This window comes from Apteryx mantelli, chromosome 12, assembly GCF_036417845.1.
Source record: "Apteryx mantelli isolate bAptMan1 chromosome 12, bAptMan1.hap1, whole genome shotgun sequence".
NCBI classification, from domain to species: Eukaryota; Metazoa; Chordata; class Aves; order Apterygiformes; family Apterygidae; genus Apteryx; species Apteryx mantelli.
Genome location: NC_089989.1, coordinates 18,002,196 through 18,944,793, shown reverse-complemented (window position 1 = coordinate 18,944,793; position 942,598 = coordinate 18,002,196). Strand labels below are relative to the sequence as shown.

The 942,598-nt window shown below is 40.3% G+C and overlaps 1 protein-coding gene across 10 annotated transcripts; it reads left to right on the top strand.

Moving 5' to 3' along the window:
- The first annotated feature begins 63,286 nt into the window (after positions 1-63,286).
- Positions 63,287-688,280, top strand: FHIT (fragile histidine triad diadenosine triphosphatase). Of its 10 annotated transcripts, none has more exons than XM_067303610.1 (9): positions 63,298-63,359; positions 151,881-151,940; positions 242,846-242,900; positions 261,159-261,280; positions 540,686-540,831; positions 541,689-541,718; positions 597,402-597,470; positions 679,984-680,093; positions 687,962-688,280. In XM_067303610.1, the coding sequence occupies exons 4-8, from the start codon at positions 261,181-261,183 to the stop codon at positions 680,083-680,085; spliced, it is 447 nt and encodes a 148-aa protein (XP_067159711.1). In that variant the 5' UTR covers positions 63,298-63,359; positions 151,881-151,940; positions 242,846-242,900; positions 261,159-261,180; the 3' UTR covers positions 680,086-680,093; positions 687,962-688,280. The 10 variants fall into 10 exon arrangements, with proteins under 10 accessions (XP_067159717.1, XP_067159711.1, XP_067159712.1 ...); XM_067303614.1 differs by lacking the exon at positions 63,298-63,359 and adding an exon at positions 126,422-126,439; XM_067303611.1 differs by lacking the exon at positions 242,846-242,900.
- The last annotated feature ends 254,318 nt before the right edge of the window (positions 688,281-942,598 follow it).

The window sequence follows — 942,598 nt, the reverse complement described above, 5'->3', positions numbered from 1 at the left end:
GCACAGGGTGCCACATCACTGGATTACACCGCAGCCCCAAGGCCCCTAATGAGGAAGCATTGCGTTTTCGTAGGCTTCCCTTCGCCTTCCTCTCCACACCGTGGGTTTTGCCTGCCAAAAATCGCAGGTGGAAGGTAGCAGTGCAGTCTATACTAAGCAAAACTGTTTATCGTGATAGGATTTTACTGGTGTAAGGATTAAAGGGCCTGATTAGATGTTCTGCCCTCGAGGGCAGCTCACTTTTGAGTGTGCAAAGAGTGGAGAAGGCCCTTGTGTAAGGTTTTATCTAAAACTGAGCAAAAGATTTATAGGCCCCGAAGGAAGTCCTTATCCAAATATCTTATTGTTCATTAAATCATTTCCCAGAACAAGGGGGGTTTGGAGGTTGGTTTCAACTCTCATAAAAACATAGATAAAATTTTAAGAGCTAAGTATCCCTGATTTTTTTGTTCCCATGAAAAACAAAAAACAAATCCCCACCTGCCTTGACCTTTTGAATTCTGCTGTGACATGGTTGTTCCGTTGTTCAGCAAACTGTTCCCCTTTCAGCACTCTAGTCCTGACTTTACTGATGCACCGGATACGTAGGCAGGCTCTCTTCCAGCAGTGAGACTTACCTCTTCAAATGACGGCTCCCTGATATGTCAGAGGCGATCTTAAAGTGAGGTTCAACAGGTGTCACTGTGTGAGGAAAGTTATTAAACACTATTGCAGTCTCACGAAAGAACAGAAGGAAGAGATTTTTAAAGAGCAATTTGCATCAGTAATTTTCTCAGTGATTCAAAATCATCAGTAATTTTCTCAGTGATTTAAAATCATTCATGAAAGTTACTGATTATACTTTTTTTTTTAATTTTAAATATTTTCTTACAGTTTCCTAGCCCAGACAGTTACATATATGAAACTGCCCCAATATCCCGGAACTGCAAGAATTCTACATTTTCCATCCTCAGAGCAAACATGCAGATAAGATATAAAACACATAATCATTTGACTCTGGGTCCTGAGGAGTACAGGTGACTTCACACCCCTGTAAGTTGGTAAGGAAGATTTTAGAAATGCAAGGTTCTCATCAGAGACCAGGTGTGCTCAGGATGGATATTCACAGTAGTCCCTTCAGGTCTGAACTTTTTAAAACAAATCTGTAAAACCCAGATGTCGGCACGGACGGCTTGGTTCAGCATGCTGCGGTACAACGTGATCCACTTTTCCCGGAGTGGCAAATCAATCATTGCATCGTCACACATCAGTTTAGGAGCAGCAGTGACGGAAGTGGCTTTGTTTCACATTAGCAATTTGGGAGGGTAGAGAAGCGGAGAGACATATGATGGAGATCCAGAGAACAAAATTAAACACGGTTAAATGAGAATCCATTTCCTGCAGTATCTCTTTGCCCGTGGCACACTGTCTATCAACAATACACAGGTACAAATTGGCCTGGAGATGTATCTTTAACTACCCAAATAGAGAAAACTGCATTAGCAGCATGCTGCTCTGCCGGACCGGTGCCATGTGACTGGGGAGAGTGTGCATTAGATAGACAGCCGATTCTTCCCCAGTGACTGAAGTACTGCTGCGTGATTAAAACAACTGCTACTGTATGAAGAGATTGTAAAGGGACACTATAATACAGTGCAGTTAAAACCAGATTGATGGGTGTTCTGCAAATCTTGCAATATTTACCGTCAAACATGGTGGGCGCTGTCAAGGTGAAAGGAATACGATCAGCATCTCTGTCTGGTTTGCATGGAACAGTGAATAATGTAAGATAACTTTTATCTTTTATTTTCTCCTGTTTGAACAGGTAATATTTTTACGCTGCTTTCGTCGACATATGGGCATCACTCCTGGGAAAGGAATGAAAGTCTGTTAATTTATTTGATCAGACAAGAGAAATAATAGAAAACTGAAACCAGGACTCGCATTTGTCATATGTTTGAATTAGTGGAAAGCTGAAGAAAGCAGAAAAATATTGCAAGGAGTTCAAAGATGAGAGGGTTTATTGAATTAGAAAAATATTAACAGCATTAATCATTTCCAAAACAGGCTTCTTAACATGTATAATGACTATATAAAGGATTGGGAAAATAAAAATCAAAGAAAAAATTCATGTATAGGAAGTTAAACTTTTTAATGCTTACAAAGCAACAGATAGGTTTTCACTGATTTACAGCTATCCAGACTCACTAGAATGGTTAATCAGTTGGGAAACACTAGGTTAAGGATCTGGCCAGAGAAGATAAATCATTTTGAAGTACCTGAGAAGCAGGTACAGTTCAGATTACAAGTCACAGGAGGTATAAACTTCCAGGTTAATTCAGCAGCCCTTGTTCCTGTCTAGCTCTGCATTGAAAGGAAAAAAAAGGATGCTGAATTTGGAGTTCCATAAATTATATTATTGCAGAGTTATTTTCTCATAGCCTCAGGATAGTTACATTCTTCTTTGAGTGTGTTGTGAGGCTTTAAAAGTCTTATATGGCATCTGCTGAGAAACAGAGGTGGAGGGCAAGCAAAGTAGCTGTGAGAAAAAAAGGGGCTTTATTTCAATATAATCATAGCAACAAGCTGTGTTGTTCGATTTATGAAGACATAAAAATAGATTAACCCAGAGAGGCAGGTAAAGCAAAGTGTATGAAAAATGTTGATTGTGATGCAAACTCTAGGTAAAGACATACCACGCGGTGGGTCAGAGATTACTGCAAGTATTACTAGGCTGCATATCTGTAGCACTACCAGCATTATATGAATGATGGTATCTGAATGCTGACTTGAGCGATACTCCAAAATGTCCTGGCTGGGCAGCGTGCCATATTGCTTTGCATGAGGTTCCTCTGGAAGACCAGTGCATTTGTTTTCTCGTGGTCTATAAAAGAAACCTCCACCTCAGGGTGCCCTTAGGCTAAATCCTTCAGAACAGACACTTGGTCGCGTGCTGAGATACCTACTTGAAAGCATCATCCTAGTCTTGAAGTCATACAGCTCTTTTGTCTCCTGAAATGGCCTCAAAATGACGGTGTTCTGTAAAAGTCTGTGTTTGTGGCCGGGCGCAGTGGAGGGTGAGACTGATCAGCTGTGAGTTTCTCTCTTTCCAAAGCAACTGTAGTTCAGAGTCCTGTGGTATGACCTTGCTAGGGCTGTAAGTGTGTGTTTAATTCACAAATCCTCTCTTATTAATAGAAAAGAAGAAAAAAATCTGCGAGCAGTGTAGCAGCAAGCTGAGCAAGCATGTTAATGAGTGGAGCTGAGGGATGAGCATGGAAGACCCAGCTTACTGTCTTCCTTGTCTGTTACCATGTAACTAGCGCACCAGGAATATACTGTCTTTGCAGAATTTAAGGTGGAATCTAATGAGAAAACAGACTTAGTAACCTTCCTTATTGGTAAAATTTTTTTTTATAGTTTTCAATAGTATTTGAGTTCAGCGTAAGTCTTGGGAACATGAATTCTAGCGAAGCAAAAATCCTTTTGACTGGGAAGCTCTAGCCAGCCTAGTTGTTTTTAACACTATCATGCAGCTTACCAGTGAGGTAACTGCAACCCTCAGGTTTTTCTACATTGTAGCTTTGACACGGGATGTGTCAAAATTCTGCCAAGGCAATCAATAAGCAGCTGAGTTTGGTGTGTGCAGTAATTTGGATGCGGTCTCATCCTGTGGAGCCTGATGTGCACACACCAATGTGTCCTGAGGGCTCTGGAGCGACAGCAGATGTGCTTTGGAAACTTCCATGCAAAATGAGCATTTCTGAAGATGGCCAGTTTTTACTGTTTTAGAGGTAATAACTCTAGCATCTAAGGGCATGGTGAATATCGTAAGGAGTTTGTTAGGAAAGCCTAATTAGTAGATGCTCTCAGGAACATTTCAGAAGAAGCTAGGAAACAATGCAAGGACATGACTTAATTCAAGCTTGGAAGACATGTCAATCTCCTAGGATCAAAGAACTCTTTCCAAAGTGTTTGGTTGGGTTTGTATTTCCTAAAAAGGCCTAAATATATTTACACAGTGAAGAAAAGATTATCACAGTAAATAATAATGGATGGATGAGCCCAGTGCTCTCTGAGGCCTCTGGTTTTCCCTGCTTGGCCATTGACATTATCCAGTATTGATGAGGACCCAAGCATCTTCCTTGAAAGCGCTTGGAGACCCTTCGCGGGAAAGCTGACTGAGGGGCAGGCAGCAGGCAGGGTTTGCAGGCAGCACGAACTCAGGCTGAGTATAAGCTGCTGTAAGGGACAGTGTAGGCCTACAATAGATACAGTCGATGTGAGCAATCTTTTCCAAACTTCCTGTCTTCCAGAGGAAAATTAAGACCCCAGAAAACCAGTAGCACAATGGGTTATCTATTGTTTTAAAGGCCTCATGCATTACAACCAAAACATCAGACTCAATCTTTTCCCCGATAAGTAAATCAGTGAAAATTAATAAATTTGCTGAAGGCAGAATTTCTGCTGTTCCTTTCCCCTCTTCCATCTCACTGCTGCTTTCTATCATATTCCTGCCTTCTGGCATAGATGTCTAAAAGAGGTGTTAGCATCTACCTGGAAGGGTAAAGTCACAGGCCTGCAACAGTCCCAAGGGGGAGAATCAATAATGACTCGGTAACAAGACGTGACCTTCTAATATAAATCCATTGCAAATGGTGTCCAAAGCAAGGCCTCTAAAATTGCTCCACAATGAAGACCAATCAAGCAGGCTACAGCAAATACTTTGCTAGCCAGTCCCAGGAGAGCACTTTCGAGGAAAAAAATCTGTTCTATAAATGGCAGAGCCAGACTCCAAATCTGTGTAAGAGAAGAAGGAAAAGTGAAAGAGTAACACTTGTCAAACCCATATTTTTTGAGAGGTACATTCTTCTGAGTGCAGGTATAAGATAATGTGCAAACTTGCACATTTTGGCTACCTTTCTCAGTCGGTAGTATCTTACAACGCCTTCGACAGATGTGAATAATTACACTGCAGGGAAGATTTCAGCCCCTGGTGGGTGTTGGGGGGGGGGGAGGAGGGAGAAGCCTTGATTGAAGCAAGAAAAGAAATAACATTTATGTGTTACAGGGACAAGTAACTCTTACATTATGTTTGGCCCTGTGTGTTGCAATAGAGAACTGCAAGCTGCCTACTGCAGCTCAGTTATGTCTTTGCCATTCCTCTCTGCTTTCACAAATCTAGATTTTCTCTTACAACATTATCACTTACTCAAATACAGGCTTGTGAGAAGCACTTTGGATTTGAGTGTGGACAGACAGTACATTAGCTAATATGATTCCATTAAAAAGGGATTCCATAGCTAGTGCCCCAATTAAATGAAGAAGCGTCAATATTAATAAACCTTCCAGTGAAAGGGATAAAATCAGATATGCCAGTGACCCCACAGACATCAGTGCTAGTCAGATCAATACATACCCATAAGCACTGATGGAAATAGCTAAACAACAAAACCATATTTAGGGCACTGAGATTTGGCAGCACAGCACACCCATAAAGCATCCTTTGTTTTCCCTCATTTTGCTTTCCATTCCCTTACTTTCCTGCCAAAGACGGGTGTCATAAGCATGACCTACCTGTCTGCAAACAGCTTTTTGCTGGAGTTCTTCCTGTCTCCTCTCAATGCCTGGTCTAAAAAAGGTTTCTTGGGAGTGAAAAAAATGCTGTCCAGAAAGTTGAATAAGCAGTAATCCGAACTCCTGCCAGCTTACATCCCTAATGCAACTGAAATGATTTTCATTCATCTTTTCAATTGTCATCAAATACAGATCCACTGTAACTGGGCACAACTCCATTGACGTAAACGACTGGGCATTCACTTTCTTGGAACTACACCTACTTGGATCTGAGTTTAAGTATTGCCAATGCAAGAAGGATGTGACCAAAAACCATGAAAATGCAGTTGTCTATGTTACTTTCTACAGTGTTTTGCTACTTTGTGCCCTTATCTTTTCTACCCAGATTTCATGTTCATGACGCATATCTTTGTGACATCAAGGTCTGGTGGCTACAATGCACTGTGTTCACAGCTACTGGATAGGAAGGTTTAAAACATTTTAGAATTTCATCATCTGTTTTATGTTGATTTGGGGAGGAGAATGGGAGAAGAGGATGCCAAGTTCCAGAGAACAATAAACACTTTGGGCCAAATTCTCATCTATGCTGGTGTAAATTAATGTCTCTTCATCCAGATGACAGGTAGATTTGAGTCTGTAGAATTTAGCACAGAGTCAAGTCCTTTAATTTGGAAGAACACAATTGCTTCCCTGGCCCAAGCCCAAGAAAATATATTTAAAATATGCAATAGATAGTAAAAAAAAAAAAAAACAATTAACAGTTTTGTATGGGGATATTGGGTAAAAATATTCCATTCAGAGCTGAAAGCTAGGCTTTCAGAACTGAGCCAAAAAGGGGAACATTTAGCATAAATGCTTTAAAGAGGAGTACAATTAAAATGAGTTTAGAATCTTGAACTTTTCTGTTAATCAGAGTGAACTTATAATTCCAGGTTTTAAAAAAACAAATGATGCACATATAGATTCCAGCACCTATTAAAGGTATAATCTCAAGACACATTTTGGGGAGAAAAGGAAATTGAGAACAAAGCTGTAAGACTAATTCATAGTACAGAAATATGAGACCTCATAATTCTTCCCAAAGCATGATAGTTAGTAAAATATTACATTTTTTTCTACAGCAGAAACACAATAGAACAACATTATTCTCTAGCGGTCAACATTAATTGCAAACCGATGGCCACTTCGGAACATGGGAGTCTTCATTGGGCCACATTTAATTATGTTAACTGCTGACATGTCAGCGTGCCCAGCTCCGCCAGCCCTGCTCGTTGAGCTGCTGTCGGTGGCACCGGCCAAAGCAGTCGTACCACACGGGGGAGTCTCTCTGCATGTACGGAAAAGCTCATCTATTTCATAAATCACTCACTTTGCAACCTGATTTCTCTGTATTGCAGCTTTTTCAGTTTGTCTCAGAGAGAATGCAAGATCTGTAACACTTGGCAGGGTAAAGAACAAAGCCTAAACCAAGGTGTTTCTGCAAATGGACTGCTTATAAGGAAGGGTGAGCAGGGTTTTGTTGGTGAGGAAGTGTGTGTCAAGCGTGATTCTCTTTATTAAACACTGTTTAAGTCACCAACTTGCCTGGTATTTCCCCATGAAACAGTAAGAAAAGTTTCTTAGTCATCAGTCAATAGAATATTTCAGATTTTATTTAATCATTTAGAAAAGCAGAAGGTGTAACGCATTATCTCAGCACAACAAAAATGGAACAACCGTGCCTGAACAGGATTCGGCCATTTCAATACCACGTTTTTCATTGCAAGGTATAGCATCGCCTCCTATCACATAGTTACAGGAATAATCGACAGGGCCCATGGCATCAGCTGTCTCTGGGTACGCTTGTCCCGGGGTTTAATGAGCCCAATACCTTGACGAGACAACCCTTAATGAACTACAGTCCATAGGTACCACATACATGTTGCACGCATACCGAAAACCATGCCACATACCCAGAGGGTTCAAACATCCCCTTTCCCTAAATCCATCTTGACGCAGAGGGTGCGGCACGGATGAGGCTCCTGGACAACGCACAAGGGGAAGCGCTGACAAAGATCTCTCAAGGTGGCACAGGTTTTGGTGCACTGCATCAGAGCATCCTAACAAGCTTTCTCTTGGATTTTTATACATCGTCCTTACGTTCCTATGATGCCACAGAGAAGACTGACTTTGTCAGCTCATTGTTACCTGCTACTAATACAGACCTCCGCTAGTACAATATACTATTATCCAGCAAAACAACATGTACTGACAAACACTGTTTAGTGACTATTGGCTACTACCCTGAGAAAGCCAGGGTCACTGCTGAACAATACCAAAAGAGATCTCGCTAGCTTCTTCTCCCTCTTCCATTGAATGAACTGTTAATAGACAAGCTGTTATAGAGAAAAAGAACTAAATAGTTTACAAGCTTGCATTTGAAGGCCTGTGAATTGCATTAGCTGAGCCAGCTGAGTGAGAGCCAAGGCAATCTCCTCACGATTGTAGAAAATGTGGCATTGAGGCACGTGGAGGCAAAGGAAGAATGACAGTGACCAGGTTTACAATATGCAAAACTGGAATAATTATTGCTTTCTATGGCATAGAGTTTTTAGCCAAACTACAATATGGAAAAAGCATCTTCTTTAAATGAATGTGTGTGCACGCATGTTTATATTTTAATAATTTTCTTTCTCTTTTGCAAACTATTGCCTTAATGTAAACTCTTTGAAGCTGATTTTTAGTTTTCCCCCACTGGACCTTTCCCCCTCATATCCCTCTTTCTCTACTGAACAGCCCTCCCTTAGTATGAACAATATCTGCAGTCTTTTTTTATTACTCGTTGCTTTCTTTGGGTCCAGCAATAATGAATACGAACATGAACCACTTCCAGTTCAATTATCTGGACAATTATTTGGGATCAGTGGAACTGTGACGTGCAGCTGAAAGGCTTTTGGGACCCTCCAGTTACCAGCCAAGAGACTGACAGAGTTTGCTTCTTTCTGCTCTTTAACTTTTCCAGAGACAGGAAAGTTTTGAAAAGCTGCAGAACAAAAAATAATAATAGAGAAACAGCAGAATTAAAAAGAAAAAAAAGAACGGAACCCTCAGATCTTTTGTATTAAGACATTCAGTGGCAGAAAAGAACAAAGGAAGAATGAAAAAAAGGACAATTAAAAAACAGCCACCACTGAACAATGATCATTCAAAATTTCTAGCTTTGTGCAAAGCTTAGAAACTTTAAAAAGGTCAGATTTTCACACATTAAAAAAATTGTTTTGGATAAAATACCATTTTTAAAATTTTCATATTAAAGATTTCCACCTCCTTACATGTTTCCGTCTTTATATTATCCTCCTGATTTGGTACAGCCTTTGGTTAGAAATAAGACAGGGGATGTCTTCAACCTGTTGTTACAATGACAGCTGTCTGAATTACTGTCGTAAGAGCCAAGGCTGAGGGTAGCTGCTTTAATGCAGCACTTACAAACAATTTGTGGTGATCAGGCGATTGCTGAGAGAATATTCAGTGAAGTACAGGGGTGGCCTCTGCTGTAACCCCCACTAATGGGTAGCTATCTTTGATATCTCATTTACAGTGCAGTTAAACTAAACGGAAAACAGGCCCACAGGAAACCCAGTTTTCTCTTTTTAAAGATAGCTTTCTTGGTACATTATCATATAAATCATTGTTCACAAACTGGACTAACCCAGGTCAGTGGGCCAGATAATGGCATTTCTGGTCAGACTTGAGCTTTTCCCATTAAACTTTGTCTCAGAATCTGAATAAAAGAAAAGAAAACTTTCAGTCACGCTGACTTACAGCACCAGCCACCTATTGCTTACATCCGAAGGAGAGCTTTAGTCTATACACAGAGATTCAACATCCCTCTACACAGGGGGTGAATTTCTGCTACTATTAAGGCAATGGCAAAACTCATGTTGACTTCAGAAGAGACAGAATTTCTTGCTGACTTGTTAGATGCTCTTTTTGGTTTTCAGTCCTGCAGTAACAGTGTAGGTGGGTCAGCTCCTAGAATTATATTCACCTGAGATCACGCCAAGTAGAGATTTCTCATTTTCAAGTCCTCAGTTGTGAAATTTTTGCAAAAACACGGCTTGCTGTTTTAGGGCATGACTTACAGTTAGTTAATTTCACTAGAATTTCTCTTCATTCTTTTGGAAGTCCTACTTTGGCATACTTTAATGTATCAATCCTTCTTCTGTATTTTTGGGAGCTAAATCCTGAAGTCCCATCTCAGTCCTAGCTGAGCCAAATCCCCTTTAAAGGCTTCAGTGAAACCATTATGTCAAGGGCAGCTTGCTTCAGTGAAAGGCTCAGGATTTACCTAATCAAACCTGGGAATTGTCCCCTTTTGCTTTGGAGGGTTGCTTTTTCTGATAGCTGCTCAGTTTGCCCTCCTCCTAGATCCTTTCGTTCAGCTTGGTAGCTTCCTCAGGCTGGCTGATCTTTATTTCTGCTTTTAATATTCTGTATTGATTATATTGTACTGCACTTAGATGCTGTTCAACAGTCCCCTATTTCTGTAAATAAAATGGGATGAATAACTTGGCTTTATTTCTGCATTTAAAATATCCGGCAGCAGCCCCCTCCACTCTTAACTGGGCATTTGCCAGCGTTGCTGCCAGTATCCGTGAGGGCAGCTCCTGAGACCTGCGTGCCCCTCACATGCCACTGGTATCCATGCTAGTTAGATAAAGCTAGCTTGGGGTCTGCTGATATTACTAGTCCGCTTTATCTAGCAAGCATAGGTACCCGCAGCATCTGCGGATGCAGATGGGGGCAGCTGCCCTCTCAGAGACTGGCAGTAATACCAGTGTTAATATGTGCATCTGTGACCAAACAAGATATTGCTTATCTGCAGTGTATGTGAAAGTCACTGAGGCTCCCGTTCTCAGATCAGGTAGCTGTTATTCCTATCTATCATTTACAGGCTTTGGCTTAACTGGTCACTCACATAACGATGATAAGGTACAAAACACAGCCTCATCCTTCTTCCTGTTTTTGACTGCTCTTTGCAGGCATTCCTCTGCCCTGGCCAGCTCCCTTGGTCCTCAGGGAAACAAGTAGCATAGTTGGAGGACAGAAGGTGCATTTCCCATGGCTAACAGCAGCCCATACAGCAGTCAGGGCACCCACACTCTCTTCAGGTTCCTTGGGGTAGGTGCTGTTATCAGCCCAGCCAGGGCTCAAAGCTAACTGCCGAAGGGTCGGGGCAGCTTCTCAGGGGGAGGCTGCACCCGTGCTGGGCTCTGTGCTCTTGCAGTTTGCCAAGTCAGTGCTTAAAGCATGTGGCTGCGCGGACAGCAGTGCAGGCCTACCCTGAGACTGCCTGTCCTGAAAGGGACACACTACCCCAGCTTGGCATAGGAGGCTCTACAGTCTGTGCTTGAGCTGTGTGGGGCCATCTTCATTGCTATTTTGCGCTGGCTGAGACAGATAACAGGTGCTCTGGGGGTTCTCTCCACAAGTTGCCAGTACTGATTGCACCAGATCTGAACGGCTCGATACTGATGCCTTCTCTCTCTGCCAAGGCTAGAGACTGCAGCCTTACTGCAGGTGATGCTTACTTGTCTTAAAGCCCTTTCTTTCACAGGTGGGGTTTTTCCTGTTGTGCCTGTAGGCTACTACTGCAGACTAAACCCGGGTGGAGGTTCAGACCAACAACACCAACATCCAAAAGGTTTAGCTGATCTTTAGTAGTATCCACCCTCTTGCAGATATGTGCTTTGCATGGCTGCAGCCAAACCAGCCCAAAAACCAGACCTCTTTTCTAAGATGCAGATCCAATCCAGAACCAGAATTAGAGGGCTATGTTCACATCCAGGCATGCTGAAACAATACATCTTCTCCAATGTCCCAAATTTTGAAGAGTTCAGAATGGAGGTACTGGTTTTGGCTCATTTTTGCTTAAATATACACCTAAGATATATAAAGGCTGTATTCTTTTAAATTTGTTCTTGAAAAAATAAAACAATTTCAGTTAGGTAATACAAACTATTTTGAAAAGAGCTGTGGAATATCATTGTAAATATACTGTGAAAACAAGTAATTAAAATAGGCAAAATAATGAGTAAAAATAGCATGACTTTAAGAAAGCACATAAAGAGTAGTCAAGCAGGGTAAAACCAAATAAGATTAATTTAGGTTAGAGATTCACATATATGGTGTATTGTATTCTTTGGACTGAAAAGAAACGCATGCTGTGAAAGGGTGTTCTAAACTCCATTAAAGAGTAATCTTTGTACACAACAGTAGTGCTGTGCAAATAAATGTTCTGAGGCAAAATAAATAAGTTTTGAGAAATGAATGACTTCAGCAGTAGTTTGCCAATTAATTAGAACAAAGAGAGAAGACAACACAAAGAAATAAATAAGGAAGAGTTCAAGTTACCATAACAGCTTTTGCTATTCTCTCACTCCACTTCTTGCTAATTCTTCTTCTCACAAGTTTTGTGGGATTTTCTTTGGAGAAGGGAAGGGAGCCAAGAGGTTGCAGTAACAATTTTGCTCACTCTTGAAATCCTGTCTCAGGGTTTTACCTCCAAAAAAAAAAGAGGTTAATTGTAACTAGATCCTTACCGCAATTTGTTTTAACAAGGTGATGGAGTGCAAACTGGAAGGGAGAAAGAATTGGTTAGAGAAGATTTAGCCAAGTTTCACATATTCTAGTCAGCAAGACCTGTTGCCCTGCAGCAGTCAAGGAATTAACCAGTGCAATTTCTCAACTATTAGTTATTATCTCTGAGAACCTGGGGAGGATGAGTCAAGTCCCAGAAAACTGGAAGAGGGCAAACATAGTACCTACTTTCAAGAAAATAGAAAAAGGAACTCTCAAGATATCATGGATCTGTCAGCCTAACTTTAAACAAACTGTAACTGAAAATGTACTAGAACAAATTAGTGATAATAACATTTGAGAATGGCATGATTTTGGAAGGGGCTGGAAATGCTATGGGAGCATGATTAGAACTAATGCTCTTCATAAACTGGTGACATGGTCCTAATTCAATGCAGTCACTTTCATTCAAGAAGAACTACACATAGGAAGGAGAAGCCAAATCCCCAAATACAGAAAAGAAGACAGAACCCTGGAAGATCTGAAGGTCATAACGTCCACAGTAAATGAGAAGCGAGGTGTTCTTGTAAAAATGAAAATCTGGTAAAATGTGTTAACAGTAGCACTGTTTGTAACATGCCAAACATAGTTATTCTGCTAGCTCATGACTAGTGAAGGCTTACCAGTTTACATTGCATCCAGTTTAAGTACCATATTTTTAAATAAAAGATTCAGGCACGCTGGATGCAGCATACAGGGACAGGAATAAATAGAAACCTATAAAGGCATAAGCCATGAGAAAAGTTTAGAGAAACTGAGTTTGTTTCATTTAGAGGACTGAGGGGAGCATGATAACAGATTTCCAGTGTGTAAGAGGTTATTAAAAGAAGATAGTAATCCATTACCCATTGAGGATAGGGCAGGAAAAATTGCTTTAATTTCCAACAAAGGTGATTTAGGTTATCTTTCTAACTATAAACCTAGGTAAGCACTGGAACAGGCTGCTAGAGCGGCTGTAGAATCTCCATTACTTTGGGTTTTAAAGAACAGATTAGATAAAACAGCTGTCAAGCTTGTTGGGTATTACTTGATCCGCATACCTCAGCAGAGGTGGACTTAGACCAAACATCTTTTTAGGTCCCTGCCAGCCCTAACTTCCTCAGCTCCTGAATGCTGCAGTTGCATAGTTTTGTAGTTGCATAGGCGCCTTAATTTTCATTAAAAACCAACAAACACACAAACCACAGGGAAAAAAAAAGAGAAGCTTGAAAATGTGAATCATAACATTTCAATTTTGGAGGTAAGTAAAACAAGTCATTATCTTTTTGCTGACTCCAGTGATTCCAGAATGAGCTGAGCCTTGACAGAGGTATAGGACTTACAGAAAGAAGGGGAGGAGTAGAGATGCTGAATCTGGTGAAGGCAGAATTGAGAACCAAGCAGTATCTATTCTCCTACCCACCCTCTAAGGTCCTGTCCCACATTTTTATTTCCTTTGGAAAAGCTGGGAAGCTGTCAGTTCTGCTACTTCTTGCCTCTGTTTTTGCCTTACAGTATACCTGGGGACCGGGTCAAGGAAGGGACCCGATGAGATGCATGAGCAAGAACTTGGTTGAAGCTGGAAGGAGCACATACAGGGGTCCCTCTGAACATCCCGGCCAGCACAAATGCTCATGTTCTTCTCAAGCACCACACATGGACGGTGAGTCTATAGTTTGAGACAGAGGATCCCCAGAAAGGGGCACAAAGGATCTGTAAGGTAGCAACAGAAGAAAGCAAGAGAGTGTCATATGCAGATTTCTCCCTTGCACTGGGTGAGAGAATCCCATGCAGTGGTGTCCTAACATAATGCAATTTGCAGGGACAAAAATGGCAGATTCAGCAAACTTTGGGGTAGTTTAATATTGTCACAACTATCTTCATGCACTATTTTTTCTGTATGTTCAATTAGGCTGCGGATTTATTTATCAATAAATCAAGCCTCTGCTTTCCATTTGCACATTCAGAGAAACCACAGTTGAGTTGCAGAATTTCGGAAATACATTCATCTAAGCATGTGAAATTCTCTTTGGTCTTTGAATCCTCTTGCAGATAAATTACTTTCACTGTATTTATGGGGTACCAGCTTTTCAACACTTAGTTTATAATCCATAACCCTCTGCCCTTTTGCAAATAATTTATATTTTGCCCTGAAAGGCAGTCTATCTCTGCTCACAGAGCCTTTGTGTTTGTGCCTGACTGCATTATTTATATCTCCACTAAAGACATTCCTCTTTTCCATGTTCTTACATGGTGCCCATCATACAATATTTGGACAGCTACTGGTAGCTGATGATGAGAGTTTGTCCATTGCTTCCACCTTTACGGTACAAGCTTTCAGCACGCAGTTTTGAATTTTTGGTCCTTTAGCAGAGTCCTGGTGGCATTGCTTCATGCAACAGCAGATCTACATTTCTCAAGTGAGTTATCAGAGGTATCTGTTTATGTTTGGAGTTCAATTTTAGCTTTTTTGAATGAGGTATTTTCACTTCTAAAACTCATGGTGTTGATGTTTACTTTTAGGCCACCCAGTTTATGGAGGTCCCACTCAGTGAAATATCAAAGATACAGCTACACCATATTTTTTTCTGCTCAGTGACACTGTGAGGGGTGCAGATTCTCTTTAGACAGGCTCTAAGAGGTGAATCTTAATACATTAACTCTCTGTTTAAAAAGATCCATATTCCCCAGCTGAGGGATGAAAAGAAAGACATAGCCCTCCTTTTCTCCCCTCTTAACTGAGTAAGGTCTTGCCCATGTTGAGGTTCAGGACAGTGCACCACATCAGGCCAGTAGCTGCTATCCATTTCCTTTCAGCTGTCAGCCCGTGACAATAGCTTAGTGCTGATGGCTAAGCCGCACATGAGAGAAACAAAAGCCGTCTGAGTGACTGGACTGGCAGGAGGCGATTGCTCCAAGCCCTCCTAGAACCTCTTATTCTGTCATGCCCTGAGGGAGATCATAACCATACTCCTATCTCTAGCCCCGCACCTTCTGGTTAGCTATTTACGCATTAAAGTAATGCCTAATCCCTATAGTAAGATACACCTGGGAAAAAGTCTGTTCCCAGGAGTTACAAGGCAAGACTCCTGGGTTTTCTGCATAAATATTTTAGCAAGCCATACAACCCCAGAGGAAGCATTTGCTCCCCAGTTCAGTCTGTTGATATTTTTGTCTGAACTAGCCAAATCTGCTTTTCACTTTCATTTGCAATTACTGTCTATAAATATTTTATATTAGTTTAAAATAAGATTTTAAAATATTTAAATTAATTGGGGCTGGTGACTTAGATAGCCAGGAATTTGAAATTGAGATCGTCTAATCCTCTTCTGTGCTGCTTTTTTCATGTCTTAACTGTAGCCCAAACTCTCCAACTTTCCATGGGATAATCCAATGGGAGATAATTTTACTTGTAACAGATGAATGGTTTGATTTTTTTTCAGGTTAGTCAGCAATGATTTGTGTTTTCTTGCAATTATTTCAGCATATACTGTAGCTAACTGGGTCCCCTCTGAGGATTCAGGCTGCCAAACAAAGAAGCGTGAATTTGGATGGGTGGACACCATAGGGGATCTGCCTAAGCCTTGTACAATTTGACAGTTAGAACTGGGATTGATCTGTAGAATGGGAACATCTTGTGACTTTTGTTATTGGATGAGTTCCTTAGGTGAAGGCCCTGGCACTTGGAAAAGAGATATATTACCCTGTAGTTATTCTGCATGCTGTGGCCCATGCAGCACTTCCAGTAATCCCTAAGCTCTGCTTCAGCAACAAAAGGATCCAGTGAATTCTCAGAAGATACTCCCTTCTTTATTGCTTTCAGTGACCAGGTCAGGGCCTACAAAGGATGCTCCCAAAATATTACATATCATAGGTATGTCATGGTAATTGCCAGTGTGTCCCGGAAAGATGTCAAGTCCTGTAGTGCCTACTTGTATGAGTAATCCCATAGACTACATGCTCAAACCTAAGTTTTTATTTGACATCTGAGATATATGTAAAGGGAGCTTTAAGAACTGAACGTTATTACTTATTAGTGTGATATTTTGTTTTACCACAGGTTTGTGTAGCCTACACGGAAAACTTCAGATGGATTGAAAAGATTCTGTAGGTTGTTCATCAGGGAATAACCAAGGCAACAGTTGAAATTTTTGAGAATTTTAGAAAGAGTAAATAAAGCAGTTTAGAGTATAATAGCTACAGAAGACAACTTAGAGGCCATGGGTATGGAAGGTGAGGGAAGTAATTATGCTTATCAGAGTTGCTGGTTTTTAGGAAGTTTTTCTTTTCCTAAGAAGCTCAGACAAGTTATTTTCTTTAATAACTAGCTACTAGTCTGAATTTCAAACCCGATAATGTCAGTCTTATTCAATGAAACTGTTCACTCTCCTACCAGCTGGTGCAGGAAATGGATCTTTCAGGAGAAGAAGAAGAGAAGAAAACAATGATGGAGAAAGTTACATTCTTGGAAGCTCCAATATCATTTATGGAGTTACCCTTCTTTTATCCTTTTTAATCCTGAAGTACTGTCTAATATTTAACAAGTATTTTTGGTATGAAGCTCAAAGATACTGGATAGTAAAGGGCAGCTGTACCATCTACTCTTTTTTGTAGAGCTTAAGCAGGTGTGAGGCCAGTGTCCTGTCTCACACACTTCGAACTCCTAGAGAAAGAGGAGGTTCTGAGCAAATACATATTTTTCTTAAATCTAGATTTTGCACTGGATTATTACTTCACATATTCTTATCCACAGGATGCAGAAAAGCACAGTTTCCCCTGACACCCCACTTAAACCCTAGAAATAGGGCTTATTTCACATGCAGTCACTGGATAGGAGCAGGGAGCAGAGTGATTGATTTCTGCTGTGACAAAAGCCACCTGACTCTCCTGGAGAGAGGAAAGAGAGGAGAAACCAGACTCCCTCTTAGCTGAAGGACTTCATCTATTTGTGTCTTCCTAAAGATTATCTAAGACCATTCCTTCCTAATTTGACTCTGTGCAAGTCATGCTTTATATTCAAAGGGAGCTTGTCCCAGGACTGTAATCACAGCATGAATGGATCCATGCAGGGCATCCTTGAATCTGCATTCACTGAATAATCCCATACCCAGCATGTCTATGAGGAACCATTCAATCAGCTGACTGACTAAGTGCATAAGACATTTGAAAACACTAGCCTTATTTCCTCAAGAGTCGACAGCAAAATGTATGGCCATGTTGAAGTTTCTGGCAGTTCTAGAAATAGTGCCTGCTGAGCAAATAAGGTCAGAGTGGGTGGGTGAAAATAGATTGTTCTCAAAATTTGGCACATAAAACTTTAAAAGTGCTTTATGAACAGAAATCATTCTCTCAGGTCTTGATCCTGCAAAAGCTCATGTGGGTAGGCTTCTCAAGCTCATAAATTTAAAGATTTGTTTATGCTTTTGCTGGGTGGGGTTTTAGGCTAAATAAAAGAAGGTGGAACATTAGCCACAGGAGATTTCACCTTCAAAGGAAGACATCTATGCCTTCTGTTTATTAGTTTTCCCTGTGAGCCGAATACTTGACTAACTCAGTTTTTTCATTTGCCCACCCTCTGAAAACTTAAGAATTAATTCCTCTAAGGCACTTGTTTTGATTTTTCCACTTAGGTATTCTAGGAACTTGCTTAAATCATTTGACATTTGTGTTAATAACATAAAAATCTTACTGATCTGAAATCTTTATATAATTAAGCAAAATAATACAGCTCCCCACATGGAACTAAAGTATTTGGAGGAAATTCTCAGTGGAAATAACGATGACTCATTCCTCAAGCAACACCAACAATTAAGTATACATAAGCTATCAGTTCCCAATAGAAAAAATGGGGACATTTATATAATAAAGTGCTTTCCTAATCTGCGTGGAAAGATGATAAGGTATTTGTACCAGCTGAGACTGTATTCAGGGACAGTTTGCCAGTGTTCAAGTTTATTCTCAAGAGCAGCATCCAGTGAATAAGACCATACTGGTGGTAATACTAAGCTTCACATTTTTGGAAAATCGTTATTCTGTCAGTCCTTTCTGATGCCAAAGTTTGCATGCTGTGCATTTAAGATTTAGGATGAAAAAAGGGAAAAAAAAATACATTTAGGTATGCAACGAAAACCAAACAAGAGTTGTGATTTGGGCAAAGCCCACATATAAAGAAAAATCAGCCTTAAGTGCTATAAACTCATTATATTTCTGGTAGATTTGTATCATTTTGAAATTCTATATATCTTTCAGCTTCTTCCTTTGGAGTCAGCTTGCCCCTTTCCCTCACCCCATTTGTCATGCCTTAAATCTGAGGTCTAATCAAAGCATGCCATTGCAAGGCTTCTGCTCAGTGAAGAACTTTGCAAGCGGCCACACAATCCTTGGGATGTGCCTAGATCACCTCTGCCTTTTGGGGTTTTGCCTATCCTGTTGACGGAGAGATCCATCTGTGGAGGGATTCAACAATTCCTAACTTAAAATGTCTTGTTCCAGACTAATTGTGTATTGGCACCAGTCTCTGCTCCAGATGAAAGCTGCTCAGCCAGTCCCCATGCTGAAGGCTATGCAGGCCCTTAGCATGCACAGAGAGGTGTCAGTGATATCGCCTCGCTATACTGCTTTGTGCCCCAAAGCCCTGTTTTTCGCCCAACACAGATTTGGAATCTCAAGCTGATTTCCCTTTTTTGGTACTACACGCTCCTTCCCACTGAAATCTCACCTTCTTCTCTCAAGGTGGGGACAGAGGCTGAGAAGAGAGGCCAGCCAGGGTCACACAGGAGGCTGTGAGATATGGGAACAGTCCTTTGGCCTCTGCCTCCTGAAGCTCCCCTCTGCACAGTGGGACAGCGACCTTGCCCTACTACAGGGTGGCATGAGGACACACATTGCACAGTGATGCCTTTGGATGCTACAGGGATGGTACTGTACAATGACCGGAGACAGGCAGCCTTTCGTAAACTTCTCCATTGCAAGTGCTTACAACTAAGAACTGCTCACACGGTAACAACAACAGCTTTACCAAACCTATGCTTTTATGAACACCAGCATATCATCTCTTCTTTCATCCTTTGGCTTTTTAGAGGCAGCCTGTCAGGAAACACAGTGTTTATAAATGTACAGCTCTCCAGACACGACTCCCTCGATTGCTAACTTCATTACACATGTGTCTCTTTGCTTACACAATACACCCAGTTACACTGCTTCTTTCCTAAGGAGTGAGACACTTTTTAAACTGATGCAAGATTTGATCCACCATGTTTATAGCACATATTGGATGAACCCTAATTGCAGGAAGTCTTTACAAGTAGAAAACCTTGCTAAAACACATATTATTGAATGGGTATCTTGCTGTGCTTGGATCAATGAAGCTTATACTATGGCTTAGGCCTAATCTTAGGACAATTCAGCAATTGAATCCCCTCATGTTAGGCTACTGGCAATGTTTCAGGACACATCTTGTATCTACTGATCAACTGTGTTCAGTTTGTGCGTAAAATGAAAAAGAAATCAATGAAAACATTTAGAAAAATAAAATAGAGAGAGATAAAAAGACAGGCTTATCAAAAAGCAAAAAGAAGAAACAGCCCTGTAGATTCTGTAGTGTGATGACAGATTTCTCTGAAACGGTATCTTTTTCTTGGTATCCTAGAATGATTCTTAGGTCAGCACACTGAAAACTTGATTTTTAAACATTTTAATGCTTTAACTCTTAAAATAGCAGCAACTGTGAACATGTGGTGTCTATATGTTGGATCACTGCAAAAAGTCCACTGGAAAGCCATTGGCAGCAGACAGGACAGCAGTGCTTGATAACGTGGTCAACCAATGTATTTTAGACCGTTTTCCTGGGACCATGCAATTGTGGGGATGGACACAGGCACAGAGGTCTCTAATTCCTATAGCTTTCGTACAGAGAAGCAGGCAGTGAGAGGAAAGAGATGATGTTAATGCTTCTACTAAGGTAAAAGCTTCAGCCACATCTCACCCATTAGACATTGGGAACTACACAGAGGCAATTTGAGTGTAATCCACAGAAAACCAGGCTGTGTTAGTTCTAAGTGCTCAGGGAACTACTTGGTATGAATGTGGACCTGAGAATTCAGCTGTCCTGATTTAAGCATCTTGGAAGTGATTTTCACTGTTGGATTCATCTCCAAAGGGGGAAAAAAAAGGTAGGCCTAGCAGCCTAGATTTTGATCTCGCAGAGCATTCCCAAGGTCTGTGGCTTGGTTCTTGCTAAGTGGCTTCATGCAGCTACGGATACATCTTGACGTGTATTTAATGCTTTTGAAAGGTGCTTAGCTGACAGTCTCAGAGGGTGATTCTGGAGCATATCTGCCTTCAGATATGTGCAAGTCCTTGATGTCAGTGAGTACTGCCTTTGCTTATGAGGGACCTAGGCATCTTACATTTTAGTTCTTTCTCTCCTCTGTCACTTTGACATACTGGCAACCCTAAACCTTCCCCTTTTTAACTACCATTTTTAATTCTTACAGGATTCTTACATGATTGATCAAAATGTGCCCAGTGGAAGTCAGTGCTGACTTCATCATTTTAATCTTTTTCTTTAGACTAATCTCTGCATCCCTTGATCATTTCTGGCATTCTTCCCCAAATGCCTGTACTGAGTATAATATTCTATATTTGTATATGTTTTTACACCTTGATCTGATGCAGAATCATCTCACAGTGAATTTGTATTCTGGTGTCTGTTTTTGTACTTGCATCTCTTTCACTGCTTTCCAAATGTGTCTGTCCTGATAAGTTCCTGTTTTTCAGAATATTGCTTCCCTTCTCAGAGATCTGAATTTGCTTTTGTTTCTTTGATTCTTAGCTCTCTTGTTTTGCCCACAGCTCTAGCTTTCCAGTTCCCTCTGTTTTACTCTTCTGGTCTCCAGTGGTGCCCACAATGCCACCAAGGGTGAGCTTGGTCAAAAAAAAAAAGGAGATATGCAGAGTGGCAGGCGGTTATTGCTGTCAAAATTGCCAGGGCTTAGCCGTGGGGCATTACTGCCTATTTTGCCTACACCGGAGCCACGCTGACAGCTCCTGGTGATGCCACAGGAGGGGATGGGGCAGGCAGCATGCTGGAAGCGTGCGTGTGGGGAGGGGGAGCAGCACGATACTCCCCACTCCTGCCACAGGAGCAGAAGGTGCAGCCCTACTCTCCGCAAATCTCTCCCTGCTCCTCAGTCTCAGCTATTTTCTTCAGAACAGCAAAAATCAATTTTGCCTACATTTCTGAGAAGCCATGAGCTTTTTCTGATGTCATCAGACTGAAGCAGTCTGCTCTACACTTTTCTTAACATCCCCCCCCCTTCCACTCCCATTGCTTTGGCTTTGTCACAATTTAAATCATCTGTTCTCTGACAGTAATCAGATTAAAATATTAGGTTTCTACTTTTGAGTTTTCCTTTCCTGACACTCACAGATAAGAACTGCAAGATGAGGTGATTCTGCAAAAATTACTATCCTAAAAGTTCTATTTTTATTAAACTAATTATCATTGTCTGTACTCTAAACACCACTTCTATAGATTATTTTACCATTACCCTTAAAAGACAAATGCAACAAATTCTTCTTATGCTATACTGATTTTCTAATTTCTTTTCCATTTTAATTTAAGTCAGAACCTAACCACTGACTTCCCACTGCTTTAGCTATTGTTTCTCTGCCAGAAAATCATCTTCTGCAAGTGTTGCATTTGTAACCTAATAGCACACAAACCAGAAAGCATCCTTTGATTTTCAGAGTTATGCCCACTGGTTAATAAATGCAGATTTGCAGTGCAAGGTGTCTTTTTTCCTGTGATGTCACTATGAGTATGCAAGTAAATCTGCCTTTTCCAACTAGTGGGGAAAAAAAATCAGATAACTCCAAGCGGAAACCATACTAAAACTGTAAAGATGCTAATGTGCTGAGAAGCTGGTCAGGTCTTAGATGAGATGAAAAATGGTCTCTATTTCCTATGAAATAAAGATGCAGGTGAAGAAGATGAATAAAATCCTCTGCATAAAATGGAAAGTAAAGATCTTTCTCTTGTTTCCAATAAAGTGCCACTGTAGGGTCTCCCAAGAGATTTCTGTTAGTCCATATATTTTAGATTCCTGGAGCTGAGTTGTTTCAGCACAAAAATAATGAAATAATATCAACTGATGTCACATCATATCCTTTTGCCTTGGTATCAGCTGTCTGAAGTTGTTCATTTTAACCAAGGTACCACATCTCATTATTTGTAGTTTAGTTTAGGTTCACTTCTCATCTCAAAGCTAATGGATTCACTCAGACTTGCAAGCGTGAGTGTGCTGGACAGGTGAGGGCTGGTAGCTGCCCTTGGCAGAGATCCACGACGTTGGTACAGCCCAGCACAGTCCTCTAGTTCGAATGTGAGCATTGTAAAAGTCCCTTCTTCTGTAACAGAGCTTAGTGAATCTCATATACTTAGTGCAATATTGCACAAACTCTGATTAATAATTATTTCTCTATCAGTAAATATAGCTATAAACAATACTGACATGGAAATGATTATGTGAGTGTGTCTTTCCCTTAGTGCATAAAGACTAATTTTTATTGTGTTTAACTGCAATAACCACATTTTTATTAATTGGTTATAAATTCCCTTAGTACAGGACTTCTCAATTATTATTAATTGTTCTTATCATGGAAGAAACAAGCCCGTTGTTAGGTTGCAGAACGCTGTCTTGTTACCGACATGCATCTGCGCATAGACTGAAGCTGGCAAGTGACTCAGCAGCACTCCTAGACAGGTGCAGTCCACCTGGGCTGCTCCTCCAGGGCACTATTTATAACCAAAAAGCCAACAACCAACAGGTAAAAGAGTAACAGAAGCTTTCCTCCGAGGCTGCATCCAAACCCCAAACCACGTCAGTGGCAGGGGGCTGCCTCTTCCACTTCCCAGGCAGCTGCGCTACAGGTCCTGATTCATGTGTGAAGGTTTTATGTCAAGGACTTGCGCTACGTGGTAGCTGAGCTGCTGTTGCCCTCCCTCCGGCTTTTCTGGAGAGTGCCCTGCTGTAAAGGCGGAGGGTATTTCCCTCCTCCTTGCTCACCACAGAGGCACAAGTTGTTGAACGCAGACTGCGAAAGGCTGTTGCTCCGATGTCCTAATGCTTGTGAAACCTGTAGGTCTCTGGCTGCCCTGGAGTTGCCAAATTGTCCCCAGGCTTGTACAGAGATGTACAAGCCACCTTTGCCAATGCCATGCTGTGGCTCTTCCCTGTCACAGAGGTGCTTCAGGCTTGCTCCCATTTCTCTGTACGATGGGCAGTAAGTGCTGAAGCAACATTAAGGTAGTGGCCTTTTTACCCTGTTCCAGGCAGTTTTCTGTCACCGAGCATGTATGCTGTGATCGGCTGCTGTCCTCTAGACCAGCCGCACAGCGCACACACTTCTATTTTTAATGGTCCACGGCATGTTCATCCGCTAGTGTTGACACAGGTTGACATCAGTTCCTTTTCATTCCTAATAGCTGTATGCTGGGTTTAGCAAAATCTTAGCTTTTAACCTAAAAGATGATAATTTTCAGAATGTGACTGTTTCATAAGCAAGAAACACTCCTGAATTTTTGGGATTAAGTTTAAGTGATTTCATGTAATTCTCACCTTTCAACTATTGCTTTCAACTTTGCCTTTTATTCTTTTGAGTTGCTCCTTGTCATGTTGGAGTTCAGAAAACATTAAATGTAACCTTTTCCTAATGTTACAAGATATCAGGAGAGTTGTCTGCCTGAGTAATGGAAGTGTTTAATTTGAAGGAAGGGGAAGTTACCAGCTGACTGATACAAAGGAAAGGAATTATGGCTAGAGGCAAGGTCCCTGGACTGGGACTCAGAGAGTGTCTTCCTGTCCCCACTGTGTGAATTTCTTTCTTGTTTTCTCTCTTAAACCTTCTCTATCTCACTGACTTAGACTGTTTTTTTAGGGTAGGGGCTCTACCACTGTACCACTGTAGTACCTAACACTGTGAAGCCTTGAATTTTAATTGGAATTTCTGGGTTCTATTATAATTGCAAAAAAGAAAGAAAAAAAGACTGGTAGAAACTAGTCCTCATGGATTTTGCTCCTAGCTCTAGTCATTGGCTTGGTGTAGGATACAGGCAAGCCACGTACCCTCTCTGATCCAGACTCACTCTTAATGACACTGTTCACCATCTTAGCCTTTTACCACTGTCTGAAGTTGGTTCTTTATATGTTTTCCCATCAGTAAAGCATATGCTGAAATTCTTATCTACCTCCTAGGGGTGTTATTAGGTTTAATACATTAATATTTATAAGTACTTTTATATGCTTGGATGAACGTAGCTATAGATATAGTAATGCTCTGCATTAATGCCAGGCTTAACATTAATAAAGCACTATGGAGAGGTAATGGGGGATTGCATACAAGATACAGCCTCTCTGAGGGCAGCATGAGCCAAAGGGGAAATTAGGCTGGGCAGAACATGTCTTCCTGGAGCTGAGTGAGACAGGAACGTGTTGGTGAGCAAGGCTGACCGCGGTGGGGAGCACGCTTGCCAGTCAGAGCTGGAGGGACTGCATATAGCTGTCCCTCCAAACCACAGAGCTGCAATCAGACAGCTACCAAGCTTCCGCAGCAAGGGGAAGTCTAAAGAGATTTAATTGCTCCAGTTTTAGAATTGGGTAATTATAGCTGGTCAAAGTGTTTCAGCACTGAAGTAATAATTAACCATGTAGTGCACTGGTTCTCCTGCCTGACAGCCCTGCAGTCAGTCTTTGCAGACCTGATACCTTCCTCCTCTGTTAATATGCTTTTGCAACAAAATCTATGTCACTGACCTCATGTCCTAATGACAGTTTGGGTATAGAGAAAGATACAAGTCAGAAACCCCAGGGGTTAAATGTATCTATCTAAATGCACAGCAAAAACACCATTTGGGCTGGGAACTAATTTCAGTTCACTTCAAAAGAGAAAAATCTTCATTACATGAGATGATTTTTGAAATGCCAAGACCATCTATTTAGAAAACTCATTAAAATGACTTTGTATTTCTGAGTTCCTAGTCTATTTCCTTTATAAAAACTTCAGATAAAAACCATATAATACAGACACTAAATATGTGGTGCAAATTCATTTAAATTTCAGATTTCCAAAATTCTCCTCCAGAACACTACCTAACTACAAGTCCCCGTGAAGACACTCCCAGTGTAAAGCAAGACTTTTATCATTTCTTCCAGGAACAATTCACTACCTAATGCATTTTTGCTGATTAGGTGAATGTTTTCATAGACTCAAGTTCCTCGAGGACTGAAAGAAGAAGCAATAACATTGGGTAGATGTGGAACTATGGGTGATTTTGGGTTACATTCATTTTGAGAAAGTGGAAAGAAAGAGGGAAACAGAAGAAGTGAAGGCAGAGTTAATGAAGCTGCCCAGCCGTTTGGGACAAATCCTGCAGACACAAGATGTCTGTGAGATGCTTTGTGGTTATGCTGTGGTGGACTGTAGTTCATGTCAGTCGGATTAAATGGCTGGGATCTTTGAAGCCTTTGTGAGGCAAGTAAAAAGCCCATATGTTTTGTGTGCCTCCAGGCACTGTTTGGAAAGCTCAGAAAGATCAAGCTGGGCACTCTTCTGCCACGGGGACCCACCCACCTACACCAGTGTCATCTGTGCTTTACAAGAGGAAGAGATTGTGCTGAAGAAGCTGACATATTACAAAAGTCACGATGTGAGCCAGTCTCAGGGGTTCATGCTGTTCAAAGTATTAGATTTTAGTTTATTGGGTTTAAATTTATGTGGGCCTTCCCAGTTAGTAAGAAATCCTACAGAAAAAGTCTTCCAGCAGTTATTTGCCTGCACCACTTAGAAAACCTTCAGCAACAGAACTGGGCCAATCCCAGCTTGTTGTTGTATTTCTTGTGGCTTTAGGGGTTTGTAACAGAAATAGGCAATTGCTCCTATTTCAGCAAGTAATCAAAAACCCCACTGAGAACCTAAGTAACGGCAAGACTAAGCCCTAAGCCCTAGTTCTGCAGCTATGGGAAATGAAACTTTTGCTAAGGGGTAACCCGAGGTTACTGATAACAGTAGTAGGTTGCTCTCCTCTAGCAGAGCTGCCACTTGAAGATGGCAGGGAAACTCCGCCATTGGCAGAGATATACCATTAAAAAAAATTTGTTCTATACATGTAATTGTTCAGAGACTCAAAGTATCCCAAACACTCATAATGAAATAAAAGCTACAGTGTTAAAAAGTTCTTGAATATGTATTGTATATATATATCTGGGGAGAATTTGCATAAGTTACATCCCAGTGCTGCACATTCCGTATTTCTGATTACAAATAAATATCCATTTGGAGCAGGAGAAGAGAAAATATCACTGTTTCAGTGCATTCTCCTACTGAGGAAAAATAACCTATTTAATTAAAGTGAATTGATTGATCTGAAGACGTCTGGAAGCCATTTCCGGACAATATTAAAAGACGGATAAAAAAATGTATAGTTCATAGGAAACATGGCAAATGATATCTTCTCTGATGGTTGACTTGAACTAGTTGATATAAAACATCTGTCTCCTAATGAAATTGTTCCCCAAAATAATGATTACAGGGTGCTTCAGGAAATATTTAAGTCTAATTTAGCTTTATTACCAGCGTTCTAGGTTAATGAAAAGCATTCCCCAGGCAGCTGCATATTGCCTGCTGTGTTCTTTTCCTTACTACATATCTCATGGCATAAGCCATAAGAATATTAAAAAATATATGCTACAGGGTCATAGTGCACTTACAGAGTGGAGGAACAGGGTTACCATAACACAACTTGGCTGCCTTGCTCTAGCACTCCTATCTGACATCTGTGATGTTGGCAGCAGAAAATAAGAATTATTTGCATAGCATTAGCTACACAAATAATTGCTTAAATTAAAAAAAAAGAAAAGAAAAATAGTGAGGCATCCCAATTAAGGTGCTCCAACACTGGAGAGCTATTTACCACTGTAACTCCTGCCTAAAGGAGATTTTTGGCTTGAAATATTACATAGTGCATTATATCTCTGCACTTTTCAAAGAACACCACCAAAGGTATCTGTAATGGAAAGGAACAGCCACTGATATGGTAATCAAACGTAAATGTCATAGTAGGTTACCTGAGATTTTGTATTTTACAACACAATTACATTCCCAGTAAATTAATACAGGAAGCTTGCATTAGCAAGTCACGCTTGATAGCAAATGCCTACTAAGTGGTTGTCTGTTACAGAGCAGAAAAATGTAAATTTTGACTAATGTTAAAATTCACTACTTTGTTTTAATAGACAAACAGTAAAATTCTATCTATCTGACCTAATTCTCAGTGGTTTGTGGGTATCTTTTTTTTTACATAATTTCTGGTTTTACAACCTGGGTACCTAATACACTGACATGTATTTAAATGTGTGGTTTTCACATTCCATTTTCAGTTGTAATTCCTATTAGAAAAAAAGAACTAATCACTGGGAAAATGTATAAGCATTATAAGCATTCCTGTAATAGTTTCATGTCTGAAGGGGAAATGTTCAAATGGCTTATGTTTCTAATACCACTCCCTCTTTATCATCCCACACCTCTAAGTCCCAAATTTAGGTGGTTTCCTGAGTTAGGATCTTTGTGTTGAAAAGTTAAAAGTGGAACAGCCTATTGTCCTGTTTACAGTCTTTGACTTTACCTCTTGTCTCCTGGCATGCCATGAGGTTCCCTACATTAATGATTTGTTGCTTCCAGTTGGCAGTATAGAGCCGTGGGTGTCTGGCAGTGAACACACCTTCTGCACCGTGTTACTTGATACAATGGGCTGGAATCTCTTTTCACTTTTCTTTTTGATGCACTAATTTAACTCTACTTTTGGCTCCATGACTTGAGATTGGAGATGGGGGAAAACCTGTATCCAATAAAAATTCCAGGAGGAATTAGCATCCTAAAGATTTCCACCCAGAAGCTGAGATAGTGTCCTCTTTTCAAGGACTGTCCAGGACAAACTGGGTTGTTTGTTTAAACTCACTATGTCTATCTGCATGCTTGGATGCACTGGGAGACGTTCTCACTGACTAGCTTTAAGGGCTTTGATAAGGCACACTGCATCTTTTCACCATTCTCCAGTGACTGAAGAGAGAAAATGGAAAGTCATGGAGGCTACTGAAAAATAAAAAAGATGCAATGGAAAACTGGGGCCATTTTCTTGGCTGTGGTAGCTCAGAATAGCTTTCCCAAAGTCAATACCACTACACTTATTCACTCTCAAGGAAAAAGCTTAGTCCATACATTCATCAGCCTTCCCAACCAATAAAATCTTCCTGGCCTATAACATAGCTTTCATGGTGGCATACAACAGAATTAATTATAGCCATGAAAACAGCACAGATCAATCACTGAAGTAAAAAGCCTTGTTACTTACAAAGACAGACTCGCATAACGTATGCACAAATCATAGGCTGAGTCAGGAGAGCCTTTCTTGTAGCCATCATCAAAGGCAATGAAATGAGGTATTTGTGTAGTTTCAGTTCTCATCATAGATATGAATGCATGCAAGTTACTTTCAGATTTCTTTCTACAGCCACAAACCTTAGCTCAGTTCTTAATCTAATGATTTGGCCTTGTACTTTAAAAAAAAGTTGGTAATGTAGCATTTGCAGCTGGCTGCTCAACTAACAGAATTTGTAGTAGAACATTAATTTCTACTTGATTTATTGATAGTGCTTCTGTATCAGGATGGATCGTGTTTCAGTAAAAAGGGCCAAACCAAAATGGTATTTGGATGAAGTATAAAGCTTTAAGTTCCTGATCTGAGCACACTCCTAAGTCTCAATGACTTCATCATCCAGCTATCGCTGAATTAAGGATGAAGAGCTCAGGAAATTGTGTCCAGAATATACAAATGTATTTGTATATAAAATATGCTAACTTTGACCATTTTTTGGTATTGTCTGCACACTCAACAAAAGTAAGATGAATTTATACAGATTCCCCGTGGAACCAGGAATTGCACACTCATGTAATAAAGGAAACTACATATATTAAAAATCAGTTTCCTTGACATATAAACAAATTCACCTCTGTGGACAATATTTTTTATGATTTTTTTACTACCAAGTACAAAAAATAAACAGTCCTTGTCACAAGTTCATCATAAGGGATCCATTGTAAGAGTTAAATAGTAGCAAACTGTGTAAATTACTTAAAAAGCTCTGTGGTGATGTCCTTGTATGACAAAGACCGAATGCGTGTAAAGCGAAAGCTGAATATGCTTATGAAACAGAGAAAAGTTTTAGTATCTTTTGCAGAGTTGAAATGAGCATTGGCAAGAATTTCCTTTATGCTGAGAAAGAGGTGAAACAGAGGGAAAATGTGAAAGCTGCCTCATACAGTAAGTAACACTAGCTGGGATCTACATTTTAAGAGCATCTTCAGAAAGAACAAAGTCAAAACAAGGATTACTAATACAAAAGAATCATACCAAAGATAGAATTTTATGGGCCTCCTTCCATGCCTAGACAAAGAGAAATAAACTAGATGGTGGGAGGCTGAGAGAAGATTATGACATTAAATGGAATAACTTTGCTTTTATTTTCATATGTAATCAAATGTGGAAACAGAACCAAGTCAGACTCAAGAAACCCTTGCTTCTTTTCCTTTTTTTTCTTTTTTTTCTCTCCTGATGAAGAAATGACAAATTTACAAGTGATTACAAATAGTAATTCAAAAATTATTCCTGAATGCAGTGTCAGAACTGCTATACTGTACATTATTTGTTAATGTATGTAGGTATTGTGAACATCTGGAGGAAGGATGCTGAGCAGGGTCTGGATTTGAAAACAGACACAGCAGACCTCCACTTAAAGAAAAGAAATACATATAAAGAATGACTGCAGCAAGTATAAAATATATGCAAAAAATGGTCATTCATGAAAAGCAACATTCAATGATGACAATAGCATTGTAGTTACTATCATAGTGAACACTGCAGTCCTCACCTTTCTTTACATACTGCTTTAACCCAGTCTTTGTTTTACATGCCATTGCCCTTAAAGCCCTGACCAAATGTTTCAAGGTGACACCGAAGCAGTTTTGGATTAGCTTACCCACCTCTTTTTGATGTATGCATGTTATATCTTAACTCTTGTTAACAAAGTGCTTGTATTTTTCTGATTCTGTATGAAAGTTTAGCTCTCTTTTTCTTTACAAGCACATACACTTTTACTCATTCTGTTGACTTAAACCTTTCTATTTTTATTGGAACACTTTATTTGTATATAACCCTTTACTATTTCAAGATATTACAAGTTACTACAAGAAGCATTTACATTATAATGAGGATGCAGCTGTTTTAACCTGGTTGACCTTGTTACAGCTTGTCTTTCAATTTCTTAATTAAAAGGATGCAATTTTGTTTCTACAAAGCACCTTAGGAAGATGAAATTCTGAGCCAAAAATAAACTAAATCTCTTCTGGAATATATTTAAAAACAAATCTCTTATCATATTCCAATGTGAAAGGTCATTGATTCACTGCCTCTGACTAATTATAATTAATTTGGAAAACAGAATGTTTCTTATCCTCATTAATATTTTCTATTACTGTGGGGATAGAGGTCTGAGACTTGGACAAAACAAGAAAGGTCATAAATGTAGAGCGCCATTCTTTTTCTTTTTTGAGAATTTGCTTAAGTCCTCAGAGATGCAAGGCATTTAAGCATGTGCTTAAGTGCCTCCCTTTCAGTGACGCACATCAGCATATTTTTCTGTTTGCCTGGAGATTTAGGTATCTTTTTACAGTGCTTGGTTGAACTGAGGAACCTCTCTGAAATTCAGAGAGATAGAGCACAGTTTGCACTGTGGGAAGACAGGGCAATATAAACACCAATGTCCACTTCCTCATAAAAATAAATTTTAACATTAGTTATTTTTTGACTCCATTTTGTAGGGATGAAAATAAACCATTTATGTATTTGCAAAATGCTTCTTTGATGGTGGTGCTCTGCAGTGAGGATTACTCACTGATATGTCCTTTTCAGAGTCTGATAACTATGAAGAGTCCACCTTTGTCTGACAGATTTTTCCAGTCACTCCATTCATATGAGAAACTCCATCCATAAAGAAGATACTTGGAAAGTAGCTGCCAGGCTTATCAAAATGGTAATGAGACCAGCATTTCAAGGAGCAAGGGATATACTACAACTGGCTAATCCAGTCCAGCCAATCCAGAGGTCTACCCAGAAATGTTCAGTAGATGAAGCCAGAAAGGTGTTGCAGATGTTGTAGCCAGTTTAATTGTCAAGGTGCTATTACTTTCCACATATTTTCATAAGCATTTTACAAAAACTGATGCAAGACATCAATTCAAGCATTGCAATTGCAGTCTGAAAAGAGACCCAGGACTGTAAATGTTTACAAGTATTAATAATATCATCACCAATGTAAACTAAGGACAAGCAAGTATATTATTTCCTGGCATATATATTTTAGACCTGAGCCAAAGCCCTTAGAAATCAATGGCAGTACGTCTGTCCACTGACATCAATCAGTTTTCTAAACTTTGAACAAACGTGGGTCATTCTGGAAGGTATTTGTCTGTTTTCTCCTGGCAAAGCATAATTCAGTAGCTGCATTATGACATTTTTGATTTTTCACCAAGAGTCAGCTAACAACAAATGCAAGAGGAAGGACTTTTGCAGAAAGCTTTATGTGCAGGGAAAACTATCCTCTTGATCTTAGACAATTATAGATTTAATTACACATATCATTAGCTGACAGTGCCCCAACTGGCAGTAGTTAAAAAAAATCAATTATTGTTTAAAATCCACCTTTGAGTATTTGTCTGTAAATTGTTAACAGACAGGATGGATGACAAGATGGAGATAAAGACCTTGTAGCATAAAGTGTCACGAGTCTGTAAAATCTATTGTTTGCAGCAAACAGTTTCCACTGGACAGCCCATTTGATAGGCTCTAAGCAACAATGATCTTCTTGCATAGCACAAACAGAGAAAGTGACCTTTGTGGTGGTGCTTCAGGAAGCAAAGATGACAGCTTTTGAGCATTATGTAGTTATTTCCAGCGAAGGGACACCTAGTCAGCCACTTTCACTGAATGACGTCTAATTCATCCTTGCCACTAGATGACAGCACAGCAACATGCATCTGTAAAGAAACCAGTATTTTGCTATGGGTTAAGAATTCCTGGAGAAACGGGTTTCAAGAACTGTAGATTTATCCCCATGGCAAGAAGAGAAGACAAGAGATTTCCATGTCTTACTGAGTCTTTGGGCATCATCATCAGACATGAATGATGAGAAGGACCTGGCTTACCAGCTGCATGACTTCTGTGCTGCTGAGCAGGACAAAGAGCCTCTCATGTACAACTGACTGCTCCATCTCTGGACAGTTTCCTAATGTTTGTATAGATAAAGCAGAAAGGATAAGAATGTGTTGGCTAGCAACTCTCAATGCAAAAACACAAATGTGACTACCAAATCCAATAGACAAAGGAAGTTATTTGGTATGAAAAGAAATTATATGCATGCTTTTGAGATCAGATGACTTATAATGTCTTAATTTAACAACTCTTTTCTCAATGCCATGCTGATGACTCCAGTAATATGGTAGATTTGCAATGTGTACACTAGCTGACTGGAGAACTCTGGTACTGATGGATACTTTTGACTCGAAAACACCATTAATTCTGCCATTATTTCATAACCTTCTTGGAACATTCAACACTTTTGGTGAAATACTTGACAGTTGTCCTGAAGAGAAATAAAGAAGGTGAAGGGGAAAATCCATGAATTTAATGTCATGAGTATTACTTACCAAAATCCTTTGCAGAGTTCATCCAAGCAGAGGCTCTTCTTCTCCACTGCAAGTTATGCCATTCTTCCAAAGTGAGTGAGTTGCCCACAAGGGAAAGAAGAGAGAGCAACCACACAAACAAGGCCCTTTTCCAAACTGCTATAACCTAGTCCACTCAGTGTGTGCTCTGTGCAGGGAGGCAGACTATGGCATCTATCAATGTCCTTTTCAAACCCATTTTTCTTTCCTAACTCATCATAGTCCTTGAGTCTGGATTAATACAATTAATCCTTCACTCCCAATTCCTGTTAAGGGAGGAGGAAGATCCAGGAGTAAGTCTATATTCTCATGACACAGGATAGAGCTCTACACCAGACTGTAGTGAGGTAGGTCTCTCATGGTGGAGTAGTCTAGCAGTAATTGATTGTCCATTAGAACAAGACCTCGGATTTGGGTTTTCCACACCTGTGCAAATGCCCAGACTTCCAGGATATTCTGGAGTCATTCCCAGTCTCTTTCTTCCCTTCCATCTTTTCCCAGACATTCCCAGCCCACAACCTTTTTTTCACCTATGAAAAAACACGGTATATTCCTGTGAACATTTTTGCTTTTGACAAATCCCTGTTTTCCAAGAAACACTTTTATTTTCAAATCACCAGCTGGAGAGAAAGTTTATGGTTTTCTGTGTGGCACAAAAAAGAACTATAGATTCAACTTGAATATAACAGTTTAAAATCTCAATGAACAAATATATGTCTTCCTTATCCATCCTTTCTTAAAGGCATAAGAGTCTAATGCTCAGTGAAAATACTATTTGCTCCTGCCCTCCTCCACTTTCAGTCAGGTGCCCCCAATCATTAGTGCTACTGCATATGTGTACATATTCACCGCCTAACAGGCTGTGACACAACAGGACTGTAATATAGTAGCATTTCATGACCAATTCTTAAACATGTTTACAATTTTCTTCATAATTCTGCTTTCTTCCAAAGGGCAAGGGGAAATTACAGCCCACTGAGAAAAGGAGGAGAGAATAGTTGTGTGTGGGCAGAGAATAAGTATACTCCAGAATTCTGTGGCTTTTTCTTTCATCTATTTCTTTCTATTTGATAATACAGCTGGTGGGTATCGTACAGGGAGTACTTTATCATAGGCAAAAAATGTGTAGGAGAGAAAAAAAACAAGCAAGCCATTAATTGTTTAAAAATATATGCTCTCAACCCTAGCAATCAGCTTTCAGGATTTCTAACTTCTAAGTTCTGTTCAATTCCTTTCATTTGAATAAAATTATCAACATGCATCTTTTCTAGCATGATTAAACACGTTGCTTGCAGGCAGATCATGGCTGAATAGGAAAGGTTTGCATTTTTTGTTCCTATGTGTATATACAAACCCATGTATACTTACACATGTGTACATACGTACGTGTGCACACGTCTGCATACAGGCAAAGAGATGGGGAGAGGGGAGGAGGAAAAGAGTGAGGAAAAGAATAACCTAAGCCAAGTTAGACAGAATCATCAAGATGTTAAGGCCGGATTTTTTAATCCACTGCACCCAGTTGCATCCACTGTGACATTCAGGAGATTTTAGTTCTGGATTTCTCAGGAAAGTTTAGCCTGCAAGATGCTGAGCCTTTCTAACTCTTCCAACCACAAAGCTTAAGGAGCTCAGCTGGAGGTTGTTATTTCTTACCTAGAATACCTGTGTTTTAAAAGCGGGTAGGAAGCAAAAAGAAACTCTTAGCTTGGAGAAAGCTTTTCCTTCATACAGTTGTGCCTTGCATACAAATGGTTGCACCTGCAAACACTATAGGCACATTTGTGCAGGACTGCTGAAAAGCTGGTCATAAAAGTAATTTTCCTCAAAGCCATGACTATAAAAAAAAATTCCTTACCAAAACGTTATGTTCTTTTAAATCTGTTTTTATTTTCCCTTACCTATTATTTACTGTCCTTCCCCCTCCCACCCACTAAGTACCGAACCACCATACACAGCTGCGCTAGCAGAGAAACATAAACATTCTCTCACATTTCTAAGATTTGACATTGTAATGTGTTCTGATATTGCAATAATAAATGAAAAAATTAAGTGCTTGTAATACAAGATATCAGTATACGACAGTGAGGAAAAAACACATGAGTGGTGGCAGAAGGGGAAGTATCTCATGTCTACTAAATGGTAATGGGGGCTGAGGTGAGCACTTTTGCTGTTTGTGGCAATTGACTCTGTACTTCATTTTTCCCTCACTTGGATGGTTTAACACTGATACAACTATGCTGTGGAATTATGGGCAAATGACACCGGTATAAGTGAGAGGAAAATTAAGCCTCCTCTCACTACATATCATCTAGTTGATCTTTTCCTGCCATTCTCTAGCTTTCCTCTGCCTGTAGCAAGAGAGTTAAGTAGGGGGCTCCTTGTCCTACCAGGGCAGGATGCTCAGTTTGACATTTCTGTTGATCCTGCAGTTACAGCTGTCAATCAGTTTCAAGAGCTATATTGTCCCAGTTATGGTCCCATAGGGCCAAAATGCAGAGGAATGCCCTGTTATCATTTTCACTTGCAGTCTTCGATCACCAGAATCAGAGGTTTATCATGTTAATAAGATTATGGTAAGAAGAATGTTATCAAGGCATGACAAACTCTAAAGCCATGGGACCCTCGCTGTTAGGCTGTATAGCTTTTCTGTTATTTATTCATTCATATATTTGCATTACATCGCTGCTGAGAGACCCTATTGTACTTCTCAGTAGAGGAGCCTGAAATCTAGATAGGCAGGATAGACAAAGGACAGGAAAAAGCAGAATTATTCTTCCACACACGTAGACATTCTTGGGCTCCTAGGGATTAAATGATTTGCCCAGGGCCACACAAATACTCTGTGGCAGTGCCAATTTCCTGCATGTCACGGACCCTTTGGAAACCTGTGTGCTACACAGTCAATGGGGTTTCACGTTGCCTTTTGACCTGTCCTTCCTACCGTGAGCTTATACTTCCAAATAAGGCCATGACTACAATAGCAAGCAGTAATTTAATACAGTCTTTAGCTTTATACATAGCCAGTATAATTCCTTTGGACTGATACTCCATAGAACATGTTCCTCTTTGTTTATGTTTATTGTAGGAAAAATTTTTAAGTGTTCTCTAAAATGAGATAACTTCTGAGAATTTCTTTGGTATCAGTAAAGTTATATATTTAAACAATGAGCAGTAGCATTTCCACAGCTTTGTTTTATACACAATCTATGCTACATTTTCCCCCTGTTTTTACTAATACAGAATCACTATAGCTTTAACTGAAGCATGAACAGTTTTTAAAGTGAATTCATCAGCTGAGATGCATACCACTATGTAGGCACAGTTAATTTTAACTTCACACTGACATCTCTGGTTAGATTTTTTCTCCCTCCATCACTAGACAACTGGACAGCTTTTGCTCACTTAGTTTCCAGCCTTCAGCCTGAAAGCAACAGTATGGCTCTCCAACAGTCATATAAGCTAAGAAGTTATTTGAAATGAAATGTTCTACACTTTGTGAAATTGTGTTGCTAACCCAGTGCTTAATTTAATCTCAGTAGGTAGAACAGGTTTCCCTTGCTTAGTGATTAGGTCTATTCTGCGTCAATAATAAAGCCAGTTTGTTACAGGAAGATTCAACTGTGAGAAAGTTATATGGCTCTTACAATACTTCCCAAAGCTGGGAAATACTGAGCAGTTTCATTTTCTGGTTCAGGCTCCCTGAGATTTGTCCATTTGGGCTGCAGCACAGTGGCGGTACACCAGTTTACCTCCTGGGCATCACATTCATACCTTCTCCCTGGCTGTGCAACCTATTAGTGCAACTCAGTAACTTCTGTCATTGCTCAACAGGAGTCAATTTCTAGACAAGGGGGCACCAGGGGTCCCTTAAAAACTGTAGGATATATATGGTCCTTGGTAGTAAATAAACTTCACCTAATTCCTGATGGGACTTTTACAAAGGTAAGAAGAAAGATAAGAGAGATAAGGTTAGGACCAAGAGGATTTTTAAAAAGTTATTTGGCAGCAATAAAGCAATAATATATCAGTAAAGTCATGCATGCTGTAACATTGCTATTTCGGAAAAATTGTGTCAGGAACACATTTGGCCCATTCATTCTTCTCCGTGTGTGAGGGGTAAAGGATGCTCAGAAAAAGACAGTCAGAAAGGAAAAAATAATCAAATTCAGATAATTCACAGAAATCCTGATCAGAAGCACCATGAAGCCAACATGAATTTTCCTATTGATTTTAAAGAACTTTGGAAGTGCTCCTCATTTTGCACACCATAACAATAGGATACTAATACACTGCTGCTCAGTTTCCATGCTACAAATCAGAGGTCCTGCTGGGTTCCAAATGAACTATAGGAATTCACTTAGTTCCTAGATTTCCCATCTTCCTGACTTGGGGGTCTGCTGCAACTCTCCCAGCCACAGAGAGATCATTCAGCAGCACTGATAAGAGGGTGACTCGTTAGCTGGAGTACTCCCCAGGTAGGTTGCTGCAAGGTTGCCCGATTCAGAATTGCAGAACAGAGATAGAAATAGAAAAGCCAAAGGAACAAGACTGACTCTCTTGAGCACAGGTGCGTGCAACATCCCATATCTGCTGCTAGCCTCTTCTGCTGGACACCTGCAGAGCACATTGGGAGGCTATGGCAGTTGTTAAATTGAGGTGTGATAGCTTTGTCTGCTTCTAGAAGCTCTTTTTTCTTCTTGGTATTAAAAGCATGGCTCTTTAGCTAAGTTCTCAGGAAGGAGTAAGAGTGCTCAACACAGCAAGAAGGGTAAAAATTAGGGGGTTTTTTTCTTCTTTTTGCTGGTATGCTTTTGCTCTCTGTTTTCTCTCCCAGAAACTATTTCACTGTTCTGACTCTTACTTTTCTCCTGGTGGGACCAAGACAGCAGACTGAAGATAAATATCTGAAAAAGGAGCTGAACTGGTACAACTGATCTCATCATTAGGAGGTAGAAATGACTGTAGCTGAACTAGCAAAATCCAGAATTCTTTGGGCTTGTGTTTAAAATGTTTGGGAAAGGCATCCATAAGGTGCTAAATTTCTTTAATAAGCCAAATGTGTATTTGGGTATGGTAGAAAATCAGCTGAAAGAACTAAGAAAAGGTGGTTATGCATCTGGGCCAAAACTAGCAGGACAGATGGTATTTGTTCTATTTATGTCTTCACAACTCTGTTTATGTTCTTTTAAGAAGCCAGTCTGGGGTGGTGCAGAAAGGGTGGGAGGACTCCTTCCCCTGGGGAGCTGCTGAGTATGTTCGAACAGAAACAATTCTAGGGCTCACGGGACAGGCGAGAGAGACGCAGAATGAAGACGATTGCTGGCAGCTCCTGTGAAGACGCTGCAGGGATAGGAAGGGTGCAGTCAGGCAAATATCAGAATAGGCGAAGAGAACCTCTGAGGGACAAGAAGAGACCAGAATTTGCTCAGTGACTTAGCAAGTTGTTAAGCTGGCTGGAAGCAATCACCTGCCTGCAAGGACAGAGGAAGCAGGGGATAGCTGTGTACAGAATATTCTGCTGCAGTTCTGTCCTCCCCAGCTACTTTGAGTTTTATTTATTTAAAAAGTTTCATTTCTAGTTTCTCTTCAAGTAAATGTTGGCTTTTCTGGATTTACAGCCTCTCTGTCTGCTTTGGGATGAAGGCCTAAGCACATCCAGCTTAGTGCTGTGGTTGACTCACTGTCCTGTCACAAGTTAAAATATAAAAAGTCTAATATAAATAGAAATATATTATAGAATACTATTTTAGAAATATAAGATCTAATTTAATGCAAAACATATTAAATACTTTCTAATTTCCTGTGGAAACAGAAAGCACTGGAATTTCTTTCGTGATAACGAACCCTTAAATTACTGTTTTTTCATCCTTAAACTGTTGTTCAGGAACAACAGATTCTATTTAGAAAAATATCTCCAGGAAGTACTACGCTTCAGGAGGATGTAAACTATCCTAATAAAAGGCTTTTTTGGCCAGATGTTTTAGGAAACAAAGTCCCTTTGGCTCAACTGACCTGTCTATTAGCATGTAGTTCCTTCTCCAGGTAAGTCTTTGGAGCAGATCACTAAAATACTATTTAATTTTGTCAGTTCTTCAGATACAGACCAACTGCTTGAGGTGCTTTTTGGCAACTGTAAAATAAAACTCCTTCATGGTAAAAAGATTTTATTTTTTCAGGACATTCCCAGGAGAACTGGATCATTCAGCTGGCAGTTTCCATTAGGTAAGCAGCAGATCTTGGACCTTAGTGCAGAATTCTCTCTTAGCTACCCCTGCATATAGCAAGCAATTTATATTTCCCATTATGTTAATAGTGATTTATTAAAAATTCATCAGAACAACTGCAGCTGGCAGAATCCCTCAGAATCACTAAATAATTAATAACTCTTCCACAAAGGTGACCTAGGCTCAGTGTGCAATACCTATTCTTTTGGCTTACTACTGGAGTATCCTGTTCCTTACTAGACTATATAACTATTCTCCCCGTGGCAATGCCAGGGAAGAACTAGGTACCTTTGAAACCTAGCTTGTTGAATAAGATGCTGCCTAAGATAACTGATAGTAAATGCTATGGAAAGAAAAAGCTATACCCTAAACTCTGCTTTTTTTCTGGCATTTTTCTCCCTCAGAAGTTCACAGACTGTGACTGATTGGACCTCTGCTTCAGATCCTTTTGACAAAATACAGCCAGAAGAAGCAGTGGTGTTGCCACTTTTTATCTAAGTGCTCAGAGGTTAGAGCATGAAGGGTATGGAAAATCCAGACTCAAATCCCTTTTAGCTTAGATAGATTTTTAAGACACTTTTTTGGTCTCCCAGAAAAATCTGTTTGCCAGCAGCCTATTTGATTTTGAGAGGTGCTGCTCTCAAATTCTGACTGTTAGCACTTCCATTTTACATGATCTATTTCAAAGTCTATTTAATTAAAAAATATAAAAATTAATTGTAGCAAGAACCTAGGACTCCTCTCTCCCAAGTGGAGAGCCAGATTTTAGCTGGACTCACTATTTCTCTCCCTCTGTCTCTCTGTCTCCCTCTCTCATCTTCTCTATCTTTGGTCCAATTAATATTCAATTTTGCCATGTGAAGTGCTACAAATTCAAGAGAAGAGTATCCTCACTTAGAATACGCAATAATTGCGTGTTGAGGACAATGTGATAGAACTTTCAGGGTCAAATCGTTCTCAAGGAAAAGAGAAAACTGAATATGAATGTCTCATGTCTTCATTCTGGGCACGGGAACATTTTGGTTTTGATTCTCAGCAGGTTTGAAACAGACTCTGAACTGTTCAACATTGTCAAAAGGCATTTCTGATCACGATCAATTATTACTTTCATGGTGGACAAGTTTTACATCTATAGACTTCAGGTGGTAACTGAACAATGAATTCGAGGATCTAAATGTGGATATGAGTGTCTAAAGTCACAGTTAGGTACCTAAGTCCAGCATATGTGCTTTGGAAGATCTTTCTCTTACTAAATTGTGATCAGGTGAATAATAAAGGTTGCGAAAAGGTGTAATTTTGTGCCTTTTATACTCTTATCTATGAGTAACTTCAATAATTTCAATTGTACCAGATGGCAAAATAGGAGGACCTTCATTTCAGGTTTATAGCTTCTATATTATAAATTATTTACCTTTTTAATATTTGATATCTTGATTAGTACAATAACAAAAAATATAATCATTTTAATGAACAGTGAAGGTTTGGAGTCTGCTACTACACAAAAAATAGTCTTCTATAGCTGTCCAAATGAAATCAGTCGTGAACTTAGGATTCTAAGGTATTAATCAGCAAATCTAGTCCTGCAATATTTTACCTTGTTTTCATTCCATAAAATGTAAGTGTCTGATATAGTCCTAACAGTCATTTTAAAAAGTAGCATTAGAATGTAATCCTCCTTTCAAGAGATTTGAATGAGAAATTCTGTTGGTTTGCCAGTACAATAACATCTAAGCAACTGAGTGAGTGCTAAATTTGAGTCCGCCACAATCATCAGAGGTTTTTTTGGACTGTCAGACAAATCACTCTTACCAGCATATGTTCATGCTCAGAGTCTCTAAAAGCCTATAAGGGAGCAATACATATTTTTTACCCTTATCAGCTTCATGACAATCACTGAACACGTGAAATTGTAATGGTTACATATTTGAGAAGACTCACACATCCACACAGAACAAGCCTGCTCTTTTCTCAATATATAGAACTGAGAGACTCCTATTTTATTTTTTTTCAGAAAAGATCCTTTGGGTTAGTCACTGTGTTTACTTCTAGATGAAAACATTATCAGATAATTTCATAAAAATTTTGTTACAAAAATTGTCTCCTAAGGTTACCGAGCAGTTAAACTGAGGGTGCTATCAGTGCAATGCAAAGAAAGGACATGCTGAAAAATTAGGAACAACGAACCTTAATAGAATACCTCCTCTGATAGGAATTTCTGTATTAATAGCTTTTTCAAGTGCCAAACTTTTTATGCAAGACACAGTGGGTCAGAATACAAAACAATCTATTCTCTACATGTAAATCCCTATCTCTCATTACGTTGGGAGAGTAATGTGTACATCTCCAGGTAACTGACATCAAATATTTAAAAAGCACGCTTTCAAGTCTTGTAACTATATTTCCATATTACACTGTATGTAGCAATCTACTGCATTTTAAGATAGATAAGAGAATGGCTGATCTTTGGATGGAGAAGATTTTATCTCATTACATCACTAGATGACTTTTAATTAGGAAATTGAGAATAGATTGCTGATCTGTATAAGAAAAGTGCATATTGGATTGGAACAGTAAATGAAAAATTTGATAGCATGGGAAATGATAGCACAAAAATCTACTGGGCTGAGGCATGTTGTAAAGAGACAAAAAGAGCTTTAAGGTCAACAGTGACCTTTTAACATTCAAACTGGAAGACTGCCCTATCAGAACCTATTTACTTAGGCACAGGAAGAATCTATCTGCTTAGCAGAGGAAAAGAACTCTTGCTTGTTTCTCAGGTAACCTGCTTTTAATATGCCTCTGTGACACTTCTGTCCTTTAATCTTGCTCCTTTACAGTAAACACAATGAGAAAAGGTGATATAGAACTTCATATCCTAACACTATACTTACTGCTCCTGTAATGGGAATTCCTCTGAGTGACTAATGATCCTTAAGAGCTCCTTTCATTAGCACAGTGGCAAACAGAGCTGTGAGGCACAAGGAAGACAGACGAATAAACTGGACGCCAAAAAGTAAGGGAGAACTCCTGTGGAAATGATGCTGAGTAAGTTTTTTCCCCCTTCAAGCCTTCTTTGAGATTGTGATACTTAGCTGTGTGCTTCTCAGAGATGTCCGGTTCTCCCTAGCTGAGTAAAAGGGTAACTTCAAATACTTCTGTGTCACCTTGAAATCTATTCTATTAGAGTGTCCTTGAAATCTTCCAAAGACACTAAGCTTAACTCTTCATAATTGCTTTGTATCAAAGATTCTTATGAGCTGGAACCATCCTGGCTTCCTGCACTGCACCCTCCCAGGACTGATAGCATCCTCCACATGATAAGGCAATCAAAGCTGACTGCAATACTGCAGATGGAACTAGATTTTATACCTTAACAATACCATGTTTTTTCACTAGTATTCTCTGTCTCCACGTTTTCCTCTTTCTATTGATGCATTTCAGCTAGTGGGTTTTTTTTTTTCTTTCAATTCACTGGGTTGATGACTTCAAGGACTTATTGACAATAGCCCTTATATCTTCTTTTTCTGGTCAGTACTCTGCACAACTTTTCCATTTAATAAGTACTTCCTACTTCCTTACACAAGCCTAAATTACCTATATTGTTGGAGACCCTGAATGCCAGTTGATTCTAATTCAAATACAGTTTATATCCCTTGGTGAAAGCCACTGCAGGCCCCTGTGGTTACCTAACTATGCAGCCTTCCATTATATGCCAACTGACTCATAAGAATTGCACGTCCTGATACCCCGGCTGATGAGCAAGGAGACAAAGAGGAAATCATCTTCCTTTGTCAGACAATGTCTAGGTCTCAGTGTTATTTTTACTGAGCTTGCACTCTTTCTCCCTTGCTGTGAGAGGCATTTTTTTCTTTAAAGAAACTAACATCTAAATAGACAAGATAAAGGATGGAGAAAGGAAGATAATACTACCCATTTTATAGGTGAGTAACAAAGGTACAGGCAAAGTAAGGTGCACTCCCATGGTCACACAGGAGGTCTTTGGCACACGCATGTTCCAAACAAAGCCTTTACTCCTTGGTGAGGAATCTATGAATTGTGAGTTGCAAGGCTGTTAAAGCTCTTTTGTTAAATCACATTTACTCTTTCAAGTAGCTTACAGCAGGGCTGTTTTATGGGGATCTTCTATGATGTTCTCACTAATCATCTTCAGACTTATAGCATTGGAGACTCAGTATCTGTAATTTCATGGAGCTGGAATTAGGTTGGGTTTTGTTTCTGTGTATGATGAAACCTTGACTGAATTCTCTTTGTTTTGTTTACATTAGACTTCCCTCTTCCCCTATAGCTGGCCAATGTCATTTGTTACATTAGTACTGTCTTTATTATGTGTGCTACCAAGAGTGCACACCTTCCTGAGCCAAGCGGTACAGACTGGCTTGTGTATACACTGACTGGAGCTAATGGCTTCTGGTGCAGCCTGCCTGTATGTGCACTAAATCTGGGACAAAGTGAGACTGTGAAGCTGGCTGAGTTACCACTGGAGCTCAGTATCATGTAGAAGGTGGAAAAACTTGTCCCAGACTGTGCGTTGTGTCTATATAGTAAAATGCTGTCCTTTAATCAATATTGGGGTCTCTCTGTCCAGGGAATGCATTGCTTTATTCCAGAATGGAGTCAGGCAAGAAACTAGCATGTATATATACTGGTGATAACTGTGGGGCTTTGGCTTAGAGAGACATGACAATGAATCAATACAGCAGTGTAACTAATTGAGTCCTTCCACTCAGCATAGCACTTCCTGCTCTTTCGGTTCTAGCATGGCCTCTTCCCTGACATCCTTACAGGATCTCTTGTCAGCAGAAAGGATTAGTAGAGGACAAGCAGGGAAATCCATCTGACAGCACAGTTCCTCTTGTATTCCCTTCTTGATTTGTCCCAGCTTTAGAGCCTGGCCTGAAAACTACCATTAGTCAGGACAAACAAAACTTCAGGGATTATGGTGACTTAGATCAGTTGCATTATTAGATATCATCTAAGTCTCCAGGGGTTTCTCTGTTTCAGAGCAGGTCATGGTACCAGTATGGGTCAGGAGCACAAGTAGATGGTAACGTAGAACTGATTTAGAACACAGTTTTATTTGGGAATGGTGTGAACCAGAGAAAAGTGGTGATGCATGATAAGAAAGTCATAAAAATAATTACAGCTGTGCTCTTCTCAAGGAACAGTTTTTGTCTTGGAGTGATGGTTAGAAATAGGACTAAATTTGCACGTGTGCTTATGATCCCAAGAGTGGGTCAGGGCCTTTCTGCACCACAGAAGCACAGAAGAGTAAAGCAGCCACAAAGAGCCTACAGCAAGAGACAGAAATTACTTTTCTTTTCCAGGATTAAGTGTATTCATCACATCATCATAGCTAGAATTTTTGTGGCTTGGTTTCCTTTGTTTGGTTGCTTTGCATTAATATTAAAGGATGATATGGGGGGGAGAAAGAACGTCTCTTGAGAAACAGAAATGCAAAGGAAAAAACCCTTTTGTTTGCAAGTGCATCAGACCTTATAAAAGTATATAATCCATGGATCATTGGCATGATCAGCTGTAATGGCTCCAAAAGAGCCATTGTGTTAATGTAGCCGATGAGCATGAGAACTGCCTCTGCATACTAAAAATCCTCATGAAAATTTTAACAACGTGTGGATAGTAGGTAAGTGCAGCATTGTTTTTAAAATTGAGAACACAGTATTCTAAATTTCACCAAAATGCAGAAAAAAATTAAACTAAAATATATCCGCCAGCAAAATGTAACTTTAATAACATCTGATATTTCTTCTCAGATAAAGTAACTGATTTGTGACAAAAGAAATGAAGTAGGCCTCATTTATCTGGACTTCATAAAGGTTTTTGATATAATACCATTTGGGAAATTACTACTAAGCTAGAGAAGTTGGGGAATAGTACAAGAAATCTAAAGTAGGCAAGGAAATATCTAAAGAAGAGATTACAATTTAAAGGGAAGGTATTGTAATGGAAGGAGCATGCTAATGGAGTTCTTCAAAGACTGATTTAATATTTTCATTAATGACCATGACACAGACAGGAAAAAATGTGGTAATGAAACTTTCTGAAAACAGAAAATTGAGAGCTACCATCAGTATAGAAGAGGACCAGAAAACCATGTGGGATAAGTTAGATGATTTGATGATCTGACAAATCTAAAGAGAATGGGATGTAATATTACACATTGCAAAGTTATGGTTCAAAGACAAACAGAAGAATTTTTGCTTTTAGCAGGTAGATATAGAAGTCCACACAAGGAGGCCTGGAGCCTTCGTCAGGTGCAACATAATTATAAGGACCAATGTAAAGTGTTTGTGAAAAAGGAAAATATCATCTTAGGATTTTTCAGGAAGATATCAGCAGAGTTAGGGAAACAGTATTGCATTTAGACAGTGCCACAGAACCTGATCTTGAAAATGGTGAACACTTCTGGGCAACCAAGAAAGATTAATTCATAGTGGCACAGGCTGAAAGAACAGGACTACCAATATGATTAGAGAAATGTAAAGAATTTTACTTGTTTAGCCAGCTAACAAAGGCTGAGAAAGTATCTGATTAATGTCTGTAAATACTGAAGAGAGGTAAACACCAGAGACAGAGGGTAGCTACTTAAATTAAAAGTATCGCCAACTGCAGACAGTTTTTCATTGGCAATGAATAGCTTTTAGCTGGAAACTAGAAGGAGAATTCTAGTTATTAAAGGAATGACATGCGAGAGCAACTTCCAGTAGGAATAAGGGGCAAACACCTAGTGATTTCTAATACAGAATGTGAACAGTTCTGCATGGGCTAAAATGATATGGTTTGAGGTGGTAAGGGTTGGGACTGATGGTCCAGGAAGTCTGTTCCACTTGCATATTCCCTTACTGTCAAGGGCAATCTTATCAACATGAATATAAGGAGAGAACATATTTTATGGTTGTTACTTTTATTGCAAAATCTAACAGCCAAGGTAATTTAAATCTTTCAGGTGAGGTTCTCCCAATGCTTTGTGCAATGTCATTAACACTTCCATACCTCTACTGGAAGTATTTTGTGTGATGGTGTGCCAACATTCAACTTTTTTTGTGCATGGGTCCCATGATGGTTAATACTTATCCTGTGCCAATATGCTCTTCTTCTGGAAGCTCCCTCTGCCTCTACAGATGTTTTCATTCAACTCACCAACTACTTACAATTTTCTGTATTTCTCAAGATTAAGTTTTCAAAAGTCGAAGCTTGCACCTTGTTTCTTAGAAAGTTTTTTATACTATTTATAATTTGTTCTACTTACACAATGGTAATAGATAATAGCATAGAAAGAAAAGTATTAATAAAGCCATTGAAAATAATGCTGAATATTGTGACACATCTAATAGAAGATTATCATAACTTGAAAGATTTCATTTCTTGACAGAAAGGAGTGGGCTAGAAATAATTAGAGATTTAGATATAATAAAGATAAAAATACATTTGAAAGCACTGAATAATTCATTTTTTCTCATGTGTCCTTATAACATGGGCTAGCCTCCCACAGAGGCCTGTGCGAGGGCCATGCAAGGCCACGCCAGGGCTATGCAAGGTTTGTGGAAGGCCCATTCGAGGTTCTTCGTGAGAGACAGGTTATCAGCAGAGACTGCTATTTTATTATCTCTAAACTAACTGGATCTTCAAAGTTTTTATACTGACATGCAAAAGCATAGTGCCCACAGTGCTTTTGATACTGATTTTCCTAGGTCCAGCAACATTTTTCTCTCTTCATGGTAGGCCAATTTTATTCTATAAAAGTAATATTCAATTTGAATGAAAAATAGATAAAATCAGAAAAGGAATTACATTTAAGTTTTAAAAGTAGATTAATTGCCCAAGTTCTAGACCTAAAAAAATATCTTAATACATCACCTAAAGGTATCCCCTCTCTTCCATTGCTAAAGTTTCCTAGCAGTGCTATCATGTCCTGGTCTTATCAGAATTGTTTAAGTGTTCAGTAGAGACACAAGACTTTTAGAACAACTCTAGTAACATAAGAAATATAATACCATTGCAGGAAGCATGTTGTCTGCAGCAGTGGGATTAACTGAAGATTGTTGTGGCAAGCCCAATAGGTAGGAGTCACCTCTGCATGCCATGATGTTACCCTATGCAATAATCTACTTTGAAGGATCTTTCCTGAGTGGCAAGCGCATTCTTGGCACAACATTACAGTGGTTTACAGGAAGGAGTTCTCTTTGTGTGTTTCATCCTCCGCCACTGAAGTACTTGCAGCCTCTGGTCATAGGATTCAAACAGAAAGTTCCTAAGTCACACTTATAATCGTAATATCTTTCACTGAGATTTATTTCATTTCTTCTTCCATGAGAACTACGCCCATTTATGCCAGGATGGAACTTGTGCATTCAAGAACTTTTGCACTTTAAAACAAACGAATAATGCTACTTAATTTTCTTTTACTTGTAGCCCTCTTAATTTTTTTTTTATAACCTTTGTCCTTTAATTTTCCAGTTTCTTTAAATGTATTTCTAAATATTCTGTTTTATTCTGTCTAAATATTCCATTTATTCTAAATAGTCTGGGTTGGTTTTTTTTCTTTTGAAAGTTGTTAACTTTTACTTTTATCCAGCAACAGTAAGACTGAATGATGTTACCCCAAAAAAGGGACAGACAGATAAACAGAGAACTTACAGCCTCAAAACAGTATTCTAAAGTTGTTGTGCATTAAATGACATATTGCCAATTATATATGGGGTCATTATTACCATAAAATGATACATGCAAATATATATGTAATTACAGACTACAAAACATTTCAGCTTCATATTTTCACAATTCAGAAAGTTCTTCATGATGCATGATTCTTAAAAAAACAGTATTTTGTATGTGTCATGTAAGAGATTGCTTTTTTTAGTATCTGTTCCTATTTAATTATGTATGATTGTAGGTTCAGTTGTTATCTTCTATGTTGTCTTTGAATCTGTGCTAACTTTTTAGAAAAACTTGTCTCTCATCAAAAGAGAATTAATGACCTACGGTAAACAGATCATTTAGATAATTTTTAAAGCAAACTGGAAGTGCCTGAAGTTTTAGCAATTCATTTAATTTTTACTTCTGGATGAAGTTCAATAAAATGGTGATGTTGCTGAAGTCATCACATATATGCCTTGGACCAAAATAGCCTGAGATTATTGGAACTGGACTCCAAGTTGTACTCACATTTTATGCCTTGCTGCTTCAGCACCATGAGTCGAACTAAATCCCAGATATAATGCACACAGATCTCAGTTGCTAGGTGTTTAAAAACTGCTAAAGAGTGCAACTTGAGTGCATCTCTAATTTTTATTGTGGTATTTTGCTTGGTAGGGAGGAGTGGTAACTTGCTTGAAATTCTCTATTTTTTTACCCTTTTTGCTTCTTAAGATTTCTCTCTCTTCAGTCCTTTGGCACCTAACCTTTTCTCCATGAGATCTGAAAGATAACTATCAGATACTGCTCAGCCAATTCCTTAAGATCCTTTGGTTGAATATGATTTGGACCCTCTGAATCATAAATATTTAAATTATCTAAATATTCTTTTACCTGCTTTTTTATTAATTCTGCTGATAGATATTCCCAAAGCCTCTTTAATATTTATCTCACTGAGTTCCATGCTTCCTTCTTCTTTTGGTCTAAAGACCAAAAATACATAGGTGTTCAGCAATTCTCTTTTCCTCTCTGGTCAATATAAGCTGACCTTTCTTTTTATTTAGGATGATCTTTGTTTTCTTTTACCCAATATGTATTTACTTTCTTCTATTCTTCTCCCAGTTTGCACATTTAACTTTAATTCTATTTTGCCCTCTCTCTTCTTTCTTATTATTTTTATTGTTCTGTATTACAGATGTGGCTATTTGTATTTTTTCTTCTCATCTATTATCATGCTTTTTTTTTTTCTTTCTTTTTTGAAAATGGTCTATGTTGCCATATCTATGGCTAAGGGATGTTTCTCTTTAGAACTTGCATATTAAAATATATTTGACCTCATAAAAATATTAAAGTATGTACTTGGTATATTTGTCATACATACAGGGATATAAGAATCATGTCTGTTCAGTTTTGCTGATTTAAAATAATGGAATGTGAAATAGTAATTTAAGGAGGATTGTTAAATGCAGGTGTTTGAATACGAACACTGTGTGATTAAATGCTGGCACCACTGATGCCTATGGGAATTTTGCAACTGGCTTCAATAGGGCTAGGATTTTATTTTGATTCTGTACTTATACGTAGACCTAATCTTAAGCCCTTAAGGTCCTTCAGACCCACTGACTTAGTAGAATTTGTAATGTAATAAAAATATTCCTCTGCCTAAGCGTTTGCTGAACTGGTACAATATATTTTGGACAATAATTGGGTTTTCTTTTTCCATGCAGAGAACAAATTAATGTAAAATTAAGATTAAAGATATTCTTATTTTTGTGCTAACAAACAATTTGAGTGAATCCTCCATGTGCATCTGGTCAAAAAGCACTATAAAATACTTCTGGACAATGCACCCTTCTAAATTATCTGAACCATCTATAGTCTCATTTGTACAGATGCCGTTTTGCAATGTGTTCTGCATAAAGGGTTACTCAAAGGCTGCAATTAAAAATAACACTTTAGTAATTTTATTTAAGTAATACAAAACAATTTTTAAAGGGTGACATTAAGGGATTCTATTCGCAAAAGAGAGGGAATTATTTTTTTGTTGTTGATTTCCCTTGGTATTTTCATAATTTGGGCATAATGTATAACAAAAGCCCTCCAAAATACTACCACTGTATTAGGACTACTATTATAGGATAGGTGTGTATGTATGTATGGTTTTTTTTACACATTTATGACTTACATGACTCCAAAGAAACAACATGCATCATGTAGATAGTTGGAGTGTCTTCTAAATGGAGGGTTCAGAGAGGTTTGCTGATTGTAAAGCACTCTGCAGAAGGTCATGCAATTCATGTTGATATTTATAAGTGTGGCTGAAAGGTATGGTGAGAGGATATGCCACATTATCTGCAGCCTTGTCAGTTAGGGCTGGAACAAGATTATACCACCTTTGTCTTGTCTACTCATGCAATTTCTTGGTTGGGAGTAGGTCTTTGAACTGCATCCTGTTTTTTTAAGGGAATTGTTTTCCTATGTTTTGTGGTTAGAAGTCTCTCTATACATACAATAAATTGGAATTATAATTTCAAGTTTTGTGCTGATTCTTATTGCAATCAATAAATATTGGAGTTCTGAATTTTTAAAAAATTAAGGTTAACATGGAAAAAATAGACATGATATTAACTGCACTGAAGCCAAAGTTAGCTGTAAATACCCTGAATCTGGTTGTAGCTTTATTAAGTAAAAAGTATCTTGTTCTTAATTATTGCATTCAGAATCAATAATGATAAATAAAACAACAAGACCTTCAAACATCACATAAAAGGACTATATGTAGACTACATTTCAAAGACTCAGTCTGCTCTTACACGTTATTAATATGAATTGGTATTACTGTACTTTTGTTAGTTCAGTTTCCATCTGGTTTTATCTTATTTTCTAGAAAATGCACAAGTGCGGAGATAGATCCTGAGTATCTGTCTTACTGGCTAAGCTGCTAAAAACTGCAGAGCCAAAAGAGTAAATGCGAAAACTGACATGCTATGAAGGATGATAAATAGAGATGCAACAGCCTGAAAATTATGGTTATGAATAAAAGATTTATCCTCAAAAACATAATTTTTATATAGTTTATATCACCACAGTATATAATTTTCCACTGTCACTTACTCCTCACTCGTGAGATTCTTCACAGAAAGGTAACTGATACTTTCAAGTCAGGAATATCAGCAATTGTTCAATAGCTAAAACAGGCAGTTGCATAAGAAATGCCCATAACAATGAGCTGAAGCTGTTTATCCGGGATCATTTTGTTTATATTGATCTCTAGCCAGTGTTTGCATAGAAGAAAATATCTTAGCCAGTTTGTAGCATGGAAATAAATATAAATGTCTAAGGATGTACTGTCTGTATCCTTTCCCAAATGTTGGTGTGCCAGCAGGACCCTTTCCAATTTGCTTGTCTTCTTTCTTAAGTACATAAAAGCGCTTTTCTACCAAGAACAATTAATGTAAAAGAACAGATTATTGGGGCCCAACTAAATATAAAATGAAGATTCCTAAATATTTATGAAAGGATAGTTGCCAAATGCCAGGATATTTAAGTAAATCAACAAATATGGTTGCCGCCATTAACTAATAAACACATATGAAAAAGGAACTGAACCACCACTATTTCTCCACTGCTGTGTAGCTGTAACTCCACCAGTGACTCTAGTATGGCAATGCATTACTGTGATCTGGTAGGTGTAATGCTGAATTAAATACAGTGACAAGTCAGGGTCTGCTTCCTTCTACCAGACTTTTCTCTGACACAGCCACCAAACAACATCAAACATGCAAATGCATCAACAAAAGGTCATATATTACATCTGCTATCATATCATAAAAGGCTTGCTTCTCAGCTTTCTTTCATTGGTTTTATGCTCATATAACTCCACTGAGTTAATGATATCTATGCCAAGTGCCCACCAGCTACCATGGCTTCTCTGCGTCTATAAGAGGAAGGAGTAGAAGCAGAATAGTGCCCATAATTACTGGGTGTTACTCTGTCCCCACTACAGCTTTGTTAGAGTATAACGTTCAAACGATCTGATCAAACACTGTGTTCTGGTTCTGCACCATCATTCTTCACTACAGTTCCCTCCACTTCTCTGGAAAGAGGGATGGTTCATCATTATGCAAAGAGGGGAGCACTTGATCCCTATTAATTCTTACAGATCATCTCCTCCAGACCCATAGTGTATCTCACTGAACATTAAAAACATAGCAGATACACCTTATATTGTGCAGCAAAAATGCACCACCCGCCATAACAGACATAAAATTTGGCGTATATCTGTTTGCAAGTGGAACATTTCACCATGATAACAGTCCCATATTACTTAATACCATTCATGTTTGATTACAGAATCAGAGTATTGACTTCAGAGTTAAAAATCCCATTGCATTTGGGTGGTTGTGCACAGCTTGTTACAGAGATACTGCATGTTACATGCTTCCTGTTGTGCTTGATTATAAAACTCTCCTTTCTGCAGGAAATTCTTCGTTGTTTTCTAAGCTATGGGTGATCCTATTGAGTAATTCAGAGAATGGGGATTTTCTAAAGTGAGTTGCAATTTATACTTTAAGAGGCTTCTAGATATTCTAAGTACAAACAAAATCTAAAAAAATGTGAACTAGGAACCTCCAGTTAAATTTATCACTCAAACCATGGTGATACCTTTTTCACTAGCCTGTTTTTCAGAAGATAGGGTACAAATACTTGAACTTAACTCGCAGTGGATTATTAAACCTTAAAATTTTCCATCCAGTTCTGTTAGACTTTATAAAGTTTGCCCTGCACTGCTTGCCACCAAGTTTCCGAGTGAACTATTGTCATTCCAAGGGGATATAGTTGATGTCAGTATACAGGGCTCAGTCATGATTTTTCTGTATTGTATTACTTTTGAATATTGACTTCAGCATGCAAATTGAACCCTGATTAATCTGATAACAATAGGTGCTCTGAGTTTAATAACACATAGTAAATAGGCAACGCTTTATAGGCTTATATGGCTATTTTGGTAAACATGTCTACGGTAAGCATAGTATTTGGAAAGGAGACAGTGGTGAAATGTAGCTGATATTTGTTTCAAAACTTCTTGTAGTGGCTAACTTGTCAATAAGCTTTTTTTTTTCTGTAAAGCAATTATTTTCAATTGATTTAAATCTGGGCCCTGATGAGTACCATTATTCCCAGTGTATAACAGTCAAAAGCCATACTAAAGCTAAGACCAAATAACAGGTCCAATCATTTAATATAATACATAAAACAACCATCTCAGCTGCTGCCTCAGGATTGAGGCTGTACAAGGAACGTCCAGAATAGCCTGTCTTCTCTAATTTAACATTCTAATCTTGCTTTTGTGTACTTTAGCATGGGTCAATAGCACAGAGGTAGTAGCTACATACGAAATTTAAGTAAGGAAACCTGTCATAAAAAATCAGCATTTACCATTTCAACTTCATTTTAATCTAAAATAGATATTTATATATCTTGGTATTTTTCAAGTATAATCCTCATAGTTTCAAGTGGAATGTCTGCAGTTTTTGTTATGGGGAAAATATCTGCAGAGGGATGGGCCTTACGTTTTATGCCGAATGTATTAAAATTAAAATTGTATCTTGTGGAAAACAGACTGAAACCAAAAGCCATTTATTAAACATTCCATAAAAATTTTAGAACAGCCAGGGTTAGATTCTGCTCCCTGTGGAGACAGATCACAGTAAAGGGTAGAACTGAGAAGCAGGTATTAGGAAGAATTACAGGGACTTTCTTTTTCAGGACAAAAAGTAGGTTGTGATTTCTCCTCAGTGCCCAGGGATAGGGGTGCTCTCATTTGATGGAATGGTCTGTTACTTAGGGGGGCTTTGTATATCTTATTTCCATGCTAACAGGGATGGGCCAGTGTACTATGTTATGGTATAATCAGATCAAGCTGCATGCCGCTTCTCTTTGAAATAAAAGAGTAGCTACCTGTGCACTTTAGAGACTGAGGGCTAGAGAATCCTTCCCCATCCTACAGGAATCAAAATATATCAGCTAGGACACACCTTTTTGCCTACTCTCTGCCTGAGTGGAATGCCAAACCCGGCAAAAATTCTATCTATAGCTTTAGCCATTTTCCTAGTGGCAGACTGGACAGCATTCTTGCCTACTGAAATAACAGAAACAATTCTTTGCACCGCTTATTTAGGCAAACATACTGCATTGCATTTAAATGTTCCCATGTGGCTTAATGTTTGTAAGAATGGAATTTATCTGAATGTTTTTGTTGCCATTCTATTGGCAATCAGTCTAGGCTTTCTGTCTTGTCAACTAAGCGATCTTAATAGCACTATCTGTTTCTTGAGAAGCACCATTTTTCTCTGTAATTCTCTATTTGCTTGTCATGTTAATTTTGCTTTACTTAGAAGCTTCTTGTGATTGCTGTGTAGTTTTGCTTTTTAGTCTAAATTTTTTGCACAAAAAGTAGGAGAGCAAAAGCACAATTTACTTTAAAGACCTGTGAGTTTCTCTACCGAATCATTACCTTCTAGAAGGTGAGTGACTTCTTAGAGGAGTCAGTTGGGAGGCTTACAAAAGACTGAACCTAAACCTCACACAACTTGGCCCTTCTCTTGAATTCAACAATGCAGTTTTTGATTCATTTATACAGACTGGATTTTTAATATGGCTTTCAGTTGGCTCAGCTCACTTCTGGGCAATTGCTAGGGTGTAGATAGGAAGACAAAGTCAGTAGTATTGATGATGGCAAGAACAGACCTTTGAGTGGCAGCCCACGGTCAATTACTTTAAGTCATCCATAAAACTACAGACCTTTCAGTTCGCCCTCCCTCCAACCAGCAGCAGAGGCAACTTCTGCTGGCATCTCAGTTTAGAGTCCTATCCTTTCTTCACAGGAGTAGTGCAGGTGGGATTAACGTGACAGACTGTGCTGAGACTGGGACACTGAGTACTGCAAATTTTTGTTATGGGGTTTCAGTCCTCTTTGGAGGACTTTCAGGACCATACTTCTTCTAATACTGCCTTCCTGCTTGCAGACCACATTCCCAGGTTAATCCCAGATGTAAGAACCATATGCTAATAAAGAGAACTGGTCAAGGTATTATGTTAATCAGGAAACACTTATTCAAAACCTCAAGGGTTTCTTATTGAAAGAAATGTGAGATAGGGCCTTCTCATGTACTTTATTAGCTCTCATGCCTATACAAGAATACCTACTGTCAAAACTAAATTAACATTAAAACTAACTCTGAAATCTCTACTATCAAATCAAAAGCAAATTGAGATCAAAGCAACCAGTCAACAAATGACTGTTGGAGTTATATCATCCAATTAATTAAAGCTTAGAGAACTAATTCTTACATATTCTGAAGAGGGTTTGAGAAAACTGTTCAGTTACAGATGCCAGCTAAAGAATTTATCAAGTGAATCATATCTATGATTTATACTGGTTAAGAAATGGCATCAAACCCAAGTTTCTTAATGTCTGAATTATAATCCTAATGCCAGGGGTAAGGCTTCCTCTTGCACAATTCAGCTTGTAGTAAGTTTGCACTTGTACTGGTGACCTGTACTATGGTACTTGTACTGTGGAGCCTAACTCTTCCCTCTCAGTAGTACTAGTGTAACAAAGATTTCAGGGACAGCTTGAGCTTGGTTAATGGGAAGGGGAAGATCACTGCTCCCACTGTCTGGTACAGATAGCATAATGTGTGACTGGCGAGAAGCTATGCTACTTTGCAGACTCCCCTGTGCCCACCAGCAGCACCATAGATGCTACTGTCCTTGGAATTGTTCAGAACAATCGTGGGAAACAGGAGTTTGATGATTCCCATTTACAGAAATTATAGCAATAATATCAGTTCCTTAAGACTTTAAAGGTCAGAACACACTGTAATAAAAATGATTATGAGACGGTATTTTAGTACTGTTTGAAACCCATTACTGCTTTTTCTAGCATCTTTCCTGGGTTGACTTTAAAGGTGTTCACAGAGGTATACGCATACACAGTTTACTTTTGCACACAACCTACAGTCACTTTCAGACCCCTCCTCTCCCTCAAAAAAGAAATCACCAAAGAAACCAAAGGAAAAAGAAATCTAAAAATAGTGGACTATCCCTTATCTACTAAAACAGGAACATAAAAAGAGAAACATAAAACATCTAAGTTATCAGGGTGTGGAAACTCTTCAGCTTTCTCACTTTTCTGCACTCTGGTCAAGTAAGAATGGAGATGCTTACAGAAGAAATTTACAGCATCTTTTCTATCTAAAGCAGAGCTATAAGTCAATGTATCTTCTGGAATCTTCAAGAAAGAAAGATACTTTGAAGTTTATTAATATGAAACCACTTCACATATGAAATCTTAAATTTTATCTAAGTTCTGTAAATCTATAAGCCGTATTCCTCACTGAAAGGTCGTTTGTGTGACAACTAGAGCTAACTTGCAAAAGAATAGGAGACTGTGAAAATGCTTACCTATGCTTCTTTAAGTGCTGTTAATATCCTGTAACTTCTCTGCATTTGTTTCTTCCTTCCTAGTAAAGCACAGAACTTTGTAAATAATATACTTTTTAAATTTTGAATGAAAACGTTTTCTAAATTCTTTTGACATGCTATGTCATGCCATGTGCCAAAATAAAAATAATTTTCCCTTGATTTTGCAACAACCACTCCACTTTGATGTATGCCCTGATACCATCACAGTATGGATATTCTTTGCATTAATATTCCCATCCATTGTTTAACAACTTTTGAAGTTAACATATGTGCTGCCCAACCTTCATTTCTATATTTAATTACTGTAATATGTGTTTTAGTTGCTGTGGTTCTTCACAAAATTGCCTAACAGATTTCAAAGGTTAAATGAGTTTTCTATAATACATAAGAGCTTTCTTGCTTTCCTTTTTGTGATAAAGATCCAGTTCTTTTTATATTAAAATGATCTTGCTTAAGGTTGTACTTTAGTTAAGCAGGCACCATGCACAATTTTCATTTCTTTTCAAGCCTTGCAGAAAGAATTAAAATAAAACCCAAAACAAACTGAAAAACTTTATCATTGTTTTCAAAAAGTGGTAATGAACTATGATTGTAAGAGTAAGGTAAATACCGATGTCCTTATGTACAAACTTGGATTTTTTTCTGACTTTTACACTGATATTCCATCTGTCAGCCTTTAGCAGTCTCTGAGAATATTCAGCACCTGATATCTCTGGAACAGCCCCACTGTCCACTCAGGCAAGTATCATTCGGAGAAATTAGTGTGCCCCCAGTATATATAGCTCATATACCTGTGATTTAGCTTATTTGGTGTGTTGTTTCCCAGTAGCTTATAATTGCAACATAGGCTGAATCTTCTAGTTAATAAGGTCATGTTCTGATATAAACAATCAAAAGGATTTCCCTAAGCTAGTCCATCAGTAGTATTCTTTCTTTTTTCCATTTTTATGAGATCCTTGGAATTACAAACCAGTTATCTTACTGAGATGTGCTTTCTTCCCAAAATTAAAGGCTGATTCGTGTCAGCTCTTCTTTATGCAAATCATTAATTTTTTACAGTACCAAATTCATCTATTCCAGATCTTTTGAGGAAGGAGTGCACGACCATAAACTGTGAGAAAACAAAACAAATCTTTTGTGGATACAGGTCACATATAGGTCTAAATGGGTAACTGAGGTATTTTACAGAACAGGTCAGGTTTTTTCCTGTTCAATTACCTCCTTTACATAAAAATTCCATAATAAACATACAGAGGAGGTAAAGGGAAGAGCCATCAATTTTATACAACCAGTTTCTTGCTTCACTTATGTCCATGGGGGCAATTTTAACCACATCATCTATTTATGTTTTCAGGCTAAAGACATTGTCCAAAGTGCCAAAATCTGGGGTTAGAAAGGTCCTAAGCAAGCTCAAGGCTGTACAAAATGTTTTTTTAAGGAGAAAACTGTGTTCCTAAATGACATACCAGCTGCTTTAGTCAGTGCAGAATTTGGGGAGCGTGCAAATTTGCCTGAAGCACAATGCCTTTATACATTTATTGGCTACATGCTCAGCATATTAACTAAACATAGTACATTTCAGTTTTGCACGTGAAGAAGTATGCTCCCTAGGTTTTATCCTGTCTGTTTCCTGTGTTTCTCAAACTTGACCTGGTTAGGACATTTAGGTAGGAATGTAGAATGGAAGAAGATAAAGATGAAGAAAACCTGAGTCTCGATGTAGCTTGTACAGTAGTTAAAACACTTTGCGTCCCTCATATAAACTGAGTATCTTCAGTTATCAGAAATACTTGTGAAAACAATTGTATATTAGCAAACTTCACTGATCTTTAGGTTCAAACCATGAAGCTGGCACATCTAAAAGAGCAGTTCCCAGTGCTAGGAGACAAAGATTGGCCTTTCCACATTCAAAGTTCATTGTTAGCTATCTAAAGAATTACCTACTCTATTTAGTCTGTACTGATTAACTTCATTCTTGATGGAGACAGCTTCTACTGTATGTGATGACAAACTTGACTCCCTGCTAGGCTGTGAAGTGTTCTGACTATATTGGCTGGTTCCCTACTAGCCTCAATGGCTAGAGAGAACAAGAAAAAACAGATGAAAGGAAGACCCCTTTTGAGTTAGTAAAATATTAACATTTCCCAATTTTTTTCTTTCTTTTTCACAAGTTATATGAGGGATTGTAATTTAAGGCTTATTTGGTGTTTTTAGTATTTTTTTTGCTTTTTCTAAAATTTGAATTCAAGTTATCAAGCTGCACTGATTTGAAAATTGGTGTTTATATTTTATGTATTGTATTGTATACTTTGACATATGTCTATGACCCTGCATCAATAAACTGGTTTCTTTTTCAATATATGAGAGCTGTTTCAATTATCCTTTTGAAATTTTATTTGTGCCATGGTGTAATTATACCTTGCACATATATTTTGTAAAGTTTCCCATTGAACTGAGAAACTGTGCATTGCGTTCACAAAAACCAGTTTGTTGTGTTCGCTGTGTTAAGTACACTCTGAAAGCTTGTCTCTTGTGTTCAAAATGTAAATTAGACATAGCTAATTGCATCTACTGCTGGTGATCATGTTCAGTGAGTGCGGATTTCTGGAGGGGAATGTGCCTACGCTTCTCCTCATACTTAGATATAGCTGTGAGTCCTCCTTCAGATATGCTTTGTTATTGGCAGGGTTAGACTTCATTGCCAGCATTTCCTATGAGAAACAAAAACATTTTGTACTCTACGTGTTGATATAAGCCTGGAAACATTTTCCTGTGTTGAACATAGTTTTCATTACTTTTTCGTGCAAAGCCCATTTGCTGAAATCCTGACTGATGAAACTCTATCCTTAAAGTAAAAGTAACATTACACCCTTATGCTGTTTGTAGACTCTTTCTGTCAAGAGAGATGCACAAGATGTAACTTAAAGAGAGGCTGCAGTTCTGTGGTCAGCAGCTGCAGCTGCCGAGGTAGCGAAGAGGAAAGTTCATAAAAGGATGTGGTGCTCTTATTGAAATACAGAGTCATTTGTGGATGCCTTGTGGGTGCAGTCACGGGAAATGCACAGGGTGTAAACTCAGCAGACATCTGGTGATGACAAGCTACCAGAGAGGAATTAATGACTGGCTTCACAGAAGGGGCTGTTTTGGTTAGATGCAGTATCATTGTTACTCTGCCAAAAACATGAATACTGTTCCCGTTTTTGAGGAAAAGAGAAATGACTAATAGTGAGTTAGAAGAAACAGCCAATTGGCCTTAAAGAAGTAGCTGTTGCGTTGACCAGTGGATAATACATTGCGGCTTGAAGAAAATATTTAGTGAGTGCAAACCTGCTTCACTGTAATAAAGAAGTAGCCATGAAAGTGATACTGTATTACTGCCTAGGACCCAGACTCCTAAAGAGTCATAATCCAACACAACATACTCTCTGGATTCCATGTAAATAAAACTAACAAAAGAGAGTTTTATGATCAGGTATCAAAGAAGGAAACAATAGAAACTTCTTATAAAAGTCCTACAATGCTTTGCTGCTTTTCTGTTGGCTATACACTAAGCTTTCTTCTCACAGCCGTTTGCGGATTGTGAATAATGTCATTTCACATAGAAAGAATAAACAGACAAACACTATAGATCTCAGAACCCAGTAGAAACAGGTCATGAGAAGAATCAGCTTGTTATATGGAGGACAAAACTGTAAGACTTTGATTTTATTTTCAAATTCTAGTTAAGCTACTACTAATACCATTATTATTTCTCCAAAATGATATTGTTCCTACTTCTTGGATACACAACAAATACTACGGCAAAAGATAGAAGAAAGTTTGTTTGAAAATACGTGTTACGTAACATCATAGCTCTAGGACTGGTGGTTTAAGATAAAAGCACTTTCACAGAGGAAACCACAGAATTCACTGAAGAATAAACTACAATTCCCATGCAGCACAGAGCCAGACAGACTCTTGAATATCACTTGGCAGGTAAAAGAACTTTTATAAGGACTTGGCTCACTGAAACAGTGAGACTGGCAAGGACAATATACTAAGGGCTCATGCTACTGCTAAGGATTAGAAAGTTCTGTTTCTGTTGAAGTAGAAAGCAGCTCAGTATAAATGAAGAAAGTGTACTGCCCCATAGAACAAATAAGCAGCAGTGGGCTAAAAGAATGTTCTCGGGATCTCCACTCTGCTTCTCTTCATGAGATTTCATGCTCAGTTGAATGCTAGAAACAGATTATCTAGAACTTCAGTTTTGCTTCATGTGTTGTATTTGTTTTTCTCCCTTAATAGCAGAATATTAAAGCTATTTTTTGATAAACAAAGGCTTCCACTCTAGCAGTAACCCACGTCTTCATCTGCTTTGTTCAGATTTTAGCAGCTATAAGTCTTTATATAACACATAATCTCTGGTTAAAGACAGAGGTAGTAACATTAGAAATGAAGAATTATGACTACAGCAATTCAAAAAGATTATGATTTACAGTTTGTTTTCAATGCTGTTGAATAATATTCAGGTTTTTCTTCCTTTACTGGTTTTAAAACTTTCTGACGTATTTAACAAGATTGTCAGATGTGTTGCTTTACTGAAGGTACATACTACCACTTGATTTGAATGGAGTCCCATCTGATGATGGCAGTGAAATTGTCTGTATAGAAGTTAAGCTTTGAAAGCTTTACTTTCCATCTAGATTATGGACAGGGCCAAGATTTCCAGGTTTCCTTAGTTCTTGATTGACTGACCCGAGATGCTTTTAAAGAGCATACTTCACAAAGGACAGGTGGTCAGAAGCATCTGAAAACAGGTCCTGTGAAAGCACCTAAACTTAGCATCCAAAACAGATGTGCTCAGAATCAGACAGTCTGTCTGATACTGTTTGCCTTTAACACTGATATAGTCCCTGTTACAATTAAGGGCAGTAAAACATGTCATGGAGGGAAAAGTAATGCCCTTGCAAGGTGGGATGACCAAAAAAGTCAAATACCTTAAAGACAGCAAGGTGATGGAGATTAGATCATTGAAGTGAAGAGACAGACTTTACTGTCTTCACGCTTGTTGTATGTCAAGTTAAGTTAATTCGGGGAAACACAGTAGCTACTATATGCCTGCTGTACTATTAATTTAGTTCACCAAAATCGTTAAGACATCAGGAAAACTACCAAATTAGTGCAAGGTAATAAAATTGATACATAAGTATGATTTCATAAAAACACTACTACTTAATGCTAGGACTTAAGGAAAGTACAAAATAATCTTCAAAGAGTCAAAACCTGTTACACAGAAATTAGCATTTGCAATGACCTGATAATTAGGGGAAAAGGGCTGTCTGCCATCCAGGGTATAACTGCACAAGATAATTATTAAGAATTATACAAAAGTGACCCTGAGACAGCAAATACTCCACTTGTAATATATATGGGAATTGTATACACTCTATTTGCTTTTGTAAACAAAATGAGTTATGTACCGTGTTTCTCGGGGCCCAGTGGGTATAGGTCAGAAAGAACTGCCAGTAGTGGGTTATCAATTGAATAGTCCTAGAGGGGAGGTGTACACACCATAAAAGACACTTATCTGTGGTAGCTTTGCAGGCAATTGACACAAGGGAGCAGCACTGCCTGCACTGGGCTGGCAAACTGTTGCTGCATGAAGTGATCATTGGCATTAGGCAGGGGACTCGTATGGAAGTACATATACTGACGCATCATCTGCAGCAGTGGCATCAAAGGGGAATCTTGGCATCTCTGTTGGCATTAAGTAATATGACACTGTTGGTATCATATTCATGGCCGCGTGACAATGATGCCAATATGAGTATATGGGAGAAGCTATGGTACTTGGAACATTGGTCATTGTCTGTGGCAGTGTTTGTTAACACAGCAATAAGAAAAAAACCCTGCAGTAACTCTCAGCAGTACTGGCTCCAGCAAATATGTCAAACCTGTCTTCCATTTGCTATACTCATTTTCTTTAGAATATAAAATAAAGTTCACGGTTTTGGGCTTGAGCCCAGTATAACTGATGGCCTAAAGCACTGGAATGACAGTAATGCTCAGCAACTCCATTCCTCCATCATGCATATACATAAAAACAAAGCTTTTTCATGTAAGGAAGAAAGCTTTCTCAGACACCAGACTGAAAATGAACTCTAGTATAAACTAAAGGCCCATTAGAAACCTTGCTTTCCACTGTAAGACCTTGCCTTCACTAAAAAAAAACCCACAGTCCTACTGAACCAAAGCAATCTATTGATCATGCTTTTTTCCCTTTAGACAAAGGGTGGAAGAACAAATATTTTATGCCAGAAGCTGGTCACAGTGCTGGATGCACTGCTCTGGAAGGTGCCTGCTGCTGGAGAGAGGAGCATTTTATGATGTTGACACAGAACTGAGGAGCATCCACACCATGTTGGTACTAAGGGAGATAGGGAAACCACCACTGAGGCAGAGGAGATAAGCCTCACTACCACTAGATAAAAACTAAAGTCATATAGGATGAGAGGAATACTGGTGATGGTGTTTTAAGAAGACCTACTCTTGTCTCCAGCACAGGCCAAAAACCAGTCACCTGAGCAAGAGCATAAGAACAGGACACAAACCACAAAACACTACTTTCCTTACTTCTAACAACGTGACTTTCAGAGCCAAGGGTGGTATCCACTCAATTTAGAAGGTTTTGTTTTCCACAGGCTCACATCGGACACAGGTGGAAGCCAGGCAAACTTTTAGCGCGTCCTCCTCAGCTCGCTGCTTGCAGGAAACGACACCTGCCGCGCGCCTAACGCTCGGCCATTACCTCAGGCGGCGGCCGTTAACGCCCGCCAACCTGCGCACAGTGGGCAGGCGCTTCCCCCCCCCCCCCCCGCCCCGGCGGCCATTACTTAAGGGGAGAAGCCCTCCCCGCCCGTTTTCCGCGGCTACAGGTGACGTCAGCGCCCTGCGGCCCACCCTCTTCCGCCGGCGTAACACATGCGTGGTAAGAGAGGGAGTGTAAGTCTCCATTTTGTGTTCCTTTCCCCCCTCCTCCCGCCCTGCGCCGCTCGCCCCTGCGGCGGGGGGAGGCGGCGGCCGCTCGCCAGAGCAGGGCGGGGAGCGCGGTGCCGCCCTCCGCCGCCGCGCTGGGCGCCTCACGTTGCTTGGGGCGGGGGGGCAGCGGCGCTGAGGGCCGCCCCGCGCCGGCTGTAGCGGCCGCCTCTCCCCTTTCCCTCAGCGGCTGTGGGGCGGCGCGCTGCCTTCCGCCGCCCCGCGCTCAGGCGGGCACCGGGAACTCCCTGGTTTTTCTTCCCCTTGGCTGCACACGCTCTGGAAGCACTTCGCACTGATTTCAGTGTATCACTTGCTGGGGAGCGCTTGGCCGCCCGGCGGGTTTGCGCCGCGCTGCTGTGCGAGGCGGCGCCAGGCGCGCCGGGGCCTGTGCGGAGACCGTGCCGGGAGCGGTTTTCCCGCCTTGTGCGTCCGCGCTCGCCTCTGACCTCCCAAAGATCCCCAGGAGAAGGCGGGGAGCCCACTGTGGGGACAAAAATTCAGGTGGTTAAAGCAAAGCAAAAGCATCACCTTCCTCATGTCCCACCAGAGTGAAAACAGTCATTGTCACAACCTAGTTAATGTTAGAATCGCAAAGAATCTGGCCAATTAATCATGTAGAAATGTACATACAGAGTAGTAACACTGAACTTTTTTTTGAAGTGCTTTGTACGCTTTGTCTGTGTTATCAGTCTGTTACTTCTGTGACCACTACTTTGTAAAGAATTTTAGCTGAACTTGGGTAGCCTGAGTGACAGCTCAAAATATACATAGTAAAACTAGCTGCTTTTTTTTTTTTAAGGATACCATGTGTCTGTGAAGAACAAATTTGTTCTCTAAACTATTAACTGATTTAGAAAAATGGGTTAATAAAATCAGGATGGATGGAGGAATTCTTCTTTCTAGAGAAGAATTAACTTAAATGCAAGCCCTGAGATGCTCAGGTGAGAATTGCTTCCTGGAGGAACAGACAATTTAAGCTTAACTCAACGATTGTTTTTGTGGGGTTTAATGTAAAGAAAAATCTTAAATGATAGTATTCTTTAAAAGATGAAAATGCAGAGTTCAGTTCAAAGAATAATTGTGCACAATGTCATATCTGTAGGCAGATTTCTGGGTAGTTTGTCTTCAAAAATATTGGATGTCAGTGATTCAAGTAAGACATTCCAGAACATGTGCTAAGATCTTGGCTACTTAATTTTAAATTGAATTTTTGAAATGCCTAATGGAAAAACTGCATTAAATACTTCACCTTTTTCCTCAGAGCAGGATGTCTGTTATCTCCCACAAATAGTAACTCCCTTGACTTCATAGCCTGCTTTCATATTCCCCTCAAATGCTTTTTTAGATATTCAGAGTAGTTTTAAATCTTTGAATGACAGCAGAACACCATTCCTATCTTTAAAAGTTACATTCTGTGTGCTGAAAAAGAAATTCTGTGCACATATTGCTTTTTTCATTTGACTGTTGTGTAGAGTGCTCATAAAAGCTGAATTTAGTTCACTTGTCAATTCTGCCACTTACTATGAAACCTTCAGTTCTTACTTCTTTCAGCTTGTGTATTTTTTCCCCCCGTGTAAGATCACTAGGTATTGTTTAGGCAGGAATGTTGCTAGTTTCATTCAATGCGAGCGCTTATCTTTCAGAGTATAGTGCTTCTGGAACAAGTTTTAATTAAATCTCTTCAAAACATGCTGTTTATAATAATGCTATTTTAATTGGTATTATAGTCTTTAGAAAGCCTGAAAGAATTAAGACAGCAACATGTGTAAACTGCACAGCCTACCTGCTTTTTATGCAGAAATTATTTTAGTTGTAGCTGATTCCATTTTTAAGATGCTTGTGTTCAGCTTTTTATAATCCTGTGTTACCTTGGTTATGATTTACATCTCTAGCTCCCAGTGTAATGAGAATGTGTTAATCTAAAGCTGTGGTAAGAGTTGAACACTACTTTGACAGCCTTTGAAAAGTATGGTTGCAGTCTCTATTGCCTTTAATGACCAAGTTAATATTTTTACATATTGGATGTTTTTATTATTTTAAGGAGTTCTTTCCATTTCCTCATATTTTAACTTTTTGATAAATTTGAAAATTCACTTTAATGTTGAAATTTTTTTTATTATTATTATTTTTATTTGTTGAGTTTGTATGAGGCCATACAAATGTTTTCACTTTTTTTCTGAGGGGGAAATTGGAGAATGTGGGGATGATATTAAAAACATTGACTTGGGTTGTCAACTCATATAACTTCATGTTGAGAAGAGGGTTATCCACTTGTCTTGCATATTGTGGCTCTGTATGTATGTTATAGGATTTGTCTTTTTATGATTACAATGCATAATCCTCTCGTGTTCATTTCGTCCGTCACCCGAATCTTTCCATGAACTTGCAGTTAACAGCATTGTTCAGTTTTATAAATGTCAAAGTCATTCTTTCTCCAGTGTGTGGCTACAACTTCATTTATGTAAATTACATTTATTACACATAATTTTGTCCATTTCTGCAAAAGCTCAAAATATTGCCTCTTTGCAACCTTATCAACAACCAGCTTCTGTATAGAATGTCACTGGTGTATGTATAAACAGCTTTATAAAAGTCAGTGCTGTTTCTTATGCACTGGTCCAAATATTGATGTATTGAAGTCTGTAGGAAAACTGTTCTTGATTTCTGCAGCCCAAATTCTAGTATTAGAATGATTCTAAAATGCAAGTTGATTATTCCCAAATCATTTGGTGCTATGTAAACGATGTTTGTGTTGTGTGTTAAGATTAAGTATGTTTATTTGGAACTTAGATTGACTAGCATCATCCTTATTTTCCTCCTCATTTTATAATAGCTTAATTGCCTTGTTTGCCTTACTATGTTTTTTTTGCAGTTGTATTAAATTATTCTTACAGGGCTGCATATTTATTGCTTTGTTAGTTCTGTAAGCTCCAGGAGAAGAGGGGCGCTTTAAAGATGTCTTAGATTATGGTTGTGCTTGTTGTCTTTCTCCACTACACCAGTAATTTATCAAGTAAAGCTGTCAGATTTGTTTGGCACAATGTGTTCTTTGTGCATCCTTGTAACTTATAACTTACATCCTTGTAATTTATGTTTTCTGAGTGCAAACATTACAATGAATACCTAATGCAATTGCTTTTAAAAAACAGAATGGGGAGGAAAAAAGGCCTAACCAAATCTGGGTTTGGTTTATTTGGTGATTAAAATACCTACTGGATGCTTTTTGGTGGTTGAGCCTATATGAGGGGAAAAAAGCTACAGGGTCATTTCATGTATCCATCATAAATACGCATGTCAGTATTTGCAGTCTTTAACTTCTGCATGTTTGTAATTTTTTACAGTGCATTAGTTTCCTCTTCATATGACAGTGCACAAACAAAATAAGGGTTACATTAGGATATGTAAGAAGCAGCTTTGTGATGTTCAGCATTTAGAAAGTTTTACTAGTAAAATGCAACTTGCTTTAATTGAACTTAATTCTCATGCTTTGGCTCTGTAAATGGGATCTAATCCTGTTTGTGACCAACACATCACTTCCTAGGTGATGCAGTCATATCAGTGAGCATGCAATGTAAGTCTGCTTATTTCTCTTAAAAGCCAGTAAATGACTTAGTTGCTGGAAGAGCTTCTGCAGAGGCCCTTAAATAAGGGGAAAAAAGTTAGTCTTCAATTTCCACTGAAAATGGGTATCAGTGTGCGGAACTTCAAGGTGTGGGATAGTGATCAGATGACTAACTACACATTAATAGAACTATTATCTATACTTGGGCAGTGGATTTGCTTTGATCAATGAGTGGAAATTAAGGAATAATCCTTTTTTTTTGTCTAGTTAAACTTTAGCTTGAGGTGGTGTTGAAGAGGAGCTTGATCAGTGTAGCAGTTGTTCAAATACTGGAAAACTGGCGTTCTGGAAGTGCCTCTTGCAGTGATCAGAGTTTTAAAATGGTAGACAGTACGCTGCTGATACTTCTAAGTAAATGCTTTCTTGACCAAGCTCTTCTTTACTGCAGTACTTAAGCATATTTTTTCTCCCATCTTATTTCTCTGGTTTAGGGTGGTGTCACTGGCCAGGTAGTTTAAAAAAAAAGTTCACAATGAGTAGACAAAACAGTGACACAGTTTTGGGGGATTAATTTTTCTTTGTTGAAACTTTATCCATAGTAAAGTCAGCTGCTGATATTGGACCTGTCAGCTTCAGTGCAGTCCCTACTTTTCCAGATCTAAGAAGTTACTTCAGCTTGCTTCTGCTGGTTGTTCTGTTTCAGGTTACCGTACTGCTTTTGGAGTAGAAGGCAGTCAAGATGTATTGTTACTGTATTTCAAGCATATTCTACTTGCAAATGTGTGTAATGAAGACCAAGTAGTATAGAACTTGTTTTTTAAAAATACTTGAAATATTTAAAACTAGGAAATAAGGTAAAAGTAATACTTAAGCACTGACTCCAATAAAGGGAAAAGCTTGGGAGGGAATATTAGCTGCTGAATAAATGTTGGTGCATTCCCATTGGCCCTGGTGCTGCTATTCTAGCAGAACCTCTTTCATCTGTAGCTTATAGTTTATACTCACTTCACATGTACACAGAGAAATTGTCATACAGGTTCAGAATGCTGTTTTGTGAAGTGAGAACTTCTAGGAATCGCTTATAAAGCTTAAAATAATTATCAGTGCAAGTCCTTAGTGTAGTCAAACACTTACTTGCTGAAAACCAAATAGATGTTATGGTCAGAAACTCCCTGATAATTTTCATTCTGTCACTCTTTGGAAGGAACTTGGAAAGGTCAGGCATATTTTAAGTCAACCTTAGATGGATATAATGGCATAACTTCAGGCAGATCATGCCTCGCAAGGTGGTGATTTAAAGAGTTCAAGAGGGGTCATTGATAGCTAACACTGCTTTTTTTCCTATATTAAAAAGCAGATATGCTTTATTGTGTATCTCTTTTAGGGATCAAGCATTACATTCCTTTGTACCATCCAGAAGCAAGAGTATCCCTGGATGGTATAGAGGTTTGGGTAGTGCCAAATGCCATAAAAATTTGATCTCAGCACCTTCAAAAACACTCTCATTCAAACATTTAAAATTACAATATAAGTTTGCAAAATGATAAAATGCTTCTAAAGCATACTCTTTTTGGACATGGCATAGTTACTGTAATAGTCAACTTCAAAAATAAGTAGACCTAGGTGAAAAAGCTGTTTTTAACAGCATGAGCAAAACAGAAAAAAGTTCTAGTTGTTACAGGTAAATAAACTTTTTGATTTTAATTTGTATTCGTGTTTTTTCTCCCATCAACAGTTTTCACTGAGATACCTAACATTCCTTGTATAGCTCATCAGACTTGCAATGTAATGCAACTATCTCAGTAACTACATTTATCAGCTTCATGTTAATAGGTAGCCTCAAAGTACAGGCTTCCCGTATTGGCCTGCAGTGCTGCCTCTTATTTTATCAAAATGCTGTGACTTAGTTCACTGAGTCCAAAGAATTTTTAGTAATTCTTCTGAAGATAAATATTTTTAGCATTAGCATTTGTACAGATTTAGTGAGGTCTTAAGTAGCTAAGTCTTGTGTGTCTGATAGGTATTGGCCTTGGAAAGTGCTCTGTTTTTTAGGAAGTAATTATACAGTGAGTTGTTGGAGTAGTTTACATATGTCAAATTTAATTAGTTTTAAAAATTGTTTCTGAAATGTTGGAGAGTAAGGCTTTAAATTGGTATAGGGCTGACATTTGGCACTAAGTATGCATATTTGTCCTGTTTACATCAATGGTATTATGCAAATACTGAAAATTAAGTCCCTTCTAAACTGTTTTGCTGGATTTGTTTGTAAACGTTAGTTGAAAACTAGGATAATAAAGGCATGTTGGAAAGTGCTAGATAATGTACAAGGCTCAAATTTGGATTTAGCTAGTATTAAGACTGGAAGTCAGTGTTCTGTTAATGAGAACAATATAATGATTCCTTGAACTGATGCTATATAAAGTATTCCAGGAGTCTTTTCAGATGTGGAAAGCACTTTCAAATGACACCTTTTTTTATGGCCACTAAAATGAAGTGGGGCTCGTTTTCCTGTGTTGTTTTTTTTCTTTTGGTGTTTTGGGTTTTTTGATGATGTATCTGATTCTTACTAACTTTTGGTATTCCACTTTGAAAAAATTCATTAACTTTATATACCTTACTTGTGATCTTGGGTATCCAATGAATCAAAAAAACCGGCTTCATTGCATACTTATTTAATATACAGTAGCAGAGCAACCAAACTGATAGTCTTTAGATCCCGATGTGAAAAGACTTTGAAATTACACTTGCAGAGAATTGTATGTCTCCCTCTTATTTCTTATGCTGGGACATCTCCTAATGATTTAAGACTTTGAGTCTCTTCCTACTGCATGTTTTGTTGTTAAATATTTAAGAATTATATGGTCATAATGAATACTACTTCAGAATACCAGAATTGTTTTCATTACAGAGAAGTTTTCAGGTCAAATTTGACTTTTAAACATTCAGTTTCAGAAGGAAAAGGGGGAGGGAGGAAGCTTGCCTGAATATAAGGTTTATAAATATCTTCAGTCATTTTTGTTTAGGCAGGTGTGTTGCTGAGGAAAATGTGTACTCTTGTTTGATGCATGATGAGGGGCATGTATTTATGGAGAAACCAAAATATAGGTGAGCACACTTCAAATCAGTGAAGAGCTAATTTTCTACATAATGTTACACTGGAATATTCTATGACCCTGGACTACAGCCTCTGTTACCATGCAAGCTTTCACAGATGTATTTAAATTATCATGAAATTACAGTTTTGTGAAAAGTTGACTGCCAAACTGTTGCTTTTTTGTCATGGCATGTAGATGATGACTAGTATTTTTGGTTCAGTTATCATAACAGACTTATGTAAAAATAGCCATTTGCCTATTAAATCTACTATTATTATTTCCATATGACTTCTGCATTTTACTTAGCTCAGTGTAGCTAGAAAACTCATTGTTAAGTTGTCCTACTTAGCACTGAGCTGAAAGAGTATTCTTAGCAATTGTACTGTAGTAATTAAACTGTTCATTGTGGGATGCTAAGTAGTTACTGGTCTGTAACTTTTTAATGTAAACTGATTACTCTTTTCAGTTAGTGTATAAGTGGATGCTAGATGCTGGATTAAAACAGGAAACATGTAATAATGGTTTGATGTTCATGCAGTGTAGTAAAGAACCTTATTGTAGTTTTTCTTTTCAACTTGCAACAGAAGTTGATGTATTTTAAACTTAAAATAGTTCGTATTAGCATGGATATTTTTATAAGAGTAGTCAAATGGAAAGGCTTTTTTAGGAAAACAAATTTTTAGTGTCTTTATATGCCTAAAGATGTAGGCAGTTTTAAAATTTGAAAAGAAAATACTGAAGTAGAGAAGGTTTATCCCCTGTTTCAGTTTGACAGCCATTTTCCTTTTTTCTAGTGTAATGTTAGTTTTTCTGAGATGCTATGTATGTATGCATAACATGCATGTATGTAAGCATCCTTCGTACATTGAAAACATGAGTATGAAGACAACATTGAAAAATGGATACAGAAGAGACAAGCATCATATATCATTCAGTGAGTGTTTTCTGCTTATTCTAAGACCCACATCTTAACAATTCTACACTTCTGTATATTGACTGTCTGATATAAATACCAGTAACATTTTCATTCAACATGATCATAAGAAACCACCTATTGTACAGCTGTTAACTCGCAAATATTTATTCTAGTATACTACTTCAGGTAATGTAGATACTTTAGGGCAAATGGATGACAATATAGCCTTTTCATGTAAGCATTGGAGTCAAAATTGCATGCATCTTTAGGAAGACTTATCATACAAATGACAAAGAATAAGTCTTATGCTGTTGCCAGATACTTTGCCGCTTTTGGACTAGCATCTAGAAGGATATAGACCATACAGACAACTGGAGTTGCCGGTACAGTGTCAGCTGTACTAACATGGACTGAGTCTCTGTATAAACCACTGCCGGAAGTGCTCAAAGACAAAGGTGGGGAGGACAGTTTGCTGGGGGAGGAGGGGGAGTGAATGACATCTGTACTTGTAAGACTAACTTCTTGCTATGCCAAGGTAAGAAAGAGAGTTCAAGTTTTGAGTCTGGCTACATGGGTCTGTCTAGAAGCACTTATGTAATCATGTAACTAGAAGTGATTAAAAAGCTTCTTCTAAACTGCCTGTTAACTGAGAGTGTAAGCACCCCTGCTTTTTAAGGGCAGAGACAAACTGTGAGATTCAGCCACTACTAAAGGTAGGACTTGGTAACAGAAGCTTTCATTTCTCAGTTTTTTTATTTTTCATAACATAGCCAGCTCAAGGAATTCCAGGTCAAGCAATTCCATCTCAGCTGCTGGCTTCCTTTCCCCTGTGTAACAAGTCTGTTATCCTGATACAGCTGTTTCTGGGATTGTGTAGTGAATCGGAGCAGTGGAGGGATCTGAGTAAATTGGCTATACAAAGAAGAATTATTTTTAGCCTTGATAAACCTGAGAAGTTATTGTTCCAATTCACTGCACACCCTACAGGCAGTTGCTCACACGCTTGAGCTTTCACAGGAATTGGAGAGAGAAGTGGGAGTTACTTTAGATGGGAAGACTGCTACCCCTCTGAAGAAGAAAATTGTGCTTGGAAACGTGAGGTAACTGAGTGCTTATCCTCTGAACCACCCCAGATTTATACTGCAATACTATGGATAAAAAGTGCTCCTCTCTTTAGGCATTGTCCCAACTGAGGTGATAAGGGATAACTTCTAAGCAGTGTCTTAGCTGTAATCATACCTATACAAATGCTTCCATCAGTTCGGTAGGCTTGTTTGAACCAGTTTGACTGTGATCCAAAGTGGACAGTTAATGTTGCTTCACATTGAAAAAAATAAATATATGTAATTGTCCATTTTGATTTTTAAGGCTGTTAGGAAAAAAATTAAACTGTAATTAGAGAAAAACAATTTTAACTAGTAACCAGGTCAAGGCTGGGTTTCTTCAGTCTAAATTTTCTTATGGATATTGAAAAAACAGGTCTTAAGGGGAAGAGAACTACTGTTGACTGAACTGGGCTTTCACTGAATGTGCAGTTCAACCAAGTATTGCAGCTTATTTTTTGAAATTGTCTGGTACATCTATTTTATAGAAGCCTTCTTATTCCTTTAATGATGTGATTTAACTTTTTTTCCCCTAGAATCTGGTAAACATTTATAGCTTAGAGCTTTTATGAGTGGAAACTGTAGTAATTAGTGGTACCTGTAGGCTTGTAATACAGGACTGCCCTGTCCTGCCCCAAACAAATCAAAGCAGGAGTTTATTTTAAAGTGTGTAACTTTAATATCATGTTAATAAATTGCAGTATAATAACATACAGTCATAGATTATTTAAATATTTACAATTTTATCAGCTTATTGTAATGTTGAATTGCTTTCAGTGTCAGGAAATTGGGCCTTACTCAAGTTTGAGTTTCTGTAATGTTCATTTCCATATGCTAGGTCTCGTATGCCCTTGTTTGCAAGGTCAGAATGCTTTATTTTGCCAGACATCTCTGTAAGTGTCTGTACACAACGATCAGCTCCCTTCTCAACCTTCCTGATAAGCTGAATAAATTAAACTCCTTATTAGAAATAGATGAGGATATCAGATAGCTGTGGTACAAGACAAGTTCTAGGATAAAACTCATGGTGGGTGAAGAGGGGAGAAAGACCAAAACAATTTTGCAGAGGAGGAATGTGCTATAATCAAAACGGGGTTGGTTGGTCTACAACAAAGTCAAATGATGAGTTGGTGGCAGAGACATGGTGGATTGTCGTGGATGTCTTGTTCTGGAGAACTGCCTAGTCCCTGATCCTGCCTTGATGGCTGTTAGCTCTTGGCAACGCTCAGCTGGCTTACAAACTGTGTTCTGTTGCTTATTGCCTTGGAGCTTATGTCAAATGTTAAGATATTTGCTCTTAATGGTCTGAGGGTGGATAAGGTGATTAAATTCTATCTTTAGAAACAGGCTTGACTCCCATGGCTGCCAGTAGAAATTGCTCAGGTAGTAGTGGTTCTACAAGGAAACATCCAATATATAAAATTCAGTTGAGATATGTATTGTTACGAACTTGTGTTGTGAAAAATATTTTTGTGCTTTCTTTCAAGTTGTTTTAAGATCTAAGTGCTTTGTTAAACTGAATCTGCTTTGTAAATGCGAATAAGTTAAGCTTTGAAACCTAGTAGTCTAGAAATCTTGAGTAAAAACTAAATTAATGAGGACCTTTGTTCCATTCTTTTTTCTTCTCTCAAAAGAACCAAAGTGAAAACTAAGTATTTTACAAGTGCTTTTGGTTGGCTGTGGTTTACTCTCCTACTGTGTTTTCCAGCTTGGGCAGAGCCTAATTGTCACTGGAAGGTCTAAGCTGGAAATTGCACATTCTGAATCAGAATAGTTTTCAGCTTTCTGTTAACTCTTTCCATTTCATCAAGCATCAGTAATACAGCTATACTTGCAGGAAATTCGTATGGGGCTTGCATGATATGCAGTGCTGCTTTGGTAGTATTTCAAAGTACTGTAAGCAGTAATCAGTTCTGGTGGTTGACACGGTGGTGGTTTATAATTCTCTTCATAACATTTGATCTTCCAAACAGAAGGTATTGTCAACTAGTTTCAACTAAGGCTAAATCATGTTTAGTTCTGAATTCCCCTTTTGGTTTTTTGTTTTTGTCTTTCTCCCTAGCTCTGGAAGTCTAAGATAATCAACACAGCCTGTGATGCTACTGTATACTACATGACCATAGAGGGAACCATTGGCCACTGTTATTAAAATCAATTTTTTGTGTGTGAAACCTAAAACTATCTTTTAGGTATAAATGACTTATTCTGAGGTATCAGGTCTTCAATTTAACTGACAGAAATCTGTGCCAGTGTAACTGGCAGAAAGGGCTTATCTCTCTGGAGCCCTGTTGTATAGCTTAAGCTGAGCATTCAGGGAATAGAATTTCAGGGAAACCTTTCTTGAACCTGAGACTTGGGGCTCTTGGTTATGTCCAAAAAGTTAGAAAATGCTTTTATTTTGGTAAAGTGCCTTCTTTTCTTAAGTAGTTTTGTCATCTGTTTGTTGCTAGGTGCAAAATGAGACAGATTAACACTGTGCAAATCTGAATAAAATTACCTGTGCTGTTTCAAAGGTCAGGTGCACTCAGTGAATTTGCTTTCAAATTATTTTGTTTATTCTGTGTACGTATGCATCTTGAGCTCTATAAAGGTCAGGAGAGGAGACTCATTTTGGAATTTAAAGAAGTTAGGTTTTTATTGCTGCTAACCCTTGTTAGTTTCTTTTGAATTAATGAAAATTGGTTTCCTTGGTTGCCTGTTTTTTTATTTTCTGTCAGTTTTATTTCCCTAGTGAAGTTCACTTGTAACTATGAGGTCCATTCCAAACTAAAACAGTAATGCGCCTAGTTTTTTAAAAGTATATATGATAGTTAAGTAAATATGACAAAGTAGAGTGCTGTTGAACAGCTTCAACTTCAGGTTTATTGGCTTTTTGGCTTATTTCATGCATGTGACAGGTTAGTGTTTTCCTAGCTAAAATAATTTATTTAAAGGATAGTCAGTATTTAACTGACTCTTGTCACAAGTGGTTTAATAAAATAGGGGAGTGAAATCCCTTAGAATTTGTAACAGTCCTGCTTATTAACATTCAGGAGGAATAATATAACCACAAAAGGATTTGTGTGCGAGTCAGTGAAGCATAACTAATTGCAGTTTTCAGTCACAGAACCAAGAACAGTCAGTACAACAGCAGGCCTCTATTAAATACATATTTCTATCTGCCTTGACTTCCTTAATGATAACTCCTAGGAAAGATGAGATTTTCAAAACATGAATAATTTTTTTCACTTAAGTGTGAGTACTTTTTTCAAAGTTTACATTCACTTTGAAAGTCTTAAACTGTTGAACCAAATCAGTTATTTGTCTGTCAAAATCATTGACATATCTTTTCTGATTTTGGGAGATGAAATCTGAATAAGGCAGAACATGTGTTAACTGAATGAGCATAATATGAAAAACTTATCCAAAAACTGTTTTAGTGCACATATTGGTTGGACGTATTTTGCAGCTATGTGAAAATTTAGATAATTATTTGGAGTTCTTTTTTTATTGGTAAGAATACAAATCTCATCTAGTGAGCTTGCAGCTCTTTCAGTGATAAATAGGTGTCTGTCTTGCTACAGCACTGATCTTCCTTGCCAAAGATGAATTTGAGATATACTCAATCCGCACTTACTTCAGCTCCTGTAGACATAACCAAGCTATCTTGAATACTAGTAGCAGCAGCAGGTCCATGACAGCACAGATGCTCATGTTTTTAAAAAAAAAAAAAAAGAAAAAGGCAGTAGTAAACAGGGTATTTGGCCAGGTGCTGCTGTGGCTTCTGTACCACTGGTACCCAAGTTGACTCTAATTTCATATGGCAGTCAATTGACTGCTGGGTAGACATCCTTCTAAAGACTGACATAAAAGGGTGATGAGGCCTAGACTATTAGTGATTTTACTTGTGGGAGGTTTGCCAAGATGCTACTCCTGCTTTGAGGCTCTTATTTTTCTTGCCTGCTTCTTCCTAATTAGTATAATTCATAAGTTTCCCTTGACTGATTGCTGTTAGTAGCAAGCGTTTTCTTTTCTCTTTGCCTAAATGTCCTCAAAGAGAGATGTGTCAGCTTTTCCTCAATATTAATGTTTGAATTCTAGTCCATTAGATAGCTCTAGTGCTTGTACCTGTTGTGATGTATCTGTTCCAGTGCAGCACCTGAAGCAGTAGTGATGGGAAGTGATGTTATGGGTCTTCTGTGATTTTGCTGTTAACCCTGACAATATGGTTTTATTAAACTAAAATCAAAATAAAAAAATAGAAACTCGTAAGATATTTAAAGTACAATTTAGAATCTAACACAGAAAACATATAAAACTCTCACATGTTTGATTACTTAGGATGCTCCTAGTCGCATGAAGCCTTATCTTAGTTTTTGTTTTTTCAGTTTTCAGAAAAAAATCACCTTCTAGTATTGTGACATTAGCACTCTTCATGTCCCATTAACTGTGATGTGTTAACATGATTTATTTTTAAAGGACTTGATTAGTTGGAATAAAATCTCTGTATGATACATTTATAATGGTACATGGACAAGCTGTGAAGTTTATCAGAATCAAAGATGGAGTATCAGTATGTAAATTGGAATCTAGACTTATGCTAGTTCAGGTGAGAGGGAGAAGGCTAGAAAAGAAAAGGTAGAGTGAGAAAATATTTTCTTTGGAAGAAGATTAATACTAACTTTAGATGAGGATGATATGCAAGACCTAATGTTGCAAATAATCAGAATTAGAAATGGATGATTATCCACAACATCTGCTTTACAAAGAATACTTCGAATAATTCTTAAAGCTTCAAAAATTAGTTACTTATTTTCTTCTTTCCCAGCACTAATGTGCAACTGAACTCAGTAACTTCCATAGTTTTACAGATAATGAAACCAGTGACAATCTCTGAACTTTCTGAAATACACAAAACAGCTCTTGAAGCATTTGGGCTTGTTGATGGATTCCTGCACTACGAGGTGTTGATGGATTCCTGTGCCATGTATCCTGTGAGACATCCTAGAAGCCCTAGAGTAGGGGATACTTAGTGCTTTGTACTTTTTTTATTGTTTGAAACTTGAGACTAGAGAGACTGTGTGTGAAAACTTGGTATATGGGTATATAGTCACAGATTCTGGTCTCTGTATGTATGTTACAATGTTCACTCTGTAGTCCCATACTTTCCCATTTTTCACCCTTTGTGGTATTGTCATTAGGAAGCTTAGAATGGAGATTTCTTGTGGTATGAGGATAAATTCCTAGATATAATGCTGTAATGGATGATTTCAAATTGATATAGCTTTATGTCAAAATAAAATAATGAGTTTGTGGTATTTGAGGTCTTAAACCTTCAAGCAGGAAATAGCAATGAAAGCCTAGAATGCAAGAACAGTAATAGACACAGTAATCAACTGGTGGTGTTATTAAAGAATAAATCCAGATCCCAGTGAAGCAAATGCAGATGTGTGCTGTTGACTTGATTAGCATTGGGGTTTATCCCAGGTCATTTCTCTGCTTTAATCAAAATGGTGATATTTCAGCAAAAGAGCTTTGCAGTTGCTCAGAAAAATGGTGATACTGGGGCTGATTTCATAGATGCTACTTTTGAAGTAGCAATATTTCTTTGAGAGTTATTGCATATTTAATTATCTTTGCATACATATTAGGACTATTTTGCTTAAGTTGCTTCTAGTGTAAATCAGCATTTTGATTGGGAAGTAATCGGCAAAACTCTAACAGGGTAGAAATAGGTCTAATGAGCAGTGGATGCTTAACGTGAAAATGGTTGTGTGTTGCAACTGAGTGTTTCAGCCTGTAAACTTGTGGCTGTTCCAGTGGGCACTTCTGATTTATGCAGTGTGTTCTGCAGATGTGTTGTGCAGCGTGCTGCGGGACTCTTACACATCACATATACTTTCAACTTCTGCTGCCTACGTACTACTAACAGGAGAAATCTTTCTTCTGCTTTTGAATTGTTCCATCAAAAACAAAAATATATGTAAAACATGGAAGTAAATGAGACTGAGAACAAGCATTATTCATTCTGTCCATATGTGTTATGCGTTTAAGCTGTTATCCATTTAGGCTTAGATACTGATAATACTATAAATTGAAATAGTAAAGAATTTGAGCTCCAATTTATTTTAGAGTATATAGACTGTCTGTATTCTCCAGCTTTTTCTCTGAACTTCCTATAGAGAGAGTAAAGTATTGCTAATATTGATAAAAACCAAACATACAAATTGGGTAAAAAAAATCTAATACTGTTGTTTTTAAATAGCTTCTCATAAGCACTTAAGATTCTCATTAGTCCAACATCAGAAGAGTAATGAATATTAATGAATGAGATCAAAGACAAATTTAAAAATCAAAGCAAGTAAACAACAATTATTTTTAAAAATTATGTAATAGTCAAATTTTTAACTGCACAAAAACATATGCATCTTAACAGCTGCATGAAGCTGAATATTTTCCTGAAAATTGTTATGCTAAACTACAAAGGCAGTTACATAACAAAACAAAAACATGCATCAAAACATGAAATATTTATTTTTGAATGTATAATATTTAAATACTTATAAATTCAGCAGTCTGATTTGTTACTGAAGATGGTATGGTCTTAGTGGTTATCTATGACAAATCAGAATTTTTACTGACTATATAACACTTTCTAAGTCAGGTTTTAGCTGGGTAGTTAAGCATAGAATCATAGCCAGGTTTCATACCTCTTTTTTAATTTTATTTTTACTTGCATGTAAAAGAATCTGCATAATTCGGATTTGAATATGTGGTGTTTGCTAACCAGTGGGCCATCCAAGGGCTGGGTCAGAGTTTATAAAATTTGATAGGTAATTTTTAATTTTTTTAATTATACTCACGACTTTTTGGAAGCTGAAGTTCTTTTTTATTTAGTCTGTGTTACATATCTGCAATGAGCATGTGTCCCCTTATATATGCAGGAAAACACAGGGCCTGTATGGCTGCTTATAGCTTTGCTATTCAGTAGCAGAATGAAACTTCCTAGGGTTTTTTTAGTTTTGCTGCTGCTTTCTAGAACCTTGTTCACAGTAAACAAATTCTCACTTGAATGGAGGACTCAAAAGCAGATGCTGAAGGAGGAATAAGGATGGCAGGAACAGCCAGCTAACATACTGAGCAGGGAGCTGTAAGCAACAAGTAGAAATAGAGAATGTTTTTCCCTTTTAGAAGTAACATGGAAATTGGATGGATAGCCCTTCATTATTAGATATGTTATGAAATTTATAAAAATTGAAAGCTGGTGCATTTTCTGAAAAGGAGCCTTGCACCCCGGTTGAGGTTTATTGCCTCAGATGCTATTTCTGAGGTTAGGCGGCAAGTGTGAAACTTCAGTCTGTCCTGGGGAATGAGTTAAGGGGTATGCAGATGATTTGTGAGGGGACAGGTTAACAGAAGGTAATGCTTACATGGGAGGGAGAAGCACTGAACTTCAGAGAAGGATGGGATTTTGAAGGTAATGTACCTAGCTAAAATAGGAATGTAGTGAGTAAAAAGCGTGAAGAAGGTAAACTGTGTAAAGAAAGATGAAAAGGGCATACTGGTAGGAGGACATGTATACTGAAATTTTTTCAGGGAAGGACTTCAGGGAAGAAAAGAGAAAAGGGTAAAAGCAAGTGAAGCTAAACAGGGAGGGGGAAAACAATGGAAAATGTGTAATGCATTAATTAAGCTTTTATCAAGACTAAAATTAATGTGAATGTTCATCGTAGTACAAAGTAAATAGCATGCAAGTCTTCTAATGTACAGAAGCTGTAGCATAAGAGACAGTTATTTCTGTAGCCCCTTTCCCATCCTCCCCAGGGGTCTGAGTATGTGTTGATACTGTTTAAGGTGTCTGTCTCAGTAAAATTCTCTTGGTGGGAGAGCACTGATTTTTCTGCTCTTAGTGTCTTCTGTTTGAATTTTGACTCTTTCATGTCATTCTTCTGGAAATCAGTGTTGTAAAAATATTTCCCTGTGTGCTGGACTGACCATAGGGTAGGTTAGCTCTCTGGTAAATTCTGGTGATGTTCTTTAGGATTCTTGGTTATCCAAAGTCTTGCCCAGCGTGTTGTGGATAACATAGTTTTTTGTGAACTTGTATGCTGATATCATTTCTTTTTCCCTCTGAATTCAGCTGTCTCTGGCTTGCTTGAGTCCCTCCTGAGCACCTGTCAGTGTTGCGTTGTGTGACAAGCAATTTATGTTAAGGAATGTGAATTTGGTGCATTTAACAATAGTTTGGTAGGTTTTTTACTGTCATTTACACAAAATTCACACTCATGGATGAATGAGAGCCTCTCTTATACCCTGCGAGTGCAGCATATGAGTGATTTCTGATGTTGTATTTCAAAGTGGTTTTTGAACAGTAATATGGTGAGACTGTTGTAGTAACTCAGGGATAAAAAATGGATGCCACTCTTAACTCCAGTTGTCCTCCTTGATAACTTTTCTTATTTGCACATGATTATACTGTGTTTTATCCTCTACTGACTCCTCCATTAACTAAAGGAAGATAAAACCCTCCAAAATCTGTTCAGCTAGAATCCTTTCTTGCCACGATGCCAAATTCTGAACCAAATGATTTCCCTGCTCCTGGCCTTCTCACTGGCATGAGAGAATCAGGGTTGAGCACTGTCCCTTACCAGAGCACTGCACTGCTACAAGAGGAACTCTGTCACCCTTCAGTTTTGGGCTGGAAGTTGCAAATTTTTAGCTTGGAAGGAAAGGACAGCAAACTTCTCTTCCCTCCTCCCCCCCCTCTCCCCCCCCCCCCAACTAAATTTTTGGAGTGGGGAGATTTGTGGGGAACCAAATTAGCAAAGGACTTGGGGATTCTTAATGGATATTGGGAAGGGAAAGAGGAGTGATGGTCACTTGTGAGTCTCTAGAAAAGAGCGTGAAGATCAAGTCAGACTCCTCTGCAGAGGAAGCTTAAAGTAGATTTTGACGAGGTTATGAGGGATCCCTCACAAGGCCTACAACAGGCTGCTCGTGGAGTTCAGGGAAGGGCTAGCTTAATTTATATATGCTGCTTGAAACCTGAGAATGAAAACTTGTTATTCAACCTTACTTACCTCAAGTAGCTACAAGTATTACAACTTTGGACCAGGGTAAATTACAACATACCAGTGCAAAGGGGACACTGGAGAAGCTATCAGATTTAATACTGTGAAGCTTAATAGGCTGGGAGTTTGCATTTGACCACGACTGCATCCGTGATTTGAGCTTGACTTGAACTGTCAACTCAAATCAGTGAAATACTGAGAAGGAAATTAGGTATTGATGCCTTCACTTCTATTGTTTCCTTGTACAGTGTCAGTGCATTGGCACAAAAGGAAGTAAGTGCATGTGTCAGGACAGATGATTCTGTTAAGGAAAACTGTTCTGAATGTGAACAAATAAAGATGCTGATGGTAAAATATTAGAGCAACGTCAAAACTATCTTCATCTTAATGTCTACTTTTACAAATGTTATTTTAGATCTGGCATGTAGCATGATGTCTATACAGCTGTGCAGATGTCTGCAGTTATTTAAACTGAGCTGTGCATGCTAGTAGTATTGCATGGCATAAGTATCATCACAGTATAATCAAATGAAACTTCAAAGCTTTATGGAAATAATTGGAGTAGATTAAGTATAATTCATCAGCTCTCTTTGTTTGCTATCATTCATTTAGTAATTCTTTTATTCTGTTGAACTAAAAAACCCTGAAGATGTTTATTTCTGTATGAGATGATTTAAACACAACAGTTATAAGAATAAGGTTTTTTACTCTTGTTGTTTTTCTTCTGAATTTTTGTTATATATAATGCAATTTTTTTCAAATCCTGTGAGGATTTAAATTAGCTTAATCCCCAAAGGCCATAATGAAAATATTACTCCAAAGGCACAGATCCAGTGGTGCAACACAGGGAGGTGTTCTGCTTGTGAATTACACAGTCCCTGTGGGGAATAGTGATATTTGACAGTTCTTTTGAGATTCCTGCAAACTTTAATGGCATTGTAGGACTCGCGAGGATTCTTCTAATACTTTCAAAGTAACAGTTTTATTTTGATCCTAGATATAAAGCTAATAGTATCTAACAGCTTTTAGTGTCACTGAATCAAGTTCCTCAAGCAGAAGGAACAGCTGACATCCTGTTTTGAAGTGACTGTATGTTTGACCCAGTTCCACAGCAGTGGTGTCATCACAGCTGTATCTCGCCACTGAGTCCTGGGGGCTGACAGGCGGAACGAGTTGCTGCGGCTCACATAGCTCATCTGTCACACTGAGCAGCCTGCGGATTTCTAGTATCTGAAGGAAACGTGAAGAGAGCTTCCCCTCTCAGCAGAACGGGCACCCCCTCCCCAATAACAGTGAATGCAATGCTGGAAAAATTGGGGATGAAGATGTTTCCAGAGATGCAAATATAAACCACACGTATTAAACAGTTTGTGGAAAATCTCCAGGTACTAGATAAAAGGCTTTGGATTACATGAGAAGTTAACTTCCAAAGAAGGCTTGTGGCTACCTTATCTGAAAAGAGAGATGAAATGCTTTCGTAGTATCTTTAAGACTGTATGCTGTAAACTGTTTTATAGTTCAGTAGGCCAGTGACAGTGGCCTCTAACTTCACAGTGAGCACACTCTTAGTATTTGAAATGTGTGAACTTTAATGGAGATCATATTGTATCTTCCCAAAATAGTGCAGCTGGGAGTTCTGTACACTGTAGGCCAAATATCTTGCCATAATTTCAACACAAAGATCTTTGCAATTCTGTGATGAGAGCAACATTATTACAGGGCATTGAATGTGTGCAAGCTGCTCTTTAAAGTTCATATGCAATTGGCTTGACTGCTATACTTTGCAATGACTTATTTTATTCTGCTTTTTGACAGTATTAGCAAAAGTAACATAAAACAATACTTAGTAAATGTTGATTACAATTTTTCTCTTTCCAAAGATAGGAAGAAGTAGTTTTTTAGTCCTTCAAGTCTGATATACCTATTAATGTTTCTGTATTACCACAGTAACGTTTCACAGTACAGCAACTGTCAAATTGTGTTATCTAACTTAAGATATGGAGACAAAGTGATCAAGAGTAGTGCTCCATTTAAGACTATTTGGTTAGTTGTTACAGGAAGTACATAACACTAGTTCACATTCACTTGAATTTGGTTATTAAGCTTTGGAAATTCCATTCAGCCAAATATTTTTGTTAACAATAATATACAGTTTAACTCTTCTGACTTAAATTTGGAAAATAAGTATGTACTTAATTGATCCTTGCTTTCTTCTGTTGTAATCACTTAGTATTTTCCTTTGGCCTAATCCCCTCCAGCATTAAGGAACCATTCCTACTAATGCATACAAAAATACTTAGCTCTTATGTACTGCTAATTTTGGTGACTGCAGCAAGAATATGCACTTCTGGCATTATGCTTGCGAGATTAAAAGAGCAGGCTTGTAACCTTAAAGTTCTCTTATTGCTTTTTTAATACTACTGTGAATTACCTATTTTAATTTGCATCAACTTGCATCTAATTATATGTGCACTTGACTGATTTAAAATTTTAAATTATTTTAACTGCAAAACTGAGCACAAGTGTAACTTTAATATGGAAAAATAATCTTGCTATATTGTGGTGTTTTCCTCTTTTGCTCTTTAGAGAATGTTTCTTTGAATCAATGTGTCAGCTAGCTGTACGAATTGCTGTGGCTATTGTATGTAATGTTTCCAGATGCACAAGTGTAACTTTATTTGGCTTAAAAAACAAAACAAAACACCCTGAAACCCCACTTTTGTGGAATTGTTTTAATTTTTTAATTAAAAAGAATGATGCTGCTTATAAATGCTTATCTATTACTGCTATAAACATACAGCACCTTAGCCATGTCTGTTGTTCATACCTTAAATTTTCCACATGTGGATATCATTATTTCTTTATAATTGTTTAATTTTGTTTTGCTAAAAACCCTTCTTCTATCATGGTAGTAACTAGATTCAGTGGAGGTGGATGTAGAGGGGTGTTTAGAAACTCAACTAAGCTTAGGGCTGATGATCATTTGAGGATGGTAGTGAGGCTTTTGTGGAGAAAATGGTGTTATAAGGTAGACGGATCAAATCTTTGCTTTAACAACCACAAACTGGCCTCTATTTTTTCCAATAAGAATGTTTATGGCAGGCCACAAGCAAAATGATCTGTATGTTGCACTAGTCAGAAATACTGTCAGGTATTTAAGAAAATGTGATAGATTACACTGGGGGAGAAGTCTGTTTAATACTGACTTTTATTCAAAATGGTGCTGTATGAAAATCTTCAAAAGGAATACATCACCTGATATTTTCATTAAGGAAATGATGAACCAAACCTAAGCAAGAGCAGGACTGTGGAATGTATGACCCATGTATGAATTAGAAAGATATAAAGCCCAAAGATATTTATAGATTCAGTGGAAGAGAAGGGGTCGTTGTGTAGTGGTAGATGGACATGTGAATTACACAAGATCTGAGAAAATGAGGATTGTGTTTATCATATCTAAGGGGATGTCAGTGTGTCTGCCCATAACCCTATCAGTGATAAAATGATTACAATACTCCTTTGGGAGATACCAGTCAATATGACTATCATAAAGTGCAACAACTGCTGATGACAGTGCAGCTGACGAGTTCTGTGGATAGCTTAGAGCTGTGATAAAACACCAAGAAAAATGCCATCTTTGAACCCAAGACCTGTGTGGGAAAAATTGGAAATAAAAGTTCTCAAAAATGAAATGTGATGTAATGTTCTAAGTTTAAAAAAAGAGAAAAAAGACATCTAGCTGAAATCTGTTCACCTGGCCATTATAGACAGCACCTGCACTCAGTATCATAGATGAGAGGCTAGCAAGGATCCAGACTGACTTTTGGTGATCTTGAAGACTGAGAGTGTAATGAACCAACTTCCCAGAGAGCAGGTGCAGTTTGGTCACTCTAGCTTCCTTTAAAAAAAGTGTGTGTGCATATTTATTTTATTTTTTTCAGAAAGTCCACTAAGTCCACTTGTTTGCCCAAAACAAAAACCTTGCAACTTGTGACTAGAATGACCCAAAGGTAATGTCACAGATTTAAGAGAAGGATATCCAAATATTCTAAAACAGCTTCAAAGTCAGTGAACAGACACTCTAAAAAGTCAGTATTGGGCTGTTTCTTCAGTAGTGAACTCTATAACATATAAAGAACAAAATGTGTTTTGTTGTTTGGTGAAAGCTAATGAAAACCTGAATCTGCTTCTTTGTGAATGAGAACAGTGGATTTATAAGATAAATGCGTGCTGATAAATGCATGGTTATACAACTTATGAGCACACTTAGTCTTCCCAAATCTTTTGGCAATAATGAAGATGTAAACACCTGAAACCTAAGTTCCTATCCTGCCAGCTAATTGATATGTCTGCAACTCTGTCCTCTGATAGACCCTCTTCTTGTTGGAGTGACTATCTTGCTCCTTGTTTAGCCAGATCTTTCTGGTCTAAGCAATTGGATTAATCATTATCACTTAGGTGAAACTGTGAAATTAAAAGGGCATCATAAGAGAGGGAAGAGTGAAGAGATCTTCTCTTCATAGAGTAATAATGAAGTGATAGCATTAAAGATGAGGTAACTCCCTTCTCCGGGTTCTGTTCTTCTTCCGGCAGAAGTGTAGGAAAAATGCATTAGAAGTTGGTTTTTGAATGACTTAATTTTTTTTGAGGGGAATAGTAACTTAAAAAGAAAAAAGCCTGTTATGTCTTTGATTCTTTAAATTTAAATGGCTCACATCCTAATTTGGTAGAAAGGCAGTCTGTCCAGTAGTCCAAGCCTATTTTTCTGCTACATGAGTTCTCGTAGATATGTAACAGCATTTAAGAACCCTCTGCTCAGAAAATTGCCTGTCATTTGAGAGAACGCTGCAATAATTTGCCTGGGCTACAAGCTCACTGAATGTAGTTTAAGACAAGGGCTTGGGTTATTCAACATCTTTGTGCTTGTTACTTGAATGAACACTTCTTCCCTTGCTTTATAAATGGGCATGAAATACTTAAAACCAATGGCACAATCCTCTTAATGTGATAGCTGAACTTATGGTTCATTACCTTAGCCACCAATAAAAACTACAGTTAGCAGTTTTGTTTTATGGTGCTAAAATATGGTGAAAACTTGACACAAAATATCCCTGGGATCATTCATAGGTTCATAGTAGTAAAGGTCAGAAGAGATCATTGAAGCGTGTAGCTTGACCTCATGTATCAGGAATGCAGCTTTCACTTTTTTTTTTCCCTTGATGGAGCCCAGTGAGTTTTGTGTTGGGCTAAAGTTTATCTGCTGTGACACTTGTCCTCATTTGATGAAACCAAGAGCAGGAGAAGCTGCCACTTTATTTGGTATTTAGTTCTACTAGTTAGTCCTCTTCCTGCTTAAATTCTGGCTTGTACAAACTGATCTTTGGCTATGTTGAGTTGTCTCACTCAAACTTTGCAGGGCAGTTTCTCTGTAACTTTGAAGTAAATCAGCACTGGCCAAAACCATTTTGACCTTAGGTGCCCTCTCTTTGCATGGTACCTGGTGCATGATGCAGATGTTACAGGCCAAGCTATGATGCCATTAAAGCAGCAGTAAGAAGCAAAATCTTGCTGCAGATTTTTTTTGCAACAGTAGTAGCTGACCAAGTTGAACATAGTTATTAATATATAGACGAAACATTTTGATAGGTCGCTACTTTTATATATTTATTATCCCTTTGTAGCTGTGAAAATACAGCAAGGAAGTGAAATCCTTTGAGAATATACAGTAAAGGTAAGTGTACTTACTGCATTGCATCGACAAACATTGCCTTACAGCAGTTCTTATATTCAGATTTAAGTGCAAGGATTAAAGATAAAGCTGACAGGGCAACTTGTTTAGCCACCTGGCTTCCCTGTCATAGAAAAATTGTTGGGCAATAGTTGGAGGGAAAATGTAAAGAAAGTTGATGTGCTGAGGATGGCCAAATCCTAGAGAACGATTGCTGACTTATGCTTTGTTCACAGTGGTTAAGTTATTTCAGTGTAGTTAGTTTACTACAATTAATGCTAGGTGTGTTAAGAAAGAAAGCACTGGTAATGCTTCTGGTCACTAGCTGCATAATTCCAAATGGAAAAAACAAAATATTTAAAACAGAGTAGTGTTTTTTCCTGGTTCTTTTGAATTTGCATGATTTTTTTTTAATGTAATAGTATGCAGCAAGCAATTCTGCAGAAAACAGGTGTTTAAGATGTGTCATATTGCAGAGTTTTTCTGATTTTGTCACTGTGCATTAAGTGGGTGAACCTCTGCAATTTCAGTAACAGCATAGCAGTTGCCTTTCTATAAGGTATCTGCACTGTGATAGTAACCTTAGTCTTTAAAGAAAGTTCAACTTTCTGCATTTATTCATAAAAGTGTAACTTAATTGTTCTTCAGTTCATAAGTAAAACTGAAATAGTTTTTTTTTGCTAAAAAGAAATTGGATTTCTTTGTGCATCCTGACAGAGACCCATTTTCATCAAGTGATTATACTGGTCAGATTCAGACATCCCATAATCTTGTATTTGGTTTCAACAATTTCTTCCTTTTATTTTGAGATTTTTTTTTTCTGCCAGTTTCGGAAATGTTGGAGTGAAACTGTGATAATTAAAGCAGCCTGCAACATCGAAGACAGATTTAAAATTTCAAGATAGTCACATTATGCAGTGAAATTTAACTTATTACAGATTTGTGGTGTCACCAATTGTAAATCACTGTGATCAACTGTTGAAACATTTGTTAAGCAACAGATTTGTGGAACATGGCAGAAATGAATGTATGCTATGTTGTAGTATAAGTTGAATTTATTTTCTGAGGACGTTTGCATTTTATGACATGGTAAGTTGATTTTTTTTAATGTTTATATGCGCAGTTAAACTGTTTATAGATGGACTAAAACAAAAAAAGAACAAATAGTTGGTGGATAAGTTTTTAAAAAAAAGCTTCTAAGAGAAGCAAGAAGGCATACTTATATATGTGGGAGCAGCAATTTGCAGGTTTATGGCTGTTTGCACCTGCTTAATCTTCAGTTTAATTGTAGTTATTATGGTGCCTGACTTATTACACACAATAGGTGACCTGTGAACCACATATCTATGCTTTAACCCTCACTATATTTATCTTTAATCTAGACAATTTTGGCTTCCATTTTTCTTCAGCCCTCCCTTTTTCCTGTTCTTTATTTGGGTGACAGGGTGAAATTGTGTTTTAGATTCCTTTCAGTGCCTGCATCCTTTAGGTGGCACGAATCTGGAGAGCTGCTGTCAGTTGCTCTTACCTGCATTAATTGGCAGGCTTGCTTTTCTCTGAAGGGTTCCAGACAAGAGAATCTCCTACAAGAAGGAAGTGATTAATTCTACTCTAGTACAAGCGAATATTTTTAGATGGTGTAGTCCATGCAGATGGAAGCTCCTCGTGCCCTCATTGTGAGCTGGTAAATATGAGCTAGCTTGATCCTGAAGCTGCAGCCCAACCCCTTTAAGGCTGAGCTCAAGCTTCTGTAATCTGCCTCTTAGCATAAGTCTCTCATTTGGGCTTGGTGTCAAATTAACAGAATCATGCAGCTTTTGGATCGCAAAGGCTGCGTAGATACACCTTTGGTAGGCAAATACGATGTCAGGCAAACAGTCTGGGTGAGCCAAAAACAGAAATGAAGAATCTTGCCCGTAGAGCCTTGTACTTGTGTTAAGGGCATTTGGTGAATTGTGTGTGTTGATCTCTCTGTCTTAAGAAGAGTCTGGCTGCTTTGCTCTTGAGCCCTGAACAGGCCCTGTGAACTAGATCGATTTGTCTTTCGGCAAGAATGTGTGGCTGGAATTCCTGATTCTCTGAGTATATTTGTGTTTGAACTGTGAGTCTGTCACCAGATACAGAATACAGGAGCCCTGAAGGAACCTTTGCGGAGAAAAGAGTGGGAGCATCTTCCTTCTGCAGTCTGTGTTCAGTTTGGTAGTAGAACAGAGGTTGAGAGCTACAACATGGTTTTTCTTCATGTTGGAGGCCAGTGGTCATTTTCTTTATGAAGTATTTATTAGTGGGTGGAGGAAAAAAACCAGTAGTCTCAAGATACAGTTACTGCAAAACCAGGAATGCTTTTGGACAACCACAGCTGTGGGGAAAAAATCAGTACATCTTGCCCAAGAAAGGAATTGATCATGCACGCAGAGTGGAAAGTGTAGGCTTGACAATATTCAAGAGGACTAGTTGTCATCCTGAATTATGGAAGAGAACTGGCATCCTGACACAGCCAGGCCTACCAACTTCAGGAACATATCCTGTTGTATTTATGTCCATGGCATAGAAATTACAGAAGACATAGGCACAGATAGCTGCTCAATCTGACCTGTGAAACCTAAAAATAACATATAATTAAGTTGAATAGACTACTGAAATGATCAGCAAAATAAGTGTGATGCATAACTGGTGTCATTATACTGCTGTGCAAATTACACCTGGCTCTTAACATAATGCTGTTGAAGGATTACTGTCCAAACTGTCTTTCCAGATGATTGGTATGAAAAAGGAAAAAAAACTCTTATAAGGCAGCAACTCTGGGAATAGACTATTAGTGAAAGGAGTGGCGCGAGGGAATTTTTGTAGGGTGTTGACCCACCTCCAAGAGGGGAAAAAGACCGTCTTTTGGCTTGGAACTTTAAATGCCTCTAATCTCCTCACAAAGAATGAATGGAAGGAGAGGAACAACAATACTCTGCCAAATGGTGTCAGATGCTTGAGATGCTGAATATCCAGAAACAAATGATCCAGAATAGTGACTTATCTGTGTTCTAACAGGGAACTTACTGGTTAGCTCTATAGGACCTTGAACTGTATTAGGCTATAGGATGATGATTGCCTAGAAAGTATGGAATGCAGGGGATATATTATCAGGTCACTAAGACAAAATTCTTCCGTGTGCTGCTGGTTTTAATAGTCTCAGATTTTCTCAGAATTAAGGAGGGGAGGGGAAAAGCAGGGAAGGACAAAAAAAAGATGGAGGTAGAAGGATTAGAGTGGAAAAAGAAGAAATAAAATCTTATTTAATGGTGTGTTACTGCATGGAAATAATTGTTAGGTAGAAAGTCAGAAGTGTTTGGGAAATGCCGTACACTTCCAAACAGCAGACTATATGTTCACTTTGCTTCAGTATATGCGCTGCAGTGGATCTAAATTTGGTCAAGTACCTTTGGCATGAAGAGGCAGAACTTGCTGGAAGTTTCCTTGCTAATAGATCTTAATGCATTTCTCTTAATTTCTCATGGATTTGAGAACTGGAAACACTAGTGATTGCTAGAATTGCACAGAAGAGTGGGAGCAGTGCTACCTTGAATTTAAATATGGTGCCCTGTTGCTAGAGGGGAAAGCGTATTCTCTGAATGCATTTATGTTTCAGTGGCATAGTTTAGAGAGAGCTTACTTCTTAGTAAAAGCAGCAATACTCTTGAGATATTTCTTTTAAACTGCCTCCATGTATCTGAGATTTCTGAGAATTTTCTGTAGTAATTATTTGCTTCTGAGAGGTGATTGATTTTGATATTTTCCTGGAACAGTTGTTCATGGTAGGCATCACTGGGTTATATATATATTTTGAAAATATAATTGCATTGAACAGTCTGGATTTAATTTCTTTTATAAGTTATCTGAATTTGGAAGTAGCTGACTTCAGAAACTTGACTCTGTCCTGTAAAATGCAGCACTGATAGAATGTACAATCAGTAGGTCCTTTTTAAAAAGATAGTATTTACAGTAATAGAATCCCAATTACATTATTGATGCACCAGTAGAACTGAAAGGCGATTCCTTGAATTAAGGTGACATTCTGTGAGTGAGTGTGATTGAATTTAGGTTCCCTCTTACCAGGCACAATTGGTAAGCCCTGAGAATCTCCAGATAAATACTTGTGCTTTAAGGTCAGTCCGGACCTCATGGACTGCTTTTGCTTTCCCTGATAAAAGCAAATGCAAGCATGCCAAATTGCTTTGGTTCAGCTTAACCCTAGCACTGCTTGAATTCATAAATGCTACAAAGGGAGAGCTTATAAACACATGCGACAGTGAAGTGGAAAAATGTTGTGCCTGTCTAATCTATTTCCTGGGAAGGAAGGAAATCCCTTTATTCTTGTACCAAGACTTGGAGAATAAATAAGAGGATTGGATGCTATGAAAGACAATTCTTGTTTATAAAAATATTTTCAGTGGATGTAAAAGCAAAGTTTTCTGTTCTTTCTGATTTGTTGTCTCTTAAAATATGACGGTAAAGGAACCTTTCTTTTATTATATGCAATTTGAGTTGTATGCTGTATTAACTTTTTTCTTTTTTGCACTCATTTATATAATAGCTATTATAACCAGCTGTTTTTCCAAAGCTCCTGGTTTCAGGATGAAGTGTTCAAATGGTAGCACACCATTTAGTAGATGAAACAAAGTAATGCTGCAGAAAGGTTTATACAGTAGTCCACAGCCGTATTAGAAATGTCATCAATGGAAGCTTTGCTGTGAATTGATAACAACTGCATGGTTTTAAATAACTTGATCAGGAAAAAAAAAACAACATGCCTAAAATAGAGTGCTTGGGGGAAAGTAGGTTTTCACACTGTAAACGGGTTCCTTTAGAAATTTAAAGAAAAAAAACAGTATTTCATGCCCTGCTTCCAGCATAGAGTTTTATCAGAGCTTTTTGGCTCAAAACAGTATTAGCAGCAGCCACTTTGACAGGGCTCCACAGTACAGTGAGTTAAATCATTGCATCATCTTGAACTTGTGTCCATTTGCAGTAGGTGTTTTATCGGACATGAGTAAGATGGATTGTTGAAAAAGGAAATAAAAATGAAGCACTGGGTGAAGTTCAATGCATTTGTTGATATTGCATCTTTTTGTACACGTACAAAAGGAGATGAATGGCTGAATGGAATAAATCTTCTCCGTTGTTACTTTTTATAGTGGTTTTGTTGCATCATGTTGTCCTGAATATTTCAGATACAACTAGGACGATTCTGCGATCACAAGGTAATTCTTAACTCCTTGTTATGTAGATCAGGACTGGTGAGTTCTGAGTCAATTCCTCAGTTTTAGATGGTATGGAAAAGTGTCTTTTGCCATGGACAATAGAAACATTATACATATTATTCCTTTACTGAAAAAAAGTTTATCAAGAATGAAATACAGATACGTACAGCATTTGCACAAATAATTCTTTATATTTTGCACGCATTGGGGGACTGTTGGAATCATGTTGTGAAGTTAAAAACGTATTTCCAAGAGAACTATTCCCTAGATGGGTGAGCGCTTTCTTATTTCTGAATGTTGGAACAGAAACAGTGCTTAGAAAGATTTTCTGGTTCCTCAACCTTTCATCTCTGCCAGCATATTTACTGCAGGAGCTTAGTGGGCATTGTCCTTCAAACCTCTAAAGATTAATGTTTTCCACACCTTGAAAACTGAGATTACAGAAACCGGTGTGGTATACAGCCTGCAAGCAACTTTAAAGGTTTTCAACCTACTAGCTGCCAATTTTGTGTTAGAATTTAAGTATGGCTAGAGAATGAGGTAAAAGCAATGGCCATCTGTTTTCCAGGTGATTGTATCCTGTGGTCTTAAGATCCTTTATATTATGATAGGCCTAAAATACTGTGGTTTTACACAATTTGAAATGTGAATTTCTACCAAGTGTCAGACAGCATAACATGATCCTCTGAGCCTCCAAGATCAGAAATAATTGGAAGTGCAACTGTCTCAGGATTACAGTGTTCCACTGTTATGCTGCTGTTCCTTGGGCAGGGTGGAAATATTGGTTGAAATTAAATCTATGGTCACTTATGGATGTTTTCCTAAGAAAAATAAAGCAGTTATTGTAGGGAATGTCTTAAGTTCACTTTCCTCAAGGTTGTTTAGTGGTGTTTTAAACTACTACTTGTAATCAGGTCAATTAATCTACAAATAATTTTAAAACCTGAGGAATACATTATTGTTGTAAACTTGGATAACTAATATTTTGTCATATCAATGAGTTTATTTTATCTTCAGCATTGTAATATAAAACAGCTTAATTTTGAAGTTGAAATTTTGCATCTAATGAATCATCCTTTTTGGGAAGACAGAATGCATTAGTTCCTTAAATTTGAGTGTTTATTTTTTTCTTGAGGAAACAGTCTGCTGTAGTTCCAAGCCTGAAATAAGGCAGGTAACTCTTAACTTAAAAATAATATTTGGAAAACATTTTAAACAAAACAAAATCAAAAACATTTCAGTAAATAGTTTGTCAAACCAATGAGGTATTGGCAGGATTTTATAGGATGCAGCTGGCACAAAAAGGTGTAGCATCTTAGTGCTTGCGTACACACTTTTCATTTTCTTTCTGATGGCAACCTGGTTATTAGGTGGTTGGTTTTTTCACATAATGTAGCGAGGGGCTACCTAATTAGACTGCTTTGCCCACTGGGAATGCCCATGTATTTCTAATTTATTTGCCCCAGGTTGCTTTTGGTAAAGGCTGACTTCTCAGTCTTGAGAAATGCTTGTTCTATGTTCACTGAGCTAAACAGGAAAAATCCACTTGTGCCTGATGTTCTTGGTAAAAGTATAATGTGCAACAGAACTCTCTATACCCTATCTTTGAGGCCATCTCTATACCATATCTTTAAAGCCATAGCTTCTGGGCGGAAATAGCATGTTTAGGTTATAGTTAAAGGGATTCCACTTAATTTCTTTCCGGCTATGGTTTTACATTTTAATCATTCAGTTAAAATCTTTCAGCCTAGTCTTTTTCATTTAAAGATCAGTAACAAAAAAACTTGATCTGAATAAGTCTGTACTGCTGACACTGCAAAACAATATTCTCTTTGCACCAATATATCGAGTATTTTGTAAGGAGTGGTTTGTGTTTAAAGTATTTGAAATGACTAAGTAGTTTATTTTTGTGTATGCCATAAAACTGTCTACTTATGAAACTAGTGTCTTTGAGACTTCAGTGAATGGTAACTGCTGTGCACCTTTTATTATAAAAATAAGTATTTGTATTAACATAACTTCAGCACTCCTGTGCGATTGCAGCAAGATTGGAAGATGTTATTAGTAAGTCACTTCTACGTAGGTCTTCAAAGCCAACTGGAGTCTTGAAGTCAGCAAGAGCATCCTCTAATTCTAAGATTTAGCAAAGGACTTTGAATATTTAATAGGAAAACATGACACCTTCAAGCCTGTCTGCATGTGGTATACTCGGGGTGAAGAAAAAGGTGATGTAAATCATTCAGCAGTCTTTTGAGCAGAAGCAGACCCAGAGCTGGACTCAAAAGCCTGGGCATCATAGGGCCTTCATTTGTCTTTAAGTATGAGGAAAAAACTTTTCATTTAGAAAAGGTTTTTCTCTAAGTTACAAAAAAGGGGGCAAGGGGAGAGGGAAACTTGACTGTATAACCTCTGGTATGTACTGATCTCTATTTAAAATATTTAGGCAGGAATAGCAACTGAAGTGCATCACTATGTTGGCAAGGAACTTCTGTTAGTAGTAAGAACAGGGATAGTACATGTCACTGGAGATATTAGACGCTCTTTAAACTAATTCAGTTAGGGAGACTGTCAAAAGGTTGAGGCAAATCAATTAAAAATTCTTTATCAAGCATTTCTGAAATTGCTGTTTTGAACTCTTAGTAGAAATTGAATAAAGATTCTAATTTTGTCTCTCATATTATATGCTATCAACATAAAAAGCGGGTTTAATTCAATGTGAATTCCAATTTATATTTAAAGTTGCAGTTTTCATTACTGTTACGCAGCTTAGACATTATTCCTGCCTATTGCATGCATACTAGATGTGTATAATGTCATTCTTGTATGATAATGGATTTAATATCTAAATAGTCCCCCCACTGCAAATGCACTATTAAGTTATAGTAAGTAGGTTATAGTAGCTTAGATTAAACGTTATCGATAGAAGTATAGGGGAGAGAGAGGAAGCAGGTAGAAATAAGAGTTTGTTCAGCGGCTCTCGGGGAAGCTTTGCACGCTGCCCGGAGGAGCGAGCTCCGGCTGAGCTGAGCCGTTTCGGCGAGGCTGAGCGCTCAGGAGGGGCTTCACTGTAGAGAAGCTCATACTTGGTTTTGGTGCTACCGAGCAGGGATGGCTTTTTGCCATGTCCTTGTTATGAAATGTCTTAGTCTTTTGCCTCTCAAATGTTCTGTTACTAATGGTTAGAACTAAGAAGCTGCAGTAGCTAATTGATTCTCTTTCCTAAATGTCAGTGCTCTGCACTCTGCATTAGGGAGAATAAAATCTTACCCTAATGCAAATATGACTTAAAATATAGGCAAACCTGCTAACCTGCAGGAAGTTAATCTGTTAATTTCTGTTTTCATAAAAATGAGATGGGTTAAGTAGTGGTAATCTGAACCTATTCATATTCTGTTCTGATTCAGTCTTTTTTTTAATACTGATTAAAAAAATACTTGCAATAGTTAAATGTGTCAAGTCATGGACACGAATGTGTACAACAAAATCAAGTCCAACCTTCTTTGGTTTGAGTTCTGGTAGAAATGATTTTTTTAACTATTAAACCAGTAAATCATACCTAATTTCAGTGATTTTAGAATATACTGGTTTACATAAATTCCTTCAACATACAGCAGCATTTCTAAAGTTGTTCATTCTTTTTATTTTCATTTTGGATTGTTTTGCATTTCATGCAGTTGAGTTGCAAACTGGTATTTAATATTAACTGAAGGCAAATACTTTTTATTTGAAAGATTGCAAAGGATTCAGATTTATTTCAGATGGTATTGAATAAACAAGTCAGTTTTAAGGGATATATACTGTGATAATGAACTTGCTGTAAATTCTAATAAAATTGTTAGTGTTAGGGAATCAGGATGAAGGAAAAAATCCTCTCCTGTGTTTACTTTTTTCAGGGCTTTGCATTTTTTGCATTTAATTTTTTTTTGGCAAGTATTCATTACATCAACAGGTCATAGAATAACCAGTATTGCCCTTACAGGAGAATTGAAAATTTGATATTTTAGAATGCTTGCTGGCTTTAGGGTTTTGCCTTATGTGTGTTTTTTAATTAAGATCTTGAAACTCATTTATTGTTATATTAATATTGGTTCTGTGTTCTGGAAGTTAGGTAAATGCAAAATTTAAACGTGTAAAATCACACTTCAGAGCGTGGCTGCGTCATTAGGAAATCTAACATTTTGCCTAAGCTCCTTCCCAAATTAAGTTCTCTGTCTTCTGGGTATGTGACTTCCAGTATAGGAAGGGTTTCATGCATACTTCATGTTTCTTCTGTTTCCAGATAAATATTTAAATTGTTGATCCCAGTGGGTCTGGGACCCATGGAAACACTGTGCCTGGGCCCACCAGGCTTTGGGAGTATCAGGGATAAAGGGAGCGTAAGCGGCCGTGGACCTCAGCCCGCTGCAGCGGCCAGGAGAAGGGAGAGCGTGCTGTTGCCTTAAGGGGAGGACTTTGTTAATAGGCTGGTATTGGAAGTTTAACGTTTTCTCCTAAGAAATGCTATAGTTATGCAGGTCTCTGCTGCTAAGTGTTTAGTTTTGCAACCTAGATTTCCTCCAGGAAAATCTTTGTTCGCTTTTGTGTCACAGAGCTTGGACAACACTGAAAGGTTCTAGAAAGGACTTGCCCCTTTCTTTTGCTACACTTAGAGTAATCATAACAGCAGAAAGTTAGTGCTGAGGACGCAATTCTGAATTGAATAGACTATTATAAAGGCTTTCCTAGCTTAGAAAAACTTGGTTTCATTGTTCCACTACCTAGTGAGAAGTAATCTCATTAGCGTACTAGATGATTACACTTTGGAAGTACGCAAACTCTGTGCTGTTCAGTATTTGAGTATTGCTCCTGAGGTGCATCCCGGCTTTCCTCTCACAGGACTAACATCCTCAAATGCAGGAGACTGCTTGTTGTGGAAAGCGCTGAGGCTGATTCAGCTGACCAGGTGGTTGGTTCTGTCTGATGTTGTCCCTTCTAACATCAGGCAGCAAATTCCCGTGGGAAAGGTAAGATGCATGCTGCCATCTGCCTTTATTACAAGTTGTTTTTAATCTTCTGATCTGTCACCTCATGAAACCCTGTTTGAGCAGTTTTCTTGAATAATCTTGTGTTGGAGCCAGATGATCAGGAGGTAGCGAGAAAAAGCTTTTAATTGCAGCCTGTTTTGTGTCAGATCTGTCAGAGTGTCTACCTGGATATAAACCTCAAATCTGTGATAAAGCAGTTCTCAGTTGTAGAGTGATTTGAGAGGCTATGAGTGACTGTGTGTGAGTATCAAAGGACCTCTTCACTATAACATCAAAGGGCATATTGCTACTGTAATATGTTAGAAGGTAAACTTACAGATCTGCAGGTATCATACATTGGCAAGAGTATTCTGGTATAAATACCTTTGTTCAACCACTGCATTTTTAAACAAACTTCACTTTCTTCCAGTAAAACTGAATGAAAAAAACAGAATTATTCTGAGGGAGCTTCCTGAACCATTCCAATTATTCACATCTCCTAAAAATCATAAGGAGTTCTGTCTCTTCTTGTCCATCTAAAAGTGTGAACATTAATGTTAATTTTATGCATTAAGCTTTCTAACTGCATGTTGTTCAGAAGAGTATGTTGTTTAGAATTAACAATAATGAGTTCTCAGCTCCCACTTGTATCCTGAGATTACTTGACTCTCCAGGCTCTTTAGAAGAGAGACTTACAGTAAAAGTGCTCCATATCATGCTCACAATTGATGTTGAAAGGGAAGTTGATTATCTACAACTTCTTTAAAGTAATTATATACCTTATTTTTGTCACCTTGTGGGTTTTTTGTATGTATTATTTTTTTTTGAGGCGATATCTTATAGTGAACAGCTGACCCTTGTGGAAAAAGTAGGGTTGGTCATCTTTCTCCAGTTTTCAGTTGCCCAATAAATAGTTTCCCCCAAAATACACATTGAATTCTAAGTTACTTAAAAGGGGAAGGAGGGCAAAAGGCATTACTGACACTATTGTTTTAGGACAAAAAAAGTTTGGGGGAAGGGGAGCCCTGCCCTCTAAAGGAGGGCATAGGGGAAAGTAATAATATTGGTATTTCAAAGACATTTTTGGACAAATACGTGTATAGGTAGCCCTTTTTGCTTGATAAGGGTCAGTGTGAGTGAAAACAGTGAGAAGGATAATGGTTGCATGGAGACTGCCCACTGCAGCATTTTTACTGCACAATATCATGTTGTAAACTTCTCACAGCAAGCTACCAGAAGGGTATAAGGTGTTTACTTTTATTAGAACTGTACTCCAATAAAAGCTTTTCATAGGTGTTGCACAGTAAGTAGGACATACTTGAGATGTCAAAATGAGATGTAGGTTTGAGAATGCGACAATTCAGAGCACCCTTGAAGGTTTTTATTACAATGACAGTGTTTTTCAGTGTTTTGCTAGGCAGAAATGGGTGGAAGGGACAGAGGCAGATAAGATGTATGTTCAGTATTCAGATGAATGAGAGTTGATGATGGGAACTGCAGACTTTAGGAAATTGCTATGTTACTGTGTTACTACACATCAAAAACTTTTCAGACTTTTCAGAAGATATTTTGACAAGTTCAGGGAGGAGTTGGTGGTATCATTAAATAAGTTGGCAACTTCTGTAACCAGCTTTTTGGTATTATAGCTCAAGGGAAAGTCAATAAACTTTGATTCCCAGCATTAATGTAATTATTTTGAATTTTTTTTTCTGGCTCCTTCTCAGGAAGGCTGCAGTAATATAATATCAGATGGCCAAAAGCAATGCAGAAACCCAGTGTCCCATAGGATGATGTTCAAATGTAGGAAGACTGGGGGTGGAATAAATCATTTTCTCTGATCTTGTTAGGAATAAAATTATTATAGAGAGGCAAATGTTCAGGCAGTTGCTAATACCAGAATATTTTGAGGAAGAGAAAAGCATGAAGCTGCTTTGATTACCAAAGGTGGTTTTTTAAAGTGTGTTTTCCTTCCTCTCACCTACAGTATTTTCCTTGCACATCGTACCATCCGAAGGTATTCTCACTGTCACTTGTTTTGGTAGCAGTAATATGCTATTTCAGGTCAGCTGCTGTCCTAGTATTTTGGTTAATTTGGGATAATCAGACATATCCTTCATTTACCCCTCTCTCTTGGTCCAGTGAGAAATTATTTCAAATGAGTGGGTTTCCTCAGTGAGGAAACTTGTGTTGTCTTTGATTGCTCCAGTGCTGATACTACTGTATTCAATTTCTTGCTCCCATGAGAGAATAAGGAGAGTAGGTGAGATGGGTGAACCCTGAAAATATAGATGCCCTGTTGAATAGTATAGGCCGAAGAACTTGCAAGTTCATCTCAAATCTTAAGCTGGATCAGATGAGGACACTTGTTCCCCATGAAAACACTTTCTTATATTGCAAAAGAAAATTAAAAGATGATATACTGAATGTTTAAAATGACACCTTCCCACAGGTGAAAATGATATACAGCTTTTATGTGTCAGTTGCTTAGAAAAGAAATGAAGGTGGGGGACCAATGTAAATATAGTATCTTTGAGTGTTTTTGTCTCAGAAAACAAAGTCAGTAAAGTAGATTATCCTAGAAGCCTGTAACCTTTCCTCAGCTTTGTTTGCAGGATTCAAGGAGTAAGAATTATTCATGTCCTGAAAATAGTAGGTTTTGAGGTGTTTTGACATGTTTTTTCCTTTCCTCTTTCCTTTTACTAATTCTTCACTGGTGCAAACAAACACAAGAAAATGATTTGGAATATCTGAACTTTATCCACAGAATTCCCGTTTTAAAAAAAAGTTTGCCTCTAAAGAAAAAGGAGTACCTGATATTTAGCATACCTAAGGTATTCTCCCCAGCTCCAAGTCAAGAACGGTGGTAGGTCGTCTTTTTCTATGGCTCTGTCATATTCTGGCGTAGCGCTGGTCCTTCCTGAGTGTGCAGCCTGTCCCAGGGTAGTGCTGTCGTGAGGAAGCTGGTCCCGGGTGGTGCTGGAGGAAGTCACGTGCAGTTCGGTAGAACTGACTGATAATTTTGGCTGGTTCCTGAATGAAGTGTCAATGTCCATCTTCAGCAAGCCCTGCTGTTGCTGCACCTCCACCTGAGAGCTACACCATCTGTGGGGAAACTTCCCTCTCCTCACTTGGTCTTTGACCCAGAAGACTGCTTTGTTCCCGAGCCACATGTCTGCCAGCACAGGCTGCAAGTTTTGGAAGTGGAGCAGAGGCTGTACTCCAGAAGCGTTACGCCTGAGGTGACATGTGGTGTTTCTAGAACTTCCGGTTGGGATTATGGTTATTTACAGAGTGTCCTTCTGAGGACTGTGACTTACAACCATCACCTGCATTGTTATTTAAGGCTGACCAACTCCATTCTGTTGGAAGTGGTGTGTACAGCAGTAAAGCTGATGGGGTGTGATTTAGCAGCTGTGGTCATGGAGATGTGCTTTCTGCTATCACTTGAGTAGCTCGCAATTAGCAGCCATCATAGAAAGTTAACTTTAGTGTTAGTCTTAATCCAAGCCTGCCCCAAGAGTCAAACCTTAATAGCTCTAACTAGGCAAATACAATTTCATGCAATTCTCTCAGATTTGCATCTTAGTTGCATAATGCTTTCTAGTTATAGCCTGAAATCAGAAGTTATCAGTTGCTGTTAGAATAATGCTCCATACGGTTAAAACTGAGGGTAAAATTTTCAGGTGTACCTGACCGAAGAGTTTAAATCCCAATTTTGGGAGAGGCTTGATTTTCAATAAGGTTAACACTGAGTTCAATGAACAGTAAGAAGGACTGAATTCACTGTTCGCTGGTTACTCTGTGGTCATTCCTCAGGAAAACATTTTTAGTGCACACTAATCTAAAATGCTTTTGTCTAATGCACCACCTCAGACTGAATGCACACCAAGAGGCTTATCCAGAGAATTAGCAGTTTTTATCATGCTTATTCTTACCTTTGTTTGTCATAGAGTAACTTCCCCATGAAGACAAACTCTTAGGCTCATGAGTAGTAAGAGCCAGTTTTGCAAAGCAATTACAGCTTCTGATGATACAGCTAAGCATGTTTTATAAATCCTACTATGTGCATCATTAGGTATTTGAGAGTTTGGTGACATGCATGGTAATTAGATTGTGTGATCTTTCAAAACAAGGATAAGGCTCATAGGTCATTTGAGTGCTTTAGAAAATGGTATTTTATGATGTTTATCTTGTGTAATTGATATTTTCTGGCATTTAATAGGGAAATTTTTGTACTATGTGGAAAAACTGAATGTAAAAGTCTAAATTTTCCTTCTTTGTGGTTTTCTCTTTTCTTATTTCCCTCTTATTAGAAACTGGTAATCAGAACAGCAGAGCTCTAAGTGCTGTTCTGTATAGCTCTAAGTAGTGTTACACTTTGAAATGCTGACAGGCCTTGCATAAACCATGGTCCCATTTCTCTTGCCTTCTGGTGTCGTTCATGATCCTTTATTATTGAGGCAGGTTCTTGTGTAACTAAAGCTTGAAAAATCTATCGCTGTTCTTAAATTTCGTGTCCATGCGTTTATGACACTGCCAAGCTGATCCCATGATTTTCTTCTGCAGAGGTTCAGTGCACCGACTCAAGTGTATTGAGCCAACACAACAGGAGAATATATCACTTTTCATGACTAAAGAAAACATGAAAGTTAAAATAATAGAGGCTCAGTGGAGGCTCAAATAAAGAAATGTAGTTTGCCTCACTTGTTTGTTTTTACTTATTATATAGTTATTATCTCACTGAAGCTCTGCAGTAATGTAATTGCTTGTGTTAAATTCCTGTTTTGTCACCTTCTTAATGTTTTTGTCTGAAGACAATTACTTCACCTCTCGCAAGCGTGCATTTTACACTTTGAAGTAATCTTTAGTGGACAAGTATATGCTTTGGAAATGTATTTTACTGGCGCATTAACAATGTATTTGAGATGCATAGAAAAATGGGAGCGCCAGAGGCACATGATGCTTGCCAGGTACAGTTTTCTATCAGTAGAGAATAATAGGATTTTCTTAGTGGTCTTGATTAAAGCCAACTGTTAGCACTCTTCCCCTTGGTGAAAGCAATGTATTATACATGAATATGCCCTAAAGATAGGACATAACCAATATTCTAAATAAAAAGTAATCATTAATGGCACTCATTAGGAGATGCCACAGCAGGATGTGAAATAGATTCCATATACAAGTGTCCCGTACTCTACGCTTGAAAAGGATGAACATCATTTGGTATGTAGGTAATTAATAGATGTAACGACTTCTTGCATACTTTCCTGAAAATCTACCTGAGGACTCTAGTTAATGGCAGCATCACAAAGGATTATTTTGCTTGGTGATTTGTTTTATTCCTAGGTGTGCATGTACAGATCATTAGATTCCTATTCATGGTGCAAATATTTGTGTAAGAATGGGTTCAAAATTCTGAATGACCAAGCAAATTTTATAGTTTAAAGTCATCTTCCACAGACAGTTGGCTCTGACTAATAGAATTACATATGCGTAAAATTGCTTTTACTGTAGAAGCCAAAATGCAGAATAATAGCTTGTCAAACTGTCATTTGGAAGTGAGATCATAGATTTCGTAGTCCAAATTAGGTTGTGTTCTTTTTCTTTTTGTCAGGTCACATTCTAATAACCATATTGTGCATTAAACCCTGTGATTATCTGAACACTTGACAGATGGTAGGCTGCTAATTTATATGTAAGAGACAGTGATTGCCTGCGCAGTAATGGTATTCAACTAAATATGAAATGTCAAAATCCACTTTGTTGTGTTTTTACTTGACTTATTTCAGCAAGGTAATTCTAGCAGGGTAATTCCTTTTGTAGCTAAACATATGCTTCGTTTACTAGTATTAACAGGTTTTAATATAAAAAAAATTTCCCAAACCAATAGATGTCTGCATGTTGGTCAAGAGTATGAGAAGATCGTAGAGTACAGTGAAAATGAAAAATATTACATTTACTAGCTTTAAGTTTTTAACATGTATATTACTCAAGAATTTTGAGGAAAATCAGGTTAGTATTAGGATCATTTAGTGTTACATGACTTACTGGTTTTATGCTAACACAACTGTTCTAACTTGATAACACAATTTAACAGAAGTCTGATATTGAAATGAGTAGTTGGTTGCTACTAACATCTTTTTTTTATCATTTTAATTCTCTTGAAAGATGTTGTAGAAAACAGTATTTCTGGGCCCAAAGGGCTTTCTTTGGATTTGACAGACGGTTGGGCTTCTAATGTATAGCCGGGGGAAAGAGTAAGGAATTGGGTGCGGGTCACTGCTACACACTTAAATGGTTGCCTACACAAACCACATGGTTATAGTGGAGATGCCCCACAACCCAATATTTGTTCATCTTCATGAATGTATTTCAGAAATGCTTTGGCAATTGCTTGTTTGAAGGAGGTAGAGACTGGATGAACAGAACTGGGAAGGGTATTCCAAGAGTACTGGGTAGGACGGAAGAAGTCCTAAAGGGGGAGATTAAAAAAAACTGCTGTATTGTTCAGCACAGTTAACAGCGGCAAAATTTTTCTGTTGCTTATTATTTCCTGAAAGCTCTGCTAGTTCCTGAATGTTCTTTCACATTAAGTGATCTGCAATTAATTCAGCTCACTTTGATTGTGCTTTCTTTGAAATTTGTAGTAAGGTACAGGGTGACTTCACAGTAATTCATGGCCAAATGGAAACATTTGTCTAACCTTTGGAAATTAGGCTTTTTCATGAATAGTGTGACCATTTACTGTTAGTTAATAAACTATAACAGTTTAAAAATGTGACCTACTGCTCAAAGTTTGACTTAGAGTTTTGGTTTGGTTGGTGGCTTAATTTTTTCAAGGAAGTTTCCTGTAATTCTTTTTGTTCAGAAGCAATACAAAAGTAGTTGCCACTGCTCTTCTCCAGTTTGACATGCTTCTGAACTCTTTGGGAGAGTGACAGATCTTCATGGAAATGAGTTTTAATGCAAATACTGGAATTACTTTGTCTAGTGTTCAGTTGCTTTGCAGTTGGGATAGGCATAAATAGCAGAATGGAGCAGAGGAAGACTCAAGCAGATTTGGCTATTTGTGTAAAAGCAAGGTAGTGGTGTAAAAGCAAGGTAGTGAGACTGGCGGGTAGGGACTGAGTTGAATTATTTTACAAGAAGTTGTGATAACACCGTTTTGCAAGGGTTTAACTGAAGTTTGGAGATGGCTTTTAATCTGTAAAAATAAAGTTGCATTTTGTTTACAGTTAAAGAAACTGGCATTAAGACTACTGTAATCATAAGATCTAAGAATATAAGCTACGTTTTCTTTACTGAATGGGTCTTCTGCTCTTAATCCCATACTGGCATCTCAGATAAAACTTGTGCAGATGCTTAAGCCTCAAAAGTTTCCAGATGTGGAAGTCCATAAATGATCCTCATTCAGAAGAAGTGTGGAAGCTAAAAATTGGAAGAGGCATCTAGAAATCTGGCAAGCAGAGCACTAGGAAAAGAATTGAGTGAATGTTGAAACCTCTGTTTGGATGGATAAGCACTAGGACTGCAATGAAGTTGATAGCAAGAGCATTCAAAGTACTGATGTACAAATAAATTTATTTCTAGTTTTGTTTACCTAATACCTTTACCTTTCATAGCAGAACTACTTGTTACTCCCTTCAGCTTATTGAGCACCCTCCACTCCTCAGTAAGCAATGTTCACAGGTTTTGCATATTTGTGGTGTCTTATCTGCTGAACTACCATCAGTTTGTTCAAAAAGTAAGTAGTTGGGGGACTGTGGCTCCTGAAAACTAACTTTTAAGTCCTAAGGGGGTTAAAATGCAGTTGAAATTTGTAGTTTTTCAATACGGGGGGAGGGGGAGGAAGCAAGGAAAAGAAATATGCAAATATTTCATTTAAAAACACTATTTTCCGTCAGAAGAGAGTCAAGCATTCCCATCAGTATTAGTGATATACTTGTGTAGTTCATTTGTCTTAGGCTGTCAGATTGTTATTATGCATTTATAGCAAGTATTTATAATCAATCAGTGTTGTACTGAGGTATTCAGTGACACTTGACGTAGGCGGGGAGAAGTTCCATTCTTATTCATGTTCCTTAATCACTAACAAAATTAGTTTTCTATAAAATGTTTTGGTAGGCCAACCAAGGAGTCATCTTGCCCTAAAAAATGGTAGTTGCTTCACTTGCATTTCTGTCATAGTACTGTATCCTCATTTTCAAAGTAGTGGAGGAAGAAAGGTTTATAGACTGTAAATTAGTACTTCAAAAACAGAAATGACAAAGATAAGTTGGGAAGTCATTTGATTTCCAAGCTTGGGGAAGTTCGTCATCAGTGTAGGTGGCTAATGTGCATTATACAAACACTTGCTTTAAAAATCCTAGCTCTAAAGCGTAATGCTCTTTCAGCTTTGAGATACTTGTATAATCTTCTAGAAAGAGGAATGCATTCAGGAACTTGATAAAATAGGTTGCGGTTCTGTTCTGAGATCGATACTTCTGTCTAAATGTGTCCCAGCCTCTTAGGCATTATGAAGATATATTCAGAGTTATGGATGGCTGTGACATTCTGAAGGGACTGCAAAATAGTGTAGAGTGTATGATGATCTGTACGTTATGTTGCAATGATATTTCATATAGCCTCTTCCAAATACCTGGCAAAGCATTAATTTTTCTATTTTGACAATGTTCCGGATATGTATTGCCAGAGACTAAATTTAAATAAGTGTGGTTGCAGCCATTCAGTTCTTTTGCAATTTTCTTTTGCCTAACATAGATTGAATCATTTGTAAGCTATAGCTTTTAAGATGTTAATGCAATTCCCTATAATATTTCTATTAAAGTATAGTCAAAATAGAAGGCACACTTGCTAAGATGAGATTTTGCTATACTTAGTAGTAGACTGAGGACCATCAAGCTTTTTGTCAGTTTGTTTTAAAAAATGTACTCCTTATCTTTGAAATAAAGTAGGTGGGAACTTCTCCGGTCGTTTATTTATGATCTGGTAGTTATTTTTCCAGTGGTCTTTAGTGATTGGGTTCGAGGGTGTTGGCACATGGTCAAACAATTGATAGATCATATCTGTTTCTGAATAAAAATCCAGCTCTTAGACATCTGTAAGTGAATTATTAAAAGAATTTTCTAACATTTTTGTGGTCTAAGTTATTGTTCTCAGACTTTGTCATCCTGTTTGAACCACGCAAGCACTAAAACGTTTGCTAGATGGTGTCACAGGGATGGCTGAAACTGAATGAGGGTACTTGCATTCCATAGCTGATTCAAGTAGCTTGAAGAAAACTTGCTGAATAGAATTAAGACCAAATAGAGCTGACTGTGGGCTAAAGGATAACTCTGTGAAACGTACTCACTAGAGCCATGAACAAAGATGTGGTGGTAACACAGTGTTTGTTAAATAATTTTATTTGTACTGGAAGTGTTGCCTCTGTTTCTGTAACTATTTTCTGTAAGATGAGAGTCCTTCAGGACTATTATTGAAAACATACCAAAGTAGTTATGATACTTTTGTTCTTAATTGAATGAACTGTTTCTTTTAAACAGATTAGTCTGTCTACAAGTGACAAAATATTGCTATGAGCAATATTACTGCTTACCATTGAAACTCTTATTAATAGATTGAATTGTTGTTATCAGATTAAAATTAAAGGCTAAAATAATGAATTCCCATGGAGTCTCCTTTAGTGTGTGTGTGGGGAAATCTTGAATCAAATCTTTTTTCATTTAAATAGTGGATCATTCTAAATATGCTCATTATTCAAAACCATCTTCCATTAAATTAGTTTCAGTGCTGATGTCAAAGTATTAAATGTACTGAATGATCCACATGCAATACTTATATTAGCAACTGTTTAGGAAATTTTTTTAGCATACTTAATGGATTGTAGACATCTTTCCAGACCTTAAATATGTTAGAGATTGTAAAGGCTCAGTAGAACACTAGTTGTTGAAATATAACCTTTTATGCAGTAGCAGCAGCTTGTTGTGCAGTGAAATGATTGTACTCATTGGGAATATATAAAGAAACAAACCAAACTTAAAAATAAGCGCAGGCATTAATGACTTTAGAAGCAGAATAACATGTTTAATTATAGTGAGCAGGCAGTCTAAGAGTAGTGATGTACAGTTTTCAGGAAATGTGATGGTCTTGGAAGTACTTCTCATTTTAGTGTGATTTTAGAGTTTTGAGGGACATAAAACCTGTCTCCACTCGAGATGTCTGAGTGCTGTAAGTCCAAGCATGCTGCCAAGGGTTTGCCAAATGCTAACAGCTGGAAGAAAATCGTGTTTCTAGTAATGCTTGCTGCATTTTCTTTAAAACCTGCATTCTTCCTGAATCACCGTGCTGCTAACTGGGTTTGATTACTGCCAATTATCTTGCCCATTCAGGTTTCATCTCTAACCCCATAGCTCTTGGTATAAACTACTTGCTATTGCCCTCTTCTTGAAGACAAATAAGAATCAGAGGGTTACAGAATATGTTGCTAAAAATAAGGCATAGTGCAATGTTGTAATTCCTGCCCTGGAACTACAGGGAAAATGTATTTTACAGTTGTGCAGTCAGAACTCGGCGTTCCTGTGCACCGGCAGACTGAGGAACTGCTCAAAGTTGATTGCAGTGTATGTAGGTGCAGCTGACGAGCGTCTGGCTTCTGCAAATACAGAGGCAATAATGTAATTCTGCGCAAAGCTGAAGGAACAAGAGAAGGAAGAGAAGGTTGCTTTTTAGTTATTGTGAATTTTTTTATATAGCATTGAATATCTCGTCAGTGCAAGTAAAGTCGTACTGCTCATAAATTGGCATTTTACTTGAGTGAAGGTGTTTTTTGAAATATGACTTAAGTTTAAAATACTGTTTGAAAGACCAAGCTTGTTTGTATTTCTATAGCATATCCATCTGAGGATCTCCTGGTATTTCACAAGTATTAATGAATTAAGCCTCACTGTGAGGTAGGTATTATCCCAACTTCACAGAGATTGCAGAGAGGTTAATTAACTTGCCCAGAGTCACTCAGTGATTTCTGATGAAATTGGTTTCTATTTCAAAATGTCTGGATTTGCAGCCTCATGCCTTAACCATTAGGCTGTGCTTCCGAAATCATTTATTTGTGGCTGGAAATAAGTTTTAGCTAATCAAGTTATAAGCTTGGTCTGTGCACAAAATGGAATTGCAATGATCAAATCTGTTTTAACTTTTATGTAGGTACTTGGATGCAAGTTTTGAGTATGGACAACTGAATTAAGTTGCATTTGGGTTGGATACAAGCTAAAGGAAAGGCTTAAGCTAGATGGATAGGAAGAAGTCTTAATGCAAAGTGTTTGTCTGGGGTTGTGCTGTGTATGCCAAAGTATGAATTAAAACCAGTGTTGTTGTTTAGTCTCAGTTTTTTATAAAAAGGATTCTCATTTCACTTTTCTTAATCTAGCTCAGCACTGATGCATAACTTAAAAAATGAGTGAAAAAGACATTTGTCAAAAGTTTTTAAAGGTCGTTTGGTGATATGTCCTTTTGATTCCAATTACGGAAGCTGTATAATCACCACTTTTGATTTAGAGAGAGAGGAAAAAAAAAAAGCCTGGTTCCCATTAACTGTTTTCACTCTTATTAATAAAAGATATTACTTTAGCTGAAGAAACTTACTAGTAAAATATTCTGTTTGAGAGAATCCACCTCTAGTTTTGTTGATATGACAGAAAACAAATTAACTCTTGGAGGGTAGTAATGAGGCTGACAGGTATTTAAAAACCATAGTGAGTTTCTAGGTCTTTAAATATGTGACTGTACAAATGATCTCTTTCTCAAACCCAGGATAACAGACTCTTTTATACTTCTTGGCATTGCATTTTCTGTTTCACTTCCTATAAAGAAGTTTCAGTTGATGTCTGAAGTCCTCTAAATTTTTGTTACAGAAATAGTGCTGGCTTATATTCAGGAGATCATATTGTGCTGTGTGTCTTGATGAGTTAGGGAATGCAGAGTTTCTTCTCGCATTACTCTGAGACTTATTCCAATGAGTTTGGCGGGAGTCCCACATAAACCTGCAGATTTCCTAAGAGATGCTGAGATTAGGCGCACCCAAACTACTACCTGGATTGCAGCAGCAGAATTTTTTTCAGCTGTCACACTACTACTTTTAGATGAGGTCTTAGGGAAAAAAAGGAGTTCTGATGGAAAGCATACAATGCTGATGGAAACTTCTGTGGCCTTTTGGGGGAGTGGGGGCAGAGGGGGGAACAATGCCATAATCGCGCTCACAAAAAACCCTCCTCTGTCATGCTCACAAATACTCCCAAACCCAAAGCAGAACTTGTAAAGGGTTTTTCAAGGGTTGAGGAAAGTGAGTGTACCAGGAACTGCCAGCTTATCTTTTTAAGAGGTCTGCTCTTTCTTTGCTTTTTAGTATCTGCAGCAACAGAGACAATCATTCAACTCAAAATGAAATGGCCTTGGAGTGACACATTGGAGTGACAATCTGGGATTTGGGAGACATGAATTTATATATCTACTCCATAACAAGCATTCTGTGATGGTTTTTTTTGGGGGGGGGGGGAAGTGGCTCATCTCTTTGTCTTCATAAAAAACAGCATTTTGTATGTTACAGGTTCTTGTGAAGATAAATATGCTAATGACTGAGGCATGTAGCTACAACTGTTGTTGGAGCCATATAAATCCTCTGCACTGAGGCTGTGTAATAGTAGCCAAGGGAGAGGAGCACCGTATGTCTGATAGTGGACTGCTCTGCTTTAGGAGCCCTTTAGGTGGGATTCCTGCCAGAACCACTGTGTGGTTGCATGCTCCACAACAGAGGAATGGAAGCTATTTCACAGATACCTTATTGCTGTTGTGTAGTAAAGATGCAACTTGCTGAGCTTGCGAAGACAAAAAAGGTGCTGAAGAGTTCACCCTTGCTATGCTGAATTTCAATATATTAAACTTACTTGGGTTTGATTTACATCCCTGTGTGCCCTGCTATTATACTCGGTAGTAAATGGGATGCTTGGGTGTTTGATACAGCTTTTGCATTTGCAAAATGGGCTCAACATTTATAAAAATGCTTTGAAATCTTGAAATGAAGTCTGTTATGATGGACAAAGTAGTATTATAGAAGTATTGGAAGCTGTTTTGAAATAAAAAGTAACTTATTTCAATCCTGAAACTCAATCCAGTTAATCCAAGTTAAGTGCAGTTCTGTCTAATGAATGATGCTGGGGTTACAATTCATCACTCATTCTCTTAAATAGCAGCACTTGACTTTATGCACCAAAATGCCTGATGTGAAAACTGATATTTCCTTGCAGGTAAGATGTGTTTATTTGGGTGGGTGGGTTGGTTTTGTGCGTAAAGTTTCTTGAAATGCCACACAAGTTTCTCTCCTGGTTGCTCATTGCCACTAATGCAACACCTGTGCACAGTATATAATAGTGGCACAACCTGCTCTTTGTGGAGCATTGCTGCTGCTAAGGTCATGCAACAAGTGCATTACTGAGTGCTAAAATTTTAAGTAGGAAAATCATGTGATATGACATTCTCATCTAATTTAATTAAACTGAATTTTACAGTGTCAAATGCTGTAATTTCTTAACATCTGGGTTAATGTGTTCAGAGAACTGACCTTTTCTGAGAAATAAGGAGACTGATGGACCTTTCTGTACTTCTCCTAGTCTCTACTCTCTCTCATACCTTGTTTTTGGCCTTATGTAAGTGTATATTATGGTAGTTCACCAACTTGATACTGGTTTTCCTAGGTTTTGGCTTTTTGTCTAGGCAGTAAGCAAAGTCTAAGATTATTCTGAAGATAATGCTCTATTTAGTTTTCAGTTATTAGACTAGACATTGTCTCTGAAAATCCAGCTTCATATCCTAATTCATTTGAAAATGGTTTCTTTCTTTTGAGGCTCTGTAATACTTATGTTTCTTCAAGGCTGGAAATGAAGATTCGGTAGTTTTGTTTTATGAAGCTTCTATAAAGGCATTTAATCTGGGATTGAGATGAACTATAATGTAATCGATTCACAAAAAAGCCAAACCCTCTCGTTATGTATTGCTGTTTGGCTTTCGCTCCTTGACAATGAGCTACTATAATGTGGGAAAGGAAGAGAAGAGTTTCTGCCCATTTTGTGTTTGGCTTTAGGCCATCTGGCTGAGTGTTCACAGGCACTCAAATTTGCTCTTTACATAAAGGAAAATAAAGTAGGAGGGACACTTATTAAGGAACCGAAATCTAAAATCATGCTTTAGATTGAAACTTCAGAGTAACTTCACGTTACCCTGCAACTTGATGTAAATAACTGTCACTGTCCAGCCCATATCTTTAGGGTATTTCTCATGTACAGTCAGAAAATTCTCTGATATGTCTTCTAAGCAGAACAGCTGAAGTGCAGTTCATATTTCTCTGTGCTGCAATATCTTTTTTTAATACCCAACTTTCCTATATTTCCACCAAAACTATTTTTTAATAATCCTTTTTTGTGATCCGGTAGATACTTTGTAACTCTATGGCAGAGTCTTTTAACTCTGAAGGGACAGCATGTTATGGAAAAAATAAGAACTCTTGAAGAGCTCCCAAGCTTCAAGCATTTAAAATTTATTATGTCAGATAATCATACAATATGCTGAAAGCTTATCCTGGTATTCCTTCCTTAGTGTTTCTGAGCACACTCAGTTGTGTAATATGCCTTTTTCTGGAAATTTTGCTGTAATCCATGCTATGCAGCTTAGGTGTGAATGGGTACCTAGCTGCCAAGATGGCTAGACGCAGCTCTAACTGCATGGTTTCTGTGTAGTCTGTTGGCATGACTATGCTAGCTCAGTGAGGCTGAGCACTGCACAACTCACAATTTGAATAGCCTTTGCAGTTATCTGTCATCATATTAGTTATTTTGGCATGATGGTATCAAGGTAAATATGAGGCTTTGATTTTTGTGGGTAGATGGTGGTAAGTTATTTCACCCTTTCTTTGTGTCTGAACTTCACTGATTGCTGATCACGTACCAGTGATCCCGGTTTGCTGGGGTTTATAAAAGGGCTTCCTTCTCTTCCTCCTCGTTTGCTACAGCCCTCAGGGTTTTCAAAGGTACTTGCACCATTCAATGTCTTTTATTCATGTTAAGCCCTGGCTGCTGATAGGTGTAAGACTTCCTAAAGCAAAGGAGGAAAGGATTTCATCAAAGCACTTGGTTTTGGGAAAACCAGGACCTACTACTAAGAGTGAGCATCAAAAGAGACACTGGATTAGTGCTGTAGCTCAAAGTTTGTTTTCTTTTCTCCGGTTAATCTTGTTTCTTAACACAAGCCCATGAAGTGTCCATAGTAAAAGAATTCTTCTCCAAAATTTTTACCTATGATAAAGGATTTGTTTTCTTAATACTCTGATTTGCTGCAGTAGATCTGTCACTAGACAGGAATTACAACATGTAAAAATTACTCAAAAGAAAGCCCTGATAACTGAAAATTGTAGAGGAAAACTGAATTTCCTATAGACTAAAAATTAGGGAAAATAGCCTATTGATTACTGTAACTTAAGGGCAGGATGAGAAGCTTGTGATGGTATGATTGCTCAAATGGCTGCTGAGTATGGTAACTTATGAACAGCAAAATGGTCAGAAATTGTTTTGTTGTCATGCTTTGAGTATAATGTTTTACAGCATCTATGATACTTCAGTCAGATAGTTTCTGCTTCCTGTATGGAAAAAGCACTCTGAGCTGAAGGGAAAAAGTATGGTTCAAAAACTAAATGAGAATAAGTGCTGAGAAACATGTGGTTCCTATTTATGTTTATTCTAGGAATGTAACAATCTAGCAGATCAGTAATAGAAATCTGGAAAGTAAAAATGAACAGAGAAAAGCATTATTCCTTTGGTTTGGCAGCACATCTAACTTACCATTGGAGTTTTTATGTTAATAATGTGTTTCGTGCCTAAAAAGTGATGTTAAACGCAAATGAAAACCCATTCTAACTATTTTAACAAGTATGTGTTTCAAATTAATGTTGGCTTATTCCAGCTGTTACTGCATCTGCAAAACAGCCTTCCCAGTGGAATGCCTCACCTGTATGAAGTTGAATACATATATTAAGAAAAAAAAAACTTTGCAAGATTGGAGCTGGAGCTTTCATTAAATGCAAAATGGTAAACTGAGTCCTACACTTAATGCTGTTGTAAACTAATCTATAATTTCATTATGGCAGGGGAAAATGCCTGAATTCTATGATAAGCTGTCTGTATAATGATGTTTAAGTTTTTCTGAAAGGAGATGAAATAAACTGGGCTTTTGCTAGCACCAAAGTAAATCTGTGGGTTTTTTAGCCGGGCATATCCCTGCATACTGCTGTAATATAAGAATGTTTGTTTAATGAGGATCTTGTGTTGCTTGTTACTTTTCTCTCACTGTTCTTCTGGCCCAAGCGAGAAAAGCTTCATCAGCTGTGGGAAGGAAAAGCTTTTTTATCTAGCCTTGGTAAAAGGCAGTAATTACATGTATCATATCAGTGTGCTCATTTTGTTTGTTCTATGGCCATTTCGGCAGTGTCATCTGTCATGTCTTGTCCCTCAAACTATGACTATTAATATTTTTCTCTTGCTGGGCACGTAACTGAAGTGAACTGAGCAGTTGTCCTTGGCTCCCTTCATGGCGCGCAGAGGGGAAAGCGGCTTCGGCGTGCGCCTCGGAGCCTCTCCGGAGGCCGCGCTGCCGCTGCTGCCTTCGCATGGCCCCGAAGGGACGGCGCAGAAAGGTAGCTAGCATGGCCAAGTTACGTAGGCTGCCGATGTGCTTTAATGTTGCCTACGTTTCATTTTTGTTGAAGAGCAAGGAACATAAGACTTTTTTTTTTTTTAAACCAAGCTCAGACTCCTAGTTTTTAATTTAAGTGAATACTTGTTTTATAAAATACTTTTTCTGTTTAGAGAAACTGGTTGTAAACTTTGGTGCTGGAGCTCAGTTGTGTCTAGATTTGAAGCATATTCTGCCTTAATATATTCACAAAGTAAACATGGTATCGTGTTTTACCTACCCGCGAAAGTCTAAAATGCAGCTCCCAAGGACAGTTCTGGCAGCTCTGCAGAGAGGACTTGCTATTCTGGTGTTGAGCCGTGATCAGCATACGGAGGTAAAGTAGTGATGTGCAGTGCAATATTTAGAAGAGAAGATTCCTCAGCGACACTAGGAGTGTTTTTCTGAATGCTTTTAAGAATAAACCTGCAAAAAAATCCTGATTTTTTTCTTTAGTATTTTATTTTTTGAAATCATAATGGGGACAAATCGAGACAGATGAATTGAAGGAATTTCCACTGTGCGTCTGAATAGTTATTTTAAGAAATACATTTAAGAATATAACAGTGGCTTATAGTTTTAACTGCCATCCTTCAACACTGTCAGGTAAGAAGTCTCCTGAGAGACTGACTTTAAATGAGCAGTGGGCTTTGTGGATGCTTACGGATAGCAAGAGGTCACTGCTGGTGTTTTTTCTTCCTCTGAGGAAGAGCAGCGCACAGGAAAACATGCCTTTTTCCCCGATCGCTGAAGTTGTCGGGCTGAAACAAAGATGCAACTTCTCCAAACTTTTGAATCAAATAACTGACACTGGGTGGCCGATCTTTTGGTGAGAAATGCTATGACGAGTTGTCACAACTAGTTTCAAAAACAACTCAAAATACAGTTCTAAATTTAACTTCTTTGCAAGGGATGAATTATTGATGATAGAATATACTAAGTATTTATTTTGATAAAAGAAAATTATTGTTTTTGGTAAATTCTGTTGGGACTAAATTTTGCTTAGTTGTGGTACTTACAATTTTCTAAAGTTTATGTAAATGAACTCATTAGTGCACAGTCATATTGAACTCCTATTTTGACCCTGGGATAATTTGTCCTTTGAAAGCAAAAAATGCCATTACTGCTTATTTAAAAAAAAAAGTAATTTTTCCATTTCCTTAAACCTGATATTAATTTCTATTTTTCATCTTATGTATAGAACTCAAAACTTTCTTTTTTCTCCTATGTCTTAAAATAGGTGTCTAAACAGACTTTAAAGTTTGAGCTTAAAGTTAGGCCAGTGGACAGAGAGGAGTAATCTATTGTAACAGACAAAAAGAACTAAGACTGGAAAGTGCACTTCTCTGTCTGGTCCTGTAACATTTATGGGCTGATCCCAAGGGAACTAATCAGGTGTCCAAAGATAAGCAGGTGTGTAAGTATTAGCAGAATTGGTAGCTTAGGTAGCAAATAAAATATTTTGTGATACTGTTCTCATTTTGATTAAATTTAAAACAAATCTGATCTTCCTGTTTTCATTTTAGAATATTTTTTCCTGCAATAAAAGCAGCACTTGGTGTATAATACTTAGTTATTTCTAACTTGTTCTAATTGCCTTACTAGTAACATGGTTTCATAGAAACTTGTTTTGAATAGTAACATTTGCTTTTACTATTACTCTGCTATAATACTGTGGGTTTTTTTGGAGGTCTTTTAAAAAGCATGTGTGGGGGAAAGACCTCAAATTACTTTGTGTAGTTGTATTCAGTAGTTTAAGAAGCAAAACTGCATACAAATGATATACATAAGCTAACTGTTTCATAGAAACTTTTGGTTCCTGCTGCTGCAACTGCAGGGTATTAAAGTTGCTTGTGCAATATTCATGTTTTGGAGTGGGTTGGTGGTAACAGAACTAAAGCTTTTACAAAGGCAGTTTTTGTTTATAAGCTAAGAATGTAAATCAGACTGTCTCTTTTTAGAGCTTTTTGGGTGTAATTGTTCAGTTCACCTCCTTTGAGCCTCTTCAAAGATGCATGTGTGGGATACTGAAATAGTCGTCAGCTATGGTATTTGAGATGATTTAATGTATGTGATCAGAAGTAGTAAGAAGTTCTGCTGTGTTCTCCCTGGAACACTACTGCAGGGAGGTTTGGATGCAGCTTGGAGTTGATCTGCAGCTAGTTTTTGCGTTGATCTGTCCTGAGGTCATTTTGCTGCTTTTTCTTGTTGGTACTTAATTATAGGGATTGCTATTTAAAAAAAACTACATTAGTGACTAACATTATGAGATCATTCTAATTTGACATCAGAAAAGGAAATCTACAAGTAGAAAACAAACTCAGGATTTGAAATCATTATAAATGATCTAAATTTGTAAATATGGAGGCCTCTGTATTTGTTACTTATTGTAACATATAGACAAATGTATCCAGAATTATTCCTTACAATTATGATAGGTATTTTGGCTACGTGTAGCTTGTCAAGAGCACATATGTTTTTTGAAGCTCTAGCTTACTACATGGATTCTACCTACTAAAATAAATCTGCTTTGCCATTTGAGTGCAGGTATTAGAATAACTTGAAAGTCTCTGTCTTAAAAAATAAAAACACTTGAAGCAAGGAAACACTTGAAATATGTATTGCAATCTGTTCCATTGTACATACATTTGAGATACCTGTTTTGCTAGAGGTTTCTACTTCTCTGGCATACCAGTGTTACCAGCTGTGAGACTTAATGTATTGAACTTTTGCTTTTTCTTTTCATTATGTGACTTGATTTAAGAATTGACTTAGGCAGGTGGTAAGTTCTTTAGAGCCTATGAGTTGGTTAATTATGTTTTTGTGCCTAACAACCCATGGATAGCAAATGTATCTCATTTGTTAAAAATACTGTGTCAAATCAAGAATAAGCAGCTGGTTTGGTTTAGTTGGTATTTACACTGACAGTTTAACTACTTTAACCCTGCTTAAAGAAGTAATGAAGAACAATATGCCAATGATGTGATAAACTGTGGCAATTTCTACTTTGTGTCCTTAAAACTTCTGCTTCGGTCTCCATTATTTAAATTACTTTCACAATAGTCACACTAACTGGAAACACAGCAGAAAGGCAGCCTGTCTGGACATTTAGTCTCTTTTCTAGAGCTTTCAGATATAAAAAGGAAAAGAAAGATCTTTGACAAATGTGTAATTATGGGAACTGAATAAAATCTGAAATGGCTTGAAATGCTCCTTCTCTTTGCAAAGCAACAATTAAGCTTTCTTCAGCCACATTAGAGTGGCTTCATTTGTGGCTTTGCAAGTGGGATGTGATCTCATGTTCAAAATCTTTTAGATAGGATGAACAGAAAGCATCAGTTTGTGGAGCTGTTTCTGTGGTCTTGACTTTATTTGATTGCTTAATTCTGTGAAATATACTTGTTTTCGGTTTTTTAGGACAAACTTAACTAAAAATCAGTGAATTCAAAACTGGAAAACTGATCTCGGGGTTCAGTTCTTGATTGTGGTTCATACTGCATATAACCTGATGTGTCAATGGAGGCCTGATCCAGTTGTTTCACGTGTATTTTGATATGTAGCAATAGATGTTTTAGATCATTAATTTATTCAGGTATAAATATAGTGAATAGTATAAAATGTAGCTGGAATGAAATGCTGGAAACAGTGTTGTATAAGATGAAATATTCACATAAATGTTTCTATCTTTCCCTTTTAGCTTAAAGATTAACTCTTTTTTTTTTTCTCATTTACAACAGAAGATGATATCGCATGTTGACAAACTCCGGCAGGCTGTATAGTTTACCTAGGAATAAGTGTTAACTGCAAAAGGTGATAAAGTGGTATCAGTCTTAAAACTAAAACTAGAGATGACTGAAAATGCTTTCCAAGAAACCCATGAGAATATAGCACCCTTTAATGTTTTAAAAAAAGTGTTCTCATAGTTAATTATATAGTTTAGGAACTTTAAATAGGTAATGTCTGAATTCCAACAATTTCTCTGTGCAGCTGGGGTATATGGAAACAGTTGTAAGATGGGCTCCATTCTGGGATTTGATTTGGTTTAGTTCAAGAGTAAAACAACCGTGAAATTTGACTATTACTACTTTTCCTCTTTCCCTGCTCAACATTTTTTCCAGGGCATGACTCTGTTCTGTGGTCATCCACAAGCTTTTTTTATTGCTGTTTTAGCAAAGTGTAAGGTATGCTAAATAACTAAATAGCATGACTGAAAATCTGCCTTGGAAAAGTCCTCGAACACTAGTTCTTTAAATCAAAAAACCTATACCTCCAGCATGTTGCTTTGCAATTTTATTACTGTCATTTTGAAATTTTTAAGTTAGTTTGATAGATTCTAGAAGAATCTGTCACTAAGAGCAGTGCAGCAGAAAAGTCTTACCTTTATTTTAGATGATTCCTTTCCCATTTATGAATGGGATTATATAAATGGATATTAATGAGTCTGGACTCAGCTCAGCAATGCCAGAGGTCCCTTAGGTCCTGAGTCATGTAGGTCTGTGCATCTTCCCCCCTTCCTACCCACTTTTCATTTTGTGAAAGTATCTTTAGCTTTGTTTCCTAAATCAGTCCTCTTTTCAAACTCACTGATGAACTTAAACCAAATGTGAAAAAGGACTAGGAATCTCAGAAAACTGAGGTCTTGTGACTTTGAGTATGCCCTGACCAAGCACCTTCTACTTAAGGTCATCATCAGGTTGTTATCTTGGCAACGGTGCACAGTTCTCTGCAGCCAGCTGAAGCCTACGGCTGGGGATGGCTCTGAACCATCTTTCTGCTCTCTGTCAGCAGCCTCGCAGCAGGCGTCTTGCAGCCTTTCCCATTTGGACAAGGTAACCTGTTTGAGAGAAGAACCTTTTAGCTCTATTTTGTGCTTATCACTCTAGGACTTGATTGCTTCTAGCTCTCTTCAAGGGGACTTGTCTGTAATTGTACAAAAAGCAGAGTTAAATGTTAATAAATTGTGGTAGTGTATTGATAAACCAATGCCGCCTTAGCAACTACTGTTGCTGAAGTGTTTTATATTTAAAAAGAACTCATTAAACCCCAAGCAGCCTTTTGAAGACTTAAAAGCATTGATAAAAGAAAAATAAGTTAAAAGAATGAATGAGTTATTCAAAGTTATCTGGAAACTTTTTCTCTATAAAGTGCTCATCGTATGTGACACCTCAGCCTAGGACATGATCACCCCAAGACAAACTGACACGCTGTCCCTTCTCTGTGGTCATTCTCACTGCCTTAAAAGAATAGTGCATCTTCTCATGATTAGGTGTAAAAGGAAATCTGGTCTCTTCTGGGGCTTCCAAGATGACACTTATTAACCTGCTATAGGGAGGGAGGGGCGAAACTGGAGTAAATCTCGTGGCGTTTTTTGATTTAGAATTCTTTTGTGGATTTTAAAAAGGCTTTCCTGATTAATGGATGTTTTACTACTTAACAGGAGGTGGATGCTGTTCTTGGCCTCTGGGAACAGTGTAATTTTAATGTAAGAGGGATCAGTCTATAATGAAGCTTTATTTTCCTGGAAGTTCTTTGCCTTCAGTAAACTTGTATTTAAATACTGTTTTTGCAATGTGATGTAGGCCAAGCTGTTTAAAATGAGGCTTGAAAATAAGATTTTTCCTTCCTTAATACCAAAGTGACCAAGTCCTCTGTCTTAGTGGAGAAAACTTCCACTGAAACCCTGATGCCACTAAACCCAAGTTTTGCATTTTGCCTCATTGAAGCCAAGGTTTTGTGGCTTCTCTCTGAACATACAACAGGCTTGCGCCTCTTTCCCATGATAAGAACTGATTCTTGGTGGCTGTTGCCTTTCCTTCCTGTCCCCTTTGAAGGGCTCCCTCTTTACTCTCCAACTCTCAGCACATGCCCTTTGTGTCCCTTCCCTGGGAAACTAAAGGTCTGCCACTGAAAAGCTGCGGCTAAGTCCAGTGCTGGGTGGGTTTGCCCTAATTCCCCTAAGACTATAGGGGAAGAACTCAGAAGAACTATATTTGCTTCTTTGGGGTGTAAGCATGGAGGAATACCATGAAGGAGAATTGGGGGGGGGGAGGGGGACAATGATTTCACAGCAATTTAAAGAAGAATTTAGAAGAAGAGATGTTGAGAAAGAGGCATTTTGGGAAATGGTGGGACTAGAGATGAAGATCAAATGTTTCAGATGCTGGGATTTAGAACAGTTAGACTTCTAAGTGCTGTAAATTTGTTTGTAATATGTGTAGTCATTTAATCCAGGTCTGCAGATGCTTTCAGACCTTGCATGAACTTCTAATAAACTTCCTGATGACATATTCAAAATACAGTCATAACACCCATTTAATGCTATTGGGAATTGTATGTCCAGTTCCGATCATATCTTATGGCTTATTTACTGGTAAGTCTTCTAGACACCAAGTCATTTGCATCAATTTAATGTCAGTAGCCTTGAAGAAACGGGACTTGCTAGCAGCTCTAAAAATCAAGCATTTAGACTTCATTTAATTTCAGATACAGGGAACTTCTCCTATAGGCTCCAGCTCAAATATTCTTAGTCAATGAAGTCTTTCCATAGACGACTTCTGGCTTTAGGTGAGGTTCACATAGAAGCTGTTTGTCTAACAACATGAAGTGTTTTTTCTCAAAAGTGGAGGAGCACCTTTGGGTGTGTAGGCTGTTGCAGGAGTGTTAATAGATTAAACTGTATGCCAAGGTATTTGGCTAGTATTTTTACAGCTGTATAGCATCTAAAAGTGCATCTGTGTTCAGTGCTAAATTACCTGCATTTTAGATTTTATGACTGTTATATTCGTGCCCTAGAGTTATCTCCTTTTATTGATTTGGGACTTGTGCCAGTTTCTAATTTTTTTCCTTCAAATAGCTTTTTTCAGATTACTGACTCCATTCTAGTGACTCTTACCTGTCTGAGTGTGCCCTCCTTTGCCAAATTCTGCCAGCCTCCCCAGGTAGCTATAGAGGCTTTTTACCTGATCACCTGCCTAGGCTCTTGTCCTACCAGAAGGCTTCTTTTTATCTAACTTCAAGCACTGCTTTTCTGTTACTAGTAGATGTATTCTTTTCACTATTTTTGCATCTTTGTGTAGCTATATTGTATGTGTGACCTGTTCTGTGTTTTAAGATGTTTGAATACCCGTGCCAGATGGAAACATTCAGTATGTCACTTCACATCTGAATCCTCTTGTGTGCTGTTTTCTTTCTGCAGTCAAACAGTCCCTTACACTTCTGGACAGATTTGTCTACTCTTTTCCCCGGAGGAGCTTTCAATTAGATTCTTTTGTTGGATACTTTTTTTCTCATTTCTCTCACCCCCCCACCCCAATCCAAACAAACTGAAATGCCCTGCTTTTCCCCAATCACCATCTTTTCTTGCAGCTCAGACTTTTCCTTCTGACTTTGTTTTGTTTCTGACTTGCAAGCAGTTGTAATGAATTGTATGCAGAAGCTTTGAAAGACATTTTTTGTCTAGAATATGATAATTTACAAGATACAAGACATATAGACCTACAAAGAACTTTTGACCAAAACAGATAGTATTTTAAGTATTTTAGCGATAGCAAATATATTTTTAATAGTATATTAGTATTTGCAGTACACTACTGGAAAAAATATGTTGGAGATAAAAGCATGAAATTAACTTTAAAAGGATAGGGGTGTGTGTGTGTATATGTATACCTGCTTTCCATATACCTGTAGACCTTTTCATTTTCAAAACTGGACTTTGCTTCAACCTGTGTCACCTTATTTGTACTTATTTATACAGAAACATTTTTCCTTCAATTGTTTTGTCTAAAATTATTCACTAAATTTTTTCTTTCTAGATTTATACCATTGCAACTTGTACTAGTTGTAAGGACTTTAGACTCCTTCCATTACACATAGCTAAATTTAGATGTGTATTAAGGAGAAAGCTGTCTTATCTGAGGTGTGTGTGTGTGTGTAGCTTGTTAGGAGAACATAGATATAACTTCTACAATTTGTATTTGTTATGCATATGCTGTTTTGTTCTAGATGTCTCAGTCAAACTGGAGTATTTGATTTTTATGATGTCTTGTTTAGTGGTATCTGGTCAGAAGCTTCCATGTTCAGCCTGATTTTTCAACAGTTATTCTGAGAACAGACACATATCTTGAAAATAGAACATTTAGACATATTGATGCTAGAGACTACTTTATTTGCACTTTTCCCCTCTGTTTACTGGCACAGTAAGACTCAAAATTTATTTTCATCCCAAGTTCAAATCAGTAAATTATGTATCCTATGAGAGAGAGGAGTGAAAGCTGCTCAGGGAGGCTTCAACTGTACCACCAAAAACTAAACAAACTTATTTCATGGTATGGTTTGCCCACTAGCACTCTTGACAAAGTTGTTATATTGTTCCGTTATAAGTCTGATGTAACCTTTTCATAGAGGTTTTAAACTCAGCTGCAGTGAAAATTTCTTCTCAGTTTAAGTCTAACTTGGATTCCAGGATGCATTTCTTGAATTCAGTGTGACAGTCACCTGTTCTAGTATTAGGATTATTTCTAGCCTTTAAAGTAGCCCTGGGGCTGCAAGTACTACAGGGGTGCTGAAGAAAAAAGATCAGACTGGGGTGAAAGCGGTAGATTTAAGTTCAGCAGATAGAAGCTCAGTTCCTGGCTCCTACTCCTGACTGAGGCACTGGGAAACTCATTTCGGGTTTTGTCCAGTCTTTTGAGGATTTTATGTTCATAAATCCCATTGACTTTCAAAGTAATTTAGATATTGAAGCAGATCTTGAAAACAGTGCCTTTCTTTCTGTGCTCCCATCTAGGAGAGGCAGGTAATGATAATTCTGTTCCTTTACTTTTTTCTTCCATTTACGTGATGTTGCCTGGACAGGGGCTCCTGCTACATGGGAACAACAGGAGGCCAGCGCAGCAGGACTGGGCAGTCTGGGACTTCCCAGAAACTCCTAGAGGGCTGTAGGGGTTTCATTCATGCAAAACAGGGAATGCACCGTGCTGTATTCAGGACTCTGAGATCTTAAAAACTGCAAAAGGCAGGCATTTAATTTTTTAAGCGTATGGTACAGATATATAGTGAAAATCATTGTGTCAGCAAGTTTCTTAAAAGTATTCTGATCAATAGCCTGGCTGAAAAAAGAAAGAATATGATATGAATTTTGATGGCTATTAACTATATGCAAAATGTTCTAATGATCTGTTTAGTTTTGCCTGGCAGCTAGGGTCTTTACAAGAAAATCTCAGACAGGAAGATTCTTTCAGCTGACAGTTCAGTAAAAAATTAAAATAACAAAGCACAAACCAGCAACAAGAACTCAACTTGATTAGCTGCACAAAGTATGAGAAGAGTTTTTGTAAGTGTTTGGTTGTCTTAAATGTCCTGTCAGGGAGCTAGCCAGAATTGGATTTGAGTCTAAAGTAATGGCAGAATAGATAAACTCTGATTGAGGAGCAGTAATACCCCTGCTCCCTTGGGCTGTCAAGGATTCCAGGAAGTACCATGTTTTCCTGAGACATGATGACTCCTAGAGGCATATGGATCTATATCTGGTGCCTTCAGAAGACCGCTAGGTTCAAATCCAAACAGTCTTGAATGATATAGGAAAAAAAAGGTGACTTAGGTGGCCAGTCTCTTGTGGCAACCGGAGTGGTATCACATTCAGCCGTATGCCCAGCCATCCCCTCATGCTGTTCTGTTTAAAATGAAGTTTTCTCATCTGTGCTTCATTTTAAAGGCAAAATATATATGTGCTTTGCACGTTGGCAACTATGGAATCATTTGAGTTTATTTTTCAATGTAAGCTATTAAAATTAGATAACAGATGTAAGGTTTTTAATCATGGGTAAAGAGATGTAAAATATTAAGGCTTTTGGCAACAGAACAAGAAGCTGGCATATTTATGACAATGCAGCTTTATTTATGTTCATCTTAAGGTAGCTGTTTCTTAGGGAAATGTATAGTTTAGGATGTGATTGCTCCCTGGAGTACAAGTCTGCACAGAGGGCAGCAAGGCTTCTGGGTAATAACAAAAGTTCTTGGGAAAGAGCCTGAAAATTTATTAAAGAATTAAGAAATGTGGGAATTGGTCATATGGGACCAGGTAATAAAATTGTTGTAGTAATTTCAGGAATTGTATAATGACAGAATTATTAGGAAACATTCATGTAGCTGACCTAGTTCAAACTTCTAAAATACTACAGGTGTCACTGAAAAAGTGCATGTTAGAAAGGTTTCCTTTGGGGGAACGAAAACCACAGAGTTCTGCGGCAATAACGTGTAGATCCCCTTCCTCCCAATTCTGTTATGTACAACGAACAGTTCAACAACTTGCAACGGATATGCGGCTTTGCTTCTTGATTTATTGTCCGTTTAGTGTAATGGACTGAAGGTGACCTTTTGTATTTCGCTACAGAGACTAAGTAAAAACTTTGCTGACTCTGATACCCAGGGTTGTGTTGGAACTTCCAGTGGTCACATGCACATGAGTTGTGCATGCATGCTACTATATGACCTGTTCTTTGAACATTGACGTACCTGATTTGGCGCTGGTGTTTATGCCCTAATCACAGTTGCTCCCTTTTAGGGGCTTGACTAAAATCTTATTTCTCAACCATGTTTATGCCAGACAGTGCCCAAACTGTTGACCTCAGCAGCTGCTTCAGCATTGTACAAAGCCTTTTGGATGGTTAGTGGGAACACAGGACGGAGAGTCAGGTTTCTGCGCCGGTGTTTCTCTGGGTCTCTGTCTCGAGCTGCCTCTTGGAAGGCCTGGGCCCTGACCCCTCAGGAAGCTTTCCTGAGTGATGGGAACTTACTGATTGCTTATACCAAGTGGACAGGGTTTCTTTTGTCCTCTGCCCATCTCTTGTCCATAAGGATGTTGTCCAAACTTGAATGGCTGATGTGATGTAAGAAGCCTTTTATCTGAACAGATCGTCTCCTAACTGTCTAGCTCTACGTTTTCTTTGTCCTTCCTTGAACTCACAGGTCTCAAGGCTTTCTTGAGGAGTCTTACCATTAAAACTCTATTAATTGAGTCCCTATTCAGAGTACTAACTTCCAAAAATAAATCTAGGCAGTTGCAGTGAAATACTGATTTTTACTCTGCTTCTTTCTTTGATTTTGTTTCCAAATGGGGTGTCATAGAGTAGCAGTGATTTTGTTCTATGTTTAGGTCTAATTTAGAATTCAATCTAACTGCCGTATTTGACTTTTCTGATAGAAGTTTGACTCTAATTTGATGTTTAGATACAGATTGAATCTTCTGTCTTTGCATGTTAATAAGCATTCTGGAAAGGTATCGGGTTTTCACAGCAGTAAACTTTAATGACTTCTGTTTGTACAGCATTAGAAAACATCTGGTGTTATCAAAATTCATAGACAAAGTGAATTTGTTGGAGTGAAGACTGTCCTTTTCTGCTCATAATGACCTCAGTTTATTGTACCCAGATTTGTGTGTATGTGATAACATTAAGACCGTTGCATTGTTAGACTGGTATCACAGAAAACTTGAGGATCTGCTTTGCTTACACACTGATTTGGTAATTTTTTTTGGTTTGTTGCAAATAAATATCTCCAAGTAAAAGTAGCGTGCAAACTGCATTTTCCGATCTTGTGGAGAACAGTATGTGGTGTTGCATTTAAGCGGGTCTTGCCAAAGTTACTCAAGAAGCATGATACCTATTAACTGCATAAAAGTTTTGGAAAGCACCCTAGGTACAACTTTTGAAAGTTGCTGTGCATGTTTGTACTCACTATCCACCTGAAATAAAAGGAGCAGTTATTCTCTTGGAGTTTACAATTTTGTTCGCATTTCTGTGTGCTGCAGACTTACGGTATTAGCTCTTAACATGTGCTCTCTCTAGGTGAGCTCTGTCACCTCTGTTAGTCCGTTTTGTACCTCCAATTTTTTTAAATATATACCAATATTTAAAGTAGCAGTGAATGGGAAACATTATCTAATTTATAGTTCCTGAGCAGACTGTTCATGATGTGTGCCTGAGCATCAGCCTACAGTGTACAACTGGTTCTGTCTCTTCCTTGTGAAGAATGAGGATTACAGTGCAAGTTCAGATGAAAAGCAGAAAGGTTGTAAATAGGGTTTAATCTTCTCCCTCAAATCCCCCTGAAATAAAAATGACTAAGAAATGGAAGTGACCCTTGGGGACAGAAGTAAAAGATAGTCTGGAGCTATGTACCTCTGCATAGTGGCACTTCTCACAGTATTTCTGTCAAACAGTGGTTGCAGTTTTTCTCAGCAGCAGCATCTCCACTTCAATATTACAGAGATTCCTCAAGCAAAATGATTTCCCAGGCGCTGGATTTTCTTCTCTGCCAAACAAAAAAAAAAAATCCCAAAGGGTTTAAGAGAGCAAGCAAGTTGACTTTTGAAAGAGAGTGTTTTTTTCTATTTGTATTCTCAGTTGTCTCTTGGCCAAATTTTCTCCTTCCTACCTGTGTGATTGCAAGCACAATCTGAAGACAGCTGTGGATTGGAAGAGGATCTTGCATCAATTGCCAGGGCTGGGAATATGAGTGGCTGCCTGAGAGGGTGCATGTCCTGGAAATAAGGAGCTCAGTGTAACAGGTAATACCGAAATAATATTCAAAAATAGTGAGTCTTATTTTGTTTTTAGTTTAAATTAGATAACTATTGCCCCGGTTTGCAGGCTCTACCCCTATGTATAGGAGTTTATACTCAAGTAAACAGTTTGTCGGCATTTTCGAATGTGAGACTTTTAATTTGGCATTGAAATGATGCATTTGTTCATAGGAAACAGGATTTAGACTTTAATTATCCAAACAGATGATATTATATGAGATCTTTAAATATGACCTCAACAACAATGTTTGATTGCGATCGGTGAAGTTGGCTACCTCTTGCATTTGGTAATTTGATCAGTTAAATCATTTGAGAGGTTTTTTCTGTAGACAGTGTTACAGAAGTTCCCAGTGGTTAGTTGTCATAAATCAATGTAATTTGCCTACTTCAGATATCTAACATAAAACAGCATTAGCTTTGAATATTTTGACAGAGGAATAAATGATTTTTTTTGGTGTTGACATAGAAACAGCTGCTGTACCATACAGTAAGAGTTGTATGGTGACTTATGTGGAGGGCAGAGTGCTGCCAGCTTAATGTAAAGTGCCTTCTGTTGATGGAAATAAATGAAAGGAGGCTTGCAGTGCAGTGTTTTGAGGTTTCTCACAATGTTGATTTCAAAAATGACAGCAGATAGCATGGAAAACTCATTGATGGAAAAATGGTTTTGGTATGATTTGCATTACTAAGACTTTGGACTTTTTTGGAGCAAAGTGCTGATGTTATTAATAGCCAATCTAAGGCAGACAGCTTGTAAAAGTGTGTAACTTGTGTGTAATTTCTTGACAACATGCTCTTAAGTTCTTGTTGTGTTCTTTGCTATGACATTTGGGGATCTTCCAGAGCTTAAAAAAAAGTGAATTAGGCCCATCAAGTTATAGTTTTTATTTTTCATATTTTGAAATGTAAAAATAAATTCTGCTAATAGTTTGTGATGTTGTAGATGCAAGATTGAAGTGTTGCAACTAGAATAAAATATTGCAGTTGTGGTTTAGTGCCTTTTCTGTTAAGGATGACTCTTAATTGGAATAAAAATACCTTTGGGGGAAAAATAGTTTGAGGAAGAATTGAAAAATCTCAGTATATAAAGTGAAACTTATATTTTTGGTCTTATTAAAAAAAAAATGATATAAAATCAACACTCTGAGAATACCTTGATTGGATGGGCAATATTTCAGTAATATTAAAACCAGACTTTGGCATTATTGAAATGCTTCTTGCCATCTTCCTTCTCAGTAATTGTTCTATATCAAATTTAGAATAAAAAGCAATTCATGTGGGAAATAGCCAGAAAACACTTGACCATTCTCTTCCCCACCAAAGTTTCATGAACAATTTTTCTTAATATAAGAGTTCCTAAATGTAGGCTGAACTAGGAAGACCGGGAGGAATTCGAATGTTTTGCTGAAACTGGAAGACACATAACTCACTCTTGGTAGATTTGGGCTAATCCTATTTGCAGGCTTCAAAATCGAGAGATTACAGAGGCTGCGCTGAACTGCCCAGAGCACAGCTTTCTTGCTAGGTGCTGAGGCTGAGATGCGTACAGTTACAGGTTCATTTGAAGGTGACTTTTAAACCTGTTGCTCGCTTCTGTAGTTTTATGACCAGTTTTTAATGTTGTATACATTACGTCTGGGAAGATGTAGTCCTGTGTAAGCTTACACTGTTAGTACTAAAACTTGTTTGTGCTTAATTATCTTGCTGTTTTTTCCCCTTATGCGTTTGCGTTCTGTTCCCCTCTCTTCTGAACAATTGCTATTGCCACACTGAAGAGCTGAGGCTTGCTTTAAGAGTATTTCTTTTTCATATAAGCAGCATACCTGTTACCTGTGAGGCGCTTAAGGTGGTGGTTGTTCTCAGAATACTTGTTTAAATCATGTCACTTACTTTCATGGACTGAGGAAATTCTTGTGTTGTCTTTCTACCCAAGATGAAAACCGTATGAATAACTGGATGCCCTTTAATGTAGGCATTTCTTATACACCAGTGAGTACAATATAGAAGCACTGACCTAAGGTAGATTTGAAATTAAAGATTTTTCTGTTTTTGAGGGTGGGTTCATAGAGGTGTATCAGAATCTCTTGCTTCCCCCCCCCTTCCCTCTTTACAGTGAATTTGCAGAGTATGTTGAAACTGTCTGGCTCTAGTATGGCTTTTTTGGTTTTGTAGAGTTAATACTACTGCATTTCAGAAGCTTTATTTTAACTTCAGAGTTTGTGTGGTGTCAGCGTGGAAGAGTAAGCATCCAGCCTTAAAACAGTGTCCAAAGAAATCCTTTTCCTTAAGTGGAAAGGACTGATATTCTAGGACTGTTACTGTCTATTTCTGCATCCAAGTTTTTGGTGTTATGAAGGTTCACCTGTGTTTTAAGTGATGTCAGTATTTGAAGGGGAGTAAGCAATCCGTCTTCACGTGGTCTCCTCCTCCTCCTGGCTGCCTTCCCTCCCTCCTCGGCATTCCCGCTCCCTCCTCCCTGCCACTCTCAGAAGCTGGTGCAATTGTTCAGGCCTGAAGTTCAAACCTTACAGTGCGAGGAGCAGTCGCTTTAATTCACATTATATGTTTTCTAATGGATGCTTTTAGAGCTTGTTAAATGCTTCAGTAAGGCTGAATTACTTGTATTTATCAGAAAGCAAGCCTGCTGAGACAGGGCAAGAAAGTAGACAGCGGATCTGAATCTTACTCAAAAAAGGCCAGTCTTCCTCTCTGGTTTAACTGACGAGGAGGTACGTTTGCGCTCAGCTATCCTCCTGTCTCGGTGTTCCCTTAGATCTGATGTTCTGACAGGCTGTAGTTAACAGGTTAACTCGCACCTCTCGAGAGCTACCTGCAGAGCTGCTTGTTTCAGATCCGCTGAGCAGCCATCCTGCGGCTCACCGAGGGATTTGTACGCTGCTGAAAACCAGTGTCTGGGCTGTTCTAGCGACGAGGACCAGAGTAGGGGGGAGCTCCTAGTTTTTCCTGTCTGGGATCTTACGGTTCAACTTCTAGAGTTATTTGGGTAGGTTCAGAGTCTGGCTGGTGTGCGGTCTGCTGGCTCTGCATTTAGCTAATGCTCTGGCCCGCAGGTACTGGAGCAGGAGAAAACGATGAGGGAAGTCAGCTGGTTCTTTGTTCTGGCCTGTTTCTAACAAAATACACATGCTCCCTCCTCCATCCCTGAGTGCAGTAGCTTCAGTAAGCAAATCCTTGCTCGCTATTTCCAGACCTGGCCCTCTAGGTCACAGTCTTGTTTCTGCGCGCTCAGGATTAAACTTGTAATTGCTTTTTGGCCTTTTAAAGTTTTCTCCTGACACCTGCACAAAGGGAGCAGGGAAAGCTTAAACCAGTGAAATGCCCCAGGCTTTGCAAAAACACTTTTGCCATGTAAAGTTTGATTATTTTTCGTGAGTAACTTCTAGCACTGGCCTTCCCAAATGATCCACTGACTTGGTAAGCAGCTTCTGCTGTTTCAGCTACATGAGTGTATTAAGGAGCTTAAGTGCTTACACCATTTAGCCAGAGAAGGGTTGTTCACTAAATTAATATAAAAATAATCAAGTAGAAGTCAGCAAATTACTAGGTAGGCTCTCCAAGTAGCTCATGTAACTTTTTGTGCTGTGCTTTTACAGAACAGAAACAAAGCAGTCAATCTTCAGGGAAGTCAACTTGCTCAGTACCATCTCGACAATTGGTTTATTTCTGGAAAAATCATCAGCAACTTTCACAAAGACATATGGAGAAACAGGGCAAATTTTTTGGAGGGAAATCAAAATGATAGTTTCATAATTTATTATAAGACATGATAAGAATATTTTATTTTCTTTGCAGAGATGAGGGTTTAAAATTTGACTGTGGATACAGCTCATGTTAAAAGCAATTCATTCGAGGAGTTGTTCAGATTTGTATTAAGCGCTTGCACTGACATACCTTGCCTATTATTACTGCCAAATTAAGTTTCGCTTTGACAGCTGACCACCAAGTCAGTCTTTCTATTTTGTTCTTAGAGTGAATTTGACATGGGGAAAATGGTTTATCTGAGAATATTATCCCTTGTAGGTTTTTTTCTCTTACAAATATCCTTTCACAGGCTTCAAGATTCTTGGGAAGAGCGCATTTTTTATTCTTCTGACATTTTTTTTCAGTGTGAAAGTTGTGAAGTGCCGAAAGCCTAGATCTTGCTTGATTAATGTAGCCTTTGAGATTCTCAGCTTCTTGGCAGTGTGTCCCTAAAGATTCTCTTTCTTCTCCAAGATACAGAGGAGTAAACAGGTATGTACTTCCCAGGAAGAAATGCTTGAAAATAGCAACAGAAATGCACTTTATTCTTAAAATTTTAAAAGAAAACTGTCTCTGTTTTTTTCCCCCCTCCCTCTATTCCCCTTTGCTTGCATGTTTTAATGGCCAGTTTCCTTCTTAATAGAAGAGATCTGTTGTTTAAAATATGCCCATATCTGGGAAATAGGGTGCCTCTTATCTGAGTAGAGCATTGTTATAGGAAAAGTTTGTGAAGCATGAGGAAAAGATGAGATGTACTGATGCTGAAAAGCTGAGAAAAATAGCAGATTTCTTAACTAAGAGGTATTCTAATTGTACAGATATACCAGATCTGTGAAGACAGTACAAGATTATTACAAAAACTAGTGTGGCAACTGTTGAGTCTCCACTTAGCTTTCTGAATCTGAATTTTTGTCTGTAGACCTTCCTATTTAAAATGGCTTTAAAAGATGAACCAAACTGTATTGATTCAAAACAATGCCTTATTGCTTTAAATCAGAAGCAAGTGTCTACTTTTTTGTATTTAAAAATAACGTTAACCAGATCAAGTAAAAAGACAATATGTGCATGGTCTCTTTTTGACTCTCCATCTCAGTCTGTGAAAGATGCCCTCAAAGTTCTAGTTTTCACTTTCTGCACTTGACTGTGGGAATACTTGTATGCTTAACATCAGACAGATACAAGAATATTTGCAAGATCAGTGAGTAAACTGTGCAAAATCTGATCTGCTTGTTTATGAATATGCAATAGTATTTAGTCTATAAGCTGTAAGTATAAAAGCATAGTGTTACATGTTAGATTTGTGTGTAATGCTGATGAGGAAATGTGAGTGCTTTGGAATATATTTGTTAAGCCCCTGTAGTGAGCTGTTAATAAAAATAATTCTTACCTATTGTTGCAGGATTAATTCAGCTTGTTAGATACTGTATATCACTGCTATGCTGAAAGTGGAGCAGATATGGTTTCTTTTGCGCTGATAGTGATATGTCTATAAATGTGACTAAGAGTTTAATTGTATAGGGCACTGAATTTAATTAGTCAATGATTTTTTTTTTCCTGATAGTGTTTTCCTTTAAGTATGAAGATTCCATTTATGCATCTGATCTATGTTCTGAGTTTTCTCCCAAATTCCTTGTCCCTGAAACATAAATTGTTCAAGCATTGCCCCTGAACAGGTCAACGTACTTTTATGCAGAAAGAAACTTGCTTCAAGATGTCTTTGGTAGATGGAGGATTAGCAACAGAGTTTGAACCTAGTCCTGAATTTAGGCCTGCTTTGTGCAGCCTGTTTCTGTGTACAGATTTGCAGAGAGCATGTGGTGTCATGGATATCAAAACTGATTTAAAGTCTTTCTGTAAGTGCATTTTCAAAGCAGCACCATGTATGTATGAAGAGAAACTTTCAGATTAAAAGCTTTGAATAAGCTTGGCATGTGGATTAGGATCTCGGTTAGTTACAGAGAGTCTAAGCTAATTGCCAGGGATACCTGCCCGACTCCTTTGGATCGATGCTAACCAATTTTGGCTAGGATCTCGTTCCTATTCAGTACCATCCACTTCACAGACGGGCAGATGATATGTGGGTAGGAGAAGCAGCGGAATCAGTTTGCTGTATAGTTATCTTTTAGTGTCCATCTTCATATGATGTGATGAACAGTTAATACGAATGATGTAAATTGATTTGCATGTTAAGTAAATATATCTTGCATGTTTTGTATCCCTTGACATCAGACTTGTCATTCTTTACTTCTCTGTGTTGTCATACTCACATTTTTCATAGCAGTACATCATATTATTCCAAGCTGCGGTGTCTCTGCAGGTTTCATCTTAATTGTGTTTTCCTCAACAGACTCAGGATCATGAGCTGGGGTGGCATCCTGTGGTGTTCTCCTTGGTGTTGTGCAAGCTGTTAGGCAGGACACTGTTAGCAGTAGGAGGTTCTCTGATGGTTCTTCTATGCTGCATGGAGACCTCATTCCTGGCATAGAGGGGGGCACAGACAGGTAGTAGGTAGGTCTTTAACATGATATTCATTCTTGTTTCTCATAGATTGTTCCCTGTTGCTGGGTAAGCAGTGAGCTTGTTTCAGAGATGGTCCTGCCTGTGCTACAATCCCAGCTGAGGTTTTCTGAACTGTCGTGGTCTTGCACAGCTCAGCAGCAGTGTGGGTGGTGTTCTTATTGTAGGGCTGAACTGAAAGAAGCTGTCCTTTCTCATGATACTGTTCCAGCTGTGTGTAGAATGTGTTTATCGGTGTATTGATCTTTCAAATGATTTAATTTTATGCTTTTAAAACCTTTGTCAGTCAGGTATGCTCATGCTTGGTTTTGATTTGCCTTATTACTGTCTGTGTAGACAAAACAATGACCGTTTCTATTAGAATCAGCAGTGCAGCTGCAGAGGAAACGCAACTACAGCTCTCAGGTAGACATCAAAGAAATGTTTCTTGGTTTGATGTTCAAGTTGTCATGCCTTTCTTCCTCCTGGGTCAAAATCTTCCTTTGTTCCTATGGACATTTTAGATATTTGACTGAATAGTAATGACACTTGCTGCTGAAGATGGGGGTACCTAACTGCACCTATCCCAGAAGCAGAACTTGTCAAAGACACAAGTAAATGAGGAGGCTTTTTATTTCTGTGAGAAGCTTACAAAGCAGTTTGCACTTTCTGCCAATTGCTTAATTGGTTGAGATTTCAAGACAACATTTGAAAAATTGTTCATAATTCTTTTTCCCCAGTTTTCATATTTCTTACCTGACTTTTCTAGCCTTAATGCACTAATGTTTTGAAGTATAAATATGTATGAATGACTTGCTCTTTTTTATGAAGTATTACAAGAAGGAGGGAAGTAGGTTTGTTTAAAAATCAATGAGGTTTTGGAAGGGGGCACTTTGGGCCTTGACTCCAACCGAACTCGAAAATTAAGAGGCTATTATCTATCATCGTCATAGCTGCCAGTCTTAAAATAGATTTTTGCTTTTGAAATATATTCTTACAGCTATGGCCATGCCAGTCTGTGAGAGCATGGCTTTTTTTCCCACCCTTTAGAGACTGAGGTCTTTTGTTTGAAGATATCCTCAGGTGATTCCATTTTCTCTCTACAGAGCCTTATGAGGAAAAGAACCTCATAAATCTTTCTTTTTTTGGGCGGGGGGAAGAGGGAATACAGTTTTTCTTCTGAGATTTATTTGGCTTCAGTTTAAATGTCACTTTGATATATTCTGGGTTGCTTTTCTGAATTGTCAGCATACCCTTTTTCTCACTATAGGGATGCTAACTTAGTATGAAAGAAGATATTAAAAGCAAGATAGTCAAATCAAGTCTTCATGGTGTTCTTTCACTGGAGGCTAATCTTTGCTTACTGTGCACCCAAAGGACTCATTTCTCAGCGACTTGCATGCTTATTATATTGATTAAAGTTGTTCTCTCCATTTTGTGTAAGATAGCTAAGCTGTAGTGAATGTTTTTGGCTTTCCACTGTTGGGAAGGTTCTGTAATAGACAACTGCTTCGAAGGGTAAAGGGGGGGAAATTGCAGACAGTCTCTGGATGAATATGAAAAGCAGTAGGCTTTAGAGTAGGTTAGTTTATTTTCTGCTTCTATCTCAAATTATCTCCACCTGTGACAATCAATGAAGTTTTTTACCAAACAATTCTGAGAAATGAAAAGCTATTTTAAGAGTTGGTATGTGGAAATGAAATAATGAAATTGGAATAACTATGCATTTTGCAAACCGCATTTCACAGGCTTTGCCGAAGATTAAGTTGTGACTGAGTAGGTTCTCTTTTAGCAGAGAGTGTGATAAACCCTCCTCTCTTGGTCCCATTCCAGTGTCGGATAATAAGAACATAACTAATTCATCATCTCCCTACAGATTTCCAGTAATCTGTTATTAATGCTTGTATTCAAGTAAATATAACTAAAGATGACAGATGTAAAAACTGTTGCATTCACATCCCAATGAAGCAGTGAGGTGTGAAAAATGGCTAGGAGCTGTAAAGTATAGCCTTTTGCTAAACCTAATGACAGTGTCTAACTTTGATGAAAACACATTATTGTGAATGTCAGTGCACAAAGAATTGTTTAGACAGACTGCAATGATTGCTAAAGAAATATCAAAGCAATAAACTATAGAACAACAGTCTTCCATTGGTTTTGTTATAATTCAAATATGTTATCACTTGTATAGTATCATTTCACACAGGGACTCGCGTTCAGTATGACAGGTGATCCTTTAAAAGGAAGTCATGGTGAAAAAGCTTGCTTTTGCTTTTAGTGTATTAACTTAGTATGGATGCTGAAATATTTTGTGTATTTAAAATACAATATTATGGTGGTATGAAGTAGAGGAGCTCATGAATTATTTAGGCTGTTCTTTTTTTGTGGGTGGAGTTTAGTATGAGGTTTCAGTCATCACTAATTAAAAGATCTGCTTCTGAACAGAACTGTTTTGACAGTAATTGTAACTAGTAGAAACTTTATTAAGGGGACTGTCATCTTTCTGGTTGTATCCTTCTTGTCTCTAAGCAGACTAAGGAAGGCTGCTTTCTGTTGATCACCAATGAATAAAATGCTTATTTATGAATGCTTGCAGTTTCTTCAGGATTTTTTCTGTATTCCTATTTGAGATCTTAGTGCTGTTTATCTAATAAATTGCAATATTTTCAGTGGTATAATTATTCTGTTTTCTTCTTTTAAAAAGGATAGGGTTGTATCCTTTGAAAATAATAGGTCATTATGTACATGAGTTAGTAAAACTGAGTTCCACTGAAGGTGAGAGTAAATTGCAAATTGCAGGCAGACTTTAATCTTATTCATCTAAATTATAACTTTCCTATCAAATTTCAGTCTGAGATTAGTATGGGGGAGTCATGCAAGCCCAGCTACTTAAGCCATGATGGAAGTAAGCATTGAGGCAGTTGCCTTTGCATGTCCTCTGTATAATCGATGCGTCTTTCCTGAAGTGGTGAAGCAGGAAGGCTTTGCAGACCGGTATGCTAAAGCGGACATATTGGAGACAAGACCATAGACCTTGTCCTCTGGATGTGTTCAGTAATGCTGGTGGTTTTGGAGTGATATTTAGTCCATCCGTTCCCCCCTGCCCATTACTTGCTGCTTTGGCAAGTGTCACTTGTTCTTCTAATGATAATAATCATCTTGGTCTTTGTGTGTCTCCCTTCTGTTGATCAAAGTGACCTCCTAACTTGTAAGGAGAAAGCAGAACTCTAAAAGCAAATTCACTGCTCCAGACTTAATGGATTTATTCTGCTTATAGTTCATATCAGAAATATGCAGTGTTTATTACTAACTGTTTGTAAATCTTGACAAATCGAATTACTTATTTTAGGTGTTTGCTGTTAGTAAGTCTTTCTTCCCTTAGCTTAATATTACACTGCCTATCCTTCCTGAATGCAGCTTAGATCACTGTTACAGCAAGTGAAAATATTGCATGAACAATTTGCCTATTCCACTTTAAAAATGAAATACTTATTTAAGCGAAAGAACACTTCAGAATACCAATTTTTTAAATCATTTTTATATATATGTAAATACACTTATATATATATATATATATCTGTATATCATCTTTAAGGACATACTTTTGTCATTGTTTTTCCTTTTAAAATTTTTATCAATGTTAAATTCATCATTATCATTCAGTGATAGATTTAGGTAAGAGGGAGGGTAATTAATGAGAATTCTTCCAAGCCAATCAAATTCTCTTTAAGAGGTTAAAAACAGTAACTGTGGACTGCTAATTGTGAAATAGTATTGGTGGGAGTTGAGTGGAAGTAAGGTTTCACTATGCTGCAGCTGAGACACCGAGATGGCTGATGAGGATCTAAAGGAGCTAGTATTTTGTTGGTTCTGTCTCATAAGTGAGACTGCTACCTGGATCCCTTGGCTACCTGAACACCCCAAAAAAGCAAGAAGAAACAATTCAAGGAAACTTTTATATGGGATTTGATCTAGATGGATGACTTAATAGTATTTAACTGTTAACAGTTCATACCTAAAACATATCTACACACCTCAAAAATGGGATTTCCTGAAAGTCTCTCCTCTTTGGCATCTGCTGTAGTTGTGAAATTGGATGAATGCCTTGAAGGCATAGACACTAGTGCCATTTGTGTTTCACTGTACTTTTCCTGTCATTTAGCACAATGTAGACTATTTTGCTTAATCCTTCAGCAGATGAAATACACTGCACTGTAAGATGGCACGACAAACTGGAAACTAAATCAGTGCCTTAGTAATGTCTCATAATATGGCATCTGTTATGGTAGATGGTTGAATTCCTGTTTCCTATTTAAAAAACATTACAAGAAGCAGTTATTTTTATATTTTCAAGGTAACTTATAAATGGGCATCTGGAAAAACAGTTGAGCACCTGTACATAACTGTATTTGCCTGGTATTGCCAGCTTTCTTGTTTCAGTCTTGCTCAAGCCTCCAAAAAGTAAGTTCAGTCTGTGATAGCATTTCATGATTCTCATACGCTTCCACAGTTCTGTTTACTCAGAGCTGCCAGTTGTGGAAAAGGTCATTATATGTCACAGTTTTATTTGGAAGTGAGAAATTCACAGATAAAGTGATTAAGTTGTGGTTTCTAATTGGGGAATGGGGAGCATCAAGGCCACCGGTCTACCTCTACTTTCCCATTTAAAAGCAGCAGTGACCTCTAATTCTTCACGGCTTGGGTAAGTGCTTTGCAAGAGGACACCTGCCTCACTTGCAGTTTATTTTAACTGGGGGCTAAATAAGAAATACGTGAAGATTAATACCTAAACAGGGACTAGGGGAGCTAATAGACGGAGTGCTTTATTGGCCACCTTATTTTCTGAATTTATGGACAATTAACGGAAGTAAGGCTGAACGCTTGACTTGAGACATGTTCTTTCAGCAGTGGATGTATGCTTGAATAAAAAGGAAGGATTTGTCTGGGAAGCTGTTACATGGACAAAGTCGGCTCAACTGCGCAATGCTGCAGCAGAGCCTCCTGTATTGCGCTTTTCTAATCCTTGCAGAGAACAGCCCCGTGCATCTTGAGCATCTGTTACTGGATTGTTAAAATGGTCCACAGAAATGCAGTCATCTTAAATTCTGCACTTGAAATTCAAACTTGGAGAAATACCTACTTTTATTTCTGTGTGAGCACAAAATTGTATGTAGATACTGTGCACTTGGATTGGGTTATGGTTATCCCTAACCTTGTAACATCTGGTCTTTGGTGTTGTAAACTTTTGCATTAGGTATGAAACAGTCCTACCCAGTACTGAACACAGCGACCAGCTGCCTCAACAGCAGAGATTAAGAACATGAAACCTTGATCAGCATTTCTCTTCTCTGCTTCCCCTGAATATTCTGATGCTGTGTCGTTCATATATATATATGAATGTGTGTATATGTTTGTATATATATAAAATGTATAATCTATTATTTCCAAAATCATGGTCTTTATTGACCTCTTTTTCTCTTGACTGTCAACTGGTAACAGAAGGTTCATTGTAAATACCAAGCCAATTTTTTGCTCTGTTATTTTACAAAACCTTCCTCATTGTCATATTTTACTTGTATTAGAAAAAACTGAAGTCTGGCTCCTGGTGATAAGATCAGAAGTGATTGCTATCACATAAAGGCAGAGTTTGAATGCTGTTGAAGGGAGCCAGAAAAAGAGCGTGTGTGACGAAAGTACAGATTATGCCCATAAAAGGAGATGAAGGAGACTGGACAAGTTCTTAGGATGAAAAAAAAAAGATATTTTTAAGATAGATCTAATGGCAAAGGAGGGAGCTAGGTGAAGGGAAGCTGTAGAAAAATGAAGAGGGGTAACTGGAAACAAGAGTTAAGGAATGTGGAGGAAGTTCTAGGTTCAAGGCACACATTGGAAGCTATAGAAGAGATGCATTTGTAGGAGATATGATAAGATGGAGAAATGCAGGGATTTTAGCTTGCACTTGAATTCATTATCATTGGACCTTTAGTCCTTGGAAAAGCCCAGACTTTCTTTAAAAGAAAAATTCACAAGTAGCTTATTTTCTGTAAGTAATAACATGACTAGTAAGTAAGCTGCCAAAAATGTGCTGAGCTTAATTTTCCCACCCATTTAATTTTCTGTAATGGAATGAGAAGGATTGTCTTCCATAAAAACTGCTTGTCGTCCTTTAAAGAATGTATTGTGTTTCTCATTGACAATCATGACCTATGGCACTTGCAACTTGTGCTTTTTGTGAATATGGTTCATTGGCAGAATTAAACGTTCTGATATTTGTAAGAAGTAGGATGGTATCAGACAGACTAACCTGAAGGATGACTTGTGCACAGCGTACTACAGACTTTTCATAATGCAAATGAGGTGTTTTCTGGACAAAAATATTAGATTTTTGGGTTGAACAGAAATATTTCATTTTGGAAGCCTAAATCATTTGTTGTGCTAACATTATTTTGTGCTTTCTTCTGTGCAAGCTCCCTGCCTAAATTATGATTACAGTTTTAGTTCAGAGATAGTCTGTAATGGAGCCTGCTCAGCATAATAGTGGGAAGGCTAAAATGCAGGTCCTTGGCTGCAATTCAGAAAAACAAACTGAGTTTGTTTGGTTTAAACTGCAGCAACTGGTATTTGTAACAAAGTATTATACAGATGTAGGTACAGGGCACAACAGATAAATTATAAGTGAATTAAGGTTTTCTGTAAATTGTTACTGAATTGTCACATGATATTGTCATAGAGCATATTCCAGAGGAATATATTACGTGTTTGTGCTTGGTTCAGTAATCATACACAAGCAATGGCAAGTATTGTTGCTATGGCCAGGTTAAGTTTATGGTCTATATCTAGCTTTCATTTAAGATATTAAAGTTGAGGATTGTATTTGTCATGCTTAAGAGTCTGTATTTTTTTGGTCTGCAAGCAAGACTTTAAGAACAGCTATCACAGACTACTTTGACTCTTTTACGGTACTGTGTCCTGAAAATAAACCAAATGTAGCTACTGTGCCCTGGATATTAACCTTGTACCTTTCTGCACACCAAGCAGCTTTGTGGTTTTGCTGTACTCCGGTAATGCTTGCAAATCTGACTTCTTGGGTCTCTTGTCTCCCAAACAATACTTACTGCTCTTATCTTCAAAGACCTTTACAAAAAGAAAAATCAAGAGCTTTTTATCATGTGTCACTTCCTTACTGCCTACTCAGAGGTGCCACAGGGCCTGGAAGTGCCTTGAGAATTAAGCCCATCTCTTGATGTGGAGGCAAGAATTCAGAGATTCTTATGCTTTGTCAGTCTGCAATACTAGATACAGTCAGATGTGTTTACACCTTTATTAACCCTTTCCTCTTTTGGTGGATTTTGTGGGTTATGATGTTATTGTTGCTACTGATTTGCCCTCCTAGGAAATGTCCTAGGTGTGTTACCTGGCTTTACCTATGCCTGAGACCAGCACTGCACCTCGTTATGTTTCATACGATGCATATAGTGTTTTTGCTGGGGGGAAGGAAGCACCAAGCCTTGTTGTTTATATTTCACTTTCACCTTTAAAGTAAATATCAGGAAAATAAGCTTTTCAGTGGAGTATTAGATATGTATGATAGTAAACTTGTGATGTGCGGGTTGAAAATACAATATTTTTCATGTATGGAATAATCCAAAAAGGGCAAGTAGGGAGAACTCCTTAGTAGTGTTGTATTTGGAAAGGCTTTTATTCTCTTTTGTGGGTCGTGAATGAGGGAAGGAGGAGATATCCATAGGGATACTTTAGAGAGTTTATTTTTAATTAAAAATGGATAGGCTTCTTTCTGACTCACTGGTTTTTAATCTTGCTACATATATTCTACATGGGATATAAAACACTAGCTTGTAAATAATGAATCATTCCGTAAGTCTAGGTGGAGATTGCTGTCCCTGCTGAGTTGGCCACATAAAATATGGGACTCTTGAGTCTTTTCAGGGTGAAACTCCAGCAATGCAGAGAATAACTGGCAAAATGTTTTGTTGATTCTGGGATAAAACAACAATGTTCTGTGCACGTATTTTACCAGATGAGAAGAATCAAACACCTGTATATTAACTGTAACAGGTGACAGGAGTGATCTTGCTACAGAGTTTGTGTCCTGATCCCTCCAAAAATGATGGAAGAGACCATAGTCAGGTCTGCTGCAAGGAAAAGAGCTGCAAAACGAGGAAGAAGGGTAAAGGTGAGCAAAAGCAATTGGAGAGTAGGGAAGAGGAAAGACTGGCGGAAATATCAAGCAAGGGGTCAGGCCGGGAGGAAATTAGAGGTGTGCGCTGGAGAAACATGCCTGCTGTAGGACAGGAATCACTGCTTTTGATTGTGATACTTCGCAGTTGCATGACTGGTAACAGCTTGCTCTAGTATGTTTTGTGAACTAAAGGCAAACTTTATTTTTAAAACAAAGTTATGCTAGTAATACAGTTCTGTCAAGTGTTTCGCAAGTCTTCCTTAAAAATAATTTTCACGCTCATATAGAACCATAGTCTCACAGTAACTAATGTGCATCACTTTCTGCAACACAAAACAAGGTAACTTAGTCACCTATCTTTTGATTCAGTATTCACTGCTTGTTATGAAGTACACAAAGCAATAGGATTAAATGCTGAGAGGCATATCACTGGATTTACTTAAATGATTGGCGGTAATAATGAATTTTCTATATGAAATTGTATTTTTAGGCCTCACTGTAGGTTTGCAACTTATCCATTTTATCTAATGGTTGAACTGAAGTTTTGCTGATAGTCGATATTGACATTCAACACCTTGTCTGTGCTTGTTTATTGCTTCATATTTTAGGGATGCTGCTGTCTTTTTATTCCAGTTCTCGTTCTGTTAATTATGGCGAAGTCATAGCTTCATGAAATTATATTTAATGAACCAGTGTTCTTGCTGATAGCACTACTATAATTGGTTCTGGAATTTCTGTTAAAAAGTGTGGGGTATTTTTGGTGATTAATATCTCAGGTGTTTTATAGCTTATTTGGCTTGAAATTTGGTTTACAAGACTTCGTCCTAAATGTAAATTTGCTGAAAAGGTTGATTTGTCATGGTTTTGCAATGGAGATAAAAGACAAGCAGCTTTCTGAAGAAAGCTTTGTAGAAAGCTTTCATTTCTTGGAAAACTTTATAGGAACAAGGACATTAGTTTTCTTTGATTACTTAAAAAAAAAAAAAAAGTTATTGTAGCTTAGAGGAAGAAACAAACAAAATCTGGTATTGTGTTTTGATTACTTTGGTTTTTTGCTGTGCAGAAATGTTTTTCTCAATTGGGAGCCATTGAGGAAACAATTAGAAGGGTTAGCATGATGTTAATGAGGACTTAGTTCGTTCATGTTGGCATGGTTCCTTGTGTCTTTGGAAAAAAACAAGGTAGGTCAAGCAGGTCACATCTGTCTAGCCTCCGAAGAGTCAGATTTGACAAGTCGTGCCCACTGTTTGGTTTCCTCGGTGGAGGACTCTGCAGCACTGAAAGCGCTAAAAGAGGAGGCTGGGTGGGTAGTGTGACCAAGTCAGCCAGGAGGAGAACAGAAATGAGGGTGAGGCTGGAGAGGGGGTGTGCAGCAGATGGATTTTGAGTGCATCTGATGTGTGTAAGAGCATGCAAAGGCAATACTTATTTCTTAAACTCCAGGGTAGAGTTTCAGCAATGGAGAGCTCTCTTATTACAATAAGGCATGCAAGTTCTTAAAATACATTTTTTGTGGCATGTATTGCAATGAAATGTGAAGGTCAGACCCCTCAAATGCTAAAAATTTGTTTAGTTTGACTTGTGCCTGTTTTCCACCCAAGTCCATGGGGAAACTACAGGTCACATGCTCCTCTGTTCTTGCAGTAAATGAAGAACAGTTGCTGCAATGTGGCTTTAAAGTATTTTATGCATCCAAATGTAAACCTTCTGGTGTTAGAATATGAGGCATTAATTTCAGTTTAGTAGTAAGAAGAGAAAATAGCACTGACCAACCTCTCTTGTTGGTGTTCTAGGTACAATTCTTACCATTTAATGTGAAAGTAAAGAAAAAGGAACAAAAGGCAAGCAGCAGTGTGAACAAGTATATTTAAAATTACTATTTTGAACTAGTATAACTTGTCTTCAACAGATATAGAATAGTTGCTTAATTTCTTCTATTGTACTTAAAATCTTTGTACTTCTCCAATGCCTTTTAAAAATCTCATTTACAGCAGTTTTAAAATGACGTTCTGAAATCTTCAGCTTTTATTGGCACCGGTAAGGCTTTAATGGCTGTTGGCTTCTGAAAGTATATTTGATTTTAACATTACATATTTCGTTTTAGAAGAACATTCATGGAGTGAAAAGAATACTCGACTCCCTCCCTCCCCATAATTAATAATTTTGTCATGTGCTTTCGCTGTGCCTCTTCAGTAACCATGACTCACCTTAATACCAGTGTTTGACATTAGAAGCCTCTCCAGAGAGGAAGAAAATCATTCAGAAATGAGCTGGATAAAGGTTATTAAACCAACACTTAAGATTCTAGTCCTGCACATTTTCCTTTACCCCCCTAATTAAATGCCAAGAACAGCAATGTGGAATCTTCAGTATATACATATGCTGCATACACCTTTATCAGAGGGAAAGGCACCTACAGGGAGCTGAAATTTTATTCCCAGTCATATCCTCTTGCTTATATATTTGAAATACTGTTTAAAAAAGAGAGAAAAAGGGGGGAGGGGGAAATCTTGGGATCTGAGTCTCCAAAAACTGCATGAAGTACATACGTGATTTTTTTTTTTTTTTACTTTATTGTATGAGTCAGTTTTTTAGCTTAAGTAGTCTTATTGACTTCAGTGGTACTATTTGTATAAGTAAAGGCAAACAGCATGAGTAAAGTTTGTATGGTTGGGTCGATACTGTGTATATACATCACTTCTTATAAACCTCTCATTTGTTGTCTCCCTGAACATTACGGGGCTAACCTGAATATCAGTATGAATATGTGGAACAGCTTATTTGCTCTCTAAATTGAATTGTGTTAATAATAAAATAAATAAATAAACCAAATACCCCCCAATTTCTGTATTACTTCAGACAGCTAATTTCTTTCTATTTCTGAAGCTTCTACAAATCTTGTAGATTGGGAAAATTTTAATTTTTAACCAACAGAATTTAATGTACTTAGTTGCATTCTTTTTGCAGGTAGGAGACGCTAGTATCTGCAAAGCAGTGATAATTTGTGGTGTTACCATTCTGAATTTCAGTGCATGACCCTGATGAGGTCAGGTCCTTTCAATTAGCAAGATGGTGTTAAATTCCCTGCTATTATGCTCTTGTTGCCAGGCTTTGCTGCTGATTAATGGAATATTACATAGGTTTGCCATTAAAGTCTAATTTCTTCAATAAAAACTTAACACGAACTTCTTTTCCGAATTCATAAAATTATCTACATCTTGTTCTAATCTGTTTTTCCAACCTTGTGTGTCAAATTAATACTTCATAAAAGTATAAAAGGTCTTTGGTCTCTTGTGTTGGTTTTTTTCAGTGAACTTTGCATAATAGTTTATTAAATGGTTTTACTCTCATGAGTGGTAAACAGGTAATTCAACTTAGCAGCGTACAGGTGCTATTTTTGATATTTAGTGCTTACTGGAAGATTTCTGGGTAATTATAGCATCTGTAAAAGCTTTAGAATCCCCAAAGCACTATAAAACTGTGCTGGTAGTTGTCCAGGATAACGAATGCGCTTTTTTGTGTGTGTGTGTGAGGGAAATCAGGCTAGCTTGTAATAACCAAGGATTGATCAGTTAAATGGAGGTCACTGTATGCTGGTGCTATTTCTGTCTACTTCATTCTGTGGTACTGCAAAGCAAAAAGTATTTTTCTTATTAAATCTTTAAGTGATGACTGTTCTACTGTAAGTAGAACCATGTTTGATAATAAATGATTTGTTCTCTATCAACCATTTTAAGTCTCTGAATATATGCTTTATTAAGGAGAAGTTTTCTTAAAATCTCTGCTTTGGTGCTCTCTTAATGACATTTTTTTAATTAAAAAAAAGCAGTCCACAAAATGAACACCACCTGGTTCCATGGTGACTCCTATCTGTAACAAAAGCTGTGACTGTTCAACATCTTTTATAGTCACGTTCCTGTTATGCTGCTTCTGTGATCTTCATCCTTGCATTTCACTCTAGTTTCTTGACCTACTTCCTCTGCTGCCATCCCTTCTTCATAGTCCCATGCCCTGCAGTTGGCTTTGTTCTCTTCCATCATGCCCATGTCAGCCTTGCCTATGTCTTATCTCCATTATTTTTGTCTTCCTCTCTGTCAGTCCATCACCATCAAATCCTTTTGGCAGTCTGTTAGTTCATTGTCCTGTTGTTCATAACATTGTTGCTAAAAGGAAAAGAAGTTAAGGAGAAAGGTTCCAATTTGAATAATGGAAAATATCTGAAAAGACGTACTATCGTGGAAAGGAGAATAAAAACAGGTAACTGTACAAGAGCGGCTGCATTGAGTCTAGACCTAGTGGACCATTACTACAAGGAATGTATTAGTGTTTCCAGTCTCAAAGACACAGCAGAAATAAGCAAACTGACCAAAAAGATATTCCTGAATATCTTCACAGTGGAATTTGGATGGGACTGGGTTTAATTAGCAGTCAGTGGGAAGGGGGAGGAAGAATTCAAGTCATGTGCAAGGTTCTTCACTGGGTTTTTAGCAAATTCTTTTCTGCCATTAAGTCAGTGTAGGAAGGAAACCGTTAACTTTTATCTGTCTTGAAGGGTCAGAATTTCTGTAGTGTTTGATCCATTTTGTCCGACTGAATTCTGTTCTGTGCATCTGCAAATCCTTTTGATCTAGAACTAGGAAAAAGTGATGCATGCATTTTAGGAGAAGAATAAGAGAATACTGTTCAACAAGGACTGTAGGAGACATGCTGTTACAAGCCTGCCTCTCTTCATGCAGAAGCACAGCTGTTGTGCAGTTTTTCTTGCACAAATTTAAGTGTGGATACTGTAACTACCTTTTGTAAAAGAGAGCATGACAGGAGAATGCACTGTGGATCTGAAGGCAAGAATAAGATACAGTAAGTGCAGCAGGAAACTGTTTCTGTGCATGAATTTCCTCTGTGCAAATCGCACTAACCAGTTTATTAAGGATAAAAGTCTTGGGCCTGTTGAAATCAATGGCAGTCACAGATAATATATAATTCAATCAAAGGTAGTGTTTTATGTAAAATTAGTGTTTTCCCAAAGGCCGTTTGAGTTTGTTCTTGCAGCCTTGTACTGGCTCTGCTATGTCCTGAAAAAATGCATCAATTTTTATGGTCCTCTATCTTCTGTTCTTATATTACTGCCTATATCTCACTTCCTGTTGAGATGCTAATATTGTCTTTGCTAACTTCTGTCCTGCACTTGCTAATAGTATTCCTTTAACCTAACCAATTACCTAGCTGGGGAGTTATCAGAAGAAATGGATGTTAGTCATTTGGTATAAATCTTGTTGCAAGGCTGTAGGAATTTGTTTCCCTTAATGCAACGCAAATCAAACAAAAGACTGATTTGCACTTGGCTCCAAGCACCTTCTCTGGTCACCTCTTAGCTTGAAGACCCTCTCAATTAACTGCTGTCACTGTGTTGCCTCCCACACTCATTCTGATTATGTTCTTGATATTTTTTTTTTTGCCCCTGCTTCATCAGTGTGTTCTTTCATTTCTTTCAAATGCAAATTTTTGAACATGATTCCATGAATGGGAGGTATACTCGGACCTAGTGACATGCCCAAGAAATAGCTGTGTGAGAGTGGCTTCTTTATGCTCCTGGGGTGAAGGTCATTCTGACCACCTTCTGGGTGGTGGTGACTTCGTTGATCCTGGATGTCACATCAGCTCTTACATCCACTAGTTTTGGTGAAATTTAAACTATTGTATAGAAGTAAGTTTACTATTACTCACTCTTTGTGGTTTCTGTCATGCTGCCCTTTATATTTAGGAGGTGCTCTCCTTAAATATGTTCATAGCTACTTGATTATCTGTCTTCATATTTGCCCACATCTCGAACTGTGAAGTCTCCAAGAACGTGACATTAGGTAGGCTCTGTTGCAATGTTGTTGTTTATTGAACTTACCTGCCTTTTGCTGTCTCTTGACTTAGCTATCCTCTTTTGTTCCATGCTTACAAACAATTGGACTTGGTAAGTTCACTCCATGATAAGGCTTATGTTATTGCAAATGATGTCACCCAAGGTCAAATTTTAGCCAAAATGAGAATTTCTTAAATTGATAGGTGGCATTTTTTTGTTTTGTGGTTTTTTTTAATTTTTTTTTGTTAGAAGGTTGCTTTCAAGGAACATGAAAAATAATGCTGGGTGAAAAGAAAAAAGTGAATTGTGAAGATCTGGATTTTCTGTTTATTTTTTCCATAGGCATAGTATATAAAATAGTATTTTAGTTTCTGAAGTTATTCCGACAGTATTCAACAATAACCAGCTGAAATACCAGGGATCAACAATAAATCACACTTTAATTGGATCAGTCAGAACAAGAGAGGGATTTTGTTAAACCAGGCTGTTAATGTGCTTTTTGTTTACGTGTATATGTAACTGGTGCTACTTTTGCTGCCTTTATGGTTCATCTTTCAATTGAAAACTTTAAGCAGGTACATAAAATGGGGAAAAAAAAAAATTACCGGGAGGCCTGTTTTGACTTTTTAGTTTCCCAGTTTAACAGCTATGAATGCAAAATTGCAAATTCTGTTTTGTTAGATAAGTATAAAGATTTTGAGTTTTAAAGAAGGCTTCTCTGTGTCTTCATTATAAAAATAAATACCCAGGTTTGTTTTCTTTTGGGGAGGAACATGATGTAATCCTAATTTTCAAATCATTTATTTTGAAACACCTTACCCAAATGTAGTTACAATGTTCTATCCCTCAGGTCACTTTTACTGTTTAGCGTAGCATGAAAGGTGCAGCATTACTACCGGTGTTTCTCTCTGCATTCATGTCATGTGCTTAGAGGTGACTAATGGTACACAAGGATATCAGTTCTAAAACTTATTAAAGCTATTTTTACATATGCTGTATTTGAATGAGTCCCTCTTTCATACAGTTCTGCTTTTTCTGGTCAAATAGAAGACTGCTACACCACAGCATCTTCATTCTTGATATCTGAGGAATGTTTAAATTCAATAAAAAGAGGCAAAATTGAGAAAAAACTTTTTAAATTTTAATTTACCTAATTTAAAACTTGAGTAGGACTCAGAATCCACAACTAATATTTACATTGCACCAGTATCTGCGCTTGTGTTCAGAATTTGTTTCTGATTTCACATGCAAAATGTGTAGCATGTCTCTTAACTTATCTGCTTTCTACTGGATATTCGCAGGCTTAACAAAAGGTGTTTAATTGCAAGCTAAGCCTATCTGGCATGCAGTAAAGTAGCGTTTGTTACAAGACTCTTACTCTTTGATAATGTAGGAAGAGCATAAAACAGTGATTATAAGGAATCTAAAACCACCGATCTTATTAAAAAGATGAAAAAAGGGGGCATATAATGAAGTATGAGGGTATGGAACAGTTTTCAGAGCTGCACTTTCAATGTTGCATCCAATATGTGTGACTGGAAGAAGGACAAAGGGTGGCATTTTATATAGTAAATGTAAAAATAAATGTAAGAAAACAGGTCATAAACCTGCTTACAAAACATGGGTGATCAGGTGATATGTACACTTAAAAAAAAAGGGGGGGGGGGAGGGGGGGGAGGTACCAGGAAAAGTGCTTATTCTAGTTTTGGGAGCTAATATCTTATGATCCTTATGTAGGCCATGATTTTTTTTTTGTAATTATAGAATGTTTCGATACTTTACACTTTACTTTGTGTTCTCTTTTGAATTGTGTAATGGGATCTGAATTCCTCACTGATATTGGAATAGCAAATTTATTGTTCACTCGCGTGCGCTCTCGCACATACTCTGTGTATTTTTATGGCTATTGTCATTGTTTCTCCTGTCTCTGACTCTTTCATATCTTGGAAGAACATCAGTGAATTTGGGAACACACTGCTATCAATATGCAGACGAGAACTTTTATTAATCTAAGAGTCCAGACCTCTGGTGCTCCCTCAATCTGTAGATCTGTAGTGAGGTTAACGGAGTGGATTTAACTAGGTAGGTGAGATGAAGTACTCTTAATGGAGAGAGGGAAGCTTTCTGACAGAGGCTGAAGCTGTGCAGGTGTTGTCAGGACAGCTTTGCTCAAATGGTTCATGTCTTAAGCAGCCCAGGAATCCATTGCTGTTGGTATATTGAGGGTGAGAATTGGTGATTGATAGTGTTATTGCCTGCAGCTGCCCTTCATTCTCTAATGCTGGTTTTATAAACTTAAATAACTTATCTCTGACCTGGTTACTAGTAACTAGGTTTGACTGCCTCAAATCTATTTTTGTTTTGTGCTCTGTTTCAGGGGAAGGGAGGAGAGTCCTGCTAATACTGTTGAAGTGCAAGTAGGAGGCTGTGGAACAGCGGGAACATCTGGTTTTCAAGTTTCAGTATGGGCTTTCTATTCACTTGATGCAGTTTTCAGTCTTAGTCTGGAACTTAATTGTTTGAGTCTGATTTTCATCTTGTACCTCTGTCAGATGAGATTCGGTGGGAAGTACATGCTGCTCGAACTCCAGGCAAGCGCTTCCTTCTGTAGAACTTGTTCCCTGTCGCAGCCTGGAGAGCCAACATCCAGAAACGTTTTGGAGAAAACTCATTTGATTAATCCTTTTTTTAATCATGTTTTGCTTCTTGGTTTTCCATGACTGATGTTGTAACACATCTGTTGGGATAACTCCTGTATTGACACTGTATGCAGAAATACTTCTTTTGCATTTCTGTGCTTATCCCAGATATTTTCTAACATACGTTAAAATCTCTCTATGTAATACATCTTCCAAGGTAACCATCAGGTGTAACTACATGTATTTTCTTTCATATAATAGATTAAGACACACAGAGGTGAATCAGTTATACACTTAAGCAATAATTCATAAACTGGTACCGAAGCATTTTTATAAATGAGATCCTGTCCTTTTAAGTTTATTGTCAAACATAGTGTTAATTATGCCTTGGGTACTTGTCTCTACTACTAGTATGGCAGTAGTAATGTTAAATCAATAGATGTTCTGGACAAGGTACAGAGTCAGATTTACATAATTAGTGTGCAGTTGCTTTGAGCTTTTTTGCAAAGGAAACCTGTGGTATTAATGAAGGTCTGCTCTGGTCATGTAGAGAACGTTTTACTCTTCTACAATTTTTATTCCCTTAACCCCCCCCCCCCCCCCCTTTTTGGAAGCTAGTGTGGTTGGAAAGGTGCCAAAGTGTTCTTTATGAAGCCATTTGCAAATGCCTTGCCATGAATTTGCCAGCAGGGGATGAATAGCAGTGCAGCTGGCAGTCTTCCTATCCCCTCCACGGCTACGGTTGCTATTTCGTTTATAATAGTCTTAGGCAACAGCATTCTGTTTCACAGTTCCTATTTTCCATCTCGCAATGCGATAAACTCCAATTCGGTTACAAAGCTGCAATGTTCCATTAAAACCGGTTATTGTGACTGTTATTCAAATCTATTTTGGCAAAAGCAGAAAATTAATTCAGTTTCTAAAACAAGTACATCCCTACCAACCTGTCTCATTATTTTGTCAGTGGGCATTTGAGAGACTTATTCCAAGTAAGTTTTAGGAATCTTCCTCCAGTACTGCTCCATGTGTCAGCGGAGTTGAAGCACTGTAAGGTTAACTGTGGAGTGGGGATGTAGGCGCAGTCCCACCTATGCCAGGCAAGAGGAATGTGAGCTGGGTATGGCAGTAATTAGTTATAAGACCTTTCTTTAATTGTAATAGTAGTAAAAACTAGTTGCAGTACTGTATAGTGTGCGTGGAGACCCCTTTTACTTAAAACTTTTCTGTGATTTTTGGAGGAGGAACTTGGTTTTTAATTTCTTGTAATAGGAGATTTAATTAGGCACCAGAATTGTTAGCATTTTCTGCACTTACCTGTTGTAGTAAATCTGATTCTGTTCAATACATCTGCCTCATTTCCAGGATGAGATCTATAAATTAACATGTTCTCCATAGCCAGTCAGCACACAAATGAGAATTACTGGTTGTTCTGGATCAGCTTAACATGTGTCTAACATCCCTGTAATGACTATTGGGAGTCACAGCTTAGTATTGGAGAAGTTCATTTTTCTGTCCAGAAGAAGGAAGGCTCTGTTTCAGGTGGAGTAGTTATTCACAATAGGGGAGAGATGTGGGGGAATATTAATAAAATCTTAGGAAAAGTCAATGATGTAGTTATTTATAAATATTTTCTAATTGTAGAAAATAACTATTTATGACTAGGGAGAAAACTTCCTAAAACTGTGACCGTAAGTGTAACTGATTGCTGCTCTGATAAAAGGAGTGGAGGGGTTGCTGTCATTAGATTGACAAGTCAAGTAATTGAAAAAAGATGAATGAATTTTTTATTCTTTTTGAGTATCATTTGCTGAATATTATCTTTCATGACAATTGTATTACTACTACAATCTGTACTATTTCAGTTCTCTGACTTTGCTTTATATTTGCCACATTTTTTATTGTAAGAAATTCTGTAACAGTAGTAACTAAAAGTCCCCCTTCTAATCCTGGGTAAAAGCTTAGTAAATTAAAGATGGAAACATAGGGAATGTGAGCTGTGGGAATATGTATGATCTATAAAATCGCAGAAGCTGCTTGCTACGCTGCTTTTATGTCAACATCTCATCTATAATAAGGGATCGGGATACTGAAGGATGGTGTGCGCTTGGAGGCGGTGTTTGGGCGAGGGATACATCCAGGGCCGCTTCGCAGCCGTCCGCTGGGTTCGGCGGGAGGGAGCCTGGCGCCGAGAAGTGCTGCACAGGCAAGTGTCGCCGAAGCCAGTGGGACCTGCAGCTGTTTGTCACGCGTGGTGGGGCGGCTGGTGAGGTGCAAATGTTCCTGGCAGCTTCCTGGTTGGAGCTGTTCGGGTGGCAGACCAGACAAACTTACAGTCCCCAAGTCTGGGCTTTGAGCGTGTTGTATGAGGGCCATGAACTAGAAAGACTACAGCTGGTTGCTGAAAATAATATAAAAGCTTTGTGTTTATATTGTAATGGTTGCCAAAAAGCACTGAGTACAGTGTCTTGCATTTTACAGGTAACTGAAGTAACACATTCTCAAGAAGTCAAGCTCCAAGGGGCTGCTGGGTGTAAATATGTAAGTTTTGACATTTTATTTACTTACCTTCTGGTTTCTGAGCGCTAAGCCTGCTCGGCTTCCTGTGGAAGCAAGGAGATGAAAAGAAGCCCCCCTGCCCTTTTTTATTTATTTTTTTAAGAATGGAAATACTTTGCAGTTCAGTGTTTAAGAAAAGTATCAAATATTGCATCCTGCCATACAGTTGTGAGTACAGTGCACATCCTGCAATGCTGTGAAGTGTTTCTGAAGTCTTTGTAAGGATGGTGCTAAAAATAGGCTATGCTGTTTTTGCCTTCACATTTGCCTTTATCACTCAAATAGGAGTCCCTCTAAAATATCTCTTGGTATGCTGCCTCAGAGTTTAATGATGACTTTCATCCAGCACGAGCTGTCAGTAGGTCAGAGATGCCTGGTATCTTGGATGGAGTTATGAAATTTTTGGAGTTTATTACCCTACTAAAATTCATTTTAAATGTCAAAGTTTCTAATGTGTACAAGGAAACTTAATTTAGGAGCATCTTCAGTGTAATCCATGCTTTTCTCCTTAAGACTGAAGTACCAGATTAAAATACAAGTCCTTTGCAGGATATTGTATTTGATTATTTCTGTGTTTGGATTTAGGTAGTTTGCAGAGGTAGGTATTAGAAGAAGAACTTTGTAGTTTTTTATGACTTTGCTTTTATGCTAAAATTTTAGAGAGGAAGTGTATCTAACTTTAGCCAAAAACGCTGATTTTGAAAGGGAGGAAAAGAAAACGTTTTCAGCAAAGCCCAGCTGCCATTTTTTCTTTAAAGAGGATTTTGTGCTCTACTGTCCCCTGAATGACTCATTGCATGCTTTGACCCATTTTCTATTTGTTCTGTAGTAGCATGTTAATTTAATACTTCTGACTCAAAGTGGTGGCCTGCCTGCCCTGTTCCTGGGCCTCCCTGCAGGTGTGGTGGGTCCTGCCCCCTCCTCCGTCCTGGGTGTCCCTAGCCAGATGGCTCCAGCTCCAGCTGCCGAACAAATGTTTTCTACAGCAGGGAGGGTATTAGAGCAAACCGATGGCCAGATGAGTCCAAGGCTAAACTTCCCTAGATGATGAGGTGATTGGCAGATAACGATCAAAGGAAATACTGTTTTTTCTAAACACTTTCAGAGTGATTGTGTGTTTGAAGCTGGATCCACAAATGTCCCATCTATCAGCTGCGTGTAAAACCTCGTCGCAGCCTCAAGCTGGAACTTGGATAAATAGATTTTTCCTTTTAATAAAGAAATGTGTCATTAAAGATACTATCAGATAACATAGGTTTTAGTTTGTTGTTCTCTAAGTTCTTTGCATGGGAATATGAGATTAAAAACAGAGGAAATAAAGTAAAAGAAAGATAAGTTAGTTCAGTGATGAGGATTGGGAAGAGTAATCCGGAAGTACTTTGCCAGTTTGAGAAAAGTGTAAATGTTACCTCCCAAAAAATAATAGTTGTGATGCTTATATCTAGCATCACTCATAGCTCTCTACTGGGTTAGGAGGATAGCTAAGGTAGAGCTAAAGAGAGTCTCTGTGACAAATGCAATGTATAATGCATCTGTCTCATAAAAATTCAGGTAGTATCATTTGGTATCATGCAATAATTACTTTTCGACAGGAAGCTTAAGCAGTGCAGGGCAAATAATTGTAGGTGGCTTTTATATCAGAGAAGTAATTTTGTTTGAAACAAGTCTCTTAGCCATTGATATATCTGCATCATATATAAGAATTTTACTTGATTGTAAACATTCATCAGATTCCCCTTGTTACTGTAACTTTGTCAGTTCATGCTTACAAGTTTACACCCCCACAGTTCATGTTACAGGCAGCATTTTCAAAGATGTTGGCCTGCATCTCTAATTGATTATTGTTGTACTTGTGGGCCTTGAGTAGCTATGCCTGAACCCATTAATCTATATTAGATGCTAGAAGTCGCTATTGGATGTCAAAACTGTTGATAAGAGATTTAAATCCCATGTAAGAAGGGAATGGCATTAACTGTAACAAGAACTTAGATTTAATCAGTTGTTCATGACTTGAGCTTCAAAAGCTTTGTTTACATCATACTTAAATTCTAAATAAAGTCACTGATTTATTCAGCCACTTAAATGTTAGCATTGTCAGTTGAATGTGTTCCTGTTTGAGCAAGTGTTTAAAAAAATACCGGTCTTTACTCATTCCTTGTGACCCCAAAGTAAAGAGAATTTTTTTTATTCTACAATTTGAAGAATGTGAACTGTCTTAAATTTAGGACTTGATCTAAGAGGAGTTAATATTGGGAAACTGAATGCCTTTCATATGCCCCAAATTCAAGAGAGTTAATTTTGGAATGGTATACCTCAGTAGATGTGCAGAATTTATAATAGATTTCATCTTTACTATGAGCCATAGTATATAGTTGGATAAATCTAGAAATACTACCAAGAGGAGAAAAATCTCAACACAAATCAATAACAATTTAGCTGTGATGCCAAATCAGTTGTATTCTGTGGTTCATAGTTTATCAATGAACATTTTACATATGCATTGTCATTTCTCTATATATTGATTAGTCTTAATACTTCTAGTTATTAGTGTTACTATTATTTTTCTGACAGTACCACCTAGCGAACGTGGCTGTTGTCATAAGGTGTAGTGTTATGTTCTGCCTGCATATATAACATGTCCTGTCCAAAATACTAAAAGCAGGACAAAATATCTCCCTTTCACAGAAGGAACGCTTAACATGGCTACTTAGCTTTGAGGCAGAATCGTGCAGTTCATGCTGGAACCTGTGCTGCCACAACTACTTTGCCACTCGTGCTCGAGTTAATAACTGTGAAGCCATTTGGATTATGATTATGTTTAAGCTGGAAAAACATTCTGGCTTTTAGCTGAAGACACACTCTGTTACAATATGCTTCAAAGGCATAACAGCCTTCTGTTAAAGGTGGGGGGAATCTAAGTTCACTTTTTTTTTCCACCCTCTGTTCAAAGCAGCCCATATGCTTGGATAGTTCAAACCTTGCTTTAGAAGGAAGTGCCTGTATTCAGGATTTCTTGTATTATGCTCCAAAAGAAATTTGCAGAGGGAGATCAATAGCTTAATGCGGAAGAAATAAAATCTGGTCTTATATGTGCTAGGAAGGTCCTGTGGTTGCAGTATCTTGTACTTCCATCTTGTGCTTCTTTCTGATGTTCTTTGCCACTGAATTTGTGTGTGATTCCAGTTGTTCCTCTCTTCGTTCAGGCCCAGAGGTGTTTGCTGTAGATGTCAGCTGCTAATAGTTTCCTCAGAGTGATGTGATATGTTTTGGGTGGGTGGGGTGTTGTGTTTGGGGGGGTTTTGTCCGTGGCCCTTCGCTGCTGTTGTTGCTGGGTTCTTTATGCAAGTGAGAACCATAATCATTGCCTTGGTCAGGAGAAGAATCTGCTTGTGTTTTTTCAGTACTTAGCTTTGGTACATTGTGAAGTTGGTTTTAGTCAGTATATCAGCAGCAGATTTCGAGCATTGTGCATCTCATTTTTGCAATTGCGCCCAGGCATAGTTGGACACAACAGTGAAGCTGGGAAAAGGAGTTGTGCAGGCTTAAACTTATTTTTTCTGTGGAAAGGAGGAGCTGGTTTCTTGTACCTTTGCACACCCTGCTCTGGGCAAACGCATGTAGCTGAAGACAGGTAAGTGAGCTGAGAAGAAACAATGTGGAGGATGAAGCACACTTTCTTTGTAAATCCATGTCCTTAGTGCTTTATCCCTCTGCCTGTGCTTGCACCTGGCAGGTCCGTTGCAGCTCAGTCTGCTCTGCCTCTGCTCCTATCTGAGTGGTGGTTGCACCTTGGAGTGAAATACAGCAGAGCCTTAGTATTTCATACCCACTCTTCAAAAAAAAATTTTTAGCCTTCTATATAAACATTGGGGGGGGGGGCTGTAGCTTGAGCTACAACTTCCTTTAGGTCACAGACAACAGTTTCGGTGCAGCTGAACTCCTATCAAAGGCAAGTCCCTCTGTTAATCGGGGAGCTTCTCTGTTAATCGGAAGAGAACCATTGACCAATTTCTCCATTCATCAGCATTAAAAAGGTCAGAAGTAGTTCTGACTGAGTACAATGTGTTTGTCCTTTGTATGCTCCAGGGTGTATTGTTCTGTTTACTTAAGTGCGAAGGACAACTTTCAGGTGTACATCCTTCTTGTTGAGCTGGGTATGTATCTACAGCTCTGTTGCTTAGTAGTTTGTGAGATTAACGTGATAGCCTCTTCCTCTCTGCCTGCCCCCAGGTCTATTTATCTTCCTCTCTTCTTTCCCCCGAAGCACATATAGTTTTTTCTTTCTTTTTTCTTGACCATATTTTAAAGTCGCTCCCTGCTTTTCAAGTTTTTGAGCTAAAAGCTATCCTGATAAAAGCAGAACATTAAGAATGAACTTAACTGTTCAAGTATATTCACAGATAAAGACAAACTGGAAAGAATGTTCTGGTTCTCCTGACCACTAATGTTGACCCCCTGAATTTTTATTGATGCGCTTGAATGCATTGATATTGATACTGAAAGACATGTATCGCATGCTGACTGAAATGATAGATTCTTTTGGCTTGGTCAATTTTTACATTTTAACATTGCTTAATGTAGGTACTGTTGAATGAGCACATACACTTTCAGGGATGACACTAATAATTCCCTTCCCATCATGAAATCTCTCCATGGATTTATCAGAAATTGCTGCAGCTGTGAGTGATTCCATGCTCTCATGAGAAGTATGAGATTAAATTCTGTCACTACTGTACTATTTTTAATTAATTTAACCTCCAGACTAATCTTTTCCCAGTGCCAGTTTCTCCCTCTTTGGTCAGCGGATTAATTGGTTAATGTCAAATTAATTAGTTAATGCAGTTAATTATTAAAAGCTTTGTAAAAGTGATAAGAGTAACTATTACAGATGCTGGAAGTATCTGTGGAAGTAGGGACTCATTTTTTTAATGGAAAAATAGAGAAGTTACATCGTCACATTAGTGACTTGACTACTACTATTTATTTTAATATGGAACATGCTCAGCTACAACAGCAAGGGGTGGAAGTTTAAAATCTAGCACAGACAGCTGGATTCTAAAGTGATATTTTTTCTAATAATTTGGAGATCAACCAAGGAAAATGTGAATAACTGGCAGAGTGGAAAAGAATTGCACTGCACTGTGTGTTGAGGGAGGAACATTCTCTCTTTTTCAATAGGATTTGAGATGTCTCAAAAATGACCGTAAATTTTTTGAGCCTCTTGGAAAAGAGCTTGAAGTCCTTGCATCATCTCACCAGTGAGTTTGGTCTGTATGGTTTTGTTGTACCATGTCTCTTTGACGTGATGTCTTGCTGAGTGTGTGGTGAATAATGGGGAAATGAATGCAACAGGCTGAACACCTATACTATTTTAATGAAGATTGGTTTTGCATCCGTGTTCCCTCGTGATGAGTTTATAGACCATCATGATAGGCTAGTCTCCCAGCCCTCTTTTGACCTAACAGGAAAAGCTTAAATAAGGAGCAGGGCTGTGAACCTTGAAAAGCCCTGTTACCAGGTGAGTTGGCAATGTCATGGTGTCATGCTAAAGTTCTGGCATGTCAGCTTTGCCAAAACTGAGAAATTGGAGCTGGTTACAAGATGTGACATTGAAAAAGGCGGTTACTGGGTACAGCCAGCCACCACAGAATAACTTATGTATATTCTGAAGCAAGATGATTGCAACTTGGTACCAGTATAATGCAGAATATTAAGACAGAGATGTGTCTACCCAGGAGTTTGGGGAGATCATGAACTATAGGTTAGGCAAGATGCAAGCATCTCTGAGAAATAAAATATGCTTTATTTTCAACAAATGGCTTCTGTCACCTCTCAACAGGTACATCTGTACTTTTCCACATATCAAAACAATTGGTTCTGCCTAGTGTAATGGTTTCAACCTAGGGGGCATAATACAGAGACCTATTAGATTAGTAGGTCCCTTCAAAGAAGCCAAGGTTGAGTACTAAAAAAAAAAAGGAACAAGAAAGACTCAACTTCCTGTATGAGAAATATTTTTGAAGGCAGTTTTGATTTTCTGCTGTCCAGCTCATATCTTTGATCTTAATACTTACAAAGCTATCAAATATATAGCTAGTTAAACTTTGCGTTACCTTCACATCCAAACACTGTTTTGAAGTAATTTCTTTTAATTTTTGAAAAAAATGCCAAATTTAAACTAGTTGTCGCAAGTAAAACTTGTCTGTGTCTTTAAATGCTTAAATTAGTAAGACTGCTAGGCTTAATGGGCTAGGTGTTCACTCTGGTAAATCTGCACTACTCTGAAGCCCCTTGAGATTAATTCTGTGCAAAATGATTATCACCACCATCAGCAATGCTCTTAACTACATAAGCATTTTGCATTAGCAAAACCAAGGTAATGAAACATAATGCAGATTGATTTTAATAGAGGAAACAGCATGTCTGGATACTTTCATGGTAAAATGTTAGTTCTGGGTTATGAGTTAGCAAGCAAACTGATAGAAATGGGCTAACATAAGAGCTCTGTTTACCAACTTCCCCCCATCCCCTCTAGGAAGAAAAAATGCGGAGCTGGGGGAGAAGGAGCAAGGACAAAGACAGGCAGCAAACATACTGCAGCAGTGGATCTGGTTACTTTAGTTACTTTTTACACAGAGATCACCTTTAACTGGGAAGAATAACCTGCAGCAGTGGCTGCAGAACTTTGGAGATGTCTGATGTAAGTATGAACATACTTTAGACAAATCATTTGTGCATGAGCTAGTTGCTTCTGCACTTTGGAGCTTGAAGCTGTCAGGTCCTCTGTTCATCTAATGATCCTAGCAGCTTTTCTCTGAACTTGTTCACTTTTCTTGAATATCCATGTCTAGGCCTGGACAGAAGTACACATACAGTCTCACCAGGAGGCCCTTGTACAGTGCTTCCTTATTGTTGTTGGTTAGGATTTGTCATGCATCTTTAGGTTCAAAAAAACTTTCTTGTAGGCGTATCACAATAGCTCAGTGTCATTGTGTAATAAATCCTTATCTTCCATCTTTACTGTTTGCAATTGGTAAGATCCTGAGTTATTGCGCCATCTTTTATTATGGGCCCCTAAGTATACAACACTGAATGTTTTACTATATATTTTCATCCCATTTATTTTTTCAGGACTTCAAAATTATTTGGTTTTCTGTGTATAGTGTTACTGATCCTCTTCTCTGACAGTGTTGGCCAACACTATTAGGAGCAAACTGATATTTTCTGCTTTTTGTTTTTATACCATTTACTTTGGTCCTCTGGTATTATGGAATGTTTTGAGGACGTTATGATGAAGGGACTAATACTACTGTATAGGTTTGTGTATTAGTGTGCCCACTAGATTGAGAGTCTTCTCATATATTAAAATGACTCCAGAAGTGGACTCCCAAAGTATTTGCCTACAGTATTTTCCATAGGATGAGTTAATAACTTGTTTCAAAAAAAAAAGCATGCTACTATACCTAAATTAATTTTAAATCTAATAAATTAGCTGAGTGACATCTGCTGGACAATGAAATAGGGCGCCCTGTATGCTTTGACTTGTTTTGTGAACATTTTCAGGTGTCATCAAGAACTTCAACACGTGAATTTTAATAAAAGTTGTGATTTAAATTGGATCTTACTGTCTTTAAGTGTCTTTCACAATGCAGATAGTCTCAACAGGGAGAGTGCAATGCCTATTTCATAATGTTAATGAACCATTTCCAATGACATTGTTACTAGTTTCAAAAATGGCATTGTTGTTTGTCATTCTTCTGTGAATCAGGTATAAATGGGAAAAACAGCTGAAATTATCCTGAAGATGCTCAGATAGGAGATAGCAAACTATTTAAATGATTAATACATAGCAAATGGAATTATTTAGCCTGAGTGTCTGAATCCTTGCCAGTTAAACATAGATGTCAGAACAGATAATGACTAACCTAATTGGAAAAGAGGTAATTTCTTTAAAATACAGTGGCTAATCTAAAACAATTACGTATGCAACAAACTTTGAAACAATTTTGGAAGGGGGTATGTTCTGTTGAATTTAATTAAATAGGCTTAACTTTTAAGTTGTTACTTATATAGTTACAGAAAGTTCAGAAATGGTAGAGCTTAGTGATTTAGCATCATGTTGATGTTTCGCAGTGACAAGCGAGTTCCATTTTGATAGGAACTTCCACTTTTTTGTATTTAAAACAAGCACACAAAAATGGTCAAAACAAAATAATAGATTGTATGCTCTAAATAAGATACAGCATTTTTCAGTGATTTTTAAGAAAAGATTATGGAGAGAGAATGGTAGCCTATTAGACAATTATTAAATAAACCCTCTCACTTTGTTAATCTCTTCTGTAGCTTAAGGAACACACAGGTGCATTATTTTCAATGCTTCAGCCTAAAGCAAAAAACCCCCAAATTTTCCTTGAAGACTACCAAAGGCATACCGTTGCACCCAGAAGAGATTTGTACCCAGTATTGCATAGTTCAGATGAACCATCCTGCTCTGTAAGACCTGGCTCTGTCTCTGTGGGGGCCGTGACCACAGAAATGTTTCCAATGTGTGAGTGAAAGCTGACATAAAACCACATGCGCTGCTGAGACACTGCATTACAATGCAGTTTTGGTGGAGCTGGGATAGGTATTGCTCTCTATCTTGAGATGATGTTTAGTCATAAATGTTAAACCAATTTATCTAGAAGAAGCTGGGTGGATAGAGAGGATGACTCCTATTGTGCTTAGTATGGTTAGTCTTCATGCTCTTTTTCAAAGATTTATGGCAGGATTGGAGTTGGGGAGTTAATTTGTTTTGAATGTGCTTTCCCATCTCGAACTCAGCATTAACCTCGCCTGTTGTACCAGAAACAGAAATGAAAGGACATCTTATAGGTTATTGCGGTATTACCGTCTTGCTTGTACTGGCTTATTTTCCTGTACTAGCAGCCACTGGCCAGGCACTGCAGACAACATTATTAAATTACAATTATTGCTCTGTATCCTGGCATGATGAGATGCTGTGTCAGAGGTGTTGATCACTGAGAACATTTTCTCTTCAGCTGCTGGCACCAATACAACTCTAAGTTAACTGGCAAAGTAGTAGAGTGATTAAGTAATTGTTATATTGCTTCTAATCTCTGCTTGCTTAAAGAACAACTTCTGAAGAAGAAAAATTCAAAGCTGTGCCCAAAGATCCAGGTCTGCTTTGACATAAATAATGTGAAATTTATTTTCCAATTTCTAACTGCTCTTACAAGTGATTAGTGCAATTTTAAGTGGTCATGCTCTTCTACTATGCTGTTTCCGAACTGATGAAATAGCAAATTAACAGTTAAATATTGTATTTAGTCCTTCTATGCTAATATACTGTAGGATGGAAAAGAAGCTTTGGGTGTTGGAAGCTCTTTTATTTTGTAGCTCTGACACTGAGCAGTATAGCTGTGGGCTGGAAACTTGCACTCTCTGTATGCTAAATCTTGTCTCCAGCATCAAATTTACCAGCTGTAGACCTTGTGTGGCTAACTTCTATTGGATCTGGCTTGTCTGTAAGCATAGCCAAGGACAAACCAGGTCCATATCCAGGGGCATATCACAGATTGTAACTGATGATCTTCATGTTACACTTAAAGCTAGATCATAGAATAATTAAGGTTGGAAGGGACTCTACGGCATCTCATTTCAACTCCTGCTCAGGGCAGAGCTAACTTGGACTTGAGAGCAGGTTCCTCGGTGACTTGGCTGTTGAGTGCTGCAAATCTCCAGGATTGGGAGATTCCCCAACCTGTCTGGGCAGCCTCCTGGTTGGAAGGGACTTCTAGAAATTGTCTAGTTCAATCTTCTGCTTGAAGCATAACCGCTGCCAACACAAGATCGGGTCAGCCAGGGCTTTGTCTAGCTAAGTTTCTAAGGATGGCAATTCTACTCTTAGTCCTAATGCCCAGCTGAACCTCCCAAGCTACAATTTGTGGCCATTGTCGCTGTTAATTAACTTTTTCTCAAAAAATTGCCAATGAGGAAATTCCCAAGCTGCTTGGACAATCTTTCAACCTCACTCAAAAAAAAAAAAAAAAAAAAAATCTAGTTCTTGACTATCCTAGTTGTTAGAAATGACTTTTTATCTTCAGGAAGACAAGCTGCTGCAGAAGCTCAAAGTAGTCAACTCCATCTTGCCAGCTGGGGAAAGTCTTCTCTGAGCGCTTCATTTGAATAAGTATTTTATGTGTTTTAGACTTGAGTTGAGGTTTGTGGTCTCTTGGTTGTATATGAGGCAAAATCTACTATCTGTTGTATTTAATACTGTGAGGTGGCATACTGTTTGTGCTGATGAGATCAGTTGAATATATATATGTGTGTGTGTTTATATATGTATGAACACACACAGTTTGAATGCTTAAACACCTGGCTTGGTGTTTGATAATATTGCTTCATACTCATTTCTTTCAGCTAATACAAATTTAACAATTCTTCCATAAATAAATAATTCTTCAATTTTTCTGTCTTTCTATTTTATCTTTATTCTAAGGATTGCTATGTATGAATAGTCTGACTTTATATCTGAATGTAAATTTTCTCTACCTTCCAAAACATTTGTTCTTATGGAATGATTTTTTTAATATCTAATAAATGCCAGTGCCCAGTGAAGATGGTTATATACTTCTACAGTGCTTTCATGTATGTATTCTTTGAGACTTAAGTAGGAATGCATGAAAACAATTTACTCTTAAAGAAATGCTGGAATTTCTCCAGTGACTAACAAGATATATTTTGAATTTTGTTAGTGTTCCCTGTGTTTCTTGTGTCATCTTGTCTAATGCTTTTATCCATGCAATGTGTTAACTTCTGGGGAGAACAGAACCTTATTTCTATATTTGCAATTTGTGAGAAAATGACTAACTGGACTTGTTTGACCCTGGTGTGTTGGTTTGCAGCTCTAAAAAGCCTGCAAGAACAATGGGCCCTGGTTAGCATTCTGGAGGAGTGTGCAGCTTTGATATATGTATTTGCAGATGTCTGCAGAAGGCGGATAATCAGTATTCTGAAGAAGCGTGCAAATTAAAGATCTACTTGACCACTCATAATTACAGCATTGTAAGGACAGAGTGGCACTGAGAAGTAACAAAGTGGCCTTTAATCTATTACATTGTCAATTATAATCTGCCTGTGGTTACGAAAAAATATTTTGGTGGCTTTAGTATACTCTTCATGTGACTGCTAGGTGGGCATTTTGTAATTATAAATTTTACTCAGACATAATGAACATGTGTTGCTTAAGAATCATTTCAAAGGGGACAAGCAGCTAAAATTGTGCTTATTTTTTGGTTAAAATAAGCTTGTCTCACTGGTTTTGACTGTTATTTCTGATTCACTGTCTCTGGTATTGAAAGACTGTGAATTTTATCCTGCTGACTTTTAGCTGCTTGTGTTTTATTGAAAATACTACAATGTCTTTTTTTAGTATTTTAAAAATTGACATATGTTCCTTCCAGTTCAGAGAAAATGTCTCCATTTGGTTGTTGTGCCGATTTACCCAGTTACTGTTCTTCAGAGATTTTTAGGAGCAGTAACTTTATTGCATTTTGTATTACTGCTTGATTTTTTTTTTTTTCTTCCCAACTCCCTTGCTCTGAATTGTGATTAATTGCACTGAATGTAAATACCAGTTTCTGGTGTTCAAGCTCTTGCTATATGAAGAAAAGCATAAAATGTCACATTAAATGTTCAGAAGAAAGCAACACACTGAAGTGTTTCAGAAGGAAAAATAATGACCTTGCAGAATCATACCAAATCATATGCTATACCGTGAGACCTATGGGGCACCGCTTTAAGTAGTTCCACCTTCCATTGCAGAATAAAAGGTTGGTATTGTTCAGAAACACCCTGTAAATTTCTCAGCCCTTTCCAGGGGATAATACCAAAAAGTAATATTAAGCAATGACTTGTAAATATCTCTCTGTATAGGAAAAGCAGCTCCAGTGCACCTTGAGGTATAATAAAACAAGTATCTGACATGTTGCGTGAACTATGTGGTGCAATCAGAGATGATTTTTCTTACACTGGAGGATGGAATTTACACGTTACTGCTAAGCAGTGCTTCTCGGGGCTTTTTTATTTTCTAAGGAAAAACAAAATTTATAAGTTGCTGCTTAATAACACCTAAAGTGCTAGTTTCTTCATAACAAATAGTGGAATTTACAGGTTGCTATTTAGCAATGGCCACAGCACTATTTTTTCCTTAAGGGATGATAAAGTCTGTATGGTTAGGAAAAGGCTTTTACTCTGAGTACAGTCCACTGTTGCAGAGTGCGATGCAGAGAATATATTATGACTGCACCTGGTGGGAAAAGTCATGGTAGAAGCTATAAAATGAGTGGCATGTCTGGGTTTTATTTGCAGTGTTAGATACTCTTAACTGCTGATGAATGCTCAGAAATGTTATGCTGAGGGTGCTCTGTATTCCACTTCTTGTGCCAGTTGTTTCCATGCATGCTATACTTCATGCTTTGAGCTGAGATCTAGACTTGAGAATTTTCTTAGGCCCTCTGGAACTATGTCCGTAATTCAGCAGGGCTAGCGTGGGAGCTGTGCTTTCCACTGGTGAGCACAAGCGAAGCTAGTGAAAAAGAAACATAACAGGGGTTCTGTCCAGAAGGTTGCAAGTTTTAATTGCACACAACTGTTACTAACACAATTGTGCTGGGTGTTTTATTTACTATTACTGTTTTCTCTCACATTATGAGAATAAATAATTTCCAAGGTCATTGTGTTTTATAAATGAACATCAACAGTAACTTCCTCTTGAGTCATGTTTTCAGCAGTTACCTGCTTTGATAGCAAATGTGGCTATATAGATTGTTAAAGGAACTTCAGTATTTATGAAGATGATAATGAAGTGCTTGAAGTCTTCATAGTCACATCTTGATTCCATGAATGGTAAACAAGGGATATTCTGAATAGAATTTTGAATTAGAAGCTAGGCAAGATCAGGAATCATTTTTACATCAAGAGTGACTTTGCTTTGCCATTTCCTTTACTTTGTTGCTACATATGCCAAGTACAGTGAAAACTGGGATATGGTGGTAAACTTCTTTTGAGATTTGCAATTCAGGCCATCAGTTAAATGTAAATAGTCTTTAAAACCTCATTTTGTTTGAGTAGTTCTCACAGTAATGTTGCAAAAGTATTGTCAGCATCTTTGCTGTGTTATTTAAAGTGCTGACACAAAGGAAGCCTGAGCTAGATCAAATATAGATTCTTTCTTTCAAAACTTTAGTGTTCTTGTTTCCATCGTACTTTGATCATTATAGTCAAATAGTTTCAAGCATATTCTTTTTCATTGACCTATTTGCTTTTTTCAGATACCATTTTAGTGCAGTTGCACCAACGATATTTGGGAAAAGATGGACTGATGATAAACCTTCTGTGTCTATCTGTAACAAGGCCAAAGCACTTAAGTCCTTCCTCATCTTGCACCATGAGAAGGAAACTTCAACTTCCACTGCTGTTGCACTGACGCCATCGCGGCTACTTGACCTGCTTTTTTCATTGTACCATTATTCTGTGTTCCTTTACTGACTCTCCTTTGCTCCTTGGTCAAACTTGAACTTTTCAGTTTGTTGTATTCATTTCTAGTTTGCTATATTTACAGTTTTGTTAGTTCTTATTGACCTGCTCCCCCATCTTAAGCAACCTGAGCTTTCTCCTGTTGCTTAGTGGGCATGGGAGAACCATCATTATCATCAAGCCTCAGTTGGCTGCTCAGTCAAACAGATCTTCTAGTTTTTTCTTTTACCATGAGTTTTGCTACTTGATTGTTCATTACTGCCATCCACTCCTTTATTTTTACGTACAAATCCTGTATGTAGAAGTATCCTCAATGTCGAAGTTATATTTTTGAATGATTATCTCCCTAGATATTCTATTCTAACTAAATTTTTTTCCTTCCTTTCAATTGTTGTCAGTTTTCTTCAATATCTAGTTTTTTTTTTCTGTTAAATTCTTACTACAACCATTTTAGTCTCATTATGACTGCCATAATCACATGCAACTGTCACTGACATAGCTGCTTTCTAGAGTCTGTGGCTATTAAGCATGTCCTGCTGTTCTTTCAGGGGATCATAGGATAATGGAGGTCTCCAGTCCAACCTCCTGCTCAAAGCAAAAGTTAAAATAGGTTGCTCAGGACTTTGTCCAGTTTGACTTTGAAAATCTCTAAGCATGGGCAATCTCCACAACCACTCTCTGGACAACCTGTTCTAATGCATAGTTGCTGTCCCTGAAGAATTTTTCCTTGTATATAATGGGAAGTCTTTGTCCTGCAGCTTATGCCTGTTGCCTCTTGTCCTTTTGCTGTGCACCTCAGAGAAGAGCCTGTTCCTGTCTTTTCTACAGTTTCTCTTTAGGTAGTGGAAGTAGCAATCCCCACCACCGAAGAAATTCGGCTCTCGGCCTCCCCTGCTACATCATGGGCTTCAGCCCCCCAATTGTCTTGGCCCTCTTTTGGACTTCTTTTTTTGTGCCGATGTGTATTGGGGAACCCAAAACTGGGCATAAAAGTCCAGGTGTGGTCTAAGCAAGCCCTGAGTAGAGGGGAATAATCACTTCTCTCCACCAGCTCTCTACACTCTTACTAGTGCAGTCCAGTATGTTTAGCTGCCCTGCATGGGGTGGTTTTAACCTAGTTGTGGGACTCTGCATTTGTGTTTGAACTTCATGAGTTTTCTGTCTGAATGGCGGTTCTGCCCTCCAGTATATCAGCAGTTCCACCTGTTAGTGTCATCTGCAAACTGTTGCAGGTGCATTCAATCCCATAGCGCAGGTCACTAGTTAAGATGTTTAACAGTATCAGTGCCAGTACTGACCCCTGGGAAAGACAGTAAGTAACTAGTCACTAATTCTACCTTGCAGGCTTACTTATCCAGCTTATATTTCTCCAGGTTGGCTGCAAGGATGCTGTGAGAGACGATGTCAAAAGCCTTGCTGGCTATGGCAGATCGGTGCTGGCTATTCCCGGTCACCTTGTCCTTTGTGAGCCTGGAAATGACTTCCAGGATGATTTGCCCTAAGATCTTCATGAGGATTGTGGTGAGACTGACTGTCCTGTAGTTTCCTGGTCTTTCTTTCCATTCTTGAAGATGGGTGTGACAGTTGCCTTTTGGGGCAAATGCTATTAAAAGCATTAATTGTGAAGTGCTTCAGGGCATTGTTTGACTTCAAAGCTGCCAAAATGGGAGTTTTCATTATATATTACAGGAATTTGTTCATTTTGTTTGGTAAAGCTCCACCAGTGTATTTTCTGTCACTTGCAAAGGTGTTGTGACTTGTAAAGGTTTATTAGTCTTTTCTTAATATGTTGGTGTGGAGGGAAAAAAAGAAAACATACAAAGGATGTATATGCATTGCATAGTCTCTCTAGAGGTGGGTTCTTTGGCAGTCATATCTGTGGAAAAATAGTTGGTTTTATTAGCGAAGTTTGAGACACGAAAAGCAAGGCTAATTTCAGAATTTGTAAAAGATATGCAAATATGAGTAATTATATGGAAAACAGAGCCAAATCATATTCTAGACTTTGAAATTATACGATTTAATAAAAGCTTGTTATGAAGCATGAAGAGATTTCTGCGTTTTTTTAAAATGGGGCTTTTGTTGAACTACTTTTAACACTTGTTAAATGCTAATGTTAAAGGCATCATGTTCTTAAGCACTAGGACTTGTATTGCTGATAGGTAAGACAATTGTGTTGTGCTTCATATCAACACATATTCTGAGTCTTTTCCCCTGCTCTGTATTTCTAGATGATTTTCTATAAATTATTATATTTTGTGGAATGAACGCTGCTATAAGTACTCATATCTCATGATTTTCCCCTAACCCCACCCCATATCCAAAGCCAAAGGACCTCACATCTTGGGTTCTTCTCACTTTTGTTTGATAGGATATATTCTAATCATATTCAAGCCTGCTTTTCCAAAAGATAGAGATTCGGTTCCCATCAGAGGAGTTTTTAAGGGGCTGGGGGGGGAAGCACTAGTGCCCTGCTCAGTGACAGCCAGTTGCTAGGTCTGCTCGGCTGTCTGGCAACTCCTAAAAGCAAGTTCACTGAAGCCAACCTAAGACCATGTTGATGCTGAAAAGAATTATCTTGCCTTAGTCTTTGGCATTCCTGCCTTCTCTCTTCTATTGATGCCAGGGAGCTTAAAACCATATGTGGTGAGCTCAATCATGTTCCTCATCAGCAGAAAATTAACCCTTAAAAATAAGTTTTCAATCCAGTTTATGTGGCAGCATGGTTACTTGTGCTGACACGTGGGAGTTTTGGTATCATGTGGCTGCAGTCAAGGCAGGCCTTCCTCTTACAGCTTCCTGATAACTGCACTATGATTTAAAAAAAAAAAAAAAAATTAAACCCTGAGCATAAGTTTATCATCAGGATTTTCTGGGCTGTAGTTAGTAGGGAAGAAGCATACTAGTGCATTGCACAAGCTGCTTTGTTATAGAATTGTACATGTCCTTTCAAAAAATTGCTGTGTAATCATCTGAAGCACTGAAGGACAGCTGCTACCTTGGGAAATATGAAGGCCTCCGAAAAATACATGGTCAGCAATAAACAGCAAGTGTATTAGGTTACGTAAATCTTCAGTGTAGCAGACTAAATATTTCAGAAAAACTTTCTACTCTGTTTATACTTGCACTTTCTATAAAGATCTCCACCTCTGTATATTTTAAAACCAGCCCCTCTATAGGGTCTGCACTTAAATTTTGTTGCAACATTGATAAAACAGTCTTTAACTAGCTGATAATAATGCTAATTCTTTTCTAGACTGCTAAGAGCACTAAGTGATCAAAAGTGCTAATGTGCCATGCATTGGTGTAACATTCTTTAAATTTAAAGTTGATGCACTAAGGTGGAGGAGTTGGGCCAGAAATGGGCAGAAGCAAGGATTTCTCTTTAAGAGAAATGACTGTGCTTTCATGACTGTGCTTTTGAGAGGAGTCAAGCCGTAGAGGTACTGCCCCTATGCCACCATTGCTGCTGCCTCTCCATGGGTGGTTTTCTGTGGCTGTGTATCTCTGCTGGTAGATCCAAGACAGGCCAGGACATGAGCCCTAGGACTATGCTGGGGTTGTTCATTTGCTGTCCCTGTGTGTGAACTCCCCAGCCTGGTGGCCAGGGCCTGGACAGGTCCAGGGTAGCACCAGGCTGGATGAGGACATGTTGGTAGATGAACAAACTTACCTTCAATGATGTGCATGCTATGTGGTGCTCTAATGTTTGCATGTCCTTACTTAAGGCTCAGACTCCTTTGGATATGAGAGGAGGCTGTGAGATTGAAGTATGTACTCTTGCTTGCCCTAGTATGTGTAACACCTTTAAATATTTAATCTGAACTGCTAACCAGTCTCTGTAGAGACTGTTGTTGACTGATCAGAAGACCAGATCTGTACTAGCTGTCTGAATTCACGGGCTGCCTGCTCTGCCTCTTCCTGCCACATAGGAAGAATCACATTTATTCTGTTTTGATTCATGTGCTCAATCACTAAGGAAACAGAGTGGATGTGAAACAATGTTATCTTTTTCAATGCCTTCTGTCATTAGATCAGAAGCTTCTTTGCACCTCTCAAATAACACCTTCTAGGCAAGCAATAGAAAGGAGGTGAAAACTGTTTCTACTGATGACTAGGAAAGTTGAAAGCAAGTCATAGGTTTTGCTACGAGAATGTATTGGAACATTGAAATATGTAATTATTCTGTCTCTTAGCAATCATAGATTTAATAGAGTAACTTAGACTGGAAGGGACCTCTGGAGGTCATCTGTCCCAACCTGCCCGCTCAAAGCAGCGCCAACTTTGAAGTTACAATAGGTTGCTAAAACATGTAATGTTCTGCCAGTATGTGTTGACATCTCAATTGTATAAAACTATCTTTCCTAAGTTGGACAGCTGTGTTTGGTCTTAATAGTTGATTCGATCTTAAAATAAGCCGCATACTTAGAGTAAACTTTAATGATAAGTCACATGTCCTGGCGTTGTGCTGCATTTGACAACTTGTTTTTAATATGGTATCCCTGAATTTTCTTACTGTTGTTCTTAAACTTGTGGCAGAAAAAGGGTGATTAGTATATATTGTATTTTCTAACAGAGACCAAGGAAATATGGAGGTTGAAATATGCTAACCTTTAAAGGCCTGTCACTTTGGCAAATATTAGGTAAATAAATTCACAGGAGAACTTTCTTGGAAGTGCCTTTTCTCTGCCCTTCTCTTTCTTGAGGTGATTTCTTTACTTGCCTTGTCTTTTTTATATATTTTATATATAATCTATTAATATCTATATAGGTACTAACATTAAAAATCATTGTGATAATAAAGAATAGAGAACACATGGAAAGCAAGCATTTACTGCCTTGATTCTAAGACAGGTTTTTCAGAGAAAGCTTTCTAGTCTTTGTTTCAGACAAAAAATAATTTACTGTGACCTCCTACTAGACATGAATTTTACTTTCATGTGCTTTGTAGGCTGCTTAGACATATTTAGCTGTCATTGCAACCTTAAGATGGACACAGCCTACCAGTTTCTGGTTTTGCCTGTAGCTCTGGGAATGTGGGCCTTCACATGTGGTCAAGTGTAGTCAAACAATACAGGCTTTAAAAGCTCTGTGGAGACTGTAAGTCAATATAAAAACATTAAGTTGTGACACAAATGTTTTATTTTTGTCCTTAGAACAAAAAAACAAAAAATACTCTGCTTAGCTCAAAACAGCTCAGTGTTCAGTAGCAGCCACTGTTGGTCTAAAATTCACCAAATACATTTGCTTCTGTAGACAGAAGTTGTAGAGTTGCTTATTGTCATACCATAACTGCATGAAAGAATTGAATTAATAGCTATATTTTTGTTGCTCTTTTGCAGAAACAAATCTGTTCCCCTCAGTTACACAACCTGAGCCAAATAGCAGCAAACATATTGGGTACAACCTTGTTTGGTAACTGAATTATGAATTTTGCTTTTGAATTTTGCCTACTTTCACTGAGATAACAATGTTAGCAGATCTAATACTAATAGACTGCAGGGAGTTTTCCTATAACATTTGCAGACTTGGCTATCAATTAGAGAAACAGTGGAGGAAAACTATTGCAAAACCAGAAACCATTGCTATAAATTAATTCTCACTTCATTTGCTAACTTGAAAAAAATCTGCTAAAATTAATTTACGATGACATCTAACAGAAGTAGTGCTGTTGCAGAGCAAAGCACAGCAGGTGCTTGCAAATAATGTAAAACAAATATGCATCCAGTTTCTTTTCTACTAAAGTAAACACGCACCTGCTATGTGCTGCACTTCTGAGCTGTTTATATCTGTGCAATATTGTCAAAGGAACCTTGTCCTTTGTTTATTCTGAGCTGAACTTTGTGGTCTGACTTTCTAGCTGTATACATTCAATATCATACACTATTATAAATTTATCTTTTTTCTGCAAAAAAAACCAACAAAAGCAATAGTATCATTAATTGCACCTGTGATGTAATACAACTTAAAAACAGTGGGAAGGGAATGGTTTCCAATTAAACCCCATAGCTGACCATTCTCTCCTTCAGCTTCCTACCCCAAGGCAGCAGAAGTTTTATCTCTATTACCTGTTGATACAGCAACTAAAAGAAATGGCAGAGTTTGTTACTTGAAAGAGAGATTGGAGAGAGAGAGACTATTGAGAAGAATATGCTAAACCCTGTATGTCCTGCCCCAATACTCCTGTACAGAATTGCACTCTGTCACGTTCAAAAAACGGTGCGATAGGCTTTAATGGATGGTTTGAGGGGAGAAAGGGAGAGCTTCAAAAGTCTCTAACCTGAAGCCTATTGTGGCCCTGGCTTGCACCCAAATGTTTCGGTGAAGTTTAGATGCTGTGGGGCTGTGGACTGGCCCCCTTTCCTGGACCTAGCTGTGCTGGCAGGAGAGGCTGCTCGTCTCTGTTCCCCTGCTGGTGGTTAGTGTCCTCGGATTTGCTGCTCGGACTTGCTTTCTGGAGCACTTAGTGAGCATTGCAGTTCACATAGTTTTTCTTTTTTAAATGTAATTTTTCAAGCTAACCTGGCTCAGGAAGGAGCACAAGGCAATGCTCTTGTTCTTATCTCTGCCTCAACTTGCCGTTGTACTTGAAATGATTTAAAATGAGTTTCTCAATATCTGACATAGCCATTCAGAACTAGATCTGTCTTTTCATTAAATCCAGTTGGCTCTTACTCAAACCACTACTGGTATCAACTTTTGCTTTGACTGTACCTGATCCTGCGGTCTTTGGTACATATCCTCAAGAGTATACCCCTATTTTCCCTGCCTTCCTCCTGTGATATTTCAGTTCAGTATGGAGTATTTTGAATGGTGTACTGCTTAAACCGGAAGCAATCTTGACTTACTGTGGAAATGTGATTTCTGTGATTTTTTTGTATCTTTTTTGATTAGAAGTGGGAACAAAGAGTCTGATATTAGTCAGTTCTAATAGAATAGATGTTTTTAATTGGTGTCAAGGGTTTATTAGCCTTTAAGTAGAAGTCTACAATATGTGGGCAGATTGTTTAGAATTAACTGGCAGAACCGATGTGCATGTGCCATCTATCAGCTTGGGCAGCCGGGATATAAACTGTGTTTTGTCGTATGCTTGTTCTCAACACACTGAAGCCCCTTGACACTCTGACACCTCGCTAGAAGGAAGGTGTTGCTCCAGGAGGGAAGTGCAAAGGAAAACAAAGCCGGCAAAGAAAATGGAGGCTTCCCCTCCGGACAGTAACTTCTGCTTTTATGTAGCAGCCATGTTTCTGACAGGACACAAGAGCTTAAACTTCCAAGTTGGTTGTGTTCTCATGTGACTTCCCATGCTCCATGCAGGGCAGCCAGAGATGTTTATGCCTTTTCTCCTTCAATAAGGCACTTTTGGGGGGCAACAATTTTGTTTCTCTTTGTCACTCATTTCTTTATCTTTTTATTTGGCTTGTTTTGTGTAGAATTACAAAGATGGGGGTAGATACTACTTTTCTCAACAGGAACAAAAATGTGCTTTCTGGAGATTAGGAACAGAGGATGTGAGTAAATATGATCTCCTGTAATCATGGGCAGAATCTTATAAGCATCTAGTTTGTAAACAGCAAATGTTTGCTGCACGAGACAACCCTTAGCAAGCTTTTACATAAAAATGCAAACAACCTACTGAAACCTGATCACTCACAAATATTAATCTGAGATATTCTTCAAAAACATGCAGAAAAGACTTATTCTTGGCTTTTGTAGTGGCCCCTTAAAAAGCTTTCATGAGTCGTTCCTCTGAACACCAAGTCAGACAGTGTCTCGGGAGAGTCTCTTTTGTTTGCTGTTATTTTAACAAGGGAATCTGGAATGTCGCTGACAGTAGTGATAGACCCGTTGTGTTTTGAAGATAAATAAGTCAGTACTTCTGACACTAGTTTTAGTTATATTATTTAAAGAAATTATAAAATACAAATTAGGCTCCCCTCAGAAGCCCATCATAAGGGTCTTATGAACTTCAACATTTGGGGCATGAAAAAAGAGTGGCTAAATGCTGCCTTTAGTCCTTTTGAAGTATTAAGTTTATTATTTTTATCAACAAATTATTCTAATATGGTTCTCAGAAGGCTTTTGTGAGACAGGTAGCATGTTGAATCATATTGGAAAATACACTCATCTGTTGAATAATTTTATGCTGTTTTACTGTATTCTACAAGAGAATGAGCAGAAGCTCTTTGAAGCTTGCTTTTTGAGATGGTCTCCTTGGCTTTCTAAAGGAACATGGAGAATGCTTTTAGGCTAATGTTTCTAAGAAACCCTTATTTCCAGTGTTTCAAATGGTAAAGATATCATTCCCATTTATAAGAGATGGATCTAGGCCACTGCTACTTTATCTCTCAAAGCAAGTTTCTTCTAGACTGAAGGAGAAATATGAAGCATTGGTATCATGTTTTTAGAACTGGCACTGGTTTTCAATTCTAAATTTTTAGCATCAGCTTGAACAAGGTCACTGTAGGGTTTTAAAAAGCAGAATAACTTTTAAAGAAATTCAAACCATTTCTGCCATCTGTAACAATTTGAAATGTGTGCAGGAGCAAAAGCTATCCAAAGCCAAGAAATCAGCAGTATTCAAAAGACCTGAGAGAGATGCACCTTTGAATTTTAATGCTACGGTTTTATGTATCTCATAAGATTACTGGCTTGGAGGTTTGTTTTTTTTTTAATGGATGGAAATAACTTTTAGACTCTGCCTATGGCTACAGATATGTTAAAATCCTATTTGGTAAATCGATTTCAATGCTTTGGGTGAAGGCGTGAAAGTGATTCCCCATAAAGAGTTTGGCTGATTTCCATTGCCAGGCCTTGGGCTAAGAACTTTTATCATCTTAAAAAAACAAACAAAAAACCCAAACAAAACAAACTACTATAGGTCCTTTTCCAAAGAAATTAAATAGTAAATCTAATGTGCCATAATTTGATTCAAAAGGAATTCATTTATCCTTGAATAAGGGAAATGCTAATTGTTGGTGAAAAGGCTCCCTAGGGGAGTTGGACACCTATGGGATTCTTCTGTTTGTGAATTTAAATATGTATCACCTCTAGAAGATGAGAAAAGTATGAAAACTGACAAGTATACCAGGGAAATAACAGCGTGTAGACACAGTGGCAAATGTAATGAAAACTCACTGAACAATAAAATAGATATTGACAACGCTGAGATTTATTTCTGAAAGACACCTGACATATGATATAATGGAAACAAAGTGGTGGTTTTTTTGTTACTAATAGACAACTTTCTTGAAACTTGAAGTATCTTGTAAATTACTTCCAGTGCATAAATGAGAACTGAAATGCGGATTTTTACTTTTCTGCTGTTTTTCTTATGATAGCACATTTATATTAGCAAAGTGCTTTCTTTGCTGCTTCTGAATGCGGCTACACCACTGAAACTTCTCACACTGGTGTAGCTGTTCCTCCTTGGGAGTTGCTGTGATGGTAGCGTGAATTTATATTGGCAAAAAGCCTCCACCTATTCTATGGCTTTTATTGATAGTATCAAGCTAACAAAAATACCACATCACTAGTTAACACAGTTCAAGTTAGAAAACTTTTAAAGTGTTTACCGGCCTATTGGCAGGTCTGCACAAGGGAAAGTTTGCTGTAGTGGTACTGTTGAGAAGAATGCAACTAAAACTGCACTGTTGCTACAGCTGTTTGTTCCAGCTGCTATTTGCAAAGTGTGCTGTTTATAGAAAGCCAATTTTCCTCTTCCAATTGCCTCTGTACTCAGAACTCTGATAAGCTTGAACCAGTGGCTGCACCCTATTTCTCACCTGACTGAGGTAGTTGGGCCAGTGCAGACCTTGTCTTATGTACGTATAGATAGTATGATTTGTCTGGACATCAACTTTGAATTCGGGCTGAAATTGAGACCAAAATCAATCACTGTGTTCTTTCTTAAGCTAGGTTTCTGAGCCTAGTAATGCTCGTATCCTGGCTTAAACAAATAAAAAAAGGTAAAAGGGGGTAACTGAGAACTGAATTTGGCCCTCAAAGCTAATAAATATGTAGGAATACCAGGTATTGACCCAGCTTGGTTAATTTTGAGAAGGTATCTAAAAGCTTTTTCCTTCTATGCAGAGTGGTTTCTGAAAAGGTGGAAAAACGGTTTTGGAAGGATTTGTGAAATTATTCTAGCTGTGTGAAATGCCAGTTATTTCATTGCTCTTACTCAGCCTGGCTCTGCCTCTGCCAAGACTGTGTCTTACTGGTGTATTAATATATTTATGCCTAATGTAGGTTGTGGACTGTGTGAAAAGTTATCAGCATTTATGGGAAGCTACGTGAAAAGATGTTGGGATAAGTTTGCCCTTGCTCCATCGTTCTGGAAGTCAAGATTCTGTCCTGTCTCTGACGGGGGGGTGTTCAAGACCTGGGAGAGCACTAAGCCAATTTCTTGTGTTCCAAGAAAAACCAAGACCAACCACACAATCTCCCAGGACACTTAAACTGTGACTATCAGCCTGGATTAAGCACAGCAGTCGTAGATCTGTCAAATTATCTGTGAAAACCCTAGTGACATAGGTGCTTAAATATCTCCTTGAAAACCGTGATGTAATAATTCTCTCAAACATTTGGATGGAGAAAGATGCTAATAAAAGCCGGGAAATGGAAAATGAAGGCTGTGATGTTGGGCTTGCATCACGCAGCTGTACTGCAGAACAAGATGTTATGTGCTGTTCAGATAAGCCTTCACTACACTAGTGGAACTGCCAGAAGAGGTAATGAGGTTTGCTGAAGATCTTGACAGCCTACTACAGTAAATGGCATGGATGGCATAATGTTTCATTGAACATTTGTCAGTGTGTTAAGAGAGTGGATACTTCCATGCCAAATAGGTAAAACATTTTTGTTTCATCTTAATTGATAGTAGCTTGTGTTTCCCACTAACCAACTTGAGTAAGAAATTCTGGAAGCTGGCTGTCTTTGAAGGTTTTCATGCCTGTATTAGGAATTATAGCAAGGCAAGTGGGGTGACTATGGAGAATTATTAAGCATCCACTTTCAAATTACTTGAACATACTGCTCTTTAGAATGAAGAAATTCAGATATACAATGTAGACATTTAATACCTTGTCTACCATATAATGTTTCTGCTGTCCTAGTGTTGTGGGGGAACTGACGCTTACAGGCTTCTGAAGACCTTGCTCTGAATCTATATATGAACCATTCTAAAACACCAATGTGTCTCTTCTAAAGACTTTTCATGTATTGTTCCTTTTCAGTTTCTAATCCTCATTTTTGCATATCTTGGTGTAAAATGCAAGTAACTTATTAGAGGTCAATAGACTAATCAAGGCAAAAATTGGCCTTCTTCCAACCATACCACCAAAAGTGTGGCACAAATTCAGATTATTTTTCTTTCTCAGTGAAGCTAAATGGGCTTTGGTTTAAGTATGTAGACATCTTTGCTGCATGGCATGAAAACATTGCAAAGATTTTATCAAATTTCTGAAATCTTTGTTTACTGTTGCTGATGGATAGGATGTAGGTGAAGATTAATGGAGAATCACACTGTGAAGAATTAGAAGCATCTAGCAAAAGAGTTGAAAGCTCTTTTACCTGCTGTTTTATTCCTGTAGCAGATATATAGGCATGTTGAGCAAGCAGAACTTTTTTTTTACATGTATGTTTTTTGTATCTTGTGACTTTAGAGCAAAATCATGAGATTGCAGTTGTATGCTTTTTTCCTTCTACAGTTGTCTGATAAAGAGCTTCAACCCTTTCTAGGAGTGATTTGGGTTTTTTGTTTTTCCTTCAGCTGTGGGATGGATTGGAGCTCCTCCCTAGGTAAGACCCTTCAGACCTGCTTCTGGATGGGTTCTGAGTCGACTTCCTGACCTCCTGTTGGCTTTCAAAAGCCAGTTCTGGTAGAGAACTTCAAGTGGCTACTGTTTCTTGATTACCTAGTTTCCTTGTTCATTAGTTAGCTTACTTGAACCATAGGATCTTCATTTCCTCTTTACACTAAGAACATTGTTCAAAGTATCTTTAGTGCAAGTGTAAGGTAGTGCTTTAGTAGGGCTGCTGCTATTTGTAATAATTATAAAACTTCTACATTAAGTTAGGAGATTCAAATTGCCTGTAGTGTCTTGCTTAGAAGCCAGTTACTACAAAGCAACTGTTAATTTAACCTGCAGCACTTTGCAATTTCTAGGAATAATGATGTGAACTAGTTTAATCCAGTCCCCCCTGGAGATGGGCATCTTCTCCCATCCTGTCTTTGCTTATCGTATGGTCTCTGCTTTGCTCATCTTTGGGTTGCCAGGTATAATAGATGTGCAAGGAGTTCAGAGTTATTGCCAGGCTTTAAGCTTGTTTTGGCTAAATATCATTCCTTCAAACACTTCTTTCTTTGTAAATTATTTTTCAAACTACAAATAACAGTAATAAAAAGACTCATTAAATACTTTGGAAATGCATAATACCAGATCATGCTGGCTTGCTACCCACAGGATGTCATTTACATCTAAAACTAGCTAGGAGTCTTGAGTAAATTACAATTTTTTTTCTTCTGTATTTTAATTAATACAGGCCATGTTTAATGTGTCTCACCATGTTTTTTGCCAGCAGCCCGGTTTCTCTTTGTTTTGAAATGACTCTGTTTATGCACTGTGCTATTGGTAAAGGAACTCAGTCCTTTACAGGATGTCTGCTTTAATAACAAAACAAGCTTTCAGTGTTCTCACTTTCTTTTGCTCAGTGGCAACACAGACTTCTGAAATATTTTGGTAGTTTTAGTCATGGATTGACTTGTTTTGTTTTGTTATTTGTTTGTTTGCAATGTAGAGGCAATCTCTTGTTTCTCAGCAGGTGAGATGTGCCGTGCTAAGAAGGCACAAGTGCATTACAAGTGAGACCCAAAGTGGAGACCTAACATATAAACGTGGCCAGATCTGTGCTGCCTCTGTGCAGGGCTAAGGAGATGTATCCACCCGCTGCTTTGGAAGTGGGCTTGCTGGAGGATCTGTGGTGCGGAAATGCCATCGAGCCTCTGGCTGAAGGCAGTGCAGCACGTAAGAGTGGTCGCAGCACTGGCACCGCCGGTGCCTGCGGAAAGGAAGAGCGGCAGCTTTAGGTGACGTGGGGAAAGGGTGCAAGGAATTACTGTCAGAGGCACAGAGTCCTTTCGTGGTTTGGGAGATGAGCTGGGAACCTCTGGCTCATGCAGAGGATGGATGTGACCACCAGTGGTAAACTATAGCACTCCTGGATAAAGAGGGGTTCCGTAACACCTTCTTGCTATGGATACTTTTTTTTCCCCAGTGTATGATAAAACAGCCATAATATGAGATTATTTTTAGTGTTGATGCTTGTTCACTTGATATACTTTTACAGGTACAGGAAGTCTACAATTCATACAACACCGACTCTCAACGATGACCAGGTTAAGCATCTATGCAGAAGTTTGATTTGGTTTAGATTTGCGCTTCTATTTTGTTCATAACCTACACACCAAAACACCTGCAAATTTCTTGCATATAATCCACATAATTGCAGGATCACTTTTTTCTATAAAACTTTATTTTAGATTACTCTAGTAAAGCACTGAAGTCGGTAAGCTGTTGATGCATTTGAATGAATCAATTGCCATTTCAATAGTTGCAAAATTAAAGTGTTTGTATGGGTTTTTGCTTATCTTTGATATTACAAATAGCTGAACATGATACATATTTCTTTTTAATATGTTTGTTGCATTAGTACAGGGGCTTTTGGTTGTAGTTTTCTCATGTCCGAAGTCATGAAAAGTTCTCAAGCTTGCATTCAAAAGTCTTTGCCTTTTTCTCTAAGCTTATGGGCATGCATGTGAATGCATGTTTTGCTTTGTATGCTATATCACTCTGAAAAATATTAATTGGTTACTTAGACTACAGTAATGCTCCAAGTTTGCAAGCTGCCACAATGTTTCCAGATAGCAGTGAAGTGGGAACATCCCAAGACTTGTCCTTTTTTCTTCTTTGCTGCTCTTCGCATTTGAATGCTCCACAGACTTCAATGAATTGGCCCTCCTAAGAGCCCCAGAAAGATTAAGTGATGTGTGAAAAAACTAGCCTTGAAGTCTGTGACAGGGCCGAGTACAGACCTTGGGCAACATGAACCTCAGTCCAATGACTAGATGATAAAACTGTGCTTGCCGGATAAGGTCCGGAAACGGACTGTGTGTGAAGTGTTAACAAAACATAGTTTCTATTTTTAACAATTAAGTTATTTCTAGGTGACTTCAAATCTCACCATTATCTGTAGTATAATTTTGAACTTTCTTCTATAAAAGGGGGCAGTTCAGGAAACAAACATCTCCAGGGATGCTCTTAAAAGCGTGAAGTTTTTTGTTGGGTTTTTCTTTTTTCTTTTTGAAAAAGTATGTCTTGGGTTTTTTGGGGGTGTTTTTGGCACTACACAAAAGAATTAAAAAAATCGTTGAGGAGCAGTCACTGGGGAGGCTATTGTTTCTATTTAAGATAATTGTGGAAGGTGGTAGAAGAATGTTAAGATTCGATGCTACTGCCTGTTTTATCAGACTTCATGCTGACTACTGATGACAGCTGCCTCGTTGAGATTATTGGTTGTGGCTTTTATTGCAAGAGGTTTTTAAAGCTATTGATAAATAATGTATGAACAAACCGAATGGTAGTGTACCTGTATCTGTGCTTAGTTGGCAAACAGGCTTATAGGAATATACTGACTTTGTAAACTTATGGTGTTTAAAGCCAATCTTTAAAATTTGTGCAACAAATTCTTTTCATGCCTCTTCACTGTCTTCCTGCTGCACCCTTGTACTTTTCTGGCTGAGTTTTCAGTAGGAAGCTTTGCGTGAAAACAGTGGGAAATACCTGATGTGACAAGAACCTCTAAACTCCCTGAGTAATGACTCTGAAACAAATGTTGCCTTTGTCAAGTGAATTTCATTTTACTGCAGCTTGTCCTCAAATTGGAAATGCCTGTGCTTTTTGGTTAGCTCATAGGGACTGTGTAAAGGTAACACATGGCTCATGACTGGGAACTTAGTGGCCTACTGCTGAGGACGGCGGTAGCTGAAATGTCAAAGATTTTGGAGGATTGGTCTAGAAGTGATGAATGAGTCAAAATGCCAAGCATTTTCACTGCTTTTAAGCCTAGAAATAAAGATGTATATATTGCAAAGTCTTTAGATTTGGTATTGATAGCTCTTAGCTTGAGGGAGAAGGGGAATGAAGTGTTGGGGCAGAGAAAACAGATGTCAGCCAGAAAGTTGGATTTTGTTTTCCCTCTTGAGCATAAAGACACTTTCTTACTTCTGTCCAAACTGATATCAACAGAGACAGTGTCTTGTTTTCATTTTCTTTTGATGCTGTGCCTCAAGAGTACTGTGGTGCTACTTTGCTCCTGCAGCAATGTTGTCATCTTTGTATAACATATTAAGTGCTTTGGCTTCACATATTTATCTTTCCTTCCTTTGTATATGTTTGTGTCTTTATGCTCTCATGTGTTTGTATAATTCTTTACCTTTTATTCTTTCATGTTGCTTGTGGTTTTTATTCTTGTGCTGCCACTGGACTAGTACAAGGGTTAGATATTACCTACAGTTCAGTGAACCATTGTAAAAAAATTTTTTAAGATGTAAATTCCTGGTTAGAATCATGTTGTTCACTTCAGTTCTAAATCCATTGGATTCATAAAAAGTGAACTCTCTATCAGCAATCAACCATGCTGGCTCACTGTAGGCTGTCTTCCTTTTAGTAGGCTGGGAATAGTCTATTAGAAAATAGACCTAAAGCTAATACTAAATAGCAAGTAACTTGTTGCAGCTATTCATGTATTTCATTCCACGTTTGTTTAAACGCATAGGATGCAATTAGCCATGTGACTTTTTGCTGCGTTCTAAATGGCGTATATCTCCCCTTCTAACACCCCCCCCATCAAAATCAAACAAAAAAACAAAAAAAACCCCAAAGCTCTCAACAAGGTAAAAGTACTTTGGGCTTGGGAAGAATCTCATAACATCAGTACTTATTCTCAGCATCTTCTTTACTGAAGATACTGTGCAATCTCTATCACCTCCTATTTGCCTATTGCTGCACAGTTGCACTGCTGTGTGGAAGTGTCTGATGGAAAAGAAATTCGAGATTGTTGTCTTTTTACTTCATTGCAAAATATCTAGACTTTTACAAAGCTCAGAAAAGTATATGCAGTCTGTTTAGGGAAGCTGGCTGAGCTATCAACAGATAAGTCAGGTCTCTGCTCATCTTAGGTGTCCTTGAAAGCAAAGAATGTAAGAGTGAGTTTTCTACTTGAATTCAACAGCTGCAGTTGTTCCAGAACAGGCATAGAAATACTACTGCGTGGTTCTGTTTGGGTCTCTTTTGCTGAAATGTTAGTGAGAGCTGCTGAGGGCGTTTATTTTTGAAAATATAAAAGGGTAATTTAACTTTTAAGGTAACACACTGTTTTAGGAACTATTGCCTGATCTGAACTTTCCTTAGTTACTAAAAACAGTAATCTCAGCTCTCAACGCTTAAGGAGAAATCTTGCCTTCCTACTTTCCTGATGAAGCCGCACATGTTATTTGTCAAACAGGGTAATATTCTTCAGTAATTGGGTCCTATATCCTCTGTGGCCCTGGCAGGAGAGGGGAAGAGGATTTTAAACTCTGGGCCTACAGGTTGTGTGGATCAACCCCAGAGTGGGGAAGGCAATGTGTGTATGAGTGTGTGTTCACATAGGCATATGATATTTTATGCCCTCCCTCTGCACTAGAAGGTCCGTTATCCACACTTGACAGCCTTGTATCCTGATAAAGGGAAGCGTTAGTTTTGTGCTGTGTTAATCACCTGCACGTGTGATTTCTCATTTCTGTGTGAAGGACAAAAGTGACCATCTAAGTGCCAGGTGAAGCTTTCAAATTAACTCAGACTCACCCCAGATAAGCTGTAGATCCTTCTTTTAGCTTTTCGAGTCAAGCCTTGTTTTTTTGTTGGGAAAGCACAGAAGATTAAAGCTTTGGTCCAGACTTTACATGTAGCAGGACATGAAGTCTGTCCCATCTGGGCCCTGTTTTCCTGTTTCAAGGCAGGTCTCCGATACTTTTCTGGGTAAAAACATAAATTTCATTTGCGTAGAAATTATGGTGTGAAAATTATTTGGCTTTCAAATTTGTTAGTCTGAAAAATTTTTTATTTGAGTTTAGTAGCCTGAGATACGATCTTTCAGAAGGGAGAGCCAAGCAGGGAGTATATGCTATGGTTCACAGAGCTTTTGCCTTAGGTTAGGCAAGGGCTAAATATGCTTTGAGTTATTCAAAGTGCTCTTAGTATTGGACCTCTTCATTATCTTAACTGTGAAAGGACAACTCTATGGTGACAGGTCTGGGACTTGCAAAACTCTAGAAAAGATCCTAGAACAGATAGCGTAAGAACAAAGAACACGAATTAAGTATATTGACTCCAGATTCTGCTGGGGAACGTGTCAATCGGTGTAAAATAATTCCCGTTAGTCAAGTTACAAAACACTATGCTTAGAGGAAATAAAGCCAAAGTTCTCAAAAATCCTTCTCTGACAAAAAGCCCTCCCTAGAATGGGTAATTTCAGAAACTAGCAACTAGCTGAATATGCTGTCTAGTAGAAAAAATGATCCACAGACTTTATCTTTATTTGGATGAAGTAGTAGTTTCAAGAGAGGACTCAGATTTTTCTGTTGTATTGTCCTATCCCTACTGTCAATACTGGGATCCTATACAGAAGTTTAATGAAATAAGCACCTGTTGATAGTCACTGAGATGTTTAGTAATTCCTCTTATTTGTTTGTTTTTTCTCCAGTCTCTTCTGTAGTTTTATTTTTAGTTTTGAACTTGTGACTTACCTAAAGTCAGTAAGCTTTTTCCTCTTCACTTAATTCCAGTTTTAATTCTGCTATTCCTGTTTGTTTTTTTAGCTTTTTGCCTACTGAATACATTTTCATAGTGTGTTCTTTCCCTGATCCATCTATTTCATCCATATATATATATATATATATATATATATATATTTCCCTGAATTTTATTAGAAGATCATTGTGCCCTCATTAGATCCTGCTTCTACTCGTAGGTGTCTTCTCACCAGCTATTACTGTATTTACTGAGCTGATGGCTTTTTATAGGCTCCAAGTTTCACTGATTTTTTTTTTGGAGACTTGAGGTGGAGATGCTACAAACTGAACTATGTTGCCTTTCCCTTCCTCTCACCCACAGCTAATAGTGAAGTGGGTGAAATATGAAAGTGGGGCTGTAATCTAATAAAAACCTCCCCAAGAATTTTGCAGAATTCCAGAAAAATAAATAGGACATTTTTAGTGGCAAACCATTAGAGGTTTGATGTTTTTAATCTAACAAAGTCTTTTGGAGTGGAATGGATGGTTCAAAGGATGGAATATAGCAACTAAAATCTCTCATGTCTCACCTGCTTCTCAGGTACAACTCTGGGCGCTCAACCTGCTTCCCAGTGTTTGCTATTAAATTAACCAACCAAGCCTGACATTACAATTTGTGTGCATGTTTGTAGGGAAAGGAAGGACCAAGCTGGCACTGCTCTGCCTTTTTTTTCACTGAAAGGTCCTTCAAATGTAGGGTTACTTCCATTAGTGTGGAGAAATCTATCTGTTGGATCTTTTACTCACTTTTTATTCCCATATTTTGCTGGTTTTCATTCTTTTTCTGTGTCCTTCCCCATTTTCCTTCCTGCCTTTCTCTTCCAAGATGTAAAATTTTTACTGATTTTTAAAGTTCAGGGCAACTTTGACATAGTGCAGGCTGCTGACAAAGTTCAAAGGCGTTTGGGGATGCTGAAGAAGAGACTGTTTGGATGGATAGTCTTCTGTTACAGTTGATGGCATTCCCAGCTGAAAAAAATGCTTTAAAAGACGCTTTAACTTTTTTAGATATTAAAAATCATCAGGTGCTTTAAAACATTTTTGCTGTTGGAAGTATAAGGGGGAAATGTTCTGCACCATTGCTTCTTATTCCGTCCGTCTGTGCAGAGATAATGTCATGTCAGCTCTTATTTCTGGGTTTGTGGTCAGTGGGAAAAGATGGTAATGTGACCTTCCGCTAGAAGACCTCCACCATACAGTTATCACTCCGTGACTTTGATTATTTCAGTGTGCAGCCCTTTGTTTATGCTTTTTTGGAGTGCGAGTGAGATTAACACGGACTTTGAGAAATAACGCTGATTATTTAAAGGATCACTCATGATAAAATATCTCTTTCTGGGGATTTGTGTTCCAGTAGATTAGCATTATTGATCATTCTGTCCTCACGTACGCTACAGATGATTTTAGAAATCTGAAACTATTATTCTTGTCTAATGCAATTACCAGTACAAGGAATAATTTAATTAGAAGACAACAAGGATGCATTCTAATAGTTCTAATAAATTATGTTAATGCTTAATGCTTGCAGTCAGGTTTAGTAAGAAATCATTTAACAAAGTGACAGCTTGTCTCTTACTTCTAGCAATATAACTTTAGTTTTCTCTGACTAAAAGTTACAGGAGGCAGAGAATTGAAACCTCTTAAGAGACGGGTGTGGGCTCTTCGGCTGCTTTGCAGTCTGTGCTCTTAATCCTTTCCCGTGCCGTGTGGGTAGCACTAGCGAGCTCTGTCTGTTGCTGTTGTACACGGCTGCTGCTGCACAGCAGTACCTGCCCTGGGTTTAGCTCTCTGGAAACCAGCTAACTTGCCAGCTTACGCTTTTACCTAATGTAGTTTTTACACAGTGCAGTCAGACAAGAAAGATGGTCATTCAAATGGTCAAAACGCTACTGAAAGATTTAGTAAATATTTAATGCTGAGTCCACTGAGTCTTGTCCAAGCTGTTTAATTGCACCTGGGACGAAATGTGCTTGGACAGTGTGTGGCTGTTTCGTCTTCGAAGTTTCCTGTCCTTTCTGTGAATTAGAGCTGTTCCGCTCTGCCGTGTGGCCGAGGACTGCAGAGCTGGATCGCGATCATAGACGCGTGCGTGCTTCTGGTGCCGATGGACAACGGGTGGTGGCCCCCGTCTGCCTAATGCCTGGGATGATGTTACTGAACACGGGATTGCATGTTTCCATGCAAGGACTACGGAGTGCCCGCAGACCTGCCAGGCTGTTGGTAATGAACCCAGGACTGAGTTGTCTGCTGAGAATGATTAGGGCTGTCCTTACGGCTGCCCGAGAGACTCGGACCACCGTAGGTTAACACCACATGGAGCAGAACAACTGCCAGTGGGGATGGGGGGGAGAGGTGTTGCGTGATTTAAAATATATTCTGCTAAATTCATCCTGTTTAGAAGTTCCTCTCCCTCACATACCAATATTTCATCTCTCTGCCGATGTTATAATTTTATTTTCTTTTTGCTGACAAAATCTTTCTGGCCAGTTAAATCTAATGGATTTTTTTTTTCCTTTCGGGAGATGGAGTGCTCAGGCTCTCACTGAACTGATCCCTGCATTCATTCTTAATTAGCTGAAGTACTGGAGGTGGCACTACTTTTTTTGTAGTATTATTATGTCTGCAGGTCAGAGATGAGTGCTTGCATGATTTATCATTAGTAGCTTTAATGGGCTCTATTTTACTTTTAATTGTTGGCAACAAAGGGTAACAAGAACTCAATAATAAAAGTTTTATGTTATAATTTAGAAACCTTTTTTTCCAGATTTTACTTCCTGCCCTTCTGTGTGTTTTTTTTAATGGCACACAAGGTATGCATGAAATTATTTCTGCCATACCTGTGCTGCTTTTGCGCAGTAAATATGTAAGAAATACTTTATAGCTAGGTGCTACCAACCTGAAAAGATCTAGATTCCCTTGCCTGGGCCTGTGAGAGATTGTTGAGGGAGACAGAGAAGGGGTTGGTATGATGATCAGTAGAGAATACAAGGAGACTTTGACTGCTTTACTGCTTTCTAAATACTTTGCATTCAAACTTGAGACTTCACAGTTTGAAGGTCTACCTTTACATAGACATTGCTTTTTAATTTTTTCCAATAATCAATGAAACAATTTTATTTGAACAGACTTAGTTATGTTGGTATGTTGGTGAAAGTTTGAGTGGTAGAGAGTCCAAGCAGGAATTGTAGCTGTCCTACACCAAGTTAGTTCCCTGCTTTTGCTTGGTTTGCTGATTGAGGAGACACGGTAGAGATATAAAATGTGATTTAAATGTGAAGTAAAAACAATGCTTTTAAATATGTCCATCCTTCTGATGGCTGGATGAAATTGCACTGGACTACTGTCTGTCTCCATAAGCTATGCAGCTCCCTGCCATAAAGTAGTCTTTTCTGAGTGTATGTATGGGGAAATATCTTGCACTTCACTTGTTTAATCTAAAATTCAAATGTACAGTGCCGTGTGCAACTGCATTAGAAGTACTTAAATTAAGTGATTCAGTATGATAACTTTGAAAAATCTAATTTCCATTGGAGAAATCACTTTTATCTGGCAAAAAGACAAAATGCGCATTTTACACTGGTTTCTTTTTGGTAATGTTCATGTTGCGTGGGGCTTGTTTTGTTGTTCGCTGTCACTCCAAAACCAAAACGTGGATCTGTTTTGTTCATAAATGCTTAACAAATGTTACAGCTTTTAATGCATGTACAGATATTAGTGTTTGCTCTGTTCATAACTTCTCTTTTGTGTACAGGTTACTGTGAGCTCTACTGGAGCAATACGCAACTTGTATTGATGCAGTTTTAAATCATGTTTTTCTTATATGTAGCTGTTTCTGTAGTACCATTAATATTTGTCACAATTATGCATGTAGGGTATTCTGAAATATATATGGTGGACATGGTGCCTGGAAGATCTCCCTGAGGTATTCAGTTTGTCACTGAATTTTTTGTCCGCTTCTTCTGTTGCTGGGAATATTGTATAGCCAAGAGCGTAATTTATTCCTTGAAAACTTTTAGTCTTTGATTTTAATAGTGAGGCTTTTGATAAGCATTACTAATACTGAAACGCTGAAAACTCAAAAGCTTAAGAAATAAATGGTACCTAGGCTGCATATTCACCTGTCAGTACCTTCTCGATGTATTGACTAGTCCAGTTGTGTGAAGTTGCTTCCAGGAGTGAAGCCAACTCTGCGTATGGCTGCCAGCAGGGTCACTGCCTCAGGCTCCTTCAACGGATGAGCATAGACTTTAACAGCAGCTCTGAAGGAAAGCTGTAGAGAATCCCGATTAAAGAACTTTTCCCCTGTGTTTGTATTCTTCCTAACCTCGAAAACCTTGGATGTCATTCTTTTATTGCATTCCTTTTGGACAAATCCAGTCTGCTCTGAGGTTAACAGCAGCTTTGTCACTGATTCTAGGAGATCTGTAATTCGTTGCTATGTATGGTTTAGTTCATGAATTTAGATTGCAGAACATTAGGGTTTCTGGGTTTGTTTTTGTTTTTCAATTATAAGGGGAAAAAGGGGGAATGGAAAAAAATAGTTAAACCAACTCTGCATAAGGCAGCTATCAGTGAAGTTTTCTGCAGGCACGCAGGGAGGTGATCAGTGCTACCACGTGCTGCCAGCGACCTGTTGTAAATCCTTTATGGGCTCATAGAAAGCTAGTGCGTAAATTAACCTTTGCTTGAAATTATTCTCTTAACTGGAGAGTCAGTCAGCCCAGATAAGCATGAAAAATACCATGGACATTTCTAGATGCTTCTTGCCTGACCATCTTATGGTTTATTCTCAAGTGAAAGTCAGCGTTCTAAGAGGGAAGTGACTGATGGGTGGATTTCAGACCTTGGGGTTTCTATATTTTATCCTGCAGAGCTCTGAGTCTTAGGTATAAAGATTCTGGAAACAGCCTGTCTTCCAAAGCTTACATATTTTGATATTCCCATTTTGAGGATCAAGCTTCTCCTTTGTTTCTAAAACTTTGTTCTGAAAGTCTTTGTTATACTTGGAAGTTGGAATTTTAGGAGGGCTTCAAAGTGACTGTAGAGATGTCATCTTATAAAAAGACATATCTTGAAACATGACAGTAAAGTCTTATGAGGTTCTTCCAAATGGTTTTGAAATCTCTGCATCTCCCAGCTTTCCTAAATTTTACCCAGATGTCTGGTAAATGTAGCATTTCAAGCAGTGTACTAGACTTTGCAGACATTAAATTCAGCAGAATGTAAATTACACTCTGTATTAATATAATCCTCCTGGTGTTTTCTCCTCCCTAGGTTGAGTAGACTTTGTTACCCCAGTGAGTCCCATTGAGTAGCAAGATGGAATTGAACTGCATGAGATATTGTTTAAAAAAACCCACTCAAGCTGCTCACTAGAAACTTGATATTAAACAAAGTTACTTGCTACTTTGTTTATAATCTTCTAATTTGATTGTGTATTTTTTTAATGTCATCAAACCATGGCAATAACTGTTAAATAAAATATCCATCCTAAAGTCTGCTCTGGCAGAAGCTGCTCTTAATTGACTTTTATTAGCAGCTGCCACTTCAAGGCTCATATGTAAATATTTTAAACAAGGAAGAAATTCAGCTCTTCAATTGTTTTGTGTATTTAGTTTGGTCTAAGGTCATCTCCCTTCCTCCCAGTGGCTGTATCTTTACAAATATTTGAATTTTTCAGATTCTTTTGTGTGTTTTTTACAGTGGATGTAATAGTTGCAACAAGCCAAATTCTCATAAATTGAATAACCGTAGCACTGAATACCTGAGTCTCAGAGCGAGACCCACCGTGAGAACTGCCTTACAAGCCCAGAGGGAAAGAGTCATCTGATCCAGAGAGCTTAAGGCCTTTAAGTGGAAGGCTGGAAACAATCAATACGGATAAACAGGTGGGAGTGTAAAACTGCAGAAATAAGATATTGGTCAGCATGCTAGACGGTCATCTTTATATGCCCAAACTCTATCTGCTGCGAAGCCTTTTGTAGGTGTCATAGGCAAAATGAACTTTAAAAGAAGCTAAAGAGGATTTTTTAGTTTGATTAAGCAGCTCTCATCCCTGAATTGCTCTGTATTGCTTGGACACTCTGCAGCTTGTTCTCTCCTTTAATAGCTTGTGGACATCACCTGAGCAGAGCTGAAGGTTAAATCCTGTCTGACTTGCTTAACTAATACAAACCCCTGAGCTATCACAGGTTTCTAAGATAGGCCTTCAGTTTAGCAATTACAGAAAAATGTTAAATACTCCCATTTGGCTTTGTAAAGTAAAAGCAGTGTAATACAGCTTTCAAATGTTGTCTTGCTTGCTAGTCTTTCATTAGAAGAATCTAGTTTTGAATATCTTTGTAGAAGAGCAAACCCTGTGATTAACAAAATGAATAAAGCATATAGTAAAACCGCTTCTATAAATCATATTCAAATTTTGAATTTTCTTTAGAATAAACTACAACTGTCAGCCTTTTCTCAGGAATGAAGCAACAAAAGATCTCTGTGGCTAAATTTAAAGCTTCTGATATCTTTTCTGTACATATAATTGATGTACTGAATAAACTTCCTAGAAGGGTTTCATAAATTATGTTCCCTTCCCTCCTCCTCACAGGAATGTCTGGGATGGGGAGAAAGTAATGTTGTAGGTGTAGGTATTGGCGATATTTTGGTTAAGATTTTTCATTCAAGTTGTAGTATTAAATTGCTGACAGATTCAGAAGACTGAAATGTATCATGAAATACTTAATAAAGCAGTAAAAAAATTCACTTGTGGCAGGTAGCATGACTTGCTTTCAGCATACCTTTTAGCTTGTGGACTTTTTGGCTCAGACACTTGGGCACATCTTTCTCAGTGTTGTGGGACTGTATTCATCCCTGCTGTGATTTAATAAAATAGGATACACCATTGTCAATATTGATGAAAATCAGGCCACTTTTAAATTCAGATACGGAATATATTGGCAGTAGTATAAATTTTATAGCAATGTCCAAGAGTGAAAATATAAACTTTCCATTTTTAAAATCAACAATGTCTTGTACAAACAAATCCTTTTCACTACTGCATTGTTTTAAATGATGGAATATGATTAGAACTGTTAGGAGGCCATGCTTAATGTAACAACTTATAAATATATTTATAACTCTTCCTAGAGAAGATGGTCTTTGCAGTGGTCTTAGTAAATTGCTGAGATGACAGTTTTAGGAAAAGAATCATAAGCCCTGATAAATATCTCTATTCAATGATTCAAATGCCAAATCCACTTAAACTTCCTGATAGATGTATACAATCTGGTTTTCTGCTTCTGTCTTTTTTCCTTTGAGCCTCCTTCCTCTTCAAGTAAGCAAAGTAATTAATGGTAATTATAACCCAAAGTAATTAATTACTAATGAGGAATATACCAAAATGAAACAAGTTTCTTGCTGCTCCTTCTTTAAAAGATGGTCCTGAGGTTCTCTCCTGCAAACTTGAGCGTGAATTCTTGGTGGGGTTTTGTATCCTCTCCTTTGTATTATCCTATCCTTTGTATTACTCCAAAGAGTCAAAAGGCTGCGCCTTGAAGCCACACCACCACCACGGAATAAAAATGTGTGGAATTGATAAATAACTGATGGAGTTTTAATATAATGAGTTGAAAGCCTCTATGTAACCTCTGACAGTATTTTTAAGGATCTTTCATGCGTCTTATCTGCTTTAGGTTTAAATAATGGTTTTGAGTCATAGGCTGAGGAGTGACTATGTATCAAGTCAATGAAGGTCAAATAACTGAAATATCAGTATAGTTCTAAAACATATCTGGAATATGTTCAGAATATAAAAATTCTTAATTAGTAGATGGCTGGGCCGTTTGCTAATGTATGTCTCCGTCAGTCTTTGCAAACTCTTGGCTTGAAAGCTAGTGTGTGCGTGTATATATACACACAGTGTATGTCTAAGCTGGCCTCTAAAGCTGCCTTTATGCTGTCAAACTGCTTACCTGGAAAAATATGGGGATTTTTTTTTACAGAATAAAGAATGGAAGGCTTTTAATGGGATTAATAAGGGAGCTGAAGTATTTTGGTGTGTTTCCTTTTATGTGGTGCGACAGATTTCTTTCTTTAAGATTTCTTTACCATTTGGATTCTATAATTATGGCTTTTGCAAGAGCAGTATTAAATCAGCTAGAAAGGAAGAAAAAAGCAGCAAACTATTAATTTCAGGAACACTAGTGAAAATAGCCACAGAGGTTTCATAGCTCAAGTGAAGTTGGTCTAAATGCTTGTGGTGCACTGCATTTTATCCTTCCCCATTGTGTCAGCTGAAGGCTCCAAGTTTTCTAATGAAGGTAGCTTTGCTATCCCTTTAAAGAGTAAAGAATGCTCCAAGTAATCCCATCAGAGAGCTGGCACCCCATAAAATGATCCCCTTCTGTTTGAATGGCTTCGTTAGATGTCCCCTTCCAACTGAGAAAGCATTTATCTTCTTTCCGTTGTTCTTGGCAGTGATGACTACTAAAAGCTACATGGGACTGTTGGTCCCTAACATTGGGCTGTGCGGACACAGTAGGGAAGGAATAGGGCCTATTTTGTGTTTACAGAGTATTTAGGACAGGAGGGTCCATTCTTGCTTAATCCTTAGCCACTGATCTAGTAAATAGCATTAATTACTAAAAAGTAAACAATTGCTCTGTCAGTGTTGTAGCGGGGGGGGGGGTTTCTGGGCAACAGCTCTGTCTCAGGAAGTCTGTCCCAGTGGTGTGGCCTTCGTTTGAAGATCGCTACTGGAATAATTGGTCCTTGTCTCCAGACTTGCTTTCGCTAAGTTGTTAGTATTATAAAATTCCATAATCCATGAACTAGCTTATTTTTCATCTGGAGGTGCTTTCATTACCTTCTCAATCACAGTGAGATTTTAGTGCAGATCCTAGTTTAGACTTTGTGCTCAAACTGTTGAAACTTGTCAGTTGAGTATGATGTTTCAGGCAACATTCCCAGTAGCAGAAAGTAGGGCAGTCCCAAACTAGGGTGGTATTTCTAGTCTACTGAAAGCCTTTGGGGGGGCCTTTTCCATTAGGTCCCCAAACCCAAACTCCAGGTGTCAACTTTGCCATCTACCAATTCTTATCCAGGTACTAGTACTAGAGTGAACATCCTAGGATGGTCTTCAGCTTACCTTTATAGGGTCGTCATTTTTTAAAATACAGTGCCCTTACCGATCAGAATTCTTTTTGCTTTCTTCCCCATAATGTAAATATTTTACAATATTTAATATTATGTACATCTATGTTTACTTTTTGGAGGAATATTGATGACAATTTTACAGGCTACTGCTTATTTTACCTTCCTAGTTTACTTTATCATTATTCTGCTATTATTGAGTAAGGTGTTTTGATAGAATACAAAATGAAGTATGGATTTCTCCATCCTTCTGATTTGATAATAGTCTATCCCAAACACTGGAATTACCTTCCTGTAGCAGAATTTTTTTAATAGATTTGTGTGAAACCGAAGGATTTTGTTGGATAACTGTAAATCATATTAATGGCAATAAAGCAATAGAGAAATTATTGATGAGAAAAGACTGTTCCACAAAGTGTGCACCTGGAAAAATACACAGGTAGCTGGACAGAGGGATTCAATCAAACAGTTAGCTGCTGGGGCACTGTCTAGTCTTAAGTAAGCTAACAACAGGTCACATTAGGTTAACTTTTTTTGTAGAGACTTAGTACCATGAAGATCTCTGTGTATGTTCAAATTTACAATAACATTTGGATTCTTGCATATACTATTCTCCTAAACATTGCCATATTCTTACCCTGGCTCATATTTACCAGTAACTTGTTACCAAATTACATTTGTAGAAGGCGCTGCTGAATTACTTGCATAACGATGCAGTTGTATGTTTGGCCTTACTCATGACCTTCCCCAAATAATAAGAGGCTGCTGCAAACATGCAGGAGAGGAAGGGTTAATCTCCATCCTCTAATAATATGTGAATGTAACTGAGAAAGGTATAGAGCCATATTGTACCTTGAACACTGTAAAATCACCCTGATCATCCTCTGCACTAAGAGATATGGTTTGGTTTTTTTCCTTATCCCTGTAGCTAAAATATTTGTGTAGTTTAAAAAAAGCTTCTGACAAGGAGCTATTTTTCATGTGCATAAATGAAAAATACCTTTGCTTTTTCTCTTCTCTTTTGACAATGTATTGGTTTACTGTACTTAGTAGTGGGAAGTTAATGCTTTAATTTACTACTTTCAAAAGATTGATTAGCTCTAGCTGTGCTGTCTGTAAAGATAAAGAATTGTGAGTTGTTCTAAAGTGTAGATTTAATTAAAGTCTGGAATTCATAATCTGTGAGAAGTTCTGAATATGAAATGAAAATTTGAATGAAAAGGCAAAATAGTGAAGTTTCTTGCCAAAGAAATGGTAGGTCTGTCAAGGCTTTACTTTATGGCAAAGTTAGTGTTTAGCAGTTATCCTAAAATGTATGGTATTGATGGTAATGCTTTCCAACTATGATGCTATTTACTTAATAAACACTTTAGTAATGGTACATTAACAGGTATCTGATAATTGATGCTCTTAGTGTTAATTACATGTGAAACTTTTTGATCTTTTATGGCATGAAAATTATATATTTTTAAAAACAATACACATGGGTTGTATTTATATGCAAAGAATTCAGTAGGAAGCAAATGGATTCCTTCAAATTACATACTTCTGATGAGATCAATAAGATTCTTATGCAGAATACATTTGTTTCCACTCAGAGTACTTATGGATGAATTTTTCCACTGGATGATTTTGACCTCTGCTACTGAAGACCTGTAAGGTGTGTTTTCTTTCTTCAGATGAAGTTTGAGTAAGATATAGAAGGAGATCTGCTGCAACCTGCTAATGGAAGCGTGCATTTCTCCCGTGAGCATATTGCCCTGTTCACTAGGAGATGAGAAGACCATCAGCAATTCCATCATATGGTGCTGACAGCAATGAACAAAGAGAGTAACCAAATGCAAATGGCTAATGGATTCGTTTCAGTACCTAGTATGGAAACACCATGGTGGGGGGGAAAGAACTGAGTCACTTAACAGGAACCTCCGAGTCTCTAAATCTGCACATCTCCCCTTTGAACTGGAAGCACAATAATCTCATGGATCAGAATGTATTGAAAAGAAACAGAAGGATTAAAGCAGAGTTACTAATGCAAAACAGCTTTAGGTACTCAGGGCACAGTCTGTATACACAGCCTCTTTGTTTAAGAGATTAGTCGGGAGAGTCCAAACCTCAGTAGACAGAGCTGGGGTGAGGGGTGTTTTGCGATCTGTGATAGAGCTTATTTCTCTGTATCTCTTGCGAAAATGTTCTAATCCGATCACAACAGCAGGTTATATGAAGCCATGGGGCTTGGTGTTGGTTAACAGAATACCCAGCTGTACACCTTCACCTCTGAAGAGAGATTGCCTTGCTGCTACAATCTCTTGTGAGGTGTCCACAAATGCAGACCGGCTCCTGCTCTCTTCTGCTTCCTCCTGATATGAAATGGACCTTAAGGTATATAATCTGCCAGTGCGAAAGTGTGTTAATGTGCACAAGAGTATTATATACGTGGAAAGGGCAAAAGTACCTCCCACTGAATTTCCCTAAGTAATAGTCTTTTCCTCTGCTCCTTCCCTGCTTCTTTGCCTGTGGCCTTCTACATCATCTAATCCTCCACCAGCCTGATGTTATTTAATAGGAAGCTGAGTTGTGTGGCTGATGTGCCTATGTGAATTCTCAAATTGAAGTTTAGTCAAGGCAGAGTATTTCCAGGTATTAAAGCCCTCAGTCTTTTCCGTTCAAATGCATGTGGCAATAATGGCACCTGGAGTGGTTGTGCTCATGAGCTGGTAGCTTAATAGTAGTTCCCTGAAGAAATTATGTAGTGAAATCAAGACCTTTCAATATTGAACTGTTACTTTAGTAAGGTGCCTTTTTCTCCATACAATAAAGGTGAAGGAAAATTTTAATGTAAAATTACCTTCGCTTCTTATCAGAAGTTACCATGATGTATCTTATTTGGGAAGCAAAACAAGGCTTTTTCCATTTAGGTTTCAATAGTCTTACTCTAGTGCCCCTCCCTCCCCCCCTTGATAGAGCTGTGGCTTTGATTTGGTAAACTGTGGTGGAGTGCAATGGAAACGAGCCAAGAAAGCATGTGTTAGAGCACATGGCTGGCAGTGCGATATATTGAAGTATCAGTCTTATATTATGTCATGAATTAATCATCCATGGTCTTGCTAGTTAAAAAAAAAAAATAAATAAATTGTGCTATTCTCCCATTTTAAAAATAAATTTCTAGGCTAATGTAGGACTGATCTAGTTAAAGAACCCCCTTGATTTGTCATTATCTGAATACGTCTCATACTAAAAAGTCATAAGAACTGAGGTACGTGGGGGCAGAGGGTAAGAGATGACCATTATATCCTTAAGAGCATGAGAAAGCCATTGCGGGGAGGCGGAGGGAAAATACTGTTTTCTAGGTCCACTGGCAAAGACCGAACAGCTTGAAATTTAAACAAAGTTTTAAGTTAGATAAGAAGAAAAACAGTAAGGCTAGTTAAGCATGCAAATGGATCAGAAACTCTATAATCTTTCCATTATGAATATGAATAGGACAACATGTCTCTCAGAGTACCTGGCAGCTCTTACGTTCTTCAGTCGTCTTGGCTAAGTAACGCTGCTGATACAGGAATGGCCTGGGTTTACTCTGCTTTAGGCTGCAAATATGAACTAGGTAATATCCTGAGATCTCTGCTTGTGCTTTGATTCACAGAGTGGCATAAAATGAACATGCTTCAGGAGGGTGGAATATGGCACTCCTCCCTCTCTCGTTTATATTTTTTATGAAGACAGCAAATTATTATCCAGTTTAAGTCTGTTAAGTGAATAACGTAAGTGGAAAAATGGTTCATTTGGAAAGTAATGGACACATTTTTGATAAATTGCTAATAGCTATGTTAAAAATTGTTTTGAAATTGCTTTTTGTGCAATAGTTTAGCTGTGGAATAAGCAACTCAAGCAATTGATATATTGTCAGGCACGTACCTAGTATATAAATTCTAAATTGCTCACTCTGATAAATATCAGTACGCGTGATAGCGGCTGGTTATCCCTTTTCCCTTATAGAAAGCTGTGGATGGTCTGTCATTGTCAGCCCTGCTTGGAAGTAAGTTCTGCTTTTTGGTGATGAGCAAAGTCACTCCTTCATTTTGTGCTTCGTTCAAGGAATCTCTGCTTCACTAACTTTGACTGGGGCTTGCTGCATTTTCTTTTTAAACAGATCACTTGCAATTGGAAAACAAAATTTAAATGCCTACCCTGTTTCTTTTCCATAAGTCTTTTTTCTCTCTTTTTTTTTTCCCGTAAACTGTTATGCTCTAGAGAAATGAGGTCTTGTCTAGTGAAGGGGTACTCGAAGTTGGCCAAATAACAGGAGACATTTTCATCTTAGTGACAGAGAGGAACAAATAGATGTGTCTTCCCTGATCCCAGCTTTGCGATTGCAGCGAGAGCGAGGCAGGCACTAGAGACCAAGTCTGTTAGAGCTGGCTCGCTCCTCAAAGGAGATGAAAAGAGATAGCTGAATGCTGAAACTTGTTTTTCTCCTCTATTCCCCTCTTTCTTACCTTGAAAAGAGCCTGGAAGGTGATACAAATCTTAATTGCACCTGTTTTCACTGGTTGGAATGGGGGGAACTGATAGCCGTAAGTTCTGCGCTTATATTGGAGATGTGGGAGGAACAGACACCTCCCTGGAAAATGAGAAGCAGTTGATTACCTGGGAACACCAATATCATCTTGCTCACAATATATCAAAAATCCCCGGTAGCCGAGTATATTGTTTTTAGTCTCTTCATTTCATTTGTGTGGATATGATTATTCAAATGCAGTGACCTAAACTTGTTAATACATTGAAATGAATTTCTTTAACTGTCTTGAACTTCAAAGTACTCTTGACAGATGATAAATGTGCTATTCCATATCTTATCAGATCACCTCTGAGGTACCTCTGGAATAACTGTCTAATACAATGAATTGTTTTTTCTATTTAAATACTCATTTAAATATATATACTTCTAAAGAACACTAAGCTAATATTTTTGAAGTAGTTTAAAATAATGATTTTATCATTTTGGATCTTGGCAGGGCAGTGTACAGCGTTTGAGACAAAAGTCCTAAATGAACATTAGTGTCTTTAATATATGAGGTATCTCACATCACTGTGGTGAATCAGACAAGAGATGCTTGTGATCATCTGCTGGCTGAAAATAAACCAGCTGGTATTTATTCTGAAAGTATTCAGAAAACACCCGCTTGTTAATGATCCATTGCATGATCTGGCATCTGGTAAACTAATATACTGTCATCTTTGCAGTGAAAGCCACCACAAATCATTAAAGATTTTGAGAGCTATTCAACTTCTGTATGCCTTCTAAAATACACTCATTATGGTAGAAATTATTCTTATTAGCAACATTATTGAATGATGGTAACCCAAGACCAACCCTGTAGCAGAAACGGTTCACATAGATGATAACAAGTGTTAATTCTACAAGAAGTTTCCCTCTTAAGCAAGCAGGTGGCTGTGGTTAGTAGTGTTTAATTTCTGTCTTGCGCATGGTGGGATACAGTGGAGTTAATTCTTCTTGGAATCTTGCAATTTCAACAATTTTATTAGCCCCTTCCCTGGAAAACTGAGCGTCTAGCGCCATCTTGACTCAATTGCATTTGTTTCAGTGAGACTTCTTATGGTAAGAATTATTTTTCACTTTTGAAATTGTATGTTTGTCCCCTTAGGAGGGGAACTACAACGATGCCAACCTGTTTTTGAACCTTCGTGAGACTAGGCTCCCAACATAGCTTGGACTTCCTTTATGGCTTGTCTACATTATGACAGTTTCTTTTGGCTCTTCTGCACTTGGTTTGGATTAAAAAAAAAAAAAATTATTCAGCTAATCTCAACACTTTGTAGAATTAGCAGAAAAAATACTATTTTTTACTATATTAAGATGTGGGGTTCAGGGTGGTGTCCAGATAACATAAGATAACTTTTAACATTTTTTTAATATACAAATTCTGTATATTTGTGATTGGCAGCCACTTGGATAATAGCTTTGGTTTTAAAAGCCCAAATTACTGAATCAAAACTTGCTCAAGTGGAAAAATCGTTAAAAGAGAAATGAAAGCTCCGAAATAGAAGGGACACGATTTATTCCCTCACTGAAATGAGCAAGTACCGGCAATAACGTTTGGAGATGGAATCTCTAAGACCTATTTCAACTATTAGGATCTTCTTGTTAGATCCTTCAGTTTAGTCTGGTGTCGGTTTTCTCTTTTAGTGGACTTGTAAAGCGGCAGATAGGAGTGTAATGCAGGTGATTTAAAGACGGAGGGACTGCAAAGCCCGTTTTTGAAAAGGCCAGACATTTCTCTCTCTCCGCCTGCACGATAACTGTCTTTCAAAGGCTTGTCACCTTTATATCACTTGTTGCAAAGGTTGCCGTAGTGTTTTATTTTCTATCGTAACTATTCTCTGCATAAAGCATTTCTTCCGACGTTCGTTCTTTATAGATGACCTTTCCTTAGCTTAAGTTCATGCCCTTGGTTCTTAGATTTGACACAAGCTCCTATAACCTTATAAACCGAACCTTTTCCCTACAGAGCTCTCTCTAACTCGGTGCAAGCTCCTGCTAATTTCTTTTTCCAAGGGCTAGACCTCATTTCTCTAAGCTTGTTATTGTCCTGGATCTTCCAGTACCTGCATGAATTCTGAGTGATTTCTTCTATTTTTCCTTTTTTTTTGCATACTTCCCATAGAGCAGTGATTGGCAATGTGAGCACTGTGCCACATGTGCTCCGAGCCTCCTACATGCAGCAGATAATGTTCCTCTGACTTACAGCATGTTCATACTCCTTGTTTATCCACTTTTAAATAGCTTGGCATATTTACTGCTTTTGAACCCAGAGTACTATAGGATTAAATCTAGTAATTTTTTCTGGTAATATCTTTTGAGTTAAAGTTCCTTTATAATTGGCAGCTAAAGAAATGACCTTATTCTAAGGGCATATCTGTACTGCAAAACATTAGCTCAGGTACCATAAGCAATCTAGCTTTCGTATCAGATGAATTTCTGTACGGGTTCATTTATGTATCTGAAAAGTGTCCACACAGCGTAATTTGTCGAGCGAAATCTGTGGGAATTTTCTCTCAATTTTGCAGTAATTGGCTTATGTTATTTTTTGATGATAGGAAGCAAACAAAAAAACCCCTTCAAAGTCTCTGTCAGAAGTGTTGCTGAAGGTCTTCTTAACTATCCATATTGTCTTTTATATTTGGGGGCCCAGTTAGCTCTCCTTGTAATAAGGAGTCTCTCTTATAACATTGCATTCATAGGAACCAGAAGTAAAGGTAAATGGTGTCTCTTGTTCCTTTACTGTTAATGCTTGCTTTAATATCAGAATTGTGGATCAAATTATTGGGAAAGGCTTTCCCTTTTCAGTGCCCTGGATATCTTTTAATAAAATCTCTATTTTTTTCTTATTTTCTCCAAAGCCAAGCTGCCTGGAAACTTGTGAAGGTAAAATGTTCTGTGATATAAGCTAAAACTGATCAGATTCTGATAAAGGATACTTTCTATAGGGCATAAAAACCATCTGACACTCGCTTCACAGAATACTTGAACAGTTAACTAAGTAATGACCTTAGTAGTATCCAACTATGTATCTCTTTTCCATGCGTTACTTTCTTATTTCTTATTATTTATGACTTGTATATTATTGCTCATTATTACTCTTATGTGCCTGAGAATTCTAACTATACAACTTCACTGCTCATCTTCTGAAATCAGTTAAAATATAAAACTTTCTTGTTTCCGATGGTGCCCTGCTGCAGGGCTTATTGGAAGCATCTGTTGATTTCTTTTGCCTTCCTGTAAGGGAAGGGGCCAATTTAATAATTACCACATAAAATTCCGTTTTGCCCTGCACAAAACAATAGAAAACAGGCTTTCTAAGGAAACTATCCTAACAGTTGATTAGATAATTATATTCTCTCTGGAATTCTGTTTTTTTAATTAACTGTATAGAAGGATTATGAACTTTATTATAAATGGTTTTGAAGCTTTCTGTAGAACTGTATTAAAGTCAGTGTGACATGCTGGGGGTTTTGTCTTTATTAAATAATAGTGTAGGATATTATCAGATTATTCTTGTGGTACAACATAACTTACAATTCTTCAGTGCTCTTGCTGTTGTGTCTTTACCAAGCAATCCTTCTGTTTTTAAGTATGATTTCTTCTTCTGTTGTTTTATAACTGAACAGATTTAGAGAAGTATTTCAGGTTTTTCTAATGTCCCATCAAAATCCAATCCTGTGCATCAGTTTCTCCTGCTGTCTTGTAATAAGTTCTTCTTTTGGAGGTTGTGTGTGTGTGTTTTTTTTGTTGTTTTTTGTGTTTTTTTAACTTAATCCTGGAAATAATCTTTTCCTTTTCTATCCCAGGTCAAATTCTGGAAAAACATAAGTGAATATGATCCATCTCAGTGTTGACAAAACATTGGGTCAGTGGCGAGGATACTGAGCTAGACCTTTGCTTCATCTGTGGCATGTGGTTGGGCTTTTGGACACAAAAATCCAGTGCAGGATCTGCTGTACAGGGATGAAGAAGATATTCTTGATGTGATAAAGGTCTAAGGAGGGAGGAATTAAGCCATGCTGGTTGCTGCTGGGACTCTCATAGAAATAAAAGTTAAACAGAAAAGTCTCCCTAAGATTCGGTTACTTCTTTGGGGGATTTAATAGACTTAGCTGACTTTGAATAACATTTCTTAGTTGTGCCTTATAAACACAAAAATACTTTTGAAATGGGTTAATGTTGAGAAAATTTCACTTTCTGAATCTTAATTGGACCATACTTTCCTCAAATCTGGTATTCCCAGCATGGATCACTTTTCCATGTTTGCTTACAAATAGCTAGCAGACTGTGAATACAAAATATTAATAAGCCAGAAACACATAGTTCCTAGACAAGCAATTTTAAAAAATCGCATTATGTATACTTAATGCCTAACTGACCTTTTCTGCTGTTTCTTAAATCTTTTAAAAATTCATCTAATTTCAAAGCCAGAGTATTAGCCCATTTATATGTAAATTGCCTTTAATTCATGCATTGATTTGAAAGACTAATTCAAAAGATCCTTTACCACAGGTGACCTTTTTGACACTGTTCTTCTGGGAAGACTGTAAAGTGGTTTCTTACGACCTCACATCCACCTGTAGCATAACATAAGCCTACTTCAGTCTGTATAAATCAGTCATACGAGAGTGGTTTTCAACCAACACTGAATTATTAATACTGTAACTGTCTTGGTTAATATTATAGTTAAAATAGCTTCTTTTTGAACTAATGACTATTTTATGTTGGCATTCTTGCTTATTTTAGATGTTAAACACAATTAAGGTGTTTACTGATTATGCTCTTTGGCTAATAAATAGGAGTATAATCTAGCTCTTACATGATAGTCTCCCAAGACTGTAGGCTTCAAAAAAGGTTAAATATTATTGTCCAGAATTTCATGCCACCAGAAGAGCTGCCAGAACATATGCAAGGGTTAATTCTTCTCTTTTCTGTAGTAAATGGGAAATGCTTTCTTTTTCACAAGAGATTATACAAACGGGGATGATTATGTATGGTGGATTCTGAATTTGTATTTTTATGCACTTACTCTCTGGAAAGCAGCTCCTGCACTGCCTCTGCTGCTGTGTGCGTTCCACTGCAGAGCGTGAGCGATCACCCGGCCTGATGGACAGTCTCATTATTTAGTGTTCTCTCACTGTGGCAGGTTATTAGTGGGAGGCTGCAAAATACTTGTTGAATCACTGCAGTTGTTTATTGCTAATTATAATAGCTAAAAAGGATATTTTTGTTTCTGTTTTCTTCTGTTTTTCAAATAAACTTTCATTTTTTAAATAAAGCTTCAGAAGAAACACTGTACCAAGATTTAACCTTAATGATTGTGGGCTATGTCCATGGTCATCTGTAAGACAACAAATAATCTGATATTCTCAAAATGTTTTAGTTCTGATATGATGATTCTTTTTGTGGACTAAGCAAAACCAGAATCTGCCTTTTAATCTATTTAGGCAATGAAGTATACCAGGCGTTGCATTTTTATATTATTATACAATAAGCAAAGATTATCTGTGTTGTGTGCTTTGTATGAGAAAACATTGAATACTTTATACTGCGAGTTATAATAAAGGAATGATGCTTTACCAAGTTACGTACTCATGCACTGAAAACCGTAAGTTGATGTGTGAGGTTGTAGTAATAGCAATTAAAAGAACGGATATGGTATGGCCTCCAAACTGGTCTGTGTCTGCAACTATCACATCCATTTTCAGTCATATCAGGCTAAATTAGTATTAACGGTCTTGGTGGGAAGCCAGATCTGTCCACTTACTTTTGGCCAAGGGATTTTTTTTTTCCGAAGAATGAGTACAGGATGGCATGAGAAGCAGTGTTTTGTCAATTGTAAAATTTTAAGAAAACCACTTGCCCCCCGCTGTTTGCAGGATAATATAAATTGTTGTAATGTTTGAAGACCTATCACAGTTTTAAATGCAGAGAATAATGCATGACAAGTTGATGGAATCCTAGAAGATGATGATAAAACCACACAGCAGAAACTGGTGCTCTAAAACAAGCATTTCCTGAAATAAATTCTTAGTAGTTAAACTATCAACTTACGGCTAAAACAGTAGTTATTATTTTTATATACACTTGGATTCTGGAGATTTCCTACCATTAATAAATTATATATCACTACTGGGTATAGACAGGTTTCTTTTGCTTCTGAAATACTGACTAAGCGTTTAGTTGCAAGGAGTAAACAGTGTTATCTCTGCATATAAGGGTTAAATGTATTTTATTAAATAGTAAGTAAATATGCAGGAACACCGAAGAACATACTCAGCAAAACAAGAAATTACTGCTTGGATTAGACTTGCAAAATTTGTTGGTAAGGTTGAACAGAGTTATATTCAAAATTTAGAAAAAATATAAATGGTGTGAGGAGATCCTAATGATCTGGCTTTGTCCTGAAGGCCTGAGTAAGAGCTGGATGGAACGGGTGTAGCTGTGAAAGTCCCGTGCATAAGGGAGCCAGAAAAGAATATGCATTATTACTCTTATTTGCTATGGCAGTAGAATTGTCTGCTCAAAAATTAGAGATAATTGGGTTATTAAAGGAATAGATGTAGGAAAGGCCACCAAAAAGCAGCTGCACACGCCAACAATGTGGTGGTGTTTAACTGAGCCATGACCAAGAACTAAGCTGTCTGATGTAAGATTGCTAATTTTGGAAACTTCTCTGGGTTTGAAGATACTCTTGGAAAGCTTGAAATGGCAATTTTCTAGATTTAGAAGGTAGTGTCCATGTAAAGAATACTTTGAATTTATTTCATTATTACCATAGCACACTATGAAGAGAGAAAAATATTTTTATATCTGGTCTTGCACTTGGGTAAGTATATGTACATATATATATGTATATGGGCTTGTTACCAGAAAGATGCAAGAGTAGCAATATTAACAGGTGAATAGGAGTAAGGTGGGAAAAGAAAAGCTTTGATTTGTGCTAGTATTTAAATACTGTCTTTATCTATTTGCATTGGCTAGATAACTGTACACTAAAAGAGTTATTTTTACCTTCTGGTAGGTATGTGGGAAGGATGCAGAAGGAAAAGCAAAGAAAGACTTTCTTGCATGTTTTTGGATAAGTGGAAGGTATATGTTGTACTAGTAAGAGTGAAGAGTGAGAATACTCTTGCTTATGTTGTTATCACAGTCTGTCAGTTCAGAACCTGTCTCAGTGATGACGTTGTTGCTGAAAGCCAAGTCTGTTCCCCTCCCTCCCCATTCCTGGACTGGGCTTTTGTCTGTTTGATATGAAAAGGTTGAATTTTTTTGCAGAGAAAACAGACATCACACATCTTTGTGTGCATATGAACACGAATCTCAATCTTTTCAAATAAAACAGCTGAAAAATCAAGGCTAACAGTTGTTGCACATGCGATTTATTTCATGCATTTACTGAGCACTAAGTATATAAAACTAGGAACTTCACTGATATTTTGTTTGTAACTATTTCACTGGTATTTCTTTTAAATAGCAAGAGGTGTTTCAGTATAAAGTGGAAGGTGAACCTGTACTATGTATTAAATACCACTTTGAATTGATGTGAAATATTAGCAGGAGCTTCCAGTATCCATCACATGAACTCATTGCCTCCCCAGCTCGCCTGCTGTGGGAGGGCTCCCTTCAGCACAGGAAACGCCAACGGCGTCTCTGAACAGAGCCGCTTTCTAGCAAAGCCTCTGCTGCGCAGGTAGCATTTAATGGGCTGGGACGTACGACTGTATGGAAGTCAATACCTGAGAGATGAATTTATGTGCAAAACTGGGAGGATCAAGGAGATTGATAATGATATATTCGCAGGGTAACTGTCATGAGGGACAGGACTGCAATGCCGGGGATAAATGAAGATCTTGGCTCAGCAAGATAGTACTTCACTGAGTGACAGCAAAAATAAGATGACAGAAAAGATTTATATTGATCAAAAGAAATACTAGCCTTGGGCTAAAGGAACAAAGGGATTAACGGAAAGTGATGCAACTGGCACTCAATGACTAAACTCTGACATGATTCAGTGGACACACCTTGGAAAACCAGTGAATTCATGTGTCAGGGTTTGATAGCTATATTAGTGCTGAAGCATTCTTCTGCTGGATGTTAAAGGGTTGTTGCTGTTGTTTTTAAATAAAAAAGGGTACGTAAAGGGGCATGTAAGATTGTCCTCAGTTCCTTTTCATTTTTTTCTAAACAGCCCCATCAACTCTTCAGTGCCGTGGAGGCAGCTCTGCTCTGGGACTGCTGTCCACATGGTGGATGACATGACTTACTGCCTACCGAGCGGATAACTGAACTTGCTTTCAAATGAGATGTTCCAGTTCACTAAGTTTAATGCTCTGTGTTAGTACACTCATGTTTTATGAGAGTTGTGCATGATTACAAGGAGAATTGGGACCCTTTCCAAAGATAGATAGATGACCACAGTCCCTACTGTAATTTCTGTGGCTGGTGTTGCACCTGATTACAACAGCAATACACGGATAAAGCAGGAAATGAATTTTTCCCTTTGGAAGAAAGGAGAGATCACCCATCCTGTCGCGTCACCAAGGCTTTGAGCAGTGTTGTGTCTTGGCACATGTCAGCTGTTCAGTGAGAGGTTCACTGCTCTCTCCGGTCATCTGGTAAATGAAGTACCTTGTGCTCCCTGTGAGCTGCTGCAATGAAGGGCTCGAAGCATTCTGCCTGACCTCTCCCGTGTCTCAGAGGAGCAACAGCAGTGTAGTAAAGACAGTGATTAGATAAGTTCAAACTGGTTGCTTGTTGTTTCAGTTGTAGCTGACCAGCCCTTTCAGCACTGTTGGAAAATTGAGCCTGAACCATGACAGAGAGGAGCACAGGAATTTGGGGGTGATGAGGAGGAGGTGGGCAAATGTGTCTGAAGTAGTCTGGTCTGGCTGAACGGATGCTCTGAAGTGGTCCTCAGCTGGTATAGTTGGTAAATTCATTCAAAGTGAGATTTGTCTCTTAAACTTTTATTGCACTGTTGTTTCTGTCCTTTTTCAGTATGTTTTGGGGATACTCGGGTTAATGCAGAGGGCAACTGTATTGCAAAGCAATGTGCTTGGGACTACTGGCTTGGAGTTTAGCATGGAATTTTTAAAGAGCAAAAGAAACCGTCTCAGCTGGAACTCGGTGGCCTCTGAGCACTGAACTCCCCTGTTTTCTCTAGCTATTTTATAGCAGTAAATGAATGAAACCACATCAAAATTGCTTGAAGAAATCTCCTCTAGCAGAGGGGAATTCTTCTGTGATGTTCTCATCTTCTGTCTCAGTTTTGCTTACATCTTGAGCACAAAGCAATAGGAGAGGGGAGTGTAAAGTAGAGCTGTCCCTTAGCTTCTTGAGGTATTGTCTTCTGTGAAAGTACCTTCACCAGCCCTATACACAAAAATATATTTCTGAGGTGAGAGTTGATATGATCATTGTTGTTTGGACCCTAAGGCTTTCTGAACATTGTCCAGAAATATGGCAGCAAAACTATTTCTTTTAGCTTTTGGTGAGCCAAATCTTTTAAAATGTTTTTTTTCCCTTATGTTATATGATATCTCCTTAGACATGATATAAATTCCAAAATGATTTTATTTTAGAATGTTAAGTTCTGTTTCTTTCATGATAGTATCATGTATCAGTGAAATAATTTTTCATTAAAATTGTTAAAAAGTGCAAACACTTGACTGAGTTTCTCTTAAGAGGACTGTTTCATGCTTTGAATTTTTTTGCCAATTTGTCTCCCTTTACAACATTTAAATTGAAAATGTTCTTGCATAATATTTTCTTCTGCCTACAGCTTTGTAGCTTCCAAGGTCCTCTATATTGATTTTGTTTTATCCAGTTCTTAATTTTTTTGGCATGTTTCTTTTCCTGTTCAGAAAGGAATCATAGATCACAACTAGGAATTTTAATAGTCTTTTTCAGACCCTCTGTTAGAAAATGACTGATGCTCTGGTACTTCTGACCTTGCTGTATGCAAGTATTCAGCAAAGAGCCAATGAAATGTTACCTCTTCCCAACTTACAAGCAATATCCTCAGGAGCTTTATACTTGCATTTCTTCTCACGCTTACATTTTTGTATTAGAGCAATTATACTGTTTGTGTTTTTTATGAAGTTCAATTTGGAGCCTCTTTTATTATTCTTCAGAAGCTTCCTTTTCATGGCAAGTGGCCCTGATTTCCAAGGTGTTTAATATTTTTTTCTTGATGCGTTAGATAATCCAAGTATCACAGAATACTGGGAGAACACAACTCTAGTCTTCTGCAAATAGCATTTCCTTGTGCAAATTCTTCAAAGCAAATTGTTTTGCTTGTCCAATTTGTCTTGTGTAATATGTAGTTAAACTAAAGTTTAAGGGTCATTTGTTGTTTCCATTTGTGGCCTATTTTATAGCTTAAGATACAGTAACTTGCTTTGGGCTAACTTTTGGCATCTGTAGAGCTCTAACTATGAGATATATTCATGTCTGATTGCTAAGCTCAGTTTATTTTTTATTCCTTTGTGGAAAGGAAGTAAAATGAAGTATTTACTTGTTCTATGTTTATACTTCTAGTTAACTATTTTCATTTTGCTTTTATTTGTGCTGTAGCTTCTTTTAATCATTCTTGTAGGGCATACTGGCCATGTTGCAGAAGAAAACCTGGCACTCTTGTTCAATATAAATAACTTTATACTATTTCAATTTCATCCCCAACTTGTTTAATGTTACTGGGCTGTATCCTCCTGCATTGCATGAGGTGAGGGGATTTGGTGTAGTCTTCAAACCTTTAAGATATGGTTATCAGTGTGGCTGAGCTGTAGTTCAGTGTTTGGTTTGGATTATCAACGAGGTAGCTATCACTACATGCAATAAGGGTGCTTGGGATCAAGGCAAAGACCATGTTCCAGGCTGTCTGTCTTTTGGGTTGAACAGAAATCTGGCCCTGAAGGTATGAGCATGGACTTTTTTTATTCTGGTTTGTGTTTTGTTATTGTTGATTTTGTTATATTTTTGCTTTAGTGTCTAATGCCTCCACTCCTCTGTTTTTCCTCCTTCCTTCTGATATGATGAAAAAGAAACATTCCAGCATTTTTGGTCTACTTGGCCTATGTGAGGCAGAGAAGTCTGTGAAAGGAGGATTCCCACCTGATGTGGAACCTGCCTAGGCCGTGAGTGATGGTTGGATCCTCCAGCAGAGGATGCAGCCAACCCAACCTGGAGCCGCCTGATGGCGGCAGTGTCTTCACCAAGGGTGCAGAGAACCGGAGGGGCATAAGCGCCTGCCTGCCTGACCTCTATATAGTGTAGTTTTTGCTTTGCACACAAATATCTGATCCAGCTCTTTCTTTCCAGACTCCTCTGTTTTGTTTTCTTGCAACTTAAAATGAGCTTTCATTGCCTTGATCTTGTAGGATGGTGTTTGGGTTTGCCATGGCACGGGGAATACATGTTTAACCAAGCCATTTCCAGAGCTGTTCTAATGTTCACCGATAATGGAGGGGATGCAAGTGATTAGCTGAACTACAGCTATGCCAGGTTGTGCTTTATTAGGAGTAAAGGAGATAAAAGAAACTGATGTCTGATAAATGGAAAAGGAGCAAATTGTTAGAAAAAGACATTTTGAGAAGAAGTGTTCGAGCCCATTGTGAATATGGGAAAGTAAACCAAATTGGAACTACAAAGATGGAGCTAAGAGTTTCCTTTTAGTTTGAGCTCATTTTTGTTTTTCTTCCTGGCAAATGTTTAGCTGCTTTTGTGCATTGATATAGTAAGCAATTAACAGTAAGAGAGCCAAATTTTGGTTATATGTATCTTAGATGCATTTCCCTGTTTTTTTCAATAGCTTTTTTTGAAAATGAGTTTTTCCAGACCTTTTTGAAAATCTCTAAAAGGAGGATTGGTTAAAATTAAAGTATCTTAATTTAAGATCAAATCCTGTAATTGTGCATGTTCATGATGAATTGAAATCATGAATGTTCCTTTGATATCATGGACTTTGTTACTTTGCTACAGCAAATCTGTCTCTTGCTATGTGTGTTGGTGCAGTGCTAGGTGTAACACTCTCTGTGTACACCTCAATTTTAACTTTCTAAAACCATGTGTCTAATGAAATAACAGTAATAAAAATATTTTTAAAATCCTAGATGCTTAATTTTGTTTCCTATTCTGTTTCTTGAAGTTGGGAAAATGAAGTAATTGTAATTAATGTTGCACCTAAGGGGAAGTTGTGGGACAGCTGAGCTGTTCCAACAACTTGCTACCTGTGGCAAGGGAGCTCCTAGTCTCTCCTGGCACGTGCTGGACCCGTCCCTGAGCTAATTCAAGGTGTAAAGCAACACAGTGGGCTCCCAGGGAGTCTGTGTGTTCTCGCCAAAGGGCCGGACAAGTGCTGGAGCAGATGCCAGGTGGGCAGGGGGAACATGCCTGGCAAGAGAGGGCATGTGAAAGAGGAGGAATTCAGGGGTGAGGGAAGATGCAGTTTCTCTCTTTTAGGACCAAACTCCTAACTACTTTGGCCATCTTGTGTAATTTTGCTCTTTAGACTTTCACGTAGCAATGAATTGCAGCCGTGTTTGTGCTGAAAGCATTGAAAAGGGCTTATTTTAGATTAAAAAGCCTGAAATGTTAATATTTAAATATCAAAATTGTGTTGCTCAGTTTTTCAAAAAGCTAATTTTGTAAGATGCAAGTTGTAGGGCAATTTAATTTGACACTGTCCCTTTAAGAAGAAACCTCTCATTTTTCTGACTAAAACTAATCATTGTTTCCTGCTATTTAAGCTGTTGCTGAGCAGATTAAATCATGTAATTCGACTTAAAAAAAAAAAAAAAAAATTGCAACGAGGGCAGTCTAAATGAATGGGTAGTTTGAGGGGAGGAAAAGGCTTGCTAGACTCCTCTATCAGTGTTATCTTGTATTCATTTCATACTCCTCTCAACATCACAATGAAACTACTTCATTGTGTAATTTCCATGCATCTCCTCTTGCCTTTTTTTTTTTTTTTTTTGCAATTCTAATACCTGCTTGCTATTGTATTACAAAAGAATCAAGGAACCAGTGTATTTGCATGAAGGACATTTTAAATTCTAATGTCAAGGGTCATTAATCATTTTTGTTATATCTATAAAGCTCGATTCCTACATACAGGAGGTACTGTTGGGTAGGAATGCATTTTGGAAACAGCTCTTTCAGATTAACCTTTCACTTTCTGTGAATTGCGAAATACAAATTAAAAAGAATGTAAAGTCAAAATAGTTTACCCATACTTTAATTTTTTCCATCTGTTATCCATACTATTTCTTTTGAGACCACATAATGTTGTTAACATTTTCCCAAATTTATATTCCTTCCCCTTTAATAATCATTGTTCCTTCAGACTTATTTTTTAGTTTTCTGGTTGCGAATATTTCATGGAAAATTACCTTAAAAGCACTTTAAAATTGTAAATGAGATGTATATTTTCAGATTTGAATTAGACCTTGTTTTTTTCCCTATCAGCAGAAATATTTGTTCTCAGATGAAATTAGACATTACTTAGTTAATGGGTAACAAGAGCTACGTATATGAAAACTTGTAATTTACAATGATTACAGTATTATTAAGAATAACAGCAATGTCAGAGAGGTCAGTTTGTCAATGACGTGAATGGTTATAGATTCTGATGTTCTGAGTAACTTTAAAGCTAATTAAATACAGCTTTGCAGTCCTTAAGGTGCAGGGTGACCCTAAAAGCATTCGCTGTTGGTCGGAAGCAAGTGCTGCGGGTTCCTCCTACGCGCTGCTGTTAAAGGTTAACCGGACTTGCAGTTCCCTCATCCATGTGCCCGGCTGGCTGCGAGCGGCGGTGGCTCGTAAGCGAACGGATGCCGTTTCCTTGTTAACTGAGTTCTGCTGATGCAACATGGTGTTTTGAGTGGAGAGCAAAGTCTGAACACAGTATCTGGTCCTCAGTAGTTGTCATGGATTGAACCTGCCAGTTTATCCCTGTTTTGGAACTGAGGAATGACGTGTACGGGGTCTGTCGTTGCAGAGCCATTGACTCTCCTGTGCAGACATGTTAATACCTTGTAGCTTGACTAAGTTCAGGGCCAGAAAAGACACTTGCCTTTTTAATACATGTTTTAATGTGTGTTTATATGTTAGATAAACATGTCCCCAAGGATAAATGTTACACTTAATTTTTTTCCCCTGGAGCTATAAAATAAAAAGCCAAACACCAAAAAGGAGGTTCATATTTAATCTGAAGTGGAAGTCTTCAGCCTAAGTTAGGAGGCAGGAAATGTAATAAGTAGCAATGAGTTAAATATCTACTATAGTGTAAGCTATCAAATGGAAAGTAATGTATTGAGCATTAATTGACCTTAATTACTTGTGACAAATCCCAGTTCACTGTTTTCAAGACATAGGAACAATTAAGTGCTGACTACAAGATTGCTAGATATAAGAGGCAGAAGGGAAGTGATTTCATAGGTAAGCGATCACATTTTTTTGTAATTAAAAAAAAAAAGTATATAATACTCTTCAATGCTTCATTATGGAGTGGAATAGCATTTTAGTGTAGTGGAAAAATTTTAATTTGTTGTAAAGATTACAATATTATGCCTTTTTCTTAATCTTCAGATGATATATGACTGTTTCATTTATTGGGTACCTAAGTGCCTCACAAAGACTGTAATACACTTACCTGCCATTTTGTTTCCATTGTAAATAAAGGCCTGCTATACCCAATGCACTTTGCAGTGTGAAAAAGAAGAAATACTGGAACTATAGATAAAAACATGTTTGTTTATTTTTTATGAAAGGTGAAAAGTACAAATGTTATTTTTTTTTAAAGAGGTTAAAATTAGGAGATAATATGAATTGGGTGGCTCTGATTTGTGGGATGTAAATTTAAGAATCCAGACCTCAGTATTTTTATTACTGATTTGTGGGGAATATCTGAGAAGGGGAAAATCTTAATGTGAATATGCTGTAAATGAATCAGGTTTATTGTTTTTAGCTCAAAGTATTTCTTTGCTCTTTAATGGGAGAAGCCAATATCCTGTAGGAATAGTTAGCAAAGCTTTGCTTCAACCTGTAGACTAGTGCACTTTAAGGAGATACTGCAACTCGGTTATTTCAGTGTACCAAAAAATATGGAAAGCTGCTTTTCCCTTTCATGTAGTTCTGCATGGGAACTTCCTCACCTTAGAGTTGCAAAGAATTCACTTAACCATACTCATCCCCTTACAGCATTTTTTTTTTTTTAATTTCCCTCCACAGAGTTTTCTTTTTGGGGAATTTCTTATTCTCCTTGAAAATAGCTGCTCTCAGACCCTATCTAATGGAAGGACCAGCTGTATGCACTCCTGTGGATCATTTGATCTCTGCAGGTGATAATTAACCAGTTTAATTGACTAGTATGTTAACTAATAAGAAGATATTCTAATACCACACCTTTTATCTTTATTAAGACAGGGCCTGACTGCATTGTGATTCTGTGAAAGACGGGAGTTTGGCTTAGAAGGATCAAAGAACTTGCTGTCCTTCTTAAATGTTTAACAAGAATAAACCCACTAGCTAGTGCTAGTACTTGACATTTTTCTTCCTGAGCTGGAGGACTCTTATGAGAAAACACATCTGCCTTCCTATAGTCTGAAGCCTAGAGATTCTCTTCATACTGATTATGTTTTTTTTCCTTCCTTGCTACTGATTGCAGAATTCGTTTCTTGAAGAATAGAAGAATCATAAACTTTCCCATTTATTTACCTCCCAAACATCTAGACTATTCAGAATTTCCCCTTCTAGAGGATTCTTCAGAGCACTTCTGGAAAACCCTAACTAATCACTTTGGTGTGCTTGCAGCAAGTGTGAGGTAAATAATACTGCAGATAGAATTTTGGAAAATGCAATCTGGTGACTGCAGTTTTATTGACTTAAAAAGTAAAATCCAACATTACATCCCCTTTGCAAAAACAACTTTTTTCATTTATTTCAATGGCCTTTGGATGATTTTTTTTGAAATCAATGGACTTCCATTCATTACATAAAAGAAAAAAAGATTATTTCTCTTCTATTTCTTCTTTTCTTTCCTCCTGTCCAAGAAGTGTTTTCTCCACTTGCTGATGATCCTCATGTGGTTTTATATACATCCTACCCTAATTGAGCAATGTCCAGAGCATATCTCATAGTGCTGCCTAGAGAAATTTTATCAGCATCAGAATAATATTAAGAGGAAGAATCAAGCAATTAATTTCTTTCAAGGTAAGATCAGCATATCTGACTAGATATTATATTAGTGTGTAGCAAAATTTCAAAGTTAATTTAGACTATGTGAAGTAAAGTCATCCTTTTTCAAATGCATGAGGAGAGATGATTAAATTCCAGATTCCAGTGTAAATTAGCTTCTAAACATAGAGGTTTGCAGCTTGGATTGAATCAGAGAGTTTTGGTGGTTCACTGTTAACTGTTTGATGCCGATGGCTTTGCTTTGTTCATTTCTGGAAATGATATCTCACTGGGGTTGTCCAATTCACAACATATAATTGATTAATGATTTGGAACTTTATCTATAATTCTCTGGCTTTATGTTTAAACAGTTCATAAACTCTTGATATCCTCCCCCCCCCCCTTTTGAATTCATTAACAAAATACAATAAAGGAAAACTAAGCCTTTCTTTTTTCATATTTTATTATTTAGAAAAATGCATTGTTATGTCAATATTCTAAACCACTGTAATTTAATAATCAAGGACTTTGCAGAGGGAAGGAAAAGTCAGTCTTTTGCGTCTATTCTATTAAGAGCAGCTAAAATGGACAGAAACTCATCAAATGCCTGATGGATAGGGTGACTGCATTTTTAAGGCTTACAAAGCTAATGTGCCTTTTCTTTTGGGGAACTGTGTAATATTTTTATCATAGCTATGACACTGCTTGAATGGAATATAGGGCAACCATTATTTTTTCTTTGAATTGCTTTCATAACTTCTGTGGAACTAACTCTAATTCTAAAGTATGTTCTACGAAAGCATGATTTCAGTGTATTGGGCTGGACACAGCTAAGTCTGTCCTTGCTTCCTGCCGTCGGCTCTTGTCCTAGGAGATCTATCAGAGTGGTCCCATATCATGGCATTCCCTAGGATTCTGCTTACTTTCCAGTGTGGTGGTTTCCCTGCCTGTGCCCTTGCTTCCATTAGTCCTTCCTTTGTTGTCATATTCTACATTTGTTTCCACTCAGTTGGCTTGGATTTTATGAAATGTCCTACTTTGAGAGAGCATTGGCACATCTAGGACAGCACTGTGTCTGATGGCAGCACTTTGAGATGCTGGTTAGGGAGAGCACCTCAACCTGGTCACTGTCTGTGCTTCACTCTTTTTGTCCTCTCCTAGCATCTGTAGTCATTATCTTCAATCTTGACCTTCTTTCCTTTGCCTAGCAATTCTAGTTCTGCTTTTTAAATAGCTAAAACAACTTCTAATAATTTTAAAAATTAACTTTGCAAATTCTAACACATCTTCACTGCTCCCAGTTCTCATTTTGTTGATATGTTTTCTGAATTACAACATATAACTTCTTTGCTGGTCAGCCCTTTTTGAACTTCGTATCGTTCTGTGCTCTCTGCTTACTTCCAGGGTGCTTGCTGAGATGGTTTTGAGACAGTTGTAATTCCATTTATTTCACGCTACTCTTGCAGACAGTAATGCTGTGGAGTAAAGTATAGCCACCAAACCAAAACTAAATGAATGGTTTTTTGGATATGTATAAGTGAGAGGGAATGGGTGAATACTCAAATAGGAAAAATGGCAGGAAGAAATGCTCTATTTAATTCTTTTCCTTTGGGTGCACCAAAAGACTAAAATTTGTTAAAACATAGAATATTTAACCTACCTTCCTGCGAAAGGTTTACTTCAGTGGTAGATGATACTTACCATCTCAGGGGTCTCATTAAACATTTTGAAACACTTGACTCTGCTTCTATTTATCATATTTCTTTTATTACTATTCCTTACATTAAAAAGGGAGGGCAGGAAAAGGCTGCCTTTATCTAATATACAAAAAGGACAGGATTTTTTCACAACTGTACAACTTCAGTAAGCTGGAGATTACCCCCCCACCCCCATTTGTGGAAGGCACTCTTACAATATTCCACTGTTGGTGCATGTATATCTGATTTGAGCTAAGGAGGCAAGGGGCCAGTTGTGGTTTCTCAGTGTTCCCAGAAGCATCAACACTTGAAGGCAATAGCTTTTGGCTTGGTGATGCCAAGTATGAGCTATTCAGTGGCTTCTCTAGTATTGTTTCTGGAACTGAGAACTAAGACTTTGGCAAAGAATCCATATTATTAAGAATTTTAGGAAAAACAAACTGGCTATTTTCTTCTTGGTTCCAAATTTATAGTTATATATTTATCCAAATTCTCTGTTCAAAGATATCTGCATTTCACCAAATGATTTTTACTCAAAGGCAATCTAGTGTCTTATCCCCCCTCTCCCCCTGAAATTCTAAACTGCTGGGAAGCAATGTGAATAATTGATACCTTTTATTACTCATTGTTCATTGCTCTTGCATAAAGAAAAAAATTGTCTTTTATAGTTTGCCCTCCTGTGTACTAAACTGGCTTTTGGCATGCAAAAATTAGCAGCCATAGAGACTACTATTTCTGAGGAGTTTTTTTTTTTTTTTCTGACTAGTGCGATGGACCTGCATTTTTAATTAACAAGTCAACAAGCACTGGTGTGGTATTACCACCAAGTAGTAGAGCTTAGGTGAAATGTAATAAGCCAAATCCATAACTTATGTAAAACCATTTTAATGAGTGAAATTACTCCAGAGATTAATCGGTCTTGATGTAAAATGAAAATGCTAGGAGAAACAACTGCTATTCCATTTCTCTGGGAAATGCTAGGAAAAACAATTGCTATTCCATCTCCCTGGGAAAATATAGCTGTTTACCTTCTGAAATGTTTTAGAGGCAGTTAAGATTAGATGTAACAGACTTCCACACTGGGAGCTAGTGAATATTTGAGGTTTATATTCAGCACAGATTTGATGTCAGATGAAGTACAAAATAGGACGTTGCAACTCCTCTTTTCAAATATATTAACCCTAACATTTATTCCAGATTTGTGCGTCTCAAAAGGACAAAGAATTAGTTTTACAGACCAGTTTGACCCATTCCCACTTAGATGTACTGGAACCTGTTCAGTGAAGGTTTAGCAGACTGCTGTCACAGTATTAATATATTTTAATTTTCTTTGGCACAAAGAAAGCATAATGCTAGTAGACTTGGTATTTTTATGTAAATATTAGGAGAAAAGTGAAGCTGCATAGCCTTGGAAGCAGGATAAGGAGCAGGGAGTCATATTTGAATGCTGTCTCCAGCTTTGTTATGACTTTTGTCATGTTACTTATCCTTTTGTGCCTTGTTCAGTAAAAAAGGGATAATAATGTCTGTTCAGTATTGTAAAGTGTGTTCAAGATGAGAAACACTGAGTAGTGTGGTGGCACTACTTTTCTAAATACATTACTGGTAAGCTTGAGTTTTGAAAGTGACTTTGATCTTTTGGGAGAGGACATTCTCAAGTCCTTATCCTGCACGCAAGACGTACGGAATGATTGTGCTTTGGAAAATTTAATGAGAGCACTATTTTAAAAGTGCTGCTGCTACAAGAGTGGAGGGTGATCTGTCACCGTGTTATCACAGTAAATTAGTGACTGGGCTAATTTTTTTTTAATGTTCTTTAATTTTAGTGGTAGGTTAAAGATTTTGAGGAGTTGATCTTTAATTACTTGGAGCCATTCAGGCTGGAAAATCTTGGATTTAATTCATCTTATAGCACTTTTGTTTAAGAAGAAAATGAAGGAATTTGACATGCAATTGAAGGTAGCTGTTACTGGTTACTCCCTACTAGCTTTTATCTCTGTCATTCTGCTTCCTTCTTAGGCAATTATACAACCTTTTTGGTTTTAATGCCCAGTGGCATATTCTAGAAACTCACCTATTTTAAATGATTGTCTGAACAGAGAAGTTTACAAAATGCAGGCATTAATTATTTATTGTCTAATGGACCTGTAATTTTGTAAGAGCTTTCAAAACAGTCAGCTTAATTAGAGGGAGGGAAAAGGGGAAAAGAGGAAATGCGAGTCCAAATACTTAATTTCATTAACCACATCTCTTCAGTGCTGTTGGTGTATGGTTCCAAAACATAAAACTTCCATCAGGAAGCAGTTCTGCTCACAGTGATGTGGATATCCTTCCATTTCATGGATGTGTTTATTGTGGAGAAATGTTATTACCCACAGAATGAAGAGAATTGGTAGATGGCAGTTATACACAACAACTGTCAGTTCTAGTTTAATAGCAACATTGAATAAATAGTAGATACTATAAAGAAAATATTAAAATGCTACTCTGTCTCTGTGGATCAAGAACGTGACCTTTGGTCGTAATGTTGGGGAGTGATTTGGGATAGGGTGGCAAAACTGTGTGCATTTGAGGTTTTCAGACCATTAAGGTACTTTCTTCATTGACTTTTTTCTCCCATATACATTGTTTAGATAATATACTAGAGGAGAGTGAAATAGAAGCATAAAATATAACAATACTTAAAGTGTCTCTTGACAGGTGACTACAACCAGTGTTAGCATGCTTCTGTAAAAATGTTATGCCTAACATTAACAGACTGACAACAGTAAAAAAGACAGTCACTACAAAAGGACATCTTTATTTTCTGTATATTAGTCTTTGGGGAGAGGGAAGGTGGGGGGCAAGGAAGTGTGGTGCAGTACTTTAGGATATTCCAGAAGTGGTAGAAATACAATCCAGGTAAGTGTGTAGATGTAATAATGTTTTAAGATACCAGAATTTGTGCATTGCTATTTTAGACAGTGTCCTTTGAATAGCTTTCTCTGTTTTATATTTTATGCTGCCAGCCACAGTATTGTAACTTGTTTTTTAACCAGTTGAGGGCATTCAAAAGATCCGGCTATATGAGGCCGTGAACATCTTCAGAGGTGTCCCTCTTAATTTGTACTCTTCTTTTTCATTGTCAAAATGAACTTGTGGCAAACTGCCAGACTTCTTCAAGCTTGAGTGTTGCACGGTATTTGTACTTGCATTCAACACCAACAGGCAAAATTTATTAGAATCAATAAATCAGAAAGATTAGAAAAAGCAGAAACTCATTCCTGAGTTGTTTTGTAGTATAGTTAGGGCTTCTTATCTTTCCCCACTTTATGATTTCATGGAATAATTAAGAAAAATCCAAATACTCCAACGTGATGCATTGGAAGCAAAAGGCACATGCACAGAAAGGAGAATGAATCAGCTTAATATAGTGGAATCACAATGTTATCCTCATCATGCAATGAACTCTTGTTATGTCCACGATGTTACCAGTTCATTCTTGTTATGTGAACACGATGCTATTATCAGCACAGCATTCCCTGGCCTTCTTTCCAGAACATCTCCAGTTCATTATTCTGTGTTTAGATATTTAGAAACTGAATTGAGCAGTGCCATTTCATTACAAAATCTAATGATTGAAAAAAGGGCAAATGGTCATATCCTGAATCTTGTTCATCAGTTAATTCTTTATGAAAGTATAGTAGCAACTGCATATGCAAAGTAAAATACTAATTACATTCTGTATTTCTGTAAAATAATGTAGTAATTTTGTTAATGCTGTTTAGCTGAATAATGCACACAGCCCAAATTATGGTAAAATAATAAAAATAATCTGTTTAACTTGCCAATAATGAATCTACAAAATGGGATGATATTAATATTTTCACAACAAGCAGGTTAATTTAAAACATCATTTGCATGTTAACCTTATGTAGCTGCTGTATCTATTTGTTGATATCAGTTGTGATTTCTTGTGCAGAATTTCTTATAGTGGGATGTGCTGGGAGGCCAGTGTCTAATTACCTAGATTTTTGCCCTGAAATTTGCTTTCTTTGGGAGTTTGTACTAAATGATAGAGTGGTGAATGTGTGTTGTTTTTTTTTTCTAATGGGCGAGTAGAGAGAAGGTGGAAAGCAACAACAGGAGATTACATTTTCTCACTCACTCAGAAGCATTGTTTCATCCAGTTTCTAGCTATAAAACAGATGAGGTCTGAAATATGGTAGTTTATCAAAGCTCATTTCTCTTGTGTCTCCTTAAGAAGAATTTTGCTGTCATAAAGGCACACTGTGTCTGACAGTGCAACAGTTCAGTAGTTTACTCATGTAGACTGGTTTCTATGTCTGCTTTTGTGGGAAGGGCAAAATGGAAATGGGCCCCCAAAACCTGAGCAGTAGGCAAATATAGCAAGAGGCTTAATTATCCAGTTACTGTGTGCTTATTTGAAAAAGAGCTAGGTGGTATTTAAATGTACCTGCAAGTCTTGCAACAGAAAGCTCCCTCCCTCAGTTCAATCACTGCCTTCATAGTAATAAACCATGATGGAGAGGTGAGAATTATTCACTCACGCTCAAGGCTTTGTTCTGCAAATGCAGTTGAAATCGGATAATCAATATAATTGTTATTGCCAGATGTTATTGTATTAGGGAAAAGTATCGCTGATTAGGTCTCCCTTGTGGACAAGGAAAATTTTCTTGCTAACTATAGAAGAAAACATTGAAATTTTAAGCCTGGAGTTCAGATGTTGATTGTCTTTTGAAAATAAACACTAAATCATCTCTTTGAAACATGCTTTTGCCTGCCTTTGAGCAGAGGTTGCTTTCACCATAACCTCAAAAATCCTGTTATGGTCTTGTTTTTATTAAACTTGCTGGTGTTCCATGTTGATGGTCATCTTTGGTGAGTTCTAGTAAGGCTGAGAGTAACAAGGGAGTTTGCTTTTCATCTTTTATCCTAGGGGTTCAATATCTTACTATTTTAACACTACACTGCGTTGACAATAAGCCGTTAACTGAAATACGATTTGTTTAGGAGAAGCTGAGCACCTAAATTATCCATCTGCTCACGCCTGTCTGTCTTCATTGATAACTAAATATTGGATGCCTGAAGTTAGATGGTGCATATATCTGGGCTACCTGCACTTCTCCCAGGCCTTGTGTCTCTGGATCGAGCTGCTGCAGACTCTATGCCTCTCACCTCCACCTGTTCTGGCCTCAAAGGGGTATCGTGTGATTTTTCTGTTCTGGCTGCTCCTAGAGATACAAGACACCCATGTGACCTGTGAGTGACACCCATGATTGCTTAGCAGGCTTGATTAGGTTTTGCTTGCTGCAGTTAGTGTGTAGCAAATCCAACGCAACCCTGGCAGTGGAAATAAGAGGTCCAAACTGTTGATCAAAAGTAGACATGTATTGACCCTACTTATCTCACATGCTCATTCGCTTGCTTCTTGCCAGTGTTATGTTTGCTAGGTCTTGACTTCCCTTCCCAGCAGGGAAGCCACTGCTCTGGGAAGGTTGGGCAGAAAGTCATGTTGGCTTGTACTGTGCCACTGCTCACAGTTACAGGTCTTGGGCATTATTGGCCAAGGTCCCTGGGTGTCCCCTGGCATTTGTCTCCATGTATTTGTCTAATCTCTAGAATCTTCACCCACTTCCAGGATCTTTCCTGCAGCCATGGTTACAACCTTCTTTCCCGACTCTTTCAGAGACCACTGCTTCTTTTGGGGAATGCTGTTTGGCCTCCTCCTCTTTCCAGAACCTCCGTTTGTCTATATACAGGAACACAATGAGTCTTCAGCCTCCTAACTGGTGGTTTTGCTTTAAGTGACTCTTAACTGGAGGATTCAAGACATGCCATTTTTAGTTCAGGTCTTACCAAAATGTACAAGCAGCCTGTACCAGGTGTAGCTAGCAAGTAGCAGGCTTCTGCTTGAGAGCTGAAGTTCAGTTTTGGACATTCATCCCCACCTATGCACCCAATTATCTGCTGTCTGGTAGTGTTCACAGTGTAAGCTATTTTTTCACCTATAACATTTTCACATTTAAATTGGTAAATGGTAGCTTTCTCAAAGCAAGGTAGGCTTTGCTGTTGTTCTGTTATTTCTGCTTTTAGAAGTCCATGTTTCCTTATGTTGCATGGTTTGCCTACCTTCCAAACAGATTGTAAATTATATCATTGTACTTTCTGGTGGCTTCTGTGGGTGGGTGATGCAACATCCATGTGGTCCCATTTCGTGAAAGAGGCTTGGGGTGAGATGGGAACAGAGGGACGTTTGTATGTCTTTAGCCCAAGATTGCAGCAGCAAAAGCATTACCCACTTAGTCCCTGGTTCCTTGTACAATATTAATTTTTCACCTTGCAAATAAGATATTAATGTATGTGTTTAAGAAAAAGGACTTTGGAAGTACTGTCTGAACATAACATGGCATAGTTAACCTTATAGAAGAAAAATTAATACTAACTACATCTGACTACTTGGTATTCCAACCTGGTATTTCATTAACATTATAAGGTTGTTTTGCATTTGGTTTCCTAGGGAATTTGAAGCTTAATGTTGAAAGACTCCTGGTCCAGTAGTTCTGTTCTCTGGAGAGCTTAGAAACTGCTTCTTCTGAGGACTGACTCCTTTCAGGGTCCCTGTGGTTGGTCCCATGATAATTACTCAAAGAAATCGTGCTCTTTCTTCAGTAGACATCAAAGGCAGATTTGTCTAATTTTTTTTTTGAGGATTTGGCCTTGAAATAGAGATGGACAACTTGGAATTTAAGAGGTTTTCCAGTTTCAGCAGACTTGTCCTGTGTTAGGTCATCCTTAACAAATGACTCTCTGAAATGTAAGTTTAAAAGGGACACACCAGAAGCTATTAATATTAAACAATTATTAACGGAAGTACTCCAACATCTCAGTAGGCCAGTTTTTCTACTTGGGGTAAATCTGTGAGATTTAATTTGAGTTCCAGGGAGTGGATTTGATATTATAATGTGGTAGCCACTAAACCTATGTAGATAACTCCTTTTGGCTTGGGAGTTTAGAATAGCAGAAAATTGGAATACACCTTAAAAATACTGAGTATGATGACTTTGAGTTCTCCAAAACGTTGGTCATGTCAGTAAATTTTGCTAATTTTAGTGATTCTCAGGTCTGAGAATGATTCATTGTGAAGGGGTCCCTCCCTCCCTTTTCTTGGTAACCTTCAGCTGATCTTAAACTTTGGTCCACAGTCAGAAGAGCATGGGCTTCTGCTTTTTGGAAGCCTTGAGTCAACTTGTACCTCTGTATTACCAATTAAATTTTATTAAAAGACAGACAAATTACATTAAATAGCTGCGTAAAATAACCATCCAATATAAGCAGTTATACTTCCAAGTTATTATCTTCAAGGGAGAGCTATGTTTAGTGTTTAAGTAATGGCAATTTTTAAAGAAATTGGCTATTCATGTTCTTGATTATTGCTTCTTGCATTAGGCAGTGTCAAAATATCTGTGTCTTAAATATTGTCTCAAATACATACTTTCAGGGAATGTTCTATTCTAGTCATCAATTGACCTTGACTCCACCACTTTAGAGAATAAGAATCTTCCAGTTTTAAAATAAGTAACTTTTTTTCAGTTCAGAAAGTTTGATAATCTGGATGCCTGAGCAGCCACTCTTCTTAAAATAGCAGTCAATAACTAAAGAATTTTGATTTGACTTGCTGTATTCGAATTAGCGATACATGAATGTACACAGCATGGGAAGCAAAGAGGAAGAATCAGAAGTTCGTGCAGTCACAGCACTGTGGTGTCTTTGGGATAACAGACATGCGTTGGGATAGTTGCCTGACTGGAGTGCTGAGATGTGTGGATACAGGATGGAGAGGCTGGGAAGGGGAGGACTGGGGTTGTACTCTATGGAAAGGAGTCGTCTTCACGCGTGGAGCTTTGCTTTGAAAGAGGGGATGAGCCGGCTGAGTGCTTACGGGACAGACCAGCATGGGTGATGTTGTGGTAGGCATCTGCTGCAGACTGATCAAGAAGGGCGTAGATGAAATTTTTAGAAGGCAAAGGTGAAGTTACTGAAGTAATCACTTGTATTAAAGGAGAAAGATTCAAGCAAGCAATCGCAGTGGAAACCTTTTATTTTCTTTCAACCTTTCTTTTAAAAAATACTTTTTAATATGTACTATTCAGGAACTTGTGTGCCTCTGCTCATTCTCTTTTTCCTCATTCTGTACAATTCTGTTGCTTTCTAAGGAACAAATTCTTATGCTAAACAAAAAGGAAAATGAATGTTTTATGCCAACCTGGCACAATTTTTTTGAAAAGATTTAACCAGTTGTTCTTAGTGGCTGCAAATGTAAGCAAAACAAGACACACGCTTTTGAACACTTAAACACTTTTGAATAGGTTCCTGAATAGTGCAAATAAGTGCTCCTTAAAAATCACTCTCCTTTATAGTGTTTTAATTTGAATACAGAGAACTGAAATTAGTAATTGTTTTATAAAAGCTTTTACTTTGGCTCTTCTAAGACTAGAGGGCTTGCAAATAAGTGTATCAATATATTATGAAGTATTCACATAAAATATTTTGCAACTTGCGTACTGGAATTTCTAAGATTAATGCAAGTTATCCCTTTCCCTCCCTTGATATTATGAAATCATGAAAAAGGGAGTGAAATAATAGAGATGGAAAAAGGGGGTGGAGGGGGAAGCAGGTGCATGTCTAAAAAGGAAAGATGGAAATAGATAAATTAGAAGAGTTGTGCTCCTTAAAAGCTATTTTTCATTGTATATAAAAACAGGATGAGGGAGGCAAGTAAGGCTACAGTGAATGAAAATGCAATGAAGAGTGAATGAATAAGTTCATAGAAATCCAGATTTCTCTTTGGAATCCTGAAACTGTGAATTGAGAGAGGATATCTTGGGGGCTTATTTGTGAGATGTGCTTTTCCCAGATTAGAAAATGGTCCTGTAAGACTAAAAATATTTTTTGTGAGAGCATTGGTGGATGGCATCTCAAAGATGCTAGCTACATGCGTGTTTTTTTTTTTTTTTTTTTTTTAATTTTAAGCAGCATTTTTTACTTCAGGTGCACAAAAGAATTAGTACCACTCTGTGCCTTGGAAGGAAGGACATCTGATGTATGTGAGGTCACAGCACAGAGGATAGCAGAGTTAATTTGTACTAATATACAGTAAAGGGGTTTGCTGCATTGCAGGTGCCATAGCATTGTGAAATACAGATTATGTCAAGCAACATGGCAGTATTTTTCAATATATAAACAGAGTAGGAAGGAAAAATTCATGTAAGGCAAGTACCAGATCTGGATTTCAGAAATTCTTTTCACATAGGGACCGCTCAGGATCTTTACAGTAATACTGAAAAATAGTACAATGGATGATGGGCAAGAAAGAATGAGTTATTGATGATTATATTAAAATAAGGGTACATGCATCAAGTCTTGAGACATAAGTTGCTAGGAAAGACTAAGGAGCTACAAGAATATTTCTCTAAGTAGTACAGAAGATGAAAGGAAGCAAAGTCTGTTTTGTTACTGTATTTTAAGATCTGTGCTTCTTTTAGGAAGGAAAAGTGGCAAATGTGCAGCAGTAACACTAGGATGTCCTATATTTCTCTGTGAGCAAAGGATGTGATTTTTGCATGGAGATTCTTCCTGTTTTGAGGCGTGCAAAAGGCTAACTGACAGCAAAAATAAATTTTGCCTGATAGATTGTAAAAGATCGGTGTTGATAAGGTATATCCCATCAGATTCCTGGGCACTTGAATAAGCTGCTTTTGATTGCTGAGTAAGGAGGATTTGATTTGGGGCCAAGCTTTAAAAAAATTAATTATTAAACCTTTTATGTGCTTCTATGAGCAGAATGTTCTCATGTTCAAAGTGTTCACTATCCAATAATTTTCATTAATGTTCATATAAGTATTTCTTCAACACAACAGGAAGTTGATCTGAATTCTGGAATACAGCAAGCTGGCAATGTAATAGATTTTTAGCATGTTCTGTCCTAATGAGATTCATTTGCTTTTTCAGTACAAGGGAAACAGAAGAGTAAATACAGGTATGGCTAGTGTTTAAAAGAAATCATAGGCCTGTCTGATAATAAAGAACTGTTCAAGAGCAGTTTATCCTTGGGAAACGATTACGTCTGTCATCCAGCCAAGGTCAGTGCCACTTTCAGTTAATAGCTACATCAAAGACAGAAGCATAAATTAAAGGGATACCATAACTCCAAGTCAGTTTAGGCAGAAAACGAAAAATTTGGAAGAACTTTTAGGGTCTCTCTTAGCCTTCTCAGCTTTTGTATAAGGTTTGGTGGTCTTACAGTAATTTTCACTGTTAATAATTCTCTCCCAAATTGCTGTCTGAAGGGCCTAAGCAAGTCAAGTCTTGGCAGTGTTCTGGTAATACTAAGATGCTGTAGTCAGTAGGCCTTGACAGAGCCATCACATTTAACTTTAAGCTTGGAAGTCATCCTACTGAAATGAATTTGACTATTAACAATTGTCACTGAGTAACAGGAAATCATGTTTTCTGTCCTCAAAAGCAGAACATTCCCAGTGCTGGAAAGACATATATGCATACACATCACTAGCAGTTTGACTCTTAACAAGTAGTGCTATTAAAGCCAATATTAATGCATGCATAAAAGTTGTAACTTATTTGTGTCTTAAGTATGTATATTTTTGAAGGATTTGGCCTTTAGTTTTTGCTCTGTTAGTTGATCACTGGAAAAGTTGATTGGGAGGGAAGTCCTTTAGAAGCCAAACATAAATCTAAAAGATATAAGCAATCCCTTTTCCTTTTGTGCTCCCAACTCTGTGTCAAAAGTCAGCCTAAACCCCTTACCACTGATTTTGTTGCAGCTTAATTTACAGGTTATATATAGTTCTTCTCATTGGCTTTTGCTTTGAAGTCTAACTTTTGAACTTTAACTGCATACATTATTATGCTATATTATAATGTTTGCAAACAATTGGCTGAGACAAGGTAATATGATTTTAAAGCTGTTTGCTTTTGGCTACTTAAAAAAAAAAAAGGGGGGGGGGGAGGCAACAGAAAAAGTGACTAAGATAAACCTTGGATGGTCTTAAGGCCATTCAAGGCCAATAGTTGATACTGTTACTGCATGGGAAACCTTGTTTCAAATCTCTTGGGACTAGAGGGAATGCTCTTTTCTGTAGCCTTCTTAGGGAAATAAGAAACTAAGAGGAGCTAAGTGTATTAGGGTGATGTTAAACCCTAGCAGTTACTCAGGTATACGTGCTTGAAAGAAACCTCCTCATAGTGCTTTTGCCTATGATGGCCCTCCTGCTTGAAAAACTTGAAAAAAGTATCTATTTTTTTAAAAAAACAACCCTCCGCCCCCAACAAACCCTCTTCACCCTGCTGCTTTCCCTCAAACTTGGCAATGAGCAGACTTCCTGGGTGCTGAGACTAGCACCTGTTGTGGTGACTGCTGTTTCACTGTTTCCTTGGTCCTGTCTATCTGTATCCCCCTCTCTGTTGCATCTATTCCCATTGGAGACTGATCTGGGCAGAGATCATACTGTTTTTTCTGTCTGCCTGTGTGTGACACAGTGGTCCCATGTGCCTGCTGGAAGTATTTGGTACAAGAACAACACTTGCAGTAACAATCGCACAACACAGGCAGCGCCTTCTTCCCATTGTAGACCCTGCCCATTTATGTAGCCTGAGATGTTGCGGAGAAAGTTTTAGGCTTATTTTTTGGTTGTTTTGAATTTAAGAATAGGTGAACTGTGTGAAATGGATTTTTTTTTAATACAATGGATATGAAAAGGAATAAGAAAGAAATGCAGTTATGTTAATCAAAGCTGTCAGCACTTGTTACTGGAGCACTCTTTGTATCAATTTTTAAAGGCTTTAATAAAACATAGGGACTGTTTCTCCTCTTTCTAGTCTGTATTCATCAAGCTTCGCTGAAGTCAAGGAAGTTACTTTTCACATACACCACAGTAATGAGAAGAGAACTACAGATTCTCTTCTGCTGAAGATTTCAGCATCTAGTAAGCAGTTTTTTTTTCCCCTAGGTTTGGGGAAAAAAAAAAGCAGCAGTGGGTAATAGCCTCTGTTTAAAAATCTTGGTATCTTGATGCACTGTTGGCAACTTTTACTGGCTACGGCAGTAGGGCTGTGGTTATCTTCAATATGAATTTTGGGCCAAATTCAATGCTCATTTATTTCTGTAGATCAAGTAAGGCTCTAATCTGATTTGCTTGTTTAAAGACTGAGAGGATAATTTATACTCTTGGTTTTATTACATATTCTCATTTTGTAATTCCATAAATGTGTATTAAAAAAGTGAGACTACCTGATTTTTCATGAGGCTAGGAAATGCAGTGCCATCCCTTCAAACCTCTGAAGTTTATGCTGTGTACTAAATGCATAAGTAGTTCTGCTAGGTTTCCAAAATGGAATCCTTTTTGGGGTAGACTTTGTCAACTGCATAATTAAGACAGCCACAGAGTGCAGCAGTTTAGCTTGGGAAGTGAGCAAGAATATCGCACTGAATTGAAATTGAAATGATGAGGGTTTGCCTTAGCCAACTCAGTCTATCTGACCACTGTAACTACAAAAACGAAAGGAACTTTGCAATTCTTATGGATAAAGAATAAAACCTGTTTTACCCTGTTTGTATAAGCAAAGATGTTGAATACAGGCATCTCTGTAAAAATTAGTGCTGACAACTCTGGAGGAAGAAATAGAAAAGTGTTTACAAGAAACATTTTAAAACTAATTAGAATGGAAAGCAGTTTCTAGGTCTGACACAGAAAAGTGGTCTGCTGAACTTTTTTTTCCCTTTTCCCATTTATCAAAGAGATTTTTCATCATATTGCACATCTGCAGCTTTCAGAACAAATTCTGGCAAGAGTACTCAGCGTCACCATGAGAAAGAGCCTTAGATATTTCCCCAGGATAGAAAAAAGCCAACCCCTATCAATTCCCATTTCTCAGACAGAATGATGCCTTTAACACTCTGTAATGAAAGTTTTTATATGTGAGAAGGATTACCAACATCAGCCTGTATTGTTCTTTGATGTGCCCCAGAAATATTGCAGTAGAAGTTATTAAAGAATAAATTGTGGGAACCGAGTAGCCCCACCAGCACAGTTTGTCTCTTTGCCCTTAACCAGTTTGTGTCAGGGTGAATTCCCTCTTTCACAGGGCTTCTTGAGTTTCTGTAAGCTTTTCTGCATTTTTTTAATTTTGTATGCTATTTTGATACGTGTTAGTGGATTTTTGTTTTACATTCATAACCATAAACTTATAACTTAACAGGGAAAAATGCACCAGTAACAATCCTGTGTCAGACACCTCTGGACAGCAGAGGTAAACCTCATCAGCTCTTTTAATGCAGAGGGATGGTTTGCACAGAGGCTGCATTTCTGAGTGCCACTGAACCAGAAATTATGTGAACACCATTAGGTCTAAACCTTTAGCTAGCAGCTGTTGCCAGTCTCCAGGGAGTATTTGCTGTGACTTGTGGTTAGATTGTATGCAAGAAAGCCAGGAAGTGCAGGCTTCTCAGCGCATACCATTCCCTTAACATTTTTTTAATGTTGAAAAAAAAAATATATATATATATATGAAAATAAAAAAATATATACACACCATGTATTCTGAGGGCTGCTGGAATCAGTCTATGTTCTCACATATTGGGATGAATATACAAAACAATAATTTCCCTGTTTTTCCTCAAAGTCATAACATAGAGAAAAACATCAATATGAACGCTGTGTATTTTGGTAACTTTATTTTCTGTAATTAAGAAAATAAATTCATGCACTACTCAGAATAACACATAAGCATGGACTAAAAGATAAATATATGCATAAATGATTTAATTAACGGGAAATAGAAGACAGGTAGAAAAAGGGTTGACATCAAATACAGTTTTGGATACAGACCTCAGGTCTGATAGGCTTATATTTTAAAAATATTTTTAAACATAGATCAAAAACTTCTCTACTTCAGGGAACGCTATATTTTTCTAACTTCTAGTAATATGGAAATAGAAATTAAAGGGAGCTCTCTGTTAAGCTTTTCCACCTTGTTTTTGGTTCCTGCTTTGTGATAGATTAAGATCGAGTTTTAAGCCTTGCCTAAAGGGCTGCTAATCTGTTTCCTCTTGATCTCTCTACCTGTTTCTAGGAGGTTTCTAAGAGGCCAGAGTAATGACTATAAGGCTGATATGTTTGGCTTTCTTTTCCCCTTGCTTCTGAATCCCTAAAGAATACAGAGCTTCCTGCTGATAAGACAGTTCTTTTTATGCTCTATCCTATAGTAAAGCTGCCACTTTTTAACAACAGTTCTGTTTTTAAATAAATGAAGATGTGCCCTGAGCAGAGGTATTTATACAACTGTGTAATCATTGTAATTCTTCTCAGGCAAAGTGAGACATTTAAAATAAGGTCCTTTCCTATTCAAAACTCTGAGGTCATTAGAGGAGGCGGCTAATACAGTTGAATTTTGAATTCTAAAGGAGTATTTTGGTTTGTGTTAAGAATCGCTAATCTTTGCTATTCAACCTACAAAATGTGGACAACACACTTTTCTGGAGCTTAGGAGACCTGCTTTACTCTTACCTTTCACTGAAGTGGTATTTGGCATTGGCCAAATCACTTCACAATCTTGTGCCTGTGTTCATGAATCCATCTCCCTAGCTTGTTGAATTAGATTGCAAATTCCTTTTATTTTCAGTGATTATGCTGAGGCTGCCGTTTGGCTTTCCTGATTTGACTAGGATCTTAGTTTTGCTGCAATGCTGAGAGATGGCTCTTCTATCTCCACACCCCAACAGAAGGAGCATAAAGAAACCAGGATCAATTTAGCTTTGTGCTGGAGAGCAGTATGCTTATAGCTCTTCAGGCTGGAAGAGCCACTCATTTTACCTGAGATGAAAAGCTGAATATGAGTGGGTAGGTGACAATAGAAACATATAAACAGCAATAAATGATCCTGTAGTCTGCTCAGTGCCAGCTTCCCACAGAAGATTTAGTAACAGTGCTACTGGTTCCGCTTTAAGGGGTTCTGAGCCCATGAGCTTATGTGTTATTGCATAGTCTAAATCACTGCTAGCTGAAGATGCTGCCAGTTTCCCAGACTGGTGATGTAACTGCTGTGTCTGAAAGACCAGCTATATTTCCAGAATAAAAGAAATTATTTCCATGTAAATAACTTGTAAATTGGATTTTAGTTTGTCAAGAACTTTGGGATATTTGGAGGTGATACTTGCTGTTTAAATACACCTTACTCATTTTGTTGTAAGAGCTTATATTAAGTGAGATGTAACTGGGCTCTTAGGTTATCTCACCTCTTGTATGAAACTTGATTTTCCTTTTATACTTTTTAGACTTACCTTGGAGTGTATTGCCTTACACGATTCTGTAAGAATTGCATCCACCTTTCATCCTAACCAGAAGTAAGACATGGTTAGTATGTGCTAGCATACCTTGGTAGTAATGCTTTTTCCAGAGTAGCTTTCTCTTGAGATTGAGTCCTTTATTAGATTTTTGATAAGCATTGCACCAGCCCTGTAGGATGGGGATATGTATCTCTTCAAAATTGGCAGAAACAGGCTTTTATTGTTTTTCTTTTCTTTTCTTTTTTTTTCCCCAGCATCATACAGCCATTGCTGTAATGGTTTGTAAGCGAGCATGATATGATCCAAGTTAGAAGATCCTAAAACCAAAACCCTTTTCTATTGGTTCTAAGTTGGGGAATTCTTCCCTAAAATTTTCAAAGTTTTTTCTGTTTAGTACAGTATTTGTATTAGAATGGCACTGAATTTCATCAGAGGTTTCAAAGCATATTTAAGTGTTGTGGGGAATAGGAATGGCCTTTTAAAACTGTGCATAAAGGCATTTCTGAATCAGTCTACAATTCTAGAAACACCAGTTTCTTCTGCTTAGAGAGAAACTGAGACATATAGTAGCAGTGGCAGCTGAATCTTTGTGAAAATTTAGAGGAGCTATATTGGATGAGTTTAATCAAGAATCTAGTCTTGCTTGAAAAAGACCACTAGAGATGAAAAGCCATTGCTTTATGGGCTAGCTTAGACACTTCTCCAAGGATTGATTAATTCTGCTGGTACTGGTGATAAGCTGTTGTACCTAGCAGTACTGTGGTAGCTGGTAACTTGATGGAATTCCAGACAATACAGATGTTTTACCATCTGCCTTGTTTATTTTCACTTGAATAACTCTTTGCCCAGTTCAAACTAAATAATGTTGGAAGAAGAGATTAGAAAGAAAAAAAAAAGCTAAAATCTTGTTTTCTTATTTACAAAGCAAAATATTTTACCTTTAGTGTTAAGCATTGGCTTTAACTGTAATCAAATTTTAAACTTAGTTTTATACCTATTGCACAGACAGACATGCATATGACTTCAAAGACAAAGGACCAGTCATCCTAAACTCTCTAAGTTATAATCTGAAAGCAAATATAAATTACTTTTTCTCTGCTTGTGGTGGAAGACTTCTTTGGCACTGAGGAAAAGAGACTGCCAACCAAGTATTTTAAAAGATAATGTCGATTAATGTGAGTTATTATGTGAATACTGGACTAGCATTCATAACAGAACAACAGGAGTAACAAATTAACTTGCATTTAATTACAAATTACCTCACTTACTCATTGCCCTCTACCATCCCTGTTTGGTCAGTGATCATTGATATGCCCTCAAAAGCACCAGAATATTGGTGTACCTGGCATTTACACCAGAAACAGTGTTTGATGGAATTATTTCATAGATCTAAAGAGTAGAGAGGCAGACTCCAGTGATCTGACTCCTCACTACTTGACAAGGCCAAAGGACTTCCCCAAAACAATTCCTACTTGTTTTAGATCTTTCAAAAGGACATTTTATCTTGTTAAAAATGTTAAAAATGACTTTTGAGAGAAAATCTCCTACTGCTCTTGGTAACTTACTCGAGAAATTATCCTTAAGAAAAACAACAAATAAAACATGCACTTCCTATTTGTTAATAGTTACAGTCTTCAATTGTTTGAAGTTTTTATACCTTTGTATTTCTAGATTGTGAAGATGTCTGTTAGGAAATATATGTTCCTGGCTTGTAGCTGCTTAGGCACTTGAGTCACTCCGCAAGCTTCTCTTCGATAATCTAAATAGATGGAGTTCTTTGGCCTTTTACAAAGTATGTTTTCTAATTGATTTGTTCTGTTTGTCTCTCCTCTGAATGTTCTCCAATACATTCATATGCTTTAAAAATTATAAATACTGGAATGAGGCAGTATTCCAGCTGCTTCTGCACCAGTGCCAAATACGGAAGGTAATTTAACATCATCGCTGGATGTTTAAGTAAGGGAACCCCAAGCAGACAAACTGATATTAAACCTTTGTTGCAATGTCATGCTGATACCTAAGTCTGATTAATTCCTGTGACTCTAAGTCTCTTTTCTAAACTGTGCGTTCCCAGTGTAGTTTTCTATTGTGTAAATATGACAACATACTTTTTGTTAGACTTTCATTTGGCACAATCGCTTTTCCTCTTTGCTCAGCTTTCCTGGTAATCCTATTCTCTTGCTTAGCATTGGTGTCCTGCTGTCTTTATTTTAGAGCATTCTCCAGTCTCTCTGTGCACAAGCCTTTATCTGTAATGGTTTACGTTTCCTTTCACATTACCAATACAAATGTTAGTATGGGGTAAGAGCAGCATTCAGATAAAACCAGATCATTCCTGTTTACAACTATGTATTGACACCTATTAACATTTTTTTTTAAATCCATTCTATGTATTTCATGTTGATTTTATATAATTCCAGTTTATTAATCAAAATGTCATAGGCTGTGACATTTCATGTTTTGTGGAAACGCATATCATTTCAAAGATGTAGTCTATTAGACAAGCTTTCAAAATAAAACAAAAAAACAAAAAAACAACCATCTTTTCGTTAATCCATATTGACTAGGATTAATATTACTTTATTTTAATCCTTTATTACTGAAGTCCTATATCAACCGCTCCACTCCAGTATTTTGCCATTAATTGATGCCACACTGACAAGAATATAATTATCACTCTCTCCCCTGCCCCCTTTTTTTCCTTTAGCTTAGCAATGTAATCTTTTTCTGACAGTCTGGATGCTGCTTGGCTACCTCTCTTAAAATTCTGGGATGCAAGTTATCCAGATCTGTTCAATTTCAGCAACTGTTGATTCATTTTTCTCTACTTAATTACTGTTGTTATAGAAAGCATCTCACCCTGCAGCTGCATCATCTAGCTTTTTCTTGAAGACTAGTATTTATTATTTCTGCTTTTTTTGTATTACTATTAATACTTCTGCCATAAACCATGCAGATATATGGCACACTTACAAATTCTGTGTTCTTAATGTACTTAAAAAAAAAAAAAAAAAGTCTTAGAGTCCTTAGCTCTGCTAGCCATTCATTTTTCTACATTTTCCTTTTTTCCCTGTTCAGTATTACAATTTCGTAGTCCTGCTTCATATGTATTGCTGTCAACTGCTTTATTTTCTTTCATTATATATCTCCTACTACTCTTCTAAACTAAGTGGATTTTTTAAAATTATCCTGGCCTAATTTCTGTTTGCCAAGTTTTAACTTTTCTGACAGCTTGCAAGATATTCTTAAATAGTTTCTGATTTTACACTCCCCAAATCACCTGTTCTCAACTGACACAGTGAACAGTTTACATTGTTTATTACTCAGGATTGTGTAACTGCTATAACTCGCTGAATATTCTCTCTTTTTTGTTCTTTCACCATCAATAATTTTGTTCCTAACATCCTAATCTTTACTTAGTTTTCAGGAAGGGATAAGAAAAGGTAAGAGGGTGATGTTTTCTCAGTCTTTCAAGAACAGCTTTGCCATTGTATTTCTCCTTTTTCAGTCTAAGATTAGATCAGTCTGTTTCTTTGACTGTAACTTGTCAGAGTTGCTTCTATTTCTTAGTACCTTTTGTGAACAAAAAATATGCACAAATATGTGCAAACGAAAAGTACTGTAGTAGTTGGGCTACATATGAAGGTTGGTATTGACAAATGCTAAAATGATCATAAAACAGTCTCATAGCATTTGAAACAGAATGTAGTCCATTGGACTAAACTTGGATGCTGAAGGCCTCTATTTCCCACCGGTGGTTTAGAAACAATCTTACGAAAATTCCCGTAATATTTGTCCTTGTTGCTGTCCTTGTTGAACTGCCACTACTTTGAGGAAAGTATTTGCCTATATTCCATAGAAAAACGGATTTTATTGACCAAGTGAATTAGTCTGAGATGGTTTAGCTTGTTTCTGCCTTGAAGTATGTATTTGATTTTGACAGATGAATGAAGATTGGTTTGGAGATATATTGTTTAAAGAAAGGATTAATAATTTCTAAGTATTTTTGACACTAGAAATAAATCGAGAAACTTATTTTTAATTTGTGAGAAGATAGAGGAATGTAAGATCTGATTCATGTGATAAACAATAACTAAAATTGAAGTGCCTTGTCTGTTAGATGAAATGCTGAAGTACTTTGATCTGGATTAGAAATTTTCAAGCAGAAGTTTAGAGGCAGATCAAATGTAGTGCTATCCTTAGACTGTGAATCTCAGTGTAAGCTTGATAAGCAAGGTCATTATACTATTCTTCAATAACTGCCTGTGAGGATACTATTCTTGGGTCTTGTTAGTACAACAGGACATTTAATGATGCTAAGCTTTTGTTTTAGGCAGAGCATGCTTTTTTCAACTGATATTTATAACTACCAAAATTCTGCTTTGGTTTGGTCTTGTTCTCCTTGTCCATGAATGTTTTCTGCTATAAAACCAACATAAAATATGCCAGCTATAACAGTGAAAGTGTAATGTACATAGTGTTGAAAGCGAGTCAGATGACAAAGTTAACTGGTATCATCTTAGGGTTACTTTTGATTGCAGAAATCAGTCTTTGTCCTAAATAGGCAGATCAAATAAACTGCAAGTAATAGACAATGAGTTAATGGAAGAAATTACAGGGGGATTGGTAGCAGATATGCTTTATTCATAAGAGGAATGTGACAGAGCTGCATATACCACAAGAATTAAATTTTCCAGTTTCCATGTCCTATCTTATTATTCTTTTGATATACTGTGATGAAATAAGAGGATGAATCTGGATTACAGAAATGTTTTTTAGAAAGGTATGTTCACTTATAATGTATTGTTTTTTCCTTTTCAAGTTGGAGAACTTTTCTTTACCTTAAGAAAGCTGGTTAAATCCAGTCTCATGGCCAGGGGAGCCGTATCACTGACTTCAGAATTAGACTATAAATTAATCTTCAAATAGTAAAATAAATTTATGGACAATTTCCCTAGTTTAACTTTGTATAACTAAATTGGCACTAAACAATAGTAGAAGAAACCAGATCTAACACATTGATGTGATAAGCAGTATTTGTTAAGACACTTTAAAGTCCATTCTGGCTTGCTGGGAATCTTTTCTGTTTCTTGACAGGGCTTTGTACTGAGCCTTTAACAAAAGAAAGTAAAATAAAGCCAGACCATAATTTAAAAAACAGTGTTGATTCAGAAATGATTGATTGTTGCTATACTTACACTTATTACATATTTACAGGAATTGTATGTAAATACATATTGCACTGAAGCTTACATGGTTATTTACATATTATATACACTGCAAGTATAATAGTTTAAGTGTCTTTAAATACAAGCTGCTGCTGAGGTTTGATTGCTGATTTGCAATAATACTTGCTTGTGTTTGGAAAAATAAATTCCTCTGGGGAAATCAATATTTGTCATGTCAGATTCCACACCTTCACTTGTTGGGGGACAGGGCTGCCTCTGGGAAAAAGCTGATCATTCATATGCTACTATATTAGCAAGATCTATTTGCAGAATAAAGGATTGCTTGGGCCAGATTCATCTATCATCCCGCTCTCTTCTGTCTTGTCCCTGAACACCCTGCACCAGGGTGGGTAGATTCTACATTCTGAGTTGCGAAAGTAATAGCTCTGCCTCCTGCTGCTTCGGCTTGTTTCCTGTGTACCCAATAAATGTTTGTGTGTATGTTTGTGTTCAGTAGGGATTGGGAATAGCAGTGTATGGGAAAGATAAGGGAGATTTTAACTAGCTGGGGAAACATGCTTTACTGAGGTTTTTTTCCAGTGTAAGAGTAATGACAAAACCTGCACAACAGAATTGCCTCTTTTTCCTGCTGCTTTTGAGTGGGTAGGCGCATCTAAGGTGAATAAAATAATAAAATATGTGAAACCACCACAATCAAGAGTTATAATCTATTTGATGTAGGAAATCACCCTGCTTATAGCTCGTACTGCACAAAACCTCTTGAATTGTAAGAGAAAATACAGGGATAACTGATTAATGAAGACTGGAATCTGCAAGCAAATAAAAAAACATGTTTTCAGAACTTGTGAGTATCTTAAAGTATAAATTCCCTTTTAAGCCTGAGAGGGGGACAGTCCAGGAGGGAGAGAGAATCCACCTCCTTTTCCTGTGTTTTGGTGTACTAAAGCCAGTATGTGACTTTGATTATTAGCATGGAACCTTGCACAGGAATAGTCTCCACTGGAATGGAGATTATGAAGGAGGGAAAGCTGATTCCCCTGGCATGACAGGATAAGCCAAAAACCATGCTGGAGGGACTTCACACTTATGCCAATAGCACACATTTGCATGTGGTGCTGTGTTTCTCCTTATGAAGTGGCTAAGGATCTAGTAGTTTTAAATGGTACTCCACTACAGCTTAATCTAGAATTTAGAAATCTGGTTTATTATAATGGAATAAGAATAGAAATACTATCAAGAATGGATGAAAATTTTACCTGTCCATTGAACATCTTTCACAAAACTTATCATTGAGTGCTTTTTATAGCATATACTTTACAGCAGAGGGCTAGATCAGTCCTAACTCCTCCTCCTATTCTTTTTCCAAAAGATAGCTCCATTCTTCTTTTCTAGCAGCAATATTTTGGTCTGTTCTGCTTACTGCTTCACTTCCTGGTATCTATTTTTGTATTGAGGAAAAAGCTGTGATTTACCTATCCCTTGCTTTGGTATCAGTGATGATGCTTCCAGGAGTTGTGCTCACACTGCTTCATTGAGGGCTTTTCTGTACCACATTGTACTTGTACTTCCAGTACACAAGTCAGCTGTTCCTGGTGATGTGGCTTCCCTGGTGCTCAAGTCCCTGCAGACTGAGAGATGGAAGTACACAACATAGACTCTTTCCTTTGCCAACAATGGTGCTCTTTTCCAAACTACCCTGAATCAGTAATTTGGTGGCTTGTTGAATCTGCCCCCACCCTTAGAACTTACTAAAGCAAGTCTTCGAGAGTTAGATTTTAAAGCACTGCCTTGCTTTTACCTTGGCATTGTGGAAATTCAGCTGTTGGCAAGTCCTTTGGTGTGAAATGCAGAATCTTGGATTGCATCAAAACTAAGTTTGGAAGAGCATCCAAAATATCTGTAAACACCCTCAAACTTGGAATTCCAGTAGATAATATATATTCATACACTTCCATGCTTGGTGTGTTATAAACACACTACTAATGTGCTATGATTTCTGTCTTCAGAACTCTCCCGTAAAGTGCTACCCTCCAAATCAATTCATCATAGATGTATTTCTTCCTTAAATAAGAAGCTGTTTTGCAAATTTTAGCCATATTTTCTGTACAGATGTGTAGAAAGTGAGAACAAGAATTTATCCTGCCCAGTGACTGCTTCAATATCCAACTGAATAGGGTAGCACAGGCAGGGTTCCCTCATTGTGCCTTTCAGAATGTAAATCATCTCCCTGAAAAGGGGGTTATTGTGCTCTTTAGTCCTGTTTGCCCCTATGCACAGAGCTGCTTGTGTTCAGCGCGGGGGAATGTGACTGTGCTATTAGAATTAGCTGGTCCCTGCACTGCTTTTGGGTTCTAAATCACATTTTAAGAGATGCAGTTACTTCAGTGGCTTCTTGTGGGATGTGCAACTCTCTCATCCTAGATTACTCATCCCAAATTGCTAGTTCTGCAGAGCAGCTTCTTTATCTGTAATGAAAATACCCCCAAAATGTACTTGCCTGGTTGACAAGTGCAAATATACAGTGTGCAAGCACAAACTGGGAAACTGCATCTGAGCTTATCTACAGATGTAGTACCAGGTGCTTGCATGTTCTGAAGTGATGCATATAAAAGTACGTACATTTGTAAAAGTGGTCAGTTTATTGAGTAAAAGATGCATATTCAGATGTAGGAATACAGATTAGCCATTGCTATGGCAACCTAAATACTCTCTCCAGTTAAAGCAGTCAATTACAAAATAACAGTCCTTCCTCTCACAGGATAAAGCAAAATTCCATTCTTTAAAATTAACGCATAGGTCAATCACAGCGTGGAACATACATGCCGCATATAGAACTGGACTATTGGAATGCTGCATGCTGCTTTATAGCAGTTGTTTCAGTTTCCATTAGAGAAATGCGTTAGTGTTCTGCATGCTATCAAAACAACAAAACAAAATCTGCAAGCATTTCAGTCGCTTTTTCCATTGTATTCAGGAAATGTTCAATTTTGTGAATGTGGATTTCTATGCTTCAACGCTACAATGGTAAGATACTGGAAAGTGAGCTTCTATGCTAGATCACTCATTCGAGGGTTACCAAAGAGGTCAAATGGGAGCATATAGAGAGCATGTTGGATTGCTAGGGGGTAGAAGCCTCATTTAGCTTCTGCAATGCAAAGCAAAGTTAATGACCATGTGTTAAAATAAGAATCAATTATCAAGACTAATAGTAAGTAACCTGGATTAACTCAAGCTAGATTGTTAGTGCAATTGCTTCGGAGATCAGAAGAATTAGTTCCTAAAATTCGTTGTCCAAGAAAATCTTTCTAAGTGAATACCTATTAAATTACATTAGTTTGTGAAGTTTTAAATTTTTGAAGATTTAACTTACATAGGAGACAAAATGATGCATGTCTGGACATTAATGTGTGTTGATATATATGAATGTGTACCAACATCTTGTTTAATGAAATAGCAAAATATGAGCTATTTTACCTATCTGTAGTGCAGAGAAAGATATTTTAGTATCATTCAGAGGCAAGTTAGGAGAATATGGATATAATATGAAAAGTGCTTTTAAGGCAATGTCAAGATCTGTTCATTACATAGTGCTCTTTTACTGAGTGTTTGTGTACTTCTGTTGTTGTTTACCAAATTTGGTTCCTTAGCAATTAAGTACATCTTCAACAGTGAGGAAAAATGAGAAAACTTTCTATGGATATTGCTTGATTTCCCCCTCCCCCCCAACTCATCAAATTAGAAATGCATATCTGCATTTTATTAATTCTGTGAATAAATTGCAGGTTTTATAGTCTGGAAGAAAAGACTTCTGGATTCTGCATGAATCTTCACTCTTTTGAAGCTGCCAGAGCTTTTAGGCTTCTCAGCTACATTTCCTTTTTCTTCCCAGGACTAGATAGAATGTGACCCTGCACTTTAATACATTCTAACAGATTTTAAACGAACCTTTCCTAAATTGGCAAAGGAAAAGGAGAAGATTTCCAGGGACATCCTTGCTAGGTAACGTATCTGTTGGTGCATTTTGAACTGGTGTAATTTTCATCAGCAGTTTTTTTTCAAACTCGCATAACATGTTTGCTAAAGGTGTAAATACAATTATTTTAGGGCATTACCCAGAACTTTGCTCAAGTACCAGCTCTGTTACTGCTGAAACCCTAATGTCCCAACTTATGCCAACAATGAACCAGTTAAAGAACGGTAGAAGCATCTGAAATGATGCACAGCAGGGTAAAAAAATCTCTTGAGGTACTTTGTAATGTCACAGGCAAGAATATTGACTCGGGGAATTTCACTTAATTTAATTTACTGCTAATGAACAAAAACTTTTTAGTAACTGATTCAGGTTTTGAGAAACAAAGGAGGCGCAAACAATTAAGCGGTTAGGGAAACACCCTCCCTCCCCTTCCCTTCCCGCCTCGCCTCTCCTCTCCCCTTCCTCGTCCCTTACCCTCGGGCCCTGCCGGTGGCGACGGGCGGCGCAGGAGGCTGCGGTCGGTCCCTAACGGTCCCTGTCTGCTGCCCCGGGCTTCTCGCTCGTTTCCCCTGCTCCGTCGCGGGGCCGCGCTCCCGTCGGGGGTGTCCCTGTCCCGGCGTGGCTCCCCCCGCCCGGGCCGCCTTCCTCGGAGGTACTGCGCCGGCACGGGGCGCCTCCGGCCGAGCCCCCAACAACGTCCCCTCCTACTTGCCTCCTCCGCTGCGTCTCTCCAGCCGTTTCTCGCTCGCCGCCTTTCGTGTCTCCTCCCGTGCCTGTTCCCACATGCGGAACCCTCGCGGCTGCCGCCCTCTCGCGCGCCTCTGGCGGTGCCGCTTTGCAGCCGTTAGAACCGGCGGAGACCGGCGGAGACCGGCGCGGGCCGGCTCGCAGCCCCCTGCTACCGGAGCGCTGCCGTTTTTGCCCGATGAACGTAAGCAAAGCGAGCGAAAAAGGGCCACCCTTTCAAGTACGCGTAACGCGTAGAAACGTTTGGCTTCGTAACCAGTTGATAAGGTGGTACATCACTATGTAAGTTTGATTTTACTCCTGGTTAAATATGTTAAAGTTGTTGCCTTTCTGTTGCCCTTTTGAAAAGCTGAACCACTGTAGCTATATGGTATCTTGTGGTGTGATACTTTTATGAAAAATAGTTACGACTGTGTACGATCTGTGGGCAAAGTATGGGGAAATACTGTTGCCTTGAAGCACAGAGCGGTGTGCAAATACTTTCTGGAAGCAGATGTTTTGGCTGGAATATACGGATTTCACTTAACTTGGCCTAGCGGATATTTAAGACTATTGATTGTTTTACATAGATTAAAATAGTTAAATGAGAATATTTTAATTATTTTCTTAAGGTTTTGTAAAATTAATCTTTGATTGGGAAATCTACTTTTTTCACGTTTAAATTTTTTTCGAAGCATCAGTAAATAAATTATCATTTTCAAAGTTGAGATTGAATATTTACAAACTTCATTTTAATTTAAAGTATGTTATGGTATGTTACTACTTGAATTCTAGGAAGCTTCTTGCGGTGAAACTTGTAGGATCTGGTTCTGATCTTTTACGTTGCTAGATGTAACTCTTCTTCCTTCTGTGAGTTGGTCACGTGTCATTTAATGAAATCAGCATTTAAACTGCCCAGTTTCCTAGGGGCTACTGTCCTGGGTCGGATGGCAGGACCGCTCGTGTAGTGCTCCTTCTGTAGGAGCCTCGTGTAAGAGTGTGCGTGTGTGAGCCTGGAGAAGGAGGCAGTTGTCACTGGAAAAGGATTTGCATGTAAACTGTGGGGCAGTGCTGAGGGGACTAGCTCTCTCAAGATCTGCAGCACCCTGCCCTTACAAGATGTGGAGGGCCTTTTTTTGGAAGGGGAAAAAGCACTGGAGGGTATCTTGAGGAGATGCTATTTCTCCTTGATTCTTATGCGTGCTTCTTTAATTCTGCCTGTTATACTTTCACAGGAACTAGCAAAGGGGATATGTCAGCTGCTGTTATTGTTAAGAATTAAAATCAAATTCATTTGATAAAAATTGAAAGGATAGTCCCTTGATACATCTTCCCCTCCTAAATCTCTTATAGTAATGTAGGGTAAGTGTTAACAGTAGTAGCAGTTGGACTGTTCAAGCAATTGAGAAAATTCAGGAGAAGCCCTGCTGAATTTACCAAGCCTAGGCAAGCTTGGTATTTTATTTTTCTAATGGATTTTTTTTTTAACCAAGTTTTGCTCATTACCGCTTCTGTGCAGAAATTAGAGAGATTCAAAATAAGATCATAATTCATTCCTTATCTGGTAATGTTACACACAACAAACTGCATGGAAAGAGCATTATTAAGAATGCAGAGGCAAGCACTCAAGAGAGAAGAGGGTGTTAACATTAAGGTTGCCTGTGCAACCTCAGTTCAGCTTCTCTTATGCATATACATTATGATAAAGTGAAATTATGATTATTTAACTACAAGAACACATAATACTTTTTCAGATGATTTCTTCCTTATTCAGTGTAGAAGATAGATAGTACTCAATTAAAGAGTAGATATTCAAAATGTTGTTTTATCCTCACTGTTCAATATGCGGTCCTAAGCCTTTTTTATGGCACACTATTCAGACCCTGCTCTGAAAACAGAATTATTAATTTTCTCATAGGCTTCTCTATGCTGTTCATCACTATAGTATCCAAGTGCTTCACAGGTTTTAAATTAAATTTATCTCCACAAAACCCCACGAGGGAAGTGGTATTATCTCTGTTTTACAGATGGGGAGCTGACAGAGATTAAGGTCAGAAAAATTTACCAAATTTGGATGCATGCTTTAAGACTTAGGACTGCTTTGTTAGAGCACTTTGGATCATATAGTACTATGTTCTGAAAACAGCTCTTACTACTTCAGCTGCAGGTGTCTGTTCCTTATGTCTAGAAACCTACCCCAGCATCTCAAGTGTTTACTCTAAAAATAAATGTGGCATTACTCACAAAAAGTTTGCAAAATACTCTGCACAGCATCACACAGGTATTTTGTGTTCTCTGAAAGGCAAAAGTTCAGCGAATTGTCTTCAGAAGAGGCAAGAGATCCTATAGGAAATTCTAATATATGATATTATTATTAAAGACTTCTTTAATGCTTGCGCACAATTTGGGCAAATTGGGATTACACGGGCCATCTGAATTCTCATACTTGTCAATTTTTAATTGTTTGATTTTTGCAATAGAGAAAGATTAATTGGGAATATTAAAATTAGTGATCTAGTTTATTTGGGGAATTAATTGAGGGAACTGTATTTCCTAAAATTTATATGCTACCTTTTCTATTACAAATGTTAACAGATATTTTCTAAATTTATTTTCATGTATTTTCAGTGTATTCGAATTTCTTTCCTCTCTAAAGGCTTTCAACCTTCTAGAAGACTCATGAGTGAGTATAGTAAAATATTATTTCTCTGCTTAGCAAAACCTTAATGAGCTGTATGTATGTGTTACTATCTGCATTTTGTGTAGTAATTAGATTTACATGGTTCAGTACCTGGTTTTGCTCCTGTTTTCTCTGTTGGCAGTTTACCTTATCCTAGCTCTTCTTTTAGGCTTGCTGGCTGCCAAAATAGTAGCAGAGATAACTCAAGATAGTATCTTAGGTCTTTATAGTTCTTTAATATTGCCCGTGTGGATTTGAACCATGGCTGAATGAAGTGATTTTGGAGTCTTTGTTTTAGTTCCATGAGGATTTTAATTTGACTAGATTGACCAAGGAAGTAAGACTTTCCCCTGTCATTTTCTGACAATTTGTGCTCTGCTCAATCCCTTTGTACTTCGTTTTCCTGTCTGTAAAGTGGGTATTTCTATACATGCTTCCAAGGAGCTTTGAAATCTTTAGCTGACAACAGTTAGCGAAATGAAACTTTGTGTTCAGTGTGTGGTTTACCTATCAGAGCAGTGGCTATCTATGTTGTAATTGCCTAGCTAGTTGCAGAAGCTGTTTTCCTAAATACCTTTTTATTCATAGCTTACATCTGCTCGTTATTAGGCTGCACTTCCTCATATTGTGCCAAATGCATAGCTTTTGTGGAACTGGAGAGCTACTCTACATGTGGAATGTTTTGTCCTGGCTATGAAACAATTTTCTAAGCCAGTAAATATCTTGTAACAACCAGAGAGAATTAATTTTTCAGGAGTTTCAGTCAAGGTCTCTTGTACTTACAGCTGCAGCCTTTTCTAGGCTGCTTTGAATCAGCTACTCCCACAGCGTTATGGCATTACTGTGGCATTACTTACAGAACAACTTCTTGCTGCTGGAAAAAATGGACAATAGTGAGAACTTTGCTTTACTAAGTAGATATATCTACTGGGTAGTTTGTGTAGCACATATGGATCATTTAAATGATCTTTTAAATAATAAAGGCAAGGCAAATTAAATCCATTATTTAAAAGGTACAACGATAGTTAGTCCAAAATTTTCATTAAAAATAACTAATTTATGCACACTTTCTGTAAAATATTTGATACCAATACTCAAGTTGTTGGGCTACAAGTGGAGGGCTGTGCAATTGTGCTAGCAGTCTGTTTATGAGGTAGCTGTCCAGTGGAAACCAGTGCAGTCTGAGGAGTTCACAGATATATTAGAGCTTCGGCTTTGACAAATGCCAGCCAAGTTCTTGCACCTACAGAGGGATCTCTGGCTTAGTTCTCTGCCGGTTTGCTCTGTTTCAGCCTAAACCTTTCATCCTGCAGATTGTATATTAAGATTTAATCATGTCTATAGATTTCCAATTACTCATGAATATCTTATTAGAAAGCCTTGCTGGCAAGAAACTCCAAAGTACTTTCAGTAGATTATACAGAAATTTGTTCCAGAATTAGTTGCAGAACAGTCAGCTGGCACCCAATTCTTGTTTAAAATGTTATCAGCTTTACTGACAAATGAGAACATAATACTGTCTCAGTTATTCCAAATCACTGTGTGACCAGAAATGTTTTTTTATATTTTAATCTTGAGAAGTTAAAAGGAGTAACACTAAAACATTTTTGTGGATGCCTGAAGTGATTCAGAGCTAAAAAGGAAGCCGGAAATGCAGCAAAACCATTCAAAATTACTTGCTTGGTTTATGACTTATGTGACTCATGCAATTCTGTACAGTGAGTGGGGTTCAGGCATAATTGTTGAGACTATTGCCGAGAAGGAAACGGAACAAATTCAGGAACCTTAAAGTAGTTACAGATAGATTAAAATGTGGACTTTTCAGGATATTTGGCAACTGTAAAGTAAAAAAATAAACTGGAGAATGATGTGTATATATATGCTATTATTATCTGTTCCAATTAGTAGATGCTATGATATGCTTATGGCATAAGACCATTGTAATAACACACTTGTGGAAATACCTGCAGTTCTTAGTACTTTCCCAATGTTTATAGTAACATTTTTAGCATTCTTTAAGCTTTTACCAAGCCCAGCATTTTGAAAACGCAAATATAAGTTAAGGCTCTTCAGCACAATATCTTTCTCTCTGGTTCTGACTTGTCTGTATTTCTACTGCACAGTATTACAGTATAGAAAATATCTTACTACATCCATAATCTTGAAGTTTGACTTCAAGAATATTGACAAGACTATCTAGCTTTGACTTCTGTTGCTTGTGAAAATGAACCAGAGGAGAAAATGCTGGAGTTCTGTTGTATAGGCCCTCATTCTGAAAGGGTTATTGATGCTAGAAAACAGGTATTTTAGTGGTTAATCTACTAAGAGCTCATGTCTATAGTGGAAAAGGAGACTCATAAAGAAAGTAATTTAAGGTAAGAATTTACATAAATATAAATTGTGCTTGGTGAATGCACTGATCAAAGAATGATCACTGCTTAAGCAGGCAGCATGGTGTTCACCACCCTATTATAGATAAGGCTTACTATAGCATTATGGTGTTCCACTGAAATTATTCTGTTTTATTATTTCAATTTGAGTGTTTAAGTTTCAGTTTTATTATTTCAGGACACCACCTAGGCAGTTGAATATGGAGAAGGATTCGTTCAGAGAGATCTCATGCTCGGAGTGTTTTCTAGAACGTACAAAAAACCAAACTGCTCCTCAGCTTAATTCTGTCCTTGACCATGTTCCAAACAAAGCTTAGGCTGAACTGGATGAACACTGCATCAGCCCTTCTTTCATAAGCATGCATCAATTGAGACCTGCTTCCAGTAAAGGCATTGACGGAACTTGTCTTGACTTTAGGCAATGAAATTTGGCTCTTTTGGTGGGGAAGGAGAAGGGAAGTTATCAGGTCTTATTGCTGAAGTCTGAACTCTAGTGTGATACTCCCTCTATTTGTCTACTCCTGTTGAACAAATTGCATTTCACTTGGTTTATAAGAGAAGGGTGAAAGTGGGTCAAACTTTTTTGCTGTCGTTTTTAGTATTTTGAACTGCTAAAGCAGGAGTTTTCTTCCCCGCAGATTTAAAACCCTACTGCTCTTTGGATGTGCAGACTTTTGCTTAGGTGAAATTAGCCAATGGCCCTCAAGCCTTTCTTTGTGCACTAAAATTTTTTTTCAGCTGTGTGTTATTGCCTTTTGTTGAAGATGCCTTTTTTCTCTCTAGTTCCGTCTAGCCTTAGCACAGCTGCATGTTTGTGTTTGAAAGTTTAACTTGTCTTTTAAAAAAGCTGTGCTATTATCATACACCTGGAAACAGAATAGGTCTAGTATCTTAAGTTTTGACTTTATTATACTTTTAAGCCTGTCCACAGTTCTTCACAAACTTCACAAAATAATTAGTTTATTTCATCTTTGGAGGAAATCAAATTATAGATTTTTTTTCAGAAGGTAATTAATAATAGGGTTTTTTTTAAATGTGCTTTAACCATTGTTTTGAATATTATCTTGTATTATAACTGAGAAGTTTGAATCCTGTGTGTTTTTCATGCAAGGGAGGAAACTGTTTACTGGACTAAACTGTTCAGTCCAGTGCTGTGGGTATTAGATGACAGGAGCAGGAACTGCAGGACTTTTCTTCTCAGCTGAAAAAATCTTATGAAAGGGATCATATTCAGTACATAGATTTATTTTGATATAAACCTGGTAAGATTGATATTTCTGCTGTCAGATATGCAGCATCTCCTGGAAACTATAAGGCTGGTCTGTTTTTGCCCCAATTCAGTTATGTCATTGTGTTCAAAATTATCTAACCAATAACAGCGTAAATTTTAAGTAGCTTCCCATCATGCTTTAATGCTGGTTTGACAGTGAGGAGGAGGATATTGTTGAAACTTTGAACATTTTCATTAAGTTCCCAACTGTAAAAACTACTGGTTCTATTTCCTGTAGATTTGATTAGGAAACAAACTTATACTGTCAAATATAGGACTTAGGTTCACTAACGTGATGCTGAATTATGAATATGGTAGAAACGGAAGAAAAGGAGACCTCCGGCAGTCAGGTTCATCCAGTTACCCCAACTGCCTATGCGTGTGAAGGTCTTAGCAGATGTTTGTCAAGCCTGTTCTTGGAGATGGAGACTGTCCTTGTGCCCCCACCCCTCAATTTATTCCAGGAGTTAGTGCTAGACAAGAATTTTTTTGGTAATGTCTAACCTAAATCTCCCAGCTGCAGTTCAAGTCCTTTACATTAAGTCTGTTTATTGTGATTATAAACAAATACTGTTTTCCTTTCCTGCAAGGTGTTTTTACCTGTTTGAAGCCTATTGCTCCTTCATTGTAAATCAAGTTTTCTGTAGGTCTGATTATTTTTGTTCTTCTCCTTTGTATCCTCACCAGCTGGTGTAAAACTGAGTATGAATAAGACCCTGACTGTGCTGAAGAATGAAAAAAAAAAAAAAATTACCTTCCCTATCTTTCAAACTACACCCCTGTTTAAATCCCAGTATATCTGCATTTTCATAGGAGCATGACATTGTGTTCAGCTTGCGATGCCCTATAAGTATAGATCCTTTCAGCATAGCTTGCGTTTCCCCAGCTGTTTTCCATACAGTATTCATGTGGTTTCTTATTTCTGTTTAGTCAGATGTGTGCTTCCCTGCTACATATTCATGAGTATTAAAAATATGGTTGCTATATGTGGCCAGGTCACTGCAGAGATTGCGATCTGTATTGCTGTATAAACCTTTTCCTGTTACAGGGCTTAGGAAAGTGTTCATGTCCTTAATCACTCAAAAGATTCTAAGTGTTTTATTTGATAGGAAGAGTAAGGGAGGTAATGTGGGCCTTTCGGGATAAGTACTTGTACTGATAGTACGGAGAAACTGTTAGTTACTTTGTTTTCAGCTTTCAGTAAATTTTATTTTGACAGTCAGGGAACTAGATAAGAAAATTAAAGGATTGCAAAGGAATTTGTTGGTGAGAATTTGTTACAGCAGGTAGGCAGACAATGTCTGTGCAAGATTCTTAAGAAATAGGGTCTGCCAGATCCCAGGAGCAGTGAGTGGCAGTAGTCATGCATCCTGCTCAGAGTACAATGTTTGCATATGATAAGAAATTGTCCATAACAGGGACAAAAGTTAAAACTTTAACATTTTCATGGAAAAAAGCTTCCAGGACATTTTTTTAAATGTAGGTATTTAATCATTTCAAAATATAAATATTTTGACTATTACAATATTATAAATACAATGTATACAATATGTAACAAATTTCAGAATAAAATGAAATGATGAATTCTAAATAAAATCTCTTAATAGCAAAAGTAATATGTGCAGTTGTATAGCTTGAGCATTTTAGATGTTTAAAATGTGGTAATTGGCACATTCCCACTAGAATGTATAATGTTTGAAAGTTACTACGATGCAAAAGGAAGAATTCACTTCTCTAAGTGCAGATTTTGCCTTTCTCACCAGATTCTTCAAGGTCAAATATGCCACTGATAAACCTGAAAAAAATTAATGATATTGAAAATAAAATACTTCTGCTATAGGGGGTGTTGAAATACAGGTGAGTTTATGGCTTAAGTATCTGTTCTAAGCCTTTCAGAATCTTATTGACTTAGTTCAAAAGCTGAGTTTATTTAGCTTCAAAAGGGAATTAAACATGTACTTTTACATGTTTCAAAACATATAAAGAACATCATTATTGTGGCACACTGAAAAACTTACAAAGTACCTCAGAATATTCTATTTCCTATACAACAAATAATCTGAAAAACAAGGAATGAATTTTGAGGAGTTTTCAATAGTAGGGGCTGTTAAGTACTCTGGGCCTATAATGGTTATCATGCAGTATTTCTGAGGTGTTACAATTACAGTTCAATAGTTCTGGTTTCAAAAGACTTGTATCATGCATTTTGTTATTCAAACGTTACATGCCCTTCTTCCAGGACATTATTTTTCATATATTACCAATGCTTCTATAGGCCTGTATATCCACATATCTATGGTATATGTATGATATAGATATCAAAAGGATTCAAATCTAACACAGTTTTTGGTAACAGTCCAAGGTAGTGGGAATATGGCAGCTTGCATTTGCATCTTTTATTATTATGTGCTTATTCTTTTAGTTGACTTGCAGCCAGGTATCAATCAAGACTTTTTTTTTAATTGACTGAGTTCCTCATAGTGTTCTGTTCATAAATGTAAAAGGAAATGATCCCTGCCGCAGGTATCTTATGATTTGACAGAGTAGAGGCCAGAAAGTGGGAATGTTATTTCTCCTTTTCAGAACATACAGTGCAGTACAGAGAGAGAACAGGACTTGTGTAAAGTCACAGAGAAAATATGTGCAGAGAAGGAAAACTAAAAAACCTAGAAAAGCCTATTTATTTCAGAGCAGTTTCTTTATTCATCATCACATTTCTTCATAATAGTTCAGTAGAGTATTGTCTATGTATTTTTTTTAAAAGATGTGCAAGCCATTTTGTGCATTTACAGCTATTTTCTCTATGCTCTTTCCATCATTGTTGGCATGCAGTTTGCAGTTCTGTTGGTTTAAATGAAGCAGAAATAGTAAGAAATAATCATGTATACTTGCATTTTGGCTATGGCTGTTGTATAACCTTTTTTTTATAGTTGCAGTATTGGAGCAGAACTTCATCTTTTAATTGTATATTAGATATTTATGTTTACTGTTATGGCTATATAATTAGACTGTACAGTTATTACAGTCTACTTTTATGCAGTAGCCTTGATCCTGCTATCAAGATGGGAGCACCTTTTTCCTCCCAACTGTAATACAAGTTGTTTAGCAGCAGCCAGCTAACCAGCCAGCATGCATCTCTGGGCTGGTCACTCATTGCTTCCAGAACCCTGAATTAATCACAGCACTGCTGTCATGTAACTAACAGGATGCTCCTAGGGTCTTGGGGGAGGACTCTTGTTCTTGTGGGGACAGCAGAAGGAGTAGGAAAGATGGGGACATAAATCCTTTGAAACAAGGCTTTATTAATTCTGATGCCTATAGAGCATTTTATACATAGTTTTATTTTGGAGTATGTGTACCTATATAAGGAAGTAAAATGAAAGCTAACAGGATGTCTTAAAGATCCCAACATCTAGCATTATACATAAATGCACTGTATATAGATGTAAAGAACTCACAGTCTAGTATTATTAGCTGTATATAAATGTAGCTCTGACAATAAATTTTCATTAAACAGCTCTCAATCTCTGTGGCTTAGGAATTGTTAGGTATAGTATAGTGTCTGCGTTTTCCTCTGAATGTTTGTTACATACTTTTATTAATTCATCAATATAGAATGCTTAGGTATTGCAAGAATTGTTCCAAATATGGCAAATTCTTAGCATTACAGAGGCAAAACTACAGTTATAATGATATTAATGCATTGCATTCAGAATTAATTAAAGTATGATAAATCTCATTGCAGACTTGTTCTTGCTGTTCACTTCTTTTCTTAACATGGGCAGAAATATGATCAGGCATTGTTGTACTGCATATGTGCGGCTTTATTCTTTGTGAGTTTTCAGAAGTTAAAGCCATTTCATTCTTTCTGTGCCCCTGCCCCGGTATGGCTGGATTTACTTTAACTTGCAGTCCTCTAACTAAAGTAGTTTCACCTGAAGAAGATGAACTTTTGCATCTTTCAGTTTCTCTCGTGGTCAGTACCACATAGGGAGTACTGGTTCAGTTCTGCTTTAAAGAATCGAATACAACTGATCAGTCTGTGAAGTACGTACAGAATCAAGCAGTGATGTAACATGATGTAACAGGTTTCTCAGTAACATAATGCTAAGCTGTTATAAGTCACAACAATGCATCCTCCTGTTTCTTGCTGGTTTTGTTGAATCTTCAAAAATATTGTACAGTTAAGGCCATAATATTGCGTCTTTGGTTTAAAAAATGATGATGTTCCATCCAATGTTATCCCATTTTTTAGTGCTCTCAATGAAGGCAAAAGTAACTATAACTGATCATTTTGACATACTGTACCTTATACTGGGGGCTTTGCCCAGCCCTGGAGCTGCATGATGTCAGATAACAGGATGTTTTAAGGAAAAAATCCTGTACTGTTTTTGGAAGCTTATCATACAACATCTCTTGCTCATTGGGCACTTATTTTTGTCTGGATTTTTGTAATCCTGCTGTATTTTGTACCAGCCCTGAGTTGTGTGGATCATCCTTTTGCTGTAGCACACCCTTTATCTCATTCTTCCTCTCTGACTGTGCTTTTTTATAACATTGTAGAAATTCTGGAAGAGCCATTTCTCTCCCTCCCAATGGACTTTTACTCCTTGAATCTTTTCACCTAGCTCTCTGCAGCTTGTCTTCTGCAACTCTTTTTGCCCCATCTCTTCTGTCGAATGCTATAGATTGCATTTGCTCAAAGGAGATAGTAAGCCACTTCAGAGTAAAGCTTAAGTCTTGGTGTGTATTTCTAAAATGTAAAAAGTGACTTTATGCAGTGCTCTATAAGTAATAAATAAGAATGCTAAAACATGACACCTTTTAGTTCTCTCCACGTTTTCAAAGCCACCTTTATCCACTGAAAGGTATAAAGAAAGAACATTCCTAGTTGTTCTGTCCTGTCAGCTCTCTTAGTTTGTAGCCTCCAAAGAAATGAGCTTAATCTCAATGTTTCAATGTGCAGCATGCTATTCTCTGTAGCAACCTTCCTTCTCCATCTCTACCTTCACCAAGGTAGACAGTTCCTTACACCTATATATCTTGAGAAATGTCACAATCTTTTATTGTTCCTTTAGTGTGTAATGTAGCCCTATGTAGCCACACTGGAAAAATGGATTTTCACAGTATAATTTTTGGCAGTTACTGCATACTGCTATGTAGCGTTTTCTTAAGCTTTTCCTTTTCTGCCTTTCACTTTTCTGCTTTAGAAAAAGGCATGATTGATACTAATATTTTTTCTCTGATAAAAATATACTTTCTCTAGATCTTAGTGTTGGTAATACATAACTCATGTTCTTTCTTAATAAAAGCCATTGGTTGTTCCATTACTCACGATAGTTATTACAACACTAAAGGTCTCGTTCATCAGAATTTGACTTGCAGAGGCAAAACCAAAAGCCTAACTGATTTCTCTATGCATCAGGATAGCTGTTTTGGATGCATGTTATTGAACAGAGCATCTGAAATATAATGTTTTTTTGCTAGAAGTTTAACACTGAGGAAAGATTTGGGAACACCATTTATTTTATTGCATATTCATGTTTGTACATATTTTGCTCTTTCAATAGAAGTCAAGAAGCAGGTGAACATATTGATTATATCCCATTTTACAAGACATCTACCTTAAAATCACAGATCTGGTATTTGGATTTTGAGAAGTTATTAGTTCTCAGCCTTTTCTTTGGGTTCCATTTCTTCTTCTTGGGTGATGATGAAGGAGGAAACAATCTCAAATCATCTCTGCTAATATGAGGAAAAAACTGGACATGGAAATGTTTAGCAGAGAAGACTGAAGCTCTAAATCAATAGTTCTATGCACTGGAGTCTTGAAATGAGGTTCTGTTTAAAAGATACTGTCTGAAGCATTGCTATGTATTCAGTTCATGCTTATTTTCTGGTATAAAATAGGCAGAAAACGACTTCAGTATAATGTAAGGCAGGAATTTTATTTCTTGTTAGTCACAATAAATGTTTGTTTGAAAAAAGCAAAGTAGAAGATAAAGGGCATGAATAGCCAGAGTGTCAAATGGCAAATTTTTTTACTGTGATACCTAGAAACTGCTCATAACATGGGGAAAATAACAGCTCTTATCTGAGCACATAGGCAGACGATGAGCTTGCACTGCCTGAATTGTTTCATTGGTACAGGTAAATTCTATATGAACCATCTTCTAAAGACTATGACTTGCAAGTGGACAGTTGAAGTATGTAGAGTAGGTCTAGTTTGTTCAAGACTCTTCCAAGCCGTTATTTTTCTTTAGTTTTAATGGCTAATACAATTCTTTTGCTTCTACAAACCTTTTCATTTATTGTAGAAAGCTTTACACTCATTACCTGTATTATAAGAAACAAACAAGTTTGCCTTATTTATATTCCAAAATGCCTACTATAGAAATTAATTTGACAACTACTGTTCAAATTAATTTGACAACTACTTCTACATCATTTAAGAATATTTGTGCCTTCTGCGTGTATCACGGATGCTATGCTGCTCCTGAGATCTAGCTCGATTCTTAATTTTCTGGTAACCCTGTCTATGTGACTACCTTGTGGTGCTGCTACAAAATGATTCACTTCCTGCTAGATGTCTTTATCCTTTTTGGTCAACAAAGACCTGTCTGTAAGTTTTTAATGATGACTATTGTAAAAGTCTTGACAATGACAGACCAGACTTACGGCTTATTTCAGGTGCATAAACTGACTGTTTAATGCCAGAAGAGGAATAATCTTAAAAAAAGGATAAAGCTTTAAAAGAAACAAACAAACAAAAAAAAACAAGCAGAACCAAAACTGATAAAGATCAAAGAGAGGCAGCAGGAAGACATGAATTATTGCCATGTAAGGTTTTCCCCTAAAACTTAACTTGCCTTTACTGGTGTTTAAAAGGGATATGAATTTCATTTTGTTCTGGAAGTTTTAAGTTTAGATCTAAAAACAACTGGTGTATGCTAGTACTGTATTTTGCCTATAGCTTTTAAATAGACTAACAGCATTTTTTTTTTTTTTTGTTGAGTGCATCTTCAGTTTTAAATGTTATGTTGAGAGCTAGACTTGTTGCACTTGAGACAGGCTTACATGCATACAGCTTTATTAGTGGGATCCATAGCTGATGGCATAATCAGCTCTAATAATGAAAGCTACTTTTGGGGGGAAAAAATAAAACAAATGGAGAGGAAAAAAGAAAAGGGAAATCTCTTCCCAGGAGTCAGTCTGGAAGAGAAGCATGGAAGTCTCCCAGATGAGTGTCCTCCTCTGGGTGTCCTTTCCAGTGCAGCAGGTGGTTCCTCCTCAGTCTTTTTTTTTCCCCCCCACACAGGGACTTTATAGTTTTCATCATGGCCACGGCTTGGGTGAAGGGGTACAGAGCTGCAGGTAGAAGGCAGGCTACGGGATTGCAAAGGCATCTGAGCACTGTATAGATTAAGATGCTTAAGCACTATGCAACAGACCACAGTCTATTTTAAGTGTAGGTATTTTGGCTTGATTGACCATGTTAAGAAAATGGCAGTATATTTAAATGGTAATAATTTTGATGTTTTCTTTGCTACTAATCACTTAAATAGATTAAACAGGTGAAGCTGCAGGTAGTGGATTCAAGTCCGTCATGATCTATGTATGACATGAGATATCAGTCCTTGCGAACACCACCCAGGACTGGTTGCCTGCATCACATTTAATAGGGATTCTGTTCAGTTGCTTCTGTGGGTGGTGAAAATGGAAAATATTCCACACAAGCTTGTCCTTTCAACGCCATGCAGAGCACTAAATACTAGCCCCACGGAAAGAACCTAAGCTATGACTGTCAAAGATACGTGAGCATCTCTCCTAGTTTTATAATAATCTGGTCTTTTCAGAACAGAAATAGCAATGGGTTGCTGTATTTTAGCTCACTGAGAGGAAGAGGTTTTTTTTTTTTTTAATTAGAGACCTTATTCTGAAATTGGAAAAACTCAAAATACATAGTTAAATCTTGTAGAAGGATGGGAGTGGAAGATGCTGTGAGATAAAACCACTCTAGGGACAAAGTGCTAGTAGGAAAACAGAGTGATTTTTTAGAATAAAATGCTTTCTTTTTGTTAGTGTTTTTAAGGATTCTTTGATCAAAGTAGCAAATCCCGACTGCTAGAAACAAGGACATTCACTGATATGTGCTTGAGTTTAATATTCTAAATGAGATGAGTTTCATCCTCACAAAGTGGCAGTGAGGGGATGAGTAAAGAAAAAGCATGAAGAGAGAGGAGAGATAGCATGCAGGGTAGTTTTTCGTTGTACATCATTTCTTGAACGTGATGCAGAATTCAGATATCTAAGTATCACTTTTCACGTAACCAAAACTTTTTAGAGGGAAAAATGCCAAACATGCATTTAAGGAAATAATTTTGTGGGCTAAAGGGCACATTAGAAAATGCCATAGAAAAATCTGAAGTTAGCCGTAAACGTAATTTACTGGAGAGTTACTTGGTTCCTTTGACTACAGTGTGTGGCACAGTTGTCTGTGTTGTTGAATTGAAAAAAGCTTTTTTTGGTAAGATTTTTAAAAAGCAGATGAACTAAGAAAAATTTCTGAACAATTATTTTAATTTTTCCCATATACATTTTATTTGTTTTTACAGTGAAATTGAATAGCAGAGTAAGAGGTGTCAGGATTAATGAACAAGTGACATTAATACTGTAAAGTGGCAAACTTTAAATTTAAAAATACTTGAAAAACAGTCTGAGGAATATTCATTCACATTAGCACAGAGAGATAATGGCCTCGTAGATGGCTTTCTTTAATTTACACATTTTAAGTTAGTGGCGTGTTTTGCAATACCTTACGTTCTGTTATTATAAACTGATACATAATTTCCCTAAAATGGTGCCTGAGTGATTGCTTAGCAATAGCCTAAAGCTTGGTTCCCAGCTGGTGGTGATTTCAATGCCTAGGAGTCAAGGACAAGTACAGGCATACCTTGTTTTATTGTGCTTAGCTTTTTTTGTGCTTTGCAGATATTGTGTTTTTTACAAATTGAAGGTTTGTGGCAACCCTGCGTTGAGCAAGTCAATTGGTGCTGTTTTTCCAACAGCATGTGCTCACTTCATGTGTCTGTGTCACATTTTGTACATTGTTTTTTTGGACATAATGCTATTGTACACTTAATAGACTACAGTATAGTGTAAACTTAACTTTTATATGCACTGGGAAACCAAAAAATTTGTGTGACTCGCTTTATTGCGATATTCGCTTTATTGTGGTGGTCTGGACCTGCACCTGCAGTATCTCCGAGGTATGCCTGTAGCTGTACAATAAAATGAAAGGGCATTGTGGAGTGCTAGCATCACCTCAGTTGGGCATTCAGGTGGGAGGTCTGCTGAGGCAGAAAGGCACCCTAAGAAGTCAATGGAGAGCGTACTATCACTCTTTATGGTCACTACAGAGAAAGTAGTTTCCAAAGGTATTCTACTCTATCTGTCTCTGACTATACAGATGACTTGTAACAAGCATACACCTAACTTGATATCTTAGGGGCCTGACTTTAGGTGAGATTCATTTGCGTTCAGACTTTCCCTTGTGTATTTGACACCAACAATTCTATAGGCTCAACTCTTAAAATGGAAAAAAAACAACCTGCTCCCCCTCCCCGCCAATGCTAGAGAACGGAGACCACTCTTCAGGTTTTTTCTCAGAATTGTTAAATGTATGAGTAACATTTTTATAAGGCAAATGTAATGTGCATATTCTTGAAATTTTACAAATTATATATTTGAAAATATTTCAGCATATCTCAGTATTTGTCTTAATTTTAGCACTCTTAGTTTTTGGGGTGTAATGTAAAATGCCAATGTAAGTTTCTTTCTAGTGCAAGTTATACAGATCTGAGATCTGTTGTTGCTGTAAAATTACTCTAGTTGCTATCTTAGCCTTTAGTACTATATTCCCACCTACAACGGGAGGAACACAGCTTGAAGGAAATTTAATTAGGAAAATGAGGCAGATGAAATAGGCAATGTAATGTATATGGGCAATATGAAGAAGAGTAAATACACTTTTTATCTCAATAGTCAGAACAGAAACTGTGTTAAACAGGGCTGAAATTTTCTTTTATCAAAAATAGATTTCTTTCCTTTTCTAGCATTACTATGTAATTGTCCTCCTTATTACTGAGATTAAAAAGACTACTATCATTGAAGAAGAAACATCTTTTACCAATTGTATTTAGATTCTTTTTTTAGCTGGCACTGACCTCCTCATTATGCGAAGAATTGAAATACCCTGAGGAACAGACTTAGTGAGGAGATTACAGTCAGCTGGGAAACTTTGTGCATGCACTATTTGCTTCTCATGACCTGTATACATACACCTGTACTGTATAGATTTCTACTTGTTTACAGGTCATTCAAACAATAAGCAGGTAGAATTCAGATGACTGAAAACCTAGTAGGCTGGTAATAGTTTCCTGCCTCACTGCACTCTGGCACTTCAGCCTTGCAATGCTTGTGTGACGCTGCACAGTCACAGATTTTTTTCAGTTGTACCCATTACTCATTTCCCTAATTAAAAAAAAAAAAAAATTATTGGTTCTGTGCACAGAATACTAGATCATGCTTTGCAAAAAAAATACAGAAAATCACTAGGGCAGAAAACAGCTGAAGTAATAAGTAACAGGTAATGAATAGTTGTTTATGAAAAAAATTCCTATAATGCACTTCCATGATTGGAGAGGATGACAATGGGAAGTCTGCAGTATTGCATAGTGCAACCAGTACAACCTGTACACTTGCTTGAAATAAATACCATCTTTAGTCAGAATCAAGAGATGGAAATATACTACTCAGGTATATTACTATATAGTCAACAAATGTAAGAGCTTTTAATACATGTGTTAATCTTACCCATGAAATTTCAAAATGTTCTAATAATGATTTCAGCTCTTAGTTCTTGGTCAACCTTCAACCTGGCTTTTCAGATTCTAGCTTAGGGAGTTGTGAGGCCATTGCTTCATCTTAGTCTAGCTGTACTAGTACTGCGCCTTCCTTGGTTCTTTTTAAGAAAATGACAGTGAAATAAGTAAAGATGCATGTGGTAGGGGAATCATGAAAACATGGTATAGTCAATCTAAACAATTCTATGACCCACTAATTCTACAAATGAATCCATGTAGTATTTTCTGAAAATGCGTTTTATTGTTTTTAAAGCATTGAAAATACCTGTCATATATTAGATATAAAGCAGTGGTGACCCAAATTCTATAGCTAGTAATGCTGCATATTTTTATTTCAGCAAATATGTTGAGTGTATTTAAGTAGGATATCATCCCAGCAGACAAAGAACTTCTTTAAAAATCTCTCTAGAAGAACAAAGTACTGTGTTTGGCATTGTTTTTGGTATGTCCGTTGGATATAATTTTTGTCTAACACAGCTTAGAGTTGATTTTAATTAGAGCATTCCACTGATCTGACAAGGTGTAACTGATGGTGAAGGTCCTGAGGAGACCCTTCTCCTTTACAGTGTTACTATGGATTGCAGACGTAACACCCACAGGGTCAATGGAGACTAGACAGAATGCCTGTGGTTATGTAGATATTTGTAGAGTCGTGGCCTTGTTCTCCAGTTGAGAATGAGCTTCTTGGGCAAGGGGTGGGAGGAAGGGAATTCTGCTGCTTCCCTTCCTAGCACAGGTTAGCTGCTGGATCAGTACGTACTGCCTACAGTGCTCTGCTCTAGTTCAGGTCAACCAGAATTTCTTTTTTGGAATTTGAGCTCCATTTTGTTATTCTGGTACTTTCTACCCACCAGTTCATGGTACTAGTTCTTTCTGCCCTGAGGTGTTGAACACTCAGGATTCCCCATGAATTTAACATCTCTTGCAGTGAAGGTCCTAAGGGCACGGTACTAGTCCGCTATTAAATCTAAATGAGATCCCAAATCTTCAGAATTAGCGGTGGAGAGGAAAATGTGGGGTTTTGTGTGTGTGTGAGTTAGTATAATAGTAAAGGTAGAAGAAAACCTCTTCACACTGATTTTCTTGGTCAAATAATACATACTTTTTCCTTTGTTTATCTAGATTGTTTTGGTCTTCACCTGTCCCAAATCTACTAACTGCAGTAATGTTTTGACTCATGCAAAACTTATCTTGGGGGATGCCATTGCCCAGTATTGATATGAATCATGAAGCCCTTAACACACGCCAGCCTTAGTTCCTGTATTTCTTAGAATTTGTTTCATTCTGCAACTTGAACAATTTCACCTGAAGGATTGAAGAATTTCACAGCATACGTTTCAGAGAGAAATTTGATTATTTTTAACAGTGAGTTTCAGAGTCGCCATTAGACTGGCAAGACCCATAGGAGCTAAGGGCCCTAGTAATTCAAGTACATAATTAGAACAGAAAAACACCAGGTCATGAGTTTCTTGCTTCCCTGGAGTCTCAGTTGTTGAAGCATGGGATCTAGACTTTATTTCCAAGGTCATCAACCTTATGCTGAAATTGTTTATTATTTTTGGCTATGGCAACAAACAGCCATAGGACTTCTCTTGGTGGATTGCCTAAATCTCAGGTTCTCTGCCTCCTTAAATCTACTTCAGAAGTGTCAGATTTTAAAATCAGCATCTATATTTTAAAATCTTGGCTCTATGTGTTAAGTGTATTCCTTATCTCCTGGACAGTGCTTTTAGTTATCAGCAATCTGGAAGGTAGAGAAAAAAAGATTGGTAGTATTTTTATTTCTGTCCATGATTTTGCTAGGTGCAAAGGCAGGTGAGGTGGTGTGTTTGTCCACCACTGAAGCTACTATCTTACAGTTTCATCACCAGATGGCAGTACTGGTTATTCCACATGTTTTGGCCTTGCGTCAGGAACATTTCCTTCATTGAACAGAGCACTGTGTCTCTTTATCATATCATATAAAAACATTCTGATGAATTAACCAGAATGAGAACCCCTCCCATAGGGGTTGCTGATTGGCTGCTTGAGAGAAATGGGAATGATTTTTTGAAGTCCATAATAATTATTTTTTTCAGACATCAGCAGAAGATAAAGCAGGTGTTTCCTCTGGGAAGTGATTCTTCTAGTAGCTAAAGAGACTGATTTTGTATCCTGTCGAGTTTCAGGTTTAATATATGGTGTGGGACACATCTTCTCAGACACTTAATCTTCTGTTAACTTTTTGGAAAAAAATAACACAGCGCCAAATATATATGCATTTATTTTAGAACCTTTTCAGATCTCTGAAGCAGGAATGGCACACTTCCCACACTTTCATAGTCTCCTCAAGCCTTTCCCTTCATCTGTGGGATAACAATGTGCAAAATCAGACATGGTGCCTGCTTTGGATTCACTAGAGAATATGTATTACATGAATATCCAGCCATTTGAACAGTTAGTGTTTATAGGTGTTTTTTTCTGGTGTAATGCCTGACTAGATGCATCTGCTATCCTTCACTTAATTTAGTAAAGTTCTTTTATGGAATCAGGTAGCTGAAACAGTCAGAACTTCTTTCCAAAGAACAAGTACAAGTGTGTGCATTTAGAGAGGATTGTTCTATGTACTTTTGGGGGGGGGGGACTAATTAATATAAATCTTTTTGATCAAGATCCAAGCAAAAAAATACATACCAAAGAGCTGAAACTTGTGTCCAGTGGTTTGGGTCTTATTGAATACATTATGCTTGCAAGAAAAGGACTGTAGCGAAAGACTCCACATGACTCTAATAATGCCTTCCCCCAGCTGAAGCAACTTACAAAATTGATTTTTCTGATTAATCACTTGGTTCAAGCAAGGTAATGTTATTGTAGTGCTTTGGATGTATCTGAAGTATTGTCACATAATATGCATCATTACTTCATATTACTTCATATTTTGCCCTGCAGCATCTTGGATATTTCTGATTGAATTAAATACTCTAAATACTCTTGGGCTTAAAGACCTAAAATAGAGTCCGTTAGGTTTGTGCCTTAGTTAACTAAGAAGGATTTTCATCCTCACTGTAAGAGAGGAAATGTTAGTGAATGAAAGTGGGCATTTTGAGCTTTGTGTAAGAGAAAATGTTGCTCACAGCTATTGATTTTCTTTACATTTCATTTGCACAAACTGGAAAGCATGTACTGAAAGAGTGACTGATAGGCTTTCCTTAATTTGTTTATATTTCTTCTATTGAGGCATTTCTTGGAGAGGTTGATTTAGAAAATGTAGTTTCTTTACTCCATAAATCCTTGTGTGTATTGATTTGCGTTGTGGCACATGTGAAATATACAAATGCATGTGAAATATTATTCATGCTTTTTCCAAGTGCCTAGGATTCAAAAATGTGTGCAACAAAGAAAAAATGGCAGTGAGGGGCAGAAATGGCATTCTGTCCTGAATTTTGTAGCCCAGCCAAGATCATGAGAAAAGACTTTAGGAACTTGCATGCAAAATTTTTTGTTTGGTAAGAAGTCACACCATCACTTTAAAGGAGAAATTGTTCGGCACTTTAGAAAAGCCTTACCAGCTTGGTTAGCCAAGGGGTCGCTTTCTTTTAGTAGTCCTTCTGCTGCCCAATTTAGCTGTCATCTTCCTGTTGTCTGAAAATAAATTCAAAGCCAGTCTCTTAATCATCTTAATGATTTTCGCTTTCAGATCCTGAAGATTAGTATTTATAATGTTGAGATTTGGGCAGCATCTCATCAAGCCCTCTGTGGTCTTCCTGAAGACGGAGCTCTCCTTTGCTCTTGTGAACCGGAAGCCAGTCGTCCCAGGGCGTATCCTTTCAACCAGAGCCTCAGTCATGAGCGCGTATGGGCCGTTCAGCGTTCTGTGGAAAAGTGGGAGATACTCTGCACGTTCTGAAGGCCAGGTAGGATGTTAATCAGATTTATTCTGAAACCAGTCAGTGGAATGTAATATGCTTGATCGGTGTTGCAGAACTTCTAAAAACGGTTGCTTAGCAACTGTGACCTTAGAGGTGAATTTCTATTGATCTTTTCACCACAGAAGATGTATAAACAACCAGGTGCTACTAAAAGCATTTTAAAGTGTATCGGAGGTGGTAGTGTTTAAATTTCATATTATGCTAAATAACACATCCTGTTTCCCTTTTAATAATGTCACTTATTTTTAGACATAGTAACTTCTTTATGGAAAATTTTCAACTTCTCATAGCTAAATGTACACAATTTGTCAAATGGCAGCAGAATCCTGTACGAAGACTATTTTTGGGGGGGACAAATTACGTTGATTAATTTAGGTGGGAATGGATTAAATAAACCATCTGTATACCATACACATTTCCTGAGGAAAAAATGTTTTAAGTAAAACTATTCTGTCAGTCAGAAACTTTGTAGGAACTCAATTCTGCAGGATGCAATATCCCCCTAGGTAGTCTCTTTTGTAGCGTTGCATGTTATTTCCCCATCAAAACTACTGCTGTGTAACTTGTGCTTATTTCATTGGGTGGAGGTGGAACTTTTCAGAAGTATTTAAGACTGATTGTTTCATTTCTATAGAGGTCCGTGGTAAAACTTCAGTAAGAAGTAAATTAGGCAATGGCTGAATGTATGTTGGAAAAAGAAAACCTATACCTGTACATACAGAGTAAAAATAGGTGTTAAATTTTTATTCAGCATCACTGAATTTATCAAAAGCTTTTATGTTCTGCTGTAGTTTCGTGTTACTTCTTACAAGTTTTAATATATAATTTTAAATTTAGTATAGTTTCGTGTTACTTCTTACAAGTTTTAATATATAATTTTAAATTTAGTAGCTTTTATATCTACAAACATGTTTTTTTTCTTCTCCTGAAATACTGAATCCCCCTCTCTTCCTGTCGCTTATATAGAATACAGTTATTCAAAATAAAATTAACTTCTCTGTATCCCAATTTTGAATAGTTGCTATTTGTTGCAGATGTCAGATGATTTGGTTATAAATGAATAGCAAAGACGCATAGACTTTATAGAAACTTTAAACATGTGTTCCTATCTCACCTGTATGTTTTAATGAATTAAATGAACAGTTCTTCTCAACTCCGAGGTCCTGCAGCAACCTGCCTAAAGTATCTGATGTAAATCAGTGTGATTTACAGTTTTATCATATTTATAGCCAAAATATTTTCAAAGCTATCTAAAGACAATATCAGATCACTAATGTTTACAGATAGTGTAAATGCCTGCACAGTACATTACTATACGCATTGTCCAGGTCAGAGGGTAAATAAAATAGTAATAGACTGTGTGTGGATGTTTTAAAATGATGATTAATGACTTTGTCAATTAATTAGGTAAGTGAACAATTGCACCTGTTGTTAAATAAAGAAGAGGTCTTTCAGATGAAAGATACTTCTTTTAAAGTTCTGTGATGGTCTAGAAGTAAGAATTTAAGGAGCCTATAAAACTTAATTATTACAAGCTTCTTTCCTTCTTAAGTATTTAAAGATTATAAACTCTAGTTGCACAGTTATTGCTGACTGTTTGGCAGATGCATTTATTTGCTGAGGTTTAGCTTTGTTTTTCCATAATGAGTCTTGCAGCATATTTTATAGTGTCACATTGTTTTAATAGCTCATGTGTTATAATATACAACGTGGTCTTTGTTTCTCTGCTGAATAAATGTTCAGGTAATAAAAACAAAAACCCAACCCTTTTCCTCTCTTGTTATGATAAGAAAAAATTAAAAAGATCATGATGCAAAGGCTAGAATGCCGTATGTAAAATAGAGCTAATTTGCAGTTGTAAGCCTTTAAAATGTCCGTATAAGGCAGCATTCATCTCAAGACCTGGCAGTAACAAGTGTATTTTCTTTGTTTTATTGCAATAATTTTATCCGCCTTGTCTTTGGCACACTTGTGACATTCCTTTTCATTTTTTTGTTTTTTCAGTACAAAATAAAATATTAATGCATGCGAATTAGAGAGACAAAGGAAATCAGTTTGAAAGCCAGCTCACTCCAGGTGGTGGCTTTAATTAACTTGTAAGGTTGAAATTCCATCTTGAAAAGGAACATAGGATAGGAGTTGTGAAATTGCTGTAATAGTTTTAAAATCCAGTTATACTCTGAAAAAAATCAGTAAAAATGGTCTTGTGGAGTTCAGTGTTTGCGACTCAAGTAATGCCAAAGCATGTTTACTCAGTTGATACATTTAAAAGTTTTGTTTTGTTTTTTTCTAGCTGTCAGACTTGTGAATTCAGCTTGACACTTGAAAGTCATACTGTTCTAATAGTAACCAAGAGTAGGAATAACAAGAAGATACTGTTCGTGGTAAGGAAAGATGTGCCCTCTCCCTCTCTCCCGGGGAGAACTGCCTCAGTTTCCCCAGTATTAGACTTCTGTCTAATGAGCACATTCTAGTTCATGGGCACATAAACTCGTTTGTGATATGATCCGCTTGAGAGAGGAGGTAGTGATTATTGCAGATTCTTGAATAAGAGGTAACTGGGATCTTGAGTCAGAGTATCTGGCATGAAACTGGTATCTATACTGCCCAAGCTAAAATATGTATGTTTGTCTGAGTGGCGCTAGTAGCAAATTCATTTACCTCTTTTGGCACAACCAGTGGATGGAGAGGGAGAGCTACATGTGCAAGATTGGTGTGTGTTTTCAGGACATCCAGTCACACTGCTGCCACCCAAATGGGAAAATTATTAAGACTCAAAGGTGCCTGACCACTCTGTTGGAAGCACATCAGGCCTCCCTACTCCCAAGAAAAAATTAGATGAGTACCTAACCTGCTCTGTTCTTGCATATATTTCCAAGGGGAAATGGGGCTTCCCTGCCACTTATCTGTCTTATTTCAGAGTGGCCAGGCACACCGTAGTGTGTGCAGTCTTGGTTAATGAGACATAGTTTTTTTAAGAATACAGAAATAGTACGATTTTGCTTCAGTAATGCTTATGGATGCTTCTGGAACCAAGAGCTTAGGTGGGAAGAGCATATGCTGTATATGTCTTAGCAGTTAGCTTGGAAGTGAGGAGGCTGTGAGCTGGTAGTACAAATCCCAGCAAGTTTACACATGAACCAGTACTGTTTTCTGTGAAAAGTGGAGTTCCTGTTTCCTATTAGTGCTGTTAATTTGCTGCTCTGTGAAGAATGATTGTGAAATGTCATCTGTTGGCTGTCTTGAGCAGATAGATAGTTGTCTTAGAGAAGGTAGTTATTCAGTGGCTGGAATAGTGCAGGGTTATGTCTATAGCCAGCAAATGCATTGCTTGCATTACTCAAAATGCACAAGGCAGGAATTGAATCAGCTTCTACTGTTGTCTTCTCTCTTATTTCACTCTGAATCTTGTTGCTTCCATAGTTCAGAACTGTAGAATTTCTTTTAAATAAAAGCCATCTGCTCATTGATGTGGGCTCTTTGCTCTTTAATATGGCTGCAAATACTTTGAGGAGGACCTACCATTTTATTGATATTTTCCTATCCATACAACATAGCTTTACTTGGTTTTGTTCACATCTTCAGTAAATATGGACTGATTTTTTTCATCACTGCCTTTCTCATTGCATTGTGCTAGGTTCTTGCTTTCATCTTGTGTTAAACATGAAAAATGAATTTGAACATTAGTAGAATCCATTTGGGAACCAGAACTTCTATTGTAAATAAAATTATTCATTTTTTATGTCATTTTTTTTTCAGCAGACAAGGTATTGATCTTTGGATTTCTGTTCAGGATGCCATAAGGAGAACTAGCACAAAAGGAACACGGCAACGTTTGTAAATAGATTGAATGCAATATGGAATGACAGAGACAAACATCAGATCTATGGCAGTACTATATCATACAAAACATTTTTCAACAGTTATTGAATTGGTTATTAAAAAGAACAGGCTTTCTAACTGGGAACAGTGAGCTGAGAGTTATCAGGATCAAGCAAATTTAATAGTAATTTGTGGTGGACAGTGTGGCCCCTTCAACAAGAGTGCATGCATCTGCATGTAATAAATTAGAATAAATGCTTTACAATAATTATCTTTGATTATGAAAAGTTTTTTTTCCATTTAAAAATCTAACACTATTTAACTGTTACATACTGAGTGTTGCTGGCATATGTTGTATTCTTTTTCTGCGGAGATCTGGTTCTTCCACCAGAAAGAATTCTGATTATGGGGAATAGAGAACATACAGAAACCTAAAGCATGTGGTATTTTCTGGCAGCTTCATCACTATATGAAGTTAATGGTTGTTATTTGTCACTGAGGCAGTATATTGTGCTAAGAGTTACTATGGCTTGTTCCTTTTATTAATAAAGTAGAGGAAACATTAGTTGAACCAGATGCTCCTTCAAAGGCATGATAACCTGAAGTGTAATTATTCTGAATCTGTTGCATGAGTGGGATGGGATCCTGGGTCGTCGAATGTAAGCATAGTATCTGTTTTGCTGTACAGCATGCGTGTGTGTGTGTGTGTGTCTGAGCTCCCTTGTCAAATGCTGTCAGAATTGACTTATTACTTGAGACTGACACATTCTGTATTGTAACAAAACAGTTGCTGCTTAAGAGATTTGCATCTAAAAAAATCCTTTTTATCAGCAGTGTATTAATGTTTTAAAAAGTAAGCTTAATTTTTAATTTAATTATAGTTCTGACAGAATTTCCATTGAAGATAGCAGGCTTGCTCTGTAAAGAATAGGATTCTCTCACAAGTTTGGGTGAAAACCATGGTGCTTATCATGTACATGAAGTTTTTATTCTTCCTTAAGTCATGCAGTTGCTGTTTGTTGTGATTTAGTTAGCTTGTACGCTGCACATACTGCATCTGTATTTATGCTACATAATTATGAATTTTACACTTTTTAGTATAAACAAGTGTTAATATTTGCCATAAGACTAAGCTATAGAAAATAAAATTCAGTTATATTGCAGAATAAAAATACTTGCATTTGCATATTGCAGTAATGTACACTGCACTGTAACAGTTACATATTATACATATCCAGCCCTGGGGGAGAGTACTCTTAGTGCTTTTTACAGAAGCTTCATGTACATTACTGTTGTTATTAATTTGCATTAGCATGATGCTAAGGAGCAGTCATGAATCAGTACCATGCTGTCTTAGTTCCCCTTCAAGCAAAGAGCTAAAAATAGTTTTTTTTCTGTAAAGACTTTGTAACCTAAACATGAGCCTTGAGACAGTAATGGAGTTGCATGAAGACAGAAAATATTGTTCTGGACAATAAGGAATGAACTTCTCAGTTGAACTTCCCAAATTTTCTTGGCATTCTAAGAGGAGAGTGTACCAGGAAGAGTGATGAGGTAGCTTTGCTGGTATAGAAAAGACCTCCTGAGTGGGAAGAGCAGATATAAATAATGGGTCTTATTTGAAAATGCAGGAGGAATATAGAGTATGTTTCTTCAGGAGGAATGCAGAAGTGATTGACTCATTTTCTGTATTGTCAGGATTTGGTAAATTCTTTTCAAGATCCCAGACTGAAGCTGTTTGTCATCAAAAGAAATTCTTAGGTTTATTTTTCCATCAGATCCCAAATAAAGCTGTTCCATAACTCTTCCCCGTATGAGCAGTCTTGATCCCTTAAGTAGAACTCATTAATATCAGTAATGTTTCCTTGCACAAATGAGAGCAAGAAAAACAGCTCCTATATTTAATTTTTTTAGTTGAAGTAAATTGTGGAGAGGATAAAGAGTGGGACTGCCCCTTTGGTAGCGTAGCAGTAATCCAGTAGATCAGCTTCACTGTACTCTCAAGCTGCCTTCTGAGAAAAGGCTTCTGCTCAAACAGACCAAGAAATGAGTGCTCAGCTCTGTGTGTGCAAACCGCTTGAATTTAGTAGCAATGAAAAGTCCAGTTAATTATCTCAGAGCTGGAGTCATTTTGTTTGCAGTCTACAAACAAAAGGATGGTGTTTGACTCACATTAGGAAATCCTGCTTCTGAAGATAATAGATTCAGGGCTGTGTGTACAGAAGCTTGTCTGTCTGTCTCTTTTTTCTTTCTTTCTTTCTTTTTTTCCCCCGCTCCCCTCTTCCTCCCTCCCCGACTCTATCATTTGGTCTGGTAAAAATCCTCTCCCTTCAGATCTGACCTCACTTGAAAGGTTCTCACTGTTAGAGAATGTCCTTCATGGTAAGGATTTACCTATTCTGTTTGCACTGTTATAATTGCATTAATGTAGTGGCATTGATGAAAAATCCCATTGTAAATGCTTTGTGACAGTGCTTTAAGAAGAAAGAAAATATGGAAATAAAATCCAAAGTATGTTTTGCTGATTTGAAAATGGAGCAAGTTGTCTACTAAATTATTTGTTTGCATGGATTCTAAGCATGTTTGCTAAGAATTTGTGAGGTTATAGCATACCTTAAATTGGATGAGGCATTTAAAAAGCTTGATTAAGGCCACATGTGAGAGAAGTAGTAGCTCCTAGGGTGGAGCCTGGTGCATGTTATAAACATGGGGATATCCATCTTATCAAATGCTATAAAGGGATAGGCAGTCATTTATCAGTGATGTGTTCAGCTGACCCTCAAGTCACACTATTAGAAAAGTGATGAGACTTCAGAATTGGGCTTGAAGGTGTGGGTGTCGTAATAGGCTGGATCTGTGCAATTAAATGTCTTCACTGCATTGCTAACATATGCTGAAATCCAGCTAAAAAATACTGTTTTAGTCTAATCCATTTTGTTCCCCGCTCATCATCATTGTTGTGTTTGGAAGTTGTAAATGACTTTAAATCAGAAAAACGCATGCATAATCCTCTCTACTGCTTTGGGTATTTCGGAGGCACTCGCTGTACAGTTTTGAGGGCATGTTACTCATGTATGTCATCTTAAAGTGGAACTGCATGTCCTTACAAGCTCCAGGGACATGCAGAAGAATTTTTGAAACATAGTCTAAGAGTCCTTACCATTTGGGGTGAGGTATTATGTATACTTACACCATGCCTCTAAAGTAAAGAGCAATGTGGAGACCTCTTTCTTGTCATCATGAAGAAATGCAAAACATCTAAATTTTAGTAGTTGCTGATTTGCTGGAAAAGATGAAATGTCACAGAGGTTACCCGCTGGCTTCCCAGTATTGTGCTTTTTATTGTTCATGATATTGTTAAAATCCAGTTTTATATGAAAGCAGCATATTTTGTGAAGCATGAGTATATTTCATAAAATTTACATTCATAACAAAATGATTTCACTATATATTAGGTTAGTTACAGCCTCCCATTTTGTTGTTTATCCTCATTGACAATGTGTAAAGCATGTTAGTATTTTCACATCAGCTTAGTGTTATAGTAGCTGACTTAAGTAAATTTACTTTGAGTTCTTGCAATTGGGGTGGCAGACATCACTTGGAAAAAGAGTTTACCCATTCATATTTTAGCATAGCAAGAAACTAGGATAAATGTTTAGTGAGAAAAGCGTCATCCTAAGGACCTGGAAAAAGTTAGTCATGTTTAAAAGAGAGAAGCAAAGCTATATAGAAGGAAGCAAAATTAAGAGGTAGCACATTTTTTTATAAGGAAAGGCAGGGAACCTGGGGCTGGGTTCATAAAAGGTGAAATGAGTATTTATTTTGAGGTTAACACGTAGTTGACATTCCTGTTATTTAAAAAAACTGTGGAAGTCCTGTTCATAAATAATGAAAACTTTTAGTCCAGCAGTTATTTGCTAGTCTGGTAGAGAAAAAAATTGTAATTGGTCTGGTTATTGTACAAACATGTCATTTTAATACTTTTTATTGCATCAGTAAACCCAAACAAATGCAACAGTTATAAATGGGCAATAGATAACAAATGCAAAGGGGGGTGTGCGTGCTGCCATTGCAATTTTGCCATTATAGAAAGCTTAAGTCCCCACATCAATAGCAGATATCAATGTCCTTTACCTTTCAGGTGCCAATTACCAAGAACTTCATAAAAGAAAAGAATAAAAGATTTTTTTTTCCTCATGTTATCACATAACTGTTTTCAAATTCAGCTTTTTTAGTCTTTTAAGTAGTTTCTGACTAATGAAGGAGATGACAGTTGCACAGCTATTTCTGTTACAGTTTGTGCATGTGTAGGACTTTTTGTGCTCAACAGTTATCAGAATGCAACACACACATAGTTAACCGAGTTTGGGCAAGGTATTGCAAGGCTTGCTCTTATGGCAGAACATAATTAAAAGAGATGATTGGAATATATGGTTATTCATAATAAATGTCACACAATTAGCATAAGTGATGCAATACATGCAAAGTTTCTGTTTGTAATGAAAATAGATTTGCTGGAAAGTCAATTCGAGATTTCATTTGTTCCTTATTGTTTCTAGTGTATTGGAATATTTTGTGCTATTCGGTGTACTACAGCACCCAGTATTTTTCTCAAGTACATATTTTTGAGAGGCATCTGATATGAATTTCCTGTTGCAACTTTTAAGAGGAGATCTAGTGATATGATGTTTACTTGCCATCTCTCCTCTGCTCTGAATCTAGGGAGTTTGCTGTGAAGAGCCTCATGTATAGTATTTTTCCGTCAAGAGAACCATAAATTAATATTGGAGCTTGACATACTATAATTATAACCTAAAGTAGATGTTTCATAATTTCACAAGTAATGATTTTTTAATTTTACTTTTATTATTTAAGGACCTTAGAAGACAGTGAGTAAGGGGAAAAAGGGCATGCCATGTACATGAAAAATAAAAGGAGTGCTCTCTAAACATAGAGAAAGGAAGGAATAGTACTCTGTGGTGTATAATCCCAGTACCTTTTCAAGAGCATAAAGACCAATTAATAATATCATAAACTAATCCCTTCACACTACCTAGTGTAGATGTCAGTCCTTTGAGCGTAAATCCATCTGTTTTATCCCCCAGTGAGTGCAGACAGAGAAATCTGAACATAGTCCAGTCACTGCTGCTGATACTGGGTCTGTTAAACACGTGCTCCAGTGTAAAGCACCCCAACAGCAGCACAAAACCCTGCGACTGGTGTCCTAGACCTTGCAAGTCCCTGCACTGAGTGAATGTGCACCTCTCCGCTTACCTGTGGGCCTTTCTGGACTTCAGTCAAGAAGGTAGCACATGTGGTCTCTCCCCTTTGCTCCCTAGAGCTGCTCGCTTGTGCTGCTTCATTTGTTTAGGAAATGCTTTTTTCTGTGGGTTTGAACCAGCAGTTGAGACTGGTCATCAAGGCAGTGATTCCAAATGGCCCTATAATTGCTTTGCAGAGCTTTAGCTAAGGGTCAGACACCTTCTCTGAACAAAGTAATTGGATAAATTATGTTTTAATAAGTTGTCCTGTGCAAGTCAGATATGAACACAGTGCACAATGGAGGTTTTATTGTAAAATGAGGCGACAATAGAAAACAGAGGTTTTATTGTAAAATGAAGCTATGGTAGAAAATTGAGTACATTCATTGATACAGATGTATTTTACTCTCACTCATACCATATCTAGGTTTTTAAGGTTGCACATGCACGCATAGTCTGCTCTTTGTTTGCTAATGTATTTTAGCCTTTGCTGTTCCTTGTAACCTGCTGAGATCTAGTATGTTTCTGATCAAAGCATGGAAATCTCAGCACCTCTCAGTGAGATTTCATGAATGGATGTTCACAGCGTACAATAAAAGTTGAAAATACCCCTACTTACACTTTTCATTTAAACGTCATATTGCATCCTGACAAGTGACCTCTCTAGGGAAATTCCCTTAAAGCAGTTAATTTTCTATCAATACCTGACTTCTCTTTTTTAACAATGCATTTGAGATGATTATAGTTATCAAGACATCTTTCCATTTTAAAGATTTGAGTTCGGGAGTTATCTTTGTGTGTTAATAATTTGGAAGTATGTTGAGAATACCTCATCACTGTTTCATAAAATTGGAAATTGTGTATAGCGAGTATTAGTTAAAATATACATGAATTGGGAAACACTCCTTTTTATGCAGTCTGGTCTGGTGGCCTTGACATAGCTGAATACAAGGTTTTGCTTTAATGGGTATCCAAAAATATAACTGTATTTATGAATGTAGTTTTGCAAATGTGTCATTGAATCTTTCTGTATTTCTTTTTCTCTCATTTCCAGGTAAAATATGCCTTGTTGCAAGAAAAGAATACATGACACATTATATATTTCTGTTCTGTCATAAAAATTGATGTTGTCGCACTTCAGCCATTGTAGTTCAGTCACTATAAGCGCAGGTTTCAGGTTTGTATTCTTAGGCTCAGTTCTGTTAATGATGATTGGGTCAGAACAGAACCTAGCTCATTTTACATGTAGTTCACTCTACTATTTTCATACTCCAAGGATAAAGTTAAGAAAAATTATTATAAAAATATGGTTCTCTAAATAAGTTGCTTTTCTGGCCAAGAATGCACTCAGAGCCCAATCTTGAAAACATGGTTACATTTCTGCTGATACAGTTCAATTCATGTGTGATTTTGCAGGGGGAGAGAAGGAGGAAAGGAGAAGTAGAGAAAGGGGAGAAAGAAACAAGTTTTTTATTTGTCTTCTGGTTTCTGACCTTTAAGGTGCGTCTTAGTCATGCTTATAGACTTCTTTTGCAGTACACTTCTTAGAAACTTATTAAAAAAGGAAAGGAAAAAAATTAAGTAGTTCATGCCATGCCTTGATTCCAGAAACTTTAAGAGCATAAAATATAGTAAGACTTGTGATAACATTGAACAATACATGAGAAATTGCCAGACTCTTAAGATTTTGCCAGAGAAAGTTGAAAAATGACTCCATCATATCTGTCTATATGGGAACACTATTTCCAGGAATAAAAGTCATATTCTAACAATGGCATTAATAACAGCAGTGATGATAAATTTGAAACTGGAGAGATGTGAACTATAAGCAAAGCAAGTTTTTCTTAAATATTGAGAGTAATGTAACTGAGACACATTGCCAGAGTTAAGGAACATTTGGTATCTTTTGGTGCTTTGAAATCAAGATTTCAAAGTACCAAACTTCTCTTTAAGGTTATTAGGAAGTTAACATCTTGATGGAAGAGTGATGAAGATTGAATCTGTGCACCAGCATGGAGGAATTCAGAGTAGGTGATCTCTCTGATCTTACTCTCTGAATAAGGTATACTGTTGGTGGGACAACAATGAGATGTAACGTATTTTTTTTGTTTTCAAGTCTGCAAAATGAAATCCTGTCTTCTGCAGAAGAAAGAGTGCTAAAAGGAGGGAGGAAGAGATATACATTAGGAAGTTAGGCCAAAATAATTGGGTAACCTTTCAAAACAGGGGTGGGTGTTGCTTTCGAGTGGCATCATTTAACTTTGAAAGTCATAATGGAGAATTACAAACAAAACAGCTTTATCGACCTACCATTTGATATTCCTGCCAGGAGCTTGAAAGGGGACATAAAGTCACTCCGATGCTAACCGTCTATTAACAGCTGATTTAAAATTTGTTAGAATGCTACTTACCTTAGGTATTACTGATTGTATTTCTTTAAGTTTATACACCTTTTGTGAATTGCTTTCAATGTATGACAAAATTGAATTACTTTCAACTGCATCTGAAGAAGGTCATTGTTTTGGGATTCTAATTTTGCATATTCATGAGGATTTAACAGGATACCTCTGCCAAATGCTCCCTACCTGCTGAATGCTTGGGCACAGGGACCACCATCACATTTGAAACATAGTCCAGTGCTTTCCTGTTAAAGCCAAATGCTCTGTGTCTCAATGTTTTATTGGAATTTTTGGCAGAAAGGGCTGCCTATGATATTTGCAAAATGAAATTACATGTTTCCTCCTCCCAGATTTATTTAGCTCCAGGTAGTGCAAATAAAAGACAAAATGAAAGAAAACTTTTTAATATACTTCACTCTGCAGAGCTCCGTTGTGGTGGAGGGAAATTACTTTAGGAGTGAAAACTTTATAAGCACTTTAAAATAAGATCAATATATTTTTCAAATGACTTTCCTAAAAATTTGTAGGGAGACACTTTAGTAACTAAGCTTACATGGCTGCTTCTGTACAGTTGCAGAGGAACTGGAATATTGCAAGAAGGCTTCTTTGTTGTTTTGCTGCAGGCATTTTGAGTGCATGTAAAACATGGAATTGCCACCTTTGCTTAGGTAGCAGTAGACTTTTCAAGAAAAAACAGCCACCTAATTAGTGTCTAGTCAGGTGGAAAGATGCTAATGATATATCTCTGCTCAATTAATGTTTCCCTGCTATGACCCCATCAATATTAATAAAATAATTTATATATGCTTGTCTTTCAGAAAAATATCTGAGTTTGACCTGGAGAAAGTTCATCACAAAAATATTGTGGAGTTGGAGAATTCTATTTTTATCTTATTCTGAAAACAGCAGTGTTAATGGAACACTGCTGACTTAGCATAATATATTGCTGAGGTTACTTTAGTTTAGAAAACAGGAAAAACATCCCCTTTTCCTCTTCTGTTCCTTAACCAAGTAAAATACAATGCCTTTGATAGTGATTATAAGTTGCTTATAGATACACATGATATTGAATCATTTTTATACATATGTAGAAACATGCTTCTTACATGAAGGTGTTAGGTATTAGCTGAAAGAAACTGATAAAAACAGATGTTTGCAAAAAAGCAAAAAACCTCAGAAAAAGATTAAAATAGCACTTGTGTATTCAGTTACACAGGTAAATGGGAGAGATTTTTAAACTAAACTGGTCTGCTTTCCTTAATGCTTACATTGACCTTAGTGTTTATCATGTAGATCATCTAGAGCTGTTCCTTGCTCAAAATTTTCCTGATTTTCTTGCATAGTTAAAACTTGGGAGGAAATGTTTTAGTGCAGCTATGGTCTTTACCGGTCATTAACAATAATGAAGTTGGTGCAGATCTTATTAAGACCTTCCAGGCTCTAGAGAGAGAACAAATTAGATTGCCTGTGTTGGAAAGCATATCCTTATATCTAACACTTTTTAGAAGATGGTACTAGCCAGTTAAGGAGAGGCATGAAAGTGCAACTTGATGAGGTTGAAAGAGCAGGATTAGCCTACTCTGAAGACTGAGCCAGCCGGTTCAGATTACAGGTTGCTGGTTAGCTGTCTGACCTAAGGTGCATTTGGATGGTGACTAGTGTACATATACCTTACCCTTAACAGCTGTAGCTACTGTCACATAAGCAGGATGCTATCCTTTGGTTCTGGATATCCTGCCAGGCCTAGAGTCCCTTTTTTCTAGACTGTCACCAGGGCACTGAGGGATAACTCTGCTGTAATGCTGTCCAAACTAAGCTTAGACTGATGATGTGTCAAAGAGGTGGTAGAAGGCAGAATGAGGAGAGGCAGCTTTCATTAAGGATTTTTTGGGGTGGAGAGGTAGTTTCAACAAGAAAATTCTTTTATTCTTGTTGATATTTGAACTCCAGTGGCACAGGATCTCTTTGTGTTAGCTTTAGTTAGCTCTAAAATGAAAGTTGGACAAGTACTGCTTTTCCATACTATTTCCGTAAGCTCAGGTTAGCCTCTGAAGATGTCTTGTGCAGAAATAATGAATACGATGTAGGGTGGGAGAGGCTGTAACACTGTGCAGATATGTATTTCTATGCTGTGCTCCTTTAACTGCATAAAGAGTTCTCTGTTTTTATAACGTTTATATCACTGGAGTCTTTATATACAAACCTTAAACTTGTTTGACCCATTTTTAAATGAAGGGGACGCAAGATGTTGAAATGAGATTATTTCTATGTAAGTGAATGATACACTTAACCTAATGCTCTAGTGAGAGGCCTGGTCAGGCTTACTCATCCTTAAGACAAGAAAAACTGATTCATGTGTATGGTATTCACATCAGCATTGTTTTGTGCTAAACCTGTTATGTATTGCGAATTCTTTATTCTAGTTGATGATTGTATTATTTTTCCAACGTTTGTTGATCTCTGGGAAGCCCACAGATTTATCTGCTATGTCTGTGTATGATACAGCACTTACAAAGTGGACGATAGTCTGCAAAACTGACTGCTATAACTATCCATTAGTTTTGTGCGCAAGTCAAATGGATGGTTATAATGCTACTTACGTAGGCCTCTTTAGTTCAGAATTGGGAGAACTGTATTTGGGATATATTTGGAAAGGTAATGCATTTTGATCCTTGTAAATTAAATAGCAGGATGTGTAATAGTATTTTGACATTAATGGGAAGCAAAGGATCTCGCATTGCTAAATACAAGAGAATAAATTCATAATTTAACTGACCAGTAGAAATGTAAGGGCCCCCTTCAGTGTAAGGGTTGGATTGATTTTGTGCCTATACGCTCCAAAAAATACTGCTTTTGAGATGTTCCTCCGTTGTTCCCAACATGGTGTGTGCAGTTAGGGGAAACACAATGACATACAGTGCAGCTTAGAATATTTTCTCAGATTCTTCTTGATCTTGAACCATTGCATTGATGGTACCTGAATGAAGTTAACTCAACTGAAGTGCTGGTCATAGGGGATCTTTTTAGAATGCCTACACGCTATTGGAGTAAAGAAGATAACGTGATTTGATAATTGTGTTTTGTCACAACTGAAGGGGTACAGAGAGCCACTTTATTTGTCTTTTTAAATAATAAAAGTCAAATCAGGATTGTCATCTGATCTATCAGAGAAATCAACAGCAATAACCATCTTCCATCTCGTTATTTCCCCTTTCCTTTTGAAACTTTAATCTTTGCATGAAAAATTGGCCGTTGCCTTAGATCTTAAGTGTTTGTTTTACCCATTTACTGCACAGCTAAAGAAAGTACACTTACTTTTAGAATCTCTTCACTGAATTGGTGAAATTTGTGAGATTATATTGTTCTCAGTTGTAATGGGGACCTCCCATGTACCTTATCCCACCAGGCCTGAGGATAAATTAGATTTACGTAATCTAATTGTGTTAATTTGTTTGGTTGTTTAAGAGTGGCAGCTAAGGTCTTGAAGCCATATATGTTTGGTGGCTTAGATTTTTCTAGCCGTTGCCAAGATTATGATGGGTGACTCCCATGACAATTGTTTAGCATAGGGAGAAGTTTCATTAACTTCAAAAAGATCAGTATTTGGCCTTCTGTAAACAAGATAGGTATTTTTGTTATTCCATGTGCTGTATCCATCAATCACCATTCAGAGGTTATGTTGTTCAGTTCTCCCACAAAGAAGGGTAAATGGTCTGTGGTAGGACAGCTGACTCTTAAGCCTAACAAATTTGAAAATATTTTCCATTCGGAAACCAGATAATTGGGAATGTGTGACCTTTAAAAAACATGCATTTAAAAATGCTTCATTGAAGAGCTAAAAATGCCGATATAAATACTAGGCAGAAAAGGAAGAGAAACAATGTGGAGATATAATCATGAGGGAGTTTGACTCTCCTTAAATTGCTATATAACTTAGATCTCTCATAGGAAGCTGGGTTGTTGGGGAAAAGGAGGAGGAAGAAAATTTAACGCAACTTTGATAAAGGAATGCTACTTTATATTATTACGCAAGTTTCTAAAATATTTTCAGAGCTGGGTGAGTGAGAGATGCATACTAGAAGAAAGTCTACCTGTGTTTAATGACTTTGATTCACAGTGCTCTGTACAGATAGTTTCAAATTACATTACTTTGTGAATATTGTTTCTGAAAAAAAGAATAAGGTAATTCCAAATTGAGAAGCCAAGTTAACACCTTCTAACTTTTTTTATTTTCTATATAGAGGACTCTGTGTGTGAAGGAAAATAATGCAAGATTATAAAATGCTATTCTTTGAACAGAGAGAATTTGAAGAAAACTGTTTGATATCATCCCCTGCACACAATAAAAGTAGAAAATGTAAAAGTAAAGTAAAAATAACTTTTTTATTTAATAGTTCATAGCTGAAAATTGATTTGTTGATACCCTTATAAAAACTGAATTTTGAAAGTTATTTTTATGAAGTAATAAACTGATGAAAGACAAATTCTCTTTTGAGATATATGTGGATCATGCTGAAGAGGTTCCTATGTGGCAGAACTAATTATAATTCTAATTCTGAACAATTATAATTCTAATTCTCTCTCCACCATCTGTAATGCATTTTCATAATAACTAGAACCAAAAGCCAGATCTATGCAGCTGTAGACACTGTGACTGGATTTTTTTATGCTAATCCAGCAGTGTTTTGGTGGTGATGAACCATACATTTTACCATAGATTTGGAACTTAAAGCTTGACAAAGAGTGTTTCTAGAACCTGGAAAAAACTGATAGAAGCTGTGACATGTCTGTTTTTCCTTTTAGAAGGTTCTTGGGCAGTCTTCCTAGATCCTGGCACTAACAGTTTTTCAGTAACGAGCCCTCATTCAAATATGTCTGAACAGTTACACTGGAAGAAGACAAAGCAATAGAAGTGTTGCTGCTGATACTGTAGGGCTGAGCCTATTCCCCATGGTTTCCTTGTGCTATAGTACTGGCGTGCAGAAAAAGCCAGCAGATTCGCATAAACTTAATGTTATTCCACATCTTGAATCTAATTTTTGTTCAGTGTCAGCTGAGCTGCTGAACTCTGTGAAGTGTTGGCTGTCAAACCCAGAAAATTATGAATATCTGTATAAGAAGGTCCTTTGTGACCTGCTAATTACATTCCATGACAGACCTGCTTTCTTCAGAATAATAATGAAACAGAAAACTTTCAAAATTAATATAAACATAAAATATATGCAACACAGTGATAAATTTTTAAAAATTGTAATTCACAGTAAGTAATTAAATATCATTACCTTTAGTTACTGCTGGTTTCTCTATATTTTGTCTGTTAAGTAAAGGAAAGCGTAGGTATGCTGCGTATATTGAAAGCAATCCTATTTGCCCAATTACCAAAGTTTAAGACTGATTTGGGAGATATGTTTCATCTCGTGATATTAGTTGTTTTGTGTCTCTTGATGTAAAAATGGTAGCCTTAATGGTTTTTCTTTTTATATTGTGTTAAGGCATAATTTAATTCCAAAAATCTCCATGAAGATTTGGGTGAAAACTGAGTTAAAAAAAATCCATCCCATTAAAAAAGAAAGGAAGAAAAAAAGGCATACTATGTCTGTCCCGCATGTTTCTTGAAATGAGTTGTGCTAAACACACTGACTACTGGAGATTTAATAAAGCGTTCACTTGGCCCTGTAGAGACATTTGCAGACTCTCAGTGCTGAGACTCTCAGTGCTCTGAGTCTGTTCTGTTAGAAACTGAACTTGGTGTGCTATTGATAGTTTTCTGCTATTTCTTTGTATCTGCTGCCTATTATATTTGATATTTAATTCGTTATGGCTTTTTGTTCTACAGGTTTGGGTGTTCAGGAAGAGGAGGGCCAGACCATTTAGGTCTGTTGGGCCTAACTATAGTTATAACAGTTTATCATGCTAATTCCAGGTTGATTTAGGGAATATCACTTTCATGAGTCTTGATGTCCAAGGGTCTTCACCATTGTGCAGCATTTTGTAATAAGGATATGATAGTGCATTTGGCAGTGGCAGAAGGAAGTAGAAAAGTAATTGATTGGTTTTGACTCTGCAGATGATAGTGTACCCTGGTTCGCTTGAGAATACAAAAATTCTCCAAATGATAGACATTCAAAAGTAGTATCAAATAACTTGAAAATACCTTTTATTGAAGCAGTAAGGAACAAGTCCAAAACTGGAAGGGTGTTACTGGAGGGAACTGGGAAATAAGCAATACCTCTTGGCAGCTATGCAAGGTCTAGAGCAGCCAAAGAACAGACGAAATCTGACTGAAAGGAATGTTTTTTTCCTACCTCTTCAGAAAGCAAAGAAAGAAAAGAAACTTAGTGAAAGAAAGATAGCTATAATGTCCTTTCCCCTGAAGATCATCTAGGTATGATGGCAATTATTTACCAATTAATACTTCTGTATTCTCCCAAATTACTTTGATTTGGTTCTTTCAACTGTATTTCTGTAAATTAGAGGTGCCAACATACATACATTGTTCTATAAGCAAGGTCAAGCCAGTACTGAAAAGTAAAATCTATTATTTCCTCAGATCCTATTCAACAGAGTTCTTGAAATCCTTCTGAATTAACGATTCAGATGAAATAATTTTTTAAGGATAAGAAGCATTAATTACTTTTTTGAACTGGCCTTTCAAATCTGATTTTACCTGTAAAGTCATCAGAGACTTGGTTAGTGAATGTACTGGGACAGGCATATAGTGCAAAAAATTCCTTTTTTCCCCCTTGTAGGGTTTGGTTGCTTTTTTCTCCAGTTTCATACTTGATTAAGTTGATTTGGGAAGTGATTGCTCAAAATCAGGTTGCCCATCAGTGACTCAACCTAGATGTAGAACCAAAGAGCTCACCTAGCCTTTGCTATAACCGAAAGAACTTCCTTCTTTCCCATGCTTAAAATAATGTAATGTATTAAAAGGAGTCTGATCAAAAGGGTGGGTTTGGTCTACTAATATTAGAGTCAAAAATTGGCTTAGGAAGCAGCCAGTTTTTAACTAAGAGGAAAGTAGTATTTTAATAAGCCCTCTTAAAACTGGTAAACTATATTAACAGAGGTCTTGTTCCTACTTGTGGTTTTTTGTGGATTTTAAATGTATTTTTCCTTGTAGTAATTTTTCCATTTCTCTGCCTATTGTGTCTCTCTCATTTAGAAGATCGTGGTTGAGGGGAGATACTCAGTGCAATCACAAAAGCTGTGCTTCTTAAAAAGTCTTCTTAAATCAATACTGACTGTCTTAGAGCTCCTTTTTGTTTCTCTTCTTTTCCAGAAAAATGATTTTGATGAAAAAAAATGCTGGATTCATGCAAGACAAGTAATATAGATTACTTGCCATAGTAGTTAGTTAACTAAATATTTACGATGATAACTGGGCATGATCTTAATGGTTTTGAGTATTAAGCGTTAATAAAATAGCACTCTTTACAGCCACAATTAAATGCTTTTTTTCTGTTCTTACGATGGGTTTGGTCAGCACAGTAGGCTTTGATTTGTTGTGTTTGAGATCTACTTCAGTTCTTTGTTTTCAGAGTTAATGGAGAACAAAATGTTACTGACAACAAAATTTCCCTTCCTTTTCCCTCCTGTTTTTATCACATAAATATCTTATTTCTGTCCTGTGTACAGATACCACCAGACAATAATCAGTTTCCTATATGAATTATGGTTCTGTATTTTGAACCTTTAGGTTAGAGTTACTAACAAGTAACCCTTAGTTACACAGTAGAAAATACAATAAACTTTCTTTGACTGTGAAGAATGCTGTGTTTAGGTGCATTGAGTGAACTCATCTTTGCATCAGGATTTGATATAGCTGAAAAGCTTTTGTTTGAAGTTTCAGTATATTTCATTGTCACCAATGAATATTCAAAATCATGATCCTTCTTTTAAATAGAGATGCAACACATAGACTCTAAAATCTAAATGATATGTGCTAGTTTCATTTGGAAGTATAATTAAGGTGTATAATGTCATTTAACTGTTTAATGAACTCTGCGTAATGTAATGGAATACAAATATTTGACCTTCCTGACAGTGACTGATGGATTGAAGTTGCATAGCATGATATCATTAGAATGTCAAATAACATCATTATTCATGATTATCAGGAATTGTTCAGGTGAAATGGCAAATGTAATGGAAACCTATTATTTGTGTGTGGGCTGCAGATTGACTTTCTTTGTCAGTGCATCTCTTGATACAGGGAGAAGATACTCAGATTTATTGAGCTACAAAGAATTAATGCTATAGGTTAAACAAATGTCAATAATATCAGACAAGTATTTTCAGTAGGTCAGGTCATGTATTAAATGTGTAAGAGTAACTACCACTGATAATGTTTTATCTTCTATTCTATTCATACTTCTGCTAAATACTGAAAACTTCATTAAATTACAGGGGTTCCCATCATAAGAATATATCAATAATCACTCTTTTCTGTGTGACACTTTTGAGCAGTTGAAATAAAAAATACAATTCATGCTGTGTTCAGTAGGTAATTTCTCCCTCTTCTCAGAAGCCTGAGTCCAGAATAAAAACTTTGGTTCCAGAAGTTAAACCAAAACTATAACTAGGTATTTTTCTTCACTTAAATCCACAGAATGTTTATGGCCTTAGATGAAGAACTAACATATATGTTCAAACAGTAGGACCATCCAGATGCTTAAAGCTGAGCCCATGCTCATGGAGTTCATTGAATTGTGGCCTGTAGAAATAAATGATAAGTAACCTGTATTGATTTGGCAAGCTAAGGTCTTACACCTGAGAAGTAAATGTGATTTGCAAATGATTTTTGCTTATTGGAACAAACAACTGTAATAATGCTTTATAACATGCTTTCTGCTGGGTCTGAATCATGCCCAAAGACAACTCTGGGTCCCGGACCTGCAGATACAAGCTGCATTGCTCTCATCAATGGGAAGCATCCTTATGAGTTGGCTGAAGGATCAACTGCTACGTTGATAGTGAAAGCAGTCAGCTGATGAAGCCGTAAATTATTTACCTGACTCTGTGGAACAGTGGTTTTTTTTCAGGATTGCTAGGGTTTTCGTAAGATACAGCAGTCAATAACGCGTATTTAATATAGAGATTGGCTTGTATTACTAAGAGCGTGTCCGTAGGTGCAGGAGTGGCTGCAGTGTGGTGTGGCCGAGGGCAGGGGCAGACACAAAGCCAAGAGGAAAGCTCTGCAGCTGCAGTTTCTCCATGTGATGTAGGATCACGGACCTTTGTCATTTTATGTGGTGATGTGATTGTGCCTTGGCACTGGGTTATATGTTAGGGGGTTCAGTGCTGCAGTCAAGGATAGATTTATTCTCTCTACTTGCTTCATGGCACAGTTACTTCTCCTGTGCTTTGGAGCCTTAAAAAAAAGCTATGATGCACCATGGCAGATGTGTGAGTTACCAGAAATAAATAATAGTAGGTGGGTAGGACTAACACCCCTCCTATTCCCTCTAGCCACTTTGGTAAATGCATGCCTTCTAAAGATACCAAAACTATTGGCTTGCTGAAGTGCTTTTACAGTTTAACCCTCTGCAGCAAGGAGATTCATAAGATGGATTTTGCCTGACTTTACTGGTGAATTTTGCAACTTCTGTTGAGCTCCATACTGCTTAAGCTGAACTGTCTCTTTGCCGCTCTATAGATATATTTTGGGTAGCCTAGGGTACTTCTAGGTTGCATATGAAATCCAAATCAGAATCCTAATGGCCTAATCTACCTTTTGTTCATGATGCTGAAGTCTAAAACCAGGCTCAAGTGCCTCCTTTTCCTGATCTGCAACCTTGTCAATTTATGAAAGGTCCACACAGAGGCATGTTTTCTCTTTAGTCCCAATACAATGTAAATTTGCTTGAACGGGCAAGCAGAGAAGGCTAGGTGATTTCCCATACAGTTATTTTCAGGGTTTTACAAACTTCTGAATTTTCTCTTACTCTCCGCTGCTCTGGGATTCTTCCTTGGTCAACAGGTTTTCAGTCTCACCAGAACTCCCACTTCACAAACTGTCAAATGGTTGCTTGAGCAGTAAATGATTGCTGTAAAAGGAAACCTCAAATAAGACATGTGTATGTGAGATTTGAAGTATATATTAGCATATTTTAGTATATTATATTCTATATATAATTGTATATAGTATATTATACTTTTTTATATATAGAGAGAAGTATATTAGCAGAGAGCTGAAAATTAGCCTATCCTTGACAATGCAAAAGGTGAAGAGACTTTACTGATTACCAAAGAAGTCTGGCAGAGCAGAAGAGAGGTTGTTGTCACTAATTTTTTCTTTTTAAAGCATTGAAATACATATTCCAAAAGTTTGTCGGAGTTTGCCAGTTGTCAGTCCCTCTGACTACTGGATGCATCATCACGGACCTTATGACCTCAGAGAGCTGCACCTACAGCAAAGGCTTCGTAGCAGAACGTGAACAGCATTTATCAAATGCTTGCAAATTGTGTTGTACATATGCAGTGTTGCTCCTCTGAATACAGGGGGGGAGCGTAGCTTGAAATGCAGTTTCAGAAAGAAAATTTCTGTGCCAGCAAACTGCAGATCAGAGCCTAGGGCTGTGGCCCTGGTCCCATATACAGTGTAAACAGATTCCTATGTAATTTTCAAAATCAAGTTCTGTTATCTTATTGCTCTTATCTTACAGGACAGAATAAAGCAAAAAAGAGCAATAAAGTTGGTGCTAATTTGACCCTTGTGTATTGGTGTGAGTAGCCCTTATTAATCTCAGCTATTCCTACTGATTTAGATCCTATAAACTAGATTTATGAGTAAGAGGTTGCAGGAGGAGATGCTATATTGGATAACAAGAATAACAGTTGAAAGTTACATTATGAAATTGTAATAGAAAAATGAAAGACCTGATTACATATTTCTATCTTTGGTTACATATATATAACTTATTCTATGCAAGAGGAATGATGTGGTCAATATATTAGTGTCTCAGAGATTCAACATTCTCTTTTCTAAGTGAGGTTATCTGCTTGCAAAGTAAATTTGGAAGTAAAGAAATAGATAGTATTTTTTTTGGTCAACATCAGTAAGTATTTATCATTGGTTTGCAAATCATTTTGGTTACTTTTCAATGCTGTTTCAAGGGGATGCACAATTTTTTTTTCTGTTGGCTACTTCCCTGCAGTTCGAGATTTTCATGAACACACTTTGTCTGTAGTGTAATGACTTCAGAGCTCCCTGCCCAATTTTAACCAGATTTGGCAGAATGTACGTCAAATATAAGTAGGCAGCAGAATGGAGGGGAGAGATTAATGGTGACCAAATCAATGTGAAGATTTTACAGGGCCTTGTTTTTTATTAGGCATCAGAGAAACCACAGTAAATAGACTCTCCAAGGCATAAATCCATAGGAAACCAGGCTTTGTTACTCTCACTGCTCATACAACTACTTATTTATAATATCATTAATGATATGTAAATGAAGAAAGTATGCTCCTATTTAAGAATAATATTTTTCCCAAAGTCTTTAAAATACCTTAATAATATGTATACAGTGTTGTTATTGCACTATAGCTTTAAATATATCTGTATGAGAATATAATTCATATATTCTTATAGTGCTGTTATTGTTTATCAGGCAAATGTTTTTGAGGATTGGCAGTAATAATACAAATGCCCTCTTGTAATTTAATTTAGCTGATTCCATTCTCAAGTTAGTTTGTTGCTTTAGTCCAATAGCTTGTGCATATGTTATCTTGCTTGCTGAGATGGGGAAAATTAAAATGGATTAAAATGAATTTTAATGAATTATAATTACCTGTATTCATAACATACATTGAAGTAGAAATAGCTTTTATACCATTGGTGTTATAAGAGCAGATCTAAAGACTATAAGGGTGCAAAGATTTATTTTTAGCTCAGACTGAATGATCAGAGAAGCTGCATGATGATACGGAAAGCAAGCATGTGATTTAGTTTTAGTCTTTCATCCTTTCAATTGCAAACAGTGACTCAGGTTTTCCATGTGAGTAAAGTGACCAAGTGTCCTACCTGGTGTCTTTTATTTCTTTTTGGCTAGGCTCCTAACTTCTTTTCCTTTGGTTATGCATGCATTAGATGGACAGAGCAAACAAAAAGATAGCTTTAATGCTATGATTGCTTGCTTGCCTCAAAAAATAGTAGGATGGAAATGGCATCTCCTCACTTTTTGTGGATATTGTTAGAATCAAGCCATGTGTTCAGCAGATACTTCAATTCTTAACCATGAAACTAATAACTTTGTAAGATTATATATGCTTATGAGCAGAACATGTATTTCCTGCTAGAAAAATCTGTTTGTTATTTATCTATCATTGATCACAATTATTTTTTGGTTTCAGATTGGTACCCTATTTCAAAAGAAAGATGCTGCAGATGCGTATGTTTATAAAAATGAATGGCAATCTCTTTGCCCCTTTCAGATGGAGAATTCAATGAGCATGAAAAAATTGTTTTCTTAAGACTGTTATATTTCAGTAGTGGGATTTTTTTGGTAAAAATGGACCTCCTAATTTCACCTGATGCCAAACTTTCCCAAAGCTTGAATTTGTCAAATTCTTATTTCCTGGTTTCATTCTGTCTTGTTGTCCCAGTCTCTTCTGCTGTCCTGTAGGGATTCGCAGATCTTTTCTAGTGATTTCCATTGCGTAATAATTATCTTTGATCTAAAAGATGCTGTTTTCCTGTATGATAAAGAAAATTTCCAATCTCCCAAGGCTTAGTTTCTTAGTTTTGCCTTCTGGCTCTATCAGGTATCCAAGCAGAAGGTGCAGATAGTTATTATAGGGCTATTTATATTCCTCATTATTATGTTCCTATACAGAAACAACAGGAGCAGCAGCAACAAACCTTAGAATAATATCTTCCTTAAAAAAATAAAATAAAAATAAGCTTTTAGCAAGGTCCATTGTTTTGATGTAAATGTGGGATAACACTGTTTCATCTTCAGCATACTGGTGTTTGAATTTGAACTTTTTCCTTAGTCTTAAGGGAATGTCAAATTTCCAGCAAGCTGTTTTTTTGACAAGATTTTGATTCTGACTTTGGCTGAAAATAAAGGTCTTTGGATTATAATCATTAGAATGACTATGCATGTAGTACTTCTCTAAAAAACATTTTTAGTCTATTTTGGGCTTTAAAACAAATACTGTTGTCATGGAACATGTAGTTCTATTCCTGATGTAGTAAGTGTTAAGGAAATCAATAACAGTGTAAAGAAAGAATTAGTAGCTGCCTCAAATGTCTCCATGTGAATGTAAAGGCTGTCTTATCTGGAAGGAGCTGATGGCTGTAAAATGAAATACATTTAAATACATGGTTAAAGATGATTAAAATATCATACAGAACCAAAGCACTTCAGCTGTAGATATTCATTAAATTGACCATTAATAACTTGTGATATAAAGGAATATTACTGTATTCATAAATTTTGTATGCAGATTTTATTAAGCTGGCATGTTATATGAATTGATTCCCTGACATCTTCTGGCTGTGGCTGTATAGATAATAGCGTCTTGTATCAGTTTTCTATAATCCGGGAATTCTGATTGACTGGTTCTAGCTAGAAATTACATTTTTGTTCTGGATGACAATTCTTTCAACCAGTCAGCAATCAAAAAATATAATTATAGTGTTGTGTTTGGAATGGCCGAAGTGTTATGTCAGCATTTCTGTCACAAACTCCTTTTTCCCAAGGCTTATAACTTGGACATAAAGCATGCGCAGATCTGGCAATTACTGTTACAATGTTTTTAGCCTGTTAATTAATAGTTCTTCCCTCCACTCTTTCCTTTTCTCATTGAAATATGGGATTCTATTCTGTACATTCAATCTATTAATTAAAACATTAACCCATCAGCTGCTTTATTAGGGAAACGTAACACTAAAACCCTAGCATTTTAGAGCTTCTTTCTCCTGTGTATTACCTATTTAGTAGTTGGTATGTTCTAGGGAAGAGAGTGAGGAAGTAAGTCAGATTTGGTAGGGATTCCTTCCTTAGAAATAATTTGAGTAGACTTACAACATTGGAATAGGCCTATGGATACAAAATTTGAGAAATCTTGTCCTCGCAGTTGTTATTGGGGGGGATGAAGCAGAAAAAAGGAAACGGGTGAAGTAGAGGTTCCATGGCTTTTAATATAAGCAAGTCTACTTTAATGCTTAATGCTTCTTACAGCTGTCAGTCATCCGTATCACCTTTTTAACTGAAGATGCTGCAATATCAAGGTAGTTTGAGAGACTGGAGGGGGAGATTTATCAGTTGGCAATCCATAGTTTACGAATCTCTGGTCCAAAGAAAACAGAAGTACGAAAGCAAGTTCGCAGTCTTAGAAATAGTTATGCATATACTTAGATAGACATACAGTGTAGTTCAGTTGCCTCCGATGCTCACAGCATGGCATGTTAGGCGTGCATGTCTAGTCAAGTCCTTAATGAGTTGTTCCTGAGAACTTTTTAGTCCCAAGTGTTATGCTGTGTACGATGAAATACTTAAAACATGCAGGTCCCTAACAATTGATCATTTGTTTTCTTCTTGTTTGCAATGGACTTGTAAGTTTTTAGAGCCAGTAAACTTTTCAAAAGTATGCTAGACTAAAAATAACTGAATATTTCCAGGGGAAAAAACTTCTTAAGGTCTAATAGAAGTCTCCTGTATTTATTTTTAATCTACAGGACATGCCAGATACTAGTGCTTAAGCTTTTATGAGCTTAATCTTAACATCTTTATTTGATCATTCTTTACATTAAAAAAAAAGATCAGTGTGACTTAAATGAAGTAATTACCATGCAAACCTTTCTGTGCTGGCTGCATTTATTTATTTTTATTAAATGAAGATGATGTTCTTGTGAATAGGTGCGAGAGGTTTTCTTCTAATGAATTAAGGCTTAATTGTCCTAAAATATGCCTTAGAAATTGATTATAATACGGATACCTGCAACCTTCACTGCTTAATTTTTACCAGCACTCAGGTGCTTTCTGGCATTTCTCTGGTTTGTATCTGCAGCTGACTTACCTTTGTAAAAAGGTAGGTCTGTAAGCTAACTGTGACTCTGTGTCCAGGCAGGTCCTTCTGTAGTAATATTACATGTGTTTTCAAAACACACATGAAATATGTGATTCCACATATTTCTTGCAAAGCCTGTTTATTTGAGGAGCTGGAGTGTAACAAAGGACAGGTAAGGAAGCATCCGAAAATGTGTATTCTGTGACAGCCTATTAACAACTTTATTACCTGATGTATTTTGCTTTTGGCTGGAGATCCTGAATTTTGATATAATATAAAGTGAAAATTATAAAATACTAACTATCTATTAACAAGAAAATCTCTCTTCCAATTTCTTTCCAAGTGAGTTATTTAGACTTTTAACTAGTGTGCACTATTAAATATGATATAACTTACAGTGATGTATCTGTGTCTATCCAGAAGGTGAAATTTCTTTTTCTTTTACGAATATTTACTAAGCAGCTTTGTGTATGGTATAAGTAATTATGAAATTTTTAACCACGATATAATTTATACTGGTAGTTCTAAGCAACTTTGGGGAAGAAATTGAGAAAGAGACTTTTGGAAAACAGCATTGGTATGTTTTAGATTTGATGTAGTTAAAAGTAAGATCATGCTTCGCACATTGGAGTAAAAAGAAAGCTGAGAAAACACTAAGGGCTTTGTTCATTAAAGAGTTGCATGCTGTTGCCCATGCTTGACCTTTCCACAGAAGAGATATGAATTAAAAGCTGAAAGGAGGACTACCATACCCACTTCTTTTTCCTGCCTATTGTTAAAACGCCTATCTCACCAGGCTACTTCCAACAAAATGAGATTCCCTTTGGTTATTACAGCTGCTCAGAGAAGTGGGTAGGCTCCAGGCTTTAATTATTGACTCTTTTTGAAAATAAATAGAGAAGCCATTTCTATTAGCCATGACTTTATTGCCCTAGGTAGTATCAGGATTTCCTATGAATTTTGTAATTAGACTGGAAACATGTTCCAAAAGGCATAGATCTGAAAAGGGCATTATACCACTTAGTAGATCAGACAGGCATTTGTTAAAATGCTATATCAAGCAGATGCAATATTTTGGGAGCACCAAGAAATAAGCTGAAACTTGTGCTACCTGAACAGAGAAGTGAAATACATGAAAGAAAATTGTACCCATTTCATGGTCAGGATTTTATGTTTTACCTCCTTCTGGCAGACGTGCAGAAATTTCCTTTTTGATGCCCCTTCTGTTCTGGGTTTTTCAGTAATGCTGTTGATAGCAGTGTGTTTGATCTGCCATGGGTTTCTTTGTAAAGTACTTTTGAGCCACTTTTCAGTCTAATTTTTCAACTTAACTAGATTGGTTTTCAAAACAAAAAGAAGCCGAATATCTTGAACAATACTTAACAATTTTATACACACAAGTGCACACATACACACACATATATATACCCTCTTATTGCATAAAGAGTTATACCTATGCAGAGTAGGCAGGCCACCAGTGGCACTTCTTGCTTACTTATGCATTAAGAGCAAATATCCTGATTTATAAAATAGGGCATATCCTTAGAGTTTGATGAGATCAGTATAGAATGCTGTTAGGAAGAGGTCTTGGAGGGAAGTAGAAATACTATTGTATGGAAAGTTCTGATCTTTAAAAAGAAAAAAAAAAAGAAAAAAGCAATTTGATATCGGAATGAAAAGCCCACATTTTGAAATGTCCCACAACAGAAATTTAGGTCAATTTAAATGAGAATTGACGGAAACAGAATATTTGGATCATGTAGAAAATACAATTTCAGTAGTAGGAAAATAATTCCTGTTGATGAATTTCACCTTTCATATTAAGTATCAATGTTATTCAACATGTTTTAGTTTCTAGAAGGTCTAAAATAAAATGAACCACCATGATAAAGTCAAAATGTTCCATTTTGATATGTCTCCCTTTTTCAAAGGCAAACAAGCTCAACAACAAAATAGAGTTGCCCAGGTCTTTTTAGAATTAGCAGATTGCCAGGAACCTAGTTGGGAAGTGCTAGTCCTTGCTGAAAGACCGTTCTTTCAGTGTGTTTGTGCGCAAATTTTTTTCTAGATGTTCTTCTAAAAGAAATGTTCTAAGTTATTTAAAAAGTAGAGATTTGATATAGGAACAACTTTGTAAGGTGCAGGACAGTACTTACTGATCTGGACTCTTGCAGGTGACTAGTTAAATGTGTGCCTCTAATTGGAATTGTGGCACAGGATGGGGCCATTTTTGAGGGCAGAGAGAAAAATTGTAGTAAGATATAAAGGGAGACCTTTTACATGCAAGCAATTGTAAAGGTAGTGTTTTTTAATTGTATTTCAGCTTTACATTTCTTACATTAGCACTAGAAACTGATCACTGTATTACCATAACTTCGAACAGATCAGTGTTTGTTTCACGTATGCAACCCATGAAGTTATCATTCAGTGCTCGTGTTGAAAGAGGGTGGAGTGGTGCTTTTGGTTTTGTACATCAATAATTCATAGTGGTAAGATGCTTACAGAAATTAAAAAACATCAGTAACGCTGACTTCACTTGCGTAATTTGACTGTGGGTTGCAGGCCCTTTCTCCAAGCTTCTTTAGCCTAAAATAGACGAACTTCCTTATCTGCTCACTTTGCTCAGTACAGAATTTCCTGATGCCCAAGTACGTGTAGACGAGCACTCCCAGACGAATTGCCATGGCAACCCTGAAGTCACGTCTCCACTGACATTATGCTGCTTTTCTGTCCAGCTCTTTCACAGTGGTATCACTAATAAATAACGTGAGAAGTAAGGATGTTTGGCAGGTAATTTGTGTGTCACATAGTGACCCTGTAAAAGACTCTGCTGGAATCTGAATAATTTGTATAATTTCTGATTTTAAATTAAAAATACATTATTTAATGAGTTTATAATTTATTTAATAAGGTATACATGAGAAACTAGTAGAAACCATTTGAATTCATATTCTAGCAAACAAAAACTTTGTTAGAAGTCAATTAAGAGTGCTTAAAGTTAGAAATGAAAACATGAAGAGAAATGAAAGCTTCCCATTCAAACTCATGAAAGCAAGTAAATCACAAATGTTTGGGAACCTACATCACATGCTTCCTTACATTTTTCATCTCTCTGACAGACACTGCCTCACCTTGCAAAGATTAAGATATTTATTGTTTATTATATGGGCATTACTAAAGCACATGCTTCTTGTGTATTGATGGAGAAAGTTTGAGGCTGGAGCTGTGTTTCATACTGTAGCATGAGTAGCATATATGAATTCTGTGTTCTCCAAAGGGCCTTGTCTGTGTTTCTCCCAAAGACCTAGTAGGAAAGTGAACTAGCTTTGAAAATACAAATATTGGAACATTGCCAGGTGTGGTGGAGGTGGCTTAGATGCAACTGGACATCTCTTAACAATGTGTTATTCAGATACAGGATTCTAGAACAGGTAGGGATTTTAAGAACAGTCAGGGAATTTGCCCTAGGAGTATTTCTTGATTTTTTTTCATAAGGGCTTGCTACTTTTAGTGTGTTAAAAATTTCAAGTAGACAAAGAGGTATGTGCTTGTATCAAATTAAAACATGTTCATAATCATCTGCAGTCAGTCATACGATTAAAAAAAGGAAAATATAAGTAACTCTTAAAAGTATTTTGCATACATCTGTCTGTAGAAAAAAAGCAATAGCTTAATAAACTGTGGTTTGGAGTTACGAGTTTTTTCCTCACCCCGTATTCCACCTTTTATAACTTTCCTCATGCTTCTGGTTCCTATAAAGGAGTCACACATGCCAACAAACTTTACGCTTGTGCAAAGTCCCACTGAACAAGTTTTTTGGGGCTTGAAACACCTCACTGTTCCCTCTCCCACCCTCCCAAGAATTGTTTGTTGTAGCAGCCTCAATAAAAGGATTTAGATTATGCTGCTTTGATTGTAACCTGACAAAAATGTAGCTCTCAGAGCTGCTTTGGTTAGCTACCTTACTTAAGTATTTTAGCGGGTGAGCGAATGTTGAAGCGCATGCCTTGGAGCACTGCATGCATAGTGCCGGGCAAGTTATCTAGGGTTGAGGTGGCTGCAATGCTGAATCCCAGGCGTTCTTTTTTGTGTCACTGAATGTTAATCAAGGAATGTATGGATTATGGAAGTTTCCAAATAGTGCAAGCAAGTGCATTTATCAAAGAGCATGTTAGACTGAGAAATTGATAAACATTACAAAAGAGGCTGAAATTTTTCATTTCCCTTTGATGTGCCAGAATGCTGTCTGCCATGAAAGTTACCTTTGATATATTGAACTGATATTAAAAAGTCTTAAGCCTAATCCTTTCATTTATGTTGAACTTTGCAAGTAGAAACAGTGAATTTTAATTTAGATTAGCTCTTTCTACCCTCTTAAAGAAAAAACACAGCTAATGAGCAAAACACAAGTCACATTTTTGCCAATCAGATGGCTGCTTACCTTCAAAATTTGCAGTTGTTTCCTTTTAACAAACCATATTGTTGTCACAGAGTAAAAATTTGCAATTGTTTGACTGATAATCTTTTTTGTTTGATGTGTTTGCTTGTGGTTGTGGACATATGCAGGAAAATGTTTGATGTTATGTTGCCTTTGGTATCTTCTCTTGCTTCCTTATTTTTGCTAGTTCAATGTATTCTTAAAAGGTGTGCCCTTCCATACTCCTTAGGGCAAACAGTCAAGTTCAGACCGAAAAGCTTAACTTTTGTGGGACTTGAAAACAGGCCTAATAAAATACCTGGAAAGAGAAATCTGCTAACTGGAAAAATCAGAAACTAAGAAAATACTAGCAAAAATCCTAGACAAACCTTAGGAATGATTTTGAATGGTCTTATCAACTGGCCATCCAAGGCTGCTTTATACAGTTGACTAGAAATCACATTTTCCTTTTTATATTCATATGTCCTGTTGAGAACAGAATAAAATTAATAAATAAAGCTGAAGTTGAAATTTTCCATAAGGCAAAATTCCCCAAACGTTGTTGGTATTCATTCAAAAAAGTTTGTTCTGTTCTTGAACAGAAAAGAATATTTTAAGTAGTAACAAAAATATTTCATGTTTAAAATCTAGTTATTATAAAATGTAATTCTGAAAATGCAGAAATATTTTTCTTTATAAACAATATTTTGGCATACCACTTTTAGGAATGCTTCCAAACAACTTCTCTGTTTCGGGGCATAAAAGGAGTTTTTCACCTCTCTCCTTTGCTGACAGACTTCTCCAGCTATTCCTCTAGGTCAAATTTCTGTTCAAATCTTTGTGCGCTTCCTTTTTAGCTTTATGTCCGTAAACATCTGTCTTCAAATTGCTGTTGCATCTTTTCTTGAGGGACTAAAAGAACACTTTCCCCATGTTCTTTTGTAAATACTTTTTTCCAGGGAAATAAACCCTTTATTTCTGTCCATTTGGGCTGGGGGGGGAAAGGAAGAAATTTCTTCTCCTACACAGTAGCCATTTTCTCCCTTACCTTTCCTCAAGCCTATCAGTGGAAAAGATACGCATTTTCTAGACATTGGAAGAGCGTTTGCATCCAGAACAGCATGGTTCCAGAAATGAGAATCTCAAAGATGTTTTCAGCTTCCCTGAACAATTTATGATGCTCAGAGTGTTTCTTTGAGCCTTCCAGCTGGAGGAGCACGTTTGAGTATCATTAAGCTGTATTCTGCTAAATCTGTTGTTGCCTCCCAGCAGAGAGGAAAAGGCTTTGTGGTGTATTTGTCCAACATAGCTGTGTGTGCTTCCAGCAGGTTGTTACATGGCTTTGATGGATAGGTTACAGATAGGAAAAATCACCGTAACATCTGGGAAAGCAAGAATACAGGCATAGTTGTTTTCTGGAAGAAGGTGACCACCTAGAGTTAACGACAGATGGTGAATAAACAAACTTGTCATGTGATTTGATCAACTAATTATGGTTTTGGACTACACAGTGCAGTCATATCAAGCCAGCAGAAATCTATATTTGGTGCTGATTTGAGACTACCTGGCATATTGACTCAACTTAATCTCCGATGTGTAACTTCTTCCACCTCAGCAGTCATTGCACTGGAGAATGCTGTTCGGGTTTAGACACTTCATTGTCATAAATACTACCATAATGAGTGTCAAAATGAATGCCGCTATCAAAAAAGCCAATGAGATGGCTTTGTACGACTTGATAAATCTTTTCTGTATTTGAACCTTCTATAGCTATAATGTTTTATCATGGTTGTCTTAGTCATGATGGTTGCAAGTTATACTACCCTTAAAAGAACAATGTAATTAATAGTAAGACAGGGTGGGGAGAAGTAATTTTGAATATCGAAAAGGTTTGAGTGTAAGGAGTACTATCTTGAATGTTTTTATAGTAGGTTATGCTTTTTATATTTCAAATTTAAGGGTTAAAGACACCACTGAAACATAATAAAGAAGGAATTTTGAAGAGAAGTTCTGTTAGAGGATTTAGTAAGCATTTTTAAAATTCCTGGGAGTCTTTAATATTTGGGAAATTAAGAGCTGAGGGACCTTGTTTCTAGAATATTTAATTCTAAAAAGCAGTCCGCTTTTACACAGCATTTCTTTTACTTGGCTTATTCATGGTAACAAAGTAGACTTAATCCTGATTTATCTACTTTTCTTAAAACTCAGTTAACAGTCTTGCTTTTTCTTTTTTTTCCTTTTTTAAAATATGCACATTATTATTAGTGTTATTAATGACACTTGATCTACATAAGATAACATTAAGGAAAAAAGAAAGCAGCCTTTTCTCTTGTATGCTCTAATATTAAATGAAGCAGATGCTAGCTGCTCTCTCTTTCTTTATGAAGTGAATGTTTATTCAGAGCAGTTGGTTTTCCTGCAATTTATGGGATATGATAATTGCTACAATTTTAACATTAAAAAGCCATTCCTATTCATTTGAACATTAATGTCTTTTGGGGTTTTGGCATTCTATGAATCCAAAATATACAAGGGTTTAAAAAGAAACCTCCCGATTTTTTAACATGTTTGAAGGAGTGTATGAAGTATGCAGGTCATCTGTGTGAAATGAGTAACATGGAGAGTTTAGTTAGGAGGGGAGTTTAGTTAGGATGGGAGAATTAAACACACTGGGAATTCATCAGTTGGCAATATTGGAATAAAAACATCCATGTGCTGAACTTTAATGAATCTGAAATGAAGAGGCTGTACGTATACATACACAAGTACGATTTTAGAAATAAAAAACTTATGGGGAAAAAGCTGCTGTTATACTATTGTAGGAACGTTTGGCGATTCTAATGAATGAACTCTTTAGTATGCTAGTAACGCTGTTTCATTGAAATTGAAAATAAAAGATGATATGAAAAGAATATTCCCAAAGAGATATTCATGGACTAGAAATGAACGCACAGTCAGTACTAGTGCTGTACTTTAATCTTTGTATTTTCAAGAATCTGCTTTCTAAAATGTCACTTCATTGTGGTATCATACAGACCTCTCGTTGCTATATTCTGCAAGCAGAGATGGCTTGATAGTTGCTCTGCAGCACTAGAAGAGTATCTGCAGCCTTTCCCCGAGTAAGTTGCTGTGTCCTGAGAGGCCTTGCTGGGGGACAGGAGGAGGGCATGCCAGTCACACTTGATCTACTGACAACAGCAGTGAAAAATGCTTCCTCCTCTAGCTGGTTCTTAAGTTTTAGCAAGCTGTGACTTGTGCTCAGGACAGTTTACATATTGCTAGCTCCTCAGTGCATCCTTCACATCCTTCCTGAAAAACTCTGTTTTCATGCTATGACTCATCCATTCTTCTCTTTGGTAGTAGTTTGCCACTAGATCTGTTGCCTACTCCTTAGTTTTACTGTTAAGACAAGGCAAACAGACTTTTTTAGGATGCACATCTCAATCTATATTGTGTGACTTTCTGGCACCTTCCACAGCATATCTAAAGCTACTGGGTGAAATGGAAACTTCTGCAGTACAGCCAGTGACCAACTTGCCAAGGTAATGTGGTGGGGGCTGGACTCCATCCCCCAGGCTGGTGTCAACAGTCTACTGTACTCTGTCATCAAAACAGTCACATGATGGGGCTTTGGAATATGCGTTTTTATGTAACTACTTTTATACAGTCCTTTTTAATATCTAACAAATGTAACTGGGGTTAAACAATGGGATATTTAGTGTCATTGGTAGTATTTTCCCTAGGAAGTGCTTTCCTCATGGGCTAGGTCCACAGACTGTTATTCTAGATTCTGTGCATGCATCTGATCATTATTAAAGCCAGCCCCACAACCAGATTATGGATTAAAACAATAAACTATAATCAGACAAGAGTCAAAGCATGTGTAAGAGAGTCCTCTTACTGGACTGTTTCTCTGGCTGATACTGCAGTAGTTCACTGAGCAAGTTCAAACATGAAAAATTAGTAATCTAAATTTATAACCCATTTGTTGATTGCTGTTAACTGCAAATTTTCCAGAGTATTACCTCATTCCCATCTGTCTATTTGCCAGTATATTGAAATATCAATTGTGTGAAACTTTGCTGTAATTTTCTGGTATTCTTAAGCAGGAGGAGTGCAGGACGCAAATGCCATTCATGTTTTCTGTGAAAAGAAAGTTCTTACTGGCGATAATAAAATCTGAAAAGGTCTTCTAGGCTAAACAGCATTAAAAAAATGTAATCAGGGCTAACCTGGTACACAAAGCATCATGAAAATTTACCCCTCAGCCTAATAATAGCATAGGATCCCAACAGGTTGATGAACTGGGCACCTAAATACTTGGGTGGCATGATTTTACGTTTTGCAGGTAACTGAAGCATCCTCTGTTATAAAATTGGGGGACAGGGTCTTGGGGAAAACCCCTGTGAAGAAGGGAAGCATATTTGCTAGGCAATGGGAGAGGCTTCCTACAAAGAAGCAACATCTGGTAGGTGTCATACTTCTGATGACAATCTTCTAGGAAGCTGTGTCACTGCAAAGCTGTGGCAAATGGACTTTCCTTGGTATAAAACTTCCTTTCTAGCCTTGGATAAAGCCTCGCACTCCAAGCTGAGGAAAGAAAGAACATCTGGCAAGATTTAAAACTTGATTAATGCAGAAACTCAGGGGAAAGAATAGGATTTCTTCCAACAGAATGCATTCAGGTGCTGTTGCTGGGATGTAATGCCTCTTTACTGGAGCACAGGACATGGTTTTAGGAACATATTTTTGTCCCTCTTCTGTCTGTCATATTTATGTCATGCATCTATCATATTTATGTTTTCTAAACTGAAGTTACTGGTCCTTATTTCCTCAGTCACTGAGTTAGTAGGATTACATATGGCTGACTTGTCCAATCATTTTAAAGTTACTTTTTCTCATACTTCACTGTCTCTAAAAGTGAATCAGCGTGTTGATCTGTAGTTGATGCTGATTTGTATTATAAAATCAATAATGAGAGAGAGAAACCAGGGCCCGGAAGAAGGACAGAGAAAAATCTGTTTTTGACAACTGAAACTTTTTACAAAGAACTGTACAGATCATGCAACTAATAAACTGCTGTTGCCCTAGAAATGTATCCAAGTTCAATAGTTCATTAGATTATATCAATTCACTGAGTGGTTTAGTTCTCTGTTTTCGTATAGTTCATGTCATAAAGATAGTATTACAAATAAAAAGCAGAGATGGCCGAGAGTTGCTGTATTTTCTCATTTCTGTCCGTTGTGAACCAAAGGTTGTTTTGGTTGAAAACCAATTAATTTCTCCTTTGCAGTTGTACTTGTTATTTTTAGGAAGAGTTAGAGGGTTCCAGCTGAATGGAAAGATTTTTTTTTCTCTGGTAGGGCACAACTGTTCTTTAGAAAACCAACCAGGTTTTCTTTCACTTTGTCGTTGTTAAAATTGAGAACAAATTGCAGAGCCAGAAGCTTTATCTAGTAGGTGTCCTGCTTCCTCTCTCCCTTTAGAATGCAGAGGTATAAAACACAAAAATTAAGTCCAGGAGATGTTTTTGTTGTTACTGCCTATATATGAAATAATAGCACCTTCCCTAAGACTCTTAAACAAACGCGTGATCAAGTATAGGTCATGCTGCAGGGTGTGAAGAAATGAATGAGTGGTGGTATTAGGAGGTAAGTTGCAACCCAGATTTCTTGTTGCCTCGTACTTTTCTCACATGCTCATTCCTGGTGGATTCCTGCACAGATACTGAACTGAAAAGCCATTGGTATGTAAACCATATAATACTTGGTGTGGTTTTAGAAATTGGAAAACATAAAAGCGAAGTAAGGAGCACAGGTTTATTGTGTTCTGCTTTTTACTTAGAACACATTTCTGTAGTGCCATATAAATATTTGAAAAATATCAAGTACGAATCATAAACTACTGGCATTTGGTTTTGAGACAGTACAGTTTCTAGAAAGTTGAAAACAGCTGATCTGTATTAACTGAATTACATTCCTCAAAACCTTATGTTCCCTACTATCCATGTGCAAGGAAGGGGGTGTGGGTGTGACTGCACGAAGCACTTGCATGCAGGATTCAGTCTGAGAGTTAGTCCCTGAAGCTCGGTGCTGGCCATTCATGGTGTTCATTTAGGGGGGCAAGACAGTACGACCTTAGAAAACAGCTTGTGGTCTCAGATTGATTCCTGGTTTCAGGAAGTTGATGCATCCCTGATCTGGCTTCTTTCCAGGACATTCCCTTACGTATTCTACTTTGATTTTATTTTATTTTTTTTAATTAAACATATAAAAACAAATTATTGAATTACCTTTAGTATCTTTTCATTTTAATTTCCCTTAATCTTTCCCTTAACTTTCCTGGTTTGTGGTTGTCATATATACACTCACAGGAGATTATTACAGCTATGTGTAAGGAACAGTCTGGAAATCTTGCCTTTGGAGCAAGATATTTCAAGGCTTTTTAGATCTGTGTTACTGTTAGGAAGAAAGATGCGTGGCATTGGCCCCCATTCTTAAATTGTGTTTTCAACACCCCCCCCCGCCTTTTTTTTTTTTTTTTTTTAAGCTATGGAATACAGTCGTATCAGCAAAAATTTGAATCTTAAGAGTTGACTGACCAAAGAAGAGATTATTTTTCTGGGTACAATTTTATACAGTGTTTTTCTTAAACAAACAAAAAACCCTAAGAAAGATGGATTCCAGATTGCTGGAAAATGGCTGCATAAATATTTTGTTATCCATGTACATGATGTTTTCCCTTTTTTGAGTCTTTTTTTTTTTGATTACAATCCTATCACAATTCCATTTTCTGTCAGTTAAAAGAGAGAAAATGACTAGAATTTGCAGGGCTGTAATTGGGGTGGAGGAATGAATACTTCTAGTATTTACAAGTAGTCTTAAATCTGAAAATTGCAGGTGAAGCCACGTGCTTCAAAAGTAAACGTAGAAACCTTTTATCTCCTTAGGGGAGACAGTTCCATGTAGAGGGCAATGCTTTTTTGGGCAGAGTTGAAGAAAATGCTTCACACTCTAGTTGCACAAGCAGTGAGTGGTTATAATACAGTGGCTTGAGAGACCTATTTTAATATCACTAAGAAAAAAGTCAATGGTAATTTCTTTTAATCCTCTTGTAAGAGTTTCATTAAAGATTCTGTTTTCTTGAGACAGTTGTACTACCGGCAGTACAGCAGAAGTAGTTGGTTTGAAACTCACACGATACAAAGAGCAAAATACTGACTTGTTTTTTAAAAGTAAAACTTTCTGTGTTCTTCTCTTTACTTGTATGAACAAATTTGACTCTAATAATGAACAAGTATGGAAAACTCACAAGATTTTAAAATGTGCCATATTTCTTAAAACCAAGTTACTGCTTTCTGATTTGGGGAACAGAAACTTGATCTTTTACATTACCTATTTTGATTAATTGCTTTGTATATGAACTTAGATCTAAAAGAAGGAAAATAAAATATTTTAATAAAGATAATCTGGTATCAAAATACTCAGGACTTTCTTTTTATCCCGTGCCTTTTTTGAAAAATGTTACTGACTTTTTTATTGGAATTAAAGCAAATCAACAGTTTAACAGTTTGAACATTAATACTCAGTGGGCCTGTGAATTGCCTATGGAGTGATTAGGTAGGAAGGTGTAGTTTTGGTTGACTATATGGAGTATAACACATTTTTATCAAAATTCTATTAGTTTACTACTCTTTTCCTCCAGTGCAAATTTGAGAAGCTCACTTCTTACAGATTTTTTAGCTTCTATTGTCATCTTGCTATTTGTTGGTTAGTTCTTAAGGTGTATCCCCATTCAAAGCCCAACTGCTGTATTACGACAAAGAAGCAAATCATCTGAAAAAGAGGTGGTCTCATTGGTAAGGTCTTCAGAAAGCTGGATTCACTTCCCAGCTTTGCCACTAACTTGCATATTCTTATCTTTGTCTCAGGAAGTCGGGAATTGCAGTGCTGTTCTCATGAGGTGGTGCAGATATTTTCTGATACCAGGATGATTGTGATTTGAAACCTCCAACAGAATAGAAACAGCAATGCTTGTTAGATGTTCTGAGATGCTTGTTACTACATATAATACTCTCGTTATAAGTATTAGTTCTTCATTATTGAAAAAATGATGCTACAGTTAAAAATAGCATGGTGCAGTTAAAGAAAAAAAAAAGGAAATACGAACATTCCTTGAATCCATTCTTTCAGCCAAAAAAAAATCAGAGGGAGATGCAGGGTGTGAACTACTTGATGATTCATCCTCAAAACTTAACATTAATAGTGCTCTGTGTTTTGTAATTTGTTAAAAGTTTGCTTTTGCAGAATAGGAAATGTATGTGCAGATGTCTAGATACGTTATGTTGCTCAGTGGAAAAGTGGAGTACTCTGCTTTGTATGGGTATGGTTAGGTCACTTCTTATTCTTAGATCCATATGGTACTCTTTAAATATTAAAACTATTCCTGAATCATAACTTTAAAAGTAAACTTTCACAGATGGGTTTTGGTAAGATGTCAACAAACATGACCTTTCAATCTCTAGTGCAAATGGCAATAAAAACCTAGCCTATCTAATCTGCCTGCAAATAGCTGTAGCTTCACTGATCTAGTCTAATCAAAGGAACAAGCCCACAGGGGTTTAAAGGATTTCTTGCTGTTGCTGCAGCCATTAATTTAATTGCTAGAGTACAGTGAACTCTCGGGGAGTACAGTAAATGTTTGGATCTGCAGGGAGATAAACAGCTGAACCCTCAGGAAAAAAAAAAACTAAAGCAAATAAGGTTTTTTTTCTGCAATTAGTGTTGTCTTAAAGTATGTTTTTATAGCAGACCCCAGTGGAGCTGACGTGAGTTATAATCTGTATTTCCATGTGATGCACCACTGTTTATTCCACCATGTCCTGCAGTAACTCCAGTGAATGGGCTGAAACTACCAAGTGGAACGCTGAAAGATAACTTGTGCCACTAGTGCGCGTGGGGGTGGTAATGGTTGTTCCATCATTTGCCTTGCTGCTGTCGTCCTCCTCTTTTTAAAATTACAGTGTGAGTTTTGAGCAGTTTTTTCCCCCCCCGTGGATGTACGTTCAAGGTACTGCTGCAGTTTTAATTACATTCAAAAGTAATTACTAGACAGGGTAGTGCTAAAGTATTAGTTGAATGTAAAGAACTGATACGGAGGAAAAAGGACTCCTTGTCAAACAGAAAGTGCTCTTAATTGTGCAAGTCTGAAGTGATTCCAGCTTGAGCAATGTTTCTGAATTTTAATTTTTTGTGGTGCTTCTCAAAGCAATAAAAATTGCCTCACAGTTTCTTTCAGTCTCGAAGATATTTTACCTTCATTACAAGTATTAATAGGAACATGGCTTTAGCAGTGGATGTATAAGGTATGTTTTTGTTTTAATCAGGAACAGAAAATTAATGGCTGTTTTCAAGAAAAATTGTCCTCTCTAAAAGTTCGTGGGCAATTTACCAGTCAGCAAAGTTGGGTGCTTTCCCTTTTGGCAGTGCATATTCCCACTTATGGAATGATGAATCGATTTCATTTAATAATGAGAATTGGCTTGAGGCAAAGCCAAACTTAGAATCAAACAAAAAGATTCTTATTGGGTTAGAGTTTAAATTGTCCTCTACCTGCTCTCCATCTCTGTTTCACTGTGTCTTCACTTTGTTTCCCCCCTGCTTGCAGATGTAGGACTTAGGATGGCTACTGTGTCAAGCCTGTTGGATTCATATGATAAGGGAAGGGATATGGATGCAGATGCCCATCTGTTTTATGAGACAGTTCACTGCCAAAAGTAGTAGATTTTAAAACTGTGTTTAGGTGGAAATGCAGAAGTCCCAATGCACTTTAGATTTTAAACGTATTTGTCTGAAGTTTTAGGAGGATTAGATGAGCTAAGATGTATTCTTAATGTATGAAACATGATTGTGAATTTTAATTAGTTAATGGGTTATGCATCCTGGAAATTTAAATTAATTACTTTGCAGTGCTGCAAAATGTGTAGGAGGAACAACACTTGACATGGTATCTTTTTAGTGCAGAGTATGAGAGTACAAATGTATTAAGTCATGCGCCTTTTTTCTTTTAAATGGAAACTTGAAGACCTGCTTTTGGTTTCCCTTTCTCATACACAAACCCTGCTGGCCTTCCTCATAATGGACAACCTGTTTAGTGCTCCCTTCCAGCTTCACAATGTCATACGGTTAAATCTTTGTCTCATGAACCTTAGGCAATTTTATGGAACATATTTCTCATTGGGTTTGGCTAATCCAGTGTAAGCACTAATGAGAAGGTTTAAAAAAAATTCTTGAAGTTCATATATAGATCATATGTGACCACTGAAATTCAGACAAATTATAGGAGGGGTTGTTTCTGCCTGACTCTAATAGCGTGATCCAAAATACGATCTTTTATGAATGAACACTTTAAACACCTCTTAGCTTGCCAGCAGAGCCTTTACCAAATGCTGTGTGGAGCCTTCTATTGAATCATATACACCATTCTTTAATGTAAATGATTAGAGCATTGCATCAGTGTGTCTCAAAACTGATGTTTGGAAGCGTTATTAGTATTGTGCAATCCTTAGGGAAACACTTCTGATGCACAGAGCATGTCAGACGTTTTCTGTAAAATGCCTCAGTTTAGGGAGCAATGTGTATTGCATAATATCTTGGAATTTTCTGCTTGTTTCATTCTTGGAGTTACTGAAATAAGGAAAGTAACTTCAACTAATTCCTAAAGATTTGGAAAACTGTACAAGAGCTAAAGATGGGCCTTAAGAAGTGCTTGGGCACTAAAGATGCAGCTGATTATCCAACAACAACTTCAAAAGTATTTTGGTGCATATTAATTTTTAATGAACACCTTTCATAGTTCTGGCTGACCAGAGGCAATATGTTCTAGGAAGAAAAAATGCAAAGTATCATTTAATGCCTATTAGTGACATCCAAGGCCACTGAAGTGTGAAGTGCCTTACTCCTGATTGTGTGTTGTACTCCTTCTGAAGGGAATTAATTTCTATATGCTAACATTGTAATCTAGGACTACAGTATTGATATACTTAAAATCGGTCAGGTATAGAAGTAAGAAAAGTCCAACAGTGCCCTCAAATATAAAAAAAAAAAAAATAACTTGCTCAGGCATACAGTAATTAAACTGTTCATGACTGCATGTAATTACATCATTATGTACACAGTCCTGTTTCTGTAATTTGGATCATTGGAGGGCAAAGTGTCAAAGTCTCTGTAATGATGTTTAATTCCATCCTAACATTTCCTAAAGGGTTTGCTTTGAGTTTATTTTTAAACCACAAAACTTAGAAAACCTCTTGAAGTTTGTGTGAACTATGTAAGTTGCAATTACTTTTCCTAAATCAGCCTGATAATGCAGTTGTTTGCCATACCTTCTGATCTCTCTCTTTGAACCTAACAAACATATAGGAGTTATAGTAACCTATTTCTTCTAGATTTTCACAGTATTTTTAGGAGCCTAAATGTGGGATGAAGTTAATTCATTTTTCATATGAATGCATACTACCATTGTTTTAGTTTGTTATCAGTATAAGGAAATTTTATAGGTGAGTTTTTGCTTTGAAATAAGTTTCAGGAGGTGCCATTTGAATCTTCTATTTAAGTCTGTAAAACAATCTAATGTGGCTTTTATTGTCCATGTTGTGCTTTTATTTGTATAGATTAAAAAAGAGTCTGTTTTGTATTTTTAAAAAAGTATGTACCTTAATAGCTAGATACATGTATGCAGGTTTTGCCCCCTGAAGATTTTTCACTTTGTATAAATGTTTTTAAAAGTAATCATATACGTAGAATGATAATTTTGTAGTTTTGTGATTAATTACTACTGTACTATCATTAAATCTTAAGATATTTAAAGGCACTGTTTCATATAGATGTATTCATCACATGAAAGCGGAACTGTGTGTGGTTTTGTTTTTTTAATAGAAGATCCCATCTTTGTTGATCATAGGAGTCTGTCCATTGAATTCAGTAGGCTTTGTATCAAAATGTAAAATAGGAATATTTTTCTGATTAAAAGCTGCACTGAATCTTACCAGACCTGAGGTCAAGTCTGAGGTCTTCTGTAGATGGTCTTTGGCCTTGAAAATATTTTTGCCTCGTCCTGCCTCATTTTCTCTGTTGTATCGGTATTGAAACTAAACACAGCCAGTAGGTGTTCCAGGAACTCAGATTTCAGTTAGGCTCTGACATGATGCAGTGGAAGAAGTGCCGATTTCCCTGTGGATGGTAGAGGGAGCCTAACACAGCATGATCGTGAATTAGGATGAATCTAAGCCTCTGTGTCTCAGCTTCTCCATATACCTAGGTAGAATAGTTGTTTCACTTCCCACCCATGTTTTTTAAGGATGTACTCATTAAATTGTAACTTTTTTTCAGACAGAGACTGTTCCTTATTAGGTTTGAAGGATAACGGCATCCTCAAAGAGCTATTTTAATATAAATTAATAAATTTGTTTTGAAAGATGAGCAAAACCTGTTAATTTCTTCAGCAGACACATGCATATTCTGGAAGCCAGAGAGATGTTTTAATATTTGTAGGCAAAGTTTTTGTATTTCAAAGCGCAGAAAATACTGGTTGCAGTATCTCATTGAGAAGAAAGTTAACGAATAAATTAAAATACAGATAGCTTTGACTCTTTCAAGAATGGTGGTTGCTAGCCATAGCTCTGTGTATAATTACAGTTGACCTCTTGGGATCCTTTTTTTTGTTGTTTGTGTAGTGGACAAGAGGAACATGATGCCAAATTAATAACTAGCACATAAAGCCAATGGACTAACAGCATTTTACAAAAAGCTGGATCCTTTTCACATGCTTACAAATAGTATGTGTTCATGTTAGCTTCTAGGGACCCAGCCTGAGAATCAGGAGCCCTAGTGCACTAATTACAGCATAAACACATAACAGAAGATCTTCCTGCCCCCAAAAGATGGGGGCAAATTATATGTATATTATATGTAGTTCCTTTAATAGTGGTGTAGATGAACAGTAGATGCCTGTTGTCCTCTGACCTTTCTACATACAGACCTTTGCACACATGAAGGAAGGAATGACTTTACCCTACTGGATTTGAAAGGCAGAGACAGACCACTCCTTATGGAAAGGCAATTTATAATCTAAGTGCCAGGAAAGTCTTTTCGTTTACTAGAGAGCACCATCAAAGTGGACATGAGATACTTCAGAAAAAAACAAGTCTTTCCATATTCCTTGTAAACATACTGTAAATGTCCTAGTAACTTGTTGGATGAGAGGGGACTACAGGTTTCAAATGCCAGGAAGCCACTGAAATGCCTGTTGGCTGAAAGGAAGGGAGATGAGATAGCATGGGCTTTTAAAACTTGGAAAGCTTTTGACTGTCAGGAATAGAATAATCAAAGACTTTATTTCATGGTGAAAATACTAGTCATACAAGAAAGCCAGGAAGCTTATGAAGACTTTATAAGGAATATTTAGCACAAAATGAGGAATAGATGAGCCAAGGATCCCAGGATGAGAATAATTAGAAGAAAGGCAGCAGTCTAAAGACAAACAATTAGAAGTTGGCATAAATCCAGCTGCTATAAAGTCAGGTTATTCTAGGGCAAGCAGTGTACTACTGTATAGTGAAATTATAGTCAGCTTATCTTAAGCAGCAGCTTGTATCCAAGCATTGTGTGGTGTTCTGCTCTGAGCAAACCAAAACCATGTCTCACTGGCAGAAGAATCCAAAGATAAATTCATATGTGAAGGTTCCCTCGTCAGGAATTATGTATTTCAACATGCTAATTCTTCAGGATGCTGATACTCTGTATGTATGGAGAGGGAGAGAGAGGGAGGTATAATTTGGGGGTTAAGCAAACACCACAGTCTTATGCTGTTACTTCAAGAATGCACTTTGTAAATACGTGGAAATGGGCTACAAGAGGAGATCTTGTTTTCAGTGATGTTACATAGCAGCCATAGTGTATTGTGGCAGGGAGAGAGTTGGCAGCAACTTTACATTTTGTCACTGTACTGAATGAAATATGTACTTTTAGTACTCTCATACAGAAACTCATTATTTGCTTGAAGAACAGGTTCAACAGTACAAAAAACCACCTCTGATTTCTCTCTGCTGCTTCCAGAGACGACAACTGGTGAGATGTTTCCAAATGTATTTGGCCTTTGACCTCAAAGCTGAGATTCACGTTGCTATTCATATTGTCAAGAACCTTCTTAGGTGGCTGTGGGGAAAATGTGAAGACTTAAAAATAGGTGTTTTCAGTGGTACAGATAATACAGGCTAACATACTGATGTGTTCTAGTCTTAGTGTTTCATAGGCTTTTTTCCAACTTGGTGTTTATTTAATTCTTAAAATATAAAAATAGATTTAAAATAGAGCAGTTGCAGAGAAGGGTGACTGAAATGATCGGAAGGGTAAAGGAGCTGCCTAGCAATGATTCCACAAAGGGTGGGACATTTCGTTCTGGGGAGGAGAAGGCTTGAGGGGAATGTGATGATTTACAAAACTCATAAGAGGTAGGTTTAAAGCAGTTTTGAAAAAAATGTCCTTTACGCAGCGAGTAGTGAATTTTGGGGATTTGTTGCCATGGGAGGCTTTGGAGGCAGACAGCACCAGCAGATTCAAAAAAGGGCTTAAGTTCATGGACAGCAGATTCATAAAGAGAAGTTAAAGGAAACAGGCAGGGATATATCCTTTAATGTTCTTGATTCAACAGCTCCAGGTGTTGGGGGAGGGTGAGGGGAACGGACTACAGAAAATGGATGGTCTCCTTATATAACCTCTTCAATTGCGAATGTCAGAGATGAAATACTGGACTAGATGGACCACTAAGTTGAGTCAGTAGGGCATTTTTTGTGTGCAGTAGTAGTAGTTAAGCCTTCTCTGTACATCATTATACTATTTAGAGGCAGAGATCTTTGATTCTGTAGCAGCCTGGTTTTATACTAGCCAGTATCAATTCCACAATGCTTCCATCATAGAAGCAACGAGATTGACTTTAGATGCGACTTCTCTTAAAACCTGACTCCTGATTTGTTTGGTAAAGCTCCAATGCTGCAAATACTTGCACAGTTTATTTTAACAAAACTAGTTGATAGTCCTGCTGTATTTAACTACCGGCACAAATATTGATAGGACTGTAGTCTCATCTATGCTTCTCCCAAGTTTTTTCACCAAAATACACTAGTTAATATTGCATTTGTAATGTTGTATGTAGATCCTTGTGCACTCACCCTCAAGTGGTTAATCAAGGCTAAACAAATGTTTGTTCTGAGTAAAGCTCCACAGTAAAACACTTAATAGGGTTTTTAAACTGTTCTTCATAGGTGAGGAGATTTTTTCATCTGCATAATTTACAATCAGTCGCTGTAGCTGTGTGCCAGCTCAGCACATGACCGCTAGCTAGACGCCTGCTTGTCCCTTCTGCCTGTGCGTCCTGTTAGTCTGTTTGCACTGGAGGGGGTTGTCCAGGCTGATGCTGAGCACCTGCAGTTGCTTGCATGTGTGCTGTTGTTAAAACTGTGTTTTCCTGGGATAGAATAAAAGTTTATGTAGGTAGACCCGTGAATGTACCACAGTGCAGTCAATTTTGAATGAGGCAAGTGTAGGAAAAAGTAATTTCTTCTGTAAGACTGTTATAGCTGGAAAACAGAGCAAGCCATGAAGGACTTGTGTGCCTGAAAGCTTGCCTTTATTTTTTTTCCCCAGCTGTATCATTTGATCTAATAAAAGATAGTAGCTTTCCCTACAAATCTCCCCATTTTCATACCCTTACACTGCCACAGCTATAACAGCACTGCTGCTACGTTAATTTAAAGAACTTTATAGAACACTGGAACATGCAGGCTTACTTCAGGGAAATATACGGGAATCTGTTTAGGACTAAATTCATCTGTATGTTTGGCTAAAGCCAACTGTTCTCCTGAGGCAAAGCTGCTATTGCCCTGACATCAGCAATAGCCTGTGGTGCGGTGGCACCATGTTCAGGCACAGGAGGTTTTTTTGTTTTTGTTTTTAATGTTAGAAGCCCATATCCTTGCTGAATAGCCACATCCACAGACATTTCTCTAGAATTGAACCTGGACACTACTATATGGTGTTCCTGCATTATACAGCATTCCTGGGAGCTATCCTCTCACTCTCACAGGTCATTCATAAATGCACTGTATAATTTTTTCCTGTTTCCTTTCCCCTTCCTGTTTCCTTTCCCCTACCTTTACTTCTCTGTTTCTGTTCTTTCAAGTAACGCCCATGGGGAAGTTTTTTACAAGAGGTCCAAAATAATATTGTTCCAGTGGTAGTCTCTCTTTTTTTCTTTAAAAAAGATAAAATTGCTCTCTGCACAGCGTATCAGGAGCAACAAGTTTGCTGTCAGATAGGAATATTGCCATGCTCTCTTAGTTTTGCAGCCGTAGACAGCACATGTTGGAAAAGCACATGCCACTTTGCCAAAATGCCTTCCGTCAGGGTCAGCTGCAATCCGCTTGAGCATGTCTGAGCTTGTTTCTGACTTGTTTTCGCTTCTAGCCATGATTATTTCTACTTTACATGAAATACTTATCAGCAATACTTAACAGTACATTTGTATGTTACATTTTTACCAGAAATCACTCCTCTATTTAGGAATGTTTTATTTAAATATGACAATCCTATCTTTTCTTTTTCCCCAAGACAACAACTGTTAGAATCAGTCTTACTCTCATGTCAACTTTTAAAGCTTTTGGTTATAATCCCCACAGCTGTACCTAATCTTGTTCTAACACAGTCACTGCAAGTGTATCTATGGCCCTATGAATCAGTTCAATCATAGTGGCTTTTTAAAGTGTAGCTATTATTATTGTTATTATCAAAAAAATAAACAGGTCATATTTGCTGGACAGAGCTTGTCATAGTGTGTGAAACCCAACCACAGCTAACAAAATCTGCGAAGGAGGGGAGAGTGTTATTCCTCCAAGGTAACTCAGTATAATGTGTATTTCTATAAAAGCAGAAAACCTAGAACATAAGTGACACTACAAAGTCAGTCAGAAGTTAGGAAATACCAAAAATAAGATTACTTGTACAGTTTTTTTAGATTCCCTGTGTACATACCTTCTCTAATTATATGATCACACGCTATTTTGTCTTTAGGCTCTGCCTCATTCTGTATGCAGAAAGAATGGTGCTAGCTTAATGAGCAGCTCTTGAGAACATTGCTTGCCTGCGTTATTTGGTATATGGCCCCAGTTCTTATGCACTGTGCAGTGGACTAACAATACTATTATTTGCTTGGTGGACTTCCTTGTCACGCTCATCACAACTGTATGTATGAACTTAACAAATGTAATGAACTTCTGTTCTCAGTATCTCTACTGGGAGATGGCGTGATGGTATTTATCCTCATTTCTGCAGGTGGAGCTGAGGAACAGTAAGAATAAACATCAGCTAATTTGGGGAGCCCAATTTGAGCCATCTGGGATATGATTTTTCAGGGTTCTGTTTTATGAAGTCTTATAATATACAAAGTTCAGCTCCTCCTTTTTTTGCAGCTCTGAGAAAGCAGTTCTGCAAATCAGGACCACAGGTTAGACAGCTAGAAAAATGAAGAACATTCAATGACTGCAAGTGAAAAACGGAAGTAACTTGTTTTGCATCATACCCTGCTGGTCCTTCTTTCTGGTGCCCTTTTCTAGATAATCCACAATTCTTGTGTCCCATCCCATAATCTTAATCCTTTTCTTTTATGTCCAGTTGGCTCCCTGAGCAGAATTATTGTCCTCACTGGTTCCCTGTCAAAGGCTTCATGTTTAACCACTCTGTAGCTGCTCGTTTCCTTTTCCTCACCCCTAATTCCTTGTCCTGTCCTCTCTTGGTCTCTGACCTCTTAGCAGAGCAAAGAAACTCTTTGGGCTGCAATCCCTATCTCAAGATTCACTTTTACCAGTTGGTTTAATTCCACCCCACTGGCTTGGGCCAGTTTTTCGCAGCAGTAGAAGTAGGACTTAGGAGTTCGCCAAGCCCTGGATTGAGGATGTGTGGTCAGGGCTAATCCATGAGTGGTTGCATCTTGTGAGAGATCTGTGAGAAAAGGAAACCTATGGGTTGTTTGTAAGAACAGAGCAGGCACTTTCCTGTTAGCAGTAGGGTCTGTGGAAGCCTCAGACCTCAATGTATGGGGAATACATGGTGATTTTAGTTACTTGTTTGAAGTTTCTGCTGAGAATGTTGAAACTGCACTTTTTCTGTGGGCTTTACTGCACATCCAAATACAGATGGATGTTTCAAAGATGCCCAGTGGCTGCCCATCCCCCCTATTTGTGCCTAAAGTGCAGGAGGCTAGTCAAGGAGAAGTTCACCAAACTTTTATAATAGGTAGAAGAAGATCTTTTCCACAAAGCTTGCTCACCAAAATGGCTGAAAAGATTGGTTAAGTGCTAGCTGCTTAGGAACAGTGAGGTTAACTAAATGAGACTTTAGCTGGATAATGATCCCTATGCAGAAGTGCAACACTTTTCTAACAGCTCTGCGTGAAGAGCAAGTGCTCAAATGCTTTTAAGATTTTTCTCCCCCCCCCCCTTTAACCAAAGGGCCACAATTCCTTTGGGGTCCAGACTGGGAAGCTCCGGATCCGTTAATTCTGGGTAATTGTCATATAAAGAATCCCTGCATTTCAGGAGGGGTATTAGAACTGTGAAGTTAAATATTTTCTAGAGTTTGCTTTGCACTATAAAAAATGGATAGTTTAAGGAACATGACTAAGTTTTGAGCATTTTGCATAGGATTTTATTCAAAAGTGATAGGATTTTTGTAAGCACAGGTTAGTATCATTGTGCTCAGTATATTGTGTAATAACATAATTACCAGTTCTAAAGGAGCATGTATATGTGGATCATATTTACTAGCAGAATAACAATAATTTTATTAGTGAATGTATACAGATAGTCTATTTTGCAAAGTAGAGCATACACAACAATGAAACTCAGCTTTAATTTATTTGTTACGGAAAGCACTATCTAGTTTATCTGTGCATACTGGAAAGTAAATCAATCTTCAGCAAAGATCTGTTTAGGATTTTGCAAAGGTCTGTTTAGGATTTTTTCACCAGTAAGTTCCTGCGGTCACTGTGATACTTTACAGTCTCAAGTGGGGAAAACAGACAACCAGAATCATCTGATTTGGGCTTCTGCTAAACTTTTCAGTAGCCCTTCATGAGCTTCAGTGCAAACTTAGGTGGTTGTAGGCATCCATGCACATGTATGCGGAAAGCTAGAGAGAGCGAGAGTGTGTGTGTGTGTGGTAAATTTTCAGAACACCATGCAGCAAACTGGCGACGTTAAATTAAACTGAGAGGGAAAGAGTGTGGTAAAATGCAGGAATAGTACTTTGATTGTGCTGTGTACTTGCATGACTTTGGATTATCTCGCTTTAGTTTTTCTGTGCTTCAATTTTTCCATCTGTAAAATAGTAATAATTTTACTATGTTTCTCCCATCTTTGCTTGCTTGCTTGCTTTAAAAAAAAAAAAAAAGGTTTGGGGAAGAGCCTTTCCCTTATGTCTGGTGTGTTCATAATGGGATACCACTCATGGTTGAAGCATCACGTTGCTTGCATAAAACTTACTCAACTCATTGTGATATGTGAAAAATGTAAAAATTCAATTCTAGTTTCTGATTGCATAAATACTGACGAAAGCAAGTGATACTGGTGATTGAAAGACACTATGGGAAATAAGTTTAAAGTAAAATCACTGAGCTGGAATGCCATAAAAATACTTAATCAATTACAAGATGATACTGTGTAAGCAAGATGTAAAATTTATGGCTTGATAACAATGGAATATCACTTTATGTCAAAACCTAAGTTCTGTGTTTTCATCTGTCCTTTTTCCAGCATTGTTTCCTATTTTTAAGGCAGCTGACCAGAGCACTCATCTAGAGACTGTTTCATTAGATGGTAACTAGGATATTGTTGTCTGTTCTGTATTTATTTATTTGGTACAAGTAATGGAACATTAATCAAATATTTTTGCCATTGGCTGTTCTCCGTGGTGGGAAGAATATACAGAAGAATGCAGAATACAGAAGAAATAGCAGTTTCTGGGAGTAAATTTAGATGATAAATTAGTGGAATGCTCATACTGTGTCCTCTAGCCCATTGTTCTAAGTGATTCTGTGTGCCTTTTTTATCTTTAAATGAGGCAGGATTGTTTTTACTGTTTCTGCAGATGAGATTGTCTTTGAGAAGAGCATCTGCATTTATTTCTTACAAATAGCTAGTAACAAATTTTATCTGCTGCTACAGTTTTGCATATAAACAACTTTTTTTTCCTAAAATATACAATAACATAGGATGCAACTTGTCCAACTTGTTATATTTCTTTGTGAGGTTCAAACAGGACAGGCTAAATAAGATTACTCTGTCATAAGGAATGTTAAGAGACAGTCTTAACTGTATTTGCAAAAATGTTGCAGGAATATTTTCAAGTTCTGATGTTTTTAAGTGCCCAGAACTCTGTGAAGTGGCATGCATAAAAGTATTAATTTAAAAAATGGTCAGTTACTAGATTTACTTTCATTTGGACAAATCAATAGATATGAGTCAGAAATTGTCTCCTAGCTCCAGAATTTGATTTCACATAGACATAAGGAATTCTTTAAATGGTGTCAATATCTTTAGAAGATACACACTATAATATTTTTCTTCAACTTGTTTCCTGAGTTGGATCTTCTCAATGTATGTAAATATGTATATTTTTCTCATTACTTGTTTTTATGTGTATGTATATACATATTTATAAGCTATTTTAGCTTCTGAAGTCCTTCACTTAATGGCAGAAAAACCCTACTATTAAATAAATTTATAGAAAGTAATGTTTTACTTTCTTTTCCTGCTTCAGTAAGATTGCATACACTCTTTGAAAATGCCCATAGGATAAGCTTGAAGCACGGTATACCTGCAGCCATTTCAGATCACTTCAGGGAACTGTTCTACAAGACTTCTGGAAGAAGAACCCTAGTCCCTTCTGTGGAATGAGTACAATACAGATTAAGCTGAAATTTTCTTCTGCTTAGGTAAATAGCTCAAGTATTTGAGTATGTTTGGTTCCTTCTTCTGGAGGTGTTTTCTTTGGCATGAAATACTAGTAGGTATTCAAGGAGAGCAAAAAGAAGAGTAACTCCTTACTCTGTTGAGGATTCTTGGGGTACCAGACTCTGCTTCAGTGAGCACAGAACAGCATTAGCAGTGAGCCTGAGAATACAGCCGAGTAGTCCGTAATACATCTCTGGGGAGGTAAAGTGGGATATGTGGATTGTAACACGCAAAAAGAAGAAAATGAATGTAGATCTCTCGGCTCATAGAGGACCATTTTAAGTTCTGAACTATACCATTAAAAGAGAACTGGCTCCTACCTTCAAGTTTTATGAAGCATATTCTTGTTTTCCATTTGCTTTTCTTATAGATATCCACAATAAATGTTTTATGTCAGGTTGAATGAACCATCTAGTGCTGAACCGAGAAAATCTTCTGCTGTTCCATTGCATTCTGATGGGGAAAAAAAAGAAAAATAATGGAATAGCTTCATCAAAACCAGCTTGGGGTTCTTCAGGTTTTGTTTTTCCTTTTTTCCAGTTTCAACATTCAGCCAGAAAATAAATTATTCACACTACTCCACTTATTTTCAAATCAGGAACTGATTGATGGCCCAGTTTACTTATGAGGAATCCATTCACTGTGGTATGCTGCACAGTAACGTCTCATGGGTTGCCTGTGCCATGGATAACTATGGGATAGAAAGTAGATGGCAGATAGCCGTTGTATTTAATGTTGTATTCGTGTATGTTGTGAGGGAAACAGGGAATCTTGCCTTTTTTTTTTTTTTTTTTTTTTTTTTTTTAGTGGACAGAAGAGTATCCATATCTTGCAAAACCTTGGGTGTGATTGTTCAAACTTGTAGTTGCTCTACTGAAATCCAAGATGCTACATTTGCTTGCTGGACTGGGGCTACAGAGCAACTGAAGAGAAGATTTCTTCAGAAACAGTACCTGACCACTTTCTCCCAAAGCTCTGTGCCATATAATATCAAAGACTTAGAAAAAGGGGAAAGGTGAAACTTGTGTGTTGACCATAAAGTCTGTTGCTTTCAGAAAAATAGAAGGGAAGCATAATAACCTCAATGTGTGAGGATGCACAGTCACCCGATGTACTTCAAAAACATTCTCTATGTCTTCATTTATCATCATTATAAAGTGTTTCCAAAAGAGTGAATTTACCTTTATCAAGTTACGAAAGGAATTTGCCTTCATGCATCCTTACCCATGTAAATTAAAATGTTTGTTTACTTTGATATTTGAAGTTGTACATGTGCATTATTCTTCATAAAAGTTTAAGTGACAAAATATAGGTGCAATTTTTTTAAACTAAAAATAAAATGCATCATTATAAGTGAAAGTTCTGTATAAAAAGACTAGGGTAAAGGGAAAAAATCAAATGTTGGACATGGCACATTAAATACAGAATAACAGTTTGCTCTGTGTACTAGAGGATGCACATATAGCTTTTATGTAATTTGCACAGTTTAAGAAGATAATACTTTTAGTAAAATCAGTATCCCGAGTCCCAGCAGGTATAAATAATTGTACTTCCATTAACCTAGAAGTATTTATGTCATCTGACACTTCAGTTATTGAACATAAAGAGCTGTTCTCAAACGGAAAGCTTTTCAAAGCAAGGCTGGATATATCAGAGATTATCTCTAGAGCTATGCAGCATCTTACATATGATTGCTATTTTTCTGAAATTGTTTAATCCACCATTTTCACTCTGATGCCCAACAAAATATAAGCAAAGGGTCTTTTGATTCTTTTGGATGCATTTTTATGTTATATATTTTAAGTTTGGTGTTAAGTAGCAGAAGGCGTTTGTATTTTGCATGTCAATCTCTTGTGGGGCTGGCAAGAAGCCACATGTGAGCTGATGTATCCTGAACTTCCATGGAAATGATAAAGAATCAAAACAAAAATGCCTCTGTCTGCACTAGCAGTTTCTCCATATAGAAGGCAAGTGATAAGTGGTGATATTTCTACTCATTGCCTTTTTGCAGAAGTACCATTGATTAAGACTAGGCACAGCAGTTAGGATATGTACAGAGTAAATTACTTGTTTTCATGTGCTGTGGATGCCTGTGGGCAAAAAGAACATTTTGTATTTTTCAGCTTGATTACTCTTTTGCTCCTTGTGTAATATAAACTGCAACTGCAAAATGAGGATGCCGTTCAGGTGAACAGGTAAATCTTTTAAAAGTGATAAAAATTTGAAGTGGACAGGCTGGGTTTTGTGAATTAGCTGATTGTTTTGATGCTCTCCTGTAGAAAACTGCAATGGGGTAAATAGATTGTGGGTTTTTTTCTCTATTTAATGTATGTGTTACTAGTCTTCCATTTTCTTTCATCTTAATACACAACTCTACCATCTTTGGTCTCAGTGTGTGGCTTTTCTAACTTTATGATCCATTCCATAAAGATGCTCTGTTTTCTTCAACACATTGCAGTGGCATTTGGAGTCAATCTAGCTTCTCCAGAACAGAAGAATTCCCTTTGTTTTATAAGGCACATGTGCATATAACCTATTCAATTAGATGTTTATTTGGTGTTGTCCTCATTATAGCTTTTAGGTGCTCTTACTATGTTACAGGCATGCTGTGCCTCTTCTGCAATAGACTGGCTTCAACTTAGCTTCTGCCTCATGGAACAGTTTTATTTTGCAGGCTCTTAGAATTGTGACAGTCTTTCTTGGACGACTCCTTTGCTTGCCACTTTCTGTTCTTAACCAGACTTAAAACTTGTATATTGATAGTGTAATTTCTCTGCCTGGAATTTACATGATTCTCAGGTAAAATCAACATACTTGATTTTCCTTACATTGCAATTCCCCTCCTATTGGCCCCTCTGAAATCTGTGCTTTGAAAGGCACGGGATGACATGAAAGACATGTAGCTTTAGTGGAGTTTGAGGCTTTTCAAAGGTCAAATGTGAGGCTAGAGGCTGGGTCATCTTCCCCCACTGTTAATGTTTTTTCCTCAAAAGTTTCCTTTCGTCTGTCTTGCTGAAGAGTTCTGCACAGCCCGTTTTCTTATTTTCCTACCACTCTCTTCTTTATTCTATTTCCTGCAAGGCTAAATCAGTGTCTCCAGTAGGTTACTCTAGAGCTGAGAGCTTCCATCTGATTGAGAAGCTGAGTGGTTAGTTGGACTGTGCTCTGAAGAAGCATTCCTCTTGCTGCCAAAACAAGCAGAGTAGATCTGACACAGTGTAGATGATAAATAAGTTGTGAACAGAAACCTGAGCTCTTTTCCTGAAAACTAAGAAAACTGGCAGCATTAAACTATTTTTCAGACCATCCTCTCAGTTTAAAAAAAAAGTATTTTTTTCCATTGCTATCTGCCTTATGAATATATACATTTAATAAGGAACTGTTTTTTCTTTCTACTAGTTTTGTTTCCCAATTAAATCAGCACCCCTTTCTTTAAAGGCAACATTTTATTCTCCTGTTTCTAGTTTTCCCTTTGTTGTCTCACAAGTGCAGAAGCTTGTCTTGCTCCCTAATCAAAAGCAAATATAAAACCTTTATCATTCAGTGGAAAAGATGTATACTTTTTTAATCAAAATATGTCCATCTCATGTAACACAGAAAGGGAAACTCCAGGATAAGACAACTTTTATGCCATGACCAATGCTTGCTTGTTTCTGCTATGGATTCAGGCAGAATATTGCCCAGAAAATTGCTCTCTCCCTTTTTCTTTTTCCACGGAGACATAATAATGTTGTAAGAGAGCTCTCTATTTCACTATTATCACTGTAGACAGTTTCACACATCTGTGTGTTTAGAGAGGTATATATGCTGTGCAGCAATAGATGTTTCCATAAACATAAAAGAAGAGTTTAGCATGATTCAGAATCAAGGAGAATGACTGAATGCTTGGGAACTTTTTTTTAACTAGCAGATGAAGGGAAGAAGACAATGAACGTGATGATCCCTTTGTTAGGTTAGCTAGTGTCTGCATTTTGGATGTGAACTTTGTGGTAGGAGGTAAAATAAAAGGTGACATTTAGAATGGTGACATGATAATTTCGCTCCTGCCCCTAGACCTTGAAATTGCACCTTTTTTATGTATCTATGATCCATTATTTCTGAAGGAAACACATGTCTTGGCGTATCATGATCTGTCAAGAAAATCTTGCTGTAGGTGTGAAATGAATGTGTGTAATGTCTGTATTTACAGAGAGGCCGTAAAATAAATCTTCCCTGTTCTAACCAGAAACTGGAAGCATTAGAAAAAGTGCATGGTTTTTGAAGGGCTGGCAACTATTTCATAATTGAGATAGCTATTATTTGACCAAATCTGAATCTGGAATGTTAAATCACTATTCTACATCCTTAAAAAAATATGTAATGCAACAAAAGGAAAGGTAAAAATGTGGTGGAATAGAGATGCTGCTTACAAAATAAGAGAATAGTAACAAGGACAGTGGTGATTTAGCTGAGGGACAGAATTGGTTTTAAACAAAAGTTCAAAAGTTCATGTATCTATATCTATAAAAGATACCATGAAAAGACAAAAAAATAGAAATATTGATCTGAAGATGATAGTCTGAAGAATATTTTAATGCTAAGGGAAAAAGATCTTAGTCACTTTAATAGTGGCTGCTATGAGGAAGTCTAGAAGAAATATAGAAAAGTTTGGCTTTCTGATACTTTTACTTTGCTTCCTGTGTTACATCCTTTCATATGCAGTTTTTCCAGGGGAAAAAAACAATCTAATGCTAAAGAAGCAATGGCTTTGAATTTATAAAAGAAATCCTGATTCTGTAACCTGTCTTCCCTACCAGCTTAGTTAGTGTAAAAAATATATAATTTCAGAAATCTAGATTTATTTCAACACAAGTAAAATTAACTTTCAATGTAGCTACTTCAGTTTTTGCCCTTCCTTACAACCCATCTTAACCAGTTATTTCATCCCTTGAAAATGCACACAGGGCACAAAGAAAGGAAGAACAGAAAAGTCCTGATTGTAGCTGGGTTGATTCCAGTAGCATCAAGGGGATGGAATACATAAAAGGAATAGGAATAGATAAAAGTGATTTGACATGGCATTTAGGATACTAAAGAAATGCTAGAATAATTGTAAGCAGTATAATGGTTGCAAGAAGTAATTTCATTCATTAGATCAACTGGTATTGCTGGGAAAAATAACACACATTTTAAGACACAAGCACTTCCTCAGCTCTTTAGTTATGGTCCACTTACTATAGATGCGTCCTGATCTACTTAGTATGCTCTTCTCCCTTAATTTTTGCACAATATCTTTCATGTTTTAGTTGTATTGGAGACTTTTCTTGAAGCTGAATAGTAGGAAATACAGTGGCTGATTAGAATAAACATTTAATTACAAATTCACATGAACAGATGAATGGATTGAGAAGATCCATGCAGAAATTTTTTCTGTTGTTAGGATGAATTATGGTGTTTGGTGTTTGGAGACTTTGTAGCCAGTTAACACTAAGTGAGGCTAATAATGTAGTTTTAAATCTCTCCTATTTGAAATACAGGTGTATAAGGTGCCATTGTAACATATCATCATTGTGATGGGTTGGTTTCTCTGAAAGGCAGTTTGGTGACTACTCTGCCCATGTATGATGTTTCACCAAAAAGAAAAGACTCGTTACAGCTGGAAAACATTTGGTGCTGTTTAAGCTGTTTTTGGATATCCAACCTACTCACAGAGCGGAAATCATCCTTTTGTGTAGGAAACAATGTCTTGTGGTTCTCAAACCTGGGAGTTCTTTCTGTATTTTATTTCGTCATTTGGAAGTACTTTTTCTTCAGAATATTTGCATTATAAATGAAATACATGCAAATGTTTTTGTCTGCTGGCTGTAACAGCATTTGATCAGCAGCAGTAAAATGCAGAAAAACCAACTGTGCCCAAAATAAACATAAGAGCTTTAAAACTTTGATACGTTATATTTCTCTGTACCCCATGTTGGCTATTACTCTATAGACAGAGCAGATAAACTTGTATCATTAAGTGCTTGTCTACAAACTAGTAACTTTTTCACAATAATTTGGTTGTGTGCATTTAAGTATCTAAGGGTTTCTATGAAGGATGTAAACAGTTCAAGCATTAAAGTGTAGCAATCAATCATGCTTCAGTGGGACAGAGTATGAGATAACATTGACGTTATCAAATCAACCTTATTTTATGCTGTTTCAAAGCCTTCTGCCTTTTTAGGTACAGAAAGTGAAATAAGTCAGTAGGTTTCATGTCTTTTAAATTATATAGCAACGGGTAACGTTAGTCAGTCTTCTGGTTAATGGTGAGTATTATGTCTTCAGTTTTGTAATTGATTTTTTTGTTCATTTTCTTGCAGATATAACACTTTTTTTCAGCTGCCTGAAGTATGTGGAATATAGAAGGGGAAAGATTTCTGCATGTCAGAAAAACAGAGCTACCACTTATTTGAATAGAAGCTACATATATAATTTTTTTCTCTAAATTCTTTAATAATAGAGTTAGTTTGATCCCACTTCTGGAACACTGATAACCTCTGTCCACACCAGTCTGCTAAGATTTACTAGATCTTCAGTCATGGAAGTGATCTGAGAAAACTGAGCATTCAGTGTAATCTGGAGTAGCTAGTGGTCAGTGCCAATGGAAGTAACAGCTTAACATGAACCCTTAGACAACTTTTTTTTTTTGCCTGCAGGTTTCAGTAGTTAATTTCTTAGGGAACACTCCTGGCATCCCATTTCTGGAATACCACTAATATTAAGCATCCTTCGAATTCTTAATTTGTATTTTTTCCTCTTTTCTTTGCGGTAGCTATATTCATTCATCTTACAGTCTTGGCACATAACAAAGATGGAAATGAAAGCAAGAATTTAGGGGGAAAACAAACTACCAAAAGCTGAATCTCTTAATTCATGGACTGTGGGCATTATTGATAGCAGAGTCTAACATATAATTATTGTTGAATTTAGGGAAGGACTAAACCAGGAGGGAAATGTTTTAGTCTAAATAGAGTAATAGTATCAGCTGTACCTTGCTAAGCAGCTGAATTTATAATATGTGTCTCTATTGCATTCAGCACCTGGAAATATCTCTTCTTTTGGATTCTGCTGGGGAGATTGTGCTTGTCCAAACACAGAATTTTGAATTTAAAATCAGAACTTTTTTTTGTTTGACTGCCATGACATCTGTCTTCAGCTACTGCAGTGCACCTGGCCGTAGTTTATTGCACATTGTTTGGAGATGGTTTTAAATCACAGGGCAGGTGTCTGTCTTGAGCATTCCAGGTCCTGTTGAAAAGCTTTCCCTGCAGGTATACATCTGAAACTATAAAGCAGGTGATATGGGGGCTAACAGTATTCTGGTTAAAGGGTTTTTACTGTTGTTTTCTGGTGATGCTTAACTGAGACCTTGTGAAAGGAGACAAGCATGTAAATGAAGTCAACTTGTCAGACCTCTGGGATCTGTTACAGGGTGAGGTACTCTTAACAGATAATTAGCTGGGCCTGTTAATCAAGTTTAACAGGTGTTGAGTAATGAACCGAGACAGGGCATCTGCTGTGACCAGCCTCTCACTCTAATCTGGTTAGGGAACCTAATGCCAGTTGGAGCCCAGAATGCTCTGTAGTGAAATCCAATGTTGTATTTTTCCTGATGCTTCCATCAGTCTTGTGATCATCCAGGAATGGTGACATTCACAACAAGAATATGTAAGGAATCAGCAGAAATTCCCAAAGAGAAAACTATCAATGAATACATGTTCCTCACATGTTAATTTGATAGCTTTCCTTTGCCAAAGTTGAATGGTTTAATTTTTTTCCGTGTTTGTATCTGTTTGCCTTAAAAAAAAAAAATGAATGAAAGACATCTTAGAGTACTGCATAACTAGAATCATATAGAGCACTGTCAAAGTGTGTGAAGACAGTTTTACCATGTAATTTGCAAGACTTCTTTGCAACCAGAAATTGTCTTTGTTACATTCTATGTTAAATGATTTTACCTGTTTAAGGCACCCAGGCTTTACAATCGAGTGTCACCAAGCAGCAACTCTGCACTTTCACCATTGTATAAAAATTGTTACCTTCAGAGTATTATTTGGACCATTAAGCTGCATCGTTTTCCCAATAATCTGTTTGCAAAATGCAAAAGAATGTGTTGCAAATTCTTAAAGGCATTTTCAGGTGTGAGCGTGAAGCCCCATTAGGTGACTAGCTAACAAGATGGCTTGTTAGAGTACCCTTTGGGCTTGCTTTGGGTCAGTCAAAAGGAGAAGGGGGATCCAGCACTGCTGAGCATGCTGTAAGAGAAATGTACTGTATAGGGAGGTCCCAGCATGCTGTGTCCTACCTAGGTGCCCATCTGGGTGTATAGATGTATATGTGTATGTGTGTATACATATTTACCTGATGGATACTGTGTCATATCTGTCTCTGCCCTGTCTCATGACTGACATGAGGTAGACAAGAAGTCCCAGTGTCCTTCCTGGAGGAGCACTGTCAGTGACTGTTGTACGGATGAGTGAGATATATATGGCATCTGAATAAGGAACAGGGTGCTACGTTTCCATGTTTTAATAACATGGTTGTTGATGTACACTTTGTGTCCTTTCCCATACTCTGCTCAAAAGGAAGAAAATAACCCAAATTGTCATAAGTCAGGAGAAACTCAGTAGAATTAGTATGTTATGAAACCACAAGTGAGACTAGAAGCAAGCCCAGAAGTAGTACATAGGAAACCCAGAATGAGGGGCTTGAAGATATCTCACACTTACAGTGAAAGTATGAAGGAGCCTGGATATGATCAGAAACTGTGCTAGGACAGGAGGAGGATCACACTGATTGTGAACTTTAGGAGAGTGGATTCTGGAGGATATCAGGAGAGGAATGGACCAGCTAGTAATCTGGGGATGGGGAGGAGAGCATGGCCAGCGCGAGCAGCAGAGAAGCAGCAGCAGAGCCAAGTGGCATAAGAATCTGCAGCTTGCTGCTTTCTCTGCAGTAATAGGCTTATGTAATATCTGATGTGTAATTTTGTCTTGCAAAATGCTGCAGTATTGAGTGGTCCTTGACCATTTAATCAAGAAGATACATTTCTGCATGTTTTTATTAAGGACACATAATCTTTTTCCTAATTGGAGCCATTCCTGTCTGTTATGAATGCTAAAAGTTACAGTAAAATCCTTGGAAAAGCTCTTAAAATGCATGCAAAGGAACCATAATTCAAAGATTACTGATTCAAAGTAGCCATAATTCAAAGATGGGTGTTCCATTTTTTCACTATCATCAGTAGTATGAAAAATGATTAGAACTTTCTATGCATTAATGTCATAAAACTTGCCAGATTTCATTTTTAAAATCCTAGTTTGCAACGCTGAGATCTACCTCAAGACTTTGGGGGAAATTTCATGTAATCTCATGATGGGTCTGATAGTAACCTGTATCATTATTGCAGGTAACAGTGTATAGGGCTGCTAGATGCTTTTTCCTTTCTCTTCCTTATAAGACCTAGTCCATCTCTTCTGCATTGCCCTGTTTAAGACCAGAGAAGATTATAGTTCTGCACAAGCCATCTGCCATCTCAAGCCATCTGGATGACTGAGCCCTCCTTTAATTTTGCTAGTAATACACAGGCCACCTTTAAGTGTAAGGAAGCACAAAACCAAATTTTTACATCTCGTCTCTTCTCTGGATTAAAAATTTGGGAGTAAGTGTCAAAACTTGGCATCTCTTTCCCTCAATGTTATTTTTAACTATGTATAGAGTGCAGGCTCTGCAGACTCCCTTCCTCCTTCAGAATTAACCTGTCTTCTCTTCTGAGCCCTTAACCTCTGCTCCAATAGATAAATCACTTCCTGGCAAATGTCTGAAAAGTGTTTGAATGTGGCTTTTGTTTTTTTTGTTTTTCTTTTCTTTCTTCCCCACAGCAATATCTTTTGTTCAAATGCTTTTGGTTAAGTAAAGTATGTTTTAGCAATACAGAGGTCCGTGATTCTTAAATGGTTAGTCATCAGTGCCATTTTCTTTCACTTTTTATTTGCTGCATTTAAAATTTCTGATGTTCTCTGAGTGCTTTAATAATAGACGGTGGGAAAGTATTGTGTGACTTTGTCTTTCTGTGAATACATATCGAAATTGCTTTTGGAGGGAAAGTCAATGTTATTTCATACAAGAAAACATTGGTTGAAGATACAATTTCTATTAAATTAGATGATACTGTACTTCATATCTCTGGAAGCCATGTAGTCTCCAGAAAGCAGTCTTTGTTGCCCAGTGGTTGCTACTAAATAACTTGCTGATAGAATAGAATCCCTAATGCCATTTTCCCCTTTATTCATAAAGCAGGAGGCAACTGTAACTGTGTTGTATTTCCTTCAAATTCTGAGTTTTTAGTGATGAGCACATGAGTCCATGAACTTCTTCAGGTTTCTCCAGAAGGGCTTTAACTTCTCATGTGGTTTTAACTAATTTGACTGTGGTATCTTTCCAAGAATGAGAATTATTTGATGGACACAGTACAAACTTAGCTAGGAATGTGGTAGTATGTTGTCATTCTCTGAACCTGATGCATATGTAGTATTCACATGGATAATGCTTTGGTCTATTAAGGCTATGAGAACAAAAAGTTCCTACTCTTTTCTGCCGGACTTCTGTAAAACTCTTTTTGGTGATGCCAGTTATAAAAGGGGCTTGGAACAATCACAAGGAACTCAATGCCGGAAATGCTTTCACATAAAATCCTCAAGTACATTTGAAAAATCATAGGAACGTTTTACTATTCTCACCCTTTTGAAGGGGAGGAGTTTGGCCATTACCAGAAAAAGAGACAAAGGAGCAATGAAAATGTGTTAAATTAAGTATGTTGCTTTGATTGACAATTTGGCATTGTATAATCCTATATAAGCTTGCATGTGTGAATTGCTGAGCTGATACCTGTTTCTTTATAAAGTTTCAAGGCTAGTACAAAGTACAACCAGCCGAGAAAATCACTTTCTTATTTTCAACCAGTATCTGGTGCTGTGAATGGTGAGTTTTAGTTTCTAAAGTTGGTCTGTTGCGAGTCATTTACCTGTAAGGGGAAGATCCAGCAATGCTTTTCTAAAGGGAACTGTTTCTGCAGTTTACGCTGCACAAAGCAAGACCCAGCCACTCCACCATTTATGTTAGGAGTATGTGCTGATTTGTATGGGTCAGTCCAAAACTTCCTCATTGCCTTATTATACTGAAAGTCTGAAAGGCAACTGGAACCGATGGGAACCCCAGCCTGATTTAGCAGCAAGCGTTGTGGCAGGGGCAGCCTGGTTTGAAGGCTGCTTCCGAGTCTCTGGAAACTAGTCCTTTGCAATCAAAGCAAAGGATTACAGTGCAAGAAAGCTCTTCCTTCCATCTGTAAATTGGTGCGCATCTGACATGCATCAGCCTCAAAGCCAAAACAAAGACACAAAAGCTAATTTTGGGAAGTCCTTTGGGAGAGGAATTTCTGAAGTAAATATTGGATAGAGAAAATGCTAGTGGTGGTGCTTCAGCCAGAAAGACTTGAGAATCTGTAGAGCTTGAAGGAGGAATGTTGGAGGTGGCTTGGACTGCTCTACTGAGCTTGCTTTGAGGTAATTGAAATTGGCAGACCATCATAGGAATGCTGACTGGTGTTACAGTGCTTGTTGCATCAAGAAGGTGCCTCCACTCTTTTACTGTTTATTTTGTACGTTTCTATTAGTAATGCTCTTCGACACGAAATAATTTGATTTCAGACTGGTTTTCTAGACTGCCATGAACTCAGTGTATGCGGCCTCAGACGCTGTCTGCCTCTTTTATACGTGGTTGCATGGAACCGAGTGTAGCCTTACCCAGTGGTTAGCACAATACTCATAATAACGTTTTCCCCACACTTTCTTCAGCTTATTTGTGCTTAGAGTATTATATTTCTTGTGTTTCCACTCTACTCCTGCTCCTCCTTCAAATCACTTTTAGTTTGAAGCCATGCTTAATTGTAAATGTTTTAAAACAATTCATGTCTTACTATTTTGGGGCCTCATTCAGGTTATGGAAAGACAAGAGAAATTTGGAATGTAGGGACCGCTGCTAGTGACAGTAATAGTAGCGTGGGTTTCTTTGGCCTTTTTGTGTGATAGGTTTCGTTTGTTTGTTTTAGTGAAGTGAAACACACTATATTTTTCTACAGGAAGTTTCCCTGGATCTTGGTTTTCCTAATGCTTATAATAGCATCAAACTGAAATTCTTGCAGCAGAGACATCTGTTTTTCACAGTTGCCTTCTGTATGAAGAGACTTTGTTTTGTTTTGAAATTCTTAGTTTATATGTTTTAACAGATGATCATATTTGAGCCAGATTCTGATCATGGCAGTACAAATCTGGAATTAACTCAGTTTATTTCACTTCATCTCCCACATTTTATGTTGATGTAAAGGAAATCTGAATCTAACCAACTGGCTCTTCTAGTTCTGTATTTACAGGCATTATCATTATTTTAAAGAGAAATGAGACAGTGCAATTGCATGTAGCTCAGAGATCTCCAGTATTCTAAGAGGTTATTGGTTGTGGTCGCAATTTTGTATTTGTTCTCTCTGGTGGTCAACTCCTTGTGGATTTTCTAAAACATTCAGGCTTTGTTTGCAGGTGGAGAAAAACCACATCCCAGCATGTTACAGCTACTGCAGTATGTTTCCTAAGTGTGTGAATGTCAGTTATGTGCTTCTAAGGTGACAGTTCTCTGAACTCTAATAAATGATACTCTTAAACCTGAGCTAGTGAATGTTTTGCCTCTTGAACTTCTTCAAGGCAAATCTAAGAATCGTACTTAGCTTCAATATGCGGAAATTGAAGTATTTACCCAACTGTGTTGGGCTCAAATTCATCTATTTCTCTTTCTGGTTTTATTTAGCTCTTAGAATGGAAATAGATGTCCTCAGTAAATCCTGACACTTTTATAGGTCTAATCTTCGCACATGAATTATTGGAAAATGCACAATGTCATTGATCTGACTAGGACTAATAGGAATTTTAACTAGCAAGGAAAAGAACACTTTTAATGCTCAAAACCTCTTCCTCTCTTTTCCCTTCCCTTCCCTTCCTTCCTTCCCAAAAAACATGAGCAAAAGGAGCTAATAAATGCAACTGATTTATTTAAGTGCTGTCTGTCTTCTTCACTTTTTTTCTGGATAGCAGAGAGTCTGTGGCAGCCCTGGCTCCAGCTGTCTGAGAGGCAAGAATAATATGTTTCAACAATGCCCTGTTTGATTGCTTTGTCCAGGGAGAAATGGGATAAGCTTTGTCTTTGCTACAACAATGCTTAATTCCTGAGAGCAGCCTCGCAAGGAAGGAGGGCATTTCTGAACTAGGATTAACAAATCTCTCTATTTGCAGTTGTTTCAGTATATTTGTAGTGAGCACAAGCAGTGTTGTTTTTCTGCAGCACATGCTAGTTAACATCCCATTAATTGCACGTCTCTACTGCAAATGCTGGAGCAAAATAACAGAAAGCAAGAAACCATTCTGAAGTCTGTGGCTTGAAGAGCTACCCATCCCAACCACGTTACATAAGAGCCGTGATGTTTTGCCCAGACAGAGTAAACACTTTGAACATGAAATATTTTGTTAGCTTATCTGCGTTTATGGATATGGGCATTCTTGAGAACCTGGAAAACTGCACGTATCTTTCTTCGAGCTATCCCTGAGTATTTAATCATAGCAGAAAACATTTAAGGCCAAACATTTAGGTACTCCTATACTGTATTTTCATTTCAGTTTGTTTAACGCTTCATTGCTGGAACCAATGAATAGCCTTTTCAGGATTTTTATGCCAGTTACAGTGGTCAGCAGTGCAGCTCCAAACTATGTGTACTTTGAATGTGTTGCAAGAACGCGCTACCCAGTAGTGGATAATTTTGGCTGGACAATAAGAGATAAGGTGAATAGAGAGTGATGTTTTCCCCTTAGTATATGTTCCATCTTGAGCAACCAGTGATTTACAGACTTTGAGTCACAGATTACATCATTTTTGGTAATCACAGGTTATTCTCTGTGAATCTATTTAATTTCTCTTTGAATCCATTTATGCCCTTACCCTGCATGCTCTGTAGGGATGGATTCTACAACTTAATTATATGCTGTTTGGAAGAAGTTTGCGCTAGTATTGATATAAATGCTCTTTTTCATGAAACATTGTCACTTTCAGCACATACAGAGCATGGGAAAGATGTTTAGACCAGTGGTCTTACTTGTGTGCAGGTCTGGAGAATAGGTGATTAACCCTTCCTTCTCTGACTGTCAATACTTCAGCTTTTGAATTAATTCATTTTGTTTTTACTGGGCTATGTTTCTATGCTTTTGTATTCAAGACGCATTATGTGAAGGAATGAATGACTCAGAGGAATGGTAAGGAAACGTATTAGTTGTAGATAAATTGTTTAAAAATCACATTCAGATGAATAGCAATGAAGGGACAATTCCACGTGAGCTGGATGTTGGGTTCGAGTGGAGATGTGAGCATTGCACAGAACTCTGTGCTCCTTACTGTATGCTGCTAGAGCTTAATAACTCACTGACTGTGGATTATGGGGACAGATGGACCCTGTTGAGAAAGTTCAAGGCGTATAGTTTCCATGTTGAGAAATTTGGGCAGCATGACATATGTATGTGAGCTTTCCTTCCTGGCAATGTCTTTTGAAGCACTTACTTAAGCTCTTTGAATCAAAAAATACGAAAGGATTCCCCCTGTGATCCATTTTAAAAAAAGGACATTCGTGGCAGAACTTGTCTAACCTCACTGTTCATGACTCTGCAAGAGGATAATTTCTTCTTAATATTTTTAAAGTTAAGTTTGCTCATGTGTGTTAAGTATAATCTAATTAATTGTGTGTTCTTGGCTTATGTGCCACATTTAATTGCAGCAATTGGCATGCATTTCAGGAAACCCTATTCCCAGTGTCAAGTGGCTACATTTTCTTGTTTGTTAATAAACAAAATTCCTGGGAATTAGATCTTGGCATTAAGAGAATCAGCTGTATTTTTGCTGTACTGTGAATTTATCCCAAGGTGGAATGTTTTATTTGTCCTAATGAGCCTTTATGGATGTCTGGTAAGATATTGGAAGGTATGTATGAAATTGCTTTGAAGGAAAACAGTGGATGCTAAATCTTCAGATACGTTAGAAAAATAAGATGTCAAATTTGTTAGACTTACTTCCGTAGAAGCAGTTATCTTGAAGAGGTGGTTCACTTATTTTCCTGAGGTCAGTACGTATCTGAAATGGAAGGATTGGGGAGAGGGCTTGGGGTGTGAAAGGGGTGATCATTCTGTATTTGTCTGATTAAGGAAAGCATCGATACTTTAATGGAATGACAAAAAACCTGCATAGGATCTGATTTGTGACCCTGTGGAACCAGGAAGGATCAGAGAAGAGAGTTTTTTAAAATCCTGTATTATTGTTTTCCAATGGAACCTCCTAAATATTAATCTTAGAGCTAGAACATAAAATCACAAAGATGTTTAGAATAAATAGATCCTAACAATCACTGAGAGTACAGCTTGAGAGCGACATACAGTCCATCTTCTTACTCTGTTTCTAAATGCCTGTGACTTTTCTCATAGGCGTTTTTTTGTCCGTGTACTAAGTGGAGAGACATGTAGTCTCTTCTGCTGGAATGTCTAGATGTTGATTAGACAGTGGAAGGGTAACTATATTCTAATCCTGAGCTGTTCCATATGAATAGTACAAGACAATTTAAGCCTCTTATCAGTTCTCCTACATGTAAGTCTAATTTGCTAATCTAAAAGATTTTAGGAAATAACAATTTTAAAGGAAAATAAAATACTCTCAGAACAGTGAAATACCAAAAGTTCTTTTATCAGCGTTAGGATCAATGAATTTACAGTTGAAGGAAATGGCTCCCTCTCTGAGAACTTGTCTGTTTTGGACCTGCCTATGATTAACTTCCCCTGCCTCCACTCCATGCTTTTTTTTGTTTGTTTCTTCTTTTAGCTTAAAAATGGCTTTTTCTTGGAAGTCCTAACTTGTTCCGATGGTATCTTCTCAGTTATGTATGTTTGGAAGAAGGTACTACTGAAGGGGGTATCAATGCAATTTCTCAGATAATGTCAGTGAAAAGAGAAAAATTTCCTTTTTAATCCCCACATTGATCTCATTGCCAGTTAGCTGTAACAGTTGTGTGTTAAAATTTAAACTTGTTCTTCTGTGTATGGATTTTCTTTGCTGTTTCATAATTAACAGGTTTTGGCCCAAATTTGGCATTGGGTCTAATTCTGTCCCCAAATAAATCAAACTTCCCAGATAAAAGTCCTTATGAATTTCAGGGGAATGTTAAAAAAAAAAAAAAAAAAAGTTTCTTCTTTCTTTTGATATAGGGCTGGTCTGGAAGCTTTGTTTGGGTAAGTGCTCCTAATTGCAAGCTTTTCCTCTTTCACAACTTTGTTGGTGTCATTGGCACTCTAGTAATAATGATTTCTAACCTCCTTCTTCACCCAGATGATAATGTGGTTCAAATGACACTGTTGACTTATCCAGTGATGTATAACTTGCACCACTGCGTACCCTGCTTCTATCTACTCTGCTCAGTGGCTTCCCAACTGAAGAGCAAGTTTGAATTTTCCAGTTTAGTGATATTAGTGCATGGCATATAATCATCATTTTTCTGTTGATCATGTTTTTATTGGAGGAGGTTTGCTGTCTGTCCTTCTGGATCCCAGGTCCCGGAAAACCCATTTACTTGATGGTTTGCTGCTGTTCTCTCTAAATAATAGCTTGTATTAAATGGAGATACAGAGAAGAAATAAAATTGTCGTAAGAGGAAACTGGCTTGTTACAGTCCCTGATCTTTTCTAGAAGTGAAATATTCCAGAACAAACCAAATCAAACCTTAGGGAGGTGAAATAGGGAGAGAAGACCTTTCATGGCTTATAATATATCAAGGAAAGTGAAAGAGTAGTTTTCTTCCGTTTTCCTCGCCATTGAAAGCCAGAATGTCCTTTTTCTATTAAGAGTATTTTGCTGCTCTTCTAGAAATCTCTTTTATTTAAGGCCATATAATATGTTTCCAAGGATATGAAAGAAGAAATCCACTGTGGTTCCAGCAAGTGCTGTTGCTTTCTGATGAAGAAAAGCAAATACTTTGGATCACTTGGAAAGGCAGCAATGATTAGAAATAGGCTATAGTTAGGATTTAAGTCTTCTTTCTCTGAGTAATTTAAAAACGTTGGTGGCTACTTGGCTATTTATTGGTTGGTGTGCTGATATTGTACTAAGGCATCGTAATCTTCCCTGTGGTGAGACACTGCTGGGCAGTAGCTCTCCAGTATATAAACCCATAGACTTGACTGAACCTTTTACAGGTTTTGGGGATGCTATTGGCATGTTTGCATTATCATCACGACAGTCAGTGTAGTCTATTTGACACAGCACTGATCTTGCATAAAGGCGTCCAAACAGGACCAGAATTAGTATTAACTCCCCGGTTCATATAGCAGCCCACTAGCCTAGAAGTGCTATCAGTGCACTTTTATCAAGAATGAATAGAGTCCAGCTTCTGCAGTGTTAGATGGACAAAGAAGAATATTTTAAGAGCTTCCCGTGCTTGTGCAGGACTTGCTCAGAGTCATTCTTTGCTAATCCTTGCTCCGGAAAGAGCAGGAGGTGAAGTGAGAGCCCCTACCACTGCTGCAGCCTGCCCTGTTGACCCTGGAACTGAAGGAGAAGCTTGTGTGCAGTCTTCGGAAGTGCAGTGGGGCTCCTGTTCCTGGTGTGCACCTCCAGGACCTGTTACTGCCGGTGTACGACTCTCCTTGTAACACAGTCTTCCCCTTACCTTACTTTCACAACCCAAGCTGAGTGCCTCTCTCTGGTTTTTGGTGTTTATCTTAGCCTGCTCTGTAATGTAGGTTCATCACAATCAAAAATTGCCGAGAAAGCATACCACTAAATATGACAGTGCTAGGAAGTCGAACAAAAAGAACCTTTTTGAATTGCAAAAGGTGACGTCCTTGTAAAAGGCTTCAGTCTGCTTTTTGTTAAACATTTATTTGAAGAACTGTCCGTCTCATTCACTCTCTCACTGCTTACAAAAAGGAGCAATGACAGCACTGGCTCCAGGTGTCTGTCAGGAGAGCAATAAAACTTTCAGCCATAGCCAGTGTGATTGCGTTTGATAGGTAAAAACAGATTCTAATTTCAAAACTCAGCTTTCAAGCAGACATTTCTCTGTATGTCAGGTTAAGGAAACAAGAGCTGCATGTGGCTTACAGAAACAACTCACTGAATTTTTATGTGATTAGAAGGATTAAATTAATCTTTCACTTCGTATAGCTGGTCAGAATTTCTACCAGTAAGACATGTGCATTTATTTTCTGCAGGTACTGCAATTTTACTGTCTCCCTTCAGAACAAAATGCTGAAAATAAGTCAAATGTGATCCACAGTACCCATAACTGCCTCTTGAAATAGCACTAATGGCTCCAAGAGTAGAATGTATCTGATACCATCTCTGATGTAAAGGCCTTACAGTCAATTAGGTTAAAGTAGACATAATCTGGGCTACTGTGTATTTTCCTTGTTTTCGTTCTCTCACTTCTGTTATTTAGCCTTTTAATTTTTTGTTTTTAAGATGTGTTTTAGGTGTATTCTGAAGCTGTTCTCATAGGAATTATTGCTTTATATGGACGTTAGAGGTTTGGCACAGGACAGAACACCAATCCTGAGTTGTTGCTTGTCCTTCAGTGTGCCAGAAAAACTTCTGTAAGGGATTGACTTTTGTTGAAGGACTGCTGCAGCTCAGTAGACCCAACAAGTGTTTGATGTGAATATGGAAGCTAGTGTAACATTTGGGATGTCTCATTCATAATGCAAGGTAATAAACACTGCAGAGGAATCCTCAAGAATCCTTGGAATGGGCTGGCCTTTGAGTTCTCAGTAGACCAATGTTAAAGCTGTAAAACATTATGATTTAAAATGTCTCAACGTATATAAGTAAGCAGCTTGCATATACTTAATTGAAGAAGTTGTTTTTACTTATTTTACCTTTAAGGGTGTTAACAACTAGCTAGAAAATTTGGGAAGACATTATTTTTTTAGAATGTACATCTATTGCTCTCTGCACCAGGTAAACTGAAATTATTCTCAATGTACTATTCTGTATCATGCAATTGAATGAAAATTTAAAGTTGATAACTTACAATTACATTGATTTCCATTTTATTCCTTATGTATTCTTCAAAATGACAGTGCTTGTGGCAAATGTCACTTTATCAACAGCAGTTGCACAGCAGCTTGTTTTCAGTTATAATGCAGTATGAAAATGTTCTCAGAGAAGCAGATAAAAAGCTCCAAAGACTTGTTAGGATGGACAACTACAGCACCATCACTATCAAAGTTACTCTGAATTCACTGTATGTTCTAGGTATTTTAATTAGTTTGCTGGTGAAATAAATGGGGACATATGTTGCCAGATGAAAGTAGCTGGAGATGACAATCCGTTAAACCCTGACAGGTATTGTAGGCTTGAGAATGAATAATGAAAAAAGTGACAGTAATTAAAACATGTTTACTTAAGATGACAATTACTTGAAATATGGTTGCATAGTAAAGACCTCATTATGATCCAGACTCTGTACGTAAGAATGATTCTTATGTCAAGGGGTAATTAATTTGCTCTTGCAGGTGAGTTGATAGGTCACTTGTGGTTCTGTCTCACTTGTTTACATTTGATGGTTCCAGTAGAGGAGATGATATTTACTTGAAACCTCTTAGATGCTTTTAGCTTGAACATGATTGTTTTATTTCTGTTTTTTAAATTAAAATATTTTTAGCTATCCTAATTCAAGACATAGTCAAGTCATGAAAAGTTTATGGACTTTTAAATAACATGTTCATAAATTGGATTTCCTATTGCTGAAATAATTTTTGCAGCCTATCTACCTCTTCTGTCTTTCTTTTTTTTATTATGTCAACGAGTAGAACTAATAAATTTAATTGAACTGTTGCAAACACTTTCAAGAGAGCAAGGATTTAAATTAGGCAACAAACATTCAAGACAAGCAGTCAGGATGCTTAATCTTCCCTTGATAGTTCAGATTAGCCCCGTACTCAGAGAGGAGTTTCTGTGAAGCGCTACTACTCTGAGGTTTGTCCAGGGCCCATGGGATCACTGGAAATGTAACATTTCACAATGTTCTAGGAGTCCCTAGTAAGATTTTTTTTTTTCTTTTTAGGAGTTCAAACATCGCCCCACACCATATTTTGCTACGGTGACTATCAGCCTTTAGCATTTTTAAAAGCCTTGGCTGGGGGAGGCTATGTAGAGAGATTCATATACTTGAAGAACAGAAAAATTTTGAACTACTTTTACATCTGTTTTTTGATGCTCTCATTTTGTTTTTTTTCCCCCCCTTTATTAATAGATGCTTAGAAGCCTAAAAAAGGCAGATGGCCACGTCATTTCCCCTCTTTCCTCTTTTCCCCACTTCCATCCAAGGTAATCGTTTTCTGCTGGAGTTCAAGTCATCTTGGTACCAAAAAGGTTGATAATGTGCAGAGATTGAAATTTATTTAAAAAAATCTCTGAAGGATTTTTGAATTTTCTTCATCACATTTGAATACTCTATGGTACAACAGCTGTATGAAGTTCATGTGTTTTAAGTGTTGGGACTCTGCAAAGATTCAGTTGATATCATATTATAATATACTGCCGTAGTGTGAAGGATGTGCCAATGTAACTGGGAGTTGTGTCGTCTCAGTGATAAACCATGACAGCAAAATTCATTCTTGTGGGATGAAAAATCTCAATAAAACCTCTTTTATATTATTTAAATTTAAGCATGTTTTTAAAAAGAGTATCTGTTGCTAAAATAATACCTCCTCTGTTCCAAATGATTAATACCACATTTCTTAATACCTCTTAGAAATGAAACATACTGAGATGCCAAGCTGGTATCACAAACATCTTCCCTGTTCAGTAGGTAGTGTTGTCTCATTTCTTTTGTATGTATTAATTGTTAATCAGTCACAGAAGTATGAAGTCTGATAAACAAATTGCACTTTCACTGCTTCAGAGAAAAACTAACAGATCCTTTTAATATCTCCTGGGAATGTGAGATTTGCTTCACAGTATCATCCTAGTGGTCTGCCTTGCCCATTATCCTGTTTCTCTGACAGTGTGGAGACTCAAATAGGAAAAGAAAAGAAACCACTTACTCCAGCGTTGCAGAATGACACACTTCTTGGTGGAGGCTGGGAAGAAGAATTCTAACCTCGTGCCTGGCTTATAGCCCTTAAAACGTGAAAGGACAGGTCTCCCTCTTCTTACCATACTGTCATGCGTGCTTTAGAAACATCCAGTTTTCATTTCTATCAAGCTGCTGTCCCAAAATTTTGAGACCATATATTCTATGGACTTCTTATGCCATGCGTGCAGGGAGAGGGAATGGGTGCCTGGGGAAGTTCCAGTCCAATTTAAAATGTAATGTCCTTTTTTACTAAGAAGAATGCATTAGGAATATCTGAGTTATATGTTATGACATCTCATTTTCCTCTTAATCCTTACTTGTCTGTCCTATTTTAGACAATTTTTGACTAAAGATCATACTTTACTCCTCATCCCTGAGTACTTATTTTTCTTAGTAGCCTTTTGTATGGGACTTTGAGGAAAAAGTGTATTTTCAAATAATTATTTCAACCCATGTTCCTTTTTCTTAGTGCCTGTCTTTCAGAGACATAGCACCTTAGCACATTTCTAAAAGTTTTTTTTCTGACATGGGAATAACTATAACTTGGTAAACTGAGCAATATTTGCTTCAGTAATATGACTTTCGTAAATATAAATTTTAAGTTACAGCTCGTTCTGTTCAGGCTTTTGTTTGCCTGTTTCATGCTCTACTTTTCACAATTGTTGCAAGGAAGAACAAACTTTTTATTTCCAAATTGTATGCAATCTGGAGCAACCTCTAACTCCTAAATTGAAAGGCAAAACTTGCGATAAAAGTCGGCACCCCTAGGTTTCTAGGTCTCTGAAGTTGATTGTAGAAATGGGGGTGGCAGAATGTTGTCACCAATTATCTCTCTAGCTAAATGCACAAAATAAGGAGTAAGTAAAGAGGCAAACCAAAACTGTTGGAAAAAAAGTCTAATTTCTAGTTCCAAAATACGGATTCTGAGTTTCAGTGTTTCTGAAGTCTCAAATATTGGCCTAGCTGTCAGTGCCAGTTTTGCCATTGGTGTCAGACTATTTGACCTTACCACTTGCTGGCCACACATTTCTAGCACTAGACCATTCTGGTTGTGTAAGTATTTTAAAGATAAGAAGAAGATAATAAAGATAAAGAATAAACGATAGGAGATATATCAAACCTATACTAAAAATAATTTCAGCGGTTAATAGAACAGACTAAGTTTGTATTTTGTTCTATGCTTTTGATGAACAGTTTTTTTCTTATATTATAGATTATTTCTTCGGTAGAATTGTATGCTTTCTGCCTCAGAGTGACAGATTTAGTATAGACAAAGCTCACTACACTATTACAAAGGAACAATATTTTGATCTTAATAAAACGATGACAGATTTCTGAGCTGTTTATTGCTGATATGGATCACATTGCTTAGGCTCACTGTGAATTTTCTAATACCTTGTATAATTTAAAGCTAATCTTTACTATAGCTAGGTCTTACTGTGGTAAGTAAGCATACTGTGGTCAGCTGCTTACACTGTTTCTACATTCACTTGTATTGATTCCCGTCTTTTAGTTCAGAGAGATTTTGAATTCCCAGAATTACTACTTGACCTGCTATTGAAGAATAGGGTGGATTTATCTTGGCAACATGGAGTTGTAGTTTCTTAAATACCCATTAGCTTTAGGTTTATCCTGATTTTACTTAGACGGACAGACAGACACACACACAGAGTAATTAGTTCATTGTTGGCTTATGTTTTCTGGATCACATCTACTTTTAAAGACCTCCTTACAGAAAGCAAATACTTACTACTATCTCAGTAATTCCCCACTAAGGTCTAATTGATTGACTTCTGGTTCCCAAGTCTACTTTGTAGAAGGTTTTATCCTATTGGAAATCGTTCACTTTTCTAGGCTGTAGTACTAGCTGGCAAGTTGTTTAATTCCCATTGCATGAAAGGGAAAACTGTCCTTGATGAAAGTCGAATCCTTAATTGTGTGATGTGCAAAAATGACTTTAATAGCAGATTAATCTGCTGTGGTTTTGTCTTTTTTTGTTTTGTTCTGTTCTGTTTTTTTTTTTTCCTCATTAGGGAATAAGGTAGCTTTTCTTGGTAACTCTAGGAATTGATGAGACTTAGTGGATGTGATCTGATACAAAAAAGAGCCAAATGTGTCATTGAACATCTTTCTTAGTGTTAAATAAAGTCAAGTTCCACTGTAGGCAAAATCAGACATTTGGTCAAGTAAAATGTTGCTGTGTTCAGAGTTTCTTCCTCATTTTCACAGCCAGAGCATGGCATTTGGGATAGAGGGGGAAAGAGAGCTAGAAGCAGTTAGCCTGCATTTTTGTGAAATCAAAAAGAAAATTTGAGATAAAATTGGTACAAAATGTGATTTCATTCACCAGTTTTAAAGGCAGTATGTTTTGTTTTTTGTTTTTGCTTTTTTTCCTCTAGCTATACCAGTCATTTAAATTTCTTATTTGAATAAAGACTCTCAGGGCATATAAAGATCTCAGTCTGTGTTTGAGATTCCCACTGACAGCAGTGGGAGATCTGTGCGTGAGCCAAGAGTGGTTTATGGCCTGGAGTTATGCTGTGCCTTAAAGGCACAAGACACTTCTGCCACTTAATATTTAATTTACATATTGGTAGTACATAAGATTATCCACTTATTTCGCATAATGGTTCTTCAAAACATGAAGGAAAGTAGAATAACTTCTGTTAGAGTGCACTATTGACCAAGATCTACAGAGTGACTTGGACCTTGAGTTATCAGAGTGCCTAACTGGCCTTTGGACATGATGCTGAGTTAATGCCCAGGTTTCTACAGCGTAATGCTGGGAGAGTGGATATAAAAGCCACTGTCTTCTGTGACCTGAGTTTGTTCATATTGAACACTGAAGAAAAGTGCTGTTTAAATTCTGCTCTGCTCAGGAGCATATACATTTCCTCCGGCATGGGGTGATGTACTTTTTTTCTGACAGCATTACTGACCAAAAACTCTTGAAGTTAGGCACCCATATCATCAAAAGCAGAGCTGGGAATGCTCCTTTTTTTATACAGCAAACTTGAAGGGGGATAGCCACGGTGCCTCCTCTGCACAGAGGTGAGAGAGATCGGTCTCAGGATGTCACGCTTTGCCAAGCTGGTCCACGCTCAGCGCTCAGGAAAGACCTTGGCCTGCCAGGATGGCCTCTGTTCTGCCTTGAAGGTGCACATCACCCTTTCAGGTGAATCCGTGCCTTTTACAAATGAAAAAAAGTGTGTGTATATCTATATATTAAGGAATATTTTCAAGCTTCTGCCTACAAGAGAGAGAGAATGGGAGCCTGACAGTTTAGTCTAGAGACTGGGGAACTTGGTTATAAGCAGGAATCCCAGGATCAAGTTCCTGCTCCAAGGGTTGCCTATGCATTTTACCTTAAATGATCATTGAATAAAATGAAATTTCAAGTGATACTACCTGTAACAGCAGCATCTCTTTTGCTAATTCACAGGGATTTGATTGATGCATCTTAAAATAGCTTTGAGGTAGCAAAACCCACATGGAGTAGGAGTTCAGTATTTATTAAACAGAAACTTGTGGCCAGCTTCACATGATGAACTCCTAGCTCTGCAAATGTAATTCAGAACTGTTCCTAAAACTACAAATTGCCATTTTTATATCTGGCACTAATGCTGAGATATCCAAAACATCCCATTAGAAGACCTTGTTTTCAACTGCTTGTAGCTCTTCCAGATACTCTCCTCAGGGCTAAACTCTTCCATACATAATACAGACGTATCTTACATCTTTTGCTGAATGGTTTTTGTTGCATTTTTACCCTTTTTGTTGATTATGTTGCAAATTTAGTTGAAGTTGTTAATCCATTTTCAAAAAGAATGCTAAGGAAAATGTTATTTTTGAAAATATTCTAGTGGCCTTTCCTTTGGAAAATTTTGCTAGGCTCTTTGGAATTCTATGGCCAAACCCCGTTAGCATCTCCTACTGGTATGTGCAGTGTTTGAGAACAGTCTTTACTTCAAACATTGCAGCCCTCCTTCTATTTGAAAATAAAGATGCAAAAGCAGGGAGAGAAAGAGAGGTCACAGAAACTATCAAGTGCAAGAGTAATTTGAAAACCCAGTCTATACTTCACTCCATATCTTTGGCTTTTCAGGCAAGAAGAGCTTTTCTCACTGATGGAAGGGCTACAGTAGCAGAAAACACATCATAAAGCAGGTTGAATTTTCATGCAGCTCTAGTTTTTCCTCTTATATTTCTCTGCAATTTCTGTGTGTTGTCAGCCTCTTATAAAATAAATTTCAGACCCTAAGTGATGCTTCTTCGTACAGTCATTAGAAAAAAAGCTATTTAATGGATTTGGCTGTGAAAGTCACAGAATTATGGAAAACAGGAATATGTATAGACAGACTTGCCAGAGAATTTGTTAAATAATAATGGAAAATTACAGACAGCAAGGCGGTCTTGTTATCTTTGGTACAGAATTAAATCAAGCATCCGGCAGCATTTGTTTAACCTTTCCATGAAATCGTACTGAATTGCTTCAGACAGGAGCAACAACTCTTCAGACCCTGTGTTTTATTACCTAGTTCTAAAAGTTAATGGTGAAGTTTGATGCAGACGGATACTGGAAATATTATTCTTTAAATAAGTGACTGGCATGTTTAAAAAACTGAAATAAATTTTCTTCCTCTGTTTTGACTACATGAGCCCTACTGATACTACAAGTACTTAGTACAACTGAGCAGGAATTCCTTTTGCAGAGAAAAATGAGAAGAGAGATTTTTACTTTTGAAGTAAGAAGTCAGGGACGGGGCAGGAAGGAACCCTACCAGTTACTGACTGATTTCTTTTTGGTGCAGAAAACTTTTATAAGACAGTTACCAGGTCATAGGAGTATTCTTATCCATGACTACAGTTTCCACGTTCTGGGGGAGCCTGGTCTGAGCCCAACTTTACCTTCTCGCTGGAAGGAGAAGAAGAGACAGTCCTTGCAATTAGGATCACCCCGAGCAGCAGGCTAGTCTGCCTCTTCTGTGGGAGAAGCAGCCAGGTGCCATGTTTCCTGGACTTCTGTTACTCTTAGGCTGAAGCAGGGACCTCTGCAGGCCCTCTGGGAGTGCTCAGGTCTGTATCATTCTTTCTTTAAATCTTGTTCTTTGCCTTTTGTTTCAAAGTGGGCCTTCTGACAACCATTTGATAAGAGCATCAGTGCTTGGGATCTGTCTCTTCAAGTGTCTGCATTACTCCTGCTCTTCCTGGTAATGCTTGCTTGCCCCTAATTATCTTCTGTGGCTTGGGGGTAGTGGGTCCTGAGATCTCCAGAGGTCTCCAGAGCTGTGGTAAAGCCTGGACTCTGAGTGGAGAGCCTGAAGGAGAGCTCTACCTTGTTTAAAATATACTGTGTGAAGGTAAAAAAAACAAAACTAAAAGCAGAATCAAAGACTTGGGATGTGACTACATCCCAGGTTGAGAGATTTCTTGAGCCTCTGGGGAACTAGGACTCTTGGAAAAGCAACAAGCTTTTAGTACACAGTAAGCCTCTGCTCTTGGTAAGCATTCAGTCTAGTGCTGGGGATATGATTTTGCCTGCTGCTTGGCTAGCTTTCAAGAGATACTATTGCATGTGGGAGCCTAAAGATGCGTCTATTCCGATAAACAGCATTTGTTCGTGACTGTGACATATTCAGCCTCTGCCAGCCTGTGGATGAGAGAATATGTCTTGTTCTAGCCTCCCACTATGGCCCGAAGTACAGTGTGCTGTATCTGTGCCACTCAGTACAGCCCAGATAAAATGCACAGTGAGTGCATTTTGAAACAAATATGTTTACAGCCAGTATTATTTAAGGCGAAACTTGTCATTGACGTAACATAAAGCTTGCCTCTGAGATGTCTTTTATCCAACCTTTTCATCTTGTTAAATATAGTTCAGTGTTTTCTTTTTTTCTGGTGAACAAATGATTGCATTAATTTAAAGAATAGCATTTGGCAGGCCAGACATGCAAATGGAGCAAGACTATGGAGATAAAACAGGAAGTAACTGATCTGTTAGAAGAAGTTGGTTTGTCTATTTTAAGAAACTAAATGCTATTCACTTAATATAAACCTATAGCCACAGGTACTGTGCCTTTCATTCACTTCTAATTGCCCTTCTTCTTTTCATTTCTAGCTTCTAATCTTAGAGAAGACTTGGAGTTGTGCTTCTGTAATGAATGAGATAGTCTTCAGTACTTAAAAAATTATATATATATATATATATATATATAAAAAACTTGGAGAAAGTGGAAAGTGAGTTGTTTGTTTTCAACTTATTTTTAGCTTCTGCAGGCACTGCCTGAGTGAGTTCAGTTTAATAGGAAGCTGATATTGTACTAGTTCAAATATATTTAAAAAAACCTGCAGTCCTCTTGAGTTCAAGCCAGCTCTACAATTTTTCCTGTAGAAGACTGATGAAGGGCAATGACATCAGCCTTGCTAATAGCCCTTCCTTTAGCTTCTTGTTAGCAATCACCATCAAATCAAATGCAGGCTTGGTGGACTTCCAGTGACTTGAACACAGTTGTACTGGAGATAAATTTTGCCCAGTTTTTATACAAGGAATACAAGCATTGAGGCCCACATCATGTCCGGTGAGCCACTTACTGCACCAGTAGATGTTTATTCTTGTTAGGGCAATGGGAATTTCTTTGCTCCTTCTCTCTCAGAAACAGTTGCACAAATTGACAAGTTTCAGTAGTTTCCCTGGGCAGAAGTAGTACATCTGTAGCATGCCTTTCTTACTTTCTTTTGACTGGCTTGCCTATGCTAGGGGAAATCTGCATTTTGAGGGCATCATCACCATGCTAGGCATATATTGTAGAAGGAACTACCTGCTGGGGACACATCTGTTGGCTAAATAAGAAAGTAGATATATAGTGATTCCTATTCTACTGCAGCATACTCCAAACATGTAACACAATTAACAAAGGCTAATTAGTTACATTTTACTCATGATATTTTATCACAAAGCATAATAAAATTATGCAAAGCTCAGCAACAAGCTCTCTAAGAAAGAATACTTGGAACAAAGAAAATCCTTTTTCCTGCATTGACTTCTCTTCCTCCTTTTCCTGTTCTGCAAATAGGAACAAAATACTTCCTCAGCTATCCCAAAAGCACTGTTAGATTCACCAGCTGGAGTTGGCAGTTGTGGTATGATTGCTGCAGCTCCTTCAGATACTTACTGTCACCTGAAGATTACTGATGGCTGGTTGGGAACATGGAGACTGGAGGGGCTTGTTAGATGTTTGATACATAGCCCTCTGAACCCTTTAGAAATAATGTGTTGAATGGAGGAGAGGCGGAGAGATGGGCTTTGTTTAGCCTGGAGAAGAAAAAGCTAAGATCTATTGCTGTCCTTCACTACCTAAATGGGGCTGTAAAGGAGATGGAGCCAGGCCCTTCTCAGAGGAGCACAGCCAAAGGACAAGAGGCAACAGGCACAATTTGCAGCAAGGGAAATTTTGATTAGATATGATGGAAAACGTTTGCAATAAGAGTGATTAAGCCCTGGGCCTGGGACCTAGAGGGACTGTGAGATCGCCATCCTTGGGGATATTCAGAACTCAGTTTGGCAAGCCTCTGAGCAACAGGAGCTAGTGTTTATTGTGATGTGTTCCTTTTAGCCACCATAAAATTTGCTAGAAACAGAAGATTCATCAGATGAACTCTGAATACTGTTTGTTTGCTGTATAAAATTAGGAGGGATGTAGGTATTGTGTGTGCGTGTGTCTGTGGAGAAGTAATCCTATAATTGAAGCCTTTATTGCAATGTGTATGTAGAAGATGTGGATTTAAGCTTAAACAGAGATCCTGAACTCTGGAATTTCCTGATAGAAGAATGCTTCACATCTCCAAGTTTTGAGGCAGTTTTCTGCAAAATCTTAGAAGTTATGTAGTGGTGAAAAAAAAGTTTTTCAGTTCATAGTGGTGAAGTGGGAGTGAATCACGCTATTGTTCTGAAGCAGAATGCTGTTTATAACCTTTTGAACTCTTAATTAATTTGGGTGTAAGTAATTTCGTTTGCTGTATTACTCAACTCTCCAAGTTTTTGTCTGTTTGATGTTTTTGTCTGTTTGAAACCTATTTGATGATCGCATACTGATTAAACAAAAGAATCATAAAAAATACAAAGATAAAGCAAAATTCTCAGTAAATTGAAGTGCTTATATAATTACTGCAACATGCAAGTAGATTACAAGTAGCAGACCTGAGTCGCACCTGTGTATTAAATAGATTGTCTACAACACTTAGCAATTACTGCATCTATTTGCCAGAATTGCTTTGTATTTAAAAAAAGGAATGCTGAGAACTACAGTAGGTAGGTTCCTAATGCATCTTAATTGACAAACAGTTTTGAAGTTCAATAACCTCCTTTCAAAAATATGCTGATTTCATACTCTGCTTTGTAAGCTGTTTGAGTTTATAACTGCTATGAATAATTTTGTTTCTTATGTAAATTTTTTTAAAACAAATGACATAGTTTTCATATTTGACAAAATAAATGTGTAGCTGTTGGAGTATTTTTGAGAACTAAATGTTATTATTATGCTTTTCCTTTTTCTTTTTTTGTTTAACACCATCTGTTTAGTAAACATCCGAAATTGATTGAAATGAAACTTAGAAGTTCATAATGACAACAAAATAGCGCATGACAGATTAGATAAGAACAAGTCATTAAAATGGCCTGTAAAAGGACAACCATCTGTAGCACTAAAATAATCTTTCTATTGTTGACAGTAATAACTTTCTAACTCAGTGACAATTCTGGATTTACAGCATAAATAGTAATCATATGAGCCAAATAATTGGAATTTATTTTTTGTAATTAGTGAATACTCCTTACCTCTGTGAAAAAACAGAATTTACACAAAATATGTGTTTTAAAAATTGACTTGCATATTATTTCCAGAACCCACAAAAAGCAATTATAAGTTCATTAAAAATATTATATGTAATTTTGAGAAAAATAATTGTATATATAGAGAGACATATATATAGAAGATATGTCTATTGCCATTTGTCACTTTGAAAAGCTTAACAGTAGGCAACTGGATTGCAAAATGCTGAGGACACAATTTCAGTTAAAGTTGCAGATGCATATGGGTCCCTCCATCCCTCCTCACAGAGGTGGGTAGGTGTTGTCTGAGCAGATGATCCAAGAGGAGAATATTTGTGTATTATTTAAATCAAAAAGGTATCTGTTCATGATGGTTTGGTTATTTGACCTCTTCAAGGACATGTCACAGGGAAATCTCTGCTCTTAGTTGCACAGAATCTCTGTGCCGCTGTACGGGGATGCCGGAGTCACCTCTCTTGATTTGCATCTCACTGGAGTTCTCTGCTCCTGAACAGATCGATGCTGCCTGGAGTTGGTTTACTACCTTGCAGATGAAAATTTATGATCTTAGTCTTACAGCAAACCCTTCTAATTCATTTTCAATGCAAAAAAGGAATTCACTGAATAGAAAGTAGAAAATATTACCTTTACTTTTTTGTATTAGGCACATAGTTAAAGCTTTTCATCTCCAAAGTACTTTAAAAATGCTAATTAACCTTCACAAAACTTCCCTCCCCTTAACGGTAGGTGGCACATGAATGACTCCCTGCAACATTATAATCCAGCCATTTTAGTAATTAGTTTTGAAATGTAGCACATGAACTAAATAGAAAATTATGCAACTACTAGGGACCTGTTGGCTACAAATGCCTGGGAACGTTCCAAAAATGTCACATTGTTTCAAGTGATGTTGTAGTTGTGTACCTCATGGAGTAATTAAATCTTGAAAGAGCTCCTTGAAAGATTTTTTTCTTATTTTTTTGCTGGGCTTTTCCTCCTTGTTGAAGAGCTTTGTTGAGGCTATGGAACTGAAGGGCTGTGCCATGCAGCAGTGGGTTTTATTAATCAAATGTATTGTACACAAGGAGAGCTGTGGCCAAGAACCATGCCCAGCACTGCTGAAGGAACCAACTAGTGTCATACCTAAGTGATGTAACTAAGCAGATCCTTCCCTTTTGTCCTGGACCATATTTTAGCCCTGCATCTCAAGCAAAAATAGCCTAAAGCCACCAAAGTGTGTGGAAAAGTAAGCGTGAACAGACCCTTTGAAGGTTCTTTCTCTTGTGTGAAGGAGACTTTCTGTTTAATATTAAAGGACAAGGAGAGCTTGTTCATGTTTAGTGCTTTTTGCCTTAAAAAGTCTTTATTTTCTTTATTCTCAACTGTAAAGTAGGGATGAGACTTGCAACAAATTTTGTACTCTTAATACTTAGGGCACATGTGGACACAGGTGTATGTAATATGCAGACATGTATGTGTGTTTGCTTAGGATTTGCTGCTGTCTTCCTTTATTTTTTTCAATTAAAATAATATGCTTTTCTTAAAATGGTGAGTCTTCTGCCCATGAGAATTGAGATTTACTGTAGCTCTTATATAAACTTCATCAAATATTAACTGTTTGTAACTGCAGGTGATTCTGTGCTTTTGGTTTTCCACACCTTCAAAGAACAATTTTTTGGCCCAAAAGTAATGAAGATTCTCATCTTTGCTTTAATCTTATGCTCTTAACTTTGTTCCCTGAAGTACCTAAATGTGCTCTTCTCCCCAACAGCTAAGGATCAAAATAAAATATTGTGGAGACAATTTCTGAAAACTAGAACCTGTAGTTAGTCTCTCATACAGCTGTACTTTCCTAGCAATGGAATTTTTTTGGTAGTGTTGAGTGACCTCAATGAGAGAATTCTGGTTAGTCGCTACATTAGAAAATATGATCTCTTGCTTCTGTAGACGTTAGATTTATGTATAATATATATTTAAATTATAACTTACTAAATTTTTAAATCTTGGTTGTATCCTGTAGTCTGCTGTAGAGTACATTAGAGTTGTGATGCAAAACAAATTGTTTTTTTTTCTTGCTTTTTTAACCATAATTCTTAATTGTCACCTACTATGTCTACGTTAATTTAATGTTGTTGAACTGTGGTCACTTCAGCATAGAATTTAGTACTTTTATATTATTAATGAATTTGGTATTGGGTTTTTCCTCGCAATCACTGTCAGAGTGAACCAATGAACTGAGAGCTGTTTAGTGTAGTTCTTTAGCACTGTTTTTTTTTGCAGGGCTCACTGGAGAGATTTTCTTAGAGAAGGGTTTACAGTAGCTAAGGCAGATTCTCTTCCTCTCTTATTTTTCTACTTTCCTTAGATGACCTGAATTATTAAAGGCAGTCAGTCAGAGAGGACAGAATGTCAGTACTAGCTGTTCCTTAGAAAAATAAAAGTGTTTGAGAAGCTGTGAAATCTTTTCCAAATATGACCTAACTTATGTGTTGTTTGGAACTACTATTAAATCAGAATGTAAATTATCATGGTCCCCTTATAATATACATGCCTTAATTTTGGATGCCCAGCAAATATTTTTCTCATTTGTGCCTGAATTTCAGTAATGGCTGTGATAGAAATGACTTTTAAATATGTTTTAAAATAATTTGTAAGCCACCTAGTATCTCTGGTAAAAGCAGATCCTTATTTGTATTTAATGGATTTTTCGAGACAAATTCTGCATGTAAAATATGGTTAGTGCATTTGGTTTCGTGAGAATCTGCATCCTCTCAGTGATACACATCTCGCTTGATCCGCTGGCCTGAATTTTAAGTGCATATGATCCATAAATCAATTAATATAATACTGGTGGGTTCAAACACTTTTTTTTTTTTTTTAATAATGCTTAGTAAATTCCTGCCCTAAGTATTCACAGCACTAAGAATTGAGGTATTACTTGTTGGCACCTGCAGACAGTACTCAGCCGGTAATCTGAAGTCATACTTGGAGGTTTCTAAGACTTTGTGTGATGTATGATTTCCACCACTTCTTCTAAATGCTTGCTAGGACAAAATCCTAGATATGGTGATATGGTAGGTCTTGAAAGTGCAAGAGTACAAAATTGCTAATACTTCTGTGATGAGCAATCCTCTAGCATTTTTCAAAACAAGTAAAAGTTATAAAATAAGTAGATATCTCTGTTTTACTAATTCACAGTCTGTAGTATATTTGCAATATGAAGCTCATTATATTTTAATGCATTGTTTTGGTAACAGGTGAATTAATGTAAAAATACATTCCTGTTCTCCTGCAATGAGCATGTAGCTCTAATCAGGTAACTTGACTCTCCTCATCTGCTTTTCTGCAAGTTTTCCTACAGTCTGTGAGTTTACTTTTTCAGATGTGTACAGTCCTTGCTCCAGCAGAGATGTTGACAGAGGTCGCTGTGCCCAGCGTTGTGTGCTGCCCTGAGTTTGCTTACTCTAGAAGTTCCCATTTGTGCAAATATGCAGGTGCTGACACTCTGCGCATCCTTGAGAACTTTATTTATTTTCTTTAATTATGTTATTCAGCGGAAAACATGAATCTGCACTGGCCTGAAGGAAGACTCGGTGAAAACGGCAGGATCAAACTGGGTTGCTTGCTCGTTTTATATTTTTGTTTTATTTATACAAAGCCCCTTGGGCATTCTTGCACAGGCTGAGACCCCGGCTGCCCCCAGGAATTGTCCCAAGACAAGGAAGGTCAGGTCGAAGCCTGGCAGGCCTTGCCTCAGGCAGCTGCTCGCAGACCCCCGTGTGCCGGGCAGGGCTCTTCTTGCCCTGGGAACACTGCGCCCACCTAGAGCGTTTCCTAGCCCAGCAGCTGCCCTGGGGAATAGCACAGCCTAGCCCGACTTTCACACTGGGAGCTAGATGTTTCAAGTTGAGGCTGCAGTTCTCTGGAAAAAAATTAAATGTATGGATAGGGTAAGATTGCTGATTAAAACTTCCTTGCTTTAAAGTAAATGAGTTTTAGAAAAATAGGGGATGTCTTCACAATTTTTTCTGTGAGGAATGCAGGATTTCATAGGTTGTCTTTTAATATAGGCCTGACTTTGTAACCTTATCAAGTTCCATTTTAAAAGTAGTTAGTTTTTTTCTCTCCGTCCGCTACTGTGATGGAAAAGGTTTTCTACAGTTACTCTGATAGCTAGGAATTTTCTCCTAATTTGCAGCCTAAATTTATCCATGCTCATCTATTCTTGTGTCAACACTGTCCTTTAGCTCTCGCCCCCTGTGGTCTTTTTCACTCCATTCCCTATGCCTTGTATTATAGGTGTTATGATATAACAACTCAGATCTCTCAGCTCTTACTCTAGTAGAATAAACAAGCCTGAATTTTCTAATAATAAGGTATATTGAATAAATACATAAGTATATGACAGTAAACTCAAAAATCAGCATTGCTTTTCTCTAGTTCACACTTAATATTGTTCTGTGTACCTGTTGGTAAGTCACTTATACTACAGTTGTACTATAACCTGTTCCCTCTCTGCCTTCTCCCCTGAAAAAAGGAACATAACATTTCTTAGTTGATTAAGCCGATGTTTTTTGTGGAATGGAAATGGAACCATAACTTTACAACCTGTGGAAGTTTTTTTGTGTGAGATTTTGCACTAGTTTAGACATGAGTGATAGAAGGTAGCCTGCATCAACTTGCTTTGTTTTTTCCTCTGCTTGAGATCTTAGAAGTATTTCATTGACAGAGAATCGGGTCTGGCTTTTCAAGATGGGATAAGAAGGGCTTTTTACACGTGCATCAGTGCTGCCTGCCGCAGCGTGTGCCACACAATGTGATGGCAGGGCAGTATGTTGTTTCTGGCCATGAAAACTGTCTGTTCCATGATCAGTGTCCATATCCGTGTTTGATTCACTGGGCAGATATAGTTTCATAAATAACTATTATACATGTAGTGAAAATTTCAGAATGGGGTAAATTCCAATGTCTTGATTTCAAGCTTCATCGATATGTTCAAAACATATTTTAGTTGCTTGAACTCAACTGGAAGATTTCTCCACATTGGAGATCTCATATTTAGACTTGCAGACATCAGTTCTGTAAAGTCTTATAATATTTCTTGTTTTGGAATTTTAAATGAATCAAAAATGTTCTCCTAATTCTAGAAAACCTATTACCTAACCCCATAACAGTACACATCTACTAGTCTCAGGTACACCCCTCATGCTCCCTGCCAAACAGATTTCTCTGCTAGCTCTGTAGCAAGGTCTCTGTCCCCTGTAAAAGTGTTTTTCTGGTTTGGGTGTTCTTTTTCCTTTTTTCAAATAGTTAATGCATACGCGTGCATGCAGAAAATCCTACCAAAGTAAATGGTAAGACTCCCAGGGATCTCAAGTTTGACCCAGACTATCTAGAACAAGAATACATAGGCTTCCAATTAATTGCTCTTGCTTACCTTAGTGTATAACAAGTGCTCATCTGCTCAAGAAGGGTTAGGTACCGTGCAGGGCTGCAAGAGGTAGGGGTGTTGGAGAAAGGTTAGTGTTTTGTTGTTGTTTTTTTTAAGAGGGAATGAGAGTAAGAAGTGTGACAGGCATTTTTGCATCACGGCAATATTTTAACAAGATAGAACTGAAAGCTGTTTAAACTTTCCCTTTTGCTTTCAGAGTAAATCTGACAATTTTCGAGCTGAACACCATTTCCAATCTAGTTCTGATTATAAGACTACTAAAAGAGAGCTTTGTAATAGAAATTGATTGCAACTTTTAACTCTGGAGAGGTTACTTCCTTTCCCTAATGTACTTCACTCTCTACTTCAGTATACTCTTTATTAAATCATTCTATCATGCTCTTTGGTTGAGGCAGACATAGTTGTGCAACTGGTGGCCCATAACAAAACATTCATAGCACAGGTGGTTTGGGGAGCATGAGTTCCTCTCAGATAGCCGGCTGTTCTACGCTCTGAGATCTGGAAGACAGCTTTCTTAATTTCATTACATAGAAGGTGGTCCAGAAAATTACAGGGGCTGACAATTCTAAGCAGTTGATTGGAGGCTAGAGTTATTAGAGTCCTTTTAGTTTCATGACAGCAGCAATTGTTTACATCTTTAAATATTAAAGATTCAGAAAAAGAATGAAAATCAGGTGGAACATTTGATAGGTAATGGAATGAGAAAAGCTTTTATGCTAATAATATCCCTTATTCCTTTCTCCTTTAGACTAAATTATATTTAAAAATCATCAACAAAAGCAATATTCACAGTCCCTTCCTAGAGAAGGAAAAGGAATATATTAAAACAGAGGGTAACTGTTGGCAGCATGTTTTGCAATCTGATCCTGCTGCTTTGAAGGCTCGCGTACACAAGGGAGCAGAACGGCCGAGCAGGCACAGAAAGGACAGGTTCTTGTGCTGCTTATTTCTTGTTGTCTCACTGATGGAGAGGCATTGTCTGATCAGCTGCTCTGAGACCTGATGAATTTGTACAGTAGTTGGACTAATTAAGGCATTTTGTTTAGCTGCCTCTTTGCTTCTATCTTTTTAGTAGGGCTGTAGAAGATGTAATCTTGGCTGCTTAAAACTAAGGCATGAAGAAAGATCTTGGAGAAGGGAGGAGGGTAGTAAAGGATGCACAAAGGAAGGAAAGTGACCACAGGAACTCATGTCTTAGGTCGTGAATAGACTTGGGATGGATCTGAAGCAGGTGGAAGTGGCTCGGCCACGGCATGTCTCAAGAGCAAGATGATGAAGACCTAGTAAAACCATGGTGCATCCAAGAAGGAACAAAAAATTGGTCCTGCAATAGTTTTTTCACGGTAGGGGCATGACAATGCCTATGCTTTCCTAGCTCTAGTCCAAGGGACTCTTATGCATAACCTTATTTTTTGTTTTCCTAGTTTGCTTTATTGACTTCTACATGCCATGTGTTCAAGCACATGCCCTTTAGCACAGCATGCTGGCCACAAGTTGGGGGACCCTGGGTTCGAAACCAGTTACAGGGTTTTTTGGTTTTTTTTAGTAAGTTGTATGAGCAGCAGTCTCCAGGCTTCATGTCCTGCTTTCTTTATGAGTGTAATATATTTGCAAACATGTTTCTTAACTTCAAAACATGTTTGTTCTGCCTCATTTATTTGCAGATAACTTACTGTCTCTTGGATCTTTAGCTTCTTGTTCTAATGATTGCTTTGAAATATTATTTTAATGAACCTATGAAACACATCATCTTTTTTTTTTGTGGTTGGACTGCTAATGATACTCATCCATTAAGTAAATGGTTTTGTAAGCAAAACAAATGTAATAAATAAAGTTAGTCAGTTCTTTTTTACTACTTTTCTGGTGATAGGCATACCACACGCTGGGAAGGTAATGTTTCATGACTGAAATAGTTCAGTTTGTAGGCAGACAGGAATCTTTGTATTTAGATGCAGTCCAAGAGCTTCAGAGAAATCATGAACTATAATTTATATACACTAGAATTTAAAAATTTTAATCTGGTTGGAATATAAGATACACATCTGACTTGAGCAATATATTCTGAAGCATTGTTGATTTAAGTCTCACTTTACCTAGCACTGGGTCTTCAATGGGAATGCTAGACTTGAATCCCTTTGATATATTGTGCTGTCAAATCCATCTCTGAAAGCAACATTTTGGTTATTGAATCTGAGGGCTCTGAAATGTGGGGAGCATTCCACCGGGAGAGAGAAAAAGGAGGGTTCTTTGGCTGGGAGAAAAAAGACATGGAATGAGAAACTGTTCCTCGGTTGCCACAAGCTACTACTGGGTGAGTCTCTGTATACCCACATTTTCCAACAGGAAATAGTAACAGAGCTTTTTGTCTCACAGGGGTGTCTGGAGCTTAATTCATTAATGCTGTCAAGTGGTGAATAATGAATTTACACCAAATAATGTTAAGACAAATTACTTAGCAAGACTGTATATTTAAAAGGATAACAAGTATACTCAGAGTTATTTATAACACAAGGAGGACTGAGAGTTAGAAAAAGGCTCCTGCTTCAAAGTTTAAACCCAATCTTGAATTGCTGGAAACCAGCCCAAGACCTTCAATGAAGGATGCAAACTATCTTATTTTAGCGTTGTGCAGTGATTCTTGCTCTTCCCTCTGAAACATCTGGTAGGGATGATCATTACAAATAACATCCTGGATAGATTCTGGAACAGGGCCAAGCTGATGCATTCTCATCACACACCTTATAAATGGCTATAACTTACATTTCTGTTGACCCACAAGGGTTAGCTTTGCAGCTATAGGTACTCCTATTAAAAAAAACTAGTATGGTGGGTAAAAAATGAACCTAGCTTTCAGTTGCTTCCTTTTGGTATTTCTAAGACGTGCTTATAGGAATAGTTCAAGGTGGACAGTGGAGATGGATATTTTGAAGAGTCATAGCCCCTGCCATCCTAAGTGGGAAATTTTCTTAAGAGAGAGAGAGAGATTTTCTTTGAATTCACGAGAGATCAATAGAAAATATTGCTTTGCAAAACTTCTAGGGTTTGCCAATGACATAAAAGATCAAGCTGGTTATAACTTACGAATGAGACATTTGCTTGAACTACTACAGATGATTCCCTAATAAGATTCCCATCTCTTGATTTATTTTTTAATATATTTTAATTCTCCAAGGATATCAGAAATCTGTAATTTACAGTTCTGGCATATAATCAGACTTTTGCATGTGAAGGCCAGGTTTGGCCATGCATGTGGAAATGCCATAATATTTTACCAGATAATTATAACCAGATAATTTAGGATGAAGAAATAGGTCAGAAGTCTTCTCTGAAATGTTATTAATTCACTGAAGAAATGAGAGTTACTATAAAAATTATTTTAGCTCTCTCAGAGAAAGTAGTGCCTTTACACTGCTCTAAGTGGTTTGTTAAGACTTAATGCCAGATAGCACGAGAAAGAGTCCACTTCCCCCAAGATTTTGAAGGCACCTGCCTCTAAGAATGAAAAATGAATTTACTAGTGTTTTATAAGGTCTTCCACAAAATCGCTACTTATTTTGAAGAAGATAAAGGCAAGCATTGCCAGCAAGCATGCCTCTACTGCCCAGCTTTTTTTTTCTTGCAGCATTTTAAAATGATTGCCTGAGGCATTCATTCAGGGAAAGAAGTACAGAGGTGATGGAGAATGGAGATTTTCATATGACTTCCATGCATTAAGATGATTTGGGAAAATTATCCCATTTTCTAAATGTCCCACCATCATGAAATGCACAAAAGATTAGGATTTGCTTTGATTGAATGACATTTTTCTTAGGCTTTGACTGTGTTCTGAACTGTAATGTCTGCCTGACTGTGAATTGAAGTACAGCACAGGCTGCTGTTGCTGGGCTGTAGTTTTTGCCTTACAAAGAATTTTTTTTAAACATCCTTTAGCTTGTACAAAACAGGGGTATATTTTGGCTTAATAAAGCTAAATACAGATTTGGGGAGGTATTTTCATTTATTTTCTACAGATTGATGCAAATTAGATTGATACATTATTCTGAAACTTATGTGGCTCTGAGTGAAGACAGAAATTAAAATCAAGTTTAGAAGTTAGAACAGGTTTAATAATTGTCTTGCATAGAGTAAGGAGATGTTAGACCCTAGACATATCCTGGTAGGAAGAAGAAATCATTCAGGATCTTGCTCTTGATGCACAGCTGCAGGTTAGGCTCATAATGCAAAAGTGTTGGACTGATTAGGCGATATTTGTTGTTTTCTGAATTTACTTCTCTGAACTTAACAATCAGTAAGCTGTTTTGTTACAATCCATGAAGCTCAGATTGTTATTTATTTATTTCTAAATACAATACCTCATACAGTTTTGAAGAGACTTGAATGAATGACTGGAAAGAAAGAGACAAAATCCCAGGAGCCGCATTAATAGCAGAGATGTGTCCTAATCAGAGCACTGGACTCGAACATCTCTAGAAAAACAATATGAATTAGCGAATACTAAGATACTACTTACCACTTTTTGCTTTGGATTTTAGAATGACCATGTTTTTCTGACTCTATCTTAGCAATGGTACTAGCTTAGAATTGCCCAAAGTACTGGTACATGAATGCAGACAAGTGCTGGCTAATAAATTGGTATGCATGAATAAAAGACAATAAACACACTTCACTGAAGACCTCTTCTAAATGATGATTAATTTCTCTTTTAAGGGATCTTTTTCTAGAGATATGCTGAACTACTGAGCAATAATTTAAAGTTGGCAGGCCACAGACGCTTTCCCGTCTGCCCTTCTTCTGCTGGCCAGCCTTTGTTGGAACATTGCAGTTATCCCATTTGGAAGTGAAGTGGGAAATGTTATCCTTTAAATTTTAGCTGTCGTGTCAAATTAGGTCAGACTTTGACACGTCATAATACAAAGTGATGCAGCATGTTATAAACAAAAGTCTGCTGAAAGAGTGTGTGTTATGTTGCCAATTGGACATTATTTGAGAATGAATGTGACTTTCTGCTTATAAAACATCATTGGATTCATGGCTTTTCTGAAAAGATGAACAATGAGAATTGCTGGGTCCTGCAATGTTGCGAATCACTTCTGTTCTTTGATTATTTATTCTGCTAAAAAATCCATTGCAGTCAAGAGCACCAGTTTTCTAAAGAGGGTTGAGGTCTACATAGAGCACTGACTGACTTCATAAAATCATTTCTGTGTAGCAAAGTTGAACATAACACAGTTTGAAATCCCAGAAATATTGTAGGTGTTTTTACTGGTTTACTGAATTACAAGATGATTGAATTTCTTTCAAAGAGGTGAGGCAAATGTAGACTTTTGTCTTGCTTGTAAGCAGAAGATAATGAAGGAGAACTCCACCCATTACAAAATATGAGGTATTGTATTACCAGTCTGTTAGACCAATCTGCTAGGCCGGCTGACAGCAGAATCGCGTAATATTGCACTTCTGCTTCTGCCAGTTCTGTTGCAGAAAAGTAATTCAGTATGTCAAACCTGGACAGACAAAGGATATTTATGGGGAAAAAAATCCATCCTGTTCCATCTTGCCTTAAGCATCCATTAGAGAAATAGATTGATTTTAGGTATCTAGAACTGTTTTGACAAGGTTGTACGTAGAAGACTCTCGTATAGTTGATTTTGCAAAGAAATATTGTTGCTTCTCACCTAACCTAAATGTGAGTTGAAGTGTGAAATTCGTGAAGTGTGAAATTCATATCTGGAAGAATGACCACATGGCATGCAATACTTGAGGTACACTGTCCTGATGCTGGACCTTTGCTAGATATGGAAAATCAGCCAGTTATAATCATAGTTCTTGCTATATTAGTTGTGATTCTTTGTCACAGACCACGGCTTGGTTTGGTGCTGTGCAATCACAGAACAGAAAGGTATTTCCTGCCACCAAGAGCTGATTGTGAAACACACGATGCAAGTGGCAACAACTGAACACAAACGTGTGAAGTGGTACCAAGAGACGATGGGAGAGTGTTGGTCAGCCTGCTTAGTGGTGCTTTCAGGGTATTCACAATCTGGAGATGTCATAAAAAAATTGAACTGAGTGAATGTGCTTTGCTGTTCCTGATCTGCCTCAGGTGATTGCAGATGACCCAGCCACACACATTCTTCATCTCATGTCCAGTATTGAAAACCACAACACCGGATTAAGCTGCTTGAAGTGCAGTTGAAAACTGAGAGCCTGCCTGCTTGTTTGTCATGGTAGTTTAGACAAATTTGAAAGATAACATGAGAAGAGTCAGAATAAGAGCAGATAAAGTCCTAGCTAACGGCGCCTCTATCACTTAATACTCCGATAAACTAGCGACACTGACTTTCACAGCTGTAGGTCAGATTGCTGAGTGTGTAATGGCTGCTGTGTTTACTTGGCAACAGCAAACACTTTGCTCTACTTTAGTGTGCCACTTGCTGCTAAGGGCTGCAGCTATCTGTTTCTATAATGTGTCTGTGGCGATTCCATACCTCAAAACGGCCATTATTACTGTTAAAGGTGAATGGAGACAGGTGTATGTGAACCAGACAAGCATGGCTTTCCGTGTCTGTAGGTGTTTGTCATTTCATGCTGTGGACTAGGAAACTGTATAATATAATGCATTTATTTTTTCCAGCTTTGCACTATACCAATAGGTGTCTGTATTCGCTCTGTCTCCCTCTTTAGCCCAGTTACCAACTGAGGAAGCCAGCCACAGGAATACCTGTTGTTATTTGTATCATGATAAAGTGTAATGGTCCAAACCAAATGCTTGAGTTTCATCACATTTGGTAAGTACCTGTGAGGAGATACCTTCTGCTTTGAAAAGCATACCATCCAAACGGGCAAAATCCACAAAGATTGTGAGGAGAAAAAGGTGAACAGACTTGGTCAAGGTTGAAGAGCAGATTCAAGATCTTCATGACTTAAAAGGAAGGTCCTTGTCCTGACAGCTAGAGTTGTGAAAATAATGAATTTCTTTGGTTGCCATGCAAATCAAAGGAATTAGAAGCAACATTTGCTTGAACTTGGTTCATTTGGCTGATGATAGGCTTGATTCCTGGTTGCTCTTTTTTCAGCTGCTTATGCAGAGTGAGCAGCTGCAATGGGCAATCCTGACAGCTTCATTCTGCCAGGAGTGCCAGAAAACTTTGGATCTTGATGACTTGGAACCCTCGTGTAAGAGACTGGAAATCATGTTTTGAGCTCTCACCCATGGCGGGGGAATTGAGCCTGGCCGACCTAGTCCAAGCTGAATATCCTGACTACTGGGCTGTTTGATAAAAGAAATCATGAGTAGGTTCTTTGGCAGTTTTGTGAATATTGCTTTGAAAAATCTTTCTGCAGGTGATATTATTAAGTATGTTTTATATGTATGTCCATATGGTGTGGCAGTTATGCAAACAACATTGCTCACCATACTTGCTTACCAGAAACAATTCTTTCTGGATCTAGTTTTGACAAGACCCCACAGATAGGTAGAATAGACAGCCTGGAAATAAAACAGTAAGCAGGTCAGCTTAGTCTGCTGGGTAGCTCTCTGAGTTTATTGTGCTTCAACAAACAGAAAAAATGGGAGAAGGATTTCCAACGTTTCTCCTGCTGACACTTCCAAATGGATTCATTCCATTTGGTAGCTTTACACACCAGTACATTCCTTAATAGATTTGCTGATGAACAAGTAAAGAATTCAGCGTGATACTATGTCTGAGGTAGCATAATTGTTTAAGAGCAATATGTCGAAGCCCAGTAATCCAAAACCAGAAAGATTTTGAAACGAGAAACCATACTTGAACTCAGATTGAAATATTTGCATGAAAAAATCACCCCAAGGAGCTTAACCCATCTGTTTAGACTATGCATGCTGCAGCTGATTGGCAGTGCACTACTGTGCTACTTTTTAACAAGAAATAGTCCACTAGCCACAGTGTTCCATGTTCTTAGATGTTCAAAAGAGAGCAACGATTTAATAAAGTTAAGAGCAGTAATGAAAAATAAGCAGATGAGAGGATGACCTTTTGGGGGAGTGGATGGAAGCAAAGATCTAGGGGCCTTTTTGTGCACCTCTGTTCAGCAGTGCAGTGCAGTTAATCTGAGTTATTCCCATTCTGATTCCCAGCTGTTAGGAAACAGAGAATCATCTACTGTTGTGTTGGGTGCAGAAAGCTTTTTTTTTTCTTTTCCCATGCTGACAGGGTTTTTGCTCTTTACAATGAGCCATAAAGATGGAGAACAATGTTCAAAGGACCCGTGAAGACAGTGTGGTCTGTTCAGAAGGTTCAGTGTGCTGTGGTGCCAGGGTAGAGTTGAATGGTGAAGGAGCCACCATAGCCACGTAGCTATTACACACCAACTTCTTGTAAGACAGGCTGTATTCTGAGCGAAGGAGCATTCCTATAATGCATGTGCTGGAGGAGTTTGGGAACTTGGTGAAAGCAGACAGAGCAGAGTACCTAGCAGGGTTTGTAATTTTGTAATTTAGTTTCTTTGTGTGCTTCATAGCCAGGTCACCGGGGTTCTGTTCTCACCCACTAGAGGACAAAGCTGTTAGAAATGTGCAGTAGGTTTGAACACATCTTGATTAAAGTTCCTCTTCAAATATGTTCACCCAGTAGAAGTATTTGTTTTCTCACTGCAAATTGTATGCTGACTTGGATTCTCTTGATTTTCGGGTGAGGTGTCTTACCTGTATGTGGACTGTTTAGTCTTCTGCGATGTTCTTCCTCTGCTGCTGTCTGAGCTGTGAGTTGGGAAAGGAGGATTTAAGAGAAAACTGTTTTCTTTTTTCCTTGTATTATTTTCTCTTTTCTGTTATGTTCTAATACAGCATTTCTGCGAATTACCAAGAGGAAGCAATGCATGTGGCAAGCTGCAACCTCGGCCCAGATAGCTTTAAAAACTGTTGTAAAAGATCTTGCTTTTCTCTTTCGTAGTCACAAATGAGAAAAGTGCAGCAGAATCTGGGAGAGAGCCAGCAGAAGCTCTAAGGGAAGGTTGTGCTCATCTTTCACTGCAGTATACAAGGTTGCTCTTACTTTCCCTTGACAATAGTTTGCTTTTTTGGTTAATTCATGCTGGCCCTAAGCAACTGTTTATAACTCAGTGTGATTAAACCTTTTGCAAGCAATATTACTCACAAGCCAGAGTCACATGCTTTACATGCACGTGTAGTACTAAGCCAAACCTGATAGATGCTGTTTTTTCCATATTTTAATCCGGTAACTTTCCTGCTTGGAGGCCATTTCATGCATGTTTTGAGTCCAGAAATGGTGTCATAGTCTGAAGCAGATATTTTAACATAATTATTACATTTCTAGTCTGTTCTGTTTATCATGTAATGAGGTCACAGAGCAGTTCAAAATTTCATCATTTCAAAAGTTTATTGCTCTGGAGAATTCATAGATTACTACAGGTACAAATAGTATATCCAGAAAAATGACTCCATTTCTGCTTCATCTTCTCCGGATCTGAGATATAGTGGTGATGTGCAAGTCTGAGGCTGAAAAGTACTAAATACCATAAAAGGTATTTAGTAAGTGCATCTGAACACTACTGAGTAGGAGGAGGAAAAAGCCAGAAGACTCTTTTTGCCTTGCAACATCTGGTGTTAAGGATTTATAGGATGATATTATCCAATTAGTTAGCTGTCAAGAAGGGCTATTCTTGAACATGCAGCTTGTAGACAGAATATTGTAATACTTGAGAATTACAAAGCCCTTTTAAAAAATTCGGAGTCTCATAAGGGGAATGACACCTTTTGTTGTACATTCAGTTTGAACAAATAAAATGTAGAAGAGGAATCCAAGGCTCCCAGAATAAAATAATGGGAAGGATGAAACGAATGATCCAGTAATTCCCAGATGCTCAAGATACTTAGTCACCAATGAAATCTTTTTTTTTGTGTCTCCAATTTAACTTAGAAGTTGGAGATTAAAACTGAAGTACGTCCCTATAAACACTGCAATACATACTTCATTCACAGTCTCTATCGATAAAGATGCCAAAGAGTTTCCAGCTGGAAAACATTCCCAGTTTTTACCATGTTTTTAGTGCAGATACAAATGCACAGATTGCTGCTGATTTAAAGCATGTGGAAAAAGCCCATGGAGATTTATATTTCTTTCATGATTGAATGCCGGTACTTGGTGTTATGTGAAAAAGCAGTCACTTGGTTTAATAGTTGCACAGCTGGTGTTATCTGAAAAATAATCATTATGATAGAAAGCACACATTTTTCATGTTTTCTGTCAGGTCTGTCAGAGTATGTTCTGTACTTAGTCTAAACACTTCATCTGACATTCCTTAAATTAATATATTAACATATAATACTTTTAAGATTGTCAAAGTTATAAAATGTGACTGTAATTGAAAATATAACAGAGTATGGCAGTGTAAAACAAAGCAATTTGTAGGACGCATAAAGTGAGAAAGTTACTATGGTCCGTGTTTAGAAACATCATAACATTACTGTCTGGAAAACAAGTGACAAATTGCAAGAATTAAAATTATGCATAACCAAGTCAGCCTAGTAATAAGTGCTGATTTGAACCCTTTTAAATTACAGTGGATATGAAAATATTGATTTGAAGTGTAAAAGAGCTTGATTACAAAAGCTGTATTTGTTTGCTCCTCTGTACCTTTTAAGACCTTGTAGGCGATTAAAGGGAGACAGATCATGAAGTCTTTGACTTCACAATCTCACCTCTGACGGTCTGGATGCTTGTGGGATGTCCGTTATTTCGGTCTGCTGTAAGTGGACAGTTGATCTCTTCATCTTCTCACTGCTAGAGGCAGGAGTCAGATTGGGGAAAAGGAGTTTTTCTCAGCCTTGTCTCTTTATTATACGTTAGTAGACAACCCACTAACACACACTTCTGTGTCCTGCAGAGTTGCAGCAACCTGAGAAAGGGTGAGGAGAGGTGCGAGTGCGAACACAAAACAATCAGAGCAGTAACTGATAAAGATAGTTCCTCCTCCTCTTGCTACCTTGTGAAATGCAGGTGCTGCAGATTCAGCAGTAGTCTTAATCATCCTCAGGCTTGGACACACAAACAAATGGTAGCTGTTCTTGTGCATTCGTGGCAAAAGCAGAGTAGAAGAAGAATACTGAGAGAGAAGAAGAAGAAGAAGAAGAAGAAGAAAATGGCTAGGAAATGAATGTATGGACAAACTTTTCACTATTAGGGACAATTCTCTGTCAGGAAAGGATAATGGCAAATTAATTTCCATTTGCTGGGTCTGATGCCTTCTTGTTGGCCATTTCCCATAGGCGGTTCCTACAGGAAACCTAGAGGATTTTATGGAAAGAGAGACCCAATAATGTAGGGAGTAGCACACTAATTCTGTACTCAGAAAGACCTATAGAATTTACCTGGAGCAGGACAGGGGAAAGCAGAGCCCTTAATGTGTAAATGATATTGAATGTAATCTCTTACTACCACAAAATCCAAAGACTTGACTAAGAAAACTCACAATATTTATATTGCTTGCTTTTACATTGCCATGACATTTTAAAGCTCCTCTTCTCAGTATTTAAAAGCTTAACCCCATACTAAACAGGTTGCAATTTTGTCATGAATATTTCATGCCAAAGAAGAGTACAGTAAGCTCAATTCAAACAGAAAAATTCAGGATTTACATGGACGTGCTCCAGCATATGTTATTGTTCTAGTTTAGTGTAGCTGTTTTAGTAGGACTCCTATAGAAAAAATCACCTTTCCTGCCATCAGTAGAACTTTCCATGCACTCGTAGCTAGGGTTCGTTCAGTAAAGCAGCAATAAATATCCACTGCTAGTTTTCATACAGGTAGCAAAAAATAAGTGCAGTGACAGAAAACAGAAAAACTTGCAAGCCGCAAGAGTGTCAGCTTTCCTTAGGTCCCCAGGGCAGCCAGAAAAGAAAAAGAGTTTTTATGATATAAAATGGAAGAATGTGTATGTCCATAATATCCAAGACAAATACACTCATTCAAACAGTGCATTCAAGAAATGCAGTTCCCAGAGACTGTCCTTTTATTTGAGTGAGCAAGTGTTTCTCTGCAAACATAAAGAGCATTCTGGACTACTAAAAAAATGTGTTTGGCATTCTGTTGGCATGGTGGCTTTAATTTTGAAGTTGGATAGTAAAAAGCTTGCTGTTTGCAAATATAGCGCTCTCTTCTTTCCACCTGCATTTGCTCCACTGCTTGGCAATTTTCAAAGCGAATCTGACTTGTGAGCTAATTGCTGATTTGGCATTAGGTTTTTTTCCACCAAGTCTAATTCACTTTAATTCAGAGACCCTGTGGACATGAATAGAAAGAGAAGCTGGTTTGAAAGAGAAGGAAAGTTCATCACAGAAAAATCTGATCCAATTAAGCAGTGCTTGAGTCAGCAATACTCTCCTCTGTTCTGGTTTTATTTATTCATTTGCCTTTTCATGACATCTTTCAGTGCCCTTCACACCCATTTTTGTTAGAGAGTGTAGTCTTAATTGCTGGACACCAAAGACTGTGAACCTATGCAATCCCTCTCACAGAAACAGCTGCTCTAGTCTAATAAGCTAGGTATTACTGTGGTCTGGCTTGTTGCCAGCCCTGGTCTCTACTCACTGGAAAACGGAGATGGACTGATGACGCCACTTTTCTGGTCTGCAGTGTGGTAAGCCCTGCTATCGTCATGGGATTATTGCTGTGAACTCCAGAAAGGAGCTGCAGGAGCAGCAAAACGTGAGCATGTTAAGACAGTGTTCAGTTGCACCAGAGACACCAAGCAACTTAATTTTTAAATAAACAAACATCTTTGAACTACTTTTGTTTCCAGGTTCATTTTAGGGTTCATGTTTTTAAATATTATTTTTCTTGTATTTTTGCAACAAAGCAAAATACATCTGTGCATGGATCAATCTGAAAAATTGTTACTAGTCAAGAGAAATGTAATGCAAAGAAACTTGCAAAATTAATGTCCTATTTTTCTATTCAGTTAGTGGTTTACCAAATACTCCTTGGTGGCACAGGGAAGTGCATGTTCATTCTTAGTATTTCAGTAAAATCTCAAGCAAGCATATTTTGTTCTTCTATTTTGAGGACCCTAAAGATGCTAAGAATTCAAATACACAGAAAATGAAGGCCCACTGGTTTGATTTCGTATCATAAACAATTGGTATCAGGAAAAAAAAACTGGGAAGAAAACTATATTCTCATTTTAACATGACTATAATCCTCAGCACTGTATGTTACAGCAATGGTTTCATATGCAAAACCTTTACAATGTTGCCAGAGTCTTAAGGACCTTCCGAGTTATATTCACAGATCTGTTCAGCTAGTGCAGATCCTGTTTAACAAGTTCCTGTTGCTTATGTCGGCAAGAATTTGAGAAAAGAGACTTTCTACAATATGAGGCCTAGCTATTTTGCACGAGTACGTATTGTCCCCTCTTCCCTCCCCGTTGCCTGCTTTGCAGTAGCAGTGATCCTCCCTTCCTCCCTGCCCGTTCTAGACCTCGGTCCTCCTTTTCATAATAGCACCAGGCTTTGCACTAAAGCTTTTGCTGCTCCCGAGATGAAAGCTCATGCCTCCCGCTGTGTGCGGGAGCAGCATTTTGCCCTTTTATGTTTATATGATGGCTTTTGTCTTTATATATCTCAAATCACTTCACTAAATTCATAGGCAGAAAGAGACCTTGAGGATTTATCCAGTTTATCCCTCCGCCAAAAGGATGCTCAGCTAAGCCTAAATTATACCTGACAGACGCTTGTCCAGCTTAAAATTCTGCAGCTCTTGCAGGCTTCTTGTCACTGGATGATTATAGATCTTTTTAAATGTGAATGTGTGTGTATATATATATATATATATATTTAATTCTTACTGAGTTTTGGTGGGGATATTTATTATAAGAATAATCTTTTTCTGGCTACCTGCAGGAAATTATGTTCCAAATTCGAATTGAAGGGAAATAGATGCCCAGATTTATTCTTATGAGTAGTTCTTTTTCAGTGAGTCAGGTTACACAAATAGTTTGAACAGTTAAGTCTGTCCAAAACTTGTGTCCTTTGCTGGACAGGGCTTTAGTAGCCAATATTGTGGATTTTTTCATGTTTACTAAATTTTCAGTTGTATATGATTTGTTGTGTATTATTTTCAGAGCTTTTTGGCATGGTTGCTATGGATATAACACATTATTATCTATTATTAAATAAGGTCACTGAATCTGTTTACACTAATCTGTCTTGAGTATTTTAAAAGGTTTCAGATTGCTCTGGGGTTATCTGTTTTTTTGTTTCACATCCAATAGTTTTGTTTTCTTCCTTTTTCATAAAATATGGGGGATTGGAAACATAAATAGATTGATTTTAAGTCCTACTTAGTTATGGATATTGATCAGATCTGAAGACTTTGAAGAAATATGTTAAGAAGTTTAGGCTTAGGAAGCCTATGAAATAACAGCAACTGCTGCATGAGCTTCACTTCTGTATAGGGCTGTTGATACTAGTCATGAAAACCGAGCTCAAGTGGCTTGTAAAACCCTGTTATTGAAATAAGCTTCTGGTTTGGTTTATCCCACTAAATGCTGCTTTGATTTATGCTTTAATATTTTGGAACAAAGTCACAGGATTTTCAACCTAAAACAGAGTTTTACATTAATAAAATGTATTTTATCCATCTGCTGTGTAGACATATGTATTTTACGTATTCCTGAAATTTCTGATAAATATGTGATGAAAAGAGTAACTCGCCAGTGCCCAGACGGACAAAAAGATTGAGGCCTGGCGGATGTGCAGGGGTTTTGTCAGCGGGTGTTGTGGTGAAGGCACCGATGGCTGCTGAATGTGGCTCTCTGACACGTAAGCGGTTTCAGGCTTTAACGCTCATGGCAGTGCTAGTCATCCCTCGAGGAGACCAGGCAGAAAGGATGTTTAAGCTCTTCTGCGAGGAGTGTACCTGGAGACAACAGACGCGTCGGCTGAGCCCTGCTGGACCTCTGGTAATTTCAAAAGAGTTGGGGCTGTGTAGGCGAACCGAGCTTTCTAAAGACCAGGAGCAAAGGAGGAATCTGGCTTACTTTTTGGTTTGCAGCAATGTAGCTCTGAATATGTTGGCACTGAAATCCTCCAGGAAGCCAAGAGAAAACCAGCAGACAGCGAGAAAAGATGGCTCTGAGTGAGAGCAGGGAGATCCTGCTAAGGACCAGAACCAGCGGGAAAGGCCGGAAAGTGTACTGCTTTTTGCTTGTTTTGGTAAGTTAGTTGCATTGTACCAGAACAACATCTTATTGATATCATTGGGTTTTTGTGTACTCATGGAACAGGATAAGACTCTTATACTGGCCGACTCCTTTGCCAGGAGATTACAAAAAATCTACACCTGATTGTACACCTGTGCATGTGCACCTGAACGAGTGAGGAGCTCATTCTGTCTGCGCAGCATCCCCAAGAAGTAATTTATCACATGCCCAGCTCTACTCTAAAACATGATCTGAACCAAAAAGCTGTTTGTAGCAGTAGAGATTTTGTAGAGTTTTGTAGAGATTTTGGCTTAGATTAGATTTGGGGACTGTGTGAATGTAGAACTGTGCGGGAGGTCAGTAAGACAAGGGGAAGGGAGCTTTCTCTTCCTTTGCCTCCACTAAGCTTTGTATGGAAGGTTTTATAAAGCCAGTCAAGCCTAATGGTAGATTATCAAGATTCTTTTCTAATGAGTAATAGTATTTTTTTTTAATAGGAGCATAATTAGATATGAAAACAGTCTATAAAAACATTGTGTCCCAAGCTGCCAGGATTGTGTTAGGGTGGTATTTTTGTTTTTGTTTTTTTTTTCCCCAAGCTTGTAATGTATTATAGGCTGCCTTGGTTATATGCCAGACTTAGCTGAACTGGTGCAAAAGAAAACTTTTTGAGTCATTCTGAGCATTTTTGAATGTTTGAAAACTAGTTTCCTTTTTGTATGCTTAAAATGAAGCTCTTGGATCCTGACCTGGGTTTTTAACAAAAGATTTCCAACATTCAGGAGTGCTTTGCCACCCTCCCTGCCCAGCACCAGGGTACTCTGGCACTTCTTTTTCCCAGCAGTGGTCCACTTCTCTTGAGGAACCTCAGCCCAAATGGTAGTTAGTGCGTGACTTCAGCACCCAATTTTGAAAATTTGAATCTACTTTAAGAAGAAGTCCTGGTATAAGGACCATCAGCAGAGTTTTGAGAGAGTCTCAAATTACCGCCATGGCAGTTATGATTAATATATTTGTCTCTTTAGGGTTTTTGTGGCACTGATAATATTTGCTGTTCTCACTAAGACCCGATTAAATGAGTGCCTAAGACTGACGGAGAGTTTGTCTGTAATGACAAGTGCTTGACTGTAGCAGAAAATGATGAGCTGCCCCAGGGAGACATCACCACCCACTTGAGCGAGATCCATGAAGGGTTTATGACCCGTTTGAATCCTGATTGAGCATCACTGTCTTGACCCTCGGGGAGCTGATCGTCTGGAATACTTGCTCTGTCAGTCTGAGCGATGTGCTCAGAATCCCACCGAAACCTGGACCGCTTGATTGTGGGTAATACTCACAGTGAATTATCAAAATGGTATAAAGATTGGGAAATATTTCATCACTGGCTATTGGTATGTCATGTTTAGAGAGCATGCTGTTTCACTTGTCAAGTAAAATGTACTGTGAGCTTAACCCTTTCAGGAATAAGTTATTTCAGACCTGACGTTTAACATAAGAAAGGTTTCCTTTGAGGCAAACACATCTGATAGGTGATTACTGAAGGCAATTAATCTCTGTAGGGGCAGATAATCTCTGCCCAGAGCTTTAGAGAAGCTGAGGCCAAATTCACTCCAGGGGATGTTGGTACCCCTGCATAGGAGCCCACAGCAAGCTACTGGCCCAGGCCAGTTGCAAAGCTCGGCCTGCCAGGCAGCTGTAAGGTGAAGGCAGGCTGCCTGGGATGGCAGCACCGAGCGCTGCCATGGCCTCTGCGGGGTTTTTCAATCATAAACACGGCTTCACAACTCTGCTGCAAGAGTGGAATCCTGTCTTGGCGGTCTGGGATCTCGGGAAGAGCCAGGTCAGGCAGTTGTTGGAGGCTGAGACTTTTTTTTTTCCGCTTTATTTCTTGGAGTGAATAGTGAACGCAGACCCCAAGAACGGCAGGTGTGAGCTCTGCGGCAGCCTGGACGCAGACGCAGGAGCCCTGGAGTTCTTCTGCTTAAAGTGGGAGCTCCTGTGTTCTTACTAAAGCGTATGGAAAATGGCAGGTGAAAGTGATTTTCTCATTAATAGTGTTAACAGTAGCTGCTACTGGGAAGAAACTAGAAGCAACAGGATGGTTGGTCAAAGGCTCTGTGATGTTTCCAGGCTTGTTTTTACCGCAAGAAAATTTCTCTCTGAGTTTAGCGCAATATTGATGAGATCTTTTTTTTCTAATTGTCAGAAACCCTCAGCTGAAGGTAGAGGGGGGAAACAGGGGTGGTGTTGGTGGCCTGTTGGCTGTGAGACCCTGCTCACCCGCTCTTACTATCATCCATGTCTGCTATGCCATGTGGCTGGTAAGACGTGAGGCTGCTGAATAAATATCTTAATAAAATGTCCCTCATCTGCTAGGCAGGCTTTTAGATTATGTGTGTGTGTTGCAGGAAAGTAGATTCTTGGACTGTTACTGCAAGTTTCAAAAAAACTCCAAACTTTATTTTTCCCCCTTTTCACCTACCTCAAAGCAGAAAACAACCTCTCAGGACCAGAAAAGGAGGAAAAGAAAACATCAAAAAGCCCTTAGTTTTATGGTTAGTATTGCATGGCCAGCTAATCTTTATTATTATAGCTGTTGGAGCAATTAAACAGATTAAATAGGATTAACTATTGTTTTTCTACTAACGTAAAGATGTGCTCTTAATTTCTAATGCTCTTGTTCCTAGGTAAATTTTATTTTGATACCTAATTATGAAAAAATTGTGGTGGGATGCATGTTTATGTCTATGCAGGTATTGTTGCTCTTAGCACCATTTTTTAAAATGACCGACTAGCGTATGTAGCTAAAACCATGTTAAAAAACTCATTAAATGTTAAAAAAAGGTTAGATAAATTAAAGGAAGTAGTAGCAGAACTCTTGTATAACTCAGTACAAGAGAACATCAATATTGCTCATTGAACGGTCTATTCTTCTAATTTGAAAAGAACAACTATTTGTCATGGTTCCTGTCCTTGGGCTGGCAGTTATCTAATTAAATGCATATGAAATTCAAAAGCCTTTACTGAGGGACAGTAATTTTCCTTGGTTGTTTTTAAAGTCACCAAGATGAAGGAAGAATTACATTGAACAGATAATGGATGAATTTCTCCATTGTGCATTAAGGTCTTGAATTGACTAATCATCCCATGGTTATTAATCAATGTGTTATCTTATAGTTTGAAATTAAAGGTTCTGTTCTCATTATTGCTGACTCTAGGTAATAATACTTTCAATCCTTGATTACCATGGCACTACAATGTACTGCCTTGCAAAAATACCACAAAACTAATCAAAAATAGATCAGATCTATAAAGAGCATTCCCAGTGCATTATGTTTACTGACTCTTTGGTGAAGTATTTTTCAGTCTAGTCTTTTCAGAATGTCCTCCCTAATGTTCCTGTAATGTTTTCACATTTATCTGCATACACCCCCTCTTCCTCACTCACCATCCAGATGTAACATGCTGATTGCACTTGATGATACCGAAAGATACAGACGCTGCCCAAGACCTTTGCTTGAAGGAGATGTTTCCCCTGGTTATGCCAAAATAATCACAAGTCCTGGACTGTTCAAAGTGCCCAGTAAGGGCATATGCAATATAGACAATAAATAGCATATTAGAGTTAAGATTTTTGTAGTAAATATAAGTTAGTGGTCAAAGGGAGCTGATACGCACTGGTTAGCTGTGACTGTACTTTTGGAAGGTAGTTTAGCAAATTGGAAAAGACAGCAGCGTGTGTGTGTGTATATATATGTGTGTGTATATATATGTGTGTGCGCGTGTATATATATGTTTACATCAGTACAAGTAGGCATTTATTTGGTATTTCTGAAGACCAGTTTTTAACCACTCATTGTATATGGAGATGAAAAGGCATTACAGCACCATATGTGAGGATGGATTCATGGGAGAGATTTGTAGCTTCCACCCCCTTGCTGGCTTCTGCCCGCTTTGTGTCTCGTGCTCTTCTGTAGCCAGTCGGCCTCTGCGGCTCTGGAATTGGGGTCTTGCAAAGTGGGACACATCAACTGTTTCTCAGTTCTCACAGTGTTTCTCATCAACTTCCCCAAGGGCTTTGCTCTGTTTTAAAGATCAAGATGCTGCATCTAACCCAAATTGTCATTTAGTGAGCAGCCAATAGTGATCTCTGCTCAGAAGTATTTTAGTCTTGAAACCTTTTGATGCCAGAATAATGATACTGTTAATAAACTCCTACCCCTGTTCTTAGTTTTGTCTACATCAGTGAAAACCGGTTAAACAATTCTAATTTCTGGGTTTGTTGGCTTGTATACCCACATCCGTTCCTTATTTAAATGCTGGGAAAAGGTATGGAAAAAAGCCTCTTTGCGAGTGGTGAATGTGCTTTAAGACTAAACATTTTAGAGTTACCGTTTTCAACAGAGGTGAATAATGGTAAATACCAACTTTAAAAAACAAAGTGTCCATTACATTTGAGCAAGACCAGAAAGAACAATTCAGTCTGCGCAATGAGATGAAAGAGACTTTCTGTGATATGTTGGGATTCATAATATCTACTTGAGTAGTGCAGGTTAGCCTAAAGCACAGCAATCATTAATCAGTTAGTTGCTGTAATTTAGTCGCAAAAAACGCGTAGTCAGCTCCTGGTCAGTGGTCTTGCACCTGCTTCTACCGTGGCTGGGCTCAGGCCAACACAAACAGAGAAAAAGCTGAACTTTTCAAATGAAAATATCTCCCAACGTGTCAGAGCGAAAAACTCCACAGTATTAAAATTATACTCTGCTGGAGTCTATAATGTCCTAGAGAGATTTCATTATGTTTTGTACATTGAAGTTTGCGCTCAACTCCAACATACAGTTCACACATCTGATAAAATATTAAAGAAGGACAAATGTAGGGCTTGCCAAGCTGAGCTGCTGCAAACTTGTCTGTGCCTATTTGGCCTTTCATGACTTATTGTGCATCTTTATTTATTGTTTCTGAACAAAGTGTATTGTCATGAAAACGACATTGTACTTGGAAAAATCCTATCGGGCAAAGTCAACCCCTAAAATAAGTGTTATAATAAATATGCAGAAATGTCATTCTTTACATTAGCCCAAAGGTTTTGTATAGCTTAAGGTTATGTGCAGTAAGCTAACTATAAAAATAGAAGCTTGACAGTGGGGATGAATGTGTGTGTCAAAATAATATTACTCTTTCTGGGAGGATGGCAGAAAAAATGACACTACATCCACCAGCATGATTTTTATAGATCTGCCTCTTTGCCAGATGTCACCTTTTATAAACTACTTTATAAAAACATGACAGCGTAGTGAAGTAGTGTGTTTATAGCTTGATAAACTTTTGTAATAAACTTAGGATTGGCTGAAAATTAGAGCCTTAGAGCCTACTCATTAAGTATTTGGGAAGCTTGCTCTAACTTAAAAAGCAAAATATTAAAGAAATACGTGGAATGAGTTACTAGTAGTAAGTGGCCTTTCTCAAGAGTGTATGTCTTCTGGCACTATTTACCAGTATGTCATGTAATAACCTATCCAGATATATTACTGGGATTTTAGAGAATAAAGTTTGCATTACATTAAATGTAAACACGCGCAGACAAAATATACAGTGTATATTAAATCATACTTTTCCAAAGAGTACCATGAGGACATACAGGATTATGCTATAAATACCTCCCCAGCACACAATTGTTTTATTACATAATAAAGGGCTGTATATAACCTTCTGCTGCACTGTGCAGCGCGTAATTCAGATTTTTCATGACATGTCTAATTTAGACGAGTTTGTGGCTCCAGAAATCATACAGAAATAATATCTTATACTTAAAATGTTGCTAGCCTGAGAGACTTTAACACTGGAATTGCTCTCTTGGACAAACGCTGATCCATCAAGTCTGGGGTCTCCGTTCCGTGTGCCTCGCTAACTGCAGCACGGACAGGAACTTCCCCTCCAGTCTGTGGGCAGGTTTGATGGCACCTTAAAGGCAGAGTGGCAAAGACCTCCTGTTTGCCGCCTTACCTCTTGGAGAATTGCTGTCATATCTTCTTCCTTCCTGCTTCACTTCTATAAACTTTCCAAAATATTCCACCAAACTTTAGACTACTCATCGTAATAGGTGGTGAAGAGAGACCACTGACAGTACACACAGCTGTGTTTTGTGCATCAGCTGCTGTGATACGGAGGTTCTCGTGAAACAAAATGAGGTGAAATCTTCCGTACGCACGTGGTTTGCTCATAACTGGATGTACTGATGCACTGAGAAGTAGAAATGTGCCCGTTTTGGAAGAACCCATGTTTACTTGCTTTGTGCATTTTCTTCATTCTTTGAAGGGAAGCAACTTTACTTAAACATCACTCTGTAACATGCAGTATCTTGTGTATGGGATAAACCATAAACAGTCTTTTTCCTGAATTGATTCTATAGCTGAGTGATGTAGCAATGTGAAACATATTCAAGCCACTATTGAAAATGTGACTATCCTCTTGGCTGTATTTGAAGTTCTTAACCTTCCCCCTTCCACCTACCTCCTAATCTTGGTACCAGCATACAGAGGCACATTTTCCTTTATATCTTGAAATCAAAACACTGTCTTTCTCTTGGGCTATGGAGGTTTGCCTTTTGTGGAGAAAAACACACACACAGAGTTTAGAATCACAGAAGAATAGGCTTGGAGGTACCTCAAGAGGTAGTTTAATGTGCCCCATCGTCCCATGGCAATATCAGCCTGCGCTGGGCTATGCTGATGCTGTTCCTCTCAGATGTTTGTTTAACCTTTTTTCACACATCTGTGGTGATGGAGGCTCCACAACATCTCTAGGCAATTCTGTTTCAGTATATTACTATTCATTTGGGGCGATATGGGAGGAGGAGCAGGACGGGGTTCCTAATGTCTAACCTGACTGTTTCTTGTCAAATCTCGAGAGCTATCTGTGTTGTTTTTTAAATAAGCAGAGTTAAAACTGAGAAAATTATCCTATCAGATTTTGCTATGCATGTTTTGCAGCCCTCATTTACTCTGAGGAAACATGCAATGCAGCAGCTGTAGCATGAATATACTAAACAACTTAAACTGAAGTTTACTCTAGTATTTAGTGCTAAGAAAATGCATGTGAAACAACCTTTTATTCTATAATGAGCAGTTAGCAAAATATTTCCCTAAAGCACATTTTACCTAAACATTTGTCGGTGTAGTAGTGAGAATGATTATATGTGGTGCTATAGAAAGCATTAATTTGGTGTGGGTTTGAAACCAGTGGATCCTCTGATTTATTTGTACCTAGACTGAGGAGGCATATAATTTGGTGTGTAGTTTGTGCTTGCTTGCAGTCTTTTCTGGCACTAAAGTGCTGTCAAGGATGATACCTGCCTTCTGCTAGAGTAACATGGAACTGCATTTATTGGTAATAATTCTTGTATTATCAATTCTTCCTGTATAGCTTTATCTCCACATACCTTGAAGATCTTTAGTATTGGGATCTTTATTTCCTTTAGCCCTAAGGGAGAGTGTGGATAACTTGCTGAAGAACACAGATGTTCTCTTGTTCCTTTGGTCAAAGCAGACTCAGGTATGATGCAGGTAGTGCATTCCCTTTCGGAAGTGCAGTGCTCTGAGCTAGAAGGTGGTGTCCGGGTATTCCAGTAGCTGCCGGGTGTTGCACCGAGTGGAGCCTGCTGTCTCACTGCAGGTGGCTGGGTGGATGCTAGAGTTCGCTCACCTGTGTGGCTGGGAGCAGAGATGGGTAATCAGCTGAACTGCAGTGCTGCAGGCTACAGCCATAATAAATTATCGTTACACATACAATCAGCACACTGAAAAGTATATGAAGAAGGCAACTGAGGTATGTCACCAGCATGATGAAATAGATAGTCATGCATGTAGACATCCCTGAGATGGCTTTGACTGCCAGTCATGCAGAGCTGGCTTTATATTATCCAAATAGCTAGAGTAGCATGGAGCTCACAGTGGCCTAACCACTCAAGGATTTATTTAGTTCCCTGTGCTGAGCTTTGTGCTGTTGAGGCCAAATGCTACTGTCCTGAAGCCACATGGTTTAACCTGTTCATTTCTCTTTTAACGGACTGCATTGGCTCACTCAGGAGTCGCGTGAGCGCTAGGCTCTGTGCACTGAGTTTCTCCGGATAGTTTAGTGACCATGCAGTCGGACACTGTTATACCATTATGTGTATCTGTATTCAGATACAGGCATTCATAAATTAAGGGCATTCTGAATGCATGGAGGGAGCTTTTCACACAATAGGAGAAGCACATGAGCAGCCCTGGCTGTTTTCTTTTTGTTCTTTGCTTTTTCTTGATGCTTCTCCTGTCGTGTTGCTTGTTATGGCTTTTAGAGTCTTGGGATAATAAAATCCTTTGTGCAAAATGTCATGTTTATATGCTTGATTCCAAGCGGACAGGATTGCTTGAAATTTGTTCTTTCTTTGTTTTGTTTAGTTCTAACACTTCTCTTTTTTTAAGAAGCCAAAAAGCTGTGATATTTCTGAAAAGGGATGAAAACTTATAAGCACCAAAATTATACTGTGGATTATGCAGCTGTTTCCTTGATTCTGTATGTGCAGCTACTTCTGTGTGTTAAAATGCATGAAACTCAGCTTTAATATATATAGAAGGAGATAGGTGCTCCTAACACACAAAAGTATATTCTTCCTTGAGGTTTAATTCTGGTTCTATATGTCTCCTGGGCCACATACTATCAGTTGCCTGTAATTCCACTGGGCTCCTGCAGTCTGCAGCCTTTCCCAGTGACTGGAAAATGCCCCAAGAGCAGCAGGGGGGGGTGAGCCTAGTGGTTTTTTATCCATATCTGGACTTAAAGCTCAGAGGAATTGAGCAATGTTTGGTGTGGCTCATTTCTGTTCAAGATGCTGACTCCCTGCCAGCACTGAATGTCAGCTGTAAAGATAAGGAGGCTTCTGCATTGCTCAAAATGCACTGTTTTGTTTCATCCCATTTATTTAGTACTGTGTCCTTTATGTTTTCTCTCTCTGGCCCTTGACAGTTCCAGAGGAAGCCCAAAGTGAAGTTTTGTAGCTGATCTGGGAAATGAAATTAGGGAAAGTTCCATCAGTTATATGATATGATGACTTGATCTTTTAATACTTCTACTGCTTCATTTCTCCCAGTTATTTTTTAAAAAAGCTGAATTTTCTTCAAACTCTGTTTGCAAGTTATTTTTAAAAGACTTATACCCAGAAATACGAAATAATAATTCTAAAATGCAGTGAAATGTATTGGAAGGGTAATATACCCTCCCATAATGTGCCCAAACATTAGGTATAAAAGATTTAAGCCATACAAAATGCTAGAGGTATTGCCTTTTTAAAATGTTGACCTTTTTTAAGCTTAATTTTATTGCATGTCTCTTAAAGTCTTTTTTGGAGACAGTAATTTTCCATGAATTGTAGCCAATTAGACCTACATTACTGGGTTTTTAAAGTCACATTCTCTTATGCCGGCTTCTCTGTTTGGGTTTCTTAGCTGAGTAAGTTCCTTCGGAAAATTAGTGAGACAATCTACCTTTATCTGTTGTCTCTGGAACATGTCACAAAGATATATTGAATTAAATTCATCGTAACCCACAAGCCTCAGCTTCTCTTTCCCTCAGCAGAAGAGCTCCCTTGCCCTCTCTGTCCTCTCTCGCTTTGGGAGATTTTAGAAAGATAAGTTAAAAATGAAGGCATGGAACAAAAAGGACAAAAAAGGGAACTGACACCTGAAGATCAGAAGACCTAATAGAAAAAAAATCAAAACACTCGCAAAATCTAAGGTGTATTAGAGTCCAAATTTATTTTATACAGAAGAAGGGTTCCACATTAACGTTATTGGACTCAGCATATGACCCAAAGTAGGTCAGCAGTGAAGTATTATATGGAAGGGTCATGAAATCGGAGAGAATTATCTCAAAAGTAGGATAATCTCTGAATTAGAACAGGCATATGAATGAATGGATTAGGAAAGGGCGTAAGCAGTTAATAATAAAACTTTTTAGGTTACTGTTTCTGATAAAACGAACAATGTTCCTCTAAAAAGTGAGTGAATTTTTTCACATGAGTGTTTAGTGCTTTGTGGCAATAAATCATTACTTATTTGAGTAAATCCTGTCAGAAAAAGAAGGATATTGTGATAGAAGGAAAGCTTTTGTGCTTGTTTCATTCCCTTGTTTAACTTCTCTTCTCATACAATTAGAAAACCAGTGCCGGGGATGCTGTTGTCTAATACTGTAATTTTATTCAAAATTTGAGTGAGGGTTGCAGAGGTGACTACAGCACCCTGCAAATACCGCTTATTATGTAGTATTTTTTCCTTATGAGTTTAGTAAATAATATTTAATGATACCAGTAGAAATGCGGTGTATATATGAATAAAAAATTTACCCAGCAAAATGCCTCATCTTTGCATCTTAGTAGTAGCTGAAAGAAATAACCTTTGCATGTTATCAAGATTTTGGCACTTCTGTTTTTGGAGTCTTTGGTAACTATGCATTGGGCTCACTTTTCAATACAACTCTTTAAAACAAGCAAACAAACAATTGTTCTGGAAGTAAAAGAAGCCATGTAAATCATAAGCACCTACTATTAGAAAATCTTAGGATCTTGGCAGGTGACCTGTTTTGGCTTTCCAGTAGATTTTAGCTTATGCATGGGGCTGTTTTTCACAAAGCAAATCCTATGCAAAAGATCACAGTACTGATTTTTATGACTCTTGTCTTACTGACTGCCCCCAAATGATAATTGACACATGTATTTTAACAGCTTTAAGTGAAGGGTCCAGCTAGTTAAATGTATCTATTTTTTATTAAGCGACTGGCCAAGCTAAATCATCTTTGTCTTCTGTCTACAGCCTATCTTTTCTGGAAAAAATAATTACTTCAAATTCCGTTCCTTCCTGACAGTGGCCACATTAAACCTGTCCAAAAATGTCAACCATGGACGTGCCAGAAATGTTCACCAGAACCTCTCAGAGCAATAGGTGTTGTCCCTCCATGTTACGTGTTTTAAAACATGCCCTCGGTGGTCTCTGTTTTTGTGGTGTGTCTTGGATCTTGCGTTGATCTTGACTACACCGTATGAAGAGCATAATTGTTTTCTATGATTCCATTAGGTAGTAATTACTTTCTGTTAATGGCATCTGGAGTTTATTGAAATTGATGAGAAATATTTTGTTCATGTAACTATGCTTTTCCTAAGTAACAAGAATTGTCTTCCTTTGCAATATAGTATCTTAAAATTGTACAGTACAAGTAGCAAGCCGTTGCAATGTGGGTGATTCCAGTATTTTGAGAGGCTCTAAAAGAGATCAGTGGTGAGCACTTTGTGGAGTTATCGTTGTAATTTCAGCAGTGTCAGTTACTGAAATTAATTTTCAGATAAACCCAAAAGAAATACAGACAGAGAGAAGATTTTTGGCTCACTAACAGAAAAAGAGTTTGTACTTTGTCCTAGTAATAGGAAACTAGGTAACCAGCTGATATGAACATTTAAAAAGGAATTCAAGTTTAGATTTTGATTAAGGGACTTTTGTTTGGTCTGCAGTTCGGATAACCATTCATGTAAGAGCCAAGGAAATCCATTGCAAACAGATTTCAAAGGGAAAGTTAACCTAGATTTCAACCTCAGACAGAATATATCTTCTTAATCATTATGAACTCCTGCCATTAGTGCTGAGTTAGGTGATAAATAGCGTATCAGATGATTTTACCCAGCCTTCTTTCCTTCTATCTCTGGTATTGCAACATGTTAAGTTTCCAGTTCTTTCTGGTGAGCTGCGAGACTACAGATAATCTTCTGTTCGCTTAAGTGGAGTTCATACTAATTAATTTGACAGCAAAATCAAGTCTCTTAATTTCACACTATTGATCAGAGGATTCTTTGGAAGACTATAGGACTGAAATCACTTTCTATTGGACCTGGACTTTGTGTTGAAGGTCGGCAAAGCGGCTCTATACTAGCCTTTTATTGTTCTCCATATATGCTTTAAATTCTCACTTGATAGATGTTTTGTGTACTGACCAGCAATGGTATGTGACTTTGTACACTTAAGGGGTCAGTTTGTAAGGTACATAATAAAAAAGAACCCATTTATTTCAGCCTCTAATGTGAGCCAGAATGTCTTGAGAGACCAGGGTAGTCGAGTATGTTTGAAACGCTTTGAAGGAAGCTCCGGAAAACATCACAGCTGTGTGAGCAGCAGACTTCCTTTCCTGAAGGTAAAAGGCTTTGAAACATCCCATTGTTAGCAAAGTTAATTCTTGATTTATTTGTAATTAATCATTTGCTGTTGTCTGACAGTATATAATAGAACTACAAAACAATCACTTAAAACAGGAAACAACTGTCAATTAATACACTAATGAATCAAGTTTACCAAAGGTGAAGCAGCTTAGACTCCCAGTGGAAAAATATTAAATGCATAGCTTCTGTGCACAGAAAATTTGTCCTTTTACATTTCACTTCCATTTATTTTTGCTTTCAAACAGTGGTTCCTGATTATTCTTGCAGTTTTCACTTTGGTGCTTGCTGATGCTGCACTTACACATGTTTAAACTATAAAAATGTGATTAAATTTTACCTCTGTGGGTCAGAAAACCTGTCCACTTATTTTAGTGGAAACAGCAGAAGGATCTGAAACCATGGATGGGCCTGATTCAGAAATGGGTTTAATTTTATTCAGATGAATAGTCATTTTTGTTTTCAATGGAATGAGTTAGATAACAAGCGTGGTGCTGTGCCGGACATTACCTGTAGTAGGTATTGGTAGTATGTGAGTGCAAGACAGATATTTTTTTTAACTGTGCATTTCACTGGTACCTGAGGAAAGAGTCCAAAATGTACTTGGATGTTTCTGTTTGCAGTTCAGCGTACCCTGCCACAAGGAGGTGAAAAGAAAAGTCCAAGACACTTGGACTTTGGGCACTTGGCAGCAGTCTCTAGGCAATCTGGTACTCTGCCTCAAGGTTTCAGTAACCCACATTGCAGATTTCATTGCTCCGTGTTCTGTGAAATTACCTCACATTATTTTGCTTCCTGTTCAAAAATTGCAGTATTTTTGCAAACCTTAGGGGTGTCTTTGCAATAAGAGTTGGCATATCTCATCTCTTTGCTGGAGTGTAGGCATGGAAACCTGTCTTTTATAAAGAGGTCCTGTTGAATTGGAGTCAGGTGCACCGTGGAAAGGATGCAAACACTGAATCTATGAAAGCTGTCAACACTGTGTATTGCCTTGTGGGCTGGGGTGTCTGTCACTGCACAGATTTCTCCATCTCCATGAAGGAGAGAGGCTGTGACATGCCATGTATATGGATTAATCTCAGAAATTCCATTTATGGTTCATTTGAACTTGAAAGCTGTTGTAAATTTACCCCGGTGTTTCAAGTTTAGGTGCTTTGTATGTGCAAGCAGGGTTTGTGTTTTGCTTTAGTTTTTAATATTTATATTCATTTAGCATTTGAGTGCACTACCCAGCCTTTTTGGAGTCAGGCTGGTGGAGTTGCAGGTTAATTTTTTCTACAACAAAATTGCAGAGTGGATCTCCATCCCAAAATGCCAGTAGTGATTCTGATAATCCCTCCTGCTGCCGTCTCGTATATCTTTACTTTGCTACCTGTATTAGCCTGTAAGTTTGCCTGTGTTTCCTCTTTTACTTTGGTGTCATCTGACCAGGTGTTACATTTCTTCTAAATTCAGGCAATGGGTTGCTTTCAAATGAAAGAGAAACAAACTGCCATATCTTCAACTGGACAAGTAAATAAAATACGCCCTGGGGCCACGCTTGAAGTGCCAGTAGGAAGCTGTGCGAAAGGGAACCGTGTGCATTTCATAAGCAAATCGTTTTGATATTTCCAGCATCCTGGCATAAAAGAACGCTGCAGGAGTTGCGCTAATGGTGTTTACTAGCTGTGGAGAGAACAGCTAGCAGTGAAACCTGGGGTGTAATGTCCTATCAGCCCGTTCTAATTATGGTTTTGTTTTCATTTCACTCATTTTAAGTAATAGGCGTATCTGTTACACTTGCGTTTTGGGGTGCGTGCTATTTTGATGCAGAAAAAATGTCAGTGACACAATTAAATAAGGCGATAAAAATGGCACCTGAAAAAATGGGCTTGGCCTTTTAAATCGGCTGTTAATGTTATTCCAGTAAGTGGTGTCCTATAGACTTCGGAAAATAACACATGGTTTCAGAGTTGAAGCTGTTCAATAATGTTTGTAAACTGGCTTTTTCAGAGTGCTGCTGTGTATTGTGCATATAAAGAACATTTTGAATTAGCTTTCCGTATGTGTAAAAAAGTGACATCAATTTTGACTATATATTGTATATTTCTGAGCAGTATCTTTTAAATACTGTACTTTGTACCTGCTTTAAAAGTAGCAAAGGTAGCAATAAACTTTTAATCTAGGAGTTTTAATTATCTATGCAGAGAGCACTGAACAAGTTGACAACACAGCATAAATAGTAAATAGTGTTGCTTTTACACTTTAAAATATATATAAGTATCCTTGTAAGTGCTTCTCCTGCTCAAAGCATTTGACAGTTGATTTCTTATTTCCAGAATATTTCAAGATGAAAATTTCGTAGCATTCCTCAGAAGCAGGGGTGTAAAACACACTGGTTTGAAGCTCCGGGATGAATGGGTGACTGGAGACGTTGTTGCCTTAAAGCACCACCTGAGAGGCTCCCTGAGCCGCGTGGCCGTAACACGGGGACCCACTCGGAGCTGAGTGGCGGAGGAGGGAGCTGTAGCCCTAGACGTCGGTATTGGCAGGTTGCTGAATAATTTCACAAAGGCACTTCAGGCCAGGAATCTTGTTAGTGGAACCAGCTCTCACTTCAGTCCTTATATCTCCAGCATGTAAAATGCAGTTGTATCCTCCTAAGACTCCGAGTATTTTATTTTATTTTTATTCAATCCACTGGCTGTGATTGACAAGGACCTCTTCATGAATATGTTAAGGAAGAACTGTTTCCTGGATATTATGTCCTTTCATATCTGTCGTAACTAGAATATTCATGATGCTGTTTTTAACAGGCCTCCTATTGTAAAAGAAATATCACGGAAACATGTTCTAGTTTTTATAAAGTCCAGGGAAAAATGAATGCCTTAGGGGCCCATAGGTAAGTTTTTTAACAATTTAGAAATACAATGTGACAGCTAGCAGAATATATATCAGCAAAGCGGAAAGCTCTTAAATATCACAGTCATGGTCCTAGAACTGATAAAGTGGTGGGGATTTTATAGTTATTTTTGTGTTTTCTGATGGCTGTAGTTTCGTAAAAAAATTATTGTACATTTCTCCATTTTAAAATGCAATTATGAAATCAGGTTTTTTTCATCGCTTTTATTTCTGGACACCCAAGGTCTTTTTCTCAGTTAAATCCTGCCAAAACTGAGGCATGCGCAGGCATGAGTCTGCTGTACTGGATCGCCGGGCTGGTGAATGCAAACAGGCCTCTTTAACAGTGGATTTACATGTTAGAGGGGAGTGCAATGAAATTGAAAGATTAAAGAGCACCCTCTTCTTCCACGGGGAAAAAAATACATGCCAAAAGACTAGGTTTTAGAGCAGATTGAATTATTGGTGGAAGAGATTTTCTGCACAAAAAAATGATCTTGTCAAAACAAATTTTCTATTCAGTGGAAAATATTAATTTGATCGAAAGACTTCTTCCTACAATAATTATAAAAGAATATTTTGACCTAATTTTATTTTGACCTACAATCTACTTTAGTTACTGCTTTTCAGATTAAAAAACAGAAATGAGATCACATTTTATAGCCAGAATTACAATTTTGACTTACAATGCCATGCTATTTTGACTTCAGTTCATCAAAAGTGAATGAATTAGGTTTTTCAGATGAGTTAAATAGTTCCCGTGGATAAATGTCTCTGATTTCTTTTCCCTGAAAAACATTAAAGTTTCTTCTAGGGTAAAGAAATATTTTTCTAGATGATTCTAATGATTTCTCACCCAAGAAGTCTCTCTGTAATTGAACAGTTCAGTTGCATACAGTTCAGTTCAGTTACATAACTGTGTTAATCTTTATCCTTGGTATTTCAATATATTTCCAGATTGGTAATGAAGACACTTAAAAATATGTTATAAAGTTAAAGGCAAACAAGAAGGTAGACTTGTTTTTTTCCACCACTGCACTTTTAGCTCATAATTGTTAGAGTTTTATTCAGCCCATTATTTCCTGCGGAAGAGACCTGTCTAAATAATGCATGCATCGCAAGTAACGCTTTCCTGACTAGCTGGTGCCATTACTTTAGAAAAAGGTCATGAATTCATTTCTTTAAAAAAAGCAAAAAACAAAATACCCCCCCCCCCCCCACACACACACAATGTGTGTTGAAAGCCCCGAGTTTGTATTGTTGGAGATCCGCTCTGTGGCTGAATCAGAAGCACCTGCAGTCAGAGCATGCCCACGTGCGCTGCTATACTGTGAACAGCTTCTCCTGGACTACAAAGGTGATTAAGGCCATGTCCGTACCTGGTGGTGGTGTACGTGTCACCACAATCTCAGGCAACAAAAGGGGCAGCCCCGGTGTTTACTTCTTTTAATATAATAGGAATAAACCTGAGAACAGCACTGTGTTTCGCATAGGTCTCCATACAGTGCGTGCTGGCTTTTAGTCGCTAGGAGCCTGCTTCTCCCAAGTGCTGAGCACTCTTGTCTCCTGCCAAGTGCCCTGAGCAGCTCCTGGGGTCCGCAGGAGCGGCGGACAGTCACTGCGGAGCGCCCAGCACGTTGCAAGATCAAGCTTCATCAGCTGCAGTGAAATTGAAGACACCAACCTACGGGTGAAAGGCTCTGTATCCTATTAGCAATCTTAGTATGATTCAATCCCCCAAAGTAAATCATTCCTGATCACAAAGCAAGAAAAGAGTCCTTCTTAGAAGCAAGTGCAAACTTATTGTGTGGATCAGCTTGCTTAGGAAGGTCGTGCCTGTCTGTTTTGGACAGCGAGTGTTGCTGGTTATTTTCTCTGCCAGAACTAAAAATATATCTTTTGCAAGGAAGAATAAGATGCCCATGCTCCTGCCCTTTTGATTTGTCTTCAAATGTTTTCTTGAAGCTTTAGCTTTCATAGGAAAGTTGTATGGCAAGTTGGAAGAGGTTCCAATTCATTTTAAAAGAACATTGATTCCTGGGCAGTGGGAATCAGTGTAGGAGCTAAGAGGCAATGGATTTTGCTTTTTGCCTCCAAATTGGTTTCTGCTATGATTGTACTTAAAACCTCCAGTAGAATAGATGCATCACAGGTTGTCCAGACTTCACTGTGCTTGGCTCAACTGATCCAAGCAGCAGAAGGGAAATTATAGGTGTTCATTTCTATTAAGCTCCCTATCTGGACAGACAAATGTTCATGTTCAGCAGGATCTGTACTGGCATATGCTGGATGAGATTGACCCAAGGCCTGCAATGTACTGTGCATGTCCTAAGGATGCTACTATTAGAGGCATTAATATTTTATTTCCGGTAGGTAATAGACTCTTAAAGACTTTATGAACATTTTAGCCCTTTATGTCACTGTTTTTGCATCATAAGTCACTGGTGATTCATTGAGATCTCAGTACAAGGTCACAGGATTGTTCCTTAGGCGTCATTGAACAAAATATTAAATTACCTTGTCTTTGGTCTTCTTAACCTCTGTCTGTAGCTCTAATGGCTAAAGGAAAAATGGAAAAGCAGAGCCTGGATGAGTTAAATCTGGATGCTGTCTGTCTAAAACATGATTAAATAGAAAAAAAGGAAAGCAATCAAAGTGGTGTTTTAATGCCAAAAGCAGCAACTAAAGATTGTTGCTGGCCTCTGTCTTAATCCATAAAAATCCCACAGCCGGAATGTATATGGAATAATCCTATATGAAAGAAATACAGGAAGAGAAAAAGAAGCCACATTGGCTTATAACAATCTATGGGTGTTAAGCTATGCTCATCACCAAAAAAAAAAAGAAAGAACGGAAAAAAATCCCCAGATAGGTTAGCATACTTATTACTTGCAGTACTGTTACATGTGGATTTCTTTTTAGGTATAGTGTGACTACGTTTCTGTTTTTTAACTGACATGGCAAAATTCAGATAAATGAAAATGATTGTGAACTTGTTCCCTGTTGCTTGTGATCAGATTTGGGTTTCAAATTTTCTTCTGCTTTGAGTAATGCATATAAGGTGATATTAAGTGAGTACTTTAATAATGGAAGAAACAAGAAAGGTGAGCAAAGTGTACGTTTTTGTGACAAGTGCAAATGGGTGGGTTCATTGAAACAGAGAAATAGTGGAGATAGAAAAATTGAGAGTAGGAAAGAAAGGAAATAAGGTTGAGAGCTTTTGGGCAGAGGAGGATGAAAGGGAAAGCATGCTCAAATTATCCCGAAATTTAAAGCTTGAAAGAGTTTTGGGGATGGGGTGGGGGCTGTTTCACTGTGTAGCACCCTTGACCACATCTTGTAAACCCAGTTTGGGCATGCACTGCCAGTGCTCCCGTGGTGACCTCTAAGTGCAGTGTGGGTCGGCTGGAAAGAGGCTAGATAAATTCACAGCAAATGTTCCTTTCCGTCTTGGAGCTGAACGAGTGATCTGGAGCCATGGTTGAGGGCTCACTGTGCTATCCTGCTCTGTTCACATGGGATATAAAAACAAAGGTTTTGAATGACACAGCCCCCAGTAACATCTTGGTGTCCTCCCTGAGCCTGATTCCAGGGACTCTTCTTGTGCTACATGTCTGAAAAGGAATGGAAACATTTTCTTACATACTATAGCATTTCTCTAAAAATAATTGCGTGAGGCGAGTGGGGCAGACTGTGAGCAGTCAATTAGAGTCGAATGTAGCATAAAGTGATATCTTCCCCGTCATCTCCGAACAAACACAGGAAAACATCTCGCCAAGTAGAGTTTGTATCTGGAGCGATGCAGCTCATCAACAATAATAGCCATTCCATAACATGTTCACCTAAAGTCTGTGTTTTGCTAGCCACCATTTTAGAAGATGTTCAGAAAAGAACGTTGCGTGTCTTTGTACAGCACCTCCAATTCTGAATAATTAGAATAGAAAGACTTTCAAGTTGACTTCAAATTTTAGGTTGTTATATAAATAAGTTCACAGGAATCTCAAATGCTTTACATAAATCTGACAGCAACTATAAAAGGCTTTTGAACATTTTTGTTGCCAAAGTCCCAGGGATTGCTGGAATCTTAAATAGCCTGTTCTAAGCTTTGATATAGAAGCTTTTTGTCATGTTTAATAATGTGGTGAATAATTCCTTCTCTGTTAGTAGTTTCCACTTTTATAATCCACAAGGATCTTTGAGGCACGGAATGGATGTTTTCCAGAGCTGTTAATTTTAGGGGTCTTTCCTCCCCTGAACTCAAAACTTGCTTTTCACGTTCTCATTGTATTAGTCTGCCTATATCTTTGTCTGGGTCTAGCTTCTAAAGAACTGTCCTTAAAAGATGCTAGAATGAAAAGGTTGTCTGTTGTCTGGGGGAACTATATCCAAAATATCAAAGTATCATGCTAATCATGATGATAAATACATCCTAAAACCTGATATTCAACACCTGACTTCATTAGGGAGAAGTCTACAAAGAGCAAAATGGCGGGATCTGTGATTCAGGATCAGTCTAAAGCATCGAGCTCCACTGAGAGAAAGAAGATGCTCTGTGGTCTCTGCATCAGCTTTGTGGTTACAGCGTAGCTATCTAAGGATCCGTAAGTGAGCAAGCAGTGTCACTGGGTCTGGGCAGCCTCTAGTCAGGGATACTGCAGAAGGGTACCAAAAGGGGTAAATATCACTAAGGGTGTAAGGGAAAAGGCCTCTCAATGATGCAAGAATGAGTTGGAAGCAGTGGAAGTCCAAATTCAGGAGTGAGTTTAAAGGATTCCACTTCTTTACATATCTTGCACTCGGACCATCTTCAGCTCAGAGGCCCAGACTCTCACAGGGATTTAGGAGCCCACCTGCCGCTGCTAAAGCAATTGCAAGTTGGAGATATTAAGGACCTGTGAGGATCTGGACCTTAACTGAATGACCAATGCTAGTAACTGTTGCATATTGATCCTTTGTCTTTTCTTTGCATATAATCTCTCAGTTTGGTCCTGTTTGCTGAAATTGTACAAGTTGCCTAGTAATTTGCTATATAAAAACATGCAGTAGATGCACTGATACATTTTCAGTATGACTTGGATTTCAGTGCAACACAGTTGTTAAAAGCCAGATATGTCCTGGAAACACAAAGCACAGTCCCTCACAAAGGCTCAGAAACGTAGCCAGTGCCTGTCCTGTTTAGATAAACCAGGATGTTCCCGCTCTCACTGTCTGGCTGGTTGTTCTTGGAGCTGCAGGTTCAGAAGTGCATTTTAGTGTAGCAGAAGTCTGGAGAACCTTGCCTGTTCTAGGTGTTTTTTAAATGGAATTCTTAATAGCAGGTACCCCAGTGTTCCTGTGTGCCAGCCAGGTCAAATTTTTAAATTGGTTTCAGGCTAACTTCTATGGTTCTTTTTTCAGTCTTTGTACAAGCTCTTAATTGTACTGATGTGTATTTCTTGTGGTCCTAAACCTTGCTGTTAGAAATCAGCTTTCATAGGCAAGCAGATAGATTCTCTTAGTTTGCCTGTTGAAATTTGATTTGCAAAGATAGAGTTGTTTGAATATGCTGAACTTTGTGCCTTGTGAATAAGTCTGGGGAATATTAGGATTTAAGAGAGTGTTTATGAAAATGTATCTGTATTTGAATTAAATAGTTTTCCTTTGAAGTTCTGTTTCTTCCTCTTCACCACCTCCATGAAGTGATGTTAATTCTCTGTGCACTGTCAAATCATTTGGTTACAAAGCCATTTCAGAAAGTCTCGTGCTATATAAATTGTGAAATAGTAAATGCTCTTAGAGGCATATCTTTTTAGGGCGGTACATCTCAAATGGTATGGTATGTTGGACATTTCTGATAGCTGAAGTCCACACTAAAGCTTTCTAGAAGTCATAGAAATAAACTTCCTAGCAGAATGAGTAGTACCTTTAATCCTAAATCGTGGAATTTGTCACACACATTCATTTTCTAATCAAAAACTTACAGAAATTCTAGAATAATGAAACACATTTATAAATACCTCTAAAATGAAGCTTATTTAATTAGAAAAAATGGTATAGATGGAATTTTCATCTTGTGATTGAATAAAAGGTTTATCTTCCTATTTTGAAACCTATTATTGATTCTGTCTCAGTGATATTAATGCACCACATTGTTGAGCTCTCATCAAAAGACACAATAAAATTGTTTTCTTTCCATGAATAGCTCTGCTGTTTTGCAATCAAACATCTCTCTGCTATTTGTCATTGTATTCACCACTTTCCAGTGTCACTCTTTAATAAGGTTCTTTTATTTGCTGTTGTACACTTCCCGGGAGTAATTTTTCCATTTCAGGGAAAAAATTCTGTTTTGCTGTAGTTTTTCTAATCTCCTCATTTGATTTTACGGACTCGTAAGGTGAGGCCATCTCCTCCCCCCCGCCCTTTATTATATGGCCGCCTTATTACATGGTTCCCATTATTTTATGATGCACTCTCCTACTTCACTTTGTAGTTATTTCCAAGAGATTTAACATTTAGCTGTCCACATCCACTTTATGGGTATGTATAATGTATGGATGGCAGTACTGTCCCATTAATTTTTAATGAATTGGCTCTTTATCCAGGACTAGCTAATAAAGAGAATCATCAGAGTTCATTGTCATACTGCAGTGCCCAAGAAACTTTTTAATATTCCTTATTGCATATGCATAATCCCAGGTTCTCTTTTACTCTCCCCTAGAACGCCTTGTCTTAACCACCTTTCCGTTTTTTAGCTGAAAAGCTGCACATTTCACTCCTAATTCCTTGCAGCTCAGGACCAAGTTACAGCTAATCAGCAGAGGAATGTGAAGAAATTCAAAAAGTTCCAGGGAGCACTGGCTGCTCAGGCTTTTTTTTTTCATTCTTTGTTTTTCTCCAGAACTGCAAATTATTAAATTAAACTGAAAATTAAACCAAATCAGTGCATCTGTGCTGATTCCTTAAAGTCCTGGTGTTTCCAATTGCTTGTCTTTCTTACTGACGTTCTTGTAAAGTCCACTGGGTGACTGTAAGATCCTGACACTGCAGTGAGGCTGCACAGTGGAGCAGGCAAAGTTGTGTTTTTCTGAGTTCTGCATATGTGCTGGCAGAGACATCCTGAATTCACAGTAAATACCTATTTATTCACAAAATTATTTTACTCCGTCCAGAAGTCTACTACATCTGTCAGCAATGAATGAGCTATGGTCTTTTTTCTTACTAAAATGATACTTTAACAACTTAAAGTACATAACTACTTCTTTGTGCCATAAAGAATGCTGTTTCTCACTCACATCTGTATCTAAGTTGTGCCTGTGCAGATGTAGATTTAGCAGTTTTAAAAGATGAGAACGAGCAGTTTTCGAGGAGGAATTCTCAGTTTAGTCACAGAACCCAGCCGGTACCACAGCCAACTTTCTCTACGAGCACACTGCATTTTCTTTCCGGAGCCAGTTTCACTGAATCTTGCTTAGTTGTGAAACTGCCCGAATGGTTAGCAATTGCATTTGTGCTATAGACAGTTGTCTACAAGAGCATGAGGCGATGCTGGGAGTTAATTTGACATAGATCATTCTTTTGCCCCAGGTGGTCACAACCTCAGTCACTCCTGGATTTGACCCAAAGATAAGAACAGAGTGGTTACATTGTGTTACCCAAACCAAACACACTTGTCTTCTGCTTTCTGCTAATGCACAGACACATACGGTAGATGTAAATACTTCATTCAGCGTTCACATTGAGAATAGGTTGCTATTTTATAATTGAAATAGAAACTTGTTTAAGACCAAAATGTAAGGAACTGCTGTTCAAGTCCCTGAAGTCTGTCTTACATCTTGTCATCTCTCTCTGCTCTGATTTTGATGAGGACAGGAAATTACTTCAAACCCAACCCTTAGCATACATGATTAAATGTGAACCAACCTTTTGCCACAGCCCCTGGACTGTTACTCTGACAGCTCTCAAAGACGGCACCGTTTCTGAGGCTGTCCTCCATAGCTGCTCCAGAGGAGTTCTCCTCTTGCCCTCCCATGCTGCCATGGACTGCAGAGCCCAGGCCACCTCGTTCACCTCCTCACTGCATATTGCTGAGACCTTCTGCTTCTTGCTAGCCAGAGTAAGTGACCCAAGGCTTGAGGCACACAGGAGGCTCATCATTGCCCTGGTTGTGCTGGTGGCAGCACCCTGGCGTGTCCCGTTCTGCCTGCTCTCTGCCCACAGTGGAGCCGCAGGGCCTCAGGGCGCAGGGCTGTGATTCAGGACCTTCCTCTCACCTGCCCTGTCCTTGCTGAAGAAATAGATTTTTTTTACCCTGAATTCTAGAGACAATCATGTTCACATAGTCATGTGTTTTAATAATTAATCTTTATATACAGACAATTCCCTTGGGAATAGAAATATAAAATTGCCATTTGGGTTCTGAAATATTTCTGAATATTTCTGAAGGGTATTTGAATCCGTTTCTTTCATAAGAACTAAAGTGCCATCTGTGTATCAGCGTACATACAAAGTCCCTTCATTATAAAGGCCCTAAGTTAGTGGCTCTAAAACTCGGGAGATGATATTATTTTAATTGCTGCCCTGAATGGATGCTGACTGTCATTTTTATTACTAATGTTGACTAGCCTCAGTGCTATTTGAATCATCAGAGGACAGTTTCTTGTTGCTTAAACAAAGGCATTTCAGTTCTAATTTGTTAAAAGGCTTTTTTTGCGCTAAGGTTTCTTTTTAAAAGAAGATAAGAAGAAAATTACTTTGCTGGTAGATTTTTTCAGGATAAAAATGTCTATATCAGATCCAGCTAAAGTTGGAAACAAGATAGCCATGTATTTCAACACACAATATGTGGGGAGGCCTTATGGGTAGTTGCTTAGGCTGTAAGAACTTGAATTGCTTTTGGTTTGCTGCTGTTTGGGTTGGGAGGGGACTTGTGCTTTTTCAAGTTTCTGTCATTACATGAAATGTTGCTCATGTTTTTTGATATTTATTGCTAAGACAGATATCAAGGAATAACATTCAGCTACAACAAACAGCTTTGTAACTGAATCTTGACTGAAGGAATGAGGCAGTAGCAGCTGAAATACCGAAAATACAGGAGTAGTTTATGATTTTCTGGCCTAAGAGCAACATAGTTTCTCTGGATACATCTATATTGTTGTCACATCTGTGGCTTGCATGAGGCATAGGTTAGCTTTAGACTAGAGTCCTGCCATCAGCATGGCTCAGCGGGGGTGGAATTCAGTGCGCTCTGAATAAACGCTAGGAGCAGCAGTGGCAGCTCGCACCAGGCTTCAAAGTGCTGTGGCTACCCCAGGAGAGCACCCGGCCAGCTCAGGCAGGGCTGAAGGCGCTGCAGTGCTGGCCAGAGGTGCATGGTCTCTCCCATTATAATTTTACTTTCGCAACTCCTTAGCGTGTGACCTATACAGTCTTACCCGGCATCCCCTGTTTCTCATTCAGGTCTTTATTCCCCCATACTGTATAAATTGTTTTTGAGGGGGTAAGGTGGTGGGAAGTTTTTGCAGTGATGCTGTGTTGCTGCTGTTTATAAATTCGGTGCCAGTCTAACAGCTGGAACTTAAGAGCAAGTCTTACATCTTCCATTTTATCTATAGTTTGTCTTAGATGTTTCAGAATAAATAAGAACAACTACAGCTATTGAATATTAGCTAGCCTTTCCCAGCAAAGTAGATAAAAGAAAACTCCCCAAACCCACTGGAACACATTTTCCCCTATTAAACACCGTTGTTATGCTATCATTATCTTTCCTGTCCTTCCCATTTTGCCTAGCAAGGCATCTGCTGTTTTTATATGACCAAAAAATGAACGTCAGCTCTGTCATAATAGTAAAAGATTTACTTGGTATATATGCCTATTTATTATAGTGAATAAAGATCCTTTGAAGATGGTATTCCTTCTTTGAAATTTTCTGTTGTTGGTCAAAGAACAGGCAGTCATAAAGGCTGAGATGATGGGGAAGCTCTGATAATGCAACTGTTGGGACGCTAGGATTTCACTCCAAAGAAGGATAATTTGGCCATCATTCTCAAAGGTGCATGAACATGTGATGTTCTCCTGCTGCTGAATATTTATTATGTGCATTTTATACAAATTTAACTTTCTTTGCTGGGTTTATAATAAATCCATTTTTCTTGAGGTTTTATACTGCTGTATGTTCTTGTCTGAATACTGTCCTTAGAAAATGCAAAGCAATGGTGGATTTCATGGGTGGATTTCACGGAATCCCTGGAACCTCTATTTTCAGGCTCCAAACTGTTTTAGGGACTGGAGATTTTGGGTTTTTTTAGTGCTTTGGATGGAGACTAGTGATGTTCTGGGAATTACATGGTATTATTTCTGTTTCAGAACATTCTGCTTTGTAAGTACCTGCTGCGTGGCTTGTGCAGGATTTTATCTTGCTGAGGTTATCCCATTGGCTTACCTGTTAGCCGCTGCAAGGAAAAGTTACTGGAAGGGAGGGCGGTTACCGTAAGAAGCTCTGCTGATGCTTTATCTCACTTCAGCCAAGGAAACAGGGCTGAGCGTGAGTGGAAGGGAAATCCCCAAGAATACCGGCAGCCATTTCTTCCCGTACACTGTTCCCATGGGGAGAAGGTGTTATCAATTTTAAGTCCTTTCTAACTCTCTTGGAGGCCATATTTATGTTCTTTAAAAAAAAAAAAGGGGGAAAAAAAAGCAAGAATTCAGTAATTAATCATGTCTGCAGCTTGGCAAGTTTTCAAATGAAGACAGATGAACTCACAGGAGACGTAAAACACCTCAGTTATATGCTTATTTTTGTGCCTGGTGCCTTCTACCTTGCTCTCCCCGTTTCCTGATCCCCACCGCCGAAGGTGTTTTCTCAGGCGCCGCTGGGCTGGCACCTGCGGTTGGTGGTAGGGAGCAGCCCACCTCACGGCTTTCCTCAGGCTCCTCTTCAGCACGCCCCACCCTCAAAGACTCTCTGTAAGACAGCGGCAGGTTATTGTACAAGTTACTTTTCAAAAGAAGAAGAAAAAGCTTACTTTATATGGCGTCAGGTTTTCCTAGTCTTGTTGCTGTATCTTTTGTGTAATTTGCCCCCACAGAGGCTGTTTCTGTAGGAGAATGCATCGTTTCCCCCCTTACGCGTGCAGTTAGTGGTGCCTTTCAGGCGTCTGACTCAGAAGTGTTCCTGCCGAAGCGAATGGCAAATCTGCCGCCCGCGGGAGCATGAGCCGGGCCGCGGTAACGCTAAGCCAAGTGTTGCGGGCGGCCCCAAGGGCTGGCTGGTTACGGGCAGAGCCTTGGAGCGGCAAGCGTTGTTCTGGGCTCCTGCGAGGCTGCCAAGGTCTGCCTGCGCTGACCCGCGGGTGCTGGTTTCATCTGAGTTAGTGCAGTTCTCAAATGAGCCTGCAGTGTTACTTGCTCAGAGCAGCTGTGTTTTGGGTTTTTTCTTTTTAGTAGCATATACATTTATCTCCACTCTGGAATGGTGGCTTAGTTTGTAAACTCTCAGGAGGCAAGCAAACTCAGAAACTTCCAGAGCAAGGATGTGCTGAACCAGAAAAAACAGGACCTGCAGCTTTGAGAAGCAGAATCTTTCTCTTGATAAGAGCTGAAGCCCTGGGGCATACATATATATAGCCAAAAAACATGATAAATATCAATGCACAAAGTGTGTCACCAGAAAAGGAACTGAGATTCATTCTGGGAGGAAAGATCTGCAAGTCAATAAAAAGAAAAAAAAAGGAAAAGATTTAACAAGAAAACTTACTGTATTTCAACAAAACACACACAAAACACAAAGCATGACAACCAAGAGCTGGGTTTTACATCGAAAGGACCACAAAGATAAGCTGAGCTGTAACTTGATCACACCACCTCTATTTTTCAAAATGTTTTATTTTATGATTATGAAATTATCCTAATGAAAGAAAAAGATCTTTGACCTTTGAAGTACTGGTAGTCAGTAACTAGCACAGTGGTAAAAAGACGGTTTCGTTTCTCTTACTGAGAGGTATCTTCGCACTATATTAGGTGTTAATTCAGTTGGACTGATCAGTATTATAAAATCATGGTGCAACTGCTGTCATGCTCACCTGTGGTAGTATTTATAATTTGTATGAAAGTGAATGTTTGGCAGATGGTTTACAAACAAGTATGGTGATGTGGTTGCGGCCACATGTAACTTATCGCACAAAGCAGCTGATCCACTGAAGGAAGTTGAAGAAACTGGAGCAGGCAAATCCGGTGGTGATATTTGCCATATGCTTCCTTGGCTCCAAATTGTTTATTACTTGAAAGAGGGAAGGGGTCTAGCCAGATACCTTTAATTCAGGTGACCTTTGTATAGGAAGAGGGGAAAAGCCTATGGAGAAATGTCTGTATGCAGTAAAAGGATGAGGCAAGAGTGGGAGAGAACAGAAACCTCCATGAGCATGGAGCTAAGTTACGTGGGATCAGGGGGACAGGGTGTGAGAGGGAATGGGTGAAGCGAGGGGAGGTGATACTGAAGAAGCAGAGCGGCCCTGCCAGAGCAGTGAGCAGGCATTTTGAATGCAGGGAAAGCAAGTAGTGTAGATGTGGAAGTAACAGGTGTATTTGTGAGCTCAGAGAAAAAAAAATGCAATGCTTCTTATGGAATTTGTCTAAAATGAGGCGTATGTGGGAAATACTTGGAGAACTGTGATTTGTTTACAAGCTAAGGAACTGGGTAGTACATGGGGGAAAGGGGAGCTCAGCCCCATTTCCCCTGTGAGCAATGGGTACCCAACTGAGTAGTTACCATCTCTCGTGAACTGGAGTAGGGGCCACAGTCCCCCTCCATCTGGGCAAGTTACCAAGGCTGCAGGATCTTGGATAAGTGGGAGCTCAGGCCAACTTCTTCAGCTTGGTTCTGATTACCTTTGCCCTGCTTTTGCCATCGTGGGGCTGACAAAGACAAGATGTCTCATTCTTAGCTGTCCTGGGAGAGGTATTGCAAGGGTCTTGCAACCTGTTCTTCCACACCCCATGAAATTTCCTTTTAGGAAACAAAATGTCAGCTGGGATTTGGGATCAGAGATGTATCAGAGATGCTTTCTTGTAACCGCAGATTCCAGACACAGAGCTAGTCTGGTTTTCTTATGGGTAAGGAGCCTGCAAATTGTGCTCTTCTAACCTTCCTTGCTTTGCCACTGCAAGGACTGGCCACAGTGGACAGTTGGGTTGGGCATCATCTTTCTCTCTATCCTCTGTGGCTTTCTTTAAGGAAGAAAAAGTGCATCCTTAAAAAGAAGAAATCTATATACTATTTTATGTATATACTTACTTAAATCAGGTATGATAAAACATTAAGTGCATTAGGAAGAATTCCTGTGATGGAATTGTTCATCATAGTTTATTTTCCTTTAGTGACCACTGTCTGTATTACTGGAGTTTGTATGCAGTCCAGGCATCTCCTTTACAAGTGCTGCGTAGACTATTTGTGCAACACTGCCTTTACAAAGGAAGCTAGGGTTCCACCTTATTTAAGTACTTTCCTATCAGTAAAGTACAATCAAAGATCAAATATAGCCTGATTCAGGATTTCTCTTGGTCATTGTAACCCCAGATTAAAGCTAATTACTTGATAGTATCAGTCAGTCAATCAAAAAGCCTTGTAAAAATCAATACAGCTTGTAACATAATAATATCCTTTGTCCAAGCCCTTTATACATCATCTACCACCTTAATTGCTACTGATGTAGAGCCACACAATGGTTCGAATCTGGACTGATTTGTGTTAGCAGTGACACTTTACCCAGCTAATGCATGATTGTTAACATCATCTTTCCAGTTACTGACCTTGGAGCAGCTGTTCCTAGTTTGCTTATGAAAATTGTCATTACCCTTTGGTTGTTTTTATTCTCCTGCCTTTCTCTGGATTACTCTTGACAAGAAGAGTCCAAACTCTCACAGAGATAAGTTTTATCTGATTGGTGAGCTTATATTTCTAGCTGAATCTGAATTATTTTGCAGCAATGACGTTCTTATGATAACTAAGCGAAATTAAATTTCTCAAGTATATGACCTCTAGAATGATGATACTACATATCATAAGGCTTATGGATCAGCAGTAAGTGTCTGAAAGAAGGCTACAGCTTAACTTATCCACATCTTGCTCCCTATAATGCATATTAATACAGAATCTGACAGTAGTTGTGCTGGTCTTTCAAAAGTGTGGATGAGAAATTGTTCTAAAAAATTCTCATGAAGCTATTTGGATTAACCAGTTAATTGTCACCCAGTGTGCCAGGCGACTGCTGAGACTGTACAAATAGCATCCTCCAGACTTTTTTGTGCCTGAGAAATTTATCAACTCTGTCACATTTAAGAAACGTCTCTTCCTGCAGTATGAACGTTACTACAGGGATTTACAAATTTAGCAAAAGCTTTGCAAAGAAATAGAATAAATTCCCCAGGCCAAATCCAGGTCTTGCTGAAGTCAAAGGAGATTCTGACAATGACTTTTATAGACCAGAATTTGGTTTAACACATAGTTGTACATACACTGGAAGCTGATGGCTATTGGAAGAGGGTAAATGAGATCATCGAGAACAAGTGAACACAGATGTAAATTATGGTGAAACATGAAGATTATACAGTATCTGCCACATAGATATAATGGTGACTGGCAATCTAAGTATGTATTGTAGAATATGGCCTGAAATAAGATACTTCATTTTCTTCATACTCACCAAAAATTCTTTGCTAATTGTCACTTAACCATACAAGGCACCATATGAACAGATAAAAAACTTGTTAATTAAAAATGTCAGCAGGCCATATTTGGTTCAGTTATACTGAATCTTCATCAGCGCCACCTATTACCATAGGTACAGTGTTTAGATAGTATTTTAGGTTTTGGTGGCTTGATTTTCTGAATAAATAAATGTATGCTTTATTATATGGCAGACATATAATGACTTACAGAATCTGCTGAGGGCTGAAATACTCCACTAGTTGTTAGCGGGGTTGGGGTGTATACCCTATATCTGAGACGTTAGTTAAGTGTATAGAAACACATGAAGGACCTTTCACTTTAGATGTCTTTAAATCTCTGCCTGCTCATTTAACAGTAATAATGACCATGTTGGAAAGATGTGACCCTCAAATCGGAAAAGAACTGAGCACAGAACACAATAAGCACATTGTCAGCACTTCTAACACTTTATGGCATGCCCTTAAGCCTGAGAAAGACTCCCAGTATACTTCATAAAGCAGCATTGGTTCTCCTTCAAAACCTCCTTAAAGGTCTTCTATTCCATGATATATTCATCAGAAAGGTTAATGGGTTAAGGTTAACAAAAGTGGTTCTTGATAACTAGAGACTACTGGTGTAGAGACGCTGGACAGCACATTGGGTTTTGTTTTCTTTGTTTCCATCCGCTGTGGTCCCTTATCTTCTGCTTGATTATCAGGTTTTCAAGCAAGACTGTCTTATATTCTGCTTGTGTTGCACTTAGTCCAGGGAGGTGTGGTCCCTGACTGGGCTCCCAGGCGTTAATGTAAATGATGATCGTGGTGATATTCTTGAGTCTGTCGCTTCAGTAACTTACTTAGCTCTCAGCCTTGGAAAAGCAGGGGGTAAGGAACCGCTAACCTGCCTTGTAAGGACTAGCAGCCGCGAACGCTGCAGGAGTGTAGCGAGCTGTTCTGTGCTGCTCTCGCCAGTGCTGCCAGGTTGCATTAGGATCCCTTTCGCCCACAGCCTCAGAGAGCCGCAGGGAGGGGCTGGTTCGTTTGCTTGGTTTTCTCTGCTCCCAAGGAAAGGATTAAAAAGAACAGTAATGCAAGGGTGGCCATCCTCCATCCTTTGCATTTACTTGATGGAAGAACTCAAGGGAATTTGTTTCTTTAGATATGCACAGTATAATCCCAAGCTTTAATCAAGAGACATAACGGGGGAAAAACCACAGTAGATCCACATCTAAGGAAATGCGACTATCTCACTTCATCAGGGTCTATTAATTAGGTGCGATTTACAAGCTTTGTAAGAAAAGTAAATATAGCTGGTATTAGTTTAGCATTTAACTGACTTAAGTAAAGAAAAACAACCTCAAAATAACCTTCTTTTATGTCTCCTCAGGCTTGTCTACCACATTTCATTCTCATATTTACACAGGATGAAAAAAAAAAAAAAAAGCCTGAAACAGAATATTGCAGTGATTCAAACCCCTTTCATCTGAGAGTCTCTCAGCGTGTTATTCACCATATCACACCAGAACGGATCACACCCCTCCGATTTAATTGGCAAATCCCATTGTTATGAGACCTTGACGTATACTAAAGTGTCTCTATTTTGCAATGAGCACGCAATGTGCTATTCTCTGTTGAGCACAATGAATATTTATATTCTTCCGCTCTTCTCTGGGAGATTCAGAATTGTTTTATGGTAGCTGCATCCTTCAGGACTCTTTCATTTTGTTTCCCATTTCAAGCCTTAAATATTTTCAGTGATTGTGAAAAGGTGTCTCACCAGTTTCTTCTGTCACTGTCGGGTCTTCATTCCTTACTGATGCATATGGTATTTTTCTGTAAAAGGCACTTTTTCTTTGATATTGCTGTTAAACATAATGGGAAACTGGAAGATGAACAGTGATAACAACAAAAGCTATCTTAATAATTTCTATTATGTAGCACAAAAAAAAGTTTAGTTCTGTGCTAACAATATTGTCTCTTCTTACCAGCATTCCTGTAATGATTTTCATGGCTGCTCCAAGGTTAAGAAGTTAAGTTTTTGCCATCAGTTTACAATTTGTGAAGTCACTTTGGTAAAGAAAGCGCTAAGAGAAGATGTGCGCTTTATCTTGAACTCTCTTTTGATAAAGGAAAAACAAAAAAGCGCCAAGTACATGATATCATACAGAAAATACAATAGTCAATTAAAGAAACTCTGTATTGTTCTTGGGAATATAAGATTGAGAATAACTCAAAAGTCATGTTAAATACTGTACAAGCACTAGAATAATCCCAAAGCTGCCTGCTACAGACAATTCCAATATTATTTAAATTCCTATTTTCACATAGATATCATTGTCCTTTCCAAGAGATACAAGGTTTTGCTATTGATTTGGGGGGGGAGGATGTCAAGAGTGTCTGTAAAGCTTGAATTGATTTAATGTCAAAGTCCAAATACCACATTACTGCTCTGGAAATCTAATTAATTGAAATATATGCCATTTTAACATATTTGTAGTGAATGATGTTAACCAATACCTGTAACAAACAGTTTAGCTGCATTTCCCAGGGTAATAGAAATGATGTTGTCTTGATAATGTTAAAGAATATTTCTTATTTGGCTCAGGATTTGCAGAGAATATGAGTTTTCTTCTTGTGACTACACATGGATTGAATTATGTTTGGATACTAAATATTCAGAATATCTCTTTCCACATTAATTGTATAGCATATCTTGCTAGTCCATTTACAACATAGTGTTGGTATGTAGTAAACCTGTTCTCCAATTAACTGGAAAAAAGGAGCAAAATAAGAATTTGTGAATATGTTTGACAAAGCCATTCTGGAGGAAAGCAGTTACAGTTGAATAAAAATACACATAAAGACGGCCGGGGTCTGTTTCTCAGCGTTACTGCTGTGGAGTGTTATGATACAGGGACTGGGAACCGTTCATAGTCAGCTCCCTATAGGTTATGGCTTAAGCATATCATAGGGTGTTGGTTTTTGAGAGTTAATAGAGTAAAAATCACAGTAAGACATTATGTATGTCAGAACCCCTGTTTCAAGGTGAAACCCTGAAGTTAGTGCCTCAATAGAAATTTTTAGCATAAGAATTTTTTTTTTTCAAAGGCAGTTGCTAACAGAAGTCGCTCAGTCAGGGCTGCTCTCTCGCTCGTCAGGTAACAGCATGGTCTCTATGGACATTTGATCTGTCATAATGACATAGGTAGAAACCAAAACAGAAAATCTTGATCTGGACCTTTTTTTTTTTTTTTTTTTTTTTTTTTTTGAGATCTGTGTTCCTGGAATTCATGCACATTGTAGACTGTTTCGCTTTCCAAAGTACCAGGTTGATCTTCTAAATGATCTGTTTTTAGTCACTGAGATAAATTTTCTTTTCTGCCACAAGCTAAGTTAATTGTGAATAGATCTTCAATTATACCGAAGAATGTAATTTGAAATACTTTGAGACAGTGCACCATGCTTAAAAAGTAGTAAGATGTTTAGAAGATTTAGACATGTCTTTTCAAACTGTTGCATCTAAATGGCATGCTTAAATCCCACAGGCAATTAATGGTGTTGTCTGCCTGTTTCTCATGGGATGCTTTGAAAATGTACACCCCGGCATAATAATGCAGAGATACAATAGCATGTTGTCATCATCAATAATATTTATTTTTCCTTCAGAGGTTGATCATACATACTGACAATTTAATGATTTTTCTTGAAGACTCCAGACTGGTGGAAACTATGTATTTTGTTGAGTTAACTCATTTGGAAGATGTCTGTATACATCAATTTTCATTACCCAGCATGCAGCAGACACCCAACATTAGCTTTGGTTGAAAAAGAAGATAGTTTCTTTCTTCTGACCAACACAAATTACAGTACAGTGGGGTGTGGGGAGGAGGGGAGAGAACAGAAAAATACTTAGTTACAGTGTAGTTTATTTGAGATGAGTCCCCAAATATGACAATACTCTGAGATTTATTCTTGTATTTCCGAAATTCTGAGCTGCAATTGGTGCTAATTACCTAGAAGCGGGCTGGTGAGAACTGTACTGCTGCAAGCATCGTTGCTGCTGAGCTCGGGTAGCAAGTCACTCGTGACTTTAACAGATGCTTTTACTTTTTGGCCAGTAAGCCAAAAAGGGGGAACCTTGTGAGCCAGCTTTTCTCTTTCCAGTAACAAATAATAAAGTAAAAACAGCTGAAGCAGATCTTTTCTGTTTGTGAAATAAAAGTGACTTTCTATTAATATGACCACATGTGCCACATCTTTTGTTTCTTTGTTTTTAATCTCTCTTTTTCTAAATAATATCATCAGGCCCATCAAAATCTTTTTGATTTTCTCCATATTGAAACAATGTGGCTTTAAAAGAGTGCATATGGAATTTCAAATGAAATGTAGATCTCATTTCCATATCACTGTTTTCTTTACCCTTTTTTTTTCTTCAGAAAACAGTCAAGGAGTCATTATATTTTCCAGCAAGCTGTTTTGTACACCCTGAAGGGAATATTATAAGATTAAATGCAGAGTAGCATTCCTCTAGCAAGGTGAATGTTTCTCATTACAGAGATCCCTAGTTGATCTCCTAAATATAATTCCCCGTAATAATGTGAAACTCCTGAATTATTTATTGTTTCATATTAGATCAGGAGTATAATTTCTGAAAATAAATTTATTGTCATGAGCAAATCAGCTTATGAAGGTTATCTATAACCATGGAATGAAAGAGAACAGATGCTGTGTTTTGAGAGACTATCTATTGTAGCTACTTTTTGGCTTTTAGGAGGAAGCTCTAAATGTGGATTTAAAAATTGATGAACCGTGATTCTGTTAATGTGCAGGCTTGGAGTCATAACATTCTGTATCTTTACTATTTTATTCATTCTAATAGAAACATCTTTGAATGAAGATCCACGATTGCCAGTGTCCCTCTCCAGCTGCCCATGATAACAAGGGCTGCACTCCTAGGTGTAGATGACAGAGTGCAGTGCAGCAACTTAACTCTTAGCTCATGCTCTTAAAGCATGAACTACAGAAGATGGGAGGACACCAGCTGTACTTTAGAAAGCAGTGAGGTGCTCATGAACTTTTAATGAAGTCTCATCAGAAATTAACTGCCTTAGTTAATATGACAGATAACTTTTGCTTCATTACTTCCCTGCTTTTCCTGATGTGCAGAATGCCGTGGGTGAATTTGTTCCCTGTCCCAAGCTTCCAGCTTCATCAGATGTTTCCTTACCTTTCCAGTACACCTTTGGTCAGGGCCCTCAAAGTGGCTTTTCTGAGGAGGTTGTTTCTCCTAGCAGTTCCCATTCAGCGCTTGGCCTCTTTTAAGTGCAGCTGGAATAACAAACAGGAAAATATTGCAGAGTACTGAAGCATTTGCATAGGGGGCACCGGTCTTGATAAAGCTGGGGCTTCCCATCGGGACTTCTGGTTGCAGCAGTAGAGGTGCTGGGGCAGAGCTGGTCATTGGAGGCAGCTTCAGCATCTTTAGGTTGGGTGCAAGCTCCTCTCTTTTTCTTCCTGGTTGTGTTTTTTCCAGGTACGGTCACTCTCTGTTTGTGTTTAGGTGTATGTTTGAGTCCCCATGCCTGAGGAGCGGGTGGGGAAGCAGACTCTGTGATTCTCTTCCATTTACCAGGAGAGGTGGAAGACTCCAGCAGAAGTTTTGTTTCCCTTGGGAGAAATAGAGTCAACTTTCTGTACATGTCTCAGCACTAGCAAGCAGCTTGCATTGCTGTAACTTCTTAGGGCATTCCTTGGAAGTGGTTGAGAGCCACTGGTTAACAAGTCCCAAGTACAACCGTGTTTCAGCTCATTAGTAAAATAAACAATGATGTGTAAAATCAAACTGATTTTGGGGCTGATGTGCAGCACTGAGAAACCTATCAAAACCCTTCTGAAGGTTGACTCCTTCCATAAAGCTTTAGCTATTTTGCAGAATCAGGCCTATGCAGTTTTATATCGGATCAGATACTTGGGAAAAAATGTTAACCATATTAGACTGAAGGACTCAGCAGGTAAAGTGTCAGTCTTGTATCTAGGACAGAGGTTTAAGTCACAGTTGAAGTTTCAATTAACAAGACCTCATGGTTTCCTGCTGTGACTCTAATGGGTAATGGTTCACATTAGAAAGAGCTAAACATAATTTAGCACATTTTGGTGCAGATGGCTGTCTATGTTGAAGAGATGGCCACCTGGTGACTGTATTATTTTTCACCCCTAAAGAATGGTTGCTGAGGTCAAGTCTTCAATCATTGGCAGGGACGTGGAGAGGCACTTGCACAGTGCCTCTGCATGCCACCTGGCCTCCCTAATTAAGGACTACCATTTTCTGCTTTGATAGCCCCTCTGCCTTGGTATAAATGAAATTCAGTATGATTACAAACATCCCTAACTAATGATCGCTTTCTGGATCTGAGAAGGCAAATGTGGTGATTTTTAGCTTTGTTCATTCTGTTTTGTAATTAAAAATATACAAGTGAATAAAAAATGTTTTGTTCGGCTCCTGCCTTCAACTATACTTCTGGGAATTGATCTGAAGTTGAAATCATGCCTAAATCATTGCAGCTGAGCTAGAGCAGGCAACTGCAGAACTCCTATGTGCAGCAGTCTGCCTAGCTGATTTTTAAGATACTGCAAAAGATACTTCCAGGCCATTTGTGCAAGCATTTTATTACAAAATGTTTTAATTATGAACAATTAAGTAGTTAGCTAAGAATCAAAAAATGCATTTCTTCTATCCTTGTGCATCTAATTTCTCAGTCTGGTAAAGCTTTGAGTACCAATTCCAATAGAAGAGCTTACATAATGCATGTGAAAGATCTTCCTTTTTAATATTAAAATACAAAATTATATTTTCAGCATCAAGCTGGGAAATGATTCATTATTTGGATAATCAGAGAAACAAAGATGTGCTGGCTCAAATGTATTATGATCCCTTTTGTGAGATTCATTAAATGGAGCCCCTGACTTCTAGAATCCATATCACTGCTCTCTGTCTTAGGGGGATTAAACTCTGTTATAGATTATATTTCATTCAACCATAGTGGATTAGTTGCAGTTTCTACCTTTTAATTAAACAGCTGCTGTAACTAAACACAAATTTGAATTATTTAAGAGTCCACAGTATTTTAGTCAACTCACAGTGCTTGGACTTTTTAATTATATGAAGCTATCTATACATTTTTTATGATGAAGGTTTTACTCAGATCAATCGACAGGCACTAATAATGTATCCTTTCTAGAAGGCTAAAAGCGTCTACCATAGCTTGAAAAAATTAAAAGTAAATTAAAAACCACAACTCTCTAAGAAAATGTCTGTGTCACCTAAATCTGCTTTGTGGCTCTTGACAAAATGGAAGGGCAGGGAGGTTTAGAAGTATTCTATTGCCCCAGCATGTTGTCTGGTTTACGAAGCCTGTCTTGTTATAGCCACGCGTAGACACTGCAGTAGTGTTAAAAAGGTGGTAGTTGTGCTAGATTAATGAGTGTCAAGCTCTGATCTAAACATCATGATACTGGAAATTTAATTTAAGTGTTGAGATGAATATACATTTAGGAGCTTTGCTTTGTAAGAATCACTCCAGTGAATGCACACAGTATTTCTTTATCACTTATAATTAAAGCAAATCAATCAGTCAAGTATCTGTTACCATCAAGAATTAATTTGTACAACTGAAGTAATTCCTTACACACTGTTAAGCTGATAACTAAGCCATTGCTTACTTTTTGCTTTCATGGAATAACTCAAAGTATACCTGAACAGTACTATCTTTAAAAGATTTTTAAAGCAATTCTACAAAGACTCTCTTGTTTTGCTTTCTGTTGTGTAAGCTTATGCTGCACATTGTACATCTGTCTTTAATTTGTTGAGAAACCAATTGATGTAAAAGGAGAAGAGGTTCATGACTGAATGCTTTAGGCAAAAATGTATGGTATGAACAGTAATTCACCAGATAAAAGGTTGGACATAGTGTAGAAATTCCTGTATTTGTGCGCATATATTAGCTGTTCTTATTTGTGCTCCCCACAAACAGTGAACAGCATAAGGAATAGGCAGGATGCGTGCTGCTAGAAGGTTGCTTGTACGTGTCAAAGACGACTCTTCCGTTAAGGGTAAAAATGTCCAACATTCAGTTAGCAGTGATGCGGAGATCATGATTAAGAATCTCTCCGATCAAGATAAGGAAACTAAGTGATCTACAGGAAAATATGATTGACAAAATGAGATTAACACCATTAAACCCAAGTGGAACACATCTTTATTACACACATTTCCATCAACATTTTAGTGTGTTCATCAGTCAAGACTGAATGAAAGGTGTCTTGACTTTCCATGTATTTGGTTGCCAGTGCCTACAGAGCAATTTATAGCCTATGGCACATGTATTATTAAGCTCAATGAGCTTTTAAAAATGCTTTTGCTGTCACCAAGGAGAATAATAACGTTAAATTTGGGCATTCTCTGGTTGTAGACCTCCCTTTTACAAAGCACCAGCAGAATTCAACAGTGAGACCGCAAGGAGTCAGTGAAGCCTAAGAGTATGTAACCTGTATGTAAGGAAGATGTCCTCAATGACTATTAAGCATTATGACTGATCCTGACCCTTGCTTTCTTTGAATTGGAGGAGGAATAACCAGAAAAAGAATAAAAGAGTGACTGTCAATGTAAAGTGAGAAGAAACTGAAAATAGACAGCATGTGCCTCTATACTTTCATTGTTTAATGGGTAATTTTTGCCCTTTTTACTTGTTCTGATTACCTAGTTAATGTAAATGCATTTGTGTTCTAATAAGATATGAAGTAATTACTGAAATGTTTGCCATTTTTACTTCAAAATAATTTAATTTAGGATTTCTTAAAATTCTTTCACCAACCTGACAGCTTTTGTTTTTTTTCTGCCTAACATTAAGCAGAAAACAAAATAGCAGATGTGACTGATATTACGAACTACATTCTTGCAAATTTATTTTTAAGATTTAAATATGTCAGAAGAGCTCAAAATAGCAAATAAAAATCCTTGTTTTTTTACCTGCTTCTTTTTCTTAAATGTTGCTGTCTCGTGCAAAAAAACTTAATAGTTGTTTTTTAAAAAAATACAAAATTTCTATCAGGATAATATACTGCATGTTACATTCTGACTCAGAAAGAAAGATTTCAGTCAAATTCTGAAGTCTCTGCAAGGTGGAGTTTGTGATGAAATGATTGTGGAGCCTAATGGTTTTAATTTTTAGTAAAGCTTACCCCATATATTCTGAGTCAAACCAGGAGGTCTGGAAATGCGTGCATCACGAAGGTCTTGGAGAATACAACCCGCAGTCTGCGTCACCATGCCATGATGTTTTGCAGAACTGGTTCATTGGATTTACTCTCTCTGTTTCCTATTTCCTTAACTTCTAAGAACTAGGAAGCCATATTTATCCCACCACTTTAAAATATGAAATAAGATTGAAACGTTAATAATGCCTTTGCTTTTGTTTCCTCCTGTTCTGAGCCCGTGTGACTCCTTCGGCATGCTGAACTTGAACGTTCTGTGAGCTTCCAGGAAAGTTCAATTATTTCATCAGTCGGTTTTCAGTTTTCTTTTCCATGTTCATCCAGTAGAACTTGTAATAAAACAAATTAGATGATGCTTCAGGACAGGAAGAAATAGAGAAACTCTTTTTGGACTACTGCCAGAGGGCAATGTCTGTATTTGTCAGAGGAAGAAAAGTGATAGTCCCAGCCTCTGCTATCTGGGTGGTTCTTGACTGTTTAAGGTATGATCATCCCTCAGTCTAAAAAGAAGTTATAAAACTTGCACGGCAGTCTTGGAAAGAATGTGCAGTTTTGTTGACTACAAAGTTATCTTTTTAAGAGCAAACCCCTTATTTGTTATTCTGAAATGGTTCAAATATTTTTCCATTTTAGTTTCCTGACAGATCACAAAGTAAGTGCAAAGCTTTCTTAAGTCAGCATAGAAATTAGTTTTATTACAGTTAGTTTTAATTAATTTCTGCTAAGAACAATAAAATCAATAAATATGTAAAATACTAGAATAAAATTATCATAATTTTCACTTGAGATTAGTTTGTGGTTGGGATGAGAGCGCCTGGAGTTTGAGAGTTTGAGGGCTGTGCAAGTTATAGAACTTTCTGGCAGCACCTTTTATACTCATAAACATAGCCAAATGCTTCAGAAAGCTAGCTTGAAGCCCAGGATCTTAACACCGGGTTCGGATGTACGAATTCAGCTTTGTCCCGGCCTGGACTGAATCTCAACACATGTCTCCAGCTCAAAGGGGTCGTTACTGAAGGACTGCAATACATGGTTTAAAACAGGGTGCGCTGCTGAGGATAACCGTGACTTCAGCCAGCCTCCCGGTGTCTTTTGGAGAGCGGCTAGCCAGCATGAGCCTCTCACCCTCCGGGACAGAGGCTGCACAGAAGAGACATGTCAGTTGTAACTGAGAAAAATTAAGCTAATTTCTGTAATCTTCCCATTGCAAGTTTTCCTGCATTTTTTTAAATTGAACTTAATATCATATGCATACACTTAAATTAAAAGCTCTTTCCAGCATGGACGATGTAGCAATTTAAGTCCGCAGGAGGTCACCAGCCCAAAAGCTATAGGAAGCGCTGCGCTGAGGCACCTAAATCCTTGACGTACATTTGGCCCATCCCTGGTGTAATCCTTACGGATTTTACCTGCCCAAACTCTGAGCTTTCCCACTGCAAAGATAAGAATTTTGCCATGTTTGTTATGAAAGACAGACACTAATTTTGAAATCACGTGTTGCCTGCAGTTTGGACGACGTGGCAGTGTTTTTGTCTTGAGCTTTTCCAAACCGATACGAGGATGTTGTGTTTCTGTGTTTCAGCTGAAAGACCGTTACGGAGCAGGTCACGAGAGCAGGTGACTTAGGCTCTGGGAAGGCAGGTTTTATCTGAATCTTTTTTCTGAACAGCAGAAAAAATTATCATGGGTGTTTGTATCAGCACCTTAGGGAAAAAAACTCGTACAGTACTGCGGAAATTGTCTGGAATTGTGCTTTTTATAAAATTTGTGTATTTTCCATTAAAAGAATAAGTGCCATGTCCTTCCTCGGCTCCATGAAGGTGTCGCAACGCAGTGGCTGTTGCTCAGGGCGCGCCGGCTCTTCCTGAGCACTGCGAGGGTTAACCGGGTGCTCTGCCAGAACAAGCTGCTTCTGAAAGAAATGCAAGAATCAGAAAAACAAGAAAGATGACTAAGTATTGTTGGCACTTGAATTAAAAAAAAAAAAGCAGTAATAATTCTCTCAATCCCTGCAGTCATTTTTGAATTTTTAATATTGCTCTGTTTATTTTACCTTTATGTTGCGCTCACATTGTTTACTAAATAATTTCAGGCCGCTGCAGCTGGAGAGTGATGGCTTCCCAGAGTTACATTTTCCAGCTGTCAATATGTGGTAGGAGCTTCTGGCTGGGCTCTGTTCCTGGTTGATTCATTTTTGATTGTAGGCTGTCAAGTTTTTTTTTTTTTTTTTTTAATAATTTTTTCAATTGTGAGGTTACAAGTGAGTCACTTCAAATGTTTCCCATTTGTTGCTTTTAATGTCTGGAAAAGGAAACCTAAAAAGATCTTTATGTTTTTTTCCTCACTCCTTTATTACAAGATCTTGGAAGTGAAAGCTCTTTTGTGATTACTTTTAAGGTATCATTAAAGCCCCATAAATATATTTATTCAAAATTTTTTGAAATTTTTTAAAGTACAAGCTGTACAGACATTTCAAAGGCACTATCATATTAGTAAGTGTGGGTTTTACTCTGTAATTTTGGCAGCAGGACCCACAGAAACTCATTTTAGGCTCTTTTCTGCCTGAAGTAGTTTAAGAAGTGACCCAGTACGGCAGTCGCAGGTCCATCTGGCCTTGTCTCTGGAAGGGGCTAATAGCCCCAGGTAAGCACATGGTGAGTCTGCCCTACAATACTTTCCAGCTTCCAGCATGGATCTCTGTTCAGTGCAGAATCCTGGTTATTTATGTTGCTGAAGGAGAAAACGATAAGGGCCGTGCACCAAACCTCTGGAAAAATGGGAAATTACTTCCTAGCACATGCGTTCACAGTAGGAGATGCATAAGCAAAGTCACTGACTGCACTTTTAATTTAGCTCCAGCATCTTGATGGGAGACATGATGTTTCCACCTCTCTCTGCTTTTAGTTGCTTTTGACATCTTCTCCCATATTTCAAACGTACAATGTGTGTAGACAGTATTTTATGCTTCTGCTACAGCACCTTTTGCTAAGAAATCCAAACACTATGGAGATGGATAGCTAAACTGCATAGTCTCCTTGTAGCATAGTGCGCCATGCTATTTGTATACCAGGTCCTATGTTCCCTTCTCAGTTTTCACACAGTCTTTACAAAAGTAATTTTTCTTTGACCTATACAGGTGTCTGCTTGAGTGAAAAAGGAGTTAAGATGCCAGATTAAGCTTACGCGTGGCTGGCATTACAAATAGACTGGGAATGCTATTGCACCTGGGGTTATCCTGTGGGAAAGGCAGATTTGAGTTTTGCTTACACATTTAATTTGCATGCACACACATCTAATTTCTAGTGAAATGGATATTTGTTAACTGTAAGGAAAATGAGAGTTAACATTCTTTCTTTTCTCAGGGGTATACATAGGAGTCTGTGGAAGTGACTCTTCCCCAGTGAATTTTCCATTGACTCCATGGGTCAGAACATGTTGGAATGTTTTGGACCAGCTGAGGCTTCTGGACAGTCAACTCTTAGCTGAGCATCTTCTTGTAATGATGAAAGTAGGGGGCTATTCTAAGATCGTGGCTGATCCTCAGATTTTCAGACTAGAAAGGTTCTTTCTGATAACGTGGTCTGGCCGTCAGTGTAACACCCAGGGAATGGATGGGATCAATGTGTTACCAGTGGGAGACCCTTCAAATAGAAAATTCCTTGATCTGAGTTTGTTTTCTAGGCTGGAGCACGGTACAAAGCATCTCTTTAGAGAAGGCTTTGGGGAGTTTTTATTTAAACTTTTGTGACAGAAATTATGCAGGCAACTAGAAATCTATATGCTCTGCCCATGTAGTTGGAACAGTAAAGTAAAATTACATTAAAGGGGGAAATTCATTATCATGAAGTATAATCAGGTTGAGTACGTACCTTTTACTGCAAGCTACTGGTCATTAGTTTTAACATTTAAGATGAAGAAATTGTAGTTCAGGATGTTGCATAGGAAAAGTAATTTCAAAGAGAGCTTAAAGCTACCTGCAACTAATCTAGCACCAAGAATTAAATATTTCTCAAAAGGTACTGTATATAAAGAATGAGCACTACAGAGGAGAGGTGGACAACAACCAGGCATGTAAGCCCATCGTGAATCCTTATGATAGTGGAGAACCAGCCCAAGAAGAATCTTAAAGGTCATTGGTAAAAATCTTAAAAAATCAATTTTTTGAGCAACATGGAATAACTGAAAGAAAATCAAAGTGTGCTTAATTTGCTGAGATTGCTTAACTCTAGATAAGGCTGTTGCACCTGAATATAAAATATGCTGAAGTCTGACAGAGGGATATTTCTGTAAACCTGCAAATAAATAGTTAATAATCAAGACATGATGTTATACATTTACTGTATGAACAAACAGCTGCCACATAATGCACTGCTGAAGTGAGCCTACGAATTCTTCTTCATCTTTCTGATTAGAGTGAAACTAGATGCAGTCGTTATAACTGACTGCAAATGAATGCTTTTAAATATACCTGCTTCTTCTCTGGCTTATTTAAATCTTTATCCGTATCTTGGTCAGGCAGAGTAAAGTTTTTTCTTTTCATTCTGTGATGGCTCAAAGGTCCTGGGGAACCTCACAGCTTACAGAGGAAGAGCTGACCTAGTTTATAGGATATAATTTATCTCTTATTATCTTCTCCTTATCTGGTATCTACCATATAATGAAGAGTTTTGTTGTAGGTGCTCCATGTTGATCAGAAGTCACAAGAGCACCATAAGACTGATTATTGTTAAGGGAGAAAATGAAATTTGTGTTCTTGTGAGTAATATAAGTAGTTAATGGTGCAATAACTTACACTGGATATAGCAAGATGATTTTAATAAAAAGCAATATTTTGCTTTCTCTGCTTTGAAATATTGCATATGCTTTTCTCAGGGCAGTGGAAGCTACCTCATACAAATTCTCCTGTATTGTTGCCCCAAATGTAAACTCTTTTGGAACTAAGAACATGGCAGATTTATGAGTTGCCTTATCCTTGTGCTTGGATTGCAGCTGGAAATGTAAGGAGGAGGAACAGATAGATTCAGACACTGTCCTCATGATTTTCCAATTTATTTTTTCAGAACTTGCTCCCTCTCTTCTTTATTTGAACCAAATCTCTTAACTTTTTAGGTAAGCCACTCCTTTTTCCAGAGCTATCAAAAGAAATTGCCCCTGGTCTCGCCAGTGCAGTATCTTGTGTCTGATACTGGGCATCCCCAGCTGTTTGAGAGGGATGCAACAGGCAGTTGCCTTGACCTAATCCCTAACAGGCTCCATTCACAATCCATGATATTGTACATGGCTCTGAAGTTTTCGTTACCATTAACTATTGCTGTCTATAACTATTGCTCTAACTTTGGCTATTGCTGTTTAGCTGCAGAGCTAATTGAGGACCATGGAAGCATAGTTTGGTTTTTCATAGCGAGGCAGCCGAGCCCATGCAGCTTCACTACACCAGTGGCAGTGCTGTGTTACTCAGTGAAGCTCTACTGAGCCTCCTGCCTGGCGATGGGAGATGCAGGTGTCTGCTGAGATGGACAAGTTGATGTAGTGCATGGACATTGTTTCCTTCCAGTGTGTGCTGGGAAGGAGTTGTGCCTAGGTATGAAGCTTCTTTTTTGCTAGTCCTGCTAGCCTGATGTTTGAGCCATGTGCAAATGGGGCGTTTGCTCCTGGCAGACTGTGTTGTTTTTGTATGTACAAGCCTCAAGGCTGCCAAGTGGCCCATGAAATGCAGTGTCAGCAGCGCCTTTAGGAATGGGAAGTTTAAAAGCAATAGTGACTCTATTGGTGTAAGTTCTCCTGTTCTCTTAGGCTAAAACATGCCTCGGATGAGTGATAGTAGCTATAGAGGAATGAGGAAAGTCCCTTCTTTATCTGCCATGGCATTAAAGAGTATGTCCAATGGGGTCAAACCCATGGAAGCAACGGAGGCCGCCAGAAAATTCGTAACCTCATAAACATTGTGTTTGCTCAGTAAGCAGTGTTAATATTAAGATGATTGATTCAGTCTTTGATGTTCCTTATACCATACAAGTCCTCAGGTGAGTGAGATACAGAAAGAATTAAGTGAAAGCAAAATAAAGCATCGGTCCATTAGCACACATAACAAAGGGGGAAAAGTTATGCTTTTATACTGACCTTTACCACTAACAAAGAATGCCAGACAATAATTCAGCTCTAGGCACCACATAAAAATATCTTCCACAAATACACTGTTAGCTTCCCAGAAAAAGACTAATCTGAAAGACAACAATAAAAAGGGCAAGGAAGAGAGAAACAGGGGCTGATATATGAGTAATGTGCAGTATATTGTACCTGCTGGAGTTTTAAAACCAGCTAGATCACAAAAGGCATATATACCAGAGCCAAGACTTTCCGGAGTAGGAGCCTAAAGCCTGTTTGGATCTCAGTGGGTGCTAATGATTGCTCAGTGCTTCGGAGAATCAGGCAAGTGCCAGAATCTGTATTTAGGAACCTAAATTTAGATTTTATTTTGTTTTGTTTTATTGTATCACGGTCTGCATCGTTTTGCAGATATACAACTATGGTTGTTTAGTTGCCACCAAGGAATTATCAAGGATCGGGATTCCTCTGAGTCGAGCACTGCCAGTAACTGGCTGCTGTGGCCACTGGGCACTCTGAATCTCATAAAAGGGATGGAATTGCCGGCTGAAGTGGCAGTAAAAATACCTGTTTCAGAGATTGAATGATAATTAGAAGAACAAAAGGGAAAGGAATCAGGCTGACATACTGCATAATGCCAGGGTGACTGTGCCAGACTGAACCGACGTCCAGGAGAGACCCCGGGCATATGCTCTCAGCAACGTACTTGGCGTGAGCAGCTTAGCTAGAAAACGTGTCTGTTTGGAGTGCAGAGCCCCTATTCTGTTTCTTCTGAGGTAGTGTAGAGGTTTGAGCATGTCTTGAACAACTCATCTTCACCCAAAGGACCCTCAAGAGCAGGTACTGACTTTCTTCTTTCATTAATGTATTAAAAGCGCCAGTGCTCATCTGTGTTTCTCTTCATTCCCCTGACAGTCTGGTTTTCCCTGCTCTCTGGCAGATGAAGGTAAAATAAGTCTCATGCTGTTCTGTTACAAGGATGTATTTCACTTTTTTTCCTGGTCAGGTTGTATTGATGTTTGCTCTGGTGCAGTCTGTTGCCAGTTGTCTGGCATGATTCAGCATATTGTCCTATTTTCTATCCTCTCATCTTCTTCATTAATGATAGATATCTGAGGCCTGTATTTTTATGTCCCCTTCATTTGGCCAACTTGATGCCTCCTATGCATCAGACAGTGTTGGTAAATGATAGGCTGTTGCCAAGGTATTTTCTTGAAGGGATTGACCTGATGCTACCAAAATGGATCCTAGTGGTGTGCAGACATGCTTCTAGTAATACATACGTAGGATCACTGTTTGCTCCTTAGCTATATTTTAGATATTTAGTTACCTAATTTTATTGAGTACAATTATTCACCTCCTACAGCATGAGTATAATGTAATCCTGTGTAATTAGGTACTGCCGCAAAGCCATTTGAGAATATCCAGTCAGCAGCTGGATAATTTTGGCACAGAGGTGAAGTGGTATTACTGTGCTGATTTTTGAACTACTTGCACAGAGATTGAAACTATTTTATAGCCAACAGAGGTTACCGCATCTTTGTAGAAATGCACAGGGACTAAACACACCACATCTAGGCACAGTGTATGGAAAGCACCCAGCAGATGAATTTGAGAGGCGTAACCAATACATGTTTTGCCAGTATTTTTGTGCTCTTTACTCTCCCCAGTTTCTTCCAGTTTAGTTAGTTCTTAGGGTTAAGCGCTGTCAGTAAGTACTAGGTTGATATGTAGTGCTTTTCTTTCTTTTTTCTTTCTTTCTTTCTTTTTTTTTTTTTTTAAACCATCTGGCTATTTATTATTCTCATTTCTGTAGCTCTCTTTGCCATCTTGTTCCTTCTTCCTTGGTTAGCTCTCATTTCTTGTCCTTTACTCTTGCATAGAGAAGCTCCTTAGCCTTCCAGATGTTACTGGCCAAAACAAACACTGTTGGCACCCTGCCAACTTTCTAGCAGCCCTTAATATAATAACCTTCAGTGCTGTACCTTGTGTCTGTTCCATGAAAGCATTGTACACGTTTGTGCTAAAGGCAGTGCCTCATCAGTGGAGGATGGAGGAAGTTCTAATTTATATCATTCTTATTTGTGCTATTTTCTCATCCATGCACTAGAATCCCGAAGTTCCCCAATATATATCTTACCATGGGCATGGCAGCAGAAGCGTTCACAAAAACAGAGTAAGAAAGTTATTGTGCAGATGTTGCATTTAGGCCTTTACCTATCTAGACTCTTCCATGGTCTCCCAATCTCATATTTTTGTCACTGGTAGTAAAAATACTGCTGCTGCAGTACCAGAGGTTCCACCCAGGATGTCTGCGATGTGTTTTCTAGGTCTTGAAGTGAACCGGTCTCCTATGCAGAGGCCATCTGAGAGCCCGCTTGCTCTCTGCTGCCCACCGCAAATACAGGTCTTTATCAGCTGCACTGCACTCTGGAGTTGTCTCTCTGGAGCCAACAAGCCTAAGCAGATGTTGCCAGAACAAATACTCCACTTTTAGATTTTGAAAACATAGTGACTTTAAGAGTTGTACCGAATGCTACTTTCTTCTTCACCAAGCATCTTTAGAAATGCTTTTGTAAAGGAAGAGTCTAACAATCCTCTTGCAGGGCTTTGAAAGATAATTGAGTTGTCTGCCATAAACTAATGTCTCTTATTCACTGCTGTTGAAAGACCACAAATCTTTATTCAGTGTGAGATAGTTCTTATGTAAATTGTAGTAAATAATGTATATGCCAGCTAGTGTAGGCCTATACTCTGTTTGGTTTGCTTTGGTACGTACTTCCCAATGCAGAGGCATAAGGGAGGAGGGATGAGCAGTTAGTATTTCATATCCATGCATTGCAGGAAATAAAAGTTACAGCTCTAGTAAAATTCATATGCTAGACAACTATAGAACTGAGGAGACAGAGAATCCCAGAGGGTTAACTCCTCCTCACCTAAGCAGAGTAAATTATTTGACTTTTTGAAATGTCTTCTGAAATGTAATAAAATCTGAAGGGGGTAAGGATCTTCATCTTATTAATACAGGGTCCCAGCAAATGTCATTTTCTAAGCTGCTTTGGGAAATGGGATTCTTTTCAGATTTCAGCAAATAGTTCGCAGTCAGAGTGCATTACTTTAGCAGCACATTTCTCTTCCTTACACATTACATGCAGCATAGTTTAAACAGTAGAGTGAGCTTATTTTGGCTTCATTCCTTTATATGAACAGAGAGAATTTTGATTTGCTATATATTTCACTGCTACTGTAGATTCCCTCTCCATCTTAAATGGTAGTTTATTAAGATTAAGTGCTTTCTTATGTAGATGTATTGAAAGGACCTTTGATTTGGCTTAAATTAAATTTGATTCAATTAAAATGTAAGATAGATTGAAGCACTTTCATGAAGAGAAAATGAAAAAGGCTCTCTGAAAGAAAACCAAAGCTACAATAGACATGGAATCAGAAGATTGCTATCAGGTAGACACGTTTTGAAAATTGGATACCAGAAACATTACTTTCAATGAAGAGTATAACCTTCTGGTATCTAGGTGGAGAACACAAAGAGTGAATCACGTGGCTGGTACCCTAAGAAATTATCCAAAGTGAGTGACTGACGGGGTCAGATCTTGAATTGCCTCATTAGTATTCAGCAGTGCTGCTTTGGCACGAAGAGTGAAAGAAGAAAAGAAAAGAAACATGAAAGCTGAGATTAAAGAAGGGGAATGAGGCAGGAAAAAAGAAGGATTTGTGAAAGTGTTATGAACCCATTCCTTTTTTCTTTGTACTCTGCTCAACCCACATTAAATCCATACACCAGGCAACTGGGGTGTCCTCTGGACATGGTAAAAGAGGACTTTGTGTAGCTCACCTGCACTGAAATCACTGCCAGAGCCCTCTGGAATGGGCCTTGGTACTGAACCTTTGAGTGGTCTGTCACCTCACAAGGAGGGTCTTAAAAGCCACCATTAGTTTAGCATGAATTTTAGGTTTGGAGCCCCAAACATTCACTAAAACGTTTATTTAGTCCTAGAGCTGATGAACGTGGCTCTTGAGCATGGCTTTTGTCGAGAGAGAGAGAGCAAAGCCCAAACTGCCCCAGCATGTTTATGCGACAGGGTGTTTAAGAGGGAGAGAAAGCCTGCTGTCTTCCTTTACTCTGATATCCTTCCTGAAGTTATGTTCCTTCCATTATCATAATATTCCCACAAAGCCCGGGATCCCCTCTTACAGATTTTACTGAAGGATGCTGTATGAACTGGACCAAGATGGTCCTTGTCCCTGTTAACATACAGTCTTATAAAACAAGAGCTAACCAGTAATTAAAGAAGGCTGATGATGGAGTAGAAGGAATCAGTGAAGCACAGTCTGTCTCAGTCTTGCTTGCTCTACAAGTCATAGACTAAGTCCAAGTCTGGCCTTCTAGCAGAGGCAGTGTAGTATTGAGACAGTAGGATGAAGAAAAAAGTGGTTTGTTTTTTAGACACACAATTGAATCTCAGTGTTTGTGAATTGACGGGAATGAGGACTGCATCCAGATCTCACAGTGAGATACGAAACAAATGTAGACTTCCCTGGATACTCGGAAGGAGAGAGAGATGCCCTCTTTTTATTGGCCAGATTAGGAGCATCTCAGCATCAGGCACCCCAGACTAGGCCAGTGATGTGTTCTGATAACCCGGAGAAAGGACGCGGGTCTCCCTCTGGGAGCTGGCCCTGACTTCCAGCCGTGAAGGGGAATAATTCTGAGGTGGGAGTACTTATGCACTACTGTAAAGGAGCTTTGGCCATCAATTTGTTCCACACAGACCATGTCAGATTTAAGCAGCTTTTGGTCATTTCCAACACAGGCTGAACTTAAATCGGCAACCTTGAGATAGAAGGTATTTTATTGTGAATAGCCAAAGCTACTTAGCCCTCTGCAGAAAATTTAGAAAAGCTTTGTTTTTTGCATATGCATGCTTTATTTCAAACCTTGAAATACTTTTGTGGGCGATGGCATTGTATATAGAATTATATGTATAATTTTTTACCATGAATCATTGTATGATTATCAGTCACTATAATTGACTTAAAAGTGACTTTGATTTAGCAATACAATGCTAACATGCCACTGAAGAACATCAGTTTTGTCTGTTATGTATAAACTGTCTCCTCATTTACATAACTGATACTCAGAAATGCTTGAGTGTTTTCTTCAGACTGTCCAAGTTAAGTATTTACATTTTCAGCACTGCTTTAAAGATTTTATTTTCTTGCTTCTTTTTGAGGGAAACAGTTCTTCAAAAACAAACATTAGAAATTTAATGTTAAAACATTAATTCTAGTTACACCGATCTGTAAGAAATTAAAGACCAACATTTCATCTTAAATCAGTGAATTATATTTAGATATTTCACAGTCTCATTTTATTGTGTGATGTTACATATCAAATGAATATGAGTCCTCATCTTGACTTAGATTTGACATCTTTCAAATTTATAAAGTTAATTAAACTTGTACAAGTTTTTACTCCTACTGCTTGGCAGCAGTTAATAAGGGTTTGTCTCTGATTTGGCTGTAAACATCAATTTAATGCTATAGTTTAAAAAATAACTTTTTTTAAAGAAAGCACAATGGGATTTTGAGCCCATTTGGTAAAAGAAATAAAACAGTAAAATTCAGGTTTAAAAAAGGAGCCACTGTATACAGATATATGTATATATGCACACTGTTCTTGGGATAAGTGCACAAATACATGCTATTCTTAACAAAACTGATACTGTGTTTTCTGAATGTACATTTGAGAAGAATAAGTAGACTATGGATAAATGCATTAGGTATTATATAGGTCCATAATATATAATGTGTATTTCTGTTAATTGATGTAGCCAATGTATGCCATAATAGCTGCAAAGGAACTGTTATGGTGCATGCTGTGAAGGCATATTAAAACAATACACAAAAGTCATTTAAATTCTAATAAGTCCTTTAACATACAGCAATACTGGATCCTATCTCTATGATTTTCCTGTCTCAATGGGACCCATTGTATGTTTTTATTTCTGCAATATTAGTATAAAAGAAATTATGAGCTCAACTACTGCTAGTGTATGTACTCTATTATATGTATGTGTACTGCTTTTGTGTCTGCTAATACGAGTTTATTTTAGGTTAAAGCAGATTGAATAATCTTTGTGCTTCTAATATGAGCATCTAAACAACAGTTTGTGGTAATACAGTGCTGTTAACTACTTCGAATAGTCTTTGCTGATTAAAAAGCAGTTGTGTATGATTCTTTTAAATGGCTGAATACCTGCTAGCCCATATGATTCAGTGCATTTCAAGAATGTGAGATGTGCAGAGCTTTTGACCTCAATAAATGCAATGACACTGGATAAAGAATTTTTCAATTACCAGAGACCAAGCCTTGGTGGCTAGCATGAAGTCAGATACAGTATCTGTGGCGCAAAAGGAAAAATTGGTATTGAACAATGAGAAAGGTTAATAAACAGGGTAAATACAAAAGATGTTATTTCCCTCATATAATCCTCCGCACAATAGTGTATCTTAAAGAACATGATGCCCAGAAGCAGTGATCGCAAATTAATAAATATTGCCTGAAAAGCAGAACTAGGGCTGAAAATGACAGAGTTAATAAAGCAAAGGATGAGATCAAAGAAAGGATTGCATGGGAAATGTTTGTCAATTGGAATACAGCAATAAAGATAAAGATGAATAGTGGGTTTTTTTAAATTGCAGTAAGTTCGTATCTCACAAATACTGTGATATTTTTGTAGTTCATATATTACAAAAAAAATCCCTTTGGGAGTTTTTACCCTGTAAAACCAAAGAACTAATCCTTTTACAGTAGCACCATAAAAGAGACCTGCTAATCCTTGTCAATGACTGTGTATCCAGTTATTGTAGCACTTAAGAGTTCTTGACAAACTCCCCTGCAGACAGACTTGTCTTGGAACAAGATAGTCTTGGCTGCCTTGAAACAGGCCCTAGAAAAGCTGCTCTTTCAGTATGAAACACTGTACAGACCCTTTGAAAGTTCATCTAATGTATCTCATTTTTTACTAAAGAACCATTGCTACTTAGCTGTCACCTCCCATTTGTCTTGATTGTACGCAGCAAGACCAAAAGTTCAAAGGTGTGTAGCAGAATTTAGAGCAGTGGCAATTCTTAGAGTTGACATTAAGGTAGACCTGCAGGCAAGATTTACTAACGTGTTTACCTGGACCTGTCTTTCCACAGTGTTCAAAGTGCTAATAATTAGATAGGTTGCCTGTGAACAGCTTAGCTTGAGAATTATTTCTGCAGCACGTGATCTTTCCTGCAGTTGACTGCATTTTGCGTTTACTCAATGGGAAGAGTTCAGTTAGCTGGGTCAGTTTTACGAAGACAAAGGCTGACTTGCGTTGGAGCCCGAGTCCAACCCAAGTGCCATTTTCAGAATCCTACTCCATGAAACTGCAAACCACCTAACTCCATATTTGATTTCACAGGAAAAGTGGAACGTACCTGCTGGTACCATATGGCATGGCAATCCTGGACAAGAATTTTGCCTAACTCTAGTTTTCTCTTGCCTTTCCTCCTAAAATTTCTGCTTAGCTTTTGATAGGAGCAAATTCAGGACGTTAGCAGAAAGTGCATTTTCCAGGAACGCTGAGCACTGAACGATCCTTTGTGTTGCCTTTTTGTTCCTGCTTTGGGAACAATCCACCGAATGGGGCTTCTTGTTCACGTTTTCAATAATACTCTGCGCGCATTTTAGCTATTTAGTTTGTCCCTTTTTTTATGACCCAACAGAGTTTTCCTGCCTTATGCTGCCCTGCTGATACGCAAGCTGCCAAGCATTACCACCTCTGTCTCTAACAAAGAGCTGATACCACATGTGAAGGGGAACAGGCAAGTGCTTTCTACCCAGTAAGCAGCAGAATGGAAAAGAGATCACCATGGCAGCAGCACTACTAAGTACAAAGCCTCTTTTCAATCATTTTCATTACATACCAACTCCCCCGTAGTATTCTTTATCCCTAAAGGTGGCAACTGTATTGCAACATGGCTGCAAGGCACAGATGCCAGGTTCAGAAATGCATTACAGAGTTAGCTCTGAACCCAATATAAATACTATCTTGTAAGAGCTCTGCTGTGGGCTTTAGGCTGGTGCAGTGAATGATGTGGACACGGTTTATGGGACTGGTGTCAGTTTACACTGCTGCTGAGTTGCCTTCTCCATTCAAGTAACATGTTTTTTCTTCTTTCTTGTCCAGTTGTTGTCAGTGCCTCTTTTTTTCGGTGAGCTGCAGCAGGGAATTAGCTCATGAATGAGACACCTTAGGCGCTAGCTACGTAAAATGCACTTAGCCTTCTCATAAAGTCCTAGAGCTGCAATAGGTTTGAGATGATTACACCACTATTATGCTTGATTGCTTAAATATACTTTAAGAATTCATAAACAAGCATAGACTGTTCATGAAATAATAATGAAATAAACATGGAAGATGCATATTTCCATTACAAATTTAGATGAGGTACCTCTGAGTTCAGTTCATCATTAATTTTGCTAAAATACAGTATATGTAATTTGGCTATTTAGTTGCAACATGCTTCACTGTGCATTCTCGCCTGTTCTGTATACACTGCATGAATGTTACTCACAGTCCACCGCTCTTCTCTGCGTATCATTGCGTGTTTCTGCAAGACTGCTTCGTGTGTGTCTGCTACGCTGCTGTTTCGCAGTTGCTCTTGAGGAGTTTTATGGCCCAGACTTTCGACTGAAGCTTGGGTGTTCGCTTGACGTGTGCAACCTGAAGGATATATGCAAGCAGCTCTAGAGGGAAGTCACTGATCTCATCCCCTCTAAATTTCATACTATCAGAGATCGCGCCAAAATGCAAACCAGTGGGCTGTTTGGCTCCAACCCTCACTGTGGCTTTTGGTCATTAATGACCTTTGGGTTCAAATAGTAAAAAAAGACCTATGCCAAGTAACAGGAACTCGGCAGTTGCCTGTGTCGTCTACCTCGGCATCTTATCCCCTGAAGTTGTCTTATGGAACGGATTCTGACTCTGTCTCTGCTTCCCGGTTTCTTCTATGGAAGTGTCTGCAATGGTTTGTCGCTGGAATTTGATTTTGCCACTGCTGTCTCAGTTAGAGGAGTTACTCTTAGTTACTGCTTTTCCCGATGTGCTAGGAATGTCCTGTCTTCCGCTGGTTCAGCTGTACCTTTCGCTTGATACAGAGTTTTAAACTGCACCATTCCCTGCATTTCCTTAGAGAAGGCAGCGCAATTTTGAGCAAAGAGGGCAGAAAATTCCCTAAAAACAGGATCACAAAGGGAGTGTGGTCACAAAGGGGAGGAAAACCAGATCTTGGCATTTCGGTGTAAGTCTTCTTAATACCTGAGCTGAAGAAGATAGAAACAGAAAATGTTCTTCTATGTAGAAGTGAATGTTAACTCTCAATAGCACTGTAACTATTCCTTGTTATTTAAAGGAAGAGAGAATTGCAGTAACTCGATGTCTGGTAACTCTGGGCAAACGCTTTTTTTCTTGACCAGTATCTATATTGTCCAAGGAAAAGAAATAAGAGGAGGGAAGTTTCTCAAGGCACCAAGTGAAATGTGCCTGTTGCTGTAACAAGCTTTCTGCATGTCAGTGAGGAGAGCAGAAAAACTTACTGGTTGAAATTTCCTGTAAAAGTCATGGCAATGGGATAAGCAGGTGTCCATCACTGGCAAGATGTTTAAGCAGCTCAAAATGCCTTGCTTCTCTCAGAAGCTTGAGGCCTGGAGCTCGGCTAGGGATTCTTTAGAATTACCAGTGCTTGAGAACAGAAATTACAGATAATTTTCCTTTCATCTCTTTTTCCCATTTATATTTCAAGATCGTCATCATCCTCTTAATATCAGGACCCCTCCCTGTAGCAATCTGCTAAGATTACTCTTATTTTCTTGGAGGTGATACTATGAAATTACCTACAGTCTTTTGATAATCCAAGCAGTCATATGGATGAAATCATATTTTTCCTAGATGGATTGCTGTCCATCAGTAGACTGCTTTTCTGCCATGTTGCACAAGATTTACTGAAAACTGTCTCTAAGTATGACATTTTTAATGCGCCATAGAGCCTAGTATTTGTTTTTAGTGTATTTTCAGGTTGTCTTTATGTACGGTTGCAAGCTATGTTGTCAAGTATCAGGGATGACATTGTCCCAGAAGGACTGAGAGATCTTTAAAACAAATTATTGTGGGTGAATCTTTAAAACAAGTTGTAGTAAGCGGGGAAAAAAGGGAAAAGAAAGCTGCAATTTTTTAGTAAAATTAGTCAACGTTAATTTTGCATTTTAATAGAACAATCACATCTACTTTTCTACCCTCATGATAAAACAAACAAGCCGCTGCCAGCATTCACCTGGCAAATATTCACATAACAATTACCAAATGCTAGAGGAAGCACTCCTGTCATTAGCTGTGGAACAAGGAGTGCTATCGGAATACGGAAAACGTTCTCCTCTGTACAGTACATCCTGCGTGTATTTACCTTCAGATTTTTTAAGGGGGATTGCTCTGCTCTTCCTCTGTCCTGGTTTCCAGTTCCGATTTCAGGAAAAGTATGTATGTCCTCATGAATAACTGGGCATTTATGTTAATAATGGTCCTGAGGCTATGCATAGCACCAAACAGCATGAAGTGCTTGTAGCAGGAAAGGTTAATGAAGGCACAGAGAAACGAAGCGAGTTGCTCAATGTCACACAGATAAGTTTATGACAGAGGAAGAAGTTGAAGGAAGATCGCTTCATTTCCTGTCAAATGTCTTAATCACAGGATTATCTCTTTCCTTTTGGGAGACAACGTAGAGCATGTTGCATTAACATTTTTAGGAATTGATTTTTAGGTCATTAAGCACAGAACAGTCCATATTTTTGAAAGGGCAGAACTAAAGGTACTCAGGCAGGTTTTCTGCATCCTCAGTGAGACACAGCCTAATACGGATGTGTACGTTTGCAGCTGAGCTTGTGTAGACATAAAGAAACATGCAAAACAAATTACTCTGATTTTCTGCCCGTCAGGAATTGTACATCAGCCTCTATTCAAAAAAATTCTCCCAAATTTTGCAGAGAGACTACTTAATCACATTTTATTTTGTGCAACAGTGCAGAGTTTGGCTGAGTGAAAGCTGAGTGTGCTTTTTTACTTTCTCATGTTAACACTGATACTTTGCATTACTTGGTGTATATATACATATTCTCTCTCTGTCTCTGACACACACACACACACGCGCGCGCGCTGTTGTTATCTCACTCCCTATTCCCAGGACTTTCACTTCTTGCAGGTCACCAGGCAGGAATGGATTTTCTGTTGGTCTAATTATCTCTAATTTTGGTCTTCTAATACCTCACCAACCTTGCCAGTTGCAAGAAGTTGCTCTGACTGGGGATTGGTGGTGTTCTGCGTCGAGACTCTCTCGATGGCCCAGGTAAGCCGCTGGGCCGTGGGTGGAAGACAGCAGATCAGGATGCCAGCCGGGGCAGGAGGAAGGTCTTCTGGGCAGGAGGAAGGTCTCCTGGCTTCTTTCCCTCGTCCTGAGCCTTCAATACGCAGGGACGGAAGAGCCTCATCAGAATAACCGAAGCAGAGGGAGTGGGAGAGGAGGGGGAGTTAAGCAAGGTAATAGTAGCTCGTGCTGCTTTGCAGGTCGTTTTTTGTGTTGCCTTTCACCCGCTCCAGTGTAAGTGGAGGATGGGTGTCCTGGAGGCAATTTTATGGCTCTCTTTTCCTGTGCCTCTTCTGAGGAAATCCTTCTTATGTTGACTGGAGGATTTTAAGGCCCTATTTTGCTAACCCAGGCCTTTTGTAATGCATAAAGATGACAAACTGAGAAAGGTCTATAGTGGTTCAAGTTGAAAGATGTTTTCTAAGTGAATATTGTAGTTGCTGCATTCTTACTAGTTTAGATAACTTCTTTTTTAAATAGATTTTAAACAGTATCAACCATGTACTCTGCATTAACATTGTAATCGTTTAGAAGGTAAAGTTTCTATGCTATCCTTGCAGATTTTGACTTTTACTCCAAGCTAAAATCTAATTTTTAAAAGTGAATTTACAATTAAATTTGGATGATTCCAGGTGATTTCTTTTTTACACAGGATACAGTGCATTCTCACTCTCCTCTGTCTAGCAGTGCACAGTGAGAACAGTCTGAAGTTTGTGTGTTAAACAAGGCCTAATTGAGTAATGAAGTCATTTCAAACTTCTGTTGAGAAAGCATTCTCACTCCATCTTCGTTTACTTGCTTCCTGAATCAATGTAATTTATACATCTTTTACCAAAAAACTGAGGTTACGTTGCCATGGCTGGGAACTCTGGGAATTAATGGGGACAAGCAGTCTCTGGATTTGTTTTTCTTTGGAGCCTCTAATGCACTGTTCTGCTCAGGTCCTCTGAGCACCTCTCCAGTCTACTTTTAAAAAATGAATGTCAACACTTCTATCACTGTAACAAATAATTGTGTAAAAGCAAGCTGACAGAATAATTTGGACCTTTTTCCTAAAAGATGTCAACTGGCAATCTTTGTTTAAACAGTGTATTATTCCATGAATATTATTACTCTTGATCTCTATTTCATTTTAAACCTTAGAGTCCAACTTTGACTGAAACAATTCTCAGAGAAAGGCAAAGATCAGCTCTATATCAGGGGTAGTCAAACTGGCTTGTAAATGGCTGTATGACTAGTAGGCAGCTCAAGTTCTGGTTGCTTATTAACCAGGTGGGTTCTTCATCCGGACTGTGGATGGACAGCTCTGGACATAAATACACAGGCACAGTATTTTGTCCTTAGTAAATAAAATTCAGCAAATGCAGGTAATTCTTGTACTGCTTTGTCCATCTTCTAGCAGTTTTAGACGGATATGTTGTCAATTGTCATGGAAAGGTTTGTCTTTCACATAAGATCCATAGCAGTAATGAGGTCCATGTTCTCCCGTAGCACTTACAGTGGAAACTGAGTATTACAGAGCTCCTGGAATGGCTTTTTACAGAGGCATGAATTTTAATCCTGTGTCTAGCTCCTGTAATGGTGTAAGCAAGGATTAATTTGACATGTCAGGAATAGAAAGGATAGCTACATTTAGGGCTATAATCTTTTCTCATAACACATTAATGACAGTTTTATATCTCTGTCAAAAGGAAAATGTACCTCTTAATACTCTTAGTAGTGGAGTATATTTTATTTATTTTATGAGTAAGACTAAGAACACAAGACATGATTTCGCATTTCAGCCAATTGTCTTAAAATTACCTAGGGTAAGCGTATAATTGTTACCTTCAAGAAGCTCGCTGGATTTTTTAATGATGCCTGAGGGTTGGGGTACCACTTGAAGCAATTACTGTTGTGTCTTTCACTGCTACCCTTCAGCATTAATGTAGCAAGAGGCCTAACTGCACAAGTCAGAAAAAAATACCAGCACATAAAATAGACTATTTCTTCAGTTGTAACTACTGGGGATTTAACTGCTCTATTTACTTTACAAGACAATGAGACTCCAAGGCCAGTCTCAATATCCATGGGCTTTCATTTCCGTGTTTTTCCTTGGTTTTCTGAATTAGCTCCACTTCTTACAATGAGTGGTAAAGGTGGAGTGACAAGATAAGATCAGCTGTTAAAGAAATATTTACTTACCACCTTAATAAATCAATCCATATTAAATATTTTAGATCAAGGCTTTTTGAGAAGATTAGTCCCAAATTGTCTTCAAGTTTTTTTGGAAGATTGAAGGCAAATTTACTTATTTTTGAATGAAATCTTGTTGAACGCTAAAATGGCTGGCTGGAAGACACCAATTCCAAGTTGCACAAGAATCTAATACTGTGAAATCAGTTTAATTTTCATTGGAATAAAAAGAAGATCTTTTGAAAGGTTTTACAAAATACAAGAGCAAGCAGCCCACTGCACTTCAAAATTACTAAGCGCTTGGGATATTCATTTGCCAGGAATCAAATTCGAGCTGCTGAAACAAACAGCACAGGGATTTGAAGCTGGGGTTCCAGTATCCTAGATGAGTGTTTTTAGTTTTAAAAGGTATACTGGTCCTTTTTTTCCCCTGTATGTTGTCTGCTTAATAAATGTGTTTTCCTCCATGCTGACCATAGGCAGTTAAAATTATAGTGGTTTGTTGTTGTCCTTAGGTAACAACCAAATAAGCTTTTGGGGGCAAAGCGTGTTGCGATGGAGGGTTGAGGCATGCCGATTCCATCCGGGCTTTTCAAGGTTGCTTGTTTAGGAGGCTCAGCTGGCTATGCTGCAGTGCTAGCGCAGGGTGTTCAGTGTCATGGAGCCCCATATCTACACACACCCTTTGGGGAGATGCTGATTCCCTTTAGCTCCGTTAACTTCCTCATAAAGTCTCTCTGCACTGAATTTTCTTCTGGTACACAAAGTAGTAATTCCATTGAAGTAGATGGAGCATGGGCCCTTTGGCGTTGAACATGAGTTTCAAAGCTGTTATGGAAAAGAGCATTAGGGATGGGGTTTTCTGGAAGCTGTCAGCAACCAAAAACTGTCCGCCAGGAATCATGTTCACTCCGAAGCTGAGCAGTTGTTCCCTAAGGGCATGAATAGCTTCTGCGTTGGATAGTGCTGGGAGCTGGGCAGATCTTGGCTAAGAAGTAAGTAATGTAAATAAGCTAGAGAATGGCTGTGCATGAGAAATGCGCATGCTACTTTTTAACTCAGCAAGGTGGTGGCACCATTTTGTGAGCTGGTTTGGTTTTTCCCCTTTCTTTGTGCTACGGCCTTCTGCGAGAGGAGATAGCTCCAGAAATGCGTTCCTAATAATTATGTATTTTTAAATCCTATCTTGTGTTTGGTCCCTTTCAGAAGAATGGAAAGTAGTTAGCAGAACACTGGACCAAATTTTAGGCTGTCTATTCTTAAAGCTTTCCCCAGGCTGCATTTTGATTTTTAAAGTAGCATAGCTCAGTGGCTGATTATACCACCAGTTTTGCAGTACATAACCTCTAACAGAGGAAAGCTATTATATGGCTGAAAAAATTCATTTGGGTACTGCCCTTGGCTGCCGTATGTACCTCATAGCTATGCCGCACCAGTTAATATTAAACTCCTGTAGCTTTACTTTCTTGTATAAAGTGCTGATAGCTGATAGAAATGCTAAGCTTTTCAAGATTAGTGGTACCCTTTTCTTTTTCTTTATGAATATCATATGATATGTGTGAGGAGAAACAATATATCAGTATAAGGAGTAGAACTGGACTAAATAAACCACCCTGTTTGAACTAGGCAGTGTTAAGCCTACTGGGTGCAAAGGGGAAGAGCGGGTGCTGCACAGAAATACGATGCCAGCACGGGTGCTGCTTGGTGCAGAACATGGACCTCACCTCCCTCCTTCAGTGCTGCGATTGCACTCGCTCTCTCTGCTCCAGATCAAAGCTGGAACTTCACAGAGCTACGTGCTTCACAAACACGACACAAGCTGCCCAGGCAGCAGAGATGGACCCAGAGACAGGGTGTCGCTTGGAAAGGAGGTATGGCATGTGGATGGATGGCAGAGCTCCGCAGAACCAGGCATCCTGACATCCGTGCTAACGTCCTGTCCCCTTCACCACTGCGCTTCGGAAAATAGCCTGCCCTGAAATATGCAGTAGGTGCATAGTGAAGTAACCGGTGCCTAGCTAGAGTGTTTCATCTTATTTTCATTTATAATTCAGGAAACATATTTTGCAGAAAAATGTCTCAATGATGGTAATGCTCATTACAAGCAGTTTGTGCTGTAGATTTCTCATTCTGGGCAGACAAATACTGTGCTTGCAGTTTGAATCATTATTGCAGTAAACAACTAATTTAAGTCAAGCTATGAATTGAATATTTGTGATTACAAGTATGTTTACAACTGGAAGAGGCCAGGTAAATAGAAAAGACATTTCCTTTGTGCAGGACGAGGGATGCCAGCGTAGTCTAAAGATTGTGTGTTCTTGCTCTAACACGTTCTTCTGACTACAGTGACACCTGCTGAGATTGTATTGGATTCTTATTTTATAATATCCTTTTTCAGAATTATTTACATATTTGTAATCAGGCAACCATAGCTTCTGTTTGTAAGCAACATCTCATCTACAACTCTGAACACAGGAATGAATGCCAATTAATTTCTAGCTATATTATTGAAGAGACAGAATGTTACTTGGGGCAGCAGTATCCCTTGCTGTCTTCATGAATAGTCTGTTGAGATCCTTAATGTCCAAGGAAATCAAGAAGCAGCAGATCAGAAGGAAAGCACTACCATATACTATCTGAAAAATGGTGTCTTGTAATTGTACGCCTTTCTCAGGAAGGAAAATTATAGTATTGGGAATCAGTGGGAGAATAAGAGAGTTTAAAGCAGTAATCTCATGGACTGGAAAATAAGCATGATGTTCCACAACATGTAAAGGCTTCCCTTCAAAAAAACAGCTGTATTAATAGTATAAAAGTTGTCTCTTGTTACTGGTTTCCTTCTCTTTTTATACAGATGTTTTAGATATTTTCACTTTTACATGTGACATGAACTTTCACGTGTAGAAACATTACAAACTGATTACTTGGATGGATTTTATTCCTATCAGGAGATAGTCTGTTTTGCAGAACTGGTATTTATTGCTGCTTGGAAATAGAGAAAGGGTTTAAGTGGGGCACTTGGTGTCTTATAAGTCCGAAATCTGACCTGTTTTGACACAGCTGCCTGCTGGAGGAGAACATGCTGCCGCAGAGCCAGCCAGCAAATGGGGCTGTGACATGACTGGTGTGCCTGGGATGCAGCCCAGCAGTGAAAGGAGGAGAGTCGCGCTGGTTTGTGTTGGGTGAGGGACACTGCTGGGTGAAGATGGAGGGAGCCTGGGGTGGGGAGGAAGATCAGTAAGGAGCAAAGCCTTACTGCTGGGCTTAAAAGAGGACACACAAATAATGGAAAGTGACAGCGTAAGATAATGCAAAAAAATATATACAGACACGCACACACACATATATGTGTGTATGAATATATGTGTGTATATGCATCTAATTATACAGTTTCGGGTTAAAGCTACTGGAATCTATTGTCATGCTGCCGCTGAAAAGCACACTTAAAATTCCAGGTGAACCTTTTGCTGGCAGAAGTGTATTGTGCTCAGGAGCAATTAGCTGTGCTTTTGTATTTGTATTTACCAGGCTGAATAACACTACAGATTTAATGCTTTAGCCTTTTACCTTCTGGTAGGTTGGTGTAAAGTCATTGCTGAGTCTATATTTTTTGCTATTGTTTTTGGCTGGATAAATAGGGAGCAAGTGTTTTGCCTTGTAGATGCTAGTCTCCATACATTCATTTCACAAACTTCTTCATACTGTCATCTGTCTTCAAGATGTTTAGGACTGGAAAAACATCAGTATCAACTTCTGAAACCACTGATGGGTCATGTAGGCTTCCTCTGGAGAAATCATCTTCCTTTCCTGTTGCTAAAGAGATTTCTACGCTCAGCTCTTATTCCCATACACATTAAATACCCTTCTAATTCTCTGTATCTTGTAGAATGTAATGCTTAGAAATGGTCCAGAAGTTTGTTTTTCTGAATAGACACCATGTATAAAAACATACAGAGCTGTGTGGAAATGCAGGTTTATTTCTTGTGATTCATGTGAGTAGCCAGATCAAGTGGATTCCTATTTATTATTAAAGTCAAGAGTAAAAGAATTACATGAGTGTTCCCCTGGAAAAGAAGGGGGGTGTAGAGAGAGCTGATGGGAACAAACTGAGGATAAGGCTGATGTTCTTTGTGGTTCCTATTTAAATTAAAAATAATGCTCCCAAAACAAAATTTGATCTGGTCCATTCTGTGACTGTTGCATTAGGAACAAAGTTGTAAGCAGCATCTATTTTACTCATATATAATAAATTAGCCCTGTAATGCTGTGAGTTGTGGTTTAATATATACATCCATATAAAAAAAGCATTTTTCCAAAAACTATTTTATGGACCATTTTGATTTCTATATAACTCTTTTTAATTAGGGTATGTGTATATTTTTATGTGTGTATGTTCCTAGACAGGCATATTTCCTAGTTTATGACAAGGTATTCTTTTTCATCAGCCTTTAATATGCTGACACATATGTATCTCTTGCTGTATGCACCAACTGAGTTGTTCTATCTAAATGTAAAGAGTTTTCCTGGCTAGAATACAGTGTACAGGATGAGCTAAGTCCCTTGGGTCTTGCTCACAATCATAAGCTGACACTGATAGCATTTTGCAGATGGTGCTTGGATGGACAAAAGAAGCGAACATATACAGATCTAATGAACGCGCTGAAATGGTTTCTGTTCAGCATTTCTCACTGGACTAGCAGTGAAAGGAAATTAAATCAACTCACGACAGCTATCTTGCACATCTCACCTGGGAAGGTATGCATGAGGTAGGACAGGCACTGCTTAACATTAATCAGTCTCCTGAAGTCATTACATTCATGAGGAAATGTAATTCACATGTGATTACTTTTTAATTTACTCTGTAATCACATTCCAAGTGAACAGGGCAAGCTTAAAATGAAATTTAAAAGTCAAATACTGCTTTGTATTAAGAATTCACAATTTTTATATGCACTTAGGTTAATAAAGATTTTACAATAACCATTTGTGACTGAACATATAATTTTTTGATAGAAGCTGGTGCCATACTTTGGGTAAAATGTATTTGATTTTTGTCCAAGCATTGCATGGACCCTAGGAGTTTCAGGATTATGTTTCACACTAAATTTTCATCTTGTTTAAACTTTCTTTTTTTAATAATACAACAAAACAAAATGGCCATATTCCAGATCTCAGTTTGCAGGAATTAATGCATTTTTAATTTCTGCTTCGCCTCTGAGGCAAATTATACAGTTGCTATATCCATCATCAGGAAAAGCAGGCAAGATTTCATAATCACAGAACTCAGTTTGAAAATGAGAAATGTGGACATACAGTCATCTCATGTTTCCTCAAGAGTTCCTTAAACTTCTGGACTGATCCTGGTTTCAGTGAATCAATGGTGAAACTGCTGTATGTCGTAAATGGAGTGAGGAGCTTTTCAGAATAACTAAAACCCTTGAAATGATCTAAACTTTTTAGTCTGTCTTGGCTCTGTGCTTGTCATTTTCTTTTCTATGGAACCGCAGATAAGACGAAGTGGTCAGAAGATACCAGGATATTCAGTGTTACAGCAGATGAGCGTTGTGAGTTAGAAGGATGTCTGGGGTGAATGAAAACCAGTTTACCTTGGTTTATTTTAAAAGCCAAAGTGAGTTCTTATGTGTGACATTAAGACTTTTCATTTGTTGGTGCAAATCTAGCCCTGTGCTGCAGGCAGCCCTGCCTGCAGTAAGAGCAACCTCGTTACGCTTTTGCTTTCGTGGGGGGGTGGGGAGACCGTTATGGAGTGTCCCCGAGAGCCCAGATCCCTCGCGTTTCCTTTGCATGGCGTCGGGTTGTGCCAGCAATAGAGAGCGAACAGGAACAGGGGGGAATTCGCCTCCTTAAACGTGCCGAGCTAAGGACTGAGAGCCGGAGCTCGCCCTGGCAGTGGCTGTGGATTTGCTCGTTGGGTTTTTGGGCCTGGAAACTTGAGAGGGGCTCACTCCTTCGAATGGGACTATCCAAGCCATGCATGAGGAGTACTCCGGAAGGGTCGGTAGCCTGGGAAGAGGTTTGCAATGATTCCGTTGTAATCGTGTGTCCTAAAGGAATGAGAACCAGTTTGTACACCTTGAATCATTCACAACTATGACTTACATCCCTATGCCTTCACACGTGCCACTTGTGAGGAGGGTGTCAGAGAAATGGAGTATATTGATTTTCGATTAGGCCTTTTAGCTGGAGAGTAGCTAGTTTGAATCTGAAGGTCTATGTGCCATTCTGCTTGCGGTTCACTAGTGTTTTGGAGACTTCTGATCCTGGAGGCTGGGACAGACCTGCAGAAGGAAGCTTCTGGTACTAATATTTTTAGTTGACTAACAAAAACCTTATTTTCCATTTTGAAGGTCTATGCTATAATGTGTTCAACCAGATAGCTAAGCACTGGTTTAAACTAAGATCTCCAGTCTGCTAAAATGCAAAGTAAAATATTTATCAATCCTTGAGCAAAGAAGAGAGCTGCATCCTTGGTGTGGTTGCATGGATCTTCGTCAGGTAAGTCTTAACAACAGGAAATAATGGTGGATGAGCCTTCAGGTCAACTTTTAGGCCTAACCTCCTTGAGAATTGTTGCTTTCAAAACAGAAATTGTCAGTTTAAGTTGGCCCCCTTGCTGTACGCAGGCATTATCTCTGCTGGCTGTTTGTGGGACTCATGCTATCTTGTTGTGTTACAAGCTTTGGTACTGAAAAACTTCGGTAAAAGGAGAAGCAGCAGGTTTATATATTTCTAAAGCTGATAACCTTCATAAATAAGGGCAGTGAGCAAGCCATTGCTAAATTACTTCTAAAATATGGTGAGATATTTGGAATTAGGATTCCTATGTGCTTGAGCTGTGCCCAGCAATTCCTATGGGTTTATGGAGCATGAATAATGACAGAGACTTTGTACACTAACATCTGGAAAGTCATAAAAGGATATTTATCACCACCCAAGATAGCAAGCCTAAAAACTGCTGCAGACCTTGTATGAGTAGCAATAGTAACTGAGGAGGAGTGTTTAATTGATAAAGCTCTCCAGAGTATTTTCTGAGCTGTCTCTTGTCAGATTATTAAAATTGCAATGATAACCAAGATAATTACTGTAGGATCTTTTGTTCTCAAGGACTGGGTGAAACACGGGTCATTTGCTGCTAGTCCTAGCCAGGACAGCCACTCCATAGAAGAAGGGTGTGTGTGGGGCAAGCCAGAGGGTTGCATTGGTGGTTTTACTCACCCTTTTTGAGGAAGATGGTGGAGACCCTTCAGCAGTGTCCAGTAATATGTAAGAGCTGGAGGAAAGCAGCTTTTATACCCAAGAGAAAGTCTGTAGGGAGTTGTAGTCAGAGCATAATGGGAAGTTACCTACAACGCCAAGATCACCATCCCTCATATTATACAAATTATCAGAGGAATTAAGCACCAGACGTCTTAAGGGCCCCAGGTCTTTGTTTCAATTCCTGCTCCTTGGAACGGCTCAGCAGCATCAACTGTTCTTTCATGGCACTGAGCTCCTACTCCTGTGATGTCTCGGGGGAAGAAGGTCACCTACTGATTCGCCAGGGCAGAATCGTGTTGCTGGCACTGTGCCAGCGTTCCCGCAGCCTTAGTGCTGGAAACTGGTCTGTAATTTCACCTACTCCTATATAATTGTTTCATTGCAGAGTGAAAGGGTCTTTTTTTTTTTTTTTTTTTAGCTTTTTTTTTCTCAGCTGGGAAATGGATATCTGGAATTGTGAGTGCTGGAAAATATTAGCAACCTGTTAATTGCAAGGGACTTACTGCACTTCACATGGGTATATTACTTGTTGTTTTGTTGAATTTTAAGCAGTCTTCTAGTAACAGTGGAACTGGTGAAACTATCTTCTCCAAAGCATTTCACCTTCACACACAGCAGTGAGGCCAGTGCTACAGTGCTGTGCTTAGTGAGCGCAGTGAGACTGCAAAAAAGAACAACAAAAACGAGTCAAGAAATGGAAAAATCGCCTAAGAGTGCAGAAGCCGTTGTTCAGTCTGGTCATTTAACCAAAAATAATGCTGAGAGATGCTGTGGTTACTAGGTCTAAGTACTTCCCTGACAAGAAAATATCAGGTGCTAATGGGCTCCTTAGCTTTCAGAGTAAGGCAGAAGGAGGACTTTGCTGGAGGCGAGAGTGGCCGGCCAGCTGCACGGGTGGGAATCGTCCCACGGAGCCGCCGGCGTTGCTCAGGTTTAAACCTGGGCGTAGGCGAGTGCATTTGCAGGCAAGCTCTGTTATCAGCAGCATGCAAAAGCCAAGTTTGTCCCGCAGATTGCTTAAGAGACAAAAGCAATGACAAAACAGTTTCTTGCAACTTTAAGCAAAGTTTATGCGGTCTACCAGATTTTGAAGTTCCTGCATATACCTAGAGATCTGGGTAGTACCCTTAGTGTTTTCTCTTTTTTTTCACACAAATAATTTAACTGCCTAAAATAGTCAATGAGTCAAACAAAACTTTTTTTCATTTTGGCTTTGAAGTGGCAGGGGTTTTTTTACTTTTTATTTTCCTCTCTCGCCAGTGGTCTAAAAGAGCAACCATTTGACAGCTGTAGAGCACCCTATCCTGTTTATCTTCATTGAGGAAAAAGCAGCAGAGCAGGAGATGAATATGGATATCGGCATTTTCCCTGTGACTTTGTCGGTCATAAGACAAAATGTCAAGACGTTGCTTTCCTTTCTGCTTTGGAACGGCCTGGATTGCGCTTGCCGGATTGCGTTCCTCCCACAGAGATTAAGAAACTGCGTTTCTTTTGGGGGCAGAACACAGTTTTCTAATACGACACATATGGTATAGCTGAAGGATCAGTCCTGAGCTGACCTAAATACGGGCTAGAAGTGCTCCTGAGGGGCCGCTCGTTCTTTGGTCCTTTTGATCTTTCTGAAATCCTCAGAAGTGGCAGCCCAGCTCTCTGAATAGTTCCCACTCCTAATTAGCAGTTCTACCTTGCAGATGTGGCAATATATAGACTTTACTAAGGGAGTCTTAAGCGAGACTGTGGTGTGTTTACCTTTCATTAGGTCAGTGTCTCTTCTCTTTTCTTTAAAGGCTTTTCTTTAAAGTGAACAGTCACAGGTAAATGTCAGATAACTTTAAGAAAAGATCTCTCTGTGCAGTTTAATTTAATTAACCCAAATCTGCTTTAAAGGGGTGTTTTCAGTGATTGCTCTGTAACTTGGCAAGGTGTCCCCAGCAGTAGGTCTCTCCCAGGAGTGTGACGTTGCTGAATCCTATCAGATTTATATGCAACCTAGTTAGAGAAGCACTGGAAGGGAGAGCGCAGCAAAGTTGTGCTGCTCAGCAAACCTGTCCAAAACTAGGAAACAAAAGCTGAAGTGATTGATTGTGTGAAGATTTCAGCGGATGATACCAAAATTAAAACATTAAGCTAATGACTTTAAAGCAAATTACATTGCCATGTGCAATTTATTCAGCAGAGAGAGAGCAAATGCAGTTTTACTAATAAAACAAAAGAGACTGAAGTCAAATTGAGCAAAGGAACCTTTTTTCCCCCTCTCCCTCCCTCCCTCTCTCTCTCCCTCCTTCTTCCCTGGAGCCTCAAAACTGAATGGCTGTCAGAAATTTTTCATCTGTTTGACCTGTCACAGGAAAGGTTAGAGCACTGATCAGCGGCTTTACTTTTTAACAGACAGAGGGCTGTAATTGAGAATAATTCCTCTGCAATTTGGTAGGCAGGGGTTGTTTCCAGCTGGCTTTCAAAGGCAGCACCAGAATGGAAATGTTAGAAACTCTGCAAGTGAATCAGCTTTTATTCACAAGGCTGCAGACTTCCCCCCCCCCCCCCCAATGAAACAACTGCAAAATAGAAGCACTCACATTTTAAACAGCAGTGTTTCTTCCGGAAATGACTTGAAGTGTAATCAATTTTTACCATCTCCTGGGGTGCCCTGCAGCTAAAAGGAGAAGGAGCCCAGAGATGCAGTCGTTCCTCGGAGTGGTGAAGCCCTGCCTGGGAGGGCTCCGATACCCTGGGCTGGACATGGGGCACCAGCAGCTGACGCGCGAATGCCCAAGCAGCTGCTGTACCTTGCACTCGTGCTTGGCAAAAGGAAGCACGGCTGCCAAAGCGAGGATTTTAGGGCTTCTCCCTTGCACCTGGAGTAAATGAGTTCACCAGTTGAGCACTGGGAGTCTTTGGTGATAAGCTGCAGTAGGGAGCCCAGGTAAAGCCAGGCACAGTGCTGTCACCATGCAGAATGACTTAAGCACCACAGCAGGAACAGATGTGTTTAAAGGGTGAAGGGATCTGGGAGACTTTGTGGAGAGGCTGCTTGTGCGCTGGCCGTCTCTGAGCATGGCTGAGCCAGGGGGTGCGAGCGGAAGTGCCCTAACCAAGAAATGTAAGAACTGCCAGTGCAGTGCAGACATCTGTGTAGGGTGTTGTATGAGCCAGCAAGGGGCCAAAAGCAGGAGGTAGGTGCTGTTTGGGCCAGAGCTTTGTGGGGGCTGTGAAGAGGCCCAGGTCTCTGCTCACTCAGGCTTATCTGAACGATGCTCCAGCTCCTTGGGTGGGGCAGTCCTTGGCCATGCGCGTCCTGTATCTGATCCCAACCTCTGTGTCTCCACGGCTGTTGTCTTCAACTGAGCTTCGTCCCAGCTATAGCTACAACTGTTAGGAATATTGATGTGATTTTTCGGTAGCTTTTCAGAACTTAAGGTTAAAATATGTTCAAGAGTTCTAAATGACACATTCTGCTAAACACCGATGGCTTCCTGGCTTTCTGAAAAAGCAAACTTTGTTTTTTAACTAGAAATCTTCCAGACTGTAGTGGATATAGACATTGAAGTTGCTGAATAACGCAACATCTCAAAAGTCCTTTCCTGTTTTTTGCCCAGAGAACTGTGATGTTCATTTGTTTTGTATCTGGGATTTCCACAGCGACTTACTTCCTTGTGCGAATCCTGTTCATATTGGTCATATATGCTTGGATGCATATACATTAGGCACTGTCTGATCCAATGCAAAGGAATATAAGGAAACAGAAACTAAAGATTAGAATGTTTGATTCTCCTTAATATCTGCCCCCCCCCAATATATTCAGCAAAATAAATCCCTGTTCTGCAGAGTTAACACTATGGAGGAAGTTTAAAAACTTCAGGTCATTTTAAATACAACGAGGGGACCACAAATTCTGAATAAGAAATATGTTTGTGCTGCAGTTACATACATTTAGTGTACTTCAACTTGATTATGTAAATTAATACATTCAACTTGATTATGTAAATTGAGTTGATTTAGATCACAGTCTAGGCTGAGTACAATGACTATTTGGGGTTATTCGGCATGATACAGTATTATTTGTTTCCTCTCCCCTGGATAGGACTGCATACTCCCGACAGGCCAAAGCGCAATTAATTTAGAAACATGATCAAATTCAGCAATCATTACTGGATGTTGTCCACAGTCTCTAGAGACCCCTGATAAGAACAACAATAGACTAAGGCATGGTCGTCCTCTCTCTCATCCAAAGTCTAATTACAAAGTTACACACTTCTGGTCTCAGAGGACAGCCTTTTAGCAGAACTTCAGCATCTTTAGGTTTTCTTTTTGCTTTGTCTTCTGTAATTTTATCTTTCTTTCCTTCTTTCGCAAAGCATGGGAAACAGAGGCTCAATGTCTAATATGCTGAGTCCAGTGTGATGGTATTAAGGGCTCTATCGGTGATGGTTTGACTCTGGTGTGATTTCTGCAGGTGTGCGAGTGAGAGAGAAACCTGTTCTATCGTTTGTAAACAGGCACGTAGAGGACAGTGAAGCAGTTCTCACCACTTCATTCCCAGTGGTGCCCTCGGGATAGAAAAACATTTCTTTGACCTTGCCTTGGATTTACTTGCTTCCAGCAGGCTCCAGTTATGATCACTTTCATTTTTTTATTAAAAAAAAAAAAAGCCAGAACTCTTGTGCAGGTTTAGAGCAATGAAATGCAAAATGATCACAGAGCTTGAGTAAGTGGAGAAGTTTTGCTCTTCGAATTTGAGAAACTGACTGAAACAACAGTTGAAATATTCCCCACCTCTGAAGTATTAAATTTCAGACAGCCTTTATTTATGTTGGTATTTTGTTAGTTTAAATACATCTATCTCTTCAATATGTGATAAGATTCCTTTTTCCTTAAATCTTCTTGGTTTGGGTATAATCTACCGTTTTTCATCGTTGTTATCTCCATACTGCCAAATACTATTTTATCCCAAATTTCCTCCCCTTCAGTACCACTGGATATAGCATCCTTCCTCCAGACAGAGTAATGACTTGAACGACAACAAGGATAGTTTTATTCTTTTTTACATCTGTGATCTTGTGCAAAAATTAAACTGATTCCTTCACTCAGAAATATTTTTTCTGGAATTCAGAGGTCTAATATGAACTAGTACTGTCACTGAAGCAAAGGAGTCTTGCGGAAGTAGTTACACAGTCTGGACTCCTTCACTGCATAGGTTCTTTTCCACAGGGCAATTATGGTAATCCAGCTGATAGGAACAGGAAAGCCTAGGAAGCCTGGGTCCCTAAGGAAGTACCTGCGTTAGCTTCCCACGCTTTGGCATTGTGAATACATTAAGAGGTATTTATAGAATCTAATACCACAAATTTTGACTCATCTTTTCAGTAGGGTTATCTGTATATGAATAGGTGCTTTTCCATTTCTACATTTAAACTATGTTTCAAGTTTTAAAAATACATGATTAAGAAAAAAGATTAACAACAGAGAATGTAATGATGTGATCTTCTTTTTCTCATGCCAAATACTGTGGAAGAAAAACCGATCCATCTTTGTTTCCTCAAGGTTTCTGGAAAGGATAGGAAAAATTACACTGTGCTGTATAGTGATGCATCCCAGGCAATTCTCTCTGCATCCGTAGAAGAGAGTTCTGCTAGTAATGCAGACTAATAGTGTATGTTTTGAAAAATGTAAGTGTAGAAATAATAGAGCTGCCTGAAATATGTACGAGATGGAAATGAGCAAAAATACAGAACTTCATTTGGCACAAATGCCAATTAGTGAGTTTTCAATTCTTTCATTTAAAAAAATAACAAAATTTTGAAACACTCAGTTTTGTCATTTTCTAAAATAAGGTGCTGTATTTTCTCAGACTAGGATTTCTTTCAAACCATATCCTTAAAAATGCCTTTAATTATTTTTTCAAAAGTTCCAGACTGAAATATAATATGAAATATTGAAAATGAAAATATTTATTTTTTGTCACAGAGAAACCTATATTTTCCTGTTTATTATCTGTCAATAAATTTGACTCATTGATTTCATTTTCAACTGGAACTAATTTTTGTCATTGTTTTGAAATTTTTTATAACCTAAATATTTCACTTGTTTTTCCCCTGATTTCTAATATTGGGCCTGAATGGAAAGGATGCAAAGAATATTCGTTCTATTTATGTTTTTCTAAATAGCTTTGTGAGACAAAATTTTCCTTCTAAGGTATATGTAAACACAGACTCTGTGGGAACCTGGTTCTGAGGTCCTACTGTCCTGGCAAAACCGTTGGTAAATATTAAACATACAATTTGACCCATCAGTATCTCCAGAATTTTGGGATTTTGCATCATCACTTTACCTAAGCTCTGTTACTTGTTATAAGTATTTTTACTGGTGAAGTTTACACAGTGGTTTTATTCGTACTTCCAGCGTCTTTATGCTAAAGTGCTTAAAGGAGACAGACAAAGAGCATTTTAGTTAATATTCATAAAGATCTTAATCCGTGTGGACATACCGTGAATCTGTGCTGTGTGAAGGGTCTGGTTTGGTGATTGCCTTTTCCTAGCTCCCCTTCTCAATAAAAGCAGCATTGCTAAGAAATGACAGCTCCCCTTCCTAAGTGGTTATATCCTACAAGGAGATAGAGAGTCTTCTGGACAGAAGAAAAACCTCTTTTTTTTAAATTTCTTTTTCCTCTTGTAGGATTTCATAAGCATAAATTTTAGGGAGGAAATTTGCTGGCGTTCCATTCCCACTCAACTGACTTCAGAAGTTAAACTGAAAGAGAACTCGAGGTACCACTCGAGCCATAAATACAGTCACTGCTGTGATGCTGTTGCAAAGTCTCCACGTAAAGAAATCCATTGATGCACTATATTCTAATTTACAGTTCTGTGATTCACATTTGTAGCTATCAGCACCAGCTGCCAACACAGTGAAATAAATTCCAGCAATTCAGGGTATACTGATTTATGATAAGGTCCCTCAGAAGGATGTGCAGGAAAACAGATAGTGGAAAAAAAAAATGTTACCGTATGTTGCAAAAAGATCTTATGTTCATTCCGTTTTCCAAATAGGATTACCAAATAGGCATTAAAATGATGTCAAATCATCTGCCTTAAAATAGCTATTAAAAGTTAAAGGTGCCAAAGTAGCTTCTGTAATTTTTCCCATGCTGTTTATAATAGCACCCTGTGAGGCTTGAAATTGGAATTGGATTGTCATCTGAAATGTTACTGTCTTGCAGTCGTTGTGCTTATGAATGCTTTTGCTGAGAAATGTGTTCATATATCGCATCAAAATCTGCTCCTTTACAATACCATGGAGAGAGAGGCAGAGCCAATGGTAGCTACAGTGTCTCTTCCCGTTGTCGCGGTTCATTATGAAGGTGTTTATCAAGTGGATCTATTGCTGATCTCTCTGTTGCTCCAAGAAACCCCAATAGACGTATCTTTACAGCAGTCTTTTTTACATCTAGCTCACCAATTCTTTGTGACTTCTGTCATTATCAGATTATTTTTAATGTGTATGGGGAGAGCAGTGGACAAAACTGGTGATCACAGACAGGCTAGATGAACAGGGAGTGATTTGCTTGTAACGTGTCCTGCTGAGAAGAGGAGGAACAGAGGACCATGTCCTGAGCAACGTAATGCAGAGCTGGGAGCAGAGCTTCGAGGCCCCCTTATATTATATTCTAAAGGTTTCCTCCACTAAATCAGCCTTCATTTCTTTGAACTATTGCACCCACAGTGGTAAGATACCCTGAAGTGCTGAAGGGTTTGTACAGGTGAGACTGTACAGATGAAAGTGAGACAGGGTCTTGCAGTGTGGCCGTTGGTGGCCGGCTGTACGAGAGGGTACGTGTTGCAGAACTGTTCCTCTTGGGATGGATTGCTCTGGAGAGCTGGTGTGCTGAAGCCAGAGCTTTTTTTGTCACACAGAATCACAGAATCGCTGAGGTTGGAAGGGACCTCTGGAGATCATCTAGTCCAACCCCCCTGCTCAAGCAGGGTCATCTAGAGCATGTTGCACAGGATTGCATCCAGGCGCGTTTTGAATATCTCCAGAGAAGGAGACTCCACCACCTCTCTGGGCAACCTGTTCCAGTGCTCTGTCACCCTCACAGTGAAAAAGTTTTTCCTCATGTTCAGATGGAAGTGTCTGTGTTTCAGTTTGTGCCCATTGCCTCGCGTCCTGTCGCTCGGCACCACTGAAAAGAGTCTGGTCCCATCCTCTCGACACCCTCCCTTCAGATACTTGTACACATTGATAAGATCTCCTCTCGGCCTTCTCTTCTCCAAGCTAAACAGTCCCAGCTCTCTCAGCCTTTCCTCATAAGAGAGATGCTCCAGTCCCCTAATCATCTTTGTGGCCCTTCGCTGGACTTGCTCCAGCAGTGCCACATCCCTCCTGTACTGGGGAGCCCAGAACTGGACGCAGTACTCCAGACGTGGCCTCCCCAGGGCTGAGTAGAGGGGGAGAATAACCTCCCTTGACCTGCTGGCAACACTCTTCCTGATGCACCCCAGGATACCATTGGCCTTCTTGGCCACAAGGGCACATTGCTGCCTCATGCTTAACTTGGTGTCCACCAGCTCTCCCAGGTCCTTCTCCGCAGAGCTGCTCTCCAGCAGGTCAACCCCCAACCTGTACTGCTGCATGGGGTTATTCCTCCCCAGGTGCAGGACCCTGCACTTGCCTTTGTTGAACTTCATGAGGTTCCTCTCTGCCCACCTCTCCAGCCTGTCCAAGTCTCTTTGAATGGCAGCACAGCCCTCTGGCGTATCGGCCACTCCTCCCAGTTTTGTATCGTCAGCAAACTTGCTGAGGGTGCACTCTGTCCCTTCATCCAGGTCATTGATGAAGAAGTTGAACAAGACTGGACCCAGTACTGACCCCTGGGGGACACCGCTAGCTACAGGCCTCCAACTAGACTCTGCGCCACTGATCACAACCCTCTGAGCTCTGCCATTCAGCCAGTTCTCAATCCACCTCACTGTCCACTCATCTAACCCACACTTCCTGAGCTTGTCTATGAGGATGCTATGGGAGACAGTGTCAAAAGCCTTGCTGAAGTCTAGGTAGACAACATCCACTGCTCTCCCCTCATCTACCCAGCCAGTCATTCCATCATAGAAGGCTATCAGATTGGTTAGGCATGATTTCCCCTTGGTGAAGCCACGCTGACTACTCCTGATCACCTTCTTTTCCTCCACATGCTTGGAGATGGCCTCCAGGATGAGCTGCTCCATCACCTTTCCAGGGATGGAGGTGAGGCTGACTGGCCTGTAGTTCCCTGGGTCCTCCTTCTTGCCCTTTTGGAAGACTGGGGTGACATTGGCTTTCTCCCAGTCCTCGGGCACCTCTCCTGTTCTCCATGACCTTTCAAAGATGATGGAGAGTGGCTTAGCAATAATGTCCGCCAGCTCCCTCAGCACTTGTGGGTGCATCCCATCAGGGCCCATGGATTTGTGGGTGTCAAGTTTGCTTAAATGATCTCTAACCCACTCCTCCTCCACCAAGGGAAAGTCTTCCTTTCTCCAGACTTTCTCTCTTGCCTCCAGGATCTGGGGCTCCTGAGGGCTGGCCTGAGCAGTAAAGACTGAAGCAAAGAAGGCATTCAGTAACTCTGCCTTCTCCGCATCCTTCGTCACCAGGGCACCCACCCCATTCAGCAAAGGGCCCACATTTTCCCTAGTCTTCCTCTTGCTGCTGATGTATTTGAAGAAGCCCTTCTTGCTGTCCTTGACATCTCTAGCCAGATTTAATTCCAAACGGGCCTTAGCCTTCCTCGTTGCATCCCTGCATACTCTGACAACATTCCTATATTCCTCCCAAGTGGCCTGTCCCCCTTTCCACTTTCTGTATACTTCCTTCTTCTGGTTGAGTTTTGCCAGGAGCTCCTTGCTCATCCATGCAGGTCTCCTGCCTCCTTTGCTTGACTTCCTACTCATAGGGATGCACTGCTCTTGAGCCTGGAGGAAGTGATGTTTGAATATTAACCAGCTCTCTTGAACACTCCTTCCTTCTAGGGCCCTCACCCATGGGATTCCTCCAAGTAGGTCCCTGAAGAGGCCAAAGTTTGCTCTCCTGAAGTCCAGGGTTGCGATCCTATTTGGTGCCCTGCTGCCTCCTCGCAGGATCCTGAACTCCACCATCTCATGGTCACTGCAGCCAAGGCAGCAGTGTCCTCTGCGTCCCACTCCATACCCCATAACAGCATCCTGTTCTCATTATGCTGTATGAAATAATTTAAAAGATGTGATTTGTGACTTCAAAGAAGTTATTCCATTTTTGCTCATTCTATTTTGTTGCTTTAGTTTAAATCAGTTTTTTGATAGCTTGTTTTTATGAGATAGGCTTGGGCAGTTCTGAAGCCATGATTACTACAAGAAGTTGAGTCTGCTGTTGTGCATTTAATATTGGCAAGACTTGGTCTTTCGCCCTATTTCCTGCTGTAGGTAGGGTAGCTTCACTTAATTCTCTTAGTCATATCAGGTATTACTGGGAGAATTACTTGCCTTTTCCCACATCTCAAACTGAAAAAAATGGTTATACTTAAATTTGGGGATTAAAGACTGTGTGTGGCAGAGCCTTGTTCAGTAGGACTCTGATTCTGACTGAGAGCTGTCCGTTGCTGTGCTATCAGTATTAGATAGTACCTATGTTATCGACTAATCTTCATGGGTTTAATCCTGCAGAAATTGAGACAAATGCTCAAGTGGTGTCAACTGCGATAGTGCCAGTGTTCACCACCTTTGGCTCATTGGTAACAACGTTCACACAAGTGAGTTAGTTGAGGACCCCACCTGTGGTAGGAATGTTACTCATGGGAGCATTTGCAGGATCAGGTTTTGTGTTTGCGCTCCAGAGTAATAAATCTCCTAGGAAAGAATGTCATTTTTCCATGGTATTTTAGACATAAAGTTTGCTTGATGTTTGGGGTAGAAAATTGGATTAAAAATCGGGAATTAAAAATTTTAGTACCTCGTAATTTGATGGTACCTGTCAGCTTCCAGCCTGGGCTATGCATTTCAAATTCATGGGATGTTTACTTGAAAATAAATGACAAAATTATGTAGTGTGGGTGGGTTTTTTCTACTTTATAATGTAGCTTTTATATCCTTGTATGGAATTTTTTTGCCTGCTCTTGATAACCATCAAAAGTAGATTTGTGTGTAATTGGTTTAACTGAAAAATAATATGCTAAGATGGAGATGTAAGTTGTGGCTTTCTACTGTAATACCTCAGTTATATAGCTTTGGGTTATTCCAGCTATTTGCAGAGTACTTCAAAACCACCTACCTGACACTGATTTCCGAACATTTTTTTCTTTTTATCCTATTTGCTTCAAAAGCATTTAAATTCCATTTTGTACTTTGTAAGCTAACACTAATATTTTATGTTTTGCAGAAGACAGCTGTTAGGCTGCTGTATTTTATCTTTTACAATCTTTTACAGTTTCATTACCTGTATAGACTTAGAATACTTCCCTTGTCTTCTCCACCACAAAAACGCTTCTGCCACTAGTCTGACTGCTTCTAAGCCTGCCTGGACTATTTTCCCTTTCATCAGTCTATTTTCCAAGAAAACACCTTTGTTTTCCACTGCAGTTCATGAGATATTAGTGAAGTTACTAACTGCAAATAAAAACTGACAGGTTTTAGTACCTTTAATGACACTGAAACATCCCTGCCCTCCACTATTAGCCACACTGGTCTTAATGTCTTATGACGAGTGGTATCGTGACAGGGTCCCGTCAGGGTATTTCGGCTGAGAACCCAACCTCGAGCTCGCCTGAAGACAAGCCAGCTGTCCTCACCTTCCTGCCTTCCTCCCCGGGAAGGAGTAACACCATTTTCCCTAGAAGTGAAATCACGTGGGAACGCAGATCGTACCAGGCGGGTTGCAGTCAGTTGTGCTGCTGCACTTCGAGTGTGAGCAGATTAGGGATTTACCAACCTCAGCTGTTAATTACTGCTCATTCCAATAACGGAAATTAGGAGCAGGTCTGGGCTCTTTCAGTGCAGATCACAGCGAGGTGGGCTTAAATAAGTGAAGGTGATTTAAGTAGAAGGGTTTTCCTTTGCACTGAGACAAACAGGTTGCTTCGCATGCCCAGTGGCTGTGTCTCAGCTGAAGGGATAGATCTAGCAGCTGGAGAGTAACTGCCCGAACTGCAAAGTCCACCTGAATGAAAGTATTCCCACATGGATGTGGGCTGCTAAAGCGACCCGGGGAAAAAGCCTATAGAGGAGAATAGAGCAAAAAGGTTCAGCACTGCTGGGGTAATGATAAATATGTGAGTTACCAAATACAATTATTAAAAAAAATCTATATAAATATACTTTTAAACAGTGTAGGCCAGTGCTTGCAAGGACAATTTACAGGGTAGCAGAAGTTCTTACAAGCTCACTCAGTCACTGCTCTCTTTTGCAGCAGTTGCAATTCTGACTCTTACATTTTCTCAAGTCACACGATTGAGAGGAGACAAGGAATGGAGCAAGTGTCTCCTTAACCCTGACAAACCGAAGCCCTGGTGTCATTTTGCAGGTGTGAAGCAGAAAGGTGTATTTTTTTTATTAAACCAGCCTCTACACCCAGCTTTCTTGTATGCACCATTTCTCTTCGCTGTTCCTTAACTGGTGTAACAATGTTTTCTACCTTTAATTAGAAATTAGAATTAATCTTTTGAATTAAGTCCTTTAACTGAGTGTAACACAGCTGCAGGTAAGCTTCTCCTGCTGCTTTTAGCTATGCTTGTTTTAAAAGGGGTTTGTTACAGAGTGATTTAATTTATGTGTATATGGGTGTATGCTTTATCAAGAAAGGCCTGGTAGTTCGATTCGGTCACTGCATTTCTGGTATGACCTGTTTTATCACCTCTGTAAATTCCACTGAAATGCTTTGCATCGGTCATATACCTGTGTTTACTGTGAATACAGTACGCACTGTGGCATTGCTCTCTAACCAGTCAGCTTGGAGCAATTAAATGGTACCCTGAAAACAGGCCAAATAATCTTAAACACAAATACACCTCATCTCCTACATCTGAGAACTGCTGTGGTGCAGTTCCTCTCCCGCTGTCTTACATGCTCATGACATAATCTGAGTAATCTTTCTGGCTTTTCAGCCTATTTTTAGTGTGCTGTTTGTTTTGCATTTATCTACATAACAAGTGTGGGAGATTATATAGAAGAGAGAAGTGGAGTGCCTTGACCTACATTAACTCGAGCTGGGTAGCAGCAGCATTTCTGCTCTGATCTGACAACACTTGGTTAAATTGCTGCATTATCTGTCCTGGCTGTTCCTTTTTGAGATGATGTTCTGTGGTCTCCTCTACGCTGCCTGTGCTCTTCCCAACCTCAGCTGCTCGTGGCATTTTGTTTCTGTGGGAGTCTGTGACCGTTCCAAGCCTGGGACCCTTCCCCAAGCGACCCGGAAAGGGATTCTGGTCAGTCAAAGGCAGAAATCATTTCTCAACTAGCAGTGCCACCTACTTGATATCCTCTTTTATTTTGCATTAATGTTCCAGAGCTGATGACAGAGAGGGCCTGGAAAAGCTGCATTGCTCAAGTACTTTCTCAAGTGTCCGGCATACTAAGCCTGTATTTTCCCCACCACTCAGCAGTGGCCCTTTAGCCAGCTTTCTCTTTGGTCATGCTAGTCACGCACAGCCTGTTGTGAAGGACTGAGGATGTCCATGTTAGCTCCGCAGGAAAGCCAGCAGAGTGAAGCTTGCCACTGGATTTATTGCCAAGGAGAAGAGACATTAGCATCACTGCCTTTGTTTATATGCTAGATGGGCCGCGGTCCAGGCCAAGGGTAAGATTTAGGCAGACAGCTGAAAGTTACTGAGGTGAATTGTATAAATGGCTTCTTTCGGTCAGGGATGAAATACTTGTCTCCAGTACAGAGGAGTGACCAGGTTGCGAGTGCTACCCTTGGAGAATGGAGTTCAGCATCTCTCCTGCGAGTGCTTAAATAGACAGTGTGTCAGTCTTAATCTTTGCCCAGTTCAGCTTTATCTGCCTTAACTGCGTTTGATCTGTGCGAATGGGCTGTTTATTGCTCTTAGAAGAGACAGGGGTAGCATTTGCCTTGTGTTGGCATATCCGTGTGCCTTTGACTTTTAAGATTTGCTTAGTTTGGTTTATAAAGCATCTGTCTGTGCTATTGGCACTCCTGTAAATGTAAACACTACACAGTGCGGCATACCAGATCAACACCCTCCTACACAATATAAAATACTGAGCCATCTTAACCATCAACTCTCCTCCTCACTTCACAGCCTTCACTTAAAACTGCAGCAATAGATCAGCCATGTAGGATATCTTAAAAGCCAATTGATGTGGACCAAGGGAGTGGAGGGAGGAGAGAGTTCCAGCCTTCATTTCTTTACTGCAGACCTCCGTGTATGCTCATGAACTTTCTTCACCCTCCAGAAAAGGTGTGCAAACACTTCTTCCTCTTCCAGCCCCTCTTCTCTCTCCGTGTTTTTGCTCATATGTCTCACTTTGTCTGCTCTTTTATTCCAGATGAATGCCTCCTCCTCAGCTCTTTGTGTTTCTCCTCTTTATACTTGTGTGACAGCTTCTAGCTCCTTTGAACACCTGTCTTTGTGAATCGTTCTTTTCCCTGCAAACCTATCCTTCCACTGATGTTCTGCTCCTGTCTGTTGCCCATCATTCTGTGCCTCTCTCCACATATTTGTCTTTGTGTTTTACACTTTTATGTGTCTCTCCTCTAATCTGTGCAGTGAAATCCAGTTCTTCTATTTGTATTGGTACTGTGAAAGAGAAGTGAAAGCTATGGAGAGATGGGATGACAAGTTTTGGGGATTGTCCGTGCCAGATTTGATCCACTGACCTTTAGCTGGTCGCATAGGCATGAGTCCTGAGTTGATGGCCTTGGCACTAATTAAATAAAATTCCCATAGGAAACACTTTGTTTTTCTAGTCTGAGCTATGTCATGATTCACCTCTGCAGAATAGCTAAATCTCTGACTGCCAAAGACCTTTGCTTGGGTACGAGTTACAGCATGTGTCTCTATTATGCACACACATACATTCTCCCCACCCCACAATCCCTGTCTCTTGCCCACGGACACACATTCTCCTATATGGCCTTAGGGAGCTCCCTCTGCCTTCCCAGATGTTCCTTCATTTGGAGATGCATTTGAAAGCATGTACATGCTGCTGATTGTCAAGTGGCTGTCTGAGCCTTGAGACTTCCCTGGAAGTCAGCATTATTTGCCATTCAGCTATTGTGCTTTGGGCAATTTCTAGTGCTTTTGCACATTCTACGTTTGTTTTGTCAAAGATCATCTTTGGGTTCTCTAATAAGTTATGTCACAAACTAGTCTCTGTGTCTTCTGGAGAGGCTGCCCAGACTGCCTGTGAGTATGGTAATCACTGTCCTGGCCAGGCGTGTACTGTGTTTAAAATGTTGTGCAGTCACTAGCAGCTTAAGGCTATGCTAGTTTGTGTCTTGCTGCTACTGCTTCCTGAAAGATTTGTTACCGGGAATATCAGCTGCTCTCAAACTTTTAATGAGACTGTGCAGTGTGAGTATTTTCACCCTGCAAATTTCCAGCATAATGTTTCTTACCATATTATCCTCGATATAGGCTATGAAAGGGTTTCTGTATATTAAATCCAGCCTGCCAATCTGATCTATGCTGTATAATTTCACTAATGTTGCAGTTAGATTCTCTAATGTACACTTAAGGTGATTAGAAATAGTTTAGTGTTCTTTCTCTGTCTCTCTCCCACTTTATTTTTCTATCACTGTTACCCTAAGGAATTAAGGCCAGAAACAGTATGGAAACACTTTCGCTGTTACATAGTTGCTTCACATCCTCAAATTCCCTCTCTAATGCATTCAGTACTCTGTAAGTATTCCCACTGTAACAGTAGGAACACACTTTTGGTAGTTCCAGTGCTCCCTTTCACCACTAAAGTAACATTAGTTTTGTATTTAATATGACAGTATATCTAAGTTTAGTGTGTCTCACAGTTTTACAGCACTGGTAGTCAGTGTGCTGAGATTATCCATTTTCAACCACTGCACATTAATGTTTGCTTTGTGTGTATGAACTTTTGTTTTATGAACATGCTGCAGTGCGCAATGCTGAAGTTTGTAGATAGGCATAACATAGCATTTTGGCTATGGAAGATAAAATTTGAGAGTGTAGTAATAGCACAGCTTTCTGTCAAGTGAAAATGCTGCTGTGGGACAGTGCAGCAGAAAAGCTGAGAAGACAACCAGGAAGATTTCTCCTGGCCTTAAGGAGAGGGTGGCATGAGAAATTTTAAGCCTTGTGTCAGACAGTAGCGTTCCTTTTTGCCAGTTAAAAGAATTGCTAAGAGTAGGGGTTGTGGTTTCAGTATGCTGTTAAATGTTTAACCCAAATCCAATGGAACAACAATTATCCCATGGTATTGCCATTTAGAGCTATGCTGTAAATCTCCCTGCATTGCAGCAGCAGCCCAGTGGAGTCTGGTCTATGGGGGGAAATGTGGGTATCATCAGAGACAGCAGGATGTAAGAGGAATAAGTGTGCCTGTGGTTTCACTTCCAGCTCCATACATCACTAAATTTCTTGATCATTTGTTTTCCCAGGAAGCACCCTTCCGATGGTTCACGTGGTGACTGTTGCAGAACCTTGAGGACTCAAAGCTTGTCCAGGATTTTCAGTCTGATTATGTGCACTGTAGGAGGAATAGCTTGAATTGTTAACTAAGAATATTGCTGTATATTAAGGATCATTTTCCCCATAAAGAGATATAACTCAAACTAAACATCAGTGTGGTGTGCAAATATGATTTCTCTCAAATAGACCAGAGCTCAGATTCAGTCCAATTTCAACGAGAAGACTTGGGGGAGGCACAAGTAGGAAGGTCCTTCTGATAGAGATGGTGCTGCCAGGCTTTGTAGGCTTGTATGGACTAGAAGGGCACGTGGACCCTGAGAGGGCTCAAGATGAACCAGTGATAGGTGGTGAGACATCTACAGTTATTGTGCAAAGTATTTGAAGGAAACCTGTTCAGACTAGGAGTATCTTTATCTTGTTCCTGTCTCTCTTTTGGTAGTCTCACTTGTGCAAAGACATGCAGGGCACCTTAGCTCAGCAGGAGGAGAGGTCTTTCAAAGTGCCAAAGAGTTTGTAGTGTGGGCAACTGGCATCTGCCACCAAGCTGCCTGGGCCATGTCTTTGTTCTTTCCTCCTTTGCCACAACAAGTTGTTACCTGAGCAAGTGAGGCCACCTGCCTGGTCAGAATTGCATCAAAAAGGCACAAGGTTTTAAATTAATGACATGGAATGAAGAGCGTTGCTCAGAAACACAGCTCAGTCCTTGAGTTCAGAAAATGAAATACCACAGCAATGCTGGCGCACCGATGAACGTTTCCAAGTATCACTTCTAGCAACAGCACTGACTTCGTGTGTAGAAAATGGTTCTTCCCACCAGCTTGTCTGTGTCTGTGCATCAGTTGTAGACCTTTCCAAATGGGTTCAAAACCTTCAGGAACTTCCTTCCTACTGAAGGGAACATGGTAGTCTGCCCTGCACTCTGCAGAAGTACTGAGGCTTGCCCAAACTCTCAGGCTGCAGGCAAATAGGATTCAACCTGATCCTTGTTTATTGGAAAAAATTATCAAAGAATGGCCTTTGGTTCTGGAGGAAATGTTTTATTCGTAGTTCAGTAAACTGCGCTTGTTTTGCTGACCTTAGTGTCTCAACAAGTCGAAAGGGCCACAGTAGAGACTAAATGAAGAGCCTCCTGGATTCCTCTAGTTCCTGAAAATTGCATTGCTCTTTCTGGTAAGTCTGTTCAACATTGCATATTAAATCTGATGTCCTAGCTAAATTACAGTTTTTGGGATCAAGTTCTATTTTATCTATATTCCTCTTCCTGCACCATAATTAGCATGATTTTCTTTGCTTCCCACAGGAGTATATGTGCAGTGCATCTTTGGTCCTACTGCTGAACATTATCAGCTGCCCTCTGTGAGGTTCTGCAAGCTCTTAAACAGTTAATCTCTCTGGTCCTAGAATTGGCTGGACTTTAGTTGAGGTTGTTGCGATTCTTGTGTGCACAGTCTGCAGAGTGCTTGAAATTAAAGGCATTATGGAGATATAATATTCTACTCAGAAATTTAAACATACCTGTAAAATTAATACAGTTTTGTTTTTCAATTAACTGATACTTTGTATTCTGGGTATTTTTACCCCACTGATATTTCTTGCTAATGGCCCTTTTGGGGCTCTACTGCTAAAAGAAAGCAGGATCCCTCCAGTCGTCCACCTCTTGCTGATGCTGTCTTGACTACCAGCCTAATGGCACACACTAGGCATATTCCCAACCTTTCTTGTACAGAAGTGGTCTTTGACATTTCTAAAGGTTTTCAACCACTTTTCCCACTCAGGTGAACTGCATTGCTTTGGGGTGAAAATAAAGCATTGAAAAAATAAACTGTAAAATTTGATTGACAGAGCTTCCTTTCACAGTCCCTGTGTTTCCAACTCCTCCTCCTCGGGAAGCAATTGTAAAGAACAATCTCTACCTGGCACTTAAAGACCTAGAAGCTATGTTTCCACCCTGACTGCAATTTCCAATCCAGGTTGCTTTGTGGGAGCTTCAAATCACATTGTGAAGGCTTAGATCACATTGGCTAACCTCAAGGATGTTCGGCTGCCACAACAGTTGATTTAACAATTTTTCAAACATCTCCCTGATGCTAGCCTCCTACTATAGAGAAAATGACATCTGTTCTTATTAAATCTGTACATTTCCTTTCTTACCTCCTTCCTCTTTCTGCTTAAAGGTAATGTCTAACATCAGCACGTGCAATGGATTATGCTGTTTTTCATATATGGCCACTAGGAATGTTTGCTGTTTAGGTCACCTGCGTGCTTTCACCTTGTTTTATAAAGCATCCTGGAAGAGATTTCCAAGCACCACCCAAAGGGCTCGAAGACTGATAAAGTTTGCATCACGAATCCCAATATGTCAAGTTGGTCTTTCTAGTTTGATTTCTGCAGGGCTTTCAATGCTGTTCCTTGGGAGCTCTAAGACAGCAGTCAAAAAATATTTTTAAGAGTGAGAGAACACAGCTGTTTAAGCTCAAGTGTTTTCTTAGAGAACAGTATCAACTGTTAAAGAAGCAACCTCTGACCTTTAAGCTTCAAATGACTTTGTGTCCAAAGTACAGATGTATAGAAATTGAACAAAAACACTTCTTTCAGTGGGGAACAGAATAATGTGTGCAATTATTTGGTTTTATTTGTCCTTGCTACTGGTGGTTTTAACTGAAGAATCAATAGTTACAACTAATAGTAACAGAATATGTTTTATTGAGACCATGTACTGTAGTCAAATAAGCTTGGGTTGTTAAACACTCCAAGTGATACGATTAGCACGGTTATCAGCTGTAACAACTAAAAAGACAAGAGGATGCTCCTTCATTTTTGAAACGGGGAAGGAATTGTTGGAATAATGACTGGCATTGGAATAGATCTGCAGTAGAAAATACTTCATGAAATACAGATGTTTTTGGAAGCTGTATGCTTGGAAAACATTTTATACTTGGAATTGCGTTAGAGTGATGCAGTTAATCTACTCAGTGGACAGTAGCTGTAAGGTCTCTGTGAATTTGAGGAAGATGGGTTGCTCATCAGTCCTTATATGTTTTTTTTAAAGTGAAGATCATGATTTTGAAAAGTTCATAAAGTTTGGTGAGGTCTAGAGAGCTTGAGAAGGACATTTTGAAACAGCTAAACTCAAAGACAAAAGAGTGATTTCCCAATGCATATAAATAGCGGAAAACATTAATTTTTTAAGACTCTCTGCAGTAAGGTCAAACAAGGTTTCTTTCTCAGTGTTTTGATTGTCCTCTAAGTTGTCAGTTCTGACAAAGGAAAAAGGCAGCTGGAAATAAGAGAAAACAAAAAGCCGATCTTGTCTTAGCTCACAGACATTAAAATGGAAGGCACACGTTGTGCAGAGGGAAAGCTGGAGTTCTGTTCTTGCCTAGCAGGCCAGAGAGGTAAGGTTGGGAGAAAACATCACTAAAGAGTGTTTATTCACTGCTGGCTTGCAGGGAGCTCTCTGGAGGACTTTCTGTTTGAGGTGTAAAAATCCAAGCAGTATGACCTTCTCTGAGACATCCTTGCAGAGTTCTCTTCAGTATAAACCTCTCAAGACAAACAAACACAAAATAAATTAAAGGAATCCCCTAACATAACCACTTCCATACCTGCTAAATCAGCCACTAAGTACCTCCAGGGCACAACTGCTGGTGTGCATTATCACGTCTATAAAGTAGGAGTATGTAAGGCATTTGTACGGTCTCTTTTTAAATTAGAGTAAAGCTACCTGAGTCATGTCACCACATGTGCTTGTAAATAACTCTTAAGCATATTTCCAGGTATTTTGAATGCTTAATACTTGCAGTGGCTGCTTAGTGTCAAAAGGCTGCATATTCAAGTCTTTTTTCAATTCCTTTATATTAAATGGACCCTTGTGGCACAGTCTAGTAGAAATCAGGAAATCCAGCATGATAACTGCTTCTCAGTTTGGCATTAGTTATCTCAGAAAAGTTTGAAGATAAAATAAATAGAGAGCACTGCTCTGAGCTTTCATATCTTCTTTCCTCCATACACATACCTGCAGTAACACTTGCACAACATTTCTATGAAGGGGGTCCCTGTTTTGAAGTTAATAGAGGTGCTCTGAGTTCATTAACACATGGGCTATCATCTACATTTGCTAATGGTTGGTTTCTGTGGCTCATGGGAGTGGATCGGGATGATCACTGGACTGGTGTTGGGTCCTATAAAGATCTGTGAGGGAGCCTGTAAAGGCGTGCAGCTACGCTTTGTGTCCCCTCATAGGGATGCTGCTGTCCTCCTTTGGGGTTTCTGCCAGACGCCTGTGTTGTGCCTGAAGGCAGCAGGAAATAATCAGCTGGCCCAGAGGCAATTTCACTAGGTCCACCTAGGACATGCTGGTGGCTTGAGGCCCTCGGGACACAGGGAGCAAAAGAGGTCCTGCCTGAGAAATGGAATAAAACTTAGCAAAAGCAAAAGTTCAAACGTGTTGAGACTAAAGTTTGTGTTGTTTTATTCCCTAAGAAAGTGGTAGAGTTTGAAATGTTACTCAGTTTGTATAAAAATTATTACAGACCAGGGAAGAAACACCTTGTGTTTATCCATTATCTGGTTATAGCTCTGCGCAGGCTGTATGGTTTGTAGTAACCTCCAGAAGAACCCTTGCTTTCAAGTAAATGAGGAAGAACGTAGGCAGTTTTTGAGCAGAAGCTGTATACTCTGATATATTTGGGTTTCTCTGTTACATCTCTCAGACTAGTTCCTTGACAGTTGCTCGGTTTTTGTTTCATTCAGTCACCACCTTAAACTGTTTGTTACTTTATTTGGAATATAAGGCAATACATGTTATGGCCAGCTCTATGAGCTCTCCCTATGAGCTCACACACGCATCTCACACTGAGAGAAGCTGAATGTCTGAGTACTCTTGAAATCTGGCTCTTAGTCTTGTTTTCATGTGTTTTCTAGAGCTGTGGAAATAGTTGTATAAAGAGCATTCAAATCTCTTAAATCACAGAGTAGAGAAAGAAAAGGTGTTAGCTAGACAGTCTTCCACCACCCTCTTCAGACAGCATCTGGTGTCAGGGCTGCACAATTTCTGTGCTTTGTCAAAAAAAATGACAAATTTCTCCTTGTTACAGGAGAAATTTCCATCTCCATTTTAGTTTGTATTCCCCATTGACCTGTTTCATTCTTGTCTTTGTATGTAGCTTGCAAACTCTAGAAGCAGGAATTGTGTTCTTCTGTTGTTCAGTGCCTGATGCAATGATGTCTGCTCTAGCCGTAACAGCGTGGGGCTGTGCACGGCTGGGTGCAGGGGTAGAGCTGAAATGAGCAGGGCTTTAAACATGAGATGGCAACAGGTTTATTTGCTGCTGATGTGGGCTACGTTGACAGAGCACACCACAAGGTGAAGAGCTGATGTCCACTTACGTTTTTTCCAGAAATGTCGATTCTCTTGTGTTCTTTTTTTCTGAGCTATTTTAGAGGCTCAAGTCTACGTAGGAGAGCATATGAAAGTCATACAAACTATTAAACCTTTCTCCTTCCCTAACACTTACATAACAAAATCAGACAACTCCATTAAAATTAAATTTGTCTAAAAAAAGTTAGAGAAAAAGATTGTAACTCTATGTACCAAGTTTCAGCCTAGAGCAAATCTTTTTAATTATGAATCTGTGGAAACTGGGACTTATGATAGTAGCAATGATACAGCCTTAGCTATGGAACAGGAACAGTTTCTTTGCCCTAAATAAAAGTAGTTGGACCAATGGAACAAGATAGAAGTAGTCTCTTTTTTCTGGGCCTTATGTTTTGACCACTCAAGACCGCAGAAGTACAGACGATACACCAGTATACATGGCTGAAAGCACCTGCATACTAAATAACTAACATGACAGTTTACAAGAATGTTTGCTTACACTTCTTTTTTTTGACCACTTACTTTCAATAATGATAGCGAGAAGTTTTATACTCCTGAGTTAGCAATTATAATGTCAAAGGGCCTTCTGTAATGTCTTCTATGCCTTAATAAACCTGTCAGCAGAGATTACATTGTTTTCTAATTTTCACCAGTGTAACATGCTGCTGCACAGCTGAGCGGAATGGCAGACTGGTGAGCACGCAGCCTGCTGTTGCGTGTATTTGACATTATTACAAAACTGTGTCCTGACAAAAACATACCAAATGGTTAAGTTTTAAGTTGCAGATGAATCCTACTCTCTAGACATGGCCTGCTGGTGACTCTTGGAACTGTCCCTCGGCCCTTTGTTTCTCCTCTCTTAGTTTCTTTGGTGGTGTCTCATTTTAACGTGTGGAATATAAATTCCACTTGCAGCAGAGTGCAAACGCTTAGTAATTAACAGTAATAGCAGCTAGGAAATCCTAATGAGTTACTACTGGGTATGTGTGTCTAGTTTGTTTCCTTGATTCATCTGAATGTGTCTGATGTTTTAAACTAAAGCGAGAAATCGAGGGAAGAAATTCCAGAGCTCCTCAGATGGCTAGAAAGAAAAGTATCTCATTACTTAGGTGGATGCAGCAGGAGCATTAGATTAGTGGTTGCACTGTTAGGTGAGTTTGGTCCCTTATATTTACTGTACGTGATTTGGTTATATGCAAGTGAGGCCTTGCAAAGAGGTCTGCAGAGACAGTGCAGTCAGGTAATTCCGGTTTCTAGCAGGCAACGCTCCTTTTACTGAAATTTCTGGGAGATCAGCAGGGGCTGTTCAAAGGGGAATCCAAGGAAGCTGTTTTCCAGGATTACAGGAATCCTGGTGCAGCAGGTACGTTCCTCAAGTTTGTGTTTCAGAAGCATCTTCCAAGGGGAAGGTCAGTTCTGAGGGTTTCTTCCCTTGTTTTACTCTGTCTCCCTCTTTCCACAAGCGTAACCTCTACTCTTCCCTGGTGAGTTTTCTTCCCACTCGTACCGCTCGTGGGTCTTCTCCTTCCTTGTCTCCGCGGGAAGGCCCCCGTGGCCGGTTGCGGGCAGCCTCCCTTCCCTGCACCGCGGGGAGAGGACCAGCTCCTCCTCCCTCTGCCACGTGCCCCTTTCCAAGCTTCAATTTATTGAGCGCCGCGGAAGCGTGCTGGTGCCTGCCGCCGGGAGGGGGCCGCGGCGGGTGGGGGGCAGCTGGAGGGCCCCGCTGCAGCGTGTTGTACATGCATCCGGCCCGCGACTGCTGCCCGCTTCCGCACCTCAGCGATTCGTCCAACCCGTGCCTATAGCACAGCGGGGAGGATTTTTTCCCCCGCTTCTTCTTGTTACATTTTCAAATCTGCTAGTGTAGAGCTAATTAATTATTAAAAGTGGCTCAGAATCTTGTCAAGGCATATGGGGATTATTGGCATCTGTGTGTTTAAGTAAGCAGGTATTTTACAGCTTGAAAATAGCATATGCCTAAGGTTTTAGTGTAACAATTTAGTTCTGAAGAGCTGCAGCAGCAGCACAAGTGTCTATAACTCACCTACCATATGGCGTGGTGTGAGGGGACACAACAGACACTGGTGTTCCCCATCCTGCCTCTTTGGTGGAGCTGGCTACAAACGTGTATGGAAATGTTTGGGGGGTTTTTTGTGTGGAAAAGAACATAAATTTAAAAATATTGTAATAAAAAATCATTTTCACCTGCATTTTAGTGAGGTGGGTTTAATACAGAAGTGAAAATTGCTGCGATGTGTACCGTAGGAGCTGGGTTTGTATGTGAAAGCATTCAATCCAGTGCATGCCAGCAGACTTCTGTACCTCGGTCACTTAAGCACTATTGGAAATTCCATCTGGAAGCCATTATTCCGGTTTCCATGTTTTTCAAGGTTTGTGAGTTTGCATACATCGATCATGATTTAAAGCATTTGTCCTTTATTTAGTTAACAAGAAGGCACAGCTGTTTGCCTGCTTCTCCCACCAATCTCTGTTGCAGTGTAGCTGTCTCAGAGGGCTGAACTTACCTTGAGTCTCTGCACTCTTGTAATTCACTGTATGCTTCAGGAAGGCTTTTCCCCAAACATTGCTGACATACACCTTTGCCCTAATTCCAAAAACAGGCTGTACCCCTTAAATAAGCTCTGCACCAACAGGTATTTAGGATTTCATACTGTAAGATCTTTCCAGGTCGATTAAGATGTTGAAGGCAAATTTGTCCACTTTTCACTTGGAACCTGAACTTAAGGTATAAATGATGCCATTTGTAATCCGGTAATTTATTTTCCAGTTTCATTCATTCTGAGTAATTTTTTAGAGCACATTTCTAAGGGCATTGGCTCAAGTACTCAGCCTAGCTGTGACTGTAATGTTCCCACTATAAGAACACTGTGGCTGACAATGCTGCTAAGTGTCACCTTCTAAAAATCTGATCATTATAAATGACGGGAACACAAGCGTGGGATAGCTGAGCAGCAGCACACAACAGGCGTTGCTTGCTTGATGATTACAGCACGGACGGGTGGGGGTTTTGCAAGCCACAGCTCCGAAGGCCAAGGTACTTTAATCACCGGAGGCATGCTTTAATTGCCCTGAGAGGCACAGCCTGCTGTACTCCATTGCTATTATATTATGGGAATAAGTGTTATTTATACATCAGAGAACTTATTGTAGATTGTATTTTATCTTTTATGAATTTAGAGAAGAGGTTGAGTTTTGTCAGCCTGGTATTCTATTCTTTCATGGGAAGAAAAAAGTATAATTTGTACTTTAATTAACATTTTTTTCTAGAGTGCAGCCTGTTTTGCAACTAAGAGAGTGTTATTGGTTTGGAATTGATTTTGGTGTCATATGTTGTCATTTGACAAAAAACAGTTTTACTAAGCTGTTTGACATTAGAACAGCTGGTAATGTCACTTTTGTTAATGTCTTTAACCACATTTTTAACAAAACAGCAGATGCTCATCACAAAAGCCATTTTCCTCTTACATCCAAATGTGTAAAATCAGCTAACTTGCTGCTTCAATTAAAGCTGAGCCTTCTAAACAAAGGAACTGACCTGAAAACAGCAGTTTTAGGAAGACCCCCTAGGTCTGTATCTGGTTAATACAGAGGCCACCCCCCACCTCTGCAATTGCTTTGGGGGGCAATAGGTTATCCAGCACATATGGGTGCTGGAAGGGGCCCCACAGTTGTTGCCTCTGAATTTGGAAGGCTGTGTTTCAATGCTGAAATACCCAGAAGCCACAGAAAGAACTCACCATTATTGCATGTACAGAGCTGTGCTGTTCTAGCAGTATTGTATGGCCTGTAGTTTAATAAAAAATTTTATTTTTAACTGAATAGTTGAGCGACTAAGAGAAACTATCATCTGGGATATTATATGTCTCAGATTTTCACATACGTACAAATATTTGTGCTTATAAAGATGCATCTGTATTTGGTTTGCTCATAGAAAAGAAGATCTCTGACCACTGTTGCATGTCAGTGCTTGCTAACGTGAAGGAAGAACTTCCCCAAAATCTGCACTTTTTTTCTTTGCGAGTGCAAATTTCATACAGCAGCAGGAATATCACCCATATTTTAGCACTTGATTTTTGAAAACCAGAAGTAATGTGCATGTAGCAAGTACAGTGCACGTCGTCCATCTTTTATGTTATTCTTTGAAGTTTCTTGGACATCTGAAGTTTGCTTACATTAGATTTTAACTTGACTTTTGCTGTCAAGGTGACAGACTCATCCTCTGTGTCATATTTTAGCAACACTTCATAAAATCTTTAGCTTGGATTGTGAAATGGGAAATGACTTAATGGAGGGATTATTTAACCTTTCCAGACTTTTTAATAGGAAGAAATTAAAATGAACCTTTACAAATGATAGCAAGCAATTTAAAAATAATTACATATTTTTAATATAGCAATGCTATCTGCCTCTATTTTTTTGTTTTTAAATATTTTCTGTATTTTTAGTTGAAGATCAATTCCAATCCTGTAACTGTTACTAGGCAACAATTAAAAATGCTATCTATAAGGCTTTTAAACTCTGGTTACTACACAGAAAATGTTCAGCTTACACATACTTATTATAAAAAAAGAAATTATTGTTTTTTATCATGTATGCGGTGATAGCAAAAAAGACATAAACCCCATGACCAAGAACCATGTAGTTCCTAGTCTGAGATCTACCTTTTAAAAAATCTCTTGATTAGTAACAATCGTTGATAATACAAATATGTTAAATTATGAATGATTATTGACATAGAAATGTAAAATAATCAGAGTTTAAGTTGAACGCTGAAAGTCTTTATCTAGTTTATCATTTTTGTGATAATTTTGTAGACTGAACAATACTGCCGTGTACTAGAGCTGGCTGCACTGTGCTCCGGTATTTCTGCTGTTGTTTTCTTCTATTTGTAGCCAAGTTTGCTTCAGCTATATTCGTGTCTGCATGTTATCTTTCTCTGTGATTATTGTAACAAATGCATGCACTAGCCAGGCTAGCTGTAGGAAAAGCAAATATTTACCAGCTAAGACATAATGTTCCAAGGGAGGGAAATTTATATTCCTAATTGTGACCGTTCATTCTTTATAGTGGATTACAAGAAGTGCATGTCGCAGCTGAAGAAGCAAAATTGTCAGGCGGCCTCCGGTTAAGTGACCAATTGCAAAAACCTGAGCGTGATTTTCAGGTGCTGAACAGTAACCCTGCAATATTTCCCAACCATCTACTCTCCTATACTCTTAATTCTCTGAAAAATTATACCTATTTTAGCTTCTGAACGTATCTCACTGACCTGTAAGAACTGTGAAGTTAGAACATAAATTGTTGACTTAGTAATATCACAGGCAAAATTCCAGTTGGTTTACTTTGGTTAGAGTTTCACCTGCTTAGACAAAGGAAGGTAAAATGTTTTCGGCTGTATTCTTTGTTTATGTATTATTATCTTGTAGATTTTTATGAAGTAGAAAATATTTAAGCAAAATTCCAACCGCAGCTAACATGAGTTTGTGTTGACCATGTACTGAATACCTAATATGCTTTTAGCTCTATAGGGAAGTAATATGCTATAATCAGGAAGGTGAAAAGGTGCAATTTTAGGAAGGTACTGTAGATTTTAGAACTTTTTGAATTTATTTCACTTTCTTGAGATTTTTCAGAAACTGCAGGTCTAGTTGAAGACCTTTATCCTTTATTTTACTTGAGAATTGTCTGTATGAAAGCAGGCAATCAGGTAGGGATGTTGTTCCCGTAGTGTTTTGGTACACCATACCACTACTCAATTTTATGGTAAATGTGTTCTAAAAGTTTTATAAAGTACTATAAAAATGTTCTAACTGTTTACTGCAGGTTATATTTCTGCTTGTGTATGTGAATAGCCCTTAACTGAAGGGCAAAGTCGAATAATTCTTCATCTAATAAATTACAGGTAATAGCTTGTTTCGGTGGTTTGCAGTACAGCCTCCATGTTACAGCAGTAGAGCAGGGGAAATCCGAGAGTGGGCTGGCAAATTCCCTATGACTCTTTTCTGAGTTTACCGAAGGATGGTCCTTCTAGAAGGGGTCTTGAACCCCTTATTTTCACATTCCTCTCTTTCTCTGGAAAGGTTGTCCTCAACTTTTCTCTTCCCAGCTGCCTACAGTTTCTTCCTTTTGTGTCCAAACCATTGTGGCTTAGTTCTTCATCTCATACCTCTTCGGTCCAAGTAATAGCCCTGAATGCTGGCTATTTTTTTCTGCTTAGCTGAGAAAGAGATGGTAAGCTGGATGTTTTGTTCATACTTTTTTTTTTTTTTTTTTTTAACAACAAAGAATGTGCACAGAATGACATTCCCCTAAACAGAGCAGGTTTAGCTCAGGGGTGGAGCCATATGGTTATGGAGCCATAACCATGACTACTTTCCTCTGCTGCTTTTGGGCTTCATTCATTCAAAGTCTTGAGATGATCTCCGAGTTTTCAGCCAATTTCCAAGAAATGTTTCTTGTTCTTGCTCTGAAGTAGAGTTTGCCCAAAACTTGTTAGGTGATGCCATGGTGTACGTAGTAGGTCACACTGCTTTCAGCTCCTGCTCTGTAAAAGGAGCTTAGTTTCTCCTTCCTTTTTGCTTAGATAAAGGACAGTCAGTCTGTTTGGCTGGACGGTGAAGAATTGCTTCATGGTACCTGCTAACATTTCCTCCAGAAATTTGAGGCTACTCACACTTAAAATATATATAACATATACTATAGACCCATGCAGAGAGAGCTAGAAATGGATGTTGACACACTGTAATTATTTTACTATGCTTTTATTAAAGAAGAACTTTCAGTCTCTAGAGAGCATGACCTAAAGGTTATTAGCCATCCTTCCATTGACTTGTGTCAGATCAGTTCCTAATCATCTCTGTCTGTGCTATAGAATGATCAGACTGAGCTTGCTGATGGATTTTAATTTCAATATCAATATTTTTCTTAAACCCTACAAATAAATGATATTTGAAACTGGGAAATGAAATCACTTCAATACATTCTCCCCAAAAGCCGGTTATGAGTATCATTTATCTTTCAGTAATAATTGTAACTGAGAAGTTGTAAAATACCAAAGATTAGTAGGGCCAAGACAACCTTGAATAATGTGTGAGTTCTCTTCAGAGTGGTTATCAAATGAAAGCTGACAAGGTGAAATTTGCCATAAATGATTGCCAACGATTTCTTTTGTTTTCAGAAAGTGCATCCTTCTCTTGGAAGTTGAAATTCATTGAAGTTGTTTCACTGAACGTTGATGTTACCTTTTTTCAAAGTAATTATTGAGGACAATTTAGGGAAATATCTGTTAAGTATCTAGAAGAAAGCAATAGGTTCCTAAAAGTCATAATGTACCTGCAGACAGTTGGTAATTGTCAGCAATGACTGTCCTTCAGAAAGATTACCCGTGCCTCAGCAGAGCTGAATTGTTGAACTATTAAAATGTATGTGTCAAACATCAGAAGCATGAACTTGTTTTTTAAAAGTTCATGTAGTTTACATAGTACACAAAATCATTTTAAGTGTGCACACCAAGGTAGCAAAGTAGGGTTATGAAATTCTAGAGCTAAGATTGCCTGTGCATTCAGATGAAAGAGGCTCCTCTCTTTTCACTACTTGCATCCAAATACAGGGTAGAAGACACTGAGGACAGCAATGCGGAGAGGCCCATTTCCTTTCCGTCTGGATGCAAACCCTGCATGGACCCCACACGGCCTGTCGTGCTTGGGTGCTGTTGCTGAGTGGGACGTCCTGCACAAACTCTTGCAGGTTGCTGCTGCAGAGTTTGTAACAGGTTAAGCTGCAAACTCTAGGAATTCTGTATCACAAGGAGGATAAGAGAACAAACAAGAAAATGTGATAGTTGTTAATCTCATTGCTTAACATGCTGCTGGAGAGATTTATATTTTGTAGAAATAAGCATTATGTAAAACCTGTATAGGATGGCATAGATGACAAGCTGTGATTTTAAAGAAGGTTTAAACTTGTCTGGATTTGAGCAGACTTTTGTATGGATGGCAAAAGGAATGTCCTGGGCTATTTCCTTGCTAAATATACAGAGTAACTGAAACTTCTTAAAGTTGATTCATCAAAATCTTTAATAGTTGGCAAGAAAATGTAATCTTCCTTCACTTGTTCCTCAGGAAGACCTTTGCCATTATGGCCCAGAAACTTAAAAAAAAGCAATTAGAAAATATCAGCCCAAATTTATAAAATTTGTTGAACTTATTAAGTAACTGAAAAGAGTAAGGCAAGTGACATTAATGAGAGGGGATGTTTCCAGCTGAAGGTTCCTTTGAATTTCACAGTCTCTTTTCTGAGCTGACAGCAGGTACCCAGACCATGACAATAGAAGTGTGATGGAAATACTGGCATAAAGGGTTTCTTTTTCATCTGCTTTTTTTTTTTTCTTGAAAGATCGGTTTTGAGTTCTGTTTTGTACTGGAGCCCTCCAAATACCCAGCCTTGTAGCACTGAAAGGGAAGTGTGGTGCAAAGGAATGGCAGGGAGATGGACAAGAATTGTCAGCCACTGTTGCAGCCAGAATTTTCATGCATGAAACTCTGGGCACAGGCCATGGCTGTATGAAGAAAATGGACAACGACTTCAGAAAAGGCCACAGTTCCTCTGTAGACACAGGGTGAAACTTTGTACAAGCCGTAGGAAGGAAGGGAGGAAAGAAGATGGTGGGACTGCATGTTCCGTTTGCAACTCTCGTGGTCTAACAAAAATTTAGACATGCCAGCATGGTCTTTCTTCATATCGTTTGCCTTGCATGGAAAGTTCTAGGGTGCGTGTTTGGAGTGGGCTGTGCAATAGTCTTGCATATTGGCCTGCTTTGACTCCAAGCTGTACCTAAATGCTTGCGGACTTGAAGTGCCCTTGGGGCTCCATTCTTTGGAAGACTTCAGAAGCGCTGCTCCTCAGGGTCACAAGTGAAAGCATGCCCAGGCTGTTTCCAAAGAATACATATATGTGGTACTCCACGCTCCAGATTTTTCAGATGCTCATAGCTATGTCAGTTACTGCTTTTAAGACATTATTCAAGCCATCCTTTTCAAAGACTTTCTATTGCAAAAGTCTGTATTAGAGGTGACAAACATTTTCACTTGGTAGAGGTGAAATAGAAGCTGTTATGAACAGGGCAAGCTGAAGTCTATATTCTGATAAAGTGAATATCCCGGATGCCACTGTGCATTTGTCATGACATTGTTGTGATGTTCTGTATATCTCAGCAACAGCTAGACTTAGTGCTTCACTGAGGAGTGCGGAGGAAGATGAATGCCTATGTTGCAGACTGTGGAGCAAAATGTGAAATGTGAATGCTCTTTGGAAAGTAAAAAGGTCAAAATGAAACTATTTTTCTGAACAAATATGAATATTTGTATTATTGTGCAGAAAACAGCAGTGCTAAGATGAGATTTTACTGTTCACCTTATCTAATCTTTATTATATTACAGCTGGAACCTCCCAGACTCTCCAAACATAATGCTGCCACATGGACATCCCTTATCATCATTAACTGAGCAGTAGGCCCAATTAATCTCAATGGCTTCAATTCTGTGTTTATGACCTTGGGTATATTTATTCGTCAGCACATGGTCTTTAGTGAATGACACCACAAATAGCTTCTTTGCCAGCTTCCGTAACTAGTCCATATTTGCTCTCCATATCCTCAGTTTTAGATTCAAAGTATTTTGATAGATTTAACTAATAACTCTGCCCCCAAATGCTCTTCACTGAAAAGACATCTGCTTCCACTGCTCACTTAGAAGTAGCAGTGACAACCTGCTATCCTACCATACTTCAGGAAAGTCAGATAAATTGCATAAGGTTTTTTCAGGCTAGAGTTTTCCTTGATTTCTTCAAACTTAGAGTTATTTTGAAATTTTTGAAATGATAAAGTTTCTCTAGAAAATGCTGGTTCATTTAGCTAAGTGTGTTTCAGCTGAAGTCTTCCTGGTTCAATTAACTTTTCTTCATATGCAGTGCCACAGGAACTGTCTGATCCGGACAAAAAACATGTTAATACCACTTCTCCCCTCAGCTGCCCATGAACTGCAACTTTACCTTTTTGCCAGCTCTGGTATAAATCAGCTTCACATAGAATCATAGAATAATTCAGGTTGGAAGGCACGCAGGTCTCAAAGCAGGGTCAGCTGTGAGATCAGATGTCTGTGATTTCCTATTATGTTCTGCAGGTGGGTTACTAAGAACCATTGAGAGGTTTAATTGGGAGACATACCTTTTATGACATCTCTAAATGCCACTTTTAGCTCACTTGAAACTTCCTTGCTTCTTAACACGTTTTAGAAGTTAAGTGCGGTGACAGTTACCAGTGCATAAGGCTGGCGCTCCCTCTTACAGGCCCTACTTCAGCCTCACATCTCTTCTCTGAAAAGAAGAAGCTTTTAGGCAGGCGCTTTCCCAAAGAAGCAGCTGATATTCTCTGCAAAACTGATGCCATAAGCCCTATTTCCCTGCACTCTTTCTTTCCCCAGAAAGAGATTACTCTCCTTAAAATTTCTTGTATTATTTCTATCCCAAGTTAGATATGATAGCATGTTTATCCTAAGTATATAACATTCATGATGCTGTATGCTTGCCTATTAGTTTTCTGTCCCAATTGCCCTTTCCCAACTTTTTAACATTTTTGATTAATTTAAACAAAATTTAATGAAGAGTGAAGGAATCTGAGATCTTCAGTGGGATTTTCAATTTTTCTGAGTTTCCATGAGAGTTCATCCCTTATTGGAATGCAAAAATCCAGACGAGAAGTGCACCTCCATTAAGTCCTAAGAAAGGATGTTTAATTTGTCTTACTGTTCATGGCATGACTTGGGGATTTATGGATGTGCTTTGTTTTTAACCAAGAATTGTGATTATAAGCAATGAAAGGAATAAAAGATGTCTGGTACCCCACAGAAACAGAAGTTAAAGTCCTTCTTCCTGAAGGAGAAGGAAGTTTGTGCGTATGCAGAGATGAGGTGGAGTCAAGGACTGAGAGATCCTGGGATGAGCTGGAAGCTGCAGTGTGTTGAGGAATGAATGTTGTCTCTGGCACAGGGGAGAGAACAAGAAACCTTTCCTGGTGGCAGAGAGCAACAGGAAGGTGCAATGGGAGTCATGGCATGAAAGGAGAAGAGGAAGACAGTGAAAAGGCAAAAGGAATGTGAGGGTGTCAGGGACCTGGCGAGATGTGAAGGTATGAGGGACCTGGTGTGCTCTCTGTGGCCTGGGGAGGAGAGAATGAGGGACAAGCAGTTCCCCAGCCATGAAGGAGGTGTTGTGGACTTCAGGCAACCCAGACTTTGTGGGGAAGGAGAAGGCGATTAGTGTGGAGGTCAGTAGGGAGCAAGGAATGGAAGTGTGCAAGCAGCTCTGGGCTTCTGCAATGAGCTCGTCCCAAGAACCACTGCAATCCCCCGCTTCTTCTGCTAGCTTTACTAATAATGCCAGCCCCATCAGTAGAGTCAGGTGAACCCTAATGCTACCATATTCATTATACTGAATTTAGATCTTTGAATCCAAGTGCATAATGAGCTGCTTTCTTAGTACACCAAAACTGGTGTCATATTTTGCTTGAATAACATATAAGACATTTTTACATAATGCAGCTTTCTTGTTCCAACCTTTCAGCTAAATGCTGCAATCTAATGGAAACAAGAAAATAGTTTCTGCAAAGATGCAGAAGTATTTTATGACAAAAGCAACATTTGGAGTAACATTCTAGAAAAGCAGGCACTTTTTTTCTCCCTGTCACTCTCATTAAGGCTCTGAGAGACTTTTTTGTACTGTGTCTCGCTGTTGGAATACCTGTCTCCAAACAGCTTTCTGTAGTGGAAAATCCAATTTAATCTCAAACACTTTTATCAGTTCTGCATTACTTTTTTCTCTTATTGGAAAATAAAATAAAAAGATCATATGTCAACCTGACTACAAGGTGTAAAGCTTCTGAGCTTGCATTAATAAATTTATGCATCAATTATATGTTTGCACATTTATATGTGTATAGCTGAAGGCAGCTTCTTTGTCGGCTGAGGTTTATTTATGCTGCACAGCTTATTTTTTCCAATCTCTAGCATTCTCGAAAGGCAGATTTTTCCTGAGATTGTCCGGCTTTCAGGTCTTCATGAGATTAAACTTAATTTCTTCTTCAGGGAGAAATAACCTGAGAAATTAAATAAAATGCCTGTCTGGGAATGCAATATACATGTATTGACTTTAATTTTTATTCTAAGATTAACTCCTTTTTTCAGTGTGAATATGTGCTTCTGCTTATGCAGAGGGGTGCATGCGCTCACCCATGCTGTGCTTTCTACAAACTAATATGGGTTTAGAGAGCCCAAGGGCAAAGGAAGGGTTTATGGAAAAATTTGTTTTAGCCATCAGTTCAGAACGAATTTAAACAGCAGGTTTGGAAAGTCGCTGCCTCCTGGTTCCTGCTTCAGAGTTGGGGGCAGTGAGGGCAACTGCAGCTCTGTAAAGGGCTGTGCTGGTGGGGGCCCTTGCACCCGTGTGCAGCTCTTGTCGGGGCCCTGAGTGGGCTAAATGGCCCTGAGCAGCCTCACCTGGGGCCTCCACCCACACTGCCTGGGCTCTTTGCTCCAGGGCCTCCATTTAAGCTCAGGTCTGAGCAACATTGTAGATGGCCCTGGCCCTGTCTCTGGGATGGTCTTGTCCCCAGCCCTGTATCCTGACTGAACTGCCTGGATGGACCCTCGCCATGGTCCATCACTTGCCATGTCTGGGGCTGTTGATGGACCCTGTGACCGGCACCATCCTGCCTGCTGTGGTTGGACCCTGCGGTACTGCATATAGGTGAGGGCACCGCTCACACTGGGTCACCCCGACTCGTCCTCCCTCCTGGAGCAGTGCTGCTCCCCAAGGGCCGTGCTGGCTCAGCACCGGTGACTCGCCAGCAGCACCTTACTGCCTTCAAGCACCATGCCAGCTTTGGATTTCGTATGCCTCTCCGGTTTTCAGGTCAGTCGCCTCCCTGGCTTTCCCTCTAGCTGCACTGGGTCCCGGGCGCTGAGAACATGTTGCAGGAGGTTGAGCTGCTGTGCTGGGGAACCCCCCCATTGCTGCTGCTCGTGGGCCGCTTTAAGTGAAGCAGTTTGTCACTTCCAGTGCCAGTAGATCAGTTCTCATCAGTGTTAAGCTAAGAAGGAAGGACAGGCTAGAAACAGAAGCCTACTTCTTTTTGAACAGTTGTACCCATAGGAGACAGTGCTTACGTTGGCTGTGAAATAGTGCCCATAGCTAAAAAGCTTTCGGCATTGTAAACGATCACACATTTCATTTCAAGGCGTTTTCCCTTTCCTTCAGGGCAGTGTTGTACAGCTCTATTCCTCAAAACATGACACTAGTTAATACTGCATCAAATAGTTGAAAATAACACTAACGCAGTGCTGAGAATGAAAAACACTCCAAACTCAGAAAATACCGGGAGCCAAGCTTGTTCTGGAACAATTCCCTTTGCCGTGCTGTATATTCTCACACATTTGATGATGTACTGGAGTAGAACGCTGCTGCTTCAGCTAGCGCATTTGACAAGGCCTATGTTTATGAAAGAAAGAGGAAGAAAGAAAAACATGTAAGATTTAAGTTAAAATTTTTGGACTCTTGGAATTTCTCAGTTATTGTAATCAATCTTGCCCCAAAATGAAGTTGTTTTACCTTTATAATTCACACAAAATGTGGGTACAAAACTTTCTCTGGAGCAACTTCGAAGTTTCTGTGCTGTAACTTTGCGCTGATGCTTTGCAATACACATTGGCTCTGACAGCTTTACTGCAACTGTGCTTCAAGGCTTGACTCTTGCAGTCAGCCCAGCAAGGGATACATAGTAGGGCTGAAGCGACCTTCAGAAAAACAGGCTGAAGAGCTGAAATACTGGCTTTGCTTTCTGCTCTCAGCTCCAATAGGTGCGAGCAGGATGAACAGCAAGAAGAGGGCTAAGAATAGAAAACTTCAATCCCAACTGTGAATGTGCCAGAAGGATCCTCAAACACAAGATCAATAATTGATCTGTCAGTTTTTGCCCTTGGTGCCTGCCTATTAGTATAGAAGCTCTACTGAAGACCTAGATGCTGGCATTTCTTTGTATTTAGTGGTACCGTCTCCCACAAATAGGTCCGATTATTAGGCTAAGCTAGGAGCAAGAGCATCAAAATCTGATTAAACAGTGATGAAAATGGTTAGTAATGTGGGCTCAGGGCTGTCTCGGGATTTTGGGAAACTGCCCGGCGGGTATCTTGCAGCCTCTGTGGTCCTGGGCAGTGCTGGGTTTCCCGTGCTGCGAGCTGCGGGTGCAGCGAATGAGCCCAGCTGCATCGGCTGGGCATGCCTGGGTCAGCTGGGAAAAGCCGTGTTACGTAGAGTTTGGTTTTTTTGTTTTTTTAACATATGTTCATGTCTGGGGCTTGTGATTGATGGTGCAGCATGGGAAATGCCAAGTTCCCTGGGATGCCTGACCACGCTAGCCCCAGCTTCTCGGTTGTTGGGACCTTTTCCGATGGGAGCCTGGGGCTTGACTTGAAATGGTGCTCTGTCGGACTGCATTTTGCAGACCGGGAATATCCCATATAGCAATTGGCAGGAATCAGTGCCTTCAGCTGAATAAAGGTGCTATGTTATTTTCACTTGGATATTAAGTGATAATTAGTATTCTGTGTGATCGTATCTGCAACATAGAATATACGGCTCTCCGTTTATTGAGAATCCTGAGAAATGCTGGTGGTCTTTCACTTTATAGTCTGAGCTACGTTTGAGGTAAAGTGATGCTTGCTTGCATTATAAATGTTTATTTCCTTCCTCTGCTGTTTGTAAATTTAATTTATAATGATCTGCTGCCGGTCATTATCATGTATAATGTGCTCCTTTATAGAAAATAATTAGAATAATGTATTAGGGTTAGTAGTGAGTCTCTCTGATAATGTGTGTGTGGGCGTACAGTTTGTCATTGATTTTGATACAAAGGAAAATGGAGGTTAAAAGTATTTCAGTTGATATAGGCAGAAATACTTCACAAGGCTTATTTGGTTGAATTTTCAAATTACGTTATTTTAAACAGTGATTTAAAGCATGCTACATGATAGAACTATTCTGCTACACATCACTTCAAAATCTGTGCAATGCCTGATTTGGGAAATTTTTACACAAGCTTGAGCTGCAGAAAAAGGCCATTTGAAATAAGCGCTGACGATGGATAGACTTGCTGTAGTAAAATCCTTGATTTTTTTACAGCTTTAATGGCAAATCTACTTCATTCATTGCTGTAAATACTATGTTTATTAGATGAACTGCATTAGGGGACTTCCAATGTAAGTGCACTTCTGGACTCTTTAAGGGTGATCTGAAGCCACAGGTTTTTTGAAAAATGGTGTTAATTGTTTGTTACGATTGAAGGGGACTAAGCAGAAATCATCCTGTATGCTACCTGAATAACGCTGCTATTTTCATGCTAATAATCTGCCTGATTGCTGGGTGTCACTGGAATACATGTATTTTCTTTTGACATATACAGCAGAAATGAAAAGCAACCATCGATGCTCATGATATCAGTGTTTTCAACCATCCTGCCTGACAAAACCCAACCCAGTCAGATGAAGAGCCTTAGTTTAACCGAATGCATCAGCGTGCGCCCTGCTCCCTACGGGCAGCTTACTGAGAGAGAGGGATGTGATGTGAGCAGATCCGAAGGCACGGTCAGGACTCTGGGTCCATCACGCTTGCACAGCAAGCCTTATTACTCTCCCTCTTCCTGTCCCAGGCTCCTGCTAATAAATCTTCACTTGATTGATTGAAATTGTACTTAAGTAAAACTCACTCTAACCAGTAAAAAAAAAAAAATCTCACAGGCAATTGCTACCCGCTTTGGGTTTTCAGAACCGTTTTGAGTTTCTAATCAGTTTATTTAAATAAAACTACAGTTTCTCTGTCCTGCAAAAGAGGTGGGTGGATATCCTTTCCCTCCTTTAGCCTTATAAATGTTTGGTGCACTGGGAAATGTATACGCTTCAGTGCTTAGGAACATCAAAAGAGATGTTGTGTTCGCATCAGTGATCAGCACTGCGTATCAAGTTGCATTTGGGAAAGAATCTGGCATGTCCCTCAGTGACTTATCTGGGAAGTGTGAATGGCATTTAATAAAACAGATTTTCCAGCAAATGACAGGCCAGAGCCTTGAAGCAAAAAGTACTTCTGCCCAGTGCCAATCATTCACTTCCTTTCAGCTCAGTGATTTATCCCATGTAAAATGTTCTTGTATTTAAAACTGGTCCACACTGTGCCAATGGTGAGCTGTCAAACCCCTCACTGAAGCAATATCATAAAATATGAAAACTTGCACACTAACCAGATTCGGGTTGCTCTTCACTGCTTGGTCGGCCTTCCTGGAATTATTGGCAGCTGTTAAGAATACTCTTAAGGTATTAATTTGTATGAATGCTCACTGTTTGCATCTTTTGTAGAAAAGAAGGATTTCCTTTTTTTTTTTTTTTTTTTTTTTTTTTTTTTTTTGTAAATGTATGAAGCAAAACAGTGGTGTCATTGAAGCTGATGGCACTTAAATTACTTTGACTTTAAATTTGTCCAGGATTTTGCCTGCAGATTTTTGCACCAGAAGGGAAATGCTGAATTTCTAGTCTGGTCTCCTGTATAATGAAAGACAGATGATCGGTTTGAAGGGATTATAGAGCCATGGAACCATTCTCTTGGAAAATTGAACAAGCCATTATGGTAATAACACAGGAGTCATGATAATTTCTCCTATTGCTGTTTGAGCTACCTTGGGCATATCTTTCCTCTCTCTGAGTTTCCTTTGATTGAGGTTTTTGGCTATTTAGCTGTACTCCCATATAAGTCCACAGCCAATCTGAAAGGCAGCTCTTCACCTACCCTATCCGACTGCACTTTCCCATTTGTTTAGCTGTCTCACTTTTCCATGTAGTATTCTTACTAACAGTAAGCTCTGAAGGTATACTGAGTAACAAGACTAAATTTGTAGTGTGGATAAGATGCTTTTGCCATTTTAATATGCACTATGTGCCCAAAGAAGGCGTTGGTATTCAGTGTACTGTTTGCCTCATCTAATGAAGTTAGACTAAAACCGTAGTTTGCCTTATCTACCCCTAATTTTAAAATAATACATATCTATTAACCAACATGTTCCTTTTTTTCTCGAAAACAGGTGTGGTTCATAGGAAATACCATAAACTCTGCTCAGTAGCTAAGTGGGAAACTATGCTTCCCATTTGAGCTTTCTTTTGATGTAACCCCAATGCAAACATGGTTCTAAATGCCTTTTCGGAGCTTAAATCATACTGTGTGTCACATCAGCATGCTCCGTCACCAAAGATACGGCCTCGTTCTTCCAAAATCCTGCACTCCTTTTTTTTACATATCCTATTTATTTTCCATGGAAAAAGTAGTGTGTTGCAGAATATTGTGATATTAAGCAAGTTCAGTTGTATTTGCTGCTGTTAATTACCCTTACAAGGTGGATAAGAAGTCTGCGGGGAATTCCTTAAAAGAGAAGTACTGTGCCCTTGGGATGTGTATTACCATATGGAAAGCAGGCTTATGTTTTTAGTTAATTATCTTTGTTGTTTCAGTTCATTTAAAGGAAATGTAATAATTTGTTGGTTGTTAGTACCTGTGTATTTTTAAATGGGAGATAGTTAGAATAATAAAGACCCCTAGGGGATGCTTACAGTACTCTAGAAAGACACTTTTAATTTTTTTTTTCCTAGGTATTAATTTTTCTAAGTGAAACCAACAAAATATTAAACAAAGATGACATCCAGCATCTTTGGAACAGAGCATTTCCGTGTTATTACTCTTTTTTACAGGTGGTGCCAAACTTTTCTCCCCAAGAATAATCACATTACTATTTCTTTCTTTCTGAAAGACTGGAATCACGCTGAATTCGATAGCTTTGAGCAACAAAATATTAAAGCAGTAATTGAAACTGGGTAGGATAATAGTGCTTAGTCTTGTCTCATGGAAACGTGAAGGTCATGGAAAGTAGGCAAGGGAAAAGCTCAGTATTATAATAAAATAAAAGATATGGGTGTGATCCTATTGAACAGAGCGCCTGGGATTATTCCACCTGGCTGGTGACAAGGTACTGCTTGTCATGGTAGAAAAGTATTTTTTGCTTTATAAGGTATTACAAAGCTCTCAGTTGTTTTTTTTTTTTTTGGGGGGGGGCAGTGAGGAGCCTGCAGAGCTCTGTGGGAAAGCAGCCATTTGATTTTTAGGAAAGGCTCATGTCTGTGGTCAGGACTGCGTTCCTTCTTGTTTTGCTGCTCCTTCTGTAGTTATTGCTGCATGTTTCCATTAGCTTTTGGCAATAGTAGGAAAAGCTTTAAGTTCTATTCTTTAAGTAAAATTAGGATAATTTTTCCTCTCAGTCAAACTGAAATTGTAGTTTATTGTTTATATTTTGCAGCTTTTGCTAGCCAAGTATTTTTAAACAAGATTATGAAAATGGAAGGTCAAATTGAAGAGGTTGTTTCACTAATTTCAAGTAGTTGCTTTGGATTTACCTCCAAGTGACTGAAAGCAAAAAGCCTCATCTAAATAAAAGACCAATTCCTTCCCAAGCACTCAGAAATTAGTAGGTTTAGTTTCTTTTCTATTAAAGAATGAAACACAATCAGCATTATATTCCCAGGCATTACCTTGGATTGGACTTTGTCTAAAAATCCTTACTTACTCTGTTTTTAAATTGCAGCAGTCCTTTCCTCTTCTTGCTACAAATAGCTTGCTACAGACTCTGCTTTAAAGTTAGGGTCTGTCAGAAAAATTACTTAAGAATATCACCTTCTCTGCCAACAAGCCAGTCTCGGGTATCCTCTGAGCCGAGTGTGCTGACGTTGTCACATTTGCACTTGCTTTGTGTTCCAGTTATTCTCCAAGAACCAGGACTGCACAAGCATAACTGAGGGCAAGATCTGGTCAGGAGAACCTTGTTGTTGCTGCCGCCTCTGCGGCGCAAACCAGAAAGTGCACACCTTGAACTTTCAGTATCTCTGAGGCCGAGTTTGCAGAAAACTGAGCTAACTTGCTCTGGAAGTGCCAGAGTTGCCAGAATCACCAGAGCTCCAGAGTAGAACCGTGGTTTAAGTCACTGAAATGACTAGCTCTGACAGTATTACCCAACGCAGGTCAGATAGTGTCTAAAGCCTAAGTAGGTTGCAACAGCTGTTGTCATTAGGAGGTTGTGCCCTCTGAGGCCAGGGATGTTCCCAAGTAATTATAACTAACTACCAAAAGTGGACCTCTTTGGGGATGTTTCCTTTCAATATTGGTATGGACCTTGCTTGATTAGAGCGGGATGAGTACAGGCTTTTAACTGGAGGTATGGGTAGTAAGGCATCTTCAGCAAAACGTGTTTTATTTTGTCTTTTGTCCCCTCTGGTAATTTGTAACATCAGATTATTAATATAATTTAGAACAAAAGAGAGCAGAACTGTGTAATATGGAATGGAGATCATTCTGCTGTCTTGGGGGAATGCTTTGGATGTGTTAGGGAGTATAGATTGCATTTATGTATTTCATGTTCCCAAATTTATGACTGCCATATCAAACTAAGATTTTGCCAGACTCATGGGGCATGCATGTGAACTCAATATCTGAAAATAGATGCATCTGGTTCTGAACTGTAGTTTTCATCTAGTCTTTTAATTAAGTGTCTTTACACACCAAGAAGCATCCTGGCTTGCACTGTGAAGCTGTTACCTGCATGATTATATTGCTGCTTGATTTCTGTAAAATTTGCTTTTAAAAAATCAATTGAATGTAAAATTATGCTGGTAATACAGACATATGATTCTCAGTTGTCATGAGCTCTGATTTGAGATTGGCTAGTGGTCATCCTGCAGTGCTTTCCAGATACGGGGGCAAAAGCTAAATATATCTTATAAGCTACTATTTTAAACATCTCGACTACAAATGAGTGACAGTAGTTTGCAGTTTAGGTCACTTAGGACATCCTAGTTTGTGTGTGATAGCGTAAGCACAGGCTGAGGTTAAACACTGGCCTGCCTTAGAGGCTTGGAGAGAGCAGCCTATGTCTGTGTTTAGAGATTAGAAGATCCCCTCTTAACGTCTCCAAATAACTATTAGATGTAGGTATGTTTGGTCGTTGTACAATCCCTTCTCCTCAACTGGGAGTGAATCACTTCATTTTCAGAAATTATTTGGGCTTTTAATTATAAGTTTTCTGTCGATTTACTTCAGCTAAGAAGGTCTCATTTGATTCATAATAATGTGACTAAGAAGAAAATCTAAACAGCATATTCATCTGAATGTCACCCCAACATATTGGGATGGAAAGTGGCTTGGATTTGCAGCCAGGAATAGTGAAATAGGGATTTTATACTGTTGGGATTTTTGCTGTATTGTTTCACATTTCTCTTGGGTATTGTAAAGGGTTAGTGTGTTCCTCTGGTCCTAGGCCAACGATATGCATAGCAACGATATGACACAGCAGAAGCCAAGAGGTGGCTACGTGGTTTGTTGCTGCTTCATAGCAGCCTTCTCCTTCCCCAGCATGGCTCTTGCTGCTAGGTCTGCCTGAATCGTTACTGCTGAGGTAAAGCTTTGCGCAGCACCCTGTTCTGTTGGAAGGGAAATTTCTCAGTTTTCCTTGAAGTTTCATCATTGGTGGCTGTTCTGAAGCAAGAAATAAAAGAGCAGAGATCCCAGCCGGATGGTTTTGTGTTCATCTATGATGCAGGACAAACAGCTTCCTGATTTTGAGTATTAAAAAAAAATCTACTCTTAATCAAATAGGACGAGGGACTCAGAGCTGGCTGTACTTAATGGCTGGCTAGTGCCCTGCACAGTCTCCCTGTCCCGTCATAGTTCTATTCTCTATTTGCAAAAAATCAGAAAGATTTGTCAGTTTGAGTGAAGAAGGCCACTGGCACCCGCCAGACCCTTGGAGGCTCAGCTGTGGGCAGCTCAAGCTACAGGTTCAGAATAGGGGGCTGGTAGTCTGGCTGCTAGCCAGCAGCTGTATGCCTGTAAGTCCTGTAAATAGGCCAGAAATGGTACGTAAGTTGTGTATAAGCCTTGTTCTAGCCTGCTCCGCAGAGTTGAGGTCTGGTTAAAGGCTGAATGACATTTAATGTTGTTTGGATTAGCATCACCTGGAACCTCTTTGCCCGATGTTGCTGGCAGCACACAGAAAAGGAGGCAGTAGCCTTTGTCAGCTTGGCCCACAGCTGAGTTTGAAGAGTGAAGTGGAGAAAATAACTGTCATTGAAAGGCATCCGGCCATTCATCCGTGGGGACTGGGCCACTGTGCAGGTGTCCTTGCTGTGCGCTCTGTTGCCTCCGACAGCCGGCAAGTTTCTCTCTGTAGAGGAAAAAGCACAGCAGCAGCTCCAGGAATTAATACCTGAAAAGCATCTCCTTCCCCCTTCTCCCCCCTCTTATTTTCTTGAGGGATTGTCTATAGGGGAGGGAGGATTTGGAACAAAAGGCTTATCTGGGATGTTAAGCCGTATCACTGAAAAATGGGCAGGAAAACAACTCAACAAGCTGTGTGAGGAACTAGAAGGTCATTTAGCTAGAGAGAAACTACAGAGTGTTTGAACACAGAGCATAGAAGAGTTGAAGAAATACAATGCATTAGACTTTAATGAGCATTATACAAGGTCTTCCTAAAGTATTGATTAACTAGACATCAGGGACTTTTGAACCTTAAATGCTGAGAAAGCATGCAGGGTTTAAAAGACTCATTGCTACTCCACAGAATAAGAATCAGGTTTTGGGTAAAAGGCTGAATACGGCAAAGTCTTTGGTACAGCTATTCTGGGCTACAAAGAGCCTTTGAGTGCTCAACAATAGCATCAGTGTTGGAAGCCCAAGAAGAGAAAGGAATAGAAAAGCCATATATTCTGAAAATCATCTACGTGGCATTTAAGCTCGGCTAGGAGAGAGTGAAAAGATCAAGTTAAAACATGGAGCTACACAGAAAAAGGCTTTGTCTCATTTACATCCTTACCTCCTATTTGGAGAGGCTTTTCAGAAACGCTGACTGGGAGAAAGAAGAGGCTTAATTAATAATATGTATGCTTAGAATAAGTGCTTCCTGTCCTTGGTGCTGTGATCATTTTCACAGGCTGCTAGTACTTCACCTGTGGTGCAAATGTGGTGCAGGGCTCAACCCTGCAGCTCTTTACCCAAGGTAGTAGCCCTGAGTATCCTTAGAAGTGATAGCTCCTACTGCTGGGAGTCCAGGGGTGCTCATGTCTGCTGAGGACAGGGTGCGCAGAGAGATTAAGGTAGCCCTGCTGCAGGGACACCAGGGGAAAGCAGGTGTTGAGAATATAAATTGAGAGTCCTTGGCATTTGTTGCATTTCAACCACTAGCTGTTTTGGGATGTTTTCATTCTCCAAAGCTTGTTTTTAAAAAACAAACCAAAAAAAAAAATGGAGCTTTCATCAGACAAAGTAGGTGATGAATCTTGCGGTTCAGAAATTCATATGAAGTTTTATATAACCCACAACCAGGAAGTAGGAGAAAAATGCAGTGGATGTGAAAGAGCTGGATGCCAATTAAGAAGTCTATGACAACTTGGTCATAGCTTGTCAAAGAAGACAAGCATCAAAGGTAGATCAATGTTATCTGAATTTTGAACACTGATGAACCATAGTCTTTTCTTTGCTTCAAACATTCACATGACATCTGCTGTCCTATTCCATTTAGAGATGCTCAAGAAGATGAAATGAAAGGCTTAAGTTGAGAGGAAAAAGCTCTAGAAGAAAATATCCTTATGTGAACAGAAAAACCAAGAGATTAAACCAACCATTCTAAAGATGGTAAAATTCTGAAGAAGGCAAAGTGGAAATCCCAGAAGGTGGAGCTGCATCTGACACTCTGGTTCTGTCCCATGCAAGTGGAGTCTGAGACACTGCCAGACTTGCAGGATGCGCCTGCCCTAACGCAGGTACAGAGATACCGGCCTGGGGTGTGTCTGACACTGGAATGTATGATGCTGGGACAAAGTGTGCTTGAAGCCACAGTTTGCATGATTACTGTCTTTCTGATCTTTATATAGGCAACAAATTGCCATTTAGTGCAACTCTTGTAGATAGGTTTACTGTTTCTATATATTTAGGAAAGTCTCAATGATGGTATAATCTGATGGACTTGCTATTTCAACATTGATTCAGCTCAAGATACCTATTTTGTAAAAAGTAAGATTTTTGCAAATGCCTGCCATGTCATCATGGGAAGAGACATGGGGGTGTTTTTGTTTTTGTTTTTTTTCTCTCCAAACTAGGCAAAAGCAATTAAATTCTTTAAAGTTCCATCTTCTCAGCGCTGCGCTACATAGTCAAAGCATTACCCTCAGACAATTTATTCACCTATGAAAAGCTGCATTGAATGAGCATCAATAGATAGTCTAGGAAGGCATCAGCAAAGAATCTCTGTGCCTCCACGTGACTTGCAAATGTCCTTCTTCTGGTGTGGTTTGCTAGGAAGGAGAGAGTGTTGATATTGGAGTGTATTAGCAATTAACAGCTTTCTCAGTTAACTCACACCTTACCTTTCTTTGACATTTAATCACCTGCAGAAGCCAGGTGATTTTTTTGACTGGTGTACTCTAATGCGAATGCTATCCTTTAACTGTAAACAAGCAGAAGTGAATTACTAGCAGTAGAGAAACACGCTGCAGCAAACCAAAAAGGGAATATATTTTCACAAGGTTTTGCTTAACAAGGCTTGTTCATCTTTGTACCAGATTTCCTACATTTCAGCCACACTTGCTTTCCCCTGGGAGCTTTTGAATCCATTGTCAGTCTGTAAAATTAGAAAGAAGAGTGAGTTTAAAACCTGTGTAGACACTAGAATTTTCCTATTACAGATCATCTCTGCCTCAGTAGACTGTCTACATATCCATCCATTGCCAAATGCCCTGAAACCTTTTCATCCTGTCACAATTTTTTTCTCATACTTCCTTAGTGCATTTAATAACTGGGAAGTTTGCCTGAATAGTGATCCATGAGAGAAAGTAAATTCCCACAGAACAGAGAGGAAAGAAAGGTGAAACAGGCCAAGTATGACAGAGTGTCTGAGAGGTACATAACATTGACGTGCAGATTCAGTGACTACCTAAATAAACAACTGCATAGAGGAAGTGAATAGGTATTTTAGCAAATGATTACATGATTATAATATTTTCAGAATAAAGACTCTGTTACTCCTTTGCACATTCAAGTCTGTCACATTTCACTTAAATGAGATCGTGTTTGAGAAGATGCATGTGTGTATGTGGACATATGTATATAATATGGCAGTTATTAAAGGCCACATCCTGCAACAGGCTCCAGGATTAGGCCTAGAATTTGTTAGAACAAGATAAAGCCTTTCCTTTGGAAATGTAAATCATTCTATAAGAAGGGGTAACAGAGCAGCTCAGCAATCCTTTTTCCATTAAGTGCAAGCCTGGATTAGTTATTGCATATGACAGAGGGTAGAAACAAGTAAAACTCTGTAGAGGTGGGAAATTAAAACATCAGACCTTTACTGGAGTCTATTTATGAGGATGATTTCCAAACAGCAACCTGGTAGGCCAGAACAGTAAACCTTCCTGTAAACCGTACTGCTGGGACTTGCGCTGCCAGTATTTTAACAAGGACTGGACTATCGCAATAGGGTGAATTAAATAAATAAATATTTGATTAGTGCTGTGTCTCAGGGGAGAGGACCAGTGATGTGGTGAGGTATTGATTCAATTATTTTTCTAATTAAACAAAAATTATTGCAAATAACTACGGCCAAGGAAGGCAGCATCAGGCAGAGGGCATAGAGTCCTCTGTGGAAAATGTTGACGCTTTGCACCTGATACAGGTATTGAAGGTACTGAGGATGCTCCATGGCATCATTCAGGCTCGCTTGTGGGATGCTCATGTTGGGGAGAAATTCTTGGGGAGAATGTAAGGGAGAGGCCATTTTATTTTGTACTTAATTCATGGCAAAATAACAATGGATCTACAGAGGTATTTTTCACAAGTCTTTATGGCCATGATTATTTAGCAGAAACACCACTAAGACACTGAACATGTTGTGAACACACTGGTAATTCAGATGACAGGTCTTTCAGAGAGACACTTGGAAAACATCTGCCAGGTCTTTATTCACCAAGAAATACCAGTCAGTTGTTTAAAATGATTTATTTGTTTAAATGTGTATTTTAATCTGCCAGGATATTTGAAGCAATAGTATTTCCTAGATGATCAGGTTCACAGATGGATTTCTGTCTGCATGGTCTTACTCCATTAATGATAACCATTCTGATGGCTTCAAGATGCTTGAAAATACCCTTTAACTGATTACATTAATAGATTATTATTATTTTTTTAATTAGTGGTCCCCTCTTACAGTATGCTTACAGTATATTATACTAATAGGATATTAAGTAGAGTTAATGAGAAAATTCAGATTCTGCTGCTCAGCATTCATATGGAATTCGTGATATTTTATTGTGCAGACATTCTAGCTTAAAATTGTAAGTACTTGTTGCATTAGCAGGTGCTGCGCTATATATACAGAGTACTGAAATGTGCCTCTCGAATGGGGTTAAAATGTGTTTTAGCGAACGATGGTGAATTTGGTACACCACTTGAGTATAATTTTTCTTGTGCAGAGGCTTAATTCAGAGCCCACTGGTGTTAGAAAAGGATGATTCTGCTTTAGTGTGGCATGGGCTACAGGTGTATGGAAAAGCAATCTCTGCACACCAAGGAGGCGCAAGCAGGGCTTGTACCTGGGCAGTGTGTGAATTAAAGTCTCCTCCCTGTTCACATTCAGATAGGCCTTCGCTATAGCTTTGTGGGCAAAAGCAGCATCTGTCGCATGCACAGAGCAAAAGGGATGTACCTCTGTGGGGACATCGGTCTGCAATGGTTACAAGAGGGGGAAGGCATTTTGTGCTCGTTTTCCGTCCTTGCCTGTCTTGGCATGCTTGAGGCATTATTTCAACCCATAGGTGTGCATGTTCTGTACGCCTGGCATAAAGTGTGGCAGCTCTGCCACAATCTGCCTGATTTGTCTGAGGACATAGTACTTATTTTCTTATCAAAAGATAATTCAGGTGTATTATTAAGACAATGGATTTGGCTTTTCAATGAGTTTATGTCTTTAAGAACAGTTTTCTGAGAATGAGTCAGCCATATGTTAAATCAAATTTAACATCCATTATGAAACACTGAATCATACTATATCTCTGTAATGATAATAAATGATCATCTCTCTCATGTTCCCCTCATTTGTATAACTACTCATCAATCTTGCTGATATCACAAAGATTTATTAAATGAATAATCTTCAAACTATAACTGTTTTAATATTAATAGCTCCATTTTATGTTGTTTCTCTTACGATAATTCCATTTGTGTTTAAGCATGCTGACTTTAATAATCCTTTTTATAGTGAAATTTAATGAATAGAAAACCAGTAAATCAATAACAAAGTCCTTCTTAATGAGATTTTGTAATTATACCAATACATTACAACATACAGTAAGTTTCTGAGTGTCCTTCATGTGTAGGAGAAACACAGAAGTAACTACTGACTGAAAACTAAGGTACTACGTAAAGGGAAGAGATGTTGAGATACCATTAAGGACACATACAGCTGAATAAATCTGAATAAATAGTCTTAAGTTTGAAAGTATCCCAAAATTGTAATGTGGTGCTCAGAGAGTTATGGCTTAACTTCCTTTCGTGTGAAGCTGTGCGTTAGAAACGTACTCTGGATGTTTCAGCTCTCATGACTGTGCTAATGCAGAAGTGCTTGTTATATTGGGGTCATATTTGGCCTGTCCTAGCTTTTGTTCTCCAAGACTGTTTGGTGCAACTTCGTTGTACTTTCACCACTGGAAGTAACTCTGCAACCCCTGTGCCACCACGTGGAGAGGCCGGGCGATGCCCGCCGGTGAGGCAGCCTGCCGCAGCAGGCGTGGGTCAAGCCTGCCGGGCCCGAGGCTCTTTGCTGAGCGCCCGCTGCACAGCTCGGCTCCCTAGGGAGCGACATGCGCAGCCCTCTGCTAATGGGGCAAGTGCTGCACGCTCCATTTTAGCAGTTGCACTCTATTTTGGTTGTGTAGTGCTCTAGGCTCTTGCTTGATTAACGCAGTATTTGCACTGTGTAAATATCTTGGTTTTCGTGTCAAACTTGTAATAAAAGAATTCTGTACAAACAGCTCTGGATCCAAACTAGAGAACTGTGAAAACCAGGTAAACTGGGAGGCATCCAGGAAAAGCCCAGGTGGGCTGGGCAGTTTTTCCTTTGACAGACTAAGCAGGGCTGAAAGAAGAGCAAACCTGCTGGGCAAGTTCAGCACAAGAGTCCCTGGGCCCTGGGACAGCGAGAAGGTGGCTCTGCTCTCCCCAGATGCCTGACGGCCAGAGCACCACCGGCCACTCTGTCTGCCCTGTTATTAATAATCAAGAAAATACCTCGGGGGTCAAATCTGTTTCCTGGGCTCACTGTTTGGCAACGGGTGCCAGCGTGGAGAACTGCCGTTCGAGAAGGGAGGAAGAAGAGCAGTGCAGTTTGCTGCCTTCCCAGAGGTTCTTGTTAAGCTCCCAGCACGGCTGCAGTGGGCTGTGCTCACTGATAGCTACTTATCCCTCCAGCTTCAATTTTTTTGCTGTGCTGCAGTTTCTGAAGTGTCTGGTCTGAAGGCCTGTGAACAATGTGTTTCGATAATCCAGCTGAGATGTAATGAAAACATGAATGACAGCCTAGCACCCTCCTGAGACAGCCTTGGTTGTAGCCTTACTGACTATCCTCTGCAGATGTAAAAGTTTTTGTCATGTAGCTAAACTGATAATCAAAAGATGGGCTGATATCAAAGATGACCTCAAGGTTGTGAACCGTCATACCAGACTGTCTAAAGCTTCCTTTAACAGGAGTTGCAGAGGATGAAGTGCAATTCAGAAGGTATCAGGCACAAACCAATATCAGCTCAATATTCTCTAAATCTAATTGCAGGGCATGTTTTTCTGATACCCACAGCTAAACGTCATTTAGGTGTCTCATCAAACAGGAAATTACTTCCCTTGGGTCACCTGTAATAGGAAAAGAAGCTGTGGCATTATCAGTATAACAATAGTTTAAAATTATACTGCTCAGTCATAGTTCCTAATAAAACCCTAGGAGCACACAGCAGGCACCTGAGAATTTAAGTCAGAGCCTCGATCGTACCTTTTGGGTGCCCTGAAGGAGAGGGGGAAAAAAAAAAATCTCACTCTTACCTGTGTCAGTGGAAACGCTAGGTAGGCGGTGTGTAATACGGTGGTTTTCTGGTGTGTGAAGTTGGGAAGGATTGATGAGGGTGAGAAACTGAACAGGGGACTCGAGACCAAGGTTCGCTTCCCTGATCCGTTGTAGACCATGCACACCTTAAGCCCTAGGCCACTCTCTTACTCTTGATCATCCTTTTCTGTGTAGATTTTAATGAGCGTTTATCAGCAAGCGCTGGGCCTTCATCTTGGCTGAGACCTTCCAGATCTACTATTGTACAAATGCTAAAACAGAGAAAAATTATTTTTATCTTTGTTGTTCTTGGATTATATACTTTCCAGACTTGGGGGGGGGAAAAGGTTAGGTATTTTTCCCTTAAAAAGGTACATATCTTAGTTCTACTGTTATTGCACTGTTTTACTATGAGCTTTAACTGACAAACTGAATTCCAAGGAACTGGGAGAATGAGATTATTATATCTTAGCAGTAAGTGCTGTAATTTTTTTAAAGCAAAATCTAATGGAGCATTTTGTCTATAGGTGACCTTACAGGAGACATGCTGAAGAGTGACAGCCCATTTCTAAAAGCTGAAAAGCTGCTTCCGTCTTACCTAGAGGATCTTAGCAGTGTATGAGGCCCCTTGAGCTCCAGCACTGTATACCGAAGCATTGCAGCTCTTCTTTTGTCCCTTCCTCCAGTCACCCAAGTTTCCCCAGCTTCCTGAGGTCAGACATCTTAGATGACTCTAGTGTCTGGGATTCTCACATCTTAAGAAATAAGCTTCCCCTTCTGGACCTCAGAACTAACTACTGGAAATCTTATCAACCATTCAGTTCAACGCATATTAAAATTTGGCAATTAATTATCTCCAGTTCTAATCCAGTGAGCTTGTGCAATTAACATCTGGGATTCAGTACAACCTTTTGCTGACTTTTTAATTTAAGGACTAGGAGACGGTGGATCCCCTCTAGCAGAGCTGAAATAACTAAAATCTAACATTTAGTTCAACTTTTTATATCCGTTTCCTGTCTTTGAACCCAACTCGTTATTCAGTGACTCTCTAGTACGTTGTTATTCCCGAGTAGCTGTGGTTTTTACTTGTGGCATTTTTAACGTTTGACAGCAAACTTTTGTGAGGTGACGTGGTCTAACGGAGACAGACTATGGAAACCAGGATTTCTAGGCTGTATTCTCTGCTTCTTTCAATGGCCAGCAGGTGACATCAGCTTATTTTACCTCTTTGTAAAATAACCTGAATGCTGCTCGTGTCCTAGGAGTGACAGATTTAATTAATAAACTTAAACTGAAATCCTATCAAAGCATACTAGAAAGGTGAAGCAAACCTGACCACGAAAGTTAGTAAAGGCATTTCTTCAACCCTACCAATGGAGCTTAGTTACAATGTCATTTGGCGATCAGGACGTTTCCTGTAAAAAGACTCTGCTCATGTGTAGTGTTTCATTCTGGGGAAAGCGAGAATTTAAGATCTAGTGAATGAGGGTGGACAATGTAACTGTTTTGTTTATTTAAAAAAAAAAAAAAAAAGGTAGGTAACAGTCTTCCAGAAAGGACTACTCTGGAAATGGGGCTGCGAGCTCCTGAGCAGTCAGGCACTCGGCCATACCCTACCCCGCTAATATAGCATACTCCGGGCTCGTCGCATCTTCTGAAGGCAGGAACACTGCTCAGAACAGACTTATGTTCACATTCTCAAAGAAACTCGTTCCACCTGAAGTGCACTAAGTCAAAGTGGACATTTGTCTTCCAATGAATGAGTGCCAAGATGCAAATTGCATCTATGTTACTTAAATCAAAATCTTACTGACTTTCTCACAGTGCATAAATTTCAGAAATCTTTTATTCTTCAGCTGTGAAGAAGTACAGTGACAACAAGATGTCACTTACAGAATGACGCAGCTATGTCCTCTTTGGAGTAGTCACCACCTATGGCTCAGGTTTCTGAGCATGAGGTCTTTTTTCTAGTTAATTTGTCAGTGTAATGTTTCTTTCTTGGGAAAGAAATTGTTTAATTTCAGTTGTGTATTTGCAGAGAAGCATAAGTCATCACTTGGCATACAGTGCACTGTCTTTTTCTCAGCTATGTCACTCTTCCACTATTTCCTACATACTACATCTGTTTTCTGTGGGATTTAGCATTCAGGATGGACTTGAGGTGAACTATTTGTGAGGGTGAGAACTGGCAAGTTTCTGTATGTCAGTACCATTTCCTTCTCTTGCCCAAAATATTCCTGAGTGCTGTGGGAAGACCTTGTCAGAATCCGTAAAGGCAGAACTCAGTCAGCCTTCATATCGTAGGTATGTATGCCAGAGACAGAAATATGAGAGACCTAGAATAGAATAACTACCTACAGACAGTCAGTGATTCACATGAAGATATCTAGAAGGTAGAATATTATGTAGAAGATACTGATTAAATAGTAAAGAGTTAAGAGATAACTAAAACTGTCTTTAGTCTCTTCTCCACTTGGCGGCAAACACACGGGTAATGCAAGGGAAGATCAACTCCAGTGGGTTTATCTCTGAGGTATAGTAGTGTGAGGCTTCCTGTGACTCATTTATATGGGCAAAAATCCAGCACTTCCTGAAACTGGTGAAGAAGAGAGTAGATGATTTGGCTGGGCGACTGACTGAACTGCAGTATGTTATTCTGCCCTAGCAGACCCCAGGTTTCCCATTGCTGGAATGGTCCTATGCGAAAGGGAGAGTGAAGACAGCCAGGTAAACAGTCTCTCAAGGCATCTACCTGTACAGTCAACTCCTAGTTCTTAAGCAAAGCCCTAGAAATAACAGAGAGGGCATAGTCAGTGTGATTAAAAATTTGCTTGGGCCTCCAGTTAACTTGAGAACTGCCCTATCTTGGTTGGAGAAAGTTCTTAGCTCCAGACATGATAATTTCTTTGCAAAAGAGGAGCTCCCTTAAGCTATCATTAAATTAGTGTAGTAGTGGGTATTATTGTCTTCAGGTTTTCAGGAAGTAGGAGCTGGCCTCCTAAAATTATAAAATTGACTTAATAAAACATGAGATTGAGAGGAAAGAGAAAAAGACTAATTTTGGAGTGATTCTGTTTGTGTTTTGGTTTCTGAATATTCTGGGTACATTTAGGTACATTTTCAGGCTTTTCCCATCCATCAGGAAGATTTAAAAAATTGCTCTGTGTTTTCAGTAAGAAGCAGGAATGTTCCTGAAAGTCCTTGATCCCAGCAACCAAGGGAAAATCCAGCTTTTGCAAATGCTGGCAGCAGGAAGCAGCACTCCAGGGAGGTTAAGCATGCAACCATTCTGGTTTGTCTTGTGAGCATAAAATTCTTTGAGACATGCTATAAGAGTGGTCCAAAATAGATTTGACCCATGTAATGTTTATTTGAAATGTAAGACTGGTGCCAATAAAATTAAAAACCTTTATAGGGGAAAACAGGAATCTTCCTATTAGCGATGGATGCTTTTGCCAAACACGTATGAAAAAGTAGGCTCCTCGTAATGACCTAAGGAATGCTGTCATCTGGCTCATTACTTGTTCTGTTTATTTGGTCTTTCACCTTTGTATTTTAATTAGCTCCTTTTTTCTTTTCTTGTTGTGATTTAGCTTACATGCTGGTGGAACGCACGTTTTATTTCAATATTTGTGACAGCATGATATGCATGCAAATAACACTTCGGTAGATGATACTATTCTGCAATTGTAGGTGTGCAGCCTGTTTTATCAGTTTAATCTATTTGGAGAGAATGGGTATATGTGAAGTTATTAAGAAAAAGGCAACAGAACCGTAGTCCAATTAGAACAGTGGATGTATTTCAAAACCAGAAACTTAAACCAAAGGCCCACTGCTGCTTTTCTGGGCTGTATTATGTTACACATTTCCTAAGCATGGTGCATAAAAGAAAACCTGTCTTTTAAGAAAAGGCCCTGCGATTGATTTGTAGCACCTTCTGCTTTCTCATAGTTGTGTATTATCAGGACTGAGGATGAGATGCAGTTGTTTAGGCCTAGAAGGAGAAGGGGTTAGCTGAACAGCTTTTAAGGCTGGGACCTCCAGATTTATAACATGCTAAATGCTGCATCTAACTCAGTCCTTTCCTTTAACTATTTATGCACTACCAGTGTGAGAGTACAAGCATTTTTTCTTCAACCTTTTTACTGACAGTAGTGTTTGTAAGCCACCTTTAGTGTTTATCTCTTTGTTTGGGCTAAATAGAGAAGGAGAGAGAGCTTGATCTGAGGTCAAGAGCAAGAGCAAAGCCCATCAGCATCCCTTTTCAAAATGGTACCAACGTTGAAGGGAAGACAGTCTAGCTTGAAGGGCAAAAAAAGTATTTAATGGAGCTTTGAGTCTATAGGGAAAAGCAGTGGTTTCCATAGCATCACCAGAAACTCCTGTTTAAATGGGAAGAGGAGCGTTCAGTTGTGTGTAATTCTAGGTTACGGGGTTGTCCCACTTAGCGGTGGGCACAGAGCTAAGGCACCTCAGATCACAGTACAGTCACACCAGACTTTCTCCATAGCTGGTGGAGAAACAGAGGCACTTCCTTAAGATGAAATGATGTCTCCGTGGACTGTGGGGCAACCCCAGAGTGATGAGGCTTCTCTCTTAGATGCCTCATTTTTTAAAGACGGAAAGGAGCAGGCCAGGTTTCTGAGCGCACAAAACAGGTCAGAATCCATGCAGGGCTGCAGCGGGCTTGACTCCTGCTCCTTCCTGTGGCAGCCTGGCCATTGAAATCTTTTGCTTCATAGTTTTACAGAAATTTTGCCCTGTTCGTTTCTCTTGGACTATGGTTTCACATTTAGTGGCACCTTAATGGCTCCAGTCTTTGATGTTCTCCTGACTCCTGTTCTCACCTCTGTGCCACCCGTTGTGCTGCTTTGGCACAGCGTGGCGACCTGGATCAGGGGACTGGCCTGGCTGAGAAAAGCCCTTCACATGGGTCCCCAGCCTCAAATACACAGGCTCAGAACATGCAGGAGGCTTTGAAGCCTTTTTTAAAGGGGATACATGTCAGCAGGGAGGGGGAGATCAGCAGCCTCTCTGCAGGGAGAGATGCAGCTGGGCAAATGACTTTCAGAGTCACCCAGCAACCCGGTGGCAGAGCTGGCAGCTCCGTGCCAGGCAGAGAGCCCTTCCTCCCTCTGTACCAGCAACACACAGCTCTGTATTTTTGTCGCCTTCGACATTAGCAGTCTGTGTCAATAGTTGTAGTTACTCTCTGTGCACTTCTGCGCCTGTTCTGTGGAACTTTCCGAATGGATTGGAATATCTTCTCAATTTAAAATGAGTTGTTCTCTGTAAATCTCTGCTCAAAGGCATGTTGTGAATGCCAGTTAATCTCACATTTCCTTCTGGCTAGCATGTTTTAATTATAAAAGGCAGAGCACTGGAAGATGGTTTAGGATAACTCTGATTAAAGGATATTTCTATGTGCCGTAGCTTCCGTTAGATGAGCAGCAGGGCACAGCTTTGGAGTGTCATAGTCTCTTGCATTTCATCTGAAGTGATGGCTAATGTAGATATAGAAGGTCACATAAGGCCTGACCTCTTGCAATTTTAAATGCAAGGACCAAGAGCCCAGTGCCTTTGTTCTGAACTTCTTGGCAAAAGATTAGTAAGTGAGCTACCAGTTAGCTTAGCAGTACTGCTTCAGACCGCAGCAAATGCGAGAGGGCCAGAGCCAACACGGCTGGGAATATAAGCTCCAGAGGAGCAGAAGGGCTTAAAGACACAGGAGAGGTAGCCTGTAGCTACCTCTCATGCAGAGTTACTTTAAAGAATAAACACCAGACTGGAAAGCAGTGCAGCAGATAGAAATACAAATAAATTTTGGAGATATCACAAGTTAAGAGATGTCATAGTTTAAGGCATTTTTAAAAATACTGCCTTGTGTTGTAGAGTCACACAGATTTTTGCAATGTGCAACAGAGAGGATGTGACATTGACTGCAGGTAAGAGTGAGACCAACCAATGTATGGAAAGAGGCACTTGGGTTGCAGGTTCTTTCTGGCGGGGCCTGTGTTTTGTTTCGTGCGTGCACCAAGCACAGCGAGCCTCGTATATGTATATATGTGTGTATATATATATATTTAGTGAGGTGATCAGAAGTTGTGAGAAAAAAAATGGTAGTAAGTAATTCTTACTTTGCTGCTGGTCTCTCGAGTCCTGCTGGTAGCAGAAACATGAAGAGCCTTTGGGAAATGACCACTCTTGATAACTTTGTGCCTTTCAAATTGCCTGTGGTAGAGGTCAAGCCTAAGATCCCGAATCTTATCTTCTGTACACCCCTGAAGGGCCACGTGGTGCTGAGTCCTGCTGCTGGCCCTCCTTGGCAAGGGAGGAGGCCACAGTTTGCTGAAACACTTAATGGGAGAGAGGGAGAAAAAAGGCAAAAGAAAGGAACGTGCTGTATATACATTGATATATGTATGTATGTGATGTGTATGCACGTGTACATATAAATAACAAATTAGTCTCTTGCTGGGTGTTGCTTTGTGGCCCTTCATATAAAAATATTCATTTAATATTTTCCTCTCTGTAGAAAATCATAGACTTGTTTTATTAGTATGTATTTCTTAATTTATCAAGTACATAAATAATGGGAGCAGATGCATTATTAATGCAAAATGGGTTATTGTGTAAGTCCCTGAAAGTCACAGATGTGTCATAAAAATAGAAGGCAATCAATAATCACAGGAAAATGTTATTTGTTTTCTTGCAAAGCTTCGGCTATAAACTCCCTGGCCTGCCTGTAGGAGTGTCATTGCGAAAACACTGCAGAGGTAGTTGAGAACAGACAGTATCATTCGCTGTTGTAAAGAAATCAACTGCAAGAAGCCGACTTCCGAGCAAATACAGCCAGGACGTTTAAGCACCGTCCTATAAAGCGAATTAGGGCTGTTCAAGAACAAAGCAGGGAATGACTGGACTCCGAAAGGAAAACCATCTTTGTCTGCATGGAAATGAGTACTTCTGCCTAATGTATGTTTTTCTTGTGGTCACTGTTTTCATTAACTTCCTCATATAAATACAGCTAATGTAGGAGGGAAGAGCTGCTTTACTGGGGGTTGCTTATGGCTGTAAAGCTGGAATTCATTACCGCAGGCTTGCGAGCCAAGAGGTGCGCGTGGTATTAAGCTGTTCTGTGCCTGCATCATTTGGTAACTTGAATAACATTCAGAAAGCCCATCTGCATGAAAGTCACTTCACTTTAATTACAAAGAAAGATATTAAAATAATCCTCTTCCGTTAAAAGGTGTCAGTGCTACAGTGCTGAGTCTCTTTCCTTCCTGTACCCGTGGACCGATTTGCAGATTCGAAACTCTCCATCTTCCTCTCACAAGTGTCTCATTTTCCCCGCTCAGAATGCCCTAGACCAGTTACTATATTGACTAAACATGTTTTTTGAACGTGTTGGCTTGGCTCAGTTAATGCCTTTGATTACTCTTAGAAGGTTTTTTTTGTTGTTGGTTTTTTTTTTTTTTTTTTTGAAACCCCATTTGGTCAATCTAGCTGTTGCTCTCCAGGCTTGTTGTAAACCGAAGGGAGCTTGGGCTGTGGCGTGTGCTAGGAAGCGTGGCAGATAGGCATGAAGGGGGCCCCACGGGGAAGCCGCAAGGGCCATGGCAAACATGGGGTGCTGAGTTGGGATATGGATATGGCCCTGCCAGCCCTTCCAGCAAAACAACAATCTTTCCCTTCCTGCTGCCCCGTGTAGGTTACTGCCCTGCGCGGGAGCGCTCAGCCTCGCAGAGCATGCGCAGGTGGGACGTTAGGGTTTGACCCAGTCCAATTTTCTGCCAGGCAGGAAGTGTTGACATGTAGCTGCCACCTTGTTTTCATGGGTATACGGTTTCTGTGACTTATGAATCATGATGTATGAAAATGAAAATCTCTATTGTGATGTGCTTTTGGCATCTTATTTCTTTTCACAGGTTCCTTATTACATTTTGACAGGTGTCTGACACAAGCTGCTGTCAATGCTGTGATTTAACCTTGGCGTGCCACCTTCAATTTCAGTGCCGAGGACTGTGAAACAATAGATCTGATCTGAGTGGTTGCAACTTCAATAAAGTTGCATTTAATTTTATTTTCTTAAGAGATGCCCTGTGTGTAGGAACTTTTTTTTTTTTTCCTGGTGCTCAGAATCCAGTCACCATTTGTTCACAGCTGCTTGATTTGTAGGTTATCTTCTGTGAGAATTACTCTCGGGGAAGTCAGCTCAGAGCAGCCTGTCATCTTGCAAAGAATTCAGTGAAAGAGGAGCAGTTGTTGTTTTGCTGCTTCCCTGCTTAACGGTAATTTAACTCATTATAAATATCTAAGCTGTTAATACCAAAACAATATTAGAGGATGTTAAATGGATAAACGTGAAGCAACCCAAAATTGATTTGACACAGGTATTTTGGGGGCAGTGTAATCCCTCAGAAATCTGCAATGAGTCAACTCCAAACAGCCTGGGCCCTTCACCCCGTTTGGTTTGTTTGTCCAATTACCAGTGTTTGTAACTAACAGAAGACGTTCATTTTGGTGTGTTCATCCCACACGCTGTGGGGAGTGTGGTGGTGTCCAGCCTTGCCTGACTGATGTACTGCGGAGAACTGCCCTTGCAGCAGGGTGCAGATGACTTTTAGGAGGGGCTCAGCACCCTCCATAGCAGCCGGAAGGAGACTGTATGTTCAGCAGCCACGAAACTGAGGTCATGAGGCTTTTCCATAGCAGAAGCCTGGTGGTATGAGACAGTCCAAACCCAACAAGTGTCTTGCTCAGATTTCCAAGCCAACTTCCAGCATTATTACCAATAAAGTGCAGACCCCTCCGTGCTTATGGAGCAGCACCTAATACAAGTCATTAGTGTTTGCGGAAATGTGAGACCTGCCAAACCATAAAGTCTGGCACTTCAAAAATATGTTGCCCTGTGTCAACTCTAAAGTATCAAAGATGACGTTGTTGTCACCTGACAGTACTGGTAGGTGTTGTAGAAGGGGGCTGTCATCTGGGCTTCATTGATCACACTAAGGAGCTTCTTTACTTTCAATTACTCATGGATGTCAGGAGGAAAAAGAGAACACTAGAGAGGTATTATATGTAGTGGCACTTCAAAGGTGATTACTCTTTCTTCCTATCAATCATGTAAAGAAAATTCTCCTAGTGCACTTGATAATCCTATTTTCCTTTGAAGAAAAGAAACAGACTTGATTCCAGGCTAGCCGTAGAATTAACAGTGTCATTACACATTTTTGAACTCATTAGCATGTATTTAGTATGCCTGAGATGTCATAGATTTGAAAAGCAGTTTCTGCAAGGATGATATGAAATGGGTAACAATTTTTTTCCAAAACAAATTGCTGATCAACTCATCAGATGTTTTTCCTAGATGCTAATGAACAAATGCTTCACAGTTGTCTAGCTCTGGTGAAGGGTTAAAATTCATCTATAGAAATAATGCCATTGCCCAATATAGCAAATATCATGCATAGTTAGCATGCGTTTTGATTGAATGCAAATTTTTTAGGATGATTCCCTAGCTGGTTGTTTTTCTATTGCGTAAATCATGGCATCCGCACACTTAGTTTAAATTCAAGATCCACCTTTCAGCCGATCTGCACAAAGAATTTTGTTTACTTTGAAATCAATAGATTCGATAGTGTGGGGTGGAGCAAGATCTGGATCTCAAAAAAGATAAGGGATTTATTGTCAGCTCTCTCTAATAAGATATGGCTGTACTCCTGACATTTGGCATACAATGTGTTTATTGAGGAAAAAGGCACCAGAGTTGTCTGTAGCTAGAACATTCAGGTGATGCGTGTGGTGCAGATAGAGAAAACTTTGCAAAGGACTGATAAATGTTTGGATCTGCCGGCTCCTTTCTTAAAACTAATCTGTACAGAGGCTGCTGTGTTCCTGCAAAAAGTGGGGTGCCTCCAGCAGACCTCCTCAATCACATGTTCCAGCTTTTCTCCCCTCCTCATTGCCTTTATTTCACAGCCCTTTTCCGATTTATTTTACAAATCTCGGAAAGCGTGAGAAAAGGAGTCCCTTGGGCTTTTTGGAGACCAATAATGACTGGGTAAGTGAGCCCATTCGAGCTCCTCTTGGGCTCGATTATGCACCTGACAGAGCAGAAGCTTCCCAAGGGGTCAAGAAGACTGAGAAAAGAACAGACAAATCGGAGAGCTTCAAACAAATCGCCCCACAGGCACAACACGCGAGTCAGCAGCGCTCGGAGAAGAAAGGAGAAAAAGGGATGGTTCTTGTTGAGAAATTTCATTTGTTGTTAGTCCCTTCCCAGGCTCTGCAAGGTCTGGACACTACAGTTGGGATCTTTTACTTAAGAACATTTGCTGTTCTGTCTGAATGCAGCTGCTGAGAAACATTTTCTTCTTACTCTTGCCTCAAGGCATTAGCAAGCTGATGGAAAATACAGCTGACTGCTCTGCAGTGTGACCAGGATCGCCGAGATCATTAGATAGCCTGGAATACCTAATCTGTCATAAACCTCTATCTGATTTACATAATCCATTTATCTGTAAAGAGGTGCCACCCACCTGGTCCTTCATTTTCAAAGTCTCTGATCACTTGCCTGTGTTAGGTGGGTATTAGTATATCAGTCTGTCAACTGAGGATGGTGAGACACAGAGGTTAAGTGGTTTTCCCCATGTCATAATAAAGAAGTAGAAAGGTTGTGAATAGCACGTTGAGTCCCGGGTCCATGCTCTGATTGCAAGATGTAGAGGCCTAAACGAGGGACAGTGTATTGAGAAAAATCTTTTGAGACGACATTCTTGACAGCTTTTGGTTACAACACGTTGAGCTGTTATAACACGAGCACATCACACCAGTTGGGCAGGACTGCGAGTGTGAGATCTGCAGAAGGTTGCAAATGTTCTCAGTGTATCACAATTATAGCCATACCAGTGCTAAATAACACTGCGAAAATTCAGGGTTATGCAACCTGCAAGTTCTCACATCTTCCCTATGGCAGGGTGGATTTGGGGTAAAAATAGGACAGCACAGGATAAAGTGAAGGGATTTAGATCAAATCTTTCTCTGCTAGGCCTCTGTTTTTACTATGGCCAACTGATGGGACAGTTTTGATGGCAGTCTGAAGTGAGGCTCAGACTCTTGCCTTTGACTTTAACTGTTTTACAAATCCTTCCCCCTTTTGTGCTCGCCTGTCCCTGTGCCCTGTAGTTCTGCAGATGTTCCCACTAATCTCATCGGGTAACTACCTCTCACTGCTCAGAGCAGCTCTTCCTCCAGGTCTGGGGGCGAGAACCCACATCCAGTAATTGCTGGTTGCAATAGCAAAGACTCATTTTCTGTCATGGATGAACATAGCTGCTGCCATCAATGGCTAAAGTAAATGCTTTGTGACTCTTTTTGAACTCTTCTGCCTGTCTCTGGCTGGGAAAAAGTCATTTTTCAGTGATAAAAACTGAATGAATCTATTCCTGTAGAAGGGCTCTTTTGCCAAGAAGTTTGCATTGAAAGTGAATGGACTTTATCAGATACCTTGCTCTGTCAGTTTGCAATGGATCTGTGCTCCTCTAGCTGCCTACTGAGGAGGCAGAGGAAGATGTTGAATGTCCTAGACTTGATTCATTTATCCAGTTCACTAGCAGGCCTCCATTGTGATCAAGGTGGATACTCCTGGTTTCATAAGTGCTTGTATCTCTCAAGCATATTTACTGTTTAAATCTCATGTGCAATTTTGTGAAGCTTACAAAGGGATGAGGGAGAGGGGTAAGATGATTCAGGGATAGTTTTTGTTTATCACAAGCCTATGCTGAAGCAGCATGTGTAATGGGAAGCGTGTAACTCAAGCCTTTCCTCTTCCCAAGTGGAAGATCAGCAGCTCTTCAGTCTGTAAAGAAGTAGGATTTACATAATGTCCCCTGTTTCTATGTATCTTAATGTAAATTCCTATCTTTGCTCCACGAGATACCATCTATTTAACTGTGACATGCATTTAAACTTCTATTAGAGATCTATGCGGACATTAAGCATGAGTACATAACATCAAGGTAGGTAAAGGTACCTACCTGAAGGCAAGGTAATTACGATAGCCAGGATAATAAACACTCCCATCTTGCCCTTGAGCAGTTAATTAAATAGTTTGTGGGCAGTGAGCCCAGAGAGGGCTCCTTGCTTCTGCAGCTGTCCAGAGATATCCAAATAGGGAATATAAAAGTAGTAAGCAAATACGTGCATGGGCTGTCATCGCATCCTGGGCTGCACGGGAGTCATTGCCTAAGCATATAAGAAAATACCCGTCTTTTGATTCAGCTGGAATTTCAGAGATAACGATTACTTGCTGATTGCAGGCTAATAGCCTAGGGAAAAAAATGCCATTTAAAGTATCAAGTGTCTGATACTGCTTAATATGATGGGGAACATACGTGCTTAGAATTATGTATTTTGGTTTCACTTTGGTATGCTCTGATGTCCTAGCACCTTTCAGACTGGCATACAAAAATGCATAGATTTTCTCCCTCTGTGCCAGTGCTGAATACACTGCCAACTGTTTGCCCTCTCTCAGCGAAAGATGAGAGATGCCTTAAAATAAAGCACTTAATCGTGGGCCTTACTATACAAAGTACTATTTTTCTCTCTTCTTTGGCTTTTTCCCTGCTACTAAAATAACAGAAATTATAATTGGTTTGGGATAGACTGTTTCCAAAATAATTATAGTTGGTACCTATGCTGGTAAATGAATGCTTTTTCTGGAGCTGTGTGTGACTATTGTAGTTTCTGTTTTAGGGTTAATGAGAAATGACATTAAAAATATCAGAGTAGCTTTTTCTCCCTAGATTTCACATTTGGGAATTAACCCAGATTGTATTATCAACATAATATATCATTAAAATAATGACACTAAATGATAGTTTACAATGTTCAGTACACGCTGAAGTGGAAAAATATAATTAGCACATCCCTACTGCAACTCTTCATTAGTTGGTATAACACCATCGTACGTTCTAGCAAGGACCCTAAATCACAGACTGTGTCTCCGCAGTGCTGCTGCCAGTAGGTAGTTGCAGCCCTTAGATGAGAATTACCAAGTTTTCTGTGCCACTTGCTTTTCCCACCCTCATAATCAGGGGTTATATTTTACCGTGACTCCTTGATGGCTGCAAAATGCTGCAGGATTCAGGGGGAGCTATAGAAATGAGTTATCAACTGCAGTAGCAGCAATATTCAGCTGCTTTTTTTCTGTGTCTTTCCCTTTTCCTTCCTTGTCTTTTCACCCTTGAATTAGTGCTTATTCAAAAAAAGCAATCGCAAGGTGAGAGGGTGGGGGTCCGAGTCAAGGAAAATTGACAGTTGACAGCAGAGAAATAGATGAGGGACGGAGTAAAGCAGGATGAATGGACAGAAAGGTCCTGGGCAGAGAGAAGGGGAAGAAAGAAAAGGAATGGAAGGAGAAAAAGACAGGATGTTGTTTAAATGCTTCAAAAATAAGATGGAATAAGGCCTTCTGCCCCCATCAGCCTCGTGGTGCCCCTGAGCTGCCAGCCTTGTGTTGTTATTTTGCAGAGCTTATTTGTGTGACAGGATTCACAAGTGTGGGTCAGACCCTGGCCCGATAGAGAGCCGCAGATTTGCCAACGAGTTCAGCAGGACCAGTGCTTGCCTGTATGGCTGATAAAGACAGTGCGTTTAAAAAGATACCACCGCCTTGCAGCTTGCACTTACGCACAAAAGTGACATTTCTCACTTGTAGTATAAATAACAACATGCTCCAGAAACAGTAGGAAATTACCTGCAAAAATATATCTTCCTCTTCTTCTTCTATTTTGTGCAGTTGCCGTTATGCCGGGAGGCACTTAAACACAGTGCCTAGGCTTATAATTAGGTTTCGGTGTAAAGCAGCACTATTGCATCTTTTGGTCTGAGAAAATAGCTAGCATTTGGAGTCCGACAGACTGTTTCCTCGGGGAAGAGGAACTGGTGATGCGCTCTGGTATCTTTTTGCAGCCGTCAAGCTTATTCACAACGAATCCAGGTACAGCGTGACCTGTTTCCCCAGGCACGTGAGGCAGCCGGTAGCGAGCCACCTTTTCTTTGTCCAGGAGAGCAAGCCTCTCTCCTCGGTTAGCGCGTTGCTCAGAGGCTCCATCTCCGGTTGCAGGGCAACATTCCCAGTTCTGTTCTTGTATAGCTTTTTGGATACTTCTCTCTGGCTAACGCTTAACTGCTTTCAGATGTTTCTGTTTTCTTTCTGTTCTATGTGCACATACAGCCCTCATGACAGTAACACCTAGCAAAATATTCCTGTCTGCATAGTCCCATTCCTAAATAACTCTTCCTGAGGTTTGCATTCGGGTGGATGAATGGATGTTGTTCCAGTTACTCCTCTTCATAACTGCTTCCAACATTCATTCTAAATGAAATGGAGCTCTCACACCCCTCGGCTTCAAACCGGTTTCGCCCAGAGTAGTAGCTTGTTGACTCAGTTTCTGGGTTTGTTGTGCAGAGATGGGCGCTCTCCTTCTAGTAAAACATCGACCAAGAACTGGGATATCTGTTAAGTAAAGTAAGTGCTCTAATGTGCCTCAAGCAAAAGCAGAGCATGTGAACTGGTCCAAAACTCTAGTACCCATGCTGCCACCTTCCATACATTTTCAGACGATGCTGAAGGACACAAGATGAGCACAAGAACTGGCTAGCTCAGTAGCTACACATGTGTGGCAGGCCTGTACCATGCTTCTGGTAAGCTCTTCGCTGCAGCGACTCCATCCTGGTGCTTCGGCATCGTTCCAGCTGTACTCCTGTAGCCCCAGTAGCTGGAGATGTGCTCCTCCCATGTGCCTGATGTCCAGATGATAGCGAAGTTACAAGGCTATTTCAGCCATGGTTGGGCATGTCGGATTTAGTTGAAGTTATTTTCATGGCTCATTAGAACAGCACAGGAAAAGAGGGATCCTAGAACCAAGCATAAACACTTCTAATCGATATTGGCTCTTCAGGATCACAGTAAATATGTTGTTCCTAATAAGATGACCCTGAACCTTCAGAAATGAACTGGAATTGGACAACCTCATTTTCCATACATAATATTGGACCAGAAAACCAACTCTATTACACAGGTCTTTTTCTCTAGCTTGATCACATCAGACGATCTTTCTTATTTTCCCTTTTGCATTGCAGAAAACTAATTTGAAATATAATTATGTTGCTGCTGGATATCAGCGTGGCTGTTTGGCTGCCTGTGAGCACAGTGATCACCATTTGCTAGGTGACATTGTGTGATATTATCTACTAATTTATCACAGTCTCTTCCTCTCTCATACTTGCACAATTCAAGCTAATATCCCAGCATCTGTGTAGTGAGACTACATGGGTAATGATAGTTGTGGGTTTATGCTTGTTCGGTTTTGTTTTTCTTCTTTTCGTCCTAGGTCAGCAACAATTGCACAATGTTACTTTAATACATGAAAAACACAAAGGTTTGTAATTAACCTGCAGTTTTGTCAACACAGAAAAAGGAGTGTTTTTTTTCCCCAACGTTTTTAATATTTTGTAGAAAGGATTTTTTAAAAAGGTCACCTGAAAATGAAGGCTGATTTGTTTTGTTTTGTTTTGTTTTTTCCTTTTAAAAGAGGAATGTTAGCATTGGCAGAGGAGAGTATTTTAATGAGAACTGTTCAGTGAGGACGCCTGCTTTTCTACAATGTATTGTCTGATGATTTGATCCCGTTTCAGTCTGTGAAAATATCACTTACTTGGCATCTAAAAAAATGCACTTTTCTTGTTTTAAAAGAATGTGACTCTGCTTAACGTCGTGACACCTGTCTATGCCTTGCTGTTTTCTTTTCTTTCTTTGTTACATGTAAGCCTTGATATTGCCTTTTTTTCCCAGTACGGTGCTCTGTGATGGGAGTTTGCATGAGGAGCACTTGCAGCGCTAGGTCTCTGATGCACAAAAAAAGCAGTGGGCGGACGATGTGGGGGGAGCGCCGGTCGCAGGGAAGAGGGTTGTGAGCCTGGGGTGTCTCATCGCCTGGAACACATTTGGTCAGAACTCCCCTCTTCACAGCTTCCAAGATATATCTTGAGGAAACTTGAAATGCTGCCTGTTGCGAGTCCATGCTTGTGTGTGAAAAGAGCCTACCTGATTCTGTATAAATAATTGGCACTGAGTTTAGGATACCGAAATAAAGGCAATTCTTCACACTTTCCCTCAGGAGATGAAAGTTGTGCTTGAATGCTGTGTCTTTGAAAGTAACTTTCTGTTGATGGGTCATTTGTTGTGGTTACCCTAAGAACCAGCCAAGCCTGAGCTACAGGCTTAATTTGTAACATTTTCAAAGTTTGAAATATATGTGAATATGCGTACTAAATTTTGCAGTTGGGAGAAAACAGCCTGCCACTTCAAGCCTTCCTGGGCCTCTGGGGCAATGAAATAGAAGACCAAAATCTCAGATGAAATTGTGGGGAAGTCTCAGGAGTGTCAAACTGTAGGACATCCTCTGCATTTGGCAATACAATTTTGGCTGCCTTGGCAACTCTGTGTGCACTATGTACCCAGTGAATGAAACCCCACCTGGGCCTCGTTGCCACAAATGTCAATTTTTATAGCCCATTAATCCAAATTATGGACATTGTTGAATGGCAAATGGAACATCCTTCCTTTGAATTCTGCTTCTCAGCAGCTGCTGTACTCTAGATCTCATCTGCTCTTAACCCTGTTATCGGAGCCATTTACTGCAGTTTTATCAAATACTGCATCTTTCCTATCATGATGACTGCAACACATTCTAGTTCTTGTGTCAGAATTACGTAAAAACATGTGAAGGAGACTTTCAGAGGTTGTTGAATCCTTCCCCTGCCTGAGAGCAGGATTGCCTGTGCCTGCGTCGCCACTGTGACGTTCCACAAGCGTTTTGGACAAATTCCTCCAGGACTTTACTATGCATCCCCCAAATGGAAAGAGCTTCCTAGCTGTGCTGGCCCCTTAGTGCTTCAGGGAGGCTCCTCTTCTTTGCAACAGATGTGTACGTATTTGAAGATTACTATGTTCCAATATTTTCTTCTTTAGGTTCCTGTAGCCCATTAACATTGATGTCATTTAAGACTTTATCTAGTGCCTCCAGCACCCTCCTTAGGCAGAAAACATTTTAAAGAGCTGATTGGCCACTGATGTGTGACTGCTCATGGTAAATGGATAACATCTGTCTCAATGTTATACATGCTCACCAAAACCTGATAAAAAGGAGAAGAAAAATCCCTCTGTTCTTGACTTTATTTATCAGATCTCCCCCACCATTAAAGATTTAAATACTTCCATCTTCTGGACCTTCTTTCACACATGAAAGAAGTAGCTGCCCTCATTGCAGTTCCTTTGCCAAGTGAAGTTAAAGTTGTGCAGGATCTCTTTAATTTTGCAGTATAATCTTTCCAAGCTGGTTATGTCCTTTTGTGGACAACTGATATGTGTTGGTTGTTTCAGCTGTACCAGGCTTCTTTGCCTCTATTAGCAAATACGCGCAAATTAAGAGACCCGTTTTCCTTTCATTAGTGTGCGTCTTCCGCTCTCCGGCTTATGAGATATGCTTATTGCTCTGATGCCACTGAAAATTTTTCCTACTGCAAAAAGCAGGAATAGCAGCCTTATGACTCTTGCAGCTTCAGTAACAGAGTAACCTAGTATTTTTACTTGGACCACATTTTATGCTATATTTCCTCACAGTAGCATCAAAATGCTTTTCCTTCCTTTTTTTTTCCTGGGTGCCAGCAGAGGATAATGTGCTGTCCTTGCTGGTTTTGCCTACAGCAGAGTAATTTCAATATGCCATTCTTCCTTTGGCAGAACAGGAACAGATGACACTCAATAAATAGATCTCTGCATTAGTCCTGAGCCCTTCTCCCACATCCGTGGCACCAATAAGATTTGTTATTCTTCTAAATATCTCCTGGCAGGCTACTCAGAATGTTGGGAAAACTTTAATACAAGATTTTAGTCTAAGCGCAAACAGCATATTTCACTGCTGAAAAGGAGTTGCTAACTGTATTCTCTCAGTATTGGGCCTGTTAGGCAGAAACACAAAGGAGATGTGTTGTAAAATTATAGATAACCAGGATGTTGTTTGGGCCCTAAGGGGTGTCCAGCACTGCTGGCTGAACTGGCCTGCAAACCTGCTGTCTAAATTACTGCAATATCTTCATACTTCATGGTTATTATTGAACGTCTCCTCACACCATGTCTGTGGAGTCTGAAACTACCCGTGTAGCCCAAGGGAGACCGAGTTTGTAGGAGGAGGATGTAGTATGATATGCTCATCTCCTATGTGCCTGCTCAGTGTGTTAACCAGAAGACTTTCTTCTCCCTCTCCTCTTACTATGCTGCTGGCAAAATATTGTTGACAAAACAATATTTCTTTTCCATTAAGATGAAAACCAATCCTGGATTAATCTGGACTTCCTATAGAAAACAAGTAATAAAAAGTATTCTTGGAGAATCCGGAACTTTGAATGCAAGATCTAGAGCACCCCGAGAAAAATCTAAAGCTTTTATTGCCAGTTATTTCTTTAGATGTAGATTTGACAACTCTACCAGTAAAAGCAACGCTGCAGAGTTGGTGTATAAATCAAGCAGTGCCTAAGTAATGCAATTTTGTTATATCTTGAGCCAAAGTTTTATCAGATCTTAGGATCTCCAGGGGTTATTTTGGTTAGAAGGAAAGACTTTCAGTACCACTGATAGAATGCCTCTGGATTAATATATTAATTTTATAGGAGTCCTGAGGGAAATGAGGTAGGGGATGAGGAAAGCCTCTGGGAAGCTGTCAGCAACCCCTACAGTGACTCTGCCTTCCCCGAGCTTGCCACTGTGGCTCTGTCTTGTGGCTAAGCATAAAGTGAGCAGCTGACTAGCAAATGTGACAAGAGGTAGATTCCCGTTAGAAAACCTCTTCTGGGTACTATCAGGTTCTCTAATATCCTCCCTGCTGAAGCGAAACAGTTTTCCAGTTTTCAACAGAAGTGGCTTAAACAGCTGATCTGGCTGAGAGCTCCTCCAACCAGCACCAGCTGATGGCCAGGCAGTGTCTAGCCCGCTTGGAGATATTTATCAAAGATTGCTGCAAAGTATAGGGCTCTTTTTTTTTTTTTGACAGTATAGAAGAAATTATGAGCTACAGTACTGTACCAAATCTAGTATTTGTAAAATAAGGTTTCAGGAACCATGCAGATATCCTCACCTTTATAAGCCAGTCTTCAAGACAAGCGAACAAGTATCAGTGAACAAACTGCCAGATGTTTACTGCATACTGCAGGCTCCCTGACAAATATGATTAATGGTTCCACTTTTAGAAATTTCCTTCAGTCATGTGTCATTCCAAGGGAAGCTATAGAGGGAACAAGAGTGGTCCTTTCTTCTTCTGACACACCTAATTAGAGAGCGACTATAGCTTCCAGTGCTTGGGGAAAGATGTATCCTTTTCTCCAAAGGAGCAGTATGGCAGCATGCACGTTGCCTACTCACACAGCACCTTCTGCTTGCTTGGAGGATTTAGCCGTTCCCTTTCTCAAATGGTTGGTGTTTTTCTGTAGATCTTCAAACTTTCCAGGTTTGTCACAGCCATCTCTAGACACTTGCGTTGGCTTCTCCCATTGCCCCAGCTTGCACAAGGTAGGAGTTTGAGAATGCCCTTTTCCCATCCACATTTGCATCTCCCTCAACCTCTGTTGTGGTCTATTCCCCCTAGATCGCATGCTTTTCGGAGCAGCTCTCCATTCATGAATGTAATCATGTACGGTGCATGCGTCTCACTGTGCATCCTTGGGCAAAAGAAAGGGACTCAGCACTTAGGGAAAAGGACCCAGTACTAATGAGATGTAAGCTTTTATTCATGCTTCCCTTGGGAGGTGTGTAATACTAACAGGCAGTCTTAAAATTCCAAGGGATTTTTTCAGGAAAACAAAATTAGGTATTAGCAAGCAGTGCTTCATTTCTAGATGCCTGATGAAGTTTTTCCTGTTTGGGTTGCTGAAGGTGGCAAGTGTCACGCTGCCCAAGGGTGGAGTAGAGGGTGCGTTTATTTTTTTTCCTTTGGAAGTCAGTTCTTCTTTAAAACATACTTAGAATATGTTAAGAACATTACCTATTTTCTTCATGGTGTAAATAATTTAAAGGGAATTCAGCTTCCTAATCATATAGAAAAGAATCTTAGATTTCGTTATTTTGCAGCTTAGCAGTGTTCAAGGTCAGTGCTTAAAAATAAACATTTCAATGCCAAAATCCTTATAAAAATGCCCTTGGTCTGTTTTGAAATGCAATATACTTACTACCCTTCTGAATCTAAGGAAGGTTTGTTTGGGAAGGTGTGCTTTCCATTGATTTCAGTGAGGTTTGGAGCTAGCCTGGAGTGGTTCTGAAGCAGCGATTGCTTTACCATTTTGTGGAAAGTATGTTGTTGGTTTGGGGCTACCCTTTTTGTGTTGAGAAAAACCCAGACAGTGCTGTACTTTCACTTGCTTTAAGCCACCCTGTATGAAGAAGGCCTATTTTGTGTGATTATGTATGGTTAAATATATATTTTTTTCCCGGTATACCCTGCTGGCATCAATATGGAGAAACCTGAAGAAAGAACCCAACAGGAGTAGCTTGTGTGCTGCAATTTGCTAAACTCATCTTCTGTAGTAAAGAAAGGTAGATTACAGGAAAAATTCAAGATACTGAGGCAGACCAGCGACTGGAATGCATTGGTGCAGGTTTCCCCATTTCTGCAGGTGTTAGTTATCCTTTGCTAAAGGATCTAGCCCTTGGTCTCCTAAGAAAACCGACACAGAAATTGTCATAACTTTTGTGATACATTAAGGACACGTTATGAAAAGTAAAAGAAGTTGGCAGAATTCATTGTCCATCCCCAAGATCTGCCTGCGTTTGCTCCTCTCTTGGGGGCAGATGCTTCCCTTGGACGGTAGACTGCAGCGTAACTTCTTTTCCTTGGTAAATACCATTGCAGCTTGTCTACAACAGGGTTGAAATCGGTGGTACGGTGCTGTAGAGAGCACGCTGAAAAGCTTCCTTGTGTCCTTTTAAAATGCATGGTAGGTGTTACCATTTAGGATGGAAGGAAATGACAGAATAAAGCAAAGCAACTATGGCACATTAGTCATAGTTACACTACTTCATTACTGCTTCGAATTGAAAAATGCCAAGCGCTGCACAGCTCACTAAAGGAAGTTCAGCTAGAACTGCACACATTCAAAGGTCAGAAAAAGGAAAATTATAAACCATATTGTTTTACTGCCTCCACATAAAGATTTATTTTTCCTTTGTCTTATTTTCAAAGTTGAAAAGATAGAGAGATTATGCTTGGGAATGAAATTTTAGAAATTAAATTTACTTGCAATGCAACAGCTTTTTTATTTGAGTGGAAAGCTTGTCAAGCAGGTCTGTATTTATAGGCATCCTTTGGGAGCTGTGCCTCACAAGGTGAGAGCTGAGAAGCTTTGGAGGCTGTTTTCTGGATATGAGGCAGGATAATTTAGCAGGATAGTGGGAGTATTTGCCTCCCTGAACTGGCTAATTTAATTTACCATTTTTTAAAGGTAGCTATAAAGCACTTTCATTTTACTTTTTACATGATTTGTATGTTGTGGGATGTCATTACTCTCCATACTTGGAACCTTTCCAATTTTTTTTATTCCAGCAAATAATTGTTACAATATTCTGTTATCCAAAAATTTGGACTCTTGTGAGTGCTTTTTCTAACACATTTTATTGGTGTGGTGCATGTTCTGTTGTGAGACTGTATGCCCTGGGAAAACACCTACTTGGAAACCTAAAACCTATATGGCTGTGCTAAGACTATTCACTGAAAATATAACACATTAAAAATTCACAAAACATTCCTTTTTTTTTTAACGTTAGGTTTTTGTGGCACAGAAGTCTTTGTTTGCACAAACTTCATGGGAAGTGGGTGTCAATGCAATTTTGTCTGAAATTTGTTGTTTCAACTGATTTCTGTTTGTGCATATGAAAACAGACAAATATAAAATGAAAATAAAATGTTTTTGCTCTTCCTGGCTGAGGCTATTGTAATAATCATAAATGTGACATGGTCTTGACTTTCACTGGTCTGACTGATGCCAAATGGAAGATAAAAATATGCTCTATCATTGACATGATAGACAACCCCATGAGATTCTGATACAAAATAAAATAGCAATAATTGTTATTTCAGGGAAAATAACATAGAATAACAGGTGATTAGGTGGTAAAGTCCTGCTCAAAACCAGCTTGATGTATGTTTATAAGGCACTCATTAGACCTGTAAATAGTTTAGATCCTTAGATGAATAACTCTTCTCTTCTTTTTCTCAGTGGAGCTGATTTATGAAGTCCCCATCTTATGAAACCACTCAGGTGGGTTTAGCTTAACTGTGCCTCGGGTTTTTCAGCCAGGGCCTTTCTGACCTGCACGCAAGATTGGAAGTTGCCTCAGCAATGAGAAGCGGCGTGCTCCGTAGAATTGCAGCTGGTTTATGGAGAACAGGGTTTGCTTAAAATTAATATTCTTGCCAGAAAAGCCTCTTTTTGTTTACTAGACATACCACATTTAATATTTTTGAAGTTAAGGTGTAAAACAGAGAAGAAAATACATATTCTAGTATGATACAGTTTATGAACAACATGAATTGAGTTGCAGTGTTTTATGCAGAGCAGTTACTGCTAAAATAAGAGATTGGAATGCATAAATACAAGGTAGTCTGTTCACAGCATATTTTTAGCAGAACACAAAGGAAAGCAGGTTGTCTTTACAAAGTAGAAGGACATAGAACAACTCTCTGTAGAGCTTATTTGACTAATTTCCATTTTAAACTCTATTTCTACGTTTGGAGAAAGTGCACAGGGAGTAGGTGGGTAGAGGGCCAGTTATCAAAACCCCAGAAAGATCGAAATGAGATAATAAAGCATGCATTTCTATTTAAGAACATACAGCCTATGAATTTTGTAACAACATGCTCTCATTTATAAGAAAACTTTAATTCCTAATGTAATGTATTCAACACTGAATTTTAATCAGTACACAGTTTGATTCTTATTGTGTAAATTCGTAAAAATAAGGAGTAATTATGTGCTGCACAGTAAAAGGACTGTATTTTTGTGGATCAATAACAAAGGATTCAGCGATCCTTAGTTAATCCCTAGATATTGATTTCATGATCTAAATTCATTTTAAGTTGATTTTTCTCACACTATACTGGAGTGTAGTCCCCTGAAATCTAGGCGTTCTCTTTGTTTGTTATATTAATAACTTCTACATGAAAGGTACATCAAATGAGTCAAGCAATCTAAGTGGCATTTGATTGCTGTGGTAGTTGTTTAGCTTGGGGTGGTTGTTATATTGTTTTAATTATAATGATGAATTTATTATGAGTTCTTTGTTCATCTTGTTATGGTTCAAACGAGGTATAGATGTTTTAAGAGTTATGTTGCAATTTCTTGTTGCCAGTGTCTGTCAAACATAAATAATTGTGACTGTCTTGATTTTTCTTTACACATCTAGATAGGTTGCCCAGTGGAGCAGAGAATACCAATTTAACACAATTTAGGACAGTATTGTGAAGTATGTCTTGAGCTATATGAATTATCACTCATGAGATACCAGTGGGAAGCTAAGCTCAAAAAGACTCCATGAGAATGTGAATTTCTTAAATACAATTGCTGTGTATTTATTATTTATTGATCAGTTCTGTGCAAAATGAAAAGCTCTCATGTCTTTGTAGCTTTTTAATCGAGTTCCTGAGCAGAGGTTTTTCAAAATCCATAGTGGCTTTGACTGAAACCAGATTTTGGGGAGCAATATTTGGATACTGAATGAATGGATAAGATTTTCAAAATTTAGCAGCTCCCACGAAGACTGTGAGAGCTGGTGAATTCTGAGTTCCCTCTAAAGTCTGCCCGGAAGCAATCAAACATTTTTAAAAACTAAATACGAGATCCCAAGATGTGCAAGAATCAAACTTTTTTTTACAATGGGAAAAGTAGTGGCCAAGATTAAAAACAAAACTGATTTGAGGAACTGGTTTTGGGGAACCTGGAAGAAGGAAAGCTGGCAACTGACTTCCAGAGGACTTGAGCACAGTGCTCTGACATGTCTTGAAATCAGCCCTCTAAAACGTCCAAGTGCTTCTGAAAATCTTAGCTTTCATGACCATAACCTCAACTCGCCGTGCTGCTGTAGTTGAATCACTGAAGCCAGTCGTTCTCATTCATGACAGTGAATTACCATACATCAACATTGAGTACAGTGAATGAATTATCTGCTCTCTTTAGGCCTTTAGAAGAGGCAATCCAAAATAAATAAATAGATTTTGCCTTACATGTCTTTAAGATATAATATAATTGGATTTCATTAGTTTGTAATGCCCTGCGGCGTAGTAGGTACCTCATGGAACAGATAAGACTTAGTTCTCCATCCTGGCCATCCCTGGTGATTTTACGGTTTAATTACAACGTCGAAACAAGAGTGGCAACCAACATAGGCTATGAATGTAACAGGAAGGCTGGAGGTAACAGTTACAGCAATGCTGTATATCCAGCCCTGGCACTAAGAGGATATCATTTATCTCATTATTTGGACTGAGTTTAATAAACATAGGGCTTCTTGGCCATGCATATTTAATATCTTCAGACTTACCTTCATGCTAGCAGTTTTGAGCATGGCCCACAAAAGGGATGGGAAGTTCTGACTTTCAGATGCTTACTGGTTTGAAGCTGTTTTAAGTTTGGCCCTCTGTAGTATACAGACAAAAGTTTTGTTTTGCTGATTTAGTCAGCTGAAGTGGGAAACCATCTGCACCCAAAATGACTGGAATTTTTTTCTTGGAAACCTCACATTTTGTAGAATTTATCAGTGTAATTTATGATGCTGCTATTAAAGTTAGTGAAGTGTTAAGTACATTTGAGGAAATAGGTTAATTAAATATACCTTTGAAATGGGGAATGTACTTAAAAAATAGTTTGCTTGATTTATATTTTACTTGATATCCAAAATTATTTACTTATTCAGATTGGACTGTTTGCTGCAGGGAGAGATTAAGAGTATCTGAGATGTTGTTTATATTACATATATATCTTTTATACTCCCATCTTATGCCATATTATTGGCTTTGTCATATAAAGTCACACGATCTCAAAAACCATTGAAAATATTCTCCCCCGCCCCCAACCTCCAAAATCAGCAGACGCAGTTGTCTAGAGTGAATCTATTACTGTCTGTTGTTTATGTGCTGCTTGGAGCCTGGAATTATGATAAGCTTAGGTTGAATAAGCATCACAGGACCCGACCTGAAACTCAGGCAATTCATTGAAAGTTTTCTAGTGACTTCACAGAACTCTGAGAAAATACGTAGTGTGCAAATTTGCAGTAAACCTGTAATCAAGCACTAACTAGAAAGTTCAGTCTTGGATATCAGAATGCAGCAGTGGTTAAGATACCTTTGCAAAGACCTGCACTTAGGTACGTACACAGGGATCCCGCTGATGGGAATGAAAGTGGGCTAAGAGAAATCAAATGGGGCTGGCCAGGAAAGCTGCTCAGGAAGCAGCTCAGGACAGATAATATTTAATTGACCATTGGCCACTAGACGCCTGCCTGGCCTTGAGTGGTTGGACTGCTTAGGAAAACTTTGGAATGATATTTGGCTACATGCTTCTGAATCTGGGTAAATAAAATGAAATGACAGAAAAAAAAAATGTTTTTCTGGCTAACTTCCCATTTTTGCATAATCATCCCCTGGCTTTTCGAAGTCAGCCTTGAGACCCCATACTCCTATTAGGGAAGAATAGCAAACTGTAAATTATTAGTGCTGGAAGAGCTGCAAAATGTGACATGAAATTAAATTTCACTGAGACTGATTTTTAGAAATTCAGCACCTTAGGCTATAAGTTCAGATCAGTGTTGTGTGTTATCAGTTCATATTCTGTTGGTCCAGCTAAGTTTTCATCAAATTAGTTTTTGGAAAGGGAATAAAGAAAAATGTTTCACTAATTGATGTCTCATCTTGAGAAACCCATGACTGAGTCTGCTAATGAAAATGTGATGTCCCATGTTCTTGGCTGCAAGAGTATCCTGTTTACTTTAGTTCTGGATCTTAAGTCTTGACATAAAAACAAAGCACCTCTAAGCCAAGGACAGCAGTAATGAAATGAATTGCCTTTCAATTCACATCTGGATATGAAGAGATGGACATCGTACTCCCTTTTTTGATGTTGTGCAGACCTCCAGTACTCTGGCAGTCTCACTGTCTCAACAATTTTTGCAACTTCTTTGAACCTACTCAAATTCATTACTAAAATAACTTCCCATTCACACCTGAAGCCAAGCATCCTTCAGTGCTTGATGGAGTTACAGGTGATTGAGCCTAGTGTATACTTTCTCAGTCACCAGAGGCAATTTTGTGCTGGCTTGAAGAGGAATGGGGAACAAGGCATGTTCAGGGACCTGCCCACCAGCGTGCATGCTATGGGAGGATATCTATCTGTTTGGATGCCCGTCAGCCTACTCATTGCAAAGTCTAACAGTATGTGAATCCCAAATGTTCCTGGCAGGTGCTAATGTTGTGTTGGTTATTTTTATCTTGCTAACTCTTTTTCACAGTGTTAAAATCCTAGACCATGTAATAGTTTCAACTTCTGTTCACATACTTTAATTTGGATTTTAGAGCTTCTACTCACTTCCAGCTTACAAGCAATGGAGCTGAGACTGTCGAGATGAGACATGTGGCAGCTCTGAACCTCTGTCCAAGAAAAGAGGACTGCTGCTCCGAGTAGGAGGTTGGTTTGGCAGGAGGTGAAGGTCTGGGCAACTCGGGGTCTGATCACTGACCTTCCAGTGATGGGTGGAAGACAAGGCTACTGATTGCTGATGCTGGCATTCCTCCTGTTCTCCTGGTGACCAGCATGGGTGCCCTCCTCTCTTAATGAGCCTCTGACAGTTGTTCCTTCACTTGGACAGCAGCATATTACTTAGTGCCTCTGCTCTTCTTTTTGCAGTAAAGAAAGGTATTTAAGGTGCTTAGCCTTTTCCATAGCAGTGAAAGGTCAGGGAGACTTCTGCTGCATTAAGGTGTCTGAAATACAGCTCCTGACTCCAGAAAGAATTTTCCTCGCTGCCCAGCATAGCCATGCACCCGCTGCACTTGGCTCCTTCCAGTAGGTTCCCCTCAGTTCTGGCTTGTCCCAGACCCACCTCCTGTATCCAACTCTCCATTCCATTGATAATGCTGCACTTTCGTGATTAACTGGAAAGGGGCTCAGTAAAGGCCTTCAGTTTTCCTTTCTGGCTGGTAGAGGATGTTAAAACTGTAGGCAGCGGAGATCCAAGCAGGCAATCCTACAAATCCCCTTGACTTACTGTGTGACATGCACACCCCATGCCTGAAGCTCTCTCTGACTTTCCCAGTCACTTTGCTAACCAATATTTATAGTCTTGTTGTTATTCTATCCATCTCCAGCTTACCATTCTGTGTGACTAAGCTCCTTGAATCCTAAGGTAGGATTTATTGCTAAAGTCCCAATTTATGTTTGTGACCCTCCCTTTTTTGGGTCCCTTTTGTCGGGGCATCTTTTACTATGCACAGAGGGACAGCAGGCAGGATAGATACAACTTGAGGACACAGCATGATTTATTGCATGACACACACATGGGGGAGCTGGGATGAACGTGTTGCCCGGCTGAGCATCAGTATGCTCACCACTGCCGAGGAGACACCCCAGGGGTCCCTGCAGGCTGGGCAGGAGGGAGGGGAAGTGTTGGCCTCCATCGCCTCTTGGAACTGGCTGATCCTCAAGCTTGCTGAGCTGCCCTCTTCTGCTTTTCTGTTTTGATTTTTTCCCCCCCTAAGGGTTTTATATTTTTTCATATCAGTATTTTTCTCTTGAGACCTTAAGCTGCTAATGAATACCATCTCAACAGTCAGACTTTTGCCTGTGTTTTTACTCTTATTTTGCAGAGCTTTAGCTTGCGGTCTCTCTGACGGCTCATCTGCAGTAAATTTCTCAGTAAAGCTGAGCCAGTGTCGCTGTGCGGTGTCACACCAAACTAGTCCTTGGGCCACGGATGGCTGAACCCTGGCCCTGGGCTGCACCTTTGGCTACAAGAACCACCTGTGGGCAGTTAGCTGGCTGGCTGGGCCTGTCCTGTGCTGCTACTGTGACGAACAAAGTGCTTTTCTGTCATGTAGTTAAAATAACTCCAGTTAGCCGAGTTTCTATTTTCGAGCGCTTGGTTCGTTCTCACGAAATAGCCCAGATACCTGGAAATGAGACAGTTTGAGCGCTGATAAGTTGTCGGTGTGCTCCTGGGGGAGGCTGTGCAGAGTCCCAGCGGCAGGGGAGGCCACGCAAAGCTGGGTCAAGGATGGCATTAGAAAGGCTTAAGCCTGAATGTCAGCTTTGCCTGCAGTTGACCGGTCCAGCTGCTCCTGTTCGTTCTTTGTAAAATGGGTTTACTGATATGTGTTACAAAACAGACAGTGAGGATTATGCGATTAATGTTTCACATGGTATTTCACAAATGTGAAGCGCAGGCTAACTCCTAGATTAAACTGTTAGGAGCAGTATATGAACCTGAAGTTCAACGATAGTGTTCCGAATTTGGTATTAGCAGTCATCTTACGTTTTAATTCAACGAAGTAAAACTTACTGTATGTGGATTTTTCTCCTGACCACAATATTTAAGAAGCACTGATCTTTTTACTGTGCCAGGCTGCAAATTGTTTATGCTGAAAAATATGCTTCCAATCATGTAACATCTGGTTTGATTACATTTTTTTAGCTTTTCCATCAGGTTAGTGGTTTTATTTTAAAATGTAAAAACGTCCCCCGCCTCAGTCTCAAAACTTTGACATTTCATTTTTTGGAAGCTGTATTTTCTGTCATTTCAAGGTTGAACTTCTAGAATTTCCCCTAAGAGGGAAATTTCATTTTGCAACCTGCTCCAGTTCATTGAAATATTTAAATACTACAGACGCCAGAAGTGTCCTGTCTCCCTGTGACTGATGGTGGCATCTATACAGGTAGGCAGAGCGGCTCCAAGAAGGATTGCTTTTCGAGGGGCAAGGTGGGCCACTCTCCGCGTTGCTCAGCGTGAAAGGAAGCCAGCTGGTGCTAGCAGCAGGCTCTTGTTTATGGCGTAGGGTATTTTAAAGCAAAAAGAACTGATCGAGTAACATAAGCTTTCTTGGTACCAATGTGAAGGATGTTCAATAAACAAGTAGCTGCTCATTTCCATACAATTCTGCTCTAGGATTTAGGGAAATTGAAGGTTGTTCTGTGGTTACTGTGAGGTGTTTCCTTGGTATTCTGGATATCACTGATGTGTAATTCTGCCTCTGAGTACTTTCACAAAGTTTTATTTGTTCGCAAATATTCTGGTTACTCTGTGGGTGGATTTCTTCATAGTTAAGCAGCTACTTTTAGTATTTCTACAAAAGAAAAGAAAAGAAACCTTCAGTGTAATACCACTGGGCTTGAAGATTCATAAACACTGGAGCGTTATCACTGTGCATTACTAGCCAGGTATCTCATTGCCTTCTCTGGTTAGAGGATTTGGTTTTAAAATGCTCTTTTCCATCTAGAGACTCATGTGTCTTAGAAGAGTGTTTGACAGGCTCTTCTTTTATTCCTTTCCTTCCTTTTTTTTTTTTTTTTTTTTTGTGCTGAGGAAGGGTAAAATGACAAGGAGATGCACACTAGAGATGTCAGTTCGTAGCATCCTGAACCTGGAATTGCTAATGAAGTCTCTTCTGTACCTCACAGATGATCTGCCAGTGCCTTTCAGCTTCAAGAAGATAGAAGTACAAAGCAGTCAAGGGTACCTTCCTTATCACATAAGAAGAGAGGTTAAAAACACAAAAGAATGAGACCGTAATTTTGAATGGGAGTGTTCTATTATTCATAAAGTATTTTGTTTCTGTAGAGAGCCATATTATGATATGACATTCAGATCTTATTGCTCTTTTTGTTACTGTTGCGCTATGCAGCTGTTCCGCATTAGGGGCCTTCTCCTCCCCTTGCTTTGCAAAACAACCCCTGTTTAGTATTTATTTACATTTTGAGGGTGTGGTAAGAGAAGAAAAGTTGTGCTTTCTTCTTTTTTTAGCTATTTTTAGAAATATACATTCTTTCTTGCTGCGTCACTAAACAATATGATTGGATATAGGAAATTAGTGTCAGAACTGGTGTACAAAAGTAGCAGCAAGCGATTAAAACCTTATTTTCCTTCTAAGTGCTGATGCGCTATGCTTTCATAGCACTCTTTGCATGTTATTATACCAGTCTACATTTTAATTGTGGTGCTTTAGGAGCAATACAAATGTTTTCCACAGCTCATTTGGAGCAGTATGCAGTGTACAAATAATTCTTCCTATCTCTTCTTAACTGCTATCTTTTTTTGAGAGATAACATGTATCTGTAAAGATGGTTAATGGGTTCTTAGCTCAGTGCTGTGATGCATGCAGGTAGTGCATGATGAGAAGCGAAACCTTGTGTTCCAAACGGGGCGCAGAAGCTACCTCAGGACGATTTTATTGTGGCAGTTGTGGCTTCCAGTTAGTAAGGACAGATTTTCTGCAGAAAGCTCCCTGTCTTCCATTTTGTCTTAAGGATATCTATTTGTTTCTTCTTAACCTGACAGCATGACTACCCACTGTATATCTTGGCAGAAATTTGGAGAGAAACTTCTGAGGGACAGTGCAAGTCAATATAACAAATAGGTTATAGTCCGTGGAGATGCCTGTTTTACATTCAAATGAATGTCCTCAGTAAGAAAAACATACCTCAGATTTTTCTCTCTGATGCCTTTATCAGCATTTGGACTGGTCCTGACTGTCTCCACCAAACTTGTTATTTAATACTAGATAGAAAACATGACCACAGAACAAGTCTGTTAGTGGCACTGGTATATGAAAAATATTTAGTTTTGGACACATTTTCCTTCACTTTTCCTTCAGAAGAAAAGTGCAGCTCTCTCCACATCGCATCAGCTTAGTGAATCCATCACGAAGGAGCAAAGACTGCAATGCACGTGGTTGCACAAAGTCTGCATGGGAGGAAACAGGAGCTTCAACTTCATGCCTCTTCTTTTTTTGTTGGAGAAAGCTTCATTTACTGTCCCACCATTAAATTATTTTAAAACACATGAAATGTGGGTCTAAAATTCTGTAGAAATGGCAAGTAGTAAAATAGGGCCATCAGGGTGCTGGAAACCACAGAGCTCCTGCATATGGTGCTCTCACATATACAAACATATAGATTATCTGTCCCCAAGCCAGGGATTTGTCACGTAAGCTAAGAAGCATGACCTCTGTGTGCTATTAAACAGCCGATATTTACAGTTTATCAGGCTACTAGAATGAGGTACACTCTTACACCTGGGCTTCAAGCCTGTAAATGACACAGCCTGTGGAATCAGCAGGTTTCGAGACCAGGAATTTCCATGCTATAATACAAATGTCTAATATTTAAAATGAAAAAATAACTTCATGAACAGGTGAGAAGTAAGGTAGGAAGTACAGCACACGCTTTGGCACAGACACTTGTACTTTAAGCATTTAAAGTCTTTTTTTTTTTTTTTTTTAATGCACATGAGTGTTTACAGGATCAAAGCCTGAAGTAGTACAGAAAGAAAAATACACAATTATCTTGAGTCCTTGTGATCTCTATTAATAGCTCTTACCCTGGTGAGTGCAGGGATTTACATAACAGAGACAAATACACAAAAAATCTCTCAATAAGTGCACAGTATCCCCAATGTCCAACCCTCTGAGAACTCCTTCCCAAAGTAATAGACACCAGACAAAACAAGATATTACTGCATGCGGTGGGCCACAAGACCCGAGTTGTTTGCCACGATGTTAAATCTGTTTCTTTCCATCTCCTTGGCTGATAATTGTAATACCCAACCTATGACTTTTAATGAGCTGTCAGTCTCAAGGTTAATAATAGACTGAAGTTCTGTAGATGGTTTGACTTTTTGTGTTTGGAATAAATAGTCTGCAATAGAAAAAGTAGATCAAGACCTCAGAAATCAAATTGACTCATTTTAGAAAGAAATGAGAGCAACAGAGACTGTTATTTACCATTACTGTTTTTCTTTGCACGTTTTCTGTTTTTTTTTGTTGTTGTTAGATATATGCCTACGCAGACAGATATATTTATCAATCTAGACATATATCTGGTTCTTACAAATGTCTGTCATTCTGGTCTCACTCCCTTGCCCCTAAGCTGTTTATTCTAGTGATCCAAAATGTATCTAGGAGTCTGTAGTCAACTTCATAACTTCAACACTTTGGGTTCTTTAATTATTCTAAAAAATTGAATTAGATAACATTAAGGTCAATGACAAAAATAATTGGAAAAGTTTGCAACCAGATTTGACTGCCTGTTTCAAACTTTTATGAAGTTTTAAATGATGCCAAAATTGCTCAATATTTTGGCATAAATCGAAAGCTAAGACTTGTAGAAATGTGAAGTGGGAGGGATAGGGACAGAAAAAAAATCCTTGTAGTGCTATTAGTCCACTTTTACTTGTAGTGTTATTAGTCCACTTCTACATGAAAATGGTTGATTATGAATTACAATTTAGGAAATAAAAATGCTTCAAAACAGTTTGGTATTCATGCTTTTTTTTCTGTTTTTCGGTGTATTACATTTAACATGTCCAGGTAACTTACATTCCTGAGCTTAATAAGGGTTGACCATTAATGTTGACTACTAATAAGACTCATAAGGCTGTGCAAGATCCAGAAGGCTAGAACAAAGCTAATACTGTGCCACTATTTAAAAATAGTCTGTTTGATGACAAAATAACAGTGACTGATGTAAGATTGAATTAATAATGATTCACAAATTAAAAGAAGGCAATACCTATCACTAAGTTTGCAGAAAATGGATCTTATGAGACTGGTTGGATGTATTTCTTAAATTAGATTCTAAGTTTGGCTGGTAAAGGTAATAATACTATGTATCCTTCGACTTGGTATCATGTGCCACTTCTAGCATTTTTGTCAGTGATGAGGAGGAAAGCACTAGATAGTTCCTGCTCAGCTTGGCAAGTGACACACAGACCAGAGGGAGAGAGGCAACAGGGAGGACAACTTCCTTATACCGAGCAGCTTCTGCACAATACCTAATCCAAGCTTTAGACCTCCCAAATCCACGCTGCTGCCATAGCTCGCACTGCCAAACTATCTGCTGTCCTGTTACACCAGGCTATAATTCAGAACAAGTTCATGACACTGGCACCTTTTCAGCTTTCTGCTTTCCTCTGTTGCCCCCCTAAAGTCTGCAGGAGAAAGGCACTGATGGCTTCGCTGTTCTGCAGTCTGCCAGATCCAGACCTGTGGCTCTTGTAAACACCAGAAGGAGCCTTTTCTTCCATGCTCCCAAAGCAGTTGTAGTGATAAATCCAGGAACCAGGCAGAGTATCCTCATAACCATGCGTTTCCTAGAGTAAGCAGAAATCTTTGTTCTGTGGTTGCTGGAGAACATAACCATCCCGTGCACACACCTCATTCCCCTACTTTTTATTTCACGAGGGTCCGACTTGGTTAGGCATCTGGTCTTTGACAGCCATCTAGGATGAGAAGAAACAGATAATTGCAGGAGGCAGTTTATCCTGGTTCCCTTACTCAGCTGTCACAGGATGGAAAAATTGCATTCTGGAAAGGTGTCTCTCTTTCCACGGAGGACAGGTTTAAACTATATTTAAACAGGTTTGAACTAGCCTAATATTTAGGTAGCTAAAGTTAGGTGACGTGAACCCCAGCTACAGCAAGTGTGTGTGTGGGAGGCTATCGCTTTCATGCTATCATAGCTAAAGCTCAGGGAGTATTTTCCCTTGCTTCACCCCACAGCATCTCCTGGATTCAGGAATTAAAGAATTTTCTCTTTTTCAGTATGTGCAGAACTTTTGTCTGCAGGATGTTGCCTGGGCTGGTTCCTACATTTTTAAGCAACTGTTCTTTGTCCCTTCTTCTGCCCTCACTGGTAGAAATAGGTTTGCCATTCCAAGCGCAAGACAATTTTTTACTTGCAATAGCTCTTGGCTCTCTCGCTGACTGTGAGAACAACATTATCTGAAAAGAATCTACATTGCCTGAATCCTTAGATGCCTGTAGCAATTCCTAAAGAATATTACTCAACAGAGACTTCTGAGGAAAATATAAAAGATGGTTTGCCTAGTCCTGAAGTTGTGTGTTGCTTCCAAGTAGTGTCTAAAATTCAGACAGGTAACAGGATTTAGGATTAACTGTTGGGACCCTGAAGATATAACAAGGAAAACTGTTTTTATTCTAATCGCAGTTAGGCACCTGGCTGCTTCAAATGCCAACCTGTAGACACAGCTTTGCTCCGGTGGAACTGCTCGCGTCGGTAAAGGCACTGCATACGCTTGTGCGTTTGTATCATCAGAAACATGATGAGTGTGATACAAATGAAGAAGTAACTAAGAAGCCTTTGAAAGAGACTTGTACTTGCAAGTTATAATTTTCTCTCTGTTCTGATCCCCAAGCAATTTATTCTGAAGTCATTATGTAAAGAAACTGCAGGCTTTCCATTAGAAAAGCAGCTGTGAGGAGCATTTATTAGGCTACCAGCAGAAGTAGTGACACCTAGGGTATTTGCCTGCCCTCCTCCTTTCCTCCCATGGAGAGCAGGAGTCAGCATGTGTGTGGCTGGTTCCTACCTTCCATAACTTCAAAGAAGATTCTTTGAAAATCTTTTAGGCAAGTCTTTTTCAGAGAACTAAATATGCAGATAAAAGTTAACTGCATACACTGTAATGCATAGGATACAGGACTATCTTAAGTATTTTATCAACAGAAAAGCCCCTGGAAGTAGCAGCCGAGATGCTAACACAGGTGGAGTGGTGGTAGCCAAGCTGGGAAAGTACCGGCCCCTCTCATCAGCAGTGTTGAGCCATGCTGGATTGATAAACTACCTCTAACTCATAAGGCTTTGGGGAATTTTCAGCTGCTAACCTTTCATAGCAATCTCCATGGCCTCTCCGAATGGGGCATTTTATAGTCAACAAGCAGGTACAGTGGAGTGGGATTTTAATTCCTCTATGTCCTCTAGCCCTCTGCTCTCTGCACGTCTAACATGAACTTTGTTTTTTGGATCAGAGAGGAGCCACAAATCAGAACTGCAGTTGTGGGATAGCAAATGATCTCTACTTGTGCGTCACAGGAAAAGAACAGGTAGGACCAAGAGTTTCACAGGGTCTCAAATCAAAGGCAAGTCCATGGCAGGACTGGAGCCTCAGTGCCCCCAGTTATGAGGAAAGTCTTCATTAGCATGTGTTGAGTTTCCAGACCTCATTGCTAAATTCCTTCACTGAGCACTAAGCTAACTTTGAGTCCCTTGTATTCACCGAGGACTCATAGCATATGGATGTACAGCTCCTGCAGATCAGCTGACGCACCGTAACGTGTTAACCACAGTAATCATTCTGTCCATGTGAGTCTGTAATTACTTGCTGTTTGTATGTTATACAAATAATGAACAAATAGTGTATGGATAAGGGTATAAATGTTTTTTAAAAACTGTGTTTAGTCAGTCCTTGATGCCTGGTAGTCAGGCAATCCCAAGTAGCAGTCAGGTAGAGAGGTGGCAAATTATGCTGCCCTAGAGCCATGTAGACTTCTGTGAAAATGTCCTACTTATGCAAATGGATCATAAAAAAGGACAGAGTCTGGCCTCCAGCACATTTAATAGCATTCTTAGACTTTGCCAGGCAAGTGTTGCTTCCTGCCTCATCCTTTTGATAGATGGAAAGTTACTGCTAATGCATTTTTAACTCTGAGTATTGTAGTGAAAATGTCACTGACTGAAATGCATTCTCTCTTCCACATGTTAGCTCCCTTAACATGTCAAATGCCGCTAAGTAGATAAAAGGGGTGTCTGCAATGAGATGAATCTACTCATATCATCCTGTTTATAGACTCCATTTTCTTAGTGTCCAGTGTTTCTGATACCAGGTGATCCATCAGCATTCAGATCCACAGCTGTGCCAGAGCTCTGCTTGGCTTTTGGAGGGCCAGAAGGTGACAAAAACTAAAGTTTGAAAGCAACCTTTTATTCCTCTCATGTGACTTCAGGCTGTGGTGGTGCTTTGGCTACTAAGACTCCTCCAAATTATGCGCTGCTGCAGTGAACCAGTCTGGACTTGGAAGTGGCTAGGCAATAGCACAGTGATGCTCATACCCAGCAACAGCCTTTGGAGACAGACCTCTGCTCTCTCGGGATTGCTCAGAGCATCCTGTGATGGTGCCCAGGATGGGTTAGAGACACGGCTGTGACGCCAAACAGCCCTCACAGATTCTGGAAGTCAGAATCTGATCCCTTAAGTGTAACTTGATCTTGAAGAACCCATGGAGTGAGAGGTCGGGTTATAAGTCACAATATGAAGTTGTTCATAGTATGGCAAGGACATGTGCAATAGCGTGCATGTCCATTGCATAGAGTAGCGTGGCAAATACCTGAGAAATCCTGGGAGGTGATATTCTTTACGTGGTTGTACACAGCACCTGCTGTGTACATGTAGGCTGGGATTTGCCATTGTTCAGGAGCTGGGGGAGGTTCCTGGGGCCCCAGGCACAGGTGAATGGAGTAGACCACAGCTACTTTGGAAATTGCTGTAGCAGTGGAAGATGTTTCCTCCTGCCAGCTGATACCCCCCACGCTGGGAGCAGCGTGATCTAGGGAACAGGTAGCCACAGCAACGTGACATCGAACGGCTCACTTTCGACAGCCCTCTGGGGCAAGTGCCCTCTCCGCTCCCACGGCAGAGGGTTTGTGCTGCTGCACAGCTCTCTGGGCCTGCGGTGGTTGCTCCCCGTCGGAGTTGCGCTGGGCACAAGCGTGCCCCTCTGATCCGCGCCGGTGCGTTTTCCTCTCCTCTGTGTGCTCTGCTCAGTGTGCCTGACTTTATAAAAACGTGGGCCTCGTTATTCAGAGCAGTCAAATATGTTTCTAAAAGCGTTAGCTATTAAAGATCTCCATGGGGATTACTTAAAAACTTACCCGTCAAAGCCCTGTTTCTCTCCTTTCTTGGGCAAATGTTACAGTTGATTTTTGTGCATACCTGTGATGTGGCATCTTTTCTGCATATGCCCTTTTACAGCATAGGCTGTCGCTAACGTATCACTTATGAAAATGTTTCACTTATGAAAATAAGGCCTTTACATCCGTGGTTTAGGGCAGATGATGTTCTGCAAATGCTACTGGATTTGCAGCACTACCTGCTTTTGATTTAGTCAGAGCAGAGACTATCTAATCTATGGGGTTGTGTTGTCACCCTGGGACCTTGTGGGGAGCAACTGCAGGGAAGGGAGAAGGCTAATGTGCAAATAGTCCATTGGACTTCAGCGTTCATTTAAGCATTTTCTTGATTCAGAGCCCTCTAATCTCAGAGTATGAGATTTGTTTGCTGAATCTGTGCCAACCAACTATTTACTATTGCTCTGCTGTTTCTAGGAAAATTTCAAGAATTCACACATATTAGAAAAAACAGCATTTTCAGAACAGCCATCCCTGAAAGACATGTCGTATTACTAAAGCAGTATATTTTGCACTGTTATAATTAGGGTTCAGCTCTAAGGACATTTTCTCAGTAGCCCCATGTTGTTTGAAAAATTCACCTATGAAGAATATTCTGACCTGAACTCAGCTTTAATACCAGTGGACTTACGAACCTTTCAAGAAAACACATTTCAAGATGTCACTGTTTTAGAATTAGTTTTATTTGCCTTTCTAGTTGTGTGTTTCAAATATCTTCCCTCTGCTTTTCTACTATCATTTGTTTAGGCATATTATATGGAGAGACATAGCATGTTTCTGGCATTATTAGGCACTGTAAGTAGCTTAACTTTGGAACGATTTGCTTTCTTGTGTTCTTAAAATGAGTCCATATGGATGGGGTTTACATTGCAAATACCACTGAGTTTTTAGCTGTCTGCATCCGGTTTTGCTGAGTTAGATTATGACAGATTTTTAGCACAGTTTCCTTAGGAGATGACTTTGATATGCTTGTGCTGTATATCTGTTCTGAGCATGTGTTTTATTTATCTCCTTCTCTGTTCCTCTCCCTTGCTTGCCATGTGTTTTTTGAGCAGGGACTATTTCTTACTCTATGTTTGTGCAAGACCTAGCACCTTGCATCCAGTTTTGCTTTTGGGCCCTGAAGGCATCAGTATTGTCTAGTACAGATTAAAAAAAAAAATTGATAGTGAACCATCTTGTCCCCCTTTGAACTAAAGGAAAGATTGAATTCAGACCGAAGCATCCCCTGGACCCTATTGCTTTGACCCTATTAACCAACTCTGACAGGGAAGTGGTCTCAAGTGGTCGGAAGAAAAGGGGGATATTAAGTTGTTAGAAGTCTGCTGATAATTGGATAGAGATGTTTGGGTGTAGGAGACAGGCTCTTCCTGCCTTCCCTCTCCTCCGCTATTTTCTCAGGGAGCGCTTGGTGCATGGGTTTACACTCCGCTAGACTATGGCGTCCTTGTGATTGGGGACTTGGATTGGAGGATTTGAGTTGGAGCTTGAGCTGAACTGGGAAAATGCAGGGATTACTATATCGGTCTTTATCCAGAGGGAAATACTGTGAAGTTGTATAGGCAGCTTAATCTAATCTAAAGGGTGAGCATGGTTCAAAGTGTATTTTCTAGTGAGCCTCCTTCTCCTGCTCCTAGAAGCAGTAGAGAAAATTGCTTGACCAGCTAATGGGATTAGCCAACCACATTTGAAGGGCTGCAGTCCACTAAGGAGTAGCTAATTGAGTAAGGTGGATATTTCTGATATTCATTGCTTTAATTTTTATGTTTTATTAAGTATGAAAGGCTGAGTGGCTGCTTGGAAGGGAGCTGGAAGGCCTCCGCAGGGAGAGGGGTTGTTCAGGGTATAATAAGCCACAAAGACAGTAAAAAGAGGCAGAGAGGAAATGTTTTGAGAGTTTCTATCGCACTAAGAGTGCTTATGTATGTAAACATATTACTCTGCTAGACGGTATTATCTTTCTGTGATGGTGTCAACAAAGGAGGAGGCAATTGTGACTTAGGAAGCTGGGGGAAATCTCGGAAATATTAATCATTGTTAGAATTATCTCAGAATACAGCTGTTTTTTCCCCATTTACAACTGCTGTGGTTCTTGGGAGAAGCAGCCAGGTGCAAGGACTGCAAACTGATTCATCCATCCTTCATACGCTCCCGCAGCATTAGCAATAGCAGGCTAATCTGCCCACCCTTGTCTGCCCGGCACCAGCGCTCTGACCGAAACGGAGGGGCAAGCCCGTCTCTGGCACTTGTGGAGCAGCGGCCGGGAGTGTCAGCTCACCGTGCAGGTGACGACGTGAGTGTGTCTCTGCTGGGCATGGAGCGAGAGCGCCGCGTTGCATAGATTGTGCAGAGCCAGCTGAAAATCGCTTTGGCCATGACACAGCCAGACTGTGTGAGAGTCACCGGTATCACATTGATAACAAGTCCTGAGCTGTCAAGCCTCCAATTTGAATTATTTTAAGTCCTTTTGTAGTGTAGTGAGCTGTAAGTTAGCACCTGTTTGGACAGGGCCAGCTGTGAGTGAAGAAGAGAGAAGAAAAACTCGGACAGAAAATGTTTCTTCCTCCTAACAGAGGCCCATAAAAGGGAATCGACCTTTCCTGTGTGCACGGCGGGGATGGCCAGAGCGTGGGACATCATGGACAGCTTGCGAGGCAGGAGGACGTCCTGCAGCTAGTTGTCTCTGTTTCTTCCCAAAGCTTTCCAGCAGGAAAACACCGGTGACTAATTCTGTGTGTGCATAGAGGCACTTCCAGCTCAGCCCTGAACAGGGATTGCTCCCAGCGAGAAAGGCGGCAGAAAATGTGTGTTTGATACCGTCTCCAATGGAGTATTAGCCAAATAAGGATCATAACAGGCATGCTGCAAGCCTGAGAAAAAAATTAGGTTTGAAAATGAGCTGTAAGAGACCATTAGCCATAGAGGCAGAAGAAATCACCCTGATATTGAACATGCAGGAGTTTCCGAAGGTAGTGGGGAATTAACCCCATTAACCTGGGGGGGGGGGAAGCACTTATGTCCGTAAATATTTACTCTCCCTCTGGTTTTTGAATGTGCTCTTATTTGCACAGCCAACTGAGAGCTTTTCTGTAGGGATTTTGTAAAAGTAATATTAATATTAACTTTGTGTCTTTGTTGCTTTATTTTATTTCTTTGAAACAAGCAGTAAATTTACCATTGCAAAATTGAGATTTTTTTTTTCAGTTGTAAAATTTATCTCAGCTCATTTGTCATGAAAATTTGCCCCTTAGGACTAGTTTGAACAGTATCCCAGGTGTTTAATGTTGTTCACCTAATGAAGGCACAACTCATGAAAACAACTATTGAACTGTGGTACACTTCATGAATACTGAGGAGGCATACAAATTTAAAATGCATGTACTAGTAACTGGGTCTATAAACTGCTGCTCCCGAAGCCTCGATGCTCTATGAATATTTCTCTATCGAACATTTTTCACTTGCATCTTTTTCTATTTTCAAAGACAGTTTGTGTGTCTCTATTTAGCATCATCAAGCCAGAGAGCGCACAGCTATAATTAGTTTGGCTGTGGAGGGCTTGGCAGATTTTTTGTGAAATACTGTAGTTCATAACATGCCTTACTAGTCACATTTCTGTCCTCTTAAATCAGGGAAGGTGGATCCTAGTAGGACATGAATAATGTAGTAGAAGAGGTAAAGAGAAGAGGAGCAGGCTTTTCTCTCCGGGTGGTTGGGGCCCGGCAGCGAAGGTGGAGGGGCCGGGAAGTGAGAGCGCCTGCTGCACGTACTCAAAAGATGTCTCGGGGTGAAGCTGGTGGCTTGAGATGAGACGACGTCTTGAATGAGATGTCACCCTTACCACAGGAGAGCCACAGCTCAGTCAGTCGCGGCCTAAAAAGCAGAGTCTGTAGTCTTGGTTACTGAAATAAAGTAGATGAGGTAGTCCACCACTCTGATGGCAAACTTCTCTATATCTTTCTTAAGCCTCAGTTTGCAACGTCTGCCCCATGGGCAGGGGCTTTTCTGATCTCTTTGCTGAGCTGATGTGGCTTAGCTCCGCTAAAAGCGTGTATCAGCGCTGGCCAGAAAGAACTCATTGCTCTTGACAGACTATGCGACTTGGATTAAAAAACCCAAGTTTTTCTTGCTGGTTGAAATCTAAACCTGAAGTTTGCAGCTTGCCAACGTAGTGGGAAGGATTGATGTTCTCATTTAATTGTCAGAATTGTTAAAATTAGGCAGATTTACGAATTTAGGCTGGCCAGAGATAAGAGTTCTGTTCTGAGTAAAAAGGTCGAGGTACCCATGTTTGTTGTTAATGGAATGGACATTGAATTTCTCATTAAAAATCACTGTGAGCATGTCAGGTCCACCTGCAGTAACCCAGCACTGGGCACTTGGATACTCATAACGCAGGAGGCAGATCTCCCTGCAGAATTACCACGTTCCCAGTGAATGCTCTTATCCCCGTACTGTTGCCTACTGTTAGAGCACTAAGACTCTGGAGGATTTTTTTAATTATCATTATTTTTTTTCATCAGGAATTCTTTTGTAACACTGAGACATCTTTTTTGGTGAAGCAATATTTCCCTGTAAATGAGCACTAACTACGGAAGAGAAATAAAGAAAAAATGTCAAGTAGCTCTACTTTTAAACTTTCGCTATATCCCAAAATAGCTCCAGACCTCATTCTGTTCCGAGATCTACACTGCACATCTCTGCTCAGAGATGCTGCTCTCTCTCCCTGTCCTGTATTTTTAGTGAAATAAGTGGGAGTTCAGAGTATGTGGGACTACAGAGTTCCTCAATCTTCCTTGCAGACCTGACACTAGAATTTTGCCCAGTGTGTCTGAAATGGGCATGCTTCTGCAATATTAAAAATTGCTGTGAAAAATTATGCTCTTGATCCGGTCTGGTGTTTTGCATTTAGTCCTTTGTATTGCTGCTTGAAGTACTAAGAGCAAGTCCTGAATCTGTGTGGGTTTGTTTGGTTTGGTTTGGTTTTTTGTTTTTTAATTCTGAGGCCCACCACATGTAAACACGGTAAATGCAACACATCGTGTTACCCTGGTCATGGCTGAGATACAAGTAGATTTTTAGTTGGGGTACCTAACCTGCCAGATCTGAGATCCTCTGAGCAGCAATGGGGATTCTGTGCCCTGTCTGTTGCAGTGGCGAAATGCAAAATGGAGAGTTGGTGAAGAAGTCCTACTTGGAGATCTGAATTTCTTAGGTGTTGTGCTTTAGAGCCAGACACTTAACATCATTTTAATGCAGTTTTTGTGTCTGAATTAATATAATAAATGTCAATGTTGAATAGAATAAGGTCACATTTTACTACTTTGACCAGAAGTGTAATCTTCCAAGATGCAGTTTTATTACTATTATAACAGTCATGCTAGATAAGGTCACCAATATTTCTTTCAATATGAAGTAATATATGAAAGCATAGTTTATACCAACTTTATCCTCTGCAATGTGGATTTGCGCTGTGAGATGTATTGACAAAGATCTACCTTGGATGTATTTGCATGTAATGCCAGGGATGGTTATTTTGCTGTAATAGTGTGTTGGTAAGCTTATGCTCATTAGGGACTTAGTCACTGCAAAGAAATGAACCTTTGAGGTTTGTACTCTCCTACTTCAAAAGAAAAAGGGCATTTTTTTCAGCAGTATAGATATTTAGTCTGAAAAGCGCAGCTATACACTGCACAGCATGATGAAAATGATCTAGCTTTTGCATACACACACTTTGCTCGAACAACAACAGTCACCAACAGAGCTAGATTTCAAAGGTAACTACATCAAGAGTACATATCAAAACGTATGTGCACCCTGTCTGCTTATAAAGAAATCGACTGCACCTGTCTTTAAAGCTGAAGTAATTGGACACATACCTGCATATTTACATTGCCTGCCATGGTGTTACAACTGCTTTTCTGTGGCTTCCAGGCTGCATTTTTAAAGATGCGGTAGATACCCTTCATTTTCATTTAGAGTGAGGGGCTGTGTTCTGAAGAAGGCCATCTCTGTTGCCCTCTGTTGAAAATCTAGCATTAATGATTTTCTTCCTGGTTTGTTTTTTAATGAATTCTTTATGAATTTTTATTATGTGAGGATGAAATGCTGCTCAACTTATTATCTTGTATACCCTACTTCCATAGAGAAAAAACACATTGCCAGTTTTTGTGCAAATTGAGAGTGAAAAAATGAAGGGGTTAAAAGGCTCTGTAACATGCAGTGCTGTACTAAATTATGCAAGGCAAATATATTAAATAATAATCTATTCTTTATTGCACGCTGCCTGTTAGGGGATTATATGGAGCAGGATTGATGGAGTTTGTGGTCCTTTCTTCTTTACTTTACTTTTTTTTTAAAAAAAAAACAACTTTGTATTAGCTTAAAAAGTTGATATGTTTCTGTTGGAAAACTTTTTTTTGCTTCTTTTTTGATTTTGAGGGTTAGCATTTCTGAATTGCAAAAATATTTTGTAAAGCTGATGTCCCAGCACCGTTTCTGCTTTAAAAGCTGTGTGTGCAAACCAGATGATACCAGCCTACCGCTGCTGCAGGCAGGCAGGTTCTCCGCTAGCTGTGGTGCAAGACGTCCGTGCCCTGTGCCAAAGCATCTGGGGTTCAAATCCTGCTTGGCAGCTGTGAAGGGGCTTGTTCTGGGCGGGCGTCTGTTTCTGTAGTTAAAGATGTGTAATGATGTGCATTAGGTTCTTCTGTTGCATTTGCTTGACGGCAGGATTCCTGCTGTGAGATGGCCCCTGCATGTTGGGGGGATGCGTTTTTGCGCTGTTAGGGCGTAACGTCTCTGGGCACACGCAGCGATGCAGCCGTCACGCAGGAGGTGAGGACTGCCGCCCCTCCTGGCCGTTTCCTCATGCCCGCAGCTGAGGTTGGCCAGGGCGGGTGGGAGCGGGTGGCTGCCCTCTCCTCCTCCTCCTCATCCTCCTCCTTCTCCTCCTCCTCCTCCTCTTCCTCACGCAGGGCAAGCGATCTGGATGTATCTGCCACCTGCGCAGCTGGGCTTTAGGGAAAGGGGGCAGGAACCACCCCGTCTGCCCAGCCCACCCTCTTGTCCATCCGTGTTAAACTGTTTTGTAAAACACTTTGAGATTCTTCTGCTTGAGAACACAGAATCAAGGTAAACCCAATTTCCAGACATCTGCTTCTCCAGTGTTTTACTTGCCATTGTGTATGTGCAGATGTATTTGTTTGCATTGTGCTCGCTGTTATGGGAGCGTTTTGTTCCCAGATGTATTCAAAACAAAGTTTAATGAACTTAGCCTTCGCCTACTGGGACTCGTATATCTGGCAAGTCTTTAAAGCATGAAAGTCAGGGAGGTAGGTGTGTATGCACAAGTATGTAGGCAAAGCCGCCAAGCGAGAGTCCTCTGTTATTGGTGAGGTTTTTGGTAGGTCCATGGTAATCGCAGGAACTTCACCCTCTGAAGCCTGCTTGTTGTGATGCTATGTGAGTCGAGGCAGGAAAATAATTAACAAATGATATTCTAAGGAAATATTCCCAACTCCAGTAATGTCTACTCTGCTTTGTTAAAACTGGTTTACTTTTGTCCTGTAGGTTGTCCTAGAGTACACTTCTGAAACTGCAGATGTTTTGATATCAGAGTGCTGAACAAGGAAATACACTTTTGAGTTTCCATGCACGTGCACATCTATATATCTATAGCTTACACAAGTTTAAAGGAAATCAATTAGCAATTGACTATTGCAGAGCAGGTGGAGATAACATCTGCAAGTGTGGATAGTCTTCTAAGTCTGACCAAGTCTTTTGAATTTTCCTTTACTCGTTGAGGTCAAAATTACTGGATGAGAGGCGGAAGCTCTTCCTTGCAGGATGTCATTATTTCAGGATTTCTGTAACTGCAGATATAAATACAGAATGTGTAATCAAAAAGAAGGGAGGAATTACTGAATGTTTCCGTGTCTGAGGTCTGTGAAAGACGGAGCTGCTGACGAAGCATTGCATATATGGCCCCACGGCTTTGAGCTGTAGTAGCTCGGGCCTGTTGGAATTCAAACCTGTTGACTTTAAAGTGTGCTGGCAAGCTCATCTCTTCCCTAGGGTTTGGGGAAGGAGGCATGGTTAGCTGGTGGCTTTTCTGTTACTAATTTTCTTCCTGGTCATTGCTGGCTAGAAGATTTAGGTGAAAACATCAAAGATTCTCAAGGGCAAAGCTACTCCTCTGAACGAACTGAAAGGAGGTTTAAACATGTACAAAGACACAAGTTTGATTGTTCTTTCTCAGCAAAAGTTGGTGCTGCTTCTTATTTTATTCAAACATTGGTTTCTTATTCCTCTCACTGGAAGATACTAAATTATTCTAAGTAAGAAGTGTTTCATGCATTTTGTAATAATTCAGGTCATAGAGGTTGCCAGTAAGTCTACTGTTTTACTTTTAAATTTAGGACCCTGGATGTCTTAGCTGCTGCCGCTGGAGGCTTAGGTGTCAGAGTTGTGCTGCATGTGTGGTGTCAGCTTTCCGTCTGTGAGCGCAGGCTGGAGCTGTGTTTTCCTTGCGTTTAATTGGTATTAAAGGAGACAGCAGCAACCTCGCAGCTGGCATCTCATTTCATCAAAGCAGTGATAAACTTTATATTCCAAAAACTTCTCTCACTTCAAAATCTTTTAGGTTTGGTGACAAATGTTTGAGTATATTTGCATACAAATCACTTTCTTCCAGGAAAAGGCTGCTTTTTTTTTTTTATGCTTTCTAAACATAGTTTGTGTGAAAGTTTTATGATCCAGGCCTTTGTTTTCATACACAGTCTGATGAGCTTCTTCTGGAACAGAAGAGATTGAAGACACATTAAATTGCTTTTTGGTTCCTCTTTTGAGAACATCCTGAGTGTGACTTGCTACAGAATAATTTCACTTTCCTCTTATAATTCTCTGGCTTCTCTTTTCCATTGTTAATTTTGCTTATCCTGCACTTATGGAAGGGTGGTACAAATGCAATTGGATCTGGTGTCATATCGCAAGGATTTTTTAAAATGTTCACTATTCATTTAAGATTTTTTAAAAATTTCTTTAAAAAGATTTTTTAATTGGTAACGTTGCAGTCTAACGAAATGGCCTAAGAAAGTGATAGTGAGATTGAAATTTTAGTTGCTCCTTTTTTCTTTCAGAAGGAAAAACTGCTTAAAAGGGCTTAATTCTCTCTACTGAAAGTCTACCGTAGATATAAGCACCTTTTTCTCTTGGTGGCTAGTTGCATGGCAAAAACGTCTCAGCCTGATCTATCCTATTCTTGGGCACCATTTTATCTCCTCTGCAATCGACTTTGTCTGTAGTGGAACCAACATTCTTTTTATCACCCGAGGTCTGATCTTCAAGCTTTCACCTTCAAAAGCACAGCCATCCTTCGGCAGACTGGTAACTCGGAATGATTTATAACTGAGGAGACCTTTGAAGTTCCTGTAAACCATTGAAAAGCAGTGTTTTCTGCCCTTTTTTAGTTATACTGCTGTTAGTTTGCTTGCTTTTGCTTAGGCATCTCTTGTGTCTCGCACTCTGTGTCAGTGAAGCATAGCCAGGGGTCACTGCACCACCAATTTGCGATTGGCCTGATAAGGAGCCTAAGACAGTCATGCAAAGCCCAGGAAAAAGGAATCACAAGTGTTTTTCACACCAGAGGTAAGCATCAGCACAGGGTTGCAAAGGATATGCAGACAGGCAAATTCAAGGGAACTCTATAGTGAACATGTGTTTAATTTCCAGAGCAAGCAGCATGCACATCACTTTTGCAAGACTAGGTTTTATAACAATCAGCCATCGCTGACATGTGGGGAGGTCACTGGGTGATCCAAATCCAGCAGCTTAACGAGAGGAAGCTGAACAAATGACAGTGGAGATGCTTTCATTTGGAGGAGTACCAAATGTTCCTGCTCTTTCAGCCCCTAGATATGGGATATCTATTTTGTGACCTTTGGAAAGAGAAACCCATCCACCTTTCTCAGCCAGACCACTTTGATGGTGATCACAGACTCCAAAGAAATGCTGCATGCTTGTAATTTAAAGAAGAAATGTAGAGAGTTAGCAATTTGTTTGCTGGAACAAAGTTTGTGGGACCATATTCAGCATTAGTTTTCTCCCTCACAGCAAGGATGAGGTTGGAGCACTGTCATCTTTCTTTAGTTGGATTTTTTTTGCCTTTGATAGAAATTTACTTTTTTTTTTTTTTTAACATCGATAGCATGTCAGATTAAACTATTTTTTTCTGCACTCCAGGGAACAGTCTGCTAGCAACAATCACAGTAACATATTGTTATGATCAGCTTGTATTATGGTAACACTGATAGGTCCAAACCAGAGATCACAGCCCAAATCTTTGGGGGTAGGTAGACGTGCTGTGAAGTTCTAACAGCCGCTCAGACCCTGCTCTGGTGAGACTTTTAGGCCTGTGATTAATCTGAAGTGCACAGCAGTCTTGCAGATTCCCACAGTGGTTCCAGCAGTGGCAGAGGTACGATCTGTTAATGAGGGTGAGGTGGGATTTATAGGCGTGAGAGCCATAAAGTAAGGTGTTTGCATTGATGGACTGCAACCTAAGGCAACTGGTAGCCTTGAACCCTGTCCTGTAACATGCAGCAATTTGTGGAGCTCTGTGCAGGTCTTCAGGTTCATACGGACGTCTCCAGTCGAGACGACACAACTGGCGCTCAGTAAAGTGGGAAGAAGGAGGGAAGAGGAGGTGGTGAGAGGCAGACAAGCAGGCTCAGGTCTCTTTACTGGGCAGAACCCACAGAGGGGGAGACAGGAAATTTCACCTCTGAAAGCAGCTAATCCTACCCCTCCCTTGTCTGTTCAGCTGATTTTAAGGTGATCTCACTATTTCAAGAAATTCAGGGTCTCCCCCTGCCAGATACATGATACCGCCCGTTTGGAACACTTGTTTTTTTTCCAGCAGTGACACAGTAACGGGGAGATGAGCATCTTTGGGTAATTTTAGTAGGATCAAGAAATGAGTCAAACCTCAGTGGCCTTTGCTGATGCCTGACCCTGTGCAGCAGACCGTTTTGAGACAAGCATTTGCTCTTGGAGCCTCCTGTTCCTGTTACGCAGCTACACAAGCAGGGCTGTGCAAGTGCGCTGCTCTGATGGAAACGGCCCCTTGAGAAAGGGTCCATGCTCAGCGCCTCTGCACACAGGCTGGCCTCTGCAGACAGCGGCAGAGGAGGATCTCCATCCTGCTGCTTTTATAGAGTTGGTGTGCCGGTGTGGAAATATTCCCAAGGGCAGAAAGCCAGCAGGGTGCCCGGCAACCCCCTGCCATGCTCAGTCCTGCAGGGAGTCTGTCATGCTGCATGCGATGGGGTTTAATGCTCATGGGCTGCGAGAGGGCAAATGGGGAGGTGAAACACCTTCTCCCCCTCTCCCCGTTGAGCACCTGTTAAGGAGCTGAGCATAGTCTAGTTCTGGATTTGCAAATCATTATAATGACAGACTGTGACAATAAAAAGAGCCATGAAAATAGATCATGAAAAGAAGTCCCGGATTAAGGAATCCCCTGGCACACTGGGACATGATAAAACCCCATTAAGTCAATAATCTGTGCATTAAGAACTCCTCTGGTTATGTAAAGGAAATAAAACAGCCTGTTTTTCTCAGTAAGCCAGAAGAAGTGGTAGCTATGGTATGTAATGACATGATAAAGAGCACTTGCTCTTCAGTAGCCCTTACAGTCTAACTTGATTTACAGATCAGATCTCTGTTGATGACAGTAGAAAGACTATAATGATGCCAGTGACCGTGTCTGAGAGAGTCTCAGTTGTGTCTTTATTCCAAGTCCACAGAAAGGAAATAATAAAAACAGATAATCACATTAAAGTAATGGTTTCAGATGACACTCACACACAATAAGGTTATTCAGAGTTAAACTGCTAGTTTGTCTTCTTCGTTCTCATGTGCTTGAATATTGCAGGAGCCTTAGATGAGAGTATGAATTTATGTACCATGCATGCTGAAATGCCTAGTTACAATGGGGAGAGTTGGGAACAATGAGCATTAATGGCAATGATAGCATTAGAACAGCATCTACAGAGGCAATCATGACTCAGGGCCTCTTGTCCTCATCCAAGAGGGCTTGTTATGCAAGTGAAAAATGGAGGAGGAGACCACCTTTCTGATTTCTTCCTTCTTTACAGCATTCACTGTCTCAAATGCTTCCTTAGCTATATTTTACATCTCTGCCTGAGTTTTATTCTGTATTAAAAAGAGGGCTTCATGCAGATAGTTCCATGTTGAAGACGTACTCCAAATCTGTTTTACATTTCATCAGCCCTTAAGTATGACTTATCCAAAATTGACTCCCCAGGCAGATGAGCAAAAATGTATCTTTGGGAGCATTTTGCCCTGACACATGCACTTTCTGTGAACATTCTTGTAGATATCAAGCTATTTGTGTTAAAGTAGGTATGAAATAAATTGTCGAAATTAAGTAGCTAAGGACTAGTGGCTTAAAATAATTTCTTTTCATGTTGCACTGCCTCTGGGTCTCTGCTTAAACACTACACAGGGTCTTTCTTATTTCCACCCTGCCTTTCTCTGTTCTGCAGCTGAGGGAAGGCTGATTCACTAGTTTGTTGCAGTAGTTATCTTAATCCCTGGGTACCTAAACTGCAGAATAGGCTGTTGCTGTTTTTCTCTTCATTTCAAATGATCTCCATCAGCCCCCAGTTGCTGTTCCCTTAATGCCCATTTCAGTGTCCTCCAACCATTAGCATTTCTAAGGGCCACCTTCTATCTCCTGAATGCATGGACAAGTATGCACTTGCTTCAGCTCGGCACTGGTGAATGATGTGATGCAAGTAATACTGTTTTAGTAGGTCCTACTAAACAGGAAAGAAGTAGTAATAATTGAAAAAAGAATAATGACTCTCCTACTTGCTAAGTCATCTCTTCCTGCATTCACTTCAGCTGTGTATTAGCCAATGTAGTAAAAATACTCAGTGGGGTTTTTTATCATGGACTTTGTAGTTTTCAATATTCAAAGGAATTGATGGAAATGCACTGGCAGAGATATTTTTAGGTGCAGCAGAAAAGGTGAACATGTGATCTTGCAGGGCAAAAGTGATGTGATTTGCCTTTCTGCCATGAAAGTGTTCTGAGCGGCTCTTTGCTGAGGCAGGTAGAAAGTTCTCTTGTTTTTCAGACTGTCCCTCGAGGTGCTGATGTTAAGGAGGGCTAAGCCATTCCTGCAAGGGGTATAGAGAACATTTCTTTTTTGCAGGAGAGTTTGCTTCTCTCCTTCATAACTTAGGCACATTCGACTCTCATGGAATCCCTGGAACAGGATAGCTAATCCTGGTGCTGTAGAAGCCATATCAGTAACTAAGCATGAAAACTATGCCGTGAGAGATTCCAACCTAAGAAGGCAAACTCAGCTCTCCATTGACTCTAATTGGAGTAGTTTTCTGAATACCTTAAGAGATCTAAGTAGAAAAGCACTCTTGAGAAATCAGTGGGAGTCAGTTGGCTTGTTCCATTTAAAAACTCTGAAAAACCCACCCTACATTATAATACTCCTGGAGGAATACACTTACTACAAGACAGTCTGGATTATCCAAATTCAGTTTTCCAAAACTCCCTGTTATTCATGTTCCTCATTATCTATCAATTACATTCCAAATTACCTTCATTACCTGAAACCTTGATTATCCAAACTTACTCAGTGTCCCCTGTGATACTCTGATAATTGAGCTTGTACTGCATTCCTCCAGCTGATGCTTCGCTTGTTAGGAAATGAAGGTACTGTTGGTCTGGCACATGCTGCCAGAAGAACATCTTGCTATAAGCTGTTCAGTATAGACTTAGTGCAGGATTGTAAAGAGTATGTGTAAAGCCCTTGATCATCTGCCACTGATAGTCAGTAGGAGAAAGTGAATCCTGTAACCACTTCCCCCATAGCAGATCTAACAGAACCTTCTTGGGATGACTGTATTCAGGAGAAGACAGAAGAGGGTGGGAGGAATGAAACTGGCTAATGAACAGGACACACCAACATTACCGTAAAGCACCGGCCTTCCACAATTTCAAATCTGCTGTTTTCTCTACAGGTCAAACCAATTTAGCTGCAAAGTTAGACAAGATAAATCCCGGGCAGAATTATCAAATGTTTATCAGTTTATTGCATTATTGTCTCCCACCATGGATGCCAAGCCCAGAAAGAGTGTACTTTCAAGTATCATAGACAGTAATGTCAATAATGCTTATAGCTTTTACAGAAACTTACTTCTCAACACATTCTGTGGTCTTTCTACTAAGCTAAAGTTTGTTTCCAGTAAACTTAATGCCTAGAATATGGCTTCCAATAAATTGCAAGAAAGTACATTTGTCATGACTAATATTTAATAATTAATCCCTCATTACAGTTGCTGAATCATGAGCTAGAATATAACTTCATAATGATCATATTATTTTTTGAATAAGATTGTTCCCCAGCTGTAATTAAAACTCAATTCTGAAGCTTTTTCTCACCAGTTGCTGCTTATTCTCAGGTGGAGAGGTGGGATCATGAGCTTACTCTCTCTGTTTGAAATGAGTCTTTGCAATGACATGTTCCAGTTCCAGCAGGGTTAAGTTTGACAAATTGAATTCGGTGCAGTTTCCTGTGATGCAGGTCATTTGGACAAGACCTTTAAATAGAGGTCTGAGTGCTTTGCATGAACATATTGGTTTCTATGGCAAATGTCATTGCTCCAATGTGTAGGCCAAAAAACCTCTCTGCTGATTGTTGCACTGCAAGTATTGTTTGGTTTCTGCTCTCAACTTCAACCTGTGGCTGTTTTTCTGTGGTCTTGTACATTTATAATTGATGTATGTGCATGGATAGCTTCATGTAACTGAGAATAGTTTTGTGATCTATTCAGAAATAGGATACATAGCTAGAGCAAGGTAGATGTAGTCCTTAGTTGAACTGGGTTGTTGTATGAGAGCGTATCATTAACAGATATATTCAGAGCATCATAGCATCTGTAGATGAAGTGGTTTCATATTGGGACTTCTACATTTCCATCCTGACCACTGGATATTGCTTTTGGGCCTTCCAAGATCAAAAGCTTAACATGATTCTAAAACATGGTTATGATTCCTGGTACAAATGTAAATTTAGGTCTGCAGTAAATTTCCACTGGGTGAAACTTGCATCAGAGGCAGGTTTTGGAGCTACAAACTATCCTAGGACTACTCTCGTAGTCGGTCCCCTTAGGCACCTGCCATTGCCCAAGGCTGCCCCTGGAGACAGTAGCTAACAGAAAAGGATTAATCCTGTGGTAAAATACCACTCGCTATGAGGAACTGAGCTTTTAGTGACCTACCTGACATACCCTAAAGCCATTTACTGGGAATATCAAATATAGGAAAGACTTGTTTAAAATGAAAAGTTAACAGTTCTGAATCTCACATTTCCCTGCTGTGACCCCCTGTCTCATGGAGTCACTGTACTTTGAGTAACAGTACTTTGTACTTTGATATGCCATCTAGCATGATTTAGACTAAAAGCCATCTGTATTTAAATTAGATACATTGACTTTTTTCTACAGAAAAAGTAAAATAATATTTATTATTCATTTCTTGGAACTATGGCACCTTTCATTGACATGAAGAGTTATTTTAAGTAGCTTCAGCTGGGGTGAGAAGATCAGTAGAGTTAAAAAAAAATAGTGTAAAAACTGCAGTGTGGTCTTAAAACAGTGCTCTTATCACAGTGCACAGAGATCCATGTCAGAGATTTACACTGATTGCCTTTGGTTCCACTGGAACAACTAATTCTCAGTTTTACTGCTTAAAGCTGGTCTTCTGTATTCATGTAAACATGTACTGAGCTGCCTTATCAAGATCAACTGTGTTTAGATAATTCGTCTTATCTTAATGACTTTTTTTATTAATGCTGTGAAGCGACAGAGCAAGATCAGAAAAATACGTTTTGTGTGGTTTTAATACTCTGAAGCAATTCTTAGGTTTTTATTGTAATTTTACTGTATTTCCATTGGTTCTTAATCATCTTTATAGTTCATAGCTATGTTTTCTCCCAAAGTAGCAAGTTCTGTGATGCAGTATTTCCTGAGTTGTACTGGAACAGCTTTCTAAAATACATTTAAATCCAGTTCTACACAGAAAACCCCTTACAGACTGTTACTCCACTTTTTCCTGTTATTACTGAGATCCTCACTCTTAATCTAAATAGTCTCTACAGATTTGTTTACAAAATTGAGCCACTCTGTCTTATTGAATCAGATTCATCCTGTGGGGAGATGTGAGCTCTGTACATCACTTAAGTCTTGCATACATCCTAATTTAGTGGGTTAAGTGAGGACTGAAGCCATGCCTTGACTTATTGTTGTCCTTCTGCAGCAGAATGTGCATTTGGTGCATTTTTAAAGGTGTTTTTTATTCCTCTTTAATACAGCTCTTGCATGTATGTGAGTATACGTGTACGTGTGTGTGCTATTTCGGTTGTCTTCACTTCCTCTGTAACTCATCCTGTATGCAGCGTCTGCGGATCCATAATTGCTCACACAGTGAAATTGCTCCTGTGCCCTTCAAATGAGGGGAACTCTTCAAGGGCAGAAAAAGATAAATGACTAGCAGTTGTTTTTCAAAGATATTAATTTTATTAGTCATGCATTCTGCTGGTTTTCCTGAGGTTTGGGACTTCTTTCTGGTAGCAATTAGAGTTTTGGAACAAAGAAAACTTATGTTTAGAGGAATTGAATACCCCCACCTAGACTTCCCAGTCGAATCTGGGGACATCGCTGTGATGAGTTTCAGTACCTGAAGCCTCATCTGACTGATTTTCTGCGCTGTGGGCACTTGATGCAAATTCTTGTAAAACAGTACAAGAAAAGAATAAGCCTTTACCCAGCTCCCCATAGCACATTATTTCTACATTCCCATCAGCTAGCTGATGGACGTGCAGAAGGGGTCTTCTGTTTCTTAGAGAGGCATGAGGTAGGCTGATGTCATGCAGTCCTCTCCGGCTGGTATTTCTGGCCACTGAGGTCCCAGCAGCCACTCCATGGTGCCCTCCGTCTTCTCGCCTTGGTGAGGGCTGAACTGGCCGATGAGCAGTCTTGCGCTCGTGGGACGCCGTTTCCACACAACTCTCAAATACGTCTTCCCCTTAGAAAGAGATGGTGGCCGTGTCCATGGCTCTACAGTCTGTACGGCTGAAATCAAGTGCTGATCCTAAAATGAGCAAAACCCTGATCTCTGCGGCAGGAGTTTGTGCTGCGAGTTGCCCCTGTAAACGAGCGGCGTCTATTCAGCCATCGGTGAGGGTCAGACGCTGTAGACCGCTGACACAAGCACATGAAATACATGAAGCAATATGAAATCTCCATAGATACTACTGTTTGGGATCTTCTCCTCTCCTCTCTCCCTCTCCTCTGTCCTTCACTTCTTTCCCAAGTGGTTCATGAAAAAGTCAGTTTTGATGCCTGTCCCAACCTTAAATTATTAGGCAAATTTTTCGTTCTTAATAAGTAAACTGGGTTTTCATGTCAAAGTTTTAGAAAGCTATAATGGTTATTTAAAATGTTAAGAAAACTCAAAAATTTTAAATTTTCAAAATATTCAAATTAACTTGAATATTTTCCCTTATTTTCACCTTTAAAATATATGTTTTTTGAAATTTTGATTCTAATGCTGTTTTGGCAGGGGAGATTTTTTTAAGGTTTTAAAAGGTTTCCTGATCAGGAACAGTGTTTCCATCCCAAAGTCAGCTTACAGACTCCTGACCATGTTACACCTTGAAAATAAAACATTTTCCTAAGTTAAAACGTTCTATAACAAATGTTTTAGAAAACTGACAATATTGGTCAAACCCAAGAGCTTCATAAAGAAGCAATTAGCCTTTAGCTTTTAGATATTCTGCTTTTTTCCCCTTGTGTTTTGTATTAAAAAAAAAGTGTCTATTTATATATTTTTAACTGTTTCCTCAAAAAGGGGGAAAAAAAAAAAAAGGAAAAGAGCTTGATTCCTATTGTTAGGTTGCCCCTACCTGGAAAACCTTTAATTTTTTCCTTCATAGAGCTTTGTATCATTCAATTTGAAGTTCAAATTTAGAAATAAAACTAGTCAAAATGGAAAACATGTTTTCTATATAGCAAACTAATGGACTTAACAAGGAAAAAACTGTGTTTTGTTCTAAGGCTTGTCAGATAAAAGGATTTTATCTGCTTTGGCTTTCGGCTTGCTTTCTTTTTTCATCCCCAAAGGCCATTATTCCAGTATTTCAGAAATACAGAATGTTTGCACCCAGCTAGCTGTGTGTGTGCAGATTTGTGTTGGGCACTTCATGGGGTTGATGAAAATCCCACTGATGGCGTGTGTAGCCCGGATCAGACCTTAAATACAGAATTATAATACTCTGAGCTTCAAAGTTGAAATTCAGATAAAGCAAATAAAAATCACTACTGTGCCTTTGAATTTCAGCCTCCAGCTCTGTGCGCTAGTGAAAGGAAAATTGCATTTGAAGTGGTCTGCACACAGCTGTTGGCCATGTGGGCTGCATTTCTTGTAGAATTTGAGACGCACAGTCATACCGCAACCTCGGTATGGTCAACTGAAAGCAATTAAGGGGTTAACAAATGCTCAGTTTTCCGTGGTCACCCGTCATCTGCAGTGCGAGTATATCATCAGACAAGTAGATGTGCAAGGGGAATTTGTACTTGCACTTGGCAAAATTGAACATAGCTTTGTCCGTGTCTAGGTGCCCGCTCCAGAGCCTGTGACAGTAAGTCCACTGAATGCCAGTCTCAAGGACTCTGGTTACCAGGATCTAGGAAATTCGGGGAAAGAGTGAAAGAGTTTTAGAGAAATGTCTGCAACCTTGAGTTGTTTGAGGGTCGAGAGCAGGCACATATGTTTTGGCATCCTGGCTCAGCTGTTGCATTCAAACTCATTAAGCCATGCTAGCTTGGCCATGAGTGGGAGGTCTAGGAGAGCTGCCCCACACAGGTTACAATCTCAATGGACCATCAGTGGGAGAAAGGCAGAGGCTGTCAACTTGAATTAAAGAGGGGATTCATAAGTTTTGGTAGATTAAACAACCTGCCCAAGGTCATACAGGGACTGGGCAATAATGACCAACATATGAGGACAAGTGATCTTGCTGAAATCACAGGTCATCCTTAGTTTTTAACTTCGTTTGAGGTTAGTGACTCGACAATAGCAGGTCTGATCCGCCATTGCATCACGGCTACTTTATGGTTATGTAGTTCCACTAATATAGCTGCAGTTATAGCCTAGTATCTACTGGTAGTCTTTGGAGAATATTGACATTCCTAATTGTTTAATAAATCATTAACAGTGCTTTTAGTGTAAGTGAGGGTGTGCACATTGGGTTGTGGATTAGAAAAAAAGGTAAGGCTGTTGAGAGACTCCTGCGAGATATATAGAGAGGAATGTACAATCACAAATTATAATAAAGTATAAAGGTTTTTTACTCCTTAGAATGGAAAAGTCAACTTATTTAATTGCATGTATTTTAATGATGTGGACTGACTCAGAGAGTTTGAAGGAAATGCACCAGCTGTGCACATCAAAGCTTAAAAACACAGTCAGCAGCAGTTTAGAATGAATGAAGAAATCATGAAATTATTAATTTTGGTGGTAAGAGAAGGGAAACACAAAAAAGTTCAAATGTTCCCTGGCAGAGCGCTGCCCTTAGGCGGTGGCTGCACTGCATGCTTGTCCGCCCCTCCATCCTGCTGAGCCGCTCCGTAGGGCTGGGAGGCCGTTGCCTAGACATAGACACCTGCTGCTGTTTCAGGTGCCCCGAGATGACCCCGGCATCACACCCGCCGGCAGATAGAGCACGGGGCGTATGGGAGACTCCTGCCCTTCTGCCGCGGCAGCTGCATGCCCCCAGGTGTCTCAGATGGCAGGAGATGCTTCTATTTAGGCAGTTATTGCACTTAGACCTAAGTACAGCATCACGTTCACTGGCATCATTAATACACAGTCACCTGAAGCACAACAGTAGCTCATAGCAGTGTTCTCACAGGGTGATTGCAGCAAGTAATGGCCAGTTATCTAATTTTAAACTTAGGAGATATTTTGAGATGAATCGAACATTACAATCTGAGCAGGATATAGTGTTAAAGCTATTCAGCTCCGGTTTAAAGTTGTAGTGGGTGGTTGTTTTCGTAATGACCTCAAATCCATGAATTCATTCTAACATTTGCCTTTTTATATATTCATAGTTAAATATAACTTGAATATTGTCCTAATTACATTCTCATGTTAATTTAGCTCTGATTCAGAATTTCTATCATTATTCTTTGTAGAATTATTTTGAAACGATGGAAAGTTCAGTAAAGATGCTCCAGTGTGTGATTATGCCTTTGAATTATTTATCACGTTCGAAGACAGAAATATGGTTAAAATCTAGTTTGAGTTGTAAATGAGTCTTGGTAACGTAACAAGGAAGTGACAGCTCTTTTCACAGAGCGACGTGGTTTACGGGCGCATCATTTGGGATTGCAGGAGCGCGTGGGACCCTGCATAAACCGAGGGCCTCGCAGCCAAACGAGAACGAACCCATTGTACCAACTGGCAAATGCTACCCAAGCAGATAAGACAGATACAGTGTGGAAGAGGGGAAAGAGAGAGGTAGAGACAACTTGCTCAAATGAAAAAGCAGCTTAGTGACAGAATTAAGAAGAGAAAACAGATGTCCCGACTCGGGCACAAACAGCCCTTGCATCACCCGCTCTCCCTCTGCTTTGCGCTAGGGGAGCAAAAGCTATCGCAAGCAGCACTTAGCCCATGTTTTTCACAGTGCGTCACAGCGGCAAGTGGTGCGGTGCTAATATAAGGTTGCAGAAACTGTGATTTATGCAAAAATTCATGCTTGTGGCTGTGGCCCTGAGCCTGTTGGTGAGCGGCATGTGAGTTGGAGAGGGGGAGAAACTGCTGGGAAAAAAACTCTAGAAGAGGAAAGGAAACTTGCCTTAATGTAAGCAGCAGTTTTGCTAGAGGTAAGTGAGGGGAAATTCTTCATTTATAAACGGTTCGTTGACCCATGATAATAAAGCAGTGCTGCAGAAGAAGGATAATTATCTACTTAAGTATCAGGTGCCCTAAGGGTAAAAGCTTCTCTTCTCTCCCTTTGAAAAATGTACTCAGATTAAACAAATGTCCTTTTTCCTGTTTTACTGTTGACACGAATTTCCTTTTTATGAGTAAAATTAATTAGTTTTTCTATTCCTTTATTCCTGGTATGGAAATCAGGTCTGCCGAGCAAGTTTTGAGCTTTTCCCAGGGGCCCTGAGTTCAGCCAATGCCTCCTTCCTGGAGGTGCTTTGCACAGTGCGCTGGGAAAGCACAAATACATTGCAGGAGCTTTATTATGCCTGGTAGCTGCCAAGAGGCACAGCCTCTTACAACTAAAAACCCACAAACCCAGACCGTTTTCTCCCAGTCCAGGACTGGTTTATTTCCAACTACCTGTCTACTAAACAAATATTAATGCATAATTCTTCTTTCTGAAATTTTTTTAATGCTGTGAGCTACAACAAGGGAAAAAAGAGAGCAGTGGAGGTATAGAATAAATAATGCTGTGCTAAACAAATAAAGGCCAGATTTTTCAAAGCAGCTTAACACCAAAGCTGGAGCCAGACTTCTCCTGGTCTGTTGTGAGCAAAGAGAGCTGCTAGCTGTGAAGCTCTTTGGAAAAATCTGCTCCCAGTTAACAAATATCCATTACAATATTTTCTGTCCTCATCTGGACCTTGAAAAATGATCAAAACCTGCCTCTACATCTTTACTTCCAGAAAATGTCTGTTTTTTTCCTCCAGTCAGAAATATAAATGTGATTCCTGTGATAAACTTGGGGAATGTGAACGTGTTGTTTCTTTGTTTATGGAAATAAATCATCTTTATTAGTCTTTATTTCAAATGTCTTATGGGGTTCTTGAAAATCAGGTTGACATAACCTTTGTGTGAACCTGTTAACTACAGAGCATCTCCTAGGTACATTTCCTAGCGTACAGAGAATGTTTCCTGAATACCTGCAGGCTTCGAGATGCCATAAAAATAAATACTACTGTAATACAATGGCATGGAGCTTAATTTTCTTCAAACAGTCCTTTGAGCACTCATTTTAATACTGAAAAAATAAGAAGCTGTTAATTTTCATAGCCTTCCATTCTGAAAGTTCAAGTGGTGTTAGAGGTGATATTTAAGGTCTTTATTCTGCAAACACGATACTGTAAGTCAGAAAAAAAAATCCCATCTGCAGGGAATTGAGATGAGAGTCAAGTCCCAAGTGCTTGCTTGTTGGATTTACACAACTGAGGATCTACTAAGAATTCGGGACCTTATTAGTAGTGTTACAAAATTGGCTTTCACTTGAAGAATCACAGCAATTATTTATTTCTGTGAACACAACGGGCCGGGTGACGGTGAATAGTGTCTGTGTCCTTCCATTGTTTACTTTATAGCTTCATTTCACTGACTCATGAAACGCTGTTATCAAGGCAGAATAGAATCGAAGTATATTTGTAGTGCTGGGAACACAGTGTTTAAAAGGAAACAGTCTTCATTACCTGACTGTGTTTCTAAAAACATGTATTTATAGCAGGTGAGCACTCCTAGCAAATGGTAATTACTGTGAGGTAGGAATAAGTGACTTGCTATTATCAGCAAAGTGTTGGATATTCAAATTTAGTTACCTAAAGTTAGAGGCATAAGATCAAGATTTTCAAAAATATGTACCAAGTATATGAAAAAGCATTGTAAAATTGCTGTCACAGATCCCACACCCGAAACCACTTTAAAATCCTTTGGCCTTCTCTGACTTTCAGAGATCTAAGATCCCAGCATCTCCCCATGTAGTTCAAAATGATAACTTTGAGTCTGTGAAAGTTTAGAATACTTTCCTTAAGATTTCTCAGTAATAACATATGTGACCTCGTTTTAGTCATTTGACCCGACTGAGGGGTTTGAGGAAACTGGGCAGGGTTCTGATCAAAGCATCATATGATCTGCTGTGTTCAGCTTCATGTTTTAGTTGTTCTTGCTGTAATCCTCAGAGGAAGAAGAGTTCCGAGGCAGTAAAAAGGTGACCAGAAGGAGGTTACATGTGGGGAGTGGGGCATTTAGCCTTCTGGGCCACTCCGATTTGCGTTTGTGCCTTGACGATACCAACTTCAGATGTCCTTGTTTGCCCTCTGCGGCCAGTGGAGCGTTTCCGCGACCTGCGTCCTGAAGAAGTGGCTGATTTATTTTGCATGGCGCAAAGAGTTGGCGACGTAGTGGAGAAACACTTCTGCGGCACCTCACTCACCATTTCAATTCAGGTTTGCCAACCGGTCAATGGTTTGTTTTATCAAGCTTTCAACCTTCTTCCCGTACCCAATGACAAAAGGACATTCACATTTTAAGGGGCAATAAATGCTTTACACAATACATAGCAGTCTGCCAGATTTGCCATTGGAGAAAGTTAACATGCAAAACAGCAAAAAAGTTTGGATAATTAATAACTGTAAAACTTTGGGCTAAGCCTGGAAACACTCCCAAGTGCAGTGTTTATCTGTGAGTATTTCAGTAAATACTACACCGCCGAGGAAATGTCTGCAGGGTTGACCTTCCAGAGAAGGCAGCCACATCTCCGCATTCAGCAGGTAACCCACTGCTTTCAAGACAAGGAGGTAATTCCTCTTCACATCTATTCATATGTAACCAGAGAAACATAACCGTGTAAATACGTTATCCATTCTGACCTTTCAGTCATTTGTACCTGCTGCTTTTATACCAGAAAAGAGCTCTGTTTAAAGCGGATCGGGAGACTAAGCCCATTTTATTAGAATAAGACTTTAAGTAAGCATGCTTTGATTAAAGCATTGCTTACATCTCTGATTTTATATTCACAAAGATCAGAAACCTATTGTGAGCTATTTAAAAACACGATCTGAAAGTATGAAAAATAACAACCATGGTTTTTGTGTTTTACTTCTAAGATACAGTTTCTCACTTTGCCATGGCTTGATATGAAAAGGCACCTAGTCCACCAGCGCTGTGTTGAATGGTCCCCAGGAGAATATGCTAAATTAACATACAATGAAATTGGATGTAAATTATTAATGAGTGATATTTCTGAATCACCATGGGATCCTTGTTAGTTCCTCTAACTTAAGACTTCTCTTTCTGCTTACAGGATGGCCCTGAAGCTGGACAAACGGTGAAGGTGAGTGCTTATTATGAAGGACACAAATTAAGAGACAATTATAAGAACTAATAAAAGAGGAAAACTAGTCATCTGCAGAGCATTGCTGTATTGTTATTTTATCCTTGAGAACAGAAAAATCTCAAGTGTGCAATCACTGTAAATACTTTTTATTGAAATTGCACAGGATGATGTTTATGTTCCTTTTTTTCTAGACAAAAGTTTTCAATCATGAAAATATCTTTTCTAAGCTGCTGGCTGTATTTATGCAAGGAAAGCCATAGGAGAGAGGCATCTGGTCAATTTTTTTGTTTGTTTTATGGAGAAAATACTGCCATTTCATTCATAATCTCTTTGTTTGTCTTTTTATTGCCTAATGAGTTGTAGCTAATTATAGGAACAGTTAAACAGAACCATGTTATAAGAATACACCTTTTGTCTGTGCTTTCTCTCTGCATATTTGTGTCACATTCTTGTTACTGAAGTTCAAATGTAATGGGGCCAGTGAAGCCTAAAAACAGATTTTAAGAGTACTTCTGAAAAAAAGGAGGGGGGAAGGATTTATGATTATACTCTCCTCTTGAGTGATAACATAGATAACATCCAAGATGGCTCTCCAGCCATGTTTCACTGCCTTGTAATGCAAATGCAAATGCCTGGGTAGTTAGATTATATGCCCGAACATTAGATAAAGGCTATTTTTTACATTTGGAATCAAAGGAAAGTCAAATATGGCTATGGGCTAGCACTTTGTAAAATTATATTAGATGGCTCAAAGAAGCTGTTTGGGTTAAGATTATTCTAACAACCAAGTGATGGCATATGGAAGCATTTTACTTCTTTCTGATTTGCTGTATTGACCTTACTTTTCCTACTTCTTCTTGTTGCTTGCTTTGAATGTTTTGCAGAGAGATGATAGGGAGAGAGGAGAAGAAATCAGAAAATTCCCAAGCTTTGGGAAGCTCGGGAGTGAGGAAGGAAGGTAACACAATTTACTGCAGTGCTGCAACAAACCAGATTCCTCAGCTCTTGCGTTAGCATGCCTTGGGTGGGCTTCGGTGGGAATGCCTGGGGAGAAGTCAAGTCTTGCAGTTTAAATAAGTTTTAAATAAGTTTTGTCATTAAACCCCACCATGTTTTAGCAAGACATTCCCAGGATTTCTTTTACTATCTTGAGCAAATATTTTTTCTTTATAAAGAAAAGGTTTATAGAAATGTTTATATTAAAAAGTGAGAAAAATTGCTTGTGTGAATGAGCAAAACTATACGTAAACAATCCACGTCTTGTTTGATTGTGAACCTTAACAAATGCTTAGGTAGCCTTAAAAAGGCAAGAAGTTCTGTATAGTTTTATACTCATACTGGAGACAAAGGACATTAAATGTTAGTTTATCCAGTAAATTGCCAAATGGTAGACACCCTTAGTGGTTTCTTCTCACACTTTTAATAAGTAATGACCCACTACTAAAGCTGTGAACCCCTAGACTCCATAATAAAGAGTGTGTATTCATAAATCAGAGGTTAGCAGTTTGCATTTTTCTACTTTTCTGCATCATTGGGCAACACTGTAATTTATCATCATCACTCTGGGATGTTTATCATCCGAAAATGCCAACAACTATTTTCTTCAAAGAACTTAGAGCTTTCAAAACTTGCATTTGGGAAGAAATTACTGTGATCAAGATCTCCTTTAAAGTGAACAATAAGGAGGGTACATAAATAGCTGGTTCCATTTAAATTGCTTTGAATCAGAAAGTTTTAAAAACCACCTATGCAATCTACAAATAATTTATGAACCTTAAATTCAGCGTCTCATGTGTTTCTGTAAGTGTTTTTTCCTCATGTATAAGCATGCACAATCATCCAGTCTTCCTCTAAGGGACCTTTTAATTAAAATTTCTGGAACAGACTAAACATTAGAAAAAACTTTCTAATAATAAGAATAGCTAAGCATCACAATAAATATCCAAGGGAGTTTGTGGAATCGCTGTTTCAGTAGGGTAGGCAAGCGTATGTCAGGAGCTAATTAGGTGTAGCTCGTCTTGCTTTGAGCAGGGGCACAGACCAGATGGCTTCCAGAGTCTCTTCCATTTCTATTTTATATGATTCTGTATACCTATATAAATATAGACTGTTACATGTGCTACGTAAGGAATTACAGGAAGGCAGAAGAGTAGTGGCTGTTAAACTGGTTAGTGCAAAACTTGCCTACAAAATGGGAAGAGCTACCAGCCTGACCAAAACCAAAAACTGTTTGAGAAATTTTATCTGCACGTGCTAAGGAAAGTCTATTTTCTGCTCAACAAGGAAGAACTATAGCCAATATGTAAGAAAGATCTTGGACCTCAGCCTGGGTGTGAGTCTTGGGTCTTTCTTTGCTATGGAGATATCTGAAATTATATGTGCAATGTATATTCCAGGTATAAAAGAGATTACTTTTTCAGTATGGTTTTTGATAGAAATCAATTATAAGATATTGTATGCCAGGCTACGTGTATTTTGTGCTGCTGTGAAACCTGCTGGTGTGTGCAGGTTTCTGTCAACTGTATCACATATTGCAATGTGGGGATACTTTAGTAGTGCCTTGTAGCACTGTAGGATTAAAATCTTCTCAGTTACCTAACAGGAGGCTGTTTATCCTCTTAACACATAAATCCATTATTGCTGCACTCCATTGCTTTTGAATACTGTCCTCCTTTGATCCAAGGTAGCAGACGCTGGGGAACGGAGTTCTAGGGAGACTCATGGTGGTTCTTGCAAATCCTCCCGTTACTGGGGTCTGTGTGTTTGCATTGGATGGATCTTTGGAAGAAACCGTATTTATGCCTGACTCTCAGCTCACCAATAATCTGGAACTGTAGGTGGGTCTTCTCTCACTCTTTAGCAACTGGAAAGAATACATTTGGTAAGAATTTTACACCAAGTCGTAGTCTCAGAGTGTAAAGTAATACAGTATGTTACTTTATAATCCTTTTGTAGCTGCCCACAGACTCTGCCCGTTCCAGCCCTATCACCCGTTTACGAGAGGGACAGATGCCCCTCTCCAGAGGTGCTCACAGACTTGCACGCTTTGTGTTGTATTGCCTGAGGTCCTTGTACCCATTCACAGCACAGACCCCAAGCATCTCCGAGAAGTGTGTCAGCAGCATAAACATCTTCCAGCACATCAAACACAATTTTAATATTTTTCTTTTCCCTTCTTGTGAAAGGGAAGAAATGGTTTGTGATCCTCTCTTAAAGAACATTTATCTCTGCAAATTTGAGCTTTGTTTTTCTTGGTGAATGCAAAGCCCACGGTGTCCTTGTGCTAGGACTGGAGGAGGAGCTTCTCACTGGTTCTGTCTGAGAATGCCTTAAATATCCAGGCAATTTCATGGATCAGGAAAATCATTAAGATGCAGGGATCTTAATGCTGTGTCAAGTGAGTGACGTCTCGAGATGTTCCCCAGTATATTTTATAGCCTCCTTCCCAACATCAAGTCAGCAAATGCTCTTGCTGCCTTGGTGGATGTATAGCATACTGTCGAGTAAACTCTCAGCTTTACCTTTTATGTGAGATTCAATCACAAGAAACTCCATGCACTCTGTACTCCGTAAAGGCTAAACAAATCAAGCTGGCAGGAGCATGATACAACTAATTTATCTGTAGAGACAAGATAATATTGCACAGCAAGTGTCCATTGCACAAACGCATACAAACACATAGTCTATTTTGCAGCAGTGTCAAAGTCTCAGGCAGCTCAGCACCTGCACTGTTGTTCATGAGTAACTGCCAGTTTGCCAGTTACAGGTTCACCTAAATAAATGAAGAAGTGAGGCTGATGGTGGCAGTGTGAGTATATGTGCAGAAACTTATTTTATATGTCACACATTCCACTAATTATTTTACACTGAGAAGATTGCCTCACCATTATTTTTTGATGTGCGTGTTTTTCTTTCCCGGATGGTTTTTTAATGCTATGTTAAATCAACCCACCTGGCTTGCATTCTTTAGAAATCTTAACCTGAACTGAGAAGTCTAGGGTTTATTTAAGCTCACAGCAGACTTCTCTTTCATATTGTTTGTCTATCTGTCCCTGTTGAGCTGGAGTACCGGACTTCAGGCTTGAGTCTTTAAATTTAATCAGATCACATTGCAGACTGATTGCATCAGAAGGATTAAACTTACTAACGGCAATACTTTTGATGCCTCAGCCTGCTTTCCCTGCAGTCTGGCAGATGTGAATCCTTGTTTAATAGAGTATTGGAGGCCACCTTTTGCTCTTAAAAGAACAAAAAAAATGGTGGCATCAGAGAGAAAAGCAAAAATTGTTCTTGTCTCTAATCAAATTTCAAATTTCAAGTAGAAAAAACATGGGAAAAAGCAACAAGTTTTTGAAGACCAACATTGTACTGAAACCTGTGAACAAATGGTCTTGTTTGCTTCACTCTGGAGACCCATGATTCTCTTGAAGGCTTGTGGGATGTCCAAAAAATGATTTGATGAAGCACAGTAGTCTCTTTGAATTGCTTTGAGAAACACAGTAATAGTATTTGGTTGGAGAATACGTAATATTGCAGATAGCTAATTGGTTCTGCAAATTCAGTAGTCTCAAGACTGCTGTGCCTGTTTTCTGCTCATAATTTTCTTTCTATTTTGGTACTCTACTTAGACTGGGGTGTTTTGGGCGGGGGGGGATGATAGTGATGTATCTGTTCAAAGCTAGGACTATACTGCCCCTTGCAGAGATAGGGGCAGCAGCTGGGGCAGCCGGAGAGTTTGCCTTCTTGCCCACATCACTGGAAGCCCTTAGCTTTCTACTCGCTCTAAATAATGATTCTTGCCCTTCCCTTCAAGGCCCTCTCTAAACCTGCCTCATGTTGGTCTAATTCTCCTTTCAGTCTTAGCAAGACCTATGTTTTCTACAGTGCCTCCAAAAGAGTATCTTAGGAATGATGGCTCACTTCAAAAAACAAACAAACAAAAAAGCCAAACATGGATTAAAACTTAAGTGGTTCCATTAAAGAATGGTTTTTGAACTGCGTTACAGTCCCAGTTTCCTCTGCTCTTCCTCAGGTCCTTGCTCCCGTTCATTATGTATAACATTTGGTTTCTGACTGAAATGTAAGCTTTTCAGGAAAAACAAAATACTGCTTTTTGTTTGCAGTGCTCGTAGCCCAAAGAGGCCCCAAATGGATCTTTAGCCCCTCTGTTAATACACATAATAATATGCAGGCCATAGAGTGAAAACACTAACTCTCTTAAGGCCCCCACAATTCGTACAGATTACCTCCTGTAATTAAAACATGGTAGCAGGCGAGAAAAGCAAGAGGTGTCTGTGGCCAATACATACCCATGTAAAGTTTGAGGGGGTTTTGAAGGCTGAAAGAGATGAAAAAAATTGGGAAAGTGAACACAACGCAGTGATTGATGGACATGACACCATCCTGCCTGAGAATACCAAAGGCCTCAGGGCACTGATAAATGGAAATGATCACCTGAATAATGAAGTCTGATCCAGAAATACCAGGTTGCGAAGTTCCCTGAGGGGATGGGGACAGAAGTTTCTGAGAGATTCTCTTTAGCAGTGAATTATGATGCTTCTGAATGTGAATGATTTTGAATTTCCAGTAGTGAATGTCATGACATGCTGTACCCCCTGACTTGTAAAGTAATATCGTCCTCTGTCCCTAGACAGAGTCGGCATAGTCTGTATGGAGTAGACTGTAAGGAAAAACGATCATTAAAAATGAGCAACTGAAAATGAGGAAAGTAAAAGGGAAATTTCAAAGACATATACTGAAGTATGCTAATGAGAAGGAAGAATTTACCATTCTTCACTAATAATTCTCCCCTTCTTTCCTGCCATATGGATTTCTTAGATGAATATTCTCCTTAGGCAGTTAAATTCCAAAAACACCCCCAGGGTTAGTGAGAGTTATCGACACTGTCTAAATTAAACTATGATAAGCAAGTAAGTGGGCTCACATGCCTGTTTAAGTTGCCGTAGCGTGCACCCAGATACTAAAAGTCGCACAGCTCTGTTGGCTGCATCCCTTCCTCTTCGCTCACTGAGCAAGGCCACCGGCAGCGGCAGACCCGCAGAGCACTGGACACTTTTATTGTCCCTCCAAGGTCAACGGGTGCCAGCTAAAATACGCACAGACCTGCAGGCTTCTCTCCTACGAAGGCATTTGCGTGCGCTTAACTCGGAGCGTGTGTGCTCCAGGAGAGCCGGCACGTGCCTTGAGAAAAGCAGTTTGAATGTATTTTCTTCTTCTTCTTCTTTTTTTTTTTTTAACTGGAGTGTGTTCAAATGTTTACAATTTTCAGGGCAGAAGAATCTTGAACAAATTAGTCATTCAGGAGGATTTATTTTGGAGTTTGAAAGCACTTCAAATTTTTCTCTTATTTTCTATAAACAGAGTTACATTTCAAAATGAAAAAATATTTCTAGCTGAAAAGTGCAAAAGTTTTCCTCTGCAAATGTTAAAACAGGGTCTTTTGACAATATCAGAACTTCTTCTTCCTGGAAACAAAATGTCCTTTGCAAACCCTTTCTGTTTTACTGAATTTTCAGTAAGATGGGGAGGGGTGCTGAGAAATCCCTGAATTGCTCTTAGATGCTGCTCTTCATTTTCCCCACCATGACTGAGATTGGGATCAAAAATGCTAAGTTTTAATTGGAAAGTATCTTTCACTTCTTTGTTCCCATGTTACAGCAATATGTTTTGCATTTAAACGATTCTCTGTCCCTGAGTATGGGCAATCAATCAAATGCCACTCTTGAGTGCAGGTCCTACAAATACCCTATTGTACAGTAAATGCAAAACCTCTATAAATCCCAGACAATGTATGAGCTCTAAAATCATTAATATCACAGTCAGGGCTGGCTGATTAATTTTTGTGTGGTTAGTGTGTGAATTTCTTTCCAGGCTCCATCTCATTCATAATGCTTTTGCTCATTGTCAAGCTTGTATCTTATAAACCTCTTCATTTTACAGGGAGCGCTTACTCTCTTTTTCCTGTTTGGTTACAAAACACTGCTTTCAAGTGAAGTGTAACTCTCCAAGAAATGTGCAAAACCTTATCTATGAAACCATTCCCATTTAATTCAGATGGATAACTTGATGCTGTTCTGTATTTTAGGTTGGGTGAAAATTGTTTATTAAACAAGTGTTGCGAAGCTAGATTTCCGTTTAATAGGTTTTTGAATAACTCTTTCTAAAAATTCATGTAGCGCTGCACGCCGGCGTTCTGACCTCGTGGGCTTCTGCAGTTTTGTCTTTGCGTTCCTACCTACCGGGTGCTACTTTTCTTTCTCCAAAGATCCCCTGTAAAATTATTCCTATGCAGACGATAGATGAGAAAGGATGCTATGGGTCATGAGCAAAACAGACTTCTTTCCCTCGTGCGCACGTGCCTTCTGTAAGCACCAACTCGCCCACATTTAAGCTGTTGCGTGGTTGAGTTTGTTGGGTGTTCTTGCCCAAAGGCATTTTCCGGTGACTGATCTGTCAACCTTTGGGTCTCAGCTGTCAGGCTGGATCCGGTGACCTCCTGAGTCTCTCAGGGAAGGAGAGAATCACGGTGCTTTTGCTCTTTTTATTTGGCGTGTTAATGACCCAAGTTCAGCCAGACGAAGGGAACCCATTTACCAGCGCCCTGGTGGCCTTATCAATGCAGTAATAAGCTTGGCTCGGTACTTTTCCCCTTAAAGTTACATCACCTTCCAAAAACAAAAGAGCAGTCTGCTTAAAGCTGTCCCTGAGCTCCCCAGGGAGCCTGCACAGCTTGAAGGAGTTTGTTGCTTAAAAAAGTGAAGTAAATAGGGAGAGAGATTTTGTCATGTTCTTGCATGTGGTAGCAGGGGATTGCAGGTCTTTCCTAGCCCTGTGTTCCTAAACAGATGTTATTGCATGAAGAATTAGGTGGTTACGCTGTCCTGTAACTTTTTGAAATTTTAAGCACATCTGAGATATATCTGACTAATCCATGCGTTTTAGTCTGTTCTGGCAGCACCATGTTAGCCTATGGAGGATTTTTGTTTATAGAAAGCACGGCCTCTCTTGGAAGTGATTTACAAATGGAAAACCGAGGTTAAAATAATAGAATAAAACTTGCTCAATCAGCTCCAGACAGGGTGACAAGGTGAGGAGTATGTAATATTTTTACTGTTTAAATAAAAATAATGGCAAGTGTTCTGGACGCCACGGTGGTTTCTGTATCATGCTCCTTGCAAGGCAGGCAGCACAAGTCAAGAGCTTCCTGCCCAACAAGGCAAAAGCCCTCTCAAGCCTCCTTTGCCCCATCCCTCCCGAAAGCTGCTCCTCTGGCAGGACTGCTCATAGACAGGCTCACTCTAAAGCTAAACTGCAGTTTGAGCGAGTTTGAATTATGCCTTTATAACCCCTTCTCTGGGGGCTTTATCAAATGGCCGCTCCTCATTTGGCTGGCGGTGGGAAAAGCACACGCTGGCTGTTGATGGAAATATTGCTGGAATAGCGGTTTCTGCAGTTGAACGCAAATAGATGTTAGTGCAGCGCTTGTGTTGTGCGCGTTTTGCATTTTCCCTGCACGTGCTTGTAGTGACGGGAAGAAAAACATGCAGCTTGTGCAGTGCTGCTCACGTGGTGACTCCGCAAGGCAGCACCTCAACTGGTTGTGTTTCTCGGACGTCTGTGATTGCACGCTGCCATCTTCTAGTACTTTTACTGTTTCAGTGACAGCCGTTGTATGATGCTCTGCTGCTTCCACTGTGGTGCATTTTTAGGCAGTGGAAGTGCACCACTCTCTGAAGAGCTGGAGAAACACTCCAAACCCCTTTCCTTTTGCCCAAAACTGAAGCCCAGCATCTCCAGCTGGATTGCACGTGCATGCCTGTGGCAGACATGTCTTTAAAAAGCAAAGGAAACAATCATGAAACAAAGCCTATTTCTTACCTAAATGTAGGCTGTTACCTGGTAAAATCGGGTTGCTAGGTTTGTCCTCTTTTCAGTTTGTGGACTGTATAAAAGAAATTGGCATCCGTGGATGCAGTTCAGCACAACTGCCGGGCCCTTTCTGGAGCGAAACTGTTGCTTGACCAGTAAGAGAAGTTGCTAGTCAGGATCAGGATTTTTAAAAATAATTATTCTATACCTGCTCATGATTTCCTGTCGGTGCTTAAACATTCTGCAGCCCCTTCATTTTGAAGAAAAAAAATCCCATTCAGAATGACAACTTCTAAACAGTGAATTCTGTAAATAAAGGCATTTCTGGGTATTTTTTTATTCCTTTGTGCATATTAATATTTCAAATTTCTAGGAGTGATGCCACAATATGGAATAAATTGGGGAAAATGCAATGAGTCTTTTAAAAATTACACAGTCCCCTTAACTAATACTTGACACAAGATTTGAAGAGAGAAGTTTAGATTCCCTGCTTTAACACAGAGCTCTGGGTCCCTTGCTAGATGCAGCAGACTGGTAATTCAGTTTTACCAACCAAATTCTTGCAGCGGAAGTGATTTAAAGAAGGGCCAAATTGTGATTCCTATTTTGTTAAGCAAGTGAATGGAAGCAGGCCGCGTTTGCCAATGCCTCCGTCCTTTAGAGGCGGCGTGGAGTCGCAGGGGGCACTGCCCTGCGCTGGCTGCCAGGAGAGCTCACCTGTATCCACGGCATCTGCCCCAGGTACCTTTGGTTGCTCCCTCAGATCTCAGCTTTACATTTGTACCAGGCCTTGCGTCTGTCTTGAGCTTTCTGCTCCCCCATCCCTTCTCCCATGTCCTGGGGCTTTGCTTGGTGCAGGGTGTCAAGTGCATCCTTAGCTACAGCAGTCCTGGTGAGAAGGGACAGCGTGCCTAAGTGGGGACCTTAGGATCTAAGGTCCCTAAGTGGGCACCCACAGGCCTGACAAACTAGTTTGTTTTTCCTTGTGGATGAAACCCATTAAGGTTATGTCCACATGGATGGAAGCAAACAGGCAAGTATTTTCTCTCTGCTGGATTTGTTAGCATGAGCTCAGGGTTAATAAGGTGCCCCTGCTTCCGGCCCAGAACTGACGTATGCGGTCAGAACAAATTCATTTCTGTCTGTACCCATTTGCAAAGACCAGCGCCAAATGCGGTGTCTGCATGCACATACAGCTCTTCTAAATAAATTCTGCCCACTAGCATTTCAGAGCAAGGCTGTGCAGCCAGGGGCAAGGAGCTCTATGCCCTGTAGTAAAGCCAGAAGTCTGGAAGGGCATCCTGTGCTTGCTAGACTGCTCAGGCCTTTCTAAGGAGAAAAATGGTTTCTCCTTTGGTAATCTTCTAGCTTATTACCTCTGAATAATCAAACCATTTTCTTTCCTCTTTCATTTATACTGTTTTCCAGTTACCTCATCTATTGCTGCCCTGAAAATCTTCATTCCGTGGTGCCTGCCTGGCATTGCTGATCTGCGTTCTCTCTGAGAGAGACTGGAAGAAAATAAACTAGACAGATAGAAAGTGCTCATGTGAATGAGTGTCTCCATCTTGCTGTTAGAAAATATTTAAATCTGAAATGTTGAATTTCTTTGCCTGATTTCATGAATGTTGAATTCCTCTGCCTGATTTCAGATGTAGTTTTTAGTATTTGAAGTAAGATAATACCCAGAGGCAGCATTTGTTTTGAAAGGTCTGTGAATGAGCTTTGTTAGTTCTCCATTGAGAAGGTATTCAAGAGAATAACATTGCGATGTTTTCTCACCACGCTTTACAGCATGCCTCGGCTCTTTCGGAGAGGAGTTATCATTAGGGCTTGGTGTGTCTGCCCAGATTAAGCAGAGAAGCAGTTCACACCATATTTAACAGAAGGCTTTTTCTGCGAGTAAGTCATCTCTGAACTGAACCAATGCCATTTTTTCATTTATGACCTTTTGGTGAAGCCATCCTGAGTTGGATTTAGTATTTCCACATGTTAGAATATGAATCTGCAACCTGCATTTGATTCTCTTTGGTCCCAGGCAAACAGAATAATCCTTGTGTTTGGGGCCAGATTCTTCCCTGGTATAGCGTATTTAGTTCATTTGTGAAAATATATAGGCTAAATCAATGGAGCTTTTGCATTTTGCATACAAAACTTTTGACCCTATTTGTATAAGCATCTATTTGGCTTCATACAGTTTGTAATTTGTACCTGCAATTATTATTTATATGTATAAATCTAGTAATTATATATGCAAAGTAGCATTTGAACAAAATAAGCTACAAAGCACAGTTCAATGTATGTTGTTTTTATGTTTTTTCTTTAAATATCTTCCTTTTCATCCAAATAATTTCACTGCTATAGTAAGTATCAAGGAAAGGAGTAAGGAAAAATCCCCGAATTTATTAGGTTCCAATAAACTCCCCTCAGTGCACATACATTTAGTATCTTTCATTAACATTAATGAGAATTATGCATGCATCCTGTGGAGAATAGGCCCTGTTGTTTTATTTCTTTTCCTTGTTTTCAATATTAAATCTTATCCTGCAGTCATTTCTATAGGGCATACATGTATTCCTGCTGCTCAGTTATTTGCTCTACTTAATGTATACAGTTTGAGCACCTTCTTTTGCATAGTGAGGGTAGAAAGTGCATAAATAAAGAAAAAATCTATTTAATAGAATTTGTGGACTTGTATAAAAACAAGAGATATGCAAATTAATGAATTAATGGATTGCTATTGATTACCAGTAAGGCCTAATTAAATAATAAATTTTTCCCTAAACAATTACTTGTTTCATGTTATTAAATGATCAAATCCGTAACTAGTTTTGAAGCTTAGACTCTCAGGCTGAAGTGAGGTGCTCAGGAGAGCAAAGTTGTGTTTTAAAGCACTGGAGGCCTAGTTACAGGGATTTATGATTTAATTTTCTGTGTAATCTAATTTAGTGCAACTATTGAGTTTCTAAAAAAATGAACTTTGATTAGATTTTGTTGACAAAAATAAATACAAAATATAAGGTAGTTTATTCATTGTCTGTAGCAGGCTAAGAAGAGTGAGTCATGGGCGTTTCCGTACCTGAAGTGGCCTTTTTTCCCATTTCCTGCTGTTTTAGCTGTGTTCTATGGTAGTCAGTCATTCTCTAGGCGCCAATCCAGGTGTAGTGCATGACAAAGATGCAAAATCCAGAGGAAACAAAACTCATTTCTGTGGGAAATTTAATTCATTTCACATAAATAACTGAAATTCATCATTCCTCACTTCTGAGATAGACATCAATGTTTTGTAGAGAGCGTTAAGAATAAAGTATGTGAAAGTCCTGGAAGGAAGGCGCGCTGGAGAAGAAAGCAATCAAATAAAGCTCTTCAATTTGACGTTTTTTCACTTGATTGGGAATTTTAAAAGCAGATAGTGGGAACAGGAAATGAGTCTTTCAGCTAATTCCATTCTGCATGAAAAATGCCGAGTGCCAAAACAGTGCTGTCCTGGGCGAGAAACCGCTGGGTGAATTTCCTCGGCACAGTGCCGTGGCACGCAGCAGTGCCCTGGCGGCATCGGGGGCTCAGGTGGTGCCCGCCTGCTTGGCTCCATCATTAACAACAGATTGCAAGAAAAGAGCAATGACATCTAGTTCGTTAACGGCTAGGGCTGTGTTTTGCTTGCATTTGCTGGGCTTGTCTGGCAGCAGACCGAAGCTGGCAGACAGATTGCTCATTCTGTCGTCGAAAGCCTCGAGCCTACCTGCGTGCGTGCGCACATCTGCATGGACCCAGGCGTGCTTTGCGTCGCAGGTGAGCAGTGGAATATGCTACCACCGAGCTACCTCACTGCGCCTAGGTGGCGATCGGATTCAGTAGAGCAGGTTGCCTTGGGCAGAGCACTATTTTAGGGCAACTCTACCTGGTAGAACATTTTTGTGTGATGCCCTCAAGACCTATGCGGTTATGAATCTCGGCCTTTGCTTGACTGAAGCCAAGCTGTTGCTTTTGCAGTGTAGAGCCAGCGAAGTGCTTGTTCCCCACACTGGGACGATGGTGTGCTGCTGGGTGCTGCTTGCGGGTGCTGCGCGCAGTGATGGCAGTGACAGATGGGAGCATTCAAGCAATGACCCTTTAGAGAGATGGGGCTTGGCTCAAAACTCTTTGAGCTCAGCACAGGGATTCAGCATGTTCCTTGCTCAAAATGCGTGGACTCATTTTTAAAGCACCTTTTCCAATTCTTTCCATTTTCTGATGATTAATGTGCTGAATTTCTTTACTAATCATTGCCATTGTTTGTTGAACACCTGGGTACCTAAGCAAAAAAAGTTCTGTTGTTGCCTACTTGGTTGACTCTATAATTAGCAGCAGATTGTGAGATAGCTGCAGTGACATCTAGTTTGTTAACGGTTAGGGCTATGTTTTGCTTGCATTGGGTTGAGTTGACCTCAGCAGGTCCAGGCTGGCAAACAGATGTCAGCTCTGGTTAGCAGAACGTCTTCTGGTCCCTTCAGTATAACACCCCAATTGGGTGTGCGTGTGTTATGTAGAAGTGAAAAACTTGCAGTAACTATTGCGTGGTACGTGCAAACAAATTTCGATCGGCAGGCAAAGACAGCTTGTAACCCTATTGGGAAATGATAAATTGCTGTTAAATGCTATAATTATCCCATGACATTCAGGACTGAAACTTAACTAAATTTTGCTGAAAACTTAAAAAATAATGGAGAGAGGTAATATGGTTTAATAAATTAGCCACAGAGTAAGTGAAAAAACGAGAACACAACAGAAAATTAATATTTTTCTTTTACCAGTGTGTAACAGGCTTTGTTAAAAAATGTCTGAAAGTGAAGAAGAGTTTGTTAGACAAATTATAATTTTAATTGCAGACGTAATTGATTATACTCAGCATGCTCATTAGGTTAAGGGAGAATATGAGTCAACTCTCAAGGTCATTACAGTAATAGATATTGTAGGCATGTAATTTGTGATAAGCTGGTTCGTGAACATCTAATTGCTCATTCATGGCAGTATGTCTGGCACTTTTACTCCCCAAACACCTCTTTGTCCAATTTATTTAACACCCCTTAATATTCCAGGGTCAAATTTACTATGGGAGGCATCAAGCAGTGAATTTTCAACCTCCAAATTATTACACCGCTTCACCCTTTTTGTGCCTCAAAGACAGAGCCTGCATTACTAAAAATTAGTGGTCTGGCACTAAGCAGGGTACATCACAAATAGAAATACTCACCCACAGAGACAAGCTAGAATTTCTCATTGAAAACAGCTGTTCCCTGCCCTCCCCAATGGCAGTCATGGATTGGAATAGGATGCCAAAGAGATGTTCTTTTTTTGAAATATGCACCAATTAATCAGATCTTTGTTTTTATATTGTTCCTAGGAAGAACGCAAGATAATTGCGTTCTGTTAACTCTTTCATTATTATTTCTTTTCAAGGCATTGGCAGAGAGTCTTTAATATTAGCTTCCTCTCTGGCTGAAAGTCAATCAGTGTGTCAGATATCAGTTCTTGTCAACCCAGAAAAACTAAAAACATGCTTAACATATATATCAGCTACAAGTAACAATTGTACCTCACTTTGATATAATGCCTTGTATTCATAGGTCTCAAACAGAGAAGGAGTCACTGTCCCCATTACCGAAATGCAGGTATTGAAGTGACTTGTGCAGGGTAACGCACCAACCCGAGGGTGGGACGGGGAATAGCAGCCGGGTGTCCTGAGTTGCAGGCTGCCTCGTTTTCTACCTCCTCTCTACAGTCATTCTGTCTTAACACAGTATCAAACTGTTCTGATTTATTAATCGGTCCTGTCACATTATGTAGCATTGCGGAGAGGTGGCTGAGGTAAGACAACCAAAGTCATTCCCATTGGATTCAAAAGTTGGATTCAGTCTGCAGTGCAGGGGGGAAATGTAAATTTTCATTTAAATATCTTTGGCTAAATGCCAGGAATCATGGGGTTTGGTTTGAGGGTTTTTTTTCCTTGATAAGTAAATAACATGGCTTGCAGAGCAACATAAACTGTCATTTATAATAATCTTCGTTATTTGCAAAATTTTCAAGATACCACCTTTTCACTTGACATAACGTAGTCCATAGTTCAATATTGCTCATTGCTGAGAATTGGATAGATATAGCTGTAGATATTTAATTATATACCTAATTAATTCCAGTATGATTTAATAGTGATTCTTTGTTAAGATTTCTGGAAGATTCAAAGGTTTGAAGTCCGTCTATTGAAAAAGATTTTATTTAGAAGTCTCTTTTTCTGTACGCTGGCTCTGTTCCAATCTTAGGCTTTGTACTACAATTTTTCTCTTTAAAGAATTCTCTGTAATGATATATATTTTTCAAACCTCTCCTTGCTGGTGTAAAAGTTACTATGTTGGCTGACTGACTGTATGATTGATTGATATTACCAAAAAAAGGCCCCCGTGCCTACCAGTATATATCAATCCGCATAACCACCTTGTAGATTGACCTGCTGAAAAAAACTGTTATGCAAACACACTGCCATCTGTTGTGTAGTTATTCTTCAGTAATAGAACATAAACTGGAGATATGTCAAAGTAATTTAGTAAGTCGACAAATATAAAGTGAAACTTGGTAAATATAATGTGTTGTACTGAGTTTTATTAATCATTGTCATCTGCAAGTATACAGCAGGTAATGCCAGTCTTTTCAAAGTCCAGCTTATTTTGTTTCATCCATTGAGTGCTAATGTCAGAGCTAGTTATGAGGAACTTGATGTCAGTTATAATAATTAATTTAATTTAAAATAAGGATTTTAAACATTCTGGGGTTGATCCAGATCTCTGGGAAGATCCCAGTGACTGCGAAGCATGTTAAGTAAGTCCCAGACATCTTCATTGATCAGTTCAGAGGTTACACCCACACTTACGTTGGTGGTAATGCTACCTTTTTTTAGAAAGAGAGAATGTTTGTTACCCCTTACCTCAGAAGCAGAGCTAATGGTACCCAAATAAACTGGGTACCTCCTGAGATGGGATGTTATTTTTTAACTAGTTGTATTAAAATAAACTCTAAAGAAATGAAAAAAAGTATGAGATCTAATTGTGTTCTGTAAGTGCAGTTCTCAGATCGTGTTTGGACATCTTGATAATTAATGAAGAGGTTTAGAATGAAGCATTTTCCAGTGTCCTATCTCTTTGCTAATTTCCATTTTTTCATTAAGAAAAGATAAATTGTATCCAATTATTGAAAATTATGTAGGTCATTATCATGAATGAAACTGCAATTAAATTCAGTTTTCATAAAGAAAAAAGAGGTTATCTTGTCATAACGTAGGTGTTGGTATGTCTTGCTTGGCTGGCACTCCTGCCTTCAGGCCAAGGCTGTGTTAGGGTCAAATCCTACATCAGACTGAAGTGCTGAATTCGACTAGGACTGTGGTAAGAAACTTTAAGTGCCCTCAAGAACTAGAATCCAGATCGCATTGGGGCGGCCCAAGTGTATGTTCAGGGTCTCCTGGCCATTTGCATTTAAATATTCAGCAGCAGATAACCTCGCTATCGTAATAAAAAATTACCCTTCCCCATACGAAACAAAGTGGTGACCCTCCCTGAGCCGTGAACACGGGGGGTCTGTCCACCCGCACCGGCAGCTCTCCGAAACGCTGGGCGATCCGGAGTTGACCTCACTTGTCCGAGGCTCTGTACAAAGAGACAGACTGTGTCCCAAAGGACTGATAATCTCGTGACAAATGCGAGGTGACATTCCCCGTGCTGGGGGGAGCTCGGCGCACAGTGGTCGAGCCCAAGCCGAGCAGTGACCCAGTGCCCTCCGAGCTCCAGCTTGCTGGGGGCGCGTGCTCGCTGGAGGACCATCCTCTGCTTGCCCAGCTTTCATGCTCTACACAAAACCTCTACTGGCATAGCTGGGCCTTTGGTGTGACCCAAAACCAACAGGTTTTCTTCTTTAAAAAAAAAAAATTGAGACCAAAACCTCAGTGTCACCACGGTGACATGGTGTGAGGGACCTGGTGCCTAGTTCTCAAGAAGATGAGGAGCTGAGGCGTGACGGGTGGCGCGCAGCGTGTGCGGTCCTGCGGCATGCTCGTGCGGCGGCTCCCGCTGCAGCTGTGTCCTCCCGGCAGCTCCCCCGCTCCCGAGGCATTGGCGTGTTTGTGCATCTCTCAGAAAAGGTGAATTTTATTGAGTGAATTAAGGAGGGCTGTGGGGAGGACATTATTTAACTGCTTGTGTTGCTCAGAATGCTATACCAGAGGAAATGTAGAGGAAGCAGAAATTACTCTATTTTCTAGCCAAATTTAATAAACTAACTTAATCCTCTAATTTGTGTTAAACTAAATTACAGTTTTCATATTAGTTTCACCTTAGATTTCACTCCACTTATTATAGGCTTGGCTGCAATCATTGGCAATTACAGCTTCCCATCCTTTTCCAAAATACATGATGTGAAGTGTTTTGCACTTTACACTTTTTTCTATTTATTGTTCACATCCAGTTGGATGTACTAATAAGCATTAACATGCAAATAATTATCATCAAGATTTGATATCCGTAGAGAACAAATGCTAATACAGTTAATACATCAAATATGAAAGAGGCTTTTAATTCAAAAAAGAAAAAAGATGATTAAAAATATTAGCTTTTTTTAAATAAAAAGCATTTGCAATGATTATAAATTCTATTGAGCTTGCAGAAATCTGAGCTTTGAGCTTGCAATATCTCTCATTAATGTTTAGCCTCAAGAAAGAGTTTATAATAAAGGGACTTATGCAGACAACAGATAAATAGAAATGATACAGCCAAGAGGGTTGAAGAGCCTTGGGTATGTGTGTTGTTATCCTACCACACTGATTTCCATCAGAGGTGCTGAATATGCTAAGAGTTGTATAGAAGATGAAGTGAAATGCAATATGCATTGATAACAGCTAAGGCTAGAATGCCAGGAAATTATTTTCTTTTGATTTTCCTGTAAGTTGCTTTTTATTATTATTACTTCCTATGGGACTGAAGAGGTAAGCCCTGATCCTGCAAAGTTAGCTGGTCAGCCTAAGTCTGCAGATCTCAGTGGAATGGTAATTGGGTGAAATCTCACGTGCTGTAGAACAGAGGTCAGTCCAGATAATCTAGTGTCCCGCACTGGATTTAAAATCTGTGAGCATCTCCTGTGGCTTGAAATGAAATTTTATTCATGCAGGCACTGTGTGCCCCCAGGGCTTCGCCGCTTCTTCGCACAGCTTTCAGGCTCCATGAGCGTGCAGCTGGGACTCGAATCAGCAAGAAGGGTGAGAGCAAATGGTCTTTGTATTGCAGGGCAGGCTAAGCTGAATGGTTTGCTATGAGCTGGTAGAGCCAAGGAAAGAGGACCTCTCCCACTTGCAGTAAGCAGAAGAGTTGCTAGTGGGTGGCAGGCACTGCACGAAGTACGAGGCTGGGAAGGGAGGAGGTGCAAGAAACACTGAAGAGGGACACAAGGCTGAGGTTAGGCAGGGCTGGCTTGTGTGTGTGTATTTGCACGTTGGGTCAGATGTGGCACAAGCTCAACAGGCGACAGAGAAGATGCAGCTGTAGTATTTGTACAAGGTGCACTGTCGTTTTACATCCTTAGGTAAGCAGACGTGGTCTGATGGCACTTGGAAATGCTGCATGCATCTAAGTTGAGTTGAAAATTCATCCCTAAATGAAAAGTCTGCTACAAGCAGTCCTCAAATGAAAAATGAAAATGCACCAAAAGTAAGAGCAATATCAGCACTTTGTTTTCATAGTGTTTGCAATAAATGCTTTCAATGTTCTGAGGCTGAGCTTGGAGGGTTTTTTTTCTAAATAGATTTTTTGTATAGCCCAGTCAATTAATGCAAGTAACTTTAATCTCTTTCCCTAAGCACCATTATATTTTATGATTTTTTCATAAAAATTAATCACTGAAATATTTAAGTCTTAATTAATTAATTATACCAAAAATTTATAGCCAATGTAGTGTGATGTCTGTTAGAAAAATGACTTAATAGGCTTTCAGTCCTGCCATTGTTCTGGCTTGTCAATGAATTACTTAAGTGTCATTTGTTAAGCGGGTTGAGTCAATAAAGTCCTTTAGTTGTTTTTCAGAGAGTGAGCATTATTTCCGGATAATGTATATCTAATTCTCTTTTCACTTTAGTCTATCTGCATTGGCTAGTGTGGGTTATTATTAATTAGCCCTTCATAGCAGATTAGGCAGGAAAGATCATGATGCAGTAATAAGTAAAGGTTCACAGGGATAAAATTCTCTAATTAAGGAGTATGGCTTAGTGGTGAACAGTGTCTTCAAATGGATTGCCATCTGGTAAATTAAAGCTGATTTCTTTCATTTGCTTATATAATATTTCTAAAGAAACTGGCTCTTTTTATTTATGGAAATTATATATTCCATTTCATTGTTTTCTTTTAATTGATTCTACGTTCCTATAATTACTAAGTAATGCAAACATACAGTGCAGGAGAAGAGCCACAGTAATGGACAACATGACCCTGTGGTAATTGCCACGTGAACTGTGGAACATAATTCTGCTTTAACAAGTTCCTTTTGATGTGTCTAGATTAAATGAATGTAAATTCAAATTGCTGTTTCTAGGAGGATAAACTGCATTCATTTGTGTCCTGTTTTTCATACCGAATGCAGCAAGCTCTGGCGAAGGCCACAGTATGTATTTTTTGCTGACATAATCTGGAATTTTTTGAATTTTTATCCAAAATGGAACCTTTATCCACTAGAGGGCAATTTCTGTCTTCAGCTGCTTCACAGCCTCAGTTTCCCTGGGGGCAGGTCCAACTCCAGTGAGCTGGTTGGCAAACAAGTCTCTGCAACCCAGAGCTCTCTCCGTAGATGGAGCCATCCATCAGGAGACATGTCACTTCCTCACACAGCGAAAGACTGAGATCTGTGAGTGTTTATCAGCCATCAGCTGAATACACCTTTGCTTGCAGTCCCTTGATGGAGAGCCTGTGGCTTTGAAGATTTGTTCCTGCTCACTGGAATTCAATGAAAAAAACATATCAAGAAAAAACTCCCAGAGTTGAAATTCTGGATTTTCATCTTTCTGTGGTTTCTCTTATATAAGAGGCTGTTTGGTTGTGCAGTAAATGGTTGTAGAGTGAAGGTGGTTAAGACTAAGCATCTGATAGACTGCAATGATAGTAGTATAGATACAGCCTCTATTTGCAGGGAAGGAAAAAACTGATGTTATTGTCCATGTCTGCAGTAATGAGCCTAAAAGTTTGTATCTAGTGCTTGGTAGCTGCTGTTCGAAGAATAACATCTGTGTTTGCATTAGACAAGTTAAGAATTATAGTTATGTCAAAGATTATAACTCTGAGTTCTGCATCTATTGATTGCCATGTGGAGATGTAAAGACATCTCTTTTCCTCTCCTGGATAATATAGATAATTAGATGCACTGTTAGGAGATATTCAGCTTCTGGTGCAGCATCTGGTAGTTGCCAGTCCCACAGCAAGAGATTGGACCTGATGGATTACTTGGTGTGCCCGGGCGGGTTGGGGTACTTCTGGGATGGAGGGTGGCGCAGGGCGATGCCTTTCAGGAAGCCGTGATGAAGCTGGGGTGTGCTGGATGATTTTCAGAAATGGGGAAAAAAACGAACTGAGTTACAGCTTACCTTGTGCTAAAAATTCCCCATTCTGCTATTCTCCTGCATAGTCTAGGGTTTCATGCTGGCTTTCCAGTGCAACCTAGATACGGTAATTCGTGCACTATGAGTTGAGAAATTGATCAATTAAAAACATAGAAACAGAGTTAATCAGATGTTCACTTTATTTACGAACATATGTTCCATGTTATGTTTCCACCAGGATTTCTGATGAGACTGTGTCGGAAAAAGAGCAGTTCCTAACATGCTCCTTTTATCTTCTCCCTTCTCTAATTTTTAGTTGGAAACAAAGTTGTTTTCTAGTTTCTTCCTGTTTTCTTACAGTACAGTAATTTGTAAAGTTGTGACAGGCAAGGTGGATTGTTGATAGAGAAGTACTACAGAAGACTGTTCAGAGCACATGAATGTTTCTTCAAGGAAAGGTTCAAAAGTATCAGAAGGAAAAGCCTCAGAGATTTTCTTTTTAAAACTCAATATAGAGTCCCTGAGGATATGCCCAGGAGGATAAAGAAGAACTCAGGAGAACAAGTGCTAGACAGCAACATAAAAATATTCCACTTTTAAATCACCTGCCTAGAACAGAGTTTTGAAATTGGAATACTGAACTTGGGCCTTTTTCAAACTGGATCTAATATGAGTTGCACGTTTTTCTAGAGTGTTATGGTTGGATGGAAAAAAATGCAGAGACCTGGTGCAGAGCAGTGCAGAAGTCTGCAAAGGCAAATGAGCAGAAAAGGCACGGTATCTTTGGTTAATTTTAAAACGTACTCTGTCACTGCCACTATAAAGAATGCATAAAAAAAGTATAGTTAATATCTTCTCTTAATACTTTTTTTTTTTTCCAGCTACAAACATCCTTTCTCTTTGAAATAGGCAAGTAGATCATGGAGAGAGAAATATGCTGTAATTTTCTTCTAATAGCCTGAACTCTTCCTCAAATTGCAACAGAAGCAATTCTGGAGTTTTAGTGCCAGATGGATGAAAAAAATTGCATATTAAGCTTTCTTCATTAATTAAAAGGTGAATACAGAGGCTTAGGTTTATAAATGCCTCCAAACAGGTTTGCATCTTGGGACAGGGTGGTGCTTATTCACTAGATATTGGCCTTGGATATTGTTTTGCTTGAATGTTAACAAGTTGGTAATCACTGATGGAGTACAGGAGAGAAAAAAGGTAAAACAGAACTGGATAAAACAGTGCTTCAGCATCTGTCATAGGGAGCCATCCTGGCCGGGCAGGGGTCTGGACAAGATGGACTAAAACTTTTGTCCTAGCCTTAATGTTCGAACTTCCTATTTGAAGTCTGCTGCATTTGTGTGAATTTTATGAAGCTTAAGCTTAGCACTTCAAGCAAGAGGTACGATGAAAGTGCCTGCACATGCTCTCAGCAGCATTCAGTTAGGCTACCATCTGCAGTCCGTAGCCCAACATGTACTGTAAGGCAAATCTCAGTGGGGTTTGCGTGTGTTCGTCTCTGAAAAAATGATTTAGGTGAGACATGTTATGGGCAACTCTACTGATGTTCTTCATCTTTCTCCTGTAAGCCCAAAAGTGCTTAATACGACAGAAGTCAGAGCTGCCTGTTTGCTACATTTCAGATAAAAAAGGGAAGGTGTTTGATCAAAAGGAGGATTCTTATCATGACACATCACTTGTTCAGTTTGTCTTATATCACTTGAAAGTCACTCAACAGCTTTTTAATTAAGGTGTTCAGTTTTTCCATCCAGCTACATACTGCGATTGGGCTGGCCGGACCCGGGTGCAGAGCTGCACGGTATTGCTTGTGCTTTGCTGGTGTGCAGCCCGCTGCGGTCACGTGGCAAAAGAGTAGTGAGAGAGCTTGGCATCAAGAGAGCATCTGGCCTCATGCCACCAAATTTAATAATAAATGTTAAAATAATGTCAGAGAAAGTATGGCATCAGGCTGTGCTAGTTGTGTCTTAGCTTTTTGTTTCTAACATGGCAGATGAGTCAAAGGAGACAACTGGTTTTGCTTTTGTTTTACGGCTGCTCCCAGGTGCGGGCTGTGTTACCCCCTAGCAACTGGAGGAGACAACCAACTGCAACAGACTGCCCGACACCTCACCCTTCAACTGGGAGAGGGCAATGCATTACAGTGTTTTTAGAATAAATGAGGATAAAAGCCACAAGGTAGTTTTAGAGGGCAAAATCTGGGGTTAAATTCTTCTGTTAAGGGAGATACGTGGCATTTCCCACTAAGTTACACTATATAACAGAAATGGGGAATGAACATCTGTCATATGTAAAAGAAGTAATGCACAATTATCCGTTATGTGCAGAATAAATATATTCTGAAATACAAAGTTAGTGTATCAAGATTGACAGTATTTCATCTTCTGCGTATCAGAGATTTCTATGTGCTTAGCTCATGGAATTTTGCCTTTTTGAAAATGATGGCAGGAATTAATTTTAAGTACCTCAGTTTGCTTTTTTTAAAAAGCAAAGCAAAACTATTACCAGACATTGCCTCTGTTGTAGCAGAAGTCTTACGATCATGCTTGCCATTAAACAAATGGTGTTTTATCTTAAAATAAAACATTTGACAGGAGAAGAGTATCAGATAGGGAAGTCCAATCAGTCGTGGGGTTGATCTCTTGGTATTGATGGCAGGAGGTGAAAGGAAAAAAAAAACAGCTAATGTTTGGTGAAATAAAGAAGAGGTAGTGAGTTAAGGCAGGAATGCAAAGAGAGGGGTATATAGCCAAAATAAAAGGCTAAGAGGTGATATTTATAGGGCTTTGGGGATAGGTGTATGTGGAGGAGATAAAATTTGTCAAAGTCAGATGATGCCCCTTGACATGAGACAGGCGGCGGTCGTGGTCTGGAGCAGCAGGGTGTACATCTGAGCGTTGTCTGCGAGAGATGGTACCTGGTGTGCGTGTAGAGGATTACCGGGGTGAGGGAAGGACTCAGAGTACCTACAGAGCCGTGCAGAAGAGGAAGGGACAGGCAAAATGAAGGTTCTTCAGAAGATGGGCTGAAAAACAGATCAAAAGGTAGGAGACAAATCAAGATGGGTCTGCAAAAGCAAAGAAGGGGCAAAGTTTCAAGGAGAATCCCCGTAGACTGGGACAGAGATTTATTAGGAAAAGATGGCTAGAAATACAAGGGCCACAATTCCTTATCGAAGAACTCTTCACATTATCATATTTATGTAACAATAAATTGTGTTTATGGCCAGAAGGGCTTGTTAGATATCCTGTTGCTCTGTAGGTTTGCTGAGGTCTGATTTTTGCAGATAGCTAAATAAGAAAGTGTCCCTGAGTGAAGCATTTCTCCTGTAGTAATTTAAAGTTTTTTTTTTTTTTAGAGAGAAACTGTCGTGATGCATGTCAGAAAACCAACCAAACTAGCATGTTTTTAGCTTTACATAAGAAAATATGCTTCTTGTTTTTGCTAAACTCGAACAGGAAGCATACGCCTTTTAGTAAAAGCAGCAGCAAAAAGAGCATGAATTATTTAAAAATAAAATCATAGCAAAAAACTTATTTGACAACAGAGCTAACTTAATTTGTTAACATACAGAAATAATCCAAAGTCTTTCACTCTTCTTTCTCTGGATATTGCCTTGCAAAGGATTTTTTGGTCTTGATTGTTTACACATTGCCCCCTTGTTATAACGATGTGTCAGAACTTTTCTCTGCAGATATTTTCCTCTTCAAATTAGCAATGTGGAAATTTAGAATTCCAGTGAAGTTAATGATATGCTGTAGGTTGTCTAACGAAGCATATTCCTTGAAATTTTTTTTCTGCATATCAATATTTCCAAGGCAAATGTGAGATGAGAGGTCTGTGTGAATAGTCAATTTATCGTTTTATCTTGTCGCTAAAAAGATCTGCAGTGAGTATATCTCTGGTACTAAGTGGTGCCTATTCACAAAGGACTCATGTCAACTAATTTTTAATGATAGATCAATCAATAACTTTTTTTTTGTTTTGCTGATCTTGCAGATAGTTCACACTACCTAATACCTGCAATCCCTATGGGATGTTAATGCATGCCAGGGTAAAGTGGTTTTTGTCCTCAGTAACGGTATCTGTTTACAAGGCCTTTGTGGTTCATCTGTGATCTACTACTCTTTTACGTCATGGATTTTTAATTTGCCATCATCTGTCTGTGTCCATTTAATACACGCATTTCACATGTGCTTTATCCGTATACCTAGATTCTGATGATTTGTCACCTTCATGGAAGTCTTTATACTTGATTTCCATTCTAAGGTGGTTAAAAAAACAAAACCCCAAAAAACCTAAAAATTTTCCTGTTTCCTTTGTTCAGCAGAGAGGGCCAGACAATGTCTCACTTTTCTCTGTTGTCAAAATGCATTGTCAGTGCTGTGGGAATGAGGTGGAAGTCTTCACTCCCAAATTCTCTTCTTAGCCAGACTTTTGTCCGTAGCTGCATGTATCAGTGGTAATGTTTAATGCTGTCTTTGCACAAAAATGAAGATAATGAAACGGCGTCATAAGCTGAAGGCCAGAGGAAAATGCTGGGTATGGTTCTGTTTGTATAAAGACTATTTGAGTTAGATAGTTCTATTATATATATATATTGATTATACCCCAAGATCCTGGGGCAGAGTCGTCTTTGTTTTCTGTGTACAGCTGGTGGCACTGTTGGGGACTTAAACTGTTAGCAGTAGCGATACTGAAGTTATGGTAACTTCAGAAGGTCACTCTCAATCCAGAAAGTTGCTGGCATCTCTTGCTGCTTCTTCATCCCGTGCACAGCATGCTCTACTATTGACAAAAGGCAGAAACTGAGAAAAGATCGCTAAGAAATAACATAGGAGTGTGGTAATATGAACTGCCAGGCTGGCTCACACCAGTGATTTTTTTTTAGTCTAGCAATTTCTCACTGACAGTGGCCAATCTTGTGTGCTTCGGGATGAAGCCCTACTGCAGGTAATAATAGCATAACCAGCCCTCTGGATACAGTCCTCACTGCTTGTTAGATGTTAGCTTAAGCTCTAGAGGACAAGAATGTTATCACTCCAGCTCTTCCCAAACTCATGCGGAGTTTTTTGTTTTTGTTTTTGTTTTTTTAATGTTTACTGTCACAGCTCTTAAGGTTATAGACATCCCTCAGGTTGGGATTTCAGAGAAGATTTTGAGAGTTAGGTGCATAATCTTGCTTGAAGGTTTTATTGAAAATCTCAGAATTAATAGATAGCAATAGTCGGGTCAGAGGTACACCAAGACAGCAAAACAGCTTTGTAGTATATATATTTTTTTCCTCCTGATTTTTTTCCCCATGCTTGTACTGTGAGCAAGGTATGATCAGATAGTGTAGCACATGTACATAGACTGCTAGTGGTGTGTTTGAATTTATTTCTCCTCAATCCCATGCCTAACATTGTGAGGTCCTGTTGCCTGATTCATCTGCCATCCAACACAGTAGATGTTTCTGACGTTGCTAAAATTTTAGGATAAGAATGGCCAGCAGAAGTCTAGATGCTGAGCTGGTATCAAGCAGCTATGGGGTAAAATTACTGTTTGTTTTTATTTAACTATTCTATCTTTCAGAAAATGCAGCTACATATTTGGAAAAATACAGTGCTATTATTTTAAAGCAACATGTGAAAAATTGATAAGGATGTGATATCTGGTTAAAAGGGGGGAATTAAGTTAGGTGGGATATTGTTACTCCAGCTGGAATTTGCCCAGGACATTGGCGCTAACCCGTCTACTTATACAGAACAGAGCCCTGAAACGTAATCTAAGATGACAAGTAGTCAGCACTCCGGTGTTAGGGCTTTGGTGAGGGTTTCCTAAGTCTCTCTACCTTTTTAGCAGTGACTGTTAAGTTTCACATCGTTCGCCTATTAGATGTTACTGTGAATATAAATCTCTGGATGGAAAGTTGGGTAATAAATGAGTCTTTCAGGTTCTGTACACAGCTAGATGTGACAGATGTTTCACCTCTGGCCACATTGCAATCGAAGGGCCTTTCCCACTCATTTCCATTTGGTTATCTCTTGTAGCTTATCAGTGCCATACGTAAGCTCTGGGGATGCATAGCAACCTTTCACTTCTCCTGCCATTGTCTTTAGGGTGAATTAGCGTTGTTCTGTATGCGCAGGTGATCCTAATGAGCCAGGAATGGTCAAGGTGATCAAGCTGTTCACCATGCTATGTTCTTAATCATGGCAGACTTCCACATGCAATCACTGTGAGCAGAAAATCACCCCTCAGGCCGCTGAGAGAGACATGAATACGTAGGTGGATTTTTAGCCCTGTCCAGGCAAGCTTGCAGTGTAGTAGCTCTGTGAGAGATTGCAAGAAATCCGCTCTGCAAGGAATGACACGTGAAACCTGGAGGTGCTGGGCATGTTGCGGGGAGGTCCTGTGCTGCCGATCTCCCTCTGTGGCAGCACATACCTTACTGCAACTCCTCAAAGCTTGCACTTTCTCAGAGAGGTCTCAGTGCAAAAGTATGTGAATGGTGGTGGGTTGTTCAACTGCAGTATGAGGTCTTTCAGGGCAGGCTCTGGGGAAGGATGATGGTACAGAGGCACTCTGATCGCAGGGGCCAGTCCAGGGAGTTAGGCCTTTGCTGGCAATCCTGTTGACCAGATTTCTGTTTTTGAACTTGACAGTGGCTTGCTGCCTGTCCTGAATATGTCAGTTGTTAGGAGTGTGACTGTGAGCAAGCCATTTCACCTTGCTTCTTCCTCTCCAACCCTTTGTCTGTCTTGTCTGTTGAGGCTGTAAATAAAATGTCCCTTCAGGACAGTGAGTGTCTCTTAGGATGTATTTGTTCAGCAAGTACAAATAAGATCAAGGACCCATAGCTGGGGTGTCTATGCTCTCCCACAACATGAACAATAAATAGTAGCAGAGGAAAACTGATTGCGTTCGTACCGTTTATGTGCAGAAGTATTATTGAATGAGACAACGAAGGAGTATAGCAGGAATGTTTGAGTGTTGCAGTAGAAAATGATGATTTAAAAATAACTTTTTTAGATTTATGGAACAGATGTCTGTGTGCAATTCACATGAAGATTGCTCTTCGCACTGCATTTGTGTGGCAACAGCTGTACATCTAATCTCATGTATGGAAATTCTGTTGGCCATTTTACCAAGAGTAAAAAAAAGAGAAATGCTACTCTTCTTGAGATAAACATGAGAGAATACCTCACCATCCAGAAGGGGATTGGCAGTAGTCACCACCTTTGTGCGTTGTAAAGACTGCCTTGTTTCTCTTTGAGAGGTCTGATACCAGCCACATACTTTTTAAAACTATATATGTATGAATGGATGTTACTGTTGCTATATACAGGCTTTGAAGTGATTCAAATCCCACCAGAACTTTGATTTTAATCATCACTTTGTTCCGTGGCTGTGCTACGGAGTTGTTTACAAATGTGTCTAGAATCTGTAAACCTATATTTGTGCAGGATTACTACATGTCACTTATTTCAGAAACGGTGCAAATGGTGGTATCTGTGAATCAAAGTCAAATCTGAGGGGAAACGCATGTATGGAAAGTTACTAGAAATTCTTAAATAGTCTCTAACCTGTTTTTCCTGTACTTAAGCTAGAAATAAGAAAGGTCTAATGAAATTGTCAACTTTCAGCTTGACTACTTTCAAACTGAGAGAGAAAAAGAAAGTTCCTCACAGGACAGCTGTCAAAGCTTTGCTCTCAGATTGTTGCATGTCTTTATTTTTTTATAAACTAAGGCATTTTTCAAAAGTGTTTGTCATCAGCCTATGTCCATTTCTCCTGATATCTGCAATCAAACTTTAATTAGTTAGTGCCAGACAACTTAGTTCAATATGGTTATTTTCTTAAAGGCTGCAAGAGTTCATCCTTTGTCTTTGCAGAATTAAGGGTCAGAGACCCATTTGGTGACTTTGGGGAAGTCAGTATTTTGCTATTTTTCTGCTCCACTGTGGCTGGGGTGGAAAGACATGAGGGACATGTTCAGCATTGCAGTAATGCTATTTATGTTTCGGAAGTGTCTTGAGGCATAGACCAGGAACCATACAAGCATGCAATGTAATGTATAAAGGGATTTCTCCCTTCACAAAGCTTGTAGTCAAACAATGTCAAATGGATAGAGATGTCAGATTTTGGCTCATTGGCAAAGAAGTCGATGCGAAGTGGGATGAAATAAATACATGGGTGAGGGTAGCAGAAGAAGGAGACTAGGTACGTATGCATCTGCCTAATGCACCTGATTCGTACTTAGAGTAGCTGAGTGACTTCCACGTGCAGTCGATCGCAGAGCCCCGGATGGATGCCCCTGAGTCCTTGGCTCAGGTCTTCTTTTCAAGATGGAAATTCTGATTTGGTATTTGCATGTTCCTGTGCTGATTTGTCTTTATCAGTTTGTTTTTTGAGGGAGAGAAAAGAAGATTGTTGGGCAGGTCATGGTGTGATCTACTGTTCGCATAGATTTCTATCGTGCAGAGAAATCCTTTTCCTCTTGTTTTAAACTAAAAATTCAAATTAATAGAGAGTGGAATGATTGACCTCAGTGTGCTCTGAAGTGCATCAGAGTAAATCCAGACTAATTCTATTGCTTTGGTGGATTTATTCTGGATTTTCACTGCAGCACCCAAGAGGCAAGACCAAAATTTGGGCCAGTCATTTTAAGGTTTCAGATGAAATATCCACCACAGGAAAAAGGATAGAATGTTTCAGCTGGCATCAGATAAACCTCCTTATTTTGTGATATATTTTACAGTTCTTTTGTCTTCGTCTTAATAGATTTGGCATTCCTTTAGTTGCAGTTTTCATGTTTTATTTTGCCAAATCCCAGTTTAAGATGAGCTATACCATCCTTATGGCCCAAAGAAAGAGAAAACAATTTTGAACATACTTACTTTATTATGAAGAGAAAATAGTATTGCTGTTCTTTAACTGCGACCCTTTATTCCAAGAGGAGAGCAAACAGAAATAAGTTATCCTGATGTGGCGGAATAGTTGACTTTAAGAGATGCTTCCTCTCAGTTGTGACATTATATGTCACTATATGTCTTACACTGTTCATTTCTTTACTTGATATATCCATCACAATTTTTTTCTCTGAATCTTTTCCATTAAGTAACTTTAAAATGAATGTTTCACTCTCCATTGTAATGTTAGAAAAATAAGTGGAAACTGATCGTTATTAAAATTTCTGTTAGCATCTTCAAATACACCTTGCTTTATTATTAAATAAATTACTAATATTATTATATTAATATTGCAGCAGCAGTTGAAATCACTGCATGTGCTGTACAGACGCAGCCTCAATTCTTTTGAATGTTCTACTCCTATATTCGGAAGCACTTTGATAAAATATGTGTCTATACTTAGTGTTAGAATTGAGCTTAAACAGACAAAGGAGGTATTATTATCTTGCTTTATGGAGGGACACTGGGAGATTAAGTGACATGCTGAAGTTTAAAGATGAAGCCTGAGGCAGAACTTGAAACAAACTGATATCCCAAAGTCCCGGTCCAGTGCTATAAACTGCACATCCTGTGATCCTTTCCCGAGTCCCTGCCTCTTTCACTTTGAAAAATCAATTAAAGACCAGAATAAGTCGTTGAGACCTGTCGTGTGGACTTCTGCGGTACTGACTTCTCTTCAAGTCTCTTTCGGTGACTGTAAGATCCTCCTAGCTCAGGACACTGGAGAACCGCGGGACTGGGGGCTCGTTCTTTCTGCCAGTCCATCTGCTCACGTAGGTTCAGGAGGGCTCCTGCTGCCCACGGCTGGGCTCCACTCCATGCCGTTGCAGCCGGGGGCTCGCGGGGTGGTGCAGCTCCAAGCTCTGCTGCCTCTTCACCTCCAGGAGCTGGAGCTGTGCAGCAGGCAGCCTGGCCACATGTAGCCTTTCGTTTGCTCCGCCGCTGCTATCGCAAGTGCGCCGGGGGGACGATCTTGGCCATTTTTCACACTCGCAACATTTTGCTCTTTTCTGCAGACCCATAGGGAAGACCATAGGGTTTATCTCTGGCAGGTGAAAGGTTTGCTATTCTCACTAGACAGTGAAGAAGAAAAAGAGTACAAGTTTGGCTACTTCGGTTCAAATGTTTCTCAGAAGAATGTTATACTCAACGTGAGACTGGGCAGTTGAAATAAGAATTCAGAGGCCCTTTATCTTCCATAATTTAATAGTATTGTATTTGTAGACTTGAAAATGGATTCTGGCTGCTGAGGATTGAAAGGCATTGCCCTAAACTTCAGATAGTGAGCTCATGGAGCTTTTCAAAGAAAACAAACACACACCACACACGCACAAAGCAATATAGTTTAAAGGTGAGGATTTCTTCTCAATTTCTAGGTTTCTTTGTATCTCTGCCCTAACATGGTTATGTTCCCCAGCAGACAGTGTTCACTCCACAAATTCTCTACTCCTGTAAAAGTCCATCTGGCCTCCTTGGCTTGAACTGTCCTTTCACGCATTTAGGCCTGATGGACCTGATAAATAAACCCCATTGAAGATGAAAGAGACTCCTTAAAAAAAGCAACAACAGAGTTTTATGTCCCAGTTGGTCCTTTGTTGCGCTCAGTGATACAGCTGGACCAGACAGCAGGAACAAAATTGCAGGATCTCTGCACACACGAGGAAAATGGCAAATGTCAGGATGCATCTCAGAAGGGAAAAAATTACAGCATATTGGTCATTTGGTCTGAAGTTTGGCGAAATCTATCCACCTTCACTCTGAAATATATCCAGGCTCGCTGGATAGCATGTTAGACACCAAGAGATTGCTACCAACTGCTGAGCTTTAAGCCAAACCTTTTAAAGTAAGAATGCAGCTGTGCATGAAAGACTGAATTTGTTAACTTGTCATAGAGTAAGTAGCAATTGTGTTGCAATTTCACATCCTATACTACTAATACCCGAACAACAGTTACTCACATTTGTATTCAGTCAAATTCAATCAATAGACATCTGTTTGTACAGGAATGACTGTACGCTGGTACCTGTTTACTGCTAATTAAGCTTCATTAGTGATTAGTTTGTCTTCAGAAGGGGGGGAAAACCCTCCATAATTAAAGGCTAGCATATTATATTATATTTTCCCTTTTCAGAACTTGCATTCTAACAGGACCATTAGCCTGCAGTACATTTGTCTGTATTTAAATGTAACTACATTTCCTTGAAAAGACCATCTGTTCATAAAGACCATCTTTTTCATGCTCCCCGCAGTAAACTTTGGAGAGTGGTAGAATTAGCAAAGGACTGTATTTAAATGAAAATATATGTGGATTGAGACAAGGTAAAGCTGTTCTGTACACACTAAAATGGTGCTGTACTGGAAAGATTGTAATTATGTTCCTCTTTTACAGAATTTTTTATATACTCTGAATTCTGCCACCTTAGAGTCAGTAATTTTGTTCTTTCTACCTACACCTGAATGGAATGTGCTAAGTAGTAAACTACTTGAGCAGTGATTGTGGTAAAGCAGTTTTTACTTTGTAAAAAATGAAGCACTTACATTTTCATTTTTCTTGGATTGACCATCAATACTGACATTACAAACCTACAGTCTAAAGGTCTGGATTCTACCCCACCAGAGCAACACCAAGTACTTCTATGAATTGTCCTGTAAGTGAGGTATTACTCCATTGTAGAGTGGCCTGGATGAAGAGCTTGTTGGTGCCCTTTAAACAAACAGTTCTATTCAATTTAATCCTATGCATAAACAGAAAGAGTAGACTAAATTGAATGTCAATGAGACAGAACACCACCAACACAAAGATATTGCTGAAAGAACAAGAAATGCCCCCAGTGAGGTTAGCAGTACAAAAAATGCACAGAAGTGCTGTAAATGGAGTCAGTTATGTTCTCCTATTACACAAAACAGATGAAGTATTCCTGCTACTTTAATGTAGATTATGCAAGTACAGCCCTTCATGACCTACAAAGACACAACCATGGCAATAGAGAGCAAACAAGATAAGGTTCTTATTCAGAATTCAGACAAGAGGATAAATGTTAACTCCAAGCAAGACTTAAAATAAACATGTATTTTTTTAATATAATGTTTTATTGGTTATGCCAACTAATGCATGTATACTCAGCTTTCTTAGAAACCTAAGCAAAACACAGAATAAGTGCAACCACAAATACTGAACTGAGCAGTGCTGAAGTACTTAGAATGTGATTAATTTTTCCCCCAAAGATGAAGGGAAGATTACAAAGGAAATTCTTGTCATTAGCTAATAGCTTCTTCTCAAGCAGTAAAATCAGCGTATCCAACGGTAAGAGAATCCTCTGGCCATTAGCTCTATTGAATTATCTCAGAGAAGTAAGTTACTATATATCAGACATAAACAAATCACTGTTGTATGGAGCGCCTAAGTGACAGCTCTGTACTGTGGGAGTTATCAAGCTTTCAATATCAATGTGACCTGCTGTATACTCTTATCAGAAGCATATGCACCTCTTCTATGATAAGATATCCCAGTATGTTAGAGAGGCTGCCAAACAATTTTGTTGTCTGTATTCTCTGCATGCTATTCTCCAGAGGAGCCTCACATAAAGGATGTTATGCATAAATGCAAAAAGAGTTTCTGTTTTATTAGGAATTATTTCTTCCAACAAAATATGCAGGGTTAATGAAAAAAGGACCTGGGAGAACTTACTTGCAAACAGTATATCTTGTTAGTTTTTAGGTGGATCATGTTTTTACAGGCCCTTTGTATTTACTCATTTCAGAATATTAATATGGACATGATTTTACCTGCAAAAACGAAAGAAAAGACATTATTGTTATCTGAACCACAGCTCAGCTACATTAATATACGGTTGTCTTCTGTAACATTTGAACCAGATCCACACTTGAATATTGCTGGCATATCAAAGCACGGTTGATATAAAAGTTTGCTAAGGGCAAAATAAGCCTGTTTAAAGCCACTAAAGCAGGAAGCCAAAGTAAGGGCATGCCATGATTTATCCAACTTCCACCTTGCCCATTCGTGAGATGTACTCTGACAAATAACCAGTTGTCAGTCACAATCAGAGGAGATAATGTGAGGGCTTTGGCTACCTGTTCTTTAAGACAGTAGCAAGTGAGCTGTGTCTGAGGTCCAGGTTAGGGGGATGCAAGGCATCACTGAGGCAAAAGCTCTGAGACTGTTTTAGCATCATGCTGAACACAAGTTAATCAACCCAGCAAGCTTGGGCTATGTGCCATGTAAATGTGGTCATGGCACTTGGATCGGTGCTGGCTTGCATCCTGCCTTCCTGGCATCCAAACTGAGTGAGGTCACTTCTGTCTTCAAAGGACTGTGTAGACAGAGAATCGGAGCTGGAAGGTGAGGGGTTTTACAAGGATAGAGGCTCTGTTTCCTCATTTATGTGGCTGGCGGGAAGGAATTTTACCCCCTTTGAATTGGGCCCATTTTTGAAGGCTTCTTTTTCTGCAAGTGGGTCGCTAAGCTATGGAATGTGGTAATTAGAGAGGGTGTTAATGTGGTGTTAGGTTGCTACGTGCACTAGGCAGGAAAGACAGCCTTAGCACTTGGAGTTCCTCCAGGACCCTCCACCTGTCTCTCAGGAGTGTGGCATGAATGCAAGGATCTTAACATTGAATCAACAAAATTTGGGGAATTTGTTCAGATTTTACGTTTATGTCTTAGAGATATGTAAACGAAGATGTGAAATTTGAAAATGATTAGTGGGTTTTTTTTTCCCCTGAAACATGGCATAGTTGGATCTAAAGTGGAGAGCACAGGGTAATGGTTCTGTAGAAACATGTACGGATCTACTGAACCTACAAAAGTTTGCATCTGAGTGTGCAGCTCAAGTGCCCTGCAATAACCAGAAACCAAGGAGTGTATCTTCCTGAAAATTCAGTGAATTATGAAGAAGTTGGTAGGCACAACTGTGTATGCTGTTGTTCAGTCTGTGTCTGCAAGGAGTGTGTACGAGTGAGATTTAGTAGGATCATGTCCTTGAGCTTGTTTTCAATTGCTCAGCCTCACTAAAAACCACATCCTTTTTCTGACACAAATTACAAAATCTAAGTCAGCATGAAACGAACTATGCAGCTATTTTTTCAGTTGCCAAACTATTTGTTTCTCTTTGTGAGGTCTGTTTTGACCCCATCACACTGGTGAAAAGCTTGAGAGCAATTTCAGTGGTGTTTTTTTGCCTTCAGGTGTTTCATGCCTTCATGGTTCTTCACAGTCTGAGATAACATCTGCTTAACATCTCTGGAGTCCTCAGTTATGTGGCTCTTTCTGCAACTAAGAAAGGGATTCAAAGATTGCTTCATGCCTGGGCTATTGCAATTCTCTTCTCAAAAAAGTCCCTTTCTTTCTGTGTCTTGCCCAAATGGGCTGCTCAGCTCATGCTGCTGATTTTCTTGCTGCTCACATGGTCCAACATTACATATTCTGTTGCTTTGTCTGCCCATTAAACTCAGGTCTAATTTCAGCAGTCTACCACTGACTTAATACTGACGTGATAATGGAAACACCCCACCTCTGTGTTCTCATTTCTGGGCATTTCCAAGTGGATTTGTTCCGTCTGTGTCACAGTTTGTTGCTGGTCACTGCATCCTTTTCTTTTTTAAGTCCTATACTGTCTGTAGAACCTTCTGTCACAAAACGGAAGCAAGAGCATGACAGCTCTGCTTGCGACTGTTTGAGGGGGGCGAAACCTGTGGTGCTCATGAGAGTCACTGTATAAATGAATAAATTATAATAATTATTAAGTAGATAATGCTCAGAGATGCAACAGCGCTTCTCAGAGAAAAGCATATGAAACCTTGATAGCTGTCACTAATTTTAGGCTTCTCAGTTACTTTCATAGTTGTCATAGTATGTCATAGCAGGACCTGGTATGAAGGAGAACTGTCTCTCTTCACCAGATGTCCAGGGCTTTCTACTCATCGTTTTGCAAGCCATTCTCCAAGGGAAAGAATACTCCCAGGAAAAACCCTTTCTGTTCTCAAATGTCCACCTGATCATTTCCAAGCCATTTAATTTTGCAGCCTGCCTGGTAGGGCTCCATAGATAGGTCAGTGAGGCATTTAGCCCTGACTCTGAGCAGTAGCTCAGGAGTTCATGGTACTTCTCTGTTCAGCTGTCCGCATGCTGCAATGTTCTCCTGTACTCCCTGAGTCGAGTGCTTGTTAAAGGAGTTCCCATCCCAACTTAGCACGCACATTTCTTGTCACTATATAACAGAATTAGGAAAGCAGAGACCGTTTTGTACAAATTTGCATCAGGACCCACCCTGTCTGCGTTCCAGTCTCTTGCTTCCACCACAGGACCCTCCATCCTGTAGCAGCTTTGTGCTTACGTGAGAATTGCAATTACATGCCTCAGAAACATCCCCAGTACTGGACACAGTTAATCTTACTCTATCCACACATACCTCTCCACTGCCGTCTGTATGAACAGGCCCCCCCTTACCCCTAGACAAATCCTGCCCACCTTCTGCATTTTCTGTGTAATGACCATGGTGTTGCTCATAAAACTTCACCTGTGATAACAAAAAGGGATCGATATGCTATCAATGCAATCATTATTAGACTCAGCTTTTTAAAGCTAGCATGAAATTAACTGAAACAAATCTGAAAGCTCAGAGTTTGATGTTGATGTCCTAAATCAAATTAAAATTGAGCTAGAATCTGCCACAGCATAAAATCTTATTTATACAAGTTATATATTCAGCTAAATCCTATCTCATTAGTTTAATCTTAATTGATAGCACCTCAAATTTTCTGATTTTACAAAAATTCCCAATGTTCTTATTTAATGAATATAGCAATTAAATCGAACGCTATGTTACAATTCATGGGAGCATTTCATTATACTTTACTATGCTAGTATACTGGCTGTAAATTAGTTAGTTTTTCTAGCCAGAGATGGGGAAACTATTAGTGATGTACAAAAAGTTCTATGTTTAAAGAAAATTAGGTCTGTAAAATTAAACTCCCAAGGATTAGGAAAAGGCAGAATTAAGACTGCCTGTATAGCTTTAATTTGGAACATGACTGTGATACAGTCTTAAAGACTTGATCACAAGCTGCTACTTCATTCTGTGCACAGGGTGGACAAGATCAAGTGTTTATTTTTATCTGCATCATTCAGTATGCAGTTCCAGTGCTTAGATGCCATCCAAACCCTGCCCTGAATACAAGGTTATTAATGTCCTCTGAGCTTTCATATGGCACCTCTCAGCAGAGTAGCTGAAAGTCTCCAAAGTATTAATACACGTATTTCATATTTTAAGCAATGCGCATTCTCTTTGGGTGACACTTAGCACTAGAGCTTGATTTTTTTTTTTTGAGTTCTTAGCAACTTATATGACAGATTCAGCCCATAGCTCTTAGACAGTGCAGTTGCAGTTGTCATTGCTCAAGATTTTTGCAGATCGGGCCAGCAAGTTTCACGTGGATGCCCAGAAAGTGACCAGCTATGAAATGTTTTGGCTGAGGTGACTTTCCTACCAGAAAACTGTGAAACTGTGCCTAGCCTGAGTTCTGTGAAGTGGTGTTGAATTACCTTGTCCTTGGGTTTATCCTTAACCTTTTCCTTGTCTAACAGTCTTATGCATAATACACTGTGCATTCTCGAACATCTCTATGAGCTAGGGGAGGCGCCATACTGCAAAAAGCCTCACTTACCCTCAGTTTGCTCCTAGAACTCTGCCTAGAGCTTTGCACGTTGTCACCTATTTCTCAAAATATTATATTTTCACTGTTCTTGCTTCTGTCTAAATGCCTTAATCTGTAAGTATTATACTGTATTCTTTATCATTGCATAGCCCAATGGAAGTTTATTCCTCCAAGGTAATGCTGATGCAAAAGCCAGTGGGGCATCTAGTGGGCAGAGGCTCCTAGAAACAGCTTGCAGTCTGCACTGCAGCTGTTGAATCAGATGCTAAATGGCCTACAACACTTACTTGCAAAGCTACCTCATCCCTTGTGTGAGCAATTTGAAGACCCAGTACTCTGCAGGACCATCAGCATCAGCATTCCTTGTCTAGAGGGGTCTCTGCAAAGTGTCCCCAAGCCTTTCGCAGCCCTAGCAGTGCTGTTTTGCAGGCTGTCCTCGGGCGGTTGATGGGCATTGGATTCCTCTGAAAATGTCACATCTTGTGCTCTCTGGGAGGGCAGGATCCCTCCTGCTAGCTTTCCTATCTAGTTGTGATGCGGGACTGTTTTTGGATAATTTAATCTATTTTCCAGCTCAGGGGGGAACCAGACCAGGGCGCACACTTTTTCTGCACTTCAAAGGGCAGGAGGAATACAGTTAAAATTTCCTCATGTACTCTGTAATGATTGAGGAAGGGAAAGCTCAAGCATTGTATTTGAGAAGCCTTGGGATTAAATTATGTCATTTAAGAACTCATTAGCCTGTCTTTCAAGTGTATGCACTTTGGGGAATAATCATCTTCTCCTGCTTTGCCTTTGAGTTGCTTGTGTGTCATATCTCTCATCCCTAGGAACTGCAGCTTTATGGCACTTTGGATTGGATAAAACCCTTAGCTTTGAAATGTTAAATCCTTCAATTAGCTTGAGTTTGAAGACTAAAGGCCAAACATTTCAAATGTGGGCACCTGGAGTCGACAGGAGCTGCAGGCATTCATCACCTCTGAAAATTAAGCCAATCATTCAGGTAGCTAAACTTAGATGCAGGTACCTTGCTTTGCTAGCCCAGTTTAATCACCGAGTCCTGTGGTTTTACTCTGGATAGCATGCTCTTTCCCGAGCCCTTTCCACTTTTGTTTTGTTTTTCTTTTCCTTCCAGGAAGGAATTGGAGTTTATATTTAGACATCTATGTTATAAGGTCCTCTTGACTTCCCTGGCAAATTGTTCCCTGGCAAACTGAACTCTCCCAACCCGTGTGCTGAAAGCACCTATTAGGTTCAGCTGTCAAAAATGAAAATAGGCACCAAACAAATTGCTTAGAAAAATTTACATTAACTTGCCATAGAGGAATGCTAGTCTTCCATCATCTGGGTGAACCCGTGGCCTGTTTTGCTGTCTTTAGCTACTCTCCCTCCAATACATGCTCTCTGGCTAGGGATGATGCATGCCTCTGGCCAGGGCTGTCCAAAAGAGTCTGCCTTGAAATCTTCACAGTTTCACTCCCCGAGGGACCCAAAGGCACAGTGGTACGTAAGGGGCAGCCCCCCAAGCTGGCGTAGCCTCATGAGGTCAGATTCACTTGGTCCAGGCATTATGTCCTTTTCTGCAGGACAGGTTTTATGAAGCAACAGACAATGCAGAAAAATCAAAGAGAAATACCACTTTGAGTGCCTTTGAAGAGCCAGTCTGACCAATGAAAAGGCTTTTTTAAACCAGAATTCAACAGGAGCAGGGCAGTAATCCAAGAAAACCTGAAATGTTTTAACAGTATATGAAAAATACTACTCTCTTCATAAGTTTTGACTTACCCCATGCTTTTGTAGGAGATTTGCGATCACGTGAGGACTGCATAATTTGAGCACTTCCTTTTAACTGCCCTTATGCATGGAAGAAATTGGTTTCATTAACTGATTTTGTAACCGAGTCAGGTAGCAGGACAAATATGGATAAACAAGCAGAAGTGGCTTGTGGAGACTTAAGTGTTTACTGAGACAACTGCCCAAAGAAGTAAATCCATGAGCAAAAGGAATTTTTAGAGATTTGTATTCATAAGATGAAAAGCTTCTAAAGGAATGTAACAACTCAGGGACTAAACTGCTTTTCCATTGCCATGATCTTCTACTTCTGCTGATTGTGAATGCTAAAAGTGTGCTCTGCTTCCCCAGGGTCCTGATACAAAATTAATTGTCAGAACTGGAAAGGCAGAAAACTAGTGAAGACAAAACCCAAACAAACAAAAATCTCAAACCCCCAAACAAGGAAAGGAGATCACTTCATTACAGTCACATCCTAAGCAGATGTTAACAAGTCTATTTAAACCTTTTCAGATTGTAATCTACTGCTGGCCTCCTCTCCTAATCTGTGTTGCTATTTCCCTGCTCAGTTAATTCTGATCTGATTAACATTTCAGAAATGCACAGTTTTTGTCAAATTAAGCTTCAGAAGCTGTTTTGGAATATTCCTTTGGGTGGTTGTTTTGTGAGTGACAGATTACAAAGGATGATTTCCCAGCCTACTGCATTATATTTATGCTGGTGCTGTTTCAACATGAGGAATCATTCATGACGTTGAAATGCATCACGTGGATGGAGAGCACACAGTTGCATTGCCACCAGTCAGATGGCCACAGTCTTCTTGCTCGTTATCCTGCTGCAGTACCAACATCAATCCTGTCTCAGTGTCCTTCCTCCTTGGCCGGAGTGTGGGTGAACAGCCAAGGCTTCACCTCTTCTCCGAAGAGGCGAAGAAGGATCCTCTCTCTCCTGTACCTCCCCACCTCTGCTCTCATGTGGAGTGGGAGGGGATGGCTGACAGTCTGGTTCTGGGCTTGAAGAAGCAAGAAATGGAAAGTATGCTTCCTCATAGAAATGGCAGAGGATGGAGAACTTCTTTAATTTATTTGCAAGTTGTTGAGAAAATTTGGGAAAAAACTCTCCCCTTAAAATGTCTGTTCAGCTGAGGACTTTGGTGCAGTTGAATTCAGAGCAGTCATTTTGCTTCATGGAGAAAGGGGGGCCTTTTTTCCAGGACATGTTTTGTGTGCTATTTCAACAAAAAACAGGCATCTTCTTTCCCTGGATTTCTGAATGTGGGTTACTTCCTTTCTCATCCCTAAGAATATGGAATATTTCAACCCTTTCTTTTATGTATGCTCCTCTTGTGGCAGTATAAGTCTTTTATGTCCCTTGGAGTATCACATGGTGCTTCCCACCACCACCTCCTGCCAAGAGTCTTCATTGCTTGTGGCAGTTTTCCTAGGACAATATATTCCCATCATTAAAACCTCACCTGATAAGATCTTATTTTCCTGGAGATATCAAGGTTCTTTTAAAATATATTGGTTGACTGCCATCTCGGCTTCTTTTCTCCAGCAGTAGCAAGAGGGTGTTTATTTGCTTGACTGAGTTTGGTACAAAATGGAGGTAAATACCCCTAGCAGCTAGGTCACCAAAGTAGGAGTCTGCATATTGCTATTTTTAAGCTTAAGTTTGGCTTGGTTTTACTTGTCTAGGATGAATGTGATGTGATTTAAGATTTTGTGATAAACAGGCGTGGTAGGTTTGATGCCAATTTCTTTACAATCTTATTTGGATTGAACCAAAAAAATAATCCCCTGTGTAAAGGACCTTAATGTGTCTTCAAAATAACTGAACTTAAAATAGCTTCTGAAGTGCCTAAATGTACAGGGGATACAGGTAGAAGCTTTTGTAAGAGCTTAGCACTCGTAGATGAGGCATGATGTTCAGAACTGATGGGCAGTAATGTAGGTGGCCAGATTTTCAAAAGTGGCCTGAATGTTGAAGTGCTTTGAAAATCTGACAAGAAGTGTCAATATCACAATTGGTGCTGGTGGCAGAGTGGTTTTATAAATCTGGCCTTAATTTGGGGTGTTAATTCTGAGTATTTGAAATTCTAGCCTAAGAGCAACAATTACCAAAGAAGCAAAAAAACAAACTTTATCTTGGACTTCTTTTGTAAACCAGGTACTTAAAGTAAAGCTCTTAAGTGAGCATTTCTAATATCTGAATTGTGACCTGATTTTCAGAATATCTTCTCACCCTCTAATTGTCATTTGCATGCCCTAAGTTCCCAACATACAGGCTGTTTTAGATAATGCACATTCTAATGCGGTAGAATCATGGGTTTCACCTCAGGTTCTTCTAAAGATCTAAAGCCATATCACCTGTACTCTACTGATTCAAATTTTATGCTGAAATTCAGGTTTATTTTTATGTTTACAACCTGAGCTACAAGCTCTTGTATTTATTGCATTCTTATTCTGCTGAGCTACCAAGGGACTGCCATGATCTGATTCACACAACTAGGGTTCTGCTCGCTTGACTATGTCAAAATAATAGCAACAAAGATCAAGCTCATCCCTGATGCAGCTCCTGGATGTGAAGAGCATTCTGCTGGGGAGTGAATATAGCTCATTAGCTGCATCATTATGCAGCTCCTGCTGCTGCTGCTGCTTACAGAAGAGTCAAAACTTGTGCAGCCAGTGTTATTCTTTACCTTCTAGAAACCCGGCCTAAAGCAAAAACGTTGTGATGTAAAAAGGGCTCAGCTCTGATCCACAGTGTCTTGCAGGTGGCGTTCTGGCAGCTGGCTACCGGGAAGCACTGAGCTTCTCCCTCTGAAAGGAGTCACAAGTACTCAGCACCCCTTAAAATCAGCCTTTTGCTCCCAGTGGGTCGAAAGAAAACCAAAGATGGCAGGTTCATTTGGGAAGTGTTGAGACTCTTGGGGATTACAGAAAGTTTGGTAGGAAGTTTGAATCAAGTCCTGTTTTATCTGACACATAGATTATTCCCACACAGAACATGGTGCTCTCTGAATGTCCCTCATTACGAGCACAGGCTACACTTCTGGAGCAGCCGCTTAACTCTGTACAACTAGCAGGTTTTTAAAAAAATGTGTAACTGGCCTCAAAGTTGGAACAGATAACTCCTCTAATTATATGAAATTCTTTAATATGATGCTGGAGGTGTTAAACAATTGTTCCTGCATTAGATATGCTGTGCTTATGCAAACGTGGCACACATTGCAAGTTCTCAAATTTATCAGGCAGACTAATTATTTAAATGTGAGCTATAGGTTACATAAATAAATAGCTCTCCCTCAGTAAATGGCAAGGTGTCATGGTGTTAGCCAGGTGTTTTGTAGCAGAATAGAATTAATGTTAACACTTCTGTGGGTTTCTTTCTCTGATTAGTAATTCTCTCAATGTTGGTAGATGAGCTGAATTTATGAAAGTTTTGCCTACCCTCTAGGTCTCTGTTTTGTATTCCTTGTGCATTGCAGCCTGTTCTTGACTCTGGCAGCAGTGTGGGATACTAAACCAGCGAATGGCTCAGGCTCGCTGCTCGGTGCGTGGAGTGGGGCAGATCCGAACTGAGCTGGGAGCTTCTGCTGGGGCTCGAGCTGCGGTCCCCCAGCTGCTGTAACCCGGCCCGCTAGCGCTCCAGCTGAAGAAGCAGCCCCGCGGCGATTAGCAGTGTGTATATCATCCAGCAATGACATATAATTGCATCTACCAAGAAAACAGGCAGATCACTGCGGTAGTGAGTAAGCAGTTCGCCGTGGGGGCTCCTCGTGCTTTGCAGCTACATGCATGCTGCCGGAGAGGCGCAAGCGTCTTCATGAAGAGACACAAAGTGATACATGCTGCCCCTAACTTTGGTGAATTTCTAGGATGCTTTTTGAGCACGGTGTTATGAAAGCTCAGAACATCCTCTATGGTAAAGGCTCCTCTAACTAGTCAAGGAGAGTTTCACTGAAGTTACTTGCTGTTGTTAATTTGAAATTCACTTCTGTCTGCTCTGTCTCCTTTCCAAAGGCACCCGCGCTGGTGGTTGCATGGAAGCAACACTGCAGAGGGTGGGGAGTGTTAGGTGACAGGTTGCACATTCCTCCTCTGTCTCCTAGAAGTGTTTTTTTTTTTTCTCCAGTCACACTAATTTACATGTAATTTTAAAAACAAAATTTGAGTGGGCATCCTCTCTTTCCTTCCCCATCTGCCTCAGTTCCCACTCCCCCCTTTCTCCCACATCCCATCTAAATGCAGCCTAATGGCCAAGTTTCCCAAAGGGATTGGGTGCTCTCACTTATCCTGGCTTAAGGGGAAGTTGTGGCTCTGCCCAGAGGGCCTGATCCTGCAACCTGCAATGTCTGTGCCGACAGCCAGGAGCTGGAAGGTGCTCAGCAGTTTATGGGCTGTGCTGGGCCATTTGCCGCCTGGCAGCCCAGGCGCTGCCGTGCTCCCTGCAGCGCTGCCTCCCAGTGAAGCTCCCGCACGTCCTGTGCGTGGTGGGTTTTGGAGAACAAGCCTTGCTTGCTGGCAGCGATTCAGCAGCACGGTCTGCCTTAGGCCCAGTGGAAGCAACTGGATCAACTCAGTCAGTGCGAGGGATTAAAAGAAGCCAGATGCTGTCTTAATGGACACACAGAGGGAGAAGTTGCAAACCTGGCCTTTTGGGGAAACTGGAAACAGTTTAGTTCAGGTTCAGTTTTAAGAGGTGGGAAGGAAATTCTTTATTAGTCTGAGAGGCGGCTGCCAGCGTGCCCACCCGGCGCTTGCTGCTGCCGTGCACCCCGAAGCAGAGGTGTTGCTTTACCCTGCCGGCGAGGCGAGGTGAGTCAAGGGCAGACGCTCCTTTCCCCAGTCCCCAGACAGAGGGGAAGCAGGGAGGCAGGTTGTGAGCCTCAGCTGTAGTCTGCTTTCTGCTCCGATCCTGGGACAGGGGATCAACATGCCAAGACTGAAGAGGAAATGGCGCCGTAACCCCTTGCAGGTAGCCTTTCTATTCAGTGACCACCAGGGTTGCTTTGCTGTTCTTTTCCTAGCCCAGAGAAGGAGAACAGCTACCAAAAGCAGCTTTAGCTCCTTCTATTTTCATGTGCAATTTAAATTTTTTGCAAGCAGAGCACGCTGGTGAATTGGGAAACCTGCTGTTGAGGTCCAGTCTCAAGCCCTGCATAAAGACGTGAGGTATAAAATTATTTAAATTCCTGTGCTTTAAGTGTGTCCTGCCATAACACTTTTTTCCTTTCTTTTGTTCTCTGGGCACTTTTTCTATTGCCAAGGTGTTTAGCTGCAAACACGGAAGGCCATGCAAATAAGACCAAGCCAGCTGCACAGATTTTGCACACTTTAATTAAGTTGTAGGGCTTCAAATGAATTTGGCTCCAGTTTCTGATGCTTCCATGCCCTGTACCGCGTTCCAGTGTGGATGTTAAATCGTGCAGAAATGGAGCGTGACCTAACTTTCATGTCAGTTGATCTGGCAGTAGCTGTTTTTGTGTAACTAATTTAAAAAGATTGATTGTTGGTTAATTACATTAATGAACTGAACCAACATGGGCACAGACCAGAGCTCAGCAGTCTCCTAAACAGTCATTAAGAATAGACATCTATCTTTTCACCTGCTTGTACAGCCTCCTGTTGGGTGGCAGAGTGTGTAGAATGGTAATTCTGAAGGTTAAATGACTTAGGGACGTAATCACAAACTGTTCACCTCTGCCACCCTTCTGCCCATATGGCCCTGGTAGTCACAGTCAAAGTACGTTTGGACAAACTGTCTGTTGAAAGGTCTCCAGGACAAGAAGTCTGGTGGTTTCAGCTGGATTCCTGGCAAATGCTGGCATGTATAAAAAATCCACCAAAGTTCCAGGGTTGAAAGGAATTCACAGATTTAAACTATTTTGAAAGAACTCCTTGCCCAATTAGGGTAATTCATGCGTATCAAGGTTAAAGTGTACTAAGAGGAACAGTTCACTGCTCTCTCTGGACAGCTCATGCATATGAAGAAAGATTGAATCAATATACGTTTCTGTAATTAAATTGGTAAGTTAAAATAGTTGAGGTCTTGTTTTAGCAAACAAGCAACGGAAGATGCATTTCTGCTTGTTTATCATTGTTGCTCTTGTAGCAATTCTTTGGGGCCTGGACTTAGGTGAGAGATGTGCAAATACTGTGTCCTAATGCACAAGGTTACAAAAGAAATACTTCAAGAGGTTAAAAAAAAAAAAAAAGTCAGAAACAGATACACCGATACTTTTTCTAGTATGATTTCAGAATAAAGATGGTGGAATGCATTTTATCTCATTTTGAAGTTTGACATAATTATATATATCCTTTGCCATTTTTACCACGTCTATATCATAAAGAACCTACTTGCAGTTAATGGGAGTGTTGCCGTGGGCTTGAATAGAAAGGGAACAGAAGCAGGACTGCATATTAAGAAAGTACGTCAAGAAAAAAAACTAGTTATTAGGGAAGTCAAAACTGAAAGTACTTTTGCATTGTTAGCCTGGGAGAAGATATTAGCCTGTGTAGGTTGTTTTGAAAATCTTCAAAGATGACTTGCGTCATCCTGGTGCCGTGGTGTTCTGCAAGGCCTGATCCAACAGCTGCTGAGACCAAAGAGTCTCTATGAGGATTTCAGTCTGCTTTGGGTGAGGCAGTAGGTGAACCATGAAGTCTGATTTTCAAGAAGACTGTTTACTTCCACAAAACCATTTTATATCCCAAATTCAACAGCGGGGGGTAAGAAAAAGAAAAATGGGGTTTAAGGGGTCATTTAGTCCATACCCAATTAGTCCATACCCCAAAATCTGGTTTCCTGATTCTCAGCTCCCTCATGGATATGCAGTTGAAAGGATTAGAGGTGCCGAGGGATAAGACTTCTGCAGGTGACCTGGGGGCTGGTCCTGCTTCCCTGTCATCCCAGAGACTTCAATGGACACTTGAAGGGTGAGCAGTGGAGTATTTGTGTAGTGATTCCAGGCATTGGTTCATGACAGTCTAAAAATATGTTAAATGTGAGGTGAAGTTATGGAATGACACATACGCAAATAGTGTTAAATTACAGTTTTATCCAAGATCTTCTGTTTCAAGCTAATTGAAAGACAGATACCACTGCTGCAGGAGGAAAATATGAAAAGAAAACTACACTGAAACATAAAAGTGTTTTTGATCAAGTAAAATTCTGTTTCTGTTGAACGTTTTATTTTGTTCCAGTCACATAAATTACCATCTTTGAAATACTAAAACTCCCACAATCAGCTTTTTATAACAGAAAATAATTTACGTTTAAAAGGTTTAACTGAAGCAGCTAAACCTCAGAGATGAATGTGCACATTTGGCAATAAAACAGGAAAACAGCCCATGTTTTGGAACCCATAGCTGCTATGTATAATTTTAATATTATAAATAACTAAATACAGTCTAGTGAGTGCTATGTGTATGCACAGAGTTATTTACAGGTTCTTGGGAAATATATCCTTAAGGGTATAAAATGCCTCACTACTGACACAAAGCCTAGGAAATCTTCCCTAACATACTGATTGATACTGTGATGGAAGGCACCATGGCTTGAATGCATTTCGTCCTCTGCAGAAAGTTATGAGATTCAGTCGCGTTACTGTCATTGGAAACCTTTTCTGTCTCCTTGCAGTAGTACCTCTCTCCATCTTTAGCTAATGAAAGGGAAGACAGGGACAGTATTTTAATTCTGCGGGAACCTTGTCATAATCTTAGAACATAGTTGCAACAGTTGTCTAAAAAGGCAATAACCACATGAATTAGAGATAATGATTTCCCTCTCAGAATAAGAGTAACTGTTATGTAAGGCTTGTCTCCCCCCCTGCTCTCCCCTGCCACATCCACTTCTGATTTATCTGCTCTCATTTTCCTCCAACTTCCCTACCCCCTGCATTAAAGAGGGAGTGGGCCATTACTGCTGTAATGCTCTTATTCCCTGCGAGGAGAGAGAAGATATATTTCAGTTTTATGCTCTCCTCAAATGCACTCAGACGCATGGAAGAAATATCTTACAGGTGTTTGTATCATTGCAGATACTCCGGAGAATTGAAATCCCTCTGTATTCAACGCTAATCTTTCCACCGACCTCGGTGTACTTTATATCACATCTTGGGTACTGAATCCTGCTGTTATTGGAGTCAGTGATAGAACAGGTGGAAGTTCCAGTGAGACGGAGATCAGACTCTGGGTGTTGTAGGAGTGACGTTGTGAGACGAACTGTACACAACTCGTCAAGCAGCGCTCTGCCCTCTCTGAGAAAGCTGGACCTTTCCTAACATCGACAGCGTTTGGCTGGGGCTGTTTCTGATCCTCACTCTTACTAATATGAGAAACTAAATTAGTATGATACTGCCCTTCATATCCGACCTTTCAGAGGTCTCCCATCCTTTTCATTTAAACTGATCTCTGAAGAAAAAACACAGTAATAATGCAGTGGACCAGTGAGATAATTAGTAAGCACATTCTACATAATTACAATGTTAGCATCTCGGGGGGAAAATGAAAGCTTGTGCTGTCCCTTTAACAGGACAACTTGATAATCCTCTTAACATTTTCTCTTTTGGCTGATAATATTTCACAGAATTTTACTTTGTAAAATATTCCTAAAGGGAGGCTTAAGCAATAATGCACAGATTATGGAAATGACTCTCATTAAGTATAGGGAGAGACTTCGGCAAAGCCATGAACTGCTTTGAAACATGTAACCCCCATTAGGAGTTTCATTTAAATGTTTATTCACAGAGCAGTAAATGTTTATTGTAGTACATTTTACTGAAACATAAATTAAAGAACCCTAATTATATGTATCACAAGTGTTAAAACAATATGCATTTATCAAGACTTAACAGAAGATTAGAGGTGAGGGGAAATGCAATTGCTATTTTGTTTGCATCTGAATACCACTTTACAAAAAAACACCTGGGCAAAGTGACCCTAAGGGAAAGAGAAAGGCCAGGACTGCAAGTCAGGTGCTCTCCATCCATCCTGAAGCCTGCTACAGCCACCTTCCTGTGCAACTTTGGAGGCTCCTTCATTGGTTTGTGCCTTAGCCTTTTCCTATCTGTAAAATGGAAGTGGTATTTTATTTAAGAGCTGCCAGGGTTTAGCATTGTTTATGCAGTTCTTTGACATTCTGGGATAGAAGATGCCATATGGATCTCGCATCATGGTCCTCACCTGGGCTGGGGTGCTGTTCTGGCTGATGCACAGAGCGATGCTGAATGCTGCTGTAGGCCTGGCCGTCCCACCAGCCCTGCATGCTGAGAAGGTGACAGGCATTGAGTAAAGGCAGGTGAGAGTGAGCTGGTGATGTTTCTGGGCCTGATCTTCACACCACCATGTGTAGACCCTCATTCCTGGAGTTGGAGACTAAGTTAGAAGTATCAGTCCAGAAGCACCATCCCACCCACATTTCCTTTTTGTTTATTCGTTTGCCACCTTTCAGAAGATCTCATAGGAAGACATGTCCAGACTACATTTTGGTCATCCCTTTCCAATGAGCAAGCTAATTATCCTCATTGGTAGGCTAGTTTTCTTGGGTTTGGGGTTTTGGGGAGGGGTTTGTCAGTAAATGCCTTCAGCTGTGGAAGTTACAACTCAGATCTCAAGGGGGGTTACAAATCTTTCTGCAGATGTTTTCACCAGGTCTGGATCTCTTTTCCAGCTCACCCACGGTTCATTTCTTTGAAGCTCTATAGTAGTTGACAGACACATTATTTACTGAGGATGCTGAATCTGCACATTTCTCAATCTAACTGTTTGAAGATGCACTCTGCTGCAAGTCCACTACTTGGTTTGATTTCTGATATATTTGCACATTCTCTCCGTTTTGTTGCTTTCCCAAGTATGTGTGTTCTTTGTGCTAAGCAAGTATTTTGGGTACTTTTCCAGAGGCAAATCCATGACATAATCGTTGGTAGGGGTCATCGCAAAGCTTGCTTTTTTTTTCATCCTAAGGGTACATGTACTGTGCAGTGCCATGCAGAGACACAGGCTTGGCTCCTGAGAAGGGTCCACACACTGCAGCTTCTTAGTGTCTGGAAAGTTTATGCTCCCTTCTCTCCTAGAACTGTTCCCTTACTTCCTCCTTTTTCTGTCTTTGCACCCTCTCTGCATGACATTTTTGACTCAGAACTGCCACCACCATTTCCATCTTGATGTTAACTCTTAGACTTGCTGTTCCCTGACGTGTCTTTTTAGTTTCTTCCCACTTGTATCTCTGACATTTTCTCCTCCATCACCCTGAGCTTTCTGAGACAAAAATGGATTTCCAGTCCTTCCCTTCCAAAGCTTCCCTCTGTCCTTCCCGAATGTAATACTCTGAATTCTGGCAGTCCATATTATTCCGTTAGGTCTGTAGCACGTTCTCATGTTTTTCTTGCTGATAGAAAAGCAGGCATTGGTTTTGTGCTTTAATAAACCAGAGCCCAAGGAAAGGTATCACTTAATACGTGAGAGTCTGTGTGATATTTGTGTGTTAGTGTGTGCAGGTGGAGGCAAGGCAGGGCTCTGATGCTGGGTGGAAAGCGCTGATGGTTTGCTTGTCTTGATGGGGACAGGAGCGTGCTGCAGCTTCCTCTGCACACGCACCGTGGAGGTGGGCTGAGGTTGCTCCTACACCAGGAGTGTCTGCTTGCCAGCTCGCTCCCTCTGCTCCTTCTCTTCAAGATCTCTGCTTTGGTTTGGAGCAATCCTTACAACAAAAGTGCTGGAGCCGGCCATCCTGGGTAGAGGTGCTATGTGTCTGCATCCTCACAGCCCAGGGGATGAGGTTTTAGTGAAGCTGGAAAAAAAAATGCTGATTCCCAGAAACTGGACATTTCTGTAGGAAAGGGTTTCAAGGAGTTTCCTGTCATATTTTAACATTTTATAAAACAAAAGTCTTTCAGAGTGGTCTTGGTTTGTGTAGTCTATAATTCTTTGAAGTGAAAGCAAATAATAATTAACATTGGAAATAATTTTGAAGGCTATGAAGACTGAGTATTTCAATGACCAAAATGTTTCTTCTGATGTTGGATTGGACTTTCTTTCATTTTTAATTTGTCTCGCCATCCCCATTCAGGACTAGGAAAAATGTTAAGAACTCTTAGATGCTCACTGGACAGGAATTGCTTTCCCTTGAAGATGTCTTGACCAGGGCCTACAAGTCAAGGGCCCTGGAAATTGGCTTGCAATACCTGGATAAATGACTGTACTGAATCTGTTATCATATAGGTAATGCGATGTATTTTAGGGGACAGCAGAGGGAGTGCTTTCTGTTAACGAGCTATGGATATACAGGCAGGTCTTTCCACGGAATAATTTTGTAACAGGGATAATTGAGCAGTTAATCAAGAATAGCAAACAAGGGCTCCATGGAAGCCCAGTTTACAGAGAGGACAAAATTGCCCTATTTTTCATGTGGCTATCTCAGTATTATGGTTGATTTTCTTTATCACCCGCTAACAGCCTTACTTGAAGAACGGTTATTATTTTGGAATTTTTGCAGTTAATCTGGTAGTTAGAAGCATTACTGCAGTCTCCTGTAAGAAGCCCATGTCTTTGTAATGGACAGGGGACTTTCTGCACCAAACAAGGAGTTATCAGCAAACCTCCCTCCTTTTCCCCAGCCAGCACACACCTTCAATCACGCAGGTCTCTGAGGCCTGCAGCCGGTGTTGCTGGAGCAAAGCAGGATTATGAGGCTAAGGAACTGCCTGCTGGCGGTCTCCTGGCCGGCAAGGCTCTTGCTGCCCACCACGGCTGATGCCTGCTCTGCCTGAGCACGACCACTGGCTGGTGGCATCCAGGATTTGTTCTTTTCCTGACCGGAGGATTAGCCACGGCCTCGTCCCCGCAGCGGCACGCTTGGTCTCAGGAGAAAGAATGAGAAGTAGCAGGGGAAAGGATTAAGTTGATGAAAGGCATCTGCTTTAGCTACAAGGAGGCACAGGTTATCCATGTGCTTCCTTCGCAGGTGTGTGGGGAATGGCCCTTCCTCTGCCAGCCTTTCTGGCAGTCCCCCCATCTTCAAGGTCGTGTGACCCATTCCCAGTTTTTATGTGTTCATCATAGAGCATCATATAGCAACATTTGATTGCTAATAGACTCTGGGTGAGCGCTGAGGAGCTCTAGTGCAGGCTATTATCTCCTTTTCTTTTGGAGCAGAGCCTTGTTGCTCTGCTAACCAGCGCAGCAGCTGAGCGAACACAGCATAATGTTCATAAATTATTGTAGGCAATGCCCGTGTCCTCCCCAGTGGCGTGTGGCAGGGTCATCTGCTCTTTGCTATTCTGGTCTACCAGGGAAATCTCTTTCAGTGTCTGTTTTTGCCCAGTACTCCTGCTTTATGTCCAGTGCAGTGGTGACACATTGGTTATTCAACCATAATTCAGTATATAAAAACAGCCATAGCTAGGAACATTGTTTTCTCCATGGTCTTGAGTGCTAAAGCAAAACTCACCTGAACTGGATGGTTTTTGTTTTGTTTTTTTTTCCCCAGCAAAAAAGGCTCCAGGTTTTTTGGCCAAGATTTTTGTGAGCATTTTGCAGCCCTGGCTCACTGGAAATAGACTTTCGATGTCTAATTCCACAAATGTCTGTGCTGCTGCCAGATTTCAGGCGTGCCGAGATTAGCCCGCTCCTGAGTGACCGTAGGCGGCCAGCCGCTTCCAAAGTCACGCTAGAAACTTTGCAGGGTTTGAGCCGAGGATCATCCCCTCGCTGCGGCGTGGAGGACAGAGAGAGCAAAGACCGGCCTGGGTTCGCGAGTTCCCCTTTGCACCGACAATTTGCTCTTTGCAGTACATTTTCTAATTCTCTGTCCATTCTGGGCTAAAAAATCTCAAAAACCTTCTCTTAAGGATTGCTTTTGTGTCACCTGATAAATCTCACCATTAGGATTTTTTCATTCTCAGATTTCATTTATAAAGCGGTAGCCCCTGCGCAAACAGAGGAAGCTACAGTCCCAGCCCTAGAAAACTGGCAGTGTAACGGTATTAATTTTAAAGGTCCTGTAAAATTCAGTCACGGTTTGTTGTGGCTAAGCAAACATTTTGAGGGATGACATTTGCAGAGCCTCCTGTTCCTCCCTCCCTCCCACCCAGAGCTTTTCTTTTCCTCTCCTCCACGCTCTTCGCAGCTCCTTCGGCCTCCTTCCAGCTGCTGCTGCTCCAGACATGCCTGGCAGGAAACCTTGTCCCCAGTGTCCAAAGCAACTGGTGGGGTTCAGGCGTGTTTGACCCACATTATGTCCCTCAGTGGGGGACATAGTGCCATGTCCCCATGTCGTCATGCCCAGGCTCTTGCGAACGTTCGCAGCTTTCTCTATCGGTCTCAGAAGAAGAGGGAAGGGTAGCTAAAAGCACCAAGTAATGCAAGTGTGTGTTTGCCTTTTTTCTATACTGATACTGGTAGTATTGATCGGTCCGTTAATGTAAATGTCTCCAGTGTTCTATGTTGCTTTTCTTGCTTATTAATCAAAATAATGCAAAATGAGGGGAAAGCAATTTGGGGGAGTGGAAAGATGAAATACAGTCAGCAGTGATTGAATACAGCCTGCTGGAATGCGATGGTGCTGTCTGCCACCCAGCAGACATGAGAGTACCCACAATGACTGGGGAAAAAAACTTGAAGCATTTTATTTTGACATTTTGTATACAAATGTTAGGGTTTTTCATCTCTAAGCAGTGTTTTGAGGGAAGATTTGCCTAAATCTGTTTGTTTGGGTTTTTTAAAAAAAGCAGCCAAATGTTTTGTTTGTATCTGCTGACACATTTCAGTCAACCGCAAATGTCTTTTTTGGACATGCAGGTTTTTGTTTTGCCTAGAAAACAAAATGCAATGAAACAACTTTAGTTTGGGGGCTGCTTGAAGCTATTTGCACCACCTGCAGCTGGGCAGACCTCCCTGCGGCCGGCAGCGGCCGCAATCTCGGCGTAGCAGTCCAGCCCTCCGTGCCGAGACGCTCATTTGAAGCCCCCTCAGGGTAGCCAGCCTGCGGAGCAGCCACACTGCTCCTCCGTTTAGTAAAGCACCAAAATACATACATAATATCTGGGATGTGAATCCTCCCCCTCTGCCAATTTACAGGTTGGAAATTGAGCTGGTGCTTAAGTGCCTTGGTGGTTTGAGGCTTCAGCAATAAAAATAATAGAGATTGCAAAAATGATCAATTAAAAAGCTCCCAATGAATCAAGATATTGGAGTCTCCAAATCAGGAAGGCCATAAGCTGAAAAGCAGATTAGAGAAGGTGTCGAATCCCCTTTTTCGATGTTTTTCGCCGCTTGGTACCCATTGCTCTGCACTGCTTTCTTGGTAAAGCCAAAGAGAAGGAAACTACTTCAGACCTAATTGCTGCTCCTGTTCATTTCTATTACACAAGCAACAGGAAAAATTTAGATTTCTATGTAGGTTCCACGCACAGCATTAAAAGAAATAATTAGGATGTCTGGGAAAAAAAATTCTCTTTTTAATTGACTATAGTTACCTCATACATGGAAATACCCTTTTGTTTTCTGATATGGTTGATAGATTTTGCTCTGCAGCCTAGTGTTGCATAAGAACATAATGCAAATAGTAAAGGTAAGTAATCCCTGAAAATGGCTCTGCTGATGCCAAGTGGCCCATATGCTGTCATAAACACTTTTTCTTTTCCTTTTTTTTGTTCTGATCACAAGAGTCCTTTTTGGGCAGAAGTTCACATCAGGCTTATTCATTACCTGCTGTGCTGGGTCCGTACATCTGCAGTGCGCCATCTCCACACTGAGCTTTGGACTAGATCCCTGTTTGCTATCTGATACTCCAAATCATCTGTCATGGGTATATACAGATCTTTTCCTGTGTGCGTCCTGGTATATTTTGCCACAGAGATCCTAATAATATTTAAATCATTTAAAAATGATTGATCTTTTGGGGGATATGGCTGTTGATTGCTAATATTAGGCTTTATATATAATAAAGAAAATTTCCTGAAAATTGGGCTTCTTGTTCCAAAAGAAAGAAACTGACTGACAGTTTATTTTATAGTTTTCTGAATGCATTTTTAAAACTAAGGAGAAACAAAAATGTAACACGCTAGTGAAATTTTACAGTACCTATACAAACTTTAATCTTCATTCTTATTTTCCTTGAAAGTCCATCTTTGTCCAAAAATAAAATTTCAGGCCCAAGGGCTGCTGAAGACTGTCTTTAAGCCTGCCTTGTGATTTTGAGCAATACATCATGAGAGCAGTGATGTTCAAATGATACATTGCACTAATATATCACAAGAGCACTATCACTTTCATGATATATTAGTACAATACACTATCAGAACACTATCACTGATGTATTACTCAAAAACACAGATTTAACCCTCAAGAAGCATCCCATCTCTAGGCTGAATACACTGAAAGCTGTAGATAATGATAAGAACAAGCAATAGCATACTCAATTTCTCTAGGGCAAGCTGAGAAAGAAGAAAAGAGTAGTATTCAGAGTATTTCATTAACTGAAGCATCCTTCTGATTTCATTTTATTCACTGAGCAAATGTTTCTATGGATTGAAGCTAACACAGTATAGGTGTATTTGAATTTTCTTACAAATAGCCTAAGAAAATCTTCTTTGATTTTGGATTTCATTATAGACTTGAGCCATGTTTTCAGAATGCTTCAATGAGGTGCATGAATTTCAGCTGATTTCCAACTCATCAAATTGAGTCAGGTGCAAGCTATCTAAATTCTGTGTAAAGCATTTGGTGCTCTTTCTGCTGCAGGCTTTTTTTGAAAGGATTTAGGCACCATCTATAAAGATCTGGGGATGCATAAATGCAGTGTGTCACTCAGATCATTTGCTGTCTCCCCTCAATCAGATTTTTTTTTTCCCTGAAGAATTATTGTCAGTATATATTTTTCTCCAAAGAGAGTGAACAAGAAAGCAAAAAAGATAAAAGTAAGCTTTGCCATTTTGTAGCTGAACTTCTTGCAGAAAAGCTTTGGCTCGCTCCGGTGTCCTTGGGGGACGCAAGAGGTGCCTGGGCGTTGGGTTCCCTCCGCGCGTTTCCCCAGCGCCTGGCTTGTCCCACGGCACCTTCTGTGTCTCCTCCCTTAGAGCCCGACTCTCCCACGGGTGCCTGCACCCGGAGCACACCACGGACCAGTAGTCCGGCTCCGTTGTATTCACACTACGGCTTCCCAGAAGGAAATGCAAAATGTTTTAGCGTCTTTTTAACCTTGCAAAAGACATTTTATTAGACAGGCTGCCTGTCCCCTCTTGCAATGCTGTTTCTGTCTGTGCCGTCTCTGTTACCTGCCGGCAGCTTCCCACGTCCCCTGGTCTCCGCCACGCTGCGCTGAGCCCCGAGTGCGTAACGCTGCCCGGGCGGCCGCTCGCCTCGCGCCTGCCGGCTGCCTGCCTTCGCTGAGCAGATCCTCACTCAGTCTTGTCGCTTTTGAAGTCGCAACACGCAGCTCCAAGGTACATTGTCATTTCAAAGCTGTGGCTAAATACGGCTCCGACTGACAACTATGAATAATTCCACAGAGCCCCTAAACTTCCAGGCATTTCACTCCGAAGCGCATATATACAGCAGAGCTGCTTGCTCATGTTTTTCATCTTTTATATTCTCAGAAGAGTTGAGATACAGTTATGGAACAGGTTAATGTGTTTTCCTCTGAAAATAATGCTGTGGGAGCCTGTGTGTCGTTACTTGTATGTGCAGAGAATAATGCTGACAGTCTAGAAAAGGGAGTAATGATCTTGATAATCACCACTGTGTTGTTTCACATTTTCAGCATGTTCATGTCCATGTCCTTCCAAGGAGGGCTGGAGACTTCAGCAGGAATGATAATGTCTACCAGGAGGTAAGGGCTGCATGCTATTTCTTGGTCACAGGCGTTTTGGCCTTTAGAAAATCACCTTGCCAATACAGGCCCTGCCTTGAGCGGAGTTATTTAAAGCAATCTCAGTCTTTTCATCGGTTGCAAAGAGATGGTGATAAGCCCCAAGCACTGTACCGTGCTTTGCCCGCGAGCTGTGGGTCAAGGTATGGTCCCGCAGGGTCTCAAGGAAGGATGCTAGTCGACGGTCTTTGGCACTTCAGTCTGTCTGCTGCACACAGAGCGAGGCAGCATCTCTACCAACAGTTGTTTTATTTTGTGAGCGCTGGGAAGAAGGGCAAGGGATAATCACCCGTCAAACCCCGTGGCTAGCTTGGCATTCAGGAAACATATCCTGCCCTGGCTGACAACCCGGGGTGGCAAACCTCCCCCTCCCAGCAAGGAGAAACACAGGAGGCTCATTACACATGGATTACAAATTGCCTTCTGGCCTGCTTTTTTGTTCAAGCGCTGGACAAATCACATTGTAACTCCGAAGATAAAAATTAAAGTGCAACTATGCATATAGATGTGATATATGCATGTGTGCAGACTGTGCTGCAGAGCTGGGGAAATAAGCTGTTCCAGTTTGACTGAATAACTGGCTTTTGTTTAAGTGCACAATTGTATTGGCATTAACAAAAAGTTTTCCCCAGCTTGACAGCTGTCACCATGAGCAAATGAAAAAATCTCACTATTGTTAGATTTATCGATAGTTCCTGGTGGATTTGGTAGGATACTCTATCTCAAATATGACATTTCCCTTTCTTTCTGAAAGTAATTAATATAAACTTGTTCAATACCACTGAAATACCATCTGCTTGAGGAAGAATTCATGGTATTTTATGCCTCTATTTTTTTCCGTTGCGATATATGCATGATGACAACTCCCCACTCTCAAAAAATGGTAGCATATTTTAAAGGTCTTTAATGACTTAGCAATGAAAAAAATAGTGAGAAAGTTTATTATTGACCAGTTACATGAAGGGTAGAGACTGAGAACCCCACTAATAAGGGCATAACCTTATAATGAGACTGCTGAGCAAAGAAATCAAATGTAAATATGTGATGGCAGTCTTGTATGCTGCTGTCGCTGAAAGAAGCTGAAGTGAGGCTACTTGAAAGTTAACGTTCTTTTCTTTTCAAAGGTGTTAAGTGGTTTTAGATGCTGTGCCAGCCCACAATTTCTGTTTCCATTTTTGTCATGTTTACAATGCCATTTTCCTGTTTTTAACACATTTATTTCTCCCTTGTTATATGTAAATACAAACAGGAAAACTCTTTTAATGACTATACATTGAATATTGTTAAATGCAAAAGGTGTGACAAATTGGTGAAAGATATTATTATCTTGTCATTTTCAGTTATAGCAATTGTAGGTGTTGCTTGTAGCAGACATAGTAAGCAAAAATATTTAGACACAAATGTGATAATGTGTCTTTTAGTGGAAGAATGTATAGCCTCAGAGTCCAAACAGCCATCCTTGAATACCAAAGAGCTAACATATGTCTTTGCACTGGCTGTAGCCAAACCAAGGTTTCAAACATTTTACACTGTACAATTAGAATGCTAGGGAAAAAAAGACAATTGATATTATAAAAAGTTTGAGGCCAAGTTCTATTACTTGTGGGATTGTGAATTTTTCAGCAGTATGCTATCATAAGGATAGTAAATAAATTTATATTTTGAAAAATGCAAAATGGACAAATTATTTAAAATACAGTTGATTTTGGAAGTCACTTGGGGGTTATGTCAATAAGGCAAAATCTTTTGATACAATGCATCTTTGCATTGTACCAACAAGGCATATGCTTTTGTCGAGGAGATCTTTCAAAGATTTAGGAAGATCTGTAGATCATGGTGGGGAAACAGACTGCAAATCTACAAGGGACAGAGTACCGTTAGGTGAGGTGTAGATACTGGAGGAAGCTTTAAATCCATCATCCATGAAATGCGTGCTCAGGACAATCCATAACCTGTTTATAAATGAGGCTTGGCTTCCATGTGTTTGAGTGATAGAAGGAGTTGTAGTTTAGGTAGAGCAGACTTCCATCCCAAATCATCCTCGTGTAGTATGTGACTCAGAGGCTGATCAGCCTCCCTCAAACAATTTTTTGAATTGCAAAATGCACCCAGACTAAGTTTTGCTTATTGCTGTGACTGGTTTGACTACCACAGGTAAAGGCAGTACAACTACTGGGCATAATTTTCACAGATTCTGGATCGCAGCTCTGGTTCAACACATCTATCACAAAACTCCTATCTGTAAGTGGCTTTGCATTCTCCAAACTCTGCAGTTGTCGTCTGTATATGCTCAGCTGACTGTTGACAAATCCCATTGCTCGGGGAGTGTTTGACAGTGAAGGGAATGCCCAGATGTTGAGACATCAGTCCTCTTGAAAGATTTCTAGAGTTGAGACAGCTAGAAAGTGCTTGCAGTCTCTTACGGCGTGCTTTATTTCTCCCATTTGGTTTGGGAGTGACCGCCCTTCTGATTGAAAAGACAGAACAAAGCGTAGCAGGTTGATCCCTGCTTAGTGAAGTCTGTTTACTAGGCTCTGGTGTCTGCAGGCTTTTGGCTGTGAAGCTCTGGGAAAGCCTCTTCTGAAACAGCTTTTAAGTGTAAAGAGTAGACTTAAGGGTAAGGGAGGTCTTTACCACTTAGTTTTTAATAAGGCTGCTGATGGGCCTAATGCCTGCTAGTTTCCAGATACATATTTAGGACTTCTGTGCAGAAACATTAATTGTACAAGAAATGAAAGAGGGGCAGACACCTATTCCACAGTACAGACATTTCTTGTAATATGTCACTTGATCTTTTAGGTTTCTGCATTTCATTGCATACGAAAGAAGTCACTGCATGATTTTCCTAAGATACAGAGGGAATGATTAATAATGAAAGAATCTACTTTGAACATTTTGACTTAGGGTATGTCTTTCCTCTGCATCTTTGCAGGGATATTTCTTGGGAGGGTGTTTCCCAGGGTCTGTTAACTATCCACCCTGTGGGCTCACCACAGTGAAAAGCTAAAGGCATAGTTTTTCAGTTCTTACATTTTCTTCAAATTATTTGAAGTCTAATCCTGCAAGCATGTACATGTCAGAGTTAAATTGATCTTACAGTTGTTTATAGGATCAGGTCCTTCATGTTTTACTCTAGCTGGATTACTTTTCTCATATACGTCTTGAGATATTCTTTTTCATCAATTCACTCTATTTCTTGGAGACCAAAACTGTGGCAGCTAAATATTAGGAAACTTTTAATTGGAATGCCTACTTACTCCTCTCTCTATGTTTTTCATTTGGTTTGAAATAGAATAGTATGTTTATTAATCAAGGAATTGAAAGGCCTTCCTATCAAGGAGCTGCCTGCTTTGAAGGAGAAGATGAGTTCTTTGCTATTGTAAGGGCATGTCACAGGAACTGGTAAGAGCCTGGTATTAAAGGATGTTCTTTATTGTAGAGCTGCACCCATGTTGTTACAGTCAGCACAAGCACTGCAGAGTTGTTGGAGGTCGTCATGTCCAAGACATTCAAGAACATTATCCTGAAATGTCTCAGCAGTTTCATACACTCAGCCATCTGTGGGCAGTCCTCTCATTCAGTGTGTGTTTGAAAAGTCCATAGCACGGCCTGTCCCCGGTCTCCACTGAGCGGTTAGCCATTTCTGCAATATAAATAACATTCATCATCCTTCAGGTTGGCAGGTAATAGCTGTGCTGGGCCAGAGAGTGTGAGGCTTTCTTACAAAGGAAGACTGAAACAGAGGTCTGCAATACTGCTATTCTCAGTGTTGATCTCAATAATGTTAATTTTGAGGCTGACAGACTCGGGTGGGTGAGGGCAGCCCAGGCTGTCTGTGAGACCCCCGAGCATCCCTGGCACGCAGTGATGGGTTTTGTGGGGCAGCCCCCGTTCCTCTCTGGCCTGTGCCTCTCACCTCCTGGCTGCAGCCTGCTGGAGTGGATGCAGCTGCAGCAGTGATGCACATCCAGGGCTGTGCGTTCAGGGCAAAGAGTGCCCAGTCCTCTGGCCGGCTTTGCTTTCATGCCCACCTCATTTTCTTGCCTAACTTCAGCTCTCGACCTAGGCTGGTGAGGAATGAAAACACTATAAAAGGAGAAAGCACGAACAAGAGAGGCTAACTGGAACCATGGTGCCTCCAGCACCCAGCTGACTGCCAGGATCAGCCAAGCTGCCTGCCTCATGGACCTATTCTAATGAGCCTGGCTGAAACATCCTGATGTGAATTCCTCAGGAACTTAAAGATTCTGTAAAACGCAGAAGCCAGCAAAAGAATTCAGTTCATGCTGTCCTCCTTCCCCTCTGGCATTCAGACACACAGCAAGAAAATCACTTAGGGAAAGATATTTTGACTTAGTGATCTCATTCAGCACATTATGTTAAATCATTTCAGCAAGAATACCTATTAGTAATCATTTCCAATTCCAGGGAGGATGAAGGAGGCATTTTGGCACATGACTCAAGAACCTGCTGGGCTTCTTTTTGAGGCTAGCAAACCTGAGAAACCATGGTGAATTCAGAAGTTTAGTCAAACAAGCCTGAAGTTTAATTCTGCATGAGTGGCTTTGACTGCAACGTGCCTGCTCCCTGACCTGCAGACAGTCTCTTGCGCTGCTAGGCACAGAGCCTGGTGGAGGATTTGAAATGTGCACAGCTGCGCTAAACTGTTTGGGCTGCTTCCTACTTGAAGATAAGGTATATAATGAAAAGATAAATAAGCCCTAATCCAGGTCCTGCTAGACAAAATGGAAAGATGCCCAACAGCTTCTGTGAGCATTGGATTGAACTATTCATGAAAATTAACGGCATGCAGAGCTAATAGGCTGTTTCTTGGCCTCAGAATTATATTGCACCTTCTGGGAACATATTGTAGCCTGCTGGTAGATCAGTCTGCTGCATCGGAACTCCCTTGGGGCCAGACTCTGCTTTCTTTGCACCCTGCCTGGATGAACCATGGAAAGGGAGGAAAGCAGCACAGAATCTAAATTGGTATACTGAAAAAAAAGAGCTGTGTTTTCCCGGGGTACAACTCTGTTTCACTATCTTCTTGCAATGTGGCAGGAAATAAATGTTTCCCAGTAGGCTGTGGATTTTATCCTGGCCTTGCCAATGTTGCTCTTTCTGACTGACATAGCATCAGTGGAGATTTCTGCTAGCCAATGGCGTAAGTCTTTCCCAGTTGCTTCATGTGTCTTGTGATATTATAGCGACTCCAGCAGGGCAAGTCAGATTAACTGTGCAGGAATATTTCCAACTGGGAGTACTGCAGTAGAAGCTAGAACTGTGCAAATAATTATGTTTTGGATTTGGTAGCTGAACAACAAAAAGTCATTTTGAGTTGACCTGAGAAAATTTTTTTTTTTGCAACAAACAAATTTCCTTTTTGAGTTTAATGAAATCATTTGTTTTCTGGACCATGATATTTTATCTGACTGTGATCCAAACCCCCCTGGAGGCTGCTGGCACCCCCTGCGTATTTCTTGTATGCACCCATCCTACATAAGGCAAACTGACAAATTAGTTAGTAGGGTCCAGCAGGAATGCTGAGAGACATCCCATCATCATGGATAGCTCCCTAGATGGAAGCCCTGCTGGTTTTGATATTTCCTGCCCTTTCCAAGTCTGCAAGACATTTCTTAATTTGAAACCTGAAATCTCTGAGACCTTCCTGTATGCTGTGTCCATTGCTGCACATATCTTAAGATGGAAGGATACCATAATCAGATCTGATTATGAGCTGTCTTGTGTATTGAAATCTTCCATCAGATCTAGAGAAATGGAATCAGTCCAACTATAGGAACAAATCAGAAGTGGTTAGAAGGGTTTCTGCCGAGGCAGCCGTCCTTCACGATCACATGCATGCCCTTTACACCTAGACTTTGTCTGGAAGGTAATGTGCATTTGGCATTTTGCATATCATCGTGTAGTTGGATTGTCCTCTAGCCCATCTGTCTCCCTGCATTCCATCACTGCTGCTGCTGCTGCTTCTTACCCTTTCCTGGCGTAAGGTTTCTCCAGTCATTTCCCTCAGAGGTAAAAAATACTGGCTTCAAGGAATTACTTACATTTAGTCTATAATGTAGCACAGACAAATTATTGTGGCCATTGCATAAGAGCGCTTGGCCCGTACTGCAGGATATTTACTTTGTTTAGCTCATGGAGTATTTGCTCTTTTGTGTCCTTGATGGTAGTTCATTGGCAAGCGACTTAGTGACAAAGAGCCTCCGACCAAAGACAGGTTGCTGATAAGGGGATTAAAGCAAACATGGTCTCCCAGGTCTGTTTGCACTGTCAGCGCTTGGACTTGCTTAGCTGCTCAGGTACTTCTTGTGTACTCCAAGTCCCCGAGGTAAAACTGTCTCTAGACCTCTGCTTATCCTTTGATGCGCAATGCAAGTTGAATTTGTGCTGGTGAGGAGAACATGCCCCGTTTGGATCCTGGATACTGGGCTTTGCAGAGTTGATGAGATGGAAAGTAAACAAAACAATCAGAGAGTTGGTGTTTTCTAAAGAGGTTTTTTTTTTCCTCTGACCTGAAACGTTGGCATAAACGTAAAATGAAATATTCCCTTGCATTCTATTTAAGGGTTAGGATATGAGAGCAACGATTTGGTAAGAATCAAATCACAGTGAAATCCAATGTGCTGTGTACGACAGATTACTTCAGCAATTTGTTTTGTCAACAGCAAAATTTTAGAACCAGTAATGATTGACACAGCCGATTCCTTTCAATCCATAGGACTGGTTCTGGTTTGACCAGCAGCTCACCATGATCCAACCCTCTCAGCTACATGAACATATTTGTATAGCTAGATGGTACAATTTTAGCTTGTGACACCTTCATTAAAGAAAGATCTCTGTGGACCCTGTAATTTGGGGCAGCTCATTTGGCTGCAGTCTTTGCAAATGCAGATCACGGCATTTTGAGGGATCAGCTTTGTCTTCTGGTGGTACAAGCACCAGGGATCTGGGAAGTGACCACCCCATAAGAGACTCCATCTGAACTGGTTCTTGCTGGCAGTTTCGTTGGCTGCCCCAGCAGTGAAGCAGCAACTTCAATGATTTGGATGAGATATTATCCCTTGCTTTCTAAATATGACTAAAATAAATGGAGCCAAGTGTTTTTCACTGGTTGGGAAGTAGATAAAAGTCTGATGGAGTAGGTTTACTAACATCTGCAAGGTTGAGTTCCTTCATTTTTTGAGTAGAAAAATTGAAAAAAATATATAAATGTGAGGAATAAGCTTTCCAGATATATGCTCATGTTCTGCTTTTGTTGGCTTTGTTAAAAAGTATGCTTTCTTGTTCCTTTATATATTTGCCCACTGTTTTCCAATTTTACTTTTTTTCTGGGAGAATAAAGGTGTAGAAGGAAACTGAAGTGAAAGAGGTTTAGCAAAACTATCAACAATACAAAATAGAGAGAACTGCATGGTTATGGTTTCCAGAAAACTAAATGATGTGCTGACAGTCTGAGTTGAAACAAAAGCCCCCAAACCTCTTTCTATATACTTTTAAGTATGAAACTGTTTACTTAAATGAAAGTGAAAATTTAAAAGTCTGAAAAGAAAGACTTGTTTTTTTTAGTAAATTATTATTTATATGTTTGCATGTATATGTATTTAGGGACATACAATTGTACATATGGACAGAGTGGAGAACTAAGAAGCACGTGGGATATTTATTTTGGCCCAGACTGAAATCAGGAATAATGCTGTGTTGTTACATTTTGTATTGTAGCATGCTGTAGTTGTCTGGTTTTTATTCATAAACTTGGTGTCTGTGGGAACCAGTAGGCCTTCTCTTTTCCGCAGAAATGAATATGATTTGAGCATCTAAATCTCTGAGCAAGCTCTGATCATGCCATGCATTTGCTCAGTATTTCTGCTAAAATAATCATCAGTGAAATAGTTAACAGCATTGAAATATAAATTGCCATCCTCGAGGCTCCAAAGTTAACACCTGTCTGTTAACAGCTGGCTGTGGTTTCACAGTTAACACCTCACCTCTTCCTGTAGAAGACAACACTTTACATTACAGCTTGTGGTCTGGCAAAAATGCTACAGAGTTTATCATAGGCAAATCTCAGTTTCATGCATTTAAAACAGCAGCTAAAATATTCACTGCCAAAGATAGCTCAGTCCATGTTCTCTACCATCCCTGCCATATGTTAAGAAGGACTTAATGCGCATGAAAGGCAGAGGTACAAAATGATTTTAGGCAAAATACTGCAAGAATATGGCTTCAGTTTCTACAGTACTTACTAAAAATTATTTTCTGCTCTTCTGGGCCCTGATGGTGTTAAGTATGCAGGCCAGTCGGTCGGATGGTGAGGGGTCAGGTTTACCTTGGGCAGGTCCAACTATGGATCTGAAGGCGCTAAAGATACAAGGAGGAAGGCTGCTGGCAAAGTGAGTACAGAATAAGAGGGCACATGAGCTCTCGTTGCAATGATTTTGCCACAAAGGGAGTCCAGTGAGAGCGCGGACTCGCTCCTGTACTGGGAAATAAAATGTTCGTTTTGGTTTCAGAAAGGAGATTTTAACAAATCATTGCACTTCAGTGAAAATTCATTTTGACAGAGTGTCAGGATAATTATATACAATTTGGTTTTGTTTAAATATCATAAGCACTATTGTTTCTTTTCCATGTTAAGGATTGACTTGAGTGCTAGGTTGCAGCGGTTTTCCTTAATTGCTTTAACCCGTGGCCTTAAGAAAATGATTACTTTAAACTTACACTTGTTAAGTACACTGCTAATGAACAAAAGGCTTTATCAATCTCTGGCAGACCAGAACTATATGTAAAAAATAGGGAGAGAGAAAGAGAGAGAAGCTAATTACCAAACCATTCTGCTAATGCTTATTTTAATCATACTGCCTGCCCTTCCTGGCAGACAGAGCCATTAGGCTGCAGAGGCAGGAGGCGAGCTATCACAGTCAAATGGCGCTGATGTTGAGAATTGGGCCCAGGAGTACCATTTGACTTGTCAGTTTATATAGACATAAAGCTTCATTGTTGTGCACAGACACAACTGGCTTTTTAAAAGTCTATTTCCCTCCTGATGATGTGAGAATCTGCTACCCTCGCTCCTACTGTTCTCCAGCCCTCAAATTTATTAGATAGCGTTTTAGCTAGTGTAAAGTGCACCCGGGTGATGCGCTACTGCAGGGACTGCTGGCCTTTAGCCGATGGGTCCTTCTCCTATGAGCAACCCGATTTTCCAGCTCTAAACCACAAGTTGCTGTCCAGGGTGGGAGCGAAGAGCTTTAGCTCCAACACCAGGGTGAGGAACTCATTGCAGGAAGCTTTAAAACTTCCATATCACTGCAAAGTCTTCAAAATTGTTAATTCTCAATGGAATTAAGTGTGTGTTTTAAAGCACACAGGATGTTCAAAAGAAAAGAAGATCTAACAGTGTTTCCTTCTGGGGCAAAAATGAAACACCTTCAAAATTTAATTAATTGCAGGCAATATATGATGTGTTTTCAAAATTAGCTCACATTATTGCCATTTTCCATGCACAGGAATCTGTGCATTATCTGACAGCCTACTGGCTAAAGAACTCTTTTGGGTGAAAACACCTGCCTGTGTTGGGTGTTGTGGGGAACCTCTGAAAGGGTTTTTGGGGGTGCAGTGCAGCAATCTTCCCAAGTTCTAGCTTTTGCGTTCTGCAAAATGGAGAGAGTGTTTAATGGCCTCCATGTCAAGCAGCTGCATTTAGTGCTTCAAGAAATAGCAAGCCTCAAAATCCTGCTTGATTGAGTTGTGACCTAATTATAGCTATCCAAGCACAGGGATTCCAGTAACTAGGAAAAGCAAAGAAATAAGGCAGCCTCCGTCCCATGTTGCCCTGCTTTTAGTTTTGACATTGTGTACAGGGCTATCTAAGACCCCTTTCCTGCATTTAATTGCAAAAATTGGTCATGTGTTTATGGTAAACACATATGCAAATACAACCAAATGATTATATCTCCCTTCTTGTCTACTGACAACTTCCTTCAAGGGATTGCAAGCTTTCTGGAAGGGGGAAGATACTGAAATATATATAGTTTTTAATGGAGGATGTATTTTTAGATTTCTTTTTCTTGAAGAAACGCTCTTATCTTTCTTTTTTGTAAGCAAAAAGGCTATTCTCAGTCATTACATTAGTGTCTTTGGAGTGGCAAACACACACAGCTGCCAAATTACATACAGTATGGGAGTTATGCAGGGCTTTCTTCAACTGAAGCATGATTGTGAGCAGTAATTGAGATTAGCTCCCCACGAGAAGGGACTCTGCTCTCCCTCTCTTTTTTTTCTCAGTAAAATAGTTGCACTTAATGCATTTATGAGGCAATTCTAAGTGCTAGCATACTTTTTTCCCATACCTCTGCCATTTCCCTGGCAGTCATACTCAGGAAATAACAATTCATAAAGCTGCATAGACACTTAAGGTCTTAGGTGTCTGCTTCCACTGGCACTTTTGAATTTTCTATTTGATGATAATTTCGTTTCACACTTGTACATCTGAAGTGCCTGTTTCTAGAGACCTCAGAGTATTTTTTAGATATGCTAATTAAGTTTCCTACTATTTCTGTGAGGGCATTATGGAATAGTACTCACAGGTGAGTTGCAGAGAGGTGAAGGGACATTTTGAGGTTATGGAGCAAGTTGGGGTAAAGCTACTGATCCCCTGTGTACAGCTACATGGAGCAGTCCAACACAGGAGGTTCATGCTCCTTTGTAGGAGACTCTGGCCCCAGGGCATTTGATATACCGAGAGGTGTTCCCCTCCGTTGAACATCTTTGAAAACTTAGATGACTCTACAGAACTTTGCTTTGACTTTTTTTCCTGGAGAATAATATTGCTGGCATTTAAAAAGCCAGCTCATTACCTGCAGTAGGCTGGTTTAATTCAACCAAATCGTGTGAGCTGTAGCAATTGCTATTCTCTGAAGGTGGGTTTCTTGGTATTTTAATGACAAGTGACATACTCACCTGTACATAAGAATGGCTTCACTGGGGCTGGGGGTCCACCTTCACTGGTGTTGTGTGCTCTAGCAAACACTTAGGGGAAGAAGTCTTAGAATGAGCACCGGTATAGGGTGCCATTGCCTTTGTTGCTCCAAAAAGAGGAACCCAGGGAGTCCTTCACTGTAAGCAGATTCTCAGGTGGAGTTTTCTAAGCAAAGACAAGCAAAACAGCTGGAGCTCTGGTTGCCACTGACTTTCAGTGAGAGTCAGATGTCTAAATGCCTTAAAGACTTTTGAAAAGCTAGCCTTTTATCCTTCTGTATTAGACTGTGGTGAGCAGTATTGACCTGCAGTAGGATTGTATTGGCATGTGATTTTCTCCTCTCATCACTCGCACAAGGGCATGAGGCGAAATTGCTTTCTGCGGCATGGGCGGAGGAGCTTTGAAGAGATGTATCAGCACTTTGCGTGTCTGGGCGACTTGCATGAACACATGCAGAAAGGAAATAACAATAGAACAAGGATGGTTCGCAGGTTAAGTAACGTGTTCCATTGATTAACATCCTTTACTCTGGTTTTAAGTGCAGCAAACATAATGAAGCTGAGAACAATCTGATGCTTTTCTGCCACTTTCAGTGACCTCTTGTCATTTTAAACTACTGATATTTCTTCTCCAGTACTATTTGGTGATCCTTTTTATGCATTTATTACTGTTGCTTCTTCTTGAGAAATAAATTTGCTCTGAGAGTAAAGAAAGTTGCTCATTAGGGCAATGTAATTAAAGGAAAAGTAGACATCATGCCAAGTTCCGTTTTCTCTACAAAGCGCCACCTTGGAGATTGCCTGAAACTCAATTACTCATTGCTGTGCTTATTAGGGAGAACAATGTGCTGAAATGATCCCTATTCCTAATAACCTTGTTTTCTACATGTGAATCATGTTAATACTTTTTTCTTCAGTACCTTAATCACCATGTATAAAATGGGTCTATTTCTAGAGGGAGAATGGGGAAGGTGGGCTGCGTGGTGGGTGGTCTTCAAATTGCCACTCTCTGTGGAGAGTTTCTTGTTTCCTGCTGGTCCACAGTAGCTTTTGTTTGTTGTTGGTTTAATTACACAGAACAGCATTTATTAGCAAATTACATCTTGATAACCAGTTTTCCTCTGGTGAAATGAAAATGTTGATCGTCTGCATTGCCCCCCTCCTCTGGGGGCAATGAGTATGCAGTGTCTTCCACATCTCAGTCTCTTTTGCCATACCCCATGGTTTCACCAAGACGAATAACTCCTGCAGCAGAAAGGTGGCATGAACACTTGGTAAATAATCTTGTCCCGTGAACTAGTCCAGTGCACGTCCCTTCTCCCCAGCATGAAACCCTGATCTTCCCAGTGTCCTAGCACTGTGTCTTCAGCTTCTGCTAACAAGATGTTCCTGTGGTCTGAGGAAACCTGGTGTCCCTGCATCGGGTTGAAGGGAACTAAGTTGTGTGTTATAGGGAGCTGTGAATAATGGTCTTCTGTCGAGAGCTTCAGAAGAGGTGTAAAGCTCTTGAGGGAACATGATGCACTCCCATTCACCCCATAATGTCCGTACCCTCCTGAGCTTCATGCTCAAGCCTGCCCCTCTAAATGCACTGGCAACCAGTTAGCTGGATGTTCCAGTGGAAATGAAGGGTAGAAGTCTTAACAGTAGCAATAAGTATGGCCAAAATTGTCATGGGAACCTGCAGAAATTACTTGAGGGTCAAGCTCTGTGGTGACCAAGCTCATTGGAGTACTGGTAAGTACTCCCGAAATTCTCAGTCTAAAATGTCATGAGCAATCATAAAGTAATTGTTTAGAAACTTAACTTTTGATCAGAATTGGGGACTGAAGTGACTGACTGTTGAAAATATGTAAGGGAGGGAGAGGTAAGTCATTTGTTCATGAGCAAAAGAAAGATGAGCTTGATTGAGAAAACTTTGTTCCATGAATGAAAGGCTCTTCTCTTTGATGCACGTACATGCATATGAAGAGACGGCTAGTCCCAGTACCACCAGTGTCTTATATACCAGTGTATACTATCAATTATATGTTATATGAAAACAATGTTCCTAAAAAATATTTTATATTTTGATCTTAGAAGGAAATGCAGGACTGTCTAGTTAACCATTCCTTCTCCCTCTTTCATGTCAGAATATGTCTGTCCTTTTATGTATAGCACAAGGGGACATGACTGAAAAGGAACCTCCTACGCTTTGATGTTTATTTGTTACATTATTCACTTTTGTGTATCTATTATTTCAGTATCCTATTGTGCCATTCATCGTTGAGCAGAAATCTCCACTGCTGTCAGTAGGGAATTTCTGCTTCTAAATCACATAATTTGGCCCCTGATGCTTAACTTTGGGCCAGTTTATCAAAAGAGAGCTCAGCACCAGGTTTCCAAAGGCTTAGCTCCACCCGCTGAGGACAGATTTTCAAAACTGTTCAATGCAGAACAACTCCTGGTGTGACCCTTTAAGGACAGATTTGCAAAAGAACACAGCAGTTCCCTTTCACCAAGAAGCTGAGCTCTTTCCAAAATCTGTCCAGCTTTATTTAGTGCCGAGCCAGAAGAGGAGATCTTTTGAAAATATGGCTCTTAAACTCTCTGAAATGGAAAATACTAAGTTACAAACATTGGGAAGGAGTTGAAAATTTGTTCGAGAAGAGACAAACCTTCATGTTTCAAGACATGCCAATTTTTACTAACTGATGAGAGCTTGGGAGAAAATTTCTGATCTGAACAGGTTTTCCCATAATTGCCCACTAGGAGGTTTCCTGCACATTGCACTAAAGCAGCTGCCAGGCAGGATGCTGGAACAGAGAACCGCTGTGCTGAGGCAGCAGGGCAATTCCTGTGTTCCCAAAAATGCATTCACTTAGCAAAATGTGATTTGCAAGCAAAGTTATGCAAAGCAGCCATTACTCTTCCACCATCCTTTTCAAAATATATATATATATATATTTACGCCTTCTAAAAATGGGTTGAATTTTCCTTTTGAAATTTTAAACCCAAGTTGCTCATTGCATTCATTGCACTGCCTTATTCTCCAGAGAGGCTTCCTTGATGTAGCTAGGGAGAAAAATCTCCTGTGCAGAGCAGTCTGCAAAACCTTGGAAGCTTATGGGTAAGTACGTGTGTGTTAGCTCTTGACCTGGAAGTTATTACAGGCAGGTGGCAATTGAGAATGTGATGTGGAGAGGTATTTAAGTGCTTAAAAACAGGACTTTGGCCTGGAACACAAGGCAGAACTTGAGCTCCTTGGAAAGTGGTTCTGATGAATTTTTGTGTTAATAGGACCTGCATGTCTTGCATGTGTCTGCTGGAAGTTGGGGTGTTTTGCTCCCAAGTAGGAACATGCTAAGGAATGCTAAAGCCTTAGCAGCAAATCTGGGGTCTGGCACAGTCCAACTGCTCAGTGCCACACTGCTGATGCAAAACAGCCAGTTGTTTTGGATCCCTGGAGCAGCACAAAATTCCTAGAGAGGCTTGGCACATCCTGCCTTCAGTCCTCTGAGATTCCCCAGCCAACTCAGGATGGGCATTTCCTTTGGTTATCCAGCCCTACTCACATTTGGTTTCACTTCAGCATAAGTGCTTTTTAAAACACTGAGATCGATGAAAAAGAAATAAAGTGAAGGGCGAGGAACAGGCTTGGCAAAAGCCTTTATCATTGTTACAGAACTGTGCCGATTCTGTGATTATCTCTTGCCTTGTTCAGCAGTGTATAATTTAATGGTTGCATCCAGGGCATGCTATTAACTTTCTTTTCTACTTCTGCGACCCCAAAGCTCATTCATTCTTTTTACTATTTCCCACTTGACGCATGTGTATGTGTAGGGGGAGGGCAGTGGCTGAAGAAGTGTTATGGATTTCATATCTTTGCTTCATCTGCCACATTATAGCAAATGACAGTTGATTAGGTCTTTCTATAGATCATTACCAATTGTTTTCTACCTTGCAGATACTGCTATTACGACAAATCTATCATATCCTAGAGATCCTATGCAGCTTGTTATTTTTGCTTGATTTATTACACTCGCAGTAGAAATGTTGTTAGCGAACATTGGGGAAGCAGTGAATATATTGAGAAATATCAATGTATCCTCATGTTCTGGCTTGCAGTGACAGTCAGTGATCCATCTCACTGACACTTACCTTGTTAACATTTTGATCAGATGGCAAATTTGTCATTTTTCATGGTAACAAGTATAAGTTTGTACAAGAATTGCAGAAACATGGGGAAGATAAAGGCCCCTCTCTTAGTTTTTCCCAGTGTGATGTAATCAGTAATCTTTCTGGAAAATGAAATAATTACTTCGTGAAAAAGCTTATCCGCTGGAAAATGTGCCAGTGTTAGAAAGCTCAAATTTCTCTTCATTTGAGGATTGAATGAGTTCTCTTTGCTGCCATTACTGACACTTTGATTAACACACCAAACCAACATGAAATGATAATATAGAACAAAGAGGTTTACAGTCAGATTTCCTCTCCTTGATTGCAGTGCGGGACACAAAGATCTTGCAAGTAAAAGTGAAGGCATTATCTCTGGGAACAACAGAGTACAAAAGACTGCAGACGCGATGTTGCAAATTTCTTTTAATCCTCCCAGTCAAAGCTGGCTGCAGCTCAGCTGTCAGCTCTGCACTCTCCCATTCAAAGCTTGGGCATGGAAACCGGCTTCACAGCAAAACTGGGCCAGCCAAGGGGAGACTGCAGCCCCCAGCGTGACCGAGCTGTCTCAGGGTGCCAGGGCCTCCTTTGCACAGCCCATGCACATGGCGAAGGGGGGGAGGAGAAGAGCGGGATGTTCCTCCTGGAGCAATACGGCTGCTCACCAGCTCTGCGCAGGGCTGTTAACAGGGGCTTGTCCACACTAGGGATTTGTGCATGTCAGCACTGATATGAAAGCAGCCTGGATAGGAGACACAGGCATGACTCGAGCTTAGGGTCAGGACAAAACCAGACTAAAACCAACAGAAATAGCCCTTCTTCTGGTATTTGCATGAATTCAGTAGCTAAAGTTTTTGTTGGCTTTCATTCAGTCATTCTCCTTCAGTTTATTCCATGGAAAAATTCTTGGCTGCCCTCTTTCAAGTATCGGTGAGCCATAGATGACAAGTGCCAAGTGTAACCTCTCAGTCTACGCAACGGAGGGACCAAACAATGTAGTATGAAGTTCTTCATTTTAACCTGATAGCTTAAAAAATACAGTCTTCACATGACAGAGAAGTACATCATGAGAGCACCTGGACTAGAGTTTTATTGAAATGATATGGGTTTTCATTCTCATCTTCACCTAAATGACCAGGAAGATCTGATCCTCAGCTAGGTTTTGTTTTAACTTGCTGCTTTTCTGACTTTCTTTATAATGCATTGGCAGGATGTAACTGTTTTGAACGTGTTATTAGAAAGGTTCAGACTGTATTCAGAGAATGCACACAGAAACCGAAAACCACGTCAGTTGTGTCATTTCGGTCATGAAAGTACACCGTTGAATTGTTTAATTCTCCTGATGTTATGCATAGCAATGCAATAGTTCAGGCATCAGAGAGCTCAAGAGGCGAGCCTTAATGTTCTGCAGCATTTTGAGAAAGCACAATGTCATATCCTAGAAGATCTAATTGTTATGATTAATATTTAGTATCAGGAAGTCTACGTGGAGGGGCACAAGGTACTTCTGCTTGACAAATTGAGTGAATTGCTGATTTTTCATTGCCTTTTTTGCTAAGCATCCTGTTGAATAGTGGAAAACATATGAGTACATGTTTGCTACAACAGTATCTCTCGAGCTCAAGGCTCTGCCTCTAAAAAAGTCATTCTTAGATGCCTGGTCCCAGGGAGCAGGTGAGCGGTCAGCACATCTGCTGCTTGCTGAAGCATGAGCACTCTATCCCAAGGGTTCAGGTGCACTGGAGGTGGCAAGGAGGGAGGTTCATTTCTGAGAGCGATTGCTGCAGGCCATCTCACTGATGTCTTGGGGTCTTAAATACACAATTTTATTATTATTATTTTTAATAATGCCACACCATAAATACAACTGTATGATAATTCCGGTAGCTTAGCAAGCACTACTTCTCATTGAAATCAAAAGGACTTAATTAAAAAGAAAGAAAAATGGTTCACTTCCACCAGGTACTGCTGAAGGAAGTTGGGCAAAACGTCTTCCGGGAGAAAAAGTAATAGTGAAAACGGTGCAATGAGAATACACAGTGAAGTAAATTTAAGAGAGCTGGTTGACACGATATTGCTGCAATTTGTCTTTGAGATCACACAGCGAGTAGACAGATTTCTTCAGGTCTCGGTGACATTCCTATAAAAAAAGTTTCCTAAATCACCAGCTGAAATTTCGGACAATGGTTTCTGTTAAAGGGACCTCTGAATGCTTCACTTTCTGAAATGGGTGACTCATTTTCCATTGTCTGTGTTGAACAGCTGAGATCTTCCCTTTAGGAAGAGAGATGAAAAATTATCTTCTAAATGTACCATATTGCTTCAGATTCCAGAGAGGAGAAGGGAATTAATGTTGAGGATGGTGTTGCAGTAATTAGTTTCAGATGCAACGGGTTGAGAGTAAATCCCAACAAGGAGCAAGCAGGGGATTCACCAGCAGAGCAGCTGGAGGGTGTTGGTTTTTTTTAGAATTTGCAATCAGTGTTGTTCATCAGTGTTTTGCTCCTTAATAATTAGAGCAAGATGGAAAAAAAAAAAAAGCAGAGCAGATTATAGCTGGGAACTCATTTATGGCTGTATCAGGAGTTAATGTTAAATTCTGAAGGTGGTTAACCCTTTCGACTCAGATAGCATGCGGGGGTGGTTATAGCCTGATCATGGGCATGCAGACCAGCAACTTCTGTTCAGTGTGTTGGTAGCTGAGGACATCTGTCCCTGCACAGGCTCCTTGGAGCCCAGTCCCGTTCCTATTTGAACCAGTGTGAAGATATATTAAGCTTGACTGAAGCTAAACTGGGCTCTTTAATTAAGAATTTTCCAATAAATACAAATGACAAAGCTGAACCATCTCTTCCCTCTTTATCCTGGGCAATAACACTTGTCCTCTTGTTTTGTTGGCATCTCTCCTTTGCTGTCTTTGATACAGAGGAATATCCTGGGCCTGACTCTTGACCCTCTTGTGCACCCTGTTTTATTAGACCATGCGGTTTGCTAGTTCTTGGCAGGACAGTATATTATCAGACTGTGTGTAATGTGCTGGCAAATTGCACCCTCTGTCTCTCTTAGGAGATTTGTTCAGTCATTTAAATTGTACCCATTTCTTAAAACAATCTAATTTTTAACAGTCAGCCCAACTTATCTGAGTTTTTAAGGAATGAACAAACATGTTCATCCTCAAATTTCCACGAAAGAAGGCTTTCAGGTAATTGAAGGCTTAGATGACAAAATTTCAGTGCATTTGCTTTTCATTCAGCAGCTATAACAAAAAAAAACAAACAAGAAAGAAGATGTCATTTATAGAATGTCTGTGTCTTCTGATGTCTTTGGATAACTGATTGCTGGGGGGCTGGAAAACAAGGAAACAGACTGCAGTGAGGGCTTGATCCTGCAGTGATCCAAAAAAGCAGTTATATTGACTAGCATTTTTCGTATGCATAAAGCTAAGCATGCACCTAAATTGAGGTCAGAGTGTTCAGTCCTCACAAGACTGGTCTTTGAGACTGTTTTGAGCAGGTCTTCCATCATTGTAATCCACTGCACCTTGCATAATAGAGATCAAAATCGCAGAGACCTCGAGGACCACCTTGGAGGCTCCTTACTAAGACTTCTGCATTTACAAAGAGTTTTCCTGCGACTGAGCACAGCTCTTTTAAAAATTAGGGGGAACACCTCTCCATTTCTCAGGTCAGGCCCATGTCTCTTCATCCTTTCCCCCAAGGGAGCATGCAAAGTAAAAGGAAGCGGCAGCTGGGGGCTCTAGCAGCGGACCCGTGCTAGCTTCACCTAGGTAGCACAGGTAAAAATAGCAGCCAAGACACACTTGCTTGACTTCAGCTATAAGCCAGAGTTTGCCAGGGTCCGTGATTGGTAGCCCATCTTTCCTGCTCAGGCTAGTGAAGCTTTTATTTCACAGTAAAGGCTGGTTTAATATAATCATGAGTATGCTAGAAGTGCTGCAACCTCCCTTTCAATTTATTTCTTTTACTAAGAATTGAAAAATGAGACTATTTCAGTACGAAACTGAAAGTCTCTAGATTTCTGTGATTTTTCCTGCTTCACACACCCTATACAGAAAACAGCCTTATTTGTGGATATCTGACAAGGAAGTACTAGCAAGTGTGAAAACAGTACATCTTGCCAAAGGTAAATCATCATCTAAATGTTTTTCTGGCATCTAACATCAGTAGAGAGATTTTAGTCTGAAGCAGAAAAAAACTGAACAAGGTGTTTGAAAACCAAACTCTCACACAGGTGAGTCAGAAGAACAGTGAACTCAAATGAGGTTATAGACAAATACTGAATTTTATTCATTGCAAGTTTTACAACCAAGTTATAGCAGTTCACTGGCCTTTGATAATGGATATTCAGTAATGTCCTGTATCTAATATAGCCATGACTTTATTTTTTAATGAGTTCGAGGTTGCTGTAGCTGATAAGTCCATACATTGACTTCTTGTTAAAAGTGCTTAACATTTCTATGCAACTTTGCTGTGCTTCTTCGTTTCTTTGTTATTGGAAAATTGCAGCCACGATACTGCTGAAATGAGGATGATGCATTTTTTTCCACTCAGAAAACATTCTCATGGGAAAGATAGACTTACTTTTTTGTGGGCATAAGATATACAGCTTGGCCAGAATTCATAAAGAAACTCAAATGGCTTTGTGGAACTACTGCGGTTTTCATGTTTGCTTTTTTGCTTTTGTGGTGGGCTGGCAACTCTGCGTAGCATGAGCTGAATGGCTGCCCATATCAGTGTAGTATTATTTGTCTGCAAATGCCAGATTGCCTTGTCAGGAAATCAAACCCACACTATATGCTTGCGTTGCCAAGAATTATGTAAAGTTCTTTTTGTTTTGCTTTATTAATTTTTTTCAGAATAGGAGTTCTGCTACTATCTTTGCTTTGCCAGGAACTCGTGCTTCTGTTTTTGCTCTGGCAGGACCAACCTGACTTTGTTTTGCCACGAATAGTGTATGTTGATTCTGCCAGGAATCTGACAGCATCTCTTTCTTGCTTTGTTGTTATGGGAGCTGTTTTATGACAGGTGGGAAATGACGGTGTATCTGAGGTGCCCAGTATGTAGATTGTATCTGCAGATGCTGCAGAGAACCTGCAGATCTTTAATATAAAACTTAGCCTAGGTTTGGATAGCAGTTCAACCATGTGTTTGCTTGGTGTGGAAATATCTGAGTTTGTCCCTGTAAATGATTTGACTTGCTTGGGACTGTGTTCGTTCCACTAAGCTTTGGATGTCTTTACTCTCTAATGTTGGCATTCTGCAGTATGCAAAAGATAAGTAAATCTTCTTTATCGCCACATTTCTTAATATTTACCATCAGAAGATAGTATTTCATTATAAAAACTGGTGCTGGCTTTGCCTGTCCATGCATGACTTTTAAGTATGTGTCATGCGTGTAATGGAAAATAAGAGGTTCAGGGAGAGATCTCACTCTTGCTGTAATTACTGGGATATCTGCCTGCCTCCTAAGTACTCTTGATTGGAAAAAAATAAAATAGACTGGACTGGAGACATAAAAAAGAATGAACTGATGGGAATATTGTGTCAGGAAGATGGACTGAAAAATACAGCAGGTGTTTTCTGTCTCTGAGCATCTAGGGCTGTGCAGTGCGGCTCAGGCTGTCCCACCTGAGGGGCACGTGCCAGCTGGCAGGATGGTACCCTTGCCTGGCGTGGCTGCCTTGCGAGGCCGTCCCTTCTGAAGGGAGGTGATTTGCTGTGAAAAATGTGTTGATCAGGCTTGACTTTGTGCCACCAGGCAGATTAGCAAATTGCTTCGTCTGCCTCCCGTTGCTTTATCCCAGCCAGTAACATCTAAGCCTTGATGATTTTGCAGGTCTTCATTAAAAATAGCTGTTTCTATATCTGATTACTGAGCCCCATCTGGGGACAAACGATCCTTTCATCTGTGTATTAGGAGGCCGTGTCTGAGCACTTTGATTTCCTAACGTAGTCAGACCAGCCTAACTTCCTCTTCAGCTGCTTTTCCAGCTCATCTCTGAGTTCTCCGCGAGCCCTGTCCCCACTACATAATGTCTGGGGTTAGGACTTTTTTTCGCTTGTTCTTAATTGCTCTTCTACGGCTAAATGCAATTTTTGTAATTGGTTACATAACTCCAGGGTTTTATTTGAAATTAATCTATCTTTGCAGACATTCTACATATGTTGCTCTTAACAGTTGCCTATTTTTTGGATTAATTTCACTAATTTATCACCACTGTTTAGATATGCATTGTCTCTGTAACACTCAGAATTGAGTTAAAGCACACTCGTTGGGCTAAATACAAAGTTTGCTCCACTAAATCAAGCTGCTTTCTTTTCCCTCTCTGTCACTATATGTTTAGCAAGACGGGATTTTTCCTGTGTGCTCTGGTAGTGTGCTGTAAAAATGGCAAATATCCTGGTAAATTCAAATTATTTTGATTATAGGCTGAAAGTACTGGATAATGGCATTTTTGTCAAATGATAAATTATTTCTCAGTATTTAAACACCTAATTAGCAGCCAACTTCTTTCACCTAAGGTTAGCTCTAATATTTGGTCATCACAATGGTGAAAGGAATAAAACTGATTATTAGCTCACATTTCGTGTCGGTGTCTGGCCTATTCCTCTTCCGAGTCTAAAGTCAAGTGGGCAGGTAGGGATAATCCAAAAGGCAGTACGTATGGGCTGCTCTCCCGAACCAGGACTGCGTGATCGCGTGCGTTCCTTACACACAGAGCAAATGTAGATATTTAATGGTGGAACTGATCTCTCCTCATCTTATTTTCCCACCATTACACTGCGTAGAGACCAAAGCAAATATGTGATATAGGAGGCAGGGACAAATGACTTTCCTAAAGGAAAATTTACTGTGAAAAAGGACTTCTGCTCTAAACGGGCTGTACTTCTGTGTGTACAAATACAGAAAGAGAAACAGAAACAACAAAGAAAATTTCCCTAGATGTATATTAAAGCTGTCTTTAGGGACATGGTAACAAAGGCTTCCTTCTGAATGCGCATGAAGGGAACAGCACACAATTTATTGTTCGACAGCTCTGGCAAAACTTTAAATGAATACGTGCATATATTTCTGGGATTCACCATGTGAAAAACCCTTGTGAGACAACTCTTGGGGTATGCTGTAGTATTAACATATAACAGATACTGAGACCAACCGTTTCTCATCTGAATAACTCTTCCATTGCTAGTCATGCTGAAAACGGCAGAAATTTGAGTTAAGGTTTTCTCATATATGCAGTAGAGAAGGTAGGTCATATTTTCCATTGGCACTTTGTAGGGAAAGAGGATTTAAGTAACTACAAAAGGATACAGGCTAGATTAATAAAGGACAACTATTCTGTCTAAAATGAGGAAGGGTCAGGGCTTTTTTCTTTTCAATTCAGTGTATGTAAAATGATCTGTTTAAAAAGAAATAAACTGATTCCCTTAGATTCCACTCGTAGTTTAATTGCATGTAATACACGGTGAATTTATTTTGCTATAGAGTTAATAGAGATTGCATATAGTTATTTTTCTTCCAACATGTGGTGCTTTGATGATTTCTCACAAATTACAATTTTTAATCTTAAATTGAAAATGTGTCCAGAAATTTAACTAGGCCTGGACTAGCACTGTAGAAAATAAAGAAAAGGATTGCAGCTCTCATAAACCCTTATCCATGAGTAATTATCTTGTTATGTTAAAGTGGTTCTCCTGAATATTAAAATAATTAGGACCAACAATCTCAGCAATACTTGCCTCTGCTGTTGTAATTGGCAGGGGGTGTTAACTAATTAAATGTATTTATATTGCTGGCTGCCTAAAGAAAAGGAAGAAGCACTTGCAATCGCTAAAATTTAGCAAGACCACATATTTACTGCAGAGAATAAACATGTAGATTACGGTATTGCTGATGGTCTAATAGCTAGAGACAGTAATCCAGAGGCTTTGTGTGGGCATTTCTCGTTGCTCAGGTGGAACTTGAATAGCGGGTTTTGGCAGAGGGGGGGTTTGCAGGTCGCAGGTAGGAGGGGGCTCTGCCGCGGCCGAGCGGCTCCGGCTGCCGGCTGTCCCGGCCAGCTCCGTGCCAACGGTTGCTTGCTCTCATTTCACAGCTTTTTTTCTTTTTCAGTTTGTAGGAAAGTCTTTAAAAAAAAATCACTATAAAACTGGCTATTGTCTGACCTCTGAAGTAATCAATTTTGGATTCAGCCCCCTGTAACTGTTTGACATTTCAGGGTCAGCAGAACAACTTTCTGGGAGATTGAAAAGCCGTGTTTCCGGGCCCAGGGTAGATTAGAGGAAAGCTGGACCAAACAAAAAAGGTGCTTCTAAGCCTCTCACTTCTCTTTCAGTGCTATTGAAAAAAGCAGCGAGTGTGGTTTTTAGGGAGCACGGATGATAGGAAGCCTCCCCTCTTCCCCCTCTTCTCCCATTTCTCCTTCCCCAAACGACTTTCCTCCTCTGCTTTGGAAGCCACTGCGAGCGTGGCGCTCGCTGGGGCTGACACCCGGCGCGGGCAGAGCCGGCTGGGATCCCGCTCGCTGCCTGCTCCGAGGAGGAGCCCGTCCCGGGGCAGCAGGAGGCACGGTCCCCCCAGGCTCGGATGGACGTGGGAGCGGGGAGACGCTTCCCTGTCCTCTGCCTCCTCTCTTCCTCCTGCTTCTTCGGCTCCTTCTGCCCCCTCCTTTTTTCACTCCAGCTTTGTTCTTTTCTCATTCTCCGGTCGTTTCTTCTTGCTTTTGCTGCCATCCCTCAGTCCACGCTCTCGTGACAGCCCAAAACAACTGCGGTCCTTTTTCCCAGCTAGGCGCAAGCGAGAGCCCATTAGCTGCCTCCGAGAAAATCCATCTCCCCTGCTTGCTTCCCTTTTTTAGCCTCCTCTTAAATGAAAATTCAGTTCACTAGAAGGGACATATGTTTACAAGCCCACAGCTGGTAGGTACATGTGTACCAGGAGAGGGTGCCAAGGTTATATAGACACATGTCACTTTTATCCCAGAATCCCATTTGGCGCCTGGGAACATCTTCATGCCGTAATTCTGCGGAGGTCATTACTACACCCTGTAATCCTCCATGAAGGTTTGCCGTTTTCATTTATACACAGTAATAAAACACACATCTCAGCATCAGGCATTAGGATTAGTACTGACAAGGCTTAAGCTAAAATGTTTTAAAGATGCATTTCCAGTGTGAATAGAATAGCTAGCATGCGGCGCACAATTATGCTGGCTTCACGGAGGGAAGGATTTATGCTTAAACACTGTTAATATCACTGTGCCATCAACAGAACAAAAGGAGTTTTGTTTAAAATAAAGATTGAATTTGTTTTCCATTGTAATTCTAATCTGGTATTATTAATTTAAGTTTCTAATGGTGTTAACCCACTAGACATGTAAAAAGGAAATGTCCCTTCTAATTTCAGGGTCTGTTTTGTTTTGTTTTGTTTTGTTTTGTTTTTTTAAGAAGATCGAAATGCTGGTAACAAGTGATGTGGGGGTGGCTGGCTGCAGAGCAAGGCAGCGGGCTCGACCTCCGCGGACGGAGCTGGCGGGGAGCGGGGAGCGCTGCCAGGACCAGCCCCGCGCGCTGCCCTGCCCTTTCGCTGCTGATGCAGCAAAGCTTTTAGCTCTGCGGTTAAGTCTCATTGATTTCAACAGGGTTTCAGCGTGTTCCTAAATGCGTGTGTCTTGCTGAATTAATCCCTGCGCATTTAGAGCCCGGCCTTCCTCGCTGCAGGAAGGTCGCGGTATTGACCCTGAGCTGCGCTTGCGCAGAAGACGACGGCACGCGCGGGCCAGGCCGTTGCTGAGCCTCCTTCCCCTCCAACGGCGCGGCCCTGTTTTACCCGGCCGCTCCGTTACCTGGTAGCGATCTTTTCCTGAGGTTTCTGAGTGGCCCGGCTCCTCGGGGAGGGGAGGCCCGGCGCACGCGCGGCCGGTGGGTTGTGTATTCCCTTCTGTTTCCTGGCCGTTCTGCTCTACAATAAGCACGACTGGAGCCCAGCGGGTGCAAGCTGCTTTCACATTGCTAGATTTACAGTTGCTGGCATACTGGAGATATGAAGAATCAAGAAGCAATTTCATATATTGCTGTTGCCTCCGCTGGCAGCTTCCTGCCCTTCAAGATATTTGTTGTGATAGGAGGGAACCACCTTCTCCAAAGGAAACGTATATAAAAAGCCCAGGCGTTAGAAGGAGATGCTGTAGCCCAGCGTGCTTGCCTGGGTTTTTGTGTATATGCCATTATTTTCTATTTGCTTTTCTTATTCATATTTATTTTCTAATTACAGCCCTAACTTCCTCTGCATTTTATCAAAAATAGAAAAATTCACTCTACCCAGCCTGTTTTAAGGAGAACAGATATGCCTTGAGGAGACCACACAGTCATTGCTTCTATCTATTCTTTCCTGCACTTTTAGGGTGAAAAGTTGCAGTTTGCTGCCTTGAAGGATAGTGGATGTTTTTACAGTAAGGAACTCATCTTCCCTCAGAAAATAAATGAAAATTCTAAAAAGCGAATACCTTAATTCAGCAGCGCTTTGTTCTGTGAGCACAGGGTGATTCGATGTAATTTCCTCTGCTTAAGAAAGACTCAAGTAGTTAAGAGTAATGGTGTCAGCCAGCTCAGACGTTCTTCCATCCATACCTGCCTGAGGAAGCTGCCTGAATTTACTTAAACATATGGCAAGGAATGACTGTCAGACAGACAGCGTGGGTTTAAGGGGGCACAAATCACATCTGTACGCATCCTTCCATGACTTTTGTACTGAGACCTTCCTGATGAGACCCAGCAGCCGAGTCAGAAAGTGCACAGCTGGCTGCATCACAGCGGCAAACGCCTTGTAATGCCGGTCGTATTCTGCAACTGTATGCTGCCTTTTATAAAGCACTTGGCAATAGTGTAATATTTTAGGGCTGATGGAAATGCAGCCACTGAGTGGCCAGGGGAAATGTTTTTCAGATATGGGTGTCTGATTTCCGCCAGCCCTAAAATATTACACTATTGCCAAACGGTGCAAAGACTTGTTGCGGTCAGTGGAGCAGGTCTCTAAGTACATTTATTCAGATACTTAGCCTGGTTTCCAGCAGGGCATCAGTAGTGTTATTACAGCTGTTTGTGGTAGGATAGGCCCCCCAGATCCTGGCTGGGATGTGAACCCCGCTGTCTGCATGACCCAGCCTGTCTCCTTGGGAGCGGTGGAGGTGTCCCATCCCGTCCCTCGACGCAGAGCCCCAGGTCAGTGCTGCTGCTCTCCTAGGCATTTCTCTCTCTGCTGTTTAAGGGCTCAGGCATAATGTCTCCCTGTGCTAGGTCAAAGCCGTTTCCCTAGCCCAGAAAGGGAGCGGGGAGAGCTCGTGACTCCAGACAGGGCATCTGGGCTCCTGGTTGTGGCATCTCGTAAGGGTTGCCGGCAAGTTGCAGCCTGCCGCGTTCCTCGGAGTTTCCTATGTAAACCCATACACAGTAGCAGGGTGCTGTATATCATGCATACTTCTGAAATTTAAGAATCAAAAAGCACGTTATCATTGCAATTCATACTAGTATCCTGCATGTCAGCTTGAGGTACAAAGGAAATCTGTGAGAAATATCGTATAGCAGCTTCCTACCAGAATGAATATTTTCCTCTTATACAAACTTTTCACGATGAAATGGTTTCATCTTTGTGGAAAAATCATTGTATTGCCCCAGCTGTTGTCAATAACTTTTATGCATTGACTGCTTTTTCTGCTAGACAATATTTACACTTCTCCACTCACCCCATTGATCTTCATTTTTGCAGGGAATTTTTTGGGGGTAAAATATAACCAGTTTTTTTTAAAAAGGTAAACATCCAAGAATTGCACTCAAGGGAAGATATACAGTGTAGGCTTAGTGACAACTTAATGGCTTGTAGTATATCAGATGTCTTCTATGCTGCCATCTTCTTGGGGAAAGTATTTCTATACAATGTATAAAACTACGTACGTAGAAAGCTATATACACTCCCTCATTTTTTCTTTCTTATGGGTAGGTGTTGTTGGCCCTGGCAGAATGTCTGTGGTGGTGTATAGGAGCAGCACAGTTCCTGTTTTGCAGAACATTGAAGAAAACATTAATTCTATTTCTCAAAAATTCACAGCAAGTCTGTAGATTAACTATCCTTTCACTGAATACTGTTTACTCATTTCATAGAAAATGCATTATTTTGTTGATTTAGTTTCTATTCAGCATGCTAAAGAAATCAAATTTCCATACAGAAAAGTATACACAAAGGATATGACCTTTTATGTTTAGCAGAGAAAATAACTGAGTGCAATGTAATTAATATGCCATATAAATGCCAGCAACAACATTAATGCACCATAAAACCAGCACAGTTAAAATGATATAGTCTGGAAATGAAAAAGTTAAGTTTCTGTTAGCTTCATTAATTTGCTCATATTGTATTTCTGTGACAGAACCAACCATTTCCCTAGCTAAACAGGGAGAATAGATGTGCAGTGAGAATATGCATTTTTGTTGGAAGGAAGCTGGATCGCTGTTAAGGGTTTACTAAACTCCTAAGAGGTGTCAACTATACTTATTGCATAGCATAATTCTTCCAATGTTTTTATCCTTAAAATTTTTCTTAAAACCCCATAAATGCCCCAGATTCAAAGCTTGTCCACGCCTGTAGATAGGTTGGCATATGTTTAGTAAAATAGTTGTATTTCTGTAGTTTTACTATTATAATGTAGCACTTTCTAGTCTGAGCTTTTTTTCTGACGTGGTATCGTCGTGCAGAGAATTTCACTATCTTGGTTATAGGCATAGTCCAGTTTGCTCACGCAGACCAGGCCTTCGTGCGGGATAAATGCTTTCTAAGGTTCAGGTGGCAGCTTGTTGTACTGAACTCTGTAACAAATAGGTTTCTAGGGGGAAAATCTGTTTTTTTTTTACCCTTTTGTGGCTCTGTAACTCAAAAATAACCATCTAATTCATGCCTAAGCTTTCCAGAAAAAGGTAGCTGGGAGGCAGGGTCCAGCCACATGAAATATGAGCCCCGCAGTGACCACACCGGGAAGCTGCTCAGGAACTGGAACGTCAGTGGAAATTGTTCTGCCACCTGCATACCGTAGGCTGGCAAACACATCCCGTCGCAGTAAGGATGTTTTATAGTCTGTTAACGTGACCGTATTTTGTGTTCCTGCTGTTTATCCATTGTTTCCATCATTAGAGGTAAAAAGAATGAAAAAACGGCAAAGCTTTAGCTTAAATAAGAAGGGATCTATTCTTTCCTCTGTATGTGCACAACTCCCATTAATAATAAAATGTTAAAGATAGCTATGTGTTCACATCAAAGGCAAATCAGAGCCTTTCATCTCAGTTAAATCTTATTCAAATAATTAATGAAAGTAGTTGTCTAGGAAAAAAAAAAGATATTAAGAAATTCCTTTGTAGAGCATTGCAAACTTGTTGCCCCTAGGGAACAGCTCCTAGAGTCGAGGACACCAGCAAATCACATTTAAGTGGGTTCGTCCCTGCTTTCCACCAGCCTTGACTGTATTGCATCCTAAAAAAATGTGAAACATCTTATTGGCATTGCAATAGATAATCCCACCAAAATCAAATAAAAAATCCCTGACAAGGCCTATCTTATGAAAATAATCATAAATCTTATGCTGTGGTAGCTTTGCGCCAGCATTAAAAATTCTGGTCAGGCATGTGTCAGTATAGAAAAAGAGGAAAAAAGTCATTTGAAGTTCTCAAATCAACTCTGCAGCTGTCATCTCCCTCCATACACCGCTGCAGCCGGTGCTACCAGAGGTGCTGGCCAGTCTCTCTCTTTGGTGCGTGGATACAAATCTGAAGCAACACCCTTGATTCCCGTGAGGCAGAGGAGAAGAAAATTATATCCCATGAGGGATTTTATCCCACGAGGGAGTTCTCATTAGCCAATGCTGCAGAGGCAGGTGTCGTTTCTGATGCCTTTTGGACTTCCTGCGTAGTCTAAAGTGGTCCACCGAAACCCCTGCTTCTGGGCAGCGGGATGATTTCTGTTACGGTGGTTTTGGAAAAGCGCTGTGGTGGTGCTGTGCAGTGAGGTGGCTCCCAGTTGCTTCCAGTGGCCCGGGAGCGAGCATGTGGGAAGTGGTACAGCACCCCAGCTGAAAGGATGCTCCACATTCCCGGCAGCGGGCGCCCAGCGATCATCCCTGATGTGGCAGCCCTGCGCCTGGGGAAGAGCCTTTGCGGCGGGCAGCAGGCCTCCAGCCTTGGTGGCTTTTCCTGCCCAAAGGAGCTGCCTGCTTCTAGCAGTTCTCCCAGGGCCTATACAATTTTTGCCTTTATTTTTCAGTTTTGTTTTGGCTTGCACAGTCCCAGGTCCTAGGCAAGCGCCTGAGGCTTAGTGCAATTACTAACTTCAAGAAGAAGGTTTGTTTAGAGTTTCGGCAGGGACGTGGGCCTTGCTGCTGCCCTGCGCTGACAGCGGTGGGTGGGCGGCTGGGCGCACAGAGTCAGGGTGGCCACGGGTTTCTCACGGGCCAAGTGGAGACGCTGCCCACCAGCAGCAGAGACACGACCTCGGGGCAGAGCGCAGCTCTTTGCAGAAGCCCCTGACTGCTTCCTGCGGAGAGTTTTCGGCATAACTATCCTTGCACGTGTTACACGTTTCTGCTTTTGTGTAGGAGAATTATATGGCAGGAAATGTTTTGCAGCTTATTATTGCATTAATCATGACGGGCAGAACGTAAAAAGTAGTTGCGTGGGTCGCTGGAAACAGTGGTGTGCAGGAGCTGATGCCTGCTCCCCGCTCCGACTGCATCCGCTGCTCCGTTCCCACATTTACTTTGCGTTTCCCTTTTAGTTTTCATGAGATGTTAATGTAATAAGCAGTCTGAAAATGATGCTGATGCGGATAATGTCACTAATCCAATGTCCAGTGAGGCAGCAGTCGGACACTTTGGCACGAATTTATCCGTATCTCATGGCTCCTTGCCATTTGCAAACCCTGGCTCCTTTAGATCTGTGACTTCTACAAAAAAAGACCTTGGAAGTAGAGGACAGTAATATATTTTAGAACTTTAGAGATCAGAAAGTTTTTTTATACATAGATGTGCACCATAGAAGTGCCTATAAATAGATATTAAAACTTGCAATTTATAGCCTATCATTTCATGGCCTTTCAAGGCTAGAAATAAAGCCATAGTCCACTGGGAAAATGAGATTTGTAGTTTTCGATGGCTTAAAGCTCCTGTTACTAACCCTGATGAGCTACAAGATATTGGACACAATATCTGTCATTGGTGTGGAATATATATAAAATATATGAGTGTATATAAATTAGGGGAAAATTATGAAGTTTCTACCAGTAAATGAACAAGTTAGGCGATTGTATGATAACTTGGTGGTGCCTGGGGGAAATATTCCCAGTGAAAGTAATTTTTTTTCTTCACTAATGATAACTTAACAAAAGCAATTAATCCACTCTTCCCGGCAAACGAAGTCCGCAGCACAGTAACCTCCTAATGCTGCTCTGAAATAAAATGAGCTCCATTACTGCACTGCAGAAATCACTTGGAAGCTGCCGCAAGTCCCATGGCAGCGGGAAGGGACCTGCGGAGAGGCTCGGGCTTTGCTCACACCATTTTCCTGACACGCGCTCACCGTGAAGCCAAGCTCTCGCACTTCTCGTGGGAAGGAGTGGCCAGCACAGCTGTGATGGAAGAGAGGAATTAACTACGGAAGGGATGGATAAACAAGGGACTCATCCTACTGCTTAATCCGTGTCAGCGGCCATAGAGTAATTTTTGGCCTGTATTTCATTTATTTGTCTCTCGTTTATTCCTCTCCCAGTGTTCGGCTGGGTGGTGTGTTATCGAGATCTTAATGCATGCACATCTATTTAAGGCTAGTAGGTCTCTCGCTTGCTGACAGGGACCCTTGGCTTGTGCTGATTGCGGGAGGAGGGATGCTGGCTCTGTCGGTTGAACTAAATGCCAAAAATCAGATGTTGCACTCGCTCTCCTCACACATCCTCCTCTCCCGACCTCTGGTTTTTAGGTGGACATCTCCCGGAGATTTAGACCCAGTTTCCCTGGTAAAAGAGTGGGGTTTGAAAGCACGAGGTGTATGAACGAGGCGTTGCTCAACTGCTAGGAACTCAAGTAAATAATTTAAATAACTGAACTTGTTCAAGATAAAAAATTATGATTTAAATGCCTAGCAAAAGTTAATATCTGCTGCTTGAGCTGATGGCATCTCTGTGTTAGCATCGATTCATGCAGTATTTATTAAAACAATGTGAAGGTGTAAATTAGAATCAGTTATACAGGTACGTGTCTGATACACAGCCCTTAATTTGAATCTTCCAGCTGTTTCCATCCCTCCCAGTTCGTTTTAGAAATATATGATTTTCTCATCTTCTGAGACTAGCAGGAATTTTTAATCTGAAGTGGTCTAAAATATAACTGCTCTGTCCCAGACCAGGACTGTAAATGAGATTCTGTCATTAGCTAATTCATAGGTTTCTGGTCTGTGCATTTATTTGGGAAGACAGTATTTGCACAAGTGTAAATTTCCCTGTAACTTGGTGAGACATAATGGATTTTTAAAAAATACTCCTGCTAATTAAAAAAAAGGACTGTGGAGAGATATGTAAATTTTAGCTGTGGAATAAATGAGAATTACTGTGTTTGTTGTAGTTGGGACACACAACAAAGATGTGAAATTGCAGAAGAAACCAGAAACATTTCTGATATAATTAATGTGGAAATGCAGCTCCCGTCATAATCTTCCTTCCCTTTTCTTCCCAGCAGCTCACAGCTTTCTATAAACAAAACCTCCTCTTGGGCATATTGCATTTATTTTGTTCAGTTTCAGTGCAGAATTGAATTTTTTGGATGTAGGGAAATTTCAGTGAAATCCATTCAACCAAGCAGCTTCAGTAAAATCCAAATGACTTCTCTGTGAAGGCAGACTAAAGAGATTAAGGTTCTCCAGTTGGAAAAGAGACAAAGAAGGGAGGAAATATAGAGATCTCTAAACTCGTAGGTTAATGTGGCGAAGGTGTCTTGGAGATGGTTATTCTGTTCCTCCCAAAGAAGGGGCAGGAGGGGACATGCAATGCAATTTTAAAGCAATATATTTTAAGCAAACAATAGCACTCAATAATGCATAATTAAACAATGGAGCTTGGAAACAGTTTTGGGGCAGCGCTGGCTCTACTGGCATTGGGAAAGGGAGGTGGCAGAGGGCCGACAGTCCTGGGCTGGTGGAGAGCTTGGGTTTCTGCACCGAACGCATTGAGCAGAGCCCGTGTGAGGCAGCGCCGGGGTCTGGGAGATGGGAAGCGGCCTCAGGAGAAAAGTCCTCTCTGCTGCTGATGCCAGCGGGAGAGCATCGATCTCGCCATATGCCCAGCGCTGGGAGCGATCCTGGCTGCTGCGAGACTGGCCAACGACAGAATATGTAGAAAACGCTCCTTTAAGATGGGGTATGTGCAAATGTGCTCTGCTGAGTTACTGCTTCCCAAGTTAGGGTCAACCATTTTAGGACTGTTTTGTAGCGGAGACTTGTGATTGGGCTTGAAAGAAAATCCCTGCCCTTGGGTAGTTAGTGCTGTAAAAATGACTTTTTGTTAATAACCTCCATTAAGCCTGGGAGAGAGGGAGCAAAGCAGTCTCCCAGATGAGCTTCTGAGTGTGACATTTGTCAACACTAGCGAGGACAGATTCCCTTCTTTTCAAGAAAATGTCATTAGCTGAGTTTTTCCCAGATGCCGGTTTCTGAACTGCTCTATGCCGTAATGCTACTATTATGAATCATTTAAGTATAGCTGTGCCTTTTGATTAGTAACACCGCACAAGAGGCCTTCTAATGTGCTGCAGAGACTCTGCACATACGTTCCTTGATTAGATCAAAGTGCCTTGATCTACAAGAGATCTGTGAGGGTGGGTTTTTAATTGAAATGTTAAATTGAAAAGGTTCACAAATTATGGGCACATTTTCAGTTTCTGACCTCTTAGGTTAGAGCACTTGGTCTGGGACTGCCTCATTAGCTGTAATAGTGCAGCCTCTAGGACCTCCTTATTGCTTCATGAGCCAGACATCACATCTTTCCTGTAATTTAGGGGCAGCTATGTACAGCACTTGTATCTGAGGGCTGGGGTCTTCTAGCACTGTTCTGCATCTGAATTTTATTTTAACGTGCTAGCTCAGCAACATCGCAGGACGTTGTTCACCGAGTGATATGTAACTCATAGCTTCAGACCTTTTTTTATGAAATTGGAAATTGTGAATGAAGATGGACATTGATAAAGGGACATATTTGTTGCTTGGAAATTTCCTGGTAAAGTTTTCAAACTAAAACATTAGTCTGCATGTGATGAAGGCTGGCAGTTTTCTCCAGTTTGGATGGTAATAGCCAGCCTTCCCGCTCAGCATTTGCATGGAAATGCTGACTGCTTTGTGTTAGTAGTTGCTGTTCTTTTTTTTTCCCCCCTGAAGCTGGACTTCTTCTGTCAAAGAGAATTTATTCAAGGTTAGAAAACTTCATCCTCACATACCATCAGTGCAGTTCATCTCCTCACTAACAGATGTGTTTCTGTGTGTATGCATGGGTATTCCTCAGTAGAGGAATGCAGAGAGTTGGTTATTAGTTTGTTTGGGTTTTTGTATAATTCTCACATCTTGGAAATAAAACCAAGATCTAAAAAGATGAAGTATACTTTAAACCTAGCAGAACAGTATCTGTAAACCTTCCATAGTCATGTTGATTCAAAATTGCTGGAGAAAAAGTACTGAAGACAGAGGATGAAAAATGAACGTCTGAAATTACAGCAGTGCCAGTACCTGGGTGCAGCTGAGGCTGAGAGAAGGGCTTTTACAGTTCCCAGAGAAGGACTTTGTACTGAAGATTACAACTCAAAATCCAGGAAAATGTCTCAGATATAGGAAGGAGGAAAAAAACAACAACATATATTTCTGGATGTTGTGAGAGAAGCTGCTTCCGGGGCAAAAAAACTGCTGGACCGATTGCAAAGAGAAAACCAGAGAACTGGCCTGCATCAGTCAGAGTCACGGTGCTGCCTGGAGGGGGAGAGGGGAAGGACCTGGCTCCAGTGGAGCGAGTATAAAAAAATGAACTGCAACGGGGGATCCTGGCGTGCCCTGCAGGGAGCACGGGGAAGGGCTCCGGTCCCGGGTCGAGCAGGAGCCCCAACACCAGCGACTGCTCAGCATCACTGCCTGCACCACGGAGGGTTGAATCCCAGCTGCTGGCAATCTAGCGGGAGACACCAACCCCGGGAGTGCCTGTCCACGGCACCGCCGGGGGGTTTCCTCCTTTCCGAGCCTCTGGACACCGCTGGCCCTTTTGAATGGCACCAGCCGCAATCACCGTTTTGCACCGAGTGCGGCTGGAGGACCCAGGGACCGGGTATTGCGATGGCAGGGGTTACACACGTGCCTACGTACGTCGGTATACTAGACCTGCGTTCAACTTTCTAACCATAAGAAGAGGAACTGGGCTGCTTGCAGCTTTTTTTTCTGAACTATCTCTATTTTTTTTCAAAGTGTAATATTTGCGCATTTGTGTTTAAATTAAAGCTCTCGCCATCCCCCAAAGGAAACTCAAAAAAGAATAAGGACCATTTAGAAATATGTGATATGCAAATAAAAGGAGCTCCATTGCACGCAGCCTAAAAGGTGACATCTCTTGTTGGTCTGTAAGTAAACAAAGAGGCAGCACGTGACTACTGGGTTAGTTGTGTTTGTGAAGACAAAGTAACTTTTGAAATACTTTTCCAGTTTTTGAATCAGTCATTTTTTCCATCATCCTTGTTTCCCACATGTAGTTAAAGCTAGGGTCCTGCTTTGAATTCCCATCTGAAATAATCTTTTGCCCCAGAATATTTCCTTGCAGCTAGTGTCGTGGTGGTAAATCTTTACTTCATTCACTTAGAGTTTGTTTCAGTGAAAGTCCCCAGTAGGAGTTGACCAGATACTTCCAAAACCCTGTCACTAGTAAAATTCTGAATTTCTTTAAACATTGGTTTATGTTCTTTCCTGTTTTTTGCATTAAGAAAATCTAGCAACAACAAAAGTTCAAGCATGCACAATGGTCGGGAAACCTAAACTCTCCAAACAAACAAAAACCAAACTCATACTTGGTACTGAGAGCTGAAAAGACCTATAATAAATTTGCATGTTCTAATCAACTTATTTATACTTTGCAGATATACTAATGACTAATTAAGATCTGATGTTGGCTGAGCAACTTAATAACTTAAATTATTAACACTTCTGTTCAGATGCATAATTTATATATAAATGGGAAAAGTAATGTCTGCTGCAGTTTAAATTGTAACTGCAGCGTGCGTGTATGCTTTGTTGCTATCCATTTTAAAAAGGAGCTTTGATAATTATTATTAATCCATGGCCTTTCATTAAAGCTTTTTTCCAATCTCATGTTTTTGCAAACAGTAAATAAATGATATGGATCTTGAGAGAGGCAGAATATCACACAGTGCACAATACAAGTTCAGCATCCCAGAGAGACAGATTAGGACTTATAAACTTAACAGCTGCAAAGAAAAGAGTGAAAGGAATGCATATTAAATGAATTAAGGGTATGTCAAAACACAGCTAAAGGTGTAAAGCCTGCAATGTATAAATCAAGATTGCCTCTTGGTGGATAAATCCCATTGCAAGAACCCTGAACACTGGATTTTCCAACCATCTTTGCCGCAATATTGTACCTAAACGGGTGACGGATGGTGTGATGGAAATGATGTCAACCCAAGCCAGTAGGTTTTTTAGAAACATGGGCTTTTAGAGAAAAAAATAAAGTAATCACTGGTTGACTGGGAAGTGAAATGAAAACACTGACAGCAGAAGCTAGTGCTTGGAGCACTTTTCACTTTGCAACTGAATTCCAGAATATTTCAGAGAGTTTTAGACTCCTCAGCAGCCGAGAAAGGCTAGGCTGAAGTAACTTTTTGTTGAAAACTGCTTTGGACATACCATGGAGTTAAAAATCAATAGTTGCAGTCATTCAAGTGAGCACCCAAATGAGTCTAACAGTGTGCGCTTGAGATATTAAACATGACATCCTCTTCTACTGGATTATAAAATATGTATTATTAATTTCATTGCCACGTGACAGACCCCTGTAGATAGTTAAACTGCCTGATAATACCAAGTTTGCATCCTCAGCACAGCGGTTTCACACAGGAGTCCCATCAGAGAGTCCATTGCTGTCATCAGTTCGATAAAAATTGCACTAGGAGGTCAACTCTTGTGATGGCTTTAAGTGTGTGATTGATTTAAAGAGCACATGCTCTGTGCATGCATGCATATGCCCGTGCATCCCCTGTATACAGCCCCAGGGCTGGAGTTTGAGAGTAGAAACTGGCATTAATTAAAATGAAGTTGACTTTAGGGCCAGTGAAAGACTTAAATTTCGGAGGAGCACGGGAGCAGGGGCTTGTAATGGTGAAACCAGGACGACCGTGGAGTCTCCAGAGCAGGTTTCCTGGGTGCAATCCCGCTGCACTGGCCCCAGCTTTCTGCTCAAGCATGCAAAGTTTAATGAACAGCCAGAGTCAAAGCTACTCCTAATGCCAAACACAGGTTTGCAGGAAGTTCCTGAGCAGGTTGGGAGGAAAGAAGATAAAGATGTTATAGTAACATTTGTTATGTACTGGGAAAATGCATGGTTGGAGAGGGAAGTGAATGATGATAAATGAAACTAGTATCAAAGGCAATAGAGCATTGCTTGCAGAGCTGGGGGAGGGTGACTGCTAAATAGTGTAGGTTTTGAAAGACAAACCAGAAGAAAGTGTAGTGAGAACTCTGGTTTAAGAAGTGATGCAGCCGACTTACCAGATGACACACTGCTTCCCATCCGACAGGTAGAGAAGTATCAGTGGGCAGGTAGAGAGCAGCAAAATTTCAAGATGATAGGACACAGCAAGGTTTTGATGCTCCACGTACCATTTGCATGAACACAAAATGTCCTGATTTAACACTGTGACTTCCCACAGGTCAGAAATGAGATGAAGTCAATATTTAAAAAAAAAAATTATGGAGCTTGGAATGAGGAAAATTTTCATTAGGCCAATTCTGCTGTAAAGACGAGAGAGAGTGGTTAAATATTTCCTGGTGCCCAAGTTTTGGGGGGTGCCAAAGCACAGTGGCAGAGCACGTGGGGGTTGGGGGGGGGCTGGTGGGCTCAGGGAGAGCTGGGGGCTCCGGGGGCCAGCAAGGGCCAGCGCGGGAGCTGTGGGCGCGCGCGACAGCCTAGACAGTGCTTTTTACCTTCATTCGCTGCAAGTTTGGAAAGCTTAGAGGAAGGTTTTGCGTGATCACAGTTGTAAATCAGGTTATACCCGCAGAGCTATATCCTTAAGGAAACACTCTTGTTTCTGCGATGAAGAGGCAAGGGAGATTATTCCTTCTGATTCAGGCTTGCTATTGGGAGAGCAGCTAAAGATGGTAATTTTTTAATCCCCTTTTTAAAAAACTTGAGAGAGAACAGACCTTTATTTTTGTTTTGTGGTTTCGTTTTGTTACCTCGAAGAGATTATCCTGAGCTATGCAGACATGAACTCTGGAAGGATTCTCTGAAGTACTGCGAGGTTTGGGGCTTCAGAAACTGCCAGATTCAAAAAATTGAATAGAAAACTCAGGATTTGTAGGACTGGTTGTTAGTTGGTCGTCTTCAAGGAATGAGTGTTCTTCCTTTTAGGATAAATATCAGCAAAGCCACACTATGATTATGTCTAGAAAACCACACATGGAGATGTAAAATCTTTCATCGTCTTTTAACATTGTGGGTAAGGGCCTCTGAACTATACTAAGGAACAACTCTGATTTCAGGCTAAAACATACTTGTTATTAAAAGGTTTTACTCCAATAGGAATAGCTTATTTTATTAAAACTAACCATTTCTAAAAGTAACTCTGTAATGTAGATCTTAAAAAACAGAAGTTGTTAGGTTTCCCGTGGTTAATTTGTTAGTGTAATGTTCATTGAGCTCAAACTCACTAATATTTTTCCAAAACCAGACAATATTTCTTCCAGCAAGCTGTTACAACGAAACTAATACAGGGACTAAACTCATTCTTTAATCTTATTTTCAGGCATTTGAATTAAGGGGCTGAATCTTCAGAAGTGCCAAGTACTCGACACTTCCATTGCCTTGTAGTAATCACACCAAGCATCTTAAGGAGCCTATCCAGAGGTGCAGCAGAGAAATTTCCAAAAATACACAGAGCAGTTATACATGGGAATTTCTCGAGTTCATAAATGACATCCTGTGGTCCATTCTTGTTAGTTAGTGTTAGTTTTCCCACTCCATCTCTTAAAAAAAATGTAGCCCCTGCTTATTTTCTTTCTTTTTAAACTGTGGTTGCATATGACCTGGTGTAATCAAAAGTCACTGCTTTATGTACGCAGCTAAGCAGTGCTCAATTTGACCCCTGTCGTATGTACTCAGGAAGGCAAAGTGGCATAGCCTGACCCTTAATGAAACGGTAAAATAAGCCATGAAATAAAAATGAACAAGATTAAACTTGAGATGAAGTTAATGGTTTTTCTTATACCTTTGCTGACCTCCCTCCAATCTGGAAAAAATTACACAGAAAAATTACACAGGAAAAAATAGAAAAAAAGCAGTATCGTAAATAATTTTTTTTACTTGCAATGTGCTGCTTAGGCTGTTGGTAGTTGGCAAATTGTACACTGGTAGAAACAGTGTTTGGAGATGTGCAGTAGGAACCTTCATCTCATTTGTCTGGTCTTCTGGGAATTGACATCATACTCTTCACTTTGTGGTACACGTGAATACCAACTCTTATTATCTGTTAAATGAGAGAAGAAAGGAGAGATCTTATTTCAAGGTTTTCTAGGGTACTTGAGGATGCATTTTCAACCAAACTCAGCCAAGCTTCCGTCTTGCACTTACTCGAGATCTTGTCTTCTAGGGGATCCAAGTGAAGTGACGTTATAAATAACATCAGCTTCTCTATATCTCCACTTTGTAAGTGCTTCCATTGTAGCAGAAACTATTTGCTATCTCATTATGAGTATTTAGCAGTAACAGTAAAGGGTGAGATGAAGGCATTAGTGGTACTATTCTGTGAAATAAGGAGACAAATCTTCCCTCAAGAAGATACCACCCAAGCACACTGCATATGCTCTGGGGTAGATAAGCAAGCCACTCATGTCAGTCCACCTCACTGAATCAGAAAAAGCTTTTCAAACAAATAAAATGTCACTCTAGTTTCTTGCTGGTCTTGAGAGCTAAGATTTTATTTTGCTGTAAATTTACTGAAGAAAGATGCCTTTAATATTTTATGACTCTAGTGGATTAAACCCTGTATAAATCAACAAATTAGCAGCCACACTATATTTACGTTCAGAGGAGGGATAGAGAAGATGAAGGCAGTATCACTCCTTCCTGGCAAGTTGACCAAACTGAAAAGCTAAACTGAGTGACTTTTGCATGCTTAGAGCAATGCTGAAGTGAAGTGAGAATATTAAATAATACACACTGACTGCAGTTAAGGCAGGTGCAAAGTAGGAGGATTTTTATTCTTCTTTGAAGTTTTATTTTTCTGCCCCTTTGGTGTGGATCAAAGACTTCTCAGTTTGGGGGTTTCTTTAGCAATTCATGTAAAATTCTTAAGACAGTGACCTTCATACAACTCTTTCTGGCCTGATATATATCCCTAAGGTCAAACTGTCAAAACTGTTGCAATGTGATAGCTAGCCGAAGGAGGAATCCAGTATCTTTAAAATATTCTGAGACACTGTGCCTTTTTTATGTTCTTCATGTTTTCCTTTGTTTAAATAAAAACAATTAAATGAGAAAAGAAATGCAGGTAGAGGAAGACAGGTGGTCTGAGTGTGGAGTGGGCTTTGGAGACTGATTTGAAACAGAAGCAAATGGTCTTCTGTATCTTGTGAGTGCATTGAATGATTTTATCATACTTTCCACTTACCTCTTTGATTTTTTCCTTCTAAACAGCAAGGTTGTGTGGTGGCTCTGTGGCCACAGAGTGTAGCAAGTGCCTTCCTGTGAAATACTGCTACCATATTCCACTCTCCTGATATAAAAATAGTATGAGCCCACACTGCCAAGCCTGTTGCCAGTTTATTTTTTTTGAGATTCAAAATCAGAACAGCACCTTTGGGAGAGAAAACCTGGGAAAGAGGTGTGCTTACAACACATGAAAACATTTGAAATACTTTAAAATTTTCAAGCCTTCAGGCAACTGGTTTTCTGAAAACAGAGTATCCTACAGTTGGTAGTTTAGAAAATTAATGCAAAAACACCATCTGCTAAACTTCAGATGTATGAATACTATTTGGTCTATAGAGAATACAGACTGTACAGGAAACTATTGATCCCCCATCTGCTTCAAAATGATCTTTTAAGAATTTCTCTCCCTGAATCAAGTACTACATTAGTAACATAACATTATACGGAGCACAGCATCCCAGTTGCTCTTAGAAGCACAGTAAGTAGAAATGGATCTCTGCACTTCTGTCGTCCTTCAGCCACTATTACACAGAAAAAAAGTACAAACTCTTGGCTTTATGTATATTTATTTCCTATATAGCTCCCCCCCCAAAAAAAAAAAAACTCAGTTAAATGACTTGCATCCAAATATTTTGGATGTGTGCTTTGTCACATATTCCTAGGGGTAGACCTCACCTTATGGAAAGGTACCTTCCTTCATATCTGCTCTGTCTTCTAATTAGTAACTAGATAATATCCAGATGGTGACTTCAGTTGATTGTGCATATGAAGAACCACTAGGAAGTCTATTTTCTATTACAATATTCCATGCAGGTCTTGTCCCTGAGTGCATTGCAGTTGAGATCTGTATTCTGAACCTTCAACTTTAAGATAAGTATTCCAACTTCAGCTTGTGCCTATGGACTTGAGCAACAGCTGAGGGAGACGGCTCCCTAAGCAATGTATGTGTTCTTTCACCCCCTGCATGCATGAAACAGTCCAGTCCTTCAAGGTCAGCATGAGGATTTCCTCCAACCTCAACGTCTTCTTTATTTATAAATCCCACCATATTTCTAGGCATTGTCACTGATTTTCTTTTGGGCATCCATCAAATACCTAGCATCATGTTCTGAAATGGAAATGTCCTTTGTGCATCTTTGTAACAGTCTGCATATGATTTGGCGTATATAAGAATACTAGGTCTAAAACAAGCACAAAATGATTTTCAGAAGTATTGCCCCCAAAAACACGCTGCTTGTGTTTGTGTGTGTGTGTTTGTTTATAACTTTCACAAACTGAGCAGACACTCTATGTTCTAATTTGCGCGGCTCAGAAGGAGGGCTGTTTCATATATATGAAGTTCCATGATTTTGCACTGTGAATGCTGGCTCAGTTTAACAGGGATAGCAGGGACACCAGCATACACGTAGAAGACTGGCTTTCCAACTTTTTGGGCTAGCATCCACTTGCTAATGCTTCAAATTTCTTGTGGGCAGCATGCAGCCTTATGCAAGAGCATTAAATTAAAAATACCCAGAGAGTGTTATGTCTTCATGTATCAGATTCACAGGCCCTTTTGCAGATCAAATGGGCTACACTTCATATAAGTTCCAGTTATAAATTAAAGATTAATGTATAGTTAGTAGTGATAGATCTGTTCATCAGATAGCCAATTGTTATGCAGCCCCACAGCTTCAAAAAACAATTGTCACCATGACTTGCAATCATTTCTAAAACTTTGTTGTATTTATAACCATGTATAATGCATAATACTTATGTCTGTAGTATATGTATAGTAACTGTTAATAACTTTTAGACTTTTGTAAAAATCTTATAAATGGTTCAGGAAATCCTTGAGGCCAGAATTACTCAAGAGTGGGAGAAGAGTTTGGGGAAGTATCACTGTACGCTTGACCTGCTCTTACAGGATTTCCTAGGGATCCACCGCTGGTCAGTGATGGAGATGCAGTCCTGGGTTAGAGGGACTTGCGGTTTGACCCAATCTCCTGTAGTTTTGCCTATGTTCAGTGCAGTCAGTCAAAGGTTAGTTTTCTTAAAGGACTTATGTACTAAGCCATTTAACTTGAATTCTTCAGTTCCTGTACCGTGCAACCCCCTGACAACAATAAAAGGCAGTTTGTTAATCTGGCCATTGACTAGCCAGCATGAGCTTTTAGTTAGTCTCAAGAAAGCTAGTAGGCGTTTTTATAAGGATAGTTTGATATGGTATATGCTGCAAAATTTTGAGTTTTATATTCCATCTTTTGAAATTCGCGGTGTACAGGTCCCAAGGGTCCTGTGCTGGCCCGTTTCTGCTTGCAGTCGTTCTAGGGCTGAGCCGCATTTTCTAAGAACAAATTGCATCTCCATCACGTGTCTGTGTCTTTGCACCTAACCTGCCTCTGGCTCAAGATCATCCCGCCCAATTTCAAGCATCCAGCCAGTTGTCTCGGACAGGAGCGCGGTTGCCTGCCCCGAGGAAGATGCAGGACGAGGGGAACCCTCCAGCGACGGGGCTCCCTCCGTTGAGCCTCTAGGGAGCACAGGTACTAATTCAGGCCATGCCGTGTGTGGCCTAACGTTAGGTGGTTGAGCCCGGACCACTGTGCTGTTGCCGGAGTGCAAAATCAAAGTCTGCAGCTACAATTACAGCAAAGTGAGTGGAAACAGCCTCGTACGCACTCATTGTACCTCCCGGATAACTTCATGTTCTCTCCTGCATACTTAAGGCAGTTGCTTCTCCGTTAATGAAACACTCATCAAGGCTAGGAGCCATCCATTTGAACAGGTGTAAATAGTAAATACAAGGCCTGAAGTACCGCACCACATGAAAGTGTTAAAAGTGAATAAGGTTGATGGTTCCACTTAATCAGAAACTATGAGAAATTAAATGTTGTGAAATGCTTATAAGCCTAGGGACTGGGGTGCTCGAAGACAATTACCCACTAAACATTTCATTAATGAAATAATGATTAATTATAATTACTAATTAAAATTCAGGATTATGGTGTTGGTTTTAAGCATTAACAGGAGTAATGACATTACCATTTTTAATGAAATTCCAATAAAGAAAATTATAATACAACTTAAAAAATAGGTACAGGCTACAGCAAGATTAGGAATTCTTGTTAAGCCCAGAGGCATAGAATTTTCCCAGCTGGTGAACTTAAGTTAAGTAAGTTTAATGCACTGTAATTTAATTACTAATCATAGTTTTTCTTCACAGCGGGAATTGATACTAGGTTTATATTTTACAAGAACAAAAGACAAAATTTGAATACCTGCTCTGTGATGGGTGATGACATTGTGCCACAGGCTATAAATAAAACAATATTTTGCAGGCTTCTGCATAACATTTGGATTTAGATATAGTATGATTTAAATATTATTTAATTAATGATTACTGGATTAGAAATTAAGTAGCCCCTGTAGATTTTGTAATACAACTGTAATGCAGCCTTTGTGAAGAGCATACTGAATACAATTTTGTACATATATTAAATATATATCTTTTTTGAATAATTCATACATGGACATATTAGTAAATGTCAAATTCCCACAAGAAGATGGAATTTGACCTACATTAATAAAGCTATTTAGGATTCATTAATTGTAGACAGGTTTCTTAAACTATTTGCTATTACTCACCTTTTCATGCATAATGCAATATGTTGGCTTAAATACAATTCCTGATTTACATACTGTTGGCGGTGTTGCCCTTCTAGCTATTCACTGTTTGACTTCCCTTAACCTGGCTGACTTATAGTTCCTCTTAGTAATTTGCCATCTTGTGAAGTTCCCAAATGTCAAGGTCAATTAGAAGGCATGTCACAGTTGGCTGTAGCTGAGCAATGAATGAAACTTTGCTTTTTCCTGAATTTTTTGGACCATTTGAGAAGGATTTAATGAAACAATTCTAGAGAGACCTAATTCGGGCTTCCCTTGATGGCAAGCGATTCCGATATTGCTGTCACTGATGAAGGAAGAGAGATCCCAGAAAAGGAGATTTGGGTTAGTTAGATGTGAACATCGGGAATGTAAACAGTTCTGCAGAATCTGACTAACACTGAATAATCACCTTTGTAACTCTTCAGACTGAGCTATGGCAGCGGCATATATGCTGAATGTATGTTGGTTCAGAAAGAATTTGCCTTGAGGGGTAAAGGCCTTTTTATTGTTATTTATATTTATAATTAGCTCTTTGTGTTCCAAAGAGATACTACATCCAAGACAGGGAGCAAATCGGCACAGAACATGCCCGAGGATATACAAGTAGATACACAAATGGCTCTGTAGGGTATGCAGCAAACCACCCCAGTCAAAGGGTCGATGTGGCAGGAGCTGAGGAATATTAAAATCTGATCATTAAACTAGTCATGAGCTCTCCAGGCGATTTTCCACGTACTCGGGCAGCAGACAGACTTAGAGATGCGCCGTTCTCTAAATGAAGTTTGATAAGGTGTTTCGGTGGGGCAGGCAATGTTGTGAGTTGCTACACTGAATAAATGGTGCCATGAGAGCCCCAGGGGTACTCTGGAGGATATTGGTTGAGGAATGATGCTTCCTTCTTGTGTTTGGGAAGTGATCAAACCTTTCTGAAAGCAATGCACGGGCCTTCAATCAAAGCCATATACGTTTGTGCTGGAGTATTAGAGTGAGATGCCATCCCACGGGATGCCAACCAAACCACGATTTCACCAGCACTGCTTTTCTCTTTTCTTTTTTTTTTTTCTTCTTTTTACATGTTTGTATCCTCGGTAAAATCAAGTTGACAAACTGATTGTTGGTGTATTTTCAGCAGGTTAATAATTCGAGGTAAATTTAGCACATTGCCAGTTTTTCCTCCTTATGGTGCTGCAAATGTTGCAAATACTGTCACTGTCCTGCTTTGCTCTTTCAAAGTGACACAGCAACTGAGTGTATTCTTGCCATTTTAAAATATCCCCCATGTTCTTAAGATGCATAAGATAAGTGGATAGGTGGCAAAGGAAGCCTGGTTTTGCAAACTAGGCTCCTAGGTTTTGTAATTAGTCTATAGCAAAGATGAAGCTTGACAGCCTTGCTCTTATAGTGCTCTCTGGGGTGCAAGTGCATGTGTAGCTTTCAGAGAAGAGCTGAAAATCAACCAGTAGCTGGAATACTAATCTGCTGTCTGCACACTTCCGAATGGGAAAAATGTGCCTTGTGGCAGACTCAGAAATTCACTGTTTTGGGGCCTCTCCTTTGTTTAGTGGCTATGTACAGCAGTCACTACAGAGTACCCATTACCTTAGTAGTAGTTTCTCCTCATGTAGGCATTTTTCCATGGAAAAATTACACAAAGATACTGCTAATATCTATGGCACTAAATATCAGCTCACCGGTGTTTCTTTTGTATCCCAAGAGCGCCGGCCAAATCAGGCTGCGGAACTGCTGGGGGGACTTTCAGGCAGACAGAGACCTTTACTGGAGAAAAATGCCAGATGTGGTGGCATCCCCTTGTCCTCACCGAGTTCATGAACAATAGTAGTTGGTTGGGGTATGCAGAAATGTTTGGCAGGGTAAATACAAAAGGATCTTATTAATTCAGAGAATGGAAATCTTACAGTATGGGCTAATTGCAAAAACTTCTAATTAGCCATAATTATCATCTTCAAAGCGTGTTGAAGTGTGTAGCATTTGATAGTGGTGTTGACCTTTTTGGTGTACTTTCAGGAAAAACCCTTAGAAATGAGGTGTTGTAAAATTCATCAGAGAGCAATTAATTTGGGCAATTAGAGGAATATGATCTGAATTAACACATCGGTACATATCAGAACATAAGTGGACTTTAATGTAACTGCACAAACTTCAATTTGTAGTGAGAATTCATTATATGGACAACTAAGAAAATGCATTAATAGGATCTTCCTTGTAGAAATGATAAACAAGACAGGTTTAGTGTTAGTTGAGCCTAAATGGAGAAACAGTACAGTTGTCATTGACTATTCAAATCTTCTAATCTGATACTAAAAAGTAAAGCAATCTGTTTTCTTAAGACCAAGATCTTGTCAATACTTTTGAAGCACATATCCAAACCCTTTGATATTTGTTAAAAAATATGATGTTTCTGCCACATTTTACAATTTCCAGGGAGAGAAAGTTGCCCTGAGCGTTCTTTGACCTGTGTGAATTGAGGGTCTGCTACAGTCACCACTTTAAAAAACAGGGTATGAAAGAGCTATCTAAGCCTATTGCTGCTGGTCCTATGCCTTTGTCTCACAGTATCATTAACAACGTAGTAAATAGCACGCCAAAACTAGAGCAGTTCATCATTCAAAGGACTGTGTTCACTTTAGAGACCGAAATGCAATCTACAGGCACCATCCTTCATTGCACTCTTGCTCTTAGGTATAAATATTGCTTTTCAATTAAAGGACAGGAACAAAGGTATGAGAAAAAAGTTGCATAAAGTTATAGATGAGGATTGGAGACTCTCATGAATTTGTTTTTCTCTTGCACCGCTAACCAGGAAAATGTTTTCTATTACTGCTAACTGGATCAAAGACACAAATAGGTTTTCTTTGACACAGATAGCCCAAAAGCACAATTTAAAAAAAAGAAAAGTTTTAATTCAAACTTAGCGTTGTTTTTTTTAGTAAGAAATTCATCTTTAGTTATAAGCCATCCATTTTTAGATATTCTTTTCTGCCCACTGTTCCACTTATTTTTAATTTTACTTTGTTAGCTGTCAGTGTCTGTGAAGTGTGATCGTTCCCAACTTTAGATATAAATCTTTGATATGAGACTAATGTGATTTCAAACTCATCAGTTGAAATCAGTGCACATTGGACTTCCCCTCTGTGAGCATCTGACACTCCTGTTTATCAGATTCTACATTTTGTAAACTACTGAAGCATAGCCTACCAATAAATAAGCCTACCTTAAAATCTGTGCCAGTCAAAATATTTTTCACAGTTTTATGTGAAGACATACATTGTTTTTATGCAGCTGTCTCTTTCTGAACTGATTTTATTGCCATATATCAAGCTTTAAAGACCATCTCATGTGAAACCTTGCCAATTCTTTAATGGGCCTAAAGTGCTAAGTATTCTTATTTATTTCTCAGTATTTACTTATAGGCATTGTAATGACAGGCAAACGTATGATCAGTGCTTCAGAAAGCAGTATATTCTGGTTGAACAAACACGAGCATAAGGAAAACCAAAGCCGAGCGCGGCCCACAGCTGTCTCTTCTCTTCGCCCCTGGCTGCGGGTGGCTGGATAGGATCCTGTGCAGGGAGGAAGGGCTGGCGGATCCACGCACCCTCTCCCACCTCTCCCTGGCACACAAGGAGCCCCAAGCCCCTGCTCCAAGCCCACAAAATCATGCAGAGCAGATTTGGCCTGATAGTTAAGGGCAGAGTCTCTTCCTCTTTTAGGTGATTGCTGAAACCAAGGGGCAACTGTGGCCCGGGTGGTGGGTATCAGTCACGGGGTGCCCCCACAGCAGGAGTGAATCAGAGGGATGAGCTGCTTTGCTGTGCCATATAATAAGCATACATACTATAGCATCAGGTTTTCACCCAGGGTGGCTAGTCAAGGTTGTGTTGGAAGCAGATGAATCCAGTAGGATCACAGCTGGGTCCTAGGCCACCTATTTAAATCCTTCAGCCCATCCTGCTCTTGCTGCTGCTCCTCTCCTACTGTGCAGGTGCTGTTTCACCCATTCATGGCTCAGTAAGTGGCTTCTCTTCCTGCCTTCCCTCAGTAGCTGAAGGTCAGATCTGAAAGATTCTGCTCCCTGTAGAGGAGGTCCCTGCAGCTCCTGCTTCCAGCTTGATGTCCAGGTTTAGTTTTCTATTTGAAGGGATGCTGTCCTGGGGGATGTTGTCTTGGTGTAGATAGGCATTGCAGAAGAGAAGTGCAAAAGCAAGAGTAAAATTTGGGGTGTTCATCAGAGTTAACTGAAGGAGGAAAAGGGAGGTGTTAGGTTGGTAGGGCTGCAAAAGGATATTGTGTACATCTTAGGAGCTGAGAGCTCCAGGCTGCACCAAGGAGATGTCCCTGATATCTTGAGAACAGCGATAGGGAGGCAAGCCTAGGTATCTAGGACATGGCATTCCCTCCTTGGGTGAGGAGTCCCTGTCCGACAGGGGAGGGTGTTATGCTGACCTAGAAAAGCACCCGATAGCTGGGTGTTATTACTTACATGGGGTGGCATTTAATGTCTGGACTCTGGCCCAGGGAATGGAAACGCCTAGAGGGTCAGATAGGCAGGGAACATGATGCTGTAGTTAAACTGAAGCTGTCTTTACCTGCCAAATGGCAGGCTTTAAAGGTATGCTGCAGGCTGGCAAGCATGCTTGTGTGAAAGCGGGCATGGCGATGTGCTTTAAGATGTAATTGTCTTGGGCTGACTTCACCTAGAGTTCTCCAAGCCAAATACAAAGGTCTCTTTGCTTGTTTGTGTTCTTTCTTGTACCTTTACAATATCTGAATCCTTTTCTCCTCACCCTTAAACAACTTTCAACATTTTCATTGCATGTCAAACTTAATGAGAAACTTTGGATGTGCCTGGAGCTGTATCCAAGGCTGTGCTCAGATGTTGAAATCACTGCCTGAAAATTGGCTTCCCAGGTAATAACCTAGAGCTCAGTGTATGAAGTGCAGCATGTTGTAGATGTTCTCTCCTTGCAATTTCTTTGAAGAAATAAATTACCACTGTGTTTTGTATTGGGAGAAAGAATGTTTTGTTGTTAAAAGTAACCCATAAAGATAACAGTTCTAGAATTTGTCACTTCACCTTTGCAGGTCTTTTTTAATAGCTTTAAAATGATAAAGGTTTTCTTATTATAAGGGTCTCCGGATTACTTATCTAAATTATGAGTGAGGTGGATGTTATCCTTCAAAGGACAAGCTTTCTGCTTGCTGTGTTCTCAGACAAAGTATTTTCCAACAACGTGGTCTTCAGCGCTTGCCCATTTTTGCACTATAATGAGATGTATGCCACTACAAAACTGCATTAAAAGACTTTAATGCAGTCGGGAGCCACAGCTAACAGGCCTTCTATCAATGTAAGTGCCATAGCTCAAACTGATAAAGAGCTAAATCCCTAACAAGCTCTAAGTTACAGCATGAAAATAGAAAGTAGATTTTCTCCATGCATGTTTTAAGTACCTCATTAGTTCTCAATACATCTACATGAGCTGAAAGTAATTGATCTCATTACTATGTATATATAAATGTGGCAAATATCTTAAATTTTGCGGCTCAGCTCTGTTTGGTTAACCAGTTTGTTAAAATATGTCTCCTCAATTAATTGCAGGGATGAGACAGTGAAAGGGACTATATGCATGTATCAGGGTCTAGAGGACGAAGGTGTTGAGTCTGGTCCAGATCTTCTCAGCTATGGCACTTCTGGATTTTCAGAAGTCTACTCTCCATAGAAAAGCAATAAATAGTAAGGGCTGTTTATTGCCAAGGTGAAAGACCAGTTATATACTGCTATTTCAGGTGAAGAGGTAGACCTGTGACAGTTTTAATGACACTGAAGGTTGATCTCCATATTACTCAGTGTTACTTATGCTTTAAATTTCTCTTCTAAAACTTTCTGTCCAAAAGGCATGTTTCATGGACTGTGGGTGGCTCAGAGCCTGCAGTTCTCTAAAGCTCTTAGCCGAGTACCCAGTGATGTGCTTAAACTCACGTGCTTTAGTGAGTCTTTGTCATGTGCTTGTGGCACAGGTGTAAGAGTATCACTGAATTGAGATCTTTAGTGAGTATGGGGTATGTACAACGAACAGGTCTCATACACCTTCTGTCTAGAGGATAATCTTCTATTCTGTATCTGAATGTTATAGCTTCTGGTAGATTTGCAGTCTCATCCTTTATTTTGGATTTCATAAGCTCCTTGGAAACAAGATATTTCTGCTATAAATGCCTACAAAATGGCCATAGTACCCTCAGGAATCTGTTAAATAATTATGATAAATTCCTCTCCATCTTCTCCACCTCTCTGTCTCTGCAGTGCAGCAGTGTCTGCAGCCCTAGGGGCTGAAATATTTCACGGTAATCTCCAGATGGCACAGCAAGAGGGGGCAGTTGGCCCGAGGTATGTGCAGGGGTGTGCCGGAGACTGGGGGTCGTTTCTGTGCGCTCTCAGAGCTGAGCAGAGCTGCTGCTCGTCCCTGCAGAGCCTTCTTGTGCCTTCCCTTGCACAGACCAGCTCCAGGAGGTTGCCCTGTACAGACACTTCGTGTGAAAACACTGACATTATCCAACTACAGAGATTTAAGTTATCAAAGGGAAAGGGGAAAGCGTCTGCCCAGCCAATGCATTTTAAGTAATTTAAAAATTGTGTCTAAGAGGTGGTCAGCCCTATCGGTAGGGGATAGAGAGCTACTTGGCACCAACAGGCTTCAAAACGAGGAGGAAGAGTAGCTATTGGGCATTGTCTTGTGGAGCAGGAGTGAGAGATTGTCGTCTTGGGAAGACCCTGTTGTGTCTTCGGTAGATATACTTTATTGTGGTCCCCTCTGTACCTGGAAGATACAGAGAGACTGAAGAGAGCTTGGTACTAACAATAACTGGGAGGTTGGAGCTGTTAACATGAGTTTAAAAAGAATAAAAATGTTTTGCTCAAACTTATTGCTATGTGTTTGTAAGGGCAGCAGTAAGCTCCCTGTTGCTGCCCCAGTTCAAATGGCAGTGACTTCTAGAGAAACCATCCCTGTAAGACTGATCCAAACTGTGAGCATGCCTCTGAAAAGACGTGGCCTCTAGAAGATACTGCAGCAACACAGGAAAAAGTGGGGGGTAGAACAAAAAAATAGTTTAAGGAAAAAATGTTCTGTAGAGCAATCTCTGGTATGCTGGAATAAATGAGAAAATGCAGGAAAGCCTGCAGCGGAACCTGCTTAATACAGTTTTGTAGCAGGAGGTTTGTAAGTAAAAGGCAGCTCTGACCACATATGGAGAGTTCTTGATAATCCATGGGGTTTTATTTTTGATGTGATGCACTTTGCCTGAAAATATGAGCCATAAGGATGGAATAGCCAACACAGCCTTTTTAGCTCCAGGAGAAGAAAAGTCCTTGAGCTTACTGGGACGTCAGTTACTATTGGATAAGGCTGTCCTCGAGCAAAGCTCTCCTTGTCTGCAGAGGAAGTTGTGCCATGCTCGGCACTGCAGGATTTTGTTTTGTGGTTGTTTGCTTCCTCCAATGTTCTTGGCTCCTTTTTCCACCCCTTAGAGCTCCTGACTTCTGAGAACTTTTTGAAGAAAACTATCTGTTCAGTTAGTTACCCTACATAAAAACATATTTTTAGAAATATTTGTGGCATGCTGTGCTACTTCTTTTTCAGTAAAAAAAGAGCATGTGCTTGTTCTATTAATTCGAGCTTTTGGAGGGCAGGGGATTATTTGTTTTGTGAGTAGTTTCTGTGTGCGACTTTAACCATAAACCAGATGTTAACACAAGACTCCACATGTTTGTGATCATTAGGCAATATTAAAAGTCATCATTCAATCACCATTTGGGAACAAGAACATGGAGTGTTTTGCTACCTGCAAAGCAATGAAATTATTGTCTGACACATTTACAGTCACAGAACTAGCAATCAGCTTTTACGTGGAATAAGGTGCGTTCTGTTACAATACAGTGTCTTGCTGAGCTATTTATATACAACATTGGTGTTAGATTTAATTTAAATACGCAGAGAGAACACAGTTGTGAGTCTTATTTATAAGAAACTAAGTGAGATAATATTCAGATAGGTCGTTCTGTAAATAATTCTGGATGATTTTTACCTGTTTACTATTAACCTTTGCTGTTTTTGCCAAATAACCTAGAAAAGGCTGGATGTTCACAAACACTTGAATTAGAAAGAATGGTTAAATAAAAAATATATATATAACACAGAAACAATATCAGCATATTTTCCGGTTTCCAGAAGGTTGTGAAAAGAATGATAGGAAACCATAAAACTCCTGAAAGGACTTTACCTTGGCTGAAAACTTTATATATTGAGAGATCAATTTTCTGATAAGATTCTCTGGAATGAAAGGACATTTTGTAATTTTAGCAAACGTGAATACCAAAAGTAGGAATGGCCATTTGGGGCCTGGAGCCTCATACAAACCTCATTATAGACTGCAAAAAGTTTCCTGTTGGCTTTATGGCCTTTGGATCTGGTTCTGTAATGTGTCCAGTAACATAATGGCTGAAATAGTTTTCTATGCTCTAGTCCACTCTGCAAATGTTATATAGCTGCCAGTTGCTGTGGAAGAGCTTTAACTCCCTGGTGAGCCTTTTCAGGAAAAATCTTGTGGTGTTGGCAGTGATTATCACATGGTATTATACCTCCTGCCAATGTCTTTTCCAACTGAGTTTCAGTAATGAGAGGCAAAAATCTGGTTATCACTATTGATTACATGCTGATAAGTAACTTTGTGTAATCTGCTGTTTTCAGTGTAAGTCCATGTTGAGATCTGCTGTGAAGACTTGCAGACAGGAGCCCTGTACTCCATAAAAGCTTTTAATGGCAGTGCCCAGCCTGGGAGCTAACACGGGCTCTCCTGGCAGGCTGCATCGTGCTAAATGAGTTGTTCACACCAGCAGGTACCCGGTGCTCTTGCAGCACCCTTTCCCTTGCCTCCTTATGATGGTGGGAGGGAAGCTATGGGCGAGACATGAATTTTGGGCTCACATTGGAAGGTATGTGCACGCTCTGGTCTGTGATGCTGGTGCAGGTAACACCTTTGAAGTTCTCGCATGTTGAGGAAATGCACTCTTCTTACCTAAAGCCATTGGTAATGTTCACAGGGCAATAAAACTCCAAAAGCATCAATTTTAGTTGCTGGGTATAGTAACTGGATATGAAAATAGAGTGGGATCATCAGAGATTCATCAGCTTGTTCCTTTAGGAACCTGATCTGAAGCCAACAGAAAGGTAAATTTGCTTCAGGACCCTCTTGTGAGGTCTGTGCTTCCCTTATTCCATAAACCTGCTGAGAATTGCCTGTGGGAACTCAAAGCAGAGTTTTGGTCTTAGATCTGTGGGTCTCGGTTCCAGGCATAGCTCCGCAGCTGCTTGTGACCAAAGTACCTATATCATAATGTTTTGTGCCCAGTGAAAGAAGCTGAGGATTGAGACTAGAACAAGCCTGTCCTGCGTTTCCTCAAGCTGTGCAAGGTGCCCAGCACTTCCTGCACCACACCTTACTGTCCTGCAAGCCAAAAGGTCTTGCCGAATGCTCACCTTCAGCACCATGCCTAGTTTTGCAGGACGTGTCTTTTCCTGCACCTTAAACACTGTGTGTCTTAAGCCAGGGCAACCTTCTCAGACTTGCACTTGAGTGCGTCTGCATCTCCTTGGCGGATGTTTTAGCTTTGCAAGCCAGTGGTTGGTCTAGCTGAAATACAAAGGTTTCATTCAGCTGTGAATGTTTGTGGACCATCACTAAGCAGTTAGCTGTGGAAATAAGGAATACAGCGCAACCTGGTGTAAACCAGGGAAGTAAGCCTAAGTGGTGAAATGCCGAGGGAAATGGACTATGAGCAGATCTCTGATATAACCCTTCTCTTACAGTTGGTTGCCTTAAGGATTACCCAGAGTTTTATTTGTTTTTTATAAACTGGTTGCTGGGTGAGTTTTAATGCTTTGCACCGAGGAGTGCTTTTGACAAGGAGGTGTATTTTATTGCAGGTCAAGGTTTTGGAAGGCTGCCATGCAAAGTGGTTTAGACAGAGAGGCTCCGAGTGAGTGCTACAGTAGTTGCAAATTGGCAGATCATCTGTGCATGGATGCCAGCTAGCTAGTTCCAGTTTAACAATGGTGAATAATGAGCATTGTTTCTGAATTGTTTTGAGAATAAACTCCAGTAAGAGTCTCAGAATATAAATACCTTGTCTTAGAGAAAGAAATGATTTAATTTGTTTTAATTCCATTATTAGGTCTGTTAATAAAAATGTCTATTTAAACCATTTAAGACATCCACTAAAATTCTAAAATATTAATTTTATGGAAAACTTCCAAAAGAACTCTATTAGTTTTCCTCCATTAAGGTAACATTATGGGCTTTTAATAGAGCTCTCAACTACAGCAATTTTTATTGACCTAGTTGTTAAATTAATTAAAATCAGTCCTAATGTTTTCAAAATATGTGATATTTTAAAAATAGTTTGTTGGAATGGAGAAATTCTCAAACACTAGCTTTTACCACTCCTTGATCAGATGCATTTATACACTGGGTGAATTGTGGGTATGATTTAGTTTTGCTTAAGACTTTCTTGGCATCTCAGAAAATGATTTTTAGTCTCTATGTAAGCCTACTGTTTTTGAAGTAAGGCAGAAAAATCAATTCTTACATGATCTCACCAACCGGCCGGTTCCATACAAATAAATCTCACGATGGGATGCGTTAATTCTTTTAATAATGCTTTTTCTGCTCAATCAGATTCAATAAATGCAGTTAGGCTACCTATGGTGCATTTTTTGTGGTTGATGATTTCTTTTTCCAAATTAGGAATGAGGCTAGCAGTGATATTTTGTATCTTGCTTCTAGATTTTGTGCGTGCTATTAGTCTGTGGTTTGGGGCAGAGATTACTCTGTTTCATAAGGAATTGCAGTGAGTTCTTACCTCTGACTCTAAGAAAGACCAAATAGTTTTCAGAGAGTTCAGACCTGGCTTGCTCTGACAGCCAAGCTCCTGCACAGTCTGAGGATCTCAGCTGGCATCTCAGCATGATGTTCCAAGCAAAGGATTGTGACTGACAGTATCCTAAATCCATCACAAAAACATACATTTCTTCTGGTCATGGGGTTGCGCTCTGTTTATATTGCCCAGGCAATGTACGCTTATGACATTTGCACGCTCTTTAAAGCACTGTGCCACTAAACAGTCGCTCCAGTGGTCTGCTAATGAGACTTTTATTTGAAAAGTAAAAGCAAAACAAATTAATCATGTTTCTGAGTATATTAATATTTAACTGAAGTTTGTTTAAATGCCAAGTTAGGCTATAGATGAATAATGTAATTTTTTTCCAAGGGCTATTTCATATAAACAGCAGTGTCATGTTTTCAGCCTGCAAACTGATTACTTACGTTTGGTTTGTTGTTTTTCTTAGTGCATCCATTCGTACTGCATTTCATATTCTAGACTGTCATGCTGACATGAGTCTGACCCAGCAGCACATCATATAGCATTTGTGTAACACAAGCTCTTCTTAATGACCCATCATTCTGAGCACTGAGCATAAAATAAGTATTTGACCTAAAATTTAAGAGTTATTCACTTGCTTATGCAAGTTGGCTACATATAGGTGATAATGCCAACCTTTCTAACACATCAGTTGTTAAGATGAAATGCTTGACTCCAAAAGATAAAGGGAAGGAGCTGGAAAATGAATCTATATTGCTATCATTTCTTTCCATGCTGTTTTGCTTGGGAACACCAGATAGTTTACATTTACTTCCTTTCATAGCTGATACCAGAGAGACAGACACTTATTCACCATAAAAAGTTGAGGACTTAAATGACTCGTAGGTCATTTACTGGGTTTCTGTGAAAGAGCTGAGCTCATCTTGGGCCACCGAATGCCTGGATGTGCAAGGGTAATTGATTCCACATTGTAGGGGTTAGCGATTTAGGTTCTGAATCCTATAAACAGTTGCTACTTTAGCTTTACTCCGAAGCACACAGTCCTTTTAATTCCTTTTCATTTACAGCTATATCAGGTCTGTCCAGTGGTTAAGCATGCCATTTATATGTTTGGGTCTTCTGTGGTGCTTAAGAACCCACCTACAAGCATCATGGAAGATGCTGATATGCCAGGAACTTTTGGGGACTGGGCTGGCGGAGACTACAGATGATGGGCAAGAAAATAAAGCTGGATAGGGAAAGATGAGCAAGATTTAAATGTGCCACTGCTGTCATTCTGCACTGGAAAATGCCACTGCAGAAGCTACGCGTGGGCATGTCTGTGAGACCTTGCTAATCTGAAAGCCTAAAGGTTGGACAGGCTCGTTAGTGGAGGGCAACAGAGGGATGTTTATTTTCAGTGCTGTTCTCGCACTGACAGCTTCATAGAGAAATGGATCCACAAATATGAACGCTTGGTGAGTTCATGTAGCGCTATCATGACTTTTGCCACTTAGTTCAGAGCTAAGCAAAGTCTGGCCAACACATCGATGCCCGTTTGCCCGTCATGTATTGCAGCTTCTGGCCTGAGAGCTAAATCTGAGTTTGTTTAATGTTTATTAATATTTTAAAAACAAAGTGTAGCACAGCACAGTCATGTTTGACTTTTGAAAACATCAAATAACATGGTGCTGCCTGTGTAACTTTGCAGTCTGTGCTAAAAATTTTTAAGGTACCAGGGTATTTAAGGGATCATTTTGTATACACTGTATATAAAATAGGTGGAGCCCATAAGAAGAATCTAGCTTGTAGTATGCACTACAGGAATGTCAGGTCAGTTCTGAAGTAGATGGTAAATTCCTTTTTTGCGTGTGTACTCATTGCGTGGGTTCATATAGATGTGTAACCAGCCCATCTGTAGATCAGCATTTGATGTTTTTTCTAAACAAAACATGATCCGCCTCAACTACAGCTCCATGCAGGTTGCAGAAACTGGGTGAATTCTTGTGACCGGCTGGATGCAGAATATGCGATTAGGGGTGATATGCTCCCTTTTGAGCCTCATATCTCCAGATCACCCCAGCCAGGAGACAGACACTCTTCAAGCACCAGAGCTGGAGGACGTTGCACCCTTTCCTCAGCTGTAGTCTTCCAGATGCCTCAGCACATACTTGAAGCAATATGACCATGCTCAAAACAAATTTCAGGATCCCGCCTTATTTCCAAAACCAGTGATTCATCTCAGCAGGGCATACAGCTCCTTTTTTTGCTTTCTCTTTTATCACAGGTTCTCTGAACACCCTGTGCTACTTTGCACATAGTCTTGCCATTCTTGGTATAGGAACCTTTGCTGTTGTTTCCACCATCTGGAGCAGCCTCCGTGTATCTTTCTGCCTCATCAACTCTCCATCTCTTAAACTTTTATCTTTTTTTTAAAGTAGATTTTCTCATCTGCATATGCCTCTTAATTTTTTTTCTCACTCTTTTATTGGCCTTATGTCTCAGTGCCTTAATTTATTCATCATACAGTGTCTTTACACCACTGGTTTCTATAATTTATACTGTGTACTGCCTGCATCCACTGCTTCCTTGTATTATTTAATTCTGTTTAGTATTTGTGAATGCAGTTGGTGTGAAAGGCAGTATATGATATGAAGTTGTATTATATTGTACAGAGGTACAGCAACATCTGCTGCTATATATATAAATATTCTAACTTTGCAACACTTTAATGCAAGTTATTTGGCCTATCTTTAAGCAAAACTGGCCAGAAAAAAATATTCTGTGTGAGATGCATAAAATGAATTTCAAAGCAGAGGTTGTAAACTTTATGAATAGGGGTTAATCTCCAGCACAGGTTTTACTCAAACTTGTGCGCTATGTATATTTATATATACGTAGTGTCTCTGTGTGTATTTGTATGCAATATCGTACTTTTGTCAAAAGTTTCAGATTGTGAAGCTATGTGATCAAGTGAAACCCTCCGTTTTCTTTTTTTGTCCTCCTTTTCTTCAGAGTTGTGGAGGAAAACTCTCAGCAGGAGAGCTTTACTGTGGTCTATGGGATATTCCACCTTCTGGGGGTGCAGGCTTCCTTTTTGCATCTGTGCCTAGGTGCTTGTGATCAGCTGTGGGCACCACCCCAGAGCTACTCTGAACCAGAGTTACTTGCCTTGCTCCTCACTTGCAGGTCATCTACAGTCTTCGGTATTGAAGGCAATTTTGAGAAACTTATCTCATAAAACAAATATCTATGGCTTGGCTTGTTCAAATCAGAATTGAATTCAAAATTTAATCTGCAGAAATCTGATTAGTCAACTCTCCTAATACTGTTTTGGCTTCCCAGCTCTGTGTGTGTGTGTGTGTGTATACACATGTTCCCTGGACAGGAAGGTCTTACCTTTCAAATCCTCTCTGAAAGCTCAATGCCTGCAGACCTGCCCAACCAGACATGACACTGTAAACGCTTGTCTTCGAGCTGGCGGGTGCCTTCCACTAGCTGGAAGGACTGTAGGACTGTACAGGATTTCCAAGATCCGACTTGTCCAAAAGTTGGGATAATCAGTATTTAAATTTTCAGCTGTCACAAGCACTTGGGCATAGTTTGTGTTGCTGACTCTGATCAGAACCGGCAGTAGGATCCTCTTGCTGCCATGTCCCCTGAAGGCAATTCTAAGGGATTGTGGATTTGGCTAAAGTGACTTCATTTTAATGAAGAAACCAGTATCCACTGATTCTGGTTTTACTCATTTATTTGTTTAATTATTTGGCATTCTTCATCCAAGCTGTAGCTGTCAGAACTTCCTTCACAAGCTGAACTAGAACAAGAAGAGATAACTATTTAAAGGAAATAATTTAAATATAAGGCTGTTGGTAATAAAAGGAGTTCAGCTGTGCGATAATATTATATTTGCTATTGTATTTGATTACTAATGAATGCAGGGGATTCATCTTAGCAACAAGCAGAAAAGGGCGAAAAAATGTTTTGTATTAAATCAACTAAATGATTAAGTGAGTCAGCAGAGGCTGTTTCAATGTTTAAAATGCAAAATGTGCAGCTCATAACCATGAAATTTACCTTTTCTAAACAAATTTTGATTGTAAATGTATGTGTGAGAGATAAAAATGCTTAGTTTTGAGGTCTAGATGGACAGCCAATTTTTTAAAAACTGTGACATTAATGGCTGGAAATGTAATGCCCCTGTTATTCAATCTGGAAAAGTTTGCTTACAGTTCACGTCTAATGGCACTTTTGTACCATTATCAAGTGACTGATAGTCATTGCAAGCATTTCAGCAGCCTTTGGATCTGTTATATTTTTAATTAAATTGGCTGTGAATTGCATAAGTAGCAAAGGTTGACAAACTAGCACTCAGTGCAGCATTACTATGTTTCTTAGAGTAGCTGTCACAGGATGTTCATGATCTTGATTTCTTTAAACACTTTATAGTTTTCTTACTCTGCATCAGCTGTTGATTTGGAACAAGAGGCAAACAGCCCCAGAGAGCAGGGCAGGACACTACGGAAATAGCTCCAAGCAGCACAGGCAGAAATGGCCTGGCTTTGCGTGCGTGTAGCTGCCTGACCTCCCCAGCACAGCTGGCTGAGGCCCTGGCTTTGCAGAAAATGTGGTCTCTGTGCTTCAGGCTGAAGGAGTTGTGCATGGTGTGTACGTGCATGCTGCTAACATCGTGCCCTACTTGCTAGTAGAGAGATGTCAGTAAGGTCTTTTTAGCGTATCATCAAATTTATCGTTGGAACAACATCTGAGGTCGCTCCAAGGAGGTTCAGATGTCCCTTAACCTCCTGGAGGGTGATACTGCGGCAGCTGTTCCTTTGCAGAAAGGGGGGTGAGAAAATAGAGGCCTTGCCCTAAATTCACATGCCATCATTTTTCTTAAGGTATGCTTATGCCAGCACTGCCTTTGCTGTTGGTGCCTCTTTGACTCCTTCTGCTATGCTACCGCTTCCTGTTCCAGCCTGGTAGAGCAGTGCAAACACAGGAGCATGTGGAGCTCTCATTGCTATTTTATGTTAGCTTTGAAAGAGACTTTGCAGATGAAAGAGCATAACTTGCACCAAACTAGTTCAGCCTGCCCAAAACCATGAAGGCTGTCAATGGAAAAAAGCACTGTGAGTTTCTGTAGGCTTTTAAGAGACCAGTAAATGCTAAAAGAAACTAGTTTGTGATATTCTGTATTCAAAGCACAGATGATCCAAGGATGTGATGTATATGTACCAAATCTTGAAGGCTTTAGTCTGTCTTGGCTTGAGCAAAGCTGTATTTGAGGTAAAGGCCTGAGAAAGGAGATCCAGATTAGAGCCTGTTTTTTCCATGAGTGAGGTCACTCTTTTCCCATATGCTGCCATCTCCCTTTTTGTTCCATATGATACGCCTCACATTCTAGCAGCTTTGTAGCATATTCTTCTTCAGGGAATCAGAAGAAGATGCAATTTTTAGACCAACATAAAAAATTAAGGTCCATTACTTGAATTCTTCCGTAATTCCACTGGGAGCAGCAAACCACAACTTTCTGAACCGCAGTGTGGGAGGGCATCTACCCCGTGGAGGGCAGAAAATGTGACTCTAAGCTGTAGTGAGAACAGACAACTTCGTCTTGGCAAATTGATGATCTGAAGAAAACTGCTCCCACCGCCCAGTAGTTTTCCATGCATGTTTTAAATAGGTCCTGTACACACAGCAAAAACAGAACCAGAGGTTCCAGAGGAATTAGAAAAGGGCATCAGATGGATAGGACGGAGGAAGAAGTTTAATATTCAGTCAAATACCCCATGTACACTTTGCAGCCCTGGAGACTGTGTAACTAAATTTCTGTCCAGGATGTGTTGGCATTGCTGCGGTGCTGGTGTGATGTGGGAAGTAACCCGTGGTGGACGAGCACTCGGCCAGCGGGAAGCTGCCTCACACTTGCAGAACATGTAGTCCTGGCTTTAGGGCTGTGTTGTGCAGGCAGCATTTCTTTAATTGACCTGTTGATTGCCCAGGAGAAATAATGTCTTTAAGTAGTATGTTGTGCATATTCTAGTGAGGTGCTGCCTTCTCTTAGAAAGTTGTTACTAGTTATTGTTACTTGGGTTCCTTGTCGTTGCTTGCTGCTCCAGCTTTTGGGCTGTCCTTCAGCATTAGCTGGTGGAGTTGGTGCTGTGTTAGGTACAGAAGGTGCCACCTGCTGCTGGTTTGCCTTGGGATGAGGAAGCCCAGGACTCAAAGTCCTGTTTTAAATGAATTCTTTAGGCTGCTCTCAAATCGTACTGTTTTCTCTCTTCCAACGTGTTTCTTCTGATCTCTCAAAATTTCAGCACTTACCCTGCACTATTTGCTTATTCTGATGATAGTTTTTTTCCTTAAATCGAAGTACCGTTGATGAAGCAAGAAGAAAATAAGGGACTTCAAAATGAGTTCAGCTTCACTGTGTATTCGGTGTAACAAACACTTGAAAAAGCAATAGCCACGATCCCATGTATTAAAACCACTCATAAGTGGCAAACAGCACACAGCCACTTTGCAGCCTGGAGGCTTTGCTAGAGCCGACCTGTCTGTGATGCATCAGTGATGCACACGTAGGTGCCTACGTCCACTGCTGTATCTGAACGTGTCTTGGTGCATTCTCGGCAACCTTCCTCTCCCTTCTGGGACTTGCACAGTTTTCTTCATCTCAGACTGTCCACACACTTGTTTTTCAAGTCTCAGCTGTTACTGAGCCCTTCTACCTGGTGCCAGTTGGCACCCATGGTTTGTTTTGGGCGTTCATCAAAGAAACATATTTTCACTGGGTGCTTGTTTCTACTTTATGCTACCGCAGGACAGCTGACCAGCTTCTCAGCTGGGTCTGTGATGGGTGGTAGAGCAAAAGGCACAGGTGAAGTGCTCTCCCATGGCTCAGCTCAGGGTGGGAGGGAAAACTCTTCAAAGTTGTCTCTGAGCTTTAAAGCTTTGCCTGTCAACCCCAGACCTGTCTCAGAACAGCAAAGAAGTGCTGGAGAATTCAGGAATATGCAAGCTAATATGTCTTTGAGTGCAGACATTTGGATCTGAATTCAGTCTCCATAAAGGTTAGCATGAGCCGATGAGGTCAGACTACTCCCTAATTCAGAAGGGTAGCAGTTTGTGCTTAAATGGATTAGCAACTATCCATATCCTCTTGTTAGCATTTCAATTACAAATTAGTATAACATAAAAGTATGGTATAATTGTGCTGAAAATGAAAAATATCTCTTTATGTTGCACATTTCGCAGCCACATTAGACTTGCAGAGCATTGTGGCAATGATTACTTTCTGCTGAGGGGGAAAAGAAAAAGATAAATGACTTCTAAATCACCACATGACTCACCCTGCAAGCTCTGAGTTTATTTGTAAGACATTTATCTCCTTGTATACTCACTGGGAAAAAAAATTATCATTTAATTAATAAACTTAATAGCCTGAGGTATGCTGATCAATAAAAAAAATTGTATGAGAGAACAGGCCCTGATGCAATGAAATATTGAGTTGTCTGCAGACAAATCCATGATTTTCTTTAAAACTGATCATGTTCCTGCCTAGTTAGTTAGGGGAGGCTGTGTGACAATGTGCATTGCTCTGCTGAAAATCAAATTGATAGACCAGTCTAAACAAAGGGTTTGAAGCAGCTCCTTGTGCCTTGGAACATTTTCCCCTTTGTTTTCCCTGTGTGACCTTTTGAGCTTTTTTTCCCCCTGCTGACACTGAGACACTGAACTTGCTTCCACCGAAGCCAGTGGGTGTTTTTCCACTAACTCTTGTAGACCCTGGCTGGGTTGAATTCGGCAGCTGCTGCGCCCGACTTGCTGCTGTTGCCTTGCGTGACGTTAGATCAAAGCTCCATTACAGCTCAGCAAATCCAGAGGTACTGCGCTGGCTCCAAGGGTTATCCCAGATAATGCAGAATAACCAACAGCTAAATGTGCCCGGTCTCCTGTTACCAGCCGCTCAGATGTGTGCGGTGGCAGCCCAACAGGATGGCATTTGTTCGCTTTAGTTGCGGCTCTGAGACGCGGCCTGGGATGATTTCACTCTTTGCCGAGGCAGCCAAGGGCTGATCTAATGGAGAAGCGGTTGCTGGGGGAAGTATGCCAATGTGTCATTTTTCTTGTTCATGCTGTACTGAAAAGGAAAAGGCCTTAAAGAAAAGGCCTAAGGATATTGTAGGTGGGTACTGTCTTTGTAGTTATGCAGGAACAACAGGATTTTTCATCTCAGTTCGCATGGCAGCGGTACGCTGGTAGGTAGAAATGGAAGCTGTGTGAGAGACACCTCTTCTTGGAGACAAACACATCTAATTAGCCCCATATGTCATTTCTGACATCAGAGTTAAATATAGGATGTATGGGTTTTCAATGTGAACATTTTTGAAGCATTCAATTAGCAGAAACAGTGCTGTGGACACTGGGAAGATCACTGATTCTTCTCAGTGCAAATTGCTTCTCACCCTCATTCCCTATTGGCATCGTGTAGATACTTCCCCCCCACCTCCAAATTTCATGGCAGGTTATGCTAAACTTCACTACAGAACATTATCTTCTCTTACACACGGTCACTGCAATGGTGTTCATGCTGTCTGTTCAGGGTCTCTGGCTATGGTTTGTCCTCATTATACTCAGCTATGAAGTAGCCCCAGTGGTATGTTGGGTTTCACCTGGAGGAAGAGAGATCCCAGAGAGCCAAAGGAGTGAACATGACCTGGTCACTGTAAACATAAATTGGTTAAATTCCTTCTGAGTGCCACATACGGATACCTGGTTACATAGAGATAGACTGGAAAATAAATGCCAAGGTATGGAAATGTATTAATTAAGGTATGTGAGACAAGAAATTTAAAAACCAACGTAAAGGAAACTGAAATGGAATAGCTATGCAAGATAAGCTTAATCTCTGAGAAACCCAGTGTGAGAGAGAGGGTATTATGTTAAAATTTTGTATTCTGGCAAATCATTCTTCTTAGTAGGAAAGAAGGGGTTACCGCTGATACTGAATCTTGCATTGATGGTGGTGAGAACAATATGCTCCTGATTTTTGATGAAACAGACACAGAAAGAGCAGAATTACAGGAAGGTAAGGAGAATACAGGGTTAGTTGATGTTCCCTGGAGAGCAGGTTAGCCACAAGCTGTGGTGTAGCCCAGCAGGTCACCAGTGACAACTATTGCTCTGAGCCCTGGCTCACTTCTGCAATTTCAGACATGGCCTATGTTAGGGCTTTTACTGTTTGTTCCCATACTTGCCAAAACTGGGTTAGGTGTCTCGGTCAAGTTAGGTGCTGCAGAGCAATAGACCTGACAAATATGTAGGTCTTCATACAGTGGTGACAAACTTGGAGCATCTGGAGCAAAGAGGAGCCTTCTCCACATTTTTCCTGGAGTCTGTTCCACCCCTTTTGTTCCCAGAGTGTCTCTTGAAGCTCAGAAGTGTGATGGAAGTATTAGAATAGCTATTATTCCCCTTATTATTCCTTTCAGCAGTTCAACATAACTGCTGACGTGCCAGTCATGATCTATTCCAATTTTATACTGTTTTCTTAATCATGACCCTTATGAGTAAACACTGCAAGATTTGGTCCTCACTTGCTATATATCTGTGTATATGGAAAACCACCTGAAGATGCAGAAGAGATGCAAAGAATGAAGGGAAAGTGCTTTTTCCTAAAAACTTGTCAAAATCTTCAATTTTGAAACTGCAGATAATGTTTTCATCAAGATACCTTATGCTAGTTGTGAAACACCTTGGATTTCAGATTTGTCATTATTATTTCCTCAGTTTTAAACTAGGTCTACACACTCTTTTCTAACTCATGCTATGAATTAATCTCTTGTCCTGTACTGTGCTTGCTACAATGATATTTGAGCACCCCAACTTCTTTGCTCACTCACTCTAATTAAAGCAAGAGGCCTTACCTTCAAATGCAGACATTGAATAAAACACAGCCAGCTATGCTTTATGCTCAGGAATTTTTTTATTATATATTTCTCTGTTGGTATTAAGTGCAATCCCATCTTAGCATTTAAGCAAGTGATCAATGTAAGTGAGTTCAAATGATGATGTCTTGAGCATTTGTTCAATATTAAGAGAGAACTTAAATGCCTTGCTGAACTGGGATGTGAACCAGCTTCAGATTTACTGACAAAATTGTTGCTATTTAAAGAAAATTTCCTTCTTTCCTAGGATCTTATTAGATGAGTCAAGGATAATGGCCTTTTCCTACTGACACCAAAATCAGCACAAGATCATCTACCTTAATGTGATAGATAAGCAAAGGCTTGGTGTGACAAGCTGGTACAAGCCGTTTTGCTTTCTTTAGTTCATTCTCAGCCTTTCCTTCTCCCGTTGGTAAAACAACCAACCTGTGATGCTTCAGGACGCTAATATTTCAGGAAGTGTTTTAGTGGAGAACTCGGACAAAATTTTTTGGAACAGCATATTTATCCAAATCTCTACTGATACCCTAAAACCCCAGAGAGGTGGTGGAAGGATCGAAACTCTCGACTTGATCTGTGTCACAGAGTCCTTAATAACTTATTTACAGCTTTCCTAATGTTCTCAGGAAGTGTCGCCAGATGTCTGAAACTACTCCCAAGTAAAATAAATAGGCATTTGCCATTAAATTCTATATCAGCAGGAACTTGGCCACTGTGGATCTCTTGATTTGCTTCCCATCCTTGGCATTGTCAAGCATAGCTTAAAAAATAAAATGCATCAGTTCAGATAGCAGTGCCAGTGAGCTGTGATAGGAGGTGGCTAGCTGCTCCCCGTGGGCTCAGCCTGGCCATAAGGCAGTGATGCAGTCCTACAAGTGCTTTCCAGGATGCAGGCCAGCCCCGAATGGGCTCCTGTGTCGCAGGGAGATGCAGAGAGAGCTCTGGCAGGGTATAGTAGCTCAGGGAGAGCATCGTGCAGAGTTTTGGCCCTGGACACTTGGCCAGGGATGAAGGTGCCCACTTGGCATAGAGAATTTGAATGTCCCTTGACTTGGATGAGTGGGCCAGAAACACTTGAGGAGACCAATGACATTTGGCAAAGAGTACAGGTAAAATCAGGATGGAAACCAGCTTTGAAATAAGAACAGATTATTGCATAAATATAGTGTGGTAGTGGTTGAAAATGGAAGTAGTAGTAGTAATAAGGTGAAAAAGAATTTACTTTTAGCTACTATTTCGGTTTGAATTCAAAATGAAGTCTCCTATAAAAATCAAAGGCTGCTATAAGTTCAAGTAAGGGTAAAATGTTACGATATCAAGCATCCTCCAGCACTAGGTAAAGTACTAGAGGGGAAGTAGTGCGACAATAAGAGAAAAATCCTCATTCTATCTAGAAATATGAGTTTCCAATGCTTGTTAAATTAAACAGTGTTATTGATTATTAATATACTTTCTCCTCTCACTGATTTATTTAACTTTTTTTTAAGCTTTCAGAATTCGCTATGGGGTACCCTCAATTTGAGTGGCAATTGTAGCATGCTGGCTGTGCTGCTAGCAAAGTAAACAGCACTTTAGATAAGATTTGGGCTTGCAGCTTCACTTAATGAGAACATCATCTTTCAAGGCACAGATCTGCTCATGCAACCAAATAGGCCATGCATATCCCTATTTGTTATAAAAATTAACATACAAACTCTATTTATGTAGCTATGTAGTCATGTATTACTCTGTGTCCCTATCTGTGTAACTTCATTATAATGTTACTCAGTGGCTCAGAGAAGACCTGACAGTGAAGCTCTGTGGCATCATGTGGGTACCTCAGATTAGGAAGAAAATCCAACAGTCCTGAAATGAGATGAACTGCTATACGGTATATCCACGTGTCTTTCTGCTGTAAATGTTCTCCTTTGCACTGAGCACTAGATTATATGCACAGCACACAGTGCTTAGCTCTAAAACAAGGTTAAAATCAGCAAGGAATAGAACACAGGAATTTGTACTGTGTGATATTTGATGATAAAATTAAATTGGATGCTTGTAGGAAGGAGGACAGCTATGCCATATTGCTGCGTGGATGCTGTTATCTACATGTGTGTTCTTTTTTCTTAATGCTAAAATAATGCTACAAACATGCAGTGAAAAGGAAAATATGTAAGATTTATAATCTGCTTGAGAATGCTGCTCCTTTTACCACAAGTATGGCACAAAGCAAGAGCTTCCCCGTTAGAGCAAGAATGATATTAAATGGTATTACATCTTTTTATGCAAACCGCAGACAACACCAAGAAAGGCAGAGGAGAGGAGTCATGAGGTCCAACTCATGACTCTGCTATGGTCCCTGTTATGGAGATGTGTTGAGGCTGGTCAATAATTTCCATGTCTTGGATGCATGTGAAAACTCCTTAAGGTAATGCAGCTAGATATCTGTCATTCTGCCCCTACTACATAATACGCAGGATGTATTATATGCAAAAGTGTTCTGCATTTTACAGTGCCTATTTGTCTCACGCTAGTTACCTAGTAGCAGATAGATGGGTGTGTTCTCCTTTCCTTCCAGGCCTATTGATTAACTTGCATGTTTTCTGAGTTTTTGTAATTCAGATAATTCAGAATTATGCTGATCAAGCTTTTCTTTCTTAATATAAAACATTGAAGCAATAATCAATCTTTAAAAACTTTAGCAATGGAAAATGTAAAGCAAATTTTAAAATTTGCTAATTGTAGACCCCTTCATGCCTTTGGAGTGCTGCATAACAGATCATTTCCAAGCAATTATTATGTGAAAAATGTAGGACCTTTTTTGGTTCATGCATATATCGAAGAAATACAAAGCCAGTATAAAAAGAATTTTAATTGGTTTGAGATAATAGCAGGAAATGATGTTCCTTCATTTGTAGAATCAAAAAAAATTAAGGTATCTTAGCTATTAAATTTCAGAAAGGATTGCATATTTTAGTAATGTGGTTACTCATGTGTGAAATACAGAAAAATGTTAATTGAGGTAGACTTGTGAAGTGAAATTAGTTGCAAGTGGACTGTAGATAAGCAAAGGGATTTTTAGAAAATTGTGCCTCAGCCATACTTTGAGGTTAATTCGTTGAAGATAATTGGAATGTTAAATAGTTTCCTATAAGGAATAGTTGCTACAGTGTTCTAACACTTTTAGTCTGATTGAATCAAATGCTAATTACTAATATTCAGATTTATGCTATGCTTATTTATGTACTAGCCGCCCTGATTACTTCCTTGACTGCTGGTAATCTGCCCTATTAAGGGAGACACAGTCCTTCAGTCACCTGAAAATAAGGGCTTGAAAGAGAGGAACTTCAGCTAGAGGAACCGCCTGTTCCTGTCCTTGTCTCTGTATCTATGAAGTCCCTGTTAAAAACAGGAGCAGTTGAACAGCCTTTCAGTGTTTCAGCACTTATTAAACCTTCACCAATAACTTGAGAGTAAATGCAAAGTCCTCAGTGTGGTTCTATGAGCAGGTTTGAAAACACTGATTTACTGCTGTACCCAGCTTTCAAGCAAACTCTTGGCATGGACATAATATCAGTGGGTTTGCAGCTCCAATCCCCCAGTTGTGGTCTGGGCACTTTGGAGACCTCAGCATGGCTCGAGTCAGCGAGACCGATCCACTCTCTGGCAGGGGTCCTTGGAGCAGGGAGAGAGGGCCTGGCCTTCCTGGCCCAGGCTGTGCCCCATCTCCTGTCCCCTGGTTTGGTGAGACACAATATCCATGCTCTGACCCAGGAGAAAACCAAACCCAACCCAGCAGGGTACCTTCATTGCTATAAAAGGAGAATGCCAAAGTGAGTTGCACAGAAGTGGAAAGAAACGTTGTTTTACATCAGAAAGACAAATAAAAATCCATAGCCAGCTACAGATTTCTTTTGCCGGTGCCTTTATTTATGGCTGTGACATAAGTGTTCCCTGCATCTCCATGCTCTTCCTCGGGGTCTCAGGCTGCATATTGCATGTGCCCAGCTGGCCTGCCTCACTTTGCGACGGCTGATCTTTGTGCGCGGAGAAGGTATGTGTGCCAGGTCTCAGGCATTTATCATTTATGTATTGCCTCCCTGGTGGCCTGCTGTCGCCAACAGGCATATAATTAGAATAGCTGAGACCGGAGACCTGTGGAAAGTCTGAGTACTTTCGTAATTGGCCGGTAACAGCTGTAGACTCGTGTTTGAATCCAATGCGATTTCCACTGCTGGAATCTCAAGTTTCTTTCTTTGACGACATATTTATCTTTTATTCTTGTAAGTAGATGAAATGCTTGCATTTTTGGATCTGTTCTCGTTTGTGTTGACTTATTTGATGATTTGTTATTAGAAACAGACTGCTTTTAGGGAAGCTGTCAGTCATCCAAACGGAATACAAGCCCCTCTTTCCTCTTGCACTCTCCCCCATCCAAAAAGAGAAAAAACGAAAGGAAAAAGTGAAAAGAATAAGAGAAAAATGTTATCAAAAATAACTAAGCCAACAACATAATCTGCAAGTTCTGTACATACTGTTATGATATCTGAAGCATAATTATCAAGCTTAAGTTAATTAGACTAATGCTTAGAAAATCTGGCATGGCAGATTGTGGTAAGTAATTATATATGCCGATTAAAAGATGTAATACACAGTGAGCAAAGGCAAAGGAAAACTCCATTTGATACAGTCGGTGAACATAGACAATTAAGAAGTCAAGTAGATGAGCACTGACAAAGATACTGAACTTTGTGGAAAATGATGGGCAAGATGCCAGTTTTCCAGTGGAACAGATTTTACATAGTATCAGTCAAATACTTTTATGAAAATGAAAACTACTGTTTCCTAACGGAAATAATAAAGGGCCACTTTTTTTGTTTTGTTTTTGTTTTTGGGTTTTTTTGCATTATGATTAGCTGACATGAATACAAGGATATGTGCAAACAAGAATGTGACATTAGAATACTAGTTTACATATATATAGAAGTCGTGTAAATGGCTTTTCTTAAAAGCAATTCACAAGATGTCATATGAGAAAATAAAGCTGTGAAGACAGTGTCTTCTGCAATTAAATGCAATGTAATAATGCTTATGGGTCAGAAAGAACGAGGAGAGTTTGTGTGCCTTTGTACATCTCAGTATGTGCACTGCTGAGGCTAAACCCTGTAAGCGCAAACTGAGAACACAATCTTTTTGTGCATTTTGCTTGAAGACTAGTTTTAAAAAAAATGAAAGAGCTAAAGGGGAGAAAAAACATAGCAGTAGATCTCTTAGGCGAGAAGTTCTGCTTGCAAAGTACCCTGCTCCGAGTTGGAATCATGTCCAAATGAATGAAATTATTTGTGCAAGTCCTCGACAAAGAGTGTGACTGTCCAACCTATTCTCCAATCAACTCCCTCCTCAAGAATGAGAGCAGGAAACCTGCAAATTCCTAGTCTGGCAAATTGAGATAAAACAAGCCCATGCTAGATCCATTCTCATAGCATTTAATCCACAAGTATTAGAGGCGTGCTTCCGGAGTAATGTACAACTGCCTCTCAGCTGAGCCATGATTTTATTCATATCTCCTGAAAACTGCTTTGAATTCTGTTGACCTCATTGTTCCCTAATGCATGAACAAACTGATTGATTGAAGCGAAAACAAACAAAATTACTTTTTGTCTCTGAAACTTAAGAATGTTTGGGTAGTTTTTTCTGTCTTCATACCCTTTCTGCTGTCCATCACCCATGTTCACGTGAACACCACCCCATACGTGATGCACTGTAGGATTTTCTCTAGCTCTGAAGTGTGTTCTCTGAATTATGGCAAAATAAGTTATGTGATCTTATAGTTGACTATCATAGAGATGAAACTCACCCAAATGTTGCAAACAAAAAGTTCCAGTGACCTTTCCAGAAAAATATTTCTAAGGTATTTGTGTTCAAAGGCATCTTAGTTCTGTCTAAAAGCAATGATACTGAGGTCTATGTATTAAGTATTGTTATCCAGTACATGCATTCTGCTATAGAAATGGAGGAATGTCTGGGAGGATGTAGCATGGGCTATGGCAACTGAAAATCTTCTTAAAATACCTAGGAAAAAACAATGTGTATTTATCAAAACCACCTTCCTATTAGTGGAAGCTATCGTCTTTAATTAACTGCAACATGTATCCAGCTAAAATTAATTCTCTCCAAATTCACAGTCCCTTCACTGAAATTAATTGCAGAACAGTACATTCCCAGTCTATTATGCCATCCCTGTCCTTCAGCGTGGGCATAACGTGGGTACAACTGTGGTCGTACTCCCCAGAAAAAGAATTTGAACAGAAGGCCAACCTCGCAGCTTGTCTGAGGAGCAAATAGATTCCTCCTCCTCAAAGCTAAGGCAGCCGGTGCCCCTCCACCCCCAATAAAGCCACTGCTACCCCCAGCTGAGCTTCACCAAGTAAGGGCTCCTGTGCTGGGCCCATTGCCAGTGTCTTCTGGTCTCATTTGGTTTAGTGTATCTGTTAAAAAGAGAAAGTTCATCTGAGGGATGAAGGAGCCTGCTTGAACAACACCAAGTTGTTCCCTTCTTTCCTCCCTCTTCCCTCTTCTGGGTCTTTCCACCAGTGCTGCTCAGACAACGCAGGGACATCTTGCAGATCTTACATCTTCTGTTTCCGTCCCTCCCAAATGCAAGTCTTGGACCATATTCTGCTATGGATAAGTTATTTTTCATGAAGTCTGTACAGTAGGAAAATATAAATTAGGCAAAACCCCATGTGATGTCTCTTATGAAAACTTCTCATTTAAATTTTAAAGCAATATTAACTGACTGGCCAAAACTGGAAGAAGTGATTGACCATCTGGAATCTCCACCACTGTTCCCGTATCTGAATCTGGTGCCATATACTACCGTCATAACATCAAGAAAGTGCAAGCCTCCGCTGGCTTTTATATAAACTCTAGACATTGAAGATTTTTTTCTTTTACTGCTGCTTTAAGAGATGAATTTGCAGACTCTGGGGCATTTGCCCTTGACAAAGGCTGTCTGGTTCGTATGCCACTAGGTCAGTGGAATATCAATAGATTCTTAATGCAGTCTGTCTTTTAGAGTTTCTTTCATTTCTCAGAGCAAGAGTAAATGTCATTCATATTGGCAGGTTATAATGGGAACATTGAGATACTAATTTTTAAAAATATACACAGCTGCTTTTAAATAGTCTTGGTCTCCCTCCTGTGTGTCCTCAGCCCGTCTATAGCAATTACAAAGTTAGCTATCTCTTAAGAAGCTAGAAAAGGTCATTGTGTTGTTTTTTCTACCCCATGCCTCCGTGAAATATTCATGGCACTGCCCAGGTATTGGGATTGGGTTTAATGTTTCGTTGCATCGCCATCTGTTTTGTCGTTGCAGTTGTTGTTGTTTTTTCCCCTTGGTGGGGGGCAAGGGAGCGTGGAGGCAGCAGTGAGTGATGCTGGCATAAGGGTCCAGACCTGATATAATAGATGAGCACTGAAACTGCAAGAACAAAGTAGCTCATCTGATCTGAAGTATTTTCTTTCTAACGTTAAAAGTCTTTCTGGTGAAAATCTGCCATTATGCATGTAGATCATCTGTGGTAGACAGTCCCTGTGTCTCCTCAAAGGCTATGGAGCCACATTAAAGTAGGCTTTTATATTATATGTAAAGTTCATTCATATAACTTAGCGTAGGCATTGAAATAAAGCTCCTCACTCAGACAAATGGCATTAGCAAGTCCCGAGGACATATTCGGCAGAGTTTTCCAGGCTATCATGGTGTCCTGACTCCCAGCCAGCCCCCGCAGCCACGCGGCTGTTAGCAGCCCTGGGGCGCGAGCGGAGGGAGCGCTGCCTTGGCTGCAGCCCGGGGGCCGCCGCGGTGGTGCAGAGACCTGGCTTTCTCACAGATGACTTTTAAGTTTCTTTGTGACTTTATTTGTAATATAACGGTGGTATTTGGCCCAGAACATTTTACCAGGATTTTTCAAATCCTTTTTGATCATCTTGTTCTTTTCCAGTATTTCCCTCTTATTGCTGTTGATTTAAATGTCATGACATTTTAAACATGACTTATTATAACAAAATAGTATATAAAACAATATGCTGCATAATAAATGCAGCCATATTTTTCGGAGTGAACGTTAAATGAGAGAGCAATTTTTTCCCCAACCTATTTTAGTACCTACTTGCTAGAGGGTATTGGCCACTTAAATCCCAGAGAGGCAATCTCTGAGGCAAGACACCTTTGCATGCCCAAGGATGAAAGCTAAAGAAATATCTGAGGAATATCCGAGGGATGCCTGGGAGAAGAGGCAGTCCCAGGAAGGCAGCTGCATCCAGGGGTGCCTTGATCCTGGAAGGACAGAGGGACAGAGCTGTTGCAGGTTGGCCAAGATGAGGTTTTGCTCTCCAGTCGCTGGCACAGGCACATACAGGGGACTGCGTCAGTGGGCTGACGGCTGAGACGAGATGACTTGGGTGACTTTCAGGAAGGTCGTGTGCAGTGAGAGCCATGGGGAAGGCAGACAGGTCCATCCTGGGAAGGCTGGCTGCCGGGTGAGGGTCCCCTGAGATACCGGGGCTGGAAGAGCGCAGAAGAGTGGGCTTTGAAACTCCGGGGGTTTGCCTTATTCATGCAACGCATCTCATTTTAGACATCTGAAATCACCTTAAAATCTCCCTGTGGTTCAGTGGAGAGAGTGACTCAGAGTAGGAGTTACTCCAGGGCACACTGAGTCAATGTTTTCTTCTGAATTTCAAAAAGGGTTGGGGGCAGGAGGTGGGGGGATGTTTGATGGGAGCTGTTTAGTCTGAGTAAGCTTGGTCACCAGAGAGGAAGAAATCTGTTATCTGCTCTGGATGTGTGGGGGCTCTTCCTACAGCTCCCAGAGACGGGGTGAGGGAGGACGAAGCCTCTCCCAGGAGATGGGGACAGCACTCGCCTCCCACCCCGCCTGCTGAACTGGCCTCTCTGGCGGTGCCTCGGGACATTCAGCCGATTTCCTTTGTGCTGGCAGAAAAATACAAAGAAAACAAACTGAATCAACCTCCCTAGCACAAATGCGTCTTTCTTGACATGCCGTGAATCTCATTGAGTATGCTCTGGGTACGGCAAATATTTGTCTGAAGTTAAGAAGATTAGCAGGGGAAGTTGTGACTTTGAGAATCCCTGGGTAGGTAGCTCGAGTACATCAGCCTGATACGGGCGCTTAAGAGGTTATCTCCACTCTTCGGGTGGGACATAGAGATTGTTCTGCGGCTCTAACCTTTTGGGAAAATGCTTTCAGTCAAGTGATGCATGCACCTGCATGAAATTTTTGAATCACCAACTCTATCCTTGATTAAAGTGCTCTTCTGTGATTAAAAATAGCCTTTTTCCAAATGAGTGATGTTGCATGGCAGGCTGTGCACACGGGATAACATTTCCTCCAACATTATCACATGCATGACACTGCCATTTCTTACCCATGGCTCTGAGCAACACCTTTCATTCCTGTAGGCACCTCTAACAAGCAAATGCCATTAGGAAGTTCCACGCATGCATCTACCTTGTCTTGCCGGGTGAGGAAAGCTGCAGAGGTGTTTATAACATTATCTGCTAGCTGGGAGAGTAATGGGCAACTTTTTCTACTTTGCATGGTGAAAATGTATCCAAACACACTTCTAGACGCTTGCCTGGCTTCATATCAGATTGCAAATAGCCGTCCTCCAAGTCTTTGGCAGGGCTTCTTACCCCAGTGGATATTCCTTCAAGTATCTCCTTTGTAATGCATTCATTTTTCCACGAATTTTATCTCTGTTGAAGCCAAACTGGAATTCTGTCAAGCTTTGAGCTCTTCTGAAAGCAATCTACATATTTCACCGAATCGCAACTGGAAAGCCCGTGTTTTATGTACAACCGCAGTCGTGTTTGTGGGCTCACTTGTCCTTTATACTTTCAAAAACAACTTTCTAGGATGCTTTTTGCAATTTATTCTTTTTCTTATCATGTTCACATACACAGTTGTTATAAACTAGCTTTTGCAGAGTTTATTTTAGCAAAGCACTTAAACACATATGCTTAAGAGTTTTACTTAACCTTTACATGTATTCCCACAGAATTCTCTTCATCTAAGTGCTTCGCTGAAAAGGGTGCAGTTATTCAGATGTCTGTGTGAATTGTGAGGTTGAAGTCTTTCCCCAAAGCATAACAATAAAGCTGAAAAAATATTTGCAGTCATTATGACAAAGAGTAGATGAAAAAAAAGAAAACACCCTCTTTAAAACACAGCAGCAACACAGCTTTGATAAACTGTGTTTTTTCTATGGAATGCATGCTTTACAGGGGTAATATCAGCAATTGTGAGGTAGCAGTATATTTCAAGAGTGTGTGATGAAATAATTGGAGGAAGATTTTCCAGCAGATAGTTAAAAATCTTCTAGAATGCAGGTAACCTACTTCGGGTTTCTTATCCGTCTCCTTAAATAACAACAGTTTAGCTCAGGGAGTAACAAACACCCCCAAATCAGGAATTTGTGGCTGTGTTTACACACAGACGTGGATATCGATATGATATAGAATCCCGAGCAAAGTCAGCAGACGAGGAAATTATGGGATGTCTGGTTTTATTCTGCAGTATTCACTGTAAATTAAAGCAATTACATTGCAGCAGCCTTGTAGCTGTAATTAAATATGAAGACAGGCCCAGGGAAGGAGAAAGGCTCCGAACTGGGTGAGCTGCTGAGGTTGCGGAACAGGGGCAAAGGCGGCTCGGAAACGGGCATCCGGATCCCGCTGCAGCTGATGGGGGTGGCCAGGCTCCTTGCACCATGTTAAAGCAGCATGGCTAATAGGTTGTCTCTTGTGCGGTCAGGGATGAATGTGGCACGCTTGCTCTCCAGCCGTGTCTTGCCTTTCCCGGGGTCCTACCCCTGCAACCGCCTGTTGTGTCCGTCATTCTTTTATTTTATAATACTAGTCAAGTCAGGGCTTGAACCAACACTGAAGGCAGATGGGATGAGAGATGGTATACCTGGACTGGCAGAAGAGGCTGCCCACCAAAAAGCTTGCGGTCCCTTCGGCAAGGCAGCCGAGGGTGAGGAAAGGGTAGAATGTGGCAGGAGGTATGAGGGATAGCAGTAAATGTCACGTTTAATTACATTACTGGGAGAGGTGGAAAGGAAGGCTCTCTCTGGGGACCTAAGCTGAATATAAAGAGAAGTGAAGGGAAAAAAAAGCACTGAGGGAAAAGAGTGAGGAGGGCAAAGGAGGCAATTCAGGAATTGAGTTGATGCAAAGACAGGACAAGAGGAGGCAGAGAGGGCTGCAAGGCAGCCCCAGGGCAGGAAGGTCCTCAGCATCACTGGCAGGCTGAGGAGTCCCCACCAGCTCGGCCCCATGGCGTTTGTCCCCTGTGGTGGGATGCTCGGGCAAAGCCCCACCACAGCTCCTTGTGGCAGAGCGAGGACAAGGACAGGCGGTGCTCCAGGGACCTTCTCGTTGCCCGGTGCTCGGGCTGCCCGGGCACTGGAGGAAGCGGTCCATGCAGCAGCCCCCTTCCACCCCGGCCACCCCCATCCCTTTCGTCTCCCATCTCCGGAAATGGGTTGCAGCCGGAGCGGAGACTTTCAGCCTCCTCATGGTTAATGTGTTAATCTGAGGTGGAAATATCATTCTGCCACCCGAGTGTAGGAGTTCAGTACGGAAAAGATACCTGGGATATCCCAAGGCGTATTGATAATAATGAGCACTGCCATTTGGGTAGTGAGTAGTATCTGAGCCAAAGTGCTGGCAAAACTTGGCTTTTTTTTTTTGGATGCTGGTTTGATAATGCAAAATTATAACACATAATTGTCGAAGCAGTTGAGTTTTGTTGAGGTGCAGTAGTTTGGCGCAATTGCTTTCCACCCCACTCTGATTTTTCTTTTATTTAAATGCTTTGGAAGTTATAAACTCTTAAGTATCAACAGTAAATATTCATGGAGAATCAGAATAGTGCTAGCTACTGTAAAATCTTTTTTCCAGTACTTTTAGCTAGTTCTCTACATTAACACAGGTTGCTTTTCTGTTGATATTGTGGCATAAGTTGAAGAAACTGTAATACACATGTCACTTAAAGCAACTGCCAGTGCCAGACCCAGGTTCACCGTAGTTGGCTGCATTGTGAATTCTGGGCTTCTCTCGGCAAAGGGCAAGAAGCAGAGGTTCCACGATGTGAATGTGTTATAAAACAATATTGTGTGTCCCTTAAGAATTGCAGTGATAAAAACGTAAACCATTCTGCAGCACTAACAACTTTAATAAAATAACATAAAGCACAGCTGTCAGGTCTGCCAGCATCTCGTACTGGGAGACATGAGTGAGAAAATGAACGCTTTTCACGAGCAGAAATATTCAAAGAGCTTCGCTGTTTACAAGTAATCAACACTGACAGTCATAGATTATTGGTGGAAGAGCATTTTCTGCTTGAGGTGAAAGAAGTGGATAATTTATCAGGAAGCCCAAGGAGTCAGAGATCAGTAATGATCTTCTTGAAGAAGGGGATGTCTCAAAAATAATAGTGCATTTGTTTGTACTGCAAGGTGAGAGGATGTGCTAGGTCATGAACAAGAGTCTTAGCGCTCGAAGAATGTTGAACGACACGATATGTAATTTGCTGGGCAACTGCAATTAGAGAATTGAGTAATGTGTGCCTCAGTGTTTGCCCAGAATATTAAAAAAAAAAAAAAGTTTTTAACATAATGGAGACTGCCCAAAAGCAACATTCACTTTCTTTTCTACCCCCTCCTTTCAGAGTTATCTAACTGATTAGCTACTCTAATTTATTAACCTACCTTTTTATTAATTCTTGCGTTTCTGAGATACTTCTCTATTTTTTTGAGCAATACACTAATGGTTTTTCCTTTGGTTTCAGAGAGTTTGAGAGTTTCTGAATTTTGCAACAGGAACATCTTCTCTATCTGGTGTGGTGCTTTTGCATTACCTTTCTCTTACGGAAGCAGGCAAAGTATCAGCAGTTTTAAAATGTTAACTAGCTTAGCGCACTACGGAAAAGTATTTATAGACTGCCGCGTGACTGCATCGTGCCCTGCCTGCGCGTCGGGGCTGCACGTGCGTCTGCAGCAATGCAACGCTTGTACGTCGGCAGCCTGCTCCAGCAGAGCCTCCGCTTTGTGCTGCTGGAGGAACTGCTGTCAGAATATCCAGAGCTTCTGCTTCCTTGCTGCAGCGCAGCCTGGAAGGGAAGGATCTGGTTATATTTAGAAGATGAAGTTCATGTCAGTAGGAAATACCATAGAGGTCCATTCCCTATGGCTTGGTATTCTTTGTCTCTGTTCCTGCTGGGCTTCCCAGGTGCACTGAGGGAAGCTTCTAGCTTTCTTATTGTGTTATAGCTTCCAAATTCTTCTTTCCGTTCACTTAGCGTAGGCATTGCATATTTGTATCTGCATTTGTCCCGCTCCTGAGAGCAGGCAGCACGTCCCTGCTCCTCTGCTCTGGGTCTGTGGGGAAGCTGGGATTCAGGTCGGGCAGCAGCTCCAGTATCCACCATCCCATGTTCGTCAGGAGCATGCCTCTGGTGCTCTCCAGAGCTCTGCAGGAGCCGCGAGTGGGGTCCCGCTGCCCCGCACGTGTCCCTGGAAGACCCGCAGCAAATCTGTGCCACTTACTCGGCAGAGGTGGTTTGAAGACTGAGCGGGAGCTTGAGGGGTGTTCGCACAGAAGCGACTGTTATAACCTCCATGTCTGCTGCTTTCTCCTCACTTGAAACAGCCACTGCTTATTGCAACTGGGAACTCAAAAATCTGTTCTAGAAGAGATTCTGAAGCTGCAGAGCTGATGGAGCCCTGAACGGTTTCTTCTAAAGGCTTTTGTTGCAAGAGCAACGGCTGTTGTTGAGAGACCTTTGTGTCATACAGAAACCTTGTCCTGGTAACCGGAGAGAAGGTAGCGAAAGCTTTTTTTTTGAGAGGATGTGGATCAGTCAGTCTTCACCTCCAGTCAGATTGGCCGGGGACATCTGCGTAAAACTGCTCTCACAGAAAATAACGTCAGGCAGGTGATGTGGGATTCTTTCTTTTTTTTTTTCTTTCCCGGAGGTAGCAGCTTTTCTAGCTTGCTAGAAAATTTCTGTAGAAGTTTCTACAGAAAATATCTCAGACTTCAAGATAGTCTATATATGAATATGTCTGTCTGAGTAGAGACATCAGCTAAAGTTCTCCAGCCTGAGTCTGTCTTACTGGCAAAAACCAAGGGGCAAACCACTAGTCTTTACAGATGGGTAACTGGAAAATAGAGGTATCTATTTTTCCTTTGCTTTGAGCAGAACCTTGGAGCATCCTCCAGGTGGAGGAGAGCATTGCTTCCCCTCAGCAATCCAAATTTTCCCTAGCAGGTTGGATGCTTATAGAGCTGCATGGTTGGGATTTGCATATATGTCTGAACATGAAAACACTCCAAGACACAGAAATCCCTTAGAAACAAGTATTGACTGTTAAGTTTGTTTCACACCTGAATTCAAAATCAATGCAATTCGATACTGATAATTTCTTCTTTCCTGAAAATCAGCTTTCCACTCAGCCCAAATACTATGGAGATTATCTTAGCCTGTTTAAAAAAAAAAAAGTTTAAGTAAACTAACTATTGCTTACTCATGCTCTCACTTTGAGATCTGAGCCTCCTTTAACAGTGCCTTACATAAAAACCCATGAAATAATTCTTCCATTTATTGGTACTGTTGATTTTGAACATGTCCAATATTTAACATCCAGAGCATCCTCTAGCAAGGCTTCCCGTAACTCAGCTCTGCTTCCAGCTGGCCAGCAGTGTGACTCAGCCTGTGCTGGAAAGGCAGGATGAAAACACCTGAGTAGGGAAGGCAGCCACCAAAAGCAGCTTTCCAAATCTTCGTGGTGGTGTTTACATAATATCAAAACCTGAGAGTCATCGTGGTGATAATCATTTACTGCACCTCAGAAATTACTGACACAGCAAGAGGTTTTAACACAGATTAATCCTGGGACGCTGGTTGGGCAGACGTAGCTATTTTATAATGAAATAATATTCATCAGTCAAAAATGAGTAAGTTGTCCATAGCGGTGAGTTAATGCTATAGTCTGTGGTTTATCATATCCAGTGTGTTCACCAATGTGGGTATGTGCTTTAAATGTGAGAGGCGCGTGTGAGCAGGGGTGAGGGACTGAGCCGCTCTCGGGGTATTTCCGTGATGCTTTGCTATACGGTACCGCAGGCTGCATACCGGCAGCCAGGACTATCAAAGTAGACTGGTTTTCCAGGCAAGTTTGAGAATTCATTGCTGCACCCTCTATATCTGGTTTAACCTTAAGTCAAAGATTGATTGTTTTTAAAGGTTAGCAGTTATGTAGCAAAAGAAATGCTCTCTCTTCTGCCAGCTTTGAGAAGTCACCATGGGCTGTGACTTCTCACAGTGTTTTAATTTAGACAACAACCAAAGACATTTTGCAATATGCCTCCTTATTACTGTTCACTTCAGTTTCTTTGAGTAAGCAAAAGAAAAACTAAAAAGCAAATCCACCTTTACTGGTCTCAGCAGCAGCTGCTGGTGCTGGTACTCTGCAGAAGCCGGCTGGTGAGGACCAAAGCACGTCACTAAAAGCTTCTTGCAGGTTAACCAAGGAGACCCTGAGGAACAGGGGCTGCTCTCCTTCACCTTTCAGCTGCTGCCGGTTGTCTCTCCTGCTGGTGGCAAGTTGAATGGTCAAGACATTGCTTTTTTAGAAAACCAGCTCACACCTCAGAGAGACGGTTCGTTTACCCCCCTGGGCTTGTTGCGGTGCATCCTCTGCAATGCGTGCGTGCTCAGGCTCTGCAGAAAGTACGGGATAACGAAGGCTGCTCCCCATAACGCGCCCTCAGGGCCAGCTAAGCCAAGTTACCTCTGGGCAATACAGATGCAGACAGTGGGTAAGAGCAGGCGCACGGATGGGGCTGCAGCTCCGCTGATGCGTGGCCGATGGATTTGAGTCCCTCCACCTTTCATTTCCACTCTGGGAGCAGTGACAGGGTGCAGATCGCTCCTGCAGTGTCGTGACACAAATCGAGGACTCAGAGGCTGTTTTCCCAGGAGCTGACTTTAACTTCCCCTGCAGGAAGGCACCCAGGCTCAAATATGATAAAATTTGCATTTGTATTTAGACACTTCACAACCAGGTTTCCTTTTGAGTCAAGTGCTGGAGACACAGAGGATGTATGTTGGCAGTGTATACAGTGTACCTGTTCCTATTTTTTTAATCTTTATCCATAATTCTATAACATTATTACAAGATGGATTTATAACACACCTGGAGCTAATGTAACAATGAAGATCAGTCCTCTACTAGTCAAACAGTAATACACTTTATTTGCCTAGAGCTATTGTATTGTATCAGCCTTGGCATGAAAGGAAATAGCTTTCTAATGCAGCTTCATCTGCTGAGCAGAAAGAAATCTATGTTGCAGAATGAAAACCTGCATAGGACTATAGCTGGCAGCAAAATTCAGAGTAGGAGAAATGCAGCACAAATAAAAGTATTTGTGAGTTGGATATATGCTAATAATCCTAGTTTATTGCTAAACATTATTGCTATACAATAATGCAGTTTGCTTGGCAGATACAGTATTGTTTCATCTCTGCTTTTAACTGCTTCATCTTCTGGACTAAAATTTGTCCAGAAGTAAAAGGTGTAAATTCATTACTTTCCAGTTTTGTTTGTGGCGTTAACAAAAACTTGGTATTATAATGTTCTTTAGAAGCATTGATGCTGTTAATACAACCTCTGCTGTGCTCTGTCCTAGAGAGACGCTGGAAATCCTCAATGCTTTTGAGATAAAACAAGCAATTAATGCAAAATTTTCTGCTGTCTGTTGTAACTGTAGTCTGCACTTAATTAGCGGCAGACATTCTTTTGAGTGTACGTGCAAACAAATAGTCACTCAAGTGCTGGCCCAGTATATTTACTAAAAAATAGGACTCTCCCCTCTTCGGTAGAGGCAAAGGATCTGTTTGAAATTGTCATCGCTGGGACAGCATTACTTAATACTTACTGTATATGGGACAGAACTTTATTTTTGTGAGCATATTTTGCAAGCTAGATGCAAAAATGATCTGTTTCACCTACTTTTGATCTTTTCCTCACTAAATCACCAGTTAAAACATAGTGTGCTTAAAAGAAGAAAAGAGTTTGTGTCTAGGGTAGGGATGTGTCTCACTTTCAACAAGGGCAAGGAAGGACTGATAACTTACACGCAGGGAGGGAATGTATCTGTTGTGAACACTACCGGTACAAACTGCCGACGGGAAGTGGCTGCAGTCGGCCCATGTTATCACAGCAGGTCTTTGATGGGAAAGCCGGCCCCATGGGCAGAGGAAAAACCAGAGGGAAAATTTTACATGAATTGCTGACAAGGTGCCATCGGCAGCTTCTCCCTAAGATCACTCCACTGATGCAACAGGCACTTCAAAATAACAGCGTGTGTTTGTTATCCTATTACCTACCAGCTTTACTCCAAAGATTTGCTAGCTATCCGACCATCAGCTCACAAAGGTGCGCTCTGTCAGTGCCTGTCCTTCACCCTGGCACCTTGATTTGTCATAATAAATCCATCAGAGCCAGTTTACTAGTCCTACTACTGTCTCCAGTCTAAAGAGTCCACCAGTACTATCTTCTCTCCATCACCAGGTCCCTCCATCCCACGGACATACAAATAGTTTGATTAGTTGCATACGGACACGCCATGAATTTGACAATAGGGAAAATATTGGAATAAATAACAAATTCTGTTTCTTTTTTTTTCCTCCCTCCCTGCCAAAAGTTGCAACGACACGACAAAGGAGAAGAGGATTCCCCTGACAAGTGGAGGACAGAAGAAGAAATGGCGGCCGAAGCTGCAATTCTGAAGAAGTATTTTCAGTAAAATTAGAGGTAACAATTTACACATTAACATGTTCATGCAACAACCAAAACTGTTCAGTCTTATATAGGCTTCTTAAGGACAGAAGGAGAATATGTAGAGCAGAGCAAAAGAAATGAAAGGTCTTAGGTTTGCATTGTTTCCAAAAGGACATAGTACTCCAACAGTGGCTCAAATAACATGCTCCTTCTTGAACAAATCAGCACTGTCTTAGAGGCATATTCAGCATTTAGTTCCCGGAGGGCAAAAAATAGCATAGCTGGAAATCAGAATTATCAGCCATTACTTAAGAGCAGTGTCTATCCTCACATATCTTTCCTGTATTTTTAGAACAGAAAATAGCCTCTGTATCTCGATGATGAGTTAAAAACTGCTATATGTATGTACACCCAAATATGCCTGTGCATCTGTACGTATGAAGTCCCAGCAGAATTCAGACTACAGAGTGGATAAGCAAATGCTTCCTCCTGCAGTCTTAACTCATCTGATCAGTTCAACTTTCAAACTTAAGCCTGCTGGAAAACTGCCTGTTACGCTAAATTTTCCACTGGCCCTAAAAGAAAAAGAGTTGGCAGGGAGGAATAGAGAAGAGAAAATACTTGGCAAACACTAACATTGGTACTCTAGAAATTGCAAGGTTTTCATCTTGTACCTGGAGTCCCAGAAGCCAGATTCTTCCAATAGAAATGAACTGGTCCCCAGAGATCAATATGAGTTACGCTGGGATGTGCACTGCAGTAATGATTCCAAAAGCTCCCTTTCCCCTGTTCCCCATATGTCGTTTGCCATCGTCCAGCACTCTCATTTCTCTGTCATTTCTGACTCTTTCATAATTTTTCCTCTGAAGAAGCAAAGTCCTATAAATATACCTCCTCTCTGCCTGTGACTCACCGCTCACAGCCCAGCTTGAAAAATCTTGAGCTAAACCACACACGTGGTGCACTTGCATGGCAGCTCTCAGCCTCCTGTGCCATTCTGTCGCCTCCGTTTGGGCTGGTTCATGGGACGCTTTCCTTTCCATTTTTTCTCACATGATGACCATCTTCTTGTCTGCCACGAAAACATCAACTTCTCCAGGCAAATTAGCTGTTCTAACAACTCTGTGGACTGGCACAGAGAAAGCTGTGTAACACATATAATTCCCATGTGTGGAGGAAGCTTGTCCTCAGCGTCTGGGCCTGATCCAGTTGGGGAGCTGAGGACCTTCAGGGCCAGCAGCACCGTGTGGACTACATAGTCAAGTTTCCATGGTGGCTGCTGGATTTGTACATAGACATTCACTTTTCACCTTCTCAGAGATGTACATATCAAAAATACATGATTCTGCCAGAAAGAGCCTATTCTTAGGTGATACATAAAGCACTCTAGTAAGAGAAGCATTATGTAGTGCTTCATCGAAGGCACAGTGCAGCAAATGAACAGTACTTAGGATAAAATGGGCCCATCCCTGTTCTGCTGTGACATTGTTCCCCATTATATTTTTTTTTAGGTTGGGGTGGGTTTTTTGATCTATTTACAAATGAATTTAAACTGTGTTCTTGCAGGGATTCTCGCAGGGGTTGGAATTCGGTCTGCATGAATCACTAAAATGTTCATCGGCTCTTTTGATACTAAACACAAAGCTGAACGGATGGTATAAATTCATTCCTGCAAGCAAATTCATGTGGCTGGACTTTTATTTCCATTTATTATGAAAATAAATCAGCATGTCTCTGTGTGGGTAACCTCTTGATAAGCTCCCCATGATATTAAGGTTGTTACCTTAGGCCAATAGATTAAATCTTAGTGGCATCATTATCATGAGAATATTTTGCTTAGTATAGGCAGTCCCTCCAACCGTTGATTCCCAACCCAAGGCATCACTGTCAATCTCTTCTCCCTGACATTGTTTTGCCTCTGAAGCTTTAAAGCTCTGAACTTCAGATAAAGGTAGATCTGAGCATCTTCTGAATTTCTCAACTTTTATGTACCAAAAAAACTCTTGGCAAATTAACAAGGTTGTAGACACTCTCCTTCAAAGCTGTTTTTGTTTTTCACCTACAAAGGATTTATTTTGCCATTTATTTGCCATAAGTTTACCTGGACACTATTTGACTTGGGTTTTTGATGCAGCACAGGGAAAGTCAGAAAGAGCTGAATGTGTGTGTTCTGGAGCCAATAAGCAGCATTGTTTAAGGCCTCATACATTACATATCTACTTAGTGTTTTGTTCAAAGAAGTCTCAGTTCAGCTAGTCTAGCCTGGACAGACTGGGACACGTCTCAGAGCTTTCCCAGCTACCCTTTCATTTATCACAAGTGCTTCATCAGCTGTCGCATCTCCTGTGTGACTTGGCTAGGTGTAGCAGGGCCTTTTACCTGTATTTGAAGACTATCTGATCAAGAAGGACTTGCAGGTGATTTCCTTTTTCATAAGAAACATTTGATCAAGGCAAGAAGCTATTTATTCCCTTCCTACTACATTTGCTGGTGTTGATCCCCCATCCCTCTTGCTAGTTGGGTGGCCACGGCTGTGTGCTTCTACACCAGTTCCCTGATGATCAGAAATATCCAAACACTTGCTGGAAGAAATAATCCCTTCTCAGTCTTGCCAACTAAGTTTGCAGTGTTAAGAAAATACTTGTCTTAAAATGATTCATGTGTACAGTTGCCTGGAGTAGGTGAAACTGAAATCAGTGAGTGAATCGGTGTTTTCCATGTGTTTCTGGTCTTTTACTGTGCCTGCCCTCTTCATTGTATCCCAGCTCATTAGAAGACCTTGTTGCCTCCTAAATACCCATAGCTGTGTGGGCTTTCCTGGGCTGCTTGCAAGACAGTACCTGCAGCACTGAAGTTCAGTAGAACTTCATGTAACTCTGGAGAAGGACAAGGAACTTACAGTTTTTTGGCTGAGCCAAAACCAGTGGCTGGACAAAGCAAGCTTTATTTATCTCAAGAGAATAAAATACATTTTTGTGCATGGAGCTAGTACAAAGCCTGTATCCCCCTTCAGCTTGACTTAACGTGGCTTCAGTGGAACATGGTCTGCATAGGGAGAATCTTGTGCTGCATAAGGGAAGGAGGCCTTCTGGCCTTCACTGCAAGCCCATTTGGCTTCCTCTTGCATGTATGCAAAATACTCGAGCTTGTGCAACCTGAGGCTCCTCATCACAACCTTCTCTTTTATGCTGTGAGAGCTGGTGAGTCAAAGCCATTCGTTACGACACATGGCAGTCTTCGACAGCAAGAGTCCAGCTTGAAAGCCTTCTGTTTCCTGCTTGAGATGATGCCTTCTGCCTTCGAAGCCTTTCCACCTTGGTCTGATTACAATGTGGGTGAAATAAGGACAAAAAAGAAAGAAAAACATTCTGCAGAAAGGCTATTTAAAATATAATCTTTCCAGTTAAACGTCGCTGTCTTGCTTAATAGCACCAAGATTTGACTGCTTAGGAACTATTCCTCATTCAGTGTTGGCTGTCAGATGGTCAGTTGTGTTTGCCAACTTGCCACTCTTTGAAGTATGACTATCCTTATTTAGAGAGCAGCATTTGATGCAGCATTTTAATTTCCAAGCCCATTTTCAGATGCAGCTTTAAAATTTTCTAACTATCCTTAGCTGGATAAGTGTTTTGATGGTCTGTGTTTTGTGAATTTTAAATTACCATGCACATGCTAGCAAAAAAGCTAAAGATTAAAAGAGTTACTAACTTTCAGATAGGTTACAAAAAATGCTTCTCTTCAAAGGCAAGTTGAGTCTGTGTTGTTCTTTCTGAGGAAAAAAAACAGGCTGTGCAAGTTTCAGTAGGAGTTTGCCTATTTTATGCACAACTGAAGTAATTATGCCATTAGAAAAGTTGTCAGCCTCAACTATGATGTCAGAACGTCCCCTTGCATAAAGGGGATTGACAACGATATTCTGCTGCCTAGTGCTTTTTGAGTTATATAGATCCAATAGCTTTTAATTGCTTAACCATCTGAATATTTTGCGTCATTCAACATGCAAGATTTATTTAAAAATCTCTGCAAATAATGCAGGCTGCACGGTGGTGCAGGATTTCTGATGTCAGTTCTCCCCTTCGTCCCCAGCCTGGCAATGTTTCTGGAGAATTTAGTCGTTTCAACTTTGACAGAGAATATAAATTTTATTTATTTTTTTTTCACCCCACTGTGAAAGAGAGAGACAGTCTTGTTCTTTGAGAGCACTCATCCTGTCTCACAATCTTCTCTTCTGCACCGAGATCTCAGCATGTGTGAAAAGATGCCACTCTATTGACTTCAGCAGAGGAATTGCCACCGTTAGCAGCAGCTGACCAGAGGGAATGTACACTGGCAATTTGTCTGGGACACGTGCTGTGTGGTGCAGGCACAGCCAGTCTGCTCCAAAGGACACTGTACCTGGGCAGTGTGGCCCGAAGCCCAGGTTGTCTCCTGGCTGGGTGCCACAGAGACGGCACAGATGCAGCCGGAGGTATTTTCTGCAGGGTGCAATCAATGCCCATCCACTGTAGGCAGCCCCTTGGCAAGCAGAATCACTTTACAGCCATATAAAATACAAAAAACAACAGCTTAGCACAGACCTGATTGCCATGCTCCCAGCAGCGCTGCAGGACTCTGCTACGGGAAAATGGGAGCAGGGCAGAGGTCTACAACTGACGGGAGGTCCTGCCAGCCACGGGAGCCTTGCTCCCTAAGCAAGGCGATTTTTTGAGTGCTTACATGGAGTAAGACTAAAGGTGGTGCCTGGTCCTGGGGATTTTGGTGAGAGCTGTTCAGGGCTGCACTTAGGAGCTGTTTGCATATAATCCCTAAGTAAATACACATCCTAGTAATCAGCTATAGATTTCTCTGCACTTCAGACTTAAGTGCTATTAATTATATCCCCTACTCAGCAGCCTCCAAGAACCATTAATTAGAAAGCAGGAGCTGATGGTTTGCTTGTCTGTGTGGAACTATTATGACCTGAAAGTGAAATATAAGCTTCAAAAGAAACATGTTTTATGAAGGTCACCTTGGAAAATATCATAACAGTCTGTCAGTAGAAGAGAATGCAGCACTCCAAGTGTGCATTTCAGAGTGACATTACACTTTGAATAGTTGGAAATAGCAAAGAAAAGATGGATCGGATCATAGGGTCTATGTTTTTCCCCTAAAATTAGTTTTTTTGCTGTGGTAGGAAACAAGTACATATAAAATAATATTTTTGTCATCTCAGTGCAACACAATGAAAGTTAATATCAACAGAAATGCAACAGGTAGACGTAATCTGGCCCTTGCTGGTATTTTTGAGGTTTAAAACATCCAGAGGCCCCACCTCTGTAGCAGGGAGAAGGCTGGTGCACAGGAGTTAAATTGCCTCTTCAAGGGAAGATGTAAACAGCCAGGAGAAGCGCAGTGACTGTGCGCAGCAGTAATTCTCACCCTGGAGAGTTCAGGGTGAAAGGCTTCCCTGAATAAGTGTGATGTGTTAATGCACAGCAGCCTCAGCATCAACATTGGTTCTTCTAGTTGAAGCACATAATTATTCTTAAGAAAACAAAGCTGCAATGGAGTTAGTTATCATTATAAGTGATATGCGTTCCTCTTGTGGGAGGCCAGTATAAGCATAATGTAGCCCTTACACCTATTCTAGGGCTTTATTTTGAGGCTGCAAGTGGTACGGTGCTAAAAGAAATATATCTCATTCTCTGGACTTCCATTTCCCTACAGGTGGCCATTTAGTGGAGCTCTATGGAGTACATGAATGCCATACAGCACTGCTTGGATCCTGTAATTATAGCTACGGTAGAAATGTCATGGCCAGAGACGTAGACAAGTTTGTACAGCATAGAGGCAAAGCAGCAAGTGCGTCGCTGTTACCAAAGAGAGCTGACAGAGGGCCCAGAAGCCTGAATGCTTACCTGAGCTGTCTGTCAAATACCAAATATTTTCAGTCTGATCCATTCTTGATCCATCATTCGCTTTATGCGTGTTGCATTGTATGAGAGGGAATTGGGGAAGGCCAAGCACAATCGATGGGCAGAATAAGAGCCGAGGCACAGGACAGTGCTGAGCTTCAAATAAGGGTAATATCAAGTGTGGGCAAGGACTTTTTTACCCAAACCTGTGCTAAAATTGTGCTAGGATCTTGCCTCATAAAGCTGCAGAAAGACACATTGACGAAGGAGCCAGACCCTCCTTCAAGCAGATTCACGAAACACATGCCAAGTAATTTAGAGGCTGCCATCAAACTGTCAGTCAGGAGGGGCACACAATGGAAACTCTTGCTCAAAATGCCATGTAAAGGGGAAACATATGTTTCAGGGAGAAAAGACAATCAAACAAAGAAGTGGGCGGCTGGGGAGTTACAGCAGCAACAGCAGCGAGGATCCGAGCCTCGCACAGAGCCCTGGGAAACAAGTTCAGGGGCTGTGCCTTCATCTTACAGTTGGGTAACAGCTTTGTGTTTAATAGGCTGAAATAATTTACTGAGTATGGAAGCCAGCTCTAAACATGCTCTTCAGTGCAGGTACAAAACTGAAGATACCAAGCAAAAAGCCCACTTCACACTCAATTAGTAGCAAAGGGTTGTATCATGTTATCCTCTTGCTGTAGTTGCTGCATAATAGAACTGCCCAGAGAGACACTCAAACCAGCAACTTGAACGTGACCTCAAAGCTTAAGAGCTGCCTTGTGCGAGTTTTGGTATCGAGGCTGTGTAGGTGGAAAGGCATTAATAGCTCTCCCAGTTAGCGGTTATTTGAAAAAGGAGGGATGTGATGGGACACATTGGGTTGAGCGTATTTGAGGCTTTGTCGCTTGCCAGGATGTCAGTCCCTGCATGAAAGGCGAGGTATTTGCATGGATAAACCCAAATGCCCCATTTGTGTTAGCATCTTTGGACTGCTGCAAGCTTCCAGTGAAGACGTTTAACCACTGCAGTAACGACTGTAACATGAGTTTGTCCAGGGAGGTAGCACTCACTTTTCATGGCTGTAGTCAGCTCAGTTGTCAGGCTCTCAACATTCATGTTTCTCTGCTTTGGGAACACCCTCCAGGTCTGCTGTGGCACCTATTGATGGTCTTCTGCCAGGATGGACCACCAAGAGGTACAGAAAATTAGACCAGACATGGGAAGAAATTCCCCATTCGCTCTCCAGTCTCTGAAACACAGGGACGTTTGCTGGATGACGGTCCCAAATCACTAAGGCGTAACACCTTGCCATTATAAAGACTCCCACTGCAGGTTCGGGATATGTGAGGATATAAAATAGATGATGATTTTGAAAGAGCATTTGCAGAAGTTTATATAAGAGATCATGTGCCCCGAAGACTCTTGCATGAGATTATTATAGCAAAATTGATCTGAAGAGTAAGAAGCCGGATTTGATGACACAAGATGCCCTTTCTAATCCTTTGTTCCTATGACTAGCGGTCAACAGAGCTGGGGACTGTGCTGTCTTGCTCAGCAACATCAGAGATGCAGCTTTGCTTTCCTCTGCTTCATGTTTGTTTTTGTAAAATGAGCCTGACCTCCTTTGGAGGGTGCTTTGCAAGTTAGGAATGAAAAGCGCAATGTGAAAGAAAGGCTTTAGTACTGTTTGGAAGTGAACTTCATTGAAAAAGTATATAATAAATCAAACAAATGTTCATCTTTCTTGCTCTGAGATATAATTTTAAAGTAGTTGTGTGCAGTGAATTTCTCCTTTCCCTATAGCACATGCTATAATAGGAGCTGGAATGTACTGTGTCTGGATATAACACTGAACGTTTCATTTTGCCTCTTACTGTCAGTGTTTTCTGTTGGAACACATTAATGAGCACCCAACTCATTAGCAATAAACAGCCTTACATTTTATCTTACTAACACAGATCAAAGATACTATTACATTTAACTGTTTGTTATTATGTTTGATATTTTTCAGATAACAAAGTGTTTGAAAAACATCCCACGACATAAGAAACTCCCCAAGAAAGACCTCATTCTCCAGTTCTCAGTGGTGCTGGAACTGTAGCCAAACACATTTTTATTATGTTCTACAAATACAGGATTCTTCCTTGAAAAATTTTATTGGACCTTTGGATATCATCAGGGTTGAATTTCAGCTAAGACAACTAACAGCACTGTTTCAAAATACTGCTCTGAGTAGTAACTCCTATTTTTCTGAATTGTGAATTTGGGAATGAATCTTTTAAAATTGTCCCTTGGCCTAAATTGAAATAAAATGCTAGCAAACCTGTGTAGATCCTGTGTTTAGATGCATTACGAAGCATTTGCTCCATGTTGTGCTTTTTGAGATTCTGTTGTTGTATTTGTATCGCAGAAAAATTAGATCTTTTAGCGATACGACATCTCATAGAAACCAAGGCTTTGTTATAGCCTAGACAAGATGAACTTGAAGAGCTACCATTGTGCCAGATAAGATAGCAGAAAAAGAAATGTGTAACCTTTCTTAAGATCTTTCCTTTCTCCGTTGCTTTTACTGCATTGATACAACGCTGCAGGAGCTTAAAGCAATACAAAACGCTTCTGCAAATTAATAAATATGTAAAGCCACTAATGTGATAGTCATCACATTAGGGTTAGGCTGGCAAGAATGTCCTGATTGCCACAACAAACCATCGGAGTGGTAGCCGTCCATGTGGAACGCTCCCTCGGCAAGAAATGCCGTGTTCAGAGCCCTGCAAAGGAAGAAACCTGCAGTGGTTTAGCTGTTGATTGCTAACACATAATAAAGAAAAAAAGTCAAACAACAGATGGAAGGGAGAAGAAATGAGTCTGCAAGATATGCATGAAAAGAGCACCAGTAATCTTACTCTTGAATTGTGGGGAAGCTACAACATAAGCTTTCAGCGTTCGCTGTACTCAGGATGGGAAATACTGTGCACACAGTCCTTAAAGTAAGAGCCGTGCTGCATGGGGCTGTCAGGCGCGGAGTTTAGCTGAGCTCTGGAGGAGTTCAGGGTCAGGTCCAAACCAGAGTGGAGCATTCCTCTGCGTGCCTGGCAGCACAGTGAGTTCACTGTCTGCAACAAACAAAAATGTTCCAAAATAGTCTGTCCTGAAAGGTTGCAACCTGACCTGTGAGGTAGGAGAAGGCACAACGGACAAACTCATATATGTCATCATCTTCCCTAAGTCAATGGCGCTGTATACTGCAGAGAAATTCAGTCCATTGGTTCGAAGTCTTTATGCTGGTCAGATATGAATGGAAGCACATGTATTAATGATTCCACATTTTACTGTGGTGCTGTTAAAATATTGTTCCTGAAAAGCCAATTTGATTTCAAAGATCTACTGTGACCCTGAACAAGGGCTGAATAAACAAGAAATGAAGGTAAAGTGGCAAGAAATGTCAGAGGGAAAAAGGTAAGCAGATGGGACTTACGAAGAATGCAGCAAATGAGCCAACATGAACGGTTTTCCTTTTGCACTTTAGTATTTAAAGTAGACATGATTTCGCATAGAAGGAAGACAAGGGCTGTGCTACAGGGAAAGCGCTAAATAGAAAATCTGCGCATCAATCGCATTTGCAAGGTATTTCCAAACCTGACACTCAGTGGCGTCCTATTAAGTATGGAATATTCCAGTATTAATTCTGTAGCCCATGATGAGTGGGCGCTGCGCCAACCATTTTGTACCAGGGCTGCCTAGCAGATGAGTGCTGAGCTGCATGGAGCATTTCATTTGTGTAAATGAGAAGGCTGTTATCACAGTGCTAAAGGTCCTGTTTTTAAAAAAGCCTCCTGTGGTATTATGCACAAAACAACCTATTTATGCAGCATGGAAATATTTATGTGCTTCGCTCCTGCTTAAAAGGGGAATTTGCAATAGATGAGGGACATGAGAAAGGATTAGAGTGAGAGATAAGGGGAGATTAGAAAAGGCAGATCATGAAGTACATGACACCCTGCAGCAGTATGTAGAGTAAACCCCCCTGCTTTTTAAAGACCTGAGGCTTGAGTACGGTGTCTGGATCACTCATACACTTCCTATAGACTTAATTTTCTTAGATGGAGCGCTGCATACAAAGATTCAGTTGCTGGAAATGCTGGGATACACGGTGCTGAAGGCACTGCAGGGCTTTGCTGCCGAACCGTGCCGTCTCCGAGCTCGATCCCCTGCCCCTGCGCAGGGCCCGGGTTGCCTGCTGCACTGGCATGCCAAAGGCTTGCCTTGGTGTCGGCGGGTGCTGCTGGATGCTGAGCTCTGGCCCCCCCCACTGAAAGGAGAAAACACTGGAAAAATCCAAATGCCGGAGGGGTCAGCCTGCCGTGCGGGAGCTCAGACACGCAGCGGGAGGGAAGTGGTCCCAATGGGGTGGCTTAATAATGCAGGACAGAGCTGATCGTATCCGCGCTCTCGTACTTGCCATTAAACAGCTTGGGACCTCATTCTCTGGCCTTTTTATGCAAGCAAGTTTCCCAGACGGTTTGGATTGCAGAAAGTTTGTTTCATTCAAGTGAGCAGTTCCTCCAAGGGGATGCAGCGCTGGTGCCTGTGTGCCTCCATTTTCATTAGCAAAACAGCTGTTTCAGTCGCGTTGCTCCTCATTGACTTATGTAGGAACGGAGTCGGAGTCGGATCTGGCTCCAGATGCCCTCTTCTGCCCTGCCTGCTTTGAAACAGGGAATGCGGAAGAGCTGCCAAAGGCACCATTAGTCCCGCGGGCAGGAAAGTGGCCAGGTTTTGGAGAGTATGCAGGGCCAGCCTTGCCAAGAGCATAGATCCGAATGGACACCATCAGCCTGTGAATCCGGTCCCTGCCACAACAGGCAGCCCCAGTGCACGGTCCCTTCAGACACCCACCTGGCAGCTGTCTGCTCCTGCACGACCCTTTTCAAGGCTGGGCAAAACCATCAGGAACCCAGCTCCAAAGGCTTTGGAGCGGTGGCAGCTTGGCCCACGTTGTGCTGCACAGGGTCACAGCTAGCCTGCTTCCACCCATCTTTTCTTGGTTTTTCGATGTGTGAATGCTAATCTAGACCACAATTATGTTTCTTTGTGCAGAAAGACAACATAAATGGCTAATTGTCCTGTGGCAGATCTGTTCCTGCTGAGGAAGACGGGTGTTACTATATGGTGCTGTCAACAATGGCAGTGAGTACAGCACAAAGGTATTTTTTAATTACCTTTCAATAATTCAGCATCATTCTCACTGCAGATGCAGAAGTTGCCTTGCCAGCTCCAGCCCCTGTTCCCCTGTGGGAGGTCAGTTGCCACCTCAGATAGCTCCAAGGCTCTCCCAGTGTGATGATCCGAGTGCCTGGAGACTTGTCCCCTCAGCTCCTTGAAGTCTTTGTGCAGTAAAATAATCGGCTCAGCACTTCCCACTGACCCACACACACCCTGTGTGCTCTGATAACAGGGTGTTTTGGTTTTAATTAACGTTGCAGAGAGACGGAAAATGACAGTTGGGTCTCTATGGGAGCCTGGGTTGGATGCGGACATGGGCTAAAGACAGGAGCTCCTGGCCAGACTGGGGGCTTCAAGCTCCTCGCGTCCTCCCTGCTTCGTGGCAGCACCCAGAGAGGTGATTGGGGCTGAAAGCCCACTGAGATGAAAACACCTGCATGTGGGATGTGCCGGTGGCTCCCAGTCCCTACCTGCAAAACAATAAAAATCACGGTGCTCCAGCACCCAAGGAGCCAGTGAAAAACTTTTAAGCCCAAATACACACACAGTGACAACCATGAAGGTACCTAAATCATTTCTGTCTCAGCTCCCTGTGCCCTCCTATCCACTCCCTATCTTTGCTGTCACTGCGGTCGATGGCTGTTGAAACGCCTTGTCCGATTGCTGCGTCTGGTTCCTAGCGCACAAGCCAGCAGCACTGTGAAGGAGAAAATGCTCCTGCTCATGTAAGCTGTCCTGAGTGTTGGCAGGGCTGAGTTTCAGAACAGAGTGATGTATTTCAGCTCTTGTGAAATTTCTGAATAATCAGCTCATCAAAAAATATCATGCCGAGTTCCCTTGTAGTCTTCTCCAACTTGCCACGTCTCCTGCCAATAGCTCCATAGGGTGACCACAGCTTGGCATAGCCCATTAGCAGAGCTCCACACAATCATCCTGAATAGAGCTGGCTGGAAAATACAATTTCTCTTCCTGGAAGAAAGAAAGAAAGAGAAAAAAGATTTGAAGGGGCAGGGGGGCTTTTTGGCTTTGCATTTCAGGATGAAGATTTTCTCCACTGCTCACTCCACCACCCTGTTCTGCTCTTTCTCCCTTTCCTCTCCCATCCCCATTTTTTTAGAGGCTGACTCCAGAAAAAAAAAAAAAAAAATCACACTTATGGCAAAGTTATGGGATCTTGAAATTTGCTATCTGCTGGCCTGGCTGCTCAACTCTGTAAGTAGCTCCTCAATGCATTCAGTTTTAGGTGGTTTCACTGGAGATCTAGCTTCAAGCTGCTGTGACCTTTTCAAATTGGGACTCCTGGGTAAGGTGTCCTTGGACCTTCACTCTACTCTGGCATTGCCCAGTTTCTTATATGGAATTTCTCCAGTTTATCCATCCTGGGGGAGCTCAAAAACACAAGAACCTGCTATTTAGGAGCCTGGGAGCTGGCAAGCATAAGGCTAGCCACCTGGGCGCCTGACAGGCACCCATCAGGAACATGCCCGGGGATCTCCGGTCAGCCAGAGCCGTGCAGTCAGGGCTTGGGGTGCCCAGGAACCGCAGCCCTGGGGCTTGCACTGCTTCTGAGGTGCTGGGCCAGCAGCCCGGTGGTGCCAGTAAGCGGGAGAGGTGTTTGGGAAAGCTCATGGGAAGGGAACCAGGGCTGGGGCAGGGTGTCTAGGAGCTGAGTGGCATGCCGGTAATGATGTTTCTGTTCGTCTTTTTTATGCGAAATGTCTTTTTCTCTAGAGAAAAGCAAAAAAGAGGAAGAGTGCACTCTGAGTAAGAGTACCCAGTTGTTTGCTACAGCTTTCCATGGGCAAAGTTATCCCTGGGGTAAGGTGGTGCTGGGACTCCTGGGGGGATGGATCTGGGAGGAGGACGAGGACTTGGGGAGGAGGTAAGTGCTGGGAAGGGCCTCAGGCTAAACACGGCCAGCCACATCACTGAGAAGAGGGGTAAAGCAGCAAGGAGTCACGCTCATATTTTTGACTGCAGATGCTGGCGAAGGGTGTTCCTCTCGTGCCTGGCTGAAAGACGTGTCCTCCGGTTCTTTGAGCCCCCTCCTTTTGGCGTGTGTTTCTCCATCATGGGTTGTCATTACTATGGCTGGAAGAGAGGACTTCTCCGTGCATCCCCTAATGATACGGCTGGGGCCGGGGGCCAGCCAGGCTGGTGGCTGGCCCTGTCCTTCAGGCAGGCAGCAAATTGCCAAACGCTATCGAGGAAGGAGGTGTGAAAGTAAATGCTTAGTGCATTGGGATGAAAGCCTTCTTCAACTAGGATTTTTTTATGCCTGTGATAGCTGCATGGATCGCTCCGGAGTGCTTGCTATAACGTGGGCTTGAGTGTTACTTGTGTGACTCTGCAGACCCTTACAAACACACACATGATACAACCCCATACACACATGATACAGCCCCGTCGGGCAGCGAGAGAGGTCGGGCAGCCCAGTTTCTGGAGGCTCCTGCTCCATCCCTGGCTTTGCTGAGCTCCCGACCTGTCTGCAGCTACTGAACGTTGCCTCTGGCCCTGCTTACTTATGTCACCCCATCTCTTTCTGCTCAGGCTTTTGTCATTTTTTGTCACCATAGTGACAGGAAAAGAGTGATGATTGCTAGAGTAATTTCCCATATTAGCTAGCGCTGGCCTTTCAGTCTAAATCAGCGCTTCATTTTTCCAGGGCTCCGGCTGAGTCTCGGCACAACGGCATTAAATAACGGCCGTGGAGGGGGGCCTCGGCATGCAGCGACGTGCGAGCCCCCGCCGGAGCCCGGCTCCTCCATGGCCACTTTGGGCAGGGATGGGCCAACTAGGTGCTGCATGTCCCACTTCCACGGGCCAGAGGCCCCAGCACAGAGAAAAGGGAAAAAAACATCCACTTTTCAGAGGTTTCTCTGTGAGTGTTTGCACTAAGTCTCATGGTCTAAAACCAGGAACGGGGGCACTTCTGTCTGTTTTAGGGCACTTGCATCTTTGTAGGTTTTTAATGTTGATTTGGTACGTTTCAAAAAGACATACACATGCGCACACAGACACACAGACACACAAATACATACTTAAAAAGCAAAAGCATTAAGTACTCAAATACGTTTAAATAACAAACAGGCTATTGAAAAGCTGGAAAAGGTCACCAAATGTGAAATGAAAGCTGCTCTTCTGTTCTTAGCACAGGCAGCGCCAGTCCTTGCCACAGAGGAGAATATATTAAGAAGAGTCAACCTTCATTTCAAATGTGCTGCCTTTTGTCCTCATATCACAACATTAACATTATCCCCACATAATTTTGTGTATTTAATTTTACAACAGACTGTGCCAGTGAGCGCTGCCTGTAAATATTTGATCACCACCGTTCCTCTAGGATTATCTTATCAAGAGTAAAGATATTAAAATAGAAATCTTGTCATGTTACTGCCTTTATACTTCCAGCCTGAGAGTTGATTGACAGAAAATGAACTGCCTGAACTAGCTCTAAAGTGTCTTTTCACTGAGAGCTTTAATGCCAGAGGCTATAGAAAAAAAGGTAGCTAGTCATCGGAAACTAATGCCTTGCTGTAGTTACGGTGCTTTTGTACTGAAGATTAAAAATATGAATCTGCTAGGGGTATTTTACAAGTGTAAAATGGTGTTGGTCTTTTTGTATCTTTTTGCCATCTCTAATGAGCCTTTAAAAGAGCCTTCCCTCTTCCTCCTGCACTTGAATACCAGATGCAGCCTCACCAGCAGCTCAGAGACACAGGCTGAAGTTTTGCAAGAGTAAGCTCTTGACTTATCTAACCTACAAAATTTCTTTTTGGTGATAAAATGGATTGCAAGCCAGGACTGAATGTTCCTGCCTAGCTTGGAATATCAAACCACTATAGACAAGTCAAGGTTTCTATTTATGGCCAGTTAAAGACACACTAGTAATGCTGTTTTAATGTTACAAAATTGCTCTGCAATTGTCATGTGTCTAAAGAGCACTGTGCTACAAATATATAGCCTTTCCCCCGGGGCCTTCCTCAGCCCGTGCTCCAGCACAAATCAATGGGAGTTTTTGCTGGAGTAAGGGCCCAAACACCGATGCAGGAAAGTACCTAAGCACAAGAAAACTTTAATCACAAACTCAGGCTTGTTAGAAATCAATAAAGACTTAAGCAAGGGCTTAAGTGCCTTTTTTAATTTGGGAGGCCAGGGGAGAGGGCAGGAGGAGGCTGGGGTCCCGCATCCCTGGAGCGTCTATGCCCAGGCGGGCGAAGGGCCAGGGATTCCCGGCATCCGGAATAAATCTGCCTTTGTCCTTTAGTGATCCTGGAGGGCAGGAGGGGGTGCTCGGTTCACAGCTCTGTCCCATTGCAATGACAAACTATAGCCTCCGGCGTTAAATCACCCAAGCCCTTCGGCGCGGTAACAAAGTGCGACTGCAGGCTGCCGGAGGCTGGAGGGGCCGGGGGAAAGCACAACCTGGAGCACCGGGTTTTAGCCAGGTGGCTGCTCCCACTTTTTCCCCTCCAGCGTGAACAATGTCTGTATGAAATGAAAATAGTTGGACACCAAGCGGACTGTTATCTTGCTGACGCCGAAGGGATTTCCGTGGGTGACTCCCATTAGCAGTACTGGGTGATCCCCTCCATGCTTTCCGTGGGCTCTGAACGCAGAATGGATTGTCCTAACATCTCCCTTACGGGAAAGGTCGGGAGCTGTGGTTTTGTTCAGCACGCTCGATATATTCAATTAAAATACACTGGCATGTTCATCAGCTATTAACTGTCTCTGCAATAGCTGTAATTAAGCAGATACTTATGTGTGAAAGGAAATCTTTCAAGACAAACTGTGACATGATGGCTGAATGGGACTGGAGGCCGGGAACGTCCCAGCTCGCTGACACAGATTCGCACTGTGTCTTCGCGTGGTTCCCTGAACTGCTCGGTGTTTCCCTTTCCCGTGCGGCTGTAATGAGGATCGCTGCACGCGGCCAGCTCGTGTGCGCAGAGCTTCAGCTCGATGGCATTGCTTCCTGGGGGTATTGCGGTGGTTTTGTTTCCCTGGTCACAATTACTTCTATGAATAAAGAATGGCTTAAATTGTGTGTTATGGAGAGAAAATGACCGCGTGTCATTCGGGGCCAGCTGAGGCGTTGGGCAGAGCTGTCCGCCTCGCGGATGGCCACGGATGTCCATGTGGGTTGGAGGTGTCAGCAAGGGAATGGCTGGCTCTGGCTCCCGCATGGTCCTTCCCGGGGAAGGGGGGTCAGGAGCAGGCGCGCTGGCGGTGTCGAGAGAGCTCGGCTCAGGCCTGGCAGTGCTGCGCCGCTTGGCAGCCCTGGGGCGTGAAACCGGTCGGGCAATTTTCACAACCAGGCAATTTGCTTTCAGCAATATCATTTGCGACGTTCCATTTATAGCCCCATGGATAAGAAGGAGAGCGTGAGAGAGTCCACTGCGCAGGAGTTTTTAGCAAACTGGAGGTTTTAGAGGGTTTAGCAGCTGGTGGCCTCCAATTCAGTGGGAGGCAGGGAGTTAAAAGCCATGCACCCTGCTTTGAAACCTTCCGCCAAAGAGCCTCAAATGAAGAAAAGCCCCAACAACGCAGACTAGTGCAAAGCAGAGGAAGGAGCTGAGGGAAGTTAGAAGTAATTACCTGAGCCGACTGTTCTAATTATATACACACAGCAGACAAGCGTCAATAGGAATTGCTGGCACTCTTAAGACTGATAGCAGGGAAATGGAGATACAGTAGAAAATAATACATATTAAGGAATTAGTTTTCATTGTGCTAAAGAAGGGGGCAGATATTTACGTTAGTCAGAAATCAGACATGCGGAGAGATGGGTGACAGAGAAGGAGAAGTATAGCAATAAAACCCAAAGTGCCTGTTGTCCCGGATTTCCCTGGTGGCTGCTGAACCTGGTCCTGAGCGAGGGGGGACACCACCAGCACCAAAAGATCTCCAGGCAGGAACATTGCTATAGACCGGTTTGGTCTCCTGTATGCACCCTCCTATATCCTGAAATACAGCATTTCCCCGTCGGGATCGGGAACCCCAGATGTGTTTGTATCACAAGGAGGTGCCCAGCTTGCATGCAGTTAGCGTCTGCTAATGGACAGTCCTGGAACTGCTCAATTATATCTTAGCTTTGGGCAGCTAACGGCATCTAGTAGGCACCTCAGGTTGCCTCCAGAAGAAGGGCCAGGCCAAACATTTGGCAGTTGAGCGCCTGGGTGCACGGATGCAGGTAGCCATGTGAACATGCTCCCTCTTGGCTGTGCCTAGGGTTGGGGGGAGGATCAGATCCTCCCTACCGTTGTCAGAAACCACGTTGTACTAGCTGGTTTCCCTCCCCTGTGTGCTCATGGTCTTCAAGTCCTTTCTGTAAAATGACCTGATCCTTCTCATGACTTTGTGTTGTCCTCATCATCAGCTACCATCAGCAGATTCCCCTGTTCACCTGCCAAAATACTCAAGGAAGACAAAGATCAAAGTAAGCATGAGATAAGTCCTTAAAAAAAAACCCTCTCCACACTTCCCCTTTCACCATCCCCGGCCCCTTTTAGCCAGTTCCTCACCCATTTTAGAGGTATTTTATTAATCCCCATCTTCTCCAGCATGGCTTATAATGTTAGATATTCAGAGGATTATGACAGGGGATTCACTGAAATCCTGGAAGAGGAGAACTGTTGCATTTCCTTTATCTGCAAGATCAGCTAAGGATTTCAGGTTAATCTTTGTTGGTAAATCACATCATTGCATTTCATCCCATTTGCCTTCATGTCTTTGTATTTGGTCTTTCTATCAGAAAAATGTCTCTTGAAGCTTTGCATGCCACCAAGCTCTGATTAGTGGATCCTGTTCACCTATCAAGCCCTTCTTGATTGAATGCACTACATTGCTACTATCCACTTGCACGGTCTCACCACTGACTTGAGACACTTGCTAAGCATTCACCTGTAAGTCCGTATGTCAGATCTGCCAAAATGACAGGACAGAAATCACGCAATCTCTGCTGCTGGGCACCCAAACCCACTATTTAGGTGCCTAACAAACCTCCCATCGAAAGTTCCCGCTGGCTGCCTGGGACCCAAATACTGAACTCAGTGTGGGCTGTCAGATTTTGGATTCCCTTTTGCAGGTCTTAATTTGCATTTCTGCCTTCCTTCCCTGTGCTGCCTTTGGCCCATGCTCTAAATCTTCCTCCTCACTGAAAAGCCAGGCATTTCTCCTGCTTTGAGGAAGAGGGCACATAATGTTAGTCTTGCCCATATGCATCTTCCCTGTGCTATAAGGCCAGCAGCTCTCTAGTCTTTTTTCCTTGGTCTTTCTCTGTTCTAAGGACGTAGCTGAATCTACGTGTTTTAATAGTCTTTGCAAACTCTACCTAAGCATGCTTTTCGGCAGTTCTCACTCTGTCCCTTCAGTTCCTGACCTGTTATATGTAGCTTTCTTTGTTGCTAAGGTTTCTTTTTTCATTCCTTTTAGATTCTGCTAATTCTTGGTATACTTTCTAAGAAGATATTTTTCATTCAATTAGGTCTCCAGCTCCTTCCTGCAAGTTTCTTCCCCTTAAACCAAGATGCCATTTCCAAATTTGAAGCAGCTGGTGTGTCCCTGCCTGCTCGCCTTGTGACCACGCAGATGGCTGAGCTGTGCAGCTCCTTGGGTGATCAAGCTCTTTAGAAATTTCGAGCCAGAGATGTACAAAGAATGGCCAAAAAGAAGCTCTTCACAGGGAGAAAATCAACACACCACCTTTACATAACTGCATGCAGGCAGAAACTTCACACTGCCTTAACTCTGCACAGATGTTTGTGCCTCAGATAGATAAACTGAGTTTTCCAGGTATTGCCCTTAGGCTCAGGTCTCCTCCCCATCTGGCTAGACAGATATCTCCACAGTGGGCTCTGCGAATGCAGACAGCACCCACGAGACCCCCGCCCCAAACCTGCTAACCCGCAAGGAAGGTGCCAAGCTCCTGCCTTAGACTGGCTTTGAGTTCATGAGCCAAAAAAAATTTAAAAGAAGTTCATGAGCAGACAGTCACCAATGTATATCTGGGCTGCGAACACTAAACAGAGGGTTTCTGGTCAAATCCAGGAGGTCAGAGGCAAAGCATCCCTTGCCGTCCCCCCAGCTCCACTGCCGAGGCCCCAGAGCAGGTGGGTCCTTGGAGCAGGGCCATGTCCCTGCGCTGGATTTATCTGCTCCCTTTGCAGTGAGTTTTGTGATCAGTGAGACAGGAGAGGAAAACAAACAGCTGCAGGAGAGGGAGCAGTGTGTGCGTGTGCGTGCGTGCGTGCGTGCGTGCGTGTGTGTGTGTGTGTGTGTGTCTCTCCCACGTGATAAGCGTCAGCACACTGCAAACTTCACGTCTACTGGGTCTCCATGCAGACGGCTGCCTGGAAAGGCTGAGATAGGTGGCAGAGTGGAAAAAAAAGTTGTCCAAGCTTGAAGCAAAATGTACCAAAATAAGCATGGACCCATCTCCTTAAAAAAGAAAAAGCAAAAGGAAATCCCATCTTTTCCCGGTAGTGTGGCATGAAGGGAAAGAGAAGCAAACACAAATGATCAGGCACGAGCTCAAATCAAGATATTACAGGCATTTAGCTGCGTTTTGCTGGATGCAAGGGTCTGTGAGGGCAGCATGATGCATATATATGTATATGTTTATATGCACCCACATATATATATACCTATACATTTATGTACGTGTGTGTGTTTGTGTATACGAATGAATAAATAAACAAGTAGAAACACAGATACAAGCTGACAGCATTTGAATTCCAGCCCCTGGGTAGGCCCGAGGTAAAGCGACGAGATCTCGAAAATAATTTGGCAGACTTGTAATGAAAACTCTGTTCTGCAACAGCTTTCATTTAAGCAGACCTCTTTTAATAATACTTGCTTATTGCCTGGCAGATACAAATTTGAAAAGAGGCAGCTAATATCCTGTAAAGATGCTCGACACCTGAATATATACATAGAGATGTGTGCGCGTATGCGTGTGTGTATGCATAAAATATATTGGTGTTCACATAAATGTGTGTGCGTGAGAGAGAGAGAGATGCACATGCCCGCACACTCATATTCCTCTCTAGGGACATCAGAAAAAGCAGCTGCTCCGGTGGGGGATTTCTGAGGCAAGGCTAGCGCAAACGCTTAGCGCGGAAAAGCAGCACTCGGTCACCCCAGGATGCCGAAATTGTGGGAGAGGAGGAATAATCCCACCGCTGAGAGCGCTGCACGCGTTCATCCATGCAACGCGCGGACCCGCTTGTCGATGTGGTCAGGCGCGAGCGCTCGAGCCCCTGCTGCGACGGGCACCGCCGCCAGCCTCCGGGCGCCCGCAGCAATCCCCGGCGCGGCTTTCTGAGCGGCGGTGCGGCGCTTCCAGGCTCCCGGCGCCTGCGAGGTGCCAAGGGGCTGCCGGGGCCGTCCCTCCCTCGTGGGCACCCGGACGAAAGCTCGGGGCGAATCTTTGGCTCGCCCGTCGCTGATAATTTGCAAAAGTGTCATTTTGGGGCTGTCGTTAAGAGCCGCTAGCCTTTACTCCGGAATAACTGCCGGAGCGCGGAGCGCCTGGTTTGCAAGGGGGGTGAATTTTGCTTTTAAATCCGCCGGCGGCTCGGCTCGGCTCAGCTCTGATGGGAGCCCGGACGCATCCTCAGGGCTCCAGGTTGTCTCGCACGCACGGAAAGGCAGCGCCTGTCACTCCGTGGCATTTCTCGCTTTCTCCGACCGCAGGATCCTGCTGAACAACGTGAGGAAGCGAACATCAACCCCAGCCCGAGGCTGACAGGCAAAGTGACATTAAAAAAAACAGGCAGGGGGGAGCCTGGGTGATGTCGTGCTTGGCTGAGGTTGCAAACGCGCCCTCCTTTTGGGGGAGCCTCTCTCGCTCCCCAGCATGAAACACTTCCAGGCACATCACTAAATCTCCAGGGATTTTGAGGGTTGTTTTTTCCCCCCACATCTTCTCTATCTCAAACCATTAGCAGCTCTCCCAACCTGTCTCCACCTCAGCAGTGTCGAGGCAGCCGTTTCAAGCCCGTTGCACCACCTTCGACTCCAGCCGGAGGAGGAGCGCCGGCACGGGTTAAGTGACAGCTTATTTACGAGCGATGAGGCTGTTCAGGAGCCTGGACATTTTCTTCTGATTTTCGTCAGGTGGCAGACGCTTTGCAGGCAGTTGGGCTGTCCTTGCGAACATCAATGTGAAATGGCGACGTGGTGCCATTTAGAGACTGAAATTTCTTCTTTTCCTCAAGTGACAGCACGTGGAGAGGGGGGAGCCAAACCTGCGAGCATATTTAATTCCCAGCCCGCTCTTACGCCGCCTCTCATTCTCGCCGGTTAGACTCCCTGGGCTGCTGCAGCCGGAGCGGCCCTGGGCTGCTCGCGGGCAGCGGTGCCGTCTCTTCAAGCAATTTCTCACTCGCTTAATGATATCCTGCGCTTCGGGTTTTGCAGAGAGCAGATGTGACGGCTTACCTTGGGACAGCTACGTTGTGCATACAGAGCTAACTTCACACCCGTACGGTCCCCGTTTTAATTACACAGACAGTGGGGGACCCTGGAGAGTTTGCTGACGAAGCAGCTGGTTTCATTAGCAATTCCCAAGACCTAATCTGTCTGCAAACATCCTCGCCCATGCGGTGTTAGCTGCATGTGAAATCCAACCCCGGCAGCCAGAAGCGAGCCTTGCCCCACCTAAGCTTCGAGCCTTGCCCCACCTAAGCTTCAGGGCGCGATCACAAGCCATCTGATCTCACCGAGAGGGAAAAGCTCAAAGATGATGTGTGTTTACGGGCTCCTACTGCCTCCTTATACCTAGGGGTTGGACTAGGTGGTCTCCAGAGGTCCCTTCCAACCTCAGCCATTCTGTGATACCAGGCTGAGATTCACCTTAAATGAACACTTTGGAGAAAAGCCTTAGTCTGACACTAAATTCGAGGTCACAGGATATTGAAAGATGACGTGGACTTACAGCGTGGCAGTAATTTGTCTGATCTCTGACCCTTGTCAGAGAAGCATCAATATGACGGGTCCCTCCAGGCTGCCTCTCGCTGCCGATAGCAGTCATTTAGCAGCTCTCGGAGCAGGGGGGTCGATTGCATCCTCTCGCTGGTTTTAATAAGTGATGAAGCCCAAGCCAGCTTTTGGTTTTGTCATTCCGTTTGACATGTCCCCTCTTTGAACTGACCTGGGCAATGCCCTCATGTTTGGTTAGTGCCACAGAAACTCACAGCCACTTTCTCCATTGCCTAAAATCCCTCCGGATTACAGCAGATCCAAAACTGGACTAAAATTTTGCCCGTGTTTCTGTACAGGGTGGAGAACAGCTCCAAAAGAGTGCTGTTTTCTCCATCAAGCCCGCTGCGTCAAAGGCAGGCACGGAGGATGTTTCTGCATCCGTTCCGAGATGAGCAAAGCAAAGGACCATTTTGCTGCTTCCCCCTTTACCTGTTTTCCGATGGGCAAACAGCTCCATTGAACCTGTCCCCACAGCCAGCTTGCATTAGCCAGGCTGCCCTTTTCCCATACTGCAGCGCAGCAGCACGATCCCGTTTCCAGCTCAGGAGAGAAATCATTAATATACATATGTCAGGTGAAATTAAAATCGTCCCTATGAGTTATTCACTGACACAAGGTAGCACAATGTCTATTAAATCCTATTAATTGCTATTTAATTAATTCTTTTCCTTGCCTGTAAACACAGAGCTCTACTGCAGAATGCAAAGCCAATTATTAGCCGGGGCGCTTCAAGATATTATAACTTTCAGAGTTATAAAAGCTGCATATTTGTTACAAACAGCATGACAAATCTGTCGCTGTTAGAACCACTCTACCAAGACTAGAAAAATTCTGCAATAGGTCAACAATTTGCCAGAAATATCAGCTGAATCAGGCGCCTGAGGTTTCATCTCATTGGAACATTACTTATTATGTATGTGCACAGAAGAGCCCTGCCTCAGCAGAAAGCCGCGCGCCGCTTAACGAAGCGCCAGCGAGGGGTGGCGCATGTTTCACTAACTTCCGCTCATCGAAACTTAATTCTTGGCTTAGTTGTTTCTGCTTTTGGGCCTGGCAAGGACGGGCGCACGGTGGGACAGGCGAGCTCTGCCTCCCCTAAGGCGAGAGACCCTCGTGCCGGCCTCTAGCGCAGCAGCGGGCGAAGGAGCCGGCTTCCCGCAAACGCGGCGCTCGCCGCTCCTCGCCCGAGTGGAAGCGATGCCGAAGGCAGGCGGGCGCTTTGCCATTTGCTTCTGCATGTCAGGAAAAGGCTCTGCCAGCCGGAGAGGCTTGCTGGGATGGTCGGGGGCGATCCCCGCGCCGCGCGCTACCCCACGGCCAGTGCAGCCAAGGGGGCACGAGGGGCTGGGCGGGCAGAGGGGGCCGATGCCCGGGGCTGCCTAATTCCTGCAGCGTCCGGCACTGCTTGGGCTGCGCGTGGTGTAAATACTGCCATACGGCACCTTCCTCCTTCCCACCGCTGCCGAATGGAGGAAGGAGAGCAGCATGCAGATAACACCTAGGTGGGGAAAAACATATCCCTAAGCAAGTACCTAAGAGAAGTAATAAAATGTGCCATAATTTGCATTTTTCAGGCAGGGCTGCTGATGGTGCTTGCTGTGTAGCAGCTTTCTGGAGGGCTTCGAGCAGGTCAGATGTTCGTTACCGGGTCAGTCGGGTTGGTGAGCCACAGCCACTTTGCTGCTCCTAAGCTCGGCCAGTCTCAGCATCTTCAAGGGGCAGCACCGCTTCGGGTCCCCAACCCTTCTGGGGTGACAGCCGATGGCATTTATTCAGATGGAGACCTTCTCAGTGGCATTGGGGGACCTGGGAGGCTCAATTCCCAAACAAGATCCTCGGCGGCCTTTGGAAAAGTTCAGCCCATTATTTCCCTGCTGAAAATGGAAGGGGAGGGGGGAAAAAGCCCCTCTACCAACGTTGTTTTGCAGCGAGTCATGTGCTGCCTGGCGGGAGACAGGCCAGCGCTGCTCTCTGTGCTGCAGTGATTTGATTAATTACTTCTATCTGCTCCAGCAGAAGAGCAGCTTCCTCCAGAGCTTCTGCTGCCTGGTCCCGGCTGTCAGCAGCGGAGAAGAGGGCAGCGACGGGTAACAACGTCCTTCTGGTTTGGGCTGCGGTATTTCACCCTTTCCTTATCCCAGCTGGGAGGCAGGCCCCAAAACCAAGAGCTCCCGTATGGGGAAGAGCTGGAGCCTGGCCAGCCGGGGTTGGGCAAACCGGACGTTTTCGGGGCAGGAGCCTGGCTGTTCGCTTGGGACCTGCCGGGTTTCTTACAAAATGCAAAATGGTTCTTTCTCCTCTGAGCTGCTAGACAGGGCTCGGGACTGTGGCAGTTCTGCTATTTGGAGACAAATGTTATTAAAGTAAATTAGAAGAAAAAGACAGCTGGATATGCAAACTGATTACATTTTTACACTTGTTTAAAATCATAACTGTGATTTTTAATTATGCTGGATCAAAGAAAATAACCACATTAATCCAGTGTAATCACGTGTGAGTTGATTTGATAACAACATTGTATTTAATTGGCAGTAAGCTCAGGCAATGTTAAATACAAATGAAAAGCACTGACACATTCTGAAGACTAATTAATATGACAGACTGGTAGCAAATGCATTGTTTATTACTACTAATTTCCAGTAACTAGTTCAACACCATTTTGTTACCATGATCCCCAGTGCTGTGTCCATCAGTGCATGATATTTAAAAGGAAAATTAAACATGATTTATTTTAAGGGGGAACAAAGGAGTTTAAAGATAATTAAATTATGCATTTCAAATACCAAGCTGCAGATAAAGAGCTTCAAAATACAGGATTTTTCTCTTTCCAACTGTAAGTCCCCCTGATATGTGCACATAATTCACATTAATGTGCTACATCAGTGATGGAAGGCACTTTTCCTGCACATTTTAATGTTGTTAACAAATGGCGATTTTTTTTTTCGGGATCTGACACAACTCCCAGTGAAGTAAACAGAGAGATTACCCTTAGGACCCTGCCAAAGTCCAATAAGTCATTGGAAGAATTTTCTTTGGCTCCAGTGTCCTTTCAATCATATTCTAAGCTTTTCAGATGAGGGCCTGTTATCTTTTTTCATGCTTAGAAAGTGCCTAGCAGAAATGAGGTACATTCATTCAGATAAAGTCTTTTAAATACAATGTTCTGAAAGTTTGCTAAAGCTTCCCGAAGAGTCACGTGCATTAAAAGTCTCCAACTTGACTGAACTACCTTCCTCAGTTGGTTGTGGACTGTAGTGGCATATATTTGTCACACCTTGTTACAGCCTTGGTCAATAGAATAATGGAATAATCAATCACCTATATTTTAGTGTGAGACATAATAAATACAGTGCATAATAGTCAATCAGGTCTCCACCAAGGAGAAGTTGAACAATTACAGCGGTTGTCAATTGTAAACTGCCTATGATAAGTATGCAAACATTGACCCCAAGTGTTACACTGCGAACATGGAAATTAAAATCATCTATCTTACTTGATTCAAAGCCTCCCAGATAACAAGGATGGTATTTAAGGAAAACCTTGGCTGGACTCAGATTGCTTCTTTCTGTGAGATTAAAATTAAATTAAGTCAAAATTTAGAAAATACTGCTTTAATTAAAGATACTTCACTAGCTCATAAATTATACATTCTCTTTCCTGTTGTGAAGTGTGGTATGATATTAGGTGTCAGAGCTGCAGAAGATTCCTAAAGGTTAGTTCACATTTATGTGCTTTATAAAGCAGAGTTCTAGAAATGAATCACTAATTATCGAAGTTACCAAACTGCTACCTTAGTCTGCTTAGCAAATGCAGTCGCCCTGACTTCAGCAAAAGAAGGGTTTTCTTCAGCAGCTTAGTCCAAATGTGCAAGGTAAGACAGCCGAAAGAGACCTTGGCCAAAAGCAGATATTGGCATAGACTCAAGCATGAAAATATTAATAGATAATCATCCAGAAACTAATTATGCAATGTAAAAGTCAAGCCATCTTACAGAGACCACTGCAATGAACAGTATTTTAGTTTCATTAGCAAAGCAGCGGAAAGAGCATCCTTGCAAAGTAGTTTTCTAAACTTCTAATTCTCTTACCAATATATAGCTGTTAGCTGAAGCCAGAGTCATTCAAATTAGAGTAAAAACAAAGAAATTTTTAACAGGGAAGGTGAGAATTCATTGAAGCAAACCACAGATACAAAGAAGAAAAACAGCACAACAAGGTTCCCTATTTCCTAATGGCTTCACTGCATTCCTGGAAACACACTGAAACCTAGTGCATAGTACTGGGATCATCTCCAGGAAAACAGGCCAAACTGAAGAAGCCCATGATACAAAGCAGGCCAGATAGATTGGAAGACTTAGTGACTCCTTTTGAACTCAAAATTGCTATATCTTTTTAAGAAAATACTTTGAGAGCAGAGGCTACGCTGGGTAGCGCCAACACTTGCTATCAACTTGCAACCAGTAGCAGTTTCAACGGAGGCGCCTCCATTACGGACCTAGAAATACTCGGCGCTCCAATATGGGTTAAGAGCTGCCACCAAGGCTGAGGAAGACTGCTGAAGATGAAGCTAGGTGAAAGCTAAGCTCCCTGGCTCTCGGGAATTTGGAGGAGAATTAAAGACATCATTGATTTGCAGCATTGCTTAGCACTAGCATTTGGTGAGATACAATCCTTCCTCCAAAGAGCGCCTGCGACTGCCTGAAGCAGTGTGAGAACAGCACATCTGTGCATCCTCCAGCTGCTAGAAAAGCTCCTTATACACCGATCTAGCTATTTGCAGAGCGCAGAGGGACAGACTGTGAAGCTAAACCCAGCGGTGCGACTCTCAGCTGTATCATATCACGTTTCGGATGTCCTGGCAGAACGGCAAAAATCCCTCTGAGACGGTGTGAAACCCCACTGCTGCTTATTCGGAGGAGCCGTGATGAGATAAGCTATGATATCATCGGAAAGGGTGTAAAGCACTGTCGTGTGAGGGAGAGAGAGAGAGAGACGGGAAGGATGTGAACTCTATTTAATTGGTCCTGTGATAACACGGCTTGTAGCGAGCGCACAACTTGCTGTCAGGCTCTCTTTGAGCAGCTCCTTTGCCTGCGCCGCTCTGCCGAGGAGCACTTGTCACTTCTTATTGAAGAAGGGAGGAAGAAAGCAAGGCAGCCTGTTACCAGGAGAAAAGATGCCACTCTAAGTTAAAATGTAGACAGCTCGCCTGGCCCTGGCTGCTGGTGATCGAGGGCTAGCAGAAGCAGCAATGCAAGGAAGGGAAAAGGAAACAGCAAGAGGCTTGAGCCAGTGCGGAGCGGAGAGGGAAGGAGCCCCCAAACCTGCTGCTTGTGGCTGAAACACCCTCGCGCGCAGGAGGCGAGGAAGGCAGCACTGTGCCGTTCAGAGCCAGCAGCTCCCCATCTGCAAGGAGGTTACCCTTTGCAGCAAGTTATCCTCAACACATCATGGGTGCCAATGGAAATGGAGAAAAGCCATGCCGTAGCACACGCCGTGCCACAGCCTCTGCCGTGCCACGTAACCACACTCGGCCTCTGTCACTGCCATCCGCCCTGGGCAGCTGGGAATCCCTTGCTCCAGAGCGCGAGCGTTAAATCACTGTGGTTATGGCTTTGCAACCCAATTGGCATGGAGGAAAACAACCCAGGGAGAACGCGGGAGCTCAAGTAACTACAAAGTCCCCTTCATTTTCCAGGACTCAGCTTATTCAAGAGAATTATCAGCAAACAGAAAATGGTGCACAAAAGACTCAGGCAGAGAAAGCCAGATTTCCCCCAGCCTCTGCTGCTTCTGCTAAGAATTACTTTGGCTTATTCAAAGGCACCAAAGATGAGCACAGTAACGGAGAAGGTGGAAGAATGTTTCTACAGACATAGATGGGACCAAAGTGCAGGGCAATCTTGCAATGTCCTGATCTCCACGAGGCAAGTGTTGCCCATTGGAGCTGCAGAAAGCTGATATTTAATGGTTGGATACCACAGACTAACTGATTTACTTCTATGGTTTTGTTGCTTATAGCAAAACAGACAATATTTATAACTATTATTTTTCCTCAATTCAGCTTCAGCCTAGACAGATTTGTTTATAAAACCTGGGACATTTCTGGCAAGACTCTTGGGACACCCTTCCCCACACACACTTTGCAAGGTGTATGTGGTTTGTCAGTCCCAGCAGACTCCTATGGTGGCAGTGAGTCTAAGTCAGCTTGGGCGGCTGCTGTATTTTGGGGATCATGTCCCTCTGTGCAAGTGCAGCAGTCACCAGTGGTGCATCTGTCCTGAACTAAGGGCCAACATAGTCACTAAAATCATTTCTCCACTCAGTGGCATTAGAGCAAGACCAACTTAGACTGATCACTCAGAGGCTGGATAAGTGGAGATGTGATATTTCAGTTTGTTCCGTCACAAGTCTACTAGATTTTCTAAGGCATGATGCATCAGCTCATGCTGTATTTTTGCTTTACTATGAGCGTATGGGTCAGTCGCAGCTAGCACAAATCTGCCACAATGGCACCATGTGTCTCACAGCAGCACCTAGAAATCCATACTGACAGTGGAGACCAGGCACGTGATGAAATCACACATGCATTTGGCAACGCTGACTCCCAGCATCGCCTTCTCACTAGACAACACAAGGATGCCAGAAGAAACAGAGGAACAGACACTTCTCCCCTAGCAGCAGAGGAAGGCAATGACGCCAAGTCCTGCAATATTGAGTTATCACCTGGACCTGGCTCTGTTTCCTGAAGACTCCCTCCTGTTCATCTCCTCCTCTACTGGGTGGGTGACATCTTCATGCTCCTGGCCATCTGGCCGGAGGTCTCCATCCTTTCCTTTTGCCCGGTCAGCTGGGGATGGTTTCTGGAAGGACCGTGGCTTTTTTCCATCACACGTGCCTGTGAGCTCATTAGCTCTCTGCCGTGCACCGACTTTGTGTGGAAAGACTTGACTAGTAACCCTGCCAGCTTACAAGCTGTAGGACATTTCCCTGCAGTACAGCTCCCACCTCTACACAAGGCCAGATGGTGCTAAGGGTCCCCTGACAGCAGGGGTCTAAACTCCCACCGTGGCAGGACCACAGAGACCTTCCCGCGTCCCCAGGGGTGAGCACAGACGAGGCCACCCAGCACAGGGAGAGGGGCTTGGGGACAGCACGGCGTTTGCGTTGCCCTTCAGGCAGGCCTTGGCTGAAAGATGGTCTTTGTGCCATGTAAAGAAATTTTTTTGTTAGGTTTTTTTTTTTTTTTTTTAAGAGAAGACTGCAGCTCTGCAGATCGTGTCTGTCCCAGGAAATGTGTTATAAAACTGCAATTTGCCTGTCTTGGCTCTCTCACCCTAGCATTGACCCCAAAGATGAACTCCCATGAATAAGTCTAATCCTGTTTTTCATGTTTCCCCAGGTTAATGAATATTTATGAACCATTTCTCCAGAGCCAAAGCATGGCCCTTACAACCGGCCATGATAGTTCAATTTGTTTTCTTGCCAATTCTTCAAATTGTTTTTTTTGTTGTTCTTTTTGAAACTCAAAAAAAAAAAAAACCTCATTCCCAGTTGGTTCTTATCAAAGTGGTTTTGGGGGGATTTTTTTTTGTTGCTTTTTATTTTATTTATTTTTTTACTCAGCCAGTGCTTGGAGACTTTCCAGTCGGCTTGAATGATTAATGTGGTGCCACTGACTTGTTTTGTGTTTGTATTAAAAAAAAAAAAAAAAAAGCACAATTCATGTTTTCCAAAGAGCCAGTTAGGTATCTCTGATTGACCATGCAATGTAAGTTTTAAATTGTTCTTTGTGTGCACAAAATGTATAGCAAAAAAGAAGCATTTCCCCAAAGATGAATGGAACATTCAAGGTTAGAGACACAGGCAAAAAAAAAAAATACTGCCTCTCAGAGAGCTGTGTATTAGACTATAATCATTACAAAGCCAGGTCTTAATATCCTACATTCATTTAAGGAAGAAGATTTGTTCTTTCGCCTACTATTTATTTAGCTAGTCTAAATTCAGTTTGAATAGCAAAACAGCTTTCCCAGTTTAGCTGCGCTGCCAAGTCAAGGTCATTCCCCTCAGAGAAAGATGAAGATCTTTAACAAGGAAAAAAGAAATGCCTCTCCCTCGCTGCTGATGGATCTGCAGCCCATCATTAGCCAAGGGCAGGGGATACCGAAACACCTTCTGCGGCTCATTGGCTCGCCTGGGTGGTTCCTGAGGGCGAAACAGAAGGAAGTTGGGCAATCACCTTGAGGGAAAAAAAAATATTCCTTTAGTGGTATTTGGAAATAAAATAGAGTTGTGAAGAGGGAGAGGATCCGGCAGGACTCTCACGAGCTCCAAGTCTGTTTGTGAGTCAACAGAGCAGTAAAGAAATGCCGCTCTCTCGATTCGCATCGTGTGCTGCTTCCCGGGTGAGAGTGCAGCCCTTCGTAGTCCTTTTCACCCAGTGTTTTAATAATTTCTGTAAAAGTTTGACAGCGCTTACCAGCACGTATCTATTTCAAAATAATAACTGTTCGTGTTTAAACTCATTAGACTAAAACACACCGTTGTAATCCTGTCCTGCAGGAACAGCTCGGAGGAGCGTGCAGGAGCCTACGGTCTGCAAGTTTAACTTTCACAGCAGCCAAGTGATATTGCATTAAAAAAACCACACATACACATACATACACCCCAAAAAACATTGCTTTGATTTTTGTGATCTGATTTTTTTTGATGTTTGAGCCCTCCCCGCTCGCTGGCAGCCGCCGTGCCCGGCTCTGAGCCCGCAGCGGCCTCGCCGCCCTCCGGCCCCGGGTGGCTGGCGGCTGCTGCCTGACGAGTTTCAATTGCTTTGTCAGGATTTAATTCCCAGTTATCCTTTTCCAAGCGGTTTGCTCCAGCCCGCAGCTGCAGCCCAGTGCCTTCACCGGTGCCTGCTGCGCCTCCTCCCTCTCCCTCCGCAGGCCCAGGCGGGCTTAAACAAGCCGTGCAAATCACCGCCGTGTCCATTGCTCCCTGCGGGCTGCAGTGAAAGAAAAACACTTTCTTTCTTCTCTGCCCCTTGCCAGCTCATCCAGGCTGCTGATGCTCCCCCGAGCCAACCCCCGTCTCCCCCTCTCCAGGCAGGACACGTCCCGGGGGCCGGGTCACCCTCACCCATGGGTGCAGGCGGTGCTCGGGGGGGGGGGGGGGGCGATGCTAACCAGGAGGCAAACGGGACTGAACAGCAATGGACAACGCAGCAGGGCCCAGGAGATCCCGGCCTGCTCCTCCGTTACACCACGAGGCACCTCTGGAAGCACATTTGCTGGTTATTATTGCTGTAAATCCAAGCAGAATTAGCCTAATCGTTCAGGCCTGAGGTGTGTTTTTACTAAACGAGCTGGTGATGCTTTATTTTTTTTTCGTTTTGGGGGGCGGGTTCCCCCTGCTGTTGCGCTACAACTTCATTTTCCAGTACGGTGCTCACCTGTGCTCAGGCCCAACAGCCTTAATGGCAACTTTCTTCGAAAGAAAAACAACTGTTCCAGGAACGTATCCAAACTCAGCGCGGTGGCTGTCAATCCAGCGGGCTGCCTTTGCCGCTGCCTTCCTTAGGAGGCAATCATTGCCTGCTGGGACTTTATGCAGAGATTGCTAACTTGCTGTGCATACGCTGATGCAAAGAATGAGCTTTGTAATTTAAATAACAGACTGCAGAATTGATGATAGACACAAACATGGTCATTCACCCAGCTGCAGAAAAGCAGAACGAAAGCTCCAGCAGGAGGGAGGAGGAAACGTGTTGCTTGCTTTGAGGACCTGAGACGCAGTCTGCAGCCCCTATCTGTCGCACTTAGGGTACAATATCTACGCGTGCAAAACAGCGGCGCATTAGTGATCCCCAAAGCAGAGGGGGTTGCACCGCATCCTGGTCGGAGCAGAGCAGCCTCCTTACATTTACTCACCTAACTGGATCTTCAGTCCACCTCTACCATGGAGTGGTCTTGGCAAGGGGATTGCAAAATAAGTGGGATTTGGCAAAATCCTGGTGAGGGAGAAGAGGGTGAGGGAGGGATGCGAGCATGGGCAGACCAGGAGTGCTGCCCAGGAGAGCGGCAGCCCCAGCGGGGAGTTTGCTTGCAGAGCAGGACAAGGGCACTGTGGACAATGAACAGGACACTAAGTCTATGGAAAATTATTCTAAAAACCTTTTCAGGTGCAATAAACCTCCTTAATCTCGTGCATCTCATTTGCATAGCAAGAAAGGCACTTTTTTTTTGTTAAAGGGTGATAAATACATTTTCTTTTTGAAAAGAAACAAAGACTCTGACAAGGCCTTTAATCATCAAATCAGTATAAACAACATTATAATACATTAGACTTGGAAATGATAAACCACAGTTATGCAACAACTAATTAAATTAGTACTGACAGCTTTCAAAGAGAAGGAGAAAAAGGCACAATACATCCCTTACTTTCATGATTTTTCCTAGAAGCCGCAGACACAGACGAGCTGTAAGTGCTTTCCACCCAGGAGTGGGAATCCGCGTGGGAAACACCCACACTTGAAACACAACCTCTCCTAAAACGTACCAGAAAACTTGTTTCCTTAGTGGGAGCAGAGCCTGCTCAGTTGGGAGCAATAAGCGACAAGTTAAAATAAAGTCCTCCTTAAAATGAAATGCAAGAAATATATGCTCTGGAAAAGACTAATTACAGCCCCTGTGCCACCGCGTGAGAGCTACCGGTCTTCTGGCAGTAACTGGAATTTCTCTGCCTGGGAAGATGAAAACCTCACTCAGCTGGGGAACAGCATAAAACCAGTCCATAAACAGTGGAGAGACAAACTGTATTTATTTGTGAGTAGTATTAATACTCTTTTGAGAGTTCCTATGATAATTTAGGGTTGCTATGCAACACGCAGGTCCAAACCTGATCCCGGCAGCACCAGAGCGAATCACCTGCTGTCTTCGGGAGGACCTGGAGAGACCCCCACATTGACCCTAAGGACCACATCCAGCACGGTACCTCAGCTGCGCGCTTGGAAATGAATTGGGACTAACTGCAGCATAAGCACCCAGAACAGCGCTGCCCGCTGCTGCGTTTCCATCCCAGGGAATAACAGCAATCGTGGAAGCAGGGATGCCTCTCAATCCAAACTCTTGTCGTGTGCAACACTTGTCAACTTGTCAAATGTTCCTTTCTATAAATGAACTTAATTTACATGTTAATAACTCCAAAAAACATGATGTGAGTGGGAAAGAGAGGTGGGAGAAAGAAGGGAGGGAGAAGAACATGAAGTGGGGAGGAGATATCAGGAATTTCCATTAGAAATCTTGTCAGAACTGGGAATTTTGAGATTTTATCAATAAGCTCAAAATAAAACCCTTTCATTAATCTTACTTGCAGTTCATGGCAGGACCCACTAGTTACACATCCGCTTTTCATCTTCTCCTGGAGCCTCTTGCAGGTGGCTGCATTTTGCTCCTGACAAAAACTTCAATTGTTACGTTTTTGCCTTTTCATCATCAAAGTCACACCTGCGCCTGCAACCCGAGAGCACACGACAAGTCACCGCCTCGCGGTGCCAAAAAATTGGCAGAACGGAGCACAGTGAGCCAGCTGGCAGCCTTGCCAGGGCTCGCGGGGGCCCTGCTCGTTTCCGAGCCCGGAGGAGGAGGAAGCTGCCGCGATTAGAGAGCCAGCGCCAAAAAGCAGCCGAGAGAAAGGGAGCAAAAGCAGACACGCGTTAGAGCTGCAAGCCCCGGGGGACCACGAAGGCGCCGCTGCCGTCCCGCCGGCACGCGTGGCCTCGGGCCGGGTGTCCCCAGCCTCCCGCGTGGACGCAGCGATGGGCTCTTGGCCGATCCAGCCACCTTTCCCTGCACAGATTGGGGATTTTTCAGTGCATTCTTACTTTTCGTCTTTTGCTTTCAGATGCTGAACTTGCCCTTTTTTGACGACGTCAATTCAGTGGTTGTGTGCAAGCGTGCTCCCGTGCTACCCGGGCTCCGGGCAAACGCATGGTGAGCAGCGAATGGACGGGGGCCAGGCGGCTCCGTTGGTTTAGCTGGGAAAGGAAGGGAATCACATTACTTGTCTCCTTGCTAATATCCACTCACCACAAAAAAAAAAAAAAAAAAAAAAAGTTTACTCTGCAAACGGCACCAGCCAACATAAGCTCTGCCACCCGGCAACGTCTCCGTTCCTTTTGCTTTAGTTGCCTGCTCCACAGCACAGCAAAACCGGTAATGCCCAGGAGCAGCCTGACAATTCAGCTTCGGAGACAGCAGAGCTGCAGCAGCAAACAATATTTTCCTGTATTTTAATTACTTTGTAATAACGGCCCATGTCGTCAGTTTGGTGAGTGTGCTTGCCACGCTATTCCGCTGCCAGTGCTGAAGTAAAAGCAAAAATCAAAGCTACTTTCTTCTGACTCTTTGTACTTGGTCACATCACATCCTTGCAAAGCTGCCTAATCAACTCATTTGTGCATGAAAGGACAGACAGAGTGTCCTTCCCCGAAGGGCCCCTCCTGGCACAGGCAGCGTGGGAGCAGAGGTGACACGGAAAGTGATAATTAAAAGAAAACTCTACCTGGGACTTGTGGGCCCTCTGTGGGTCCACATATTTAGACACGCGTAGGCGGGGGTCCCTCTTCCCTTCTCTCCCCCGTCCCAGAGCTGAGCTCTGGAGGTGCCGCTAATCACGGCCCGAGCGTGTGCTTTGAGCCGTCCCCTCCCTCTGTGGCTCTTTTTCCCAGGTGGCGAGTGGAAAAGGAGCTGCCGGGTTTATTAGTGTGCAAAACTTGCAACTTGGAGAGCCGCTGAAGTCAACTTTCTGTCCTTCTCATATACATCAGACAAACAAACTAATGGCAGAATAACAGAGAAATATAACCAGTGCCAGAAAAAGTCCTGCAGCCAGCAAGTCTCTCCTGCATATTTTATCTTATAATCCACTGCGCTAATACTTAACCACCACACCAAGCAGGTGGAAGTTTGAGGGCCATTGAGCACTGCGAATTTTCCCAATGCATCACAATTACCAAAACACCTGTGCTAAATAACTTTGCGCTGAGCCACTGTGAAAATTCACGGAGTGCTCAATAGCCCTTGAAATTTCTCATTTCTAACTTGTGGTGGAGTGGCTGAGTGCTCACACATCACACTGCGGTGTACAGCGCCTAAGGACACCGGTTCAAGACCTCATGAAGGCCCCTTTCTCCTCGCTGGGAAGTTATGCCGTCCCGGGGATTTTCAAGTTGCTCCTGCTTTGGCTCTGCAATTACAGTCACTTGGAGCTGGGTGAAATTTGTGCGATCAGGCTCCAGCCACAGCGTGGCTGTCCCTCCTTTGCTGCTCTCCTCCTGCGTCCAGGAGAGCAGGCTGTCTCAGGACCTTCCTTTTGGTCTTTTGGCACCCCAACATACCTGCATGTGAACCGCTTTGGCAGGTTGATCCTGAGCTTGGGGCTGGCCTCTCTGCACCCACCACCCCACACCAGACCTGGGCTCTGGGCTCATCCTCAACCGCAGCTGAACCGCAGCCCCTGGGAGGCCAAACACAGCCCTCAGACACGTGGACCATGGCAAGGCGAGAGGCGTTTTAACCCCAGTAGGGGAAACGAATAACTGCACAAGCCGCCACGGTGCCCGCCTGGAAAAGAGGACGTGAACAAATTGGAGGGATTTCGGCAAGCAGAAGGAAGGAGGACATGAGGTTGATGAACCTGCATTACAGCAGGGAGCTAGTTCAATGCATTTAGTCCATCCCTGGGAAGGTTCAGAGGTGACTCGATGGTGGTCAGCAAGTGCCTACACAGAGAGAGCAATAATAAGCTGAGGCTCTTTAATCTGACAGACAAAGGCATCTCGAGAGGTGAAAACCGAAGACAGTTCTCAGAGAAATAAAACTATTCTTGGTGCAGAACACCTAAGGGAATTAATTAACCACTGGAGCAATTACCTGAGGATGTGGCATCTCCTCTGTCACTTCAGCTCTTTAAATGGGATCTCTGTGGGACACTCCAGCTCCACCAGGGTCACGGAGGAAAACCACTGGCCTGTGCTCCTGGGGCTCCTTCTGCGTTGTCGGTCCAGAACTGGAGATCTTTGGAAGACAAACTGTGATAGCAACCAGCTGCTGCTATATTAAATATAAATACAGGTGGGCGGTAAAACCACAGAGAAGGGAGAAGAATCGGAAAAAAAAAATGCATCTCATGGGGCAATCCCTGGAGGCTCTCCGGGTGGGCACAGCACCCGCTCTCTGCCAGTTTGCTGCTCAGAAAAGAGCATTTCAGACTGTGTGCATCCACAGTCTCACTGCCGTACAGTTTCTCAAGCCAACCCATAGCACTACCTCAGCTTTCAGCACTGTCCCACCACTTATTTGTAGATAGTCGCCATAATAATGAAATTGAACTACTATAGACAAGCTGTTGATAGAATTACTCTAAGCCTGATTTTCAGGTTTGTTCAGTTCAGTGACTTACAGGTTAGTAGCATCTCTACCAAAATCCAGCTGAAATCCAGATTCTTTTTTTAAGAGATGATGTTTTAGAAGCATTAGGCTTTCATGTTACTCTTTTTTGTATTTTAGAAAAAGCTTATTTTGGAGCTCTTGACACAAAAAAGAGGTCAATTTCAATGGTCCCAATTTAAATGTATTTTAGTGTTCATGATGTTTAAATAAGATTAGTTTTGGACATTAGCATAGGAGAATGTAGGCACAAAAGTCCAATTTTTTTGTGTGGTTTTCCAGTAATTAATACCCTAGGCACTTTTTATCATAAAGTGACTAATATATTACTGCAAAAATACAAAACAAAACAAAAAAAGCAAAAAAACCCCATCAGAAACAAGTAGGCCACGTACATGCAAGAGAGACAGTAAGGACCAAATCCTCAAATGGAGCACAACAACTTAATCCTGTTAAATTCAGTGGATTTTCACAAACTCACACCAGGAAATGGTTTGCTAATGTCACTGTACCACAGCAAGGACCCAGTGCCTCCTTGGATCTGAACAGAAATCCAATGGGATCTCACGGCACGACCAGGTCAGAGGACTGCAAGGACTAAGTTTAGGCTGTCCAGCAGACTTCGCTCAAACACAAAGTCTCTCACTGAAGCCTTGGTCCCATCCTGCTCTTATTCCCGTCTTGAGGAAGTTAGAGGAAGGTCTCCCACACTGGCTTGGCAGCCACACAAACCATTTCACCCCACGTCACAGCTGAGCTGCTGGTCACCCCAGACACCCAAGGACCCTTTCTCCCACAAATGCCAGAATCTCCAAGCATGAACTGAAGCCCCTGGATGATCTCCTACACGAGCGTTACGTGGTGCTATCAGCCTTCCCGAGCCTGTGCCCGTTCTCCAGCCAGCACCGCTCACGGGGAAGCAGGGACTGAGCCGGGGCCGGGACAGGAGGCCCCATTTCCCCGCTGGCACACACATTCACCCACCCAGGGGACACGGATCAAGAAAACCAAGCTCAAGAAGCACCTTTAGGGTTAAACCACATGACAGTGAATGAGGCTGCCTGAAGCTTTCCCATCTCCGCCGGAGCGGACTGCACCCAGCCCCTCCGGCAGCACCGCGCATCAAGCCCGGCTTGAGCCCTCTCTCAGCCCTGGCTCCCGCGGCCAAAGCCCTCGTCCGTGTGCTGCGGCTCCCCCAGCCCATCGCGGACCACCCTCTTCCTCGGCACGCGCCGCGTAAGCACGCTTCGGCGGGCTAGCCGCAGGCAAGGCTTTTCCGAGCCTTGCTCTCCCCCCCGCCACAGGCGTCTTTTGAACTTGTTCTGGCTCCCTGCTGCTGCCAGCCTCGCTCATCCTTGGACAACAGGATTACTTGACCTCCCTGCTGCTTCGCAAGTTGTCAAGCACCTGCCTAAGCCGTAAAATAATTTAAAATTTCCAGAGATTTTGGGGTTATTTGTTGTTGGAGAATAGCAAAAAAAATTGCCTTGCTTTATGTAAAAAATGCTGAGACTTAATTTACTGATTGACAGGCTTTTTTCTTTCCTTCTTCTTAGCAGCTCTAAATAAGGGTGTTGTCATTAACCAATAAGCAAAGTAATGTAGCCAAAGACCTCTGTAGAGTGTCCAGAAGTTTCATGACTTTCCTGTGATGCAAAGAGAAAAAATATTCAAAGTCTCGTTATGATTGTAAAAAATCCAAATGACCTGAGCCGCTAGGTCAATGTCAATAAAAGTGACTCACAAATGTATGAATTGGAAGGCTTCCACTGATGTTGTTTCCCCTCCAGGAGCTAGAGACCACTCCGAATGTCAGCAGAAGGTTGTTTTGTTTTTAATTGGCACCTGATTTTTATTTGGCTGCTTTCGAAATGATTTTCCCCCTCCTTTCTGATTAGGGGAGCTTTCAAATCTCACACTGAGGGCTCTCAGGCTCTTCGCTCTTCAAGACTTTAAAAAAAAAAAAATCTGCAAACAGTCATGCAGGAAGACAGCCAAAATTGGATCGTGAGTGTTAACATTTAACTGTCGCTGTATTTCACTCTGTGCCTGTACATGTCTTGTATAAAGGCAAACACCCTTATGCTCCATGTCCCCTGCAAGTAGGAAAGTACACATGCTCCATTCATAATTAATGGCCCAGCTTTGCCGAAAGCACTAACAACTGCATCTGCTTTTGTCCGTGGAGGATTTGGCCCTAAAGTTTTGGCTTCTCCAGACTAATGCTCTGCCTGCAAAACAGCCACCAAAGACCGCCGGAGCCAGCCTTTGACACCTGGAATCCAGATGCACCCGGGCCAGCAGCAGACAGCATTGCACTCACCCTCGGAAACAGACGGGAGCTTTGCCACCCATTTCAAGGGCACTGGGTTTGGCCACCAAACATTTAGGTTTCCAAGGTGCGCAGCACTTAGGATGGGTACTAAGCACTCCTGTAAACTTCAGACAAGCTGAGAGCCCTCAGCACCCTTGCAGAACTGAATTTTTACATTATTTCAAGCCATGGTACAGCCTTGAGGATGAGCAGACACACAGCACAACTAGTGCAGAGCCGTGTCTGCAATGGTTGCTCAGCGCTTCAGCTCTCAGCAGGACAGCAGTGACGCCCCTGGCAGGTCAGTTGCTACTAAAATGCACAGAAAGCCACCTGGAGATGGGTCGATGGGTTTTATTTGCTTGTTGTGCTGCCCACTGAGTGAGCCATGAGCATTCCTGCTTTGCTGGGAGGGGGCCCAGAGAGGACCCCAAAGCATGCTCACTGCTGCCAGAGGACTGGCTCCTTTGAGTTTTTCCTTTTTTAAAGAGGAAAAAAACTGCTGGCTAACTTGCACTCAACCTGAAACTTACCCTCCGTTCCTTCTTCCGAAGACTTTTGTTTGTGTTTCTCTTCACACAATAAAACAGACCCCTCCTTTGTGCCCTTCTTGTGTCCTCGGGAGGTTCCTCAACAAGGGACAGAAAAGCGTGGCCACACCAGAAGGTACTGGGGACTCTCATCTCCTCACATGCACTACGAGAGCTCTCTGCGTCAGGGCCTGGCACAACGACCAGGTAAACTGCCGGGGTGGCCTTCCCGGCCAGCAGTGCAAAGAGCCGGTGCAGAGAGGTGCTGGCAGCTGCCCTCGCAGCCCGGCTGAGGCCACTGCTCGCCACCTGCCATCACGCCCTGCCTCCGGAATTCATCCTCCACACACAGCCCATTGCAATTCTTTAACAAGATGGGAGGAAAGTCAAAAATAAGGTATGTCTTATACTCACCTCAGACCACCTCTCTGCTGCCAGTGGCTACCATCCCACCGGTGCCTGTGGAAGTTCATCAGCAATATCATCTCAAAGTCTGACTCCATCGGTGGCAAACTGCCTTCAGGGTGATGCCTTCTGAGAATAGCTGCTCGTTGCTGGAGACACTAAAGCCCTAGGACAGATGCTGGCATAAAAAAGTTTCCCCCATAAAGTAACAAGGTGAAACGTGCCCTGGGACTCAGCTATACCTTACAATATGATTTTTTTTTCCACAGTGGTTGCTGCAAGTTTTACTTGGCAGGTTTCCACCTTTCACATGAAGGTACCCCCCAGAAGTGGTGGCTGTTCATCAGCACATCAACCCAGACTTCTTTAATTTTAAGTGTTCTAAGTGTTCTGCAGAGGGGACACCCCTAAAAATAATACCCGCAACACTGGAAGCTGGGCTTTTTAGAGGTGTCCTAAATGGGTCTAAAGGACTTTGGTCCAAAGAAAAACCAGCACCAATAACACTCACGAGGTTCAAGCTGGACTGCAAACAGGAAGAGCAGTTCTTTCGTTCCGTGCTACCACCTGACATTTGGACGTGGGGAGGGGGCACAGAGCATTTGGGGAGCGGGGAGGGAAAAGGGGAGGAAAAAAAATTTACAAGGTCTGAAAGGTCTGATTTACATTTCTTTTGATTTTCTGCTCTTACCAACCACCGCTGAAAGTAGCGTCCTTTTATTTAAACGGAGGCTATTGGCTGTCACAAGTACACGTAAATTCCAAGGAGGTAATAGAGGAGGACATTGGTCTTAAGAAGTCATCACCCTTTGAGGGCAATTAATTGAGATAGTTGCTGTAAAGCCCTAATAAATTTGTTCTGCTTTTACCTTTGCATGGTCTGTTTTTCTCTCACTTTGCATGGCTCTTCCTTACTTTGGAGTGATCTGTGAAAACCTCTACAGGAACGACATGGAGGGAACAAAGCTGGATAAAAACCTAGAGTATTTGCCAAGCTGACAGAAAACAGAAAAGAAAACATCCAGTACAGCCAAGTCAAATATCAATCTACTTTTGTGTGCTTTGTTTCATTAAGTTTACTTTATGATTCATTTGTAACAAACTGCGGTGGATAATGAGTACTTGCATCACAGACCTCTGTGTGTTTAAAAAAAGATCATCCTCGCTGTGCAAGAAAGGAATGAATAACAAAAACAGAGCCCTTCTCATTTGCAAAAGTGCTTGGTGGTCTAAGCATGACTGAAGATCTCTCAAGCAGCACTGAATTGATAGCTCCAGCAAGGAGGCTGTCACGTCACTGCCGAATCACTTGAGCTCTGCGGAGACAGCCCGGCCCATCGCATTCAGCTCTGCCAAGATGACCTGAAAGCACATCTCTAAGCATGCTGTGTTTGCCAGGCAGCTGCCTCCCAGGCGGATGGCCCAGGAGATACCTGCACGTGGTTGGGCTGCGTGCAGCCGACAGCTCTCCCAGAGGACATTGCCAGCTCAGTCTTAAAAGTCACAGGACAGCAAATGTCTGACACTGCAGAAGTCTAAATGTCCAACTCTTCAATCTTGGTGATAGGTCCTTCAGTCCAGGACCACGTCTAATTACCTTGCAACCACAGCTCAAGATCTCCAGGCTTTATAAACACGTGAAAGGCATCCCCCGCCCCAAGCTGCTCACGTTTCAGACTGGACACCTCAGGTGGCCAGAGAGGGTGATATCACATGAAAACAAAACAGAATTTGCAGATGAGCTCATCTTCCATGCAATATTTAGCCCCTTGTATTAAGAAATTCCCACATTTCTCTAGTTTATTAATTTCATTAGTATTTTACTTATGACTGGTTCTATATAGAGTCAGATCAAAGTAAAAACATTAGACTTCCTCAAGTTTCTCAGCACATATATGTGCTAATCCCTGGCTGAGCAAAGCAAGCTGTCCTCCATTGCCTTCAGCCAGGATCACGGGATGTCCAAGGGAGGCTTGGAGCATTCGTACCTTCTTTTGCCAACTACTCTGCTCAGGGGAGTTGCTTTAGTAGCAATAACCACTGTGCTGAAGAGGGCATCTCCCATACAGAAGGCAGCTGGAAATGAGCTGATCAAACAGGAGGAAAGCACCCAGGACTGAATTCTAGATGAGCTGCAGGTGTTAGGATAATTATAAGAGTTTGGCAGATGGTGGGAATGGTGCACATTCCTAAAAAGACAGCACATGCTTTTATACTTTTACTGCACATCTCTGCCTCACTGTCTCGAGTCCCACCTCGTGCATTGTTGAAAGCATGGTGCAAACAGGCAGAGCCTCTGGGTGATGATCCAGACAATCAGCAAGGAGATATACGGGATCACAACACGCTCGGCTCTCTTAGAGCTGCTGGAGTGGCTGATGAAGGTGGAAAAGCATTGCACAGTGAGAGGTGACTCTGTGGGGTGTTTCACAGCTCCACAGCCGTTTCAGAGCCAGGTATTACCCTATAAGGGTGCCTGTTCCAGAGCAGCCCCCAGTGGAGACCTTCAGCTATTTTGCTTGGTGAATTCCTTGTAGCCATTTAAGAGATCACAGCCTGTATTTCATGTCATTTGCAAGTTAGCCCTGAGGCAATGAAGTAGCCAGCATGAGAGGTTTCCACTTCCTCCATCTTCCCCCTCAAACACACTTTTTTTTTTTAAATAATGTATTATTTCCTCTGTATTTTCTAACAATTCTGAATTTGCAAGAACCTCACTGCAAGAATATAGATTCTCTTCCACTGTAAGATGCTGGTAATAAGTGACATTTACTATAGTTTGCATTTCCCCACCTCCGATGAAGCAGAATCCTCCTGTGGAATCAAAAGCCACGCGCGTTTACCAGCTTTTACGTTTCTCTGCATCCTGTTAACACACGTTACAGTTTCCTGCTCATTAATCCTGCAAAGGAGCATTTACAATGTATTTAAAATGGTTTTCCTCCTTTACTAGCTCCCCGCAGTGCAGTCCAGTTTCTGATCTGAAGAGCAATCAATAAATAAGCTCCGCCGTCCGTCGGGGGTTCCTGGCTGCCCAATTAGAATAGCAAACCTCGACATGCTGTTTTATTATACGACGACAGCAGTCGGCTTTGGCGCAGCTCTCGGTGCCTAATGCTGGTTTTAGATGCTTGTGTTTGAGTAACAAAGCAGCATCGGCCTGGAAAGTCAGCAGGGCTGCTCTCTGCCAAGCTACATACAAATTTACTTGCGGAGGACTGGAGTTTCCATTGCACAGTGCTTTCGCCAACTGGTTGTGTGGAGGTTGATGGCTGTGTCATCATTTTAATTGCTTGAAACAGTGAATGGGCGGATTTCTGGCTTGTCAAGGATACTGTACAGAAAAGAGAAATTATTAATCTCTCCAAAGCCTAGCTGGTGAGCAGGTCTTTAGAATAGCTGAACAGTGAATAAAACACATGCAGCAAGCAGGCAGCCTGCCACAGTGAAGGACAGGAGAGACCAGGGCTCAAAGGGACAGTGCTGCAGGCTGCTGAGCTGTTTGCGGGCTGCTAAATAAATAGTGTTAAAAAGCTTAGGGAGAGGGAGACTAAGCAGAAGGAGCTGCTCTGTGTCATATGGTTTTCAGAAAGAGAGGGAGCGGGATGTATTTACTTGGTGGGCCCCTGAACTGGCAACACCAGCAATTGCTTGTGCCAGTGGGGGAATCATCATCTCCCTCCGGTGCCTGGTCTGCAGGAGACAACGGGCATCCATCGATGCTACCAGTGAAGAGGGCTGCTTGTCGGGCTTGGACCAGACCTGAGGAGCCTTTCAAGAAAGCAAGGACCAAGTAAGTAAGCTCTACCTGCCCACCTGCCTCTCCCACAGCAACAAGGATTAGTGCAGTCTGGCAGATGTGCACTGATGAGAACAGACGTTGGTGGGAAAGCAGCATGACATGATAGAAGGAGCAACTTTGCAGGTAGCTGAGAAGAAGAATCCCAGCTCACCACAGATTTTGCAGTCTCAACATGTACTTAAAATGAAAACCAAGCTAAGTCACCAGAAATGTTGACAGGAAGGGGCTGCAAGGCTTGGCATGGAAACACCACCCACTCAACCAGGATTTCTTCTGCTATCTGTGATCCCCAACTCCTTGGGGCCACTGACCTCCAGGCAGCTCCACACGGAAAGCTTCACCCTCTGCAAGCAGTGCATTTTCATGAAAAAGCAATTTAGTCCACTGTGTTCCTCATCAGCACTAAGGAAGGGATTAGCTCTGAAGAAACTAGTTTACCCAACACCTACTCTGTCAGAGAAGGGGACAGGAGTCCCTGCGAGACAGCGATGTCCTCATTTTCTAGGCATGCTCCATTTCTAGGTCTGCCGTAACAACACCATCTTCCCTGCCTTTACTATGTTCCTGCAAAGTTTAGTCAGTAGCTCAGCCATGGACTTGAATTCAAGTTTGACTTGCTGCACTTCCACTGCCAGGCTCCAGCCTGCTCTCCTGCCCCCCCCTTACCCACCACAAATCCCAGTCAGCTACACCATCCCCCCAAACCAGGCATTTCTGAGGCTAAAATCAGATGTGTGGTGAAAGAGGCAGTGTGCTGAGATTCCAGCCAGCATGGCACAGCTTCTGGTAGGGTACGAGTAAGTTCAGCTCTAGTGGGCAGTGAACCCAAACCAAACACACAGCAGAAGCCCCTTCTCACAGATGTTCTCCAAAGTTTGATCAGCATACACTGCCCTGTATTTGAAACACATCCTTTTAGGGGAAGCCTGGGGGTCTGAGGAGTTCAGGTCCATCTTCCAGCTCTTCCATACCCAGCCCTGGGCTGGTCTTAGCCTGCTCCCTCTCTCTCTCCAAAGCCACCCTTCTTCCAGCTGCAACAACTACAGATTCTTCAGGATCAGGGTTGTTTAGCATACACCAGTATCATCTTGATGCTCTTGGATGCTATGCTTGTAAAAATCAGAGTGGCAACTACCAGTTGTTTCCAGACCTAAAAAAAAAAAAATTCATATGGCACAAAATCACAACTGGAAGCATCAAATGCCCAGATATGGGGAGCAGCATCCTAGTACAACTGTGCACAGCTTCAGCAACTCCAATGTGGACTCTGTACAGACATACCCATGACTTGCTGCCAATGTAAAACATGGCTGGATATTTCAGCAGCACAGAGCTCAGACCAGCACCCAGATGGAAGCACAATGCACAGCCAAGTCCTCCCAGAGTTGCACATTGCCATTTGCAGATAGCATTAAATCCTCCTTATCCACAGCAGTACCAGAAACAGATTTAGAAATAAAGGTCATCGCTCAGCAATGGACAGCATTATCCTAGGTCAGTCTCCTCTGGGAGTGCAGCATGGATCATTAGAGACCTTGTCTGGCCTTCTCTGACCTCTCAACTCTATGAGGAGCCTAGCTGACCTGCCATTACTTGGTCGGTTAGCACAGACACAAGGGTCTCATCATCCTGAGCAAAGGCATTACAGGTCACTGTGCCTCCCAAGAAGTATAAGGACAGAGATTCCAATTTTCCTGCTTCCTCAGAGCAGCAGTCATTCTGCAAGTCCATAAAACAGCTCTCTTTGAGCTATTTGGTCTGTACAATAAATAACTAGCCTTAACTAACTGCCAGCTTAACATTAGCAAAAATGTTATATTACTTCTTCAGCCCTATTTCTAAGCACTGACATTAGGAGGAAAGACACAAGGGACTTAAATCTGTGGGAAGTCTTTAAAAAGAGAACAAATTTTTTCCAGCTGCATTTTGCAGATAACACCCTGAATTTCCAGTTGTTTGACTTACTTCCATTTGTTTTCCTACTGTACTACCCACCCAATGAAACTAGCATTAGCAAAGTATCAACACTAGACAGAGCTGCAGATACCTCTCATGGGCAGCTGGAGCATCTTCCAGTGTCAGTCCCTCCTCAGCAGCTATCTGCTCTCCCTGCAGCCCACCCCCACAGCTGTATCCCTCTCTTAAGTAGCTGTGTGCTTCATCCTGGTCTCATTCCTGGGTTCTGAGCCCTCAGGTGATGCATGCCACGCTTGATTGGTCTCCATTAGCGACTTGGCTCCTTCTGATGGATGTGGGATATTTTTTTTCCAAGTCACAGAGTAGTCAGATTGGCAGCTGTAGCCAACTAACAGTCCCAGAAAATGGGCACAGAGGAGGTATTAAACTGAAGGAGATATTAAACTGAAGGGTGTTCCTGTAGATTGGGGCTGTGCAGGAGAACTAGGCAGCTACAGTCAAAACTGCTGTTGTCAGCCAAAGACCTGTCTGGAGGAGAAGGGAAAATGAGTCCCAAACTTTTGCAGGATACCCATGTGCAGCTGTAAGGAAGAGCAGCTACTCTCCCCTTTAAATGGGGAGAATTTTTTTAGACCTTTTCCTTATAATCCCTGTGCTCTAAGTTTGTGCTTTGCTATATTTTCACTTGAGACTAGGTTGATGCTCAAGGCCAAATGCTGCTGCCAGGAAGCAACACCTCCCTGGGGATATCACATAGCTGTTTGTCAGGATGCTTTCACACCTCCCTCTGAAGCAGCTGGCACTGCCCACTCCCTGAGAAAGGCTTCCAGAGAGGATGAATCACTGGTTTGATAAAGTCTGGCAATTCCTACCAATTCAACCACAACAGACATGTACTCTGGATCCAGAAATTGCATAGCAAAGGGGCCAGCTTCTCATGGAGTTTGGGCTCTACACACTAGAGGTTTTAACGGTGCTGTGCCAGCTTGAGTCTTTCTTTCCCAAATGGAGGTGGGGCATGCTGACAGGCATTTAAGAGATGTCTCCCAAAGAGGTAAGAAGGTGCTGGTTACCTGAGAACTGGCCCTAGGATGACCCTACCCTGGGGCCTTGCTGCTCCCAGGGTGGTCCTTCTCGTTGGCCAAACCCGTGATGCACCTCTTCTTCCTTCTGCATGTTGCAGTAAAGCAAACACTGGTGAGTAATTGAGCGGCCCATGTGGCAAGGGACCATATCTCCACAGCTCTGCCACCACGAAGCTTGGGCTGGGCCCAGAGACCCCCAAAACTTGCACTTCTGAAACTATCCTCCATGCTGCTGCAGCACCTGAAATCCTCAGCAGCCAGCTGCCCTTGGTGCCAGGGCAAAGGGCCACCACTGGCAGTGAGGCTAGCTGTGAGACTGTTGAATGGGTTCAACAAATAAATAAACATGGTGCTATGAAAGACCCAAAGTACTGGTTTCATCTGCTCCTGAAAGAGTCTAGTCTTCCCAACCTCTATGAAGCCCAAGCTCCATGGAACTGAATCTTTGCTGAGTGGAGCCCTAAATAAGTAAATCAATCATTCTCCAGCATGCCCCTGCACACTATCTGTCACTGCCCGCTGAGCTGCCATTTCCACTTTCCCTGGCCTCTCTCTAATAGGCTCATATTGATGTTTAACGCTGAACGGTACAGATGGGATCTGATGCACATGGATGTCCCAGAAGAGTTTACAGGCCCTGCAGACAGTATGCTGTAGCACTGCATGCCAGTGGGAGCCTGCAGAAGCAGTGCTTCATGCCTCGCTAACAACCACAGCAATCATTGACAATGCTCAACTGGTTTGCACCAAGCTGTTCTGAAGTTCTCAGCTGATAGAAGAGGTGATGTCTCAGCTACAGGGAAGCACCAGCCACCCTTAATCCACAAATGCCCACCAACCTCCTTGCAGCCTCTGATCCCCAGCCTTCAATGCAGCTGTAAAAGGAAAGATTATTCCGCACTGCTGGGACCACCTACCTGTGCTGAACTGAGAAGAGCAAGGGAAAGAAGTAGGTGTAGGGACACAACACCCTGCCCTCTCTGTACTGAAGATGAACCTCTCTGTAGAAACCAAGCCACCTTGTAGGATCACATCATCCATGACCTATGGATTGCAGACCACCACTATAAAGAATTAAGCCACATACACAGAAATGCTGGTGTTCTCCACCTTTCCCGTACATGAATTTCAAGGGAGGTTGCCAGTCCAGAGACCTTAGCAACCAAATAATCATGTCTGGAGCAAGAACTGTCTGTTACTGGTATCCTACAGAACTAAAGACTTGTCTACACCAGGGAAACTGTTAGGCTTTGGAAGCAAGAGCATGACTTTGCCATATGCAAAGTCTGCACCGCTCTGGGCGCAACCTAAACTTACACTTTAAAGTGGAACAGACTTGCTGAGAGAGCAAAGGTGAGGCATCAAGCAGGTGTCCAGACTGGCAGCCTTGCACCTGTGCCGTGGGTATGCACTAACTTTCCTGTAGATTTAATATCTAAGGAAAACACTGATGGCCAGCTTACAAATTCTGCTGGCCCGTGATAACTCCGTGCCTTGCCTGGTTGCCTTACTCCCTCACCCTACAAGCCCTGTATCAGCTTTAATCACCGTGGCTACAAGCATATTACTTCTATGTATTCTCCAAGCATATTACTTCTATGTATTAATTACAGTGTAAACCATAAGTTGTCCTCCCCATGAGTTTATAGGAGTTCATTCTGGGTCTATTAGTGTTTCCAAGGCAGAGAAGAAAACACGGCGCTCTACAGGAGAGAGAAATATCTGGCTGGTTGGCCAAGCTCCAGTATTTCACAGGACACAGCAAGAAACAATTCAGGGAGATGTGTTTTGTGGCTTTTTTCTAATGAGGTCAGGCACCATGGTATTTTAGCTGGATTAAGGGTCTGCAATCACATGCCTGGTCCTGGGTTTTCATGAGCTGTTCTCTGCTGTGTAGGGCCTGAGGCCGAATCAATTGTTGTTGTACTGGAGCTTCACCTTTTGTGCAATTAGTTCAAAATTTCTGGAACAGCATGAATGGCCTCCGCAGCAGGAGGTCTTTACATGAGCTGTTAATCAGACATTGGCTCTGAAAGGCTGGGTAACTAGAGGCTACCACTTTGCATGCCCTGGGATGCAGCTCCTAGAGCACAGCGCTGCCACGGGACAGCTGGGTTATGCTTCAGCAGCAGGACCAACCAAAAGGTTTCAACACTGGCTGTGGAGAGGCCACGCTACAGCGTGCAAAGGCCCCCAAAAGCGAGAAGAGGCCACCATGGGGGGGCTGAGGCTGCTCTCGGGCTACGTGGGGCCAGAGAGGAGCTGGTAGTCAAACAACTCTCCTTCTCTGGTTTCTGCCCCAGGGTGAATCTAGCTGAGAAGCACAACAGAAACCTAAGCCCAGAGCATCCGAAAAGGTAAAGGGAACAGGACATACGCAAGGTGTGAAGGCACGCGAGGCCCCAAAGGCAGCTCTGTCCTTCTCCTCCCCCACCTACTTCCCCTGCAAAAAATCTGTGTGAAAAGACTGTGAAATGCATCGTTCTGTGTACTCAGAGTCAAAAACAAAACAGCTTTCATGGAGGAAAACTGCTTTAAAAGTAAGAGATGACTCAAAGGATGACACGTCCTCAGTGCCTGCTGAGGAACTCCAAGGGGAACCCAGGCCGAGGAAATTCGCAGAATACTGAAATGCGCTGAGCTGCTTCTGTGGCGCAGCCTTCACAAACATGCTCCATATCACAGGATACCCTTAAGGGGAATAGCTTTGAAAATCTGGAATTAGACATTACTATTAGGTACTACCAGAGAAGAGACGCTGACTTTTAAAGTTGATTCCGCCCTGGGATTGGTTTGCACAGGTAGCAAGGTATGTCACGTTTGTTTGCAGTACTTGCCTGAGAAAAGACATCAGAACATCCACTGACAGCATGTTTCTTGCCTTTTATCTGACTGTGTATCAGCCTGTATTGAAGTCTATTGACAAAGCTACAAACAATATACACGCAGCCTCTGGCCAGCACTACCACATGTTGGTTTGCTAGACCTCAAGATCTTGGTCAATCCTTATGTATTGGGAAGGTGTGGGTCTCTACCCATGCTGAACAGCTCTCCAGTAAAATATGTTCTTCATTCGACTCTTTTTCTCCCTTTCTTTTCAGCTGGCTTATCTTTTGGAGGGTAGAGCAGATGTAGAAAGATGATTGAATCCTGCATAGCTCACAACATACATGGAACTCCCAATGTGACTTTTAATGCAAGCTAATTAATGAGCTCATTTTCATACAAAGACATTAAAAAATTTAATTTTAGTGCAAGGCATAAATTGTGACAGTAGAGAACAACCAACTCTACTTATCTACCTGGGAACTTCCCATCTGCACACCTCTGTCCCATGCAGGATAACTCTGCAGCTTCTAACCTATTGGTAACAGCAGAGAGCAGAGTTTGATTCCAGGAGATGAATCCATGGTCATCTCATGAAGGTGGGATATGGAAGTAATTTCGAATCCTAACACTGGTTTCAAACTCATGACCTACTGGTAGGAGACTCCACAGTCACTGAGCTGTGCCCTTCTCCATAAACGCTAACTTAAGAAGGAAGGCTGAAACAAAGGCACCCCAAACAGAGGTGTTCATATGCTCATTCATTTACGTATCACATTAGAGTAAAAGGCTGTGCCTTATTTGACAATGTCAGAAAAATAAACTTAGATAGCAGAAAAGGAAAAAGACTTACTCCAAGGTCAAATTAGCAAACTGCCAAGGAATAAAACCTTGTCGTGTAACGTTTATGCACTACATACAGGCTTCACATTTTTCTGTAGCATCTTCCTTCCCTCCTTGGATCTCAAAGCTGTTTGCAAACATAAATGAATAAAACCTCTCACCTCCCATGAAGCAGGTAATTTGTTTTTATTAATACATAAATGATAGAGGAAATTAATTAAGGAATAGAAAGGGTAAGAGGCCTAAGATCACACAGCAAGAGCGCTTTAATCACTACATTCTGGGCACTTAAGAGCAGCATTTGCATGTTAATGCTTTCCTTCTCTCCAGCAGGCATCAGCAAAGGACCACATTTCCTTAGACTAGAGAAGACTCTTCACTTCTTGGCTACCTTTGCAACTCTGTTACCCGTCAGGGACAGGGAGTTTTTCTTCACATTCACACCATAACACCTCTGTCTTCTGGTTTAATTATTATTTATGCTGAATATAAATAGCAAAGGAGATGATCCTAAGATGAATAATGAAAAGGCAACAAGAGACACACACACACACACAAAAAAAAGCTCCAGTCAGCTAGTATCCTACCTGCTTTATATTAAATATGTTTTAACGCTGGATCTCCAAATGCTAGAGGAGGAAGGGTGAGTTTTAGGGCCATTGCACAGTATGAAGTTTCCCAATGTATCACAGTTACAGAACTTCGTGTGCCAAATAACTTTGTGCTGATCCACAGTGGAAATTCACAGTGTTCAACAGCCCTTGAAATTTCTAATTTGTACCTTCTCATGGAGGAGTGGTGCTGTGGGTGCATTTCTTGCTACTGTACTGCACACTGGACACCAGATCAGGTACTCTGTGGAGCCTGACTGCACTCCCTGAAACGTGTGTTTCTGTTTTAATTACCAAGCAATGCATATCTATCCAGCTCTCCATTTGTATCTAGTGTTCTTAATGGCAAGAACACATATTCTTTTTAAACGCTGTCCTAGTAAGAGGCATTAGGAAAAGGGAAAGCTATTATGTGCGCAGATCTTGGCGTGATTAGCCGCACAGGGAGAAGCATAGTCACAAGCTCCATGCTGACGTCTGTGCTGCCTTTGGCTTTGCACAGCCCCGCGAGGTGCAGGCAATGCCCCACACGCCGACAAGGGTCACCCAGATTCCCCAGCACCCTCCGTGCCATTAGCGAGTGCAAAGCTCTTCAGTCAACCCCTCCTACTGTTTTGCGAGGCCATGGCAGAGTCGAAACAACTCATGGGGAGGCCCAGTATACACTGAGATATCTCTGTGCTTGAGCAGATGAGCCACGCTTCCCGCAAAGCACAGATGTACCCTCAGAATGGCTTTAGATATGAAGAAACAAGAGTTTTCTTCCTCCTTTTACCTGCAACCGGCATGATCTCACTGAAGTAAATAGCCACTGTGGATAAAATACTTAAGTGCATGTAGAATGGGAACACAAATTGCTAAATTTTGTTCATGTGAAGATTTCTTCCCTTGACAGTGCTATTATAGATGCATCACTGCATATTTGCAGTGGAAGATGGAAATACTTCTGGCATTAAAGATAGTGACATTCTTAATTTATCTCACATGTAGGAAGGTGTGTGTGGGAGGAGTGTGAGAGACTCTTAGGAACATGTCCTGTGTAGCTTAATAGAGAATAGTACACATTTCCCATAGGATTTTTTTTTTTAATAAACTTCAAAACTGTGATAGAAAATTCTTTGCAAGAGTTCAGAAAAAAGTAAACCAGAGGAAAGAAATATCATTCTGTGCTCCATTTCGTAGGATTTTAGTTTATAGGTATAAAGATGGAATCATAAAAAAATGGAATCCAAAATATTCTCCTTTTATAACACTCGAGCATTTACTCATGTTGGCTCTCTGATCTCTATATCTTTAGATTTTGGGTTGTTCCCAGTTTTGAACAAGTCTGTGGCTACAATTGTGTTGTGACAAGGAAAACCCCCAACTGAAGAGCCTCTGGCCTGCGTACCCGTTCTTTGGAAGAGACCCAAAGTTGAGGAGGACCCAGTATCACAGAGCATTCGCACCTATGTTGTTGTGAGAAGCCGGATCTCCTGCAAGAGCAAGGGCAAATGTCCCAGGCCACCTTCTCTGCCTACTCTTTTGCTACCTATGCCACACCGTGCTCTGCAGATGTGCGGGCTGGACATCCCCTGTCCGGGCAGGGCATCTCGGTGCTCAGCCTGGCCAGGCCACCACATCACCAAGTTGGACACGCACCTGGCTTGTAGCTGGAGCCTGGTGGGGGCAAGAAGCCACCTCCATTGAGAACCTGGCTACTTGGAGCTTTCGCAATACAAACAGGAGGTGTGTAGGAGAGAAAAACAGGAGAGCAAAATACGTCACGTTATTATCCTCAGAGTCCTGCAGAAACGCTCCGTAAAAGCACAAAACCCTCACTCAATACCTGAAGTGGTCTGGCTGCGAATGATCGCTCTGGTAGCTGCTGCAATTAGCAATGGTTAAGTGTCCTGCGCAAGGCAAAGGGATGGTTTTCCACATCTGAAGCTCAAATCTCTCCCTGTGCCACTGGGGGAGGTTTCTTGTGCCAGTTCCCAGCCCGAGCACGTGGTAACACGGACCAGCAGCATCACCCAGCTAAGCCCGGAGCCGGGAGGGCAGCTCAGCCCTGGCGCTCTGCCCTCTCGCCCACGTACACGGGCTGCCGAAAATCTCTCGCCAGCACTCACCCAGCTGAAGTTGAGCACGTGCAGAAGCACTTTCCCGCGCCGGACGGAGGTTTGAGTTTCTCGTGCAAACTCGCAGAATAAAGGCGCTACCGAGCACAGATGGGGGGTTCCAGATCCGCTCCTGAAAAAAAGAGCTACAGTGTATTTCCCTCTAGCTGACAATGCAGTAGCAAACCTATTTTCATTGCTCGTAGATGTTCATGGAAGACCTAAAGATAGTGTGTTATCGTCAACAGAAAATACATTTCACTTCCATAAAAATATCAGGAACGTGGGCTACAAAGAGTTTGTTCTTCCCCAGTAATGCACTTTTTCATTATTGCCCTGGATTAAAATTAAATTGCTAACATAAGGACAAGCAGATGAATCCGTGGTTATGATAGCATAGAAAAACGTCAATACAACGCTTGTACCCTGTAAGCTCCTTCAGTATTTAAAGATTCTTATCTCTGGAATAATATAAACTGGAATACATTTTGAGGATCTCACACTATTAAATGAAGCAACGCTGTTTCTGTTGCTTTACTTCTGTGTGCTGTCTTCAGACAGACAATAAATTATATTTTGAAAGGAAGCTTCAAGAATGTTTCCTGCGTTTGCCCGCATAGGGACCCAGTGTAGCCATCGTTCAGAAAGAGAATAGGGCTGTATTCTTGTGCCTGCAAACCCAGTGGCAAAATCAGCAAAATGCAGATAAAAATGCTAAAATTATTTACCGACCCTAATAAAAACAAGCCCATTCCAAACCCCGACTCACAGCATCTTTGCAGTAGGGGCAATGTGCTCTCATTTTTTGGTGACAGAAAAAAAAAAAAAAAAAAAAGCAACTCAAGCTCTGGAATATTTAACAATATAATAATTAGTTAGGGGATCAAAGTAATTGCATAATTTCCAATTCCATATAAGAACATAATGGTAATTGTACATAAGAAACAAACTGCTGTTTCAGAAGAGGACACATCCACACATTCTTCCAAAATGCTTTATAACAACAACCTTTGTTCTGAAAATATCTTTTCTCTTCCCATGGTGGCAGCTGCTGAGGTGGAGGTTATAGCCAAACTCCACTGAATTTAATTGAATTACACTGCCCCCCACATTCCTAACCAAAGAGCTGGGCTGGCTACTCCAGCTCTGTCCTGGAAAAGTTCCTTTACATGCCCTGCTCTTGCCAGGGGCAGGATTCTTCTTGGTTTTCTTTTTAGCTCGTGAAGAATAATTTCATTTGCAAAATATTCATTTTTGCACTTATTTCAAAGTAGTTTAATTACCAAGCCTTCTATAAATAAATGGGAGCAGTGATTGGCAGAAGGAGGTTAGCAACGCTAATCACTTTGAACCAACTAGGGGGAAGTGCTTTTAATGCAAAGGACATACATGCCAATAATTTCGTGTTTTCTTAGCAACCACTTGCCCAAAGACTACTCACCGGAGTCTTTACGGAGGCGTATTCCCTATGAAACCGCTGGCCAACACGGACACTCGCTGTCCCCGAGAGAGAACTGCCTCGCCAGCAGGATTAAAGCGCCGGAAGCTGCGTGAAACCAGACCCCCAAGCCTCAGATCGCAGTGCAAACCCCCTCTCTCTCGCACACAGCGCGAACGGCCCGGCCGGCCCCGCGGCTCGCGCAGGAGACGAGAGAGGAAACCATTGCTTTGCTCTAGGAACGGCAAAAAGGGCTTCAGAAATCACGTACCAAAGCGATCTGCAGGCACGGGTCAGAGGGCACCGTTTGGTTACGTGGTCTCCCCTTGCTGGAAACATGCTGTTGGCTTCTAAGGATAAAAGGGTAGGGATCAGGTTTATTTCTGGAAATCCAATTATTTATTTCTTTACTTTCTGACCAACTGTTGAGGTTCCTGCTTCTATATAGCCCCACTAGGAAAATAATAATCTAAAATAATACATACAAAAAAAAAGTCATTGGTTGTTTTTGGAGTCTCAGGGGAACACAAAATGAAAAAATTAATTCTGGACAGTTTCTGTTCTTCCTGTAATGAAAAAAGTAAATGGAAATATCAAAGTGACACCTCCATCAATTTAGGATTAAGGAATCGACTTTCACTGTCTCAAGTCGGAATACTGCAGAGAAATTCTGACAACCCCAGTTTAGAAAACTGCCACAGGAAAAGAGTCTAATTCATTCTTCAGTACAGCCTTTTAATGTATAAGAAACGTTATGTTACACAAACTAGAATACCTACTGAATTATACTCTACTTTACATTATTCATGTCTCACTTTTCATTTCTGTGCTTTCACTAATTGAGTTTCTATCCTTTATTTGTACTACAATGTCTCAGGGGATCCTCCTGTTCTTTTTATAAAAATATAACTTAAATGCTCCCATAAAATAATTATGTCTTTGTATTAACTTGTATTAATAGGTGTGCTTTAACTGCATAGCTATATCATTTAAATATACTAGAAAAGACATGTGGAGCCTATAGGGAGCTTGTGTAATATTTATGTAACCTTCCCATATATTTTGCCAAAACTGTATTGTTCCAAGTCCCGTTATGTGCTAAACAAAAACAAATTTGAGCCCCGCTAGAAGCAAAGCTCTAGAGTACAAACACATAGCATGGAAATACAAGTGCTGTTTACCATAAATCATACGGCTGAGATCTATAAAAGAAACTTCTTTCCTATAGGATCCTGATGTTACTGAATGGAGTCACCCTTCAGAATGTGATGCTCCCTGCAGGAGAGCAGGAACATTAATTCTCCAGTTATGCTTTATGGGCCTTCACCATATGCCACATGTAAAATGCACGTAGTTTAGGAAGGAAGGCTCCACCCTGCAAGCAGCTACGCGAAAGCTCAGCCACATTCACGCAGGTCGTCCCGAGGAGTCAAGCAGACTGCTTCTGAGAGTCAAATTAATGACATGAGTGGGAATTTATGGGCTCAGGTACTTACATACCGATTGCAATTATCAATGTGTTTATCTCCATTTTTATTCTTGATGTATGTGCTTGATATTTATACTAGGCATACAAATTATACATATACGAAAGGAAAAGGCAATTCAGCTTAGCCAGGAAAAGTTCTCTTCTAGATCAAACTGGGACAAGAGCTGCCCAGAACGGAAACTCTCCTACACGTGTGTGTCTGCCATAAACCAGACTGACTTATTTAAGATACAGCATGGGAAATGTTCGACCTCCAAGCACCTAGGGGCATGCCTGCCCTCGGCTTCCCGTTCAGGCAGGGGACTGCTCCGCTCGGCTGCTGGCCTCCTCCGGGGCAGGCGGTCAGATAGGTGCACGCAGCTTCCGAGCAGCTGGAAGATAAAACCCCAGGATGATGATAGCCGGGGGACACGAGATCCCATGGGAAAGGAGCCACTTCCAAAAACAATGTCAGAGGGCCTCTCGCTCCCACGTGCCACCAGACGCCAAACAGCGTGGGCCACGCCACTCCAGTTCCCTTTGCGCCCACCCTGATCTGACGCGTTACTTGCAACTGAGAGCAGAGCGCTGCAGCCGCAGTGACAGACTACAGGGTTTCGCTGTGCGAAGTACACTCTGTTTACAGCTGCTACTGCTGAATTATAAATTAATAACCAGAGACACAGCATCTTCCGAAGCAAATAGTGAGCAAATGCCTCTATGCTAATTCCCTGCCTTGGCAGATCTGCGAGGAATTCATCTGCTTTCTGTAAGGGATGCAGGGAACGGGCTGCCCTGGCTCCTCGGCCAGCAGAGAGCTACCTGGGGCCGTTTCAGAGCTGGCTCTGGCTTTGGTGCTCACGGCTCCGCGTGAACTTCCTTTTCAGGGCATGTTTCTACGGTGTTTCTGTGGTTGTCCTGCTTCTCACATTGCAAATGAGTATTTTGTTTCATACATCAGTTCTTTACACACTTTGGCCCCTGACCTACATGTGGCACATCCAGATGAAGCCATACTTTAGCTGACATTAGCACTGTAAGGAAAGGAATATATATATATATATATATATATATATATATATGCGCACTGTATTGTTTTTTCTAAAGTCTGTCAGACCACTACATTATAACAGAGAGGCTATTACAGACAAGTTTAGTTAGCTGTGCATCATTTCACACCTTCATTACAATCTTTACCAGGAAAATGGATTGCTTTTGAGCCTCTCTCCATCCTCATTAAACTTCCACTCTTGTGAGGTGTCAGAACTGTAAAATGCCTAATACGGCCAGTTAATTATAGCACTGCTCCCTGTGTTTCCCCCGGCTGAAGCAGCCGGCTTCCCGCCTGGGGTCAGTCAGACCAAAACGAACAAGGGAGACAGAGCGGTGGCCAGCAAGCGGAGGACAACATGCTCTGCTGGCCCACACGTGACACCCGGGAGAAAATCAAAAAACCTCGTGCCAGCAGGACACAGCATTTCTCAGGGGTGCAATGGGTGCAACGTCTGTGCTTAGGCCAGGCTGCAAATGGAGGTACCACATGGTTTGCAATCTCCTTTGCTAATGCAGTAACTAGAAGTCAGACACTATAAACCTTATTACAGACGTAGTCCTCGGAGCTGCCCTGGGTTATGGCAGCACTTATCAGAACAAGAGCTGGCAGAAATAAGCCTGAACTGGCATAAATGACTGATTCAGGATGCAACCTGTCTGACAGCTAAGAGTTAATTCTCTTCCGGAGCAATGTCCCGTTTTGTACGTACAGAGAGACCTGCAAAAACACCAGCCGGGGGTGACTCCCAGGGATGGGATACTGCAAGCCTCACTGCAGTCCAGCCGCGCCACTCCCACCCTCTTACCGGGGACGAGCAGGGCAGCGATTTGGGTGGACAAGCCATCCAAAAGCCTTCCATGCTTGCCCACGGCCCAGCGCCGGTGGCCCAGGCTGCCCTGGCCAAACGGAGGGAAACGGCGGAGCGGGACCTGCCCTCTCGTCAGGGGACAAGAGCCGCCACCACCGTTGGTCTCTGCTCATTGCTAAGACAACGAGAACCAAGCGGTATTAAAACACAGAGCCACGACGAGCTGGAGGGAGGGAGGAGGATCCAGCACCTCCGCCTGATGGACCAAACCGCCCCCGTGTCACTCGAGCACCTGGCGATACGGTGTTTTGGGGCTGACACGAAACTTTCCGCAGTTTCTTAGCAGCACAAACACTTCGGTTTACGGGAATCCTGACATTTCTTCGATCATTGATTTAAGGCTGGACGAAGCAGCTCCAAGCGTCCGGCCTGGCTTCCAGGAAAGCGCGAGCCAGGACTGCTCTATGCATCCCCCTCCTGCTCAAAGCCACCTTGAGTCCAGGTCTCACACGGCAGCAAACCTACTCACTCTCAAAGCAGGTTTTTCTAAGGATAAATTACGCTCATATTTTTCAGTCACAGCATACATCCACAGAAAGAACACTACTTTTTTCAGATCTACATTTCTCCTATTACAAAAACAGCAACTAAGGATTGCCCAAGTAACACCTTGCTGTACAAACAAGTATTTCATTCTTACCAGGAATAATATACTATATATATATATGAAGAAAGCATCCTTGTTGTCAAGGAACACCATGTTCTGGCAGAGACATCCTAAACATAACTGAAAAAGGCATCTCCCTGATGAGGGATCAGAAGATCAAAGTTGTGTTTTATTAGTTGTATAAAAAGTATCTTTAGCTCTCAGCTGAAAGGAAAAATTTGCATTTAAATAGAAAGATTAATAACTGTAATACACAGAGCCCACACTGAATAATTTTTGTAACAGAAAATAATTCATATTGTTTTATATAAATTGTGCACCTTAAGTCAAGCTACAAAAAATGATAATCGTAATATTTTATGGAACAATTTTAATATAATACAGCTTGTAACATTATTATTCTAAGCTGTAAATAATGCATGTCTGGAGCTTTGGGGAAAGCTAGATTTAAAATACTTATCCCTGAAAATTCAATAGGGCATGTGCTTTTAGGTGCAAGTGTCTACCCTATGCATGAGTTTTACTTTTTAAAGGAAAAATCTATAAGGAGATGTAGGAACAAACCCTCCCTCGTACTGCAAGGACAGAACAGGTTGTGATGTCTACAGAGAGCTTATTGCATCTTTTGGAAAAAAACTTTTTCCCCGAAACATGCAAATTTGGATGCACCCAAGTATTTTGAAATGCTATTGAACCATCAAGATGCTTTGGTCAGGTCCAAAAGCTGGATTTTTAAACCACAAAAAAAAAATCCATTTTGACATTCTTTTAATATTTGGGGGGGGCAGGTTTTAATTTTATTTTGAAGTGTCTTCTCACTTACAACTACATTTTAAAAAAAAATGATTCCATTCTGCAGGAAAATAGCCCTCCTTTTGCATTTCACTCTAGCTAAAACTTCTTCAGAAAAATCCCTTACGCTCCACCTGAAGCGTTTTGCCTATTTTTCGTGCTCTGCCTGAGTGCATTAGCCGTGTGCCCAGCGCCGAGGAGGTCAGCGGGGAGCAGGAGGCACGGTGCTTGCCCCGGCTGGGGTCTCCCGTAGCCGTCAGGATGGGGCTGTGGCACTTCCCAGGGCACGAGGGTTCAGCCTCCTCCTGCTCCATCCCTGGGACCTGCCAGGCACCTCCCGCTCCTCTCTGGCCTGCCATGAGCGACGCACAGGGAGACGTCAGGTGGAAGCCCAAACCGCTGTAATTAGACAGAGAAGCTGTGTTTTCCACCCTGCGTACTGGGAAAAAGAGGCCAGTACAGCCCACGGGCCGCGGCAACTGCTTGAAGCCACCCTACCATTGCTTTTGACCGCTAGAAGAAGGCAAGTCCTTTCCTTTCCTGTGCTCATGCCAGCAGAGCCCTACCACGCTCGGCACATTTATTTTGCCTTTGCTCAGGGAACGTCCCCCGGCCCCGTGTCCAGCCGGGACGCAGCAGAGCCCTGCACGGGACCGAGCTGGGTGGGAAAACACAGCAGTCGGCCTCCTCAGCTGCTTAAAGTGCTGCAAAGCGCTGTTTGTAACGGGAAAGGAGCGGTTTCTTTGCTGGCCTCGCTGCGAGAGGCAGAATCTATTTACTGCTGCAGCATGAGCACAGAGCGAGGAGCTTACAAGGTTTAATTTATCGCTTCTTCGTACATTCCCATCCTTACTCCAAAAAACCTTTTAATTAGAGAAGGACCAGGAGGGAGTTGCCTGGCATTCCCCCGGTGCCACGCGGATAATAGAAGAAAGCAAAACCCCTTTACTCTCCTTAGAAGCGCCGGCGCCACTAATTACCCTCCCAACATTCAGCTCAGGCTCCGCTCGCTGCTCGTTTAATCTCCACCGCTATTGCCGCCTTCCATTTCATCTTGCGAGCGGCGAGCGACGGGCGCAGACACAATCGAGCGAGTTGGTGTGAGCCGGTGGCGGCTTACAGCAGCGAGCCCAGCGCGCCGCGCAACGCCGCCTCGGCAGCAGACAATCAGGAAAAGATGCACAGACGCTCGAAAACCCTGCGTGTGTCCATTAGGGAGCGTACCGCTCTCTTTAGACTCTAATGCGCCTGGACTCCGGAGGCGGTGGGCTGTATTATAACTGTGATCTGTGCTACTTTTCAGCAGCAGTGCCGGCAGGTAAGTCGGATACCGGCGCGAGGCCGTCCCTCCTCACCGCCCCGCGCTCACCCCGGCTTTGCAGCATCTCCGGAGCCCGCAGCAGCCGGGAGCCCTCTGCAAGGCTGCGAGCTCGTGGCAAGTTCCCCCCAGGCCTTCACACGAGTAATAATAGCACAGAAAGCACAGCCAACACAAACCGAAGGTGTGCAGGGAACCGCATAACCTGAAAAACGCGGTACAGATCCAGGTGCAACAAAACCGCAATGCAAAAGCGCCCGTTAGCCGCCAAAGCAAGGAAGCAAAGCCTGAGACAACAAACAGAGGTGGAGAGCACGTCAGAGCTGACAGGAGGAGCCCGCATCAGCAGCAGCCCTCTGGAGAGCAGGCGAGATCTGGGTGGCTGAAACCCTGACCTCCTGGCTCCTGGCTCCTCCTGGCCTGCCAAGCTTGCAGCTCCAGCAGAAGTGTGCGAGAAGCAGCGAGGCATCCCGCGCCATTTGGAGGGTTTTTGGTCCATTGGTTCGCAAGCTCCGCCATTTGGGGGGAGACACGAGAGGACAGCGGGAGCTCAGCAACGCGCCGTCCCACCTGCAAGGTCCCAGCGCCAGAGCTGCGGTTGGATTTCCTGAAACAGGTAATCTGCCTCATGAGGTCTGTGCCAGGGGAGACGAGGCAGATCACCGCGTTCAGGCGGGCAATCAGACTAGAGTCAAGAGACTAGCCTGAAAACGTGCAAGCACGGTGGGAATTACAATTTCCTTCGCCTGTCTTACAGTCTAACCGTGTCAGCTAGCACAAGCCAAAAGCTCTTTTCCGAAAAAAAGACACACCTCCAAAAAAAAAAAAAAAAAGTGCTGGAGTAGGAATTTAGATTACAAATTGCCTGTTGTCAGAAACGGCTTTCAGGGCACCTCCCCTGCAGCAGGGCTGCTTTAGGGCACTGCCAAGGGGACCGCCGGGAGGCTGAGTCAAGCCAAAATGCAAATCACCACGTGTGACGGAGGGACTCGCGGGCTCAGAAGGTCTCCTCCATCCCACCTCCACCGCGCGCGCGACGCTCGCCCTTACCTCGTTTCTTGGTGGGGACGTGGAGCTTTGCGGGAGCTCGTTAGCCAGAGGCAGGGTGACGAGCCGCGACGGGGAGCCGCCGAGGGCCAAGGCCGCGGGGAGGGGATTTCTGCACCACGTGCGATGCCGGTGCAGGGTCAGGAGCTGAGTTAGGCCCCGGTTTTTGCAGCGAGATCCCAAGCACGTTCCTGTTTCCAGCTGCCGCTCCTGCAGCAGAGCTGGGCTTTCAAAGGGCAGGAGCACCGATTTGCCGGCGTCGCCGAGAGCTTCCTGCCCTCCACGGCTGCAGCGTCGATCCCTGGGGCCTCGTGGCCTTGACCCAGCGACCAGCTCCTGCGGGGCCATTTGCGATATTGGGGCCAAGTTGTCGATAAGGATGGCTGCGAGACTGCTGCCCCCAGCATTTTAATTATTTACTGTTTGCCCTCAAATTTAATGCCATATTTCAAAAGCTAAACTACGGCTGGAGCGATCTATTTGGGGTCATGAATGGATTCAACAAGTTGAAGCCACCGTTCTGAATTTTGTTTGGGGAGGAAATAGTTTCACTCTTTTTTTCTCTCTGATGCGAATGCCTGATGGTCCTGCTCTGCAAATTCAAAGCAGTCCTCAGAAGCAGCGTGGGAGAAATACAAACAGTTTGGGGGCAGAAGCAGGTTCTCAATATTTAGGACCAGCAAGGACACTTGTGAGGGTGGGGGTTTCCAGGCCTGGGGGTTACTCCTGGGCTCCTTGAGGAGCTTGGTCCTGTGCCTTGAGTCACCCAGTGCTGTTTCCCCCACCTAGCTGACCATGATCACTATCAAGGCCACCCACTCTGTTCGGCTGAAAGACCCTTTTAGTGCAAAGTATCAAGCCCTCCGTTACTGCAAATAGCAAGCAAGAAGAAAGTGAGAAGTCACTCAGACCAAGGCCCTGTAGATTTAATAAATCCTGAGGTTGCTTTATCCATATCTCTTTGTCGCAACTCAGAAAGCACAGGATGAGATGTTGGATGCCATGACTTCCGAAAGATGGATCTGAAAATGGGATGACTGTTCTGCCCCTCCTGACCAGCTGACACCTTTCTGCAAGTATAAAAAGCAACCCTTCCTTCAGGAGCTGTCGCATCTTCAGAAAGCTTGGAATGAATTCATCTTCTAGTCACTTCTTCCCATATTGACAGGACAAAGATTGATCAAACCTTTTCTATTTAAAACAGCAACAAAGGCTAATAACGTGTTTTGTAAGGACTAATTTTCTTGCACATGATGTCAATTAGCATTACAATATTTTGTCATATATTCCTTAGCTACTCAATCTCACCTCTTGAGCTTCTGAATGCAAATATTTCCTGTTAAGGAGAAGGATAAAGCCACATGATTTTTTATCTCAGTTACACATTCACATATTGGGTGACCAAAGTTAACAAGTGACTCTCTTGTGTGAAGCAGTTTTCCACTTCCTGTGTTTCCAAAATAATAGCTATGAAAATCCTTGTCTATTGTAAAGCAAGATATTTTTGCTGCCTTTATTTTCTGAACACATGTACACTGTACAAGCAGAGGACAGTCTTTTATGCTATCATTCTGCTGTCTGGAAATCTCATTCCGCAATCTCTGCTTTTTCATTGCCATTTTCAGATGTTTAATGAAGTGAGACATGGATATGAGATGCCCCTGTTATTTCTTTTGCCCAGTCTCTATTGTTTTCAATCTCAGAACTATTGAATAAATGGAAATAATGTTACCGGGTCTGTTTTGCAGTTCCTGAGCAAAACTCCCATTGGAGTCTATAAGAAATTTGCCCAACATAGGCACTGCAGGATTAAGTCCTTTTTTTTTTTCATTGTCTGCGTGGAAAAACAGAAAAGGAGCATATTCATTGTTCATAGGCCTGGTCTGCTTTTTAACCAAATATTGCCATTAGGAAAAGGCATTTTCTAAATGAATGATCATATGTTTATACTCTGCAATAGCCATTCCCCTACCTAGCTGCACTCCCCTTTGGGGCCTCATGTTAGTACAAGCAAAAGACCAAGAAATAAATACAACACGCTTCTCGGCAGGCAGGTGTGGATTTGCCCAAGAAAGCTGTGCAAAAAGCTGATTTCTCACCATCTCCAACTCAGAGGTGCACCCACTGACCTTTTCTTCCTGCATCGCCATCTCAAATGACAGGACCGATCAGGCTTCAACACTGAAGGTCAGTCACATCAACCTTGTCCGTTTTCTGCTTGCCGACAAGTTCACATGCATCCTTCCGCTTACCGAGATCCCGCGCAGCTCGCTGGTCTGCGAGGGTGCACGTTAAAGGGAATTCTAATGAGCTGGACTCATGCTGAACTTCCTTCTTCAGCTGCTGTTGCAGTGATTTGTTGACTCTCCAAGGCTCATTCAGGACTTTGTTTAGCCTTGACAGAGTAGATAAAGTAGACATGGATTTTATGTGCCAACTCTTTGGTACTTTTGGCACTCCACTCATCACATAGCGGATCAGTGAAATACAAGTTTAAGCAACAGTGGATGCCTCCTGTGTGTATCTGTGGTGTTTCAAAGTAGCCTAAACTAATTTCTCCTTCTCTTCCCCATTAGTCGTGATACTAAGCTGGAAGCAAGGGCTGAGGATACTTTAACAGCCACACAGAATCTTAATAAGATCTACTTACATTTATATTATGCATTTCAGGCTGGCTGGCTCAGTTTCCTTAGCCACAGCCTCACAAAGGAGCTGAATGCACTGGTTTATTTTTGTGGGCTTTTTAATTATTTTAGTATTGTCTCTGATTTTTGTATCAGCCATCTGCGGAGTGTGGCAGGATGTGTGTAATCTTCTATGGCACATGTTGTACTTTCTCTGTTATAATCTGATGGGAGAGAAAACCAAAGTTAAGGGAGATTAAGGTCAGCGTACTCTCAACATCCAATCGCTGTATAATCCACTGCCTTATCGCTAGGGAAGATTATCAGCATTGATAGGACCCATTCTTTGAGCCATTCAGCTCTGTTGAGGCCCACTTCTCTCGCAGAATGGTATTTCTGTTCAATCTGAACAGAGAGAGAAATCATACATAAATTTTCCGCTACATCCCGCTAATGTGCAGTAAGCGATTGTCTTTGGGCAGGATACAGGAAACGCATTTTCACTGCACGGCACAGCACAGCTGCTCTGCCTGCGCTCGCCTGGGCCAGACCGGAAAGGATGCTAAATGCAGCCACGCGGGGAGGTTGGAGATGGCCCCCCGCTCCCTTTCTTGACCCCAGCAGCAGGCGGCTGAGCCTGTCCCTATACCACCATGGGGAAAATGCAGACAGAGCACAAGGAGGAGAACAAGCTGCAGTGGGCAAGGGGGTCCCTCCAGGCCAGGGAGGTGTTATGGGGCAGGATCAAGCCTCCCAAGGCGGAAGCTACATACTGTTTCTTTCAAAGGGCCACAGGCGCGATTTTGTTGTTAAATAATCCAAAGAATTATCCGGGGAGGGTGAGCTACAAAGCGCAGCATGCTTAGGACAAGATTGACTCTGTGCCTGCCTCCCCGTTTCCCAATAGAGATATGTTACATTCAAAAAAACGCCCTGAAACCAATACAATTAAAGCATCATCTCCTACTGCATTCTCTCTCTCTAATAGGAATGCAGCTTAACAGACCACACACTTCACCTACCGAAGTTTGGCAAGGGTGAGCTACACACCGATTCTAAGCATCACCACATTTAACCAGTTAACGGTATCTGAGCAATTCTGGGGGCCGAGCGGAGTGCAGAGGCAGGACTGTGCAAGTGCTGGGCTCTGTTGCGTTTAGCATGGTTTGAATGCATCTGGAGAGATAGAGAGTGGGAGGATAGCAATAACCGTGAGCATTGGTAGCCCCACTGTGAAACATCCAAACAATCTATTAAAATAACAATGTTCTGAGAGCAACCAAAATACCCCAGATTTCAGGATGATTTCCCTGTGTTTGCAATTAATGTGTGAAGGTAGAAGTGTTTTCAAATTACTTTAATTCATGGTTCCTTATCCACTCCCAACAAGTTAATGAATGTTGCTCCTCAAGAAGTTGTCTCTTAGCAACAAAAAGACTCATCAGCTTTGAGGATTGCCTCGTCTGATTGTGCGATGCTGGAAGTTCATATCAGATGTCAAAGGAAGGCAAGATGGAAGAGCCAAATACTGACCCCAGGCAGGCAGTATTCAACTCCAGGAAACTCGCTGTCAGTTATCCCACTGTGCACAAATGAATAGACGATCTGCCATGCGGTGCTTGGAGGGCACAGAGACACACAGACATCATCTCTTTCCCAGAGGAAGATCCATGGTGCACTGCCATGAGCTAATGCTTAATTGCAAGCTTGACGTGCAAAATCCTGTATTCCTACAGCAATGGCTGTGGTTCAGTCAGTGGAGAAATGCTAGAGAATGACTTGAGAAGATGTTTGTTAAACATAGTGAACTAAGACCTCATTTTGTTTGTGGTGCTTTTCAGCAACTTTTAAGTTACCTGTGCTACACCTACTCCTTAGTAGCCTGTATTCCATGCATGCTCATCCTGGATTTCCAGTTATTCTAATTTCTTGTTTCATATGACTTGAGATCAAAGTCCTCATCTTCTTCAGTCCCTTCTCAGACCTTGCTTGAAAAGGCATCTGATCTGGATAGATGAGGGGCAGGAGAGGGAAAACACTCTGCTTGACATGATCTTGTGGGGCTGAGCGAATGAGCAACCAAAGCTGATGCTTCAGAATTCATCCAAACGATGCAGTTTCAGCATTAGCAAAGTTGGGCAAAATTCCATTAAAGATGTCCACTGGGAGAAAAATATGAAGAAAATAATCCAAACATGTCAAAATGTTTCATTTTAAAAAAGTCAAAACATTTCATTTCAACATTTTCCAAATGAAACTTGCAGCTTTTTCTCTTCAAAACACTTCTGGTGTGTAAAAGCAAGAAAGCAAGTTTTTCTAAATGGCCAGATCACCTACAAAGTAGCCAAGGCATCCTTTTGGTTGATTCAGAAATGACTCAGAAATTGCAGCCAGAGGACCCTCTTTGAAAAATGAGGACTACTGGGGAGAGACAGGATCCGCCTGATGGAGTGGGGCAAGAACAGGCCAGCAGTCTCCTGAGGAGGGCTTTAAACTAGTTTCACTGGGGAACAGAGACCAAAACCCATGGATAAAAGGGACAACCAGGGGAAGGTGGAGGATCATGCACAGGGCAAAGGGGGAGGCTCTGAGGAGGAACTGAGGCCACCTGAGCTTCTAAGTTATATTAAAATCAATTAAAACCACACGCAACATTTTGCTGCATTGCTTTCCTGGGCAATAAATGACTGCAGCTGCCATGTGGAAGGCAGACGACTGCGATCGGAAGGGGAAGCAGGCAGCGACGCAATGTGAAGAGACTTTCACAGCAGCAAAAAAGGTCTGGAGCCAATGGTTAGGCTCTCACCACGGACCCTGGGCAGCTCCACTTTGCTCTGTGAGGTTTTCTGTGGGATCATGAAGTACTGCTAATCCCATAAAACGTGGCACTTCCCTACTCACAAAGCTGAGAAGCAGCAGCCAAGGCCACGAGGTGCCCAGATACCAGAAGGACACAGAAGTTGTGCGAGCCCTGGTGTGATCATGGGACAAGTTGCCCCCTGAGACACTCCCTAGCAGAGAGGACACATCTGGACCCAGATGGGCAGCCTGTTCGCTTCAGTGTGGGAAACCTTCCCGGTGCCTGAACAACATTCCCGCTAGCGTAAGGTCTTTCTTTTTATACGCTTTTAATTTTTTGCTTAGAGCTTTAGTATTGCTGTATCATATATAACTGTACTTTCATGCTTGGGTAGCAACAGTAATAGATCAGCAAGATTTCTAGCATCTCTATCTCAGGAGAAAAAGTTTTATTAAATCATTAAATAAAATCATCATGTAGCCTGCCTTTAGAATTTTTTTTAAGAAAAGGTGAGCTTTAGAACTGAAACACAAGTGGGAAAGTAGGTGTTGTGACCAGTACACCAAAGTATTTGTATTAGAGGTTGTGTATCAAGGAGGAAATAGAGTGCACGTATTTAAGAAAAAAAAGGGAGAAAGAGAAAAGGAAAAAAAGAAAAAGAAAAGATCCTTTTGAATTAAGCCTTTTCTCACCTCTAATAAGGCTCTGGAAACAGCACTAATCAATCCAAATGACACTTTAGTGTGGAAATCTATTATATTCCTCAATGATCATATGGCTTTATATGTTATAATTTGGTTCTGAATTATGGCCTACATCAATTATAATTGAACACTGCTTCCCACTGTACAATCAGACTGTGATGAGAATAGAAGGGCAGTGGACATTAGAGGATTGCTATCAGAATCACCTAATTTAATTAAGGAGGAGATTTATTAAAATGGTAACATTAACAGGTGTTTTATGAGACTAATAATTAATAAGGTTTCTGTAGAACATTTGTAAGAGAAGTAGACAATATGCAGTGCCAGCAGAACCTTCCTGTAATGGGATAACAATAAAGCATTAAGAACTGTAGATCAGATATTATGATAATAATCAGATTCTGTAAATTACGGTTTGAAGGGGATTAAATACCATTACTGCAAATTAGTATTTATTTAAGCTCCAGCGGGCCCTTGCTTGCTGTCTAGAGAAAAGGTGGGTGACAAACAGACTCTCCAGAGCGGACACTTGCTGTCAACCTGAATTTTGCAATGATGAGTCAAAACCTTTTTATTTGCCAGTGAAATACTAACTCTGAAAGCATCCATCTAGGAAACCGTAAGGGGGCTACGTGGAAGCACAAGTCCCAAAACCCCGTTTTGACAATTAAAGTTACCTTTTGGCAGCTGGAAGCGGGCAGCCCCGATCTCTCTGTCAGCGAAGTCTTGGCCGCTCCCGCGGGAAAGCAGGAGTAGCCGCGCGTGGGGCGAGGACCGGCGGTGGCCTCCTGGACGACGGCTGCGCCTGGCACGCCGGATAGCGGGGGCGAGTTCGGCTCCGGCTGCTCCCCTCCTGACGTCTGCAAATCCTGCAGATAGGGTGCAAGGTGAGCTCGGGACCCCGAGGAGAGGAAGGAGAAAAGGGGTGTGGGAAAGCGAGGGGAGATGCGCTCTCGAGGCAGGGAGAACGCCGGAGCTCGCTGACGGAAGGAGGCCACTTCACAGACAGAGAAAACAGCCTCCGGGTTTTTTCTGGAAATGAGGGTGTTGAGGGACTTTGCCAGAGTTGCTTAGCAATTTGCAGCTCCTGTTACCACCTGGTGTTTTCTTAGCTCTAGGCTTAGAAAAGTTTTATTCCAGCCCTGGCGGCAGCAGCCCCCCCGGGTAAAAGGAGAGAGGGAGCTACAGGAGCTCTGCGAATGTGCCGCTCTTCCTCCCAACCTGCTCCAAGCCTTGACATAGTGATGGAAGAGGATATTAGCAAAGGGAAATTTTTTCAAGGCCAGTACTTTAATGAGCTCCTAAATAATGACTTTATCTTAGAGGTGCACTCAATATTCATTCAGTATCACACCCGAGCAATACCACTGCCCGACTTCAGTCAACAGCAAACGAGCTCAGAGTTACAGCCGGGAAAACGGTCCCCGGCGCACGAAGGGACAGGCGGGCTGCGGCGTTCGCCCTCCCGGCACCCGCGACGGGAACCCTTCCCCGCTGCACCGCAGGTGCCGTGACGGAGGGCCGCGTGGTTTTAGCTCCCACCCCACAGACGTGGGATGCCCCCAGCCCGCTCGCAAACCCTGTCCTCGACGGCCGAGACCCGAGCTGCCTTTCTGCACGCTTAATCAGTGTCTGCTACCGCCGAGCACGGAGTTTGCAGAGCAGATAAAACAGTCCCTTGGTGTCAGTCGCGGAAATGCCACTTTGGGGCCAGGATTCAACTTCTTGTTTATTTTGGGGGGTTGCTTTGTTTTTGAACGAGGCTGAGCCAAGGGGTAAGGCCCTTCACCCTGCTCCCGGCCGCTAAAGGAGGCTCGGCCACATTCCTCACCCACAAATTGCCCCTGAACAGTCTGGGGTTACTTTGGACTTGTACATTAATCAAAGTTTACTTTCTGTGAACAGTTCTAGTTCAGCACGTTGCAATTGGGACAATTTTGAGCAAACGTTTCTGGCTCTTGTTTCTAAGCTTTGGACCACAAACGTCTCAGAGATTTACATCTGCCCCGATAGGAAATACTGTCTCTGCCAGACTTGGGGGAACTCCTGCAGGAGACTATTTCCACTAACATTTCCCCAATCCAGAAGTGCGCCCCAGGCCATGGCTTTTGTATGCTCCAGGGTGCTCATGAGGGCAGATAAACCTGTCTTGACAGAGAAACCAGTAACCACCCAGCAGCCTCCAGAGCCCCCATATATTCACTTCCCATCTTTCTTAATTTTTTGCCTTCTCCTTCGTTTGTGTGTGCTCGTCAGGAATGGAAACCCATGCCAGAAAGCTCTGAATACCCTGCCTGCACAACCAAAAGCCTCTCGTCAGTGCGGTGCTGCAGGTTTACACTGCACAACCACATCTGCAGGGCATTTTCCACAGGCAGGTCAGGATTTCCAAGCACTTTGAGGGACTTCTGCACCCCGCCAGCACAACCCTCTTAAGGTCCCTTGAAATTCCCACCTGCAAGTGGCGCACATTTTGTGACCGTTAATTAGCCAGATTCCTTCCATGGCACAGAAACATTCTTGTCCTTTGTTTTGCATTTCATTTCACCTGAAGAGTAGTCTGGGGACTGCATCTGAACAACCAGTTCCTGACCCTATACAACTTACTAGTTCCAATGTACAACCCAAATACGCATGCTTACTCTGAAAGGCTGCAGGCTGCGCCCAGCGGTGTCAACAGCAGGAATCCTGTTGACTTCACAAGCACAGTACAGGGCTGAAAGAAATACAGATGACATATTTCAAAGGGAAAAAGGTGCACAGTACATTCCCTCCCTGCCATGGAAATCCTCTGGGCCAGTTGGAGCAAAATTGTTGCAAAAGCCAAGCCTGTTTTCTTCCCTGGTACTGCTATTTAAATCACTTCTATGGGATGCCACTGTCAGTCACTGAGTTTTAATATAACCACAGCAGCATTACAGGAGAATGAGTGCTGAATCAATAAAAAATTAAGGAAATACGGTTTTATTACACAGTGATATTTGGAATTGATCCCTTAGGCTTTCCAGTCGCCTCAGTTTTGTTTTATACATCAGCGGACGGAGCGTCGCGCGAAGTAGTTAGAATGCAGGAACCAATCAGTCGTAATCTAATTTTAAATGGACCACAAGCAAACTGCAAGAAAATAAAGACAGGCAGAGCATCATGTTGACAGATGTGCCTATGGTATATGGTATCTCTGCTCTGCCTAACTAGGAAAAATACTCTCTTGAATTGTTTTATCTATGTATAATGCCAATAACAAGAACAATAGGGGGGAAACTTGGTTCTTGCAGGGACATGAAGAACAAATTTATAGAAAAAAAAATGTGAAAGGGGAAAATAATATCATCATCTGTTCTCGGCCTCACTTGTAAAATGCTAAACTAACAGCCAACAAGAATACGAAAAGCATAGAATAAGCATCACGGGTGTCTTGCTTGTTCAAGTCAATGGGGATTTCTCTCTGAGGCCAAAAATGCAACTGTTCCTCCGACCCCTTGAGTGAAGGGGCTGGGGTTTGCCTGGAGGCATTCAGTCGAACAAAGAGGTTGCGATAATCATCAGGCGGTTACACGCAGCATGATGTGCAGCTTTCCACAACTTCACATCATGCCGCAGCCCTAATTAATTTCAACTCCTTTCACCTGCTATTTGCGATTACTATTTTGCCTTCCGTTTCCCCCGCCACGAGCTCTAACAGGCGACCAGCCCCTGCCCGGTGAACCCGGCTTGCAGTGCTTCACGGAGCAGGTCCGTAAATCGCGCCCTCTTTGTCGCGACCAACACTGCGGGAAAGCGGCGGTGAACCATCAGCCGTGCTCTGCACGGGTCGAGGCCAGAGCCCGACTCCCCCGAGAAGCATCGTCTTTAATCTCAGCCTAATATGTTCAGTCCCTTGAATCTTCAGCCTGTCCCCATTCCTCCGGGAGGGCAGACGGTCTATTTATGAGCAGGTCCATCTCCCTCTTCCTGCCTGCCAGCACCCCGCGGCTCATTCAGGCCCACACCGTAAAGCAGCTGAGGTGTCTTCGTGTGCCTTCAGACCTGATTCCTTCCTTAGTAAGCTGCCTGCTTTGCTCCTTTACTGAATTTGCCCCTTTTATTTCCTTATCAAGACATCCCTGGCTGTAATTCCTGCTCGGCACAGCTCTGCCCTGGCTCGAACTGCCGTATTCACCTCCTAAACACAGAGACGGCAGAATTAGAGGCTTGTCTATAAATTTAAGACCAAGTTAATGCAGGATCTTACTGCAGTGCATCACGAGGCATCGCTCTGAGACCCCTCCAGATCTCCTGAAATACATCTACCATGATACATAGAAGAAAAGTGACATTACCACAGGAGTTCCGACTTTGGGGAACCGCTTTACAAACCGGTATTTTCTAACACTAAAAATATGGCAGTTATATTAAGGTGATTCAACAGTCAGTCTCCCTGGATAAAAAGATAGGCAGAAAGAATGAATCGCCAGCCTAAATATTCATCATGGCTTCGCTACTAGCAGTCGTGACCATATTTCATTCTTCCTGTGCAAATACAAGTTTGACCATTAATGCTGACTGCTGGTACCCTGAAAAACAGACATCTCAAAACAGGAACTGAAAATGCTTTTGAGCAAAATAAAGTGGGAGTGAATGATATCTAGGATGAAAATACCCTACAACCATGAAAGGAGGTTTCTTTAATTAAAAGGGAAAAAAGTTTATTTAAAATGAGAGCTGTAAAAATCATTTAAAAATTCAATCACAAACAGTAAAGTGATGGCTCTGATCTCAAGAAGCATAAATTGGCAACAAAGAAGAGCAGACAATATGAAAAAGGAACCCAAAGGTATCAATGGAAATTCTATGACTTGCAGAATAACAAAAAGATGGAAATTTAATATAATAGCATGACATTAAATCCTAGCAAGGTTGCAGATTTCATAATAGATAAGGATGGAGAGATTGTCGAGCATCATGTGGAAAATACAGAAATAAACAGAAAACATTTCTATTCTGTATTTAAAAAGAAGGAAAAAATTGTTTATCTTTTACAGTGATATGGCAATACTTTTTATTCCAACAGTAACAGAAGATTTTAAACACCAACCAATACATGTAAACATTTAACTGCAGGATCAAATAATTTGCTCTCAAGACTATTAGAACAATTGACAAAGATCTCTCTGAAGCAGTCATGATGCTTCTGAACCAGCTGTATTCAACGAGGAAGCCTCAAAGGACCTCAAGAAATTTAGGATTGTGCCAGTACTGAAAAGGTTTAACAGGATGGCCCGGGCCTGTTTGTTCAATGCTGATTCTGGGTAAAATCATGGAAAGGATGATGTGGGACCAGTCATGCCCTGAGGGACCCAGAGAGCAGTACAAATGCTGCCCAGGAGCCTGCCCGGGTAGGCGGTGGGTCCCCACGAGCTCCAGGCTCCAGGCAAGAGCAGACAACCTGTCGCCAGCAGAGCAATGTGGCATTTACTGCCTCCTGGATACCCTGGCCCCCAAGCCCCGTTCCCACCCTGGTCTCTCACCAGATCAATAGGGAAAAGTGGTGCTATGTTATTTCTTGGGTTTGAAAACTATCTGCTGTCTATTCATCTGATTTCCCTGTTCTCCAGCCTACCTTGGAGGATGCTATTTGTTAAACGGAGGATGCTATTTGTGAAGTTTGTGAATACGTTTTGATTGGATTTGATTATCACATATAAAATGCGGAGTGCTTGGGCTGGCCAGGAATACAAATACAATTATTAGTAGCAACAACCGTCAAGCAAAGCTGCACAGACTCATTGCAAAACACACTTCAAGCCCCAGCCAAACAACTGCTTTTGCTTTGCTTTCCTGCCTGGTGTTTGTGCAGAGGACGCTCTTTGGAGGAAAAGCAGCACCACCTTCCCCTGGAGTCTGAGTTTGACTTTTCTGCACATTTGCCCTCTTGCTTAAGTTATGCCTGCCCATCTGCAGGCATAGCTAATCCTCTCGTTAGCTAGCAACTGGTAGCTCAGCTCTGCTCCGCTGTGCTTAGCATTATACAGATCAGCCAAGTATTGATGCAGCATCACTGAGGAGAATCTAGATTGTTTTTTCCCATGCTTCCTTCTTTTGAAACTTAAGATACACGCTGGAAATAATTTCAAGGGCTACTGAGCATTGCCACTGGGGGAATGCAAGGGGCTTTCAACATTAAGACTAAAAGACAGTTGGAAATTTGCAAGCGGTTGCCTTTGAAATTAGATTTCGAAGTTAAATTCAAAGAAGCCCCTGTAGCTTGTCCCACTCCCTGCAAAGATAGGTAGCACTTTTGGCAGAGGCTAACAAAGCTTTTTTCTCCCCCGGGGTCTAGTCCCCAGCTCTCATCCCGTAATCCTGGCCTACCCCAAGACCTATCCAAGGACAGAGGCTGTGGTGCAGGCGGGGTTTACGGTAGTGCCAGACCCAAAGGGGTCTCAAACAGGGACAGGCCCAGCTCTGTTGCACACGTTTCATGATGAATCCTCCCACGAAGCATTTGCCCTCCAACCGGACAAAGCAGACCAGAAGTATTACAAACCCCATGTTGCAGCAGGACATAAAAATTAGGAACTTGCTAACGTGCACAGAAGTCAGGTGTGGCAGAAACAGAAGCCCAAGGCAGGTATCCTCAGTCCCAGCTCTGCTTCAAGCACAAACATTCCTTATAAAAGATTTATCCGATTTTACCCCTGCTTCTCAGCTCTCTGAGGCATGACAGTATCACACCTTGAAAAATAAAGGGATGTGGCATTGTATCAGAAGAGGATCTGGTAGGAATGGTGTTTGTATGGCATGTTGTATTTCATTCTTGGTACTAGTTTACATTCATTGAATATACTTTTAAAATCACATACATTTCCATATTTTGTCTTCCTGTAACCTAAATGCAGCTTAGCGACATCTGCTTCCATGCCATCTCTGCTTTCTCACAACAAGTGAGGGAGACGTGCCAAGTCATCCTCATGGAGAGGTCACTTAATTTTGGTTTGTAAAGCCAAACCTCCTGTGCTCTCCATAATTACCAATCAATTTTACATAAATAGCAAAATTAAGCCCCATTATTCTCATTTACCACAAAATTAAAGAAATTAATTAAACACGGGAAAAGTGCTGATGTTTGCCACCAAATTGTTACTTCCAACAGATAAAAACAAATTCAGGAATTATATGCAGGCAGGAGAAGAAAATCAGCTTTTCCATCCAGCAACTCAGCGAACTATTGCAAAGGGAAAGACTGTAAATAAGAAGCTCCGCACCAGGCTTCTCTATCTGAACACTGGGACAAGAAACACACATCCTTTGTTACGGAGGAAAAAGAGCAACTCGGAAACAATCCCCTTATTTTTGTTTTTGTAAAACAGAAAAAGCCCAGGGGACTGGTAACAACAGGCTTTAACAAGAATGGTTCTTTCAACTTTGATTTGTCAAAGGACTGCTGCTCTGTAATTATCATGAATGGTTTCAGCTAAACATCTCAAAGGAACAAAAGAGGGTGCAAACATTTGGAGACAAACTGCGACCACAAGAAATCTTTGCAGGTGTCTGAATAATGGGGGAGAGAGAGAATTTCCAAAATGCAGGAGCAGGGGCTGGAAAAATAGGGAAAACTGAACCAAATGTTGAAGAGCTTTGAAACTCCTGTGTCTTCTCCTGTTCTAATGAAGATGCATCAACAGGCTGGTTCTGAAGTTACAGTCATAAGACAAATGCATTACTGCAAGCAGTGTTTGAAAGACACTTGCAATTACAGCTGCTCTGGAACAATGAAATATATACTGTTCCTTAAATAAACTGAAAAAATGATAACCTCTTTTAACTGTCGTGGTGTAGTAGAGAGATCTTCATATCTTCCTTAATGAGATTTTTATTGCCAGCGTAAATTTGTCTTGAACTGAATTTTTGTCTTGGGAACTCTGAATTATGTTATACCGAGTTGTTCCTGGTAAGCATACAGGCTTGCACACATTTTTTGCTGTGAAAATGGCTCCTTCTGGCAAACTGAAAGCAATTGAGGCTCTATTTAATTAGCTGCCTTCTGTAAATATGCCATTATTCTTCTAGCTCAGTGCTGGAGTTATATTTACAAAGGGAACAGATAGCAATAATTATTTTGGGCTGTAGTTAGTCAGTATTAGTTAATGCCTGAGTGTAATTGAGAGGAAATTAAGACAAGTGCAGTCGTTGGGGGGGGGGAAGAAAGAATATATGTCTATACCACTGCGGACACGGCACCTGAATATTCTTTCTCAAGTTGGAATATCTAGCAAGTTTTAGTGAAAAAAAGGAAGTATCTACCCAGTGCTCTCTGACTGCTCTGGAACTAGAGAGGGTTAAGGACAATCACCTTACATTTTTGTACATTAAAAAGTTGCTGGATTTTTTTGAATAGCTCTTGCAAACCATCTTTTCTGTATTTCTAACTGCTTTTCAAGTTACAGCCTCGTGAACTAGCAGCCATTGCCATATTACCCCTAGCCAAGCAAAGGACCATTGAGCTGAACGGCTCAGAAAGCTGCATCAGTGGATCCAGAGCTGGAGGACTCTAAGCTTCTTGAGCTGGCTTCACAGACACAGTGTCCGAGAGCCCCCCTGCATGGCTCAGGACAGGGGGAACCACCGCCAATGACCCTTCTGTGGATCTCCGAAACGAGAGGACATTTTCCAGTGTCCATCTTCAAAAAAGAAAAAACCTCAATTCTTCAAACTGGGGAACTGCCCATCTCCCTTTTCATGGTTTTGGATACATGGAGACATTTTACAAATTAACTCTCAAAACAGATTAGTTAAATTGCATCCCTATGTAGATGCTTCTATTTTAGAATTAAAGAGGCCTTAATTCAATTTACCTTAATCCACTTTCAAAGTAAATTATAGCAAATGAAGACTTCTCTAATTCTGAATCATTGTTCACACTTAGGTTAAATGCAGTTTAACTAATTCTTTAAATTTATAACTCTAATTAATTTTCATTACTTTCCCTCTGTGTCACCACAATGCAAGCCCAAAAAAGGGGGAACTTGTAAGTGTCAAACCATAACTGAAACACTAAAAACTAATAAGTCAGATACTGCATTCCTTTATGTAGCAAAATTTCTTCCATACATTTATGGGAACTTTTTTTGGATAAGAGCCGGCTAATTGGGCCCACTCATTATTTGCTAGAACTAGTTGTCAACACATGCAACACAATGGAGGCTGATTTGAGGCTAGCTTATTGCACCAAGCAATAGAAGACAGGGTTCTGAAATTCCCATTTCCAACAAAAGCTCTCTTTGCCATAGTGGGCAAGTGTGGAGGGTACATGACAGCTGAGGACTGCGCCCAGGCATCAGTATCAACCTTGCTGGGATCTCAGCACTGACAGCTGCTGTGCTAAATGCCTTCTGGCTCCTGGGCTCACTCCTTTGCTGTGCTGCCTTACATGGTGGAGAAACACCCTTCAGTTCCCTGGTCCTCAGCATGCCTTTCGTAAGACATGGTCAGTAACTACTTATTTATTCCTGCTCACTGCCTGTCCAAGTCTTTGGCTTAGGATCTTCTAGTGTGGTCATGTACAACATGTAGAGAGCAGTGGGAATCTGGTTGCCTCACACACAGCGACTTCCCACACAAACACATGCTTGGAGACTTCAGTATTTGCACAGATAAATCAATCCAGGTGTCCTCCTCTCCCCTCGGTCCCCTGGACAAAGGCAGCATGCACTAGGGCTCTCAGCGCCATCCTCCCAAGCAAATTTTTGTCCACAGCCTTCCTTTAAAGTTGCCTTGAAATGACAGGTTTCACTGTGCTTAATGGCTGGCTAATCAGCATCACGATAAACAAATACATGAAGCTACCTAATCTGCAGGTGGCAAGTTAATGGCATTTGAGTAGCAAGACATAGACAAGCCAGAAAGTATCTCAGCTCCATTGGTGCTAGTAACTCGCGTGCTATTTCCATGTTGTACAGAGCTCTACAGCAAATCAAAGAACCCCCAGGGTACCTATTCAACAAGGAACAAATTCTCATTTCAGCCATTATGTAAATGAGATGCTAAAGATGTTCTTTTGTCCCTCTGAGGTATCGGTGCTACTAATGTGAAGTGCACAAACTTCATAACCAAGTAAAATATTATCTTGTGATACTTGCAAAGTGCCAGAAGTTTATGGACTACATCTCTGGGAGACACACAATGCTCACAGAGTTTTAGATGACCTTTTGCCGAAGTTCAGACAAGAAGTGTTTCCATAATTTAAAATTCTGCTGTAAGCTGGGGTGGGAAATGGCATACATCTGGCATGTAGCTGCTTAGAAGTGAAGAGTTAGTACAATAACGATAAAAAAAGATCTAGTGTATCTGAGCACACATGGTTCCTCCTTTATGTAACTTATGATTTCAGAGAGCCCTGCCAGAGCTGAGCTGAACTATGAATACCAACTATTTCAGTCTTCGAGAGTTATAGCGTAGGAAATTCACATCTCTCTATTCTTTCCCATAGCTGTCACTCAGGCCATTCCTCATGAAAGACCTGAATCCAAAAGCCAGGTTTGGACATTAATTTGATGGCAGATGGATCAGATAGATTAGACCCCCTTTTAGCAGTACAAAGCTAGACTATACTGCCAGAGTGCATACTGAATTCCTTTAGCGACTGAGATTGTGTAACATCCTCCTCCTCCCCTGGCTAATAGCACCACTCCTACCTGGGCTGGTGAAGGTCTGACGCAGGGTACCGAAGACCCACGGGTTGCACAGAGGGGCAGGCTGTTACAGACTCATTCATCCTGTTGCTGCCCAGCAGCCACGCTGCGCAATGTGCCACGCACAACACAAGAGCAGTGGGGAATCTGTAAGAGGTGCTACTTTCATCCAAATGCCAGACTCCGACCCAACGAGAGACTACAGAGAACTGCCTCAATAAAGGTTCATCTGTTCTGGAGGCTTCCACCAGCTGACAAAAGTTGATAAGCATATCCAAGACAGATCCTTGTAGAAACAACTGATATTAGAATTGGATCATCTCTCCCAGAAAACGCATCCATCATACTCAGCATTGAACTAATTAAAGCTTCCTCCCTGCCTCCAACTTTAGCCAGAGCCTTTAGTGATAAATATTTTGAGTGCCACAATTGTACACAGCAAGACAGAAAAATCAGTCCTAAGCAAGCCTCATCCATACTGATCCAAACGTTCACCTCAGAAACATTACAATCAACCAGCTGCATTTGGGAATTTAGCTCTAGCCTCCATTATGTCCACAAAATCCTATCAAGAGCAGGCATAAGAGATGTTCTAGCACAGAAAAAGGAGATTTAGAGTTGGGCAGAAAAAAAGACGTGCGCACAGCGAAAGGAGGGCATGTGTGGTGTGCGCTCTGACTCAGGTGAGACTCCATGGGAGGAGCAGACAGCAAAGAATGAAGCAACGGTCCAAATGAGATACCTGAAGAAGAATATGGATCGTTGGTCCCTAGGAAGACAAAGGTTGGCTGGGGGTGTAGATAAAGCTAAGGGACTGGAGAAAGGTGAAGGAGGTGGGGGTAAGGCTTCCAGAGAGGGAGGCAAGGACAGAGTGGGGAAGAGCTTTCAGCGCCAGAACACAGACCTGACACAAAGACAAGGAAGGGTTCAAAGCAGGCAGTGGGACGAACCAGAAGAAACAGAGACAAGAGCTCATTCTAGCTCCTGAGAGCTGGAAAAAAGGCAGAGTTAGGCAGAGAACCTGGGAGATGCTGGTTACTTCTCCCAGCTGAGCAGTAGCTCTTACTGAGCAATGCAACCACACCTCAGAGCTATTGCAGCTAGAGCCTTAAATGGTCTTAACATAGGAATAAGCAACACTGGGCTGAACTGGACTCCCTGGGTGGTGAGTCCAGGTCCTGCAGGACTCAGCCCCATGATCCCTTTCCTGCCCTGAGGATCCTCTATTGCAGAACCAGCTCTGCTGTTTTGCCTGACTGCTCCTACTAAGCCACGGTCCCAAACTTCCCTGATTAGACATTAGGAAGCTCCCAACATCTTAAATTAATTCAAAACAAATCCATCCCCCTTTGTTCTTCTGCTAAGATCATCTTCAACTGAAACAGCTCTCCCCCACCTCCTGGGCTTTTCCCCCTTGATATACTCGTAGGAAGCAATCTAATCCTTTCTCAGCTTTTATTTTGGTTGGCTAAAGAGGTCAAGCTGAAGTTTAAATCTATTTGTTCACTAAGACTTTGTAGCCATTCAGCTTTTAAACGGAGCTAAAATGATGCCATAGAGGCCAGCGTTTGCTCCTGCTACAGGCACAACGTTGAAATACGGACACCTGGTGAACGGACAGCAAGAGAGGAAACGAGACGCATGGAAATACATACAGAATTGTTAATGCAGAAACCCCAAGCTTGCTTCTAATGCTTACCTTGTGTAACTAGGTAGGATGGTTGAACAGAAGCCAAATTTAGCCCTTTTGAAATAGAGAGAAGCGCACTAAAAAGACATGCCTCACTGTAATGTAAAATACCTGTATTCAGAGGAAGCTGTTTACATTCCTGTCTGGTCTGCTTTGCAATTAAATATCTTTAATGCCTTCAAAATGCAGCGTTATCTCTGAACACTGAGTGTGTCATGGACACCTGGAGACAGGCTAACAGACAGCAGGATGCCATAGAGGGAGATTACAGCAGGGCAGCCTCAAAGGGTAAAATTAGATGTCCAAAGGACATGTATATGACCTGAAAAAAAGAAGTTTGGGAATTGTGCAATGGACACTGAGCCGAGATACACAAATACCAGCAAAGCACAATGTCCATTAACAGCTGGAAGATGAGACCATTGCTCCATCAATAAAGTCAAGAGAAAGACAAGAAAATCTGTGAAGGGCTAAATTCCCATTAGCTTACAGGGGCCAAATGCTGACCTCTTATTTCAGACTTACCTGGGGGTAGCAGCTCTTCCAGATTACCCTCAGGGGTTTAAGGGCAGGCAGAGCCACAAGTAATAACTCAGACCAGGGCCATGCCTTGCACAGCAGCAGAGCTGGCTCAGCTGCACCACTGTAATGCAGAGGAAAATGTGCCATTACTGTGTTACACCGCTCAGCACTGCCATATATAAAAATGTTTTTTCAAGATACAATTCACTACAAAAAGAGTTGAGTACATTTCTCTGTCACAGCAAGGAAAAAAAAATATGGGTAGTTAGGTTTAAAGGAGAAGAAAGCATGTGCCCTGCTTTCTGACCCTGGTTTTTGTTTATTGTTTGGATCCTACACCATATTTTTCTTGTTTTCTCCTTCAATTATTTATTAAGGGAAAAAAAGAGATGGAGAAGGGTTCTCTGTTCTTGTTTGTACCACTGTTCATGGCTGCTGCTGTGGGAATACTGCTAACAGCAGCTACTACTGTTTTATTAAAAATAATAAAGTATATCTTTATCATAAAATAGCAATGTGATCAAAAGGATTAGTCTCTTATGCCCTTGTCTGAGTTTTAGCTGTAAATTAGAGCTCAGATAAAAACAATCTACTGTACAGCATATAAAGTTTGGAAAAGCTGATATATTTCTATATAAACTGCTCAGTTAATCTTATATATATATTACAGAATCCCACACACAGAAGCTGGCAATCTCACATATATTTTTTATACTGAACCTTTTATTTTGTATTTTATAGATGCACAGGGGGCCAATCGGCTTAACTCTATTGACTTTCCTAGTGCTGCTCTGGATCCGGCCCCGCTCCCAGCGCAATGAACCCCCCCGCCGCTCCGATAGCGGTCCTCTTGAGCAGGAACACTGCTCCATCTGCTGGGCTGCCGCACCACAGGCAAGCCAAGGCCGAGGGCTCTGGCAATATTCGTTGCGAGTGATAAATCCAAGGCGCATTGATGCCCGGGCATTACGGCATTAAATCTGTCAAGGCAGCCCAAGCCGAACGCATGCAGTGCGTGGTGTGCGTCTTCCTAACACATGTGCCGTCCTTCTGGCAAGCATTAGGATGCAAACCGGGGCTTCGCAAATGTAAGCAGTAGTGTGCATAAACATCCATAACGTGCATTATCATCCGCTACTCTTGCTTGACGCTCCATGCAAACACCCACCCGTGCTGATGCTCCCAACATTTGATAACACATTATGGGTCCCCTCACTTGCTCAAAATCACGGACCCTCTGAAACAACCCATTTTCCAACTGTCCCCTTTGGTTAAAGCATTGTTGCTTGTTTGCAGATAAATCTTTTCCTTATTTTCAGCCCACAGCACTGAAGACCATTCTCAGCTATTACTAATGATTCTCTTCCATTGCCTGCTTTCTTTTCCAGCCTATCATATATATACAGTAGATTACATAGTCAAAACGGACCTGAGGCATCGCCAAACATGTACTGCTCTTCAAGTTCTTGATCTTTCCAAAGCAGGCCAGTAGTTTCTCTCCCTCCTCCCCTCCACCTTTAAAAGCAAGTGCATGTTAGATGATTAAAATGGTCTCTTTCTCTAGCAATGTAATATGGCTTTGCATTGAAACAATCTGTTTAAAATCACTTAGTTTAAAAGAAGAAAAAGTCCTTGACTAGATTACTATTCACAGCATATTCAATGATTCAAGTAAAAAAATTAAACATTTGTGTTTAACTTATCTTTTTATTATGCTTTGTTCTCTTTCTGTTTTTCTAAGGGCTCAGCTAGTAAAAAATATAAGAACTGGCTTCCCAACTTCGTTTGTATTTTTTAACATATCGTCACCTTACAGTCAACTCACTTTGGGGTCCTTTTTCACAAAGCAGCAACATCTGGATTGCAAATGCTACAGGGCAATGTTCATTTATGTAAAAAATGTTCCTGCTGAAAATAAAGAAACAAAAGAAATTCATTTACGGAAGTGTTTTTATTAACCCAGGGTTTAGCAGAGCTTGAGAAAAATATCTAAACAGAGGGACAGCGTGAGCTAGTGGCCTGTGTATAATGCTCAGAGATGTTTTTAAACCCATAAGTTCAGGACATGAATGTTGCCAGACAAACTGTTTGGAAGAGCCTCTTAGCGCAGGAGTCATTTGCACTAGCCATCGCTGCTCACCTTCAGCCATGAAAGACTGCAGAAGAGCAGCATGAAAACTGCCCATTATATCGCAGCAGAAACTGAGATTATCTGGGAACTCACCGATTCACAGGAGGAGAATAACAGGTGGCAACTGAAGGGAGCTCAGAGATGATGAACTGAATTGTTTTTATGTATCCAGGATGCATAGTAAAGCAGCAATCTTAATGCTTATCCTCCAGCATTAAGCATTATACTGATGGAATGACTTTTTGGTCAGAAGCCATCTGCTGTTTCTGTGGGTAAGAGTCTGAAGGAATTTGCTAAGCTGGCTATCACAATGGGAAAAGTTGCATTTGGCGGTGGGTGTTTCAATGAGGCAAGAACACCAAGATGCAAAATAAATCCATTTCTGAAACAAACTGGTGCACAAGACATCCTGCCTCTGAGGCCCCAGGGTGATGGGGAGAAAAATTTGTTCACGTTAGCTGCCCTTCAAGATGCAAAAAACAAAGGTCAGGTCTTTCTGGGAGGGCTGGGATAACTCCTGGCATTTCCAAGCACAAGGGAGGTGCCCGGAGGGAGCACCAAGATGGAGAGGAAGGTGGGCTTGCTGGGTTTATGCACTTCAGATCTGGTAAGGAGAGAGGAGAAGGGAGAGACAGCAAGTCAAGGGCAGCTTGAGGGGAAGTGAAGACGAAAGGTGGCAGGAAAGACGGGTAGCAGAGATGGCAGGGGAACAGGGTTATGAGGGGCTGCCAGCAACAGCAGCAGGAACAGCAAGAAGTAGAATCAAATGGTGGCCAAGATCCCATGTTGATGCTGAGTAACTAGGCGCTAAGGGATCCCTGAGGGATGTTGTGGGCAGCACATTAATGGCTCTGCAGCACCCTGCAGCAGGGTGGCACTGGGAACACGTCTGGCAGAGAATGGGTAAGATCTCACGCATGGTCCTTGGGGCTGGACTGTGACAACAGGCCCCTGTATCTGGAGCATACATCAGGGACTGTATGGAAAGGGAATGATGTGCTTTCTTCTGAGCAAGATTAAAATCAAAACACATCACTACATCACTGTCTGCCTCCCTCTGCCCCAGTCTGCTGGTGTCCCAGTTTTGGGGCCGCATACACACCATTAGCCAGAGCTTGGTGCTCCTGAGTGTGCCCTGGAGGCTGGGACACTGTGGGCATCCCTGGACTGTAACACAGCCTGTTTGGAATGCCATTAAAAGCGCTCCACCAGGCAATGATGTGCACAGGATCTGCTCCTGGGTGCTGAACGCATTCGTCCCTTCGCTGGTTCATTACTGCCCAGGCAGGGAGTTCCAAGCAGAATAAACAGCAGCATTTAAAGGTTTCAGAGTTTCACAGAGCTGCTGTTACCTAGCCCCGGAGCTGACGGCGTACGATAAGAGCCTGAGCCGAAGGCAGGAAGATGGGCAGCCTTTCAAATTTTCAAGAAGGTCAACACAGGGGCGGAGGGAGGGTGAAAGGCAGGACAGCCTGGCATGAGCAGCAAGGACCCGTTCTCTGTTGTCAGTCCCGTGGCACGAAGCAGCCAAATTCCTTCAGTTGTCAAATGTGCACTATGCTATTGTTAATGATGCTATTACTTACCATATGTTTAGCAGTATGGCTGGATTTATTCAGCTTATTCAAATGTGGGATTGAACATTTCCGTGTAGCACAAGGCCCTGAGCTCAGGGGGCTTTTGAACTGTGGGAGAAAGCAAAAGCTGTTGCAGAGGAGGAAAAATGTTAGTTGCTTAACAAGGTCAATAGCACGAATTCTTACTTTGCTTACCTCGGAGAGCACAGAAGCCAGCGTTTACACCCTGTTTCTGTTAATTACTTTCAGAAGAGGCTGCAAAAGCCTTTGCTCCCCTTCCTAAAATTGTGCTTTATGCTGCTAAAAAGAGCTTCCAGGCATTTCACCCAGAACTGTTCACACTCTCTGAACAGATAAACTCGTTCTTTTATAAAACCATAGATGGGGTCAAGCTGCAATATTCAGAGCCAGTGCTTGCAGGACCTGCAGCATTTGTTCAGCCCCTTGAAAAGGCAGAGGTTATTTCTAAATTTTAGATCCGTGTTCAGCTTTCAAACTCGTCCAAAGTCTTGGGCTATCCAGGGAGGAGAGCTTGTTAAGAGCTGGCTTGCTTTGGTTTATCTCTTAATCGCAGGTGCTCAAAACCTGTAGCTCCCATTGATTTCATATAAGCTTGCGTTCTGCATGTTTAAAAAGCAAGGCCTGGTAACTGGTGAAAGTACCACAATGTTCCAGAAACCCTTGTAAATAAAGTCTCACTAAAAATCGTATTTGTTTGATAGAGAAGCAAATCCAAGAATTGTCTTGGTTCTGTTTGCCTTTCTGCTGTGAAACAGATGTTAACAACCCCTGTCTAACCTGTACAGTATTCCTACCATGAACACAATACCTCCAGTTTAATTCCCAAGGCCTTCCTCTTATCACAGCTTGCTCTGGTAACCAGGTACACCCAGCTTAGAATATCCTGTGGATGTTTCTGCTTTTACAAAAAAATGAAATATGCAGACCAATTTTTTCCCTGACAGTGTCATATTCTGGCTCTTTTTGGATATATTCAAACATAGCTCTAAACCAGCCCAAATTCTTGTTTTTATTTAAGCAGACAACCTGTTGACAATAGTAATAGGAAACATCTTCCATACTTACTTTAAAAACGCTATTTTATTGGGAATCCTTAATAAAACCAGTAAAACTCAGACCCTCTATGAAATACAAATGATTCCAGATGATTTGCAGTTTGACTGGATCATGTAATGAAGAGAAAAGCAAACAGAAAAATTTCAGGAAGGCGGCTATAGGCTTATTACTTTCCAAAGCAGTCAGAAACATTGCAAGACCTCTCCATCTATTCAATATCAAATACACTTCAAGTAAGATATTAACTCATCTCAGAATAAACTGCACTAGTTCAGCGCCCACGAACTACACCTTTATTGCCCATGGTTCCCAAGTAACAGACATTGTAGTAATTAGTGGGGCATGAAAATCAATTCTGATGACTTAAAAGACAATCTGTGATTACGAAAGTGACAGTCGAGTGCCTGGAATAACGGGGAACGCACTCTGCATTCTCAACAAGACAAACCCTTCCCTTGACCATACCCACAATTGTGCGGCACCATCACTTCCAATCAAACAAGAAATAGCTCAGAATCCAGCCATTACAAGAAAATATTAAGTGAAATGCCATTCCTAGGGAAAAAAATGAAAATAAAGATAAAAATGCTGAAATACGTGCTCCAACGCCAGCTCGTTCCCTCGCTTTGATTAAGCTATCAAAGCTCTGACTTTACATCTTAGGCCGTCCCAATAGCACCTCCCTGGAGGTCCCTGACGTGGTGCACTTGAAGCAAGCTATCATTCTGCATGAACAAGGAGATCAAGACACGGCTCTCAAGCCTCCTAATCCTCTGTTTTCTTCCACTAACAGGGAATCATAGTTTCTTTCTTTCCTACCAGTACAGCGACAACGCAGGAAAACAGATATTCATCTTGCACAGAGTACCGATCCAAACCGATTCCAGTTACAGACTTGGGAACACAATGTTCTAATACAGACTACATTACACAGACATATTTCATATCTCATTTCAGTGAATCTTCAAAACAGAAAGCCCATCAGCTTCTTCATGGAATAAAAGGTGCTCTGCCGGAAAAGAGTAGCCATCAAGCAAATCTGCAACCAAAAAAAGCATGAACAAAACTAGCAAGTTTCTTCTGCAAACAACGTCATGTGCTAGCTATAGATGGCACTGTAATTTCCCCAAAGCATCACTAGCCGGGCTGAAAGGCTCCTATTTCACAAGAGCACACTGCATGGGCAACCTTGAGAGGCACCTCATCAATGGTTAATGCAGGGACGGCTTTTGCAGTGCCCGATCTTGGTCGAAACAGAGAATCTGTCTTTTTCGGATGGACTGCAAGGCTGAAATGCTTTGTAAGTTGTACAAAGCAATCGGTAAATAGCTGGATGTCTTTACCACTGTGAGCGAATACAGCACAAACATTTGCGAGCGACAGCTCACGAGTAGCTGCCTTCATTAGTTTTACCTTTGCGCACAATGCTGCAGGCATGGGGTCACAAGCATGATGGCAAGTAACACCGAAGCAAATCCTCAAGCCATTTGTAATTCTGTTCTTAATGGTGAGACATCGTCAGCGGGGCCCATGAAGTGACCGGGCAGTTTGGGTGCCCCGGCGTCTCCGGCTGGCCTTGGGGCCGCGTGTTGTGCAGACCTGCCTCTGATCATGCCGCTTCTCTCCCGCTGCTCCAAGCACAGCCCCATTCCCATCACATCTAGGGTCAAAAAGATTAATAGCATAAAGAAGTCTCAGGCATAGGGGTAGCAGACCAGAGAAACAAAAAACTGCAGATTATAGGTACCAGGGAGGGAACAACACTACATGAAGGGAGAAATTTCAATAGAGACATATTTCCTTTGGGTCAAGATCTAGGGCCAGGCTTAGTAAGGTAAAAAGCACAAGAAAAGAACAGTAACAGATGCAAAAGCATCTGGGACTGCAAAAAAAAGAGAAACATTACAGACCTTAAAGTAGAAACTTAATAGCAGCAGGCTGTTCTTTAGCAAAAATACTGCTTTGATCTGTCATAGCTCTGCCTATGGGTGTGCTACCCTGAACATTTCAAAGAAATCTCTTATCATTGTGTACCTGCCTCAGAGAAATCATACCACTGAAGGAACAAAAAGGTTGATTGTTATTTTAATTGAATTTGTTTTCAATTTATTTTCAAGCTGTCTGGGGGAAACCTTTTACACGTGCATTGTTTGATTTGTTTTTAACTTTAGTTCCATTATCCTAATAATGAAGCTTTTAAGGCAGTTAAAGAAGCCTGTTTGTCAAAAAAGTTACTCACATTGATCAGATCAATACATACAAAAATGCCTGAAAGCAGGGAATAAATATGGATTAAAAAAAGCCAGCATTATTTTACCAAACTGGGGTTTTGTTGTGACCTCAGAAGCTCAGCAGGAATTGCTGACTCCATCTCTGCTGGCAAACACACCCATGAGCTAATGCGCAGGGGATTATTTTCCAGCATTCATTAATGTGAGCTGCCTGCATGCGGTCTCTTTTTCAAAGGTGCTAAACACTTCCAGCTCCCACTGCTCCCAGTACTAAACTCTGGGGCAAATCTGGACAGAGGGACTCCTTGAGTGAGATTAACAGTAAATCCAGGATTTGCACTGCAATAGGTTAATTAGTTTTCTAGGTAGTTAGCTCATAGTTCTTTTCAATTTTATAACGAAAAAGATGCGCGTGAACCATGGAGCTGCAGAAAAGGGCATGCTGCACGCGGAAAGGGCGCAGGGCAGCCACACGTCTCTGCTGAGGGCCCCCACCACCTCCAGCGGGCTTGGGACCAGGCCCTGAACTACAAAGGCTCCTCTTCCCACGCAAGCCCCTTGCATTGCCCTTAAAGCACAAAAGGATCATTTAATCCCCCGATCAGGCCAGAGGCGGCTTCCTCCCCGCTGCCCTTCCAGCTCAGAGCCGGAGCGCCGCGCTCGGGCGCGCTGAGCTTTTCCGCGACCCTTTTTCTCCTGCAACCCCCGCGGGCGCCGCGGGGCGAAGGGCAAGGCAGCGGGGGGCCCCAGGGTGCACCCCGAGCTGCCTCTGCGCACGGGGCTTTGCACCACGGCGCATTCGCCGCAAACAGCTTTCCCACCATCCAGCCTCCCTCCCCGTCTCTGAGCGCAGCAAACGAGACCAAACACGTGCTATCGCACAGGACACGGAGGGCTTCTTGTTCCTTAAAAGTGCCCTTTTGTGCTAAGGTAAAGAGCGTTTAAAGTTGATCTATTCGCTTCTGAGCTTTCTTCTCCAAGTGATACGCGCTTTGTCTTTTAAAGATATGTTTGGAGTCTTTTAACATTTGGAAGTAGTTTTTCTTAAAAAAAAAAAAAAAAAAAAAAAAACCAAAAAAACAAAAATGCCTCAGCTAATCTTTTAATGACCACTTTCTTTAGTGCAGTTATAGCTCAGCTAATAACTGGGTTTGCCTATGCTGCCTGATGCTATAGCAGTGGCTTAGGCCCAGCTCTCACATTCACTTTTTTCATTTATGAATAAAATTCTTTATTTCCTTTCCATGGTAGTAAAACAGCTGAGCAGCATTAGGCAGACAGGTCTCAGTTACAAAAGATTTTATTTTATTATTTCAGTGGCGATCAATTAATTTTTCTGAACATGAAGTTTGCTGAAAAACTGAAAATGAAGGAAACAACATGATTTATGAGTGGTCTCCACCACTCCCTTCCCTTTCCTCTACCCCAAAAAAGGGAACAAACTCTCAACACCATTAATTTTTAAACTGCCATTTTGAAATTAAATATTGAGCTATGTTTTTAAAAGACAAGATGCTTTAAAAGTTAAAGAACAGAGAACTAAACTAAGTACTTTTTCCAGAGTACAGAGTATTTCTTTTTGGCCACCAAACTACGACTTTTAATTCCACTGGCCAGTTTTTCATTTTTACCCCGAACCAAATTACCCACTATTTACCCAGCTCTATCTTCACCTAAGCTGCAGAACAGAGGTGTTAGTAATCTGGGAAGGACCTGCCATTAGTCACATGTTTGTTCAGCACAAAGCTCAGGCCTTAGTCCGCCACGCGAGCCTGCTGCAGTATCAGTAACGAGGCGGCCTTTTGGCCACAGGAGTCATTAAACAGCCCACAGAGGTACGCGCAAGAGTCGAAATGCTCATGTAGGCACCCTGGGCCAAATTTAAACCCAGGGAATTATATCACAGAATTACACCAAAAAAGGTCATTTGAAGGCGCTGGAAATCCCTCAAGGTTGCAATAATGTTATTGCGGAGTCGTGCTAAAAAGACACTGTACACTATGCTGCAGTTGCAGCGGCAGGGGGTGAAGCCTGCAAGTGCCCGCCGAGGACCTGGGGCAGGTCTCACCCTGCGTCCGAGGTCCCTGGCATGTTACTCGAATAACAACTCCAGCCTCTTTTTTTAAGAGGTTTTTCATATCTGACACGACAGATATCTTTCACGACAGCACTAAAGCTAAGTACTGTTATTACCATGCCCTGAGGTTGTACCATCCTTACCTGTATGGAGGAGTACTTCAATGTGCAGACAGTCCCACTGAGAGGAATAAAAACCTCAAGTAGTATTAAATAAGGAGGGAACAGCCGGGCCCGAAGTAGATGCTGTCATCACACGTGGCTCTTTTGAGCCGGCAACTTCTATTGCTCAATCTGAAAGATCAACTGGATGAATCGGCATCTGTGCTGTATCTGTTGTTGGCAAGGCAAAAGCTCTGCTGGCGGCACCGAACTGCGCAGGGAGCCCCACTGCCCGGCATGAGGCTGGGGGAGCAGGGACGTCCCCATGGCACTGGTGTTCCCAGCCAGGCACCGCATCGTCACCCGCATCCCTCGAGACAGCTGCGGCCCTCCTCTTCGGGCCGAGAGGCAGGACACCCGCACCCCAGCCTCCCCCTGCCTGGCTCTCGGCCGTTACTGTTGATTTAGGTGCCACCACTGCTGTCCTCCCACTTCTGCTTTAATTCCCGTTCCCTGCCGTTCTCAGCGGTGAACAATGGTGCATTACAATCTTCAGGTGCCTAGGGCTTGGAGCTCTTTCCTAGATATCATCAGCAGAAAATAAGGATTTTGCATTGAAAGCCAGTGCCAACATCCCTGCAGTGATAACCATCCCTGTGTAATTAAAATGAACATTTCATAAAATGTCATCTCCAAGCAGCATATTTTAGATTAAAAAAAATAAAAAACATTTCCAAGATCAAAAGAAGAGAATTATAATTGGGAAAGGGTAGAGGAGGAGGATGTGACAGCCCCAAGAAGTATTATTATTATTATAAGGCAAAGTTTGCTAAAATGCCAACTGCTCACCCACAGTGGAAGGAAGCACCAGTTTACTTGTTAATCGCCTTAATTAATTAACTGGCATTGTCCTGGATTTCCTGAAGCTGGGTTTACTGGGGGAATCAATCTTAAAGAGCTTCCAGGAAGAAAATTTAAATTCCTTCTTATAGACTTTACAGATTAGTAAACAGAGTCTGCTTCCAAACCATTTGGACAAAGCCATGGCCATGATTTATGGAACCACAGCCTTTTTTCCCCCCATCAAGTCTGTTGTGATCAGCTATATCGACCTCCTACACAGCACAAACTTCCCTGAATTAATCCCTCTTTGGACTACGGCCGTTCCATTAGAAAAACACCCTGTTGTGATTATAAAATTGGCAATGCAGTAGAAGCCAGCATTGCCCTCCGTGTGCTGTTCCAGTGGCCAGTTCCCACCAAAACCTGTGCTTCTTTCCACCATGGATTTGTTTAGCTTCATATTCCACCCATCGCTGTCCCTTCCCTCTGCCAGGATAACGGGCAATTTGGCAAACCCCTGCTCCCTGTACGGCCACTTACAGATGGTGACTGAGTTTTCATTACCGGGACCGTGATCTTCTGGAGTCTTTCAGTTAAAGGAATATGAAAGAGGCCTTATGGTTTCTCATGAGCCTCTGAAGCCACTCCAGTTTTTTAGCATGCTTCTTGAGCTTGGGACATTGTTGCACCCAGGGCCAGACATTAGGGAAACAACATTTTCCCGAGAGCCACGTTAAAACTTGAATATCTGCACTATCCCTTTTGATCACAATGTCATGTAAGAGCTCCCATCCCATGGATTATCCACCCTTTACTCCAAGTCTTTGTTTTAATCACTGTTTCCAGAGACAGTGATTCCCACGCTGTAAGCTTGGCTACTGATCTCTGTTCAGCTGTAGTAAAACACATCTTAAACAGAAGATACCTATTACATGAAACAGTAACTACAAATGCACACAAAAAAGCTTTCACATCTTGAACTTGAGTCTTCCCTTGCCCTGTTTATCAGGGTCATTTCTTTCCTGCAGCACTGCAGAAGATTAAGATTTGGGATGGGACTCATCTTGCCTAACTGCAGACACCTGTGTCTAGACTAAACACCCTCAATACCCTTTTGTGATCAATGGGGAGAAACAAGTGCTTTTAGGGTTCATTTCATCTCACCTGTCTTAAGCATCTATTTTTGGACAATGAACAACACCTGAAAAGTGCTAATTTCCTTCTACTGCCTGTCCTAGAAGCTGCAGGTGTTCAGCTCAGATGTACACATCTACCTTAGGTTAGATGAATCTCACCCTTTGAGTCTAAATAATACATTGCAGATAAATACAACATACCACAGATGACTTTATTAAAGTGCTCCAGCAGCAAAACACCACCACATAAATACAAAAGTTCGTGCTTCTTTGAATAATGGATTGTAAGTGCTAATTTTGATGTCAAATTCTGTTCTTACATGTGTGCAACAAGACACGAGGGAGTAAGAGGCTCTCCCAGCTCAGTCCTTGTAACGAATAGCTGGGTAGGATTGTTTCCTTTCAGATGGAGGTAGGTAGAGATGGTTCTTTCCTTCTTCGACAAGTTCAGTGCCATAAAATGGGAGTGGAGGACACATCCTTCTCACCTGTGCATTAACATCTCAGACCCATTCTGCCCAGGGGGACAGGAAAAGATTACAGCTTTGCAACACTTTTCTTTCTCTATTTCATGAAATGTCTCTTTGGCAATAGCAACATTTTCTCAAGAAAACTATGTTCCATGGAAGAAGGCTCAACAAATCCTCAAAAAGTCTCAAAGAGAAAGTTGAAGGAAAAGTACAAATAGGCATTTTTCATCAGCTTTCTTTAAGGTGCAAATACAACAGTTTGCTACTCCTCCTGGCTGGAGCAGAACAGTAGCTAATGAAGCAACACTGATCTCCTAAAAACAGAGCACTCTGACAAATGAGTCAAACAGAAAAACTGTGCTGCAGCCTGACTGCCATGCTCAAGTTTGGGCCAGTAACTGATTTCTTATTCTGCCAGGCACGCCAGAGAAAGGAGGGGAAGTTGCAAAGGAACTGGGTAGAGTTGCTGTGGTGAACAGGGAGGTCTTGCAGAAATTCGTGCACACGCACTTCTTTGTAGGATTGAGTGAGATATTCCTCCGTGCGCTGATGCATGGTTTGGTACAAAATGGGTCTTCTGGCACTAAAAAGGGGCATTTACATAAGGAAGGAACATTTTGGAAGACGACAACGGAAACCCCAGCTACTGCAGAGGAAGCTGCTGAGACCCAAGGAGAGACAAGACACAGTGCAGAGGGAGAGAGGCACAGAGAGAGAGAAGGTAAGAACAACATTGACTCCAGGAGGATGACCTGAATTTAAGATTGACTTGCCATCCTGCTTCACTTGCCTTCAGACTCCTTAAGGCTCCTTTCTCAGCACAGCTCTTTTCTACTTGCCCAACTGCGAAATCCAGTCCTCAAGGAACCACTCTAAGCTGGACTCAGTAACAGGAGGGCAGGAGAACCAGGAGCGTGGTGATACGGCCACAGTGCCAGGAAGTCGTGTGCTGCCAGGGACTGTCTGCCACTGGAAAGAAGGCAAAGATGTCTGACGCTGCAGTTTGGCGTCTTTGGCCCCGTTGGAGCTGTAGCAATCCTGGCAAGGCTGGACAGACTGCAATCCGCACCCTGTGTCCCCACATTCAAAATGAGTGAGCCCAGACAGACTACAAGCTTACCTGTAACAGCCACTTTTTTGAATGGCCAGCAGTTGGTTACATAAATTTGCTGAAGAAGATTCGGTATCTCGTGATGCGGAGTATCATGCTGGCTTTTCACATGGTTTGACTAACACAACAGAGTGAAACCTGCATTACAGAGGACCTTTGGTAATTCTAGTACTGGCAATTGAGTCCTTGTTACTCAACCAAGTGACGGAGGGGAAAAGTAGCAACCTAAAAGCCAGTAGGATAAGGGAGACTCAGAGATACTGGATAAATCCTGGGATCCTAAGCAGAAGCACTGAAGAAGCCCATCACTCTCAGAGTGCACTTGGGAGGGGAAAGCCTGCATAGATGGAAATGGGAAAGCTCATGATTTCCTGAGATATGGGAAACTGAGTGGCAATGACAGGCACTGGGCAATCTGTCCCCACAGCTGGTACAGGACAACATGCAGTAGCGAGTTCCCACCCTGTCTCTCCATAGAGTAAGGTTCATCTTTCAGCGGGATAGGGAGGTGCTCAAGAAAGACCATCAGAAGCCCTTCTACTTGTTACTGTGCTATTGGGCCAGCTGATACCTCAGTAATCCTGCACAGCAGATGAAATTGCTGCTGACTATTAGCAGAGCTCTCCAGAATTATGGGGCTTCACCCAACCTCAATTCCAACAATGATACGAAGTCTCACCTGACAGTTTGGACTTTTCATCACAAAAAAAATACTCCTGTACTGATGCAGAGGCATGGATAAGTCATGCGCTGGCCCATTGCCCAGCTTAGTGTTTGGTTTGGCTTCAGCAGTTCAGCTGACACACACATCCTTCTTCGATTTCCTTTTGTAGTCTTTTCATTTCCCTAGCGCTCCCTCCCCTCTTGCCCCACTGCTTTCCATCACTTCTCAGCCCAGTGCATGCTCTCCCTGTGCATGGGATAGGGCTCAGTACACTGCCCTTCTTTTTGCCCAGACCCCTGTTCAGGCTGCCTTGTGCCTTACTGTGCAAGTCACCCCCGCAAAATCATTAGGGCTATTTGAGCAGAATACACTACCTGACTGGAAAGGGCTAGACAGCCCAGCCCAGAGAAAAAAAGTGGGGGTTGATGTACTCACGTCACATCCAGCTTTTTTATATAGCCATGTACTGCTTTCTCTAGCAATGACCCAGTCCATTAGACCCGCTCAGCCTCTCTTTCACCTTTTCAGCCACCAGTCATTGATAATCTGTGCCATTAAACCTGCCTGTCACTAAAGCTACAGCATACCTGCATATTACAATACAGTACAGTGGCTGAATACACTGCATAAGAGCAAGATTCTTTCTAATGGACTTTGTGGCAAGTGCGGTAAATGGGGGTGTTCCCAGCTACATATATCCTAGTGAGAGGTAATGAACAGCACTCCCATAGCATTTTGCTAATAACCTCAAATAGAGTGAAGAGTTCAGCTGGGAGGGGATTTTTTTTTTGTAAAAGTTTGATGAGCTTTCAGAATCCAATATTTCAGAGCTTGCTCGTTGCTAATTAAGGGTTAGTATACTAAATTAGCAGTAAATTAACATTCATTTCTCTGCTAGTACACTAGAGCTGCAGGAAATTACCCAAATTATTCAGGTAGTGACATTCATCACTGGGTGGAATGACTGTAGCTTAAACAAGATTTAGTGCCACTCTGTAGCTAATATTCACAGCTGCAATAGCAGAGAGGCAGGCTCTCTCATTCACAGTGATTTTGACAGCATAGGTGCCAAGCTAGGGTAAAATGTTCATCTGAGCTGTTGATTATTGACGCAATAGGACATGACAGACGATGCATTTCCGAGACATCACAGCATGCTTGGGGTGCAAATGGAGAAGCACCTGGCTGGTCGCTGCAAGTGACCGAGCACTGCCGTAAAATGAAAATACCACCCCCAGAAATATCTCTGTGCATTTGCTGGGAATAATTGATGCTGGTGTGGCATCACTTCAAACCAATCATAAAGCTCCATCTGTAGCTGCAGCTCTATAGACATCTCATAATTATGTTTAATATTGCAATCCCCTATTTCTAGAGAGGATTTGAGGATCTCTGTGCATTTGTCTAAGCGACGAGCATTTATCTAGGGCTCAGGAGCTTTCTTTCCTCCTTGGGGGAATGCATGGCTCTGGAAATTGCTAAGTGCCTTCAGAGCCCTCCCCCACCTCCTTTTAGGTCAAGCACAACTCAACTGTAACAGCTTGAAGAACCTACCACAAGGCTTTTGATGGAGAACGAGAGAGGTAGTGGGCACCTTATTACAGCCAGATGGCCACATCCAAGCAGTGACCCTTCCTGGTCCGTCCTCCTTCAAGGGCTAGGGTACACTTGAAGTGCTGAAGCCTGAAACTTGCTGTGTTCCCACACCAAGCAGTACTCAGGTGCTTTGGCACTGGGGGGATTTGTACCACCATCATCCATGCTGCCCTGCTGCAGACAAAGTCCTGCTTCCTTCTCCAGCTATTCATGTATAACACAATCCTTGCAAGAACTTCGAGACAAGACAACAATTACCGAAAACTTAAGACTTGCATGTTTGGGCTTTCTTAGGTACTCTGTGCTCTTGGGCAGGCCGCGAGCAAGGTATGTGGGGAGGGAAGATCCCTGGTGGAAAAGGACACTCCACGCTCCAAGCAGAGCAACGGCAAAGAAACCAGAAGGAGGGAGGAGGCAAATAACCAGTGTGATGGAGGAAAGCAGCAAATAGGGGAGACAGACTCTGAGGACAAAGTAAGCACTGCTTCTTTCCTATTCACTAAGGCTGTGCATCAAAGACCAAAAACCTTAACATCCAAGAAGAAACTCTTCAGGATGTCATTTCACCCTTGACTATTAAGAGCACTATCACCTGTAAACTGAATACATCTGAATAAATGCAGTTACATAGACAACAGGATATATCCCGTTCATTACAAAGTAGTCCCTGCACCGTTTGGAGCCCCATGCAGAATGGCAGCAGAGGCCTTTACTCTGAATTTTTGAATTCTCCAGCACTGACTGGGGAACGATCTGTCCCCTCCTTGCAAACAAAGTCCTAGCCTAAGCCAGGCATGTTTTTAAGCTTGTGAATAGGGATTTCAGATACCACCAGTATTAATTTTCACTCTTCTGGCTCCATTCCTTGTCTGCTGCTGGCAATCACAGTGGGATCAAGTATGGGTCTCAAAACAGGAGGGAAAGACAGTTGTCTAGTTGTGCTTTTTTACATTCTTTCACAAGCAGCCCAAAGCAGGGATGATAATGCATATCTTAATTAACTAAGGCCCTGCACAAACTGCCTGGGGCAGGTTTTTATGGATACTGACTTCTGGCTGGACAACTAGCAAGCAGATTTTTACTGCCTGGAAACAAAGGCATTGCAAAAAACCAGTAAGTTACATCAATGGTCTATTAATTCATTTTTAAAATCTCACAGGAACATAGTGTTCTTTGCCCAAAAATGTTTCAGAGCTTTAACAGCTGCACTTGATAGCACGTGAAGCAGAAGAACATGCTTCTCTGATGTCAGTGTGTGCAGAGACTTTGCTCTCTTTAGTTTAAAATCCACTAGGCTTCATAGAAATCTGGTATCACCCCACTTTGCTATCTGGCTTGCCTTTAAGACAAAGAATCACCAGATTGCCATGGTAGAAAGAGCTAGTAACACGAAAGAAGCAAATCTCCAGCTTCTCCAAGAAAAAAGTCATTTTTGTCTCTTCCTTCCTTACCCTTCATGGCACAGGGCTCCCCACACGTGCCCTGGCATGCTGAGCAGCAGCTCCTCTGCCACCACTGCAGCCACCCCTAGGGTGAAATAAGAGAGGAGTTGATTTACTTGCTTCTTTGCAACCTGAAATGAAGAATTAATTTTGCACAGTGCTCTCAGAAGGAGCAGCCGCTGCCTTCCCTGCCAGAGGAAAGGGGCATGCTCTTCATCTGCCTCAGCCCTGCTAGCCAGAGCGGAGGGGACGGGAGGGAACTAAGGCATCCTAGATCCTTTGCAGCACTAATTATTCTCGGGGAGGTGGAAGGGGTAAGAGCGCTTCTCTCATTAGCGATGGCCTTATCTGAGCCCCTCAATAGCAGGTGTCTGTCTGCCTGAAAACATCCTTCCTGCAGTATCTAGTCACTAAGAGCTTCAGTGGAAAACAAGTACTTCTGCATGGCAGTGATGGCCAAGAGTCACAACCCATGACTAGATGAAGAACAGATGAAAACATAATCCCCAAAGTACCATTTGGTTTTGAAACCATGCTACAATGCCATGAGGAGTGGGAGGCAGGAAAGCCAGCACCTCACAGTCCGGGGGCAGCGACTGCACCTGACCTGGCCCCACACCCTGGCCCCTGTCCTCCAGAGGAGCCACAACGATCCCACCCCTCATTTAGAAACACTTTTTCTCAGTAGATCGCAAAGCCTGCACATAGGACTGGAGGATCACAATCGCCATTTTCCAGAGGGCTGAGGTTGCTGCAATGACTTCCCTAAACTCACCCAGGAGGCCTGTGCAGAGCCAAGAACAGAGCGCAGGTTTCCTGTGTGCCAAGTTACCACTGCTCCATCAGGCTAAACTGTCCTACAAGCGTTAAGCGCCTCAGAGAACAAATTTTGGGCAGGGAGCAGGAACTGCACAGAGCAGAGCATCTGTGTGATCCAGGGGCCATACCCTGGGCTCAGCCTGTTCTGACTTAGCCTGCCCACTGCACCCTCGCCTGTCCCCAAAGGACTCTCCCCAGACAAAAATCACTATGTTTGGAAGCAATTCTGTCCCCTGGCTGTTTCCTACGCATTTCAACTTTCTACACGTCTGCAAAAGGAAAAAGAAAAAAGCAGTGGATGCCTTGCAATGACTAATAACATATGCTGCGACACTGGAAAACATACAGCATCTTATTAACAAAAGCTGTACAACTAGTCTGTTACAGGAACCAAGTCAAAGCGCCAATTTTTTAATGCTGTTTACCAAAATCAAACAGACATTCTGTGGTCCACCTGTTCCTAGTGCCGTCAACTTCACGATAGCCATTTTCCGAAGCCAGAGAAATAATTACTAGACCAGTTTATTGATGGCAGCTGCTTTGGGGCGAGATGGTCCAAAATGTGCAATAATTAAAGACAGTAAAGGATGCAGGCTATTAAAAGGACAAAGGAAGTAAAACAAACCAGTCCAGAATGGGCAAAGAGACACCTTCCATGGGAGGCAAATAATTGCTCTTCCCCTAGGCTGGTGAACTCAGTCAGCTCACAGGGAAATCAAGTAAAGATGCGGAGGGAAAAAAGCAATCCAAACCTTTACATATATTTTTTATCCACAAATTACAGCCCAGCCCTTGTCATGAGCACAGGATTCAAATGCTGGAGTCAAGCAATGGCCTAGAGACTAAACTGTGCCAGCTGCTTCAAAAGGCACTGTAAAATCCCATAATGGGGGATTATGCACTAGTATGCCTAAGGGAGAAGTTGTGCTTAGTGTATGGCCGGAAGTACAAAGGCCGAAACTCCAGCCTGCCTAGCTGTAGATGATATTGCTAATCATACAAACGATGCCAATCTGTCGGTCTCAATATCCTACCTTGTGGCAATGAGTCCCATAGGCTAATTAAAACTTAGGTTAAAAGTGCTTCCTATTAAAACTGTTCAATGTGTTGACGTCAAATTTAATTTGATATCTCTTTTTCTTATCCAAGAGACTAAAAAGTCATGGCATCTCAGTTTTATTTATATCCATCATAGCCTGTCTCTCTGTGGTACATCCCGTGTATTGTTCTCCCCAAAATAAACAGACCTAACCTTTGCAGTCTTGGCTTGCATGCAAATCTTTTTGCTCGAGTATTTTCCATGCCTCTGATTAGGTTTGTTGCCCTTCACTGAACCTCTTCTATTTCCTGCTCTATCATTTTTTAATTAGGGTAACTGAAACCAAACATGGCTTTCAAGGTGAGGCCACATCACCATCTCTAAAACAATACTGTCATATTTTCCATGTTGTCCTCTATTCAGCAAATTAATGCCATGCCATTCCATATTTATGCTCTCCTGATCACTGCTCAAACCCGAGCAGATGTTTTCCATTGAGATCTTCAAGATCTTTTTCTGTTTTCAAACTTACTCCATGGTAAGATCAATTGTTCCATCCAATTAATAGTAACCTCCTTTCATTTACACTGAATTTTTCTATCAGTGTTTGATTAATAATATAGCTCTGGTAATTCTAATGAAGATCTTAAACATCTTTAGATCTAACTAAATATTGGAGCATTAACAAATTTCCCCAACTTGTTACCTACTGTCTTTTTCAGATTATCATGGTGTGGCAGATTTCAGCCTATCAATGCAGGGCATGGGCTCAAGGGGCACACATCATACAAATGACTGTATGTGCGATTACTCAAGCTCTTCAGAGTGGTATGCTTCTTAAAGAATGTAGATGTTATAAAAATATTAAAAACCTAACGTATTTCTGAAAAAACATTCTGAAAAAGCATTTCTGAATCCCAAACCTCATCTTTCTGCACCCACACCACAAGCTTACAAAGAAGGATGGAGGGAAGCGGCCTCTGTCACTTCCCAGGATATGTTCACACACACAGCGTTAAGCCACTTTCCCTACCTGCTGTAACACAAATTTCAAGAAAGGTGAACATGACAATCTTCAAATGGATTTTAAACAAAACAATGTCAGGAAAGGCTTCATCACCCTATGTACCACACATTTCTATAGCCTATGAACAGAAACACCCCTCAGTGAAACTCAGACCACATGTGGTTTCTGAATGCAGAATGTCCTTTTATAGTGATATATTCATGCTCACTGCCATCCTTCAGGGACTTCCTGTAGAGTGGATGCTTTTCCCTCAAAAAAAAAAAAAAAAAGAAAAAAAAAAGAAAAAAGAAAAAAAAAAGCACGCTGAATTACTTCAGTAGGAACCAAATTCTGAACATCCGCAGGAGGAGGAAGAAAGATGAAGGGGATCTTCAGCAGTTTCACATCCAGATGGAAGTCCCTTTCCAAGTATTTAGATCAATGATGTGTTCTACTAGAGAAATATTCCCGTTCTCAGCAGCAGCCTTCTGCAGCCAGACAGGGGGCATTTGCTCTTCGTGTAGCTAAGGAGCTTGCTCCAAAATACCGCTTAGTGCAGCGGCTCTTGGCAATGGCTTCTGGGATGTTCTTAATTACAGGAGCTGATTTCAAAAAATCATTATTTTCCCCACATATGACATACTAAGTTGTCATATGCATTATTTATTTATTTCTAATGAGAACTTCTGCATATTAGATAAGAGAGTCCAAAAGCATAGCTGGGTGTTATTTGAAAAAGCTGCGTTTCTGCTGGGAAGAAAAAAAACATCACATTTTCCAGAGATCAGCTTTCTAGAAAAGAAAAATGGCTACTTCCCTTTTTGGGACAAAAACAATAGCTTCTACCTCAGCTAAAGAATCCCATCTGCTGCGGGCTCTCTGAGTCATCGACTTATTAGCAAAATTGTCTGAGAGAAACATAAATCTGATTTGCTCCACAACCAAATCTGCAGTTAGACAAAAATCACAATCTGCCACTTCCCCCTAAATCATGCGCCTTTCGTTGCCTTTAGCTCATTACCGTTGACGATCATCGGCACCTGCCGGCCTGTCGCCGGATGAGCGCTCCCCCGGATCGCGTGCAGGGATTCCCTGAGCCACGAGGCTTTCGCCAGCGCCCGCCCGGCAAGCCGCGCAGGGGGTGAGGGTTGTTTCCCCAACAGGCGTCCATCCACACACGCAGCTCCCGGCTGGTGGCATTTATGCCGAGATTCCTTTTTGGCCATATGTACAGAGCAACCCCATTCGTTTTGCTTTTTCCTCTCTCTCTCTATCTTCTGAATATAATATGCTGTCAGAGCCGCGCTTTGGGTTTGTATCTTTTAACGGCTGTCACCACACAGCAGCTCACGCCGTGCTTCTTTTTTAACGGCACATTTCTCCTCCGCTTTCTGCTGAGCCATTACTACTTGGATGGCCAGCACTGTACCCATCCGGGGTCAGGTGCGAGATTGTAAGTTTGCTGGGGTTAATTTTTCCATTGCTTTTTGCTGGTACTCAGATGCACGCTCTCAGTAAATCATCAGAGCTAATGGGGGCGGGTGGCTGAGGAGGATGACAGAGGCGTACTTTACGGGCTATGTTTATAGCTCTTTTTTCTTTACTCCATCCAAGCCTGTCATCTGGGGAGGCGGTGCATCCCCATCTCTACCAATGTGAAATCAAAGCCTTCCAGAGCTGTTAGAACTCTGAGCCTGTCACTATTCATATTTACATGTGTTTATTTTTAATATTATTATTAATATTAAACTCATTTTGGCAGTTCCTGAGCAGTCTCGTGGGCAAGACCCCTATGTGCTACATGCTGTACAAACACAAAACAAAACAACATCGCTCCAAAGAGTTTGCTGTCTCAGGAGAAGCCAGCAACAGAAAAGATGCTCAAGTGCTGGATTTCAGCCAGGCTAAATTCTGCGTAAACAGAGACATACTGCACAGCCCAGACCACCGCAGGAATTTAGGGGCCCCACTTCTGTCATGGCTAGTCAAAGTCAAGCACGGGGATGTGCCTGAAGAACTGGCTCCCCATAGCTCTGCACCTCATTTTTAGTAATAGTCAATGCACAGTGCTCGGCACAGCGGTGCCCGTTTCAGGGCGTAAGAAACCACCATCAGGGCCCCCGTGACAACCAGCACCAGGATCTAGGTAGCCTGGGTTCCTTGGGCATTGAGGCACCCAACACCCTTCAAGGCGGCAGGGAAAGTGCTCGAGTGCCTAAGGGATTTGGCACTTCCTTTCCGCAGTGACCCCAGAGGTGTGACACGGCACGAGCTCAGAGCCCAGGGCCATCACAGTCACTAACACAGAAGTCCACTTGCAACCGTTTCTGCGGGAAATGACACCAAAAGGAGATTGGTGCAAACAGAGCTGGGAGTTTTACGATTGCTCCCTTAGCACTTCTTTGGATTTTGTTTCACTCACGTCTGCAACAACAGCTGGGAGCAGTATTTCTTTCAAATTATAGAAAGATTTAGTGTTATCTTAATGTGATACAAGTGTAGCCTGAATTATTTTTAGGAGGAAGCACAATATGTGCTAATGAATAATAAAGACTGTGTACAAGGGTACTAGCCTGTCCCTGATTGCTGCTGTTTGAGCCAGTTTTCACCTTTTTAACAACATTAGTAACTCACAGTGACTCAGCTGCTCACAGCAGCCTCCTTCCAACAGAGGACACTGGAAACATCCCCCGATTTGTCTGTTTTAGATGTAAAGTGGCCTCTACATCCAGACACGAGGACAGAGTTGAACTGGAAGACACCTGGAGTTTCCCCTCTGCCAAAGGTGCCAAAATTGCTCATAGTTTTTTGTTCTGCAGCAAGAGGAAAAAAAGCAAAATTTTTCATAAAGAGCACTTGACTCCATATAGAGTTATTCTTGAAGAACTGCAAAACCAGCTCCTATAAAACCAGGAGCGCCACCATCCCTCAAAACAAGAGGTGACAATTACACAAAGAGTTTGGGCAGAGGCTTGGCCCAAGCTTCACTCTGAAAACTGGCGGCAATTCCAAGACTTATTACAGTCCTTATTTTGCCCTTCTCAGTTTGCCCATCTCTAATATAAATGGGCATTTGGCAGAACATTAATGTCTGTATCACTGCTACAAATGTGTGACTAGTAGAAAACAGGAGTTTGGTGTAGTCAACAGTAAACTGTCAGCTATGATCAAGAGTAGCACCAATATGGTTCACTGATTATCTGAATTACTTCCAGGTATCTAAGCAAATCCCTGCAATGTATCACAGCTACCAAAGGAACAGAAGATTTTATGCAAAGAACATTTTAAAAAGATGCTACATAAAAACACTGATAGATATAGCTGAGAAAGTGAAGTGCTAATGGATGTTCCTTTCTTTCTGCATTATTTATCTTTCATAAAACACTACATAAACATGCTTTCTCCCACAGAGAGATAAAAAAAAAAAAAGCCACAAACATATTTGACTTATCTGTTTAGGAAATAGTGACATGTGTCAACCAAATCATTTCAACACAGGATTCTTCAGTTTCAGCAACTGTCAGAGGGCTTCTCTATTGAAAATAATCAATGGCTTTGACAGATAAAGAGAGGTAATACAGTGACTTATTTTGATACAACCTGACAGCTTTTTTGACAGTAGTTTTCACTGTCAGTCTATTGGATTTGAATTTTAACTGGAGCCCAAGAGAAATATGCTTTTGGTCTTTAGTACTGAATCCCTGCAAATCAAAAGGGCAGTGGGAGTGCAGTACTTGACTGCTTTTTATTCACCGTTACCTATCAGTCTTCAATTTTAATTACTCATTTTTAATACCTTTCCCAATTTTTACACTCTTGAGATGTCATAAGGCACATTTAAACTCCACTTTGCTGCTCCCTTGGCAAGAAGGGACATTTCACACAGACTCAGAAACAGAGCTATTTTCTAATGTCACCATGTTCAGATTGACAGTTCAGTTCCATCAAGAGCTCATCTGTTCTGCTCTTAGGAGACTGCAGAAACTTAAAAGAAGTTAATATAGATTATGAAATATTCAAACACTTGCCCATGCAGGAGCTTGTGGGGCTAAGGATCTCTTCATTAAAATTCTTTATAAAAAAACACAGCTTTCCATCCAAAAAAAAAAAATTAAAAGGTTCCTGATCTGAAGAATTCTCATAAAATAGGAACAAGGAGTTTGAATCACTTAAATTACAAGCAGGTCCTTCACTGGTGTAAGTCAGCATGGCCCCACCAAATAGGTGAGGTGCTGTAGGCAGACACTGTTCTCAGACAAAGAGGAGGTAGGAGAAGGGTGAAGAGGAAAATTCCCTGTTATTCTGTATTTTGGTAACAGCTTCTTTCAATAATTATCATTTTGAACAACTTTTCCCCCGAGAGGTCAGGCAGAATCCACTTGCTCTGATTTAAATAGTTTGTTCCTGGCTGCAATTTCTATGAACATTGTCATTGGATCATTTGTTTTGTGTTTGATCTGAATATGTGACCTTGTAGAGTTTCGTATGTAAATATTTATTTGTTTCCAATCCTAAACTCACAATGCAACGTGTGAGAATTCCCTTTAGTATAAAAATGCTTGCAAAGAGACAGGGCTGCAAAATGACTGAAGGTACAAAAGTGCAGGAAATAAAAGGACTTGTATTCCTAACTCATCATTCCCTATACTGCTCGAGATAAGAATTGCATCCTGGCTTTTGATGTATTGTTGTTGTATATGTTCAGAGTTCGGTTATGTTTAAGTGTAGTACTTCAGCTCCCTTGCTTAACAACACCTGATAACTTGCTTGACATCTCAAAGAGTTTCTTAAAATATTCTTAAACCTTTGGCATCCCTTCCTGCCCTGGGCTTCATGAATAAAACATTTATCCAGTCAGCAGCTTTAGCAAAGAGGAACAGCCAAGTCCCATCCATCAACGTCAGCAGCTGAATTACTGAGTGATTTCAGATCCTTTAATAACTCTGTTTCTTTATGACTACATTGGTAAACAATCAAATAGTGCTGGCACCTGGCATTCAGTGAACATTAATTTTTTTGCATTATCAAATACTACTAATATAGCTCTTTGCTAGTATTGTTATTTCAATAAAAAAGTCTGCAATACTATTCATCTTTGTGAGAATACATCAAGGTTTATTCTTGATTTGTTATGAAGGTCATCGAAAGCTACTCACATTAAACCTGCTGGGACAAAAAAAAAAAAAAAAAGCAAGGATAAATAGAGCCTTTACTTCACATATAATGTGCTTCATTTATCATTGGGATCACCAAGTAGTAATACACTGCCCTTTTTGTAAGGTTGTTAATAGAAACTAAGCATTTTGGGGTGAAAAAGCAATGATATAAAGCTTCTGTTGTTGAACAAGTCCAATGAAGCTTGGAGATCTAAGTGCTGTAAGGAAATTGCCTACAGGGATTCAAAAAGAGGTTCCTGGTTCAAGACACTGCGCTGGGGAGGGGCTGGGGAAAATCTGAGCCTTCCAAATTCACAACCTAGCCAAAATGCATCTAAGCACATTCGGATTGACTTAAATGGATATTCAAGATAAAAACACTTTTCATAGCATTTTCCACTGGCAGAACACCAGAGGTTCCCCACACTTGGATACAAGCACCAGTTTATCCTCTAACCAGAGTATGCAAATGGCAATATTTGATCCTCCAACCTTTCACGCACAAAACTGTTCTTGGGCGCGCAAGAATAACACATTGAAGTTAAAAGGGTCATCTAAATAAGGATGAGTGTCCAGGGTATGGCCCCTGCTCTGTCTCTATTCATCAGGGATTTGTGCATGGAATAAAAACAGCAAATAGTCACAGACACGCTAGTAGCATAACTTTGAATATCTGGTCCTGCATACATGAACCTTCCAAGCTCCAAGAGGAAAGTAACTATCAACATCAAATCTGTAGAGGATTAAAATCAAGTGAGGCCCCAGTAAACTACGGAAGAGCACAAGTCTCCCTAAGCCCAATTAAACTTTTGCTCCTAAGCCCCTTAGGTGTGTTTTAAGGAGTGCAGCTGTAGGATCACTGCAGAGACGGCTCTTGTGGTTTACACTGTTTTCTCTCCCCACTACCGAAACTCTCTGCTCACAGCCGAGCATCAGTGATGGCTCGCCACGTCTCTGTGCTCTGCTGAGCACCCGTCCAGCAAAGCCAGATGAGGCGTTCTTGGGCATGACACAATGCAAAGCAGTATGTCCCGAAATACAGGAGGCTTCTTCTCGCCACCAGCTATGGTGTCATTGATGTGGGGCAGGCAGTAGGATTCAACTGCAGGTGGCAGCTTCCGAAGCTGATCCCTCTGGATCTGCAGGAGCACTTCTTCCTAAGCCCCTGGGGTCAGCAAATCAGTGACAAGGTGACAAAATCAAACCACTGCGTCAGAAAGCCCCCAGCGCAGTGCGGCAGCGGTCTGCCTACCGCAGCAGAGGCAGGCGTACTTCTGCCAGGAAGGTCCCACCTGCACGCCCAGAGACCACAGATGGATTGCGGCAGAGAAAGCCGCTTTTTCCCCAGGCGGGCAGCAGGGGAGGCCACCTCCTCCACAGGCTGAAGTAAGTTCAGCTCAGCTGGTGGGAGGGGGATACAGGTAGGGACCAGTAACATTTTCATTTAGAGGCAACTTACAGCCTCTCCATAGGAAAATAAACAGACTCTTCAGTAAAATTACTCCCAGTTAAGTCACAGGTAAATAATTAAGCCACAGGCTGAAGTATTTAAGCACTTCCCAGTTGCTTGGATAAGTGAAGTGTCACTTATTTGGATTAAACTACCATGCTTGGTACATTTTTGCTGTTGCATCTTAAAAATAAAACTTTTTTTATTAAAAAGATTGTTGTATCTAACTGAAGACTGGCTCCGACTCCCTCTTTGTTGAAATGAAGGCTGGTACTGCTCCCATGGTGGAGAGGCCAGCTCTGGGCTTTCGCCACACAGTCTGCTTGCATGGCAGGCCGCGGGCCAAAGCACGGACCCCGCGCGGGGCAACCCACCGTTGGGTGCCTGGGCTGCTTTATGCACCAAACCCAGCAAACCCGTCCCTCCGCAGCCCTCGCAATGGGCTGAGCACAGATCGCAAAGGCCAGACTTTCCAGCTGTTTACACCCAAGCGCGTTTTCCCTGCCATTGCAAAAAGTACAAAATGATGGCTTTTATCACCGCCCTCAGGGCCAGCTCTTTCACATATTCAGCAGCCTTGGGAAACTGCCCCTGACTTTCAGAGCTCTTTCCAGGGAGATTTCTCTTTTACGGTCACCTCCATGTTCCTCTCCCTTCCTCCTCTCCCTGAGCTCATGGCGCAACCATTAATTCTTCAAAACGTGCTTGAAACACTTCTTATTTATTTTTAGCTTTTGGAACAAAGACCAAACCTAAAGAGGCTCAGCTGGTGCAAGTCAGCATCACTGAACTGATTTGGCCAAGCTGCAGTGAGCAATCCCAATTTGGTGCTTGCCGCAAAAACACACAGACCACACTCCTACCTTGAGCGTTACAAAATTGTGGTTGAAAGAAGGGGAGCATCTCAAGGCCAGTCAGGCCAGCCGCATCCCAGAGAGCTCGCTGTCCCCAAAACAAGGGCTAGTGAGTGCATAAGAAGCTGGGGATAGTGATGGGGTGAAAATCCAGTCGGGGCCCGGCAATCCGTCACCGACTGCTCCAGAGATCACTGCCCCTGTCAAGAGACAGGGAGAAGTTGCCATCAAGATCTTTTCCCACTTAGAGAGCAGCTTAACAAAAGGAAAAGAGCTTGGAGCTGGGGGGTTTCCAGGGAGACGGCGGTATTGTGCCCCTGCAGCTAGATGTTTGGGGCAACTTCTCTGAAACCTTCCTCCTCAGCATAAGCCCTAGGCAGCGGGTCCCCCTCCACCCTGCTGCAACACATGCAGGGCTGGGGCTAGCCATGGCTTTGGGGGTTGGATTTTTTTTCCAAATTTCTTTATAGATTTGCAATTCTTCCTATGACCTGTTGAACAAAAAAACCTTTAGAAGCCAATGGAGGTCTTTCCACCGGCTTTGGAATAAGCCCCATGAATCACTAGTTCCAGCTAGAAGAGGGGAAAAAAAGAAAAAAAAAGACACACACACACACACCACACACACCTTATTCCATTTCCTTGTTTGAGTCCCAATTTCTGAAGTTGTAAACACAAACTATACTTCACTCATTTGAAATCTGCAACCTCTCCAATCTCCAGAGGTATTATTACTTTTTCCTGTGTTTTCTTTTTTTGAATATTGTGAGTTACATAACCAGATGTTTGGCTCTCTTTTCCTTTAAAGAGAAAAAAGAAATAGAAAACCAGTCCCATCTCCCCTATATTGACAGCAGCTGCAGCTGGAATGCCCACAGCCAGAAATCCTTTGTCTTGAATTTTAAAAAATGCCTGTTTTTCCCCATATCCCCAATGAAACATGTTTCATGCTTAGCTACTGGAAACATACCCTGCAGACATTTACATCACAGGCTTTGTTATTATAAGTTATAGCAAAAGACAAAAGGAACAAGGTTTTGTGACCAGAAGGCAAACTTTGCAACTGCTAATTTGTTAGGGGGTGACATTTCTGATAATGCCATTTTAGTCGAGCTGCTATTCCATATCATTACTTCATTACAGCAGCACAGCACAGCACTTAATAGGAGAGATGCACATCAACAGATCTATTACCTAAAACAAACAAAGACTTTAGGAAACTTCTTGGGACTGAGTTGTATATTGAGTTCTGGTCAGCATTTCCAAAGAATTTCATTAAATTTATGTCATCAAAAAACATAACATATGGACCTTCAAAACAGGAACTCATACCAGCACAAGTAACACAATTGTTTTCCCCATTTTGTGATTTATCATCCATTCCATTATATGCTACATGGACTGCCATTTTTCTTTAAAAGCGTTTGATAAAAGAGTTCTTGCTGTACTAGGCCAGGTATTATTCACCAGCATTATGTATCAACCAGCACAAATGCCAGCAGCAGCTGCAGAGCTGTCATTGAAAAACAGAGTTAGTCAGTGCTGGGCTTCTCCCCTGCAATACACCTGTCCCGTAAAAATGGGGAGCAACAGAAAAAGGAAGCAACTCCTTGCTCCTCTCCACGTGCCGCAGCAGGGCACACGGATGTTCACAACCGCTGCCACAGCAGGAGGCTGCAGAGAGGGACACGCAGCCGTGTCTTTCCGCAGCACCGTCGATCCGAAAGATTCGGTGCGACATTCGCCCCTCTCTGACCCTGCAGCACGCTGCCGCTCTCGCAGACCTTACGGATGTAATTGCCAGTGGCTCCGTGTCAGTCCCTGTCTCGTGCTTGCAGCTGAAGCCTGCCCTAGCCAGCTTCCCGCGGACGGTGCTGGGGTTTGCGGCACAGTGGCATTAGCTGCAAGCCTGGCACGAGGAGTGAGGAGCCTTTGCAGCCCAGCGGCCCTCGCGCAGCTGAACAACCCGCGCATGCGACTGCTTCAGCCCCAGCACAAACCAGGCTCACACGGCCCGGGCCAGCAAATGCTCACGGCCCAGCGCCAGGGAGATCGGTTCAGCAGAGCTCAGCAAAAGCATGAGGACCTCTTTGTGCTTCTTGCCAGTTCTTAGATGTTCCCTTATCTGCTTTTAATTATCCAAAGCTATTTTTACACTGTTTCTCCCACCACTTCCTAATTGCCCAAACTTATTTTCCTGATGGTTTTCTGCTGAAGATGAATTTCAGGAGCTCAGTATCTCAGGCAATTTCAGGACATAATTAACACCACCACTCCCCTCATTAATGAGTGACCTACTTTCTCTCCAGCACTCCCATCCCCCTAGGTGTTTGGAAAGAGTCCTTATTATCCCCCATAGCTCTTTGACTAGCATTAACTCATTGTGCTTCGCAGCAGCTCTCCTCTCGCCGCAGGTGTGAAATGCCCACTGCAGTCCTGTTTGCTTGCTGGTTTCCTTTTCAAGTTTCTGCACTGGGTAGTTTTAGCTCCCAGTCACAGATCAAGAGCTGTGCTGCCCACTTCTCTCTGTTTTGGGGTTTAAAAGTTATATAGACCCCCATGCCACACCACTGTAGTTTTGGGGCTTCCCCAGCTGCTTCTTCTGGTCAACATCATAATTTCTGTCCCAGCATAGAGGAAGGCCCCTTTTGCTATTCATTAGCAATCAGGGTACAGAGCTGACAGCAGGGCCCCATGGTTCTCAGGGCTGCTCAGACATGCAAGAGGGTCCTCATCCCCAAGGGTTTGCAATTGAAACAGATGAGATAAGGAAGAAGGACTATCCCCATGGAAATGTAGGTACCGAGGCACAAGCACACAGAGCACACAGCAAGCCTGGCTCTACAGTCCGGTTGGAAACCATCTTTACCTTGTAAGTGCACCTTGTGCTCCACTCCAGCTAAACTCCTTTCGACTTCAGTAGGAGTTTTCCTGTGAGCAAGGAGAGCTGACCTGGGGGAGCACACTGGATTCTTGCAGGTTCCCTTTCCTTCAGTCTAATACCCTGGTACTGAAGTGTCCTATGAACCCATCACTTAGTAAGTTAAGACAAAGGCTTATTTCAAAAGTGAACCTATCGAGAGCTCACGTATGAGTATAAACTTAATTGTCTGCGGCTCTAACAATATCAGATAACCACTGCAGAGATAAACAAGCAAACTTGGGAGATTAATATTTTCTTTGATATAAACTCTGTAGGATGTGCTGTTGTCAAAAAGTCCACAGAGATTGTGTTGTGGTAGGTGGCACTTCATTTTCTAGAATCTATGACCCAGCAGAAATTACTGTCAGCTCCCTGACCAGCCAGGGGGTATTGATTCCCCCGTTACTACAGCAACCCATTAGTTATTAGATCGTGTCTCATATGCAGTGACTAATCTGCCTCGGCGAGGTCTCGGATTTTGACACTTTTTCATTCTAATCCTTAATTAGTTTATTTGCTGCAGCCTGCACATTTTATTTTTATACTAAGTAGTTATTGAAAATACAGTCAAACTGAGCAGAGATCAAAGGAGCAAAACTAGTATGCCATCAACTAAACTAGTTACGCAAAAGAAAAAATAAAGTACACTGTATCGAATGCATACACCAGCTTCACTCCTTGCTCCCAAAGTTGCACAAAAATCAACCCCGGACAGTTGTTTGTCCCTAGACTTTTCATAAAAAACCTGCACATCTGATATTTTACCTCCTTTGTACTTACTCTGTTCCCATGATTACACTAAAAGAATGAACATTCACTAGAAATTTCACCAACTCCTCCTCCTACTTTGCTTCTTGAGGAGGAATCTGCTTTGATAGATACCTTCCATTTGTACCAAAATAACCAGATGCTGACTACACTGTTGTGATTTACCTTCTTTCTTACATGTGAGCGGTGGATCAGGATCCTATCAAAAACCAGAGCATGCACCAGGAGTTTGAGGGAGTTTGTCTGCATAACAAGTTGAACCAAAAACTTAGACCTGGACAGAGAAGCAGCGCATTTTGCTAAGACTCACGCTCATTCTCACAAGCCACTTGACACATGCGATAGCAGGTTTTGTCCGCTAATTAAAGCGGCTTTAACTTTGCATTGCATTCATTATTAACCCTCCACACTACCTGACAAAAAATGCCAACACTGGAAGCAAGCAAACTCGAATTCATTTTGAAATGATTATTTATATTCATAAACAGACCAAATATGTAAAAATTTCAGCACAAAAGTCAGAACAAAAATAAGAGCAAAGAATTTATGCTAAACTGATGTGCCATAATATTTCTTCTCATATCTCCTTCAGTCTTCTTAAGTCACTGTTAACTGAAAATAAATTTTCACGTGGATTCTATCCCTTCAGTTTTCCTACTTTAGGGCTTAAAATATGAAAGCAACTTAATTCTCAGGGAACAAAATACAGTTATGTCTACTGACAGTACAGGAAGGGCAATTGCTGCGTTTGTCTTGGGAAAATTTCATTACATCAACAGTCTGCGTTCTGATAAAAATCTCTTGGTATCTTTCTTGGAAGACATACACCACTTGCACATTAGTTTTCATCTAGTTTTATACAAATGTGTTAGGTCTGTTGTTCTAAGTATCAGCAGAATATTAAGCATAATGGGTTAAATTACTAAAGAGGAGATGATGGGAATTGCCAGATGATTTAGGAACCACTGCCTTAACCTTGAAAGGGGAAGCTCTAGCTAATGTGTACCAGATGATGCCTCCCTGTTTGTGCACCTGAAGACACATAGGCACAAAACACCCATTGGATGCTGCTTGTGCACTTAAACAGATGAATGAGTCTGCAAAGCCCATTTCCCTCCATGGGTTTTGACTGTGCCAGTTCTAGATGTCATGGTGTGCACAGGCCTCAATCATGCACATTTGAGCTTACACAAGCAAGCTGCACTGGTACAACTTTAGGAGAGGGACTGAAAGTTGGCCCAAGTAAGCAATGAGAGATTGTTTTAGCTTAGTTTGATAACAAGTTACATATTGTTTTTGTGACTTTTCCCCCCAAGTCCGATTCATCAAGTGAAAGAAATAGGAAGGGAAAAGTAGACTTTTCTTCTCCATATCACAGATAACAGACAGCTATTTATTCATGGTGTAAAGACTGAGAAGAAATCCTTCAATTTTCAAAAGACAGGACTCCTAAAGTGGAAAGGCTTGGGGTAAACATCCAGACATCTGACTGCGTGCACTTCCATTGCTCGGCATCATCATCAGGCTAGGGGCACAAGAACTTCAAATTCTCTCTGCTTCATCAGTATTCCCTGACCTGCAATTTTAATTTCACAAAAATCAAAGAGATGAAAAGGGAACATTTAGGCCACTCACTTACCAATTCCAGGTCACTCCCTATAGCACAATCACCAGTGCTTTGTTCAGTTTTAAATGTCTCAAACAAAAGAGATGAAATGTGGATAGACTGAAATAGAGCAGAATTTGGAATTGCCTTGATCTACATTATGCAGTGTGGGAGTGTATGTATGTGTATGCCAGCAGTTTTCTGAAACACACCCACTTTGATCCATTAGAAAATTGACCTAGCATGCTCAAGAAAATGCCTTGAATTAGCCCAAGTAACCCATTTGTGATATCATCCATCTTGAACAATTCTCTGGATATTATTCATGGAGCTGTGGACCAACTATTAAATCACAACAGTGCTCTCTAGAGAAATCCAATCCTGACTGTGAGACCATGACTGCAAGAACAGTCAAGTGCTCCACCTATAGGCAACTGAGTCTGGCATATCCTATTACCTAAGTGAAATGCCCATAGTCACTGGATTTGATAGTAAACCACAGAGTATTTGATTACATAAAGATATATTTCACTGAAGGTGGACAGAAGTGCTAACAAAATGCAAAAGGAGATTTCTCATTACTCTTAGTGAAGACATAATAAAACCTTAAGGTCAAGCAAGATGCAGTTGCATCAATAAAACATCACTTAAAAAATTAGAGGCACATCAGTCGATATAGTTGGGCATTGGCTTTTGATACAGTTGGGCATATAATTGCAGAATGAATGGGTGACCAGCAAAAGCACCCAAGGAGAAAAGTCATTGCTCCTCATGCTCTCTTCATCATGAAGATGGGGAGTTGGAAGTGATCAGTAATACATTAACAAAACTGTCTGTCAGAGAGCATAAGCCAAAGTGATTCATAGGAGTATACCTACCAATTTCATCATGGACAAAATGAGACACACATCCACTTCAGCCTTTCTTTTCCAAAAACCTAATACTCTTGTAATGAGGAACCCAGCCTCAGACTGAAAATTTGAGATCTGAGGCCATGATTTGAGGCATAGAGCAGGAACTTAAATCTGTCCTCCGTAATCCTGATGACCCCTAATTGCTGAGCCTCTTGCTAATTCAGGGAGTAAGAACAGGTGCTTCTGTCCCTTGATATTCCCATTCCCATCCCCCTTTCAAAGGCCCCCACTTCATCCCAGCAGAGGGCAGGAGAAGCACTGCCCCAACCTTTCCCCATAGCAAACACCCATCTCTTTCTTCTGAAGGTGATGGGAGCTCAGTCCATCTTGCAAACCACCTAGGAGGTCACCACTTCCAGCCCAAGGGCCCCAGCAATGTTAATAGAGTGGAACTGAACACAAAGATTGTCAGCCATCCCCTTGAAGTCTATTTTTATTTAATTACCAGTGTCAAGTGTCTAAAAAGCTGTTATCCCAGAAAGAATTTTAGGAAAGTGTGCTTGAGAGGAGAAGCAGTGTTAGGAGAGGAAGCTTAAAAAGGAATAAGTCTTTTACATTTAGGCTTGGGGCTGAACAGGAAAGCAGAAGAGACATTGCAGCTAAGTACCAACTCCCAACTCTTTATACATCATTACATACCCAGTTAGCTACAAATAAAGCACATTCTGCACTCCTCTCCACACCATATTTTATTCTAGCATATGAATAATACGCTACGCCTGCAAGCAGAGCCCTAATACAAGAATATTAAGAAACTGCACAGATAAAGTAATAACAAAATGAGATTCTTTAGCCAGAGAAAAGCCAGCTGTGTGTAATTTCTTATGTCACAAGACCATCATGTTGCTCAATAGAAAAGCATGCCTTTTGTCTGGCTTCGATCAGACCTGTTTGCTGCTGAGAATCATGCTAAACCTGTGGCAAGATAATGAATTGTGCTTCAGGATCTCACACATTTGTCTTGCAAATGTAACCTAACTTTAAACACTTCTAAGAGTAAAGCAACATACTATGCAAATGTACATACATCAATGGCAAATGTACAGAGCAGTGAAATAAGTTAGACACTACAAAGCGATGTATCAGAGCAGAGCATCTCTCTTGAGAACAAGTGCTGGTACCATTATCAGTAGATATGATTATGGGCCACATCTTCAAAATCATACAGATCAGTGTAATTCCTTTTACTGCAGGGCAGCTATGCAGAAAAGCTCCAGATGAACATGTGGTTTAACAGCCCCTCAGTGCTAAGTGGGGGCAAGAACCAGTAGAGAGGAAAAGGAATGGGCCTTCAGCAGACAGATTATCATACTTGAACCAAGGACGTACTTCACTTGGTCTATACTACCCTTTGCCAGCTGCTGTGCCTTGGAGGCATTTTCTTTGCTCAGAAATAGCTCTTGCACCTTTTCCTAACCATGGCTGGCTATGATCCAGTCACTGCTGTATGTAGCATTAAGGTCAATATGCCTGTAACCATAAATACTGAAATACATTTTGCTAATGATCAACCATCGTCACAGAGCAAAGACAAATGTGTTCACCACAAACTCTGAGCGTGCCATAGCATTACTTTCAGAAGAAAATGCACTGAGGAAGCTGGACTTCTTGTCCCTGGAAATAAGCCACATCTTCATGGCCTAGTCACCTCTATAAATAGAATGAAGTATGGTAAATACATCTGGGATTACATTAGACAGTGAGCAATCTGGGAAGATTGGTCGACTGTGGAAATCCCAAATGATCTCACTAAAGAAGCTTAAGTGGTACCAGCTAAGCAGGTTTTGAGTCCACATTTAGAATGCAGAATACCATTTTATAGGAGAACTCACTTTGCAAAACTGTCCAGGCTCAGTGTCCATTACTAGACTACTTGATGATTTATTGTGCCATAAGTTGGAACTTCTCCTAGTGCCCTTTGTGTTGATGGTGTCATTTGAAGATCACTTCTCTTTATGGTTGGTACATGCAGTAAGAAGATTTACAGTGTTTGTATGTCTCCACCGATAGCTCTTATGCACACCCTTTAAGGTGCAATAACAGTTAAAGAGTAGGATTCATCTCACCAAACTGACATCCAAAAGTCAGGCATTCAGCCTATATTGTTTTATAGGTTCTTGCTATAGTCCAAAAAAGGAAATGGCATCTCCAGATGGTGAGCCTCCCCACCTCTCTTAACTGTCTAGGTGACAAATCCAAGCCAAACTGATGCAATGTACTGCTCCAATGATATGCTCAGTATCGGCAGACAGACTTTTCCATGCTGTAAGAGCAATAAGACCTCTGTCCTGAAAAGATATTAGTATAAAATCAAACATAACTTTGAATAAAAAAATGCGTATTAAGATGAAGCACGTCCACTTTATGTGTACAATGATGCCTGTTCTAGTCCAAATTATGATTGACTGATGAGATTTTCCCTTCCAAACTTAGCTTATCCTGGAAACATAAACAGAACAAAAGCAAGTGGAAAGACCTGAACTCACAGGCATTTAGGAGGCTGAACCACACCACAATTCTCAGACTTCTGCAGATGCAGGCCCAGCAGCAAACAGAGGGAAACAGTGGAGGATCAGTGACAATCCTCCCCCAGCTCCACACCATGCACCACTCCCTGCCCCACTGAGCTTTGTGGCAGATGTGCCCCAGTGAGGGTTTACCCATTTTCACATAACAACATCCCTTAGCTGAGTTTGATGAGAACTAAGCCCTCGCTTCCCACAACAGCCCCTGAGCTCAGCTTCATTCTGCAGAAAAGCATCTCTGTCTTTACACTCCTGAGATTTTGCAGCCCCTTCAGTGTGGAAACACTCTCCACACAGCAGAGGCAGGTCCAGCAGCACCTAGCCAGGGAGGGGCTGTGCAGCCACCACCACCCTACATGACCCAAAATGCTGTCCTGGCTGCATTACTGGTGGGAAGGGGAGGTTTGCATAGCAGCCTCAACAGCAGTACAGTAAACCACAGATGGCAGTTCCCCCCGGAAGGATTCAGTAGGGATATTCTCATCATTTGGAATTGAGGGTGGCACTCTGGAACTGAAGCCTACACCATGGTCACCTCGAAGGCAGACCCCAAAGTATGCACTAAAAGCTACTTCAGCATCCAAGCAACACAACCATCACATCGGTGCAGAACAGCAGGTAATAGAAGCAGCACCTGCACCTTTCCTCCATGGGCCCAGGCCTGTTCTCACTGAAGGCAATGAGATTTTATCCTCTGCTGGCACTGGCTGCTCAATACAGCCCCCTCAGGTTATTTGTCACTCTTACTCCGACTTTGGGAAACATTTACATCTCCTATTTAATGGGAGGAATACAGAGTGTGGGGGAAGCAGCAAGTGGAGATAGCTACATTTCAGGGTGCTGGGGGCACCTCTTCTCTTCCCTGGTCTCTTGTAGGGAAGAAGCAGACACACTTATCTCCCACCAGCCATGCTGCCTTCAGCCCATTAGCCCTTGTAAGTACAAGTCCAGCCTCTGCATCCACAAACAGGATTAAAACAACTGTGCAGGCATCCCCACCTCTTTAAGATCACTTTGCCAAATTAGTAAGACATGCAGCTACTGTATGTCATTTTTATTGTATATAAAAAGAGCCCATTAGGTTTATTTGGTACTTTTTGTTGCTGTCATGAATGCCTAAATAATAATCCTGTGTTTAGAAACAAGCCACTGGGGACCAGTGAGATGCATTTATCGTAATTACATGATTCTTCTCATTAGTTTTTGACAGGAAATTTCAAAGTAAAAATCTCAACACAGACATGCTCCGCTCCCCCCCCCCTTCCTCCACCCTATAGACACGTTTGAGCCTTGCTTAAAGAGGTCATTGCTGTTTTGCCTAGTTGAAATAAAGTAGAATTGTTAGTGAGAGCAGGCAGAAAGGGAAGAACGTGGCTATTAGACCACATTGTTTAAATCAACTCCTAACAAGCTTTTCATTTCATTTGGGTCATTAACTACATTTGAATGAAAAATGCATTTTGTCTGGCAAATTGGTCAGTGGCCAAATGCCTACAGGAAGAGAATCCTTTGGGTTAAACTCGAAGAGGGGAACATGGAGACCCACATTTTACAGATGGGAGACCTTAAGCAAAAGAGTGTTTGAAACAAGCATTTAAGAATGGGGATGCTTTCTGAAGATGCACCCATAATTCAACATTTACTGATTTCTGAGATTTTTATGGCCTGAGGCGGTATTCTCACAGCTTATTCTCTTCTATGTAACACATCACCAAATGTCATGGAGTAATTCAGATAAGATACTCTATAATTAGGGGCTAATTATATCAACTCTGCTGGACACACAACCACTTCTGACATATGATGCCCAAGTGATTTTACTAAAAAAAATTTTACCGCATCCCTGGATAATCCTCAGACAAGCTTGGATAACCTATTTGAATGGTCAAATCCCCTTTTTTATGAAGCTGCACTGGGCTTTGAGAACAGTTCATTTACTTTCTCTTGCAGCAATCATTTGCCAAACTAAAAGCAACCACCTCTTCTCCACTGTTTCCCGGTACCTCAATTAAATGAGCCCATTTCCTCCAGCCCACTGAGCCTCCTACCGGCTCTACATCTTGCCCATGGACAGCCCCTGAAACCATGCACTCTTCAAGCCCCAGCCCTGCTAGCACTGCACAGAGTGAAAGGGTTACTGCCCCTCTCGCATATGACACGACAGGATATAAATCTGCAAGTGATGGCTGTTCGTTTTTTTTCCCCCGGTAAAAACATGACATTGTTTGCCCATTCAGTTTCTGATCCCTGATAAGCCTTCACATCCTTTTCTGCTATGCTTAGTGTGAGGTTGTCAGCTTGTGCCTATGCTACTGAAAACACAAATCTAGATGTAGTATTTAAAAACAAACAAACCACCCTGAACTGCTTTCTGATCGTTTCTCAATTCTTCCACACTGATGCTGAATTCTAATACTGGTCTCCAAAACGTTGCTGCCTCTCTCAGGCTGGTGTCATCTCCAAGTACAGCATCAAGTCACAAGTGAAATATTGAACAGTACCAGGCCCCTGACAGGCACTGTAAGGTACCTCACCTGAAGCACTCCCCAGTTTGACAGCAAACCACTGATAACTTCTCCCTTGACACAATTTGCCAATCATTCAGAACCTGTCTGATATGTCAATCTCCAAAGCAATCGAAGGAAATTGAGTCTGAGAGACAGCACAAAAAGCCTCACCGCAGTCAAGCTGTCTGACAACCCTCCTTCTGCCCTGTTACTCTGTCAGAGGGGAACTAGGTGGGGTTGACATGATTTGTCCCCGACAGTTGTGCTGGCTGCTCTTTATCGCCTGTGACACTCCGAGTGCAAACAGTTTGTTGGATCATTTGCCCCAGAAGTGAAGTCAAACTAACTGGTCTGGACTTGCCTGGCTCTTCTTTTTCTCTTTTAGAGGTGGGTGCTACTCACTTCTCTTCCCCTAGAGCCTCCTCAGACCTTCTCACACCCTCAAAGATAACCACTAATAGGCTCTGAAAACTGCTCCAGCCACTTCCCAAAGTGCTGCGAGAGCTGGAAACATCCAGTTCACCCCAGTACTGTCTGGCCTATTATACTCCAATTTCTAGCATCCTTATTGCCAGGCTGTGATGTTTTATCCAGTTCAACACAGTTAACCTTTTTGTGAAGGCTGGAGCAGAGTGCTGTTATAACTTTGGCCCTGCTCACATCAGCCCCTGCTCACTTCCCCACGGGGAAGCAGACCAGCTCTCCCTACATCTCACTGATCTTCCTCTTGCAAGACGCTGCCCCTCATGTCTCCGGCTGGCAGCAATTCCCTATTGTGCCTTGCCACAACTAGAGCAGTTCTGTTCATTTCCAGTTTGCTGTCTCCACATTGTACATTTTAGCCACGTTAAGGGTCATGTTTTGCACTGCAGAGAAGAAAGCTGCACGTTTCCCTACTCCTGTTGTTGCACCCTTCATCATAGTTACCTCCAGAAAGGAGACTGGGAGAATTTTCCCACCCTCGAGAGATGTTCATGGGGGTCAGGAGGCAGCAGGGGTCCTGCAGCACAAGCCCAGCCTTTGAGCAGACTCCTTCCCTCACCCTGCTGCGAGATGGTTGGGAACACGTTCCTGCAGATCCCAAGCTGCAGCCTGGAAAAGGCCCATGTGGAGTATGTAGCAGTCTGAAGCACAGGAGCTTGCACTGAATTCAAGAGGATTGGAGGGAGGAGACCTGCGAACAGAGAGGGCACACAGAAGGATTTCCTAGCACCTTTTCTTCAGTTTACCTCACCCAGAAGTTCTGCATTTCTTAGTTTATCGCTACCTTGCCATAGTTCACTCCTTTTGTGTCCTAATAGCAGCAAAAAGCCGGAAGCCTGTAGCGTCTGCTAGTGCACTCATTTCCAGAGAGCAAAGGGGGAGAAGTTTCCCCCACGAGGCCCTGGCAAATGCAGGGTCTTGGCACTGCCGGCCTCTCCTGCTGCCCCAGAGACCTTATGTGCCAATCCTAAAGCACATCACCTTCAGCCTGAATTATGGGCTCTCCTGTCGCAGCTCTTACCTATGTTGCCTTTCACTTTCTTCCACTTCGCCAACTTACCCCATTTGTTTAAATCTGGTCCAGAGCAGCCCCTGCCCTCTGGTCCCCTGCTGTCTGTCATCTTAACTGCAGCAGTGTGTATTTAGAACAACAATCCCAAGCTATTCTCTCCTGTTCCACTGTTTATGGAAAAGCACTTATTAACCAGAAGTAATTTTTTTAAGCCTAAAAGTAATTTATATAATATAAGAAAAAAGGTCAGGTAGATACTCCATTTATCACTATTACAAAGGGCTGTAACACAGTGATGAAAAGAAAGAGAAATTAATTACAAGTCAGAGGCTGAGATAACTCTCTCTGTAATTGTGACGAAAGTTTTAAATTAACATTTCTGTCACCAAGAGAAGTTTGATTAATTTTACAATAGTGGAGATGCTATCACCTTAATATTGGTGGGTAAGGAAGTTTTACTATTTGCAATTTAGATGTAGATCATTTCTTTAAGACTCAAAATGTGCCTGCAAGGCACCTTCACACTTTATTAACAGCTCAATCAGTGCCACGCTAGAAATAATTAGCCAAGAAGCCACGTAGTAAGTATATCTAGGCTAGCAAACACAGAGAATAAGAAATACATGGTAAAAACCAAGAGAAACAGTCTCCCTCCAGCACTCCCACGCAACTGCCACTGCCCAGCTGTCTGCCGTACCACTCCGCCTTCAGGGAAGCACAAACATCAGATTTTGCCACCGCCTTGGTTTGTTTTCTATTTTTAAGCCTCTGCTTGGCTGGAAACCTGGAGGGCAGCAGGGTTAGGTCTAAGCAGTGGCAGCTGACACTGCACCTCCAATCCAGAGTCGCTGTGGGCCTTCCCTGCGCTAGGTGCTGTGCGAGACGCTGGCCTCCCCGCTGGCTCCTGGCTGTGAGAGGGGGGGATGGCAGCCGGCTGGCAGAGAGTCATCCTGCTGATGAACAGGTCCATGCGGGATGGGACCAGACAGCCTCCCTGCTAAGGCTAGGAGCAGCGGTGCCCCTTGCGCACTAGCCCTGCTGCTCCTTGCTTTGCAGACTGCAGCATCCGAGCAGGAAAGGGAAAGGCTGCTTCGTGCTCCCCTCCGAGACAGCTTGCATTAACAGAGCACATAGCCCTGTGCCCTCCAGGGCACTTCACTGTCTGCACCGCCTCTAGAAGGAGAAGGGGCGATCAGTGTTTCTGTCCCCTGCAAACCCTCCCCACCTCCAGCACACACAGGGACACGAGGGGCAATGCGGTCGAGGGAGCGCAAGAGCCTGGCAAATGACACCCACCCAGTCCTAACCTCCACTACAAGAACGAGCCCCGCAAAAGTCCAAAGGCATAACACAGCTAAGGAAGGATCAGACCAAAACCCCGGGAAGCCTTCCCAGTTCCTCTCTGCACTATTTAACAAGGACCATTAATTTCTTCCTTTCATAAACACTACGAAAGATGAAAATCTGGAAAATAAAATGAGTCTAATGAAAATGTATTGGTTCTGAAGCAAATCAATGCCATCCAGCTTATGGAGAAAAGGAAACAGTTCCCTGTCTGTACTCTGCTCCCTGTAGTCAACAAGGCTGACTGTTTCCAGCATGGATCAATGAGCCATTCGTTAGGGGAAGTGAACCTGTAAGAATAGCATTCGTCTCTCTCCTCCAAGATCAAACAGACCTGCAGGGGAAGTTTTAAGACTGCTCTTGAAACTTCAAGTCTAGGGAAAGTTGGAGCACTTGAAGCACTGCACACAGCAGTGCCTAGTAAATCCTCCTAGATGCTGCACCCAGGGCTGAGCAGGAAGCCGAAGCTGCTCACACGGAGGTTGGATCATGCCTGCCAAACAGAGGCAGAGCTGCACCACGCACATGCAGTGCTCGCACAAGGTGTAGGGGTGAGCAGCGGGGAAGGAGCCTTCTGATGCTGTTGTCTTAAGCGATGTTAAACATCCAATGCAATTTTCTCTCTTCAAGTCTCTTTAGGAGTGATGATATTGGAAGAGAAAAAAAATAGGAAGGAGGCAGTGGTATAATGTAACCAAGGATAGTTGTCTACTCATCATACAAAGAACATAAGAGAATTTTCCATCCTAAAAGGCTGAAGAACATTATAAGCAATGCTGTGAAGCGTGAAGCAGTGAAAAGATCCGTCAAATTAGGCTGGACCCAGAACTGCTGCCGCCTGCTGCAGACAGCTCTGCAGCTCCAAAGTGTTCATGCAGGGGGGGAAATGCGGAGGTAACTGTTCTGCTAAGCGCAAGGCCCTCTTTGGATGCATCACTGTGACATCTGACAAATTGTACCTACGGGATGACTGTCGGAGGCTGTCACTGATTGTGTATAAGTAGCCAGTGTAATTCAATGTGACATCAACCAACACGAGGCAGCACAAGGCCCACAAACCACACTCGTTTAAATAACTAGAAAGACAAAGAAACCACAGGCTGGCCAAGGAGGTGAACTGCAGCAGGAACATAAGGCGGCAAATGTTTATAGCACATGGCTAAGAAAGGGCCATGTTCTTTTTACCCCACTGAACCTACAAAAAAATTGAGATCTTTTTAAGGAAGGGCTATAGAGAAAGAGGCACTAAAGACTGTTCCCAACAACTTCAAGGGATCTGGAATTAGGTCTTAAAGTGACAGAGTATGTAACAATAAAGAGGAAATTGGGAAATATAAATGTGTTATGAGGACTGCTGGACTGGCTGCAAAACTTTGAGGCAGAACTTCCTCAAGTTCTGAATATTGTTGCAGGCAGTGGAGAAATGCTTAGCTGCTTTCTGAAAAGTAGCTGTAAAAGTAAGATATGGGAAGAAAAGCAAGTGTAAGAGGGTAATGCAGTCACAGGAGTAGGCACTGCAGTCTGAGCTACAGCCAACAAAAAGGAGCATCCCAGAGAGACCAGTGCTGGGCATAACCGGGGGCAAAGCAGAGCACAATCTCTGCTGACTCCAGCCACCAAAAGCATTCACTCTTACCAGAGGAGTCAGTGTTGTGAGCCAACTAAAACTGCCTTTTTCCTCAAATTACTCCAGTAGCTTTACAGCTGAGCTGTCTCTTGGGAACAGGTACTGGCAATAGTGTCCAAGGAGAGTTAAATCCCTTCTAGGCAAACATGCACCTGCTGTGAAGCAATTTTTGCTTTTTATGGGCACTCAGACCTGCAAATACTCCATCTTACTGTTTCAGCAACATGCAGCAGACAGGGACAGTCTGCCAGATACAGTCTCTGCACCAACTTGGTGCTGCCATACACAGCAATGCAAGGGAAGGCATTGAGCCCAAGCTTTCTTAAAAGTTAAACTGCGCCTTCCTTCAGCACAGCTGGTTCTGGTGCTTTTGTCTTCTCCCTTTCCAGGTCTGCTCTTGCATCCTGGTTTTCCTTTAAGCATTTCCCTCTTGCTCATCTCCACAAGCAGCATGCACAGCTCTGCCTGCACCTCTGAGCCAACTCCTTTCCCCAGTAGCTGAGCACTGCCCGAGTGTAACATGCATACAGAAAAGTAGTTCTCAGATAAGTATTTGACAGATTAAACATTGCCTTCAGCTTTAGTTCTTCAGTAGGTTTATGAAAAATAACTTCCACTGAAATTTGCATTTTGTGATAGTGTGCAAAGTGACTGCCTGTCTGTTGAGGCGCTGCTTTGGAGTGCTGTCTGTACACGGCAAGTGGCACTTACACCTATCAGCTTTATCTCCTGCTCTCCTATAGTGCTGCAAACCAAGAGTCAAGACCCAGCTTTCCAGCTGCTTCTCAGGGACAAGTATCACCTAGGATAGGGCAGAGTCCAGAAGGGCGCCAAGGACAGATGCCATGTGTTAGATGCACAGCTTTTGATGTTCTGGAATTAAATATTACAGCATGATTGTTATTTTTCCCCTAGAGGCCTAAAGGGCTCATCCCCAAGGACAAGAACAGCAGAGAGCACAGATGTGGTACATCCAACCTCATACTAATTAAAAGGAGAAAGTTGGGGGTGGGGGGCCTACAGAAATACTGGTGAATCCTTTTGAGAGCTAAAGATACTTTTAAGAACTTCATAAATCACCAGACATCATCTAGGAGCCCAAAACAGCTATGCACTCATGTGATCTGGCACAGCATTAAGCTTTCCAAGTAACTTACTGCCTCTGGATAAACAGATGTCATGAAGTACCTACTACCATGTTTTCTTCTTCCTCACCTCCAAGAGGAAATAGATGTTCAGCTCAGGCAACAGCAAGAGAGAATTAATTGAATCTATTTATGGAGAAGATACTTACAAAGAAACAACTGATTCCTTATCAGGAAGGATGCATTCAGGAACTATGTGCCATCTATGAATTAGGACCAGAAGTTCTCTAAAGTTTCATGTGTTTGAGTGGCAAAGCTTTTAAAATAAGGAAAGACAGCCACATCCAGTAACATTGTTAATAGCAGCTTACCTTTGACTACAGAAAAGAGGAAAAAAAAAAAAACATTAAGTGTATCACACACAGAATCCACTTCACAACCTAATGTCACTTTGCTTTCAATCAGAGATTAAGGTTAATCTCCAGAACTACAGGTGCACACAGACACCACGTGGAAGGATGCAAGTCCACAGAGAAGACAGAAGAGAGCTCTTCACCGGCAATCTATTATTCAACATTAAAATGCATCAGCTAATTCACAATCCCTGTTGGATACTAAAGTACAGCTGGGAACAGGCAGAAGCTCTGAGCTTAGAGTACAGCATCATAAAAGCATCTCAAGTGACAGTGCATGTGGGTGCCTGGTGGGGGGTTGTTGGGTTTTCATGGGCACATACTCTAACTGCTCGTCAAAAAGTGACCTAAACACACTTTATTTTCTGTCCATTATGAGAGCTCCAGCATGGGAATGAATAGAGAAGGGTCCATTTGTGAAGATACAGTGATCATGATCCTGCAGCACAAGCTCTCAGCCAGCACTCCCCAAGCATCGGCTCCCTGGGGACAAGCAGGAACCCCCAGCACATGGCTAACCAGTGCCAGCATCTCCTGGAATTGCTATAGCCTAGGCTCAATTCCCCCCGCCGCTCCATCCAGGGCAAGTGGTTATCTGCCTCTGCGCTAGAAGGAATAGCTATGTCCTGTGGACAACCTAACCAGTGTAAAGTCCCAGACTTAATCAGTATTTTCATCCTGAAAGGGTCTGGTAGCTTTACTGTGGGGCTGGGCTTCATAGCAGCATCCTTGACAGAAGCGGTCCATGAGATGCTGTTAATATATCCTAGGCACCTGCTGGGCAGCTTTATTGCAAGGTAACAGAGGCTGTTGGAGAAATTAAAAAAAAAGTAAAATGAAAATTTGGATTACTCCAAACAAAAAGGTATCAACAAAGAGGGTGCTACAGTTCTCTCAGATGAGAGGAGCATTAACTCCTAAAAATGAATGGACTTCAAAGGGATGTGCCATCTGTCGGGCATATGTGGCGAAGATAGGGGGGGGCACTTCCATTCCTTGGGCCTTGTAAGGGTCACTCACTGGGCAAACCAACCAAAGGAGTCAGCAGCAGAGTTTAACAGAGCTGTAGAGGTGGCAGGAGCTGTAGAAGTACAGCTGATCTCCTACCATGTCATGAATTTGCCATAACTGTACAAAGCTTTGCTGTTCCTGACCTTCAGAAGGTTTTCCAGATATCCTTAAATACCCCCAAATTCTGTCTTCAGTTGTGTCCTAAGCTACCCCACAAATGGGGGACTGTATCCCAATGCTGCCATCACCTTCCAAGTCTTTTGTTCCCTTAGTTCTCTTTCTGCTTGTTTTTTCTTTGGTTTTGTCCGTGCTTAACCAAAGTCTGACTTAGCTGGCCCCAACTGCTCCTTTCCCTGACATGTTGGTCTATTTGCGATTATATTGCTGACAGAACCATGCATTGCTGCTTCTTTCATTTTCCTTTACACCTGAATTTGCCCCTTACAGACCCATTAGCACCCACTGGGAAGCTGGCAGATAATTGCTTTATACTGTATAGTAATTCCCTATCCCCAAGTCTTCTTTAAATCTAGCTGTAATTCTGCGGCACGTCTACCTGGGTAGAAGTGCGCACACACAGTGCGGCAAACAGCCCCCTGCGACTGTGTGAAAGAGACAATCTGGAAATGTGTCAGTAGGGAAAGCCTGAGGACACTATTTTGCAAAATACGTGTCTGAAAGCTGTGGAAGGTCTGTCTTGTAGTCAAGACCTCATCATTAAAATTCAATCAAAAAAGGCAGTAGAACCTTCTAAGTTAAAAACACTAAATAAAAGGAGATCAAGATGAATAGCAGATATCATCCGAGTCAGTCATAAGAACGAATGTGCATCAATCTCCAAAAGTGTCACTCAAGACCAATAACACCAAAAGACAACATCTTGATAATCAGTTTTACAGTGATGGATTGGGGGAAAGCTTAATGAGTCAACTGCAGGATTGGAATTTCATTAGAGACTTCACTAGAGTTAGAAAAACCTGTGAAAACATAAGACAAAATCTGCCTGGTAAAATACAGGAGTGAATACATTGCTGTCTGCATGGTGAATTATCACATACATTTGCGTCAGGAGGAGTTTGACTGGAATCCACTGCAGAAAAACACATCTCTCAGAACTATATTATGCCTACCACTCTAATTTAGCAGTTGTGAGTGCTGATCTAACATAACGTAATTGTATTTTAATGTCTTCTGTGAGACTAAGACTCATTAGTCATCATCTAAAGAGAAACACAAGGTGAAGTCACATGTCATTATACCAAGTTGTCAGGCATATGGTGCTCACAACTATCTTCACACTACCCATTAAGTCAGATTCTGCAGGAGAATAAAATCAGATGGGAGCATCCCTAGGATGTGAAACTGGTTTTCAGGTTTCAAACTAAAACAAAACCTGTTTTACCTTCCATGTCAGCAGGGCTGGCAGGAAAGTGTGGCTCTGTTTCTTGGGTCAAATCCCCATTTTATTTAAACCAGCAAAGTCACCCTGGATCCAGCTGATCTGTGTCAGATTATCAGCCAAGATCTGAAAAACTGCATCACCAATAGAGAAGTCTCAACATTTCTTAAAGTAAATGTTTTCTCTTTACATAAGAGAACACTGGTTGCACTCCTCTCCTTGAGTTTTTGCTCCTTCATTTGTTAATCCACTTGGCCATTCCCCCCTTGTATTTTGAGTTATCCTATGCAGATGGTGTGATACACTGCTCCATGAGCTAAAATGCTAACAAGGAGCTCAAAGATCCAGATTCAAACAATGCTTTAGCAAAATAGAGGGGTCCTACTTTTACTGTTTTTAATTTAAACTTCAACTTTTACTCTGAGGAAAGGTGTTTTTTCCTGTTAAAAATGCTGCAAGCAACACAAATGCTAATATCACAGATACACAATGATTATCAAATTCTGGTGTTACATTAAGTGTGTTGCCAACAGCATGTTTTTCTTTGGCAGGCAAACTCATCTTGTGAGGGTTTTTTCTGGCTGAAAGATTTTTTCTTATTACATTAAAAGTGTATAATAATGATCTAGTAACAGGAGCATCCAAACAAGAGCATAATCCTTTACCCAAGCTATTGGTGCAAGATATTGACACAGGCAGAAATACTAGAAAAAATTAAACTATCAGGATTGCTATATAGCTCATGAGACTACTTAGCAGTGACAAAATAGCTAATTATGCCTTTTGTAGGCTATCCATTTGTGAAAAATCTACATTCCTCCTTCCACAAAAAGGAATTACTAATAACAAGCACATCCTTGCCAATGAAGTTCAGCCTGTGCAATCTATGACGAGAAGCGACTACGCAAGGTGCTTCATCCTGCTGTAAGCACTGACAGCAACAGGGCAGCACTCATCTTCGAGGCCACAAGTGCTTTGCTGAACTGGAGAGCCCAGATCACACAACTTTTAATCTGGGCTCCTGTCTCCGTGTGCGCTGGGCAGAAAGCACACAGGCAGCAGGTCCCATCTCATCAGACTGCAATTGCCATGGAGAGACCAAGCCTTGATCCAGCCAAGGAGAGACTACAACCAGGGCCCTGCAGTAGATGGCAGGAGGCACTCCTCAGTCTTGGGACTGACCGTTCAGCTCACAGAAGGTTCAAACCCCTCCTCCAACGATGCCCAGTTTGTGAGGGGAGGGGTATCTCTGTCCCAAAACTGATTCTACTCAGGATAAATGCAAGCAAACCGGCATTGCTTCCCCAGTGCCCATAGCAGGGCAAGGCAGCTTGGCCTCCTTGCAGTTTCCTTAAAGGAAGGGAAGAGAATTCGCTTCTTCCACCACTGAAGTACTTTATATTATCTACCCTGTTATATAATATTCTGGCAGTAGGAAAGGCCTCTGGTCCCGCTGCCACAGGACCTGCACAGACCAGCCCCAGCAAGAATGTGTTAGAGCATCGGGGTGCAGCTCACCAGCAAGGGCAAGGCAACTTTTTAAGCCTGTGATAAAGTGAACATATTTAACAGAAGCTGAAGTGAATTCCTCTCTAGAAACCTAACCAGCAGACTTTTTGGTCTTCCTAAGTGGATAATTGATCACAAGGCTAAGCCAGTGATGTTATGGTAATGAAATAAAGAGGGAACTGGGATTTAAGGATTTCAAATAAGCCTGTCAAAAACATGTAATAATACTGTCAAATCAATTTGCTGTCAAATACAGGTGTGGTGTGATAAAACCTCAGAGTTTTTAGTAGATTACATTATTGAAGCAGTAATTTAAGAACACTTCCTAGGTAATAAGTTACAATAAATCAAACTTTAAAACTTGAAAGCATGCACCAGAACATGTAGAGTATGATTTGAGAAAGACAAGTAAATTTAAGCCATATTCCCAAGCTGCTTTACAATGATAATGATCAAAGCCTAGTTTTGCATGAAATCAATAAATTCTGCAAAGTTATATGGAAAAGCTTGTTAAATGTTTGTCCTTCACCCTATGTCCCTATGTATAATCAAAGGTGAAAACAGAGTGCAAGAGGATGCACTCCCAAAATACAGCAGCCAGTAATAAGTACTGCAGAAATACAACAGGATGGCATTTTTAGACAGAGGCAGTTTTCCACAAGACAAGCTCAATTTCTGTGAGTAGTATCATTTCATCAAAAAAGGGAATAAAATCTTGGGCAATGCCAAACTGCTATCTGTTTTCCTAAAGGAAAAATACTTGATTTTCATTTCAAGCATGTTTTCTATTTTTATGAAAAGAATGCTAATGTCTTGCAATTTGCACAAAAGTGAATGCACCCATAACTCATACTCCATAATTCACCTGTTTCTGTCCTCTAGCATAACATCAGGGATGGAAAGAGAAATCTGAAGTCACAGCTTGGACCAGATGGAAAAAGCGCTATCAGCAGAGTTTCCTGACAACCACATAACAATTAGGACAAGTGCAACACATGGTAGTTAAGCAGGATGCAACCGAGCAGCAGTGCGATATCATGCCTGTTATTGCCCTAGTGACAAAGGAAAACAATGATGGATTACTTCAATGGCAGCCAGTAGAAATCAGGGAAGAAAAATGAAACTTTGTCTAGATCAGTGGAAAGTAGTATTAGCAGCCTGCAGCAAAGACCTTTCACCAACTGGGGTTCCCCAAAATCAGATTACAGGTTGAGCTCCCAGACTGAGGTTACAGATCACAGGTTTTCGTAGTCAGTCCAGTCTTCAATGTTAATTTTAAATTCCAAAATACTACATTGATGGTTTAGCAATTCAGGTACATAACATTTTGCCCCAAAGAAAAGCTTCCCTTTTCAACTAAAGGGCATGCACATCTGGAACGTGGCAATGGATGCCTTTCTTAAAGCTTCTTAATGTCTTGCTGACATTTCAATAGCATGGGCCTCGACTTAAAAGAGCAGTTAGCTTACAGAAGCCCCCATGCATGTTCTCTCCCACTGCCCACTACATCCATAACCACATAAGGCCTTCGCAACAACCATCGCAGTTACTTACATGGAGAAAATAGCAGGAAGGAGTGTATTTCATGTATTTTTAATACCTTTTAACACAGTTCAGCACCAGGAGTCTAGGATCCAGCAGTACGTGACCAGCCAGTACTCCCCAGGCCTCCAAAAATGGATCATTTACTGCTTTACTCAAGGGAATATTCTTCCAACACAACAGGAGCACATGATCTAGAGTCAGTCAGCTAATGCTCTGCTGCCCGGGGATCAGAATCAGCAAAACATTTTTTCTATTACATTTTACATAGGTTTTCTTACAGAGAAAAGGCAAAGAATATTGTATTTCTCTGCCTTTGATGAACCTCTTTTCCCAGCAATCATTTGCCTCAGGTTTTCCCTTTAGAATTTGGGTCATAAGAAGTTTTGCTGACTTAAGTTTTTGGTGCAGTATATTTTCTTCTGAAAAGCAGAGACTGAGAGCCAGCTCAGTATTACGGCAGCACTCCTCTTCCTGCTCAGAGCTGGAATCGTTCCACAAAGATGTGTAGATACCCAATTTCTGTCAGGGCTTGGACTTAAAATGCACTGTCAGTACCGATTTCTCACATTACCATCTCAAATGGGCATAAAAGGACAACTAAACTGGCAATCAGTTTCCAAAAAGAGAAGGTCAAAATAGACTCTACCTCATGAAGAAGAGCTGTCAGTTGTTATGAGAAGGCCATAATAGCTGCAGCCAGCAGAGCAGTACATTTAATGTGCTCGCTGCAGGAGCTCACACCTAGGCAGACCAGTCCCAGGGACTTCACTGAGCATGAAACACTCCAATGAACATTTCCCATGACAGATCCTGAGCCCCATTTCAGTTCCATGTTGCTACCTAAGTGATGCACAGGATCTCACATGAACCCTTCACATGCTTGAAGTGTTTTTTTTGTTTTTTTTTTTTTTAAATCAAAACATGTTGCAGAACGACTATATAAGGGCTTCTGCTTGCCAGGTGCTGAGGTCAGGTTCTTTTGAATTAGAAAGCATGAGCACCTACTACTATGCTGAAGAAGGGCTCTGGTAGATTAAGGTTCATTGCCTCCATAAAGCAGCGTGGCATGCTGCGATCCTGCTCGCTACCTATTTATAATCCACCTTTGACTGATCCCTGCACAGAGGATGAAGAGATTCCTAATCAGCGCTGCCACTCTTCCTGCTTTTTGCTGTGGAAAGACAGTTAATCCTCATGGCTGAGTATTTGCAGTGCCAGGGATGCTCAGAACTTGCAACTAAGGAACAACAGCAGTGTTCAACAAGTTTGCCTTTTCCAGGCAAACAGCACTTGCCAGCACTGAACAGCACCAAACACCAGGATGTGAAGGCAGCCAGAGTACCTGGATATCAGAGACAGATAATGGCTCCACCTCACATACACAAAAAACAATACAGAAATTAAATGCCTGCCTTGGCTTAAAGCACCCCCTCTGATTAATAAAACACCCCTGTATCACTCCTAATCAGAGGCCTAGCTTCAATTCAGCCACAAAGTAAAAAATTCTGGTATTTAGTGATTTGACAAGAAAAAGGATTAAATGGAAAATAACCCCTTCCTTGTTCCTGGCTAGAAAGCATAATATCAAAACAGATCTCTACTTACTTTGCCTGCTTACTGAACACAGGATTATCTGGTGCCCCATGATGTACAGAACAGCATTTGGTCTAAATGTTAGTAAGCTTAGCGTTGTCACAAACTTCATCACGCATTAAAAGCCAATATCTGTATCCCTCTCCCCACCCAGAGGGTGAATTGATATTGAACTGGTGCCTTCTGCTGCTGCAACAAAATAAACCCCTAAAAACCAGGAGTAAATGGAAGACATAGTGCTTTTTATTGATTGTGATGTTTTCAGTTAACTAGGTTTTGCCTGTGGCCGTCCCCCTGCAGCACATGCGCACCAGGGGAAGCGCTGTACTACTCTAACCAATAACTTTTAGGAAATGGAAAGCTGCGTCTGTTTAATAGATGCTTCCAATTTCTTACATCACCATCAGTATCTGTTTTAGTCACTTGGCAGGTTTTCTATAGCTCCTCAGACCCAAGTTGATTTCAAACCCATTTGGTAGTGTCAATGTGACTTCAAGGTTTAATGATTCATTATTTTTTAGACCTGAGAGCAAGAAAGTGTGTTAATTTTTTTTCCTGCATGGGTTTAGTGGTTTCTTTCTGGTTTATTCCCTCTATGTATCATTAAAAAGAAGGGCTGATAAGAAAAAAATAATTTTCTCTGTGAAACATATAGTCCATAAAAGAGACTTCTTTAGTTAAAAAAAGCTATTATAAGCTCTCTGGCTTTTATAAGCTGAAGAACCATAAGGGTAACGGTTCTCCATGCAGAACACCCTCTCCAGCAGTATTGGCTTAGTGAAACCTCCCCACTCTATTTCCTTGCATAGAATTCACATGCACACTTTTGACACATGCTAGAAAGGGTTCAGTCTCATTCCTTCTCTTGCTTATTATTAAGTACTAAGAAGACAAAAAAACCCCACCTTCTGAGATAATTAGTCAATCTATGTTGCTCAGGTGAGCCTTGTAACAAAATAATTTGTCTAAAGAATGCTCTCAGCCATAATCAAAGCAAGGTCACAAATGCCAACAATACACAACATAACCAAAACACTCTTCCACAGCTCCTTCTAGATCTGCACATCTCATCTGGAGTTTGCTTTACACCCACAGGCCTTTTCCATGGCATCAGAATCACCAGTGGAGCATCAGGGACCTACTTACTTTTCTTCTCTTGTACTCCAGAAGATTGGTAAATACTGAATCACTTCACTTACAAGGCAGGCCAGGTTTCACAAGTGCAAGGACATGATAGATAAATCACACAAAAGACAATACTCAGGAATAGGAACTGTGTTGTACACAACATGGACACTGACAACAGTGTGGGCTGCCCTGCCCTACAGCCAGGGACTCCAATACGCCCAAGGTCTGCGAGCCAACAGCAGCAATAGTCCTGATTTGCAAAATAAATCTTGCATGGACTAATCTTCTCAAGAGTAAGCAGGAGAGAGCTGCTGTCTGAATACCTTCTGACAAATGTTCTTTCCATACACCGTGCCACAAGTCATCCTTGCAAAGGAATGATTTCTTCCTTCTTACTGTTTTCAGAAGATGATTTCTGCTGGCACCCAGTCCAAGTACAGGGCTAGGCAGCTCTTTCTGGAGTTCACTGTATATACTGGAATTTAACTAGTACTTGCTGATCTTATCCGCAACTGATGGAGCCTGGAGAGGAAAAGAAAGGCTTACTCCAAAGGCACCCACCCACCTGGTCCAACCAACTGCCATCCATAACAGGGCTGAGAGCCTCACACTGGCTCTAGCAGGAACCTCTTTCACACAGAAACATTAACATGCTGAATATGCCACAGCTAAATGGTCTTATTCAGCCCAGAATGAAGAAGCAGTTTCACAGCATTTAAAGACTGATTAATATTCATTTAATAATTCTTGCCTAAAATTGCAGCAAATGATTTTAAATTATACTGTTTGGGAGGCAGCAGACTCAGTTCCAGGGGAGCATTTGACTCAGAATGGCCAAGTCACTCTGGATTATTTAGCTCCTCCCTCCCTTTCCAGGTGCCTGGGAGGTGTCTAACTTGCCCCTGTTTTTCTGCTTATATCTGCCTTTTGGTTTTTTTTTGATGCATGCAGTACTCTAAGAGGATATCTAGAAGAAATGCTACCAGAGTGAAGTGATGCCCCTTCTGCTCTCCTTGCCCCCTTTGGAGGCAGCAGGCTGCTACACACCAAGAAGGACAAGCCATGCTTGATCTGCTGCCAGCAAACTAACAGGAGCAATAAGGAGAGCACACAAAGCAAAAAACGGATCTGAACTAGCAAGCAGCACAGCTTGGGTCTGCTCATGCTCTGTGGGACTGGGATTTTGATGGCTTTGCATTTTGTTTTTTTTAATGCAAAACCAGGATGGGGGAAGTGGGGGGAAGAGTCTGGCACATCCCTGGACACCACTCAGTAGTCTGAGCACCAAAACCTGCACCCACCAGTCTACAGGAAAATAGGGGAATGAACAAACAAGGGAGGAAAACAAAGCAGCAAAATTCACATTCCATTAGCTTCAAAACTGTCCTTGGGGAGATGACCCAGTGCATCGTATAAGGCAGCAAAGTCAGGCTCTTTCACAACAAACTCGCAGATCAGTGATCCCCAGCACAACACACTTCATCTAGAGCACGCAACAAGCCCCAGCACCCCACGTGAACTCCAGCACAGGCACAGAAAAGGGGTCACCAACACGGCATGCAAGCTTAGAGGCACCTCGGATCACTGTGGTTTAAGGATTCACAACACTACCAACAAATCCTAGGCACAGCAATATGAATTTTTACAGCTAAAGCAGCCTCAACCAACACCTCACTCTCCTGCCCCAGCACTATATTGTACGCCCAAGAGCCCAGGCACAAAGCAGTCTGCTCTGCAGCCATCTCTGCCCCAAATGGAAGTCAAGATGCAGAAGCAGTGGTGTGGTAGCCCCTCAAATCCCAGGGGATGTTATTCCCTCTCCCATCTTCCCCACAATACCCACCAACGCTGGGAGCACTATGCTTTTGCTGTTGTACCATGCACTGGAGGTGTGCGCCCCTTATCCTGGGGAAACCTCCCTTCCCATTCTAGAGCTTGGCATCTGCCTGGCTAGAGCTTTCACCTGAAGGTCCTATCGGCATACCTGCATCTGGATAACTACAACTCTTCCTTTTTCAATTTCAATTTTTATTGATTTTTGAGGCACTCATTTTTGAGATGTATGGTATCATTGGATTATACTGTTTAGCAATTTATTTGTGTCTCTCTATGCGCTAGATTGATTCTCTTTTCCAGAGTCTCAGGAAAAGATGCTGCCACATGTTGTTATTTGGCTATCGCAACAGCTCACGCAGCCTTGAACTATTAGGCAGTGCTGCTCCACGAAATTTTGTGCCGAGGTAATTTGGAGACTAAATCAAGTTTTATCACTGAATGAGGTTAGTGGATATTAATGGGAAGGCAGGAGTTTGCACTGAATCATTAATGTGGATAAATGGAGAGCGCCTGTTTAATACTTTATACAGTGAGTGCCAATAATGTCTGAAAATGGAGGGCAAATCTTGCAAGTTGTATTTAAACATGGCAGAAAAGGAGGCCTAATTTGACCTGTTCTTGTACATTAGCAATGAGTATACAGTGGGGCCCTGTGCTAGCCTCAGCCATCTCTCCATGCTGCTCTGCTGCATTTCATAGTGTCAGTCCTCGCTTATAAGAACATTTATGAGTTTCTGTAACCGAGATAAAGAAACAAGAATGCAACTGAGACAACGTGTGTTTGAAGCAAATTGCTGCAAACAAACACTTCCAGGAACTTGAAGTTTGGAAGTAGCTTTTAAACAAGGAAAATTAACTCACAGAAGAAATAACAATTAGAGCCAAGCGTGACTGAGAGAACCTGACCATCAAGTAAATACAAAGCGTTTTCTATACAGGCTCATACATACATTGGCCAGGCTGTTCAGAAGCATTCAGAACTACTGTGACCTTTGCACGCTGAGTGCAAACCAGCTCTCTGCAATATAGGCCTTGAATTGCCATTCTTTAACACCCAGCACTTTAGAAAGTCTCTGTGAATGAGCCTGTGGAAAAAGTGAATCTAGAGAGAGATGGACAAAGCCCAATGCATACTTTTGCAGTAATTTTAAACAGCCAGAGCAATGCAATACACAGAGAATTCATACTTTTTACTCACATGAGAGACTCAATAATAGCCAAAACCTTTGTCTGCACTGGGGTTTGCACAGCAGCTCTGATGTTGGAGTTTGCAAAGGAAGTCCTGCAGCAACAGGCACCTTCACTACCAAGCAACTGTCAGCTCAATTATTCCAAGGTAATTCACACTAAGCAGGCAAAGCAAGGTACATTACTGGAAGCAGACACACAGGTCTGAGGTTGTCTACTACAGTACAGTACGTGCAACTTGGTACACAGGAAAAACAGAGCTTCAAGATGATGGGATTACAGAGCAAAAGTGAAGTGTGTTCACTACTAGCAAAAGTAACATGGCAGTCTATTTCCCAAGCAAGAGCAACTGCTAAGAGCTTACATTAACCCTCTCTAATATAAGAAAGAAGCTCAGCAGTACTCACCAGCTGAAGAGATGGAGACCACAGCCAGTTATAAACCAGCACCTGCTAGGCAGCTCTCCCACATGTAAAAAGCCAGCCCTAGAAAAGCAAACCAGGGAAGAAAAGCTCCTAGAAAAAGGGAGCCCTGCAGTGGGGGAGTTACAAAAGACAAGAAAGCCAAAAAGGTGCTGCTTAAATATGGATCACCCATACTGTCAGAAGAGCTCAGGTCCCCTTTTAAGTAGCTAAATGAAATGGCTAGTACTCTGAAAAGAGCCCACCTGGCCCAGCAGGAGCTGAACACAGGAGTGTTTGTCGCAATAAAATACCCTTGTTCTAGGACACAGGTGAGCTGGATGTGATCTGCCCTTCACTGAACACAGCTGATAAATGATCAGCTGGCAACAGACTGATGAAATGGCTCAGTGTCAGAGGCCATTTGCTTCATTATTGCAATGCTAGTCACAAAGCTGCTGGCCAATAGAGGCGTTTTGGGAGTCCTGTGTGCTTTAGTTGCTCTGTGTCCTCAGGGCTGCCTTTCCTAGGCTGTGTTTCCAAAAAAAACATGATGTGCTAGTTGTCATGCTGTCTTTCATGGTTTCTAAAATTCTCCTACTGCTGCCTCCTACGCTTTGGAAGGACATAGGAAGCTTCAGATAACTCCCTGCCTACACCTGAAGGCAGCTGGCTTTCAGTTCCTGTAGGTAAGGCAGGCAGGTGCTGGGCTTGCTTTCAAAAGTGCACTCCTGGACCCAATCTCCTCCTAAGCGCAACAGGAATGCTTTCTGATATTATGTCTTTGTTAGCACAAGCGAGCATCAGTAAAGCCACTAGCATGAAGCTGATACAGCAGTGGTTTTGGGCTGCTGTTGAAGACAGGAAATTTGTCTGTCACAACTGCTGGAAAGTTCTCCAGGTTGGCAAATCGGGTGGAAAAGACACATAGTCAGCAGCCTTTCAGAGAGGCATAGGCTAATATTTGATGCTGTTTTTTCACTTCTTTTCTAAGAATTCAGCTATGTCTTGAATAGTCCCCGCAGCTTGCATAATATTACTTTGCAGACTTTGACTGCAGTTCAAACAGAGATTGTTGGGAATCCTCAGCAAGGCTGTGCTCTGCATCAGTGGGGAAGGCCCCATAGACACCTACCCTGAGAACAGCCTGGCTGGGAGCTAAAACTGCTGGGCGCTACAGTGACATCCTCTTACAAACAGGGAATGACGCAAGCATGGGGCTGAGAGCCAGCCCAGCTGTGACAGTGATTGCCTCTTGCCCTGCTCCACACTCCCAGCTGGTTTAGAAAGCAATGGGACTGCTCTGGGGAGAAAAATAGGGAAATAATATGCCTAGATCCATGTAGGATAATTAATATACATCATGGCTAGTTGTTAATAGTTGGATAGCTGCTACCCATCACTATGATCAACAAGAGACATGCTAAATGTCTGCGATTACTCATAGGGAAATATGTTATCCCGGGCACACTAAGAACTGCACAGTATCCACAGTGAGTGCCCTAAGCTGCAGATCCTTTGCGGCTACCCAGGTCCTGCTAGGAAGGCAGCTGCCCACTGCAAATTCTCTTACAATCAGAAAATTCAGTCAAATAGAGTTTCTCAAAAACTTTCTCAGGAACAAGAGATTTGGCCTAGCTGCAACTCACAGATCAAGTTGTATAGCTCTCACGGCTGAAAATCTACCACTTCATTGGCTTTTCTAGATAATAGGCTCCAGACATCTTCATATTTTATTGAATGCATTTCACAGAGTGAATTTTGAAATGGAAAGTCAAAGCCTTGCTGCTAGTCAACTGTCATTAGCCTTGTCTAAACTGACCAAAGTAATTCTCTCTCTGATTCTGATGAAGTGTGATTCAGCCAGCTGAGAGGAAACAGGCTGTTTCGGGAAGAAGTGACCAAGTTAAACTAAGTTAGACTATGCATATAAACTCATTTGTTCTTTACAGCTCTAAGTGCAATTGCAATTCATTTAGTTTTTAACTATGAATCTTTCTTGTTACTTGAGAAAATGAAATCTATCCTATTTTTATCGATTTACTGAGAACTACTGGCAAGCACAGAAAGTAAAGAGTTAAAACAATACTAACAGCTAAATCAAAGAAAAACACGAGTAGTCGAACAGCACATAGCAACGACAGAATTATGATGAAGAAATGATTACAGCGTAGAAAGGGTACAAAAGAGAACAATATAAAAGACTGAGTTATAAAAAGAATTTCATGTAAGGGGAAAATATACATAAATAGGGAAAATGCAGAGAGCTCAAGAAAATGCTTCTGAAACTCCGAAATCTTTGGGTTTATCATAGAACTATAATATTTCACCATTGTTAGGATATTATCTGAGGTTTTCAGAATCCTGCAAATTTCCGCAGATTGAGGAAGCAGATGTAATTCATAGAGGTTTAAGGCCAAAAGAGATACTTATGATTTTTCTAGCTTATTCTCATACAGAAAAATTACTGGAATTTCACTTTGCAAGTCTTTAGAAGACATCCCCTGTTGATTTAAATGCCCCACTGGTGGAGAATCTGTCACTTCCTCCTTTAAGTTCTTTCAATTATTAATTACACTCATAGTTAAAAAACTTAATCTTATTTCCAGTGCAAAATTTGCTGACTTTTGCAGTTCTCTGCTGTGAAATCAGGCTCAGTCTACCAACAGGGTAGGTGAATTTTCTAAGCCACAAATTATTCTTAAGACTGTTCTCTGAATTTCTTGGAAAGAATGTGTACCAGAACAATGGACATAATTTACATTAATTAAATAGTTATATACATTATAAGGTACATTATATATATTTTTTTTTACATCATACACTCTCAGGAAGGTGTGGAAGGGTACTGCTTGTTTGAACAGCTCTCCAAAGTTTCTGGAACGTCCTAATATTCTTACATGCCCTTCAAGTTCTCAGGTTATCCATGACAGTCTGCTGCACATCAGGAATGCAGAGTGGGACAAGGTGAAGGATAATCACTTCTAGGCAAATTATCACTGCCTGTCTCCACACCTATCCCTACATTCAATGACAATAGTTAGAGTGAAGATTAATAAGGTGTTCTCAACCTGTTTTCCAGCTTGCACTAAAATGACCTTGCTGTGCCTTGGTTATCTGACCGGACACCTTCCAGAAATCTGTCTGCACACTTCCATCTCTCTTTTTAAGTTTTTTCCCTCTTAGTGACAAAAGAGAAGAACAGCTGTGCAGAAAGGCAGGAAGCTGGGGAGGCGGTTGTGGCATTGCTGTTGGCAGATTTCCTAAACTTAGACCCGCAGCGTGCAGGTAAATTGTGACTGTACTGCAAAGAGGGTAAGGGCTGAGAGCTGTGCAGAAAGGGGGATAAATCTCATACCGGGATGACCATCTGAAATCTGAGCTTCAAAGGTTAGAGTGGACTGGTCCCAAAAACTAAAGGCTTCCCTACAGAGGTGGGTAGTGGACTCATGGCAGTGGCAAAATCAGCCACAGCTGTTTGCATAGACATAAATGAAAGAGTGGATAAGACACAGTGCTCCATCTCTGTGGAGGAGAGAAATTCCTCCCAGAATGAGGGATTGAACAGTCAAAATAATCTCTTTAGCCCAAACTGCAAATGAACCAATTTCCAAGGCAATATTCTTAGACCTGAAAAGTCTCTCTCTCTTTCACAGAAAATAAATTCAAGCAGGAATGCTACAGGGGGAAGAAAATCCATCTCAAAAGAAATAATTATTTAGATGGCTTAAAAATCTGGGAGGGAAGGTTATTTTGAAATTATGTTTCTTCCAAAGAAAACATTACTCTCCAGCAACCCCCTCCACATCCTCCCTATACAGCGGCCAAGGTGACTACAGAAATACTGAAAACAGTAAGGTCGACGGGTGGCAGAACGAGAAGTCATAGGGGGTGTGTTGCACAATAGAGCCCTAAATTAAGAAACTCACATTTGCTTGTTGTATCCCATCAAAGACGTAAATGCCTTTCTCAAACCAGCACAGCAGTCCTTAAGCAGATGGAAGTCCACAGCTCACCTTCTATCGTACACCCACGCAATCTGCACGAGCAGTGTCAATAAAACAGCAGCACAGCACTCCACTGTTATGGTTCAGGACTTCATGGCTACACCAGAGCTGCTCTTACACTCAACCCATTTTTATGTATTCTGCAGGCGATTTTATTGCAGTCATCTTAATCAGAGGCAGTTCCACCTCTGTGAGGGCAGCCGAGGACTGCAGCCAGGGACCTGCATCACTCCTCAGGAACTGGTGGAGCAGCAAGAAATGCAGACTGCCTGCAGGAACACAAGAGACATCATGCATCCAGGACCCTGATGAGGTCTGGTTGTGATGGAAAACTGCCATATGAATAGCCCCATTTTATAGTTGTGTGCCTGATTTTTAAAGGTGTTTAAGGAACCACCTTTCAGTAGAAAATCCAGTTCCCTCTTCCATTATTCTCTAGTCTCTTTATTACTATCAATGGACCACCAGAAATCATCCTCACAGAGACGGTTCTGCTGCCAAGGGAATGGAGCAAGCAGTCACCTGGAGCCATCTGGGAAAGAGGGCTGCCAAAGGGGAGATCTGCACTCACCAAGTGGGGATAAGGCAGAGGCAGGCACAGAAAACAAGCTGACCATAAGATGCATGGCCACAGCCACCACTCAGACTGTGTTTTGCTTCCAGGGCAGGTTCCTGCCTTAGGCAGCTGCCTACCTAACCTGTGTGTAAAGCCCTGGTGACAGGGCTCCTTTTTGTGAACTCTGGTCCTACAAAAATCCGAAGGGGTTGCTGGTTCCCTTAAGGAAGAAGTTGGGGAGCATTTCCAAGAGCTGGAGCCCATGATGAAATCAATCCAGTTAAATGGTACAATATGAGAATAGGAATGAATAAACCTCGAGGGATATCATTTGTCATTTACTGTACTTGTTAAAAGTTACAAAACAGCAGTTCAGCAGAGGTTACAGAAAGGACAGTGCAAGAACACAGACTTTCAACCCATTTCCCAAATTGCTCACAGCTCCAGTATTTTCCAGGAAGATGAAAAATTAATAATGAGAAAAATAATAAAGATTAAAATGAAACTTTTTTTTTTGAGTGTCCAAGTAATACACTATTCAGACTTTTCAATTGCCAGCAACTGCTGCTTACAAGGTGAGAGATCCTGATCTAATCTTCAAGAATTTTTGGACAATAAGATGTCCATGAACAAACACATGAAAATGATAATAAAGAAAACTGCATAGCCAGGGGTCTGACATACTTTATAGTAGGAGCTGAACTCCGATAATTCACAGTAGATTAAATTCAGCAGCGGTAGAGGCTTAGCAAGAAATTTGGATGTTAGTAAGATTTAAGCTGGGAATAGGCCTTATTCTTATTTTACCAAAGGCCAGACATAGGCTCATACATGTTTATAAGGAAAAAGCAAAAGTGACTGAATTTTAAAGAATGGGCTGAGTAGAAAATAGTTTGGGCATAGCAGGGTCCATGGAAAATGCTGTCAAAAGTTAGAGGGCAATAACTGAAATTTTCATCAGCAACCTTCAACTTTACTTCCAAATGTCAAAAGCCAAAAAAACACGGCCAAGAATACTAAGTACAGAAAGCTTTTACTGAGTATTTTTCATCTTCTAATGTTAAACAGAATTTTCTGAAAAGTGAAAGAAACCAAACATTTACCACCAGAATTTCTGTAAGTCAACATTAAGCTTTTGACTTAAAAATGCTTTGAGGGATATTTTTCAATTAATTATTCTTCAAATTCCAATTCAGTTTCCTTTGGAAACAACACAACCTCTCTCATTACAGGTGACAGAAATTTTTAGAGCAAAGAAGGAGACTCAGTAGCTCAAGTCTGTGCTCTGCCACCCCTGGATGAAGCCTGCATGGCCTGGTGAGCACAGCACTAGGCTGAGGACCAAACAGCAGGGTTCTCCTTCTGGATTTGCTCTGAAGCAAACGTGACTGTGCTCATCACTGCCTCCCTTCCCAGCCTGCCTTCATCCTCCTTTCATACTTACACTGTACTCTCTTCATGACATGAGACTGTCGTTTGCACAACCACCATCACAGACTTCTAGGTCCAACACAAACTGTAACAGCACCCAGATTTAATAACCCGAACAAGGACTTGCACAGAAGAGCCTGTGCTACCAAGGTCCGAGACATCCTCATAGCAGAGAATTTCTTTTGGCAATTGCAAATTTTATATGGAACAGTCTGTCTTGGCAGTTACTTTGGAATAAGGTAATTCTTTGTGGACCAGGAAGCCTTTTCCCTTTGGCATAGGCCCACAGTCCTTGCTGTACGTCACACAGGTGGTTCAGGGATTCTGCGGAAGGTTTCTATGTAAAGGAATTGCAGTCTGAAATTTTTCAGTAACAGCAAGGAAGGAGACTTTTCAGGACAGTGGGGCAAAACTGGCTATCATTATTATTAGCAGGTGACTGCTACTGTAGTCATGTGCTGTCATAATTAAATTACAGACTACTAAGATCTTCTTTTATACATATTCCTAGTCCATAGTCTATTCTTGAGAGGCAGTTGCTGTTGAAGAGACAATATAATTTTGATACCTGCTTAATTTGTGTATCTATATCTTGCCTGACAGAATGATTTCTCTGGCTTTATAAACGGATCCATGTTCCTCTCAATTGGCATTCACTCTTCTTGCTGCAAGAGCATCCGTCTGCCTGAAATCTTTAGAGAAACAGTTCACGGGGAGCAGTTAATTGTGATCTCTCTCAAAAAAATTAGTCCCTATTTTTCTTCTGACAAATGAAGACATTGTTCCAACAATATTTTCCTTCTCCACTGACAGTGCTAAATATTTATATTGTGTGCCTCCTAGAAATGCTAGCCTCCTTATGAATAAACACAAGGCTAACAACAAACAGCTTCTAGGAGAATGCAAGGTGCAGCTGACCTATTCAGACTCCTTCCCCACTTTAAATACCAGGTTCCCCAAGACAGCCATTTAAAATCAACACTGACCCTCATACCTGACCCTAGTTTTTTGCGTTTGCCGGAAAACATACTTAAATAGGCATGTCTTGGCAGTACATAACAAATAAGCTCTAGCCTTGCACTGTAAAATAATACAGCCCAGGCCACCTATTAAAAATGCAGAAATAAAATGAATGCTGATAAGCCTTGGTAAACATGGTGTGTTTCTGCCAGTTCTCATTCACTGCGCGGGCTAGCAATCCATGGCATTCCTCTTCACTCTCCTGTTTTTGCAGGCTGACCTCTCTAGCATACAGGCTCCATAATCCAAAGGGGAAGGTTCTTTTATTGACTGCCAGGGCCTGACCCAGCCCTGTGAGGCTATCAGTGGAAAGGCCCTATATTTGCTGAATGTGTGTTCAGAACTGCTGCACTATCTCAGGTTTCCCGAGGATTTTTCACCAAATGGCCTGGCCTGGAGGTGCTCAGCTTCTCAGATCAGGCAAGGCTGATGAGAAGCCACTGGCCAGCTGTGTTCACCCACATTGCAGCCCTCACAGGATGGGCAACACCAGTTCTTCGGTGACCAGCCTTACCGTAGCCCAGCATGGATTTGCTGCAGATCTCCATTCCCCTGAGACCTTCCCCCATCACATGTCTCCAGCATCACCAGCCAGCAGTGAACCTTCCTCGCTGAAGCAAAGTTTTTCCTCTCTTCTGCAGTTTCATTTCAAGTTTAAAAGAAGGAACAAAGGAAGAAAATAAAATCATGATGGTTGCTGATGTTAATTTCACCATTTAACATTTTTATTCTTTAGTTTATGATTATCTCACGCACCAGGAAACAGCTGCATCAGCTACACTTCTGTCCAAGCTCTCTGTCTCCCCAAGACTCCACCTACAGAAGGGCCATTTAAGAAGATGTCAAAATAATCATGTAATTACACTTGTAAGGGTTCCTTTGTTATAAAGAGCATCAGAAAGACAGCCAATTTACAGCAGGAAAAGAGCTTTGTATTTTAATTACTGCAAAGTAGGACTCAAGCAATAATCAAACTAAATAGGTTTTCTCTTCTGGGAGGTGAGCATATGAACTGATGCAGAGATTTTTTATGTCACATTAAGGGACTGGTTAGAAAATTGGCTAAAATTAAACCAAAAGGGGCAGTCCCATACATACTGCTCCTATGGCTATTCAAAAATTTTCTGCATTTTAAGATGATTCTCACTTTTGTTTATGCAGTTGTAGTTGCTGTCATTTTTACATCATCTCATCTTTCTTGTCTCCTTCTCAAGCCTCTGCTTACTGTGGGCTGATCATAGGCCCTCCTGAAGCTCCCAGGTTCTGTTAATACCAGATTCTGCTCTCTCCTTGGGGTTTTTCAATCCTCAAAACCCAGTCCCTGTAGAACTGAGCAGGCTGTAGCAATATTCCCTTAAGCTTTAGCCCTCTTATCATTGCACACAACTCCCATTTGAATTTAGCCCATCAAGATTTAACTTTCATCCTGGTTAATCTTCCAGTCTGATATGGAAAATGCATCCTCCCTTCCCTTGTCCACTTGTTCCAACTGAGTGTCTCTGGAAATGATGTCGGATAACAAGCATGAGCCTACATAAGTAAACAAAGCTCTACACAGCATCTCTCAGAATATAATGCAAAAACCTCCCATGCTTTCTGCACAAGCAATTACAATTCCACTGCGTGATTCCAGAGTATCCTGCTTCTGCTGCTAAAGAAATTTCTGCCACTATTTCTTTTACAGATGAACTAGCCTACGTGTGAGGCAACCCTTCCTAAATATTTCACTGCAAACTGCACTGGCACCAGTTAAGTAACACACTGAATGGCATGAATAAGAACACACTTCTGTGCCTGTGTGAAGTCCATGGAGGCCCACTCATACCGAGCCCATGGCAGGAGCTCAATTCTCTTATTTAAAACCATTTAAAGTGTTCAGCTATTGAGTTGCATTTTCTCAGTACTTCCAGTACCATTTTCCAGATGGAAAGGGAACTGAACACTTCATGTTTAAACAATCACTTTATTTTGATCCCAAGAACACTTACTGAAGAAAAAAAATCAAATTTCTTTTCTGTGGATAGAAAATTTTATCAGAAATTACCTACTTTGCCAAGATCCCATTTGCACAACATTATTTGATTCTGTGTGAAGAGGAATCCAGGAGTGTCTTTCCCAACAGTGTTTAGATCTCAGATAAAAGTGATTGTTTATTTACTTTCTTTAAAATTATCTTTTAAATTCTCACAGTTGCTTGATTCTTCCCAACAGCCTGGTAGAGCTTTCGTTTTATTAACAGGTCTATCACCACCTGTCAGTACAGCATCAAGAAAATGCTGGAATGTGCCATTAGCCCTGAGCTTGGATAGGATAGACAAGCTTATTTTACTAGCTGTACTGTATTAAAGCCTTGTTAGGGTTTCTTATATGTCTCCTGCTAATAGGAATAACCTCTGGAGCAATAGCAATTTATCCATACATCTAGCTCACACTGCTTGTCACAGTTAGTAACAGCTGATAACCCTCTTGGGCTGCTTTTCATCTTCAGTAGAAGCTCTCTCATTCTAGAATACATTATTTTAACCTGTCAGAGTATAAACAGGACAATTACTTGGACCAATGTAGGCTGAAAGTGTTGATAACTAAAGTTAAATCCAGCATTGTCACTCTAATGTGTCCGTGTTAAACCAAGCACAATGAGGCAGCTTGCCTTCTCAAATGAAAACATTTGTCAAACCTGCTAATTCAAAATCGACCAAGTGCAGATTCTCTTGATTTGCACTGCTTGCTGACAAGGCTGGGAAAGCAGCAGTAGAAACAGTGAACTGATTATTGGGGCAGAGAGAGAAAATTATCAGGCAGGAAGGACCAGCCTGGCTCTGTCTGTGAAGGATAACTCACTAGACTCCAGAAACAACGCCAGCAACCCACCCCTTGCACTTGTGTATGAAAGTGTTTTATAAGAGTCGCACAAAATCGAGGCTTGCTCCTATACTCCTGAGCACTCAGAAATGACATCTGGTCACTGGGTATTACTGAGTCCACAAAAACGGCTATAGCTGCCTCTGCTGCCTTCTCTGACATAGCTCCTACTGGCGAACACAGTTGCATTAACAGCAGCATCACTTTGCTCAGCAAACGGCCAACAGTAAAACTCAAGCCAGCGTGCTGCATGCAGTTCATCTGCTCTTGCCCTCCAGTTTCTTCAAAGAGAAAGCAAAAGATGTCAGCTCCGTTTTCTTCCCCACACCTCATCCTTCCTACAGCACCTTCTGTCTCGCCTACCCCATGGGCACATTTCCTGCTAAGCACAGCCAACGGCAATGCTGTTCTCTAACCTTTCTGCTTTCTTCAGGGACTGCCTTTGTGCTCTCTCTAGGATCTGACCTTATCTTTCTCCTCAACTTCTTATTCTCCTCCGGTTCTTTCCCCTCCTAATTCAGGCCTAATATAAATATCCCTGAAATTGCCCTCACTGAAGTCTCTGCTGACCAGACTTGAGGACTTGTCCTCCATCCTCAACTTCGTTGAGCTGCTTTGATGCTACTGACTACAGTTGCCTGATAAACAAATACCCTCCCTCCCCTATTTAAGCATTAGCTACTTGAGTTCTTTCGGGGATCCTGCTCCGTTCAGATTGTGCCGAGATCCTGCCACTTTGTCCTGCCTGACAGTCTGTAAAAAGGCCTTAAGGAAATGTAGTTCCAGTTATCAACCACATCCCAGGTGCTAAAAGCCAATTCAGAAGGGAAAGCACTGTGGCAGTGCTGTGTGCTGTTGTCTTCGACACCAACACTGGGCCCCAAACCAGCACGGCTGTTACTGAACCTAAAAGGAATGTGAAGAGAGTTTAAGCAAAACCATGATGTCGTGTATGTTTTTGTATCATATCTGCACAAGACACTCCATATTGGCTAAAATCTTATGCAGAAATTCAGATCTAGCAGAAGTAGGACTTCCATTCTTTCCCCAGGATGGATCTCTGCTGAGCAGCAGGATTACTCACAATCCTGACCTGGGACTAAGCTGAATTTTGCACTGCTTTCTTATGATATGCCTAATCCCACATTAAAATTCCCTGAAATTTGGAAGCTGGTAGTAAACAGGAAACATTGTTTAAATTCCTCATGTACATAGTTGCTGCAAGCACTTTTTTCCAGCAATTCTTAGCCCAGGTTTTCATTTCACCCTGGTTTTGAGCAACACAAGCATTTCCTCGCAATGGTCTGATTGGCAAGATGAGGACTCAAAATTGAATGTATCTGCAATCTTATTCCCAACTGTTTTTCTGACAGTTTTTAACTGCCCATTAGTTTTGAGAATGTTTATAAAATTATACACATTTTCTAATTTCCTCAACTTTACCACATTTGTAAATGGTTTCTTTCCAGTAATTTTGTTTTTAAATTGGCAACCAGGCTTTCCATTACACTAACCATACACCTCTATCTCACATTCAAATGGTAACACTTCCTTTTATAACAGTTTGTGCAAGTAATTATAACAATGAACATATGTGCAGCTAATTGCTTGCACCTCTGAACAAAGCCTTTAACCTGTGCTTTTCAATAAGACTGTTTAATTGGAAAAACAAGAGTGAAAATTAATGACCATACAAGTGCCATATGAAAATAACAGAAGATGAGATAGCAAATAACCACCCATCAAGGTACAAGCACCAGGGTTCAGATATTTTCAAGCACACAGTGAAGGAAACACTGGTTTGATCCCATTCTATGTTAATACTATCAGCACCATTCCACTGATGAGACTGACGGAAAAGATACGATTTAATAAACCACAGAGCAATTAAATTCTCTGGTTTATTGGATGTAGCAGCTAACAACATTAATGTTTAAAACGTAATCAGAAAAGTTAGAGATGGGTTCATTGAATATTCCTTCTGTAAAACTTCTGCCATAGAAAATGAGGAAAAATCTAGTATTTTTAGATACAGCATGGCCTTTTAATGCACATTGAGCCAAACACTCAACATACAGGTTACACTAATATATCCTTCCAGCTTCTCTTTGCACAGGTTTACTTTTCTTAAATTTATATTTGTATCATTTCCCTTCCTTTTCTAATTTGTAAACACAATTTCAAAGTCTTCATTCAACTCTTATGACTGGTTCTTTAAAAGGCCACAGTCCTAACGCATCGCTGTTATTCTCTTGATGTCTACAGCTTGTCCTTTCTTACTGTTTGCTTCTGTATTTTATTAAGAACAAAACCTAGAAGTATCAGTTTGACAATGGGAGAGAATGTGCTTTCCCAGTGTTGTGTTCTTCCCATTCCTTTTGGTACCTCCCAGGTTCTCTGTGTCAGAAATTACAGCCAGTGGTTTAGCAAACCAGGGAACCAATTCCCATCCAACCTTTGCAACCTTGGTATCTTCCTGAACTGCAGGCTGTAGGCTCACTGAGAGAAATGACAATCCTTGCCTGTCTGCATACTTACCGAAATACTCACCAGTATACAGCCACCATCACTGTATTGACTAACTACAGCTAGAAAATTCTTCTTTAAAACAATAATAAAAAACCCAAGTCATTTCAATTTAGTCCATACTTAAATTTAACTTAGCACAGAATTATTTTAAAATATCATTTTCTCCTTCACTTTTGCTTTTTCCTTTTGACAATAAAGACAGAGGTATTCATTTTTTAAAAAATACTGCTATCCAAGATCCAGCAGAGGCCTAAGCACAATGCTGTATTAAATACAGCCCTGAAGGTCAGAAGTCTTGCAATCTTACTTGGGTATATCACATGCAATGTAATGAAGAACACATAGCTGATAATTGCAACACAGCATTGAACAAGCAATCTCATCATGGCCTGATGGGGGAGTGAAAGTAGTTATAAACAGGAGAAAATGCCGATAAACATCAAATGTAAAAGAGAGAAGTTGGCAGCAATACACTAGAAGCTAGGAATGACACAAAATTAATAAAGGAAGCAGAAGGACAACTGAAGAAATCAATGGTCAATAAAGCTAAGGTCAATAAAATGAAGTTTATAAAGTGTATTGTAACAAAGAGTATCTAACCAACGGTACTGGTCCATTACCACTACGGAAATGATAACATTGTCAATAATCCTACAGGAAAAGCAACCATGTTCAATAAACACTTCTGTTACGTGTTTGGGATAATGCCAGATTATGTAGCCTTATGACAAATCAATGCTGATTAAATACTTGCTTTTTCGATATTAATTAATAAAGATGTTAAACAACATATCTCACAATCAGAATCTTTAATCAGAAGTCCAGGTAATTTGTATCCAGGAGTTTAAAGGTTCTGGCTGAGGAGTTCTTTGGCTCTCTTGTGCTCACTTTTAGAAAGTCTTGGACAAAATTTGAGACTCCTGTAATGTTATTCTTGTTGCAATAGTTGAAAGATTAAAACAAAATGAAAGAAGTGATTATGGGCCTTGCAGCAAGAAACCAAGTTCTCCAAAAAAAAACAAAACAAAAAACAAAAAAAACCCAGACAATCTAGGATTTAACAGATAAAGAACTGAAAGAAAGTACTACAAGCAAACCATCATCAGTGGCAATGAACACCAATGTAAGCAAAACAGATTTTTTGCTTTGTGTTGTATAAAATTACAAAGTTATTTAATAAAGACAATAGTCCTGACTAAACAAAAATTCTCCTAATACATTTGGCATGACATCCTACAACATTTTGGCAAAGCAAAGACCAATCCAAATGTATTGAAACAGGCATTAAAGGGATTAACTATACTTGTCAAAGAGATGCAAGTATTTATCACAAACTGGAGATACTCATCTTAGACTAACCTAGCCAAGATGAATAGCTCCCTAACTGAGCAGGTTTTGTCCTCCTGTCTTCTCTCCTCTCTCTCACTGTCTTCCTACCCAGCTATGCTCCACGCGGACAACAAAAACTGTGGACCACATTGAAGAAATTCATTTGAAATTCAGTACAATGCAGTTAAAATATGACAGGGCCAAGAAAACATTATCTGAGTGATAATGAATTTATGGAGAGGGGCACTGGTGAAGTAAGAATGGAGCCTGTGCTGTAGGACTTTGTGGATCAATGTACAAATTGTTATTCTCATTGTTCAGTAGAACAATTACTAAAATCCATTTGCCGGTAAATGTGCCTTGTCTTGTAAATCATTGGGTCATTAACCTTAACAATGTCAGTGTGTTGTCACTATCCAATTCAATTAAATTACTGACCAAGGTAATACCTAAAAGCACATTCCAGACAAAGAGATCTACTATTATAAATACCTAGAATACACTTAATATCTTAATTTCAAACCTGGAAATAGGAATATATGCTAAAACTCAGGTAATATATTCTAAAACTCAGGTGAAGGGATACACAGACAGGCTGAAGAGAAAGAAATGAGAATGGTAAGGTTAGAGAAGGAGCAGTGGAAAAGAGGGAGAGAAAAAGAATAGAATATGGTACCGAGCAATTAACTACCATGGGTCACGTGTGCATTGTTATGCACCATATTTCAATGTTCCTTGAGGTGAGAAGACAGAGACACAGGCTTTGCTCTTGACCATCAGTTATTAAGTTGGGCAACCTGCCTTTGCAAATGTCCAGTGGCTGATGTTTCCAAAGAGGGGCACTCTCCCCACCACGCTGGCGTGCTCAGCTGAACGTGTAATGCCGGCAGCGGATGGAAGGGGAGAGGAAAGTCCCTGATGACCTTCGCAGGACAGTAGCGAAGCGCGAGCCTGGCAGTCTGTCTGTTTGGGGGGCAGAAGAGCAGCAGCTGATTTCCAGTTTCATTTGAGAAAACAACGGTGTGTGCGATGTGTGAGGGCTGGTAAGCTGCTCTTATCACACTAAGGAGTCTCATTTAGATGTCTTCCTGCTGCATGCTTCCACGCATATATTCTCACATTTCAGGCAGATTCTCAGCCCACACTTCAAGGCAGGAAAATCTTCTTTTTTTTGTTTGTTCCCTTTGTTTTCCTCCAGTTCCCTCCTCTACCCTTAAAAACCACAAGCTTTATGAGACAAAGGCACAAAGAGGCAGGCTCAGTAAAGTAGCTTAATTACCATCATTTATATTACTTTTGCTTTGCCATGGCGCAGGACTTCACTGAGCTAGGTGCTGTAGAAACTGCAAACAGAAAGGACAGCCCCTGCTCCAGAAGCGGGACTCACACAGACAACAGGCGCCTGCGGACAGATGGCCAGAGAGCGCGTAGAAGCCACAAGACCACACTGGCCAGGATGGCAGGCCAGAAGCAGTCCAGCCACTGATGGGTTTTGGCAACCTCCACGGCAAATGAGTTCGTCTTACTCTGTGGTCTCTGGTAAAGCTAGAGTATTACAATGGAGAATTCAGCCCCATTTACTAAAGCTAAACACCCCTGCAGAGTGTCCTTGCTAGAGCAGGTCTGTTGAGCTGGAATGCTTTACCTTGAATGTGTCTCTTCTAGATATCCCAAATTACAGAGGGTTTCCTCAGGAACACCCTTGTGAAGCAACAGCATAGCATCCGCATTAAATCCAACATGCTCATAGGCAGCAGCCACTAACTTTGAAAGAACTGTTCATTGCCAGGCACCTACGAAACCTGTGCTCTTGGCTTAGCAAGTTTTGAGCTAGGCCACTGTGTTTATCCTTGTTTGGGAATCATCACACAAACTCCAGGCTGAATCAAGGGTTTATAAACCCTGAATGCGCAGGGTGTCCTGCATCCTTGATACTATAAAGAAATGGCACCTAATGCCATGTGTGTTCTTCATACATTACAGAAAATGTTTTTTCAGCCCCCAAAAGTGGAGGGAGGAACATGACTTGAAAGAAAATTTAAAAAATCAACTTCTCATTTTATATAACTGAAAATTTTGACCAAATAAATGCATTCTACTTTCAGTAAAAATTTTATCTTGAACGTAAAAATGAAAATGATTCTACTAAAGATTTTCTAAAAAGTTATTTGTTTGGCTATAAACAAAGAAAATATGACAGAACTGGAAATGAACTGAACTAAATTACCTGCAAACCTTTCCTTTATTTCTACAGAAGACACAACAGCAGGAATGGGCTTTAAGCATAACAGCACACAAAAAGTAGAGTGCTGCTTTGTTAATGGAATTGCACTATGGATCATGAACACAACGGATGCAATTTTATGTGAACAGCACACACAAAAAATTCCCTCAATAAACATATGGAACATAAGGATTCTTTTCTCCTTATTTTAACTATGCAGCAGGGAAACATTAAGACCAAAGAGTAGATATCAGCATTAGAAGACTTACAGGGTTGCTTAAGTGGGAGTTCAAAATAAAATAGAAGGCAGATAAAATAATTGCTTGAGCAATATAAGTAATTTTTGTTTTGCTTATAGGTTTTCTCTTCTTTCAGGAAGTTTTAACCTGGGCACACACACATACACATACACAGTTTTGAAATTATATTTTCCATTCAACTATAGAAGTATTGTCTGGATGTATCAAAAGAACAATATATCATTTAGAGTTTATCTTTGAGAGCTAGAGTTTTTTGAGGAGGAATATAAATATATAACAAAGGAGCATAATACCTGAAGAAAGAGCCAGAAAGCAAGGCTTCAACAATGCTTTGTGCTTTTCAGTGATTTTTTTCAGGTTACAGATAATTAACTAGAAACCACTGACATTAACAGTATTGGACTTGTATTACTTTCCTTGCTTTGGAAGCTGGATTTGGCAGCACACTTAAGAGCTCTTCAGAAAGCTCCTGTTGATAAACTATTAGAGTAAAATCCACATGGCATTTTCATTATACTGTCCTCATCAGATCATCTTTTAGTAGCCCCAGCCTGCAGCCCTGCTGGCAGTGACTATTTGTTTTTACGAGATAAAGACATGCTCTTTTTAAAGCATACCTGACAGTAAGGTGTGCATTATGTTGGAAATTATAGGAAACAAGGAGAGCAGTTCTGGACCTAGAAAACACTGGCTGTCACCACTCTCCTGTTCCCCAGTGTCAGGCCTCATAGGGATGACTGCAGTGCAATCCTTAAAATTGTTGTCTTCATCCATTCAGTCTTGCAAGGAAGGATTTCAACAACACCCTAAAGCTTGCTGAGAGACAATAACTCATTCAAAGACAAGTGCAGCAGCTTCCAGAGAGAGATTTTCTTCACAAAGGTTGCACGGATGCTCTAAGTACTTTATTGCTGTTTGAAAAAACCCTCTCCCTCTTCGTTGCTGCAGTTCCCAAACCCTCCTTTTAGAATTCCCTAGAGAATCACTATTTTACTGCAAAACTCTACCGTTTTCTAGCTCTGAGCTGCATTTTTAAATTATAGTACTCCAAAGATCTGCCTGGTATGGCTTTGGGTTTGTTCCTTCCAATCTGACTGCAAATTTGTTAAAATTTGCAAAACTTTCCAGTACAGAATATGAAGTGCAGTACATGTATTGAAAACACTAATGCCTGCAGCCTGATAATCGAGACAGGCAATTTAAAGTCATGACCATAAGGAACAACCATGTGGTCCTGAAGATCAAATCTTGAGGAAGGTTTTCGGAATCTTTTAATTATTTAACAGAAGGTTATTCCAGCTCACTAAATACTAAACATTAGAGCAAAACAATTGGAAGTTACTGGTTATTGCTGAATTTTCCACACTACCTCTCAGTAGCACTGATGTGCATACAGCACACAGTGCAGCTGTGAATATCAACAGTCGTAATCTGCCTTGCTTATTCATAGTGCATTAATTGCAACAGACCACATGAACTTCATGTACTTAATCATTCTGGTAAATTCTTATTGCATGAATCATTTTTCGGATTACCTTTCGGTGTTTGTTCTGATCTTTGATTCATACAGATACACAGCCACATTATCATTTACCGGCAGAAATTCCAAATCCCACTTCCCCAGAGACACCGTGTCAAACCCCTAATGATTTGGCATTCTCCAGAAAGACCAAAAATAGCAAGGCTTTCCTGTGCTCCGTACTTCTGCTTCTGGAGCTTAGGGCAACTACAGGTGAATGTATTCTGTCTCCAGAAATACTTAGCATATCCCAGCATTTAAAAAGCTTCAAGGAAAGTTCATATTCCGCTAACCTGCAGCTAGGCAAGTCTGCTAAATTTTTAACCATGGAAGTCCAGGCTGCAGATGGTAAAAACACTCTGAAAACAATAGAGGAATTCCCAACACAACCTCCAAACATGAAAGCCTGGATAAGTTTACTTCCTGGTGTGAGGGAAATCTTGAGCTTACTGAAATGACATTATCTTAAGCAAACTACAATTCCACTGTGTTTCTGTAAGGCTCCTCTTCCCAGAAAGACTGCTTTTGGTTGGCAACTATTTTTTATCAGGAAGAGGTGAGTGGTGAGTGCTCCAAAATCCGGTCACGAGCTTAAAGTACAGGTGTGATCAGTGTGTCCAATGGTTGCAAAATTTTCTCATCATTTTAATGAGAATTTATTCAAATTGAATAGAGATACTGCAGAAAAGACATAATGCAAGCACGCACGAGCGATTAGGAATGTTGTTCCATTTCATAAATACATTGTAATTAAACAAATGTCAGCAGTTTAGTCTTATGCAGAGATGATCTGACAGTAGTTGAGAATCTCAGTTGCACAGTTCAAGGTAATTCTGGGACCTTGTTATTGTTTGCAGTATAATTTTTTCCTTACGCATTTTACTCTAACAACCTCTTAGCAAAATCGTTCTCATCTTTAATAAACATCAGCTCTAACTAGCCATGGATGTATCATTATGAAGCCTTGTTCTGCATCACAAGTGTACAATGTAAGGGGACCACATTGACCACTTCCCAGATTCTAAACCCAGGAAAAAAAACTTGTTTCTGTAGATATTCAAATCACAGAGTAAAATCTTCATTGTCAACTGGTTCTCAGGGCAGCTTTAAAATTTTCAGCTCCTTGAAGCTGGCAAATCACAGGAATTCTAATGAAAAGCCACATTGCAGTGCTATCAGACAGCACATGAGAAATGACCATGCTGAGGTCTGCAGGCAGGACCTTCTCCTCTTCCTCTGTCCCATTCCTGTTCAATCTCCACCCACGACTGGAGAAGGTCCCTCCCCTGCCTGGCCTTTGTCTTGCTATCAGCTCTGTTCTCATGATCACTGGTTATTAAACTCAGGGCAACACATATGATATCTAGATACGTCTGACAGAAAAGCCCATGCCCAAAGGCCTGTGTTTCTCTTATATCATACTACTTTGAAATCTTTAACAACAATAAGACATCCAGTCATGAAAGGACTTGGTACAAAACAGCATCCATTTTTGTCCCAGGAACAAGAGAGTTAAATCACCCCAAGCATCCAGCAGCACTTTTTTTTTTCTTTTTTTTTTTTTTTTTTCTGAGCTATGGCTCAGTATAACCATTTGTAGAGGCTGGATATACAGGTAGCAGCACTGCTCTGAGTGCTGCTGTATGGTACCCATCATATTTGTCTCCTCCTGTGCTTGACTTTCTTGAGCTGACAAAAGAGCAGCTAGTAGTTCTTTGTTATATAAATGTCAGCCAAGACAAGCAGAGTGGAAGTTTGGTGGTCAGGTTTAGATGGCCAAACACTGCTGAAAAAGATTAGGTAGCTGATAGGGAATGGTATTTACCGGCTGCATAAGGTGTCAGGTGTTGGGGACAGGTACCGCTTTCACAAAAATGGCTTGAAATAGGTTCTTTTGTTTCCACCAGACTTTTCAGCTTGGCTGAAAAGGAACCCACTGATCTCAACAAACAAAGAAGACCCTTGAAATACTTCAAAGCTTGGCTGAACCATCAGAACCTCTTTCAGAGTATTGCTGCAGGATGCCTTTGTGCTAAGATCGAAATGACAGAAAGTGAAATCAGCCATCACAGTCTCAAGCATCTTACCAAACTCCTCAGTTTCTCTGAAGGAGATTTATCAAGTGTTTGTAATTATAAGTTGCCTGTGCTGCAAATCGCTCCAAAGGACAGTGGAGCTAGAATGCCTGCTCTCAATGTCACAAGTCTCCAATGAATTGCAAGAAACCTCAAGCACCTTCTGTGCAGACCTTCAGGCAGGATAAATTACAATTGTTCTCTCCAGTCAGTGGAGCTATGCTGATTTACATCACAGGAAGATCTGCTCCCTCGTGTGTGACAAGTTTAGAGGGAAAAACAGATTGCTTCCTGCATGCTCCATATTTCTGTCTGAACTCCATCAGTTAAAAATACATTCTCTGATTATGTCTAGGTGACTTTTTCTTTTCAGCTTATTTGTATTTATTTGGTCATGGCCTGTCCTCTCACATGGGTGTGAAGTGATGGCAGATCCAGCTGTGGCATCACTGCAACATGGAAGCAGGTAAGAAGATCTGAGTACTTCTATAAATCGTGGTTTTGCTAAGGATTGTTTTTCAGTATAGTGGCATGTGCCCTCACTTCTCTGGGGTTCAGGCCCACAGCTCAGTTTTTTGGAAGTACTCAAGCAGTATATACATCCATCCAGGAGACTTGTCTGCAGCACCCCACAGAAAGGATCAATGTGAGACCTGCAGTGACATGTGTTTGAGGACTGCACTGATGTGTATTTGCAGCTCGAGTGATGTGTGTGCATTGTTTAAATACCTGTAAATCTGCATACAGGTGCTTGAAAATACAGACATAAGTTCTTTTTCGAATGGGACACTCCGTGGACCTCCAGACCATGACAAAGCATGAGCCATTGCAGCTTCAACTTAAAAAACAGTCTCTGTAGCTGAGAAAACAGTCAATTCACATCCAGGATAGACTGTTCACTGATGGGAACAGCACATCCTGATCAATGGGTCACATTTCTTCTTTACACAATATTTAATTCCTTACTAAGGCTTGTGACTGCCTGAAATCCAATATCAAAAGAATGCATTTGCATAAATGTGAACACTCGAATAAGTACCTCAATAACATCAGGCACCAGCTTCTCACCATGAGGATAGTTGGTAACTAATTAAAAGCCTGAATGAACAGATGAGCTAGAAACCATCCTCATGCTTTGCTGAACAGGCACAGGCAGCAGGCTGCACAAGGGAGGCTTTTGATCCCAAGTGCCCCTGTACTAGACACAGTTCACCTCTGGAGAAGGCAAGCACGCAACACACGAATCCGGTCCTTGCCCTCCTCTTCTCCACAAGCCTGTGACTCCTCTGATGATGCCCCAGAGATGCAGAAGGGCCCTTCCCAGCCTGCAAATGGGGAAATTTGGGGAAGGAGTATTACTGGGGCCTCCACTGTGCTCTGCTGAGCAGCACTCCAGAGCAGTCCTTCAGGGATAAATGGAGGCAGGAAGAAAGCAAAGCACCTTTAAACTTCACTAAGTTGCACTCAGAAGAAACACTAGTTCCTCTGTGGCTGCAGCAGAACGTGAGAACTCTACTCAAGCTGCAACTGGCAGAGCTGAAGGTCTGGCCCTACAACAAGCCCTAATTCCATGTTCATCATGTGTTTGCTGCTTTTTGGCACTACTTCAGTTCAGCCTTTCTTAAAGGTCACCAAAGTGCGACTGTTACATTCACATGACCGGTTTGGGCAGGCAGAGGACATACCTACAGCGATACAGAGGCATAACGGCCCAGGAATGGGAATGCTTCTTGGCACCGCTTTCAGAGCATTTATAAGCTACTATAGACATTTTCTCCCCAATAAACTACACATTCATCTGCTTTGGAAAGTCACCAACAAATGCAACACTAACTTCGTTTGAAGCCACAGATTAATTTAGTCTTACTTAGTTCTAGAATAACAGCATTCAAGCAGTGGTCCACAGACCACTGGTAGTCCATGGAAGAAGTATATATGCTGCCTGAAAAATGATGAAGTTGCTAGCAAAACACAGGCTCAGAAAGAACAAGGTCTCTGCTACCATCAAAGCTGGACATTCCTGAGATGTACAGAATGCCCACGCTGGCCATGGTCTCTCTGGTTCAAGTGCCAATAATAAAAAAGGTGCAATAACACAGACTTTGGTGCATGATACATAAGCCTAGGCTTAGAAACTATACGGCAGAAACCTGACCTGGTGCAGCTTCATCACTTAATCTAATTAGCAATCTGCAGTCTGTCTACACATGCCAAGAATCACACTTCAGATCACAGTGCAAACATAACTTAAGTCCACACAGGGGGTTTGTACTAATTTTAATTAAACCAGTCTCCAGAACAATTTAACTACATTTCTTGCGTAGACATGCCCAAGAAGCAGGAAGCAAATGGATTATAAAGTTGCTCACTCCCATTGTATTATCAGTTTCATGTTAAACTGTTCTTTCTTAAGCCCTAACTTCTGGAATCATGTTATTACCCAGGAAATTCAACTTCTGTGTTTATTTTAATCCTGTGTTTCAAAGAAAGGCATGAAAATGTATCCTCATTTCCCATAAGTATTCAGAAGCTTGCAGGCAAAGTATCTAACATGCACTACTTTTCTTTTAAGAAAAGTAATGATTTATAAGCCAATCCCATGATGTGCAGAAGCTGTACCCAGGATCCTTGAATGCCTGGGTAAGCACTATGAAACTAGAATAAAAAGGAAGGAGACTTCAGAGACACTTGACTGAGACACGTTTTATTGGGCTGTTAGCCCTAGGACCTCTAAAATCTATGGAAAATCTATGGAAAAATCTATGGAAAGACAGAGTAACTCCAAGGAGTGACCCTGATCTTGGCTGTACTGGATCACTTCTCAGTGGTACTGCTCTCCGCAGTGTCTACCTGCAAAGCCCAGAAGTGCTCTGATAAAGGCTTGCCATTAATCAGGACAAACTGAGCCTTGGGACATGCACCCAGGTGAACCTGCCCTGCTCTCCTCTACCAAAGGGGTAACAGTACCAAGGCAGGGGCCGCAGTGCCCACACACCCAGACACCCTCTTAAGGAGGCTCAAGTCCCTCCCTAATAAACATGCTGAACAAAAATTATTCTGAGAACACCCACCCTGTCCTGCAATCACAGCTGCAAGTGCAGTTTTGCTATGGCTGAAGGGACACCAGTGCTAAGCCCTTAAGGGGGTTGCGTCACCTTAGTCCCTGCCTCCTGGCAGGGCTGCTGGCTGCCCGCACACTCCTGCTATTCCTGCTCCTGACTAGCGAGTATGGTTTTCACCCCCATGCTGAATGTGACACAAGCTCTGTATTGAACGGAGGGAGAAGTGTCCTGCCAGGCAGCTATGAACGATCTGCCATCCCACTCCGAGACCACCAGCACAAAGGACTTAACAAAATCTGTTTGAGCTGAGAGTGTTTATGCTTCAGCAGTTCCATTAATAGGTATTAAATAATGTTCCTTTAAGCTACAATGCCTGCTGCATAGGGTTTCAGCCTCATCTTTATGGATGCCTTGTCATAATTTCTAGAATTATAGAACTTACTGCCGCACGCCTACATATATCTGCAAGGTTACAAAATAGTCAAAGATTATTTTTTCTGCCCAGAACTAGCAGAAATGATTTTTCATTAATCAGGATCAGACGAGATGAAATTAAATCAATTCTTCTCCCTAAAGTTTGAGATGTGCAGAGACAGAGAAACCCACTCTCCTCAACTTCAGCTCAGGAGCTGTAAAGCGAAACCCCAGCTGTGGATACCTCGTCTCTGGAATACATTGCCTCAACAAGTAGGCACCAGCTACTTACTACCTCTCTGCTGGCAGTCCCCCTCCACATACACATACACACACAGACCCTTCCTCTATATGAAGTAAGTTATCAAAACTCCTGGCTGAACACTTTCCAACAGGAAAATCAGAATGTCCTTGGCAAATCCAAAACTACAACATGCTCTAGTCAAGATCTTCTAATCTAGCAATTCAAAAGGTACACATTCCATCTGCCTTATCACGCCCTCGCTGGCAAACTTTTATAATCATTTAAAAAATCATTATACTGAACTTATTAGTCTCTTGCTCACATGTTGCAGGGAAGGGGAAGTTGATGCTCCACATTCAAACTCCTACACACCTAAGTGTTGCTCTTCTCTTAAGGCATCTTGATGTACCTATCATTATTTCATTACTGTTTTAATTAAGCACCCCCCAGTCTTTAATGTATCGGTCTCTATCAAGCCCTTGTGAGGTCATTATCCCCACTTTAACATCTAACTCTCATTGACTTAAAAAAGACCTAAATACCTAAATAGAGTTATGTTCCTCAGCCCCAAGTAATGTGCCATGTTCCCAGAAGAAGTATTTGGAGAGAGCAGGGAATGAAAGCTGCAGATCCCAAACTCAGACCCTGCTGCAATGTGCTGGGAGCATATGGACCTTCTTTCTGCCCACCTGAAACAAATTATTGTGGCCACCAAGCACTTCAGAAGGTTTCTTGGCCAGCACACGAGAAATCATAAGATATAAATCAGGGACTATAATATTAGATCATCCTACCCTCCCATCTTTATGTCATTCATTCATTCCTAAAAGCTCAGCCACAGTCCAGTCCATGTGTTTTTTCTTCTATAATGTACATCACCCAGTCTCATTAGGTATCATCTCTGAAAGGACCTTCCAGGAGATACTGTATTCCACATTCATTCAGGCAATCCCAAATTTATCCAGAGCACATGATGAGGAGGTATATTTCCTACACATGACAAAAAATCTTCTGGAGCAATGAGAGGTACCAGGTAGGGGACACACACTAGTAACTGGGCAGGACAGAAGGAAATAGGCTTCATTGCAGTAATGCAAAATTTAGATAGCATACTGACTTCAAAATTTCCACTGACTCAGGATCTGAGCTCGAATCTCAAATGCACCACTGTTAGTGTTTGTATGTGTGAATGGATCCATAGCAGAGCAGGAGTCTGCAGAAAAGCCATGGGTCTGTTCCTGTTCTTGCTGAAATCAATGGCTGTTTTGGTTAAAATCTCTTTGAGGATCCCTTTAAGATGGCACAATCCCTTTAGCGAATGCTGTTTGCATTTGCTAAGATGGCATGCTCCAGGACACAGCAAGCCTTGCTGATCACCCGTCCTCACACCCATTTATCTCAAGCTGACACTGTAGGGAGGCTTTTAATACTGTTAGAGGCTACTCTGCTCAGCCCAAAAGCATCCAGTATAGTTCTCAGAGCCTTCCATATGATAAACGGGAAACCTGAAAGCACATGGGGGAGGCACATCGGAGCCCAATAAAACGAGATGACATCCTCTGCTCTGCAGAGGCTGAGACAGATTTCTGACTGAACTGTTGCAGCAAACCAGCATGATAAAGGAGCTAAAGCAAAAGGTTATGATATGCTTGAATCAATCCAGAGAAAGCAAGTGCTGTGTGTAGCTAGGGAGATAAATAATCAGGCAGACAGAGTAGCACTGCCCCCTCACTCACTTAAATCAAAGCAGCTTCCTTTGCCACCGCTCCACCCACTTGGAACTGGCGTCAGGGAAGTTTAAAAGTTGTCCTTGAGAGGAACAAATTGAGAAGTACAATTCTAGTACTAAGATGTAAACTCGCAGGTAACAGAGATGCCCCTGCAGTTCTGCTAACAAGCAATCCAGCAGACCTGCTCCCCAAGACAGAGAGCACAGCCTCAGCAGCAGGCTGGCAGTTCTTCCTGCAGCATGTTTCTCACATGGCTCCCCCATACTTGCAAATGTTCACTGCCTTCACAAGGAGCTTGGTTTCAGGGATAAGCAGAGCTGGGTTGCCATCCTCTCCAGATATATATTGTCATGGCTGGCACATACAAACAAAAATACAGCAGCAAACTGCAACCAGCCATGCTTGGTGCAAATCCTTTTTTTGATATCCCCATGGCAGGATGTTTGATTAGATGGTTGTATCTGGCCCCTAACTGACTGATGCTGCCTGGATTTGACCCTTAGCAGGGTTTACATTCTTCCTGAAGAGCCATGCATTGAAACCAGAGAGCCATGTGAGCACATCCAAGGTCAGAGTTTTCCTGTAAGTAATACTCACACCTCAAAAGCAATTGCATGTTCCTGACAATTATTTGAGATAGTAATTGTATTCAGTTGTTTCAGATGTGATTTCCATACAATGCGCACTGTACTTTGATCCTGAGTTGAAAAAAGGAATAAATAATCCTGTTTTAACCTTGAGTTGACATGGCATTTACTATGCAAACACCCTGCTTGCAGACTGCACAGTCCAAGGAAGGAAAGAATGTGACACTCCAGCACAACAGCAGAGCTACTATTTGATATTTGCACCCTTTTAACTTCCAGCATCAAAAAGCCATCTAAAAGCTCACAAAGAAAGGTAAAAACTTGGCAAGAAAAATCTGCTTTGGTCTCCCACTGCATGCTTGAAAGGGGAAACTGAAAACCACACTTCCCACAAGGGGCAGACACTTAGTGTCAGAAGGAGGATCTTCAATTTTCTTGCATTACCTTGTTGGTGTGTGAAGCCAGTATATCTGCTGCACCTCAGAATAAGGATTTCTTTTTCCCTGTTGTAGATAAAAAGCAAGTTTCCCAAAATGTATCCTCCACATAACAAGCATGGCTGAGGACGACCAGCAGTGAGAGAGAATCATGTTTTTCAGAGGCTGCAGCAAGATCAGAGCAAGAGTATCAAGGAAGGAGAAAGAAGCATCCACACAGACAGGACTCCAGTGAACAATCTACCCACATAACTGTGTACTCACGTGGCTCTCATCCACACAGTATCCAAGCACCTCACAAGCTTCAGTGAGTTTATTCTTGTAGCACTCCTGTGACTCACAGAAGTGATGATATTCTCCAGCTGGGAGCAAAGGCAGAAAGTCCCAAGAAGTTTGTGGTGGATAAGAGGTCTGAACCCAGCTCTAAGTTAGTTTAACCACTGAAGCCTCCAAGAGCAAGTCTGGTAAGAGTAGAAAGAGAGAAGGAATTACACAATTAGACAGATATAGATATGCACATACACCTACCCACCCACTCAGACCAAGGGATACCTGCATATATAAACGATAGGGAGAATCAGAGTCTCTCGCAACTGTGTTTCCAGAGTTTCTAATGCTTAGCAGGGCTCTAAAAGTATCAGCCAGAGTTTTTGTCATGTCACATAAGAGAAAAGAAAGCAGTGTCAGCTGGGGTCTTTATGCAGAAAAAGTGAGGCCATGTTTGAGAATATCCGGCTTTTGGGGTGCTGAGTATTGCTTTGAACCTCCATGATAGGTGACATAAAGATGTGCCAGAGAGGTCTCACAGGAAGGTGACAAAAAAGGGATAGTGTATGACTGAGGAAGCAATATGAAAACAGGCAAAGAAATACAACTAAAAGGATGACAAAAAGCAGTGCTGTAATTATGAAAATGTCTTGAGAGGACCAGCACCAAATCAGGGCTACAGCTTCCACAGCAAGATCAAACAGAAACATATATGGCATGATCGCAGAAAATGAGGGACCTGTTAGGTTCAGCAGCAGGAAAAGTGCTGACATAAGTTACAGAGGCAGTGATGGGACAGTAACTCCCAGATTATTGCATAAAGTTGCATTTAAACATCCAGCTAGCTTTGATCTGTTACTCTTGCAAAGAAGCCCTTCTTAGGAGTCCTTCAGATCTAATCAATGTAAGCTGTTCTGTTTACTCCGATGTGTGCCTATTACTTCAGTGTTTCTCTGACATTTATTTGCAAAAATGTACCACATATAGTCATGTATATTGTGTGCAGATGTATCCATGCATGCACACACACATGTACAGTGTATGTAAAATAAAAAATTGTACAAGCCCTTTACCTTTGCAAACAGACCATCAATGTCCTTTTCATCTTCCACTGTGCTTGCGCCTGCCCTCAGCAGAACCACTCCAGAATTAAATCCTGCTCGTGGTGAGCGAGAATGGAAACTCCAGCTCAGCGTGTGTAAAAATCCACTCAGAATACACCCAGGGATTCAGTGAGTCTCTACATATGCTTCCTCTCAGCATGCAGGTGTAAGATTTAAAAATCCATATTTTTCTCCAATAAACTTAAAACCAGCTATAATATCAAGTACCAAAAGCACCATCTGCGCTCCACATATAGTGGTGATGTTTTTTTCAGAGCTGATGCTGTTTCTTGGTATAGCTTGATCCTATTTTGTCAACCGCATCATGAAAAGTGCAAAGAACCCCTGTGGTTCCAACTGTCTCAGAAGCAAGATGCTTTAACAAGTGCATACATCATCTTTCTGTTTCTTTAAGGCACAATACTGTTGACTCACATACATAGTAACGTCTTAGATTGTAGAAATGTTAAATCCAGACACTGAAGTGCTCCGCACACCTTGGCACTGATTGACTGGAGATTGCTGTGGCCGGCATTCAGCAAGAATTGCTTGCTGAAAAGAAGAAACTGAAACAGGCAACTGCTTCCAAAGCTTTATTTTACTTGCTGTGCAGGTGGCACCTCCTGGATGGCCATCTTTCCTTTACTATATGCACCACTAACTCCCCCCTCAAGAAACCCCATCCCAAGCATTGCTCTCTGCACCCTCACCAGTGCTAGAGGTTCTCTAAAGTCCACTAAGCACCTGGCTATGGCCAATGTGTCTTGAACAGACAACATTCCCAAGCCCTGGTGAGGGATTTGCATATCAAATTGAAAGAGAGAGACCTGGCAAGGTAAGTCTGATGGGCTCCTTCTGTCTAGTTTCCCCCTTGCTCACTTTTCCTCTGTCATAACCTGTAACTGTTTTCTGCAAATAACCCCAGATTTGGTGCCTCTCCCTAGAGCTGTGTTAATGCTATTCTATTAGTCTGCATATTAGGGCAATGTCAGTGTCCACCATCCTCTCCAGAGGTACTGCAGGTATTTCTCACTATACTCAAATGCTGGCAACGTGGGCACGGATATCCACTTTAAATCCACAGTTACCTGTTAGGTATTTGATCTGACTTATACGCCATCATATGGTCAGAAAGTCATTCTGTATATAGTCACAAAGGCAGACCTTACTCCACTCTGTACCTTAGTATAGCATCTGCACCTGCTTCTTTTCCAAGCCCTACTTTCTCCAACTTTCTTTATTTCATTCTTTTGTGTCTCCCTGTCTCATAATGTTTCTAGGTAGAAACATCACCAAGCACTTCTTTACAGATGGCTTCCAGGTGAAGTCTGAAGTAAATACTCTCAGGGACAACATTGACAGTAAAAGGAAAGAAATACGAGAGAAAAAAGACAGTATAAAAGAGAATATGGGTCTCAATAGGGCACAGAGACAGTATTTCACCAAAAAGTTTCCCCAAAAAGTGTATTCTTACAAGAAAACATCACTTTGAGCAATTTTCTTCAGTAATGTCAGGCTGAGTTCCCTTCTCATCCTTTGGCTGGCTTCTTTTTGCTTCCCTACTTTTATCTTGCTGGTGGAGCACAGCTTGACTTCTGCAACTTTCTTTCTAGCAGAAATGCTCTCTCTCAGCAAAGCCTCTGCCCTGCTCTGTGGACACTGTTTCCTCCTCCAGCACCAGTAACATTTCAAACCAGGAGGTACTAGATGGTTACCATCGTGCAGAAGGAACACATCCCCTAACTGTAGCACGCAGCCTATCAAGGGAGCATTGTGTAGGCATGCACACTGACATGCCTCCTCAAAAGGTGTTTCTCATCATGATTTCATACCTGTTGGTACTGTAAGTGAGCTAAAATCACATAGTGTAGCATTTCATCCATAATATAATACTACGCATGTCCAACGAAAGTTCAGATCTATTTGTTTTGATCTAAACTCGTTGGTACAAGTTCCCTCCTGCTGAACTGCAGGAGACACTCCTGATGCATTCTTCTCTAGTCAAGAAATGCCACACGAAGGAAAGATTTAACTACAGACATCAAATTACATCCTCTGCTGGTGCTAATCAGCACAGTTCTAGCCAGGTCATTATAGTTTGGCCAATTTATACCCGCACAGAGTATGGCCCCGCATTTCTTTTCAGCCTGTTACTAGTTAATCAGTTTGAATGACAGTCATCCTTTTCATATTTGCTGGAGTTCATTGTAGGTACTTAGTACCGTTGCTTGAATGCTGATTTTCTGGTACCACAGTTAGTAATATATCTATTTCTTTTGTAATTCTTTGCAAACATCAAAAAGAAAGAATAGAAATGATTTACTAGTGAAGTGTATTAACATTTAAAACCAATGACCAATTAGAGACTTGAAAATGACTGAATAGACCAACTATTCAAAATGCCATCTGCTCTCCTGATTATTCGTTCCATGTACTTCCTCATGACAAGTACACAAAAGAAAATTAGGACAAAAATGTTTTCTTGAAAAGATGACTGTACTTAGATGCTGTCAGTGTTGGTCAGGAAACAACTGCTTTCCAAATAAAAACACCTGAAGTGAGGTTACTGAATTAGACTTTTCTTCTACTCTTTATTTTTGCACAGTTTCCAGCCAACATCTATTGACTTGCAGTGCAAAGCAGCAAGCATACCTAAAGCTGTACTCTAAATTCACCCCTATTATCTTTGTGTTGACACTTCATCCTAGAAGATATATGCTGAGCTCCAGGTAGATCATTTGTAACCCTTATAATGATGATGGCAACAAATATAGCACAGTGCCCTCCAACTGACACGGAATGGATACTCAATGCTTCACTATTTTGCAGTGAATAAATTGGTTGTCAACATATGCACAGTAGCAGTTTTTCCCCCAATTTAATGATCATACATCCATGGTGTAGCAGATCTCTATGTATTATAATGACCAGGAAAGCTTGATTGAAAGATTTGGAGAATGGATTTCAAGCCAAAGTTGCAGCTGCCCTGGAAAACAGCAATATGAATTGATTTCTGGGTCAGAGAGATGCCGTGCAGCAGTTTCACCTTGCATAGGAGTGACCTTCATTAAATACAATTGCTTTCTCAGAACATTAAAACCTCTCTCTTATGAAGTATATTTTCAAGCGCAGTCAGATGCAATACCCATGTCTGTCCATAAATTGGCCATTTGTCCTGACAGTTGAGTGACTGAACATGTAACTGTTTGGATGGTCATTATATTTCAAGCAAAGCAGACATGCGCCAACAAACCCAAATAGTACTCTGCAACAAGTAGGTTTATGTATAAATTACGAGCCATTTCCCTTCTTCTAGATGAGTTCTGTATAGGACAACAATTTCTATAGTTCTGTATAGGGAGACTGATGTCTTCTGCATTGTGAGCATTTGGACCGTAGGAGCAGCATGCTTTGATGGCTGTAGGAAAGTAGAGGATCTGGCAGCCCCCACATGAATGCTGGGCTCCCTGCCGCGAGGAGATGGGGCCACAGTCCTTTACGCTGCCTGTTTCAGCCACTACTCTGGGCCACACTGCGTTTCCAGAACAGTTCTGCAAAAAGTCTGGTGGATTTTTTCAGGAAAACATGTGGGGGTTTTGACAAGTAAAATTTTCACCCATGTTTCTTGCTGCTTTAATGTCTTTTTATATTTTTCTCAGGTATCTAACCAAAACTCAGTTTTTCAGGTTTTTTTTCAGTCAATCTGTGATCACTCAATCTTTTCAGACAAAAAAACCTCCAGATATTAGATGTCAATCTAAACAGAGGACAGAACAATCTAAACAGAACAGAGCGGTAAGTGGCAATTTATTGATGTTAACAACAATCTTTATTGTGAATTTATATAACGACTATTTGAAGATTTCACAGAAAGTATTACATTTTCAACACTGAAGACATAACAAAATGGTATTGGGACTGACTGTTAATTTTAAACTGTGTGTTAAATTTAAGATTAATCCCTGCGTAAAAGGAACAGTTGTTTGAATTCAGGGATTTGTCCAATGGAAATATTTGTAAAGAAATCAGCAACTGAATTATTGTCCAGTCCCCTTCATCTCATCAGCTATTAAGGGGCAGAAAGTGTTTTAAAATGGAAGGCTTCTTTTTTTCATTTCACTAAACTGTATTTTAACCCCTTTCTGCTCCCCAGTGTATGTGTGTACACATATGCATGCACACATGCACACACTTTTATCATTGAAATATAATACTTTCTCTTACTACTCTGTTTACCTTTTTGTACTTCTTTACTAGAAATAAGTTTATTATTTAAAGTGTGACTTTTACCTCTAAGGTTCTCATTGCTTTGCTCATTCTTAATTCTTTCCATTTGTGAAAAAGTCAAGTAAATGGGTATAAGTCATTTTCACCTTTCTTTAGTTTTAACAGTGTCAAAAAAAACAAGGATTACAGCTTTGCTCTGGAGTATATCAATTAGCATAGCAATTAATTGTGGTATCCAGTACTGACGAAAATTTGGTTCAGTGCAACAGCAACACCATGCGACATTGTCTCACACTCTGAGTATATTTATTTCTTTACAAATTACACATGTAGGCCTAGGAATGTCTCACCTTTTTAATTAGGATCTCATACCAGATGGGATGACTAAGAGTGCACATTTAAAATTCATGTTAAAAAATGTTCTTCTGACGGAGTCTGCCACAACGTCTGGTTACAAGTGCCAATCTCCAACCATGGGCAGGCAAGCCCTACTCCCTTGGGGACATAGGTGGTCATTAGAGAAATAATTCATATGACCTCAAGGCAACACTCAGGACCTTCCCATGTCAGGCGCTTCCCATGGATCCATGTGGGTTCAATGTGTGTTGCCCAATTACAGCAGAACGACTTCTGGTTTCAGACCAACTCATTTGAACGTCCCTGCAAACAGCAGCTTTTCAGGCCCACAGCAATGCATGCTGATTAAGGCAGACAAAGACAAAGCAAGACAAGCCATTTAGCAAATCTCATGCCAGGGAAGTTGCCATCACCCTCCTCTTCCTCGCTAGCCGCAGCATGACAAGGGGCAGCTCAGCGGCTGTTCTGTAGACTTCCCATCTGCCTCAGCTGTGGCAGGGAGATTTTGAAACTGCTTGCAGCTATTATTATGTTTTTGCACTTTTTCAAATTACACACTTGCCTTTGAATACAATATTTGCTTTAAATATTTGGAGAATGCAAATTTCTTTATTTACACATGCCTGAAAAAATTCTGACTCTGCTGTGTTCCCCGGGTAATTCAGTAATTCTTGCCAGCCTCCTTTCAGTTAATTACTCTGTAAGACTCTGTCTAGTGAAAAATGAATTCTGCCTGACTCTTCTCCTGAAAAACATGCAGCAGGCAGCAAGTAGGACTAATTCGTGCTGCAACAGAGCAGTGCACCGAACAAACACAGCATGAGAAACCAATCAATATTGTAATCACTAATGCAACCAATCAAATGAAACTCCCGGATCAATCAATACTGTATCTTCCCAGATGACAAGTGAGTAACAGAAGGTTTTAATACCTTTCCAAGATAAATCTCTTCCTCTAGAATGTGAGACACAATTTGTCAGTAAGTTCTGTAGCTGGGGCAAGATTTTTCCAGACATTAAAAAGGATGCAGATGAAGGCAGCCATGCCTTTTTGCATTTGAAGGGATCTCTCTGCCTGCCTGCCCAGTCAGGGAAACTGTTTATTTTTAACACTAATCCTTCCTGCTCTTGTATCACAAACCAAGCAACAGAAATCCTTCACTTTTGGCACTTCAAGACCACAGATCACTCCATGACTGAATTGTATATCCAAAATTAAACACTTAATAGACCAGAAGCTCTTCTTTAGCACCATCCAACTGTGGTTTCGGTGACTAGTTTATGTAAATCGCAGATACCAATGCATTAATGTTAGCTTTAGATGACCATGGTCTATCTATGTACTTACTCCAGGAATGAAACCCATCTGTCTCTGCACTGTGCAATGATTAATAGATTTTTATCCCATACTACCTCAGTGATGCAGTGGGCTATTAGCCCCCTTTGACAGAACCAAAACACAGGGAGATTAAGGGTGTGCTTACACAGACCGGCGCAGACAGATGCAAGCTCTTCTGCCCATACTGGCTGGACGTGGATCTATTTTGGCCTGGAAGCCGAAAGGCTGTGCTCTGCCACTCAGTGGGGCCCGTTTCCCCACGCGCAGCACTGTGCTAACAGCCGCCAGACGGAAGCCACCTCGCGCGCAGCCAGCTGGCGTGCGCAGGGGCACACACCTATCTGGAGCTGGCCACGGAGACACATCCTCAGGGACGTGCCCTGGGTGGCCCCACCTAGGGCATCTAGCGAGTTGATGACCAAGAGGGGAACTAAACTGAGTAGCCAATTCACTAGATCATCGCTGCTATTCCTCCGTCTGATAAGCTATAAATTAGGGACACTGACCCCAAGCCAATGCCTAAGGGAAGAAGAGCAGAGTCATGTGAGCACAGTAAATTGTGGGCATCTTTGCAGCAGGGGATCTTCTATTTCACTGCTTCTTATTTTAGAAGAAAAGCCCTTTGGCAGCTCCAGGAGCATGCCACAGCTGTGAGAGCCTGCTATTATTGCCTACTTTAAGAGCATAGTAAGAAAAAACGCAAAAAGAAGTTCTCCCCATTTAGAATGTTTCAGGTTTAGACTTATTGGCGTATAATTCCTTAAAATGCACCTGCAGACATCCAGTCAGGATTCTGGCACTGCCCCGTAGGTCTAACCTCATACCTTGCAGAGGTCTCTCTTTAGAATACCCAGTGGCAGATTGAGAGTATCGAGATGAACTGTATATTGGAAAAAACTGTTATAGTATCTCTCATTAAGAAGGGAGGAAGGTGTCCCCTTTGAAAGAAGCAATTGAAAGATTAGTTCTTTGATTAATTGATTTTCAGGTCATTAAGGACCTTTCCAGTCTTCTCACTCATTTCCCTGTGTGAAAAGTCAGGGGATTTTCCCAGAGACTGCCAGGGCTCTGCTGGAGATGACGAGGTGTCTGTGGGGACCGTCATCTGCCCAAATGCTGCCAGTCTCAAGATCAGAGCATAAGTCTAGTGAGGGCCAAATTTCACAGTCTGCAGTTGTTTCATTTTCAGTCTGGCATCCCACTGATTCCATCAGCAGCGCTGACTGAGAAAAGACTGCGCAGTGGACCCGTGAATCAGGATCTGGAACAGGCAGCGATTTTTTTTTAAAGCATTTCCTTCAGCCTTTTAAACAATATGTCAAGTGCTGTGTTTCCCTCTGCCCCTGAGACATTGTACCAAAGCTCCTTTTCCTTAGAAAGCCCTTCCACACTTTTGATGTGCGTTTTATAGAGAGAATTTTATAGAGAGAATCCTAAAATGAAGATGACAGTCCTATGCACCACTCTATTTCTTAGCATTTTTTCCTCTCTTCTTTAACTTTCCACTCCAGCAAGCGAAGTTTAACAGAATCAATTTCTCTATATGCTCAGTAAAATCCTCAGCGGGAGCCACTGCTCCGTACGCTTCTTTTAGTTATTTATTGCCTGCCTCCTGCACACTGCATATGTTAAAAGATGTACTACCAGCTTAGAAAACAATTAATCCTATTACCGCTTGGAACATGGATGCTGCAGTAGTAGTAACAGCACCAAGGTGAACTGTGCAGAAGGACCAAGCTCAAATTGAAAGGATTGTTCCAGGACACGGCAATGGTACACCCCAAGCATAGCACCCAGCAACTTTCTCTACCTGCTTTAACTACATTGTTAAGACCCTGGAAGTCGCTCCCAGGCCCACCAGTAGAATCTGGAGACATTTTGCAGTTTATCAAGCTTATCAGCAAACTGCTGCAGATACCTTAAATTCCAAAAGTTGGGATATTTCCCTGAAACATGACAGATTTGGGTCCCACTTACCTGCTAGACCATCAGCATCACCTCTCTAGCTGTGCCCAGAAGCCCTGTGCACCCTTTCCCTGGCAAAGCCGTCACTGAACCAAGCACACTCCTGCAATCCATTTTCATTCTGACAAATCTTCAGTTGTCAAGAACAACATTTGCTCCCAAACTCAGCTAGCTCTGATCCAAAAGTCTCTCACTTCCATTGACCTGTTACAGAAAAAGGCTGTTCTGTACTTGGAGATGAAGCCAGGTCTCGGTTTGTCAGCTCAGATGACCTGGTACCATCTGAGCTTGCCCTGGCCAAGGATGTTGATGTCACTAGAGCTACAGTCTTTCAGAGGATGTAAAACAAGATCTCAACTCCTGTGGCCAGGAGAGATCCCCAAACACTTTGCACTTAGGCAGTAACATTAATGGCATGCCCTGGCTAAGCTCCATTCTGCTGTCAAAAAGCTGGCCACTCACCAACCACACAGCAGAGAGGGCACCTGCAACTGAAAAGTCAGCTTGCTTTGAAATAAAGCATGTGTACAAAGCAGAAGAGCTATCAAGCTAGGAGGAAGGGAGGCTGTTGTACAGCAATATCCACTACAAGCAGCAGCAGACTCAGGGCGGCTGAGAGACACCTGGGTATTTTACCAGCAGTGTCAGCAAGTGACATCCCTGCCCCAGTGAAATACAAACATCTCGATGTTTTGGAGGGATGTGCTAGGCACAGAGATCCAGTTCTTGCCTGTCTGGTGTAATGTGCCATCAAGTTTGCAGAGATGATTGGACTGTGACCATTTTTAGCTCAGTCTGGGTAAACAGATTTATCTGCAGGTTAAATTGATTCATCCCTCTTTGCCTTCACTTCTACATCTATAAAATGGGGATAGAGTCAGCAGCCCTTCCCTTTGGCAAAGTATTTTAAGATCATGAAAAGTATGGTACAAGAACTCAGGTTTATTATATAGTTACCATGTGCAGTTATGTTATGCCACCTTTCTAATTCCAAATGAAGACACGGGTGCTGTGAAAGTTTCAATACTTGCATTTTTGAGCCAGATTAAGACAAAAATATATCGAAGTGTTGGAATTTCCCTTCCTCCTCAGACTCTACAGCACAAACTTTGCCAATGGACTCCTGTAACACACAGCGACAAGTCCCTCAAGCAGTCACAAGAACCATAACCCAGCTGGGTGAAGAGATGTCCACGGGGCCTCCACCTACATCCGTGGGACCCCATGATGGCTCATGGCATGACTGATAGCAAATACAAAATGCCTCTGTCAAATTTTCCCATTTTAAAATCAAACCAACCTGAACTTTCCCAGCAGAAACCTCTGATCTGCCCCTCAGTTCCCTTACCAGTGAGGAACTGGTATATAGGATAGTTTTCACCCGCTCTGCTCCAGGACTTTTATAGTCCCTGCATACTCCTGGGCATCAAAATCTCACATACTTGTCCTACTGTGACCCTCTGCCTTTCCCTAACCTCAAAGTCCACACCATCTCCTCTATTTTTCTTCTGCTTTTTGGGGCAGTGACCACTCCTCCTGCGATTTTATGGTGTCAGGCAGATGAACCCTTCAGCCCAGGTACTTACCATGCTGACAGGGGCCTTATATCTGAGCACTCACTTCTGATCTGCTGCTCTCGCAGGTCAACTTCTGCTTGCGCTCTTCTCTCAGATGCCGGTTATGCACAGCGGGCACGGCTGCAGGCCACAGCTCTAGGTGCAGCTGGGCCAGCTGAGAGAGACTGAGACGCTGCTGTAAATACCTTTGCTCTCAGGTAACAGATTTGCTACTGCCAACACTTTTATCCCAGGAGCAAGAATACCCAAATTAAAATCCAACCGAACCAAAAACCCTTTCCTTTTTGCAGGAGAAATCAGTCATTTCTGAGCAGACCCACACATCTCTAACAGAGATCAGTGGGCCATGGGTTCATGGCTCAAAGCAGTGCTCCATCTTTTGAATGTTACTCTCATATCTGATTTACTTAAAATTTTCCGGATGGGCTAGTACCTCTCCCTCACCTTTCACCACCCACCCTGCTCTGGGCAGAATCCCTACAAATATTCCCTCTCCCAGTCATCCCCAACTCTCTCTCTCTCTCTCTCTTTGTTCCTCCAACCTACCTCATACTATTTTTCCAATGTTTGTACACAGCTTTTGCCCTTGCCTCCAGCTCTCAGACATTTTGGGGCTGGGCAGTTCCCGAAAGAGACAGTCGAGCCCCCTCTAGCCCGAGGCAGCCTCATTCCCTGCCCCTGGCCCAGGGGCACGCAGCTTCCCATTCGCAGCTCAGGCTCTAGGGGAAATGTTTTCAGCACTAAAAGCTGATGCTGTCTAAACACCAGGAGCCATAAGGCAGTGAAATAGAAATTTAAAAATAATGAAAGGACTTGGTAACACAATTCTCTACCCTGAAGTCCTCCAAAACAGCAATTCACTGCTTGAAATACGGACAGAAGTAATTTCAGAGCAAATCTGGCCATTGCTAACAGAAAGGGAAAAGCAGCCTCTCTCTCAGGCTTTAGGTCCAGCTCCCAGTCTTACAAGAAAATGCCAAGGAAGGAGAGGAATAGATGATGTGAGAAGGGAAGGGAAGGTCCCCCACCTGGGCATGTTGGTGCTCAAACTCTGTTTCAGTTTTAGGCTTCAGTTCAGGGCAGCTGTGACTCTAATTGGCTGCCTTTAATAACAGCTAATATTTACAAGAGTCTCATGTAAATTCAGTTTGTTTACAAGCAAATTCTATACAACAGCTTCGATTCTCAATGAGAAGATCATTAAAAGATCATTAAAGCCAACAGGAGTTTTTCTATGGGTTTCCGATCCCACTCCCTAATCCCAAATAGAAACAAGCTGTCCAAGCCAATTTAAATAAAGCAGCTACCAGAACATTTACAGGACAGCTTTACCTGTGAATTTCCATTGCCTGCTTCTCTCCAGTCTCCTCCATAAGGGATTGCTGTGGAAACACTACAGCCAATTAACATTGCACCACTACTTTAGCGGCAGCAGGACCAATCTCTAAAATAAGCCCCCAAAGTCAGTGGATCAAATTCAGCATCTGATACAGGGAGAGTCAACACCACCAAGGCCAACAGGCTTGCACTCGCTGCTCAGGAGGTTTGGACATGGCCAGGCGTTATCACATCCACAAAACCGAGCGGCCTGCCGTCCCCGCTCTCCCTGCAGTGCCGATTCTCCACCCACAGGTCACGTGCGTCACATCCTGAGGAACCTCTTCCATTTATAACTGAATCTTTATTAGCTCTGCTACAGGGGCTCCTGCCACCCTGTGAAACAGGTCTAAGTCTGGCACCAAGCTCCCACTGATGGTTTTCTGGGTGGGTTACAGAAAAATACTACCAATATTTCGTGCAACTTTCAAAGCATTATTAAAGCAATATTTTTTATATTATTACCAAGGTCTAATACTGTTTTGAATTTGCTGTTACAGAGTTCATTTTAAAGCACTTGATTATACTTTGAGAAGAAATAGTCTTACAGTACAAGTCATTTTCTCAAGTACACTTGAAGAAAGGATAGTCTATGGCTCAGTAAATACAACAGTCTGAAAAGTTATGAGCTATCAGACTAAGCTGAATTGACTTACTGATATTACCTGCAATGAATGAGTTTTAGATAGCTTCTCATAAATAGAAGACTACAGAGCCTACGATTTTATGGATGTCTTGTACTTATCAATATATATGAGAAATGATGCTGTCAGGCTTTCGAGGGGATACTATGTGAACCACACCACTGTCAATTTAATTTTTTATGATTAAATATTTGGTGCTGTTAAAGGTTATTTAACATTTAATATAGCTGCTCTTCTACATAGCTGATAACTGTCATCTTTACATAATACTGTAGCTGAAAATGGATGGAGAAGGCATATTTTTTAGAAGGTTCCTATTTTTTTTTCAATTTACTGTTAGATTTGTTCCAGTAATAGAATAATATTAGGTGAGTTTAAAAGGCTTTCAATATTCAGATTTCAAAAATTTAGACTTAATGCCAGCTGCAGCTGAACTCAACGTTTGCTACTGAGGCTGCTGTAGTTTCCTTTGCAGTAGAAAAATATCTTCCAGGTTGTATTGTGCGATGGCAGCTCATTGTGCAGGGAGAATCCTTGGGGCTCATATCTAATCCAATCAGTCTTTATATTTTTAAAAGAAACATCATCAACTTAAATTTCACATTCCTGTTTGATCATTATTTTTCTCTTGTCCATGTTAAGGTTGCTGTAGCTGAAAGAGATGAAAGACAAAACTATTTTTGTGTGTTTTGCAGAAAGTACACTTTGTGCAATGACAGATTGATGTCTAGGCAGGCACAGGTTCCCCCCTGCAGCCACCCTGCAAACATTTACAGAGTTGAGAATAAAACACAAACGGATCTACCCAGGCAGATCCTATCTGCCTAGGCAGGTCTTAGCTCTTAATGAGACTGCTCACGTGTGTAAAGGTAGGCACATGGACACGCACTTCCAAAGCTCTTGCATACAACAACACATGAAAGAAAAAAATGCACAAGAGGAAGATGCCATTTCTTAAAACCAAAGAAATTATCAGTAAACTGCAGAGACTAAATGGAAAGATCTAGTGCTTGTCTCACTCTTAACGTTTGGTTTTTTTTTCACTTGACAACTGAGCAAGTTCACTGGATTTCCTAAGCAAAGCCCAAAGCTTTTTGTTTTCTATGTACACACACATCAAAAAGATGGAGCTTTTAAAACACTTAAAGGCAGAAAATTAATGTTTCTATAATTAAAATAAAGTCAAAACATACAAACAAAAACAGCTACACACCTCAAGTGTCTGTAGAATCAGGTCAGTTTGGGTCTTGATCCCTATTACATTTTCTGTCAAGTGGATCCCTCTGTGGAACTGAGACTTCATATTTACTTCAGTAGCACTTACTACGGTACATTTACCATAGTAAGAAATCTTTTTATTGCTTTTCAGCAACTGAATTATTTTCTTGTGCAATAAAACTCTTTATGCAGACTTGCCTTAGTGAAGTATTGATGTAAAAATGTAGTCTTCTTAATCTCCAAAAGCTATCATGCAATTTTGCTACAGTCCAGGGTCTTTGAATGTACTGCCCTGCATCCTGTGGCTAAGTTCCCATCAGCTGGCTTCTAAGCTTCATCAGTGCATCCAAAATGCAGGTATAAATCATTGTTTTGCAGCCTGTAGTATCTTTCCTGTAACAATGCTCATTTATTGTGATGACAGTCCCTCAGAAACAGAGAAATGAGAAGCAGAAGTATCACTTATCAGCAACATAAAAAAAGTGCACAGGCCTCCTGTTGCAGGAAAATGCATGGATAACAAACCATTAAGGCACCGAGAGTCCAATGCAGAGAGCATTGGTTATTCCCACAGAAACAGGGACAGTGCTACCAGTCTGCTGGCCAAATGGACACGTCTTCCCTGCGGATGCAAGTGAAGCCAGGGTGGATGTGCTTGGATGGAGCTGCTGCATGATCCCTCCTGCCCAGGCGAAGTCACTCGCCGGGTGCAGTTGGAGGCAACCTGCCACTGAGATGAACAACTCAGAGGTCTTGTTTCTGGCTCTCTGCAGACTCCAGTGGATGTTAACTGTACTAGTTTCATGTACATCACACTTTTAAGCTTTACTTCACAGCTATGAGAATTAACAATTTAAATTAAAAAATTAAGCTAAGATGATGCTGCAAACACACATGCCTGAGATGGGGCCTGGAGCACCGACTTTTGACACCGCCATTTCATAGAACCGGGAGAGCTCACGCTCTTGTTAAAATTGCTCATGACTGCTTCCATACCAAACGCCTTCAGCAGAGACAAACACTTCATCCCTCTGAACTGTAATGTCCATATTAACCACTTCAGATCTAACTCTGGAGTCAAACTTTCTCTGAATCTGGAGGTGGTTGAATGAAGGGTTTGGGGAACATTTTTCAACGGTAACTTCTAATGTGCTTGCTGCTCTCTTTTACTGCAGTTGGCCAAATTCAGACACTAAACGAAATAGACATGTTTTCCGATATTCAAATTAAGTCTCTACCTCCCCAATAAAGTATATTTCTTTATGTCAGGCCAAACCTGTAAAATAAATAGGGCAGAAATACAGATTTCCATATAAAAAACACTGAGAAATTTTTGGTGAAAATTCCAGATACTTAAAAGGCCTCTTCTATCTCTTCACAGCAGAGGTAGGAAGGGCAGAAAATTATGACACAGTAATTACTATGATGGATGTTGAGCCAGTCCTTTATATTAGATACACTGCTTGTGCAGGAACCAGGACTACAGATTGCATACTTCACTAAGCAGGACACTCGAGATTATAATGGGCTATATAGATTAACAACATTAGGTTAAAGAAGGATAATTCTTCTTCTTTCTCATTTCTATTCCTTTCCCATGGACCAGCTTCTGCTTTACATTTCTGTTCTCCTTGCTCCCAAGCTCTAATCTGCACATCAAGCAAACACTTTCCATTTCAGCTGGTGCAAATCTAGAGTAACTTGATGGAAATCTCTAAAATTGCACCGGTGTAAAACTCAAGTATGAGTAAAGAATCAGACCTGTCTGTTGCTAATTAAAGGTGATGCTGTGTTTGCTTTTGCTGTCTCATGCAAACAGCAGTGTGTGCTGAAGATTCATCTTACTCTAAACCAGCATAAGAACTGAAGAGTAAGGCCTGTCTCTGCACAGTGTAAATAATCTGCCTGCTGTTATAAAAGGGCCTATTTATAATTGTAGCAATTATTTCAGTGTCTGTGCGAGACTGAAGCAGTGTCATATTTTGCACATAGGCAGAGGCTGAACAATGTTCAGTGTTTATCCCTCTCAGATTTGGTTTGCTACCAAGAAAAACCCAAATTGTGCTTCAGCAATTATCTTCCCAAATGCACCTTCACTCCTAATGTTCAACTTGAATCAGCTAAATAGCTCTTCGAGCTCAGACTCAGATCTTCGTACCTTCATCACTGGCCCCAGCTCACCTCCAGTGCCCCCACCTGCTTTTAGCTAGCTAATCCCCAAGGGCTACAGCAGTCCAGAGCTGAGCACAGACTAATTGCACACATATTTACCCAGCTCCTTCAGTCAGTTTCTTGAGCATTTTCTCCTTGGCTACCCAGGTCTTTGCCAGTACAGTTGCATTCAAAGTATTCTCCAAGCTAGTTAATCAGGTTAAAGAGAACTTAGCCTGCAGGATCACAGTCACACCAGGGACAGCAAAGCAGACGTAGCCTTTGCTACGTTGGCCAAAATTCACTTCCTTCTCAGGTAACTCAGCATTCAGGTAATAAACTTTACTCAAGGTCTAGGTATCAGAGGTGCTGGCAAACACAGCTTCAATCCAACTTCAGTTAGTGACACAGGTCAGCATTGCCCTGTGTTTCTGTAAGATAATATGGCACATGGTGTCTTGCAGTGCTTTTAAGCTGTATGTTGCAGCTGCTCCCTGCCATGACCAGATGTCTCTCCATCACATAACCAAGACACAGAAATCTTCATCTCATCACAGATTCATATCCAGTTACCCAACAGGAGAGCACGAGTAAGACAGCTCATACGATGGCAAGCTGCTTGCATGCCTGAGCAATTGAACATGCAGCCCTCAAGCCTCTCTCCGCAGCTCATACTGGACAGAGAGTATGTGGAAAGCCAGGGCACGGTGAACTGTGGCAGAGGGGCAGTCAGGTGCCCTCCTTCTGCCCCTTCTCTTGGGCAGCCTCACAGGGTCCTGTCTGCAGGACGCCAAGGGTCCCTCGCTCGGGCACGCTGCAATCCCGGGAGTGCTCCTGGTAGCGCTGCATCCACCCTGCCTGCTCTAGGCTGATCCTAAAGGTCCGTTTTGGCATGTGTCAGGTACCCCTTCCAGCACACTAAAGTACTGGATTCCAGTAAGGCTCATGAGGAGAGCTGTTAAATGTTTAATGTCAGCTGCAGCAGAGAAACATTGTAAACATTTCCTGTAATTGGTCTGCTTTAAAAATTTATTTCATGTGAAAAAGCAAGGGAAATATCACACTGCACTTCTCTGCCTTTGTGGCTCTGGAGCGCTGGTAAGGCCTGAAACGCAAAAATAACAGGGAAGGAGTTACCTTTGCAGCATTTTTCGTCTAAACTGGCCCTGAGGGCAGACGTACCTGTGCCCCCAGCATGGGGCATGTTCTGACCCTCAGCCAGGGCTGTGGCGGAGGCAGAGAAGAGGTGCTGGGGGCTGCACCACGGGCTGTGCCACACCTGCAAGGCAGCCTGCAGGTCTTTCCTCTCAGTCCTGTGCTCAGCCCAAGCGCCTCCACTGATCTGAAGAAACACAGAAGCAATCAGCAAATGTCGCAGAAGGGGAAAAGTGAAGCACAGCATAAAGAAGGGAGCTCTGTGACTTAGGTGACAGAGACGGAAAGGACTGGAGATTATTTGTGCTCTGCATTATCAGTCCTTAGGACTGAAGATAACAGAGCTGATAATACAGAAGCAGGCTCACCATGAATTTATGAATTGGTAAGTCACTTTCTTACAACAGCCCACAGTAAATCAGTTTGTTTCTATGTTTCTGTAACTTGTTATGCATTCCCTACCTGCTAGCTGGCTTTATCTCAGTTTGCTTCTTATTTGTCAGACAAAGAATTCAAGATTTCTCCTAAATCAACTTAGCAAAATTCTGACATTTTCAGTCCTCTAGTTTCTTGGAAAGGGGAGGAAAAAGTGGCTTATTCTTGCAAGCCCTAATTCACCTAGTTGCAATTTCTGCAGCGTTAGGTTAATCATTTTCTTACTTTGAAAACAGGTGAGCATCCCTGTATCTCTGTTTAGAAGAGCAGAATGATTCCATGGAAAAGGCATGGGCTTAACATACAGGAAGGCAACATTCAGCTCCTGCCTCTACTGTTATTTTTTTCTGGCAAAGGCACAGGATCTCCCGTGCCTCAGATCACATCCATCAAACAGAGAAGATATTTTTCCACATTCAGCCACTCAGTTATTTCAGCCATTGTCAATGCAGGGAAAGTGTTAGATCTTTAGAATAGGACTTTCTATTAGTGTGAATATATAGACTGTGTCTTTGATCCTGTTCAACTTGGTGCCTCTCAGTGCCATAAAACACAGATTTTAATGTCCCTTTCATCCCAGGATCTACCAGCCTAGAGCTGGTATTAACTGTGATTCTTCTGTTCATTTTGTTTTGCAAGACTTCCCCATGGTATTTTCACCATAATGGAGGACATGTTTCTTCCTTACAGGGGTTTATGTTATATCCCTTTTCTGTCTTTTGAGCATTGTCAGTATCACCCATATTTCTGTAGGAAAAAAAAAAAACAGAGTAACTACCTATCATTTTTACTAAAGAGTTTATTATTGTGATGTTTTCTACATTCCCTCGCTATGAGTGCCTGTCACTTTCTCTTATTATGTACATAAGAAAATCATTTGTCCTGTCAAAAGTTCTGTTGCTCTTTAATAAGGAGTAATTAAGTATGGAAATAAACAATCTCTCTATTTTCCTCCAGACACACTGACTGATTGGCTTATACCTTAGCTATATGTACTAGACTGTTGTCTGCATGCGTGCAAACAAGCAGGTGTGCGTGCAACGGACAGAGCAAGATGGAAATTATTGGGGGAAACACAGCTTAGAGGAATCAGGTTTGCATTTAGATTGAGTTCTGTGCTGAGGCCAAGTAAATGTAACCAGAGTGAGACCAAGGGGGCTAGAAGTGACTTGCGATGTTGGGCACTCAACCGGAGACCATCCCAAAAGCTGTACTTTTCACAACCACTACAAAAAGAGCTATTTAATATCCCACAGTTTTGGCACTCCAACCCTGATCTACCCCAAACACTTTGTTCAGAAGTCATGATCCAAACTTCCAGCTACCACCAGTTTATGAAGTGCGTGAAGAACACCATCATAAACACCAGAACAAGTATCTACACCTCGCGGATATAAAGCCTTCCCATGAAAGGAGAGAACCATCCAGCTGATCAGGCTTGATGGAGCAGTCTTAGGGTTTTGTTTTTTCCAAAATTATTTCAGTTCTGGTATCTCATAAAGAAATTCAAGGATAAAATCTTCCTAATAAATACAAATAGGATATTTTATAAGATTGTATTATGCATATCATCTTAGGATTTATTATTGACACATCATAAAACAATTTAAAATTCCAATTTTCCTCTCAAATTTCTAAAATTATATTTTAATCTACACTTCATAGGAAGTTTCAGGGGGGTTTTTTGTTCCAAACTGGAAGAGTCATATTGAAATTTATACATTTTCTAAAAAATAAATTCACAAGATCAATTCATAGCCACTTCCTATATAGTAATCCAAAAACAGCCATAGTCCAGTGTTCCCTGGTATAATATGTCAAAAAAAATGCTCTGGGTTTTAAAGATCATTGTCTTCAAGCTATTTTTTCCCTCGAAGGTTATTAAACCTTCAGGCATTATTAAGTCTCTTACAATGACCCTTCTGCTGCTGGATGATGAGGCATCCCATAAGGAACTGTAATACAGAGGATGAGCAGTCATATTCTTTTACTGCAGGTCAAGAATATTCAAGAGATTTTGTAATTTAAGCTGCTGAAGAAAGGAACAATTAACTGGCCTGCGGATTCTTGTGCATCTGCAGAAAAAGGCCTTTTCTTGTTGGATTTCTCAGTTTTCATCACCACTTGCTGCAGGGACTAGGGTAAGCTCTTTTCATTTAGAAGTAGAGTTGCTCAGGAAAGAGGAGCTTTCTTTCCTTTTCTTGATAAAAACCCTAGCTTTGTATGTTTTTAAATAGAATTCTAAAGAAAACACTATCCCTAACACCTCCCCAGTTCTCCATGCAAAAAGAATAGTCAGTACACGCTTGGCTCTTCCCTTCAGCCAGACTTTAAACATTCCCTAGTGTTTTTTGAAAGGTTCATGGTGTATCAATGCTACACATTATATATATACATATATATATATAGGTAATAAAATACATCTTATAGTTGGGTGTATCAGGAGAATCCTGGAGAACAGCTTTTAGCTCTGGCTGGTTTGAGTATCGGCAACACCAAGAGGGGCAGGCGGGAAGCCCAGGTGGCAAAGCTGCGGGAAGGTAGGAAGCTGGAGACCAGGATCTCCACAGCAGCAGCCCCAGAAAAGCTGCTTGTCTCACATGCAGGATCACAGAGAGCAAAGCTCCAACATCTAGTTGAGAAAAAATTTACAGTGAAAATATTTACTGTATCAAATAACAAAGGAGGAACCACAGTAATGTTCTTGATCATGTATCTGAAACAGTTTCAGTGACATGATAAGGAAGACTAGATCTGCAATAATATACGGTTAAGCATAATGCTTAACCATAAAAAAGGAGCTACCTAAAATGATTATTAATAGGAAATTAAGAATCTGCAGCTAAAAGGGCAAGATTTTCAGAGGTTGCATAGAAATGCCATAGTAGATGTTCAGAAGAAACAAATACAACCTATCCTTTTAAAGGGATCAAAGAAAAGTTGATATGGTTTAATAGAGGTCAAAAAAAAGCTATAAAGTAAAAGGACATCCTTCTTTAAAAGGTCAAAGTCAGGTCCAAAGGCTCAAACAGGTAAAACAAAAGAGTTAAAACTGTGACACATTACATAGGAAGTTATAGGAAAGTAGGCAAAAAAAAGGATTTTTGCCGATCAACATGCTAAAATCACGAAAAGTAAACAGCAAAAACTTTTTCAAACCACAACCCAAAAAGGAAGCCTACCAAAGAGTCTGCAGGGCTGATAAGAGACTCAGCTATTAAAGAAAGGCTGAAGGAAGATAAAACCATTGCAAAAATCAAAACCAAAAAAAAAAAAAAAAACCCCAACCCTAACTGCATTCTTTATATCAGCTTTCATGATGGAAGAGATTAATGATGTTCAGATATCAGAGACCTTTTATTGTGCTTTTTTCTTTTTTAGTCAGGATATATGTCTGAGGAATTGTGCCAAGCTGAAATGTCACTATGAAAAGTTTTAGAATAAATGAATAAAATTACTAGTAACAAGTTACTAGCACCAAGATAGTATTGGATATGAAATTGCCAAAGTACTTACTGTGGCATGTACCCCATCACTTAAATTCAGCTCAGTATTAAAGAGAGAGAACTGAAAAAATGACAGCAATTTTAAAAAGGCTTTACAGAAGACTGAAGGAACTATGTCCAGTAAACCTGACTGATTGGCTGAAACTACAATAAAGAACAGAATTAGCAGGCACTTAAATGAATGTGATACTATGAGAAAGTGCCAGCACGGCTACTGTACCAGGAAATCTTGCCTCACAAATACGCTGGAGTTTTTTGAAGAAGTCAGTAAGCTTGCCAACAGGAATGACCTAGGTGTAATACTGTTTCCAAAATACAATTTTCCAAAAGCGTTGGGTCACGTCCCTCACCAAAAGCTCTTAAAGAAGTGAAGCTGTCCTGGGATAACAACCCATGTATTTCTGAGCCCTGCAACAGGCTCACAAATAGCAAATAGTAGGAATGAATGATCGGTCCCACAGGATTTGTGCAGCACATTTAGAGGTAACACAGAAACTGATGTGAATCCTGAGGTGCCAAATTTCATTGACTATACAAAATTGTTTCAGGTACTCAAAACTAAAATTGGCTGTGAAGTTTTTTATACATGAAACAACTGGGTGGTAAAATGGCAGATAAAACTCAATGTTAATAAATGTAAAGTCATGCACAGAGAAAAGATATATATATCTATATATACATATTGATTGTCTCCAAATTAAACATAATCATTTAAGAAAGATCTTGGAGTCACTGTGGAATACTCTCTAGAAATACCTTCTTTCTTTCACACTGATCAAAAAGTAAATGCAATGCTAAGGCCTATTAGGAACAGGATAGTGAATTTAAAAAATACAAAAGAGAAACAGCATTTTGTCACCAGATAAATCTATACCACCTCTGCAGACAACTCCAGTTCCCTCTCTAGAGAAGGCAAAGAAAAGGGTAAGTAGGGTGATCAAATGTATGGGGAAAAAAAACAAAGGTATGGAAGAAAAAATCATTATTTCTCAAAATACAGGCTATGGGGGACAAAAATTAAAATACCAGACAACCAGACTGAAATAAGCAAAGGCAAATCCTTTTTACAAAAGACAAATCATAAAACTCCTTGCCACAGGATGCTGTGAGTATCAGCACTTCGTACAGGTTCAAGAAAAGATTGGACAAGTTCAGGGAAGATATTACATGTGATTACGTGAACATAACATCCAACTTACAAAATTCCCTGAGCCACAACTGCCAGCATCTATGAAGATATAGGGGGAGAAATTTCACACTTTAATTGCTCTCTTTTTCTGCTCTTTTGTTAAATGTCTGCTCCTGACCACTGCCAAAACCAGAATGGACTGAGGCTGAATGGACTTGCATTTCACTGAGTACGGCTGTCAATATGGTAGCAGGAATGTTATGGCTGTAAGGGGATTATAAGGAACTCACTGACTGACTGGTCGTAAAAACAATCTTTGATGATTTCTTTAAGACTCTGGTAAAATCTTTAAAGTTAATGAAATTTTAATGTAAAATGTGATTCTCTTCTATAGGTATTTAAATAAGAATGCCTTGATTACATGCCTTCATAGCAAGTGGCCTTGATATTAAGTAGTAGTTCTTTAAATGCAGTTTCCATTTTTAAAGAAAGTATTTCTGAAATTTCTTCTCTTTGCCATTCAGCTTGGGAAAAATTCCATGAATGATAAAATTTAATTTGAGAAAATTTCCACATTTTCCAGAAAAAATAATTTGAAATATTTTTTCCAGAGGAATCTTATTTATAGGGGGAAAGAGTTATAATTAAAACAGCATTTTTCAGCAAAGAAAACTTCTTGATAAAAAAAATCCCATCCAGCCTCACTAAATAAGTCACCTAGCCCAGATACATTTTGGTATTGATGCTGTGGTAATTCAACTCAATGGACTTTTCATTAGATATGTAGGTTCATCACTCAGGTCACACACTAGCAGAAAACACGGAAAACCACCTCTCAAGATATACTGCACACCACAGCTTTTTCTTTCAAAATGAACCAGTTCTTACTTTCATGTAGTTCAAATTAAGCTCCAAGCATAACCTCAGTGAGAGCCATCCATCGACACCGAACCGCAGCAACCAGCTTCTTCAGCTGCTTAATGAAGTACGCGCCAGCTACCTCTTTTCTCTAAAGAAATCACAGCTGCTGTTCAAAGCCTCTTTCAGTCTCAACCCAGGCTCTGCTTTGTACCATTTTATCACTAGTCTTGCTTATGAAATGTGGCCAGGTTTCATGGCTCAGGTTTGTTTTTTTTCCTCCACTTTGCACAAAGCACTTGCAGAATAATTCTCTCTTACTCAACCAGGGAGTCAAGTAAGCTATAACAAGGTCCACTGAGCCCCTAAGGACCAGGATCAATGTTGGGGGGGCAGAAGAGGGGCAGCGCATTCTTGCTGGAAAAGCTCTTAATCCTGAAAATCTCCAAGGAAAGTGACCAAATTGCCTAGTGAATCCAAGGTAAGCAAACGTGACTCACCAGTCCTGAAATGTGTATCACAGCCTTTCCGACTGCACTGGAATTTAAGTGGGGTTTTTTTGGGTGCCCTGGGTCAATTCACTAAAGGGAACCACACCAGAAATCACATTTCAAAAGGTACTCTGCATGGCTCAGTTCCTTACTGTGGTGTTTATAAAAAGATATTTTTCTTTAAAAACATCCTTTTGAATAACTCCCCAGAAGTTAGGAGAGATGAGGAGCAGTCTAGGCCAATGGTTTTCTTTTACTCTCTCTATTCTAGATGTAAAGGCGGAAGCACAATTCTGCCTCGTTTTCATTTTCAGGGTTTTCAAACTATGCAAGTTGTACTATTACTAACACTACAAAAACTTGCTGAAATGCTCCTAACTTGAATGGCAAAAAACACTGAGTAGATGCTGGAGTTTTCACTCACTGTGAATTAAATTGCACTCTATCTTTTACTTTCGATAAAGAATTATTTTTTATCATTTACTTTCATCTCTATGTAAAATTGTTATAGGTATGTACATCATGAATAGTCTGAAAAGCATATAAACACAAAGTCTGTGCAATTATGTTTGCCAAGACTATGGTATATTAATCTAATTTATTATTTAGCCTCAGTCAATTTCATTTCAGAATGGAAAGAAATCGACTGTTGTACTGAGATTGCAGAGATTTCTGCCGTGCTCCTGAACCTGCCCAGTGAAGAAGCCAAGCTTGGGACCTTGAGAAGCTCCCTGTGCTGGAAGTCAGTGTGTCATCTGAAATCCTCTCCCGGTCTTACATCTCTCAGTTCTGCACAGCTCAGTTCCTGAGATCTTCACCCAATTTCCTCTTGCTTTTTGAAGTCCTAGAGGCTACTTTCCGCAGACATTTAACGGGGCTTTGCCCTTGGTACAGTCTTCAAGTGTACCTCTCCTCCAGTAAACCCAGCCCTGCCTCATCTCCGCTGCTCTCTTGGGCTTTCTCATTATCAGGATTAAGCCACAGCAGTGAGCAAAAGCAAAATCTACTCTTGAATAGCAGCTGTGGAAAGCAGCTCCCTTCTGTGCATGAGGTTAACCAGTTTTTTTGCTTCCTTCCTAGGACTGCAAGGTGTACCTCCTGATCCCAGTCCTGACATTCAGCCCGTGCTGTCTGTATTGAAGTGATCAATGAAAAACATGTTAGGGAGATGGAGGGGACTTGTCTTGCTCAAACTGAAATACTTGTTGGGGGATTTCTGCTAAATTCATTTTGGATTGATCCAAAACATTTCATTTGACCCAAAAGAAAATATCTTTCTCCACTTTATAGATTATTTAACTTTTTTGTTTTGTTTTGATTCACCTTCAAATTCAGGTCACTTTCTTTCCATGAAAAATGCTACTCTGAAAAGTTGGAAAGTTTTGGTTGATATAATGTTGCTGTGGAACACTTGAGAATGCCCAGACTGAAATGTTTCATTTGAATAATATGGGGAAAAAAGTATATGGGGATGACTGCACAGGGGTGAGGCTACTGTCCGTTCACAGGTCTGAGAGCCCACTTCAGGCCATGCAGTGCAAATGGCAAGAGAAGGGGCATCAGCTACCTAAGCAAAAGTGTTTCGACATTTTCTAAATTCCTGTCCCTTTTTCAGTATAAATTACTGGCAAAATGCAATCAGAATTTGTTCATAGTGTTTGTCTCCCCCCAAACTCTGACTTTTTAACACATACAATCTTTGCCAAAATATCACCCAGTTGTTTCCAGACCTTTTGACCATTTTAACAAAAGGCAGAAACAGAGTGACACATCTGAAATGAGTCTCAAACTCCGCAATGCTGCATCTCAGGGAACACCCAATCCTCGCCGCCACTTTGCTTTGTAACCCTGTCTGCTCGCTGGACCAGCACAGCCCTCCTGGGGACATCTACTGGCATTTTCCCGGGCACACCTTCCTGCTAGACCTCAGAGCGTATTGTCAGAGGACTCATGCAACATCAACGCGAAAGCTCTCTGAAGTGAGACGCGTATTTCCATCCACAAGACCTTTTGCAAGCTGCAATGACCTAGAGTACTTCATTAGTACAATCCCAAAATTTTATGGCCTTCATTTTGTATTCAGTCATACCGCCACAATTACAAATCCCATCAGGCACAGCAGCAGACACCAACAGACCTAATAGCAACTGACCCTATGCAGTACATTCATAAAATTGGAAAATTTAAGTATTGCAGGATAAGCCATCCCTTTCTCCAGCCAAAACACTCCGCTCTTATTTTTCTAGTAGAAAACCACATTCTGTGGCAATTATATGGGTTTCAATGCCTCAGTTTCCACTCATTTATACCTAGACAGCTGTGAATCAAGGAGTTGGAACCAGTTTGTCGCCCAGGGTCCGCACCCATTTTGGTTAAGTACTTCTGGCCAAGAGAAGAATCTGGTTTTACATGTTTATATTTTTGCTACTCTCAGCTGTGCCCCCTCTTTTCAATATGATTTACAAGTGACAGCCCTGCAGAAAGTGCTTTTAACACAATGTACTTATAAATTATAAAAAAACAGATTTACAATCTAATCTCTTCATGTGTGGTGATGTATATTAAATATATTCTGTTAGTATCAGAAATCACTGTAAATTTAATATATGCCTAAGAAATTACAGCCCATACTATCATCAGTAAAAATGGTACTTTTTCCTGAGCCCTGCTATTTAAATGAGCTAGGGATAGTCTTATTGGAAGAGAATATAATTTTCCTAGCACACTCTTCATTAGTTCAAAGCAGCTACAGTCCATTTTAAAAATGAGTTAATGGTTGATTTTTCTGACTAGTGTCTACTCTTTAGTCATTAACTAGCAAAATGTTTACTCCTATAAAAATATCTGTTTCCTGGGGATTATTAATCATAGTTTATTGAGAAGCAATCAGTTATACAGTTTAGTTTCCCACCCCCTTTAGAAAATTAAAATGCTGAGATATTCATTTTTGCAATGAATATCTATCCTATAATTACCATATTTACTTTTCATTTATGGGGGAATAATCTGTTTTAATTAAGCCTAACTGAAGAACTTTTATCAGATGTAATTATCCCTTTCGATAAATATGTCTCCACTAATTACATTTAACCATGGGATTTATAGCTCTTAAGTCATTTGGTGGGAAACATAATAAATCTTTAGTAATACATGCTAAATTACTATAAATTAATTCAGATCATTAACATAATAAACAAATTAGGATAATTTCACTTAATTAGTTTGGGTGGTTAACTCAAAATCCCTTGTAAAGCTTCATGGTAATCAAAATTTTACCAATATTTTTAGAGGTAATTTTTTATAACCTGTTTGAATATTTACATAGAAAATTAGACCACTGCTGGAACACAGCAAACACATATTCCTCTTAGTACTAGAGGCTTTTAAGAATTGATGCCAGGTACTTTTTTAAATGCGATTAAATGTGCCTCCCAGGTTTTCAAGTCTGTCCCACTGCATCTCAGAAGAACACCTGAACGGCAGGATGGTAAATCTAATTTCAGAAGCGAGTTCTTTCCTCTCTCCTTCTCCCCTTTTCTAGTTTTCACTGGTCATCAGAAGGCAGGTACAGGAAAAGGCAGCAGAGCAGAGTACTTCTGCGGTCGAGTGCAGAATAGCAGGACGCAGCAGGGAGAGTAGCATGGCTTGCCTTGGCGAGTTGGTGGCTGGTCCTGGATTAGCCTCCACTGCCCATTTCCCTTTTGTTCCAGGCGTGACGCACTGGAGGAGGTGATTGAACTGTACGGCACCACGAGCTATAGGGACACTCATGCAGCCTCTTCCAGAAGCACTCAAGGGCTATACGTTGTGACCCGTCCACTGCACACACCTAAATGTGCACTGTCAAGCCACCAAATACAGACGTACCCTCTTGTACCATGGCTTACATGGGCCCATGCCAGGGGGACACATGCATGGCGCATCAGGGAGTCGACACCGCGTAACTCACTCAATAGCTATCAGAAATCCCCTTGCCATGTTCTTCTACCTGAGCTGTTGGCGTATCAGTCAAAGATATTCCTGTGGTGGGTCCTGCTATGCTTGCAGAGAGTTTTTATACTTCAGGGTGACCGCGGAGGCAAATCTTACAGCATGTCAGTGTACTAGCACACAAACAGTTTTTAGCTCCTGCTGACAAACACACCGCCTCAGCAGTGCTTCTGCCTCCTGCTAGTTGGAGATAAGTCTTGAGCTTAGTTCGGCAAACTCAAAACCCGTCTATGTATTTATACAGCAACCACTGATCAGATTACATGTTCAGGTGAGGAATAAAGATGAAAGCAGATGAGCTTTTTAGTCATGAACTTTTGGAGCTTAATCTTCTTAGATGAACTCAGACAAGCAAAGAGCTTCCCGGCAGGCAAAATATCTCTCATAAATAGAGAAAATACCAATCAACAAGGCTTACTATTAAAAGGATATTTTAAAGTTATTTCCCCAAAGCATTATTGGACATTTCAGGTGGAACTGCCACCTTTATTCTGAGTTGTCCTACTTTGCTGTGCTGATCCTGGAGAGGCAAGGGCTGTTTGGTTTAATGGCCACTTATCAAGCTTGCTGCTTTTTCTGCTCTTTAAGTCGCAGCTTGTGTGGGTGAGGGAAGTGAGACACAGACAACCTTCCCCAACTCAGTATCAAGTCTCAGACAATTTCACTGTCTCTAGAGCAAAATAAGAAAGATCATTTTTAGGGATCTTGGCTTGATTTTTATGCAGATTTTGTTCTTAGCATTTTCTCTGCTCCCTCACTACTCAGCACCAGTCTCCTGGCCCCCTGGGAAGGGCCTTTCTTCTGGGCTCACTAGGTGGTTCTGCCCATAGGGGCCAGGTGTCCAGAGACCCTCTCCTAGCTGGGGCATGCCACCCACCGCCTCTCCTTCCTCCAGCGCCAGGAGGTGGGCAGGCAGAAGGCACAGTGATAGCACACTGCTGGAGCAGCTCTCAGAAGCCTAAGGCTGGCACAGCTGTAAAGATGAAAAAAGAAAAGAAAAGAAAAGAAAAGAAAAGAAAAGAAAAGAAAAGAAAAGAAAAGAAAAGAAAAGAAAAGAAAAGAAAAGAAAAAAGAAAAGAAAAGAAAAGCCATGACTTAAATATGCTTTTTTTTCACCCAAGTGCCATGGCATGGCCCAGCAGCATGTCTCCACGGCAGTCTGAAGGTGGGAGAAGCTGCTCCTTGGACGTCCAGTCCTGTTTATACTGGTAAGTTTGTTTTGCCCCACGGCAGAAGAGCCCCACTTAGGGGGGGCGGGACAGACCTTAGCCTTGGACACAGACCTGAGGTCCTAACTTCACTTAAAGCTTTGGCAGTAAGAGGCTTCAGGGCTCAAAGTCTTTTGGAAAAAATCATTCTTACACACTATGTAATATCAAGGACTAGGGCAATATGAAACTTATGTCATGCATGGAGCTGGAGTTGTCCCTCTGCAAAGGAGCGAATCTCACCCCAGACTTTATTGTTTAACAGGTCAAGAATTGTCTGTCCTTATGCTCTATTTTATAAAGATGAATTGTGCAGATGTTTTATTTTACTTCATGCTGGGAAACACAAAATTCTATTTGTATTTCCAAACTGCCATGTTAACGTTCCTCCCATTTTACTTAACTCATTTTTTACCTTAGTCATACTAATGGTTATGTAATAATATTAGACAATGTTCGCTAACCATTACCTCCAAAAATAATGATTGTGCTAAATCAGAGTTAATTAGTGTGTCACAAATTCCAGTCTTAGTACAGGGTGATGACTTAATGAAAAAAATGCAATGTCAGTTCACCAAGAATTACATATACAATTTTAAGAGGTATTTTAAATATTTTTCTTAATAGCTGTTAGCATAAACGATGGGATGTGATTCTTTAGAGGAGATTGCTCTTTACTAAGTACAGGCAAGCGAGCTATCACCAGCCTTATATTGGCTGCAGAAAACAGATTTAACATTAATTTATGAATAGCTGAACTTTTTCTCTTCAATGTTTAATAGTGAATCATGCTCTAAACCCTTTATATTTCACTGCACATCAGCAAGGTTGTCAGGAGCAAAAGATCAGGATAACATAATTCTTATGGCTTGTTCTCATGTACCCCTCATTTATTCCTGAAGCCGTCTGAATCATCTTGAAAGTAAGACACATAGAGTGGCAAAATTTAAATGTGAAAGGAGTTGCTCTTTAAGGGCTATCAAGTTTTATAAAGCATAACTTCCAGCTGAAACTGTGTGAGCAGGACTTCGTTCACTCACACAGACACTGAGTCATGCACATGCATTTCTACAGCCTGTGAGCAAAGGAAGGTCAGGCCTTCCCGTGCCTGTATACCTGCATCCCAGCACCCATCACTGGTAGGGAGAATAATGCAGATGGCACAGGGCGAACATGCTCTCCCAAACCCAGGATTTTCCCCTTTCAGATCTTCTCTCCAAATCACTCAATGCCTTGAAGAACTCATATACAGCTATGCCAACTCCTCAGTGCCTCATGAGCCGTGAGGCAGGCCTACCAAAACAGTAACTTCTGTCATTGTTATCAGCAGATTGCAGCATGTTATGGATTCCAGTGATTTTTAGCTCTCCACTGTCTTTTCAATGTAGACCAGATACATCAGAATTTCACTTAAAATGGGAAGTTACATGACAGCTTTGGTTATGTCTTCAGGAAATCAGAGACCAGGGCCTTAAAGCCTAATTTTCCAACAGGTTGTGTGGGTAGACACACAAAACATGCCTGTAGCTCACTGCAGAATCACAGCGCTGACACTGGTTTTCATTTCTAACTCTGTTTCTCTTATTTATGCATATGTTCAACATTTATGAAACATCTATAAAAATATATAGGATCTGATATCTCTTTACTGTTAGTGAGAATATTAAAAAAGTATCTTAAGGCCTAAAACATCTATCTACAAGAGATGCCTTGCCAGACTTTGGAGGAAGAATGCCCCCTTTTTCATTTGAAAGAAAAGAGAATAAAAAAAATCACCACCAAGGGCCTCATGAGACCAGCAGGACCACACAGAGGAAAATGCCAGGACTCCAGATACAGGCCAGCATGGTAGTCGCTGTCACCACACAGGGCAATATCTTGCCAACACTTTGCCACCGCCTACAAGTCTCCCTGTGCAACATGGCATGAAGAGCAGCATCACAGCACAAAACCACAATGCACTTGTAGAATATCAGGCAGGGATTTTTATAGTTACTTCTTCAGACACTATCCCCAACCCTGTTCCTTCCCTTTCTTCATACTCCGTCTCCAGACTCCATGGACACCAGCTCCTATACTGCCTTGTCCATCTTCTCTGAGGTTCTTGGAAAGCACTGACACAATCTTTGGCTCTAGCCCTTCATTGCACATGGTTTCAAAGAAACTCCAGAGTATAAAACTAGAAAGCGCCCTTCTGCTATCTCTGTGGAAATATTCTTTGACAGAAACAGGAAAGAACTTCACTCTGAGTCATATTTTTTCTACATAATATGCAAAATTAGGAATTCAAATGCAAGGATTCATTATCATTTATTTAGATCTAAAATGGGCAAAGAGCACTTATGCCAGGCTACTGGTACTTTTGACATCATTTTACTGTTTCCACTGAGCTTGGAGAGCAGAGACTTGCAACTAGACTAAGACCAAAGTGTAGAAATGTCAGATATCCGGTACCATGTTCAAAGACACATTCTCCATTAACACAGGCTGCTGTAGTATCTCTTGAAAGCTTTCACTGTTGAACTTTCACAGATGAACTCTGTTTATCTGTCATCTGAGAAACCCAAGATCCTTTGATTAGACTTAACAAGACTGACTCTTTAATATCTGATGGAAGAGCAGGCTCCAATTAAGGAAGTGACCTCTGGTACTCTGACGATTTGGAGGAAGTAGAGTTCTCCACAGGGACTCCTACAGGGCACTTAGTGGAAGAACTGTATTCCTGTAACAAGCAGGCAATCGAAGAAAGGTGAAAAGATTTGTTTAACACTTTTTATTATTATTACTACCTGGCTCTTCTGCCTACTGGAAATATCTCTGTAATCTCTTAGATGTGGTGAAACACTGACTAATGCTGGACATAAAACTGGTTATCCTGTAAGATCCTGCTACTCACAGTATTTCCTGAGGGGCTAAAAATGGACTACAGGATGCTGCTCTCTCCTCCTCAAGCTATTTTCCCAGTGACAGTAAGTACATCCAACTCTACTCCAGTCTCACCCTTCCAAGTGCTGCTGGTACCATTGAGTATAATTTTATAAAGCCATAGAGGATGGTTGTTATATTAGGTAATCATGAGACTGCTATAGAACTATGCAAGGAAAGTGAAGCCTCAGGCTGTTACAGTATCTAAAAAACCTGTCATTAATTACTTAGGAAAAGCTTTCTTCCTTTTAAATAATTTATACAGCTGGATCTACAGTAGCAAAAGATTAAACATAATTAAAATGGAAGCTTTACATTCCAAGGGGCTGGCTGTCTTCAGAACTCAACCAGCATAGGCAGAGCACAGATAAGGACCACAGCTAATGACAATCTCGCCTTCAGGCTGGCAAACGACACTTCCAAAGCTCATCCTGGACTGGTGGTTCCCTTTATGAAATAATTTCAGATAAAGATAAAGACCTGCTAATCTCATAAACTTGCACATAGGATGCCTTGCTTAAGCACTTTATCCCTATGACCGACATATCTTTGGAGGAGCTTTTTTGTCTTAGTCTTTGAGGTTTAGTGAAGAGTAATGTAATCTTCCAACAGGGTTATTGCCCTCCTAGGTTTCAATTTAATTGGGCTATGCAGTAGTTCAAGTACTATGCACTTCAAAAATCTTTGGGCGAATTCAAGCCATATAAATAATATAGTCCCCTAATATGCAAAGTAGTGTGTTAATGCACTCCAAATCCATTTGCATTCTTCTTTCACAGGGAGCAGCTTTTATTATACTGTATTTAAAAAAAAAGGAAAATATAGCAAAATATTAATCTCATCATTACATTTCACTATAGAGGTCCCCACCATATCTGCTGTTAGGTCTGAAAATAGATAGTATTGCCTCAGTTTTCAGAACTCCAAAGCTTAACATAAGGACTTTTTAATTACTATTAATATTTTTTAGTCGAATGATTCAGATATCAGGCATCAACAAGTGCTCACACCAAGTCACTTCAAAAGTCTTGTACACTTCAGCTTACCAGAGAAATTCTGGAGTTCTAAAGATCTGTTCTTCCAGCAATGTGTGGAAAATCTGCATATACATATAAATACACACACACACACAATGTCCAATTATTGTAACAAGACATGACTACGTTAATCCTCACTCTATGCAATCCCACTAGGTAGACATCTTGATCAGTAAAAGAGAACTCCCACCTAGGCTGGAGCTTTGGGATTTTTTTCTTTTTTTTTAATGTTGCTTTAAAGCTTTCTACTCTGTTATCTCTGGCTCAGAGGAAGAGGTTTTTTCTTCCGTGCAGATTTAGGTCACTTTGGATATGTCCAATACCTTATTTACATATGGAAATTATTACAGCAAGAGCACCTCTATCACATTTTTTGTCTACAGCCTCTAGTCAATACCTGCATTGCTTTAACTCTCTGCACCACGGGGATCACATCGTGTGGTATATATTTCACAGTACAGTCACAGCCTTCTTCTCCAAAAATAGCTATGAGGTATACCTCATTATTACTTTTAATGTTAAGGTTACCTGACAAATGTTATCTCATGTAAGTATACGCCCGTTATACTAGGTATTCCCCTAACTTCACAATGGTTAGCCTAGACTAACCTCCACATAGTAAGAATTAGCTTTTCATGTCTAATTGTGCCCTGCGATGGGATGCATTAGTTCCAATCCCAGCAGCCATAAGGCACCTGTAGTTTCAAATGATCTCCACACATGGACAATAATCCAAATTAAAATAGACATGAAAGCAGGATCAAGGCCTAGACATGTAGAATTTTGCACCAGTGTCCAAGATCAGCTTAAAGATTTGAAGACTCTGGGCACTATTCTATTTGGGAGCTTATGGAAAATTAGCCTGCTTTAAAATTAACGACAGCTAGGAAGTACTTAGCAAATAATCTGTGTGTGCACAGATTAACTCTGTATCACACGCTTCTATCCTGACAGATTCATGTGCTGCTTTCAGCTAGCTGCAATAGCAGTATACTTACTTATTGTATTGTAGAATATATAGAAGTACTTCTTAATGAGCTGTTTTACTCAAACACTAAACTGTTGCTACCTAATTGTTATACAATAACCAAGATGGCTTTCGATGCTTTTTTAATTTATGATTCTGCAGGTGATGATCTTCTCATGAATTTGTTGTCTCATTTATCTGGCCTAATTCTGCTGTAATTTTGTTGTTTGGTAATTTTGTTAAGGTGTTCAATTTGCATTTAAGAAGCACTCAATGTAGGTTAACAAAATTGTGTCAATTAATCATTACGGAAATGTTACATTGGCAAAGAATAAACCTTTATTCTGAGTTCTGTGTTGAGTAAAGACAATTGCTTTGTATATTGGGCAAAGTTCTTTGGACTGGAAAGTCCATGGCACAAAACCGATGCCAGAAACAGCCAGTTTCAGCCCTCATCTGAAGGGCGGCACTTCCAATTAAGCAGCACCCCCCCTAAAAAGGGAGCACTGACTCACCACCTTCTCCCAGGTGAAAGCGTCACCAACACCACTGCTTGCAAAGTGTTTGTTTCGCACAGTGTCCCCACCCAGGACAGAGCTACACCAGGACACCAGCTGCTGCGAGATGTGATGAGACCAGATGGCACAATGACATTACCTCTCCTGAACCCTCGAAGAGGGAACAGGGAGAGGAGAAGAGCTACATGAAATTGAATCTTAGATCATTGCTGTGCAGGTTTTTTCATTTGAAAATTAAAATATACTAAAACATGGGTCTAAGTGTTACTGTTTTTCTCACATAGCAACTGTCCCTTCCTCCATTCCTCCTAAGGCCATATTTCAGTTGTGCAATGGGCCATGAGCAGGATGGAATGGATGTGTTAGGAATACTCACTCAAAAATCAAGACAGATCTTGTGTTGTCTATGGTGTTTACATTTCAATATCAGCAGCTCATAACTGGCTGAACTTTGTACAGCACCTCCAACAGCTTCTCTCTAGCAAGCAAGATCTAGCAAGGGATCAGTATGAGTGAATGGCAGGTGGAAGAAGAAAATTAGTGCCAGAAGATCTCCAGCACAATAGCAGAAATTCACTTGTGGCTCCAGCAAAGAACTGATACCTCAAGTTCTTTTCTCTGGAAGTTATCTAGAGAAATGTCTGAGAAAATGGTAGTTTTTGCTACTGGCTTCACCAAGTTAAGGATGTTCCCCTCTACACAGAAGTCATTCTGAACCTCCAGTGAGCCCTCAACAGAAAATTTGTTCAACCAGGTCAGCGATTTCCCCCACTTCACACATTGTTTATGCTGAACTGGCCGCTGGAGTAAGGACCCTGTGGTGTTGCACATCAGCAACAAATGCATCTAATGGTTGTCATTATTTTATGCAATCTGCACCTCATCCAGCTGCTTTTGGCCCTTGTAATACATGTTGATACAATTTAGCACAAGGTGTTCTTTACATTCATCTCCTCAATCCCTTTTGACCTATGTGTTCAGCTGTCATATACAGTAACAGGGCATTTGGTTACTGATTCTAACTCCCGAGTAATGTACAGAGTAGCACTGCAGTATTGCTCTCAGAAGTGCTCCTCTTTCACTGCTGGTGGGGAATAATGGGGTATTTGCACATCCCACCCTTCATGCTTCCCTGCGCAGGAGGCTGTCTCCTCCCAGCTGAGAGCCCCTTTCCCACTGCACAGTTAAATCAGAGTTCAAAACCCCTCTTGCATTGAATGGCTGAATGGCTAAAAAAAAGCAGGGATGCCTGACCCAAGCCAGAGGCCGTTACTTGCCCTGTAAGGGGCGTGTGCCAGCAGAAAAGTGCAGCCAGGGCAGGAAGCAGAGTATGCCTGAATAACTGCGTTCTGCCACACGCAGTGACATCAAGGGACACCTTCCCCCCAGATAGCCCTCTGAGCTACTTCTTGCTAACTCTAGGTCATGAATGAAGATGAAAAATGATGAATCTTTGACCTATAGTGTCTTCCCCAAAGGGTTAGCCACTTCCCATACAGAATAATAGTTCTGCCATGAACGTCACAGGAATGACAGAAAAAGCTGAAATTCAATCTTTTCTCCAGCTCCAACTTCACTGGTAAGTCTTAGAGTTATGCAAATTCTTAGCTGGTGCAAAGCAGCATAATCCTGTAGCACAGGAAAGGTGCTATCCATGAAGCTATACCAGTTTACACCAGCGGAGGATCTAAACCACTGTAGCTAATGAGAGTTGGCTCAGGATCAAAGCACTGCTAATATTTAGTGTCTGTAAAGAGCTAAAACTAATAAAACATTCAAAACAGGCAGGAAAAAAATACCCAAAAGGAGAGAAGATGTAATTATGTACTATAATTTCTTAAAGTAGTTTCAGCCCCCACATCTCAGTATATGACTTTTATTATTAATGACTTAAATGCATAAGTAACAAAGGACTATGCTACCATTTGCAGTTCATAATTATGCCACATTTGTCTGCCACCACCAAGTCACTAATACTAATTTTGTTTAACATACACTGTGTAGAGAACTGTACAATAAATCTTGTGATATAAAGCAATAATGTGTCCCCACCTTATCTATGTGATTTCTCTGAGCTTTCCCACAGTACAGTTTATCTATTTCATATTCTCTATACACTGTTTTAGGAATTAATAGCAATAAATGCATGTTTGTATTGCACAAAATGTGAATAATAGAGGAACTGTATTTGCTGAAAGGCACAGTGTATCAACTGGGAATCAAAGGTCTAGAAACGATAAAATGTATTTCCAGTGGAGCCCGAATACAATCAAATCTGGCATTCTTTGCAAATACATACTGTCATGGAAATACTTTACTTGTCATTGCCTTTCTCCATTTGACACAGAAATCTTTAGTGTTATATTGGTACATTCAAAAATAAACTTTTACCACTTGTTCTCTTAGCCCTATAACTAGATCCTTTACTGCTGTATATTTGAATAATCAGGTTAGATTGTAGATTAATTTTCATAATATTCCAATCATGCAATTATTATGTTATGGGTCTTTGCTCTTGAAATCAATATTCAAAGTTACTTTTATACTACTCTGCACATCAGAAAGAAATTTCTGTATTTTGTGTAACTAAACTATAGTTAGATTGCATTATTCAAATCTCCTACAGCAATCCCATGAATATTTTAGTATTATCCTCAAATTAACTTTCACGTGCATTTTACTTCAGGATAGTTGAGTAAAGAATATAAATACAAAGTCTGGTCCAGACATAATAACCTCTCCCAAACATGCTGGATTTGGAGACAGTCCAGAATTGTATACATCTAAAAAAATGTTCTACAAAGTACTTGGTTTACAAAAAGCTTTAACAAAGTATTCTCATTAGAGAATTGAAATCCAGTGCTTATTCATTGTAAGAGACTGGTGATTTTTACTGAGTTTTCCCTAGTGTTGCAAGAAACTGAGGACCAAAAATAATACAGAACTGGTGAACCACAACATCCATTACATCCATCCACAACATCCAATGCTGAGGATATAGTAACATTTGCTGCATGTCTATCTGCTGCAATTGATTTTGATCTGACTAGGCTTATCATTTACCTATGGGCAATTCTGTGGCTGCAAAACTTTGCCTTATCAGTTTCCAGGTATCACCAAAGTACCAAACATTCAACACCAAAACACCATCCTCAGCTGGCAGACAAATTTGTTGCAGGAGTTAACAGCCCTCTTTAGAGCTTTGTTTTTTCTTTTCTTATCATCCTACCAGTACAGTCATGTCTATAAAGCAGTACAGTATGGACAAGTAGGATTTAATGATCCACTTAAAACCCAGAAGTGTAAGTGTGGCTGACACTTCATCTACCTTTTATTTACTCTAGCTCAAACCAAGGAAAGTGATGTAGTGGCATTCAGCTCCAGCCTTGTTCACAGTAATATCATAAGCATGTGCTTAGCTTTAATCATGTCATTGCTCCCATCCTGGACTTAATTGCTGCCTGGCTGAAGATGCTTTCCAGAATTATGTCTTGATGTCAGTTGTTCAGATTTATATGCACAGATTTAATGGACCAACTCCAGACTTCTTTCTCAGTAACATCAGTGGAGGGAAACGGTCACCCAAGACATCTGCACACTAGCAAGACCATTCCTATACTTCTGACAGCAACATAGTCCAACACTGCCAACTCCAGCTATACTGGTAAATCTCTCCATGTGCAAGTAGTCCCCCAGGCAGCTGGTAGAGCAGGAGACTTGCTGGTGTGAGGCCAGGAGCTCTGGCCTGCAATCAATGCTGGAAAAGGCAGAGACACCCCAAAGCTTTGTTGTACACTCTATGATAAAGATTAAACAAGTTCCAGTTACTGGCACTTCTCAGTCCAAGCTGTACCTGTTTTTTTCTGAGTGTATCTGTATCTATTGCTTTGAATGTATTTATCTTACTTATTTTACAAAAAAAGAAGCATACTAGCAAATGAGGTCTTACCTTCTCTAAAAATCTGTGCAGCAATCAGTTTTTCACTCAAGATCTCCAACATCCATAGCATTTCAAAAAAAATGAAGAAAGGTAAAACCTGGTGAAAATCTGAGTGACCTCTTTGATACCAGAAGTCCAGTCTTAAACCATCTCCATCTGTCTCTCAAGAAGGAACAACAATTATCTGTCCCTATCCAAGATACATGGTTTGCTCTGCGATGTGAAGAGGCACAATAGCAGCTTTGGAGCGTATCACACAGGGGGGGATAAAGCCCAACATGAAAAGCACTTCCCACAGAAATCTCTGTGATTACTGTTAGCTATCCCTTAGGAGGTACCAGAGATGTGCTCTGTGCTGTACAGACCATGGAATATGATGCAGTTTTTGTATCAAGGACTACAAACTCAAACTAAGACAGTTGAACATATTATACCTTGATTTCCAGCCACACCAGAGCACAGACTGCTATTTAATATACACTAGCTGGAGTCAAGCTGATCAGAGTACTGATTCATACTGCTGGCTACTATCATGTCTGGAGAAGGAGGGCAAACCGAAGAGTCCAGCAGGTCCTGACTCCTCTATCTGTATAAATCCCACAACAAAAAGAAAGTGTTTCTTCCTTTAATATCTCTCAGTTCTTTTTGTTTCCTGTAACATTTCCCTCATAGATCAGATGTCTCTTTTCTATAAAACTTGTGCATTAGAGATTCCTGTGGATCTAAAAAAAAGCAAAAGAATAAAACAAAGTAAAGTATAAGGAAAAAATATCCAGAATTTATTGAATACACGTTTCTCTCTGCATAAAAATAATTTAAGAGTGCAAGTACTGAATTATTCAAAGTGCACAAAATTATTTAAGAAGATGATTTTCATGGCATAATTTTCTTATAATTTCATCTGAATCTGCTTCCTTATATGCTCAGATTTTTTCAGTTAGATAATTATATTCTTAGATCTTAGAAAAATGTATTTGCAGTTATCTATGAAATAATTTTCAGCTGTGAAATGGCAAATTGAAAAGAAAGATGAAAGGCTTTACCCTTTACAAAAACCAGAGAGGACAATCAAAATGTTTGCCTGACTACCCTGTTATTTGATCTTTTGGCACAATATTTATGTAAGCTGACCAACTAACAAAACTCATGACATTACACAGAAAATGCTGTTTCCACTGGAGATAGTTTATTGTTAAGTGAATTACATAATCTGTAATCACTTAGAATTTTCAGAATCATGCTATAAACTGGCAGCACAGTGGACAAACTCTGAAACATTTGCCAAAATTTTCCATGAAATCCAGAAACTCAGATTTGTACTTAAACATTTAACTATAAAATCTGAAGTGAAACCACATACGAATTTGGAACAGTTCCTAAAGAACAGGAAAGGAAAATCTAGTTTGGACACATGGGAATCTCTGATTTCTTCAGTAACAGAGAACTTGGAAGAAACTAAACTCTGTAGTGATCCAACCAGTGTCAGACACACTTCTGCAGCATAACTCATAGATGAGAAAGAGTGACTGGAGGATAATCCCTTCTTAGAAAGATAACCTGTACTATTCTGGTTACTGTACGTATTTTAATACATCAGCAAACAAAGACATGGAGGGAGGACAAAGCCCTCACTCCTAAGTCACTGACACAAACTTGGCATGTGCAAGAGCCATGACAAAGTCACTATTTGGCCAGCTGTGGAGGAAACACGGAGAAAGTCTGCATGCAGATTTTACCAAATGAGTTCTTCAGGTCTGAAAACTATCACCGTTAGGTGAGCCTTTTCCCTTCTAGCGACAATCTCCAGAAAGAAATGAATGCCTGTATCCAGTTTCTTGTTCAGCTGTCATGCTTTTGGTCCTGGAGATCCTTCGTTCAGTTCCCCTGATAAGTGTTCACTACCCAGGAGTAGGTGGCTGGGCTGCATTATAGGTGGATTTCCATTGCAAGACCTGTCAGCCTGATACTGTTCACAAAATACCAATACTTTTCTATCCTGATGCCTGCTTCATTCCTGTGACTCAGATGATGAATGAGCCATAAACATGCCACAGAATTAATTCAGCCCTATGGCAGATTATCATGAGAAGCTGAAAGTTACAAAAATAGACCCATTCTTATTACAGCTTTAAGACTGATAGGTAAATCTCATTCACAAAAGGAAACTATAATGACATGAATATAAATGTTAATGTGAGGTTCAAATGCAATTTTAAATATTTATCTTGCAGAGGTAAACAGCCACAGTGAATATCTGAAGAGTAAATACACATTAAATCAATTCAAGTGCTTGCAACCTAATCTATTCTCAAATACATTTACTTAAATGCAAAGACTCTACATTGCCGAGGACCCGACTGATGGAAACGTTCTTGAAAACCATCAGCCTGCTGTGTACAGCCCTCTTCAGCAGGTCAGCTCTCTGCCCAGCAATTAGATTTCCTGGATTCTTCCACCACTACTTGTTCTCAGGATAGTTTTGCTCTCTTCATAATTTAAATTCAACATTTTCCCCAAAAGTGGATGCAGCCATCAAAAAAATTGCTCCAAACATCTCCTGGCTGTCTTTGAGATGGAAGGTTGCTCAAAAGCCCTTACATGGATCTACATTTGTACCCCGTTTTTGCCTTCATTGTCAAAATCCTGGACTTTAACTCAATTAAAGCAACTGATCTAAAACCCAGGAAGCTCCTATGGCCTCACCAAACACTGTATAGAGGTGTAGAAAGTTTCAATGGTTTTGACTGAATTTATTTTGATGGCTGATATCCAAACATTTCACAGCTTACAGCTTTGGAAACAAACATTTTTGCCTTAGCTTTTTCTGAACTGTAATTCTGACCTGCGGACAAAATATGATAGAAAATTTCACAAGGTGAGGCGGTCTTCCAATGTAACAAGACTGGCAAACACTGGGGTAGATCACTGCTGAAGGTAATTTCTCATACCAGTGGTGCTCTTTACTAAGCAAACATGATGATATCCTTAACCTGTAAGAGCCATTGCCAGGAACTGAGAACTGAACATATGGAAAACTGGTATCTCTTCATAAGATAATCATTATATTCCCATATAATAAAGCCAGTGATGTTTAGACCGTACTCAGAAACAAAGCAGTTAGGAATTTTCTGGCTGCTCTCTCCATATTATCCATAATATGTTTTACATATCACTACTTAAAACTATGGAAGAGTAAAATTAAGTCCTAACACCTGTCTATTTTAAATGAAATAATACTACGTTCTGACTTCTCTTTCTCGTGATGAAGGCACCTTTTAAACTTTCAGTATCTCTCAAGACTAAATAATTTTGCACATTGTCATAGCTGGACATAACCTATAAGAGAATAACTATGATGTTCAGTGAAGAGTGGTTAATCAGAGCTCTTTGTAGTTTTACAGTGTGACAATGAAGAGTTGGATACAGTGATATCTATTTTTTTCTGCATAATGTAACTAATTATACAACAATTCCTAAATTAAGCAAATTTTGCATAAACATAATGCTCTCATTTGTAGGGAATTCCCTCAGTTTAGTTAAGCAATTGCTTTTCTAATTTTTGAGGTATCATTAACACCTTCCTAATACGAAGAGAAACAGATGTGTATCATAATACCATTATCAAATGTAACCCTTGATACTTCAAGGAATAAGTGAAGGAAAAATCGTATTTTCCTCATGTGATACTTAATTACTGGGTTCGAAGAGGAAGTAACAACTGCTAATGGCAAAATTAAGGGCTTCAAGATGGAATTTTATTAAGCTATGAGCAAACCAGCATATATCTTGGCATACAGCAACATTTATCAAGGTGATTTCCCATTCACATGAGGAATTATGTATGTTAAAAGGAAGAGAAGCTAAACCCTAGTATATTATGAGAGCTCAGTCACTTCCATAAAACAGCAGGAAATGCCTCAGCTGTAATACTAAATGATGCCCAGATATGGAGACCATTGGCAGTTTGAACTGAGGATGAAGGCAGTTAATGGACCAACATCAGATGTTCTTATATCATGAAGATGCTTATTTTAAACGATTTTATTATGCTAATAGATTGCAAAAGAGCTTGCACATACCTGGCTTTAATGTATTTACCCCTGAAGACCATCAAAACCCTGCTTTGTAGGCAATACTCATGAAGTATTACAGATCTAAAAAACAATTACCGTGTTATCATCTGTTTCAGCTTTCAGGTTCATTACTGTAAATGTACATATAGTAAAAATAGTGAGCAATGTAGTAGAAAACAGTTCATTTACAAATACAGAATATGATAATGTGAGATTGATTAGATAAAATTAGATAAAATTAAAATCAGTTAAATCAAATAGACACTTTCACTTTCAGAAAAAAAAAAAGCCATCTAGTCTAGGAACCGTGGGGTGTTTCATAAGAAATGGGTTGAACAATAGCCGCTGAAGTTCATATCTAATTAAGCAAGTCACTCTTTCCCTGTTACCGCCAATGTCTCACAGCCAGCTGCTTTGTACCTTCAAGCCTCTAGCAATGTCGCCTCCCATTTTTCCTTCCCAGCTGTTTTTCTTGCATATGAGAAAAGAAAACAGAATAAGATAGATAGACAGATCAGCCCAGGTTGGCAGCCATCTCTGGAGAAACCAATCCAAATCAAAGCCTCTTAGCATCTGTTTACCAGGTCCCTTGGGGCTATGAATCTCACTTGAAAAGACCTGCCTGAGGACATGAGGCTTCATTCTGTGACAAGGCCTGGGTCTGCTTTGATGGACATATGCTTCCCGTTCTCCTGCCACATTACTCTTAAATTAAGAGGTACAGGGCTTGTCAAGCACTGAAACGTGGTGCACATCAGAGTTAGCAGGTAACTGCAATAATTACAAATGGTGTCACTTTAAAAATGGGGTTTTCAAAAGCATGGCCAAGGGTACCTTACAAGTGACAGTCTGCTGCAACGAGAACTGGGCCCAATAGCTGTGCTTGGCAGCAGACGTAGGTCTTGATATAGGATTACTAGGCACAATTTACAGCTATAATTTTAAAATTAAATATTACAAAGCACTGAACTGAAAAGAACTCAATTAACATGCATGAGGCCAAACTTCCTGCTGATATAATTCCTCCAACTTCAATGGAATGGGAACAGAAGAGAATCTGGCTCATTATTTGCTATTCTTCTGAAGACATACAGATGATAGTATCTGTTACACTGTTATCACAGCATGGAAGGAGCTCTGTTATAGTGACCACTAATGCCATATGCTGCAGAAAAGATAAACATTATTTCATGTTTCCAAACAATGAACAGGAGATTGTATCTGGTCTCACGTAAGCTGATATTCAGTGTAAGCCCTTATACTACACTGTGGTATCAGACACACTCTGGCTAAACATGAAATGGGCCGTAAACACAATCTACAAAACAAGGAAATAGAAGGGTTTTTTAAATATTCTGAGGCAAAGGTAAGGAAACGTAGGGCCTAGTCCAAATCCTGCTGCAGATGTGGGGAATCTCACAATAGCCGACAATGGGCTTTCCTCAGAGTTTAGGACTATAAGGTCCTCATTAGGCTCTACCCAGTTATGCAGTATTTCTGTGTATCAGGTGTCTCACTTATAATTCCTTTTTTTCTTGTTCTTCTTCTTCTAATTTCAAAACCGTAACCCATTTTGCCCATCCCTGGGTTGGGACTTAACATGTTTTGATCGTTGATATTTGCTAGGCTGCATGCCAGGCTTTCAAAAAGAGATGAACTGGTCCCATTGGCTCTTCTCATGCACAGAGTTCCAGTCTGCACGCATGTTCTCCAGACCTGCTGTGCAAACTGAGTGTCTCAATTAAAGAACCATTCCCTGTGGAATGGGATACCTGAGAATTTTGAAAGCATGTTACTAAGTGCTCTTATCTTCAACTAATGTTTTTTACATATGCAAACATTGCAACAGGGGTAACCTATGAACAAACATTGTATTTAGCCATGCTTGATGTCCTTCTAGCTCTTAGTCACCTTCCTTTTCAGTAGTAGCAACCCAAGAGATTTCATTAGTCTCATTCTACTCTAGTCAAACATTCCCACTGAGGAACAGCAACTAACTAAGCACCTGAAGGTTAATGAAAAATATAGGAAGAAAAGATACTGCAGTTGTTAAATTTAAAGTAGCTGCTGTACCTCTATTTAAAAAAATTTTATATCAAATTTCATTATAGCCTCATTTGAAGAAATGGTAAAAACTAATATTAACAGCAAGTCTTCATTTCTTCACTAGCAGTTACAAGGCCAAATACTTGCAGTGTGTTGTCTTCCTTTATTTCTATGGAAAAATAAAACACAGTTGCAATCCTGGGCCAGGAAGATAAAAGCATGTCTCAAGACATTCCCTGAGAAAACAGGTACTGTTAGAAGATCACTGTGGAATGATGGGGTCACATTCACAGGTAGGTCACGTTCTGCCAGCTGCTAATGGTATCACTGAGTATTATCAATTTAGACAGCATGTACAGTTACCTGAGGAGACACTAGATAGCTATATACCTGCATTATAAGAATTAGCCAGGACACGTCAGTTTGGTAACCTTACTGTAATGAAATGATAGATGACCAACTGGTGGGAAAGGCCACAGCTTCCTGGATCTATGCAGTATTACCTTCTGAATCAAAGCTGACACTGAGTAAGACAGGAACATCTCTCCTCAGGTGGAACAAGGCTTTAAGGAAGCCAAGGCACTTCAAATAGGAGTATAAATGTAAGCTCAGGAGAAACTGAGCTGCAGAGGAAAGCTTTGTGTTTAAGGCAGGAGAAATCTCCACATGTCCTGAAATGGCTCTTTCTATCACTTTTTGACAGCTGAACCAACATCCCTTCCTTGCTAAAAGGGGCTTAGGAGAGTAAAGGAGATTTGCTTATAATTAAATGCACCAGTAGCCAACAACTAATGGCAGTTACATAAATAAGCTGTAATTGCTGGTGCTCTCCTGCCTTGCAGATAAGTCCAATGTATATTTCCAAATGTCTGCGTGTACAGATTTAAAACATTTTTGCCACACCCAAGGTGCTACCCAAATGTTGCAGTTCCTCATGATTCATCTCCACATCTGCTTCCTATTTGCCTCATGCTGAATTTTTCCTGGAAAAATAAAGGCCAGCCCTTTTCATTGTTCTGTTAAATTCTTGTAGTCAAATTCTGACCTCACTGAAGCCAAAAGAAGTTTGGCAATGGATTCTGGGTCAGGCTATGGTTTTGCCACGGGATCAAAAGTGTAGCTGTAGTTCACATCATATTTTGAGGTCTGAGCCCTTACCAGCATTTGGCTTGAAGAGTGGCTGATGATATGAAAATTCTCTGCTACTTACCATCCCCACTGAATGTATTAATGTCCTGATTAATTGAGCTGCAATTACTTTTCTCTCATCTTTGGAATATGCTAAGATCCATACATGAGTGGCTTATCTCCTTGCTTCATACCTCAGCCCAAATTTGTTCATACCTAAAACCATATTTACTCACCATCATGAAGGGGCAATGTCTGACCCTAATTCTTCTGGGAGGCAGCTGGCTGCCTTGACATGTGTAGTGAGACAGAAGTGTCACAGACACTGCAGTCATGGAATATTCAAGACTGCTGCTAAGACATTTTTTGCAGCAAACCCATACTGGGCTAAGTGGGTAAGAAAAAGAATGTTTCCTGCATGAACTGAAAATGAAAAGGGATAATTAAATCAACCATCAATACCGAAACAACATGGTAATGGTTCCTCTCTCGCTCACATGCACAAAGTTCAGCCTACTCTGACCTGATTACAGTAGCCCAAGATGACAAAAGAAATGACCAAGCAGAAGAGACAATCAATCTCTGGGTCCTTGTCGGCATGTGGTTCTGAGCAGTGGGCAAAAGCTGATGTACTGTAGGCTCATGAGGATCTCCACGTGGTAGGTGTCACATACCCGTGAGTCATGTCCTGTTCAAGGCACACATGCTCTGAAATCTGTAGTGAACAATTTGCTTTGGGAGCTGACTGAGTACTGGGTAACCTGCATTCAGGGCTGCTGGGACAACCACAAGAGACCACAGCTTGAAGGGCTGGCCTGGAAGAAGAGAATAATAATATATGGCCAAATTGAGGGTTTTTTTTAATGGCAGCCAGAAAGCCAATCTGCTAAAGCCATTCATGCATACCTATGAGGAATGCTGAGCTTCCACAGTGTTCATTAAGCAGAGTTCTCCATGCTTCAGTTGAGCTCTATCTCTGCTCAGGAGAATGACAGTAAAAATGGTCTTGTAACAGTCTACACTTTTTTCGAACATATTTTATTGTGAGCTCAGCAACAAACCTGGCCCTTTGGAAAACCTTATTTTGCTTCTTGTCACCTACTACTCATGCCGTAAAGGAGTTTGGATTGTTGCTTTCCAAATATTAGCACTGGCAGTGATAAATGTCCTGTACTTGGCCCTCAGTTTCCTCCTAAAAATCATTAGTATAGGAGCAGAGCCAGAACATAACCATGTGAATAACAGAAATGCAAAGGGACTTTGCTCCTTCTGTTTGTGAAAGATATCAAAACATTAGCTACAGCAGGATTTGCGGGTTCTTGAATAGATACATACATTTCTTAGGCACTTTGTTTAGTATTAGTTCTAGTATTAGACATGTCCCTCCACTCACTTTCATATACACAAACAGCAAAAACGTCTGAAGTAAATGTATAGAAAATTGCTTGTGGAAACTTCCTGGACAAGGTTATGCAGAAGATTAAGTAGTCCCTTTTAGTCTTGGAAGCCAGGATATACCAATCTCTTGCCCTAGTGTACAAAAACTTTCACTTTTATCTAGTTACACAAGAATTATGCATTATTTTTAATCTTTAGCCCTTTCAGTTGTAGCCTCTCTGCCCACATTCATACAAATGTGCATGCTTACTGATGTTCTTGTTTGTACACAGTCTTATGTTACTTTCTTATGGAGAAGAAAAATTACCATTAGGGTACAGCAGCAAATCTGCATTCAAGCAGACCATGTATGGTATGTGCTAGTTAGCAATGTATCTTTATTATAGTTAAGAAGTTAAATATTGACCATGAAGTTAAACAAGGGCACAAACGCTTTATCTAAACTACCTTTGATCAACTGGTTTGAGGAGGTTGCTGAAGATAAAGCAATCTACAGGGCTTACATGAGATCCGCACACATATACCTCAGCTGTTGCGGAACTATCAGCAAAGCCCTTCCAAGAAAGATTGCAGTCTTACAGCACAGAACTTAGCTACTAACTAACTATTAAAATAAGTGTTGGGATACACTACCAAGATACACTATTCACGCACTGTTCTTTACACAGAAAGAGGACTGCATTCACCTCACCTCACTCACTTCTCTGAGGCTACTAGTAAGAGCAAGGAGGGCAGGGGTAGTCACTGGGTCCTCAAATAGTGTTACATAGCAGAGCTTCAGCTTTGCTCTTTGCCTGAAGACATAAAGCAAGGTGGAGAGGGACTCCTGCGAGTCCTAATCACGTCTCTCAGAAATTTCCCAGGCCCAATAGATTTCAAGACACCAGGTAAAACAGGGAGGCATTGGACGATCACCATTTATTAGTAGAGTTAAAAAACTACTAAATAAATGAGTTTGAATGTATTTTTCCTAATCTGACCTTTCCCTACCAATGTCCACACACCCTCTCCCACACATGCATCTAGGGCAGACCGGCCAGAGAGAAGATGCAAAGGGCTCTGAGGAGGTTTCATCTACCTCCAAGCTCAGCAGGGCTGAGGGCAGCCCTCAGTGGTGCCATCTGCAGTGCGCTGCTCCAGGGAAGTGCCTGCTTCGCCTCTGCATAAAGCCAAGGCCACCTTGTGTCGCTACCAGCCTGCCACGTTGCCCCTGCACGCTTGGATGAGCAGCCCATTCCCCAGCTGCTGGCGAACCTGCCACCCAGCTGCGTGTGGCCAAGGGGCGATGGAAGGGGGAGATGGCACAGCGCTTCATTGCCTAAGAGGGTAAGAAGCACCATCAGCTACTGAGAGATGTAAAGAAGACATCTATGAGTATCTTGTTTTTAATCCATGCAGTCCTGACAGGGTTAATGCATCAGCCTGATTAGCAGACATGATTTTAAAAGAGAAAGAGAGAAAGAGAAGATCTGCTTTCAGCAGACGCATTGAGCTTTCCTGAAAAATGGGACCCCTCTCAGCACCGTCCCCAGAGGAGATGGCCCGCAGGACTGGACAGGCCATTGCTCTGCTCCACCACTGCAGTTCACATGAAAATGACTGAGGGAAGCAGAGCACTCCAGTTACCACGGCATTCCCAACAGCAGCCCTCCAAGTCTTACACTAATGAATTTGGAGTCTGATGTTTACATGCTTAGTTCAAAAGTATAATGATTTAGGAGTCGACAGGATTACACCAGAGGAAAAGAGAAGCATTTTGCCCTGAGGCTCTCTTTAGAAATTAGACATATCACTTTTAAACATGCCCATTAGCATTTTAGTGTACCTTTGAGATGTTTCTGCTCTGGTATGGCATCTCAATAGCACAGGAAGAAGAAAATGCAGGTCTTCAGCATCTGGACTGTTTGAGTAAGGGGAAGGTTGGTCTCCCTGAGGAAATGGTTTGGGGTGAATGTACAGAATCACTTTGTGATTCAGACTTTCTAATAGGACTCTCTCAGTAAAGGCTCCTAAATCTCAGTGCCTTTCACTTGATAAAGCAGGAAGATTCCTGGGCAGAATGAGGACAATAGTAAACATGTTTTAAATCAAAGGAAAAGCAAATTGAGCAAGATGTGACCCAAATAGCTGAGTGGCAGGATATAGGCAATGTTTCTTGTGCAAGCCTTAGGGAATTGCCAGGCGCTGTTCAAACACCCTGGGCTGCCCCAGCACTGCGCAGGGACCCCAGCACAACCCAGACATTGAGCATGTTCACAACTTCATGTGCTCTTCTCCCAGCCCCTCTTGTTTTGTCATTCTGGCTCAGCCACAATAAGGACAAAGCAGAAGAAGCTAAGATTGCAATTACAGCTGATGTTGCTTAAATGTCTAATTGTCACCATTATATGGCTTCAACTTTTTTTAAAATAAGTTTCCCGTAATTATTACAAGTTTTTGGCCTAATTCCAGTGCAGGATTTAATGGGACTCATTCTGACAAGATTTAGGATATTGTCCCAATAGAGCCTCATTTGGAAATGGGCCACTTGCAATTACCAGTGAGCAGAGCTGTGCAAGATTAAAAGCACAGGCAGTATAATTTCTACCTTGTGTCCCAGGCTCTGTGGATTTGTTACTCATCCAGCCTGTCCATCTGGGGAGCAAACAGCATGTACTCCTTGATGAGAAACTCTGGCCAACCGACCAGCTGTGAAAAAAATAGATTACTCTTGTCATTTTTTTCTCCTAGGTAATTTGCTGGGAGTAAAAATATAATTTCTTTGAAGGTTTGCAGTTAAAAGAAGATCCAAGGAATGGATCTGATTTATATTTAAAGTTCAACACACTTTTATTTGCTAAATCTAATTTTGAAGATGTATCACTGATGGAACAGTATGCCCTGTCACTTGGGACACTGGAGAAGTGAATTTCTATTATTCAAAGTACTGTTAAAAACACAATGGCTGTTAAAAGAAAGAGTTCCTTGTAAATGCACTACTGCACTCTATAAGGTGAAGCAGACATTATTAAAAAGGTATTAAGAAAATGATGGAAAAAAACAGATGTTCTTGCTGCACCCAGGAAACCAAATGGACAGATCTTTTCTTTTTCAAGATGGGTTAGCTGCTTTTGTGTGGAATTCCCCAGTTCATCTGAAAGCTTAAGTTAAGAACAAGCCAGTGACTTAGAACTGCTCTGAAAAGGGAGATTGCCAATAACAGATTAAATAGCATTATAATATGATAATGATATTTTTTGGCATGTGTTCAGCTGTAGTCTCAGGTCTATGAGATAGTACCTCAGTGCTACTTTGTGCTAGCTAACAGAGTTACTGCCTGAGCTCCAGAAGCAGAGGTCTTTGCTATAGCTTCTAAGATTTCCTCTAGAAAACATCAGAAGATGCTGCCAGAAAATCCACTTTTTCTGGTATAGGGAGTGAGAATCCAAGCAGGTCTGGATAGCACTGTGGGTTTTAAAGGTATGCAAGAGATTTTTGTTCTGTGCTTTTTAGAGAGAAAAGATTAGATATGCATGAAGGCTGTTGATCTTAAAACTTTCTTTAATACTTTGCCCCAACTACCAAGTGGTTTTAGAAGGTTATTGGTGATTAGCATGTCAGCAAGACTTCCAGCTCAACAACCAGCTGGTATAGTCTAGGACAGCTGCTATGTATAGATTTAGGCATAACAGTGCAGAATCACCCTTTCAGGGATGTTGGCTCTGTGCATGTTAATCACGTCATACAGACTTGAGAGCACTGAATGTCGGATGACCTCAAACTGCATACACAAGAAGCAAAAAGGTTTTATATCATCCTGCCATTCCCCAGCACCTGCTACAGTTCTAAAATTAAAAAAAATAATCCTATTACCTTTCTTAGTACCAAAAGGAATATAAAAACTGCAGAGAAGTTGCAGAAGTCTCTGAAATAGAGAAAATATTGTTCTCCCTCATGATTCCCTCATTCTCTCTGCTCCACATTGTATAAATACCCTTCTTTTCCATGCATATTGCACTTTCTAGACGAGGTAATGGAGAGAGATGGGTCTCAGCAGTTACACAGAGAAGCCACAACAGGAGAATCAATGCTTGCTGTGTGTAATACAGCAGTCGCTAACCTGACCTGACTGGCAGAGGTTGTGCAGAGGGTATGATGCCTGGTGCTGTCTGATGCTTCTGACTTTAAGCACCAGGCTCCCCCAGATAACTGAGAGTCAGTCAGAACAGCATCTTCAATGTTAAAAGGAGAGAGAAGAACAGATGTATTGCCCCTGATTGAGAAAATCTCTGACAACAGCTGAGCTGTCAAAAGGAGATGATCGCAGGGAACCTGCACTACAAGCAACTGTACAGACGACTTACTCCTATGATGTCAAAGATGGACTGTCTCAGGGGACAGCATCTATCCTGCACACTCAGTACTAAAACTGAGGTTTGTGCTTCAGCAGAGATGACCTCAGAGATTAAACAACCGCTTCCTATTCTCATATTCAAAATTACTTGTGATCTAAGGAAAAAAAGAGAAAAATACCAAAAGGCATTCCTTTTCTTGTCTTTAACAAATGCATATTTCAATTTATCACAGAGAAAAACAACAACAGCAAAATTCTTGGTGGCTTATGAGTACAAAGAGAGCAGTGAGATGGACTAGTTCACCTTGTAAGACCCAAGCACTCTTGATTTAAGTAAACCTTCAGTAGAGACGACACTGAAAAACACCTACCAATGATTTAGTAGAAATTAGTAGATAACACCCTACTATTTTCAACCACTTTTCACCTGCATTCTCCTAGTTTTACATGTATATATAAAGGCAGCATGGGTACACCCAAAGATACGTATTGCAGTAGTCAAATTCTGCATTCAGCCTTCCTCAGCAGAAGCAGCGTCTTTTCACAGTGCTCACAGGAAAAGAGGATTTCTACAAAATGGAGAACAAATCCTAAGGCTTCTTGCTTTATATGCCTGAAACACTGTAGTCAGTTATAAACAAACACACATATTACCCACGCTAAGTCATGTACATCTCATACATGATTTTAAGTATACTGGACTATTCCCAGCACGGAGGCAGATTCTCAGTACATGTGAATCAGTGCGTAGCTCACTGACTTCAGCCCAGCTGTGCTGATATGTTCCAGTGGAGACATTCATCCAAAGTCTTCTTTCCTGCTTTTACACATGGCTTGTTTCTGGAAGTGCTTTTGACATGTTGGGTACAGTAAACACAACTTCTGCTTCAAAATGCACCTACACTAATCATCCCTAGCCAGGTCCTATGCTGGCTTGAATCCAAAAATTTCTACAGATGAGGGGTTGGCCCCAAAATCTAAGAAATGCTGATGGTACATTTTTTCCCAGCAAATGTTATTTTGAAGGCATATGATCAACATGCACGTTCGTTTGTTTAATTACATACACATAAGAACACACTCCAATGGAAGTCAGCCCAAATAAGGATTTATGGCAATATAAAAAAGTCAATGAAAATGATGATTTTTATACCCTGAAGTGCCAGAAGTCTGATCATTCAGAAGTCTGACCATTTAATTATACAGACCTCTATATTTCATATATATATAAAAAATATGAAAAATGCCTTTTTTATATACACACATGCAAGAAATATATATCTATACACAGAGAGGAAATAAATAAATAAAAGAAATATATATATATACACACACATATCTATGAAATATATATATATTTTATCCATTATTTCAAGTATATTATAGTCAATGATCTATCAGAAATAGAAGACTGAGAATATTTTCTATTCATGATACAGGCAGGTTTGGTGAACATTATAAAATACTGCCTCCATATACATTTGGGTTTTTTGGACTGCGTTGAAATCTGTTTAGTGGTGAAAATCACCACAAAGGTGGGCAGGCACAGAATTAGAAGTCATTTAAGCCTGCAAAATTACTCTTTATCAAGCGTGTGCACAGGAGTAAGTTTCACATAATGAAGACAACATGATTCAACTGCGCAAGGCCATGTTTTAAGTAAAATGGACAGAAGGCAACATGCCCAAAACCTACAGTGTTCTGCAGCTACATGAGATGGGAAATAGTTAGCCAAATACTCTGCTGGCACATGTCCACTGACTTGGAGTCAAAGCAGTCATAACAGTACAGAATGAACTAACAATTAACTATATTCATATATACAGAAATACATTTACATGAATACACACACGCACAAACTTATTCCTCACAGTTTTCAGATTAGTAGTCTTGTGGGGACAAAAAGATACATGCTCATATTTTACACAGTACATTTGAAGTTTGAGCTACAAAAGATTCCTGCATGTAAACGTATGGGTACATTTCCTCCGAGTGGAGAGGTATGTCAGGAGAATATGATTTCACAGCCAGATCTGTAGCAACCACCTCCGAGCTAACCCCAGAGGCAGTTCCTCGGCCAGCTGTTAGGAGTTCACAAAGAATTCAGGCAATAAGCCAGAGCCAAGCCCAGATGCTGCTATTGGGAACTTTCCAACGCTTTACATCTGGATCCCGCTCCTGCCAAATGCCCCATCTGCCTAGGAGGTGATAAATTCCACCTCTCAGAGGACACGTAGCGAGAGAACACAGCAGGGAAAGGGAACGTCAACAGTACCAAGTCGATAAGACACAGAGTTAACACTTGGTTGGAATTTAAGAAAAGATTTCTTCAGTATTGTCCTGCTCCGCATTCTTGTATCAGCCTTCCACAGAAGGTCCAAAGTACTGTTTCTCGATGGCCTTCAGTTAGTGGGACACCGTGTGGGAGGAGCAGTTTCAGTAAAGCACAACAGGAAAGATATCCAGGAGATCTAAAGCAACAATGCATATGCCAAGTGTGCAAGTGCAGTACAAAAGTTGTTGAAGTTATCAAGAAGTAGCTCAGGTTGAGTCTGAGAAGTGTAAAGAAATGAAAACTGAGCCACAATATGTGAGCATCAATATATGCAGCTGCCCCAGGGCAGGACTGTCCTTGAGGAAGGTTGTAGGTTTTAAAAAGACAGGCTGTTCAGCAGAAAGAATTAGTACTGCTAGAGTAAAAATGTATTCCTTTGCGCTCATGAATAGCGGGGAGGAAGAGAAAACCACACAAGAACAAGATATGCATTTACCAATGGGGCAACACATCAGATTACCAAAACTAAGGATGGTAACATAGCAGCTAAAGAGAAAAAATTCAAGCCATGTGAAGTCACAGAGGACATCACGATGGGACTTGCTGCATCTGGAATTGTACAGTGAAGAGAGATGCAAAAAAAAATAATAATAATACAACCACAGACTGTGAAAAGAGTTATACATGCTTTAGGGTTTCTATCACACCCCTTTTTGGCACCTTCCACTTAAAAACTAGCAGTATATCAAATCCTTCTGAATTTCAGAGAATCTTCAGCTCTTCTCTCACACTGAATTGCAGAAAACCCAGCTTGGGTGGGATCCTTAGTGAAAAGAACTCTGAAAAACGTCCATAGCATTACATAGCTCAAAGCCTTTGAAGTACCACTGTTGTTAACAGCAACGGTTTGTACATCACCTTAGAAAACTGCAATTATTTTTCAATAGGGCTGAGCATTTGAAGAAAGCTTACATGGCATCCATGCTTAAAAAGGAATTAAGGGACGAACTAGGAAACTACAGAGCTGCAGTACAGGCGAAGATCACAAACTCAGTGATAAGGCACAGAACAGATGACTATTTGGACAAGCTGCACAGTGAATGGTCCAAGTGGATTTCTGAAGGGGAGGTCATGCTCAGTAAAGCTTTTGTGAGCCCAGCAATGAAAAGCTGTCAGGACTGAAGCTGGAAATGCAAGGCAGTTGACTTCATGAATGCTTTTTATATAGTATTATATAACACTAGTATATAAAGATGAAAAAATATGGCAATGATAGCACAATTCACAGGCAGGAAAATGAGCTTCCTACTAAATCTAAGGTCAGTGACTAGTAATAGGTGGATTCAATTTGGACAGGAGCAATCGAGGTGACTTGTACCGGACTCTGGCTTTGTGGGGGACCCCATTTACAAATCAAGCACAACAGCCCCATGGAGGAAGCAACCAAGTTTACTTCCTGCCTACAAATTTGTAATTGGTTGGAGCATTCAATCAGCCCTAAAAAAACAGACACAAAAGAGGCTAGATTAAAAATGGCAACTGGCAAATCAGGGGCTTATACCCAGTGATAACTTAGCCTTAAATATCACAGACAGCACAGTACAGCTTAGAGGCTAATCAAGTTAGTACCCCTTTGTGCAAGGTGCTACGTAAACAGAATAAATATCATCCCCTTCTCCAAAGGTCTTACAACTGTGATACAAGATATAAAATACATGACACAGTGGGATCAAGACATTTCAAGAAGATTAAAGCCTAATAGTGAACACCCTGAAGGTACCATAGTGAAAACGGTTTGGAGAACAAGGGCCAACAAAAACTGAAGAACAAATAACGAGGACCTGGCAGTTATGGCAACAAGCAATGCAGAGATCAAAACATAACTGCAGATGAGCAAGCTAATGAGACTTCCTCAGAGGATGCCTGCAGAAAGAATGGGGAAGGTTTTAAAGACAGGAGCTAGAACAATGAAAGAATGCACACGTGTGTGTATATACATATATACACTGACACAAGGGGTTAGACCTTCCCAGAGACCCTGATGACCTGAGCTTGCAGAGGCAGTGGAGTAGGACCATAAAGAGCAATTCCAAATGCAGTCCTTTAGCTGACTCCCGTGAAGCTGTACTTTCCCAAACTGTCCCATGGGTTGTGTGGAACCACCCATCTCAGCATTGCTCTGTGCAAACACATGCTGCAAGCTGCAGCCTAGCTGTAGCTGATGCTTTCTCTCCCATTCTTTTGCTAGTTCTCCCTCCATTTCTCCACATGAACACTATTTGTCTTTTCTGTCAACAAACATAGCTGATTCTAGTGGAAAAGAGACTTGTCCAGCAGACACAATGGAAGAAAAGCTAATGCAAAATGTCTAAGGTCATAAATTGATAATTTTCACAATGAAATACTCTCTTTCAAATTTTATTCTTTAAAAATGGTCCAGAAAACAATCCATAACTACACCGAAAAAACACGCCAACTTTAGCAAAACTGAAGCCCTGGACAGCAATGTGAAGCATTTTTCCCCTGTGGGATCAGATCTGGGTTCTACCCAAAAAAAGGATTTAGAAGAATGTTGTTCACTCATTCAATTTTTTTTAACCAGCTGTAACTCCCCAAGGAGGCTGGATGCAGAGGGACTAATGGCACATCCAGTGGCACTGACTGTGTCTTAATTCTGAATTAGCTATTAGTGGCATGCTGCAGTGCTACTTAACTTTGCACTGTATTCTTTAAGATTGAAAAGCACAGATCATGGCACCAGCTTTAATTCTCGCAAGGAGGGTTTGTCTTAAATGCAGTGAGTATCTATATGGCTGCGCAACCTTTCATATGAAATTGCCATCTCTTTCCAGAGAAGGATTACAGAGAGATCCAGTGAGCTACCCACTGAACCAAGACGGGCTTCAGGCTCGCAGCTGGACTCACTGCGTAGTGCACATGGCTGACAGTAGAAATGAGCTAAATTTATGCCCCTTGCCACACATTCACCTTATCACTACAACAAGAACTGAAATGTAGAGGGTACGCAAGATCACCTTGTGAAAATAAATGAGATACAGTGAACAAGTCTTCGTGTGACTGTTGAAGTTGTTGCTATTGTGAGCGCAGATGAAGGTTCAAGTTCGCAAATATACACCAGGCTATAATCCCACTGAAGTCAAGGAACTTGTAGAAAATCTGCTGCTATGATGTGAAAGCCAGAAGGAATCAGACTGCTCATTTAGAATCATTTTCTGCAACATATAGGTCATTCAAATTATCCTCAATCTATTCCTGATACACTTCAACCTTCTCTTGTAGGATACTTTCTTATTCAGGACTTGCGACAATATTTAGCAAGGGACCTGCATTCCCACAGGGGCATCCATCCCCTTATCCTCCTGTTCCCTGGATGGGGAGAATTGTTTAAGAATGGGATTCACAGCTGCCAGCACGGTCAGCAGGAAACTGCATATACTAGTCCATAAAGCAATGCTGAGAGAATTGATGTGACTTAATCCTGTTCCTCCTGAGGGATTAGGCACCTCATTCTGGGTTACCAGAGGCACTTATGACACCTCAGATTTCCCTGCTAAGAATTCTCACCAGCATTTTGACATCCGGTTGTCCCTCTCCAAAGGGAACTGGGATCAGTCTTAATTCACTTTGGAGGTGGCTGCTGCAGGCATCCTCTTCGTTAAATACACCTGCTGGGAGACTAGAGCAAGAGCACATTGATGTCCCAAGAATTTCAAGCACTGCAGCAAAGCAGTGGATCAGAATTTGCCACACCTTAATGATTATCTGGCATTTCTCCCATACCTTCAATCAACCCTCTGACCAATTCAGTTTTACTATGTTGCAGTGATTCAGGGGAGCAAGGGAACTGGACTTTCAGCATAAAGTTGTGGATTTTATTGTTGTCTTTTACTATTTAATACAGATAGATTCTCTAGATTCCTTTTGGTTTGGGGGCCTATTGCAGGAATTTATTGGTCCTATTTGTATTCTATTTTCCAGTGCTGAAAACCAAAGATTTATATACGTTAGTGAAAAGTCAGAATCTCTTTCGCAAGTCAACAGTGCAGCATGTTGCCAGAAGAGCAGAGCTGCACATTACCATGGCTGTGATGCACTTCTGTGAAGGACTGAGCACCATTTTGATTTAATGGAAGAGCAGTGCTGCACTTCCATATATCAGCTAGTGTAAGATTAATGCCTTCGGATCTGAGACTACTGCACTCCAGAGAGAGTTGACTGACAGAAGCATTAACTAATGTTTGTAACATGATGGCTTTACAACCAGTATCCTCATGTCTTTTTAACCAAGGGCTCCTATAAAGCAGTAGGCAGCAACACATGTCAATTTAGTAGCCCCTAAACCTAAATTCAAAATAAAGCTGTTTGTGCACGTGGTTATATGTCTTTGTGTGTGCATGCATGTACATTCTCTGCATAAAATATCTTCTAAGAAGAGTGCTTCTAATTACAGGTACAGAATTGCACAAACCAAGAATAATCACTTTTTACTATCGAAAATAATAGCATTGTGGAATTAGGTATTCTCCTAAATTTAGACAGATTACTTGTAACTCTAAAAGTGTTCTTCTAAGAACCCTGTAGTTCATTCATACCATTTTCTAGCAGGGCACATTTTTAAGTTGGTACAAAACCCTGCTTCATTGCCAACCAGTGGTCATGTTGATTTACAGCAAACTCAAATATGGCCTACAAGTAGGAAGCCCAAATTCCAGCTTTGATTTATCCTTTACTGTAAAACTGAAATTGAGCCATTTTCATGTTAGAGATCAAAGAAAAGAATGTGCTTGTAGACTCAAGCTCAATTCTAAGCAAAAGCAAAACAAAGAACAACAAAATTAGTATTCTGAAGCCTGTGATGAACTCTGCTGAGCTGGAGCCTTCTCATTTATCCATTGCTGGTTTGCAAAATGTAGGATGTGCACTCAGCTTCAGCAAGACTACAGTCAAAACTATTTCCACTTTTCCTCATCACCAATGCAGATTAATTCATTAAGAACTAAGCAAAGACTATCAATCTAGCTCCCAGGTAATCAATAATAAAGCCCTGTAGGTTCAGACTGACCAACTCTATTTTCAGTGGAAAACAATTAGTGGGTCGACTGTTATTAGACTATATTGGACTGGTTCTGATAAAGATTGTAATGAATTGAATTAAACTGGTTTAATTAACATCTGCATATCGAAAGACTTACATAGAACAGGTCTGGCCAGGAATCTACAAGGTATGTGATCCCAGCCTGAATCTTCCCGTCAAGCTGTTCTCTGGAAAAATTTCCCTTGTCTCTGACTCCGGTCTCTGCTCCACTCTTTCAGTCTGTAGTTCCCTCTCGATCAGGGCAGCATGGGAGGCTTTGCAGAGCCTTTACCATAAAGGCAGTGCCCCTCAGCTGTGTTTTGTCATTTCCAAGAGGAGAGTTAGAGGAGGCAGAGAAATAATACAGAAAAATATATCCCAGCAGGTCAGTCTCACATGACAGCACGCACCCTTGATACAGCTTGGTCTATCGACTACTGGCCTGGTTCTGTGGAGTGGAGCCAATGGTTGAAAACACATCCTTTATTTTTTCAATCCCTTCCACTCTATATGGGCTCATAACAGAGACCAGCAGATAACAGTGCATTCTGTTGTACGTTAGTCCTATTTTGCATCCAATGTTATGGCAAGCTGAGCCCTGTAAGACCCGCAGACTCTGAGACAAGCCATACACAGATCTCCCTCTCTCTCTCTTTCTCCCTCTCCAATAGAAATGACAGTGGGAAGATGGGATCACAACCATCAAGCCCACATCCTTGCTGTTCTAGGTCCATACATTTAAGGTGCTATATCTCTCCATCTATTTGATATTTTTGTAGGTATGTCCTTTATATTTCAGCCAAATGATTTCATTTTGGAGTCAGTTTCTTTTTCAACATGCAGTTGTTGCCCTGATATTTCTTTGTTTGCATATTAATAACAAAAAGGGCCTAAAGAAAGACAGAAGGTTCATTTGACAGTAATGCATTCATTTTTTTAACTCAAAACACTGACGCAGCTCAGGCAGTTACCTCATATCTCCAGATTCCAGCAGACCACATGTCAGGAGTGATAACCAGCCTGCAAATCATCTCTGTGCCTGTGAACATGTTAAGTATGGGGTGTCCCTGTTCTGCACAGAAGAATCTCTGTATGATCATCCTTATCTTTGTAAGACTTTGCTGCTGATGCTGATGCTGCTTTTATGTTTCATTTAGGGTGGGGGGAAAAAATTAACAGATTTCTGTTTGTCTTTTTCTCCAAAGCCACAGTTCAGACATGGCACTAGAGAAGATAATGCGTTTGACCTTGTGGGAGTGGTGGGGCCTGAGGGCACCATGCTCTTTCCCTTTCTTTGAGACCCTGCAAAAGATGGACAGAGAATTATGAGGAGATGAAAAGATTCCTTTTAAGTTTCTGTCAAAATTAACTGATCAGACTCCATCTGTAGGGTCCTGCTCTTCCTTTCCTTGCATTCTCCCTGCTGTGGGAATGAAGTTCTGTAAAAGAGCAAAACTGCCACTCAGTTCAACTAAAAGGAGTTCTCTGAAATGGCAAGCTGTTAATGTACATACTAAAGATCATTTCCCATTGTGCTTGTCGACCAGTTTGCCAATCATTTAAGTTAACATTATCTTCTTGCTTTTTCTTAAAAGTCCGTGAGTTGCCATGACAAAACTGAGAGAATCTTCAACACTTCTTCATCTGGAGGAAGGTAATTGATGACACATGAAACTTGGGTCTGTAAAGGCTGAGTAACAATTCCTGTCCATCTCAAGTCAGCAAGATACAGATGCTTGGGAAAAAGAGCTCTGCAGAAATCAGACAAAATTGAGCTGCAATAGAACAGCTAAGGAAATCTTCACAAGTTTATATCAGGGATACTTTGAGCTATACTAGCAATGCTACTGCTGTAGAACACAAAGACAACACTCCCAAAAAATTCATTTGGACCGGTAGGAAGAAAATGAACTCACGATGCATGATGCATCCACTGCAGGAAGACATCATAAGAGAGGGACAGACTAGTTCTCTAATATGAAAAGGAAGAAGACAAACATCACAAACCAAGACTGTAAACTTTCTGTGTGGAGGCAGTCATCTTCAGGTGAAACTCCTAAGTTGATGGAGTCCTATCCTCCATTAGAGCATGAGGGCAGGACTGGACACATTATCAGCCAAAATAATTAGTTGTTGGCATTGAAAGTCTTTCAGTTGAACAAGTAGTGACTCAGGGAGAGGCTCATGATGGAGAAGCAACTCCAGGATGGAAGAGTAAGTGTGATTTTCCAGGGGAAAGAAACAGGAGAAAAACAGCTAATGAACCAGGTATGTCCATGGAAAAGAAATTCATTGTTACAATTGTGTAATGGTCAATTGTACAATTGTACAATTTGGTCTCAAGATCACCCTGTGGAAATTTGTGCTTCCTATGCAAAGGTGCAACCCAACATAAATTTGGCGAGGACTATGTTCAGATCAATACTCATTTGGATTGTACAAATGTATCATGGCTTAGAATGCTCTAAAATTACAACTACTGTCAATAAGAGAATGTCCATTTGCAGACACTTACATATTCCATTATCTGGTAACTGATAGCAAAGATATTTATAAGAGCAATCCACAATGTCTGGAAACTTCTAGTATCTTTTTATTACACTTGGGTTACACATGTCGCATGTGCAAAGGACTTTCAAGTCTAGGGAATTTCAGGACACTAAAATTTCTTCCTCATTCCTCCTGCCTACCCGCATACACTACACTACCCAGATAGGCACAAGCACCATGGCTTTGAAAATGCTGGCACTCCCTTGTAGCTAAGGCAGAAATATTCTACCAGAGTTATTAGCTCTTTAGAGGAGACTTTACTTTAAATGATCTCTTCTTCCTTTCATCAAGTTCATTAACTTCATCTGTATGTGCAGTGCTATCTGGGACAGGTGTTGTCACATGTCTTTGTCCAAATCATTTATTAATTGCCTCTAAAGCACACCTCTGGCTAGGGGGCATGTCACCTTTCACTACAATCTCTGCCAGTCACCAGCAATTTATTTGTCACATGTACATGTACAACCCTAGCCAAGAAAGGTGTGGTAATATGGATCCTTGCCCATCTCATTCAATTAATTGCTTCAGTGACAAGCCCCTGGCCAGGACAAATTTGGGTAACTGGGGTGTTAAATGACCCATACGAACATTTTTCACATATATACCAAACCCATTTACTGGATTTACTATTCACCCATTTTCTGTCACCGTACACCCCAGTCCTTGCCACTCATTTGAAGGTTAAATGTCACATGCACACGCTTGGCTCCAGCTGCTGATCTCTGAGACTGCCGGTCCTTTGCCCCATGTTCTGGGGCTAAAATATGCTAGGTGAGAGACTGCTCTGCTTCCATCCAAATTTAAGCCCAGGTCTGACTATATTTTTTTTAGGTGGAAAGTGTCAGCTTTAAGAAGCTAGATGCTGTAGAATTTACATTATGTGAAATTTTTATCTTGTGGAACTTACACACATCCCTTGTTTAGTTCATAAAGCTCACAGAGCTGTAGCTTGCACAAGGCATGCAATGACCAAGAACATATACTTGCACACCCTAAAGAGGATACAAGGGTCGGCGGGGAGAGTGAGAGAGCTCCAAAAGTCCCCAGCTCAATGTCCAATAAACGGCCAGTGTCATCCAGCTTGATACAAATACCAGGTCACATTTAAGAGCATAAACCTCTACTGACTGCCCTAAAAGACTTGATGCTATGGCTACAGTTGTGGAAAATGCCTTATACAACGTGAATCAGGCACAGGTGTGAGGATATGGGGAGAACCCATGGGTTCATGAACACAAAACATGCTGGACAGGATCCCTTCAGAGGATCCACAGCTTCATGAGAGATTTGCAATAGTCATTAACTGCAGCAGGACTCCATCTTAGTCTGGCACCCTTAACTGATTTTACAAAGTCAGAATTGTGACTAGTACACATCACTTCTAATTTCTCCATAATAATGATTAATCACTAAGCTCACCCTCCCTCAAAAGTTACCCAGTAATGAAAAAATGTCATGAGAACAGGATTATAAATGTGTCTAATAAACAATTCGGCCTGACTGCCAGTGTTTACGAGTTCATAACACATTACTTGACTGCAATCGCTACATTAGAGCCAGTCAAAATCATCCCAAGTATTAGTGTATGTAATTTATGGGGCAGGAAGCAACGACATTTCAGAAAAGAAACAATACTGGAGAAATCCTGCTGGTCTGGCATTGGTGACTCAGTGCTGCAACACTAAGAGGGGGAGCTGCTGCCCATGTGCCTTTCATATGTGACAGCTACTCACGCTCTACACCTCATCAGTCAGGGCAGCACGCATGCTATCCCTCAGTCTGAATTAGGTAGAACCTACAGGGTGAGCGGTTCTCCTCTAGGTTCACAAAGCTGCACAAAAACTCAAATATACCTTGGTCATTCCTCAGTTAAGAGTCACCCACACATTCATGTGTGCACAGCAGATTTATACACCAGTTAAGCAAATGCTGTTCATTCTGGATGCAGGACCATGCTCAGACTAACTACTGCAGTGTGGCTGTATGCATTGGGAATGATACTATTATTTCTCTGGATATAAGCCACATTTATGGAGCCTTATTTATTGATCTACCAAAGGTTTCTGATACAGTTGACCGCACATTTTTGTTACAGCAATTTAAGCATGACACAGATTTTACTGTAGCTTGGTTTAGCAACAATATAATTGGTCACTGGGTATTATGGGGAAACTGGCATTGCAATAGCCCTGCTGTATTTGTGCTGCAAAGAAAAGATGTTCTGTCCCCCCCAAGATTGTTGGCCTAGTATCTTCTCTGAGTACGGCATATTCACTGGGCACAGCCCGCATGATTCCCCTGAAAAGCCTGTGGTACACACTGTCACTTGTATTCTTCAATGCAATCTGCCCAGAGCTTGCAGCCTGGGCAGACGTAAGGACAACAGTTTTAAATATCAACTCTGCCCTTCTGATCCTGAACAGATTCAGGACTCATAGAGTTCCACAGCATAATCTTCCAGGCTTTCCCTATATGCTGCAACACTGCCTAATATTTGGTATTGCTGTCTCTCTAACCCTCATCCTGGCAGATATTTAATGCCAGGGCTTGCAAAGGAATGTGCAAAATCCCCTACAGCTTCAGTAAGTGATCTTACTTTAGAGGATATCAGTCTATGTTCATATGTATGTTGTAAAGCAATTTATCAGCACATACTTCAACATACATAACAAATCATACTATTCAAAGACACATTTGAGGGAGCAAATTAGATGACAAATTCCAATTTTATTTGACAAAAAAGGAAGAAAAAGAAAAAGCTTTTTTCACAGAAGATATGCTCACAAGAGATCCAGAAACATTTCTAATCCTGCTAAAGAATTCTTATTCTAAACTTCAGCTTTCAAAGGCTCACAGAAGCCAGGACTTTCTCCCACTGAAGAGAAACCCTGCAATACCGGACAATTTTTGAAATAAGTTTCTAAGCAACGCTAGAAGAAAATGATGACTGATAGGAAGTTTTAATATGGTGGGGAAACATCTTGCTTTAGGAAATGTACCTTCAGATATGCAGCTTCCTCACTGCCTTTTTTCCTTCAGGGTTACCTACGATGTTCCTTCAAAACATATATATAAATAGAAGCTTCAGCCTGACAAATAAATCCCATCTTGCATTACCCTACTGTAACACATGCAGATCCCCCAAACAGATTTTTTTTAAAGATACTTTAAAAACCTCAAAAGTAGATGTGGCTGAGGTACAGCATACATGGATTCTGACAGAGCTCTAATGGGATCATGTTTTACTTCTCAAAATCACAATAGATGCCACACAGTGCTTTCTCTAAACCTGCTATGTGTGGTACATATAGCCAAAGAATTAATTCTGTCAAAAGAGGTACTTACTGCTTTTTTTACTGTGCCTCTCATATACCTCCAAAAGCAGAGTCATCCTCAGAGTGACACACTACAAGAGAATCTCAGTTAAAGAAAAATGACCTAGTATTACATTAGCTCCTAGGTGATATTGCAGTTCTGGTCTCAGAAAGCTAGCAAACTGCCTGCAAAGGGGTGAAGCTGTGGGAGAGCCAGTACAACACCAGTGTCTGGGGAAGCAATGAAATCACCATTCCTGGGCATCATAAAACATCAGAGGTCTTTTTAAAGGACACAGCTTGAACCTGCTCCCCTGCGAAGCTCCACAGTCTGGAAATGGAAGGGAGGAGAAGGGGCAAATCTGTGAACAGCTATGGTCAGGCCCTTTATCCTCAAGGGATGGTGAGCAGAAGCAGCCCTTCATTCTCCACAAAACCCAGCTCAACATTAGGAAAATGATTATAATCAGGTCTCATGTTTCAAGGGTTTATCTGGTCACCTACCAGAGCTAACACAGAATTCATTTTCTTCCCAACTGGCCAAATGTGCTTGGGGTTTTAGTTTCCCTTACCTCCAGCCCTGAAGCCTTAGAGGTCAGCTGTAATATATAAGATGTGGTCTGTAGTAGTAGAGAGAATTTTCTTTCTTGGGCACCCATGCTTTCCTGGATGCCTCGTGCATGGGTGCTAAGCACGCTTCTCTTTTTTTCTCTGTTTGTGACACTCATCTGCTTTTTCCAAAAGCTAAATACTTCAGTCTAAATAAAATCATTGGGCTCAAAGTGCAGACACCTCGGTGAAAGGTAATGATCTGTGTTAGTACGGAAATTTAGATTTAGATGATACAGTGCCTTTATCTTATCTTAAACCCTATGATTCCAGCATCTTAATACATATACATAGCAGATTACAGTTAAGGCTGAACAAGAAATATCATAGCATCTCCTGGCCAGTTAACACAGTTTTTCATGCTGAATACAAAAATAAATTGGGCTTTGAAGCTTAGGACTATGTGGCATTCAGACATTATGGCTCAGGTCACCTTCCCTCAAATTTCCTTTGTACAAGCGATGAATTGTCCAGAAAGCCCCTTCCTGGAGAGAGGAAGGCAGCAAGTGTTCCTCCATGAAGCTGGGGCCACGGGGACGTGACCTCTCTTATCCTCACAGATCCTGCAGTCCACAGCATAGTTCCCTGATGCAACTTCAGACATGGAAATTAGTACATTTTACAGTGCTAGCACATGTGACCAGAACCTGTTATAATTTTATAAGGTTTTTTTTCCATGAAAATTGTTACTTAAATGCTTCCACATCATCAAAGAAAGTAGCTGCATTTTCCATTCTACAGTATGTTTTGTTTCAATTCCAGTTCATTTAGGATGGTATTTCCATACTTTATGCGAAACAGTAAAGCTGATCTCCCTTTTACACCCCAATTAAAGATAGTGGAATGCATTCCCTCTACACTTACACACAAAATGGCTCAGGTCCCATTCCAAATTATATGTACTTGCTGAAATGGGATCCAAAAATGGGTAGAACTTGAGATCTCACATTTATATTAATTTTAATGTTCTCAAGATTAGTCAGAATTTTTTAAGCAAATCATTCATTTACTTGGATCCTTGCTTCACATTAGAGAGGATGGTTGTACAGAGATTTCAAATCAATTTTGGAGTCTTTTTCTACTGAGGATTAAATTTAATGATTAAAGGGACTTTATGTTAATTTCAATAAAATTTTGCTTCCTTTTTAATTTACTATTTTATCAATTCAGTATGAGAATTTTGCAGAGTCTCAGAGCCCAGCTCTTGAGCACTAAGAAGACAAGTTCTTGGTAGGCTGTACTTTCTCCCTTCTATGCTGACTATGATAGAGGACTTTAGCAATGGTGTCTCTCCCCTCTGACACTAACCAGCTGGAAGCTTCCTCCTGTCTTCCTCCCACCCCACTGTTCTCACTAAATATATTTTGACAAAAGATCAGAAAGGTGAATGGCCAGCACATCCCCATGGCTACTGTGGGTTACCCTCATTGCTGCTAAAGAGAACAAATACAAATCACGGTCTGAGAGCAAAAGCCAAGAATAACTCACAGGCAGCATGGCTGGTGCCTTTAGAAAGCTTTTTGCACAATAATGAAAATCCCAGATACTGCTAGACAACATAAGAGAACAGCAAACCAACTGTAAATCTCTGCCTTAAGCTACAGGGACTGTTATCAGAATCTGCATTATGATAGCCCTGGAAGCCTCAACCTAAAATCACAGAAGAAAAGGAAGGAAAAGACATCAGGGTCATCAAGCCCATTCCTTACCCCAAGGCAGCAACAACATGCCTATTCGCTCCTGAAAAGCATTTGTCTGACCTGTTCAATAACTTCGGGCCCCCACTGAGTCTGCACAGGCAGGAAGAACCAGTCCCTGCATCAGAATGAATTAATAGCTGAGAGACTGACCAGAGCAGCAGGAAGGCAGAATTCGTTCCTCTCTTGTTACTGATGGGCAACAGAGGCACCTGCCCAAGCTTTGGCCCCAAAGTCCTGAGCTAAACAGGTCTCCCAGCACTAGGCACAAAGCTATTGTCTTTCCAGTTACACGACAACCCAAAACACAGCCCTGCACACCAGACCTGGGTATTTCATGTGCCTCTGACTTCAGTGATGTTCCTGCAAGAGCCCTGCTGGCATCGGGGTTCATAGTTCATAAGGCACTGGTCCTCCAAGTGCTTTGCAGAACTGGATGGGCAGTTTATAAACACACAGCAAGGACTGATGAAGTGACATGTAAGCAGACTGGGAAGTCCCTGGGAGAGATTAGATAACAAGACAGGTCCAGAGACCAAAAGCTACAAAGGAGAAGGCTCTTCACCTAGCCAGGACAGGAGAAATAAGAACAGGGAGACAGGCATTAACTCAGGAGTATAAAGCAGCTTGATTTTATACACTGGGGGGTGAGCTAACAGCCTTCAAAACCAACAACCCACTTTCCTTCCTAACCCTAACACTGATGGGCTAGGTGATGTGGGGCTAGCCACTTCCCTGTCCAGTGTCTTCCTTTCCCCATCTCTTGCTGGTTTCATTAGGAGGGCCTCCAGGAAGGAGCAGTCTCCCAGTATATGCTTCTCCAGTGCTCCACCCCACGGGGTCTTGGGCACAGCTGGGACCACTGTTCCCTATTCTTATGCAATGAATCACAGCAGAATCATCAGAAGCAGTGGCTGTTTTTCTCTATGCTGTGGTAATAGTAATTTTCCATTTATTTTCCTTGCAATTTCTTAAAGATTAGATTTTAGTAATTATAAGAAAGGTATTCACATACCCCCATAACCTCATTTTCAATTAAAAAAAATGGTTTTTAATCCTTTCAATTAAAACTAACAGATGGATTTGCAAATAGTCTTTGTCACCGTAAGTTCCATTTTCACCAAGTACATCTATCAAGTGCATAAAGCTTTATCCCATTCTAAACATGACATCAGCTTTACAGGTTACGTACTCAACATCAAGTCAGAGGTCAAATAGCTCAGCAAATTGTGAGGGTTGAGAGCATATGCCAGGTCTCATGATCCCCATCATAGCATCTTATTTGTTAGCCATCTCATCCCACTTTGGTCAGTACCGGTATTAAAAAAAGCTACATAACTGACATCACCTGCATCCTGTCCATTGCTATCATTAACACCTCACATCTGTTGCAAAGTTTCTCCCTCACCCCTTTTTAAAGTGCATCTATCAAAGAAACAATTTTTCTCTGTATAACATGGAACTTTCCTCTCAGAAGACGGGGTAGGTTTGAGCCCTAACATCTAATGATTTAGAAGAGCCAGAAGTATGTATGATCTGTGCAGTGTCAGAAAAGGCAGAATTTCAGCTTTTTTATTCTGAAAAGGACAGCATTGCTTTATCCATAGATGCTCCCAAGAAAAGTGTGCCTAGAAAAGAGGTTTGAGGTCATTTATAAAGGGTTTTATGCTGCCACTGAGCCCTGGCCTTTGGATTCACACCAGCACTACTGAAGGATTACAGTGGATTCCAGCTGTTCATTCCTCACCATGCACATTGCAAATTCATCAGACAGGAGCAGTTTGCTCTTCCTGTTTCTGATGGAGATCACCAAGCAACAGCAAGGCATGAAGTATTTTTGCTTATAGGATGAAGACAGAATTCTTCATTGTAAACAGCCCCTCCATCTTCCTGCACCAGATCATGGATCTCTTAATAAGCATAAATGCCCACCCTTCTTCCTAGAGTGTGGTCTTATTGGTATCTCAGAAACAAGAGCACCTGGATATCAGCCTTTGGATAGTTGTTCCCCAGGCTTCATCCTAGGTCTTTTCCACCCTCGTTCCTCCTGCCAAGGGAACTGCTCCCTTCATTCCTCATCCTCATTCAGAGCAAATAAGCGGTAATAAGTGGTAATAATAAGCAAATAAGAGGTTCTCTCCTGGTCAACAAGCAGGTTCTGGGAATCTCCTTAATGGGAACTTGTAGATGAAGCTGTTCTCCCCTCCCTTTCAATTCCCCATTGCCCTGGCATCCTTGTAGTCATCATGTTCAGGGCAGAAGCAGAGGAGCCTTCTTTCTCTCTTACAAAATCTCCTGGCATGTCTTACTGTTCCAGGGGACTAGGAAACAAAAAACTAGCCTTCAAACCAAGTCTCTCACACAGCAGTGCAATGCCCTCCACATACACATCAAAGTACCCTTAGACAATTTTTCTCCTTACAACTAGATCTGGAGGACACAATTCTGATCTACTGCTCAGTCCTGTATCTGATTCTCACTCAGGCTGTCTATTTTGTAATGAAAAAACGGTATAGAAACTGTATTGCCCTATTCTTTAGATAAGCACTGATCCTTGTATTGCTGTCAGCAGTTTGATTAACATGCTTACTGTTCAATATGGACTCCAGAGCTCCTTTTGAGAGATGTGTAGGTGAAAGGTTTGCCTGAGGAACCCATTGGAATAAGTCTGTGGTTTTAAATAATAGTTTAACATTCTAATGTGACTATTAAATACACAGAAGCTTGTGACTTTGATAGCAGTTGTGAATGCAGAGATGCTAGGGACTATCTTTATTATAACAAAGACACAACATCCTTTGTGTTCAGCTAGGGTTTTGAGCTGAGTCCAAGCTGAAGCCAACAGTATCTTTTTCATGGTACAGGGTTCTTAGGATGCTTCTGAAGCTTTTATCAGATATTTCAGCACACAGTTATTGAGCACAGGTGCCAAAATACAAGAGTACTTCCATCTCCGTCTGCTCTCCTTGAGGGAAGAAAACCGGTTCTCTGCTCTGTGCCACTGCTGCCATCCAGAGCCAGTATGAATGGCTGTTTTTTCAAAAGACTGACTCCAGCAATAGGATCTCTGCTAGAATTTCATGCTGCAGTGATGCTAGATTTTATTTGCTGCATTTGCAATGCCATCCTTTTTTCCTTTAAACAAATTGACCATTAGAGAACATCCTCTGTGAAAACAGCTCAGAGAATGCTGGCACTTTGAATGTTATGCTGGAGGATGGGAAATTTGTATCTTTTGATGGAACAAAGTCACTGGTTTTACTTTGCTGTCGCTTTTTGTTAAGCATGTGTCCAGCTTCATTTACATGCCTGTCAACATCCCTTTTCACTTGCTTAGAAACACTGAGGCTGATATCACAGAGCTCACACTGGAAATAGAAACACAAGAATGCATCTTGGTATATTTATTACACTCACAGCCTTAATCTCAGTGCCAGGGGCAGCCAGAAGATAAAAAGAATGGGTATTTTTCTATTATAGACACTTAGGGTCCAACCTTCCTAAATTTGGAGCCAAAAATATGCAGATTTAGGTTCCTAAATAACCAAAGCAGGCTCTTCCACGCACTCAGAGCTTCTTTTGATGTTCAGAGGAACAGCAGGGGTGTGGAAAGGGAGGAGATATGCATCCTCCATTTTACCCCTGGATCTATTACACAAGTCCTATCCACTTCATTCTGTTCTCTTCCATTTTCCTAATAAAGACTTCGCAGCAAGCTCTCTTTGGTGTAAAATTTCCTATCAACTAATATCAGAAAGGCATGTTATGTTGCATTTTTAAGGCCTAATTTAGTTCCCAAAGAAGTCAGAGACAATATTTGTGACCAGAGTGGACACTGGTCTAGGCCCTCAGCATTAACGAAGTGGTATATATACTAGAGGATGGTTACCTGAAATCAAGCAAACCAGACCTTTAGCGTAACACTGTGCCAGGTAAAAGATGGGTTAGGCAAGGTCATGCAGGATTTTTTAAACATACCTGAAGCATCTTTTCATATATGATATGAGGCAGAAAACTCTTGATAGCAGGCAAGTGAGGCAAGACTGCATATACCAGCCTTGCCCCAGTGGTGTCAGTGAGGCTATTCAAACCAGTAGCTCCTGGTTCACCAATATCTGTCATTACATTGGATAGTCCCTCAGAGTAGGAGTACAATTCAGCTACGTATACTCTCAACAGAACAGAATGCTGATGAAGGACAGTAAAAATGAACAGGACCATTTAAAGACAGAAGTAAATATAAATAAGAGTGGCAGAACTCAGCCCATAATGCTTCAAAAAAATGTTAGGTATTTTTAGGCAGCATGGGGGCTGTTGTATCAAACTGCTGAATGCAGTAAAGTCATTCACTCACTTCCATAAAACGTCTGGCTCATGACAGCCTGTCTTAGTCATTTTATACTTATTTGACAGTGTTCTTGGACAGAATCAAATTTTTCTAAATTCAGAATTTCAGCAGGGAATCTTGCTTTGTTTGCAACTTTAGAACACCGGCACCTTATAGACAAATTACTCACTACTAGAACTGCAATTCAGATTTATTTTTGTACACCTCTGTGCTAATAATACTAGAAAATGCATCAGACTTATTTAAGAGAAGACAAAGACAAGATCATTTTTGGTGTAATTTCAGGGACTGTTTGCATTTGCATGGTGATAAATGTATTCAATTCAATCATATGCTCCAAAGAGGAGTATTTAATTTAATATTTTAAACTATGTTGTGCCTTGTATCCTACATGACAAACAGCCAGGGCATTTACATTCTCTGTATCTTAACAAAATGGAGTTGGTCTTGATTAAGACACACATCCCCTTTGAGAAGAAAGGTGTTAGGATGGGATTCAGCAGGTGGCACTGTTACACATAATTTAACATATTTTTTTTACAGGATACATGCAGTTTTTGATTTGGAGATGAGTTATGCCATTGCTAGTTTTCCAATGAAGTTCCTTTCTGGAGGATAGAAAAGAGAGGACAGCTCTTCCAAACTGTAGGAGGTTCTCTCCCTGCTTTAATCTCCCTTACTAGAGACAGTAGTTGAAGCAGAGGTTGAGGTTTGCACTGGAAACATGGGGAGGCATGATACATTTAACTTGTGAGTATCTCTGTTTCAGGAGCAAGGTATATATTTAAATAAATCTCGCATCACTTTGAATACAGCTACCATCTATATTACTTAGCTTCCACCAGGAAGTCAGCTCCCAAAATCTTATGAGGAACAACAGATTTCAGATGAACAATGTTCACAATATTCAGCAGCAATTAAAAAAATTGTTGAGGACCTAATCCTGTCTCTTATGCTGAATGTTTCTTTATTGTATTGAAATTGGCATGCTCTTCTGTGTGAACACCAGCAGGTCGGCTGGGATTAAGAACATAAGAATTTTGGGGCTACTCCTTAAACTGCATCCTTTTCTCCTGCCCTTGTATTTTTTCTGGGTCAACCTCAGTCCAAGTCCGACAGATATGAGAAAGGATTTCCCTTCAGTATTGCTGCTTTTCTTAGTGCCCTCTCTTGCAATTATTCCCACTGTCAGATCTTCCAAGAGGAGATGCACTAATCTGCAGTTCTTCACCAAGAAAGAGTTAGGCATTAGGAGAAGTCTTGTAACAGCAAGAAGAACAAAGTGCCTACAACTGTTGTGGCATATCTGTCACTGTCTAGTCTGATCTTTAAGATTGCTAAGCATGTCCAGCAATGTGCATAGCTGTATCTGATCTAGTCTTGAGGGTGGAAAACTGGTCTCTACGTTTCTCCCAGCCTTGTTTTCCTGGATTTCTCTCACTTATCCACTTCCACTAACAGTCATGAGAAATTTCTTTTACTGCCCTTGTTCCACTCTTCTTTCTACTTCTATGCTCTCTTCCCAAGCATACCTGGGTCCTCTACTGATTGCCTATTGAAACTGCCCAAAAACTTTTAAAACCTGATCTCAGTTTCAAAGAACTGATCCACTGTCATTGTTGCCAGTTCTGCAAGGAATAAGATTTTGAATCCATGCAGTTCTGCAGTACAGCCAACACTTCTGAATCAGATCTAGCTTTTTTTTCTATTCACTTGCACAGAATCCACCAAACGTGAAACAAAGTTGCTGTTTTTTTTAAAAACATTCTTCTGTGCAAACTGAATTGTGCCAGCATCAAAAGCTTCCAGCTTCTCATGTGTATCTTGATGGTAGAACTGAGCAAATAATAACAGTTATCATTGCCTAAGCTTTTGGGGAAAGGCAAGGATGTGAAAGCATCAGGAAAGATGTAGGACAGAGAGAACAGTTTTGTCTATTTTGATAAAAATCTATACTGAGATTAGAACAGCTTTTAGAACAGATAATTGAACAGGGAAACCACAGTTGGGAAGAGTCGGATGACATCTTCTTATGAAGGTGAAAGGAAATCAGGAGAGAAGATCTATAAAAGGTAGATTGGAATTATTGGATTGCTCTGTTTTATTTGGGGGCTTGCTAATTACTTCTCATGCAAGAATAAATGGAACTGAGAGGAATTCAGAATGCTAGGTATGAACTGTAGAGACACAATATCCACCCATACTGGGAAACAATTTAGATATAATTTGTTCCTGGATACTAGGCAAGAGAACTGTACTTCCAAAGATATGCCTATTGCTGTGAGTTAGCACTTGTCTTTTGAACTCCTGTCCATTTGTAACATGAAGTCTTTGGCACCAAGAATAGCACTGCTGCTATATAGAAGCTGCCTGCTCTGGAACAACTTCTTCATCACCAAGATTCCAATGACCTTCCCAGGACACTGCTGATTTCTGTGCATATACATTTTCCTGACAGAAAACTAATACATACAATTTTAAGGTCGTATGTGAGCAAAGGAAATCAACATAGCAAATTTGGAGCCCAGTATGAGACAGGCTCACAGAGACTTTTAGTATGGCAGGACATGCTGGACTATTCTTTCTGTAAAACAATACCTTCTGCTTTCCCCCTTTAAAAATTAAAATTCAAATGAAAGCATAATTCTGACTGTTTCAGCCTTTATCAAACTCAACTGTTCAGCACAGCATTAAATAGTATGAAATAAGGACTCTTGGAGGACTGTGCATACTGCATGAAAGCATTCATTAAGTCTAAGTTATGGTTACTTCTGCTGTCAAGTCAACAATGCACAATCAGTGGTGGCTAAAATTTTAGGCTGGTGTGCTAGACTAACAAATAGCTTTTGAGCCTATATAAATTCTGTTTCCTGATAATGAGGACAAATTATATGTCACCATGGGATTAATTTCTTTCTTTGCACTAAACAAAATAAGAGGAAGAAACTTTTGCAAATACAACTTTGTAAAAACTTGTCATGATTTTTGCTAGAAACAGCACTTCTGTTCTCACAGCTTTGATTCAGCATAAGATGATACAAAGATGGGACAAAGGAAATGACTAGAAGATTTGGGTTCAAACACATCCAGACTTTGAAGGAAAATTACAAAAGAAATCTAAATTCACACCTATACACTAATTCTTCAAGTGCTCCATTTTGTCAAAAAGATATGGATTCACATGAAAATGAAGTATCTCTGAAGCTAAGGGTGCACTGAATCCAGACACAAATTTTATGACTAGGATCATCACTAGTTAGGATAGTCATCTTACAGTACCACAGATCATCAACTTGAGCTATTAGATTTTATTGAATACTTTTTCTAAAGTTCATAAGGCTGGTCTTCGCTAGCTTGACAAATGCCAACTCATATTCATTCAAATCAGCACTGCAAAAAATGTCCATCTCCTTTCTCTGACTGTACCACCATCTCTTGTAATCCACTTTACATCAGACACAAAACCTTGTCTCTCCCATAGGACCTGCCACTGCTTGCCCCCATTGTATCTCTGACACGCTACTGATACCTGTCCAGCCAACACTGACAGTTTTCATGACCTCAAAATGTTTTTTATTTTCTCTCCCACTGTCTCTCACAGCTCAGAAAAATTCCTAGTGATCAACCCACCTTCCTTTTGCTGCAATGCATACAAAGCACTTGACAACAAGCAGCCTGCCAGTGCAGCTTGACAGCTGCCTATCATGCTAACCAGGACTGTCTCATTACTCTCTGGTGTTCCCCATCTGCCTGCATCCAGCTGTTGCCTCCTCTCTTATATTCCTATCACCTTTTGCAGCAGTTCCTTTGCATTTCACTTTCTGCCAAATTAGAACCCTGGCCCACTTCAGGGGTACTTGGGAGTTACTACATTATAACAATATGTCATTACACACAACATTGTTTTCTGAGTCTATCAGCTAGGCAATCCCACAAGCTTGCTGCTACTAATGCTAGTAGCAAGCAGAGGAAATTCTCTGTGCTTTGGTGAAAGAACAGACTCCAGAACTAGCCACGTATCTGGAAAGGCATTAACTAAATCAAAACAATATGGCAAAGCAGCAATAAATTACCTGAGAGAGCCAACTTACGCAAATTAAATATATAACACATACACCAAGACTGCAGTGATGCAGTTTTGGATTATTCTAATTTAAGTTTATGTAATCACTTTAATACTAGTTATGTTATTAATGCACCATATGTTCTGCTGCACTTGGTGCCTTCCAGGCAGGATTGCTAGCACTGAGAGCTGAAATTGCACAGAATTTTTAAATATTGCAGGAAATATTAAGCATATGGTATTTAGAGCAGGAATTGAGCATAACACCACTGGCCACATCACCATGGATCCATAAACAGCTTGTAACTCCTCACAGAGGATGAGGCTTGTGTTCCAGGGACACAGCACGAATCTCACAAGCATTCTGCAATTAGCATGCTTTCTCCGGATCGCTAAAACAAAGAGGTCATGCTTTGTGGCCCAGACCATGCAGGTGGATGGCAGACAGAATGGGCCCTGCCTCTGCAGACCTGTACCCTTTCAGTGGGTCAGCAACCCCAGAGAACAAGCTCTTTGTGTGGGTTGCATGGTGCGTGAGTTGACTTGTGCAGAAAAGGTGAAGGGCTGCTTTTCTGTGTGAAAAATGGTGACAAAAGCAAAAATTCTGAATGCTTAATGTCGGCTGAAACAATTAACAAGAAAAAGCAATTAAAGGTATAACCTTACCTTACTATGTTTTATTGGAAGCGAGGTGAAAGTTTGCCCAAAACAGCCCAATGACAAGAGCTTTAAATTTTCTTCTCTGACACAAACTCCCTCTCCCCTTTCCAGGCTACAAAACACCCGAAGGCTTTAGGTTCATAACGGGGGTTTAACCTCTGACCTTCAGCTCATGTGCTCCTGGGAAGTGTGGTTGGAGGTAGTTAAGTGACAAAGTCTATGGATCAGACTAAATTAAAGAATATGATTTTACAGGATTATGTATTTGTATGCAAGAGAGGTCATGAATTACTTGATGGTTTGTGTTATGGAAGATTAAATCAAGTGTTTTCAGGTGAAAGGAAGACTTAAATCTTAGCTATTGCAGGAGGATAAATTTTTCCTACAAAGTGGAATGAACCAGTTGAATCAGCTCAGATGGGGGAGTTATCTAGCAAAGGGCTCCATAAACTTTGACATGCCTGTTCTTATATTTGATAGGAAGTTCTTCAAACTGAACTGTGTAGGCTTTAATATTTTATATTAAGTCCTTTTAATATTTTTTATTAAAAGAGATATTTATACCCACGTTTCCCAGTTCCTCCAGGAGAAAGCCTGCCAGCTCACAGCTGATTCCTGATTCCTCAGTGAGATTTCCCAGTGCCTCATAAGGATATCAACCCTTTCCTTCCAAACCATATCCCTTCTAGCATTTCAGAAGACAGGAATAAAATCATCCACTCACAGTTTTAGCTATAAAAGTTCTGAATAATTTATAGGTAGGAAGAGATGGAGATGTATAGCATATGACTGATCATATTAGCATGGTATAGCCAGATAAAATGTTTTCCAGAAAAAAAGGCAGTTTAGTTGCATCTTTGCAAATTACACTCTGAAAATTAAATGAGCAATCACTTCAAAAATGTAAATATTTCTAATGAAAGCACTGTGTATCAGAGTAGGTTCCCCTATCTTATTGCATGAAGTAGATGCTGATTATTTTCCCCATAAAAGTGGAAAAGAATTATTTGACCGTTTATCAAAATTCCCATTAGCTTAGGGGAAAGCACACTGAGATATGGGCTGGGGAAGCACACATTCATGTCTCATCTATCCAGCTCGCTGGTCTTTCAGAGGCAGTGATGGATAGAGCATCATGCTGAAAGTCAGAAGACAAGTTTTGTTCGCACATCTGCCAATTGATCCCAGCCAAGACACTTGCCCAGTGAAAACATTATGGTCTTCACAATATCACAACAGACTTCTCTGACTTTAAAGTGTACAAGACCTGAAAAATCTGCTTAGTTTTGTGAGATCACAAAATACAAGGGACACGGTACTATTCTAGCATAAAAGAATTACCGAATTGCCAAAATAATTACATATAATTACACACACTGTTTAAAAAACAATAACAAAAAAGCACTTAACTCTCAGTCCAAATTTATCTTCCATGTGCCTTTGCAGACTGGCATATCCACCGCTAATAGAAATTTCCCTATATGCCTGCTGCAGAGCTTACTAAGAGGTAAGAAGGTTTCTGGGGATGGAAATAGTCCTTTGCTCTTCCAGCACAGCTGTACAGCCATAACAAAATGGGGAATTTAGTATAGAAGAGGCTCAGTATACAGGACAAATTTCACCCTTTCCCTCTACAGTATTCCCTGATTGTATCATTAGTGGAACAGAAAGAAAAGCAGGTGTGAGCGTGAGAGAGAGAAAGACTGCACATGCTACACATACAGAAAATTACAGAAGAACAGAATGTGAAAAAAATGAGTGAAATGATTGAAACAAGACAAGAAGGACATGTTACTGTGGGCCCATAGCTCCTTAATACCACTAATCACGATGGTCAGTGGAGTCTACATGGTGTAAAGTATCTTTAGATATTAAGAAAACCATTTCAACCCATTGGGTCTGACATCCGAGAGAGAAAATAGCATCAAGAGCCACTTGAGTGATTCCCTAGGAAGGGTAAAAGCATTGCCTTTAAAATTTAGTCCAAAGTGACTGCTCTTCCTTTTCTTTGCCTCTCTGCAGAAGTTGCTTGCTAAGAAGTGACAGCTTCCTCACCCTCATCCTGAGCCCCACTTGCAAAGTGGATTCAAGCAGGAAAAAAAGGTGCTCAGCTCCTATTTGGACAAAGCTGCTATGTATTAGATACCCTGTACAGTGGCCAAAGCAGGATTTATCTATGTGTCACATCTTACCCAGACTCTGCTTAGCATACTGGCTCAATGGAAAACAGTAAATGAAACACTCCGCTTCCTCTTGTGTTTCTGTAACAGTGAAGAACAAAAGTCAGACTTTGTAAGTCACCAGGAAAAGTGAATCCAAAGCTGACATGCAACTTTTCTGAGAATTTTTGCATCCAAAGAGGTCTTTTCTAATCATTCCTGATGCTTCCTGTTTTCCAGGCATCCTAGACACTGCCATGAGGAAAGGGGTGATTGATTGGGGTCCCAAGATTTAATGTATTCACTGAACCTTGCTCTACTAACGGCTCATATTCATCTCAATAAGAATTGAATCAGCAAGTCACACCATGCCACCAGGATAATTACAGACAGAATGTATGAGATTTTTAAAATCCACTATTTTTTGTGTAGTTTTAGTTTATATCAAGCATGAATGACAAGGAAGGTCCAAAAGGTTATAGCAAGTGCTTAGTACAATGGACAGCAGAATACTATGATATTCAGATCCAATCCTGCTATCTTGAGGTAGTGAAAACTCACTTATTTTCAGTTGGAAGGTTGCTTTTTCAGGGTTTTTTGTTTGCCCAAATAACAACTGCAGGATTTGGCCCTATTCACATCTGAACTTAGAGGTGCTTCATTACATTTTATAGTGAAACACACTATACATTACATTACATTTTATACATTACATTTTATACATTACATTACATTTTGTAGCAAACACGCTATTATAGCAAACACACATTTAAAACTATTTATGAAAGTAATGTCTTCTACAGTCCACAATTTCCACACTTCAATTTGGATCTTATTTCTTCACATTTTGTTATTTACTCGGTAATTTCTGTTTATCCAAGAGTGCACTGCTCAGATATAATATCTCGCTTTCAGCAAGGCCCTGCCTCTTACCAGTTTTTCACAACTAAGTTTGCTGGAGCAGAAGGTCAGTAAGCAACTCTCTCAACAGTTTTAATAAATAATCCAATTATTTTATGCATTTCTTTACTTGAAAATGTGAAGGGCTGATAATACCAGAGCCAGGCAAACACACTACAAACAGATGTTGGGTAAACTCTTCCTGCTCCCAGCTCCCTAGGTTCTGCCATTGGCCAAATTATAGGACTCTTGCTCATCCACACCCCAAACAGCTCCCTTGGAAAGTGCTTACATGCAGGCTTAACTAAGTCACATCTCTAATCTAATGACTTTAACAGATCTGTTCCTATATCTAGAATTACGTACCCACATGCCTTCTCTGCTGAATCATGACCAGGAACAACTTTGCAGCAGCTCTTGTGCAGCTGCTGGTAAGTGCTGACATTTCCATTTTGCATATTGTTAGCCTAGATGCAGGAGAGAGGATGCTCTCAGAGCATTAGGAGCCAGAGAGAGGCTGCTAATACTACCAGGTACTCTCAGGTATCAAGTTTACTTTCATTGAAAAAGAACTCGGCCCTGAAGAACAATTTTTAATAGAATTGAAACTTCAGTGTAGGCATACAAAATTGTGTTTAACAACGGGTCAGCTGATCACAGGTAAATTCTACAAGAATCAGAGCTCTACCAACAATTTTACTTTCATGAAAGCATCATCCTACAAAGCCACATTAGTAAATTATTAGTTAAACAGTTCCTCACAGCTGTGTTACAACATGGTCTAGCTTTCTCCTGAAGACAAGCATTAATGGAATTATGCAGATGTAAAGTAAGTGATGAGGTAAGGAGAACAGTGACAGTAAATCAGGAGAAAAGGAGAACAGCCTCTCAGCTGGTCAACAGTAACTTGTGTTGAGTGGTGTCCATGGCTAACAAGCAAAGTCAGGGATCAATACCAGAATCTGGTCTTTGCTAAATATCAGGAGGTAATTAAAGAGTAAAAGCTTGCATCCCACATCACATTAAATCATGGCAATAAAATGGGGGGTCTCCATGCATTGCTAGAGATGCCCTCATATTTCTGCAACCTCTGCTGTAGAGATAATTCCACAGAAGGATTAGAAACGAATCATGACACTGACAATGTCATGGAAAAGTTATCAAGATTTAAGTTACAACTGGTGTAAGGACAGCATACCTAGTCTTGTCCAGCAAAGACAAGGCTAGATATTTTTTCTTTGAGTTCCAATTCAAACAAAAACTAATTTATTCAATTCCTTTTTTGGGGGGGGGAGGGAATATATATGCATATATATATACAAATAAAGGTCAGAATACAAAATTCCCTTGTAACCTTTCATCATCCATAACAGTCTCTGCTCATCCAGTCACTGGTCTGTCTTAAGAAAAAATTGTCTTTTGCACACAAAGTCTGCAAGAAGTATAGTCATCACTGACATGTATAGGGCTGAGATCAAGGCCATTATTCTGATTTTTCCTGATTATTGTGCAACTAAAGACTCACATCCAAAAAACCTATACTTTTTTTTAACATAAAGATTTTTCAACATCCTTTCAGCATGCAGGTCTAGCACTTCCTTTGATTTATCTTGTCCGGTCAAAGTTACAGAATGATGACCAGATTTAGAGGATTAAAAGTAGGACTTTGATGTTACTAAAATAGATTTAGTGGAACTCAGGGAATATTATGCAGAACTCCAACCTACATTGCTTTCTCTGCTAAAGCACAGGACAGAGTTCATTCTTTTTCAGGACTTTTACAAAAGTATGTGAATTAAACTTCTAAGAGACCGAGTGACACACACGAGTAACTTTGAATATATACGATATTTGAAGCCAGGCTCTGAAAAACTTATGAATGCATTTCTGCATTCTGTGAATAGATATTCTGCAGTCTGTGAATAGACATCACTATTATGTGGTCACTCTGCTGATATTTCTGAAAGGCTTTTTCCTTCCCACTCCACTCAGTTTATTGCTGTTAAATAAACAGGACGAAGCCACAAAAATGGTTGCAGAATTTGTTGCTATTGGAGTGGCATCAGCAACAGATCTATGGCCGGGGAGCTTACACCTTATTGGGTACACACAAGGACACACAGTCTCTTTTATTTTTCCAGCAGAAGTAACATCTCAGTCCCTGCAATGAAGCATCATAAAAGTATATACCTCAAAGTCATGGATACCTCACGAGCATACCAGAATCTCTCTTAGGATAGCTAAGGAATATTTAACTAGCATCTTGGTATGGGAAGGTGGTTGCAGTAGATGCAGCAATAAGGGAGCAGGGGGTAAATGGGGCTAGACAAACCCAAGGACAGAAGTCTCAGGATGTGTGAAGATAGGTTATTTTGCTTTTAAAGGAATAGTGTGACCTCCTCATGACCTCCTCTGCCATTTTGTTATTGCCTCAGACTAACTGACAGCAGTTGGTGCTTCAGTCTGAGAACCCTGCACATTGCCAGGACATAGGAACAACAGATGTGTAATGAGATGACACCTTTGGTGCTGTGATTACCATAAAAAACAGAGAGAGGTAATGATGATATACAGAAAAAATGGATCAGTGAGGCTTATACCAGGCAACCTGAAGTTTTTTGAGTGAATGGAAGAAATGAAGAAGGCTTGCAGAAACACGAAAAACACATCTTATTCATGATTACATCATAGAGTACCAAAAGGAACTCTTAATGAGGAGATGCAAGTCTGGCCAGTTTTTCTCCTAAGCAGCCTATCTGCATTATTACAATCTGTCATTTGTTCACAGTAAACCTTATGTTAAGCCAGAATACCTGAATTTCCTTTGAATAGTCCCTCTCCCAAAAATTCCTACCAAAATTGTCTCTAAGTCTTGGTTAGGGCCCAAAGCTGGTCCTGATCTCTGTATGTGTGCAGAGATGTTGAGGATTCTTTGCCATTTCATATCTCCTCTCCACTATTTATCCTTTACTTGTACATAAACTCCAATTCTGTGATGTAATCATGTGTGCAACATTACTACAGCTGATGGTTGGAATTCTCTGCTCTTCTATTTTACCTTTGTCTGCAGCATGTGAGTGACAAAAAATTCCTCTTCCTTTCATTCTTCCAAATGGAGTGACAGTGACATGAGCCTCTTGCTACACCTGTAAAAACAAAAACATTTAATTATGCTGAACTTTCACTACAGGTTAATGTATAATTTAAGCGAAAAGTTCTCTACAGACAAAAAATAGACACATTGTGCATTACAGCTGTGTTGGAGGCTTCATTCAAATATCTCCTGAAGCTATTAGGTCGCTGACAATATCTGCTGTAAGCACAATGTGGAGACAACCTCACCTTGTATGCAGATGTGGTAATAACACGCAAACTGCAACCCTTATATGCCTTGAAAGTTCATAGGGTAAGAAGTTCTTCTCCAGAAGAGACTATAATACAATCAAAAACAAGGTTTAGAAATAATTTATCTGAAACTCTTCAAGCCTGTCATGTAATAGCTGAAAAGGAACTTCCTGTGTTGCCCCCATATTACAGAAGGCTTTAGTGAGAAAGACAATCAGCCAACTTCTCTCCTGCGTTAACAATCAAAACAAGAAGTTTACTGTTCACATTTAATTAAACAGTACATTAAATGCTGAGAAGCAATTTTCAGAAGGGGAAATTTCAGATCATTATGCTGCAGCTTGCTGTTTAAAAGAGTCAGGATGTGAATATGGTTAACTTGATATCAACCACTGATAAGTTGGCATAGTTAATCACTGACAAAGTAGCTGAAATGTTATTAAAATTATTATCATAATACTTAGGAGTCACAGTCATGCATTAGGAGTTCTTGATATTAGACACTGTAGAAACACAGAACAGAAAGATAGTGCCCACTGTGAAAAACTTACAGCCTTGTTTATTATACGAGACAACATAAGAATGCATGCAAATAGGCAGGGAAAACCACACGCTGGTTTGTGTAGAGCTCATAGTGGAATGCTGTGCAGAGATCCCCAAGTTTGCTAGTAAGTTCAAAATACACCCGAGTAGTCTGGGAGAAGGGCTATGATCCTTCCAGCTGGGTGTTCCCACATATGCTCACAGTCCCTGCATACGAAGACTGAGTATCACATGTACAGTAAGGAAGCATTTAATCACATGGATTCACTGCACATTCATTACGCATTCATAGTGTGCATCTGCAGCGGTTCCCATGTTCTCATTGAGAAACCGCTTCCATACGCCCAAAAATGTTAGATAAACTCTGCGCTTCTGAAGAGTGCATTCAAGATCTTGGCAGCAAAAAAAGATGATTCATCTAAGAACAATATAGTCCTGTCCACATACCACTGAACCCTAACAAATAAACCCTGACCCTTAGGCATATTAACACAAAAGTAGCAAAATGTAAATGAGGTTATTCTGCTTCAGAACCCATATTATTCTGCTTTCATGCAGGTTGAATGACTGTATTTTGGTCAGTAGAAGCCAAGAATCCCATAGCAGCTTGGAGTTCCCATTCCCTGCAAGAAGAGAGTACCCCACTTATACTTTGAAACTCAGCTGGAGCTGCTGCCACTAATTCAAAAACAGCCCACGTTCCTTTGATACATATGCTGGAATCCAGCTACCACCATTAGGTGAATTAGGTCAAGATGACTCACTGCTATGATTTCTTTTTCTGATATCTTTTAAACAATTTTTTGCTTCTAAAACTTGTCCATTCCCTCCTTAAATTGGAATTTTGGGGCACCTATTCTGTAAAATTGTCCAGCAGTGGAATACAACTGTGTATGTTAGTGATTAAAAATAAACAAACTCCATGTGTGGTTCAAAAGTGTAGCTACAATTTGAATGCTTAGGAGTAGAAAGTGAAAAAAGAGCAGAAGAAAAAAAAACAGTGGAAAAATATAGGATGAAAAATGCAGCTGAGAGAGGGAAAGAGAAAGTTGTAAATGAGCATGGAAGCAATTAAATTACCATATACAGAATACTTGTCAAATGCTACATTTCCCTGCTTTGATGTCTGATCCGCAGAGGAAAGCTGTTTGCTGTTCCTTCCGAGGCAGTCTGTCTTTGCTTTAGTGATTCAGCAGATACATTGGATCCTCTGGCCTGGACTTCTGCCAAACACAGCTCAGAGAATTTCACCAGTTGATTCCTACACTGAGCCCAATAACTTCCTGTTGAACTGGGTCATGTCCTTTAGGAAGATATCTGTTCTTGACTGGACCCTTAGGTAAGTTGTTTCAATTATTTATTTCCCCTGCTGTTAAAAAATTTGCACTTTATTTCCCATTTGAATTTGCCAACCATTGTTCTAACGGTCACAGGTTTGTACCCTGATGACAGCCCATCTATCAGTTCAGCGTCAGACAATTCATATGTGCCAATTCAGTTAGTGGGAAGGAGACAGTTCTGTCTTTGCAAAGACTTTCTTTTAGACGGGACAAGAAAAACAACCTTTAATAAAATCTCTGTAACTAAAGAGGCATCACAAACTACAGGGAGAAATGATACAGGGAGGGATCAGTAAAGCACTAGAAGCTAGAGTGCCTGAAAGGCATCTGCTCCTGCTGAACCAGAGATACCTTTCAATGATTTTTTGAATGACTGAGCAGTCCTGTGTTGGACCATGCAAGTCATCTCTAAAATGGAAGGGATGAGGAGCCCAAAAAATTGCCCATCTTTATCACCCAGACAAAAATACTGCAGCAAAAAGTTACCAAAATTACCCCTTAATAACAGTAAAAGCAAGCTTTAAAGTCGATCACTCTTGTTAGTTATAACTCCAACCAAATGTTTGTTGCTACTTGCAAATATCCAACCACTATATCACCAAAACCAACTGCCCAGAGAACAGTGCTAGTTGCCAGGGAACTGCCTAACAACGGGCTCAGTGTAGCACCAGCGAGTGAAACGCGGCCGGCTGCAGCAGACAACTGCGTGATCTTTTTGTAGGGTCACCTACTAATGGCAAATGGGCTTGGCTGAGATGTATCATCTTGTTAAAATTGGCTTTGCATAACAAAAGGGTTTTTAGCACAGTGCAACCATAGGAAACAGTAATGCATCAATTGCGATGAATGCCAAAGAGGGAACAGAATAGGGCACTACCCAGGAAACAAAAAATCACTATTTTTGTCAGTAAGATTAAGTATGCAGGGGCATAATAATATTGACAAGGAGGAAGTTTGCACCAGGACAGCAGAATCTCCTCTATACCCTCTAGGATCTTACCATCAGTGACTTGATTTTCCCAGTTCTCTGTTATCCTGCATGGTGTATGCTTTACTAAAACCCAACCCAAAATCCATGCATCCATCTATTTATTCACTTGCAAGCTCCATATTATCTTTCTCTCCCTATTACTATATATACATATATATATGTATGTACTAGTTTAACTGTAGTCAGCACAATACTTTGTCTCTTGCGTGCATTTTCTGTCACACATTCCATTACGTGCTCTCCATTTGAGTTTCATTTCAAGCCCACCTCCTTTTCAAATTACCATTGTTTTCTATTACAGGGATAGAAATGTCTGAAGCAAATAGAAGGCTAGTTTGTTTTTAGAACCGTATTACAAGCCGACCTAATGTCAACCAGCACTCCCTAGTTAATCCTCAATTCTGACATTCTTAGTTTGAGAGATATCAATGTACATGTGAGATGGAACAACACTTCTTGGCCTCACACGTAAAACAGACATAGAATAAGTGATTCTACAGCCAAAACAGTTTGCTTCTTACCCTTTATATCAGGCATGAAATTAAAAATCACTGGAGCCATGTCTCAAGAACTAAGTTCAAGGTATCTTGCACACACCTAAGATCTAATCTATGAGAGACTGGCAGGTATATCACTGAGCACTGCAAGGGCTTGAATCATGTTAGAATACCCTCTGCAATATATGGTTCTGACTGCTAGATGACCAACCACATACTTTGCTCAAAACTACTCCACAAAGAGCCTCCTAAATGTGGTACCACAGGAGCTAAGCAACCATGAAGGTTAGATGCGGAAAAACAAAATGGAAAGGACAAGTGTAAAGACCTGTGTAGAAGCTGATTGCTGCTCTCTCTACTGCTGAAACCCTCTCCAGAAGGAATAGTAAACCATATATGAGGTGTTGCATTGCAAGCAAACTGTTGGCTTTCCATGTCAAAAAAAAAAAAAAAACAGGAAAAAATCAGGCAATGATACAGCAAATTAGCTTCTGCTCACACAGAAACAGAGCGCTTGTCAGATTGCACTGGCTCACCCAGATTCAATTCCTGACAAACTGGCTCCCAGGAAGATTCACCATGAAGTCTGAATCAGTCATGTCAGACGAAGAGTCAGTGGTGGAAAGCCAAGACTGATGAATGGCAGGCAAATGCCGACAAGCACTGTATGTGCTTCTTTTATGATGGGCTCAAGGGGGTTTGTGGACCAAGACAGAACATGACCATGCTGATCATAAGCAGGGACAAAAATGTGCTGATCACAGATTGCCAAGGCATAAAGAAGTTCTGGGTCAAACACTTTCAGAGTTTGCTTAGCAAAAGCACAACCACCAGCAGAAATGCGTCACACTGACTTTTGAGGAGGCTTGGTTGAACTACTGGTGGTAGCCAACTTAACAATACATTGGCATCAATGCAAAATAGTAAAACACATGATTTCCTGAAACATAGAGGATGAATTGCTAGGCTCTGCCTAAATGATTGCACCATCATTATTTGACAGTGTTGGGCTACAGGAGTCATTCCACAATATTTCAAAGGTACACGCATCGTCTAGAGACAGAAGAAAAGAAATCTCACTGTAACTATAGCAAGCAACCTCACCACTGGCCTTCACTATCCAGAATCTTTCTCAGATTCTTCCCAGTCCTTGCATCTGGTAGAGAGAAAGACTGCAGGGTAGCTCTGAGCAAACCACAAAACATTCCACATATATTTTGCTGCTCAGCAAATCCAAGAGAAGTGTCCAAGTTCTAATCAATCTAAAATGGGGAGCTGAACTGAACTTCTAAGACTGCTGGAAAGACATGACTGTGCAAGAAAGTGTCAACCAGTTTTAAGACAACTTTCACAATCAACTGTACCACACAACAGAAGACCTATCTCACCTTCTCCCTGCGACCAGCAAGGTTGTATTATTTTATACAGAAGAGCTGGAACAAAATGACCTAATCCTTATCATGAATATAAGGATTTGCTTTTGAACTGCCAGAAGTTTGTTTAACCAGTCTGGTACAGGTAATGATCAGCTGATGAAAAACTGATGGAAAACTGATGCTCTGTACTCCCCGCATACCAATCCTCTTTTCTACCATTCCTGTAAGCAGGTCTAAACATCTACCTGCTCAGCTGTTCACTTGGGAGTGTTTTGACCAACTGTGCCAGTGTTGAAAGTCTCTTGCATCCAGATCAAGTTTTCCACTAGCCTGAAGGTGTACAAACTGTTTTGCCTACCACATTTTAATTCATTATGCTGTATTAGAGCCACATGTATCAGCTGGAGAAATTCTACTTCAGCAAAAGGAATATTCAGATACAATTCTGAATATAGTGGTAAGACCAAATGATGATTTCTTACAACATGTTGACTCTGTGTTCACAAATGCACTAGTAATAAAGTTGCAACTGATGAGTCAGGCACATGCTCCAGATGTGAATGCCCCATCAGCTCTTTTATAGAGAACAGTTAACACAGAAAGAGGAAGCATGTTTGTGTAAGAAAGTGCACCAAAGACACTCAAAAGGAATGCTTGTGCAAATGCAGCTTACCGACTAACTCTCTCAAGATCTTAACTGCAAACAGGTAGCAAGGGAGTGGCACTATGAGGAAACACAGAGGCTGTTTGAACAGCCATGGCATGTCCTTGGACAGAAAAAAGTAAGTAATAAAAGACGAACAGCATCAAAACCAGAATGGCTCACATACTGAGCCTTACTAATCAAAGCAATGACTTTGCAAAGTTTAAAAATAGCCCCAATGTTGTTAAAGATACTTCCTAAATTAGAACTTGCAAAGTATTATATTATGTGCGGACACAGTGCAAGGAACTGCTGAAAAAATCCAGATGTTCTCCGCCCACTCAGCATGTCTGTGGTTCCTACCAGCATTCTGCTGTGCATCCTTCCCAGCAAGCTTTTATCTTTCCCAGACACACACTGAAATAACATCCCAGGCCACAGACAGAAAATTCTCAGATACACTATGTACTGCAGCATACCTACAATTTTTTTAATGAATTGTAAACTTGATTTAGAGAAGAAAAACAACTGGTTTGTGAAACCTAGGATTTAGCTATATCACACCAAAACCAAGATACAGGAATTAATGGAGGCATGTATTGTCGATTTAGGAATCTGTTCTTTTATTTCAACTGTCGGTTCTGTTAACCAATACAAGCTGTGAACACTCTTCTTCCTTTTCAGTTCTATACAATTCTCCCATTGCACTGCAGATTCAGTTACTGTTCTTCCAGTATTTTGAAAATATACCCCAAAGGTAATTGCTGAATAGCATTATATCTCTTGGAACCTGGTCCTATTAATGCTCATAAAGGCTGAACCTGGTGCTCATGTGCTTCATGCATCATGCACTTGCGTGAGTCTTGGTACATTCAGATTTTAGACTATAGCAGCTTACAATTTAAATTAAGAGGCAAAGCTGGGATAAGGTAATCATATGTAATGATATTATCAACTCTAAACATTGTGCCTATAGCAGGTCTGAAATGGGAATCCTCTCAAATCCTGCTGAGTTCTATGCATATAAGAACTTCATTACTAAAACCAGTTGGCAATTCTCCTATTCCCATGGACTCTTTTTCAGAGCAATGCTGATGACTTTGTCAGGGACCCCAGTCCCCTGTTGCTGACCTTGTCCGTCTGCCCTAGAATTGCACTCACTAATTGGAGAAACACAGATTCTGACATTCGCATCTAGTACTCGAGCAACACCAATTGCACATACTGGGCTAGCAAGTCAAACTGAAAATCACCTGTTAATTTAGACATCATTTGCACTGATATATGTCACCAGTCTAAGATGATCGTATCCACCAGTAATGCGAGAAAGGATATTCAGTGGTGTTGAAAGCCTTGAAACACAAAGAAGGCACTACTTTGCCAGGTAGCAGAAGAGAGATTCAACAAGGAATAATTGAAAGTGGGCCCCTAAGATTCAAACTGTACCTTTAAGTGGCCAGTTTTGAATCTGGTACCCTTCTTCAAGTGCAATTTTTAATTTTCAACATTGTTTGTCAATTGTTTAGTTGTTCTCACTATAGCTACAATGTTTGCAGAAAGCCATTGCCATGGCATATTCAAGAGGCAAAGGAGGAAGTTCTAGTTAAATCTTCATCTTATAGGGTTCCTACAAAATAATTTCAGGCCCAAGGGCTTCAGGTTACTCTCAGATTGATTCTGTGCAGTCACATCCATGCACACCCACAGACTCTAGCACGCTTCATACAAATATAAATGAATTCATAAGGTACAAGGCAACAGAGATCAAACTTGGCAAGTTAGGTAGCTTACTAAATCTTTAGTTAAGTTTCCTAGGATTTTTTGTTATTATTATCATCATCACCATTAACTGCTGATGCTGTGATAATATTTACAGGCTACATCAAAACTGAGCTCCATTGCACCAGTCATTATACACATTTGTAAGCTGCTCGCCATGGCCCAAGGGACATTGAACCAGAATTCTGGATCTTTCAAGGTTTGCCCTTCTCTTGCACGACCCTGGTTTCACATTTCACTTTACATTGGCTGTTCCATCATTTTTCAAACCTTTCTGGCTATTCTGCCTGTCAAGAAAATGTGCATTAGCCTCCAACAGGAAAAGGCCATGTACCTGTAAGTGGAAAGCAATTAGGTTAATAATGAAAACAGTCAAGGTTTGTGTAGCTCTGTCAGAAAAATGAGATTTATTAATGGTACTTTGGTTGGGGAAGAGGAATGTTAACTCCTGTTTAGTTAACTTGTATATGCCTTGTACACATTTTGCTTCGTAAAAACTGGGGAATTAAACTGTATTAATAGACATCTATTAAAAGGGCAAGTCTGTATTCAAAAAACCTTTGACCCATGAATCAATATTCATTAATCCCAACTACACATTGATATAAATGGAGTGCAAGCTTTTCCTGTTGCAATGAGAGAGCACTTACACTTCATGAGCTGTGGAGGTTCAAATGGGTTTAGGGATGTGTGGGAGAGAATATGAAAAAGTTGGTTTATGAGCAGCAGAGCTGTATGCTTGAATTTTGTGGATTTGTGTCATATAGGTCAGAAAATACTCTGGCTATGGACAAATTTCTTAGGAACCGATTTGTTACAGCCATTCCCAAACCATTTTGCCAGCATTCTTACCCCATGGTAACTCTATGGCATGTTCTCTCCCCACTTAGCTTAGGTGTAGCTCTGTGCTAACAAAGTTATACAGCTTCTAGCTCTGGAAGGCAGCCTGCACCCTTTAAACTGCTGTGGTGACTCAAAGGCCCTGCAACATATTTTCTTTTTAAGAAAGTTCTCCAGCTAGCAAGCAAAGCAACAGACTTATTGCCTGCCCTTTTCCTTTCTCCCTTTCAGGTCCTGGCACAGGGAGACTGCTAAGGCTTGTTAGAGACGGAGTAAAAGACTTAAGTGCACTCTTTGCTGTAATTTTTTGCTACTGGAAGATCCCATGGAAGTTATGGGTATTCTGAATGCAAGCCAGAGCAGTCCTGGAATCTCTCTGACTGAGCAGGTCTCATAAGTATCTAGCTTTCTCAATAAAAAACAGTGCAAATATGGCCTAAAGCCAGCTCTCCCCTTCCGTACTTTATTTTCTTTCTGACTTCATTCTTGCACTGGCATAAAGAAACAGGGCCATGTTGCTGAAGTATTTATTACAATCCATGACCACTTGAAATTAGAACTGACTCATAAATAAAGTGGCACAGGCAGATTTGCAGTAAGCATATCTGATTTACAGACTGCATCGCTTTGTGCAGAAATAGCCTTGATTAGTAGCCATCTCCATTTAGTAGCTGCCTACTTACTGCACAGTTTATAATAGACATTGACTTCATTCATTAAACACTCTTGTTTAGTGCAATATTTGCTCCTTTATCACATACCTTTAAGCAAAGCTGCAGGGGAAAGCAATTAAATGCAATCGAAAGAGTGCCTCCTAAACAAAGATAAACAGGACGTTCCCTCTGCTAACATAGCTGAAGGCCACGATTACAATTTATAACTAAACAAATGTCCATATGTATGACATTACAAGCTCTGAACCATGATGTGCAGGTAATGAAACCGTACAAGCCTTATTTATGCTGCAAAACAAGCTGTTACATTTATTGCAACTAGATAGGCCCTTATTCTGTTGCTGTGTGCAGGTGCGGCTCCCAGTGACTCAAATAGGCTTTGCAAACGTATCACAGTGGCAGGCAGGGGCTGCTGACTTGGGTAGGCACTTGGTTTTTAAGCTTCCATCCTCACAAGAGGTATCAGATTGCAATAAATGTTTAGAAGCAAACAAGGCAAATTGTTCGGAAATCATTTTCCTAAAGAACATAGCCTTACAATATATGTTTTTAAACTTCCTTTGCTCCGTTGGCCCTCTAGTAAAATGTGAAAGAAAATGTTCAGTCTCCTTTGTAAAGCACTTTGAGTTCAAGGGATAGCAGGTGCTAAGCACTACAATATTAATAAGCAGTTGCATTACTATAAATTCATTGTCATTAATAACAAAAAATATATATTACTAGGAAAAAAGTGGGCTAGAACTTTGAATTAGGTGTAGCATATCCTTGCGGCAGTATCTCCTGATTATACCTGCCAACTGTAAGGAAAGCTCCCTCAAGGGTCACCCCAGTTACTAGCTTAGAGAAAATGTAGACGGATTTTCTTCTCCATGCTGTTACCATAAAATATGAGTACAATAGGTAAAATGAGGTAAAGAGGAACAGTGTCAGCACCTTACAGTGCAGTTGGCTTTTTCTTGGCTGCTTGGGAGCACTCACAGCTGCACACTGGAAGAGACCCGAGGTTTCCGGGTGGCAGGTGGGCTTCCCTGCACACCGGTTTGGGCTGTGCAAGTACAAACTTTATGCTGTTTTTACAAGCCTTCAGCCAGAACCATCCACTACCCCTCAGCAGCTAAGAACGTCATATTGTGTTACTGTCCTGCATACCCTCTCATTAAACCCTCCTCCGCCCCTTTTTCTATGCTTGGCACTTTAATAAGAATTAAAACTACTAACACTTTTCTGATGTTAACCTTAATTTCAGTTTCTGCAGAACAGGTGTCAGGAAGAAGTAATACCATTGCATTTAGCAATTTAATTAATAAAAGAATATTAGAGTTACAGTAGTAATGAGTAAAAAACTATTTAAACCTTTAGCAGTGTCAGAACTCCTGAATTTCAGTAAAAAAATATGCCACACTAATGAAATATTATAATCCCTGGGGCCTGAGAACAAAATTTGAATTCTTCACCATCCAATCACAGTTTGCTCTCAGCCTCACCACTTACTAACAATTTCTTTTCCGGTGATGAGGGCTATTTTCTAATTTTATTTCATCCATTTCTAGGATAGCAATGAGGACATGTAGTTTGCTTCCATTCTGCATCTCTAAAGATATGGGTAAATTATCTGTGGCTGCAGAATTCCCACTTATGACATCTAAATAAATCACTTCCCCCTGTAGAAGCAACAGTAAACAGAAGTCAAACTCTTACTAATCCACACCTCACATTCACCACAATTCCAAGATACAAGTATTTGATGCTGAACTCACATTGGATTGTAGAATTGGCAGAGTCTGAATTTCCTTTATGTAAAATACATATTTTTAATCATTACAATTGTAAAGCTAAGCTTGAAAATAGATGGCAACAAAGCATATATCACAGTTACCTGCCAGCATCTGTGCAGAGTCTAGAATAAAGCTCTAGAGGTGTGAGCTACTCTACTCTTCTCCATCAGCACCAGGTAGATCCCACAGTTCTGCAGTTGCACAATGTGGCAATTATCCAACATGCACAATACAGAATTTTTTCTATGCAAATTACCCTGTTACTGACATGATGTTCTGACTTCCTTATAGGCCTGGTTGTATTCTGTTCAGCTTTCAGCGTAGAAATTCAAGAAGAAAGGTTTGGAACAATTTGAGGAACAACTGGGAGACAACAGAGTAGCCAGGGAGAGGGTTCATAAAGCAGCCTACAAGTCATCACATATCTAAGAAAAAGGAGATTCTATGTTGGATTGCTCAAAAAGCAGAAGTTTAGGAGTCAAATCATAAAGTCCTTATGCAAACTATTGCAGACAAACTCTCAGAAAAAATAATGACTGTCAAAAACAATCCTTGATATATGTCAATTACTATTTTCAAATACAGGACCAGAGATGTGCATGCTTTGGAGAGGGCAAGAAAGAGTGAGAATGGAGAACACACGCTGCTAAGAAAATAATTTAAGACAGTAATAACATTCTGAATTTGTTGAAATCTAATTAGGACTGCCTGCTGCAGAATTTGATTCCATTTTGTCATGGAGCCTTCATTGAACTTAGTAACTGCAAATGAATGGATTAAAGGTTCAGACTACTTTATGTATTCATTTTAAGATTTTTTTAAATACAGGTAAAGTAAACACATATTGATTAAAAATGCCAAAATATAACCTATTACAAAGTCCTAGTGGTGGTAAATGAAAGTGGTGTAAAGTATGTTTTTGAAGATTTCTCCATATCCTCATATTTCTTTGGATTAAACGTGACAAAAATATGTATTTGGCACAAGAACAAATTAACAGAAAAAAATAAGGATTTCCAAAAATACTTCCCGTGAAAGCTCCGACAGTTCCAGAATAGAGAAAGAAGTGTTTTATATACATTCCATCTAGATTCCTTTCAGTAGCAAATATCCCATTGATAGTAATGGAAGCAAGCTTGGATCCTGAATTATACAGAACATTTGCATTCTTCATTTTAGTAATTGCACAAAGTTCATCTGTTTGGCTAAATGCCAACTAACAGCCATGAGAACGTAGTGACCAAAAAGAACTGATGCCAGGGAAGACTGGCAGAGTCGCGCAAGATTAACATTACTGTGATACACAGCCAGCAAAACTGGCAGTTATTTCAGACTCCTTCGCCTTCCCCCAAAAGGAAGAAAATCTTCTTAAATACTTAGGAAGGGAAAATAGGCTGGTAAGCCAAGCCACTTGGATAAAAGATCTCTGAAACAAGATTTTTAGCTACATAAAACAGCTATTATGCAGCGAAGTCAACATGTATTGAGGCAATAAACACCCAAAGGGATAATATTTTTTAAAGTATGCAAGAATGAAAGGTTCATAGACAACTTCATGTGCACCACATGTAATAACATTACTGTGCTGGGGGAGCTGGATTCATGCCCATGTAATTCATCAATCTAAAATGTGAGTAATTCTCTGTCCTCCATCAGAAGAGCTATACTTTTACAGAGTTTTACCTTCTGTAAATATCTTGGATCTTTGGTGAGATTTCCAGGACAATATTTTCCTCAAAATTGTTCGGTACTTTACCTATGTATGATCCAGGAATTAGTTTTCTTAAGCAGCTTTATGATCATTGGTGCCATGACCTGACTCCCATGAAATTAAATCTATAGCTCTTTTTAACTTAATCCAACATAAAACCTACCCATCCCAACATGGACTCATGGATCATTTTAATACACACATTTTACCTTAGTAAAATTAGCATTATTAATGTAAATTAAATAAGTGAGAACCCTACCATTTATGTTGCACAGAATAATAAGAGAGTACTTAAAGCCAGTGAGCATTAAAACTCCACAGAATACTTTTTAATACTAAATCTAATATAGGTAGATATAGGTAGAGATTTTGTTGATGGAAAAAACAAATTTTCTATTTTTTTTGTTTCCTTTTACGTAATTTTTTATTCCCACATGCTTAAATACATATGTATAGAATGGTTTGAAAAATATAACATTCTTAAACCTCTCCAAATGAAAATGAAAATCCTTAAAACCAGACATAAATTAATCTAGTTATATACCTGTATGTGTCCACTCAGTCACCACCTTTTCTGACAGAGAATAGTGTACATTTTACTACTGTTATGGAGACCTCCAGGGCAGTGCTGCATCTCTGTGTCACAAGGAAAATCAGTGTGTGATGAGAAGTTTCTGTTCTGTCCTGTTTTAATACCTACTCAGTTCATAGATTGTTGAGTTCATTTTTAGCTTTATCCATCTTTCCATGAGGAGCTGTATGTCACTTTTCCAGTGCCTCTGTATCACAGGCCTATAAAAGACAAACTATTTTTATCTGGATTTTCTTTCATTTTAAGGGACAACCATGCCTTCTTCAGCTGACCTTATAATTATCACAATTGACCCTTCCTTCTTCAAAAGATCAGCTGAGGGCCACCTCTTGCTTTAATGCCACCAAGAACAATAACAGCCAGCAACCACAAGGAAAGATTGAAGCTTCTTTATAGCACAGAATGACATCCTCTGCCACTTTCTACTTCAATAAGCACAAGGAAGAACGTGGTAAATTACCATTTATCCTAAATAAAAATTCAGCTGTATCCAAGAAGTAAGACTTCAAAAAGTTTACGCTGCTGGAGAAGTTTCAAGTGTTATTCTGTTTTATCTGGCAAAAAGTCTAAAACTGAGCACTAAATTTTATTCAAAATCCATTTTCATTTCATGTTAGTTCCTAAAATAGGTAATGGATTTATTTTAATGGGTTTTCAGATAAATTATCACACCCAAAGATTTGCTGTATTTTTTATTTAAGAAAGAGGCTGAATTCTTCATTTAAACACAAAGTGTGGACTCTAACTATAAAATCACAACTAGTGTTTCCAGAAACCTGTATGAACAGATTTACTGGTGCGGAAAAACACATACTATTATGTCAAAATTAACAGGACCAAAAAAATTGTTACATACTTGAAACAGCTTCCTGCATAAGCTGCAGCATCCTTGTAAGTAAGAGATGGAGCAAGGGCAGCCCTTTATGGTAAAGCTTTTGATGAAGAAAGGAGGATTGAAAAGTATGGTTTCTTTAAACCAAAAGGCAAGTGCAAATGCAAAATAAGTGATTCAGAGCAAGTATGTGATAAGAAAGAGGATTTCCTTTTAAAGTACCATCCAAAATATTATCTGTGTTTATATTAGGGACAGATATGTCTCAGCAAAAAAGTGAGCATTTGATTAGATGATTAGAAAACATTCATCTGACAGATTAATTATTTTTGAAGCAACAGAAGCAATGAACTGATTAATACATAAAGGTCTCTGTGCTTCTATAAAGGTCACATTAAGTAACTTCTGTTTTCCTGAAAAGAGTCAGTCTTACTGAAAGCTCTTTATGTACTTATAAATGTGTCAACAAGAGACAGGGAGGTAAGAGTTTCAAAGAGGTACTACTGCAATGTGTATTTGATAATGAAATTTGCCGGTTAAATTAGCCAGAGAAAAAGTATAAAGGTCTAATGGGATTAGTCTACCATTCAAAAGAGCACACATTTCCAGCTGTAGCAAAGATATGATGGATACCTTCTGCAAATGAGAAAGTACAGTATCACAGCTAGCAAGAACAGAGATGAATTTACTTGTTTGCTAGTGAGATTGTTACAAATAATTTTTGTCATGAGTATGACTTCTTCTCTTTGACAAACCAATCTTGATTACAACAGACATATTCACTAGTTGTAAAAAAATCAGTGTTTAGTCTGGATTACTGCAGGTTTTCCACTTCAGGAATCCTGTACTGAATATTCATAATGGGTCACTGATCACTTAAATCACAAGGTATTGTTACTGTTCTGATCCCTAACTGGAATATTGAAATTAGAAAGTGATAAAAAGCAAACAAACATGTCCACTATTAATATCTGGGTACTTTCAATTTGTACTGAAATTAATTATATTTTAAGATTTGCAATTAACATGGGGATTCGCAGGCTTCTGGGAGCTGTTCAGAGAGCACACGCCAGGAATTTTATGTCCCTGGAATTAATATAAATCAAACTCAAAGCTTATACTTAACAAAATAATTTCAAATTAATCTTGTTAATATTTGATCAGCCATACTAGCTACACAGTTGCAACCCAATGCTACATATTACACTGCAGAGCAGAGCTGCCTAAAAACGATGATCAAAATCTCTAGGTTTTGAAGATGCAGAACACTGGGGAAGCCATTTGACTCATTTATACACCCAGATTACATGACTGCTGGCTTATAGGGAATGGTGCAAGAGTCAGAAATGTGTTATATGTTATCATGGTATGTTACTTAACATACATATCGCTGTTACCTCACAGTTCATTGTTTAAGAATAGGAAAAAAACTAGTACAATGGAGTAAAATGTTAATGTTGTTAATGTGACGGCACTCTTCTCATCAAATTTAAAGATGAATTACAGTTCATTCTCTACCTCAGAAAAATGATAAAATATCTGAATATTTTACAGTCATGCATATGTTTCCATCTGGAATAACACTCTGGAGGGACAGTGCAAAGTAGTAGTGGGCTCAGGGACAGGGTTTCTTTAAGTAAATATACCCCATACTTCTACAGAAAATTACCTCACATTTTAGAGCTCTATACTAATATAAAATCATGAAAAAATTGTAAAACTTTACTGGTATGTTAATGAACTTCATCTTCCAAACAGGTGTCAGATTTATATTTCTTCCTATGAAATGCAACAAGTTCTTTCAGATTCCTTCTGAGGTGAAAAGAATTAATGTTCATTTCTGGAAGTGTGAGAAATTATGGTTTATCTGTAAATATAATATCTTTAGAGATTCTAGTGTGAAATTAATACATCACCACTACATAAAATGTATAATTCATGAACCGATACCCAGTCAGACGCAGCAGCCATGAAAACAGAGGCATCTGCAAATCATCAGCATATATCTGGAAAACAAGTGATGTCAACAATCTCATAAAAGTGGAACATGGATTAAAAAAAAGTAAAAACTTTTAACTGCATCTTCCAGTTACCTTTGCAGTGGAAGATTCTCAAACTGAACTAATACTTAAAAAATAAGCTGTTATAATTTTCTGAAGACAGATGACAAAATCATTATAATATATAAATAGGAAGCAAATGAGTTCTAACAGACTCTAGAAAACAAACAGCTATATATCATGAATATAATTATGACAATCTCTTGGAGAACAAAGGAACACAAGGGCTGAAATTCTGCAGAAAACGCTGAGAAACCAACCACACCAAAAGCTAGGAAGATACTAGAAACATAAAAACTAAGAAATATGGGGGGGAAAAAAAGGTAAGGCAAAGAAAGCTTGTGGTAACACAAAGAACAACATTAAGCAAACAAGATCTGAGTGTTTTCAAAAAGAGAAGGGTGAAATGCCTTTTTTGTACATCGTGTGAGAACCTATAGTGGCAATTATGGAAACTCTTGAACTGCTGAATTGTGACAACAGCACAGTGAAGGTAAAGGCAAAAATGCATTTACATGGGATGTTTCCTGCACAAGGAAAACAGTCACTTATTACATAGGTGTCAGTAGAGGCATATATAGAAACAATGATATAGCTTTTAAGTGTTGCTGAGAGCAGATTTTGGAAAATCTAGACGGAGCAAATTGGAAGCCAGTGAGACACAATACAGGCAGACCCTCTCAAATTCACATTTACTTGGAGCCCTCCTTTGCTGTGGACCTGAGTGCAGAGGGTAAAGGATCCTCCCTCATACACATTAGAGAGGTGGTGGATCACAGCAACGGTCAGCGAGGCCAGATTGCAAGGGTGGGAGAAGAGCGATCTGTTGGACAGATACAAAGCAGCAGCAGCAGCAGCAGCAGCAATATCAGCATTACGCTCTCTTTCAAGCTTTTCAGACTTCACCTACATTTAACAATTTCAAGGGTAAAATGAGGGGAGCACTTCAATCTTGCTGCCTTAGATCCTTAGCTTCTTTCTGTAACTGCTGAAGCCTACTTTTTTCAGTGTCATGTACTATGAGGATTATTGTGGTGTGGGTACCTGCCAGCTAGGAATTTGAGTAGGGCTGCTACCACACTCCAAACATATGCATTTGAATCAGCTACATGCATTTGCCATATGTCATTGTAAGAATATCAGAAATTTCCTCCAATTATCCATTATTTTAATTATTGTTCTGTGCCAGGAATACTTAATTATGCATTTTTAAACAGAAAAGAATCTTGATTATACATGCTAGTGGCTGCTGATGTTAAGAAATGCTACTGTTTTAGACAAAATGTCAAAAAATAAGATCCTTGGTGAATTCCACCTGTCGATTAAGGCTGCCTTTCAATTCTTCTTCATACTGAGTAGAACCTTCCTTTGGAAGCTGACATCTTGAAATCAGTATTACAACTTCTCTTTCTTTGGTTTTACAGAACTTCATCCCAAATATTCAAATATTTGTTCTGGTAGAATATCCAACTTCCCCATCTTTAATTCATTTCCTCCCACCCTCTCCAAGTTTTTCTAATGATGCATTTAGCTTTATATAATCTCTTAATCCTCAAAGTATTGTTAAGTCTCCTATACCCAAGACAGGAAGACTCCAGGAGAAATGACAACCTCAAGATCATGTAGGAAGAAGCATTTGCGTGGCAAGTGCTTCGCTCTGACAATAAAACTGAATGATGGGCAACAACAGCTCCAAAAGCTGGGAGTAGAAGAGGAGCTGGGCTTAGGGACCACAAAAGAGAATGTGTCTTACTGGACGTCCTTTTAGCTCCTTGATGACAACCTCACCAGAGCTGAATCTAGGAAAGCTGTATCCAGAAACAACCGGATCCAGACTGGCACGGCCATAATAAACATATTCTAAAATGCAGTCTGAGAAGACTGCTTTCTTCTGAGGAGATGCACAACCTCCATGTGAAGATGACTGAGCCCATGGAACTTATGATAGGCACCACAGAAGCAAACAAAATAGCATATGTATTTGTGGATTAGTTTAACTGCCAGTAACTTAAGCAATGTAAAGCCAGGAACCATGAATACACTTTCCTA

What these genes read in the sequence shown, in the direction of transcription:
- FHIT (XM_067303616.1), top strand. Translation starts at nt 261,181, where the DNA reads ATGTTGAGATTTGGGCAGCATCTCATCAAGCCCTCTGTGGTCTTCCTG. An exon ending in CACTCACCATTTCAATTCAG is followed by an intron (nt 540,832 to 541,688) that starts GTTTGCCAACCG and finishes TTCTGCTTACAG; the next exon opens with GATGGCCCTGAAGCTGGACA. An exon ending in AAGCTGGACAAACGGTGAAG is followed by an intron (nt 541,719 to 597,401) that starts GTGAGTGCTTAT and finishes TCACATTTTCAG; the next exon opens with CATGTTCATGTCCATGTCCT.